At 43.7% G+C, this 916806-nt stretch overlaps 2 protein-coding genes across 2 annotated transcripts in view; both read left to right on the forward strand.

The window, feature by feature from the left end:
* Positions 1-38055: 38055 nt before the first annotated feature.
* Positions 38056-555474, forward strand: MPP7 (membrane palmitoylated protein 7). The gene is made up of 17 exons (XM_030199273.1): positions 38056-38264; positions 177915-178073; positions 205755-205873; positions 255480-255557; positions 281934-282014; positions 309061-309192; positions 342880-342961; positions 350771-350856; positions 361547-361621; positions 361803-361999; positions 362526-362590; positions 440369-440539; positions 511353-511433; positions 515469-515562; positions 525384-525492; positions 537907-538050; positions 554594-555474. Exons 2-17 carry the CDS (start codon positions 178037-178039, stop codon positions 554771-554773), a joined length of 1731 nt encoding a protein of 576 aa, XP_030055133.1. The 5' UTR covers positions 38056-38264; positions 177915-178036; the 3' UTR covers positions 554774-555474.
* Positions 555475-629659: 74185 nt separating this feature from the next.
* ARMC4 (armadillo repeat containing 4) overlaps positions 629660-916806 on the forward strand; it is a 445023-nt gene continuing 157876 nt past the window's right edge. Inside the window, 15 exon segments of the mRNA XM_030199274.1 lie at positions 629660-629752; positions 653458-653726; positions 667311-667465; positions 685368-685563; positions 700318-700424; positions 712156-712292; positions 733461-733577; positions 806566-806716; positions 806719-806773; positions 812982-813131; positions 826147-826288; positions 859354-859500; positions 873585-873794; positions 873954-874190; positions 893941-894051. Coding sequence (XP_030055134.1) covers positions 653503-653726; positions 667311-667465; positions 685368-685563; positions 700318-700424; positions 712156-712292; positions 733461-733577; positions 806566-806716; positions 806719-806773; positions 812982-813131; positions 826147-826288; positions 859354-859500; positions 873585-873794; positions 873954-874190; positions 893941-894051 — 2139 coding nt within the window. The 5' untranslated portion in view covers positions 629660-629752; positions 653458-653502.

Genomic DNA, 916806 nt, shown 5'->3' on the forward strand with positions numbered 1-916806 from the left:
TATTTCAGAAAAGTCTATCTAAAAATTCTGGTCTTATCCACGTACATCAAAAACTGGACTATCCACGTTTTGATGTTGTTGGGTTTTTTTTGTTTATACTGGTGTTACTGCCACCTAGTGGATATAAGGGAAATGGGATTTGATACTGCCTATCTGTGGTTTTTGCAACTACATTCAAAGCAGTTTGCATAGTATTACAGGTACTTTTTGTACCTGGGGCAATGGAGGGTTAAGGACTTGCCCTGAGTCACAAGGAGCTGCAGTGGAATTGAACCCAGTTCTCTAGGACTCCAGTTCTCCAGTCTCCAGCAGCAGTCTAAAGTCTTGAGTTACATCCTGCATGCACTGGGCTTGGCCTAACTACCATAAGAGTGGCATCATTCCTGCTTCCAACATACGAGGTATAGGGGGCCACCAAGGATAACTTGTGCCTTAGTGGAGGTCTGGGATGGGCCTCTCCTCGCCTGGCCGAGGGGTCCTACTGGACCACCAGAGCACTTTTTTAAAGTTTGGGGGTGTGGGACCACCAGGGCATTTTTAAGTTTTAGGGAAAGGGGATTGGACTGATGCTTAGGGGATCCATTAGAACACCAGGATATGTTAGCGAGGGGGGGAGAGCAGGTGTCGGAGTGGGTTAGAGGTTGCTGTGATGTACTTTTCTTTGTTTCTTTTTTTTTTACTACTACTATCAATTTTCCTGTCAGTGCTTCAGCCAATCAGTGCTCAGACACTGACAGAAACGTTAGCGCAGAATTCTGAGCCACAAATTACTGCTGCGATTTTAATGTGTCATTAATTTGCATGCTTATTACTCTGAGAATGCCGCAGCAATTTTCCTATGCTAGGTTCATGGTAGAATTTCATCAGATCAACAGCATCCACCCAGGAAGAGACTGGAAGCAGCGTACCTACATATTAGACTTCTCACATAGGTGTTATAAAATCAAGCCGAAAAGGTGCCTATTTTAAGTCTGTTTTATAAAGGCAACATACGTTTCTTTGTGCCTTTATAAAATCTCAGAACCAGCCCTTCGGAAGCAGGTGTAAAAGTATGTTTGCCCATGTATTTTATAAAATATGCAGCTATATTGCTACTCTGCCCCTGCTTCAATAAACTAAATCCCTGGGAATGCCTACACACAATGGGTAGATTCAGAAAGAGCGCCAAATTTAGGCTTCAGGAAGATGCGGCTAAGCACAAATTCTTCAACGGCAGTTCCACAGGGAAATGCAATTATAGAATATAACGATATAAGGAGAGTACATTGAACGGCTTTTTATTTGGTAATTTCATGTTAAGTTCTCAGGCTCTGGTGAGTCCTTACTGATGAATTTCCATTATGTCATTTAATGTTGATGTGTTGTCTTCTAATAAGCATTTTTTCAGTTCACCTTTTCTAGGGTGGGTTATTGCTGTTTTTATAGAATATTAACCTAAGTCTGCAGTTTTGTGCCTAACTTTATTCCATGTCAAAACCTGGTGTAAGTGCTCATGCCTAACTGTTGGCAGGTAGGCACATAACTCCTAATATTCTGTCATCTGCTTGCCTAACTCATAGGTATCCTTGACATTCCCATCCCCCCCCCCCCCCCCCCCCCACATCCATGCCCCATAGAGGTTGTGTATGATAGAATTTGCACACAGCTTAAGAACATAAGCGTTGCCATACTGGGACAGGCTGAAGGTCCATCAAGCCCAGTATCCTGTTTACAACAGTGGCCAATCCAGGTCACAAGTACTTGGCAAGATCCCAAACAGTAAATTTTATGTTGCTTATCCTAGAAGTAAGCAGTGGATTTCCCAAGCCCATCTTAATAATGGCTTAGGAACTTTTCTTTTTGGAAATTAGCCAAACATTTTTTAAACCCTGCTAATCTAACTGCTTTTACCACATTCTCTGGCACAAATTCCAGCGTTTAATTACACATTGAGTGAAGAAATAATTTTTTTCTGACTTGTTTTAAATTTACTACTTTGTAGCTTCAATGCATGAACCCTAGTCTTAGTATTTTTGGAAAGAGTAAACAAGTAATTCACATCTACCCGTTCCACTCCACTCATTATTTTATTGCCTTCTATCATATTTCCCCTCAGCTATCTTTTCTCCAAGCTGAAGTGCCTTAGCTGCTTCAGCTTTTCCTCATAGGGAAGTTGTCTCATCCCCTTTATCATTGTCGACTAAAGGCAGTTGCACATGCAGCTGCAAATTGGTGCCAACTAGTGCCATTTAACAGCCAATTATTAAGTTGTCCACAAAACTTAACTTATTCCATACATTGCTAAGCCTAAATTTTGGCCTGCAAGTTTATAGAATTAAGAGGAATATGCTTATAAGAATGCTGTTTTTCACCACACATAGATATATATGCCCATATATTGTAGGGTAATTCTATCCAACATAGAGGCTGACCAAGTTTTGGATTCGACACCAAATCTGGGTTCGGGTTTCAGCCAAACATGCCATTGCCAAATTCAGTAATTCTTTGTCAATTCACACTGCTTGATTTAGGAATGGAAGCACACCTACACTGCAATATATTAAATAACAAGTTTCAGAACATTTAACAGAGGGAAAGAGGCTTCAGCTGTGGCAGCACTACCTATTCATTCATTTATCCCAAAAACTGTTTTTGTCAAATGTACTGAACGGTGCACCCCGATACAGAAGATTAAAGGACTTGCTTATTCAATATAGCTGTACATAGCTTTAATTTCTTTTGTGTTTTCTATTGACTGATGCCTTGATATTTGACCTTAATTTTTACTATGGTAAATATGTTATTGTTTGTTCAGTATTTTCATTATCTGAGTTGGTTCATCCAGTAAAGTTCAAACTGTTTTTTTTTTTTCCTGGTGTGTGTGCTAATTGTTGCTATTAATCTTGTTATGGGTCATGGTAAACCCAATTTATGAGTAATCTGACCTTTCCTTACACTGCCCTGAAAAACCAAAACACAGTAGCTGTTGAGAATGTAAATGTGAGAAAAGTCCAAAAACTGATTTCTTTGAATAAATCCATGTGGGAACGTGAACAGGCCGTGAAGCCAGGTAAGACGAGCCACACACACTCAGCATATTACAGTGGAAGCAAATAATATTTATTAAAGGTGCCTGGTAAGGGCTCCTGTTCACAAGGAGGGAGGAAAGAATAATCAAAGCTAGTTCTTTAAACATAGCAGTGCCCTCCTCCTACAGGACAACAGCACATATGAAGGACTCTCAGTTCAGCAGCAACTCTTACTGGTCTTTGTCTTGGTCCCTGGATCCAGAATTACCATCACAGTCTCTAGCAGGTACACAAGGCTGGCCTGCAGCCAGCCAGGTCAAAACACAAACTCTTCAAGGTTCCAAGTTGAACTTGACCTAACTGAACATAGTGCGGTGTTTCCCAAACCTGATCCTGGAGGCACCCCAACCAGTCAGGTTTTCGGGATATCCACAATGAATATTCATGAAAGAGGTTTACATACATGGAGGTAGTGCATTGGAAATCTCTCTCATGAATATTCATTGTGGATATCCCAAAAACCTGACTGGCTGGGTGCCTCCAGGACCAGGTTGGGGAACCACTGACATAGTGGTTGCAGTTTCTCAGCTTCGGTATGGAGGAATCTGCAGTGGATGTTGCTGCTTCCCTCTGGGCCTCTTTAATCTAGCTATTGCCAGGCCTTTAATACTTCCTGAACCATGCTCTCCTAACTCCACCCCTCCTGTGTCACTTTACCCTTGGACAGGACTAGGGTTTTAAGGTGGTCCTGACACTGAGGGAGTGTTAAGGGAAAGTGGCAGCATCCTGTAGACTCCCTCTTATATTCTTTCCCTCAGCTCAACCCTGCTTGACTGAGTGCCTGCCATGTCAGGGTCCACCTCCCATGACAAGAAATCAGCACTGTATGATCTTGGCCCGCCCAATGTGAATTTTGAAACTGAAGGGCTGGAGGCTGAGAACCCACTGAATGATGTGCATTCATTTTTGTGGTGAGCCATCCACTTGAGGGGTTTGTGGTCCTGGAGGAAAAGTTCATAGTCTGCTGTTGAGATAGACATGGGGAAAAAAAAAAAGGAGTAGTAGAAACAACGTGGCCACCACAAGAATATAAGTCCAATATGCCAGGCCCCTATATCCCCACGTAGCTACGCCACTGCCATGAAGGGCTGGTTGAAGTCTGGGCTGAGCAGCACCGGCTCCAAACAAATGTCCTAATCTAGAAAGCAGTATCTAGTTTCAACATCCATCACACCTTCTCAGAGACTTCCAGTTGCAAGAGGCAGGTCAGTGGTTCTGCCTTCTTAGCAAACCCTGGGATAAATCTTTGGTAGTACCCAATGAGTCCCAGGAAGGCTTGCACCTGCTTCTTGGTCTGGAGTACCGGCACCTGTGTGATCACTTCTACCTTCTGGACCTGGGGTCTCAAGTGCCCTTTCCCGACAGATTACCCCAAGTATTGGACCTCTTGTCCTCCTAAGTGTCACGGTTTCAGGCTCTAAACAAACAGTCATGGACTCTGGAACAACGTGAGCCCTTGGCCTACTGTCGTCGAACGGCAGCAGGAGGCAAAACCCCCCAACCAGGACAGGACTAACAAGCAAGAATGGAGCTGAAGCTGTAGGTAGGCAGGCAGGCAGTGCTGGAACAGACAGGACTGGAGCTGAAGCTGTAGGCAGACAATGCTGGAACAGACAGGACTAGAGCTGAAGCTGTAGACAGGTAATGCTGGAACAGACGACTGGAACTGAAGCTGTAGACAGGCAATGCTGGAACAGACAAGACTGGAACAACAGGACTGGAGCTGAAGCTGAAGGTAGAGGGAACTAGAGCAAGCAAGGCAGACTAGGCAGAACACAAAGCTGACCTACACAGACAGAACTAAGGCTGAAGACTGACCCTAGCACACAAACAAACAGAGAAGAACAGAAGCAGAAGTGCACACAGGCACCTTAAACAATAAATCAAGACAGAAGTGCCCACAGGGCACAAAGACTATGAACAAGGCAGAAGTGCTTCACTGCACACGGACTAACCTGGAGACCTTTGGCATTGCAAAGGCCCTGAATGAAAGTCCACCACTTCCTTATAAAGGCCCTCACTAAATATGTCACAACTATAGGACACTTACCCTTGATCATACCTCTCCCACTCCCTTCACTTTTGCCCCTCTCTATCTACCTATTTCTTTTATTATTCTGCTACTTAATTTATATTTCTTATCATTACTCTGTAATCCCTGTTACTACGTAAGCCGCATTGAACCTGCTTTGAGTGGGAAAGCGCGGGATACAAATGTAATCTCTCTATATAAAATGCACCTCCAACGTTCTAATGAAGCTGGAAGCCTGAAGCCGGAAGCTGTAGTTGTGTAGATCACTGTATGCCCATGAATGTCTGCCCCGCCCTCGCATCATAACGTGATGACGTCGAGGACGGAGCACTGACACCGAATCGCATTGCTCACCCGTTGCTACGCCACGAAACGTTACGTCAGATGCATCACAGACTTATGAGAACGACCGGCATGAAGAAAGTAAGGCGTATCAGCAACTGACAATGAAGGAATCGCCGAACCATTGCCAGGCAACAGAAGGAGACGTCGGACGCATGACAGACCAATCACGAGCAACTGCATGGGAACAAGGGAGGAGAATGAGCAGCAGAACCGCTCACTTTCTCTGCAGCACGGAGACGAGGAACATCGCTGAAGGAGAATACTATTTGGATGCCCATGCTCCTCTCAGTATGTGACTGCGCAAACAGACACCCAGAAACACAGTTTCAGCCTCCGAGACAAAACTACCCACTGTCCCAACATCCCTGGCACCTCAATCAACCTCTCTCCAAGTTACACACACCCACAAAAGTACTGGGTCATAATGGCGCTGCAAACACACACCCAGAAATCAACTTGCAGCCTCCCTAACAAACGTACTCCAACACACAACTAGGGAGGGGGGAGGGGGAGGACCCTGGAACTCAGAGGGAGGGGGGCAGGAACCTGGAACTTGGGAGGGGGGAGGACCCTGGAACTCAGAGGGAGGCGGGGAGGACCCTGGAAGTCGGAGAGAGGGGGACCCTGGAACTGGGAGGGAGGGAGGAAGGGGGGACCCTGGAACTTGGGGGAAGGGGGACCCTGGAACTTGGAGGGAGGGGAGACCCTGGAACTGGGAGGGAGGGAGGGGGAACACGGCCCTGCAACTCAGAGGGACAGAGGGAGGGAACGGTCCTGCAACTAGGAGGGAGGGAGCCTAACAATCCCTTTCAAAACATTAATTGCAGAAAGGCAATACCTTGCTAGCGCCCGTTTCATTGGTTTCAGAAACGGGCCTTTTATCCTAGTAATAAATAAATAAATATTATCAATATGGTCACCTAAATACGGGATAAAGCAAAAAAAAAAAAAAAACCTAGAGCTTTTTGCTGTTTTCTCATCAACCACTTGGAATTTCAAATCAAAGTTTTACAGCTTTATTTGTTGTTACTATCTACATTTATGTACCAAGTTGAATGAGATTATCTTTAAACATGGTGAAGTTACAGAATTTTTAGCTTGACCATCTAGCAATTTTCGTGCATTCAAAAATGATTGCAATGTAAAATTACCATTATTTGAAAAGAATAAAAAAAAAACACAGGGCACCAACTTACTGTTAATGAAGTCACAATGATGTAGACTTTTGACTAAAGAGCAATGTTGGAGGCCTATCACAAGCTCCACCCAATGCCGCAAACAATCGCTGAACTCAAGGAAGTGCTGCAGATGAACTGAGACAGCCTGACACAGGGACCGATCGACAGGACTGTTAAGAACTTCCCAAAGCGACTGAAGGCCTGTTTTAAAGCTGGGAATGGATACTTTGAGAAGTCACAGTGACTGCAAAATTCTGACACATTGTTAATTGTATTGTTTGAATGATGTTATTTTACTGTGTTTTAGCTTGAACATTTAACATGAAAAATTGCTAGGCATTAACGCTAAAATGCCAGCAACATCAGCTTATTCACTCTTGCTTCTGAAATGTGATCAGTCATAAACTCCTCATTCATTCCTATGCAGTGACACTGTAACTCAAAAGATCCAGTACTATTCTCTTTTATTAAAAAGGGACTCCAAATTATGTCCTCTCCATGACAATTGCACTTGTTCTATGAAAAAGCACCTTAAAGTTTCAAAACTATGATGAGCTGTCAAGCCATTTTCAACTATTGGGACATTAGCCCATTTGACAGAACATCAGAACTGTTTAAATATCAATCTAATTGTCACTACCCTTTTCGTACATTGCATGTACAGCTTGTCACAGGGTTTATTACCACATAAATCACATATAGTGTGATCTGCAGTCTCTACTGGAATGAAGCTGATGTAAATGGCTAGTACCCAGATGTTGGCACTAGGAATCTGTTATAGTTGTGAATTCAAGATCAAGCCCCACATATTCCTTCTTAATTTCAGATTTGAATTCAGAGTATTCAACCATTTTCCTATTTATCAGATGATTTTGGTTAACTACAATGTGAAATCTTTATATCCTAATATACTCCAGATGGCAGCATTGAATATCATTAGAGAGGCTTTGGAGTCCAGGGAGCAACCTTGTCAGAGTCGTAGTGCATTTTTAATGGTGTTAGCAAATACATCACTGTATTTATTATGTTGCTATTTATTACAAATTCATGGAACAGTGATGGGAGCTCCTGTGGTCCTCAGTACAGAGAATTTCTGTATTGCACAGTATGAACCCATGTTTGTTTGTTTGTTTTTTACATTTGTACCCCGCGCTTTCCCACTCATGGCAGGCTCAATGCGGCTTACATGGGGCAATGGAGGGTTAGGTGACTTGCCCAGAGTCACAAGAAGCTGCCTGTGCCTGAAGTGGGAATCGAACTCAGTTCCTCAGTTCCCCAGGACCAAAGTCCACCACCCTAACCACTAGGCCACTCCTCCACTCCACAAATGTTTTGTCTATGGATCACTATAGCTTTAAAATATTCAACAAGTACTCAGATGACACCTTTTTTAATTTGGTCAGCTAAATTAGAAGACATAAAGCATTTTTTTTAATTGGTTGAATACAACGGATTTGAATCTAAAATATACAATGGAATAAAACTGTCCGATTGATATTCAAAGTGATTTAAACGGGCAGCAGAGGCTCCTGCCCACTTAAATTGTGATCTATTGGCCAGCCACCAATATTCAGCAGCACTTAACTGGGCACTGCCGCTGAATAACGGCTATGACTGTTTTGTCTGGAGAGGGCAGTCAAAGGAAATGGCTGTGCGGTAAGTACAAACTTGCCATGTGGCCATTTCCTGGGGGAGCCCTTACTGCCTCCTATTTAGAAGGTGGTAAGGGCTCCCGCGCTAACCTGACGGTAACATGAAAAATTATTTCCAGTCATGCCAGAAATGGCACGCGGTAGGGGTGGCACTACCGCTGGCTCCTGCTGTGGGATGGCAGTAGTGCTAGATTTGTAATCACCAACGCTGCAGTTGCTCGATCGCGGCATTGTAAAGGGCCCTTAATTAGCGGCAGTTACATGTGCAGGTTTGTAAAATGGGCAGCTACATATGGAAAGAGTACCAGGATCACGCCATTGATTTTATCCATGTCTATGTTTCTAAAATGGCTGCTTCCGCAGCATGTGCTGGCAAATACACATCCACTCCTGCAGATGCTCTGCATCGACATCAGAACTGAGTATATCCCATTATGGATGTCTCAATTCTGATCTCCACATTCTATATAAAATTGGGCTCCACCTGTCTTAACTTTTCCGCTATATTATACGGTCTGTGCCAGAACTGGTGGTGGGAGGCGGGGATAGTGCTGGGCAGACTTATACGGTCTGTGCCATGAAAAGGACAGGTACAAATCAAGGTAAGGTATACACAAAAAAAGTAGCACATATGAGTTATATCTTGTTGGGCAGACTGGATGGACCGTGCAGGTCTTTTTCTGCCGTCATCTACTATGTTACTATGTATTATGTTGCCATTTTAAGTACCATGCAGCACTATAATATGTACTGTCATTTGAATATTTTACTGTTGTAATTGTTTATTGCCTATATCCAGGTTATACTTGTACATCACCTTGGACAAATTTATTCACAGAGATGGTGAATAAACCCTAAAAAACTAAGGGGGGTCTTTTTACTAAAGTGCACTAATGGATTTAGCACACGCTAATTATTTGTGTGCGCTACATCATGCTATGCAGTCCACTTATTCATGTGGACTGCATGACATTGAATGCATGCTAATCATTCTCTGAGGACAAACAGGTATGATATTCTACATGTGGGTGATATCATCCATGGAGCCCAGTGCAGATACTGCCATAGTGCACTGTCACTTTAAAACTTAGAGGCAGTGCCCCCACCACGCATGCACAGATGCCTTCTCGCCTGACACTTGAGCGAGTGAGCAGCAGTCTAGCGTTTTCCACAGAGCAGAGAGGTTGGGTTTCTAATCTCTCCTCGGTGCATCAAACTTTTCCATTTTGGTGCCTTCCCTTTTTCAGGGCTTTGTTCTCATATTTTAATTTTTTCATTGTTAATTTTAATCAGTTTATTGATTTTCTACTTTTTTTTTTTTTTTTCATTTTTTGGCCTTTGAAGCCTCTGAGCCATTCTTTTGGCCAGGAAGCATCAATCATTGAGCCTTTTGGCCTTGCGTTGGTTGTTTTTCCCTCCATGTCAACAAACAGTGCTGAGTAGCTTTAAAAAAGTGTACTCGATGCAATAGAGCCATTTCAGGCACAGCCCCCCCCCTAACTGATGTGTCCAGTGCATGGGTGTAGACCACCAGGACATACAATGTGCCCTCTGTCTGTACATGCAAATGAGGACACTTAAAGAGTCCAGTATGAAAATCTTTTCAGTTCTATATCGGCATCAGGCATGGCAGGGGAATTGGCAATAGACATGGAACCTGCATCGACATTGACATCAGGTATATCGAAGCAACATAGAGAATATCCAACATTGTACTCGGTATGGTGACCATCTAAGGACGCTACATCCTCCTCATTGGTGCCACGTGCATCAAGGGAACTAAGCATAAAAAGCCTAAGAAGTATTGCCATCGTTCTCCCTCCAGGCACTCTGCCAACACCTCCTCTGCATCGACATCTTAATGCAGGGGAAGTATCCATGCCACAGTGACTGCTCACCTTCTGTGCAACTTGTTGCCTACCGAGAGCCTTCAAGGTCCTTCAGATCTCCTATGCCTCTACAGGCTATAACTTAGGCTTCTCAGCCAATACCAATACCTACTCTGCAAGAGGAAATGGGCTATGCATATTCAGGTTTACAGGGTGCTTGTGCCAACCTCAGCCCAGCTTGTGGATATATCAGAGAGACAGTCACTGGAGAGGTCTTGCACACTGGCTCGGTGTCGACTATCGGGGCACCACAAACCCAACTGACATATGAGTCGACATCGGCAGAGGAACTTTCTCCAGCATTGGCGACTGATCTACCTTGACATTCTTCCACACAGATCCAACGCTCTAGTCGACATACTCTTCCACGTACTACCCACGAGGAGTACTTTGAAGAGTCAGACTCGCACCTCTCCTGGGAGACAGAGCAGGACCCACAGGATCTCTCAGCTGAGGGAGTCCTATGGCATCCTATCGGAACTTTCTCTGTCACCTGAGAGATGTAAGTCTCCTCCAGAAAGCATATCCTTTCCCGGCATTGTCTGTCAGATGGCACAAGCCATGGCTTTTGAGACAGAGGAGGAACCTCATTCACAGGTCTTTGAGGTTCTAGATTATGACTGTCCTCCTAGAGAGGGAATCATTGTCCCACTTCATATAGTGATGAGGAAAACTAATGAAAAAGCTGAGAGACTCCAATAACTGTGCAAGTTGCTCCAAAGAAAACTGATACAATGTACAGGATACAGAAATGCACTGGGTTTAAAAAAAACACATAATTCCTTAGTTGTGGAATCTGCTTTGAAGTGTACTCACTGTACGAGATCTCATGCTTCTGCTCCCAGGCAGAGAATCTAGAACATTAAGCTTTTTTGGCAAAAGAACATTTCAAGCCTCTATGCTAACCAACCGTATACTAAATTATCAAACTTTATTCCACAATTTATTTGAAGTCTCTAATACAGAGTACTCTCTCCATTGCAGACTTCCTTCCCCCTGAAAAGGCTGACAAGTTCCCCAAACTTCACAGGAGAAAACTTCTGGATTGTTGTAAATATCAAGCAAGACAGGGCAAGTCACTTAACCCTATATTGCCCCAGGTACAAATAAGTACCTATATATACTATGTAAATTGCTTTGAATGTAGTTGCAAAAACCACAGAAAGGCAGTATATCAAGTCCCATTCCATTTCCCCTTTTCCTTCCCTTTGATGCCTTTGACGTCTCCTCAAATTAGTGCCTTAGGAGTACCAATGCGACGTCTGTCATGGCTCAGAGTTTCCCCCTCAAATCTGCTGTCCAGGAGTGTCTCACAGATGTCCATTGTCAGGGAGACAACTTATTCAGAGACAAGATTGAGGAAGTGGCCGACCTAATTAAAAAGCATACAGATACTATTAAAACTTTATCCAGGTCACAGACTTCTACTGTCTCTTCTTCTAGACGATTTGTGAGAGGATTTCAGTGCTCTAATGACTATACCTCTAAGCATCGTTATATGCCTACTCCTCCTCAAAAGGACTACACCCCCGTGCTCACGTCCGTGGCAGCAATGGAGACAGAAATCACAGACCCTTTCTCAGTCTAAACAACCCAGTTTTTGACTCCTTCCTAGAGAGCATTGCCAGAGAACATCCAGTTGTCCGTGCCAAGCAACCTACTGATAGGAGGCAGACTCATCCTCTTTCAACAGAGGTGGCTGCTCCAATCGTTGGGTGCTTTGTATCAGGGGCATAGCCACGGGTGGGCCTAGGCCCACACAGTTTGGGCTCAGGCCCTCCCAGCAGTGGAGCACCCTTAACAGCGCCGGTAGTGGAGCACCTTTATTAGCACCAGCAGCAGAGGGAGCAGGCTGAGCTCCCACGATCCTGAAACCGCCACCTGAAACTGAACATGGCCAAGACTGAGCTTATCGTCTTTCCACCAAAACCCACTTCTCCTCTTCCTCCGCTCTCAATCTCAGTTGATAACACCCTCATCCTCCCCGTCTCATCAGCCCGCAACCTCGGAGTCATCTTCGACTCCTCCCTCTCATTCTCTGCGCATATCCAGCAGACAGCCAAGACCTGTCGCTTCTTCCTCTTTAACATCAGCAAAATTCGCCCTTTCCTCTCTGAGCACACCACCCGAACTCTCCCACGCTCTCATTACCTCTCGCATTGACTACTGCAACCTACTCCTCACTGGCCTCCCACTTAGCCATCTATCTTCCCTTCAATCCGTTCAGAACTCTGCTGCACGTCTTATATTCCGCCTGAACCGATATACTCATATCACCCCTCTCCTCAGGTCGCTTCACTGGCTTCCGATCAGATACCGCATACAGTTCAAGCTTCTCCTTCTTACCTACAAATGCACTCAGTCTGCAGCCCCTCATTACCGCTCTACCCTCATCTCCCCTTACGTTCCCGCCCGAAACCTCCGCTTACAGGACAAATCCCTCCTCTCAGTACCCTTCTCCACCACCCCACAAACTCCAGGCTCCGCCCATTCTGCCTTGCCTCACCCTATGCTTGAAATCAACTTCCTGAGCCCCTACGCCAAGCCCCCTCCCTACCCATCTTCAAATCCTTGCTCAAAGCCCACCTCTTCAATGTTGCCTTCGGCACCTAACCTTTATACCTTTCAGGAAATCTAGACTGCCCCAATTTGACTGCCCCTACTTGACTGACTGTACATTTGTCCATTAGATTGTAAGCTCTTTGAGCAGGGACTGTCCTTCTATGTTAAACTGTACAGCGCTGCGTAACCCTAGTAGCGCTTTAGAAATGTTAAATGTTAAATAGTAGTAGTACTGTATCTGCCTCCCTCTAGCGATTCCCACATGCTGCCTACCTCCGCTAACCTGGAAGCGTCTCCTCTGCCGCATCCCGCCCCCTTTGTCGCAACTTCCTGTTTCTGCTAGAGCAGGACGCAGCAGAGGAGACACTTCTGGGTTAGCGGCAGTAGGCAGTGTGTGGGAATTACTACCGCTGCCACTGAGAGAGGGAGGCAGAAGCAGGATCGTGGGAGCTCAGCCTGCTTCCTCCAGTACCGGCACTGTTAAGGGTGCTGCCCCATAAAGTGAGAGAGAGAGTTGGGGGGAGGTCTCCTTCCAAAAGAGAAATACTACATGGGGGGGGGCACGAGGTAGGGAGGGGCAAGAGAGGGAGAATTGTGGGATATAGAGTGGAGAGGAGTAAGAAAGGAAAAAATCTTGCATATGGTAGAGGAGGGGAGAGGGGCATGTTGCATAGAGAGGGGAGAGGGACGAGAAAGGGAGAAATGGCAATATTGGACATGGCAGTGGAGGGAGGAAGTGATGCTTTAGGAGGGAAGCAAGAGATGTTGGATGGGGCACAAGGGAGGGAGGGAAAGAGAGGCAGAAATGTTGGACATGGAAGTGGACTGGAGGAAGGGAGAGAATGCTGCATGGGGGAGGGGGAAGAGAAGTGTTGGACCCATGGCACAAAAGAGGGAGATATGTGGGAGAAACGGATACACAGGAGGTGAAGAGGAGATACGAGGAGATGTTGGATCTAGGAGCAGAAGGAAGTGATGGAGAGATGCTGGACAGTGGGAGTGAGGGAAGAGAGAGGGAGAAATGTTGGAATATGGGGGGAGAGGGCAGGAGGGAAGAGAGAAGGGACAGAGAGATGTAAGGCTTCAAGAGTGGGAGGGGAGAAGGAGGGAGCAGAAGCAAGGCTAGAAAGTCAGAGGGAGGAAAATGCTGGGAGTGGTGGAACCATAAGGGAGAAAGAAGCCAGCAGATCAATATAACATCAGAAAGATTTTATTGAAGACTAGTAAAAAAAGGCCCGTTTCTGTTTGTAAGGAAACGGGCGCTAGCAATGGTTTTTTTTTTTTTTTTTGGTATCTGTAGAGTTGTTAGTAAAGTGTGTGTGTTGAGTGTGTGTCACAGTGAGACACAGAGAGTGGAAAAGAGTGTGTGTGTGTGTGTGTGTGACACAGAGCTACAGTGTGCCAGAGTATGTGTCTGCGTGTGTGCATGACCCCCTCATTCTGTCAGATGTGCAGTTACCCCCACCTTTTGTGTTTGAAGTTCTGGGACCACAGGGGCGAGCAGTGAGTCTGAGTGTGTGGTGTGTGAGAGAGTGTGTCTGTCTGTGTGTGTGTGTATTTGTGTATGTGCATGACCCCTTCCTTCTGTCCATGTTGCAGGTCGTCCCCTCCCCCCCATGTGTTTGTATTTTCAGTAACTTTTCCTTGTTTTAATCCTGCGATTGTGCTCTTTTGTCCATGCCCTCCATCCATCCATGTGTAACATTTGTCCTCTCCCCTTTCCCTCTCATTCTGCTCTCCCCCCTCTCCATGTGTTTTTGTCTGTCTCCCCTTGAAGTTCCAGGCCCCTCTCTTTTCCTCCCCCCCTGCATGTGAGAGAGAACATGTGTGTGTGTCAGACAGAGAGTTGTGTGTTTGAGAGTGGTGTCACACAAAGAGTGAGAGACTGTGTTGTGTGTGTGTGTGTGTATGACCCCTTCCTTCTGTCTGAGGTGCAGGGTAGTCCCCCCCCCCCCTGGTTTTTCAGTTCCTTTTCTTATTTTTTTTAATCTCGTGATTGTGCTTTTTTTTTTCCTGCCCTTTCTCACCCATAAGTGTACCTGCTGTTAGGAAAGTTGGTCCGTCTGCTAGGCTTCAAGCAGCTTACGTTATAGTCGACCCCTGCTGATACGCTGGAGGCTGTGTCTTCACCTTTGTTTTTGTTTTGTTAGTGCGGGTCCAGAGGGCTGTTCAGCTTCCTGCTGCTTGCTGAGGTGCCAGGAGCCGTGTGTTCACTTTTTTTTTTTTTTGGTTAGTGCAGGACTGGAGGGCGATTCAGCTTCCTGCAGCTTGCAGTGTGGTCGAGGGCCCCTGCTGAGTTGCCCGGAGGCTCTCTCTTCACCCTTTTGGGGTTTTTTTTTTTTTTTGTTACTGTGGGTCTGGTGCCTTTTTTTTTCTTTTTTTTTGCACGTGCCAGCAGCCAGTTCCTGCGTTCAGCTGTGTTTGTTGACGTCATTGAGTTCGATGCTGCCTAGTAGACCACCTGCTGAGGGAGCCACGGTCCCAAGCATTAGAATGTTGGAGGTGAGTTTTCTTATATAGGAAGGAGGATACTGCATGTTTACTGATGTTATATTGATCTGCTGACTTCTTTTCCATATTGGATTTTGCAGATCGCTTGCCTTGTTTTTTTTTGGGACCATAAGGGAGAAGCCAGGAGGGGGAGGAAAGGGGTGGCAAGAAAATGAATGAAAGGATAGTGAATAAAGAGGATATAAATACGATAATGAAAGGGAATGGAGGTCTGGGGAAGGAGTGAGATGGAGAATGGAAAAGCTACTGGTGAGAGAAGAGGATGGAAATCTGAGAGGTAGCTGTAAACTAAAAAGGAGAAGAACGGTGAGAGGGTGAAATTTGACTTGACAGGGAGACAGAAAGAAGAAAAAAAGAGATAAAAGTGCTAAAAAAATGAATAATCAATGTGTCAGAAGCAGATGTAGTGAGGGCAGTGGTGTGCTGGTACATTTTTAACAACAGGCTCTCCCCGGTCCACCTCTGCGCCCCCCCCCCCCCCCCCGTCCAACCTCTGCCCCCCCCCCCCCCGTCCACCTCTGCGCTGCCTCAAAATTGCAGAGCTGGCTATAGCCGGGGGGGGGGGGGGGGGGCGGGCGGCAATGCATTACTCTCTCCAGGAAAAAAAATTAAATGATCCCAGGTTCCAATCTAATTCATGTTTAATGTGGGATAAAATGCCATAAATAAGTAAACAAATATAAACTTTTAATGTTGAGCACCCGATTCTCAAAGTGAACATATTCCAAACACTATAATGAAAATAAAATGATTTTTTTTCTACCTTTGTTGTCTGGTGACTGTTTTTCTGATCGTGCTGGCCCAGTATCCGATTCTGCTGCTATCTGTCCTCTTAACTCTGTTTCCAGGGCTTCCTTTCCATTATTTCTTTCCTTCTTCTTCATTTCTGGTCCTGAACTTCTGCCTATTTTCTTCATCCATATGCAGTTTTTCTCCTCTCTTCCTTTTTCCTCATCTCATCTCCTTCCTCACTCTTCCCTCCCCTCCATCCATGTCCAGCATTTCTTCTCTCTCCCCTCCTCTCCCCTGCCCTCCATCCACACATGTCCAGCCCTCCTCTCCCCTGCCCTCCATCCACCCATGTCCAGTGACCCTTCTCTCCCCCTGCCCTGCATGCACCCAGCGACCCTCCCCTGCCCTCCATGCACCCATACCCAGTGACCCTCTCCCCTGCCCTCCATCCACCCATGTCCGGTGATCCTCCTCTCCCTTTGTCCTGCATGCACCCATGCCCAGCGACGACCCTTCTCTCCCCCTCCATGATCCACACATGCCCAGCGACTCCCTAGTTCTCTCCCCTGCCACCCCCTCCTGAGTTGTTAATAGAATTCTCCTCCCTCCCTCCCGTCACCGATCTGACTCCTTTAATTCTTCGGCTCAGGCAGTCTTGCCTGCCCGCTGCAAGTGCTGACCTCCCCCGCTGGCGCTGCCGGTTCGCGCTTCAAAATGGCCGCCGAGACTTACAAGGGCGAAGTCTCGCGAGGCCGCCTCTGGAAGTCTCGGCGGCCATTTTTAAAGCGCGAACCTGCAGCGCCAGCAGGGGAGAGTCAGCACTTGCAGCGGGCAGGCAAGACTGCCTGCCCCGAAGAATTCGTCAGGTCGGTGATGTGAGGGAAGAGGGAGGGAGGAGAGCCGGCTCGTGGGTTTCAACAACCGGCTCGCAAGAGCCCAGCAAAGTTAACAAGTGGCTCTTGCGAGCTGGTGCGAGCCGGCTCCAGCCACACCACTGATTGGAGGGTAAAAAAAGACAAATAGACAGCAGCACCTTGAAAGAGAATTAGAAGATGACAGACAGGAAAACAGAAGAGAGAACTGCAACCAACATGATGGAAAAATACAATGTCCAGACCACAAAGGTAGAAAAAGCAATTCATTTTGAAGGTTTCAAATGGAATATGCTGGCTTTGGGAAATGTGCTTAGCAAATGTGTTTGTATTGTGTTCAGTAGAAAGGAAATGCATTTGTATTTTTATTTCTCCAGTGTTGCAGTACATGCTAAGTTTAACTTTTGGGGGTTCCCAGTTTCATTTTTGTGTAAATATTTTTATTTCTGATCCCTTGTTCTGTATTTGATGAGGATCTGTTGGTGTGACAGTAATAGTAGGTGAGGAATTCAGAGGCAGGCAGGGAGGAGAGGGGATCAGGGAGGGGGGCCCTAGCATGTCTAAACCCAGTTTTGACCCTGCTGTATAGCTGGTATGGATCCCAAGCCTCCCCAGCTGAGGACCTCTTCCAAGATGGCTAGGACTTCCTTCTACCAAGCTCTGCAGTTGGTGACAGCATACTTGAGTCACTGACAGCTAAGCTTGCATAGGGTTCCGGCATCAGTGGCTGAGGGACGATGCTGCTGCCTACCAAGCTTGGTAAAACGGAGTTCTGGCCACCTTCAAAAAAGGTTCAGCTGATAGAGCTTGAGGATCCTTATTAGCTAACATATTTAAATTTTGTGGTCAGGGTAGGGGCAGGGCAGAGAAAATATTGTGCCCACCCACTTTGGGCTCAGGCCATCCAAAATTGACTGTCTTGGCTATGCCACTGCTACATATCATCCAGTATGGTTATGCTCTGCATTGGGAAAAAAAGACCTCCCAACCATCCACCAAGAGAGTCTCGTTTTAACTTCCTCCAAATGATAGTACTTGATTTTTCCTTTGGTAAAGGCAACATGGCTTTACCAAAGGAAAATCCTGCCAAACGAATCTCATTGACTTCTTTCACTGGGTGTCACAGTTGTGTCCAGGTTCCTGGCTCGCAGTCACCTCGGTCCCCGGGGGTTAGACCCGGGGAATGCTGCGAATTGATTGTTTACTGTTTCCCATGTTCCAGAAGATATGCTGGGTCCGGTCCGGATCTTCCAGCCCTCCAGATTGTTTGGGAGTTTTTGGACCTAAGCAGTACCCGTACCTGGTGAACTCCCTTGTGGGCTGCCTTTATTGACCACCTGGGAAGGTCTCTAGTTGCCTTGCAACAGAGGTCCTCAGAGGAGTTTCCTTTGGTGGAAGTCGTTTGCAGTGCTGCTGAGTTTTTCCTATTTTAGGTTTGACCCTGCTTGTTTACTAACTTTACTGTCTGCTGCCTGCCCAGACCCGGCTTGATTCCTGGCCTACTCTGCCGTTTGCTGCCTGCCCAAACCCAGCTTGGCTCACGGCTTTCTGCTGCTGCCCTGCTCCAGCTGGGTTCCCGGTTCGTTTATCCTGCTGGTCCCTACAATTCTGCTTTCCTGCCCGGTCTGGTAAGTCCTGACGACCGACCGCACTCTGGGGCTCAACCCCCGAGGAACGGTGGTCAGGTGCAGGTGAAGTTGGGGCTATTTCCGGTCCAGCTGGTGCCAGCCTGAGCTGCCTCGGCGGCAGCCTCTGTCTACTAGTTCCGTCCCAGGGTCCCGGGAAGCCTGTTCTGCCTGTCCTGCGTTTGGGTGATTCTCCTGCCGCTGCCCGCTCCTCGGCAGTGGCCCAAGGGCTCACTAACCTAGAAGTACCGGTAGAAGCGTGACACTGGGTGACCAAAGAACTGGATGAAGGACGTGCACTAGATGTAATCTACTTGGACTTCAGCAAAGCCTTTGATACGGTCCCCCACAGAAGACTCGTGAATAAGCTGAAAGGGTTGAACTTAAGGACTGAAAGTGGTGAACTGGGTAAGAAACTGGTTGACCAACAGGTGGAAGAGGGTGGTGGTAAATGGAATCCGCTGAGAGGAAAGGAAGGTGAGCAGTGGAGTTCCTCAGTGGTCGGTGCTGGGGCCTATTCTGTTTAATATATTTGTGGGAGATATTGCTGAAGGGTTGGAAGGAAGGGTGTGCCTTTTTGCAGATGACACAAAAATAGCCAATAGAGTGGATACCCTGGGATGGAGTGGAAACCGATAAGATGGGATCTCTGAAACTTAGAAGAATGGTCGAGGGTCTATCAGTTAAAATTTAATACTATAATTCACAGGAATCAATTATATATGTTTTTCATTATAGCTATTAATAACTTGTGTAAGGTGGATATATCAAAACTCATGAAGACTGCGTGATAAAACCACATTTATTGGAATAAATCCTTTCAAGCACAATATTCTGCTCCTAAATGCAACAATTGTATTCATATATTATATTTTATACAATAATCACACTATAAATATATGCATATAAACAGCATCCTGGTTATACAGCCCACATCCACTGGGGGATCATTCTCTCCACACTCACTCCTAGAAATCCCTCCTCCTTATCAGCCCAACTTTTTGCTAATGATTAATCCAATGCTTCTATTCATTATTCATTAAGAGTATTGTCCACAGAACACACACATCATGCTGGAATTGCTAAAATTGATTTTATATACCGGTCCATCCAAGACTCCAAATTGTCTCTGCCTGTAATAGTTGGAATCAATCTTCTCCAACTTTTCATTCAGCCCTCTGTGTGGTTCCTTCACGTGGTCAACACAGTGTAAACCCTGCAGACAGGGCAAGTCACCATGGTGCCGTTTACAAATCTTCACCTGCATGTGACCTGACTCAGGCCAAGTTTCGCGATTCCGCTTTTTCAAAAGGCACACATTTTCATACCCTATAAATACACACAAATGATATCTCTCATACAACAATTCTTCATAGTTCGGTAATCAGGGCCATGCCAAGGGTCTCTGGTGCCCCCCTGCAGACTATCAGTTGGCGCCCCCCCCCCCCCCCCCCGGTGAAAATGATCGCTCACCACTTACCACACTGACAGGAATTGTCAGCAATATTCTTAGAAACAAATTGCTATACATTGCAAAATAAGATAGCAGATGTAAATTCTCAAAGTGGACATATTCCAAACACTAAAATGAAAATAAAATGATTTTTTTTCTACCTTTGTTGTCTGGTGACTTTCTTTTCTGATCATGCTGGCCCAGTATCTGATTCTGCGGCTATCTGTCCTCTTAAATCCGTTTCCAGGGCTTCCTTTCCATTTATTTATTTCCTTTCCTCCTTTCTTCTTCATTTCTGGTCCTCAGCTTCTGCCTATTTTCTTCATCCATGTGCAATTTTTCTCCTCTTTTCCTTTTCCCCTCATTTCATCTCCTTCATCTCTTCTCTCCCCTTTATGTCCAGCAATTTCTCCTCTCTCTCCCTGAGCCCTGCCCTGCAATTCATATCCATCCATGCCCATCTGTCCCCTGCCCCCTCCATTCATCCCATCCAGCAATTCCCCTCTCTCCCTGAGCTCTGCCCTGCATCCATGCCCATCCATGCTCCTCTGTCCCCTGCCCCCTCCATTCACTCTATCCAGCAATTCCCCTCTCTCCCTGAGCCCTGCCCCTGCAATCCATGCCCATCCATGCTCCTCTGTCCCCTCCATTCACCCTATCCAGCAAGTTCCCCTCTCTCCTGAGCCCTACCCTCCCATCAATCCATGCCCATCTGTCCCTTGCCCCCCTCTATTCATCTCTGACCCTATCCAGCAATTTCCCTCTGTCCCTGAGCCCTGCCCTCCCAATCCATGCCCATCCATGCTCCTCTGTGCACCTGCCCCTCCATTCACCCTACTCCAGCAATTCCCCTCTCTCCCTGAGCCCTGCCCTGCAATCCATATCCATCCATGCCCTCTGTCCCCTGTCCCCTCCATTCATCCCTATCCAACAATTCCCCTCTCTCCCTGAGCCTACCCTCCCATCAATCATGCCCATCTGGTCCCTTGCCCCCTCCATTCATCCCTGACCCTATCCAGCCATTCCTCTCTCCCTTCCATGAACCCTGCCCTTGCATGCTCCTCTCTCTCCCCTACTCTCCGGCAACTATTTCCCTTTCTTTTTTTTTTTTTCTTTTCATTTTACCTCCGGACCATCCGCAGCGCAGCGTCAGTGCAGGAGGTGGCGCTCTCGACGTGTCTAGCCTTACCCCTTAGCTCATGTTCCGCCTTCTTCTGACGTCAAGGATGACGTCAGAAGAAGGCGGAACATGAGCGAAGGGGAAGGCTAGACCGGGAGCGCCGCCTCCTGCACTGACGCTGCGCTGCCGGACGGAGGTAAAATTAAAAGTATTAAAAAAGAAAAAGGGATTCTTGGCAGGAGAGAAGAGAGCGCGGGCAGTTGGGCAATGGGAGTGGGAGGGCGAGGAGGTAAGCCTGGTGCGGCGGCGCCCCCCAAATGACGGCGCCCCCCTGCCATGCTTACCTCGCTTACCGTATTGGCACGGCCCTGTCGGTAATTACCTTTCTCCTTAACCAATTCTCTATTTTCACTTACTTGAATAGTCAAAGTTATACATAATTAAATGTGTTTGGACATATTTGCTAGATTTTTAATGTTTGTTGTCATGATTTAAATGTGTTTGGACATATTTTGCTAAATTTTAATGTTTGTTGTCTTCCTTCCTGCCTACTGCAGCCCCTAGTGGAATCTGGAAAGGTTCCAGTAGCCAGAAAGGCCAGGGCAGTAGTGACTTGCACATATACTGGCAGGGAATGCCCCCTGTAGGACATTGGCTCCAGATCCTCTTGCAGCTCCTCACACAACTGACTATGATCTCCTTATTGAATCTAATCAAGCCACACACTGCTTATCTGTTAGGTCCATAAACTGGTCTTGGGTCTGTTTGCCCAAGGCCCCCTCACCTGCCCCCCCCCCCCCACTCTGCTGGTCCTCTGTCTCCTGTATCATCCACAACCCCAAAAACCCCTCCATCACTATATACTGCAGTCACAAACACTCACTATCACACACCACACACCACACCACACACACACACACACACACAAATAATAATGGTACATCTACAATTAGAGGAACACTACAAAGAAAAGTGGCTGTAGCACACACACATACTTATACTAACACAACACCTAATACTACAACATACCAATATAGACACCCACACACACTCACCAATGCAGCAACTTGCATGGAGGGTGGAGGATAGGGAGAGCAGGTAGTGGGAAGGGAAAATGTGAAAGGTATAGGTGAAGAAGGAAGACAGAAGATAATCTGAATATTGGGTTGGCAAACAGCAAAAGCACCAAAAACCAGTAAAATACACTCTGGAGTTCTAAAGACAAAATGGTGTTTATCTGAGTGCTAATTATAGCACCTGTGAGATCACTGATGAAACTAAAAACCATGCCCATATCAGCTCTGTAATTGTACGTCACTACACGGTTCAGGCTATCAGAGTGGCTATCAGCACAGCGTAAAAAAATTATCAATTCTTTTGTATCTGAAAATTGTCCTTTGTGGGGACTGATCTTAAGAACACTTTCATTGTGAAACAAGTGCACTAACCTTTACACTCACTTACCTAGTGGTAATACCAACACAGTAATACCAACAGCCTATTCACTTTGAATGGGCTGTGTCGGCATCACCACATCGGCAGCCACTAGTGACGCTCTGTAAAAGGGGGGATGGTTTTTAGGAAACAGTTAAAAACATATTTTTAATGTGTTTTTATTAGTTTAAGGCTTTTCATTATGTTACTATGATATTTATTATTGCTTTTATCAATTTTTGTAGGTTTGTCTGAACTCTTTTGACTTATATAATCCGCACTGAATTTAAAGGTTATTACAGAAGATAAGTGTGTCCACAGAGTTGGTGTAAATGCTGACACCTGGATTCCAGAGATACGCACATAACGTGGAGCATTCTATAAGTATTTATTTATTAGGATTTTCTTACTGCTTTTTTAAAGGAATTCACTCAAGGCAGTGTATAGTAAGAATAAATCAAACATAAGCAATAGACAATTACAGTAGTACAAATATTCAAATACCAATACGTGGAGGGGCATAATCGAACGGGGTGCCCAAGTTTTCATGAGGGCGTCCTCGCAGGATGGCCCTGCGAAGGGGCGGGGAAATCCGTATTATCAAAACAAGGGCGCCCATCCTTCGTTTCGATAATACGGTCGGGGATGCCAAAATCTCAACATTTAGGTCGACCTTAGAGATGGTCGACCTAAATGTTGAGATGGTCAACCTTAGAGATGGTCTTCCCCGGTTTTTAGCCATAATGGAAGTCGAGGACGCCCATCTCAAAAACAACCAAATCCAAGCCCTTTGGTCGTGGGAGGAGCCAGAATTCGTAGTGCACTGGTCCCCCTGACATGCTAGGACACCAACCGGGCACTCTAGGGGGCACTGCAGTGGACTTCACAAATTGCTCCCAGTGTGCATAGCTCCCTTACCTTGGTGCTGAGCACCCCAAACCCACTCCACCACAACTGTACACCACTACAATAGCCCTAAGAGGTGAAGGGGGGCACCTACATGTGGGTACAGGGGTTTCGGGTAGGTTTGGAGGGTTCACATTTACCCACCACAAGTTGTAACAGGTAGGGGGGATGGGCCTGGGTCCGCCTGCCTGAAGTGCACTGCACCCACTAAAACTGCTCCAGGGACCTGCATACTGCTGTCATGGAGCTGGGTATGACATTTGAGGCTGGGATTTTTTTTTTTTTAGTTTTTTTGTTTAGGGTGGGATGGGGGTTGGTGACCACTGGGGGGAGTAAGAGGAGGTCATACCAGATACCCTTTGGTGGTCATATGGTCAGTTCAGGCACCTTTTCAGGGCTTGGTCTCAAGAAAAAATGGACCAAGTAAAGTCGTCCAAGTGCTCATCAGGGACGCCCTTCTTTTTTCCATTATCGGCAAGGACGCCCATCTCTTAATCACGCCCCAGTCTCACCTTCGCTACGGTGCCAACACGCCCCCGTGAACTTTGGTCGTCTCCGCGACGGGAAGCAGTTGTCACATCTGTGGCCGTGACCACCCTCAGACTTACCTTATTTCTAGGGGTCAGCTTCTAAGCTGGCTTCTGCCTATCCTTTCTGGAGTAGTTTTCCTTCTGTGGCTGGCTGCTTCCAGCATGGCTCTAATTACTCCACTCTACTGCACCGGGGGTGCTCCCTGAGTTAGCTCTACCTCTGTCTCCAGCCTGGCTCTGTTTGCTCCCTGTGCTGCACCTAGGTATTCTAAGTCTCTCTATGTTCTGTGTGCGCTCTTCCTGCTCCTTGGTTTGTGCCTCCTCTCACCCACTGTGGCCAGAGCCAGTGGCTGCCATAGTTTGTCTTGCTGTCCTACCCGTTCCAGGACTTTAGCCAGTCCGGTCCGGTTCTTCCAGGCTGCTGGACTTGTCTCTCTTGTTTGTGCCTGGACAGCCTCAGTAGTGCTTACTGATGGCTGCAGCTGCTCCTCAGGTGTTGAAGGGCTTTATTTATCTCTTAGAGACTGCAGCCTTTGCATTGTCTAAGGTCCCTGGTATGTTAGAGTGCTCTGTGCACTGCTACCTTGTCCAGTTTCAGTGTGAGTTTCTAGCTTGTACTAGTAGCTTGGGCATATTTTCTTGTTGGCTTGTGTACAGCTTTACTAGTTCTCCTGTGTGTGTGTTGTGTGTTGTTGAGTTCCTAGCGTGTGACTAGTTAGCTTGGGCATAGCTTTCTTGTTAGTGGAACGGACTCTCTGAACCCATACACCAGGCCCCCCCCTGCCCATCTTCAAATCATTGCTCAAAGTCCACCTCTTCAATGTCGCCTTCGGCACCTAACCACTACCTCTACTCAGGAAATCTAGACTGCCCCAACTTGACATTTCGTTCTTTAGATTGTAAGCTCCTTTGAGCAGGGACCGTCCTTCTTTGTTAATTTGTACAGCACTGCGTACCCTAGTAGCGCTCTAGAAATGTGAAGTAGTAGTAGTAGTAGGAGCTTGTGTACAGCTTTACTAGGTTTCTTGTGTTAGCTTTCTGGTTTTCCCGTGTGTGTTTTCCTTTGCTTCTGGAGCTTCAGCTCTAGTCCTGTCCGCTGCCAATACTCCTTGCTACTGGAGCTCCAGCCATAGTCTTGCTACTTGACTTGACCATTGCCTGAATCTGACTACTCTCGAAATGGTGGCTAAGTGTAGGTGAAGCCTAGGTCCAGTGTGTTCCTGTCCAGCGGGCTTCACTCCAGTGTGTACCAGTCCAGTGGGTTTCCAGTCCAGTGCGCACCCGTCTGTGCATTCTAGTCCTGTATATATTCCAGTGCAGAACTCCAGACCGGGGTTCCAGTCCAGCCTTGCCTTGTCTCTGCTTTGAAGGTGACCTTGCCTGCCACGGTAGTGGTCCAAGGGCTCACAAACTCAGTGCTTCCAGGGAAGAAGCCTGACAGCCAGTTGAGGACGCCCAAAATCGGCTTTCGATTATGCCAATTTGGGCGACCCTGAGAGAAGGACGCCCATCTCCTGATTGTGTTGGAAGATGTGCACCCTTCTCTTTCGAAAATAAGCCTGATAGCATAGGCGGTCGGTGGCCCAACGTTTGGGGAGGCTAAAGGGGGGGGGGTTAGGGGTGGGGCCAGGGGTGGAGCTTAAATCCATAATTGTCTGATAACACACAGAAAAAAAATAAAAGTCACAATTAATACCTTTTATTAAATTTAGATATTAGATATGTATCATATGTCAAAGAATAAAGTGGTTGCTCAAAGCATATACTAACCACAATCGCTCAACTGCAAAACACTATGCCCAACTTTGTGCAAAAACACACTCAGAACCTTACTGTACCATAATATTACACTGGGCAGAACTTAATACACCAATATACCACCCATACCGAAAATGCAGACTGTCAACAATATGAAACAAGGGATCATAATATCACAATTCTCATGTACAGCCACAAAACACCCTAATTCATGTTTAATGTGGGATAAAATGCCATAAATAATTAAATAAATATAAACTTTTATGATGTATCATTTTTTATTAAAGATCAATAACCTGTACATATACCAGTATAGAAATTATAACATAACACCATATCATTTGCTGTTCTCTTCATGTACAGAGGTCACCAACTTTAGTCAACAAATTTTAACATAATTTCTCCCTTACTAACACCCCCTCCCTCCCTTCCCTCCTCCATAATTCCCCCCCCACAACTTTCCCCTCCCACTCCCCACCCTCTGTTATCATTCATATATCAAGACACCACTAAAAGTTCAACAATCTGCTCCTGGCAGCCAAGGTCAGGGTATTTAAGAGTGGACTCCAAGTATCCTGGAAGGTCCGTCCAGTTTGGGATTTAAAGTCTATCACTCCCATTCGCTCGGTTCGCAAAAGCGTTATCATACGAGTCCGCCACTGGGCGTAAGATGGATAGTGATGTGATATCCACTCCGATAAAATCTCTTGCTTAGTGACTATGATTGTCTTTTGTACAAATGCTGTAAACCAGATGGTATGGGTGGACAAATATTGGATGGCCCAACAACAATCCCGAATTATATTTCCATCTGGTCTGCCAAATGTCAGAGACGTATTGTATTATCTGTTTCCAGTATCGTGCTATACCTCTACATTTCCAAAGCATGTGTCCCAGGGTGGCCCCAGGTTCTTCTACACTTGGGGCATTCCCCCCATGGCAAAAGTCCCATGTGAAAAGCTCTTCTCGGAGAGATATATATAGCTGAAGCGCCACTTTGTACTGCATCTCTCCCAATGTGAAATCATAACTGAATGTTTTCTCAAAGTTAGTACGTGTGCTGTAAACTGAGGCCAGTGTAAGGTCTATCGATATGTCTTGCTTCCATTGGGACAGTAATTTAACATAGTCCAACTTCCTGAGCAGTATCTCTGATATGTCTGTGATGAAATTTAAGTGGCACCCGTAGTTGTGCCATTAAAGAAAACGCCAAGGCCAATTCTTCTTGGACGTCCTCAGCCAAATCTTCCCAAGACAAGGATTGTATATAATGCCTGAGCTGACAGTAATGGAATTCATCTGAGGGGGACAGTCCGTACTCCACTTGGAGCTCCCGGAAGGGCTTTATCCGTCCCTCGAGAGTAACAGCTTGTAATAAGTACACCATTCCTTTTCGCTTCCAACGTTGAATGCTGGGTATAAGGTCCCGGGGGGAGGGGGGGAAGCTGGATTCCCACAGATTGATAGGAACGGAGTAGTTTTGCAGAAAAGTTATGCAATTTACAAATCCATTTCCATACAGCTTTCGCCGAGCCCATTATTCCTGTTCTTTTTAATATGTATGGTATAGGGGGCCCGGCTGCGTGTAGGTAGCTGCTAAAATGTATTCCCGGGTACAAGCACAATTCTATTGAGTATCAGTGTAATCCTGAGTTCCCCGGAACCAATCATTAATATGGCGCATTCCCTAGCCACTGTCATGTGTTTTATATTTAACAAACCCAGCCGCCATACTCCACTGGGACACATAATGTAGAATAAGGAAGACGAGGCCTTTTCTTGTTCCACAAGAAAGTTTGCACCATTTTAATCAGTTCCGCTCATCCTTCCTCTTTAGTACAATGGGAGAGATTGAAAGTGTATAACCACCTGGGGGCTATGACCATATTGTACAGGGCAATTCTTCCCAGAAGAAAGTGGAAGGGGCCCCCAGGACTCCAGTTTTTGTTACTGTCTTGCAGCAACCGCTGCACATTATGTTCATAGAGCTTGACAAGTCCATAGTAATATTTACTCCCAAGTATTTTAAGAAGTTTGTGTCCATTGGAAAGGAAAGTTTCCTGACCATGTTGTCCGCACCTCCGGGGTCACCGGAAGAGCCATGGATTTGTGTAAATTTAATCTAAACCAGAGTACTTCCCGTACCGCACAATTATCTTTAGCAGATCTTTAGTTTTAGAAGGCTCTCTCAAAATTACTACTAAATCATCTGCATAAGCTAAAATTCTAACATCCTGTCCTGCCAAACTAACCCCCTGGAGATATGGAGCTCAGGAGACCTTTCGCAACAAGGGTTCCAGAGACAACAAAAATAGTAGGGGAGATAGGGGCATCCCTGCCTTGTACCACGATGTATCTGAAACTCCGGTTCTCTGGACCATTTATTAGCACAGCTGCCCTGGGTTGATCATATAGTGTTTGAGCCGCCCGACTAAACCACCCTCTATGCCCATGGCCACCAAAGTCTGAAACATAAACACCCACCCAACCTGATCAAAAGCCTTTTCAGCATCCAAACTCAGTATTAGGGTGGGTGCCCCAGCCTGTTGGCTAGCAGCCATGGCATCAAGGTCTTTCTAATATTGTGGCCCGATTGGCGGCCTTTCACAAACCCAAACCTGTTCTGAACCTATCAGTGATGGAAGGCATTCCGCCAACCGTTCAGCCATTATCTTTGCCAGGATCTTCGTGTCAATGTTTATTAGGATATCGGCCGGTAAGATTCTACCATCTAAAGGTTTTCCGGCTTTGGTATTAAGGTTATAAGCGCTGAATTGGCATATCTCGGGAATTCCCTCTTTTCCACCACCTCCCGGTAATATTCCAGCAAAGAAGCCAGGGCCTCCCCTGTCAACAATTTATATTCCCCAGAAAATCCATCTGGTCCAGGAGCAGACCACAACTTCAACGTTTTAATCACGTGCTGTAGCTCCGTCATTGTTAAGGTTTGTTCAAATTCTCTAGCTGTGCTTCTGTTACCCTCGGGCCCCACCTGGGATAGATACTCTCGTATTTCCGATTCGGGGGAGATGGGTTCTTTTGATATAATGTTGAAAAATATTTTGTGAATGCCTGCCCAATCTTTTGACTATCAGTTAGTAAATTCCTTTAGCATCTGTCAGTGTGGTAACCGTCCTTGGGGTCCCGAAGTTTTAATTAGGCGCCCCAACATTCTACCTGCCCGGTTACCATGCCTCTGTAGTTTATATTTATAAAAGAGAGCTGACTTCATTTCTTTTTCGTGTAGGGACTATTCAACGCCACCTGAGCAACTTTTAGGTTTTCTAGAGTTACTGCCGTCGGGTGGTGAAGATGAATTCTTTTTGCTTTTTGCAATTGGCGTTCTAATCTCAGGATGGCTGCTGTTCTCTTTTTATTTTAACGCTACAATAAGCTATAATAGCCCCCCTTATAACTGCTTTAGAGGCGGTCCAAAACAGTTCAGGCTGGTAAGTAGCATGCCAGTTATTATGTCATATATTGTTCCCAGCTTTTTGCACGTGTACCGCAGGTGCGGATCTTGGTATAGTGCTGGGAATCTCCACCCCCTGCTCCCCTAGCCTCCGTGTTAATGTTAAGATCCATCCACACCAACGCGTGGTCCGCCACTTCCTCTGGGCCTATAGATGTTTTTTCTACAAGGTGAAACAAGGAGCGGTCAGCAAATAAGTCTATCCGAGCAAATGTACCATGGGCTCTCGACCTGTGCGTGTAATCTTTCTCTCCTGGGTGATGTATTCTCCAAGGGTCTACCAGGTCAAGGGTCTTGTTAATGACTGAAACTCTCTAGCCCGTGTTCCCCTATATTGTGACTCTTTTATATTTGAGCAATCCTGCCGGGGGTCAATCACCGCATTAAAATCTCCCACTACAATCATTTTCCATTTCTATTTGCAAGCATTTCCCTGCTAGTTTGTGAGGAAAGATGCATCATGGTTATTAGGTCCATAAAGAACCAAAAGTAGCATTCCCTGCCTGGCAGCCATATATTTAACAATATGTAATCTCCTTTGGCTCCTTTATCTAGCACAGTTGCTTTATATGGAAATCCTTCCTGAACAACACCCCACCCCTCCTTTGCGGCTCTGGGATGATGTCGCAAACCCTCACCAACCCAATATTTTGCAGTTTAGAATGTTCTAGGTCAGTAAGGCGTGTTTCTTGTAGGCAAGCAATATCAGCTTTATGCCTCTTTAATGCTGAGAGTATCTTAGATCTCTTAATTGGGGAGCCAATACCCCCAACATTCCAAGATATTCCTAGTGGACATCTCTCAGCTTCTGTTTTCAGTGACCAAATCTCCTCATTCCCAGTTTACTATGAGTGCCCCCCAGCTCCAAGATCTCGCTCCCAGAACATACCACTAGTAGTCCCTTAATTCAAGCAAATCCCCCAATCGACCCGCCTAAGTATGTTCCTACCCCACTGGTGTCCTGCTATTCCTTTAATGTTTTTAACCCCTGTATCCCAACCTCCCTTAATCCCCTCTCTCACATCCAGCCCTATAGCCATGCTCCTAGGTCCAAGCCCGGAGCTGGCAAGAGATCACCTGAAGTGCCACGAGCCCTCAACTCCAGTAAAACAGTAACTTTTAACATTATCTGCTCACCACTACAAGTATACATTTATAGTCTTATGTTCAGTGAGGTTACCATGAACTCTAGTCTCCTTCCAAGGCGTCCTGATCACGGAGACCAACTTTTGCTTCGTCTGGTGTTGAATGACCGCCATTGTCCTTGGACTTGTACTTTCAGTTGCTGGGTATTGGAGAACAAAGCGGATTTGTTTTTGAGCTAACGTGGAACACAGAGAATGAAATTTACGTCTCCGCTCCTGAACTCCAATTGAATAGTCCTGGAACATCAGGATTTGTCGTCCTTCATGTTTAACTCTCCCCTGCGGATCTTAAATCCTGCAGTACTTCCATTTTGTGCCGATAATTTAACAGCTTTGCTATGATCACTCGTGGTCTTCCCTGGGGCTCCCTGCTGCGGCCCACCCTATGTGCTCTTTCGATGATCAGGGGCCCAAAGGAGTCCGATAACGCCAGCTCTTTAGATAGCCATCCGGTAAGCCACTCCACCAAATTTTTATCTGGTATGTTTTCTGATAGACCCACGATCCGCACGTTGTTTCTGCGGGAACGGTCTCAAGATCTTCTAATTTGTCCGTGTCTTGAAGCTGTTGTTTAATATCACGTAGATCTACACCATAGCCGCGGGAATCATCTTCCAGGGCAGATGCCCTGGTCTCAAGGTCTTCCGTTCGGTCTCTAAGCCTTCCAACTTTGTGTGAAAAACGTCCAGCTTTTGATCTAATGCGTCCCATTTGGGCTGCCAAGCCTTTGCCACCGCCATAGTTAACTGTTCGAGTTGCGATGCCGAAAAGGTCTGGCCTACTGAAAGCGGGTCCTCCGCCATCTTGGTTTCCAGAGTGGGCGCTTTAATCTTGTCTTTTTCTTTTTTCCCCCGTTCGCAGCGCCATTCCAGGGGGAGATTGTTTAAGATATTTGTCCATACAGATACTTCACCCGATTTCCGTTCCGGATTATATTTTGCAGTAGTTTATAGATTTAGGAGTGAGGGCTCTCGAGCTGCAACAGAACGCGTCTGTTCAGCTCATCGCGTCACATGACCTCTAAATATAAACTTTTAATGTTGAGAGCACCTGATTATCAAAGTGGACATATTCCAAACACTATAATGAAAATAAAATTATCTTTCTACCTTGTTGTCTGGTGACTTTGTTTTTCTGATCATGCTGGGCCAGTATCCGATTCTGCTGCTATCTGTCCTCTTAACTCCATTTCCAGGGCTTCCTTTCCATTTATTTCTTTCACTTTCCGCCTTTCTTTCTTCGTTTCTGTGTCCTACATCTGTAAGTAAAGCTGGGTCCTCCGCAGACTTGACTGTCCAGTGGATCCAGCTTCTGCCTATTTCTCATCCCATGTGCAGTTTTCTTCTCTTTTCCCTCATCTCATCTCCTCCTCTCTCTCTCTATCCTCCTTCTCCTCTATGTCCAGCAATTTCTCCTCTCGCCCTGGGCCCAGTCCTCCCATCCATGTCCATCCATGCTCCTCTCTCCCTGCCCCCTCCATTCACCCATATTCAGCAATTCCCCTCTTTCCCTGAGCCCTGCCATTCCATCCATGCTCCTCTCTCCCTGCCCCCTCCATTCACCCATATTCAGCAATTCCCCCTTTCCCTGAGCCCTGCCATCCCATCCATGCTCCTCTCTCCCCTGCCCCTCCATTCACCCATATTCAGCAATTCCCTCTTTCCCTGAGCCCTGCCATCCCATCCATGCTCTCTCTCCCCTGCCCCCCTCCATTCAGCCATATTCAGCAATTCCCCTCTTTCCCTGAGCCCTGCCATCCCATTCATCTCACTCTCTCCCTGCCCCAACTGCCCACCTCTTCTCCCTCAAGATCCCTTTACTTTTTTTTCTTTCAAATTTACCTCCAGTCCGGCAGCGCAGCGACAGACAACATCGGAGAAAGCGCTCCCAGTAAAAGCGCTTCTTCACTCAGTGACCCGCCTTCTTCTGACGTCATGATGTCAGAAGAAGGCGGGGCACTGAGCGAAGAGAAGCGTTTACTGGGAGCGCTTTCACTGACGCTGTCTGTCGCTGCGCTGCCGGACTGGAGGTAAATTTTTTAAAAAAGGAAACAGATCTTGGGGGAAAGAGGGCGGGCAATTGGGACGAGCGTCGTTGTCGTCATCAGGATCCGATCTTCGGCTGGGGAGCCTCCAATACCGGGTGCCTATCAGGCTCATTTTCAAAGAACTTAGAGGCACATTTTCAAAGCACTTAGCCTTCCAAAGTTCCATAGAAACCTATGGAACTTTGGAAGGCTAAGTGCTTTGAAAATGAGCCCCTTAGCCTCCCAAAGTTCCATAGAAACCTATGGAACTTAGCCTCCCAAAGTGCTTGAAAATATGCCTCCATGCCTGATAGTATACTACTACAATTTCAACACAATACGGAATAAAACATTTCCATAGACAGCGTAGGCTATAAGCAAAGATGGAACATATAGATAGGTAGGAGCGGAAGAGGAGTTAGAAAATAAGGGGACTAATTTAAATACAGTTGCACATGAGGTCAAAGAGGTGATTAAATATTATCTCAGCTAGGATAGGAGTGGATAAACATGTTCTGCTAAAGTAGGTGCAGCTCGTGTCACTCTGTGTGAGACTAACAAATTTAACAAATTAGTTACTTCTTTTATTAAAGGCTTGGTTAAAGAGTCAAGCTTTCACCTGCTTCCTGAACTAGAGATAGTCTTGTGTTAAGCAGAGCCTTTCTGGTAGTGCATTCCAAAATGTGGGGATTACTCTGGAGAAGACCACAGTGCTGCCTTGCAAATTTCTTCAATGGAGACAAAGCGGAAATGGGCTACTGAAGCCACCATGGCTCTTACATTGTGAGTGGTGACATAACCATGAAGGGTCAGCCTAGCTGAGCATACACAGTCAGCCAGCCAAGTAGAGATAGTACGTTTGGTGATGGGAATCCCTAACCTATTAGGACTGAAGGATACAAAAAGCTGGGAGGACTTCCTATGAGGTTTTGTACCCTCCAGATAATATGCTAGGGGCACTTGCACTCTAAGACATGTGGTGCTTCTTTTCCGGGATGAGAATGTGGCTTAGGGAAGGACATACGAAGTACAATAGACTGATTGACATAGAATTCTGATACCACTTTAGGGAGGAATTTGGGGTGGATTCGGAGAACACCGTCATGGTAGAACCTGGTGTAAGGTGGGTCTGCCACAAGGGCTTGAAGTTCACTCACTCTTTTGGCAGAAGTGCTTAAGAACAATACTTTGTATGTGAGGAATTTCAGAGAACAGGAAAGGAGTGTTGAAATGGAAGTTTCACAAGAACTGTGAAGATAACATTGATATCCCATGCTACCGGAGGTGGTTTAATAGGTTTGGTATGAAATAAACCTTTCATGAATCTATCAAGGGATGGATGGAAATTGGCATATTACTAACAGTAGAATGAAAAGCGCTAATGGCACTCAAGTATTTGACTGAGTTAGTTTTGAGGCCAGAATCCAAAATATAGAGGAGGTACTCCATAAGGATAGGAAGAGAGCACCTTATAGGGTCGAGTGTTCTGGCTGTACACCAGAGGGAACATCTCCATTTGAAATGGTAACATTTCTGTGTAGAAGGTTTCCTAGTCTAGGAGTATTCTAGAGACTCTGTCCGGAAGGTTTATGGAAGGTAAGTCTATGTCGTTAAAAACCAAGGGTTCCTTTTACTAAGTGGCGGTAAGCCCAACGCGGGTTTACCGCTCACTATACAGGAAGTACAGCTGGGCTACCATAGCAGCCTGGTGGTACTTCACACCACTAGTGCACTGTTTCCTGCGCTACAAAAATTTTTTGTAGCGCCAGAGTGTACCCGGCGGTAATTGGGCAGTGCTGTGTGCCGCTTTGTTACCGCTGGATTTAGGCAGGAGCCCTTACCGCCACCTCAATGGGTAACGGTAAGGGCTCCCCCTGAAATGTCCGTGTGGCAAGTGCTTTACTTGCCACCCAGCCATTTCCTGTCAGAAAGCAAGACTTCCCTTTTACCAGCTGCGGTAAAAGGGGACCCCTAGTGCATGTGTAAAACATGTGCCAATGCTAGCACCAGCCCCCTTTTGCTGCAGCTTGGTAAAAGGGGCCGCAACCCGCAAGCCATCAGAGCAAGAAACTGAGGGTCTGGATGGAGGAGGGACCCAGTTTTGTGTTATAGGGTTGAAAAGGGATCGAACCTCAATGGAGGACAACTCTAGAAGAGGGAACCAATTTGATGTGCCCAGCACGGAGCAATTAGGATCATGGTCCCTTAGTCTTGACATACTTTGAGATGAGTTTTCCCTCTGAGAAGCAGTGTGAGAAAGGCTAATAGAAGATAAAATGCCCCAATCTATCCACCCTATCAGATTAACTGTTCACTCGTCCTCTAGATTGTTCACTTGTCTTTAGATTGTTCACTTGTCTTTTAGATTGTAAGCTCTTTGAGCAGGGACTGTCCTTCTAGTTTAAATTGTACAGCGCTGGCAGGGGCGTAGCTACGGGTGGGCCTGGATGGGCCAGGCCCACCCAGTTTGGCCTCAGGCCCGCCCAAAAGAAGATCTTTACCCTCTCCCACCCCTGCGCAGTGCTTCTTTTAATGCTGTCGGCGCGCTGTCCAGTCTCCCACCCCCCGCGGCGGCGCTTATACCGCTACGGTGCTGCCTGCCTGACAGCAATTCTACAGATGCGTCACAGACATCCAACGTCCTGCTCCAGGGCCTTCCGCGTCCCGCCTCCGTAAACAGGAAGTTACATCGGCGCGGCAGAGGGAAGGCCCCGGAGCAGGACGTCGGTGACGCATCTATAGAGTTGCTGTCGGCAGGCAGCGCCATAGCGAAGTGTAAGCGCTGCGCAGGGGTGGGAGACTGTGCACAGCAGCCGACAGCATTAAAAGAAGCGCTGCAGGGGGGGAGAGGGTGAGGAAGTCAGTGGGGTGCTGGCCCGGGAAGGGAGGGAACAGAAGGGTGAAGGGTGCTGGACTTGCTAGGGGCAGAGGGTTGGAGGGAAGGGAGAGAGGTTGGAATTTGCAGAGGGGAAGTTGGAAGGAAGGGGAGAGGTTTTGGATTTGCAGGGGGAGGTGGAGGGAAGGGGAGAGGTGCTGGATATGCAGAGGGGTGGAGGGAAAGGAGATGTGCTGGATACGCAGAGGGTTGAAGTGAAGGGGAGAGGTGCTGGACATGTAGGGGGGGCTGGATGAAAGGGAGAGAGATGCTGGACATGTAGGGGGGGCTGGATGAAAGGGAGAGAGATGCTGGACATGTGGGGGGGGGGCTGAAGGGAGGTGCTGGATATGCAGATGATGGCTGAAAGGAAAGGAGACAGATGGACCTGCAAGGAGGGCTGGAGCAAAGGAGAAAGGTGCTGGACCTATGGGAGGGGTTAGAGAGGTGCATGGAGAAAGAGCCAGATGCATAAGGGGAAGGAAAGAGAGGAAGAGAAGCTGGTTGGGGGTGGGATCAGAGAGGAGAGGGACACATTGGTGTGGAGGAGGGAGAAAGGGGACATAGGGAAGTTTACAGATACAGAAGGGAGATTATGGGCATTAGGTGGGAGCATGGGGACAGGGACACAAATGTGAGATGCTGTATGGGGATGGCACATGGGCACAGAGGGGTAATGCCTGACAGGGGGGGGGGAAACGGGGATATGGAATAGAGATAAAATGCTGGACACTGGAGAGGGGGGTATATGGACACAGGGGGGGGGAGATACCAGACAAGGGGGAGAATAGGAACACAGAAGGGATTTGCTGGGCATAGGGTGCATAGGTGCACAGAGGAATGATGATGGATGAGGGGATATGAACACAGGGGAGATTCTGGACAAGGAAATATAGGAAAACAGAGATGGGAGATGGATGATGGACATGAAGAAAGAAGAAATGTCAAATAGGAGACACTGGCAAGTGAGTTAAGAGAAGACAGAGAGAAGCAGAAACCAGAGACTGGGACCAATATGATTTGAGAAAAAATGACCAGACAACAAAAAGGTATAAAAAATATTTTATTTTCACTGTTGTGAATATAACATGTTGGATTTGAAATGTACATCTTGCCAAAGTTGATGTTAAACATGGCTGGGGTCCAGGACAGAAATCTAGGAAATGACCCCAAAGTCCATTACCAGGCTATGCCTTCAGCTTCCAGCAGGTGGGCTTTCTCTGGCCAGGGAACCAGGCACAATTGCCCTAGTTGCAACCACTAACACCATCCCTGGCATGTGCCATCTTTATATTTTACACAGGAGCAAATGCCTTTCTTTCTTGTTCTCTGGTGTTGTACTACATGCAAGGTCTAGTTTCTTGGGGTTTCCGTGTTAATTTATATTTCTAGAGTTGTGGTCACTTATTCTGTATTGGCATTTGTGTCTTGTGTGTGTGACTGAGGTATTCTGTTAGCATGAAGTTTCCATGTAGCATTCTGTAGTAATTTGGCTTGGTTCAGCTTTCCTGATAAATGTATTTGTATTTAGGCCCTACTATAATATTTAAGGCACTTCTTTTTCAATAGTAGGATCTTTGTTTTTGGAAGTAGTGTTGGCATGGTAGATTTGCTCTAGGTTCTGAGTGACTTTTGTTTTATAGATTTTTTTTAAAGTTAATTTATAATATGTCTGTAATTGAGATTACACTAGAAAACAAAATTTCTTTATATGATGAGTTTTATGGAGAATTGTCCTGGCTGTGCTCTGTATCCATTGTTGGTGGACGGCCAGGAGGTTCTCTGGATGCAGAATGTGTTTGGCTTCAATACCATATATGTTGTTGGAGGACCATAGCTCAGTGGGGTTGAATAGTGCAGTCTATTGTACTTCCCTTAGCTCTAAATTGGCCTGCAGCCACTGAAGCCTGCACTGCAACCCTCATTGAAGTTATGGGGAGTGGGGTAGGGACAGAGTATGGGGTGCATCAGGTTGCTGTTTTTTCTCTTTGAAAAAAGTTGGCAACTCTAGTGCCCACCCATCCAACCTGTTGGCCACCCAAAAATTGCCTTCTGGCTACGCCACTGGCGCTGCGTAACCCTAGTAGCGCTTTAGAAATGTTTGTTAGTAGTAGTAGTGTTCCCCAAATGGAGCAGGAAGGCAGCATGGGAGCATAGATTCTGGACAAAAGCTGGGAAGCTTGTTGTTCAGAGGAGATGCGAACAGGTCTATGGCTGGGGTCCTCTCAATTAATTTTCAGGATTCCCCCCTCCTCCCCTTCAAGATTTTGACAGTACCAGTACCAGGGCAATCATAAAAAATTGGACGTAGTAATTTAGCTATTCAATTTTGTTTTGCAAACATGTACAATGAGGAGCATTTCCAAAAGCTAGTTACAAAGGTAAATGGGATTATTTGAGAATTATCCATGCTTTGTTGTAGGTAAAAGTACGCGCAGATGCTTTAGTCGGTGTCAGAACTTTTGTGCTTTGACTGTGGCTGCCTATTGGTGTCCTCTAGAAGCTGCTGCTTCTACTCTGCCTAATGGTTTGGGACGATTCTGTAGTTTGAGAAAGACGAAGCAAAGTCAGAAAAAGAGCAAAGAGGCCTCAAGGGCTCTGTCTTTAGTACATACAAAGCACCGATTCTTCCGCACCCTTAGGCTATAGTGGGAAGCCTGCCTTAGCCGCGTCCGTCTTCCTCCACACCCCCTTTCGCCTGGTTGAGCCAATGAGCATACGTTACACGGGCCGACGAAGACAGCCAATAGACGGGCAGTCATTCTACAATCAAGCTGTGTGGGGCGGGGCGAGCAGTGTCTCTATTCGTTGCTCCGCGGCTCCGCCCTTTACATACACAAACACACACACACTCAGACGTACGCGCGTGCACGTTGGGATTGTGTGCGCGCCCGAGGCGCTATTGCTAGCGCGGAGATTTTACGGACTGTCTCTTCTCCCTCGCTTTTGCACTGTGTTCAGCCTGCGGCGTGGGGAAGCGCTGTGAGGAGCTTAGGACGGACTGCCTGCCGCGCCCTGTAACCAGCTTCTTCCTTTGGCAGTTGCTGAGCGTGGAGTTCCTGCTGCTCTTGTCGACCAGGTAAGTGCTCAAGGAGTTCTTGTGTAGGCGGAGGAGGGTGTGTGCCTTATGCCATCGCTCCCGGGTGGGGGGAGGCATTGCTCTCTCCCCAGTCCAGGTGCTTCTTGTGTGACAGGATCCATTGCTACAGGTTGTGTCTTGTGGGTTGGACCGCCCGGGTATGTGAAGCAGCAGGTAAACGTGAACTTCCTAGCAAATGGTGGCAGAGAGCTACTGCTGCTTGCATCGGTGCATCTTATAGTTGTTAAACGCTTATGTTATGTGTTTGTGTGCGTACTTATATAGAATCAGGATCCTTATTTGATGGTCTGTATTTAAGTGGCGGAAAATTTCACTTATTTTTCAGACAGGTTTTATTTTTTCTTTAAGAGCACATTTTTTAATTATATTATTAAAATGTGCAGATGTCAGTATCACAGTGATTGTCAAGTAAGATATATGGTGACATTCATTGTGTTTATAGTGGCTGTTATTACTGTTGAAACTGTATTTTGTCTGTCTGCTTCATTCTGTATTCTTCTTTTCTGCTGATATTTCCTTCTCGATTATACTGTTTTATGAGTAGCAATATGGCCCTTCTGTTGTCATGGGGAGCTGTTCTTTGTTTTCGCCCTCTCAAATGTCAGTCACTTTTGTTTTGATGTTTGATGTGAGAGGAAATTGTAGGCAGCTTTTGGTATTGGTATTTCTAGTTATAATACTAAAAACACAGCATACTTCATCAGTATTCAGTACCTAAGCATTTTCCTGGTGTTTGCGTTGCTTGAAATTTTCATAAACTAGTCCTAGTATATTTTGATATTTGGGAGGTTTTGGAACTTATGTTCAGAACAGCTGAAAACAAATAGGTGTTTGTTTTTTATTTTGCATTTAAAAGTTTTGAACATAGAAGTGAGATTTTGGAGAGAGAGACACACACACACCAAACAATTAAAAAATATATTTTTATTGAAAGCATTTTCTGTTATACATAATAAACACACGAAACAAAAACAATGTAATAGAAGATAAGGGATGACAGAGTCTACCCAGTTGTGGACTAGGGCTTCTGATAGTATACATGAAACTGCTGTAAACAGAAGTAGGGTCTGCTTGAAGATGTGGGAGTGAGGCAAGCTCAAATATTTTGTATTTTAGTATAGGTTTAGCCTTTTTCAAATGTATTTTTAAAGTGTTTCACTGGTACAGTAGGCAGCATAACTTTTTGTTTTATTTCTGCTTATTGTGTTCATTTTTGTTTTGTGAATAATATTGCCTAGAGCTTTTGTATTGAACAGTTGTAAATAACTCTTAGTGATGTAGGTACATCAAAGTTGTTGAGTTTGAGATTTGATATACTGCTTACACATTTGATTAAACATGACTGTTATGGGATGGGGTTATGTACTGGTAGAATGCTGGAGAAAGTTACAGTAAACTTAGATTTTCTTATTGGGGAAGCAAAGCATCTGATCATATTATGGGGCCCACAGGATTTGCTATCCACTGAGGACAAGCCATTTAGAATCAGCAGTCTAGAAATATTTTTAAATAAGGGAATATTACTCTACCACATGGGCTTCAGCAGTGATGATATTGTGTCTCAAGATCATCTGCTGTGTGATCCCCTCATGGCCTAATAACATTTACGTTACTATGGCATTATAGCCAAGATGTCTTTCTATCCCTTGAGATATCAGTGGGAGAAGCTTAGTAGTGCCAGTACTAGTGAGTTACACACTTGGGTTTAACTAAACAGTCTTTTAGCCTTTCTCTAAAGGTGGAAGGAGAAGAAAACATTTTTTATAACATGGCAATTAGATATTACCTTTTATTGGGAGGAAACAATTTGTTCAAGTTTATAAGGAGATGATTAAGAATAGATCTCTGCCTTTGGCAAAAGGCTGTGTGCTTAATTGCACAATAAAGCTGACTTTCTTTGAAGGGCTGTGTTGTATTCCTTTTTCAGTTCATTTTAAAATCATGAGGTATAAGTGAAACCTGAAATTCTGGAATGTTGCTTGAGCATTTGTGATGTCCCTAAAACTTTTCAGCCTTGATTTAGGAAAACAATAATTGCACCACGAAAATGGAACTTGATATGCTAAAGACACAGGAGGCTGTGTCACATGGATAACAGTAATTTGGAAATATTAAAAAGAACTATAAATTTGTTTTACTAGTACAACACGAGTGCAGCAGTAGTAAGAACTGCATACTGGAAATCCTGTGAAGTGCTTGCTTCCAGGCTTCAGCTACCTTGAGACCTTTGACACAATAAGCAGGAAGAACTAGGTATGCCTAGTGAACTAACTACTAACACATGGGCCACAGAGAATTTGTAGGGATACTTCTGTTGAGTAGCAGGGCAAGCTATTTCAGCATGAATAATGTGATGGGGTGTACCTGGATTTCTGACCTGCACAGGCATGTGTGAAGCTGCCTTGCCAGTTAAAATATGTATGAGTTCACAATAAAATCCCCATTTACCAGTCCAAGCAAGTGAGGTAAGTTTATATCTTTAAGGGACTTTAGTTTTGATTATGAAAAGTGTTCAAACAGTAGCTATTTGGTTGAAGCCTTGCTGATGGGATGCTATTGCTCACAAGTATCAGACTTGCTTATTGCAACCCATTTTGTGTGTCTGTTAATGTGTCTGTTATGCACATGCATTTTGTGTACTGAAAACTAAAAAGACTCGATGAACTACCTAATGGTCTTTACATTTTTGCTGCATCTATGGCATCAGTAGAAAGCAACTATTTGTGTGGAAAGCTTGTTTCTAGACCAGATGACCATGTAATGAAGTCTGTTCTATGTACTGGGCAATCCTTGAAAGACTATGGAGCTCCATTTTCAAAGCCCTTAGACTTACAAAATTACATAGAAACCTATGGAACTTTGTAAGTCTTAAGTGTTTTGAAAGTATGCCTTTTGTCTACAAACAAGTGCTATGGAATTAGTTGTTTAATAGCTGTGCCTGTACAAGGTGGAGGGTAACTACCGTGTTTCACTGTTACTGTATTTAAATTTACAGCTCTTAAATATTTCTTCTTGAAATAGTTACGGCTATGAGATCAGAAGAATGTCACCATTTTTGTATCAGTTTTATACAGTGGCAATTGTGCAGTTGAAGAAAATGTTCTTGCAGTAGATAAAAATTAGACAATTTTGAATGGCGATGTTATCTAATTTTAGATCACGAATTCCCATTTACCAGTTAAAATCACTTTAGATTTGTTTTGTAAGCAACAAGATTAGAAAAGCAAAAACCCCTTGTATTAGACACCAACTATTATAGTATGTTAACTATAGCTAGAAATTATAGTATGCATTTCTAATAGTCCAGTTTCACTAAGTAATGGAGGGTCCTTTTAAAGTAATAGTAAGACAGATGAAATCAACAGAGGAAGACAATTTGGTGCATTCAGTCTGCCCATTGAAATACTGCATGTGTCTTCAAAGGTTTTATGCCAGTTCTCATTACTCAGTTTATTATGTTGCCATTTAGGAGATAGTTTCTAATTTAATTTACTTGGGGTGAAAACTGTATTGGTTTCCTGCAGGGCCGGCGTTAGAGGGGAGCAAACAGCAGCTGCCATGGGTCCCACAGTTCCAGAGGGTCCCATGGTCAAGGCATCTCTCCTCCTCCCTTCCCCCTCTCCTTTCCCGATCTTCTTTAAAAATTTATTTCCTTTCTCAGAGGAGCCCTAGAGCAGCAGCTTTCCTCACAGGCTGTCTCAGCTGTCCTCTTCTGCTGCAATTTCCTGTTTCCACCTGAGTGGATTGTGGCAGAGGAGTGGAAAAGCTTCATGGCAGCCAGAGGTAGCTTGTTAGGATGGCTCCTCTGAGAGGGGAAATAAATTTTTAAAGAAGACCGCAAGGTGAGGGGAAGGGAGAGAGATGGACTGTGATGGAGAGAACAGTTTGAGATGCCCGGACGGCATAGTAGCAATGCTGCTAGGGAGGAAAGGGGATCATCAGAGGCACCCTCCTTAATGTATGCCCTGAACCCAACCATGTCTAAAACCAGCCCTGGTTCCCTGTGGTGGTACTTAAGGCCCAACAGTTAGGGTACTGCACTGAACAAGTGGTTTTTAATTTGCTGAAAAAAAAATTTTCTTTAGGACAAACATTAAAATTGACTCCTCCCCTTTCTGGACCAAAAAAAAAAAGGAAAAATACCAGATCCCACCTCATTCCATCTCCCACTGAAGTAAAATAAAATACATTAATTGGATCTCCTCCATATCTCCACATCTTACAGTTGATCCTGTTTATTAGTGTTGTATGGCCAGGAGCAATTCCCGGTTTCTGCTGTCTGCCACTGTTTTCCAAAATGGAATTTGCAGGAATTTGCATTAGTTTGTCTATCATCATTTTCATGTATAGCAGAATCTGCTGTTCTGATAAACATGGTTTAATGGGACAGAGTCAACATGGGTTCAGCCAAGGGAAGTCTTCCCTCACCAATTTGGTTCATTTCTTTGAATGTGTGAATAAACATGTGGATAACGGTGAGCCCGTTAATGTAGTGTATCTAGATTTCTCCGAGGACAGGCAGGCTGTTGTTCTCACAAGTGGTTTGACGATCTGCGTCGGCCTGGGAACCGGCATAATGCATAGCAAAAAAGGAAAAAAAAAATCTGCTAGAGCCTTCTGGCGTGCGTGCTGCACTGCACATGCACAGAGTTCCTTCCCGCCCGCCGCGCAGCTGTGCTCAGTTCATTATTTTTTTTCATGTGAGGGGCAGTGGTTCCTTCTGCAGCTCCTTGTTTGCCCGGGAAAGAGCCTTTTTACAGTGCCTTACGGCAATTTTTTTTTTGTGCTACAGTCGTCTTCCCTTCCATGTCATCGAAGATTCTCAGTGGCATCAAGCGCTGTACTCGATGCAATCGGACCATCGCGGGTACTGATAAACACTCTTGCTGTATTCAGTGCCTTGGGCCTGACCATAGCCCGGCAAATTGTGTCCTTTGTCTTTGTATGAAGAAAAGGATGCAAATTTCCTGAGATGCTCAAAGAGAAAAACTTTTTGGAGCTTGGTCCGGTGTTTTGGCATCGAGGTTGGTGACGTCAGCGTCGAGTGAGGCATTGACATCAGGAGTTACAGTAGGGATGGCTGCTTCTTTACCCAGACACATTGGGAGCAGTGAGGCATCGAGTTGGTCTCCACCTGTCATGAGGCCTCCTGTTGTGCAGGCCCCCTGGGACCAACCTTCATCGAACCCAAGCCAATGTGAGAATTCCTTGTCAGCACCGAGGACTCTTGGCGAGGTGTATCGGGCAAAGGCCAAGAAGCACTGACACTGATCTCCTTTGACACACGGTGCCGGGAGCTCTGGGACATTGAGGGATCTGGCTCCCGAGAAGTGTCTGCGCTGGGAGGAGCGCTCTCCCTCCATTCAAGAGGAGCCGACGCTCCTGTCTCCCAGCAGCTGAGATCCTGCTCCCGCACACCAGGCGGTTAGGCAACCTGAGCCCACACCAGCCTCACAGCCTTTACCGATGGTGGCTCAACGAGCGACTCTGGGCCTTGCTCCCAGAGCTTTTGGAGGCCTTTATGCAGCGATGTGCATCGGGGGTGCTTGCACTTACCATGCCTTCCGCTGCGGCCCTGCCTGGCCCCCAGCCTGTGGTGCAGCCGCCGACACCGGCAGTTCCATTGTCGACTGCCACCCAAGCTGGTTCTCCTTCGATGTCGGTGGAAGAAGCTTTGCTGGAGTTGAGGCAAGAACTGACCCCTTGACGCCGTTCTCTAGTCCATGGGTCCTCAAAGTTGAGGCAGGCACGGTCTCAAGCATCCCTGAGGGAAGTGCTGTCGGACACCGAGGAGGCGCGCTCATGGGAGTCTGAAGAGGATCCCAGGTACTTTTCCTCCGATGAGTCTTATGAGATCCGTTCAGAACCTTCCCCTGCACCTGAGAGAAGGCTGTCCCTGCCTGAGAGCCTCTTTCACCTCTTTTATGCGGGGTAATGTGGAGGATGAACCTGGGGCTAAGATGCTCGAGGTCCTGGACTACACCTCTCCACCAAGGACGCAGTGATGGCTCCTCTGCACGAGGTAATTGTCAGGACTCAAAGCAGCAACTAGGTTTGTTAGCCCTTGGGCCGCTGCCAAGGAGCGGCAGTGGCAGGCAAAACCACCCCAACCAGCACTGGGCTAACACACACACACACACACACACACACACACACAAAGCAGGAACACACTGGACAAGAACACTTGGACTGGAACACAAGACTGAAGCAAGGCTTCACCTGCACTTGACCACCCTTCCCTAGGAGTTGAGCCCCTGGGTGCAGGCGGCCGGCAGGACTTACCGGACTGGGTAGGAACTGGATACCAGCAGGAAACACACAACAGAGTCAAGACTACAAGCTGCCAGGCAGCCACTAAGACAGAAACACAGACAGGAGGGAGTCAGGACTAAAAGCTGCCAAGCAGCCACTAATAAAGAACACAGACACAAGACAAGAAAGTGCAGACCACAAACAAGACTAGGAACTAAACAATAAAACCAAAGCTAACTACACACAAACAAGAACCAGGCAAGAACTCAGAATAAAACTGGACTAGGCAGAAGTGCACAGAGCACACCCACATACCAGGGACCTTAGACGATGCAAAGGCAAACACAGAAGTTTCTAGGTGATTGATAGCCCATCAGCTGCTAAAGCTCAGCTGCAGCAATCACAAGGCAACTACGGGCGCTGTTAAGGCACAAACAAGAAAGACAAGTCTGGCAGCCTGGAAGATCCGGACCAGACTGAAGCCTGGAACGGGTAGGGACAGCAAGACAGTCTATGGCAGCCACTGGTTCTGGCCACCAGAGGGCGAGGGGAGCACAAACCAAGAAGCAGGCAGAAAGCATACTGAAGCACAGAGTGGCTCAACATACACAGGTGCAGCACAGTGGAGAAATCAGAGCCATGCTAGAAGCAGCCAGCACACAGAGACAAAGACAAAGCTAACTCAGGAAGAACAGACAGAAGCCAGCTTAGAAGCTGACCGCCAGAAATAAGGTAAGCCTGAGAGGGGTCACGGCCACAGACGTGACAGTAATCAAGATAACCCTCGTGTGGAACTGGGTTTCCCCTCTGTCCATGTGGTCCCCAAGAAAATTGATACCCTGTATCGGATCCACGGGGAACCTGGGTTGGCAAAGTCTGTTACCCCACAGCTCCATGGTGATGGATGCCGCTCTCAAGAGAGCTAAGACTATGCTTTGGCTCCCCCAGGCAGAGAAGCTAGGACCTTGGACTCTTTTGGGAGAAAAATATATCAGGCTGCTATGCCCATCGCCCGTATTCCTTCATACCAGCTCTTCACGAGCATCTACTTGCTGAACTCGGTGAGGCAACTGTCTGACTTGGTTGATACACTCCCTCGGAAGCACGCCGAGCCTTTTCGCCAGCTGGTCAAGCAGCAGAAGGCATGTCACAGGTTCTTGGCCAGGGGCACTTACAACATGACACTTCTGACGTGGTATCCAGAATCTCTGCCCAGGATATACAGTGGGGGAAATAAGTATTTGATCCCTTGCTGATTTTGTAAGTTTGCCCACTGACAAAGACATGAGCAGCCCATAATTGAAGGGTAGGTTATTGGTAACAGTGAGAGATAGCACATCACAAATTAAATCCGGAAAATCACATTGTGGAAAGTATATGAATTTATTTGCATTCTGCAGAGGGAAATAAGTATTTGATCCCTCTGGCAAACAAGACCTAATACTTGGTGGCAAAACCCTTGTTGGCAAGCACAGCGGTCAGACGTCTTCTGTAGTTGATGATGAGGTTTGCACACATGTCAGGAGGAATTTTGGTCCACTCCTCTTTGCAGATCATCTCTAAATCATTAAGAGTTCTGGGCTGTCGCTTGGCAACTCGCAGCTTCAGCTCCCTCCATAAGTTTTCAATGGGATTAAGGTCTGGTGACTGGCTAGGCCACTCCATGACCCTAATGTGCTTCTTCCTGAGCCACTCCTTTGTTGCCTTGGCTGTATGTTTTGGGTCATTGTCGTGCTGGAAGACCCAGCCACGACCCATTTTTAAGGCCCTGGCGGAGGGAAGGAGGTTGTCACTCAGAATTGTACGGTACATGGCCCCATCCATTCTCCCATTGATGCGGTGAAGTAGTCCTGTGCCCTTAGCAGAGAAACACCCCCAAAACATAACATTTCCACCTCCATGCTTGACAGTGGGGACGGTGTTCTTTGGGTCATAGGCAGCATTTCTCTTCCTCCAAACACGGCGAGTTGAGTTCATGCCAAAGAGCTCAATTTTTGTCTCATCTGACCACAGCACCTTCTCCCAATCACTCTCGGCATCATCCAGGTGTTCACTGGCAAACTTCAGACGGGCCGTCACATGTGCCTTCCGGAGCAGGGGGACCTTGCGGGCACTGCAGGATTGCAATCCGTTATGTCATAATGTGTTACCAATGGTTTTCGTGGTGACAGTGGTCCCAGCTGCCTTGAGATCATTGACAAGTTCCCCCCTTGTAGTTGTAGGCTGATTTCTAACCTTCCTCATGATCAAGGATACCCCACGAGGTGAGATTTTGCGTGGAGCCCCAGATCTTTGTCGATTGACAGTCATTTTGTACTTCTTCCATTTTCTTACTATGGCACCAACAGTTGTCTCCTTCTCGCCCAGCGTCTTACTGATGGTTTTGTAGCCCATTCCAGCCTTGTGCAGGTGTATGATCTTGTCCCTGACATCCTTAGACAGCTCCTTGCTCTTGGCCATTTTGTAGAGGTTAGAGTCTGACTGATTCACTGAGTCTGTGGACAGGTGTCTTTCATACAGGTGACCATTGCCGACAGCTGTCTGTCATGCAGGTAACGAGTTGATTTGGAGCATCTACCTGGTCTGTAGGGGCCAGATCTCTTACTGGTTGGTGGGGGATCAAATACTTATTTCCCTCTGCAGAATGCAAATAATTCATATACTTTCCACAATGTGATTTTCCGGATTTAATTTGTGATGTGCTATCTCTCACTGTTACCAATAACCTACCCTTCAATTATGGGCTGCTCATGTCTTTGTCAGTGGGCAAACTTACAAAATCAGCAAGGGATCAAATACTTATTTCCCCCACTGTAGCGATGTGCAGACTCTTATGGCTGTGTGTCTCTGACCTGGACCATTTAGTTCAGCAGAGAAAGGTGGATGCCCCATGCCGGGGGAATAACCTTTTTGGAGAGAAGGTTGAGGAGCTGGTTGATCAGATCAAGCAGCATGCCAATACTATGTATTCTGTCTCCCACTGGGTGCCTTCTGTGACCACCTCCTTATCTAGGAGGTATTTTGTTGGTCCTGGAGTACTTCTTACACTTTTTCTGGGTGTAGGTATGCTCCAGCGGCTCGCTAGCCTGCTCAGGTTACACCCCAGCAGTGTACGCCTAAGTCCCCTGCTGCTCTCCAGCAGCAGAGAATAGCCATCATAAAGTGTCTGTGCTGGATGGCTTTCCGGTTTGGGGGAGTTTTACATTTTTTTCACCAAAGGTCGCCTCTCATAACCTTCGACTGGTTCTTTAAATAGTCCGCTTAGGATGCATCCAAACCTCCAAATTGCCCACCGAGAGCTCATTCATTCACCTCTCAGCACAAGCAGGTACTTGCAGAGGTCTCTGAACATGGGTGTAGCCCACAAGATCCTTCTGAGCATGGGGCACCTCCTCAGTGGATCTTTTTGCCACTCAGATCAATCACAAGGTCCCTCAGTTCTGTTCCAGACTTCAGGCCATGACAGACTAGCGTCAGATGCCTTTCTTCTACATTGGGGAACAGGCCTTCTATATGCGTATCCTCCCATACCTCTAGTGAGAGAGACTTTGGTGAATCTCTAGCAAGACCGTGGAACCATGATTCTGATCGCACCTTACTGGCTGCATCAGATTTGGTTCCCCCTTCTTCTGAAATTGTCCTCTGAAGAACCGTGGAGATTGGACTGTTTTCCGACCCTCACCACGCAGAACGAAGGGTCACTTCTACATCCCAACCTCCAGTCTCTGTCTCTCACGGCCTAGATGTTGAAAGCCTAGAATTTGCTTCCTTAGGTCTTTCGGAGGGTGTCTCCTGGGTCTTGCTGGCTTCCAGGAAAGATTCAGTGAAAAAGTGTTATTCTTTTAAATGGAGGAGGTTTGCTGTTTGGTGTGACAGCAAGGCCATAGATCACCTTTCTTGTCCTACACAGACCCTGCTTGAGTACCTTCTACACTTATCAGAGTCTGGACTCAGGACCAACTCCGTAAGGGTTCACCTTAGTGCAATTAGGCTTACCTGCTACATGCTGATAAGAACTATCTCTGGACATCCTTTAGTTGTTCGCTTCATGAGAGGTTTGCTTTGTCAAAGTCCCCTGTCAAGCCTCCACCTGTGTTATGAGATCTCAACGTCGTTCTCACCCAGCTGATGAAAACTCCTTTTGAGCCACTAAATTCCTGCCATCTGAAGCTGAAGTACTTGACCTGGAAGGTCGTTTTCTTGGTGGCTGTTACTTCAGCTCGTAGGGCAGTGAGCTTCAGGCCTTAGTAGTGGATGCACCCTATACTAAGTTTACTCACAATAGAGTAGTCCTCCGCACGCACCCTAAGTTCCTGCCGAAGTTCCATCTGAACCAGTCTTCTCTTGCCAACATTTTTTCCCCGTCCCTATTCTCACCCTGGCGAAAGCAGCTTGCACACCTTGGACTGCAAGAGAGCGTTGGCCTTTTACATGGAGTAGACGAAGCCCTTCAGAAAGTCTGCACAGTTGGTTGTCTCTCTTGATCCCAACAGGAGGGGAGTCGCCATTGGTAAATGCACCATTTCCAGTTGGCTAGCAGATTCCATATCCTTCACTTATGCCAAAGCTGGGCTGACTCTGGAGGGTTATGTCATGGCTCATGTCCAAGCCATGACTGCGTCGGTGGATCAGTTAAAGTCAGCCTCCATTGACGAGATTTGCAAAGCTGCAACATGGTCTTCAGTCCACACATTCACATCTCACTACTGCCTTGAGCAGTATACCCAATGTGATAGCTGGTTTGGGCAGTCAGTGTTGCAGAATCTGTTTGGGGTTTAGAATCCATCTCCACTCTTCTAGGCCCATTTTGTTCTGTTCCAGGCTGCACTCTCAGCTAGTTTGTATATAGTTTCAAGTCAACCTTCATTATGTCCTCACCTTTGTGAGGCCCAATTGAGCAATGTTTGTTGTTTGGGTGAGCCTGGATGCTGGGGATACCCCACTCATGAGAGTGACTCAGCCTGCTTGTCCTCGGAGAAAGCAAAGATACTACTTACTTGTAGCAGGTATTCTCCAAGGACAGCAGGCTGATCATTCTCACAATCCCGCCCACCTCCACTTGGAGTTGTTTCTTTCTCTTATTTATGATTTTGGATTAAACTGAGGAGCGCGGTGGGCGGGAAGGCACTCCGCGCATGCACGGCATGCATGCCAGAGGGCTCTAGCAATTGTTTTTTCTTCTTTTTGCTATGCATTATGCCGGTTCCCGGGCCGACACAGATCGTCTACCCACTTGTGAGAATGATCAGCCTGGTGTCCTTGGAGAATACCTGTTATGGGTAAGTATCTTCGCTTTTCAGAAAGTGTTTGACAAAGTCCCTCATGAAAGACTTCTGAGAAAATTAAAAACCCATGGGATGGGAGGCGGTGTTCTGTTGCAGATTAGGAATTGATTGATGGATAGGAAAAAGAGGATAGGGTTAAATGGCTTATTCTCTCAGTGGAGGAGGATGAATAGTGGAGTGCCCCAGAAATCTGTACTGGGACCAGTGCTATTTAACATATATTTATTAATGATCTGGAAATGGGACCGAAGCGTGAGGTGATTGAATGAATAGTTTTGTGTCATCTGCAAATTTAAAGCTGTTAAAACGCATGTAGATTGTGAAATATTGCAGGAAGATCTTAAGAATTTGGAAGACAGGACATCCAAATGGCAGATGAGATTTAATGTGTACAAGTGTGAAGTGAAGCACATTGGGAAGAATAAGCCAAATCATAGTTATTTGATGCTAGGTTCCATCCTAGGAGTCAGCACCCAAGAAAAAAGATCTAGGTGTCATCTTGGACAGTAGACTAAAATCTTCTGCCCATTGCGTGGTGGTGGTGGGCAAAAACGCAATTGGTATGCTAGGAATTTTTAGGAAAGGGATAGAAAATAAGACAATATTATAATACCTCTATATTGCTTGATGGTATGACCACACCTTGAGTATTGTGTACAATTCTGGTTGCTGTATCTTAAAAACAATGTAGCAAAATTAGGTAAAGTTTGAAGAAGGGTAACCAAAATGATTAAGGGGATGGAGAACTACTCTTATATGAGGAAAGGCTTAAGAGGTTGGGACTCTTCATCTTGGAAAAGAGACAGCTGAGAGAGGATATGATAGAGGTCTACAAAATACTGAGTAGTATGGAATGGGTAAACATGACTTAATTATTTATTCTTTTGAAAAGTACAAAGACTAGGAGACACTCAAGGAAATTACATAGTACTATTATTAAAATGAACAGGATTAGATATTTCTTTTCATTCAACGAATAGTTAAGCTCTGGTACTCATTGCTAGAGGATGTGGCAGGGGGCGTAGCCAGACAACAGATTTTGGGTGGGCCTGGGCAAGAAGTGGGTAGGCACCAAGTGTTCTCCCACCCCCACCACCAAAAATATATTTCAGCTGGTGGGAAAACGCTTTTTTCCTCATTGGCAGTCTGTAGCAGGCATGTGCAGATGCCGGTATTGTGGAGAGTAGGATTTTCGTTACCATCAGGGGGAAGTCTTCTACTGGCGGAGCTTGAGATCCCCACCAGCTACTGCTAAACGTGTGCTTCTGTTGGGTGGGCCCAACCAGGCCCACCATTTTTTTATTTTGTTACATTTGTACCCTGTGCTTTCCCACTCCTGGCAGGCTCAATGTGGCTTACATATTGTATACAGGTACTTATTTGTACCTGGGGCTGTGGCTACTCCACTGGGATGTGGTATCTGTGGTTAGTGTATCTGGTTTAAAAGAGGTTTAGACAAGTTCCTGGAGGAAAAGTCCATAGTCTGTTATTGAGATAGACATAAGGGAAAGCCACAGCTTGTCCCTGGGATCAGTGTCATGAATTTTGCTACTATTTAAGATTCTATCAGGTACTTGTGACCTGAATTGGCCACTGTTGGAAACTAGATGGACCATTGGTCTGACTCAGTATGGCTATTCTTATGTTCTTATGTCAGCAGGTACAGTGTTGAAAAGTAGCAGCAATGCAAGAGTTACAGGCTTGCTCTTACCCTGAGGACAAGTTAAGAGAGTGTCCAATAGGACTTGTGAACCCTGTGGGGAGAGGGAGGGGAAGAAATCTGTATGGCAAAAATATGTTTTAAAATGGTGACCAAAAAGTTATATTTGTTACAAATCGTAACAAAGCCGCATTGAGCCTGCCATGAGTGGGAAAGCGCGGGGTACAAATGTAAAAAAAACAAAACTGAGGTTAGGTTCATTTTGGCAATATGAACAGTAGTTCTACCTCAGAATCTAAGACTTAATGAAATTCACAGGTGGGTAGGGCTAGTCTGTGTGGAGCAATTTAGATCTCCTGCAAGCAGGGTGGGTACAGAGTCAGAAAATAGGAGAGTAGTTCTGTGGTAAGAACCTGGCACACTTCAAATTGCTGGGAATTCTTCCTTGTTTCAGCAGTACCTTTTCTTTTTAAATTGGAATATTAATGTTTATCAAAACACCAGTCAGCACTTTGCATTCTTTATGCAATCAACTGAGTCACCCATAGTAATTCCTGCACATTTTCAGTGATTCTGCAACCAATTTGTTTCCTCCAGGGCGCAGTTGTGGAGTCTGTTCTTGAAGCCATTGCCTGTGCATAGCTCTGGTCTTAAACTGTGCTCTCAGATTAATCTGCTGTCAGAGTGTCTGCTTTTTGATTAACAGCATCATCAGTTCAAATACTGTGGTGACCAGCCTTTACAGTTGCTTTGTCTGCCAAGAAGTTGCAATTCTATTCAAGGTCATCTGTTTTACCTCCAAAATCGAGAGGGATTGGGTCCTGTCTTAACTTTCTAGGAAAGTGGAAAGATGAGGGTTGGTTTTTATTTTTATTTTTTAGTATATTCGGTGAAAGGAGGAAGTACACAGATAAATTTTAAAACATGAGACGTGAAAAGGAAGAAAATGTAGTGAGCATCTTGAATTAAAAAAAAAAAAAAAATCTTGTTCAGTGGTTATTGAAGACCCGGAGGGTAGCCAGAGCTACAAATAGTAAAGGAGTAGATTCTCTAACCACTAGGCCAGTGGTTCCCAAGTCTGGTCCTGGAGGCAACCCTGGCTAGTCAGGTTTTCAGGTTATCCACAATGAATATGAGAGATTTGCATGCACTGCTGCCACTGCATGGAAATTTCTCTTATGCATACTCACTGTGGCTATCCCGAAAACCTGACTGGCTAGGGTGCCTCCAGGATCTGGTTTGTGAACCACTGCACTAGGTTAATCCTCCACAGTAGCAACAGGTTGTGAATCAGAGAGACCAGGGTTCAAATCCTACTAACACTCTTGTGGTCTTGGGCAAGTCACCTAACCCTCCATTGCCTCTGGTACGAACTTAGGGCCATGTTTACTAAGCTGTGCTGTAGGCACGCTAACTTTCATAGATCGCTAAAAATTAGCACTGTATCGTTAGCGCTAGCGCACGCTACAGGATTTACCTATCATACCTGAATTTAACTGTCCTTGAACTACCACTGGAAAGGTATGCACTATTATTATTTTATTTATTAATAATAATAAGGTTGGAAGCAGTCTTAAGAGCTAATATTTGTGTATATGTGTCCTCATATAAAATACTGAATTGTATCATAGCTGCCAAGGGGGGGAGGCAGGGGGGACAAAATTCCCTGGGCCCGGGCCTCCGGGGGGGGGGGGGCCCGATGCAGGGGTCTCTCTCTCCTGCTCCTGATGGGGACCCAGGTGATTGTGGCCCGACAGGAGCAGGAGACAGAAAACTCTGGTGCTGGGCCCCCCTTGCATTGCCTGCCTAGCAGCTGCTGGGCCCTCGGGCCGCACATGTTCAGTTTTGAGACCTGAGCTTGTGCGACCTGAGGAAAGCAGCTGCAGGGGCATGCAATGCTAGGCAGAGGAAGGAGCCGCGCTGCCTGCAGCTGGTGGGGCCAGCCAAGGTACTTCGGGTGGGTGGGCAGGAGGGAGGGGGCAGTGACAGAGATGACCATTTGGGGGGGGGGGGGGGGTGGCGGCAGCAGCAGCAGCAGCAGCAATGACGATTCTACCCCGGGCCTGGCAGCAGTGGCCCTGCCTCGGGCCTGGCTCAGTCTCTCAGCGGCCCTGACCTGTATAAAAGTACATGCTGTGACCTGATGGTTTGTACAGGGCCAGAGTTCACAAATACATGTGTAGATATATAGTATCTATGTGCCTATGTGATTTAAGCTAGGTGCAGACATTTACATCAGCTGAAGAGCAGGTGTGACTGACTGCATCAGCAAGATAGGAGCAATTTCTGTTACTTCAGCAAATATTTTATAACGACTTGCTTGACCTCTTAAATCGGGCACCCTGTTAGAAAATTACCGTCCCTGTGGAGAAGATTTTGGGGAGCAGCGGGAAAAGTCTAGAATGCAAAGGGAGTTCTGAGAAGTTCCGGCCATCCTGTTGAGCAATTCATTGGAGAAGAGTGGCTCTGGAGGACTTCAGCGGGGAAGATTCTGTTCATTGTTAGTATTGCTGAGAAGGCTCTTAAACTATGGATTAGTCAGTCTGACTTCTGTGGTGGATAAAGTAATGGAATTACTATTAGGGAATATAACATTTTAAACAGTTAAGAGGATAATTTTAAAAGGCTTTTTTTTCTGATAAATCAATGTTTATAAATCAAAATAGGCTTTTATCTACTTAGGTTCCTGCTTGTTTAAATCTCTTATGACTGGCTATTAGGAAAGCATCTGCCGTGCCACTAAATATCGACTAACTGGTCATTTTACAAGGGGCAGGAGTTGGGCATTACAGGGGACAGAGTTGGGGAGGAGCCAGAAGCTGTAAGGGTGCTGGCAATGTGCTGGTGCCCACATAGCTATCAGGCATGTAGGACTGCATAAGTAGTGGTTGTAACTTTTTTTTCCCGGTTAGCTAGGCGGGTGCCGGCACTGAATATCGGCTAACCAGCACCTGTATAAAGTCTTGAGTAGTGGCCTGAAGCTGCATGTGCTCTTCCCTATCCCCCTCCCTTCGGCCTATTGTTCCAATCAGTGGTGGTTCAGTGGTTTTCAGGGCAGGAGTGATGCCCAGGCAGGTTCTGTTGTCAGAATGGCTGCTGTGACCATCGCATGAAAATACTGCAAGACTGCTGCTAGAGGTCCAGCAGCCATTTTGATGATGAACTGAAATCTTATCACGCTAACAAGCAAAGGTGACGAGTAGAGTGACATTAAAGAGGTAAATCATCCTGTAATATCTCCTTGATTTGATATTTCCAAGTAAACAAATACAGTAGTCTTGATTATCTAACGTAAAAGGGATCAGCCCGTTGTCGGCTAAGTGAAAAGTAGGATAATATGGAAAACAATGTAACCCCTCAAACAATGCATGGAAAACATACTTTATGCACGAAGAACAGACAAATGGTATCTTTTAATTAAAACATTATTTATTAACACTAATCACCCCCCCAAAAAGACAAAAATTGTACAGAGCAATATACACAGCACAGCAATTGTACAGCAGGCAGTGTGAACAGAAATGCTATACAGGTACGGAACTGAGCAATTGCATGCACAGAAATACAAAACCAAGCAGAGCCCCATTTCTCAAGATCACTGCATGTTCAGCTTCACTCAAGTTGTCTTCTCCAGTCATTAACAGTACTGTGTGAAGCAGAAATCAAGACAGTAGAACCAAGCAGAGCCCCATTTCTCAATATAATATGCTGAAATCTTCTGCTCAGTGTGTGGTAGTACCAAAAAAGCAAACAGGATGCTAGGAATTATTAGGAAAGGAATGGTGAGTAAGACCGAAAGTACTATAATGCCTCTGTATCGCTCCATGGTGCGACCTCACCTTGAGTATTGTGTTCAGTTCTGTTCGCTGTATCTCCAAAAAGATATAGCAGAATTAGAAAAGGTTCAGAAAAGAGCAACCAAAAATGATAAAGGGGATGGAACTCCTCCAGTATGAGGAAAGGCTAAAGAGGTTAGGGCTCATCAGCTTGCAAAAGAGATGGATGATGGGAGATATGATTGAGGTCTACAAAATCCTGAGTGGTGTAGAACAAATAGAAGTGAATTGATTTTTATTCGTTCCAAAAGTACAAAGACTAGGGGATGCTCAAGGAAGTTGCACGGAAATAGTTTAAAAAATAGGAGGAAATATGTTTTCACTCAACGACTAGTTAAAGAGGATATAGTAACAGCAGTTAGCATATCTTGGGTTTAAAAAAGGTTTGGACAAGTTCCTGGAAGAAGTCCATAGTCTGCTATTGAAACAGACGTGGGGAAGCTACTGCTTGCCTTGGGATTGGTAGCATGGAATGTTGCCACTGTTTGGATTTCTGCCAGGTACTTGTGACCTGGATTGGCCACGGAAACAGGATACTGGGCTAGATGGTCCATTGGTCTGACCCAGTATGGCTATTATGTTCTTTATGTTCTTATGCAACTGGAAACTCTTCGGATCTAAGAATGAGATTAAGAATAAAGAAAATGCTGTAAATGAACAAACAGGAATACAGTAGGTGTACATATGGTACTGCTTAAAACTCATTGTGCACAAGAATCTTACCATGGTTCAGTTTCTGCAAAAGCACAGCCTTGGATCAAAAATGGATCCCTGTCAGGAAAGCAAGGTCTCGGCTCAAAGCATCTTTAATATTCCCTTTTTTTTTTTTAGCACTTCCTTTCTGGAAAAGTTTCTGTTCTATAGACAAAACAGCTTCTTTTTCAACTGGCCAAAAATTGCTGCCATGGTGTAAAAACTTTTTCAATGGAGGAGTCTGGACACCACAAGCATTTGTTTTTTGCATACTTCGAGCTTTGCTGGCTTTAAGAGGTACTTTGAGAGAGAAATTGCACCCTTTGAATCATTTATGGCAAGGGGGGGGACAACATAGACTGCTGTCTAACATATAAAATGTTAGAGTGGTGTTGCAAAATAACTCTCCTCTCGTGTGTCTGGGCAAAAAAACCCTTTATTTGGGAGTCAATCCCCTTCTTATATACTCTATGAATATTCATGGATATTACATGTATTATCATTACTATTGGTTACATTTTGCTTACACAACCATGATCATGCATTGCTTACAAGAACAACTCTACATGAACAGCTCGTGAACCTGCTCAGGAATGTACAAACATCACCTGCTATTCTGCTACTTTCTCAGGAAAGAACAAAAACATCACATGCTAGATTCTCAGGAATATACAAAACATCATCTGCTGCCTGTATCCAAATACATTCTATCTACATCTCCACCTTTTTTTTTTTTTTTTTTTTTAATGAAATCTCCGTGGTGTGCCAGCTGGAGATGGAGGTGGAGATGTTTGTAATAGCTTATAAACATATTGAGCAGAGTGATGTGTTGGAGCGAATGGACGAGGAAAACATAAAGAAAAAAGGTTAGGAATGCATTGTATACAACAGCAAAAAATAGTGAAAACAAAAATACCAATGACTAAATACTGGATAATAGGGCGGAGCCAGGTCCAAGGGATCCATTGCCACAATTGATCCCATACATCAGAGAGTAGGTTATTATGAATAGTAATATGAGTAGTTAAATTCCGTAGGAAAGCTAATTGTTTGTCAATGGCCTTTGAATTGTCAGATAAATTAAAACAGCACATGTCCTGAAACTCTTCGCAACCATGATGGTTAAGTAATAAAAGATAATCAATGGCTGCTCGATTTTGTAAAACTCCATGACGTAATTGCTGTTGCTCAGCATTAAGTAAACTAATAGCAGTGGAGGTTGCATTGATTGATTTAATTGCCCAACAGGCTAATTCACGAATATTTTTTGCATTTGCCGCTGCCAATGCAGGGACACCTATTAATGAAAATGCAAGTGCCAGATATTCAGTTTGACTCAGAAATTTAACATTATCATTGCAATTGGCAGCAAGGGTCATACGCTTGGATCGCATATGTGAGGAGTTAGAAAATAAAATATGTTTACTGGGAAGTACCATAGTGAGTCGACTTAGACAGCATGTAGTACCATCAGATATATTAGCTGGAATATAATTAAAGGTATACATTCCACATGACCAAAACCAACCAGGGGGTAAATGAGTAAATTTATAAATATATGAAACATTTTCGTAGGAGCTACAATTTAACAAAGTTGGTCCAAAATTAACACAATTTGATCGGGTACAATTAACCATACGAGCACATGTCATATTGATACTAGCTATTTGATTGGTTCTCACATGCATTGCCAAAGTAGGCGGCAACAGGGTTTGTGTTCCCCAATTATGGTATTCATAAGAAGCATTTCGATAGGATGAATTAACAGGAAGCTGTGAATAAAACCAAGTATCATTTTGCATATCTTTAGGATCATGACATACTGGAATCAGGCAAGTTGCCAAAACTTCTCCAACTGCCTTTTGATGAGAAAGACAGAAATCAGTTTGGTTCAGTGAAATTGCAAACGCTTCCCAAATATTTTTTGTGGGAAGTAATTGTGACTGTCCACAAGGTATGTACAAACAACAACACAGTAGAAGCAATGTAATGGAATTAGCATTAAGCGCTGCAATAATAGCCACTACGAAGTTATCATCAGTCTTTTCAATATGAGCTTTTTCTAAAGTCTCTGTAGCTTGTTGACTCAAGGCTTTAATTTGTCCCCAAGTAACAGGAGCATTAGGTTGACGAGTCACTGACCGTTTGCGTGTTTGCATCTGCGGTCCTTGAAGGGTGAGTGTGAAATTGGGAATTGGGTTGTGAAGACCTTGATGCCACGACATGAGGTTTCACCCACTTTGCTGGAATCCACACCGGGCCAGAATCTGTTTGAACAGCAGCGTAACCACGACCCCAGGTAAGGAGAGGCACAGGGGAACTCCACTGATCAGAAGGTAGTTGTCGGTATATGACCAAAGGACGAGATAAAGGTGGGGCAGGAGTACGAAAATGTTGTTCAAATCTGGAAGAAAAAGTTTTTGTAGCAGGATTATTGATGAGATTGAGATGATTCAGTGTGTAAAGGATTTGTGCTAAGCATTCATCAATGCTTACTCTATGACGGAGAATACCGTCTTTTTTTGTAGTCAGATTACTTAAAGCAGTTTTCAGTGTGCGATTAGCACGTTCAACAATAGCTTGACCAGTGGAGTTATAGGGGATACCAAAAAGGTGCTCAATATGCCAGAGGGTCAGGAACTCCTGTAAGGAGGTGGAAGTATAAGCAGGGGCATTGTCTGTCTTGAGAGTTTTAGGAACACCCATGACCGCAAAAGCTTGGAGAAGATGAGAGCGGACATGAGATGTAGTTTCCTCTTTTTGTGCAGTGACCCACAAAAATCCAGAATGAGTATCAACAACCACATGAAGCTTAGACCATTGACCAAAAGGGGGAAAGTGAGTAACGTCCATTTGCCAGAGGCTATTAACTTCCAGACCACGAGGATTAACTCCAGGAAAAAAGGTAGTAGGAGCTGAAAAGGAACATTGTGGACAATTTTTGATAATAGCTCTAGCTTCTTCTAAAGAAATTTGAAACTGGCGAGCTAGGCTAGGTGCATTTTGATGATGAAGTTCATGACTGCAGTGTGCTGTGGAGAAAAAATGAAGATGGCGATCCGCTCGAGCATTCCCTTCAGACAGACCACCAGGAAAAGGTTGATGACTGCGGATATGACCTATAAAGAGAGAAGAAAGGCGATTCTCCAAGTAACCTTGGAGGGTTAACAGTAAAGCATAAAAAGAGGCATCCATTTTGAATGATACATAACTGTCGGGCATGCGACGGACAAGATTAGCACAATATTGACTGTCAACAATAAGATTCAGTGGTTGATCTGAAAATAAAGAAAGAGCCAGGATGATGGCAGCAAGCTCTGAACGTTGAGCAGAGGTTTGTGGAGAGGTAAATTTGACGTGCCATTTGTTCAGATTGTACCAAGTAACCACCCCACGAGTGGGACTACCATCTGTAAAGACGGTGAGAGCAGTAGGGAGTGGACGTAAAGAAATGGGATCATGAAGAGTGATTGGCAAAATGGATGTGCCCTGTATGCGAGGGTCTTTAGGATAGTGGCAATCTATAATACCAACATAAGTGGCTAAAATAAATTGCAAGTCGTCGGAGAACTGAATCATTTTTTCCCACTGCCACAAAGAATGAGGAATGATGAGTTTAAGAATGTCGAAACCAGTCATGAATGTTGCTCGCTCTCGAGCTTTAGTAATCAGCAAGGCTAGTTGCTGGGGCCATTGTGTAATAGTAGAATGGAGAGTATTCTGTAAATAGACCCATTCTATCAATTTCGGAGGAGTTGTATCTTGATATAAGACACCAAACGGTTGTCGGTGGGTGGGGTCTTTGAGAACGCAAAAACAAAAAGGGCAAATGCATCTCGTCTATCTGTCCATTTTGTTTGTAAGATTTGATCCAATTGTGACAGAATTGTTTGTTGCGATGCAGTGAGTGTAATTAATTCAGCAGGTGTTTTATGACCTTTTAATGCGAGAAACAGGGGTTGTAAAAATTCTGTAGGAAGTTTCAAGTAGGGACGTAACCAATTGAGATTTCCTAAAATCTCTTGTAATTGATGTAATGTCGTGGGAGACTGTAAATTGAGATGAGGAGCGACAGGTTGGGCTGCAGCTTTAGTCATACGGAAACCTAGATATAAATAGGGTTCCTTTTCTTGAACCTTCTCTGAGGCAATTGTTAATCCTGAGGAGGCCAAGATAGAAATTAAAGTAGATTTCCAAGAAGGGGGAAGAGTTATCCCTGCAATTAGTATATCATCCATATAATGATATACCAAAAGTTGAGGGAAATAGGCACGAAATGGTTGCAAGGCTTGATGAACATAGTATTGACAAATAGTGGGTGAATTTAACATTCCCTGGGGCAAAACTTTCCAACAATACCTAGTAGTAGGGTGTGCATTATTGTAAACAGGTACAGTAAAAGCAAAGTATTTATAATCTTTTTCCTGGAGAGGAATTGAAAAAAAACAATCCTTCAGATCTATAATAGCTAATTGATAATCATAAGGAATCAAATTAGGATTTGGAATACCACATTGTAACGGGCCCATTGGTTCTAAAATCGCATTAATAGCTCGTAGGTCATGTAAAAATCTCCATTTTCCGGATTTTTTCTTGATCACAAATACCGGAGTATTATATGGAGAATTGGTAGGCTCAATGTGATTTAATTGTAATTGTTCTTCCACCAATTGATGTAAAATCAACAGTTTTTCTCTGGTAATCGGCCACTGCTCTACCCAAACAGGTTTGTCAGTTTTCCATTCCAAAGGAAGAGAAAAAGACATATTTATGAACTGTTAATCAGGTAGGATCAATGATGCATCTAATTGTTCCAAAAGGTCACGACCCCATAAATTAAAGGGTACTTGTAAAATACAGGGCTTAATATGTCCTAGAACCTTGGTATCGTTAGGATATGTAATAGATAACCATTGAGAACTTTGGGAGGCTGACTGAGTTCCCCCTATTCCTGTCACATGTGAAGTATCTTCAATGGGCCATTCCACAGGCCATTGTTATAAGCTATGACAGAAACATCCGCCCCGGTATCTAATATACCAACAAAGGGCTTTTGTTGCAATAAAATTTGAGCAGTGGGTCGTGCATTAGAAACCGGTTTTAAAACTGCACTTACCTGTCGCGTAGATCCAAAGCCCCCTGTACGAGAGACAGTAGAAGGAATAGGTGCTGTAAAATATGGTAAAATAATTAATTGTGCCCACGAGTCCCCGGGAGAAATTGTTAAAGGTGATGAGGACCATACTTGAATTTTAACAATGCCTGTGTAATCAGCATCAATAACTCCAGGGATAACATGAATACCTGCCTTCGATGCAGAGGAGCGAGGTAATACTAAACCTACAGTAGCCGCTGGAATGGGTCCTTTAAAGGTAGTATTATATACCAAAACTTCATGAGGTAAGATGGCAGTTTTACATTCCGCTGCAATAAGGTCAATTCCTGCACTACCTTGTGTAGCAGTAGTACTATGAGCAAAAGACCCTTGCACTCCCTTTGGACCGAGGTTAGGAGTTAACCCGGAGCAAAGTTTTTTGGGGGTGGCGGTGTGGAATTAATTGGATTAGAGCGACATTGATTGGCCCAATGATATCCTTTTTGACATCGAGGACATTTTCGAGAAGGTCGAGAAGGTCCTTTTGCAAAGTTGGCACCCCCTCCTGGGGCTCTACACTGAGCTCGAAAATGTCCTGGTTTCTTACAATTAAAACACGTCCCCTGTGGCTTATTACCTTTTTGTATAGCTCCTGCTAACAAATTCATAGAATAACCATGAGTCCCCACATCTGCACATGCGCTCAATAAATCTGCTAAAGTAATTCCTGGGCGATGAGCTACAGTCTGCAATGCCTTTTTGCAATCTGAATTTGCATTTTCTTGGGCTAATTTAATCAATAACTCTGTTTGCGCATCAAGATTATCAATTTGCCTAGTTACAGCTTCCTGCAATCGATTAACAAATTGAAGGTAAGATTCGGTTGCACCCTGTTTAATTGATGCAAAAGATTTTGTTGGTTTATTCCCTTCTGGTGTTCTTTTAAATGCTCGCAAGATACAAGTGCCTATGGCTTGAAAACAGGTATCGTTTTGTTGAATTTGCATATCAAGGGTTGAAAATGGTCCCGATCCATAAATTTGATCAGGCACCAAATTAGTCCCAGTGATAAGTTGTGCTGCTTGCTTATATTCATTATCCCACACTACATATTGCGCAGGAGTTAACAGCATACGGAAAAGGTCTTTCCAATCTTTTGGAGTCATTAAGTAACCGTTACTAATCCCTTCTATCATGCCTTGAACAAATGAACTTTTTAAACCTGATTCTACGATAGCTCTACGTAATTCTCTCAAAACTTGATAAGGTAGAGCAGTCCATTCTGCATGATGTGTTTCGTTCCCTGCCTCTATTGTTGTAGTTCTAGTAACTGGGTATAAATTAGGATTAGGTTCCGAATTATCCCATAGATCATCGTTCCAAATGAATTCACCATTTTTTCGTGCTTGCTGTATACCTAATTGAATTAAACTAGGTCGTTCTACGCTCTTTGGTGTTTTGGTAATAATAACGCTATCATTAGCGTTGTTGTTTTGGATATTTTCAATTGGTTTATTAGGGGTAGTAGTAGTAAAGTCAGGAGTTTTGTTTTGCTCTTCCCTTCCCATATCGGTGGCCAGCCGACAAGAAGGAGGAGAAGGTGTAGGTCCAAGAGTCGCGGGAGGTAAAAGAGACCAGGTCTTGCCTGGCAATTTGTTGGATATATTTTCGTTAGTAATGCCTGTCAATCCAGAAGAGAGAATTACTATAGTAGAATATATCTCTCTCCAAGTCAATAATATAGGAGTCGAAACTCTAGGCTCTAAACGAAACTGCTGCCCTATCTTTTCCCATGTTTGAGGATCGAATGATCCCTTCTCTGGATACCAGGGACATTGACAAACTATTTCCTCAATTAAACGCTCTATATCTTTAAGAGTTATTGGATTTCGGGAGGAACCATATCTTTGCGTTATAGTATATAGCTCCTGTGCATGTTGTTTATGTGATGATGTTAAATTTCCCCCCATACTTACAGTGTTCCGTAGAAGGAATGGCGCGCTGACTGTTCCAGTCGTAGTAAGTACGTCACGTTTTCACCGATCACGTCGGGGATCACCAGATGTTGCAAAATAACTCTCCTCTCGTGTGTCTGGGCAAAAAAACCCTTTATTTGGGAGTCAATCCCCTTCTTATATACTCTATGAATATTCATGGATATTACATGTATTATCATTACTATTGGTTACATTTTGCTTACACAACCATGATCATGCATTGCTTACAAGAACAACTCTACATGAACAGCTCGTGAACCTGCTCAGGAATGTACAAACATCACCTGCTATTCTGCTACTTTCTCAGGAAAGAACAAAAACATCACATGCTAGATTCTCAGGAATATACAAAACATCATCTGCTGCCTGTATCCAAATACATTCTATCTACAGAGTGGAACAAGGATCAACACATTGAGAACTGAGAGAAGAACTTGAGGGAGAACCTGGGAGATAAAGGCAGGAATTGATATATCATGGCTTTCACGATTTCAGTATCTACCATGCCAATGTTATTGAAAATGGATATAAAATTTTATATAGATGTTATATGACTCATCTCCTATGTAAAATTTACAAAAAATATAGTGGGTTGTGCAGGAGGCAGTGGAGGCTAGGGTACTTTGGCAATGCCCAGTGATCTAATGGCACTGGCAAGCATGCCAGGAGTTCTTTGAGGATGTTACAGGGGTGTGCTTGTCCCTGGAACCCAAAGTATTTCTTCTGAAGATCCTTACTGCTTACTGGTGAGAATTTTATAGTAGCTACATGTTGTCAGCTAGCTAAATATTGGATATGGGACACCTCACAGAGTGTGATGGGTGTGAAATAGTGACTAGATAACATGCCATTCATGAGCAAGCTTGACTGCTCTTCAGTAAAGCATGTTATAAAGATTTGAGGGCCATACAAGAGCTGGAAGGTGCAAAATGTTATAACGTTCTAGATAATTGAGCTGTGGACTTGTGTGCCATCTTGTGCTTTTTGCATTTTCTGTTTTTCTGTATTTCTGTTATCTGCTTGCGTCATTCTGCATTACAGGGAGGGAATTGGGTGAGGAGGCATAATTTGGGGTTTGTTTTGTTGTTTATCAATGTCTGTTGAAATGCCAATTAAAAATAGCTGATATTTGCTTTTATTGGGCGGCAACAGGTAGCAGCAGCGCACGTGTTCATCAGCTTATCTTATCTGGTACAGCATGGATTCCATGCACAAGAAGGCAGCCAGCAGTGGGTAATGTTGAGTTAAACCCTTTGTAATTGCTAAAAGGGGCCAACATTTATCAAACACAGATTCAGCAAAGTTGGGCTTATTTTAGTCTTGGAGAAGAGGAAATATGTAATGCCACAACTGCATAGTGGTAACAATCTTGAGGAAAGAGAGCATAATCTTGTCTCAGGGAGTTAGAGGAAAGTAGTACTCCCGGGTATCCTCATTCTTCACGTGTTTCAGCATACTCACTAATGATCTTGAATACCCAGTGAAAAGTCTGTATTGCCCATTATGGGAAAGTATTTAGAGCAGTCAGCATGTAGATCTGCATCCTATTTATAAATGCATATCCTTATAAGGGGGATAAAAAGAAAGGGAAGCATAACACTAGGGCATTGGGGTAAGGGGGCCATGATGGTCAGAATCCAAGAAAGGCAGGAGATGCCCTAATTGGAAGGATGTTCCCTGACGGTAGTACCATAGGGTTCATGGCAGCCATATTTATTCTTGGAGCCAGACAAAGCAGGAAGGTAAGTCCCAGGGGTGATGGGGGAGGGTTTCAGTTGACACTTTTGCATGGGACGGAATTAGTGGGGTTGAGGTTGGTGGGGGATAAGGACCCACGAAAGTACATTTGTGGCCATGTACAGAAGTATTGCCATACTGGGAAAGACCAAATGTCCATCAAGCCCAGCATCCTGTTTCCAACAGTGGCCAATCCAGGTCACAAATACCTGGCAAGATCCCAGAAAAGTACAAAACATTTTATACTGCTTATCCCAGAAATAGTGGATTTTCCCCAAGCCCAATTTAATAATGGTCTATGGACTTTTCCTTTAGGAAGGCATCCAAACCCTTTTTTAAACTCTGCTATGCTAACCGCCTTTACAACATTCTCTGGCAACGAATTCTAGAGTTTAATTACACGTTGAGTGAAGAAAAAGTTTCTCCAATTAGTTTTAAATTGACTACTTTGTAGCATCTTCACATGCCCCCAAGGCCTAGTATTTTTGGAACGCAGGGCTACACTCCGGCATTGGAAGGCTCTCCCTGTCCTGCTCCCGCTTCCAGGCTAGACTCCCCTTTTCCATTTGAAGTTCTCATTCCCTCTTAGTTTCCACTTAAAGGGGCAGCAACTACTCCTTCAGCCAGCTTGTATTGATTTCTTCATTCCTGGACCTCCCAACACTCCCAAGGGTCCTGGCATGGGTAAAGGCAACCAAAGACCTCTTGTACCTCACCACAACATATTTTATTAAACCAAAATGCCACCCATGCTGTCAGATACTTTCTCTCTGCATCTTATTCCCATATCACTCCCCTTGGGCTGGGCTTCTTCCTACTCAGGGGTACTTCAACTCTAGCCTGTCAGGGACCTTCCTCTCTCCCCTCAGGGCTATGGAACAGTCTAAACTGCTTGTCCAGGGCCAAGCTTGTTTTAGTAATACCCATACCGTGGTGTATTACACTAGCTTGGTGCTTTGAGAGTTCAGGGCCTGTTAAGACACGGGCACAAATTGCATCCTGGGTAAAATTCAAATAAGTATTCTCATGAAGAGATCTTAAGGGCAGTGATGTGGAAAATCTTGTATTTTCCTGTCATTACAGGTTGCATCTATGGGCCAGCAGTCTTGGGAAAAATAGTATGTCTCATCCTGTATAGAAATTGCTTCTATACGCCCCTCTAGTCTTTCATGGATGATGAGGAAAATACACGCTTTAACTGATAGTTGTTTGTTCTTTGGATCCATCCAGTCCAGAATTCTGCCTAAGACTGTCGGGTAAAGGGCAAAGCTTTATGCTTCCTTAAAAATGAACAACGTTATAAGAAGAGTGATGTCTGGTCAGTGCGTTTTTTTTCTAGCTAAAAAGGTGCCGGTACTCAAATGCAAGGCCACTGTTCAGGGGTGGGTTGATCACAGAGAGGGTCTCATCCCACAATAGCCAGGCCCTCTGCAACCAGTCACAGAATCTATGACAAAGCAGAATTGGTATGTAGAGCATAAGCACTTTCATTAAAACTTGGAGTCCAAGGGTCAATTTTAGCAGACAATGGAAAAGGTGCTGGTACTCAGTATCCCCTCAAAAAAAAAAAAAGCACTGTGTCTGGTACTGATGATAGTGGCTCACTTTTTAGGAGAAAGAAGCAATGGCACCAGCATAGTGGTTGGCTTTCCTGCTCTACCCACACCTGCATATATAGAGAAGATGAGCAGATTTTCTTCATTTCCAACAAGCATCAGGAAAGGAATAGTTTGTATTTTTCCTTGTTTTCATGATAGAGGATTTGTTTTGTGCCTACATCAATTATCCCTTGGGAGACTGTTTCTTGGTAACAGTTTTGGCAGCTAGGACGTGATGGAGGGAAGCAAAGATGAGTGGAGCTTCCAAGGAAAGAATAATAACTTCAGTTCTTGCCGAGAGTAAATAAACTGTAAATATATGATGGGGTGAGGATAAAGTTTTATAAAGTATTCCTGCATGGAAAACAGCATTTTATATAATTTAGCATGCATGTACTCTAGCCTAGAATATGCATATAAAAGTAGTGAGCAGATAAGGTTACACGATATAAATCTTATACCTGAGCAAGGGTGGTCATGGAAGTGGGGTTTGGTTGACCATAGAGCTCATTTTCAAAGCACTTAAATCTCTGTGTACAAAGCCACAGTAATGGCTGCCATGCGGCGTTGCCAGCACAGCCCATTCAAAGTGAATAAGCTGTGTCTGCAGTACTGCACCTCCAGCTCCTAGCATGGCTTTGTAAACCGGGACCTTAGACTTTACAAAGTTCCATAGGTTACTATGGATCTTTGTAAGTCAAATTGCTTTGAAAATAAGCCTCCATGTATGCGTCATAAAATAACACAGTATGCTGACAATGAACTTGGTAACAATAATTGTTATATTGGAAGGAAATATATTAGATTCAAATATTACTTCCATAAACATTTACGTATAGGTTTGACCATCAGATAATGACTTAAAGACCAAACCCCCATATTCAGTGGTTAATGTTGCATTATTACTTAATTAGTTATTGGTCCTTTTTTTTTTTTTTTTAGAAATATTTAAAAAAACTATTTAGCAAACAGTGACAAGCACTTACCTTGAAACTTGATATAAACAGGTGTCCCCCCCCCCCCCCCACACACCGACATGACCATATTTTGCTTCTCTGCATCAGGGTAAAGGCTCCTGCAATAAATATATAAATCTGTGTCCAGTCCTTTATAATATTTATTACATTCTTCAGCATAGTTAATTGGCATATGCTCAACAATTCCTCAAACCTTTTATCCATTTTTAGCTACCATTTTATCAGATGTTCATCAGTACAAAATACCACCAGCATTTTTTACAGTTAAAGAACATCTGATCAAAACTGGACAATTGGGTAATTTTGTTAACAAAATGCACAACTTGGGGGTGATAATAGATACCACTCTGTCAGTGAAATATCATGCTCTAAATCTGATTAGAAATGTATTTTGTAAACTGAAGACAGTGCGAATTTGAGAGGTCTACTGAGTCCAGACAATTTTTGTACGGTGGTAGAGTTTGGTTGTTCCTAGCTTAGATTATTGCAACGGTGGGAAGCGTGTTAGGGGATGTAGTCGATTGGAGCACATTACATCTGTGCTCAAGCGACTACATTGGCTGCCTATGGAATAGAGAATTCAATTCAAGATCCTGTACCTGATTTTGTAAGGGTTACACAATAGGATTTCTACTATTCTTACTGCCAAACTGTGTGTTTATTAGCCAAAGAGATTATGTTCCTATGTTCCATGAATTCTTCTGTTTCTAGATGTACCCAATTATCGGATGTTAGACTGGAGGAATTTCGGCACTCAGTTTTTTATGTTACATGTCCACATCATCTTTCAAGTATTAGAGAATTGCAGGAGATGAATAGGTTCAGGAAATGGTTAAAAACATTTCTGTTTCATCGGGTATACAATGCAAACTGATGTTTACGGAAGGGGGTCTTCATGTTGGGGACTTAGTTGTATTTACTTTATATTTTAATTATGAGCTGTATTTCTGTCTTGTTTTAAGTTGTTTGTTAATGGCTTAGTTGTTAGATCTTCTTGTTATGCCTGTGTTTGTTGTACTCCTAGAAGACTATGGATAGAGCGTAATAAAAATTTTAAAATAAATACCGATGTCCTCCATTTAATCTCTTCATTCGAACCCCTAGGTGCTACAGCATTGAGTGTATATATCCAGCACTGCTCTCTATAGTTTAGTTTAAAAAGCTGTTTTAATTCCCTCCATTCCACCCTCTTAGAACCACATCAGTGATTTGCCAGTGCTTTTCTGAAACTGTTGTGTTTTCATCCAGTGGGATATAACAAACTCCTGTGCTGTCATAATACATGATTTATGCTCATTTAATCTTAATAGGGCATGATTTTCTGCCCACCTAACAAGGACCACACAGGCATTGGATCAAATAAATAGCATAAGCTATGTTACAAGTAATTTCATACATAGTAGAATATTTCTTTCCTGTAGTTGGATTAACCCAATGTGCTTGAGAGTGAGTGCCTAATTTTAATTGTGAAATTTTTTTGTTAGTCCCCGCTGTTTATATATTATTCAGCAGATTTAGACCTCTGAAAGGCAAAAATGGGTTTCATATCAAAAATATTGAGCAATTGCAATACATGCCAAAGATGGTGGACTACCTTAGTAACCTCCCTCAATAACTGGGAGTATGGTTGCTCAAAAGTCAAAACCTGTTGAGATTTTCTGTACATATTCCAATAATAAATTTCTCTGAGCATAGCGTGCGCTTTAGTAAGCTCATTTTCATTTTATAATTCCATCAGGGTATCCTGTTGAAATAAATCTTTGTTTCAATAATACTGCTTGATCTTTAAAGTTTCTAATACTTGGGTGACATCATCTGACAGAGCCCAGTAAGGGTGCTGGTGCCTTCCTGCCCAAGGTGTGAGCGTGGGTCTCTCAGTATTTGTTTTTCTATGGAGTAGGGAGGACATGGTTCATTTTTTTCTCTCATATTGCAGTGCCTTCCTGTGCAGATATTTTTCTCCCTTTTTTAATTCTTTTCTCAATGATCTCTTTTTTGTTTCCTTTGTTGTTGTTGTGGTGGTTTTTTTGGTTTTTTTTTTTTAAAGCACTTTCGGCTATGCTAGGTCCGCTTAGGCCGGAGCACTGACCTCAATTTGAATGCTGCCCTTTTCTACAGTTCACAATTGCAGTTTAATTTGGCCACAATTCTTTTTTCGATGTCTAAGACGACCCCCAGTGGCTTAAAGAGGTGCGCCCAATGTAGTTGGGTGATTTCTGTGACGGACCTGCACTTATGGTGCATCGAGTGCCTTGGGCCTAAACATGAGCTTAACTCTTGTTCTCTCTGTTTGAAAATGCAGTTGAGGAGACAGAAGATGCAGCAGGTCCAGCAGAAGAAACATTTTCGCTCCTCGTAGGCCGGCCCATGACATGGATACTGGAAGCATTGACCTCTATGGCTGCTCAGACTTCAACTACCACTGGGAGTTCATTGGCATTGAGGAAGTCTCCACATCGCTTGATGGACCTTTGGTCTGTCTCAGTATGGCAGCACCGAAGCTGAAGAAGCATAAGAATTGGTCCTCTTCGACACACTGTGCTTGGTGCACCAGGGCATTGGCATCGCTGGTACCTGAGAAGCACGACACTGAGAGGAGTGCTCCCTCTCTTTGGTAGAGGTGCCAGTGTGCAAGTATCGGAGCACTTCTGGATTGGCACTGACGGCTCCTCAGGCTGCCTCTGTCCCGGCCCTTCCTCCTTTGCCAATGCCTTCCTTCAATGAGCAGTACCGAGCCATGCGCATGGAGGAGCTGGCACAAATACTGCAGTTGCACTCCACTCGGGCATTGAGTGTGCTTGAGCCAACTGCAGACCCAGATTCTTCTTGAGGCTCCTACGATGCCTGTGGAGAGATCCTTGGTGTTGATGCCTTGAAGGGTGTCTGTTGACATTGACCCATGCAGTACCACTCTCAACGTCGGGGAGGAAGCTTCCTTTGGGGCGTAGATGTGGTTCCACTGAGCTGGGGCAGGCACCGACTTACTCTGTCCATTCCGAGTGCGGTGAGAAGTCTGACTGGGACTTCTCACGAGACTCAGAAGATCCTCATTACTTCTTGGAGGAGGAGTCGTAAGGGGTCTCTTCTGATCCCTCCTCACTAGAGACGTAAATCTCCACCTGACGGTCTCTTTCACTGTTTATGTCAGGGAGATTGCTTTGGCCATCCCATTTAAATTGTTGTCTAGACTGAGTTGCCCCCTAAGGAATGGGTCACAGTACTGTTGCACCCTGTCCTTAAAGATGCACTGACAAAGAGTTGGGAATCTTCCTTCTTGGTGCAGGTTGCACCTAAGAAGGTGAATACGCAGTATCGTATCCAGAAGGCTCCCTGATTCGAGAGGGCACTACTACCGTGCCACTCTATGGTTGTCAAATCCGCCCTCATATGAGCTAGAGTTCCAGGACTTATGTGTCGGCTCCCCTGTATAGAAAGGCTTGGACTTGAGATTTGTTTGGAAGGAAGGTTTATCAGGCCTCAGTGCTTATTGCCCGTATCCAATCCTATAAGCTCTACATGAGCCTTTACTTGAAATCTTTGCTGTGCAGTACGTTTAGACTTCTCCCTCAGGAGAGGTTGGTGAATGTATCTTGCTGAGGAGACAGTCTTTTTGGGGACAAGGTGGAGGAGTTCTCTGATCTCCATAAAGAAACATACAGGTACCATCTAGTCTGTCTCGGCAGCCTCTTCTAGGAGTTTTTTGAGTGGGCCTACATGGTGATCCTACTTCTCTCAAAGGCGCAGGTTTCTGCTGCCTTCTCGCTCTGCCCAGCACTCTCAGCCTCACCAGTCCTTTCCTTGGAAGTCTCAGCTGGTTCCCCAGTCAAGCAAGGAGTGAGCTTTTGACTGGCTCCAGGAGAGCATAGCCACAGTCCAAGTAACTGTCCTGGATGGCCTATCAGTAAGGGGGAGGCTGAATTTTATTTTATTTTTGGCCCTTTGTAACCTCCGACTGGTGGGTTCTTCAAATAGTCCATTTCAGTTATGCCCTGCATTGGCATCAAAGATCACCAAATTGCCTACTAATAGCATCGTTCATCAACTCTTAGTACAAGCAGGAACTTGTAAAGGAAATCTACGCCCTTCTGCAGGCCAGTTTGGTCTAACCCATACTGCTAGGGGATGAAGGGAAGGGTTTCTATTCCAGATACTTCCTTATGCCCAAAAAGACGGGGATTTCATCCCATCCTAGATCTAAGGGTGCTGAGCAAATTCCTGATCAGAGAAGTTCAGGATGACTTCTCTGGGCACCCTACTTCTCATGATTCAAGAAAAAAATTGGCTGTGCTCGCTGGACTTAAAGGATGCCCCTGCCCACATTTTGATACTTAGTCACTGGAAGTTTCTCAGATTCCAAATAGGGAAACTCAGTACCAGTAAGGTGTTCTGCTGTTTTGGCCTTGCGTTAGCTCCCAGGGTATTCACCAAATGTTTAGCGGGAGTTGGTGTGTTTTGTGCAGGCTTGGGTGTATGTGTGTTTCTCTATTTGAATGATAGGCTGATCAAGAGCACATCGTGGGAAGAAGTGACAGTCAATGTGCCTAACTATTTTGGTGTTGGAGCTACTATGATAAACTACCCCAAGTCCTACCTTCTCCTGGTTCAGTGATTAGAGAACTTAGACGCTCTGCTTGATACATTGCAGGCTCGAGATTTTCTTCCCCAAGCGATAGCAGAAACTTTGGTAACACTTGCCTCACAAGTCCAAAGCAGCAAGCAGGTTACAGCTTGGCAAATGTTGAGATTAATGGGCCACGTGTCCTCAATAGTGCATGACATTCTTGCTTTCTAGTGGTCTTGGGTGGCTGGGAATCTAGTAGATGTAATTCAGATTCCTTCAGAGTTGGCCCTTTTCTGGTAGATAGTTCAGTTGAATTCAACTCTGGGACTGCCATTCCAAATTCCACTTCCTCAGAAGTTAATTATTATTATTACATTTGTATCCCACATTTTCCCACCTATTTGCATCCAAGTTGGGATGTGGAGCTCATGTAGACGGACTTCACATCCAGGGCACTTGGTCTGCTCTGGAAACAGCTTACCGTATCAACTTCCTCAAGCTCAGGGCCACTTGGAATGCTGTAAAGACTTTCAGCAGTTGGCTACAGAACTAAATTATTCTCAATCAGACAGACAACCAAGTTGCAGTATTTTATGTGATCAAGCAGGGTTGTATGGGATCCTATCCCTTGTGTCAGGAGGAAGTGGGGCCTCTTTCATGAAATGGTCTTCTGAGCCATGTATCTAGCAGGAATGGACAACTGCCTCATGAACAGACTGAGCAGGGTTTTGCAACTGCCCGAGTGGTCACTGTCAACATGGGTGTAGCCTGCAAGATTTTCTGAGAGTGGGGCACCCCCCCCCCCTCGGATCTTTTTGCCACTTATCTCAACAACAAGGTCCCCCAGTTCTGTTCCATGATCAGGTCACATGGCAGACTAGTGTTGGATGCTTTTGTCCTCCATCAGGGGAAGGTCTTCTGTATTCTTATCCTCCAGTACCTCTCAGAGAGAAAACTTTGCTGAAACTCAAACAAGACCAGTGAGTTATGATCTTAATAGCCCCTTACTGGCTGAGGCAGATCTGGTTTTTTCTTCTTCTGGAGTTGTCCTCCAAATATCCATTGAGATTTGAATGTTTTCCAACCCTCATCATGCAGAACGAGGGATCCCTTCTGCATCCTAACATCCAATTTCTGGATATCACAGCTTGGATGTTGAGAACATAGAATTAGAATCCTTAGATATGCATGGGGGTGTCTCTCATGTCTTGGGTTCCAGGAAAGACTCCACTAAGAGGTGTTAATCATTTAAGTGGAGAAGGTTTGCTGTGTGGTATGAGGGCTAGACCTTAGATCCTCTCCCTTGTTCTATACAAAAACTGCTTGAATACCTCTGAAATCAAAATCTGTAAGGATTTATCTTAGTGAAATTAATGTTTTTCTCGGTGTGGAAGGTAAGCCCATCTCTGTACAGTCTATAGTTATCCACTTTATGAACGGTTTACTATTGACAAAGCCCCCTGTCAAACCTCCAGCAGTGTCATGGGATCTCAATGTTGTTTTCACCCAGCTGATGAAAGCTCCTTTTTTGAGCTGCGTGGTTACCATCATCTGAAGTGCTTGATCTGGAAAGTTGTGTTTTTGGTGGCAGTCACTTCAGCTTGCAGAGTCGGTGAGCTTCAGGCCCTGGTAGCTGATACACCTTAAACTAAGATTCACCCCAATAGAGTAGTTCACCACATGCACCCTAAGGTGGTTTTGGAGTTCTATCTTGATCAGTCATTCTACCAACACTTCTCTCAAATCCACGCCCATCCTGGCAAAAAAAAAAAAACCGTACTGCATACGTTAGATTGCAAGCAAGCCTTAGCCTCAGCCTTCTCTCTGGAGCACACTAAAACCAATAGACTGTCCACCTAGCTTTTTGTTTCTTTTGATCCAGATCAGATCGGGGTAGCCAGTCAGCAAATGGACGATTTCTAATTGGCTAGCAGATTGCATCTTTACTTATACCCAAGCTGGGTTGATTCTAGAGGGTCATGTCAAGGCTTCTAATGTCAGAGCCATGGCTACGTCGGTAGCCCACTTGAGGTTAGCTTCCATAAAGGAGATTTGCAAAGCTGCGACGTGGTCTTCTGTCCACATATTCACATCTCATTACTGCCTTGAGTAGGGTACCCGATGTGATACCTGTTTCGGTCAGACAATCCTGCAAAATCAGTTTGGTGTCCAGAATCCAACTCCACTCCCCTAGGCCTAGTTTTCAGGCTGTACCTTCACAACTAGTATGTAAATAGTTTCAGGTTAATTGACTTCTCAATGTTTTGAGTTCCTATTAACCTAGTATTGTTTTTGGTGAGCCTGGTATCTAGGGATTCCCAGCTCTGAAAATACAACTGGTCTGCTTGTCCTTGGAGAGAGTGAAGTTACTCACCTGTAGCACGTGTTCTCCAAAGACAGCAGGCCAAGTAATTTCACATACTCTACTACCTCCCCTTGGAGTTGTATTCTTTAGCTATTTTACATGACTGAGGGACCCGGGTTGCAGATCTGATAGGAAGCAACCAGCGCATGTGTGGTGGAATGCTGCTAGAAATATCTACATACATCTCACTACTGACTGCACTGAGCTCTGTTGAATGATATCACCCAACAGTGAGAATATTTGGTCTGCTGTCCTAGGAGAATATCTGTTACAGGTGAGTAACTTCACTTTATGAAAGTAATAATTGAATCTACTTCATAAAATATCCTTATAAAGCTGGAATTTTTGGGCATGCTTTAGAGCAGGTGTAAATGTGTGCACATAGTTCTCAGTTTAAAACTGGTGCATGTATCATCTACCTTGAATAGTCAAGATGTTTTAACATATAACATAGTCATATTTGGATCCCTAATGATACAATCACCACTAGACAAATATCAAGCACAATTATTAGACATAATGTTACATCAAGCCTTAAGAACCCTTTTCTTTTGTTGGAAAGACCTTACCAAAGTAACGTATTTAACTTGGTGGAATTCTGTGTGTATATTAGCTAAATATGAATATGCTGCGGCTGAAAAATATAACTCACTTGTTAAATACAATAAAATATGGACTTCTTTACTAGATCAACTACATAATAACCTCTCTTAGAGTTGAATTTATGTATGATCATGACTTCTTATAGCAATAATTCCTGTATAATCTTAGTCTGAACATGTATGCTGATGCTTTGTTATTGTTAATCTGTTATGATGGTTATTTGCTTTTATTTTAGCCATTTGTTATTGACTACAAAACACAATAAAAATATTGGAACAAAAAAAAAAACTGGTGCATGTAAATGATTTGAATTAACACACGTTAGCCTGATTATTAAACTTACTTTCCTTGTATATAAGTATGAAATGTTACTCATACACCCAAGACTTTAAAAAAAAGTTCTGGTTTGCAATTAATAGCAATCACTGGGTGTAACTATGCTGCTTGTATTTTGATCTGTTTATGAACTGTGACTGTCATCATTTGGTTAACCATTTTTCTATGGATTCCTGATACTGGGATAACACATGGTTGTTTTATGGATTAATCCGCACTAGAAGCATTACAAACATATGCCAGTTAAGGCTGGTTCATTTCCCTCAGTGAAACAGACTTGTTGATAATGTTCCTTGCAGGATTCAATCAGCTGCACAAGGCTTCTCTGTGCCTGCATGAATATTTGTGCACTATACCCATCTTGGTTTCTATTATCTTCTTGCCAGTTGCATTTGTGAGCAGTCCTTAGATGTCTTACTGCTTATTCATTGACAAAACAAAGCATCTCTTTATTGGTGCATATATGAATGACATTTGTGAATGGAACACTCTCTTTCACTTTTTACCTTCTCACTGTGTGTATACAGATACTGTTTATCGATTTGGGGCAGAAGTCATAAGGTCTTTTTAGGAATAATAGGGGTGGCATGTTTTTCAGCTTTAACATGTCTGTATATCTCTGTTGAGAAAAAAATGCACCAGACTTTTTGCACTGTGTTGCTATGTGGTTTGAATTGCCAAAGCTGGTTAACAAAATTTTAGTAGTTGAAAGACCTATGATGTATAGTCAAAAACCTATTTATTATTTAGCCTGATGGGCTATATTCCGTGCATCTTAGCTTACAGGTACATTTAGACAGCCCTCTTTTCCCAGGTGAGTGGAAACTGTGAGCTAACTAAACTTTTGTTTCTGCACATTGTGTAGTGATGGCAGTAGCTATGTTGCCACCAAGAAGAAAGGCATCTGAAGTGTGCCAGCTTTTTGTTTACTTAAAGTATAATTGGATGGTTTAAAAAAATATATATACACAAAGAAAAATAAGAGCTTGCAGGAACTAGGTTGTACATTTTATTTTCCACTTTAAGATTTTTTTTTTTTTTTTAAATCCTGGGGGAGTTCTGTGCAAAACAGTTTGCACAGTGTTTTGAAATGCTGCATTTGTGGTGTATAATTCCCTAATCATTAAGGCTTGGCTTCAACTTTCCCAGTAGTTTCACTCCCCAACTTAGCTAGAACACCACTCTAGGTTGGAAGTCCCTCTCCCTACCCCTTCCCCCTTTTCTTCCCAATCAGGTTCAGCCTCTCATGTCATCTTATCCCTTAGAGCCCCAGCAGAACTCTTGGATCTGCCCAACAGAACCAACTCGTAACCCCCAGCTACTCTGATTTCATCCATGAGTATATCAGGCACTGTATCTGCTCAGTTCAAGGCCCTCACTTGTGCAATGCCCTCCCATCTTCTCTTCATCTGCTGACTCCTAGCACAGTTTAAGACGATCTTAAGACTTTCTGTTTCAAGATGCTTTCTACTAACTCTTTTCTCCTCTAGCTTACTGTTACGGGAATGATCCTGATCACACTTGGGGTACCCCTATCGTTCTCTCCCACCCACTATCCTATCAGTTTTTGTAGTTCTACCTCCTTCCCCTCTTCTGGTTATCTTGTCTGATTTTCCTTTTACTTTTGACATCTGTTTATCTAGATTTTAAGCTGCCCTGAAGGTCCCCCCGTGGGGTGGGATAGTAAGTTAGAAATAAACTTGGAATTTTTGGAAAGAGTAAACAAGTGATTTGCTACTACCCATTGCACTCCACTCTGTATTTTCTCATATCTCCCCCTTGGCTGTCTCTTCTCCAAGCTGAAGAGCCCTAGCTACTTTAGGCTTTCCTCATAGGAAAGTCATCCAATCACTTTTATCATTTTTGTCACCCTTCTCTGTACCGCTATATCTTTTTTGAGTTGCAGCGACCAGAATTGCACACAGTATTCGAGGTTTAGTTGTACCATGGAGCAATACAAATACATTATAACATTCTCAGTTCTGTTTTCCATTTTGTTCCTAACAATTCTTAACTTTCTCTTTTGCTCTCTTACATGTCATTACACACTGAGCAGAGGGTTTCAACATATCATCAACAATGACACCTAGATCCTTTTCCTGGGTGGTGATTCCTAATGTGGAACCTTGCATCACATAGCTATAGTTTGGGTTCCTTTTTCCTATGTGCATCACTAGGCAATTGCTCACATTAAATGTCATCTGCCATTTGGACACCCAATCTCCTAGTCTCATAAGGTCCTCTTGCAATTTTTCATAGTCCTCTTGTGATCTAACAAATTGAATAACTTTGTGTCATCAGCAAATTTTAATTACCTTGCTAGTTATTCCCATTTCTAGATGATTTATAAATATGTTAAAAAGCAGAGGTCCCCAGCACAGGTCCCTGGGGAACCCCACTATCTACCCTTGGTATCTCACTTTAGGTACCTAGGTGTTATACTATAGCAAGAACTCTCCTTTTCACACCAAACTGCTTCTGTTGCCTGTGCCCGCTTTTACTTTTTATGGTAATTTAAAACTGTCAAACCCTACTTAGATATTTCCTCCCAGAAGATGCTCCTCTATGCACTCCTGATTTCCTGCCTTGATGACTGTAATACCATTTATGCCGGTCTTCCTTCTGTCATCTCCAGACTATCTAAAATACCACTGTTAGAATTCGTCTACATGCCTCAGAATTCGACCATATTATCTCCCCTTCTTATTCAGCTACATTGGCTGCCAATCACCTTCCGCATACATTACAAAATCCTGATCCTAGCACACACAGATTTTTATTCAGGTTTCTCATCCTATCTGTCCTCTTCTTCTCTTATCCCTTATGATCCTGCTCGTGCTCTTGCAGGGTAGCCGTCTTAGAATCCCCCCTTTGAAAGAAGCCCATCTCGATTCTACCTGTTCCTGTGCCTTTTTTTTGGCTTGCCCCCTCAACATGGAATTCCCTCCCTGCACCTATTCAGCTAGAACGTTCCTACATGAAATTTAAAGTTCTGTTGAAGACCCATGTTTTTCTCCACCCACTTGGGCCCAGATGCCTCCTGCAGAATCCACTAACCTTTCCGGTCTCTTAACTGTCCCCCAGTCCTCTATTATCTTATTTTTTCTGTCCTGTCAGATTATGGCATTCCCTTCTTATTTTCTTAGAGTTTTATTGGTTTGTGCACATCACTTTGCTTTCTTCCTGATGAAAGGTGATTAAGTCCTAATAAATCAAATCAATATATTGCCTTTAACTGACATAACAGGACAAAGAGGTGTACAATCTGAAACAATAGTCAAAAAAGAAAAGAACTCCAATATAAGTAACAATAGATAAGATCACATGACTAATCACAATTGTAACAAAAGCAGAAATACATAAAAGCTAATCAATAAAGTTGCAGATTTCAAGGCAAGTTTTAAAATACAAACTTGCAACATGCCATTAGAGGAGAAAAAGTTCTGTACCTGATCTTCCACGCCTCCTTTCCTACTGGTCTGGCCCTAAGGTTTTCACTTGAGATTTTCCCCATCCTCTCATGTACTCCCTGTTAATCCATCCTGCACCCATTTCCTCACTCATACATCTTCACATCAGTCTCCAGTCACTTCCATGATCAGAGGTCCTTTGTGCTCAGTTTAAGACTCTGTGCTATTCCACATCTCTTTTCTTTAGGTCTGACCATCCATGTTTACCTCCAAATCATCACTTTTTCCTTTGGTCACTTTTCACTATCTGTGCCTTTTTTCTCCTTGCATTGGATGCTTTCAGGCCTTCAGTCCCGTCATCTCTCATGGTGCTCAGTGCTTTATCCAAGGTTTTCACAGATTGTGGACACTAAGCCATAAGTACATAAGTAATGCCATACTGGGAAAAGACCAAAGGTCCATCGAGCCCAGCATCCTGTCCCCGACAGCGGCCAATCCAGGTCAAGGGCACCTGACAAGCTACCCAAACGTACAAACATTTTATACAAGTTATTCCCTGCATTTGATGCCATGTTGGGATATCTTTATATTCCCTTCTTTTCTGCAGGATAGCTGTGGCTAAATCTGCCACAATGTTCCCTTTCCTCTGGAAGGAGTTTAGGGATTACATACGAGTTCATATGTTTTGGGGAGTGTTGTTTCTCAGCTGTGTGTGCCCTGTCCAGTTTTATTTCCATGTTGTTCACCAGATGCTCCCCAGATTCCAATATTGCTTTGCATATTTTTATCATAGTGACCTCTGAATCTTTATATGCCTCTCTCAAGCACAAATTTTATGTGCAAGTTATTGCAGCACTTCTATTTTTTCCTGTATTTCCCTCTCCAGTCTCCAACTGTTTCTTTGTTTTGTTTTTGCCTGTCCTATGCCCACTTTCTCTGCTTGCTCTTTTGTGTATGTGTAAGGTAGCATCATTGCATTAGATAAATTGAACCAATGCATCTTATTGCCCATGTAGCTCAAGTAAGAGGGGATTTAAGGTAAAGGAGCAAATATCTATAAGTGGACTGCAGCTGGGGCTTTGAGAGGCGAAATGATTGGGTTGAGACAGAGATGGTGACTGTACAGAAAAGCTACCTTGAGCAGAAGTGCATGGTTACAGTAAGATGTATGTAAATGTTTATGGGCGCAGAATGCTGACCTTTGCTTTCTGTTGTCTGCTCCCTTTCCCTTTACCATCTCCCTTCTTTCCCCCTGTTCCTGCTACCTCTCCTTTTCCTGTCCCATATGATTGATTTGTAGTTCCTTTTTCAAATTTTGATTGTATTGGTTGAATTGTAAAACCTCTATGATGGCTTGCACCTTTGGTGGTATATCAAATAAAATGAAACCTGAAAAAGGGTTCAACGCAGGAGTTAAATTGTGCAGTGCGCGTGGGTGCACGGTGTATTAAAGCATGGTGATGAGGTCGTTAGTTATTTTGCCGTAATGCACAGAAATAGAGAATTTTAGATGTGTGCACCTCGTGAGAAATTTGCTGTTGGGTCCGAGACAGTGTAGAAGGGTTAGTGGAGAGGATTTTATGCCAGTTTTTGGTATGTGCTGCCAGGTTGTGTCTCTTTTTTTTTTTTTTTTTTTCCTGTGACCATAGCAAGTACCTGCAACCTTAAAACACAGAATGGACATAATGGCTGTGCATAGAGATAACAGTGGCTTTACTGTTCGTCTGTCTGAAAAAAATGGAAGTACCAGCATACATTTGTGCATGTTCTGTGCATAAATATCAGCTTGGTGAAATGTTTTATGTGTGAGGATTTTTTTGCAAGGCTAATATTTATGCATAGAATAACATGCACAAATGTGCTGGCATTTTTTTTTCTTTGAACATGCACGCAGTATAGAACCTTTGTACACGTGTCTGGTAGGCTTTCCCTGATTAGCATGCAAGTTCTGTGCAATTTAAATTTGCATGTCTTTATTTTACTACATTGCTGCAGAATATTTTCTCAGTAATCTCAGGCCATTGGTGTGTGACTACCATGCGATTTTCTTCATCAATCTCCCTGTCTTCAGTGGTAATGGAAGAGCAAAGGATCCAGCCAGCATGCAGTGAAGTAAGATTGACTGAAGGAGCAAGTGAGTGAGTGGCGTGGCCATAATTCTGTCTATTTAAACTCCAGCAGCTGTTAAATCATTTACTGGGAGACTTCAACTGATGAGACTTCAGTGCTTCAGTAATTGAACACCATGTTTAAATTAAATGTAGTATATCAAAGTAGATACTCTGCTAAGGCTGCTTTACAAAGCTTAAATAGATTTTAGAGCAGGACATCGGTGACATAGGATAGAGGGGTTTCGGGGAAAGATTGGTGAGGACAGGATGTCGGAGCCTATGTCTGTTGGCAAATTTCATTAGCAGAGGTCCAGTGCAGGGTGATTAGATCCAATAAGACTAGAGCTGGGCTGCCAATGTGGCCCATGTTTGAAAAATAGTGATGGCCACTGATGTGGCTTCTTTCCTTTTATTATAAACTAGTAAAAAAGGCCCGTTTCTGACACAAATGAAACGAGCACTAGCAAGGTTTTCCTCGGAGTGTGTATGTTTGAGAGAGAGAGTGAATTTGCGAGTTTGTGTGTGTGTGACAAGGTGAGTGAGACTGTGCGAGTGTGTGTCTGTGAGAGAGAGTGTGTGTGCCTGGGGTCCCTCCCTCCCACCCATTTCCAGTGCCCCCCCCTTCCTCCGTGTTCCAGGGTCATCGTTGTCTGTCCCCCCTCCCTCCCTCCCTCCAAGTTCCAGGGTCTCCCCCCCTTTTTTTTTTTAAATTTAGTTTTTGTACAGGTGGTGCATTCCTCCCATCCCTCCCCCGTTCCAGACCCCACCTCCCTGCCTCCCTCCCTCTGATTTGCAGAACCCTCCTTCCCGCCGCCAAACCTCCCCCACCGCCGTCACGTACCTGTGCTGGCGGGGGATCCCAACCCCCGCCAGCCAAAGTCCTGTTCTCGGCCGCACAGCGTGGAGTCGTGTTGGAATCAGTTTGTGTTGTGCGTCTGACGTTTTGACGCACGCACACAAACAGATTCCAACTTGATCACGTCCAGTGACGTCAGCTGGGGCTTCGGAGTCCAGCGAAGAAAGTTACGGACACAGGCAGCCAGGTTCATAGTGAGTATTATTATATAAGATGGGGGAATTTCCTTTTTAATAAATATTTAGCTTCTGGTTGGCCTTTTTTTTTTTTTTTTTTTTTTTTTTTTGAGTACTCTGATGAAGGTTTCAAGCTGACATCTTTTCCCCTCTGCCCAAATATCACTCTTGATTGGCCTTCAAATCAATAGTATAAAGAATAAAATTAAGGAACACCTAAATAAACATGGTTTAATGGGACAGAGTCACATGAAGTCGTGAATAAACATTTGAATAAAGGTGAGCCAATTGATGTAGCATATTTAGATTTTGACAAAGTTCCTCATAAGAGACGCCTGAGAAAATTAAAAAGTCATGGGATAGGATGTAATGTCCTTCTGTGGATTAGGAATTGGTTGTTGGACAGAAAACATAGGGTAGGTTTAAATGCCATTTTTCTCAGAGGAGGAAGGTGAGTAGCGGAGTGCCACAGGGATCTGTACTGGGACCGATGCTATTTAGCATATTTATATAGAAATGAGAACAACGAGCGAGGTGATTAAATTTTCAAATGGCACAAAACTATTCAAGGTTGTTAAAATACATGTGGACTGTGAAAAATTGCAGGAAGACATTAAGAAATTGGAAGACTAAATTTCATCTGCCATTTGGATGCTCAGTGTGGACAAATGCAAAGTGATGTACATTGAGAAGAATAATTTGAATCACAGTTACCTGATGCTAGGGTCCACTTTGAGGGTCAGCACCCAAGAAAAAGATCTAGGTGCTGTTATAGATAATACACTGAAATCTTCTGCCCAGTGTATGGTGGTGGCCAAAAAAGCAAACAGGATGCTAGGAATTATTAGGAAAGGGATGGTAAATGAGACCAACCATACTATAATGCTTCTGTAGCGCTTCATGGTGTGAGCTCACTTTCAGTATTGCGTTTATTTCTAGTTGTCATATCTGAAAAAAGACATAGCAATAGCAAAATTTGAAAAGGTTCTAAGAGGTAGAGGAGAAGGAGTCTAAGATGGCGGCAGGCAGTCGTAATGAGCGTTGAGGCTGCTAGCTGGTGGCCTTTTTTGGGGGGAGGGGGTGGGATTTCTTCTTTGCTGTTACACTACTGCAAATATACTACACACCAAAAAGAAGGGGGTCATTAAGGCTGTGTCCTCACCAGCTGTTGATATTCCTCCTAACCAGTAGCAGATAGACTGCTTTGTAGTGGACTCCTGGAAGTTGTGTTTTGGGAGTGGAGGCTCCATGTCAAAGGAGGGTGGATAAGTGTTCCCTTTGCTGGAGCATGAAACTTCTTTGTCTCTTCCCCCCCCTCCTCCAATTGCAGACACTCCACTGTGGCTGGCAGCCAGATCAGTGACCCCTGAAGGTGAGACTCAGTCACAGGCTCGGCATCTGAAGCACCTTGTGGGGATGGGCACAGAGTATTCAACTTCCAGGAGAGACGATGAGAGCTGGGTTTACAGCTCCCAAGGTGGTTTCTCTGGATTTGATTTGGAAAGCCATTCAGGAGTTCAGTGTGACTTTCAAGAAGACTGCTTTGGAGGTAACATCTTTGGCCTCTAAATTTGATGATATGAATAAGAATCTTGAAAAATTGAAAATAGATTTTTCTGGACAGACTAAGCAAGTTCAAGCTGAAGTAAAAGGCTTACGGGAGTTTAAAACACTTGCAGTGGTGGACAGGTTGATGGTTCATCATAGACTAGATCAACTAGAGAATCAGAATAGGAGGTTTAATCTTTGAATTTGGAATTTTCCGAAGTATTTGACTGTGACTCCTTTTGGACTTATTTAAGAAATATTTGACTGATAATTTTTCTCTGATGGACATTCCCCTGTTAACAAGATATATTATTTGTTAGTTTCATCAAAAAAATATCCAAAGAGAAATTGGAGTAGAACTAATCCCTGAGCAATCTTTAGACTTGCATAATATTTCAGCCATTCCGGAAGGATCTGTTAATGAAACATCTCAAAGAGTGACTCTATTAGTATGCTTGGTTTTTGAGCTGGCTGTAACATCTATTATGAAACTATACTTAACATTGTCAGTACTTATTTTATGGACAAAAACTATGGATATACCCTGATGTTGCTAAGGTAACGGAGTGTAGAAACGCTTTTCTTGCTAGGAGACAAGAAGTGAAAAATTTAGGGGCCACTTTCTTGTTAGTCTTTCATTGTAAATGTAGGATTTGATATGGACAATCCAAGTATGTTTTTTTCACCCCTCAGGGCTTTCTTGGACCTGAAGAAAGTAGTGCAGACTTAGTTTGCATTTTGTTACCCTGCCAGTTAGCGCGATGTTAATATTGCAGTGCTTTGTTCATTTTGATGTGAAAGGTATTGTCTTTTCCTTGTTTGCCACATTCATTGTAGTGTTTTATGTCAAGATTCCTGACGAAAGCACACCAGCTGAAACATGGCCATGTTAAGTCCTTTGACTATAGGATTGAAGTACTTTGGAAGCAATAAAGAAGCTGTATATTATTGTGCTTGGACTTCCTCGTTTTTTCAATATCTCACTTGCGTTCAGTTAGCCTGGCAGTACCTTTTGCATAATGATTGACACAGCAATCATTTAAATGAACGTAGATCACCAGTTTGTGTTTAAAGAATTCAAGGCTATAATCTTTAACTTTTATTGTAATATGTTGCTTATGGATCATTGTAAGAATTGTCTTAATAGATGCATTGTGGTCTCATATTTTGAGACTGATCTGTATTCCTTATTTCTTGTAATTAATATTTTTAAATAAGTACTTGAACTCTTCCTGTTTTTTTTCTCCTTTCCCCTTCCTCAGTTACCATTTCCTTGACTATTCTGGCCTTTTAAACACCAACAAAATATATGTGAAGTGAAATTTTAAATGGATTGTTAATGGTGTTACTTTTTGTGGCTTTAAATATCCAAGGTGTATCCTATTAGTGGCTAAATTATAACTAGCTCTTAGTACACTATCTCCCTTATCAATATTGCTTTTTAGTTCTTTCCTTATCCTACTAGACTAGTTCATTGATTTCTCTGGTGGACTTTCAAAAGTATTGCAGAGTTTGATGTTGCATTCTTTAGATTACTACTACTACTACTACTATTTAGCATTTCTATAGCGCTACAAGGCATACGCAGCGCTGCACAAACATAGAAGAAAGACAGTCCCTGCTCAAAGAGCTTACAATCTAATAGACAAAAAATAAATAAAGTAAGCAAATCAAATCAATTAATGTGATCGGGAAGGAAGAGAGGAGGGTAGGTGGAGGCGAGTGGTTACGAGTCAAAAGCAATGTTAAAGAGGTGGGCTTTCAGTCTAGATTTAAAGGTGGCCAAGGATGGGGCAAGACGTAGGGGCTCAGGAAGTTTATTCCAGGCGTAGGGTGCAGCGAGACAGAAGGCGCAAAGTCTGGAGTTGGCAGTAGTGGAGAAGGGAACAGATAAGAAGGATTTATCCATGGAGCGGAGTGCACGGGAAGGGGTGTAGGGAAGGACGAGTGTGGAGAGATACTGGGGAGCAGCAGAGTGAATACATTTATAGGTTAGTAGAAGAAGTTTGAACAGGATGCGAAAACGGATAGGGAGCCAGTGAAGGGTCTTGAGGAGAGGGGTAGTATGAGTAAAGCGACCCTGGCGGAAGATGAGACGGGCAGCAGAGTTTTGAACAGACTGGAGAGGGGAGAGGTGACTAAGTGGGAGGCCAGCAAGAAGCAGATTGCAGTAGTCTAAACGAGAGGTGACAAGGGTGTGGATGAGGGTTTTGGTAGAGTGCTCGGAAAGAAAGGGGCGGATTTTACAGATGTTGTAAAGAAAGAAACAACAGGTCTTGGCAGTCTGCTGGATACATATTGGGTATGTTTGTTTGTCTGTAGCATGTATCCATTATTTGCAGATTGTATGGAATTCTACAGATTGTACAGATTATCAAAATATGATCTTGCTACCCCTTTGCTTAAGAAACTGCATTGACTGCCTCTGCCAGAACAGATTAGGTTTAAACCGTTGGTGCTGGTCCACTAGAGTTTGTACCAGGATTCATTGCAATATTGGAGTGTCTTCACTGGTACAAACCAAAACGGGCTCTCCATTCTGAGGCATGTTGGAAGTGCCTGATTTTCGGCTCTCTCGGTTTGAGTACACAAGGAGAGGACTTACTTCATCAGTGGTCTCACACCTAACCTCAGGAATCAGAGAAATTTGACATGTTTAAAAAAAACTGTTTAAAGAGCATTTAATTTCTCAGGCAGTTTTTGGAACTATTTTGTTATGATTGTAGGATCGCTGATAGACTAAGCTGTATTTGGTTTTTATTTTTTATAGTCTGGTTTTGTGTGCTATTTGCTGGTGGACTAAGCTGTATTTGTTCTGTTTTTATTATTTGTAGTCTCATTTTGTGTGCTATGTGTTTTTATTATGTATGTTAGTTTGTAATCCGCTCTGGATAATCACAGAATATAAATTGAAATAAATGAAATGAAAATGAAAGTGTGTTGTGCTCCCCTATTAGCAGAGGGAGGCAGAGGAAGCTGATTTCCAATGTTCCTTCACCAGTATAAAGAGTACTGCAGCCCTGGAATCTGTCAGTATTCTTTGCCTCCAGCAGATGGTTGCAGCTTGGACTGGTGCAGCAGGTTTTCTGTCAGGCCTAGTTTCCTGTGGCTTGTACACGCACAAGAACACAATGCTGGCAAGAGAAGCCAGAGGAAAGCAAAAACCAGATACTGGGACCAACATGATTTCATTTACTATAACTACTACTAATTTCTATAGTGCTATTAGATGTATGCAGCGCTGTATACATTATATGTAGGTACTTGCTCTGTCCCTAGTGGTCTCCAAACTAAGTTTTTGTACCTGGGGCAATAGAGGGTTAAGTGACTTGCCTAGGGTCACAAGGAGCTGCAGTAGAAATTGAACCCAGTTCTCCAGGATCTTAGGCTGCTACACCAACCATTATGCTGCTCCTTCACTCTAGGCTATTTCTTCCATCAGGTGCAGAAACTTCACTTCTACAGTACAGAAACTTTCTCTTCCTGTGACTAGAGCTGCAATTCTAGAACACTTTCCATTGACTGTATCGTACCTATAGTCTCGGCTGCAACTTCTCTTATTGATACTCTCCTACTAAGCAGAGGACTCCAGTATCCTCCACTTTCTCTCTAACTCTGTCCCCTGTGTTTCCAGCTTTTACTTTAGTATTATAGGCAGGTTTTTTTTTTCTTTTTTGCTTTCTCCCTTTGGAACTCCCTTTCACTTTTCCTTTTTGTGCTACTCAGTCTTTTCTTAAGTTTACATCTGCCCCTGTGTTCACAGCTAAAGGGCCGGGAGCAGGATGGCAGAAGAGAAACACAAATAGGAATGGAGGTGTGGTAGTCCTGGAATGGTTTTCAGAGGATAGTTTTTGTGAGTTGCTGGCTAAACTAAAGGTGGACAAAATGATGGAGCCGGATGGCATACATCTAAAGGTACTAAAGGAAGGAAGCTCTGGATGTTTTGCAGGAAATCAAAACGTCTAGAGCAAAAACTTAGTTTTGGTCTAGACCTGTTTTTCTAATGAATAAAACACAAAAAGGTGCCATAAATGAGTAAGTGACCACTGGAGGGATTCAGTGGACTCCCTCAGTGGTCACTGACCCTCCCCTCCCCCCCCAAAAAAGTGAATAAAAATAGTACCAGCCTCTGTGACAGCCTCAGATGTTATAGCCAGGTCCATTAGAGCATCATGCAGGTCCCCAGTGTAGTGGTGGGTGCCATGTACTGTAGACAGGTAGATCCAGGCCCATACCTCCCCCAACCTGTTACACCTACTATCTCATGGCTTTTCAGTTTTCTCAGGGGTGTCTCATGAGATATTTGAAAAGCTTTCTAAAATTTAGATAGACATCAATCAGCCCCCCTTTATCCACATGTCTATTCACTGTTAAAAAAAAATAGTAAATTTGTGATTGAAGTCTTAGCTTGGCTATATCTTTGATGACTCTGTCCCATTAAATTGTTTGTCTATGTGGTCAGTAATTCTGTTTTTTTTAATAGTAGTCGACATCAGGCTCATTGATCTGTAGTTTCACGGATCACTCTGGAATCATTAAAAAAAAATCATTGCTATATTTAACATGTTCCAGATAAGGTTAAAGATTATTAAAAGTAGATCTGCAATTTCATTTTTGAGTTTTTAGTGATTCGCTGCTCTTTAGCTTGTTGATTTTGGCTTCTTAAATATTCTAGGCTTACTGAAATTTGTTTTTCTCTGCATCATGATATTTAAATACCATTTCTGGCATGAGTACCTCCCTTACATCTTAAGTACATAAGTATTGTCATACTGGGATAGACAGAAGGTCCATCAAGTCCAGTATCCTGGTTCCAACAGTGGTTCCTTAGCGTCCCTCCGGACCAGCCCAGGATTGGACTGATGGGTTGTGCACGTCTTCCAGCAGGTGGAGACTGAGAAACTTCTGACTCTAGAGAGCCAATAAGAGCCATGGCCACGTGACCCTAGCCTCAGTATTTTCTGTCTCCAGCAGGCAGGAGGTGAGCCCATTAGTCTCTCTCTTTTTCTTTACTTTAAAAAGGAAAAAAAAAAGGATTGTTACTTTCTGTACCTGGGGAATCTTGTTGAGAGGCTAGGGTGGTAAACTCGGGGGTTCCCGGGTCCCTTCCTCCCTCCTCCCCATCTCCCTTGGTTGTCAGGGAAGGGCCAACCCTTTCGGAGGAAAGGTGTTTTTAGCCTTTGGGAGAGGCAGACACTTCTTTAGTTGTAAAACAAACAAACAAAAAAACCAAACAAACCCCAAAAAACTCCCCGAGGCACAAATGAGCAGTCAGCTCCATCGTGCTCTACTGGTTTTCTGTTGGCATTGCTTGCTCTTCGATTCCTCCCACCTCTCAGCAGCTCTTGAGAAAAAAAAAAGTTTCACGACGCTTGCACTAGCAAGCGGTTTCGTCAAATTTTTTTCTCTCTCCCTCTTTCTTCAGTCGTTCGGCGGCGGTTGTTTCAGTGAAAAAAAAAAAGCGAATGCAAAGAGGTGCAGAGAGCTGCAGATCAGCGCTATGGCAGAGAAATTCAAAAGATGCTCTGTTTGGCAGCGCAGGGGAGTGGGAACGCTCAGGTCTTGCAAGTTTTGCACCTCCATTGATACTCCTGCAGCGTCTCTTCCTCTGCCTGCATCGGCAGCCACACCCTCCCATTTAATTGCAGAGGTGGCTGGATCTTCAGTTTTGGCGGGGAAGTCCGCCATTTTGTCTCCCCAGGCAGGCCCTGTAGCCCGAGAGCTCTCTTCTCCTGCACAGCCTTCTTTGCAATCAGAAGCAGTGTCCCTGGTATACTCTGAGGGGTCTCAGGAGGGGGGATTCTCCCCTGAGTTTGTCCTCAAGATGTACCAGGCTTTCTTGATGCACAAGTCAGGTGTTGGAGTCAGGGATATGGGGGACTCCGCCTCCAGATCCTCAGCTCTTCCAAAAAGAGCTCGAGCTTGCTGGGTTCCAGAAGAGGAACCCGCTTCAGACCACGAGGTTGAGATGCTGTTCCTGGAGGAGGAGGAGGAAGGGTTGGCAGAGGGGCTTTGGGGTACCAAGGTCCGTCAGAGGCAAGTGCTGACCCCTTACCTCCAGGAGAAGATCCCTTGGCGGTCAGGATCTTTCATAAAGAGGATCTACAGGAACTCATCGCCTTAGTCTCCTCAACTCTCCATTTTGAAGAGGAACAGACCCCGACCTCCGAGGTCCGCAAGGTGGACCTGTTAGTCAAAGGCACCAGATCTGGGAGAACCTTTCCCATACATCAGGACGTTTGAGATATTAATCAGGCGCAGTGGGATGTTCCCGATTCCTCCTTTCGTCCAGCCAGATCGAGGACCCGTCTTTACCTAGTGCCAGGGATGGACAAGTCTCTCCTGAAGGTTCCTGTGGTTGACGCAGTGGTCTCGGTGGTTACCAAGCATAATACGGTCCCGGTGGACGCCGGAACAGCTCTCCGGGATGTCCAGGATAAAGGAGGTTGTATGCTGTCCTTAAGAACAGTTTTGATGTCTCCTCTCTGGTAGTACAGGCGGCCATATGCGGTTCCTTGGTAGCCAGGGCCTGTTTCCGCTGGGCAGAGAGAGTTCTAGATAGGACCTCGGATGATCTGTCTTCTATTGATGCGGAGGTGTACAAGATTGAGATGGGCTCTGCCTTTCTGGCAGATGCTTTGTATGATCTGCTCAGAGCGTCCTCCAAGTCCTTGACTTTGGGGGTCCCTGCTTGCCGGTCCCTGTGGCTACGGGGATGCTGCCTCCAAATCTAAGTTGTCTAAGTTACCTTTCCGGGATTCTCTTTTGTTTGGCGATGACTTGGATAAGTTGGTTCGTAGTTTAGGGGACACGAAGGTCCCTCGTCTCCCGGAGGATAGGCCTCGTATGGATAGTCGGGGTTCTTTCTTTGGCCGTGGTCGGACGAGGGATTTTCATAGATTTTGCACTGGTCGGGGAGCTCAGACTCAGAGGTCCAGATTTTTTTCAAAGAACTCAGTCCTTTCGAGGCATCCGTAGGGGAGGGCGGGACTCGGGTTCCTTTTTCCGATCCCCTTCCCGTCCGTCCCAATGAAGGTGCATGGGTCTCGCCTCTGATTCCTGTTGGACCTTGTTTGTCCCAATTCTTTCAGAGGTGGGCCCAAGTCACCACCGACCAGTGGGTCTTGGAGGTTATTCGAGACAGGTATGCCTTAGAATTCGCCAAGCCTCTCTGACAGCTTTCTAGAATCTCTCTGTCGCTCTTGCCTCAAAGTGGGCACAGTACGAGACATGCTACATAGGCTCTTGGATCTGCAGTCCATTTGTCCCGTCCCTCCTTCGGAGTACAGACGAGGCTGGTATTCCATTTACTTTGTGGTTCCCAAGAATGAGGGCTCCTTTCGTCCTATTTTAGATCTCAAGGCCGTCAATCAGGCTCTCAAAGTCTTAAGTTTTCGAATGGAGACCCTTCGATCAGTGATCGTGGCCATCCGTACCAGAAAATTTCTAACGACCTTGGATCTGACGGAAACTTATCTTCACATTCCTTTCTGGTCTATTCACCAGAACTTCCTGTGGTTTGCGATTCTGGGCCAGCACTTTGTTTCGCGCTCTACCATTTGGTTTGGCTACAGCTCCTCAGACGTTCTCCAAACTCATGGATGTAGTGGCAGCAGTCCTCAGGCGGGAAGGTATCCTTGTCCACCCGTACTTGGACGACTGGCTCATCAGGGCAAAATCTTTTCAGGAGAATGTGCAGGTCACAGGTCGGGTGGTTCGTTTCCTGCAGTCCCTCGGTTGGGTGGTGAACTCAGCCAAGAGTTGTCTGGTTCCTTCGCAGTCCCTGAAGTACTTAGGAGTTACCTTCGATACTGTGCGGGGTCATGTTTATCTTCCTCAGGGCAGAGTGCTCAAGCATTGTAGTATGGTTTTGCCGTCCTTCAAACACGTTTTATGAGTGCTTTGTGGCTGCTTAGATTCCAGGGGGCCCAGAAGATTGGGCTTTCTTTTCTTTCCTGCTTGGTTAGTCAAATACTGAGGCTAGGGTCACATGGCCAGGGCTCTTATTGGCTCTCTAGAGTCAGACGCTGGAAGGCTGAAGGTGTGCACAACCCATCAGTCCAATCCTGGGCTGGTCTGGAGGGACTAAAGGAAAGCAAATTAGCAGGTAAGGTCTAATTTCTCCTTGTTCAAGATGGCAAGTACCTAGCAAGATTCCAAAAGAGGAAAATAGATTTCATTCTGCTTATCCTAGGAATAACTGCCAAAATATGCAGCTTAAACTCTACTTTGTATCTCTGATAACACCTCACACCAGTAGAGTGCTATGGGAGAAGATATCCAGGTACTGGTGTGAGGTGGTGTTATCCTAGGAATAAGCAGTAGATTTTCCCAAGTCAACTTTAATAATGGTTTATGGACTTTTCTTTTAAGAACTTGTTCAGATGTGAAAAAAAAAACACCTGTTAAACTGTTTTTACCATATTCTCTGATTGGTTTTAAATGTAGTACTTAGAAGCTTCATTGGGTACCTCCTAGTCCTTTTACGTTTGGAAAGAGTAAGCAAGTGATTCATACCAACCTATTCCAGTGACTCATGATTTTATAGACCTCATTAAAGCAAAGAATTCATTTAATCTCTCCACTATGGACTTGCTTCTTCTGCTTTCCCATTCAGATCCTTTTCCTATTTTTTTTAAATTCGTTTTTAGTTTCTCAAAATGGTTATAGGTGTTTAGTTATTTCTGTCGGTTTTTTGAATCTGTTTGCTTACTAAGGGGCTTATTTGAAAAAACCCCAAAACGTCCAAAAATTGTCATGAAAGCAGCATTTGGACAAATTTCTTCTCAACATCCAAATCGGTATTTTTAAACCTATTTTGCAGATGTTTATCTATGCCATTCGCCTGCAGTGCATCCAAATCACAATGGGGCGTTTCAGGGGCGGGCTTAGGGCATTCCTAGCACATGAGCATTTTACAGCCATAATGGAACAAATGTCTAGGGCTGAAAGTTAAAACGTTTTGGTCTAGACCTGTTTTTAGAATGAATAAGACACAAGAAGGTGCCCTAAATGACCAGATGACCACTGGAGGGAATTGGGGATGACCCACTCCCACCCCCCAAAGATGTGATTAAAAATATTACTTACTAGCCTCTATGACAGCTTCAGATGTTATAGCCAGGTCTATTTTAGCAGCATGCAGGTTCCTGGAGTAGTGTAGTGGTCAGTGGCGTGCGCTATAGAGAGGAGGACCCAGGCCTATATTCTACTCTACCAGTTAAACTTGTGGAAAGTGTGACCCTCCCACATGCCCCTAAAATCTACTGTACCCACATATAGGTGACCCCCTTCATAAAGGCTTTTGTAGTGCTGTTCAGTTGGTGGGTACAGTAGGTTTTTGAGGGATCAGCATACAGTATAACGGTGTAATGGTGAGATTTGTACCTTGGCGCTTTTATATGAAGTCCACTGCAGTGCCCCATTGCTCTCCTAGGATGTCTGTGTGGCCAGTCTACTAAGAATGCTGGCTCTTCCTACATCCCAATGGCTTGATTTTCTCTGTTTTTCACTTGGATGGTTTGTTTTTTCCCTTCAAAAATGGCCCCAAAAGATAAATGCACAGAGCACAAAAACATCTTGCATGCAGCCATTTTTGAAAACAAAGATGTTTTGCTGTTTTGAAAATGGCCATATTTCCTATTTGGATTTGGGATGTTTAGCACAAAACATCCAAGGTGCGACGATGTTGTATCAAAAATGCCCCTCCTACATCTCCCAGACTGTCATCCTCTGGTGTGAGTTGGCTTCCTGTCCTAATACAGTCAGCTAACATGTACGTGTGTGTGGTTTATTCCACGGACTCCAGAGAGCACCTATTGTTGTATTAGATGTTAAGTATTTATAAACGTAGTTCAACAAACTGTTTTACTTCTATTAATCAGTTGGAACTTGGTATATTGCAGAACTCTGTGCATGAAGAAATTGTCTACATATGAACACCAGCTTAACTTTAAACAAACCTTAAGATTCATGCAATTAAATGTCCTAAAATGCTTTACTCCACTCTCTGCTTCCCACATCCCATTTTAAATTGAAGTAAACCTAATATTTCTTATGCGTATAATATGGTTAGTCTCTGTGCATCCAGTCTTAGTGATTGCTTGTGGTTTTGCATACTACTTTGCAGATTAAAGCTTATAATATAGTTACTTGTAACTTGGGATATAATGGAGACCTGCTGTAATACAGCTTGAAGAAAAAGTATTTTAAAATAGTCCGATGCTTGCATTTATCTGATTCATTCATTGTGAGCACAGAGCATTATTGTATAAAATCTGTTTGAAACAGTAGGTTTTCTGTGTGTTTCATCTGTCTGTACTGAACTTGATCATTTCTCTTCTGGAATGTTTCCACGCTCAATGCTTCATGAAAAACAAAACCCATGCTTTTAATGTGGTAAAATGCACTTTTTATGCCCTGAAGCTAAGGCATGTACACATAGTACATCTCTGGCTTTTTAAAGATATTGATGTTGCAAAAAAACAAAAAACCTATAGTTTTACCATATGAAAGAGGTCTTTTTGTTTTGTTACCTTGGTAAATGATACACATGTTTATTACACTACAACTTTTTATATTTTATTTTGTCTTTTGGTGCATGGAAAAGCTTTACTATTAGATATCCATCTTTTTGGCCTAAATTTAGTAGCAAATGTAGACTAAGGATATGAGGTTATGTGATGAAGTTAGAAAGTAGGTTCAAAGGAAACTTAAGGAAATGTTTTGATTTATGAGAGGATAGTGTTTATTTTTAGAACTTTTGAAAATATTAGTATTGTATATTATGCATTATGCTGTCACTGTACTGCATAGAAGTTGTATTATAATAATTGAAAAGGAAAGGCTTAACACCTTAATTAGAGAGCTTCCTAAAAAAAGATCCACTTAGTTTTGCTTCCTGTGGCTGTTTTTTTTTTTTTTCCCCTTCAGCTCTGGCTGAAGCAGTTTGGGCTGAGAACTGTTGGCAGCGTTCTCCCCACTCTCCTCTCTACTGCTGTGACCAAATCCACACTGAAGAATAAGCTGATATGGAGTACAGCCCCTTGATATTGCTTTGCATTCATCTCCTGTTAAAAGGGCCTTTAGCCAGCACTGATCAATGAAAGCAGAGTGGAAAAATGTTGTGGGCCTAAGACATCTCTTGGGCCTTTTGGTTTCCCTATAGTAGGTGGAAAACATCTCTGAACAGTAGTAATGTGTGTTTAATTTATTGGTTATAACATATATACCTGTTGTCCTGTGCAGGTTAAACCTCTGTGCTTTCATTTAAATGCTGCTTTGATTCCATCCTTTTGCTATATAGGGTCCCACTGTGTTGTAGTAACTTGTACAGTTGAAAAAGAAATTTAACTACATCGGCCAAGAAAGTGTGGAAACCCAGGAAGCCTCCCCCCTCAGAAGGCCCCTTATCCACTTCCGACAGGGGTTGGAAGACTGAAAAAGAAAAAAAAAAAAACATGTGCATAACAGTAGGGTGAAGTTCGGAGGAAAGCCCCCCCCCCCCTCCACCAGGGATTCCCCTCTGCATTACAGAAGCGTTTGATGGAAAAGCAACAAACCACTGCGAGAGCTGCCTGAACCGCGTCTCCGCCATTTTGGTTGCGCTGTTTGCGATGGGGGAAAATGGTTCAGGTGGCTCTCGCAGTGGTTTGCTTTTTTTCCTTCAGATGCTTGTGTAGTGCTTAGGGGAATCCTCGATGGGAGGATTTCCTCTGCAATTTGCCCTACTGTTCATGCTTTTTTGTCTTTTTCAGCCTTCCAACTCCTGTCGGAAGTGGATAAGAGGCCTTTTGGGGAGGAGGCTTCCTGGGGTTCAACACTTTATTGGCCGATGCACTTGGAAGTGCAGGGGGGGTCCCCTGTTGAGGGATCCGGAGGGAAAGCCCTTGGAGGTCCGTCTTGTCTCTGGGTGAGGACCCCTCGGTGGTGAGGGTCTTTCAGAATAGCCTGCCAGGTTCTTTATTTGGAGAAGGAGCAGGATGCTCCTGGGCGGGGTACAGTGGTCCTCTGCATGAGAGGAACTTGCAAGGCTGGTGGGTCCTTTCCATGGCATCTGGCTGCCACGTTTCTTGTGCAAGTCAAGGGGGTCATTAAGGTTGGCCAGCTATAGCATGGGTCTTTTCTTAGTGTGAATCAGAATCGGCAGTTCCTCAGTGGGGATCTCTGGAATTAGGATTTTTCAGTTGGTATTCCCTATACAATGGAAAATATATGTTAGTATATTATTCCTGCCTGAGTTCTCTAGAGCTTCAAGACCCTGAAGGATACAAAGGCAAAGACCATACTTTTCTTAAAATGGTTAATATTTGTTTCCCTTTGAATAGTGACGGGGATTTACAACCTTTTACTACTGGTTCCAACTGTCCTAATTATATGTTAAGACTCTACCTTAGCTTTCTGGTACTGTACTAGTTCTTTCCAGCCTTTAAAGAAATATGCCATTTCCTAGCCCAGGCAGAGAGATGTGTTAGCATTCACGCATAGTTTCTGCTGACTTGCCACCTGTATTCTCCAGTTTGTGACCAGTGACAGACCTGGTGCTGCATGCCGGTTCAGCGTATACTGCACACCTTTTGGGACAAGATTTTATTCCTGAAGTCTGCCTGAAAGATTTAATATCTTTTATGGATCTTTCTGTGTTCTGTTTATCTTGCTAGATATTGTACGCAGTTTCTCATTCATCTTTGTACAGCAGTTCTCATATCCCTTCTTTAATGCTATGGTTTCCAGAGTGCTATCTTCTGGGTTATTAGGATCTCTGTGGCTCAGGGGACAGTCTAGGGATGGTACTCCTTACATACTGTAAAATATTTTTTTTTCAAGCACATTGGGCGATGGAAGATATGTCAACAGGGTGCTGGCAAAGCAGCTCAGTTTCTCTGAATTTCTGTATGTGGGAGTGAGACTGTTAGACATTCTCTTGTGCTCAAAGCACCACAGGGCACGTCATTCTTCGTTAAGGAGCTTGTGATACCGGATACTTGGGACACACCAGTTTTTTATGTCATCAATACTTTGGAGACTTTCTGTACTTGAATTATTGGTGGTTCTAAGTGTCTAGGTTTTACCTGGTGGCAGCTGACCACCTGGAGAAGTGTCACTTTCCAAAGGTGGATGCCCTGGTGGCTGCAGTCACCAAGGAAACTACCCTCCCAGTGGAGGGGAGGATAGCCCCGAAGGATGTGCAGGATCAGAAGCGGGAGTCTTTTCTGAAGCTCTCATTTGAGGTTTCTGCTCTATCTCTGCAGGCGCCATCTGTAGTTCCTATACAGTGCTGGCATGCCTTAGCTGGGCTCAGCAGGCGGCAGAGTCCGGTGCATCCATGTCTGCTGTCTTTCCGCAGATGGAGTTGGGGCTGGTGTATTTGGCTGACACCTTTATAGTTTAGTGCATGCACCCACTAAGCAGATGTGTTTGGCGGTCACTGCCCAGCATTTATTGTGGCTTTGACATTGGGCGGCGGATGCCGCCTCTAAGCAGTGTCTCAAGTTGTTGTTCCAAGTCAAACTTTTGTTTGGTGAGGATGAAGGGTGCACCAGGTTACCACAGACCAGTGGGTCTTGGAAATTATCTGAGAAGGTTACAAGTTAGAGTTCTCCTCTCTCTTCGGAAATTTTTTTCTTGGAATCCCCATGCAGCCCCCAGTCCAAGTGAGTGACCTAGGGGTGGTGGTTTTGGTGCCACCTCATGAGCTGGGCCAGGGCCACTACTCCATTTATTTTGTGATTCCCAAAAAGTGTGGGGCTTTTAGTCTCTTATGGAGACACTGGTCCATTCTGGTGGTGGTGGTGGTGGTGCAGCCCATGGAGTTTCTAGCGGCCATGGATCTCAAGGAGGCATATTTGCATATTCCCTTTTGGCCCCTTTATCAGCATTATCTTTGCTTTGCTCTTTTAGGGTGCCATTTTCAATTTCAGGCCATGTTCTTTAGCCTGGCTACCACCCCCAGAACCTTTTCCATGGTGCTGGTGGCAGTGTTCTTGTGGAAGGAAGGTCAGGTTTAATTCGTACCTTGACAACTGGTTGATCAGGGCAGCATCGGAGCAAGAGCCCTGACTTGCTACATCCAGGGTGATTGCCCTGTTGCAATCACTGGGTTGGGTGATCAATTCCCCCAAGAGTCACCTAGTTCCAACACAGATACTGTAGTATCTGGGGTTTGGTTTGGCATGGTGCGAGGCAGGGTGTTTCTGCTGGAGCAGAGGATGTGCAAGCTTCAGGAGCAAGTTCAGCGTCTGGTTCAGATATCGAGCCCCTGCACAAGGGACTTTGTGCAGGTGCTGGGTTCCATGGCAGCGGCCTTGGAGGTGTGGTGCCTTGGACAAAGGCTCACATGTGCCCGTTACAGCAATTGCTGCTGAGTTGGTGGTCGCTGGTGTCTCGTATGCCTTTGATGGACACTTCATGCCAGGCGCAGCATGGCCTAGTGGCTTCACTCCGCCAACTTTGCAGAAGAGTGCACTTTTGCCGTCCCCTACTGTGGATTGTGTTGGTTACAGGTTCCAGCTTATTGGGCTGGGGAACTCATTGTCTTCACCACTATGTGCAGGGTCTTTGGACCCAGACAGAAGCCCAGTGGACGATCAATTGTCTGGAGCTCAGAGTGATGTTTTGAGAGTAAGGAGGATACATACGGTTCCTTCCTTCTTGCCTAAAGTAGTTTTGGCGTTTCATCTCAATTGGCCCATTTTTATTCCCTCCTTTCAGGATGAGGATTATCCAAGGGATTTTCTTCTCCTACAGTGCTTGAATGTTCAAGTCCTGCGGTGATATCTGCAGGTAACTAGCAAGTTTCGGCATTCAGATCATCTTTGTCCTGTCGGGCCCGCATGGACGATGCTGCTTCGAAGGCGACAATAGCTTGATGTATTCAGGATGTGATTGTCTCTGCATATCTTCTGGCAGGCTGTAGGTCGCTGTAGTCTGTGCAGGCTCATTCTGTTTGGGCTCTGGCTACTTCCTGAGCAGAGGCTCAAATTTTTTCTATGGAGAAAATATGTAGAGCGGGCCCCTGGGCCTCTTTGCATATCTTTTCTAGACATTATCATTTGGATGTCACCACGCATGCGGATTCGGGTTTTGGCACTTTGTTGCTTTCCGTGGGGTTTGTGGCTTCCCATCCTACTTAGGGACTGCTTTCCTACATCCCACCAGTCTTTGGATTCATCTGCTGCTGTTGCTAAGTAAGGAAAAATTGTCTTATGTGATAATTTTATTTACTTCAGTAGCAACAGATAAATACAGGGTCCCGCCCTAGCACCACCGCTTAGATTGGTCTCAATTCCAGGCTGTCTTTTCGTTTTCAGTTTGGGAAAGTTTGATCAATTTAATTCTTCATCTGTGAGGAAGGTTCTCTATTGTGGATCTTTACTTCTTTCTTCTGCTTTGATATGAGAAATACTGACTGTCTGAGAAGTTGGCTGTCCTATATCTCCCCTCCCAAATATGTCTCACTCTTCTACAGAACTGTCAAATTACTCTTTAGACTGAAGACACACTTCACTAATGCATTTCAAAGCTAGGAGGAGCTCGAAGGGAAGCTAAAAGAACAAATGAGAGGAAAAGACCTCAAACCGTTCGGGTGCTAGGGCTTACTTCACACCCAATGCCTTCAAAGCACTCGACCTCTATTCATCACTGGCCAAAAAACCCCAATCAAAGGAAGTCATCCTGAGGCATTCCAGTGTATTTGTTTCCATTTAGAAAGCCAATACCAAAACATCCATAATTTGGGGGAGGGGGAACAAACTACTGTCTTTGAGATCATTTGGTAATTTCTAAGATTATGCTTGCACTACAAAGCTAGACTTCAAGGGGCATGTCAATTCTTTTTCCACATAAAATGAGAGCATAATATGCAGTACCTTTCAGTCAGTCATACACTTGACATAAATGACAAGCTTTCCCATAAAGATCTTAATCAGACAAGGCCATTTAATATTTAAATTGGGCCCTACCTCCTATCCAAAGAATCATCTGCACTACTTGTTCTAAATAAAGGCCCTCCTCCTCGGCTATGTGTGCTCAAGGTATGCATTTGGGCAGAAGAACCTTTTTAAATAAAGATAACTGACCCGTTAGAGAGAGACAAATTCTGGAATGGCATGTTGATGACTCAATAAAGGTTTCATGTTGGCAATATATATAGTAACATATAGTAACATAGTAGATGACGGCAGAAAAAGACCTGCACAGTCCAGTCCATCCAGTCTGCCCAACAAGATAAACTCATATGTGCTACTTACCTTGATTTGTATCTGCCATTTTCAGGGCACAGACCATAGAAGTCTTGCCCAGCACTAGCCCCGCCTCCCAATCTAACTCTTCAGAGGAAATGAGAAGCTGGATTCCCCCCCCTATTGAAAGGGAACCTCATTAACCCCCCCCCCTCACACACACACACATACACACACACCTTGTTTAATGGTATTAATAGGTATGGCTACTGTTTTTTTTTTTTAATGTTTGAATATTTTATTGAGCATCATTACAATACAACAATGTAAACGTATTCATTTTCCCCCCCCTCCCCCCCTCCTCCCCCTCTCAGCTCTATTTCAACTGTCCTTATTGGGTTAATCGCTTAAATCGAGACCACAGTTCAGAAAATGGGTTGTACCTTCCCATTCTTTTGTCCGTTAGTTGCTCCAATTCCCCGACCAGGGAAAGTTTCAGAGTCCAGTCCAGCTCTGAGGGAGCCATCTGTTTCTTCCAGTGCATTGCAATGACACTCTTAGCAGCTGTTAAACAAATCCTCTTAAGGCGCCTCTGCCATTTAGTTCCTCTTCTGTTACCGAGACCCAAAAGACACCAGTGCGGCGTGCATTGAAACAGCTTATTCGTACTTTCTGAAATTTTTGTCGTTACTGTCTTCCAAAATGGTTGTAAAGTCCGGCACGACCACCAAATATGCAAGAAAGTCCCCTCCTCATCTCCACACCTCCAACACAGTGAGGATGCCGAGGAGAACATAGCATGTAATCGATGCGGGGTATAATACCACCGCGACAATATCTTAAAGGCATTTTCTTTTAACAACACACAATTCGAAGCTTTTTTGACTTCTACTACTATAGCCTTCCACTCATTTACTGTAAACTCCCGTTGCAGATCTTGTTCCCATTTTATCATATAAGCACATTTCTCAAAAGATCTACCTCTAATCAATTTATACAACATAGATATAACTCTTCTCATTTTCCCCAATGATCCCCACAAATTTTCAAGTTCCTCATATTCTTCCGGGTCCCTCTTCAACCACCCTTGTTGGCTCATATAATGCTTGACTTGTATATAAAAATAAGTATCTCCCGCACCTCCCCCACACTGTTCCCGGATCTCCTCTAAGGGTCTTAACTCCCCATCATCCAGGAGATCCCTGAAACAAGTCAACCCCTCCTCTTCCCACCACCCTGCAACCTGGTGACCCATTCCCACTTGAAAAGCCGGTTCCCGACCTATACCTGCCATTGTGGAAGTTTTCCTCTTTAGCCAGAACCTGGTTCTGAAAGAGGCCCACAAGGTCAACAGATGGTTCACAAATGGATTTGTTGTCATTTGACCGTATACCCTCGGTTCTATTGAAGCCCATATAACCGACTTCAGCTTATAATCCTGCACCATCTCTTGGTCTAAACTAGCCACCACCGATGGAACCTCCTGACTCCATGCCACCACAAACTTTACCTGTGCAGCCCAAAAGTACCATTCCAAATTGGGCACCCCCCTTCCCCCCAGGTCTACCGACTTCCACATCAATTTCCTATGTATTCTCGGAGCTTTACCCCCCCCATATAAATTTCATAATCTCTCCCTGAAGCTTATTTATTTCCCTTTTAGGTACCTGCACAGGCAAAGTCTGAAACAGGAACAAAATCCGGGGTAAGATATTCATTCGTACTGTGGCTATTCTCCCCCACCAGGATAGCCATTTACCCTGCCATCCCGCCATGTCTCTATGTACTTGTTGAAACAACGGTCCATAATTTAGTGAATATAGCTGATTCAACTCAGAGGGTATATGGACCCCTAAGTATTTGATATTGCCCTTCTTTAGTCGAAATGAGAACCCCTGGAGCATTTCTACCAGTCGACCCTGTGGGATAGACACCCCCAGAACTTCAGACTTGTCATAGTTTATCTTAAACCCTGAAATTCTACCAAATTGATTGAGCTCTTTCACCAAGTTTGGCAACGTCGTCAGGGGACTCGTGACAAAAAACAGAATATCATCAGCAAATAATGCCAGCTTGTGTTCCCTGCCCGCTACTACCATCCCTTTTATGTCCCCCATCTCCCTTATCCTCTGCGCCAGCGGTTCAATCGATATCGCAAACAACAAGGGAGATAGTGGGCAGCCTTGCCTCGTACCTCTCCCTATCTTAAATGCATTAGAATACCCCCCGTTTACCTTGATCCTCGCCGAGGGTCCTTCATATAACCTTTGCAACCATCCTATCAACCCCTCTCCAGCACCTAGATGCCTCAAAACCTCCCATAAATAGGGCCACTCCACCCTGTCAAAAGCTTTTTCAGCATCTGTGCTTAGCAAAGCCATATGTCGACCCTTCTGTTGAGCCTCCCAAATAATATGCAGTGTACGACGTATATTATCGGCTACTTGTCTCCCCGCCACAAACCCTGATTGATCTGGGTGGATTAATTTGGGCAATATCCCCACTAATCTGTTCGCAAGGACCTTGGAGAGAATCTTAACATCCAAATTAATTAGGGAAATTGGTCTATAGGACCCACATACGGAAGGGTCTTTGCCTGGTTTCAGTATGAGCGATATACCAGCTTCATGCATACTAGATGGGAGGGAACTGCCCTGAAAACAAGCATTGCCCACCCTTACCAACAACGGCCCTACCTCCCCAGCAAAGATTTTATAAAACTTTGCAGAGTAGCCATCTACTCCTGGGGCCTTCCCTCCTTTAAGTCCTTTTATGACCTGCCTAATTTCCTCCAAATGAAAGGGGGCCTCTAGCTTTTCACAATCCTCACGAGATAACTTGGGCAACCTAAGAGAGCTCAATTCCTTTCTAATTTCACCTTCCTCCACCCCAATAGTGCTAGTATATAGTGTACTATAAAATCTCAAAAATTGATCCCTAATATCTCTATCCTTATAAAGGATCTGATCCCCCTGCCCTTTAATTTTGGTAATCAGCGAGTCCCGTTGACGGTGTCTCAAACAATTAGCCAGCATCCTCCCTGACTTATTGCCAAATTCAAAAAACTTATGCTGGAGACGTTTCCTCAGGAACTCCACCCGTTCAACCTGTATTTGATCCAAGGCCGCCCTCCATTTACGTACCTCCCGCAGCTCCTCTCCTAACCCCCCCTTCCTGATGCTTACGCTCCCAGTAGGCCAACCTCTCCCTGGCTTCCAGTTCTTTTGCCTCCCGTTCCCGTTTTTTCCTGGCGCCCCATTTAATTAGGTGACCCCGTACCACCGCCTTTAAAGCATCCCAGAGTGTGCCCTCCGATACCACCCCTATGTCATTCATACTACAGTAATCTTGAATTACCTTGCGTAAGTCCTCACATACCTGTTTATCGCCCAAGATTCCCTCATTAAGCCTCCAAAATCTCTCTTTATCCTCTTCTCCCAACCCCTTCAAGTCAAGTTCTACTGGGGCATGGTCAGAGACTGAGATAGACCCCACATCTGCATCTACAACGTGTTCCCATAAGACCCGGCTACACCAAATCATATCAATACGTGTATATGAGTTCTGAGAGTGAGAAAAAAATGTATATGCCTTCTGGGTCGGATGTTTAAGTCTCCAAACCTCCAGGAGATCTAATCTTGAGGCCAGTGCCCTCAAACTCCGAGTATAAGGCTTGTGTACTGTAATGTGTCCCTTAGAATGATCCATAGATGTATTCCATAAATTAAAATCTCCCCCCATAATCATCCCACCTCTTTGAAATTGAAAAAGCTCCTCCCTTATATGCTCAAAAAACTCTCCCTGACCTGAATTAGGTGCATAGATATTCACAATTGTCACAGATTTCCCATATAAGAGCCCTCTGACCGCTAAACAGCGCCCCAATTCATCTCTATAAATGTCATCAGTTACAAATGGAATCCCTTTCCGAATATAAATGGCCAAACCGCCCACCTTTCCCCCTCTTTTATCAAAGTGTGCAATACATTCACTATAGGCCCTCTGATGTAATAAATGTGCCTCTCGGCGTCTAATGTGTGTCTCCTGCAGCAAGACTATATCCCATCTACTCCTCTGTAACTCCCGATATACCAAATTTCTCTTCCTCTGCGAATTTAACCCATTCACATTCCAAGTTCCCACCCTCAACCCTTTCCCTCCCTGTACCCCCCTCCCGCCCCCCTGTTGCTGAGCGGTACCATTTGCCGCCAGCCTAATACTGTAAGGAAATAACTCCTCGCCAGAGCTGACTCCCCCCTCTGTTTTCCCCCCCCTCCCCCCAAATTCGTATTCCCTCTCCCTCCGCTCCACCTTTCCCAAACTCATTACATTATAACAGTGTAATAGACATCCATTCTCTGAACTCATAACAGAAGAAAACTATTGCAAACCCTGTCCGGCAACCCTCCAGGGCTAGTATGGCTACTGTTTTATCATAATTCAAGTTGAGCACTGTATATCTACTGAAATCCTCAAATTCTCTTAGAACCAAAGACAATGATTGCTTAGATTTGTAAAAGTAAAAATGTCATCTGTGAAAGCTAGTCCCTTTATCTTCTGACTTCCTTATTTTCACAGCAGAAAGAAAACATGCTGCAGTATCCAAACAGACGGTACAAAAAGCAGCAGTGATCCAAAGAAGGACGAGACTGCAAAGGTTCACTCAAATATAACAGCCTACATCTCTGCATTTGAACTGATTCTTTAGCGCAGGTATTGCAGTATATATTGGCTACTTATGCATTTGCCAGTGTATATATTTGGAAACCAGTGTGACCCCTGCCTGACAAAGGTTATCTGAAACTTGGCCAGGTTGGATCTAGTTTCCATGAAAGTTACATTTGAGTGACCTTTTGCTGTCTTATCCTTCTTTGCATCACTGCTGCTGTTGGTACTGTTTCCTTATTTTGACACCAGCAGAATAATAAAGGGGAAAGTAGGCGGCCCTGATGTATTCCATGGCAAATTGTAAACTTCTTTGATAGGGTCCTGTTAGTTACCACTGCTTCCTGTGTTTTACAGTAAAGAGCCTCAAGGGCTTCCAAGTAAAGACCTCCAAACCCCATATGGCCTAAAGTGCACAATAAAAATGGCAAAAACAACTCGCAGACAAGGCCTCGGTATTGTCTCTTGCAGTATTCCCAGGCAGCCATAATTTTACTGAAATTATTTACCACATGCCTACCTGTGATTACTTCTATCTGATCATCTTTAATCAAACTAACATGACCAGGTCTGAGTGCTAAAGATTTTCATGAAGATTTTTAGATCAACCTTTATCAAGAAGATATGACGATGAGACCGTTTATTGATCTTTCCCTGGTTTTGTTATAAAGGTCACCAATGCCCGATTGGCCTCTGCTGGGGATTGCTTTATTGTTATTAATTAAAAAAAAATATAGCTCAAGAGAAGCACACAGTTGTTTCTCCAGTAATAAATAGAATTAGCTTGCAAATCTGTCCAGAGAGATTCAATGAATTTAGGTCCTTTCCAAGAATATGTTAACTGAGCCACTGTGTGTAATGTGGATTTATGGAAAAATCATCTTTATTAACGTTATAAAGAATTTACAGCCAAACTAATAGAATAAAACACATTAATTCCATTTGGCTATATTATGTTGAAATATCTTTATTGTCATCACAAAGAAAGACAGAGCCAAATAGTACATATTCAAAAGCGTTGAGAAAGCTCAGTTAACATTGTAACAAAATAGAGTGACGGCAAACAATCGTTTTGTTTATAACTCCCCCTCCCTAACTCGCACCTTTAACACCCCAATCCCAATTATCCATACTGCTCTAAAAACACAAAACAATGTAAGCATCACACCCGCCACGAACCATAATGTATTATAAATAGGTCAGATGTCCAGTGTATTCAGAAAGGTAGACCGTACCCGTGTGTGGTAAGGGTGTTCAAAAATGGGGTCCAAAGCTTTAAAAATTGTTTCTTGGCTTTCCGTCCCCGATTGTCCACAGAAAGCTGCTCCTTGGCTATATTAAACAACAGTTCAACAACATAGTTTTTCTTTAAAGTAGACCCCGCTCAAACAGACCCAACTAAAGAACTCTATTCCCACCCCCCCCCCCCCCCCCACTATAAATCAGCACATCACAAATGTATCATGCAAAGTGAACTCAAAAGAGCGCTACAGAGTCTCATAGTCAATGAACCCAAAAAGGAGCCCCACACTTGCAAAAATGTGGTGATTGCCCCCTCCCCTACCTGAAGCAAGAATGTCTCTCCATTTGCAATAACTCATTCATAAGAGTCCTTCATAAAGAAAGTGTACGTGGTTCTGGGTATATCCATTAATCAAACTGTATTTTTTTTGTAATCAAACAGACCTTACAGAGAAATAATTTATGATCGCCGGTTTGTAGTTCAATATCATCTATATTATCTATGACACACACTTCCATGGTCTTGGGTATAGTTTCATTTACTAAACTTTGTAAATTAAACCAAAGGTCTTCTCAAAACTGACTGTCTACTCTGAGCACATCCCCACAGGCAATTAATATAAGTCCTCTCATCATAGTACATTTGATACACCTTCCTGGCCATACTTTAGCTACCCAGGTTGGGGGCATATAGAGTCTATGTAACAATTTAAAATGGTTCTTCTTTAACTGTGCAGATTCTACCAAAGCATACCCACCCAAGATTGCCTTGAGAAGATCTTCTGTTGTGTTTTCTTGCCCCAGCTCCCATCCCATTTAGTAACTAGCCCAAAAAGGATTTCCCTGAGATTTATTTTGAAGAAAGTTTAATATAATCTCCCTATTAAGCCCTTATATACCCTGGTCTGCTCACACAGCTGATCCCAAGGTATGATCCACAAACTTTAATTTGCACCAAACTTGTTATAGCCTCTGATTACAGGTCCCCCCAGCCTCAGTCATTCACCCACTAGATCTCCATACATGTTACCCTGTCTTACCTTCCCACACACCTTCTAAAATCTAAGATGCAAATTTCCTAGTCATACCATTCATTGCTGCTCATTCTCACTATTCATTTCTACATCACTATTCATTTTATCATTTTCATCTGAGCCCACTCATCCAATCTGTGTATTCACACTAAAACTTTGCAAAGATCCCCATCATTGTGCATATCCAGTCTTGGTTCAAGAAGGGGAGAGCGGACAACTCCCTTTCCAAGATAACTCCACAGTCCTGAGATGACACATTCATTTTGCACTGTACAATAGTGACCGCATTTGAATTTGTTTTTGATCGCATCCTTGCTCCTGTACTGAGTTGCTCTGTTACACTACAGTGCAGTACTGTAATTAGAAACTTGTCAGAAGCCAAATAGTCATTACTCTGACAGTGTGTAATTCCATGGTGAACTACTTGTTCTCCCAGCTCTATGGCTCTAAGGTGGTCACAGCCCATATAGGGGTAGCCCATATAGCCCATATAGGTCCCGAACTCTCCTCAATCTCCACTTCCCTAACTGCAAAGGCATAAAATACAAAGTACTTCACGCATCAACCTTCTCTTATATGAGCACGCAATTCTGGAATACACTACCACGCAACCTGAAAACGATCTACGAACTTACCGACTTCCGCAAACTATTGAAGACCCATCTCTTTGAGAAAATATACTGCAAGGACCAAAACACATGAAGCCCACACACACTAATAGAAATGCATCAGTACACTCTCTTCTGAGTTCTCTTCCCCCGCATTTTCATCACACTTAATACTCTACCCTCTTGCTATTGTTTTATCGCCCTATCAATTCCCCATTGTTATATTCCACTGTTCCATTCCCAAATGATATTTTGACTTTGTCTTCCCATTACTCTTCACTATGTAACCCATAATCGTAATGCAACAAATTGTATTTCCATCATTCACAATATATTGTAAGCCACACTGAGCCCGCAAATAGGTGGGAAAATGTGGGATACAAATGCAATAAATAAATAAATAAATAAATAAAATAAAGTAGATTTAATAAAAGGCGCCTAAAGTTAGGCATCATGATGATGTGAACTAAGCTAGCATTCTGTAAAGGGTGCTCTGCACAGAACAACCTTTTCAGAATATTAGCTTTTTAACTTTGTCACCTCCCAAAGGCCATGTTAGGTCTGTGTAGCAAATGATGGCTCAAGGCAACTACCCAAAACCTTTAAAGATCATCTTTGATTAAGATGTAGGATGAGGACAAGTAAAAATGCATCCATATGTATGCTGCCTTTATGTAAAAGGACCAGTAGTACTCTGTGTGTTGGAGATACTTGGAAGAAGTCAAAATTTTCAGATAGGATGAGTGAGTACTGTAAACTTATTTATAAAAGTCAGTCCTGCATATTCTGCCTTGAGGTTTTGTTCATCAGTTTTATATAGAGACATTAAACTTTTCCAAAGACGGGAAGGCGATAGAACTAGAGGACAGGAGGCAGACTTGGGAATAATGTCAGGAAGTGTTTTTTCACAGAGAGGATGGTAGATACCTGGAATGACCTCCCACGGGAGGTGGTGGAGATGAAAACAACAGAATTCAAAAATGTGTGGGTTAAACACAAAGGAATCCTGTTTAAAAGGAATGGATCCAAAGAAGCGACTGGACAGATTTAGCTTCAGTTTCAGAAGTTGGAAAACAAGGCCAGTGATGGGCAGACTTTTATGGTCTGTGCCCTGAGTTCTGGGATCCATAGCAGCAGCAATCGAGGCAGTGCCCTGGGCCAGAGCTCACATGAGGATTCTCCAGAGGTCAGATCCCTCCCTTCAGATATCTGTATATTCCGATGCTAAGAGAGTTTTCTTTATTTGGACTTGTGTTGCTTGTTGGTAGTTTAATTCTGTATTTAAAAAAAATAATAATAATAGAGAAATAAATAAAGCGTCCTGTTTTGCAGTAGCGCTATAGAAATGATAAGTAGTAGTAGGAACATGTTATGTTTGGAGGCACTCACCCTATGTTGGCAAAGTGCCGGTGGCTGCTCAGGTTTTTGGATGCACAGGTTATATATTTCTTCTGTGATTTTCCTTCTACTTTGGTACTTTGTTACTGGATCTTTCTCTAGCTGGCAAGGGCTGTTATTGGCTCGCTAGAGTCACAGTTTTTTTCTCAGTCTCCACCTGCTGGAAGGCGTGCACAACCCATCAGTCACATTCTGGGCCAATCAAACATATATAAATGGCAAGAGGCGTACTCACTCGCAAATGCGCAGTAGAGACCCTCTCTGTTCCGCCCCTGCGTCAATACGTGATGACAGGGGCGTGACAGAGAGGGAACCTGCGCACCTGCGAGTGAGGGAACTGCCGTCGCCACCGCTACTCCCCCCAGGGTTGCCGCTATCACTCCCCCCACCCACCCGGAGTCGCCGCCGCCACCCACCCTCCACCCGGCCCGGGTACCTGGCTTCACTATTCAAACCGGTGGAACGCAGCTCACAGCTCATCTGAGCTGCCGTTGGCCTTCCTTACCTGCCTGTGTCCCGCCTTCGCTGACGTTATATCACACGAGGGCGGAACACACGCAGAGAAGAAGGAAGGCCGACGGCAGCGCAGATGAGCTGTGTGCTGCGTTCCGCCGGTTTGAATAGTGAAGCCAGGTACCCGCCCGGGTGGAGGGGTGGTGGAGGGGACTCCGGGGGGGGGGGGGGGGGGACGGGCAGCGGCGACCTATCCGGGGGGGGGGCTTTCAAACCCCCCCTTCCTTTACTAGCCCGTTCTTACGGGCTCAACGGCTAGTCCGGAAGTACTAAAGGAAAGCAAATTAGCAGGTAAGGCCTAATTTACCCTTACAGCTGGTGAGCATTGGTTTTTACCCAGTGGTTCTATATATTTCCAAACCATTCTGCCTCCAGCTTTTAGTGATTAGGGCTTCTTCTCTTTCTTCTGGCTGGTGTACAGGGTCCTGTTATGTAAATCAATAGTGACAGGTGCTACAAAACTCTCTAGTGCTGTGTGGTATGGCTGCAGCAGAGTCCTGAAAAGGAGAGCCAGGTCATAAATCTTCTAGTGAAATTGAGGACTGAGATTTCTTTAATTTCTTAAGAGCACAGCCTCCTATTTCCTGCAGCAGCTCAGAAGTAGATTGTGTGGCAGCAAAAGGTTGTGCACCAAGTTTCTGAAATTATGCAGCAAATATGTTGCAATTTATGCTAAAATTTGAACCATTTGCATATTAATGAAAATTAATTGTTCATATTAAAATTGTTTCCTAAACTTCCTTGATGTCTGATTAATATTTTTGTTTTGGGAGTTTCTGGGATGGGAGGGGGGTGGGCTCCAGACCAGCAGTGTCTCTCCCCTGACTCCAGCCCTGCTTCCCCTCAGCTCCCCTATCTTTTTTTTTTTAATTAACTCTAGCCCTAACCCCGTTTCTTTGCCTCAACCTCAACTTTGTCTCCCTTTTCTTTCTCTTCCAGTACAAGTGCTAGCATTCACATAACTGTTCAACCTTACTTAACTTCTCTTTAACATTCCCCTGTCTTGATACCTTGCTGGTCTTAAACCCCAGCCACTCTGACATACTGCCCTCCCATTTGCTCCTTCCCACAGAGATGCAGAGGGAGAATGACTGCAGAAGCTTGGGCTGTGGCTTCATCCTCTGCTGCCTGGCACTGCTTCTTTGATTGCTAGTTCACAGCAGCAGATGGGTCCTTGGTGGCAAAAGAGGAGGCAACTGAATATTGGCAGTACCTGGATAACGTCCAGCTGCACTTTGGCTCGTCCCTCAGACTGCTCCAGCCCTATGTGCTGGGACAATCAGTAAAGACTTTAAGCCACATTATTTAGATAATGCCGCAAAAATAAAAAATAATCAGAGGCTGACCTTGCTGAGTAGCACTTACCTGGGTAGGCGTGACTCCTACCCAAATAAGTGTTGCAGAATTTTGACCTGTATGTGTTTGTATGTTATTAAATGATGATGTTCTCCTAAAAATATTGAAAATTGGTAGAATTCATTGGTGTTGAGTCCTGGTGGTATAAAGTTTTTCTAAGCTATAATTGGTACTGTATATAACACCCAAGCTTAGAAGATGGTGAGTATTAGCTGATAGCACATGCACAAGGGAACTGTAATCCTGGAGTTGATGTTTAGCCTGGAAAACACAGGAACACAATGTGGAGGTATCTACGTTTTGCTTAAGATAATCTGATATGTCATGTTTTTTTTTTTTTTTTTCAAAGCCAATGTTAGAGTGATACAAAATGCTGATACTCATTAATTTCTGCTTTATTAAAGTTTTAATATATTAAACACATATTCTACTACTACTGGTGGTTGGGAGGCGGGGCCAGTGCTGGGCAGACTTCTATGGTCTGTGCCCTGAAAATGGCAGATACTTTTTTTGTGTTACCTGACCTTGATTTGTAACACATAAGAGTTTATCTTGTTGGGCAGACTGGAGAATTCCTTTATTAAATGAAAGCGGAAAATCAAATTTCAATACATTACACTGTGCAGTTATAAAGCCAGCCCCTCTATACTTTTATACAAAAATGCAAATTTTACACAAAAAACCATCCCCCCCAACCCCCCCCCAAACATTCAACTCAACTTCAAGCGTACATGCTTCCACCAAACCCCAAAGGTCTTTACCCCCACCTCCACCCGTTCCCATCGGGCCACTTCCTGGACAGCTCGGACAACGTCCCAGGAGACCTGCTCAGCAGACCTGCACTCCTGGCCCAGGGACACCCCGCAGCGAGCCATCCATAGGCAGTATCTGATGATAACTGAGATTAGAAAGGCGGTACCTGGCTCTAGCCGCCCCGTCTCCCCCTGCCTCCCATACACCCAGTCCGCATAGGTGTAGGACGTGAAGCTGGGGATGGCCAGCAAGGCAGCCACTCTCCGGCAAACCGCTATGGAGAATGGACACTCCTTCAGGAAGTGGTCCATGGTCTCCAGCCGGCCAGCACACTCCCCCCTCGGGCAGTCTCGGTCCTGCTGGTTCCTACACCGAAGGTTTGCCCTAACATACAACCTGCCATGTAGGGACAGCCAAGCAATGTCCCTGTACTTGTGTGGGATGCGTTTGGATGAAATAAACCGCAGGCCCTGCCTCAGCACGGGCTCCGGAGCATCCCTAAGAGCCAGGGGAGAGGAGAAGCGTTGGGAGCGAACCCGCTCCACCCAGATCTCCCTCTGTCCTGCCCTAACTTCCTCCCATGTAATGTCCCACAGCCGAACCAGCTTTACCAAAGATTTATAGTAGCCTACCCCCTCCGGGAACCCTTTCCGCAACCGTCCCACCCTACCTCCCCCCAACCAAGGACCCCAAAATCCCTCCCACCACTGGACAACACTGTGTACCCATCCTGGGGCATTCAGACCCCCCGCCCGCCCCAGGTTAAACTGGATGAAGAGGGAGGAGAATAGCAAGACTGGGTTTACCATTCCCACCCCCCCTTCCTCCCGCGACCGGTAAGTGAAATTACGTCGAACTGGGTTCATCCTGTTCCCCCACAGGAGTTGAAAGAACACGCTGTAAATTGCCGTGAAACAGCGTTCCGGCAGGAGACAGATGTAGCTCAGGAACAGGAACATGGGGACCACCTGGCTCTTCAGCAACCGGACCCGGTCCTCCATGGGCATCCGCCACCCCTTCCAGCGGTCCACCTTCTCCCTCGCCTCCGCTATCCTTTGTTCCCAATTTTCCCGCCCGTAATCCCCTCCCCCAAAATACACTCCCAAAACCCTCATTTTCTCTATCCCATCCGGGAACCCTCCACCTAAATTAAACCGCCGTCCCTCTGGCCCCACCCACAAGCTGGTGCTCTTGCCCAGGTTTACCCGAGACCCCGAAGCCTGGGAGTATGCTGCAAGGGTCTCCTGCAGCCTCCTCCCCTCCCTGCGATCCGCCACCCAGACGGTGATATCGTCCGCATAGGCGATGACTCGCAACACATTCCCTTTGCCTACTTCCACTCCTCTGAGCCCGTCCTCCCCCCCCCCTTCCAGCCTCCTCACCAGGGGATCAATGGCGAAAGCGTACAGCAGGGGGCTCAACGGGCACCCCTGCCGCACCCCCGCCGAGATCCCCACCTCCGCCCCCCTCCATCCATTCACCAGGGGAAAGAATCGCGCCCCCGCATACAATAACTGAAGTTGCGCGATCCATTCCCCCGGGAATCCATAGTGGTCTAGGACCTTCCATAAAAAACCCCACTGCACTCGGTCGAAAGCCTTGTCCTGGTCCAAGGCCACGACCAGCCTGCCCTCTCCCACCCGACTACGTTCCAGGCCCTCCCTCACCCAGGCCACTGCCTCTAGCACCCCCCTTCCCGGGACCCCACACCCCTGCGGGGCTGCCAGCACTTCCCCGGAGATCTTCCTCATGCGGGCAAGGAGCATGTGAGCGAAGATCTTCCGGTCGGTGTTCAGAAGTGCAATCGGCCCGCCAATTTGCCACATCCTGGGGGTCCTTGCCTTTGCTAAGAAGGACCAAAGCTGATGCCCCCATCGACTCAGGCAAGGATCCCCCTGTTCGTGCCGCCTCCCAGATTGCCAACAAGACTGGCGCCAACTGATCCCTAAACTGCTGGTAGAACTCTGCCGGGAGTCCGTCTGGCCCCGGCGCCGTCCTGCGCCGCAAGGCCCCAATGGCCTCCTGTACCTCCCGCAGCGTCCACGGCCGCAGCAAGGCCCGAAGATGAGGCCCCCCCTTACCCACCCCTGGGGTTTCCTCAATGTACCTCGCCATGGCCTCCTCCCCCAACCGTTGGTCCAAAAAGGCCCGCCCAAAGTGGGTCCCCACCACCTGCAAGATACCTTCCCTAGACTGCTGGAGCGTCCCCCCCCTCATCCCTTAACCCCTCTACCACCCTCCTCTCCCTTCTTTCCTTACAGCAGTCATAAGGGTTTGGGCTGAGCAGCTTCCCGAAGTCCCGCTCATAGACGAGGGAAGAGTACCGATTGTATTGTACCCGTTCCACCTCCTGCTGCAAGGCCTCAATGTCCTCCCTCTTCCCTCCCCTGGAAATCAAATTGTCCCTTCGCTTCCTCAGAGCAGTTCCTAGCCGGGTGACCTCCCTCCCCTGCCTCCTCGCCTGACGGAGAAAGAACCCCCTGGTGCGGTGTTTCAAAACTTCCCACCAGTCCCCTAGGGAAGGGAAGACACCCTGAATGGATACCTGGTCTGCCAGAAACTCCAAATACTCCTGGTACAACACCCCCTCCCTCAACCATTTCTGATTTAAACGCCACAATCCTTTCCCCAATCCGTGAATCCCCCCTCCCCCCAGCTCGACCAGCACCATCTTGTGGTCTGAGAAATCAACCTCTACCACCCTTGGTGCCTTCCCACACGCCCCTCCCCGAACTAAAAACCGGTCGATTCTACTTCTACAAGTGCCCCGGGCAAAAGTGAAACCCTGCGTCCCACCACCAAACTCTATGTGCGCGTCCACCAATCCCGCTCCCTTCATGATCCCTGCTAGCCGTACCCCATCGTAACCTACTTGCGCCGCCCTCCTCCCCCTATCCTCCTTCCTCAGGACTGTGTTAAAATCCCCCCCCCCAAACTAGCTGCCGTGAGGTGTAAAGGTACGGCCGAATTTTCCCAAACAGTGCTGCCCTTCCCCGTTTGCTTTGCGGCCCGTAGATGTTAATCACCCGCAAAGCCACCCCCCGCAATCTCACATCTAACACCAGACACCTCCCAATTCCCAGCTCCACCACCCTCTGGATCTCTACTTTAAATGTTTTGAAGAGGATGCCTATCCCCCCATACCGTTCCCCTGCCAGACCCCAAATAGAGGGCCCCCATCTCCAGGCCTGCTTTGCCCGCCGAACCTCCTCCAGCGTTCGCAGCCTGGTCTCCTGCAGAAGAAAACAGTCCACCGCCACGGCAGAGAGGCCATCGAACGCCAAGCATCTCGCCCTCTGGGAGGCGACACTAGCCACATTAAGTGTGGCGAATGTTAACAGCAGTCCAGCCATCATTGTGCCGTTCCATACCCCCCGCCCTCCTGGCTACCTTCCCTCTGCTCCATACTACCTCCAGGGATCCCTTCCCCTTCACCCTCCCCTTCCTCGTCCGCCCAGTCCCGGACCCCTAGCTCAAAAAGCCCCCCCCCTTTCCTTACTTTCTTCCTCCCCTTCTTCCTCTTTTCTTCGCCCACCTCCCTCCCTTCTTGGGAGTCGTCCACTGACCCTCCCCCCCCTGCCTCCTCTCCCGCCCCTTCTGCCCCTTCTTCGACCCCCTCCATCAATCCTGCCTCCAGCCCATCCTCCCTCTCCTCTCTTGCCTTCATCCCTGCCTCCTGTCCTACCCTCCTTTTCTCCCCCACCCTCCCTTCAGCCCCCCCCAATCTGCCCCCCACCTCCCCGACCTCCTCCACTACCATTTCCTCCTCTTCGTCCCTCAAAACCTTCTCCCTCTTCTTCTTCTTCCTTTTACCCGCTGTTCCCTTTCCAGCGTCTGCCATGCTTTCCAATCCATCCTGCCGGCTCATCCCATCCTCTCCTTCCTCTCCTGCCAGTTCGTCACCCCCTTCCTCATCTTCCAATCCCCTAAATCTGTTCTCTACTTCTATCCCCATTCCTGCCTCCCCTCCCCCTTCCTCCCGTACCCCCGTCACCTTCCGTTGTTTTTTTGACACCCGCGTCCAACCCTCATCTGCCCCGTCCTGCCGCTTCCGCCCTTCCCCCAACCCTTCCCCACCTCCCACTCCCTGTCCCTCCGCAGCTCCTTTCCCCCCCACCCCGGGAACCTGATCTCGCCCTACATTCACTCCCCCCCTCTCCCTCTGAACTGGACCGCCCCCTCCCATGTCCTCCTCTCCCCCGTTATGGGAGGCCCAAGGGCAAGCTCTGAATGCATGCCCCAGACCCCCACACAAATTACACCGGATAGATGCACAAGACTCCGTAGGATGCTCCTTAGACCCGCACTTCCCACACTGCCGTACTGGGCACGACATACTAAAATGTCTGAATGACCCGCACTTGTGACATTGCCGCGGCTGCCCCTTGTAAAAGCAGAGGATCCGATCCCTGCCAATGAACGCCGCGGAGGGAATGTGCTGGGTCACGTGTCCTGCCTGCTTCAGCCTAACCTGCGCACACCATCCTCCCGCCCACACCCTACTGGGGTCAGGGAGTTTGGACAAGGGGGTACGCAATTCTGCGTACCGCTGTAGCCAGAAGGCCAGGTCCGCCCCTGAAATGGATTCATTTCGGACCAGCAGGGTTACCTGCACCAGGTCAGGTCTGCTGATCGGTACGGCCCTAAAGTTTCTCCAATCCCCTTTCCCCCTTACCCCCTCGTATTTCTCCCAGAAGACCTCCATGCCTCGCTGGGTCAGAAAACTAACATCATACTCTGGGATATTCACCGGGTGGATACAGGCATAGAGGTCCTCTGGGAGAAATCCTAAACCCAAGACCAACTTCAGGGCCTCATCCCTACTTGGCATCCCCCCCTCCCCCACCCACCTTAACTGAATCACATTCCTCCTTTTGGGAACCTGGCCCCCCCCACCCTCCCCCCATCCTTCCCCAATGCTTCCTGCCCCCCCATTCCCCCTGCGCCCGCCCCTCCCACCTACTACCGCCGCAAAGGATGGAGCACCCCCCCACCGTCCCCCTCCTCCATCTCCTGCACTGAAACCCCCCTGCTCCTGCTGCGCCGTACCCCCCCTCTCTCTCTTGCCTCCCCTCTCAGCCTCCCTCCCTTCTCTCCCTTCTGTCAGCAGACTTTGCACATCCCCTGCCTTCACAGTGTGCTTCTGTACCATTTCCCCTGCAGCAAAAAACCTGCCATTGTCCCCTTCAAAACGTTCGCTAGAGACAGTGAGAGCAGGTTCCCCTAAATACTTGTTCCCCTCCCAATGCCCCTGACCCCCTCCCCCGCCCACCGAGCCAACCCTCCCCTCCCGGCCCGAACACTCCCCCCTGGCTCGCACCCCTGCAGCCTGGCCAACTGCAAAGTCAAAGGTACCAGTCAAGTTTCCTTCTGGCGCACACTGCAAGGCAAACACCTCCCGCTCCTCCCCCCCTCCTTCCCCCCCGGAACCTGCTCTCTGTGCTGGGTCCCTCCTTGCAACGTGCTGCTCCAGCTTTCCCTGTGCGGGCCCGCTGTTTTCCTGGGAACTGGTCTCCCCTCTGGCGTCCTGCTTCGTTGGGACTTCCTGCTCTGCCGTTTTGCAAAGTAAGAGTGGCTTCCCGCACTCCAGCACCACTCGCTCTCCCAAACATGGGGAATCCTCCTGCGCTGTAGCATTCTCCTCTGCGGCCATCCCTGCTCCTCCAGCCCGATTGGCTGGCGCCTCCTGCTTCAATGTGCTGGGCGGGCATGGCATCCCGCCACCCGGCAGCGCAGTTCCTTGCCATTCTGAACCTTTATGTGGGGAACACTGTGTGGCCTCCTGTGCTTTCTCTATGGAAAACCACTCCTTGTCTTCACCTGCTTTTCTTCCTGCATTCTCCTTTAAGAGGCAGCTCCCTGCAGGAACATCTCCACTTTCAGTCCTTAGCCCTGCTGCAGGCTGATTGGCTGGAACATCCTGCTCCTCAGAGCTTTGTGGGTGAGGCCTCCCAGGCATTTTTTCCTTGCCGTCTGCTTTTACTACAGGCAATGGGAACAGGACAACCTCCTCTTCTCCAGGTAAGTTCTCTGTTTCAACTTCCACCACCACTTCTGTGGAAAAAGGTCTCTCTCCTGAAATTGCAGCCTCTGTTTCAACAATGTGAAAAGTCTTAGTGTTTAAGTTTTTTTTCCTGTTCTGTTCTCCCACACTCAGGTGCTCTCAATGAGGCTTCCACAGCCCCACCTTCAGTCCTGCTTACTCCAGAAGCTGCCTGCAGAGGCCCTGACTGACTAGCAAGGTATTGCATGAATTTCAATGTATTTTGGGTGCTAGTTCCTGGCAGCTCCCCTGATGCTTCAATGTTCTGGGGTCCAAAGCCTGGGCTGATTCCTTCCTGCTCTGTTTGTTGCTTCCACTGTACCGAGGCTGACGGGGCCTGTCCCCCCGAGGCCATCCTGTCTCTGTTGATATAGAGTTCTCTCAGAGGATTTCCAGGGCCTTTCCTCAGGGCCCTCAGCAGCTGTTCTTTTCTCTGGAGAAGCCTAAGCAGCCTGGTTTCCTCTTTCATATAGGTTTTGCGATGCTCTGCTGGGGCCAGCTTGCTCAGGGCTTTTGCCATTTTGACTCGCTTCCCCAGGTCCACCACCTCCTTCTCCGTACTTTTAATTCTCTTCACCACTTTAATTATGCCACTGGCCGGGTCCTCTGGATCCTGGCAGTAGTCCACAAGCTCTTCCTCCTCTAGATCGTCACTATCCTCACTGCTTTCCTCCTCCACCTCCGGCAGGGCCTCTTGACAGATCTCCATTACCACTCTTTCCTTCTCAGACCAGCTCTTCTCTAGGGTCTCCGCCAGCTCTCTCTCCCCCTCACCTGCTGGACGTCGTGCGGCCGCGAGGGGGGTACCAGTCCGGCTTCCTCCCTTGGAGTCTGGCCCTCTTCTATCCACAGGGCTCCTTTCCCTCCTCCCTGCGGCACTGCAAGGGAGGAGACCGCTTTTCCTGACCCTCTGGTCCCTGAGCCCAAGAGGCCCCATGGCCTGGGCCTGTCCTGGGGAACGCTCCCCAGAGGCCCTCCACATCCTTGGGGAGGGAGTTAGGCCTCACTCTCCTCCCACTGGAAGTCTGCAGAGCTCTCTGAAACACCTCCTTCCACCTCAGCAGACTGGATGGACCATGCAGGTCTTTCTCTGTCGTCATCTACTATGTTTTTTTACTATGTTACTACTTATTGCTGTAGCGCTACTAGACGTACGCAGTGCTGTACACTTGAACATGAAGAGACAGTCCCTGCTCGGCAGAGCTTACAATCTAATTAGGACAGACAAACAGGACATAGAATAATACATCAGTGTAAGCTTGGATCCTCTTGATAACTGATATTTAAAATTGTGCTTCTGAAGTTGACAGACATTACAGTGCTCTTTAATTTGCAAGATTTAGATGCAGGAAACTGTGTTGCTAGAGTAATACTCAGTGACTAGATACTTGGAGCAGTGGTTCTACATTACATTACAGTACATTATGGGTTGTATAAACCGCATATTTTGAAGAGGTTCAATGCAGGTAACAAGAACTGGAGCATACTCTAGGACAGTGGTTCTTAACCTCTCTTCTGTTTGACACACCTCACAGACAACATTCATGTATGTGACACACCGAACACTAAAATTCACAGTTGAACAAAGCATGCCTAAATATTTCATTGTTCACTATAAGTTTAGTATGAATTTGCCTATCCCATATCAAAAAGCTGTGTGCAACACCTCGGTCCAAGGTTTGTGCCACTCTGTAGAATGTCCTGATGTGCCCACGTTTTGCTTAACTAAAGGCTGATTCAGGGGCTAAAACAACTATTGCAGTCCCGAAGGGCACATACACTTGAATAAGAGAGACAGTTGCTGTATCACCCCTGTGAGCTGCAAGGCTGATTGTTGCTGCTTTCGTTGAATTTTAGCTCTGTTGTGTGTATGTGCCCTTTGGCACTGCAATAGCTGTTTTAGCCCCTGATGCAACCTCTAGTGAGGCGAAACGTGGCCACATCAGGACATTTTACAGAGTGGCCCAAATAAAGCATTTTTATCATATTAGACGTGTGTTCTGCTCTTCTTTGGGATATGTTGCCAAAGGACACATGACACGACATCAACTATGAAAGTTTTCACAAAAAAATTAAAATCATTTTAGTACAAAAAATTCCTGATGATTGATGCAGCCTAGCATCAAATGACAGACAGCACAACAAATACACCCAAATCTTGACATTGCACTATCTCCCAAGTTATGTTAACATGCCTATCTCTGTTCTCCCTCTTCATACACCCCAGACCTGTTAATGGTATATCTGAGTAAACTTAATGTAAGCCACATAGAACTGAGTCCCAGACTCAGACTTATGTGGGGTATATATCCAATAAGTAAAGTAGCAGTAAAATTACATGTGTATCAGTCTTTCAGAGCCCTCTGCACAACAATTACATTTAGATATACCTTTATTTTGAGTTGTAAAATTAAAGGGCAACTTTTTTTGTTTTATATCGCAGGTCCTACTTTGTGGAACAGTTTACTATTGAGACAAGAAAATAAGAGATCAAACAGTTCAAAAGAAAATTGAAGAGCTACTTTTTATATATGTGTATTTAACTGAAGATATGATTTAAGAAGGTGGAGGAGATCAGATTGAGCGATGAGATTGATGTTTTAAAAGATATTTATGTTTATTTCATTTTAGTTAGGTCAGTAATGTTATGTTGGTGTGAAGAATTATATTTTGATTTTATGTATTTATATATCTTGTAAACTGCTGAGAACTTTAAAAAATAAATAATACATTGAACACGGTAGGCAAAATTCCATAGAATTTTAAAACACTGTGCACAATTTTTTAATTTTTATTTTTTGTGTGTAGAATTTTTTCCCAGAAGAAAAATTCTGATAAGAAGAAATGTAACAATGCCACAGGTACAGGTCATTGTTGAGACCCCACTCTGCTGAATTTGGTTAGGGATGAACAGACTTAATTTATTTATCTGGATTTAGCTCATGCCTTTCCATTGGTAGCTCAAGGCTAGTCAAATTTAGGTACATAAGATATTTCACTCCCCCAGAGGCTTTTTGTCTTAAGTTCTTACCTTTTGGTTCTTATCTGACACCATAATCTGTTCCTATGTAGATTGATGGGAAAGATTAGATCTGTCTATGGTGTGTCTCAAGAGTTTTAGAATGTCCCTAAAAATAAAGCTAGCTTTTGCATATTGAGGGCCCACGTAAGTGAACTTCACATTCACTTTCCTGTTTATATGCTGATTCTAGTAATTAAACATAGTAAACATAGTAGATGACGGCAGAAAAAGACCTGCACGGTCCATCCAGTCTGCCCAAGAAGATAAATTCATATGTGCTACTTTTTTATTTGTACTGTCCTCTTCAGTGCACAGGCCGTATAAGTCTGGCCAGCCCTATCCCCGCCTCCCAACCACCAACCCCGCCTCCCAACCACCAGTTCTGGCACAGACCCTATAAGTCTGCCCAGCACTATCCCTGCCTCCCACCACCGGCTCTGGCACAGACCGTATAAGTCTGCCCAGCACTATTCCCGCTGCCCAACCACCAGCTCCAGCACAGACCGTATAAGTCTGCCCAGCACTAGTCCCGCCTCCCAACCACCAGCCCCAGCACAGACCGTATAAGTCTGCCCAGCACTAGCCCCGCCTCCCAACCACCAGCTCTGCCACCCATTCTAGGCTAAGCTAATTGTTTTATGGAAAATCATTTTTTATTGGCCACAGGTGAAAACTCAGTCATCCGATAATTTAGAATACAACAATCAGCTGTAAGGAAGAACAGTATTAAAGAAATACATAGGCCAACCCCTCTCTCCTCTACCCGGCACTGCATGGGTCAAAGCAAACAAACGGTGTCAAAAGGTTATATTGAAGACTCTAGTTCAGAATACGGCAGTGAGCCGCCGGCTGTAGGGTGTCCCAGAATCTCTCCCATAAGCACTGAAACATCTCTTCTTGGGCAGAAGAAAGGTCCTACACATCCAGAGGCAGATACACTAAACTTTAATGAGCCTTTAATGACCCTCCAACGAGGAAAATTTGATCCGTTGCATGCATCAAAGGGCTTTTACCGAGGAAGCTAGCAGCTAACGAAAACGGAATGCAGATGAGCAATTTGTGTACAAACCCCATTGAAACGAGATGCACTAACCTTTTCCGATTGCCTGTACGCAGGAAAAAGGCAGGAAATCTAAACGAGAGGTCTGTACCTCTCGTTAGGACAGCTCTGTGCCAGGAAAAATCGTAAAGTGAAAAAACAAACTGTGAGCCAATCCCAGCGCATTTGCAGAGCTAAAAGCGCTGTGATTGGTCAAAAGGACGTAGCATTACATATGTCCAAAAGAGCTGTGTTTAAGCTTGAAGAAAACGTGTCATAAACCACATCAATGTAGTGTTTGCTTATCCAGAGCATGTTTGAGCCTTACCCAACAAAAATCAAAAAAAGAATCGGGAGGGGGCAAAGGCGCTCGTGAGGAGCGTCCTGTATGGCCGTCCTTGCCCCCCCCCCCCCCGCCCGAGGTTGCCATTTCCCCCCCCCCCACCTCCCCTGCATTGTAAATTAAAAAGCAAAACATACCTTTAGCAGCCCCGGCCCCCCTCCCTTCCTCACTACTCTGTCTCCCCTCAGCTCCGCCTCCCGACATCCTCCGCCCTGTGCCCTGCCCCCTCTTGGGGTCATTGCCGCCATTCCCCCCCTCCACCGGGCCCCCCTCCATCTTACCGGGCCCGTGCAGCGCCTCTCTCCTCTGTCCGAAGGCGCTGCACGGGCAAGAAGAAAAGCTGATGCCTGTCTTCGCCCAGCTTCAGTCGCGTGTCTCTCTCCTCCTGGGCCCGCCCCCGTCTGACGTCAGTAACCTAAGTAGGCGCTGTGGACTCCTTCCATTGCAACAAGATGGATTTCTTACCCATTAACATCGCTTTTTGGAGAAAGCCTTCAGGATATCCGGACTGCCCCAAATTGACTGCCCCCATCGTATCGTCTACTCACTTGTCCATTAGATTGTAAGCTCTTTGAGCAGGGCCTATCCTTTTATGTTAAATTGTACAGCGCTGCGTAACCCTAGTAGCGCTTTAGAAATGTTAAGTAGTAGTAGTAGGGACAAAGATGTCAGAGATACCTGTCAACACCATTGGACTGATGTATGTTGCAAAAGTTATGTCCAAAAAGTCTGAACTTGCTGAGAGTGGCTGGCAAATCTTGGCACTTGGGGCAAGCAGGTGAAGGGCTGTATGCTGCCTTAAATGCTCTGCTGGCGGCAGTGTACAAGCGAAGTACAAATTTATATTGCAATTCCCACAGCTGAACAGTACTAAAATGCCTTTGAGCACCAAAGACACAGGCCTTAACCTGTGCTGCAGTGATATGGTCTCCCAGCTCCAGAGACCACTGTTGAGCTAGTTTGCTAAAATCAAGTATTAACATTATTGAGGGAGATTGGGAGGTAGGCCTCTGGCAACAAAAGAGAGTGGTTAGGGTTAGGCAACAAACTTACGAGAGCCATATTCTCATGCTGGGGAAATTTCATGAGTCTCCACTTCTTGGTCAAAATATTCCATAAGAGGACCAATTAGTTGCCCTTGATACAGTTTATAGAATTCCCCAATAAACCTGTCAGGGCTTGGGGTAGAGTTTGAGAGCCTGTATAGCTAGCTGCATATCTTGGACAGTGATAGGGTGATTTAAAACTTCCACCGTCTCTGCGGAGAGACTGGGCAACATCGAAGCCCGCAAGTAAGCCTCTATATTAGTCTTGTCCCCAGAAACAGCATCATCTGCAGCATAAAGCCTCTGAAAATGATCATGAAAAGCTCAGCTATCTCTTCTAACTTAGAGGTGACATTCCCTTGTGGTGTCTGTAGTTCTGGGATTTATCGAGATTGACCACATGCACATGCATTTTACCGGGCTTGTCACCATATTTATAAAACATATTTGCAATAGAGCAGCTACTTAGAGGTCTGCTTATGCAATAGCTTATTAAGAACCATTCTGGTGGCCATCAGGGTCTCAAAAAGAGCAGATGAAGGCAATGCTATATATTTATGTTTAAGGGCTCTTAATTTTCTTTCAAGGGTGTCAATTCCATTGGTCAATTGTTTGTTTCTAGCACTGATATAGGCAGTCGGATCCCCCCTAAGAACTGTCTTTGCTGTGGGCCAAAATAACTGGGGCTTATCCATGTGTCGCTGGTTGTGGGACACAGTCTTCCCATTTTGCTATGAAAAATCTCAGAAACTCAGTGGAGTGAAAAAGGTAAGAAGGAAAGCACCATCCCTGACTATGACAGAAATAGGGCTCTGCATCTACCCAAATAAGTGCATGGTCTGAAATCTCCTCTGGACCTATTGCTGCTGACAACACCTGGGGAAACAATGAGCGATGCACAAAAATATGATCAAGGCATGACATGGAACAGTGCACCCTTGAGATGTGAGTAAAATCTCTCTCCTCAGGATGTAAAAGACGCCATGGGTCATGAACTCCTGGGCAAATTCATTCCAACTGAACACTGAAAAGACACACTGCCTCATCCTCTCATCTCAACATAACAAGTACAAACCCACAACCAAAACCACCCTAGAACACACCCTCCCTACCTCAGACAGCCTAAAAATACTCGGTGTCACAATTGACCGCAACCTTACCCTTGAGAGCCAAGTAAATTCTGTAATAAAGAAAATGTTCTACTCAATGTGGAAACTTAAACGAATAAAACCTTTCTTCCCAAGGGAAATCTTTCGAAACCTAATACAATCAATGGTCCTAAGCCATGCAGATTACTGCAACGCAATCTATGCGGGATGTAAAGAACAACTCGCAAAAAAATTCTAGACCACCCAAAACACAGCTGCTAGGCTGGTATTTGGTAAATCACGCTTCAAAAGTGTTAAACCCCTCCGAGAAAAGCTGCACTACCTCCCAATCAAAGAACGGATCATCTTCAAAATCTGCACGTTTGTCCACAAAATTATCTATGGCGTAGTCCCAGGATACATGACAGACCTCATAGATCTACCAACCAGAAACAGAATCGGATCATCACAATCATACCTAAACTTACATTACCCAAATTGCAAAGGACTTAAATACAAAACAACTTACGCATCCAGCTTCTCCTATGTAAGCGCACAACTATGGAATGGACTCCCAAAAGCTGTAAAAATAATCCATGACCATCTAAACTTCAGAAAATCACTAAAAATCAACCTCTTCAAAAAGGCTTACCCCACCGATCCAACGTAAATCCCCACACCCAGCAACACAGCACAACCAATGATCGTACTGGACAATATACAATCTTCATTCCCTTCGACTTTCACGGTGCCTGACACACACCTACCTCATTCGACCACAATACAACCTTGTATTTGTTATCAACCGACTGGCGAATGCCTTTACTGTACTATGTAAGCCACATTGAGCCTGCAAATAAGTGTAAAATGTGGGGTACAAATGTAACAAATATAAATCTAGTGTCTGACAAAAAGTTTGAAATGTTTGTGGGCCTCCCACCTGCATGCCTGGCTTAAAAACTGACCAATCCAATCTGGGATCCAAGACCAGATTCATGTCCCTGGCCACCATGACTGGTTTATCACCATGTCGTAGACATAGTTGAGACAGAAGAAAATAATCATAGGTGACCGGGCCATAAACCACCACCAAAATAAGCGTTCTACCCTGCAGATTTAGGTGCAGTCCAAAAAATTATTCCTCCAAATCCTTGAAAAGCAGCTCCGTCTTGCATGCCAAAGACTTGCGTATCAATATCGCCACAACCCCTATGCCCCGCCGCTGAAGAGCAATGCACCGCCCCAGTACCGACGTATCTTAGTGCTCTGCTTCAGAAAGGTGTGTCTCCTGCAAGCATGCAACATCTGCTTTATGATGATTCATTGTCTGCAGGATTTTAGCCGCTTTACAGGGGTACGTTATGCCACATACATTCCAGGATACCATACGGATGTTGTTAGGCTTAGTGTTACCCATATACATATAGTAGAAAAGAACAAACTATAGCATGCAGATAAAAGGTGCCTTCAGGGTTTCCAGCCCCCACTCTGGAGCCATAATAAGGCCACTACGCCTCCCACAATGGCAAAATACCAACAATATCTGTCTAATTATATGATAAATATAAAATGACCAAAAGAAAAACCCCATGCAGTGCACCCTCCCTAACCTAATAACTCTTAGTCTTCCCCCCCCCCCACTCTTCCCACTATAACCAGTCAATGCACCCCAGCACATATCGTGCTCTGGGAGCAAAGAAAAACACTGATAATGCTAGGAGGTCTCCCGCTGACCATGAAATACTTGTGAGAACAAGAAACCATAAAGATAAATGCAGTTCCTCAACACTATAGTTACCATAAATAAGCCATCTGTGAGGAAGGTGAAGCAGGATCAATCATACTAATGATACAAGAACATAAGAGTAGCCATACTGGGTCAGACCAATGGCCCATCTAGCCCAGTATCCTGTTTTCCAAACAGTGGCCAAGCCAGGTCACGAGTACCTGGCAGAAATCCAAATTGTGGCACACTCCATACTACAAATCAAATTCTACATACTCCATACTACATGCTTCCCATGTCTGTCTCAATAGCAAACTATGGACTTTTCCTCCAGGAATTTGTCCTTTTTTAAACCCAGATTTGCTAACCGCTGTTACCACCTCCTCTGGCAAAGAGTCCCAGAGCTTAACTATTCGTTGAGTGAAAAAATATTTCCTCCTATTTGTTTTAAAAGTATTTCCATGTAACTTCAAGTGCCCCCTAGTCTTTGTACTTTTGGAACAAGTAAAAAATCGATCTATTCGTTCTACACCACTCAGGATTTTGTAGACCTCAATCATATGTCCCCTCAGCCGTCTCTTTTCCAAGCTGAAGAGCCCTAACCTCTTTAGCCTTTCCTCATACGAGAAGAGTTCCATTCCCTTTATCATTTTAGTCGCTCTTCTTTGAACATTTTCTAATTCCGCTATATCTTTTTTGAGATACAGTGACCAGAACTGAACGCAATACTCAAGGTGCGGACACACCATGGAGCAATACAAAGGCATTATATTATTTTCGATCTTATTCATTATCCCTTTTCTAATAATTCCTATCATCCGGTTTGCTTTTTTTTGGCCGCTGCCGCTCACAGCAGAAGATTTCAGTGTATTATCAACAACACCAGATCTTTTTCTTGAGTGCTGACGCCCTAGGTGGACCCTAGCATCAGGTAACTGTGATTCGGATTATTTTTTCCAATGTGCATCACCTTGAATTTGTCCACATTAAATTTAATCTGCCATTTGGACGCCCAGTCTTCCAATTTCCTAAGATCTTCCTGCGATATTTCACATCCGCGTGCCTTTTAACAACCTTGAATAGTTTTGTATCATCTGCAAATTTTTCTGGGGCATCTTGCCCCTGGGCGTGGTGGCTGATCTCTTGATGTTGTTCCCTCTCCACCCCTTCTCTGTTGTGACTCCAACAAACAGGTACATACTACTACTACTACTACTTAACATTTCTAGAGCGCTACTAGGGTTACGCAGCGCTGTACAAATACATTTCTCTCATCATCCTGAGGATTATATTCCAATTTCCATATCATTAATAAATGTTAAATTCCTTCTACCAGAAGTGGCCCTTACCACCTCACACCAGAGGGTTCTGGAACTAATCCATCTGGACTATGTCTGAAAATTTGCAGAACTAATTTCCAATACCTTTATGGTTTCCCTTTGTAGTTCTCCCCTCAAGGTACGAGTGGTTGACTCCACATTATGACGATTGCTCTGGTTAGGAGTGGTAGAAATGCTTCCAAGTCAAAACAGCCCATTTCATGGACTAAGAAAGGAGGTTCCTTCTGACCTATTCTGGATCTGAAGGAAGTCAATGTCTGGCTTTGAATATCCCATTTTTGCATGGAAACTTTACAATTAGTGCTCACAGCAATCAGATGAGGGTGTTCCTGACATTTCTAGGCCTTTGGGGGCTTTATTCCACATTACCATTACAGCTGAGCACAAACAAGTCCTCCACTTTTGTGTTCTGGGTCAGCACTTCAAGTTTCAGGTACTCTCATTTTGATTGACGACAGCTCTAACAACTTTTACCAAAGCCACGGTAGTTTGGCAGCTCACTTGTGCAGGGAGAGTGTTTGTGTCCATCCATCCTTGGTTAGTTGGTTGATCCAAGCTGATTCTGAGGTGGAGTTGAGGCTGGCAACCTCTCTGGTGGTTTGGCTGATTGTGTGCCTGGGCTGGGTAGCAAACTATGCCTAAAGTCAGCTAGTATCCAGCCACACTGGGTCAGACCAATGGTCCATTTAGCCAAGTGTATTCTGTTTCCAACAGTGGCCAGTCTAGGTCACAGGAACCTAGCAGAAACCCATATGGTAGCAACATTTCATGCTACTAATCCTGGGGTGTACAGTGGCTTCCCCCATGTCTATCTCCAAAGCAGATTGTGGACTTTTCCTCCAAGAACTTGTCCAAACCATTTTTAAAACCAGATACGCTAACCCCTGTTACCACATCCTCTAGCAATAAGTTCAAGAGCTTAACTATGACTCAACAACTATTAGTTGAGTGAAAAAAAATATTTCTTCCTATTGGTTTTAAAAGTATTTCCATGTAATTTCATATTCTCCTGTTTTTTTTTTTGTACTGTTTGAAAGAGTGAAAAATCAATACACTTTTACCTGTTGTAAACCACTCAGGATTTTGTAGACCTCAATCATATCTCCCTCAGCTGTCTTTTTTTTCCAAGCTGAAGAGCCCTAATCTCTTTATGAATATTTGAATCAGTAACGCTTTCCACATAGTTGAGCCCAATATTCATGCTTTTTATAGAACTCTTTCCTCTCTGAAGCTGCTATTTTTTGTTAGTTCCTGTCTGCTATGGACCCATTGCTTTCCCTGGTAATTTATTTATTTATTTGTTACATTTGTATCCCACATTATCCCACCTCTTTGCAGGCTCAATGTGGCTTACAATTCGTCATGGATACTGAAATAGAAGAGAATGTGCATTTGGTTTTACAGAGTGTTTTGGGTACATGATAGTGTAAGAGCAAAAGGCATTATAATGCTGGATGTATTAAGGGTTGTACAGTTACATGTGTTGCTCATTGTGATATATCTTGTCAAAGAGATAAGTTTTTAATGCTTTACGGAAGTTGGTCAATTCATAGACCGTTTTCAGGTGACGTGGCAACGCGTTCCAGAACTGCGTACTCATGTAGGAGAAGGTAGATGAGTGCATTAGTTTGTATTTCAGGCCTTTGCACTTAGGGGGATGAAGATTGAGGAATGTACGAGAAGATTTCTTTTCGTTCCTGGGTGGTAGGTCTATTAGGTCCGACATGTAAGCTGGGGCGTCGCCATGGATGATTTTATGGACTAGGGTGCAAAGCTTGAATGTGATCCGTTCTTTAAGTGGGAGCCAGTGTAGTTTTTCACGTAAAGGTCCCATTGTACTTTGTCTCCTATATCAAGCATACAGTAGCTGCACATGTGCATTTTATCCATCCGTTCTGCTGCCTCATACTGTTCAGGGATCCCCCCCCCCCCCCGGTAATTTTTTGAACCTTATTCTTTAGATGTTATATTTTCTCATAGCTGTTTACATGAATGATTTCTAGCTGTTTTACCTTTCTCCATGTATATATTTTATGTACATGGCTCAGATATATAAAGACAGGTGGTTTAAAATCCTACTAAATGGAAATATCTTTGGCTTTCTCCTCTATTTCCCCTGTTTTCAGCTTGATCTTGTGTCTGGCTGCCTGACTCTTTAAACTCTGCCCTCTATTCTTTAATCATCCCATGTACCTCTGATTTTAGTGCCACTCTCTGCTTTTAGTATCTGGAATAAGACTACCATCTCATATCTGGAGAGACCCCTGCTTTGTACATCATGGAGGCCTTCTCTATTGCTTTAAGGCACATGTCCTCCATGTTTCCTACCAGAGGTAGTGATTGGTTCATAGATTTTTCTCTCTTATTTTCCTTGAATTATCTTTTTAACATGTGCTATGTTACTGTGTTTTGTCTTCACTGCCATCGGAAGTCCCTCTTCTGGCTTGGGTCTCAAAACTATTGCTTAGTGTGCTGTCATTACCAAGTTATTTAATTACTTTCAGTTTCTCCTTAACTCAGTCCTCTTTAACTCATCAAACCTCTTATCTCTCTCACCCCACCCTCCCAAGATATTCCCCGCCTATTAACTTGACTTATTTTAACCCAGTGCTTCAGCATTTCATTACTTGCCATTTTTCTCTTTCACTTTCTTTTCTTTTACCTTATGGTATTTGCTACACTCTTCTTTGCCCTTCCTCTTCTCATTTACCAATGTCTTTTCCTCATAAATGCCTTGCTCCCTTACTTCCACAGTTGTCTTGTAAAGTGCTCACATGCTCCTCCATCATATATACACCCCCTAGTTTTTAACTTTCCCTTTCATCCCCCCCTAATTCGTTTCACTTTTCAGTCCTTCACTGTTCCATTATATCTTCCTCAATGGACGTTACTTGGTAATACTTTTAAAATGAATAAGAGGAAATATTTTTTCACTCGGTGAATAGTTACGCTCTGGAATTCATTGCAGGAGGATGTGGTAACAGTAGTTAGTGTATCTGGTTTAAAAAAGGCTTGGACAAGTTCCTGAAGGAAAAGTCCATAGTCTGTTATTGAGATGGACATGGGGGAAGCCACTGTTTGCCCTGGGATTGGTAGCATGGAATCTTGCTTCTATTTGGGTTTCTGCCAGGCACTTGTGACCTGAATAGGCCACTGTTGAAAACAGGATACTGGGCTAGATGGATCATTGGTCTGACCCAGTATGGCTCCATTTTTAAAAAAACTTTTCCTCACCTTTGTTTTTGGAGTGGAGTTCAACGGGTAGACGTGAAGCATCTGTTTACACTTTCCAAAAATACTAGGACTAGGGGGCATGCGATGAAGCTACAAAGTAGTAAATTTAAAACGAATTGGAGAAAATCTTTCTTAACTCAACGAGTAATTAAACTCTGGAATTCGTTGCCAGAGAATGTGGAAAAGGTGGTTAGCTTAGCAGAGTTTAAAAAAGGTTTGGGCGGCTTCCTTTAGGAAAAATCCATAGACTGTTATTAAATTGGACTTGGGGAAAATCCACTATTTCTGGAATAAACAGTATAAAATGTTTTGTACTTTTTGAGGTTCTTGCCAGGTATTTGTGACCTGGATTGGCCACTGTTGGAAACAGGATGCAGGGCTTGATGGACCTTTGGTCTGTCCCAGTATGGCAATACTTATGTACTTATATTTTCTTCTCTGTCCTTTTTTAAATCCTTCATTATTTACTCCATTTTTCTTACTTCCACCCAAGCTATGCTAAACAGCAGAGGCATGGTCTGTGGGGTCTCTAAACAGGTTCAGTGCTATCTGTCACTATGGTACGCCTCCTTTAAATCACAAGCCTTGGGAGGGGGGAGGCGTGAGGAAGCAAGCTGTAGAGACTAGAAAAATGAGAGGCTACTTAAGCAAGGAGCTCTGTGGTGGAGAGTTCCACAAACCATTTTACATGAAACGGGTAGCAATACCCATCTTTTATCCGCTTCTCCATGCAGTTTTTGGATGATACTGGCAGGTAGGCAGGGATCTCCTGAGGGGAGAATTTCCGAACTGAATGCCCTGGATTCCATGCTGTCAGGCCACTAGGATGTTTGCCTTTCAGGTACCACTAAGATAAATAAAACCCTGAATAACGTGTTATCTATTTTGGTCCCTTTTATGTTTGTACTGTTTATGAAGGAAGGGAAAAGTTAAGTAATAGCTTTGCTTTCTATTCTGCTAGAATTGAAGCCGGAGCGCCCTCTGCTGCTCTTTAAAAGCATTACTCAATGTTCAGGTAAATTTATTTTTTTAAATGCAGCTGATCTCTCCCTCCCACCCTCCTGTGTATTTAAGAATGAATTTAAGACGAGTTGCTTAATGAAGAAAGTAGGATCAAACCATCATGTAATTTGAGCTTTGCAATTTCTTTTAACAGAGAGGGCTACAATGCAGTTTAGATTTTTTTTTTTATATTCCATAACAATTTATTTTATTTTTGTTATTTAGGACTCAAGTTTTCCCATAAATAGCCAATGGGGTATTGGAAATTGGTGTAGCATGCTGGAAGGGGAAGTAGTTCTGAACCTACAGTAAATATGAATTTACTTTGGTTTAAATCTTCAGGGATAAGATATAACTGTGGTTAAATTGGAAAGGAAAATTGAATGTCTGAAGTCTCAGATCTTAGTTACAGATTGCTTAGCTTGGTTCATGTGTATATTTTAAAATGTTAAGAGCTAAAAATACTCTTCGCCAAGTGTCTGCATTCACATCTGGGTGCTCCCTGAGAGAGGATTGCTTCCAAATGTGGTCCATGTTTTGATGTGCATACATGCTGTAAGGGAACCCTTTTCTTTGAAATATGGTTGTAGTTTCTATGCTGTACTGCATCTCAAATTCTGTGAAAGAACAAAAAATGTCACAAACATTTGAAGTGGAGTTTGGAACCAATTAAATGTGAAGTTACTCTGTCATTAATTATTATTGAACTTGATTGAAACTGACCCCGGGATAGTAATCAATGTTTTTATATTTTGGGGAAAATCCACTATTTCTGGGATAAGCAGTATAAAATGTTTTGTACATTTTTGGGATCTTGCCGGGTATTTGTGACCTGGATTGGCCACTGTTGGAAACAGGATGCTGGGCTCGATGGACCTTTGGTCTTTCCCAGTATGGCAATACTTATGTACTTATATTCCCCTCTCAGCTCACTTAACCCAGTTTGGGGTCCTTTTACCAAGCTTCGGTAAGGTGCTTACCACAGCTTAAAAGGGCTTACTGTGGGGCGGTGTGCTCAGGTGTTCTTCATTAAGTTCTGGGTTGGTATGCACATACCACCTGCAAAAAATGTATTTTAATGTATACCACGGAGGGTGTTTGTCTAGGAGCAGAGAATGGTCATTTCTGTGGTAATCAGTTGTTACAGCTACATTGCTGCATACTAAGTGATTAACACGTGAGCTGTTACTGCCTGCCTACAAAATAGGTGGCAGTAAGGGCTCAATTGCTAATCTTTTTTTTTTAATGGTCACATGCTAATGGCAACATTAACACGTGGCCAGTAATACAGAAATTCGAAAATTGTCCATTTTAGTGCTGCGTTAAAAATGGCCATAACGCTCAGGAAAGACCCATGTAAGGGCGCGCTAAGGTCATTTTTTTACGATGCTTTGTAAAAGAGCCCTTTATTGTAGTGACGCTAACTCTAAAACCCTGCAGTAGTATACATTTTCTGACAAATAGGTGTTGCTATTACTTGGTGGCTTCAACTTTCCCTCCCAGTCCCCCTTCCCCTATAGTCTTTGAGCACTATCTTCTCAATATCAGCAGCTGATTCAGAGTGGAAGACATGATTTGGACATGCTCTTTATTTTTATTTAATGCTACTTTTATTTTTCCAGTTTCGTTACACTCCTTTTCTTATTTTTTTTTTTCATTTTCATTTGTAACCCTCTTTTCCTTAGCCTCTGCCTCAGATGACGCCGGAAACTGATGGATTGTGTCCATCTACCAGCAGGTGGAGGCAGTGGTATGGTCAGTCCCCTCCTTCACTCAGTATATCTTTATCTCCAGCAGGTGGTGGACGGCTTCTCATCAGGTCCTGGATTCTTCTGTTGTGGGACTCCTCCTGGGCTGTTTTGGCCAGTTCAATTTTCGGGGGCATTCGGCCAGTCAGAGCCAGCTTTAGGGGCTTACTTAGTAGCCTGAGGCCCCTGCCACCCAGTCTGTTAGTGCTGAGCAGTCTTTTAGTCTTCCTCACTTAAAAAAAAAGGAAAAGAAAAGTGAAAGACCAACTGTGTTTCTGCTCCTGTTAAAAAAAAAAAAAAACGCAAAAACAAAGGAGAAAGCAGAGAGAGAAAAAGGCAAAGTCTGTTGAGCCGGCTTGGTGCCAGGCTTTTTTGCTAGGGGGAACTGCTGTTGCCTCCGACGTGCTGCTTCTTCCTGCGGTGAGCGCCTTCCCTGGCTGTTTTGTTTTTGGCGGCAGGAGGCAGAGTGGCAGAGAGGGCGAAAAGGTGTTCTCCAAGGACAAGCAGGCTGTATTATACTCGTACTTGGGTCGGCAAACTGCGCCGGCCCGGGAACCAGCATTTAGTACACCAAAAAAGTTTGCTAGAGCCTTCCAGCGTGCCACGTGTCCGACTGAGTCATATTAGCAAGTGCATGTTGAACTTGCTTTAAGTGTTCTTTTAAGTAAAATCTGCTGATTCATTCATTTATACCTAAAGTTCTGCTTGCAAGATTGCTTTACCCATTTCTCAGTCCTGGAGTTATATCATGTTGACTATTTGTAATGCCAAACTCATTCCATTTATTGATTTAAAAACTTTTGGAAGGCTTCATCCGCCAATAAGCCCTGTGGCATATGCCATAGGGGCGGTTGGTTATATCTGGCAAAATGAAAACCCATTTTCAGCATTGCATGGTCTGATACCTGACAATGAATGATGATGGTGAAATCTACCTGTCCAAAGGAGTACTCAGGCACTAGGAGATAATGTAATTTGCTTTGAGTAAGATGTGCCCTGGAAACATGAGTGAACAGTTGCTCCCCGGGGTGGAGCACCCTCCAGATATCTACTAGACTTAAACCTGAACAAAACAGTTGTCTACCCTACAGTTACGAATGTATTCCAAGTGGTCTCACTCCATGTTTATACATTGAAGGGTCTGCTACCACATTAATCATCACCTATTATTATGGTGCTTCCTGTGAAATTCAGCAAAGTGCTCAGTAATGCTGGGAAAAAAGTTGTCATTAATATGAAGTGCATACACTGACACCAGAACATAAGATCTCCCATACAGGTAACATTGTACCACCACCCAGCGACCCACAGCATCTGTGCACACTTTATATTCCTCAAATGGAATATTCTCATTGATAAGGATTGCTGTACCTGCTCTACGGTGCACTGGGGCAGTTGAATGATAACAGTAGCCCATGATAACAGTAGCCCACCTACTTGGGTACCAATTTCTGATGTTCAGGATCACTAAGTTGGGTTTCCTGCAGGAATACCACCCCTGCTATATTATGGCACAGGGCAGTCAAGATCTTTTTCCTCTTAATTGGGAAATTAATGCCGCATATATTCCAGATGATTATATTTGTGCTAGCTATTGTACTGTGTATTCTTAAGGGTAGTATAATTGCAAAAATAACAAAAAAAGAAGGCACACAGAAACAGGTAAAAGAATCCCAACATCCCATCCCCACCCCTCCCCCTCCTAAACCAAGGAGGTTTGATTACAGGAGTTGACATGATATCACAATGCTGAAGCTGGACTCCACCCAAGGAGGTTTTAATTCTCTCCATGCAGCCGCTGCCATCTTGGTACAGCTAAAACAATGAAATTGATAGGGCGTTTAACAAGCTTCATTTACTGGCTTCAGCCCACACAATGGGTCAGATAGGCTCATGCAGTCTCCTGTTATCAAACCTCCTTGGCCCAAACATACCACCTAGCATAAGCAGAAAATCTTCCCCTATCTTCCTCCCCCATCAAAACTAAGAACTATATTCAGATAATCGAAACATTGACCCCGCAAAGAAAAAAATTATGCTATTTTTACATTCCCTAATAGAACTGTAGAATTAACAAAACTAATAAATGGGAATTGTTCATAACATTCATAATTTAATTTAATGTGGGAATTTGTAGTCCGCATTACCTTCAAGTTCAAGGTTGAGTACAAATCAGTCTTTAGAACTGTTGTTTTAAAGACTGATTATTTATAGGTGATGCTTATATTTAGAAGCAGGTAATGTTCTAAGAATAACCATCTCCAGCAGCTATAAACTGCACTCTAATTGCCAGCAGGCTATAGCACATAGAAAAATAGTATTGGGCAAATGTTAGTAGCCAGACCACAGTTGGCGCTGTTGGGTCAAGTCTCCCACCAATTACAAGTATTGGCGCTTAATATTCCAGTCTCAGTTTGGGAATAGTACCATTTCAGGATAGCCATATGGGAGAAAGAGTCCTGCACACCAGCTCGTTCTGCCTCTTTCCAGTGGTCTACTTTCCTAAGACTGTCTCAGGCCTTCTTCAGTGTTTTAATCTGATAAGTAGTGTCACTGATCACGTATCAAAACAGAAAAAAACCCCACCCAGGAGAGGGCAAATACTCCATAAAATAATAATGGAAACCAATCCCAGGTCAAACAATTAAGATTTGAGACAACTCAAACCAAAATAATTTTAGTTGTTGATACTTTCTTTTAATTTTTTGTGTATGAGAGAGAATTCAGTATAGACTGCTTCTGCAGCAGAGCTAACTTTCAATGAGCCATTCTGTAAAATATGGCTTATATGAACGCTCTATATATCATAATTTTCCCACAGTAAAAGTAGTAATGTGCAACAAACAAACTTTGTGTTTTTGTTCTATTTTCTTTTAGTAATACTACCCTAAAAAATGTCATACCTCAAGTCTCTTTAATTCATAGTGAAACGCTTTGATATTCAGTAATCCAATTTTCAAAACATGGATAGCACTAGAAAAGGTCAAAATCAGCAGAGGCAACCACTTATCTTAACTCTGCGCTGTAGAGAAAGGTCTGACAGAGCATCCTATTTTGGAAACCCCTTCCTCGGGGACGAAAAGTGCATTGTAGATCCATGATGTCGGGCAGCGGTCTTTTCTTGAACATACTCAGTGGATAAATTTTGATCACTTGTGACAGTTCAGGTGGAAACAACCACTTACAGTGGATTCATTCTCACTGAAGCACTGTAGTTGCCTCCTTTAAATCACATCTCTTCTGCAATGTGGTTCTAGAGTGATCTTGAAAAAGTTGAATTTGTACATCCATATAGGTTAATGTGCCCAGTTTCTTTGCCTTATACAGCAACTGTTCTTTCATTGAAAAACGATGCAGGCAAGCGATAATATTCTGAATTCTGTTGCCACATTTAGGACCCAAAGCTCTGTGCGCCCTTTCAATTTTTATCATAGAATCCAGTTCCAATCCTGTGGATGCTATACCCAGAATCTTCCTACAAATATCTTGCACTGCTTGCACACAATTTTGCTCTCCCTCTGGTTAAGAGACCATAGATTTGAATATTGTGTTGCCTGGAGTTCTCCAAGTCTTTAATCTTCCCCATCAAGGCTTCCAGACCACCCTTCACAGTCCCTTGCTTTTTAATGATGTCTCCCGTTGTCTCTGGATATCAAGTAGCCACTCCATTTTCATCAGCACTCTGGCCCAGATTCTCAAGGCCACCATGCAAATCACCAGTCAACACTTTTTAATTCTCTTGCGTGGTCCGCCGTATCTTTTTGAAGGGCTTGTTTGAGTTCAGAAAGCATAATGTGAAGGTCCTGTTTAGTGAATGGAGTATCCACTGAGTCTAGCTCTACCAGATCTACTGAGCCAAGCAGGCCATCTTCATCAGGAGTAACATGGGCCGCCATGATCCTCTTGATCCACAGCTTGAAAATACTGCTTTATCTCCGTGCTTTTCTTCTTAGACGTCACCAATTGTTTCAGGACAGCTCTAATATACTTCTACAAATAAAAAAAAGTAGCAATCCAGTAGGAGGAATTGCTAATTACACCTTATTTTTCCTTCAGGATGCTGTGTCCATTTCCTGATGACATCACTGGAAGCTCCCATATATAAATTAAATTTGGAAGAAAACGTATACAGATTGTGGACTTCTGAAGATCAGACACTGATGGTTCTCAAGAACCAGAGCTGCTGTGTTATAAACAGAAATATGGACGAACAGATGAAGATCCCCTAGTTTTGTTCTAGTATATATATTGTAAGGGTGTGCGGCCCCAAAATTTTTATTTCATCTTGTTTATAGAAACTTTTTTTTTCTTCAGAAATGGTGGGCCCTATTAATGAGAGAAGGTGCCAGGCAGACTTTTAGGGTCTGTGCCTCATAATTGTCAGGGAGAGACAGAGATTAAGTATACCAGTGTTTAACCATGAAGTGGAACCTGCTCAGAGTACCAGATTCAACTCTGGCCACCTTGTTGGGGAGACTGGGATGACGTGCAGGTCTTTATCTGCCAACATTTACTATGTTACTATCCCTAATATTATTTTCCTCTGAAAAAGGTAGGTTTTATGCATTATTAATTCTCTTGAAGAATCTGAATATTTTTGCTATACTCCTCTTCCTTCTGTCTTCCTAGGCATAGATTTTTAAGGTTCAAATATTTGATATCCCTCATTTTGTCATCTTCTGGTCTTTCTAATCTTGTGGTTTTTGGTTGATTAATTATTTAATATACAGCCTTCCCTCAGGAGATATGGCAGTGTACATACAAGATATATAAATAAAAATATATGTTAGAGAAGAGAAAGGAACGCTGTTTTCAAACAGGGAAAAAAGAAGAGAAGTCAAACAACTAATTTAAAATTAGCTTAATAAAATCAAATGGTAAAATGAGTTAGAAGAGTTGCAGGAGATTGCGGAAGCTAGCGGATCCCTGGAAAGGAGTGGAGGAGTGGCCTAGTGGTTAGGGTGGTGGACTTTGGTCCTGGGGAACTGAGGAACTGAGTTCGATTCCCACTTCAGGCACAGGCAGCTCCTTGTGACTCTGGGCAAGTCACTTAACCCTCCATTGCCCCAGGTACAAATAAGTACCTGTATACAATATGTAAGCCGCATTGAGCCTGCCATGAGTGAGAAAGCATGGGGTACACATGTAATAAAAATAAAATAAATTGTAGGCCTTTTGAAAGAGGTAGGTCTTCAAAAGTGATCTAAACTTTGGGTAGGAAGCTTTGGATATTGATAGAAAGGGAGTTCCAGAGGGACGGAGCGAGCCAGAAAAAGGCTTTTTTTTTGCATACTAGTGAACTTGCTTAAAGGTCTGAAGACAATTGTCATTGTGAGAATGAAGAACCCTGGGTGGGAACGTAGGGATAAAGTAAAGTGGAAAGATAAGAGAGGGTGCCTGAAAAAAAAACACTTTATGGGTTAAGGTAATTATTTTATGCTGGATCCAGGAAGCAATTGGTAACAGTTTCATTTGATAAGTAAAGGTGTGATACAATTGAAGCTAGAGGTGTGCGAGAGTATTCTAATGGCAGTATTCTGAATAGTTTGGAGAAGATGCATGAGGTACTGTGGGGGACCCGAATAGATGGTATTACAGTAGTCTAAGTACAATATTAGAAGAGTTAATAAAGAAGAATCATTTGGGAAGATTCGTCCAGATAAGGTCTCACAACACTGATGGAGCAAGAGAAAAAAGGTTTTGGCCAGGGAAAAAGAGAGTTCCTTGTCAAGAATAATTCCTAAATATCTGAAATGAGGGACTAATGGAATGGGAGAGTTGTGCAATTTAGGAGAAATAGATGGAGCACAGGGATTACTTGTGATCCAGCATGCACAAAGGTGGTCAGTCGATTGAGGAGCTGATTTTTTTTTCCAAGCCAGGATGAGATAGCGGCCAAAGCAGTTTCAGGGTTATTCCGGTCAGGTTTGATAGGATCAACATTGTAGAGGAGTAAAATATCATTCATGTAATAGAACGCATGAATACCGTGATCTTGAATTAGGTATGTCAAAGGACAGAGGAAGATCTTGAAAAAAAGGCACAAGTACTGATCCTTGGGGTATACTGGCAAGCATGGGATACATGTTAGAAATAGAAGTAGGGTAGTAAGATAAATGAAAAGTATGATACCGAAGGGGAAGGCATTGAACCATGTAAGTACTATACCTGAGATTCCAGTGTCAGTGAGTCTAGTGAGAAGGTCCTGATTGACAAAGTCAGACACAGTTGTGAGGTCAAGGGAAACAAGAATTGCGATATTACCATTATCAAGGGTTTTGTCGGTCATAACTTAAATGTTTTTCTTTATCATAGTTTTTTTTTCTTTTGTAATTGCTTACAATGCCAGTTTTCAACGGTGAAAAGAATCCAGATTCCAATAAATGATTGTATGAAGAGATCCATTGCTCTAAAATCAGTAACTATATTCTTTCCAAAATCTGTAGTGTTTCTTCAGTGACCTTAGAAAATATTCATTGAGTGTTAAATTACAATGCTGATTTTTATTTTCATTTTTTTCATCACAATGTGTGATAATTATATATCAGAATACTTCTGTGAATCATGAACATAAGCAATAGATGCTGAAAGCTATAGCACTGAGTGATATAACATGGTCTAACCTTTAGACTGAAATGGAAACAAGTAAGAAAAAAGCTGACTCCTTTTATTATAAAAGGGGGAAATGAATATTTTGGTGCCAAAGAAAATAGAAACAGAATTTTTTCTGTTTTGTGCACAATGTTTTTGTTCTTCTCTTGTTTCTCTTCTGAGTTTGGTACCAAAACATAAATATAAAAAAACGTGAAAACACATCTGAGGGCACATATTAAAGAACATCGGTGTACTTAAAAGGTAGTGAAAATGTGTTTTTAATCTGATATCTCTTAGTGAATCTAGTGTGTGTCATGATATTTTATAAAATGTTTGAGAAGTACAAGCATTGTAATTTGCTAGGCATCATCAAAGGACATGCTTCTTCTAATGCTTTCAGTGCACAATCAAGATATCATGGAATTCTGAGAAAATGCAAGGTAAATGTAGATGAAGCCAATGTCGCCACAGTGTTCTGTAACCTAGCAGTCATCCACATTTGTGACTCAATCCTACTTGTTATTCACCTGTAATAGATTTTCTGCAGACAGCAGGGTTGATCAGGCATGGTGTTACTCCCACCAATTTGAGAGTTTATTAATTCTTAAGTTAGGGAACTAAGGAGCTGTTGAAACTGTTGCCTTTGTGGTAAGGGCCACACATGCTCAGAACTTTACACTAAGACTTGAATCTGTTGTGTTCAGCTTAATTTTGTTTGTCAATTAATTAGTGGGAATATTCATCTCTTAAACTATCCTCATTTGGATTGTAGACATGACTCAGGAGAGGCTGCCTGTGATTCACACAGCAGCAAATATTGTATCTAGTTTGAGTTCAAATGATATTTATAATTTTATCAGTGCTAACGGTTTTGCATCATTCTGTTCTTGAATTCAGATATTTTGGTCTTAGTTATACAATGTCTTATTTTGTACAATGTACTGTACATAGGTTATTTTTCCCTATAAAGTCACTAAAAATATTTGGTTTAATTATATTACAGAAATAATACAAACTAAACAAGAATTTAGAGCTGGCAAAAAAAGTTGTTTAATTACAAATTACAATGCTTCTCTATCTGTTTTACTTCACTGCACACTTGCAAGTTTGTTCAATCCTCATGATTCAACAATCCATTTTTTTAAACTCAAGATTTATAGTGCACACATTTGGGAAAACATGGCAAGGTACACACTTGATAATGCTTTCGAGTTTTTTGTTCCATTAACAAACACAGCCAGACACAACCAGCCAAAAGCCTCAAGCCATTGAAAGAGGAAAACAATGGACACAAGAGGGCGGAATTGCATAATGCAACAATAAACTACTAAAGACATCTCTGCCCTACCATCCCCTCCCTTTCTGTGTTCTGCTGTCAGAAAAAAAAGAAAAGACATGGATTCCTCTTCCCCATAGGCGTCACTATGAGATAGCAAAGGGTGGCAAATGCCACCCCGGACCCATTGGCTTATTTCTGCTGGTACCTGTCTCCAGCCCTGGGGCTTTTCTCCTAGTTTAGCACTTTCCTGTCATCTTGCTTTAACTTTGCATGGAACAACACAAGCAGCTTGCTTTGTGAAGTGTCTTTTAGCAGGTGCGACTTTGTTGAGCAGGAACTGTAAATAAAGGATTGAGTCCACCAAGAGATGCACCGCAGAGCAAGCTGCTTGCACTGTGCTGTGCAAGTTGCGAGGTGGCAAGCAGGGCTGTGTCCATCAGTGAGTCACATGAGGGTAGTTTGGGGAGGGGGTGAGTGAGGGGGATATTGCCCTACCAAACACTGCAGGATGCAGTGCCTCCCTCTTGCTCCCCTTCCCAGGGCTGCTGAGAGGAAGGGGGAATGCAAAATTCCAGGACCTGGCCTCCAAGGGGGGGGGGGGGGGGGTGGCGCTACCGGCAAGCTTCTTCCTGCCTGCCTGCTTCTTCCAGGTCTGTCCTTTCCTGCTCCTGTGTGTCACCCAGGACACGGATGATTGCATTAACGCAATATTGCGTTAATGCAATCATCTGGGTACCAACACCCAGCAAGAGAGGACAGACCATAGAAGTTGGATGATCAGGAGACAGGATGATGTCAAAAAGTTGAAGCCAATTAGGTTAGTCTTTCTTTTGTCATCCCACAACAAAAGAAACAAACCTATGAGTTGCTGCATTCACGTTGTGGTTCTTTATTGCTCAGTAGCATTTAGATTGTAAGCTCTTTGAACAGGGACTGCCCCTCTATGTAAATTGTACAGCGCTGCGTAACCCTAGTAGCGCTTTAGAAATGCTAAGTAGTAGTAGTAGTTAATCCCACTTATATTTTCAAACATGCCACGTTGTGCAGTGGTTGGGGCGGTGGCGTGAGTGGGGTGGAGGCATGGTGGTCTGGTTCTGCCCCAGGTCCGGCTGTGTCTCTTGGTGGCACTGCCCTTTCCCTATCCCCCCTTGTTTTCTCCTTCCCTCAAACTTGCTTCCTCCTGTGGCACATTTCTATTATCAGGACTTGTCAGCACTGGGGGAGGGGGGGGAAGAAAAATAAAGGAAAGGACAACCAGCACAGAGCCTGGGGCAGAAGTTCCTGGTAATTATGTTCTGGTCCCGCCCCTTCTTACACATACTTCCTGCTGCTGGGGGGGAGGGATTTGCAGGGCCTGACTGAGAGCTTCAGCACCTAGAAGGTTTGATTGGGAACAGGAGACGGCATGATGTCAAAAAGTTGAAGCCACTTAGTCTGTTTCCCTTCCCCGCTGTCATGCCCCCTACCTCAATGCAAGCGGCGTCCTCGGGCTGCGCAGGGTCCCGTCAACACGCACACTTGACTGGCACAGCCCTGAGCAATGTGTGTGTAGTTCTTCTCTGGCTGCAGGCTCCTTGATTTCTTTGCTTCCATGCACCTGGGTCTGCTCTCTCTCTGTCTGGCTTCCAGGCTCCTTGATTGCTTTGCTTCCACCCACCTGTGTCTGCTCTCTCTCTCTGCCTGGCTTCCCTTGCTTCTCTATTGGTCTTCCGGTTCCTCCTTCCCCTGCTCTTGTCCTTTGGCTGTGCTCCTTCTCCCTGCTGGTCCCTGCTGATGTCAGACGCCAACAGTTTATCAGCTGAGCTCTTCCTGGACTCCATGCTTCGGCTTCTACTTTGGTAGGTGTTACTTACTCAGTAGTGTGCTTCTTCTCTACTTTGTCCCTCGTTGCTGACTTTGCCTGTGCCTGGATTACTGTCTTGCCTGCTGCCTGCCTACTGACTTTGCCTGTACCTGGATTACTCTCTTGACCTGCTGCCTTCCTACTGACTTTGCCTGTACCTGGATTACTCCCCTGCCTGCTGCCTGCCTGTTAACATTGCCTGTTTCTGGATTACTCCCTTGCCTGCTGCCTGCCTGTTGACTTTGCCTGTACCTGGATCACTCTCTTGTCTGCTGCCTGTCTGGCCGTCACGTTCACCACCCTGCTTCCTGCTCCGTCTCGTAAGCCCTGCAGGCTGCCCACACCTAGGGGGCTCAACCTCTGGGGAATGGCGGTCAGCGCAGGTGAAACCCGGGGTTGTCTGGCTGCCAAGCAGAACCTGGTCTGAGTACCAGGCTCAGTAGTGCTCTACTTGGTACAAGAACTCACAAGTCTGACAGCCGTGCAGCCATTCTTTTGCGTTCACTCAAAACAAAGTAAGCAAACCTATGAGCTGCTGCGTCCATGTTGTTCTTTATTGTTGGTAGCATTTTTATTTACTCTCCCTTATGTTTTCAAACATACCGGCTTGTGTAGCATACGGACATACACAGAGGAAGTATAATAATGAATAACTCTTCATAGCTGGAGTAGTAATCGGTGTGCCATTTGGAGGGGCTGGTTATAGAGACACCCTAGCATGTATTATATTCGTGCAGAGATTTGTTTTCTCTTGGTAAAGGGCCACTAAAACAGACATCATGTTGTTAGAATCAGGTGCTCAACATTCAGTTTCTATATATCCATTTATTTATTTACTTATATCCCACATTAAATATGTATTAGGTTGAAACCTGGGAGCATTTTAAAATCTTTTTTTTTTCCTCTGCCTACATAGAGATAGATGGTTTCTGGGAACTTGCTCCTTTTATTTTGTGGAAAATAGTGGTATATTTTATAAATGCACTAATTATTGTTTATTACTACTATCTAAAAGAAATATATTAAATAATGAAGGCAAAGCTACCTTCATACAGAAATCCTGAGTCAATCTAAATGTGCCAACATTTTCCAGTTCTGTGATATATATTTATTACTTCTTCAAGTCATTTTTCAACAGCATTTTCTCAGTTATTACCCAAATGAGAAGACAGTTATAATATTAAGTTTTGGATGCTACTGAATTCTATTATTCTATCTCACTGTATTTTCAGTTTTGGCACAGTATAAGTTATCATAAGGACAAAATATAAGAAAACCAGTGGACTGCATTAGGGGTTTGTAGCCCATTTAGTTTAAACAGTTGAGAGATCTGCATGAAAGAACACAATTATTTTTATTATTTTGACTTATGAAAACCAATTGTTCCTGAAACATGCTTAAAACAGAATAATCCGTTTGTACAATCGAGATGAGGTGAAGATGGATTCCGCGTACCCCAATTAAAGGAGAGTTTGATTTTGCTTCCAATCTTTATAACACCAGGCCTCCCAAGGCAGAATACAACAACAGTTAAGATGAACCCATCAGTGAACAGGATATCCTCACTGAAATTTGGCCATTAAATTACTGTATTGTATAGAACAGTGTAGAAAAATGAGCACAAAATACATCCTTTATTAGTGCTGTTTCCACCAACTACAATAATTTTTGAAGCTGTTTTAGTGATATTCAATTTTTATTTTGTGATAGTTATATCTACATATGTGAATTGTTCAAATAAATTTTAAAAAGCTGTCAAATAAGTTAAACAAATTTGTTCTCCACCTTTTAAGACACAGCCTTTCCAACTGGAACAGCTTTTGACTTTTTACAGATGGACCATGCATAGGCAGTCCATTATTCCTAATAATCTTTTACTATTGCTTTCAATAGCATTTGCTATTGTTTTGGGTGTACTTGTGACTCCGCCTACTGCCAGCAAGCTATGCCTACTGGCTTCAACCCATATGATGGGCTAGATATCCTCGTAACATATCCTGTTCTCAATCTAACCTCCTTGTTCATCACAGGGCTCTGTGCTTGCTGCCTTTTCCTTTATTTTGTTTGTTGGGGAAGGGGGTGGACCACGAGAGGGGGGGGCAAGAAGGGATGGAAGAAAACAGGGTAGATAATGGGGTAGATGCTGCTGATCCAAGGTGGGGGGAACAAGAAAAGAAAAAGTTGGGACCATTTTAGAGTGGGATAGGATCTGATGTGGGAGCTGGAAGAAGGAGGCTGGCTGGCAGGTTCTGTGGTTGGGAGAGGAGGGCACATGCTGGGGTCAGAGGTTGAGAAAGTAGTAGGGTCTGATGCTGGGGCTGGGAGAAAGGAGCTGAGGGGCTGATGCATGGGCTGGGGATTGAACTGAGAGAAATCCTTTCTAGGAGAAGAGGAAGATGTTGGCAGTGAGAGAAGGGGTTGATGCGGGGGGAATGAGAAAGAAGGATAGACGTGGCAGGGATGGAACAAGGGAATATACAGTGGAAGGTGGAGATAGAGGGATGGATGCAGGGGCATACATAAAAGTCAGAGTAAATGAATATTGGAGGAGGCAGTTAGGTGGGCAAATGCTTGGCAAGAGGGTAGGGGGAAAGAATGGATGCTAGAGATGGAGAGGCAGGACAATGAATGTTCGGAAGAAAGGTATAAAGAGGCAGAGGGCTATGAAGAGGGTGAGCTACAAAGGAAGGGAGTGGTATTTGAAAGAGGTGAGTGAACTTGTAATTGGAGAAGTAAAAGGGGGGGATGGGAGCCTGTATAAGGGAGTAAGACATAACAAAGGGATAGGAGGTAGAGAGGAGATGAGTGATAGAGAAGGAATGGGGTTGGTGAGAGATGAGAGGCAGAGGTAGATGATGCTGAGTAGGCAATGAGTACATAGAGTGGAAATGAACTTTGAAGGTGGTTGAAAGACAGGAATGAGAGACAGGTGGAAATGGAAGGACTACAGTTTTAAGTATATGGAGGGGAAAGGAGAAACAAAATCAGCTAAAGGAAGATACGGCAAATAAGGAATGGCAGGAAAGTATGAAAAAGAAGGATATTTAAAAAGGATGAGAGAGGGTGGAAATGTGGTAAAGATAGTAAAAGAGGGATAATGAGAGACTGGATGTGGATAAGAGAAGAATTGACTTTTCACAAGGGAAAGAAGTTGGGCTGGTGAGGAGATGAAAGGCAACTGAAGATTAGTGAGAGCTGAAGGGGGTAAGTACACAGAATGGAAATGAAGGGTTAGGATAAGGGAGTAGGTTAAATGTAGAGGGATGTAGGACAGAGAAATGGGTGCAATGGGAGCTCTGGAGAAAGGTTGAGAGATGGAAAGCTAGACGGTGAGTGAAAGGTGAAAAACAGGAAAATGAGGGGTAAAAGATGCAGAAAAGAGAAAAATGGATAAAAAAAGATGAAAAGGAAGCATCAATGTCAGGGACATGTAGAGGAGGAGTGGAAGACAAACAGTAAGAACATAGTAACATAGTAGATGATGGAAGAGAAAGACCTGTACGGTCCATCCAGTCTGCCCAACAAGATAGACATATGTGCTACTTTGTGTATACCTGACCTTGATTTGTATCTGCCATTTTCAGGGCACAGACCATAGAAGTCTGCTCAGCACTAGCCCCGCCTCCCACCACCAGTGCTGCCACCCAATCTTTGCTAAGCTTCTGAGGATCCATTCCTTCTGAACAGGATTCCTTTGTTTATCCAACACATTTTTGAATTCAGTTACCGTTTTCATCTCCACCATCTCCCATGGGAGGGCATTCAAGTATCCACCCCTCTTGCCTTGAAAAAATACTTCCTGACATTTTTCTTGAGTCTGCCCTCCTTCAATCTCATTTCATGTCTTCTAGTTCTGCTGCCTTCCTGTCTCCGGGAAAGGTTCGTTTGCGGATTAATACCTTTTATATTTGAACGTCTGTATCATATCACCCCTGTTTCTCCTTTCCTCCAGGGTACACATGTTCAGGTCATCAAGTCTCTCCTCATACGTTTTGTAACGCAAATCCCATACCATTCTCGTAGCTTTTCTTTGCACTGCTTCAATTCTTTTTACATCCTTAGCAATCTAGATATGGCCTCCAAAACTGAACACAATACTCCAGATGGGGCCTCACCAACGACTTGTACAGGGGCATCAACACCTCCTTTCTTCTGCTGGTCACACCTCTCTCTATACAGCCTAGCAGTCTTTTGGCTACGGCCACCGCCTTGTCACACTGTTTCGTCGCCTTCAGATCCTCAGATACTAGCACCCAAAGATCTCTCTCCTCGTCTGTACATATCAGACTCTCACCGCCTAACACATATATCTCCCGTGGATTTCTACTCCCTAAGTGCATCACTTTGCATTGAATTTTAATTGCCAAACCTTAGACCATTCTATTAGCTTCCGCAGATCCTTTTTCATGTTTCCCACTCCCTCTGGGGTGTCCATTTTATTACAAATCTTGGTATCATCCGCAAAAAGGCAAACTTTACTTTCTAACCCTTCGACAATGTCATTCACAAATATATTGAACAGAATCGGCCCCAGCACTGATCCCTGAGGCACTCCACTGCTCACCTTTCCCTCATCCGAGTTAATTCCATTAACCACCACCCTCTGGCGTCTGTCCGTCAACCAGTTCCTAATCCAGTTCACCACGTCGGGTCCTATCTTCAGCCGGTCAAGTTTATTCAAGAGCCTCCTGTGGGGAACCGTATCAAAAGCTTTGCTGAAATCTAAGTAGATTACGTCTATAGCACGTCCATGATTCAATTGTCCGGTCACCCAGTCAAAGAATTCAATGAGATTCGTTTGGCACGATTTACCTTTGGTAAAACCATGTTGTCTCGGATCTTGCAACTTATTGGCTTCCAGGAAATTTACTATCCTTTCCTTCAGCATTGCTTCCATTACTTTTCCAATAAACAAAGTGAGTCTTACCGGCCTGTAGTTTCCAGCTTCTTCCCTATCACCACTTCTGTGAAGAGGGACCACATCTGCTCTTCTCCAATCCCACAGAACCTCTCCCGTCTCCAAGGATTTATTAAACAAATCTTTAAGTGGACCCGCCAGAACCTCTCTGAGCTCCCTCAGTATCCTGGGGTGGATCCCGCCTGGTCTCATGGCTTTGTCCACCTTTAGATTTTCAAGTTGTTTATACACAGTCTCTTCAGTGAACGGTGCTATATCCACTCCATTCTCATGTGCACTTTTGCCAGTCAATCGTGGTCCTCCTCCAGGATTTTCTTCTGTGAAAACAGAACAAAAGTATCTATTTAGCAAATTTGCTTTTTCTTCATCATTATCTACATAGCGGTTCACAGCATTTTTAAGTCTCACTATTCTCTTTTTAGTCTTCCTCCTTTCACTAATATACCTGAAGAAATTTTTGTTGCCCCTCTTTACATTTCTAGCCATTTGTTCTTCTGCTTGCGATTTCACCCAGACGTATCTCTCTGTTTGCTTCTTTCAGTTTCATCCGGTATTCCTCTCCGTGTTCCTCTTCTTGAGTTTTTTTTGTATTTCATAAATGCCAATTCTTTAGCCTTTATTTTCTCGGCCACTTGCTTGGAGAACCATATTGGTTTCCTTTTTTTCTCTTGCTTTTATTTACTCTCCTTATGTAAAGGTTTGTGGCCATATTTATAGCTTCTTTCAGCCTGGACCACTGCCCTTTCGCTTCTCGTATGTCCTCCCAGCCCATCAGCTCCTTCCTCAGGTATTCCCCCATTTTACTAAAGTCAGCATGCTTGAAATCCAGGACTTTGAGTTTTGAGTGGCCTCCCTCCACTTCAGCTGTCATATCAAATCAAACTGTTTGATGGCCTCTGCTGCCCAGTTGGGCACCCACTCGGACATTTGACACACTATCTCCATTTGTGAGCACCAGATCCAGCGTCGCTCCCTCCCTCGTGGGTTCCTTATCCATTTGTCTGAGCATAGCACTTTGAAAAGCATCCACGATTTCTCTACTTCTTTCCAATTTTGCAGATGGAACCTTCCAATCTACATCCAGCAGATTGAAATCTCCCAGCAACAGCATCTCTCTCTTCTTCACCAACTTTTGGATATCTGTGATCAGATCTTTATCTAGTTCCTCTGATTGTGTCGGAGGTCTATAGACAACACCCACATGGACAGAAGTTCTATCATCCCTTTTTAAGGTGATCCATATCGCTTCTTCCTATCCCCAGGCCCCTGTTATTTCGGTCCCTGCGATATCATTTCTCACATACAGGGCTACTCCTCCACCTTTACGACCATCTCTAGCCTTCCTAAATAGATTATAGTCTGGTACGTTTGCATCCCATTCATGGGAACCATTGAGCCAAGTCTCCGTGACTGCAACAACGTCTAAGTCTGTCTCTAACATCAGGGCTTGCAGGTCATGAACTTTATTGCTTAGACTGTGAGCATTTGTGGTCATCGCTTTCCATCTACGTTTCAGTTGCATTTTTATCTTCTGTTTAGTTTTTTGTTTAGTCTCACTTCCTGCTGTGTTCGTAAGAAGTGATTTGCTAAGATTGTTGTTTTCATTGCTTTCTTTTCTACTGTCGCATCTTGTCTTTAGCTTTAGCTGGGGGTGACCACTTGAAGTGAACTGCCTCCATATGCCACCCCTGCCTTCTAGTTTAAATGCCTAGAAATATATTGTCTGAATTCCTCCCCAAGGATTTTTTTTCCTGCCACAGTGAGATGCAGCCCATCGTTACAATATAGTCTTTTTTGTTTTTCCATGTATTGCCCCATCCTCCTATGTACCTAAATCCTTCTGGGTGACAATAGTCTTTGAGCCAGCTATTGAAATTTGCAATCTTTTCTCTCCCTTTCCAAAGGTAGGTAGTACTTCAGAGAAAGCTATTGTTTGTATCAAAGGTTTTAACCCCTCTCCCAGCTCCTTAAAAGCTCTCTGCACGGCAAGTGGGGTGTTACTGGACAAGTCCTTTGTTCCCCAGTGGATAACAACATCAGTGTTTGACTCCTTAGTTTCTTCTCTGATTATAGAGATTATTTGCTTGGTACTCCTGGTAGCTGAGGAGCCTGGAAGGCATTTCACTTTGCATGGCCTCTTGAACTGTGTTTCAATGTTAATGCCTCTGATAATGGAATCCCCTAGTAGCAACCGTTTCCTGGTATGAGTTTCAACATTAGTGCTTCGGGGGGGGGGGGGGGGTGTCTTTTCTCTTTGAAGTCTGTGAAGAATCTAGCAGGCCCAAGAAATGAAAAGGAGACTCTGAAAAAGAAGACTGACAAGAAAAATGGAGAATGGAGAAATAAGATGACTAGACAACAAAAGTAGAAAAGGAAAACATTATTTTCTATTTTAGGGACTGGGATTTGTGTACATCTATTTTTGGTATGTTTACAAAGTACAGGATATAATGCATTTCAGGTTTTTTTTCCCCAGTACTGCACTTCTCAGTCTAGCTCTTTGGGGAGTTCTATTTCAGTTTGTCTGCATTTTCTGTTTCTAATTTGTGATCTCTTATTCTGTATTAGATGAGGGTCTGCATGTGTGCCTGAGATGAAGGATTCAGCTCGTGTGTTGTTCTGTGTAGGGATGTCTAGCAGTTTGATTTGTTGAGTTTCCCAGTAAGAAGTGTTTATGTCTAGGGCCTGGTGCAGTATTTGCAGGGTTGCCTTTAAACAGGTGTAGGGTTGTTGCTTTTTGAATCATGGGAGTTAGTACTAGTTTGGCATGATGTGTGGTATGTGGGTTCTGAGTGTCTCTCTTTGCAGGGTTTTATTTTACTTTACAGAGTGTTTCCAGTGGAAAATGAGTGTATTCCCAAGATGATGCTAGAGTTTTAATATTTATATATTTTTGTATGCTGAAGTGTTTCCTAGTTTCATTATTGGGGAATGTGGAGTGGTTTACGGAAGTAGGAGTGACGGGTTTATACTGAGATTGTGTCCCATCCATTTTAGCAGTGCTTCTCAACCCAGTCCTTGAGGCACATCCAAGATATCCTCAGTGAATATGCATTACATCAAATGCCAGTCAAAAAAACTCCACAATAATTAATTATATTTTAATACTCTTCTTTTTTTTAATAAAAATTTTTTTAATGCAAACCACTAACATGTGGAAATACTCCCTATTATGGCTACCTAAGTTCAAAACAATCTATCTAAATCCATTATGAATCAATCACACAACCATTCATACTTCCATGGAGCAATTCACTGCTAAATTGACTTTCATTACAAATAAGGATACATAAAAGGATACAAAAAGTGTTATAACTTTCCTTCACAGGACAAATATCCTGAATAGTTCGCACATCCGTAGCACTTATTCAGCATAGCAATGCTTTTTATCTTTTGACTAATAGTCCAGCATTCATGATTCACAAGTCTTATCTTGAAATGGTATCAGCTTGTAAACTCCTTACTAGCTACATGGCTGATAACAATGCCTGAAGGAGAATTACACAGCGTCTTCACAGGGTCTTCACTTCCAATGGGAATCAAAATACTGATGTGTTACATTCTGAAGTAGTTCTCAAAGCCACAACGCTTATTTAAGCAAAGCAGTGCTTCTTGAACAAAGGAACCAGCATTTGAGCAAAGCAATGCTAGCATTTGTAATCCACAAACTTTATCTTTAAGCAGTGTGCATGCATGCACTTCCTCCTTGTTATGCAAATAAATCTCATGCATATGCATTGTGAATATCCAGAAACCCGACTGGGTTGAGAATCACTTCACTCCCATATAGAAGAATTCATTGAATGATGCTATGAAATAATGCTTGTTCTCTGTGTGGCTGAACTGAATAAAGGGGTTTGTAAGGTTTTTGGGTCATTATTTATAGCTTTTTTAAAGAGGCAGGGGAGGGGCATGATATGCAGAGTTATTACTTGACTTGCCTGCCCTGTGCCCTCCCAAATACTTTTTTCTAGTGACCCACTTCTCTTCCCTCTCCTCCCCTCCCCCTTTTGGCTGGTAGGAGAGCAGTGCACCTTAATCGTGTTGGCCTCCTTCCTGACTGCTCTCAGTCTGAAGTTTTAATAGATAATGCAATTAGATCTTGCAGGCTAAAGGGCACTATAAATAAATGCAAATTACAGAATTAATCTAGCTGGTGCGGGAAGTAGACACAGGGTAAGGGTGGCTGTCCTGGTGGCCAGAGAAAATCAATCCCATGGCACATTAGGGATTAGGCCAGCGTTTCCCAAACTGTGCGCTATGGCACTCCTGTACACTGCTGCGAACTCACAGGGGTGCCATGGGGCACAGATGAGAGTTCATGCCAAGTGACAGAACAAGTGTTTCAGCAAGGAGCATGGAGCACACCTCCTTCCCCTGGCAATAATCCCTACGAGTCTACATGTAGCGGCCTAGCGGCACCGATGTGAGCTACACATACCTGCGGCAAGCTACTGATCACAGCTCAGCTGTGATTGGTCACAGAGCCTGTCTGGCTCCTAAAAGGGCGATCCCGATTTGGAAGCATCTCCCAGATCTTTACAGACCATACAGCCAAGGTTGGAGAGGTGGAAAGGTGAGTCAGTGTGGAGAATGATTAGCACCAGGTATAGGAACAGCTGGCTGCATTGACTAAAAAGGCAGATGTATATGAACACAAGCTAGATGATTTAGAAAATTGCTACCACTGGAGCAGTCTTCAGTTCTTGGGCCTGCTGGATTCTTCAGACTCAGAGCTGGTTGGCTTTGTTGAACAATGGCTCCCTTAGGCCTTAAAATGGTGACCTCCTAGGCAAGCTGCGGATGGAGCGGGCCCCACAGATTGGGACACAAGGCAGATGCTGCTTCAAGGCCAAGGGTGATCATTGCAAAACTCTGTATCATGCACACAAGATAGCAACATTGCAAGGCTATGAAAAACAGCAAAATTTATGCTCCAAGGACAAAAGAATTTTCATTTTTTTCAGGATTACTTGGTATGGATTGCAGCACAGAGAGCACCGTTAAAGGAATTTGTTTCTAGCTGAAGTAAGGCAATTCGCATTTTGTGCTGATGTACCTGGCATGTTTAAAGTTTTGGAAAAATGGCATTCAACATATTTTTGACTCTATGGAAGATGGAGATATGTTTCACTAATCAGTGACTGCTGTCTGGCTCCAGCACCGTGGAGATGGAGGCAGAATAGAGTGATTCATGAGAGGATGTGCCTTTTTCACCTATTCAACCTTGGCTGGAGGGACACTGCTGGTTCTTGTGCTTGGATTCCAAGGCTTTAATGGTGTGTTTGATGTAATGGACTACACAGTGAGTATAGGAGTTCCCAGAAAGTTTTGTTTTCTCCAGTTACAATGTCAGTGTGTGTGAGTGGAATTTGTCTGTGGTGTAGCTGTTTTGTGTGGATGTTGATAGGGGGATAGGTATTATGAGGAAACAATTATTATGAGCTGAAAGTTAAATTTAAAGTGTGATTGTCTGTTGAGATTGAGAATGGTGATGGGTAAAGAGTGAGTGAGAGATATTTTTGTATATAGAATTTGTTCTAGTTAATAGGGATCCACTCATTTTGGATTTTGGGATATGAGGTGGGAGGTAGAAAGGAAAGTGCACATTTTGAAACATGACATTCTCACTGAGTAGTGTAAGGAGGGGACAGCTGGAAGGGTGGGGTGGGAAGGCATTTTTTTTATTTTGTTCTTAGAGGTTTTCAACCCAGTCCTCAGGTCACACCCAGTCAGTTTGTGTTTTCAGGATAACCCCATTGAATTCAGTGGGAATATTCTGAAACCCCCGACTGGCTGGGTGTATCCCGAAAGGGTGGAGGCTGGGCACATTGCATCATGTGGAAGAGGTAAACTTCAGAGAAATGCTGTTCCAAGTCTGATAATACATAGATGCTGTGGCTGGGTGTGTGTGTTTGTAGAGACCTGTGTGGCTTGGTGGAGGAGTGGTGCTGCTGCGAAAAATTGTACAGACACTAAGGGTGCTGTGAACGGAAAATGTTTGGGAACCACGGTCTTGCAACTTTGGTATTTAAGCACACTTAAGCAGATAAAAAAAAAAAAAACAACAAACAAAAAGTAGTAATGCTGTCAAATTCACACACAGGTTGGATTGGGGGTTTTTTCATACCAATGATTAAAGAATTTATTTATTTGTTTGTTTGTTACATTTATACCCCACATTTTCCCACCTATTTGCAGGCTCAATGTGGCTTACAAGTAACCGTAAAGGCATTTGTATCGTGACGTCCAAGTTTGGAAGAATTCCAGCAATTTTGCTGTGTGTTACGTTTTTCTCAGGTCTTTTCCCCCTGTTTTTCCATTTGTATATTGTTAATAGGCTCGTTTCTAGACTATTGTTGTGGTACACAGAACTGAATATAATCAATATGTTTATGGTAGAATATCAACAGGATTAAATTCTATTCATTCATAAAGACTTGTATATGAATGAGTAGAATTTAGTAGGGCAGTGCTTCATAAACCATGCCATGGCCTAATTTTGCGATTCCCAAACTTTCAGTTCACGGCACACTTAGTATCTGTACAATTGTTTGCAGCCCCCCCCCCCCCCCAGCCACACAGGTCTCCGCACCCACACGCACACCCCCGCCCCGGCTACAGCATCTGTGTATTATCAGACTTAGAACAGCATTTCTCTAAAGTTTACGTCTTCCACATGGTGCAATGTGCCCAGCCTCCACCATCTACCTCAGTGGTTTTCAACCCAGTCCTCGGGGAACACCCTACCGGTCAGGGGTTTCAGGATATTCCCATTGAATTCAATGGACATATCCTAAAAACCCCAACTGGCTGGGTGTGCCCCGAGGATTGGGTTGAAAACCTCCCAGGCTTTAGGAGGGTGATCTATAACTGCCTCAAAATAAGTGCCTTCTTTTGCCCCATGTAGGCAGCCTATTTTATGGAAACACATGGGTGTCTGTGTCTTTATAAAATATCAGCTCAATACCTGCAGGAATCACAGCTAAATTGAACACATACATATATGTTTATACCTTCTCAGGAGAAGGCACAAATATACATGCATCACATACAAGTATTTCTAAAATATTTATGTAGTTTGCAACTCTGCCAGTGCTGTGCCCAAACCATACTCCCACACATGCCTATACCCTGGTCATTGCATATACATTTATGCCAGATGGGGGGGGGGGGGGGGGGAGGGGATAACTTTTTATAGGAGGACTTTAAAAGTATTTCCTAAATGAACTGTCAACAGAGGAGGAGGATGCCATCATTGTGCACATTGTGAACATGATTGAAATAGACTGTGCGTTTTTTTCTAGCGAAAAAGGTGCCAGTACTCAAATGCCAGGCCACCCTTTGGGGATGGGGTGATCACTGAGGCGCCAGGCCCCCTACAACCAGTCACAGAATCTGTCATAAAGCCAAATTTGTATGTAGAGCCTGAGTTCTTTCATTAAAATATGAGAACCATGGGTCAATTTTAGCAGACAATGGAAAAGGTGCCGGTACTCAGTACCCCCTCAAAAAAAGCCCCGGAAATAGATATTGAGGGCAATGGTAAGATAATAGTTGAGAGCCAGGGTGACCAACTTTGGCCCTCGCCCAGTGGGTTTTTCAGGAGGCAGTGCATGCAAATAGATCGCATGCATATCCTTTGGGGAAATTGTGAAAACCCAACTGGGGGTTGTGGCCCTCAAGGATCGAGGTTGGACACCCCTGGTGTAGAGGTTGATTTAAACGTAGAGGGATTGGTGAGCTATGGCTGGGTTGTATATGGAAGTGTATGCATTGTCTAGAAAAAAAATGAGACCCCTTACATAGTTTCAAAATACTTTGCAATTGTTTTAACATTTAGTATGACCTTTGAAAATACATTAGTCCAACCTTTAGTAGGAAACTCCCTTAGCAAACGCTTTGCATGATATGCCTTATTTTGTCACAATTTAATTGAAACTTTGTTCTTTATACTAAATACCGTTTTGCTAAAATGGATCTTAATGGCCACTTCCTGAATGATGTCATTTTGAAAATAGAAATTAGAGTTTTTACAGCATCTTGCAGTAACACCTGTCAATAATAGTAATTTTTTTTTTTTAATAATAGTACATTTGTTTTTGGGTTATTTGGGGAAAATGTTGGGGTCTCGTTTGTTCTGGACACCATGTATATGCGTATTTAACCAAAGTGCATTAATCTCATTTGGGCAGGGTTGATGGGCTATTGGTCTTCATCTGTCATTTCCTGTTTTACTATGCTGGACCAGTAATGTATTTCAGTAACTTGAGATGGGAAAAAGAACCTATCCCAATAATAGGTGTGCTGATAGATGAGTGTGCTGTAGCAAGAAGGTGTTGCCTGAATCATGTTAGTTTGTTTACACTATGAAAGGTTGTAGTCTTTAAATATTTACTTGTGTTATTTGAGTGGAATATTGGATGTTTATTTCAAGATTATAGCTTATTATGTAGTAGCATGGTGCATGTCCAGCTAAGATATTTACCAGACGAGTGCATTGCAGGGTAATAATGTATACTGCTACCACAAAGCCAAAATCAGTTTGTACTGAATTTCTGTAACTGGTAATATGAGTTCACTGGAGCTATCTAAATTTAAAACTGAATATGGGCTTGTCTGAGCTCACCGCAGCAGTGCCTACTTATGCTGAAGCAGGACATGTTTATTGAGGTATCTGATAATGCATAAAACGCTCAAAGGCTCCTAGAAAAACAAAACAAAACATTATATCTGATGTCAATTCAGGTACATTTAAGGAACTCATCAGTTTTATTGCTCTGCAAATATTCAAGTTTCAAAGAATGGAAGTTGATTGTGTGTGTAAGTTTTATTAACGTTGTTAGGTCTTATCATCTGATGAAGGCTTACTTGCCATACTGTAGGAAAAATTGTTTTTTTTACTGTTTCATATGAAACATGAAAAATTAGTAGAGAGAAATTTTAAATATATATAGGTTTTTGACAATAGCCATATGTGTTTATTCTTGTCTGACAGTTTTTCATCCTGTAATCAGCTTTTAGTTCTCATTTCTGCTGCTGCTGTTTATAATAGCAACTTCTACTCACCATGTCACATAATTATGAAAGAAATATATGGTTTTTGATAAGGAAAATGTTGTAGTACTCTTCTGCTACCAGCAGAACATTTTGGAACTCTGTTTTGAGAAGACTTAATAATACCATTTCAATAGCATCGGAGCAAAAAGAAATAGTGCAGCATGGGCTGACTCCTGTAATTTTCAATTTTTCACATTTAACATTTTTTCCTTTCCTAGGAAATAGTGGGATCTTTGTAATCAGACAGTGGGACACCCGGAGCTTTGCCTCCTCTGAGCAGAAGTACATTTTTTGAGTGTAGAAATATCAGGGAGGCAAACTTTGGTGGTTGGGAGTTGAGATTGAGAGGAGCTTGTTAATAGAAATTACAGATGGACTCTGTCTTTTCAATTTTTAATTTTATTTTGGGCCTTCAGAATGAAGTTGCATTTCAAAAAGACGTTTAACAGCCTCTGAATTTCTCCTTTGACTATAGATGATCTAGAAAATTAGGTGTTTGGTTCACTCACTCATCATATCTCAAACTGAGTACTGTAATTCGCTCTACAAAGGCTTTCGACTTAAGGACCTACATCGTTTACGATGCTGCTATTTGGTTAATCCACAAAACAAAAACATTTTGCTGCCTGCTGCTAAAGAATTCCCATTGGCTCCTAGTGACTCATCGAATTAAATACAAACTTCTTCTGGTTTCCAAAATCCTGGTCTCAAAAGAACCTCTTTATTATATTTATTTATTTGTTACATTTGTATCCCACATTTTCCCACCTATTTGCATGCTCAATGTGGCTTACATAGTACCGTAAAGGCGGTATGAACAAATACAGTAATGTGGTAGAATAAGGTTCGTATGCATAGACACATTAGGGACTCGTAGAGAGGAAGAGTTATTATATGTCCATTACGAGCTTTGGTTTTGTTGTGTTGCAGGGTACAGGTATTTAGGTTGGATCGGTAGGGTATGCCTTTTTGAACAGGTTAGTTTTTAATGATTTCCAGACGTTTAGGTGATCATAAGTTGTTTTCACGGCTTTTGGTAATGCGTTCCATAGTTGAGCCCTTTGTAGCTTGGGTAGTGAAGATGGTATGTTCGTGTTGATCCTGTTGTGTTTCTGGTTGGTAGGTCTATGAGGTCTGTCATGTATTCCAGGGCTTCGCCATAGATAATTTTATGAACCAGAGTGCAGATTTTGAAAGCAATACATTCTTTGATTGGGAGCCCGTGCAGTTTTTCTCGGAGGGGTTTGGTGCTTTTGAATCGTGTTTTTCCAAATATAAGCCTGGGTGCCGTGTTTTGAGCGGTCTGAAGTTTCTTTATAATTTGTTCTTTGCATCCCGCATAAATTCCGTTGCAGTAGTCTACATGGCTTAGTACCATTGATTGTATCAAGTTGCGAAATGTTTCCCTCGGGAAGAATGGTTTCACGCGTTTGAGTTTCCACATTGAGTGGAACATTTTCTTTGTTGTAGATTTCTCTTGATTCTCTATTGTGAGGTTACGGTCGATTGTGACACCGAGAATTTTCAGGCTGTCTGAGATAGGGAGGGTATAATCTGGGGTGTTTATGTTTGTGGGTTTGTTCATATTGTATTGGGATGAGAGGATGAGACAGTGTGTTTTTTCTGTGTTGTTTTAGTTGAAATGCATTTGCCCACGAGCCCATGATATTCAAGCTGAGCTTGATTTCGTTGGTGATTTCTGTCAGATCATGTTTGTAAGGAATGTGTATTGTGACATCGTCTGCATAGATGAAAGGGTTAAGGCCTTGGTTGGATAAGGATTTGGCTAGTGGGGTCATCATTAGGTTCAAAAGGATCGGTGATAGTGGTGATCCTTGATGTACTCCGCATTCTGCTTTCCACGGTGGTGATATGTTTGAGCTTGATTTCACTTGATATGTTCTAGTGGTTAGGAAACCCTTGATCCAATTAAGTATGTGTCCGCCAATCCCGAAGTAATCTAGGAGTCTTTGTAGTATTTTATGGTTTACCATGTCGAACGCACTGGACATGTCGAATTGGAGGAGAAGTATGCTTTGCCTGCTGCTATTTCCTGCTTGAATTTGGCTAGGAGGGTAATTAGTACTGTTTCAGTGCTATGGAGGGGGTGAAATCCTGATTGTGATTCATGTAATATTGTGAATTTGTTTATATAATCAGTAAGTTGTTTGGTTACCATGCTTTCCATCAGTTTGACCACCAGTGGGATTGATGCTACTGGGCGGTGGTTAGTGATTTTGTTTGATTTTTTTTCTTGGGATCTTTTGGTATTGGGGTGAGTAGGATGTTGCCATTTTTCTTAGGGAAGAGAACTTGTTGAAGCATGTAGTTTAAGTGGGATGTAAGGTCTGCTATGAAGCGGTGGGGGGCGGATTTTATTAGGTAGCTGGAGCAGGTATCCAATTTACAGTGAGAATTGGAGAACCTATTAATCACCTGGGTGACTGTTTCCGTGGTGAGGAGAGTGAAGTTTGATCAGGTTCGGTCCGCTGGATATTCACCAGGGGTTGGGTCCAAGCCAGTGATCAAATTTTCGATACCGGTGTTGTCCTGAGGTAGCATGTTAACATAGGTTTGCAATTTTTTCATTGAAGTATTTAGCAAGGTTGTCTGCAGATGGGATGTCTGTATTGGTTGTGGTGACCAAGGTGATGTTTAGTAGTTTGTTCACAAGTTGGTATAATTTCTTCGTGTCTTTGTAATCTGGCCCTATTTTAGTTTTACTGTATGACCTTTTGGGGGAGGAATGTTGGCTTCGGCCTAACCCCTGGTAAGCCTTTCCTCAGCTGAGAGGTGCCCAGCTCTACCACCGGCTGCCTTTCAGGTGCTGTGGAGGACTTGCAGCTCATCTGCATATCCTTACAGTCTTCTCCGGGGTGACACCCAGGTCCACTCCGATCCACTCAGGGCCTCTGCTCTAGGTGCAGCACGCGGGGCATTTTTCTCTTTACATCTAATTTTCTTCCCAGTTGCTAAAGTACCTCAGTCGTTTATGGCCCCTATTTACATTCTCTTCCTAGCCCTGTCCCTTCCTAATCTTTTCCTTCACCCCCTACCTCTCTTCGCTACAGGAACTCACTGCCCATCCATCGACTTCATCACCTCACCTTCTCTCCTACCCTCTTCCTCCCTCTTGGCTTTTAATCTCCGTCTCTTTCTTCCCTCCATTTTGCCTTCCCCATTCCACCTAAATACCTCTTGCCTTCGACGCCTTCGTGGCCACACCTCTCCTACTCTCCTCCGCTCTTTTACTCCTTCTCTTACTCTCAGCCGGTGACATCAATCCCAATCCTGGCCCTCCTCACCAACTATTATCCCAACTCTATAGATCTCACCGTGACCTCTCTAACCTCATCTCTATTCCTCTACTCCCGTCCTCTTCTTTGCCCTTCTCTTGCGCCCTATGGAATTCGCGCTCTATCTGTAACAAACTCCCCTATATCCAGGACCTCTTTATCTCGCGTCACCTCCATCTGCTTGCCTTAACAGAAACCTGGCTCTGCCCTGATGACTCTGCTTCAGTCGCAGCCCTCTGCCATGGCGGTTATCTTTTTTCACATACTCCTCGCTCTGCTGGTTGTGGGGACAGTGTTGGACTACTTCTCTCTCCCTCCTCCAGATTTCAACCCCTTCTTCCACCTCAGTCTCACTGTTTTTCCTCCTTTGAAGTCCACTCTATCTGCCTTTTCTCTCCTCTGCCTCTTCGAATAGCGGTCATTTATCGTCCCCCTGATAAGTCCCTTTCATCCTTTCTCAGTGACTTTGATGCCTGGCTTGCCTTCTTCCATGATCCTTCCTCCCCCTCTCTCATCCTTGGTGACTTCAATATTCCTGCTAATGATCCTTCCAACTCATATTTCCAAGTTACTCGCTTTAACATCCTCCTTTAATCTCCAACTATGCTCCACCTTCCCCACTCATCAAAATGGTCACTGTCTTGAGCTCATCTTCTCCTCCAACTGTTCACCCTCTAGTTTCCTTGCCTCTGATCTTCCCCTCTCTGATCACCATCTTATAACTTTCACACTTAAATCTCCTCCCTCCCAGTCCCGTCCTATCTTATCTAATTTATCTAGGAATCTTCACGATATTGACCCTTCATCTCTATCCTCCCATGTTTCAAACCTCCTCTCTACTGTGGCACCATCCACGTCTGTCAACGAGGCTGTTTCTTCTTACAACAATACTCTATCCTCTGCCTTAGACACTCTTGTACCTTTGATGACCCGCCCTATAAGGCGTACAAAACCCCAACCTTGGCTACTACTACTACTACTACTATTTAGCATTTCTATAGCGCTACAAGGCATACGCAGCGCTGTACAAACCTTGGCTGACTTCTAATATCCGCTACCTACGTTCCTGTACCCGCTCCGCCGAACGCCTCTGGCGGAAATCTCGGGCCCTTGCTGATTTCTTACACTTTAAGTTCATGCTGACCTCCTTCCAATCTGCTCTTTTACGCACCAAACAGGATTATTATATCCAACTGACTAACTCTTTTGGCTCTAACCCTCGACTTCTCTTCACCACATTGAACTCTCTCCTCAAGGTGCCCCTCCCCCAACTCCCCCTTCATTATCTCCTCAGACCCTTGCTGAATTCTTTCACGACAAGGTTCAAAAGATAAACATTAAATTCTCTACCTCACCACCTCTCCCTCCACTAGTCCGTTCCCCTCTCTCTCTTCTTCCCCTTATTCCTTTTCCTCCTTTCCTGAAGTTACTATAGAGGAAACTACACTTCTCCTTTCTTCCTCAAAATGTACCACCTGTTCCTCTGATCCCATTCCCACCCACCTTCTTAATGCTATCTCACCTGCTCTTATTCCTTTTATCTGTCACATTCTCAACCTCTCACTTTCCACTGCAACTGTCACTACTTCCTTTAAACATTCTGTGGTCACACCTCTCCTTAAGAAGCCTTCACTTGACCCTACTTGTCCCTCTAATTACTGACCCATCTCCCTCCTCCCTTTTCTCTCCAAATTACTTGAGCATGCTGTTCACCACCGCTGCCTTGATTTTCTCTCCTCACATGCTATTCTTGACCCACTACAATCTGGTTTTCACCCTCTCCACTCAACCGAAACTGCGCTTACTAAAGTCTCCAATGACCTATTACTTGCTAAATCCAGAGGTCAATATTCCATCCTCATTCTTCTTGATCTTTCCGCTACTTTTGACACTGTCGATCACAGCATACTTCTCGATACCCTGTCCTTACTTGGATTCCAGGGCTCTGTCCTTTCCTGGTTCTCTTCCTACCTCTCCCTCTGCACCTTTAGTGTTCACTCTGGATCCTCTTCTACTTCTATCTCTCTGCCTGTCGATATACCTCAGGGTTCTGTTCTGGTCCCCTCCTCTTTTCTATCTACACTTCTTCCCTTGGTTCATTAATCTCATGATGGCAGAAAAGGACCTGCATGGTCCATCTAGTCTGCCCAACAATTTAAACTCATATGTGCTACTTTATGTGTATACCTGACCGTGATTTGTTTCTGCCATTTTCAGGGCACAGACCGTGGAAGTCTGCCCAGAACAAGACCCACCTCCCAACCACCAGCCCCGCCTCTCCCCACCGTCTCTGCCACCCAATCTTGGCTAAGCTTCTGAGGATCCATTCCTTCCAAACAGGATTCCTTTATGTTTATCCCACGCATTTTTGAATTCTGTTACCGTTTTCATCTCCACCACCTCCCGCATCTACAAAGTTGATAGGGATAATGTTCATTCTTTATCCTGCTCTCTCCTTAAGCACACCTAGCTTTCTTTCAGCATTGTTGAAAGCTCTGTACTGGGATTCCCTGAATGTCCTGCTTGAGTAGTATCTTTCAAAGATACTCCACACTGAACCATGTGCTCCTGGGCGACTGTCTGCTTCCCCTCCCCCCCCCCCCCCATTCTAGTTTAAAAACTGCTCTACCTACTTTTTAAAAGCGCCAGCAGCCTGGTTCTGATAGGATGGACTCTACCTTAACCAGGATGGAACGGTTTCCCAGAATTTTGCCCAGTTCCTAACAAATCTAAATCCCTCATCCCTGCACCATAGTCGCAACCATGCATTGAAACTTTGGAGCTCTGCCTGCTTCTTGGGTCCTGCGTGTGGAACGGGGAGCATTTCTGAAAATGCTTCCCAGGAGGATATGGATATCAGCTTTCTACCTAAGAGCCTAAATTTGGTTACGAGAACCTCCCTCCCACATTTTCTTATGTCATTGTAACCCACATGTTACAAGACAGCTGGCTTCTCCCCAGCACTAGCTAAGATCCTATCTAGGTAAAACGTATATATAGGCTGGTGCTTTGTAGAACTCTCCAGTATTTTCTCTGCTTCCAGCAGATGGTAGTGGTTCAGGCTTTTGCAGCAGGTCCTAGGGCTAGTATCCCAATCCCACACTAGGGATTGTAGCTTTCTCCTTCTCATTATACCAAGCTGCCTATATTTCTACAAAACCTGCCCACCTTCTTCCTCCCCTCAACTTCTCTCCCCAGCTCCATTTCCTGCTTGGTTTCCGAACTACCTGATGCTTCCGGCCTCCCCTTGCAATCATGGTTTTGGCCCCCTACCAGTTCATAATCAACAGCAGATGTGGGATTTATGAACAGTTACACCCTCCAACATTCATACTAGGAGCTGTATCCCCTGGGCCATGACACACAATGTATTCTGACACTGATACCCCCACCTTCTTTTCTCCTAGCTTCCCCAACATTGATTCTTCTAAGCTATGCCCCTGATATAAGGCTTACATACTCCTGACCCCATCAGACCTATTGATAATTATAGATCGTATTATAATTCTGTTGTCTGTGTCCATGGTAATTTCTAGAATCCTCTCCCTCAAGTATCAGAAAATGCTGCAGGCTGCTTATAATCACTTTTTTTCCTGTGTAGCCACTCCAGATTGCTCAATGGAAATACCTTCTCCTGTGCTTTTCTCCTTCTGTTTAGGAATCTGTTTCCTTTATGGTAAAGGCTACAAAGCAGGCAAGGAAGCAAGTGAGGGATGAGCATAGAGGATATACAGCAAGCATACCCATGTGAAAAGCTGCATGAGCTAGAACAGTGGTTCCCAAACCTGCTCCTGGAGGCACCCCAGCCAGTGGATATCCTGAAAACCTGACTGGCTGGGGTGCCTCCAGGACCAGGTTTTGGAACCACTGAGCTAGAAGATAGTATTTTAAATTGAACTCTGTAAAAGATAGGTAGCCAGCAGCGAGTGACATTGTCCTGTTTCTGAACCAGGTAGAGTTTTGATAGCAGTGTTCTTCACCATTTGGAAGTGCTTGAGCTAAACCTCATTAGTACAGTAGTCCAAGCAAGGTCATCTAAACCGTGACCTTGGCAGCATCATCCAAATGAAGTCAAACTGAACAAAGTTGCTGGAATGCAGAGAAACTAGCCTTAAGCCTTAATGATGGCAGACACCTGTTGTGCAAATGTCAGTTGATAATCAATAATAATGCCCAAGTACTTTAAGGAATCAATGAGGTTGAGCAGAATGGGTGTTATGGTAGAACAACAAGATCTTCTAGTTATCCAGGATGCTACAGTTAAGCATTAAGTGGTGTGTAGACATCCATCTGAAACACATTCAAAAGGTTATTAAAGATTTTCATTTAGTTAAACAAGCTATCATTCATTCACATAAAAATCAAGGTGTCGTCAGTATGAATTATGCATAAGAACATAAGAATAGCCATACTGGGTCAGACAGATGGTCCATGTAGCCCAGTATCCAGCTTCTAATAGTGGCCAATCCAGTCACAAGTACCTGCATGCTTCTGCAGTATGGAACACAATGAAAGAGAAAAAAATATGAAATACGATGGACAATTAGGCAAAGCATTAATCATCAATCCACAAGAGCTCCCACACAGAGAGACTGTTTAGGAGCCCTAGGTAGTATTTTAAGATTTGTGACTATCTCTTACGTTATGCTATGTTACACAACTTTTCTATTCCTCAATAACCAGAAATAGTTTTTATGTGGATCACAGAATCAAGTGAACTGGAAAAATAATCTGGGAATTACATTGCACTTGACCCGTAAACTGATAATAAAAAACATATTCAATAAGTGAGTCTTGAGTCTCTTGTGAAAGATTAGATAAAATACAAATCTGTAGTGATAAAGAATTCCACACAGAAGCAGCTTGGTAATACAAGGAAGAATCAAACATTTTATATCTTGTAACCTGTTTAGGTGATGGAAAACAAAGTAACATTTGATTACAAGCCCTACTCTTTGCTCCATTAGAAAGAAGAACTAACCAATCAGCTAGATATGACGGAACAACAATGAATATAATCTGAAAGACTAAAGTACAGAGTTTAAATTGTACTCTGGCCTGCACAGCCAGTTTAATTTCATAATCTTCCTTGGTGAGGACAGAAGTAAAGAATTAATTTAATCTCTCGGCTATGACCTTCAGGCTTATTTTCAAAAGAGAAGGGCGCCCATCTTTCGACACAAATCGAGAGATGGGTGTCCTTCTCCCAAGGTCGCCCAAATCGGCATAATTGAAAGCCGATTTTGGGTGTCCTCAACTGCTTTCCATCGTTGGGATGACCAAAGTTCACGGGGACGTGTCGGAAGCATAGCGAAGGTGGGACTGGGGCGTGCCTAACACATGGGTGTCATCGACCGACAATGGAAAAAAGAATGACTTCCCTGATGAGCATTTGGGCGACTTTACTTGGTCCATTTTTTCTTATGACCAAGTCTCAAAAAGGTGCCCGAACTGTCCAGGTGACCACCGGAGGGATCGGGGGTGACCACCGGAGGGATCGGGGATGACCTCCCCTTACTCCCCCAGTGGTCACTAACCCGTTCCCACCCTAAAAAAAAACACTTAAAAATATTTTTTGCCAGCCTCAAATGTCATACCCAACTCCCTGAGAGCAGAATGCAGGTCCCTGAAGCAGTTTTAGTGGGTGCAATGCACTTCAGGCAGGCGGACCCAGGCCCCGTCCTCCTGTTACACTTGTGGTGGTAAATGTGAGCCCTTCAAAACCCACCAGAAACCCACTGTGCCCACATGTAGGTGCCTCCCTTCACCCCTTAGGCTATTGTAGTGGTGTACAGTTGTGGGGAGTGGGTTTTGGGGGGCTCAGCATACAAGGTAAGGGAGCTATGCATCTGGGAGCAATTTCTGAAGTCCACTGCAGTGTCCCCTAGGGTGCATGGTTGGTGTCCTGTCATGTCAGGGGGACCAGTGCACTACGAATGCTGGCTCCTCCCATGACCAAATGACTTGGATTTGGTCGTTTCTGAGATGAGCGTCCTCAGTTTCCATTATCACTGAAAATCGGGGACGACCATCTCTAAGGTCGACCTAAATTTCGTGAATTGGGCGTCTCTGACCGTATTATCGAAACAAAAGATGGACGCCCATTTTGTTTCGATAATACGGGTTTCCCCGCCCCTTCGCCGGAACGTCTTGTGAGGACGTCCTCAGGAAAACTTGGGTGCCCCTTTCGATTATGCCCCTCCACGTCTCCCCCCACCCTGTCATCTAGCAATCCAACTGATTCTTTTGCCGGCTTCTTGCGTCTGATATACCTAAAAAAAGTTTTTACTATGTGTGTTTGCCTCCAGTGCAATCTTCTTTTCAAAGTCTCTTTGCCTTCCTTAGCAACTCTTTGAATTTGACTTGATATTCCTTACGCTGTTTCCTATTATTTTCAGTCTGATCCTTCTTCCATTTTCGGAAGGGTTTTGTTTTAGCTCTAATAACTTCCTTCACGTCACTTTTTAACCATGCTGGTTGTCGTTTGGCTTCCCGTCCTCCTTTTTTAATACATGGAATATATTTGGCCTGGGCTTCCAGGATGGTGTTTTTGAACAGCATCTACGCTTGATGTACATTTTTGATCTTTGCAGCTGCTCCTTTAAGGTTTTTTTCTGTTTTTGGTTTTACTGTTCTCATTTTATCGTAGTCTACTTTTTGAAAGTTAAATGCTGACGTATTGGATTTCCTTTGTGTACTTACTCCAGAACTTACAGTGGGGGAAATAAGTATTTGATCCCTTGCTGATTTTGTAAGTTTGCCCACTGACAAAGACATGAGCAGCCCATAATTGAAGGGTAGGTTATTGGTAACAGTGAGAGATAGCACATCACAAATTAAATCCGGAAAATCACATTGTGGAAAGTATATGAATTTATTTGCATTCTGCAGAGGGAAATAAGTATTTAATCCCTCTGGCAAACAAGACCTAATACTTGGTGGCAAAACCCTTGTTGGCAAGCACAGCGGTCAGACGTCTTCTGTAGTTGATGATGAGGTTTGCACACATGTCAGGAGGAATTTTGGTCCACTCCTCTTTGCAGATCATCTCTAAATCATTAATAGTTCTGGGCTGTCGCTTGGCAACTCGCAGCTTCAGCTCCCTCCATAAGTTTTCAATGGGATTAAGGTCTGGTGACTGGCTAGGCCACTCCATGACCCTAATGTGCTTTTTCCTGAGCCACTCCTTTGTTGCCTTGGCTGTATGTTTTGGGTCATTGTCGTGCTGGAAGACCCAGCCACGACCCATTTTTAAGGCCCTGGCAGAGGGAAGGAGGTTGTCACTCAGAATTGTACGGTACATGGCCCCATCCATTCTCCCATTGATGCGGTGAAGTAGTCCTGTGCCCTTAGCAGAGAAACACCCCCAAAACATAACATTTCCACCTCCATGCTTGACAGTGGGGACGGTGTTCTTTGGGTCATAGGCAGCATTTCTCTTCCTCCAAACACGGCGAGTTGAGTTCATGCCAAAGAGCTCAATTTTTGTCTCATCTGACCACAGCACCTTCTCCCAATCACTCTCGGCATCATCCAGGTGTTCACTGGCAAACTTCAGACGGGCCGTCACATGTGCCTTCCGGAGCAGGGGGACCTTGCGGGCACTCAGGATTGCAATCCGTTATGTCGTAATGTGTTACCAATGGTTTTCGTGGTGACAGTGGTCCCAGCTGCCTTGAGATCATTGACAAGTTCCCCCCTTGTAGTTGTAGGCTGATTTCTAACCTTCCTCATGATCAAGGATACCCCACGAGGTGAGATTTTGCGTGGAGCCCCAGATCTTTGTCGATTGACAGTCATTTTGTACTTCTTCCATTTTCTTACTATGGCACCAACAGTTGTCTCCTTCTCGCCCAGCGTCTTACTGATGGTTTTGTAGCCCATTCCAGCCTTGTGCAGGTGTATGATCTTGTCCCTGACATCCTTAGACAGCTCCTTGCTCTTGGCCATTTTGTAGAGGTTAGAGTCTGACTGATTCACTGAGTCTGTGGACAGGTGTCTTTCATACAGGTGACCATTGCCGACAGCTGTCTGTCATGCAGGTAACGAGTTGATTTGGAGCATCTACCTGGTCTGTAGGGGCCAGATCTCTTACTGGTTGGTGGGGGATCAAATACTTATTTCCCTCTGCAGAATGCAAATAAATTCATATACTTTCCACAATGTGATTTTCCGGATTTAATTTGTGATGTGCTATCTCTCACTGTTACCAATAACCTACCCTTCAATTATGGGCTGCTCATGTCTTTGTCAGTGGGCAAACTTACAAAATCAGCAAGGGATCAAATACTTATTTCCCCCACTGTATATCTTTTTTTTTTGTTTGTTTTTTTCCAATTTCAATTGTTCCAGGATTTAAAAAGCAAAACAAAAACATAATTGGAATCAGGAAATTTAACCAAACATTTACAAGGGAATTTAAAAAAGAAAGAAATAGCTCCCACTGCCAAAATACGAGTTTTTAAGATACCACTGTTTTTAACATGTTTCAACTGTGTTGGTTTGCCTTTATTATCTTTTAGGGAGTGGGAAGTGGACCAATGACTGCAGGGAAACAGGACTATGGTGGTAAAGGAAACAACTTTATTGGTTTGCCTTTATTACATTGGAAGGGACTTTCTGAGTCTGTCAAGCATAACATACAGCTGATTGTGTATAAGATTAATAATTAAAATAATTCAGTACACCCTTTATGGCTCCAGCAGGGACAGCTGATTTTTTTTTTTTTTTTGTAATTAAGTTCTCTTTTATGGGAGATTGCTGCCTCTATGTAACCACTAGATGTCACAAGTACTACAGGAGCCTGAGAGGTTACTAAGGGCCTGGTGGAAATTCAACAGTGCATTGCAGCACTTTAGATTTCACTGCTTCCATGTGCTGGATGCCAGAAGAATCTGATACATTGTGATTATTAGAGGCAAGGAACAACTGGTGTAATAAAATTTCAAAAAGAAACCTTTGTTACAATCCTGCTGGGTGTTGTAAATGGTTCAGGTACATTTGATAACTGCAGTTAAGTTCCTGTACTTTGGAATCCCTTTTCTTAAATGGAAAGTTGAATTGAGCTTGAATTAAGAATATTTGGTAATCCCTCTCAGGACATGCTTGCTGTAACAGCTGGTATTTTGGTGTTGCAGCAAATGGATTCCATACAGCAGTAAGGACTACTTATGAATCCTTACTGACAAAAATTCCAGAGTTTTGTGAAGTAAACCCAGCCAAAGCAAATATCATCACTGCAAAACTGTAACGTAATTTGCAGATTCCGAAATAGTTCTTGCACTCCGACAAAATAGTAAACATTTTATTGGTAAGAATTTCATCAGGTCATGTGTTTTTCACGATCAAGTGTATAAGCAGTTGGGGTGGGGTAATGACATTTTCTGCTGTATTTTAAGTTTTTAAGCAATTATGAATGATCAGAAGCCTTAATAACAAGCGAGGAATGAACTTCTGGCTTGAAATACTTGGGAGTGCACGAAAAGTAACAGAATCTTCAGGTTTGGGGTGTTTTCTAGTGGAACCTGTAATTGATGTCAGAGTGCATTTTGTGAAATGCAGCCATGTGGTATTTGCAGTAAACCGTTGCGTTCCATGAGACATAGCTTAAGTTTCACATAAATTAAAGACATGTGTGACCAGTAATAAAGTAGTTATTGGTGTTTGAAAACAATCTTTTTAAACAGTGCAGGGAGACTAAAGAATACTGTTGTGCAATAGGAGTCCCCAGTAAACTAGTTATAGAAGCTAGTTCAGCCTCTCATGGCAAGGTTTCGTTTTCACATTTTTTTTTCATGACATTGCTGTTAGGCAGATTAGGTACAAATTGCAGGCCATTTCTTAATTTGTACAATGTGTCCTTTGCTTTGACTCTTCGTGTTTTTTGTACTGAAGCCTCTGGCTTGAGTTTTATTTGAATGTGTTGTAGCTCTTAACATCCATAAGGAAATCTTTGTCATTCTTGAATGGTGATCTCTTTCTCTTAGATGCTGCAAGATATTTTTGATTACCAGTATGATCACCAGCAGCAGTGGCGTACCAAGGGGGGGGGGTGCGCGCGCCTGTCAGCTGAGTTCGCTAACTTCGCTGCAGCTCCCTCTGCCCTGGAACAGGTTACTTCCTGTTCCAGCCGGGGCAGAGGGAGCTGCATTGAAGTTAGCGAACTCAGCTGACAGGCGCGTGCCGCGGCACCCCACCCGGGGGGGGGGGGGGGCATTTGGCTGGGGGGGGCGCGCTGCACCTGGGGGGGGGGGGGGGCGCATCGGCGATCCGCCCCGGGTGTCATGCCGGCTAGGATCGCCACTGACCAGCAGAGGGAAGAATTGTTCTTAAATACTGAAAAAAGTGAGATGATAGTTCAGCTGTCTGATCTGCTGGTCATTGATGTAATTGTAAATCAGCTGTCTCTTGCTTATGTACCCAGAAGAATGATTCCTGTGGATTTTACGTTGTGTACTGTGTTCACGCTCCCCCTCCACTCATGGTGCATGCTAATGAAGAGATTCTGTATGACCTCTTCTGGATCTCCTGTGCCAGGATTACTGTGTTCTTAGAAAGTGTATTAATGTGCAAGCTTCATATGTACTTGTAGAACTGAGGTGGATAGTTGGTTTTTTTTTTTTTTTTTACTTACATTAATTTAATTAAACAATGCTAATTTAAAATCGTGGGAAACGCGGGGGGTTTTGTTTTCGGCTGTTAATACAAATTGATATCAAACAAGAATTAGAGTGTAGATATAGTGTTTTTTTTATTTTTAAAAGAATGATTTTCTTTAATACAGGTTATTTCTATAGTGCTACTAGATGTGCACAGTGATTTGTCGATAGACATAAGTCAGGTAGCAACAGATACACAAACAAAACAACGTTTGTGGGAACTTGTTTTTTAGATTAAACAATGTATTAGTTTTCAAAGTGTGAAATAATCTGGTTTCTCCTGTTCTATCCTCTTCCTTATAAGCATAGCAACCTGCAAGAGCTTTGAGATCTTCTAATGCTAACCTTTTGGAAGTGCCATTTTATTTCAGGTTATCAAGCTATTTGAATATTGCAGGTCTTCTTTTAAAGTTGAGGGGCCAAAACTGAGGAATGAGTTGCCTGTGTACATAAGGTCTTTGAAGGTCTTAGATCAATTTAGAAGGGAGCTTAAAACATTGTTATTCTTAGAAACATTTGGTGACTAGCAATCCTCTGTTGAGTATGAGTCATATCTGCTTTGGTAAACTAGCGAGTAATGTGTAGTTGATGCTAGTTTGCTTACTGTGTGTGCAGCCCTTGGTGTAGTATGTGTGTGATGGTTATGTTTTTGTTAGGATTTGTCATTTCATTACTATGAATGTACTTACTGTAAACTGCCAAGAAATCTGGAAAAATTAGATTGTGAGATTTGTGTGTGGTCAGAGGGATTATAACATATAACCTCGGGGAGACTGTTCCAGGCATATGGTGCAGTAAGGTAGAAACAGTTGAGACTTCACCGTGAAGGAGAAGAAGAAAGAGAGGAGCTGAAGACTGTGGGTGTTTTTGTAGGGCAGTAGTAGAAACTTGAACTGCTGAAGCAGATGGATGTCCAGTGCAGTGACTTCGGTGAGGTGGTGACTCAACTATTTGGGGAGGCTTAAATGGGTGGGGCAAGGGTGAGGTTATGGGCAGAACAAGGGTAAAGTTATGGGGCAGGACGAGGGTGGGCTGTGTGGCAGAGTATAATGGAATGGAGCAACTTAAAAATCTTTGGAGTATGGGACAAATGCCTGCCCAGCAGTAAAAGAACAGTGGTTCATTTCTGAACACAGCCCTTTTGCTTTGTGGCTCTGGTGCCTCATGTTCAAACGTTATAAGCCCTTCAGAGATAGGAAAATTACTACTGTACCTGAATGTAACACACATTGAGCTACCTGAAAGAAGCATGAGCTAAATCCAGACTAGGTATACTGTGCAATAGTACAAAACCCTACAAAATCAAGGTTTTTGGGTTTAATTTATTTGATTACCCACTTAAGGTCAGACCATCAAAGTGGATTACATACAATAAAACATATTTAAATGAAATTACATTAAACAGTATAGAGTAAACAGAGCATCCATACATTCCCAATTTTGTTATGTTTCAGTAGGCTGCCAGGTCAAAACAGACTACACCTTGTAGGGGCCCAGCGGTCATACCACAAGGTCCTTCCTAGAACATCAATACACCTATTGGAAAACTAAACAAGCTGGATTAGTACAGATGCTCCTGCACATTCAGATACAACAGAAAAGGCCTGTCTTTTTCACACACAAACACAGGTAGACCCGCAACAAGTATAGAACAAATAACAATACACTAAAAAAATAAAAATATGTAGACAAAAATTAGTGACCCCCAAGAAGTCAGATTCTGCATACAGTGCAACAGTAGAGAAATAGAAACAGTGACACCTATCCCTCTGTACTGTGCAAAATATAAAGATAGGAGATGCAAATTTCAAAAACTGCCCTATTCAAAATGTCACTTTTAAAATGAACACACAAAAAGAAAAGGAAAATAAGACGTTCAATTTTTTTTTGACTAATTTTCAGAGGCTGAAACATCCTTAAGTCGGGACAAACATACTGTTTCAACCTGAAGGCGGAGGTTTTGGCTTCCATAACCTAGTTTAAAAAGGTATTTAGTCTACTAAAAAGGAATAGTCTTATTTTCTATTTCTCCCCCCCCACCCCTTTATTTATATTTATTAACTTTTAAAGTGGACTAACATGGCTACCACTTCATCCTAAATTAAAAATAAAGTTATTTTTTACTACTACTACTACTTAGCATTTCTATAGCGCTGCCAGGGTTACGCAGCGCTGTACAAGTTTAAACATGGGGAAGGACGGTCCCTGCTCAAGAGAGCTTACAATCTACCTTTTTGCTTTCTGGCCATTTAACTTTTTGTGTTAGCCCCGGTCTCTGATTACTGCTGTTCTGTCTTTAACTCTTGCCTAAGGTTTCATGTCCATTTGTAATTTTTTTTCTCCCGTCTTCTTCTTTCACCTCACTTCCTCCACTTCATCCAACTCTCAGAGTGATCTGTTCCTTTCAGCTTGCTACCATATATTTTTTTGCATCTCCATTCAGATTTCATTCATATTATCCAGTCTTCAATCTCCCTCTGTGCTGCGTCTACTTACATTCCATCTTCATGATAGAACCTCTGTCCACGTGGGTGTTGTCTACAGACCCCCGACACAATTGGAGGAACTAGATAAAGATCTGATTGCAGAAATTCAAAAGTTGGGAAAGAAGAGAGAGGTGCTGGTGCTGGGAGATTTCAATCTGCCGGATGTAGATTCGAAGGTTCCATCTGCAGAATCGGAAAGAAGTAGAGACATTGTGGATGCTTTTCAAAGTGCTCTGCTCAGACAAATGGTGACAGAACCCATGAGGGAGGGAGCGACGCTGGATCTGGTGCTCACAAATGGGGATAGTGTGTCAAATGTCCGAGTGGGTGCCCAACTGGGCAGCAGAGGCCATCAACAGTTTGATTTGATATGACAGCTGAAGTGGAGGGAGGCCACTCAAAACTCAGTCCTGGATTTCAAGCATGCTGACTTTAGTAAAATGGGAGAATACGTGAGGAAGGAGCTGATGGGCTGGGAGGGCGAACGAGAAGTGCAAGGACAGTGGTCCAGGCTGAAAGAAGCTATAAATATGGCCACAAACCTTTATGTAAGGAGAGTAAATAAAAGCAAGAGAAAAAGGAAACCGATATGGTTCTCCAAGCATATCGGTGGCTGAGAAAATAAAGGCTAAAGAGTTAGCGTTCCAGAAATATAGAAAATCTCAAGAAGAGGAACACGGGGAGGAATACTGGATGAAACTGAAAGAAGCCAAGAGAGAGGTACGTCTGGCGAAGGCGCAAGCGGAAGAACAAATGGCTAGAAATGTAAGGAGGGGTGACAAAAATTTCTTCAGGTATATTAGTGAAAGGAGAATGACTAAAAAGGGAATTATGAGACTAAAAGATACAGCGAACCGCTATGTAGATAATGATGAAGAAAAAGCCAATTTGCTAAATAGATACTTTTGTTCTGTTTTCACTGAAGAAAATCATGGAGAAGGACCGCGAGGGACTGGCAAAAGTACACCTGAGAATGGAATGGATATAGCACCGTTCAAGGAAGAGAGTGTGTATCAACAACTTGGAAAGCTAAAGGTGGATAAAGCCATGGGACCGGACGGGATCCACCCCAGAATATTGAGGGAGCTCAGAGAGGTTTTGGCGGGTCCTCTTAAAGATTTGTTTAATAAATCCTTGGAGACGGGAGAGGTTCCGAGGGACTGGAGAACGGCGGAGGTGGTCCCTCTTCACAAAAGTGGTGATAGGGAAGAAGCTGGAAACTACAGGCCGGTAAGCCTTACTTTGGTTATTGGAAAAGTAATGGAAGCGATGCTGAAGGAAAGGATAGTGAATTTCCTAGAAGCCAATAAGTTGTAAGATCCGAGACAACATGGTTTTACCAGAGGGAAATTGTTCCAAACGAATCTCATTGAATTCTTTGATTGGGTAACTGGAGAATTGAATCATCGACATGCTATAGACGTAATCTACTTAGATTTTAGCAAAGCTGTTGACACGGTTCCCCACAGGAGGCTCTTAAATAAACTAGATGAGCTGATGATAGGTCCCGAAGTGGTGAACTAGATTAGGAACTGGTTGACGGACAGACGACAGAGGGTGTTGGTAAATGGAGTTCGCTCGGATGAGGGAAAGGTGAGCAGTGGAGTGCCTCAGGGATCGGTGCTGGGGCAGATTCTGTTCAATATATTTGTGAGTGACATTGCCGAAGGGTTAGAAGGTAAAGTTTGCCTATTTGCGGATGATACTAAGATTTGCAACAGAGTGGACACCCGGGAGGGAGTGGAAAACATGAAAAGGGATCTGAGGAAGCTAGAAGAATGGTCTAAGGTTTGGCAATTAAAATTCAATGCGAAGAAATGCAAAGTGATGCATTTAGGGAGTAGAAACCCACGAGAGACTTATGTGTTAGGCGGTGAGAGTCTGATAGGTACTGAGGGGGAGAGGGATCTTGGGGTGATAGTATCCGAGATCTGAAGGCGACGAAACAGTGTGACAAGGCGGTGGCCATAGCGAGAAGGTTGCTAGGCTGTATAGAGAGAGGTGTGATCAGCAGAAGAAAGGAAGTGTTGATGCCCCTGTACAAGTCGTTGGTGAGGCCCCAACTGGCGTATTGTGTTCAGTTTTGGAGGCTGTACCTTGCGAAGGATGTTAAAAAAAAATGGAAGCAGTGCAAAGAAAAGCTACGAGAATGGTATGGGATTTGCGTTCCAAGATGTATGAGCAGAGACTTGCTGACCTGAACATGTATACCCTGGAGGAAAGGAGGAACAGGGGTGATATGATGCAGACGTTCAAATAGTTGAAAGGTGTTAATCTGCAAACGAAACTTTTCCGGAGGTCGGAAGGCGGTAGAACTAGAGGACATGAAATGAGATTGAAGGGGGGCAGACTCAAGAAAAATGTCAGGAAGTATTTTTTCATGGAGAGTGTGGTGAATACTTGGAATGCCCTCCCGCGGGAGGTGGTGGAGATGAAAACGGTAACGAAATTCAAAAATGTGTGGGATAAACTTAAGGGAATCCTGTTCAGAAGGAATGGATCCTCAGAAGCTTAGCGGAGATTGGGTGGCAGAGCCGCTGGTGGGAGGTGGGGCTAGTGCTGGGCAGACTTCTACGGTCTGTGCCCCAAAAATGGTAGAAACAAATCAAGGTCAGGTATACATAAAAAGTAGGACATATGAGTTTATCTTGTTGGGCAGACTGGATGGACCGTGCACGTCTTTTTCTGCCGTCATCTACTATGTTACTTTGTTACTATGTATTTCTTTCCCTAACCCTGGCCCTCCTATTTTCCTTTCTCTTACTCCCCAGTCTTTTATTCTCTTTTTTTTTTTCTCTCTTTACCCCTGCCATCTAGCATATTCCGTCTGTCTCTTTTTACCACCATCCATCCAGTATCTTCTCTGTCTCTCCCTCCTTCTACCACCATCCAGTATCTTCTCAATCTCTTCATCCCCCTGCTACCATCCAGCATCTCCTTTCTTGTCTCTCTTCTCCATCCCTCCACTTCCCCTGCAACATTCAACACTGTCCTGTCATGTGCATTCTCTCTCCTTCATGCAGTATTACCTCCAGCACACTCTCCTCCCACCATCCAGCATCTTCACTTTCTCTCCTCCCCCATCCAGCATTTTTTCTCTCTCCTCCCTACCATACTATCCAGCATCTCCTTTGTCTGTCTCTCTCTGCCCTCTCCCATCCAGTATTCCCCCATTTCTGTCTTCAATGCCTTCAATCTCCAACCATGATCTAGCACTGCCCCCTCTTGTCTCTTTTTCCTAACCTACTTCTGCCAGTGCGTAGCATATTTTGGCTCTCTTCCTCTTGTCTCCAGCTCTGCCAGGCCCGTGATAGTAAACAAGGTGTAAAGACACGCAGGACTGTGCTCTCCATAGGCTGCTACTGCTTCTTCTGTCAATCCTGGAAGTTTGTCATAGGAGGTGGACCATTAGAGCAAGCAGTAGTTTTGCCTTGCGTACTGTGATCCTGCCTGTTTTCACTTCTTATTTGCTAGCATGGACCTAACAGAGATGGAAATAGGAGGAAGGGAGCCAAAGGGTGCTGTATGGCTGCAGCGGGTAGAGGAGTGAGAGGGAGGGAGCAATGCTTAAATGATGTTTATTAATTCACTGCCCTCAATCTTGACGACCATTTGGGGCCCTGAAGAAAGACCTTGAGCCTACCTATTGTTCATTCCATCCTCAGCTTTCCTATCAATGGAATTTCGCCCTCTGCCCTATTCTGTCTGTTATATTCATTTCCTCCTTTAGTATTTTTGTTTAGTTCTTTGATCGCGTGAGGTGGGATAGAAAATATTAATAAAACTTAAACTTGAATGCAATATTAGGAAAGCAGTGGGCAGGAAAGGTTGCAGTTGGGGCTGGGGAGGATTGCATGTCTGTGGTCTGAGGCCTCATTTGGAGTGCGGTGGACAATTCTGGAAACTGCAACTTCAAGAGGATATAAACAAGGTGGAGTTGGTCCAGAGGGCTGTTCCCTAAAATGGTCATGGCCTTGACGATAAGGCATATAGGGACAGACATAAAGTCCTCAATATGTATACTTGGGAAGAAAGGCTGGGTGGGGTGAGATAAGATAGAAACCTCCATGGTATAAATTTGCAGGTGGTAGGCTTCTTTCAATTGAAAAGAAGCTCTGGAAGGAGGATGCTAAGGATGAAGGTGAAAGGGGGCAGACTCAGGTGTGATCTACGGAAATATTTCTTTACTGAAAGTGTGGGGAATGTGTGAATAGCCTCCCAGCAACGGTGGTAGAGACCAGGACTGTATCTGAACTTAAGAAAGCATGGGGCAAATATAGAGGATCTGTAAGGGAAAAGAAGAGATAGTAATAGTTGATGTGGATGGGCAGACTAGAGAGGCTGTATGGTCTTTATCTGCTGTCATTTTCTCTGTTTCTGCATAATAATTCTAAATTGTTTCCTAGCAGCTCTGAAAGTTCTCAGAGGAGCAATGTTGGAAGCTAGTCAGAAATGGCAGTAGATGCTTTCATGTCTGGTTCACATGATAGATTAAATGTTCATGACTGGCTTCCAAATGTGACTGCTGCCAGGGACACAGGTATATTGTGGGGAAGCAGAATAAATATCATAGCTGAAATTATCATTACAATTTGAATATGTGCTAAGATGTGCATATTAATAATTTCTGTATTTTCTAGAGACATATTGTCCAAGACATGACAAATATACTTTTAGTAAGTTGATGCCAGCATTGTATTAATGGAGGGGGGGGGGGGGGGGGACCTTATGGAAACTTTCCAGTCATCAAGAGAAATTAGTCTTCATAATTGAACTGTTTAAAAAAAAACCCTATATTTTATCATCTTACAGATTTGTTATTAACTCGAACAATTTCTTGTTTAAATTGAAATATGAGGACCTTGTGATTTAGTTAAAATAACTCATTCACTTTTAAATAACTAGTGTATTTTCTAGGGGATAAGGCACTAAATAGATCAAGTTCTAAAAACGGCTCTTGACATGCTTAAGCTGCATGTTTAACACAGTTCTTTATTGTAAAATGTTTCTTTTCTTTCTAGGGCACGTTTGCAGATAGCATAAATCTTTGTCCGCTGCTTGGCTGTGAGCAGTTTAAACTGAAACTGACAGCTGCCCTCTGGCTGCCAAGTGCTTTTGTGCCATTCCCGTGTGATATTAAATCATGCCAGCTTTATCATCTGGATCTGGGAGTGACACAGGTACGCAAAACTGAAAGAACTGTATGCTTTCCGCTACCTGTATTTTTTTAGTCTTTGATTTATGGATTATTGTCTCTTTTTGAGAAATAAAGAAATGTTAGTCTCTTTAAGTTGTCTAAGGAATTCTAATTTTCAACGATCACTTTCCCTTCTAACACCCTCCTACCCTTTAGTTAGGGCCGCCGAGAGGGGGGGACAGGGGGGACAAACGTCCCCGGGCCCAGGCCTCCGGAGGGGGCCCGGCGACACCGCAGTCCGACCCGCCCTCCCTCCGTTGCTCCCAGCACTAACCTTAAATGCCTCCTTTCACCACGCTTGCAGCAAGCAGCAGCAGGGCAGACCTCTCCTTCCTTCCGTGTCCCGCCCTCGCCTGACGTAACGTCCGCGAGGGTGGGGCACGGAAGGAAGGAGAGATCTGCCCTGCTGCTGCTTGCTGCAAACGTGCTGAAAGGAGGTGTTTAAGGTTAGTGCAGGGCCCGGCCAGGGGGAGGGGGGGCGGCGACCTCGGGTGGGGGGGGGGGGCCCGGTGATGACGACGACGACGACCTCGGGTGGTGGTGGGGGGGCCGGGGGCGGCCTTGTCCCGGGCCTGGCTCTGGCTCTCGGTGGCCCAGCCTTTAGTCATAAATATTCATAAAGAGTCAAATAATCCCCAAATGTTTTTGATTCTGGACCTTTCCCGTGCCTCATGGTGCATGAGGGATTTCCTGTCCTTGTGGGCTGATTGGATCGTTGTCCACAGTAGTCCATGTAATCTGGCCCCAGGAAGAAGAAGGATGGCTTCTGGTGCAGTGGTGACCCCTTCTGGCCACCTAGTGGAAGTAATTTTCTGAGGTTAGGTACTGGAGGAGGTTCCCCTCTAGCCCCCTCTCTCATTAAGGTTCCCAGAGCTGCTCACACGTTCTGCCTCGCAGAGGTAGGAGGGTTGAAAATGCAAAGGATAAAAGTGAAAACTTTGACAGAAAATAGGGTAAATGTCAGAAGTATCCTGAACAGCAAGTGTTGTATAAATGAATACTGAGAAGCACTGTGCCCTCTAAGCTGAACAGGAGTCCTCTAACTGCATTGCAGCCAGTAGGGGGTAGTGCTTCAATATTGTGTTTTCAATTGTTAGCAACAGGAACGTTCCATGGAATCCTTCAGAGCTTGCTTGTTCTTCACTATTGAAAGTGTGATAGTGAAACGGCACCCTCTTACTGGCAGGACTGTAGGTGGAGGACTCCCACTCAGCTTAGAGGGAACAGTATAAAGAGAAAATGCTTGAACCAGTTTGATGAAAAAGACATTAAAACTGCACAATAAGAGCACCCATCAGATATTCTATTAATGCTTTCCAACATATGCCAAAAAAACCTTTGTTTGTGCAAACTCAGATGCATCATTTAATCACTTCCATAAACCACAAAATTAAATTTTCTCTTACTCTAGGCTAGAATAATTTACCTATGTATTCCAAACATTTATATAGTATTTTCCCAGCCAATTGAAGCAGCTTCTGCAGTTGCTTAACTCCAATTAGATTTTAATGGGCATGACTTTTGACGCTTAAGATGTCATGACACTTTGAGGGAGTAGGAAGTAACAGCCCTCTTTTACTCTATCACTTAACAGCACAAACGTTAAACAACCTTGCATTATCTCTCTATATAAAACGCACCTCCAACGTTCGAATGAAGCCTCTGTTAGCCAAAAGTGAAGGGGGTGAGATCGCATTGTGTCTGCCCCGCCCACGCGTCAAACGTGATGACGTCGAGGGCGGAGCAATGACACTCATCCAATCGCAACGCTCGGCAGCGAAGCGTCAGGGAAGGAGGCGGAGCTCTCAACGTCTAGCCTTCCCTTCGCTGTGTTCCGCCTTCTTCTGACGTCAAAAGAAGGCGGAACACAGCGAAGGGAAACCTAGACGTCGGGAGCACTGCCTCCTTCCCTGACGCTTCGCTGCCGGAAACGCCACGGAGGTACGTTAAAAACAAGAAAAACAAATAAAAACCATGTTGGCGGGAGCGAAGAGGGTGGCCACAAAAGAAAAACAATGGGAGCGGGAGGGCACGGGAGAAACGACACCATGGATGCGAAGGGGGTGGGGGGGAGAAGAGGGCGGCCCAGGCTGGGACATGGGAGAGAGAGGAGCATGGATGCAAGGGGGGGTCATGGAAGGGAGACAGGGGACTTGCTGGAAAAGGATGAATGGAGGCGGCAGGGGACAGAGGAGCATGGATGGGCATGGATTGGGAGGGCAGGGCTCAGGGAGAGAGGGCAATTGCTGGAAAGGGATGAATGGAGGGGGCAGGGGACAGAGGAGCATGGATGGCCATGGATTGGGAGGGCAGGACTCAGGGAGAGAGGGAAATTGCTGGATAGGGATGAATAGAGGGGACAGATGGGCATGGATGGATATGGATTGCAGGGCAGGGCTCAGGGAGACAGGGCAATTGCTGGATAGGGAAAAATGGAGGGGCCAGGTGACAGATGAGCATGGATGGGCATGGATTGGAAGGGCAGGACTCAGGGAGAGGGGAATTGCTGGATAGGGATGAATGGAGGGGACAGATGGGCATGGATGGATATGGATTGCAGAGCAGGCCTCAGGCAGAGAGGGGAAATGCTGGATAGGGAAAAATGGAGGGGCCAGGTGACAGAGGAGCATGGATGGGCATGGATTGGAAGGGCAGGACTCAGGGAGAGGGGAATTGCTGGATAGGGATGAATGGAGGGGACAGATGGGCATGGATGGATATGGATTGCAGAGCAGGCCTCAGGCAGAGAGGGGAAATGCTGGATAGGGAAAAATGGAGGGGCATGGATTGGAAGGGCAGGACTCAGGGAGAGGGGAATTGCTGGATAGGGATGAATGGAGGGCACAGATGGCCATCGATGCATATGGATTGCAGGGCAGGCCTCAGGCAGAGAGGGGAATTGCTGGATAGGGATGAATGGAGGGGCCAGGTGAAAGAGGAGCATGGATTGGAAGGGCAGGACTCAGGGAGAGGGGAATTGCTGGATAGGGATGAATGGAGGGGACAGATGGCCATGGATGGATATGGATTGCAGGGCAGGCCTCAGGCAGAGAGGGGAAATGCTGGATAGGGAAAAATGCAGGGGCCAGGTCACAAAGGAGCATGGATGGGCATGGATTGGAAGGGCAGGACTCATGGAGAGGGAAATTGCTGGATAGGGATGAATGGAGGGGACAGATGGCCATGGATGCATATGGATTGCAGGGCAGGCCTCAGGGAGACAGCGGAATTGCTGGATAGGGATGAATGGAGGGGCCAGGTGACAGAGGAGCATGGATTGGACTCACACTTTCACTCTGACTCTCAAACACTCACTCTCACATACACTCTCCCAAACACACACACTCCGAGGAAAACCTTGCTAGCGCCCGTTTCATTTGTGTCAGAAACGGGCCTTTTTTACTAGTTTTAAATACATGCTTACATATTTTATGTGGAATGCCACTTTTTGTATTGTTATGTGTTGGAACAACTCTCCTTAGGCATTCATGGATTCATAATGATGATAACTCTCTCTGAGGTATTAGGAATTTTTTGATTAAACTTTTTATATTGCAGCATTTACCATTAACTTCATTATCCTAATCTAGTCCTCATATCCACCTAGTGTTTTAGGGCACTAGTGTTTTCGAACAGTCTTCAAGCTTCTTTAGCTGGTCATGTTTTCAGGTTGTCACTGACAAATATCTGAGAGCTATATCTCCATAGATTGAAAGCAGCGCATGGAAATATGCCTCATACACATTTATTAGTATCCTAAAAAGCTCATTGACTGGGAGGAAGAGGTGGTGTCTGAGGAGTGTTTGGAGGACCACTGCTATATATGACAGGCACTAGGTAATAATGTGCCACTATGACATAACTTTTCTTAGCGTCATCTTCCACTGTTGTGAACAAATGGGCGTTATCCCTTCCTACCAGCATGTGGAAGTTTAAAAAAAAAAAAAAACCAACCCATTCTTGCAGGTTATTTCCCTCTTGAAATCCCTGGACTGGGTAGTTAACCGTTCCGAGAGTCAGCTAGTCCTGTCTCAGTCTCTGGAGTATCTCGGTATCTGTTTCAGTATGGCCAGATGGATGATTTTTCTTCTGGAGGAGCGGGTGAAGAAGCTCCTGGCACAGTTGATCTGGCTATGTGATCTCCTCGAGCCCATGGTTTGGGATTACTTGCATCTCTTGAGATCCGTGGCCACTGTGCTGGAGGTGGTGTCTTGGGCGAGGGCTCATATGCACCCTCTGCAGTGGGCTTAATTGTCCTGATGGGCACCAGCCTTACAGGACTTCCATTGTCCTCTACCATCCAAGGTGAGGCTTAGTCTAGCCTGGTGGGATAGTCCGGTTCACCTGCTGAGAGTGGCTCCTCTGGAACCCTTGCAGTGGATTCTGGTCACCATGGATGCAAGTCTCCTCTGTTGGGGAGCTCACTGTCTGGGCAGGGGGGCTTAGGGCACCTCATTGAACCAAGAGGTGTCCTGGTCCATGAATTGCCTGGTGTCCTGAGTCGTCTGCCTAGCTCTTAAGAGTGTTGGTTGCTACTTGAGGGGAAAGCAGTCAGAGTGATGTTGGACACTGCCATAGCGGTGGCATACATGAACAAGCAGGGTGGTGCCAGGAGTTAGGCTGTATCTCCGTCAGTGGGTGAAGACACATCTGCAGGCCCTTTCAGTGGTCCACATTGTAGGCAAGGATAAGGTACAGGCAGATGTTCTGAGTCACTCCCTCCAAGATACAGGAAGGTGGGAGCTGGGACAACCATTCTTTCAGGTTATTCTGGATCACTGGGGCCCTCCACAATTTGACTTGATGGTGTCCAGGATCAACTTTTAAATCGATGGAGAGAGCTGTCCTCCCAGGGGATGGAAGCCCTGGTTCAACCATGGCAGTTGGAGGAGCCCTTCCACACCTTCGTTCTGTGGCCTCTGATAGGCCATCTTTTGCACAGGATTGCACATCATCCTCATTTGGTCCTATTGGTGGTACTGGACTGGTCTCACAGGTTGTGGTATGCCGGTACTCTGGTGCCTCTTGGTGGAGATGCTCTTTCATGCCCAGGGGTAAGGGTGTCTGTCCCCTCCAGACATGGATGATCCGGATTCCTTCTTGTATATGGTTTGATTACTGGGAGGAGATCTTTGGAGAAGCATGGGTTCGCCCCACAGTGTCTCTACACTGCTCCTTGCCAGAAAGGCCTCTAGGTCCCTGATTTATATCAGGATTTTGCGAGTTCTTCAATCCTGCTGCGGGAAGTGGTCCCTGCCTCCCTGGAGGGCTCTGATTCCTGATTTATTTTGGGTTTTCTACAGCTGGGCCTGGCTCAGGGGCTTGCTCTGAGCTCCCTGAGGGTCCAGATGGCAGCTCTAGCCATTTTTATTGGCTTTGCATAGAGAGTTGGATCGGTTCCTGAAGAGGGTGGTGATTCATCTGCACCCTCTGCTTCGTCTTTCCTTCCCTTCGCAGGACCTCAATCTGGTGCTCCAGGAACTGTCAAAGGCTCCATTTGAGCTTCTGTGCTCGGTTTCAACCAAGGACCTTACCATCATTGCAGTGTTTCTGGTAGCTATCACCTCTGCTTGTAGAACCTCCAAGGTTCAGGCACTGTTTTGCTGGGACCTGTATCTGTCCTTCATGGAGGACTTGAGGGTCCCTGTGTATGGTCCCCTCCTTTCTGCTGAAAGTGGTGTCTCAGTTCATGTTAATCAGGAGGCCTGCTCACTCTCCTTTTTGGCATAAGGTTTGGCTCCTGGGGATAGGAAGCTCCATGAAATAGATGTCTGGAGGATGCTGCTCTGGTACCTGATGGAGGTGAATGAATTTTGTCTCTGTCAACCTCATTGTGCTATCCATGGCTCTTAGGAAGGGTTAGGCAGCCTCTAGGCTCCACTGCAAGGTGGATCAAGGTGGCTTTGAGCCTGTCTACATCGGCAAGAAAAGGGCAGAGGTTCAGGCGGTGTCATCTGAGGACATTTGTAGAGCAGCGACTTTGGTTGCTGTGTTGAGTCTTTTTATGAATAAACTTTGAGCTTGATTTATCTATGCCTCCCTCATTCTCTTTTGGAAGTGTCCTGTTGGCTATACTAATCCTTTGTCATGACTTAGTTTATAAGAATCTACTTGTCAGTTGTGTTATACCTGTCTAGCACAACTACCTCCTTTAAAAGTTTTTTATGGCTTTCCTTCATGTATTTCTATCATCTTTTGTGGGTCTGTAAAAAGAATATTCTTAAGTTCTATACTCAATTTATACCTTTGGTAACATAGCATCTTATATAAAGGATTGTGATTTTTATATATTTTGCTTGGAAAGGACACATTCTTTGTAGTGTGGGTGCAGATGATGAAAATACATTAATGAGGGTGGGTTTAATGAATTGGAATGTATACTCCCCCTATGACTTATATTTATTTCTATTTACCACTGTTGTGTACACTGTGAATGTTGTAGTTTTCACTAGTTCCAAAATCTTGTTTGTTTTTGGCTAGCCTCGGTTCATCAGGTGGTCAGTGCCTATGTACCAGGAATTAAATTAGTAGTACTAGATGGGGCCTTGTGATATTTATATGCTGTCACTTTCTATATGGGTTTTAGAAAAAAGATAGAGATAGCACTATACTTCCGTATGCAGAATAACCCTGCTTTTAGAGGAGTGCATAACCTCGTCTGAATACCATGCATGTGAATATTTATTGTTTAATACAGTTTTTTCTTGTTTAAAGTGTATAAACTGAATCTGATGCTGCTGCTGTCTAACTTAACTTACTCTTCAGCTGTAGACTTAAAAGTACAGACAACATGATTGTTTCCAGAATCAACCTCTTTAACCTCAATTGCAGATATTTTGTTTCTTACAGCAAAACTAACTGCTTAAAACAATTGCTTTATTTATATTCCAGAATTATTTTTAAAGTTTTAAAAGAAGTGATTTAATACCACAGAGAGACATAATTTGGAAGACACTGAGTTTTAAATGCCAGTTGTTAGTGATAGCATATACTGCTCTTAGTTCCAATTTTATCTCAGACGATGTTTTCTATAATACTGCTCTGGGTGAGTTTTGTGCAGTAGAAAAATATACAGTAAATGGAAGAGATTGTGTTTGATGTAAATGATGAAGTGATTCTTTGAACTTTTAGTGGTGGGGAAAAAAACTTAGCTTGTCATTGTTGTTCTGGACATCAGGTGTTTGTTGCTTAGGGCTTGATTTTACTAAGCCATTTCCATTCTGTGTGTATGGGAAAAGTAACTTAGTAAATTCAGTGTTCAGTGGCCCTTAACTGCAAAAATAGTTTTGATTTTAGGCTTAATACTTGGGTGTATGGACTACAAATGAAAGAAAGTAAATATCCCTGTTTTTAGAAGAATTTATTTTCTATATCTTTAAGGACAAGGTTAGTGTTTCAAAATATGTAAGAGCCATGGAACGTAGAGACCATATTTTTTTATCATTTAGCACTGGTTTATAGCTTCAACAGACATGTCTTAAAACTGAAGCTATGAGGGATATGACAAGAATGGTGATATCAAATTTCTCTAGACGAACAGTAAATTTTTCCATTCTGATGTCAAGAATGTTGAGCATCTGGAATCTACAATAGTGTGATTGAATGGTTTGCTACTGGAACAAGTTTTTCTTTTTTCCTACTAATTAATTTTTCTCCTAGGGTCTAGTGGTTTACTATAGAATTTTTAATTCTGTAATGGGTCTTTAGATTTGGAAGTGTTCTGAAGATTTCTTTTTTTTTTTTTTTTTTTTGCGCTACCCATTTAGAGGTAAGTTTATTTCCATCTCAGCCTTTGATACAAAAGAAAGCACTAAACATTTAAACTCTCTAGAGGCTTTAATAAAAAACTTACAGCAACAATACTTAATACTCAATCTCTTGACATACTAAACAATCTGTTCAAACATAAGCCACTTTAAGCCTGCAAGTAGGTGGGAAAATGTGGGATACAAATGCAATAAATAAGTATGAATACAATAAACTATGAAACCAAAGAGCTGGTCATGAGATATTTTTATAAAAAAGAATAAACTATGCAGAAATGAATAAATCAGGACAAATGCTTCCTAACTACTTAAAATGAAACAAATATAAGTCTAAAATCTCTTCAGTTAAGCATGAAAATAGTTTAAACCAATAATACAGATACCTTAAAAGCATTCCATTTGCTTTACACCAACAGCAATCTTTACAAATCCGAGTTTTCTTGTGTTCCTGGATCTCTTTTACAGAGCCTTCCATACCCTACTTGCTTTCCAAATGATATACAACATCTACAAAAAGACATAAATATCCAAGATATAACAGAGGATATTAAAAACAAACAAACAAAAAAAGCTCCTGGCCCAGATGGTCTTTCTTGTGAATTTATTTGTCTGTTTAAACAAAATCTTGCATCACATCTTTTTGAATTTTTATCATGCATTAAACACTAATACAGATATTCCTGACTGGTTTTCTGAAGCAACTATCACTGTTCTACCCAAACCAAATAAGGATCCAACTTTTATATCTAATTCTAGACCAATTTCACTCTTAAATATTAATTATAAAATCTATGCAAAAATCCTAGCTGATAACAAAGTAGTATGTAAAATTATACACCCTAATCAGATAGGATTTATGCCCAACCGTCTTATTACTGACAATTCTAGAATATTTTACCAGCTCTCCATTTTTTCTAGGACTCATTCCTCTTCTGTCATAGCTTTGTCCATTGATGCAGAGAAGGCTTTTGACAGAGTAAAGTGGGCTTTCCTTTTTAAAGGTTTGGAATGGTTTGGTGCCCCAGAATCATTTATAACTAAGGTTAAAATTCTATACTCCTCTCCTACTGCAAAAATAATAGCAAATAATACATTATCCCAATCCATTCACCTGCATAGAAGCACAAGGCAAGACTGCCCCCTATCATCACTTCTACTACTACTACTATTTAGCATTTCTATAGCGCTACAAGGCATACGCAGCGCTGCACAAACATAGAAGAAAGACAGTCCCTGCTCAAAGAGCTTACAATCTAATAGACAAAAAATAAATAAAGTAAGCAAATCAAATCAATTAATGTGAACGGGAAGGAAGAGAGGAGGGTAGGTGGAGGCGAGTGGTTACAAGTGGTTACGAGTCAAAAGCAATGTTAAAGAGGTGGGCTTTCAGTCTAGATTTAAAAGTGGCCAAGGATGGGGCAAGACGTAGGGGCTCAGGAAGTTTATTCCAGGCGTAGGGTGCAGCGAGACAGAAGGTGCGAAGTCTGGAGTTGGCAGTAGTGGAGAAGAGAACAAATAAGAAGGATTTATCCATGGAGCGGAGTGCACGGGAAGGGGTATAGGGAAGGACGAGTGTGGAGAGATACTGGGGAGCAGCAGAGTGAATACATTTATAGGTTAGTAGAAGAAGTTTGAACAGGATGCGAAAACGGATAGGGAGCCAGTGAAGGGTCTTGAGGAGAGGGGTAGTATGAGTAAAGCGACCCTGGCGGAAGATGAGACGGGCAGCAGAGTTTTGAACCGACTGGAGAGGGGAGAGGTGACTAAGTGGGAGGCCAGCAAGAGGCAGATTATGGCGTTAGAATCGTTACTTACAGCAATCAGAACATCAATGGATATCTCAGGCATACACATCGGAGATGCTGAAATAAAAGTCTGTGCATATGCAGATGATCTGCTTTTTTTCATCGACCCAACCTCATCTTTAAATAAATGTTTCCAAATAGTTTCAACTTACTCCAAGTTTTCTGGTTATATCATTAACAAGCAGAAAACAGAAGTAATCCCACTCAATGTACATGCCACCCAGATGAATTATCCTCACATAGCTTGCTCTGGTCTTCCAAAAGTATCAGATAATTAGGTTTAGACCTTTGCCCTGACCTAGAATCAACTATTAATCTCTATTAAAAGAAAATTACTGAATTGGTCAGAAATCTCATTCACTCCTGGAACCCTTTACACATATCTTGGTGGGGGCATGTAGATACAATCAAAATGATGATTGTACCTAAAGTAAACTTAAGTACATACTACATACATCGTCCATACTTAGCATGATCCCCGTTCTTTTCTCAGCTGGAGAAGCAATTGTTTCTTTGGTCTTCCAAAACTCCAAAAATTGCATTAAAAACTCGTAAAAATCCCAAAGAACGTGCTGGGGTCTCTTTCCCTGACTTTCTTTTTATATCACAAAGCCTTTATATCTCCACAAGCCTGTCACTTGCTGCTTGATTCTTCTCCATACACCCCTTCTGATTGAAAGAGAATTATGGAAGTCATATTTTCCGCCTAATGCTTTACCCCTTTCCCTTCCTACTCATCTAAAATCAAATTGTATTATTTCATCTTCCCACTGCTGGTTAGTAGAATTAGATAATTTCATGGACATTCCTTCTACTTTCTCCATTTTCTCAAGTATTTGGGGAAACCCTAAGCTTAAAATTAATAACCACCCTATTTTCTGGACTGACTGGTCAACAAAAGGGATCTGGTTAACTTTCACAATTATTAAATCACAACATCATAATTCCCTTTAGTGAATTGTCTGCCCAATTCTCTATACCTTATAATTGTCACTATAAATGGATACAATTCAACCATTGTATCGATTAAACTAAATTGTTTCTTTTCTATCTCACCCCCCCCCCCCACTATTAACCACTTTTATTAATGTGCTATTTAACAAAGGCCATGCCGCTTCCAATATATATAAACTTTTTATTTCAAAACTCTTCAAAGAAAAAGAAGATTTACATTAAGTTTGGGAAAATGATATACAATATCATCTCAATTCTAAATAATGGACCAAAGTAAGTAGACCAATCAGATCTGCTAATTATTTGCAATCACTTTACTTTCTTCACCATCGAGCCATCTGGACTCCTCAAAAAATGGCTGTGGCTGGACTGGCTCCTAACAATGTATGTTGGTCTTGCAATACACATCAGGGAACTATTCTTCATGTGAACTACGAATGTCAACACCTTCAGCTTCTGGACTCAAGTTTGGAAATATGTGACATCCATTCTACCCATTTCAGATCCAATCTCACCACAAATTGTTATTTTTGGTTCTTTTATTTTCTAAGATAGACTTGACCTTCCACAATCGAAATTGCCATATTTTAGTCGCTGCAACAAAAGCCATTGTATTCAACTAGAACGATAGCACTAACCTAAATGTTCATTTTTGGTGGCACTCCATATTACAAATACATAGACTTGAATTATCCCTTTCAGATAAATTGGGTAAGACAATTCACTCTATTAAGGTATGGTCTCTGCTTGATAAATTTTTAGATATTCAATGACATTCACTAGCATACTAAGAAATGATTATTTCTTTACTGTTTATTCTCTTTCGAGTGCCCGTACGTTAGATAATTCATTGATTATGGTCTTTTTGATTCAGAAAAGGCATTTAACAGAATAGAGTGGGATTATTTGTTTCAATCTTTAAAATGATTATTTATGTATAACAATATTTATACCCCTCGGTTTTCCAATACATGTTGGTTCAATGTGGCTTACAGAATTAGATTTTAAAAAAACTCTGAAAATTAGCTCAAAATGACTTACAACTTAGATTGGAATGCCTATACAGTGAAGATATTCTTATTAAATCCATGTCTGATTTAAAACCGTTTCAGTCCGGTTTCTACCTTATAACATTTTCTGGAAAAGGCGACTTTTAATTGCTTTTGAAAGTTCAGGTAATGAGATGTACCTCTTAGATCTTTTGGTAACCCATTACATAATCTCGTGCTGTGATATGGAAACCCTCCTGAGAATATGGATTTGTATATAATTTTCTGGCAGTTCGGGTAGTGAAGATTTAGGTAGTTCTGTGCATCTGGTTTTGTATTCCTCAGTGGGAGGTTAATCAGGTCTATCATGTATTCAGTTGTCATCCCAAAAATAATGTGAAACACCATAAATGCTATATGTTACTGGACTCAAACATGGAATAAAATCTCAAGCATGTCTACCTATTTAACCTTGGTATCATAATTTCCAATAAGTTATTCTTTGCTTCTCAACTCCAGGCTTAATTATTATTGACTTAAGCTTTTCGATATAATGCTAGTACTGACTACCTAACATTATTCTGCACTGGAAAAACAACTCTAACCTAAGCATACGTGAATCGTGAAGCCATTTGTGCATTATCAGAAAATACTAGGAGGTGGCTGATTTTAAAACTCATAACCATTCAAAAGTTTAAAAAACATAGACTCCTTTTGATACCTGTATTTCCAGTGGCTGAGATCTTCAATAAATACCTGTTTAACACACCAGTGATACGTTAATTTTTCTGTATTACATCTTGCCTCACCAATCTATTACATTTCTTTGAAAGGGTAAACAAACGTGGATAAAGGCGAGCCGGTTGATATTGTGTATATGAATTTTCAAAAGGCGTTTGACAAAGTACCTCATGAAAGACTCCAGAGGAAATTGGAAGTCATGGGATAGGAGGTAGTGTTCTATTGTGTATTAAAAACTGGTTAAAAGATAGAAAACAGCGAGTAGGGTTAAATGGTCAGTATTCTCAATGGAGAAGGGTAGTTAGTGGGGTTCTCCAGGGCTCTGTGCTGGGACTGCTGCTTTTTAACATATTTATAAATGACCTAGAGATGGGAGTAACTAGTGAGGTAATTAAATTTGCTGATGACACAAAGTTATTCAAAGTCGTTAAATCGCGGGAGGATTTTGAAAAATTACAAGCGGACCTTACGAGACTGGGAGACTGGGCGTCTAAATGGCAGATGACGTTTAATGTGAGCAAGTGCAAAGTGATGCATGTGGGAAAGAGGAACCCGAATTATAGCTATGTCATGCAAGGTTCCACGTTAGGAGTCACGGACCAAGAAAGGGATCTAGGTGTCGTTGATGATACATTGAAACCTTCTGCTCAGTATGCTGCAGCGGCTAAGAAAGCAAATAGAATGTTAGGTATTTTAGGAAAGGAATGGAAAACAAAAGTGGGGATGTTATAATGCCTTTGTATCGCTCCATGGTGCGACTGCACCTCAAATATTGTGTTTAATTCTGGTCGCTGCATCTCAAAAAAGATATAGTGGAATTAGAAACAGTACAGAGAAGGGCAACGAAAATGATAAAGGGGATGGGACGACTTGCCGATGAGGAAAGGCTGAACCGTCTAGGGTTCTTCAGCTTGGAGAAAGGATGTCTGAGGGGAGGTATAGAGGTCTAAAATAATGAGTGGAGTGGAACTGGTAGACGTGAATCATTTGTTTACTCTTTCCAAAATACTAGGACTAGGGGGCGTGTGATAAACTACAAAGTAGTAAATTTAATACGAATCGGAGGTAGTTACGCAAAGGACTACTTTGTTAGTGACCTTTGCACTAGAACTAGATAGAGATGCAGTGCTCAGATTATCCTTAAGGCACTTAAATTCTTTATTTTTGGGTTCAAAGGTAAGGGTTTTCCCGGATTTATCTAGGGAAACCCAAAAACGACGTAAGTCATTTCTTGCTTTGCGTCCTAGGGTTATAGCCCTGGGAGCAAATTTTCTTTTGAAATTTCCTTGTGTGTGTAGGATATTGTTACACACAAAACAATACAAATTCTTTGAACCCCAACAGTTGGATGATTTTTTAAAAGGAAAAGAGAGTATAATTGTGAAAGTTTAGACCCAAATGTAACACTGTAAAGCAGCTTGGAGTTAGTTAGCAGAGCATGGCACAGTCTTTGGTTTAATAGAGTTATAAACTGGATATTGATATTGATTGATAGCAGTTGTGTATTTTCAAATTCTTGGATCATTTCTTTAACTTTGTGGTCGATAGCAATCTTGTCATTTTCTTGCTTATTTTATTTCCTTATATTTTTCAAGTATTGTGTATTATTATTCTTGAATGAATATTATGTAAACTAAAATGCTTATAAATAAATAATTAAAATTTTTTTAATACGAATCAGAGAGAACTTTTCTTCACTCAACGTGTAATTAAACGCTGGAATTCATTGCCAGAGAATGTGGTAAAGGTGGTTAGTTTAGCGGGGTTTAAAAAAGGTCTGGACAGCTTCCTAAAGGAAAAGTCCATAGACCATTATTAAATTGACTTGTGGAAAATCCACTGCTTATTTCTTGGATAAGCAGGATAAAATGTATTGAACTTTTTTTGGGTCTTGCCAGATATTTGTGACCTGGATTGGCCACTGTTGGAAACAGGATGCTGGGCTTGATGGATTTTTGGTCTGTCCCAGTGTGGCAATACTTATGTACTTCTGCACCTCTGTTATGGTTCTATTTTGTAATTTATGTGTTCTGTAATTACCACTTGTATTATTCGTTATTCTTCAAAATCAATAACAAATATTTTAAAAAATCATTATATTAATGCACAACGTAATCTTGATGTCTGTGTTGGGCAAAGTGATAGAAACTGTTACAAAGAAGAAAATTACTGAACACAATCAAACATGGTTTAATGGGACAATCAACATGGATTCAGCCAAGGGACATCTTGCCTCACTAATCTGCTACATGTAACGGGAGAAATTCAACACATGAACTGTATGAATTTATCCCTGCTGTTCCCCATTTCATTTTTGTCTGTGTGCCTGTTTTTTTTCTCTTTTTTTTCCTGTTTGAGTGCTCCAGCCAATGTGGGCAGGCTGCCTGCAAATATCTGTAGTATTTTATTCCTGCTTATTGAAGTCCTAGAAATCCTAGGTTGTCCTTTTACTGAACTCTTACTTCTTGCACCTGCTCAGGAACTCAGTTTCTGGAGGGGGGCATGGATGCAAGGGGAGGAGTTTGGATCTCTAAAGGGGTGGTCACTAGTGGCAGAAGTGAACTCCTCCCCCCCCCCCCCCCCCAAAAGTAATTTAAACTCCTTGATTGCTGGCAAAAATCTCTTCGGTCATCTCCTGTTTGCCCCATACATCTCATGAGAGAGCCCCTTGACTCTTTCCTGCTATACCTCAAGCATCTCACTGATTCAGGAAGCAGCCTGTCATACCTCAAGGGCTGGCAATTAAGGCACTTGCCAGAGATTTAGGGACAGGTGTAAACTGGTTGTTAATAGCTTATTTTTATTAGGAGGAACGGGGAACCTTCTCACCTCTATCAAGTCTGACAGAGAAGGAGAGAGAGGATGATCTTGAAGCTTGCCGAATACACCTCAGGCAGAGGGAGATTTAAGTAAGCATTTCAAGATCTGATTATGTGCCGGCTGCAGAGCCTTAAAGACTAATTGCAGGGAAATTATAAACAAGCCTATTGTATCTTTTCTCTCAAGGTACTGAAAATAGAACTTTGATATATATTTTGGGAACAGCCCAAGTGATGTGTACAGTAGAGGACTGTTGACAGTTAAAAATCATACTATCAAGGGTTGAGTGGAACTGTAATATCTCCAAGTATTAAATGTGCTGGAGAGAAGATGGAGAGAATGATGTAAATCAGTTTGGCCACCTGTACTACTACTACTTCTATTAGCATTTATATAAATTGATGATTTATTTCTTTGCTTCATTAGCTGGAGTCAAAGTAAAGGTTTTGTTTGTTTCAATTTTACAACGGGTATGGACTAAGTTATTAAATGTACAGAAATTCTGGTGGTGTGCTTGCATCGGCCTGCCAGGTTATACCGGAGCCCAACCCTGGTCCAAACCAAGAAATAATTTGTGTGCTCTTTTCCCACCATCCCGGGCTTACACTGGGCCTAATGGCAGCATCCAGAAGAGCTCTCTAAAATCTAATTACACTGTAGTCCGGATGTGTCCATTGCTTTTATTTTTGTTTAAATGCAATGTATGTCTTTACAAAACTTTATCAGTTAAAAAATGTTTAGTGATATGTACGGAGTTAGTAATTTCTGTTTTCTTGCTTGCTGTAACTCCCTGTTCAGCCTGCCTTGATTTTAGTTTCTGCTACTACTTTGTCTCACTGGACAGTATTGAAATCTGTTACATCCCTTTGAGACCCTTTTCCTAAGTTCTGTTGGGCACTAACATGAATAACACAGCAAAGATGACCTAACATAGGATGCATTAAAGCATTCTTTGTTTTGCCATATGGTAGTTATATTTTCTTCAGTTTTTTGAGAGGGTGTTGTCAGGGCGGAGAGTTGGAGTTCCTGAGTTTACTAGTTAAGGCATCTACTCTACCGTGCACTAACTGGTTAGCACACAGTTAACGCAGGAGGCTTTACTGCCTACAAAATAGGTGGCTGTAAATGTGCCCACAGTAATTTTTTTTTTTTTAATGGCAACAGCGCATACCCATTAATGAAAGTAATAGAAAAAAGGATTTTTATGAACATGGTAAAAATGGCCTTAGCAAGTAGTTAAAGAACTGCATAGGGGTGCACTAAGGCCATTTCTTACTGCAGCTCTGTAAAAGGACTCCTTTGTTTGGTAAGCATCGGCATTTGCCCTCAAAGATGTCATTGCATTCTTTTACATTAAATTTTAGTTGGCAAACTCTTCGCTACATGAGACTTCTTGGGTTTCTTTATTTCTACACCATCTGTAATGTCCATTTTACAGATTTTATTGCCATCTGCAAATATTCCCTTCTACTTCAATATGATCAGTGAGATTGTTTACTAAAACTAGACACAGAATTGTTTCTGTGGCAGTCCAGATACAAGCAATAGATATTAACATCTGATAGTGGGGATGGTTTGATTTTTACCATTTAATAACAAGAGTTTGTGCGCTGTAAATATTTTTGGGCTGGTACTTGAGAATGTATGTTAATTGAAATAATTTTGTTTTCTAGTCATAGTTCTAACTATTAAGCTACTTTTGTTCCCTGTTCTTGTTTTTGTCTCTTTTTTTTTTAATACTTCATAACTTGAATTATCTGAATCTCTTTGCAAAACCTACTATACATCATTTGAAAAGGTATGTTGTATTGTCTGAATGGCTGAAGTATATTATTAAAGATTCAGGTTGACGTTCAAAATGATTAATGCAGTTAACATTGGTATTTAACAGCATAAATCTTTTTTTTTAAGTTTTGGGGTGCTGTCAAGATGTCCAGCCAAATGTTCATATCATATAAAAGGAGGTGGCAACAGAGGCTGTCATGGCAGTATTATTTCATGGAGAGGGCAGTAGATACTTGAAATGCCCTCCTCCTGCAGGAGGTGGTGGAATCCTGTTCAGAAGGAATGGATCCACAGAAGCTTAGTGGAGATTGGGTGGCAACACCGGTAATTGGGAGCAAAGCTAGTTCTGGGCATACTTCTATGGTCTGTGCTCTGAAAGTGGCAAGGACAAATCAAGGTCAGGTATATCTAATATAATAATTTGTACCGTTAACGTTCTACGGCTGGCTGGCTGGGTTTGTAACATCCTGACGTCAGCAAGCCTCCAGCGTTCCATTCACTCTCACTGTCCCGCCCTCGCGTACAGATGAAATGACATCATAGGAGGGCAGAACAGTGAGAGGGAAGGGAATGCTGGAGGCGAGCCGACGTCAGGATGTTACCAACGCAAGGCAAGCAAAGGTAACGGAACGCTGGAGGGGAGGGGACGCGAGCCCAACCTGCCTGCAGGGAACGCTGGATGGGAGAGCAGGGCAGAGGAGAATCGCAGGACTTGGAGGGGAAATCAGAATCATGGGACATCGAGGTGAGGGCAGGGCAGAGGAGAATCACTGGACATGGGATGAGAGGAGAGGAGAGGATCGCGGGACATGGATGGGAAGGCAGAGCAGAGGAGAATCGCTGGGGAGGGAAGAATCACGGGACATGCATGGGAGGGCAGGGCACAGGACAATCACTGGACATGGAGGGGAGGACAGAATTTAGGGACGGGGGGGGGGCAGGGCAGAGGAGAATCGATGAGGAGGAGAGGAGAGAATCGCGGGACATGGATGGGAGGGCTGGGCAGAGGAGAATCGCTGTACATGGCGGGGAGGTCAGAATCGCGAGACACGGAGGGGAGGGGAGGGTAGAATCGCTGGACATGGAGGGGAGGGCAGGGCACAGGACAATCGCAGGACATGGAAGGGAGGACAGAATCGCGGGACATCAAGGTGAGGGGAGGGCAGAGGAGAATCAATGGACATGGGAATGGGAGGAGAGGAGAGAATCGCGGGACACGGATGGGAGGGTAGGGCAGAGGAGAATTGCTGGTGAGGGCAGAATTGCGGGACACAGATGGGAGGGCAGGGCACTGGACAATCGCTGGACATAGAGGCGAGGACAATTGCGGGACACGGATGGGAGGGCAGGGCAGAGGAGAATCTCTGCACATGGAGGGGAGGGAAGAATCGCTGGACATGGAAGGGAGGGCAGGGAAGAGAGGAGAAATCGCTTCGACAAGAGCCTTAAAAACATAATCGCCATTACAAGATAGCCTTGCTAGTGCCCGTTTCATTTTTTTGAGAAACAGGCCTTTTTTGCTAGTACATATATAAAATATCACATATAATGAGTTTATCTTGTTGGGCAGACTGGATGGACCATACAGGTCTTTATCAGCCGTCATCTACTATGTTACTGTGACTTGTTCCCATGATTTTATTATTGTCCAGAAAGAAGAGATTTTTTTCCAGTTTTGGCACAGTATGTCATCACAAGAACAAAATATCAGAAAACCAATGGACTTCATTATAGCCTATTTAGTTATGTTTCAACAAATGAGTGATATGTATGAAACTAAATATTTACTTTTATTATTTTGACTTATAAAACCACTTGTCCCTGAATCATGCTCAAAATAGAAAAATCCATTCGTGTATCTAAAATATGAACCTCTACCAAAGATGAGGTGAAGATATGATTTCATGTGCCCCAATTTTACTTTCATTTAATTTCAATATATTCCATTTTAACACCAGGCTTCCCAATTCAAAGTTAAGATGAACCCATCAGGAAACAGGATATCCTCATTGAGATTTGGCCATGTATTATTGTATTGTGTAGAACAGTGGAGAAAAATGAGCACAAAATAGAGTTTTTACTGATGTTTCTTCCAGGTACAATAATTTTAATGCTGTCTTGGTGCTTTTTCAATTTTATTTCATGATTTGTTTTGTTACATTTGTACCCTGCGCTTTCCCACTCATGGCAGGCTCAATGCGGCTTACATGGGGCAATGGAGGGTTAAGTGATTTGCCCAGAGTCACAAGGAGCTGCCTGTGCCTGAAGTGGGAATCAAACTCAATTCCTCAGTTCCCCAGGACCAAAGTCCACCACCCTAACCACTAGGCCACTCCTCCACTCCAGCATATGTACGTATGGGAAGCTTTCAAATGAAAAAACTCTAAAAAAAAAAAAAAAATTATCCACATATAGGCAGTCATATGCATTTGCTATTATTTTTATATAGCAGTATCTTTTTTGTCATCATAAGCAAAAATAAAGGTATATAGCACAGCATTGCAAATTACAAAGAAAGCTCTGGAGCACTGACAAATACATTTTGAATATAACCCTTCCCCTTCACAGGTCCCTGAAACTCCCTCCCCTTCCCCCCAACTTCCCTTATATCCCCCTCCCTGATCCCCTCCTAACAGAGAATGCAAAACCTAGGAGGTGTAATAAAACACCTGCAGGTAGATGATCAAAAACCCTGCGCTGTTCCAAACAGCGCTCTAAAATAGCGCTGGAACAGCACGGGGCGCTATTAGACCTATGATCAGAGATAATGCATGCAAATTTAAGCAGCACAATTATCTCTGATCATGGGGTAGAAGTGCGGGAGAATTGTGCCTGAGCATGTGCTCAGCACAATCCTCCCGCACTTGTTTGACAGGTCTGGGCTGGAGACCAATGAAAAGAGAAGGACGCCCATCTTTAAATCGGAAGATGGACGTCCTCAACTGCCTTGTTGCAGGGACGGCCAAATTTCAAGGGAGTGTCGGAGGTATAGCGATGGGGCAGTTGAGGATATCCAAAATGTGGGCGTTTGTGACAGGGCAGTAGAGGACGTCCAAATTTTGGACGTTTCTGCAATTAGCAGTTAAAGATGTCCAAAATTGGATGTTTCTATGAGAAAGATGTCTTTCACATAGAAACATCCAATTTTGGACATCAACTGCCCATTGCAGAACCGTCCACAATTTGGACGTCCTCAACTGCCCCGTCACAGAACCATCAAAAATTTGGACGTCCTCAACTGCCCTCGCTGGCAGGTTTGCTGTAGGGGGGAATGGGGACCTGCCAGCATGCAAATGCATGCTGGACAGGGCTCACCATTTCTCCCCAATGATCTGGAAACCCTTATGCCAGCTCAGAGCTGGCATAGGGTTTGTCGCAGCCAGCGACCCAATCTTTGGCACGCTGGTCACTGATCATTGGGGATGAATGCGTTAAGTGCTGATTAGCATGCATTTGCAACCTACTTGCGCTAAGAGCCCTCGAGCACGTTGTTTCACGCGCTCGAGGGCTCTGATTATGGGGCGGTAGCAAATGCAGGTGCTAGTATGGCGCTAACAGCCTCTAGCGCTGGTGTTTGCTTTTGATCATCTGCCTGCTGGTGACTTGCCTGCCTGGTGTGAAGGTGGAGGACCTCACTCGTCACCTAGATAGGATTTTAGATAGTGCTGGGGAGGAGCTGGCTGTCTTGGTACATGTGGGTATCATGACATAGGAAAATGTGGGAGAAAGGTTCTGGGAGCCAAATTTAGGTTCTTAGGTAGAAAGCTCAAATCCAGAACCTCTAGGGTAGCATTTTCTGAAGTGCTACCCATTCCACACGCAGGGCCCAAGAGACAGGCAGAGCTCCAGAGTCTTAATGCGTGGATGAGACATTGGTGCAGGGAGGAGGGTTTTAGATTTGTTAGGAACTGGACAACATTCTGTGGAAGGGGGAGCCTATTCCAGAAGGATGGGCTCCACCTTAACCAGGGTGGGACCCAGGCTGCTGGCGTCAGCATTTAAAAAGGAGATAGAGCAACTTTTAAACTAGAGACTGGGGGAAGTCCAACAGTCACTCAAAAGCGCATGGTTAGGGATAAGGTATCTTTCAAAGGTAGCACCAAAACAGGGAAGATAGGGTATCCCGATAGTGAGGTTGCAAAAGGTGTCCTTAAATAAAAATCAGACAAAAGATTGCAAATTAATACTGTCAAGTACTGAGCATGATGTAAATAGGAACAACAAACATAGTTTGAAATGTCTATATGCGAATGGCAGATGCCTAAGAAATAAGATGGGAGAGTTAGAATATATTACACTAAATGAAAATTAGATATTATAGGCATCTCTGAGAACTGGTGGAAGGAGGATAACCAGCGGGACACTGTCATAACAGGGTACAAATTATATTGTAGTGATAGGGTGGATCAAATTGGTGGAGGGGTAGCATTGTATGTTAAGAAGAGCCTTGAATCAAATAGATTGAAAATTCTGCAGGAAACAAAACTCATCTTGAAATTCCATATGTAAAGGGGAAAAGGATAGTGATAGGAGTGTACTACCGTCTGCCTGGCCAGGATGAACAGGACAGATGTAGAAATGTGTTAAAGGAAATTAGGGAAGCTAACAAACTGGGCAACACAATAATAATGGGTGATTTCAATTACCCCAATATTGACTGGGTAAATGTAACATCAGGGCATGCTAGGGAGGTAAAATTCCTTGACGAAATCAAGGACTGCTTTATAGAGCAGCTGGTACAGGAGCTGGTAAGAGAAGGAAAAATTCTAGACCTAGTCCTTAGTGGAGCGCATGATCTGGTGATGGAGGTGATGGGGCCACTTGATAACAGTGATCGTATGATCAAGTTTGATATTAGCTTTGAAGTAAGTATACATAGGAAATCCAATACGTTAGCGTTTAACTTTAAAAAAGGAGACTATGATAAAATGAGCAGAACGGTGAAAAAAAAGCTTAGAGAAACGGCTTTGAGGGTCAAAACTTTACATAAGGCATGGATACTGTTCAAAAACACCATCCTGGAAGCCCAGGCCAAATATATTCCGCATATTAAAAAAGGAGGACGGCATGGTTAAAAAGTGAGGTGAAGAAAGCTATTGGAGCTAAAAGAAAATCCTTCAGAAAATGGAAGAAGGAACAGATTGAAAATAATAAGAAACAGCATAAGGAATGTCAAGTCAAATGCAAAGCGCTTATAAGGAAGGCAAAGATGTGTTGGAGGCAAAAACACGTGGCGGGGCATAATCGGTTGTCATGAGGGCATCCTCGCAGTATGGCCCTGTAAAGGGGCGGGGCAACCAGTATTATCGAAACAAGATGGGGGTCCATCTTTCATTTCGACAATACGGTTGGGGACACCCAAATCATGAAATTTAGGTCGACCTTAGAGATGGTCGTCCTTAGGTCATTTTTGAGATGGTTGTCCCCAGTTTTCGGTGATAATGGAAACCGAGGCTGCCCATCTCAAAAACAACCAAATCCAAGCTATTTGGTCATGGGAGGAGCCAGCATTCATAGTGCATTGGTCCCCCTCACATGCCAGGACACCAACCGGGCACCCTAGGGGGCACTGCAGTGGACTTCAGAAATTGCTCCCAGGTGCATAGCTCCCTTACCTTGGGTGCTGAGCCCCCCAAAACCCACTCCCTACAACTGTACACCACTACCATAGCCCTAAGGGGTGAAGGGGGGCCACCTACATGTGGGTACAGTGGGTTTTGGGGGGGTTTGGAAGGCTCAACATTTACCTCCACAAGTGTAACAGGTAGAGGGAGGATGGGCCTGGGTACACTTGCCTGAAGTGCACTGCAACCACTAAAAACTGCTCCAGGTACCGCATACTGCTGTGATGGAGCTGTGTATGACATTTGAGGCTGGCAAAAAATGTTAAAACATTTTTTTTGGATGGGAGGGGGTTGGTGACCACTGGGGAAGTAAGGTGAGGTCATCCCTGATTCCCTCCAGTGGTCATCTGGTCAGTTTGGGCACCTTTTTGAGGCTTGGTCGTGAAGCAAAATGGACCAAGTATAGTCGTCCAAATGCTCATCAGGGATACCCTTCTTTTTTCTATTATCAGATGAGGATGCCCATCTCTAAATCACGCCCCAGTCCCACCTTCGGTACGGTGCTGACATGCCCCCTTGAATTTTGGTTGTCCCCACGACGGAAAGCAGTTGAGGACGCCCAAAATCGGCTTTCGATTATGCTGATTTGGGTGACCCTGAGAGAAGGACGCCCATCTCCCGATTTGTCGGAAGATGGGCGTCCTTCTCTTTTGAAAATAAGCCTGATATTAAAAATTTGTTTTAGTTACATTAAAAGCAGAAAGCCAGGAAAAGAATCGGTTGGACAGCTAGATGACCGAAGGGTAAAAGGGGCAATCAGAGAAGACAAAGCCGTAGCGGAGAGATGAAATGAATTCTTTGCTTTGGTCTTCACTGAGGAAGATTTGGGAGAGATACCAGTGCCAGAAATGGTATTCAAAGCTGACAAGTTGGAGAAACTGAATGAAATCTCTATAGACCTAGAGGATGTAATGGGGCAATTTGACATATTGAAGAGTAGCAAATCTCCTGGGCTGGATGTTATTCATCCCAGAGAGAGTACTGCTAGAACTGAGAAATGAACTTGCGAAACTATTGTTAGTCATATGTAATTTATCCTTAAAATCGAGCATGGTACTGGAAGATTGGAGGGTGGCCATTGTAATGCCGATTTTTAAAAAAGGTTCCAGGGGAGATCTGGGAAATTATAGACCGGTGAGACTGACATCAGTGCCGGGCAAAATGGTAGAGACTATTATAAAGAACAAAATTACAGAGCATATTCAAAAACATGGATTAATGAGACAAAGCCAACATGGATTTAGTGAAGGGAAATCTTGTCTCACCAATCTACTACATTTCTTTGAAGGGGTGAACAAACATGAATAAAGGTGAGCCGGTCGATATTATGTATCTGTATTTTCAAACGGCGTTTGACAAAGTACCTCATGAAAGACTCCAGAGGAAATTGGAAAGTCATGGGATAGGAGGTAGTGTCCTGTTGTGGATTAAAAACTGGTTAAAAGATAAAAAATGGAGAGTAGGGTTAAATAGTCAGTATTCTCAATGGAGAAGGGTAGATAGTGGGGTTCCCCAGGGGTCTGTGCTGGGACCGCTGTGTTTTAACATATTTATAAATGATCTAGAGATAGGAATAACTTGTGAAATAATTAAATTTGTTGCTGAGACAAAGTTATTCAGAGTTGTTAAATCGCAAGAGGATTGTGAAAAATTACAAGAGGACCTTATGAGACTGGGTGACTGGGCATCTAAATTGCAGATGATGTTTAATATGAGCAAATGCAAAGTGATGCATGTGGGAAAGAGGAACCCGAATTATAGTTATGTAATGCAAGGTTCCACATTAGGAGTCATTGCCTGGGAAAGGGGTCTAGGTGTCCTCGTTGATGATACGTTGAAATCCTCAGCTTGATGTGCGGCGGCTGCTAAGAAAGCAAATAGAATGTTAGGTATTATTAGGAAAGGAATGGAAAACAAAAATGAGGATGTTATAATGCCTTTGTATCGCTCCATGATTCAACCGCACCTAGAATATTGTGTTCAATTCTGGTCACCGCATCTCAAAAAAGATATAGTGGAATTAGAAAAAGTACAGAGAAGGGCATTGAAAATGATAAAGGGGATGGGACGATTTCCCTGTGAGGCAAGGCTAAAGTGGTTAGAGCTGTTCAGCTTTGGGAAAAGACGGCTGAGGGGAGATATGATAGAGGTCTCTAAAATAATGAGTGGAGTGGAACGGGTAGACGTGAATCGCTTGTTTACGCTTTCCAAAAATACTAGGACTAGGGGGCACGCAATGAAGCTAGAAAGTAGTAAATTTAAATCGGAGAAAATATGTCTTCACTCAATGTCTCTTGAATTTGTTGTCAGAGAATGTAGTAAAAGTGGTTAGCTTAGCTGGGTTTAAAAAAGGTTTGGATGGCTTACTAAAGCAAAAGTCCATAGACCATTATTAAAATGGACTTGGGGAAAATTCACTGCTTATTTCTAGAATAAGCAGCATAAAATGTATTGTACTGTTTTTGGATCTTGCCAGGTACGTGTGACCTGGATTGGCTACAGTTGGAAACAGAATGCTGGGCTTGATGGACCTTCAGTCTGTCCCAGTGTAGCCATACTTACGTACTTATGAACAGGATCTAGTCCTCCTTTAATCCACAACCAGTTCAGTTAAAGCACTAATGACAAAATACGCACATGCCAACTGTCTCTTAGATGGCTGCCCTAACTACATGATGAAAAACCCACCAGACTGGCAAGATCAATGAGCTCACAGATAGGCCCGTGGCCTCAATACCATTACTGACCAAAACGACAATTAATGTAAAACGTAAGAGACTTCTCAGTCCTTCATGGCTCTCAATCAGGCTTCAGACCACTCTGTAGCATTGAGACGGTCATAACAAACCTAATCACCAAATTCAGGAAAATTATAAGCCAAGGACAGTCAATACTATGTGGGCCAACACTTTACAAGACCAGATCACTGCACCAGTGATTTCCCAGTAAGAATACTAAAAGGTAATTTTAAAACAATACAAGAATGTAAGACCTTTGAAATAAGAATGATTGAATATTTTGACACCCAACAAACAGGACTTAATAAGGATCTGGGTTTTCTAACCCATTATAAACCATGAAGCCGTGTTTCTCTGTTTATTTCCCTCCTGTCACCTACCAACACCCATCCTGTTAGAATATCAATGAAATGCTTTGATGACCCCATGCATACCCCCACCCTCCCACTCTGTCAGACTGTCAAAGTGATGCTTTGATGTTTCTCTTATATATACTATCTGCCAACACATTTGCTTATTTCCGATCTGACGAAGAAGGGCAACCTTCGAAAGCTAATCAAGAAACTTACTATCAGCAAGAAATGCAAACCCAGGAACCAGGGGATACCTACTACTTCACCTACCCAATTGCAAAAACATAGTCTCCAGATCCATCTACATGGCAAAATTTAGCTACCTGGGCTCCAAATGGTGGAACTCAATCCCCAAGGCCATAAGAAGCATCACAAACTGCTTCCAGTTTAGAAAATAACTAAAAACCTACCTCTTCAAGAAATGTTATGAATAACTTAAAACGCAATCATTCCATAACAACACTGTTCCATGCAACTTTGTAATAAACACTGTTCCAATAACCTGTACCTGTAATGAATCAACACAATCTCTAATAACTTTTTAAATGTAAGCCACTTTGAACCAAAACTCATTGTTGGGTAATTGGGATACAAGCATGAATAAATAAAATAAATAAATCAAAAAATCTACACTTAAGTCCACATGGTATGCAGGTTATTAAACAGGTGGATCTGAAATTTATTTATCTATTTTTTTTTTTACCTTACTTGGATATCTCCTGTGTAATTTATTTTTAATTTTGAAATAATACTTTGCTTAGTAACAAATTTGCCAACAGATTTCAAATGAGGCAAGAGAATGAATTTAAAATTTAAAACAGGGTTTTTGAAAACTACAAAAGGTTTTGAATGTCAAGAATTAAAATATAGAATTTTTGAAAGGTTATACAAAACAAAAAAGAATGTTAAAGAATACAATAGTGAGTATATTTTTTTTCTTAACATTATTAGTATATGCCAACAACAACAAAAACTGAATTGATCTAATTAGCAAAATCCTTAGTTGTAAAAGGTGCATTTTATGGATATGAAAGAATGTGCTTTCTCCAAAAGTATTTAGAATAATTTGTAGTTAGGTAATGCATATAATTTAGATGGGAGTCCTATAATTTAGCATTTTTGTGTGCTCTAATAGGCATCTTGTAAGCTGTCCTTGTGATGAACAGCAGCACTTAGTCAGACTAAAAGTAATAGCAGAGCCTTGTCTAGTGGATCCCTGGAGAATATTGGTGTTTTTGTAGACAGCAGACAAGCAAAAAAGGCATTTTGTCCTTTTTACCCCAAGTAATCCCACTGGAAAATTAAACATGTGCTATGAATTGATATCTGCTCCTGCCAGGTTGCCTCCCCAAAGACGGCTCGTGCAAGCGCTGTTGCTACATTCTTGGACAGCAGTTTGATGGCTTGTGTTTATGATGGATAGTTTATGCTGTGAGCTACTGTGGAACACTGTGCTACTGTGTGCTCTAGGAGACTACTAGTGAGGTGTACCACAAATAATTGGTAGCAGCAGCTACATTTGTCTAACTTCAAAAAAAAAAACCTGAATCTAAGATAAACATTGTATACCTTAAGCTTAATGTGGTAAACTCTGTAAGATTTTTAAAGTTAATTTTGTATCCATATGTTGATTTATTTTTCTGAATGGCTTAAGGATTCAGAGTATTTGAGCTTAATCTTCATTGTGCAATAAATTAGGCATTTTAGGAAAACCATGAATTAAATTTTTTTTTTTAAATAAGGGACAACCTTGCCTATTTTCTGTTCTTTTAAGGAAGTTTTTCCTGTTCACGAGTCATTTCTCTCTTTGGCTAACATCTGGAGAAATGGAATAACGATTAAGCAAAGGAATGTACAGAGTTTCTCTGTTGATTTGTAAGAAACTATTTCTGAAATTTTGTACATAGACTTGTGCAAACAGATATGGACATAACATTTTTGACAACTATATTAGTGTATGAAGTGTTCTGGTAGCATCTGATGCTTCCTATTTCTGAGAAATTATTAAAAGGAGCAATACTGCAAAATTAGATCACCCTCTGATTTCATTTTGTTCATTCCCCCCCTTTTTATTTTTCATTTTTTTTAGGTCTTTATGAACTGCTGGCTGCACTACCAGCTCAGCTGCAGCCACATGTGGGCAGCCAGGAAGATTTGACCTTCCTCTGGGATATGTTTGGGGAAAAAAGCCTTCATTCATTGGTAAAGGTAAATTACATTTTTACTTACATTCTCCTTCAAAAAAGCATATGGAAAAATGTTCTTGGTGTCATCTAGTAAACCAGGAAACAGAATATTCTTGTTTTTGCTCAAAGGTGGGAGTTCAAACGGGATTGTACAGAAAATACATAGATGATTTCATTTAAAAGCAATGCTTTGGCAATGTGCATATTAATGATGCAAACACATTCTGTAGTATCCGGAAATCTTAGACTTCTTTATGGTAATAATTCAAGACCTGTAGTTTAGCTTGTATAAATAAATATTCTGTGTAAAAATTAAAAGGACTATATTTTCTGAGGTCAAGTATGGCAGCGGTTCAATACCCACATTAATTTAAAATAATTTCCGTTAACAAAATCAACTGAAATTCAAGTAAGCAATTTCTCCTGTTGGCTTGTGTCCATCAAAAATGGTGTTTGCATATGAATATATGAAGCCAGAAATATATATAAAATTATTTTTGAGGAATACTCTTTGAAATATGTTGTAAGAAAATGATCTGCTAGGGATGGCTCAAGATTGTTCAGAGCAGTATTGGTGATTAATTAACTGCTTAAAAATAACACTGGGAGTGGAGAGGGTTTTTAAACACACGCATTTCTGACTTGTAAAAAACTAAATTACAGCTGAGAGTTTTTCTGTTTAAATACTTACCAGCCAAGGGTTGCCAGGATCTAAGATGGCTGCCTGACCTGACACACCATAGTGTCCTCTTTCTTAATTTCATCTTTGAAGATAGGAAACATTATTTTCATTTAGATGGAAAGGTGTGATGAGTCTAGGCAAAAACTTAAGAAGTGTCCAACAAACAACTTTGTGATGATGGAATTAGATGGTACATGTATTACCCGGATGTGAAGTTAATTTATTCGCCTAGGTAAAGTGATTATTACCAAAAAATGTACTGTCCTTCAGAGATATTATGGCCCTGATATTGAGACAGTAGGAGTTAGACCGGCTAACTCCCGATATCACCAACGAACCCAAAAATTCAATGCTGGGGCCATATCTGGCCATCAGCATTTATTTACATGGGTCTATCCTGTCACTTAAACTGGTCAGCCGCTGAAAATCAGGGGTAACCAGCTAAGTCATGCGACATAGCTGGTGATCTGGCTAGCCACTGATCGGGATATTCAGTGGGAGATAGCCGGTTATCTTCCACTGAATATCAGCTTGAGGGTATTTAACTGTCCAGTTGCCGTTCTTGGCCAGTTAAATACTTTTGAATATCAGGCAGTATGTCTAGAGGTTGAAAAGGAATCTTGTTGAGCAAAGCCAAGATTAAATTTAGGTTACAAAGCACAAGGGGGCTTCCGTAAAGGAGGCCTTACATAAAGGGAGACTTTCATGAGAGATGCCACAATATGTGATTGTGATGCTAGAAGGTTATACACCAGAACATAAATTAACAGCACACTGAAGAAGTTTGAAAGTTAAGATGCTAACCCATTCTTGAAGCCCATTGTACTTTTTTTTCACCTCCTGTTAATTGACCAGCGCTGGGAGTTTATTTATTTATTTAATTTTCTTATATACCTCCAGCAATCCCAAAAGCTATTGAAGCTGAAATCCTTGCAAAGAGGTAGAACTGTTAAACTTTATATAAAAAAAAAGGGAAGCAGTTCTGCCAAGATCGAAAAGCCATTAGGAGAATCGTGGTGCTTTGGCTTTGCTGGAATGTGTGCAGAGCTTTCTGTATTAGAGGGATTGGAGGAGTGACAGTTTGATGGAATTATCAGGGTATTCTGAACCAGATTGGGAAGGGGGAGAGGAAGAATGCAACAATAAAGAGAGAGCTTCCTGTCCTCCTAGTCTGGGCTAAGTTACATAGTAACATAGTAGATGATGGCAGAGAAAGACCAGTACAGTCCATCCAGTCTGCCCAACAAGATAAACTCATATGTGCTACTTTATGTATACCTGACCTTGATTTGTATCTGCCATTTTCAGGGCACAAACCGTAGAAGTCTGCCCAGCACTAGCCCCACCTCCGGTGCTGCCACCCAATCTCTTCTAAGCTTCTGAGGATCCATTCCTTCTGAACAAGATTCCCTTATGTTTATCCCACACATTTTTGAATTTGTTACCGATTTCATCTCCACCACCTCTTGCGGGAGGGCATTCCAAGTATCCACCACTCTCTCCGTGAAAAAAATACTTCCAGGAGGTTCTGGAAGCCAAATTTAGGCTCTTAGGTAGAAAGCTCAAATTCAGATCCTCTAGGGTAGCATTCTCTGAAATGCTACCCGTTCCACACGCAGGGCCCAAGAGACAGGCAGAGCTCCAGAGTCTCAATGCATGGATGAGACGATGGTGCAAGGAGGAGGGTTTTAGATTTGTTAGGAACTGGGCAACATTCTGGGGAAGGGGGAGTCTATTCCGAAAGGATGGGCTCCACCTTAACCGGGATGGGTCCAGGCTGCTGGCATCGGCATTTAAAAAAGAAATGGAGCAGCTTTTAAACTAGAAACAAGGGGAAGGCAGACAGTCACACAACAGCGTAAGGTTCGGAATGAGGTATCTTGTAAAGATATTGCCCAAACAGGGAGGATGGGGGTTCCTGATGGTGAGGTTGCAAAGACGACCATAATAGATTCGTCTGTAAACAGAAATAATAAAAATCAGGCATAAGATAGTAAATTAATACTGTCAAGTAATCAACATAATGTGACTAGGAATAACTTGAAGTGTCTTTATGCAAATGCTAGGAGCCTAAGACATAAGATGGGAGAATTGGAATATATTGCACTAAATGAAAAAAATAGATATAATAGGCATCTCCGAGACCTGGTGGAAGGAGGATAACCAGTGGGACACTGTCAAACCGGGATACAAATTTTATCGCAGTGATAGAGTGGACCGGATTGGGGGAGGAGTAGCATTGTATATTAACGAGGGCATTGAATCAAATAGACTGAAAATTTTACAGGAAACAAACGACCTTTTGCAATCACTATGGATCGAAATACCATGTGTCAAGGGGAAAAGGACAGTGGTAGGAGTGTACTACTGTCCGCCCAACCAACCAGGATGAGCAGACGGACGCAGTCATGTTAAAGGAAATTAGGGATGCTAATAAAATGGGCAACATGATAATAATGGGTGATTTCAATTACCAACTAATTATATGGAATATGTAGATTCTAAATAACCACAATTTCAACTTTCTACAAACTTCACAAGGTTAAGAGGGGGTTATGGACTGTCACACATGAAAAAATGTGGAGAAAAAAAACCTCAGTATCACCGGCAACACCTCCTTCCAAAGGACACGCCTTATAATAAGAATGAGTGCAGTAAGTTTAAAACAAATAAGAGAGAATTTTTCTTTACTCAGCGCGTAATTTGACTCTGGAATTCATTGCCAGAGAATGTGGTTAAGGCAGTTAGTTTAGCAGAGTTTAAGAAAGGTTTGGACGGCTTCCTGAAGGGAAAGGCCGTAGAATGTTATTAAATGGATGTAGGGAAAAATCCACTATTTCTGGGAAAAGCAGTACAAAATGTTTTGCTCCGTGGATCTTGTCGGGTGATTGTGACCTGGATTGGCCACTGTCGGAGACAGGGTGCTGGGCTAGATGGACCTTTGGTCTGTCCCAGTGTGGCGATGCTTATGTCTTATGATAGTTTTTAGCGTTCTTTGTCTCCTAAAACACAATTTTTCTATTTATGGACTCATAAAATATCTAAAAATGGAAACACTTGACATAAAGTAAAAATTGATTTTCAACAATCTAAAGTTGTTAAATATACATTCTATTGTAATATATCACAACAAGGAGTAGAGTATTGATACACGTTGTGCTTACCTGCACTCTGAAGGTTAAAGTTATTTTTTTATTTTTGTTACATTTGTACCCTGCGCTTTCCCACTCATGGCAGGCTCAATGCGGCTTACATGGGGCAATGGAGGGTTAAGTGACTTGCCCAGAGTCACAAGGAGCTGCCTGTGCCTGAAGTGGGAATCGAACTCAGTTCCTCGGTTCCCCAGGACCAAAGTCCACCACCCTAACCACTAGGCCACTCCTCCCTTTACTTCTTTTTGTGGACCCATCTATAGTCAGTTCTATGAAGCTTAGCATTTGGAATTAAATTATTAAGGGTTTTTTATGCCAGTGATGAGAACCCATTGATTTTCCTCAACCCTTGTTTTTGAAAACATTTATCTGGGTTGGAGGCTGGGTTGGTTTCAGAGGCTTTTTCCCTTTTTCTTATTTAAAGCTCAATGCAATTCACAGAACCATAGTTTTGCGAAAGTATCATTTGCCACTATTTTAGTGAAATATACATTCTACAACATTTCGTAAGTTCCAGGATCATGTGTGCAGCTTGGTTCTATTTCTCATGCTATCGTATTGGCACCAGATGGAAGTAGGTAGACATAGTGATGAAAGCTATTGTGGCTGATAAGTGGTTAGGGCTCTGTGGAACTTATTATTCCTTCACACTAGCTTTATAGCAAAACAATTTTAAAAAGTTGATATAGCTTTTTATGTGACTTCTGAAACAGTTTGGTTTTGGAATTTTACTCATCTGCTACATGTTTGATTCTTGACATCTTTTGCATAATGGGGCATCAGAAAATTCCATTACCTAGATTTTATAGCTTAGAAATTATTACAGTACCTAATGTGATTTCTCACACACATCACATTTGCCTCACTAGGTGGTGCTACTTGATATTTTCTGCCCAACGTCCGATAATCTGTTGCTGTGTGAGTGAATGGTCTGTAACCTACTACTAAGGATATTTGTTTCTCTTTATTTCCTAACATACTAACTGCTAAGTAAATATTATTCAGTGAGTAAGAAATAATTTGGAAAGGCTAAATTGAGCTACTGATGGCACAGACGTCCTAGTATGAATGCAATATTGTAAGCAGGGTAATTAGGAGAAATAACTAAGGTATGCCTTATTCTGATTTATACCATGAGTAAACTTTTACTTGTTCAGAAGTATCACTGTTTCAGCCTGAGATTCAAAAGCAAATATGAGGGTATGAAGCATTTGCCACCCAGATAAATGCCGTGGTGTGCAGACAGTTATTAATTTCAGTGGTGGCATCTGAACAATGTCGCTGAAAATCATTACAGATGACCCCGGGACAGTCCAGATAATGAAATGTTGGTCCATAGGTGGTAACGAGAGTTATCAGTTTAGCAGTGATATTTGGTCTGCTAAATGTGTAACAATTCAGTTAGGACAGCGAAAAGTTTGTCCTGACTATATCTGGTTAGTTATTGAATGCAGACTGAATGTCCTTCTATTTGGATAGTGCCAGCAGTCATAGATTTTGGATATTCAGTGCCAGCCTCTGTGTGGATGCTAATGCTGAACGTACATATTTATTTCAGCTGCATTAGCTAGTGTTGAAAAAAACCCCAAACTAACCACCTCAGCTAATTGTTGACCTGTACATATGTTTAAAAAGCACCATCCCAAATTCCTAACATTTTATTGCATGTTTTCTTAATGTTTTGTAACCTGTCATGACCAAAGCACTGCAGTTGTAAAGATAAAAGGAGAAAATGTTTGACTAATTTAAGATTTATATTTTTGAAACCTTGATGACATTCAGTTGCATGTTCAGCGTGTTATATCATGAAAGGTCTGCACTTCTTATGAACTTGAGCTGTGAATCAACAGTGTCAGCATGAGGGGAAATAAGGAACCCTGAAAATGCCAGCATGGTTTAGTTTGATATTTGGCATTGTTAATTTGAAGATGAGTACAGATTTATTACCATCAGTAAAATGGTAGAAAGAACCACAGAGTTCTTATAAGATCTAAAAAGATATCTACTTCAACAGCAAAGATATGCAGTTCACTAAGGGCTGCTTTTACTAAGCAATGGTAAACCCTACGTGGGCTTACTGCTCTCTATACAGGAAGTACCGCTGAGCTACTGCAGCAGCCCTGGAGGTACTTCCCACCCCTAGCACACCGTCATTTCCAGTGCCACAAAAATTTATTTTGTAGCGCCGGAGTGTACCTGGCGGTAATTGGGCAGTGCCATGCACTGCCTGGTTACCGGGGAGGGGGGGGGGGGTTAACGCTTTACTTGCCACCTGGCCATTTCCTGTAGGAAAGCAAGACTTCCCTTTTACCAGCTGTGGTAAAAGGGAGCCTCGGCGCGTGTGTAAAACACACACCAGCGCCGGCCTCCTTTTACCGCAGCTTGGTAAAAGGGGCCTTGAATTATTTGTGGGGAGGGGAAGGGAGGAGGAAGAATTGGAGACTTTACAATCCTGTAAGTATGAAAAACTTTTTTCTGGATTAATGCACGTTTTTATTTTCAATAATTATATTCAACTTTTTTCACAAAATATTGTATATCTTATAAATAAATGTCTTTTAGTGCATATTTCACATATCACGGGCTAGATTCTTTATATAGTAACATAGTAGATGACGGCAGATAAAGACCTGTACGGTCCATCCAGTCTGCCCAACCAGATAAACTCATATGTGCTAATTTATATGTATACCTGACCTTGATTTATCCTTGCCATTTTCGAGGCATAGACCGTAGAAGTCTGCCCAGTACTTGCCCCGCCTCCCAACTACTGGTGCTGCCACCCAATCTCTGCTAAGCTTCTGAGGATCCATTTCTTCTGAACAGAATTCCTTTGTTTATCCCACACATTTTTGAATTTTGTTACCATTTTCATCTCCACCACCTCTTACATGAGGGCATTCCAAGTATCCATAACTCTCTCTCTGAAAAAATACTTCCTGACATTTTTCTTGAGTCTGCCCCCCTTCAATCTCATTTCATGTCGTCTAGTTCTTCCCCCTTCCCATCTCCAGAAAAGATTTGTTTGCAGATTAATGCCTTTCAAATGTTTGAATGTCTGTAACATATCACCCCTGTTTCTCCTTTCTTCCAGGGTATACATGTTCATGTCAGCAAGTCTCTCCTCATACGTCTTGTAACGCAAATCCCATTTTTGTAGTTTTTCTTTGCACAGCCTCAATTTTTATTACATCCTTAGCAAGATACGGCCTCCAAAACTGAACACAATACTCCAAGTGGGGCCTCACCAGCGAATTCTACAGGGTCATCAACACCTCCTTTCTTCTGCTGGTCACACCTTTCTCTATACAGCCTAGCATCCTTCCGGCTACAGCCACCGCCTTGTCACACTGTTTCATCGTGTTCAGATCCTCAGATACTATCGCCCCAAGATCCCTCTGTACATATCAGACTCTCACCGCCTAACATATATGTCTCCCGTGGATTTCTACTCCCTAAGTGCATCACTTTGCATTTCTTTGCATTGAATTTTAATTGCCAAACCTTAGACCATTCTTCTAGCTTCTGCAGTTCCTTTTTCATGTTTTTCACTCCCTCTGGGGTGTCCACTCTGTTACAAATCTTGGTATCATCTGCAAAAAGGCAAACTTTACCTTCTAACCCTTCGGCAATGTCACTCACAAATATATTGAACAGAATCGGCCCCAGCATCGATCCCTGAGGCACTCCACTACCTTTCCCTCGTCTTAGCGAATTCCGTTGAGCCACCACCCTCTGGCGTTTGTCCGTCAACCAGTTCCTAATCCAGTTCACGTTGAGTCCTATCTTCAGCCTGTCAAGTTTATTCAAGAGCCTCCTCTGAGGAACTGTGTCAAAGGCTTTGCTGAAATCTAAGTAGATTACATCTATCGCATGTCCTTGATTCAGTTCCCTGGTCACCCAGTCAAAGAATTTAATGAAATTCGTTTGGCACGATTTACCTTTGGTAAAACCATGTTGTCTCGGATCTTGCAACTTATTGGCTTCCAGGAAATTCACTATCCTTTCCTTCAGCATCGCTTTCATTACTTTTCCAATAACTGAAGTGAGGCTTACCGGCCTGTAGTTTCCAGCTTCTTCCCTATCACCACTTTCGTGAAGAGGGACCACATATGCTGTTCTCCAATCCCTCGGAACCTCCCCTGTCTCCAAGGATTTGTTAAATCTTTAAGAGGACCTGCCAGAACCTCTCTGAGCTCCCTCATTATTCTGGGATGGATACTATCCGGTCCCATGGCTTTGTCCACTTTTATATTTTCAAGTTGTTCATAAACACTCTCTTCCGTGGACGGTGCTATATCTGCTCTGTTCTCATATCAGTCAATCGTGGACCTTCTCCAGGATTTTCTTCAGTGAAAACAGAACAGAAGTATTTGTTTAGCACATTTGCTTTTTCTTCCTCATTATCCACATAGCGGTTCGCATCATCTTTCAGTCTCACAATTCCATTTTTAGTCTTCCTCCTTTCACTAATATACAGTGGTGGAAATAAGTATTTGATCCCTTGCTGATTTTGTAAGTTTGCCCACTGACAAAGACATGAGCAGCCCATAATTGAAGGGTAGGTTATTGGTAACAGTGAGAGATAGCACATCACAAATTAAATCCGGAAAATCACATTGTGGAAAGTATATGAATTTATTTGCATTCTGCAGAGGGAAATAAGTATTTGATCCCCCACCAACCAGTAAGAGATCTGGCCCCTACAGACCAGGTAGATGCTCCAAATCAACTCGTTACCTCCATGACAGACAGCTGTCGGCAATGGTCACCTGTATGAAAGACACCTGTCCACAGACTCAGTGAATCAGTCAGACTCTAACCTCTACAAAATGGCCAAGAGCAAGGAGCTGTCTAAGGATGTCAGGGACAAGATCATACACCTGCACAAGGCTGGAATGGGCTACAAAACCATCAGTAAGACGCTGGGCGAGAAGGAGACAACTGTTGGTGCCATAGTAAGAAAATGGAAGAAGTACAAAATGACTGTCAATCGACAAAGATCTGGGGCTCCACGCAAAATCTCACCTCGTGGGGTATCCTTGATCATGAGGAAGGTTAGAAATCAGCCTACAACTACAAGGGGGGAACTTGTCAATGATCTCAAGGCAGCTGGGACCACTGTCACCACGAAAACCATTGGTAACACATTACGACATAACTGATTGCAATCCTGCAGTGCCCGCAAGGTCCCCCTGCTCCGGAAGGCACATGTGACGGCCCGTCTGAAGTTTGCCAGTGAACACCTGGATGATGCCGAGAGTGATTGGGAGAAGGTGCTGTGGTCAGATGAGACAAAAATTGAGCTCTTTGGCATGAACTCAACTCGCCGTGTTTGGAGGAAGAGAAATGCTGCCTATGACCCAAAGAACACCGTCCCCACTGTCAAGCATGGAGGTGGAAATGTTATGTTTTGGGGGTGTTTCTCTGCTAAGGGCACAGGACTACTTCACCGCATCAATGGGAGAATGGATGGGGCCATGTACCGTACAATTCTGAGTGACAACCTCCTTCCCTCCGCCAGGGCCTTAAAAATGGGTCGTGGCTGGGTCTTCCAGCACGACAATGACCCAAAACATACAGCCAAGGCAACAAAGGAGTGGCTCAGGAAGAAGCACATTAGGGTCATGGAGTGGCCTAGCCAGTCACCAGACCTTAATCCCATTGAAAACTTATGGAGGGAGCTGAAGCTGCGAGTTGCCAAGCGACAGCCCAGAACTCTTAATGATTTAGAGATGATCTGCAAAGAGGAGTGGACCAAAATTCCTCCTGACATGTGTGCAAACCTCATCATCAACTACAGAAGACGTCTGACCGCTGTGCTTGCCAACAAGGGTTTTGCCACCAAGTATTAGGTCTTGTTTGCCAGAGGGATTAAATACTTATTTCCCTCTGCAGAATGCAAATAAATTCATATACTTTCCACAATGTGATTTTCCGGATTTAATTTGTGATGTGCTATCTCTCACTGTTACCAATAACCTACCCTTCAATTATGGGCTGCTCATGTCTTTGTCAGTGGGCAAACTTACAAAATCAGCAAGGGATCAAATACTTATTTCCACCACTGTACCTGAAGAAATTTTTGTCGCCTCTCCTCACATTTCTAGCCATTTGTTCTTGCACTTTCGCCAGATGTATTTCTCTCTTGGCTTCTTTCAGTTTCAAACAGTATTCCTCTCCGTGTTCTTCTTTTTTTTTTTGTATTTCAAGAATGCCAACTCTTTTTAGCCTTTATTTTCTCAGCCACTTGCTTGGAGAACCATATCGGTTCCCTTTTTCTCTTGATTTTATTTACTCTCCTTACATAAAGGTTTGTAGCCAGATTTATAGCTTTTTTTCAGCCTGGACCACTGCCACTTCTCATATTTCCTCCCAACCCATCAGCTCCTTCCTCAGGTATTTCCTCATTTTACTAAAGTCAGCATGCTTGAAATCCAGGACTTTGAGATTTTAGTGGCTGCCCTCCACTTTAGCTGTTACATCAAACCAAACTGTTTGGTGGTCGCTGTTGCCCAGGTGGGCACCCAATCAGACGTTTGACAACTTTTCCCATTTGTGAGCACCAGATCTAGCATCTCTCCCTCTCTCGTGGGTTCTGTCACCATTTGTCCGAGTAGAGCACTTTGAAAAGCATCCACGATCTCTCTACTTCTTTCCGATTCCACAGATGGAACCTTCCAATCCACATCTGGCAGATTGAAATCTCCCAGCAACATTACCTCTCTTTTCTTTTCCAACTTATGGATATCTGTGACCAGATCTTTATCTAGTTCCTCTGATTGTGTCGGAGGTCTGTGGACAACACCCATGTGTTCCATCATCTCTTTTTAAGGTGATCCATATCGCTTCTTCCTTTCCCCAGGCCCCTGTCATTTCTGTCGCTGTGATATTGTTTCTCACATACAGAGCTACTCCACCACCGTTACGACCATCTCTATCCTTCCTAAATGATTATAGCCTGGTATGTTTGCATCCCATTCATGGGAATCATTTAGCCATGTCTCCGTGATTGCAACAACGTCTGTCTGCCTCTAACATCAGGGCTTGCAGGTCATGAACTCTGTTGCTTAGACTGCGAACATTTGTGGTCATCACTTTCTATCTACATTTCAGTGGCATTTTTGTCTTCTGTTTAGTTTTTTGTTTTGTTTCACTTTCTGCTGTGTTGATAAGAAGTGATTTGCTAAGACTGTTGTTTTCATTGCTTTCTTTTCTACTGTCACATCTTGTCTTTAGCTTTAGCTGGGGGTGATCACTTGAAGTGACCTGACTCCATATGCCACTCCCGCCATCTAGTTTAAATGCCAACAAGCATATTGTCTAAATTTCTCCCCAAGGATTTTTTTTTAACTGCCACAGTGAGATGCAGCCTGTCATTACAATATAATCTTTTGTTTTTTCACATATTGCCCCATCCTCCTTTGTACCTAAATCCTTCTTGGTGACACCAGTCTTTGAGCCAGCTATTGAAATTTTCAGTACTTTGCAACAGGGGCGTAGCCACGTGTGGGCCCAGGCCCACCCACTTTCCCTCCAGGCCTGCCCACCCACTCCACATCCCTCGCATGTCACTCGCTGCCTTTTCTCCGGCCGCAACGGAAATTCTTGTCCTCCCCGCCGGCACTGCCTCGGTCCCTGCATGCTACCCAGTACCTTCGGTCCCTGCATTCTTTTCTTCGATCGTCGCCGACAGCGTTGCCATTCACATAGGCAGCTCCGCTCCCCTCTGCTACGTCCATCCGGCCCTCTCTGATGCACTTCCTTTTTACGTAGGACCAGATGGACGCGGCAGAGGGGAGCGGAGCTGCCTGTGTGAATGGCAGCGCTGCTGGCGACGACCGAAGAAAAGAATGCAGGGACCGAAGGTACTGGGTAGCAGATGTTTGCAATAGTATCTAAAGAGGAAGTGAAAGATGTGCTAGTGTAGTTGAATGCCCTTTTGGCTTTTTTGAGTAATTTTGCATGTACTAAGTGTTTCAGTGAAAGAGGAAATACTGCCAGGTAGCCTGAATTCAGCATTAAATCAGATGAGAGCAAGTATTGCTGGCACTGCAAATTATTGCTCCATATCTAACTCGCCAACATTGGGAAAAGTGATGAAAGGTGTGTTTTTGCACTTGGTGGACTGTAGAGATGAGAACAGCATTATTGACCCCAGTCAGTGTGAGTTCAGAAAGGGTCACAGCATGGAGATCTTGTAGATCCTGATGGTAGGCTTGCTGTATACCAGCATGGGCGGTAGACAAACAGGCAGGGCTGTTGATCTTTGGACTTGTCCACAGCTTTTGACACACTAGATCACAATATATTAATTGATCAGATGACTCCACTTAAAGCAGTCAAAAACTTTTAAGGGTGGGGGCCAAAATCATAACAAACCCAAAAGCCCAACACTCCACAAAAATTAAAAGATTGCAATATGTTTTAAGCAAGTTGGATTGAAAGAACAAAATCTTTGTATGAAGAATAAAGATTTTTATGAGGAACCACACTGAATCCCCAGTATTAATGCTCATCATGGAGGGATATTGAGAACTTGCCTTCGTAATTTTATTTTTGTGGAGTGTTGGGCTTTTGGGGTTTGAATTGATTAGATGACACCAGTTGGAAGTGGGGGGAAGTGTTTTTTCCTGGTTTGTTTCTTGTCTGGAAGATAGAAAAAAGCAGGTATTGGTGGCAAACGAGGGAGATAATGTGGGTGTGCAACAAGCTTTCCTGGGGAGTAGGGTAGGGCTCATACCTAGCAACGGGGAAGTATGGTGGGAAAGGGAAAGACTGATACTGGGAAACAGATAAATTTCATTGCTCTGATTATATTGCAAGATCCTATCATGTGTTGAGATATTTGCCATTATAGTGGCCTTATGTCTGGTCAAGTTTAAGATGGGATAATGTAATTACATATTAAAATATTGTTTTTTCTGTTAAGTATGTATGTGGTTTATGTTGATGCAGGTCAGCAGTTGGGCAGACTTAGAAACCCATCAAGTACATTATAAGGCATTAGTTTGTAGTATTCCAAGAAACACTATTCAAACCTATATACATAGTGCCCACCCATATTAGCTCTGGGCCCACCCAAAATGTCAGGTCTGGCTACGCCACTGCTTTGCAATCTTTTCTCTCCCTTTCTCAAGGTAGGTAGTACTTCAGAAAAAGCTATTGTTTGTACCAAAGGTTTGAACCCCTCCCCCAGCTCCTGTAAAGCTCTCTGTACTGCAAGTGGGGTATTACTGGACAAGTCATTTGTTCCCAGGTGGATAACATCATCAGTGTTTGACTCCTTAGTTTCTTCTCTGATTATAGAGATTATTTGCTTGCTGCTCCTGGTAGCTGAGGAGCCTGGAAGGCATTTCACTTTGCATGGCCCCTTGAACTGTGTTTCAAAGTTAATGCCTCTGATGATGGAATCCCCTATTAGCAACAGTTTCCTGGTTTGACTTTCAATATTAGTGCTTTGGGGGTGACTTTTCTCTTTGGGCACCTTCATTGCTTTTTGTTCCACCTTTACTGCTTTTTGTTCTGCCTCAGTTCTATTTTCAGGGACATCACAGTGCTGTAATGGAGCAAAAGAATTCTGTAGGGGCAACACTTGTGAGGGCAGATGCTTCTGTGCCACATAACGTAGTCTGCCGGAGCCTACTGTGTGCCATCTATTCTTAGGTGTTTTTATCCTTTGAGGCAGTGCTGAGTAGTTGGTATGATTCTGTGCAGTCATAGAAGCTGCTTTAAGTGCATCCAATTCCTGCTTTAGTTTATTGAGCTCCTGTTTTAAACTAGCAAGCTGAAGACAGATAGGACAAGCCTTAAGTCTCCAGATGGTTTGCCTTGTAACTAAAGCACTACAATTATTACACAGAATAAAAGTCATCTTTATTGGTGGAATTGGGTATGAATAGGTGTATTATGATAGGGTTAACAGTCTGCAAGGTTGCCTGTGTGTGACTGAGGAGTAAAGTTAATTATTTTGGCTTGTCTATATATGATTGGTTAAACCTGGAGTGGGTGGGGCGAGGGGTGGGTCGGTGGCACCATAAGTCCCAGTGAGTCAGAAAGGTGCTGTATAAAAAAAAAAAGGTTGTCTGGGTGTGGCCAAAAATGATAGTCTGATAACAACAAATTCAATTTGATTCAACAATCAGATCAAATTCAATTTGATTCAACAATCAGATTCCACTAGAATATAATTTTCCATTAGTAAATCCAAATATTCCCACTAATAATACCAGTTTCATCAATGTAAAATGCAAATTTACAACCAGTTGAGAGACTAAGGCTGCTTTTTTTTTTTTTTTTTTTTTTGCTTAGGATTGGCAGAACCTGTCCACAAAGTTAGAATTCTACAGCAAGAGTTAGCAGGGTGTAGGACAAGAAGCAGTTAGAAAAACCTATCCTCTCTATTATCAGAGCTAGGCAGCTATGGCACCTAAAACAAATCTGTGATGAAAACAAATATATGTAGGTGTATTCTGTAAAGTACATCTTAATTTTTATAGAATAGGCTTAAATTTCTGTGCACCTCTCAATGCAACCAAATGTAGTTGTGGTCATTTACTTTATATTTTACTTGGCATAAATCCAATGCCTAAATTAGGCGTCCCCTTTTCAACTATGTGGCTTAGATACTATTATAGCAAAAGGACTTCAATAATAATCAGTTTCTAAATAATTATATAAACTCAAATTCACTGTAGAGACTCATATCCTCAACACACGTATGTAAAAACAATGCTTTATTTATACTCTATTAAAAAATCTCTTTAGAAAGATTTTCATAATTCCCCAATCCTATGCTTAACCCATTAGTACCCAGCGTTCCCATATGGGATTTTATTATGGGAACATTGGGCACTAATGGACTAATTACAAAGTCTATCAAATGATATACATCACTTGGAAATAATTACAGCATTTAACTGTTCAACATTCATATACACCAGTATCAAATGCTTGTGTTCTTTTTCTAAATTCAAGGCAAACTTATAATGTCCACAGTATAAATGTTTAAGCTGTTTACTGGTGTTTTCAACAATCCTAGTGCTTAATAGATGTTTTATAATTTTCTTTAAGACTTGGAAAGTAAGCTTAAGTCCAAGGTAAAATGTTTCCCAATCTTCCTGGTTTATGTTTCTGCAATGAACTTTTTACAGTGCTTCCAGATTTAAATATATCACCAGTCGATAACCATGAAAGAATTCTCTACCAGCTGTTAGCATTCATATCAAATGATTGTGGTCTGTAGCTGTGTTTCAGCTTACGGCCTGCTTCAGGAGTCTAAAAACAAATACATATTGCATGCAATAAATATAATGTAAAATAAAATACAACCAATAAGATTAAAACAGAAAAGAATTTGTGATATAAAAATTGTAGTATAGAAAAGTGATGAACATAAAAATGTGTATCAATTAAAAGTATGCATCAGTGAAAAATAATGAATACATAACTGTCTCATTTGTAGAAAAAGTATATAACAAATGGATAGTAGAGTTTAAAAAACATAGATATTAATACTACAATATATAACACTAGGAAAAAATGCCCGTTTCTGAGCGGAATGAAACGGGCGCTAGCAAGGGGCCCCCTACCTCCGTCCCTCGAAGCTACTTGCCTTGTTCGCTGTGGGCCGTTTCGGCCCTCGAGTGTCAATAGCTCCGCCCTCGACATCATGACGTTTTGACGCGAGGGCAGTGCAGGCACTCCAGGGCACACCGGATATCTCGGGCGCCTCAACTTCCGTGGAGGCTTCAGAACGTTGGGGTTGCCTTTTATATATATAGATAAAATAAATAAAATTAGATGTATATAACAAATGGTAGAAATACAAAATATAGATGTTAATACTACATTATATAACATAAAAATAAATGAAATTAGATATATATATGAAATGTAGGTATGTATGATCTGACCTTTTGAGTAGATAACAAAATCTTTGATTTCTTGTCCTTTCAATCTTGTGACACTAAAGATTGATCTATAGAACATACAAGATAAGTATAAACTTCTAACTTATGTGACAAATTATCTAAAAAAAAGTATTTAAGGTTGACAAGAGAGGCAGCATTATATTCAAAATTGCTTTTAGTGTGATATCTAAAAAAAAAAAAAAAAAAAAGTGTTGAGAAATAATAAAAAGCTCCATGAGGAAGAGACTGCATTATGTCCGGAATGCTTATAGTATACTCACTTGTAGTGGACAACAATGGTAATTACATAATAAATTAAAACAAAAAAGGAATAAGTGTAAACCTGTAGCTGATATGGCAAAACGCACTAAAAAAGTATAGAGGATAGTATGGCTTCATACAGGATAGACATTATTGTGTTTGGAATGCTTTCGGTATTCTGTTTTAAAGATTATTATGAAATGAATGGTTATGTGCAAGAGAGGTGTTGTCTTGTTCTGAATGTATATTCTATACTATCTTATAGATAACAGCAGTAATTACCAATTTTAAGATCTGGAATTTGCAACAAGAACCAACAGAAAAGATTGATCTGTGTGCCCAAAAGATTAAAAAATGCTTAAAATATAACTTGGCACAAAAAATAACCTCAAAGCAAATGATTGGTTATTGTCTGTTAGGTCAGAGCACTCCATATTTTGTAAGAAAAAGAGACCAGTTTGCAAATCACTACAAGAAAATATAATTAACAAAAGGAAACAACATAGTGTGCAAACTACTGATTATATGTTATTTAAGTAAGAGCGGTATAAAATCCTTTCCGATTTTAAACTTGAAACTGTTAGTGATATCTAATCTTATGTTTGATAAATGACAACAAAAAAATCTCAAAGTTCTAATTGTAGGACCCAGCGGTATTTCTTTTGGGAAATACAGTTGGGTCCTACAATACAATTAGAACTTTGAGATTTTTTCGGTTGTCATTGATCAAACAACATATAATCATTTGCTTTGAGGTTATTTTGCTATCTTATCTATTCAAAAGGTCAGTTCATACATACCTATATTTCGTATATGTATCTAATTTTATATTTTGTATTTTTACTATCCATTTGTTATATACATATTTTTTATTTTTTATTTTATTTTTACAAACTGAATCAGTTATATATTTACACAAATTATGAGACTGTTTATGTATTTTTTTAAAGCTATTTATTGATTTCAAAATAATTCACAAGAAACATTCTTGTACAGAAAGAATAATGTCACCAATTATAACTCCAAATATTACACAAAAGAATACATTTTTCTTAAGTAACATGTACATCTCCAGTCCACAATAAAGGCAAGGCACAATTCAAGGTTATAATAATAATAATACAAGGAAAATAGTAGGAGTATTTACCATCCGAGCTTATATTTCTTACTTAATAGATATTAAGGGAATTCCTAACGGTGAGGATATAGTAGGGCCTTGTTTAGAGTCCAAAAAGGTCTGCAAATGCTCACTTTCATAAAAAACATACTTAACAGAATGCAATTTTATCATGCATTTACAGGGGAAATTAAGCCAGAAAATTCCTCCTAGTTGGAGGACATGTGTGCGAAGTTTCAGAAAAGATTGACACCTTTTCTGTGTCTGGATATATCTGGAAATACCTTAACTTTACAATTAAGAAACATATCCTCTCGGTGAGAAAAAAAAGGTCTTTAAGATCCAATCTCGATCAGGCTGTAACACAAAATCTACTATCAAAGTAGCTGCTTGTACGCCTAATAGTTCATTTTCTATTGTTTGAGAAAGGTTTAAATTTAACTCCTCAAATGGTATTTCCGCTCCGGCTGTTAAAACTTGATCTGTAGGTTTCTTAATATAAGGTGCTAAACAATAAATTCTTGAGATCGGCGGATATAATTGATCTGAAATTTTCAAGACTTCCGTGAGGTATCTCTTAAAAGTTAACAAAGGGGCCACAGATGGCACTTTAGGAAAATTTATAAGTCTTAAAGTTTTCATCCGTTGTTGATTCTCTAAATTTTCTATTTTTCTTTGTAGAAGTAAATTTTCTTTCATTAGTGCCACTTGGCCATCTCTAATCTTATCAGTTTCTGTTTTAATAGACTGTTCAAACACTTTAGTTTGTTGAATTTGTTTTTCCATTACTTCGATTTTATCAGAAAAGGTTTGAATAGGCTTTAAAGCAGAGGAAATTTTTTGAATAAAAGAGTTTTCCAGACTCACCAAGGCATCCCATATGTTTCCCAGGGTAATTACTTCTGGCTTTTCCGTCGCTAATACCTTAGTTTGTAGCAGATTCACTTCCTGAATCTCTCCCATAGACTCAGGCTCTCTCCCCTCCGTTGCAATTCCTTCACCTCCTGTGGCACTCACAGCGTCGCGTTCCTGCGTTGCTGGACTCAGCGCTCCACTGCTCATGTCTGCCCCTGCTCCCAGATCAGTTTCCCCCACTTTGGGTCTTAGCGATCTGGGACATCCATTTTGCAGCGTTGCCGGCATCACAGGGGGGACTCCGCTTCTCAGGGCTCAATGTGATGTCTCCTTCTAGCAGGGAGAGTGGTTCACCTCTCGCCGTTCCTCCCAGCAGCAAAGTGTTCTGCCCTGTTCCTCCTCCCCGGGTGGCGAAGCGATCCATCGGACCCAGGTGAGGTTACACAGAAGGTGCTGGGGAAACCCTCTGTCTACCCCTTCTTTTAGGCATAACTATCGATATGGAAATTAGGGTAAGCAGGAAAATGAAAGTGAGTCGGTGGAGCTGCTTCTCTCGCCTCCTACTCGGACGCCATCTTGCCTCCTCAGTGATGTATTTGTTATTTTTAATTGATACATATTTTAAAATTGATACACATCACTTTTCTATATCACAATTTTTATATCACAAATTATTTTCTATTGTAATCTTATTGGTTATATTTTATTTTACATTATATTTATTGTATGCAGTATGTTTTTGTTTTTAGACTCCTGAAGCAGGCCGTAGGTCCTTAAGAAGATAAGTTCAGAACATTTTATATTCAAATTTACATGGTATTAACAGTCCTGATCTTCCAATCTGGTCAGGCTCAAGCTTGACACCACCTTTAAAAGTGGTCTGTTTCGTTATGACTAAAGACAGTGTTCTCAGGAGTGTTACCTAGCATGTGGCATTCAGTCAGTTTAGATGAAGGAAACTGAACATTTATGTAGTTTTCTGCTAAAAATTAAAAACCTGTTTAGCTAGTGAGTTTCTCAAACCCAGTTTTTAGGTCAATTTTGGTTTAATTGTATCCATGTGTTAGGTTAAGAAATATATATATATATTGTTTGTTTAGTAGAAGCCCGTGTATCAGGGTCAGCGTTTTTTGTTATTTGCATTTGTTTTACATAATGAGTTCATAAACCCACGCAGATCAATAAAGGAGAAGATAGAAAACCACAGATACACAAAATTTGAAAGTAGAGCAAACAGAAGAGAAAGAAAGGGGATATAATTTATCACTGGACTGTTCTTGTCAGTTTAGTCTTTTTCTTACAGATGTTTGAGGAAAAACATGCCCCAAAAAGCCACATGATGATTTTAGGCCTGGGATAACTTACTGTCTGCTGAAAATAACTTGTGTTCCCTCTGTCTCTTTTATGTGCGTTTTAATTAGTATTGTCTATTCCAAACATTGTTGCAAAACAGTGTCATTTTTGTGAGGCATGATTAACTGGATTCAAACAATACATGATACTGGAAACAAATACATACAGGCTTTTTACATTATCACGTTCCAAATTAACCTTTCCCCTCTCTTACAAAATGGCTTGAATATTTGGCAGGAATTTTCAGTAAGCTGGGCAGTTAAGCATCTGTTGACCTTGCTGGCAATTTTTAAAGGAAGGTAATAAAGTAGTTTCTTCAAAAGTGATCAGAGACTGCTTCAAATGTAAACAATCTTTCTGAGCTATTTTCTTCCCAAATACTTTCCAATGGAATCAGATTGAGTACAAGTACGTCAAAGACTGGCTCCTTTTTTCTTTTTTTTTCCATTGGAGGAAAATAAAATAAAAAGATTCCTTCTGAGGGAATTAATAGGACCTATGTGAGTCAAAGGGAGGTCATCTGCATTTCTACTGTGAGCCGGGATAAATCTATTAAGGATAAAGGCCTCTAGATAGTGAATGGAAGCCATATATCTGGGTGTGAGATATATTACTCTGGGTACCATTTTTGCAAATAACTTTGTGCTGGAAAAAAATCAAATAGACAGATATCCCCATAATGCCCATAGATAATCTGAAAAGCAGTACTGAAGATACCATTTTTTGACCTAGCAAAGAACCAGGGGCCTTCTTTTGCTATATGGGTTGTATAATGGCTAAAGGCTGTACTACAGGAAGTTATAGAATAGTGATCGGGGCATTGCAGACCCTGAGTCCTGAATATACTTTTGGGGGGGGGGGCCTCACATCCTTCACACCCTCACCTCTATTACACAGCTGTAGCTTCTATCATGGAAACCTCTCGTTGTTCACTGACTGAGCAGTTCTGTATTTCATCTTTCTTTTTGTGTATTGTTTGAATTGCATGGCACTCCATAGATAAGGAGCCCTGTTTCAAACAATTGATAATCAACGAATCTACATGGCTTGTCAAAAGGAAGCAGAAGTGCCAGGCTGGCCTTCAGTGAGGGATGGAAAAAGGAGGACAGAATGCGTGTGATTCCAATTGGTGGAAGAGAGAGTAGGGATTGATGTATTGGGTGTAGGGGAAAGTGGGAAATCAGATACTGGGTAGCTGGGTGAGTGGTGATTTTGGTATGGGGGAAAAGAGCCTCTGGTTGGGTGGAAAAACAGATTGGGTGGGAATAGACAAGGGGCTTTGGAGATTGAGGGGATTTAGGGGAGGTCTCATATAGAAATTCACATTATTCTGTACTACATAAATTACAAGTCCCAAAACTCAAAATCAGATCCCTCGGTACACAGCATTATATTTAAGTTCACGTCGGATAAGCGCATGCTCTGTTTAACTGCATGCCATACTTCGGTCCTGTTTTTGGCACCATCAGTTTCTATGGGGACAAACTTCGGTTTAGCGCACCACTGATAAGTGCAAGATTCGCTTATATGCATGGTTTAAGACCGCTCCTCTGCAGGAAAGACTCCGCATAAGCGCATGTGCGGAATATGGAATCCGATTGGCGCGTGACAAAGGGGCGGTAAATTTGAAATCTCGTTGGTTAACTGCCACAGGCAGAAGAAGCGAAAGAATGTTGTTGCGCAACTGTAAGACTTTAACACTGGCTGAACGAGTAGAAGTTCTTTAAAAAATTAGAAAACAAACAGTCAAACATCTATTGCTAAAGAATATAGTGTCAATCCCAGTCAAATTTCACGTATCTTGAAGCAGAAATACCAGCTTCTGGAAGACTGGCAAAACAATACAAATCCACACCAGAAACGAAAATGGGCGGGAAAAGCTGAGGAGGTAGAAGATGCTCTTCTTCGGTGGTTTTCTCAAGTCAGGAGCAGACAGTTTCCTGTCAGTGGTCCAATGCTTATGGAGAAAGCTAATCAGCTAGCTGAAAGTCTTGGACTAACTGAATTCAAAGCCACTGTTGGATGGTTGGAAAGATGGAAGGAGAGGAACAACATAAAATTCAAGAAACAGATGCTGATGACTTTGGTGCTGAAAATTGTTTTAGTTCTTCCTACCATCTTGAATGAGTTTGCACCTCATGACATTTTCAGTGCTGATGAAAACGGTCTCTACTGGCGAGCGATTCCTGATGGAACACTTGCATTCAAACAAGCCGGAACTACAGGAAGTAAAATGTTGAAGGACCGACTGACGATCCTCCTTTGCTGCAATATGGATGGGAGTGAGAAGTTGGAACCACTCATCATTGAAAAGAGCAAACATCCCCATTCCTTCAAGAATGTTAAGCGACTTCCTGTGTCATACGAGGCTAAAGCAAATTCACGGATGACTGGGGAAATTTGGAAGCAGTGGCTAAAGAAGTTAGACACTAGAATGCGGGCACAAAGGTGTCAGATTTTGTTGCTTTGTGATAATTGTGCTGCACACAGTGATGATGTCAGGCTGTCTAACGTCATTGTGGTCTTCCTGCCACCAAACACTACCTCTCTGATCCAACCTATGGTCAGGGCATAATAGCCAATTTCAAACAACATTATCGGGCTCTTGTGCTACGTCGTCTGATGAGCGTTATGGATGACCAGATTGGCAAGGATAAACGTGCTGTTGAACTGGCTCGTAATTTATCACTGTTGGATTCCCTACATATGCAGAAAGAAGTGTGGAATCATGTTACACAGGCAACCATTGTGAACTGCTACAAGCGGGCAAGCTTTGTTAAGAGAGGGACGAAACAGATGCAGCTGTTGCAAACGTGTCAGATTGACATACCAGCCGGTGTTACTGAAGAGGAGTTTCATCACTATGTAGCTGTTGATTACGATCTACAAACAGCTGACGACAGCACTCATGTCCAGATATGCGCCTACACGCAGGCAATGGCTGATGATGAAACAGATGATGAAATGAGCAGCGAGGCACATGCTGATGAAATTCAACAACCTGTCACTTTTGCTAGAGCGCTGGAGAGTCTCAACACCGTGCGGGCCTATCTGGAGGCCACTGGATGTCAGTGCTATGACAGTTTTTACCGTCTGGCAGACGTAGTCTATGGAACTCACAGGCACAATAGTGTACAGAGGACTATGACTGATTACTTCAAGTAAGCCTAACTTCAGTTAACGGAGACTGTATGACATCAGTTAATGGAGACTGTATACTGTACGTATAATAAACAGTACTGTACATAATGTTTATCAGATGTCAAGATCAGTGGCGTAGGAAGGGCGGAGCGGGGGGGGGGGCAGTCTGCCCCGGGTGCACGCTGTTGGAGGGTGCAGAGAGCAGCCGCGCGCCTGTTGGCTCCGCTGGTTCCCTGCTCCCTCTGCTCCGGAACAGGTTACTTCCTTTTCCAGGGCAGAGGGAGCCAGTGGAGCCAACAGGCGTGCGGCTGCTCTCTGCACCCTCCAGCAGGCAAGAATGCGCCGGGGAGGGTGGTGTCATTGCGCTGGGTGGGGGGGGTGTGCAGTGGCGATCCGCCCCAGGTGGCAGCTGACCTAGGATCGCCACTGGTCAAGCTTCTTTGTGTCACAACGGTTAAGTGCATGCTCCAGTTAACTGCATGTATTTCTTTGGTCCCAGACCTTTGCACTTAAGCGGATTACACACACACACACACACACACACACACACACACACACACACACACACGCACAGTGCAATCCGCACTGGGACCAAAGAAATACATTCATTTAACTGGGTCAAAATAAAACTGGGCAATCACATTTTGACTTTGGTAAATATTTATGCCCTCATGGAGTGACTTTAACCTTCCTTTGGATATAGTGATGAATAAGTAATCCCGAATTTATCTGGAAATACACCCCCCCTTCAAATCTCGGTATAAGCTTAAATCCCTGATTAATGTGAACAGTTTCGTTGTAGAAGCTGTTTGATCTACAGATAAAGAATGTACGTTTTACTCTCCTCCTTATCATACGTACTCACAGACTGATTTCTACTTAATCTCCAGGGATGTATTAGATCTTATCTAGAAAGCTGAAATAGCTAGTATAACTGTTTCAGATCAGCTGCTATCTCTCTGGCACTCTCAGATCTTTCAGTTGCTAACACAGTCCTGCAGTGGTGTTTGCATTTGGGATTACTACAAGACTCTGTACTCTGCAAATCTATGTAAAAAACATTTTGACTGGCTTTTTGGGCAGAGCCCTCTTGATGATGATGAAATCCACCTTGTTCGTTTGGCTTAGTGAGGAGACACCCACCATATCATTGTGGTGCACCCAGATTATCACCTTGCTTACTTCGGAGATTTTGCTTCTGTTAAAGGGGTCAAATTTCAGTAGATATGGGAAACGTTTTGGATTGCTCTAACACTGACGGAATGGAGCAGAACATTGAACTTCACTTGATTGGTGCGTCAGTTGGATAAGAGGAGCAGAGGACGGGGGGGGGGGGATAGGGTGGGGGCGAAGGGGCAGGGTCCTATGTGAAAATATTTGTAAGAAGTGTTGGGTTATATGTATGTAATTGTTTTTAGTTGTAATTTCTGGTTTGGTGACTTAGAATTAGTTGTTGGTATGCTACTTGTTGCAGCTGGATGTTTGTTGAACTTCTTATAAGTAAACATGATTTAAACAAAGAATATGTGTACAACTTACTGTGTTAAAGAAATATCTATTACAGTCCTGGGTGGACTCATCTTCATGGGTTTCATGGTGAAGTTTGATGCTTGAAATGGTTGAGTGAGTGCAATGATTGCTAAAGCAGCCATTGGCTCAGGGGAGACATCAATATCGAGGTGATTGTTGCCATTAAAATAGCTCCTTTTAAGTTTTGTTCACTTTCTTCCAAATGTTCCCATTCAGGTCTCAACTCCTTGAGGTAAATCCCCCATCTAAACAAGGTTAGGTTTTTTTTTTAGAAGTCTAGAACTTTCACTTTTGAATGAACCTTCTCCACATCTGTTTTAGTATTGAACTATATCATCCAGCAATCACCCCTGTACTGTAAGAAACTCTCTCCCTATTCATAAACACTGTCCAGTATGGCCCCTTCCCTGTGGGTGTAAAAAATACAGAAGAAACCTGTCTTCGCACAAAACAACAATAATCAAAAACAGCGAAGATGACGCAAAAAAGGAAAAGAAAAAGAGAAAAAAAGAGAAAAAAAGAGAAAAAAGCAAAAACGAGAACAAAATTAAGGAATAAAAAATAGAAAAAATAGATAAGGAAAGAAAAAACTAAAAAGTGAAATGGTGGATAAAATATAAAAATCAGAAAAAAGACGACACAAGCAAAATGAAAAAGATAAAAAAATGATGGATTTATTAGGGTGATATGACTCGACACAGCTGTGTTTCGGCCCAACTGGCCTGCGTCAGGAGTCTGTTACACCATATATGTATTCTCTGATAATGGAAGTCCTTGTGAAGTATTCAATTAAGCACGCTTAAATTCAGTAACACTCTACCTTTAAAAAGGCTGTGTGCACAGTTTAAAAAGAGTCGTTGTAGAGGACTCTGATGTTGTTGATATATATATATCTCTCGTCAACAGAAGTTGTAACGATACTTGTGTTCGCTGTTCCCTGTGGGTTCCATTACCAACTGATGGAACAGTTCACCCTGTAGAGAATCCAGGATCTCCCTACTTCTAGAAAAACCCATAAAAGGGATACCCCAATCAACATCTAGCATATTATAATCATCTATTAGTAGTACTTTCTCTTTCACAGTTATATTTTGAATATCTTCAATTAAATATCTGTCCACTTCTGTCTTTTTAAGGAAGCTTGTATATCACATCACACATTTTCCATTTTCTCTTTCAAGATAGACACACAGTGCCTCTTCCTTACCCCATTAGTTCAATTCTTTCGCTTTAATATTATAGTATCTTTAACATATGATGCCACTCTTCCTCCCTTTCTTCCTACCTTGTTTTTCCTAAACAGCATATAACCCATTATAACTATATCCCGGTCGTAGTTCTCTATGAAACTTGTCTTGGTGACTGCCAGTAAATCCAATCAGCCTCTTCCATCACAGCCTCAAGATCCAGAATCTTGTTTCCAATATTATGGGCATTCGTATAAACTGCTATCCAGGTATTGGCTTTTTTCCTTCCTTTTGTGTAGAGAGATTTAATGTTTCATTTATCCAAGTCCTCAGATCACCCAGCCCCAGTGTAGTTTAAAGTCCTCTTCAGTATTTTAGCCAGTCTGCTGCTGAAGAGATTTCTCCCTTTTTTTTGATAGACACCATCTCTACTCAGCAGCCCTTCGAAAATCACTCATGGTCTGGGAAGCCAAAATGCTCTTGATGACACTATTCATACAGCCATGCATTAATCTCCAGATATGAGCTCCTCTGCCTTGGCCTTTACTCTTGACAGGGAGGGTTGAACAGGGCACCACCTTTGCATCTATCTCTTCACCTTCTCTCCCAGAATCATGAAGTCACTTATGATATGCACAGGGTGGTGGTGGGAGTTACCTAGTTGTATCATTTGTTCATGTATGGATGAGCAGCATTGGATAATAGTAGGCTTGATGAGTCTTGCTAAGCTCTTCATGATACCTTGAATCCTGGCAGCTGGCAGACAGCACCCTCCCTGGATGTCATGTCTGGTCAGCGGATAGACATACTACTACTACTTAACATTTCTAAAGCGCTACTAGGGTTACGCAGCGCTGTACAATTTAACATGGAAAGACAGTCCCTGCTCGAAGAGCTTACAATCTAGACATCTTTGAACCACTCAGAAGGGTATCACTGACTACCACTACCATTCCCTTCCTAGTGATCACTGATCCAGCAATTTTGGGGATTTTGAGTGTCAGTTCCTCCTGTTCCTGGGATGTTTTCACTTCCTTCACTTCCAGGGCTGCATACTGTTTCTTCACGTCAAGGTCATAGTATTGACCCTGTAGGATCTCGTGATTGGTGTCAAATTGTCCACTTTCAGCACAGCCTCTTTTTCCTCATTTCTGGAGATCTTTGATACCTCATGACACATTTCATTGATGTATTTCTCGTTCTGATGGCTACTTCTCAACCTTGCCACCTCCTTTAACAGTTCCTCACTTCTTTCATGAGGGATTCAAGTTGCATGCTATCCTCCTTCCAGTCCTCCCTATTCCTTGCCAAACAGGAATATTATTCTCAATTAACCAATTCTCTTGGCTCCAACCCTCGTCGCCTCTTCGCCACCCTCAACTCCCTACTTAAAGTGCCCTCCACTCCCACCCCCCTCACTCTCTCCTCAAACACTAGCTGACTACTTCTGCGATAAAGTGCAGAAGATAAACCTTGAATTCACTTCCAAGCCTTCTCCTCCCTGTGACTTCTTAACCCCACTCCCTCAACCAACCTAACCTGTCCTCCTTCTCCTCCTTCCCTGAGATCACCGAAGAGGAAACGGCTCGCCTTCTTTCTTCCTCTAAGTGCACCACCTGTTCCTCTGATCCCATTCCCACCAATCTGCTTACCAACACCTCTCCTACAGTTAATCCCTCAATCTGTCACATCCTCAACCTCTCTCTCTCCACTGCTACTGTCCCTGACACCTTCAAGCACGCTGTAGTCACACCATTTCTCAAAAAACCATCACTTGACCCCACCTGTCCCTCCAATTACCGCCACATCTCCCTCCTATCCTTCCTCTCCAAATTACTTGAACGCGCTGTCCACAGTCGCTGCCTTGATTTCCTCTCCTCTCAGGCCATCCTCGATCCGCTTCAATCTGGCTTTCGCCCACTACACTCAACTGAAACAGCACTCACCAAAGTCTGCAATGACCTGTTCTTTGCCAAATCCAAAGGTAACTATTCCATCCTTATCCTCCTCGACCTATCCGCCGCCTTTGACACCGTCAATCATAATTTACTTCTTGACACACTGTCCTCATTTGGGTTCCAGGGCTCTGTCCTCTCCTCGTATCTTTCCCAACGCACCTTCAGAGTATTTTCTAATGGCTCTTCTTCCACCCCGTCCCACTCTCTGTTGGGGTTCCTCAAGGATCTGTCCTTGGACCGCTTCTTTTCTCGATATACACCTCTTCCCTGGGCTCGCTGATCTCATCACATGGTTTCCAGTACCATCTCTATGCCGATGACACCCAGCTCTACCTCTCCACTCCCGACATCACAGTCGAAACTCAGGCCAAAGTTTCGGCCTGCCTCTCAGATATCGCCGCCTGGATGTCCAACCGGCATCTGAAACTGAACATGGCAAAGACTGAGCTCCTTGTCTTTCCACCCAAACCCTCCTCTCCTCTTCCCCCACTCTCCATCTCTGTTGACAACGCCCTCATCCTCCCCGTCTCGTCAGCCCGCAATCTCGGAGTCATTTTCGACTCCTCCCTCTCCTTCTCTGCCCATATCCTACAGACAGCTAAGACCTGTCGCTTCTTCCTCTATAATATTAGCAAAATCCGCCCATTCCTCTCTGTGCAGACCACCCGAACCCTCGTCCACTCACTTGTTACCTCTTGTCTTGACTATTGCAACCTTCTCCTCGCTGGTCTCCCGCTTAGCCACCTATCCCCCCTTCAGTCTGTCCAAAATTCCGCCGCACGTCTTATCTACCACGTGAACCGATACTCTCATATCACCCCTCTCCTCAAGTCGCTTCACTGGCTCCCGATCCGCTACCGTATACAGTTCAAGCTTCTCCTAATGACCTTCAAATGCACTCAATCTGCAGCCCCCCATTACCTCTCTTCCCTCCTCTCCCCCTATGTCCCCACCTGTAACCTCCGCTCTCAGGACAAATCACTCCTATCTGTACCCTTCTCCACCACCGCTAACTCCAGACTCCGCCCCTTCTGCCTCGCATCACCTTATGCCTGGAACAGACTCCCCGAGCCCATACGCCATGCGCCCTCCCTGCCCATCTTCAAGTCCTTACTCAAAGCCCATCTCTTCTCCCTTGCTTTTGGCGCCTAACCACCTTCTCCATTCATGATACCTACACTGACTACATAGCTTGTTACCTTTAGATTGTAAGCTGTCTTGAGCAGGGACTGTCCTTCCCCATGTTTTAACTTGTACAGCGCTGCGTAACCCTTGTAGCGCTATAGAAATGCTAAGTAGTAGTAGTAGTAGCAAATATCTTGCACATGGAACCAGCCCATCTCCTTGGAACATGCTTTCTGTCTGGAAAGAGGTAACAGCTTTGGTGACGCAGTGTTTCCCAGCCATATGTCAGTTACAGCTTTTGCACCTGTTGTAGGAAGAAAAGGTTGAAGATTGAGAGCTGAAGAAAGGGTAGAAGACAAAAAAGAAGGCGCAATAATAAATGTAGAAAAGGGTAATGTGGTCTTGAGGTATGTAGTGCTATGAGATAGGAAATAAGGTTGAGGAGGGCTGTTATCAGGATAAGAATGCCTAATGGAACCATAGGAAATAGGAGAAGGAAAGATACAAACGTGAAGAGAAGCAGCTGGAAGAAGCACAGGATAGCAGAAGCAGAGGCCTGTGTGGTTTGAGGTGAACTTTGGAGTTACCTTGGAGGATGCTAGGAGGAATATGCAGATGGGCTACAAAATCTCCCCAGTACCGGAGCCCTTCTTAGACTTTCAGAGGTTAAGGGGTCCACAGGCCCAAAAGCTTTGCAGCTTTCTCCGTAGAAGTGATGATGACAACCTCCCTAGAGAAGGAAGTCCTTGCTATCTTGCAACTGATATCGAGTAGCCAGTCGGGGTGCACATCTACTAGGTTTTGAAGGGAAATCACAGTCTAAGGTTGAGGATTGCTCCAGTGGTTGTATTAGAGAAAAGAAGGATTGAAATGGGAAAATACCCCTGGTAGTCATGCATGAATGCCATAACCACATTAAAAACTAGTCATGATTCCGTTGTAAATCCAAAGCAGAGGAAACAATTTGTTTTCTGATAGTAGCAGCATGCAGTAACTTGGCATCTTTAAACATATTTGCTCTGGCACTGTTTTGTGCTTTTATCTTCCTTTCTTTTTGAGTTCTTAATCTTAAACTTTAATCTTCCTTCCTTCCTTCTGCTGTTTGCCTGTTGTTTCATTTAGTTGCATCAGTGGATAGAGCCCTTTTATTTCCAGTGAATTGCTAAATAAAGTAGTAAGCCGTTCACTTGTTTTAGTGGATTAAATATCAGTGTTTCTTTGCAAGTAACCTGACTGATGGAAAAGCTAGATTAGTAAATATAGGGTTTTAATGTAGAAAACTGTCCCCTTTCACTGTGGCAACACCTCGAACAATTTCAGCAAAGAAAGGTGCTTTTCTTTTGTGCTATGTTGTCTCATTTGGGAAGCCTATGAGAATCACATGGGACTTGTTAAATTTATTTATTTATTTGTGACATTTGTATCTCACATTATCCCAAACAAGCTAGAGTTCAATGTGGCTTACAATAAACAGTATAGGATACATAACAAAGAATATTGCATAAGTGGCCTAGTGGTTAGAGTGGTGGACTTTGGTCCTGGGGAACTGGGTTTGATTCCCACTGCAGGCACAGGCAGCTTCTTGTGACTCTGGGCAAGTCACTTAACCCTCCATTGCCCTAGGTACAAATAAGTACCAAAGCCGCATTGAGCCTGCCATGAGTGGGAAAGCGTGGGGTGCAAATAAAAAAAATATATATTACAAAATAGTATCATAAACATACTGGGATAGCTATGGGTGTTTAACATTTAGAAAATCTATTATGAATGAGAAATTGTACATGAAGCAAAGAGAAAGTTAATGGTAAGTAGAGTAATAACCAATTCAAGTAATAATTAATATGGTTGTTCTTTGTGAGGGTTTGTTTGAATAGGAACGATTTGAGGATTTTGCGGAATCTAGTATATTCCTGTATATTTCTTTTCTTATTTCTTATATGCAAGTATGAGTCAAAGCAGCTTATTTCAAGATGTTTGAAAATTGTAACTGGTTCTTAATTGTACATTTTGTTGCCTTATATGTGTGACGTTACACCAGGTGTGCAACTGCCGTGGGTTACATGATCCAGATTTGAAACACTTATAGCCAGATGCTCAAAACTCTGGTGCTGTTTTGAATAGCGCCGGAGCAATACTGCCCAGTCAGTGCTGCAAATCAGCTCCCTAATGTTCAGCACTAATGACATGCAAATTTAGGCGCAATGTCGGCACTGAGCATCAGGGAGCTGTTCTGCGGGAGAATTGTGCCTGGGCATGCACTCAAGAGCCTAGACACAATACTCCCACAGAAGAGGTTTGACAGGTCTGGGCTTTTCTCACGCAGGAGAAAAGCCTGGACCTGTCAAACCTAAAGCCCTGGTGGTGCAGTGAACCCAAAGCCTGCCCCCCTCACCTCCCCCAAACACATAAGGGCCTGGAGGTCCAGTGGACCCCAGACCCCTCACCCCCAAATGCATAAACAACCGTCCTCCACCAAAAATATATAAGAACCTGTGTGGTCCAGTGGGACCCTTACTATGCCAGGCCAGACCTGACATCCCATCATAGAACACCAGGCTAGTTCTTGGATGGGTGGGAGGTCAGACCAAGTCTGGTAAGGGTCCCACTGGATCACCAGGTTCTTATGTATTTTTGGTGGGGGTTGTTTATGCATTTGGGTGAGGGGTCTGGCAGTCCACCGGATCTCCAGGCCCTTATGTGTTTGGGGGCTGGGTGGACCTGGAGGTCCTGCAAAGCATGCAAATGTATGCTAAACGGTGTCCCATTCCTCCCCAATGCCCTGGTAAACACTAACGCCAGCTCTGAGCTGGTGTAGGGTTTGCCGTGGGAGCAGCAATCTTCTTTGGCATGCTGTCCACTGAGCATTGGGGAAGGATAGTGATGATCCTGTTTAGCATGCATTTGCATACAGTTAGCGTTCAGAGCCGGTGAGCGTGCTCTGAACATTCCACATGAGCAAACATGGGTTCTAGACCTGTCCTAATGGCTTATGAATATTGGGGCCTTAATCTCCAAATAGTTGGTGGGGGGGGGGGGGAGATGAGGAAGGGTAAGCAAACTAGCTAATTTTTGTTACAGCCTTGTATTTATACGGTGATTGGCCTGGTAGGATCCTGCCTAGTCTTCATGTTCATCCATGTGCTCTCTTTCCTGACAGGCCATGGAAGAGGAGGAATGGTGGTCATGGCTGCCCATTTTAATAACAAATGCACAAAGATTCCCAATAAATATGAAAAACCCTAGTTTTAAGCTGATTGCTCATCTCTCCTAGGCATTAAAGAATATGTGTAGTGGAATGAAAGCTACAGAAGATAGATTGTTTACCCCAGCTATTGTTTGCTAGTCTGAAACAAATAAGCCCATATAGTTTTTTTATGCAACCTTCACTTCAGAAACTAGGAATGCCACTTTGTGTGTTGCTTGTTTTTTCATAAGAGTTTTTTTTTTTAAATTATTATTTTCATAATTCCACATGTGCTCAGTTCTTTAAACAGGAGAAGCCTGTCTCCTAACTGTCGGTGTTGCCCCTTTCTTTACAAAAGATTAATTGGAATGGATGTTCATATTGTCACCAGCTCCTCTCACCCGGGTTATCGGCTCTCGCTCCCACACTTGTCTGTGCTGTGTGCTTCAGACACCATACTTGTCAGTTCTGTTCGCTCTCACCTCCACACAGTGCAGCTAGCCTGGCTTTTTAACATGGTTCAGCTAGCCAGGCTTTTCTACACAGTTCAGCCAGCCAGGCTTTTCTACACAGTCCAGCCAGCCAGGCTTTGTAACCCAGTTCAACTAGCCAGGCTTCTATACACAGTTCAGCTAGCCAGGCTTTTATACTCAGTTCAGCCAGCCAGGCTTTTATACTCAGTTCAGCCAGCCAGGCTTTTATACACAGTTCCGCCAGCCAGAGGCTGTTCTACACAGTCCAGCAAGCCAGGCCTTGTAACCCCGTTCAACTAGCCAGGCTTTTATATGCAGTTCAGTTAGTAAGGCCTCAGAAATCAGCAAGGCCTCAAAACTCACTTCAGCCAGCCCAGCTTTAAACACAGTTCCATAAGCCAGGCTAAAAATGATCCACCACCCACAATTGTCAACAACTTATCTCTTGACATCCACCCAGTATGGTGCAGTATAATGCAGTAAGAGCAGAAGTAATTAGTAGGAATATGCAGTCAGAATACAGCTCAGTATAATGAAGTGTTATGCAGTTGCAGCAGAATGGATTGTTTTTGAGCTATTGAGATCAATGGTGGCTTCAGGTCCTGTATTATGTTAGTGTGCTGAGGAGATGAGAGGGGGGAATAGTTCTGGGACAAGGTTCAGCTCTAGTTTGTCTCTTAATAGCTGATTAATTTCCACTGTGGGAATCAGTATTCTTGGCTTACCAGGACACTCCTGGGTCGCTTTCTTTTCTGAAGTTACTTCATCAGTTAGGTCCTCTTTTGGAGACACTTGATTTCGTTACCATAACCTTGCTCAATTGAACCTAGTGTTATCTTATGCAATAAAAAGGTTTAACTTAAACCATCCCTAGTGCTGCGGGACCACAAACTATATATAAATTGACAAAGCTAACCTAAAATAGTTTGAGCTTTTTGTCTCATTCACTTGCTCTAAATGAATTTAGCTTTAAACAACAAAGACCTCAAGTCTTCTGATAGGGAATAATACACCAAGTATTGCAAAATCCACTATTATACATAGAAGTAAGTTATTATCATCGGTCAATTTTAAAAGAAAATTCAGGAGTTTTTGATGCTGATTCTTTTTTCCTCTTGCTTTCTTTTAAAATTGACTGATGATAATAACTTACTTCCGTGTATGATAGTGGTTTTGTAATACTTGGTGTATTATTGCCTGTCAGGAGATTTGAGATCTTTGTTGTTTTAAAGCTGTATTCATTTAGAGCAAGTGAATGAGACACAAAGCTGAAACTATTTTAGATTAGTTTTAACTTAAACCATTCCATGTTTCTTGAAACACAGTACAAAGTAGAACTATTAAATTCAGAGCCTGTGTCTGAAATAGAAAGCAAAATTCTAGTCTCCTGAGCAAAATTAATTGGCTGTTCATGCTCTGGTTACAAGTAAGATTAATTATTGCAACTCATTTTGTGGCTTTGCCTACTGTAACTCGAATGAAATTTCAGATTCTGGAAAATATTGCTGTCAGAATGCTGCTTTATAAATGAAGTACAATCATATTACACTAATATTGGTGGCTTTGTATTGATTAACTATTGAAAAGTGTTGGGACTTTAAGGTAGCCTACTTGATGTGTAAATCATTGTATTGCAGTTTTCTGGATCTCTGGAGATTGTTTATAATGATGTGCACATCAAATGGAGGTGAGTTATTCACAATACATGATGCTGACCTCAACATCATTGGGGCTGATATTCAGACCGTGGAAGTTAGACCGACTAACTCCCGCGGTCGGCACTAACTGATAACTACCAGATAACCAGATAAAATCATGATTTCATGGAAGCTTCTTATACCCTTTTTCTAGGTATTACAGCTCTCCCAGTCTGGAATAGTACGTCTAATTTATTTATTTATTAGGGTTTTACCACCTTTTTGAAGGAATTCACTCAGTTGTTAACCTCGTATGTTTTGACTTGGAAAAGCAAAACAATATGCCACATGTAAAATATGGCAGGGTTAATGTGATCACAGCGTGCTGATTTCAGCAAACAATGTGTAGTTATCACACTGCTTGTCCAGACATTGTGTAGCCCCAATTAACCATTCTGTTGTCCTTGGTGATCAGTAGTTCTTGGAGCTGTTTTTACAATGTCTGTTGAATCCAAGCAGATCTGGGCCTAATGAGCTTCAGGCCCCAGCACTGAAAGATGGGATTAGCCAGAGTCGGTGTTTCACAAAGTCAGGTTAGCTGAGTAATGACAGGAGCCATATTTCTATACAGCTTTGCTATATAGTGGCATGCAGTGCTCCATAGTTCCTTATATAGGTCCTTTTGCTTGTACAACTTAAGGGCATTACAGGTAAAATGGAATAGTAAAAGAAAACAACATAAAGAAAAGGAAGCGAGGATGAGGAAGTCGAGATTGATTAAAATGGCCTACTTAGACAAAAATCACTTGGAAAGCCAGTGAGTAAAGCAAAGACTGCATTACCCAAAGAGTCCAAGGATGAAAATTGCAGTTGTAAAGAAGTTGGCCATAACGTTTTAATTGAAAAGCAATGATTAAAAAAAAAAGAAATTCCTATTCCCACTTCTTTGGAGAAATCAGTTCTGGAATTTTATGAGTATTAACATATCACTTCAGCTGCCTGGGCGGAAAGACTTTGTTGTGGTTAAAAGAGATGGCAAGAAAGAGAGTGCAGAGAAAGGTGTAATCATAACAGTTATGGAGGCATTCAAACAGTTTAAGTCAGAAAATCCTACAGCTAAAATTGGAAACTCCAACCTTGCCAGCATATGTCGCAGCATGTCATTCCCATCAGTAATCAGGCAGTTTGTTGTTGTGCATATCATGTGAAGTTTGAGACATTACTGGATGGTGCAAAGAAGTTTGTGCCTATTTTTCCCAAAGCTGAAACCTTTATTCAGGAAGCAGCGTGTGGTACATAGTACTACCTTGGAGATTTCCCGGTCTACGATGACATTGTATAGTTTTCAGCAAGAAAAGCTGTGAATCTTTCCCAGTGACAACAGTTAAAAATTGATAATGTTTTTACAACTGGTCAAATTAATTCAGAAAGAAAAGATTGAAACAAACTTTTTAGAAGCCAAGAATGAGCTGATCAAAGCAGATAACTGAGATGCAGCACAGTTACACAGCCAAAGTTCAACTGCATCAGTTTAAGCACTAAATGTGAAATTCTCTGATGTAGAGGCAGTGATGCAAGAAGACATTTTTTTTAGAACTTTAACATAAAAACCGCAGAATGAAGTCATGTCTGCGCACTCTGTAATACAGTAGGACTGTTTATTGCAGTTCAGTTAACGTAATAAGTGGTGAAATACACCTTGACAAGTTTAGAGTGACTGAAGCAGAAATATTCAGCAACTCCATGTGTTTAGTGATGGAGCAGGGAGCCAGTTAAAGACCAGATTTGTCCATATTAAGTGGCACATCTGACACAACCATCATTGCGTCACCCCAACCTCTGTGCATTGGTTTGGAGTTTATTGCCACTACACATGGAAAGGTCCAGTGGATGGAGCTGGAGGCACAATAAAATGACCTGTGTGGCATAGAATATTGCAGGAAAAGTTTATCAATTCTGCTTATGAATTTTATGTGTGTGCAAAAGACTGTTGCCCTTATTTCTCCATCTTGGTTGTGCACACGAATGAGGTTGAAAATGCTTGCACAGAGTTTGGAGATTTGTGGGCAGTAAAGCAACCAAAAAGAACACCAGTGCATGAACTACATTACTTAAAAGCCATTTCTTCATGACTTTTGAAGTGGCAGTTCTTAGCCATTTGTGAGTGTGGTCAAATCATCTAATCCAGAGGTAGTTGTACTATATTGACCTGTGCAGATTTTGCAGAAAGATCAGGTGAAATCTTAAGGCAATTCCAACTTGAATATTGACTCTGTATTGAGTTGAAGTTGAAAAGTATTGAGTTGAAGTTGAAAAGTATTATTCTGTTGATCGTCAACTGTTATTACATTGGCCATTTTTTAAAACCAGGCAAAATGAAAGAAGGCTACAGATTCATGAAGTTTTTGCATCAGTATACAACTTTTGGGCAAGTCCTGTTCCACTGGCCCAGAATAGCAAATTGTGATGAGATGCATCAGAGCGTGATATTCTTTGGACCTTTGTCATTAGTTGATGTGGATAACTTCTCTGTGAATGAAATGTACAATATAAAAACAGTATTTTTCCAAATTAATTTATGTGGCCTGGACTTCAGTTTGTTTTGCTCTGGGCTTTGATGTTCATTTTTTGAAATTTATTTGTTCCACATGGAACAGTAATGCTAATAAATAACTGAAAAAGATTTAAGTTGTCATTGACTATTGCAACTGTTCCATGTTTTTCTTATATTTCTTATGTTATGAAGTACTTGTATTCTGCCAGCACCTTTTCAGAAGTTCAAAGCAAATCACGGAGTAAGGAAAATATAAGTTCAAAATGTAAGAAAATGCTAGGTACTTTTTAAACAAATAAGTTATTAAATGTTTGTGCAATACAAAGTAAGAAGTAAAGTTCTTATTTCACTAGGTAGAGTTCCAAAATTACACCATATGATAACACATAGAATGTGTTAGTATACTCTTACAATGAATATCTCAATCCAAAAAATAGTATAACAAACAAGAATTGGAGGTACAAGACGATCTAAAAGCGCCTGGAAATTAAAATAAACTAATTTTCTGATAAGGATCCATCAAACATCTTGAATACAATACAAATCAACTTAAACAAAATACGAGCATGTATAGGAAGCCAATAGAGATTAATCAAAAAAGGAGTAACAATCTTATTTTTTAAGATGAAAGAGAATTTTTGTTGCTGTATTCTATTGAATTTGAAGTCTATGAAGAAGCTTAGATGATATGATTGAATACAGATTAATTACAATAATCTAATGAATAGAGTATAAAGGCTTGCAGCAAGAGAGCAAAATGTTCTTCTGAAAAAAATGGATGCATATGACACAGTTGTCTAAAGTTTCAGAAACACAGATTTGATGATATTATTAACAGGCTGCTAACATGCAGCTCCAAGGAAAGAGTGATATTAAGAGTAGCACCCAGGACCTTAGGGGTTCTGTCAATCTGTAAAGATAAAACCATCAGGTAAAAGTAAGTCAGATGGAATTGAGTGAGATTGATGACTAAACCATAAAATCTTAGTTTTATTTCTATTAAGCTGTAATCTATGATCTTTACATCTGTCTTCCAATATAGATACGCAAGAGACGGCAAGAGATATTTTGGCACAAAAAGAAACATGTCCTCATATGAAATAATTTACTTTTGATGCTTGTTTCTTTCTCTTTGCAGCTAGTCATATAATATAAACATTAAACATAATTGGTGACAATGGAGTGCCTAAGGCACACCACACTGAGGCCAACTATTAGAAAAAATATTATTCATTTTAACCTGTGGTTTGAACAAATTTGATAGTCTCTATATGTTATGAAAGGCTTCATTGGCTAGAGTTTTATAGCAGTTTAGTTAATAAGATATTGGTAGGTATGGCACCAAGTAATGCACAAAGTATGATTTTCGCAATAGTCTAAAAATATCTGCCCCTTCTTTCAAAGGATTCTGTCTTACGAAATATTTTACAGCCTTATTCTCTTATGTCATCTCCAATTTGCAATTCCTTACCTACTTTGGTGAAAAGCCAATCAATTTATTTATTTTATTTTTGTATAATGTTGAAGACAAATTTATTTAGAGTATATCCTATATAATAATTCTCACCTCCAACGTTCTATTCTTGCTGCCTCAGACCGTGGCTCCTTCGGAGTTGGTCTGCTAGGCTCCATAGATCAGGCTCACGTCACTGGCCCATAATGATGAGATCACGGGGTGAAAAAAAAAAGACCCTCACAGCTGATCCAACCCCCCCCCCCCCCCCCCAACTGGCACACGCATATTTGACAGCCAAAAAACCCGAAAAGGCTCGAGATTGCCTGACGCGCTCACCAGCCACCCTCCCGAACCTGCCGCGCTCACCAACCGCCTCCCCCCCCCCCCCACACTGCCATTGGCAAATCTGGCATCAAACAACACACCAAAAAAAAACAAACAGCCTCGCGCCCATCAGCTGTCATGCTCCTAACCGGGAGAAAAAAAAACAACTCTAGAGAGATGGGGGAGGAGGGGTCCCTGTCCCAGAAACCGGAACATAAATGTCTTGCGATTGCGAGCAGGTTGCGAGGGAGGGAGAGAATCTGGGTGAGCGAGTTATGTAAATTGCTGTGTTACTGTTAGGAAGAGAAATAGTTTTCTGATTTCATTGTACAAATTCAAAACGAGATGAGACAGGGTAGTTTTAGCCCTCATCCCAGGCCCCTAAATAGACAAATTCCTGTTTTTCACATGGAGAACCTTAAGGTTTGGGTTTATTAATTATGAAAAAACCCCAAAACAAAAATTTGTTTTATTTAGTCTGTGACATCTTCGTCGTAGTGGCGAGAAGAGCAAGGGGAGGAAAAGAAATATGTGTTTCAGCCAAACAGGTTTTTTTTTTTTTAGTTTTCTTCATCGGATTCCTGGCACTCGGAGGGAGGGAGGGAACGACCCTGGCACTCGAAGGGAAGGGGGGGGGGTCGACCCTGGAACTGGGGGGGAGGCCCCTGGCACACACTCTCATTCTCACACACACACACTCTCTCTCACAGACACACTCGCACTCAGTCTCACTCTTTCGCTGTCTGTCACACGCACACACTCGCACATTCACTCTATCTCTCTCACAGAGTCACTCTCACACACACTTTCTCAAACATACACACTCTGAGGAAAACCTTGCTAGTGCCTGTTTCATTTCTTACAGAAACGGGCCTTTTTTTACTAGTGTACTTTATAATTACATAATGCACAGTTACTGTGCTGTAATTTTTCTTGATATTGTAAGCTCTCAGCCTGGTTGACTGGTTTTAGTTTATATTGAGGCATATTTTCAAAGCACTTAGCCTTCCAAAGTTCCATAGGTTTCTATGGAACTTTGGAAGGCTAAGTGCTTTGAAAATGTGCCTCATTGTAATCCACTCTGAACCTAATTTAAGGTGTTGAGGGGAACCTTATAAGTATGATTCTGTAGAAATTCCTGAACAAAACCAGAAATGCCACAAAAGTTAATTTTGAAAGTAAAATAGCATGATCAATGGTATCAAAGGCTGCTTTCGGATCAACCTGCAGCCTACAACTTGCCCTCTTGAGCCCTTCCCTGCAAAGATTGTATAATGAACGAGCACAGGCCTCATTGAAGGGGCCACTAAAATTGATAACTCCTCTCATGGAAGGGCAGCTGCCAAAAGCACTAAAATGAGTTGTGGTGTGTCCCATACTGAAAAAGAGCTCACTGGACCAGGACAAGCTTGAAAACTACCGATGTGTCTAACATTCCTATCCTGAAAAAACTTATAGAACGGACAGTCTGCAGTCAACAACTGACTAATTGAAAGTAATTGTATCGACCCATGTCAATCTGGCTTCAGACCTGGGTACAGAACAGAGACGGTTCTAGGTATCAGTGGCACAGTGTTTACTTGGTTCAAATTCTATCTGTCAGACAACAATCAGTTCTGTTCAGCAACAGCACATCATTACCTTGGGCACTGAGCTGCTTCAGTCAATGGACACAAAATTCTACATCTATGATGATTATGTGTAACTACTCATACCTGTTGAACCAGATCTACCCGCAACTTTGAGTAAGCTGACTGCCTGCCTAACCGCAACTCAGGAATGGGCAAACAGCAACAACCTTTGCCTGAACCCAAATAAAACAGTTTCTTTGGGTACCAAACACAAGTGAACAGATATCCAACTTCGGAATACCTTTTGGGAAGTATGAACTCCCCCTAAAATCATAGGGCAGGAATCTCGGGATACTGCCAGACTCATCACTCACTCTGAGCCCACAAATTGAAACAATCTTCAAAAATTGTCTCTCTCACCTACGGAAGCTATGAAATCTTTTTCCATATATTGAAAAGATGAGTCTGACTACAGTGGTCCATTCCATGATAACATCATGACTAGACTACTGTAATGCCTTGCACACTGGCCAAACCAAAAAGAGTTTGTATCAGCTCCAACTAATTCAGAATGCTGCAGCACAACTGATAGAAGGCTGCAAGTGGTGTGACCATGTCACACCCTTCCTGCAAAAGCTATACTGGCTACCAGTACCTTACAGGGTTCAATTTAAAACTTGATTTTCAAGGTCCTCAGACAAAATGGGCCAGAGTACTTAAAGAATAAGTTATCCCTTTAAACACCTTTGAGACCTCTAAGGTCCTCTCAAGGACCATCACTATCTGTACCCTCATCAAAAGAAATTGTATGATGTGATGATACCTGCCAGTGAACCTTCTCAGAAGTAGCCCCCACGCTCTGGAATTTACTCTCAGAGGGGCTACGTATAAATCAAGGCCACTTCTACTTCTGGAAACAGGTGAAAGCCCGGGCTCTTCTCCCCTGCCTTTTATAGGGTGACTGACTATACATTCATTCTGCTCATAAAAATTAGTGGGTCATGTCGCTTTCAAAAGAAATATCAGAGGATTTGCAAAATAGTGGATGTGATGGTTTATATGTCAATATCAGTAAAATACTGAATGGAAATGTTGAGTCCAAAAAATGTAAGTGAGGGGGGAAAATCAATATCCAACACTAGGGTAAAAAGGTTTTAATAATCAGTCTCTTCTATTTCTTAAAAGATAAATTTATTGTTCAGACTTTACATATCTATGTTTTGCCACAAATTGCCTGCTTCAGGTTACTACTGTATATTCTATGAATTCAGCCAAGTAGTACAAGCCAGCCACTACAGCCACGGCGTAGCTCCACACGTACTGCAGGTAAATGTTCTCTATTGGAATGGGAATGTTGTTCATGGGAGAATAGTTAGAAAGAAACCACTGCTCTGTGTAAAACAAAAAATAATAAAATTAAAAAAGTGTGTTCCAGAGAGGTTCAGCACAGAGTATATGGAAGAATCATAAGACTTCTGGAATAATGTTCTCTGGATAGCTGAATCAAAAATGGAACTTTTCAGTCACAATAATGAATGTTTTGATGAAAACCAAACACTGCCTTCCAAAGTAAGATCCTTATGCCATCTGCCAATCATAGTGTTAGAATACTTTGCCATGTCAGGACTTGGATGCCATTAGTCCCTTAACTGGAACTGAGCTTAAAGTTGGTCATTCAGCAAGATGTCATTAAATCTTCAAGTAAAAGTATTATAGACTGGATGCAGAAGAGATATTAGGGTTTTGATTGGATACATATTCCCAGCCTAAACTCTGTTGAAATGTTGTGGCAAGACTCAAAGTGAGGTGTTTGTGTAAGGAAGCCTGAAATGTCAGAGCTGAAACAGTTGTGTATGGAAGAATGAGGCAGAATTCCTTTTGGGTGATGTAAGGATACTCGTAATAGTTAACTAGAAATGTTTAGTTGAAGTTATTGCTCCTTAAGTAGTAGTCACCTGTTGCTGAATGGCAGGGTTATAGATTTTTTTCCCCCTCAAAGGTCTTTGTGACACTTTTTATTATCTTAGCATTTAAATTGGGATGTAATCATGTTTTGACTGTAATTTTTTTTTTAATACAGATAATCCTAGGAGGTTTATGAAATTTTTGTCAGCAGTTTATATGTGCCATTCAAAAAGTTTTTGAGATTCATATTCCCTGATCAAATCACTTAATATTTCCATATGTATGTATTTTTAGTTTATACTAAGCACCCTCTCCTCCTCCAATAAAAGCTACAAATACATACACCGGTAAGGTTGTAAGATACATGTTTTAATGTTTTCACAGATATTAATTTATTCTATTATACTAGCCGTTAAGCCCATTAAAATGGGCGAGATTTGTGTTTTGCAAAATGTAATAATTCTCACCTCCATCCATCCATGTCCAGCAAACTTCCTCTCTCCCCTGCCTGCCCTCCCCTCCCCCGAGCCATGTCCAGCAACCCTGCCCTCCCCCCCATGTTCAGCAATCCTCCTGTATCCCCTGGCCTCCCCCCGTCCACCAACCCTCCTGTCTCCCCTGGCCTCACCCCGCCCACCGACCCTGCTCTCTCCCCTGCCCTCCCCCCCCATGTCCAGCAACCATCCTGTATCCCCTGGCCTCCCCCCGTCCACCAACCATCCTCTCTCCCCTTCCCTCCCCCCATATCTAGCAACCCTCCTTTTTCCTTGGTCTCCCCTCCCCCGTCCACCAAGCCTGCTCTCTCCCATGCCCTCCCCCCATGTCCAGCAGCCCTCCTGTCTCCCCTGGCCTCACCCCGCCCACCGACCCTGCTCTGTCCCCTGCCCTCCCCCCATATCCAGCAACCCTCCTCTTTCCCTTGGCCTTCCCCCCTGCTCTCTCCCCTGCCCTCCCCCCATGTCCAGCAACCCTCCTCTCTGCCCTGCTCTCTCCCCATGTCCAGCAACCCTCCTCTCTCCCCTCTACCCTCCCCCCATGTCCAGCTACCCTCCTTCTGCTCCCTCCCCCCTCCATGCCGGGCTCCCTGCACTGACATGAGTGTGCCTCTCACCTCCGTGTGAAAGAGCTGCAGGCTTCCACACGGAGGTGAGAGGCGCTGTCATGTCAGTGCAGGGGGCTTGATACGGAGGGGGGCAGGAGCGGAGGCGACGACGTCGGGATGGCGGAGTGGAGGTTGGTGCGCCGGCGATGTTGCTTCGTTTCGATTCCAGGGCAGCGGCAGCGTTCGTTTCCCTCTCTGTTCCGCCCTCTGATGTCATCACGTCTTAACGCTAGGGCGGGACAGAGAGGGAAGTCTCTACTGAGCATTTGCGGGCGAGTCGGTCACTTGTCATTTATATGTTTGATACTTCAGTATTTGACAAATGTTGCTGCAAAATGTATCCCAGCAATGCCAGAAGAAACAGGGAACTGTGGTTGTAACTCAGTTTATTCATTTTTATCCATATGCTCTTCCAAAATGGTGGCTTTGTCGAATGGTTCATTGTAATAAGAGAGCCTCTGGTTAGGATGGTTAACCCTCCAGATTGGTAGACTGACCTCCAGAACCATTCTGTATTAGAAGGATTTATTGTTCTGTGCATTACTATTGTATAAGCTGCAATGATTATTTATAGTTGTGACACAGAAGAGTGAATAAATAAAAATAAATGGATCAATATTCAGCCTACGTCAGTCAGCATTTTTAAATACTGTCGCCAGCTAAATTAGCCTGGATATCTGGACCTAATCACAGCACCCTTGCTGCCAGAGCTTATTCAGTTCTTGGCTGATATTCAGCTGGGACCCACATAAGAATTTCTTGTGCAGATTTGTGATTACCCCATCCCCCGAAATTGAACAAATTCCCCACGACCCGATCCTCTCTCTCAAAGATATGAGGAGGTAGGCTTGGATCCCCACCCCTACCAGCCCCCCTTAGACCTATTATAAATGGGCAGGAGTGATGCCCACATTCCTGCCCATGTCTGAGTGTGCAACAAAATGGCTGCCACAACCTCTAGCAGCATCCTTACAGTATTTCAAGTACTGTGGTACCTGAAGTACTGGGGGGCAGCTAGATCCAATACCTGGAGGGTAACCAGGCACTAGCTGGTATTCAGACCCAATACCTGGTCACCTTCACTGCATAAAATCAGGACAGCCTTTTTTCTGTCCAAACTTTATGTAGATTTCTAGCCGGTTAGAGGGCTGAATATTGCTGCTAATTGGCTAGGTGGCTGCTCCGCTTCCAACCTGCCTTACCTTTAACTTTGCTGTTTAGGGGTTGGCTGTCTAAATCGTTTTGAATATTGACCCCAAAATAAATAATGGGGTAGACTTAGGGGCAGCACTAGGAAAGGGTTTTTTTTTTTTTTGAAAGGGGTAGGTGGATGCCTGATACTCACTCCTGGTGAGGATGGCAGAAACGAGAATTATTATTATTTATTGCATTTGTACCCCACATTATCCCACCTATTTGCAGGCTCAATGTGGCTTACAGAGTGTTGCTATGACATAGTCATGACAGGATCTTGTATACAGTCGGTATTAAGCAGAAGATGTATGAGGAATTAGAGAAGGAGGTGTTAGGGTGGTGTAGGAGGAGAATGGTGACAGAATTAAAAAAAAAATGAATGGTATATACACAGAAGATCTGCATCTCATTCACTTCCAGAGGATGGAAAACCATACACTGAGTGCCTCGGTTAAGTACCAAGTCATTTCAATGTTGTTCTTGTTAATAGAGCTTGGTGGGTCAATTGCATAGAGTAGCAGTGAAAACACTAACCACCTTAGTGGGCAAACTGGATGGGATTTTTGATATTTACCTGCAGTCATCTGCTGTGTTACTGTGTTATTTCATATAGATTAGCAACTTATTTATTACTTATTTAAGCATTTATCTCATGGCTTTTTTTCCAAGGTGATTTATATTCATGTACAGTAAGTATTTTCTGAGTTTGAGGCAATGCCCAAGATGACAAGGAACAACAGTGGGATTTGATCTAGGTGCCCCTGGTTCTCAGCCTGCTGCTCTAAACATTAGTGTACTCCTCCACTAAAGTATTGCTAGGCATATTGTTTTCCTGGAAAATTTAGGAAAATAATATATACACATTACATTGTTTTGCAGAATGTTAGGGATTTTTTTTTAATGTTCTTTAATGGTCATGTAGATAGGGGTTTTTTTTTGTTTTGTTTTTTTGCTGAAGCTTTTTTTCAAATAACATTATTTTTTTTTTTAATGATATCATATAAGATGACTACTTGTTTCATGTGGAGGGGCATTTTTGATATGACATCCAAATCCAGTTTTGGACATTTTACAAAAAAAAAAACTTCCAAAAAGTCAAACATGGTCATTTTTGAACCAGAGAAACATCTATTCTTTTTGGTTTGAAAATCACCCTATTTTAGACATTCTTGTGCTCAGTGCATCTTTCTTTAAAGGCACAAAACCAAACCATTGGGCTGTCTGGGGGCCAGCAGTCTTACTAGATTGGCCATAAAGACATCCCATTAGAGCAGTGGGCAGCCTAGGGAGCGCTGCAGTGAACTTAACATAATAGGTCCTAGGTGTACATCACATCATAACACCCCCTTATATTGTGTAGTGGGCCCTCCAGGAATAGCAAAAAATGTACTGTACCCAACTGTACACCAGTACAATAGACCTTATGTCTGCAGGTATCACGTATATGTGGATTCAGTAGGTATTGTGTGGTTTTTGAGGCGCTCACATTTTGCACCATAAGTGTACCATTTAAAGTGGGATATAGGCCTGGGTCCCCTTCTCTACAGTCCACTGCACCAACCACTAGGCTACTTTAGGGACTTGATTGCTGCTCTAAGAAGAATGGCCATTGTATCTGCAGCTGTTGTAGAGCCTAGTATGTACTATCACTTTCACTTCTTAGGAAGATGAAATGGGGTCAGTGATCACTGGGAGATTAAGGGGAGTCATGAAGGATTCATGTTTGAGAGACCTGGAAGTTGAATGAAATGAAGGTGCTCCGTTTGAGCGAGTGATTTAAAGAGAAAAAGTAAAAATTATCAACAAAAGGAAGATAAAGCAGCAAGTAATCGTCTTAAAGATAAGTTCACGTTTTTTATGAGCACTGATTATGTATTTTGTTAAGCACTTTGGTATTGTGGTAGTAGCACGTACACATACACAAAGAGGAAGCCCTATGATAGAGGTGCTATTCCACCAGGCAACAAACAAATGATATTGCCTAAAAAGTGGTGGTTTATTCTGAGGGCTTACCTCTCATTACAATTTGTGATTATAGGTGGCATATTTAAATACATAATTTTGTATGCCCTTATGTGTTTGGAAGAGTGCGGTGCTATTTACCCGTACTAGTAGCACATAGTTTTTGGTTTTGTATTTTTGATGATTATCCTTATCAAAGACTTTGGGAAGGTTTAGTATATAATTTATCCCTCCAGTGGTCATCTGATCAATTTGGGCGCCTTATTGACACATAAGGCTCTGATTATTAAGCTGTGTTGTAGGCACACAAACTTTTTATCTCGTTCTAAAAATTAGCGTGCGCTAACGCTAGAGTAGAGAGTTGCACGGGGACAGAAATCTTACCCATCCCCACCCGTCCCCGCTGGAATCTTACCCGTCCCCGCAAGAATTTAACCCATCCCAACCCGTCCCCGCAACAATTTAACCCATCCCCGTAAGAATTTAATGGTACATAAAAGAAAATTCCAGTCAGCTCCCTCAGTTTCTCTCTGGATTTGAGCCACAGCACTGTAGGCAAGGAAGGAACGGAAGTTGGAACACTCTGGTGCGCACATGTAAGACTTGTCTCCGATTCACTTGCACTGTGTGCTGAGAGGTTGCCACATGCACGCGCCAGTAGGTCAGGTGACATCTGATTCTCATGCCTGTGTCAGAGCTGAGGTCTGTGCACCAGCCTGGTAGCAAAGAGGATTAATAGTAACATAGTAAGTGACAGCAAATAGACCTGAACGGTCCATCCACTCTGCCAATAGTCACACTCATGATCAATTCATCATTAAATCAACAAGTGTGATATTATATACTTGATTATGGTCTTTCTTTCGTGTTTCTGGAACAAAGGCCACAGAAGTCTATCTGGCCTTACCCTTCCGTTCCAACTACTGGAGTTGCTGTTGAAGCCCACTCCAGTCTGTTCGTCTTCTCATTTGTGGGACACAGACCGTAAAAGTCTGTCCAGCACTGTCCTCATGTTCCAGCCACTGAAGTTGCTGTCTAAGCCATTTCCAGCCCATCCTAAACCAGATTGCCATGTATGAGACACAGACCATACAAGTCTGCCAGGTATCAGCCCTAGTTCATCACAGCCAGAGTCGCCATCTAAGCGTCACTTGACACATGCACACACATGCAGCCATTTAAGGTTAGGTTTTATATAACTTCCATTTTCTAATTAGAGATCCTCTGTGTTCATCCCACGCCTTTTTGAATTCCATCATCATTTGTGACTCTACCACCTCCTTAATGGAAGACTTTCCACATTTGTGCTGTTAAAGCAAGGAAGAAGAAGAGGAGGAGAAGACAGCACTCAAAGAAATTGGTATTCGGTAGATGAGAGGCTGGTGCAGGTGCAGCTTACACTTCTACGAGAAGACCGCAGAACTGCTTCCATCCCCGCGGGAACCCCGCAGGAACTGCCTCCGTCCCCGTGGGAATCCCGCGGGTTCTGCGGGATTCCCGCAAACCCCGTTCCCATGCAGCTCTCTACGCTAGAGACACCCATGGAAATATAATGGGTGTCTCTACCATTAGCGTGCACTAAAAGGTTAGCACGTCTACTATGCAGCTCAGTAACCAGGGCCCTTAGTCATTACTGAAACAGGTCTAGCTAAAATGTTCTATTTTGTTGCCCTGGACGTTTTTACAATGTTCCATTAGTGCAGAAAAACATCCAAATTGTAAGCCTACCCTAGTAGTGCCCAAAACACACCTCCAGTATGCCCCCTTGAGTTTCAGAAATAGCGATGTGGACAATTTGTTTCTATATTTTAGTTTATACTTAACTATGTTGAAAATTAAGTCATAGTTGACTGATTCAAAAATACTAGGCTGGTTTATATCTTCTTTAGAAGACAGGTACCTGTCTTCCATTTTTATAAGAACTATGTACCGGGCTGTTAAATTTCACATCTGTTGTCTTTCTAAGTGATTTCCAACGGCATTGCTGCAAAAGGAAATTGTATCTAAATCTAGACATTGTTTGGTGACTGAGTGGTATGCCAGAATTTTTTTTTTCAAAGATTCATTTATACTGTCATGGAAGCATTTCAGCTTTGATCCTTGGACCTGGAATTCACAGTTTCAATAAAGGAAATTTAAATTCAGGTGACTGCACGGTAAACATTATATGGATGAATTCTGTCAGTGTTCGGAAACTACTTTCATCTCAACAGGAATAGAAATTGCAAAAAAGGAAAACAGATTTTGGACTGCATAGAATAAATCATTTGCACAATTTCAGGTGGTGCATTGTACAGCAACCAACATTGCATAAAATGTGATTTGCCCTATTATGGTCTGGAGTTTGAAAAACACAAGCATTTGTTATGAGCTTATAGCCCACATTCAATCAGCAGTCTCTGAGTAGCAATACACAATAGTTAAAGTATGAGCGGATGGCAGTATAAAAATAATATGGCATGAAGGATATGGAAACATTCCATTTTGATTTGTATTATATTAATGGCATGAAAAACTGCTCTCAAAAGCTTTTTAAGCCACAAGGAAATGGTATATTTTTTTTTAAATAAGGTATAAATGATAAAGCATGTCTTACCTCTGTGGAAGTTTCATGGATAGTTTTCTTCTTTAACTTATATTGACGATTCATATACAGTAAAAGTAATATTTCAGTAAATATGTACTAATAAAGATTTTTTTCCATTTAAGCATGCAACCAAATTTATTTTGTTAGCATAAATCTCTTAAATGTCTATAAAAAAACTGAGGACTTCAAAATGTGTTTATCTTGATAAGAAAAGAACCCTAGGGTGATTCTGAAGAAACTAAATTTACATTGACTGCCAAGACACTTTTGAGTTAATAAACCAGACATCATTCACTATAAATCAAATGAGATTCCTCCTATTACTGAAAATATGGTAGGTAAAATAACAGTGACATTTGAAAACGATCCTATGTCCCCTATTCCCATAGAGCAAAATTTTTTTTTCTGTTTATAGTTTTTACTGTTTAGAGAGGATTCTGATCCTGACATAACAGTAATGAGTTGTCTGCTGTTCTGTGCACGAAAGAGGTACTTGCTAGGTTCTGTTAACATAATCAGGCTCTCAGATTGCTGTCATCAATGTGATTTGGCTGCCACCTCCACACAATGGGATTGTGTCTGCCAGACACTAAGACTCTGTGGCCCACTGGCAAGTTGTCAGAAATCAAATGAAATAGTTTTTGCAGATACCAGGGCACATTTTCTGTGTACTTCGGATATGTTTAAAAAAATGTAGTTAATTTAAAAATCAGATTTAAAAACCAGAACATTTCACTGCTATTTTCTGCAATTGGTAACATTTGGATTTTATTATATAAATTATACTTTCCCAACTTGCTGCATTCAAAACTTTTGCATAATAGATGTTTGTTTCATTAACCAACTTGTCAACAAGTGTATATGTTCTATGTTACATGGATCACATACTTTTCTTGCCATTTTTACTTAAGAAAACCAGCAGAAGTTAATGCGATATGGGTTGCAGTCACTTTACTTTGAGGCATATTTTCAAAGCACTTACTTACAAAGTTACATAGTAACCTATGGAACTGTGTAAGTCTAAGTGCTTTGAAAATGATCCCCTTTGTAAATCTGCTAGCTCTTTACACACACACACACACACACACACATATATATATATATTTTGAAACATTTGTACTGCTAATGTGGGTCTGAAGGACTGGAAAAAAAATCTTCACTAAGAATTAATTATTCTATGGGTTGGTCTGAATGCCGTACATTTTTTCCCATTTGCTTTCATGTATTTAGCACTTCAACAGACGCTAATGATGAATTACATTAGCATGTGCCTGCTGTCTGCAGGCTTCCATAAGGATGTATCTTTTGTTACAGACATTCAGCAGATCTGCTAACTTGATGAGGTCTCATTAGCTTGTTTCCGCTGCTGCTTTCTAACCCTGTTATTTTATGTACTTATCTTTCAGATTCATGAAAAACTGCATTACTATGAAAGTCATAGTCCTGTGCCCATATATCAAGGTGCATCAGCCTTGGCAAATGATGTAAGTCACTGAGATCTCTTGACACCAAATCTCTTGGGGTGGGGTTGGGGGGGCTTTCTGTGTAAAAATTGCATCACATTGTAAAAGTTTTAGTATAGTCCTGTCAGCTGAAAACATATTTGGGAAATGCTTCCAAAGTTGTCATTGTCACTTTTATAACTGACAGTATCTGATTTTTGCTATTTTTCTGTTGTGAAAACTGTGCATCCAGACAGCCTCTTGTTTTGATATAGTAGCTACATCATAGAAACCAAAAATGGGAATGCTAGAAAGATTTGAGATGCTGTCAACCAAAAATTATTTTGAAAAGCTTGCAGACAAGGAATTTTCTAAAACGGAGTTGTTGCAAAATAAGTACTTACTACAAATGAATATAGTACAGTAGTGTTCTATTTATTTGCTAATATTCATTCCAAATTACCTTCATAACAAAAAAAAGTGAGGTAGTCAGCATAATTTCCTGTAACTATAATTTTATGAACCAAAAGAAAGAAGCTTATTTATTGTAATTTGAATTATGTACATACCTTTATAAGCACTGACTTATGTGAACCTTAAAGGGATAAAGGAATGTTTAATAAACTGATTTCAGTAGAATGCAATAGCCTGTTGTAATTAGTGTTCTCAAATAAGGATTTCATTCTTTGAAAAACAACATTCATTCCTTTCTAACTTTATGAGGTTGCTACCATTATGAATGTGGTAATATTTACTGTACATCTTTTATTTATATGTTGAACTTTTTGTACTGCAACTTCATTTCAAACTATGGGTGAAACTTTGGATCTGATGTGTAAGGCAGTGAATGCTTTATACTGTTTTTCATGTCATTAAGTGAATTTTCAGTCACAGATTCTAATTCTTCGTAGTATTTGAAATAAGGTATGAAAACATGAGCTGAGTTTAGGGTATGTTAGCATTGATAAGATACAGAAACATATGAATAATATACGTATTTTTGCAAGTACTTGACTATAGGTAGAATGATTGGTGATTTTGAACCAATCCCCTGAAGTCCTGACCCAGTAAATCATTAAAATAAAACAGTGTCCTGCTGTTACAGTACAGCATTTGGTAATGACATTGATGTTTAAATTGGTTTGTTAAATTTTGGAGCATTAGATACTTCAGCACTTTTCTTATTATGTCTTTTACCATAGCACAAACTAAGCTTTAGGAGTAATCCCGCACAATTCTGTGATAAATTGCTGCCCAATTCTTAATACACAGTTTGTCTGAAAAGAAGTGCTAAGAATAAAAATGGTAAAATGATTTCTGTTTTTTTTTTTTTTTTTTTGGAGGCTTGTTGACAAAAATGGTTAGTACTGATTTTACTCTAATAGCTATCAAATATGTAATGATTAAAATGTTTTTATTCAATTGATCTATACTTGTATTTCATTTAGTGAACTCAGATTTCTGAACCAGAAATATTTTTTTTCTTGTTTATTCATGTATATGCTTAAGGCCAAGATTCGTTTTCACAAGCAAACTAGCCAAAAGGACTGCAGAAATATGTTAGTTGCAAACGTTTTGTACCTGTCATGCAGGTGCCAAAAAACTTTAAGCAAAATAATGCAACAGCTTAATCTGTGCATGCTGTGTATTAAGGACTGGCTCAAGTGACTTAAAAATATCATCTGTGACACTGAAAATATGTTTTCATTTTCAAAAATTGTTAGAAATATTTAAAATGTTGCCTGAGATGTTTGTGAAAATGTCTTTTCAGTTGTCTGAATGTCTAGAGCACGTTAATCATTACTCATTGTGATGCAAGATTGTTAGTTATTGGGCTTCCTGGTTTGCAGAAACTTAAATGTCAGCTCTGTTAAATCTATACATTAGAAAATTTGCCCTCCCATTTCCATCCAGGGTTAGCACCTCAGGGCTTTTTAATACTGCCCTTTGAAATTTCAACCAAATGCCCATTTTTATTTTGAAGTTAACTACATGTGGGGTATATTTTGCACACACAGGCACCCTCCAGCTGTTAGAGAGCCTGCCCAGGTCCCGCCTACCCCCAAGAGAGCATAGAGGTGCCACTCGCCCCACAACCTGTGGAAGCCAAGGAGGGGGAGTACTCCTGGAGGGACATTCCATTACTGGAGGGGGAAATAAGGGGTTCAGGATAATCCAACCCCCCCCCTCCCCACACACACACACACCTATGCTGGAGGGCACAGCTGCTGACCCAAACAGACCTCCAACTCTAGTTCCTGCAGAAAGTCTTAGCCATGCACAGAGACTTGCTGCAGGAGCTCACAGCCCAATGTGAAATACTAGTCCTGATTGTAACAGAGCTCAGGTTGTTCCATCAGGTGTGACACCAGCCTCAATAAGGACAATAACCATTGTGTATATAGTTTTTCAAGTTTATTTGTTAGTGTTCAGTTTTTTTGCATACAATGTCTGTCTCTCCACTCTGTAAAAAAAAAAAGTGTTGATTTCCTGATATGCAAGGCTGACAGGTGCTGTTTTGCCAACACTACTAGGCAAACCATGGGAAAGGGAGACAGCAGAAATGGGGGGGGGGGGGGGGGGGGGGGGGGGGGGGGGGGAAGAAGAGTGACATGGAAAGAAGTGTCCAAAGGGCCCACAGTGTCCACAATCAAAGCAGCTCCCCCTGAATGTCAAGTGCACAACCACAACCATAGTTGCTTGTTGGATAACTGGATCCTCTTCTGCACCCTGCCTTTCCCCAATACTTTCTAACATTTATGTATCACTGGTCTCCCATTTCAAATATCTTAGCAGTCATACTAGACCAGGAACTCTCTTACTCCCCAAATTGCTTCTCTTGCCTGGACCTGTTTCCTCACTCTACGACAGTGTCTGTCAGAACCTACTTAGAAAAGAGACTTCTCTATGCCTGCTTCATCCCTTACCTCAACTATTGTAATTCTATCTATTCAGGACTACTGCAATATGCTATCCACCATCTCAGATTTTCGTACATGCCTCTAGGTTTGATCATATATTATGTCCCTCTTTATTCAATTATACTGGCTACCAATATGTTCGTATTCACTACAAAATACTAATTTTGTCTCTCAAGATTTTTTACTCAGGTTGCTCGTCCTACCTTGCTGCTTCCTTGGTTTCATACACTCCTTCCAGAGTCCTCCGCTTGCGTCATAACAGTTGTCTTAGAATCCCATCCTTAAAAGAGTCCCACCTGGACTCCACATGATCTTGTGCCTTTTTCTGGCAGACCCCTTCATTGTTGAACTCTTTACCTGCTTTAATCTGTGGGGGGGGGGGGGGGGGGGTGGCATACAGGACTGCAATCTCCCTTCTCCCAGAACATGGCTGTAGGGCATCTGGGAGTGGGGCCATTCCCTTAGCTGAATCATGAAGCCAGATAGTGTCCTGACAGGTCCTGGGGCCTGGCCGGTCCCTCAATTGGCGAGGAGATGGCCAAGACACATCTCTGAGAGACATGTGCAGGGAATGTGGCCAGTGCATGCACCTGTCTCTGTGACAGATTCCTGGGCTCGCTTCTGTAAATATTTTAAATTACTTAGACCTTGCTAGTTCCCAAACTGTTTTACACAGCCTGAGTACAAAGACTCTCCACAAACAGAAGGACACTGGGACTCTGTAAATATGAGAAAGTAGTTCTCCAAAAGTTTATTAGTTACTTACCAAAAGATTAACACAACATCATTACAGAGCATTTCTGAGACATTCTTTTCTCAGATTGGGAGAGCAGAGCTCTGTGCCACATCAGGTGCCGTCACCATTTAGTATAGTCTCTCCCTCAATACCTTAGCTACCAGCCTTTAATTACACTTCTTCTATCATTGATCCCTATTAGCAATTCATTTTCTCACCAGCAATCTTTGCACATTATCAGCTAGTGACTTTTAGACATCAACATCTTTGATTGCCATGACTTCACGTGTCTCCAAGTTTCCCTTCAGCTCCCTTGGATGTTCTTATTTTACTTTCGTCTGACCTACTGTTATCTGCCTTTTCCCAAAACATCTTTGCTCATAACCTCTTTGTATTGTCTTGTTATTGTCTGTCCACCTGTTGCTTTGAGAACAGATTCCGTCTTCCTCTGTCAGCTTCTCAGTTGCTTTATTCAGCATCTTGCTGCAGTGACATTATGTGAGTCAGACATGGTCTTTGATTTTTGGAGGCCTAGTTCTCAGCTGTAAGCCTGCTTTGACCTGGGTTTCACTGTAGGCAACTGATAGCATTTTTCTACACTTCTCATCCAACTGATGGGCCGTTCTGCCCCCAGGACCTGGCAGGACAATGTCTGGTCTCTGGACTCAGCTTAGGAAGGGCCCCACTTCCAGATGCCCTACAACCACGAACTTGCCCAGTGTTTCTCTGGGGATTAGGAGAAGGCTTTGAAGGTGAAATGAACAAAGAAAATAATCCCCTAATGTAGCTACAGTTACCTAGATATGAGAATACAAAACAAGTCACAGAAACTGCATTGTAGGTTGTAGTATGGGCCAGACTGGCTACCTACATCACCATTGCACCCTGTAGCCATCTATCGCCTGGGGTTTCACAATCTGGATACCCTAAGTTCCCTGTTTTGTTTGATATCTTTGAAAGATACCTTGTTCCGATCCATGCGCTTTTGAACGACTATCGGCCGTCTTCCCCCCCCCCCCCCCCCCCCCCCAGATTCTAGTTTAAAAGCTATTCTATCTCCTTTTTAAATACCAATACCAGCAGTCTGGTCCCACCCTGGTTAAAGTAGAGCCCATCATTCTGGAATAGGCTCCCTCTTCCCCAGAGAGTTGCCCAGTTCCTTACAAATCTAAAACCCTCCTCCCTGCACCATTGCCTTTTCCACACATTGAGACTCTGGAGCTCTGCCTATTTCTTGGACACTCTGAATGGAATTGGGAGCACTTCAGAATATGCTACCCTAGAGGTTCTGGATTTGAGCTTAAGAGCCTAAATTTGACTTCCAGAACCTTTCTCCCACATTTTCCTATGCCATTGGTACCCACATGTACCAAGACAGTCAGCTCCTGTCATCTGCAAATTTAATCACCTCACTCGTTCCGATTTCCAGATCATTTATAAATATGTTAAATAGCACTGGTCCCAGTACAGATCCCTGTGGCTCTCCACTATTCACCTTCCTCCATTGAGAAAAATGGCTTTTTAACCCTACCCTCTCCAATAACCAATTCTTAATCCATAGAAGGACTTTGCTTCCTATCCCATAACTCCTTAATTTTCTCAGGAGTCTCACAATGAGGTACTTTGTCAAAAGCTTTCTGAAAATCTAGATACACTACATCAACCTGCTTACCTTTATCGATATGTTTATTCATGCCTTCAAAGAAATTAAGTTTTATTGGCGAGGCAAGACCTCCTTTGACTGCATCCATGCTGACTCTGTCCCATTAAACCATGTTTGTTTACGTGTTCTATAATTTTATTTTATTATAATATTTTCCACTATTTTGCACAGCACTGAATTCAAGCTTAGCGATCTGTAGTTTCCTATATCATCCCAGAACCGTTTTTAAAAATTGTCGTTATATTGGCGTGCCTCCAATTTTCAGGCACAATGGATGATTTTAACGACAGTTTAGAAATCGCTAGCAGCAAAGCAGTAATTTCAGGTTTGAGTTCTTTAAATACCTTGGGTTGTATGCCATCTGGCCCAGGTGATGTATCGCTCTTTAACTTGTCAGTATATCTTTCAAGATCACTGAGAGTTCTTTCACTTCCTCTGCATTGTCATCCCTGAAAGCCATTTCCAGTATAGGTAGATCTCTTTCATCTTGTTCCGTAAAGACAGAAGCAGAGAATTCATTCAATCTCTCTGCTATGGCCTTGTCCTCCCTTTTCCTCCTTCCTGATCTAATGGTCCCACAGATTCCCTCGCAGGCTTCCGGCTTCTGATATGCCTGAAATAAAGTATTACTATGAATTTTTGTCTCTTTTAGCCGCCTTTATCAATTCTTTTCATCTGGCTTGACAATGTTTGTTACTTCTTATTTTCTTCATTCTGATCCTTTTTCCATTTTTTGAAGGATGTTCTTTTGACTCTAATAGCCTCTTTCACCTCACTTTTTAAACATGCTGGCTGTCATTTGCTCTTTTTCCCCCTGTTTGTTAATACGTGGAATACATCTAGTCTGGGCTTCCACGATGGTATTTTTATGTTTCAACGTTTTTATTAATGACAGTATGTAATACACACCTTCGCATTTGGAATAAACAACATCCAATTAAAACAAAAATACACATTTTAGACCAAACAATACATAATGATGGTATTTTTAAACAATGTCCACACCTGATTTAAAGTTCTAACCTTTGTGGCCGATCCTTTCAGGTTCTTTTTAACCATTTTCCTCTTTGATTGCGTCCCCAGATTAATCCAGAGACTTGTGGGTTATGTCCCTCAACCAGTAGGTGGAGATAGAGTACATAAGTAATGCCATACTGGGAAAAGATCAAGGGTCCATCGAGCCCAGCATCTTGTCCACGACAGCGGCCAATCCAGGCCAAGGGCACCTGGCAAGCTTCCCAACGTACAAACATTCTATACATGTTGTTCCTGGGATTTTGGATTTTTCCAAGTCCGTTTAGTAGCGGTTTATGGACTTGTCCTTTAGGAAACCGTCCAACCCCTTTTTAAACTCTGCTAAGCTAGCCGCCTTCACCACATTTTCCGGCAATGAATTCTAGAGTTTAATTACACGTTGGGTGAAGAAAAAATTTCTCCGATTTGTTTTAAATTTACTACACTGTAGTTTAATCACATGCCCCCTAGTCCTAGTATTTTTGGAAAGCGTGAACAGACGCTTCACATCCAGCTGTTCCACTCCACTCATTATTTTATATACCTCTATCATGTCTCCCCTCAGCCGTCTCTTCTCCAAGCTGAATAGCCCTAGCTTCCTTAATCTTTCTTCATAGGGAAGTCGTCCTATCCCTGCTATCATTTTAGTCGCCCTTCGCTGCACCTTTTCCAATTCTACTATATCTTTCTTGAGATGCGGCGACCAGAATTGAACACAATACTCAAGGTGCGGTCGCACCATGGAGCGATACAACGGCATTATAACATCCTCACACCTGTTTTCCATACCTTTCCTAATAATACCCAACATTCTATTCGCTTTCCTAGCCGCAGCAGCACACTGAGCAGAAGGTTTCAGTGTGTTATCGACGACGACACCCAGATCCCTTTCTTGGTCCGTAACTCCTAACGTGGAACCTTGCATGACGTAGCTATAATTCGGGTTCTTTTTTCCCACATGCATCACCTTGCACTTGCTCACATTAAATGTCATCTGCCATTTAGCCGCCCAGTCTCCTAGTCTCGTAAGGTCCTCTTGTAATTTTTCACAATCCTGTCGCGAGTTAACGACTTTGAATAACTTTGTGTCAGCAAATTTAATTACCTCGCTAGTTACTCCCATCTCTAAATCATTTATAAATATATTAAAAAGCAGCGGTCCTAGCACAGACCCCTGAGGAACCCCACTAACTACCCTTCTCCATTGTGAATACTGCCCATTTAACCCCACTCTCTGTTTCCTATCCTTCAACCAGTTTTTAATCCAGAATAGGACATTTCCTCCTATCCCATGACCCTCCAATTTCCTCTGTAGCCTTTCATGAGGTACCTTGTCAAACGCCTTTTGAAAATCCAGATACACAATATCAACCCGCTCCCCTTTGTCCACATGTTTGTTTACTCCTTCAAAGAATTGAAGTAAATTGGTCAGGCAAGATTTCCCCACACAAAAGCCGTGCTGACCTGGTCTCAGTAATCCATGTCCTCGGATGTGCTCTGTAATTTTGTTTTTAATAATAGCCTCTACCATTTTCCCCGGCACCGACGTTAGACTCACCGGTCTATAATTTCCCGGATCTCCCCTGGAGCCTTTTTTAAAAATGGGCGTTACATTGGCCACCCTCCAATCTTCCGGTACCATGCTCGATTTTAACGATAAGTTGCATATCACTAGCAGTAGCTCCGCAAGCTCATTTTTCAGTTCTATCAGTACTCTAGGATGAATACCATCCGGTCCAGGAGATTTGCTACTCTTCAGTTTGCCCCATTACGTCCTCCAGGTTTACCGTGAAGTCAGTAAGTTTCTCCGACTCGTCCACTTGAAATACCATTTCCGACACCGAGGTTTGCTATAAGTGGTCATGTGCAGCCAGCTTAACCTCAGTATTCTCTCTTTCTAGCAGGTGGAGGGTCATATCTGTTCAGCTCTACTATGATCTGGCTCCTATCCCGTTCCCTCGGGTGCTGTTGAGACTTTTGTGGGGTTGAGGTGTCATGTAGCGCTTTCTGGGGTACAACTGGTGGGGTCAGGTCCCTCCCCTTTTGTGGGGTTGAGCTGTCGTGTAGCGCTTTCTGGGATGCACCTGGTGGGACCAGGTCCCTCCCCTCCTCCCAGCCATTGCCTTTAGGGGGGCTTTATGTCAGTGCCGTTGGAGGCAGTGAAGTGCTGCTTGCACTGCGGTGCCCGACGAGCAGTGTTTGGTTCCTGTGAGGCATGTACAGGGCCCCCGAGCAAGCAGCATGCGGACCTGCCAGATGGGGCATTGGTGGGGGAAGCTTCCGAGATGGCCGAATCTCCGTTGGTGAGAAAACCACTTCAGAACGCGGCGTGCACCTCAGCCGGCGCCAATTTTTCCTCCGGTTCGCAGCTGCTTAGTACTGCGGTGGCAGGACCACAGCTTGTCCTTTACTTCAGGCATGGCAGAGGTAGGAGTTTCTGGCACTTCCTCAACAGTTACCTTCTCTCCGGAGTTTGTGCTGCTTATGCACAAGGCCTTTTTGTTAAAAGCAGCAGGGGAGACATCTACAAACGCCATGTTATCTGGCCAGCATAGCCCCCGGCCTAATTTGCCTCAGAGTCTCCCTTAGAGGCCACATTTGGAGCTCACAGGGGCTGAAGATGAGTTGCCTGGCCTGTCTGATTTAGATGAGGCCCATTTGTCAGGAGACTCCCTTCACGCTCCTTCGGAGGCACTGGAGAAGGGGGAGCTTCCACCGGGAGATGGGGATGACCCTACGGTGGCACGGCTTTTCCGTAAGGAGGAGCTCCCTTTACCGATTATTCGGGCGTTGGAAGTCTTGAATATTTCCCCTCCGGAGTCCGCGCCTCCCTTGGAGGCTGCACCCTCCATTATGTCGAGTACCAGAATCCCCTCCGACTCATTTCATATCCATGAGGCCATGAAAGTCCTCATTAAAGCTCCCTGAGGTCAACAGGGAAACAGAGGGGCTCAATGATGGGACCCTGGCCCATTCCCTTCCATCTGTAGGAGGACGGCTGTCTCTTTTTTGGGAGGAGTGGGCCAGGGTTACTTCAGTTGAATGGGTCTGAGACATTATTCAAGAGGGCTACAAGCTTGAGTTCGCCCGTCCGTTGGCAGATTGTTTCCTGGAGTCTCCCTGCAAGGCTGCTCTAAAGCTAGCAGTGGTTCAAGAGACGCTTGCTGATCTACTGCGCCTGGGGCAGTCATTCCCATCCCTTCTGCCGAAGTCGGCCAGGGTTGCTACTCTATATACTTTGTAGTTCCCAAAAAAGGTGGCTCTTTCTGCCCTGTTCTCGATCTCAAGGCTGTCAACAGGGCTCTATGGGTGCGGCATTTCCGGATGGAAACTCTACGTTCTGTTTTGGTGGCGGTACAGCCAGGGGAGTTTGCAACTGCCCTCGACCTCAAAGAAGCCTATTTGCATATTCCCATTTGGCTGCCTCATGAATGCTTTCTTCGCTTTGCGGTTCTGGGTCAGCATTACCAGTTCCAGGTCATGCTTTTAGATCTGGCCATGGTGCCTCACACCTTCTCAGACGTTATGGTGGTAGTCGCAGCCTTTTTGCTGGCCAGGGGTGTTCAGGTGCACCTGTATCTGGATGACTTGCATGTCCGCGCTCTGTCCAGGGAAGAGTGTGCCTGGGCTACGGACATGGTCCTTTGTCTGATGGGTTCACTAGGTTGGGTGGTCAACCTACAGAAGTGCCTTCTCACTCTGATGCAGACCATAGAATACCTGGGGGTTCTGTTCGACACCCGAGAGGGCAGAGTTTTCCTTCCAGAGGCGTGCCAGCTGAGGTTACAGGGTCAGCTTTCCTCCCTCCTGCCTGATCTGACACCAAAGGCCTGGGACTATGTGCAGCTCCTGGGGGAGGGGGGGGGGTCGATGGGTGCGACTTTGGATGGCTACCGTGGGCCAGAGGACTATGTGATTCGGATTCCTTGGATGGCACGTGCTCGCTTTGCCATGCACTGCTACTATCGAAGAATCTGCAGTGACAGCTGTTGGTCACCACCCGCCAATCTCGCGACACCGGATTGGCGGGTGGTGATGACAGTGCCAGCCTTTCGTGCTGGGGGACTCACTGCCTTGGCCAGACGGCTCAGGGCATCTGCTCTCTGCTGGAGTCAGCATTTCCGATCAATCCCCTGGAGTTACGGGCGATCCGCCTAGGGCTACGGGCCTTCGAGGTCCTGATCCAGAATCAGTCGGTCCCGGTTCTTTGCGACAATGTGACAGCGGTAGCCTATGTCAACCGTCAGGGGGATACCAGAAGCACACAGCTTGCAAAAGAAGCCTCTCTCTTTTTGTCTTTGGGCGGAGAAGCATTTCTCACTCTTGTTGGCGGCTCACATCTCGGGAATCCTGAATGTGCAGTCAGATTTCCTCAGCCGGAACCAGCTTAATTCGGGGCAGTGGGAGCTCTTCCGGTCAGCTTTCGAGCAGATCACGACCTGTTGGGGGGTTCCGGTGATTGATCTGATGGCACGCTTCTCAAACTCCAAAGTGTCCCACTTCTTCAGCAGGGGCAGAGAGTTCAGCTCCGAAGGCGTGGATTCTGTGCTTCAGCCATAGCTGGAGGCACTTCTTCATGTTTTTCCTGTGGCCCATGATAGGCCGAGTGGTCGGCCGGATTGCATGGCATCCGGGAGCGGTGATTCTGGTGACCCTGGATTCGCCCAGGTGGCCCTGGTACGCGGATCTCATTCGTCTTCTAATAGACAATCCGTTACCCTTGTCGAACCATCACGACCTACTGGTTCAGGTTCCCATAGTCATCGAGAATCCTGCCCCCTTTTGCTTAAGGTTTGGCTCTTGAGTGGGCACGCCTCAGATGTAAAGGCTATCCCGAGAGCCTGATTGCTATGATGTTGCAGGCGCACAAGCACTTCACTTCTTGAGCCTGTGCACGAGTCTCGATAAGGCGCTTTCCTTGAACTCTCTGAAAGTGCAGGTTGCAGCCTTGGCATGTTTTCGAGGCCACCTCTGCGGTCACTCTCTGGCTTCTCATCCAGACATGGTTTGTTTTCTCTATGACTTTGACCATATTAGGCCGCCACAGGCTCAGGTGTTGCCTGAATAGAGCTTGATCCTGGTTCTGCGAGCAATACAGCATCCTCCTTTTGAACCCCTGGGTAAAGTGTCCGTGAAGGATCTTACTCTGAAGATGGTCTTCCTGGTGGTTATGGCGTCCATTAGAAGAGTGTCAGAGCTCCAGTCACTGTCGTACAGGGATCTTTTCCTACATTTTTCTGGAGCAGGGGTTTCTATTTGGACAGTCCCTTCCTTTTTGCCGAAGGTGGTGACTCGATTTCATGTTAACCAGATGGTGGTTTTACCAGCCTTTCAGCAAGAGGACTACCCTAATGAATACCAAGTTTTACAGTGTTTGAATGTGAAGCGAGTTCTGATTCGCTATTTGGAAGCCACTAACTCCTTCCATCGATCGGACCATCTATTTGTGCTGTTTGCCAGTCACAAGAAAAGTGAAATGGCCTTCAAGGCCACGTTGGCCTATTGGCTTCTGGAGGCGATTGTTTCAGCTTACCTGTCCATGGAGAAGACGCCTCCTCTACAGGTGTGCATGTACTGTACAAGAGCACAAGCTACTTCCGTTGCGGAGTATCGGCTGGTGCCGTTAGAAGATATTTGCAGAGCAGCTACTTGGGCGTCCGTGCACATGTTTTCCAAGCATTACTGACTGGATGTTGCAGCGCGTCAGGACGCAACCTTCAGATCCTCAGTGTTGACCTCTGGAGGAGATCGGTCCCGCCCTACTTGAGGACTGCTTTGGTACATCCCACAAGTCTCTGGATTGATTGGGGGATGCAATGGAAGGTAACATTAGTTCTTACCTGACACATTTTCTTCAAGTCAGCAGCTTTGGAGGGCTTTCCTTTAAAGGCATGTGTCTTCAGGCCCCTGCCACGGTAGACTGCACTCAGAGAGGCAGGAGAGTGTGGTATTTGTCAAGGATGAATTCTTAGTTACTGCTTTGGTATCGTTCAAACTGAGGTTAAGCTGGATGCACATGACCACTTATAGCAAACCTCTGAGCTCTCTCTATTTCCACCTTCTGGTTGAGGGGAGATATGATAGAGGTCTATAAAATAATGAGTGGAGTGGAACGGGTAGATGTGAAGCGTCTGTTTATGTTTTCCAAAAATACTAGGACTAGGGGGCATGCGATGAAGCTACAATGTAGTAAATTTAAAACGAATTGGAGAAAATGTTTCTTCACTCAACGTGTAATTAAACTCTGGAATTCGTTACCAGAGAATAGTAACATAGTAGATGACGGCAGAAAAAGATCTGCACGGTCCATCTAGTCTGCCCAACAAGATAAGCTCATATGTGCTACTTTTTGTGTATTCTTTACCTTGATTTGTATCTTACCATTTTCAGGGCACAGACCGTAGAAGTCTTGCCCAGCACTAGCCCCGCCTCCCAATCTTGGCTAAGCTTCTGAGGATCCATTCTGAGGATCCATGTGGTAAAGGCGGTTAGCTTAGCGGAGTTTAAAAAATGTTTGGACGGCTTCCTAAAGAAAAAGTCCATAGACCATTATTAAAATGGCCTTGGGGAAAATCCACTATTTCTGGGATTAGCAGTATAGAATGTTTTGTACTTTTTTGGGATCTTACCAGGTATTTGTGACCCGGATTGGCCACTGTTGGAAACAGGATGCTGGGCTTGATGGACCTTTGGTCTTTCCCAGTGTGGCAATACTTATGTACTTATAACCCACAAGTCTCTGGATTGATCTGATGGGACTAATGGGAAGAAAATTATCAGGTAAGTGCCCTTTCGAATATTAAAAGCTGCTACAGTAGATTTCCTTAGTGATTTCACTCTAGATATCACCTAAAATTTGATCATGATATGATTACTGTTTCCCAGCAGATTCAATACCATTACCTCTCATCCAAAATAATTCCCCCCTCTTGTTGGTTTGTGGACCAGTTGCTCCAAGAAGCAGTCATTTATTACATCTAGAAATTTTACCTTCCTAGCACTCCCTGATGTAGCATTTATCCAGTCAATATTAGGGAAATTGAAGTCACCCATTAATATAGTGTTGCCCAATTTCCAAGCATTCTTAATTTCTGTAAAATTTTTCATCTCTGTTCGTTCTGTCCTTGCTGTAGGAAAATTTCAATTGCTGGAATATCTCATGGGGTATTCTCAGGCTCATTATTGCAAAGTGGAAACAATCCTGCACTACCAAGACATTGCCTCGAACAGGATGTTCCTCCAAAGTCAATGTATGTGGTCTAAGGAAACTTCTGACAAAGGGTGCTGTAAAGTCTTAGCTGATATAGAGGAATTTCAAGAGCCATGTTACATTTGTATCTCACCTATGATCATCTCCAACAAAAAAAGTTTTAGGGCTGCCATCCATACTTCACATCATTCTATTGCAGTGATGGCGAACCTTTCAGAGGCCGAGTGCCCAAACAGCAACCCAAAATCTAATTATCGCAAAGTGCCAACAGGGCAATTTAACCTGAAAAACAGGTGCCAGTACTCATTATGGGTGGGGTCACCACATATGACCCCACCCCTATGATAGCCACACCCCTTACACCAGCCATGGCGCATATAAACAGACATCATTGAAAATATTATACTAGTATAGGAGAAAAAAATAACATGATTCTTTTTATTATAAATCATTTTTGTAAGCTGTTACAGCTCCAGTATACACAGTGCAAAATAAGATAGCAGATGTAAATTCTCAAATTGGACATATTCCAAACACTAAAATGAAAATAAAATGATTTTTTCTACCTTTGTTGTCTGGTGATTTTGTTTTTCTATCCATATTGGTCCTAGTCTGTGATTCTGCTGCTCTCTGTTCTCTTAACTCCATTTCCAGGGCTTCCTTTCCATTTATTTCTTTACTTTCCTCCTTTCTTCTTCATTTCTTGCCCTCCATCCATGTCCAGCAACCCTCGTCTCCCCTCCAGCCACCCTCGTCTCCCCTCCAGCCACCCATATCCAGCCACCCTCCTCTCCCAGCACCAGGCCTCCCTCCAACCAAGCACCAGGCCTCCCTCCCTCCCTCCCACCAAACACCCAGCATCAGTCCTCCCTCCCTCCCTCCCTCCCAGCACCAAGCATCAGGCCTCCCTCCCTCCCTCCCACCCAGCACCAGGCATCTCTCCCACCCTCCCACCATCAGGCAACCCTCCCACCCAGCATTAACCCAACTTCCCATCCAGCATCAGGCCTCCCTCCCTCCCACCAAGCACCAGCCCGCCCTCCCTCCGAGCACCAGGGCCCCCCTCCTCCGAAATTTAAAAGGCATACCTGGTCGGGGTTAAGGTAGCGTTGAGAGCGAAAAGTGTGTTGTTTGCTCGGCGCGCCTTCGGCCTTCCCTTCTGTCTCTCAAGCTCTGGTCCCGCCCTTGCGGAAACAGGAAATGAGGGTGGGACCAGAGCTTGAGAGACAGATGGGAAGGCCAAAGAGGCGCCGAGCAAACAACTCACGTTTTGCTGCTGCTGCCGACACCGCCTTAACCCCGACCAGGTATGCCTTTTAAATTTCGGAGGAGGGGGGCCCTGGTGCTCGGAGGGAGGGCGGGTGGGCGGCCTGGTGCTCGGTGGGAGGGAGGGCGGACGGACCAGCGACGGCGCGCGTGTCAATAGAGAGGGCTCTGCGTGCCCCCTCTGGCACACGTGCCATAGGTTCGCCATCACTGCTCTATTGCAAGGGTTCTCAACCAGTCCTCAGGATACATCCAGCCAGTAAGGTTTTCAGAATATCCGCAATATAAATCGATGAGATAAAATGTGCATGGTATCTCCATTGTATGTAAATCTATCACATGCATATTCATTCTGGATCTCCTGACAACTGGATTAGATTGAGAACCTCTGCCCTACTGGCTGGACAATATGGACCCAATATTCAGAGTAGTTTAAGCAGGCAGGAGCCTCTCCTGCATGCTTAAATCACCTGTCACTGTCTAAATAGGGATATTCAGTGGCACTTAACCAGAGAGTGCTGCTGAATTTCCCCAAAAACCAACTGTCTGAAAAGTAGGCAGGTAGGGCAGGACTGTGGTTGGAGAAGCTGCGTGTTATGTGGATTCTGGCGATATTCAGCGCAATCACATGCATCGTTGTTCTAATTTAACACAGTGAGTGATGCGGGTGCCAGCACTGAATATTGGCTGGCACCCGCATAACTCCAGATTTCCTTAAAAAATGCCTCTGATCCCTTCCTAGCCCCCCAAAAGCACCACCTATTCTTCCTATGTCTTCCTCCTAGCCGGCCAGACCCAGTGACCCATCCTTCTACCCCCCTGCCCCTGGAAGCCCTTCCCATTAACTCCCTTGAGGTATAGGTAGCCCCCCCCCGCGGGCCTACATTTGGTGCCTGGTAGTCCTGTTGGCATGGAGCAGAACCCCCCTCATACCTGCTTCTTGTAGCTTCCAGGCCAAAATGGCTACTGTGACCTCATGCAGCTACTCGTGGTATTAAACAAGTACCACGAGAGGTCATGGCAAACATTTTGGTCCAGCGCCACAAGGGGCAGGCTCTTCTCCTGCCTTCAAATACCACTGCTGGACCACCAGATCTAGAGGTAGGTCTGGGGGAGGGCCTATCTGCACAGCAGGGGGGTGCTTGTGGGTGAGGGTTGTCCTTTCAGGGGACGGAGGGACCGGTTGCTGCTAGGCTGTGGGGAGGGAAGCGGGGACATTGTTGGGGAGCAGGGAAGTGGATTGGGGCATTTTTTATTTATATATATATAAATTAAATATTATAAATATTTATAATATAAATATTATAAATTAAATATATATATTAAAGCCAACCAAAGTTGTGTGTCCTGGCTGAATATCATTCGGGCCTACGTAAGTTGAGGGTGGCCAGGCCGCCAAAATTATCCCCTGATATTCAGTGCCTGTGCCGGACATGGCACAACACTAAATATCTGGTGATAGTTTAGCCGGCGACGATCAGAATTTTAAAAAATGCTGACTTCTGCCAGCTGAGTATCGGAGGGGTGGTGGAGGCAGAATGTCTTTGAGAGAGTTCTTTTGGTTAAGCTCCTTATTCATACTCTTCTCAGTTCATATTGAACTGATGCCTTGTTCCCTTCTGGATTGCTTCAAAGAGAATGACATATTGGACTAAGTGGATTTATCTTCTCATTCTCCACTAGAGTGGTTGATACTTATTGTGGAAAACAAGAAGACAAGTAGGGGTTAGACCAATTATATATCCAAACTGTGAGTTTATTGAGAAATGTCAAAAACTAAAAACAGACTCGATGCAGTTCTGCATTTTGGAGCCTATGGCGCCTGCTTTAGGAGTCACAGATTCTACTCTTAGCCAGTGATGGTGACAAAAAAAATTAGGCTAAGACATCAAAAAGTAACAGCATAAGAAGCAAAGTGAAACATAAAAATGCCAAACTATGGAATGGTATCTCAGGTACAGTAGAAAGCTTAGGTAAATATAATTTATTAACACAATCACAGAATCTTCAAGCAATTGCAATAGCTCCTTCATATAAATTTTAAAAATCTCTAGTGGAGCCAAAAAATGTGTACAAGGAAAATTAAGCAGTCTCAGATTATGAGCTCTGGATACATTTTTGAGCAACTCCATTTATAAATGCAAAGCTAAACTGGCCTTAAGTGAAGCTGTAATAGTTGTCTGAGACATAGAAACATATGAATCCACCTTATCCAAACACTTCTCCAAATTAGTAATCTTTGTGCCCTGGTCTTTAAACTTTTCCTCTGCTTCCTTGGTAAAATTACTAAGTATTGCAAGTTGTCCTGCAAAGTTCTCAACTCTTCTAATAACGGTCAAATTATTTTTTCAAAGATGTGTCTTACCATTCGGATGAAACAGAAGTAGAAACTACTTTCAGAGAAATCAGTGATGGCGTTTTCACTAAAGACAACCGAAATACAGAAGAACAGCAACCCTTGTAGCCGTACAAACAAAACAGTCACAACAAGGCGACAGAAAAAAGGGGGAGGGACAGCAGATGATGTAAAAAAGTTCCACTTTATTGAACATCCAGGACTCGACACAAGCCGTGTTTCGGCCAACTTGGGCCTTCCTCAGGAGTCACTCAAATTGGATGTATATTGATCCAACTTGAAAATTGTTATGTTCAATGTCTAATTAAAAGGTAAGTCCTTATAAACTGTATGCAGAAGTACCTCAAAAAACCTCATCCAAGTCCAAGCGTTTTTTGAGGTACTTCTGCATACAGTTTATAAGGACTTACCTTTTAATTAGACATTGAACATAACAATTTTCTAGTTGGATCAATATACATCCAATTTGAGTGACTCCTGAGGAAGGCCCTAGTTGGCTGAAACACGGCTTGTGTCGAGTCCTGGATGTTCAATAAAGTGTTTGGTTTTTTTTACATCATCTGCTGTCCTTCCCCCTTTTTTCTGTCGCTCTTGGTTTGATTGTTTTGTTTTCACTGAAGAAACATTAAGAATTGTAGGAGATTCTAATGGGAGAAGGACCAACAAGTTCCCCAGAGCTCACTGTCAAGGTAATCTTCTCCCACGGTAGGATATACTGTGGGAGAGGGGTAGGACCCCCAGAAGATAGGGAAACTTCATTAGGAGGAGTGACTACTGAAATTGATGTCAAAGAAGATGCCATTGGTTGCTGCAGATGAAAATCCATAGGTCCCTTAATGACTGGCTGAGAAGACCTCATCCTCGCTCCTTTCTGTTTCCCCAGAAGGAGGAGCAGGATAAAACACTTCTAGCTCCTTTGTGGCTTTAAAGGGGCTCCAATGGGGCTTTTCCGCCCCTTTAGTCATGCCCCTTTGGGCACATGCAGAGCAGGGTCTTTTGTCAGTGCTGTTAGATGTCACCCATTAGTTTGATTATCCTGCTATGCAGAGAACCCTTATAGATACAGTTGTTTTTCTCCTATATCATTGGCTTCCACTGTGTCAACTGCAGTAGCCTTTCCTCATTGCTTAAGATGATTCTTCCATCAGTTTCCAGCTGAGCTCTCTTCCTCCGATCATCTCTTGGATCCACTGTGAGCACCTGTAAAACTATCTGTCAGCTGTACTGGTCTGGCCACCAGTTCTATCATTGTTTTTTGAGCTTTCAGGCCTGGGGAGCAACTGCAGCAATGCTATTCTTGCCTCTGGTACCTTTGCTGTCTCTTTGGCTGGTGAAAATTTGGAAACACCACTAACCAGGCCACTTTGACTCCTGGCTTCTCTTGTTATAAGTTTTATTAAACTTATGTGTGTGAATTTTTGCACATGTCCAAATGAAAAATTGTGGACAAGGAACTTATTAGATGTTTAAAGCATTTCTTTAGTAGTTCACTATAAAGAATGGCTGTAAAGTTAAGTATCTGTGTTGGTCTTAGTGCTTACTAGTTAGCCTTTTTCCCCATTGAGAGGTACTAGGGGAGTTTAAATGCTAGGGTGCTCTCTCAGACATTCTGCTAAAGCTTTTTGGGTATGAGTTCGCCATCCACAACAGTGTGCGGCCTTTATGAACAGAAAAGACTGTTGATTAAAGAGTATAAACAAGTTTCCTGGTCTCACTGGCAACGTATAGGTATATGGAATCTTGGTAATTTTGTTGATTTAAACACTCATACCTGGAAATCGTTTTCAGTTATGCAGTCTGATATCCCGTTATTGAACTCCCATTTCTATCAGTGGTTACAACTTAGCTCCATGCTGAAAAAAAGTAGCTTGCAGCTTCCCATGCTGCCTCATTCCCCAGAGCTTATTAATGTAGCCACGCGTCTTCAGTCTGCAAGCCATGTTGCATCGCATTTTTATACTTTCTTTTTAAGTAAATCTCCCATTACATGTCTGGGCTTGCGTAGTTGTTGGGAACAGGATATTCAGCAGCCCATTTCTGATAGTAGCTGGGAGCAGATATGGCGCTCAGTGTTTGTGTTCCATTTCTGCTACCATAGTAACATAGTAAATGACGGCAGAAAAAGACCTGCATGGTCCATCCAGTCTGCCCTACAAGAGAAACTCATATGTGCTACTTTTTGTGTATACCTTACCTTGATTTGTACCTGTCCTTTTCAGGGCACAGACCGTGTAAGTCTGCCCAGCACTATCCCCGCCTCCCAACCACCAGCCCCGCCTCCCACCACTGGCTCTGGCACAGACCGTATAAGTCTGCCCAGCACTATCCCTGCCTCCCGCCACCAGCTCTGCCACCCAATCTCGGCTAAGCTCCTTAGGATCCATTCCTTCTGAACAGGATTCCTTTATGTTTATCCCACGCGTGTTTGAATCCTGTTACCGTTTTCATTTCCACCACCTCCTGCGGGAGGGCATTTCAAGCATCCACTACTCTCTCCGTGAAAAATACCATCACGCAGTCCCTTTATTTTTTTATGCACAGGTCATTATGGACGCCCCTCCGGTCACATACCATTAATCCTTCCATTCCCAGTTTATGTTGGTCTTGTCATGCTCAACGGGGTACCATCAGACACCTTGTTTTTGACTGTGTGTGCCTTAAATCCTTTTGGACTGATGTCTGGTTCACCTTAACAGATGTCTTTCTTTTCACTGGCCCTATGCTATATAAATATGTGTTGCTCAAAGACCAGTGTTTTCGTTCTATGTTAAGCTGCAGTGAAGGCTTACTTGTTAATACTTTGCTCACTCTAGCCTTGAAAGTAGTTTTTGGGCATTGGAAGACCCTGGGTCAAGTCACATATCAAGAATGGTGGAATTTGGTCTTTCAGACTTATAAATATGATTCCTTTCTTGCTAAAAAGTCATGTCGCTATATCTCTTATAAGGAGAAGTGGACTTTGTTATTGTCCTACTTTAGAGATGCTTGCTGAGAAGTGTTTTTCTTTTCATTCTTTCCTCTCTTTCTCTCTTCTGTCCTTTTCTTGATTTTTGTAAATTGTATGCTGTTATGCTGTTTCACTGAATTGTCCTCTGTTATTCTGTTTTTAACTTACATTAATAAAAATATTTTAAAAAAAGAGTATAAAAATATAATAGATAAAAAAGAAATGATGTATAAAACTAAAAGAGAAAGCAACAGAGCCAATTTAAAAACCAAGTTTGTTAGAGCAATGCAAATTGTGATCAGTGCTGCTTGAAAACTTTATCATGTAGTCCATCCTAAAATTGCTTTGCCTGGATGATGGTAGCAGCCTGCTTGTAATTTTGTGCTCTATCGTTTCTCATCTTGCATATACTATATTCTTAACATGCATCTGGCTGGGGTGGCAGAGATCCAAGGAAATTCTGCACTATAGCTAAAAATAAGTCTGTGGATTTCTGCAAAATCCAGTGTAAGCTACAGTTAGAAGCACGCTTTCCAGTTGTATTTTCATGCTTTGGGTTTGTGGTACTTTCATGTAATTCCCATGTTAACGTAATTTGAACATTTGGCGTCTCAGGAATATATTACTAACTGAGTGCTTGCAGATTGTGAGATGAAGAGTGACTTGCACAAGGCCTGAATGATTGATATATAAACTTAGCAACACATGGAATCAGTCATTAGCTGTCAGAGTGAATACTGGCAGCCATGTATAGCAGTAGTTCAACATTTCAGAAGAGGGGATAGTATGTGTGTGTTGGTAAAGAATATCTCATTTTAGTGTTTGTTGAACAAGGCTGGTGATGAAATGGATAGCATTGTTTGGCACCCATGGCAAGAAAAATTTTTTTTGTCTTTGTTTGAATGTCTTTTTTTTTTTTAAAGGAAAAAAATACATTAATATAAAGTGCATGGAATAATGCTTAAATGTGGGTTCTTATCAAACTTCATTAGATTCAATGCTGTTATGAGAAAGTTTTATATAGTAACACCAATTATATAAAATGTTCAGCTGAGCAGCCGAACTCAAGTTCATTATAGCACAGGTTTACGTTATCTTCACATCTTTATACACTGAACCAATAATGAAACTTCATAGGTGATTTTTCTGATGGATATTATTTTCTTCATTTTGTATGATAACCACATCCTTTCTCCTCGAAAATTGAATCAGGGAACTGCTTAAGTTTTTGAGCATATTCTTAATGTGAAGAAATCAGAGAGAAGCTGGGTGAATAGAAAGAATGAAAATACTGATATGATCCTTAAAGTAAGGTTTTAAGCTCGATGGTGTATTGTACAGTTTAGCTGCTTAGTGGAACTTGTGGTGATTCAGCTCATTTTCATTCTCTCTTTTTTTTTTTTTTTTTTTTAAATGAACTTCTCTGTTGTAAATGTTTTGGGATTCAGCCAGCAGAAATTTGATGAGGCGATAGTGCGACTTTCCCGTGAGTTAATAAGTGCACAGATGTTACATGGCCACCCTGTCAATGGGAGAGAGAAGAAATGCTACAGGGTAGATGTAACTTGTATGAACTCTTGGCCCAATGGGCAAAACAGACTATCTTGGTCTATAATACAAGTTATATAAATAGGATCATAAGACTGGAAAGATTTTAACTAGTCCAGTCCAACTGAGCAGAGTCAGAGAATGTATTTCTAAGATTATAACACCCAAGGGAGTAGAGTCTCACCCAAAATAGATCCAGCAACCTTTTCAGGAGTGGTATCAAGTGTTTTATATACCTAGTTCAGTGGAGAAGGGGTATGCAAGAGGGGTGTTCAGGGATATTCAGCTTCCAAGGCTTTTTTGTGGAGCAGGCTGACAGGTTGAATGCCTCTGTTGTGTTACAGTAGATAAGACAAGCCACAGTTTGAAGGCTAAAAACATCTAAGGTTCTGGGTTTGGATGAGTATGGAGGGGAAGCTTATAATGTTGCAGATGATTTAGTATAATACAGACAGAGAGGGTAATACAGTATACAAACAGAGAAACCAAAAGAAAAAAGCAACACTGGGCCTTCAAGAGTGGGACAACAGGAGTACTTTATTAGCCAAAGACCCGACACGGGCCGTGTTTCGGCGCCAAAAAAGGCGCCTGCCTCAGGGGTCAAATTTGTGAATATAGCGATCGTTCAGAATTAAGGTTGTAAATGCCCCAGCCTGTTTTCCTTCCTTGAGCACACAGTCCACCACAAGTCCATAGGGTTTACACAGTTCTTTCCAGGGGGATTCTGAACGATCGCTATATTCACAAATTTGACCCCTGAGGCAGGCGCCTTTTTTGGCGCCGAAACACGGCCCGTGTCGGGTCTTTGGCTAATAAAGTACTCCTGTTGTCCCACTCTTGAAGGCCCAGTGTTGCTTTTTTCTTTTGGCAGATGATTTAGTAGCAGAGCCTTTACAAAAGGTGCTTCAGTAAATAGAGAATAGGAGGCCACTGGGGATTATCAGAGCTGAGCACATGTGATTTTACTCCCAAAGCCAGAAATGGACCTGGTCCAAATAAATTCTCAGTAACCCATTTCTCTTATCATTTAAGATTTAAAATGGTTTATTCTGGTGAGTCGGTAGCCAAAGCTGGTCAATGAGGATTGGACAGCTTTTGTGGCAGGTCAGTATGCATCAGAAAATATTTTTAGAGCGCTTTTGTCCTTGCACATGAGAGAGAAGAACCAGAAGGTAGCTGTGCTGTCATGTTTAGATGCTGAAAAAGCTTTCAGGTAAATTGAGACTGTTATGAGTGCAGGGCATTTTGGGATGGGAGAGGAGTTTCTGGCCTGACTCCCTTTATATAGAAAGCCAGAAGCCCAGTTTCTAATTATTGAAGAGCTGTCATCTGCTTTTGAACTGCATCGGGGAACAAGACAGGGATATGCACTGCCTCCTCTGCTCTTTATACTGACTTTGTAGCCACTGGCAATTAAGATATGGAGCATCCAGGGTTTACAGGGTATACTATTAGGGGACAGGGATCAAAGGATCCATCTGTTTACAGGCGACATGCTGCTTTTTTTTATGGGATCCTTATATTGATATCCTATTAGTTATACAATTATAGAGCACTTTGGGAAATTTGCAGGTTTAAACTTTTTTTTTTTTTTTTGAGAAGTCAAAATTTTTGAGAAGTTGCAACCTGGTCTTGGTGATCTGAGGATACCATACCAGTGGGTGCAAGGGCAGTTAATGTATTTAGGTATCTACCTAAGCACGGACCTGAAACTGTTGTATAAGCTTAAAATGGTGGATAAGTTGGAAGAAATTAAACAGCAGTTGGAGAACAAGGCCAGTGCCAGGCAGACTTCTACAATCTATGCCCTGATCGTGGCTGGAGAGATTTGGATGGGCTGGAGTGGGCTTTGATGACAGTTTCAGTAATTGGACAATAAAGCTAGTGCCGGGCAGACTTCTACGGTCTGTGCCCTGAAAAGGGCAAGGACAAATGAAGATCAAGTATGCAAATGTAGTATCACATCATACCTTGTGCTGTGTGTTTATCTTGGGCAGACTAGTAGAGAATCCACGAACGTGGAGAACTCAAAGAAGTTCCACGGATAGTTACAAAGCAGCAAAGGAGTGGGTAAAAAACCAGGAATCCCAGAGACTGGATATTAGTAAAGATGAACTAAAATTTTATTGTACAGTATATTGACTCGACACAACGTTGTGTTTCGGCCAGAAGGCCTACATCAGGAGTCTACAAATAAAAACATTATATAAAAACAATAAAAATAATGACTTAAGAAAATCGAACAAAATACACATATAATTCACAAAATTAATAATGAAAAAAAGGAGAATATTTAAAAACACTGGATAATAGCATAAAGAAGAAACAGCAAACCATTAAGATAATTTATAAATCTCTTAATAATATATATGAAACTATTTTAATGTGGAGTGTCTGTTTACACTTTCCAAAAATACTAGGACAAGGGGGCATGCGATGAAGCTGCAGTGTGGTAAACTTAAAATGAATCGGAGGGAATTTTTCTTAACGCGTAGTTAAACTCTGGAATTCGCTGCTGGAAAAAGTGGTTAAGGGGGTTAACTTAGCGGACTTCAAAAAAGGTTGGACGGCTTCCTGGAGGAAAAGGCCATAGAATATTATTGAATGGATGAGGGAATAATACATTATTTCTAGGAGGGGCGGGACAAATTGCTTGTTCTTTTGACCACTATCGGTGACAGGGTGCTGGGCTCGATGGAACTTTGGTCTGTCCCAGCATGTCGATGCTTATGATTTGGGGGTAGTATGGTGATTGGAGAGGTAGAGGAGGATTTTGCATCTCTGCTAGGTAAATTTGACAAGTTATCTGGTATTATGATGGCTAAATAAGTATAGGGGACCTGCACTTGCAGAGTCTAGCATAGGTGTGGTCTGATGACTTGCACATGGAGTTGAGAGAAGAGGACTTGGCCGTGGGGTGGAAGAATGGGCATAAGCTACTAACGAGTGTTGAATCGCAAAATGTCTATGGGTATATATGACCCAGAGGTGGATAGATCGGCCAGTTGGCAGGTCAGGGAATGACTTAGAAATTCAAAAGCTCTGCCTGGGATTATATTTGATTGATATGTGGGAAACTGAGTCAGTGGTACTTGTTCAAGCGTAGATTAAATACTGGTGTCAAAGGAGCTGTTCACCAGAGTCCAGGACACAGCCATAGGGTCAGTTGCAGTATTGGATCACGCCCTTGTTTGGTAGAGGTCTTCCCTGGCTCACCGGCATGATGTTTGGATGAGCTGCAACTTATACTTTCCCTTATGATTTCATGGTTTACCTTTGTCCTGTGAAAAGTGCAGTTATTTCAGATGATATGATGGACAAAATGACTTGCAGAAATAATGGGAATTTAAGGAGGACATTGAGAAAGTGTGGAAACCCTTTTATAGTACAATGCCACAGAAGGCTAGAAATGCAATATTTAATGGGTTGAAAAAGATAACTGGAGTGCCTTCAAATAGATGGAGATCTAGTATTCTAGGTTTGCTATGACAGTAGATCTTGGAGGTACCTGATTTTAAAGTATTAAGATGTGGGGGTGGGGAGGGGGTTGGATTTTAAGCTATGTCTTGTACTGTGATGTTAAAAAGACATTGTGCCTGAGAAATGGTGTCTTTGTGCAGTGGATGACTTATGTAAGGAGCAAATGTGGTGTTTTTATATGGTAATCATATGCTTTATAGTGAAATTGCAATAAAAAGTTTAAAAATTAGAATTCAAAATTCGATAAAACTTCCTGTTTGAGCTGCAGTTAATTCAGAATTCACATTTTAAATGTTATAGATAGAAAATAACACAAAAAGAGGTGGAAAAAGAGACCAACTTCAAGTGATCAAACAGAATACCAGGATGAGATGCTCCAAAACACAAACTGGGTCTGAATAAAGTTTGTGTTTTGGAGCATCTCATCCTGGTATTCTGTTTGATCACTTGAAGTTGGTCTCTTTTTCCACCTCTTTTTGTGGTGTTGAATTTCTGTGGAAATTTTGAACCCCTTTTGTTTTGCGATAGAAAATAAGCATATTCAACTTTGCTAGTTTACTTAAAGAAAGAAATAGAAATATTAAATGTAAGCCCCTGCTGCTTCCATTAAAGTTACATTTTTTTGTATGAGGAGAAGAGGAAGGGGATACATGAACAGCTTCTGATTCTGTCATGGGCCATGTTATGTCTGCCCAGGTTGGCACTTAAACTACTTACCATGTGTGTGTGTGTGTGTGTGTGTGTGTGTGTGTGTGTGTTTAAATGTTATGAAAGCATATGTTGCTTGCACTATAGGGGTAGAACTGTCTCTTTACCTCTGTGCTACATCATAACTATTGTAGTTCTTTGGGAATCAGTGTAGATTTCATCACCTCGCTCAAAATCTTTTTTTGCAAAGTGTCAAAGTTTTGATCTGATCATTTTACAAGCATTTCTTTGTTTGCACGCAAAGGACTGTTCACCTAAATGAAGTGCTGGGACTTGCCCTTTCTGCAGTAAATCAGAATGTCATCCGTCTGCAGTATTGCCAGAGATGATTTCTTGAGAAAAACTGAGCTGAAAGACCCGGCTTAAATCGCATCCATGGAGGGTTAAAAGAGTATTGATTGATTAACTGTTTTTCTTAATTTTGGCTTCTGTTTGAACATACTGGAAAGTAATAACCTTGGGCAAAAGTTGTTTTTTTTTTGGAGGGGGGGGGGGGGGCTGTCACTGATGCACTAGATAAAACAATGCTTCAGCTAATGTACTTTTTATCAATTCAATTTCCCTTCTAGCTGACTGAGGAGCTGCAGTGCAAACCACTGAGCACCGAGATCAGAGAGCTATTGAAACTACTGTCAAAACCCAATCTCAAGGTGAGGACATGTTAAGACAAAAAGACACGCACGTACATACACATACAGTGTAACCTGTTAGGACTGAAGAAGATTCTTGTTAATTTTTTTTTTCATTTAACTTTGTCTAATTTCATTTCATTTGTCCTTTCAATTGACACCTATCCCAGTAGAGAAAAAAAATTGATCAGTAGCTTGTGACCCTTGGATTATATTGATAAATTTTGATTGTTTTTAAAAGTGTTTTGGTTCAATGCCTATAGCTTTGTATTGAGGAAATGAAATTAGTGATCCATATAAAAAAAATTTGACCATAAAGCAGGGATTCAACATAGTTGGCATATATTTCGCAGTTCATTTTGTAGTAGTAGAAAATGTGCAATGAGATGTACAATTATTTACACAGTGATGCTGTGTTCAGACCCTCCCGACTCAGTTCCTCCTGCGATGACTGCTGCTCTCCGCGCCCCAAAACACTGCTACCCAGCACCCGGCAGGTGGTTCTGCACTGGTGGGAGCTGGCTTTCAGGGATGTGTGCACCGGCACTATTAATGCCGGTGACCTGAGGGAAGGACCGGTGCCTTGTGGTGATCTCACTGGGCTGGGCAGTACTTTTAGCAGATGGACCACTTCCGCATTGCCTTTGCATCAGGTCTTTATGGCTTCTTTTTCCCTGATCCTGCCTGCGTCCCCCTGTTCAGACTTTCCAGTATTCCAGTCTGTGCCTTACTCAGCGTTCCAACTCTGCTGTCCAGTGTTCCAGGCTCTACCTTTCTCAGTGTTCCAGGTTCCACCTTGCTCAATGTTCTAGTTCTCAGCCTGTCCAGTGTCCCTGCTTCAGAGCTTTTGCTTCACTCCAGTCTCCAGACCTTGCTGCTGCTTCCTATCTTTGACCTCTGCTGGAGCCTGTTTGGTCCCATACCTTCCAAGTTGCCCAAGGATTCATGCCTGTATTCTTCTCTGGACTCATTTTGGCCTATGGTGACTTGTCAGTCGTCAGCACAATCCCTGTTGTCCTCAGGTTGGGAGCTCAGTGATGGTCCAAGGGCTAATCCCCACAGGTTGAGTGAAGGATTGTGAAGGCAATGATCCCGATCGAGCCACTGGCCTTGCAGCTCCTTCATCAGCTGGCTGTCCAGCTCCAATAGCTCTCTGGGGTGGTCCAGGATTTAACCCTATGGATGGACCAACTTCAGAATTCTTGGGCACCAGCCAGATCAGGGTTTTTCTTTGTAGGCAAGATGGATGGCACTTTACACCCTTGGTTCAACTATCGTGGATTAAATGCCATCATGTTCAAGAATAAATACCCGCTTGCTCTCATAACTGTGTTGTTTAACCACTTCCAAGGGGCTCGTATTTTCATGAAACTGGATCTTAGGGGAGCATATAACTTGATCCATAGCTGGGAAGCAGATAAGTGGAAGACAGCATTCAATACATGAGATGGCCACTATGAGTACCGTGCTGTGCTTTTTGGACTCTCCAACACCCCAGCTGTCTTTCAGAGCTTTGTGAATGACATCTTTCAAGATCTTACTCTACAGATGTGTCCTGGTCTATTTGGATGATATCTTGATTTTCTTGAAAACTTTTGCCCAACACCAAGAACAGGTCAAATGAGTCCTGCAATGCCTGTGTGACAATTGCCTGTATGCCAAATTAGAAAAATGCACATTTGAGCAGCAAGAGTTATCCTTCCTGGACTACATTATTTCGGCCAGGGGTTGAAGATGGATCCAGCAAAGCTCACTGCTGTTCACAACTGGCCTCACCCCCAGTGACGTTGAGCTCTTCAACGGTTTCTGGGCTTTGTGAACTGTCACCAGTTTATCCAGAATTACTCCTCTATTGCCACACCCCTCGCTGCCTTGACTCGGATGGAGGCTAATACCCGGGACTGGCCTGAAGAGGCAGTTGTTGCTTTTGACCTGAAATGAGCCTTTATGATGGCTCCAATCCTCTATCATCTTTACCCAGAAAAGCCCTTTTTTGTTGAGGTGGATGTGCGTCTTCTATTGGGGCTGGTGCCATCCTGTCTCAGTCAGATGCCAAGGGCAAGTTGCTACTCTGTGCTGCTTCTCCATGAAGTTCTCACCTTCTGAAAGGAACAACATGATTAGTGACCAGGATTTGTTAGCCATTAATATGGCTCTAGAATAAAGGTATTACCTTGTTGAGGGAACCAAACATCCATTTACAGTGTCTACTGATCTTAAGTACCTTCTGTACTTACAGGAAGCCCATAGGCTCAGCCATCACCAGGCTCGATCTTATCTTTTCTTTTCCCAGTTCGATTTTCAGGTCGTCTTTCGTCTGGCTGAGAAGAATGTTCAGGCTGATCTCTCCTGCTCTTTGGAACCTACAGAGGAGAGTTCAGACCTGCAAACCATCGTGGACCCCACCAAAATCCTGCGGTTTCTATGTTGGCTCCACTATGCAAGACTGTGGTTCCAAATGACAGTGGGATGTAGCGTTAAAATGGAGACATGAGTCTACGTTTGTCAGTCATCCAGAGATTCAGGGCACGTTAGAACATCTGTTAGGTCTACTGGTGGCCTCAGCTGAGGGATGTACAGAATTTTGTGGCATCTTGTCCTGTCACAAACCTTCCCACTCCCATCCTTGGGGACTTTTTCAACCGCTCCTGGTTCACACCATGGACCCACCTAGCAATGGATTTTAAACCGTGCTAAATTAACTGCTTTTACCATATTCTTTGTGATGAATTCCAGAGTTTAATTACATGTTGAGTGAATTTTTTTTCTCTGATTTGTTTTAAATACACTAATTAGTAGCTTCATTGTAACTAGTCCTTGTATTTTTGGAAAGAATAAAAAAGAGATTACCCATTCAGCTTCACTCAGTATTTTCCAGACCGCTATCATATTTCTCCTCAGTCTTTTCTCCAAGCTGAAGAGCCCAAGCCTCTTTAGCCTTTCCTCATAGGGAAATCATCCCATCTCCTTTATCATTTTCATCACCCGTCTCTGTACCTTTTCTAATTCCACTATATCTTTGTTGAGAAATGATGGCATAGTATTCCGAAGTGCGGTCGCACCATGGTCTAATACAAAGGCATTATAATAGCCTCAGTTTCATTAACCATTCCTTTCCTAATAATGCCTAACTTTTTATTTGCTTTTCTCAACTGCCACTGCACATTGAGCAGAGGGTTTCAATGTATCATCGTTGGCACCTAGATCCTTTTCCTGGGTGGTGACTCCTATTGTGGAAACTTACATCATATAGGCATAGTTTGGGTGTCTCTTTCGTACATGCATTACTTTGCACTTGCTCCCATTAAATGTCATCTGCATTTTGATGCGCTGTTTCATGAGGTCCTCTTGCAATTTTTCACAATCCCCTTTTGATTTAACAACTGAGTCATTGGCAAATTTAATTACCTCACTAGTTATTCCCATCTCTAGAGCATTTATAAATATGTTTAAAAGGAGCGATCCTAGCACAAACCCCTGGGATGTTTGAAAAGAGATTTTTCATCGGATTCGAAGGGACTACATTCAGACAAAATATCCCACAGACCCTGTGGTGGCTGTCAGTGCTGGGGCAGCTCTAATTGTGTTTGCAGGGATCTTGTAAATTAAGCACATGTCCTTGCCCGACACATTTGCTTTCTAGTAGGTGGCTTCACCCTGGCCCATTGTGCAAGGAACCCTGGTCATCATCTCCAGAGATAGTGGCTCCACATTAGGTAGAGGGACAGCCTGCAAACCGGCTTACAGGTAGGGATAGAAGTCAGTGGGATGCGACCGGAATATTTGTGATAGAGGATAGATTCTCACCCTGATCTCGTTCAAAAGGTGCCTCCTTTCACCTATCAATCAGTGCCAGGGAGCCATAAAGGGAGGATGGGGGGGGTCAACCCCCCCCCCAAAAAAAAAAAAAAAACTTCCCAATGCTCAATGCTAACAGTGTGCATATAATTTGCATGCTATTAGTGTTTAAGTATTGGGAAGTTTTTTTTTCTGTGCTGTTTCCATGGTAGTTTCCTGCACTGTTCCACACAGTACCAGCATTCTGATAATCTGCTGCAGAGACTTTAAATGCTAACAACAAAAAAATCCTATTCCTTAAACTGTCTGTGCTATAGTGAGCAGAGTATCCTCATCCAGGTAACCAACAAAGAGATTTCCTTGGCAGTTTCAGACTTTTCCTGTTCAGTGTCCATAGACAAGGGCAAAGAAACCACCTGCAGAAGCACCACAGGAACAGGGGCACAAATCTCCTATGCAGAACTCCTGACAGAGATAGGAGACAGCCCAGTTTATGTAGAAATATTTAAATCTCTGACAGGTTGGATCTCTAGGGTCAAGTGACCTGAGCTCAAAGAAGCCCCCCTCAGCAGGGCTATCAACTTAAACAGCGCCCATTGTAATGAAGAAGAGGAACGAATAGTGGGAGGGCAACGCTATTGGCCTTTTCATGGTATTTTTCTTTTGCCATGTGATTTTTTTTTTTTTGTTCTTCCTTTTAATTTATCTTCCCTCCTAATTTGATTGTGGTCTAGTTTCTTTGAGAAATGATTATATGATGATTCATATTGTTGTATAACCTGACCCGTGTTTTGGTTATGTTCAGATCTTAGAGAGAATTTTTCCTAAGTACAATTTTTATATTGTATAAGTGAAAATTATCTATATCAAACCTAAAAATGCTATGCTTCTTCACACAGAGCTTTTCACCAGCTCTTAATGAGCATGCAATTGCAAAGCATTGTGTGTGGACTGAGGTACATGTATTAGCTCTGTAGATCTCCTCTATGGAGGCTGATCTCAAGTGGGCTACAGACACAGCCATGACTCTGACATTTTGAGCTATGACATGACATTCCAGAATCAGCCCAGCCTGAGCATAAGTAAAGGAGATAACCTGCAGAACAGAGAAGTAACCTAGTGGTTAGTCTTACCTAGATTGTAAGCTCTTTGAGCAGGGACTGTCTTTTATGTATGGTGTACAGCGCTGCGTATGCCTTGTAGCGCTATAGAAATGATAAGTAGTAGTAGTAGTGCAGTGGACGGTGAACCAAGGTACTCAGGTTCAAGTCCCAAGTCAACTTTTTTTAAAATCTGAGCGTTCCAGAAACAGAAAAATACCTACTGTACCTAAATATATAAGACACTTTCCAGTTTGAGGGCTACTGAAGTGATGTTCATTCTGGTACAGTAGGTATTTTTCAGATCCTGGAGGGATCACATTTACAAAAAAAAAGAGTTATGTTGGGTTTGAACCTGTGTCTCTTGCTTTACAGTCCACTGCACTAACTACTAGGCTACTCCTCTGTTTTGCAGGGTTATCTGTGTGGTCATATTTTTGAAAATGATGCCAGAAAGACATTCATGTCCCTGTTTTTTTTTTTTCTTTGTCATTCAAAAGATGGACATTTCACTTTGAAGCATGACTATTCATTTTGGACATTTTCAGTGCAAAAACGTCCATCTGATAGCGATAATCGAACAGGAAATCTAGATGTTTTTCATGTTTGATTATGGCTGTGAGATGGCCAGGGGTGTTTTTGACGTGAGCAGGGAATTTTTTGTTTTGTTTTTTTAACTTAAACATTTTTTTTGAAAATGCTCCTCTATATTCCCATCAAGCTAAAAGTGCCCTGCACACTCGGCTGGAGGAACTAACTAAAATCCATAGACGACCACTCTGCTTTTCAGTTTATTGGACTCCAGCAAGATAGGGGCTTCCATCGGAAGAAATACTCTCTAGAATTGGCTAGCAGACTGCATCTCCTTTACTTATGTCATGGGTCAAAATGTCAGTGTCATGGCTGTGTCCGTAGCCCACTTGAGACCATCCTCCATAGAGGAGATCTACAGAGCTTCAATGTGTACCTCGGTCCACACATTCACCAACTGCTTAGAACAGGATTCCCAGAGCTACAGTCAGTATGGGTCACATCTGAAATTACAGCATGTCTGAGACAATTTTACTTATAAGCATCATCTTCTAATTTTTTTAAGTGCCTCTTAGTTCATTACAAAATAGTAACTAAAATGTATTTGGGGATGGGAGCAAAACAGACTTATCATATTCAGCCTACCTTGCCGTCTGTGACGAGTCCCAGATTTAAAGATAAATCCAATTTTTAAAAAAATCAGTTTTTGAAAAAGATTCGACATGGCCGTGTTTCAACAATATGCCTTTATCAGAAGTCTGTCTAAATCTGAGTGGCAGTGGAGCAAAACTGCAGTGCACGTACCTAGTAGCATGAAGCACTGTCTATGTATATATACTGTGTACAGTTGTGATGTAGGACTGGCAGTTCCACAAGCAACACAAACATTGTAGGCGCTTTTACCACCGTCATTACTTTTCCCTGTCTAATATTTCAAATTATGAGTGGAGGAGTGGCCTAGTGGTTAGGGTGGTGGACTTTGGTCCTGGGGAACTGAGGAACTGAGTTCGATTCCCAGCACAGGCAGCTCTTTGTGACTCTGGGCAAGTCACTTAACCCTCCATTGCCCGCCGCATTGAGCCTGCCATGAGTGGGAAAGCACGGGGTACAAATGTAATAAAAAAAAAAAAATAAAAAAATTTGCATGTACTGTGAATAAACTTGTGCATCAAGTTTGAAAATCATTTTTCAGTCTCACATTTGAAATGCATGTGTAGCAATTTGTTGAAAATCGTTAAGTCTTTTGGCCATAATTTTTAAACCACTTGCTTCAACTATGCTCAAAAGTTAAGTCTGGAAGAATGTTACAAGGATGTCTTTTGAAAACATTACGGTCATGCAGTAAGAGTGGCCTCTAATTTTAGACTAGTGCCAAGATGACAAGAAAGCTCTGCAGCTAGCCCAGTCGGCTAGTTACCAAATTTCAGAAATGCTTAAACCAGTGATGCCTCTCAAATCATAATTGAATCTGGTCTATGATATCCACTGACAAACTATTTCAAAAATGTTTGGATAAATTTTAAATAATCTAAGGCACATTCCTCAAAAGGGAGTGAAACAGTAAACTGCGATGTTAAAATCCATTATTGTTGAAATTTGACAGGGTATTTTTCCCTGGGTCTGCTTGGAAAACGCAGGAACTTAAGACATTCTTTGACTTCTCTAGGATGGAATTTAAATAATTACTTAAACATATGTGGGTAAGTTGGTTTCTAGCACATAGAACAATCCCTTAGCATCCACAAATAGCTTTAATGGGTTTAAGTATTACTTTCCATTGGAAGTATATTACTTTGTTGATTTGATATACTGGATATCTAAAGTGACAGAAGTAAGGTACTGTATGGCATTGATTCGCTCACGTTAAAGGTGAAAAGTTATTTGAATAGACCTGTGATGGGATTTTTTTTTTATTGCAATGCAGAGCTAAAGCAAAGGCTAATTCAGGGATGTTGAACAGAGGTGAACCACTGTGAATGAACTGATTAATTAAGGCTTTCTGTGCTTGCCCTACTTTGAGCAGGGGGATGCATTAACTCCTTCATTTCCCTATGCATGAATCTCATCTTATCTTACATTCAAAGTTGCTAGCATTGTATCGGCAACAGTTGGAAATGGGAGGGGAGAGCATGTGTTCTGTGATGCCAACACAACCTAAAGAGAAGAAATCAAAGTGCCTGCATACTTAATCCCCACACAGACTCATCTGCATACTTTTGGAAATATTTATCTTAAACCACATAGGGAACCAATGAAGACATTGTAAACACTAAAAGCCACAGGAGGAAAAAAATGCTTATATAGTCAGTAAAGAAACTGCCAGCGTCTTAGCAACCGATAGGGCAGGATTAAGTTCTGGAAGCCATAGGAACAAACTTTTCAAAATGATTGGGGGTGTTAAACCCATCACAACTTACACTTCCTTGGACAAAGGGAAGGTATTTGCTCAAAATCGGGGGGCACTCAAGCACCCACAGAACTGGTACCTTTTGCTGGCAGCTGAGACTAGTATGCAGCTAAAAGAATACTTTTTCATGCTGAAGTGTTATTTACTAAGTCAAACCTACAAACTGCTATGATTTTCTCATGCCTTTTGTCCTTGCTTTTTGTGCATATTTGTGTTTGTTTAATTGTTTGTCGAATGTATTTTGTGTATGTTGATTTGATACCCACCTTGGATAAAGGTGGGTTATAAATAATAAAAACATAACCATGTTCACACACAAACTTCTCTCAGAATTGTCCTCTCCACAGGAGGACAGCATTTGTTGGCCACTAGCCAAAAACCTCTCTCTTATACACAAATTTTGCTATACCTGTATTATTGACACACTCTTGATATCTTCCAACCCTTTTCCACACAGGTCTATCTGTGCTTCCCTAGTGCTGAAGACCTTGTTTTCCTCTGGCTTCTGCCTCCCTCCCTTTGAAGTCCCCTTTAACCAGTATCTATTCTCATCGCCTCCATCAACTTAAGGCTACCACAGTTTGCTTATTACAGGTCTTCCGATTCAGCTGTCTACTGTAGTCCAAGAAGAGGTCAGTTGTGCAGATTATCTTCCTCCAATGTCACTAGAGCTCTCTTTTTAGGCATCTACATTGGCTCTTCATGTGCATTAAGATTTAAACATTTCTGGCTCTCTGTTTCTCAGAACTGGGGGAGGGGAGAGAAGACGCACAAAGCTTACCATGCTGGCAACGATTGATTTAGCTATTAGTTAAAGAGTAGCCTAATGGTTAGTGCAGCGGGCTTTGATCCTGGCGACCTGGGTTAAATTCCCACTGCAGCTCTTTGTGACCATGGGCAAGTCACTTAACCCTGCATTGCCCCAGGTACAAAAACGTAGGTTGTGAGCCCTCTAGGGACAGAGAAAGTACTTGCATAAGTGTACACATGTGCAAAAAAAACCAACAAAAACAAACAAACTACCTTATTTACACATCTAGATAGCTTATCTATGCAAATATTGATTTTAGAAAGCCACTGTTTTGCACATATACATCTCATTTCAAGGGGGTGTGGTGGTGTGATTTGGACAGTACCCCACAGAGAAGGTGATGAATGCCTGGAATATCCTCTCTGTGGAGTGGTAGGGACAAGCAGTGACAGAATTCAAAAATGTGTGGGATAAGCACAGAGGATTATATTACTTTTACATAATTAGTTGTATTCTGCGTCTACCTGACTAGCTCATCATGGATTAGAAAGACAAAGAAAACTAGGAATAGCCTGCTAACAGTAAATTGCAATAGTCTAATTGACATACAAACTTTTTAACTCAAGTATTAGTTTTATTTAAAACATTTGAATCGACTGCGAATCCAATGCAACTGCCTCAAAGAAAAATTTTCCTACCAAGATGAGCAATACGTTTGTCAAATATACTATTCAGTAGTATTCCTAAAACCTTCCATCTCCAAGATCAGGAGAAATTGATTGTTTTGATGCCAAGAAGACTGATAAGAGGGAAAATAAATAAATAACTAAAACAGGCTTTTCAACATTCAGTTTTAACCTATGACTAGCTATCTGCTTTTCCACTATATTGACACTGCGCTCCGCCAGCATTCTTGTATCAAAAGCAGGTCCTGAAATAGGAAGCAGCAACGTAACATCATCAGCATAGATAGTGTAATATCCCATTTTTTTCCTAGTTCCCTCGCAAGTGAAAATCACACCACATTGAACAAAGTAGGCGATAAAAGAAACCACTGAGGGACTCTACAGCTATTTGACTGTGGTATAGAAAAGGAATTATTCATCTTTACTATATAATCTCACAAAGTCTAAAAAAAAAACAACAAACTTTAAACCATCTCAGAACTGGGCGTGCAATACCAATCTCCTCAAGCAAATATAGTAATACCTGATGATCCACTATATCAAATGCTGGTACCAAGTCAAATTGAATTAATAAGACTTAGCAGCGTTTACTCAACCAAGCTTTAACTACGGCTATCAAGGAGCAAAGAATAATTTCTGTGCTATAATCCCTTCTGAAACCAGATTAAGAAAAATTCAAAATATGGTGATCTAAATAATTAACCAATTGTAAAGTCACCATTCCTTCCATAATTTTAACAAATAAAGGGATAGAAACAATTGGGCGATAATTAGACACAATAGAAGTTTTCCTAATGGGTCCTTAGGAATCAGAGTTAAAATGAAATGACCTAAATAATTCAGAAACGCCCCTTGCTGTAGCCTTAAATTTAACCAATTTGTTAGCCACTCTACAAAAATAGATGATGAAAATTTAAAAAGATATGCAGGACATTTATCAAGATGACATTGTGATAATGAATACTTCTGCAAAAAAACTCTTAACACCATCAGAATCTACTATTGAAAAGTAATTTCTAACCCAAACCACAGAAATTGCATTGACACGTGGATTAGTAGTATGAGAATAGTCACTCAAAGCTAATAAATTTAATGATAATGTAATCTTAATTTAGTCAATCTTTTAGAAAAATTAACCAGATCTTGGGCTGAAGGAACACTAATTTCTCCTGGTCTGGTTATCTTTAGCTACTCTAAAAAGGGCTTTAGGATCTAAAGCCACAGTTCCAACTATGAATAATATTGCTTCTTAGTAGATTTTAATAATTTCTTGTAAATATTAATCTGTTTCCTTCAATTTAATTTATCTTGCTCACGTCTGCCATATCCTCTCCAATTTCCTACGTTGTCGATTTAATAATTTTAATGGTTCATCAAACGAAGTGGCAAATCTATTTCTCTTCTGCACTTGTACTTTTATAGAAGCATGCTGATCTAAATATTGAATGCTACACTTATTCCACAAATCCCATTGATCAAATAAATCTCCAATATTATCCACAGTATTATCCAATAGCCAAAAGGAGGCAGGATCAATTTTACTTCTGGAATAAAACACATCACATAACTGAGGCTTTATAATATGCTTAGTTAAACATTTCCATCTCAAGATAAAATCTAAGGATGATCGGACAAGATCATTGGAGACCATGTACCATCATCAAGTTTTCAGTTGGTAGATGAGGAAAAAAAAAGTATTGATATTTTTTAGTTACTGGTAAAGGCCTAGCCAAATCTACTAAACTCAAAAGATTAAATCATTCCTGAACTGTTTCAGTTCCTACTTCTCTAAGTGTAAATTTATGTCTCTTAATAAAATATAAAAATCACAATCCACAATTTTGCTTATAATAAAATCCTAAAACAACTTCTCTGCAGATGTCCAAGCACCTGGCGGATGAAAAAAAAAAATACATTTTAACTTTCCTTCTAAAGATGGGTCTGTAACTGTAACTGAGATTGCCTCCAGTTCTTTAGATCTTAATATAGAAGCAGATTATAATCAAAGCAAAGCTTAAATGTGTACCATTTCCGGCCTGCTGTAAAAGTTTTGTTTAAATTGCTTGGCGCTAACCTGGCGGTACTTGGGCATCGCCACACATTGCCCGGTTACCACCGGGTTACCGCAGGAGCCCTTACCATCACCTCACTGGGTAACAGTAAATGTTCTCCCTCACATGGCCATTTTTCTTAGGACTCTATACTCGCTGCAGTAAAAAGGGCCCTGGTGCGTGGGAACAAAATGGCCCTCGCTGCTACCACTGGGCTCTTTTTCCCGCAGCTTAGTAAAAGAACCCCCTGAGAGCTTGGGGGGCTACCTTTTTGTTAGCATATCCATGCAAATGTAGTGTAGGATGCATTTTTTGCATCACAACATCTTAGATCTTCTTTGGATCTAAAGAAGTTGGCCAGTGGTAGTACACAATGATTGTTAGCTGTTGTATATATGGTGAGATTAAGTCCGGTTAGGACTTTTCTTCAATAATGTTGTTTGAATGATCTCCTTATCTTTGTGGGTTTCCACCCCCACCCCTCCTTAATTGAAGTCTAAGGAAGATGTTTGGTTTCCTTTAAGTTTTCCTTGTATTTGTCTATATCAATGCTCTTACAGAGCTGCCAAGGGGTACTAATTTATGAGAGGGAGTTTTTAGTACATGCCACCAGCCCCACCCTACTCTGGCTTGGCTTCACCCACTCTACATGGCTCCGTCCCCTGGCACACCTCAATCCCATGGCCATTTCAGAAAATATTTTATTTAATAGCCTAATACCCTTTTCAATTAGCTTTGAGAGGCCAAAACCTCCTTCCTCAAGTCAGGACAGTGTAATGTTGTTATGGTATCCTCTCCTGATTTGAGGAAGGAAGTGCTGGTCTCTCAAGGCTAATCAAAAATGTTTTAAAAATCAGTGACGGTATCACCTTATTTTCTTTTTTGTATTTTATTTGTATTTATTAACCTTCATTAACACAGTTACCACATTACTTTATCCTAAATTAAAAATAAAATTATTTTCTGTACCTTTGTTGTCTGGCCATTTACTTTTCTAATTGTGTTGGTCCCAGTCTCTTGATTCTGCTTTCCTTTGTCTTAACTCTCTTGCCAGGGTTCCCTGTCCATTTGTCATTTTTCTCTCGTTTTTCTTTGTTTTCAATTTATTTTTCTGCCTCTCTCTCTCTGTCCAGATTTAATTAATTCTTACTATCCATTCTTTAATTTCTCTCTTTTTACTTCAGCTACCTATGGCTTTTCATCTTTTGTTTACTTTTGTTCTCACCATGCTTCTTCCTCTTATTCTCCAGTCTTGCACTAACTCTATCCTCTCCCCCTTTCTCTCCCCATCCTTCCAGTGTCTCCCCCTCTTTCTCTCTCTGCATCCCTCCATCCAGCATGTCCTCTTTCTGTTCTACCCTTCCATCCAGTGTCATCCCTCTTTCTCTCCCCATCCTTCCACCTTTTACCATCTCCCAATCCTTCCATCTGTTGTCTCCCTCTAGCTCCCCTTTCTTCTAGACAGTTCTCTCTCTACCCTTTTCCATTAGCATGTCCTCTCTCTCTCCCCCCATCCTTCCAGTGTCTTTCCTCTTTCTCTCCCTACCCTTCTATCCAGCATCTTCCCTCTCCTTCCAGCATTTCCCCTCTCTCTCCCTCCTTTAATCCAGCATTTCTCTGTCTGACCAGCTATGGTCTCCCCGAGTTTCTCTCTCTCTCCTGCCCTTTTCCATGTCCTCTGTACTCTCCAGCATCCTCACTCTTCTTTCTTTTTCTACCCTCTGCTCTCTCCATTTATTCCTGCCTCCGTCTGGACCCCCTTTCCCCCTTCTCCTACCCCTACCCATTCCAGCCAGTACCTACTACTACTACTACTACTTAGCATTTCTGTAGCGCTGCCAGGGTTACGCAGCGCTGTACAAGTTTAAACATGTTTCCTCTTGCCCTCTGGCCCTATGTTGCAGCAGCAGTGCCAGAAAAAGAAGAAAAACAAGCACTGAGCCGCAGCAGCAGTCAGGCATGCACTGTCGGCTCTACTATCCTCTGCCCCCGCTGATGTTAATTTCCTGTTCTGGGGGCAGAGGACTGGCAGAGCCAACAGCTCATGCCTGAAGGCTACTGCGGCCCTGTGCTTGTTTTTCTTATTTTGCTGCGGCTGCTGCTGCGCAAGAGAGAAACAGTGGCGGCCCTCAGTGGGAGACTTTCCCGCTTTGGCGGGAGTTCTGGAGATGACTTGTCAAAGTGGGAGTCTCCCACTGAATGTGGGAGACTTGGCAGGTATTCTTTTAGTATTGACGTTATAATTTTAGGAAACTTTCTCTGTATTCCTTGTACAAGTGTTTGAACTTGTGACTGACTGTATGTTTGAAATTATAAATAAATTAAAAAAAAGAAAAGAATGCAGCTGCACTTGCAGCCCACAGGGCAGGGGTGGACTGGCTATTAAGACAATAAGGTAGTGCTTGAGGGCCCACAGCAGTAGGGGGCCCAACTGCGTCTTAACTTCTATCTAATTTAATCTCTTGATAGGTGGTTGGTTGGGGACTCATGACCCTATTTGTCCGAAGGCCCAGATCATGGTCAGTCTGCCCCTGCCACAAGTTTTTATACAAGCCCTTCAAATCACCCACTTTATCTGCGACATCAGGTCTCCACCAGACACACTTAAAGTAATAATTAGGAAGTTGTGCAGAAATGATGATTAAGGATTTCTTCAGTATTTGTAAAGAATAGTTAGGAATTCAGAACCTAGGCTGCTGAACGCTGACATGACTTCCTCCAAAAGTCCCTCTTTTTAAAATAAAACCACTTTTCTATGTACTTATAAAGAGGCTAATACTTACCTGACTGCCTACGTGCCACTAGAACCAAGTCTTTTTTTCCCTCTGGTTCCAATTCAGACCGCTTTGATTGTAGCCACAGAAAGGTGGTATATCAAATCCCATCCTCTTTCCCTTACTGACTCAAGTTTTGTGCTGTAAGCACTGATTCCAGGGTCTCTCAGAAAAACGCGATTTGAAAGCGCAAAACCCCTCCGCAAAAAACTGCACTGGCTCCCAATCAAAGAACACATTGCCTTCAAAATCTGTACCCTGGTCCACAAGATTATCTACGGTGAAGCCCCGGGATACATGACAGACTTGATCGACTTACCAACCAGAAACACATCAGAATCAACACGATCATACCTAAATCTGCACTACCCAAGCTGCAAAGGACTTAAATACAAATCAACTTACGCATCCAGCTTCTCCTTCATAAGCACACAACTATGGAACGCATTGCCAAAAGCCTTGAAATCGACGTACGACCACCTAAACTTCCGGAAATCACTAAAAGCGAACCTGTTCAAAAAGGCATACCCCACCGATCCAACTTAAATGCCTGATCCCTGCAACACAACAAAACTAAAGTACGTAATGGACAAAACGCAACTCTTCCGATGTACGTTTCCCTAATGTGGCTGTGCTACATGAACTTCATCTTACCACAACATCACTTTGTATTTGTTCTCACCGGAGTCTGCAAACGCCTCTCCGGTACTATGTAAGCCACATTGAGCCTACAAATAGGTGGGAAAATGTGGGATGCAAATGTAACAAACAAATAAATAAATGGCTGCTTTCAAACCATGATTCAGTGGTCCAGTATGGCATGTCACTCTGCAGGAAAGCTCCAGTCTTCATCCATTCCAGATATTCACCCAGCTCTTAAATTGATGGACCCAGAATAGGTAATGCTGCATTGATAATATAATGATATGCAAATCAATCTGAAACCCCTTTACTGTATAACTTCTAATAGATGTCACCACTCTAAAACTAAAACATTTGTAAATATTTTTTTTAAAAGAAAGTTTTTCTATTTAAATAATGCCATGCCATTCTATTTTCTTGTTGAGACTGTTAAGTGGCATGGTTTGTAACTTAAAAACTCCAATATTACCATCTCCATGCATGGCGAGCTATATTGTGCAGTAACCAGTAAAGGAGCAGAGCACACTTGGTGCAAGTCGTTCCTCATGGAGTGATGTAATTGTGGGGCATAGCCTCCGAGGCTGTCCCAATCAGATGCCCAGGCAAACCTTCAGCAGTAATCCATCCCCTCCCCCCTAAATAATTGAGCATATCCCCTCTCTTATTCCTTTCCCCCAAACATAGATAGCCAGTATCTCCCTCCTCTCCCTTAGTGGCCAGCATCTCTCCTTGCCATCTAATCTACCCTTTGGCTAGATTTCTATTTCTCCTTCCGTATTCCCACTCTGCGTTCATCATCTCCCCCCCCCCCCCCCTTCCCTTCTCACTGTTAGGCCAACCGCTGTCATCCCCAACCTTCTGGCTGGCCTGAAGATTAAAGAAGTATCAGCATTGTGCGGGCCCAGTAAGCTGTTTTGTCCTGCATCCCCTCCCCCAACAGGAAGTTTCTCTTGATGGGGGGGGGGGGGGGAGGTGAGGGCAGGACAAAAAAGCACAACATCGCTTCAGCATTGGCCTGTACTTGCAGGTCTCATGCAGTGCTAATGCTGCTTTAGTCTTCAGGCAGGTCTGATGGGGGGGGGGGGGGCTATCGTGAGCACCACAGCCATTCTGCAACCCATGGCAGATGCCTAGTCTGCCAAGTGGCTAGGCCGGCCCTGGTAGCGACACTATTAAAGAACATATAGTCTGTTTCATGCAAGTTACTAAGTTAATGCCAATATCATGTGTGGCATCCAGCTTAAGACTTTTGGCTGAGATCTATTAGGTCTGGTGAAGATGGAAGATGAGACTGTCATTTTTGCAGGCTAATGTGAGTGGCTGTTGCTTTTCTGTTCTTGCATTACAATCTTTACTCCACCTTCAGTGGTAAAGATTCTGCCTCGGTAGGGAAGTAATTTAAAAAAAAAAAAAAAAAAGCTAAATTTTTAATTTTTTTTTTTTTTTTTTTAACATTGAGAGTCATTTCCTATTCTGCTAATTTGTATGATTTTACATTGTGACTGCAATATCCTTTTGCATGGTGGTTTGTGTAGATTTTCCATTCTGAAGCATTTAACTATATGGGATGGTATTAACAGCATGGAAAAGTGTGTGGAAAAACAGAATAAATTGCTGTGCTGAAGTTGTAGTCCTCATATATACTGCTAATCAATGCAGCAACTGCATTTTGTGAACTGGAGCGAGCAACAGGCAGGTTATGTGTTCAGGGACTTCACCTTGCAGTTCACACACAATAACTTAGCATGCTGTCACTGCTGCAGACGCACTTACCACCTCTTATTTACCAAACTTTCTCTTCTTTTTTTAGTTCATAGGTTTTTCAAACAAATGATTTAAACTAAAGAAAACTTAACAGGCAAAAATAACAACTGTCTTTGCACTTAACCTGTGGTAAAGGTTTTTCTCTGTGATACTTGCTTGGGCAGGTGCTGAGAACAGCTACAACACTTATCACATAAGCTTTGCAGTTACCGCAGGGTAATTTGGGCACTTAGGGATCACCATCCTTTTGTAAAAGCACTGCTTAAGCTATTCAGTGAGTATTTACTGTTGAAATTCAGGTAAATCGCTTCCTTTCTACTATAGAATTTGAATTTCAAATGATTTTTACTGACTTGCTAATAAAATTGTTTTTTCCTGTCTGCTTCATTTCATTTTTTTTCTTTACTGAAATATAGCATCTTATTAAGTCTAAATGAAAAGCCTTAACTATAAGGGAGTAGGTCACTCTCTTATTACACATATACACATATTACCACCTGTAGAAATACAATCATCAGAGGGCACATGAGGGATAGTCAAAAGACAGGGCTGAGAGCATAGGCGCCCCGTATAGGAGGCTTGGGGAGGCTAAGCCTCCCCAGCCCAATCGTGGACTTCCGACTTCCCTTGGCTGCTGCAGTGCTGTCCTCACTAGCGCAGCGTTTTTGCCAGGCAGCTCTGGACTGGGACTGGCTTTCCCTCCTTCCTTCTGTGGTTCCTGCTTTCGGCTCTCCGATCGGTAGCCCCCCCCCCCCCGGCGCGTTTTAACCTTTACTTTTTCCGTGGCAGCGATGTCAATCAATGAAGAAAAAGGCACTTACAGGTTCGCTTCCAGCTTCTCTCTTCACACAGGGTCCCGCCTTCAGCGATGATGCATTTCCTGTTTCCGCGAGGGCGGGACCCTGTGTGAAGAGAGAAGCTGGGAGCGAACCTGTAAGTGCCTTTTTCTTCATTGATTGACGTCGCTGCCACGGAAAAAGTAAAGGTTAAAACGCGCGGGGGGGGGGGGGGGGGGCGGCTGCCGATCGGAGAGCCGAAAGCCGTGCCATAAATCACCCCAGCAGAAACCGGCCTTCTTTCCTGTCCTGAAACTAAGGGGGGGGGGGGGGAAAGTTAGATTAAAGAGGCCCTTAAGCTTGCAGTCAAAGTTGCATTCTATATAGGCATAAACAGTTTCCGATGCCCTGCACAGCATGCTGTGAGAGCATCGCATTTGCTTCCAACTATTTTAGCAATATTTAGCAAAATTGGAGGTGTAGATTAAATCCAGAAAATCCAAGGAGGTGGTTTTGAATTCTTTTAACGTGACTTCAAGTTCTGATTTCTGGTTGCGCTGTACATCCAGTAGCCTAGGAGAAAGGGGATGAAAAGTGTTGGCGTCCTTTTCCCTCAACCTTGCAGAATTATTGTTTAGTAGTTTATCTAAATTAAAGGGGAATATTTATGTAAGAAGTTTTTGAGCTGAGTTGAAGCTCAGAGAAGATGAATCCCTGCAGCTACAGTGGTGGAAATAAGTATTTGATCCCTTGCTGATTTTGTAAGTTTGCCCACTGACAAAGACATGAGCAGCCCATAATTGAAGGGTAGGTTATTGGTAACAGTGAGAGATAGCACATCACAAATTAAATCCGGAAAATCACATTGTGGAAAGTATATGAATTTATTTGCATTCTGCAGAGGGAAATAAGTATTTAATCCCTCTGGCAAACAAGACCTAATACTTGGTGGCAAAACCCTTGTTGGCAAGCACAGCGGTCAGACGTCTTCTGTAGTTGATGATGAGGTTTGCACACATGTCAGGAGGAATTTTGGTCCACTCCTCTTTGCAGATCATCTCTAAATCATTAAGAGTTCTGGGCTGTCGCTTGGCAACTCGCAGCTTCAGCTCCCTCCATAAGTTTTCAATGGGATTAAGGTCTGGTGACTGGCTAGGCCACTCCATGACCCTAATGTGCTTCTTCCTGAGCCACTCCTTTGTTGCCTTGGCTGTGTTTTGGGTCATTGTCGTGCTGGAAGACCCAGCCACGACCCATTTTTAAGGCCCTGGCGGAGGGAAGGAGGTTGTCACTCAGAATTGTACGGTACATGGCCCCATCCATTCTCCCATTGATGCGGTGAAGTAGTCCTGTGCCCTTAGCAGAGAAACACCCCCAAAACATAACATTTCCACCTCCATGCTTGACAGTGGGGACGGTGTTCTTTGGGTCATAGGCAGCATTTCTCTTCCTCCAAACACGGCGAGTTGAGTTCATGCCAAAGAGCTCAATTTTGTCTCATCTGACCACAGCACCTTCTCCCAATCACTCTCGGCATCATCCAGGTGTTCACTGGCAAACTTCAGACGGGCCGTCACATGTGCCTTCCGGAGCAGGGGGACCTTGCGGGCACTGCAGGATTGCAATCCGTTATGTCGTAATGTGTTACCAATGGTTTTCGTGGTGACAGTGGTCCCAGCTGCCTTGAGATCATTGACAAGTTCCCCCCTTGTAGTTGTAGGCTGATTTCTAACCTTCCTCATGATCAAGGATACCCCACGAGATGAGATTTTGCGTGGAGCCCCAGATCTTTGTCGATTGACAGTCATTTTGTACTTCTTCCATTTTCTTACTATGGCACCAACAGTTGTCTCCTTCTCGCCCAGCGTCTTACTGATGGTTTTGTAGCCCATTCCAGCCTTGTGTAGGTGTATGATCTTGTCCCTGACATCCTTAGACAGCTCCTTGCTCTTGGCCATTTTGTAGAGGTTAGAGTCTGACTGATTCACTGAGTCTGTGGATAGGTGTCTTTCATACAGGTGACCATTGCCGACAGCTGTCTGTCATGCAGGTAACGAGTTGATTTGGAGCATCTACCTGGTCTGTAGGGGCCAGATCTCTTACTGGTTGGTGGGGGATCAAATACTTATTTCCCTCTGCAGAATGCAAATAAATTCATATACTTTCCACAATGTGATTTTCCGGATTTAATTTGTGATGTGCTATCTCTCACTGTTACCAATAACCTACCCTTCAATTATGGGCTGCTCATGTCTTTGTCAGTGGGCAAACTTACAAAATCAGCAAGGGATCAAATACTTATTTCCACCACTGTAACTTTGAACTTATCTATTTGATGTTAATGGAACAGGTCTGTCTGGATTCTTCAAGCAGGCAAGTGGTCGTTTGGGGCTCCGTTGTTTCTTCTTGTGATCTGCTTAAATTTTTCTGTTTTGTTTTTCTCCTTATTGGTGTATTAGGGTCTGCCTAGTGTAATATTTATGGTACAGTAAGGTTCTGAGTGTGTTTTTGCACAAAGTTGTCCATAGTGTTTTGCAGTTGAGCGATTGTGGTTAGAATATGCTTTGAGCAACCACTTTATTCTTTGACATATGATACATATCTAATACCTAAATTTAATAAAAGGTATTAACTGTGACTATTTTGTTTTTACTTATTTTTTTCTGTGTGTTGTCAGACAATTATGGAGGTAAACCCCGCCCCCTTTAGCCTCCCCAAACAGTTGGGCCACCGACCGCCTATGGCTGAGAGAGCTAACACAGGAAAAGGAGTCAGGTGTGTAGAGCATTATATGCAGAACCCAGATGAATAAAAGGATAAAGAACAAGGAATAAGATTAGTGGTCTAAGGGGAAACAGATGGTGGGAGCATGACTTCTTGACAATCTCAAAAGATTGAGTAGCATAATATACGACCTCCAAAAAGGGGTATAAAGGTAGAAAGGGAAAACTAAGAAATTGAGACAGTTTCAGATAATACTTATGTATAGCAGAGCTGTTCTCCAATGAGAAAAGATATATTTATTTATTTGTTACATTTGTATCCCACATTTTCCCACCTATTTGTAGGCTCAATGTGGCTTACATAGTACCGGAGCAGCGTTTGCAGACTCCGGTGTAAACAAATACAAAATGATGATGTGGTAAGATAAAGTTCATGTGACACAGGGAATCATACAACGGAAGTGTTGTGTTATGTCCTTTACGTATTTTAGTATTAGTGTGTTGTAGAAATCGGCATTTATGTAGGGTTGGTAGGGTATGCCTTTTTAAACAGGTTAGTTTTTAGTGATTTCCGGAAGTTTAGGTGTTTTCAAGGCTTTTGGTAATGCGTTCCACAGTTGTGTGCTTATGTAGGAGAAATTGGATGCGTAGGTAGATTTGTATTTGAGTCCTTTGCAGCTTGGGTAGTGCAGATTTAGGTACGTTTGTGTTGATCCGGATGTGTTTCTAGTTGGTAGGTTGATCAGGTCTGTCATGTATCCTGGGACTTCGCCATAGATAATTTTGTGAACCATAGTGCAGATTTTGAAGGCAATGCGTTCTTTCATTTGGGAGTTAGTGTAGTTTTTTGTGGAGGGGTTTTGCGCTTTCAAATTGTGTTTTTCCGAAGATAAGCCTAGCTGCCATGTTTTGAGCAGTCTGAAGTTTCTTTAGTGTTTGTTCTTTGCATCCCGCATAGATTCCATAGCAGTAGTCCACCTGGCTTAATACCATTGATTGTATCAGGCTGCGAAATGTTTCCCTCGGGGAGAATTGTTTTACGCATTTGAGTTTCCGCATTGCGTGGAACATTTTCTTTGTTGTGGGGATGTCATTTGGCTCTCTAGTGTTAAGTTGTGGTCTATTGTAATGCTGAGGATTTTCAGGCTGTTTGAGATAGGGAGGGTGTAATCTGGTGTTGATAGTTGTGGGGTTATCTGCGCTGTGTTGGGATGAGAGGATGAGACAGTGTGATTTTTCTTTATTGAGTTTTAGTTGAAATGCATTTGCCCAAGAGTCCATAATGCTCAAGCTGTTCTTGATTTCGTTGGTGATTTCTGTCAGTTTAGATTTGTAAGGAATGTATATTATGACATTGTCTGCATAGATGAATTCATATATTCTGAATTGTACTCGTGGTAAGTAAATAAAAAAGATTTGAATTCTCATACGTAGCCTGTCTTTTATCACTCTAAATTAAGGGTGGCTGGTACATATTAATTTGGGGTGGTGGTAAAAAGACAAAAACACACCTCCCTCAGGACTTTCCTCTTAAACACTGTTCTCATCCCCCCCCCCCCCCCAATTCATCACCTCTTCACAGTGGCGTTCCTGGCCTGGATGGCACCCGGGGCGGAGTGCCGATGCGCCCCCCCCCCCCCGGGTGCAGCGCCCCCCCCCCTGCTAAATTACACCTTCCCCCCCCCTCCAGTGAAATGACACCCCCCGGGTGCACGCCGCTGGGGGGGGGGGGGTGCCGCAGCGCGCGCCTGCTCCGAGTTCACTAAACTTCGCTTCGCTGCAGCTCTTTCTGCCCCAGAACAGGAAGTAACCTGTTCCGGGGCAGAGGGAGCTGCAGCGAACGAGCGATGAAGTTTAGCGAACTCGGAGCAGGCGCATGCCGCGGCACCCCCTAGCGGCGTGCACCCGGGGCGCACCGCCCCCACCCCCTTGGTACGCCACTGCCTTTTCAACATTCCTTCAGTTTATTGTCCCCCCCTAACCAAACACATTCTTATTTCATTTCTCCCAGCTTGTGTGTGTCTGCTTATGAGCTCATACCCTCCTCCCACACACCCTCTTACCCATGGTCTCCTTCAGCAAGTCTCTTCCCAACTTTTGTTGCTCAGCTCCACTTCTCCTGCCCTCCCTCACCCCCACCTTCACCCCCAATGCTCTAAGCAGCTCTTCAGTGCAGTGATTGTGTTCTTGCACTATGTGACGCTCTCAAAGCATGAGCCACATGAATACTCAAAATTCTGTGTTGTTTTCCAAGTCGCAGGAGAACAGTATAGGACTTCACCACTGTGCAGATCACACTTTGCCAGAAACATGTGGTGCAGCAGGATGAAGACAGCAGAGGCTGCTTCCAAACCGCAGCTCCAGCTCCTGCCAGCTCGGGAAATTCTGTACAGAAACATATGAATTCTGAATCCTGAGGAATTCTGCACAAATTCTGTATTCCACAGCTGTGCAGAAATTCCCTCAGGAGTAGAACTTGCACATAGCAAGACTGCACTGGATTTGGAATTGGATCAGTATCAGTAATCGGGTCAGAAAGCTGGAACAGAAACTGAAAGTACTCCAAAACTATGGACCTGTAGTTGTGGTCAGACAACAGATAAAGGATGAGCCTGCAGCAGAGACTTGGCAACAAGGCCTCACCATACTGAAGGTTCAATAGCAAGTGGCTGGTTGGCTTTCAAGTTGCTGTGAACAATGTCCTGCTTTCAGCACACCTTTTAACTTCCCTGCCACAGCTGCCAAAAAGCCTACTTGTGGCCAGTAGTAAGTGGATTTTTAGCTTGTGATCACAAATGTTCCTAATGAATAAAATGTAAATAAAGATATATATACACATACTTTAGGTCAAGGGTTGGCTAGCTTGCAGTCTGTGGGCCAAATGCAGATATCCTTTCAATGTTATGTGGCCCAAGAGACTGTGGGAGGTATACACAGAAAATGTCATTAAACAGAATTTTGGCTTTTTAAAAATACTGTGTTTTGCTAATATTTTTAGAATAACCACCCTGACAGTTTGTTTCCATTGTTTTTAGGTAAATGTTTAGTTATTTATCACAAAAGGTCTTTGGAGCTCTGTGCATTTCTGGTTCTGACATTATGTAATGTTGCAGCCCACTAGAGAGAGTGCTGACATTCATGCGGCCCTCTGTGTATAAAGGTTGTCCACCCCTGCTCTAGATGAATGTCTGTCTTTGTTGTGCTACAGTGATTTGTATTTATTACATATTGTCACCAAACACCTAGCACCCGCCTGAGGTTAACACTGCGGCCAACTGGAGGGTCTGTTCACAGCACTGCTCAGGCCCGCCTACACCTGGGCACGTGTTCTATACTAGCATCCTCCTCCCACCCACTGGGTCCCACTTGCTTCTAGGTGTGTCTCCCACTCTCAAGTTATTCCTTGGTGATTTCTAGAACACAGGGGCCACACTCTCAGGGGTCCCACAGTTCCTGGAAAGCACCCACAGACCCGACCCACAAACCACCAGGTTTCTTAGTCAGTCTAGGACAACAGAACCAATAAATAACAAGTTTATTGTCACAGCAGAACAGTAAACACTTGAAAAAACAGGTGACAAAGTACAGCGAGTAATAATATAACCAAAACAAGGATCGGCATTAAAACTATCTAACACTTGTTACTACCAGGGTAGCACCTGGGGAGTTTCAAGGGTCTTAGGACAAAGATGTTTCTCCTCTGTTCTTCCTAGCTGAGACGGGAGAAAATCCAGTACATCCTGGCTAGATTTGAACTCCAGGGCCAATCAGAGCAGGGCACCAACTTTGAAAGTATCTGGCCAATGGTACTGCAAATTGCCTTTTCACAAGCTTAAACTGGAAAAGAAAATAGTCTTTTCTGTAACAGCTTTAAAACACAAAACAGACACCATCTGCTGGCCAATTGGGAGAAGTACACTTCATGAAATAATACAGTTCACAGGCATAGAAACCTACTGTTTCATAACTATGAACTGGAGAAAATTATTTCTAACATCTCGTTGAAAAATAGTATTGTTTAGCTTCTTTTATAAATAGTTTGTAAACCAGTTTAACTGTATTAGTGGAATCCCAATAAGACATTAGGAGAGAAAATGTAAATTAGGATATATTGTGCTGGCTTCACTGGGTATGTATCATAGTTAAGTGTGACAGAATGTTGAGTATTATTAGGAAAGGGATGGAAAACAAACACGAGGATGTTATAATGCCGTTGTATCGCTCCATGGTGCGACCGCACCTCGAGTATTGTGTCCAATTCTGGTCGCCGCATCTCAAAAAAAGATATAAAGGAATTAGAGAAGGTGCAGAGAAGGGCGACGAAAATGATAAAGGGAATGGAACGACTTCCCTATGAGGAAAGGCTGAGAAGGGCTCTTCAGCTTGGAGAAAAGGCGGCTGAGGGGTGATATGATAGAAGTCTACAAGATAATGAGCGGATTAGAGCGGACAGATGTGAAGCGTTTGTTTACACTTTCAAACAACAACAAAACCAGGGGACACAAGATGAAGCTAGAATATGGTAGATTTAAAACAAATAGGAGAAAGTTTTTCTTTACTCAGCGTGTAGTTAGACTCTGGAACTCGTTGCCGGAGAATGTAGTGACAGCAGCTGGCCTTACGGCATTTAAAGGGGGTTTGGACAGATTCCTAAGGGAAAAGTCCATTGAACATTATTAAAAATTTTTTTTTTTTTTTGGGGGGGGGGGGGGGTTGCCGGGTTCTTGAAGCCTGGATTGGCCGCTGTCAGAGACAGGATGCTGGGCTTGATGGACCCTTGGTCTTTTCCCAGTATGGTGGTGCTTATGTACTTATGTACCTGAAGGGTCTTGCAATGCCATTGACTTAATTATTCAACAGTTATCATTGGTGCAATTTTTAATTGTCAAACTAAACATAACATGAATCAAAAACACACTGAAATGAAATCACTGATATTTGAGGAGGAATGAGAGGAAAAAGCTTCATACACCCATTGCTCTACTTGGTGTTCTCACCGGAATCAATATAATGATTTGGAGCAGTACGGTAAAAAGTAATCCTGAGCTTAAAAAACCTCTCTCTGTGTTAACCTCAAAAGGATACAATATTACTAAACAAGTCAAAATTGAACTTATCTGTGCAGTTAGCTGTAGTCTGACGCGCTGCTACTTTCTCGGGGTGAGGTCCCGACGGACCCGTTTCGCGTAGGCTTTATCAAGAGTCCTCACAATCAACCCCAGAAAAGCAACGTCTTTCGGCATATCATTCCTCTCATTCCTCCTCAAATATCAGTGATTTCATTTCATTGTGTTCTTGATTCATGTTATGTTTTGTTTGACAACTATATGAAGAAGTGAATCAGTATTTGTACATTTCCACCTACGTGATCGAGCAATTTTTAATTGTGCAGAATGTTTTTATTGGAAACTTATGCATTATAAAGTCTGTGGACTAAAAGTGCCTGTACACCACTGATTTGTGTAGGCAGTTGCGGGTTTGAAGGGAGATAAAATAGCATTTTTTTTTTTAACTAGATGTGTTCGTGCTATTTTGTTATCTACATCTAAAACCCCCTGTGAATGCCTCTGTGATCTGGCCAAAAGCCATGCACACTGTAGAAGCAAGCATTTATCTATAATCACTCTGAGAAGGCCAGTTACCCTGAATAAATAGGTTTGAAGATTTTCCTCTAAATAAAGGAAATAATTGTAGTTACCTAATGACATATATAAAAGGAAAAGAGCTCTATGTAGAACTTGTTTTACACAGTTATTGATTTCTGCGGCAAATGATATTTCACTATGAATTATGTTTGGTTTACATCTTCTTGCCTTACTTAGTAGACCAACCCCATGTACTGCATTTTAGGATTTACCATGTTAGGTCAGGCACTGCTATTTTTCAAGATGGAGTGAAAGCAAGAGCTGAGTGGGCATTGCTCCTGCCTCCTAAATTAAAGGTGAGCGGGAGGGTGGCCCACTTGGACCATGCGGGCCATTTGTGTGGGGTGGAGGTGGGTGAATCTGGGGGGCCCACTTAGGCCACCAGGGACATTTTTGGCAACAGGGATGTGGGTGTTGGGAGTATTGGGGAGGGGGTGTCAGGGAGTTGGTTCTACACTAGTGTCTGTTGAATATCTTGCACGAAAACCTACCATTGACACTAGTGAGCTGGGCTTATTTGCATACCATTTAGTAATTACATTAAGGAGCTAAATGTTCGACTTGTGTTAAGAAGCTGTGTACTAACTTAGGGCATGGCTCTAACATAACCTTAAAGCATCAACTCCTTAATGTTTAGTACTTTCCTAAGCCACTGATCTTTTTTTATTTAAGTATGAGCACTGAAGTTTTTTCATCAATTTGGGTGATGCCATAGAAATAAGTTTTGTAGAGTACACAAATGACAGGTTTGTGATAGAAGTGTGGTTGCATATTTTTTTTTACTTCATACTCCTAGTTTGTACTGTAACAGCATGTTTAGTATGATTTTTTTACCCATTACTGTAAAGGACTGACGTCAGTGAAGCCAGCTCTGCATGCCACAACAATAAGAAGTCCATGCATTTTGTAATGAGCCTGATAATGCATTTTTGAGCCCAGACCTTGGCTGTTTCCCAGTGCCTTAGTAAATACTCAGTAGTAACAGTTTCACAATTTAAGTACATAAGTAATGCCACACTGGGAAAAGACCAAGGGTCCATCGAGCCCAGCATCCTGTCCAGGCCAAGGGCACCTGGCAAGCTTCCCAAACGTACAAACATTCTATACCTGTTATTCCTGGAATTGTGGATTTTTCCAAAGTCCATTTAGTAGTGGTTTATGGACTTGTTCTTTAGGAAACCGTCTAACCCCTTTTTAAACTCTGCCAAGCTAACCGCCTTCACCACGTTCTCCTGTGCGGTGTCTGCTTACCTGATTGTTAGTTTCAGATATGTTAAGGAAATGTTAGAATAAAATCAATATGCACAATATAGCTTTTTCTGTTTTTTTGTTTAATTATCTTCTATTTTGCATATGCATACATTAATGTGTAATTTAATGGCTGCTTGACATTTGTATGGTTTCCCTTGACTTTTGCAGGCTTTGCTCTCTGTACATGATACTGTGGCTCAGAAGGATTATGATCCAGTATTGCCATCCATGCCTGATGAAATTGATGATGATGAAGATTCTGTAAAAATTATCCGTCTTGTGAAAAATAGAGAACCATTGGTAAGGAGTTATTTTGCATGCCTGTTTAGTTATTTAATGGCCAATTATTTTTTGCCAATCCAAGAAAAGGTACCCTTGGAAAATTATAATTAAATGTAATGTTTTAAATTTTATTTTATGTAACTTTCAGTTCCACCATTCATTTTGTTCTTTTTGTTAAATTTGTGTTAAGGTGGGAGGAGTGTAGTACCACTTGGTAAAATATGCAGGAGAAGACTGTGAGTCATTATTAATCTTGTCATATAAGTAGTATAATTTGCATAACTTTTGTCAAACTAAATGATTTTGACAAGCGCCACACACACTTCCAGGTGGTCAGCCAATCAGAATTCAGGATTTGCCAACGCCGTGCCCACCCTCTCCCCGAACCACACCTCCTCTTTCCTGCCCCTTTTGATATCACCAGATGTAAAGTAATAGCCCCACTCCTTTTGCACAGCCCTGCACCATTTTTGCATAAACTAACATGAAACCCTGACCCTATCAGTGACTTCACAGGAAGTGATGTCATAACTCCACCCAGGCTATTTCCCTTTTCAAGATGGTGGCAAGTAGTGGACACCTCATTGGCACTTCCTGTCTCACACTATTCGCTGCCATCTTGGAAGGATTACATGATGGGAAGTTACATCGGTCATTATGTCAATTGTCAGACACTGCCTCCTATAGCCTTGGAGGAACATGCACAGTTCTTTGTTCTCAAACCTTAATCCTTTTTTTTGTGTGTGTGTGATCAGCTGTCTATCTCTCGGGGACAAAAGGACATTTCAGGCTTCACACGGAGAGAAAAAAACAAAAACTTTTAGGCACACTCCTCTCTGCAGTTTGTTTTTCCCTGTCCTTAAATAGTTTTTTGGGTTTTTTTTCCCATTCGTCCACTCCCTTTGCAAAAGTTTGTGTGACTGTCTTAAAGGGCTTTTCTAAGCAGTGCTTTCAGCCCCCCACTCATTTGAGAACTCCATGGCTCATTATCCCTCCGAAACAAAAGAAAATGCCTATCTTAAAAAGCTTTTGTTTAGCCATTCTCTCAGGAGCGAAAGCCACACCAGCCGAAGTTCAGTTTAAAGAGGGCAGCTGATTGAGCTGAAAGAAAATGTAGAGTTGCTCTTCCCAGCATTTTCAGAGGCAATTTAAAACAGACATCACAGAGTTTATCAGACCTACCTGCTGAAGCCCTGCCCCCCTTCCCCTCATGCAGAAAAAAAACAATGTCTCATCCTCTTCTCACATTATAACACGAACAAACCCACAGCCATAAACACCCCAGACTTCACCCTTCCGGTCTCGGACAGGCTGAAAACTCTCGCAGTTATAATAGACCGAAATCTCACACTAGAAAACCAAGCAAAAAACACAACAAAGAAAATGTTCCACTCAATGTGGAAACTCAAAAGAGTAAAACCTTTCTTCCCAAGGGAAACATTCCGCAGCCTGGTACAATCAATGGTGTTAAGCGACCTAGATTACTGCAATGCCATCTATGCCGGATGCAAAGAACAAATCATCAAGAACTCCAAACTGCCCAAAACACAGCAGCCAGACTAATATTTGGAAAAACGAAATATGAAAGCGCCAAACCCCTAAGAGAAAAACTACACTGGCTCCCACTAAAAGAACGAATTGCATTCAAAATCTGCACCCTGGTCCATATAATTGTTCACGGTGAAGCCCCGATATATATATATGTCAGACCTAATTGACCTGCCAACCCGGAACACAAAAAGGTCAGCACGCACATTCTTGAATCTACACTACCCCAGTTGCAAAGGACTGAAATACAAATTAACATATGCATCCAGCTTCTCCTACATAAGCACGCAACTATGGAACGCACTACCAAATGTAATAAAAACAATATATGACCTAACTATCTTCCGAAAACTACTGAAAACCAACCTGTTCAAAAAAGCATACCACAATGGCCCTTCCTAAATACTAGAAAATGAAACTTCACCAAAACTAGACAAAATGGAACTCTCTTACACTCGACTGCTTCATTTACGCAGCCACTAATGAACGCTACGCACTACTCACTACCACTCTGCTTCTCAAGCAGGATATGAACTTCCTATATTTGATCATCTACCTTACCCTATAATCTACTTTATTACTATGATTTTCAAGGCAAAATTACTCTATTATTTACCTTATCATTTATGAACTATAATGCAATATCACCTTGTATTTCTGAACCTGGAAGTGGCGATCGCCACTCCGGCACAATGTAAGCCATATTGAGCCTGCAAAGAGGTGGAAAAATTTGGGATACAAGTGCAACAAATAATAATAATCCCAACATTCCCTCTCCTTTGAGTGTGTGTGTATGGCTTGTGAAGGGCATCTGATTCCGGGAACTCCTGCTGGTGGTCAGACTGCAAAGCAGAGTTTTGCCCATTCTCTCACTCCTTTTTCCTGAAACAAAAAAAACCCCAACCCTTTTTATACTTTAAGTCTGAAAGCCCCTCATTCATTCATTCATTACAGCATAGACAGCAGGGGCAAATCTGTGTGGGGCCTCAGGGGCCTGGGCCCCCGCAGATTTTGCCCTGGACCCCCTTACCGCCTTCAACCCTCCCCTGCAGTCGCCGTCACCAACTTTTGCTGGCGGGGGGACCCCAACCCCCGCCAGCCGAGCCGAGGTCTTTGAAGTTCTTCTTCGTCCTCGTGCTGTTCAAAGCTGCATCCAGTTTCGGAGTCTGACGTCGCAGCACATTGTACGTGCAGGACGACAGACTCCTGCACGTACAACGTGCTGCGACGTCAGACTCCGAAACTGGATGCAGCTTTGAACAGCACGAGGACGAAGAAGAAGTTCAAAGACCTCGGCTTGGCTGGTGGGGGGGTTGGGGTCCCCTGCCAGCTGAAAGAATATTTTTAAAGGCAGCGGCAGGAGGAAGCGGACCTCGGCTGGCGGGGGTTAGGGTCCCCTGCCAGCAAAGGTAGATGGCGGGGGGGGGGGGTCGGTGACGACGGGGGGGGGGGGGCTATAATGTGCCCCCTCATTCTGGCTCTGGCCCCCCCTACCGCCCATGCCTCTGATAGGTTTCATACTGCTTTCTCTCTTTTGGATTTTTAACAGGGGTTTAAAAGAGCGTGATGAGCACTAGCGTATCTGATTTAGAATGAAAATGTTAAATTGCAGCCCCCTCCTGCTACTCTCTCACAGCTCATTCAAGACATGTGTGGAGCAAGCTGACACCCCCCCTCCCCGCCAAAGACCGGTTACTATAACAACCCCAGCTGCAGCTCCACTCCACCCACACAGTAAGGGTAGTAGGAAATAAAACCTGTTAGTGAAATGTGAACCCATTCTTAAAATGGTTTAAAAGCATAAAAGAAAGTTGACAATTCCCAAAGCTGGTGTATATAGAGAGATTCAGCATCCAGCTAACGTATCTCTACCCTCTCACAGTTCATTCAAGGTATGTCCAGAGCAAGTCAACTCCGCTCCCTCTTGCCAAAGACAGGTTTACTGTAACACCACCACCAGCAGCTCCACTCTGCCCACACAGGAAGGGAAATAGGAAATAAAACCTGTCAGTGAATTGAAAGTAAGAATTCATTTTTTACATGGTTTTAAAAGTATGCACATTATGCTGACTGCTCAAAAAGCTGGCAAAGCCCAAAGCTCGTGTACATAGAGAGATGCAGCACCCAGTTATCCCACTTCCTTTTCCCCTTAAATGGTTCTCCACGCAGAAGGCTTTTAAAAAATAAAATCCTCTGTTGGTGATTCTGCACTGGTGTTGAAGCGTGCAGTGCCCTAAGAAACCATGTACAATAAAACCTAAGCAGAATTTACTTCTGTTCAAAGCTGGTAAAGAGGTTACTTTTTCACTATGGATAAAAGAGTTCAATGCATGCTTTGGCCACCCCTAGTCACGCATCATAGCAGGGTCCCTCCAATAACAGTGAAAGTTTCTTTGTTAAAAAAATGAAAACAACACAAAAAAAAAGTTAAAACACACACATATGTTCACTGTGAAACCCGATCAAATCATGTGGCATATCATCTGCTGGCAACCTATATATGACGAATTGTCAAACCAGTACCCGTTTATGTGTGTGTAAGATATACTCACATATGATGTTAGACATGTGGTTACATTGTGTGCCACAAGTGAAAATCTAAAGATGTTTTTAAAGACTAATAAGAATGCACAAAAGGTCAAAATACTACGTAAAAAAACAAACAAAAAAATGGGTATTTTGAAATGAGGATAGAATATCAAAGAGTAGGTGGTGATCTACAGTGTCAAAAGCAGTGGTTGTGTCAGGAAGGATGAGGATTTGGATAGGAGCAGGTCACCTGACATTTTGGTAGGTGGTGTTTCTATATAGTGTGGAGGGGGAAAGCTAAGATTAGAGTGGATAAAAAATAGCTTGAGATGGTATAATCACTGTATCTTTTGAAGACAGTTGTAATGAAAAGTGATGGTAGATATGATAGAATGGATATCAGCAGGGTAGGCAGAACTGAGTAGCTGGGTGGGAATAAGATCAAGACGAGAAGACGTGCACTCTCCTCCTCGGTGATTTTAGAAAAGGAAGAAATGGTTGAAGGGAAGGGGAAATGGATGTGAACCTTGTCTTGGAAGTTGCCAGCCAGTCTGGTAGTGAAGATTTGTATTCTCCTTTTGATGGTGATGGGAGTGAACAACAGGAAAGAGTGGTTGTATGAAAAAGCTGGATGCAAATTTTGTGGGCTGGTATGAACTATACGATGGCAATTTAAGTCAGCAATGTTGTGTTTTGGAGATACCGATTGGACAGTGATCTATTTACAAGTGTTGATTTGGAAGGAAATGTTGGATCATGTTCCTTTTTTTTGAAGTTTTGGAGGTTATTATAGAAGATGAGGGAATTGGTTAATGACAGGTCTCCCAGATGACAAAGCAGGTTTATTTTAAGATGCAACTTCTTAGGAAATTGAGACTTCTTTTGAATTCAGATTTATTTAGAGAATGGTACAGCTGCTTATTATATGTTCACTAGTCTATTGTAATGCTTTATATGTGGGTTTACTAGGAAAATTGAGGAAACTTCAGGTTGCTTAAAATACTGTGGCAAGATTCCTGATGGAAAAGCAAGAGGGAACTAGTGCGTCCCAATTGTTGCTTAATTTGCATTGGCTATCAATTCATTGAATGTAGAATGTTTGAGATTTTACTGCTAACCTTAAAAATCTTAAAATGTCAGGTGCCCCACTACTTTGCTTTTTGTATTCAGGTATATACCCCCAGACATCCATTTCACGCTGCATACACAAACTATTGACAATTCTAGATCGGTCTCTTTTTAGAAAGGAAAAAAATGAAGTAAGAAGGCTTTTAGACTGTTAGCAGTGGAAGAGTGGAATAAATAGCAGAAAAATGAAAAGTATGCTGTCCATTCTTGGCACTAGAAAGTCTTTGAAATCCTTTTTCTTAGAGAACATGGTAGATTAAATGATTATTTTGTATTAATTTTATATTGGATGTTTATTTGACCTGTCTTTTATTGATTTTATTATTGTACACCATCTTGAATGGCATTGCAAAGAAGAGAGAATAAAAGGATTTATAAACAAAATAAGTCTGCTCAGTAAGTGAAGGGAGTGGTTTGAGGAGAAGACACTTGAAGAAGGAGTTAAGGGTGGCAAACAGAACATGAAGGTTGAGGAAAGGAAGTTTGTCAGATGTGCTTATAACATAGTAAGTGATGACAGATAAAGACCTGAATGGTCCATCCATTTTGCCCAACAGTCGCATTCGTTATTAATTCAAGATTTAAATCAACAATGAACATGATATTATTTACTTGATCATGGTCTTTCTTTGTTGTTTCTGGGATATAGACCTTAGAAATACACCCGTCTCTGTCCTTTTGTTCCAACTACTGGAGTTGCCGTCAAAGCCCACTCCAGCCTATCCAAATCCATCTTGTCATTTGTAGGACAAAGACCGTAAAAGTCTGCCTGGCATTGTCCTCATGTTCCAAACCACTGGAGTATCTGTTTAATCCCTCTCCAGCCCACCCTAAACCGGATTGCCATATGTGGGACTCAGACCACCATACAAGCTAACCCAACACCGGCCTTAGTTGATGCAGCCAGAGTCGCCAAGCACCACTTGACATGGAAACACATATGCAGCCCTTTAAGTTTTGTTTTTTTTATATAATTTATTTTCCAAGTAGAGATCCTCTGTGTTCATCCCATACCTTTTTGAATTCCACCACAGTTTTTTTCCCACCACCTTCCTCAGGAGGTCATTCCAGGCATCTGCTACCCTCGCCATGAAAAAGAGTTTTCTGATATTACTCCTAAGTCTACCACCCCGCAACCTCAATTCATGTCCTCTAGTTTTATCACTTTCCCTTCTCTGGAAAATTTGTTTCTATATTAATATCTTTCAAGTATTTAAACGTCTGTATCATATTTCCCCTGTTTCTCTTCTCCTCTAGGGTATACATATTCAGGTCTTCCAGTCTCTTCTCATATGTCTTTTGGCATAAGCCCAATACCATTATTGTCACCTTCTTCTGGACTGCTTCAAGTTTTCTTATTTTTTTAGGTAGATATGGCCTCCAAAACTGAACACAGTACTCCAGGTGGGGTTTGAGTGCCATAACAGTGGAAGGGGGATTAGCTTGAATTTGAAATTTATGAAATCAGCAGTCATAGGATTTTTGTCACAGGCACTCTGCAGAGCAGGGACAAGAATACAGTGAATGAATTCTGTAGGTCAGCCAAGGTTGTGGTTTGTTACACCATATGGGATGGGGAATAGGAGGAGCAAATATTTCCAAAGTAGAGAATGTTAGTATTATAGGAAGAGACTGCCTCATTGAGACTCTAACATATCAGGTAAGAGGAGAGATGGGACGGTGGTGGATTGAGTGCAAAGATCAATAGCCTGAAGATAGCTAAATATATTGGTGACTGGATGTGACTGTGAAGGAATGTATTTGTGTGAAAGGTATCAAGTGATGGTCAGAGGGAAAGAACTGAGGTGGGGAGGTTTGAGAACAGCTGGAGAAAAGGACAGGCTCAAGGCAAATGGCCATGCTGGTGAGGAGGGTGGTAGAGCAGTGCTGGAGGTCAAATGAGGAGGTTAAAGAAAGGAGTTTTAAGGCATAAGTCATAGGGGTCATCAGCATGGAGGGGGGAGAGAAGGGAAAGATGGTTCAAGAAAGAAGGAAACCAGAAGTCAAATTCAATGAGAATGGAAAATGGGGATATATAATAGGTTGATAAATGGTTGAACCTAGAAAGGTATTGGATAAAGGTGGAGGGAATGGACTTTAAAAGAAGAAAAAAAGATTAGTTTGGTGGAAGTTGAAACATGCAGGAAAGAGGAGACTGATAGCCTGACACTACCAGTGCAGCCAACCAGGTGAGGTGTACAGGGAAAAGGTAGACTGCATGACAGGGCAACAACCAAAGAGGAATAATCAGGGGCAATAACAAGTCTCGGCTAAAGCCAGAAGATGTAGAATATGAAAGAGAGATTAAATATCAGCAAAATGTCTGAATACATCAGTTGAGTCTGATAAGGTCATATTTTCATAAATCTCACCTTGCACTTTTGGTTCAAATGTTGATTTTTGTCTAATCTTCACTACTGTAATTCACTTTGTTGGACTGCTTAGCAAGTTATTAGCTAAACTACAGTTATTACAGAATATAGTTAATTATTCAATTGCGGAAATATGATAGTGTTTTCTAGGTATATGAAAGAATTAAATTGGCTTTTTGTATGTTCAAGAATTATTTTTAAAACTGAATGTTTAGTTTTTCAGTGTTATATGGACAGACATCTGCATTGCTGATCCAATTTTTTATTTGTTGTTTTTATATATCTGTTCAAATTCACAATAGTTTGCAACTGAAATATCCAATTTTTAAGACTATATGGTTTGAGAGAGCTTGGTTCAATGTTTTAATTTACTTTATGGAATAATCTACCTACTTTGATTAGTCAAGAAGTAAATTATAAAAATCAATCTAAAATTTATCAAATAAAAAGGTTTTTAACTATTTACAAAATTGCATATATTTTATTTTAATATTTATTTCTCACCTCAGTGAATTTTTGAATTGTAACCCGCCTAAAACCTTTTGTTGGGATCAGTGCAGTCTATAAATCATGGATTAGATTAGATTAGATTCTCTAGTTAAACCAGAGAGCTGTATCAGCAAAAAGTCTGGAAACAGTTTTCTTTCTCCCTGCCGGTTCTTTATTTTCTTGAGTGGTGTTTTTCTTATCTTCTACTATTTTTAATTTTTCATCCTTTTCTTTACCTTTCCTTAATCTAATCTTTTCTTTCCTTTTATACTCTTTATTTAACAAAGCAGTCCTGATTGTAGTGTCAATAATGCAAGGTAGATCACAAAATTATATAATCGTGATAAGGGGCTTAATATAAAAAAGAAAGTGGGGGAGAAGATTGATCCAATTTGGACAGGAACCATCATGCCTCACCCTTTGTAGGAGCTGCACGAAAGGAGACAGACATGAATTTGAAGGATGAAGGTGTAGGGAGAGAGTTGCTGTATAGGAATTGGTATGGGATGAAATTGAACTTTGTAACAGGTTTATAAAATTCATGCTCAAAGATTTATTTAAAAACATGTAATTGGTCCATTATGTCAAAAGCTGTAATTCTTGAAAATGCTTCACGGTATGCAAAATGACTAATGTACAATGCTGCATAATAGTAGGGGCTAAAATTCACCTATGAAGAGGCAAGTGTTAGAGAGGCTGCACAGGCTACATGGTAATGGTAGGGATATAAATCTCACTCTGTCGTCTACCCTGGACAATTCAAAGGGAATTTTGTCTGAAGATCGAAACATGGGTAAGCTAAAATCCTTTCTGCAGGCACAGACTTATGGCACTGCTATCCCCGGAATTAAGATGATACTTTCTCTAATCCCCATAAATGACTTTACTTTGTTTTTATTGTGTCTGATATTGCTTACTGTAATCCACCATGGTCTTCTGGTTAAGCAGACTATAAAGGTTGGATTACAATTAAATAAATCCTAGACACCAACATTACAAAGAGCAGAAATGAATGGCTAGACCATGCTTCTGTATGAAGAGCATTTATTAGAGAAGGAAAAAATGCAAACAGTGGTGACCATGTAATTCTTTATTGAAGGACCTATTTACTAAGGGGTCCTTTTACGAAGGTGTGCAAAAAGGGACTTGCACTGGCATTGATGTATGTTTTTGACGCACACCAAGGCCTCCTTTTACCGCAGCGGGTAAAAGGCAGGTCTTTATTTTTTTCAAGAAATGGCCATGCAGCAAGTGGAGCTCTTACCGTGTGGCCATTTCAGGGGGGAGCACTTACCACCACCCATTGAGGTGTCAGTAAAGGCTCCCGCGCTAACCTGGTGGTAACTGGGCAGCACACTGCACTGCCTGATTACCTCCGGGTACACACTGGTGCTACAAAAATTGAAATATTTTTGCAGTGTTGGAAATGGTGCGCGCTGAGGGAAGGAACTACCACCGGGCTGCTGCGGTAGCCCGGCGGTACTTCCCTTTTAGCGATTGGTAAGCCCGTGTTCGGCTTACCAATTCTTCGTAAAAGGGCCCCTAAAGATTTTCTCCTGTTTTGTGTCTAAAGGGAAAATGTTTGGGGTATAGGACCCTGAGCAATTAAATTATTTTCACTTATTGGGTGTTTTCATTAAACTTGTAAAAGATTGCTAGTCCAAATTAAATCTCTCATGATTGGAGAGAATTGTGTGTTCGTTAACAGAATTTGGGCAGAGCTATCATATTATCTTTTTCTAATTGTAGCAATAGCTGAGAAAGATCTTGCTATATTTTAAAAAGTGTATGTTTTAGTTTTACAGTTGTGTACAAAATTTAGGTACCCCTGTAAAACTATATTTTTCAGTGAACCCTTAAATGAACAAAAGCTGACACAACCTTGATATGTGCACGATCATTTTTAGGCAATTCTTAAAGCTAAAAGAATAATTTTTGCTGATTTTTAACAGATGCACATGCCATATTCATTTTTAAAATTACTTTCAAAGGTCTGGACACTCAGTTGATTCATTAATAAAGCAGAGGAAGTTGATTCATTAGGCTTTCAATCAGGTAACAGCAATTCCACAGTTTCATTTGTTCTTCCTAGTTTAAACAAACATTCTTGCTTCTCAGCAGCTGCCTTGCAAAGCAGGAGAAGGCTAGCATTTTCAGCTGACTGAAACATTACTAAGAAATGGAAATTAACATTTAACTGTTGAGGTTGAGGGAAGAAGATCTGGAAGAACACGAAGAGTATTTGATAAAGTTGCTCATAAACTGGTCAGATCTGCAAAACAGAATATGCCTGTTCCCAAACCTGGTCCTGGAGGCACCCCAGCCATTCAGGTTTTCAGGATATCCACAGTGAATATTCATGAGAGAGATTTGCATGCAGTGGGGGCAGTGCATGCAAATCTCTCATGAATATTCACTGTGGATATCCTGAAAACCTGAATGGCTGGGGTGCCTCCAGGACCAGGTTTGGGAACCACTGGAATATGCCAACCACTGCAAATGACCTGTCTAAAAGTTTAGATGACAATGGAATAATTGTCCACAGTACAGAGTTAATTACACAATGATCTGTCTGGGATAGTTGTCAGAGGGAAATCTTTTCTATAAAGTCAGGCAATGACTTTTGCGATAGTATATACAAAAGAAAAATTTGATAAGCCAGAGAGTTTCTGGAACAAAGTGCTTTGAATTAATGAATTGAAAATTGAAATGTTCAGCCTCGACCACACAAGATCACAGTTGGAGATAAAAGGGTGAGCATTTGAAGAAAAAATATTGGGGAGGAGTGCCCCCATCCTATGTTACAATAGCAAAAAAAAAAAAAAAGAAACACCCCAACAAAAAACAGGACTTCTGCAATAACACCCCTCTGTTTACTAAGCTGCGCAGTAATGCCTACACAGCCTGTGTGTTGGCATTGCCATGAAACAGCTGGTAGCGCAGCTTAGTAAATAGAGGTAAGATACATAACCCTTATATGACACTATTAGAGTACTGAATTCTCTCAGCTCCCCATTATTAGCAAATAAAAAAAATCCACCCCTGTATGCCCATCAGAAAGAATTTCAATCAAGGTTAGAGTTATAGGTATTTGTAAGCAGAGAAAGTAAGGGCCGTTGTCCTTGAGACAACTGCTGGAACAGAGTTCCTCTGCTTAATTTGCAGTTTTATAGGAACAGTATCACCTTGGAGGTAATACAAAATCACCTCTGTCTTTTTAAGGAGGGAAGAGGTAAAAGAGGATCTGTATAAAAAAATACTTTTTGAATCACTGGTAGGTACGTGCACCATAGCTTATAAAGGAGCCGTATCTAAGACATATGTATTGCTGAATTTCTCCTCTTAAAGAAACCTAAGCGTATACTACACTGAAACAGGGATGTAGGTAATGATCTCCCAAAAGACAATTGGCAAGATGTTAAAAAAAAAAAAAAAAAAAAAAAAAAAAGCAATTCTGAGATATACATTTCCACAAACTTGGTAGAGAATGGAAATAAACTGCTGCATAGGTGGTACATAACTCCTGCTAGGCTTCACGAGGTATATCTGTATTGCAAAGTACCATTTATCAAAATACCTTATTTTAACAAGTGACTGTGGCAGCATTACAGTCCAAGTGCATGCTATGTTTCATGTCTGATGGAAGTGCCCAGGAGCCGAGAAATATTGGTCCAAATTGTGTGTAAAATCCATAGCTAGAGTTCAAATGCAAAATGACACCTAAAATGTTGACGAAACATCTGCTTATGCTGTTAATGAAAAATATTTAAAAATAAAGAATTTTTGAAAATGATAGTGAGCATGCACACCATAGGCATAAGTTGTGGAATTAACTGCATCTTTGGTATATCTGTCTTTCCTGCTGCCTGGAACATTTTTTTGGACTATAATACAGTACTTAACAAGATATATGGTCATTCTTGGTTTTCACTGGATAATCAGGAAGACATTATTTTAAAAAGCTAGTACCAAAAATAATTTGTAAGAATAATGTTCCACAGTTTTAAAAACATACTTTGGGATGTAGATAATAAAAATACTTTAGAGAAAGCAAGAATAAATATTTCCACCTTGCCATGGGATCAGTAATTTATGTCTTCTATGCAGTTCTCGTTTCAAGATGCAGTAGCATGCCAGGAATCGTATTCCTTCAGGCACTGATGCCCAGGTTTGTGTCTCCTATGATAACATTATTGTTTTTATTTCTGATTTTTAACAGAGCAATAACGGTATAAATTCTAAACCGCCTATTTTGTGCATTTTGCTAATTTCTGAGAGTCCAGCTTACTGTACCTGAACTGTAATTAACTTTGAGAGTGCATCGGAAATACAAGTGGTTCAATCCAAATGCAAAACGCAGTAGCATAACTTGAAACAATGAGGCCTGCACACTTAACTCTTGTCAGATTATCTGCTCAAGGTGGTTGAATAGGTCAGAGATGGTCTGTTTCTATAACCTCTGAATAGTCATTACCAGAAAACTGAAATTTTCTAAGGGATGTCTGGACAAGGTGAAAGCTGAACATAGCTATGTTTTTCATATGCCTGAAATACATACTATCACTTAGGTTGATTTAACCCCACCCCCACCGCCATCCCGTAGTTTGGGTGAAAAGGGCTGAATATTGGACATCATGCATGTCCAAATAGCTACTGTCATGAAAGAGACTATTATGGAGCTCATTTTCAAAAGAGAAAAATGTCCAAGTGGCATAAATCTGCATTTTTCTCAGAAAAACGTCCAAATTGGTATTTTCAAAACTAATTTTTAGATGTTTTTCTATGAAGTCCATCAGAAGTGCGTTCAAATCACAAGGGAGCATGTCAGGGACCTGTTAAAGTCGGGATCTGGGCGTTCCTAACACTTGGACATTTTTCAGGCGTAATGGAACAAAACAAAACTGTCCAGGACTAAAACTAAAACGTTTTGAGCTAGACCTGTTTTTATAATGAATAAGACACAAAAGGGTGCCCTAAATGACCAGATGACCACTGGAGGGAATCAGGGGTGACCCCCTCCCACCCCCACAAATGTGAATACAAATATGATTTAGCAGCCTCTATGACAGTCTCAGATGTTAGAACCAGGTCTATTAGAGCAGCATGTAGGTCCCTGGAGTAGTGTAGTGGTCAGTGCAGTGCACCATGGAGTGGGGGACTCTGGTCCCTATCTCCCTCTACCTGTCATATTTGTGGTGGAAACTGAGTCCTCCAAAACTCACCAGAAACCCACTGTACCCACATATAGGTGCCCCCTTCACCCATAAGGGCTATTGTGTACAGCTGTAGGCAGTGGGTTTTGGTGGGCTCAGCAGACAAGATAAGGGAGCAACGGTGAGATGTGTACCTGGGAGCATGTTTTTGAAGTCCACTGCAGTGCCCCCTAGGATGCCCCATTTATCTCCTGGGATGTCTCGGAGACCAGTCTACTAAAAATGCTGGCCTCTCCTACATCCCAATGGCTTGATTTTCTACATTTTTCACTTGGACTTTTTTTTTTAAATTGGACCAAAAAACAAAACGTTCAAAGAACAAAACCTTGTTAGAAACAATGTTTTTGAAAACAAAAGATAGATGTTTTTCTTTTTGGAAAATGAACCTTTCTTCTTCAGATTTTGGATGTTTTTTGCAAACCGTCTAAAGTTGGACTTAGACGTCATATCGAAAATGCTCCTCCACAACTGAGATATTTTGGAAGTGACAGAAAAAAACAAAAACTGAGTCGGTCCAAAACAAGTTAATCAAAGCATGCCAGTATATACTTTTTTTCTGGGTTTTGTTTACCTCAGGCCCTGCCCCACTCCTACCCCATGATAATTCACTGACTGAGTTCATAAAGTTTCACTTATTTTTTCACCGGTTTCTTGTAGGTGCATAACGTCCATTATTTTATATGTGTATAAAAATGTAATTTCATATTTTCTTCCTATGGATAATCATGGGAACCAAGCAATGCGACTCTTTCCTTTTACTTCCTTTTATTCCATTGGAATGGAATAAGAACATTTCTGTTTTGGAAATATTTCTTCGAAGTGGTTGTCATGTTTATCGCATATACAGCTATATTGTTGCAGCTTAGTGGTTAAGCATTCAGGCTGAGAACCAGTGAGCCCAAGTTCAGATTTAATTTCTCCCACTGATACTCCTTGTGAGCTTGGGCGAGTTACTTTCTCCTGCATTGCTTCAGGTACAAAACTTAAATTGTAAGCCCTCCTCTCCTGGGCAGGGAATTACCTATTTTGCTTGAGTGTAATTCACCTTGAGCTAGATTTTGGACAGATGAGTAATTGGATCTAACCAATCCAGATCTTAAAAATAAATGTTTCATATCTGTCTACAATTCGTACTTATTTCTCATAGTCAGTCTCAGTCATACACTCTTTGGACCTATCCTGCACACAAGCTTTCACACATCAGCTCCCAAAGCAGTCATTCATATAGACACATCAGTAAGCCTATGAAAAAAGCAAATGATAAAGATGTAATCAAATCTAAAACATATTCTTTAGAAAGAATTTTGGATCATTTCCTCTCTTCTTGGGGGTGAGGACCGAGGAATCCTTTATCAGCCTTTGTTAGGTGGCTTTCACCTTCCACTCCAGGTAGTAGAACAGCAGCATTTCAAAGAGAGCCAGAGAGGGAGAGAATCAGGGCCGTGCCTAGGGTCTCTGGTGCCCCCCTGCAGACTTTCAGTTGGCGCCCCCCCCCATGTGGCACAAGATGGCAAGGCTTACAAGCCTTTCTTGCGAAATACTTGATCGCAAATAATTTTTTATGATTTTTAACCGTGAAAATGATCGCTCACCACTTGCCACACTGACAGGAATTGTCAGCAATATTCTTAGAAAACAAATTGCTATACATTGCAAAATAAGATAGCAGATGTAAATTCTCAAAGTGGACATATTCCAAACACTAAAATGAAAATAAAATGATTTTTTTCTACCTTTGTTGTCTGGTGACTGTTTTTCTATCCATATTGGTCCGAGTCTCTGATTCTGCTGCTCTCTATCTGTTCTCTTAACTCCGTTTCCAGGGCTTCCTTTCCATTTATTTCTTTACTTTCCTCCTTTCTTCTTCATTTCTTGCCCTACATCCATAAGTAAAAGCTGTGTCCTCCTCTGTGGAATTGACTGGAGGAGGGATAACGTGGATCCAGCTTTTGCCTATTTTTTCCATCCTTGTGCAGTTTTTTTCCTCTCTTCCCTTTCCCTCATCTCCATCCATGTGCAGTTTTTCTCCTCTCTCTTCCATTTCCCTCATCTCCATCCATGTGCATCTTCTTTTTTCTTTCCTCACCTCCATCCATGTCCAGCACTTCTCCTCTCTCATCCCCTCCATCCATGTTCAGCATTTCTCCTCTCTTGTCCCTCCCCTGTATCCATATAAAGCAATAATTCTCTCTCCCCTCTCCTCCATCCAAGACCAGCATTTCTCCTCTCTCCCTGCCAACTCCTCCATCCATCCATGTCCAGAGAATCGCTCTTCCCTGCCCTCCCCTCTCATCCATGTCCAGCGATTCTCCTCTCTCCCCTGAACCACATAAAAGCCAGAAACTGTGCAATCTCTGCAGCACTGTTTCAGGCTTGGGCAGACCCAAGTGGGCCTTATAGTCATTCCCTTCTGTCATTCTCCATATCTCTCTCACCCAGACTAAGCAGTATCTCATCTTTAACTACCAATAGGGTGAGCAGATGCCTTTCTGCCAGGTCATAAAGAACAGAAGCCAGCGCTGGATTCTTTTTTAAGTTAATAAATAAAAACAAACAAAATCCATAACCTAAAAACAAACACAAAAAAAGCACTGACTCTAAAGTTTAGCAATTTCATTAAAGCAAAATGTATTTTCACATATCACAAACTCTTCCTATCCAAGCAGAATGTTTTATATTTATTTATTTATTTATTGCATTTGTATCTCACATTTTCCCATCTCTTTGCAGGCTCAATGTGGCTTACAATACATGATGAATGGTGGAGATATATAAGAAATAAATATTTAGTAATTACACACAAAAAAAGCAATCAGATTTTCACTTACCAGCTCTTCACAGCTAAACTTCCTCTTTGAACCTACTGTTTGAACCATCAGCCAATGAAATGGCTTTTAGCTGTAGCTATATCAGGTTACCTGATAAGATAATTATGCACACATCATTGCAGTCATGCCCTCCTCTCAGAAAAAAAAACAAAAACTTTGAACCACTTACAGATTTTAACAAACAATTACACTATTTATTTTTTATTTCTCCCCAGTCTCACTTGCACACCTCCCTCCAAACCTGTTCTCTTTAATTTGAATGTTGTTCACTTCAAGCTCACCCCGAATGAGAAGTTGTTCCCACACCAAAGACATATATAGCACTCGTATTCTTTTAAGCAACTTCAGCAGAGGTGTCTGCCTCAGTTAGCACTGCTGGGCTGCCTTCACTTTCTGACGCAGAGAGGGAAGGGCAGGGGAGAGAGGACAATCACAACTTCAGGTAAAAGATTTTGCAACTGAAAGGACCTGAGCAGCGCCCTCCAGAGGTTGGCGCCCCCCTGCGGTGCTTACCCTGCTTACTGTGTTGGCACGGCCCTGGAGAGAATGGGAGTCAGGACACCTTACAGACAACACACAAAGCAGTAGGTAGAAAACAGAAAAAGAAGGTAGAGCATAAGTTGGGCCCCCAGTAGGGGGCTTCTTTTCCCCACCAGGTCAAAATCTCTGGGAGCACGAGTGTGAATTTACTGTTACGCAAGTCTGGACTGGAAGACACCAATCCACAAACAATGGACAATGACAGACATGTAAAGAGAAATATTTATATAGTAGATCTCCTAAAGGAATAAAAATTGGTTTTCTGGACCCTCTTATCCCTCAACCACTGGGGCAGTTTTATCATTACAAAGATCTGATACACTCACCTTACCTGGACTTCAGAAGGCTTTTGACAATATTCCAAAAACAGCAGAAAGTGGGTTTTTCATAGCAATATTAACATCTTTTTTGGTAGGAAGGGAGGGCTGACGGTGCTATGATGTTGGTTGTGGTGCCAAGTGCACAGTTTGACAGCGTGACTTGTATTACCCAGTTCTGAGCACTGTTCACATTAATTAGTTTTAATTGAATTTAGTTGCAATTTGAGTTCTTACTGTGTGTGGCTCACCTTATTTAATGTGTGCTGTATAGTCAGTATGTGATTAGTGCAAGTGAAATATTTGTAGGTTTCCATTTTTTTGGACATTAAAAAAAATAAACCTTAAATTTATCCAAGTAGATCTTTTGTTTGTAAAACTATGCTTTCTAGTGTCCTTTACACTATTAGTTTCAAGTTGCTGTTCTTGACACAGCCAGTCCCTTCAGGTACTTCTTTAAAAACTGACTGTAGCGAAAATAATAAAGTATTGAAGTAAATCCTAAGTTAAATTTCTTTATAGAAATGATTAGTAGTAATAAAAGTATGACTGCAGCAGTCCCATTTTTCTGTAATAGATATGTCTACAGAAGTCGTCAATGACAAAACCAATAAAACAACTAAACAACTATGTATAATGTTTACTTAGAGCTACTGCTAGTGACCCCTGCACTACTATATATAACAGCATTAAAAAAAAGAAACCTCAGAACTCCAGGATGTAAGTATATAACACATTTACTATCCTTATTGGAGCTCCAGTATTATCACAGTTTACAGCCTGAGAAAAAGGAACAGTGAAAAAATTCCGTGACTTTAATATTGCACTTCAAGGGAGAAAACCCATTGTTCCCAAAAAACCCGATACAAACAGAATTACAAAAGGTGCGGGGAACATTACAGCCAGTCGGCATCTAATAAAGTTCCACAAAAAAACTCAAGAGACTGTGCACAGCAAATCAGAAAACTTAATATCAGTCCTGAAATCACTCCAGAGCATATCATATTTTTAAAGGCAGACCACAAACCACAATGGTGACAGTTATCCAAAGCCCCCTCCAGTGTGGTAGAAACTACAAAATTTAGAAAAAAAGCAGCCCTGGAGTTAATGCACACAGCTTTCCAGCACAGAAAATCTTATGACTTTTTTTTTTTCCAGTGCTCCTTTTTTTTCAGACTGAAACCTGTAATAATACTGGGACTCCACTAAGGATGTTAATTGTGATTATATACTTTCATCCTGGAGTGTTAAGGTTTTTTTTTTTTTTTAATGCTGTTGTATATAGTGGTAAAGCCACTCAAAAGGACTAAACTTTGCAGAGACTATCGGTAATGGTTCAAACCATCAAACTCCCAGCAACCAAAGGTTAATTACAGTCTGTCACCGTTCTTGATAACCTTAATCATAAATACACTTTTTTGAATAACGTTTTTTGGATCCTCAAACTGACTAGCCAAATGCATGTAACATTTTCTAATGCATTGCTGCCCATTCCTCATTGATCCATTTTTTTTTTCTTTTAATTTCTTGCATAACTTTTGTTAAAAATCAAATGATGAAGTAGTTAGCTTTCAAAAATGTTCTATTGCTGTTACAAATCAGACCTTCTGCCGACATGGCCAGGTTTCATACAGTTCATCAGGCCAGAGGTCTGTGTTATAATGCAGCAACTTCACTTCAAATAGCAGTGCAAAGTAATTTAAGGAGGAATGTAAACCAGTGTTTCCCAAGTCCAGTCCTGGAGTATCCTTTGCCAGTCAGGTTTTCAGAATATCCATAATTAATATACGTGAACTTGATTTGCATGCATTGCCTCCATTATATGCAAATCTTGTCATGCATATGCATTGTGGATATCCTGAAAACCTGACTGGCAAAGGGTATTCCAGGACCGGACTTGGGAAGCACTGATGTAAACCATCCCATTAGTTAAAGTTCGTATCCTCCCTTTTACCTTTAGTCATCTTCCCCACACTAGTTTTTCATCTTTGAATTAAAAGTCTTTGTGAGGATAATTTAGTCTGATCCCATTTTGCAGGCAGATGTCAGTTCTAAGAAGATAAGGGATTGTGGCTGCCTGTTCAGTATCACTAACTCACTTTTAAAACTGTTTTAAACTGTTTACTAACTGAACACTTGCCAGTTCATTTGTTCCTAGGTGTACATTGATACCCATTTCTTCTGCCTTAGGTATTCTCTAACACCTATGGCTTTTTGCCCTTTTCTGCCAGCAGAGGCTCTTATCGCAGTTCTTTACTAACTCTGTACATCTCACTGAGGAGTCTTTCTAAATTTTATTTTCCTTTTGGGTACCTATCCCAACTTGTCCATGGACAATTATTTCATGTTTTATTGATACAATTTAGCTTTAAAATGATTTTGTTTGTCATTGTGGTTGGCTTTCATTCAATAAAATTACCTAGCTATTTGTTAAATGCATTTTATTTCTTTGATATCTGTTCCCATTGAAATTCTTATGTTTCCATATTCTTTGTATTGTGCGTAGTTCCTCTCTTATTTTGGTTAGTCCATAAGGTAGCACATGTCTTTGTTTTTGTTAAACCAGAGTGACATGGCTACCACCTTTCAGTGGGTTTCTCCTTGAAACTGTGCAGAAATAAGAGGTCCATCCTTCTCTCAGGAAGGAAGAGAGAGTTGAGAAAGCTGTCACTTTATACAAATGATAAACCTTTGTCTATTATCCTCAGGTAGGAAAGTAAATATAAGAGAATTTACAAAGGGGTAGGATGGGTAGCAATATAAACTATCCCAAATTCAAAAAGCTAGACAGAGTAGATTTAGGGCCCTGTTTACTAAGCTGCGCAAAGGGCACAGTAGCGTTTTTAGCACAAGCTAAATGCTAAAGACATATTCCTAAGGTTGTGTTTAGTGTGTGCTAAAAATGCTAGCGCGCCTTAGTAAACAGGGCCCTTAATTAGCAAGATGCTTTCAACCAGGGGAGTCTAACTAACTCAATGAATATGCATGAGATCTATTTGCATGTACTTCCTCCATTGAATGTAAATAGATCTCATGCATATTTATTTTGGAAATCCTGAAATCCCGACCTGACGAGGGCCGAGGTTGGACACCCCTGCTTTAAACAATTTCATAGTTGGCTAGTCACCATGACTTGGGAGTCCAAGTTCTCCTCTGAGATATAGGCAAGTAATGCTCCTTGATGATGTGCAGGTTTAATTTTTCAGACTGATGTTCAGCCTAAGCAATAATGTGACATTTGAAAGCTTTTTAAAGATGCTTGTTAATTTACCAGCAAATCCATTACTATTATTTATCTGTTTTGCAACAAGAAACCTTGTGGTTAGAATAACTAGTATTAAATCTTCATAATCTGTCTTTGACTTCCTTTTAATTTTAGGCTGGAAATGAAATTAGAAAATATAGCTAATATCAAGACAATAAGAAAGGAATATGTTATAAGATATAAAAGCTTATGTACAACAAGTACAAAATGTATACCAAATTAAAGGAAGAATGCCATTATAGGTATTTTGCTTGACTGAAATGCCTTGAACATGTACATATACACAATACTTGTCTGCAAATCAGTAATTTGTTTTGTCACACTCGACAAATAAATTGTTGGCATGTTTAAATTGGTGATATTCCTCAATTACTGCACAATACATTTTCTTAATAGGTTATCAAATAACTTTGTCTTTTGGATTTCATTGTTTTAGTGCCATTCTTTAAGGGAGCAGTTATATGTGTGTGAGTGTATGTATGTATGTATATATAATATAAACTATAGGAGGATTAAACCATACAAACCTAATTCACAATGGCCAGAGTATAACCACACATTAAATAAAATACAATAAAATCAAGTGTACCAACACATATACACAGTTTGATAGATCTGCCTACTAAACCCCAAAATCATAAATGCTATGGGTAGACAGTCACCATCCATCTACAAAGTAGACACTCCCCATGATTGGCTTGGATATCTATTGGTATAGACCAGCAGGCCAATTTTAAGAGGGAAACATCATGGAGAGTTTCCTTTGAAAATTCAGTTTAGCAAAAGTTGAGTACAGAAATATCCATTGATTTTTGCATGTGCTTTCTTATGAAGTTTGTGGTAACACCTTTTCTGCCTCATCTTGTCCCCACCTCCAAAATATTAAATGTTTTTCGAATGAAATAGGCTAAATCAAGTTACTGTTGTAGTTACAGGGCCAGAACACGGCAGTGGATGGGTCTAGTCTGCTCCCAGTCATTTTCATTTCCTTTATTCTTACATTCCCACTTACATTTTTAGCTGATATACTAGAGAAAGGGCAAGTCTAAAGTTTTTCTAGTACACTATGGATTAGTCCCCATCTCAAATACACTTGACCAGTTCTTTTCCCAGGAACTTTACTCCAATTCCTCTGGAACCGGGTGCTCTGATTGGGGGGAAGGACAGGTGCCATCCTTCCTGGCCTTAAATGAATTACCCCTCCCTATGGTGCAAAACTATCAGCTCACATTATAAATTTCTTGAGGTGTGGGATCTTGTTGCACCAAGCTACTTGATTTCATTAAAATGACTTGTAACCTTTCATTAAAATTGTCCATGGTATATGAAGATTGGTGTTACATTAGCCACTTTCCAGTTTTTTTTAAAGGATTTTTGGGTGATCTGAGAAATTATAGACTGGCAAGCCTGATGTCAATGCCAGGCAGAATGGTAGAAAGTACTATAAAGAATAAAATGACCAAACATATACATAAACATGGTTTAATAGGACCCAGCCAATATGGATTAACCCAATGGAAATATTGTTTGTTTGTTTTTGTTTTTTTACATTTGTACCCCGCGCTTTCCCACTCATGGCAGGCTCAATGCGGCTTACATATTGTATACAGGTACTTATTTGTACCTGGGGTAATGGAGGGTTAAGTGACTTGCCCAGAGTCACAAGGAGCTGCCTGTGCCTGAAGTGGGAATCGAACTCAGTTACTCAGTTCCCCAGGACCAAAGTCCACCACCCTAACCACTAGGCCACTCCTGCATTTTTTTCAAAGGAATGAATAAAGGTGAGCCGATTGATGTTGTATATATGTCTTTACCTTTGAAGCCAGAGACACTGAGGGAAAAGTGATGGTGGGAGGGAATGGTAAAACTAGGGGTAAAAGCCCCTGCCATAAGATAACTAGTGTATTGGAGAGATTGACCATTTTATACCTGAGATATAGGTGATATAGATCACCATAATTGTAGTGCTCTCTGTTCCAATACATTGACTGTGATTAAACTTGCTGATTCATGCTTACTCTAAAGAAAGACCTATTACCTAGCTGGTGCAAGAGAAAGGAATGTGGGCAATGTGAATGTCATATTGAACCCAGAAGTCCTGGAAAAAGCATTTCTGTGGGTTTTTAAGCCATAACATAAAGTGTACTGCCAATCACTTTCTGTAATGCTATCGGACCATCAGAGACACTGCTGATATCAAAATGATATAAAAGTTCATCTGCTGTGGGAAGAAAGAAACATCTGTTCTGAAGATCATGTCTTATCTCATCAATTCATCATCATCTGAACATTTTGAGTGAACCCTGCCTGGACAAAACCACCTGCTGTTCCCAGCCACCCCTAGGAGGGAGAGATTTGCAACCACATGCAGGTTGCATGGTCAAGATCTGTAATCTCTTGCACGGAACAGACAATAGGAGTTTTAATACAGGGAGTGTGTATTTATTCCAATTAATTTAAAGTACATTTGGAAGTGCTTTTGTTTTGAACCTTTATTCAAGTTTTATTCTGTTACATTACATAGTAAATGTCAGCAGATAAAAGACCTGCACGGTTCATCCAATCTGCTGAACATGCTGCCCAGAGTTAAATGTAAACCCTAAAATAATTGTATTCTAATTATTTCCATTTTTATTCTTGTTTATACCTATCCCCCCTTCAGTCCGTTCAAAACTCTGCTGCACGCCTTATCTTCCGCCTGAACCGGTACACTCATATCACCCCTCTCCTCAAGTCACTTCACTGTCTTCCGATCAGGAACTGCATACAGTTTAAGCTTCTTTTAACCTACAAATGATCTCGAGCTACAGCCCCTCCCTTCCTCTCTACCCTCATCTCCCCTTACATTCCTACCCGTAACCTCCGTTCTCAAGACAAATCCCTCCAGGCAGTACCCTTCTCCACCACCGCCAACTCCAGGCTCCGCCCTTTCTGCCTCGCCTCACCCTATGCCTGGAATAAACTCCCTGAGCCCATACGCCAGGCCCCCTCCCTGCCCATCTTCAAAGCCTTGCTCAAAGCCCACCTCTTCAATGTTGCCTTCAGCACCTAACCATCATACCTCTATTCAGGAAACCTGGACTGCCCCTACTTGACATTTCGCCCTTTAGATTGTAAGCTCCTTGGAGCAGGGACTGTCCTTTATGTCAATTTATGTTAATCTGTACAGCGCTGCGTAACCCTAGTAGCGCTCTAGAAATGTTAAGTAGTAGTATATTTAATTCTTGTAAATAAACCCATACTTGTACTTAGTTACTTGTATTCATATACTTTATCAGTATATATACAAAAGGTTAGAATGTGATAAGCCACATAAATGTGGTCTTTTTCAATATTCCTAAGTGCATAACAGTTATCTAATCCATGTCTCTTGTTTTACCACATTTGTGGTGAATTACTCATTCTACCCTCAGTCCCACATAAAGAAGGAACCTCTGTTGTTCTACCAAAATCTCTTGTGTGTAAACCTCCTAACATCTCTGACTTGGAGATCTACTGGTTCCTATAAGTTACTATACTTCTGTCCTTTTGTTTTTAAACTGTACTTTATCCTTTTGTTCTTCCAGATCTGTGACTTTTTTTTTTTTTTTAAATCTTCCTGCCGCAGAATTGAGGCTTAATTTAATTCCCATTGTACCTGGTGCCTAGTAGGAGTCTGTCTTTAAGGGATGGGCTGCTTCGTGGAAAGATGGAAATCCTGAAAAGCAGTGCAAGCCTGAAGCTAAGATATTTTGAATTTATATATTTTCAAATTTGTGTGTTGGATTTTCATAAATTTAAAACTGCTCTGCTCTGTTGTGTCCGACTTTCTCAATAGGGTTCATATAATCTGCTGACTTTTATGTCTATCTATCCTATGTGTTAAAAAAAATTCCTTTCCTCTGATTTGGAGATCTGGTTCCTGTAAGTTGCTATATTTCTATCCTGACTTTGTAGTCCCTTCCTGCCCTCTCACCCAACCCTAGGCAGACGATTATCTTCATTAAACCCCTCTATTGAAGAATCCTGCTTTTTGATATCCCTTAACATAGTACACCTCACACCTTTTAAGCATATCAACATGACTTTTATTCCATGCATTATATGTTGTACCTTAGTTTTAAGGCAAACAAACCATCTGGTACCTTAGAGCTTTCCCCCCCATCTGTTTCCAAAATCAGCCATGAAAGGCAAAATCAACAAACTCCAGAACAAATTGGCTGTAATAAAGGAAGCATCCAGGACTACTCAATTCCCAGTAATTTTACTACCACAACTGCCACAGAGAATAAAGCAAAAAAGGAATAGATGGGGAGGCTCAGGTATACTAAAACCTGTGACACAGAAGCATTCATCCTCCCAACTTTTGCACCTGTATAATTCCTTTGCTGCATTGGAGCAATGTGAAGCTCAGAAAAGATGTACTGAGGAGGAGCCAAAGGCAAGCTATGTAACTCAGTCCAAAAGACATCCCTAAAACAGTGTGGGCCTGTTCACATTGATAGTTAAAGATATTGAGTTGCAGAGGATTAAATGTCAGCAGCTTTTTCATAAAGAGGGAATATAGATGCTGAATGTCTGAAAAACACTGCTTGTATTAGATACTTTGCTGAATTATTCAGCTTTGGATGGAAAGAAATGGAGAACAAAACAGAGAATATCTTAATACGACTATTTCACTTCACGATGTAATTGCACTTTGAATATTTACCATAATTCTATAAAACTTACCAAACGTTTTGTATGTAAATGTGGGCATACACCCAATTTTTCACGAGCAATTTAATTGAATGAGCTAATTAGTTCCATTTTTGATAATCAGAAGTCTTAAGTTGTCAAATGGCATAAATTGGCAATCAAGGCAAATAAAGTGCAGTAGATATAAATATCAAGTGCATATAAGGCAGCTATTTTGACTACAAAAGATCATATTTATGTTCTCTGAACCACCCAAAGCAATTGTTCCACTTAATGAATACTTTGCAGGGGCTGATAACTGGAATGACGTTTTTTTTTCCAGATGAGCTCTCTGAAAGATTTTCTACTGCTTTTGTGGATAAGAAATCATCATCTATGCAGAGTTGAATGATGATTTTGACAGTAGGTTGTGGTAAGAATGGGAGAAGTACTTATAAATAGCAATGTGGCTGGACTTCGGTTTTTCCAAGATAGTAGAGAGTGAGGTTGCTTCTCTATCAAGGTCAGTATAACAGATATGTAGCCCATTGGATCCTTGTCTATCTTGGCTAATAGAGATTGAGGGAGAGGTACCGAAGGAATAAGGCATTAACAATTAATACATCGTTAAAGAGTAGCTGATTGCTAGGCAGTCTGAAATGTGTAGCAGTGGAGTCAGTGTTGGCAAGGGCTGGAGGAAGTTTTTGTTTCAGTGAAATTAGGTCCATAACTTTTTGACGTGATAACTGCTGATAAATCGTCAGTGCCACCTCAGGTAAAGTCTGGTGAGATCCACCCATTTTTTTCTTAGTTGAGATGCCATACTTAGCCACACTGACCAAAAAGATCTGGTCAGTGTGGTTCATGTGTTGATAACCAGTAGAATAGTTTATTGTAATGCATAGCTAGTACATGTTCCAATTTTTGTGTGTGTGTGCATCTTCTAGTTAATACAGAATACAGCAACTAGCCTGGTGTGGTATGCTGTGACAGAGGATGATCACATATGTAGTGGCACAATATAACAATAATGGTCGGCTTAGAGAAATCAGGAGCCAGTGTCTGAAATGGAGTGGAACGTCAAGAGATTTGTGCATTTAGTAATTGACCCCTGAGGCAAGGGTTTGTTCACACCGAAACATGGCCCATGTCGGATCATCATTAACGTTCCATTCAGGAGAGCCCTTTGTGCTTTTTTCTGGACTGGGTTTTTTTGTACTTTGTACTTTGACCCTCTCCGTTGTTTTTTTTTTTTTGTGACACAGGATGATGCCGGTATTGCCATCTCCTTAATGACTCCCAATAGAGCCATTAAGTGGGTTAGCTTCACGATTCTCTGTATCATTTTTATGACTTTGCAGGAAGAGGATGCAGAATATCTTAAGGTTTTTTTTCAGCAATTCAGCCCAAAAAATGTTTCAAAGCTCAGACTACACACAGTCAAATCGCAAACTAGCCTCATCAGTAAAAATAAATAAGATGGACCATCATGATATGAAAGAGTGAGCCATTCAGCTTTTACTTTCACAAATGTATAATTATTAGTCCAAGAATTGTTATATATTAGAACCATAATGTGCACTACTTCAAAATGGTCCAAAAATGTTTTAAATTTTGTTTTCACATATCTGTTAATATTGATTAGGGAATATTAGGTTTACACAATTTGTGCACTTGGGGAGATAAACTAATGATGTTAAACAGAACATATGTGATTAGTCACTTTTAGTGGCACATTTATAATTGGTTACTTTCGGAACAATGAGTCAGTTTTAACAACTGAATTTCTTCCATTCTTTAATATTTCAGTTATTTGAATCCTGTGAACTTACATTTTTGGATTAGCTTTTGGTGTACACTGTTTTTGTGCTACTCTCTCTAAGGGTTTTTGATTATTTGGGAAAATTCAATCCAACATACATACTCCAAAACTTAATTTAAGACCACATCCGACGTGAAATCATGTTTTCATGGTTACTGTGTCAGGAATGTGGGTAAAAGTGCTTTTGGACGTTTAGTGATTTGCCTGTATCACAAGACCTAAAATGAAATACAAGATAACTGATCATCATTTTATAGTTAAAAAGAAAAAAAAAATCTCCAAAATACCCACAAAAAATATACACATCTTATAAGCTATCAATACAATTAATCGTCATTTACAATTAGAAAAAAAAAGCCATCCCATCCTATATCCTACATCTCACAATACACCAGGGCTGCCCCCAACTTCCAGTATCCCCACTGCTGCTGCTCTCCCCCCCCCCCCCCCCTACACACTGCCACTCCAATACCTTGGCTGGTGGGGATCCCGAGGTCCTGCCAGCAATTTTAACCAACAAAAATTTGCATAGTTTACAAAAAGAAAGTAAATAATCGGCCAATTCAACATTTGTTTCGTTGTTAAAAAAACAACCTCTAGATCCTTTAAACCCTCTAAACTATTGTTCAATTTGTTGTCTATCAACTATGTGACTGTACTGAAAAGACTTTAATTCTTCACCCATGTCAGTCTGTTTTCCTTTCAAGGCTGTAGCACAGAAACTATTCTTACTATTTTTCTCAATGACCTCCACAGCACGTTGATAAAGGTCCTATCTCACTTGTGGTATGTCTTGACCTCTCCACAGCTTTTGATCTTGTTGATCATTCTCTTCTTTTATCCCACTTATCTGATACTGGAATCTGTGGTTTGATTCATGATTGGTTCTCTTCTGTCAAATTGTTCTTTTGCAGTCTCTTCTAATTCCACAATCTCTTCCCCCTATTTCATCACTTGTGGCATTCCCAAGGTTCTGTCTTGTCCCCACTGCTCTTTAACATTTTCCATTTTCATTAGTCCACTTACAGCCTTAATTCAATCATTTAATATTAGATATTTCATTTATGTGGATAATAGTTTAGTAGTTGCAACTTCTTCAAGATTGTCTTTCTGCTCTGGCAGACTGGCTGGGTGAGAATAAGCTAAAACTGAATCCAGAAAAAAACATCAGCTTGCTGGGTATTTGGTTCATTACCACAGTCTACACTCTGCCTAGCTCTTTTTGATCTCCCAGTCCACCCCATATCTTCTTTCAATTACCTAGGAGTGTGACTAGACTCTCAGCTGTCTTTTGTTAAGCAAATTTCTGAAGTAGTTAGACTTGGGTTCTCAGCAATTCGACTTATTCATTCTGTTCACTTTGTTTTGGACTTCACCTCGTTACATACTGCTTAACATACATTCCTCACACCCTGATTGGTTCATTGGTTGAAGCCGGCCTTCCTTCTGCACAAATTAAGTAGCTTCAAACTTTACAAAATGTGCAACTCATATTCTTCATAAAGCTAGCAGGTTTGAACACTCGACCCCATTGCTTTCCCATTTATACTGGCTTCCTATAAAATATCGCATTTCTTTTAAAATTCTTGTGCTTCTTCACAAGGCTTTTACTATATTGGGGATCCTACTTACCTTTCAGTGTTAATCTCCTCTTACACACCTTCATGAAACCTTGGGTCTCTTGATGCCGTCCAATTAGTATTTCCAAATCCTAGACAATCTCATAGAGTTCACACATCTCACTGCTTTTTTTTCTACTTGGCTCCTAAGCTTTGGAATAACTTTCCTGGGCATATTTGCAATGAATAATCATTTTTTAAATTTAGATCTCTCCTCAAAACGCATTACTATCAACAAGCTTTCAGTTAAAGACTAGCAGCTATGAGTTGGCCCCTGGACTGTGTTGTGATTTGATGTGCTACTCTATCTCTTGGATGAATGTTTTTACTCTGTTTTATTACTGGCATTATTTTCCTTTTTATTCTTTGCTTTTTTTTTTTTCTTATGTACACCACATAGATCCTTGTATTTTGAAATATATAGTATATCAAGCCTTATTAAACAAACAGATTGTAAGAAAAAAAGCACAAGAAAGCATGATTCTTAGTAGTGTGCAAATATTGTCAAGAATCTCCAGAAGGAATTTCTGGGCAGAGTGCAAAGGCTTAATGAGGACATGTCAGAACCATTTCTTTAAGACACAACGGGACCCTGTCCTGCAAAATCTCATAAAGCAGCCTTAGGGCCCTGTTTGCTAAGGTGTGCTACAAATTAGCACACAATAATGCTAGAGACACCCATATATTCCTATGGGCATCTCAGTATTAGCATGCACTAAAAATGTTAGCGCTCCTACAGAGTGGCTTAGTAAACAGGGCTCTTGTGATCATAATAAACAGGCTGGATGTGATCATGAAACTTAGTGTTGTGAGCAACTGCCCTGTAGAGTTTTACATCAGTTGTAATATTTGTAGGCGACATAAATGGAGGTCCACATAGAAACCATTAAAGTAGTCCATGTGAGAAATGACCAGCACTTGGACTACTGAAGTGGGATGACTTATTTTATGAGATTACAGTTTTATAGTTCACAGTTCACCTTGATTTATGCTTTGCTAGTACATTTTATGTGAAGAGAAGGTCATTCCCCCTCTTTTATCTTGCAAAGTGTTGTATGCTGGTCTAGAACAGCAGTGACTCCTGCTGGTATCTTGTGAGTTCTTTTGTATTTTCAGATGACAAATTGGCATGGACTACAGCCTCACACACCTTCACCCAGAAAATAGCATAAACTTTTAATATGATGCCAACTGATTGGTCAGTTCACAGAGCTTCTAGGTACAGGTAGAAGGTATTCATGGCAATATCTTGCTTCCCTTTCACAGGGAGGGGGGCATGAGGGGCCTGGAATTTTGGAGCAAAAAGCCAAAGAAAAAATATGTTTCCCTAAAAAATGTCAGTGCATAGTGAAGTTAAACTCATGCTCTGCCCAGCCCAAAACAGGACAGAGCCTGGACTGGGCAAGCAATCAAGATATGAACGTGTGCATAGAGCCTGGCCAGGGTAACACATTCACGAATACAGAAAGGAATGTTTCTCTCCGGCTCCAATGTACAAAGGCAGCCGTAAAATATGACTGCCTTGCTAAAATTTAGTGAGTCGCCAACAATGCACAAAGGGGATCGCATGCAAATGATCTTCATGGATCCCCCTTTGTGCATCCTAGCAGTTTGCCAGTTTGAGCTGTCAAATGGATTTGACAGCTCTGATGCATTGGACCCTCCCCCCCCCCCCCCCCCCCAAACCCATGTTTTTTTTTTTTTTTTACCCTGGTGGTCCAGTGGACTCTGACCACCCTAATCTTTTTTTTTTTTTTTCCAGTGGACCATGACCTCTCCCGTGACCCCACAAACATTTTTTTTTAAATTTCCATGGTGGTCCAATGGCCAGAACCCCATTCCCTGTGCGTGCTCCTCACTTTTAACTTGGGCCCTCCCGGAACAAAATGGTGGCGCCCAGGGGGATGTTGTGGTTCATTGACCCACCAGGAAAAGTTTTTAAAAAATATTCAAGGGGGGGGTGGGGCGCCAGGAGGTAAGAGGTAGGAAGCATAAGCAGACATCCTTTATAGCTTCCTGCTTGTACGTCTCTCCGTTCTGACAGCTCCAGAGCAGCTGTAAAATTTGCTTGTTAAATTAGGGCTGCTCTGGAGCTGTGCATTCCCTGGAATACACATTAGACTATGAATGAGCTCATTAGAATACATTTGCATGGGGTTCTCGGCGGCTGCTAACGGCACATGTTAGAGCCACGGAAATCCCCTTTGTGCATTACTAGCTACATAAATGTTTGCTTTAGACCGGCTAGAGCACGGTAAGCTTTGTGCATCTGGTATTCAGTTACTAACTGATAAGAGGAGGTGAAGGCCTCTGGGTGTAGCAGGTGCGATTCAGTGACAAAGCAGTACAAACATGGGTATGTCAGATAAGAAAAACAGATTTGAGGCCAAAGGTAAGGCCTTGGATACCTAGAGAGAGGCCTCTGAAAAGTCCAGTTCACAGCCAAAGTGGTCCCAATTTCCAATGATAAAAGCAGCTTTGTTTGATTCTGCATCATATGCCCAGTGTGATTATCTGCATTTATTAATTATTTATGGAAGGGACTAAAAATTCATGTTTTGTTTTATCCTCAAGACCATATTGTTCAAGAGCAAAATGTATAGATAACATGTTTTACCAACTAGTCAGCTCTGGCTTTTTGAACAGCAGTAACCAAATATGGAGTTTACACATGGTTTGCTTACTTAACGATTATGGCCTTTTAATAGTGAACAGGCGAGGGAAATGTGTCTTTCTGTATTTAATAAACAGAGTTTTCTTTTCTTTGGAAGCTAGTACTAGTGGATAGAGCTCATCCTTGGTGTGTTTGCTATCCACTGCTGATTTTAATTTGCATGCCTAATATTGTTTCACAATAAGTGTACCAAGCTGTTCCCTTTACCCACTGCTGGCTAAGGGGTTGTGATGCCCTTAGCCAACTGTTGTTTTATCTTTGCCCCCCCCCCCCCCCCCCCCCATTTTTGGCACCATCAGCTCTACCCTTTGCAAGGGTGAGAACTTGTCACTTTAATGAATGAAGGAAAGCACACTGAAATCAATACAAACCATCCAAACTGCAGTAGCATAGCTAATCTTAAAGAAGCTGAAATACGAAAGAGCCACCCCACTACTCAAAATGCTGCACTGGCTGCCAATCAAGGCAAGACTGTTCTTTAAAGTGAGCACCATCTTCTGCAAAACACTATTTGGTATGTCACTAGAGTACATGTTAGACTTGATAGAATATCACCAAGAAACGTGAATCTGGAAACCAGAAACTACTTACTTCTCCACCTACCAACTTGCAGAAACCTAGCCTACAACTTCCTGTACAAGGCTGGACTTAATACCTGGGTTCCAAATGGTGGAACTCAATACCAAAGATCACACAAAGCATCACGAACTATCTTCAGTTTAGAAAAGAACTGAAAACATACCTTTTAAAAAAATTCTATAACAAATAATTTATCCATAGTTTTATTCTGATCACTAATCATAAACCTTCACTTAAATCCCAACCGAAATATAAACTGCACTTGTAAACCATCACTATAAGTCACAACTAAACTCTAAATGTAAACAACTATTGTAACTGCTAACCAAAATGAACCAAAACATGTTTTTGGATAACAGTGGGATACAAGAATGCACAAATAAATTCTTGTAGCTCTGCTCTCCTCCGTGCTCAGCTACCAATCACTTTAGGTTTAAACATGAGAACAGGAAGTGCCTGTTCTCGCACTTAAACCTACAGCGATGCCAGTGCTCATACAGAGAAGACAGTACAGCAGTGAGAGCAAAATACACTATTGCTTCTTTGAAGGCTAACTTGGGACCAGATGCACTAAACTTAATGAGCTAGCAATGTGGTTTTTAAACTAGTTCTAGCCGGTTTAGCGCGCAAATAGTAAACCGGAACATGCACAAAAGGGTTCTCCGAGCCACTTTCCTGTCACGGTAGCAGCTAATGAAAACGGAATGCAAAGCTATTATAATGAGCTATTTAATGTGCATGCAATGCGATGCACTACTGTTTCCAACCTCATGCACAAAAGCAGTCCCTGCCTTTACAGTGGAAATTTTACTGGGAGGGCTGGACCTGCTGGTTCTTCATTGTCGCAAGTAGGAGAAGGGGAAAAACAAGGCAGGGAAGATGGAGCACAAAAAAAAAAAGTACACCAGCTTACACGCAGCTTCTTTGCGTGTATGAATGCTGTGTCATGTTTCGTTTTCAAATGACATTTTACTGGCATGAAATTGGGGGGGAGGGAGGGGGGCGGGAGCAGTACTGAAATGTAAAGCATAAAAGTAATGGTGACTTACCAAAAATGCAAGGAAGACAAGGGTCCATCAAACAGCATCTGTGGGAAACACTCAGGGTTTGGTTCCACCCCTAGCATTTCCTGCTGCTTCCTTCTATTGGCCGGCTGACATCCTAGAATGCCTATCTCGCTGAAGATGGACTCTCATTAGCTGGCTGCTGTCCCAACCTACCTGCAGGGCTTCCATGATGACATCACTTCCAGTATTGAGTGGGCGGGACATCCCAGGCTGACGCTGTCCAATTGGTTTAGCCCCTCTTTGTGGAGGGGGGCACCAGGAAGTTCGGATCCAATCAGTTCATAGCTCTAAAGTGATGTTATCAGGGAAGCCCTGCAGGGATGAAGAGTTCGGACAGCAGCCAGCCAATGAGAGTCCATCTTCAGGGAGATGGGTGTTCTAGGATGCCAGCTGGCCAATAGAAGGAAGCAGCAGGAACAGCTGGGGGTGGAACCAAGACCCGATGCTGATTCCTCCCAGAAGAGCGGAGAGCAGCAGAGAGGTTTTTCCCACTTTTCCCCTGCAGCGGGAGGCAGGGAGCCCCAACACAGGTATGCCCATCCAAAAAAAAAAAATGCGCTTTTGTGCTTGCAAAAAAAAAAAAAAAAAGGATAAATGTATTGCTTTCATACTTCCAGCTTGTCTGGGTGTATGAGAGCCGTCTGTAGCATGCGCAGAGCAGCCACGCATAGCGATTGACTGTTCTGCGCATGCCCAGCTCACTGACTGGATTCCCCGATATCGCATGCAAATGAGCTTGGTCACACAAGCAAAGAGCATCTCATTTGCATGCGATTCTCTTTGTGAATCCCTCTGTGTTTCTAAATCGGTAAATTTTTACCAATTTGGAAATGCAGACGGATTCTTAATGGGCCCTTTGTACATCTGGCTCTTAGTGAGGTAGGCTTTACACACCCTGAGCCAGTGCAAGCCCTACCTCTACCTGCTAAGAAGCAAAATGATTCATAAAGTGAAATATTTTTCTTGGGAGACTTTTGCATTGTTGAAAGGATCATTAACTTGATGCTTCATAAAGGAGAACATCAGTTATGTGAATTGAACATATCTCTACTTTTACAGGGTGCTACAATTAGGAAGGAAGAGACCACGGGAGCTATTGTGGTAGCTAGAATAATGCGAGGAGGAGCTGCAGATAGAAGTGGTAAGCACATTCTCAGCACCAACTTTTCAAAAGAAAAATATCACAGTGAAGGAAGAGGAGAGACAAGACAGCGGATAAATCAGAGTACTTGAGGACAGTTTTCGGAAAACAAATGAACGTATTGTAAAAATGTGGCAGATGGCTTGATAATTTCTGGTTGAACACATGAACTGCCACATGCCTGGGAGGCTATTCTAAATTGTGTATTGTGGTTTCTCCATATAACCTTAAGTGAGTCTGGCATACTTTATAAGGTGGTTGTGTATCTATGCAGTCCAAGTTTTACTCCTGCTGGAATTCTGCGCGAATACAGAATGCAGAATTTGCGCAGAATTCCAATGCAACACAGAATTCCACATTTGTGCACAGAATCTCTGCTTGCTGGTTCCTTCGCTGCCAGCCCACCTCTCGAGCCTTAGTGGGCCCTCCCCATGCTTACCTGAGTATGCTGTACTAGTCTAGAGTCCTCATCAGGGGCAGGAAAGAACCCCACTCTTTCCTGCGCGCCGCCGCTTTTTCCAAATGTCTGCCGAGACTTCAAGCAGTAATCTCATGAGACTGCAACAGGAAGTCTCGGCGGCCATTTGGAAAAAGCAGCGGCACTGGACCATGGCAGTGGACAGGAAAGAGTGGGGTTCTTAACCTGCCGAAAGAGGTATTCACATGCAACTCCTTCTGCTCCTACTTCATGGTGAGTGCAGGGGCGACTGAAAAAAAATATGGATGGCATGTGGGTGCAGAGAGGGAGGGAGTTGATGCTTTGGGGGGGGGGGGGGAGGAGACTGTAAAAAAAGGTGGCTGCTGTGGGGGAAGGGGGCTGTAAAAATGACTACTGTGGTGGGGGGGCTGCAAAAAAGTGGCTGCTGTGGGGGAGGTGGATGCTGCAGAGAGGGGGCTGCAAAGAAAAGGTGAATGCTGTGGGGGGAGGGGCTGTTAAAAGATGGATACTGTGGGAGGGTGGGGAGAGTGGGCTATAAAAAAAGTAGATGCTATATGTGGGTGGGTATTGGGAGGGGCTATAAAAATGGTGGATGCTTATGGGTGGAGGGCGGGTTTTAAAAAGGTGGATGCTGTGTGTGGGTGGAGGAGGGGAGGATGCTACTTGTGGGTGCAGTTAGGTCTGGAAAATATATGGATGCAGGGAAAAATATGGATGTTATCTCTGTATAGGGAGGGGGCTGTAATATTGGTTAAATTATGACTAATAAACTTGCAAATTTTGTTTGCAGAATTTTGAATTATTTTGTGCAGAATTTTGATTTTTTTTTTTTTTATGGCACAGAATTCCAAGCAGGAGTAAAATTTATCAGTCGGTTTAGTTAACCCTGATGCAGGTGCTCCTGTGTTGAAACATTTTGGGCTAATGATAAAGGAGCTGGACATTTACCACCTTGATGTCCTCTGTAACCAGAAGCTCCACCCCAGCCTAGGTGAAAGTCACCTTGAGTGTGAGAAGCTCTTTTCATGATGCCATTCTATTGGTGTTATAATACTGCGAGTATCTGGTGTCACAGACATTTATATAGGCTTACTTTGAATGTTGGAATGGTGCTTTTTGCATATGGATTTCATAGACATGGTTCCTTTCTAATTTAGCGCTAGCTGGATATATGAATTGTGAATAGATGTTTACTTAGGGCATTTTTACAAGGTGGACACTAGACATTTATGACTTTTGTATGAAATTGATCTATACTTTCCATGTTCATTTTTACGACCCTTTGTCTCAATTCAGAGGGCTAAAAGTGGCACTATCTGGTCTCTGTTAGCATGCTTGTCAACCCCCAAAATGGAAAAGATGGGTTCATTTTGCACAGCTATTTGGCATTCCACAAATACCGTTCTGCCAGTTATGTCATTAGTGCTGCTGTGAGCGATGAAAGTCCAGCCTCTGGTGCACCAGTCAACCCAAGCATATGCTTGGTACACTGGCCAGTATGCCACCCTCCATTAAGGCTGCTGGTAAAGAACGGGGCTTCCTAGGCAATACTGCATTTTTACGGGCCCCTGCAGTAGTTCACAGATCCCTAAACTCCAGTCCTTCTTCCAGCCTTTGGATTCTGGATTTCAGCTATCATGACAAACCTGCAACACTAGTGCACATACAATACTGTACTGGCTTTAACAACATTACATCATTTTGCACTTGACTGTAGGTGCTGTTGGATCTTTCAGATTATTTGTATATACAGGGTTGCTATGATGCCAGTAGCCTCCTGTAGACTTTCAGAAGCTGCCACCCTGGCTACTGCTTATTCTGGAGTAATGCCTGTCCATGTCTTGCCTGACTTGAGTAAGATAAGGTTAGAACTGTCTAATTGCCAATACATTATGCATCCTGAAAGCCATGCACTGCAGTCCCAGGCTACACTTCCTGCATCCCTCATTTGGGGGGGGGCTTTCTGAGAGGGGTGCTAATCTCTAGCTACTGATGGTGTTTGACAGGGAGCCCACTCCTGTAAAAGTAGCAAGGATGTGTGTGTATGTGAAGGGGGGGTTCTTACTTGTAGGATATATATGGTACACAAAGGGCTACTTGTCCCACGACACATTGTTGTGATAGCGGATATTTTAGTGCAGCTTACGTGTTAAGGGTACCTGTAGACACACCAAGACACATGTAAGTGTTTTATGTGGGACTGCATATGGTATTGCAATGTACATTTTAACCCATTATAGCTTCTCATTGGGTGTTCCATGGAAGAGTGGAAGCCTATGTTTTTATTGTACATAAGAACATAAGAATAGCCATACTGGGTCAGACCAATGGTTCATCTAGTCCAGTATCCTGCTTCCATCAGTGGCCAATCCAGGTCACAAGTACCTGGCAGAAACTCAATTTGTAGCACCAATCCAAGCTACCATTTCCAGGGCAAGAAGTGGCTTCCCCGATGTCCATATCAATAACAAACTATTCAAAGTTGTCAAAATACATGCAGAGTGTGAAAAATTGTTATGAGTACATCAGAGGAAAATGGAAGACTGGGTATCCAAATGGCAGATGAAATTTAATGCGGACAAATGTAAAGTGATTCACATTGGGAAGAATAATCTAAATCATTGTCATTTGATGCTATGGTCCACCTTAGAAGTCAGCACCCAAGAAAAAGATCTTACATAAGTATTGCCATACTGGGACAGACCAAAGGTCCATCAAGCCCAGCATCCTATTTCCAACAATGGCCAATCCAGATCACAAATACCTGGCAAGATCCCAAAAAAGTACAAAATATTTTATACTGCTTATCCTCGGAAAGAGTGGTGTCATTGTAAACAATACGCTGAAATCTGTCCAGTGTGCGGTGGCAGCCAAGAAAGCAAACAGGATAAAATTAATTATTAGGAAAAAGATACAAAATAAGACTACTATTACAACTACTTATCATTTCTATAGCGCTAAATAAGACAAAGGATATCGCTCCATGGTATGACCTCACCTTGAGTATTGCATGCAATTCTGTCGCTGTATCCCCAAAAAAGATGTAGCAGAATTAAAAAAGGTTCAAAGAAGGGTGACCAAAATGATAAAGAGGATAGAACTCATATGAGGAAAAACCAAAAAGGTTAGGATGATTATGGAGCTCTCACTAGCAGGTCATATAGCTTTCTCTTGGTAAAACCCAAAGATCAGGGGAGACAGCTGAAATATTTATTCTGTGAAGTGCTGAGTCAAACCAATTTGATACTGGTCATATTTTATTAGATACTTGTTTCCTGTTGTTGTGGTTGTCTAGGACAGGGATTTTAGTGATAGGAATTGTATCTGAACTATTTGTAGAACCTGCTGATTGTTAAAATTACTTTTTGTTGCTATAATAATCCATTATAATTTTCTTGAAGCCCTGAGGGGTCAGTTATTAATATATGTGGGAAAGAGGTATTGAGTCTTGGGGCCAGGGTTCTGAGACTTAGAGCCACATTCCTTCACCCCCAAATTGCCCCACATTACCTACACTTGTGAGAGTAGCAGGATCTCTGTTGCCCTCACCAGAAACACCTCCTGGATGAGGAGGCTGAGCTGAATGGACCTGGAGAGTGACATCATTGTATCCAAGTGTGTTATGTTTTTTAACTGAGGTCTGCAACCTCCTGAACCTTGTCACCAAAAAGATGATCTCCAGAGCATGAAACGTACACCAGCTGCTTGTTCACAGATGGCTTGAGATGAAAGGCGCAGAGCAAATTAGGCTATCAGTCCCCATAGTGGAAGGGATTTTGTTTTGTTTAATGCTGTAAGTTGAGTTTATTTTATTATGTATGTGATTCTGTAAGTTGCCCAGATTTGTAGGTAAGCGGGATATAGGAAATTTATAAATAAGTAAATAAATAAATAAGTAAATGCTATATCAAAAGTTGCCTGGACTATGTACTTTCTGTACCTGCTTTTTGGCTACTAGCTGACAACGTTCATTAACCTTCATTTGGTGAAGAGTGTCTGTGAACTCCACCACACTGCACACAACAAGTGCATGCTCATTAGAGCTGGTAAGAAACTATGCATGCTGTTTGCATAGCAATCTTAAAAAAAACCAAAAATTTTCCTGAAGACCCCGGGGTCCTCATCTGTCTCCCCAGGGACAACGAAGAGTGAGTCTTTGTACTCTTGGCTCTCTTGATAGTGGAATTGGTCAGTATGGAATGGTGAGGAAGCTGGTGCTTCTCAAATCCCTTTTGGACGTAATACATCGAGCAGATCACCTTATTGACTTGCTGTACAGATTTGGGGGGAGGAGAATCTTCCACATCTTCATCTGTACAAGTTTAAGGATTCTGTGCCTGGGGACTGTCCCAGCCTCCTTTGGGAAAGAGGTGGGGAAGGTTGTCAAACTGGAGAATGTCCAATGTCTCTGCCCTGACTCATTATCATTTTCTAAGTCAAATGGGATGGACTTAGCCATCTCCCTTAACAAAATCAATGAATGAGAGAACTCCTCGGGAAAAGATTATCTCATATGGTGGGGAGAGATCTGAAGGAAGACCAACAAGAGACCCCTCCTCTGGGAAGATCTCTGGTGCTTACTCAAAGATTCAGGAGTCCTCAAACTCTGACTCATAGAAATGCTTACCAGGAAACATCTAAGCCTGTCCACCTCGATCAGCTGACCTCATTGTAAGGTCTAGGGCATTGAGGCACCCTGGACCTCTGGTGCACCATTGATTGGTAGCATGGAATGTTGCTACTATTTCGGTTTCTGCCAGGTACTTGTGACCTGGATTGGCCACTGTTGGAGGCAGGATAGGTTAGATGGACGATTGGGCTCACCCAGTATGGCTATTCTTATGTTCTTAAGGCATTCTCTATCCACCACACTGACCTCTGTCTCTTGCACTGGGCTCTCACAGGTCCATAACACCTGGGCCTAGATCCTCCTCATGGCCTGGTATCTGGTTTTTAGGGCATCTGCAAAACTTACAAGATAGTAAATATGATTTGTCCCTAGATGCTTACCAAGTGGTGGCCACAGCGTCTCTCTAATCACCTGGTGCTGATTTTGTATTGTGCCATGCCTGGGCACAAAGTTTTTGTAGTTGTGGTATTTGGGATGAGTGGAATTTCATTTGACAGTCATCTGCCCATGTGATGGTGTTTGTGTCTCAGCTGGCTAGGCCACATGCAGCACCTATAGAATGTGTGACTGGTTGTGTGCTGATGGGCCCTTACAAGCAAGGTGAGGCCAGAGGATATATTAATAGCTGGGAACACTTATATTGGTGCAAAATATCTGAGTCTCAGCATGTTCACTCAGTTTAGGGGTAGGGGACTCTGGGTACAGTCTGGCACCCATGCACTTAGAGGAATTCATGCATGGCTGACTGCAGTCTAGTCTGTAAGGGTGTAGCATCTCACTGTTGGTGATGGTCTCTTTATATGGTAGCTCTGTTCATGCCTTGTGGGCAGGCTTCTCATATTTATTTATTTATTCATTTTAAACATATGGTTTACAAAGATAAATATCTTTGAGGAAATATTACAGGGCATATGATACACTTAGTTTCAAAAAATCATTTTCAAATACATACATCAGCTGACTCAAAGCTCTGAATTAGTCCACTTATTGAGACCCAAGATGTCCTAAGAGGAATTTATACAATTCTTATTTATACAATCTCTTTTAACTATGAGGAATGCCCAGATTGCCTCCTGGCCTTTATAAAATCAGAAAGTTGATCAACCTCATAGAAAATAAATTTCTTGTCCCCGTATATTACAACACATTTGCACGGGAAGCGCAATTGAAACTTGGCCTGCAATAATATCACATCTTGTCTTAATTCAAGAAACTTCTTTCTTCGCATTTGTGTCCACTTGGATACATGGCAGGCTTCTCATATGACTGACCTGGGTTGTCTGGCTCTTGTGGGTGGGGGAGGGCTAGCACAGCATGGCCATTCAATTTGGTGATTGTCTATGGGCCTTGTCTGTACTCCATTTGGTCTAGTGGAGACTAGAGAAAGGGGTGCATAGGGGATGCATGCCTATTCTTACCTTGCCAGGGTCATGGAAATTTCTTCCCAGATCCATCAAGCTGCTGCTTAGGAGGGGGTGGAGAGAGGCATGAAGCAAGTCTCCAGAAACATGGCCTGAAAAAGGTTTCTCTTGAAGGCTGCCAGGAGGTTTCTCTCCTCCCTTTTCCGAAGTTGTGCTCTTTCCAGGCAGCCATCTTGCATGTGTATGGTGACTGTCCAAATGGGGGGGGGGGGGGGGCACTATGGAGGTGTTCAAGTGCTGGATTTGGCCCTTTTACATGTGGACTGTCAGTTCTGTACACAGACAATCCTTTTAACATGGATAGTTTGGTCACCACCTGGAGGATTTGGCACAGTGTGCACATCTTTGCTGCTGGCAGGGACTGGTTACCATTTGCATGGGTATGATGCCATCTTTCTGGTGCATGGATGTATATCTGTTGTTCATTTTTTTTTCACATTTCTTTCAGGGGGTGGAAATGTGCTGGTTTTTACTTTACCCATACACATTCAGTCCTTCTCTTTTTAAATAGTGGCTTGCACGTTTTTACTTCAGCATTTATTTGGAAACATACACATACTTTCTAAAACAGGGTTCTTAAGCTCTGTAAGCTGCTATTTCCTTGTAAATATCTTCCAGCTATGTTAGGAAAAATGGTATCATTTTTGCAGGAGAAAAGTAAAATAATACATTGTAGAAGAAGGCTGAATAGCAATAGAATTTCCTAACTTTTTTTGTCCACAGTTTTGACGTTGTCATTTATATTTAATATTAAGAATTTATTTTTAAACATTTGTTTATTGGGTTAACTATCTCAGTTGTTCTCTGGGTTACACTAAACTACCTGTTTAAGGGCCTTTTTATTAAGCTGCACTAGCGACTCCCAGTGTGATAATAACAACAACTCCCATTCACTTTGAATGGCATCCGTTGACATTGCCATGCGAGAACCGTTAGTGTGACTTGATAAGTGTCCCTAAATTGTTAAATTGCCTGCTGTTTATTTATTTTTGTCAACTGTGAATAATTATTTGTACTTTTTTATTGTTTTAGATAAGGGATTTACTGCAGGATGCCTGAGTGCATCTGGTGGTAAGCCCTTTTAAGCTGTGGTAAGCACATTCTAGTGCTTACCACAGCTTAGTAAAAGGGCCCTATAGTCACTTCATGGAGCTTGTCAGTTATTGATATATAGAGGCATATTTTCAAAGCACTTTGGGAGGCTAAGTTCCATAGGTTTCTATGGAACTTTGGGAGGCTAAGTGCTTTGAAAATGAGCTTGATAGGGTCCTAGGAACTTTTACTTAAAACACTAACATATTTGTTTTATTGATGTTCAGGTCTTATTCATGTTGGTGATGAGCTTAGGGAAGTAAATGGCATATCTGTAGAAAATAAACAACCAGAGGAAATAATACACATTTTGGTAAGTAAGAATTGCTTTGACCCTAAAAATATATATTTTCATATTTAAATTTTGTTATTTAACTGTGGTAAGGTTTTGCAGTCGGTTTTGACAGTCATGGTGTAGTAATGCAGTTACCGCAAAACTTTGCATTAATTGTTGGGTCATTCCCAGTATTTTGTCTTACACTAAAAACCCATAAAATAGTGTTCAATACTTATTACCTGTTGATAATGCAATACAGTTAATGCCACCTGAACAGGTATAGCTGCCTCATTAAGTTCCTAAGAAGCTCATTTTATACCTATGGGCTGCTTAACATTTAGCGCATTCTAATTCTTTTAGCACAAGCTAAGCTTTAGTGAAAGGGTCCCTTAATTTGGAAGCTGAAATTTTTGACTCTTTATATTTTAGCCAAGTTAGTGTTATCACTATTAGATTACAGTAATTCTTTGTTTCTTGGCTCTCTACAAGTTAGTTTGTGGAGGGTTACATCTTGTACAGAATACAGTCATTAGGCTCTTAAAGTGGAGACATCGTTGGAATTAAGGTGTCCTTTTACCAAGGTATGGGAAAAAGGACCATGCACCAGGGGCCATTCCTGCTCCGCGTTGGGCTTACCGCCGCTCTGTAAAAAGGCCCCTAAGTGAATTTTTAGAAAGTTTGCACTGGCTGTCATTGGCTAGAAGAGTTCAGTTTAAGGTAGGGCTGTACCGAATATTCGTATTTGATTCCGATTTGGCCCCAAATACATTATTCATATTCGGCCAAATAGTGATTTAAATTCAAATACAATTAACCTGGGGCCCTACTGTATTAAATCCTACTGAAATAAACACTTGGAGGGGCGTTTTCGAATGGGGAAGACCACCTCTAAGGGCGTCCATCTCTGAGGATGTCCCCGCGAAGGGGCGGGCATCCTGTATTATTGAAACAAGATGGGCGTCCATCTTTCGTTTCGATAATACGGTCATGGATGCCCAAATCTCAACATTTAGGTCGTCCTACTAGATGGTCGACCTAAATGTTGAGATGGTCGACCTTAGAGATGGTCGTCCCCGGTTTTCGGCCATAATGGAAACCGAGGACACCCATCTCAAAAACGGCCAAATCCAAGCCCTTTGGTCATGGGAGGAGCCAGCATTCGTAGTGCACTGGTCCCCCTCACATGCCAGGACCAGTGCATTGGTCCCCCTCACATGCCCTAGGGGACACTGCAGTGGACTTCATAAATTGCTCCCATGGTGCATAGCTCCTTTACCTTGGGTGCTGAGCCCCCCAACCCCCCCCCCCCCCAAAACCCACTACCCACAACTGAACAACACTACCATAGCCCTTAAAGGGTAAAGGGGGGGCACCTAGATGTGGGTACAGTGGGTTTCGGGTGGGTTTTGGAGGGCTCCCATTTACCAGCACAAGTGTAACAGGTGGGGGGGGGGGGGGATGGGCCTGGGTCCACCTGCCTGAAGTGCACTGCAGTACCCACTAAAAACTGCTCCATGGACCTGCATAGTGCTGTGATGGAGCTGGCATAGAGGCCGGCAAAAAATGTTTAAATTTTTTTTTGGGGGGTGGGAGGGGATTGGTGACCACTGGGGGAGTAAGGGCAGGTGATCCCCAATTCCCTCCGGTGGTCATCTGGTCAGTTCGGGCACCTTTTCGAGGCTTGGTCGTGAAAAAAATTGGTCCAAGTAAAGTCGGCCAAATGCTCGTCAGGGACGCCCTTCTTTTTTCCATTATCAGCCGAGGACGCCCATCTCTTAACCACGCCCCTGTCCCGCCTTCGGTGCACTGCCGACACGCCCCCGTGAACTTTGGTCGTCCCCGCAACGGAAAGCAGTTGAGGACGCCCAAAATCGGCTTTCGATTATGCCAATTTGGGCAACCTTGAGGGAAGAACGCCCATATCCTGATTTGTGTCGAAAGATGGGCGCCTTCTCTGGGCACCCTGGAAAATAAGCCTGTTGGTCTCTGATTTTATGTTGCTTCTTTTATTATGTGTTATGCTAAAGCTGAATAATATTTTTCATTGTTCATATTCGGCTGAAAAGTAAAATATGCTCTTCGGTACAACTCAAGTATAAGATTTACTGTTCAGTATACCAAGCCATTTATCAAGATACACCATCCTATTGAGAAGCTAGCTAGACTCAAGTGATGTTTTCTATCCTTGCCTCTGAGATCCATCCAGTTGAATAATTGCAGGTTTCCCAGTTACTGAAGCACACCTTTGGCCTGATTTGGTGGAATTAATTACCACAGGATCTTCCCAAGAGGAAATTGTTACCCATGGTTTCAGAAACACTTCAATGCATGAGGTTTTACCTGTGCGTTTGTTGGAAATGATTGATATTTTTGAATTGCATTGGTTTCTTTAACAATAAGATTTTATTGAATGTTGGGTTTTATGTATATATTTTTATTTTTTTTTTGTTTTTGAGATTATGTAGACCATTTGATTATTGTTATTTAACAGCAATATGTCAGATAAATTAAACACACAAGATAATCCCTTTTTAACTGTAATGTGTAGTTCCCACTTAGTCGAGAGTGACAGCATGACTTCCAGCCTTGGAGGAGATATTCGAAAGTTCTTTATTCATAAAGCACAAGTAGATTGGCCTGACACAGGTCTGTGTTTCGGTGGACACAGCCACCTGTCTCAGGGGTCACAAGAAGCACTTGGGTCCTTTTACTAAGCCATGGTAAAAAGTGACTTCGGTAGTGTAGGCACGTTTGGGGCACGCCAAGCCAGTTTTTACCGCGTTTGCAAAAAAAGGGCTTTTTTTCATGGGATAGAAAAAGGGCATGTGGTAAAAATGAAACCAACGTGCACCTAAAACCAGCCTGTGCCTTTAACACCACACATGCGGTGATGGGTCGGTACGTGCCAACTGCTGATTACCACTGGAAAAGCATGTGGGAGGAAATAAATAAATCATCCAGGCGTTATGGGCGTGCAGCTTTTCTGAAATTACTGCCAGGAGAATGCAGTAGCCCGGATGTAGTCTTATTTTGGTACAGGCTGCATGCGCGTAAGCCGTTGTAAGGTCCACTGTATATAAACAGTAAAAAAAAAAAAAACAAACTTTGTACATGATAGCACAAAATATATATACAATGCAGTACAATAAATATAAGACTTAGTAGGATTGTAAAATAAACAAAGTCACGTTTATAAAATACATTAAATAAAATACTAAGGAGATGGACAGTACCCCAAAACTGGATATAAAGGGAAGAGGGTAAGATTAATCACAGCTATGTCCTCTATATAATCAGTAAGTGTCGGGATTTGATTAAAAAGAGATATTGTATGAAAGCCTTCAAGTTTAATGGGATTATAAGCAAGACATATATGTATACACTTGTAAAAGGATAAAAAGAGGCTATACTAAAAAAAAGGGGGGGGCTCCTACCCATATGTTCTTATGGTGATGTTTAAATTTGGTGCATCAGATGAATAAACACTTCAAGGTAACAAACTGCACTTGATGTACCGTAGAACAAAAGTAGGCATAATGTTCATAAAAAGACTAAGAGGCTTTGAAAAGTGGAAAACTTTGAAACCCTGCTGAAAAACACTAGTAATAACTAGGTAAATAAATAATAAAATAACTACTATCTAAAAGACAGGCTGTAAACCGGTTAAGATAACCAGTTATGAAAACCAATTAAAATAGCCGGTCAAATTGAAGGCCAGTCTGAAAAGATAAGTTGTGTGTTTTATCCGGCACCAGTCTAGAAGAGGTTTTTTTTTTCCTCTGGCTGAATCAAAAAGATCCCTACCTAACGTTCAAAATGCAGCATGACTTACATGAAATCAGTTTTTTTTTTTAGATCTGCTCCACCCACAAGGGTGAGGATGGTTTCAGCACTTTTCTGTATCGCAAGCCTACTGACAGAAATGCATTTCTATTCTTCACAAGCTTTCATAACCCATCTCTGAAGCACAGTCCACCTTTTTGCCAATTTCTACACTTGAAGATATGCACAAGTTTTGAGGACCTTCACTATCAACGAAAAAGAGGTTCACTCAGAGAGACTATCCATAGAATCGCATCTAAGATGGATTTGAAAAAGCCTGTGAAAAATCTAGAAATGACCTCCTTAGCAAACAACAGGAGAAGAAGCTGCCAGATGTCTGTACACTCAAGTACTCACATATAGCAGCACAGGTCCAGAAAATCATAAGAAAGAACTGGCACATCCTAGAAGTACATGAATGCTTCAAAAATAAACACTTGGTAGTAGCCTTCTCAAGAGGCAGAAGTTTAAAAGAGAAGATGGTACCTTCGGCTTTACCAGATGCAGTCTCAGATCCCTTTGCTGATTTACACTTAAGCCATAGACGGTGTGGAAGATGCAGTGTCTATCCACATTCATTTGAAATCTCTACCTTTTTTCATCTGGAATCAGGCAAATTTTACATTCTTAAACACTCTTCTAATTTCCAGGCAGCACAAATCATTTATGCCGTCAATGTGCTCATGTGATCTACTAGATGTATAAGCCATAACATCACTGCCACAGTGCTAGTAGAACATTGGTGGTCACAGAATGCCACAATTCAAGATCTGAGTTTTTCTTTTCAAGGTTCTTCATGCATCATGGCGAAGCAGTGACAATGACAAGCGCTTCCTGCAAGAAGAACAGAGAACCATTTTTTTCATGAGAACATTAGCAGCGCAGGGTTTTAATTCAGAAATCGATTACGGACCCTTTTTTTAATTTGTCTAGTTATTGTGTGCATACCCCATTTCTGTTCTATTTGTTTTATGTTTTATTTTCATTTTCTTTTTATAGACCTTTATATATATGTTCTTTTACATACATTTTTACATAACCCCCTTTTTAAACCTTTTTTCCTCTTAACCGGTCTTTTTTTATAACTGTTTATTTTTTTAACCGGTCATTCTAAGCAGCAACCGAAGCATTGCCATCTGTTTCTTGAGATCTCTTTATTTATGATCTCATTTTTATTCATGACTTTATGCATTGCTCACTTTAGACATTTATAGTCCTGATGTCATCTGGGTTTTTTTTGGGGGGGTGGGGGAGGGTGTCTTGTGTTTGCTCTTCATGGTGGCTGTGCATTCAGAGTTGTTTTGTGAGAGATTGTACATCGGTAAATACACGTCAAGTTTTTTTTGCTAACTATACTTCTGTACTTGCAACTCTTAAGTACTTTTGTTTCTTTTGACTTTTTAGTCTTTCAGCAATGTTGGTCCATTATTTTTGGTGTCTTTTTTTTAAAGTGCTGGATAAAACATATAACTGATCCCTTCAGACCGGCCTTCAATTTTAACTGTTTTTCATAGCTGGTTATCTTAACCAGTTTACAGCCTCTCTTTTAGATGATTGTTATTTTATTATTTATTTATTTATTGCTAAGTTTTTTTTCAGCATGGCTTTAAAGTTTTCCACTTATTTTTTTTTAGCCTCTGTCTTTTTTTAATGAACATTATCCTAACTTTTGTTCTATAGTAGATCAAATGCAGTTACCTTGTTTATTCATCTGTTACACCAGGTTTAAACATCACCTCTTTTAGTATATCCTTTTATAAGTGTATACATATATATATATGTTTTGCTTATAATCCCTTCAAAAGTGAAGGCTTTCATACCATATCTCCGGCACCCCGACATAATAGACCATACCAAAAAAACCCAACAAAACAGACTAAAACCAAAACAGACCATGACAAAAAAAAACCCTCCCAAAAAAGCCCAAAGCAAAATAGACTGTACACAAAACAGGGCAGGGAAACCTCCTTAATCAAACTGGATTATGTTCTGAAGCAGATTTATGATTCTCACTAGATACCGAGTGTGGATAGTGAAATCAAGCCGTAGGCAGGTGCCAGGGCTTTCAAGTTACAAGCCGTGGACTTTCTCAGAAAATCTATTTCATCAGTCCCTTTTGTCATGAGCCTATTTTGTCAAGGACTTTTATGTCGGGAACTTTTTTGTCTGGTATCTTTTGACCAGATGCCTATAGACATATATCCAGCTTTTTATACACAGTGTTTCTTGTGACCTCTGAGGCAAGCGGCTGTGTCCAACAAAACATGGACCAGTCAGTCGGGTCATTCTATTGGTGCTTTATAAGTAAAGAACTTTTGAATATCTCCTCCCAGGCTAGAAATCATTTTGTCACCCTCTGCTCCTGTGTTGTTTCCCTTTGATGTCTCGTGGAGGGCGTGTCTCTCTTTTGTTTTCTTACATCCCCACCTAGGCTCCACCCTGTCCAGTGCTAGCTATTAATAGAAAATTATTTTGCCAGCATTGTTAGAGCATGTTAAGTGCCATGTTAATAGCTAATGCAGCTTAGTAAATAGGCCTCTTAATATGAGTTTCAGCTGCATTTTATTACCTTTAATGTTTACTGGTATAGGTATTTAAACGAATTATAAAAGTATAGACTATGATGACAGATGAGCAGATTAGATGGGTGTACTAGTCTTTATTTTCCTATTCTATTTCATTAGTGAAGCGTATGACTTCATTTCCTCTCAACTAATGATGTTCTCAAACTTTCTTGACCTCTTTTTCTGTACTATACTGTTTATAATTTATATAGGTTTTCTGAGAAAGTTAGGAAACAATTACAACCTTTCCAAAATATCTCAGTCAGATTAATTTGTCATGCATGTAAATTGGAACCGGTAACACCTCTATTGAAAACCTTACACTGGTTACCAAAGCAGGCTTTCATATTTAATTTTTGCTCTCTAGAATTTAGAATTGCCCATGGCACAGCCCCATCCTACATAACCATATTAGTCAAATGTTACTCTTCTCTAAGAATGCGGCATACTAGGAATCAATTAGTAGCCATTCACTTCCCATCTGGTATGAATATAAAATACAAACAAATCTGCTGCTCTTTGCTTTCTTATCAAGCATCTAAGAATGGAACACTTATTTCATTTGCATCCATATTACTTTAGGTTCAGAAAGTGGTTAAAAACTTCTTTGTTTAGATATGTTTTAGACAATTAACTCGTTTACATTTTTCCATTTATTTTTAGTTTTAGACGTGATATATCTCCTAGAGACTAACTGAGTACTAGTCTTATTGTCAGTGGCGTTCCTAGGGGGGCTGACACCCGGGGCGGATCGCTGATGCGCCCCGCCCCCCGGGTGCAGCGCCCCCCCCCCACGGATGCAGCGCGACACCCTCCCCCCGGCGAAAGGTCACCCCCCCCCCGTGAAAGAACCCCCCTCCCCGGGTGCACACCGCTGGGGGGGGGGGGGGGTGCCGCCGCGCGCGCCTGTCCTTCGTTCGTTCCATGCTCATAACGCGGAGGGGGGTGTTGAATTCGGTGGGAGGGCAGAGTGTGGAAGTCGGTGAGAGGGGATGACGTTTAGATGCGAGGGCGGGGCAGGTGAGCGATGCTATTTGTTGAGTGTCATTGCACCGCCTTTGACATCATAACGTTTTGACGCGAGGGTGGGGCAAACACTCATGGGCGAATTTGGGTTTCACCACCATGCACTTAGGACTTGTGGAGGCTTCATTAGAACGTTGGGGTTGTGAATTATGTGCGGATGGGGCGTGGCTGAGGGCGGGTCTGTGAGTGAGAGTGAGTGGTGCATGAATGACAGTGAGTGGTGCTGACAGCCTAGCCTACCAACAGTGCAGGGCTTCAGTGTTTCCCTGCCACAGACTGAGCTTCAGAATGTTAGAGGTGAGAATTATTTATATAGATAATCTATGAACCTCACCCATAGTTTGATTTTTGCAACATGCTGGGAAGTATAGATGTATTGTTCAAAATGGGATACAAATTTGCCACTGATGGCGCAATCATAACCTCTGTAGCTCCTGATATCTTTTGGAATAGATGCCCATCATATTGAAAAACATTTTCTTCGTAGCCAGAAATGCCAGACTTAGAATAAATAATGTAGGTGCGTCACACATTGACTCTGATCCAGAGATATGAGAACTTCCAGTGCTTCTTCTTGAGGTATTATTTTATATAAGGACACAATAGCTAAAGTATCACATTCAACACTACTTAGATGTCTCATAAAGTCTGTGGTGTCCTTGATACAGTATATGATGACTCTGAATCTACCAGTGGATATAAAAAAACAATCCATGTGCATTGATAGAGGTTCCAAAAGTGATCCCTGGCTAGAAACAATAGGTCTACCTGGCGGATCTACTAAGGTTTTATGAATTTTTGGTAATGTGGACAGTACTGGTATCTTAGGATACAATACATTCAAAAATTGACATTCTTTCTGAGTGACATAGCCTAAAGCAAAACCTTCCCCTGTAATTTGATAGATCATTGCCTGTAAATCCTGAGTTGGATCCTCATTTAATTCCTTATAGTCTTCCTTCTTAGATAATTGCCTAAAAGTTTCCTTATCATAATCACATCTGTCTGGGATCACAATTGTTCCTCCTTTGTCAGCTCTCCTAAGAGCTATATCTTCATTGTTCCTTAAATTCTGTAACACCACATATTCTCTTTTAGAAAAAATTAACTATCCTTTGAGCTTATTAAGAGATTTGAAATCTTTCAAGACCAATTGCTTAAAAATTGTAAGAGCTGGATCAAAGGGTCTTAGTGGAATCCATTTCGATTTATTTTTGACCACTGATCTATCCAGTGAAGTAACAGCTTTATCAGCAAAAAAAACAGTTTGATCTGTAGGGTTTTGCAAAAAACAATTTGATCTGTAAGGTTCTCAGAAACATTTTTAGATTAACTCTGCACTAAGGAGTGGCCTAGTGGTTAGGGTGGTGGACTTTGGTCCTGGGGAACTGAGGAACTGAGTTCGATTCCCGGCACAGGCAGCTCCTTGTGACTCTGGGCAAGTCACTTAACCCTCCATTGCCTGCCGCATTGAGCCTGCCATGAGTGGGAAAGCGCAGGGTACAAATGTAACAAAAAAAAAAAAATCTTGCATCTGTATGGGTACAAATGAAAGGCCTCTAAAGAGAATCTGATGTTCTACCACTGACAGCAGATGATGTGGCAAATTAATCACCACTGAATCTTTCACTGTTGTAATTGAATGTGTGGGCATTCTTACTGATTCTATTGAACCAGCCTCTGAAAAAGGACCATCAGCCAGAGGAGTTTTTACTACTGAATCTGAGTCTTCATGTAAAGGAGGACATATATTATTCTCTTTCTAACCAAGAGTATATTGTCTTATTCTCATAGGGGGTTGTTTATTAAAGCTTAGCTCAATTTATCTGTAGAAGGGCCCATTTTATTCCTGTGGACCCTGCTGCAGATAACTCGAGCTAAGCTTTAGTAAACAACCCCCATAATCTTTCTCGTCATGGTGATTTGTTTTCATTTTCAATTTCTGAAGATTGTATCTGAATTGATCTGTTTTTCTTTTAAGATCCTAGTGTCTTCTTGTTTTAATAAATCCAGTGTGTCAGTCTCATTTTTAATGGCAACAGCTACTTCAGTTTTATCTATTAACAATACTATTAAATCTAAAGTGCATTTAATTAAGATGGTTGCCCATTCAAAAAATCACTGTCAATCAAGAATAGTTTGTCTTTCTAATCATTCGTAGGTCCCTCATAATAAATTTCTTTTTATAATATTCAGTTAAGGTAGCACCATGAAGTTCTGCTTTTTTACCTGTCTTTTAAAGAGGTTTGACAGCACTGTCCATGAAGCAGATGGTGAGATAGATGAGTCCATTTGCAGTAAAAGACCCTGTGAGGAATCTGAAACATGTAAAAGGAAGCTGTGTCCTGTTTTTTTATGACTGAGGCCAAGTCCCCCCAAAATTAATTAGAATCAACTACACCTTGTGAAAGCTAATCTCTCTACTAGAACCATTTCTGCTATTTTGGAGTCCGATACTGATAATCTACTTCTTTTCTTTTTGTTAACTAGCATTAGTTGCATTTCAGTGGTCCATTTTAATGGTACCAAATTATCTTCCGTTTTCAGATTCAGTCTTGTCTCAAAAGAATTATTATTTCAAACCCTCATGATAATTCAGGTTTCTAGTCTTAGTGTGATTCATTTGAAGTCAATATTTATTTGTACCCCGAGCTTTCCCACACAATGCAGGCTCAATGCGGCTTACATAGTAATTTGAAATACAAAGTCATATAATAGAAATTTATAAACATTATAAGTTGAGCTTGACAGTGTATGAATCACATGCTACAGTTAGCATTTCTTTTGTTGGCAGGATCCTTTTTGGTTTACTCCATTTTCTTCATTTTGGAGATTCTTTGCTTACAAAACTCTTAAAACTTTTCACCTATTAATTTTTGTTTAGTATCTTAATTGCAAAAAGTGTCCCCTCCACCTTTTAAGAATGTATTAGGCTTCTAAACATGAGAATGCTTCCAAATTTACATATATAGAACAGTTTAATTTTCAAAAATAGAAATTAAAGTGAATCTGACCAGTTAAAAGAAATTTGTCCCATACACAGTGGCAGCAGTTAAGAAAAAGAATGCCAACAATTTAGTTTCATATGTATGATGCCAAAGCTGTCCAGCTATATCACCGTTCATATCACTAAACCACATCTGTTCTTTATCATGTGGTTTAGTGCCAGGGCAGCATATTGCTTGTATGACTGAATATTCGATAAGTGAATTGGTAGTTACCCTAGTCTATTTCTACATATTGTTTGTTTTTGTTTCTAGTCTTGTGCATGGCTTAGAATTATTTTTATTTATTTATTTTTATCTATTCTTTAGGCTCAATCTCAGGGAGCAATTACATTTAAAATTATACCAAGCATCAAGGAAGAAACACCATATAAAGAGGGCAAGGTAATTACCATCCGAGTTGGTGCTTTTTCAAACTGAATGTGATAACTTCCCTTTATAAGCAAATGTATATTGAGATGCAGCATTTACCAGTATTTTTACATCACAGAGCCAGAATAAATACAAGAATGGAGCAAATCTGGAATTGTGATTAATTTGGATTAAAACACTCTTGTCCTTACAGATGTATATTAAGGCTCTGTTCGACTATGATCCTAATGAGGATAAAGCAATTCCATGTAAAGAAGCTGGTGTTTCTTTCAGAAAAGGAGATATCCTTCAGATCATGTGCCAAGATGATGCAACGTGGTGGCAGGCGAAACATGAGGGAGATGCCAATCCTCGAGCAGGCTTGATCCCCTCAAAGCAATTTCAGGAGAGGTTAGCTACTGAGGCGCTGTTGACTATATTTCTTCTTGCATGAAAAATGTACTATTTTCTTGTAAAGGTATTTTTTTTTAAAATTTAAGATGAGGTAAGTAAGCTGTCTAATTATAAGGTCATGATGCATTTTGTAAGCCTTTCTGAGGAATATAAAGATTGGACTTGGAAACCTTTATCCAAATAGTTTGGATTTCCTTGATTTTCCTGGATCAAAATGAATAATGACTGAAAATGATAGGACTACCACTGTGACCCAGTTTGGAAGAAAACCATATGGAAAATAGCACATCAGCATCTGAATCCTCATTGATGTAGTGTGTAGGAATAAAAGCTGTAACACCTTTTTGGAGAAGTTACAAAAATTCATGAGTGCCTAGGATTTATTTCTTCAAAGGTTGAATAGATTGTGGTTGTAAGTGTGTCTTTTAGGCTGCATTTTACTGTCATGGTATTCTTGCTCATAAATCTCTGGGTTGTGGTGAAAAATAATGGATTTTGTTTTGTCTTTTGTTTGTTTCTATAGGAGATTTGCACTGAGGCGACCTGCAGCTGTTGTCCAATTACAGAAAAATTACAACAGAAAATTATGTAAGTCCAGCAGCTGTTGTGAAATGAAAGGGGACACAAAACATGCTATTGATATGTCTTGCAGGGAGTCCGCTGGTAATAAGTTACTGCTTTGAGCGCAAAGTTCAGGATGTTTTCAGAGTTCACATCAGACAGGATATGTGTGCCACTATAGTGAGTTCAGTAAAGAGCTATCCTGAGCTTGATTAATGCCAGTATTTAGTCAGTAACTGCAAGTGTGACAAAAGTTATTGTTAGTCAACTGTATAACTGGATAAAATTCAGAAGTCAAGGAGAAGCCATATTCAAGAACTTTGAATGTCTGGTTTTAATGTTTGAGAAGACCACATAAAAGAGACCATGAAGGATTTCTTTATGCAAGTGGGAGTTGCAAGATCATGGCTTTTCTTCCTAGGTGTCTATTTCAGGGTAGTGATGCCGCACCTCTGCCTAAGGATCAATATTTTGTTTTGTGTTTTTTTTAATTTGTAGAAGACTTTATTAGATTTTAGAGAAACATTACAGAGCCAAATAAAATTCAGCCGAATACAGAATTGAGTAGCATACAAATATAAACAAAACCTTAGCACATATACCTCCAAGTCAGATTAACATTCTGTAAGGATCAATTTTTTAAGGAAGGAAAGCAAATACTTCAAAATCCAAACAGAAATCCCTCCAGTACAGCTGTGTTCTCAATGTCTGCAGCATCCCTGATGTCATCAGTCAGGGGACGTTCCTCCTCCTCCTGCGTCTGCTGTTCTCCTCGTGTCTGGATTCAGTGGGGGCTGCCTTTGGTCTGGGCTAAATGATGTCTCATGAGCCAAGCGGGATTCCACAATACCTGGATCCTTCAGGCCACTCAGCGGCAGCATTTGAGACATAACTACTGCCCATCTAGTCACTGCACATGCCAATTCATAGGACCCAAGGTAGATGCCAGCAAGGACTGCACTTTCCCCTGCAGCTACTACCCTTCCTTTAACCTGTGGAAAGGAACCCACAAAGATAAAGCATGTAGAACTCAGACTGTGCAATTTGCTTTCTTGCTGCACTCCCTGATGTTCTTATGTTTGAAATGTAATGAAGAAAATTTTGTAAACTAAACTAAGCCTCACTAGTGTGAGGTGGGGGGAGTGAGGGAGAGAGAGATAGGAAGAGAGGTGCTGGGCCTGCAGGGAGAGGAGGGGGGCAGGAGAGTTGTTGGACCTAGAAGAAGGAACAGGACAGATGTTTCACCTGTGGAGAGAGGAGGGGGGTGGGAGAGATGCTAGACTTGCAGAGAGAGAAGGTGGCAGGAGAGATGCTGGACCAGCAGAGGGAGGAGGGGGCAGGAGAGATGATGGACCAGTGGGAGGTAGGAGGGGACAGGAAAGATGTTGGATCTGCGTAGAGAGGAGGGGCAGGAGGGATGCTGGATCTGTGGAGGGAGGAGGGGGCAGGAGAGATGTTGCACTATGGTGGGGGACTAGGGAGAGAGGGCTGAGATGCTGGAGCAAAGGGGATGTAGGGAAGACAGCCGGGGAGAAACGTAAATGATTGTATGCATGTTAATGTGTTGAATGGTTCTTGGATGTGGAGCAGACTTCTACAGTCTGTCTTGTCTATGGCAAGAGAGATTAGAATGTGTTGCACATATAGACAGTGCCAGGCTTATTTCTATGGTCTGTGTCCTGAAAATGCAAAGAAAATCAGGATCAAGTATATTTTTTTATACCACGTTTATAGTTGGTTTAATTATGAACTGATAATGTGTGACTGTTGGGCAGACTGGGTGGACCTTTCATGTTTTTTTTCTGTCGTCATGTACTATGTTATTGTGGATCCACAGAGTAGGGAGTAATGGTGCATATGGGAGGTGGAGGAAGAAAAGAGGGAAAGGGATGATGCCACAGAGAATGGAGGGAGTAGAAAGGAAGAGATAACCCATAAAGGGAAGGAAAGAGGCTGGATAGGGGATGAAGGGGAGAGGAGAGAGATGGAGATATACTTTGCAACATGGATGTTGGGAGAAGAATAGGAAATATGCTGGACCATGTTGGGCAGGAAGAGAAGAGAGAGGGCAGAAGCTGTACACAGTGAAGAATAGAGACACAGAAAGGAGATGCTAGGCATGAGGAAGCATAGGGGCAGGGACAAAGAGGGGCGATGCTGGGCATTGGGGGATCAGAATAGGGACAGAAGGGAGATATTGAATACAATTAGGGGTAGCATAGTTGCTTGAGGCACAGAGCTTGATCATGGATGGGGGGGTGGGGTGTAATAGGGACAGAGTGTGATACTGGACATTGAAGGATAGGGAAACTGGGGTGATGCTGAGCCTAAAGTGCCCCTCCCCCCGAACAGCAACATGGGGGGGGGGGGGGACGAGAGGTCCGGTGGACCTCCAGCCCCCTCCCCAACACGAGGGTACAGGGGCTGGAGGTCCAGTTGATCTCCAGCACCCCTAATCCCCCCCAACCCCCTCCAAAAGCCCGCATAAATTTGCATGTTGTTATTGTTGATCATTGGGTAGTTAATTCCCCACTCTGTTGCAGCGCCTATTTTTAGGGTGCTGTTTCTGAGCAGTGGGGGGAATTGATCATTGGGCCCTGAATCTTATACTGCTGCCTTTCCTACACTTATCTGATTTGTTGGAGGAAGGGTGTGGAATGGGGACAGGATATGACAGGTTTTTGTCTTTCAGAAAACTTGAAACCCTAGGCAATTCAGCCTTTGAGAAGCAGTAGGAAGCAGCATTTCCTTTACAGACTTTGTCTACTCCCTGCTGCCACAGCATCTCCACCCTTCATTGAAGTAAGAAAAAGAGAAATTAGGAAGTTCAGGGCACAAGAAGAGAAGAGTGGGGTGGGGTCAAGATAGGAATAGAGAGGATATGGCAACAGGAGGAGAAGAGAAGGTAATGGGGTGAAAAAATGGGATTGAGAGAAGTAGTAAGTGAATAGCAGGATATGGGACAGGGAAGTATGGGTAGAGGGATGGAAGTCAAGTGAGTGGAAGTGCAAGGTATATGTATTTAAGATCATGTAATGACTGCATCATAACAACATTCTGTAAGCCACATTGAGCCTGCAAAACGGTGGGATAATGTGGGGTACAAATGCAATAAATAAAATAAGAGAGAGAAAGAAGCTGTTGGGTACAATTTACAGGGGAAAGGAAGATTGAGAAGGGAGTTCAATAGCATAATAATTATAATAGAAGCAACATATGCCGTTCTTACCTAGGTAACATGTTACAAAATTACCCTTCCTTTGTTCAGTGATCTTAAGAAAGCTGAATACTTATTTTACTTTAAACAAGCTGTGATGAAATATGTTAACAGTCTGGAAGAAAGTGGAACCACATTTTGCAATAGCCGCCCTTTCTGAAATGAAATGAACTCCTAATAAACCCACAGATTGAGATAAATATTTTCCTTCTCCTGGAATTTCACAGTGACATCTGTTCTAAGTATCCCTTTGTTTTTCACATGCACTATTATTTCTTACAGCTGATGAAAGTTAGTGAGTATTGGCATCAGGAATAGTTGTGGACAAACTGCATATACACCTCAAAAACAAGCCAATATGTACTTAAAAAGTTCCAATCAGAATGTTCAGAAACCAACATTGAACTTGTAACCCACCTGGCTGTTTTTTTCATAAGTTTTGACATGCATATATACTAGAAGTAAACCTTGGAAATTTTAAAGAATAGAGCAGAAAGTGTTTTTCTTGTTAAAAAGAACAGCAAAATGCATATTATTCTGCCTGATCTTCCCACACCACATAGGTCTCTGGATAACATTCAGAGGAGGGGATTCATGTGGTCTAAAAAAAAAAATCTCATGAACTGTAACATGATTTTTGAGCCAGTAAAACGTATCACAGGACTTCCGGTTTGGCACTTAACCAAAATGGTCGCCTAGGGTATTTGCTCTGTGCTTGCCAAGAGTGTAATTGTACTGCATTTCTTTCATAGTGGGTTGTTCTTTAGGCTTTAGGTAAGTATCTTAACTAAGAAGATGTCCGGTGTGAAGCAGAATAAAATTGAGTCTGTTTTTCTTCAAGCATACAGTGGTAAACGTCCCAAACAAGATCTTCCGACACCCATAAAAATGGTGACATCGTGTGAGTAACATAGTAACATAGTAGATGACGGCAGAAAAAGACCTGCACGGTCCATCCAGTCTGCCCAACAAGACAAACATATGTGTAAACCTTACCTTGATTTGTACCTGCCTTATTCAGGGCACAGACCGTACAAGTCTGCGCAGCAGTACTTCCCGCCTCCCAACCACCAGTCCCACCTCCCATCACCAGCTTTGGCACAGACCGTATAAGTCTGCTCTCCACTATCCTCGCTTCCCAACCACCAACCCCTCTTCCCCCCCACCTGCTCCGCCACCCAATTTCGGCTAAGCTTCTGAGGATCCATTCCTTCTGCACAGGATTCCTTTATGCATATCCCACGCATGTTTGAATTCCGTTACCGTTTTCATCTCTACCACCTCCCGGGAGAGGGCATTCCAAGCATCCACCACCCTCTCCGTGAAAAAATACTTCTGACATCTTTCCTGAGGCTGCCCCCCTTCAACCTCATTTCATGTCCTCTCGTTCTACCGCCTTCCCATCTCTGGAAAAGATTTGTTTGCGGATTAATACTTTTCAAATATTTGAACGTCTGTATCATATCACCCCTGTTCCTCCTTTCCTCCAGGGTATACGTGTTCAGGTCAGCAAGTCTCTCCTCATACGTCTTGGAACGCAAATCCCGTACCATTCTCGTAGCTTTTCTTTGCACCGCTTGCATTTTTTTAACATCCTTCTCAAGGTACGGCCTCCAAAACTGAACACAATACTCCAGGTGGGGCCTCACCAACGACTTGTACAGGGGCATCAACACTTCCTTTCTTCTGCAGATCACACCTCTCTCTATACAGCCTAGCAACCTTCTCGCTACGGCCACCGCCTTGTCACACTGTTTCGTCGCCTCAGATCCTCGGATACTATCACCCCAAGATTCCTCTCCCCCTCAGTACCTATCAGACTCTCACCGCCTAACACATAAGTCTCTCTTGGGTTTCTACTCCCTAAGTGCATCACTTTGCATTTCTTCGCATTGAATTTTAATTGCCAAACCTTAGACCATTCTTCTAGCTTCCTCAGATCCTTTTTCATGCTTTCCACTCCCTCCCTCCACTCTGTTACAAATCTTAGTATCATCCGCAAATAGGCAAACTTTACCTTCTAACCCTACGGCAATGTCACTCACAAATATATTGAACAGAATCGACCCCAGCACCGATCCCTGAGGCACTCCACTACTCACCTTTCCCTCCTCCGAGCGAACTCCATTTACCACCACCCTCTGTCGTCTGTCCGTCAACCAGTTCCTAATCCAGTTCACCACTTCGGGACCTATCTTCAGCCCATCGACTTTATTTAAGAGCCTCCTGTGGGGAACCGTGTCAAAAGCTTTGCTAAAATCTAAGTAGATTATGTCTATAGCACGTAGATGATTTAATTCTCCAGTTACCCAATCAAAGAATTCAATGAGATTCGTTTGGCACGATTTCCCTCTGGTAAAACCATGTTGTCTCGGATCTTGCAACTTATTTGCTTCCAGGAAATTCACTATCCTTTCCTTCAGCATGGCTTCCATTACTTTTCCAATAACCAAAGTGAGGCTTACCGTCCTGTAGTTTCCAGCTTCTTCCCTATCACCACTTTTGTGAAGAGGGACCACATCCGCCAATCTCCAATCCCTTGGAACCTCTCCTGTCTCCAAAGATTTATTAAACAAATCTTTAAGAGGACCCGCCAGAACCTCTCTGAGCTCCCTCAATATTCTGGGGTGGATCCCGTCCGGTCCCATGGCTTTGTTCACCTTTAGCTTTCCAAGTTGTTGATACAACTTGGAACAAATTGCTGGAACCTATATTAGCGGATCTCACACAAATAAAAAATATAATACAGGATAGTACTTAAGCAATTACAGATTTAAAGGCAGATGTTAATAAAGAAAAGTTAGATTTGGTATGTGAACAAGTGTTTCTTGAGGGCTATGTGGTACAAAACGAACTTGCAGTTAAAGATTTACAACATCAGCAAAAAACACTGGAAAGGATTCAGTTGGAGCTTGAGGAGATTAATAATTGTAGCCGTCAAAATAATGTTTGTATATTAGGATTAACCGAGGGATCAGAAGGTCAAGACCCGGTGGATTCTGTTGAAAAAATGCTTCCAGTCCTGCTTGGCCTCACTTTTTAACTGTTGTTTGAGGTTGAGAGGGCATATAGGATGCCTGCTCAATGTCCAGAGCTCTTGCGATATGGACCAAGGCAAAGTTAACCAGGAATATTGCTTGGCTTGGGGCAAAATTAATTATTCTTCCTGATCTGGCTCCAGTGACCTCGAAGAAGCGAAAAGATCTCTTGACCCTTTGACTGCAGCTTAGAGCCCTTGGAGCTCAATTTGGGATGTTTTACCTGGCTAGACTCCGGGTTACCCTTGCAAATCATTCTCACAACTTTGAACATGCTGGTGCTCTATGGAAATTTCTTCATGAACATGGACAAGCTACTCCATGAATTTGGTGGGTTTTGAATTAGTATGCTAGTACTACTGCACGGTGTGAGATCTGTTAAGTTTCTTTTATTATTAATTGTTTGTATACTTAGCAAAGATGCTGTACTTACTTTCTTTTGATCCACAAAATTTCTTTGGATGAGATGGGTATGATTCTAATATGACTTATGGTTTATATATCTTGCCTAAATGTTGTTTTACTATATGCAGGAAAATATACCTGAATATTTTTCTTAAATTGCACAGAAATGAATGGTCTGGTGTGTGTCTGAGGGTATGAGGTGTATCAGATGTATAAGTGATTGTATCACTAGTGGGTGGTGTAGAGGCATGAATGTGTTGGAAATTTTTGATTATATATTCTTATACTGTTCTGATGATGCAATTTCATTGTCACTAAGGTGTACTATAGTAGTATTGTCATTTATCTTTATAAGGCTTTTCAATCTTGTTTGCTGTATTATGGGAGGTCTAAAAATCTTGTTACTTATGATAAATGGTCTTAAACATCTAATTAAATCAAAGCAAGTACTTTTCTCATCTGAAAAAAAGTCAAAGCAGACATATATTGTCTTCAAGAAACCCATGTGTCTATTGCAGAAGCCTGTAAATTGTGGGGTGGGTGGGTAAAAGAATGTTATTCAACTCCTGCTGTAGGATAAAAATGTAGAGTTGTTACTCTGGTTAGTAACAGGCTCATTTTCGAAAGAAAAGGACGCCCATCTTTTGTCACAAATTGGAAGATGGGCGCAAATCAGTATAATCGAAAGCCGATTTTGGGCGTCCCCAACTGCTTTCCATCGCGGGGACGACCAAAGTTCACGGGGGCGTGTCGGAGGCGTAGCGAAGGCAGGACTTGGGTGTGCCTAACATATGGGCATCCTCGACCCATAATGGGAAAAAAAGGGCGTCCCTGACGAGCACTTGAACGACTTTACTTGGTCCTGGAGTAGCCTAGTGGTTAGTGCAGTGGACTTTGATCCTGGGGAACTGAGTTCAGTTCCCACTGCAGCTTCTTGTGACTCTGGGCAAGTCACTTAACCCTCCATTGCCCCTGGTACAAAATAAGTACCTGAATATATGTAAACCGCTTTGAATGTAGTTGCAAAAACCTCAGAAAGGTGGTATATCAAGTCCCATTTCCCGTTCCCTTTCCTATACGACCAAGCCACAAAAAGGTGCCCAAACTGATCAGATGACCACCAGAGAGAATCGGGGATCCCCTCCCCTTACTCCCCCAGTGGTCACTAACCCCCTCCCACCATCAAAAAACATCTTTCAAAATCTTTTGTGTCAGCCTTTATGCCAGCCTCAAATGTCATACTCAGGTCCATGACACCAGTATACATGTCCCTGGAGCAGTTTTAGTGGGTGCAGTACACTTCAGGCAGGCGGACCCAGGCCCATCCCCCCACCTGTTACACTTGTGGTGGTAAATATGAGCCCTCCAAAACCCACCACAAACACACTGTACCCACATCTAGGTGCCCCCCTTCACCCATATGGGCTATGGTAGTGGTGTACAGTTGTGGGTAGTGGGTTTTGGGGACTCAGCACACAAGGTAAGGGCGCTGTGTACCTGGGAGCAATTTCTGAAGTCCACTGCAGTGCCCCCTAGGGTGCCCAGTTGGTGTCTTGGCATGTGAGGGGAACCAATGCACTACGAATGCTGGCTCCTCCCATGACCAAAGGGCTTGGATTTGGTCGTTTCTGAGATGGGTGTCCTTGGTTTCCATTATCGCCAAAAATCAGAAATGACCAAGTCTAGGGACGACCATCTCTAAGGATGACTTAAATGTCGAGATTTGGACGTCCCCGACCGTATTATCGAAACGAAAGATGGACATCCATCTTGTTTCGATAATAGGGGTTTCCCCACCCCTCCATCGGGAAGTTTTGCAAGTACGTCCGTCCTCAGCAAAACTTGGGCGTCCCTTTCGATTATGCTCCTTTTAAGTCTACTAATTTACCCCTTTGTTTACTAAGCCGCGTGGCATTAGCTCACAGCAGCCACTAGCGCAGCTTAGTAAACATGGGGGTTAGATAATGATAGATTATCAATTTGATAAAAAATGGTAGATAGGTATTACTAAAAATAAAAATGGGCTGTAGAGAGCTTATAGTGGTCAATAAATATGCGCCTACTGGTCCTGCATCCCAGTTCTTTTCAGAATTTACCACTATGTTGACTGCATTGTCTCCTTGTGAGCTTGTTTTAATAGGAGATTGGCTTGGATTTGGTCGGTTCTGAGATGGGCGTCCTCAGTTTCCATTATCACTGAAATCCGGGGACCATAGAAGCCAACTTTTCAAAATTATTGGGGGTGCTAAGCCCAATGAAAATAATCCCTCTCTGGACACATACAAGGAATTTTCTCAATATTGGGGGTGCTCAAGCACCCACAGCACCCACAGAGTCGGCTCCAATGTCGGGGACGACCATCTCTAAGGTCGACCTAAATGTTAAGATTTGGGCGTCCCCGACTGTATTATCGAAGGACGCCCATCTTGTTTCAATAATACGGGTTTCCCCGCCCCTTCCCGAGGATGTCCTGCGAGGATGCCCTCAGGAAAACTTGTGCGCCCTGTTCAATTATGCCCCTCCTGGTCATCTATGATTACTTTTGAAGAATCATATTAAGATTCGCTTGCATAGTTGTGTATTGTATATTTTGCTCAAAATTTGCCCTTTTGTGCTATAGTTAGACGCTTTATGTGTTCAACTTACCCTGCATCCTTAGAACAATTTGTTTCTTATTTGAGTTATAACGCTTTTTCCTCTTATGAGTGAGGTTGTTACTCTTTTGTATTGATACACCATCTGGCTATAATATTTCTAGATTATTTGATCAGTTTGCCTTTTTGGTTTTACTGATCATATGTATTTCATTTTTCTTTTTCTATTTTGTATTTTTTTATAACTATCAACAAAAATATTGAACTTAAAAAAAAGTACCACAGACTGTAAAAGGGCCAGTACTAGAATAGTATTGAGGAAGATGAATGTAAATGGAGGTACCTATGCAATGAAATGCAAATCTTGCCGCCCACACAATCTAACATTAATACAATCTGGAAATATTTGTTTAAATGGCATTCCTAATATTTCAACACACTAATCCATGTGGCACATTATCAGTAGTCTAGAACCAGAAATTTTATAGGTTAAAGCTTGTGTTTTGTGATTAAAACTTTGAGTTCCATCTACTCATTAAAAAATTCTCCCCACAGCTATTTTTAATTTATTGTTTTGGGAAATTGGTGTGAGCTTACTTGCCTGTTGACATTTTAGTTTCTTTTTCTTAAATTGTGCTATGTCTTTTCCTGTATTAAAAATTCTTTTCAATGGCATATTGAAATTAAGTTTCCTGCCCTTTTTGAAGCGGGGTAGTGAATTCATTTACACACACACTTCCCAGCCTGACCCCAATACTTTCTTCCTACCCTGTTCCCACCAGTCTCTGAACCTCCCTTGTACTGAAATTGTTAGGGAAGAAAGTATTAGAGAATGAGAGATAGACAACTGCATAGCTGTCCATCTTTCTCCCCACCAGTCTCTGAGCCCTCACCCTGTCCCAAGCAGTTTGTGACTTCACAACAGCAAGATAGAACTTTCTGACCTGCAGCCTATTCATTTAATGGATGGAGGTATTGCTCCCCCTCCCCTGAGTGCCCCCATGAACCGAATTGCTTCAAACAACGCAATAACCTCGGCAATGGCAGGTAGAGTCTGCATGCACGTCTGCTTTATATATATAGATTCAGTAACCAAACTATAAGCTACAGTATTATTGGCAACTACAGCTTCATAAGTCAAAACTAATTTTCATTTACTAGCATACAATACAGTTTCTCTAGAAATGTAAATCATGAAGAGCACAGTATGATAGCAATGACTCAGAAAAGATTCATGGATAAAGTTTGCATGAAACACCTTTTATTTTACTAACTCTAGATGAGATCCTCAAGAATTCTCTCGTGTCTTTTGAGAAACAGAAAGCAAACTTTGAATCTGGTTTTATTATTTTATTTTTTTTACATTTGTTCCCCGCGCTTTCCCACTCATGGCAGGCTCAATGCGGCAGGCAATGGAGGGTTAAGTGACTTGCCCAGAGTCACAAGGAGCTGCCTGTGCCGGGAATCGAACTCAGTTCCTCAGTTCCCCAGGACCAAAGTCCACCACCCTAACCACTAGGCCACTCCTCCACTCCACAATTTATTGTATTTTTACCCTCTGTTCTTCCAGTATGTCAGGACTGTTATGGGGTATGCTAGCTGCAACACAAACAACACTCATAGATATCCTACACGAATGTGAAATTGAGGACCACATCAAGGCAGACAGAATCTGGTCCTCCTTCGGGATACTAACAACCAGCTCAGTTAAAGTACTACTGACAAAATATGTACACACCAATTGCCTGCTAGACAGCTGCCCAAACTACATGATGGAAAACCCACCAGATTGGCTCATCAAACGCTTTACTGAACCCAGAGAACATATGTTCTCGAAAGGCCATTTCCCCTCTGAAGGGCAGCACCATACTCACTCCAATCCCTAAAGACACCACCAGAAACATTGGTGAATTTACTAATTACAGACCAATGGCATCAATACCACTTCTGACCAAAACTATGGAGGGACTAGTAGCACAACAATTAGTGGAATACCTAACGCACTACTCAGTCCTTCACAGCTCTCAATCAGGCTTCAGACTATGCTATAGCACTGAAACAACAAATAAATCAATCCTTAGTTCACTAGTAAATCATAAGATTTATTGTACACAGTACGTTGTTCCTGTTATTTTGATATAGCACTGAAACAGTCATAACCAGCCTGATCACAAAATTCAGAAAAATAATAAGCCAAGGCCAGTCAGTACTACTACTACTACAATTCAATATATCAATTGCCTTTGACCTAGTAGATCACACAATACTAATGACCCTGCTCGACAACATAGGAGTAACTGGAGCAGTAACAGTCTGGTTCAACGGTTTTCTGAGAACTAGATCCTATCTGTTCAAGATGTCCAATTAGTTTTCAGCCTCTGAATCCTTGAATGTGGGGTCCATCAGGGTTCCATGTTATCACCAATATTATTCAATGTCCTGATGGCTCCACTTGGCAAAAAACTGAAAAGAAAATGGGTTTAAACCCATTCATATACGCAGACGATGTCACCATCTACATATCTTTCAACAACAGTATCACAGAGATACTGGATAAGGCCTAAAAAGGACTCTACCTCATGGAAAATTGGGCCACAACAGTCAAACTTAAACTGAACTGAGACAAAACCAAACTCCTGGTTTTATCCAGCCAGCACAATCCCAATATTTATCAAAACCTCGTAATAGATCAACAATCTGACACAATCGAAACACAAATAAAAATACTAGGAATCATTCTCGACAAGCATCTGACCCTTGAAGACCAAGTTGCTGCAATCGCATCAAAAAGCTTCAAAACACAATGGAAACTAAGAATCAGAGAGTATTTCCCCAGTCTGTCAGTCATTCTGTCTTATAGTACAGATGCTGATATTGTTCCAACTAGACTACTGCAATGCAGCACATGTAGGCTGCAAAGTAAACCTACTACAATCGTTGCAGACCATTCAAAACATAGTAGCGAGACTGATATTCAAAAAGTCAAAATATGATAGAGCAACCACACTATTCATAATGCTACATTGGCTCCCAATCAGAACTAGCACAGTCATCTTCAAAATACTGTTTTGCATGTCACCGGACTACATGCTAGATATGATCAAACTATCACTAAGAAATGCTAGAAACCTAGAAACCAGAGGTTACCTACTACTTCACTTGCCCAAATGCAAAAATGTACTATACAAGTCCACCTACATGGCGGGATTTATCTACCTGGGCTCAAAATGGTGGAACTCAATTCCCATAGTCATAAGAAGCATCATGAACTACCTCCAGTTCAGAAAAGACCTAAAGAGCTATGTCTTTAGGAAATTTTATGAGTAAAATATGCATCATTCTGGAAGAACAGTACGCAACACAACTTCTAACAGTAACACATCTTTTCATTTAAGAAAAGAAGTAAGGCATACCTTCTCAAACCCAATGATTATTCCATACCCACTAATAGTTATCTTGCCAACCACTGTAAAACAAAGCATCATATATCCTTGTAAATGTAATTGAATCAATGTAATCTCTAACAGCTGTTAAATGTAAGCCACATTGAACTTGTTTTTAGATAATTGTGGGATACAATTATGAATACATTTAAAACAAAATAAGTGCCACTTACTAGTTGAAAGATGTTCTAAGGTTCAACCCCAGGGCCAGCTTACCTGTTTGGTAGGCTAGGTGGTTGCATAGGGTTTCATCTTCTGGTTGAGGAGGGATGGGTAGGAAAGTACAGCTGCAGCCAAAGCAGTACGTTTATAACGGCTGCAAAATCTCAGAGAACTAACAGCATCTACTTTAACATGCATAGACGATAGGCAGCTTTATTTACCCAGGTAAATGGCTTCTGGAACTTGCCCTTATTTTGTGTATATCTTTAAAAAAACCAGTTCTATTATCTAAAAATATAATGTCCAATTACTTGTGTGTTCAGGATTTTTCCAGGAAGGGTGATATTGGGATGATCATGATTGAGTTTTATTATCAAAATCATGAGGTTGGTGAGGCTAAGGGTCTAGAATTTGAGGAAATGGGTAGAAAGCTAAGGTTCAGATGGATTATCTAATAATCTTGAATTGGCCTTGCTAAACTCTTTAGTTGTGTTAAGCCAGGTAGTGTTGATGACTCTGCACTATCACCTCCTCTTCTTTAAACTTTCTTTTCTCTCTAACATAGAAAAAAGAAAGGGTAAACTAACATAGAAAATGAAGGCAGGTAAAGGCCCATCCAGTCTGCCCACCCATATCATCCGCTATCTCTTCCGCCCCCTAAGAGATCCCACTTGCCTGTCCCATGCTTTCTTGAATTCAGATACAATCCTCATTTCCACCACCTGCACCAGGAGGTTGTTCAATGCATCCATCACCCTTCATGTAAAGAAGTATTTCCTTAGAATACTTCTGTCTGTCCCCTTTTGAACTTCTTCATATGCCCTGTCGTTCAAGTTTCCTTTCTTTTGAGAAAGGCATGTCTCCTATGCATTTTATGCCCTCTCGTTCAAGTTTCCTTTCTGTTGAGAAAGGCATGTCTCCTATGCACTTATGCCATGGAGATATTTAGATGTCTCAATCAGATCTCCTCTCTCTCTCATCTTTCTTCCAAAATATACATATTGAGGTCTTATGAGTCTGTCTCTGTATGTTTTATGATGAAGACCACTGACCATTTTAATAGATGTCCACTGGACCGGCTCCATCCTGTTTATATCTCTTTGAAGGTGTGGGCTCCAGAATTGTACACAGTTCTGTAAATGAGGCCTCACCAGAAACTTTTATAAAGATCAACTCAAAAGAGGCCATATTTGCACTCCTGACCAGCCCTCAGCTGGTTGAAGTAGAATTGTGTGTTACCTAAGTTTCACGTTGGCGACTTAGATATATGTCAGTATGTGTGGCAGAATTAAAGCTGAACGGCAAAGGAGTGGGAAAAGTATTGACAGAAGGGAAAAAAACAATGTAAATGTTTGTGGCTTTTTGGGGACAAAGGCATGAATAGCCAAGACATGCAAGGTAGAAAGACCATCACAAGAAAGCACATCGGATAGCCATAATCTTTTTTAATAATGTTGCATCAAAGTGAGGTTTGGCAATAGCAAATTAAAGAATTTTAATAACTTGTTCTTACCTATGTAGCCACAGAACTAAACATAAAAAATATTTTTGCATGTGAATGGAACCTTTAGAAAGAGGCTTCAGAAATTGCTTAAGAAAGTGCTGTTATTTTATGCTATGCAAGTATTCTACATTCTTAAAACATACATATCTTTGTTTTTCTTTTGTTCTGGTATGATTTAGCCTTGTGTGGTTGGCACAACATGAGCAAGAAGAAATGTATAGCTGCAGCCAAACAGTGTTTATTCAAACAAGATGTAACTTGGTTTATTCAAAGTGTCTTGTGGACACAGGATCACAATCTGCCAACAAAAGAACTTAAACATGGAATCAAAGAATGAACACATTGTGAATTCTACCAGTCTGTTAAAGGCCAAAAGTTTAAGAATAATACAAAGCAGCCGTTTCACAGCTTCTTGCAATAAACTTCTTCAGCTTATAGCACATCCTCTGCCTCCCTGTTAATGCTTTAATGTTGTACATGGTCATTTTAATTCTACAAAAAAAAAGACTATTTTAAAATTTAGTATTGCTAACATCTGTTCTGCAGCATTATATATCTTTTGCTTTATACTTCTCCAAATTTCTAAAATAAAAGTTACCAGATAAAAAGAAGTTTTGTGATTGAAATACAATCCAGAAGTCTAGCTGAGATTTTTTTTATCAAGTGCCCCAAATATCTGAAATGTGACAAAAGATGAGCAATTTTTCCCTTTTGACTGCTAATATATATTTTGCTAATAAAAACACTAAGGGCCTTGTTTCTGTAACCGTGCTAAAGGTGTACTCTCGTTTTTAGCGTGTGCTAAATGTTAAAGTCTACCCAAAGAAGCATATGGATGACTCTGGTGTTTAGCACACGCTAAAAATGCTAGTGTACCTTAGTAAACAGGGTCCTAACTGTTTAATAACCCCTCTACAAAATAAGGTCAATTTAGAAGGCTGATGTAAAGTTCAGTAACCTGTGTTGCTTTTAACACAGGTTACCACATATGTTTTTAGTGGATTAGCCCCACTGAAAATAATGGAGCCAGCTACCACATTTCAGTGAATCAGACTCTTAGAGTTTTATTTTTCTACTCATGGTGTTGGTCAATAGGTCCCAGTGAGAGAGGATAGGGTTAGTTATCTTTTCCTTCATGCTATCCTTCTCCCTTACCTCTTCCATCCTTTGTCTTTTGAGGCTTTGCAGACTGGGTTCCCAAATGCTCTTGTCTCCAAACTCTTGTTAGTTTATCACCCTCCAGTTTTGGATTGGGCCTATACTGCTGAATCTTCTGGTGTTGGGAGACTTCAATATATATGTATATAGCCCATATAAACACTTACAAAGGGACTTTATTGCACTGATCACAAGCTATGGCTTTGTCATTAACTTTTCTACACAAAAGATGCGGCATATGCTGGACCGTCTTTTTAAAGACATATTAATGCCATGTATGGGCAGCTTTTGCTGCACTGTTCTTGGTCCAATCATTTCTTTAGTTTTTATTTGTGGTGTACAGCTCAACCTCTGCACAGCCAAATGGGATCAGATCATTTGAGAACCAACTTACCTGGACCTTTCCCAGCTGACCTAAGAACATATCGGGGCAGACTAAAAGTCCCTCGTCCAATATCCTGTTTACAGTAGTGGATAATCTAGGTCATGATTACCTGACAGGATCCCAAAAAGGAGATATATTCTAAGTTGCTTTTTCCAGGGATAGGCTGTGGAAGAAACCCTGTGAGAGCGACTCATTCCACCGCTGAAAGGAACCCACATGGTGGCACCGGTGAGTGATCCCCAGCAGTCCAGAAGGCAAGACCATCACTGAAGGTGCCCAAATCAGCAGCCCTCCGGAGAGAGTCTGAAGTACGGAAATGGTGAGGATGCTGGAAGTGCAACGAAAGGACAGCACTGGAGCACCAGGAGGAAAGAAAAGGGCAGAAACCAACCCAGTTCACAGCTAATAGGGGATCCCCCAGCAACAATGGCAGATGGCGTGACTGGATTGAGAACTGACCGAGAGATCAACAGAGAGATTCGCTTTATCCCATAACCGGCAAATTACAGGAGACGGTGAATAACAGGAGACATCACTCCTTCCACAGCAATCACAATCCCACCAAGATCCGAATATCATCGCACCCATGCCATCAAGGACTGACAAATATCGCACCCCCTCTCTTACATCTTAGCTGCACCCCATACTCAGGAGAAATGGGAGACACCCCTCCTTCCACAGGATCCTTGATCTTGAGACTGGAGAAAAAAACGGCAGGTGAGGAGGAAGGGTCAGGGACCCTCATGTCTAACCGGACCTGTGCAGTGTGTTAGGAGCTCTACCCCCCCTCACACACATGAACCCACACACATTACTCTGGAATTAATCCTACCCACTGTGGAACCCTAACCAGAGAACACTTAAGTAGGAAGAAAGCCTATCATAAGACCCTACACACCTGACCTATTTTCTAGCTCTATTGTTTTCTGTACTTTGTTATGCTAGTTTCATGCAAACCTCTCCCCTCTAAATGAAGTCGTATACTGTACTGAACTATGCATCCCTGTCATCTCTAACACTTTCAGTAAAAACATGCATACCTCGTACCCACCCCCATCCTCCCACCCTGTCAGACTGTCATAGTAATGCTTGAATGTTTTCACTTATATACACTGTCAGCTAGCACATTTGCTTATTTCCGATCTGACAAAGAAGGGCAACCTTTGAAAGCTAATCAAGAAATGTATTAAGTTATGTCCAATAAAAAAGGTATCTTATTTTCTTTTCCATGTTTTATTTTGTTTGATTTCTATTGATAACCTTAAGAGTGGACTAACACGGCTACCACACTCCTCTAGTAAAAACAGAAAAATCAGATTTGTTCAGCATTCTTCTTTATTAATGTCACTGCCTACACATTCCTCCTTTCTTTGATTTCTTCGGTGCCATAATAACTGACAACTGGCTATCATATTTGCCAGCTAAAACCTTAGTTTTCGTTCTGTTTTAAGTATTGCAGAGCTTTGGTGTAGTGGTTTGGTTTATGTTGTTTTGCCTAAACCGATGTGGATTTCAGGTTACTCCAAGTATCCAAATCAACATTGTCATTCAGACTTGTTCCATAATAACTTGACAACTGATTTGTTTGGAAACAATGAAGACAAGCATTGAGAACCATTGGCATGATATGATAACATTTATTTAGACAACTAGTTTAAGCATGCTATGAAGTAAGAGGAAAAGGTTTCTCTGGATATAAACTGATATATATTTCACAATTTACACATTGTTTAATACGGTCTAGTTATAAGGTAGAATCAATTGACACTTTGGACCTTATTTTCAAAACATATGGACATCTCAAAATGTCCAAATGGACGTCCATGTGCTTGAAGTATCTAAATCTTAATTTTGCAAAGTCCAAAAAAGGATATTCAGCACTGCAGTAGATAGGCAAGGGGGCATGTTCTTGGCAGGACTACGGAGGGTCCAAAATCAGGACGTCCAACAGCAATTACCAAATGGGATGAAATGTCCATGGCTAAAAAGAAGCATGCCCTAAGTTAGACCTGTTTCAATCATATACAGGGTACGAAAAGGTGCTCTGATTGAGCAGCTGACCACTGAAGGGATTAAGGCATGACACCTCCTTAATCCCCCTGTGGTTTCTATCCCCTCCCTCTCCTCTTAAAGTGAAACTGAAAGGGGATACTAGGCTCTTTGCTTCATGTATTATAGGCATTCTTAGCAAAGAAGGAAGCAAATCTGTGTAGTAGTCTTGTGGTGAGTGCAGTGGACTTCAAATATATAAGCCACCTGCAAGCCTGAAGACTATTGGTGTACATTTAGGTATAATATGTGTTTTTCTGTTCCTGGGGGGGCTCACAGTCAAAAAACAGAGTTAATGTGGGCTTTCAACACTGGGGCCCTTGGTTTGAAGTTCACTGTACTAACCTCTTGGCTGCCATTCTGCGCTCAGGGATGTTGTATGGCCATTCTTTTAAGAGTGATTCCATTCAGGTATCCATGTCCCTGCTTTTTTGCTGTTCATATGTTGGACGTTCCAGTTGTGAAATGGCTGTTCATGCTGAATGTCCTCGGCATACTGATGTCCATCTCAGCACACTGATGTCCATCTCACATATTTTCGAACAGAAAATCCTGACGTATTTTCTGTTGGAAAATACATGTGAGATGGATTTCCATTTTGAACATTATGAGCTTGACGTCTCTATTTTGAATTGGACATCCTTTGCCCCCTCACGCCTCATGGAATATCTTTATAGTACTATTTGTTCCTTAATTGACTTTGATGGTTTACTGGGTACACTTTGATGTAAAAAGTATCTTTAGAGCGGTACAATTGATACTAGGGGAATGAGTATGCTTATTTACATATTTTAGAGGGTTAAAGTGTAATTTTAATGATGTGGCTTTGCTATAAATTAGCACTGGTCTAAGTAATTTAGGCTTGTGCTTCAACAGATTATTTGTCCTTACTCTGAATGTTAAAAGTTTCAGTAACCATATTTCTTTTTAATGCATCTGTTTGTTTGTTTTTTTTTTCTTTTGCTATTCTAAGATGAGGAGACTGTAGAGTATGGTAGGTTCATTCTTATTCCATAAAAACATTTGCTTTTTTGGTTAATCCCATTTTAGCATTCTAATCATTTTATTTCTTGTTTCTTTGTGCTGCTCAGAGGAAATTGAAGGTATATGTCAAAAATTTCCTTTTATAATGTATCTTGAGAATTAAATGTAATTCAACGTTATGAGATGCTGTTAGGTTTTTGCACATTCAGCTTTATTGCAAATGAAAAAGATGGTCTCACCGGATACAAAAACACTCATCAAATTGTATTGCTCAAGTTTTGTACACTGTAAGCAGCCACTTAGTTTTTGACTAAGCCACTTTGTTCATCCAGCTGAAGAATCACTAGTGGTTCTGTCGAGTGGTAGATAGTGTTAGTCTGTTGAAAAGTTTAAAAGATGCTACCGCTTTTGAAGTAATTTTGCTGTGAACTTTTTGTCTTTTGTCTGGTGTTCTCGAGTGCAGAAATAGAGTACTAGTCTTATACCCAGAGTGTGCAGGTTTCAATTGAAAATTAATTTTCAGTGGTGTTGATATTAATTGGTTCTATATGGCACCTGAGCCCAAAAAGATGACCTTTATACAGAATGAAAATGCATTAAGGACCAGCAAAAAATATATTTGAAATGCACTAGTATTTTCAGTGAATTTAGTTGGTAAAAAGAGCAGCATATAGAGGGTAATTCTATATAGATCACCTAAGTTAGATGCAGGATGCTACTTTATATATGTTGTATTCCTTTTGGTGGAGTGCGCAGTTGCCATGATAGAATACTAGCGTAGGTCTGCATTTACATACCTAACTTTAGGCTTGAGCACTTATACTTTCTCAATGGCTGGTATAAATGCTTGCTCCTAAATATAGGCAGGTGCGTAACTGTAGGGGTATATGCCCCTGCCGCCATATCATAGAATTTGAGTAATCCTGTGGAATAGTATTCTATGAAGTGTGTGTACAACCCTTCCAGATCCATGCCTCCCTTGCAGTTGCATGCTATAGATTTTGTGCATGCAATTTACAGAATCCCGCTAAGGGCAGTTAGGCGTAACTGCAAATTAGTGCCAACTAATACCAGATATAGCCATTAATATGACTATGATTGCACAGGACAACACGCAATCTTCATCCATTTCGACCCTCCACTTATACCTCATACGATCACTATACAACTTTGTATGTGTTATCTACCGACTGGGCAAACGCCTTTGACGGTACTATGTAAGCCACATTGAGCCTGCAAATAGGTGGGAAAATGTGGGGTGCAAATGTAATAAATAAATATATTGTTAACAGCTAATTATTAAATTATGTGCACAACTAACATTCTACAATTTGTTCATGCAATTTTGTGCACTAAATGTAAAATCATGTGCACAAGTTTATAGAATTAAAGGGATAGGGTAATTTTATAAGGTACTGCCTAGTTATCAGGCTAAGAATGCACATAAATGCCAGTATTTGTCAATTGTACACATAAGTGACCTCATAAAATACTGACTAGCATGAAAGTACACACACAAGTTTTATAGTACATACTTGTATTACAGGTATACAGAGGGGTTGGGCGAAGACTGCACAACATAAGGGACCTTTCTACTAAGCAGTATTAAGCAGCTAACGCGGGGGGTTCAGCATGGTAGACTGTATTGCAGGCCCACACTACGGTTAACTGCACTAAAACGGGAGCCTGTGTGTTAATGCCATGTTAGCTGCCTGACACAGGAGTGGGCCAGGCCTGGACATAACGGACACTCGGAGGTGTGGCTGGCTGCAACAGCTAGTGCATGGGATCCCTTCCTCAAGCTGCAGAGCCTTATATGGGTGGATGACACTTAGTGGTAGTACTGCAAGACTACTGCTAAGGGCCAGGTGCCATTTTGAAGGAGATGCTGACCCAGGGAGCAACATAGAGGGACCACTGTCGCGAGGCTGAATTAGAAGTTCTGCATAACCTCAGGTAGGGTTCTGGAGGAGGATGGGTGGAAGGGAGTATGGTATATGTTGTGAGGGTGGGGTTTCTGGGAAAGGGGAAGGGGATAGACCGGGGACTGAGTGATTTGTTCTAGAGGCCGGGGGGGGGGGGGGGGGCGGCAGACTTGTAATGGGTGAGTTCAGGAAGCCTAGGCTCATGGAGACCAGTACAAGTTGGGGGAAGGAGGGTTGGGAGCATTGCCACAGTCCAGTGTTTTGGCCTGCACTGAGTTCATGTGGTGCCTGATAGCATGGACACTCCTGTGCTATCGGGCACTGCATGGAAAGTGGTGCCTCTGCAGTAACCATATTCCTTGTGTGGTAAATGCAGGACAGATGGTGACCATGCCTAATGTTTTTGCACTTACTGCGTGGTAATTATTGTATAAACCAATGTAATAAGTGCAAAATTTACCAAGGTTGTGTAGAAGGGCTCCTAAATTCCTTAATCTACATGTATACATTTGTAAAGTATGCACTGACACTTATACTAGACATTGAGCTGGTTTATGTGTTAGTCTATGCTAGTATTTTACAAAGTTAATTATGCACATATGTACTTTATTAAATAGGCAGGTAAAATGCATCTTAACTAGGTGCAGCTTCATAAAATTGCCCTCATATAGTACTGCCCACTAGTGCTACATATTGCTGCCAGTAAGCATACTTTTGGCTACAAGAATATTTTTAGCAAAAATTAATTACTACTTTTAAGTATCTTCCAAAATAGATAATAAATTAAAAGGTCATTACTGATATTGACATGTTAACGTTGGGAAACCATGGAAAAATACAGTAACATCTAAACTGTAAGATCAGTAGTCAAGGAGTTTCTGACTTAATTACATAACTTAGTAAGAACTTCTCCAGGATGAGTACTTTGCAGAAAATAGTACTACTGCTATCCATTTAGCTGTCTGAAAAGAATTAAGGGAGGACTTATGTTTCTATATAGATTGTGTTCCCTATCCTTTCTGTTTAGTGCCTTTACAACATATATCAAAGTAATGATATATTTTTCTGTAAACTTGTACTTGGGCCTTTTTTTATATATATATAAAGCATTTGAAAAGGTCTCATTTTTTCCATAAGACTGCAACTTCTGAAAATATATAGCAATTATGGATCTGCTGAAATAAATGTTATAGATCAAAACCTTTCTGCCTAATTCAGTGAGCCAACATTTAAAACACAACATGGCTTAATGCTCTAGGAAAAATATTAGTAAAGCAAATGCTAAGCAAGCTTAAGGTGCTTAGCATAATGGCTGATTTTTTTGTTGAGGAGATTTCTTAGGACTGCAGATCTCGAGGAGCAAAATCATTTGAAATGTAATTTTAAAAATTTTCATTCATAGATAATGCTGAGATTATTATTTCCGTACTCTGTGTTGTATATGTGATACGTGTGTGTGTGTGTATGTATATATATATATATATATATACATACACACACACATATATATATATATATGTATTTATTAGGGCTGTACTTTTAACACAATTAATATTAACATTTTTAACTTCCGTTAATTTTAACGCATTAATTGCGTCAGGCTGTTTGCTCCTGGTTCCACTACCTATCTTTTGCTCTCTTTCCTCCTCTCCCAGACTCTTTCTCTGGCATATTTTTTTTCTCCTACTGCTGCCCCCTTCCTCCCCGGTGCTCTTGCAGATTGTTTTCTCCTACCTCCCACCACACACTGGCAGCCTTTTCTCTCCTGTCACCCTGTGTTCTCTAGCATCTCATTTACCCTACCCCCCAGCCCTCCAAACTTGCACAGCGGTGTTAAGCAACGCTGCTCCTCTGGAACTGGAGTCCTCCTGCAGCAGAAAACAGGAAGTTTCATCAGAGGAGGTGGGACATTAGAGAAGGAGGGCTCCGGTTACAGAGGAGCAGCGTATGCTTAATACTACTGTGTGTGTACAAGGCACATTTGGAGGGTCATGTAGGGGGGAAGGGAGGGAGGGATGAGATGCCAGACAACATGGGGTGGCAGAAGAGAAAAGGCTGACGATGTGTGGTGGAGGGGGGGATAGGAAAGAAAATGGAGCACCTGGAGAGAAAAAGCTGCAGGAGTGCTTGGTGGGGGGGGGGGGGGGGGGGGGGGGGGAACGAAGCAGTTGGAGAGAAAAATATGCTGGTCAGGGGAAGGGGAGGAAATTCAGACCAAAGCATCCTGTCTCCTCAGTGGGTTGTATATGGAAATGAGATGGTGCTCATAGAGCGGAAGAGAAGAAAGATGGAGGAGATGGTGCCCCTAGAGAGGAAGGGAAGAGGAGAGAGATGGAGATGGTGCCCATAGAAGGGAGGAGTGACCGGAGGAGATGGTGCCCATGGAGGGGAGGGAAGGAGAGACCAATGGAAAGAGGAGATGGTGCCCGTGGATGGAAGGGAAGGGATGGAAACAAGACAGATAATGGAGGAAGAAAAAGGGCAGAAAGTTGAATGTGAAAGATGTATATAGGGGAAGAAGTGAAGAAGAGAGAAAAGAAATAGGAGAGAGAAGGCCCTGAAAATAGAGTTCAGAGCACAGACAGAGGAGCAGAACTAGAGACAGGGAATAAAATGATTAGAAAAATAAACTTACTGGACAACAAACGTAAGAGAAATGATTTTATTTTCAGTTTAGGAACGGAAGTACAGTATGTCAGTTTTAAGAATTGACATATGTAGTCTATATATTTTGCACTACACAGGTGAAAATGTGAGGGGGATGCTTTATGCGATTAATCACACAATTAACATTTTTTATTGTGATTAATTATGCAGTTGGGCTGTTTTATCGATGTACAGCCCTAATATGTATATATACTATATATCTCCTCAAGCTACAGCTTTTGGCAATAAATAAAGTTTCAATGAGTGTTCCACAGAACTTGTAGTCTAGATGGATAAGAATTGCCATACTGAGTCAGATTATTGGTCCATCTAGCCCAGCATCTTGTTTCCAGTAGAGGCCAATCCAGGTCTCCAAAAAGTAACAAGATTCCATCTTGTTTACCCCCAGAGATAAAATGACTATTTTACAACGAAGGTCAGTGACAGAATACTTCCCTAGCATTGCTGTGATCCTGTATTAGGTCTGTCATAGTGGACTGCTTTGTTAGAATTGGTCATTGATTATAAAAATAGCCTATTTTCTTCCCAAAAATATTAGCTTTATGTAAGACCTTCAAATAAGTTTGAAGAGCTACGTTGTTGTGACAACAAAAGTTGTAGGGTTCATAGGTAACAAAGTCTTGAAGTCCATTTATTCTAGTTAAGAACTACTGCCAAAAGCAGTACTTTCCATGTACTGGTAATATATCTAAGCAAGGCAGATTCTATTGGCTGAAATGGCAGCTTTGTTAAAGAGGGAGGGATGACATTGAAGCCCTAAGGCTTTTGTAGTGGAGGTTTGACATGAAAAAGCCATTTCATGAATACGGAAATTAAAGTACAGCAGGCAACTGAAAACCTACCAACAAGATCATAATAAGCTGAGATGTACTCTGTTGGAAGATGTTAATTAGTCTTCAGTGATAGAGATGGTACATATAATGCAGTTTGGTCTTAGGAGAACAATAAATGGGGCTATGCCCATTCCTAAGACACCAAGGAAAACCACTTTCACTTGAAAATGTAGGTATGTCAATTGGTTTTATGGTAGCTGCTTGAGATACCTTGAATAAGAGTTGGGAGCATCAGGCTGGAGATTAAATGCTGCTCAATTTCCATTTCATGGGGACTAGCAATTTGAGATTGGGATGAAGAACAGAGCCCTCATTCTAAGTGATGGAAATATTTGGAGCCTGCATTGAGGTAGAACTGAAGCCATTAGAAAAGAAACTAATTCTGATGAGGGCAATATAAGAATCATAGTGCCTAGCCTCTGCTGGAATGTGTGCAAGGTCTTTGATATGAGCAGGATGTGGGGATAAGCATGCAGGAGATACCAAGCTCAAACTATATAGCTAGGGCAATGTGAGTTTTGTATATTTGCTGCTGGTGAAGAGGTCTGCATGGGGGGGGGGGGGGGGGTCTCCCAACACTGGAAGGTACTGCAGATGTTTTCAGTCCAGGGACTACTTATGAGACTGATCAGGGACTACTTATGAGACTGATGAATGTTAGGAAGATAAGCAACTTAGGTTTGGGTGCTACTGGAAATGGCAAATTCCCAAATTCTTTTTGCTTCCCAGGAGAATGGACCCGTTCAGGGAATTCAATTTGACTAGCTTCAGAAAAACTTTCATATATATCTTTCATATATATATAGGGGCATGAATAGCTCTGTCTCTGAGGGCTAGAGTGAAACTCTCTGAAGATGCTACTTAGAAGCCAGTCATCATGGTATGAAAATACTAGATAACCCCACTTAAGTTGTTACGTATTCAGCTTTCACCAAAGGCACTTGGTGAGTTCTCTTGGAACCAGTGAAAGGCCAAAAGGTGCTTGAAATACTCAATATGTAACATGAATCAGAGGTGTCTTCCGCAATGTGGATGGATCAGAATATGTGTATAAGTTAGCTTCTCTAAGTAGGAGAGGATAGAAAGAAGAATGTTCATTTTGAACTTTTCATTGTAGAGAAAAAGTTCTGGGTTTGAAGTAGGGTGGAGTCCCCACAACCTTCTTAGATCAGGGAATGCCTGTTTGAGAAGTCTGGATTCCTTTTTTGGAGTGGAACTGGGTCTATTGTGTTGTATTGTAATAGGAGAGTTGCTTCTTCCTAGAGCAGACATGTATGTGGTTCAGATAGGAAAGCAGGATTTGACTGATGCATCTTTGACAACTAGTTCTTTGGAGACCTATTCCTTGGATGAGATCATGCAACTTCAGACTGCCACTGGGCAGCAACTTTATATGGCAGTCTCTACCCTTTAGACCCTTCAAGCCTACCATCTGGGCTATGCACACAATGAGTACGTTCTCTGTCTTTAATCTTCTGTCTGTATCTACTCTATCTTGTATGCTTAGGGCTCTTAAGATGACTACAGATCCTCATGATCCAATACCCTTGAGCTTGGTGAAACGTTCCTCTTCTCTGCAGCTTCCCTACATACACATTATGATAATTGCAAGTTTGCCACAAGGAATAGTGCCTCCACTTTGCAAGCATGCTCTTTCTATATGATATTGTAGTTCTGTTTCTTTCTCTTCCTCCTTTATCTTAGTATATTGTAAACAGCCCAGAAAGCCTACTGATTGGGCGATATATCAAAGCTGAAATAAGCTTGGAAACAAAACCATGGAAGAGATTGATCTAGTGGTAAAGTGAGGAATCTTAAGTGGCAGTCCATGCTCATTATTTTGAGCACCCAGGATTTTGTGATGATCAGCTACTGTTGTTGAAGAAGGGTTCCTATCCCCAACATGTAGGACAGAGTATGTTTTGGAAGGATACTAGCAGTTACTATTGGAGATAATCAAAAGGACAGTGGATGCTTTTTCTGAGGTGGTGTGGCCTACTTTATTTGTCCTTTCGCTGGCAAGCTTTGGCAGGAGCAGGAGGCTGATTTTATTAAGGCTGCCTCAAAAAGGAAGGACATTTCTTCTTTAGTAGTAGTAAGTCCTTTTGAATTGTTAAGTGCTCATTCATCTACAGGATGATGAAAACATATGGTGGTGCAGTGGAGAGCTGCTGTAAAGTAGAACAGTGGTTCTTAATGGTATTCAGTTTCCTTCACTTTGTCCCTAAACAGGGAGTCTCCAGTACTTGGTGTGTTTGCGAGTCTTGTATGTACATCATCTTGTAGGCCAGAAGCACGCAGCAATGTCAGAGGCCAAAATCCTGAAAGAGACGTCACATTGTAATCTGTACATTTAAGAAGTTCTATACTTGTTTGCGTCTGCTAAAATGGCTGCTCAGGACAGGGGAGAAAGGCTGGACAAGAAAATCTGTACCTTTTGAAAAATGGTTTTCATGTTTTTCATCTTGTAGAGTTAGTGAACCATGATGCATGAGGAAAGAATTTCTTCTTGGGACATTTTCTTGCGAAGGTGATCTAGAAGCCTAGGAACTTTGCCAGGAGGAGTGTTATAAAATGTTCTACACTTTCTCATCATCTTTATGGGTGATTCAGCTGTGTTAGAGGAGTATGAGAGCTGGTCCTGACTGAAGCCAGAAATTGGTTGGAACTTAAATTTCACATCCTTCTTTTTAGGGACAAGCTGAATAGTAAATGGGATTTCCCATATATGAAACTGTTGCTCCTTTAGAAGGCCATGAATTGAAACAGCAACTGTAGCCCTTGGGGCCTCTGTGTACTTTAAAAGTCCAAAAAACATGTTGAGGGAATTTCAGTAGAACAGAGTATTCCTTTGCTTATGAGGAAGACTCAGAACAAAATCTGGGTCTGTAAAGTTTTCCAATGCATTTTATGACATGTCAGAGTGTGGGAGGAGGGCCACCCTGCTGCTCTAAATCTGAAATAGAAAGAATCTGATTCAGAGGGGAGCGCTTGTCTCTCTACCCTAGAGTTAAATCAGTAAGTGGAGATGACGTTGTACTGGGTTATTAATTGAGCAATAATTGTCAAGTCCTTGCAATACCCTTTAATGAATTAATTGAACATCTTTTGCAGGCAGGAATGGAGTTGTTCCAGAAGGGGCAGCAAAGCAGACAGATCATTAGTTTAAGGTTACTAGTACTGGAGTTAGACATTAGAAACTGATCAACCAGCCATTGCATAGGAGAGGCCAGAGGTTGAATTGAGGAGTCCTGCACTGTACCTACCAAGACTTACAAAGCTTCTCCTGTTCTGAATCTATCTTCAGATGATATGTGCTGTGGTTGTGTTGAAACATCATCACTGACAGAGGTCAGAAAGTATCACTGCTATCTTAGGCAGTCTTTTTGATGGAGTAGACTGCATTGGAGATAGATATGTAGTCTTGCATTTAAGTGACACACCTTGAATATGTTCACCACTGATGTTTCTGTGCCTTCAGTCTTGGAGAGGGTTACAGAGAATGCTTTAACTTCAGGCTTGTATGAGTGCTCTGAAGATGCTTTAGGCCTGACAACATATAAGGATCTTTTCAGCACTTCCACCAATTTTTGGCGGTGTACCTTTATGACAGTAATCTTGAAGTCACCACTCAGGGAGGTGCCTGAATCTCAGCTGAATCGGATCTTCTGGAATAAGCTGAATCAGATGATCTCTAAGCAGAGGAAGTCCATCTGTCTTTGTTTCAAGTCTTTTCTCTGCTCTATAATACTTTTTCAGTTGCTTAAGGGAATCTTTTTGGAATTGTCGTTGGAGCCAAGGCAGATGAGACACTTGGAATCGGGTATCAAAGTTCTGGATCTTTCTCAAATACTATATATATATATATATGCTTAAGAATTGGGAGGGCCGTGGAAAGGGCTCTGCATGCTCAGAACTTTATGCATAGTTCTGAGCAGTGGGAGAGCAGTTCCATCCTCTGTAATGATGTTACCCACTTATGTGCCTAACTCAGTCCTGCTCATCAACAGAACATCTCACTAAACCATATCAAGCTATGTGCATCCATATCAAAATGACAGCTATAGCAAATACCAAAATAATAATTTTGTCCACCCAAAATCTAGATTACACTGGGAACAGAGCATATAGTATAGCGCTGTTTGTAATAAAAGCCTCATGATTTCTTTGTTAACCAGATAATTTCAGGACTATTATCTAATCCTGTGCATTGCTAATACATCCTGCAGGAAGGCAGTTCAGAATAATCTGATTCTAGGCATTCTGTTTCTTATTTGGTCTGAAATGTCAAGTTTGTACTGTGATATTTTAGAGAGCGACAGAAGAAAATAAAAATGACATGAGATGATCTGAAGTGATATTAGTTATTGATTAGAGTGTACATTGCCCAGGTTCCAAAATTCCAAGAATGCAAGAAGTCCCAAACACTTTAAAGAAAGTATCCGAAGAGCCATTTTGCTTAGATCAAGACAACAAACGTAGTCAATTTGTCATTTTTTGGCTGCTGTTAGTATACTTCAATGTCATTTTTTAAAGCAATACTTGTATTTGTGACTGGGCTTCTAACTGTTCTGCTTTATTTCTTGGCATTTGTTCTGTCTGCATTTACACTTCATCCAGAAGATGCTGAATTTGATGGAGCCTATATAGGTGAGCAATTGGAAACGAAAGCCAATTCTTCCACACTCTGTTTCTTTGTAGTTTGGTGTTCCTATATATTTCTTTAAGGAGAGAGTGGAATTATGGTGGGAGTCAAGGAGAGAATGGAGTTATTGTGGGGGTCAAGGAGGTCAGAGGAATAAGACTCATAAAAATTATTAAACTTGTTTGTATAGAGTATACAAATTGTAATATAAAGTGAATCATTGGATTTGACACAAAGCAAATGCATATTTAATATTCAGTTCTGTGTTTTGTCTGGGAACTGTTATAGTACATGAATCTTGACTTGAAGATATATTTATAAATCTGGAGAAAGCAGTGGTCTAGAATCTTTAGCCATAGGTGCCAACATTTCAAAATGATTGAGGGTACTAAATGCAATACAAATTACTCCTTCCTGCACAAAGTGTAAGAGCTTGATAGGGTGCTCAGCACCCACGGAGCCTTTAGCTATAGAATTGCTGGGAAGTATGTGAAATAAAAGTAAAGGGAAGCCCCCACCTAAACCATGTCAACACTGAGCCCTCATCAGAAGTCTTGTGAGGATACTCTCGGCAGCCATTTTGAAGTGGTGCTGGGAGCGAGACGTCTGCAGCAGCACCAGGCAGTTAACAGGGGGCTCTTTCCTGCCCTGAAGAGGGCACAACGATAAGGTACAGGAGGGGAGGGGATGTGAGTGGGTGGGTGGAGGGAAGCTAGAAAAAAGATTGAAGAGGGGGACATACATGGGGGATAAGGAGGGAATCTGGCTTTCTTGGTGGGAGGTCAAGGTGACACTGCGGTGCGGTGTATGACAGGCGCAGAGCAGGGATGTGACAGGGGGAAAGGCTGAATTATATTGTGTCCTCTTTTTCTGTCATGGCAAATATGGCAACCCTAGGTATTAATATTTGATTATTTTCTCTTAAAAATAAAATAGTACCGGTCATATAATAGCTAGTAGTGAAATTTGTCTTAATGTGTCTTATACACTTGCACTAATAGCTACTATGTTGTATCTGTCACTTTTTAACCTTAGCACTCAAGATTTTCTTAATTAGATAGCAGCCACCAACATTTTTGGTCAGGAATGCTGGAACCTGGTACTATAATATATGTGAAAGGCCCATTTTCCCTAGGAAGTACTGAACAGAACTGAAACACCCAGGTCGGGATATGCTCAATTCCAGAAGTATTCTAGAAAAGGTTGTCCTGCAGGTTATTTGGCTGCACATGCAGCAGGAGCAGCCATTTTACAATGATACACTGAAAAACTTGGCAATTTCCAGGTAGAATGGTAGTTTTGCAGCTTCTCCATGTAAGTGACACTGCTTCCACATGTAATAATCCTATTTTGCAAACCTAGATGTGTAAGTGCTACCTGTTAACTAGTAAGCATGCAATTTTCATTTTGGAAGAGAAAATAAACATGGAGGATAAAGAAGAGTAGCTCCCTTAATCCCTGATAAGCCCAGGTGAAAACGAGCACTTTTTAAAAACTTGTGCTTGCCGCTGAGCTAATGGTAGAGGCAACGGGGAAATATAGTCCCATACATCTACTTCCTTTTTAAATGGTGAATTGTACGCCACTCTGAAGGTTTCCCATAGGACAGGGTAGTAAAATTTAAATAAACTTGGAAGCTTGAAATATATGTGTACATATTTTTTTGTCTAGCCTCCTTGAAATCTTTATGGCCAATGCAGAAAGCTACTGTAGTCAGAGGTGCATGGTTAACAAGACATCTGCATGATGCAGAGAGGAGTTCATTGCTGGAATTAACTTATGCGGTAGACATCGGTGCACAGTCTCCAGCCCCCCTCCCAAAATAAAACAAATCTCACAATCTCCTGCCCCTGAGAAGACCTCCTATTCTCTGCCTCCTCCAAACAAATAGCACCCCCTCAACACTCCCTCACCACCAACACCAACCTCCCCTACAAAAATATCTCTTATTTGGCAGACTTACCCTGTGCATGTACCCCAGGATTCATCACACAGGATCAGACACCACCTTTTTTTAAGATGGCAGTGCTGAGGTAAGAGTAAGTGGGTGTGGGGTTGTGAGATTCTTTTGTGGGGGGGTGAAGGTTGGCAGTGGTTTTTTGGAAATGTCTCCTTTTTTGTCACACACTAACAGGAAGGGAGTCATTTATTTGCATATGGTTGCTATTACTGCAAGAACCATATGTGTGGTTACCACGTGAGCGTAAAAACACAGAAGAAACCAGTCTTCGCAAAAAAAAAACAATCAATGGACAAACAGTGAAGGTGACTAAAAAGTAAAAAAGTGAGAAGAAAAAAGGAGAACAGAAAAAATTGTAGAAAAAATAAAAAATATAAAAAATGAAAGTAATAAAACTAGACAACACTAATAATATAAATGCTTACAAAAATATTTATTATAAAAATACATAAAAAGTGGGGTGTTCGAGACTTGACACAGCTGTGTTTTGGCCAGTCAGGCCTGCATCAGGAGTCTATATAAATCAAATCAAGACATGTACATTAAATTATATTTTTTGACAGTAAGTTGACAATATATATATAATGTTTACATTCAACCATTTTACAGAACATTTATTTATAATGTTATCCGTGGTATAATGTGCTGTATTACTATCATCATTTTTGATATTGTATTTGCAGAAAATATGTACTAGGTCAGATACTTATATTGTCAACTTACTGTCAAAAAATATCGTAATTTAATGTACATGTCTTGATTTGTTTTATATAGACTCCTGATGGAGGCCTGACTGGCCGAAACACAGCTGTGTCGAGTCTCGAACACCCCCCCCCCCCCCCACTTTTTATGTTTTTTTATAATAAATATTTTTAAAGCATGTATATTATTAGTGGTGTCTAGTTTTATTATTTTCATCACTTGGTTACCACGTGAGTCGTGCACACTTCAGATTTACATGTTTTACTTGCATTATCATGGGATATTTTTTTGTTGTTAAGTTTGCATTAAAAATCATGCAGCACATGGCTCCTAATACACAACTTTCTGCATCTAATCTCTCAGTGTGGTGAGGATCTCTATGTGAATCACCATTTTCACATGTATGCAGTCTATGCATATAAATGCTACTATTTAGGGAGGCATGTTTCTAAAATAAAGGTCATAGTGTTACATAATAAAACTGCCCAGTGGCATCATAATATTTAGTAATATGAGAAAAAATAATCTAAGAAGGTTAATCACAGGAAGGCAGTATTTTCATTTTCAAGATGATATTTTTCTGGATGTATTTAAATAACAGATGGGGAAAGCATGCAGAGCATAGCTCATGTAATCTTTTTTTCTAAGCCCTCAATCTGTTTGTGTTGCTTGTGTGTGTAGGTGGAAGATTGTTTATATTTGTCAGAAATTTCAACCCTTGTATATAAACATTCTGTTGAGTTAGAAAGAAAAAGGAAACCAAGTGTAATAATTTTTGTAGCTATTTGCTGTCACTGTCAACAGACACTGTAGGGGGGGAATGGGACTTGTTATACTGTCTTTCTGTGTTTTTTCTTTTGTAACTATATTCAAAGTGATTTACGTATTATATACAGGTACTTATTTGTACCTGGGGCAGTGGAGGGTTAAGTGACTTGCCCAGAGTCACAAGGAGCTACAGTGGGAATCAAACCCAGTTCCCCAGGATCAAAGTCTGCTGCACTAACCACTAGGCTACTCCTCCACATTCCAGTTTGACCTCTGCATCAGTATTTCCTTAGTTTCTTGGTGCTTGGGGAGCATTTTCAGTTTTGGACAATGCCCTTTGGTCTGGCAACAACCCCAAAGACCTTCTCCAAAGTAATGGTGATAGTAATGTCCTTTTTTGCATCACAGGGCTTATTCCTTTCAGTAGTGTCCAGGCGATGGCCAGTGACCAGTCTGCTTCAGTCATTGGGTTGGTTGGCCAATTTACCAAAAGTCATTTGACTCCAACTCAATCCCTAGAATATCTTGGGGTATTGTTTGGTACCTGGGTGGGGAAGGTATTCCTCCTGGATTTGTGGCAGCAGAAAATCATGGCCCAGGTTTTCAATCTTCTCTGACTCCCACTCCCGAGGGCATGGGATTATATGCAAGTACTGAGCACCATGACATCAACTTTGGTAGATGCTCTTCCCTGGGTGAAGTTCCACATGCAGCCCCTTAAGCTGTTACTTTTCAGTCATTGGTCACCCATGTCTGCTGACTATCTTCTCAAGGTCCCTTGGACAGCCCAAGCAAAGTTCAACCTCCAATGGTGGCTGCACTCAGTGAGTCTGAAGAGAGGCACCTCTATGGCGACACTGGATTGGATAGTGGTGACCATCAACCCCAGTTTCTCTGGTTGGGAAGCTCATTGTCTGGGTCAGATGGCCCAGAGATTGTGGTATCATGTAGAATCATCCTGGTCAATCAACCATTTGGCGTTGAGAGCCATCAGGCATACCGTACAGATATGCTTTTCCCAGGTGAGGGACAAGGCTGTGCAAATCCTTCCAGATAATGCGGCTGCAGTGGCCCAAGTCAACAGGCAAGGTGGCACAAAAAGTGTCCCTGTGGCTCAGAAATTATTTCCTATGTCAGTGGGCAGAAAATCATCTTGCCCTGCTCTCAGCTGCACACATTGTGTGTGCGTAGAATACTCAGGCAGATTACCTCAGCAGGAATCTCTTGGATCCAGGGGAGTGGGAGCACTCACAGGAAAGTATTTTTTCATGGAGAGAGTGGTGAATACTTGGAATGCCCTCTAGGCCAGACACTCGCTGTTCAATTTCTGCTGTGCACTGAGTAAATCCATCATCAGCTGTACCAAATTTGATATCTGCTGCGACAACTGATGAAAATGCTGCTCCAGCACCTGAACCATAGCAGTTGTAAGTTCTGATAAGGCACTGTCAGTGAACTGGTGAACCTTGTCATCAGGTCATGCTGCTATCTTAGGATCCACAGGCTTATCTCTGTCAGCGTCTGTAGTCTTCACTTTCGCAGGCATCGCCACACTTGAATGGGTCAAAAAATTTGTCATAAATTCCTGAAGCTCTATGAGGGGAAAATCTTGTTGGCAGGTGACTAAAAATAATGAAAAGGTCAGAGGGATGAAATTGGTGCCTCAGAGTCGGTCAGGTAAACGTTCTGTCCTGATCACAGTATCACATGACCTCCCCTTCCTTTCATCATATTAGGCTAACTAAGTACTGTTAGACTACTTTTTATATTGAGGGTGTGAGGCAGTGGAATTTGTTGCTCTTTAATTTAAGAGGTATGACTTCACTTCAGTTCCGTAAACATTTGAAAGCTTTCTTTTTTGCCCAAGCTTTTATAGTAGTTTAAAGCTGGATGTTTAAGCTCCTTATTGTTTTAGTGACAGATTTATTTTAGTCAAGAATCTTTTATTGCATATGTGTGTCTATCTTTGTTTACAATTATATTATGTATGTTATGTTGCGATCCACTTAGAGTTGTAGGATTGTGAAGAATAGAAATGTTTTAAATAAATAAATAAATAGACATACCCCATCATACTGTCTTATACCCCCTCCATATGCATATACCCACTCCCCACACATTCCTATACATAGCATACACATATAACTGAGATTAATCACAGTTTATATGTTTACATAGTAACATATTAAATGACTAGATAAAGACTAGCATGGCCTATCTAGTCAAGCCCAGTAAGATGGTTAAAGTTGTAATTGCCATCCTGTTCAGGTTGTTCCTTTTATGCTTTTTCAGAGTGTGAAAATCATTTTCTTTTACTTTAAGTGAGAATTCTCTATGCTTTAATCCTCCTGCCAAATAAGGATCTTCTGTGTTTGTCCCGCAGCTTTTTAAATTACATCTCTTGTTTTTGACTTTACCACCTTAACTGGAAGGGCATTCCAAGCACATACCACTCTTTCTAAGAAAAAAACCTTTCCTGATGTTGCTTTTAAATAATTTTCCTTTCAGCTTTATTTCATGTCCTCTAGTTTTACAGTTTTCCTATCTTCCTATCTTTGGAAAATGTTCATTTGTTCATGAATACCTTTCAGGTTTTTTTTTTTTAACTCTATTTAGAAATGTTACAGTATACAGTACCAAAATATACTGTTGCTTCAGTACATTCAAAATGCCACCAATCAAAAACAAACTGATAAGCTTATCAATAACATCATATTCCATCCATTTCTTCCTCCCCTCCCCCTTCCCCTTGTTAATAATCTGATGGGCAAGGAAGTCTAGTCTTGATTGCAGATTATTGTACATTCAGCACTAGTCAGACATGTATCAAAAGCAATAATGTCTTGTTCAAATTCCCTTCCATTGGCCAAAGGGTTCCCAGACCCTTAGAAAGGGCCCAATCCTATTACAAAATAGAGCTGTCATCTTGGACATAAAGTATATGAACAGAAAACATACCTGAAACATCAATAGGAATAACAAATGGTATCATTATATTTGAAAGTATAGAACCTGAAAGCTCTTCAAATCAGTACATGTGTAGAAAATAAACATAAGCATTACATATAAAATCAAATATCTATCATAACACAATCAATTCTTTTAAAACAAACGTGAATCCAAAAAGAAAGTAGGGCAGGACAATGTCAAATCCACAAGGAGCCAAAAGGGAGGTCTAGAACAAGAGGTTTATTAATAAAGCACCACAAATGAACAAGCCTGACAGGGAGCTATGTTTCAGCGAAGGTCTCCTGCCTCAGAGGTCACAGAATCTTATGAAGTGTTGTCAAATTGTTCAGTGCTGTTATCCACCACAAAGCTGAAGAAAAAAAAACTACCTTACTGAAGGTACCAAGGCTTGAAAAAGCCATTCAAAAGCATGTGCATACAAAAGCACCTGGTCCATTCACTGTTGCTCAAGTCATACCCACTGTTTAAGGGCCATAGCTCCCCAGTCTGTCAGTGTCCTTAGCTGAGCTGCCTGGTAATGTAATTGGAAATTAGGTAGTGACTTCCCCCTTTTTTCCACTGTCTAAGAACCTCTCTGTGAACTTGAGGAGTGCTGGTGGGGGGGGGGGGGGGGGTGACATTTTCAGACAAACAAAGGAACCTCCTATGCAGCATCTGGGAATATGTTTTCAGGAGCAGTATTAGAGACATTTTGGTAAAATCATCATTTTGACTGTGTTGACTGTACCCAAGGGTAAGACAAAGGTGATCCTTTCCCAACTATCCAGTTCCTCAAAGAATTGTTTTTCCAGGACTGATGGATAATTGACCCCAGTTGGATCAGAAATAAGCTTTACTCCCAGATATCTAACACTATGGGCAGCCCACTTAAATGGAAGTATTTCAGACTTGGTGATTTTATAACTTGAAACCATCCCAAATTGATTCAGGGCCTTCAGAATTGATAGCAGTGTACCCAAAGACTTGGTAAAGGCAAAACCATTCTCCATATGCGTCTTTTGTGCAATGTTCCATTACTGTTGCAAACAAATGAGGCAGTTGGACATCCTTGCCTAGTACTTCGATGTAGCATAAAACTATCTGTATAATCCACATGTATAGACACAGGTCAAGGTAAAGGTGTTTGCATAAAGATGTCACACCCAGCCTAGGAAACTACCACTTATGCCCATTTTACCCAGCATTGCAAACATATAGGGACTAAAGAACATAACATACATAGTAACATAGTAGATGACGGCAGAAAAAGACCTGCATGGTCCATCCAGTCTGCCCAAGACAAACTCATATGTGTATACCTTACCTTGAATTTGTACCTGTCCTTTTCAGGGCACAGACACCATATAAGTCTGCCCAGCAGTATTTCCCGCCTCCCAACCACCAGTCCCACCTCCCATCACCGGCTCTGGTACAGACCGTATAAGTCTGCCCGCCCCTATCCTCACCTCCCAACCACCACCCCCTCTTCCCCCCACCTGCTCCGCCACCCAATTTCAGCTAAGCTTCTGAGGATCCATTCCTTCTGCACAGGATTCCTCTATGCATATCCCACGCATGTTTGAACTCCGTTACCATTTTCATCTCCACCACCTCCCGCGGGAGGGCATTCCAAGCGTCTACCACCCTCTCCGTGAAAAAATACTTCCTGACATCTTTCCTGAGTCTGCCCCCCTTCAATCTCATTTCATGTCCTCTTGTTCTACCGCCTTCCCATCTCCGGAAAGATTCGTTTGCGGATAAAGAACCTAATAAAGGCCTTCTCAGCATCCATCATCAACATCAATGCTGGCCAACTTTAATTGCGAGCATACCAAATCAAATTCAATATACGTTTGATACAGTCCGTTGTGTGTCTGCCTACTATAAAACCTGCTTGATCATTTTGAATCAAACTGGACGTATAGCTCTGCAACTTATCTACCATAATTTTTTGTAAGAATTTTAATTTGGATCCAGAAGAGTCAGTAATTTTTAAGATGGCATTTCTAGCCTGTTGCTTTTTCAATTTGAGCCTGCTCCCTGTCCTATTACCGAATTCAAAGTATTGTTGTGCCCTCTGCAATGTGAAATTCAACTGCTGCAGGTCGAGCTTTCGCAGCTCCAGGTAAGCTTTTTATAGCTGTAAGAAACTCTTGGTGCCCCTTGTTTTGTTTTATGTACCTGTTCCAACTTACAAATATTTTTGAGCAAGCTTAGTCTTCTCTCCTTCCTTATTTGCCTCGCACCACCATTTTAAAACTTTCCCACAGTATATTAGAGGACCCACCATGACATCTCTGAGCTGGCTCAGTATGCAGGGATGTATCTCATCCAGCCCTATGGCTTTGTCCACATTCAGTTTTTCAGGTTGTTTATAGAACACTGTATTCAGTAAATAGTGTTTTATCAACTCCCTTCTCATATATACCTTTTTATTTTTTTGTAGCTACCTGTCGTCCTTCTCCAGGATTTTCTTCTATGAGCATGTAACAAAAGTATTTGTTTAGCATTTTTGCATGTTCCTTGTCGCTCTACACAGTCTTAAAATTCCATTTCTAACCTTCTTCCTTTCCTCAACATACCTGAAAAAAGGTCTTGTTCAGCAATTTATTTTCCTCTGCCCATGCTTTTGTCTTCCTTCTTTTGTTCTTTACATCTTTAAGCATTATCTGATATTTTTTTTATATATTATAACATTCATGGTCCAATCAGTCTGACAGAAAGGTAACCAGGGTTGTGCCTACTTCTATGTTCCTCCTCTTGTATTCTTTTTTTATATTGTGAGTGCTACCTCTTTTGCCTTTATTTCTTTAGCTACTTGTTTAGAGAACCATATCAGTTTCTTTTTTTTTTTTCTTTTGCTTTTATTTACTTTCCTTAGCTAAAGATCTATTGCCATTTTTATAGCTCATTTCAGCTTGGTCTGCTGTCTTTGCACATCCCTTATCTCCTTCCATCCTGCCAGCTTTTTCTTCAAGTATTTCCCCATTTTTCTGAGGTCAGCATGTTTGAAATCCAGTACTTTTGAGCTTTCTGTTTGTACTCTGCTTTAGCTCTTATTAAACCAGGTTTGTATGTATTTGTGTCTTATTCCAAATTTAACATTCCCCTGCTTAACTATGCAATTATAAAATTTTGTATGACTTAGGGGGTTCACACTTCCTTGCATTCTACTTAGAGTCTGAATTTATACCAGAATGTAGTGTGATAAAATGAAACAGTATATCCCTATTTAATCATTTATTACTCTCTCTCTCGCCTTGCTCTGGGCCAAGCTGCTTAGAAGGGTTGAGAACTTGTGGAACAGAGTGCTCACCAACTTTCCATCATCTGAGTGCTTCCCATAAGCATCACAATTCTTCCTAAGGCCTTATATAGGCAGACGCAGAGTCCTCCTAATTTCAATAAAAAGACATAACCTCCCCTCCCATCACCACCACTAAGCACTTTGCAAGCTATCCTTATTCTCCCTACACACATCTGCCATACAACCTCATCCATAAACCTTCTGTTTATACAGACAAAGAAGTACATATTTACACACATGAGTTTATAAAAAGAATATGGAGGATTAGCATATATTCAACATGTATTATAAGAACCCATCACCTGCTTCTGCAAATCTTAGTAACATTCCTGAAGTCATGCCACTGCTGCTTGTTTCAGGTCTAATAAAAATTAACATACTATCAGTACAATACTTTTTGTCCTACCACTTGCAGACTTGCTGCCAGTTGGTGTGAAATAGGCACTAACAGTTAAGACACCTATTTGTAATCAAGGATGCAAGCGTATGCTTAATATGGATACACATAAAATATTTGTTGGCTTATAGAGCATACTTTCTGCCTGTGTAGTGTGGAGTGCATAGCTGAGGTTGGGAAACATGTGCATTCTGGGTTTGAGGTTTGATGACTGTCGAAAAACAGGAAATCTGTACAGTTTTGCTGCTGGATTTGTTTGCAGTTCTTAAATTTCCACAATTTTCCCCAATTGTCATACATGCAGAACTTCAGATAAATAGACCCAGGGCCGTTAATAATTGTGTATAAGCAGGTCTTTTTATTTGCTGCTTTGCTACAGTTGATTTCGAGGCAAAGATGTGTATTTTTATAAATGCCATTTGTTGGGAACACTGTAGGTACTCGCATTCTGCTCTAAGCTGTTACCTATTTCTACAGTTAAAGGCAACTTCGAAAGAATCTCTCTTTTGCTATTATTAAACATACATGTGACTGCATAACCTTCATCATTGATACAAGGTACTTCAGTCTCAGGGTTTTCATTGAATGCTGGTGGTTGCAGAAATAGCTTTCCTCTACAAGTAGGGGCATCTTGAGTTTCCATATCTTAATAGTTGGTTTTAGGCAGCTTCTACAATAGAATTAACTGTTTCTCCAATAGAATTAACTGTTTCTCCAAGGTTCCCTTTACTCTACTCAAAATGAGAAAACAGCAGTGGCCCCTCAAATTCAGTGGAATCAATATACCTAATCTCTCAGTTGTGGAATTGTCTGCTGTCTTCCCTTTAGACAACACTGAACTGGTGGACATGAGAAATCTGGTGTACTGCTGGAACATTCTTGTGTCCTGACCACACATGCTTCCAACATCAGTTGGGGGGGGTGAGCTCACTTTGATTCTCAAATCACTCAGGTTGCTGGGCAAACACCAACAATGATTGATATGGAGCAGAGAGCAATATTTTACTCTCCATAAGTATTTGTCCATCCACTCACAAGTAGCCATGTTCTGCCTCAATAAGTAAAGGGGATGTGGGTTCACTTTGCCTATTTGAAGAAGCAGCAAGGATATGGGACTTTTGATTTTTAGTCACGTATCAATTTAAGCCATGCACGTACATGATATTCAGGATCACATAGTAGATAAGTTCAGCAGAGCTTTTCAGTCCCTGAAATGGTAGAGAGCCCCTCAAAACCATTCAGAATATTTTTCATAGGTTGGTAACTCATCTAATAGACCTCTTTGCCAGCAGCAAAAGCACAAAGCTGCCTCTGTTGTTCAATCCCACCCCTCTCCAGATTTCTGTTGATGTTTGCTCTGGACTTGGCCTTTTCTCTATGCCTGTTCATCCATCCTTTAATAGCAAAACCTCTGCACACATTTCATGCAAAGCCCCTTATAGTGATCTGTTTGCACTGGGTCCCATCAGAACTTGTTTCCTCTGCTGAAAAGGTTTTCAGGTCTCACCATGTAGGTTTCAAATCAATCTTTCAAGCAGAACAGGGTCTCCTTTCTTATTTCAAGTATCAGATCCATAGTTCCAACAGCGGGAAAATAGAACCGTATTCACACTACTTCAAATGAAAAAGGTTTTCAGTATGGTGCCTCACAAATGATCAAGACCCTGTCAACTCTCCTATTACTACGGTATGATAATGCTTGTATCATGTTTATTATAGCCACTTTCATCATAGTAAGTTAGTAATCTGCATGCATCCTAAATTCCTTCCAAAAATGGTCACATCTTTTCATCTCAATGAAGAAATAGTGCTACTTAAGTTTTATCCTAAACTGTACAAACATCCACGAGAAAAGCCCTTACATACCCTGGACTTTAAACAAGTTTTTGGTTTAATTTAATTTTTGTTACATTTGTACCCCGCGCTTTCCCACTCATGGCAGGCTCAATGCGGCTTACATGGGGCAATGGAGGGTTAAGTGACTTGCCCAGAGTCACAAGGAGCTGCCTGTGCCTGAAGTGGGAATTGAACTCAGTTCCTCAGTTCCCCAGGACCAAAGTCCACCACCCTAACCACTAGGCCACTCCTCCCAAACCTGGTCCTGGAGGCACCGCAGCCAGTCACATTTTTGGGATATCCACAATAAATATTTACGAGAGAGATTTGTATGTGCTGCCTCCACCGCATGCAAACCTCTCTCATGAATATTCATTGTGGATATCCCCAAAACTTGACTGGCCGGGGTGCCTCCTGGATCAGGTTTGGGAACCAATGTGATAATCTTTGTGACTGCTTGTTTTCTTTGACCCAACTAGCTTGACATTCCAATGTGAAACAGACCCTAGCTAATTGGCCTTCTATCTTATCCATTTCTGTTACAAATAGACTGGGGCTCCTCTGACCAGTTCAGTCAAGTCTCATCAGATCAGTCACTGAAACTACTGCCATAGCTTTTTGTAAATATACTTGGCTGTGAATTATCTGCAAAGCAGCTTCCTGGACCTTAAATCATACCCTGAATTTGCTTAACTGCCCTGAACCAGTGAACCATCTTAAGATTACTTCCAGTCAGGTGGTTCTGAGAAACATAAGAATAATAAGCATTGCCATACTAGAACAGACAGCCCAGTATCCTGTTTACAACAGTGGCCAATTCAGGTCACAAGCATCTCTTGCATTTATCTTATTAAGCTGCTTCCCCTAATGGACATGCCATCTATGTAGCAGAGTGGTCCCAAGACCGAGAGATGTGTGCCTAATTATATCCTGCTTGTCAGTGGAAAATACAAAGATGCCTACCTGTAATGGGTATGTCTATACACAGCAGGATTAATGGCACATAATCCCAGTGGCATACCTAGGGTAGTTGACACCCGGGGCTGGTCATTTTTTAACACCCCCCTCCAAAATCCAGTACTAGGCATACCGAGAATACAAAACACTCAGGACCTATAGAGCAATTCTAGCATACCATAAGCAGTCATTTCTACAAGTCACACAAGGAAAAGGAAAGCATCTTAAACACTGCAGTGAGCACTAGAACATCAATTCTCCTATTGTAAAACGAAACCAGACAGAATAGTACAGATTGTCGATCCTGCACAGTCAATGCCAACTGAAAGCCATCTTTTTCATAAACACAGATACACCCTAATCCACTATAGAATAAGTAATCATAAACTTTCTATTTAGACAAAAATTAAATTGAACCCCCAAGATGCCAGACTCTGCATACAATGCAACACCACAGAAACAGAAAATGTCCCCTAGTACTGTGCAAAATATAAAGACAGCAGATGTAAATTTGAAAAAACTAACAAATACCAATCGCCACTTTACAAATTAACAAATAGAAATAAAACAAATATAGAAAATAAAATAATACCATTTTATTGGACTAATACATTTAGCTTTCAGGGGCCAAAACCTCCTTCCTCTGGTCAATACAGTATAGTGCTGTTACAGTATCCTATCCTGACCTTAGGAAGGGGGTTTTGTTCTCCGAAAGTTAGTTAAAATGTATTAAAATTAGTCCAATAAAAAGATTACCTTATTTACATGTTCTATTTATAAACATTTAACACATCTACAATACTACTTTATCCTAAAGCAAAAAAATAAAAATATGTATTTTATTTACAGTTGTCTCTGGTTTCTGCTTTCCTCATCTTCTTTTCACTGTCTTCCTTCCATCCAGCATCTATTTTCGCTCTCTCTCAGCCATCCAGTGTCTGCCCCTCTGACGTCCCCTCCATCCAATGTCTGCCCTGTCTCCCTGCCACTTCCATCCACTGTCTGCCCTCTCTCTCCCTTCCATTCAAATCTGCCCTATATCTCTGCCCCTTCCATCCACCATCTTGCCCGTCTGCACTCTCTCTCTCCCCCTTCCATCCACTGTCTGCCCTTTCTATCCCTTCCATCCACTGACTGCCCTTTTTCTCTGCCCCTTCAATCCACCATTTGCTCTCCCTCCCCCTTCCATCCAGGGTCTGCCCTCCCTCTCGCTCCTCCTTCCAACCAGGATCTGTCCCCGCTCTCTGCCCCCTCTTTTCGGGCCCCAGTTCCAGCCCCATTAACCCACCTGCCCATAGTTCCGGCCCCACTATCCCACCAGTCCCCAGTTTCAACCCCAGCCCTTTTCTCCCACCAGTCCCGAGCTTCAGCCCCAGCCACTTCTCCCTATCCCCTTTTCAGCCCCCAGTTCTAGTACTAGCCCCCTTATCCCACCTACCCTCCTTTTCAGCCCCCAGTTCCAATCCCTTTCATCCACATGCCTTGCATTAGGGCCCCCCTTTTCAGCCCCAGATCCATTCTCCCTCCTGCCCCAGGCATGGCCCCATTCTCCTTCAGACCCCAGTTCCAGCTTCAGGCCCCTTCTCCCCTCTGAACCCCCCCTCCCAGACCCAGTCCCCTTCTCCCATCTGAGCCCCCCCAGATCCAGTCCCAGTCCCCTTCTATCTGAGCCCCCCAGTCCCCACCTGCCTGCCAGCTCCGTCGACAGACGACCCTCTTCTCCTGCCACCCGGTTGGCACCCAGCCTTTAAAAAAAAATCTGTGAAGCGCCTCGCGTCTGCTCTGCTGTAAATGAAGCAAATCGCCTTGTCGCATCGGCCTTTCCCTCACAGTGTCCCGCTCTCTCGTAAATAGGAAGTTACATCAGAGGGCAGGACACAGTGAGGGAAGGGCCAACATGACGATTTGCTTCATTTACAGCAGAGCAGACGCGAGGCGCTTCACAGACTTTTTTTAAAAGGCTGGGTGGCAGGAGAAGAGGGTCGTCTGCCGTCGGAGCTGGTAGTAGGCAGGTGGGGACTGCAGCACTAGTGGAGCACCCCCCCCACCTGCTGACACCCGGGGCGGACCGCCCCCCACCGCACTGCCTTTGGTACGCCACTGCATAATCCATTCTGAGAGCGGTAGTTGTCCTTGAGCTATGAAACCAACAGGGAGACTGTTATGCACAAGAAAATGAGAATAGCCATACTGGGTCAGATCGATGGTCTATCTAGCCCAGTATCCTGCTTCCAAAAGTGGCTAATCCAGGTCACAAGTACCTGGCAGAATCCCAGATAGTAGCAAGATTCCAGGCTACCAATCCCAGGTACAGCAATGGCTTTCCCCATTTTTATCTCAATAGCAAACTATGGACTTTTTCTCCAGCAACTTGTTCAGTCCTGTTTTAAATCCAGATATGCTAACTGCTGTTAGGACGTCCTTTATAATGAGTTCCAAAGCTTAACTATTCATTGAGTGAAAAAAATATTTTCTCCTATTCATTTAAAAAGTATTACCTTGTAACTTCATTAGGTGTCCCCTAATCTTAGTATTTTTTGAAAGAATAAACAATTAATTTGCATTTATCCATTCTACACCACTAAGAATTTTGTAGTCCTCATAAGCCCCCTTCAGCTGTCTCTTTTCCAAGCTGAAGAGCCCTAACCTCTTAAGCCTTTCCTCATATGAGAGGAGCCCCATCCCCTTAATCATTTTGGTCGCCCTTCTTTGAACGTTTTTTTTTAATTCCACTATGTCTTTTTTAAGATACAGTGACCAGAATTGCACATTATACTCAAGATGAGGTTGCACCCTGGAGCAATATAGAGGCATTATGGTATCCTTTGTCTTAATTTCTATCCCTTTCCTAACAATTTCTAGCATTCTGTTTGCTTTTTTGGATGCCGCTACACACTGGGTGTAAGATTTCAGCATATTATCCACAGTGACAACTAGATCTTTTTCTTGGGTGCTGACTGCTAAGGTAGAACCTAACATCAGGTAACTCTGATTTGGATTATTTTTCCCAATTTGCATCTCTTTGTATTTGTCCACTTTAAATTTCATCTGCCATTTGGATTCCCAGTCTTCCAATTTCCTAAGGTATTCCTGCAGTTTTTGGCAGGCTTTCCTGACTCATAACTATTACCATTCCGCTATTTCCGGCTATTCTTGATAGGGTGTGGGAGGAAGCTCCACCCACTCACCAGTGACGCTGGACTCCGTGGTTACCTTTAAAATCTGCCTGAATAGTGGCTGACATCTTATTTGACGTTCCTGACTCAGAAGCTGTTACCATTCTGCTGTGTCCTGTTATTCTCGGTAGGGTGTGGGAGCAAGCTCCACCCACTCACCAGTGACAACAGATGCGGTTATATCCCCGTGGCGTCTAGCAGCATGGTGCCACTTGGCACATCACCTAAGGGACGCGCCTTTGCGCAGTGACTGGCACAAGACTTTTTGTAGGTGTTGTGAAATAGGGACCTGGCTTTGATGTGAATTAATATTTTATGTTAGAACTATTGGAGGATATTTTTATCTAGTGACTTGAATCTACTATATGGGTAAGCTGATTATAATGCATTGATTATATATTTTATTGTTGAGTGCGGCTGCCATGTTTGGACCCTCATGGGATAATGATTTGATGAGGTATGAAAATATTCCAGTTGTCAGCAAATCGTAAATCTAAATATAGCTGTGGAAGACCAATTCATAATAGATGTTTAATAGATTGTATGGGGACTCAGTCTTCTTTGATAGAAGTGATTTGGGGCTATAGACCATACAGAAATAGACAGGATGATAATTTGTTTAGCATGTTTGAGACCTATTTCATGTTCTCCACATAGCTCATTAGTACATGAATTTACTTCTGTTCCTTGTCTGTACTGTAAAGCTAGGTCAGTATGCACTAGGATGTTTTTGTTATGGGATTTAATAGGAGATAATGAGATAGGTCTGTTATTTATAGTGGAAACTTGGTTACCTGAGAAGGACACACCTATCCTGAATCAATTGTGTCCCTCAGGACATAAAATTATTCATAATCCTACTTAGGGAACTAAGAGAGGGGGTGGTCTTGTAGTTATAACAAAAGCTTCTTTCCAATCACATATGTAGATTCCTGTATGAAAGGAGGTCTGGAGATACTGTTGTGCAGGTTGCAGGATGATGTGGTGAATGGATCAGTTGGGATTCTGTTGATTTATCAGGCACCAGGGAGCTGGGCAGTGGTGTGCTGGTAAATTTTTAACAACAGGCTCTCCCCGGTCCACCTCGGCGCCACCCCCACCCCCTCCCCGTCCACCTCGGCGCCCCCCCCCCAAAAAAAAATTTGCAAAGCTGGCTATACCCGGGGGAGGGGGGGGGGGGCGGCGGCCAACACATTACTCTCCAGGAAAAAAAAATTAAATGATCCCAGGTTCCAATCTAATTCATGTTTAATATGGGATAAAATGCCATAAATAAGTAAATAAACATAAACTTTTAACGTTCAGCACCTGATTCTCAAAGTGGACATATTCCAAACACTATAATGAAAATAAAATAATTTTTTTTCTACCTTTGTTGTCTGGTGACTTTGTTTCTCTGATCATGCTGGTCCAGTATCTGATTCTGCTGCTCTCTATCTGTTCCCTTGACTCCGTTTCCAGGGCTTCCTTTCCATTTATTTCTTTTCTTTCCTCCTTTCTTCTTCATTTCTGGTCCTCCGCATACTTGACTGTACAGTGGATCAAGCTTCTGCCTATTTTCTCCATCCATGTGCAGTTTCTCTCCTCACTTCCTTTTCCCTCATCTAATCTCCTTCCTCTATCTTCCCTCCATGTCCAGCATTTCTTCTCGCTCCCTTCCCTCCCCTCCATCCATGTCCAGAATTTCTCTTGCTCTCCCCGCCATCCATGTCCTGAAACTCTCCTCTCTCCCCTGCCCTTCTCTAGCCATCCATACCCAGCAATTCTCTTCTCTCCCCTGTTCCCTCTGCCCATCCATGCCCAGCAATTCTCTCCTCTGCCCATCCATGCCCAGCAATTCTCTCCCCTGCCTCCCTCTGCCCATCCATGCCCAGCAGTTCTCTCCCCTGCCTCCCTCTGCCCATCCATGCCCAGCAATTCTCTCCCCTACCCATCCATGCCCAGCAATTCTCTCCCCTGCCCATCCATGCCCAGCAATTCTCTCCCCTGCCCCCCTCTGCCCATCCATGCCCAGCAATTCTCTCCTCTGCCCATCCATGCCCAGCAGTTCTCTCCCCTGCCTCCGTCTGCCCATCCATGCCCAGCAATTCTCTCCCCTGCCCCCCTCTGCCCATCCATGCCCAGCAGTTCTCCTCCCTCCCCTGCCTCCCGCTCCCATCCATGTGTAGCGATGTCCTTCGCCCCCCATCCTCCCCTGCCGCTCCCATCCGTTAGTTTCAAATACCTGCCTCGAAGCGCCGCCTTATTTAAAGCCCTGCTGCCCGTCTCCAGCTGCCTTTCCTGCTTGCTTCTCAGGAGTTCGGTTCTTCGCGCCGTTAGTCCCGCCGCGGGAAAAGGAAATGATGTCAGAAGGTGGGACTAAGGCACGAACCAACTCCTGAGAAGCAAGCAGGGAAGGCAGGCAGCTGGAGACGGGCAGCAGGGCTTTAAATAAGGCGGCGCTTCGAGGCAGGTATTTGAAACTGACGGATGGGAGGCAGGGGAGGATGGGGGGGCAAAGGACATCGCTACAAATGGATGGAAGCGGGAGGGGAGGTAAGCATGGCGCCCTCCTGCCATGCTTACCTCGTGCAATGGAGCCGGCTCGCCCCTTACAACAACCGGCTCGCAAGAGCTGTCAAAATTTAACAAGCGGCTCTTGCGAGCCGGTGCAAGCCGGCTCCAGCACACCACTGGAGCTGGGTTGCCAATCAGCAGACTCTCTTTGATTATATTGCAACCATTTCTACTGCATATTCTAAATTAATAATTCTTGGAGATGTGAATTTATATTTAGAAAGGAGTGATGATTGTAATACATCTAAACTACTCTCTTTTCTGGAATTGTTTCAACTTTGTGCCTATTACTCCTTCTCGTTCTGAAAGACATATATTAGACGACTGTTTATTCTTCTTATCTAACTAGTAGTGATATGATTTCTTCATTGCTATAGAGTCTAGTTACATGGTCAGATCATTATTTCGCTCAATTTAATCTGAATATATTTATGGGTAGGCAAAGAACCATTGCACTTAGACATTCTTTTTAATCTAGTGGGAAAATAGAACCTTTAGATTTTTGGTCACACCTGGAAGTGATCCTGATAGTTCTTTATATCATTGGAATCACATTATAACTAATACTTTAGATACTATAGCACCTTTACAAATGAGGAATTCTCCAAAAGAGAGGAGTTCACCATGGTATACATCTCAGTTGGGCTCATTAAAGAAATTGTGCAGGAAATTAGAATAGATTTGGATAAAATCAGGTTCTCCAGAATATAAAAGTATATGGAAACAACAGATAAATATAAATTTGAACTAAATGAAACTAGAGCATTATTCTATTCAGCTTCTAGCTCTCAGAGAACGAGTCCGTTCTCTTGAGGCTAGAGTAGCAGACTTGGAGGATCTGAGGGAGACAGAGAGGTACATAGAGGAGACCTACAGGGACGTTGTAGAGAAGTCCCATCTCCAATCTGGCAGCACCTGTGCTGCCTTGGGGGAGGGAGGCCTTCTAAACGGACAGCATCACCCTGGTGAGGCTGGAATTAATCCTTTAGACAGGACCAGCACTCCAGGGAATGCAATATCCTCTCGCACCGAGGATGTGTCTCCAGGGGCTAGTGCCCAGGTGGGAAGGTTTAGGACGGCTGTTGTAGTTGGTGATTTGATTGTTATGTAGATAGCTGGGTGGGTGGTGGACATGAGGATTGCCTGGTCACTTGCCTGCCTGGTCGAAGGTGGTAGGCCTCACGCGTCACCTAGATAGGATTTTAGGAGCCAGCTGACTTGGTACATATGGGTACCAATGGCATAGGAAAATGTGAGCGAGAGGTTCTGGAAGCCAAATGTAGGCTCTTAGGTAGAAAGCTCAAATCCAGAACCTCTAGGGTAGCATTTTCTGAAGTGCTACCCATTCCACTCACAGGGCCAAAGAGACAGGCAGAGTTCCAGAGTCTTAATGCGTGGATGAGACATTGGTCCAGGGTTGAGGGTTTTAGATTTCTTAGGAACTGGACAACATTCTGGGGAAGAGGGAGCCTATTCCAAAAGGATGAGCTCCACCTTAACCAGGGTGGGACCAGGCTGCTGGCCTCGGCATTTAAAAAGGAGATAGAGCAGCTTTTAAACTAGATACTGGGGGAGGCCGACAGTCGCTCAAAAGTGCATGGTTCGGAATAAGGTATCTTTTAAAGATACCAAAAAAGATAGGGTATCCCAGTAGTGAGGTTGCAAAAGAGACCATAGTAGATCAGATGTCCTTAAATAAAAATAATAATCAGACAAAAGATTCCAAATTGATACTGTCAAGTACTGAGCATGATGTAAATAGGAACAACAAACATAGTTTGAAATGTCTATATGCGAATGCCAGGAGTCTAAGAAATAAGATGGGAGAGTAGAATATATTGCACTAAATGAAAAATTAGATATAATAGGTATCTCTGAGACCTAGTGGAAGGAGGATAACCAATGTGACACACATACCGGGGTATAAATTATATCGTAGTGATAGGGTGGATCGAATTGGTGGAGGGATAGCATTGTATGTTAAAGAGGGCCTGGAATCAAATAGATTGAAAATACTGCGAGAAACAAAACACATCTTGGAAACCCTGTGGATTGAAATTGTGTAAAGGGGAAAACGGTACTGATAGGAGTGTGCTACCGTCTGCCTGGCCAGGATGAACCAGACGGATGTAGAAATCTTATCAGAAATTAGGGAGGCTAACAAACTGGGCAACACGATAATAATGGGTGGTTTCAATTACCCCAACATTGACTGGGTAAATGTAACATCAGGGCATGCTAGGGAGGTAAAATTCCTTGACGAAATCAAGGCCTGCTATATAGAGCAGCTGGTACAGGAGCCGACAAGAGAAGGAAAAATACTAGACCTTGTCCTAGGTGGAGCGCATTATCTAGTGCAGGAGGTAATGGTGATGGGGCTGCTTGATAACAGTGATCATAATATGATCAGATTTGATATTAGCTTTGGAGTAAGTATAAACAGGAAATCCAATACATTAGCATTTAACTTTCAAAAAGGAGACTAATGAGAAGAACAATGAAAAAAAAAACCAAAGGAGCAGCTGTGATGGTCAAAAATTTACATCAAGCATAGATGCTGTTCAAAGATACCACCCTGGAAGCCCAGGCCAAATATATTCCGTGTATTTAAAAAGGAGGGAGGAAGACCACATGACAGCCGGCATGGTTAAAAAGTGAGACGAAGGAAGCTATTAGAGCTAAAAGAAAATCCTTCAGAAAATGGAAGAAGGAACCGACTGAAAATAATAAGGAAAAGCATAAGGAATGTCAAGTCAACTGCAAAGCGCTGATAGGGAAGGCAAAGAGGGACTTTGAAAAAAAGGTTGTGTTGGAGGCAAAAACACATAGTAAAATATTTTTTAGGTATATTAAAAGCAAGAAGCCGGGAAAAAAATCAGTTGGACTGCTAGATGACCGAGGGGTAAAAGGGGCAATCAGGAAAGACAAAGCCATAGTGGAGAGATTAAATTAATTCTTTGCTTTGGTCTTCACCAAGAAAAATTTGGGAGAGATACCGGTGCCAGAAATGGTATTCAAAGCTGACGAGTTGGAGAAACGGAATGAAATCTCTATAAACCTAGCAGATGTAATGGGACAATTTGACAAATTGAAGAGTAGAAAATCTCCGGGATCGGATGTATTCATCCCAGAGTACTGATAGAATTGAAAAATGAAATGGCGGAACTATTGTTAGTAATGTGTAATTCATCTTTAAAATTGAGTGTGTTACCGGAAGATTGGAGGATAGACCATGTAACGCCGATATTTAAAAAAGGTTCCAGAGGGGATCCTTGAAATTATAGACTGGTGAGCCTGACGTCAGTGCCGGGCAAAATGGTAGAGACTATTTATAAAGAACAAAATTATAGAGCATATTCAAAAGCATGGATTAATTAGACAAAGCCAACATGGATTTAGTGAAGTGAAACCTTGCCTCACCAATCTATTACATTTCTTTGAAGAGGTGAATAAACATGTGGATAAAGGCGAGCCAGTTGATATTGTGTATCTGGATTTTCAGAAGGCGTTTGACAAAGTACCTCATGAAAGACTCCAGAAGAAATTGGAGAGTTATGGGATAGGAGGTACTGTCCTATTGTGGATTAAAAACTGGTTAAAAGATAGAAAACAGAGAGTAGGGTTAAATGGTCAGTATTCCCAATGGAGAAGGGTAGTTAGTGGGGTTCCCCAGGGGTCTGTGCTGGGTAACATATTTGTAAATGATCTAGAGATGGGAGTAACTAGTGAGGTAATTAAATTTTCTGACGACACAAAGTTATTCAAAGTCGTTAAATCGCAATAAGATTTTGAAAAATTGCAAGAGGACCTTACGAGACTGGGAGGCTGGGTGTCTAAATGGCAGATGATGTTTAATATGAGCAAGTGCAAAGTGATGCATGTGGGAAAGAAGAACCCGAACTATAGCTACATAATGCAAGGTTCCATGTTAGGAGTCACTGACCAAGAAAGGGATCTCGGCGCCGTCGTTGATGATATGTTGAAACCCTTTACTCTGTGTGCTGCGGCGGCTAAGTAAGCAAATAGAATATTAGGTATTATTAGGAATTGAATGGAAAACAAAAGTGAGGATGTTATAATGCCTTTGTATCGGTCCATGTGCGACCTCACCTCGAATATTGTGTTAAATTCTGGTCACTGCATCTCAAAAAAGATAAAGTGGAATTAGAAAAGGTACAGAGAAGGGCGACGAAAATGATAAAGGGGATGGGACGACTTATCTATGAGGAAAGGCTGAAGCGGATAGGGCTCTTCAGCTTGGAGAAATGACGGCTGAGGGGACATATGATAGAGGTCGTTTGTTTACTGTTTCCAAAAATACTAGGACTAGGGGGCATGCGATGAAGCTACAAAGTGGTAAATTTAATACAAGTAAGAGAAAATTTTTCTTCACGCAATGTGTAATTAAATGCTGGAATTCGTTGCCGGAGAATGTGGTAAAGGCGGTTAGCTTAGCAGGATTTAAAAAAGGTCTGGACGGCTTCCTAAAGGAAAAGTCCATAGACCACTATTAAATTGACTTGGGGAAGATCCATTGCTATTTCTGAGATAAGCAGCATATAATGCATGAACTTTTTTGAGATCTTGTTAAGGATTTGTCATCTGGATTGATCACTGTTGGAAACAGGATGCTGGGCTTGATTGACCTTTGGTCTGTCCCAGTGTGGCAATACACTTTTTGTGAATAATATTCTGGCTACCGGACACTTTCAGCATACGTTTGGGAAGCTTGTATTAACACCTATACTAAAGTCTTCATCTTTGGATTTTACTTTGCCAGCAAGCTGTAGACCAGTGGCCAGTATTCCACTGTTTTTTAAATTGGTGGAATTTGTAGTGGCAAAGCAGTTAACTAATTATTTAGATAATCAACTGTTGCTACCGTCCCAATTTGGCTTTAGGGCTTTACATAGCGCTGAGATCTTGCTATTGACATGACTAGACTAAGATCTGTACTTGCAAATGGTATTCAGGTTGTTTTGTTACAATTTGATTTATCGGCAGCATTTGATATGCTTGCTACACTTGAAGAGATGGGTATTATAGGATTGATATTGAAATGGTTTAAGAATTTTTTAGTTTGGCGTAGCTATGTTAGGATGAAAGGGAACCTATCTGATGCTTGGCAGTCTCCCTGCAGAGTGCCACAGGGATCTCCCTTGTCGTCTGTCCTTTTTAATGTGTTTGATTATTCTTGATTCTCTTCATTTGGCTGAGGATGAAGTTCTTTACTCATATGTGAATTATATTTTCATTTTAGGTTATCAATAGAAATCAAACAAAATAAAACATGGAAAAGAAAATAAAATGATACCTTTTTTTATTGGACATAACTTATGTCCATAAAAAAGGTATCATCTTATTTTCTTTTCCTTGTTTTATTTTGTTTGATTTCTATTGATAACCTTTAAGAGTGGACTAACAAGGCTACCACACCTCTCTATTTTCATTTTGAAACCAGTGTATGTTGATTTGATGTGTTCATCAAAGAAGGTACCTAAATGTATAGCGAAGTAAAAAATTTGAGCGTCATCTTTCATTCTAAAGTTAAATACTAGTAAAACCAAAGTTCTTGAATGGAATGTTTACCTGAATTAATTTGTATAGGGCAAAGTGAGAAGTTAAAAGTTGAAAACTTTTTTTAAAGGGTATTAGTTGTTATCATAGATTCTAATCTATCATTTGAATTGCAGATTAATAATTTATTTAGGAAGATTTTTCTGAAATTGAGAGAGTTATCAATTATTTGTTCTTATTTTCATGAACATCACTTTAGGTTGCTGGTTCAAAGTCTTATTGTAACGTTTTATACTTGGGCATTTCTGTTAAATTAAGAGACTGTTTACATTTATTACAAAATACATCAGCCTGTATGATTTTTAGATTGGATAAATCTGACCATGTATCTCCTTTGCTGGTGGAGTTACATTGGTTGCCTGTTCAGGCATGAATACTTTTAAAATCATATTGTATTATTTTCAGAATTTGGTATGGTTTAACGTCAGAGCAGGCTCTTCACCTGGTTTCTTATTCAGCCAGACTAGGTACTACCCGATTGTTATATCAAATGGATCTGGTCAGCCCTTCCTTTAAGGGAGTTAGATATCAAAGGATTTTGTAAAATTCCTTTTCATATCAGGGTGCTCAGTTGTGGAATTCTTTGCCAGCCTCTGTGAAATTTCAATCTTCTTGTTCATTATTCCATAAAGATTTGAAAACACTTCTTTTGAAAAAGTATGTTCACTTGGATGTCTGAATAGATATATTGGTTTATATTGATTTAATTGTATTTTAGCTAACTGAATGATGTATTAGAGTTTTTTTTAGATTGTAAGCCACTTTGAACTTTTATAGGGGATTAGTGAGTAAAGTGTAATTTTAGATTAGGTTAGATTAGTCAGCATGTGTTTTAACAACTTTGAATAGTTTTATGCCATCTGCAAATTTAATCAACTCACTTGTCATTCTACTACTACTACTACTTAACATTTCTAGAGCGCTACTAGGGTTACGCAGCGCTGTACAATTTAACAAAGAGAGACAGTCCCTGCTCAAAGAGCTTACAATCTAATAGACAAGTGAACGGTCGGTCCGATAGGGGCAGTCAAATTGGGGCAGTCTGGATTCACTGAACGGTAAGGGTTAGGTGCCGAACGCAGCATTGAAGAGGTGGGCTTTAAGCAAAGACTTGAAGATGGGCAGGGAGGGGGCTTGGCGTAAGGGTTCAGGAAGGTTGTTCCAAGCATAGGGTGAGGCGAGGCAGAATGAGCGGAGCCTGGAGTTGGCGGTGGTGGAGAAGGGTACTGAGAGGATTTGCACTGTACTGATTTGTACTGATTTGCAGATAATTTTTAAATATGTTAAATAGCACCGGTCCCAGTACAGATGCACTCCACTGTTCACCCACCTCCACTGAGATAAATGGCCATTTAACCCTATTCATTAACTAGTTCCTAATCCACAATAGAACATTGCCTCCTATCTCATGGCTTTTTCATTTTCTGAGGCATCTGTCATGAGGGATTTAGTCAAAAGCTTTCTGAAAGGTCCACATTACAATAGCTCTTCTGGGAGAGCTGTTTGGTCCCAGTGCCTTGTGATAGTGTCACTCACATATGTGTCTGATTAATCCTGCTGTCTACAGAAGACATCTGTTACAGGTAAGCAATCTGTGTAAAACATGTTTTACATGAGAAACGTAGCTGTGCATAGAGGTGACTTGCATACATGTATCAACTAGAAAATATTTAGTTTTACATGATTTATGCAGGTTCTGAACCATCTTGTCCACTGTCCTGCTCTGCACTTAAAAATCTGTCAGTCAATTTCATTATCTTTCTGCCACATTTTCATAGTATTTTATTTCTTATGATATTTATAAATCCACTGCCTGATATTCAAAACAATTTATGCAGGCAAGAGAAGCTCCTACCTGCTTAAATTGCATGCTTTGGCCCTGCTGCATATATTGAGCAGCACTTAACCAGGCAGTGCTGCTGAATATCAGCCCAAAATGGCCATTTTTGAGTTGAGCCGCACAGGGGCATGATGGGGGCAGAATTGGGGAAGAGCCAGCAGTTATGCAGGGGCCAGCAATATTCAGTGCCTGCACCCACATAGCTAAGCGGGTGAATTAAATTCACATATTTAAAGGTGCCGACACTGAATATTGGCTGGCACCCACCTAACTTCCAGGTCCCAGCTTAAATGTGCCAATCCCCCTTCCGGGGGGGGGGGGGGGGGGCAGAGTTTTGATGTGCTTCCAGGATGGGGTGGGGAGGGACAGAGTGAAGATCAGGAATGGGCAGAAGTACTTATGCGGGTCCTGGCCAATATTCAGCTAGGTCCCACATAACTGTCTTATGCAGACCCTGGCTAAATATCTGCCCTAGATCCATGTAAGTTCCAAAGGCCTGTGCAGTTTGACTTAGCACCAGATATTCAGTGCTGGTGCCCAGATATGGCCCATCACTGAATATCCAGGGCTAATTTAGCCGGCGGCGATCAGCAATTTAAAAAAAACCTGATTGCTGCCAGCTATATATCAGCCAGCTAATGTAACTTCAGTGTGTTGCAGTAGCTTTAAACATATTTGTAGAATATACTATCTATGTTATCCTTAGTAGTATACAATATGATTTTCAGTAATCCCATAATTGAAAAAACTAAGTGGGTCACAAATATCTAAGATTTTTTGGAATAAGCAACTTAAATATAAGGATCTGATTCTACTGCGTTTGTAAGACACACAAGCTTCATTAAGTTATCCAAACAATTTTTTTTAAATTTAAGCTTACAATGGACAGGATTTTTTTTTAACATTTCTTGCAAAATGTTGCTGCTACTTCTATATTATAATGAAGATCTATCGCTTCCTTCCCTCTACAATCAAAACCTTATGTCTCACCATAATCGTTTTTTATGCTGAGTGCTCTGACTTTCTCCTCGCCAGTTTCCTTGCCCCTCCCTACTGTAACTCATCCAGAATGTAGTAGAATGAACTAATCCTGTCTGAGGGCTGTGTCTGTCTCCCTCTTTTTTTTACTTCTCTTTTTTTTTTTTTTTTTTTGGCTCTCATGTCTTGATGTCTTAAATCCAAAGGTTTTTTAGGACCTATATGTATTTATTTATTTATCAATGCATCCAGTATTTAATATACTGCCTTTCAAAATATAAAATAATAATGTCAAGATGTTTTACAAGCCAAAAATAAACTACCCATAAACCATCTCCAGTCTAGAAGGGAAAGAACACAAAGGATGGGGAAATCGGCATTGCACACAGGTAGACTAGTAGGGGACCAGAAAACAAGATGAATCTAAATAAAATCTATATGCATGATGTACTCATTTCCCACTGTAGACCCACTATGTTCTTTACCATTGTGAATCTGTTTTCTCCAAGTACTGTTGTTTGCCATCATCTACTTTGGGTTTTCCTTTGACTTCACAGTACACCAGACTCTGACCTTTGCATACAGATCTCATCTGAAAGCAAACTGCTTGAGGGAGGATTTAGTCTGGATGGGACCTTTTTAGTAAAGCGTGTGAAACAGTTCATGTATTAGCTCATTGTGCATGAGCATGGCAGTTGTTAATGTGTTGGCATGGCATGCACTATTATCACATACTCACTACAGACATATCGTTTTGAATGGGGAAATAGTGTGGTGTGTGTAGTAGTAAGTGCATTCATACCTAAGTGCATCCATGCTGTCAGTACCCAAAGGTTGGCACACCAGGCTTTGCTCTTAATGTGCAATAATTTAGGCACTTAGCGCAACTTCTTGAGCTGTCCTCAGGGATCTGTTGAAAGACAAACCCCATTCCACCACTAAAACAGTGGAAGTATCCATGACCCAAAGCCTCCCATCAGACCTGCTTTCTGGAGTCTCATTTCTTCCAAGGAAGGGCAGAAGGAATTCCTACTCCTAAACACCGATAAACTTCTATGGACAGTATCATCAAAATACCTTCAATGCTAGCAAAGTTTGTGATGCCTCTAAAGCTATTACTAGTGAATGGACTTTACCCCCTTACAAACAAGCACAGCTTTGTTGTTCATTTCTCATTTAACTAGGTTTATACCAAAATTATCATCTAAAGGAATATCTGCTACTGCAGTAAATATTTAATTTTACTTGCAGAAATGTTCTTCCCTATATGGCTCTACGTTGACAATACCAACTTATTTTGGGATAGGAAACATTATTTTTGTTCTGAATAGGTTTGTGCTGCTTAACATTTTGGCAGATTGATCACAGCAGAACACTTCCTCCATAAAACAGAGCTTTGAAGGGCCATGAAGACTACATAAGCTGGAAGAGCTTTTTATTTAACACCTTTTCCGAGTTAGGATGCCTTCCTGTTTTTGTATTATCAGGATATTCTGTTTTGTCTGTATTCCTGCTAAAAGAATTGGTTAGATAGCAGCTTAAAAAATGAAATGTCTTAGTAGTGCTTAAACTTATGGGCGAGAAGTGAAAGCAAATTCATAAACTGTATTAAATGCTTAGGTTTTTAAGAGTAGCTTAATATTTCCTGTGTCTTTGTCTGCTGGTCTAGTTTTAGGAAGCCTTCTGTTAACCCAGTCTCATTAGGACTTAATCTGCAGTTCTTTGGCACACATCCATGAATGCCTTTGTATTGGGTTTTGATTGAAGCATTGGATTTAGTAGGTCATTGAGGCCAGAAGTATACAATTCCTGCACTTCAAAAGTTAGACAGACAGACACATCGTCTGCATGTTTACGCACAACATCGCTAGGGAACAAGGAGATTGGATGAAAACCAAGGAGGTTATATTGAGATCAGGAGCACAGGAAGATTGAGGCCAAGAAAAAGAGAGGCAGGCCAGGCAATTTGGGGCTTCCAAGCCCGGAGGCAGGCAGACGGCGGCACTGGACAAAAAACAAAAAAAGCAAGATTAGCCAAATCAATTCACACTGGGACTGAGCAACGGAGAGCAGGAGGAGAAAAACAAACAGAATGGTACCTAACGGGAAACCAAGCAAGACTCCTACATAGACACAGACACACACATACACTAAATGAGACTGGAGCAGGACTCCTACACACACATACACACCCACACGCTAAAAAAAAAAACAGTTGGGGAAACTGACAACAAATACTGGAGAATAACTAGAGGGACCCCACAAGGACCCCCACACCCGATAGCAGAATAATTAGAGGGTGCCTACACAGGGTCCCCATAAGGGCTCTGCGCTAAAACGCCCAATAGGAGAATAACCAGAGGGTCCCTACTAGGGTACCCATGAGGACTGTGCACGTAAATGCCCTATGGAAGAATAACTAGAAGGCACCTAAATAGGATCCACATTAGGACTTCTGACAAGCAGCTCCCTACGTCTAAATGCACATCAGAATGGCAAACCTAAGAACATGGGCTCCCTATTACATGATAATAATATCACCGAACGAGTGGAATAAAATTCCCCCACGTGTCACTGACAAAGACCTCACCATCAATTGGAAGAACCAATATATAACCTGCACAACAAAATAGAGACAAAATCAACAACAAAAAGACAAGCCAGAACAACACACAATAAGATCACAATTTAAAAACAGACAGACCGCACAGACAACTGCAGATTCTGAAATACACCAAAATCAGTTAAGATACATACACCAAGATACCCATAGGATATATAAATGTACGATTGGCAGTTGACAAGACAGTACTACTGAGAGAATTGAAATGGAAAAACTAGGATTATTACTCTTAACAGAAACATGGTTACACCTAGAAGACGACCCAGTACTGCTGGACCTGTGACCACCAGGATACAAAACATCCACATCAACAGGAACAAAAAGATAGGAGCGGGAGTTGCAATAATATACAAATCACTTTCACTGTACAGCCTGTCTCTAAACATTTATCCTCGGTGATTGAAATTCTGGCATGCAAAATCACTGACACAACACTTGTAGGTCAACTATGTGCCATACTGTTCTATCGACCCCCAGGTAGCTGGACAAATACCCAAGACGATTTTATGGACTTTGTATCAAACACCTGCACTAACCAACAAAATGTCCTACTAATTGGTGATATCAACCTGCACTTAGACAAACAGGATGACACTAACACCAAAACGCTAATGAACTTCCTAAACCAATGGAACTTCACAGCAGCACAAGGCATCTCATCCCACATAAAAGGCCACCTATTGAACATACTAGCCCACAGGTTACCAGCAAACAATCACACAATAGAGAACCACAAATGAGAAGAGGTACCATGGTCAGACCACAGCAAGCTCACTTTTACATTGCAATGGAAAGTGAACGGATAGAACAAAAAACCAAACTCACCATGTATATTCACAACCAGGGGAAGATGGACAACCACACCTCCTGGATAACAGCGATGGATGCATAGTAACTTAGAACCAAATGACATCCATTTTATGTTGAACGGGGATGAAGCTTGTGAAAACACACTGGACAAAATAGCACCACTTAAAACAAAAACATGAAATAAAAAAATACCCAAGACCCTGGTTCAATGATGAGCCACTGCATATGAAAAAACTATGCAGGAGACTAGAAAGAACATGGGCCAAAAACAAAGCAGAAATAAACAAAGACACGTGGAGGGAAGCTATAAGAACATACAAGCACAATATAAAGAAAGCCAAAGCAGAATACTACAACACATACACAAATCCAGAACAGACCGATACAAAAAAAATATTCAAACTCATTAACAAGCTACTGAAAACACAGGACATACTGGCACCAACTGAAATACCACCTACTGCAGATGAGTTAGCTCAATATTTCGAACAAAAAAATAGCAAAGACAAGATCTAACCTCACAATACCACAAACATCCATCATTGACTTCCTACAAGACTGCGAAACCAGCAACACCTATACCATGGCAGACAGAATTTGGTCTGCATTCGAACCTCCCAAAGTGAGCACAGTGAAGGCACTACTGACAAAATACGCCCGTGCAAAATGCTTTCTAGACAAATGCCCAGACTACATGATGAAACCCCCGCCAGAATGGTTCACTGAATGCATCACCAAGCATATCACATACATGTTAGCAGAAGGACAATCTCAAAAGGTAAAGGCAAAATCATTCTCACTCCAAACCCCAAGAACACAACCAACAAGATCAGCGATCTCAGAAATTACAGACCAGTGGCCTCAATACCTCTATTGACCAAAACGATGGAGGGATTGGTAACACAACAACTAATGGAATACTTAACAAAATTCTCAAACCTACATAAATCCCAATCAGGTTTCAGACCATAACACAGCACTGAAACAGTCCTAACCACTCTGATAACAAAGTTCAGAAGATTAATAAGCCAAGGTCAGAACAGGGCCGCCGAGAGAAATATCTAGACCTGGGGCAGAACCGGACTGCTGCAAGCTGTCCCCCAACTTGCACCGCTGCTCCTGCCCACCCACCCCATTACATAGTAACATAGTAGTTGACGGCAGAAAAAGACCCGCACGGTCCATCCAGTCTGCCCAACAAGATAAACTCGTGTATACCTTACCTTGATTTGTACCTGTCTTTTTCAGGGCACAGACCCCTCCTCCCAACCACCAGCCCCGCCTCCCACCACCGGCTCTGGCACAGACCGTATAAGTCTGCCCACCACTATCTTCGCCTCCCCACCACCAACCCCTCGTCCCCCCACCGGCTCCACCACCCAATTTTGGCTAAGCTTCTGAGGATTCATTCCTTCTGCACAGGATTCCTTTATGTATATCCCACACATGTTTGAATTCCGTTACTGTTTTCTTCTCCACCACCTCCCGCGGGAGGGCATTCCAAGCATCCACCACTCTCTCTGTGAAAAAATACTTCCTGCCATTTTTCTAGAGTCTGCCCACCTTCAATCTCATTTCATGTCCTCTTGTTCTACCGCCTTCCCATCTCCGGAAAAGATTTGTTTGTGGATTAATACCTTTCAAATATTTGAATGTATCATATCAACCCTGTGCCTCCTTTCCTTCAGTATACATGTTCAGGTCAGCAAGTCTCTCCTCATATGTCTTGGAACGCAAATCCCATACCATTCTTGTAGCTTTTCTTTGCACCGCTTCCATTTTTTTTCCATCCTTAGCAAGGTACGGGCTCCAAAACTGAACACAATACTCCAGGTGGGGCCTCACCAACGACTTGTACAGAGGCATCAACACTTCCTTTCTTCTGCTGATCACACCTCTCTCTATACAGCCTAGCAACCTTCTCGCTACGGCCACCGCCTTGTCACACTGTTTCGTCGCCTTCAGATCCTCGGATACTATCACCCCAAGATCCCTCTCCCCCTCAGTACATATCAGACTCTCACCGCCTAACACATACGTCTCTCGTGGGTTTCTACTCCCTAGGTGCATCACTTTGCATTTCTTCGCATTGAATTTTAATTGCCAAACCTTAGACCATTCTTCTACCTTCCGCAGATCCTTTTCAATTTTTTCCATTACCCTTCTGTGTTTGCCTCCAACGGAGGGGGAGGGCCTGGTGCCGGCAAGCCGCTTCTTGCTCCCACAGTCTGTCCTCTCCTGCTCCTGTCTCTGCCAGGAGTCAGGACCCGGATGATTGCGTTAATGTGATATTGCGCTATTGCAATCATCCGGTTCCTGGTCGTCACGCAGCAGCAGGGGAGGACAGACCCAGAAGCAGGCAGCAAGAAGAAGCTTGCTGGGCCTGGGACCCTCCCCCCCCTTATAGTCCGAACCCAGGGAATTATGCCCCCCCATCCCCACCCCCTTGGAGGCCGTGGGTCAGAATATTCTATTAATGCAGTTTGACATGTCAAGTGTGTTTGATCTAGTAGATCACGCAACACTGACCTGTTCGATTAAATGGGAGTCGGTGATACAGTGGCCACATGGTTCCATAGATCCTACATTGTAAATATGTCCAATCAGCTATCAGCCTCCTGGATCTCCGAGTGTGGAATACCACAGGGCTCACCAATATCACCAACACTGTTTAATGTAATGATGGCGCCACTCGGAAAAAAAAACTAAAGGTAATGGGCTTTAACCCTTTCGTTTAGGCAGATGATATCACCATTTACGTACCTTTCAACAACATTATCACAGAAATAATGGACAAAGTTAAAATATGTCTGGACCTTATGGAAAACTGGCCAGAAATGTTCAAACGCAAATTAAATAGAGACAAAACCAAATTCCTGGTACTATCAAGACCGCACAACCCCACAGCCCACCAAAACTTCACAATCAACCACAAAACATACCAAATTGAAACACAGTTAAAAATACTGGGTATCATTCTGGACAAACACCTAACACTAGATAGTGAAATATCAGCAGTAACAACAAAATGCTTCAGAACACCATGGAAACTGAGAAGAATCAGAGACTATTTTCCTAGACAATCATTCCTGGTAATAGTACAGTCGACGATACTATCACAACCAGATTACCGCAATGCAGCACATATTGGTTGCAAGGAAAGTACACTGAAATGGCTGCAAACTGTCCAAGATATGACAGCAAGGCTAATTTTCAAGAAGTCAAAATATGAAAGAGCTACCCCACTACTTGAAAAACTACACTGGCTGCCAATCAAGTCAAGACTGATCTTCAAAGCTAACACCATTATCTACAAAGTACTATTTGGTTTGTCTCCAGCATACGTGCTAAACTTGGTGGAACTATCCCTAAGAAACGCAAGCCCAGAAACCAGAAGCTACCTACTTCTTCACCTATCCAATTGTAGAAACATAACATAGAAATCTATCTACATGGCCAGACTTAACTACCTGGATTCCAAATGGTGGAACTCAATACTAAAGATCACAAGAAACATCACAAACTATCTTCAATTTAGAAAAGAACTGAAAACATACCTCCTAAAAAAAAATTCTACAACAAATAATTTAACTATCCATGTCTATTCCGATAACTAAGCATACCCCATCATTATAAGTGTCAACCAAAAAGGAAACTGTAATGGTAAACCATCACAATAAGTATTAACCAAACTGTAAAATGTAAACCAATACTGTAACTGTTAATCAGAATGTAATTTGTAGGCCACTTTGAACTGAAACTTGTGTTTGGATAACAGTGCGATACAAGAATGCATAAATAAATAAAATAAAAAAATTAACCTGACTTTGCAGGCCACTAAGCTGTACAAAGTAACCTGAATCTTAGCCTAAAGATATGCAGAAAAAAAAACAACAACCCCACCTCTGTATTATAAAGACTTCATAGATGGTTCAGGATGAAACTACGAGCTTTGGGTGCCAAGGATTATCCCAAAAGGGTTTAAAATTTTCACATTGAAATACCATAGAGGCATTTGTGCCAATCAGTTTATTAGAAGACCAACAAAAACTATTCTTGTTTTGCACCTTAGTTTCTTCTTTTATAGAGATCCAAAGAGCCCAGTGAACAAGGAAAAAATAGAGATGGGGATACTCTTACAACAGTAGGTTTCCTATTACTTGGGAGCTAGCATCATGTTTAAATCTGTTTCCTAGACCTTAATTATTTCCATATGCAGCTTACCAACCGTTTTGGGCATAAGAATTTGTTTACAAAAGATTTGCCACAACAGCCATTCTGTCAATAACTGAGCATTGGCTACCCCACTAATTTTAATAGAGTGTATAAGTTGTACTGTAAATATTGAAAATACCGTGTTCTTCCTGTAGTTCCCCAAAAGATTTGAGCTTGCCATTAGATGTTAGAGGCACTAAAGTCCAAATACTTTTGCCTTACCAGCTTGGCCAGTTAATCACTTGCCTTTGAATTTTGAACAGTTTATTATTTCAAATAGAACTATGGAGAGCTATATCTTCAGGGTTTAAGACTATTTATTCAATTTGATAACATGTCTTATTAAATCACTCAAAGCATAATACACTCTACACATTTCCCAAGCTATTGCAATGGAGGACACTGTCACTTATGTGCTCCTGTATTTAGGTTAAGCTAATCGTACCTGTACAGTTAAACACCACTGCCTACATTAGGTCTACGTGATATTTTCTAGTGGTTGCCTTGATTTTCTTTCTACCTTGGCAAAACTTTAAATGATGTAACTAGTCTTTTCAAAATTTTCCTCATGAACAATGCCAGCCTTTCAAAATACTGAACATCAGCCATGCATAAGATGGAGCATAATGTATCCGTTATCACAAAAAAGTTAATCCTTTGCGCTTTCATCAGATTGTATCACATCACTCTTGGAGGTGTATTTTCGAATTACGGTACTTAGACTTACAACGTTCCATAGGTTACTATGAGGTGTATTTTCAAAACATTTAGACTTACAAAGTTCCATAATAACCTATGGAACTTTATAAGTCTAAGTGCTTTGAAAATGAGCCCCCATTGGTCTGTGAACTTTTTCTCTTCTTGCTCTGCATGTCAAACCCTTGTTTGAGTATTGCATTTGTATTAGGCACTCCCACTGTCAAACAGCATGCCATCTTAGGCAGTCCAAAACTTGCTGTACCTATTGATCATGATTTGCCAGATTCTCTAAAAAAAAAACAAAAAAACTTGAGTATTATCTAAGTAGATGATTGGTGGCTTATTGAGTTAGAAAAATGACATTCCATTGAATGCTTGCCAGCCTTTATTATTGAAATAAGAAATGTTTGCTGATTAAGGTACAATCTTCCTTTTAAAATGTAATTCTTAGCAGCAACAGTGGATTTTAAAAAACATTTAAACAGGAGATAGCACAGGCATTTCTTTTTATGATGATTCTTCTATATCTGTTTATAGATTTGGTATGTAATACATGGTCTTAAAAGAAACCTCACAAACGTGTTGATATCATCAAACTTAGTGCACAGCACCTTTGCTTCTCAAAAAAGTACATATCAAAATGACTGCACATAAAAAAGCAATGAATAACCAATTAATAAGTGTTCCTCTATACAAAATAACACATTAATCAGATAATGCTGAAAAAATATGTTATAAATTACAAATTACCACCTGAGGCACAGCTATCAAAGCTCACTAATATGCTGCTGACAACTTGCTTGTTAGAAGTGGTTGGAGAGGCTGCTTTCTTTTGCAGGTATGTGCAATGGCATGTTAATGGCCTGACTTACGATTTTTTTCTCTAGGCAAAGAATGGGAAAGCAATCTTAGTAAATTAGGCGTTATGATAGCTGTGATCCCTCGAGTAAGATTTCTTTGGTTGACCAGAACAGAAGATTTTTACTAATTTACCAGTTATGTAGATTATTTCCTGTGTAATTAACATCCACCTGTAAACCTTTCAGTTTACACATGTGCTGTTTCTTAAGTAGACTTTTAGAGGCTTTATTCCTTACAGCTTTATTCATTTCTACTTATCCTAAACTGGTGGTAACTGCTTATGAAACTTGAACTGATGATTACTTCAGCTGCAGTCTGTTTTTCTGTTTCCTTCCCTTCCCTCTGTCTCTCCTTACTAGTGCTCTCCATCCTGCTATATAATAGAATTTGAAGCTTGTATGTTCAAGCAGACATACAATTCTGGTGTTATTGCATAGGATTGTCTGTCTCTGCTCACATCCTTTGAAATTTGGCTCACAGCCTCCTCATATAGTCATAGTAGAGTCTGGACTTGTAATTTAATTTGAAAGGTCCCTAGGGATTCTCCTTATCTAGAGAGCAACATCAGTTGGGACATCCACAGCTACATAAGTTCATTTGTAACACTGCTGTTACATGTTTTAATGTTTGAATTTGTTTTCAGGAGAGGAATCAAGATAAACTGTTAGTGATAGTTCCTTAGGCCCCAACCCAGCCTTACTTTTTTGTACCTCGAATTGCTGTTTTTTCATCTATAGATTTGTAGAGGGTGGCATCCTCTGTTCAGTTAAAATGGCCCATTTCCCTACAACTGAGAAATTTATTACATTGTACCTGTTCCAGTACATTCACTTCCTAAATTCATTGGTTATGGTTCTCTCTCACTCCAAGCCAATGAAACTTGAGCTCCTCTTTCATTTGGAGTTTTGTCCTGTCTAGTACTCTTTTCTATATATTGTATTCTTCACTTATGCAGATCAAATCTGTTCCCTAAAACATCTCATCCTGTACACTTTTGCTATGCCTTTACTGTTGTCCTCGGTGCTTTCCTCTTTCTCCACTTAGCGGAAAATATTAATATCAATCCTAGCCCTTCAATGTCTTCACCCCCAACCTCCAAACTTGCTCTTATTCTTTTTTACATCTCATTCTCTTGGTCTCTTAGAAATTCTTGATTCATTTCTCATAATTTCGCCTGCATCATCAGCCTCTTGTCTCTCATTCCTTTCATCTCCCTGCTTTAACAGAAGCCTGGTGTTGTCCTGAAGAAGCCGCATTGAGCCTGCCATGAGTGGGAAAGCGCGGGGTACAAATGTAACAAAAAAAAACAAAACTCAGTTGATAATATCTCTCAAGAAGGCCATCTCTTCTCTCATGCATCTCAATCAAAAAGCCATAATAGTGATTCAGCTTACTACTTCCTCTGAATTCCCGCTACTTTTCTTCCTTTGATACCCACTTAATAAAATGGTTCAACACTGTATCTCTTCAGGGAGCTACTACTACTACTATTTAGCATTTCTATAGCGCTACAAGGCTGTAATCTGTAGCTTCTTCCTCCCCCCCCCCCCAACTCCCTTCCCCTCCTCTTACCAATTTTGACCATGACTTTCATTCTTCATTTAGTCGTTTCTTTTCCTCTCATTCTCGAAGAATTTTACTTCCCTGTTTAAAACCCTGCTGACTCGTTTGCCTTTAAACTCCTTGTCTTAGCCCTCTCCTTTGATCTTCAACTACATTCTGTTGCCCCCATTCACCCCCATGACCATTTCCTTAACCTAGTCTTTTCTCTCAACTACTTTCTTAGTCTCCGTCAGCTTTATTCTTCCCCTTTGTAATCATCTTTTCCCTGTCAACTACTGCTGTACTGTTTTTCAATCAGTTACCACCAGCACCTTTAGAAATCACCAGACCCTTGGAAACCTCTCCTACACTATGAGGCATATTTTCAAAGCACTTAGCCTTCCAAAGTTCCAAAGCGCGGGGTACAAGTGTAACATCAACAACAAAATATTTCCTCTTGTGCCACTCTGCTAGTGACATTACCAGAGCAAGAGAAAATTAATGTTATAAAGAGTTACTTTCTAGTTCTGAGACCAAAACTATCCAGGAATTTCAAAAGTAATTTCTAAAACTGAAATAAAGAGCATTGCCAGTGGGTGCAACATTTTTCTTGCAGACCCCATGTAAGTCCTTGATTATGTTGCCAGAAGTGCGATATGTTTATTTGAACCTGCTCAATTAGACCATTTAAGCAGAGAAAGAAACTGTAGCAAGAGGGGAGTAGCTACACTGGCAGGTTGTTGTTGGATTGTTTTGTATTCTGATTTTCTTTTTGATGAAAAATGTCATAATTATCGCTCTTCAGCCTTCTTGATGGACTTTTAGATCTCTACTGGTTTATTTTTTGGAATGTGATTTTCAAAAGTTAATAAAAACAATTTACAAAAATATTCAAGAAAACCTTGAAAGAGAAAGGAAATATACTGCCATCTTAAATTGACAAATAGGGAGAAAATTTGAAAAATGTGGTCTTACCTAATATTACTATAGCCAACAGAAGAAAAAGTGGGAACATCTGGAAAATATAAGGAGTAAAGGGGTAAAAATTTGTACAGTGATCAAAATATTATTTTTGCCTGACTGGAAAAAAGGAGAAAAAAACATTGTTCCTGGAGGTAGTCTTGCATCAAGACATTTTTGTAAATGAATAGGGTCATAAAACAAAAGATTTGCTCTCAAATTTCCAACATTTACTAGAAAATTGGAGGAAAAAGGAGGTTTCTAAACCTAGAGTCTGTATGCATGTAGCCAAGAAGGCTTTACATCTAACCTGAGTAACCCTAGGGAAGTCAGTAAAAACAAATACATTATGTCCAAAGACCTGGATCTAGAGCTAAAGTGTATGAGAATGTAGTTTGGAGGCCACGTCCATCTGTGAGCTGCCAGGAAGCCCCACGAGGCCTAAACTGTCTACAGGCATGTAGGAATATAAGCCCCTCTCACTGTTACATTACTGTCCCTGACTGAACATGCACCTGTGTTACATATCACAGGCATCACTGTGACTCCAACGAAGCAGAGATTTTGAAAGACCTTGGCATGAACTATGTTCCGGCTTTTGCTGTTCTTCCTTTCTAGTGCTATGCTCCAGAAAGAAACCTGTGAAACAGCCACCATTGCTGAGATGAGATATCGAGGAATATAAAAAGACAAAAGAATGTTACAGTTGGGTCAGATTGTTCCCCAGTCACTCAAGAGCCTCAGTTCCAAGAAACCCTCTAAAAATAATGGCACAAGACATTCCTGTGGTCACTGAAGTGATAACCGAGTGACATAGCTAATCACTTGCCACCGTCTTATCCAGCTGTTTAGAACATCACAGATAACAGAATTGTATATAAGGGAGATATCTACAGCTAGGAGAACTCTCTCACTGTAGTTTATCTATCTCCACAAATCTCTGCTCATCGTATCAGCTGTCAGCACTGATCAGCATTGGAACACCAGTCAAGTAGTGCCAGCAGTCCCTGTCTGCATCCCGAGAAGGCTACGGCCCTGATTGTGTTGCCATCAAGCTTTGTAATCGCTTATGGATAAAACAGGTCATAGTCATTTTGTATCTAGAAAGGGAGTGTTTGTTCCATTCTGTATTTGGTGAACAGTTTTTATAAAGAACCCTTTCTTTACTTTTATACTGTAATATTCTAAAAAGTGTCAAAGCTGCTTTTATTATTTTTGCTTTGTTTATTCTTACCTCTTTCTACAAATATAGTCCTTGTTGTTATTTTGTTTCATGTAGTTAATTTATATAGATAAGAGGTAGAAGTAAGAATTGCTTATTTTAGTGACATGATATAATAATAACGATGATAAATCCAGTGTGCATAATAGTGTTTGCATGTCTCTACCTACACCACTAGGTGTTGTGATTATTGTCCTTTATCCCAACAGTATATTTTCAGATCAATTCCCCTCATCTCTTTGTTTCACAGTATCTATTAAATACTTTTTCACCATGTTCATTGGCGCTAACAGCAATGACCTTGGAAAGCTAACACCCCCCCCCCCCCCCCCCCAAAACACACACACATAGAAATTACATTACCCTTTCTGGTTCTCTGAAGCCTTCACTTTTTAGTGGCAGCTGCTTTATCCTTAATCTACATTAGCCAGTTGCTGTTCCATTAGATCTAACTGTGCCTCATGTTGCTCATGCTCGTTGTACTGTGCACTGTCCTGGTCTTTAAGCTGATTGACATCCTCCAAAACATGTCAGCTGAGGACCCTTACTAGATCCTCCCATCACCACCAGACTTTTATTTATTATTTATTTATTTATTTTATTAGAATTTATTTACCTCCTTTTTGAAGGAATTCACTCACGGCTGTGTACAGCAAGAATAGATCAAACATGAGCAATAGGCAATTACAGCAGTAAAAATCAAACATATAAACGGAGAGTGACAGTACTCACTCGTAAATGCGCAGTAGAGACTTCCCTCTCTGCCCCGCCCCCGCTTCAATACATGATGATGGGGCGGGACAGAGAGGGAAGTCTCTACTGGCATGCTGCAGACGTCGGAACCGCTCCCCCCTCCCCCGGAGTCGCCGCCGCCCCTCCATCTGGCCTGAGCACTGTGAACTTACATCAGCACGCAGCAGCAGGCACATCAGCAAAGCTGCCGTCGGGCTTCCTTCTCTGCCTTTGTCCCGCCCTCGCCGACGTTACGTCACATGAGGGCGGGACACAGGCAGAGAAGGAAGCCCGCCCCGACGGCAGCTTTGCTGATGTGCCTGCTGCTGCGTGCTGATGTAAGTTTACAGTGCTGCTCGGGCTGGGTGGAGGGGCGGCGGCGGCAGCGACTCCGGGGGGGGGGGGGGGGCGCGGAAACCCCCCCATCGGGATCAACGGCTAGTCTCTATATATAAAAGGCACCACCTACATTCTAAATGAAGCCTCCAGCCGGAAGTGTGAAGGGGGAGAGATATCCGGTTTTCCCATGAGTGTCTGCCCCGCCCTCGCTCTCTCTGTAACACAAACAGTGAAGGAAAACACAGCAAAGCACGAAATCAAATCGCTCTCTCTGTAACAGTGAAGGACTCAGAGGGGGGAGGGGAGAGAGGGCAGAAGCCCTCACTATCTCTGTAACATAAACACAGCACAGCAGGAAACAACACTGAAGGACTCGACTCCGAGGGGGGAGGGGACAGAGAGGACAGACAGCACAGGGGAAGGGAGAGAGGGCAGAGGGCAGGGACACACACACTCCCACATGCACACAGAAGAAAACCTTGCTAGCCCCCATTTCATTTGCATCAGAAACGGGGCTTTTTTACTAGTATTCAAATAATACAAAGTATGACATAATATACTACTTACAATATCAGCAAAATACATAATAGAACATTTTAATTGATAGTGAAGGATATAAGCAAAGATGGAACATTTAGATAGGTAAGAGAGTAAGAAGAGTTAGGAAGTAAGGTGACTAAAGAAAGTTGCACATGAGGTCAGAGAGATGTTTAAATATTATCTCAGCTAGGGTAGGAATGGATAAAAATGTCCTGCTGCAGTATGGGCAGCCCATGTCACTCCTTGTGTGAGTGAGACTAACGAGTTAGTTACTTCTTCCATTAAAGGCCTGGTTGAAGAGCCAAGAAACTGAAGTAGAGAGAGTTTTGTGTTAAGCGGAGCCTTTCAGGCAGTGCAGCCCAGAGTGTGGGGGCTACTCCGGAGAAGGCTCGCTTGCAGGTATCACATCATGTAATGTCTTTAGGAGAGGGTGTGGTTAGTGATAGTCCTTGAGAGTATCCTTGGTGGTGATGTTATCTTCCCACAGTCTCCTCCAGCTCCGATCATAAAGCCAATGGCAGCACGAGACACTACAAGAACAGCATCTTCTGCATGTACAGTTGCGGGTCACTATCATGGAAGAAGCCTGGGTCTCCGAAACTACCCCACCATCTTGCATTGAAGTGATGTTCCCTTCTTTTGCATGTAGCTAATCTAATCTACTGCTTATATCCCAATGAAAGGTTCAAGACAGTTTACAATGTAAGAATAGATACAAGGCCAAAGGGGGAGAGGAAAGAGGAAGCAAGGAAAAGATGAGGGTTAGATTAGAGCGACAATGTGTGGTACATCAATAATTAACATTTTTTTGAAAAGCAGGGTTTTCAGTTTCTTGCGGAGTCGCATATAATTAGATTCTGAGTGGATTGTGACTGGTAGTGAGTGCTATTCTGTGATAGCAGAAAAGGAGAATATGGAGTTAGCCTGACATTTGTATTTTATGTTATTAACTGGAGGGTATTTCAGTAGGATGCTGTCTCGTAGTCTGGCAGATTTGTAGTAGCAACTAGAGAAGATTTGGATCAGTAGTTCTGATGTATTTACGCAAAGCACTTGGAAGACTAGACAGAATGACTTGAAGGTGATTCCAGACAACAGATTTTGGGTGGGCCTAGGCAAGAAGTGGGTGGGCAGCAAGTGTTCTCCCCCCCCCCCCACCAAGCATGCGTAGGTGCTGGTATCGTGGACAGTAACATTTTCGTTACCATCAGGAGGAAGTCTTCAGCTGGTGGAGCTTGGGATCCCCACCAGCTACTGCTAAACGTGTGCTACTGTTGGGTTGGCCTGAGCACTAAGTGGGTGGGCCCTGGCCCACCCAGGCCCACCCGTGTCTACGCCACTGATTCTAGCTCTGACGTTTAGCCAATGTCATTTTCTTAGATGTCTGGAGACGTTTTCAAATTTTCTTAGTCTGAAGATCAACCAAGCAGCAGTGTTCCGGATGAGCTGAATTTTCAATAATAGTTTACTATTCAATCAGGTGTATAAGGAGTTAACAATAGTCTAGATTGGACAGGATGAGCATCTGGACTAGTATTGTAAAATGTGAACTTTGAAAATAGTATCTCAGCAGCCTTAGTTGGCACGTGCGGTAAAAGGATTTCTTCCATACTTGGTTGATTTGTGCTTCAAGACTGTTGAGGAATCTAGGATTATACCCAAGACCCTTGATTCTTTAGATACTTTAGGGGTTATTCCATTCGGTAATATCAGTTTAGAAGGGATATCCATTGTACAGTTGGAGAACCGTAATAGGTTTGTTTTAATTTGATTTAGTTGGAGCACGTGCCTGGGAAAATGGTAGAGGCTATTATTAAAAACAAAATTACAGAGCACATCCAAGGACATGGATTACTGAGACCAAGTCAGCATGGCTTTTGTGTGGGGAAATCTTGCCTGACCAATTTACTTCAATTCTTTGAAGGAGTGAACAAACATGTGGACAAAGGGGAGTCGGTTGATATTGTGTATCTGGATTTTCAAAAGGCGTTTGACAAGGTACCTCATGAAAGGCTACAGAGGAAATTGGAGGGTCATGGGATAGGAGGAAATGTCCTATTGTGGATTAAAAACTGGTTGAAGGATAGGAAACAGAGAGTGGGGTTAAATGGGCAGTATTCACAATGGAGAAGGGTAGTTAGTGGGGTTCCTCAGGGGTCCGTGCTAGGACCGCTGCTTGTTAATATATTTATAAATGATTTAGAGATGGGAGTAACTAGCGAGGAAATTAAATTTGCTGATGACACAAAGTTATTCAAAGTCGTTAAATCACGACAGGATTGTGAAAAATTACAAGAGGACCTTACGAGACTGGGAGACTGGGCGGCTAAATGGCAGATGATGTTTAATGTGAGCAAGTGCAAGGTGATGCATGTGGGAAAAAAGAACCCGAATTATAGCTACATCATGCAAGGTTCCACGTTAGGAGTTACGGACCAAGAAAGGGATCTGGGTGTCGTCGTCGATAACACACTGAAACCTTCTGCTCAGTGTGCTGCTGCGGCTAAGAAAGCGAATAGAATGTTGGGTATTATTAGGAAAGGTATGGAAAACAGGTGTGAGGATGTTATAATGCCGTTGTATCGCTCCATGGTGCGACCGCACCTTGAGTATTGTGTTCAATTCTGGTCGCCGCATCTCAAGAAAGATATAGTAGAATTGGAAAAGGTGCAGCGAAGGGCGACTAAAATGATAGCGGGGATGGGACTTCCTCCCTATGAAGAAAGACTAAGGAGGCTAGGGCTATACAGCTTGGAGAAGAGACGGCTGAGGGGAGACATGATAGAGGTATATAAAATAATGAGTGGAGTGGAACAGGTGGATGTGAAGCTTCTGTTCACGCTTTCCAAAAATACTAGGACTAGGGGGCATGCGATGAAACTACAGTGTAGTAAATTTAAAACAAATCGGAGAAAATTTTTCTTCACCCAACGTGTAATTAAACTCTGGAATTCGTTGCCGGAGAAAGTGGTGAAGGCGGTTAGCTTAGCAGAGTTTAAAAAGGGGTTGGACGGTTTCCTAAAGGACAAGTCCATAAACCGCTACTAAACGGACTTGGAAAAATCCAAAATTCCAGGAATAACATGTATAGAATGTTTGTATGTTTGGGAAGCTTGCCAGGTGCCCTTGGCCTGGATTGGCCGCTGTCGTGGACAGGATGCTGGGCTCGATGGACCCTTGGTCTTTTCCCAGTATGGCATTACTTATGTACTTATATAGACCATCTGTGAATTTTTCTCATTGTGTGATAGACTCTGTCCGCGGTTGAGTGTGGGTTGTAAGGGGGCAAGCATTAATATGTCATCTGCGTCATCTACATACAAGAAAACATATTCACCCTTGCCCAAAACAATAAGGGGGAGAGGGAGCCCATAAACAAACTGAACAACAAGGTGGACAGTGGGGAGCCCTAAGGTACACTGCATGTGAATGCCCAGCTCCTTGATGAGGTCCCCCCCTAAACTGTGTAAATTCGGTTTTGCAGGAAATCTTTGAACCAGTTCAGTGCAGGTCCTGATATTCTGAGATTGCTGAGCTTGTCTAGAAATAGGAGATGGTCCACGGAGTCAAAGGTGTCTGAGATGTTGTAGCAGGATGATCAGTTTGCCCTTTGGTAGGTAGTCTCTGACAATGCTGGTTACACCAGCAGAAGGGATTCAGTGCTTTGTTGAGACCTGAAGCCAAATTGTGAGGAGTAGTAGCAGGAGTACTTCTCTGTCAGTGTTTCCCAAGTCCTGTCCTGGAGTATCCCTTGCCTGTCAGGTTTTCAGGATATCCACAATGAATATACATGAAATAGATTTGCATATAATGGAGGCAGTGTATGCAAATCAAGTTTGTGCATATTCATTATGGATATCCTGAAAACCTGACTGGCAAGGGGTACTCCAGGACTGGACTTGGGAGACACTGCTCTATGTGACTGGATTTTAGCCAACAAAGGTTTCTAATAGTTCGGTCAGTAGGGGAATCCCTGCAATGGGTCTGAAGTTGAATGTGAGGGATAAGTTTAGATTGGGAGCTTTAGGAATGGGGGTGAAGGTAATGCAGCCTATATCTTTTTGGGAGTTTTCCGGTTGCGAGAAGACTATATAGAAATATGGTAAGCCATGTCCTGATTGAATTTGGAGAATTGGTGAACAGGGAGAGAGTGCAGAAATCCAAGGATGTATCAGCAGGATGCACCTTAGGGAAGTAATAGATGAAGATCGCTGGTAGTTATGGGTTTAAAAGAATTCCATAGTTGATCCGCAGGGATGTGCTCATTTGAGTCTTCCTTCGACGATGGTGAGGCAGAAATTGTGGAGGGTGATTGATTGTGGTAAGATCGTCTCGTATCCTCCGTATTTTGGCCTAAAAGAAATCAGCTAGGTCTTGAGCATTGGGTTGGTTATCGATCCTACTTTTATCGAGATGTAACATAGTAACATAGTAGATGGCGGCAGAAAAAAGACCTGCACGGTCCATCCAGTCTGCCCAACAAGACAACTCATGTGTGCTACTTTTGTGTATACCCTACTTTGATTTGTACCTGTGCTCTTCAGAGCACAGACCGTATAAGTCTGACCAGCACTAGCCCCGCCTCCCACCACCAGCTCTGGCACAGACCGTATAAGTCTGCCCAGCGCTATCCCTGCCTCCCAACCTCCAGTCCCGCCTCCCACCACTGGCTCTGGCACAGACCGTATAAGTCTGCCCCGCACTATCCCCGCCTCCCAACCTCCAGCCCCGCCTCCCACTACCGGCTCTGCTATCCAATCTCTGTTAAGCTCCTGAGGATCCTTTCCTTCTGAACAGGATTCCTTTATGTTTATCCCACACATGTTTGAATTCCGTTACCGTTTTCCTCTCCACCACCTCGCGCGGGAGGGCATTCCAAGCATCCACCACTCTCTCCGTGAAGAAATACTTCCTGACATTTTTCTTGAGTCTGCCCCCCTTCAATCTCATTTCATGTCCTCTCGTTCTACCGCCTTCGTATCTCCATGGAGGAGTAAGAAGCTTGTTCACTAGTGAGAATAACTTTTTCGGGTCGGGCAATTTGGACCCAACTACTGCAGAGTAGTGTGTCTTTCTTGCTTCAGCGCAGTGGAATTTGTAGGATCAGAAGGTTTCTTTCCATCTCGCTAGTTGGGTCATATGATTTTCTCCAAGCTCTTTCTAGGCATCTGCAGGACATTTTTGGGTTCTTCAGATTCCCCTCATCTCTGATGCTTCTGGATCTGAGGGATATCTTGTGATGTTTCAGACTGGCAAGATTTCTACCTAGCTCTAGAGCAAACCACCTCTAACATCACTCATATTCAGAGCTGAACATTCCCACACAAGTACCACAAATTCTTGAAAATAAAAATTTGACAGTGTAGGTGTGTGTCTTTCCACTTCATCACTATGCACCACACCAAGGTGATAGTCTCTTTTTTCAAATGAACATGCTGCTCTAAAGCAGTACAAAAGCTGTCACAGTGGAAGCGGCAACTGACCTATTATGTCCGTGAAGGTCTTCGCTATATATCTGTCTTTCTCATCTTCTTTAGATCTGCCACTTGAGTCTCCAAAGATCACTCATTTTTTGAGAACGTGCAACTTTTGTACTGGATACTTACAGGGCCGGCTTAACCTATGGGACCACGTGAGGCTCTGGCCCTGGGTGCTGGAGGTAAAGGGCGCCAAATGCCTGAGCCTGTGATGTCACTGGCTCTATAGGTTAAGCGGCATAGAGCTTAACTTGCAGCGTTGCCTGTGCAGGGAAAAAAGAAGAGCAGGCAACCACTTTACTCTTTCTGTCTCAGGCCACCTTCCCCTGTCTACCTTTAAAGGCGGTTTCCCCTCCCAAACACAGACAGCGTCTCACCTAATGCTACCTGCATCAGCGCCCTGGCCCTTCCTTTGACATAACAAACTGCATGGCAGAGGGAAGATGAAGGGGCCAATGCAGATAGTGTTAGGTGAAACACTGTCAGTATTCAGGAGGAGGAACTGGTAGGCCAGGGGGATGGCCTGAAGAGGGGGGGTGTGTGCCAGTGGTGGGACACACCAGTGGGAGGGTACCAAACCAAAAGTTGGCTCAGGGCGCCATGGAAACTTCAGCTGGCCCTAGATACTCATATGAAACTTAGTGCAAAGACTGGGTGGTCCTCATCTTGCTGCTGGTTGCATCTTTCACTTTTTTAATTAAAAACATTTAGGTTTATTTTTAATTTGGTTTATTTTTGCTTCCACTGTTTGACGGTGACGGATACCAACTTAAATTGTAAGCTGCTTGGGAATAGTAGAGTACCTACCATGGCAGAATATAACTCACCTTGAGTTTCCCAGGAAAAGGCTTGAGCTAAATCCAAAAAAAGACCTATTATTGGCTACTGTTTCCTTAAATTTAGTCAGAGTAATTTTGCTTTATTTGTGTGAAGTCACTGTGGACTCCAGTTGTACACAATTTCTTTTCCAACCTATTAGACAGTGGTTGATACATCAAGATTTAAGTCTAGAGTAGGGTGTATAAGAAAAAATACTGAAATTTCACCTTTGAACTCTTATAAAGGTTTGAGCACTCAGTTTCCTCCAGCATACAGTCTACCCTTCAGCTGCACTTTTTTCTGAAAAAACAGAATACTTTTGACCTAAGAGAAATTACACTATTTACCCAATGCACTGTCCTGTTGCACCAGCTGCAACTCCTTTAGGATTGAAGTCTTGCCATCCCCACTTTCCTGTTTGTATTTTAAAAGTTTCTCAAATTGCAGTTGTCTTCAGAGACAGCAGTGCCACGGAGTATGGGCAAAATCAAACTCTGTGTCACTAATAACAAAACCATTTTGAAGTAAGGAAGAAGATCCCAAAGAACCATTTCTTCTAAAGTAGTCCCAATGTAGGTATAATACTCAATTTTAAGAAGATTAAGTGAAAACAAAGAACCAGGCCTGTTAACTGTCTCCTCTTTTCATCACTGGTTCTGCATAAACTGAGTGCTTTTCAAGTGGAGGTAAAAGGAGATTGAGAAATTTGCAAGTCCCCTTTTTTTAGTCTAGTATTAATTCTGACCTAACACTGAAACAAGTAATATGAATAATTCCTAACCTAAGAAAATTTAGTTGTCCTATTCATGGTAAAGTTTAGCTGTGTCAAACATACTTTAGAAGTATGAATGCTTCAACTTCTGATGTATTATGTTCCAGGTTATTCATTTGTTAGTATTTTCTTTGTTTCAGCTTTCCTGTGTTTCAGGAACAAAATGTTTGTTTTCATTTCAGCTGGATTCAGAAGAAGTTTTCGTCTCAGTAAAAAAGACAGAAAGACCAATAAGTCCATGTATGAATGTAAGAAGAGTGATCAGTATGACACAGCAGATGTTCCAACATATGAAGAAGTGGCTCCTTATCAACGGCAGAGTGATGAAAAATACAGACTAGTAGTATTGGTTGGTAAGTAGACTTTATTCTTGACACTGAAAGTCTTGGAAGTTGAAAATTTTCAGTGTTCATAGCTGAAAATATTTTCTCTAATTTAAACTGTTTCTGCATCTGCAAGTAATTCACAGCATACTTTGGTAAATGCAGTAGCCCCCAGATACTATAAATTGCGGCTAAAGTTGCACACGTAGCTGATTTGCACGCACAATTTAATTGCTTTAATAAGCTTGTCAGTGCTGATTGGCTATTAACAAGCAATTAGCACTAATTGGCACTAATTAGAATTTACGTGTTCAACTTTTTAAGTGCATTCTGTAAAGTGGTGCATGTGAATTCTAATGCACGGATTACAAAAGGGGGTGTGGTCAAGGGAGGGGCATGGGCATTTCTGAAAATTACACATACTGTTACAGAATATGCCCAATCCGCATCTAAATAAGGTGGCATTTACACTGTTTTAGTTGGCGTAAATGACTGTGCCTATATTTTAGTTGTGGGACATCTGCTAATAATCTATATATATAAAACTCACCCTCAACGTTCTGAGGACACTGACGTCAGTGAAGCCAAGCCCTGACTTCCTTCAAAAAGGTTCGAAGGTTCGTGGTGGTGAAGCCACCAAAATCACTCCGGGTCCCGCCCTCGAGAGTGGAGCAATGGCAGAACAACGAAGGGGTTGGAAGGGAGGGAGGCATGGAGGCGGGGGGGGGGGGGGTTGGGAAATCGCTCCGGGTCCCGCCCTTGCGTCAAACGTCATGACGTTGAGGGCGGAGCAATGCCAGAACAACGAAGGGCTTGGAATCGAGGGAGACAGGGGGGGGTGTTGCCGACGAAAACCTTGATGGCAGAACAATGATGGAGTTCACAGGGAGGGAGGCAGGGGGGTTGCGAAATCGCTCCGGGCCCCACCCTCGTGTCAAACGTCATGACGTTGAGGGCGGAGCAGTGGCAGAACAACGAAGGGGTTGGGCAGGGAGGGGGGGTGTTGGCGACGAAAACCTTGCTAGCGCCCGTTTCATTTGCTTAGAAACGGGCCTCTTTTACTAGTATTCTATAAACTGCACCTAAATTTAGGCGAGGTTTATAGAATAGTGCTAAGTGCGTTTTTTCAGCAACAACTTTTTTTTGGTGCCATGTATAGAATCTGGCCTTATATGTATAATTTTGGAAAGCCATAGATTATAAAGCTAAAAACTATTGGAATGGCATATTTAAGGAACATTCACTGTCAACCACTAAAGTCCAGCATTTACTGTTACGTTGTATTGCCGTATGGTGAAAGTTGAGAAACTACATCTTAAAATAATAGACTTTCATGTCTTTATTGTGCTATCTTCATTCAGAAGTTAACTACGTGTCATCTTTTATTGATTTTCATCTTAATGTATGAATAATCTATACCAATGTTTTCCCCCCCTTGAATGGAAAAAAATGATCATACTTTGTCTTTCCTTATTTCCTTCCATAATAGAAAAAAAGGTGGATTGAGGGGAAGGGGGGGGGGGTGGTTATTAAAATATTTAATGAAGGCTCAGAAGGCCCAGAGTATTAGCTATACTCAGTACATGGAGAAACATGTTGCTAATATAGTAATTTGTGCTTTGTTACCTTGCTGTTGCCTTCGATAAAAGTGTTGAAACATTAAAAAAAAAATGGAAGGTCAATAGATGGGGAAGATTAGAAAGGACATTTGTAAATCCCAGAGTCCTACTAAACTCAGTAGAGAAAGTATTCCTTGCCAAAAACTGGATTTCTAAAACAAACTATTATGTAATCTTACTTTTTTCCTTCTCTCATCACTGTTTTAGATTAACTAACTCATCAATCAGGGCTCTTAAGTCACACTTTCTATTGTAAGATTTAGTCATAGTGGTTGTGCAAAGTAGAATTACCTTTTGTTCATTTTCTGTCTAATAAGATGATTTCAAAGGCACATTGACTAAAATGTTTAAAGCAGAATGGAAGCAAAGTGATGTACATGACTGTAGCTCATGTTTAAAGTATTGGTTAAGTTTCACACAAAACCAGTAGTGCCCATTACGAAGGGTATATGTTCACCTACAGGGCCTGTCCAAGGCAAGATGCCGCCTGAGGCAGTACTAAGATGCCACTCCCCTCCTCCAGGGGCGAAGAAACCACTCCCCACCCCGGGCTGAGATGCTGCCCCCTTTCCTACCTCCAGTCCGTTCACAGCGTTTTACCTCGTCATGTTCCAAACCCGGCAGCAATTCCCATACACTGCCCTGCTGCTGGCATCCGGCTCTTCCCTTTACTGTGGCTACCTGAGCCTCTGACGAAACAGGAAGTTACATCAGAGAGGCAGCTGCAGTAAAGGTAAGAGGCGGGTGCCGGCAACAGGGTTGTGTATGTGAATCGCTGCCGGGTCTGGAATGTGACGAGGTAAACACCTGTGAAGGGGGGGGGGGGGATGCCGCTCTTGAAGAGTGCCGCCTGAGGCCCCTGCCTCAGTTGGCGAAATGGCCGGGCTGCCCCTGTTCACCTATATGTTACTACTACTGCTTATTTCTATAGCACTAGTAGACGTACGCACCACTGTACATATATTCAGGTACTATCTTTGTCCCTAGTGGGCTCAAAATCTAAGGTGTGAGGGTTTTTTTGTACCTGAGGCGATGGAGAGTTTGGTGACTAGACATACGCAGCACTGTACATATTATATTTAGGTACTTTCTGTGTCCCTAGTGGGCTCACAATCTTTTTTTTTTTTTTTGTACCTGAGGCAATGGAGGGTTAGGTAACTTACCCAAGGTCACAAGGAGCTGCAGTGGGAATTGAACCCAGTTCCCTAGGATTGCACCTCACTGTATTAACCAATAGACTACTCCTCCACTCACCTATCTGTACATTGGCATGTATGTTTATGCATATGCATAATCTAGAAAGCAAGTCTGGCTATGAACTTCTCATGTGCAGTGTGTGGCTAAAAAGAAGAGGTAGGCCAGACAATGCAGCATGACTGAAAGTGCAGGTAGGGTTATCACACTTACTGGCTCACAATATGGCTTAAACGCACAGCAGCACAACTGCAAGAGCGAGGGCATAAACAGTCAGTGACTGCTAAAGTGGGGCAGGGCTAGAGCATGACGGGATCAGGGGCGTATCTGCGTGGGGCCACAGGGGCCTGGGCCCCCGCAGATTTTCGCCCTGGTCCCCCTTCCCGCCGTCAACCCTCCCCCTCGTCAGACGCCGAACTGGATTCAACCAATCAGCACTGCAGCGTTACTTCCTTGAAGCACATGGCCACGGAGGAAGACGAAATATGGAGATTGCGGGTCGGACCTCGGCTGGCGGGGGTTGGGGCCCCCTGCCAGCAAAAGTAAGCAACGGGGGAGGGTTGACGGCGGGGAGGGGGTGGAGAGAGGCAGCGGCGGGGGGGGGGGGAGGCAAAAATGTGCCCCCCCTCTCTGGCTCTGGCCCCCCCTACCGCCGGATTCCAGATACGCCCCTGGACGGGATAGGGCATGACGGAACTGATTAGAATCCTAGGGGGTTGGGGGTAACTCCTAGCTCAGCAGTAAAAGGAGAGCGGGGGAACTTTTGAACACAACAGGAAAGACCCCTTCACCGTGTTACTCGGGTGTACCTTCATCAGCTGCCTCCCCCTCAGTACTTCTGTTACTGATGGTAGTATGCACACTGAATGCAAGTACTTAAAATACCTGCCTCCCAGGCAGCCTAAGAACCTTGCTCCAGCATCATCCTGTTTGCAATGTGAATATTGATGTTCAGCAGCACTGTAACCAGAAATCCTTTTGTTACTGACAACCATAAAATGAATTTTCTGTCAATTTTTTTAGAAGGTTGCTGGCCTTCAGTTGATTGTTGAGTTAATAAATATATTTGGATTATGTATTAACTGTATCTAATGGTTAGAGCAGCAGGCTGAGAACCATGGAAACCATGGTTCAAATCCCACTGTTGCTCCTTGTGATCTTAGACATGTCACTTAATCCTCCATTGCCTTAAGTATTAAATTACCCCCCCCCCCCCCCGTTTGTTAAAGCTGTGTGGCTATGCCAACATAGCCCATTCAAAGTGAATGGGCTGTGTCATCATTAGTGCACCGGCAGCCGCTAGTGTGGCTTTGTAAGTGGGGGGGTTAGATTGTAATCCTGTAACTCACCTTGAGCTACTACTGAGAAAGGTTTGAGTTAAATCCAGTGGTGTGCTGGAGCTGGCTCACACCCGAGCTGGTTGTTAAATTTTTAGGCATCTTGCGAGCCAGTTGTTGTGAGAGTGCGAGCCAGCTTGTCTCTTCTTCCCCCACCCTGCGAGTTGCAGGGTCACAGACTCCCAGCGCTGTCTTACCTGCCTGCCCTCAGCTCCCCGATAGCTCTCCTTTCCTTCCTGCTGCCGCCCTGCCTTTAAATGTTTCATTTTACCTCGAGTCGCAGCGCCAGCACTGAAAGCAGCAGGTTCGGCTCGCCTCCAGCCTTCCCTTCCCTCTGTGTCCCGCCCTCGCGGAAACAGGAGATACATCAGAAGAGGGCAGGACACTGAGAGGTAATGGAAGGAAGGCTGGAGGCGAGCCGAGCCTGCTGCTTTCAGTGCCTGCGCTGTGACTCGGGTAAAATAAAATATTAGGGCAGCGGCAGGAAGGAAAAGGAAGGGCTATTGGGGAGCTGAGGGTGGGCAGGTGAGTCGTACCCCCCTTCTTTCCTCCAGCACTTACTGCCTCCCAACTCTACACACTCATGCCTTTATCCCCTGCACCTACAGCTTAAAACTCCACACATTCCCTTGCATCCATCGCCCAGCCCACCTCACTCCATCACATCCTCACACAGAGACTCCTCCTTGAAACTCAGTTGCCTCTGCTGACACCGACTCCTACCCAGTTACTACCCACATAGTTCCACAATGTCATACATCCACACCCTCTAGAAAAAAAAGCATGCCATTGTGCTGCCTAGAGTAAGTACTGTTCATCTCTTTTTTTTCTTTTGCGGTTCTTTTTCATTTCTTTATTTTGTGGGCAGTGGTGTTGTCTTCAAAATTCAGATCTAGTACAATATTTTTGCTAAATAACTAATATTGTCTATATATAACTTATTTTACCAAACCAAATAGAAATAACGGTATTTTTAAAAATAAAAACCAGATCAGGCTTGACATTTTTACTTATTGAATTTAGTTAATTATATTATATTTCTCAAATATAATTTTCAAATCCTTTGCTGCTACTGTGCTTTGTTTTCTTCTACTTCTCCTTGATTTTACAGCTTAAAGCATATGAGCTGTCAAGACTTCACTGGCATCTCCTTCAGAGAGAACAAAATTAAGACCTTTACCTGCATCTAAGGGAGTGAGAGTGTTTAAAAAATTACAGTAAGAACAGTGTTCACTAACTTTCATTGCCGAGTGTTTAAATAGTTGTCATCTTCAAATTTAATCACCTCACTTGTTCCAATTTCCAGATCATTTATAAAATGTGTTAAATAGCACAGGTCCTGGTGTTTAATGTGGTCGTTCTTCAGGTACATCATGGAGATAGCACTGCTTTTGGATATGTGATAAATCTTTTGCTAGCCAGGGCCTTAGGTGAACATTTGGACTTGGGGAATAATGGCATAAACTTCCTGGGGTTGGGCCAGTAGGGTGCGCTGTAGGATTAGCTAATTACATTAATTCTACAGAATAAAGTCATAAGTTCTGCCTTGGACAGTAATTCTGCAATTAGAGAGCAATGCGTAATGTTCATGCATAGTACCAGGGGGTCATCAAAAAGGTACCTGAAAACAACATTACAGTAGCATGTCTCCTTACAACTGTGCATATTTTCTGGTCCTGAATCTTTTTTTTTAACTAATAAATGGATGAAACATTTCACACTCAACACTGATGAGCATGATCATTACACTTGATCATATAGCTGAAAGTTGCTCTAGTAGTGTAAACCAGATGATGTGCATAGTGATAGTGTGAGCAAGGGTCTGTGATTATCTCTGTGTATTCCTGTTTGTGAAAAGATCTCTCACAGAGCATTATGGTGGCTTTCATATTGGGTAGCACAATCTAGGATACCAGAATGTACTTGTTGGCTCCGTGAAATCCATGGCCACTCTTTTCAATGGAGCCTCAATAATGGGCACAGGTACAGGCACAAGAAGAGCAGGTGGAACTCGTGCAGGACTGTTCAGCTGATTGGTTTCTACAATCTTGGCCAGAAGAATTGGGCCATTATGCACTTGGGGGTCTTCTCTTGCCCCAAGTGTCTTCCCCCTCCTCCCCCCCCCCCCCCCCCCGTGGGCCAGCTACATTACTTGCCTACAGTAGGGCTAAGGAACTAACAACTGTTCTACAGCTTATTCTTCTAGGGTTCCTTTGGTTACCCTACATAGTAAATCATATTTCATTATAAATTATGTGAGACCTGCCTTAGGAGGTTGTCCTGGTTGCTTACAGATTACCCATCTATTTCTAGGGCTTTAGCTTGGGCCTTTCTAAAGGATTTTTCTGTCATTTGTGCTCTCTTGAAATTCCTGGGGTTTTTCCTCCCCATGCCACTTAGGTAAGCTATCTAAGGGATCTAGGGTATCCTGAATATCCTCCTCTGCATCAGGGTCCTTGTCTACTGCAGCCTCTAGATTCTGGGTATAATGAAACTTCTCGAACCAAGTTGCTGCCAAGGAATAGGCACTTTAGAGTTCTGTACATATAAGTCTGGGTCCTCCAGTGGGAAAATCTGGGAAGCATTCTTCAGCTTTCCTTTGCAGCAGTTAGCTGTGTGAAAATAGCTGCAAAACCTGGATAGTCCAAACCAAGGACAATTAGATAAGAAAACCATAGTAAATATTCAACTTCTAACTGGGCCTAATTGGATTCTGATTGAGACATGAGTGGTTGGGTATTGTCTCTGGGTCTCCATGCACACTGCCCATTCATAATCAACTTGTAAACTGTTTATTATCCCCCTCTGAATAAGTCTCTTGGAATCCACTAATGCCTAGAAAGGAGTCCCGTCCAGCTCAGTTTGGCGCACAAAGTTCCATACTCCTGGGTTGGGAGCTTCCACAAAATTATAGGAACGCAGATTCAATAGAATTACATCCATAGCATTGTCTTCTACTCTGAGGCAATGTCTCTCAAAATTACCCTTTTCCCCACATTTGAAACAAGTGAGGAGGACCAGTTCCTGCACCCAGGCCAACATAGATTGTTGGGGCCTTGGTGAGGATAGCCCCCATTGTTCCATCCTTCCCTTCTGGTTTCCTGGGTTCAAGAATGGCTTTCTCTTTTTGGCAGTTTCAGGCACAAGTTGAGCTTGGTGGGAAAACTGCTGCCATCTTCAAAGCACTCTCTAGTGTCAGTGGGATATTGGCATGTAAATTGTTCCAAGAGATTGACTGTGAGTATCTCTATTCCTGACTTCCCTTCTGGGTGAAGCCATCTCACGCAACATCCTTAATTGTACAGCAAAAGCTTCAGGGACTATCTTTGGCCATAGGGACCCTTTCCCAAACTGCTGCTCATATACTAATGGAGTAGGTTCTGCCCATTCCAAGATGGTGATTTTGACATCTGTGTATGTAGCTCTCCCATCTGGAACATGGCTTGGCTATGACCAGTTAAGAGGTTCCTTCAGTAAGTGTTCCCAGGTTGTTTCCAGCCACCTAGATATTCGAGCAGTCTTTTCATAATTCACCAAAAACTAATCCAGAGCATTCTCAAGCGTCATCTTTGGTAACACCAGAATTGGTTGGCTCACCTGAGATGTGCCTCTACAGTGTTTGGGATACGTGAGTCAGAAAGCTCGGCTGTAATTATAAAGAGTTTTAGAAAACTTGCTGCTGTTCACATTGCACCTGTATAATTCACTGCGGCTACTGTTGCTCCTCTACTGGGGCCTGGAGTAACAGTTCCATTTTGGTCTATACCCCTTTCTCCAGTAGTGACTACTAACTTAAGAGAGAAAAATCCTGCCTGTTCAGCTCTGATTATACTTCTTCCGGTCTTTCTCTAGGGCATGTAGGAGTACTACAATAATTAGGTAGAGACGTGCAAAGAATATTTTTGTTAGCACTCTGGAGTTATTATCTTTATATGAAAACATGCCTCATATAAGCAATCCTGAGTTCTCACTAATAGAAACATTACAGCAGATAAGGGTCAAATGGCCCATCCAGTCTGCCCATCCTCAGTAACCACTAACGCCTCCGTTATGTACAGATTAACCATAAACACATGTAACTACAATAAAAGCAATGAGTTTATTTACAATAATAACAAATGACTATTTTATCAGAATAAAATAATGACATACAGAAATGTTCAGAATTAATGCTCATTGAAAATAAATCTCACACTTAGCAAAAATTAGTTAGTACAAGCACACATTTTACCCTATCAGCAACTGCCAAATTTGCCACAAGCAATCACAAAGCTTGACCGTACAACCTGTGTGTTTTAATAGTTTCTCTCTGGGACAGTGGAAGAAGCAGGGTTTGTCGTCTTGAAGGCAGTGCTTGCTTGGGAAGGCTCAAGTGTTTGTTGAGTTGATAGAAGATCAGATAAAAGTCTCAAGATGCTTAGAGTCAGGCTCAGATTCCTTCCATCTAGAGATGTCTGTCTTTATTGGATTGGATTTATTGATTTACTATACCTCTCTATACTAAAGTGTTTGAGCGGTTTACAAGGAAAAAAAAAAAGATAAACCGTATAACATACATCCTATTTATTTATTTATTTCTCTACCCCCACATTTTCCAATCTAGTTGTAATCATAATAGGGCTGCATAAAATTTAAAAACCATACCATGCAAACTATTAGTACAAATGCTGCATTATTTTTAAAAATCAACTAAAATGTTGCTGAAACAAAAAGGTCTTCAAATGTTTCTGAAAACCATGATATGATGAGCAATCAGAAAAGCAGTGCAACATGAGTTCCACAGGGAAGGTCCACTATAAGAAAATGCCCGCCTCCATGTTGAAGACAGTCTGACAGTATCCAGACCAGACAGTGTGGGGAGTTCTTTCTTGAAGTCAGTCTGACAGTATCCAAACCAGGCAATTTGGGGAGTCCTTTCTGAGAAGACCGCAACTCACATGAGGGAGTGTACCTAGTTAGATTTTTAGACATATTCTCAGGACTTCTCAAATTCAAAGCTTTAAAAGTGAGACACAACATCTTAAACTCCATCCATTTCTCAATGGGCAACCAGTGGAGTTCATCCATTATTGATGGAATATGGTCTGATTTTTTTTTTTTAGCGCCTGTTAACAGTTTTGCAGTGCTATTTTGTACCAATTGTAGACGTTGGAAACTAGCTTTTGTTCTTAATAAAGAATTACAGTAGTCTAGCCTACTAGTAATAAATGCCTGTTATCAGTAATGACTGATGTTCTGATAACATTTTAGTAGGTGATTGGCTTAAGAAACCACAGGAATGTCTTTGACATTTTTCAAAATGCATTTCTTGGCATTCAGGGCTCAAAAAAATCTGGTGACAACATTTCTAGAGTTTTATCAGAACTTGGGCTCCAATGAGTCTGGTTCAGTCTTGAGAGGTAATTTTGAACTAAAATTACTTTGTACTGCATCAGGGCACAGGTCTTGTTCAGACAGGCGTGCCTGGACATGTCCAGTCTTAGAACTGTCTCTGTATTGTAAAGCATCAGGCACTGCAGGGTTGTTGGACTCGGTACAAACCCAGGTGTATTTGGTCAAACTTTGTGTTACGATGGCAGGGCTTCTACCCTACAGGCTGGGCTAGTCCCTTCCTTTAGCCCAAGGTCCTGGTTCTTTGCTATAGAAAGGCCTAGAGCCCTGGAGATTAGTGAATTTGACCTCTTTTAAATGGAGAAGTTCACCCCTCACTGCCAGAACCATATGTGATGGCATGAGCAAGGGTTCAGCGTGGGCCTCAGCCAAAGTACAACGCAGAAACATATTAATTCAAAGATACAATAAAGTAGAAAAGAAGCCTCTGTATTCAAGTACAAACTATACAAGCTTGTTACTGACAGGCCCCAAAATCATAGTATGCACAGCCTGGCTGCAGTGTTAGACAAATCCTTGCCTGGCTCGAGCCAGGCCCCAAGAAACAGGATTCTCACAAGATGCACGATAAAGCTTGGCTTACCTAAGTCAGGTTTCTACTACTACTACTACTACTACTACTATTTAGCATTTCTATAGCGCTACAAGGCATACGCAGCGCTGCACAAACATAGAAGAAAGAGAGTCCCTGCTCAAAGAGCTTACAATCTAATAGGTTTCTGATAACTGTAGCAGAGGCATAAGCCATAGAGCTGCTTTTCTGCTCCCTGGCTTGTCTCTGGTTAGGAATTTTATCTGGGCTACCTACACCCTCCCTACTATGTACTGCAGCTTTTAATGTGGCTTTGAGGGAGTGAAGGGGGACTAGCAACTTCTTAAGCACTCCATCACTTGCATGTTCAAAATGGGATCAAGAGTTTACTATTTAAGCATGGCCATAGCAGTTATGTAAGGGACTCAAGACAAGTGAGGAATTGCTGCCAGTGGGCTGTGATGAGGTTACTCTTGGCAGGCACACACACAATAAGTGATCTTTTGAGTCACATTGGATAGGGATGACAAGAAAATAGCCTTCCTGACTGCTAGTGAATAAGAAAATATTTGGAATGAATGATGGCAATATAATGGCAAATTGCAGCTTTTATGGCCTTTATGAGCCTATTCTCCAAGAGGTGTTAACTCCTGCTCTTGGGACAGACTAGGATGACAACTCACAAACATGTTATTCTTTGTAGCAGTTAGTGCATTGCAGGATGTCAGGGACAAGGTTTGCATGGCCAGTTGTCCCTTGCATTTACAATGGCAAAAGGAGGCAGTTTTTATGACCTAATCCTTCAAGTAAGATGTAGCATTTGAGAGAGAAACCACCTTGTTATGGTTGTACTGTTGCAGGGATAAAAGGAAATTGCCATTACAGCTTATTCCTTAGAATTGGATGTTGCATTTGTCAGAGATAAATCATAATAGTGATCACATGAGCTGCATCTCACAGCAAAGGCGTGGGCCCATTGTTTGATAAATGAGTTTTAATAGTTAAAATTAACATGCTGGTGGTGATCAGTGTTAATTTAAATTTCTTTTATATTTGTTTTATACTGCAGCTGGCCATAAACCATCTACATATAAAGAATAATGTTACAAAGACATTGTTTATGCTTAGTGTTTGGTAGGGTGAGGGGAAGGTGGGCAAATGAGATCATATAGGGTGGTGCCCTATAGCAACTGACCAGGTTGTATTGTAGAGGCAGCAAAACCCATGATGCCAGCAGTGACAGAGGATTTCCTTCACAGTCTATGATAGAATGGAGCCAAGTTAAATATAAGCCCTGAAATACCCTGTGGTGAAGACAAAAATTTAGGAGGAGGGATTAACAGCACAGTTTGATATTAAAATTTCATAAAACACAAGCAGAGTATCCGTTTTCACATTAAAATATTTCAATTTTTTTTTCTTTTACCTCATAAGACCTTATATTTTTTCTTTATCTGCCATCAGATTTTTGTTTATGTGGAAGACTTGCTCTTTGACAAAACTAGACCAGGTAGCACCAGAATAAATGTTCCATAAACTGATTTATAAATTGCACAAGGCTTTGCACACAGATTAGCTCAATGGTTCCCAAACGTTTTCAGTTCACAGAACCCTTAGTGTCTGAGGTACCTACCCCTCCCTGGCCACACTGGTCTCCACTCCCATCACCCTAGTCACACAGGTCTCTACCCCTACACCCCCCCCCCCCCCGTGCCACATAGTATGTCCAATATTTCTCCCTATTTCCCCCATGCACCATCTTTCCCGTCACCTCTATGTCCAACATTTCTCCCTCTCTATGCAGCATCTCCTTTTCCCCTTGACCCCCATATACAAGAGTTCACCCCTTTGCTGTATCTCTCCCTTCCTTCCCCTCCAACCCATACCCTCATTTCTCCTGCAGCATTTCTCCTTCTCTCTCCCACCCCACCCATAATTCTCCCTCTGCTTCAACAGGTCCATATGCTGTAACTTTATTTTAATTTTAACTTTTTAATTGTGCTTACCTTTGCTTACTATCTCTTGCTGTCTGCCAGCTGCTATGTACAAAATCTCACTGTCCGACAGAGGACTGCTGTTTTCCTCCCACATATGAGCTACCAATCACAGCTCAGCTGTGATTGGTCACTGAGCCTGTCTGACGCCTAAAAGGGTGATCCTGATTGGGAAGCAAAGAGCCTCACTCCTTTCTTCCCAATCAGGATCGTCCTTTTAGGAGTTGTGATCAGTAGCTTGCCCCAGCCACGTGTAGAGCTCACATCAGCAATGTAGAGGGATTATTGCCAGGGGGGGTGCGCTCCTTGCAACTTGTTCCAGTGCTTGAGGTGTCAACTCCCATCTGCCCCGTGGCACCCCTGCGAGTTTGTCGCAGCACACTGGTGTGTTGCTGCGCAGTTTGGGAAACGATAACTGATCTTTGTGCACATAGTTGTGTGCAACCATGAGTACTCTGTTTATGTTACGTCTGTGCTTTCCCCGCCCTCTGGTGGCCAGAACAGGTGGCTGCTATGGACCATCACCCATTCCAGATTTTAGCTGAGTCCGGTCCAGATCTTCCAGGCTGCCAGGTTTGCTCGCTTGGATTGAGCCTGCACAGCCACCATAGCTTCCTGGTGATTGCTGCAGCTGAGTCTTTCCTGTCTGGGCTTATTAGCCATTTTGAAACTCTCTGGCTTTGCCTTTGCATTGCGTCTTAGGCCCTGGTATGTGGCTGCTTGTGCACTTTTGCCTGAGAGACTTTGTCTGGACCTGATTCTGTTTTTGCTGGTTTCCTGCCTTTTGAACCTTGCCTGATCCTGGACTTTGCTTTGCTTGCCGCCTACCTTTTGAACCTTTGCCTGGACCTGGACTTTGCTTTGCTTGTCGCCTGCCTTTTGAACCTTTACCTGGACCTGTCTTCTGCTTGCTGGCTGACTGCCTAGAGACCTAGCCTGGATTTGCCGGTACGTCTGTTCTGCTTTGCTTCTGGTGTGGGGTGGTTTTGCCTGCCACTGCTGCTCCTCGGCAGTGGCCCAAGGGCTCACAAACCCAGTTCCTGTTTAGTGAACGTGACAGTTTAAAATGAAATTGAACATGAGCTAACTGTGCACAGACGGGTAAACATCAGAAGACAGATGCAAATAAGTGTGCAGTAGAACTAAAGGTGGAGTGCAGGATTTGCCAATGCTGAGGTGCAGTATCTGAGGGGTAAAAGACTCACAGGAATGAACTGCTGAGGTAAAGCTGTAATGGAACAAGTTAAGTGCTGGACTGTTGACAAATGCAGCACAATATTTTTAGTATCAGCATTCAGTTACCTGTGCATATTCTCCTAGCATACAATTCTGTGCATAAATATTGGTATTGCAAAAATTGTATGCTCAGAATAGCATTCCAGCATGTATGGATGTATGTGCATGCAACTCAACCTGTACAGTTTATTTTTTATCCAACTGTGTACTGATCCCCACCCCATCCCCGCAGGTTCTGTCTCCATCCCTGTCCCCTTCCCTTCCCTGTGGGCTCTGTCCTCATCTACAGAAGCCTTGAACGTTTATGATTTTATCTTTAAATCTTTTTATTAAAGTGTAAAAAGGAATAATATGCTGTACAACTGTTGTGTATAAATTTATGTATTTGTTACATTTGTATCCCACATTTTCCCACCTATTTGCAGGCTCGATGTAGCTTACATTGTACCTTAATGGCAATCGCCAGTTTCGGTAGAACAAATACAAGATGGTATAGTAGTAGCAGTGGCGTAGCGAGGGCGGCTGACACCCGGGGCGGGTCGCCGCTGCGCACCCCCCCCCCCCCGCCCACCGAGTGCACGTCGTCGCTGTGAGCTGCGTCGGCTCCGTTGGTTCCCTGCTCTCTCTGCCCCGGAACAGGAAGTAATCTGTTCAGGGGCAGAGAGAGCAGGTAACCAGCGGTGCCGATACCCCCCAGCGGCGTGCACCCGGGGCGGACCGCCCCACCGCCCCCCCCCTCCTACGCACATTGGGGAATCATGAGGAGAAGGTTAAGTTATGTCCAGTACAAACTTTGGTTTCGTTATGTTGCAGTGTTCAGGCATTTAAGTTGGATCGTTAGGGTATGCCTTTTTGAACAGGTTGGTTTTTAGTAATTTACTGAAGCTTAGGTGGTCATACGTTGTTTTCACAGTGGTCGGTAATGCGTTCCATATTTGTGTGCTTATATAGGAGAAGCTGGATGCATAGGTTGATTTGTATCTGAGACCTTTGCAGCTTGGGTGGCGGAGATTTAGATATGTTTGTGTTGATCTTGTTGTGTTTCTGGATGGTAGGTCTATAAGGTCTGTCATAAATTACAAATAGAAAACAATAATAACAATGAGCAGCTATAATAACCCTCCTTCCTACCACCACCCTCTACCCTTCCAACTAGAAAATGACACGGGGACAAAGTTTGTCCCCGTCCCCATCCTGTCCCCATGGGATTTGTCTCCTTCCAGTCCCCATGAGCCAGGGGCATAGCCAGACTTCACCGGGAGGGGGGTTTAGAGCCCGAGGTGAGGGGGCACATTTTAGCGCCCCCCCCCCGGTGCAGCCGACCCCCCCCCCCCCCCGCGCCACCGCCAACTTTGACGACACCCCTCCCGCCGCCAACCCTCCCCCGCCGTCACCATGGGATATCTTTGCTGGCGGGGGACCCCAATCCCCGCCAGGCGAGGAGGTCCTCTTCTTGCTCCGAAGGCTTCGTTCTATTTCTGACGTCACATCAGATTCACAGAAATGGAACGAAGCCTTGCAGATCAGCCAGGCTTTGTTCTGTTTCTGTGAGTCTGACATCCTGCAGAACGTCAGAAACAGAACGAAGCCTTTAGAGCAAGAAGGGGACCTCCTCGGCCGGCTGGGATTGGGGTCCCCCGCCAGCAAAGGTAGCCCACGGCAATGGCGGGAGGGGTTCAAGAGGGTCATTGACAGGGGGGTCCAGGGCCAAATCTATGGTGGCTCAGGCCCCCCAGGCCCCACGTAGCTACGCCACTGCCGTGAGCTCTATCCCCATCCCCACGGTTACTGCGGTTCCCTGTGTCATTCTCTAACTCATACTCATGCACTCTGCATACTTTTCCATGTTAGTGCACACTATTTGGTTACTACATTGGACACAATTTTTCTTTAACATTTGCATTAATAAACCCTTTATTGAACTTTAGTATAGAACTCTTAATGCACAGCTTTCTTTGTCAGCCCCCTTGTTACTGGTTCAAAGAAGGAAATACAAAACAGGAAACCAAGAAATTGCTCAGAAAAGACATGATGATTGCCTTCAGCTTTCTACAAATGCTCTTCATCCTGTGTTTAAGCTGGTGATAATACTGGCTATTTGCATTTCAGTGCCATTTTAACCTCCCGAGGTTGTTGTATAAGGTTACTTCCTGTTGACAGGACCCCTGACGAAGGCCTGCATGTCAAAACACGGCCCATCTCGGGTACATCTTGTTGACACTTTATGTTGAATCTGGAGAACATACAAGTTTTGACATTGATTGACTTGGAATTCGTTCATGGTGTCTTCCACTCCGTTGCTGCCTCAGGGAAGGAAATAACTACACCCTCTGCTAACTGAGCTTGGGTAGCCAATCTTAAAGAGAATGGATCTGATGGTTGTGGTTATAGGAGCTGTGGGATGATTAGAAGGCATAGAGGCTTTGAGGGCATGATTGGGTCATTTGTTTTTATAACAAAGAAGCACTAGCCCCTTTGTTGTGTGTCAGGAACTGGTACAAAATTTGGCTCCAACATAACCTTTGAGTGAATAGGGAGAAAATGACCTAATTCTTGACTCGTATGATGTAAATATCCTATTGTGATCTTTGATATGGCTGCAATCTGCCCAAACCTGTACTAAAATCTTAACAACCGTGCACTTGATTGCATGTGAAATATCCACAGACTTTAATAAATCAGTCCCTTTGTGGCATTGGGACTAATGAAATGGAAAGATGTCAGTTCCCTTCTTATGTTTGTTGGAAAAGGAGTGCTGTTTAGACCCCCATTTTCATGGTCATAGTTCCCTTGCCTTTCCCAAATTGTTTCTGTCTAGCTAGACATTTTTCATTGTGTCCACTTTATTACTTTTTGAAAGGTGGTGTTTGTTAAAATTGACCATTCTAAGGTTTCACCTCTACTGCTCATGTAGAGGTATGCTAAATAAACTACAGTATTTTGGTTTCTTTTCAGTACTTATTTTATTCATAATTTGTTTCTTTATTTTCATGGCCCATATATTGTTGAAATATGCCTTTAACTCTCACTGTTGCTTAAGATCCAAGGTGTTTCTGATCAGTAGTCATTGTGTCTTTGCTGTCCCTTGGGAAAAGGTCTTTGCCTGTCTAGATGTTCTCTCTAATTGTGTGAGCTCGGTAGGAAAAGTTCTATGTAAGTCATTTGGGTGCCTATGAAAAGTGCTACTGATTTTAAGGCCCTTTCAAACTGATCTTCAACTGTTCTAATACAAAGTTAGTCATAAAGATACTCCCTTTTCAAAGGAGATTGAAAGGGATTTGACAGAGGCATTGGTTGAAGACTCAACACTTTCAGTAAAGATGGATTGCTTGGACAAAATAGAAGTGATCCCTACTGTGAAGCAGATGTGCCAGGAAAAATGTACTTCATAAGTGTTCAAAGCTTGCTTGGGCTCCTGCAGCTGATGCTTTATTCCAAGGAGATATTTTGCACACTTTTTTGCTTGTTGAGCTGGCTCTGATACTGCTTCTGAAGTAGACACAGGTTACAGCACTATGGACTGCATCCCAATTCATTGTAGCAGATTCTCTTCAAACAGCTTATGACTTTCAAACAGGCTGTTTACAAGTCAGTTTCATCTGTCATGCCAGAGCTGTAATCCATTTGCTGTTCCAGGTGTTATTTGGACTCTGGTTACGTTCATCTACCATTATTCATCTTAAGTAGAAACCAATCCTCATTAATTGATGTTAGGAGTGCACACCTCTACTAGTGTCACAAGTCAGTGCAACAATACATAGAAGTATAGAAAATATAAGCAGATAAAGAACATATGGCCTATTCAGTCATGCCATCTACTCTCTCTATCCTACTCCCTTAGAGACCCTATGTACTTGTCCCACGCTCTCTTTAATTCAGATATTGTTTTTGTCTCCACTGCTTCCATCGAGAGGCCGTTCTACGAATTCACTACCCTTTCCGTGAAGAAGTATTTCCTCAGGTTACTTCTGAGTCTATCCCCTTTCATCCTATGTCCCCTTGTTCCAGAGCTTCCTTTCAGTTGAAAGAGAATCGCCGCCTGTGCATTTATGCTGCTTAGGTATTTAAAAGTCTCTATCATATCTCTCCTCTCCTGCCTTTCTTCCAAAGTATACATGTTGAGAACTTTGTCTGTTCCCATACACTTTATGATGAAGACTACTGACTTTTAGTAGTTTTCCTCTGGACTGGCTCCAACCTGCTAAGTTGACTAGATGGAATACCTACATTTTCAAAAGCTTTTTGCCAGATTAAAATTATTTCAGATTCAGTAAGGGCTGTTAATTAAAAAAAAAAAAACTACTTTCCAGTATGCTACTTTTATGTATGCATGGGTTTAGAGTTTTTATCCAGATGTGCTGTAGAGTTTTTGTGGTAGACAGTTCTCTGAGCCTGGTTTAATTTTAGCAGTGGCCAGACAATACAGCCTGTATTGGAATGTAGTCATGACCTCAAGATTAGCTTGTGTGCTTTCGCAAAATATTTGATCCTTAATTTCCACAGAGCAATACAATGGTGCTCTGAAACATGGCATGATCAGCATTTATGTTTATTAATTTTTTAATTAATGTATATAGTGTTCCTTAATGAGCCGCTTGTTTCATTACCTGCTGCACCTTGGAAATATGTGTTATAGATATTAACCATCAGCATAACTGAGATTTTATGGGATAAGATTACAAAATAGAATGAATTTAATCCTGTGTTTGAATGTTGCGGTTCATCTGATCTTAATCAGACTACAGCTGATTTCAAAAGTATATTTCTGTTTACGGTAATACTAGAAATAGGTCAAAATTTAGATCACTGGACTGTCAACCAAGGAAGCCCAGTTCAAATCCCACTGCTGCTCTTTGTGATCTTGGGCAATTCACTCAGGGGCACTTTTACCAAGTGGTGGTAAAAGGACCTCTGCAGTGGCATAGGCACGTGAGTTTGGGATCTTGCCAGGTACTTGTAACATGGATTGGCTACTGTTGGAAACAAGATGCTGGCTTAATGGGCCTTTGGTCTGTCCCAGTATGGCAACGCTTACATTCTTATGTAAAGGGCCATCTTGAATTCCATTGTATTTAGATTTATACATGCAAGGAATTTAGGCCCGACTAATTCATCAGACCAAGTGTCCAAATTCATCATCCATTGTAGAATGAATGTCACAAAAATATCTTTTGTAAGGTTTCCATTACTTTTAGTATTTTTTTCAGAAATAAAATAGACTGAGCTTAGATTTTGCAAAATATGTCCCAAAACTATGAACTTTCAGATAAATATTCATTATTTTCCTTTTGATGTTGGAAAGGTGCCATGTCTAATAAAATGTACTAAAGAAGGAAAAATATAATCTCATTACATTGTTGTTGCACATTCTGTTTTCTGGTTTCTACATTTAGGGGCCCTTTTACTGAGCTGTGCTAAAAAGTGGCCAGTGCTGCTGTCAGTACGTGGGTTTCCTGCATCCTGCGGCCACTTTTAGCATGGTGGTAAAACGGCCGCTTTTCCATATTTTTCTTTAATGGCCAAGTGCTAATTTCCCAATTAGCATGTGGCAAAGCGCAAAAACCACAAGGAGCCTTCAAGAATAGAGTGCATCAAATAGGTACTTTATTGAACAGACCCGACATGGTCTGTGTTTCAGCGACACTGCCTGCATCAGGGGTCTTAAAGATGATGTACCAGGGGCGTATCTGAACTGCGGCGGTAGGGGGGGCCAGGGCCAGAGTGAGGGGGCACATTATAGCCCCCCCCCCCGCCGCCGCCATTGCCGATCCCCCTCCCCCCAGCCGCTGCCATTGCCAATCTCCCCCCGCCGTTGCTGTCGCCTACCTTCGCTGGCGGGGGACCCCAACCCCCGCCAGCGGAGGTCCGCGTCCTCCTGCCGCTGCCGGCTGCCTTTAAAAGAATTCCGTCAGCTGGCGGGGGACCCCCAACCCCCGCCAGCCAAGCCGAGGTCCTTTCATTTCTTCCACTAAAGCTGGCGCCGAAAGTTTCTTTTGAGTCTGACGTCGCTGCACGTTGTATGTGCAGGACATCAGACTCAGAAACAGAATGAGCTTCATTCGGTGTTAAGGGCTCCTGTGCTAACCCCGCAGTTATTGGACAGCATGCACGGCAATGTTCCCATGCTACCCAATTAGTGCAAGGCATGCCTACTTTCCGCCCATAGTTATGTCACCTGTGCTGAAAAATAAAAAAAATATTTTTCAGCATGGGATTAGCACGCACTGATGGACACACTGCTGTGGGATGCCTCAGTGTGCCGCAGCAGTGCTTTTTGCGACATGGTAGGCATGCAGTAGTGCCTACTGCAGCTTAGTATAAAGGCCCCTTATGTGTGTTATATGTTTTATGAATTTAAAATATTGAAAATTGATGAAACTGGTCCTCACTAGCAACAAGGTAAAGTATCCTTTTAAGCTAATCTAATATAATAAAACGCACCGTGAACGTTCTGAAGACAACGTTCTGTGAAGCCGGAAGCTTGAAGCCGGAAGCCTGAAGCCCTGAAGCCTTGAAGCCTTGAAGCCATCTGACGTCACTCCCAGGCTGAGGCTGAAGGGTTCGTGGATTCGTGGTGTGAAGCCTTCAAGCCAGCCAGCCGTCTCTGCCCCGCCCTCGCGACAAAACAAACATCCGGAAGCGAAACGTCAGGGAAGGAGGCGGCGCTCCCGACGTCTAGCCTTCCCTTCGCTGTGTTCCGCCTTAAAAAGAAGGCGGAACACAGCGAAGGGAAAGCTAGACGTCGGGAGCGCCGCCTCCTTCCCTGACGCTTCGTTGCCGGAACCACGGAGGTAAATTGAAAAAGAAGAAAAAAAAAACAAAACGATGCATGGATGCGAAGGGGGGGGGGGGAGAAGGGGGGCGGGCCAGGCTGGGACATGGGAGAGAGAGTAGCATGGATGCGACGGGGGGGGCATGGAAGGGCGAGAGGGGACTTGCTGGAAAAGGATGAATGGAGGCGGCAGGGGACAGAGGAGCATGGATGGGTATGGATTGGGAGGGCAGGGCACAGGGAGAGAGGGGAATTACTGGAAATGGATGAAGGGAGGGGGCAGGGGACAGAGGAGCATGGATGGGCATGGATTGGGAGGGCAGGACTCAGGGAGAGAGGGAAATTGCTGGATAGGGAAAAATGGAGGGGCCAGGTGACAGATGAGCATGGATGGGCATGGATTGGAAGGGCAGGACTCAGGGAGAAGGGAATTGCTGGATAGGGATGAATGGAGGGGACAGATGGGCATGGATGGATATGGATTGCAGAGCAGGCCTCAGGCAGAGAGGGGAAATGCTGGATAGGGAAAAATGGAGGGGCCAGGTGACAGAGGAGCATGGATGGGCATGGATTGGAAGGGCAGGACTCAGGGAGAGGGGAATTGCTGGATAGGGATGAATGGAGGGGACAGATGGGCATGGATGGATATGGATTGCAGAGCAGGCCTCATGCAGAGAGGGGAAATGCTGGATAGGGAAAAATGGAGGGGCCAGGTGACAGAGGAGCATGGATTGGAAGGGCAGGACTCAGGGAGAGGGGAATTGCTGGATAGGGATGAATGGAGGGGACAGATGGGCATGGATGGATATGCATTGCAGAGCAGGCCTCAGGCAGAGAGGGGAAATGCTGGATAGGGAAAAATGGAGGGGCCAGGTGACAGAGGAGCATGGATGGGCATGGATTGGAAGGGCAGGACTCAGGGAGAGGGGAATTGCTGGATAGGGATGAATGGAGGGGACAGATGGGCATGGATGGATATGGATTGCAGAGCAGGCCTCAGGCAGAGAGGGGAAATGCTGGATAGGGAAAAATGGAGGGGCCAGGTGACAGAGGAGCATGGATGGGCATGGATTGAAAGGGCAGGACTCAGGGAGAGGGGAATTGCTGGATAGGGATGAATGGAGGGGACAGATGGGCATGGATGGATATGCATTGCAGAGCAGGCCTCAGGCAGAGAGGGGAAATGCTGGATAGGGAAAAATGGAGGGGCCAGGTGACAGAGGAGCATGGATGGGCATGGATTGGAAGGGCAGGACTCAGGGAGAGGGGAATTGCTGGATAGGGATGAATGGAGGGGACAGATGGGCATGGATGGATATGGATTGCAGAGCAGGCCTCAGGCAGAGAGGGGAAATGCTGGATAGGGAAAAATGGAGGGGCCAGGTGACAGAGGAGCATGGATGGGCATGGATTGGGAGGGCAGGGCTCAGGGACAGAGGGGAATTGCTGGAAAAGGATGAATGGAGGGGGCAGGGGACAGATGGCCACTTTCACTCTGACTCTCAAACACTCACTCTCACATACACTCTCCCAAACATACACACTCAGAGGAAAACCTTGCTAGCGCCCGTTTCATTTGTGTCAGAAACGGGCCTTTTTTACTAGTTTATAAATAAGACTTTATGTCCAGGTTAAAGATTGGTATACTGAATATGACATCATTTGTGAAGGTGAGTGTACTATAAACCTGTAGATTCAAGAGACCATCTGAAGATTATCACAAACTGAAATTTGCTTAAAAGTGTAATGTTGCAGTTGGTGATGAAGTGTGAACCAATGGAGGCTGTCAAGGCCATATATATAATTGCATTTTTAACTAGGCAGGTTGAAGACCTTGTACTGATAGTATAATTAATTTCTGCATACCTGGATTGTCCACTGTTGAAAGCAGCATACTGGTCTAGATGAACTTTTGGTCTAACACAGTAGGACAAAAAATGTTTTTAATAGCTTTTCTTAGATTGCTGATGGTTTTAAGAACTGAACTTGCTTTGCTGGCCAACTTGCAGGACTGCAATTAGTGCAACAGCTCTTTTAAAAAGTATCTGCCTCAGATTAACAGGATATATCACTGGGGACTATCTGCTGCAAGGTGATTAACTGTTGATGAGTCAGGGGTCTGTAGGTGTCCTTTGTCAACACAGTTCCATGAGCCCAACTGGCCGTCATCTTCATAATACTGAGTCTAGGAAGCTTATGCACTTTGGCAAAGGACAGCCCAGCCAAGTGAGTGCAAAGGGAATTCCAGGTTAGTGCATGCTTTTTTGCCTGTATTATGTAGTCAACCACCATGTGCTCCAGAATGGGTCCCATGATCCCTTTTCTACTTCTAAGAAAGGAAGATTTAGATTCTTTTGGCTTCTGACATAGGCTTTTCAAGTTACTACTACTACTTATTTCTATAACGCTACTAGACGTATGTAGCGCTGTACTCTTGAACATGAAGAGACAGTCCCTGCTCGACAAAGCTTGCAATCTAATTAGGACAGATAAACAGAACAAATAAGGTGGGAATGATAAAACATGGTTACTGAACAAGTGAGTAAGTGTTAGCAATTAAAAGCAGCATCAAAAAGGTGGGCTTTTAGCTTAGATGTGAAGACGGCCTGAGATAGAGCTTGATGTACAGACTCAGGAAGTCTATTCCACATATGGTGCATCAAGATAAAAGGAAAAGAGTCTGGAGTTAACATTGGAGGAGAAGGGTACAAATAAGAGAGATTTACCCAGTGAACAGAGTTCCCAGGGAGGAGTGTAGGGAGAGATAAGAGTGGACAGGCACTGAGGAGCTGCAGAGTGAATGCACTTATAAGTCAATAAGAGGAGTTTGATCTGTATGCTGAAATGAATAGGGAGCCAATGAAGTGACTTGAAGTCTAATATGAGCATAGCGACACTGGTGGAGTATAAGTCGTGCAGCAGAATTTTGAACAGGTTGAAGGGGAGAAAGATGGCTTAGTGGGAGACCTGTAAGAAGCAATTTGCAATAGTCTAAGCAAGAAGTGATAAAAGTGTGGATAAGGTGGTGTTATAGAAAAAGAAATGACAGGTTTTAGCAGTCTGATGAATATGTTCAGAGAAGGAAAGAGAGGAGTTGAAGATGACCCCAAGGTTACAAGCTGATGAGACAGGGAGGATGGGAGTGATATCCAAAAAGATAGAGAATGGGGGAAGAGGAGGAGGAAGTGACATTGAAACAGGTGGGAAATCAGGAGACGAAAGGCAAATTTTGGTTCCAAACAAGGCAACTTTATTGCTAGCAAGTGAACAGCACCGAGTAGTCTCGGGACACTGTGTGTCATAAATCATCTGACACTTACATTTATACTTCCCTACTGGGCCTGCGCATTTGGCCCCTTACACGTCACAACCGACATGCGCAGTAAACATTTGTAGTTCTTACAGTACAAAATTGTAGTCCCAGTACGTACACACGTCATAACACTGAAATGATACTGGCAAGAAAAACGAAACTTAGCAGCTTATTCTTCACACACACACAATGCTCCTTTCTAGCAGAGGAGATAAGGTTTGTTCGGCCCAGGAATGCAGGGCGGGGTGTCAGCACCCACCAAGGTCGTCTATTCAGATGGCGTTGCTACATGCAAGCTGGTCTTGTATAGGCCTTGCAAACTACTGTTACAAGCTATATGTCTAATAGCCCTGCATTCTGTCTTTGCATTAGTAACCAGCAACCTTCTTTTGTTAGTAAACAGTAAAACTAGGTAAGGCACAAATGTCCAGTGCAGTAATAAGTTGTGGCTAGACAGCCACAAGCAGAGGTAGAGTGCATAAGTATAAGTCCATCAGTAGGCACAAAAACATGAGGTTGTTCTGTTGGTCAGTAGTATTCAGGTGGTACCGGCGTTCCACTCCTTCATTCCCCCCTTTTGATACTTGAACATCCATTCTGGTGGAGAGTATCACCTCCATGAACCCTGAAAAGGAAAGAAAGGACAAGGATAGTCAGCAAGGGAGGCAACAAGCGAGCCCTAAGCCCTTGCGCAGCCGTTGGTTGCTTCGCCGGGGTTGAGACGGAGGGCCCCTAGTGGAATCCCCCCCCCCCTTTGTAGCCGGTCTTTTGCTGGCACAAGGGTATTGGCCCATTAAGTGACTCAGGGGGTTCAAAGTGCACATCAGCCACAAGGTGCTTCGTCGTAAGCGTCATCAGACTGGGGAATGGGGGAGTACATCTGGAGAGCCATAAGTTGGGCAGCAGCACGGCGGTCAGCGATGCTTTCCATGGTGGAGCGGAGACACCTGAAAACTAAGGGAAGAGATAAAGGAATTAGTAAACAGGACAACAAAAACAGGCCACCCATGACGAGGAGGCCATGCAGGCTCCCGGAGGTTGGGAGCCAGCTGGTTAGGGAGGAAGTCCAATCCCACGCACTGTTCCAGGTCTGGACGGGGACGTGGGCTAGTTTGACCATCCGGTCAGTTATTTCTCTGATGACATGGCTCTGGTCATCAATCTGTAAGCAGCAATTACTGAGGTTAAACTTGCCACACACCCCGCCCTCCTGGGCTAAGAGGTAGTCAAGAGCCAAGCGATTTTGGTAAACGGCGGTAATGAGCTTAGTGTTCTGTCGAGCTAGGATATTGAGGGCAAGGGCCGAATCGTTAGTAAGGATTTCGAGTACGGCCTGTAGGCGAATAATGCGATTCAGCATATAGATAGGGGTACGGTACCCGTATGTACCATCTTCAGCCCATGTGGCCGGTCCATAGTAATGAATGATGCGTTCAGGCGGCCACTCGTTGTCTTTCCAGTCTCCAATTTGGACTTTGGGCTTGACGTGTGGGAAAGACCGTTTGCGTCTGGCCGGGTTATCAGGCCCCTTTTCCACGTATAGGGGGATACCCAGGGTTTCGCCGACTCGCAGGGGCAGAAGGAAAAAACTAGGGCGGACAGTGCCCAAGAGACAGGTACCGTACCAGCGGGCCGGGAGCTGTTCGTAGGCCCTGCGTCCGCAGATATAGTAGTAGCCCTCCGGGGCTACCCACTTGAGGGAGGCATTACCTCCATATGTCCATGTCGTGTTCAAGGTGGGTTCTGTCCAGATAGGCTCCGGGGCGGGCAGGTTATCCGTTTGCCACCAGGTAGTCCGGCTTCCATTATACTGTAGGACCCCCGTGCAAGCAGAATCTCCCACTGGTACAGAGTACCGCTTCGATGGCGCTCGACTAGCGCAGAGGGAGCCTATAATATTAGTTCTTAGGGCCCATTCGTACGGCTTCGGCCGTTGGGGAAAGGTAATGTTAGTGGTGTTGAGTGCATCCCATGTGTGTTGTCGGATCTCTCTCGCTTCCAAGGGCCATTGTTCACCCATGTCGGTGCCTCCACAGACGAAACAGTTGGCAATTCCGAGGGAGAGGGCGATGTTTTCAGCCAAGTTGAGGAACATATTCCGGGCTTCTGGGGAAATGGGGAATTTAGTCTCGGTCTGCTCAGCACGAGCAATTTCATCAAATACGTCTTGGTAGCCGACAACAGTAGTCTGGTAGTGCGTAGGAGGCTTCGTTTCGAGACTCTGACATATGGTAATATATGTCAACGGATCCATTCCTCCGCCGTCAATGCCGAGGCCCCACGTCCCTCTCCAGGGCATGTCGTGTCCGCGGATGGGCCAGTCTAGGGACACATAGTTACCAGAACCTCGACGAAACTCGCCCAGGCCGGCGCATCCGGCATATCCTCCTCCCGTATAAGCACACACTCGGTCCCAGCCCGAGGCTCGGGTGTCGCCGGCGCATGGGAGCCAAACCCACGGGGAGCAGCATCTCATATCTGGACTGAAGGGGCAGACATACTTGTGGTCGTTAACGTATGCCTCCCGCCAACTCTGGCTGCCACACTTGCGAGACCAAGGGTGTTTGTCCATGGCGGCACAGACATCGAAGGTTAGGGTTGCTACAGTTTGGATGCCACCGACAAGGATGCGAGTGGAATTAATGTAATACAGAATGCCATCTCCCTCGACTCCCGGAGGTCCGGTCACATACGCAGGGAGTCCTACGCTGAGGGTGACATTGTAGTATCTTGGTTTGGTAGGGCTGTGGCAGATAGTGAGATTTCCTTGGAGGCATCTGTGGAACTGTTGGAGGCCATTCGGAGTGATGAGGGCACAAGTCGGGAGAAGCTGGCAATCGCCTTCCGGGGGCTGCGTCTGGTGAATGAGGGTAGTGACTAGGTGATATCCTCCCTCTATACGGTGGCGCACGAGGCGCAAACATTCAGTGCAATTCAGGCTCAGGGTGGCAGGATAGCTCGGAACTGCACACAGGAGAAGGAAGATGGTCAGCATTATATATGTGGTGGAAGGTATCCAAGCTTTTGCAGCAAGAAGATAATGAGGCCCACTATGAAGGCAGCGATGAACAGAGAGCCAAAGACGCAGTGGGTCCAGAAGCTGGGTTCCTGTTGCTGGGCAGGCATGAATCTGAAGGTTCACGTATTTCTTAGAGTCAGCCGTAATGGAGCGTCAGGATGTAGGTGCGCACGCCAACGCTTCAGGGTGCTGCTAGTGGGAGCAGCAGGTTTCAGTCGGGTCCAATGTATCCACACTGGGCTTCCTGCAATTTTAACAGCGGTTGAGGTCGTTAGGAGAACAAGGGAGGGCCCCTTCCATTTGGGCTTTAGGCAGTCAGACTCATCCCACTCTTTTACCCAGACCTCGTCTCCCACCCTGAACCTGTGCGTAGGACTGGTGAGGACCAAGGGAGCTACTCTTTCAGTGTACTGCTGGATGTCTTGCACTACCTGGTGTAAGGCTCTCATCTGTTTCACTAAGGAACTCTCACCCTGTATCTGCAAGGAGTCGGGAAAGGAGGGTAGTGGTGGTGGCCTAGCATACATCATTTCGTAAGGAGTAAGGCCGGTAGCCTTGGGGGTACACCTAAGATGCAGCAAGGCCAGTGGAAGCAGGTCGGGCCATTTGGCTTTTGCCTCTTGGCATAGCTTGGCTAGCTGGTTCTTCAAGGATCGGTTAGCCCTCTCCACTACTCCACTGCTTTGGGGTCTCCAGGCACAATGCAACTTCCAATCGAGGCCCAGTCTGGTACTGAGCTGTTGTGTTACTTCGCTAGCGAAGGCGGGACCGTTGTCAGAGTTCATTTGCTTGGGGAGACCATATCTGGGTAGGATTTGATGAAGCAGTAGGGAAGTAACTTCTTTAGCCATTTCCGTCCTAGTGGGCTGGGCTTCAATCCATCCGGTGTAGGTACACACGGCGACGAGGATAGCTTTGTAGCCGCGCGCCGGGGGCATGTGTGTGAAGTCAATCTGGCACACGTGGAAAGGGCTGGTGCCTCGGAGAACATGTCCTGGCATAGGGCCGGGCCCCGTTCGAGGGTTGTTCCGGGCACAAGTCGCGCACCGGCTGGAAGCGTTTTTGGTCCACAGGGATAGTTTGTTGATGTAGTAGGTCTTCTCAAGTAAGCGCCCCAGGGCGTCCCTGCCCAGGTGGGTGCGGTCGTGAGCCTCCTTGGCCACCGTCCAGGCCAAGGCTTCGGGTATCCATATGCGCCCATCCTGTAGTATCCACCAGCCATTGCGTGACTGTAGACCCTCTTGTTGGGCCCATTCCGTTTCTTGGGGGGTATAGATAGGGGTCTCCGTAGGGAGCTGGACGACGAGTACGGGGTCAGAAGGGTGAGAGGAGTAGGGGAGCTGACTTGCCCTTTTTGCAGCGTCGTCTGCCCGCTGATTTCCCCGGGCGATAGGGTCCGTTCTTCCAGTGTGGGCCCTGCAGTGCATTACAGCTACCTTCTTCGGTTTCCATACTGACTCGAGTAATTGGCAGATCTCAGTGGCATTTGCAAGTCCTTTCCCCTCAGCTGTCAGAAATCCCCTCTCCTTGTACAAGGCTCCGTGCACCTGGAGGGTGAGGAAAGCGTATTTGGAGTCGGTGTAAATGTTAACAACTTTTCCTTCAGCCCACTGGAGGGCTTTGGTGAGGGCGATCAGCTCCGCTTTCTGTGCTGACGTTCCGGGCGGCAGGGCCATAGCCTCGATCACATGGTCCTCAGACACGACAGCATAGCCAGCTCTTCGAATTCCCTCTATCACCTGGCTGCTTCCATCGGTAAAAAGGGTGATGCCTCCTTGCCATGGTTGGTCCTTCAGGTCAGGTCTGCTCGAGTGCACAGTGGCCATTACCTCCTCACAGTCGTGGAGTGGTGGTTCAGGGGCCGGAAGGAGGGTGGCAGGATTAAGGTTAGTCGTGTCCAGGATCCGCACCTCCGGATTTTCGCACAGGAGGGCCTGGTATTTAACCAATCGGGAGTTGGTCATCCATCTAGGTCCGTGGCTCTCGAGTAGGCCGCGGATGGTGTGGGGTGTGGTCACAAAGAGTGTCTGGCCAAACGTGAGTTTATTGGCCTCGTGTATCAACAGACAGGCCGCCGCAATGCTTCGTAGGCAGCCCGGCCATCCTCGTGCCACATTGTCCATACTCTTGGAGAGGTATGCCACAGGGCGTTGCCAGGTGCCGACCAGTTGGGTGAGGACTCCAAGTGCCAATCCCTTCTTTTCGTCGATGAACAAGTGGAACGGCTTAGTCACATCTGGCAGTCCGAGCGCAGATGGGGCCACAAGGGCCTCCTTGAGGTCCTGAAGGGCTTTCAGTTCGTGTTTCTCCCACTGGAGATTTTGGCCCTCGAGTTCAGGTCCTTTTAGCTTGGCATACAGATCATGGGTCAGGACAGCGAAATTGATGATCCATATCCGGCAATATCCAGCGGCTCCGAGGAGTGCCCGTAATTCCTTCTTATTTGCAGGAGTGGGTTGGTTGCGGATAGCTTGGGTTCGGGGGGTACCGAGCCTTCGGGTTCCTTCTCGGAGGCGGAAACCCAGGTATTCGACTTCGATCTCGCATATCTGGGCCTTCTTGCGACTGGCCCGGTACCCCTGGGCTTCCAGGGTTTTCAAGAGGTAAAGGGTAGCTTCTGCACAGTCCGTGTACGTTTCACGGGCCACCAACAGGTCATCCACGTACTGGACGACCGGCCCGTACTCGTCTTGGTACGTTTTCAGGTCCTGGGCAAGCTGGTCACCAAAGAGGGTGGGGGAGTTCTTGAACCCCTGAGGGAGCCGGGTCCATGTATATTGCTGTTTGGTTCCCGTCTGTAAGTCTTCCCACGTGAAGGCAAACAACTTCTGGCTGTCGGCAGCAAGGGGGATGGAGAAGAAGGCGTCCTTCAGGTCAATGACACTATACCACTTGGTCTGGGCTGGCACTTGGGCTAAAATGGAGTAGGGGTTTGGCACGAGGGCGACTATGTCGGCTACCTGGTTGTTGACTTTCCTCAAGTCCTGGACTGGTCTGTATTCGGATGTTCCTGGCTTCTTAACGGGCAACAATGGGGTATTCCATGCGGATCTGATCGGTTTAAGAACCCCCTGCTGCAGGAGTTTCTGTATATGAGTGTGCATACTATGCCGGGCTGCATAGGGGATGTGGTATTGTCCTTGGTTGACAACTTGAGCATTCGGTTTAAGCTCAATCCAGATGGGGATAGCGTCAACGGCCAGTCCGCCGGGATTCAATTCTGCCCATACATCAGGCACTTCATCCATTATGGCTCGCCTCTGCTGGGCGAAAGGGGTGTTCTGGTCGTAACGGCAGTCGCCGGGTCCTACAGTTGGGGGAACGTGTAGTCTCCATTCTTCTCTTACTGGACAGATAAGTGTCACTGGCCGATCTTCAAAGCGAGCTTCCACTTCACCCGTAGTCTTGAACTTCAAGGTGGCCTGGAGCTTACAGAGTAGGTCTCGACCAATCAAGGGGACTGGGCATCCAGGGATGTGTATGAACTGATGGGACACCATCGTCCCTCCGATCTGGACTTGGCGCTCTTTGAGGAGGGGGGCCGCAAGGGATTTCCCGGAGGCTCCCACAATTGGTATAGTTTCTTTCGTGGCTGGGGCTATGGCGGTGGTGATAACAGATCGCTGGGCCCCCGTGTCTAGTAAGGCCTTCATAGATTCTGTCCCCACCCGAATTTCCACCAGAGGGTCAGTGGGGACTCTGCCCTCCCGGTTTCTTCATGCTGTGCTGTCTCGGGTAGCGTCTACAGCCATCTGCCATTCCCTCCGGTCATCCCGTCCTCTATCTCTTCGGCCCCTTCCCCGGCCTCGTCTGGGGGCCCCTGTACGGTCGCCCGTCTCCTCCTCTCTCTGCCGGTCCCATGGTTCCTCTTCTCTCGGGCTGTCCCGTATCTCCTCTGGACAATCAGCCCACCAGTGTCCTTCTTGTCGGCAATTTGCACACTGGTTACGCCCTATGGGGGACCGCGTTCCTCTTGTTCTCCTGCCCCTCCCCTTTGGTCTAGACCTCATTCGTTCTTCCAACACCGTGGCCAACACATCTGCCTTCTCCCGCATCCGTCTGGTCGACTCCTTCCGGGCCTCCACCTTCTCCTCCTGGTCGCGATATCCAAATACGCGATCAGCTATAGCTTTCAGTTGGCTGAGGCTCATCCCTTCGAACCCCTCCGTTCTCTGTAGCTTTCTTCGTATGTCCGGTGCTGACTGGCTAACAAAACTCATAACCACGGTTGGGAGGTTCTTAGGGTCTTCGGGATTTATCGGGCTGTGCCTCCTGAATGCTTCCATAAGTCGTTCAAGGAAGTCCCCTGGACTCTCGTCCTTTTGTTGGACCACACTGTGGATTTTCCCCATGTTGGTAACCTTCTGCTTCCCCTTCTTTAAGGCGGCCAGGTACGCCTGCTGGTATCGGCGGATAAAGGTTTGGCCTTCAGCGGTTCGGTAGTCCCACGTAGGGGCAGCAATGGGCGCCTCCGTTTCTATTAGGTTCTGTAAGTTGGCATGGGCCGGATTCGCATCCCGGATGGCTTGCTCCATATTTTGTTGTAAAAGGCGGCGTTCTTCAGAGGTCAGGATGTGGGCGCTCAACTGCCTAAGGTCTGCCCAAGTCGGATTATAACTGTATATAATGCCTTCCACCAGCTCTATCAACTGCTCGGGTTTCTGGTCGTAGGACGGCCCATGGAATTTCCAGTTATACAAATCGGCACTTGAGAAGGGAACGTGGCTATAAACTGTTGACTCGATGGGCTGGCCCCCCCCTTCCGCCGGGTTAGGGGTATAGGTGGTAGACTGTCGAACTGGGAATAAGTGGGAGGTTCCCCCTTTTCGGCTGGACGGGAGGGCCTGATGCGGACTCGATTGGGGGAACCGGGTAATGTTCTTCACAACCCGTTTACTCTTCCGTGTGGTTGCGAGGCCAGGTGACTCAGGTGAGGCTGGGTGGGACGTCTCCCCGGCATCCGACTCTGACCCGGAAGTCTCGGCGTCAGCGGGACCTTCTGCTAGGCCCGTAAGGTCAGGGTATATAGGAGCATATGGCGGCGGCGCAATGTCGTCTTCGTATGCTTCCGCCGTAGCAAGTATCGGGGCTTTTGGAGGCTTCTTCTCGGCCGAACCCTGAACTTTCCCTGCGGTTTTCTTTGGGGGTTTCTTTCTAGAAAGTGTGTTGGTAGTACTGGGCGTGGTTCCGGCCTTGACTATGGTAGCAGGGGGCGTGGTCTCAGTGGCTTCAGCGCTAGGGGCGGTAGGCCGTATGGGGGCGGGCCCTGCGGCCTTCTGAACGGCAGCGGTTGCCGAGCTTTGGAGAGCGAAGGCATGGGTCGGCAGGGCCTTAAGTTTAGTTTTCCGGCCCTTTCTCTGCTTTACCACCATGAGGGCGGCCTTTTCCACCTTCCGTTGGGCCCAAGCCGGCGGGTCCCGGACTACATCCAACCACGCTTCTATGTATGGGATGTCCTCGGGACAGCCTGGGTTTCCCTCAACTATAACAATATTCATGACCGCCGCCACTTTTTCATACTCGAATGACCCTCCCGGGGGCCATCCGGCAATTCCTAGCCCTGGCCACATAAATTGACATCTCTGTATCATCCCGGCCCTGCTACATTTATCTAGGTCGAACACTTCGCTAAAGTGTTCCGTCATTAAGTCTAACGGTGAAGACCCACCCCCGCCCATCCTAACCTGAGTGCCAAAGGACAGGTGACGGACAAAAGGGGGAAGGGGCGGTGGAGGAGTAAGGGGTCTCGTTCCACCAGACACAAAAGGGTCAACACTCGGCCTGACCAGGACGCGGTCGCCCGGCCTGGAACTGCAAGCCCATTCACACACTTTCATACGCCACAAGAAACCCTCCCGTTCGCCGCTCGGTTTCGTCGTCGGAGCCTAGTGAGTTTCGGGACCTAGTCGGATACCAATAGTCCGTATTAGTCACTGGCTAAAAGAGGGTGATCACGCCTCTTCTTCGGTCCTTACTGGGCCGGTCACTACGTAGAGTATACTCGCCTGTCCGCCGGGGTCGCAGGCTGCGCCGTCGTACGCTTCTCTCTGAAATGGAAAAAGGTGCCTTGTCGGAACCACACAGCCCCCTCTACAGTCAGGCGGAGTGGATCGACCCTCCTCCGGGAGATGGACGCTGAAATCAGCGGTGGCCACTCACCAGCTTCTCGGGTGGGGATCGATAACCCGACCCGACCACAGTGGGGGAGGGGAAGAATATAATCCGATTCCCCTTTCTACTTCTGTCCCATCTGGGTCGCCAATGAAACAGGTGGGAAATCAGGAGACGAAAGGCAAATTTTGGTTCCAAACAAGGCAACTTTATTGCTAGCAAGTGAACAGCACCGAGTAGTCTCGGGACACTGTGTGTCATAAATCATCTGACACTTACATTTATACTTCCCTACTGGGCCTGCGCATTTGGCCCCTTACACGTCACAACCGACATGCGCAGTAAACATTTGTAGTTCTTACAGTACAAAATTGTAGTCCCAGTACGTACACACGTCATAACACTGAAATGATACTGGCAAGAAAAACGAAACTTAGCAGCTTATTCTTCACACACACACAATGCTCCTTTCTAGCAGAGGAGATAAGGTTTGTTCGGCCCAGGAATGCAGGGCGGGGTGTCAGCACCCACCAAGGTCGTCTATTCAGATGGCGTTGCTACATGCAAGCTGGTCTTGTATAGGCCTTGCAAACTACTGTTACAAGCTATATGTCTAATAGCCCTGCATTCTGTCTTTGCATTAGTAACCAGCAACCTTCTTTTGTTAGTAAACAGTAAAACTAGGTAAGGCACAAATGTCCAGTGCAGTAATAAGTTGTGGCTAGACAGCCACAAGCAGAGGTAGAGTGCATAAGTATAAGTCCATCAGTAGGCACAAAAACATGAGGTTGTTCTGTTGGTCAGTAGTATTCAGGTGGTACCGGCGTTCCACTCCTTCAACATCATCGCTAAGGGATGGCAATCATGGCAGCCTGATTTCAGAGCTCTGCAGAGAACGGAGTAAATAAGCACTGTAACCCCGAAAAACGTGGCGATTTCGCGAGTGCAGAGGCTCCTGTAGTGTATACAAGCATGGCAGCGAGAAAAAGACTCTCCAAGTTTAAATACCTGCCGGATGGATCCGGATCCTCGAAGTGTGCTGGGCCAAGAGCTAGCTTGAGAGGAGCCAAGATGGCTGCTGCAGATTCTGAGTCAGACCCTGATATCGAGGAACCAACAGAGGAAGAGGCTGACTGTGGTAAGACAGCGTTTATTCGCTGGTTTAAAGACTTAAAAGCTGAAATGGTGGCCACAAGAACCAGTATCCAAAATGCAGTTGCAGTGCTGCATGAGGAGTTGAAGGAGATTGGAAACCATGTGACAGAGACAGAGGAGAGGGTGGAAAATAAGGCAGAGGAGGTGCGGGACCTGCAGAAAGATCTTAAAGCAGAACAGCAGCTGAGAAGAGACCTAGAATTGCAGTTGGAGGATTTAGAAAACAGATCCCGAAGATGCAATTTGCGATTTAAAGGGATCCCAGAGGAGGCAGAGTTTAAGGATGTGGTGAAAGTAATTCAGGACCTGTGTAATTTTATTATGGACCTGGGGAATACAGGAGGAGAAGAGCAAAACTCCAAACGCATTAAAATTGATCGGGCCCATAGGAGTCTAGGTCCCCAAAGGGGAGGACAGCCTAGAGACATTGTCAGGGCCGGTCTTAAGGCGAGGCGGCCGCATAGGGCCCCGCGCGCGCCTCAGGTCGCCCCACCCGCCCGAGCTCCAGTCCGTCCTTCCGTCCTCCCTCCCTCCCAACGAATCCGATGCGCGACGGCGGCGTGGTGGGGCGATCCGCACCCCCAGATGTCAGTGGGTGGGGGGGGGGGGTGCTCCGAGTCGCTGCTCTCCTGTCACTCCTGCCTTTAAAAATGCAATTTGGAAGCGCCGAAGATAGTGACAGGCAGCGCCTCGCGTCTGCCCGCCCTGCTACTAAAATCTGTTCGACGTCATTGGGCCTTCCCACATTGAGTCCCGCCCTCCTCTGAGGTAACTTCCAATTACCGCGAGGGCGGGCGGGAGGGACTCAATGTGGGGAAGGCCCGAACGATGTCGAAGAGATTTTTAGTAGCAGGGCAGACGTGAGGCGCTGCCTGTCACTGTCTCTCCGACGCTTCCAAATTGTTTTTTTAAAGGCAGTGAGGGTGGTGGGCGGCAGAATGGAGCTCAGCTGGTAGGTGGGTCGGGGGGGGAGGGACTCAGATGGGAGAAGGGTGGGGGTTCTCAAATGGGGAGGTGGAGAAGGGGGTGGGGAGAAGGGGGTGGGGAGGGGGTTCTTGGATGGTTGTAGGGGACTGGGGTTGGGGAGGGGATTCTCAGATGGGAGAAGGGGACGGGTGGGGAGGGGACTGGGGTTCTTGAATGGGATAAGGGGACTGAGGTGGGAGGGGTATTCACGGATGGGAGAAGGGGTGGGGAGGGGGTTCTTGGATGGTTGAAGGGGACTGGGGTTGGGGAGGGGATTCTCAGATGGGAGAAGAGGACAGGTGGGGAGGGGACTGGGGTTCTTGAATGGGATAAGGGGACTGAGGTGGGAGCGGTATTCACGGATGGGAGAAGGGGGTGGGGAGGGGGTTATTGGATGGTTGAAGGGGACTGGGGTTGGGGAGGGGGTCACGGATGGGAGAAGGGGATGGGTGGGGAGGGGACCGGGGTTCTTGGATGGGATAAGGGGACTGAGGTGGGAGGGGTATTCACGGATGGGAGAAGGGGTGGGGAGGGGGTTCTTGGATGGTTGAAGGGGACTGGGGTTGGGGAGGGGATCACGGATGGGAGAAGGGCGGGGAGGGGGTTCTTGGATGGTTGAAGGGGACAGGTGGGAAGGGGATGGGTGGGGAGGGGACTGGGGTTCTTGGATGGGAGAAGGGGACTGTCACTGGGGTCTGAGAAGGGGCCATATGGGGCCTGGGGCTGGTGGGAAAATGGGACATGCGTGGGTCAGGTGGGAGAATGGTTCTGAAAAGGGGGCCCTAATACAAGGCATGTGGATGAAGGGGGCTGGAACTGGGGGCTGAAAAGGAGGGTAGGTGGGATAAGGGAGCTAGTACTGAGACTGGAGGCTGAAACTGGGGACTGGGGGCTGAAAAGGGGACAGGGAGAAGTGGCTGGGGGGCTGAAGCTCGGGACTGGTGGGAGAAAAGGGCTGGGGCTGAAATGGGGGACTGGTGGGATAGTGGGGCTGGAACTGGGGGCTGAAAAAAAGGGGCGGAGAGAGGGGCAGATCCTGGAAGGGGGAGCGAGAGGGAGGGCAAACACTGGATGGATGGCAAAGGGAGGGCAAATGGTGGATTGAAGGGGCAGAGAGAGAGAGGGCAGACAGTGGGTGGAAGAGATAGAAAAGGCAGACAGTGAATGGATGGGGGGGGGGGGAGAGAGAGGGCAGACAGGGGCAGATGGTGGATGGATCATGGAAGGGGCAGAGATAAAGGGCAGATGTGGATGGAAAGAGCAGGGAGAGAGGGCAGACATTGGATGGAGGGGACAGCAGAGAGGGCAGACACTGGATGGCAGAGAGAGAGACCGAAGACAGATGCTGGATGGAAGGAAGACAGTGAAAAGAAGATGAGGAAAGGAGAAACCTGAGACAACAAACTGTAAATAAAATATATATTTTTATTTTTTTGCTTTAGGATAAGGTAGTATTGTAGATGTGTTAATAAATGTTTATAATATAGAACATGTAAACAAGGTAATCTTTTGATTGGACTAATTTTAATACATTTTTAATACATTTTGTCTAACTTTCGGAGAACAAAACCCCCTTCCTCAGGTCAGGATAGGATACTGTAACAGTACTATACTATATTGACCTGAGGAAGGATGTTTTGGCCTCTGAAACCTAAATCTATTAGTCCAATAAAATGGTATTATTTTATTTTCTATATTTGTTTTATTTCTATTTGTTAATTTGTAAAGTGGTGATTGGTATTTGTTAGGTTTTTTTTCAAATTTACATCTGCTGTCTTTATATTTTGCACAGTACTAGGGGACATTTTCTGTTTCTGTGGTGTTGCATTGTATGCAGAGTCTGGCATCTTGGGGGTTCAGTTTAATTTTTGTCTAAATAGAAAGTTTTAATATTACTACTTATTCTATAGTGGATTAGGGTGTATCTGTGTTTGTGAAAAAGACATGGCTTTCACTTGGCATTGACTGTGCAGGATCGACGACGATCTGTACTATTCTGTCTGGTTTCATTTTACAATAGGTGAATTGATGCTCTAGTGCTCACTGTAGTGTTTTAAGATGTTTTCCTTTTCTTTGTGTGATTAGTAGAAATGACTGCTTATGGTATGGTAGAATTGCTCTATAGGTCCTGAGTGTTTTGTATTCTCGGCATACCTAGTAGTGGATTTTGGAGGGGGATGTTAAAAAATGACTGGGAGGGAGTGAGGGGGGCCTTGGAGCTGGGAGGGAGGGAGGCCCTGGAGCTGGGGGCCTTGGAGCTCGGAGGGAGCGGTCTGGGAGCTTGGAGGGGAGGGGTGGCTGGCCCTGGAGCTAGGGAGGGGGCGGAGCTAGGGGGCGGGGCTAGGGTGGGGCCCCATCAAATTGGTCTGCATAGGGCCCCGCACTTGCTAAGACCGGCCCTGGACATTGTGGTTTGTTTTCATGAGTTTGGAGTAAAAGAGGCAATCTGGAGAAAAGCCCGGGGACTGGGTGAGATTGCCTGGAAGAATTGTAAACCCCAGATATTTCAAGATCTGGCCAGAAAGACACTGCAGAGGAGGAGAGAATATAAGGAGTTCACCAGATACCTGCAAAAAGAGGGACTGAGATATAAGTGGCTTTATCCCCTGGGTATGCAAGTCACAGTGGGTAATAAGACCCGGAGATTCCTGTCTACTGAAGGAGCTTGGAAGTCGTTGAAGGAGATTTGCCAAACACAGTGGAACAGACAGACAAGCAGCGGACACCAAGTCCTAAGAACAGTAAAGAGGGATGGAACAAAGCGCGTGGAGCGAAGGGGCAAGGGTCCCCGAGTTTGGATAGCCGCAGATCTGAAGCCAGCGGAGTGGACTGATCATGGTGGCTAGAATGGGGGAAGAGGAGAGGTTGGTTTAGGGGTAAAGATAAGAAGCTCAGTCTTCGTCATGTTAGTTTCAGATGGCGGTGAGACATCCAGTCAGCAATGTCAGACAGGCAGGCTGATACTTTGGCCTGGATTCCTGCTGAAATTTCTGGTGTGGAGCGTTAGATCTGGGAGTCCTCAGCATAAAGGTATACTGAAAACCATGAGATGAAATCAGAGTACCAAGGGAGGAAGTATATATGGAGAAAAGAAGAGGTCCCAGGACAGATCCCTGAGGTACACCAACTGATAGTGGGATAGAAATGGAGGAGGATCCACCAGAGTATACACTGAAAGTAAGATGGGAGAGATAAAAAGAAAACCAGTAAAGGACAGAGCCCTGAAATCCAAGTGAGGACAGCGTATCAAGGAGTAAGCGGTGATCAACAGTGTCAAAATCAACAGATAGATTGAGAAGAATGAGGATAGAATAGAGACCTTTGGATCTGGCCAGGAACAGGTCATTGGAGACTTTAGCAAGCGCTGTTTCAGTTGAATAAAGAGGACGAAAGCTAGATTGAAGTGGATCAAGAATAGCTTGAGATGAAAGAAAGTCAAGACAACAGCAGTGAACAGCACGTTCAAGTATTTTGGATAGGATAGAGAGGAGGGAGATGGGGTGATAGTTGGAAGGACAGGTAGTGTCCAATGAAGGTTTTTTAAGGAGTGGTGTGACTTTGGCATGTTTGAAGTCATCAGGAACAGTCGCAGTGGAAAGTGAAAGATTGAGGATATGACAGATGAAAGGGATGACAGTAGGAGTGAAAGTGCTAAGTAGATGGATGGGAATAGGATCAAAGGAACAAGTAGTTAGTTTTGAGGAGGAAAGACAATGTGCAGTTTCTGCTTCAGTGATTTCAGAAAAGGAGGCAGGGGTTGAAGGAGGGTTGAAAGAATGGACTAAGGGAAGGAGAGGTGGAGGTGACCTTGGTTGAGAATTCAAGTTTAATCTTGTGAACCTTATGAAAGTACTCAGCAAGAATCTGGGGAGAAGGTGAAGGGGGAGTTGGAGGTGAAGGCACTTTGAGGAGAGAGTTCAGTGTGACAGAGACATTGAGAGTTTGAGCCAAGAGAATTTGTCAAATAGTAGTCCTATTTGGCAAGTGAAAGAGCAGACTGAAAGGAGGTCAGCAAGATTTTGAAATATATGAAGTCAGTATGGGCATTGGATTTCAGCCAGAGGCGTTCAGCAGAGCAGGCACAGGAACATATGTAGCAGATTCTAGAGGTCAGCCAAGGCTGGGGTTTGGTACGCCTTACATAACAGGGAATTGGAGGAGCGAGAGTATCCAGAGCAGAGGAGAGAGTAGTATTATAGGAAGAGACAGCCTCGTTGACAGACTTGTATAATGTGGATGGGCGTAATCGAACGGGGGCGCCCATCTATAAGGGTGCCCATTTTTAAGGACGGTCCCGTAAAGCGGCATCCCCAACCGTATTATCTAAACAAGATGGGTGGCCATTTTTTGTTTCGATAAAACGGTCGGGGACGGCCAAATCTCAACATTTGGGTCGACCTTAGAGATGGCCGCCATTGGTTTTCGCCGATAATGCAAACTATGGACGGCCATCTCAAAACCGGCCAAATCCAAGCCATTTGGTCATGGGAGGAGCCAGCATTTGTAATACACTGGTCCCCCTCACATGCCAGGACACTAACCGGGCACCCTAGGGGGCACTGCAGTGGACTTCACAAATTGCTCCCAAGTGCATAGCTCCCTTACCTTGTGTACTGAGCCCCCCAACTCCCCCCCCCAAAAAACCACTACCGACAACTGTACAACACTACCATAAGGGTAACGGGGGGCACCTAGATTTGGGTACAGCGGGTTTCGGGTGGGTTTTGGAAGGCTCCCATTTACCACCACAAGTGTAACAGGTAGGGGGGGATGGGCCTGGGTCCGCCTGCCTGAAGTGTACTGCAGTACCCATTAAAAACTGCTCCAGGGACCTGCATAGTGCTGTGATGGAGCTGGGTATGACATTTGAGGCTGGCAAAAAAAATGTTTTTAAATTTTTTGGGGGGATGGGAGGGGGTTGGTGACCACTGGGGGGGAGTAAGGGGAGGTCATCCCTGATTCCCTCCAGTGGTCATCTGGTCAGTTCGGGCACCTTTTCAAGCTTGGTCGTGAACAAAAAGGGACCAAGTAAAGTCGGCCAAATGCTCGTCAGGGACGCCCTTCTTTTTTCCATTATCGGCCGAGAACGGCCATCTCTTAACCACGCCCCGTCCCGCCTTCGGTACACTACCGACACGCCCCCTTGAACTTTGGCCGTCCCTGCGACGGAAAGCAGTTGAGGGCGGCCAAAATCGGCTTTCAATTATGACAATTTGGCTGCCCTTAGGAGAAGGGCGCCCATCTCCCGATTTGTGTCGGAAGATGGGCGCCCTTCTCCTTCGAAAATAAGCTGGATAGTGGTTGAGAAGAGCTTTGAAACACTGAAGGACAGAGTAGAAGGGTCAATAGCCTGACGATTCCTAAATGTATTGGTTGAGATTGGATGGGACAGCGGAGGAAGGTGTTTAAGTGTGAAAGTTATCAGATGATGGTCAGAGGGAAAGAGCTGAGGCGCAGAAACTGGAGAGTGAGCAGTTGAAGAAGAAGACGGTGGCCATTCTGGTGACTTGGGGTGAAATGGATTGTTGTAGTAGCTTCTGTGCCATTGGGCTCCAAAAGACCACAGGGATGCAGGGCATCTGGAGTAAGCCTTTGGAAAAGAGAAAACTTAAAATTAGAAAGGAATTGGAAATCTCTTTGTAGACCCCAGTACATGAAGGACTTCCGCAACATAAACACACACTCACTGAGTAGCTCAGAATCCTACTGATATTTGGCTGACTGGTGATTAATTACTTCTATAACTGTTGTACTAGATAAGAGAAGTGGAGATCCACAACCAAATGGACAGCAACAAACAGCGGATCCAGGAACACAAAAGAACAAACCAACAAACTGTATCCAAATTAAAAGTCAGACATAGCCATAGTTTGTGTCCCTGGATCCATTTGTGGTGTTGCACTAGAATATAACTCTCCTGTCTCAAGAGCAGCAACTATTAGGAAAAGTTCTAGGAAAGTGATATTCCTTGTGACACTCCTATACCCATTTTTTGGCCTGGAAGCTGCATGTTAAGCACCCTTAAAGTATATGTCAAAATCCAGTCACTAACCGAGGTGATAATTCATTCTTGGGCAACCTATAAACCATTGAGACTAAGTAAAGTTTTATGCTTAAGAAGAAGATAATGGTTGTGATTTGTCTGAGGCCAGGGGGATTCCAAAATTAAGGGCCAGTTTCTGAAAGAGCTGTAATAACTGAATACACTTGTCTAGGCTACCTTGACTGACAAACAAAAAAAAATCATACAAGAAGTAGACCATTTTGTTATTCTTTGTTGTACTGAGACCCAAAAGATAAATGAGTTGAACATTTCAAATAAGCTATATGAGATCGAATTGTTCATTGACATACACTTAAGGTGGTAGATCACTTCAAACTGAAACCTAAGAAGAAAATACTCCAGATGAAATGGAAACAGCCAAAAGGCTGATTCAGTGTCAGCCTTAGCTGTAAGGGTTAGTCATAAGAGCCCCACAGTCAGCATCTCTGAACAGAGACAAAGTTCTGTCGAGTGATACATGCTGAACTGTACATTCTTTATACGGATAGATTATTTACTTACCTACCCTTGGGGTAAGAATAGTTATGTATTAACCGGAGCTTACTTGGGCTGGGTTTTTTTTTTCCCCTTGGCACTGTTTCTGGGGGGAAGGGGGACACACAATTATGTTATGAAAGGACCTGTCCCTAAAAAGACCCACTATGCTTCTCAGCTGAAACTCTTAGATCTGTTTCTCCTGAACATTTGCAGCTAGACATACTGTTGAGCAGGAGTTTGGAAGATCCAGATAAGAGCTACCATAAGGAACGTGAAATCTTTTCTTAGTCTGTCAACAGGAGATGTGCTGCTTTTTTCATTGAGAGAAAGCACCAGTCAAGGATCCATGTCTGTAGCTGCAATCTGATAATCTTGCTTGAGCCATTTCCAACACACGTTTACTTGGCTTTATGGCAGGATGGCCACAGAGCACCTGGAACAGCCATGCCTGTATTTACAGTAATGTTTGTCACAACAGTTTTTGTGAAATCACCAGTAAACACCTGTGAATTCTAGAGATTCTTAGCATTCTTTGTAATGCCAGCAGAAGTCCAAAAGGTGCAGCTTGCTGTTTTCTGTTATAATGCCCTTGCATCTCTTGCCCTGTCTGGCATACAAGTCAACCACAGATTCCTGTCTTGGTCCCCACCATGACCTGGATGCATTTCCTGTCATCTTATTCGCACATGCCTCCTCTTAATTTAATTATGCAATCCCCTTGTACTCTAGGTAAGCTGCAAAGATGGTGTCAAGGTAATGCTACATGTAGAGATTTAAGGTGAGGTTTGAACCTGGTGAACACTTCTACCAGGCAGGTATAAGAGAGAACTCAATTGAAGACATCCTTTTGGGAGGCATGTATTCCTTGTCATTTATTTGGATTTATTTACCACCTTTCCAAAGAAATTCACTCAAGGCAGTGTTCAGCAAGAATAACTCAAACATAGGCATTAGACAATTACAGCAGTACAAATATTCAAATAGTACATAGTATGGCATAGTATGCTACTTTGTGTTTAACCACAAAATGCTCAAAATAGGGACCACTGGTTTTCTATTCTAATCCTTGTAATATTCACCACGTGGTATTCAAAATATTCTGCTCCAAACATCCACAGCTGATCGTTGATCACAATTCTTAATTCTTAATTTTATTAAGAGGACCTCAAGACTTCCCAGCTTGACTGTTCTATTCGGAACACAATTTGCACAATATCTTCATACGTGCACTCAAGCTGTTTGTTGAAAGTAGTTATTATCATTGGTCCTATATTTGCTATCAAAATCTTTCAGAGGTCAGGTCTCTTAAGTCAATTGGAAAAAAACTCCCATTAGGAGAAAAACCAATGACTCCTGCCCTCAGAAATACAGCTTCACAGTGTACCGAGCAGGATATTTACTGCAACTGATTCTGTCTTCCTTACACTTAAATACGGCTTGATACAGTGCCCAGTCTTGACGTTATTCAGCCCAGCTTATTAATGCAACTCCCTATCTCACAGGTTATCTCAAAACTCCCCATTCATTCTCTCCTTCCCGTGTGTCAATAGCACTTCATTTGCGGATCTTTATCCAACACAAACAGTCTGTACTTAACTTCAGGGCTGTCTGCAAGCTGCAGGCTGTGCGTTGCACTGCTTATTTCCTCGTTCCCACTGTGTTGTTTTCTAATTCCTTCTGTCCCTTCAACAAGAACGTCTCATTTCGCTGCTCTCACAGCTGCGTCAGGAAGGAAACAATTTCTCTGACATCCTCCTTGCACATTTCTGAGTTTTCAAAATGGCCACGGTTTTTATGACAAACGCCCACGGCCCAAAACTCAGAAATGTGCAAGGAGGATGTCAGAGAAATTATTTCCTTCCTGACGCATTCCAGAATTGTGTGCTCAAGTAGGAAAAGGTTGACGCATGTGTTAGCTTGTATTTTAGACCTTTACAGTTAGGGAAGTGAAGGTTGAGGAATGTGCGGGATGATTTTTTATATATGGAAGTATTGTAGGTTTCCATATCCTTATAGAGCTTATAGTCTAATTTGTACCTGAAGCAATGAAGGGTTAAGTGACTTGCCAAGGTCACAAGAAGCAACAGTGAAAGAAGCAGGATTTGAACGTTGGCATCTTTGGTTCTCTGCATGTTATTCTTACCACTGTATGGCTATTCCATTCATTCATATAGCTCTCCCTTTATGCAATCCATCTTATGCCTTCCCCTCTGAAAAGGTGGAATATCAAATGCATATAAATAAATATTGTGTACTCTCACAGCCTGTTTCAGAACTTAGTATAATCAGTTGTCCCACATGGTTAAAAATGCTATGAATGTTTGTTAAATTGTGCTTAGTAGTCTAACCTGAAAAGCAGCATACCAGAAGATGATGCAATAAGGAACCAGTATTATGTTTTCTGACTTTAATGCAAAAGAAGATGGGTTTATCATAGAAAAGTATGCTTAATCTGTTTAGCAGTGTGAGATTATTACTAATTAATAATACTGTCAGATATCAGGTATACTGTTCCTGCAGTAAATGGAGCAAGCTTGGAAACCTAGTCATTCCTAAAGCCAAGTTTGGTTTTGGGCAGAAACAGTTCATTTTTTGCCCAGGCATTTAATTTCCTGCAACTTAACAGAGAGGAAAAAAAATCTACAGAAAACATTCTTTATGCAAAATCTTGTGGAGAAAAAAAAAAAAAAGCTCTATGGAACTTTTGTCTGGTTCTTAAATGTATAAGGTTTATGCAAAGGTTCCATAGCATATTTTGCAGAAATTAGGCCTGCACCATTTTTTAAAGAAAATGTTACCTTCCAAAAACTGCAGGGAGTGACTTACAGGAGGGATCTGAACTATTTTGCTGTATTTTGGCCTGAAACATAAATCTGGCCATCAGTGATTTTGTAAGGTTTGTATTTAATTTCTGTCAAATCTGATACTGCACATGTTGATAAAAATCTTTTACCTAGTATTATCCTTTGTATTGCGCATACTAAATCTACATAGCACTGCATAAAGATACATAAAATGAGAGTCCTTGTTCCTTAAATATTACAATTGAGCCAACAAATCAACAATATACACAGACTTAAAAAGCAAATAAATGATGCTAAATTAATGGAGACAGTGATTGGGGAAGACTAAAGTGAGTGGATGATAGGTAGGGATAATTGAGAAAGAGGATCACTTTGAATAAAGTGGTGGTTGCACTGGCAAGGAGGAGCACTCAAAAACATATATTTTATAGACAAGGTCCCATGATGGAGAAAGGGAGACCCATACAGAGAAATGCTCATTGTGTGGATCTGTTCAGGCAACTAGAGCTAGTCCTCCGCACCTTCATAATCAATTGTGAGGCATAAAGATACCTTTGCCCCTTTCCCTTTCCTCCTACATTTTGGTTTCTAGAAGACAGGGTGTCCCACTCTAATGCCCTGGGCCAGAAGTAGCCACCTCCTAGGCTTGAGATTGGTCTCAGAAACATAAAGACTTATCAGTGGCTTAAGTTAATCAAGTGCAAACGGAAGTATTAGTTTAGGTTAAGAACTCACTTTCACGTTAGCAGGGGACACAGAAAATAGAAGAGGTGACATGCCAGATATACTAAAGTTGGCAGAAGGACCCCTTAGAGATTAGTCTTCCATGTCCCAACAGCTTGAAGGATCAGCTTGAAGAAAGGGACAGTTTTATCTCTGACATATATTTACTTCATATCTGAAGAGAAATTAATCTGGCAAACTATTGTCACTACCTTTTAGTAAGAAAGCTTTAGTCATCTGTATTTATACCAGTTTGCAGAAGAACAGAGCAGATTTCAAAACTGCTGTAGTAAAGGTTATTCTGAAAATTAATTTAAAAATTTCAGACAGATGCATCAAGGGCATAGAACCATACAGAAATCAGAAAAAAGACAGACCTCATAAACGTTTCAAATATTTTTCCATGTTGTAGAAAAAGACTGCTGTATTCCTTCAGAGCTGCCTTCACCACAATAGGGGCCTGAATTTCTGTACATTTAATTTTAAAAGAAGTGCCATAATACTATAAAAATATAATTAAGGTAGAAGAAAACCATTTCTTGTATATATTGTGTCTCAGGGGCAATGTCTCCAAATGGGTTAGTTTTGCACATACCATGACAGTAATGAGCCTCACTTTTAAGCCAAGGTATGTGGAGTACAATTTCACTTTTTCAGAATTACTATGCTCACTGTAGTAGTTACATCGTGCCAAAGACAGCTTTCTTCTGGAGTTCATAAGATGTAACATATATAGGCATCCTATCCAGGTGAGCTTGAAAATTCTGTGGCTCCCAATACAGTGTGAAGTGTTTCTGTATCTTTCTATCACATTTTGTTAGTCTCTGACTACATGGCTTGGAATTTAAGAATCTTCTCCCTTTCCAGCCAATTCAGAGTAATTGTTTGGGACTGACTGATCAATGCCATTCCAGTATTTTTCTCTTTTACTACTATATTTGGTTTCCTTGCATCCAGCTTTTTATCAGCAGAATGGGGATGATCGTAATTTCTTCATATTTCTGTCAGTCATGATCCTAGTGCTTTTCTGGTACAGCGATGTTATAATTTTTACATAGTTTCCAATGGATAAGATGAGCCATCTTATTGTACCTTTTTGTACAGAAATTTTCTACCATCTAAACTTTGCCTCCAGCTATGAGATGAATGACCGTTCCCAGCTATTCCTCACAGAATCTGTAGATATCTGTTGTACCTTTTTTTTTATGCCTGCTGTGAACCATTCCGTAATCCACTCTCTTGGGCTGTGACTATCTGCCCTCATCTTTAGGTTTCAGTTTATCTCAACCATTCACGTGACTGATTTTGATCATTATATGGTTCCCACAGCGCTTATACATTTGCCACTCGTTTTTCTCATGTGATGATCTGATTCTTTGAAGGGATTTTTCTTTTCTTGCACAAATTCTGTGACTTTCCTATGGATACTGATGGATTCTCACATGTTCTTACTTGGTGCTTTTACTTGTCAGAACGCTTGTCCAAGATTAATGATAGAAACAGATTTTGAACATTTACTTTCATATTTAAACACCTTTTGCATTTTTGGATCTGATGACACTTTTGATAAGCCTGGAGGCCTTGATAGCAGCTCTACAGTATAATGCATTTCTGTGAGGCCTGTTCTTTCTTCAGTTCAGGGAATGTACAGCCTGCACATACAATTATTCTTTTAAAAGAGTTTGTGTTCATGGGAATTTTCTTGTTCGTATGAGAGTACGGAAATTGCCAGCTGATTAACGTCCTGTATCTTATTCCGTGATGTTAATGCACTCTTCAATATCAGTTTTAGTTTCCTGCTATATTCTTTACTGTTCTTTTCTCTCGGTAATTTATGCTTTATTGTTGCTCCTTGTACACCTAAGTATTTATATACACCTTCCTGTTGGAGTTAGTATATCTCACAGTCATCAATGAGAAGGATGTCTTCAGTTTTGCTCAGCTTTCCTCCAGGGAACGTTACCTTAACTTATGGCCTGGACAAATGTGGTATCTTGATGTCATCGGAGAATCTTTTCACTACACAAAGTTCTTCACATTAATTGTCATTAGAACTGTAAAGCTTCAAGACATCTACAGACAGTGAGTGTGATGCAGTGTCTGGATTAGAGAATGACACGGGGATAAAATTTGTCCCCGTCCCTATGGGTTCTGTCTCCATTCCCACCCCGCAGCCCTTGTCCCAGTCTCAGGTTCTGTCCCCATCCCTGTCCCCATGGCCTCTGTTCTCATCTGCAGAAGCCTTGAACACTTATGATTTTATATTTAAATCTTTTTATTAAAGTATAAAAAGTAACAATATGTTGTGTAACTGTTGTGTTTAAATTACAAATAGAAAAAAATATTGTTGTCTGCGTCAATCAAACATAAATAACAATCCAGTTGATTAACAGGCTTCAAAGTAAAAAGTGACACAGGGACAAAGCTTGTCCCCATCCTCACAGGCTCTGTCCCCATCCCTGCCACGTCCCCGTGGGCTCTGTCCTCATCCCCGCGGGCTCTGTCCCTATCCCCGCGGTTACTGTGGGTCCCCGTGTCATTCTCTAGTCTGGATCATCACCAACTTTAGGATTAAGGCTAAACCCATAGCCCAAAGAGTTACAGTAATAAGAGTACTCAATAGGTCGTGCCATACAAAACAAAAATGACAACAAAGAGTCTCCCTGAAATATGCCTCACTAGATCTCGATGTTAGGAATGACAAAACTGTCTCTCTTTATACATTTGATCGAGTGCAGTTTGTCAAATTGTCTCTCTCTATACATTTGATCGAGTGCAGTTTGTCACATTGTTTATGGTGAAACTCATATACTCGATCAAGCCAGGTTTTAGTTCAAGGCAATTTATTGTCTAGAAAATGGGTGCTATCAGATGACTTCTTATAGTCAAATTCATGCTATACTGAGATTTCTGCTATTTGTTTTTATTACCCTTCTGTTTCTTTTCCTTGCAAACTCTGTGTAAGTTAGCTTTTGCTGTTAATTTCTGAGCTTTTTTCTTCCCATATGTTTCCTGTCATTCAGCATGGATTTCCTTTTCTGATTCCTATTTAGTTTTTATTGTAAACCACTTTGGTACGCATTGAAACTCATTTTCAAAAGAGAGAGACATTTAAAAAGTGGCATAAAGCAGCATTTTGTCGTTTTGCTTGCCAAAACGTTCTAATCGCTATTTTTTAAACACATTTTCTAAACTTTTTTTCTATGCTGTTCATCCACAGTGCATTCAGATCACAAGGTGGCATGTCTGGGCATGTTAAAGATGGGGTTTGAGTGTTCCTAACACTTGGATGCTTTTCTACCATAATGGAACAAAAAAAAAGTCCAGTACTAAAACTAAGACATTTTGAGCTAGACCTGTTTTAATAATGACTACACCACAAAAAAATGTACCCTAAATGACCAGATGACCACTGGCACTAAAGGAATGACCCCCCCCTTACTCCCCAGTGGTCACTGATCCCCTCCCACCCCCCAAAGATGTGAAAGAAACAGTACATACCAGCCTCTATGACAGCCTCAGATGTTATGACCAGTTCAATTAGAGCAACAAGCAGATCCCTGGAGTCGCCTAGTGGTCAGTGCTGTGCACTGTGGAGATGGGGACCCAATCCCATATCCCACTCTGTTACACTTGTAGTGGAAAGTGTGAGCCCTCAAAAACCTACTGTACCCACATATAGGTAACACTGCAGACATAAGGGCTATTGTAGTGGTGTATAGTTGGGTACAGTAAGTTTTTGGTAGATTTTGGAAGACTTACCATAAAATATAAGGGGATAAGGGTGAGATGTGCACCTGAGAGCTTTTATGTGAAGTCCACTGCACTGCCCCACTACTCTGCTGGGATATCTGTGTGGCCAATCTACTAAGAATGATGTCTCCTCCTACGTCCCAGTGACTTGATTTTGTTCATTTTTCACTTGGACATTTTTTTTTTTCTGAAATTGGACCAAAAGATAAATACAAAGATCACAAAAACATCTAGCAAGTAGCCATTTTCAAATAAACAAAAAAAGGTAAGATATTTTGCTGCATTCACCACCTGGATTCTAGTTAGACTTGGACATCATATTGAAAATGCCACTAATTGTCAAATTGCAGTATATTGAAAATAAATAAAAATAAACATACTGCCATGATGATGTTGGAGTCAGTGTCATATATTTTATCAGCATCTATTGCAATGAATAGCTTATAGATAGTAGGTAGACAAGTTTATAGGTCTGTTATATTTGTGAGTGTTACTTGAATTTCCATTAGGAGGAAGAAATCTTCTTCCTGTTAACGATCATGGTGTTAAGTCTGGCTGGCTGATCAATTGATTTTTGCAGTCTGCCAGGACTCGGTGGAATGATGATCTTCAAGCCAAAAATTGGCTACTCCATCTGGGCCAAGGCTCTTTCAGTTTGGGGCACTTTTAAACCTGTTTTCCATCCTTTTGTGCTCACTTTAGGGCATTCTTTAACTTTGATGCGTGATTTTTCCAAATTCTCCTGTATACAGGATAGCCATTCTGGTTCTTGATTTTCCTTTATGGAGCCCTTGTATAAGTTTCTCAAGAACATTTGCTTCAGCATTAGTTGGTGGCATTTTCACTGTACTAATGCTCTCTTCCAGTTCCTTGTAGAGCTGTTTTCAGTTCTCTCTAAACAATGGGATCCCTTTGCTAAGATACACTAATAGATTTAGTGCGTACTAAATGCTAAGAAGCCCATTGTCTACCTATTGGCTTCTTAGTATTTAGTGCATGTGTTAACACATCTTAGTAAACTGACCCCAATATTTTGATATCTCTGATTTCTTAATATCTCTGCAGTTTTTGTTTCATCTGCTAGGTTTTTTTGTTTTAATTATTGAATCATATGAATTTTAAAACTTCCTTCATTAATGCAGCATGTTTGTTTGATGTTCTGGATCTTTTTCATTATGTTGGGGTGTCTAAAACAATCAAGATCACCAGTCTGTCAAGGACACCTCTGATCACAATGATTTTAATTTTCAATGCATTTTTTTCCAAGGAGAAGTTACCTTTTTCTCCTTCCTATGTCCCTGCATTTTTGGTAGTGGAATTCTCCCAGCAATAACTTTGGCTGAACAGTATTGTATTAAGTTAATTTCTGTAAATATCAATAGCTTGTCCCTTTATATAAAGTTATGGCCTTATTTATCTATCTTTTATTCTTTACTCTTAAGTGTTAATTTCAATTTGAGTAATCTTTCCCTCAACTGAACCCCGGCATATTTATCTAAGGTATGCCCTGTTCTTGATACACAAGCCACACTGATCTTTGGTATGTGTGGCCTAGAAGTATCAATTGTAATGTAAAATAGGCTAGGAGCTCACTCCTTAATTCCTTTATCTCTGGGTCTTTCTCCTGCTTTTCTTCTTCAGTTGACATCTTAGTTTTTAATAGGGTAAAGCATTGAATTTGGCAAACTTCTGTCACCTGCTTTTAATAAAAAAGTGTTAGTCATCTTTATACTATTCAGTGTTTTGCAGAACAGAGTAAATTAATTTTCAGAATAACCTTTGCTACAGCAGTTTTGAAATTTTAAAGATTTCAGCTCGATTAATCCATGACATAGTCATGCAGAAATCAGAAAGAAAAATGACAGACCTCTGAAAAGTTTCTGATTTTTTTCCCCATGCATGAAAACAGACTGCTTTGTTCTTTCAGTGCCTGAGTTTCTGTACATTAAATTTAAAAAATATACCATAATATAGGAAAGTACCTAAGGTATAAGAAAGCTATTTCTAGTATATATTATAACTCTCTCAGGGGCAATGTCTCCAAATGGGTTATTTTTGCTCATACCATGACAGGAATGAACCTCACTCCTAAGGCAGAGTATGTGGAGTATGCTCTCAGTCTCTCAAATTTACTGACACTTGCCATAGTACTTGTATTGTGACAAAGAGAGTTTCCTTCTGGAGTTCATAAGATGTTACCTATATAGGCAATTCATCCAGGTGTGCTTGGAAATTCTTTTTAATCTGGCCTGTGGCACCAAAAACTGGGGGAAATAATTCTTTATCCTTTTGCCACATTTTCTTGGTCTTGGACTGCATAAGAAATTTGGGGGTCCTTTTATCAAGCCACGCTAGAAAGTGGCTGGTGCTGCAATTAGCATGTGGATTTGCCACATGCTCTGGCTACTTTCTAGCACAGCTGAAAAATAGCTGTGGTCGGGTTTTCTTTTTAATGGCCACACGCTAATTTCCTCATTAGTGCGTGGCCATTACTGCAGGGAGCCCTTACTACCACTATTTAGGAGGTGAGAAGGGCTCCCACGCTACTCCTGCTATAATTAGGTAGCATACGGTAATGTGCCTGCACTACCTGATTATCGTAGGCACACCTACTCTCCACCCCAGACATGCCTCCAGCGCCAAAAAAAAAAAAATTTACCTCAGGAGTAGTGCACACTGCTGGCCAATCTACTGTGGGATGCCTTAGCGCGTCCCATGGTGGTTTCCTTATACCACACGGTAGGCCCACGTGAGGCTCACCGTTTCCTAGTAAAAGGGCCCCTTGTCATCATTGACACTTATTTCATGTTCCCTTACTTAGCATGGTATCTGTTTATACAGCTTGGAAAAACACATCTTTAACTCATAGGTTTGGGGCATTTGAGTTTTAAAGCTATTTACTGTGTATATTTATACACATATGATGATGTCAAAGACTAATACTGGGCAGACTTCTGTGGCCTGGGTCCTGTAAAGGGCAAAGATAGAACAGGATCAAGGCTGGAGTGGGATTTGATGGCAACTCCGGTAATTCTATTTGCTTTCTTATCCACCGCCACACACTGAGCAGAGGGTTTCAGCATATCATCAACGACTATGCCTAGATCCATTTCCTGGTCGATGACTCCTAATGTGGAACCTTGCATTACATGACTATAATTCGGGTTCCTCTTTCCCACATGCATCACTTTGCACTTGCTCACATTAAACATCATCTGCTATTTAGATGCCCAGTTGTCCAGTCTTGTAAGGTTCTCTTGTAATTTTTCACAATCCTCTTGTGATTTACTACTGCTACTATAAATCACTTCTATAGCACTACCAGTCGTATGCAGCGCTTTACAATTGAACATGAAGAAGACAGTCCCTGCTCAAAAGAGCTTACAATCTAAATCAGGACAAACAGATAGGACCGAAAAGGAGAAGGGAAGGACAGACAGACAGGACACATAAGGATACGATAAAAGTTACAAGTCAGGAGTCGAAAGTAGCATCAAACAGGTAGGCCTTTAGCCTGGATTTAACAACTTTGAACAACGTTGAATAACTTTGTCGTCAGCAAATATAATTACCTCGCTAGTTACTCCCATCTCTAAATCATTTATAAATATGTTAAAAGGCAGTTGTCCCAGCACAGACCCCTGCGAAACCCCATTATCTACCCTTCTCCATTGAGAATACTGACCAATTAACCCTACTTTCTGTTTTCTATCTTTTAACCAGTTTTTAATCCACAATAGGACACTGCCTTCAATCCCATGACTCTCCAGTTTCCTCTGGAGTAGAGAGTTGCACGGGGACAGAAATCCAACCCGTCCCCACTTGAATCCAACCCGTCCGCATTCGTCCCCGTAGGGAATCTAAACCATCTCCACGGGGAATCTAACCCGTCCCCACAAGAATTTAATGGTACATTAAAAAATTTCCTTTTGGCTCTCTCAGTCTCTGGGTTTGAGCTGCAGCACTGCAGGCAAGGAAGGAACGGAAGTTGGAACACTCTGGTGCGTACATGTAAGACTTATTATTATTATTAACATTTGTATAGCGCTACCAGACGCATGCAGATCTGAACATCCAACATAGAGAGACAGTCCCTGCTCAGAAGAGCTTACAATCTAAAAAATAATACAGACAGACAAGACAATTAAGGACAAGGGAAATACTGGGTGAGAAGGAACAAGGGGAGGGCAAATTGAGTAGTGGCTAGGAGCCAAAAGCAGTGGTAAAAAGGTGGGTTTTTAGCATAGATTTGAAAACAGGTAGAGATGGAGCTAGACGTATAGGCTCAGGAAGTATATTCCAGGCATAAGGTGCAGCGAGGGAAAAGGAACGAAGTCTGGAGTTAGCAGTAGAGGAGAAGGGGGATGACAAGAGATTACGTCCATAGCTCGACAGGAGAATTGAATAAGGGACGAGCTATGGACGTAATCTACTTAGATTTCAGCAAAGCTTTTGACACGGTTCCTCACAGGAGGCTCTTAAATAAACTGGATGGGCTGAAGATAGGACCCGAAGTGGTGAACTGGATTAGGAACTGGTTGACGGACAGACGCCAGAGAGTGGCGGTGAATGGAATTTGCTCGGAGGAGGGAAAGGTGAGTAGTGGAGTGCCTCAGGGATCGGTGCTGGGGCTGATTGTTCAATATATTTGTGAGTGACATTGCCGAAGAGTTAGAAGGTAAAGTTTGCCTATTTGCAGATGATACTAAGATCTGTAACAGAATGGACACCCGGGAGGGAGTGGAAAACATGGAAAAGGATCTGAGGAAGCTAGAAGAGTGGTCTAAGGTTTGGCAATTAAAATTCAATGAGAAGAAATGCAAAGTGCTATTAGGGAATAGAAATCCACGGGAGACGTATGTGTTAGGTGGGGAGAGTCTGATAGGTACGGACGGGGAGAGGGATCTTGGGGTGATAGTATCTGAGGATCTGAAGGCGACGAAACAGTGTGACAAGGCGGTGGCCATAGCTATAAGGTTGTTAGGCTGTATAGAGAGAGGTGTGACCAGCAGAAGAAAGGGGGTGTTGATGCCCCTGTATAAGTCGGTGAGGCCCCACCTGGAGTATTGTGTTCAGTTTTGGAGGCCGTATCTTGCTAAGGATGTAAAAGGATTTGAAGCGGTGCAAAGAAAAGCTACGAGAATGGTATGGGATTTGCGTTACAAGACGTATGAGGAGAGACTTGCTGAACTAAACATGTATACTCTGGAGGAAAGGAGAAACAGGGGTGATATGATACAGACGTTCATATATTTGAAAGGTATTAATCCGCAAACAAACCTTTTCCAGAGATGCGAAGGCGGTAGAACGAGAGGACATGAAATGAGATTGAAGGGGGGCAGACTCAAGAAAAATGTCAGGAAGTATTTTTTTTACGGAGAGAGTAGTGGATGCTTGGAATGCCCTCCCGTGGGAGGTGGTGGAAATGAAAACGGTAACGGAATTCAAACATGCGTGGGATAAGCATAAAGGAATCCTGTGCAGAAGAAATGGATCCTCAGGAGCTTAGTCGCGATCGGGAGGCGGGGCTGTTGGTTTGGAGGCGGGGATAGTGCTGGGCAGACTTATACAGTCTGTGCCAGAGCCGGTGGTGGGAGGCGGGGATAGTGCTGGGCAGACTTATACGGTCTGTGCCAGAGCCGGTGGTTGGGAGGCAGGGCTGGTGGTTGGGAGGCGGGGATAGTGCTGGGCAGACTTATACAGTCTGTTGCAGAGCCGGTGGTTGGGAGGCGGGGATAGTGCTGGGCAGACTTATACGGTCTGTGCCCTGAAGAGCACAGGTACAAATCAAAGTAGGGTATACACAAAAAGTAGCACATATGAGTTGTCTTGTTGGGCAGACTGGATGGACCGTGCAGGTCTTTTTCTGCCGTCATCTACTATGTTACTATGTATTTGTCCAGTGAGCGGAGTTCACGGGGAGGGATGTAGGGAGAGGTAATGGGGGGCTGCAGAATGGATGCATTTAAAGGTCAGTAGGAGAAGTTTGAATTGTATGTGTAAGCGGACAGGGAGCCAGTGAAGTGACTTGAGGAGTGGGCTAGTGTGGGTATAATAATTTTGGCGGAAAATAAGTCACGCTGCCAAATTTTGGACAGATTGGAGAGGAGAGAAATGGCTGAGAGGAAGACCAGTGAGAAGTAAATTGCAATAATCCAAGCGAGAGGTGACAAGGGTTTGGATAAGGGTTCTGGTAGCGTATTCAGAAAGGAAGGGGCGAATTCTGCTAATGTTGTAGATAAAGAAACGATAGGGTTTAGTGATTTGTTGAATATGTGCAGAGAAGAAGAGAGAGGAATCAAAGATGACTCCAAGTTTACGAGCCGAGGAGACAGGGAGGATGTGAGAGCCATTAACAGAGCAAGACAAAGGGGGAAGAGGGGAGGTGGGTTTAGGGGGAAAATGAGAAGTTCAGTTTTAGTCATGTTTAGCTTCAGATGGCGTTGAGACATCCAAGCAGCAATGTCAGACAAGCAGGATGAAATTTTGTCCTGGATTACGGTTGAGATTTCAGGGGTGGAGATGTAGATCTGAGAGTCATCTGCATAAAGATGGTATTGAAAGCCATGAGATGAAATCAGGGTACCAAGGGAGGAGGTATAGATGGAGAAAAGGAGGGGTCCAAGGACAAATCCCTGGGGGACACCAACTGAAAGCGGGATGGAAGTTGAAGAGGAACCGCCAGAGTGAACACTGAAAGTGCGAAGTGAGAGGTAAGAGGAGAACCAGGAAAGAACATGGCCCTGGAATCCAATCGAGGATACTGTATCTAGGAGTATGGTGTGGTCAACAGTGTCGAAAGCGGCAGATAGGTCAAGAAGGATAAGGATAGAATAGAGACCTCTGTATTTAGCCAGCAAGAGGTCATTAGAGACTTTGGTAAGTGCAGTTTCAGTAGAGTGAAGAGGGCGGAAACCAGATTGGAGTGGGTCAAGAATAGGTTGAGAAGAAAGGAAATCAAAACAGCGGCAGTGAACAGTGCGTTCAAGTAGTTTGGAGAGGAAAGGAAGAAGGGAGATGGGGCGATAGTTGGAGGGACAGGTAGGGTCAAGTGAGGTTTTTTTAAGGAGTGGAGTGACAACAGCATGTTTGAAGGCCATAGGAACAGTTGCAGTGGAGAGTGAGAGATTAAGGATGTGACAGATGACAGGGGTGATAGTAGGAGAGATAGTGCTAAGTAGATGAGTAGGGATGGGATCAGATGAACAGGTAGTACATTTAGAGGAGGAAAGAAGAAGGGCAATTTCCTCAGTAGAAACTTCAGAGAAGGAGGAAAAAGAAGGAGAGGAAGGAGAGTAGGGGGTGTGGATTAAGGGAGAGAGAGGTGTGGGGGGGGGGGGGGGTTGGATGAAAATTCAAGGTTAATCTTACGGATTTTATCATGGAAGTGTTCAGCTAGGGTCTGAGGAGAAAGAGAAGGGGGAATTGGGGACGGAGGCACTTTGAGAAGAGAGTTCAGTGTGGCGAAGAGAAGTCGAGGGTTATAGAACCAAGGGAATTTGTCAATTGGGTGAAGTAATCCTGTTTGGCCTGCGAAAGGGCAGACTGGAAGGAGTAGAGAATTTTTATTTATTTTTTATTTTTGTTACATTTGTACCCCGTGCTTTCCCACTCATGGCAGGCTCAATGCGGCTTACATGGGGCAATGGGAGGGTTAAGTGACTTGCCCAGAGTCACAAGGAGCTGCCTGTGCCTGAAGTGGGAATTGAACTCAGTATCTCAGTTCCCCAGGACCAAAGTCCACCACCTTAACCACTAGGCCACTCCTCCACTCCTGAATTTGAAATGAAAGAAGTCAGCAAGTATGCGGGATTTAAGCCAAGAACGTTCACCAAAGTGGGCACAGGAACGTCCATCCAGTCTGCCCAATAGTCACAATCATTACCAATTCATGATTAAATCAACAATGAATGTGATATTATATACTTGATTATGGTCTTTCTGTGGCGTTTCTGGGACATAGACCATAGAAGACCCCTGGCCCTATCCTTATGTTCCAACTGCTGGAGTTGCCCTCAAAGCCCACTCCAGCCTATTCACTCATTTGCGGGACACAGGCCATAAAAGTCTGTCCAGCACTGTGGTCATGTTCCAGCCACTAAAGTTGCCGTCTAAACCCTTTCCAGCCCCTCCTAAACCAGATTGCCATATATAAGACACAGACTGTACAGGTCTCCCGGTATTGTCCCTAGTTCATCACAGCCAGAGTCACCATCTAAGTGTCATGTGACACATCCACACACATGCAGCCATTTAACTTTAGGTTTTTTATAACTTCCATTTTCTAATTAGAGATCCTCTATGTTCACCCCATGCCTTTTTGAATTTCATCTCCATTTGTATCTCTACCACCTCCTTAATGGAGACTTTCCACATCTGTGCTGTTAAAGCAAGGAGGAGGAGAAGACAGCACTCAAAGAACTTGGTACTCAGTAGGTGAGAGGCTGATACAAGTGCAGCATACGCTTCACGAGAACCCCACAGGCACTGCTTCTGTCCCCACGGGAACCCCGCAGGAACTGCTTCTGTCCCCACGGGAACCCCGCAGGAACTGCTTCTGTCCCCACGGGAACCCCGCAGGAATTGCTTCCGTCCCCACGGGAACCCCGCAGGAACTGCTTCCGGCCCCACGGGAACCCCACAGGATCAACAAACAAACAGCACTCAGGTGCTCCACGGTGCGCTATCATTCTTTCACGCTCTTGCCCCAAACCTCATACACATATTCATAGTGTTTTTGCTGTGGTATGTTTTCATAAGTTTTTGATCAGTCTTGACCAGGGTGTGAAGAACGTTATAGTTATCGCAATACACTTTAGGTTTTTGGCCAGTGATGAACAGAGGATCTTTTTCATGACCCGTTTTAGCTCTGTTAGATGTGTATCATCTAGGAGCTCTGTGAGGCCTTTTTTTTCCTATGAAAAAATTATTATTACACTCACAGCTGTAACACTACTTGATACGTGTTTTATTTTCATTCTGGGAGATATCTCATAGTTTTTTAGCTGTTTTTTAAATTAGGTCATCTACTTCCTCGATGTCTCCAAATAAGTTTTCTCCATGACAAGGGACATCTGCTAGATGCTCTTGGACAGCAGATTAGAGGTTGGAGACCCTGAGCTAGAAGAGACGTCACAGTGCCACCGCTAATGCGGAAATACGTGAAGAGACATCAAAGGCATCAAAAATCGTGCCTGGCTAGATATTTACAACAGACTAGAAATTTCTGTGACATTTATGGAATTCCTCTACTTTTTAAGATAGAGTACTCTGTATTAGAGATTTTAAATAAATTGTGGAATAAAGCTGATAATCCAGTATTCGATTGTATAGTATTGAAGCCTGAAAAGATTTCCTGATAAGAGTTTAATATTTTAGCTTCTCTTCGTGGAGCAGCAGAAGCATGAGATCCTTGCACTTAGAGTGCATTTTAAAGCAGATTCCAGAACTAGTGAATGGTGGTGTAGTTGTTTTTTTTATCAAATCCAGTGGATTTCTGTATCTTACACATTTTATCAGTTTTCTTCGGGGCCACCTGAACTGTCAGTGGGGTCTCCCAGTTTTTGAGCAGAGTGTTCTTAATTATTGAATGAAGTGGAATAGTAATTCCTTCTCTAGGAGGACAATCATAATCTAGAACTTCAAAAAGTTCTGAATGAGGTTCTTTCTCAAAGATATAGCTTGAACCATCTCTCGGACAAAGCTAGGAAAAGAGATACTCTCTGGTGGAGATCTACGTCTCTGAGGTGGCAGGGAGGGATCAGATGGAATGCCATAGGACTCCTCAGCTGAGAGGTCCCATGGATCCTGATCCATCTCCCGGGAGAGGTCTGAATCCAACTCTTCAAAGTACTGTTCATGAGAAGTATGAGGAAGAGAGTCAGTTGACTATCAGCTCTGTGTCAAGGTACATTGAGGCAGATGAGTCTCTGAAGTTGGATGTCGATGCATGCATCAGTTGGGTTCGTGCCTCACTGGACAGTCAATGCCGAGCTAGTGTGCTGGACCTCTCCCGTGATTGTCTCTCCAATGCATTGACGGTCTGGGCTGAGGCTGATGCAAGCACCAATAGCCCTGAATGCGCCTCTTAGAGCATAGCCCAGAGTTCCTAGTGAAGAGTAGTCATCAGTACCAGCTGAGAAAGTGGTGTGGATGCAGCCTGAGATATAGCCTTTTCAAGCATAGCAGATCTCAAAGACTTCAAAGTCTCTTGATGAGAGATGAACTGGAGAGAAGGAGAGCGATCACTGCAGCATGGATGCTTCCCATGCATCAAGGATGTCAATGCAGGGGGAGATATGGGCAGAGTGCTTGGAGGGAGAGCAAAAGTGATGTTTCTTAACATTTATACACTGCAGGTCCCTCGAGGTGCCCAGCACAGATGACGAGGATATAGTACTGCGTTCAATGTCAAACCTTCTCGATGTTGCATTGGTACACCCGATGTCGATATAGGTTCTGCATCAAGTACTGAATCCCCTGACATGCTTGATTCCGATGTTGATGCAGAACTGAAAGGTTTTTCTTGCAATTGTTGACTTGCCATTCTATAAATAAATCCAAATATACAAATGGTCAGTGAAATCAGTCATTTATTTTTAGATTTGCATAGCTTGTTAACAAGGAGAAGGGACCAGCAAGGACATTAGACTCTTCTAAGATTCAAAATGGATACATTTTTATAGCCTAACCCAAAGATGAGGTAATGAATCCATTCTATTCAAGAATAACAAAATACAAAGAAAAGAGTTAGACAGAATACAGATAACTAATTCCAGGACTATGAAATATTGTATTTTCTTTACTATAAACAAGTCAATTGATACTTAGGAGTTAAAAGAGACATCGTTAATTAGGCATGCGTAATATTCTAGGTATGCAGCTGGTGCCTGGGGTCTTTCAATCTACATAGCTTGAGGTCTTTCTGGGCTGATAAGAGAAACTCAGTCTCAGCATTTTCTACTATCAAATGAGGATTATTTTTCCTTAAATATTCTAGACTAAAATTAACCATTCATTCACCAAATTCCACATTGTAGTCTGCGGACTTTAAGGGTCTTCGCTTGCACGCGTATGCAGAGGTTACACTGTATGTCTTGGTACTCTGGACCTAAGCACTTGAACACACCAGTTATGGGGGTCTGTTCCTGAAATAGTCCTATTGAATTGAGTATATTTCTTAAAGCCACTCAGCACTCTCATTGACATGGAGAGAAAAACTGCTGACGCTAGGTCAAAGGGCTCTATAGCCCAGGAGCTCGAGTAGTCACAGACCCAAAAATAGTTGATGCTTCCTAGGTAAGAGAATGACTTGGAGGCCCCACAAGGCCAAAAATTGAAAAATGAAAATAATTTGAAAAAATGTATAAATTGAATAAATTAATACTGAAAATAGAAGAATATGATGGGAAAAAAAGTCACAAAAAAGGGAAGGCACCAAAAAGGCAAAAGTTTTACATGTTGAGGAGAGAATCAAAGTCAACCTCTCTGCCCTGCAGAAAATGATAAACTGCTAGTCCTGCGCTCAAGCATTGGGTGGGAAGGCACCCGCACATGCACAATGGGGGCACTTCCTCAAAGATCTAAAGTGACAGTGCACTTGTCAGTGTCCACTCTATGGATGACATCACCCACATGTGAGAATATTATGCCTGCTTGTCCTTGGAGAATCCTGTGATTACTGGCTACCATAACATGATTTGCCTATCAAGTTTGTTTGTTAGTTTTTATTTTGGTAGGTTACCAAATGGCCACCAGCCTTCAGATCTGCATCTAATGATACCGAGAAGGCTGGATAATTCAATGATTTAGCTAATTGTATTAGATGTAGGCAGAGTCTGGTATTGTGGGATGAATGGTGAGCATTAATCAAACCAGTTTGGTCCATATGAATAATGTGTGGCATTACTACTGCCAATCTGTGGCTATAATGTTTGCATAAATTTCTGTGTCTACGTTCCTTATCTCTTGCTTAACTATACAAAGAACTTGCCTTGATTTTTGCTAACCATCAAATTTTATCCCAACTGACTCTGTACCATGCATCTTGTTCCCATCATATATCTGCTCTTGGTCTCTCAGCTATATGGTAAGCCGAATTGTAGAAAATCTTTAGCATCATATCTGTTAGTTGAATGTTCTAATGCATGCTTATTAGATGTATCATTAGTCTTATGCTAACATTGTATTATATCTCTGGTATTTGAATTCCAGTGCTGTTAAATGTGTATATTTTTGATACTGTTTCACGGTAGTTCTATTATTAGGTTTCAATTTACTGTTTTCAAGTTTACCTCATTTATTGTATTTGTTTATCCTTGGTTATTTTATTATTATTACGCTGTTAACAAAATTGTATGTTTTATGTTAAACTATACCTGCTGTACACCACCTTGGGTGAATCTCTCTGTAAAGGCGGTTAATAAATCTCAATAAATACATAATTAGTGAAAGTTGTCTATAATTTGCTACTTCTTTGCTGTCACAACCTGGTTTTAAGTGAATGATCATCATGGCTTCTGCTAATGTGCCCTCTGTATGTGGCTTATTGTAAAATTCCATAAATTGATTTGCTATTTCTTTATTTGTAGTCATAATGTAACCATACTTATTCTTAATGCAGTGATTTTATTCCTGTTTCTCTTCCCTTTTAGATATGTTGCCAAGATTTTACTGGATTTCTTAGTAGATACATAGTAATGTGCTTGCTGAATAAGAATGTCCTTTCTCGCCCTGTTTGAAAGAATAGTATTATATTGATATTTAAGCTGTATTAGTTTGTTTTTGGCGGTGTCACTCCATTTAGTGCACAATTCTAATTTGAGTTGTTTTAGTTCAGTCTCATACTTAATTCCATATTTTGAAGTTTTTGTAGTTTCTTGAAATATCTATTATTATGGCCTCTGATAGTAGCCTTAAAGGCATCCTGATGTTCCATTTAATTGACTGATGGTCATTAAATATAAAGTATTCTAACATGGCGTTCTGAATGTGTGATATAAATTCTTTATTTAGTAGCAAACCATTATTAAATCTCCAGATCTTGGACTCTTTGGACTAAGCCTGTATATTCAGCTCTAGTGTTAAACCTGTGTGATCCAAAACAGCAATTGGTATCTGTGACAAATGTAGTAAGCATTTTAGAAATAAGAAAATAGTCCAGCCTGGAAAATGATTTGTGTACTTGTGAATAAAAAGTGAAGTCTTTAACATCAGGATTAATTACCCTACATATCTATCACACCACATTCTACCATTAGATCTGTAATTGGGCTATTGCATTGAGGATTTATTTTCACAAGATCGATCTATCTATCAATCTGGTTAAAATCACCTGCAAGAGTAACCGGTATATCTGTGTTTTCTATGATTATTGTTTGCAAGGTTGAAAAAAAGGTTTTATCTCCTGTTGAAGGGGCATATATGTTAATTAGGGAAATAATATATGTTAATTAGGGAAATACGCATCCTATTTATCTTGATGTCAACTTGTAATACTCTTCCAGCATCATCAGATTGATGGGAAAGGATTTCTATATTTGGATTATCTCTCATAAGAATTGAGACTCCACCCCTTTTCTTTACAGCTAGAGAGAAAAATAAATGCTTTATCCAATCAGCATATAGTCTTTTGGAGTCTTCTTTATTTAAGTGGGTTTCTTGAAAAAAAGTAATGTCAGACTTAGTTTTCTTTAAGGTGTGCAAAATCTTTCTACACTTTACTGGGTGATTTAATCCATTAACGTTTAGAGAGTATATCAGTACCATAATTTAAAAAAAAAAAAAAAAAACCTAGAATATGTCATTATTTGATTTGCAATGATATTCCTGATTAGTGTTCTCAAAAACAAGAGTTACAGTGGTTCATGCACATCAAACAGCAACAAACAGAAATTATTGGCATAAGACATTGATAGAGAGAAAATAACAAACCGCAACTTCCCAACTAACTCTATTACTCTGGTGAGTACCAATTGCAGACGTGTGGCGCAAAGGTAAAAAGCACTCTTTCTACCTGCAAATTTTAACAAATGGTGAATGACATATATTACAAGTAAAAATACTGTTTTGGTCAGTACTAGGGCTGTACATTTAATGCGTTAATGTTTAACTTGCATTTAAAAAATTTAATGCGTTAACTCAGCACTTCGCCAAGTCTCTCTCCCCCTTTTTTTTCTTGCCAGGACCTTACCTCTCCAACATTCCAGCAGCCCCCTCCACTACACACTCCAAGCCTCTCTAACGGGAAGTTCTGTCAGAGGGGGTGGAATTTCCTGCTACTGAGGCTTTGGGCAGGTGAGGCAGGGAGAAGGAGCTGCTCATCCTTGTGCCACGCTGAGAAGAGCCACTAACAGGTGAGACCCTGGGACAAAAAGAAAGAGAGAAAAGTGCGGCCCAAGGGAGGGCAGGCGGGGAAAAGAGTGAGGGAGACTGCGATGCTGGGGGGAAGGGGGACTGTGCTGGGAGAAAGAGGAAAAGAGAAAGTGAGAGACAGAAAAAGTGATGGCAGGGGGACCGCGGTGGGAAACAGAGGAAATGAGAATGTGAGACAGTGATGCCAGGGAGGAGGAGGACTGTTAGACCCCAGAACAAAGAAAAATAAGGATCATGGGGTTGGGGAGCGGAGGACCATGGTGGGGAAAAGAGAAAATGAGAGACAGTGTGATGCAGGGTGGGCTGCAGCAGAAGAAAGAGGAAAAGAGAGAGGGAGAGGTGTGGGAGGGGGACGCAGAGGTAGAAAGAGGATTGATGCAGGGAAGGGGGGTGTTAGACAGATGCTGGAAATGGGGGATGGAAGAATTAAAGAAGGGAGATAGTCGCCATAGAAGGGAGGAGAGAAAAAGGGAAAATAGTGATCATGGATAGAGGGAAGGGAGGAGATGGTGGCCATGGAGTGGAGGGAAATGGGAGGAAATGGTGCCAGGGAAAGGAAGGGAGGAGATGGTGCCCACAGGAGACAAAGGAGACAGCATCACTAAATACAGGGAAGGCAGAGTATTACATTCCTCTTAAAGCAGCCACCCTCAGCAAAAGAATTCCCCCCAAGAAACTATAATATGGGCTTTAGAATGGCCCTGACAGTTAATAGCAATTTCACAAGTATGAGTTAAAGCAATAAAATTCAGCACTATGAGACTCAGTTAACGGAATACTGTCAACGTTGTCTAAGAGATGATGCCTGCCTCCTCTGACAGAACTTCCTGTTACAGAGAGAGGCTTAGTACCAGGTGAGAAGCAGCATGCTTTCACTACAGCAGTGAAGTCTAAGGGCCATGAGGAGCAGGGAGAAGGAGCGTGCAGAGGAGAGGGGGCTGCTGGAGTGCCAGAAGAGGTAAGAAGTGGTGATTGGATCATGCGATTAATCACAAGATACAAATTTTAATCACGATTAATCATGCAATTAAAACTTATTGATGTATAGCCCTACTCAATACCTTTTAAGTGTAGAAATAATAAAAATAAAGAAAAGAATTTTAGCGATACTGCTATATTCATGGCTAATCAACAAATATATATGTGGTATACTATTAAAAATTTTAGTTTTCACATCTTTCAGTAGAAATCGATAAATATACTGTTTGGAGATCACAGTAAAATCTTAGTATATTTCAGCCATTTCGGTGAACATGCAGCTCCTTGATGAAACTCAGAACTTTATCTGGGTCTGTAAATGATGTTTAATTAACAATCATGATCTTCAAAATGGCCAGATAGAATACTACTACTACTACTACTTATCATTTCTATAGCACTGTTAGACATATGCAGCACTGTGCACTTGAACATGAAGAGACAGTCCCTGCTCGACAGAGCTTACAATCTAATTAGGACAAACAAGCAGGACAAATAAGAGATAAGGGAATTACTAAGGTGAGGATGATAAAATAAGGGTACTGAACAAGTGAATAATAGTTAGGACTTAAAAGCAGCAACAAAAAGGTGGGCTTTTAGCCTAGATTTGAAGACGGCCAGAGATGGAGCTTGTTGTACTGGCTCAGGAAGTCTATTCCAGGCATATTGTGCAGCGAGATAAAAGGAACGGAGTCTAGAGTTAGCAGTGGAGGAGAAGTATTCAGATAAGAGAGATTTACCCAGTGAATGTAATTTCCGGTGAGGAGTGTAGAGAGAGATAAGAGTGGAGAGGTACTGAGGAGTGCAGATTGAATGTACGACTTATATTCCATCAGTGTCGCTATGCTCATATTAGCTCTCTCCTCAAGTCACTTCACTGGCTCCCTATTCATTTCCGCATACAGTTCAAACTCCTCTTATTATAAGTCAATAAGAATGGGGGTAGTGAGGGGAGGGGTGGAATAGGTGGGTAAGGGAGGGGAGTGGGGAGGGAGGAAGCGGCCTGGCAAGGGAGGTTAACACTGTTAGTAATACTTCTGTTTGTATCGCATTTACCTATTGTTATATGAATAAAGAAGATTTAAACCATAGGCGGTTGGTGGCCCAACTGTTTGGGGAGGCTAAAGGGGGCGGGGTTGGGGGTGAAGCTTAAATCCATAATTGTCTGATAATACACAGAAAAAATAAATAAAAATAAGTCACAATTAATACCTTTTATTAAATTTAGATATTAGATATGTATCATATGTCAAAGAATAAAGTGGTTCCTCAAAGCATATACTAACCACAATCGTTCAACTGCAAAACACTATGCACAACTTTGTGCAAAAACACACTCAGAACCTTACTGTACCATAAATATTACACTGGGCAGAACCTAATACACCAATATACCACCCATACGGAAAATGCAGACCGTCAACAATATGAAACAAGGTATCATAATATCATGATATGTGTAGAGCCACAAAACACCCTAATTCATGTTTAATGTGGGATAAAATGCCATAAATAAGTAAATAAATATAAACTTTTAACGTTGAGCACCTGATTCTCAAAGTGGACATATTCCAAACACTATAATGAAAATAAAATGATTTTTTCTACCTTTGTTGTCTGGTGACTTTGTTTTTCTGATCATGCTAGCCCAGTATCCAATTCTGCTGCTATCTGTCCTCTTAACTCCGTTTCCAGGGCTTCCTTTCCATTTATTTCTTTCCTTTCCTCCTTTCTTCTTCATTTCTGGTCCTCAGCTTCTGCCTATTTTCTTCCTCCATGTGCAGTTTTTCTCTCTTCCTTTTCCCTCATCTCATCTCCTTCCTCACTCTTCCCTCCCCTCCATCCACCCATGTCCAGCAACCCTCCTCTCCCCTACACTCACCTCAATCCTCCCATGTCCAGCAACCCTCCTCTCCCCCTGCCCTCCCCTCTATCCACCATGTTCATCAACCCTCCTCTCCCCTCCATTCACCCATGTCCAGCAGCAGCAACCCTCCTCTCCCCTCCATCCACCCATGTCCATCAACCCTTCTCTCCCCTCCCCTCCATTTACCCATGTCCAGCACCAGCAACCCTCCTCTCCCCCTGCCCTCCCCTCCATCCACCATGTCCAGCAATCCTCCTCTCCCCTTCATCCACCCATGTCCATCAACCCTCCTCTCCCCTCCCCTCCCCTCCCCTCCATTCACCCATGTCCAGCACCAGCAACCCTCCTCTCCCCTCCATCCACCCATGTCCATCAACCCTCCTCTCCCCTCCCCTGCATTCATCCATGTCCAGCACCAGCAACCCTCCTCTCCCCTCCATCCACCCATGTCCAGCAGCCCATGTAAACCATCTCCCTTCTGCCAGCCATTTCCTGCCTTCTTCCAGCCCCCCCCCCCCACCGATCCCCTGACCCCCACTCCCCCTGTCGCCGTCGTCAATCATCTGACGTCTGCCCGATAGCCCTCGTTCCCGTCCTGCCCTTGCCCTACCTTAAAACAGTGTAATTCTCCTCGAGCGGGCGGCGCCGGCATTGCAAGCATTAGCAGGCTCCAGCCTTCCCTCGTATTGGCTCCGCCCTCTTCTGACCGCAAGGGCGGAGCCATGCGAGGGAAGGCTGGAACCTGCTGCTGCTTGCAATGCTGGTGCCGCCTGCTCGAGGAGAATTACACTGTTTTAAGGTAGGGCAAGGGCTATCGGGCAGACGTCAGATGATTGATGACGGGGGGGGGGGGGGGGGGGGATCAGTGGGGCTGGAAGAAGGCAGGAAATGGCAGCTGAGGGCAGACTGGGAAGTCTGCAGCTCGCGGGGTGGGGGCAGCGGTTGGGCTGGGGAGGCTTAGCCTCCCCAAGCCTCTTATACCGGGCGCCTATGATTTAAACATAAGTCAATAAGAGGAGTTTGAACTGTATGCGGAAATGAATAGGGAGCCAGTGAAGTGACTTGAGGAGAGGGCTAATATGAGCATAGCGACACTGGTGGAATATAAGTCGTGCAGCAAAATTTTGAACAGATTGAAGAGGAGAAAGATGGCTAAGTGGGGAGACCTGTGAGAAGCAAGTTGCAATAGTCTAAGCGAGAGGTGATAAGAGTGTGGGTAATGGTTCTGGTAGTGTGCTCAGAAAGAAAAGGGTGAATTTTGGTGATATTATAGAGAGAGAAACGACAGGTTTTAGCAGTCTGCTGAATATGTGCAGAGGAGAGAGAGGAGTCGAAGATGACCCCCAAGGTTATGAGCTGATGTTATGCACAGAAATAGAGAATGGGGGAAGAGGAGAGGTGGGTTTAGGGGGAAAGATAACGTGCTCCTACCTTCTTTAATTGCGGCCTAAGCACCACATGTTGTTTTCTCTTGGTTACCGTTTCCTTGGCAAAATCTGTCAGTATAAAAAAAGTTTAGAGCCATCCCATATTATATCAGAGGAGGTCTTGACTTTATTTAGAACCTCCACAAGTTGTTGGTATCGAAGGACTTTAACCACAAAGTTGAGGGCCTTTCTGTCTTGGAGGCCTATGAGTGGGGATTCTGTGAGCCCTTTCTATCTCAAAAGTCATTTTAAATGTAATCTGTAAAAGTTTAGGTATGAAGTCACATCAAATTCAACCACATCTGCCGCATGGACACCGGAATGTGGAGTACCGCAAGGATCACCCCTCTCACCAACCATCTTCAACCTAATGATGATCCCCTTGGCAAAAATCCTATCGAACCATAACCTCAACCCACATATATACGCCGATGATGTAACAATATACATCCCTTTCAAACAAGACATCAAGGAAATCTTCAACGAAATTAACCAAAGCCTACACATCATGAACACCTGGGCAGACGCATTTCTTCTGAAACTGAATGCAGAAAAAACTCAATGCCTGATACTCACTTCCCAATACAACACGAAGGAATTTGCCGCTATAAATACACCAAAACTAAACCTCCCAATCTCAGAAACGTTAAAAATCCTTGGAGTTACTATCGATCGCCACCTAACGCTCGAAACCCATGCAAACAACACAACCAAAAAGATGTTCTACTGCATGTGGAAACTGAAAAGATTAAGATCATTCTTCCCAAGATCCGTTTTTCGCAGCCTAGTGCAATCCCTCGTACTCAGTCATCTGGATTACTGCAACTCGCTGTACGCAGGCTGCAAAGAGCAAATCCTGAGGAAACTTCAGACAGCCCAGAACACAGCAGCCAGACTCATCTTTGGAAAACCAAAATATGAAAGTGCAAAACCCTTACGAGAGAAGTTACACTGGCTCCCACTTAAGGAACGCATTACTTTTAAAGTATGCACATTAGTCCACAAACTTATTCACGGCGAAGCCCCAGCCTACATGTCTGAGTTAATTGACTTACCACCCAGAAACGCCAAAAGATCATCACGAACCTTCCTCAACCTACACTTCCCTAACTGCAAGGGCCTGAAATACAAGGCGCTACACGCGTCAACCTTTTCCTACATGAGCACGCAGTACTGGAACACACTTCCGCGCAACCTGAAAACGATTTACGAACAAACCAACTTCCGCAAATTACTGAAAACACATCTCTTTGATAAAACCTACGGAAAGAACCAAAACATATAAAATCCACAATCACTGCTCCGTTATACATCAACACATCCACTTATGAATTCTCAATCCTGAAATCTCACCACACTCATACCTTAATCACAGAAAATGTATACCATAGGTTATTCGCTTTTATATGCTATATATTGTCCTCAGACCCTCTAGTTTCTCGTTGTTTTCCTTCCAATGTTTCAATGTTCTTTTCCATTGATATATTCCTTAACGATACTTTGATTTGTCTCGTATAACTCTTCACAATGTAATCCATAACCGAATTGTAACAAAATGTAATTTCCATCATTCATAATGTATTGTAAGCCACTTTGAGCCCGCAAAAAGGTGGGAAAATGTGGGATACAAATGCAATAAATAAATAAATAAAATAAATATAAATGATATTGAATTTGCACCTTTTATATGATTATGCTTATATTATTGTGTCGGGACCTGTTATTTGAGTCCTCCAGTTCTGCTATAAAGGACTCTGATCTTCCGATCTTGTTTGTATTGATGGTGTTCATCCTCTGTGTTGGACATCCGATTTGCTAGGCTCGTTCTGCAATCGGCACACGATTTCAGTTTACAATGCAGTTCTGTGAGTTCCATTTTAAGAGCAGCCAAATTTGACTCATTATCCTGGATCATGCTTTTAATAGTGGTTAACTCTGACATCACTGGGTCTAAGAATTCGTGCTGTTCCCAAGTCGATTCCATTTTGAGTGGGGTCAGGCAGTCCAGTTTCAGCTTTTTCCCGCTAGTTTCCAATATATACAGGGCTTCAGGTTTGTTGTTTCTACTGGTAGCCATTATAGTTATCAAGTATACCACAGGATAAAGGTATTGTTGATCTGTTTTTTATGTAATAGTAGTGTTCTAGTAGGCAGTTTGGAGGAGCACAGTATCTAGGCTGCCATTCGCCAGCAAGCAAGGCTACGCCCCCTTTCAAGCCTCTTGTATCGTGCCTATGCACCCTCCCATGTCTGTTTGAGGGTCAGATGAAATCCTCTGCTACTAGAGCCGAGTGTCTCTATATGAGCCATGCATTATAAAGTACCACACCATTTAGGGAAGGAAACACTGCCCAAGATACCGTGCTGTCACATCATGCTATGAGCTGGGATGGAAAGAGCAACAAGATTTAGCAAGAGAATGGGAAGAGTGAGAAAGAGTATGGTGGTGTGATAGAGAGAACGTTGGGGTAGAGAGGCTTTAAGGAGAATGACCTAGGGACAATAAAGTGATTGAAGGAGTTGCAGGGGTGTGAGGAGATGGGAGGATGAGAAAATGAATGAGTGAGAGGGAGGAGTTTGGAAAGGATGATGGTTTTGAAGGGTAGCAACGAGAGAGTAAATGATTTAGAAAACTCTTGGAAATACAACTGTTCGTGACTGTGTTTTTTTTTTTTACCAATGTGGACTGGACCTTTTTATTGATGAGTGATATTATGTTTTTGTTTTATTCTTTATATTGTTGTTTTGTTTTACTATGAATGTTTTCTTGGAACCCATCTAGTTATAGGTGGTATATAAATTTTTAAAATAAATGTAGAATGAGTGAAGGGATAAAGGGGAATGCAAATGAAGTTAGGGTTTTGGAATAGAAGTGGAGCATGAATGAGGGATTTTGATGGATTTCAGAGAGTGAGAGAAAGAAGAGATCAGCATCAGGAGGTGGGGTGTAAGAGTGGATTTTCTCTCTTCATTATGAATCATACCTTTTTCTCTCCCCCTCCTTTTCCCTTTTCTCATGATCCTTCCTCCCTTTCTTTCTGATTTCTCCTGTCTTTCCACTGTCCCATCATACTCTATCCATCCCTTTTGAGATTTGTTCTCCATTCCCTTCGAAGATCCCCTTCCATCTTCATTCCTTGGGTCCCCTCCCCTGTTCACATTCTCTATTCCACTGTGTAAAATCATATAATTACACTCATATCAATTATAAACATTGTATGCACTGTGTAGTTTATTTCATAATAGTCTTGATAAACCTGAAGTACAGCTGTATTATATACTAAGGATTTAACTTTGATAGTGCCACCTAAATTTATCAGTGCATGCTAAGCTTTAGTAAAAGGGCCCCTTAGATTGCAAGCCCTCCAGAGATAGGGAAATAACCTACTGTACCTGAATGTAACTTAACCTTGAGCAACAATTGATAAGTGTGTGAGTCAATTTTACTATTGATAAGAGAGAGAATCTACTACTACAAATCATTTCTATAGCGCTACCAGTTGTACGCAGCGCTTCACAGTTTAACATGAAGAAAAGACAGTCCCGTAATAAAATGTCAACCAGCTTAAAAATTGCTTTGCTAATATTTTCTCTTTCCTAGTCAGCATACAATAGATGGTTTTTGATTCTGTCCATGCAAGATATGCATAAATATGTGCACCATTTTAATCCTGCTTATCTCTTGTTTCCTGGCCATTGAGTGTTCCATTTCTGAAGTGCTTCAAATGTGTTTTTCAGGTCCAGTAGGAGTTGGATTGAATGAACTGAAAAGAAAGCTGCTAATCAGTGATACTCAGCACTATGGTGTAACTGTGCCACGTAAGTATGAGCTACAGTTTATAGATCTGAAAAGATAAGTGTTGCATTTTTAAGAAAAGAAATTATGGGCCGCTTTTACTGAGGTAAGCACATGGTAACTATTAGTGTGCTAATGTCAGGGGCACTAATTCACATACTAACTGCACAGCCTGTTAGGGGGCAGGAAATAGATGTGGATTGTGCATTACAGTTAGTTCCAGTCACTTACCTCCAGATTCTATATAGGTCGCCCAAAGTTGGGCACTCAGATTTAGGGTGCAGATCCCAGATTTGCATGCAGACTTATTTAATGAGACATTAACAATCAACGATTGGTCTTAATTGGCACACATTTGGAGTACGTGCGAATATACCCTACAATGTATTCTATAACACGAGTGCCTAAATTTCATAGTATGCAATTCAAAAGGGAGGCATGGGCAGGTCAGGGGCGTTCCCTGAAATTAAGCGCCATGTTATAGAATACTTGGATTTGCATGCCCAATTACCATCAGTTGGGCGTGAGGATTTGTGGCAGGCGTAAGTGTTCACAACCAAAGTTAGACTGAGGAAGCACACCAAGCCACTATTCTGTAAAGGGTGCTCTGCACAAAATACCTTTTACAGAATACTGTCTTAGTGCAGATCAAAATGGTGCCTACCTTTGGGCACCATTTACCAATTCTGGCCTTTAGAGTGCAGATCAGTCTTGCAGATAGGAGGTAGTAAGTGCATCCATGCTGCTAGTATGCTTTCTGTGCAGAAACCACCTAATTATTTAAAAGTGTGTGCACAATTTGACGTTGCACAAAGGGGTCCTAAGCTGCCCCTACACTGGTTTTTCTAGCACACTATGGCCATTTTTCCTGTGGCAGTAAAATTGCTGATTTTCTCTTTTTTGCATTAATGGCCATGCAGTAATATCACCATTAGCTTGCGAACCAAAGATAACTGAACAGAGAAAACCCACAGGATAGACAGGCCAAACCAAACCAAAAAGTGGGAGAAAGAAGCAGGCTGAACAGATAAACACACTAGTTTATTACTGCAATATGTGAGACTTGAACACGGCACCGTGTTTCGGCACGGAAGTGGAGTCTACAATAAAAATGATTAAAAAAAATAATGAATAATACATTAACATACAAAATATAAAATTACACAATTAAGAGATGGTATATGTAAATAAATATATATGTATGTATGTATGTACACATATGGACTCCTGAGGCATGCACTTCTGTGACGAAACACGGTGCCGTGTCAAGTCTCATATATTGCAAGAATAAACTAGTGTGCTTTTCCCTTTGTCTGTTCAGCCTGCTTCCTTCTCCCACTTTTTGGTTTGCACCATTAGCATGCATCCATTAAAAAAGATATGACTGCGTTACCACTTACCAACACCTATTTTGTAGGCAGTAAGGGCTTGAATGGTAATCCTGCACTAATCAGCAGAAATACCCACTGTTTGCCCCAGACACACCTCTGGCACACAAAAAACATTTTGCGCATAGTTAGTGCATGCCAATTTCAAATTTACCATGAGATGCCTGAGTGTATCCCACAGTAAGCCAAACTGTGGTAAGCACACACTAGCACTTACCACACCTTAGTAAAAAGGCGAAGTAAAAAGGATCCTAAAGTTATGCACGCAAGTTATAGAATACTGCTAGTTACTCAAGTAATTTAATTGTGAAATTAGTTTTTAATTAACTTTAACAACCAATAATTGGCTATAATTGGTGTTAATTGGCAATAATTTGCAGTTGTGTGTGTAACTGCTCTTAGTAGGTATTCTACAAATTGAACATAACTTGATTTACATAACAACATAAGCGTTGCCATACTGGGAAAGACCGAAGGTCCATCAAGCCCAGCATCCTGTTTCCAACAGTGGCCAATCCAGGTTACAAGTACCTGGCAGGATCCCAAAACAGTACAGCAATATCTCAAAACAGTGGAATATTCTGTGTGCCTTGCCTGTTGGTTCGTTTCTTTTTTGTGTTTGGTTCTTCTTATTACTTCACCTCCCCCCCCCCCCCCCCCGTTTCTTGCTGCCTGTCCTATTGTTGCATTGTAGTTTGTTTGTTTGTTTTTTTTGTTACATTTGTACCCCGCGCTTTCCCACTCATGGCAGGCTCAATGCGGCTTACGTGGGGCAATGGAGGGTTAAGTGACTTGCCCAGAGTCACAAGGAGTTGCCTGTGCCTGAAGTGGGAATCAAACTCAGTTCCTCAGTTCCCCAGGACCAAAGTCCACCACCCTAACCACTAGGCCACTCCTCCACTCCACTCCTTTCTTGCTATCTTTCCTGTAATTTGATCTTTGTTTTTTTTTGTAATTCTACAATAATGTATTTCCTTAGCGATATATCAAATAAATTAATCTGAACAATGCTAGGTGTTTGTACAGCTGAGCATTGGTGGGGGGAGGGGGGAGAGAGTGGATGGCCCAATGCGCAGGCAGGAGGGCTTCCACTGGTGAGGCTTGGGAACCCCACCAGTTCAGGTATACGGTACACAACAGGAAGGGAGAACAAAGGTGTTGTAATAAGGGAGGGCCGGGGTGCTGTCTTCCTCCTCTGTCCCTGGCACTGACCTTCCTTACTACACCACTGACCAGATGTCACATAGTGTTACTGATACTGAAATCTTCTAATCACTAAATAAGAAATACAATTATTTTTCTACCTTTTATTATTTTATTGGTCACATCTCTGGTTTTTACAGTCCTCTGTCTTCTCTTAACTTACTTGCCAGGGTCTTCTGTCCATATAACATTTCTTCTTTCTCCATATCTGTTATCCATCTTCCCTCTGTGTCTCTGTCCCTATGCTGCCCCCATGCTCGGCATCCCCCTTCCCATACCCAGCATCTCCCTTCTGTATTCCTGCCCCCCTTTGTTCAGCATCACCCCTCTGTGTCCTTATCCACCCCCCTGCATCCAACATAACCCTTGTCTCCCTAACCCTATGCTGCTTCCATGTTCAGCATTTCCCTTCTGTGTCCCTATTTCTCCTCAAGTCCAGCTTCTTTCTCTCTACCCTCCCTGTGCAACATGGCCCACCAGTTCTACATCTCTCTTCTTTCCACCCTCTTCCCAATGTCCAGCATCTCTTCCTTCCACCCCTTCCCCATAGTACAGCATTTCTTTTCTTCTATTCCTTCTCATACCCAGTGTGTCCTTACCTCTGCATCCAGCATCTCTCCCTCCCCTCCATCTCCCACAGTCCCACCTTTCCTCATTTCCCCCTCCCCTCTGCAGGTCCAGATTCTCTTGTCCCTCCCCCTACTAGTCCAGCATCTCTCCGGACCCTCCCTTCAACAAGTCGAGCAGCTCTTTTGACTTGCTCAATACCACCTCCCCCTTGCAGGTCCAGATCTTCTCTTGCTCCCTCCCCCATATGAGTCCAGCAACTCTGACTCCTCCCCAGTATGAGTCCAGTAACTGTCTAACATCTCCTACCTTTATGAGTATAGTAACCCTCTAACCCTTCCTTCCCCCCCCCCCCACCCCCGTATGAATCTATCATCTTTCCTGCTCCTCCTCCCCTGCAGGTACAAACACCTCTCCTGCTTTTTCCCTCCCCCCCCCCCCCCCCCCCGGCAGTACTTCCAAATCTGTCTCCTTTGCCCGACTGCAGCAGCCATAAACACACGCTAACAGCAGCCAGCACTGGAAACGTTCCTCTGCCACATCCCGCCCTTCCCCAACTGATTCAACTTCCTGTTTGCTTCGGGGGTGGGACACAGCAGAGGAATAGTTCCAGAGCCAGCTGCAGACAGTGTGTGTTTGTGGCTGCTGCAGCCGGGTGAGGGAGACAGGTTTGTAAGCGCCGGGGGGTGGGGGGAGCTGGCGAGATGTTGGGGTTTAACCTGCAAACCTTAGACACCTGATCAATGGGGTTTGTCTAGCCCTGGTCTAGACTCTAATAAACTTCTTGACTGTTGTATCACTTACAGAGATGAGATATAAATCAGATGTGGTAGTACAAGTCTCTTGTACTTTGTCTTTTCACAAATCTTTTTTTCTTTCTATTTTTAAACTAAATTCAAGATACAACCCGAGCAAGAAGGAACCAGGAAAGTGATGGTGTCGAGTATATTTTCATTTCTAAACATTTATTCGAGACAGACGTGCACAATAACAAGTAAGTTGGAAAGATCTGAAGCAGCATCTATGCCAAAAAGCTTACATTTATGTAGTGTATGCATATTTGTGCATGCATAACACATATATACTAATCTGCCAGCTTTACCTAACTGTTCCCTTTATGGAACGGTAGAAAAATGTATATGTATAGTATAATACTGTGTGGTTTTTTTTTTCTAAACTAAAGGTCAAAAGAGACTAGCAGCTTACACAAAAATTATTTGGGTTCTATATATGGGATCTGAACTAGTGCCAAGACACCAGTGTTAAAATAGCTTTTGAAAAGTTAAGGTAAAATTATGTATAATCATACCTGATAATTTTCTTTCCATTAATCATAGCTGATCAATCCATAGACTGGTGGGTTGTGTCCATCTACCAGCAGGTGGAGATAGAGAGCAAACTTTTGCCTCCCTATATGTGGTCATGTGCTGCCGGAAACTCCTCAGTATGTCGATATCAAAGCTCCATCCGCAGGACTCAGCACTTAGAGAACTACACCCACGAAGGGACACTCTGCCCAGCTCACCACCGCTGAAACGGGGGAGGGGAATTAACCCAGCTCATCCCCACACAAGTGGGGGAGGGGAATCCGTCCAGCTCATCCCCGCGGAGCGGGGGAGGGACACCACACCCGCCGATGCGGGGGGATCTGGCTTATCCTGCAACCGCAACCGGGGGAGGAGCTGACTGACCCTAACACCGCCGAAGCGGGAGGGGTACAAAGCTGCCCTACAGCCGCACGAAGCGGGAGGGAGTGCCGGCAGAATTTTAAGTCTCAATCCAGCCCCGTAAAACGGAGGGGAGAGGAATGCAGCAGCTCACTGTAACACAAACTCGTCTTAACTCTTGAAGAATCCAAGTGAAAAAACTTGAACACGAAGTCTTTCTGAAGTAACTGAAGACTAAACTTGAACCTGAAATGCAACCAGAATAAAAACAGTACAGATATCTGGGAGGGGCTATGGATTGATCAGCTATGATTAATGGAAAGAAAATTATCAGGTATGATTATACATAATTTTACCTTCCATATCATCAAGCTGATCAATCCATAGACTGGTGGGATGTACCGAAGCAGTACTCACCCAGGGCGGGACATTGAAATCCCTGACCTCAACACTGAAGCTCCAAACCGGGCCTCCGCCCGTGCAGCCACAGTCAAACGGTAATGCTTGGAGAATGTATGAGCCGAAGCCCAAGTTGCCGCCTTGCATATCTCTTCCAAGGAGACGGATCCGGCCTCTGCCATCGAGGCCGCCTGAGCTCTCGTGGAGTGAGCCTTCAGCTGGATAGGCGGCACTTTCCCCGCGGCCACATAAGCCGTTGCAATGGCTTCCTTGACCCATCTTGCCACTGTAGGCTTAGCAGCCTGCAGACCCTTACGAGGACCTGCAAACAGGACAAACAGATGATCCGATTTCCGGAAATCATTGGTCACTTCCAAGTATCTGATGATGACTCGTCTCACATCCAGATATTTAAGAGCAGAGTACTCCTCTGGGTAGTCCTCCCTACGAAAGGAAGGGAGACAGAGCTGCTGATTCACATGGAAGCGAGAAACAATCTTGGGCAGGAAGGAAGGCACTGTGCGAATAGTCACTCCTGCCTCAGTGAACTGCAGAAAAGGCTCTCGACATGAGAGCGCCTGGAGCTCGGAAACTCTTCTGGCTGAAGTGATAGCCACCAAAAAGACTGCTTTCAACGTCAGGTCTTTCAGAGATGCCCTCGACAAGGGTTCAAAAGGCGGCTTCTGCAATGCTCTTAGTACCAGGTTGAGATTCCACGCAGGCACCACTGAGTGCAGAGGAGGGCGCAGGTGATTAACTCCCTTGAGAAAGCGCACCACATCTGGCTGCGAAGCCAGGGAAGCACCCTTCAGGCGGCCCCTGAAGCAAGCCAGAGCCGCTACCTGGACTTTAAGGGAACTGAGCGACAGGCCTTTCTCCAGACCTTCTTGCAGGAACGCCAACACTGAAGAAATTGGAGCAGTGAAGGGAGAAAGTGAGCCTGCTTCACACCACGCTGCAAAGATATGCCAAACCCTGGCGTAAGCAGTAGAAGTAGAGCGCTTCCTCGCTCTCAGCATAGTGGCGATGACCTTGTCTGAGAAGCCCTTCTTCCTCAGACGCTGCCGCTCAATAGCCAGGCCGTAAGACCAAAGGGGGAGGGATCCTCCATCACCACGGGACCCTGATGTAACAGGCCCTGCTCCACTGGCAGCCGCAGAGGATCGTCGACTGAGAGCCTGATCAAGTCCGCATACCAGGGACGCCTGGGCCAATCCGGACCCACCAGGATTACCCTGCCGGGATGCTTTGCCACCCGGTCTAGCACCCTGCCCAACATGGGCCAGGGCGGGAACACATAGAGAAGCTCTTGTGTCGGCCACTGTTGGAGAAGAGCATCTACTCCCAGGGATCGAGGGTCCCGTCCTCTGCTGAAAAAGCGCGGCACTTGGCAATTGGCCGATGACGCCATCAGATCTAGGCTCGGCTGGCCCCAGCGCTTCGTGATGTCCAAGAACGCCTGAGCAGATAGCTGCCACTCTCCGGGCTCCAAGGTATGGCGACTGAGAAAGTCCGCCTTGACATTCATGACTCCGGCAATGTGGGCCGCTGACAGCTGCTCCAGGTTCGCTTCCGCCCACTGGCAAAGATTCATAGCCTCCTTGGCTAGAGGGGCGCTCTTGGTACCTCCCTGGCGGTTGACATAGGCCACAGCCGTGGCATTGTCCGACAGGACCCGTACAGGCTTCAACACCAGTACCGGGATGAACTCCAAAGCGCCAACCGAATGGCTCTGAGTTCAAGGAGGTTGATAGACCACTTTGCCTCTGCAGGAGACCAGAGCCCCTGCGCTGTCCTTCCCAAGCAGTGGGCTCTCCAGCCCGACAACGAGGCGTCCGTCGTGACGACAATCCACTCTGGGGTCACCAGAGGCATTCCCGCAGACAACTTGTCTGTCTGCATCCACCAGCTCAGCGCCTTGCGCACTGCTGGGTCCAAGGGAAGGCGCACAGCATAATCCTCCGACATCGGAGTCCAGCGCTGCAGCAAAGAGTGTTGAAGTGGTCTCATATGAGCCCTGGCCCAGGGCACAACTTCCATCGTGGCCGTCATAGAGCCCAACAGCTGCACATAGTCCCAAGCCCGAAGGGGAGAGGCTACTAGGAACTGGTCCACCTGAGCCTGAAGTTTGACAATCCGATTGTCTGGCAGGAACACTCTGCCCACTTGGGTGTCGAATCGAACTCCCAGGTACTCCAGGGACTGAGTCGGGCGCAGCTGGCTCTTCTCCCAGTTGATGATCCATCCCAGGGAGCTCAAAAGAGCAACTACCCGGTCCACAGCTTTGCCGCACTCTGCATAAGAGGGGGCTCGGATCAACCAGTCGTCCAGATAAGGATGGACTTGTACCCCTTCCTTTCGTAGGAAGGCCGCGATGACCACCATTACTTTGGAAAAGGTCCGCGGAGCAGTAGCCAACCCGAAAGGGAGGGAAAGGGAGGGCTCTGAACTGGAAGTGTCGTCCCAGGACTGCAAAACGCAGAAAGCGTTGATGAGGAGGCCAGATGGGAATATGCAGGTACGCTTCCTTGATGTCCAAGGATGCCAGGAACTCTCCTGCCTTCACTGCCGCTATAACAGAGCGGAGAGTCTCCATGCGAAAGTGCCGCACTTTCAAGGCCCAATTGACCCCTTTGAGGTCGAGGATAGGCCGGTCAGAACCTCCTTTCTTTGGTACCACAAAGTAAATGGAGTAACGTCCCTTGCCAAGCTGACTTTCTGGCACCGGAACGACCGCGCCCAGGCGGATCAGATTGTCCAAGGTCTGCTGCACTGCCACAGCTTTGACCGGAGACTTGCAGGGAGAGAGTACAAACCCGTCTTTTAAGGGTCGGCAGAACTCTAGTTTGTAGCCGTCTCTGATGACTTCCAGCACCCACGCGTCTGAAGTTATTGTGGTCCACTCGCCCAGAAACGAGGACAGCCGTCCTCCAATCTGCACTGGGGCGTGGACCAAGACCCCGTCATTGGGTACGAGACCCTGGGGGAGGACCGGAGGGAGCACCTCCGGGACGGCGGTCTCTGCGAAAGGAATGCTGCTTGGGGGAGAAATTCCTCTTGAAGGAAGAGGGGGCAGAGGAACCCGACTTGCCCGGGCGGGTACCGACGGGCTTCCTGCAACCGTCCTCTGGAGGTACCGGGACGAGTACTAGCCCGAGCCCTGACCTCTGGTAATTTCTTGCCCTTAGACGTGCCGAGATCGGTCACGATTTTGTCCAGCTCGACCCCAAAGAGCAGCTTGCCTTTAAAAGGCAACCTAGCCAGGCGGGATTTAGAGGCGTGGTCAGCAGACCAATGTTTCAGCCAAAGCCACCGCCGCGCAGAGATTGTCTGAGCCATGCCTTTCGCTGAGGCCCTCAAGACATCATACAGCAAGTCTGCCAAATAGGCTAAGCCCGATTCCAGGGCCGGCCAATCAGCCCTCAAGGAATGATCCGAGGGGGAAGCCCGCTGCACCATAGTCAGGCACGCCCTGGCCACATAGGAGCCGCAAACTGAGGCCTGCAAACTTAAAGCAGCCGCCTCAAAGGACGACCTTAAGGCCGCCTCCAATCTTCTGTCTTGGGCGTCCTTTAGGGCCGTGCCACCTTCCACTGGCAACGCCGTTTTCTTAGTCACCGCAGTGATTAAAGAATCCACGGTAGGCCACAGATAGGCCTCACGTTCACTCACAGCCAAAGGATAGAGGCGGGACATAGCCCTAGCCACTTTAAGGCTCGCTTCTGGGACATCCCATTGAGCCGAAATTAAGGTGTGCATGGCATCATGCACGTGGAAGGTTCTAGGCGGGCGCTTCGTCCCCAGCATAATGGCAGAGCCAACAGGGGCTGAGGGAGAGACGTCCTCCGGAGAGGAAATCTTCAAAGTGGCCATGGCCTGTAACAACAGGTTGGGCAAATCCTCTGGGCTAAAAAGCCGCGCTGCAGAGGGGTCATCCGCTCCATCCGAGCGGGGATCCGTCTCCTCCAAGGAATCCGCAAAGGACCGTTGGGAGACCTCAGACACGCTGCCCTCATCTACATCGGAGGAGACAAATTCCTCCAAGGCCTGGGAATCAACCCGAGGGCGTTTACCTCTGGGAACCTCAACCTCTTTACCAGACGAGGGAGCAGGGGCAGCGTTGTGCATGAGGAAGGCCTGATGCAGCAGCAAAACAAACTCGGGGGAGAAACCCCCCAGACTGTGCACTTCCGCAGCCTGGGCAACAGCCCTAGACGCACCCTCAACCGGCGCTCGCAATAGCGGGGGAGAGACATGCTGCGCATCCAAAATGGCGTCCGGCGCGAAACTCCGCGAAGGAGCCGCGCGGGAAGAACGGCTCTTAACTTTAGCCGCTTCTGTGCCGTCGCCCAAATTAAGGGCGTTCATGGCATTAATGTCTCCAACCTCAAGGGCGGCCCAAGAAGAAGCCGTCCGAGCCGCGTGGCCGGCCAAGATGGCGGAGGCGAGGAGCGGGGGATGGGCGTTTATGGCGGGAAAAACCGCCACGCCGGAGGAAGGACCGGGACATTCATCGGCCACGAAACTGTCACCCAACAAGGGCGAATCAGGCTTTAAGACCCCCGCATCCCCTCTAGAAGCGCTCAAGCGACCCGGGGAGCGACCCTTTGCGCCCTCGCCCTCCGACGCCATATGCCACGAGGAGAAGAATCGGGGAACCCCCTGCCCGCTATAAAAAGGTAAAAATTACCTGCTGTCCGCTCCGAGTTGTAACGACCTGGTGTCCCAGTGAGTAGCTGCAATAGACGCTTAAATAAACGTCGAAATAAACGCCTTTAAGGACGTTCAAAAAAATTTTTTTTTTTTTTTTTTACGGAGCCAGCGGGAGGGGGGAGAAAAGGAGGGACCTGGCACCACCAGGTTTGCACTTGCTCAGAAGAGCCCTCAACCCCAGGCACTCAACAAAACCTAAAAATTAGGCTTGGAGGCCTAGCCAGAGCTGCTGCTGTGTGTGACCACCACCTGCTGAGATGGAGAACATACTGGGGAGTTTCCGGCAGCACATGACCACATATAGGGAGGCAAAAGTTTGCTCTCTATCTCCACCTGCTGGTAGATGGACACAACCCACCAGTCTATGGATTGATCAGCTTGATGATATGGAATATGTCATTTATTTAAAGTGCCTTAATGCTTTTAGGATTAGCACTAGGATTGAATGCCTCTTTTGAGAAACTGATTTAAAGTAGTTGTGTTTTTTTCCAAAGGGTGGAGGGCTTGGCTTGGAAATATTATTTTAAATTGGCTATACAGTTGAATACCCTTAGGTTGACCCAAGCGTGGTGGCAGTGTATGAATGAGGTTCATGAATTGAAACAAAAACATAGGCTAAAGTGACTGTCAACAGGACATCACTATCCAAGTTACTTATTTTTATTTATACCGTTTTGCCAAGTAGTCTTGTACTTAAAATAAATACAAAGGAATCTTTTGTATTAGCGAAGCAACTTCAAACTCAAGCAAGAAGTACAGCTATAATATTACAATATACAACTGTGAAACTTCTATTTAACTAAGCCTGAAGAGCAGCATAGCTATGGTTAAGGGGGTAACCTTCATTTACTATGTTAACTCTCTTTCTCCCCCCACCTACCCCCTACTTTCATGTTTCTCTCTGAAATAGTAAGATATACCAGACAAGACAACAGAAGAACAAGTCTTTGCAGACAGTATGAACAAAACTTCAGAAGCACCTCAAAGATGACAAGGAAATATGTAGTGTCAATGGTGTTAGAAATTCCTTTATTCAAACAAGGCACGATTCGACACAGGCCATGTTTTGGCCAACCAGGCTTTCATCAGGAGTTTATTGCCACTGTAGAAAAGTAGCAAGCTATCACTGCCTTGAATAACCAAAATCAACCTCGTTGGAGAAGAGTTGCTATCCAGTGAAAAACTGGAAATCGTAGTTTTGAGCTCTGACAAGTTTTTGCAGCAATCATAATCCAAACTGAATTACACCATTGGCACTGCATATTTCCTTGATAGTAAGATATGCCAACATTAAACAGACATTCTAATTAGCAAAAAAATGAAAATAAATTATAATAAAATGGCAAAAGTGAGTTCAAATTTAGGCTTTAAGTCATTATAGACCTGTGAAGAGGCAAGGCAAGCTAAGAGTTGATCTGGCTCTTGTGAAATGAGTTGCCACTGAGGTCTATAACTTCTTACTAGTGGCGTAGCCACAGGTGGGCCTGGATGGGCCACTTACGGCTCAGGCCCACCCAACAGCAGCACACATTTAGTGGTAGCTGGTGGGGATCCCAAGCTCCACCAGCTGAAGAGGGCGGATAGGAGGAGGGAATGCCAGAATATGGGAGACTGGAAAGAGGAGAAGATGCTGGTCTATGGCGAGGGGGCTGTGGAGAGGGGGAAATGCCATGTCTTGGAGGGAGGGGGAGAGAGAAAGTGGGAAGGGGAGATCCTGGACAGTGGGGGATAGAGGGAATAGAAGTTGAGAGATGCTGGATCCAGAAGAGGTGTGGCTACACAAACAATGCCATTCTCCTTCCTAGATTGTGTAGGCGGTAAACCACACTTAGCAGGCTTTCACTTCCGGTGCGCTGTTTGACACTTACACAGCCCAGGAAGGAGCACAGCATTGTGTAGCTGTGTCTCCTACTGCCAGGCTGGGTTTCTGTAGCCACTCTCCCCTCCTAGCTACTGTCCTGCTGAACAATGAAGCTGCACCTTTTTGGTGGGAGGGAGAGAAAGGGGACAGGGAGCTGCTGGACCATAAGGGGGTAGGGGGGAGAGAGAGGGTATGGAGTTGATACACCATAGGGGTGAAGGGGAAGAGAGAGGGAACAAGGAATTGTTGGACCATAAGGGGAAAGGGGGAAGAGAGGGGACAAGGAGTTGCTGGGCCATTGGGATTGAGGGGAAGGGAGAGGGGACAGAAAAATACAGGACCTTAGGGGTAGAGGAGAAAAAGAGTAGTCATGGAGATGCTGAATCATAGGAGTGGAAGAAAGAGAGGGATGGGGAGAAGCTGGGCTAGATGTAAGGGGGAGATGCTTGGCATGGTGGAACTGTGTGGGAGAGACATTGAGGTTTCTCAAGGAGATGAGTGAGAGGAGGATAGTATAGAGGGTAGAAATGTAGTAATGAGGAGTGGGTGAAAAAGAAGGGAGAAAGAGGCCAGGGAATAAGTGAGAGTTAGGGGTTGAGAGGAAGAGATGGAATGTTGATAAGTAAGTGAAATATAGGTAGAGGACTGAAGAGTGAGAGGGTAAAATTTGAATGGTCAGGCAGAAAAGAGAGAGAGTAAATATGTCAGAGGTGCATGAAGTGAAGGGATGGAAGAAGAAAGGAGGAAAGTGGAGAAAAGACAAATAGCACCCACTGGGAAGAAGCGTGCAGAAGACAGGAAAGCAGAAAAGCGAAACTGAGAGCAGCTTGCTTGGAAAAATAAAATGCCCAACAAAGATGTTTAAAAAAAAAGTTTTATTTTAAATGTATTAGATGGAATATGTTAGCTTTGGGAAATGTGCACCTCAGAGGGCTTTGTATTTTGTCCAGTACAAGAGGAAAAATGTATTTCTGTGTATATTTTCTATGTTGTGGGCCTACTTTGACTTCTTGGGATGTCTAGTTCAATTTTTATTTTTATATTTCTGTTTCTAATTTTTGATCCCTCCTTTCACATTTGGTAATAGTTTGACTGTGTTTTGCATGTGACCAAGGTATGGTATTCTGTTAGCATGTAGTTTCTGTATAGAACTCTGTAGCAGTCTCCTTTGTTCTGTTCTGCTAGTATTAGATTCTAAGGTCCCATGTACTATTTGTAGTGCTGCCTGTTCATGTTTGAATCATAGGAATTAGTGCTGCTGTTGTATGGTAGGTTTGCTGCATTTTTTTTTTGTTAGGATTTTTTTCAGGTTTTATATTTCACAATATGTGGTAATGAAGAGCTTTATTATTCAGATAACATGAGAATCAGAATTGTTTTTTGTAAGATAGCTTTCATGGGAAATATGGCATCTATTGATAGAGTGAAGATAGTGTTTTTGTGGGAAATTGTTTACATTTCTGTGTCAGACCAAAGATCAATGAGGGTCATATATGCAGTGTGTCACTAATGTGAGTATTATCTGTCATGTGTATCCCAACTGAAAAAGGGTTGAGAACCACTGGTTTAAACAAACGAGTAAGTGGAAAACACTGGCTTAACAGCAAACTAAAGTGTTTTTTGTTGCTTGTTAACTGTAATACAAGTAAGTGGTATTGATTTTAAAATGTAATTAAAGTTTCTAAGAATGCATTCTGTCAGCATTCCATAAGGAGTCCTGATGCATGGCCTCCAGCCAAGGATAGTCACTGCAATGACAGACTAAAACTTATGAAGGGAAATAAATTAGGGAAAATAATCTATACATAACTGGGATCCAACACCACGAACTTCCATTTGCAGTCCTGGTTTCTGTTGGGCTGGAGTTTCAGAAGAAGAGGAGGAAACTGCTTGGTGAAAACAAAATGCAATGTTGGTATGCCTGGTGGACATTCCTTTTATAAAACATACTAATTATATCTTATGTAAAGATATTTCTGCCTGCAAATTATGGAATCAATTTATTGACCTGTGATGCACATTAATATTGTCACTTCTTATGGGTGAATAAGCTGCCAGTAATGGAAGCTGTAGTAAAATGGCACCACATGTAACAGTTAGCAGATGGACCCCAGAATATTGCTAATTGAAATGTTGAGTATTTTTAGTTTGCTATTTTGTTTACATTTCCTGCAGGTTTATTGAATATGGTGAATATAAGAATAATTATTATGGTACAAGCTTTGACTCTGTTCGTTCAGTCTTGGCAAAGAATAAAGTTTGTTTGCTGGATGTGCAGCCTCATGTAAGTAAACAAAAAGATTTTGCATTGTCCCTAAGGTATGCCTTCCAATTTACTTCTCCATCAGATGTTGGTCTGTCACTAGCAAAGAGAATAACATTATCTTCCTGTTCTTTATCTCCAAAAATATCTGTCACGGAGATTCATTCAACTTCTGTACCTTATCATACTGCATCTGCCTGATCAAGATTTTCTAAGATTGTCTTTGTTACAGTTGGGTTTGATTCAATCTCCACCTATAGATTCTCTGCAGAGATCCCAGTATTCTTCACCACAAGTTACTTCTGCCCAAAGAATCCAAGAACTGTCCTTATTATCCGTTTGTGATTCAGACTCTGAAGGGGATTAGCTTTTTCTTTTCTCTAGAAGCATTTTGTGACTTTAGGCAAATCACTTTATTCAAACAGAAGAGAGAGAAACTCCAATCCAATAAAAATGTCAAGAAAAATTTTTTTAAAAAGTAAAAAAAAATGCAATAGAATGATAAAATACAAATAAATAAGAACTATGGTGGAACAAATTGAAAACTGAAACAATCAAAGATAATAATGAGGGACATAATTGGTTGAACTGGGACGACCATCTCTAAGGGCACCTATCTCTAAGGACGTCCCGGCGAAAGGGCGGGGAAACCCATATTATCAAAACAAGACCTAAATGTTGAGATGGTCGTCCCCGGTTTTCGGCCATAATGGAAATCCAAGCCCTTTGGTTGTTGGAGGAGCATAATTCGTAGTGCACTGGTCCCCCTGACATGCCCCCCAACCCCCCCCCCCCAAAACCCACTCCCCACAACTGTACACCACTACCATAGCCCTAAGGGGTGAAGGGGGTGAAGCTCCATCTCTACCTGTTTTTAAATCTATGCTGAAAACCCACCTTTTCATTACTGCCTTTGGCTCCTAACCCTACTCATTTGCCCTCCTTCTCTCCTGTTCCTCTTTACCAGTAATTCCCTTGCCCGTAAATGTCTTGTCTGTCTGTTTTTACCCAGATTGTAAGCTCTTTGAGCAGGGACTGTCTCTGTGTGTCTCATGTTCACGCTGCGTACACCTGGTAGCGCTATACAAATGTTATTAGTAGTAGTAGTAAGGGGGGCACCTACAAGGGTGGGTTTTGGAGGGCTCACATTTACCACCAGAAGTGTAACGGGGGGGGGGGGGGTGGCTGGGCCTGGGTCCGCCTGGCTTGAATTGCACTGCACCCACTAAAACTGCTCCAAGGACCTGCATACTGCTGTCATGGAGCTGGGTATAACATTTGAGGCTGGCAAATTTTTTTTTTTTTTTTTAGGGTGGGAAGGAGTTGGTGACCACTGGGGGAAGTAAGGGGAGGTCATCCCCGATTCCCTCTGGTGGTCATCTGGTCAGTTCGGGCACCTTTTCACAGCTTGGTCGCAAGAAAAAATGGACCAAGTAAAGTCAGCCAAGTGTTCGTCAGGGACGCCCTTCTTTTTTCCATTATCGGCCGAGGACGCCCATCTCGTAATCACACCCCAGTCCCGCCTTCGCTATGGTGCTGACACGCCCCTGTGAACTTTGGTCATCTCCGCGATGGAAAGCAGTTGAGGACGCCCAAAATCAGCTTTCGATTATGCAGTTCCTGGTGCTTAGTGTTTAATGGTCTTGGTGGACAATTGGAGGAAATCTTTCTAATTGTAGTGTGTAACTTCTCTGGACTATTTTAAGAACCCACTGGTCTGAGGTTACAAGGGGTTACCCTTCAAGGGAAAAATTCAGTCTCCCTCCTATCGGAGGTCATCCAGGATGTCAGGAATTGAAGCTATGCTGTCCTGGAGTCAATCAAAAGCTTGCCCCTTACTTTGAGGAACTAGTTGAGACATATGAACAGCCATACTGGGTCAGACTAAATGGTCCATCTAGCTCAGTATCATGCTTTCAACAGTGGCCAATCCATGCCTGGCCACCCTCCTGGGGTTACTCCACTGCCACTTGTGCTCTACAGTAGCAACTTCCTCTCACCGACTGGGTCACAACCTCCTTTGGGTGAGTCTTCCGCTCCCAAATTATCCCAAGTGATTTCTAGGTTACTGGAGGCCACACTCCCAGTGGTCCCCAGAAAGTACTCACAAACCCAACACACAAACCACCAGAATTCTTATCAGTCCAGACAGAGAGGCAGTAAACTAGATAGCCAGCTTCATCCCTGAGTGGGTCCTATGTTGCCCTCCACCAAAATATCTCCTGAATGTGGAGGCCAAGCTAGGAGTGAGCTAGGATAGTGACTTGATTTCAGAAATCTTTTCATGAGGTCTGCCACCTCCTTCACCTTTTCAGCAAATAGATTATCTCCCTGGCATGGAACATCTGTCAGCTGCTTCTGAACCACTGGTTGTAGGCCTGAGTCACACAGCCAAGTGAGTTTGCGCTACCTAATACCCATACCGGAACCCCGAATGTCGTATCGAAAGCATCATATGTTGCTAGTCCAGGTACAATATGCATGCATGCCCACTCTTTGGCTACTAGTTGACAGAGTTTTTGTGAATTCTGTCACACTGCACACAACATTCCACAAGTGTATGCTTATTAAAAGCTGGCAAGAAACAATGCAGGAAGTGAGCATAGCATTCTGAAAGAATTTGACTCTAAGATCTGAGCCTCCCTTCCCAGGGGCACCAAAAAGTGAGTCTTGGAAATCTTGGATCTCATGAAAGCAGATTCAACCACCATGGAATGGTGAGGAATTTAGAGCTTCTCAAATCCTGGAGCCTTCTGCACTCTAACTCCCTATCCTGATAGGGAGTTGACCTTCCTACTGACCTGCTGTACAGATAGGGGAATTTCCCGCTGCTTCATCTATATGCATCTGTATGAGCTTAATAATTCTGTTCATGAGCACTGTCACAGCTTTCTTTATGTGTGTGTGTGTGGGGGGGGGGGGGGGGGGGGGGGTTGTTGCGTAAATTGAAGGATGCCCAAATCCTTGATTTCCAAATTAAATGGGATGGACTTCACCATCTCCCATATAAAGTTGAAAAAGGAGAGCGCCTTTGGAGATGACTTTCTCCTTTTATACAGAGGGAAATGTTCTCAAGGAAGACCAAGGAACCTCTCCTCCAAGAAGATCTCTGGCGCTTCCAGGAGCGGTCAGGCTCAGATTCATAACAGTATTGCCCTAGATATGTCTGAGTCTGCCTCGAACGACTGACACTTTGGATAGGCCTGGGGCAGGGATGTCAAGGCACCTGGGACCCCCAGTTTCCTGAGGAGGCTCCCCCCCACCTCCAGATGAGAAACCTTACTAAGGAGATAAGTACATAAGCACCCTGTCACTGACAGCGGCCAAAAGAATAAGCAATTTGTCCCGCACAGCCTAGAAATCCTGTATTATTCCCTCGTCCATTCAATAACATTGTATGATCTTTTCCTCCAGGAAACCATCCAACCCTTTTTTGAAGTCCGCTAAGTTAACCGCCTTAACCACCTTTCCCGGCAGTGAATTCCAGAGTTTAACTACACGTTGAGTGAAGAAAGATTTCCTCTGATTCGTTTTCAATTTACCACAATGCAGCTTCATCGCATTCCCCCTTGTCCTAGTATTTTTGGAAAGCGTAAACAGACGCTCCACATCGACCCGTTCCATTCCACTTATTATCTTATAGACCTCTATCATATCTCCCCTCAGCCGCCTTTTCTCCAAGGTGAAGAGCCCCAGCCTCTTCAGCCTATCCTGCTAGGGAAGTCGTCCCATCCCCTGTATCATCTTTGTCGCCCTTTTCCAATTCCACTGTCTTTTTTGAGGTGCAGCGACCAGAATTGAACACAATACTCGAGGTGCGGTCGCATCATGGAACGATACAACGGCAGTATAATATCCTTATTTTTGTTTTCCATCCCTTTCCTAATGATACCCAACATTCTATTTGCTTTCCTAGCCGCAGCAGCACATTGAGCAGAAGTTTTCAACGTATCATCAGCGATGACACCTAGATCCCTTTCTCGGTCTGTGACTCCCAACGCTGAACTTTGCATGACGTAGTTATAGTTTGGGTTCCTCTTTCCCACATGCATCACTTTGCACTTGTTCACATTAAATGTCATCTGCCATTTAGACTCCCAGTCTCGTAAGGTCCTCTTGTAGTTTTTCACAATCTTCCCGCGATTTGACTACGTTGAATAACTTTGTGTCATCGGCAAATTTGATTACCTCACTAGTTACCCCATCTCAAGGTCATTTATGAATATGTTAAAAAGCAGAGGTCCCAGCACCGATCCCTGAGGGACCCCGCTAACTACCCTTCTCCATTGCCAATATTGGCCTTTTAATCCTACTCTCTGTTTCCTATCTTTCAACCAGTTTTTAATCCACAGTAAGACACTACCTCCAATCCCATGTCCCGCAAAGGGTGGGGGAGAACAGTGGTCCCATGTGACAGACTTACACAAGAAAAACTCCACAAACACTGCAACCACGATGAAAAGCACAAGATATGAGCTATATGAGAATACTGATGATGTACATCAGCACTGCTCTATGGAAAACTAAAGACTCAACTGGTCCTATACAGTGACTGCTGGCAGGAAGGGCACATTTACACAGTGAACTGCTTTTAAAGGCTTCTGGAATAGATGTTGTAGAGCATTTCCCATGCTGGGCTCTGTTGGAGGACATCACCCTTCTCCAAGGACAATCGGATCTTAGCAACACTTATATGTGCTTACATGTTAACTACTTTGCTGGAATATCTTTATCACCTTTCTCAAGTAAAATGTCAAACCACCTAAGTCAGAGGACATCTTAACACTATCTTGGCCAACTATGAGAGGATTAGAGACACTCCAATTGGTAGGTGTCCAATCAATTCCTGATTTAGGAAAGGTCATCTTTGAATGAAGTCCCCTATTCAAAAATCACTAGTTTCTTTGGACCTGAACATAATTGTTATCTAATTTATGAAACTGCTATTTGAACCATTGGAATTATCACCTTTAAAACACATTTTCTGGCAAGTAGTATTTCTCAGTTAAGAAGCATCAGTGAATTTCAGGTATTTGCCACATTTGCAGTTTTTCTCAGTGACTCCTGGAACTCATTCTAAATTTCTTATAAAGGTATATTTACCCTCTTTTATTGCAGTAATTAGTCTGTATATTTACAGTTTCCTATCCTATACTACATAAACCATTCTCATTCAGGGGAGAAGGTTCTTCATGCCCTAGATTAAATTTTAACCTAAGCAAGCAGAAGACCAACTTTAAATATCTCATGACCCCCAACTGGCTGGAAATTGCCATTGCCAAAAGAATTATCTTTAACTGCATTCATTTGTATTATCTAAAAGCTTTGTTAACTATCCAAGACAGTAGTTCTCAACCAGAATGGGTTGACAAGCTTGGAGATGTCACAAAAAATTTGGCATAGACAGTAAGCTCATGTTTTCCTTCACTTCTTGTGCCTCCTGGCTAAGGAAAGCAAAGGACACATTACAGCGCTCTATATATCTAGGAGCACTGTAAAAATTATATAATATAATATATATATATTATATAATATATGTAATATAATGGTGGAAACATGCTTAGCTGGATCAGGGGTTTCCTAACCACAAGAACATATCAAGTTAAATCAAACTCAAACATATCATCACCATGGAAAGCAGATTGTGGAGTTCCACAAGGATCACCGTTATCACCGATCCTCTTCAACCTAATGATGACCCCACTAGCCAAGTCCTTATCCAACCAAGGCCTTAACCCCTTCATCTATGCAGACGACGTCACAATATACATTCCTTACAAATCTAAACTGTCAGAAATCACTAACGAAATCAAAATCAGCTTGAACATCATGGACTCTTGGGCAAATGCATTTCAACTAAAACTCAACAAAGAAAAAACACACTGTCTCATCCTCTCATCCCAACACAACGCAGACAACCCCACAATTATCAACACCCTAGATCACACCCTCCCTATCTCAGACAGCCTGAAAATCCTCGGCGTTACACTGGACCACAACCTAATGCTAGAGAGCCAAGTGGCATCCACAACAAAGAAAATGTTCCACTCAATGTGGAAACTCAAACGCGTGAAACAATTCTTCCCGAGGGAAACATTTTGCAACCTGATACAGTCAATGGTACTAAGCCATTTAGACTACTGCAATGGAATTTATGCGGGATGCAAAGAATAAAACACGGCAGTTAGACTTTTCTTTGGAAAAACAGGATTTGAAAGCGCAAAACCCCTCCGTGACAAACTACACTGGCTCCCAATATAAGAACACATTGCTTTCAAAATCTGCACCCTGGTTCACAAAATTATCTACGGTGAAGCCCTGAGATACATGACAGACCTGATCGACCTACCAACTAGAAACACATCCGAATCAACACGAACGTACCTAAATCTACACTACCCAAGCTGCAAAGGACTCAAATACAAATCAACTTGCGCGTCCAGTTTCTCCTACATAAGCACACAACTGTAGAACACATTACCAAAAGCCTTGAAAACTGCATACAACCACCTAAACTTCCGGAAAAAAACTAACCTGTTCAAAAAGGCATACCCTACCAATCCAACATAAATGCCTGATCTCTGCAACACAACAAAACTAAAGTACGTAATGGACATAACACAACTCTTCCGTTGTACAATTACCGAATGTGGCTGTGCCACATGAACTTTATCTTACCACAATGTCACTTTGTATTTGTTTACACCGGAGTCTGCAAACGCCTCTCCGGTACTATGTAAGCCATATTGAGCATACAAATAGGTGGAAAAATGTGGGGTACAAATGTAACAAATAAATAATAGACATCATAGTGAGTGAAATCCCCATCACCACTTCGTATTTATTCTTCCACCCCTGGTGATCACTGCTGCTGCTAGCCAGAACTGGAAATCTTATAGGTTTGGTGTCCCCCATTACCACCACTTCATCTTGCATGCAATTATGTTGCATTTAGTTACAAAGTCTGAAATGTCACTTTTCACCTTATTATATTTATAAAGTGCACTGCCACTGTCAACAGTACTGCCATCAGCTTGGGTTGAAAATGCCACATTTTGCTCCCTCTCTTGTGGCCATAATCGCTGCTTCCAGCTAAGGCCCAGAAGTATGGGACCCTGCTCCTCCCTTTGGATATGATCATTGCCATTTCTGGCTGTAGAGCAGGAAGAGGAGGTGATCTAAGTAGGCCCCCTATTCTCTTTTTGCAAACTTTGATCATTGGGTAGGAGAACAGTGTTTGAAAAGGAAAAGAGAGAGGGAGGAAATGAGGCTGTGGGAATAGGGTTCTCTTGTTGCAAACTTTGATCATTGGATAGGAGAACAGTGTTTGAAAAGGAAGAGAGAGAGAGGAAATGAGGCTGTGGGAATAGGGTTACTAGGTTTACCCTGACAAAAAAGAGGACACCGATAGCCACACCCCTTTCCCACCCCAACACACCCCTTCCCCACTACACCCCCCTGCCACACCCCTTCCCACCCCTATGCCACACAGTCACCTTCACTTTACCCCCCCTCCACAAAAGAAAGGCACCCCCTTCTATATATTTCCCTCCCCCCAATCTTTTTCCAGCCTTCTGCCACCCACCTTTTTTTCCAGCTCTCTCACCCCCTACCCACATTCCTCATCCCCTCCCCTCCTCTACCTTACCTTATGGTCTCGTGCCCTTGTGGTCTAGTGGCCTCTTTGGGACAGGAAAGTATCCCACACTTTCCTGCCCGGCCAGTGCCGCTTCAAAATGGCTGCCAATACGTCAAGCAGTGACCTCACAAGACTTCTGGAAGTCTTGCGAAGCCACCACTTGAAGTCTCACCCTCACAAGACTTCTGGAAATCTCGCAAGCCTGCCACTTGAAGCATCGGTAGCCTTTTGAAGCAGCATCAGTAGCAAGCAGGAGATTTGTCCTCCTTTTGAGGGCACATTGAGATGTCTGATTCCAGCCTGCCCATTTGTCCGCAACCCAAACAAACGGGCAGGCTGGATGAACCTGCCTGGATGTCCCACAGTGTCCTTAAAAAGCAGATATGTCCGGGTAAAACCAGACATATGGCAACTCTATGTGGGAATGACTGCACTGACACAGGATGAGATTTTTCAGAGCTCTTTTCTGGTGCAGTCACTCTGATGATGTAGATAGTGCTGGAGATGGCTGCACAGATCTGGAGGTGCTCCTTGTGAGACATTAGCATCAATGTGTGTACTTTACAAGGTGCCATCGGTTCTGACCAGGGCAAGCATTCATAAAATGACTGCAGTTTGGGCCTGGAAATCGCCTAGGAGTTTTGCACCAATTTGGAGGATGCTACTGCTGCTCCTTTGTAGTTGGACATTCAAAATCAATGCACAGGGAGGTAGATAGAACTTCCATTAAAGATGATCTGCCAAAACAAGTCAACTAATCTCTGCATAGATGATGTCTGTCTCCTCTTTCTGAATGAGCAGAAGTGTGAGCTTTTGCCACCATCCTGCAGTGGATTGGCTCCTGGGGGAGTTTTGCTGGAGTGACGTTCTGACCTCCTACCAGTTGATGTTAGTGTGTCTCACCAGGCAAACTGGCCATGTTTGTTCACACTATAGCTGCTGTTTTCCTGCCAGAGGCCATCTTTTTCCTGTCTAGACTCATAAACTCATTCACTATTTAGTTTCCTTGCCACAGAAAAAAATGGAAAAAGCAAAACTGAGGTGCAGTGGAGACGTAGCATGTGAGGAGGGCCCCCACATGCTCAGAACTTTACACTTAGGGGTGCTTTTATTAGGGTGCGCTAACAGATTCAGCACTTGCTAAATGCCAGGCAGCCCATTGTATACCTATGGGCTACATGGCACTTAACACACACTAATCCATTAGGGCTTGCTAAATCCATTAGTTCACCTTAGTAAAAAGACCCTTTAGTTCTGTGCTCTGGAGAGCTATTCCGTCTTGATGCCATCAGATTTATTTATTTATTTCCACAATTTCTAGACTGCACTATCCTTCAGTATTGTGCGGTTTACAACTTAACATTCATAATTAAAATCCAACAATGTAAAACATTATTAAAAAATAAATAAACTTTAAATAAAATATTAAAATACCAAATACATCAACGCAGGCATGGACAAATTTTCATTAAATCTAGGAGCCAGCTCAAAAACTTAGGAGCCAGTGTCTATGACCATTCTCACTTCTCCTCTTCCATCCTTCTAACATTGTCCACAGTGAAGTTTGGGGGTCAGGGGGTGAAGAGGTTTGGAATCCCCTCTCAGATTAACAGTAGCTCTTTTAGAAATCGACTTACTAAGATTTTATTTTTTGATTTTGTGCATGTGGGCAAAGAAACCTTAATAAATCAGTTCCTTAAGGCGCCTCTGCGAATCAATTGCAGAAGTCAATATTCTCCCTTCCCAAAGCATACTGTCAGCAATTGCCTCTTCGTTTCACCTATCATCGTAGCCTGAGCCCCTATAAGTTTCTGTCTTATATCCCCATCCCCCACCCAGTCTGTCTCTTCTCATAACCCCCCCAACCTTTACTCAATCTCTCTTCTCATAACACTCCCAGCCTCCACCCAGTCTATCTGTCTCTTCTCATAACCCCCCCCCAGCCTTCACCCAGCCTCTCTTCTCATAACCCCCACTAGCCCTCACCCAGTCTCTTCTCATAACCCCCACTAGCCTTCACCCAGTCTCTCCTCATAATCCCCCAGCTTTCACCCAGTCTGTCCCTTCTCATAATCCCCTAGCTTTCAACCAGTCTGTCTCTTCTCATAACCCCTCCCCCATCCTTCACCCTTCACCCAGTCTTTCTTGTCATAACCCCCTCCAGCCTTCACCCAGTCTGTCCCTTCTCATAATCCCCTAGCTTTCACCCAGTCTGTCTCTTCTCATAACCCCCTCCCCCCATCCTTCACCCTTCACCCAGTCTTTCTTCTCATAACCCCCTCCAGCCTTCACACAGTCTGTCTCTTCTCATAACCCCTGTAACCTTCCCCAGTCTCTCTTATACTCCTCTCCAGCCTTCCCCCAGTCTTTCTCATGTTCTCCTCCAGCCTTCACTCATTACTCACAGTGCTGCATGAAACTGCTTCTTTTTTTTGCCCTTCATGGTAATCAGGCTCTGCATATACTTGAGCTCTGCAGTGCAAGAAGTTGGGGAAGTCTTGTGATTTCAAGTCCCAAACTGTGAGACTTCCCAAATCCCGTACGCTTCGTGGCTCAAGTATATACAGAGCCTGGTTGCCATGCAGGGTGGAGAGAAGCAGTTACAGGCTGCGCTGTGGTAGGAAAAGAAATATCAGGGGGTATGAAATCTTGGGTACCAGGATTATCATTCCACCCTTAAGTATTTCCCTTATCCCTTATTTGTCCTGCTTGTCTGTCTTGATTAGATTGTAAGCTCTGTCGAGCAGGGGCTGTCTCTTCATGTTCAGCGCTGCGTACATCAAGTAGTGCTATCGAAATGATAAGCAGTAGTAGTAAATTTCTAGGTGCCATGGTGACCTGTCACCTGGAATTTGTTGAGTCCTACATTAACGTCATATCTAAATTCCATAATTGCAAATAACTCTTCAGTTATAACATCATTTTCGATCTTTCGCCTTCATTTAATCACTTGCTGAAACAATAGGGCCTTAAGAAACTTAGGGAAATGCAAATAATTCTTCATACTGCATAGGACCCAAGGAAGCGAGTTCCAAACTGGGCACCCTCCCCATGGAACACTACAGACCTATATTCTTCCAGCCAGATATGCCTAAAAGAAATAACAATCTGTCTGCTGATCTCAGTGAATGGGTGGGACAATTAATTCATAGGGTAGTTGCCAGTGTAAGGGGAATATCATTCATGTTTAAAAATGTCAGTATCATGAACTGGATACACCATTTAACTGGCAACCAATGTAACAACTGTAACACAGGAGAAACGTGATCAAATCTTGAATGTTAGACACATGTCAGGTTGTTGCATTCTGTGCTAATTGTAAAAAGGTTTTAACAAATTAGTTGACATACCCAAAAACAAAAGGTTAATACCATTCTAAAATGGTCTTCAGATAACAAATCTTTTAACCTTCTAATCACTTTTAATCTTTAAAAAAAATCCTTTTTACCAAAGATCTTAAATGTGTTTAAACGAGAGTACTGAAATTACCCCTAGATATTTAATTTCCTGCACAATTGGAATGGCTAAATCTCTCATTTTAAATTCCAAAGAAAAATTCACCTTTGATTGGCCTGACAAAAACACCACTTGCATTTTTCACATGTTCAATTTCAGCCTGTCATCCATGATGAATGATGAAACAACAACGTGTAGAAATGAGATTCTTTGTGTCAAAAAAGACAGTGTAAGAGCCTTATGGGACACAAACTATCTCATTTCTACAGGTTGTTGTTTCATCATTTCGACTGTTACAACTTTATTGTTATAGTGTAACTTATTGGCTGATATCCCTGTATTGTCCTTCACTGGCTAACAATTTTCTATGGTCAACTAGACTGGAATATCTCTGACTCCTGAGGCAGGCTCTTGCTGCGCCAAAACGCAGGACTGTATCGAGTCCACTCTTCTTGATATTTTGGACTTACTCAAAATGTGTAAGATACAAAGGCTGGTATTATCAATAAATTGTTTCCCCTGGTTAGAATTACATTGGTCTCCCCCAATTGTTTTTCTTTACTCCCAGAAAAAAAATCTAAAAAAATATGAAATTATAATGGTTTTACGCATAAACTGACTGATCTAAAATAGTGTTGCTTTAAATCCATGAAAATCAATCTTAACCATATTGCAAAGCCCAACAGAAGAGTCAGGGGGTCCCCCCTACACACACCCCACACCTTGTGAAGTTTGTTACAGTTTGGTTTAGCTCATTATCAATCTCATGGTCTTGCATTTCAAATGTCGTAGTACTAAATGTATTTCAGAAAACATACTTTAGCTTTTTTTAATGTAAAAAAAATTGCTCTTAGGTTTTTGATTATAGCTCTTATTTTAACTTTCAATCCAGGTATTACATCATGGTCTGCACTGGAAAATGAATTGCTAGTAGACATTAGATGTTGGTTGACTGGGAGGGCATTGACTTCAAAATACTAAGAAATGAACATATCTATTCTGTTTGTGTAGATCTGTTAGGAATATAATTGCCACCAAATTCAAACAGCTATGTTAGGTATAAACATAGCTACTGGCTGTGGTAAGCTATGCTTTCGCCAAGCTAATCAAACTTTTCAGCACTGGCAGCTTGTGTGGAAATTGTCTTTGAAGTAACAGTGCTAGATCCACATATACAGCAAATGTTATTAAAGGAAATGTAATGTTATGGATTTAACTATAGTTGTGACATCAGAAGCTCATTGGTGGTTGAGGGGCGGAAAGGTCTAAGAAATGAATGGGAGGGGTGTTCTAGTGCACAGTTATATGGATTTGGTTAAGAACTTTGTTTTCTACCACAGACAATAAAGCATTTGAGGACACTGGAATTCAAACCATTTGTTATATTCATAAAACCCCCGTCAATTGAGCATTTGAGAGAAACCAGAAAGAATGCAAAGATTATTTCCAGCAAAGATGAAAAGAACTCTGCTAAACCATTTACAGTAAGTATGGTGTCTTCAAGCATGTGTTTAGATACCATGTGCCTGCTTTAAGTTTTGATAAAGATGAGCACAATAAGGTCCAAGTTTGAGTACATTCATAGGGATACAGGTGGTAGGAGGAATGTCTGAAAACTGTAAACACAAAGCTTCCAAGTCAAGAATTCTGAGCTCTATAAATGCATCATTGAGAAAATGTCATCAACATTATATATTTACAAAGTCCTGTTAAAGAGCATCATAATGAAAACTTTGAGTTACCAAACATAGTAATCAGATCATTTATAAGACCATCATCAGGCATTTTAAAAAATAATAATATATTGGTTGTCTACAAAGTTTTGTTATACCAAAAGCATTTCCCTTGCTGCAAAAGAATCTGACAAGTCTGAAACTTCATTTTACACTTATAAAGTGCTTTATTCGCAGCCGAAAAACATATACATCATATTAACATTATAACAATTCTTTTTTTATTTAATTTATTGAAGTCTGTTATATCAGTGCAAAGTATAACATGTGGTAACATCTGCCTGTGTGTAGCTGTTTCTTTCTCACAATGGCAAACATAAAACAAGAGAAGTAACAGATTTTTAGTTCCCCCCCTCAAAATTCTCACCCACCCGTAGAATCCCCATCCTCCTATACCCATCCCCCTCCCCCAGGATCACACAGAATAGAAAAACAATATCCAGTCACTATAAATAGAAATAAAGGAAGGGTGTGTAGCTAAAAAGAAAGATTCAACACTTTAAAATAATACTTTTGGTCCTGTGAGGCAAAGAATTCCAATAATCTTCCCAAATGACCTATATTGTTGTCCATTGTGGTCTCAGAGCTAGGTTAAAAATGAAGCCTGCCATTGAGATAAACTTGGGGGGGGGGGGGGAGGACAGGGGCCCTCTGATTACTTACAATACACTTATACATGAGGAGGAATTCCCTTGGTAGGAAAAAGTATGTGGCCCCATCCCATAGGAGGCAAGGCTGAAAAACTGTAAAACAGTAGAGCTTTGGCTCTCCTAGGGTGCTCTTGCCAATAATTATGTTCCTAGGCTAATGAAATAGCAGTCCAGGAGGTGGTTGTGGTGGGACAGAATCCAAAATGTTGTCCCAGAGAGCTGTCAGTTGCATTGCATTTCAAACAGGCTTCGTTTGGTGTAAAACCCACACAAAATGCCTGCTGTGGAGCTATGCAAGCTCAAAAAATAAATTTATGCTGAGTCTCTTGATAAATCACTGATTCAACTCACTGTTTGAAAAGATAAACTGAGAAAATTTAAGGCAGATAAAAGCCATATGGTCTATCTAGTCTGCCCATCCATACCATCTACTATTTCCTATCACTTGTTCCAAGCTTTCTTGAATTCAGATACAGTCTTCATCTCCACCAGGAGGCTATTCCACATACCCAGCACCCTTTTTCTGAAGAAGTATTTCCTTAGGTTACTCCTGAGTTTGTTCCCTTTCAGTTTCATCCTATGCCTCCTCATTCCAGAGCTTCCTATAAATTGAAAGAAGACTCATCTCCTGTGCATTTATGCCACAGAGGTATTTAAATGCCTCGGTCATATCGCCCTTTTCCCACTTTTCTTCCAAAGTATGCATATTGAAATCATTATGTTGAGGCAGCCTGGATCAATGTCTGTCCTGATAGGCTTTATCACAAAGACCACTGATCACCGAAGACATCTTTTTAATATCTTTTTGAACATGCAGCCTCCAGAATTGTACACAAGTTTGTAATCGGCCTGGAGTCCAGGAACTCTTCCCCCGAGTGGCACTTTGTGACAAAGATTGGCCTCAGTTTTATGTAAATTTAGCTTCATGCCTAAGTAGGGCTGGCTTATCCATTGGACCAGGTGCTGGTGATTAAGGGCGCCAAAATGCACAGCCTCTGACCTCACCTGGCCTACAGATTAAGACTTTTCTCCCCCCCCCCCCCAAATCTGGTCTCCCCCCCCCCCCCGATAGGTCTGGCACGGCTCCTCTCATTCCTCCACAGTCCTGTAAACAGACCTGCCAAGTCTCCCGTATTCAGCGGGAGACTCCCGCTTTGGTGGGTCATCTCCCGCCAAAGTAGGAAAGTCTCCCGCTGAGATCCACTGCTGCTGCCGCTGCTTCTCTCTTGATGAGCAGCCACAGCAAAAGATAAACAAGCGCTGGAATGGGAAATTGATGTCGGTGGGGGCAGAGGACGGGAGAGCCGACAGCCTATGCCTGAAGGCTACTGCAGCCCTGCGCTTGTATTTCTTCTTTTGCCTGCGCTGCTGCTGCGACATTGGGAGAAGCAGCAGCGGCCAGGAAACACAGGATACTGGGTGGAAAGGGTAGGGGAAGGGGAAAGACATCAAAAGGGAGGGAGGGAGGAGGTGATAAATGGAGAAAGCAGAGGGGGAAAAAGAAAAAAGAGTGGGAATGCTGGATGGAAGAGGGGTACAGAGAGAGAAAGATGAGAGAAAGAGGGGGCATGGAAAATGGCAGGGGAGAGACAAGCTTCTGGGGAGAAGGAAGGGGAGCAAGGGGGAGACCCTGGCTAGTCAGATGGAGAGAGAGGATAAATGCTGGATGAAAGGAGGGGGCAGAAAGAGGCAAGACGCTGGATGGAAGAGGGGTACAGAGAGAATGAAAAGATGGGGAGAGAAAGAGGGGACATTGAAAAGGGCAGGAGAGAGAGAAACTAGGGGAGACCCTAGCTGGTCAGATGGAGAAATGCTGGATGAAAGGACGGGTTTTCCAATGTTTATATAGCCTTGGCCGTTCAGCAACGTCTTTTTCACTGCATGTAGCCTTGAGGCCCATTGAAGCAACAAACCTTAGCATGAGAGCTGATACTGGCCTGAGTCTGTATCTTTAAAGTCAGGTTCTTAGTACTAAATAATGCCTCCTGCAGGGCCTAGGTTTAAGCAGAGCCTGACGAGACAGAAATGTATAAGAACTGACAGAGATATTGTAAGTTGATTTCTAATTTTATACCGTGTTTTAGAAGCAGATTTTTTTCCCCTTGGTTACTTTCTGTTCCCTTGGGCTTTCTAGCTTAACTGGATATGGCTTCTGTTGAGCTGTGTTGTCCTGAGCCTTCATTCACAACTACGGTGGGTTTTTTTTTTTTTTTGGCCTTCTAATTCATTGCAGAAAAAGACTTCAGCTAGTGCCCATAAACAGTGATTCCTAATCTGGCCACAGAGTATCACTACTGTGCAATGACTAAGATGCATCCCCCTCAGGGGCAGTGAACACTGTCCCTAGTCCAGGATGGGTTCATAGCCAAACATTCCAGCTTTTTGTATTGAGACTATAATAAAGTTCAACTACACTCTGGCGTTTACCATTTAGATGATATATTTTTGATACCTAATTTAATGAAATTGTCCAGAACTAAACATTTTAAAATAGTAAAAGTAACTTATTTGGGTCTACCTGCAGTCAAGTGTTAAATGTGTATTTCAAATGTACAGCTCTTTGTGAGGTACACAAATGGAAAAGTTTTAAACATTTTGAAAATGAACATTTATCATGTTCATCTAACTCAAAAATGCCTGAACCAATCTTCATAAATTTGGCAGAGGGACGGGAGTCAGCCAAATTTTATTTTAAAAAACTGACCTTTTTCAATGAAATGCTAAGCAAGTGAAAATCTGGATTTATGGCTGCAGTGATGTGCCAGGAAAAAGAAAGATGAGGTAGAAAAGCAGAAATAAATATAAGACAAGTTCTAAAGATAGCATCTATTAAGAGGTAGACATTGATTTTAGGAGAAAAAATAGAAGGCAAAGAAATGTCAAAGTGAGACAAATATTGTACATTCAGAAAGAGATGATTAATATTTCAAAGTTAGAAATCACACCTACTTTCAGTAGTAGCTGAGATGCCAGTATTTATTGCACTATTGGGGAAAATAGGCATCCCTTGGTAGACCCTTGATTTAAAAACAAAACAAAAAAACCCTGTTCTGTTAAAGGCTAGTTAGTATAGGAATAGCGTAGTGGCGGTGTCGATGCAATTCCCTGGCAATTTCTTTTTCTTTGTTTTTTTACTTTCCTGTATGACTTGATGATGTTCCTTTCCTTTCTCACTTAGATTGTAAACTGCTGTAAGCGTCCCCTTCGTGTAGAGGTAAACCAAGTACCTTGTAAACATTAAACAATAGCTGCCAGCCAATAACCCCTGCGCCTTTAAGTATACAGACTCAGGAGGGGGGCGGTTCTGCTGCTGCTTAAGTAAGAGGAGAAGAGACAAGGAAGATGGAGCCTGAGGGACCAGGAGGGGATGAGGATTCTCGTGCCTGGGCTGATTTTTGGCTACAATCTGCCTCTGAGAGATGCTAATCATTTCTAACAGAGGTTTAGTTGTAAGGACTCCCCCTTAAAAATAAGCACTTTCTTTTGGTTATTGAGAGTGTTTGCGCCAAAAGCAAAGAACATACTGACAGCAGCAAGATGACTAGAATCTAACCCATGATTGGTAGCAGCTCAGTTATTGTAAAATTGTAAAATTGTCAGTTATTGTAAAATGACTTTTTACCCTCTCTCTTTTTTGCTAAGCCCAGGGTAGGCCTTAGAAAGGCGGTAACGCAAGTTGAAGACCTTGTGGAAAGGGGCTGGAATTCTGCAAGCCCTGCCTCCTGCAGAAAGGTGCGAAATGGCACTCTAGACGATACACCCTGTATGAATCCACACAAAAGATCAACTTCACTAATAAGAATAGCTGTTAAATAACACAATGTCCGCCAGTGAAGACCAAAATATGTGACTTCTCAAAACATGGGGAAAATGTCTCATACACTCCTGTGGCAACACTCTCACTTTTCAGGTGCACACAGCGCAAAAAGTAATCATAGACATAAAAAACCCCTTAGATACTTTTTTGTTTTTTAAATATGCAAAAAAGTGTATTAAAAATATGCATAATTTAAATTCTTCGCTTTTGAACGCCCAAACGGACAGCAAGAATTCAAATCACTTATCTTAACCTGCTGTCCAGTTCAAATGAATGGTGGTACTTCCTTGCTTCCAGAAACACTGTCATGCAGTCCCAACGGTTCTGTTTTGCTCCGCTTCTTCAGGGAACCACATTGCCATACTAGAAACAAACACAAGGGCAAAATGTGCATCATGACAAAAAACAAAAAAACATTATTTTAAATCAAACAAAAGTCACTACAAAAAGGTGTCTAACATCCAAATGCTGGAGGGTTAACTTCCCATTGCCTTCAGGTTAGCAAACATCAGAGCAAACTGAACGGTTGGCTATAACCAGACCCTGTCCAAACACAGTTTGCCACCAGTTCACAGCTGATTCCCACACAGCCAATAACTTTCAAGAAAATAAATAAATCAATTAATAAACAATCCTGCAGCTAGGGAGGATTCTGACGCCTCAGAGGTGGGCTGGTTACTATGGCCACCTCCTGCTGACATCAGCATCCACTCCCACTATGGAAACAGGAGTGACAGGAAACGGCTGTGAGTTCAGTCAGTGAAATTGCAGTGATCCTAAAGCCCTAGAGAGTGTGCAGGGAAATTACTCAGTTCAAATTTCACAGCACAGGGAGGATTCCTGTATATATATATATATATATATAATTGTAATTTGCTTTAAATGTTTGATGTAAGCCACATTGAATCCGAGCTTGTTTAGGATAATGTGAGGTACAAATGCCATAAATAAGCATGGAAACCTCTTTGGGAGGCATAAACAAGTTTTGGAACTTTCAGCCAAAGGTATTTTTCAAGACCAACTAGTTTGTCCTATCTCTCATGATGCATTTCACCATTGGACATGTTTTAACTCCAGATTGTTTACAAAGACTCCTGAGGCAGACCTGTGGCTGAAACATAGTACTGTGTTGAGTCTCCAGTCAGTTAACTCTTTTTAAGATTTCAAGATTGCTTCATTTGTTCCTGGAGCACATGGTCTATTTCCCACTGTTTGTTCTTGTGTATCCGTCATGGGATTTCAGCGTTCCTCTGCCTAGGTGGATTTTCTCTTAACATCTCACTGAAGTCATTTCTGTCTTTGAGACCTTTTAGTTTTTCCCTTCTTTTGATTCTTATTCCTGACATCCTTAGAAGTGTATTTTTGAAATGAGGCAAATGCCCAGTTTCAGATGATTGGTGTATTTTTACAGAGTAGAGGAGTAGTCTAATGATTAGAGCAACAGACGGACAACCAGGAAAGCTAGTGTTCAAATCTTGCCACTATGACCCTTCTTATGACCTTGGCAGAGCTGGGGTAAAAGTACTGGCTTCAAAAGTAGTGAAGTAAAAGTAGAAGTCTTATCCAAAAAAAAATACTCAAGTAAAAGTAAAAAAAAACCCCCCAAAACAATACAGCTCTTAAAATGACTTTATTACAAAATAAAAAGTATTCTTAACAAGCTGGACCACAGAATCTAGTATATTTACAAGCAATACTGTATTGTGATTATGTACCTATCAATTTATAATCTGCCTAGATCTCTGTGGGTACAATGGAACAGAAACTTAATAAATGAATTTACAAATTTAAAGTACTACCTTTTTAAAAAAAAACTTGTTAAATTTATTTCTGAGAGGATAGAGGAGGAAAGGAGTTTTGTGTTTTACATTTTCAAATGATTGCTGCTATCAAGTTTTTAATAGCTATATGGATAGCATTTTAAAATGTAGATTAATTTTACATTTGTAAATGTTTTGTCTTTTAATCACCTCCATGACAAGTTTCCATGTGGGAAACCAGCAAGAAAGGGTGGGACGGAAAGGGAAACTCTATCCAAGAGAATGAAGCAGCAAGTCACTGGTGTGCCCACTGTTTCCCTTCCCTGCCTCCTCTGCAACCCTAAAGAGATCAGACAAGCTAGGGAATGATACCTGCAAATATTCAGTTGGATCTCTCTTGGCTCAGTGGTGGGCTGATTGCTTAGCTTGCTGTAGCAAAAAAATAATACACCCCAACCTAGTACTGCTGCAGAGTGCAGAGCAGACACAGTGAAGACTCTGAGACCGAGAGCTAGCTACTAGTTAGTAGCAGTGAGTAATGCTACCTTCGGAGGCAGCAGAGTGGAGGAGTGGCCTAGTGGTTAGAGCACCAGTCTTGCAATCCAGGTGAGCATGTGGAAGTCTCTGGAATATTCTCTCAGCTGCACGTGGAGGGTCCCACACATACGCGCCAGTAGTCAGGTGACCTCTGATGGTGTTGGCCCGTTCGTGTCACAAAGTGTGATCCTACATCAGCCTGGGCAGAGTGGGATTTTCCCTGCAGACATGCAGAGCAGTGCCAGCTTAGCTCTGCTAAGGAGCTACACCAGGTCCTGGCAACTGTAGATAAGTGAGCAGCATTAACGGAGGGGTTATGGGCAAGTTGGTCAGGCTGCAGGAGCAGGACTTTACTAAACACAACATGCACATGTAACGACTTCAGTTCATATGTACATTTCCTTTGAGTTCTCCTCGCTTTAGTCAGCACACTGCACTAGTCTATTGCTAAATTAGGAGGAGATGGAGGAGGAGGCAGGAGTAGGAGCTACCTCAGAGTTCTCTGGGTGAGTGAGAGGCTGATGGTACACTTGTTCAATCATACTCTTTTGGGGGGGAAGGAACTAGGGTTTCCAAGTGATGTCAGACACTGGCTTGCATCTGATTGGGCCTGGACTCCCAGTCCCGGCTCATCTATTTCTGGGACTAGATGTTTGGAGCCAGTCAGATGCTAGCTGGGTCTGACATCACCTGTAGAGGGGGATAAACAGAAAATATGGAAAATACTTTAAAAAAAAAATACTTTCTAAGCTTGCTCTTTCTTTCTTAGTACAAAAGTAAAGCTTACTTGAAACAAGTTACAAGTAAAACGTATGGCAAAAAATGCCTGTCCATCCAGGGGCAAATACCGCCCAGAAAATATAGCGAAATAGGTCCAGATTGAAGTGTGAGAAAACCCAGAGTTGGAAAATGGTCCAGATTGGCAAAGAGTTCTATAGAAATAAAGTCCCTGCCCCTCCCCACCTCACCCCCCAAATATGGCCGGCATTTCAGTGGGAGAGAAAATTTCAGCCTCATATATCCACCTCATAAGCGCAGCAACATTGCAAATCCTCAAGTGAGGTGAACTTACCTAATCCCCCCCCCCCCCCCCCCCCACACACACACACTCTTTTACTTTAGGTAGTTTTTGATAGCTTATTTGGGCCACCTTGGAATTCCAAATAAAACCTCGAATGATCCAGACTGACATCTCCTGCAAGGGATATAGGATTTTGGGGAAAAAGAACCATTTTCACTAATACTATGTGCCCCATTAATGAAAGAGGAAGATTCTGCCATTTCGTACATAGGGATTTAATTTTATCAGTAGTAGATGTTATATTGCTGCTGTTGTGCCACAACTAAGGATAATCCCTAGATTCTTGAGTCTCCCCTTAGCAATACCTACTCCTAACATAAAGTGCCATATTTCGTGTTTGTTAGACCCAAGAAGCAAGATTCTGTTTTGTTGTTGATCTTTAGCTCTGAAAAGATCCAATGGTGTCTATAATTTTCATAATATGCCTCATATTGTAATCCTCATATGCCACATACAATAGCATATCATCTGTAAACATTCTTTTTTGTTAACTTATAAATTTTATTGAAACATCATCTTAAGTACAACATAGAGCCTCCTTCAAACCCTTTTATCCCTCCTCCCCCCCTTTCCTCCCCCCCCCCCACCTACCAACCCCTCCATTCCCTCTTTACCTCTCCCCCCAACGGTCCGAATACCTCCTACTCTTTGATTCCCCCACCCTTTGTACCCTTTTTATTCTCCAGGTGCGACCATTCTGGCGCCGCAGGATTATATCTACCCCTGCGTTTGTCTGTCAATTTTTCCAGCTCTATGATAGTGCTAAATTTGTCCAACCAGTTGTAAATTGTTGGTCCTGTATTCTTCTTCCAATGCATTGCTATGATGGTTTTTGCTGCTGCTAATCCCATTCTTTTAAATCTCTGTTGCCATCTCCGTCTTCTCTGGTTCCCCCACCCCAGGAGACACCATTTAGGATCATATGGAAATGTACCTTCTAAAGCCTCTGACAACCTGTCCGTTATGTCCTTCCAATAGGGTTGAATCAACGTACATTCCCACCAGATATGAAAAAATGTTCCCATCTGTAAACATTCTTATATGATAGTCTCTGTTCCCTAATTTAAGGCCTTCTAGATGGGATCACTGTGGATTTTCGCTGCAAATTGTTCTAAGGAATAAGAGTGATGACAAAGGACATCCCTGTCTAGTACCCCTGCTTAATTCAAAGGATTCTGTTAACCATTAAGAGTTGTGCAGTTGGTTTCGCAAAAAGGACTTTCACCCAACCCACAAAAGCTCCCAAAATTCCAACTGTCTTCATCATCCAGAACAAGTGCTGCCAGGTCACCATGTCAAATGCTTTTTCGACATCTAAACTAACTACAATAGCCTCCTCTTGCGTGTAACAATTTCCCTGCAGTGTAGCTAGAACTTTTAATAGGTTCATGGAAACATAGCAGCCAGGAACAAAAATCTCACCTACAAGCTTATTTTCGAAAGAGAAGGGCGCCCATCTTTCGACACAAATCGGGAGATGGGCGTCCTTCTCTCAGGGTCGCCCAAATCGGTATAATTCAAAGTCGATTTTGGGTGTCCCCAACTGCTTTCTGTTGCGGGGATGACCAAAGTTCCCGGGGGCGTGTTGGAGGTGTAGCAAAGGCGGGACTGGGGCATGCCTAACACATGGGCGTCCTCGAGCGATAATGGAAAAAAGAAGGGCGTCCCTGACGAGAACTTGGCCGACTTTACTTGGTCCATTTTTTCTTGCGACCAAGCCTCAAAAAGGTGCCCAAACTGACCAGATGACCACCAGAGGGAATCGGGGATGACCTTCCCTGACTCCCCCAGTGGTGACTAACCCCCTCCCACCCTGAAAAAAACAACTTTAAAAGCTTTTTTTTGCCAGCCTCAAATATCATACTCAGGTCCATTGCAGCAGTATGCAGGTCGCTGGGAGGGGGGTGTCAGCGGAGGCACAGCGAAGGCATGGACGTCCTTCTTTCAAACATTTTGGACATCCTGATCTGCCTCCCCCACCACAGGGATGGCCAAATTTCAAGGGAGTGGAGTGGCCTAGTGGTTAGAGCACTGGTCTTACAATCCAGAGGTGGCCGGTTCAAATCGCACTGCTGCTACTTGTGATCCAAAATCCAAATAAATAAAGGGGGTATCGGAGGCATAGCGAAGGCATGGATGTCCTCACAGAAACATCCACATTTTGGACGTCCTCAACTGCCCGTCGCAGGGACGGAGGCATAGCGAAGGCGCCTAACACTTTGGACAACCTTCACCCATACTCAAAAAAAAAAAAAAAAAAAAAAAAAGACGTCCCTGACGAGCACTTGGACTTTTTCACCTGGACTTGTGTGTTTTTAAAGTTGTAGACGGCAATTTATTTAAGGTTGTAGATGGCTATTATACACGCAGTTTGTGTGCGTGTATGAAGCCGTATTTAGCATTCGCAGAGCAGCCACGCATAACACTTGGCTGCTCTGCACTGGCTTCCCCAGCGAGCAGCTCATTTACATGCGATTTCCTTCATGCATGCCCGTTCCTTTCCGAATCATTAAGGGAGCGGTAAGGGAAGGGCTTTTACTGTTCAGTTAGTGCATCAGTTAGTCCACTGCAGTGCCCCCTAGGGTGCCCGTTTGGTGTCCTGGCATGTCAGGGGGACCAGTGCACTACGAATGCTGGCTCTTCCCACGACCAAATGAGTTGGATTTGGTTGTTTTTGAGATGGGCGTCCTCGGTTTCCATTACGGCCAAAAACCGGGGACGACCATCTCTAAGGTCGCCCATCTCAACATTTAGGCTGACCATCTCTAAGGTCGACCTAAATGTTGAGATTTGGGCATCCCCGACCGTATTATCGAAACAAAAGATGGACTCCCATCTTGTTTCGATAATACGGGTTTCCCTGCCCCTTCACCAGGACATCCTGCGAGGACATCCTCAGGAAAACTTGGGCGCCCCTTTCGATTATGCTCCTCATGGAGAACTATGCACCCAGGACAGTTGGACTTCACTTTTTACACTTTCTCTCTCAGAATGTTTATTCAAGAATTGACTACTTCCTCCTCCTCTCTGATTCTCTGTTCACCAAGATACATAAGGTTGATATTGCTTTACTCGTGCTAGCCGACCCACTCCCCAATACTGTACACCACTACCATAGCCCTAAGGGGTGAAGGGGGGCACCTAGATGTGGGTACAGTGGGTTTGTGGTTAGTTTTGAAGGGCTCACATTTACCACCACAAGTGTAACAGGAACGGGGGATGGGCCTGGATCCGCCTGCCTGAAGTGCACTGCACCCACTAAAACTGCTCCAGGGACCTGCATACTGCTGTGATGGAGCTGGGTATGACATTTAAGGCTGGCAAAAAATATTTAAAAAGTTTTTTTTAGGGTGGGAGGAGGTTGGTGACCACTGGCAGAGTAAGGGGTGGTCAGTTTGGGCACCTTTTTGAGGCTTGGTCGTAAAAAAAAAATGGACCAAGTAAAGTCGCCCAAGTGCTCAACAGGGACGCCCTTCTTTTTCCCATTATCGGTCGAGGACGCCCATGTGTTAGGCACGCCCCAGTCCCGCCTTCACTATGCTTTCGACACGCCCCCATGAACTTTGGTCATCCCCACGACGGAAAGCAGTTGAGGACGCCCAAAATCGGCTTTTGATTATGCCGATTTGGGCGACCCTGGGAGAAGGACGCCCATCTTCCGATTTGTGTCGAAAGATGGGCGCCCTTCTCTTTCGAAAATAAGCCTGCAAGTATCTGAATCCTAAATCATTCATCAGAAAATTAACTCCCTTCTTTGTGCCCTTTTGAGTCTGTTTTGGGGGATTTGCAATCAATCTGAGAAATGGCTGCAGTATTAAGGTCTCCCCCTATGATCAAATGATATCCCATTAATGAAGATAAATGCATCAGTAGGGAGGAGAAGATCACGTGGCTATACACATTTGGGGCGTATACATTTCCTAATACTAGTCAGTGTTCCAGAGATCTCCTGCTAAGGACAAATCTACCCTCCAGGTCTTGAATCTGTTTGTGGATATGGAGTTGGATGTATTTGTGAATGAGTATAGCGACTCCTCATTGTCTAGAGTTGAAAGCAGAAAAACTTATCTGACCCACTCAATCCCTCCAAAGCTTAGCATGTTCAGTTGTATTCAAATGAGTTGTAAGTTCACTATATTTATTCCCTCCTTTCTCAAGTATGATAAAATCTTTGTTCATTTAATAGGCGAATGTATGCTATCAACATAGCATTGTAATTTTCAAATTAACCATTATCAAATGGGAAAAACTGAATTATATAACTTGATAATGGCAGAGTGTGGCAGGGACAGAGGGCTCCCCAGCACAACCCTTCTGCAGTTCCAAGTTCTCGCATCTCATTAGAGGACCTCATACTCATTTGGCCCATCTCTAAAAATAATAAGGTTCCTTTCAGTACAGTAAGCATCACCCAGAAATGAAAGATTGTTACATGCAACACACTCACATTCAACAGACATTCACACTCCTCCCTCCCCCAAACTTCCAAGTTTACCCTTGAAATGCATTCTACCCTACTTCCCTTGGGACCAGCTGCAGGGTAAGGGGTAAAGTACCCAAGCACCAAATAGCATAACATAAAGACTAAAGTACAACTGTACAAACCACAACTAACTACCAAAGAATGTGGAAGGCGAGAGCAAACTCCCATCATTGATATATAACAGAAGAAGTCTGGTCACCCTTAAAGCAGTAATTTTATGCATGAATATAGTAGCATCAAGGAACATTTCCCAAGTGGTAGCTCTTATTACCATTAGTAGAGCAAATTAAGTAAAGCAAAGGCCATCCCGCAGAAAGGTTCCTTATATCACAGGTACCCCAGCTCACTTGGTGCCAGAGGAGGAAAAAGAAAAAGAGAAACCCCTAGACAACCAAGGCAGGCAATTAGTCTCATAATGTCAAAAAAGTCTGACACAGGTGCTTATCTCTATATAAAACGCACCTCCAACATTCTAATGAAGCCTCAAGTCTCCAAACGTTCTAAATTTGTAGTTGTGTAGATCGCTGTTCCTCCATGAGTGTCAGCTCCACCTTCGCGTTACAACGTGATGACGTCGAGGGTGGCGCAATGACAATGAATCGCATCGCCCACCAGTTGCTACGCGATGAAACGTCCCGTCAGACGTATCGCGAACCTATGCGAACGACCTACAAGAAAGAAGGGAGGACTACCATCGCCCCGAGCCAGCCTGAACGTGCGAGGGAGGGACGGAGGGAGACAGGCAGGCAGCCTGAATGTCGGAGGGTGAGAAGGAGGGAGCCAGCCAGCCTGAACATGGGTGGGAGGGAGGGAGCCAGCCTGAACGTGGGTGGGAGGGAGGGAGCCAGCCTGAACATGCGAGAGAGGGACGGAGGGAGACAGGCAGGCAGCCTGAACATCGGAGGGAGGGAGGGAGCCAGCCTGAACGTGGGAGTGGGAGGGAGGGGGCGACGACCCTGAAAGGCGGAGGGAGGGGGGACCACGACCCTGAAGCTGGGAGGGAAGACAGGGGGAGGGGGAAGGAGGGCGGGAGACGGAGGGGGGGGGGGCCCTGCCGCACACTCTCATTCTTTCTCACACACACACACTCAATCTCACACACACACTCTCACACAGACAGCCTCACTCTGTCACACACACACACACTCGCACATTCACTCTGTCTCTCTCACACAGTCACTCTCACACACACTCTCTCAAACATACACACTCCGAGGAAAACCTTGCTAGCGCCCGTTTCATTTGTTACGGAAATGGGCCTTTTTTGATAGTTTGTTGATAAGTTTGGTTTCCACAGTCTACAGCAGAGGAGGAGGAGGCCATCTCCGAAGCCGGTAGAAGGCACTTAACAAAGAGTTCCAGTTCTTTGGTGGTGTCCATGGAAAGGGTCTTGTTGTGGGCTTATCTCACGCAGGCCAGTTGCATTAAAGTGATGCAGCTCATTAATATTAAACAGCTCATTGCAGAAAGGCACCATAGCTCTGTACCTAACAGATAATTGGACTGAGAAATCTTGAAAAATTAGGACCTTCATTCCTTCATAAATGAGGTCTTGATGCTACCAATATTGCAGAAGAATCTGTTCTTTAACAGCATAGTTCAAGAACCGAGCTATGAACAGCTTGGCTTCTTATCATTTTCCCTTCATTGGCCTATTCAGTGTGCATGCTCTATTACTATCTGTGTAGCCAGTGTTGGAAGGCCCAAGGCCTCCGGTAGCCATTTCTGAAGAGTATCTGTGTAGCCAGTGTTGGAAGGCCCAAGGCCTCCGGTAGCCATTTCTGAAGAGTATGATTCAGGTCCTGGTCCTTGACCAAATCTGGTATACCATTGAACCTTAGATGATTGTGTCGTCCTCGGTTCTCCTAATTCTCCAAACAATTCATGAGTGTCTTATTTGCAGATTCCAAAGTGCAGAGCCACTCCTCGACATTGTCAGCTCTCTCTTCATGATGTGTCAATCTCTCCTCCACCCTTTGAAGTCGGTTAGCATGCAGATCCAGGCCCTCCTTGATTTCTTCAATGGTCATATGTATCTTTGCTAACTTTCCTCCATCACCTCTGTGAGCGATCGAGTCAGCTCTTTTACTGCAGCATCCTGCAAGGTGAAGATTGGAGCCCCCATCTCCTCCATCTTGGATTCTTGCCCTTCTCCCTGTTGAGATTTTACTGACATTTCTTGAAGAAACTCCTGCAGAGGCAGTCGTGTAAGGAGTAGGAGAGGGTCAGCACGGCAGGAGGGCTTCACAAATGAACATAGGTATGCCAGGTTTATAAAAAAGAATAAGTTTAATGCAGCATGCCCCAGAGCTGTGAAGCTGGATGACCTTTCATCTCTGGTGCATCATGTGACTCCCTCAAGCTTTAAAGGATCATGAGATTAGATCATAATATATGAATTAATCAGTGCATATTTTATAGCGAAAAAGGTGCCGGTACTCAAATGCCAGGCCACCCTTCAGAGGGTGGGGTGATCACTAAGGGACCCACCCCACAATAGCCAGACCCCCTGCAACCAGTCACAGAATCTATGACAAGGCAGAATTAGTGTGTAGAGCTTGAGGTCTTTCATTAAAACTTGGGGACCCTGGGTCAATTTTAGCAGACAATGGAAAAGGTGCCGGTACTCAATACCCAGAAGTACCCCCTCAAAAAAAGCTCTGGAATTAATACATTAATCTGTCTCACTTTGGTCCTGAAAATGAAGAACAGGTATGTCCTTTTCTTGACTCTTAGTTGCAAATAAACTTCTTAGTGATAACGTTGACGCACAGTAATTGACTGAGAAAGTAGTTTTACAACAACAGAAACACAGTAAATATGTCTAACTATAGTCCGTTGACTGGTGCACTTATTTTTCAAGCCAAGTTCTTCCTTTTGCCTCTTGTTTTGCCATCACAGCTCCAACTTTCCTACTCCTTCATTTTCAGATACCCAGCAAGAAAGAGAGGTGATTGTACTTGCCCATTTATGATCATCTCATTTCTCAGCTCTAGAAAAAGAGGAGAAATTGTCAAAGTGGGCTACTATTAAGATAGGTTATTTTACTGTCATCCCGGGTTATTATTAACTAGGTCTCATTGCAGAAAATGGGACCTGTGCTACAGTAGCACAAGTTGTATAAAATAGCATGACTTAACTATAGCCCACATTGATTACACCCCTAAATCTTTTTTAAAATCATTTCTGAATTATTCTTTTTCTTACATAGTATGCCTTTTAAATTAAATATTGATTATAAATTGCCACAGTTTTTTTTAGAATATATTGTTAATAATTTTCCTTATTTCAGTGTGGTCCTTTCATGTTGTATTGCTTCTGTAATATTTTTCATTCCTAAGAATAGGACATAAAAATATCAGAGAAAAAAATGCAAGAAATAAAAGATAATGATTTGGCTTACCTACACCTCTCCTTTTCCTTATGGAATGTAATTTTATTACAGGACAAAAAAGGCATATATGCACCTATGTGCTTTTATGAAATTGCCTCCCAAAAGCTGCACACAAGGTAGTACTAACTTTGTATATGTATGTGCTGGTAGAAACCAGTGTGAGTGTATTCTGGTCTGTGCATTGTTAAATAACATGTTGGCAACAAAGTATGGAAAGTAATTTGTCAGAGTATCCTGAATGTAGATAGCTATACTATAAAAAACATGTTGCTGTAGTATTTCCAGTACAGTAATTTTTATAGCATCACCTCTTAGTGAATTGTGCTGAAAAAGGGAAGAGAGGAGAAACTACACTGTCAAGATGAATTTAGTTATATGGAGGTCCACAGAAAAATAATATAAAATGATGGCTGCTGAAAAGTCTGTGGTAAGAAAAAAATGGGTATCATTTGTCAATGAAAAATGAGCATGCTAACCAATTACTGTAGATTTGAATTTGGACTCATTTGGTCAAAAGCAAATAGATTCCCTTTTGGTTTTGCCTGACATGAACTGTTACTATATTTTCATAGGAAGAAGATTTTCAGGAAATGGTGAAGTCTGCTCAGATGATGGAGAGTCAATACAGTCATCTCTTTGACAAGATAATAATCAATGATGATCTTGCCACAGCCTACAATGAACTGAAAACTGCCTTAGACAAACTGGAGACAGATACCCATTGGGTTCCAGTAAGCTGGCAACATTCATAACTGGAAAGGAGGTTCTTTGATCTGTTTCAAGTAGTATGTATGACTGAAATTAAGGTAGTTACCATTTTGTTGGCGGAAATTTTCTTTTTAACCTATGGCAGACACTGCAAGCTGACATGCAGTCACACTGACTTCACACAGCCGGAATGTGGTATTAATTTTTTTTATTTTTAATTTAAAACAATCCTGTTTAAAATGATCCCAGCATAAGATCACACATCTGCTGTCATACCAGTTTTGCTGAATGCCAAACAGTGGAGTAATTGTGCGTAACTACAGGAAAATACAGGCTATAAATTCTTCTTGCATACAGTTGGATGGCTAAATTGAAGACAGCCACAGATACCTTTGGAAATGTTGGTGTTTATGGTCCCAAATGCCATGAAAGTTGCCTGGCAACAGCTGTAGGGTATTAGCACTTTTGGGCATTTGATATATAGCAAATAAAGAGATAGTTTGAGTGTAAAATGTGGGTTCGAGCAACATGCTAAGATGTTTCTTCTACCTGAGATGAAATCATAAACTTTGATTTGTGTGGCTTATGTAATAAGATCAGTTGATTGTACAGAAATACTAATTTGATTGTAAAATATTCTGAAGGGGAAGTCTGCTGCTGCAGTGAGTTTTGTGCATAGTATTTAATTACGTCCAACCTCATAAGTACTCGCCTGCAGCAATTCTCATAAGCTCAGTTATGCTTCCTCAACCTAACCTCTTAACAGGGCCGGCTCAACCGAGTGCATCATGAAGAGCAGGTACAAAGGCTGACAGAAACCCTCCCCCACCATACAACCATCTCCATGCAGTACCTAACTCCAGGGGTGTTCCCTTGTGGTTTAATGGGGAGCAAGAGCAATCCTCAGTCCCTCCTGCTCATCAGACACTGGGGTTCAAAATAGCATCTCTGACCCCTAGTGGTAATACTGTGAAACTATGCGAAGGGTCATCATTTTGAACCCTTGCATGATGGGGGGGGGGTTGAGGTTGGAGTGCTTGACTAGTTTGATTTGGGCTTACGGGTGAAGGGGATACATGTATTTTAGCAACAACAATTTAAAAAAACTGTTGCAGTGCACATTGAGGGTAGGTGGATGCTCTTTTTTCCCCCACATGTAGCTTTTTTAAAACGCTGCTCCCACTGGATGTGCTGGCAAATACACATGCACTCCTGCATATCCTTAACATTTTTTATAAAATGCTATGCATTTGGCAGAGCCTTTGTAAAACAGAGTGTGGATTTCACATCTCAGCCTGGTCTTCTCAGTTCCCTTCTCTGTGATATATAATTTGCATCCAAATGTCTTGTCAGATGTTTCAAGATATATCTTCTATTTCTGAAGCCCTTCTATACATATAGGACTCAATTCTGTAAATGGTCCGAATTTGGGCATTGAAAAACATGCGCTAAGCACTACTCTATAAATGGCACCATACTGTTTCTCTTTCCACCATTTCCACCGGGAAGCCTTTCCACAAATTCACCATCCTTTCAGTGAAGAATTATTTCCTGAGGTTACTTCTGAGTGTATCCCCTTTCACCTTCATCCTATGCCCCCTCATTCCAGAGCTTAATTTCAATTGAAAGAGACTCACCTCCTGTGTATAGATATTTAAATGTGTCTATTATATCTCCCCTCTCCCTTCTTTCTTCCAAAGTGTACATATTGTCTTGGGTTCTTGTGTCTGGACCATCTTTGTGGAATAAGACACCTATATATCTTAAAAATGAACATCTAGAAAAAAACATTTAAATGCCAACTGAAAGCACACTTGTTATGACTGGCATATTCTGTGCCTGCAAATGTTACGTTGTGATCTATTTGAGAGACCTGGACATTGTTTTTTCTCTTTTTTTTTGTGTGTGTACCAAGAAGAATTTGTACTGTATATTTCTTTTTATATGATTTTTATGTATGTTGCTTTTGTAAGCCATCCTGGATAAGGGTGGGTTAAAAATAATAAATCCAATCCAATTCCTGGCGCTCTGGTTAGTTCCAGGGACTCCAGGGTTGCCAGAGGCCAAAAAATTTCCCAGCCCCAATTTATGCTCAGAAGTAGCCCAACAATTCTGGCACCAAAAATAGCTATTGAGGGGGGGTGCTGATGAGGCTGGACTGGAACAACTAGACACTAGCTCCTTTCAGATCTCTTGTGGGTGGCTCTCAAAAAAAAAAAACAGCCTTTGGGGGCATTCCTGGCAGACCAGGGCCTGAGGTAGAGCAGAACTGAAACTTGCTGAGGCTGGAACTGGAACTTACTGAACTACTAGGCACTGGCTCTGAAAAGAGCCCCTGGGGTGGCTCTGAAAACAACCCTTGGAACTTCCTGAGGCTGGAACTGAAACTACTAGACACCGACTGTGAAAAGAACCCTTGAAGTAACTCTGAAAAGAGCCCATGGAACTTACTGAAGCTGGAACTAGAACTACTAGGCACTGGCTCTGAAAGGAGCCCCTGGAACTTGGATGAGGCTAGAACTGGAACTTACAGCTACTAGGCATTGACTCTGAAAAGAGCCCTTGGAACTTGCTGAAGCTGGAACTAGAACTACTAGGCACTGGCTCTGAAAAGAGCCCTTGGAATTTGCTGAGACTGAGGCTAGAACTTGAAGTGGAACTAGAAGGCACTGGCTCTGAAAAAGAGCCCTTGGTGTAGCTCTGAAAAAGAGTCCTTGAGGTGGCTCTGAAAAGAGTCCTTGAGGTGGCTCAGGAAAAGAGCCCTTGTAACTTGCTGAGGTTAGAACCTGAACTACTAGGCACTGGCTCTGCAAAGAGCCCTTGGTGTGGCTCTGAAAACAGCCCTTGGAACTTGCTGAGACTGGAACTGAAACTGAAACTACTAGACACTGACTGAAAAGAACCCTTGAGGTGGCTATGAAAAGAGCCCTTGGAACATGCTGAAGCTGGAACTAAAACTACTAGGCACTGACTGAAAAGAGCCACTGGAACTACTAGGTGGCTCTGAAAAGAGCTGTTGGGGTGGCTCTGAAAAAGAGCCCTTGAGGTGGCTCTGAAAACAGCCCTTGGAACCTGCTGAGGCTGGAACTGAAACTGAAACTACTAGACACTGACTGTGAAAAGAACCTTTGAGGTGACTCTGAAAACAGCCCTTGGAACCTGCTGAGGCTGGAACTGAAACTGAAACTACTAGACACTGACTGTGAAAAGAACCCTTGAGGTGACTCTGAAAAGAGCCCTTGGAACTTGCTGGAGCTAGAACTACTAGGCACTGGCTCTGAAACGAGCCCCTGGAACTTGGCTGAGGCTGGAACTGGAACTTACAACTACTAGGCACTGACTCTGAAAAGAGCCCTTGGGATTGCTCCGAAAAGAGCCTTTGGAACTTGCTGAAGCTGGAACTAGAACTACTAGGCACTGGCTCTGAAAAAGAGCCTTTGGGGTGGCTTTGAAAAAGAGCCCTTGGGATGGCTTTGAAAAAGAACCTTTGGGGTGGCTCTGAAAAAGAGCCTTTGGGGTGGCACTGGAAAAATGCCATTGGAACTTGATGATGCTGGGACTGGCACTGGCTCTGAAAAGAGCTCTTGGGTGCAGCCCTGGCTCTGTCAGCTAGCTGCAAAATAATCCTCAGGTATTGTCATCCTCATCGGCATCTCTTGCGTTATTGTCTGTTGAATTTACTCATCAGTGTATCTTGCAGCATATTCCTTTCGCCTCATGTAACAGCGAATATGCAACAAGTCTTCCATTCGCATCCTGTTTCGCAATTTTGTCTTGATGAGGCTCATCTGAGAAAATGTTCTTGCAACAGCTGCATTGCTGAAAGGTAAAGCCAACAACCGTAGTGCAAAATACCCCAACTCAAGGAAATTATGATCTCCCACGGTATCTGTATGATTTGCTACAGTAACCCAAAACTACTTGATGATGTCAGCAAACGTGGGCCACACCAATGTGCTGATCCACACACACTGTTGCTCCAGATCGCCAAGATTCCCCTTATAAAGATGTAATAATGATAACCTTGAGAGTTAAGGTTTGTGGGCTCCAAGGACAACGGATGGAGAAACATCTGCAAGATACTCTAACTGCTGTACATTTGCCTGTAGCCTCTGTGCATTTCCCTCATAAGTCCAAATATGTAATCCCAACAACATTCTTTATTTGATCCGCAAGTGTGCGTTCAATTCGAGATTAGGGCAACAGCAGCTCAAATTTGATCTCGAAGTTCATAGCCGCCAATGGTAGATGATGGGACCTGTCTTCCAAATTATATGCCTCTTGTACTGGACAAAATACAAAGCCCTCTGAGGTGCACATTTCCCAAAGCTAACATATTCCATCTAATACATTTAAAATAAAACTTTTTTTAAAACATCTTTGTTGTCTGGGCATTTTAGTTTTCCAAGCAAGCTGCTCTCAGTTTCTCTTTTCTGCTTTCCTGTCTTCTGCACGCTTCTTCCCAGTGGGTGCTATTTGTCTTTTCTCCACTTTCCTTCTTTCTTCTTCAATCCCCTCACTTCATGGACCTCTGACATATTTACTCTCTCTCTTTTCTGCTTGCCCATTCAAATTTCACCCTCTCACTCTTCAGTCCTCTACCTATATTTCATTTACTTATCAACATTTCATCTCTTCCTCTCAACCCCTAACTCTCACTCATTCCCTGGCCTCTTTCTCCCTTCTTTTTCAGCCACTCCTCATTACTACATTTCTACCCTCCTCTCACTCATCTCCTTGAGAAACCTCAATGTCTCTCCCACATAGTTCCACCATGCCAAGCATACTAGGACTAGAGGGCATGAGTTGAAGCTACAGTGTGGTAAATTTAAAACGAATCGGAGAAAATTTTTCTTCACCCAACGTGTAATTAGACTCTGGAATTCGTTGCCGGAGAACATGGTACGGGCGGTTAGCTTGACGGAGTTTAAAAAGGGGTTAGATAGATTCCTAAAGGACAAGTCCATAGACCGCTATTAAATGGACTTGGAAAAATTCCGCATTTTTAGGTATAACTTGTCTGGAATGTTTTTACGTTTGGGGAGCGTGCCAGGTGCCCTTGACCTGGATTGGCCACTGTCGGTGACAGGATGCTGGGCTAGATGGACCTTTGGTCTTTCCCAGTATGGCACTACTTATGTACTTATGTACTTATATCTCCCCCTTACCACATCCTTAAATCTAGCCCAGCTTCTCCTCATCCCTCTCTTTCTTCCACTCCTATGATTCAGCATCTCCCTGTCACCTCTTTTTCTCCTCTACCCCTAAGGTCCTGTATTTTCCTGTCCCTTCTCCCTCCCCCCTCAACCCGTATATCCCAGCAACTCCTTGTCCCCGCTCTGCCCCCTTTCCCCTTATGGTCCAACAATTCCTTGTTCCCTCTCTCTTCCCCTTCAACCCTATGGTGTATCACGCCATGCCCTCTCTCTCCCCCCCTACCACCTTATGGTCCAGCAGCTCCCTGTCCCCTTTCTCTCCCTCCCCCCAAAAAAGGTGCAGCTTCATTGTTCAGCAAGGCAGTGGCTAGGAGGAGATAGTGGCTATAGAAACCCAGCCTGGCAGTAGGAGACATAGCTACACAATGCTGTGCTCCTTCCTGGGCTGTGTAAGTGTCAAACAGCGCATCGGAAGTGAAAGCCTGCTAAGTGTGGTTTACCACCTATATAACCTGGGAAGGAGCATGGCATTGTTTGTGTAGCCACATCGCTTCTGGATCCAGCATCTCTCAACTTCTCTTCCCTCTATCCCCCACTGTCCAGGATCTCCCCCTCCCACTTTCTCTCTCCTCTTCCCTCTATGACTTGGCATCTCCCCCTCTCCTCATCCCCCTCGCCACAGGCCGGCATCTTCTCCTCTTTCCAGCGTCCCATATTCTGGCATTCCCTCCTCCTGTCCCCCTCCCCTTGCAGGTCCAGCATCAATCCTGGCCTCCTCCCCACTGCTCTCCATGGAGTTCCTTTAGGATGGGCCTTAAAAATCAAAACATCTGACAAAGCAGCTCAGCAGTATAGTTGCACACCTCATCCTTGACAATCTGGAAGTGAAGCTTTAGTTCATATTGATCAAGGACATGCTGAGCACAAGCGGCTATGGACAGCCAGCGACATTCTGACAATTTCAGGATCTTTAGTGGCTCTTCACCAACACTGATGCATTTGTATAATCATTTGTACTTCTGCTAGCACACACATGCGAGGAACTGAGTTGAAGTGAATAGCAAATACACTTAATGTGTACAATGTTAGGGCACACTTCAGGAAACTGTGAATTATTTTTGCCACACATGGTGTTACAGCCATCGGTCACAAAGCCCAAATATTTGTCTATTGCAACACGATTTGCTGTAAGAAAATTGGTAATGGCACTGAATATTCCATCTGCTGTACCAGACTCAAGTTATATCAATCCTAGAAATGTAGTGGTAATAACAGATCGAGAAATGACTATAGTAGCACACCATCACACACATCTGCTTCCCTAGCCCAATATCAGTGCTTTCATCAATAATCAGTGAGTGTGCTGTATCCATTTTCCTCCAGGTCCAAGATCAATTTTTCATGTACTGCAGGGCCAAGGACGTTCTTCAGTGTGGAACATTTTGTTCAGTGAAGAGCTATGTCTTTGCCTGAAATGTCCTTGAAAATCTTGCCTAGGTGATCAATCATAGTAATACTAGAACGGCATGCAACGTGTGCTGCCTACTTCAACTCTGCTGTTTTGACAGTGAGATCTATGCTTGTTGAATGACAGCTGATATCATATAAAGAAAACTTTTCTCCGAGTCATTTTAAATTTACTACATTGTAGCTTCATCTCATGCTCCCTAGTCCTAGTATTTTTGGAAAGCGTAAACAGATGCTTCACATCTACCCATTCAACTCCACTCATTATTTTATAGACATCTATCATATCTCCCCTCTGCCGCCTTTTCTCCAAACTGAAGAGCCCTAGCCGCTTTAGCCTTTCCTCATAGGGAAGTCGTCCCATCCTCTTTATCATTTATTCGCCCTTCTCTGCAACTTTTCTAATTCCACTATATCTTTTTTTAGATGTGGCAACCAGAATTGAACACAATATTTGAGGTGCGGTCGCACCATGGAACGATACAAGGGCATTATGACATCCTCATTTTTGTTTTCCATTCCTTTCCTAATAATACCTAACATTCTATTTGCTTTCTTAGCCGCAGAAGGTTTCAACGTATCATCAACAACGACACCTAGATCCCTTTCCTGGTCCGTGACTCCTAACGTGGAACCTTTCATGACGTAGCTATAATTCGGGTTCCTCTTTCCCACATGCATCATTTTTCACTTAATCACATTAAATGTCATCTGCCATTTAGACGCCCAGTCTCCCAGTAACGTACGGTCCTCTTGTAATTTTTCACAATCCTCCTGCGATTTAACGACTTTGAATAACTTTGTGTCATCAGCAAATTTAATTACCTCACTAGTTACTCCCATCTCTAGGTCATTTATAAATATGTTAAAAAGCAGCGGTCCCAGCACAGACCCCTGGGGAACCCCACTGACTACCCTTCTCCATTGAGAATACTGACCATTTAACCCTACTCTCTGTTTTCTATCTTTTAACCAGTTTTGAATCCACAATAGAACACTACCTCCTATCCCATGACTCTCCAATTTCCTCTGGAGTCTTTCATGAGGTACTTTCTCAAACGCCTTCTGAAAATCCAGATACGCAATATCAACCGGCTCACCTTTATCCACATGTTTGTTCACCCCTTCAAAGAAATGTAGTAGATTGGTAAGGCAAGATTTTCGAAAGAGAAGGCCGGCCATCTTCTGATACAAATCTCTCAAGGCCGGCAAAATCGGCATAATCGAAAGCTGATTTTGGCTGGCCTCAACTGCAGTCCATTGTGGAGCCGGCCAAACTTCAAGGGGGCATGTCGGAAGGGTAGCGAAGTACTCTGGGATGAATACCATCTGGTCCAGGAGATTTGCTACTCTTCAGTTTGTAGAACTGCCCCATTACATCCTCCAGGTTTACAGAGAATCCATTAAGTTTCTCCGACTCGTCAGCTTCAAATACCATTTCTGGCACCGGTATCCCACCCAAATCTTCCTCGGTGAAGACCGAAGCAAAGAATTCATTTAATCTCTCCACTACAGCTTTGTCTTCCCTAATCGCCCCTTTTACTCCTCGGTCATCTAGCGGTCCAACCGATTATTTTGCCGGCTTCCTGCTTTTAATATATCTAAAAAAAAATTTTTACTATGTGTTTTTGCCTCCAACACAATCTTTTTTTCGAAGTCCCTCTTACATCTCATCTAGTGCTCTCCAACTCTCTGGTCACCCACTCAAAGTAATCAGCCTTATCTGACAAGACCTACCTCTAGTGAAAAACCATGTTACCTCGGGTCCTGTAATTTATTGGATTCCAAAAACTTCACTATTCTCTGTTTTAAAAGTATTTCCATTAATTTACTTACCACAGACGTCAGACTTACCAGGCTGTAGTTCCCAACCTCTTCCTTACTTCCGCTTTTATGGAGAGGGACCACATCTGCTCTTAAATTATTAAATTGCGTGCACAAATTTGCACATGCAGTTTTGAGCACTATATATAGAATTAGGGAAATAATTTATACTTTCAACAACTGAATATTTCTGCTTAACTGTATAAGTTATACATCTAAGTGGCATAGCCCCCGGAAAGCCCTAAATTTTGCCCCTTTCCAGTTGAATAATTTAGGATGTATAATTTATATGTTCAAAATAATTTGTTCAGTCCCCAGTAACTGAAAAGAAAAATAAACGTATGCAATATCCGCTGCAGAAGTGCTTTTAAATATTAACCTCATATAAACACACACACCCCTAACTGTAGTCTGATTTCTAAATATTTTCCCTGTGCAGCATGCAGATATTTTTTAAAAATAGTCTACTGTTGTAGCATTCATGTGGGTTGGCAAAATCTATGGTAATATGATATAAAAAGGTGCTTATAGGAAAGGAATGTTTAGCTTTTAAGAGGTGTGCCACAGAGTATGAGCTAGTTACTTAAAATCCTTTTGGGATTTGTAATAGGTGCAAAATGGAGAAGCAACCTTACAGAGCTGTGCCTTACTTACTGGGACATTGTAATTTGAAATCTTTTAACATAAATGGGTTTTAATAATTAGGAAATGAGTATAATCCTGTCCTTATTTTGTTATGTTTTAAATGAGAAAAGACATTAAAAGCCAGGTCCCCTCATTCTGTGTTTTAGATTTTTATTCTAATTTCCACTTATATTTTGAGGGGAGCAAGATTTGCTCACAACCTGGGTGGACATATTTCAAATTGGGCCGTTTTGGGTTTTTTTTTTTTTCCAAAATTGGGTAGATTTTAGTTATTAAGCAATTTTGCATATATTTCATCATCAACTACTGATTATGGTTTGACACTGTATATATCCAAACGAGCACAAGCATATGTACAGATTGTACATGAGTTTCCCTCATTTACATGTGTGATGTATAGTTGAAACTATTATTTTGTAATTGGCACATCAGTGACTGTGTCAAAATGTTTTGTCATTTATGGTGATATGATAAGAATTTAGCTTTCTTGTTTTTAAAAAGAAATTCTGAAACCTTATATGTATAGTTTGAATACAGTCTTTGGATTTCTTATTGATGTTATTTGCAATATGTCTGTTATATCTGGAACACACCAGATTTGTGAATGAAGCTCTGCATTCCAAGTATGTATTCTCTCTGTTTATGTACAGAAAGAGGTCGCCAGTATGCCATTGATGTACCCTAAATTGTATGTATGTCACTGATTTTTGTTTTTGTACTTTTTCAGCAAAACCAATGAAAGATACAGAACTTAGTTCTATAAGTGTATCTGTAAATTAGGGTTAATGACAGCTTTTATTGTGATCAAAGTTTAACCAAACAGTCCTAGTTTAACAATATAGGTGCTTCTGTTTCTAGGTACATGAACTTGATATGTTCTGGGGTTTATTTTTTTAGCTGTTCTACAGGCTGATGCACTAAAGTGCATTACCACATTACCAATTAATAAGTCCTATTAGAAATTATGGGGTCCGTTTACAAAGGTGCGCTAGCGTTTTTAGCGCATGCTAAAAATAAGCATGCGCTAAACATTAAATCGCCCATATATTACTATGGGTTTCACTAGCGATTAGCGCACCCTAAAACCGCTAGCACACCTTTGTAAAAGGACCCCTGTGAGAGCTGTGGTAAATAAAGTGTATTACTGTAGTGAATTGTCCTGTTTTAGTATTATGTCGGTATGTAAAATTGATGGTTTTCAGAGTTTTCCTTCCCACCAACCTGCCTTCACTGTTTTCTCTCTCCCTATCAGTATGCCTTTAACTCTCCTACCCCTATCCCCTCCCCCAACATTTACTTATTCTTCAGCAGCAGCTGTGCAATGGAAGGGGAGGAGAACTTAGGGCTACCATATTTGCCCTATGAAAAAAAAGAGGACAAATACCCCACACCCTGTCACACCCCTACCCCACCCTCTGTCACTTTGACCCCCCCCCCCCAAAGAAAGCCAGGTTCCCTCTCTTTCCCCTCATGTTATCCCCTCCCCAATTTCCCAGCCTCCCTCCACCCACGGGACTCCGTTCACTACCCCTCCCCTCCTGTACCTTATTGTCGTACCCTGGAAATCTCACGAGACTGCCGCTTGAACTCTCGGCAGCCATTTTGAAGCGGTGCCGGGAGCAAGACAGTCTGCAGATGCACTGGGCAGGAAAGAGGGGGCTCTTTCCTGCCCCAAAGAGGTCACTAGACCACCAGGGCACCACATTAATAAGGTAAAGGAGGGGAGGGGAGGATAGTGCACCCTGAGGCCTGTCCGCCCACCAGCCTGCCCGTTCACCCGCAAATCCGGACAAACGGGCAGGCTGACAAAACCCACCGGATGCCCGGAGTGTTCTCAAAAAGAAGACATGTCCGGGTAAAACCGTATATATTGCACCCTACTAGGGAGAGCCTCGATTTTTATGTGAGATTTAAAGGTTTTGACTGACTGTTCTGCCACCATTTGCATGGACACAAAAAAATGGAGGTAGACCAATGAAGTTCAAACACAAGGGTTTGGCTTTAATTGACGTCTAAAAGCACAACAAACTCAATGCAGTCTTGCGTTTTGGCACAACAAGCGCCTGCCTAAGGAGTCAATAACAATTATGGCACCATTTAACCAACCATGGAATGGTGACTTAAAAAATGCAGCAGTATATCAACCGCATAGGAACAAATGAAGTGTAAAACCGCTTACAACTATAAACTGTAAAAAGCTGACAAGCATCTGTATTGAGTCTACTATACAATAGGCTATTGCACTGGTTCCCAAACCTGGTCCTGGAGGCACCCGCACTCTAGCCAGTCAGGTTTTCAGGATACCCACAATAAATATTCATGAGAGAGATTTGCAAAGTTTGCATGCAGTGGTCCTGGAGTTGGTAGCTCACATTTTATGACTTGACTATGTCTGTGCAGTGAAAACTCTGTAAACACAAGCCAAGAAAACCATAATATTCCCTGTATGTCCAGCATTCCTGCTGTCTCCCTGTTCACTCTTCCACTTTCCTCCTGTCTCCTTATCCAGTATATCTCCCCCATGCTCAGATTTCCAGGATACCCACATGCAGTGCAAAGCTCTGTCATGATGGTGCAGCAGCAGTAGACTATCTACTTTTCAAAGGTTTCTGGATTTGAATTTGACTGAGACTGAGCCCAAGAATACTTAACAGAAGAGAGGATATTCTGCAACAACTTTGGCTGGCTTCTGAGTTACATGTGAAAGTCTTTGCATGTCATGTGCTTAAAGTTGTGCTGCACAAACAGAATTTATTTGACAGATTCAACTAGCAACTTGTTTCTCTCCTTTGTCCTGCTCTGCATTAAGGAAAAAACTTGTTCGGTGTTAGCATTATGTGATGGAATCACAATAAAGAGTTCTGAGAAACATTCTTCAGTCTTGCAGTTGTTGAAGTACTTGACCCATTTCTCGTGCAACAATAACTTTTCAAAATCTTCATTTCGGTTTGACTCAACAAATCTCTTCAAGTTGCAGAACTGATCAAAACATTTGCTATCATCAATGTCTATTTCCTTTTCTTCGAGATATGCCACAGTTGCAACAACTTTATTCCAACTTGGAATTTCAGTGAAAGCCATTCACGCAAATACAGTGAACTCCTCCAGTGGCACAGTCCACATCTCCAAATATTCCAAACATGTGGTGTACAGTGAGGCTACTTGTGAACAAAATGCATCACAGTGGTCATCCAGTCCATCTTGACACAACTTCATTAACAACTCCTTCACCTTTAGTGACATGAAACTGTCTTGTTCTTGACATCTGAGAACAGACTGGACAGATTGGCAGTTCATAACCTCCAGTAGCAAGTTATTTTCACGTTCCGGTTTGTCAGTGTGTGAATGGAGCACATTCGTCAGCAAATGCATATGCCAAAGGTAAATCTCATTCAGATCTTTTTCAAATAAATTTTGGATCACAGCAGGTGGCTTTTCTTGAGACTAAAAAGTAAGACTTCAAGACTGGAAACATCTTTAACAGCCAGTGGATGCTAGGAAACAAAGACAGCCATTGAGTCTTGCTGTGTTAAAGTAGCTGACAATATTCCACTTCAATAAATTTGCAGAACTCTTTCAAATGTTCAGTTCGAATAGTGCAGATTGAGAAATAGTTGTAAATTTTTAAAACTATTCACTCAATATCAAGTGTATCAGCACAGTTATTCAAAACATGTGCTGGACAACCAATGCCAACTAATGTACCATTACCACTGCTTTTTCCTTTCATCTTCTTTAGCAAACACATTCTTGCTACCAGCTCTATGCTGGACACTTCCAAAATTAGTATTACAGTTATCTCCTTCAAAGGCTATACACTTCTGAAATAAGTGGTGTCTGTCCAAGCTGTTCTTAATGCATGTTGAAAATGTTTCTGCACTTTCATCTGGAGTGCTATGCACATCAATGAGTTTCAACTGTAAACCACCATTTTTCCAATCAAAATAGTAAATAAGAATTGGAAATAACTTCTCAGACCCATGATTACTACAATCTGTTGCGACCCCACAGTAGCATACACAGCTTAGTGCTTTTACAACATCAGCGGAATGCGGAGCCGACATACTTTACCATTGGTTCGTTTTTTTGTTCATGCACATATTTTTCGTGCAATGTTAGGTAATATTGTTTTTATTAACCTGCAGCTGCAGTCCATTGATTTTATAGCTATGATGATGTTTAATTGCATGAAACACCAATGTTCCTTCAGCAGCCAAAACAGAATCATCAATTTTGGAACACGGTGTTATGAAAAAATCTGTAAGTTTCATAGATGAGCTTTCTCCCTGAACATTCTTAATATGTTTTGACGTTCTGATGCACGTCTAAATCAAGTGCACCTTTATGTGTAACAGAAACGTAAGTCCCACCACCACTTGTTATGTATTCCGCTTCCCAGTCATATCGACCCTCACAAAAACCTGGATAGTTCGCTTTAATCGGGTCAGTAAATGAACAGCTTCGTATAGGCATTTCAAGTTGGTAGCTCACATTTTATGACTTGACTATGTCTGTGCAGTGAAAACTCTGTAAACACAAGCCAAGAAAACCATAATATTCCCTGTATGTCCAGCATTCCTGCTGTCTCCCTGTTCACTCTTCCACTTTCCTCCTGTCTCCTTATCCAGTATATCTCCCCCATGCTCAGCCCATTCCCAGTTCCAAAATGTCTCCCAGTTTCTTCCCCCCCCCCCTTCATTGTCTGTTAAGCTATTAGGAATGGAAAACAAAAATGAGAATATTATGATGCCTTTGTATCACTCCATGGTGACTGCACCTTGAATACTGAGTGCAATTCAAGTCACCGCATCTCAAAAAAGATATAACGGAAGTAGAAAAAGTATAGAGAAGAGTGATGAAAATGACAAACGGGATGGGATGACTTCCCTATGAGGAAAGGATTAAGAGGCTAGGGCTCTTCACCTTGGAGAAGAGACAGCTGAGGGGAGATATGATAGAGGTCTATGAAATAATGAGTGGAGTGGAATGGGTAGACATGAATTGCTTGTTTACCGTTTCCAAAAATACAAGACCTAAGGGACCATATGCAACAAAGCTACCGAGTAGTAAATTTAAAACAAATTGGAGAAAATATTTCTTCACTCAATGTGTAATTAAATTCTGGAATTTGTTGTCAGAGACTACTACTACTACTATTAAACATTTCTATAGCGCTACTAGACTTACGCAGCACTGTACAAATTAACATGAAAAAGACAGTCCCTGCTCAACAGAGCTTACAATCTAAATTGGACAGACGAACAGACAGCTAGGGGTGGGGAAGTTGCAGTGGTAGAGGTGATAAGTGAGGGTGTTGAATAAGAGAGTCATGGTTAGGAGTCGAAAGCAGTAGCAAAGAGGTGGGCTTTAAGCCTAGACTTGAAGACAGCCAGAGACTGAGCCTGACGTACTGGCTCAGGGAGTCTATTCCAGGCATAGGGAGCAGCAAGATAGAAGGAACGGAGCCGGGGGTTAGCAGTGGGGGAGAAGGGGGACGACAGGAGACATTTACCCAGTGAACAGAGTTCACGGGGAGGAGTGTAGGGAGAGATGAGAGCGGAAAGGTACTGAGGACTCTGGTAAAAGCAGTTAACTTAGGGTTTTAAAATGTTTTGATAACTTCCTAAAAGAAAAGTCCATAAGCCATTCTTAAGATGAATTTGGAAAAATCCATTGCTAATTTCTAGGATTATCACCAGCATAAAATCTGTTCTACTCTTTTGGAATCTTGCCAGGTCACAATCACACAATCAGTACAGGATCAGCAGCCATTCATTGATACCCAATCTTATGAACCCAGTTAATACATAGTGGAGTTTTTGGGTGTTAATGAGTGGCTGCTGATCCTGGCTTTTATCCAGGGGTTGAACATGACAGGGAACTATATATGCTGGAGTGGACCAGCATATACATTTCCCCGTGTTCAACCCTTCCTCCATTCCCATTCCCCCCTCCCCCCCCACACTCAATCCCAGTCTCTAAAAGACTAGTCTCCCAATTACCTTGAGTGTACTGCAGGGTCAGAGCAGGCAAAAGGAATAGGAACTGTGGCCAAGGGAGGGAGCAAGCAGGTCAGTGGCAGGAGCAACAGGAAAAGAAAAGCTGGATTAGGTAGTAAAGTGACTATCCTCTGCTCTGCTCCAGGCTCACCCTTTCCCCTTCTTCTTACTATAGGTTGCCTGGAAGGGAGGGGCAGGAGCAGAACAACCTCTCCCCAACCACCAAAGTGGTAGAATTGGCTTCCACGCTTTTCCCACAGAAATTAAGCTATGGTGATACAAATTTGTATGTTAAGAAGCCATCACTGTGGAAGATGCATAAAGATAACTGATCAGATGGGCTTTTTAGCTATTAAAAATTGATAAAACAATTTAAAATCTATGTAATCCGGGTCTCCCACACCAGTCCGGGGCAATGACTAGCTCTTTGGTTCGGGCACCTGAAACTCAGGCCACAAAAAATGTTCTGATTTACTGGGCGCAGGCCGGGACTGGGCTTGATCTCGGTAGGCTGTTGGGTTTTAAGCCACAGTCTTTATTATTTATGTAATAGACTTTGAGCAAATTGATTTCACTCGCACTCCAAAGAACCTCTCCACTTCAGGTTTTATATGAAATGTAAAATACAACTTTACTGGAATAACATTGCTGAAACAGATAACATTGCTGAAAGAGGTCTTGTGCCGGTCCAAGACTTTTGGTGAAAGATCCAACTACTAAATTAATAGTCTCTCAATAAATCCTAGGGTATTTACAGCGTTCTCCAATACCCATTCTTTCTGGCAGAACAACCCAAGCCTGTGGCTTCCTGCTCTTTCCACGGCAAGCTGTCCCACTGGGCTTTTTACCCAGCCGCCAGACCCACTCAGGACCAGACCTCCCTGTCTGTCCTACACCTCCAGAGGTGCACTTCAAGCTACTGCTTCTGGCACTGAATGTGCTCTTTTTGCTCTGCTTCCAGGGATTAACCCTTTTTAGTTCAATAATTGTTTATTCAAAATTTCCGTTTTATGTAACACAAAACAGTAATAATCATGAGCGAGAAAGACCACTTTAAGCATGGAGACACTGTAGGAAATGCTATATAATTTAGGTAGCAGTACCAAATAATTGTCATTAAGTTGTCATTAAGGTAAGGTGATAAAAAGAGAAATAGTTAAGGGCTAGTTGAACAATATGCACCAGTAGACTCTGCTGCTACCTTCTTAAATTTAACATAAAGGCAAACCGTGTTCCATCAAATATCATAATTCAGTAACATAGAGTCCTTCCAGTTCAACAGGACTTGCTTAATCGCTTTCCTCACAGTTACTGCTCTTGTTAGCAGAAACTACCCTTTGGTTCAGCCTTAGGTTATTGGGCCTGATCTTGATACCCCCTCTCCTTACAGGTCCTGGTGGGGGTGAAAGCAACCAAAGACCCTGTCCTCTCTAATACTACAAACGTTTATAACATTCAAACTCCACCCCAACTATGACATCCCTTGTCACTTATTCTTCCAATACACTCTGGGCTGGGTTCTTCACCCTCCCACTCATGTTTTTATCTCAACCCCCCAGTGAACCTGGGAAGTTCCACAACCAGTTCTAGTATTCCCCTGGGGAGAAATATAAATCCAATTTACCATTAGATTACACTAGAAACAGAAACTCTAAGCATTATATGTCACATTATCAACTGTTCTGTTCCATTGTTATGTACACTGGACTGGTTCTGTTTTCTGCAGAGTATGCTGAAGTAAACTACTGCAGTACCGCAGTGGATTTAGGTTGTTTTGGGCTGAGGTTTTGTCAGAAGGTTGTGCAATGGAAATAACCTTGAAGTTTTTATTTCAATATGTTTTAGCTTTTCACCTAAGCGGTGATGCTTTTGATTCAGAAACAGGAGGGGTGTTAATCTCATCCACCACATCAGTCTGCAGTTTATGTTGTCAGTGGATTAGCATTGTCAACAACTTTACAATTAGCAGCTCACTGCCTCCCTGACTGGTTAAATCTTCCCACTGGCATTCTACTTCAGGAGGAGCCTGAAGGTGAATTTGACAGAGAAAAGGCGAACTGCAGATGTCAGTTACTAATTATGGAGGTTTTCAGTTGTATGTTTTGTAAATTGCCACCAGTTTTATAGAATTAGTGGGAGACATGCCAAGTAGGTAAGTACGTAAAAGGTTATGGCTTGATTCAAAACGCAGACGCAAAGCCTAACATGCATTGTGAGGATAATAAATCAGAAGGCATCAAGAAAATAAGTATTTTATAAAATGTAACATTACCAATAAGAGTGGAATGTATTGCAATGTCTCTACAGTACTTGCATGGGAACAGGGTTCGCGGGAATCCCGTGGGGACAGAAGCAGTTCTGCGGGGTTCCTTTGGTTATGGAAACAATTCCTGCAGGGTTCCCGTGGAAGTGTATACTGCACTTGCACCAGCCTTTCACCTACCAAGTACCAAGTTCTTGAGTTCTGTCTCCTTCTCCTCCTCGCTTCAACAGCACAGATGCGGAAAGTCTCCATTAAGGAGGTGGTAGAGACACAAATGGTGAAGGACTTCAAAAAGGCATGGGATGAACACAGAGTATCTCTAATTAGAAAATGTGACTCTGGCTATGATGAACTAGGGCCAATACCAGGCAGACTTATATGGTCTGTGTCTCATATATGGCAATCTGGTTTAGGTTGGGCTGGAAAGGGTTTAGACAGCAACTTTTGCGGCTGGAACATGAAGACAGTGCTGGACAGACTTTTACGGTCTGTGTCTCGCAAATGAGAAGACAAATAGGCTGGAGTGAGCTTCGACAGCAACTCCAGCAGTTGGAACATAAGGATAGGGGTGGACAGACTTCTATGGTCTGTGTCCCAGAAACGCCAAAGAAAGACCATAATCAAGTATATAAATCATGTTGAGTGCGACTATTAGGCAGACTGGATGGACCGTTATCTGCTGTCACTATGTTACTGTTAATCCTCTCTGAGCCCAGGCTGATGCACAAACCTCATTTCTGACACGGGCACAGTGTTATAGAATATGGGGATTTCGTGCCCAACTTGTGAACCAAGATGTCCCTGACCTACTGGTGCGTGCATGTGGCGATCTCTCAGCACACAGTGCCAGTGAATCAAAGACAAGTCTTACGTGTATGCACCAGAGTGTTCCAAGTTACAACTTCTGTTCCTTCCTTGCCTGTAGTGTTGCAACTCAAACCCAGAGAGAGACTGAGAGAGCCGACTGTAATTTCTTTTTTTTTTTAATGTACCATTAAATTCTTGTGGGACTGAGTGGGCACAGGTTAAATTCTTGCAGGGATGAGTAGGGATGGGTAAGATCCCAGCGTGGACGGGTAAGATTTCTGTCCCCGTGCAACTCTCTACTCTGCAGTTCCACTATTCATGATACGTAATCAAGACAGAAATCATTTCAAAAATGGACAGAAACTGCATTTTTCAATCACACAAAGAGTTGTCATTAAGATGTTACAATGACTGTCTTTTTTTTCTTTCTTAAGATTTATAACCAGTGGTGGCAGAATGTGTAAAATATTAAGTTTTCAAATTATGGTGTGTGTGTGTGGAGGGGGGGGGGGGGGGTGCAACATCTTTTTAGAAATGTGCGTTTTTAACTTTAAATGCAAATATTTTACTTTGTTTTGTTACCCATGGTAGAACAAATGTTAATGTTTTATACCATTGTATCCAGTGCTATACTTGAAATTGCCACTGATTTATGTCATGTTTAAAAATCTGAATTTGTCTTCATACGCAGAACAATAAATTATTGACATACATCTATGCCCAGATGATTTGCTTTTTCTGATACTAATGTAGCCATAGGAGCAACTGTGCCAGGTTTCCCTGCCAACAATCTGGTCACCTTTTGACTGGTGGAGCAGGTGCAATACAGAAAGGCTGTCTCATGCAGGTTAACCAGTGATAAGTGGGGAGGTACAAAGAATTTATATAGGTGCCGACCCTGCAATGGCTCATTTTTCTCCCCATTTCGCATGTGCCACTTCCTATGTGAACAGAAGCACGTACTAGCAGGGAAAGGACTTTGAGGTGGGCTGCCATGCTTTGAGTCCCAGCAGCTGTACACATGCTTTAAAGACATCTTGATTTTTAGTAAGATACTGCTGCCTCTGAGAGAATCAGACTTGTTTGAATCCATTTGGGACTGAATAGAAAAGAAGATTGAGGATGGACTTCACTAGAGGGAAGGGAGAGAGAGAGAGCTGGAGATCAAGCTTGTTAAATAAGGGGAAAAAAATGACTGATACTGTACTGACCCCTCCAACCCCATAGTATTTATGATGCAGCCAGCTTTGTATTGCCATCTTCTTTGTTCTTTATGGACAAGTGTCACGTACTCAAAGCAGGAACTGGGTTGTGAGCCCTTGGGCCACTGCCGCGAAGCGGCAGTGGCAGGCAAAACCACCCCACACCGGAGGCTAGGCAAATCTCAGGCAAGCAATAGGCTTCACCTGCACTTGGCTACTTTCCACCAGGAGTTGAGCTCCCAGCTTCAGGTGGCTGACAGGACTTTGCAGGACAGGGCAGGACTGGATAACAGCAAGGCAGCACAGGGACTGAGTGTCAGAGGGGAAAGGAAGGAACATGGGCAGCAAGGCAGGAAACTGGGCAAGACAATACAACACAAGGCAGGGACAGGACAAGCTAGGGGACAGAAACTGGAAGCTGCAAGCAGCCACTGAAACAGGGAACAAAACACTGACTAACAAGACACAGAACTAAGAGCTGCAAGCAGCCCCAAAGCCAGAACACAGACAAACAAAAACTAAACACAGAATACAAACAAGAAACCAGGCAAGGAAAGCAAGCAAACCTAAACTAAACACAGGCTAACTAGAAACAGGCAAGAATCTCAGGCAAACAACCGGACTAGCAGAAGTGCAACAAGCACCAACATACCAGGGCCTTAGACGCAATGCAAAGGCAGAGAGGTTCCAAATGGCTAATAAGCCCAGGAGGCAGCTGAGACTCAGGTGCAACAATCACCAGGCAACTAAGGGTCGGGCTGCCTGGAAGATCCGGACTGGACTGAGCTGAAATCTGGAAAGGGTGACAGCACACCGACAATCTAACACAGAGACAGAACTAACTCACAAAGAACAGACAGAAGCCAGCTCAGAAGCTGACCACAGGAAATAGGGTGAGTCTGAGAGGGGTCACGGCCACAGACATGACAACCAGAGATTTGTTAAGCAATTAAGAATAAGGAAAAGCACATCCAGTTCATAAGATTTGTTCATTGTTTCCACAAGTATATTTCTTCGTCTTTCTCTGTACCTTCATAGGCATAGGAGGCCTTTCTCATGATAGAAACGATGGTTCTGTGACTCTTTATGCTGCTACTTTCCCCATTACTTTCCACTGAGCTGGGACTTGTGGGTGTTTCCGAGCACATTTAAATGATATTCAGAACATATTTAAGTCTTTGACTTCAAATTTACATCTTGGCTTGAGCATGCTCCAGACGTTCTTCCATCATATTCCATGTTGTTGGCATCACTAGTATTTTTCAGGAAGGCACATTCCTTTCAAACAGCATGAGGAATCTTGTCAACATTTTTCATGTTTCATGTAAATATTTTTTTAACCAGAAATAACAGGAGAAAAACCTCACACCCCTGTTTACTAAGCTGCGCAAGTGGCTGCCACCACAGCCCATTCAAAGTGAATGGGCTGTGTCAGCATTAGCGTACGGCAGCTGCTAGTGCAGCTTAGTAAACAGTCGGGAGAATTTGGAGTTTTCTGCATCATCAGTGGTGTATGCTATAGCTCAAATAGTATGTACTGAGGCATATTTTCAGAGCACTTAGACTTACATGGAGGGGCATAATTGAATGGCGGCGGCCATCTATATGGCCGGTGCCGCAAACAGCGGTCCTGAACCGTATTATCGAAAAAGATGGCCGGCCATCTTTAGTTTCGATAATACGGTTGGGGCCAGCCAAATGTCAGAGATGGCCGGGTTTGAGATGGCCAGCCTCGGTTTTCGCCGATAATGGAAACCGAGGCCGGCCATCTCAAACCCGGCCAAATCTAAGGCATTTGGTCGTGGGAGGGGCCAGCATTTGTAGTGCACTGGTCCCCCTGACATGCCAGGACACCAACCGGGCACTCTAGGGAGCACTTCTAAAAATTAAAAAATGCTCCCAGGTGCTTAGCTCCCTTACCTTGGGTGCTGAGCCCCCCAAATTCCCCCCCAAAACCAACTCCCCACAACTCTACACCATTACCATAGCCCTTATAGGTGAAGGGGGGCACTCAGGCACAATCCTCTTGCATTTGTTTGACAGGACTGGAGCCCCCCCGAGCCAAGCAAAATGGGGACAGGAGGTCTGGCGGACCTCTGGTCCCCTCGACCCCCCCCCCCCCCAAGTTCGGGGGGCTGGAAATTTGGGGGGATCTCCAGCCCCCTAACCCTCCCAGCATCCCCTCAGATGTCCCTAGAGGCCCAGAGGGCTGCAGGTCAATCCCCCCTCACCTGGTGGTCTAGCAGCCCTTCCCCACCCCCCTACCTTCAGTTGGAGAAGGGAGGTGGCCTCCCTCCTCTTCCATGGGTGCCGCCTCAAAAAATGGCGGCCGGCACCCAGCCCTGCCCAGTGCATTCTGGTGTGAAGCCCCGCCCAGCACATCCACTGGGCCACCAGTGACATCTGAGGGGATGCTGGGGGGGGGGGATAGGGGGGCTGTTACAGGGGGGTCAGGTTGGGATTCCTGTGGGGGGTTGCTGCATTGGGAAGAATGGGGGCCTGCTAGCATACAAATGCATGCTGGAAAGGGCTCACCATTCTTCCCCAATGGTCTGCAAACCCTAACACCAGCTCTGAGCTGGCATAGGGTTTACTGTGGCTAGCGAGCCAATCGGTGCGCTGGTCACTGATCATTGGGGATGAATAGGTTTAGCATGCATTTGCATGCTACTTGTGCTAAGAGCTATTGTTTTGCATGCATTTGCATGCTAGTTACATTCAGAGCCCGCGAGCGCGTTGTTTCACACGCTCGGGGGCTCTGATCATGGGGCAGTAGCAAATGCAGGTGCTAGTATGGTGCTAAAAGCCTCTAGCACCTGTGTTTGCATCTGATCATCAGCCCATCAAGGACAGGAGGTAAAGGGCCGAGTGGAATATCACAGCCAACACTTCTGTCCCACAATCTATCTCTCTGAAATCTCCACTCTCCTCCCCCTCAATAAGTTGCTCTCCGCACCATTCTTTTGCTATCTGACTCCCTTCTCTTCCAACAGCAACCCCCTCTTTGATTTTTTTCACCACACCCTATCATCTCCAAACTGATTTCTTCTACCCTAATCAATCCCTCTTATTTTTGCCTTATATTAGTAATGCAATTTCACTCACCCTCTCTCACAATCTCACATTGCTTCTAGTTTCCCAGTTCTCAATCATCTCTCAAGATCCCTTATTACCCTCCCTCTGTTCTTGAAAGCTCAAGCCTGCTTGGTGCTACAGTACTAAAAGAGCTATCCTCTGAAAGTTTTCTTTTCCTGTTATTCTGTTTTATAATGATTTAACCCCTTTACTGATCTCCTTTTTCTCATCTCTTAGGTAGCAGCCCAAGTTATGTATGTTGGCGTATAGAGGGGCATTTTTGATATGACATTTAGGTCAGACTTTGGACACTTTGTGCTAAATGTCTCAAATCCAAATGTATCTATTTTTGAAAAAGTAAAATATCTATCTTTTTTTTTTTTTTTTCAAAAAATACTGTTTGTAGCAAGGTTTTCAGGCCATTAAAAAAAAAAACGCACATATGAAAAATGTAGAAAATCAAGCTATTGAGATTAGGAGAGGCCAGCATTTTTAGCAGACTGGTCCCACAGACATTCCAGGAGAGCACTGGGGCACCCTAGGGGGCACCGATGTGGACTTCATATAAATGCTCCCAGGTACACATCTCACTGTTGCTCCCTTATGTTGTCTGCTGAGCCCTCCAAAACCCACTACCTCGAACTGTACACCACTACAATAGCCCTTATGGGTGAAGGGGGCACCTATATGTGGGTACAGTGGGTTTCTGGTGAGTTTGGGAGGGCTCACAGTTTCCACTACAAGTGTAACAGGTAGGGGGAGGTATGGGCCTGGGTCAGTCTGTCTATTGTGCACTGCACCCACCATTATACTACTCCGGAGACCTGCATGCTACTCTCATGGACCTGGCTATAACATCTGAGGCTGTCATAGAGGCTGGTGAGTACTATTTTTAGTCACATGTTTTTGGGGTGGGATAGGGTCAGTGACCATTGGAGGAGTAAGGGGGGGTCATCCTTTAATTCTTCCAGTGGTTATCTGGTCATTTAGGGCACCTTTTTGTGTCTTATTCATTGAAAAATAGGTCTATACCAAAACATTGAAGTCTTTGCCCTAGATGTTTTGGTTTTGTTCCATTATGGCTGTAAAATGTCCAGGTGTTAGGCACACCCTAAGCCTACCCTAATACCGCCTTTGAAACACCCCCAATACACTGCAGACAAAATGCATAGATAGATGTCTGCAAAACAGGTTTCAAAAATACTGATTTGGATGTTTTGAGAAGAAATCCATCCAAATGCTGCTTTGACAGTTTTGGGATGTTTTTCTCTTTCAAAAATGAGCCCCATAGTCTCCCTTTCCTCTTCTATCTTCTGCTTTCCCTATCTGGTTGGTTATCCTAAGCAAATTAAACAAATCAGTTGTGTAAGACAGCAGTCAGGAGATAATATAGTAAGTGACGGCATGTAAAGACCTGAATGATCCATCCAGTCTGCCTGACTGTCATACTCATTATCCAACCCATGTGATATAAAATATTTGATCATGGTCTTTCTTTGGCGTTTCTGGGACATTGACCATAGAAGTCTGCCCAGCCCTGTCCTTATGTTTGAACTGCTGGAGTTGCTGTCGAAGCCCATTCCAGCCTATCTGTCTTGTCATTTGTGGGACACAGACCTTAGAAGTCTGCCCAACACAGTAGTTGCTGTCAATGCTCTTTCTAGGCCATTCTAAACCAGATTGTCATATATAGGGGACAGCAGGGCCGGTCTTAGGGCAAGGTGACCGAGGCGACCGCATAGGGCCTCATGCTCAAGGGGGCCCCGTGCGGCGCGCCTGAAGTCGGGGCCACCCAAGCTCCAGTAGTCCCCCTCCCCCGCCCTCTGAATTTTAAAAGTTACCTCGTCATCGATGTCAGCTTACAGCGACCGGCATGTAGCAGCAGCAGTGAAAAGCGTTCGAGCTGCTGGGCGGCGCTTCGGGAGCCTTCCTTTCCCTCGCTCAGCTCTGGTCCCGCCCCACCTCGAGGGTGGGACCAGAGCTGAGTGAGGGAAAGGAAGGAAGGCTCCCGAAGCGCCGCCCAGCAGCTTGCACACTTTTCACTGCTGCTGCTACATGCCGGCCGCTGTAACCCGACGTCAACAACGAGGTAACTTTTAAAATTCAGAGGGCAGGGGGGCCTTGGAGCTGGGAGGGGGGCATTGGAGCTGGTGGGTGGGAGGGAGAGAGAGAGAGAGAGAGACAGGCCTTGGAGCAGGGAGGGAGGGGGGCTTGGAGCTGGTGGGAGGGAGGGAGAGAGAGACACCGGCCGGCCTTGGAGCTGGGAGGGAGGGGGGCCTTGGAGCTGGTGGGTGGGAGGGGGAGAGAGAGAGAGAGAGACTGGCTTTGGAGCTGAGTGGGAGGGAGGGGGGTCTTGGAGCTGGGAGGGAGGGAGCTGGGGAGCCCTGGGAGCTTGGAGGGAGGGGTGGCCGCCCTGGAGCTAGGGTGGGGGCAGAGCTAGGATGGGGCCCCATCAAATTGGTCTGCATAGGGCCCCGCACTTGCTAAGACCAGCCCTGAGGGACAGACCTTACAAGTCTGCTCAGCACCGGCCCTAGTTCATCACATCCAAGTTACCATCTAAACATCCACACATGTGCAGACATTTAAGTTTAGGGTATTTTTAAAATACCATCCATTTTCTAATTGGAGGTCCTCTGTGTTCATCCCATGCCATTTTGAATTATGTCACCATTTTTGTCTCTACCACCTCTCTCAGGAGGGCATTCTAGGCTTTGACCACCCTCTCTGTGAAAAAGAATTTCCTGACATTACTCCAAGTCAGGGCAAAAAAAGAGCAGATCACAAGGGTGAAATCCAAAATGTCCAACTTGTTCAGCATATATATAAATATCAAATCGTAAATGAAAGCCCAACAAGATCTTGTATTGCCCTCACCAGGACTAGGTCAGCGGTTTCAATAACAAAACTGTTTGGACAGCTTCCGTTATTAAATGGACTTGGGGAAAATGCACTATTTCTGGGATAAGCAGTATAAAATGTTTTTGTACTTTTTTGGGATCTTGCCAGGTATTTGTGACCTGGATTGGCCACTGTTGGAAACAGGATGCTGGACTTGATGGACCCAATTTGGTCTTTCCCAGTATGGCAATACTTATGTACTTATATATTAATAATTAACTTTAAAAAGCACTCAAAGCAACAAACCAAAAACCAATGTATAAATATAAACTATATATACTACTAAAGCAGCATTAAAAACTCTTTAAAAGATACATAAAATGCTAAAAACAATAAACTAAAAATATATCAGCAAGTAACATACATAGACAAAGCAACTGGATTCATACCCTGAAGGTGGTTCCACAGAGTATCACCTACAAGCTGGAATTTAAAAAAAAAAAAAACAGCTTTAGTGAAAAGCCCACTATTCCAAAGCATCTCTTCAGTCCTCATATATCAAAAAAGGAAGCAAAATGAAGTATAACAGCAGTCTTACCTTCACTCTCAGAGAAGCAGCACAAAGTTCAGTGTGAATCCACCATTGTTGCTTCCTTACCAATTTAGATAGGATCCTCTAAACACAATAAATAGTGGTGGTGGGAGTTGCCAATAAATAACATATACCCAACTCAATAACTCCCACTGCTATTTGTAAAAAAGGGCAATGGTTGTTGGCTACGCAATGGAACCACATTGGAAGCGTTGAAAATTTATGGGGGGAAAAAAGCCTCAAGGTGCCTGGATCGAAACTACCTCACAAGCAACAATCGATCCTGGTGACCAATCACTCAGTCTTAAGAGGATCCATTCCTCATCATAGGCAAAAAAAAAACCACCCCAAAGGTTCAAGTGAAAAATTGAAAAAAATGGAGAAACCAAGAGGTGAAGTACTGTGAACCTCTCTTATGTGTCCTAACTCTTTAACCTCAATCATTAATGTCTGTATCGCGGTATAGGTTGCTGCTCCGTGTCTATCAACTAATACATAATTCACAGAAACAATGTTCAGCAATGTACTTAGCTTCTTGAATGATCTTTCGCCCTAATAGTTGCCACAGCTTCCTTTTCCTCGACTGGACATTAATGACTGCACTAGGAGTGGGAAGTACCTCCGGGCTGCTGCAGTAGCCCGGTAGTACTTCCTGCTTAGTAAAAGGGGCCCTCAAACTTTTAGGATGCACAGTCTGGAACTTGAAAATGAGTCCTTTGTTTCATCATCAGCAGAAGCTTATCCATATCTCCACCTCTCCTTAAAGGTCTGGGGCTGAACAGCACGAAGAATCTATAGTCCTCAAAAGTATGATGTGCTTTAATTGAATGTTCAACAAACGGCTTCTCCATACTTCTTTTTTTCAGTGCCCTCCGATGTTCTATAATCCTGGTATTAAATTCTCTCTTGGTCTTGCCCACATAAATCAGGTTACAGGGGCAAATGGCAGCATAAATTATACAATGGTGTTTTTTTTTTACAATTGGAGAACTGTCTTCAATTGAATTTGTCCCCAGAAGTGGACAAGTGTAAATTCCTTGAGTTCCAGATTAACACAATACACAGAACATGAACCACATTTAAAATGCCCACATGGAAGATTCCTAATTGTGTTATCTTTACATGAAATGCTGAAGAAACCAAAATATCTTTGATTCCTTTCTCTTTTATATGCAACCATCAGATCTTTTCCTGAAAAATGTTTAATACTCTGGATAATATGCCAATGTTTTTTTTTTCCAAAATCCTTACTTGACCATTTATTAAATGAGTAAAAACCAAAGGGCATACAATTTTATCTTTTGGCTCTCTACTTTTGGCTTGCAAGAGTTCTTTCCTCTCTCTCCGTGTTGCACGTCTGTAGCAACTATTAATACATCTTTTTGAATAGTCTTTTTCTCAAAATCTATATGCCATCTCTCTTGATGTCTCTACATACATCTATTGAGTAGTGCAAAGCCTCTTAAGTCTCTGTGAGACTCCACGCAAGATTTCTGGGGAGCCCTTGGGAATAACTCAGCTAGACAAGGTATATTTTATTTTATTTATTTGTTACATTTGTATCCCACATTTTCCCTCCTATTTGCAGGTTCAATGTAGCTTACATAGTACCGGAGAGGTGTACGCCGACTTCGGTATGAACAGTTACAATGTGATGTTGTGGTAGAATAAGGATCATTGGAACAGACACATAGGGAAACATCGAACGGAAGAGTTATGTGAAGCCATTACGTGTTTTGGTTGCGTTGTGTAGCAGTGTTCAGGCATTTATGTTTCAATCATTTTTATTTAAAATTTAAGAAGAAAAGTTAACATCATCATGTATGAACGTCTGATATTTTCCCCCCATGTGGCTAAACTAACACATAGTACTTCTACCCCAACAAATAGAACTTAACCTTCCCTCCCTTTCCCTTCCCCTCCCACCCCCCCCCCCCCTTTTCCTTTGCTATGGCATCAAGTGAACATAATAACGCAGGGTATAGGGCAATATTTAGAAGTTTAACAGTCTACTCCTGGCAGTTGGAGTCAGAATATTCCAAAAGGGAGTCCAAGTGAGTTGGAAACGCACTCCAGTCTTCGTTTTAAAATCTGTAATTCCCACCCTCTCTACCCGCAGTTAAACGCTTTTAGTAAAGGCAAAAACTTGGGCTTCAGTTCTTGCTTCCCTGGGTCTCCTTAACCTTAGCATTTAAACTCCCAGGTATTAACTTCACCCCTCCAAGCTCACTTCCTGCTGGGGCGGGATCAGTGCTCTTAAGGTGACCTAGGCAAGTTAGAGAGGGACTTTTCTTAAGGGTGAAGGGACAGTGTTCTAAACTTCCTCACAATCTCAAAAAGTGACTATATTGTAAATTTGATTTTAATGATTTATTATGGCAACCATGATAATCTAATAACTTGTTTACATTGGTGGTTTTTCTATAGATGTCAGTGTAAAATATACTTCCAGTGTACAAAATCATATCAAGAAATGGTATTGAATTACTATCAGAGTGCATCTGAAGCCTAATATTATTATCCAGGCTACTTAGCCATAAATAAGTCTTCCAATTGTATTTGTGTGCCCTGCCACACTAAAAGAATGACATCAATATATTTTTTGGAGTGCTATAGTCTGAGGAGGTCTGTGCGCGTTCAATGACATCACTTCCAGGTAGTGACATAATTGGAACACACAGAGGCATATTTTCAAAGCACTTTGGGAGGCTAAGTTCCATAGGTTTCTATGGAACTTTGGGAGGCTAAGTGCTTTGAAAATATGCCTCACAGTGAAATGCGTTGTTCCTGTGGCGTTTCTGGGTTTTTTTTTTGCTTTTTTCATTTGTTTTTAGCATTTTTACAGCACCGTTTGATAGTGTTTTCGCTTTTTGGAAGGACTTCTTTTATATTTTTGAATTTTAACACAGTTTTAAGTACTTCCTTTAGCATGATGTTTTTTTTTATGTTTAGAGCTCTTGTTTTAAATTGTTTTATATGATTTTGCAGTATCCATATATAGTTGTTATGTGTACATCAGTGTTTTTTTAGCTCTGTTTGGAGTTTTCATTCTGATGTGATCTCTGACCTCTCTGTGGCTCTTATTTAAATTGGTAAGGAAGCAAGAATGGTGCATTCACCACTGGACTTTGTACTGCTTCTTTTGAAGTGAAGGTAAGACAGCTGTTGTACTTTCTTTTGCTTCCTTTTTTGATAAATGAGGACTGAAGAGATGATTTGAAATAGTGGGCTTGTCACGAAAGCTGTTTTTTTAAATTCCAGCTGCTTTAACTGGTAGATGATGTGGAATCACCTTCAGGGTATGTATATCCAGTGCTCAAAAGTTACTTCACCTGCTTTTTAAAGTTATTTAATATATGTTTATGGTTATTGCTAGTTTTGTTATTGAAGCCCCTGATGTAGCCCTGGTGAGGGCGAAACAAGATCTTGTCGGGCTTTCATTTATGATTTGATATTTATATGTGTGGTGAATAAATTGTGAGATATAAGGTTAACGATTGGTTACATTGTTTTTAGCTGGTGAATAAATTGGACACTTTGGCTTTCACTCTTGTGATCTGCTCCTTTTTTGCTCTGGTCTGGATATTGCGGATCGCCTGCCTAATTGTTTCTTTGGACATTACTCCTAAGTCTACCACCCGCAACCTCAATTCATGTCCACTGTTTTTAACGTTTCCCCTTCTCTGGGAAAAGATTTGTTTCTATATTAAAACCGTTCAAGTATTTATGTGTCTATCATATAAGTGTCTCCCCTGTTCCTCCTTTCTTCTGTGGTATACATATTCAAGTCTTCCAGTCTCTTCAAACCCCATACCATTTGTGTCACCTTCCTCTACTCTTTTTTGCACATAGCAGTCTTGAACGCACAAGTGATGCCTAATTTTTAAAAGACAAAAGTAAAAGATATAAAAGCATTAGATACTTTAATGAAAGACACTTTTATAGTCAGATTTATTGAATTTCCTTCCTGATGTGGTCAGATATTTGATTTACAGGCCATTAAACAGTTCAGTCTATAAATCATGTACAACATCCAGGATTTCTTTAGAAGAAGAAAATAACAACATCTTTTCCTAACTTAGGCAGTACAAGAAACAACCAAAGCCCTGCTTTTTGACTGATAGGCCAACAGGGAAAGAAAAGTAACAAAAATGTTAAAAACTCTCCAGTAAATAAGTCATTTTATTGGCTCTAATATGCTAGGTTTTGTCATTCCCAGAAGTTGAAGATACAGCTGATGGCTGCCAAACAATGGGAAGTGTTGATAGGTGATGAAAGGTATTTATTTAGCAAGAAGAAAAGAATGCTATCTATCTTTCATATGAAGAAACCTGTTTTAGCTTGCAGTAGTCAAGCATAAATTCATATCATGCTGTTATTTAGAATACTTCAAGTCAGATATAATGGATTGGGTGAAAATGCCACAAAACTCTGAAAAATTGTAGGAATACATTTTAAGCAATAGAAAGAGAGACGGTTAAGCCTTAATAATAATAATAAAACCATAGTTGCACAAAGGTTTATAACAAAATTTAAATGAAGCAGAAGATATCAGTGTTTTTAAGGATGTTCCTTTGTCATTCTCATGACCATGAAGCTACCTACATAAATTCTTATGATAATGTTATGCAACTTTTAAGTTGTAATACAGTGGTGGAAATAAGTATTTGATCCCTTGCTGATTTTGTAAGTTTGCCCACTGACAAAGACATGAGCAGCCCATAATTGAAGGGTAGGTTATTGGTAACAGTGAGAGATAGCACATCACAAATTAAATCCGGAAAATCACATTGTGGAAAGTATATGAATTTATTTGCATTCTGCAGAGGGAAATAAGTATTTGATCCCCCACCAACCAGTAAGAGATCTGGCTCCTACAGACCAGGTAGATGCTCCAAATCAACTCGTTACCTGCATGACAGACAGCTGTCGGCAATGGTCACCTGTATGAAAGACACCTGTCCACAGACTCAGTGAATCAGTCAGACTCTAACCTCTACAAAATGGCCAAGAGCAAGGAGCTGTCTAAGGATGTCAGGGACAAGATCATACACCTGCACAAGGCTGGAATGGGCTACAAAACCATCAGTAAGACGCTGGGCGAGAAGGAGACAACTGTTGGTGCCATAGTAAGAAAATGGAAGAAGTACAAAATGACTGTCAATCGACAAAGATCTGGGGCTCCACGCAAAATCTCACCTCGTGGGGTATCCTTGATCATGAGGAAGGTTAGAAATCAGCCTACAACTACAAGGGGGGAACTTGTCAATGATCTCAAGGCAGCTGGGACCACTGTCACCACGAAAACCATTGGTAACACATTACGACATAACGGATTGCAATCCTGCAGTGCCCGCAAGGTCCCCCTGCTCCGGAAGGCACATGTGACGGCCCGTCTGAAGTTTGCCAGTGAACACCTGGATGATGCCGAGAGTGATTGGGAGAAGGTGCTGTGGTCAGATGAGACAAAAATTGAGCTCTTTGGCATCAACTCAACTCGCCGTGTTTGGAGGAAGAGAAATGCTGCCTATGACCCAAAGAACGCCGTCCCCACTGTCAAGCATGGAGGTGGAAATGTTATGTTTTGGGGGTGTTTCTCTGCTAAGGGCACAGGACTACTTCACCGCATCAATGGGAGAATGGATGGGGCCATGTACCGTACAATTCTGAGTGACAATCTCCTTCCCTCCACCAGGGCCTTAAAAATGGGTCGTGGCTGGGTCTTCCAGCACGACAATGACCCAAAACATACAGCCAAGGCAACAAAGGAGTGGCTCAGGAAGAAGCACATTAGGGTCATGGAGTGGCCTAGCCAGTCACCAGACCTTAATCCCATTGAAAACTTATGGAGGGAGCTGAAGCTGCGAGTTGCCAAGCGACAGCCCAGAACTCTTAATGATTTAGAGATGATCTGCAAAGAGGAGTGGACCAAAATTCCTCCTGACATGTGTGCAAACCTCATCATCAACTACAGAAGACGTCTGACCGCTGTGCTTGCCAACAAGGGTTTTGCCACCAAGTATTAGGTCTTGTTTGCCAGAGGGATTAAATACTTATTTCCCTCTGCAGAATGCAAATAAATTCATATACTTTCCACAATGTGATTTTCCGGATTTAATTTGTGATGTGCTATCTCTCACTGTTACCAATAACCTACCCTTCAATTATGGGCTGCTCATGTCTTTGTCAGTGGGCAAACTTACAAAATCAGCAAGGGATCAAATACTTATTTCCACCACTGTATCTAATGCATGACTATAGCATGAGGAACTGAAGAAGGGACTTAGTGAAGAAGCTTTTTAAAAACAGGCAGGGCAATTCTATAACTGGGCATGTGCAGCTGCATGTGCCTTGCTAGCATAAGTGTCACTTTAATTGGTACATACTCACTCAAGTGCACTATGTGGTGTTTTATAAGGGAAGTCATAAGTGCTATAGCTTGTCACTGCAAGGGAGTATACATGTGGGTAGAGCATGGGTGACACATGACCATGTCACCTACTTACACGCTCGCCTTATAGAATACTATAAGTTGCGCACACTGCATGGTGCACTTTGGCTTGCCATCTTGCAACAGCCATAGGCCCTGGCGTAAGTGGGCACGCCTAAATATGTGTGTTGATGCTGACTTATGCTAATATTGGCATTTTGACACCAATATGCTGTTGCAGAATTGGTATTCAGCATGCAGTATCAAAGCACCTAACTTGAGGCACCAAATTATAGAATTGCTCCCAGGGACTGTGGCCACAGTAAAAGGTGGCTATTTTGTTTCAAAAAAATGTAACTTTAATGATTCTCTGGGAACTTCTGGTTGGCAAGCATGGGGATTGGATATGCTTGAGGGAGCTCAGCTATTCCTGTCCCCAAATTCCCCTCAAAGATCTGTTATATTGAGTCCTGTTGTGCCACTTAAGATGGGAGTAGAAAAGAATAAGATAGGTGAAGGCTAGTACTATGCCAAAGCAATTTAAGCCAAAAGTGTCTACCTCGATTAAAGACATGGATGCGGCGGAAGCCTCTAATGTCCCGAAGGAATCTGTGGCGAGAAAAGCCTGGATAAGGCATCAGCCTTTTTGGAGCACACCGCTCCCACTCTGGACATGTGGCAACAAATTCTTATGGAGATCCAATCCTCCAAAGCTGAAAACTAGAAGACAAGCTCTCTGCAATAAATGCTGACAAGGATGCAACAGAGGTTTGTATCATGGACCTGGAGGAAGAGGCAGCAGGTGATCGCAGTGAAAGGCACGTCTTTTGCAACGGCTGGACATGATGCAGAGTAAGGTCAAGGACTAGGAAAACAGAAATAGAAGATCCGATATTCGGATTGTGGGAGTGCCGGAAGGCATTGAAGGAACATCTCCAGCAGTCTATGTGCACAAACTTTTGCTGGCCTGCTTCCCGGATTCACCTAGTTCTCCTCCTTATGAAACTGAGCGGGCTTACAAGGAGTTGTGCCTGCATCCAGACTGTAACCAAGCCCGCACAAGCTATAATCGTAAAACTGCTCCGGTATCCTGATGTTGATTATATTCTACATAAGGCCCGCAAGGATAAGAAGGCCCAATATGACAATAAGGAGATTCATGTTTTTCCTGATCTGTGTCTTGAAACCATCCGTAAGCAAAAAGAACTATGGAGCTACAAACAAGAATTACAAGCTATGGGGTACCGGGTTGATTTGTGGTACCTGGCCTGGTTGATGGTGTTCGTAGATGGCAAACGCTGGTTTCTCTCCTCGTCTAAAGAGGTTAAACCCTTTTTAAGATCTCCTGGAAAAAATAGTGCTTCTACATCAACTGTGCAGAGTTGGCTGCAGAGGACCTCCCCTCAGAGAGGAAGATGGAGTGTGCTAATGCAAAGACCCAATGAGAAGGGCAGCAAGCAAGGTCCGAGTCTGGCAGGTGTTTCCAATACACAATCAAGCGATCTGTAAGTGGGAGCTCTGGTGTTTGACTCGGGGAGAATGACCAGGTGCAGCAAATCTTCAGAAGGGGACAGCTCTTCTAGTGCAGAGGAGTGCCCTGCCTTAGTTCTGGAGTAACCAGCACATAGCGGAGGCTCGGAAGCCTGGGTGGCCACTCCCTGGGAGACAGATGTCTCATGACAGATTCTTCTTACAAGAAGGGATGGCTTGCTTCATAGGCTCTGGAACAGTAAGATTTTCTGCATACTGTCAGGGGATTTGATTACACAAGGCAAATGCTGAAAGAAATAGTAATATATGACATTGAGTGAGCTGTTTGGCCTCCAATCTTGGGGTCTTTAGCTTTGGTCTAAGATCAAGTCATAACCAAATCTTGCAGTGCTTGCGTTTTATTTCTGCTTTACTGTGTTGGTATTTTTGCATTGAAGGAAGGGGACTGTGGGGTTTAGTTTGTAAGGGAGGGACGGGATTGTTGGGTTGATTGTTTCACCTGATGTTATACTATGTTGGGGTGGGAAAGGGGGAGTTTTGGGGGGGCAGGGAATGTTGAATGGGAGTAATTGGAGTTGGATGAATGAGTGTGGAGGGAGGTTATGACTATTACAGGATCGCTGGCTGGGATGGAGGAGTTTGGCAACTCCAAGGACAAGTTCAAAATGTGATTTTGATGGTCTTTTCTAATGCCTGTATGACATTGGATCCTGGAATGCTTGGGAGTTAATTAGTCTTATCAAAAGGAAATGGATTTTAGTAGTTTTGAAAAAGGAACATACTGACAGCTTTATTGCAGGAAATTAAACTTACCCCAGAAGAATCCCTCAAATTAAAAAGAGGGGGATGGGGAGTTTATTTATCATTGGGGGGATCCAAGAAACAAGGAATAGTTTACCATTTGTTTTATCTGAACCTAAAGCAGATGGGGAGGGGAGAGTTACTTGGATTAAAGATAAAGTAGATGACGTGAACCTTGCAATTTTAAACCTATATCCCCAGTGGAATCAAAACACCAATTTTTTGAGAGGGCTCTTAAAAACTTTTTACCACCTGAAGATGGGGTTTTCCTTATCGCAGGACACTTAAATTGTACTATTGGGCCTTTGGACTTCTCCCATAAGGGTTCCAGGGCTTACTCCAAAGATAGTAGGAGCCTTCGTACTCTTATGACTAGGTGGAATTTGGAAGATATTTGGAGGGAACAAAATAAAACCGCAAGGAGCTACACTTATTATTCGACCCAATATCAGTCCTATTCGAGGCTGAATTACATGGTGGGTTTGGTTTCCCAGTTGGGGGAATGGTCAGACCTGGTGATTCATCCTGTAATACACTCAGATCATGCTTTGGTGGTGGGATCCTGGCAGAGAGCGGGTGTTAGGACATTCAAGTATACATGGAGGGCTAATGTGCAGTTAGCACAATCAGGCATTCAAAGCTGGTTACAATTGGAATGGGTCCAATATCTTTCTCAATGATAGGGCAGAGATCTCTCCTCACTCTGTGTGGCAGGCAGGTAAAGCTTCAATGAGAGGGTTACTTGTTCAAAAGTGGGACCTGATTAAAAAAAGAGAGGGAGCAACGTTGGCTAAATAGGGATATTTAAGAAAGTGACGTGGAGGAGGCTATTAAGGACCTGGAGCCTGGTAAAGCTGCGGGAGACAGTGCTTTCCCTGCAGAATATTAATGACCACTAGCCCCGATTTTAGCCATTTTTGTTGGCTAAATTATTTAACCCTATTAGGGAGGGGGTTCCACTTCCTAGTAGTGTATATAAAGCCAGGGTGGTAGTACTCCCTAAACGCCTCACTGTGTGCCAGTTATCCCATTACACTTTTGAATACCGACATGAACATTTTTGCTAAAATCTTGGCATCCAAGTTAGAAAGTTTTTTGCCCAAACTGGTGTACTGTGATCGACCTGGGTTCATACAAGGTAGATTACTGGGGGATAGTGTTCAGAGAGTGGTTAAATTGATTGCCTGGATTCAACAGGACAAGCTCAAGGCTATATGTGGTTATCGATGCTGAAAAAGCATTCGATCAGGTCGAATGGGAGTTTCTTTTCTTTGTAATGCAGAAGATGGGAGGGAAATATGGTGAATGGGTTCGCTCTCAGTATGTGGCCCCCTTTAGTCAAATCATGGTTAATGGAGAAGAGTCTGAGTCTTTTTTTGTTTTGTGGGGGGGGGGTCCATCAGGGTTGCTTGATGTCTCTAGTTCTGTTTGCTGGAGTCTTCCGCATGAAAGACTCCAGAGGAAATTGGAGAATCATAGGATAGGAGGTAGTGTTTTATTGTGGATTAAAAACTAGTTAAAGGATAGAAAACAGAGAGTAGGGTTAAATGGTCAGTATTCTCAATGGAGAAGGATAGATAGTGGGGTTCCCCAGGGGGTCTGTGCTGGGGCCACTGCTTTTTAACATATTTATAAATGATCTAGAGATGAGAGTGACTAGTGAGGTAATTAAATTTGCTGATGAGACAAAGTTATTCAAAGTTGTTAAATTGCAAGAGAATTGTGAAAAATTACAAGAGGGACCTTAAGAGACTGGGCAATCAAATGGCAGATGATTTTTGATGTTAGCAAGTGCAAAGTGATGCATATTGGAAAGAGGAACCCCAACTATAGCTACGTAATGCAAGGTTCTGTATTAGGAGTCACTGACCAGGAAAGGGATTGAGGTGACATCGTTGATGGTACCTTGAAACCCCCTGCTCAATGTGTGACGGCGGCTAAGAAAACAAACAGAATGTTAGGGATTATTAGGAAAGGAATGGAAAGCAAAAATGAGGATGTTATAATTCTTTTGTATTGCTCCATTGTGTGACCACACCTCAATATTGTGTGCAATTCTGGTTGCAGCATCTCAAGAAAGATACAGTGTAATTAGAAAAAGTACAGAGAAGGGTGATGAAAATAATAAAGGGGATGGGACAACTTCCCTATGAGGAAAGGCTAAAGCGGCTTGGGCTCCAGCTTGGAGAAAAGACGGCTGGGGGGGGGGGGGGGGGGGGTATGATAGAGGTCTATAAAATAATGAGTGGAGTGGAATGGGTAGACATGAATCGCTTGTTTACTCTTTCTAAAAATACTTGGACGCATGCAATGAAGCTACAAAGTAGTAAATTTAAAATGAATCTGAGAAAATATTTCTTCACTTAATGTGTAATTAAACTCTGGATTTCTTTCCCAGAGAATGTAGTAAAAGCAGTTAGCTTAGCGGGGTTTAAAAAAAAGGTTTAACCCCTGGATAGCTTCCTAAAAGAATAGTCCATAAGCCATTATTAAAATGGGCTTGGGGAATATCCACTGCTTATTTCCAGCATAAGCAGCATAAAATATATTGTACTGTTTTGGGATCTTGCCAGGTACTTGTAACCTGGATTGGCCACTGTTGGAAACAGGATTCTGGGCTTGATGGACCTTTAGTCTGTCCCAGTATGGCAAGACTTCTTGCTATTGAGCCGCTAGCACAGGGGATTTGTTGTAATCCTTGTATTGAGCCTATCCTGGCTCGGCAGCAAGAACATAAAATTTTGCTCTATGCTGATGATACTTCCTAAGAGCTCGTTGGCCCCATTAATGGAAGAGTTAGAGGAGTATTCAGCTGACTTGGGATATAAAATTAATAAAGTTAAAACCAAGGCCTGCTTTTTAATATAACTAAAGAAGATGGGCTGCAAAATCTTCCATTCCAAATAAACACGAAAGGTTTTCGTTATTTGGGAGTTAAGATTTCGGGAGAGTTCAGGATCTTTTCAATCTTAATTGTTTACCCCAGAACAGGCCATTAGAACTTTGTTAGGAGAGTTGATAGAATTTTGTTAAGAGAGTGGAAAGACCTCACACTCTCCTGGATGGGTAGGGTAGCGGTACTCAAAATGGTGATTGTCCCCAGATTTTTATTGTTCTTTCAATGTCCTCTGGTGCTGCTCAGGTATTTGTTTCGGAAATGTTAGAAAATGTTGCGGCAATTTGTATGGAATGGAAGGAGACCTAAGATTAGTTTGGCTAGATTGACTCTGCCGCAGGAGAATGGAGGCTTGGGTTTCCCAAATTTATGGCTTTATTATAAAATTGCAGTTCTCTGATCTTGAAGGACCACCATGACCTCCTCGTGGAAAAGGTGTAGGTATCCATTGAAAGAGAACACATGGCTCCTTACTCCATTCACAAATATGTTTGGAGAAAGCAGCAAGGGGAGTCAGTAAGAGGAGGGGGAGGGGGGGAACATTTCCTCATGTTTTTCTGGATGCTTTATGTAAAAGCTAGATTGAAGTTAAATATTTGCTGTGTGTTTCAGGGATGTTCAGCACCCACAGTTTGAGAGATTATATTCCCCTTACCACTGGGCATGGGTAATTGGAGCTGCTACGCCTGCCCTATTGTAGGGATATGTGCCCATTGGAGGTAGTTCCCTCGCTAACTCATTTGCAAGACTTGCTGTGTCTGAAAATTCCTTTCCAGTACTTTCAGTTTAGGGATGTTTTACAACATCCAATGGCACGGGATCATTTATTTCATAAGCCGCATGACTTGGAAATTCTTTTGTTTAAGTTGAGGGTATTGCCAAAATTCTTTCCTGCCTCTATAGAGCTCTCTCTGAACTAAGCTGAGCCTTGTAGCCACTGCATGGAGTTCATTGGGAACAATGGCTGGGGGTCTGATTGAGAGGGGAGAGTGGTCAATGGCCATGTCCAGTGGAGCTCAACTATGTTGGAGAGGATGTGTAGGGGGTGGTTTTGAACATTTGTGATGGGACTTTCCCAGTAGTCAAAATTTCTGGATTGTGGTTTGGCAACAACTTCAGACCTGGTGTCCATGTGGGTGGGCATTTGGTCCAGAGGTATGTTTGTTGGTGAGAGTCCCTGTAACATGGCCAGTCTTCTTAACTGACCAATTGGTCTTAATTCTGCTCTTGGCAACTAAGGTGACCATTGCCAGAGTATGGAAGGACGTAGAGGATCGCACAGTATCTCTCTGGTATCATGTGTGTGCAGAACTGAGGAAGTATGAGAAGATCAAAGCTGCCATGCATGGAAAGAATAAGCATTTTGAAAGCACATGATCTGTTTTTTCTTGCTAAACTTTTTTCTCTTTTAATATGTTTATGCTTTTTTATGGTATATCAATACTTGCCACTTTCTGTCCGTAGGAGTATTATTGTTCATAGATACTCAAGGTAGGGGTGGGGGGAAGAGGGTGCACTTAGGAGGATAATGAGGGGTTATATTGGGTAAGAGAGGTTACATGGAATTCCAATGTTGATGTCTGTATTTGTACTGCCTCCAAATTTGATAATGTTGGATAACTTCTGTTTATTTTTCAATAAAAATGAAAGATGTAAAAAAATGATTCTCTGGATATGTCTGTCTTAGTAAGATATTTAAACAAGATAAAAAAGAGAAGTGGATAAGGGTTAAGGGGGGGGGGGTCATGGATACATTACAAGCAGGTGGACTTACCAAAAGGTTTTTTTTTTTGTCAATATCTAAAAAAGGGGACTGCCCACCAGGCAGGTTACTCAAGGCAAACATAATTTTAATGCATAAAAGAGGAAGGACACTGGAGATTGGAGCTCATACACACCAGTATCATTAATAAAGTTGGATATGAAGATTTTTGCAAACTCAGGCTTGAATTAGTTGGTAGATTTAGATCAGACAGATGTGTTTAATCAAAGGAAGATTATTGGTTGCCAATCCTAGGATCCCCAACATTAATCCAGACAGCAGAGTCAACAAAATTGTTTATTGCCTAAAAAGTTGAACAGTGGAACAAAGTGCAATCAGCAAACAATAACAGGTAACTGAAATATGAATCAATTATTACATTTATATACTATCTAAAGAGTTGGGAAGATCAGGACATATAATTCACCGAGCCTCAGCAAAGAGATCTTTTTTTCTCTCCCAGGCTCTACTGTTCAAAAGAAAAATGAGCTCTTGGGCCAATCAGAACCCAGTCAACAAGTTTTAAAAGTATACTGCTCATAGTACTGTAGATTCACTTCTTCACTGAGGGGCAGATGCACTAAACTTAACGAGCCATTAACGTGGGTTTTAAACTGGTTCTAGCCAGTTTAATGTGCAAGTATTAAACCAGGTCATGCACAAAAGGGCATTTTCTTATCACGGTAGCAGCTAACGAAAACGGAATCCAGATGAGCAAATTAGTATTATAATGTGTATAAATCGTATTGTAATGAGATGCAGTACCGTTTTCCGATTGCCTAACCGCGGAAAATCTAATGGGAGGTCTGTACCTTTCGTGGGATTTATTCGCCTCTAAAAACTTCTATAAATGTAACAAAAAAAAAATCGGGAAAAAAAACGTCCAAGTGCTCATCAGGGCCGTCCCAAAGTGCCTAACATGGACGTCCTTCACAAAACCAAAAAAAAAAAGGACGTCCCTGACGAGCACTTGGACGTTTTCCCCCCAGATTTGTTTGTGATGGGTGTCCTTCTAATGCCGAGGACGTCCAAATAAAAAAAAATACTATTTGGACATCTCTTTCGATTATGCCTCTCCTCTAGGTCTCTCTCAGCCAATCACAGTGCGTTTAGCTGACACCAGTGACAGCTAAACGCACTGTGATTGGCTGAGAGAGACCTGGAGGAGGGGCATCGGTCATGCTGCTAACACCCTGGGGCAGACAGAAAGGAGCAAGGCGGCCAGAGCAGAAGCCGCCAATAGCTGCCAGCAGCATTGGGAGCCTCCTAGTAGCCCTTTCATCTCCCTCCCGATTATGGGGACGACTTTTTTTTTCTTTCAATGAAGGACGTCCTTGGCATGCGCAAAGCAGCCAGCATCTGCGCATGCTCGACCGGCCGAGTGGCCGACTGGCTTCCAAGGGAATGGAGAATGCAAGTGAGCTACAACGAGCAGCTCATTTGCATTCCATCTCCTTGATGCATGGCCGTTCCCGGTAAGGGAAGGGTTCTTCCGAGGACCTTAGTGCATCTGGCCCTGAGTGAAACTAAAAGAGGGCATTCTCTTTTCTTTAACAGCTTTAATGTAAAACATGCACCACCTGCTGGCCAGTAGAAGAAATACACTTCAGAAATTAATAAAGGCAGTTTTACAGGCTTAAAACACAGTGTTTCTTCACATGGCCAGTTTACTACTGCAGTGAAAATTGTCTTGGTGCACAAGAAGAACCTGCGTAAGTACAGTACATGTATCTCACTTTACTATTAGAGTTGCTGTTTCTTTTCCTTATTTTCCATTCCCATTTATGCATTTCACAATATTTAGAATTATATATTTTAATCAAGTAGGCATATTTTAATGTTGGCTTGTCCTCCTGTACTTTTAATGAAATAAAGTATAAATTAAAGCTCTGGTTTCAAATTCCCATACAGTAGGTAGGCATTGTACTGTATATGTGCTTCTCTTTTTCTCCTAAGTTTACATGGTGGTGAAATGTGTGCTCATCAGGTGTTGGAACAGGATTTCTGGTCTACATTTTTCCTCTGGAGACTCATTGATACCTGTTTTTCCATACTTTAATACAAAAAAATAAACTGCCTACTCTAATACCAACACATCTTCTGCAGTAATTTAGTGTTAATGTAACCCGCTCCTCTCACTTAGCCGGGTTAGGCTCTCTGGTTATCTCTGCCGAGAGCTGACCTTGGGGTTCGGGAGACTGGGTGTGCACTATTCCCTTCAGGTTTCCTTTGACTCCAATCCAGGAACTACACAGTAGTCAGGAGAGTCAAGAAAATCAACTGAACTTTATTTAACAAATTAGAAATAAATATCAGTTGACATGATAGTCCTTGGCATACAGTTTTGATGGCATCTCAGGCTTGATCTTAGAGTCACAAGAGCAGATAACTTTTCCTTCTTGGGTTATGCACATGTGCAAAACCCCTTTTGCCTGACCTGTAGCCAGATGACACCCCACAGTCAATTTCTCCAATGTAACAGCATTACCATTGGAGATTTGGATCCAGCATTAACTGCCCAAGCCTTTCAGGGATTTACCCTGAAAGAGATCACCAGCTGCGGGCAGACAGCATCCTACCCTTAAGCCTGGTTTGCGACAAGACTACCGAATCTCAGCCTGCAGGTCAGCTCCTTTGTTGGCTAAGGAGATTAACAGCAATGACCCTGATCCCACTCCAATGTCAGGGTTGGCTCAGCAGGTTCCCCCTCTCTCTTTTCCTCTGGGTCACTTGGCCAGGGGTATTAAAGTTCTCAAACATAGGCTACCAAGGACAAATCTTACAGTGTATCTGAATGTAAATCACCTTGGGCTACTACTGAAAAAGGTGTGAGCAAAATCTAAATAAATAAAGTTATTGTCCTCCCTTGTATACCAATCATGAGCTCCACCCCACACTGAGATTCCACAAATCAGGCATTCTCAAGTGTGAAATTGCTTTTTACCATGCTGGGATCCTTCCACCCAGGGCTCCAATATAGCAAGGGGTTACATTAAGGTTCCCTCATTTGAATGGATTCCTTGTTGGAACTGTTAATCTATCTAGTTTTAAAAATGAAAATAGTGTTCCCTAAATTTGGGGCCCCTTTTACTAAAGTGTGCTAAGCAGTTAGCATGAGTTTTAGCAAACGTTAGTGTAGACCTGTGCTAATGGATACCAGGGGCAGACTGAGAGTGGTCTGAGCCTCTGGGCACTGAGGGTGGTCTGGGCCCCCCTACTACCATGCTGCTGCTCCCCACCACCACCGCAGCCAATGTTTCCGCTACCCCGATCCTACCTGAAGGTCCCTGGTGGTCTAGTGGTCTCTGCAGGGGCAGGGGGGGGGGGGGAGCATGTTCTTTCCTGCCTGCTGTGCTGCCACTATTCCACCTGCTGGTGCCCTCATGTTTTCAAAATGATGGTCGAGACATCTGTCTATAATTAAGTTTTACTTCAGGTATACAGCACAATTTTTCCATCCCCCATCTCTCTTTTTCTATCAGCCACATGAAGGAATTTCTGGCTGGTCACATGCTCTGATGGTGAAAATGTTGCTAAGGCAACTCAGATACCTGGTATATCCTGTTACAAAAGTGATTTACTGAGAAAAGGTATGGCAAGGACCAATTGCAAGCTTCTAGCACATATGAAAGTCCCAATTATAAGTCTCCAGCCCATATGCAGCACCTCTGATTGGTCTAGGGTAGAGGAGAGGTGGATGCTCACCACAGCCTATAAAACCACGCTGCAGACAAAGGAACTTGATAGAAACATTCTCTATAGCTATGAATCTTTCTTTCATTCATTCTTTCTTTCTCTGCCTTCTCTCTGTTCTGTGACCTTTGTATGAGGAACGAACTTTTCTTCCTTCTTCATATAATTAGTCTAATTACTTATAATTACCAGAGGTACTGATGTTAGATTTTGTAAGTTTTGTTATAACTCTACAACTGATGTCTGATGCTGTGCTGGTGGAGTAATTAAAAAGACTTTTAATTCTCTCTAATTCCTGTACAATTGTTTCTATAATTTTTTATAAAATTTCATAAGTTGTTTTAGCGAATAGCAAATCAAATGTGCAGCCTAGTACACATCCTGCAGTAGTCTCGCAGGTCTAGACAGTCTTGCGAGACTTTCACAGGAAGCCTCGGCTGCCATTTTTAAAGTACGGTGGTGCTGGGCAGGGGGAATAGTGGCAGCACAACGGGCAGGAAAGAACATGTTCCCTCCCCTCCAGCAGGCCACTAGATCACCAGTGCTGCGCCTTTAAAAGTAGGAACGGGGAGGGCTGTAGAGTGCGGCAGGCATCTGGGCCGAGCCTCTGGGCCCTCGGTCACTGCCCGTTTGCCTGGTCAGTCCACCCCTGATGGATACTGTGAGCTAAAGCAGCCAGTGCATTAAAAATCCAGTGTAAACTGCTCAGCATAGGATGAGTTAGGGCCTTGGTAGGGTATGGAGGGAGATTGAGCATGGACGTAGCAAGTGTTACGTAATGCGCACTGTCAAATGTGAAGTTAAACCAGGTGCACTTAACATCATGCTAGGGGTTCAGCAGCCATTTTGAGACCTGGGATCACTACAGCAGGAGCAAGTGGGCATGGCTCCTGTCCCACTAGACACTAGTGATCCTTACTAAGGCCAGGGTGAGGATCAGGGGATGGGGTTGGGGGTCTGCCAGAGTTGCTCTGAGGAGGGGTTGGCCTTATAGGCATATTGTTATGTAGTGGGAGGTTGTGGCCTCAGGGGGGATTGCTACCATAGGGTGAGTTTTCCTTGAAGGGTCAGGATGTCAGATGTCTGGGGTGGGGTAGATGTTGACATTTACAGCTGCCCCTTCCAGCATGCACTTATAGGGGAGAGCAGCTTTAAATGCTGACATATGTATTGTGCAGTACAGACAGACATGAAATTCCCTATGTGAAATGAGAAATCACCATCTGTATTGTAGGCCTGCCCAGGACACTCCATCTTCCTGCCCTACCCTACCCATGCCCCCTTAACATCTAAGCATAGATAGCTTCCTCGTGTGTAAATGGCCCCTGTTGTGAAATGTTACTTACATGTGTAAGGCTCTCTCCTTGTACATGTTGCGATTTATACATAGGCCTAATCACCTTTCAAACCTAAGGGCCTAAATCACCTTTCAAACTGGTAAACAGTTTTAAAAAGAATTTTAAAGCTCTTGATAATGCTGTCACCCTAAATTCTACACAAAACATTATTAGAATATTCAACCCAGGCCAGGGCTGATGTTAGCAATGCAGGGGCCTGGGCCAAAATTGGGAAGGGGGCCCCAAAGCAACCCTTCAGACAATACTTCCTGTAGCTAGGTCTGAGTTCCCCTATGAGATGGAGGCAGAGTGCAAATGTTCTGGTTGCCAGCCCGTAAAGCTCTGGCTGGCATCTCCCCACTTCCAGAATGCAAGCGCACACGTGCAATATTCAGCCTGCAACCTGGTTTCCTAATCAGGTAGCGGGCTGGGTATCAGTTTTGTTATGATGTGCCTCCTGAATGCCCAAATCTCCTAAGAGTATTCTCCACCTCTCAATCCCCTCAAGAGTAAACCTCTTCCAAGATCCCCTGAAGAGCAGGACCCATCCTAAAGATACCCCCTCCCCCCGGCCTACTTTCAGGTTCCAGGTGCTCTATGGGTTGTTGGGCAGGAGCAAACCCCTCTCTCTCCTCCTCCTGCTGGCTTTGGAGGTAAATGGTGGCTGCAACCTCCAGAGGTATTTTTGCTGTAATACCATTAGGATTCAGCCTTCCTGCCCTCTTACACCATACTGAATATTGACCCCTTAGAGAATGAAGCACACACTTTCTGTAGCGTCGCTCATCTAACCCATCTTCCAAATGAACTAAGAAAAAAAGTTTTTTTCCTTTGAAAAGCAGAATGAATCAGCCTCACAAGTAAGTCAGACAACCTAATAATGCCAATGGGATACAGCAGCATCCTTGGAGCATGGTTTCTGAGGATATGCATATTGTTCTACACGAGCAGCTCCTGCAAAGGCACTTTCAATTATTTATTTGTTCTGCCAAATGGACATATTTTGTTACCTCTCTCAGCTGAACAGCTAAAAAGTTTTCATTTTCCTTTAGTACTGGCTTTAATATTCAGCCTCTGTGGTGAGCATTTCTTTAAATGCTGGTCATGGCAGTTAATTAGAATCCAGATATTTAGTCCAGTATTTGGACTGCGGCTGACACTGACTATCCAGATAATGCAGCTACTTGCTGTTCTATCCGAATAGCAACATTAAGAAACTGCTATCTGGATAACTAACCAGATAAAGTTAGGACAGCAAATTGTATGTCCTAACTTTATCAGAATAGTTTGCTGGTTAAAGGTCTGAATATTGCGACTAACTGGATAATACTAGGACTGCCCATATACCACCCTGGTACTATCTGATGTGGTCTGTAGGGATATTCAGTGGCACAGTCCATACTCCCAGATAGCCACATCTAAGAGAAATATGTAGATAACTGCTGCAGTGCCCCAGATATGTACCTTCGAACATTGATCTGTACATTTCTTTTCAGTTTTATTCATTCAACTTCCCCCCCCCAAAAAAAAAAAAAAAAACTCCTTTTTTTTGCAGTCTCTTGAGAACCATTGAGTTTGACTTGGCTAACTGCTGTTTGATATATTCACAGACAAGCTAGTTTTCAAACGAAATCCTATTGTAGCAGGAAAATTAGCATAAATGACATTCATGAAATCCGCCTGCTCTGCCTTGGGTATGCCCAGTATCAGGAGAATTGCTATAGCTGTGGCAGGATATCACAACCAGCTCTTCATCACTGACACACTCTGCTGAAAAGAAGTAGATAAAATCACTGACACCAAGCTAATCCTCACTTAGGAAGCGTGATGTGGGTCCTGCATGCTGGCCTGTTGTTGTCTCATCAGGGTCAGGGAAGAGCAAGGCTTGGCACAATCTTGAGAATCTTTTTCAGTGAACTATGGCTCAAAAGACAAGATGTTGAGGGACATGCCAATAAGCAGCACACCAATATGGCCGCTTAAAGAAAAGGCTTCTCAGAGGATCTTTATTATTTGGTCATTTCTGCTCTTTATTCATGCTGCAGGTTGCTGCAACTATAGTTATACCTCTATAAATACATGAGTAACTCTGGTAAATTAGATTGTAGTCCTGCAGCAATGTTAAGTGTGAAACAAGCAAAGTTGAATTATCCCTCACCTTCCAAGAGACTGCGGCCTAAAGATGACAACATTTCCATGCAAAATCTTTGAGAACTCTTGCAACTCAAAGACACTGTAATGGGAAATCATAGTTCCCTTGTCAAAGTCATCTCAGATATGAATGTACAACTTAGTAGTATGATATCCCCTCCTTTTGCCAAGAAGTCCTCTGGACAGCCCTCCCTCTGGGCAGGGCCTCAAGACAGAAACTTCTACAGGTTCCTCCTCTTTTCAATCAGAAGGTAGCCTTTTAGCTCCTACTCCTTTTCAAGAAGAGATGCTAAGGATCCAAAACTCCCCCCCCCCCCCAAGAAAAGAAGTCCATAGGAAGGTATTCTTTCCGGTGCTTGCGTTCACTCTCAAAGTCAAGCTTGAGGGCTCCCTTTTACTATAGGGTGAGTGGTCCTAGAATAGACTTTCTGCCCCTTCTCCTCTATGCCAAAAAATAGATATATGTTATCTCCCAGTTCACAACCTTCCTTTGTCCTTTTGAGAAGGAAGACCCCCCCCCCCCCCCAGAAATAATCATCAAAGATTGGGAGCTTTATGCAAATTAGTTCATATTCAACTACTATCTCCACCAAAATCAGTCCACTTCCTCATCTCATAGTTTAAGGCAGTCTTAACATAGTCTTTCAGTATTTAGACTAATCTCCTTTTGGGCTTTTCTCATAAACAAGCTTGGTTCCTCCTCCCCCTTTTGTCTTAAGAGGAGGGCATGTCAGAAGTCCAAACAGTTAAACCAAAAGCAAAACAAACAAAAACCCATCAAGCCTCCTTTGTTCAAGTATCTAACAAAAGAAATACTTCCAAATGGATGACTTTGAGCCCCCTTTTAACAAGCCTAGAGCTCAAACTGCTGGCAGACCCAAAACCCTTATCAGTCACAGTTAAGCAGGCTTAAGCTTCATTGTGTTACCCTCCTCATTTCTGCCAGAAAAACATGAAGAACAAAGGTAAATTATCTCTTCATATTCTTATCCAGAGTTTCTTTACAGAGGCACCTTATATGCTGCTGTGTATACTGGACTTTCATCTCCTCATCTGAATCTTAGAGCACAGGTGCAAGTTCCTCATAACTCATGATTTCTTTGCTAACCTCCTCAGCTCTGGGGCATTCCTCCACCTCCCTTGGCTGGCTTGTCTCCTCCCCCTCACTTCTTTCTAATGTAACCTGAAGCTTTATATAGCTCTTCTCCTTACAAGGAAGCCTCTCCCCCACTGAGCGGTACCACTGAGGCAGCGTGGGCAGAGAAATTATATTTGTTAATTCTATTTTAACTCTTCAGTTCTGCAAGTGATGGAAGAATGCCATCTGGTTTAGATTATTTAGAAGTCTAGCTTTTGCTAGACTAAAGGTTAGAAAGGTCAGAGAGAAATGAAACTTGCTTTGTCCCTTTTTGAGTTAAATGTTAGGTCATAGGTATTATTTACCACATCTGGAGGCCATTCAATCTCGAGGGGATCACCAAGCAAAGCATACTGTAGTTTTAAAAGGATTAGTCTAATGCTGGTTAGAAGGAGATAGAGTAGAGATAAATAATTCTAGATACCATTATAAGTATTTAGATTTTGTCTTATAAGGAATTCTGATTTCTGCTTATTTTAGAATATGTTTTATTCTGTGTAATTAATAAGTTCTATTTCTATGTAGAATATCTTTTCAATTCAGTGTTACTTTTCAAGTAAGATTGCAGTTTAAGAGGTCATTATCTGGTTTGAATTATCCACAGTCCTAGCCAGGTGAAAGAGGTCAGGAAAAGTCAACTTACTTCCTTGATGGATTATAGCAAAATGTAGGACTATGCCATTTAAGCAAGACTGGCCCCTTAGCCCCTAAATGAACCCAGTTTAAGCTATGACTGGGATTATGTGAATAATAATAAAATGCAAGAGATAGGTGCCACATTGTCTAGTGTGAGAGGCCCCAGGTCATAGGTCAGTTTAGGAAATATCAAACCTATGTAACTGATATTTTGGAATAAATGTATAGAGATGATTGGTTCAAGGCAGGGTAATCAATCTACTCTTTACCATCTGGTGAGAAAGGGGGGCTAGAAGGGGTTTAGGAATAGTATATAACTGAGAGCAGAAGCAGCTTACGTCAGAAGGAAGAGAGACAACAGAAAGAGGAGAAGGAGCTGAGACGAGAGAGAGAAGACACAGAGAGCTGAGGAAGAGAAGAAGAGACTTAGTGCTGATGTCCTACTTTGTTTGCTGGCAAATAAAGAAGATTTCTCCCTCATTCTGGTGTGTGCTGTTTGACTCCTGAAGTACCACAGATTCTACTAACAATAGTGGTAATTCCTGCAACAATTCTTGGTGGCAGCGGTGGGATCCTGAACCCTGCATCAATTTCTGGCACCCAACTGACTGAGGAACATTAGCCGGGTATGTATTTTGTATTCTGTATTGTAATCCTAGCTAGGAAACTGTAAACCAGCCCCTCAAAAATTGAGGGAAGGGGAGTCTGATCAACTCTCAGCGAAGGCCTTAGTACCTTCTAGTCTACTGGGGACTAGTAGGAAAACCGCCAGAGCTTATCTGTATCTGAGAAATCTGAAATTGTTGGGTGGGATTTTTTGTACAGAATGTGTGTGATGAATGAATGTTAAATGAGTGTGGACTTCTTATAGCTGCGGTTCCAGTTAACGCGAGTTCAACTGGCCAGCGACGGAAGGAAGCGATTGTTGTCTGTTTACCTTTTTGTCTCTGGATTTGTGGACCCCTTACCACACTTCCAAAAATTTCCCTCCCTTTCTGTGTGTTGTAACTGTAAGCATTATGGGAGGGACATCATCTAGACAAACTACTACTCCCCTAGATTGTATGCTTAAGAATTTTAAGAAAGGATTTTTAATTAATGATTATGGACAGACTTTAAGCTTAAGTACTCTAAGAACCTTGTGTGAAGTTGAGTGGCCATCTATAGGAGTGGGGTGGCCCCCTAGTGGCAGCTTAGATATTGAAGTAATCCGGAAGGTCTACAGCATAGTTGTAGGAGAACCAGAATATCTTGAACAACTCCCCTATATAGATTCCTGGGACAGCCTTGTGACTGACCCTCCCTCTTGGTTGAAAACTTATATGGGATCCCCAGTAAAGTTCATGCTGGGCCGCGTTCAAAGAAAGATTATTAGAAAATCAAAACTGGAAGAGGGAAAGAGCCCCAGGAAGCCTACCACCCAATCGGTGGCTTCCGCCCCTATCCTGTCCGAGAAACCCATACTCTCTGATGACCCCTCAGATCTTGAGCCACCACCTTATGGCCCATTGTTGGGGTTCCGTTCCACCCCCAGAGATCCACGGCGTCCAGCCCAAGCCTCTCCAGCACAGGCTTCTCCGGATAGTTCCTCCCCTTCTGTGCGAACCCCGCCACATCCTAGGTTGGACTTTTCACCCAGCCTCTACCCTCCTCTGCCACATTCTTCCCTGTTAACCTCCCAAGACCCGCTTTGGGCTCCACTCCCTGACTCCTCAACTCCCGACAGCCCAGCCTCTCCCTCTAGTACCCCTACCCACTCATCAGGGGCTCAGCATCCCTTTCAATGGACTGAATCACCTGTGATCACCTCTCAGCCTATGAGTACCCCTCCCCATCCCTCATGGTTTCAACACACCTCCCCTGAATGGGTTAGACCTGTTGCAATCACCTCTGAGCATGATAAGAGGGTAGCTCCTAGCTCTACCTCAGGTTCCATTCCCACCTCCTCGAGAGCTCTGCCCCTGCGCCAGGTACCCACCACTCGACCGGATCCTAATAATCCGGGTCAGGTTATACAGGCACAGGCCTACCAGTATGTACCCTTCACAACCACCGATCTCCTGAATTGGAAGACGCATTACCCCTCTTATACTGAAAAGCCTCAGGCAGTGGTGGACCTAGTGGCTAGCGTTATGGCCACCCATAACCCAACCTGGACTGATTGTCAACAACTTCTCCTGACCCTCTTCACAACTGAGGAGAGGCGGAAGATTTTACAAAATGCTGAGGCCATCACGCGAGCGCGTGCCCCCGAGGGGACACAGGACCTAGAGGAATGGGTTAGAACTCTGTTCCCTCGCGCAGCTCCAGCTTGGGATCCAAATAATGGGCAGCACTATGAACTGTTGTCTGGCTATTGCCGGGACTTGCTGGAAGGTATGAAGAAAGGCATAAAGAGGCCCATTAATCTGGCAAAGGTCTCTGAAATTCTCCAAGGGGCAACTGAATCCCCTGGGGCCTTTTTAGAGCGACTAATTGAAGCCTACAGAACATACACCCCATTTGACCCTGAGGCACTAGAAAACCAGAGAATGGTGAATAGTGCATTGGTGGCCCAGAGTATGCCAGATATCCGGAAGAAGCTGCAGCGTCAGGAGGGATTCGCAGGGATGAATACCACCCAGCTAATTGAGATCGCAACAAAGGTTTTCGTTAATAGGGATCAGGAGATGCGCCGAGAGGCTGACCGGAAGATGCAGAAGAAGGCCGACCTTTTGGCGGCAGCCAATACTAATTCCACCCTTAACCGAGGTCGACCTCTAGCTAATGGGAAGCCAAAGTGGGACCCCGGACCGCCAGCCAGGCCTCGAGATTCCTTCAATCAATCCCGGCCACGAGGGGAGAATCCCAGACCACGATTGGAGAGGGATCAGTGCGCCTACTGCAAGGAAAGAGGGCACTGGAAAGATGAATGTCCCCAGAGGCGCCAGGGACTGAGAAGGGGACCAGGAGATCGAGGAAGCCGAGGCCGAGTTCGAGAGGGAAGGTATGAGCCTTCTGAATCTGACATCATTGGGATAGCCGAGATGGCAGAATGGGATGAATAGGACAGACCGGGTTCCTACAAACTGGGCTCCCAGGAATCCATGGTCAAGGTAACCATAGGGAGCCGCTCAATTCCATTCATGATTGATACAGGAGCTGAACATTCTGTTGTGATGGAGCGATTAGCGCCTGTGTCTGGAAAAACTGTCCGAGTGGTGGGAGCCACGGGGGTGCAGAACCGGAGGCCCTTCCTGACGACCCGTAGATGCCAATTAGGCTCACACACAGTCACTCATGAATTCCTGTATATGCCAGACTGTCCAATCCCTTTGTTAGGCCGGGACCTGCTGTCCAAGCTTAGGGCCCAAATTTCCTTTGACTCTGATGGCCAGACTTCAGTCTCCTTTCAGCCCCCGACATCCAGCCCTAAGGGCATATTGAGTTTCTGCTGCCCTCTTGAAGAAGAATGGCGGCTGCATCAGTCGCATGGCCAAGTTGACCTATCCCTGGCCGACAGCTTCCAGGTCAATGGGGTATGGGCAGAAGATAATCCCCCAGGGTTGGCCCGAAATATTCCTCCTGTTCATGTAGATTTACTTCCAAGTGCCCGGCCAATCCATCTTCGCCAATACCCAATTCCCCGAAAGGCTCTGGAAGGGATTCAAGCACATCTGAATCGTCTGTTATCCCATGGAATTATTCGACCTTGCCAGTCTCCATGGAATACGCCACTGTTGCCAGTCCAGAAGCCAGGGACTGAGGACTACCGGCCAGTCCAAGACTTACGAGTGGTCAACAAATCCACTATTTCATTACACCCTGTAGTGCCTAATCCATATGTCCTGCTTGGATTGATACCTTCTGGAGCTACCCATTTCACAACACTGGACCTAAAAGATGCCTTCTTTTGTATTCGGGTGGCCCCCGCCAGTCAACTGCTTTTCGCCTTTCAATGGGAAAACCCAGTAACAGGACGGAAGCTTCAGTATACATGGACCCGCCTGCCACAGAGGTTCAAGAACTCCCCCACCATTTTTGGGACTGCCCTAGGACAAGACCTTAAGGCTTTTAAATCTGAGCCTTCCAGGCGAGTTTTACTCCAGTATGTAGATGACCTCCTGATTGCAGCAGTGACCCAGGAAGAGTGTTTCGAGGCTACCAGAGAATTGCTGGAGCTACTCTTGGATGCGGGCTATAAGGTCTCACGCTCGAAGGCCCAACTCTGTCAGTCAGAAGTGAAGTATCTGGGCTTCTGCATTTCCCAGGGAAGTCGGAGACTGGATGTCAGTAGGAAGCAAGCGGTTGCTGCAATTCCCCAACCCAAGTCCAGAAGGGAAGTTAGGGAATTTCTGGGAGCAGCCGGATTCTGCAGAATTTGGATTCCGAATTTTGCACTGATGGCGAAACCCCTTTACCAGGCCACAAAGGGGGGTGAAAAGGAACCATTTGAATGGGGACCTATTGCTCAACAATCCTTCCTCGCCATAAAGAAAGCCCTACTCCAAGCCCCTGCGTTAGGCCTTCCTGATGTGGAGAAACCTTTCTCACTGTATGTCCACAAGCGACAGGGGGTTGCTCTGGGTGTGCTGACCCAGATGATGGGATCCTGGCAGAGGCCTGTTGCATACCTGTCTAAACAGCTGGATGGAGTGGCTAAAGGATGGCCAGCCTGCCTGAGGGCCATTGCAGCAACAGCCTTACTGGTCCAGGAAGCTGACAAGTTGACCTTGGGGCAAGAACTGGTTGTCAAAGTCCCCCACGCAGTTCTCACCCTCATGGAGTACAAGGGCAACCACTGGTTTACAAATAGCCGCATGGTTAAGTACCAAGCCAGCTTATGTGAGAATCCACGGATACACCTGGAAACAGTGGCTACATTCAATCCCGCCACTCTTTTGCCAGCATCTGAGGGACCACCGGATCATGACTGTATCCAAACCATGGATGAAGTGTACTCCAGTCGACCAGATCTTAAAGATGTTCCTTGGAGGGACCCAGATGTAATTTATTTCACAGATGGAAGCAGTTACGTGGAGAACTCCAAGCGATTGGCAGGCTATGCTGTGGTGACAGAGGACAAGGTGATAGAAGCAAGGGCCCTGCCCCAAGGAACTTCAGCCCAGAAAGCAGAACTTGTGGCCCTCATACGAGCTCTGGAGCTAGCAGCAGGACTGGTGACCAACATTTATACTGATTCCAAGTATGCCTTCACAACTCTACACGCTCATGGAGCTTTGTATAAGGAAAAGGGACTCATAAATGCCGCAGGCCAACCTGTTAAGTATGGACCCGAAATACTTCAGTTGCTAGAGGCCGTTTGGGCCCCTAAAAAGGTAGCTGTCATTCACTGCCGGGGACACCAAAGGACAGATACTCCAGTGGCCCGAGGGAACCGCCATGCTGATCGGGTGGCCAAGGAAGCTGCTCGAGGACCCCCAGCAGGTACTGTGACCCCCCTGTTCCAAATTCGACTGCAAGAATGGACGCCTATGTACACCCAAACGGAAGAGAAATGGGCTCAAGAAGAAGGGGCAGTAAGGAGACCTGATGGTTGGTTACATCTCCCTGATACCAGAGTTCTGGTGCCACGCCACCTAGCTTGGCCTGTATTGTCTCAAGCTCATGACCTGTCACACTTAGGGAAAACAGCACTAGTCCACCTACTCAGTCGAGTAGTGGTCCTGGAACGATTGGATAGTCTGGTTGCCACTGCCTCTGCCCGATGTACTCTCTGTGCCCAGAATAATGCTCGTCAGGGACCCCGTATTCCACCAGGAGTTCAGTCTAGAGGACTAACACCCTTTGAGTCCCTAGTCATAGACTTCACAGAAATGCCCAGGAGCGGTAGGCTCCGATACCTCTTGGTCATGGTCTGCACTTTCTCTGGGTGGGTGGAAGCATACCCTACAGTCACTGAGAAAGCCACAGAAGTAGCTCGAGCCCTCCTTAGGGATGTCATCCCCAGGTATGGACTGCCCTTGCCATAGGCTCAGATAATGGTCCCGCCTTTGTTGAAGCCACACTTCAGGCCCTGTCCCGCGCATTGCGCATTACCTGGAAATTGCATTGTGCCTACCGTCCCCAGAGTTCAGGGCAGGTTGAGCGGGCAAACAGAACCTTGAAAAATAGCCTAGCAAAGATTTGTCAGGAAACCCAACTGAAATGGCCACAGGCACTGCCACTAGCCCTCTTCCGCCTCCGATGCACCCCAACTAAAGGAACGGCCCTCTCTCCCTTTGAAATTGTGTATGGGAAGCCCCCAGCCATTTTGCAGGGAATTAAGGGAGACATAGGGACTTTAGGGTCTGCCCAGGTGCAGGAGCAGGTAGCCCTCTTGGGCAGGATAATTTCTGAGCTTCAGTCTTATGTGAGAGAAATAAACCCTGTCCCCTTCCAGGCTCAGGTACATTCCTTCCTGCCAGGGGATAGAGTTTGGGTGAAAGACTGGAGGTTCCAGCCTTTGGGGCCCCGATGGAAAGGACCTTTTACTGTTTTGCTTTCTACCCCTACAGCTGTGAAGGTCGCAGGGATAACTCCATGGGTCCATTGGTCTCGAATCAAGTCTGCTGACCAGACTGAGCCCAGCACGGATCAGACGGAGCCTAAACAGTGGAGAGCAGAAAGTGATCCAGCGGAGCCATTGAAGCTGCACTTGACCCGAACCAAAGAATCTACTAGCTGAAAAGAAGGGTCAACTGCCTACCGCAGGAGCTGCTGGACTTCGGCTTCATACTGAGACTCTTTCTTGCCTGATTCTGGCTTTCCTGGAATTCGAGAGCTTGATCCTTGTCAGTTGAGGTTCTATCCCAACTGGTATAAGAACTCAAAGACTGAGAACATTATATTAGAGTAATCTGTGACTAGCACAGACTGTTAGAATATTATTGCTTAATTAGTTTGCTGTATTTGTTTTAGATTAGGAAGAAAGAAAATGTTAGTAGTTTGGGTGCTTTTGTTGTTTTCTACTCCTTGCCTCCTTTTTCCTAATACCCCAACTCGCTCCAACCTTTGGCTACACTCTGTCCAGGAACTAATTAGCCAGGCAAAGATTACTTCCCCTTGTATTGTGTGTTCCCGATTTTCTCCTTATACCACAGATGTCCCAGCTGTTCCTGTCCCTGTGCCGCTTACAGCTCTTATACCTCCCTACTTTTCGAGTTCGGGCCCTTGGAGCCAGGATTATACTTGGTGGTCTTTTTATAATGCTACCTCCCCCTCTGAATCTTCTCTAAGGCCAGTCTTTACGTCTCCCTATCCAGCTTCTGGAGTGTTTTGTTTAACAAGAAACATCTCAACTGTTCTTCCCATTTCCTGTAACTATACCAATGTTCTCCCAGAGAAGGGGGAATCTATGTGGGTAGTCTCTCCAGGTACTCCTATGTGCCCTACTACCGTACCTGCAGATTATGACCCAGGTGATTATCTGGCTCCTAAGCGTACCACTGAGAGGACTATAGTGTCCCGGCTTATTTTCTACTTTCATAAGTCCCCGGGGTATGAAGAGTTTATAACAAATGAGCAGCCTGTCACAATTGGGGATTGGCACCTATGGTGTGCAAAGTCTCCATTTCGTCTTCGTTCCCCCTGGGATAGGGGCTCGCATTATGGGCATCCTAAGTACCTTGTCCAGCCTGAGCCAACATTTATTGGGAACTTCCCTCACCCTCTCCTTGGTCATTACTGGCTCTGTGATAATGTCCTCCACATGATTCTTCCCCCCACGTATGATTTTTGTGTATTGGTAACCTTGAATAATTTTCCTAAAGTTATTCCTCTCCTCAGGCCACCATCCCCACACCGCTCTAAGCGAGAGGCCTTGTCCTTACCCTCTTCCGTTGCCACAGAGGATGAGGCGATTGAATTAGCCCTCCAGTATATCAACTCTACTTATCCTCTGACTAAAAAGAGACTTGTGGCCCTTTCTGCCACGGCCTGGATTCCAATTGGGGGCCCGGTAGCAGGTATCACTGAACTAGGCATGGCTACCCGGCGACTTCAGTCCCTACTCCATGTTTTAGTTCATGAGCTGAACGTGGTAGTCAATGCATTGCAGGATCAAATTAATGAATTAAGTGTAGTTTCTCGGTATAACCGTATGGGCCTTGACTACCTCTTTGCAGCCCAGGGTGGCCTCTGCACAGTGCTAAATTCTTCAGAGTGCTGTACTATTGTCATAAATAGGACGCATGTAGTTAGGCATGCCATGGATAAAGTCCTACAGTTGGCTAGCCTTAATGTGGAGGATTACCGAGGAGGATTAGACTTTACCTCCTGGTGGTGGTCATTGACCTCATGGATACGTCCCTTGTTCATTTCCCTAATAGTCTTAGTTTTAGCAGGACAGCTTCATGGAACAGCTAGTTCAGGAGCCGACAAGAGAAGGAAAAATACTAGACTTAGTCCTTAGTGGTGCTCATGATCTAGTGCAGGGGGTAACGATACGAGGGCCGCTTGATAACAGTGATCATAATATGATCGGTTTTGATATTGGCATTGAAGGAAGTGAAACTAGGAAATCAAGTACGCTAGCGTTTAACTATAGAAAAGGTGATTACGACAAAATGAGAAAAATGGTGAAAAAAAGACTGAAAGGAGCAGCTCGCAGAGTAAAAAACTTGCATCAGGCGTGGATGCTGTTTAAAAACACCATCCTGGAGGTTCAGGACAAATATATTCCACGTATTAGAAAAAAGGGAAAAAAGACTAAACGTCAGCCGGCGTGGCTAAACAGTAAGATAAAGGAATCATTAGAGCCAAAAAACAATCCTTCAGAAAGTGGAGAAGAGAACCAACTGAAAGTAACAGGATAGATCATAAGGAATGCCAAGCCAAATGCAAAGCGGAGATAAGGAGGGCAAAAAAGGACTTTGAGAAGAAATTAGCGTTGGAAGCAAAAATACATAGTAAAAATTTTTTTAGATACATTAAAAGCAGGAAACCGGCCAAAGAGTCGGTTGGGCCGCTGGACGAAAATGGTGTTAAAGGGGCGATCAAGGAGGACAAAGCCGTAGCGGAGAAATTAAATGAATTCTTTGCTTCGGTCTTCACCGAGGAGGATTTGGGGGGGACACCGGTGCCGGAAAGAATATTTGAAGCGGGGGAGTCGGAGAAACTAAACAAATTCTCTGTAACCTTGGAGGATGTAATGGGTCAGTTCAGCAAGCTGAAGAGTAGTAAATCACCGGGACCTGATGGTATTCATCCCAGAGTATTAATAGAACTAAAAAATGAACTTGCGGAGCTACTGTTAGAAATATGCAATCTGTCCCTAAAATCGAGTGTAGTACCGGAAGACTGGAGGGTAGCCAATGTTACTCCGATTTTTAAGAAGGGTTCCAGAGGAGATCCGGGAAATTATAGACCGGTGAGTCTGACGTCGGTGCCGGGCAAGATGGTGGAGGCTATTATTAAGAATAAAATTGCAGAGCATATACAAAAACATGGACTGATGAGACAAAGTCAGCACGGATTTAGTGAAGGGAAGTCTTGCCTCACCAATCTAATGCATTTTTTTGAGGGGGTAAGCAAACATGTGGACAATGGGGAGCCGGTTGATATTGTATATCTGGATTTTCAGAAGGCGTTTGACAAAGTGCCGCACGAAAGACTCCTGAAGAAATTGCAGAGTCATGGAATCGGAGGTAGGGTATTATTATGGATTAAGAACTGGTTGAAAGATAGGAAGCAGAGAGTAGGATTGCGTGGCCAGTATTCTCAGTGGAGGAGGGTAGTTAGTGGGGTCCCGCAGAGGTCTGTGCTGGGTCCGTTGCTTTTTAATGTATTTATAAATGACCTAGAGATGGGAATAACTAGTGAGGTAATTAAATTCGCCGATGACACAAAATTATTCAGGGTCGTCAAGTCGCAGGAGGAATGTGAACGATTACAGGAGGACCTTGCGAGACTGGGAGAATGGGCGTGCAAGTGGCAGATGAAGTTCAATGTTGACAAGTGCAAAGTGATGCATGTGGGTAAGAGGAACCCGAATTATAGCTACGTCTTGCAAGGTTCCGCGTTAGGAGTTACGGATCAAGAAAGGGATCTGGGTGTCGTCGTCGATGATACGCTGAAACCTTCTGCTCAGTGTGCTGCTGCGGCTAGGAAAGCGAATAGAATGTTGGGTGTTATTAGGAAGGGTATGGAGTCCAGGTGTGCGGATGTTATAATGCCGTTGTATCGCTCCATGGTGCGACCGCACCTGGAGTATTGTGTTCAGTACTGGTCTCCGTATCTCAAAAAAGATATAGTAGAATTGGAAAAGGTACAGCGAAGGGCGACGAAAATGATAGTGGGGATGGGACGACTTTCCTATGAAGAGAGGCTGAGAAGGCTAGGGCTTTTCAGCTTGGAGAAGAGACGGCTGAGGGGAGATATGATAGAAGTGTATAAATAATGAGTGGAATGGATCGGGTGGATGTGAAGCGACTGTTCACGCTATCCAAAAATACTAGGACTAGAGGGCATGAGTTGAAGCTACAGTGTGGTAAATTTAAAACGAATCGGAGAAAAGTTTTCTTCACCCAACGTGTAATTAGACTCTGGAATTCGTTGCCGGAGAACGTGGTACGGGCGGTTAGCTTGACGGAGTTTAAAAAGGGGTTAGATAGATTCCTAAAGGACAAGTCCATAGACCGCTATTAAATGGACTTGGAAAAATTCCGCATTTTTAGGTATAACTTGTCTGGAATGTTTTTACGTTTGGGGAGCGTGCCAGGTGCCCTTGACCTGGATTGGCCACTGTCGGTGACAGGATGCTGGGCTAGATGGACCTTTGGTCTTTCCCAGTATGGCACTACTTATGTACTTATGTACTTATGTACTCCTGAAGTACCACAGATTCTACTAACAATAGTGGTAATTCCTGCAACACCACTAGGTTTTTTCTGGACCTTTCTTCCTCCCTCTGGAGTCCCCCCTCCCCTTGGCTTAACAGAGTCCCAGTGGCCTCTACTGGGGAAACCTGTAGTTGCATCAAATTTTCTCTGCTTATCTATTTTCTCTGATGAAATAAAAGAGAAAGGTGGCGGGACTAATGGTGTTCCTCCTTTAGCTCCCGTTTCCCTTGTACAGTAGCCTTGGTAATCGCAGAGATATATTGGAACAGAATTTGGAAGTTATGAAGAAAGAGAATCTAGTGCTTATCAGAAAACCCAAAGAGATTGCTGCGCTAGAATCAAATAATATTGCAGGAACAATATTTGTATTCTGTACATCCCGAAGGATGCTGAGGGTATGGATCCTATTGCCTTCCTGGAGTGTTCCATTCCATAGCTCCTTGGATTGATAGTAGCTTGTGAATTTGCGATTGAACATGCCCATTGGGCCTCTTCTCATCAAACTAAAATATTAAAGAATGTGTCTGAATACAAGAAAGCAAGGGACAAGCATGGATAATATGTAAGGAAGGGATAACAAAAATTAGTAAATGGTATGGAAGAGCAGACTGGATTTTCTGTGTTTCTCCTTACATAGAAAGAACCACATGATGAACAGATCGCCATTGTACTCATGTGGCTTCAGGAAGACATGCAGAGTGTTCTTCAGCGACTGCCCACACCGGAGGCCCTGGTTGCCTCTCAAGTAAATGCCTTTTTTTAAAATCTTGTATTCCACAGTTTTCCCAAGCAAATTTAATGCAGGGTACATAATAATTTTGAACATTTAAACAAATGACTAAAAATATGGTAAATGACATCTGTGGCAGGGCAATAGTGTTAACTATTTCATTTATCTACCCATGAAATGAGATTGAAGGGGGGCAGACTCAAGAAAAATGTCAGGAAATATTTTTCACGGAGAGAGTAGTGGATGCTTCGAATGCCCTCCCGCGGGAGGTGGTGGAAAAGAAAACGTTAACGGAATTCAAACATGCGTGGGATAAACATAAAGGAATCCTGTTCAGAAGGAATGGATACTCAGGAACTTAGCCGAGATTGGGTGGCAGAGCCGGTGGTGGGAGGCAGGGATAGTGCTGGGCAGACTTGTACGGTCTGTGCCCTGAAGAGGACAGGTACAAATCAAGGTAGGGTATACACAAGAAGTAGCACATATGAGTTTATCTTGTTGGGCAGACTGGATGGACCGTGCAGGTCTTTTCCTGCCGTCATCTACTATGTTACTATGATATGCTGCTCACACCTGTCTCCTCTCGCCTCATGTTAACTGAGCAGTATAAGCCAATTTCGGTTTTAACCCTGTGACCCACGCTGCCTACCTGACAGTGTAGGCCTGCCAAACACTGCTTGCTGAAGAGCAAATCAGAGTCAAGCCACTGTTTGCTGAAGAGCAAATCAGAGTCAAGCCACTGTTTACTGAAATGTAAGCCAAAGTCCAGACCTCAAAAGAGGTCAGACTCTATTTTTTAGGCCTCCTTGGCTCCTGGGTCCTCTTAACAGGTCACTCAGGGTGAAAGTATTCCACTTTAACCAATACTCGTCCAGATCACCCCAGATAAGCCTAGGGCTTCAGTTCGACCCTTAGAGCCAATGGGTCCAATTCCCCTTCTCCAGGGGTTTTAAATCAGTCAAAACTCCATCACAACCCCATGTTATCCATGGATTTGTAATTCTGTTCTTTTCCTATTGTTTTCTCCTAAGAAAATCAGCCCTACATAGCTGAGCACGTTATGGAGCAAGACCAGGACTAGATCAGCTGGCTTAATTGACTCAGTAGCAATCCTCTAGCTACTGCTTGTATCTCTACTGGATCAGTCCCCATTTGTATACTTAAAAGTGGATAAAACTGCTTATCCCAGACTGGGCTGTGCAAAGCATGTCTGAGCTACTATTTGCTCCGCAGTTGCTAAAATCCAAGACATTGCTTTACATCTCCATAATCTTCAGCAGTGTTTCTTAAATGTTTATCCCAATATGACATTATTTTAACACTTAAAAATTAATGTGGCCCCCAGATAGCGATGAACATAAAATAGCAGACCTGATAATGAGTATGACTATTGGGCAGACTCATTATCTGCTGCCATCTACTGTTCTGCTCCCATTACATGAGGCAGTTTGTGCTGTCTGTGTATATCAGATTAGCTGTCTGTATATTAAGTTGTGTATATGGACCATATCCCTGCATTTCTGTAGTCCTCTGTGATTAGCCTTTGTTAACACCTGTGTCTTGCACTCAGTATCTTTTAGAGCTTTGTTTCTGCTTGTCTCTAAGCATGCTGGGAGGACCAGAATTCCCGATTGCTTTCTGTGCAGTTTTGTGCAACCGCCACTGTTTTTTTTGAAAGCTGTGGGTTGTGAGATATTGGGCGGTTCTTGCCACTGCAGTCACAGGTTGGGTTGTTCACCAATAGAAGCCCCGCGGAGGCGGGCTGCAGGCTTCTTTTAAATGCTTGCAGTGTGCTGCGTGTGTGCCCCCAGTGCAGACGGAGACGAGATCGCTCATGCCGGGGACAGGGGAGGGAGGGCCCGGCATGCAGGTGGCTCGCAATTTGCCTTGGCGGACAGTATGAAGCCTGTAGGTCTGTGCCATGCTGTCCTCTCCCTGCCCTCCGGCGCGTCACCAGCAGGAAGGGAAACATCATAGTGGGGGCAAGAAAGTGGGAGAGCAGCAGCCACCGGCCAGTGGGATGGAGTGGCACTAGGCAGTGGCAGCAGTGGCCGAGGAGCTGGTTTGTGCGATTGCCCCCCCCCCCCCCGCTAGTCCCTTCCTCTCTCTTCCACGCCCACCTGCATGTTCCAGAGCGGTGTGTGGGCAGTGCAGCAGCCGGTAGCCCCTCTGCACCCCCTCTAGGGGGGCCTTCTCCTGTGTCCACCTCTCCTTTTCCGTGGCGGGCCACTAGCAGTTGGACTGGCTCCAGCAGGAGGAGCTGATCGGGCAGATCAGCGACATCCAAGTGCAGAATGTGATTGTTAAGGGCTGGCTCATCTCGCATTTGGGATGGGATCCACCTCAGATGGACTGAGATTTTTACCCCATGGGGGGGAGGGGATCAGGATCACTTTCTGTACGTCTGGCCCAGTAACTCTTAATTAGAACCCAAATCCTGGGAAGGTCCTGGGGTGAGTGATGGGGCAAGGAGGGTTGAATGGTTTCCCTTTCTTTTGCTCTGTCTGATGGTGGTTTCATATTCAACTAATGCTCCAGCTCCCGGTCTCTTGCTTTCTGCCTGGATAGAGCATGTTTGATGCACCAGAAGTTAGGATTAGCACCAGGTACGATTGCCATCAGGTAACCTGAAGTTAAATGAGCAAGATCCCGTCTAGTCCTGGCTCCCCCCCCCCCCCCCCAACCCCACCGTTGTATGTCTGGATTTGGAGGGTGATATTTTAAATCTCATGTATTTATTTATGGAAGAAATGCAAGCATTTAGGGGGTTAATCCAGGACTGGCTGTTATTTGTTCGGTTGACATGAGGTGATAAATGGCCACAGCAGGAGAAGAGGGAGTGCTTGAATTAGGAAGTTTAGGATGATGATTTGGGATGTAGTGCTGGTGTTTGGGAAGGCACTTTCTCTTTCTGGAGTACATGGTGTTGCATTCAGGCCTGCCACTGCTCACATAGGAACAGGCAAAGTCAATCTGGAGTCTCTTTTTACTGGTGCTGCCCCAGAAGGGCTCTGTACTCTCTTTTGCCTTTAGCTTAATGATGATTGAACAGCAAAAACTAACTAAAACAAATTTATGTGTGTGTAAATCAGTTTGGTGCCACTGATTTTCCTAAACTTTGTATCCTAAGACCAGTAGCTGCTGCTGTGTGAATTCCTGTGATCTGATTTTTTTTTTTAATCAAAAGGAACAGTCAGTGACTGTGAGAGAATTGAGAGAGGGCTGGAAGCTGTACCTAGGTCTTTGATCCAACCTGTAGAGAGCATGAACTCTCCATACTGAGGGCCTGTTCTGTCCTCCGACAGCCTCGCACTAGTTTATAACGTGATCCTAAAATGTGTGTAATGCTTTTACTGTTATTCTCAGTTCCAAGGACTATCATTGCTGCAGTTTCTCACTGCAAAAAATACATGAGCAATGCACTGTGGGTAATGTAGTTCACAGGCAGTGCAACCACACTTGTTTGGCTGTGTAAGAACTGTTACCACTGGTTGTGAGGCTGCCCAGACCTTCTCTCTCTCTCTCTGCCAAGCTTGGCTCTTTTGTCTTCCTGTTCAGTCTTACTATCTGTCCTCAGAGGTCAGCCAGGTATGACCTTTCCCTCCTATCTCTAGGACTACCCCTTGCTACCCGATGGCAGGCTCTGTTCCCATTGGCCTCTATCTGCTCCTCCCTGAGCCTGTGGAAAGCCCCAATACCTCTTTGTCCTTTCAGCCACAAGGCATTCCAACACCATCTAGCCAGGGACATGGAGCTAACACCATCTTTTCCAGACAGCTCTGTCCTGCTGAGAACTCCCTGTAAAGAACCTGGTTTTTTACCCTGAGAATATCTCCTTCCAAATGAGATATCGCACATTCCAGTCACCCAGCTTTGGACTATTTCTACCTGTTCAACTACCTTCCCCTCCCCCTGCAATACAACTACCTCTCTTCAGATCTCCACTTCCCACAGCCTCCAGATTAAGAAGTCTCTGTATCCTGAACATCTATCTGTGAGTAAATTATCTGTGATTTATTCAATAAAAGAGACTTCGTAAAATAATAGAGACTTCAGGTGATTGCTGTGCCGAGGTTATACTCCATGATATTGGGGCTTCTAATTACCAAGCTCCAAGAGTCATGACAGGGCCAGATGCACTAAACTTAAGGAGCCATTAACGAACAAGTAGAAAACCCTGGCATGCACTAAAGACTTTTTTCCGACGACGGTAGCAGCTAACGAAAACGGAATGCAGATGAGCAAATTGTGTAGAAACCCTATTGTAATGAGATGCACTAACCTTTTCCGATTGCCTTAACGCTGGAAAATCTAACGAGAGATCTGTACCTCTCATTGGGGCTGCGCGGGATTGAAAAACTGCTACAAAAGTAACAAAAACAAAAAATCGGGGGAAAAAAAGTCAAGTGTTCGTCAGAAACGTCCTTTATGGACATCCTTCACTCAAAAACAAACAAGCAAAAAAAAAAAAAAAAAATAGTGCTTCGCTTCAAAAAAGACGTCTATTTTGGCTGACATTCTTCTTCCCCCCCCCCCCCCCCAAGACGCTGCGCTGCTCACCCCTCCGATGCGGCTCGATCCAGAAGACAGTGCAGTTGAGGACACCCATCCAAAAAAAAAAGTCCATTTTGGCCGTCATTCCCTCCCTGCAATAATAAAAACGTCTTTTTTGGCCGTGCTTCACTCAGCTGAGAGACCTGGTTGGTTCAGAGACTTCCAGGTCTCTCAGCTGAGTGAAGCATGGCCAAAAGGGAGGTTTTTATTATTGCCGGGGGGGGGGTGGGGGGGAATGACGGCCAAAATGGACGCTTTTTTTTAGATGGGCGTCCTCAACTTCACTGTCCTCTGGATTGAGCCGCATCGGATGGGGTGAGCAGCGCGGCGTCTTCGGGGGGGGGGGGGGGGGGGGGATGACGGCTAAAATGGACAGGTTTTTTTTGGATGGGCGTCCTCAACTGCACTGTCCTCTGGATCGAGCAGCACGGCGTCTTCGGGGGGTGGATGGGCGTCCTCAACTGCACTGATCGAGCCGCATTGGAGGGGGTGAGCGGCACGGTGTCTTCAGGCAGCACAGGCAGATATATTTGGCATGCGCAGAGCAGCCAGCATAACGCTTGGCTGCTCTGCGCATGCTCGACCGGCCAATTGGCCGACTGTTTAATGATGAAATAGAGAATGCAAGTGAGCTACCACAAGCAGCTCATTTGCATTCCGTTTCCTTAATGCATGCCCGTTCCTTACCGGTTCGCTAAGGGAATCGGTAAGGGAAGGGCTCTAACGATTGTTTAGTGCATCTGGCCCTGAGGCAGTAAACTGCTGCTTGTTTTTTAAATCCTCTTAGGGTAGAAAGTTATAGTGATTTTTCACCGCTCTGTGTGGCTGCTTACGATTACCTGTGCAGCTGCTGAGCCTGTTGATTTCAGTATCCAAATTACCAGGCATTGACAGTTCCTCCTCTCTGGAGAGAGGCTGATCACAGACTGGACTCAGTATTATGTGCAGAATCCCTAAGCCATCTCAAAGCAACTGTAAGTGACTGACTTATTCTTTATCTTGTCATCAACTGGATTAAAGAACTGGGATTAAGGATTAAGGGTTTGTTTTTTGGTAACTAGCAGTTCCAGGTTTAAATCTCTGGATATACAGGGCTCACGTAACACCTTGAATAGGCCAGAAGAGTGAATATCACTTCTTCATTACTGTGTTGAGAGGATTCTTCATGTGACAGCCTCAGTGAAAGAACTAGAGTTGTGTAATCAGTGTTCAGATTGGTTTAGAGTGAATTGATGCAGAAATCAGTCAGTGTGTGGAAGATTACTGGCTGTTAACTGTTTGAGAATTTCCAGGATTGAAATGTAGTCAGTATGAATTAATCTAATGATTCAAAATTTGGAAAAATAAGTGTGCAATCAGAAACTGACAGGAAAGTCTTAGACAGCAGCAGGGGCATAGCCAGACCTAGAGGTGGGAGGGGGCCAGAGCCCAAGCTGGTGGTGGGGGGCATTTTGGTCTATCGCCTTGTCACCCTGCTGCTCCCTACCACTGCCGCCGCTGTACAACTTGGCTAGCGGGGGTCCCCAACCCCCGCCAGCTTAAGTACCACTGCCGCAAATACCTTGGTTGGCGGGGGGTCCTCAACCCCCGCCAGCTGAAGCCTTCGTCCAGCACTGGTCTCTGGTGCCACTGCATTACCTGCCCCGCTCTTTCTTCCCCTCACAACTGGCACGCTCCTTTTAGTGAAACTGAGAGGAGCATGCTGGACAGGAGGGGAAGAGAGGGCAGGCAATGCGGTGGTGCTGGAGACCAGCGCTGGAAGGAGGCTTCAGCTGGCGGGGAGGTGGGGGATTGGTGACCCCCGCCAGCCAAACCAGGGGCCCAGAGCAAATTTGGGGGGGGGGGCAAGGCCCCCATGTAGCTACGCCACTGGACAGCAGAAGCTGAACAGTGCATAAGGAATTCCTGGAGCAGAACTTCGCGTTGCCTGGTAACAAACATTGTCTCAATTCTAGCACAGCCAAGCTCAAGTCACTGACAGTAAAGAGTTTAGAAGAAAAAAAAAAAGTTTATTTCTGCCAGCGTGATAGTAGATGATGGCAAGTTAAGACATTATAGTGAGTTGGATGAACAGTATATTCAGGCTGATATAGAGGATGCTACACCCACAGTACAGGAAATCCCTGAAAGTGGTGTGGCTTTGGTAAATGTAGAGTTAATTCTTTAGTCTAAAAAAATAATAATAATAGAAAATGCTGCTGACTTGCATTTTCAGCTTTCACCATGGTCTCAGGAAGGCCGATCAATACAGATTGATTGTTCTTGGAGGTTTGAGAGGCCCCAGGCTCCAGATGCATATCTAAAGATGAAGATTGTGAAAAATTACAAGAGGACCTTACGAGACTGGGCGTATAAATGGCAGATGATGTTTAATGTGAGCAAGTGCAAAGTGATGCATGTGGGAAAGAGGAACCCGAATTATAGCTATGTAATACAAGGTTCCACGTTTGGAGTCATCGACCAAGAAAGGGATCTAGGTGTCGTCGTTGATGATACGTTGAAACCCTCTGCTCAGTGTGCTGTGGCGGCTAAGAAAGCAAATAGAATGTTAGATATTAATAGGAAAGGAATGGAAAACAAAAATGAGGACGTTATAATGCCTCTATCGGTTCATGGTGTGACCATACCTCGAATATTGTGTTCAATTCTGGTCAAAGCATCTCAAAACAGATATAGTGGAATTAGAAAAGATACAGAGAAGAGCGACGAAAATGATAAAGCAGATGGGATGACTTCCCTATGAGGAAAGGCTGAAGCAGCTAGGGCTTTTCAGCTTGGAGAAATGACAGCTGAGGGGAGATATGATAAAGATATATAAAATAATGAGTGGAGTGGAATGGGTAGACGTAAATCATTTCTTTGCTCTTTACAAAAATACTAGTGCGAGGAGGCGCAAGGGGGTGGGGGGGGGGGAGGTGAGGCGGAGTGGCACTAAAAGTGTGCCCCCAACCTCGGGCTATGGCCACGCCCCTGGATTAAAGGAGGTTGACGTTATGATCATGTAACTCCAATTTTGAAATTGCTGCGTTGGCTCCCTGTAAAATTTCGTACTGAGTTTAAAATTGTACTGTTAGTTTTTTAAACTATTGAATGGTCGTATCTCTCCAACACTCAGTGCCACTCTAAGGTGTTATCACTCTGAGATTGTCTCAGAAATAGCTACTTGATGTGCCTTCATTTCATCAGGTCTGTTTGGAAGAATGTAGAGCCTCTATTTTTTTACATCAAAGGTCCGAAATGATGGAATGCGTTGCCCATTGAACTTCATTTAATACAGAATATGGTTTAGTTTAAAAAAGCTTTAAAAACTCATTTATTTTTTCAGGCCTTTGGTTCCTTTGATGTATGATATTTTGTCGTCAATAACAATTGAATTAAAATAAAGCATACTGCAAATTAAAGAGTAATATGGTAAATTATTGTACAGGTTTTTTTGAGGAATTAAATCATTTTTACTATGTTTTATTGTTCTTGTATGTGGTTTGTTCCCCGCTTTATAGATATAGCGGGTTATAAATAAAGTTTATTATATTCCTATGGGTGTCTAGAGAGTTAGTGCTCGCTAATTTTTAGCACGTGCTAAAAACGCTAGCGCACCTTGGTAAACAGGGTCCTTTGAAATATTGATATTAACTGCCGGATCCTATATATCACGCCTAGTGTTTCACATCTAAATCTAAGCGTATTCCATAACAATGCACGCAAATACATTGGCTTAACAAGCTAATTAGTGTTGTTAACAGCACTTAAGCAAGCAATAATGAGCACTATGGCAATAATTAGAATGTACGCACATAACTTGCAAAGCGTATGCTGTAATGAACTGCGCTTAAATTCTAAAGCACGCCGTTCAAACGGGGGCATGGCTATGGGCGTTCCCAAATTTAAGCACATTGTTGTACAATATGGCCCAGTCTGTGTAAATCTACGTGCAGGGATTTACGCCACGTTTTTTTTGGTGTAAATGGATGTGCATAGTTTTAGGCGCAGGGATATCAACTAAGCATATTGTATATACCATGCCTACATCTTACAGAATATGTTTAGGCGAAAATGATTTCCGCGCAGATTTTCCAGGCGCCATGTATAGAATCTCCCCCTCGGTGGCACCGATTAACCTGGATGAATGCTTGTAACGCTATTTGATGTTTATACATGTCTCTGATGCAGTAAATTGATGATTTAACATATCGCACTGGATCCTTTTTCTTTTTCTAAAAATCACCTTTATATAAATTAACTTGCAGGTTAAATCGATTCTATATGCACTAATGACCCTATTACGAAAGCGAAATGCACTGCTAATGGAATTAGCACGCGCTAAATACTAAGAAGCTCTTCTTATACCTATGAGCTTCTTAGCATTCAGTGCTTGCTAAGCAGGGGCGTAGCCAGACCTCACGGTGGAAGGGGGCCAGAGCCTGAGGTTGGGGCACATTTTGAGTGCCGCCCCGCCCCCACGCCTCCTCACCGCTTCCCCTCACACACAAATACCTTTGCTGGTAGGGGTCCCCCAACCCCTGCCAGCCAAAGCCTTCTTCAGCACCGGTCTCCGGTGTGGCCGCGTTCGCTGCCTGCCCCCTGGTCTTCTTGCTCCTCCTGTGCACAGCAGTCTCCAGCGCAGCCACGTTCGCTGCCTGCCCCCTGCTCTTCTTTCTTCTTGCTCCTCCTCTGCACAGCGGTCTCCAGCACAGCCGCGTTCGCAGCCTGCCCCTGCTCTTCTTTCTTCTTGCTCCTCCTGTGCACAGCGGTCTCCAGCGCAGCCACGTTCGCTGCCTGCCCCCTGCTCTTCTTTCTTCTTGCTCCTCCTCTGCACAGCGGTCTCCAGCACAGCCGCGTTCGCAGCCTGCCCCTGCTCTTCTTTCTTCTTGCTCCTCCTGTGCACAGCGGTCTCCAGCGCAGCCACGTTCGCTGCCTGCCCCCTGCTCTTCTTTCTTCTTGCTCCCCCTGTGCAAACCCCGCCAGCCAAACCAGGGGCCTGGGACCCTATAGCTACGCCCCTGGTGCTAACCGAATTACAGCGTGTTAAACTTCAGTAAAAGGGCCTCTAAATTTTAAGATGTGCTAACAAACCAACCCCTCTGTTTACTAAGCTGCTTGACAATGCCGACACAGCCCATTCAGAGTGCGGGCTTTGTATACCTGTATTCCTAGAAAACAACAAGGCAGACGATCTGCAAACTCCAAGATGGAAAACAACAGAGCAGATCAGTGGAAGATCAACATGAATTTTATTGATAAAACATTAAAAAGCCCGACACAATGATTGATGTCGGCTCCTGCATGTGGGGCCATCAGCTGTTTTTTGCCTAGCGCTTAAAAGGATACGATTGTTGTCTCCTATACATTTATGACAACTGGTTTGTACAGTTTCCAATATTGCCAATAAGGATCTTTGAGTAGCCCCTGATGCAGCCCTATTTGGCAAAACACGGCCTGTGTCGGGCTTTTTAGTATTTTATTGGTAAAATTCATGTTGATTTTCCACTGATCTGCTCTGTTGTTTTCTACCTGTATTCCCATGCTATGACCATTTGGGTTCCAACAATTGGCGATTTATCTGCTCATGAGCTGAAGGTCAATTAAGGAATTTGGGGAAAGAAAAACATCTGAAATAAATAGCAAATCCATCTCTGCTATTTCTTAAGGGGCCACTTTACTATGCCGTTTAGGCTCCTAGATGCACCCAAGGAGCGCCAATTCGGAACTATCGCCCGGCTACCACACGGCCTGGGTGGTAATTTAATTTTTTACGTGCTGAAAAATATATTTTATTTTCTGGTGTGCGGCGCTAACCGGCATTGTACGCACGCTGACGATTACCACCCAGTTAACGCGCGAGACCTTACCGCTAAGTGAATGGGTGGAGGTAAGGTCTCAGGCCCAAAATGGACATGCGCCAATTTTCATTTTGCTGCATGTCCATTAATGGCCAAAAGAAAAAAAAAGCCCTTTTTTGCACGCGCCACTGAAAAATGGACCTGCGCGCGTCCAAGCGTCTACAACAGCGCAGGACATTTTTCGGTGCACCTTAGTAAAAGGACCCTTGTTCAAAGAAATTTGATTCTTATTGAAATTATTATTATTATTGTGAACCCACTACCTGTAAAATGAAACTGTAAACCGCTTAGGTGTAAGTGGTATATAAATACTTAAATGAATGAAATGAATTCCTACCTCTGTACGTTTCCACCATATATGTATTTAACTTCCAGTCCGACCATAGTTTCTCCAGCAGAGGTTGGAGCCACCGTCTCCTAATCAAAGTTGAGATAATTTCCAGAGTGGGAATTAATATGTAAAAGTACACAAAAAGTAGCACATATGAGTTTATCTTGTTAGGCAGACTGGATGGCCCATGCAGGTCTTTTTCTGCTGTCATCTACTATGTTACTAGGATTAGGGGGCATGCGATGAAGCTACAAAGTAGTAAATTTAAAACGAATTGGAGAAAAAGTTTTCTTCACTCAATGTATAATTAAACTCTGGAATTCGTTGAAAGAGAATGTGGTAAAAACGGCTAGCTTAGCAGAGTTTAAAAAAGGTTTGGACGGCTTCCTAAAGGAAAAGTCCATAGACTATTATTAAATTGTCTTGGGGAAATCCACCGCTTATTTCTGGGATAAGCAGCATAAAATGAATTGAAGTTTTTTGGGAACTTGCCAGGTGTCTGCGACCTGGATTGGCCACTGTTGGAAATAGGACACTGGGCTTGATGGACCTTTGGTCTGACCCAGCCATGAAGAACCAGCCATGAACGAACTATACCCACCAAAGCTATAAGATCATGCTCTGGGCCAGGGAAAAGAAAAAAGGAGGGGGAATAGCATTGATATACAGATCCTTCTTCCAAGTGAAGTGAAATCAGAGTTGATAGCACCCTATTTGGAAATAATGGCCCTCAAACTCCATGACAATACCCTGCAAGGCCAACTTTGCTGCAACCTCTTCTGTAGACCACCGGGAAAATGGACAGATGCCCAGACTGAATTTATGGATTTCGTTTCAACCCTGTGTGTCATCTATAACAATGTTCTACTGATTGGGGATATCAACCTTCACCTGGAAAAAAGAGAAGACACCCACACCAGAGACATTGAAGGATTCCTCCAACTCTGGGACCTCCAATCACTACCACTAACCTCAACCCAACAAAAGGCCACACCCTAGACCTAGTAGCACGTAGATTCTCCCCTAACCAAGATTTCAAACTAGGAAACCACAGATGGGAAGAATCTCTCTGATCTGACCACTTTAAACTACACTTAACCCTCTAGTAGAAAAAATACACTCCATTCATGAAACACATGGAAAGATACACCGAGAATCATTTGGGAGAAAATGTACAACAATCTTTGGAATCCAACACCAGAATCTACCACTTTTCTCTCAGAATGGGATGATAGATACAGAATTACACTAGGTGAAATAGTCCCAATGTAGATGAGGAAAATTCCCAGACAAAAATTAGCCCCCTGTTTCAACAAAGAATTATGCGAACTGAAAAGCAAATGCAGAAACAAAGAAAGATTGTGGAACAAAAACAATTTGCTATCAGACACAAACTGTCAGTCTTTTGATTGCCTTTTGTTTGTATCTTTATACCTCTATTGTAAGCCACATTGAAACAAATGATTATTGTATAATATGGGGTATAAATGACACAATAAATAGACAATAAATACTGTACACATATATTCCTGCACCACTCAGTACTGCCAGCCGCAAGGAGATCTGCATCTTCTCAGATGCTTTTGTAAAAGCCATAGCTGCAGCAGCCTACTCGAAGGTAACAGATGCAGAAGGAATATTTCACGTGGAATTCATCTGCAGTAAGGCCAAGTTAGCAGCACAGCCCAATCATACCATTCCACTGCTAGAATTATATGAAGCACTGCTGGTAGTGGAGATAGATGAGCTGATATAGAGTGGCATGGACATTCAAGTAGACATGTCATTAAAATGCCATCAGAGTTGCATACTTGGAGATCATCAGTAACAACTTGGTGCCACCTGCAAATTTCAACACCAGACTCCTATAGAAGACAAACACAATTCCTACTACACCAGTTTAGCAGCAAAGATGTTTTCAAACATCGCTGGAAACAAATCCAGAACCCCGTGAATGTCTTTTGGGATCACTGGAAATGAGAGTACCTTCCAACTCTGCAGTATCGAAACAAGTGGCAATCTACAAAGCCTAACATCCAAGAAGGAGACCTTGTCCTGCTCAAAGATAATCAAGCCCAACACAGCAATTAGCCTTTAGGGCTTGTCGTCAAGACCTTTCCTACCCAAGGTGGTAAAGTCTGCAAGATGGAAGTGAAGACTGTGAATCACTGAACAGCAAGATCTTAATCCAACCATTTACCAAAGTGGTGCTCCTCGTACCTTACAAAGAGACATGAACTCTGTGGACCATTGTCTACTCCAAACACTCAGCGACCTTTTCTCTTTCTCTTTTATGTTGTTTGTTTTGTGTTATCTGTTTCTCATTTCAGCTCCTGTGAGACAGAGAAAAGAAGTCACCTGGATGAAAGAAAGCCTGAGATGACAAGAAGTTTGTCAAGCTACAAAAGATCCAGCTTATATGGACTTGCATACCTATAATGTTTGGTTATTGTCAAAGGGTTAATAGTGGTATCTTCTGATACCAGGTGGGGAGTGTCATGCCCCCATTACATTGGGCAGCTTGTGCTGTCTGTATATATCAGAGTACTTGTCTGCAGTCTTCTGTGATTAGTCTTTGTTAACACCTGTGTCCTGCACTCAGTTTCTTTTAGAGCTTTGTCAATTCTTGCCTCTAGGCATGCTGGAAGGAGCAGAATTCCCCACTCCCTCCAATTGCTTTCTGTGAAAGAACTGAGAGGGCTGGAAGCTGGACCTAGGTCTTAGATCCAACATATAGAGGGCATGAACTCTCCGTGTTGAGGCAGTAAACTGCTGCTTGCTTTTTTTTTATCCTCTCAGGGTAGAAAGGTATAGTGATTTTTCACTGCTCTGTGTAGCTGCTTACCTGTGCAGCTGCTGTGCTTGTTGATTTCAGTATCCAAATTACCAGGCACTGACAGTTCCTCCTCTCAGAAGAGAGGCTAATCACAGCCATGAACGCAATCTGTATGTGTAGAATCCCTACTCCATCTCAACAACTGTGACTGACTTTTTTTTTTGTCATCAATTGGATTAAAGAATTGGGATTAAGGATTAAAGAGTTTGTGTTTTGGTCACTAGCAGACTCCAGGTTTAACTCTTTGGGTATACAGGGCTAACATACAATAACATCTTGTAGAGGCCAGAAGATCTATTATGTTACTATATGTTATTATGCTACTGTCCTCCCTCATCCTGTCCAAAACATGAAGGCAGCAGTGGTGGCAATTGCAGCAGCAAGTCAGCACAGAGCCATGCAGCCTGTTCTCACAGACCTCCGTACTCTGCATGGATTTCTAGCCTACTATGAACCCACAAATGGGGGTGGGAGGTGGGGTGTGCATTATTTGACTCATAGGAAATGTGCCCATGCCACTACTGCATACAGATGACAATGATAGTCCAGAGGGAGGGAACAGCCCTGTTGTGAGGGGCCAGATGCACAAAGGCAGCCGTTAAATATGTCTGCCCCTGGAGTGCTTACCGAGTCACAAACAGTGACCGTTAAACAAATGAGATGCATGGATCCCCCTTTTGTGCACCGGTCACTGTTTGAGACTCACAGATGTCAAATGTATTGGACACTAGATCACCATGGAGTTTTTCTGACAGCTCCAGCACTGCGGTAAAATTTAGCTCATTGCACGGAACGTTCATTATAATACTAATGAGCTGGTTGTAATATATTTGCATAGGATTCGCGGTAGCTGCTATGACACACAATTAAAGCATATGAACATCAGAGTAGCCATACTGGGTCAGACCAATGGTCCATCTAGCCCAGTATCTTGTTGTGAGGATTGTGGTAGTGGTGAGTGATCCTCCTTTGTGCATTACTGCTGAATAATATGTTTTGGTCTAAAGCAAACACAGCAAGCTTGGTAGGCTTTGTGCATCGACCCCTGGGGCGCCGTTCAGACTTTGGGAACCACTATTCTTTAGGTTCAGAGGGAACCCCTACTTTTCTTCCCCTCCCCCGCCAGTTATATATGGAAAAGCTGGGAAGTGGGAACCCTAACTGAAAACATACAATAAGATGATTCAGGAAATTATTTGCTAAAACATATCATTAAAAATAATTAACATTTCGATTCTTACTGTGATTTTAATAATAGGTCCATATTACGTATATGAAATGTCAAACATTAGCACGCAGTTTCACTACCTATTTAACGCTGTTTTCGCAAACTTTTTTTTGTCCCTTGTCATATTTAGTCTAACTATTCCGTCTTTTCAGCCGCTAAAAACATCGTCGACGGTCTGTGCTCCTAGACAGCCATCGCACCTTCTTCAACAGCCAGCCACAGAGCCACTTGTCCGTCCCAACTGTGCGCATGCGGGATCCGGATTCCGCGCCTTTACGGAGTACTTCCGTTTGTCTCTTTAGTATCCTAGCAACCAAGACTTGGACACCAAGTGGGTGTGCTTGTCTCCAAGGCAACGCAAACGGCGCCGTTGTGGTGTTTGTGGCTGGGCTGCAGTTCTTAACCTGGGAACGCTCTTTTCGTCACTAAAATAGCGTGTGTCCTTTAATTTCCTCACCGAGCAACTGCATGAGTCCAGGTAATGTCCCCCCGATTGCTAATTTAGGATTTGAATTTTGGGAAACTTTGAGAGTTTGTTGTGAACAAGAATTGTTTCATTAATGAACACTTGGAGCCCGAGAGAAATGAGCGAGCAAAAAGGTTCTCTCTCATAGTGTAAAATAATATACGGATGGTTTATTGGAAGTTTTTTTTTTTGCAATGCCAGCACTGCTATGCTATGGAAAATCGAATTTTTGTGAGACTTGACCGGAATATAGAAAGTGGCTTTCCCAATATATGGAAAAAATGTCTAGTTTTTCTAGTAAGAGTGAATAGGTCTTGTGCTCTTATCCAATCTAGCAGAATAATCTCTTTATTTGGAGAAATCTGGCAAGAAAATAACAATCTAATCAAACGGAAGAAAACAAAAATAAATTACCTAAGTCCAGCAATACCAATACTAATAATATTCCTTAGGTCAAATTAAATCAAAAATACCTCCTATATATATAAATAGTCAGTGTAACAATGTTATATACATTTTTGAAATGTGCTCAGTCCGTACCCATTACACCCATTGCGTCCCCAAGGGGAGCATGTGGTAGTATCACAGATGGAACCAGGGCCGCCAAGAGGGGGGGACAGGGGGGGACAAAATTCCCCGGGCCCGGGCCCCCCCGACTCCATGGGTGCTCGCTCGCTATCTCGCCCCTCCCTCTGAGGTTCCGAGTTTTCGAGTTCCCCAGGGCTCGCCCGTCCTGATGTCCTCCCTCCCTCCGAGTTCCAGGGCCCGCCCTCCGTCCGTCCCTCCCTCCTCCTAATCTCAAAAGCCTTCTTCTTACCTTGTCGGGGACGGGGTTACGACGACAGCAGCACGCAGTGTAAAGCGTGCAGGCTCGCGCGTCAGCCTTCCTTTGTCTGTCTCTGAGCTCTGGTCCCGCCCTCATTTCCTGTTTCCGCAAGGGAGGGACCAGAGCTCAGAGACAGACAAGGGAAGGCTGAAGCGCGAGCCTGCACGCTTTTCACTGCGTGCTGCTGTCGTCGTAACCCTGTCCCCGACAAGGTAAGAAGAAGACTTTTGAAATTCCTTGCAGGAAAACCAGAGATCTACTGGAGACCATCTCATTAATACAAGACAGCTCAAATTGAGTGTGACTCGAAGCAGGTGGCAGGTGAGTCAGTTTATGCTGATTCATTCTGCTGTTCCAATTAAAAAAAATTTTCTTTTCTCTCTGCTTGATGTATTCTCTTCATAGTTCTTTTGCATTTTTTTGCATTGATTCTGCAAATAACACTGCTTCCCACTTTACCTTACTGCTCAACTTGTCAGAATCTCCTACATTTTTTTTGCCCACTCAAAGGGAAGGGAAATGCAAATTTTGTACATGAAGGAGAAGCAGCCCCTGCACAATCAGCTGCAAACATCAGCCATGGCATGACTTTAGGTTACCAGTTGTAAAGTAGAAGGATATGATTTTACTTTTTAAAAAATCTGAAAAAGGAGCATAGTTGTGACATTCAAGACTGTTTAATTGCATCAAATTGGACTGTCAACAAGACCCCCACATTAAAGAATAGAAAATTTGTTTAAGTGGCCAAACAAATTCTACAATTACATTGGCCTTATTCCTGTACTGTTGTGCCATATTCCTGATGATTGACAAATGTTCTGCATTTGGTACTGCCAGTGTTCATCCTAACACAGAGGATAGGGGACCATATTAAGATTTGTCCAAACAGGATAGAACGTGCTATAGCAGTGATCCAGTCCATCCCTTTGTCTATCTGTCTGGGACATGAAGACATCCATAAAATATGCACAAACTAGTCCTTTCTTGGCTGTTATCTACCCTATTGAAAATGACTTTGATCCAATAAGGATGAGGTCATTCCCAATATGCTCAAAGCTGAAAAGCATTTTTTTAAAAATCCATACAGACGGAAAGCATGGTTTTCACTCCCTTCCTCGTTGTTTATCCTTCTGCAGGATCTCTCTTTTCTACATCCTTTCTAGCTTTCACCAAGGTGACATCACAGCCTCTAATATCTCCCATGTCCTTTCCTATTTTCCCTCCCATAATCGAAGCATTTTCGTGTAGCTCAGGGGCATTGATGTAGCTCCCTTAAGGACATCTTCTGTTTCAAGTCTATAGCTCAGAGGTGGACAACCTTTGGGAGTATTTTACTAAAGATTAGCTTGAGTTATCTGCAGCAGGGCCCATTTTATTCCTATGGGCCCTGCTGCAGATAACTCAAGCTAATCTTTAGTAAAAGACCCCCTTTATACACAAAGGGCTGCATGTTTGTGTATAGTGTTTTGCAGTGGATAGATTATGTTTTGGCCTTACTGAGGTGGCACCAGAAAAGGTGTAGAGCCTAAATCGTGACACACTACCTCTTGAAGGATCTACATATGGTGCAGGGGCCTGGCCTGGTGGCGGACGGAGGGGAGCGGCAGTGACCTCGGGGGGGGGGGGCAGGGGGGGCAGGGGCAGCCTTGTCCTGGGCCCGGCCCAGTCTCTTGGTGGCCCTGGATGGAACCATCATAGCACATTCTATGTTCCGCCTCCTTTAAAGTGTATGCGCACACACCTGCATCTGGTAATTAAAATGCAAATCTCAAATGCCAATACATCAAAACCATGTGGCACAGATCACAATTAAACCTACTATATATATATATAAGCACTTAAAGAGCTCACACTCAATTCATATGCACCCACATTTGCTTATAAATGCATGCACAGTTCATTTATAACAGTATCTGATCTCTTCAACAAGGCATACAACAAGGATTAGCGAATATGAATCTCCAGTACACATACCCAGAACTGCCCTTACAATATCTCACTGCCAAACCACTATCATGTTTCTTCACTATTACTAAATGCACATGTTCTATATAATTCTTATACAATTCTTAAATATTTCTTACTATGATTGCTTGCTAATGTACTATCATGTTCTACCATTCATGTTACCCAAAATCCTTCTGTTATACTAAATGTATATTTTCTCATGTATTCTCACTATTCATGATGTATTGTAAGCCACATTGAAAAGAGGTGGGATAATGTGGGATACAAATGCAACAAATAATTGAAGGCAGTTTGCTATGACTACTGTGTTCCCACACACCACTGTCACTGATATAGAAGCCTTAACAGTAAAAAAATGTATATATATATAGTCACTTCCCTTAGGGGCCCAAACGTGCTCGTCAGTATGCTTATGAGGGCAATATGATCCGGCTGCCTAATAATCATCAGAATTTTTACATGCACAGCAGGACTAATTGCAACTCGGAGTTGTGTATTGTATATGGTGCCCGTGTGAACTATTTTATATAGGACATACGACGAGAAAGATCAAAACGCGCATCGGGGAACATATCAGGAATATTCGTACTTGCAAGAAGGAAGCTCCTCTGTCAGAGCATTGGAGCGAGTTTCATCATCAAATTACTGATTTGAAATATACTGTGATCCTACAAATTAAGTTGCAGAGGGGAGGGGATTTGAGTGACATCCTGACTCTTAAGGAACAACGATTTATTTTCATGTGGGACATGGTTTACCCCCGTGGTCTAAACAGAGAAGTTGAATGGTTGTGACGCAAAATGATGTAGGAGTGACTTCTTTATGTGTGATGGTTCTTTAAGAATAAGGGTGTTTTAAGCTGCTTTGTGGACCAGCCCTTTTGTAAGAACCAATAGGCGTGCCCATTTGGGTACTTGAATAGAGCGGGGCGTTGTTATGTCATTCACTCTGGAGTGTTGGAGGGAGGTTTCCAGATACTTACCCACCGGGGGTTAGTGTCCGTTATTGATGTTGCTAGTTGAAGGTTTTCTGTAAGTATTGTAGTTCTAATTATGTAAGTGAACTATAGAAATAATTCATTGTATCCTAGTACGTGGTGAAAAGTTTGGATTGATAATGAGTATTTATGTTCACAGTTCCCTTTCTGAGGAAGATATTCGAAACTCGGCTAGAGTTAAAGGGAAATCGTTGAGATGGAGTGAGACTGAAGAGTAGGAATGGTCCACTAATGAGTTTTTAAATCACTTGCACGAGCACGTTTGGGCCCCTAAGGGAAGTGACTATATATATACATTTTTTACTGTTAAGGCTTCTATATCAGTGACAGTGGTATGTGGGAACACAGTAGTCATAGCAAACTGCCTTCAATTACCATCAGATACTGTTATAAATGAACTGTGCATGCATTTATAAGCAAGTGTGGTGGCATATGAATTGAGTGTGAGCTCTAAGTGCTTATATATATATATAGTAGGTTTAATTGTGATCTGTGCCACATGGTTTCAATGTATTGGCATTTGAGATTTGCATTTTAATTAGCAGATGCATGTGTGTGCGCATACACTTTAAAGGAGGCGGAACATAGAATGTGCTATGATGGTTCCATCTGTGACACTACCACATGCTCCCCTTGGGGACGCAGTGGATGTAATGGGTACGGACTGAGCACATTTCAAAAATTTATATAACATTGTTACACTGACTATATATATAGGAGGCATTTTTGATTGAATTTGACCTAAGGAATATTATTAGTATAAGAAAATAACAATAACAACAAAAAACCAATTTGAGTTGGGAGCAGCTGAACATTTTTTGGGGTGGGAGAGAGGGCAAATAAATCGGACTCAGTCTCTGCCCCCCTCTACCGAGTTGACTAGATGTCGATGCTTTGTGGCAAAAAGTAGTTTGGACCATGGCTCCAGTGGGCCACCCAGGACCTGCCCAAGAATATCTGATGCTCTAGGGTGAACCTCCACATTTGTCTCCCTTCTCAGAGGTGGCTATAAGCCCCCCCCCCCCCCACCTCTCTTTCTGCTCCCCCGTTGCCTTCCTGTCCAGGTTTCCAGCATCTCTTGGCATGGAGGAATAGCCTAGTAGTTAGTGCAGTGGCTTGCAAACCACAGGAACTGGGTTCAATTCCCACTACAACTTCTTGTGACTCTGAGCGAGTCACTTAACCCTCCATTGCCCCATATGCAAAATAATAACCTGTATTTAATATGTAAACTGCTTTGATTGTAACCACAGAAAGGCAGTACATCAAATCCCATCTCTTTTCCCTTTCCTCTTGCTCTCCCTTCCCCCCTTGCCAGGTTGCCAGCATCTCCTCATGCCCTCCCTGCCCTCCTCCCCTGGTTGCCAGCATCTCCTTTTGCCCTCCCTGCACCCCACCCTTTTCAGGAACCAGCATACTTCCTCTGCTGCTGGTGCTGCTGCTCCTGCCCCTTCCAAGGCTGTTGCAGTTCTTCCCAAGCAACATCAAAGGTACTTTGAGCCTGTGTGGAACCTTGTAATAGAGCCCTGTGTTCAAACGTTGTTGGCTCCTGCCCTCCCTCGACTAAGAGCATTCTGCTGGTGGAGGGCAGAAGGCTGCAGCACTTGAGTATGGGCCTCTACTGCAAGGCCCCATGCTAGCTTGAAGTAACTTCTGAGTGGTCTGGGAAGAGGTACAGTAGTAACCAAGATAGAGATGGTATAAGGAACATGCTAGACATGGGATCAAGGTAAAGAAGGGGAGATTAGTTAATGTTTTGCTGCTGCCATCCTAGGTGGACATTTCCTAGTGACCCTGTGATCCTGAAGCCACCCCATTCTGTTGCTCATATTGTGAGTTGAAAATGAGAAAAATAACCTCTTGCAGGTCCTGACGGAGTAGCTAGTTTGTGGGGAGAAATAATTGTTTTAAGTTCTTATGAGCATTTTCTTTTTTTTTGGGGTGGGGGGAGAAGGGTAATCCTTGTGTTCACTGCAAGTATATTAGATGCCCTAGGAAGATCTTCAGCCTTGCATCCACCTTTCAAATATCTTTTATGCCCCTGGGGCTCCCCTGAGATTTTCATAATTTAGCAATCAAGATTATCCTAACAACATTAAGAGATCAATATTCAGAGCGTTTATTCTTACAGTTCTCAGTTGTTTATAGTTCACTTTTGATATACCACCAATTAAAAAGGGTATCTAAGCAGTTTACAGGTGAAAACATAAGAAATAAAGTGTATAAGAAAGGGGAAAATGTGGTGGAACAGAATAGGGGAGGCCTAGGTTACAATTAATTTCAAAACAGAAGGGGGGAGGGGACAGAGCAATGTTAATGGATAGCATAAGGTTTGAAAGTTGTTACATTTATGTTCTAATTTTCACTAAGCTTCTAAATGTAGGAACCTAAAAATGGGTGTCAACAGGGACAGATTTAAGGCTGGGCAAAAAGATTGCTCTGTTTGATGCTCTTAAATTAGGCTGTTAAATCTGGGATAGGAGTGGGCAACCTTTATACCCAGAGGGCTGCATGAATGTCAGTACACTATCCTTAGTAGGCTGCACACAGTAAATTAACAAATGTATCACATAATTCACTGCCAGCAAAACAATGTGATGACTGAATGAACATCAATTATTACAAGAATGATCTCTTACCGTATACTTCTGTCTTTTCAAACAGTTGCTAACACTGTCAAATAAGTCTTGTCCTGTTGTATCCTTGAGCAGTTCTACTGAAAACAAAACTCTGGTTAATTAGGTTTATGTGGGCTGTTTTCTGTGTACTTATTTATTTACTAATGAATGACATTTATACCCCACATTATCCCAAGAATACTTGAGGGAAATGAGTAGCAGATTAAATTTAGGAGCAACATGTTTCAATATAAAACTTCCATTTTGCATGTTCATTCATAATGAGGACAGTTTCCACAAAGTAAATGGCTGTTTATCCTGGCAAATGGGTTATTTTGAAAATGATCCACTCACTCTGTGCTCTGGGTAAAAGTACATGCTGATGGTTGTTTCAGCTTGTGTTTTCTGTCAAAATGTATTGTTTTGCTTTGACTGCAACTGCTCTTAGCTGACCCTTGGAAAACTTTTGTGCTATGGAACTGGAACTCATCAAAATGTTTGACACCATCACCATAGGTTTGAATAGAGACAATAGATTTGTGGCACACTACAGGTGTGAATTGGCTTAAGTACTCTAGGATCTGTCAGTTAACTGAACTATCCAGTCATTTATCTCTTCCTTACCACAACCTGCCCTGCATTTTACAATAAATTATGATTGTATCCTTTCCCTCCCCTTTGCATTTTCTTATATATGTACTTATGTTCTGAACTTCACTTTATGTTTCTGGTGAAGTGGACTCTGGTCCTTGGAAGCTCATGCCTCACTGGTTAGTCTAAGGTGCCATCTTCCTCTTGTCAATTTTGTTACATGTCTACCCCTTTCAAATTTTTTATGTAATGCAGGTGTTCATCCTCTTGCAGTTTCACCATATCCATACCCTAATAGGAGAGGAAGTGGTGGCAATGGGCTTGTTTATGGCTTGCCTCCTCCTCTGGTCTGTACACTAGAACTGTAGGGTCAATGCAGAAAGCCATGTGTTAAAGCTGTGGACCGCATGACTTCTAACATGCGCGTTCTGTAAATAATTAATCAAGGGATGTAGTATTCAGTGAGCATTCAGATTACCGCTGCATTAAAATCACAGCTATAATCCATGAGTCATTGCAAAATGTCCCCCTTTCTATCAGTGCATGAGCGTTGTTCGACTCATGCACTAACAGGAACGGGAGCACTTTAAAGAAAAAGTCACTAGAGGCCTGCATCGGCCCTGACATCTCTGGTAGTCTAGCAGTCCCCGTCCCTCCCTCTGACATGACCCAACCCAACCCTCCTGACCCTCCTGCCCATGACTTAAATCTCTGATGTCTAGTGGCACCTCCCTAACCCTCTGACATGACTCTTCCAATTTCCTGGTGTCTAGTGGCACCCTGCTTTCCCTTCTCTTGTTCTAACTGACCCCCCCCCCCCCACCCCAACTTATACCTGGCCAGCTGTGTATAAGTTCTTGTTTTTAGCAATTTAATATGTTAAAAACACAGCTTTTTGTTCAAGCCTTTTTTTGGATGGTCAAGGCGAAGGAAGGGGAAGAGTAAAACAGGAAGGGCAAAAAGGAAGTTGAAAAGGGGAAGGATAAAGAAAAGGAGAAAAAGAGAGGAATGGAAGGGGTAAAAGGAAACAGGAAGAGGGAGAAGAAAAAGAAAGATGGGAAAGTGGGGAGAGATGGGGAAGGGGAAACAGGAAAACAGAAAGGGGGAAGGAAACGCTAGGAGAAAGGGGAGGGATAGAATGAGAAAAGGAGGAGAGGGGGATAAAAAAAAGAAAGGGAGGGGAATATCTCCTCTGGACGGAGCGTGGAGCGACGATTGGACACCGATAGATCCGGTGTGCCATGTGGAGGCCTCCCCGTTTCCCTGCTGCCTCCATCCGGATCGCTAACTGAACTACCCCACTTCTCTTAAGGAGGTGGAATATCTCCTCCGATCGTAGTCCCCGAGAGCCCGACCAAGACTTACTGACTACCCGGATCATCGCTGGACCATTGCTGGGTCATTGCCGGACGAGCGCCCCCGCAGCCCGAACTCCATCGCACAAAGTGGAAACTGCCTGGGATACTGCAGGCAAGATCTGGTGCCGTTAGAAGTTCTCTGCACACTCTAAGTGAACCTCGTGGCGCACTTCACCCCTGCCCTCAAAGATCCGAGCTGCGATTCGACCTCCCACCCTCTCCAACGTTCGGGCCTCACCGACTCGGACTCCATCCCCAAGGAGCAGCGCCAGCAGCTGGCAGCACCGATGATAAGAACAACCTCCGTGGAACGCGAGAGGTGCTGACTGATCGAAAGTGAAGCAGAGAGAGACTACAACGGCGGATAGGAGCGGAGCAACGAGACACAGGAACACGGGAAATACAGCATGAAAGCTTCATGAGCAGGATCATCTGAATTTCTACCTTCCTACTTCTTTCTATGGAATATGCGTGAGCAATACCTAATTTAAACAAGTTGATCGCTTTATCCCGAACTTCTGCTTGCTGCATGCTGAAAGACTCTCTTCAAATGCTCTAATTGCTGTAAAAGCTTTAATCGAATTGCTGGTTGCTGAAATATTGTAGTAAGAAACTTTCTAGAATCTAACTAGCATAAATATTTTAATTGCATTGTTACTCTTAAATGCATCTCTAGATCTTACAAGCCTTGCTTTTAGCTGCCTTACTTCTAAATGCTTCTAAGTGCCTTGTATTATAATTGACTGCTACACTTAATTATTTAAATGTTAGCATAAATGTTTTAATTGCCTCAATGCCTTCTAACACATGCTAAAAGCCTCTCAAATCGCTTTGCCTCTAAACGCTCTTATATGTCCACCTTATAAATGTCTTATAAATGACTGCTAGACATCTAATAACACCATAAGAAGACACGATCTGTTACCTGCTTTATACATTTAAATACATATCACAGATCTCAGAATAACAGCCAACATGAACACCAACAAACTGATCATGATAATCTGCTTTCGCCCCCTAATATACTACGCATGGACTATTCCTAACTCAAACACCAATCTACCGACAACACACACACCTTACAGACAAATTACGCACAACCCACCAGAACAAAAGAATAACAATCAATTAAAAGGAAAAACAAATATATATGGAAATAACCAACAGAAAGGGAAGAAAGGACACAACAAAACTAGACATGATCCTTTACTTGGAGTCTTTAGTGAACAGTACATGGAGTCTGGCAGACACTCTCTTTTTAGAGCAGGCCGCAGAGCTTCGCCAGCTGGCCAACAAGTAGATGGCGTATAGGCATTATCTGGCCAGGGTCACTTGTGATAACTTTTGATGTTGCGTCCAGACGCTGTGACATGGTTGTGGGGATGCGCAGACTCTCCTGGCTGTGTGTTTCTGATCTCAAACCGGCGGTTCAAGAGAGATTGGCGGATGTGCCATCTACACTCTGTCCTGGCATCCTCCATCTGCATCTTTTCCAGCGGACCTAGGTAGTGACCCTGTTACTCTCAAAGGTGTAGGCTCTTTCCTCCCATTTACTTTGCTCAGGCAATTCAGGCCTAGCGTCCTAGGCCTCACCAGCCCCATCCTCAGAAGTCCCAGCTAGCTCCCCAGTCAAAGCAGGGCATGGGCTTTTGTCTGGCTCCAGCAGATCATAGTGGCTGAGAGTATCCGTCCCAGATGACTTGCTGGTCGGAGGGAGGCTTACCTTTTACCAACATAGATGGCCCCTTGTAACTTCCGACTGGTTGGTTCGTCAAATAGTCCATCTCGGGTGTGCACTGAATTGGCGTCGGAGGCCACCAAATTGCCCTCTCGAGAGCGTCTTTCGTCAGCTTTCAGCATAAGCAAGTACTTGTAAAGGAGATCTCTGCCCTTCTTCAGTCCCAAGTGGTGGAACCCTTGCCATCAGGGGAAGAAGGGAAGGGGTTCAATTCCAGATACTTCCTTGTGGTAAAAAAAAACAAAACAAAAAAAAAAACAGGGGGATTTCTGCACATCCTAAACCTAAGGGCCCTGAATAAATTTCTGGTTAAGGAAAAGTTTAGGATGCTGGTGCATCTTTCCCCTGTAGCCCCTAATAGGTTGGGTGATATACGTGGCACCTGTTGGTGGTCATTCTGATTGCACCAGGTTGTCCTTGCTGCCCTTGGTATATGGACCTGATTTAGCTCCTCATCAGTCCTCTGCTTCACTTGCTGAGAAGACTGGAGATTCTTTTCCAAGGGCCAGTTCTCTTGGAAGATCTGGATCTCTTATGGCTTCATGCTTGAAAATCATGCCCTGAGAAGGAAGGCTTTTTCTCCTTTAGTCATTGCCATGCTGGCCCTCAGTCAGGAGTTTGGAGGGTGTTTGAATCCTGGTGCTCTGGTCAGGTGGTGTCTTCCTGGCAGGTAGATAGTCCCCTTACCTTGTCATTCTTACAGGGCTGTCTGGATCAAAGCCTAGTGCTTAATTTCCATTAGGTCTAGGGGGCAGCATTCAGCTGTTTCAGAGGCAGAGTTGGTGGTGCCTTTGGTGTTGCCCAGCTGGATGTTGTGCATTTTGATTTTATGTTTCAACAGTTTTTATTGATGATTCAACATTTTAAACATAGCCGTTAAATTTGACATTTTAAATGATACATCATACTTGTATATATACATCATTAACGTCTATCATCAATATTTTTATCATTTTCTCCCTCCCTCCCTCCCTCCCCTCCAACCATTTCACTATAACCAAAATGTTTACATTTGTAATGTTAAATGAGCAGCAAAATAAAATGTTAAATTCAACGTATACCTCATATTGTGCGGTATTTATTATTGCTATATCTAAATTTCCTTCCCTTCCCCCCTCTTACATATGGGTAAACCCATTCTTGTACATTTAGAAATTCTGTGCATTACAACAGCCAATATACTTATATATTAAATTCTAAGAATGTACCCAATTGCAACATGTGTATTATTCGGCAAGATTCCAAATAAAATATGAATTGTGGACCAAACACTTTAGCCGTTATTTGTTACTGCCCTGCTACACTGAGCTCCAGCTCCACCCCACCCTGCGTTATGATTCAGCAAGTCGACATTTTTTGTTGGCCACCGAGCAGGAGAAACACATCCATCCATTTATTGCCCCTATCACTATCCTACCCCCAACCCTTCCCCCTTACTATATCTACCCCTCTTCCTTCCCACCCCTACCCTTCCCAAACTGAGGTATCCTCCAAAGATTTAACATATAATCTGTTCCCACCCCCCCAGATTCAAAGGGAATTGAGTACCATAGATTCAAAGGGAATTGAGTACCATACTTCTACCTCTTGTATGTAATGACTGAATATATGGGCCCCAAATGTCCAAAGATGACTTCCTCCTCCCAGAAGAGCCTCGTACCCCCCGATGTTCAAAAAGCATCAGCTCATGGAACCTATTTCTCCAGTGCCAGAAATCTGGGAGAGAACTGCCCACCCACTGACTGAGAAGCAGTCGTTTACCAACCAAGCAGGCCTTACGAACCAAATGCTTCCCAGACGTACTCTGCAAGGCAAAGATCTCATACTTATCAAGCAGTATTCCTACCGGTGAACATACAATTTTAGAACCCAGCAACAAGGACAAATAATGCAAGACCGCTGTCCAAAAATGCTGTACCTGATAACACTCCCACAAACAATGGACTAAAGATCCCGGTAGCCTCCCACACTTCTTGCACAAAGGATTTTCTACCCCGCCCATCTTAAAAAACTGAGTTTTTGTAAGGTATGCTCTGTGAAGAATTCGGTATTGACATTCACGGAGGCCCGCATTGCCTGTCATTTCCGGTATCCGAGAAGTAATTTTATCAAAGTCCAAGGTCAGTCCTGGTCTCGCTAAGTCTCGAGCCCAACGCATTCTTATCAACTCTCTATCCTTCATAAGTGGCAGTTTCCCCAATAACTTATACAACTTTGAGACCGAAAGTCGATCCGTTCCCCCTCCTTCCAAAAACTGTCTCACCTTGTGACAATGTCTGGATCTCAGAGCCTCTGGGTCTAAGGACCTCACATACCTGCTTATAATCGAACGAGAAAAACGCCCAAGTTCCGACCTAAATCGGGAGATGGACGTTTATCTCACAAAAACGAATAAAGCGGTATAATCGAAAGCCGAGTTTTGGACGTTTTCAACTGCACTCCGTCGCGGATGCGGACAAAGTTGATGGGGGCGTGTCAGAGGTGTGGCGAAGGCGGAACTGGGGCGTGGTTATCTGCCGAACAGAGATGGGCGCATTTCACCGATAATGGGAAAAAAGTAAGCGTTTTTAGCTAGAATTTAGGACACTTTTCCTGGACCCTGTTTTTTTCACGAATAAGGCCCCAAAAAGTGCCCTAAATGACCAGATGACCACTGGAGGGAATCGGGGATGACCTCCCCTGACTCCCCCAGTGGTCACTAACCCCCTCCCACCACAAAAAATGAAGTTTCACAACTTTTTATTTTCACCCTCAAATGTCATACCCAGCTCCCTGACAGCAGTATGCAGGTCACTGGATCAGTTATTAGGGGGTGCAGTGGACTTCAGGCAGGTGGACCCAGGCCCATCCCCCCTACCTGTTACAATTGTGCTGCTTAATGCTTATTAGTCGTCCAACCCCCCCAAACCCACTGTACCCACATGTAGGTGCCCCCCTTCACCCCTTAGGGCTATAGTAATGGTGTAGACTTGTGGGCAGTGGGTTTTGAGGGGGATTTGGGGGGCTCAACAGACAAGGGAAGGGTGCTATGCACCTGGGAGCTCTTTTACCTTTTTTTTTGGTTTTGTAAAAGTGCCCCCTAGGGTGCCCGGTTGATGTCCTGGCATGTGAGGGGGACCAGTGCACTACGAATCCTGGCCCCTCCCACGAACAAATGCCTTGGATTTATTCGTTTTTGAGCTGGGCGCTTTCATTTTCCATTATCGCTGAAAAACAAAAACGCCCAGCTCACACATTGTTGAATAAAACATGGACGTCTATTTTTTGTCGAAAATATGGTTCGGTCCACCCCTTCACGGACCCGTTCTCGGAGATAAACGCCCATGGAGATAGACGTTTTTGTTCAATTATGCCCCTCATAGTGTGCTATCTGACTATAGGCAAATATATTGTTCATATCGTAACCGATACCCAAAGTTCCCAAGTTTAACAACGTCCCCTGCTCATTCAAAAGATGTTCCAAACAACTAATGCCCAACTGCCCCCAAGTTCGAAATGTCCTATTATCTATCCCAGGCGTAAAAAATAAATTCCCACAAATTGGTAACATGTTCGACGTTTCTTTCTGCAGGCCCCAAATGCCCGTCAGATCTTTCCAAAGGGTCCGCAAAGATGCCAGCAGCAAGCTATTCCTCAGATGTTCCGGAATGTAAGCTCTAGGTGCCTGTAGTAGAAAGTAGAAATGACAAGGAGCAAAGAACTGTCCTATTTTTTAAGGTGTGTAATGTTCTCGGTCAAAAAACCAGTCCCCAAAGTACCTCAATAAACATGCCCTATTATACCATTTCAAGCCTGGTAATCCCAGTCCCCCCTCTTTCCAGTGACCCATCAACAAGGGTAATGGCAGTTTAGCCTTTTCCCCTCCCCAGCAGTACCGTCTAAACAGACGATATAGTAATTTAAGATCTCGTTGACATATGAGGACTGGCAATACTCTCAAACAGTAAAGCCACCTGGGGAATTCCACCATCCGAAACAACTGAATGCGCCCATAGAGTGTGAGGGGCAGAGTCACCCAACTGCTCAACCGCACCTCTGTTGCACTTAACAGTCTGTTCACATTTAGGCGATATATACGTGATGAATTAATGGACAGCCAAATTCCCAGATAGCAAAATGAACCCTGTGCCCACCTAAGAGGAAAGGTCTGTCCCCACTCCCTTTTCTGCTCCTCTTGAGAGGCCAATGCCAAAGATTTCGCATAATTAAGCTTGAACCCCGCATAGTCACCAAATTCTTGAAAGCGTTCTAACAGAGCCGGGAGTGACTGTGGGGGCTGCGTCAGGTGTACTAGCAGGTCATCTGCGAAGGCCGACAATAAAAATTGTGAGAGTCCTATCGGTACCCCCTTTATCTCTGGGTGGGATTTTATTGCTCTAACCAGGGGATCTAAGGACAGTACAAACAATAAGGGAGAAAGCGGGCAACCTTGCCTTGTGCCTCGAAAGATGTTAAATGAACGGGAGCGCACCCCATTTACCCAGACATATGCTAAAGGCTCCAAATATAGCACCCAAATGGCGTCTAAAAAGAACCCCTGAATACCATATTGCTTCAACGTCTCAAACAAATAGGGCCACCTCACAATGTCAAAAGCTTTCTCTGCATCAAAGCTGATTAACAGAGAAGCCAAACGCTGATATTTCACTGTCTCCAGGGAGGCCAATATGGCACGGATATTCCAAACCGCTGTTCTCCCTTTCACGAATCCTACTTGAGCCTCTTCTACCAGATCTGGAAGCACCCGGGCCAACCTATTTGCCAATATTTTAGCGTACAACTTGACATCTGCATTGAGAAGGGAAATTGGCCTATGGCGATCTGGGGTCTGTTACGTTCTTACCAGCCTTCGGGATAACTACAATCTGGGCTTCTTTCATCGTATCCGGAATAATCCTCTCCTCTACCATAAAATTAAACAGTGCCAAAAGCGGGACTTTAATATTCTCATAAAATTGCTTATAAAATTCCATGCGATAGCCATCTGGACCCGGCGTTTTATGAGATGCGCTTTGTTGCAATGCTAGCATAAGGTCTCCTTCTACAATTGGACTATTCATCCTTTGCACTTGCCGGGGGGACAGCTTAGGTAACTCTACAGAATCCAAAAACATACCTGCGCTCAGCCCCTCATCCTCCGGCTTAGCATATAGGGCCTCATAAAACTGGCCAAAACAGTCCACTATTTCCTGATCTTTTCTCAACATCTGCCCATTTAAGGCCTTCAACTGTAGAACTCTAGAAACTCCACTCTTGCTCCGCACCATATTTGCCAGCAACTGCCCAGCCTTATTACCATGTTGAAATAGTTTATATTTATGATAAAATTGGGTCTTTGCGGCCCTCTGATGTAGTAGTTCGTTCAGTTCTTTTTGTGCGACCAAGAGTAGTGTCCTATTCTCATCAGTAGCGTGTCGATCATATTGCCTCCTATAGTTGAGAATCTGCAAGTCTCAACGCAAAATCACCTTGTCCCGAATCTTCCTAGTTCGAGCACAGTAGGAAATAATATCCCCCCACAATACAGCTTTTTTTGCTTCCCAAAAAAAGGGCGGCTGCTGCTTATGTATATCATCGTGAAATGCGTAATCTGCCATCCTCTCTTTTAGAAATGCCTGAAATTTCTGATCCCCCACTAATTCTAAGGGATATCTCCAAAAACGCGTACCACCCTCCTTTATGGGCCTCACCCATCTCAGCCATATCAAAGCATGGTCCGAGACTGCATAAGGACCAATCTCCGCCTGTGCTATCTGTGAGAAAAGAGAACTCGAGACAAACAAGTAATCAATGCGAGACTGCGACGCATGGGCTCTGGAGAGATGAGTGAAATCTTTGTCTGACGGATGCAAGACACACCACGCATCCACTAAGTCTGGCACTTCACAAAGCAGAGTCAAGGCCCGAGCACCCCCTCTCGGACTCCCAGAACCAGATCTGTCAAGCAGGGGGTCGACCACTAGGTTGAAATCTCCTCCCATGATAATGTTCCCCCCTTTAAACTTAGTTAACTTAAAGGCTTATTTTCGAAAGAGATCGCCGGCGATCTTCCGACACAAATCGGGAGATGGCCGGCCATCTCCTAAAACCGGCCAAATTGGTATAATCGAAAGCCGATTTTTGGACACACTCGCCGGCATTCCGTCGTGGAGGCGGCTAAACTTCAAGGGGGCGTGACGGCAGGGTAGTGAAGGCGGGATGTGGGCGTGCTTACGAGATGGCTGGCTTCAGCTGATAATGGAAAAAAGAAAACCGGCGATGACGAGCATTTGGCCGGTTTTACTTGGTCTATTTATTTTCACGACCAAGTCTCAAAAAGATGCCCAAACTGACCAGATGACCACCGGAAGGAATCGGGGATGACCTCTCCATACTCCTCCAGTGGTCACCAACCCCCTCCCACCCCCCCAAAAAAACTTTAAAACATTTCCTTCCTAGGAGGGGAAGCCAGTCGCCCAGCTCGTAAAAAAAAAAAAAGGATCTTGCTGATCAGTTATGTTATGACTTACTTGTTCTGGAGTGCTGTATTTTGTGATACTGTTTTGAGAAATGTTCAAGAAAGATTTCATACAAATTAAAAAAGTCCCTGCCGTTCATTTTCCCTTGATGGCCGTCCCTGACGTGCACTTCTCTTAATGGCCGGCTTTCTCCCCAAACAGGGAAATCAAAAGTTTTTGCTCACAGTTTTTTTTAGTAGTAACAGTGGGATTTGAACCAGCCACCTCTGCATTACAAGAGCCATGATGTAACCACTTAGCCACAGCTCCACTTACTTGGCTGTCCCTCCCTTTTGATTATACCCCTTCAGGTCTCTCTCAGCCAATCACAGTGCGTTAAGCTGTCTGTGAGTGGCTGAGAGAGACCTGGAGGGGTATAATCAAAAGGGAGGGACACACAAGTAAGTGGAGCTGTGGCCAAGTGGTTACATCACTGGTCTTGTAATGCAGAGGTGGCTGGTTCAAATCCCATTGTTACTACAAAAAAAGCAGTGTGCAAAAACTTTTGATTTTCCTGTTCAGGGAGAAAGACGGCCATTAAGAGAAGTGCACTTTCGGAGAGAAAGACGGCTATTAAGGGAAGCACACATCAGGGACGGCCATCAAGGGAAAATGCATGGCAGGGACTTTTTTCATTTGTATGAAGTCTTTCTTGAACATTTCTCAAAACAGTATCACAAAATACAGCACTTCTGAACAAGTAAGTCATAACATAACTGATCAGCAAGATCTAAACATCCAGAAGTACCAGTGCACTACGAATGCTGGCCCCTCTCACGGCCAAATGCCTTGGATTTGGCCGGGTTTGAGATGGCCGGTTCCAGTTTCCATTATCGCTGAAAAACAAAGTCGGCCATCTCAAACCCGGCGATCTGTGGCATTTGGCCGGCCCCAACCGTATTATCGAAACAAAAGTTGGCCGGCCAACCTTTTCGATAATACGGTTCCAGCCAGCTGTTGCGGCGCCGCCAAAATAGATCGCCGGCGATCGATTTCGCTGGTGCCGTTTGATTATGCCCCTCTTAGTAATTAACCCCTGAAAATTTTTTTTTATCAAACACATTTGGGGCATATACATTACAGAGCACCAGATTTTGACCTTCAATTTCCATTGAGGCCATAATATAACTCCCCTCTGAGCTCATTATTGTGGATGTAGTCTTAATTTGTAAACCTTTCCTGAAGAGAATTAACACCACAGCCTTCCTCCCTACTGCTGGGGCCTCTAACAAAGAACCCACCCAACCTGTCTTTAACTTTGTATGTTCCTTCGGTGACAGATGTGTATCCTGCAGAAGGGCAATATCCACTTTTTGCCGCTTCAACGCCTGGATCACTTTTGTCCTTTTTATGGGGGACGAAACTCCCCCAATGTTCCAAGAGACAATTTTAAGTGACCCCAGTGTACCAAAAGTCCAATACTAACACAAAAAAGGTTATACTTTTGAACAAAACGAGAGATTCCCCCCTAGCCCATGGGGCTCCCCTCTTCAATCCCCTATGACCCTGACCCTGAGAACAAAACCCTGTCAGATACCTCCTCCCCATCCCTATCCCCCCTCCCCCTGCCCCTCCCTCAGGCCGCTCCACAGTTTTACTGTGGTCTAGGATCAAGCGAGCTCCCCCCCCCCCTTCCGCCCCCCTCCACTTTCTCCCCATGTGTTACCTTCTTGTCGAAAACCACCATTACACCTTAGCACCGACTTCCCTTTTAGCCTACTACACCTAATTGAACCCACATATTTACTGCAAAATCCCCCAGAGACAATCCTATATAATAATTCTCACCTCCAACAGGATGTGCCTGGGACCGTGCCTGCCGGAAGTGGTCTGCTAGGCAGGCATGCACTGACCTCAGTGACATCAGTGACAGACAATTTGGCAAAGCAAAACAATCTGAGTGCTGGCCATTAGGACACAGGGTTGATAGGAGAGTTTTAAAAGACTGAAGGAACCGAAAGTGGTAAATGGGGGGAGGGGGGAGTTCTGAACGACTGAAAGACATGAACATTTGAGAAAGGAAAACAATATGAATGCTGGCCATTAGGACACAGGGTAGATAGGAGAGTTTTAAAAGACATAAGGAAACGAAAGTGTTAAACTGGAGAAGGGGGGGGGGGGGGGAGTTGTGAATGACTGAAAGACATGAAAATTTGGGACAGGAAAACAATCTCAATGCTGGCCATTAGCACACAGGGTACATAGGAGAGTTTTAAAAGACTGAAGGAACCAAAAGTGTTCAGTGTGGGGGGGGGGGGGGGGTGGGGGGCAAGTTCTGCAAGTTCTGAATGAATGAAAGAAATGAAAATTTACGAGAGGAACACAATCTGAATGCCGGGCATTTGGACACAGGGTAGATAGGACACTTTAAAAAAAAAATGAAGGACGTGAAAGTATTACATCTTGGGGGAGGGGTGAGGAGGAAAGCGGTGGGGTATCCGGATACTGGGCGTTAGGGCCACGGAGGTACATAGACTTTTGAAACTCCCGGTTCCTTGGCCAGCTACCTCTCTCTGAGCTATTAATTTACCAAACTTTGTCCAAGACCTCCTGATGTGCGAACTCCACTGTAGCCTCCAAGAATCACCGGCTTCAATGTACCTTCATAGTTTTCACGTGCGCTCCTTCACGCTGGCCCTTCAGCAACCAGGTCCCGCTTCACAAACTGCATGGCCTCTGCTGCCGAGGTGAACATGATCTGTTTCCCATTGTGCCAGATCTTTAAACGGGCTGGGTAAAGCAAAGCAAATTGAATTTTTTTAGCAAATAGCTGTTGACACACCTCGCGAAATGCTCGCCGTTGCATTGACACACCAGCCGAGAAGTCCTGGAAGCAGCGCACAGTGTTATTCTCATATTGTACGGTCCCTGCCTTCTGAAATGCTCTAAAAATCTCCTGCTTATGAGCAAAATTGAGGACTTTGAAGATAACAATTAGGGGGCGCGGATCTTTTGGGTTTCCAGGTCCCAGCCGATGAGCACGTTCCACTCTTAAAGGTCCCGCTAGCGATTGTAACTGCAGAGGTTTTGGTAGCCAAGTTTCCAAGAAATCTTTCAACTCTGAGTCTTTAATCTTTTCAGCTAGGCCTACCATTCTGATGTTACTCCTGCGAGCCCTGCTCTCCAGGTCTTCCAGCTTATTTTCCAGCCTTTCCACCTTGCTTTTCAGTTCATTTTGCGTTTTCACCTGCTGTTGGACCTGGTCCTCTACATCGGAGAGCCGCTGTTTGTAGTGGGAGAACTCTGATTGGATGGTCTCAAGCTTAGTGTCGATGCCTCCTAATTGCTCTGCAGTCTTTTGGAGTTTTGTGTCTACCGACGCTCCCAGCATAGCAGAGACTTCCTCCACCACCTCCGCCGCCCACGCAGAGCTTACTGACTTCGGGCCTTCTCCCTCTCTGTCCGCCATCTTTGCATCTGCTGTGCGGGTTTGCGCGCCGTCTTTCTTCGCCAGTTTAGCAGCCATTGCGCTCAGCTTTGACTCCGCAGTACTTTTCAGCGAAGCCCCGGTCTTTCGGACCGCAGTCGGTGTGCTTTCCGCTGTTCAAAGCGGCGAAGGTAAGATTTTTAATTGAAAAAACAGCGAGGGGGAGGCAGGAGCTCAGCATGACGACACCCGCTTTCTAACCGCGCATCACGTGACCTCTGTGCATTTTGATTTTAATTGGGGTTTTATATCCCCTAAATCTTATGATTCTACAGGGAAGGCTGTTACTAATTCCATCTGACTTCAATCATTGAACCCTTTGAATTCCATTGAAAACTGATTAACTATGGACCATCCATGTCACCCAGTACAGTAGAAGTTCATAGCGTAAGTTACTATGATCTTCCAAGTCTGTCAGGGGTCTTCCTAGGGATGTGCACTTCCCCAGGCAGACCCAGAGGCATTGTCATTTTATTCTAGTTAACCTTTTTCCTTGGCTATATCAGATCTTATATATTGTAACAAATTCCCCATAAATAAGAAATAAAGAGAATTAGAGATAGGTTCAGTTATAGGATTTATTACTCACCAAAGCCAGGTTACATATGAAGCATTGATTTATAAGAATACAAGCCGTTAAGCCCATTAAAATGGGCAAGATTTTTTATTTCTCACATGTAATTTAAAAGTTGATGAGACAGTGAGAGTGTGTATATGTGTGTGTATGAGAGAGTGAGTATGTGTGTGCGTCTGAAAGAGAGAGAGAGTGTGAGAGTGAGTTCAGAGAGAAAGTGTGTGTGTTTACAATTCTGAAAAGAACAGTCGAACCGAGCTGGATCCAACAGCCAGCACACGATGACGGCAGGTTTTTGTAATGTTTTTAGTAGTAATCCATGTTTCCCCTCCCTCCCTCCGGTTCATCCCTTCTTCTCCAAGCCTAATGCGATGGTGTTGGGGGGGGGGGGGGGCAAACTATATCCTCTGTTGTCGCAGGTGTTTAGTTTCGTGGATGGAGGCATTGTCAGTTTTCGTTGAGAAGAATCTGTTGGAGCTGGAGTGACGGGAGAAGGGCGGTGAAGAGTGGCACTGGGGTAGATGAATCATGTGATGGAGGCTATGTGCGGCGCCAACCCCAAGCTGCAGCAGGCGCGGCGGTTGCACCGAGCCCCCTCCCTGGCGTGCCCCTTCCTGCGGGACCCGCAAACCTCCCCGGCCAAGCTTCCTCCACCACCACCGCCCCCCAAATCCCCGCACCTTTCCGCTAAGCCGCCCTGCCCATCCCACCGCAGCACTCCCAGTGCTAAGAATAAGCCCAGCCCGCCCAGAAGCAATGTCAAGAAAGTGGTCCGAGCCCCGCCTCCGCCCAGGAAAGCCGCCCTGGGGGATGCTGGCAGAGGGAAGCGCCCGGCTCCCAGCACAGCCTGTGGTCACAGCAGCAGCGGCGGCACCAGGTCATCGGACCTGTCGGACTGCGCCTCGGAGCCGCTGTTAGACGATCCCCGCCCGGTGCTCGCTGGTCAGCCGCAGCTCTCTGTCCCCGCCGGCAATGATCGTCCACAGCAGCCGATCAGGAGCGCTGGCATGGGCTGCACTAGTGTGACTAACTCCAGCTTTTCTTTTGAGGGCGGGCCACGGGCGTAGGAGGTGACGAGCCGCACATGCGCAGAACAGCTGCGCTGTTCTGCGTACGTGCGGCACGTCAGTCACTCTTCATTTATATAGTAGGGTAGTCAAATAATATTCTTATGGGGAGATCTTTGACAGGGTGATGCAGGTCAACCTCAAGTCTCAGACTGTCCCCCTATAGGGAGGCTGTCAGCCATATTTATACTCTTGATTTACATTAGGTTCTATGAAGTTCTAAAAAAAACTATTTCTGCACAGATGGCCGGATGACCCTAACCACAAATTTTTGATATTTTTACCCATGGAAAAAAATCCCCCACCTTTTTCTGGCAGATGGGCAACTGCCTTTGACCGCAAATGTTCTTTCTCACTTCTGCTTTTTGCCACCTGGTACACTAGGTTTCTGAGCTATTTCTGTTTCATACCTCTCAACTTGACAAATTATTCCAGCTAGAAACCTTTTATTAAAAGCGCTTTTGATTTCAATTAATTCCTGGCCTGTATTTCCCAGCAGCCCTTAGGCTGGACAAAGCTCTTCCAGCAGGTCCCAAGCCGAGTAGTAGGCCTCAGGCCTGTACTATATTTATACAGTTTTTTGTGGGTTGTTAGATTGATTCCATTGATCAATTTGGTGAGATCCCCCTTTGATCTCCTTTTGCAGGCCTCCATGAAAGATTTCACTCTTAAAGCAATTTTCCTTGTTGCCATCTTTTCACCTAGAAGGATTTCGGAGTTGCAAGTGCTCTGTTGCAGGGACCTTTATATGTCCTTCTCTTCTGTTGCTGCTTTGCTGTGTACTGTTTCCCCTTTTTGCCAATGGTGGTTTCTCCTTTTCATCTGATGTATATGGTTTGTTTCTCTGCCTTTCAGAGGTCCTCTGTATCAGAACCATCACAGACACCCCATAAACTGGATGTTCGCAGGGTATTTATCTTCTGCTTTTTGGATGTTGGATCTTCTTTTTGTCCTTTTTTATGGTATTTGCAAGGGACATGCAGTCTCAAAGTCTTCCATTGCATGCTGGATTAAGTCAAGTATTTAGTTGCCCTGGACATTTGCAGGGCAGCAACATAGTCTATCCTCCATTGTTTTATCAAACATTACAAGCTTGATGTTTGGGCTAGGCAGGACAATGTCTTCCTCCTGCCCTGTGATATAAAAACTCTGGTAACAACCCAGAAGTCTGGACTGATCTAGCAGGATAGGGAATATGAAATGTGTTCTAGCTGTTAATTTTCTTTCCTTGAGTCCTGCTAGATTAGTTCAGGTCCTGCCCTGAAATACTGAGATATTTTGTAGATTCCTGTGTCCTAGATCTGTCACCTGTCTGTATATAGTCAGTTTTGCAAAAATAGCCTTATGAGGCCTCTTTTCTGTGTTCAGTATGGTTCTCTTCTTTTTTATTTTCTTTGTTACATTTGTATCCCACATTTTCCCACCTATTTGCAGGCTCAATGTGGCTTACATGATGTCGGAGAGACAGTCGCCACTTCTGGATCTGAAAAGTACAGAGTGGTATAACATGAACATTATAAGGTAGATTACAAGGTGATATTGTAGTAATGTTCACGGTTGAAAGAATGATTTACATTATGCCGTAATGGCGGTCAACCTTTCCGGATCTAAGAGATAAAAAGTGGTTCAGCATTGTTATTCGTGGATGATATTGCATTAACGTTCGTAGATGATAAAGTAAAGTAAAAGGTAATTAGTTAAATATAGAAAGTTCTCTTAGGTTATGGACAGAGGTTGGTGGTGCATAGCGTGTTACAAATGTCCGAATAGGTAAGGTAGTCCAGTGTTGGGTTTCGGCTTTGTTTAGTTTTGTTGATATTTCGTTGTCTTAATTGCTTTGGCATTAGCATACTGGAATGTTCCTGACTGCACATCTGTTATACTAATGTAATCATCATAATCTTCAAGTCTTTGCCTCCATCTGCTAGTAAGGGAATATAATCCATATGGTAGCAAGACTCAAGGAAAGGAAGTTAACAGGTAAGAATAAATTTCACCTGGTTTCACTCTACTTGAACAAATGAAATCTAATGTGCCCTTTTTATTTTCTTATTAGGTTTTGTGTGCTAAAGTTGATAACATTTGGACATTATCTGATACCATGGGAGTAACATTGTCAAGAGCAGCACAATGGACTACTGCTGGTTTTGGAACTGGGAAACTGGAAATCACCCCTTTGAATGAGTCTCTTCTAAATGACATTATTAGCTATGTGGAGAATTTCAGCAATAAACATCCTCAAGAAGCCACATTTGTTTTCCGAGAACCACTAGAATGGACTACAAATATGAATCCTTTAGCATTTGAATCTGGTTACGAAACTAGGTGAGTGTGAGTTAACAGTTATAAAATTTAATTTATTTTAGATATTTGTATACTGTCACTAAAATAGGGAACTAGACAGTGTTTACAAAAAATGAGCAATATTTACAACTATTTTGAGCATCTTTTATCGATTTTCATTGTACTTTCCTAGAGTAAAAGGTATTATTTTCATAGTTTTCACAGGCATAATAATCTTACATTTGATCTTAAAAGCTCCTGCTAAGTATATATTTTGTAGCAGATTGTGGATGTCATTTTAGAAGTATCTTTTTTTTATTATTTATTTAACCATTTTAGAATTTTTTACAAGCCATTTACAAACTTGAGTAGGCAATACAGATTCATATTTTGAAATCATAACATGCAAATAATAAGGAAAAAAAGAGAGAGAGAGAAAAAAGAAAATTTTCTTTCCTTTTCCCTTCCTTCCTCCCTTCTCTTCTTTTTTTTTTTTTTTCTCATCCTCCTTAGACCACAAGAATGGGGGATCACATGAAGGGAAAATAACAGGAGAAGTCTTAAGAAGAAAAAAAAAAATTATAACAGATATATAGCTTAACACACACCTATCCATTTAAACATTATTCTCGACAAGAAGCTGGTACTAACCAGTAGCCAATTTCTTAACTTTAACAAATTCACTAAGATGTTCAGGTTGAAAGAATATGTACTTTATCCCTAGGTACTTTACCACACACTTACAGGGGTAATTAAGATAAAATGATGCCCTCAGAGCTAACGTTTCAGCTCTAAGAGCTAAGAAAGCTTTCCATCGCTCTTGAGTAGATTTAGTCACATCTGGGAACATCCATACCTTTTTGCCCAAAAATAGGGCTTTTGCATTTCTAAAGTATAAACGTTTAACCGATTCTAAGTCCTGCTCAAATACGAAAGTCACTAATAAAGTACATCTTTCAGAGTCCTTTGTCATAGAAGTCTCTAGAAGCTCAGACAAATTCAAACTGTCCTTATTTTGAATTAAAGATTCAGTAGTTTGTAATCCTGGTTGAATCTCAGACGCTTTTTTTGATTGAATGTAGTAGATCTTACTTATCGGAGGAAACATTTCAGGAGAATAATGTAAAGTTTCTTGTAGATATTTCTTAAATGCTTCTAATGGGCTAACCCCTAAGGACTTTGGAAAGTTCAAAAAACGTAATGTTAGTCTGCGGTGAAAATTTTCGATCTGTTCTATTTTCCGATGAATAAAAGTCTTATCTTTAACAGTTGTTGAATTAAATTCCTGTAGAATCTTCATTTCTTGTTTAACTTCCACCAATTGAGAAGCAAATTCTTGTTTTGTATTTTCCATAGTATTATGAAGTGAATCTACTTTACTCACAAGAGACGAGATTTCCTTTGTAGAATTGGCTACTGAAATGTCCAAACGCTGGAGAGCTTCCCAAACACTCTCCAGCGTCACCGCCCCAGATTTAGCGACTAGAGCTCTCGGCTCAGGAGTAGGGATTCCTCCCTTCTTCCCTCCATCGGGTTTCGCCATCTCCATTCCTCGATCCGCGGGCCCTTGTGCACCCGATCCCGGTCGCAAGAACCCCGTCTGGAGAAAGTGCCCTTCGGGTTGGGGCGGCGGCTCGAGTTCCGGGGGAGAAAGAGTGACGTTGAGTCCCATACCCTCATGGTCTCCTTCCAGAGAGGTTGCAGGACTATCCCCGGAAACCTGGGTAGGTGCCGTTGTGGCGTATCTCTCCATTGTTTGCTGCCCTATGGAAGGCCTGTGTGTCGAGGTTCCTGCCCTAACCGTTCCTTTGCGCTTTGTATGGGGCATTCTTGAAGAAGGTAAGAGTTTTCGGCAAGCTAAACTCCGGAGCTCACACAAGCCACAAACTAACGTGCCGCCATCTTGTCACGTGGTCCCCTTCAGCGGAAGTATCTTTCTTTTTTTTAAGTTCAATGTTTTTATTGAATTTTAAAGGTATAATAAAGATGAATACAAAAATTACAGCATTGAATCATTCCACTTGTAACAGGAAGGAAAATAACTATAACAGTAAGGAGTGGAAGGGAGGAGACAGATTTTTGAGTAATCTTAAGGAGTCGTTAATAAGATTGTAGAAAAGGCAATAGGCGACCAAAGATGATACAAAGCTTTAGAAGATTTTTTTTCTGCTGCATGTAATTCGTATTGCTTGTATAGGCATAGTGTATTCTACCAAAAAGTATAACTTAAGAAATGAGCAGATTTCCAATTTTTAAGAATATGTTGAACACCAGTTGCTATGTCTTTTAGTTTTGGCTAACAGCTGGAGATTTTAAAACATGGATGTAGAGAGCAAAGTACAATGATATCATAAGAAATGTCTCAATTGCAATTGGTGATATGATTAATAGTCTGCCAGATCTCAGACCAAAGTGAGTGTATAGGAGGACATTCATATATCATGTGCTGTAAAGAGTCAGAAGCTGCCAGCAAGATTAATTTTTTTTGAGTTTGGCACGCCACATTTTCCTTGGAGTCCAGTGGCTTTGTGTAGGAAAAAATAAAAACATTGAAATGCTCCAGCTAAGAGCAGGGTTGATTAACTGTAGACCAGAGAATAGTTCAATTAGGTCGTAATGTAGAATCATCAAGATCGGCACACGAGTTATTTTGTAGATAAGTAGAAGGTGTATTAATTTTTTCTCTGAGAACAAGCAGGCCATGTTGTTCTCGCATATGGGTGACACCATCCATGTCGCCTGATGTGGAACTCCTTTACAGCGTTGTACAGCTTTAACAGCACGCACCAGCATCCTTACTGCGCATGCGCGAGTGCCTTCTTGCCCGCCGTGAGAGCATGGGACCATCAGTCTCTCTTCATCTTCCATGAGAAGAGAGTGTGTTGCTACTTTTTGAGCTATTTTGTGCCTTCCCTTTGGGTATTTTTTTGCCTGATTTTGAGGGGCATAATCGACCAGAAACGCCTATCTCCATGGGCGTTAATCTCCGAGAACGGGTCCGTGAAGGGGCGGAGTGAACCGTATTTTTAAAAAAAAATAGACGCCCATGCTTTATTCGCCAAGGTGTGAGCTGGGCGTTTTTGCTTTTCACCGATAATGGAAAATGAAATCGCCCAGCTCAAAAACGAATAAATGCAAGGCATTTGTTCGTGGGAGGGGCCAGGATTCATAGTGCACTGGTCCCCCTCACATGCCAGGACACCAACCGGGCACCCTAGGGGGCACTTTTACAAAAACAAAAAAAAAGGTAAAAGAGCTCCCAGGTGCATAGCACCCTTCCCTTGGGTGTTGAGCCCCCCAAATCCCCCTCAAAACCCACTGCCCACAAGTCTACACCAGTACTATAGCCCTAAGCGGTGAAGGGGGGCACCTACATGTGGGTACAGGGGGTTTGGGGGGGGTTGGACGACTAGTAGCATTAAGCAGCACAATTGTAACAGGTAGGGGGGGGATGGGCCTGGGTCCACCTGCCTGACGTCCACTGCACCCCCTAACAACTGTTCCAGGGACCTGCATACTGCTGCTTGGGAGGAGGGTATGACATTTGAGGGTGAAAGTAAAAAGTTGTGAAACATCATTTGTTGTGGTGGGAGGGGGTTAGTGACCACTGGGGGAGTCAGGGGAGGTCATCCCCGACTCCCTCTGGGGGTCATCTGGTCATTTAGGGCACTTTTTGGGGCCTTATTCGTCAAAAAACAGGGTCCAGGAAAAGTGCCCTAAATTCTAGCTACAAACGCATCCATTATCGGCGAAGGGCGCCCATCTCTGTTCGGGTGATAACCACGCCCCAGTTCCGCCTTCACCACGCCTCCGACACTCCCCGTCAACTTTGTCCGCATCCGCGACGGAGTGCAGTTGAAAGCGTCCAAAGTTCGGCTTTCGATTATGCCGCTTTATTTGTTTTTGTGAGAAGAACGCCCATCTCCCGATTTAGGTCGGAACTTGGGCGTTATTCTCGTTCGATTATAAGCAGGTTTGTCTTCCTTTTTTTTTTGGAGATTTTCTTTCCCTCCCTTTAGACTGTTAGTTACTTTTTCCCCACTTTTAAGTTTTATTGTTTTTTTCGTGCTCATGAGACCCGCTTAGACCTGAGCTTCTGTTGGGATTTTTCCCCTCCTTTTCTTGGTGATTTGTGTCAGAGGGGCAGGACACACAGAGGGAAGGATCTGATGCCGGCTCAGCGTATTATACACTGCAAGAAGCAGGTTTGATGGTTGGGGGGGTGGGGGGGGAGAACTGAAAGTGGTGCTGGTGCTGGACTCATGGATGTGGGTTGAAGGAAGCAGGCACTGAACTGGGGGGGGGGGGTTGAAGGAAGAAGGAGGTACTGGATGGGGGAGGGGGGTTGAAGGAAGAAGGATGTATTAGAAAAGGGGGAGATAGGGACACTACTGGATAATGGTAGGGGAGATAGGGATACTACTGGAAAATGATGGAGATGAGGACATGAGGGGGTTATACTGGCAAGGGAAGGAGATGGGGACACAAGGGGGGGGCACTACTGAAAAAGGAGGGGCAATAGAGATATGGGGACAATGCTGGAAAAGGATGAAGATGGGGACCACGGGGTTATGCTTGAAATGGAAGGAGATGGGGACATGGGGGGGGGGCAGTGCTGGAACAGGGAGAAGATGGGGACCCAGGGGGGGTTATGCTTGAAAGGGAGGGAAGATGGGGACACAAGGGGTAATGTTGGAAAGGGAGGGAGATGTGGACATGAGAGGTAATGCTGGAAAGGGGGGAGATGGGGACACTGAGGTAATGCTGGAAAGGGAGGGAGATAGGGAGGGAAGGTAAGAGATCCCACATCGCATAGGGGATAGGAAGAAAGATGTCACCAGACCACAGGAAGGGAGAAGGGGAACATGAAAGAGAGAACTTGGATAAAAAGAGGGAAGAAAAGCTTAAACCATGGGGAGAAAGAGAGAGATGCTGGAATAGGAGGGGTTGACCAGAGAGAAAAGAGAAAGATGAGATGGGTTGGCAGGAGAGTAAGAAAGATGCTGGAGCCAGAGAGAGAGAGAGAGATGTGGTACTATGCGGAGGGTCAGGAGAGAGAGAGGAAGTGCTGGCTGGGGGTGAGTGGAGGAGAAAGGGAAGAGAGGAGGAGAAGAGAAACTGGATAGGGTAGGGATGATGATACAGAGGGCAGATACTGATCATGAGGGAAATAGGGACAGGGACACAGAGTGCTGGACATGATAGACAAGAACACAGAGGGAATGATGGTAGACATAAAGAAAGAAGAAATGTCAAACGGACAGGAGACTTTGGAAAGCAGAAGATGGATAAGACTAGGGGAGAAGGGAGACGATCAGAAGATGACTAGGTGATTAAATGAGAGCAGAACAGATGGCATGGGAATTTTGAGGGATGCTCGTACTTTTGGGTATGTTGATGGGTTGAGGGTGTGAAATGGATAAGAGAAGAGGGGCAAAAAAAAGGGATGAAGTTTGGGGGATATAATGTGAATGACCTGGAAAACTGGAGAGGATGAGAGGCACTGAAAAGGGATGGGGGTACCGGAGAGAAGTATGGGAGGAAGGGGATGTGTCTCTGAAGGGATTGTGTGAGGCTGGAAATGGGGTTAAAAGATAGTGGAAGAGGCAGTAGGACATGGGGTATAGGGTAAAAGATAGAAGAATGATCTGGCGTCAAGGAAAAGAAGGAGAGGGATGAAGATGGAGCTGGGGATGGAGACAGTGGAGGTTAGATGAGGGCTAAGAGAGTGAGTACAGAGGATGGGTGTGGGACAGTAAGAAAGTGAGTGAAAGATGAAGAGGGGGACTGAAAAAGGAGAGGGGGAAGAAGGGGCAGTGGGAGGGAGATGGGGAAAGCCAGTAGGTAGATGAAAAGTGAAAAGGAGACTAAGGACTAGAAGGTGAGAGAAATGGATAGTGAGAGTAAAATCAAATGGGTGGACAAATGCAGGGAAGAGAAAAGCAGGGGAAAAAAAAAACATAAAATGAAAGATCAGTGCCAAACATATGTAGAGAAAGAAAGGAAGGAGAGAGAAGAAATAGAAAGACCAATCCAGAAAAGAATTTAGAAGACTGACACATGGAAAGTGAAAAAGAGACTGAGACCAGCATAATTGTAGAAATAAAATGCTCAGACAACAAAAGTAGAAAAGAAAACAATTATATTTATTCAATACTTTTATGGTCTGAGGTATGCCTGCTTTGTGAAATATTTTTTTTCTATTTTTATTTTATAACTAGTAAATCAGCCCCGTTTCTGACACAAATGAAATGGGCGCTAGCAAGGTTTTTGTCGGAGTGTGTATGTTTGAGAGAGTGTGCGTGAGAGTGACTGTGTGAGAGAGAGAGAGTGAATGAATGTGCGAGTGTGTGTTTGTGACAGAGAGAGAGAGTGAGACTGCTGTGTGCAAGTGTGCCTGCTCTGTCCCCTGCCCCCCCCCCTCCAGCCACCCAGCGATTCTCCTCTCTCCCCTGCTCCATCTGCAGCCACCCAACGATTATCCTTTTTCCTTGGCCCCCCCTTGTATCCACCCAGGCATGCTGTTCTCTCCCCTGCCCCCCTCCTGCCACCCAGCGACTCTCCTTTGTCCCCTGCTCCCCCACCTGCCACCCAGCGATTCTCCTCTGTCCCCTGCCCCCCCTTCCAGTCACCCAGCAATTGTCCTCTTTCCCCTGCCCCCCTCCAGCCACCCTGCGATTCTCCTCTCTCCCCTGCTCCCCCTCCAGCCACCCAGCGATTATCGTTTTTCCTTGCCCCCCCCCCCCCTATCCACCCAGGGATGCTCTTCTCTTCCCTGCTCCCTCTCCCGTCATCTAGCGAGTCTCCTCTGTCCCCTGCTCCCCCTCCAGCCACCCAGTGATTCCCCTCTCTCCCTGGCCCCCCTCCAGCCACCCAGCGATTCTCGTCTCTCCCCTGCCCCCCCTCCAGCCACCCAGCGATTGTCCTCTGTCCCCTGCCCCCCCTCCAGCCAGCTAGCGATTGTCCTCTCTTCCCTGCCCCCCCTCTCCAGCCACCCAGTGATTTTTCCTTTTTCCTCTGGCCCCCCTCCAGCCACCCAGCGATTCTCCATTTTCCCTTGCCCCCCTTCCAGCCACCCACCGATGCTCCTGTCTCCCCTGCCCATAATGATACTGGCCAAATCTCTCCACTGCTGTGCACAGCTCAGCGTGCAGGTCCAGTGAACACTAGATCGATTCACCACTGTGCGTCCGCCCTCCCATCTCTGGTTGATTAGCTTTTGCGTGTGACGTACCCGAAAGTACGGTACGTCACTTCATCAGATGGATGCATCCTTTCAGCGATCCCTTCATTCTCACTGTTCCGCCCTCGACATCATCACGTTTTTACACAAGGGCGGGGCAGAGAGAGATGTGACACCCTTACGAACTTACGAACCCTGAAGCCACGGAGTCAGCTTCAGAACGTTGGAGGTGCGTTTTATTATAGTAGAAGTACAGGAGAAAATACATTTCTATTTCTCTTTTACTAATATTGTACTGCTTATAGAGTCTGGCTTTCTTGGGCTGGGCGTGAAGGGTGTGGTCTCCATTTCAGCTTTTGTCTGCATGTATTTTTGTGGTTCCCTATTCTGTATCAGATGAGCGTCTATCCATGTCCTTCAACTGAGGCGAAGGATTCTGCTAGCGTGTCCTGCATGTCTTTGTAGGAATTTGTAACAGTCCAACTTGTTCCAGTTTTCCAGTAGCAGGTATATTGGTGTACTAGGGCCCAGTGTAATATTTACTGCACTGTCTTTTCATTGATGGGTTAGGACTGTTATAGTTTGGTAAGTTTGGTGCTCTAGGACTCATAAGAGTAGCCATACTGGGTCAGAACAATCATCCATCTAGCCCAGTGTCCTGTTTTCCAAACAGTGGCCAAGCCAGGTCACAAGTACCTGTCAGAAACCCAAATCGTGGCAACACTCCTTACTACAAATCCTGCTCTCTTCTGCTCCAAACCACTCCAGATTGTTCCAGTCCTGCTACGGTACCGAACTGCTAGCCAATCGACCTGCCTGCCTGTTCCAGCTCTGCTCTCTTCTGCTCCAAACCACTCCAGACTGTTCCAGTCCTGCTACGGTACCGAACTGCTAGCCAATTGACCTGCCTGCCCGCTACCCAATCACCTGTTCCTGCCTGCCCCAGTCCATCTCCCTACCAGCTCATCACTCTCCTGTCCATCTTCCTACCAGCTCATCACTCTCCTGCCCAACTGCTCACCTGCCTGCCTGTCTCCCAGTCCATCTTCCCACCAGTTCATCACTCTCCTCCCCGACTGCTCACCTCAACCTGCCTGTCTCCCAGTCCGGCTACCTGCCCGAATCATCTCAGTTATCACTTATGGCCCCCACTCACATTCTATTCATTGCCCTATCCCTCCCTAATCTTTTCCCCACACGAACTCACTGCCCAGCCCTGTCCTCTCCCGTCCCACTCACCATTGCAATACCCTACCTACCCCTGTCCCCCATCACCTCACCATCCCTACTGACCTCCTCCTCCTTCCTAGCTCTCAACCTTCAACACTTCCTTCCCGCCATGAACCCTTCCCCATTCCTCTTATGCGCACCCCGTCTTCGTCGCCCTACCTCCCCCATCCTTCTCCGCTCTCTCTTACTCCTTCTCCTGCTATCCGCGGGAGACATCAATCCCAACCCAGGCCCCCCACACCTGTCCTCGCCTCATCTATGTTCCCGCAATATCTCCAATCTCATCTCCATTCCCCTCCTCTCCCCTTCCTCCCTCCCCTTCTCGTGTACCCTGTGGAATGCCCACTCAGTCTGCAACAAACTTCCCTTCACCCACGATCTCCTCATCTTCCATTCCCTTCATCTGCTCGCCCTAACTGAAACCTGGCTCACCCCTGACGACTCTGCCTCAATTGCTGCCCTATGCCACGGAGGCTATCTCTTCTCCCATTCACCCCGCCTAGCTGGCCGCGGTGGCGGTGTCGGGATACTACTTTCGCCCTCCTGCAGTTTTCAACCTCTCCACCTACCTCAGTCTCACTACTTCTCATCCTTTGAAGTTCACTCCATCCGTCTATTCCACCCGCTGCCACTAAGAGTTGCAGTCATTTACCGCCCCCCTGATAAGTCCCTCCCTTCCTTCCTTACCGACTTCGATTCCTGGCTCTCCGTTTTTCTTGAGCCCTCATCCCCATCCCTCATTCTTGGTGACTTCAACATACACACTGATAACCCATCCAACTCATACGCTTCTCAATTCCTCACTCTAACCTCCTCCTTCAACCTCCAGGTGAGCTCCACCACCCCTACTCACAAATCTGGTCACTGTCTTGATCTCGTCCTCTCTTCTACCTGCTCACCCTCCAATTTCTGTACATCAGTTCTTCCTTTCTCTGACCATCACCTGATCACATTCACACTTCATCACCCTCCCCCTCAGTCCCGCTCAACTCTAACCACCACTTCCAGGAATCTCCTGGCTGTCGACCCCCCCCACCTTATCCTCTTATCTCTGATCGCCTCCCTTCCATCATGTCCTCAGAGTCTGTCGACAAGGCTGTCTCCACTTACAATGCCACTCTCTCCTCTGCTCTTGACACCCTTGCACCATCTGTCTCCCGCCCCACAAGGCGTACTAATCCCCAGCCCTGGCTGACCCCTGGCACCCGATACCTTCGCTCCTGCACCCGATCGGCTGAACGCCTATGGAGGAAATCTCGCACCCATACTGATTTCATTCACTACAAATTCATGTTATCCTCCTTCCAGTCCTCCCTATTCCTCGCCAAACAGGACTATTATACCCAATTGACCAATTCCCTCAGCTCTAACCCTCGTCGTCTTTTCGCCACCCTCAATTCCCTCCTCAAAGTGCCCAACGTTCCCACCCCCCCCCCCCTCACTCTCTCCTCAATCACTGGCTGACTACTTCCGCGACAAGGTCCAGAAAATCAACCTTGAATTCACCACCAAACCCTCCCCTCCTCTTCATCCCATTACCCACTCCCTCAACCAACCAACCCAGGCCTCCTCCTCCTCTTTTCCTGATATCACCGAAGAGGAAACCGCCCATCTCCTCTCCTCCTCGAAATGCACCACCTGTTCCTTAGACCCCATCCCCACCAACTTACTTAACACTATCTCTCCTACTATCACCCCCCTATCTGTCATATCCTTAACCTCTCTCTTTCCACTGCAACTGTCCCGGACACCTTCAAGCATGCCGTAGTCACACCCCTCCTCAAAAAGCCATCACTTGACCCTACCTGTCCCTCCAACTACTGCCCCATTTCCCTCCTACCTTTCCTCTCCAAGATACTTGAACGCGCCGTCCACAGCCGTTGCCTCGATTTTCTCTCCTCTCATGCCATTCTCGATCTGCTTCAATCCGGCTTTCGCCCCCTGCACTCGACAGAAATGGCACTATCTAAAGTCTGCAATGACCTACTCCTTGCCAAATCACTACTCCATCCTCATCCTCCTCGACCTATCCGCCGCCTTTGACACTGTCAATCATAACTTACTTCTTGACACTCTGACCTCCTTTGGATTCCACGGCTCTGTCCTCTCCTGGTTCTCCTCTTATCTCTCCCATTGTACCTTCAGAGTACACTCTCAGGGTTCGTCTTCCTCCCCTATCCCACTCTCTGTCGGAGTCCCCCAGGGATCTGTCCTTGGACCCCTCCTTTTCTCAATCTACACCTCTTCCCTGGGCTCCCTGATTTCATCTCATGGCTTCCACTACCATCTCTATGCTGACGACACCCAGCTTTATCTCTCCACACCAGACATCACTGCGGAAACCCAGGCCAAAGTATCGGCCTGCTTATCCGACATTGCTGCATGGATGTCCAATCGCCACCTGAAACTGAACATGGCCAAGACCGAACTTCTTGTCTTCCCACCCAAACCCACCTCTCCTCTCCCTCCACTCTCTATTTCAGTTGATAACACCCTCATCGTCCCCGTCTCATCTGCCCGCAACCTCGGTGTCATCTTCGACTCCTCCCTCTCCTTCTCTGCACATATCCAGCAGATAGCCAAGACCTGTCGCTTCTTCCTCTATAACATTAGCAAAATTCGCCCTTTCCTCTCTGAGCACACCACCCGTACTCTCATCCACTCTCTCATTACCTCTCGCCTTGACTACTGCAACCTACTCCTCACTGGCCTCCCATTTAGCCATTTATCCCCCCTTCAGTCCATTCAGAACTCGGCTGCACGTCTTATCTTCCGCCTGGACCGATATACTCATATCACCCCTCTCCTCAAATCACTTCACTGGCTTCCGATCAGGTACCGCATACAGTTCAAGCTTCTCCTACTAACCTACAAATGCACTCGATCCGCAGCCCCTCCTTACCTCTCTACCCTCATCTCCCCTTACGTTCCTACCCGTAACCTCCGCTCTCTAGACAAATCCCTCCTTTCAGTACCTTTCTCCACCACCGCCAACTCCAGGCTCCGCCCTTTCTGCCTCGCCTCACCTCAAGCGTGGAACAAACTCCCTGAGCACATACGCCAAGCCCCCTCCCTGCCCATCTTCAAATCACTGCTCAAAGCCCACCTCTTCAATGTCACCTTTGGCACCTAACCACCACACCTATACTCAGAAATCTAGACTACACCAACTTGACATTTTGTCCGTTAGATTGTAAGCTCACCTGAGCAGGGAAACGTCCTTCTTTGTTAAATTGTACAGCGCTGCGTAACCCTAGTAGCGCTCTAGAAATGTTAAGTAGTAGTAAGTAGTAGGGCAAGCAGTTGCTTCCCATGTCTGTCTTAATAGCAGATAATGGGCTTTTCCTCCAGAAATTTTCCAAACCTTTTTTAAGCTGAGATACGCTAGCACCACCTCCTTTGCCTTTTTAGCTGCTTTTCTTTGAACCTTTTCTAATTCTGTTATATCTTTTTTGAGATACGGCGACCAGAACTGAACTCAAGGTGTGGACGCACCATGGAGTGATACAAAGGCATTATAATATTTTCGGTGTTATTTATCATCCCTTTCCTAATAATTCCTAGCATCCTGTTTGCTGTTTTGGCCGCTGCCGCTGCACACTGAGCAGAAGAGTTCAGCGTATTATCTACAACGACACCCAGATCTTTTTCTTGAGCGCTGACCCCCAAGGTGGACCCTAGCATCAGGTCACTGTGATTCGGATTATTCTTTCCAATGTGCATCACCTTGCATTTGTCCACATGAAATTTCATCTGCTATTTGGATGCCCAGTCTTCCAATTTCTTAAGGTCTTCCTGTAATATTTCACAGTCCACATGTGTTTTAACAACCTTGAATAGTTTTGTATAATTTACAAATTTGATCACCTTTTTCGTCATTCCGATTTCCATATCATTTATAAATATATTAAATAGTACCAGTCCCAGTACAATCTTTTGGCTGCGGCACTCCACTGTTCACTCTCCTTCATTGAGAGAAATGACCATTTAACCCTATCCTCTGTTTTCTGTCCAATAACCAATTCCTAATCCACACCAGAACCTTTCCTCCTATCCCATAACTCTTTAATTTTCTCAGGAGTCTCTCTTGAGGGACTTTATGAAAAGCTTTCTGAAAATCTAGATACACTACATCAACCAACTCATCTTTATCCACGTTTGCTCAAGTCTTCAAAGAAATGAAGCAGATTGGTGAGGCAAGACTTCCCTTTTCTGAACCCATGTTGACTTTGTTCTGTTAAACCATATTTGGCTACGTGTTCTATAATTTTACTCTTTATAATAGTTTCCGCTATTTTAACTGGCACCAACGTCAGGCTTACCGGGCTATAATTTCCTGGATCACCCTTAGAACCCTTTTTAAAAATCGGTGGCACATTGGCCACCCTCCAATCTTTAGGTAACACAGACGATTTTAATGACAGGTTACGTATTATTAACAGCAGATCAGCAATTTCATGCTTGAGTTCTTTGAGTACCTTTGGATGTATGTCATCCGGTCCAGGTGATTTACCACTCTTTAATTTGTCAGTTTGGCTCAGTACATCTTCCAAGTTCACCGAGATTTCTTTCAATTCCTCCGCATCATCACCCTAAATGGTACAGGCAGATCTCTTACACCTTCTTCCATAAAGACAGAAGCAAAGAATTAATTCAGTTTCTTCGCTATGGCCTTGTCCTCCCTGAGCGCCCCTTTTGCTCCTTTGTGATCTAACGGTCCCAAGGATTCCTTCGCAGGCTTTCTGCCTCTGATGTACCTGAAAAAGTTGTTACTGTGAGTTTTTGCCTCTGCGGCAAGTTTCTCTTCATATTCTCTTTTAGCCTTCTTTATTAATGAAATATTAATATTAATGAAATATTCAAATTTCTCTGTTTGCTGGCATGGGACTACAACCCATTGGTTTGGATTGGTCTAGGACTCTAGGAAAGAAAATTAACAGGTAAGAATATTTTTACCTTATTCTATTTAAAAAAAAATCAGCATAATAGTCATGTAGAGAAGATAGCTTTGTAAAACTTCCAAATGTTTAAAGATACAAGCTTATGAATACTAAGGTATCTTCCTAATGTAATGGACTTGGGATTTAGGAGTTCCAAAAGCTGGTATTTTTAAACATTTGTTAGCCATAAAAAGGTATTATCCAGCTACTTGAAATACATTTTAGTTTCTCTGTTCTAAAATGGTGTGTTTTTTACTTTCTGTTTTATTCTAGTGGAGCAACTGTGAGATCCATTGAAACAGACAAGAATGGACGTCCTTTGCTTCTACTTTCTGTATCTACTATCAAAGTATCAAGTTTTGGTCAGCTATCTTATTTACTACACATCTCCAAGGACAAGTTAAAAGAAGCACAAACATGTCTTGAAGGTTGTGTGGTCCTTTTGTTAAATAATAATTAGAATGTATTTCCTTAGCATTAGCAGCAGATGAATCCAGGAACTGGTGGGTTGTATCCGCCTACCAGCAGGTGGAGATAGAGAACACTGAAAGCAGTGACCCTGGGCGCCCAGCTCCCTGTCTCTAGTATATCTCTATCTCTAGCAGGTGGTGGACGGATCCTTACCAGCTCCTGGATTCTTGGGGTTCTCCTGGGCCCCTTTTGGCCAGTTGAATGTGGGGGCGTTTGGCTGAGGGTGCTGACCTTAAGGACATACTTGTGCTGCAGGTCCCTGTTCTACCCCTACCCCTCTCTCCCTCTCTTTTTGTTGCCTCCCTTTTTGCTGTAAAAAAAAAATCAAATCTCTCCTCACACCTTGTGCAGCTGGCAACCAATTAAAAAAAAAAAAAAAAGAGGAAAAATCTACAGAGAAAGGCCTGTTAGCCCTTTTACTCAGTCTTGCTTAAAGTACAGAGGGTGAAAAAGGGAATTAATTTTTTTTTCTCTGCTGGAATCAGCTGCTTTGACTCCGCTTTCTTTCAGGCTGTGGGAAGGATGGGAGCGCCATTTTAGGCTCCCCGGGAGAGTGGCAGCCATTCCATCCGGTTTCCTCCGGCGCCGGTGAGTACCTCGCTCTTTTTGTTGTGGTCGAGGCGGCGGGATCCAGCAAGCGTGTTTGAGGCAGTTATGGCTGCACAGGCGGTGGTGTTCCCGCTGTGGCTCTTGCCATTCGGCAGCAGGGCTCTGTGTGGCGCGTTGCACTGAAGCAGAGGCGGGGGAGCTGAGTAGTGACTCTGCCCACGTTTTGGACCATGCGGCCCGTGGTTTTGCAGCGCTTTCGGAAGCGCCTTTAGAGCCAGCGCTTTTTTTTCCTCTGGCCCCCTTATTAAAGGTTCCTGCGCTTCGTGGTTTTGGGACGCCATTTTCAGTTTTGCACGCTCCCTTTCGGCCAGGCCACGGTGCCTCATACATTTTCCAAAGTAATGGTCATGGTGGCAGCCTCTCTTCGGAAAGAGGGAATTAAAGTTCATCCATATGTCGATGATTGGCTCATTCGGGTGGATTCAGCTCAGGAAAGTCTGACGGCGACCTCTCGAGTCATCAGGTTTCTTCAGTCCCTTGGCTGGGTGATCAACTTTCCCAAATGCTGTTTACTTCCCTCCCAGACGTTGGAATATCTGGGGGTGCTCTTCGATACGGCTCGGGGATGGGTCTTCCTGCCGGAGAGCAAGAGGCTCACGCTTTGTTTGCAGGTTTGCAGTCTGTTGCAGTCCTCTCGTCCTCGAGCTTGGGATTACGTGCAAGTTCTAAGATCGATGACGGCCACTCTGGAAGAAGTTCCATTGGCGAGGGCTCATATGCGTCCTCTGTAGCGCGCCTTGTTAAGTCGCTGGTCTCCCATGTCTCAGAATTATGGCGTGGTTCCAGGTGCCAGAGGCAGCATGACCTGGTGGCTCTGTGCCAGCAACCTACGGAGGGGGATGCCTTTAGCGTTCCTTCCTTGGGTGATTGTGGTGACAGATGCCAGTCTCTCAGGCTGGGGAGCGCATTGTCTTCATCGGGTGACTCGAGCTGTGATCTCAGACAGAGACGAAGTGGTCCATCAACCGTCTGGAATTGAGAGCAATCAACCTAGCTCTTCGGGACTTCCAAGATCTTCTGGAGGGTCATGCGGTTCAAGTACTGTCAGACAACACGTCAACGGTAGCTTACATAAATCGCCAGGGAGGCACTCAGAGTGTAGCTTTGGCCTCAGAGGCAGCCAACCTGCTTCTTTGGGTGGAAGAACATCTTCTTTGTCTTTCAGTGGTGCACATTGTGGGCCAGAGCAAATTGCAAGCAGACTTCCTCAGCCGGAATCTTCTCGATCCGGTGGAGTGGGAACTTTCGACGAAAGCCTTTCGGCTAATCTGTCAGCAGTGGGGCACTCTGGTAATGGATCTCATGGCAAGCAAACGGAATTTAAAGCACCAGTCCCAATACAGATCTCTGTAGCACTCCAATTTTCACCCTCCTCCATTGAGAGAAATGGCCATTTAACTGTACCCTCTGTTTTCTGTCCAGTATGTAATATGTAATTACTAGTAAAAAAGGCCCGTTTCTGACAAATGAAACGGGCGCTAGCAAGGTTTTCCTCAGAGTGTGTATGTTTGAGAGAGTGCATGTGAGATTGACTGTGTGAGAGAGAGGGAATGAGAATCGGAGTGTGTGCCAGGGGCTCATCACTCCCTCCTCCCTCCCAGTTCCAGGGTCTCCCTCCCTCCCTCCCTCCCTCCCTCCCAGTTCCAGGGTCATACCCCCTCCCAGTCCCAGGGTCCGTCTGAGTTTCAGGGTCCCCCCACACTCCGTCCCTCAGAGTTTGAGTCCTCACCCTCCCAGTTCCAGGGCCACCTTCCCTCCCAGTTGAAACAGCTGTAGACTTGTTTCTGATGGAGCAACAATGTAAAAACGACAATGTGGAGCAGCAGCTGCTAGGTTTGTTTGGTTTACAGTGTATGGCAATGAGGGCAGCGTGGGTGAGTAAAGGCAAGCTCCTAAGACTCTGGGAGGAGTTAATTGTTTTAGTTGCAAGGAGCTGTGCATCCCAGCTGACCTTGTTAATCACCCAGGGCAGAGTTCAGGGCAGAGTTAATGGCTTTACTTGCCTGCACCCCAGCTGACCTTGTTAATCACCCAGGGCAACCACTCCAGGTGCCTGAGAAAACAATTATCTCCCTCAGCTATTTCTGTCTGCTTGTTTTACTACTCTCTTTTCCTTTGTGTACTTGCTAAATCGGATATCTATGCCACCTCAAGTTTCTGGCTGGAGGCTTCAATTAGAACGTTGGAGGTGCCTTTTATATATAGAGATGTCCATCACAACCTCACCTTGTATTTGTTTACACCAGAGTCTGCAGCTGCTCTCCGGCACTATGTAAGCCACATTGAACCTACAAAGAGGTGGGAAAATGTGGGATACAAATGTAATAAATAGATAAATATTTTCAGACACTTTATTCTGAATTCCCTGCATCCCCATCTCCTACCATACCTTTTTTTCTCAATGCCACTGGGCTGCCTAGCCTTCCCCAAGAAGCAGTGTTTGTCCTCAACATGCCAGTTTTGGGTAAGGAACTTCTTCAAACTGTAAAGGCTCTCAAAGATTTCTCTGTTGCAGGGAGTGATGGTTTCTCAAGGGAATTTTACAAATGTTTGCAGGTTCAGCTGGTGGGGCCCTTGATAGATTATTATAATATGGTAGTGGATGAGGGTCAATTTCCCCTTCATGAAAATACCACATTGATCACTTTACTTCCCAAGCCTCAGAAATCCCAGGAGTTGACGGAATCTCCCATCTCCCTTATTAATGTTGATATTAAACTTTTATTTAAGATCTTGTCGATTGGTGATTTCTCAGCCTACTTTGCTGGGTCCAGAACAGTTTGGTTTTGTGAGAGGTGGTCAACTGGTACTAAATGTGCATATGGTCCTTTTGCCCATATCCCACTGCCAATCCCGGGAGGTCCCCGCCCTGGCCCTTAGCCTTGACACAGAAAAGGCTTTCAACCTAATCAGCTGGGGTTTTTTGTTTGTCGTGTTGTCTCGGTAAAGGATCAGGGTTGGTTTTTCCAGGCGGTGGACGTACTACTACTACTACTATTTATCATTTCTAAAGCGCTACTAGACGTACGCAGCGGTGTACACCTGAACATGAAGAGACAGTCCCTGCTCGACAGAGCTTACAATCTAATTAGGACAGACAGACAGAACAAACAAGAGATAAGGGACTATTAAAGTGAGGATGATAAAATAAGGGTTCTGAAGAAAGTGAATAAGGGTTAGGAGTTAAAAGCAGCATCAAAAAGGTGGGCTTTTAGCTTAGATTTGAAGACGGCCAGAGATGGAGCTTGACGTACCGGCTCAGGAAGTCTATTCCAGGCATATGGTGCAGCAAGATAAAAGGAACGGAGTCTGGAGTTAGCAGTGGAGGAGAAGGGTGCAGATAAAAGAGCTTTACCCAGTGAATGGAGTTCCTGGGGAGGAATGTAGGGAGAGATGAGAGTGGAGAGGTACTGTGGAGCTACAGAGTGAATGCACTTTATAGGTCAATAAGAGGAGTTTGAACTGTATGCGGAAACGGATAGGAAGCCAGTGAAGTGACTTGAGGAGAGGGCTAATATGAGCATAACTACGCTGGTGTAATATTAGTCATGCAGCAGAATTTTGAACAGATTGAAGAGGAGAGAGATGGCTAAGTGGGAGACCTGTGAGAAGCAAGTTGCAATAGTCTAAACGAGAGGTGATAAGAGTGTGGATGAGGGTTCTGGTAGTGTGCTCAGAAAGGAAAGGGCGAATTTTGCTGATATTATAGAGAAAGAAACTACAGGTTTTAGCACTGCTGAATGAGTGCAGAGAAGGAGAGGGAGGAGTCGAAGATGACCCCAAGGTTACGAGCTGATGAGACAGGAAGGATGAGAGTGTTATCCACAGAAATAGAGAATGGGGGAGGAGGAGAGGTTGGTTTAGGGGGAAAGATAAGAAGCTCAGTCTTGGTCATGTTTAGTTTGATGGCGCTGAGACATCCAGGCAGCAATGTCAGACAGGCAGGCTGATACTTTGGCCTGGATACGCTGGGAGAGATAAGAACAGAGCCCTGAAATCCAAGTGAGGACAGCGTATCAAGGAGTAGGCTGTGATCAACAGTGTCAAAAGCAGCAGATAGATCGAGAAGGATGAGGCTAGAATAGAGCTTTGGATCTGGCCAGGAACAGATCATTGGAGACTTTAGCAAGCGCTGATTCAGTTGAATGAAGGGGGCGAAGCCAGTTTGAAGTGGATCAAGAATAGCTTGAGATGAAAGAAAGTCAAGGCAATGACGGTGAACAGCCTTGTATACTCAACCAATGGCCTTGCTTTTGGTGAATGGGGAGCGAGCCTCTTCTTTTCCCATATGTAGAGGTATGAGGCAATTCTTTCCCCTCGTCCCTCTTCTTTTTGTACTTTCTCTAGAACCCTTACTTCGTCTCATTAAAGTGGATCCTAGGATTCCAGGGGTGGTGCTTCACGGTAGTCAGATCAAAGCTTTATCCTTTGTGGATGACTTAATGATTAGCTTGATAGATCCACAGCAGGCCCTTTCTACCTTATTGTAAGTGATCGGGGAGTACGGTGCATTTTGAGGGTTCATATTTAATTTCATTAAGTCCAAAGCTTTACCATTGGTCCCATCGGTGTGCACTACTTGGAGGGGTTCTTTCCCCTCCATTGGGAGGATTAGGTGCTAAAGTATTTTGGCATTCTTATCCTGTCTAATCTGGCAGGGAAAGAGACCAAGATTATCAGTGGCTCAATTACAAATTCCTATATTACATGGGGGTATGGGCTTGTTAAACGTGCATCGTATGCCCATAGCTTGTGGCGTGTGTCATCTAAAGGATTGATTTATGGGCACTCAGGATTTTTCCATCACTGATATAGAAATTCACCTCATCCCACATAACACATTTTAGTTACTTCATAGCATTAGTGGGTTTCCACCTGGGACTTTTAACAACAATCCTACTACTACTACTACTACTAGCGCTACAAGGCATACGCAGCGCTGCACAAACATAGAAGAAAGACAGTCCCTGCTCAAAGAGCTTACAATCTAATAGACAAAAAATAAAGTTTTGTTGGTGGGATGGGTGGTTTGGAGATGGGTTTGCAAGCGTTATCAATTTCTCCCTCATCTAACCCCTTTTTTGTCTATCTATAATAACCCTTCTTTCCCGCCAGGTCAGAGTTATAGTATTATTTGCCCAATGGGCTCAGGGATTAAGTAACTGCTTCAGGTGGTGGCTGAGGAAGGATGCATGAAGACCTTTGCGGAGTTACAACAATCATACCAGCTTCCTCAACAAGACTTTTTATGCATACCTTCAACAGCGGCATTATGTTCAATCCCTGGCTTAGGAAAATCTTACAGAAGATGTTCAGGAGACGATTTCAGACGCACATACGTTGGGGTCCCAACAGCTTGTCCTCCCCTAACCTTCTATCATCACTATCTACTGGACACCACCGCGTATGCGGATTTTGCTAAATTGGCAGCTGCTTGGAGTGGAGACCTGCAGTTTCAATTATTTGACTCCCATCTTCAGACATTTATTCTCACCATACTGAAGGCTATAGTTACCATCCCGCACCGTGAGCTACTCGATAAGTTTGCTTTTCATTTATATTTTTCCCCTCAGCGGGCTACTCGTGCTGGGCTGTACACTGATGGGACTTGTCCAAAATGGGCTTGGCCGCAGCTATGTTGGGCCATATGTTTTGACCCTGCTTAGCTGTATAGCAGTTTTGGGCTGGGCTGCTGACTGGGTTCCATTGTTTATGGTCGCTAACAGTTCAGCAGTCACCAGTGATTTTGTTTGATGACTATATTTTTGATGGGCCTGTCCCAAGGGGATGTAAGGCTTATTTACATATGGTAATTTTGATGGCCCTTAAAATGATCTTGTTTTCTTGGATGTCATTTGCTGCAACTTCTTGGCAACAGTGGCGCTCCTACATGATCTACCAGATGAGAATGGATCGGCTTCAGCTCCGTGATTTTGCAGATGCTGCGGGTTCCTGCTTTTGTAAAATTTGGGAACCCTTTTGGCAAACATTTCCCAGTCCTGAAATTGATCTTGAACATACATATGAACATTAATATTATTTTCTTCAGATTCTTTTGCAACAGTGATTTTTCCTCATGGTGCACGGCTCCCTGGGGGTGGGGGGATGGGTAACTTCTGTACATTGTTCCAATGTTTTATAGATCTGTTTTCAACTTAGAGAGTGTATTATGTATTGGTCTGAAGATAGACTCTCACAGTTGTATATTGTTGCATTAATTTCAATAAAAATGATTGAAACATAAATTCAGAAAAGCTTAGTTTCCAGGCTTCTATTGCTTCTCAAGAATAACTTATAGTAGTCTATAAGTTATATATGTAAATGTGCAGCCCATTTGTAAAATATGTGCTATTTCAAATATGTTTGTGTTTACAGAGTAGCACCTATGCTGTCATATAAGTGTTAGTGCTTACTATATGGAATTACTCCCAAAGAGCTTGGTCATAGTAGTAGCATATCTACTGGGAGTATACTTGCTTCCCTGTCTGGGTGGTTGGCTGATCAGCTAATAAAGAGCACATCTCAGGTAAAAGTTCAAGAATTGGTTCACATCACCATTCAGATACTGGAGTTACTAGGGTTTGTCATAAAATTTCCCAAGGCTCAGCTAAGTCCATCAACTTAATTGAAATTCATAGGAGCTCTGCTAGACACAACTTGGGCAAAAGCCTTTCTTCCACAGCAAAGAATCATCACTCTTGAGTCCATAGTGGAGTAAATTCAGAAGAAGCAACAGACATCAGCATGGAACATGAACATTGGGCCACATGCCTCAATGGTACATGTAACCCCTATGACATGTGTCCAAATGAGACAAGCTCAATGAACCTTGAACATGCAGTGGACTTGAGGCTTTCGCAGGCTCTGAGCCATCATCTTTTTCACCATATACTTCTGGGTCTCTGTCCTGGTAGATGATTCCATCTAATTTGACGGGTGTCCCTTTCCAAATTCAACCATACCATACAGTTGTTAGAACATGCGTTCAGATTGGGCTGGGAAGGCCATGAGGGTGGACTCCAACCTCAGGGATCATTATCTGCCCAGGAGAAACTTCATCAAATGTTCTGGAATTAAGGCTTAATTATACTGGTACAGACTGACATTTATGTTGCAATACACTACATCAACAAGCAGAGAGTAGTTCTTAGTGGAGCACATGATCTGGTGCAGGAGGTAATGGTGCTGGGGCTGCTTGATAACAGTGATTATAATATGATCAGATTTGATATTGGCTCTGGAGTAAGTAGACATAGGAAATCCAAAAAGGAGACTTTGATAAAATGAGAAAAATGGTAAAAAAAACCAGATGAGGTCAAAATTTTTTATCAGGCGTGTATGCTGTTCAAAAATACCATCCTGGAAGCCCATCCATGTATTAAAAAAGGAGGAAGGAAGGCCAAACAACAGCCGGCATGGTTAAAAAGTGAAGTGAAGGACGCTGTTAGAGCTAAAAGAAAATCCTTCAGAAAATGGAAGAAGGATCTGACTGAAAATAATAAGAAACGGCATAAGGAATGGCAAGTCAAATGCAAAGCGCTGATAAGGAAGGCAAATTGCGTTGGAGGCAAAAACACACAGTAAAAACATTTTTAGGTATATTAGAAGCAAGAGGCCAGCAAGAATCAGTTGGACCACTAGATGATTGAGGGGCAAAGGGGGCATTCAGGGAACACAAAGCTGTAGTGGAGAGATTATATATTTTTTTCTTTGGTCTTCAAGGAAGATTTGGGCAAGATACATTTAATATGACGTTTAATGTGAGCACGTGCAAGGTGATGCATGTGGGAAAAAAGAACCCAAATTATAGCTACGTCAAGCAAGGTGTCTGTTTGTCCTGATTTAGATTGTAAGCTCTTTTGAGCAGGGACTGTCTTTCTTCATGTTCAATTGTAAAGCGCTGCGTATGACTGGTAGCGCTATAAAAGTGATTTATAGTAGTAGTAGTAGTTCCACGTTAGGAGTTACGGACCAAGAAAGGGATCTGGGTGTCGTTGTCGATAATGAAACTCAGTGTGCTGCTGCGGCTAGGAAAGCTAATAGAATGTTGGGTATTATTAGGAAAGGTATGGAAAACAGGTGTGAGGATGTTATAATGCCGTTGTATCGCTCCATAGTGCGACCACACCTTGAGTATTGTGTTCAATTCTGGTCGCCACATCTCAAGAAAGATATAGTAGAACTGGAAAAGGTGCAGCGAAGGGCGACTAAAATGATAGCGGGGATGGGACGACTTCCCTATGAAGAAAGACTAAGGAGGCTAGAGGGCTTTTCAGTTTGGAGAAGAGATGGCTGGGGGGAGACATGATAGAGGCATATAAAATAATGAGTGGAGTGGAACAGGTGGATGTGAAGCGTCTGTTCACGCTTTCCAAAAATTCTAGGACTAGGGGGCATGCGATGAAACTACAGTGTAGTAAATTTAAAACAAACCGGAGAAAATGTTTCTTCACCTAACGCATAATTAAACTCTGGAATTCGTTGCTGGAGAACATGGTGAAGGCGGTTAGCTTGGCAGAGTTTAAAAAGGAGTTAGACGGTTTCCTAAAGGACAAGTCCATAAACCACTACTAAGTGGACTTGGGAAAAATCCACAATTCCAGAAATAACATGTATAGAATGTTTGTACGTTTGGGAAGCTTGCCAGGTGCCCTTGGCCTGGATTGTCTGCTGTCGTGGACAGGATGCTGGGCTCGATGGACCCTTGGTCTTTTCCCAGTGTGGCATTATTTATGTACTAGTGCCAGAAATGGTAATCAAAGCTGACGAGTCAGAGAAACTGAGTGAAATCTCTGTAAACCTGGAAGATATAATGGTGCAATTTGACAAATTGAAGAGTAGCAAATTACCTGGACTGGATGGTATTCATCCCAGAGTACTGATACAATTTAAAAATGAACTTGCAGAACTTTTGTTAATAATATGTAATTTATCTTTAAAATCAAGCATGGTAATGGAAGATTGGAGAGTTGCCAATGTAACACCAATTTTTAAAAAAGGTTGCAGAGGTGATCCGGGAAATTATAGACCAGTGAGCTTGACGTCAGTGCCAGGCAAAATGGTAGAGACTATTATAAAGAACAAAATTACAAAGCATATTCAAAAGCATGGATTAATGAGGTGAACAAGTACGTGGATAAAGGTGAGCTGGTTAATATTGTGTATCTGGATTTTCAAAAGGCATTTGACAAAGTACCTCATGAAAGACTCCAGAGGAAATTGGAGAATCATGGGATGGGAGGTAGTGTTCTATTGTGGATTAAAAAATAGAAAACAGAGAAAATGAGAATGTTATAATGCCTTTGTATAGCTCCATGGTGCAACTTCACCTTGAATACTGTATACAATTCTGGTCACCACATCTCAAAAAAGATATAGTGGAATTAGAAAAGGTATAGAGAAGGGTGACAAAAATGATAAAGGGGATGGGATGACTTCCCTATGAGGAAAGGCTAAAGTGGCTAGGGCTCTTCAGCTTGGAGAAAAGATGGCTGAGGGAAGATATGTAAGAGGTCTATAAAATAATGAGTGGAGTGGAATGGGTAAACGTGAAGCGCTTGTTTACTCTTTCCAAAAATACTAGGACAAGAGGGCATGCAATGAAGCTACAAAGTAGTAAATTTAAAACAAATTGGAGAAAATATTTCTTCACTTGATGTGTAATAATTAAACGATGGAATTTGTGGCCAGAAAATGCGGTAAAAGCAGTTAGCTTAGCGGGGTTTAAAAAAGGTTTGGATTGCTTCCTTAAAGAAAACTTCCTAAGCCATTATTAAAATAGACTTGGGGAAAATCTACTGCTTATTTCTAGGATAAGCAGCATAAAATGTATTTTACTGTTTTGGGATCTTGCCAGGTACTTCTAACCTGGATTGGCCACTGTTGGAAAAAGGATTCTGAGCTTGATGGACCTTCGGTATGTCCCAGTATGTCAACATTTATGTTCTTTTCTTCTTCCTTTTGTGCTGGGAAACTGTCATGATTTGGAACTGGGCTGTTTCTCATGGGATAGCCCTTGGAGCCATATACATGGCAGGAAACGACAGTGCTCTGGCAGACAGGTGAGTCATGTATTTCAACCATCCCTGTGGTCCCTAGATATGGGGGTGGTGCAGAAGATATTTTAGGAGTAGAGCACACTCTTGATATGTCTTTTCACATCCTCAGAACAGGAAAGTTCCTCAGTTCCGTTCTAGGATAGGGACACATGGCCTTTCTTCTGGACTGGGGAAATTTTATTTTTTGTATGCCTATCCTCCAAACCCCCCGATAGTGCATTCTCAGCTAAAATTAAGACAGGACCAGTGCACCATGATTCTCATAGCCTCTTTTGGGCCAAGGTAGGTGTGGGTTCCTTCTTGTACTTGAACTTTCCATAATAAATCTCATGAAGCTGCAAAATTCTCCTCATGGGTCTCTGTTGCTGCCCAGTATCGAATTGGCTGCCCTCACAGTTTGGATCTTGACAGAGTCATTTTGGCTTCTCTGAATCTGCCTGATAGTGAATCTCAGGTTATTTTGGCTTCCAGGGGAGATTCCACTAGAAGATCTTACAGTTTAAACCTTAGATTCCATATAAAAGTGTTTGAATATATTCCACATTTGTCTGAGTCAGGTTTGAAAGCCAACTCCATTAGGGTACATCTTTGTGTAGCTGGCATTTATCACTATCATGCAGAAGAAAAACCCATTTCTGCATAACCTTTGATTTATATGGACTTTCCTCTATTGAAGCTTCCCCTCAAGCCTCTTATAATGTCATGGGACTTCTCATTTGTTTTAACCCAGCTGATGAAACTCCTTTTGTAGCCTCTAGATAGTAACTGACCTGGAAGTTCTGTTTTTGATGGCAGTTACCTCAGTGCACAGATAGGTGAGCTCCAGGTTCCAGTATTTGATATACATCATAGTAAATTTTAGAAATGAGTGGTTCTGCACATTTATCCAAAGTTCCTTCCGAAGGTAATGTCAAATATCCACTTCAGTTAGTCAATTGTCCTGCAATATTTTTCCCAAAGTCTCATACCCACAAAGATGAAAGTGCATTGCGTTCATTGGATTGTAAGAGAGCTTTAGTTTTCTGTTTCACTAAAGCCCTTAGAAGTCCACCTAGATTTTTGGTTCTTTTGACCCTAATAAATTGGGAGCTGATATCACCAAAAGTATTCTATACAATTGGTTAGCAGACTGCATGTCCTTTGCTTATGCCCAGGCAAGTATGCTCTTGAGGGTTATGTCGTAGCTCTCAGTGTCAGAGCTTTGGCTGCACTGGTAGCCCACTTGAAGTCAGCCTTCATGGAGGAAATTTTCAGAGTTGAAGCATGGACTTCTGGCCCATACATTCATATATCACTGCTGTCTATTCCTTCAGAATCTCTTTGAGGACTAGAATCCAACGTCATGCCTCCTAACCCCAGTTCTTTTAATTACCAGCTGCCTTCTGAAAAAAAAAGGATAAAATAAAGAAAAGGATAGGGGCTACCAAAAATATTTGTTGGTCTTTGCCTATTGCAGCACTTATTCTTATTTTCCCCTTTTTGTATTGAAGGTAGCCTGTTTCTAGGGAGTCCCAGGCAGTGAAGACTTGCTATCATGCTTGCAGTTGGAGAAAACCAAGTTACTCACCTGTAGCAGGTGTTCTCAGTGGATGGTAGGATACAGATCCTCACATATCCTTCCACCTCCTCAAGGAGTTGTATTCTGCAATAAGCTGTATTAATAGATTGAGGTGGTTCCACGCAACACAGGCAAGTGAGAAATGGTGTGCATGCACTGTGAATCTCTACAAAAGCTTCCGGATACATCAAAGCTGGTGTATTTCCTGCACTGTGATCTATCAGTGATGTCACACATGTTGTGAGGACTTCTATCCTGCTGTCCACTGAGAACACCTGCTTAAAGGTAAGTAACTTGTCCCTCCCCTCACCCAATATTTAGCTCACGGTGGTCAGTTTTTTTGTTTTTTTAAATTATCACTGTCTGTTGTTTATGCCCAGATATTAAGCGCCAGACCATACCTGAATATCTAACATAGTAACATAGTAGATGATGGCAGAAAAAGACCTGCATGGTCCATCCAGTCTGCCCAACAAGATAAACTCATATGTGCTGCTTTTTGTGTATACCCTACCTTGATTTGCACCTGTCCTCTTCAGGGCACAGACAGTATAAGTCTGCCCAGCACTATCCCCGCCTCCCAACCATCAGCCCCGCCTCCCACCACTGGCTCTGGCACAGACCGTATAAATCTGTCCAGCATTATCCCTGCCTCCCAACCACCAGCCCCGCCTCCCACCACCGGCTCTGGCACAGACCATATAAGTCTGCCCAGCATTATCCCTGCCTCCCAACCACCAGCCCCGCCTCCCACCACCAGCTCTGCCACCCAATCTCGGCTAAGCTCCTGAGGATCCATTCTTTCTGAACAGGATTCCTTTATGTTTATCCCACGCATGTTTGAATTCTGTTACCATTTTCATTTCCACCACCTCCCGCGGGAGGGCATTCCAAGCATCCACCATCTGGTATAATGCAGCTGCTGGCAGTTATTCAGCAGCTGCATTATACCAGATGGTGGATGGTATAATGCAGCTGCTGGCAGTTATTCAGACTGGTTATATTTAAGATAGGTACCCAGATAAAATTAGGACAGTCTTTTTGCTGCCCTACCTTTATTGGATAATTTATTGGTGGACTGAATATTACCACTAACTGGGTAACTTCTGACTCTGCTTTAGTTCTGCCCCAAGACCACCCTGGCAGTTATCCGGACTGGTGATATTTCAGATAGGTACCCAGATAAAATTAGGACAGTCTTTTTGCTGCTCTATCTTTATTGGATAATTATTTGGTGGACTGAATATTGCCACTAAGTGGGTAACTTCTGACTCTGCTTTAGTTCTGCCTGGCAGTATCCGGATAGTGTCAGAGCGGTCAGTGGGATTTTCTAGATAATGACACTGAAAATCCATGACTGATGCCAATGAATGTAATTTACTCAGGAGTGGCTCCTACTCATGATAAGTGCTGCTTAAATAATGCTAGATGCCTTGACCACATCATTTAGCTATAAATTCCAGAGTTCAGTGTGCGGTGAATGAAAAGGTACTTTCTTCAGCTTGTTTTAAATCTGCTACTGGTGGGTTTCATGGATTGTCCTGTAGCCCTAGTGTCACGGCCATGGCCAATGCTCCTGTGTCCATACTCATCTTTCCTTCCAGTGGTCAGGCTCCGTGGCTTCTCCTGACTGCCTTCTCCCTGCATTGATGCCTCTGCTGCCTGTTTTCCTGTTATCCAAGCCTCATTCCAGAGATTATCCAAGCCTCACTCTGATGTTCCTGCATCCAAGCCTCACTCCAGAGTCTATCCAAGCCCCAGTCTGGTGTCCCAGTATCTTAACCTCGTGCTAGTGCCCTGCTGTTTTCCTCAATGTTTTCCAAGCCTCATTTCAAGTTGTGACATCATCAGTGAGGTCTTTTATAATGAACCTTGGAACTTTCATGCTTTTCCTTTGGAAGAGGTCTTTTAGCCTTGTCTGTGTCTTCTCTGCTTGGTTCCAGTTCCTGCTTTGTTCCTGCTCTAGCCTTGCCTTGCCAAGTTCCTGCCTTGTTTCCTGCCTAGCCCTATTCCTTTGTGTCTTGTCCCTGAAACTTTGTTCCTATGTTCTTTGTTTCTGAACCTTGCTCCTGAAAGCCTTGCTCCTGCAAACCTTGCTCCTGAAAGCCTTGCTCCTGCAAACCTTGTTCCTGAAAGCCTTGCTCCTAAAAGCTCTGTTCCTGGTTCCTGCTCCAGCCAAGCTCTGTTCCTGGTTCCTGCTCCAGCCAAGCCCTGTTCCTGCCTTGTCTCTTTTATTCCTGTTGCCCTGCCTTGTTTCTGTCTAGTTCCAGCCCTGCCTTGTTTCTGCCTTGTCCTGTTTCGCTCTTTGTTGTGTCTGCATCCAGTTCTTGCCCTGACTAGCCTTGCCTTGTCTCAAGTGGAGGAGTGGCCTAGTGGTTAGTGTGGTGGATTTTGGTCCTGGGGAACTGGGTTCGATTCCCACTGCAGGCACAGGCAGCTCCTTGTGACTCTGGGCAAGTCACTTAACCCTCCATTGCCCCAGGTACAAATAAGTACCTGTATGTAATATGTAAGCCGCATTGAACCTGCTATGAGTGGGAAAGTACGGGGTACAAATGTAACAACCCCCCCCCCCCCCCCCCCAGTACTAGACTTGTTTCCTTGTCTTGCCTTGTTCCTGTCTGGGTTCAGTTCTAGCCCTGTTGCCTTGCTCTCCTTGCCTCGTCTGGATCCAGTCCTTGTTTTGTCTGTTTCCCGTGTCCTGTTGTGTCTAGCCTTGTCTTGTTCATTCCTGTCCGGATCCAGTCCTTGCCTTGTCTTGCCTTTTCTGGACCCAGTTTTAGCCTAGTTCCGTGTCTTGCCTTGTTCTGCCTGGGTTCCAGTTCTAGCCCTTTGCCTTGCTTTCCTTGCCTCATCTGGATCTGGTCCTTGCCTTGTTTGTTGTACCTTGTTAGTTCTGCCTAGTTTAGCCTTGCCTAGCCCAGCCTTGTCTAGTCTCACTTGGTTTATTCTAGCCCTGTCTTGTCTAGCCTTGTCATGTCTTGCCCAGTCCTGTCTTGGTTCTTGTTCTGACTTCTGCCCTGTGCCAGCCCAGGGGACTTGTCTGCCGCATGTCCAGCTGCAGTCCAAGAGCTCATCTACCTTGATTCTGTGACACCTAGCACTATTTGAAAGGGCCAATAACTTCATTATTCACCTGTTACTCCACTCGTGATTTTATAAGCCTCTAGCATGTCCCCTTTCATTTTTCAGTAATGATAATGATTGTTCCCCTTTTAATTTTAAAGTATTTCCAATCTAGGGAGTCCCACTGATAAATCTGCTTATTTTCTGAGCAAATTTGATTACCTGTATCAGGCATTGCTTAACCATACTAGTTCAGTCACATAAACCCATTGCCTTCCCATTGGAACTGTTCTGCTGTCACGTCTCGGGTCGTGACCACCCTCAGACTTACCTTATTTCTGGGGGTCAGCATCTATGCTGGCTTCTGTCTGTTTCTGTGTTAGTCTTGTCTCTGTCTCTGTGTGCTGATTGCTTCACTAGACCTCACCTGTGTGGGCTATGCCTCTCTGAGGAGGCAGCATCTAAGATGGCTCACGCTTGTTTTGTGCCAGCTTCCAAGATGGCTCCTGCCTGTTCTTCCTATGTGTTCCAAGCCTCTCCTTGGTGTGAGTGTGTTCCTGCTCCTGTCCTGCAGTAGGTGACATCATCAGTGAGAGCCTTCATAAGGAAGTGCTGTGCTTGCATTCAGGGCCTTTGCATACTAAGTAAGAGTGTTATTCCATAAGGTCGTGAGGTTAGTGAGTGCATTGTTGCGCTGCTACTTAGCATTTCTCTGGGGCTCTTGCCCACCTGCTATTTGTGTCTGTGGACTGCCAGTCCTTCTGTGTGGGCTTTTGCCCTTTTGTTTTGTGTCTGTGGACTGCTAGTCCTTCCTTTGCCTTTCTCTGCGTTTGGAGTCTGAAGCTTCAGCCATTTTCTCTCTGTCTGTGTTTGGAGCTGCTGAAGCTTCAGTCCTGACTTTGTTTGCTCCTGGTTTATTCCTCTGCCTGCTGCCTGCCCAAAGACTCTGTTAGCTTCTGGTGTATTCTTCTGCCTGCTGCCTGCCCTAAGACTCTGTTTGCTCCTGGTTTATTCTATTGTCCGCTGCCTGCCCAAAGACTCTGTTTGCTCCTGGTTTATTCTATTGTCTGCTGCCTGCCCAAAGACTCTGTTAGCTCCTGGTTTATTCCTCTGCCTGCTGCCTGCCCAAAGACTCTGTTTGCTCCTGGTTTATTCTATTGTCCGTTGCCTGCCCAAAGACTCTGCTAGTTCCTGGTTACTTCTTCTGTCTGCTCTGCCTAGCTTGTTTGTATATCCCGAGTCCTGTTTCTGCCTAGCTTGCTTGTATACCCCGAGTCCTGTTTCTGCCAAGCGTGCTTGTATATCCTGAGTCCTGTTTCTGCCAAGCGTGCTTGTATACCCTGAGCCCTGTTTCTGCCAAGCTTGCTTGTATACCCTGAGTCCTGTTTCTGCCAAGCTTGCTTGTATTTCCTGAGTCCTGCTTCTGCCTAGCTAGTGTGTATATCCTGAGTGTATGTCCTGAATCCTGTCTCTGCCTAGCCTTGTGTACGTCTTGTCTCCTTAGTCTGTCTTGTGTTTCTGGTTTAGTGGCTGTGTGCAGCTTTTAGTCCTAGTCTAGTTCTGTGCCCAGCCTCCCTCGTGTATCCCAGACCCAGGGTGGGTCCTCTGGATCATCAGTTCCTGCCTTATCCTGCAAGTCCTGCCGGCCACCTGCACTCCGGAGCTCAACTCCGGAGGAACGGTGGTCAAGTGCAGGTGAAGCTGTTCCTGTTCAGCCTGTTCTAGTTGCCTGCCTCAGTTATTACTCCAGTCCTGAGTTCCAGTCCTGCTCTTCTGTGTATCCAGTTCCAGGGTGGTCTTGCCTGCCACTCCTCGGCAGTGGCCCAAGGGCTTACGAATTCCGGTTCTGCCTCGAGAACCCGACATCTGCCCTCAGCAAAAGGTTATAAATTGAACTGACTCAGCTGTGGTAGTATGGAATTTGTTGCACATGTGCATAGAAAGGCTCTGGAAATATTATTTCATTGATTTATTGAGTGGTAACATAGGGGTCCTTTTACAAAGGCGCACTGAAAAATGGCCTGTGGTAGTGTAGGCGCGGGTTTTGGGCGCACGCAGAACCATTTTTTTCAGTTCACCTGTAAAAAAGGCCCTTTTTTGCCTAAAATGGACGTGCGGCAAAATCAAAATTGCCACGCATCTATTTTGGGTCTGAGACCTTACCGCCAGCCATAGACCTAGCGGTAAAGAATTTGGGCGGTAATGACCTACACGCGTCAGATGCCACTTGGTGTGCGTCCGCTACGTGCGCCAGAAAATAAAAAATATTTTTCAGACGCACGCCAAAATTGAAATTACCGCAAGGGCACGCAGTAACCGAGCGGTAACTCCAATTTGGTGTGCGTTGGGTGCGTAGGCGCCTATGCGGCCTAGTAAAAGGGGCCCATAAATTACTATCTTCCATGAACATCATTTAGTTTACACAGCTTTGATTTTTTATGTCATTAGATCTCAAATGTAAATAGTAGTTCCTTTATTATGTATTTCAGTGGATGCATACTATTTTATTTGTACTTTATAAATTTTTAAAGCTTTTAAATGTTTATAATAGTTTGAATTTTCTTGCAGCCAATAGAGATCCTATTGCTAATATTCTTGGTCCTGGATTTGCTACAGTCGAAGGTGAAGACCTGTCTTCATTCCGTTTGCTGGATAAAGTAAAACAAGAAGAAAGCCAAGAGGCAGAAATTAAAATGAAGATCTTTCTAATTCTCCAGCAACTGGATATGCAGCTACTAAATAGTTCTTTAAAACTGATTTCTCAGTAAGTGGGTTTTTTAAAATTAAGAACATAATAATGCAAAGATACATTGTTAATTGTACAATAATTTTTTTAAATATCCAAACCCTCACCCCCCCCCCCCCCACGGAAGAAGGATTCTTATCCAGGTCTGAGAGAGGTCATCTTTATGGGTCAGCTGCGAAAATCAACTAAATAGCAATTTAGAATCCAACTCTATGTTCTGTGTGGCATGGCACACATGAATTTCTTTAATTGCCTTCCCAGTATTCTCCGAGGATAAGCAGGCTGCTCGTTCTCACATGTGGGTCAACGTCCACGTCGGCCCAGGAATCGGCATTTTGCAAGCAAAATATAAAAAACGTTTTGCCAGCGTCGTCTTTTTTTTTGTTTGTTTCATATTTTTGTTAAGGTTTTTCAAGCATAACACAAAACAAAAAGGAAAAACCAACAGTAACAATAATCCATGGCAAATAAAGAAACAAAAATGAAAAAACAGAACAACATCAGCATTTCATGACAATACACGTATCAAATCAGCTATATACAGTAATCAGGTAGTGCTAGTGGGAGTCTGACAAATTGAATCTAAACAAGCCCAAGTCTTCAAGACAGATGGAACACACCGGTGTTTATGGGCCAGAATTGTTTCATATTTCCTAATCACACACACATAACTGCACCATTCATTATAATTTAGATTTACATTATTTTTCCAGTTTGAAACGGTTAAGTGTAAAGCAACAGCCAACAATATATTAAATAATTTCTTATCGGATTCTAGGATAGAGAGGTTAGGAGTAGAAGCCCTTAATAGCACAACATCGTAAGAGAGCACTGTTAACGCAGGCAAATGAAAAATAAGGCACAATTTAGCCCAAATGAGTCGCCAGTACGCTCTTATGTTCTTACAGTAAAAAACCATATGGGCAAGGGATCCATCTGATTCTTGACAGGACCAGCATTTGTAGTGAAGACTCTTGATAATCCTGGCTACTCTAGCAGGTGTCCAATAGGCTCTGTGGAAAAGAAAATAAGAGGGAGGGTAGGGCTCAGGGAGAGAGGGGAATTGCTGGATAGGGATGAATGGAGGGGGCAGGGGACAGATGGGCATGGTTGCCAGCGTCTTCTGGCGTGCGCGCGCACCGCGAATGCGCGGACTGATTTCCCGCCTATCGTGTGAACACGTTCCCTCAGTTTTCTTTTTTCTTTTTTCCGCGTTGAGGTGCGGTAGGTTTTTATCTCTGTTCCTCTCAGGTCCAGGAAAAGAGTCTTTGCGAATTTTTCGCTATTTGTTCTTTATTTTACTTTTTGTGCAGTTTTAAAAAAATATTTGTAGTGTCTTTTAGATTTTTTTCACTTTTTAAAGTTTCCTTTGTTTTTCGATGCGGCTGGGTTATTCCCTTATTTTTTGTGCCCTTTTTTCTTTAAGCAGGCACAATCGCGTCTTTTGATTTCGCTGAAGCCGTTTTTCCTCCATGTCATTGAAGACACCCAGCGGCTTCAAATGTTGTACTCGGTGCAACCAGACCATCTCAGGTACCGATACCCATACCTGGTACACCCAGTGCCTTGGGCCCGACTATAGCCCAGCCGCTTATAGTCTGTGTCTTCGTATGAAGAAATGGACCCAAGCGTTTCGAGAAGCCCAACAAGAAAAGCTTTTTGGGGCTCGGACCGGTCCTTCGACGTCGAAATCGGTACCGAGGTCGGTGGCGTCGACATCAACATTGAGGGAAGCATTGACTTTGGGAGCGGAGGTAATGGCTGCTGGAAGACCAATTCACGCTGGGAGTAGTGAGGCATCGAGTGGGTCCTCCACCTGCTTCGAGGTCTCCTGTTATGCAGGCCCCCCGGGACCGACCTTCGTAGGACCTGGCCCCGAGGAGGCGTGAGGATTTCACGTCCTCATCGGTACCAAGTAGTCTCGATGACGAGCGTCGAGTGAAGGCGAAGAAGCACCGTCATCGTTCTCCTTTGACACACGGTGCCGGGAGCTCCGGGGCATTGAGGGAATCAGCACCCGAGAAGCATCGACACCGAGAGCAGGGCCGTGCCAATACGGTAAGCGGGGTAAGCATGGCAGGGGGACACCGTCCTTTGGGGGGCTTACCTCGCTCTCCCGCTCCCATTGCCCAACTGCCCGCGCCCTCTTCTCTCCCGCAGCAAGATCCCTTTCCTTTTTTAATCCTTTTAATTTTACCTCCGTCCGGCAGCGCAGCGTTAGTGCAGGAGGCGGCGCTCCCGACGTGTCTAGCCTTCCCCTTTGCTCATGTTCCGCCTTCTTCTGACGTCATTTCCTTGACGTCAGACGAAGGCGGAACATGAGCGAAGGGAAAGGCTAGACATGTCGGGAGCGCCACCTCCTGCACTGATGCTGCGCCTGCGCTGCCGGACGGAGGTAAATTTAAAAGAAAAAAAAGGAAAGGGATGTTGGAAGAGGGGGGACGAGGGCGGGCAGTTGGGACATGGGAGCAGGAGGGCAGGGGAGAGAGGAGCATGTGAGGGCAGGGTTCATGGTAGGGAGAGAGGGGAATTGCTGGATAGGGTCAGGGATGAATGGAGGGTAGCAGATGGGCATGGATGGATGGGAGGGTAGGGCTCAGGGAGAGAGGGAAATTGCTGGATAGGGATGAATGGAGGGGGCCGGGGACAGATGGGCATGGATGGGAGGGTAGGGCTCAGAGAGAGAGGGGAATTACTGGATAGGGATGAATGGAGGAGGCAGGGGACAGATGGGCATGGATTGGGAGGGCAGGGCTCAGGGAGAGAGGGGAATTGCTGGATAGGGATGAATGGAGGGGGCAGGGGACAGATGGACATGGATGGATATGGATTGCAGGGCAGGGCTCAGGGAGAGAGGAGAAATTGCTGGTCATAAAGGGGAGGGAAGAGAGATGAAGGAGATGAAATGAGGGAAAAGGAAGAGAGGAGAAAAACTGCACATGGATGAAGAAAATAGGCAGAAGCTGAGGACCAGAAATGAAGAAGAAAGGAGGAAAGGAAAGAAATAAATGGAAAGGAAGCCCTGGAAACGGAGTTAAGAGGAGAGATAGCAGCAGAATCAGATACTGGGCCAGCACGATCAGAAAAAGAAAGTCACCAGACAACAAAGGTAGAAAAAAATCATTCTATTTTCATTTTAGTGTTTGGAATATGTCCACTTTGAGAATTTACATCTGCTATCTTATTTTGCAATGTATACCAATTTGTTTCTAAGAATATTGCTGACAATTCCTGTCAGTGTGGCAAGTGGTGAGCAATCATTTTCACCGGGGGGAGGGGCCACCAACTGATAGTCTGCAGGGAGGCGCCAGAGACCCTAGGCACGGCCCTGACCGAGAGGATCGCTCCCCCTCTGTTCAGGAGGTGCCGATGCGTCGGTCTTCTGGCAGCCCGGTACCTGCTCCCGAGCCTCAACAGATTCTGCCACTGGCTCCTTTACCGACCCCGCAGCCTTGTCCGACAGCAGCTCTCGACGAGTGCATCAGGGCCCTGCTTCCAGAGCTTCTGGTAGGATTGCTGCGCCAGTCTGCTTTGGTGTCGGGGGTGCTTGCGCCTTCCGTACCGTCTGCTGCAGCGGCATCTGGCCCTTCGCCTGTGGTGAGGTCCCCGACCTCGGTGTCACCTACGGCATCGGTGTCGGCTACCACTCGGTTCGACTCCCCTTCGACGTCGGTGGAGGAAGCTTCACTGGAGTCCAGGCAGGTGTCAACTTCTCGGCACTGCCATCGAGGACATCGTTCTCAGTTTTGGATTGCTCTGAGGGATGTCTTGTCCGATACTGAAGATTAGCATTCTTGGGAGGAAGAGGAATATCCCAGGTACTTTAATTCTGTCGAGTCCTATGGGATTCCCTCTGAACCCTCCCTTCCACCAGAAAGGAGACTTTCTCCACCGGAGAGTCTATCCTTTACCTTCTCTGTCCGGGAAATGGCTGCGGCTATTCCCTTCCCTATAGAGGTAGAGGATGAGGCCAGGGCTGAGATGCTCAAGGTCCTGGATTATCCTTCTCCGCCTAGAGAGGCTGCAACGGCTCCTTTGCATAATGTACTGAAGGAAGTCCTTATGTGAAATTGGTTGTTCCCTCTGTCTAATCCTGTGATTCCGAAAAAAACTGAATCCCAATACTGGATCATACGGTGAGCCTGGATTGATGAGGTCTCAGCTACCTCACAATTCCATGGTGGTGTACTCCACCCTCAAAAGAGCCAAGAGCACTAAGGACTATGCCTCAGCGCCCCCAGGCAGAGAATCTAGAACCTTGGACTCTTTTGGGAGGAAGACTTTTCAGGCTGCTATGCTCGCTGCCAAGATCCAGACATACCAGCTCTTCATGAGCGTCCACTTGCGGAACTCGGTGAGGCAACAGTCTAGCTTGGTTGATGCACTCCCTCCGGAGCAGGCCGAGTCTTTTTGCCAGGTGGTCAGGCAGCAGAAGGCGTGTCAAAAATTCCTGGCCAGGGGTACGTTCTACACTTTTGATGTAGCATCCAGAATCGCTGCCCAAGGTATAGTGATGCGAAAACTCTCATGGCTGTGTGTCTCTGAACTGGATCATTCGGTCCAGCAGCGGATGGTGGATGTTCTTTGCTGGGGGGATAACCTTTTTGGTGAGAAAGTAGAGGATCTAGTTGACCAGCTCAAGAAGCACAATGATGCTATGGATTCTCTTTCCCGCCGGGCGTCTTCTGCTACTACCTCCTCATCTAGGAGGTTTTTTGGAGGGAAGAGGAGTGCACCCTATTCCTATTCTAGGCGTAGGTACACTCCAGCTTCTCGGCAACCTGCCCAGGCTCAGTACTAGCGCACTCGTTCTTGTCAACGGCGTGCGCCTAAGGCTCCTGCGGCTCCCGCGGCTCCCCAGCAAAAGCAAGGGATGGGCTTTTGACTGGCTCCAGTTCAGTATAGCCTCGGTAAACGTGTTCATACCGGACAACTTGCCGGTTGGGGAGAGGTTAATGTTTTTTCACCAAAGGTGGCCTCTTATAACCTCTGACCAGTGGGTTCTTCAAATTGTCCGGTTAGGATACACCCTCAATCTCGAATCCAAGCCTCCAAATTGCCCACCGGGAGCTCAGTCCTACAGCTCCCAGCACAATCAGGTACGTGCAGAGGAACTCTCCGCCCTTCTACAGGCCCAAGCGGTCGAACCCCTTCCACCAGGGGAAGAAGGTGTCGCGATTGTGGTCGTGACCCCTCTCAGACTCCCCTTATTTCCGGCGGTCAGCTTCTGAGCTGGCTTCTGTCTGTTCTTCCTAAGTTAGTTCTGTCTCTATCTCTGTGTGCTGGCTGCTTCTAGCATGGCTCTGATTACTCCACTATACTGCACCTATGTGTGTTAAGCCTCTCTGTGCTTCAGTATGCTTTCTGCCTGTGTCTTGGTTTGTGTTCCTCTTGCCCTCTGGTGGCCAGAACCAGTGGCTGCCATAGATTTTCCAGACTTTCTTTCTGGTCCGGTCCAGATATTCCAGTCCTCCAGACTTGGTTTGAAGTTTGGCAGCTAGCCTCACCTGTAGCTGCCTCATGATTCCTGCATGTGAATTTCAGTTGCTGATCGGTTTATTACCATCTGGAAACCTTCTGAGTTTGCCATTGCATCGTCTAAGGTCCCTGGTTTGTTGGTGCTTTTTTGCACTTCTGCCTATTCTGGTTTCTTGTTTAGTTCCTTTTCTGTTTCTAGTTATCTGTGTGTAGTTTAGCTTAGGTTTATTTGCTACTTCACTAGTCTTGTTTCTGGTCTGTATTCCTTGTCTAGTTTCTGTTTGTCTGTGTCTCTTGCTTAGTGGCTGCTCTGCAGCTTTCAGTCCTGTCTCTTGTCTGTCAGTATTTGTACCCTGTTTTAATGGCTGCTCTGCAGCTCTCAGTCTTTCCTCTTGTCTGTCAGTATTTGTACCCTGTTTTAGTGGCTGCTCTGCAGCTTTCAGTCCTGTCTCTTGTCTGTCAGTATTTGTACCCTGTTTCAGTGGCTGCATGGCAGCTTTCAGTTCCTGTCCTTTAGCTTGTCCATTTCCTGCTTTGTGTAGTATTGTCTGTCTGTGAGTCCTAGCCCCATTTCCTGCCTTGCTGCCCATGTATATTCCTTTCCCCTCTGACCCTCAGTCCCTGTTCAGCCTAGTCGGTATCCAGTGCCTGCCCTGTCCTGTAAGTCCTGCCGGCCGCTTGCACCGAGGGGCTCAACTCCTGGGGAAGGGAGGTCAAGTGCAGGTGAAGTCTAGCTGTTTCTGTCAGAGTTCTGCCTTGTCTCTGGTGTGGGGTGGTTTTGCCTGCCACTGCTGCTCCACTGCAGTGGCCCAAGGGCTCACGAACCCAGGTTCTGCCTTGAAAGCCTGACAGAAGGGCTGGGATTCTATTCCAGGTACTTCCTTGTGCAAAAGAAAACAGGGGGATGCGTCTCATCCTAGACCTAAGGGCCCTGAACAAATTTCTTATCTGAGAAAAGTTCAGGATGGTTTCCCTAGGCACCCTTCTTCCCATGATTCAGGAAAATGATTGGCTATGCTCTCTGGACTTAAAGGATGCTTACACACACATCTTGATACTTCCAGCTCACAGGAAGTATCTTCAATTTCGGCTGGGAACAAAGCACTTTCAGTATCGTGTACTGCCTTTTGGCCTGGCGTCTGCGCCCAGAGTGTTTATTAAATGCCTAGCTGTAGTTGCAGCATCTCTACGCAGACTGGGAGTGCATTGTGTTTCCTTATCTCGATGATTGGCTGGTGAAGAGCACCTCGAAGGAAGGTGCTCTGGAGTCCATGCAAGTGACTATTCAGGTGCTGGAGCTACTGGGGTTTGTCATAAATTATCCCAAGTCCCATCTCACCCTAGTCCAAAAATTGGAATTAATTTGAGCTCTGCGGAACACTCATACAGCTCAAGCTTATCTCCCCGAAGCAAGGGCAGACAAAGTTCTGTCCCTGGTGTCCATGGTTCAAGCGTCTCAGCAGGTCACAGCTCTGCAGATGTTGAGACTTCTGGGGTACATGGCCTCCACAATTCATGTAACGCCCATGGCACGTCTACATTTGAGATCAGCTCAATGGACCCTAGCTTCCCAGTGGTTTCAAGCTGCGGGGGATCTAGAGGATGTAATCCAGCTTTCCACCGACTTTCAGAATTCTCTTCAGTGGTGGACGATTCAATCCAATTTGACTTTGGGGGCGACCATTCAAAGTTCCTCAGCTACGAAAAGTGCTGACGATGGATGCATCTCTCCTGGGGTGGGGAGCTCATGTAGATGGGCTCCACACTCAGGGAGTCTGGTCCTTTCAGGAAAAAGGTCTGCAGATCCACCTCCTGGAGTTAAGAGTGATCTGGAACGCTCTAAAGGCTTTCAGAGATCGACTGTCCAATCGAGTTATCTTAATTCAGAAAGATAATCAGGTTGCTATGTTTTATACCAACAAGCAGGGGGGCACCAGATCGCGCCCTTTGTGTCAGGAAGCCATCCAGATGTGGCTTTGGGCTCGCCGTCACGGCATGTTTCTCCAAGCCACTTATCTGGCAGGCGTAAACAACAGTCTGGCCGACAGGTTGAGCAGGATAATGCAACCTTACGAGTGGTCACTTAACATGGCCATTGTGGGTTGTGTCCCTCTACCAGCAGGTGGAGACAGAGAGAAGTACAGAGGTTTGGTATATGTGGTCACGTGCAGCAGCCAGAACCTCAGTATTCTCTCTATCTAGCAGGTGGAAGGTCACAACAGTGCAGCTCTGGATTGACCAGCTCCTTTCCTGTCCCCCAGGAGTAGTAGCAGCCTGGTTTTGGGGTTGAGGCGTCTTTCTGGGTATACGTGGCAGTGCCAGGACTCTCCCTTTCCGCTCTCCATCGGTCCCACTGTGGCCTGCAATTTCGGAGGAGTTCTTGACTTTCTATTCTACTTCTCTTCCTCTCCTGTCTTAAAAAAAACTCAAAAAAACAAAGTACCAGAGGTAAGAGGCAGCGTTTTCCTTTTGCTAAAAAAAAAAAAAAAGCGAGTCAAGTTGGGACCAGCTGTCTGTGGTGCTATTTTTGGGCTTTGTCCGGAGCGATTTCCTCATGTCTAACCGTTCTGCGTCTGTCAAGCACTGCTCCCGGTGTGGGAACCGGCGAGCAGCATCCAGGGCATGCGATCTTTGTGCATGGGGGTCCGCGCAGACGGCACCATTTGAGTTAGCTGAGTGGCCCACTTTTCAAGCAGCTGCAGCGCCGGAGTAATTTTTGGCGGGAAATTCAGGCTCTTCTCAGACGCGTGCTTCGGAGGCTGCAGCTTTTTCCCTTGATCAGTATGCAGCATCGCCGGCTCCCTTGGGCTTACAGAAACCAGTTAGCCCACCAAGTTCTTTAACTTGAAAACCTGTGGGGGATTCTGCAGGGGCTTTATTGTCAGACCAGCTCCCTTTTTCCCCAGAATTTGTTCTCTTAATGCACAAAGTCTTCTTGTTGAAAGGAACAGCGAACCTTCTGGGTTCTGCTGGCCGCTCCTCTTCCCAGAGATCTCGTTCTCCCCCACCAGCGCACATACCTAAGAGGCAGCACGTGGAATTTCTGCAAGAATCTGATGGGAGCCTCTGGTGATTTGGAGGCTGCGGAGGACTCCTTCTCTGGAACCGCCCTTATTGCTGGCGCAGATCCTCTAGAAGAGGGCGAATTGTTGCCAGATGAAGGGGATGACCCCATGGCAGCTAGACTGTTCAGAAAGGAGGAACTCCCAGAGCTTATTCTCTGTTCTGTGGAAGTCTTAAACATTTCCTCTCCTGATTCGGCGGCGGGACCCTCGGTGACATCGTCACAAAGAGGCCTCCTAAGACCTTTCATATTCACGAGGCTATGAAGATTCTCATTTCAGCTCAGTGGGATACTCCAGATTCTGGTCTTAGGGTAGCTCACGCTATGGTGCGACTATCAGCTTCCGTCGGACGACCTGGTGAATTTGCATCTACTTACTGTAGACTAATTACATTGGTCACAAAGAAGACCACTGTACTGGTGGAAGAAGAAGACCACTGTACCGGTGGAAAGGGGTACGGCTCTTAAGGACCCTCAGGATAGAAAATTGGAATCTTCTCTCAAAATGTCTTTTGAGGTTGTGGCACTGTGCCTTTAAGCATCAGTTTGTGGTTCTTACGCTGTCTGCGCTTGCCTTTCTTGGGTCCAGAAAGCATCATCGCCTCAGGAGCTTCTAAACTCGTTGCCATCCCTGGAATTTGATCTGGCCTTTTTAGCAGATCTTCTTTATGACCTACTTAGGGCCTCGGCCAAAGAGCTTTCTTTAGTGGTCACGACTCACTGCTGGATTTGGTTATGCCACTGGGTGACTGATGTAGCCTCCATCACGTCTAGGAAAATTGCCCTTTAATGGCAGATTGTTATTTGGGGAAGTATTATTTGGGGGAGAGTTGGAAAAAATAGTTAAAGACCTTGGAGACTCCAAAAGTCAACACCTTCTCGAGTATAAATCTCATTTTGGGGGCTGGTCTGGTGCATCTTGTTCCCGATTCCGGGAGGCTAAGAGGTATCGCCCTGGGCGTGCAACACCTTTGCTGCGGTCCCATTTTCATCAAAAGTTGCAGCCCTTTTGAGGGGACCGTCATAACTCAGCTTCCTCCTCCCGAGCACAAACAGCCTCTAGAGGTATCCAGTGATGGGGCCCTGGTCCATCCTCCACCAGTTATTGGGGGACAGCTGTCCTTTTTTTTTCTGGAGGAATGGGCCAGGGTAACTTCAGACAAATGTGTCTTGGAAGTCATTCAGGATGGTTACAAACTAGAGTTCGCCAGGATGCTACAAGACTTCTTTTTAGAGTCCCCATGCAAAAATCCAGCCAAAGTACTGGCAATTCAGGGGACTATAAGCGAGCTGCTCCATTTGGGTGCAGTTCGGCCAATAGACCTGGCAGAACACAGTTTAGGCCGTTATTCAATCTATTTTGTGGTTCCCAAAAAGGGGGTACTTTTTGTCTTGTCCTAGACCTCAAGTTCATAAACAAGGCCTTACGAGTTTGTCATTTTCGAGTGGAAACCTTAAGGTCTGTCATCGCAGCAGTCCAACCGGCAATGTTCTTGACATTGCTAGGGCTCAAAGAGGCCTATTTACACATTCCAATCTAGCCCCCTCATCAGCGTTTTCTCCTTTTCTCGGTGCTGGGTCAACACTATCAGTTTCAGGCCATGTCCTTCGGTCTGGCAACGGCTCCAAAAACCTTCTCCAAAGTCATGGTAGTAGTCGCCGCTTATCTGCAGAAGGGAAGGCATTCAAGTACACCCTTATCTAGACGACTGGTTGATTCGTGCACTGTCATACGTGGACAGCATACAAGCGACAGAAAAGGTAATCACCTTGTTACAATCCCTAGGTTGGGTCATCAATTTTCCTAAATGTCACAGAACTCCCTCCCAATCTCTGGAATATTTGGGAATGATATTGGACACAAAGGAGGGGACAGCTTCCCTTCCACAGGGTCATAGGCTGCATCTCCAGTTTCAACTACAGCGCATGCTATCTCAGAAGGTGCCCAAGGTATGGGACTATGTACATGTTTTGGGATCTATGGCAGCTGCGATAGATGTGGTGCCATGGGCCAGTAGCCACATTGTTCTCTCCAACTATCTCTGCTCAGTCGTTGGTCTCCTGTATCCAAGGACTACCTGATTTGAAAACGCGACGGCAATAGTGCATGTCAACAAGCAGGGGGGGCACCAGGAGTGCTCCTTTAGCGAGAGATGCAGCCCTTTGTGACTGGGTGGAAGACCATCTTCCCCTTCTCTCAGCGGCCCAAATTGCAGGTTCATTGAATGTGCAGACAGACTTCCTCAGTCGTTACAGATTGGATCCAGGGGAGTGGGAGCTCTCCACGTCAGCTTTCAAGCAGATCACGAGACGATGGGGGATTCCAGTTCTTGACTTGATGGCCAACAGAAACAATGCAGAAGTACCCCGTTTCTTCAGCAGAGGAAAGGAGTACGGTTCCAAAGGGATTGATGCTCTACTTCAACCATGGCCCACGGCTCTCCTCTACATTTTCCCACTCTGGCCGATGGTGGGCCTCATTGCACAACATCCGGGTCGGTTGACACTAGTGGCCACAGATTGGCCCAGGTGTCCATGATACACAGACTTAATTCCTCTGCTAGTCGACCACCCCTTGAGACTGCCGGGGTATTGAGGACTGTTACGTCAGGGTCCCGTCCTCATGGATGATCCCTTCCCCTTTGGTCTTACGGTTTGGCTCTTCAGCGGGCAAACTTGTGACGGAAAGGGTTCCTGGATAGGGTGATTACTACTATGTTACAAGCAAGGAAAAGGTCCACCTCTTCGGCCTATGCTAGTTTGGCGCACCTTTGAGTCTTGGTGCTCGGCGGCGGGACTTTCCGCTTATGCGGCCACGGTGCCTTCCATCTTAGCCGTCTTACAAGATGGTTTGGACAGATCTTTGTCCCTAACTTTGTTGAAGGTACAGGTGGCCACTTTGACTTGCTTCCGGGGCCATCTGCAAGGATCTTCTCTGGGTTCTCACCCAGATATAGTACGTTTCCTTCGGGGAGTAAATCATCTTCGCCCTCCTCTTGTTTCTGTTCTGCTGAATTGGAACCTAAAATGTTTCCTGCGCGCTATGCAGAAGCCTCCTTTTAGAACCGTTAGCTTCTTTGTCTATGAAGGATCTCACTCTAAAGACAGTATTTTTGGTGGCTATCGCTTCAGCTAGGCGAGTGTCTGAGCTCCAAGCCCCTTCCTGCAGAGGCCCCTTTCTTCATTTTCTGGAGGCTGGGGTTTCCATTAGGACGGTTCCATCCTTTTTTCCGAAGGTGGTTTTGCGGTTTCATTTGAATCAGCCTCTATTTCTACCATCGTTTCACCAGGAGGATTATCCCACAGAGTTTTGAGCACTACAATGCTTAGATATTAGATGTGTGCTAATAAAATATCTTGAAGTCACTAATGATTTCCATCGGTCTAATCATCTTTTTGTTCTTCATGCAGGCAGAAAGAAGGGTGAAATGGTTTCAAAGGCCACAGTAGCTTGGTGGCTTCAAGAGGCGATCTCTGTGGCGTACATTGCTATTGGTAAGTCCCCTCCATCATGCCTTAAAGTTCATTCTACCAGGGCGCAGGCTACGTCTTTCGCAGAGTACCGTTCCATTCCGTTGGAGGAGATTTGTAGGTCAGCCACTTGGTCGTCGGTACATACGTTCACTAAGCATTACAGAATTGATGTATCAGCGCATCAGGAGGCGGCTTTCGGAGCTTCGGTTTTAGCTGCAGGGATGACATTCTGTCACCCCACTTGAGGACTTCTTTGGTACATCCCGCAAGTCTCTGGATTGATCTGCGGGGCGCTATGGAAGGTAAATTAGTCCTTACCTGATAATTTTCTTTACATTAGTCCCAGCAGATCAAACCAGAGGCCCGCCCTGTTCTTTCTCACTGTCTTTGCTAATGTTCTTTTCAATGTTAGTTTCATGTTGCTTCCAGCATTTGATTCCTTTTTTTCTTGTAAAAAAAAAAAAGTTTGATCGACATCAGTATTTTGTAGCGTCTGTGGTGCTTTATCCTCCTGCATGAGCAGTTAAGGGGCCTCCTTGGCATTTGTACAGACAGGAAAGGAATTCTAAAAGTGCTGTTTCTTCCACTGCTTTGGTATTGAAAATACTGAGGTTCTGGCTGCTGCACGTGACCACATATACCAAACCTCTGTACTTCTCTCTATCTCCTCCTTCTGGTAGAGGGACACAACCCACAAGTCTCTGGATTGATCTGCTGGGACTAATGGAAAGAAAATTATCAAGTAAGGACTAATTTTACCTTCAGTGCTGTTAAATGTGTATATTTTTGATCCTGTTTCATGGTAGTCCTATTATTAGGTTTCAGTTTGCTGTTTTCAAATTTACCTCATTCATTGTATTTATGTTTATACTTGGTCATTTTCTTATTGTTATGCTGTTAACAAAGTTGTAAGTTTTATGTTAAACCATACCTGCTGTACACCTCCTTGGGTGAATCTGTTCATAAAGGCGGTTAATAAATCCTACTAATGGGTCCATGAAGGGGTTGCGGCCATGGGAGGGTCATCAGAGGCATTCCTACAATTTATGCGCTTTGTTCTAGAATAAAGGGGATTGGCGCAGGGATTTGCACCAAGGGTTTGTTGATGTAAATGTCTGAGCCTAATTGTAGTTGTGGTTCCCAGTGCTAAGCACTATTCTATAAACAGTGCCTAACTTTAAGTGCCATTTATAGAATAGTGCTGTGCTGCTTTTTTGGTGATGATTTTTTAGGCATCATTTATAGAATTTAGTCCTTAATAGGTTATCCTATTTTCTTATCAGGGTTTAGATTAGGTTTTAATCGGGTCTTGACTATAAATCTCAGCTGCATGGGTACCTGAATGCGGAGTACCACAAGGATCCCCCTCTCGCCGACTCTATTCAACTTAATGATGATACCCTTGGCTAAATTACTATCAAATCGAAACCTTAATCCATACATTTACGCAGATGACGTAACGATCTACATCCCATTCAAACAAGACCTAAAAGAAATTTCCAATGACATCAACCAAAGTCTCAATATCATGCACTCTTGGGCGGACGCATTTCGGTTAAAACTTAATGCAGACAAACCCAGTGCCTAATACTCACCTCACAGCACAACAAGAAAGAATTCACCGCCATTAACACACCAACTCTAAACCTTCCTATCTCAGAAACCCTAAAAATTCTTGGAGTCACTATTGATCGACACCTAACACTAGAGAACCACGCGAAAAACACAACCAAAAAGATGTTCCACTCAATGTGGAAATTAAAAAGAATAAGACCTTTCTTCCCAAGGAATGTTTTCCACCACCTGGTACAATCAATGGTGCTCAGTCATTTAGACTATTGCAACGCACTATATGCCGGTTGCAAAGAACAAATAATCAAGAAACTCCAGACAGCCCAGAACACTGCAGCCAGACGCATATTTGGCAAACCAAAGTTTGAAAGCGCCAAGCCCCTACGAGAAAAATTACACTGGCTCTCACTTAAGGAACGCATCACGTTCAAAATATGCCTTCTAGTTCATAAAATTACCCATGGTGACGCACCAGCTTACATGTCAGACCTGATAGACCTACCACCTAGGAATGCCAAAAGATCATCCCGCACATTCCTTGATCTGCACTTCCCCAACTGTAAAGGAATGAAATACAAAACAATGCATGCGTCAAACTTTACCTACCTGAGCACACAGTTATGGAACGCACTGCCGCGCAGTTTGAAATCGATATACGAAAGAACGAACTTCCGCATACTACTGAAGACACATCTCTTTAATAAAGCGTACCACAAAGATCAACAAATGTGAACATGCACAACGCGCACATCCATATTCAGAACTGTTAATATCTGCTTGTATACTATGACTTCGTTTAGTTTGTTTGTTTATTAATATCATGCTGACCAAGATCCTGTAATACCAAATATGTATCTACTAACATTCTTCCACAACTCATGATGTATTGTAAGCCACGTTGAGCCTGCAAAGAGGTGGGATAAGGTGGGATACAAATGCAACAAATAAATAAAAAAAAATATATATATAAATAAATAAAACACAGCATATTCAAGGTAATTCACACATATTTTCTAGCATTGTACATTATTTTGTGAAAGATCATACTGTACTTCTTACAGAAGAATATGTTTGGCATCATTAGAAAAGCATATGATTTTTATAAGCTGTTTATTATGACCTTAAAATGATTTATAAATAACTATGTATAGCTTTTATACATTTTTCTTTTTCATTAATTACAGAGAAGTACGTGTTACACCTTCTGCTGTTAAGAATGATATAGATCTACTTATGTGTTTCTCAGGGAAAGGAGAGAAGATGGCATTGGAATCTATTGATTATACTTCAGGTTTGAACTTCTACAGTTATTTTTTTCTTTTCCATAGTGTATTCTTTTGAGGAAAAGCAGGATGAATCTGCAGCACATGTGGGTGATATCATTTGATAGTTGCAAACAAGCAGTCTGCTAGATATTTGTGGAATTATTGTATGTGAGAATTCCTTCAGGCATGCTGCCTCTTGGATCTTCCTGTCATGTTTTTTGAAAATTCCTTTTTATTAACCAAAATAGTCTCTATTGCAGCTAAGCTTCAAAAATAAAGTATAAACACAATGTGATAGCCCAACAGAGCTTCCAATCTTTTTTCAATAGAAAACATATATTTTAACATTTTGCTTACCATTCCCCCTCCCTTACTCACCACTTCATCCCAATAAACCCCCACATATTAAGTCGAATATTTGGGATTCATTGTTGACTCTTACAAGTCCTGGAGAAATCTGTTATCTTCAGCATTCTCTGCCGGAAACCGTCCACGAATTTTGTCTTTGTTGGTCGTAATATCTCAATAATTTAGTAGCCAACTACATTTTCTGTGTGGCATGGCCAGCCACACCAGCTCTCACACTCATTGATAACGACTTCAGCACCCACGGAAATGATGCCTAATTCTGTGACACTCCACTTTGCAAGCCAGCATAAACATATAATAGAACAACTCTTTGGTACCGTTACGTGTGCGTTGCTCAATGGAAGAAAAATCTGCAAATAATATTAGTTGAGGTAGCACTGATAAATTCACTGCAGTGTTTTAACTATATAACATATAACTCCTTCCTAAATTGGAATGGATATTTCCACAGGTCTAGCATAAATGACCCAATACTGTAACTATCATCTCACATTTCAGACAGGCATATATAAACCCAAAATAAAACTTTGCAACACTGTTCCTGAAGGCCTACATTAATAAATTTGATCTGTAGGGTCATCAGTGCTTTATACAAAAGTTCTGGCATTATTATTATTTGCTAACTTATCAGGCTGTTGTGCTCAATAGAATATACTTAGTACTTGTTAGCCAGCTAGTGTGTTTTTACTCTGTGTACTACATAAACTAGTTTAGTGTAGTGAAGGAGGAAAAGACCTCAGAAGCTCAGCCTGTGGAGTTTGTATTATACCACAGTGGCTGGGCAAACCTCCTCATAGGTCTAAAAAATCTCCTAGAGATCTTCTATTTTTTGTATATTTATTTTTTTAGAGTGTTTTTGTCATTGCAAATTTCTTATACTGTTGTCATATGGCATGAAAAGGCACTTTCTTGGTCTGTGACTCCTAACGTGGAACCTTGCATGACATAGCTGTAATTCGGGTTCCTCTTTCCCACATGCATCACTTTGCACTTGCTCACATTAAATGTCATCTGCCATTTAGATGCCCAGACTCCCAGTCTTGTAAGGTCCTCTTGCAATTTTTCACAATCCTCCTGCGATTTAACGACTTTGAATAACTTTGTGTCATCAGCAAATTTAATTACCTCACTAGTTACTCCCATCTCTAGGTCATTTATAAATATGTTAAAAAGCAGCGGTCCCAGCACAGATCCCAGCACTAACTACCCTCCTCCATTGAGAATACTGACCATTTAACCCTATTCTCTGTTTTCTATCTTTTAACCAGTTTTTAATTCACAATAGAACACTACCTCCTATCCCATGACTCTCCAATTTCCTCTGGAGTCTTTCATGAGGTACTTTGTCAAACGCCTTCTGAAAATCCAAAAACACAATATCAATGTAGATTGATGTAGTAGATTGGTGAGGCAAGATTTCCCTTCAGTAAATCCATGTTGACTTTGTCTCATTAATCCATGCATTTGAATATGCTCTGTAATTTTGTTCTTTATAATAGTCTCTACCATTTTGCCCGGCACTGACATCAGACTCACTGGTCTATAATTTCCCGGATCTCCTCTGGAGCCTTTTTAAAAAATTGGCGTTACATTGGCCACCCTCCAATCTTCCGGTACCATGCTCGATTTTAAGGATAAATTACATATTAGTAACAATAACTCCGCAAGTTCATTTTTCAGTTTTATCAGTACTCTGGGATGAAGACCATCCGATCTAGGAGATTTGCTATTCTTCAGTTTGTAGAACTGCCCCATTACATCTTCCAGGTTTACAGAAAATTCATTAAGTTTCTCTGACTCGTCAGCTTCGAATACCATTTCTGGCACCGGTATCCCACCCAAATCTTCCTTGGTGAAGACAGAAGCAAAGAATTCATTTAATCTCTCCACTATGGCTTTGTCTTCCCACCTTTTACTCCTCGGTCATCTAGCAGTCCAACCGATTCTTTTGCCGGCTTCCTGCTCTTAATATACCTAAAAAATGTTTTACTATGTGTTTTGGCTTAATATTAGCTTCATATAAATGCTTGGGATGATCTGGTAATTGAATTCCCAGATAGCGAAATGACCCCCCCCCCCCCCCCACCAAAATGGAAATGCCTCTTCCCCAACCCATGTCTAGTTGCATTTATGGTCATTGCCACCATTTTATCACTGTTCACTTTAAGGCCAGATCACTTTTCACTTTGTTGGTATTCACTCAAAATTGCTGGTATAGAGGTAGCAGGATTTTTAGCAAAGGACCAATACTAATACTCTGAGCTTTCGAGTTGAGCTTCAGACTATAAATAAAGGTTCTAAAACTAACAAAAATAATATTGGGGACAATGGACATTCCTGTGTTGTTCCTTTCTGGATTACTATTTTGTGAGAAATCATTCTATTCACAAAGATACATGCTTGTGGATTATTATAAAATGCTTAGTTTAATCTTCTGCCCTCCCCAACCCAATAGAATGTTCCACACACTCATACAGTTAGGGAGAGAAGAAAGGCCACGCAAGGATGAGAAAATATTCCCTTTATTACTTACCAATCAAGAAAACAAACTACGATTCTTTTCTCATAAGAGAGTTACAACAAAGCTACACAGGAGTGCTATCTCTGAGTACTTCTCCAATTTTGTCTTGACATCTATCACATTTTATACTCTTCTACCATTATACAGCTCTAACAGTTCGTTAGCATAAATTCCGACCACAAGGTATATAATTATTAGTTCAGACCACACTGATCAAGATTATTGGTAAGGGCTAAAGCAACATCATACTGATTAACATGTTCCATTTCGCCAGCAACCATTTATCTATGTTCCAGTCATTATATCTGAAAAAGCCCATAACCACATTCTTTAGTAAACACCTTGCATGGAGATTTCTTCATGTTCTTCTTTCTGCAAGCCTGTCAGCAAGCCTGTCACCAGAGCTCATGAGCCTCTGGGTCACACAGAGGTCATAATTACTAGGTCAGGCTGACAGCTTCAGGCCTCTGGACCTGGTTTTGGAAAGGCCTAGATAGGTTTATTATATACAGCTTTAAGAGCTTCCAGGAAATAGCCTTGAAAGCCATCATGATCTAGAACTTTAAAGAGAAGTGGCCATTGAACTGAGTCAAATGCTCTTTTCTGCACCACAGCTGATTATTACATCTCTGTTGTTATTCAAACAATTCTCCCAAAGAAAGCCAAAGAAAAAATATTAAAAGTGGAACAAAAAGATATGAAGGTACCCAAAGAGAAAAGAAACCCCCAAATCACTAATGTTGAAAAGCATACCAGGAAATGTAGATGGAAAGCGATGACCACAAATGCTCGCAGTCTAAGCAATAAAGTTCATGACCTTCATGCCCTGATGTTGGAGGCAGACTTGGATGTTGTTGCAATCACAGAGACGTGGCTAAATGGTTCCCATGAATGGGATGCAAACATACCAGGCTATAATCTATTTAGGAAGGATAGAGAGGGTCGTAAAGGTGGAGGAGTAGCTCTGTATGTAAGGAACGATATCACTGCGACTGAAATGACAGGGACCTGGGGAAAGGAAGAAGCGATATGGATCACCTTAAAAAGAGATGATAGAACCTCTGTCCACGTGGGTGTTGTCTACAGACCTCCGACACAATTGGAGGAATTAGATAAAGACCTGATCGCAGATATTCAAAAGTTGGGATGTGGGGATGTTGGGATGTGGGTAAGAGGAACCCGAATTATAGCTACGTCTTGCAAGGTTCCGCGTTAGGAGTTACGGATCAAGAAAGGGATCTGGGTGTCGTCGTCGATGATACGCTGAAACCTTCTGCTCAGTGTGCTGCTGCGGCTAGGAAAGCGAATAGAATGTTGGGTGTTATTAGGAAGGGTATGGAGTCCAGGTGTGCGGATGTTATAATGCCGTTGTATCGCTCCATGGTGCGACCGCACCTGGAGTATTGTGTTCAGTACTGGTCTCCGTATCTCAAAAAAGATATAGTAGAATTGGAAAAGGTACAGCAAAGGGCGACGAAAATGATAGTGGGGATGGGACGACTTTCCTATGAAGAGAGGCTGAGAAGGCTAGGGCTTTTCAGCTTGGAGAAGAGACGGCTGAGGGGAGATATGATAGAAGTGTATAAAATAATGAGTGGAATGGATCGGGTGGATGTGAAGCGACTGTTCACGCTATCCAAAAATACTAGGACTAGAGGGCATGAGTTGAAGCTACAGTGTGGTAAATTTAAAACGAATCGGAGAAAATTTTTCTTCACCCAACGTGTAATTAGACTCTGGAATTCGTTGCCGGAGAACGTGGTACGGGCGGTTAGCTTGACGGAGTTTAAAAAGGGGTTAGATAGATTCCTAAAGGACAAGTCCATAGACCGCTATTAAATGGACTTGGAAAAATTCCGCATTTTTAGGTATAACTTGTCTGGAATGTTTTTACGTTTGGGGAGCGTGCCAGGTGCCCTTGACCTGGATTGGCCACTGTCGGTGACAGGATGCTGGGCTAGATGGACCTTTGGTCTTTCCCAGTATGGCACTACTTATGTACTTATGTACTTATGGGAAGCAAGAGAGAGGTGCTGTTGCTGGGAGATTTCAATCTGCCGGATGTAGATTGGAAGGTTCCGTCTGCGGAATCTGAAAGAAGTAGAGGGATCGTGGATGCTTTCCAAAGTGTTTTGCTCAGACAAATGGTGATGGAACCCACGAGGGAGGGAGTGACACTGGATCTGGTGCTCACAAATGGGGATAGCGTGTCAAATATCCGAGTGGGTGCCCACCTGGGCAGCAGTGACCATCAAACGGTTTGGTTTGATATAACAGCTAAAGTGGAGAGCGGCCACTCAAAACTCAAAGTCCTGGATTTCAAGCGTGCTGACTTTAGTAAAATGGGGGAATACCTGAGGAAGGAGATGATGGGCTGGGAGGAAATACGAGAAGTGGAAGGACAGTGGTCCAGGCTGAATGAAGCTATAAATAGGGCCACGAACCTTTATGTAAGGAAAGTAAATAAAAGCAAGAGAAAAAGGAAACCGATATGGTTCTCCAAGCAAGTGGTTGAGAAAATAAAGGCTAAAGAGTTGGCGTTCCAGAAATACAGAAAAACTCAAGAAAAGGAACACATGGAGGATTACCGGACGAAAATGAAAGAAGCCAAGAGAGAGATACGACTGGCAAAAGCGCAAGCGGAAGAACAAATGGCTAGAAATGTAAGGAGGGGTGACAAAAATTTCTTCAGGTATATTAGTGAAAGGAGAATGACTAAAAAGGGAATTGTGAGACTAAAAGATACTGCGAACCGCTATGTGGAAAATGATGAAGAAAAAGCAAATTTGCTAAATAGATACTTTTGTTCTGTTTTCACAGAGGAAAATCCTGGAGAAGGACCGCGATGGACTGCAAATAATACAATTGAGAATGAAGTGGATAGAGCACCGTTCACGGAAGAAAGTGTGTATCAACAACTTCAAAAAAGCTAAAGTTAGACAAAGCCATGGGACCGGACGGGATCCACCCCAGGATATTGAGGGAGCTCAGAGAGGTTTTGGCGGGTCCTCTTAAAGATTTGTTTAATATATCCTTGCAGACGGGAAAGGTTCCGAGGGATTGGAGAACGGCGGAGGTGTTCCCTCTTCACAAAAGTGGTGATAGGGAAGAAGCTGGAAACTACAGGCCGGTAAGCCTCACTTCGGTTATGGGAAAAGTAATGGAAGCGATGCTGAAGGAAAGGATAGTGAATTTTCTGGAAACCAATAAGTTGCAAGATCCGAGACAACATGGTTTTACCAAAGGGAAATCGTGCCAAACGAATCTCATTGAGTTCTTTGATTTGGTGACAGGAGAATTAAATCAGGGACGAGCTATGGACGTAATCTACTTAGATTTCAGCAAAGCTTTTGACACGGTTCCCCACAGGAGGCTCTTAAATAAACTGGAGGGGCTGAAGATAGGACCTGAAGTGGTGAACTGGATTAGGAACTGGTTGATGGACAGACGCCAGAGGGTGGTGGTGAATGGAATTCGCTCGGAGGAAGGAAAGGCGAGTAGTGGAGTGCCTCAGGGATCGGTGCTGGGGCCGATTCTGTTCAATATATTTGTGAGTGACATTGCTGAAGGGTTAGAAGGTAAAGTTTGCCTATTTGCGGATGATACTAAGATCTGTAACAGAGTGGACACCCGGGAGGGAGTGGAAAACATGAAAAAGGATCTGAGGAAGCTAGAAGAATGGTCTAAGGTTTGGCAATTAAAATTAAATGCAAAGAAATGCAAAGTGATGCACTTAGGGAATAGAAATCTATGGGAGACGTATGTGTTAGGCGGGGAGAGTCTGATAGGTACGGGCGGAGAGAGGGATCTTGGGGTGATAGTATCTGAGGATTTGAAGACGACGAAACAGTGTGACAAGGCGGTGGCCGTAGCTAGAAGGTTGTTAGGCTGTATAGAGAGAGGTGTGACCAGCAGAAGAAAGGGGGTGTTGATGCCCCTGTATAAGTCGTTGGTGAGGCCCCACCTGGAGTATTGTGTTCAGTTTTGGAGGCTGTATCTTGTTAAGGATGTAAAAAGAATTGAAGCGGTGCAAAGAAAAGCTACGAGAATGGTATGGGATTTGCGTTACAAGACATATGAAGAGAGACTTGCTGAACTAAACATGTATACTCTGGAGGAAAGGAGAAACGGGTGATATGATACAGACGTTCAAATATTTGAAAGGTATTAATCCGCAAACGAACATTTTCCGGAGATGGGAAAGTGGTAGAACGAGAGGACATGAAATGAGATTGAAGGGGGGCAGACTCAAGAAAAATGTCAGGAAGTATTTTTTCACGAAGAGAGTAGTGGATGCTTGGAATGCCCTCCCGCGGGAGGTGGTGGAAATGAAAACGGTAACGGAATTCAAACATGTGTGGGATAAGCATAAAGGAATCCTGTGCCAAAGGAATGGATCCTCAGGAGCTTAGTCAAGATCGGGAGGCGGGGCTGGTGGTTGGGAGGCGGGGTAGTGCTGGGCAGACTTATACGGTCTGTGCCAGGTCTGGTGGTGGGCAGCGGGACTGGTGGTTGGGAGGCAGGGCTGGTGGTTGGGAAGTGAGGATAGTGCTGGGCAGACTTATACGGTCTGTGCCAGAGCCGGTGGTTGGGAGGCGGGGATAGTGCTGGGCAGACTTATACGGTCTGTGCCCTGAAGAGCACAGGTACAAATCAAAGTAGGGTATACACAAAAAGCAGCAAATATGAGTTATCTTGTTGGGCAGACTGGATGGACCGTGCAGGTCTTTTTCTGCCGTCATCTACTATGTATGTTACTTACTTACCCTGTTAGCTAAAACCTTTGCAAATATCTTTAGATCTAAGTTTAACAATAATATAAGTTGACTAGTAAAAAAGGCCCGTTTCTGATGCAAATGAAACGGGCGCTAGCAAGGTTTTTATCAGAGTGTGCACGTTTGAGAGTGAATGTGCGAGTGTGTGTGAGAGAGAGAGAGTGAGAGTCTCCCCCCTCCCCTCCCTCCCCTTTGCTGTCCCTCCCATCTGCCCTCTCTCCTCTTCCTCCCCCTCCCAGTTTCGGAGAGCAGTGTTTGGTAATTATACAGGATTCCTGCTGTGTTTTTCACTGTTTGTATTTGTCAGGATTTGTGCTGTGTTACAGAGAGAGCGAGGGTGGGGCAGACAGTCATGGGGAAACCGGATATCTACACCACTTCACACTTCCGGCTGGAGGCTTCATTTAGAACTTTGGTGGTGCCTTTTATATAGAGAGATAAGAAGATGCTTATCGGGGGTCTTTCCCAGGTTTAAGTATCAAAGTCACCAAAGCTTGACTGGCTTCTTCAGGGAATATTGTTTGTTTTACTGCCCTCAAGATGTATGCCTCTAAAGGCCCAAATAATTAGGATTCCAAATGCTTATAACATTTTCCAAAGTAGCTATCAGGGCTCACTGTTTTATTCAGTGGCAAATTGTGGATTACTCTACAGCAATTGAGGCATTAAGTTGTTCAATTTATGCTGTGTTAGAGTAGGTAATCTCAGGTGAGTCAAACCAAATTCAGTGTGATGGTCCTATCTCCGTTGTGTCCCACGTAAGTTTTGAAAAAATCTTTGAATGCAATTTATTATATCTATATGCAAGTTTAATATTACTCTCTTGTCATCCATCAAAGATTCCACATATATGGGGCCAGGGATGTTAGATGTGCAAACAGTTTACTGAATTTATTCCCAAAGGCATACAATTTGTACTTTTAAAATGTATTGGCCTTTTGTGCTGTTTCATGTAAAAGTGCATTTACGTTGTTTTATTGCTACCAATCTTTCCTTATTGTCCCGGGTGGGATAACCCCCAAAGTGTCTGCACTGTCATTGAAGTTCTCATTCTAAGATCAGAATCTTCCTAGCCATTTCTTTACATTTCCTCGTCACATATTCTATAATTTCTTCAAGCACTACCTTATCAGTGTGCTAGAAGAAAATGGGGTTATCATGATGATCTTTATTAGGCCACAGAAGTCTTCCTCATTTCTTCAGCAGGTGGGGGTGGAATTTGGAATCTTTATATAAATATTTGGGGGGAAACCCCATCTAAAAGACTTCTCATACCTCTGCATCCCTTGTAATTCCATTTCTACCCATACTGGCGCATGATCAGATATTGTCAGGGGACCTGTTGCAGAGGCCTACCTTTTACAAGTCTGATCAAAACCAAGTCTGTGATTAAAAAAAATATATATATGTATAGTCTAATTGAGCAGTTGATTCATGTGCTCTTGGCCATATATGTAAATTCCTTTCCCAAGTGGTGCAGATCCCTCAATACATCTACTACTCTTAGACTTAAACACAGATATGGCAAGCCCTGCATCCTCCTCCCTTCAACCCTTAACCCCATAGGCATCTTATCTAACTCAGAATCCATAATCATATTAAAATTACCAAGTAGGTTTATAGATAAGTCTCCCATTCATAGACATTTCTCAATAACTGTCAGCAGGAAGGAGTTACCATTCACATTTGGACTATATATGTTCACAGTTAATAATTGCTTACCTTGTCGATTGAAGATCATCATCCCATATTTCCCATCAGGATCTTTTATCACCTGTTACACTGTACCCTGCAAATATTTGCCGATTATAATACTACTAGTACTATTTAGCATTTCTATAGCGCTACAAGGCGTACGCAGTGCTGCACAAACATAGAAGAAAGACAGTCCCTGCTTAAAGAGCTTACAATCTAATAGACAAAAAATAAAGTAAGCAAATCAAATCAATTAATGTGTACAGGAAGGAGGAGAGGAGGGTAGGTGGAGGCGAGCGGTTACAAGTGATCACTCCTGCCCTGCATCACCCTGAAGAGGCATACATTACCTCGTGAACCCAGTCCCTGTGCAATTTTTCTTGTTCTTAATTACTTAGCCAAGTTTCTTCTGTGTATGTTAACTGTATTTTGTAACCCTTTAGTACTTTTAAGATCTTATATTGTTTGATAGGAGAGAATATTCCAAATTGCTAGCTTCAAATTGTCATGTAGTTCCCCTTTTCCACTGAGAGTCACCTACTATGTGCTCTGCTTGTTAATGGGGTACCCGGGTGCCCAGCCTTCCACCCAGAACCCCTTTGATTAAGGACCTTATTAACACTGATCAATAGTAAGATGGTTTCTTTGCTCTATCTACATTGCTCTCCATCTATGAAATGGTAATTATTCTGTTAGTGCTTGGCCCCCTTTGCCTCTTTCCACCCCCTTTCTTAATCCATGCTTTAAACCTAAATATAGTTTTACCATTGTTGTTTGTAGCATCATCAGGGTGTCATCATGATCTTTTACTGAGTCCTCCACTATAGTGATTCTCTGCTCTCTTTCTGCGACCTGACCCTCAATTTCACAAAATGTTATCATTGGTGCTCCTCATTGTTTGGATATTCTCTTTAGTGTTCCCTCCATGGCCACAACAACTGCTATAATAATTTGCTGTATTAGCAAACCCCTGGTATCCAGACATTGTGGTTGCTCTTGGTGTTATCTTGTCCTCTCCTGCCCTTGGCTTATCCTAATGTTTTTTTTACCTCTGTTGTGGAGTGGAGGAGTAGCCTAGTGGTTAGGTCAGTGGACTTTGATCATGGGGAACTGAGTTCAATTCCCACTGCAGCTCCTTGTGACTCTGGGCAAGTCACTTAACCCTCCATTGCCCCTGGTACAAAATAAATACCTGAGTATGTGTAAACCACTTTGAATGTAGTTGCAAAAAAGCCTCAGAAAGGCAGTATATCAAGTCCCATTTCCCTTTCTGGGTCATCAGAACCACTTTTGATCAAATGTACCATGTTAGAATTTCAATATCTAACCAGAGTAGGAAATATTTGATGGGGCTCAATGGAGAAAGGTAAGCTGTGACCTTCCACATTCAGCACATCACATGGTCTTCCTCACTCATTTTTTTGTTAGCAGCAGCATTTGAATGTTTTTCTTCCATTTTCCCCTTTGAGCTTCTGAACTCTTTGGGGCTTAAGTGCATGATCTGGAAAGTTTTATTTTTAGCAGTAGCCACTTCAGCTTATAGAGCTAGTAAGCTCCAAGTTTTAGTAACTTATCCACCTGTTCTAATTGAGTGAGCACAGGCAGCCTTTCTGTACCTTTCCAGAAATATATGGGAGACTGTCCTTGTTGACACCATTGGATGACATCACCTATTTCTATGGCTGATTCAGTTTGCTGTCCTTGAAGAACACCTCTTAAAGGTAAATAACTTTGCACTACTTAAATATTAGCTTGAAAATTGGTGCAGAGTCCTCTGGTAAAAATTTCCACCGAGTATGCAGCTACGCAAGCTATATGACAATTACCACTGTAGAGAACAGTGATCTAATATTTTAACTAAAACGTGTATTGTGATTTGTAATAACATTGAAGGACCTGATATTCAGCCAGCTGCAATCAGTGTTTTGTTAACTGCTACCGGTGTTAAACCCAGAAATTCAGTGTCAGGCTATGTCTGGGCTTCAGCGTTTGAATTTCTGGGTATATGGAGCCGGTGAAAACATAGCTGGTTAAGTGCAATATCCGGCACTTTATCGGCTATGAAGAACTGCATAAAAATAGGACTGCGTTTTGTATAGTCTTATGCAATTATCTTAGCCGGTTAAGCGCTGAAAAAGTAACACTTAACTAAGTGGCAGCTCCATTCATGGAATTCCCACAAAATAGCCAGTTTCAGCTTAGACGCTAACCAGGCACTTTCAGCTGCATTATCTGGTTAGGTGCCACTGAAAATACCCGGTTTAAATGGCCTCTCCTGGCCGTTTAAATCATTTTGAATATCGGGTCTGATGTTTATAACTAAATGAAGTATAATTTAAGACAAACATTTTCTTTTAAACTGTCAAATTCTGAAATCAGAAATATTGTTGATTGTAGAATATGAATTTTCAAATGGATGCCGTGCCCCACCTTGGAGACAAGTTCATGGAGAAATTTGTTACTTGATGGTTAAGCCACATGATACTGATCTTTTGTGTATCACTTGCAGTACTTCAGGAGCTTTTATAAATGGGGTAAGTAGTAACTATGATTACTGTTCTTGAAATAATTTTTAGAGTGAATGTATTCTCTAAACTGTTAGAATGTGTTTGTATTGATGGGTCATAGGCTCTGAATATATACAGCTGTTGATGTTTCTAGGGTAAAGCTTCTCAAACTGTTCCTGGTGACTCTACTGGCAGTTGGATTTTTAGGATATCAACAATAAATATTCTTTAATACATGTTTAAATGTAAGGGATCAACTGATATGCATTGCTTTATGTTGTTTCTCCAACATAAGGGCACTGGTAATTAGCATTTTTGGTATGTGACAAGAAAGCAAAGTCATTAGAGAGCGGGTAATGAGTGCTCCTGTATTTAAGAGACCAGTTTGGAAAGCAAGGGGGCATGAAAAATTTGAGATAATTGTTGAAAGCTGAGAGGAAGAGAGAGGGGAGCTGGATACCCCATCTATCATTCCTAGTGGTTGCCCTTTCACTCTGAGAATACAATGATGGAGAAAAAAGTTTGGCAACAGAGGGGGAGATTATGGTTTTTAGGTTTGGTGAAGTGTCCACAGAAGTGGAACTTTGGAGGATTAGAGGAGTCAAAAGGGTAGCCGTCCCCACTAGAGAGCACGTGGTAACCCCTCACCAAGCTGACACCAGGGGAATGGAAAGAAGCAAGAAGTACACTGAAAAAAACAAAATGTAAAAAGTACAATTGCAGTGTTTCTTGGGCAGTGTGGGAAGCCAGAATCTGGACCAAAGGGCTATTTTTTCTATGAGAGCAACAAAGAAAAGAGGTATCTAGTTTACAGAAAGGGCTTTGAAGTGTTTGAGGGCTCAGAAACATAAAAGTGATTCAGGATTGTGGTCAGCAGTGATGAAGGTTACAGAAGATGACTATGAACTGTTATTTGTGGTTGTATCTGTTTCTGCGATAAATTTAGCATACTGTTTGATTTGCTCAGAATATAATAAATAATGTGTGGTCAAAGAGAGGTCTTCAAGGCCAAGAACAAAGAATGAATTCCTGGTGCTGCTAAGTCAAGTCCATTGATGTCAGCATCAGAGAAATTGGCCTCTATGCACCCAGAAACTGCATCAGATGCTGGGGATGCATCAACATTGGAAGTACATCAACCAGCCTTCACATTGAGCATTGATAGAGGCCAGCGAGAGCAACCATTCTCTGATTCCCATCCAAAGAACAGGAAGAATTTTTTCTCTTCTTCATTGATGTTGAGGGCTATAGTGTTGAACATTGTGCAGAGGCCAAGGTGCATCGATGTCGCACCCTTTTGGAGCCCAATACTGAGAGCACTGAGGTCACCAATGCTCTTAAATTTCCTCTGCTTAGAGGACACCATTCATACCCCTTGATAAGGGCAGGGCCATGGCAGCTTCTAAGGAATGGATACTAAGCCACTGATACTCCCCAAGTGACTCAAGAGGATGTGGCCACTCCTAATGGTTCTGCAATGCCTTTGGCACTGGCAAGATTCAAGGAGTTGCTCAGTAGAGAAATTGATGAGTGACTGGAATGCCTACTTGTTGAATGCAGTGGCTTCCACTTCATCATTGTCAATGCATCGAGAAATCCAGACATCAGTGCCAGAACCTCAAAGGTCCAAATATTTAATGTCTGCTACACTGGTATCTGTCTCCATTGCATCAGGGGAGAAAGCTTCACCCATATATTGAAGATTATTGATGTCTTCATACTGTCATTTAAAACCTGTTTACACTAATTTGAGGAGATTGAGCCAGGCAAAGAGTGGAGGAGTGGCCTAATGTTTAGTGCAGGAGGTTTTGATCCTGGCAACCTGGGTTCAATTCCCATTGCAGCTCCTTGTGACCTTGGGCAAGTCACGTAATCCTCTATTGTCCCAAGTACAAGTCCCCACGAAGAACTCTCCATTATTGATTTTATTAAGGAAATATTTATGTCTATGTTTCCTTATTTGGATTTAATACCCTACCTTTCACAACTTCAAATGTGAAAGTAGTTTACAATTTAAAGTAAATAAGATAGTAAACAGAAATAAAACAAAACATAGAAAAGAAAATAAGATGATACCTTTTTCATTGGACTAACTTAATACATTTTTTGATTACCTTTCGAAAGTAACCCTTTGTCACGGAACATCTGGCAACCCACCTGGGGCTACCCTGCGGCCACTTAAAGGGTCTATCCCCAGGACAGCTCAGGTCCACCTGCAACTGCCGCTTGTGCTCTACACTAGCACCCTCCTCTCAACTGGGTCCCAACCGCCTCTGGGTGAGTCACTCTCAAATTGTCCCCAGTGATTGCTAGGTTACTGTGGCCACACTTCCAGTGGTCCCTCAGCTCCTAGAAAGCACCCACAGACCCAACACACAAACCACTAGGTTTCTTAGTCAGTCCAGACAAGCAGAGGTGATAAACTAAAATGTTTATTGTCATGAAAAATTAGAACAATGAACAGAAAAAGTGCAAACAGTAACAAGTAACTGAATCTGGATCAATTAACTATCTAAACATTTAGTCACTACCTAAATAGTGCCTGGGAAGATCAGGACCTTAGCTGCTCACAGGTTATCAAATATAAGGGCCTTAGCAAAGAGATCTGTCTCTCTTTTCTCCCTGGGTGAGACTGGAGGAAAAAACAGTACATTCTAGATGAATTTGAGCTCCTGGGCCAGTCAGAGCCCAGAACAATAAGTTTTAAAAATAGCAGGCCACATCACTGCAGGTTACCTTTTATCTGTGTTAACTAAAGAGGGAACAATCATTTCTTTGTAACAGCTTTAAACATAAATATGGTACCACCTGCTGGCCAAACTAGAGAAATACACTTCAAGAAATAATACAGTTTTACAGGCTTAAAAACCCACTGTTTTGACACACCCTTCTTCTTCAGATCAGAAATAAGCAAATGTTGACAAATATCAGTATATATAAGTGAAACACAAAAGTATTCCAAAGACAGTCTCATAAGAAGAGGGTGGGGTGGGTTCGATGAGAAAAGGGAGGGGGGACTGGGTGGATGAGAGACAGGAAATGGATGGTAGATAAGAGGGTGACACCTAACCCACCCCACTCTCTTTCCCCACCCTCTTCTTGTGAGATTGTCATTGGAATACTGACATTTGTCAACATTTGCTTATTTCTGATCTGAAGAAGAGTTACCTTCTAAAGCTAATCAAAAACATACAAATGTTATCACAAACATTGTAATACCTCACCTGCATCCAATTTTCCTTCAATTCCATTTATGTCTCTCCTTTCCTCCTGTCCCCTCCCCAAATCTCCCTTTCCTACATGTCAGTCGAGACTGGTTACTTCCTCTGGCAAACCTGCCAAAGCTTAACTCTCCATTGCCCCAGGTCCAAAAAAACCCCAAACAAACAAAAAACAAACCCTAGATTATGATCCCATTAGGGACAGAGAAAGTACCTTAGCACTCAAGAAAAAGAACTAATTGTTATTATAGACAATACGCTATAATGTTCTGCCTAGTGTGCGGTGGCAGCCAAAAAAGCAAACAGGATGTTAGGAGTTATTAGGAAAAGGGATGCAAAATAAGACCAAGAATATTAAAATGCCTCTGTATCACTCCATGGTGCGACCTCACCTTGAGTATTGCATTCTTTTCTGGTCGTCATATCTCAAAAAAGATATAACGGAATTGGAAAGGTTCAAGGAAGAGTGACCAAAATGATAAAGGGGATGGAATTCCTCCCATATGAGGAAAGGATTAAGAGGTTAAGGCTCTTCACCTTGGGAAAGAGACAGCTGAGGAGGGATATGATTGAGGTTTACAAAATTCTGAGTGGAGTAGAACGTGTAAAAGTGAATCGATTTTTCACTCTTTTGAAAGTTCAAAGACCAGGAGACACTCAATTACATGGAAATACTTTTAAAATGAATAGGAGGAAATATTTTTTCACTCAAAGAATAATTAAGCTCTGGAACTCATTGCTGGAGGATGTGGTAACAGCGGTTAGCATATCTGGGCTTAAAAAAGGTTTGGGCAAAAGTTGGCAGCAAGCTGAGTCTTCTTGTCATCAACAGCAGATGAATCCATTAACTAATGAGCTGTATCCGCCTACCAGCAGGAGGAGATAGAGAACACTGAAAGACACAGTGACTCTGGACGGCCAGCCCCTTCTGCCTCAGTATATCTCTTATCTCTCAGCAGGTGTGGACGTAGCTTTAGCAGCTCCTGGATTTCTGCCTGGGGAGGCTCCTGTGCTTTGCCAGTAGAGCTGGGGTGTTGTGGCTGGTGGTGCCCACTTTGAAGGCATACTTGGTTTTGTTCCCTGTCCCTGCCTTACCCCATACCCCCATCCTCCTGGAGTCCCTCGTTTGCTGCCTGCCTCCAACTTTCCTCACAGTATAAAAAAAAAAAAGTGCGCGCTTTATCAGCATTGCTGTTCCGAGGCTTTCTCCAGAGATTCTGGTTCTGTGCAGCTTGACCGGAGCTCATTGACTCAGTCTTCTGAGGTGAGAGTGGTGCCCAGCTCCTCCGGGGAGGTTCCCGCGGACAGCGTTCTGTGCAGGGTAAGTTGTGGTGCGAAGCCGCCATTTTATTTCTATATTTCCGTCTAGTCGGGGAATGGCTACTGAAGGCGGTAAACGCAGGTCAGCAGCGGGGATTTGCAGTACATGCTTCTTAGACGCTCGTGCTAGTACGAGCATGGCGAGCAGTGATTCTTCCCGCTCGATGGAGCTGGCAGCGGGCACCATTTTGACTGCGCCACGTGACTCGACCCTCGCGGTTTCGGAGGAGTCGGAGTGCAGGGGGACGCCTCGTTCCGAGGCTACTAGAGGAGCTCTTTCCTCCGCTTCTCCTAATTCGGGGGCAGCGGGCAGGGTGAGTTTTTCTCCCCTGAATTTGGGCTGCTGATGCATATGGCCTTTATATTAAAAAGGACTCTGCCGGAGGCATCTGACACTGCATTGCGGACTGGATTCCCTCCAAGTTTTGATAGCCCGGTGTTGGCTGCAGAGTTTCCTGCTTCCCCCGAGCGTTGGACTGACGCTAAATGTAGACGGGTAAATTCCCCGTCTGAAGGTGGCGCATCTCCCTTTTTCCCCCTCTGGCAGGCTGTGGGGAGTCTGAGGAGTCTGGTAGGCCCTCATGGACGGATGATCCACGTGAGGGCTCTGGTTTGCCACAGGATTTGGATGATCCTAAAGCGGTACGGATTTTCCACCACGACGAGCTGCCAGCGCTCATTTCTGACGCCTTGCTGGCCCTTTCTATTGAAGATCCGGCCGAGGGCGATACCTCCTTTGTTAATCTTAGGCTGGCTAGTACTAAGAAGCATTCTCGGGCTTTGCCTGTGCATGACTCCATCCAAGAGCATATTTCTGCTCAATGGCTGACCCTGATGGGCCCTTTTAGGTTGCCAGGGCTATGTGTCAGCTTTACCCTCTGAGTGAGGATCACTTGGCCCCTTTTGGGATGCCTAAAGTGGATGCGTTGGTCACAGCTGTGACATTAAAGACCACTCTCCTGGTGGAGGGAGGGGTCGCTTTGAAAGATATGGAGGACCGGTGGCTAGAATCCACGCTGAAACGGTCCTTTTACATCTTGGGCCTTTCCTTAAGGGAGGTGATTTGCAGTTCCTATGCAGTCCATGCCTGTCTTCCTGGTTACAGCAGGCGGGTGTTTTGCCCGAGGGTACGGGTTCCCTTTCTGAGGTTGTCCCGCATATGTAGTCTGCCCTGCTTGTGGGGCTGACGCCCTTTATGATCTGCTCAGAGCTGCGGCTAGGTCCGTCTGCTCCTGTAGATGTCTCGCCCTTCAGCTTGGAACTTTGTTCAGCTCCTGGGGTCGATAACTGCCACCATGGAGGTGGTTCCCTGGGCGAGAGCTCTCATGAGGCCGCTGCAGATTGTTCTGTTTCAGCCATGGTCTCCGATTTCTCAGGAATTCCAGCGCAGACTCACGTGGCTCCCTGCGGCCTGGCACAGTATGGATTGATGGATCTCCAACTGGAGGCAGCGACTGGGAATGCCTCTCGCTCTTCCTTCTTGGTGCCTGGTGATAACGGATGCCAGCCTTTCGGGCTGAGGAGCTCATTGCCGGGGAAGCTATGCTCAGGGTCAGTGAACAACCGTGGAAGCGGGATGGTCCATCAATCGCTTGGAACTGAGAATGGTATTTCAGGCTCTGCTGGCCTTCCAAACACTCTGAAGAGGCTTCCTGTCCGGGTGCTGTTGGACAATACGACAGCAGTGGAGTACATCAGTCGTCAGGGCAGCACTCGGTGCAGGGCCCTGGCCGTGGAGGCTGCTCAGATTTTCCTGTGGGCCGAGCTCCACAGGATTCTGCTGTCCACTACTCACATAGCAGGTCGAGCAACGTCAAAGCAGTTTTTCTCTGCAGACAAAAAAATCGACCAGGCAGAATGGGAACTGGCAGAAGAAGTTTTTCTCCAGATATGTGCCAAGTGGGGGACTCCCGCTTTGGATCTAAGGGCGACTAGTGCAAACTCCAAGTCCCTCGCTTTTCAGCAGAGGGAGAGATCCTCGCTCAGCAGGGTTGGATGCTCTGGCTCAACCCTGGCCCTCGGGCCTCCTATATGTGTTCCCGCCTTGGGCCTTGATAGGGCAAGTTCTTCTTCGGATTCGCCTGCACCGAGGATTGGTGTTTCTCATCACTCCGGATTGGCCAAGGCGTCTGTGGTACGCAGATCTCCGTCGAATTCTGGTGGAGGCTCCACTTCCTTTGCCTCTGGTGCCGAACCTGATGGTTCAGGGTTCAGTGAATATGGAGGATCCCTGCCGATTTGGTCTTACAGCCTGGTTCTTGAGAGGGTGCAATTGAGAGACAAGGGCTACTCTAACAAGGTCATCTCCACTCTCTTGCAGGCCGCAAGTGGTCTTCCTCCGCAGCTTTTACTTGGATCTGGCGCAAGTTTGAGGCGCGGTGTGTTTCAAAAGCAATCACACCCACACGGGCTACAGTCTCTTCGGTCCTGGATTTTGTGCAGGACGGCTTACAAAAAGGCCTGGTTTACAATTCCCTTCGGGATCAAGTGGCAGCATAGGCATGCTTCAAGGGAAGATCTCTGACTTGTCCCTTGCTGCTCTTCCGGACATTGTCTGTTTTTCAGAGGGGCGCTTCGGCTTGTCCTCCTGTGTGGTTGCCGTGTCCTGCCTGGAACCTGGGGCTGGTATTTAAGGCTCTTCAGTGTTTGCCTTTCGAGCCGCTTCTGTGAGCTTCGGGGAAGGATGCGACTCTCAAGATAGTCCTTTTGGTGGCCATGACATCGGCTAGACGCGTATCTGAGCATCAGGCGCTTTCCTTTCGGGATCCTTTTCTACAGTGCTGGGGGTCTGGGGTAATGGTACGTACAGTGCCTAAGGTGGTTTCAGTGTTTCTCCTGAACCAACCCATTTTTCTACCTTCCTTTTCTAGGGAGGACTTTTCGGATTCCTTTGGGCAATTGCGTCTTTTGGATGTACGCAGGGCTCTGTTGCAGTATCTACACATGTCAAATGACTTCAGGACTTCTGATCACCTTTTTGTATTGTTGACAGGTCCTCGCCGTGGGGGTTCGGTGTCTAAGGCCACTATAGCCCGTTGGCTCAGGGAAGTCATTTTTTCTGTGTATCTGCTTTTAGGATGGTCTCCTCCTGAAGTGTTTAAAGCGCACTCTATGAGAGCGATTTCCTCCTTGTGGGCTGAAACAGGTGTTCTTTCTCTTCATGAGATCTGTCGTGCGGCTACTTGGGCGTCTCAGCTCTCGTTTGTACGGCATTACAGGCTAGATGTTGTAGCAAAGCTGGATGCGCATTTTGGTACACAAGTACTTGCTCGCGGAGTTGCCTGTTCCCACCCTACGTAGGCAGTGCTTTTGTACATCCCATCAGTTAATGGATTCATCTGCTGTTGATGACAAGGAAGGGAAAATTAGGTTCTTACCTTGATAATTTTCTTTACTTTAGTCACAGCAGATGAATCCATGATCCCTCCCTGTCTGACTTTGTTTTTTGTTCAGATCTTTCATGCAGATATTGTAGCTCCTCGGGACAAGATCTCAGAGTTTCTACATGCTGTTCTATTGCAGGAGGTTGAGATCGTCCCTCCTTTGTTTGGTTATTGCTCCGGTTCTGGGGCGTTTGTTCACTGTGAGGAAAGTTTATGTTATGTTGCCTTTCTAACTCACTCTGCTGTGGAAATTTCATATACTGAGGCAGAAGGGGCTGGCTGTGCAGAGTCACTGTGTCTTTCAGTGTTCTCTATCTCCACCTGCTGGTAGGCAGATGCAACCCATCAGTTAATGGATTCATCTGCTGTGACTAAAGGAAAGAAAATTACCAAGGTAAGAATCTAATTTTCCCTTCCTCAATTGTGAATCTTTTTACCTTGCTGCTCTGTTTTTTTACTTACCTGATGCCTTATAAGTGGAAGGGGGAAGGTCAGAGCCCCTCTTTAATCAGGCTTGACGCCTCACGGATTGGTGGTGTCTCAACCAAAAATTGTGGGATATTTGACTCAGCCTGTCGATAGGGGTTTAAGCATCGGCCAGGCCCCTGCTGCTGGCAGCACGGGTGGAAGCGCTGACCTGTTTGGGGATGAGGTTTTCCTCAACTCTTGCAAACACTTGACGCTGGCACAGCGGTTGTCAGCGTTGGCTGACCTCTAGAATCTGCTACCTACTACTACTACTACTAATAGCATTTATATAGCGCTACCAGATGCATGCAGCGCTGTACATTTGATGTAGAGCAACAGTCCCTGCTCAAAGAGCTTACAATCTAGGTAAAACAGACAGACGACATTACGGGCAAGGGAATTACAGGGTAAAGAGGAACAGGGGATGAGGAAGGCAAATGAGTAGCGGTTAGGAGCCAAAGGCAGTAGTAAAAAGGTGAGCTTTCAGCATAGATTTAAAAACAGGTAGAGATGGAGCTTGACGTCTGGGTTCGGGAACACGGTTCCTGGCATAAGGTGCCGCAAGATAAAAGGAACGAAGTCTGGAGTTAGCGGTGGAGGAGAAGGGGACGACAAGAGAGATTTGTTCAGAGAGCGGAGTTCATGGGGAGGAATGTAGGGAGAGATGAGAGAGGAGAGGTAGTGAGGGGTCTTAGAGTGGATGCATTTAAAGGTCAGTAAGAGGAGTTTGAACTGTTTATGGAAGCGGACAGGGAGCCAGTGAAGTGACTTGAGGAGTGGGCTAGTGTGGGCATAACGATTCTGGCGGAAAATAAGTTGAGCTGCAGAATTGTGGACAGATTGGAGATGAGAAAGATGATTGAGCGGAAGACCAGTGAGAAGTAAATTGCAATAGTCCAAGCGAGAAGTAACAAGGGTGTGAATAAGGGTTTTGGTGACGTGTTCAGAAAGGAAGGGGCGAATTTTGCTAATGTTGAAGATAAAGAAGCGACAAGTTTTGGCGATTTGTTGAATATGAGCAGAGAAGGAGAGAGAGGAGTCGAAGATGACTCTAAGGTTATGAGCTGAGGATTCAGGGAGGATATGAGAGCCATTAACAGAGATAGAGAATGGGGGAAGAGAGGAGGAGGGTTTAGAGGGAAAAATGAGAAGTTCAGTTTTAGCCATGTTTAATTTGAGATGGCGTTGAGACATCCAGGCAGCAATGTCAGACAAGCAGGCAGAGATTTTGTCCTGGATTAAGGTTGAGATTTCAGGGGTGGAGATGTAGATCTGAGAGTCGTCAGCGTAAAGATGGTAATGAAAACCATGGGATGAGATCAGGGCATCAAGGGAGGAGGTATAGATGGAGAAAAGGAGTGGTCCAAGGACAGAACCCTGAGGCACACCTACTGAAAGCGGGAGGGAAGTTGAAGAGGATCCACCAGAGTGAACACTGAAAGTACGGAGTGAGAGGTAGGAAGAGAACCAGGAAAGAACAGGGCCCTGGAATCCAAGCGAGGACAGCATATCGAGGAGTAAGGTGTGGTCAACAGTGTCGAAAGCAGCAGATAGGTCAAGAAGGATGAGGATGGAATAGAGACCTCTGGATTTAGCCAGAAGCAGATCATTAGAGACTTTAGTAAGTGCAGTTTCAGTAGAGTGAAGAGGGCGAAATCCGGATTGAAGTGGGTCAAGAATAGGTTGAGAAGAGAGAAAGTCAAGACAACAGCGGTGAACGATGCGTTCAAGTAATTTGGAGAGGAAAGGGAGGTGGGGCGATAGTTGGAGGGACAGGTAGAGTCAAGTGAGGGTTTTTTAAGGAGTGGAGTGGCAATAGCATGTTTGACGGTCGTAGGAACAGTTGCAGCGGAGAGTGAAAGATTAAGGATGTGATAGATGACAGGGATGATAGTAGGAGAGATTGTGTTAAGTAGGTAAGTGGGGATGGGATCAGAGGAACAGGTAGTACATTTAGAGGAGGAAAGAAGAAGGGCAGTTTCTTCAGTAGAAGCTTCTGAGAAGGAGGAGAAAGAAGGAGAGGAAGGAGAGTAGGGGGTGTTGACTAAGGGAGAGAGAGGTGGGGAGGGTTTGGATGAAAATTGAAGGTTAATCTTACGGATTTTATCATGGAAGTAATCAGCTAGAGTCTGTGGAGAAAGAGAAGGGGGAATAGGAGATGGAGGTACTTTGAGAAGAGAGTTCAGTGTGGCGAAGAGAAGTCGAGGGTTAGAACCTAGGGAATTAGTCAAATGGGTGAAGTAATCCTGGTTGGTAAGTGAAAGGGCAGACTGGAAGGAGTTCAGCATGAATTTGAAATGAGTGAAGTCGGCAAGGGTATGGGATTTAAGCCAAGAACGTTCTGCTGAGCGGGCGCAGGAGCGAAAATAACGGATTCTAGAGGTTAGCCAAGGCTGGGGTTTGGTACGCCTAGTAGGACGGGGCATGAGAGGTGCAAGAGTGTCAAGAGCAGAGGAGAGAATAGTATCGTAGGAAGAAGTAGCTTCATTCACAGACTTAGTTAAGGTGGTGGTAGAGAGAAGGTTAGAGACACAAGAGGATAGAGTAGAGGGGTCGATAACTTGAAGGTTCCTAAAGGTGGGGGATGAGATTGGGTGGGACTGGGGAGGAGGGTGCTTAAGATTGAAGGTTAGTAGGTGATGGTCGGATAGGGGGAGATCAGAGGAATAGAAGCTGGAGGGAGAGCAGTTAGAGGAGAGGATAAGGTCGAGACAGTGACCATTTTGGTGAGTGGGTGCCAAGGAGCACAGTTGAAGATTGAATGAGGATGTTAGAGCAAGGAATTGGGAGGCATAGGAGTTGGATGGATCATCAGCGTGGATGTTAAAGTCCCCAAGGATGATGGAGGGGATGAAGGATTATGAAAGAAGCAGAGCCAGGCGTCGAAGTCAGTGAGGAAGGATGGAAGAGACTTATCAGGGGGGCGATAAATGACTGCTAGATGGAGAGGCAAGGGAGTGAAGAAGCAGATAAAGTGGACTTCAAAGGACGAAAAACAGTGAGACTGGGGTGGGAGAAGAGGTTGGAAGTTGCAGGAGGGAGAGAGCATAAATCCAACGCCACCGCTGCGGTCGGCAAGACGGGTGTGAGAGAAAAGATAGCCACCAAGGCAAAGAGCCGCAATGGAAGTAGAGTCATCAGGGGAGATCCAAGTTTCAGTTAAGGCAAGTAGATGGAGGGAACGAGAAATGAAAAGGTCATGAATGTAGGGAAGTTTATTGCAGATGGAGCGGGCTTTCCATAGGGCGCAAGAGAAGGGTAAGGAGGAGGGTGGAAGGAGAGGAATAGAGATGAGATTAGAGCTGTCGCGATGTGGTCTGCATAAGTAGAGAGAGGGCAGAAGAGGAGGGCCAGGATTGGGATTGATGTCACCGGCTGAGAGTAAGAGAAGGAGTAAAAGAGAGCGGAGGAGAGTAGGAGAGGTGTGGCCATGAAGGCGTCAAAGACAAGAGGTACTCAGGTAGAATGGGGAAGGCAAAATGGAGGGAAGAAACAGATGAAGATTAGAAGCTGAGAAGGAAGAAGGGGGTAGGAGAGAAGGTGAGGTGATGAAGTCAATGGATGGGAAGTGAGTTCCTGTAATGGAGAGAGGTAGGGGGGGGTGAGGAAAAAGATTAGGAAGGGACAGGATTAGGAAGAGGATATGTATAGGGGCCATATATAACGACTGAGGTACTTTCAGGTGCTAGGTGGGAACAATTGAAACTGTAATTGAAATTAAAGGTGCTAAGTAGAACAGCAGGTGAGCGTCAAGTCAAGGCTGTACAGGGGTAGGAACAGGAATAGGAGGACCGAAGGCTGGAGCAGGTGAGGCTGAAGACCGAAGACTGGAGCAGATGACTCTGAGGATAAGCAGGACTGGAACAGGGTAGAAGGCTGGAGCAGATGAGGCTGAAGGCCGAAGGCTGGAGCAGATGAAGCTGGAGCAGATGAAGCTGAAGATAAACAGGACTGGAACAGGGGCTGAATGCAGGAACAGATGAGGCTGAAGGCCAGAGGCTGAAGACCGAAGGCTGGAGCAGAAGAGGCTGGAGCAGATGAGGTTGCAGACCGAAGGCTGGAACAGATGAGGCTGAAGACCGAAGACTGGAGCAGATGAGGCTGAAGACAAGCAGGACCAGGACAGGGCTGAAGGCTGGAGCAGATGAAGCCGAAGACCGAAGGTTGGAGCAGACGAGGCAGAAGACAAGCAGGACTGGAACAGATGAGGCTGAAGGTGAGCAGGACTGGAACAGATGAAGACGAGCAGGACTGGAACAGAAGGACCAAGGACTGCAGCAGATGAGGCCAAAGATAAGCAGGACTGTAACAGAAGGACCGAAGGCCGGAACAGATGAGGCTGAAGACAAGCAGGACTGGAACAGATGAGGCTGAATATGATGCTGAAGATGAGCAGATGAGGCTGAAGACAAGCAGGACTGGAACAGATGAGGCTGAAGATGATGCTGAAGATGAGGCTGAAGAAGAGCAGGACTGGAACAGATGAGGCTGAAGATGATGCTGAAGATGAGGCTGAAGAAGAGCAGGACTGGAACAGATGAGGCTGAAGATGATGGTGAGGATGAGGCTGAAGACAAGCAGGATTGGAACAGATGAGGCTGAAGATGATGGTGAGGATGAGGCTGAAGACAAGCAGGATTGGAACAGATGAGGCTGAAGATGATGCTGGAGATGAGTAGATGAGGCTGAAGACAAGCAGGACTGGAACAGATGAGGCTGAAGATGAGCAGGACTGGAACAGTTGAGGCTGAAGATGAGGCTGAAGACAAGCAGGACTGGAACAGGAGGACGAAAGGCTGGAGCATTTGAGGTTGAAGACAGGCAGGACTGGGACCGATGAGGCTGAAGATGATGCTGAAGATGAGTAAATGATGCTGAAGACAAGCAGGACTGGAACAGATGAGGCTGAAGGTGATGCTGAAGATGAGGTCAAAGACGAACAGGATTGGGACAGGAGGACCAAAGGCTGGAGCAAATGAGGCTGAAGACAGGCAGGACTGGATCAATGAGGCTGAGGATGGGCAGGACTGGAGCAGAAGGCAGAACAGCAAGGCCGAAGTGCTGGCAAGGATCACAGCGTGAAGAGGATCACAGGACCTGAGGGCCAGAGAGAGAGGACCGACACAGGACCGACATAAGGCTCCCAGGAATCACTTCCGAGTCTCCTCAGCTCAAGCCCAGCAGCAATTCGAGGACACCGATGCCAGCGCCGATGATCTGTTGTACCTGTCGCCGCTTCAGCCGTTAGCCGTCATTGTCAGCCGCCTCGTGATCTCACCACAGGCCGATGCCGCTCCGGCCACCACACAGCGGAGCGAAGGAAGAAACCCAACTGCCACATGGCTACCTACGTTTATTTGCCTGATCTGCCGAACACCTTTGTCTGAAATCCCGTGCCCGTGCTGACTTTATACATTTCAAATTCTTGCTGACCTTCTTCCAGTCTACTGTTTCACTTGTCCATCAGGACTACTAAATCCAGTTGACGAACTCTCTTGGCTCAAATCCTTGAACTTTGTCCTCAACGTGTCTTCACCTCCAACCCCTGCTTCACTTTCTCCCCAGACTCTGACTGAGTACTTATATAATGAGGTTCACAAGATTAACCTTGAGCTTTCAAACAAGTTGCCTTTACCTCTCCTACCCCCAGTCCATTCTCTCAACCCTCTGCCTCCTTTTCTGAAATCACTGAAGAGGAAACTGCATGTTTTTTTTCCTCCTCCAAACTGACTACCTGTTCCTCTGATCCTATTCCCACTGATCTACTTAGCACTATCTCTCCTACTGTCGTCCCTTCTATCTGTCATATCCTCAATCTTTCTCTTTCCACTGCAACTGTTCTTGATACCACTCCTCAAAAAATCTTCATTGGACCCTAGCTGTCCTTCTGTTGCCCCATCTCCCTCCTCCCTTTCCTATCCGAGCTGCTTGAATGTGCTATTCACCACTGTTGTCTTGACTTTTTCCATCTCAGACTATTCTTGATCCAATTCAATCTGGCTTTCGCCCTCTTCGTTCAACTGAAACAGCCCTTGCTAAAGTCTCCAATGACTTGTTCCTGGCCAGATCCAAAGGTCTCTATTCTATCCTCATCCTTCTTGATCTGTCTGCTGCTTTTGACACTGTAGATCACTGCCTACTCCTTGATACACTGTCCTCACTTGGATTTCAGGGCTCTGTTCTTTCCCGGTTTCCTTCTTATATCTCCCATCGCACTTTTAGTGTATACTCTGGTGGATCGCCCTCCACTTCTATCCCATTATCATTTGGTGTACCTCAGGGCTCTGTATTGGGACCTCTTCTTTTATCCATCTTTACTTCTTCCCTTTGTGCTCTGATCTCATCCCATGATTTTCAGTATCACCTTTATACTGATGATTCCTAGATCTACCTCTTCACACCAGAAATTTCAGCAGGAATCTAGGCCAAAATATCAGACTGCCTGTCTGACATTGTTGCCTGGATGTCTCACCACCATCTGAAACTAAACATGACTAAAACTGAACTTCTTATCTTCCCCCCCCCCCCCCCCAACCCACCTCTCCTCTTCCCCCATACTCTATCTCTGTGGATAACACTCTCATCCTTCCTGTCTCTTCAGCTCGTAACCTTGGAGTTATCTTTGACTGCTCTCTCTCTCTTTGTCTTTACATATCCAACAGACTGCTAAAACCTGTCGTTTCTTTCTCTATAATATCACCAAAATTCATCCCTTCCTTTCTGAACACACTACCAAAACCCTTATCCACACTCTTACCTGCTCTCACTTAGACTATTGCAACTTGCTTTTCACAGGTCTCCCACTAAGCCATCTCTCTCCCCTTCAATCTGTGTAAATTTCTGCTGTACGACTTATATTCCACCAGTGTCACTATGCTCACATTAACCCTCTCATCAAGTCACTTCATTGGCTCCCTATCCATTTCCACATACAGTCAGACTCCTCTTATTGACTTACAAGTGCATTCACTCTGCAGCTACTCAGTACTTCCACTCTTATCTCTCCCTACACTTCTCCCTGGGAATGCCATTCATTGTGTAAATCTCTCTTATCTGCACCCTTCTCTACCACTGCCAACTCCAGACTCCATTCCTTATATCTTGCTGCACCATATGCCTGGAATAGACTTCCTGAGCCAGTACGTTAAGGCATCTTCAAATCGCTAAAAACCCAACTTTTGGCTGCTTTTAACTCCTAACCCCTATTCACTTGTTCAATACCCATGTTTCTTTTATCATTCCCACTGTAAGTAATTCCCTTATCCCTTATTTATTCAGTTTGTCCTGATTAGTTTGTAAGCTCTGTCAAGCAGGGACTGTCCCTTCATGTTCAAGTGTTCAGTACTGCGTATGTGTGGAGAAGCATAATCGAAAGGGATGCCCAAGTTTTGCTGAGGACGTCCTCGCAAAACGTCCCGGTGCAGGGGTGGGGAAACCCATATTATCGAAACAAGATGGACGTCTATCTTTCGTTTCGATAGTACGGTTGGGGACGCCCAAATCTTCACATTTAGGTTGTCCTTAGAGGTGGTCGTACCTAGACTTGGTCGTTTCTGATTTTCGGTGATAATGGAAACCAATGACTCCCATCTCAGAAACAACCAAATGCAAGCCCTTTGGTCATGGGAGGAGCCAGTAGTCTAGGTGACTTAGCACCATTGATTGCACCAGGCTGCGAAATATATCCCTTGGGAAGAAAAGTTTTACTCTTTTGAGTTTCCACATTGAATGGAACATTTTCTTTGTTGTATTCTTCACGTGGCTTTCAAGTGTGAGATTACGGTCAATGGTAACTCCAAGAATTTTCAGGCTGTTTGAGACAGGAGGGGAAAAGTTTGGTGTGATTATAGTGGTGAATTTACTTGTGTTATGTTGTGATGAGAGGATAAGACATTGTGTTTTTTCTGCATTAAGTTTTAATTGGAATGCATCCGCCCATGAGTTCATGATTTGGAAGCTATCGTTGATGTCATTAGTGATTTCTTTTAGGTCATGTTTGAACAGGATGTAGATCGTGACATCATCTGCATATATGTATGGATTGAGGCCTTGGTTGGCTTTGGCCAGAGGTGTCATCATTAGGTTGAAGAGGGTAGGGAAGTGTGGTGATCCTTGGGGAACTCCGCATTCAGGTTTCCATGGAACTGATGTATTGCAAAAGTATAGATGCATGACCATATTCAAATCTTGCTCAAATACAAACTGTACAAGTAAAGTGGCCCAGCCTGAGACTTGCTGTTACGAAGAATCCAAAATAGCTGATATATCCAAAGCTGATTGATGATTTCCCCCCAAAACAAGTAAATGGCAAGTAAAATATCCTATTTACTGGGAGAATAGAATCCTGTGGTAAAATAAAACCTCATTTAGGTATTTTTAAAAAGTGTCCAAGGATTGTGACCCCAAAACCTTTGGAAAGTTAAGCAAATGGAGATTCAAATGTCTGAAGTGATTTTCATACTTCTCCAACTTTCTTTTTTTTAAATTATTTTATTTATAAGTTTCACAATTATACATCAAGAAACAATCTTAAATAGAAAAGTTTCATATTAAAAAGCAATTCTTACAGGAAGCAAAGGACAATTCCAACTAAAGAATATGAAATGAAAATTGCAGACCACAATTGGAAGGATTCCAAGAATAGAAAATATCAGAGAACTCTTACTGAGGAAAAATAAAACAATTATTAAATCTGACATATAGGCATTGAAAACCACAACCCACATATTAATACTCCATGAACTCAGACTTTCACTGTAATCGTTTCTACACCTGATTTTTTACTGTGAATGAAAGTCTGCAACTCTATTGGATCATAAAATATATATGATGCTTCACGCAGTTGAATCTTACATTTACATGGGAATCGTAAGAAAAATTTGTACCCAACAGTCAAGATTTCCTGCTTCATAGCAAGAAATTATTTTCTACCCTCTTTTTTTTTTTCTACAAATATCTGGAAAAATTCTAATCTTATATCCAAGAAATTCTACATTTTGAAAACAAAAATGCAAGCGCATCACTGAGTCTCTATCTTGAGCAAATATGAAGAAAACAATTAAATTGGCAGTCCCAGTCACAAATTCTCCAGAAGCATCCAACAAGCCAGTAACGTCTATTTCAGAAGATGATCCTTCCCAAAAAGTGGGATATAATATATATTATATAAAGGGGGCATAGTATTTTCCAGAAATTTTAAAATGTCTTTTAAATACTTAAGGGAAACTTCTCTAGGTGCCATTGAGATTATTCAAGGAAAATTCAAAATGCATAGGTTTAAAGACCTAGCTCTGTTCTCCATAAATTCCAACCTTCGATGAATAGCCATCCTGTCCACCACTAGAGAGGATTGAGTACTCTTAATAGATTTTATCTCTTGATCTAAATTAACAACATTTCTTTTCAAAGTATTAATTTCAGACTCAGTAAACTGTGATTTATTCAAAGATTGAGAAGCAGTTTGTGCAAAACTTTCACAGTTTGTGCATAAATTCCACTGCCTTCCATAGATCTTCAAGAGTGACTACAGGTGGCTTAAGCAAAGGAGAAACAGCAAATGTTGACAAAGAAGTCACACCTGCACTTCTAGCTCCCGATTCAGGTGGACCAATTGTCTCTCCTGGTCCTTGTGGTTCCGACTCCAATTCTGCTTCACTTCGCTCAGCTGCTCGACTGGGGATCTCCCGCAGGGTCAGGGCCATCATAACTGGCTTTTCCTGTACCTGACTCCTTATCAGAGCTTGAAGAGCCAGTGGCATGGATGGAGATAACGGGCTCAGCAATACATCACTGCCCAGCAGTGAGACAATCTCTGCTCCATCTGCCAAAGCAGGAACACCCAGAAGTGAATAGGAAACTGTGATAAACTGCTCCATGGACCGCTGCCCCACGGCCAATGGAGTTGGCGTCAGATTGGAGGGAGATTCCTTACTCTTCCCCATCTTTTAGGCAAAAATTCAGAGGAAAATATTTTAACAGTAGAAATTCACGGAGCATTATCACAGTGTTTCAGTGTCAGTGGCCATCTTGAATCTGAAATCCATACTGCTCCCACTTTCGATGTATTAATGCTTTATCCTTAACCAATGATTGCACAACCTCAGTATTATTCTTTAAAGATTTTACAAAAGTTTCCAATTATAAATGGTGATCAGTCTTCAAAGTCTCCAACGTCTGGGCCAGAGAACCACATGAAATATTAGAAGAGCAATTAGCAATGGAAGACTCCAGTTTGGTAAGAAGACCCCATATAGCACCATGGGTTACCTCTCCTGGACTTTGGAATTCCTCAGTCTTCGATGGATCCTAAGATCGCACCGCCATTGGTTTATCATTGATCATGTCCCTGTTTGGATGAAAAGCATGGGTCGGGCTACTGTATTAGCTAGACGTGAGCAGTGGTGGATCTTTACTTTACAGACAGTGAACCCTCAGGGGCTCAATGAAAATGTGGAATGGAACACTATAATTTGACCTGGAGTGGTCTGCAGAGATGTTTGCAGCTCGATCTTCTGACTGTCTTTAAGCAGTTTGTATAAAGCTAGTTGTGATTATGACGTCATTTCCGACCTTACATGGATGCGGATGCCTTATAAGCCACAGGGGATAAGCAGGCATTAGGTCTTGCTTTGTTTTGTTGATTGCTTGAGAGAAAAAAGAATGAGGAAGAAAAGAATTATGCAGCCTTAACCCTTGCCCCTGAGGAAAGTGATTGAAACCCCGCAGAGTCGGGCGGTTTCAGGGGAAGGCAATTGATGAATGTTTCAGGGAGGCAAGATAGTTCTGCCAGTGAGGCAAGAATTTGTCAAGATAAGTGCACAGTTTTCACCTAGTATATACATTTTAAAAGTGATAAGCGATTTTATAGCACTGAGGTGATTTGGAAACATGAAAAAATGAGCATATGTTGCTCCACCCAAAAAATTTGTTAGAGTTACCCGATGAAAGAAGTGCTATGCTACTTTGTAGCAGCATTATTGACTGCAGTAATAGTGGTAAATATCTGAGGGTACTCTACATACATAAAAATTTCTATTATATTATACTGGTGTGAATTGTTTCAAGCACTCTCTTTGAGTTGGTGGCTACAAGTCCTGGTTTGTGTGTATATGTCATTGGATGTTACCAGAGATATTGATATTGTGGATTCGTTTTCTGCAGTATGGCTAGTGACAGGGATAAGATACCGGTAGTATATTTCACCAGTTCTGCAAGATTTACATTGGCTACCCATTTTATTTTAGGTACATTTTAAAGTACTCCTTTTGATACTTAAAGCATTGCAGTTAGCTGACCCATATTATTTAACACCTACTCTGAAAATGTACTGATCTATTCAACATCTTCAGACTGAAGATACCCAGCTCTTTTCTATTCCATCTGTGCACAAGACTCATTTTATAGAGACATGCATTTTCTACTTCTCTATTTCAGGTCTGATAGAGTGGAATAGTCTTCCACTATTATTAAGAACTAGAACAAATATAGCAACATTTAAGAGACAGCTGAAGATGTATTTACTTACATTTATTCAAGCAAGCCTATTCAAATGACCTAGACTAATCTTATGAACCCATCTACCTAACACATACCCATGTGACAACGACATTGACCCAGACTATATCTCCCACCTTTCTCCCTTCTCCATTGCCTATCTCTACCTACTCATCTCTTCTATTATTCTGGTATATTTAACTTTTACTTTCTCTAACAATATTCTGTATTCCCTATTACTATGTAAGCTGCATTGAACCTGCTTTGAGTGGGAAAGCGCGGGATACAAATGTAATAATAAAAAATAAATACACAGGCGTTCGGCTCAGTTTTGATCCAAGGTGTGAGGGATATTTGTTGTGGCCCACGTAAGAGGCTCTATCATTTTCTCTCTCTTCCCCCTGGCCTATTCCAACCCCCTTCCCGAACCTTCACCTGAGATGAAGCTCCGATATTGCCTTCCCCTCCCTCCCTCCCTCCCTCCCCTTGAGGTTAGAGGTCGGGGTTCCATATATGGCTGAAAGTGTGGATTGTGCCTGCCTGAAGATCCCTACTGGATCACCAGGGATGTTGGTAAGCCCAAAGGGGGGGGGGGGGGCAGTCTCAGGAGATGGCTGATCTAATGGACAGGGTCCATCTTGGAAGAAAAGTTTGAGAGGGGGCCAAAATTGGCAGGAGGGAGGGGAGAACATCAAAAATATCAGCTGCTACCTGGAAGTTATGTGGGTGCTGGCTGATATTTAGTGATGACATCCACATAGCTAAGTGACCAAAGTTAGGACTGCTTTTTATGTGGTTCTGTTTGATTGCTTAGCTATGCGGGCATCAGCGCTGAATAATGCTGGCACCCACTTAGCTGCCAGCTTCTCCCTGAATCTGCCCTCGGAATGGCCTTCTCTGGCCTATTGCAAAAATGGTTGCTCAGAGCCAATATTCAGTGGCACTACCCTGTTAAGTACTTCAGAGTATTGGTGGCTGGCACACAGAGCACAGTTTAAGTGGGCAGGAGCCCCTCTTGTCTATTTAAATCACTTTGGGCGCTGTTTACAAAGTAACATTAGCATTTTTAGCGCACGCTAACCATGTAAATGCCCATAATATTCCTATGGGCGTCTACATGGTTAGCGCTTGCTAATTTTTAGCATGCGCTAAAAACGCTATTGCGCCTTTGTAAACAGGGCCCTTTGAATATCGAGAGAATATAAATTTTAAAAACCTAGTGGGCTGGGAATTTTCTTTTTCATAGTTTAGAAACTGCAGATATATTTTTAAGAATAAATTTTACAATTAATATCATATTTTCTTTCAAGGGTAGGGATCCAGAGACTGAGGAAATTGACTATGAGAGGAAGGGTGAAATATACAAAGACCTTATGATGCTTTTAAGGGACATTTCACCAGCATTTGCAGAAGCTATGGCACAAGAGGTATGTTTTTTTAAAGATATGCAGTTTTTCAATTTTGCGTTTTCTAGGTAATAGTGTGTGAGGAAATAATTATTTTATAGAAAGTGGCTTCATTTTTGGAAAACTTTTTAACAGATTGTAAAGAACAACATATGGGCGACAATTTCTTTTTCCTTCATTGTTAATTTTGTCTGTGTAGTAGAGGAATTGTGATATGAACATTGTTCAAAATTTACAAAAATGAGTGAAACTTGCTTCAAGTAGTCCTTTTTGGACATGCTCCAACAAATTTTTACAGCGGGTATTGACTTGCTAATTCTTATTCCTGCTATTTCCCTGCAAACTAATGGGTAGTTTTACAAAGGCGCATTAGCGTCTTTAGCACTCGCTAAAAATAAGCTCGCGGTAAATGTTAGAGACCCCCTCAATGTAGACAGGCAATATTTGAAAGGCTAGCTGACGCATAAAGATGTGTGCACTGAGGTAGAGCCAGTGAATATGCTTTTCTGTGCTTAAATGGATAATTTATTGATTGCAGACTAAGGGACCCTTTTACTAAGCTGCGCTAAAAGGTAGCCTGTGCTATGGCTGGTGTGTGGGTTTACCCACGTGCAGAAGCCACTTTTAGCCTGGCTGTAAAATGGTCGATTTTTCATTCCTACTCTCTGACTCCCCCAACACATCACCAGTGTAATCGAAGCATGCGCAGATGCCAGAACTACCATGCAACACCTAAGCTAGCCCCACGGTAGTGCATTTTCTTGCACAGTAAGCATGCGTTAGTGCTTACCACTGCTTAGTAAAAGGACCCCTAAGATAGCTATTTATGTGGTCCCTCTAAATGGATATATACATCTAGTTATGCAATCCCCCTAAATGGATATATACATCTGATTATGTGATCCCTCTAAATGGTTATATTTTTCTGGACGTAACAGTTGATTTGGTCAGACAGTTCTGCAGAATTTGGAATCTAGAATCCAACTCCATTCTTCTAGGCCCATTTTTGTGCTGTTCCAAGCTGCATCCTCACAATAGCATTGTATGTAAGTTCTAGGTTAATTGATTCACTGTTGGGCTTGCCTGTTGCAAGTCCCTGTTGTCCTCTGGTGATTATTTTCCGAGAGCCTGGTAGCTATGGATTCCCATATGTGGGAAGATAATATCCTGCTTGTCCTCAGAAGATGTGAAGTTATTTCTCCGAGGACAAGCAGGCTGCTTGTTCTCACTGATGGGTTGACGTCCTCGGCAGCCCCCTCCATCGGAAAGTTTACTAGCAAAGGCCTTTGCTAGTCCTCGCGCGCCCATGCGCACCGCGCATGCGCGGCCGTCTTCCCGCCCGAAACCGGCTCGAGCCGGCCAGTCTTCTTTCGTCCGCACTCGGTACGGTCGTGTTACGCCGTTCGTGCCCCAGAGAGTCGACCTCGCGCGTCCTTTTCGACGTGTTTTTGTCCTTTTTTTCCTTCAAAAAAGTTCGGGAAGCGCTCCGGTAGTATTCCGGAAGACCCTTTCGGGTTTTCTGCCCTTCCCGTATTTCTTAGTTTTTGCCCCGTAAGTTTTCTTTCGTTGTCGGGGTAGGCCTCTTTTGGCCTCGGTCGAGATTTTTCTCCCTCTAAATTTTGGTGCTTCAATTTTCGCCATTTCGGCTTTTGATTTCGCCGGCGTGATTTTTCCGCCCATGACATCGAAGCCTTCCAGCGGCTTCAAGAAGTGCACCCAGTGCGCCCGGGTAATCTCGCTCACTGATAGGCACTCTGCGTGTCTTCAGTGTCTAGGGGCCCAGCACCGCCCTCAGAACTGCAGTCTGTGTTCCCTGTTACAAAGGCGGACTCAGGTAGCGAGATTAGCCCAGTGGAACATTTTGTTCTCGGGCTCTTCGTCGGCATCGGCACCGGAGGCATCGAGTGCATCGACGTCGTCAGCGTCCGGACCATCTTCCTTGGCTGCCGCTCCATCGACTGCATCGAGGCATCGGACCTCTGCATCGGCGCCGAGGCATCGGGCGACTGTATCGACGTCGGTGGTACCGAGACTTCGTCTGCTGATGTCGTCGGACGGAGGTGCATCGTCAGGAGTGCAGGTGAGGGCTGTCCATTCCCCTGCTGGTGGCGGTGAGCCTTCGGGTGGGTCTCCTCCTACCCTGAGGGCTCCTGCGGTACAGCCCCCCCGGGATCGACCCTCTTCGGTCTCGGCCCCGAGGAAGCGACGGATGGATTCTACGTCCTCCTCGTCGGTGCCGGGGAGCTCCGGTGACATGCTTCGGAAGAAGTCGAAGAAGCATCGACACCGGTCTCCTCCCCGCGTCGGCACCGAGAGCTCTGGGTCGCCGAGGGATTCGGCACCCAGCAGGCATCGGCACCGTGAGGACCGCTCACCCTCTGTTCAGGAGGTGTCGATGCGCTCCACTCTGGACAGCCCGGAACAGCCTCCTCGCCCGGAACAGGTTCTGGCGTCGACGCCTGCATCGACCTCTCAGCCTTTCTCTGCAGCCGCTCTAAACGAGAGCCTCCGGGCCGTTCTCTCAGAGATTCTGGGAGAGCTGTTGCGCCCTACCCCTCCGGTACCGGCGGTGCTTGCGCCTCCGGTACCGTCGAGCGTGGCGCCGGCTGGCCCATCGCCCAGGTTGAGGTCCCCGACGTCGGTACCGCGTGCGGTGCCGACCGCGGCCACCTCCCAGGAAGGCTCCCCGACTACGTCGGCGGAGGGAGCTTCGCCGATGCGGGCGAGGGAGTCTACCTCTCGACGCCCCCACCGTGGACGGGGTTCCACCGAGTCGAGCAGGTCGAGGTTGCAGACACAGGTCCGTGAACTTGTGTCTGACACCGAGGGTGAGGCCTCGTGGGAGGAAGAGGAGGACCCCAGATATTTCTCTGATGAGGACTCTGAGGGTCTTCCTTCTGATCCCACTCCCTCTCCTGAAAGACAGCTTTCTCCTCCCGAGAGTCTGTCTTTTGCTTCCTTTGTCCGGGAGATGTCTACGGCCATCCCCTTCCCGGTGGTTGTGGAGGACGAGCCCAGGGCTGAAATGTTTGAGCTCCTGGACTATCCTTCTCCACCTAAGGAAGCGTCCACTGTTCCCTTGCACCATGTCCTGAAAAAGACATTGCTTGCGAACTGGACCAAGCCACTAAGTAATCCCCACATTCCCAAGAAGATCGAGTCCCAGTACCGGATCCATGGGGACCCAGAGCTGATGCGCACCCAGTTGCCTCATGACTCTGGAGTTGTGGATTTGGCCCTAAAGAAGGCTAAGAGTTCTAGGGAGCATGCTTCGGCGCCCCCGGGCAAAGACCCTAGAACCTTAGACTCCTTTGGGAGGAAGGCCTACCATTCTTCTATGCTCGTGGCCAAGATCCAGTCTTACCAGCTCTACACGAGCATACACATGCGGAACAATGTGCGGCAGTTGGCGGGCTTGGTTGATGCTCTTCCCCCTGAGCAAGCCAAGCCTTTTCAGGAGGTGGTCAGGCAGCTGAAGGCGTGCAGAAAATTCCTGGCCAGAGGAGTTTATGACACTTTTGATGTTGCGTCCAGGGCCGCTGCTCAAGGTGTGGTGATGCGCAGGCTCTCATGGCTGCGTGCCGCCGACCTGGAGAATAGACTCCAGCAGCGGATTGCGGACTCGCCTTGCCGTGCGGACAACATTTTTGGAGAAAAAGTCGAGCAGGTGGTAGAGTCTCTCCACCAGCGGGACACCGCATTCGACAAGTTCTCCCGCCGGCAGCCTTCAGCCTCTACCTCTACAGGTAGAAGATTTTTCGGGGGAAGGAAGACTGGTCCCTATGCTTCTGGTAAGCGTAGGTACAATCCTCCTTCCCGACAGCCTGCGGCCCAGGCTAAGCCCCAGCGCGCTCGCTCTCGTCAGCAGCGTGCGCCTCAGCAAGGCCCTGCGGCTCCCCAGCAAAAGCAAGGGGCGAGCTTTTGACTGGCTCCAGCAGAGCATAGCCGACATCCAAGTGTCAGTGCCGGGCGACCTGCCGGTCGGGGGGAGGTTGAAAGCTTTTCACCAAAGGTGGCCTCTCATAACCTCCGATCAGTGGGTTCTCCAAATAGTCCGGCAAGGATACACCCTCAATTTGGCATCAAAACCTCCAAATTGTCCACCGGGGGCTCAGTCTTACAGCTTCCAACACAAGCAGGTACTTGTAGAGGAACTCTCCGCCCTTCTCAGCGCCAATGCGGTCGAGCCCGTGCCATCCGGGCAAGAAGGGCTGGGATTCTATTCCAGGTACTTCCTTGTGGAAAAGAAAACAGGGGGGATGCGTCCCATCCTAGACCTAAGGGCCCTGAACAAATATCTCGTAAAAGAAAAGTTCAGGATGCTTTCCCTGGGCACCCTTCTTCCCATGATTCAGCAAAACGATTGGCTATGCTCTCTGGACTTGAAGGATGCCTACACACACATCCCGATACTGCCAGCTCACAGACAGTATCTGCGATTTCAGTTGGGCACACGCCACTTCCAGTACTGTGTGCTACCCTTTGGGCTTGCCTCTGCGCCCAGGGTGTTCACAAAGTGCCTAGCTGTGGTAGCAGCGGCACTTCGCAGGCTGGGGGTGCACGTGTTCCCATATCTCGACGATTGGCTGGTGAAGAACACATCCGAGACAGGAGCCCTGCAGTCCATGCAGATGACTATTCGCCTCCTGGAGCTACTGGGGTTTGTGATAAATTACCCAAAGTCCCATCTTCTCCCAGTGCAGAAACTCGAATTCATAGGAGCCCTGCTGGATTCTCGGACGGCTCGCGCCTATCTCCCAGAGGCGAGAGCCAACAACTTGTTGTCCCTCGTCTCGCGGGTGCGTGCGTCCCAGCAGATCACAGCTCGGCAGATGTTGAGATTGCTGGGCCACATGGCCTCCACAGTTCATGTGATTCCCATGGCCCGCCTTCACATGCGATCTGCTCAATGGACCCTAGCCTCCCAGTGGTATCAGGCCGCTGGGGGACTAGAGGACGTGATCCACCTGTCCACGAGTTTTCTCAAATCCCTGTATTGGTGGACGATTTGCTCCAATTTGACTCTGGGACGTCCCTTCCAAATTCCTCAGCCACAAAAAGTGCTGACCACGTATGCGTCTCTCCTGGGGTGGGGAGCTCATGTCGATGGGCTTCACACCCAAGGCAGCTGGTCCCTCCAGGAACGCGATCTACAGATCAATCTTCTGGAGTTGCGAGCGATCTGGAACGCTCTGAAGGCTTTCAGAGATCGGCTGTCCCACCAAATTATCCAAATTCAGACAGACAACCAGGTTGCCATGTACTATGTCAACAAGCAGGGGGGCACCGGATCTCGCCCCCTGTGTCAGGAAGCCGTCAGCATGTGGCTCTGGGCTCGCCGTCTCGGCATGGTGCTCCAAGCCACATATCTGGCAGGCGTAAACAACAGTCTGGCCGACAGGTTGAGCAGGATTATGCAACCTCACGAGTGGTCGCTCAGTTCCAGGGTAGTGCGACAGATCTTCCAAGCGTGGGGCACCCCCTTGGTGGATCTCTTCGCATCTCGAGCGAACCACAAAGTCCCTCAGTTCTGTTCCAGGCTTCAGGCCTCCGGCAGACTAGCATCGGATGCCTTCCTCCTGGATTGGGGGGAGGGCCTGCTGTATGCTTATCCTCCCATCCCTCTGGTGGGGAAGACTTTGTTGAAACTCAAGCAAGACTGAGGCACCATGATTCTGATTGCTCCTTTTTGGCCGCGTCAGATCTGGTTCCCCCTTCTTCTAGAGTTATCCTCCGAAGAACCGTGGAGATTGGAGTGTTTTCCGACCCTCATCACACAGGACGAGGGGGCGCTTCTGCATCCCAACCTCCAGTCTCTGGCTCTCACGGCCTGGATGTTGAGGGCGTAGACTTTGCCTCTTTGGGTCTGTCAGAGGGTGTCTCCCGCATCTTGCTTGCTTCCAGGAAAGACTCCACTAAGAGAAGTTACTTCTTCCATTGGAGGAGGTTTGCCGTCTGGTGTGACAGCAAGGCCCTAGATCCTCGCTCTTGTCCTACACAGACCCTGCTTGAATACCTTCTGCACTTGTCTGAGTCTGGTCTCAAGACCAACTCTGTAAGGGTTCACCTTAGTGCAATCAGTGCATACCATTACCGTGTGGAAGGTAAGCCGATCTCAGGACAGCCTTTAGTTGTTCGCTTCATGAGAGGTTTGCTTTTGTCAAAGCCCCCTGTCAAGCCTCCTACAGTGTCATGGGATCTCAATGTCGTTCTCACCCAGCTGATGAAACCTCCTTTTGAGCCACTGAATTCCTGCCATCTGAAGTACTTGACCTGGAAGGTCATTTTCTTGGTGGCAGTTACTTCAGCTCGTAGAGTCAGTGAGCTTCAGGCCCTGGTAGCCCAGGCCCCTTACACCAAATTTCATCATAACAGAGTAGTCCTCCGCACTCACCCTAAGTTCTTGCCAAAGGTTGTGTCGGAGTTCCATCTGAACCAGTCAATTGTCTTGCCAACATTTTTTCCCCGTCCTCATTCCTGCCCTGCTGAACGTCAGCTGCACACATTGGACTGCAAGAGAGCATTGGCCTTCTACCTGGAGCGGACACAGCCCCACAGACAGTCCGCCCAATTGTTTGTTTCTTTTGATCCCAATAGGAGGGGAGTGGCTGTAGGGAAACGCACCATATCCAATTGGCTAGCAGATTGCATTTCCTTCACTTACGCCCAGGCGGGGCTGGCTCTTGAGGGTCATGTCACGGCTCATAATGTTAGAGCCATGGCTGCGTCGGTAGCCCACTTGAAGTCAGCCTCTATTGAAGAAATTTGCAAAGCTGCGACGTGGTCATCTGTCCACACATTCACATCTCATTACTGCCTGCAGCAGGATACCCGACGCGACAGTCGATTCGGGCAGTCAGTTCTTCAGAACCTGTTTGGGCTTTAGGATCCAACTCCACCCCCCGAGGGCCCTGTTTGTTCTGTTCCAGGCTGCACTCTCAGTTAGTTGGTAAATTTTTTAGGTCAATCTCAGTTATGTCCTCGCCGTTGCGAGGCCCAATTGACCATGGTTGTTGTTTTGAGTGAGCCTGGGGGCTAGGGATACCCCATCAGTGAGAACAAGCAGCCTGCTTGTCCTCGGAGAAAGCGAATGCTACATACCTGTAGAAGGTATTCTCCGAGGACAGCAGGCTGATTGTTCTCACAAACCCGCCCGCCTCCCCTTTGGAGTTGAGTCTTCCCTTGAAGTGTATTGTTTTGCTACATACTGGACTGGCCGGCTCGAGCCGGTTTCGGGCGGGAAGACGGCCGCGCATGCGCGGTGCGCATGGGCGCGCGAGGACTAGCAAAGGCCTTTGCTAGTAAACTTTCCGATGGAGGGGGCTGCCGAAGATGTCAACCCATCAGTGAGAACAATCAGCCTGCTGTCCTCGGACAATACCTTCTACAGGTATGTAGCATTCGCTTTACATGTAGCAGGTGTTCTTCAAGGACAGCATGACTCTCAAACCCTTCCACCTTCCCAAAGAGTTGTATTCCTTCAGCTTTTTTTTACCATACTGCTGGTTTCTGCATGCTCATATCGGGCGGGAAGGCATCCTTGCATATGTGGTGCAGCACTGCGAAAGGCTTTAAGAAAATGCTTATAAGCTGGGTAGCATCTGTGCCAGGTCTCTGTTGGATGACATCACGCATATGTGAGAATACATGTTCTGCTGTCTTCAGAGAACAGCTCTACAATTGTGTGGGGCGTACACAGATGACAACCTTTTTGGGGTGTTATTGGGGATGTGACACTCAGTATGGATTACAGAAGAATGTGTCTCAGTTTCAGAAGCAAATGTGTTCCCTTTTTATCAACAGACCCAAGCTCATACCATCTACATAATAAATAGAACTACACACCAAGGGTATTATAAAAATAGAGTGCTTATTTATTTACAGTATCAGCAAAAACAATATAAAAGCTGCAGGAATAAAGACAATGAAGTTCTTATCATAGAAACAGCTCAGACTAAATGCATGCTATTCTAGACAGACAAATAGTTCAGTCAGCTATTCTATCCATAACACTTATAGAACGACTGTACATGGCAACTATACAACCTGGTGTAGACATCCAGCAGATGACTAGCAGGGGCATTTTCGAAAGAGAAGGGCGCCCATCTTCCGACACAAATCGGGAGATGGGTGTCCTTCTCTCAGGGTCACCCAAATCGGCATAATCGAAAGCCGATTTTGGGCACCTTCAACTGCAGTCCGTCGCAGGGACGACCACAGTTCATGGGGGCGTGTCAGATTTGTAGTGAAGGCGGGACTGGGGCGTGCTTAAGAGATGGTTGTCCTCGGCCGATAATGGAAAAAAGAAGGGCATCCCTGAAGAGCATTTGGTCGACTTGGTCCATTTTTTGTTTCACGACCAAGCCTCAAAAAGGTTCCCAAAACTGACCAGATGACCACCGGAGGGAATCAGGGATGACCTCCCCTTACTCCCCCACTGGTCACCAACCCCCTCCCACCCTCAAAAAAAAAAACTTAAACATTTTTTTTTGCCAGCCTCAAATGTCATATCCAGCTCCATGACAGCAGTATGCAGGTCCTTGGAGCAGTTTAAATGGGTGCAGTGCACTTCAGGCAGGCGGACCCAGGCCCATCCCCCCCTACCTGTTACACTTGTGCTGGTAAATGTGAGCCCTTCAAAACCCACCCGAAACCCACTGTACTCACATGTAGATGCCCCCCTTCAGCCCTTAGGGCTATGGTAGTGGTGTACAGTTGTGGGGAGTGGGTTTTGGGGGGGGGGGGGGTTGGCGGCTCAGCACCGAAGGTAAGGGAGCTATGCACCTGGCAGCAATTTGTGAAGTCCACTGCAGTGCCCCCTAGGGTGTCCGGTTGGTGTCCTGGCAAGTGAGGGGGACTAGTGCACTAAGAATGCTGGCTCCTCCCATGACCAAATGCCTTGGATTTGGTCGTTTTTGAGATGGACGTCCTTGGTTTCCATTATGGCCGAAAACCAGGGTCGACTGTCTCTAAGGTCGACCTAAATGTTGAGATTTGGGCATCCCTGACCATATTATCGAAATGAAAGATGGACGCCCATCTTGTTTTGATAATAGTGGTTTCCCCGCCCCTTCGCCGGAACGTCCTTAGAGATGGGCGCCCTTAGAGATGGTCGTCCCCATTCGATTATGCCCCTCAGAGTGTTCCTCAGATGGTCAGTCAGATGGAAAGCAAGGCTGCTCAGATGGAATGTCAGCCCCTTGTGTTCATTTACAGTCCTTCTTATAGAAGAAAAAGCCAGCTCCAGCTGATGTCATGATGTCACTCCTGGCTTAGCCCTAAGCCCATGTGTTCTGTAAAACAACCTTGTTTGTTACACATTGTTGTGACTTAAGGGCCACAATGCTGTCTCATTGGCACCACAATGAAGGGCACTTTAAAGACGAAAACAGAGTTTCAGGGAAGAAGGTGCTTTTCCTGAGATACAACTGTGCCACAGTGTCTGAGGCAACAGGCTTGGAACTTCCACCATTGTGGTTTACAGATCCAACCACTACATCATATCTGTAATGTATCAGAGCCACTCTGACCATGGAGTGCATTGTCCCAGGAAATAGCATGTTGTGATATTCTGTCTCTCCAGCCATTATGTCAGCTCAGTCACCAAGGGAGTTTCCAGTTGTCCTTGGCTGGCCCACAGTTTCTGATGAGGTCTGCAGTGTCCTTGCTTACTGTGCTCACACACACACACACACACACACACACAGGCCTTAGTTATACAAAATCTGTATTTAAAATCAGGTTGGGAATACTGAATAGTGCCATGTGCTATAATCCCACATACTTTGTTATACAGGGACATGCAGTGCGGTATATAGTGCTTTATGCCCTTTGCCTCTATATCCCCCCCTTTCAAGGGGTTTAGCTCTAAAAAGAACTGAGCAGCTTAAAACACTAGCTAACAAACAACAGTGCATTTACCCAGTCACACAAATGTCATTAAAATGTTTTGCATGAAACACAGATAAGAATGCCAGAATACATCCATGCATCTAAGCTTAATAAACGAGTAATGTAAAACATTGTAATGAAGCTTCAAACAACAGTTTAAAATAGTAATAGGCATACAAGAATGAAAATGTAGAATATTTGAACATATGATTTCCCAATGAAGCAAAACACATTAAATTGCATGTGATGATGTTCATCAGAAGGTGTGGTTAAGTAACTTAGAAATGCATAAGTCCATGGAAGTCAAATGTCTTTTATTTATTTATTTATTTGTTACATTTGTACCCCACGCTTCCCACTCGAGGCAGGTTCAGTGTGGCTTACATAGTAATAGGTGTGAAGATGAGGCTATTGTGAAGATGAAGCTCCCACCTCAGGATCCCACGTCCCTCTTGCACTCAGGGTGAGCTGGTTCTCAGTATGCAGATTTTATGCAAATTATTCTACTACCCCTTTCTGCTCAGGGTGACCTGCTTCTCAAAGGCAAACACAGTCAGGTCTCACCAACAGGATATTCTCTTACAAATCTTTTATTCCCCCTTCCTGGGGCACACTTCCTCCAGCTTAAAACACTTTTACAAGCTTAAACAGTCCTTCCAGCTTAAACATTTCTTCCTAGTCAGTTCAATCTTCCAGCTTAAGCACCTGGACACTCAGTCCTTCCTTGTAACCTGGACACCCAGTCCGTCCTTCTTCTAACTGGCACTCTAGGGCCTTCTTACCCCAGCCAGCTTCCTTGCTTTGCACACAGTTCACCACCAGTCCAAAGGGCTCAGCCAGTACTTCACATGGGGACCTCCTGCTTCAGCTACCAGCTCTCTCCTTCCGCTGCTAGCTCTCCCCTCCCCCTCACCACTCAGGTGGGGTATTAAGTGTTTAATGGCCAAACGGGACCCAGCCCATAACCTGCTGCACCTGTTTCCACCTCCAGGACTCTCCCCGGTCCTAGCGACCTCCAGCTATACCTCCCCTGGGGCCTAACCAGGGTAGGACAGCCTCTCCCTTCTCACATAGGGTTACAAGGTATTGCAGAGAGAGTACACACTGTGGTATAGTTCATGGAGAAAAAAACACTTTGTAACAAAGCATTGTGGAAACTGGGTGATGAACCACAGCATTGAAAGTAGTGTTTGATACACCACTTTAGTGTCCTTTAATATCTACAGCATGGGCTGCAGGCAGTGTATGGCTGTGCATATAGTCCTTAAGAATCCAATCCATTGAATGCAGTCCTTAACATGCTGGAAATTACGCCTAAAAATGTGCAACCAGTGATAAAACAATGCTGTAACAAAAGTTGTATGTGGCATACAAAACACTGCTTTGAGTGAGTTGTAGTAAAGTCCATGCCACAGTAACACTCATGCTTGTAAGTCTCTGACAATGCATGCAGTTTACAGTTCATGTTGAAAAAGTATACTGCCTGAAATAACATTGCAATAAACACAAGCAACAAAGGAAATGTATAATGTCTGTCATAAATCTGCTCACAAATGGGGAAAGTGTGTCATGTCCAAGTAGGTGCCCACCTAGGCAGCAGTGATCATCAAACAGTTTGGTTTGATATAACAGCTAAATTGGAGGGCAGCCACTCAAAACTCAAAGTTCTGGATTTCAAGCATGCTGATTTTAGCAAAATGAGGGACTACCTGAAGAAAGAGCTGACATACAAGAGGACATACAAGAAATGGAAAGGCAAGGGCCAGGCTGAAAGGAGCTATAGATATGGCTACTAAACATTATGTAAGGAGAGTAAATAAAAGCAAAAGAAAAAAAGGAAACCAATATGGTTCTCAAAGCAAGTGGCCAAGAAAATAAAGGCTAAAGAGTTGGCTACAGAAAAACTCAAGAAGAGGTACCCAGAGAGGAATACTGGATGAAACTGAAAGAAGCCGATCCAAGATGGCGCCTAGTGAAGCATGTATGTGCTGAGGTCCCGAGAAACCAGAAGAGCTCAAACGCAAAGGAGTTTTCCCCGTCTGTAAGATGGGGAAACAAAAAGGGAAAACCGGGGCACTTACCTCCTCAGCCCCAGCAAAGACCCCGCCTATGCGCCAGGCTACTTTGGAGGACATTGGGATGCGAGCGTTTGGGGAACAGAGGCATGCTGCAATGGGTTCCACGCCGTCTGACATGAACCATAGCATGGAGGGTGTGTCGCTGAGCCCCCCCTTCGTGCACAGCTCCCACGCGACCTGGAAGAATATCGAAGGAGTCACAGACAACGGAAGCGAATGAAGGGCCGAACTTGGCTGTGGGAGGAGGTCCTCGAGAGGCCTTGGCCCTGAATGAATCGATAGAGGAGGAGATACAGGGAATGCTGTCCTCCCCATCTTCTTTTCCTCGGAGCCAGTCCTCCAGTGGGAACGGTGGTTTGTCGAGACCAGCTGTGGTGACAATGGAGTCACTGTGGGATGCTATACAAGGTTTGAACTCTACTTTCATTTGTATTTCAAACTCATTTAAAGGAGAAGTTAAAAGTTTGAAACAGATAACTCAAACTCTGTCTGAACATATTCAAGATCAAGTGGATCAAATATCTGTATTGAAGGGAGAAGTCGCTCAACTCCAGACTGTCACAACAACACTCATAAAAGAGAAGGAAATTCAAGTTCATAAACTTGAATTCCTGTAAAATCAAGTTCTTAGGAATAATTTAAGATTTGTAAATTTTCCTAAATCTCCATTAATATCTCCTCTGAATATGTTGAAAAAATACTTTGGAGAAATTTTAGGCATACCTAATGAAGTTTTTCCACCTATACTAAGAGCTCAATATATAGCAGGTTCTTCAGGACCCTCAAATGGGCAAATTCAACTTGTTCCTGAATTAAATTTGACTGAGTTTTTGGAGAGTTCATTAGAGGTGGTGACTGAAAGAACCACACTTCTAATGGTTTTTGCTTTGGAACCGGACAGAAATAATATTTTCCATACAGATTTTCGTCATATTAACGCACTCTTTTTGGGAAGTAAAATTCAAGTTTTTCCTGGCCTGGCTAGAGACACACAAAAAAGAAGAAGAGAATTTCTGGTGCTTAAACAAAGAGTCCTTAATTTAGGAGCTTTGTTTAAATTAAAATTTCCTTGTAGATGTTTAGTGTCTCTAGAAACTAATAACTATATTTTTTTGATCCTCCAAAATTGTTGCAATTTATTATTTCTAAAGAAAGTGTTAGGGAACCTTTGTGTACTCCCACAGTTTAATGCTATAGGTCGCTTGCAAGTACTTGTGTTCCTCCTTGCTTTAAAGATATTATTCTTTTGCTTACTTAATTATTTTGCCTGGTATCTGGATTCAATTTATGTTGTGGACAAATTTTTAAAAAAGGAAATTGTTAAATTTATATTGCCACTGTTTGTACTAATGGAAATTTCTTTGACATTTATATGAGAATGTAAATATGAAAAATTAATAAATATATATAAACTAAAAAAAAGAAACTGAAAGAAGCCAAGAGAGAGATACGTCTGACAAAAGTGCAAATAGAAGATCAAATGGCTAGAAGTGTAAGGTGGGACGATAAGAATTCAGGTATAGTAGTGAATGCAGGAAGACTAAGAATTGTGAGACTGAAAGATGCCGTGAACTGCTATGTGGAGAATGATGAGGAAAAAGCAAATGTGCTAAACAAATACTTATCTGTTCACGGAAGAAAATCATGGAGAAGGACCACGATTGACTGGCAGAGGCACACATGAGAATGGAGTGGATATAGCACTGTTCACGGAAGAGAGTGTTTATGAACAACTTGAAAAGTTGAAGGTGGACAAAGTCATGGTACCAGTCAGAATCCATTCCATAATACTGAGGGAGCGCAGAGAGGTTCTGGTGGTCCACTTTAAAGATTTGTTTAATTAATCCTTGGAGATGGGGGAGGTTCTTTGGGATTGGAGAAGAGTGGATGTGGTCCCCCTTCACAAAAGTAGTGACAGAGAAGAAGCTGGAAATTTCAGGCTAGTAAGCCTCACTTCGGTTATTGGAAAAGTAATGGAAGCAATGCTGAAGGAAAGGATAGTGAATTTCCTGGAATCCAATAGGTTACAAGATCAAAAACAACATGGTTTTACCAAAGTTAAATCATGCCAAATGAATCTGATTGAATTCTGTGACTGGTGACCAGAGAATTGGATGCGCTAGATGTAATCTACTTAGAGTTCAGCAAAGCCTTTGACACGGTACTTCATAGGAGGCTCTTGAATAAACTTGACAGGCTGAGTTAGCACTCATAGTGGTGACCTGGATTAGGGACTGGTTGACAGACACCATAGGGTGGTGTTTAATGGAATTCATTTGGAGGAAGGAAAGGTGAGTAGTGGAGTACCTCAAGAATCTGTGCTGGGGCCGATTCTGTTCAATATATTTGTGTGCACCGTTGCTGAAGGTTTAGAAGGTAAGGTTTGTATTTTTGCGGATCATACCGAGATTTGTAGCAGAGTGGACACTACGAAGGGAATGGAAAACATGAAAAAGGATCTGCAGAAGTTAGAAGAATGGTCTAATGTTTGGCAATTAAAATTCAATGCTAAGAAGTACAAAGTGATGCACTTAAGGAGCAGAAATCCAAGGGAGACATATGTGCTACATTGTGAGAGGCACAGACAGTGAGAGGGATCTTGGGATGATAGTATCTGAGGATATGAAGGTGACGAAACAGTGTGATGCTAGGCTGTATAAAGAGAGATGCAGCCAGCAGAAGAAAGGAGGTGTTGATGCCCCTGTACATGTCGTTGGTGAGGCCCCACCTGGTGTATTGTGTTCAGTTTTGGAGGCTGTAACTTGCTAAATATGTAAGAAGACTTGAAGCGGGACGTTTCAGCTCTGCTTGAAATGTCAGACACAGAGCAAATAACAGTGACTATTTTATTGGCTACAGAGGCGTTACCCTTGGATAAGGTCTAGATTTTAAGGAAATTTTTCCAAAAAAAGGACAAAACTTTTCATGGTTTATCAACTCGTGTTTTTCCAGACCTGGCGATGTAAACGCAGAAACGAAGAAAAAAGTTTTTGTAAATGAAGCAAGAGACATTACAACTGGGTGCTACATTCTATCTTAAGTATCCATGTAAATGTGTTGTTTCATATCAATCCATGAAATATGTGTATTTTGATCCTGATGAGCTTTCTTCCTTTTTAACAGCTAGAAGAGCGCCTAGCTAAAAGATTCGAACAGAAATATGCCTGTTTTTCAATTAGTTTAATTAGAAAATTTCTTCTCTGTTATCTCCAGTTGTAGGAATATTGGTCTCCCATTGTGGACTTTTATGAAGCTAAAGAGTTAAATTTCTTTCTTATAATTCGATTTGTGATGTTGATTATTATAGTGGAATTTTTCCTGTAACAAGTGATATGCTTGTGTAAAATGTAATAATTATAAATAAAATATTTTTTAAAAGAAGACTTGAAGCGGTCTAGAGGAAGATGACAAGAATGATATGGGGCTTGCACCAAGGGATATATGAGAAGAGACTGGAAGACCTGAATATGTTTACCCTAGAGGAGAGAAGGAACAGGGGAGATATGATATCGACTAATACTTAAAAGGTATTAATATAGATGCAAATATTTTTCAGAGAAGGAAAAGTGGTAAAACTAGAGAACATGAATTGAGGTTGTGGAGTGGTAGACTTAGGAGTAATGTCAGAAAATTATTTTTCATGGAGAGAGGGTGCTGGATGCCTAGAATGACCTCCTGAGGGAGGTAGTGGGAAAGAAAACCTGGCAGAATTCAAAAAGGCCTGGGATGAACACAGAGGATCTCTATTTAGAAAATGAATGATTTAAAAAAACTTAAAGGGTTGCACATGTGTTTGCATGTCAAGTGGTGCTTAGATGGCAACTCTGGCTGCATCAACTAAGGCCTGTCCTGGGCTGGCTTGTACGATCTAAGTCCCGCATATGGCGATTCGGTTTTGGATGGGCTGGAGAGAACTTTGACGGAAACTTCAGTGGTTTGGAACACGAGGTCAGTGCCAGGCAGACTTTCACGGTCTAGATGGATTTGGATAGGCTGGAGTGGGCTTTGACGGCAACTCTAGCAGTTGGAACATAAGGAGTGGACCAGGTTGACTTCTATGGATTATGTCCCAGAAACACCAAAGAAAGACCGTGATCAAGTATATAATATAACATTCATTGTTGATTTAAATCTTGAATTGATAATGAATGTGACTGTTGGGCAGACTGGATTTGACCGTTCAGGTCTTTATCTGCCGTCACTTACTATGTTAAATCAGTACAGATGCAATAAAATCAATAGTTTATAAGTATTGGAAGCAAAGCTACTAACAATACTATGTATGCGTAGGAAAAACCTATTCACGGAAGAAAAACTACAGAGTTTATGTACACTAGAATGACAGTTAACATTATCCTAATATAGTAATTTAACTAATTATAGATTATGACAATACAAATAAAATGAAAGCAACACATGTACTAGTTGTACTTGGTCTAATTTATGAGATATAAATTAAACTGCATATACCAAGTGTACAAGTATTTAAAGTTAAACCATAAAAATGTAATATCCTTATCTTCTATCATATCAAATTATAACAATACAATAGCCGAGCATAAAACTTAAGATGAATGCATCGCTTAGATCCCAGTGGCATGAAGACAGTTTGTGCTCTAATGAACTGATTGGTTCTTCATGCCTTAAGACAGCTGATTATAGAGAAGCTCTGGCCACAGTCAGTGTGATTGACTTTATATACACTTTGGAATCTTCAACTAAGTTAAAAGATAAGTGTTTGCTTTTTTCTTTTGTTTGCCACGTTTTTGGGTGGATCTGTTTAAATTGAATATTCTGTGGAGTTTTCACAATATTTTGTATGAAAGGGTTTTTTGTGCAGATGAAGAGATTTGACCCAGTTTAAGTCCTTTCTACCCAGTAAGTGGTTGTTGGGTGGAGGTGCGAGTGCCGAGGCTTTTTCCCTTCCATACTTTTTTGTACTCCACAGGAATATAGTATTTAAATAGTACTTTGTATATTGTATGAAAGAGGTTTTTTATTGTGATTTCCACTTAGAATGTGTAACATTGTCAGTAAAATAACACAAAGCATTGAAGCAATTAGTGTGTAATTTATGTGAATATTGATATAAATGCTGAAATGAGTGTTGGCACCAACAAGCATATACAATAAGATATGAAAAACACTCAGATGTATGATATGAAATTAGATTAATCCTTTCTACTACCTAATACTGATTACATACATGTGACCTAACATAACTCAACCCCCTCCTCTTTTATTTAGGAAAAACTAAGTGTAAATATCATAGGTAAAGACATATATGTCTAATGAAAAGTCGATATATTACCTGAGAAAGGCATGTGTAAAGGGGTTTGTGTACCTAAACTAAACCTGCTATGATAGTAAGTATATATGAGTAACAGAGAAAGGAAACTGGTACCTTATGGGTGCCCTCCTGTACTCAGGAGGATATGTATGCACACACATATTTATCATACTAGAACTGTTTCCACAGAGGTATTTGATAACAAATTTGAAAGGCATGCATAGACTTCAAAATTTGATTAGAATTTGAATTTTAGAAGGTGCACCTCAGTTTAAAACAAGCATTCTTATGTTATTGCATTTAGACCTTAAGGTATAAATGTGAGTCATGATTTATTTGCTGGAAAAATCATAAGACCAAAATCATTGCACAGGGCGAAAGATGCTGTGGCCATAGGCAAAAGCAAAAATTGAACCATGGTTTATTTCTTTGATATAGCATAACAAAACCAGTGATCACACACATCTCATTATCTTTTTTCATCTACCTGGAATTTCCTTAAGTGTTTCAGTGAATTTTAAATGTTATTTCTTTTTTTCTTAAGTAGATCAAAATTTGAAGCAAAATGTCAAAATAACAAATATTGTAATACATATTTTTCTCGGGATGCCAATAGAGGAGAGCTGATATCAGGTATATCAAATATATTTAAAAAGTGAAAACCTCAACTGCCAGAGAGGGTCTTCATAGCTGACATCATCACAAGTGACTTCTATCACAGGTTTCTTCATTAGTCCCGCTCCCCCACCAAAGAACAATAGAAAACAACAAAGGGGAGAAAGAAACGTTCCCCCCAAAAATGGGCACTCTCATATACGATATCACCAATTCAACTATCATCAAAATTGGCATCCACCCCTCAGCCAAAAAAATCTTAAACACTCAAATTAGTTTTATTTGCATAGCAAAAACAAAAAAAACTTAGCTGCAAATCATTGCCATCTTCTATTTTCATCTTCATTTTGAAGCTGAAGTCTCAACACATCTCTTATAAGCAGCCAAGCATATCCAAGTCGCTGTGACACAGTTAAAGAAATCCTCAACAAGGGCCCTCTTGTTTCATATTCTTCATCAGGAAGAATTTCAGATCTAACTTTCAGCTTGACTTCAAGATGGAGACTGTGGTTTAAAAATGCTCACCAAAGGCACCGCCTATTGAGATGGTGTCATCAACAAACATTCTTTCTTTCTTTATTTATTTGTTGCATTTGTATCCCACATTTTCCCACCTATTTGCAGGCTCAATGTGGCTTACATGGAGGGGCATAATCGAACGCGAACGCCCATTTGTAAAAACGTCCATCTCCAAGAACGGGTCCGTGAAGGGGCGGGCCAAACTGTATTTTCAAAAAAAATGGACGTCCATCTTTTTTTTCGAAAATACATTGGATTAGGGCGTTTTTTGAGCTGGGCGTTTTTGTTTTTTAGCGATAATTGAAACCGAAGCGTCCCAGCTCAAAAACGACCAAATCCAAGGCATTTGGTCGTGGGAGGGGCCAGCATTCGTAGTGCACTGGTCCCCCTGAGATGCCTCTATGCCAGCCTCAAATATCATACCTAGCTCCATGACAGTAGTATGCAGGTCCCCAGAGCAATTTTACTTTAGTTGGTGCTGCGCGGGACCCATGCAGAGAGGAAAAATCGGAAGAAAAAAAAAACAAGCAAGCAAGTGCAGTCAGGGACGTCCAAATTAAAAGATAGTAAAAGGGGGAATCAAACCAGCAACCTTCTGATTACAAGCTCAGTGCTCTAGCCAGTGCACCACTGATTAGACGTCCTTCCCTTTCCATTAAGTCTCTCCAAGTTTCTGTCAGCCAATCATAGCTCATTTAGCTGACATCTGTGTCAGCTAAACAGCGGTGATTGGCTGACAGAAACTTGGAGGGACTTAATGGAAAGGGAAGGACATCTAAGCACCTGAATAATGTGGCTCACTGGCTAGAGCACTGAGCTTGTAATCAGAAGGTTGCTGGTTCGATTCCCCCTTTTACTATCCTGGTAATTTAGACGTCCCTGACTGCACTTGCTTGTGTTTTTTTTTTTTTTCTTCCGATTTTTCCTCTCTGCATGGGTCCCGCACAGCACTAACTAAACTAAAATTACTTCGGGGACCTGCATACTGCTGTCATGGAGCTGGGGATGACATTTGAGGCTGGCTTACAAGTTGGAAAAAAAGTGTTTAACATTCTGTTTTTTTTGGTGGGAGGGGGTTAGTGACCACTGGGGGAGTCAGGGGAGGTCATCCCCGGTTCCCTCCGGTGGTCATCTGGTTATTTAGGGCACTTTTTTTGGACCTGTTCGTGAAAAAAACGGGTCCAACAAAAGTGACCTAAATTCTCTCTGAAAACGCCTTTCTTTTTTCCATTATCGGCCGAGCACGCACATCTCTGCTCAGCCGATAACCACGCCTCAGTCCCGCCTCCGACACGCCTCCGACACGCCCCCGTCAACTTTATGCGTTCCCGCGACGGAGTGCAGTTGGAAACGCCCAAAATCGGCTTTCGATTATACCGATTTGGGCACCCACAAGAGAAAGACGTCCATCTCCCGATTTAGGTCGGAATTTGGGCGTTTTTCTCTTTCGAAAATAAGCCTCATAGTACCGTAAAGGTGTTCGCCAATTCCAGTATAAACAGTTACACGGTGATGTTATGGTAGAATCAGTTTCAAGTACAGCAAAATATTATGCAATCGTATACAGGAATAGTTACGTTATGTCCATTACGTTCTTTGGTTTCGTAGTGTTACAGGGTTTAGGTATTTTAAGTAGGGTCAGTAGGGTATGCCTTTTTCAACAGGTAAGTTTTTAGTGATTTCCGGAAATTTAGGTGGTTATACGTTGTTTTCACGGCTTTTGGTAGTACATTCCATAGTTGTGTGCTTATGTAGGAAAAGCTGGATGCATAAGTTGATTTCTATTTGAGTCCTTTGCAGCTTGAGTAGTGGAGGTTTAGATGTGTTCGTGTTGATCCGGATGTATTTCTTATTGGGAGGTCGATGAGGTCTGTCATGTATCCCGGGGCCTCGCCGTAGATAATCTTATGAACCAGGGTGCAGATTTTGAAAGCAACACGTTCTTTGATTGGGAGCCAGTGCAGTTTTTCACGGAGGGGCTTGGTGCTTTTGAATCGTGTTTTTCCAAATATAAGTCTGGCTGCCGTGTTTTGAGTGGTCTGAAGTTTCTTTATGAGTTGTTCCTTGCATCCCGCATAAATTCCATTGCAGTAATCTAGGTGGCGTACCATTGATTGTGTCAGGTTCTGGAATGTTTCCCTCAGGAAGAATAGTTTCACGTGTTTGAGTTTCCACATTGAGTGGAACATTTTCTTAGTTGTGGATTTCACGTGGCTCTCTAGCTTAAGGTTGTGGTCAATTGTAACACCGAGGAGTTTCAGGCTGTCTGAGATGGGGAGGGCATAGTCTGGGGTGTTTATATTTATGGGGTTGTTCACATTGTATTGGGATGAGAGGATGAGGCAGTGTGTTTTTTCTGTGTTGCGTTTTAGTTGAAATGCGTTAGCCCTTGAGTCCGTGATGTTCAAGCCAAGCTTAATTTTGTTGGTGATATCTGTCGGATCGTGTTTGTAAGGGATGTATATTGTGACATCGTCCACATTGATGAAAGGGTTAAGACCTTGGTCGAATAAGGACGATTATTTAAGGGAGCAGTCTTAGAATAAACCTCTAATAAAATGCCTCCCATTCCACAGGTCCATTAAGTCTATTGGGCTTGTAGTTTGCAGTTGAAAAATCCATCTTTGCGCCCACTGATGTAAACTTCAGGAAATATCACCTCTATGTCCATTATCTTTAATTTGGTCTATAGCTAAACACCGTAATTGATCAGAATTATGGTGGAGTTAAGAGCGAGATGAGTTACCCTGGGGGTGGGGGGGAGGGAAGGGTGAGTAGGGGAAGAGGGTGGGGAGAGGGTTGGATTATATTGTATGTTGAAAACAGAGGTTGACTATATATTACGTTATGAGGTTGGAATGTATATTTTAATTTGATATACTAAAACTAATAAACATACTTAAAAAAAAAGAATTATGGTGGAGTTCTTGACAATGTTTGACCAAGGGCATATCAGTTTTTCCAGTTGATGTAGAATATTTCTCCGAGGATAAGCAGGCTGCTTGTTCTCACGATTGGGTTGTCATCCACGATGGCCCAGGAAACCGGCAAATCCATAAGATAACAAAAAAGCTTCTAGAATGCACCGGCGCTCAGGCAGTAGGAACCGTGCATGCGCAAACAGCTTCCCGCCCACGGCACGAGCGTGCCCTCCTCAGTTCTTTTTTATCTGCGGCTTGAGTGACACGATTTTTGTGTTGTGCTCATTTTTGCTCAGGGGACTTTGTATAGCGTTTACCGCTCCTCTTTTTCTTCCTCGCTTTTGTTTTGTATTTCAAATATATATATAAAAAAATTGTTAGTTTTTCATCTTATTTTCTTAGTTTTTCATCTTATTTTCTTAGTTTTTTACCTTATTTTCTTAGTTTTTTACACTTGTTTGTTTCCTTCTTTTTTCGTCGCCACCGGCTTTTAGGCAGCTCGGCTGTGTTTTCTTTTCCTTTTTTATGCCTTTTTAATCGGCACGATAGACTCCTTTAATTTCGCAGCCACCGTTTTTCCGTCCATGTCATCGAGGACTCCCAGCGGCTTCAAGCGTTGTACTCGCTGCAACCGGACCATCTCGGGTACCGACCCCCACACGTGGTGTCTCCAGTGCCTTGGGCCCGATCATTTGCCAGTTGCTTGTAAGCTTGCTCTCTAATGAAAAAGCGGACCCAAGTGTCTCGGGAGGCTCAACGTGAAAAACATTTTGCTGATCGGTCCGATCCTTTGATGTGAGCATGGACATTGGTACCAAGGTTGGCGGCGTCAACGTCGAGGGAAGCTTCGACTTCGAGAGCGCAGGTAATGGCTGCCGAACGACCACATCACGCTGGGAGCAGGGAGGCATTGACTGGGTCTCCACCTGCCTCGAGGCCTACTGCTATGCAGGCCTCCAGGGACCGACCTTCGTTGGACCCGGCCCCAAGGAGGCCTAAGGATTCCACGTCCTCCTCTTCGGTACCGAGTAGTCTCAATGACGGGCGTTGAGCGAAGGCTAAGAAGCACCGTCATCGTTCTCCTTCCATTCGCGGTGCCGAGGGATTTGGCACCTGAGACGCATCAGTGCCGGGAGGACCGCTCACCCTCTATACAGGAGGTGCCGATGTGTCGGTCTTCTGGCAGCTTGGTACAGGCTCTCGAGCCCCCTCAGATTCTGCCACCAGCTCCTGCACCGGCCCTGCAGCATTTTCCGATGGAGGCTCTCAACGAGCGCATCAGGGCCCTTCTTCCAGAGCTTCTGGAGGGATTCCTGCACCAGTCTGCTTCGTTGCCAGGGGTGCTTGCGCCTTCTGTATCAACTGTGGAAGCTGGAACTGGGCCTTCGCCTGTGGTGAGTCCCTGTCCTTGGTGCCGCTTGCGGCATCAGCGTCGGCCGCCACTCGGGTCAATTCGACGTCGGCGGAGGAAGCTTCGCTGCAGTCCAGGCAGGGGTCGACTTCTCGACATCCCCCTCGAGGTCGTCATTCCTTGATGTCGAGACAGGCTCGGGTTCAGGCTGCTCTTAGAGAGCTTTTGTCTGATACCAATGATGAGCGCTCATGGGAGGAAGAGGAAGATCCGAGATACTTTTCTGAAGAAGAGTCCTATGGGGTCCCCTCTGATCCTACTCCGCCAATTGAAAGAAGGAGGCCTCCCCCTGAGAGTCTTTCTTTTTCCTCCTTTGTTCGGGAAATGTCTAAGGATATTCCCTTCCCTATAGAGGTTGTGGATGAGCCCAGGGCCGAGATGCTCAAGGTCTTGGACTATCCTTCTCTACCCACAGAGGTTGCAACGGCCCCCTTGCATAACACACTCAGGGAGCTTCTTATGCAAAACTGGTCGTTCTCTCTATCTAATCCAGTGGTCCCCAAAAAAGCTGAGTCCCAGTACAGAGTCCATGGAGAACCAGTAATGGTGAAGGCCCAACTACCGCATGATTCCATGGTGGTGGACTCTGCTCTCAGAAGAGCCAAGAGTACTAGAGACTATGCCTCGGTGCCCCCAGCAGAGAGTCTAGGACCTTGGATTCTTTTGGGAGAAAGATGTATCAGGCTGCTATGCTCGCAGCCAAGATCCAAACATACCAGCTCTACACGAGCATCCACTTGCGGAACTCGGTGAGGCAACTGTCTAGTTTGTTTGAAGCACTTCCTCCGGAGCTTGCTGAACCTTTTCACCAGGTGGTCAGAAAGCAGAAGGCGTGTTATAAATTTCTGGCCAGGGGTATTTACGACACTTTTGATATAGCATCTCAAGTAGCTGCTCAAGGTATAGTAATGCGCAGACTCTCATGGCTGCGTGTTTGTGACCTGGATCATAAGACCCAGCAGCGAATGGCAGATGTTCCTTGCCGGGGGGATAACCGTTTTGGAGAAAAAGTAGAGGACATGGTCGATCAGATCAAAAAGCACCATGATGCTATGGATTCTCTCTCCCGCCGGGCGTCTTCTGCTACCACCTCCTCGTCTAGGAAGTTTTTTGGAGGGAAGAGGAGTGCTCCCTATTCCTACAATAGGCGTAGGTACACTCTTGCTTCTCGGCAGCCTGTCCAGGCTCAGTCCGAGCACGCTTTTCCCTTCAACGGTGTGCGCCTAAGGCCCCTGTGGCTCCCCAGCAAAAGCAAGGGACGGGCTTTTGACTGTCTCCAGTGCAACATAGCCTCAGAAAAAGTGTCCGTGCCGGACGATTGCCGGTCGGAGGGAGGTTGATATTTTTTCACCAAAGGTGGCCTCTTATAACCTCCGACAGGTGGGTTCTTCAAATAATCCGGTTAGGATACACTCTCAATCTGGAATCCATGCCTCAAATTGTCCACCGGGGGCTCAGTCCTTCAGCTCCCAGCACAAGCAGGTACTTGCAGAGGAATTCTCCGCCCTTTTAAAGGCCAATGCGGTCGAACCCTTTCCACCAGGGGAAGAAGGGCTGGGATTCTATTCCAGGTACTTCCTTGTGCAAAAGAAAACAGGGGGGATGCGTCCCATCCTAGACCTAAGGGCCGTGAACAAATTCCTAGTCCAAGAAAATTTCAGGATGGTTTCCCTGGGCACCCTTTTTCCCATGATTCAAGAAAATGATTGGCTATGCTCTCTGGACTTGAAGGATGCCTATACACACATCTTGATACTCCCAGCTCACAGGAAGTGTCTTCGATTTCGGTTGGGAACTCAGCACTTTCAGTACTGTGTATTGCCCTTTGGCCTCGCGTCTGTGCCCAGGGTCTTCACAAAGTGCCTGGCTGTTGTCGCAGCATCGCTACGCAGACTGGGAGTGCATGTCTTCCCTTATCTTGATGATTGGCTGGTGAAGAGCACCTCGGAGGCAGGCGCTCTACAGTCCATGCGGATGACTATTCGAGTACTGGAGCTACTGGGGTTCGTAATCAATTATCCCAAGTCCCACCTTGTCCCGGTTCAGAAATTGGAGTTCATTGGAGCTCTGTTGGACACACAGACGTCTCGAGCTTATCTTTCCCAGGCAAGGGCAGACAGTCTCCTGGCCCTAGTGTCCTTGGCTCGAGCGTCTCAACAGATCACAGCTTGGCAGATGTTGAGACTCTTAGGGCACATGGCTTCCTCAATTCATGTAACTCCCATGGCACGTCTATATATGAGATCAGCTCAATGGACCCTAGCTTCCCAGTGGTGTCAGGCCACAGGGGATCTACAGGATGTGATCTATCTCTCCACCGACTTTTCCAGTTCCCTTCAGTGGTGGACCATTCGATCCAATTTAACCTTGGGACGTCCATTCCAAATTCCTCAGCCACAAAAAGTGCTGATGACGGATGCAACCCTCCTGGGGTGGGAAGCTCATGTAGATGGACTTCACACTCAAGGAGTTTGGTCCTTTCAGGAAAAGGATCTTCAGATCAACCTCCTGGAATCACGAGTGATCTGGAATGCTCTCAAGGCTTTCAGAGATCGGGTGTCCAACCAAATCATTCTAATTCAGACAGACAATCAGGTTGCTATGTATTACACCAACAAGCAGGGGGGCACCAGATCTTGCCCTCTGTGTCAGGAAGCTGTCTGGATGTGGCTTTGGGCGCACCATCACGGCATGTTTCTCTAGGCCACGTATCTGGCAGGTGTAAACAACAGTCTGGCCAACAGGTTGAGCAGGATCATGCAACCTCACGAGTGGTCACTAAACATGGCCGTTGTCCACAAGATCTTCCGAGCGTGGGGCATGGGCACCCCCTCGGTGGATCGTTTTGCCACTCAGATCAATCACAAACTCCCTCAATTCTGTTCCAGACTTCAGGCCCACGTCAGACTAACGTTGGATGCCTTTCTCCTGCACTGGGGGGATAGGCCTTCTGTATGCGTATCCTCTCATACCTCTAATAGGGAAGACTTTGCTGAAACTCAAGACCTTGGAACCATGATTCTGATAGTTCCCTTCTGGCCCCGTCAGATCTGGTTCCCTCTTCTTCTGGAGTTGTCCTCTGAAGAACCATGGAGATTGGACTGTTTTCCGACCCTCAACACTCAGAACGAGGGGTCTCTTCTACATCCCAACTTCCAGTCTCTGGCTCTCACAGCCTGGATGTTGAGAGCTTAGAAATTGTCTCCTTGGGTCTTTCAGAGGGTGTCTCCCGAGTCTTGCTTGCTTCCAGGAAAGATTCCACTAAAAAGTGTTATTCTTTCAAGTGGAGGAGGTTTGCTGTCTGGTGTTACAGCAAGGCCCTAGATCCTTTTTCTTGTCTTATACAGACTATGCTTGAATACCTTCTACACTTGTCAGAGTCTGTCAGAGTCTGGTCTCAAGACCAACTCCGTAAGAGTTCAGCTTAGTGTGATTAGTGCTTATCATCAACGTGTAGAGGGTAAGCCTATCTCTGGACAGCCTTTAGTAGTTTGCTTTATGAGAGGTTTGCTTTTGTCAAAGCCCCCTGTCAAACCTCCACCAGTGTCATGGGATCTCAACGTTGTTCTCTCCCAGCTGATGAAAGCTCCTTTTGAGCCACTGAATTCCTGCCATCTGAAGTTCTTGACCTGGAAGATCATTTTCTTGATGGCTGTTACTTCAGCTCTTTGAGTCAGTGAGCTCCAAGCCCTGGTAGTGCATGCACCTTATATCAAGTTTCATCATAACAGAGTAGTCCTCCGCACTCACCCTAAGTTCTTGCCGAAGGTGTTGTCGGAGTTCCATCTGAACCAGTCAATTGTCTTGCCAACTTTTTTTCCCCATCCAAATACCCGCCCTGGTGAAGACAAGTTGCACACCTTGGACTGTAAGAGAGCATTGGCCTTTTACATGGAGCGGACAAAGCCCTATAGACAGTCCGCCCAATTGTTTGTTTCTTTTGATCCCAACAGGAGGGGAGTCGCCATCGGAAAATGCACAATCTCTAATTGGCTAGCGGATTGCATATCTTTTACTTATGCCCAAGCTGGGCTGACTCTAGAGGGCCATGTCATGGCTCATAATGTCAGAGCCATGGCTGCGTCAGTGGCTCACTTGAAGTCAGCTTCTATTGAAGAGATTTGCAAGGCTGCAACGTGGTCATCAGTCCACACATTCACATCTCACTACTGCTTTCAGCAGGATACCCGACCCGACAGTCGGTTTGGGCAGTCGGTGCTGCAGAATCTGTTCGGGGTTTAGAATCCAACTCCACCCTCCTAGGCCCATTTTTGTTCTGTTTCAGGCTGCACTCTCTTTTAGTTGTGTTTCTTTTCAGGTCAATCTATGTTATGTCCTCACCGTTGCGAGACCCAATTGACCAATGTTCATTGTTTTGAGTGAGCCTGGGTGCTAGGGGTACCCAATCATGAGAACGTCCTCGGAGAAAGTGTAGATACATACCTGTAGCAGGTATTCTCTGAGGACAGCAAGCTGATGTTTTCACAAACCCACACACCCTCCTCCTCCTCTCTGTTTTGCTTTTTATTAAACTGAGGAGGGCACTCTTGCACTGCGTGCGGAAAGCCATTCGCGAATGCGCGGTTCGCTCTGCCTGCGCGCCGGTGCGTTCTAGAAGTTTTTTTGTTATCTTATGGATTTGCCGGTCTCCTGGGCCGTCTCTGGGTCGTCTCTGACGATGACCCAATCGTGAGAACAATCAGCCTGCTGTCCTTGGAGAATACCTGCTATAGATAGGTATGCATCTATACTTTATGTTCATTCAGCCTCTTTTTTAACATCCGTTTGGTCTGTCCAATATAGCTTCATTTACAAGGATAGATGATCCTATATATCACTGCTTTAAAAATTTATGAAGTAGAACACCTCAATTGGAAACATTTTTGAATTCTGTCATCCCAGAATTGAGTTGCTTCCAGAGTAACAGCACAAATTACACATTTCTGGTGACCAATGTGTGACCTCATTATGTTGAGTCCAAACATCAGATCAACATATCAGACAAATTGGTGTTCTGGGAATATGCTATCATATAGTATGCTTGATTAACTATCTAATGTACAGAAAGAACTTGCCAATTTCTTCTAATCACCTTAGCTATTTTAGGTGATAAATTAGTATATTTCAAAATGCAAGAAACACTGTCTGTTCACACGGCTACTGAGTCTTATTCTGTAATAGTAGTTGCCGATTATTAAACAGCGCACGTTTATAAGCCTCTTTGTTAGATTTTTTTTAGGGTACCCCCTCCTTAGTAACTTATCTTTCATTTGCTTCAATGCTTCCCTATATTTCACTGGAATGTCACAAATACGCCTGTATCACAAAAACTGGGCAAAAGGTAGGCTGCTCTTAGTGTGATAGGGATGCATACTGTCAAATGCATTAAGATCAGTCGGCTTGGAAAAAATATTAGTTTCTAAACAGCCCTCGTATGCTGTAATTTTCACATCTAGAAAACACGTTTCAGTCTGATAAGTATATTGAAATTTAATTGTAGGATGACGTCTATCCATAACAAATTGTTGAAGTGTTTTCTCTGTGTCTAAGCAGAAAGTGAAAATATCATCAACAAAATGCCACCAACACAGGACATGCTTAAATAAGCACATAATGTATACTTTATCTTTTTCTAAATTAGCCGTGAAAAGATTTGCTTTCGAGGGGGCAAAAGAAACCCCCATTGCAATTCCAGAGAGTTGTAGAAAAATCTTTCCATTAAATATGAAATAATTGTTCTGCAGAGCAAGAGTGGTTAACTGCATAATAAGCTCAGTGAGAACAGTCCACGGATGTGGGAGTTTGTTAAGAACTCTAGTAATGGTTTCAGACTGAGGTATCTTCATGTACAGTGATTGCACATCCAAGGTAACTAACAGTGCATTAGCTGGAATACATTCAAGTTCCTGGATCTTCTTCAAAAAATGAGTGGTATTCTTAAGACAGCATTGGGACTAATGAAGAAACCTGTGATAGAAGCCAATTGTGGTGAGGTCAGCTTTAAGATCTTCTCTGGCAGTTGAGGTTTCACTTTTTAAATGTATTGACATACTTGATATCACTCTTCTCTGTTGGCATCCCGAGCAAGATATTTATTATAATATTTGGCATTTTTTACTATTTGTCAGCTAAGTATGGGTGAGAAATGTGTTCTCTGTTACTGACATTTTCAGGTTCATTTTCAAAAGAGAAAAACGTCCAAAAAGTGACATAAGTCTGCATTTGGACATTTTTCTCACAAAAACGTCCAAATCAGTATTTTCGAAAACTCTTTTTAGATGTTTTTCTCTGAAGTCCATCAGAAGTACGTCCAAATCTCAAGGGGGCATTTCAGGGCAGTGTTCAGGGCGGGACTTGGGTGTTCCTAAGACTTAGATGTTTTTCAGCCATAATGGAACAAAACAAAAACATCCAGGACTAAAACTTAGATGTTTTGAGCTAGACCTGTTTTTATAACAAATAGCTGCAGTGGGAATTGAACCCACTACCCCAGGATCAAAGTCCACTGCAGTAACAACTAGGCTACTCCTCCACTTAGCTCAAAAAGATGCCCTTACTCCCCCAGTAGTCACTAACCCCCTCCCACCCCCAAAAAATGTGATTAAAAATATTACTTGCCAGCCTCTGATGTTATACTCTGGTCCATTAGAATAGCATGCAGGTCCCGGGAGTAGTCTAGTAGTGGTAGAAAGAAGGAAACCAATGAAGCAGATCAGTAAAAAATGAAAATAAACTTTATTAATAAAATAACATCTAGAGTATATTGCCCGACACAGGCCGTGTTTTGCCCAGCAGGGCTGATTCAGGGGCTATAAAAATCGAATAAAACATACAGACAAGTCAGTAATAAATAAATATACAGATATATAAATATATATAAATATAACAATAAAAATAGAAATAATAATAAAATGAAAATCAGCTGATTGTACAGTAACACCATGACATAAATCAATGTAAACATATACATATATGGCTCTCACTATATACACGTATATAATACACAATAAAATATCACTCAGTAAATAGATAAAATACATAAATTACATGTCTACACTAATAGACTATATAATGAAAATCATAAAACATAAATGTACCTCTCTGTTAGAAAAATAACAAATCATAACTAAGATGTCTCTCTGGTATACAATTAAAAATAGTAAATAGCTACTCATCCAATACTTATAAAATATATTAATCCAGCTAAAACAACACAATCCATCATATAACTTAAAAAACATAGATGTGCTTTTAAACTCAATTAAAAATGTCTCTTTAAACTATTCAATTCAAATATATATTAAAAGACAAAACATAGGACACCCACCTACTCAATGATCCTTACTATAAATGTTTTTAAATAAATGTGTGTTCCAGTAACCATAACTAAAAAAGAAAAATAATGTTAAATCAAAAAAAGTAGAAATACATAAAAATATAAAAAAATGTGATGCACATATAGTGTATAAAATATATAAAAAATGTTAAATGGATAATAGATAGGATGAATAAATAATGTACTAGTGAATATACTCACATGCTCAGGAAACAACAACGTTTTTCCTCATAGGCTTAAAATTAAAAAAAAAAAAAAAACCCAGCATGAAGCATATGACTTAGACAGATGATGACCTAAATTGAGAAAGAAAGGTAAAAGTAAAACATCCTTGTTTTTATATTTAGGTGGATAATTCTGTGGTCCCATAACAGCCAATACAACAGAGGACGCTTTTCAATAACAAGAGTACTGTAATATCTTACCACAACTTTGAGATTGTCCCCAATGTGTAACAAACTGAATGAATAACAGTTTAGCCAAAATCAAATCCCAATAATATAGTGCAAAAGCGCCAAAATTAATGAAGCAGGAGAACCAAATCAAACAGAACTTACATGCAGGAGCCGTCATACACCCTCGCGTCTCAGTAGCTGCTGAAAAAGACGGCAGTGCCCAACTCCGACGTAATATATGTTATAGGTCAAAGTGCAAATCCAAAGGCGCACTATAGTTGTGAAGTATCAAATACAAAGAATGCAAATAGTCTGATATTGGAATACCATATAATACTACAGTATTTAACTATATTAAGAGTATGTGAAGAACATAAAATAAAACAAGAGTGCCAATACAGCGCTGTATGCAAATAAGTGACATCAGCAAGTACATATGACGAGTCAACTTAAAATAGTTGGTTTAAAAGATGAAATATAAACAAATAATACCAAATGATCCTGTACAAATGAATATTTCAGGCTTTAAACTATATTCACATCCACCTAGCAGAAAATAAATCTTACCATTATATTTGTATAATCACAGCTCACCGAAAGCGCTGAGAACATAATGGGAGCGAAAGCAAATGGAGCAGTAGCTCTGTAAAAATATAATAAAATACAATAAACTCAATGGGCTGGAAAAAGCAACAGCTGTCCAATCTTCCCTGTCAAAAGTAAAAGGAGGGCTCCTAATGCATAACGAGTGACGTAGGCAAATGTGTATAACAGGTGAAGGCAGGCTAAACGAGAATATATGTGTACAAATAAAAATGGGTATCTGATGAAAAATAAAAATAAAAAAAATCTGATAAAAAACCTATGACGACATCCAAATATCACCTACATAACAAAAAATAAAATGCAAAAATAATAATAATAAAAATGAAGAAAATAGAAAGTTACTGGAAACTACACAATAAAAAATAAATAATGAAAAATATAAAACATATGTTGTAAAAATGAGGAGGGGATGTCATAAAATAAAGCGCATATTTAAAGGAAAACTGAAAGATAAGTCTCTGCATTCAGAACTTTGGGGTATATTGTGTCTAGATCGAAAATAAATTGCTGTTCTTTGCGTAATAATTGAATGTCTATAGGGCCACATGTCCGTCTATGGACAAATAATACACAGAAACGGTAATCTTCAAACTTGTATCCCAAAGAAATTGAGTGTTCAACCAATGGTGTATCAGGCAATTTACGTTTCAGTGCACTCGTGTGTTCAATCACCCGAACATTGAACTTCCTTTTGGTTTTACCAATATAAACTAAATCTCAGGGACTTAATGCAGCATAAATTACATTAGTGGTTTTACAGTTGGAAAATTGTTTAAGGTATATTTTTTTTATCTGAAGATGGGATACAAAAAACCTTTATCTTCATATTAACAGAACGTACTGAACAAGATCCACATGGAAAACGCCCTATTGGTAAACTATTTGATGGATTAGCATAGTTCGGTAGTGCTGATGGAACTAGCATATCTCTAAGATTCTTTTCACGTTTATATGCAACAATTAACTTTTTATTATTAAAAGTGGTCAATCCTTGTAACAGGTACCAATGCATCCTAAGAATGTTTACAATTAGTCTAGACATGTACTACTACTACTTATCATTTCTATAGCGCTACTAGACGTATGCAGCACTGTACACTTGAACATGAAAAGACAGTCCCTGCTCGACAGAGCTTACAGTCTAATTAAGACAGACAAACAGGACAAATAAGAGATAAGGGAATATTAAAAGTGAGGATGATAAAATAAGGGTTATGAAGAAGTAAATAAGGGTTAGGAGTTAAAAGCAGCATCAAAAAGGTGGGCTTTTAGCTTAGATTTGAAGACGGCCAGAGATGGAGCTTGACGTACCAGCTCAGGAAGTCTATTCCAGGCATATGGTGCAGCAAGATAAAAGGAACGGAATCTGGAATTAGCGGTGGAGGAGAAGGGTGCAGATAAGAGAGATTTACCCAGTGAACGGAGTTCCCGGGGAGGAGTGTAGGTAGAGATGAGAGTGGAGAGGTACTGAGGAGCTACAGAGTGAATGCACTTATAAGTCAATAAGATGAGTTTGAACTGTATGCGGAAACAGATAGGGAGCCAGTGAAGTGACTTATGGGTAAAAGGTGGAGTGCATACAATCTTATTATCATTTGTCTTTTGGACTGGTTGTAGCAATGCTTCTCTTGAAAAGTCAGAGGCTTTCCTAAATCCCTTCTCTATACATTTCACAGGATAGCCTTTTTCTTCAAACCATTTCACCATATCCATTGATCTAAGAGCATAAGTTTGGGAGTCAGAGCAGAGACATCTAAGGCATAAAAATTGGCCTTAAGTGAAGGACGTAAAAACTTATCAATACAGATTGAAAGTGGTTCCAATAGAGAAACACAAGCAGACACAATAGGTCTACCTGGAGGTCTGGACAGGGATTTATGTATTTTAGGGAGAGTATATATTGTTGGGAGAACTGGTTCTTCAACTTTTAAAAAATCAGCTTTCTTCTGTGTTATATATTGTGCTTCTTTGCCTAATAATACCAACGAAGAGATTTCTTCCTTGATACTAGCTGTAGGGTCTTTCTTAAGTTTCTTTATAAAGTATCTTATCATTTAATTGTGTATAATTCTCTTGAATGTAATCATCCCTATTCATCACAACTACGGCTCCACCTTTATCTGCTGGCTTAATGATAATATTAGGATCCTTCTGTAGTACTTTAACTGCATTCTTCTCTTCTTTTGTCATATTATAGAAGATCCTCCTGTTGTCCTGTTTTTCAAGTGCCATTATATCATTCAGTTTTCATATGTTTGTATCAAATGATGTGTGTTGCCAGGTGGAAGCCATTTGCTATCATGTCTAACTATTGGTTGGTCAGTACAATTATCTGAATGTTGATAAACAAATTCCATAATTTTCAATTTCCTAATGAACTTAAAAATTCAATTTTTGTATTAAATGCATTATATTTGGGTGTTGGTATAAACGAATGTCCTTTACTCAAGACATTTATTTCAGTCTCAGTTAATTTTCTACTGGAAATATTATAAACTGTATTTAATACCTGGCTAAGTTTTCCTGTACATATCTATTCTGAACAAAATCACTTCTCCCTCTACCTCGTCCGCGACCCCTACCTCGATATGGTTTGTATTCTCTTTGGTACTCACTTGTAAAGTTAGGATTCCTATGAAAACTTTTTTCTGGGTCCTGTATCTATGCCAGGGGTATACATTGTTATTTTTGTAATCTTGATCATCTCTCCTAAATTTTTCAAATTTCAACAGTCTCAGGTCTCTTTCAAATTGCTCACTACTCCTTTTAAAATCCTCATAAAGTATGTCAAAACATATGTTATTTTCTTTAAGAAAAACTAACTTCTATAAATGGTGCTATATCCGCTCCATTACATAAGTACATAAGTAATGCCACACTGGGAAAAGACCAAGGGTCTATCAAGCCCAGCATCCTGTCCACGACAGCGACCAATCCAGGCCAAGGGCATTGGCAAGCTTCCCAATTGTACAAACATTCTATACATGTTATTCCTGGAATTGTGGATTTATCCCAATTCCATTTAGTAGTGGTTTATGGACTTGTCCTTTAGGAAACCGTCTAACCCCTTTTTAAACTCTGCTAAGCTAACCGCCTTCACCACGTTCTACGGCAACGAATTCCAGAGTTTAATTATGCATTGGGTGAAGAAATATTTTCTCCGATTTGTTTTAAATTTACTACACTGTAGTTTCATCGCATGCCCCCTAGTCCTAGTATTTTTGGAAATTGTGAACAGACGCTTCACATCCACCTGTTCCATTCCATTCATTATTTTATATACCTCTATCATGTCTCCCCTCAGCCGTCTCTTCTCCAAGCTGAATAGCCCTAACCTCCTTAATCTTTCTTCATAGGGAAGTCATCCCATCCCCGCTATCATTTTAGTAGCCCTTCGCTGCACCTTTTCCAATTCTACTATGTCTTTCTTGAGATGCGGCGACCAGAATTGAACACAATACTCAAGGTGCGGTCGTACCATGGAGCGATATAACTGCATTATAACATTCTCACACCTGTTTTCCATACCTTTCCTAATAATACCCAACATTCTATTCGCTTTCCTAGCTGCAGCAGCACACTGAGCAGATGGTTTCAGTGTATTATCGACGACAACACCCAGATCCCTTTCTTGGTGCGTAACTCCTAACGTGGAACCTTGCATGACGTAGCTATAATTCAGGTTCTTTTTTCCTACATGCATCACCTTGCACTTGCTCACATTAAACGTCATCTGCCATTTAGCCGCCCAGTCTCCCAGTCTCGTAAGGTCCTTCTGTAATTTTTCACAATCCTGTCGCGAGTTAACGACTTTGAATAACTTTGTGTCATCAGCAAATTTAATTACCTCGCTAGTTACTCCCATCTCTAAATCATTTATAAATATATTAAAAAGCAGTGATCCTAGCACAGACTCCTGAGGGACCCCACTAACTACCCCTCTCCATTGTGAATACTGCCCATTTAAGCCCACTCTCTGTTTCCTATCCTTCAACCAGTTTTTAATCCACAATAGGACATTTCCTCCTATCCCATGACCCTCCAATTTCCTCTGTAGCCTTTCATGAGGTACCTTGTCAAACGCCTTTTGAAAATCCAGATACACAATATCAACCGGCTCCCCTTTGTCCACATGTTTGTTTACTCCTTCAAAGAATTGAAGTAAATTGGTCAGGCAAGATTTCCCCACACAAAAGCCATGCTGACTTGGTCTCAGTAATCCATGTCCTTGGATGTGCTCTGTAATTTTGTTTTTAATAATAGCCTCTACCATTTTCCCCGGCACCGACGTCAGACTCACTGGTCTATAATTTCCCAGATCTCCCCTGGAACCTTTTTTGAAAATTGGCATTACATTGGCCATCCTCCAATCTTCCGGCACCACGCTCGATTTTAAGGATAAATTGCATATCACTAACAATAGCTCCGCAAGCTCATTTTTCAGTTCTATCAGTACTCTAGGATGAATACCATCTGGTCCAGGAGATTTGCTATTCTTCAGTTTGCTGAACTGCCCCATTACGTCCTCCAGGTTTACCGTGAAGTCAGTAAGTTTCTCCAACTCGTCCGCTTGAAATACCATTTCCGACACCGATATCCCAACCAAATTTTCCTCTTTATCTAATTATTCTTTTACTTTTTGTTTTCTTTCTTTACATGTTTTGATAATCAAGATCATCAAGTTAAGGAACACTTATTTAATATAGTTTCCCATTGCATCATGAATGAATTGCCATCATTAAACATAGTCGATGCCTTATTCATACGTAAACCCCTAGGGATCCTTTTGTACCTACAGTATTCTAATAGTGATGATCCATGTAGTTCAATCCTCTTCCATATCTTACTTAATTTAACTGCTTCTTCCCAATGTTTGATATAGTCCTCTAAAACCTCTGGTTCTTTAAAAAAGGGGTCAGGTTGTAGCATGCTTTGGAGACAATCTTTGTTCAAACTAAGAACTTCCTTCCAAGGTGAAAAACATGATACCTGATAATGCAGGTTCAAGAATGCCCAAAAGGGAGGGTCCAAAAAAACAGCAAGGCAGACGATCCGCAAACTCCAAGATGGAAAACAACGAAGCAGATCAGAAAAAAATTAAAAAAAACTTTATTAATAAAATAACATCTAGAGTATATTGCCCGACACAGGCCATAAAAATCGAATAAAACATACAGACAAGTCAGTAACAAATAAATAAATAAATAAATATAACAATGAAAATAGAAATAATAATAAAACAAAAATCAGCTTAACACCATGACATAAATCAATGTAAACATATACATATGTGGCTCTCACTATATACATGTACAGTGGTGGAAATAAGTATTTGATCCCTTGCTGATTTTGTAAGTGTGCCCACTGACAAAGACATGAGCAGCCCATAATTGAAAGGTAGGTTATTGGTAACAGTGAGAGATAGCACATCACAAATTAAATCCGGAAAATCACATTGTGGAAAGTATATGAATTTATTTGCATTCTGCAGAGGGAAATAAGTATTTGATCCCCCACCAACCAGTAAGAGATCTGGCCCCTACAGACCAGGTAGATGCTCCAAATCAACTCGTTACCTGCATGACAGACAGCTGTCGGCAATGGTCACCTGTATGAAAGACACCTGTCCACAGACTCAGTGAATCAGTCAGACTCTAACCTCTACAAAATGGCCAAGAGCAAGGAGCTGTCTAAGGATGTCAGGGACAAGATCATACACCTGCACAAGGCTGGAATGGGCTACAAAACCATCAGTAAGACACTGGGCGAGAAGGAGACAACTGTTGGTGCCATAGTAAGAAAATGGAAGAAGTACAAAATGACTGTCAATCGACAAAGATCTGGGGCTCCACGCAAAATCTCACCTCGTGGGGTATCCTTGATCATGAGGAAGGTTAGAAATCAGCCTACAACTACAAGGGGGGAACTTGTCAATGATCTCAAGGCAGCTGGGACCACTGTCACCACGAAAACCATTGGTAACACATTACGACATAACGGATTGCAATCCTGCAGTGCCCGCAAGGTCCCCCTGCTCCGGAAGGCACATGTGACGGCCCGTCTGAAGTTTGCCAGTGAACACCTGGATGATGCCGAGAGTGATTGGGAGAAGGTGCTGTGGTCAGATGAGACAAAATTGAGCTCTTTGGCATGAACTCAACTCGCCGTGTTTGGAGGAAGAGAAATGCTGCCTATGACCCAAAGAACACCGTCCCCACTGTCAAGCATGGAGGTGGAAATGTTATGTTTTGGGGGTGTTTCTCTGCTAAGGGCACAGGACTACTTCACCGCATCAATGGGAGAATGGATGGGGCCATGTACCGTACAATTCTGAGTGACAACCTCCTTCCCTCCGCCAGGGCCTTAAAAATGGGTCGTGGCTGGGTCTTCCAGCACGACAATGACCCAAAACATACAGCCAAGGCAACAAAGGAGTGGCTCAGGAAGAAGCACATTAGGGTCATGGAGTGGCCTAGCCAGTCACCAGACCTTAATCCCATTGAAAACTTATGGAGGGAGCTGAAGCTGCGAGTTGCCAAGCGACAGCCCAGAACTCTTAATGATTTAGAGATGATCTGCAAAGAGGAGTGGACCAAAATTCCTCCTGACATGTGTGCAAACCTCATCATCAACTACAGAAGACGTCTGACCGCTGTGCTTGCCAACAAGGGTTTTGCCACCAAGTATTAGGTCTTGTTTGCCAGAGGGATTAAATACTTATTTCCCTCTGCAGAATGCAAATAAATTCATATACTTTCCACAATGTGATTTTCCGGATTTAATTTGTGATGTGCTATCTCTCACTGTTACCAATAACCTACCCTTCAATTATGGGCTGCTCATGTCTTTGTCAGTGGGCACACTTACAAAATCAGCAAGGGATCAAATACTTATTTCCACCACTGTATATAATACACAATAAAATATCACTCAATAGATAGATAAAATACATAAATTACATGTCTACACTAATAGACTCAGGTCAATTAGAATAGCATACAGGTTCCTAGAGTAGTCTAGCAGTGGTGCAGTGCACTGCAGACAGGTGGACCCAGTCTTCTACCTCCCCTTACCTGTTAGGTGAGATGTGTACCTGGGAGCATTTTATAAAGTCCACTGCAGTGCCCCCAAGGATGCCCTATTGCTTTCCTGGGATGTCACTTTTCCACTATTCTACCTGATGCCAAGTTTTCTATTTTATTATAACACTAGTAAAAAAAGGCCCGTTTCTGTATGAAATGAAATGGGCGCTAGCAAGGTTCCCCCCTCCCCCGGTCTCTCCCTGTGTCCCCTCCGAGTTGCATGCGGTCCTCACTCCCCTTTCTTTGTAGACAGGAGTAGACATAAGGCAATGTAGTGCAGTGTAAGCAAGGAAGGCAGTCTGGTTAATCCGTGTTTCCCCTGCCCCTTGCAGCCTCCCGTCCCCCTACCGTGCCCCTCTTCTTCCCCCTCCTGTCAGCGGCCCCTTCACCCTCCAAGTTGCAGGCCACCCTCCCCCACTCATAGTGAGTGTATGTGTTTGAAGGACTGTGTGTTGTGTTTGTGTGTATGTGTGAGTGTTTAAAACAGGGGGTGCATTCCCCTTTGCCTTCTGTGCTCCTCTTCGTCCCCCTCCCCTCACCACCCCTTCCTCCCCCTTGCACCCTCCCTCTGATTTTCAAGCCCCCCTCCTTCCTCCCTGTTCTGTGCTCGCAGTGCATCCAGCAGCATTCAAGCATTGATTGTCTGCTGTGCTGCTGCCGCTCCTCTCTCCTCTTTCTGTCCCTGTAGGACCGCAGCTACAGGAAGTTGTTTTGAACTTCGTGTACCCGCACTCCAGGGCCAGTGTGAGAGGAGAGATGAGTGGCTGCAGAGCAGACAGGCAATGGCTGAAGGCTCCGTGTGGATTTTTTTTGTTTTGCAGATTAGCGGCGAGCCTGGAGGGGGGAGGGTAGACATGGGAAGTGGCGACCTCGGGAGGGGGGGTGGAATTTGAAAGAGGCGACCTTGGGGGGGATGCAGAGTGGAAGCAACGACCTCGCGGGTGGATGGAGAGGGGAAGAGTCGAACGGGGGGGGGGTGGAGAGGGGAAGCAGCGACCTCGTAGGCGAGTGTAGGGGGGAAGCGGCGGGGGTGGAAAGGGGAAGGTGCGTCCTTGGGGGGGTGGAGAGAGGAGGTGGCGTGTTACCTCACTGCTCCCTTCCCGTACTGTTTCTTTCTTTCATCGTTGCTCAGCCGTCAACGTCATCGTTGGTCCGTCGATGTCATCACATTCAACGCGAGGGCGTGACTGACAGACATGGACAGATGGTCAGTCGAGAGGCTTCACCACCACGAATTTACAAACCCTTCATGGAAGTGGGTGGAGCTTGAGTGGCTTCATTCGAACATTGGGGTTGCGAATTATGTCCGGAAGGGGCGTGGCTGAGGGCGGGTGTATGACTGAGAGTGAGAGTGAGTGGTGCTGACATGCTACAACAGTACAGGGCTTCACTGTTTCCCTGCCACACTGTGAGCTTCAGTGAGCTTCAGAATTGGAGGTGAGAATTATTTATATAGATCTGAGCCTTGTGTCTATTGTTTATCATTAGATTTGGGCTTTGAAATCAGATCTATAGATAAAAAGGAGGTCTCATTAAAAAATATCTAAATACCAGAGTGCTATTTTTCCATACTTCATAATGCATGTAAATGGTTTCATCCCTGTGTGGATTCTCTGATGCAGTGTGAGGCTTTCTTTCCAACCAAAGCTTTTACCACACTCAGAACATGTAAATGGTTTTACTCCTGTGTGTATTCTCTGGTGCATAGTGAGGTTTATCTTCTTACCAAAGCTTTTACTACACTCTATACATGCAAATGGTTTCTCTCCTGTGTGGACTCTGTGATGCACTTTGAGGTTTACATTATAACCAAAGCTTTTACCACACTTAGAACATGTGAATGGTTTCACTCTATTGTGGAATTTCTTGTGCATTTTGTAAATTTTGCATTTGGATGCTATTTTGTTTGAAAATGGACCAAAAAATAAAACGTTCAAATCACAAAACGTTTTTCAAAAGGAAAAGATAGACCTTTTATTTGTAGAAAATGACCTTCTTTCCTGTTTTGATTTTGGACGTTTTACAAACACGTCCAAATTCAGACTTAGACATCATCCAAAAATGGCCCTCGTGCACTTGACTTGCTCAAGGTCACAAGGAGTTGCAGTGGGAATAGAACCCATGTTGCTAGGATCAAAGCCTGCTGCACTAACCATTAAGCCACTCCTCCTTTATTTTGGACGTTTTGCATTTGGACTTTTTTTTGTTTGAAAATGGACCAAAACATAAAACGTCCAAATCAGAAAACGTTTTTCCAAACAGTATTTTCAAAATGGAAAGATAGACGGGGTTTTTTTTCGTTGAAAATGACCTACTTTTCTGTTCTGAATTTGGACCTTTTTGTAAAAGGCCCAAATTCAGACTTAGACGTCATATTGAAAATGCCCCTCCATGTAAACGAGTTGGGGGGAAAAGACCTCAGACACCTATGACATCTTCTGTGCTGTTGTAGTGCTAAACACCAGCATCTCAGTCACAGTGCTATCTTCTATCATTGGTCATAAAACCCCCCCAACTGTTTATTTTCATTTGTGCAAAAATGTTTTCAATTGTGACAAATAATGAAAAAAAGATGAACTTAGCTTGTACAAGGCAGTGTAGGGCAGTAGCAAAAACATCTCAGGGGAATCAATACTGCCGTGACTTCTTCTATGATGCTGCCGGTTCCACTGGAAAAAATAAAAACGAGTTTGTTTTTTTTTCATTATTTTTCACATTTGAAAACATTTTTGCATTAATGAAAATAAACAGTTTGGGTTATTTATGATAGTGTCAGTAACAGAGAACACATTCCTCACTCTTTCTTTTGGACTGAGTTTATCATTTGTGAGTGAGTTTCCAGCAGGTTTTTGATACTCAGTTAAGTATGGGCCATTTTTAGGCCTTGAGCTCCCCGCCAGGATATTTTTGTCACCATTGAGTCATTTGATTTCGCTACAACTATTTTTCCAAAAGAAGATCCCCCATGTCTTCAAAACGTGTTCCTGGTGCAACAAGATCATTATCCATTATGGATCCCACTCATGGTGCCTGTAGCACCTGGGACCTGAACGTGATCCCTCTCATTGTATTCTCTGTTCAAAGATATCAAAGAAAAGGATTTGTGGTAGAGAAAATAAGAGAGAAAAGCTTTTGACAGATAAGACTTGTGTATTGGTATTGGAAACATTGGTCTCTATAAGTCTAGGAGCTTCATCGGACACTGGGGATGCATCAACATAGCGAGGGGCATAATCGAATGGGGTTTCCTGAGGACGTCACCACAGGATGTCCCCGCGAAGGGGCAGGGAAACCCATATTATCGAAACAAGATGGGCAGCCATCTTTCGTGTCAATAATACGGCCAGGGACGCCTGAATCTCAACATTTTGGTCGACCTTAGCGATGGTTGTCCCCGGTTTTTGGTGACAGTGGAAACTGAGGACGCCCATCTCAGAAACAACCAAATCCAAGCCATTTGGTCATGGGAGGAGCCAGCATTCGTAGTGCACTGGGTAAGAGGAACCCGAATTATAGCTACGTCTTGCAAGGTTCCGCGTTAGGAGTTACGGATCAAGAAAGGGATCTGGGTGTCGTCGTCGATGATACGCTGAAACCTTCTGCTCAGTGTGCTGCTGCGGCTAGGAAAGCGAATAGAATGTTGGGTGTTATTAGGAAGGGTATGGAGTCCAGGTGTGCGGATGTTATAATGCCGTTGTATCGCTCCATGGTGCGACCGCACCTGGAGTATTGTGTTCAGTACTGGTCTCCGTATCTCAAAAAAGATATAGTAGAATTGGAAAAGGTACAGCGAAGGGCGACGAAAATGATAGTGGGGATGGGACGACTTTCCTACGAAGAGAGGCTGAGAAGGCTAGGGCTTTTCAGCTTGGAGAAGAGACGGCTGAGGGGAGATATGATAGAAGTGTATAAAATAATGAGTGGAATGGATCGGGTGGATGTGAAGCGACTGTTCACGCTATCCAAAAATACTAGGACTAGAGGGCATGAGTTGAAGCTACAGTGTGGTAAATTTAAAACGAATCGGAGAAAATTTTTCTTCACCCAACGTGTAATTAGACTCTGGAATTCGTTGCCGGAGAACGTGGTACGGGCGGTTAGCTTGACGGAGTTTAAAAAGGGGTTAGATAGATTCCTAAAGGACAAGTCCATAGACCGCTATTAAATGGACTTGGAAAAATTCCGCATTTTTAGGTATAACTTGTCTGGAATGTTTTTACGTTTGGGGAGCGTGCCAGGTGCCCTTGACCTGGATTGGCCACTGTCGGTGACAGGATGCTGGGCTAGATGGACCTTTGGTCTTTCCCAGTATGGCACTACTTATGTACTTATGTACTGGTCCACCTGACATGCGAGGACACCAACCAGACACCCTAGGGGGCACTGCAGTGGACTTCAGAAAAAGCTCCCAGGTGCATAGCTCCCTTACCTTCGGTGCTGAGCCCCCCAACCTCCCCCCCAAAACCCACTCCCCACAACTGTACACCACTACCATAGCCTTTACTGATGAAGGGGGCACCTACATGTGGGTACAGTGGGTTTGTAGTGGGTTTTGGAGGGCTCACATTTACCACCACAAGTGTAACAGGTAGGGGGGGATGGGCCTGGTTCCACCTGCCTGAAGTGCACTGCAGTACCCACTAAAACTGCTCCAGGGACCTGCATACTGCTGTCATGGAGCTGGGTATGATATTTTAGGGCTGGCATAGAGGCTGGAAAAAATATAAATTTTTTTTTGGATGGGAGGGGGTTAGTGACCACTGGGGGAGTAAGGGGAGGTTATCCCCGATTCCCTTCGGTGGTCATCTGGTCATTTAGGGCACATTTTTGTGGCTTGGTTGTAAAAAAAAAAAAGGACCAAGTAAAGTCGCCCAAGTGTTCGTCAGTGATGCCCTTTTTTTTTCCATTATTGGTCGAGGAAGCCCATGTGTTAGGCATGCCCCAGTCCCGCCTTCGCTACACTGCCAACACGCCCCCGTGAACTTTGGTCGTCCCCGCGACGGAAAGCAGTTGAGGACACCCAAAATCGGCTTTCTGTTATGCCGATTTGGGCGACCCTGGGAGAAGGTCACCCATCTTCCGATTTCTGTCGAAAGATGGGTGCCCTTCTCTTTTGAAAATAAGCCTGAAAGTGTCTCAGTCACCCATGATATTGAGTATCGGTAGAGCCCATGGGGAGTGGTGGTCATTTGATTCCAGTCCAAAGCAGAAAAAGGATTTAACCTCATCTTCATTGGTGTCAAGGAACGCAATACAGGACATCGGTCAGAGGCTGAGACATCTCGGCATTACTCTCCATCAAAGCATGGCTCCAAGAACATAAGTGTCGATGCAACCACAAAGTGATGACCACTCATCCTCTGTGCCATTTGAGAGGGTCTGACATCGTCTGTGGGCGCAAGACCTCAGTTTCGATATACCTCAGGGGACTCAGGAGGACCTGACCACTCCTACTGTGATGCTCACACCATTGTTGATGGCAGCCTTTGAGGAAAAGCTCATATAGAAGTTCAAGAAGCTTCACTGATGTGTGTTGAAAATTCTGATTTTTAAGCATATCAATAAGGACTCTATATACTACTTTCTTTTGAGATGATACAACTTACAAAGTGGCTGTATGAGTGTCCAACTTGTTCAAATTTAAAACTGTCCCAGATGCAGATATTGTGATTCCAAAGCACGTTGGGCCAACTGAATGATTATATATAAAGTCTGAACCTATACACACCTTGAACCACCTTTTTATATTTACTGATCTTAATAAATTTGTTTGAGTCTACTATCCGTCATACTGCTGTCTTTTGTAGTTCAGATTTGTTTATTGAAAGAATAACAAGGTATATCCAAAAGAAGCAAAATAACATGAACTATGCAGAGAGCTTGGGTTCTTATAGTCCCCTGTCATGATCAAACCAATTGCAGTCATTTCTCCAATCAAACCATCTACCCTCACCCCCGCCTAAAACCCTTCCCTCCCTTCCAAAACCCAAAGAAATACAACAAACCGATTAAGTGGAAATGAAGAAGCTCCAGTAAACTCCACTGTCCTCTGCCAGGCATATACAGATGATTCTAAATCATACTCCTTGCCTTCTGTGTGAGAAACTGTAAATATGGATCCCATACAGGTAGGTAATTGTGCTCTCTTTTAGCTGAAAGTGTTACATCCCTCCCCTACCACAATGCCAGGAGATGAACCCCAGCTTGCCAGGACCAAATAGATGGAGGCTCCAGGGACACCCAGGAGCCTAAAATGCATTTTTCCCTACTACAATAAACTTTCAAAGCATGTCTTCTGTGGCTCGCCCAAACCACCCAGCCCTTCCAGTAAATCAAATATTGCCAATTCCCCTGTAAAGGAAATATAAGTATGCAATAAAGTGTTCACACATAAGGCAATGGCTGACCAGTATGTCTGTTTCAGAGGACAATCCCATATTGTGTCATAGAATGCATTATCTCCGTCCTTGCACCCAACACACATTGGAGAGTCCAATCTTCCTGTCTTGTGCATCTGCACTTGGATGAAATAGACCCCGGAACGCACTCTCTCAAATCCGTTCTCCAGACCAACAGGGTTATGCCTCAAATGGCTCTACTGCTCTCTTTATTTCCTGCATTTCATGTTGAAGTTGGTTTCTGCCTCTCTTTAATTTTGTGGCACCTCCATTTCAGGCAAGCTTAATGGATCTTATCTACCCAGTGAACTCATTCTACAAGGAGTCTCCAGGATGTGATATTGATCACCAGTTCTCTACTAGTCTCACTGTCTGGTGGATGGCACATTCCAGTTTGGCAAAAGGAATCCTCTAACAAATTCCTCCAGTTATTATTATTTTATTATTATTATTATTAGCATTTGTATAGCCCTACCAGATGCACGCAGCACTGAACACCTGATACAAAGACACAGTCCCTGCCCAAAAGAGCTTACAATCTAAATAATACAGACAGACAAGACAGTTACAGGTGAGGGAAGTAATGGGTGAGAAGGGAGGAAGGGACAAGGGGAGGGCAATTGTGGCTAGGAGCCAAAAGCAGTAGTGAAAAGGTGGGTTTTCAGCATAGATTTGAAAACAGGTAGAGATGGAGCTAGACATATAGGCCCAGGAAGTCTATTCCAGGCATAAGGTGCCGCGAGAGAAAAGGAGCGAAGCCTGGAGTTAGCAGTGGAGGAGAAGGAGGACGACAAGAGAGATTTGTCCAGTGAGCGGAGTTCACGGGGAGGAATGTAGGGAGAGATGAGAGTGGAGAGGTAATGGGGGGGCTGCAGAGTGGATGCATTTAAAGGTCAGTACGAGAAGTTTAAACTGAATGCGGAAGCGGACAGGGAGCCAGTGAAGTGACTTGGGGAGCGGGCTAGTGTGGGTATAACGATTCTGGCGGAAAATAAGTCGTGCCGCAGAACTCTAAACAACAGATGTATCCAAACTGGGCTAGGAAGCTCATCTAGATGGGCTTCACACCCAGGGTCTATGGTCTGCTCAAGAAAGAATCATCAGATAAACCTAGAGCTAAGTTCTAAAGGCTTTCAGGAATTGGTTATCAAACAGGGAGGAACTGGGTTTTCTAGATATGGAAATGAGCCATTTCTTATGGAATGTGTTTCAGAGCAAGGGCATTGTCTTGGCAGACAAACTGAGTTGTATTCTACACCACTCAAACTCCGCAGAATGTTTTGAGAGTGTGGCAGCCTCTTGATAGATTTCTTTGCCACTCCATTCAACAAGATAGTATCTCAGTTTTACCCAGGATAGGATCACATATCAAACTAACCTGGGATGGCTTCCTACTGCATTTGGAGGAGGGTCTTCTGTATTCATATCCTTCAATACCTCTCATAATGAGGACTATTCTGAAGCTCAGGGAACCATGATTCTTCTAACGTCTCTTTGGATGAGGTAAGTATGGTTCCCATTTCTGTTCGACGTTTCCATCAGAAGTCCTATGCAACTGGAGAGTTTTCCAACACTGATTGTGTAAGAGCAGGGCACACTGTTGCATCTTAACATCAAGTTCCTAGCCCTTATGGCTTGCATGTTGTGAGGTTGACAAGTATCTTCCCTGAACTGGTCTGAGGTCTTGCTAGCTGTCAGAAAAGGGTTCTAATAAGAGAGTATATGGTTTTAAATAGAAGAGCTTTGTTGTTTGATATGAGGACAAGGTCATAGATCCCGTCACTTGCCCTAAACAAAACTGTTTGAATACCTTTCATATTTATCAGAGAGAGGATGTTTTCACTTGAGTTCTTTCTGTACTTTTTCGGAATGTTGTAATTTCTTTTTTCTTTCGTCTATTATATTTTAAAGCATGTAAACCACTCAGAAAATTTTCTGTTGGGCAGTATATCAAATACTATTAAATCTGAAACTTGAAACAACTAACAACTGTACAGTACATATTAGTACAATTGGAGGTTATCATGTAGAAGGTAAACCCACCTCTGTACAGCATTTTGTTGTTTGCTTTATGTGTGGCTTGCTACATAGGAAACCTCCTATCAAGCCTCCTGCATTGTCATGGGTCCTCAAAGTTGTTCTAATTTAGCTGAGGAAAGCTCCTTTTGAGCCACTAGATACCTGCCACTTGAAGTACCTCATCTGGAAGGTCTTGTTTTTGGAGGTAGTTAGAGAGCTTCAGGCCCTAGTAACTTATCCACCTGATACAATTTATTTTATTACAAACGAGTGGTTTTGTTAATTCATCTGAACTTCCTGGTAGACATTCCATGATAGTGTGGATAGCATGAGAAGGTACCTAGTGAAGCTAGAAGAATGGTCCAGAATTTGGCAGCTGAGATTTAATGCTACAAAATTCAGGTTCATGCATTTGGGCTGCAAAACTCCAAGGGAGCAGTACAGTTTAAGTACGTATCTGTATGAAAGAAGAGAGGGTCTTAGAGGTGACTGTATCTGATAATCTTAAGGTGGCCAAACAGATATAAAAGTTAACAATGAAAGCCAGAAAGATGCTTGGGTGTGTAGGGGTATTTTCCTGCTATCTCACCTTTGCTGGTCTGGAACCTATACAAGCCTGAACCATTCTTTTATAACCAATAACCAATATGGATTCTACAGCCTGTGACCTGAATACATCTGTAGCCATCAGAAACTAGCTTTACTACAAAGGAACATTACTGCTGGGGCATACCTTGTTGACTTCATCCAAGGACACATTGTTTGCTGCAAATTAGCCTCCAGTTATCTCCTGGGACGAGCAGAGGAGCATAACTCACAGAGACAGATGGATCCAGGCGTATGAGACCTGACAGGAAGGTTTGCTGCCTTCTGATAAGAGTTTCTTTGCTAAGAACAAGGTCTCTCTCTTCATGACCATGAATTGACCATAAATTCTGCTGGAAAGAATTACATCGTTGTGATTGGTCCATAGGTATCATCTGACCCAGAAAGATGCCAATGTTGGACTGAAGAGGAAGAAGAGAAAGGAGAAGACCAGAAGACTTGTTGGTGGATAGATTGCTCTGCAGAGAGAGAGAGAGCAAGAGACTGGTTTTCTAAACACACCAGTGAACTGCATACCTTGTAAACAACTGACAAGGTTAGCTCAGCTACAATACTAGGCCTGCCTGAAAGACTGTATTATCAGTATTGGAATACAGACCTTGGATTTTGTTCCTGGACTGGAAGAGACTCACGGAGGCTTCTACTAGAGTCTCAAGGAGAAATCTGATTCTGCCCTATTGGATGTCTGTAATAAGGACCGCAGGGTAAGAGACGGGGTTTACTACTTGCAGCAGGGGATTAGTTAGTCCAAGGTTTGGTCTGTGAAAGACTGATTTTTCAGGACTGGTGGTCAGTGAATTATTAGCTGCTGTATGTATTTTGCACAAGACATATTAGTTGTGTAAGTTCTCATAATAATCTTTAGTGGTGTGATTAGTTGTATTATCTCTTGTCCATATAGTTTAATTGGCTAATCATATATATTTGTACATATAGATCTTGGGATTATCTATTTTTGGTAGAACAATCTTATTTTTGTAATTTGTTTTGCATTTACTGCATAATTTTATACTTTCTAATAAATAAGAATTTATTCCATCTGTTGCATTATTCCTTTCATTGGTACAGCTAGTTAGCAGATAAGGGCCAATTAGGTACTGTCATATCCCTGAACAAACGAGTCCAGAATAATTGCTTTTGTGTGTGATTATCTGATATAAAAGTACCTACTGGTGCCTAGGGAATGGAATGGCCCACATGAAAAAGGAGGTGATAGTGCCTTTGTACAAATCTCTAGTGAGATTCCATTTAGAGTACTGTGTACAGTTCTGGAGAATGCACCTTCAAAAAGATGTAAACAGGATGGAGTTTGTCCAGAGGGGTAGTGGTCTTTGTCATAAAGCATATAGGGAAAGACTTAATATCTCAATATGTATACTTTGGAAGAAAGGTGATAGAGGGGGCGATATGTTACAGACATTTACCTCTGTGGCATAAATGCACAGGATGTGAGTCTCTTTCAATTGACATGAAGTTCTGGAATTAGGGGGAAAAGGATGAAGGTGAGTCAGGAATAATTCAAGGAACTACTTATTTATGGAAAGAGTGGTAGAAGCATGGAATGGCCTGTTGGAGAAGGTAGTGGAGACGAAGATAGTATCTGAATTCAAAAGAGCATGGGATCATTGAGGGAGAGGAGGGAATAGTAGATGATGTGAAAAGGCAGACTGGATGGGCTTTGTGGTCCTTAACTGTTGTCATTTTCTATGTTTAGAAAAGGACTCTTTATGCAACAGCAGGTATGGCTAGTCAGTCTTCCAGAATCTCTTTGGGAATTCAAATCCAACTCCATTCCCCCTAGGCACATTTCTTTTATGTAAATGAAGAAAAAAAAAGGCTATAGTTCGAGTATATACTTAGCTGGAGAAGCGTTCCCATGCAGGCTCTGTCAATGATATCACCCGTGCTATGATTTTTTGTATCTCACTATCTACAGAGAACCCCTGCTTACAGGTAAATAACTTGATGTTTTTTTGTCATAAAAGGGGTAATTTTATGACAGGTTGCCTATTTCTAGCCTGTTTTACAAAAACACATACGTGCATATATATCTTTACAAAATAGTATGGGTAAATCAGCAGAAATCATGGCTGGATTGAAGTTGCAGCCATTTAAGCCTGCTCGGGAGCAGGCATAAATACTAGCACACAAAGAGTGCATGCATTTTATAAACTACACATGCAAATCATGATTCTGTGTGTGCCTTACCGAAATGCAACCCACCCACACACATGTTGTGTAAAAGTACATGCCTTTTCAGCACTGTGTATATTTTTACAGTGCATGCATATCCCTAGGGATAATTTTATAAAAGCCTTTCTATATGTGAAAACATTTTATATAATGAGCCCCTCTGCCCCAAGTCTATAAAATACATAGAAAACCCAACAGTTTATGATATAGGAAATGGATTTGGTATTTGCAACTGTATGTACTCTATGTAACTTTGTCTACTAAATATGAACTCTTATAATGAAAAATATTTAGGTCTGGTCACTTCAGTATATGGACAATGTGATGAATAATCCAGTTCTACTATTAGTGGTGTATAGACAGTAACATCATCTAAAATTTCTTTGACTCATTTTCTAATTCAAATTTTATTTCAGGATTTTGGAACAGTATCTCGGAGAGTCAAGAAGAGTAAATTGAAAGTTTGAAGTAAATATGCTTTAGCTTTGTGAAATTTTCAATAAAAACCTGCCATGCATTAAAGAAAATGTTGATATATTGCTCTTCACGAGAGCATGTAATTTATTTAATTACACAATTTTTGTCATTTATTTTGATACATTAAGATTTCATTCTTTCTGCTATCCAGATACAGTTACATTGGTAGAATTGGTGCTACTGTACCAGTAGAACAGGCTATAATTTAGGGCAGTAAACTGTCTTTTCCCAATTATGCACCCAATCACTACTCTGTGCCTCCCCTCCCCCTCCACCAGCTCTGTTAATTTTCATTCTAAAGTGGCAGAACTGTGCGTGATAGGTCTGAATTTGGCTGCATGTCAGAGAACATTAGTAGTATTTTGTCTGAGGACTGTGAGGCAGCTGATGATTATAGTCCTTTTGGTGGTCATTCCTTCAGCATAGGTGATGTATATAGAGAAAAGAAGGGTCCAGGCTCACGACTACCCCATGCATCATTGTTACTTCTACAGAAATTAGATGACTGGGTATTCATGGGGGTTTGTAATGGGGGAGAAAATGGTGTGTGGTGGTATGATAGTATGTAGAGAGAGAGGGTGGTGCTAAATGGATTCACCTAAGATGACTAATCCACATGTTCGTCTTTTATTTATTATTACAAAGAACAAAGCAAGGAGCCATCCATATTATAAGTACAATTTAAAAGAGAATTCTCCATGGCTAAATGACTTAAAATAGCCCCTCTTCCTTCCAACTCGCAAGGAAAGATTCTGCAAGGTGCACAGAGTGCAGGTAGTTTTTCTATGTGAAAGAGATGAGATGCTGGAAGGGAGCCATGATGAACTGGTAAAATAAAAAATGGGGGATTTTATTTTTAAATCCACTCTACCTGCTTTTTGCAGGTTTACTCCACATTCTTTGCATCTACAAATAAGAGATTATTGCAGCACTGGTTGACCAACTGATTTTTAAAGGGAAATTCCCGTGGGAAGTTAACTTGTAAAAATCATTTGGGTTTGCAAGCACTACAGGCTCACTGAAAATTACCCTATCTATTAAAGACTGGGCTGTCTCTCAGAATATATACTGCTGGAGAATCAGGAATATTGTAGTCAGTGATGCAGCCCTGGTAGGATTATTCTCCAATGACAAGCAGGATAGTAGTCCTTACAAATGGATGATGACATCTGATGGAGCACAAAGTCAAAGCATTATAGAAAAAGCTGTAGAACTTAATTGTAAGCTCTGTTGAGCTTGTCAAGGAGTTTCCACACTGTGCCATCATATGGGCCACCTCATTTCTGTTTTTTTATGTTAAGCCCAATTTTCCACAGATCCTCTGTAAGTAAATTTTAAATGCTTAAAAGTTTTTATTTTTTTGGTTTGCCCACTTTGGCTTCCCTTTTTTTCCAGTTAGAAAACCCCTAGCTAGGATTTTTTCAGTTTACAGTAATATTAATATTTTGTATGTGTGTGTGACTCTGATCTGCTCTAATACCAGTGTATCAAGTGGTATAGGTTGGAATTGTTACCATCAAATTTGATCTTTCCTTGCCTATTTTTCTGCCAATATCCCAGAAAATGAAGAAGTCTCACAGCTGATAGATATCACTACGCAATGTTCATATAATTTTTCCAAACTGGGGGAAAGAAAGTGACTGATTTAGGTCAAGAAAATATTTTGTTCATTTTTGTAATGACCGTAATAGGCATCCATTGACCTATCGGTAAAGTCTCACGTGGTAACCGGGCAGTAATGACCTACTTGCATCAAATGCCACTTGGCACGCGTCCGATACACGTGTCTGAAAATAAAAATTATTTTTCGGCCGCGCATATCGACTGCGCAGCAAAAATGAAATTACTGCAAGAGCCACTCGGTAGCCGGGTGGTAACTCCATTTTTGCGCATGTTGGGCACACGTAGACGCTTACGTGGCTTAGTAAAAGGGCCCCTTTGGGTGCCATTTACTGAATCTGGCCCTGTATCTTTGGTTCACAATTAACAGTGATGTATAAAAGGACATTGTAGTCTGAATTTGAGATAATTGGTTTCTTATCGTAGTCATTAATTAATTTGTGTCCTATGCAGTATGACTTTTTCCTCCTGTGTATCTATATTTTGAATTCTTTGTTTTATATACAGAATATATCTAATGTAATCACACCTATTTTCTGCCAGCTTACTACTACTACTAATTATCATTTCTATAGCGCTACTAGACGTACGTAGCACAGTGCACTTGAACATGAAGAAACGGTCCCTGCTCAACAGATCTTACAATCTAATCAGGACAGACAAACAGGACAAATAAGGGATAAGGGGATTACTAAGGTGGTAATGATAAAACAGACATGGGTACTAAACAAGTGATTAGGGGTTAGGAGTTGAAAGCAGCATAAAAAATGTGGGCTTTTAGCCTAGATTTGAAGATGGCCGGAGATAGAGCTTGACGTACTGACTCAGGAAGTCTATTCCAGGCATATGGTGCAGCAAGATAAAAGGAATGGCGTTCCCAGGGAGGAGTGTAGGGAGAGATGAGAGTGGAGAGGTACTGAGGAGCTGCAGAGTGAATGCACTTGTAAGTCAATAAGAGGAGCTTGAACTGTATGCCGAATCCCCGTTAGGGTTCAAAACGGATCACAATAAGATTACCAGTACAATATACTGGGAAAGTACAGAACCTCTTGGTACATTGTTTCCTTAAAAAAGGAGAAAATTATGAAATTAAAAGGTCTTCAAAAGTCATTGGAATTTTTAATAAGAAGATGGAGAGCATATGGTAATTGGTATACTGTTCAAAATGACTGATCCCTAATATGAAAATGAGTTGTCCATCCGTTTCCTAAACTTTGGACTGAAATAAAATGTAAAGTAGGCTATTATTTGATCTTGTAGTTGAACAAGCCCTTTGAAAATTTAATAAATGTGTAAAACTTTCTGGACTAGTGCCATCAAAGGTTTTAAAATGCCAGGCAGGCAAATTTTATTATTCTTGCTTGAAATGGCACCTAAATGAAGAGAAATTAACAAGGAGTTGTTTGATCATATTTTCAAGATCTGAAAATTAATTTAGCATATGTGTTCAGTAGCATTTGCAACCTATTACTCAAAAACAACAATAAACCAGTATATATAGCATTGCAGTAGTCAAGTTGTAATAAAATTATTGCTGGTACAAGTAATTGAAAATGTCTTTAACAAAAACTGAACAAATGCAGTTGTTGTAATCTGATTTCTTTACAACTATATTTACTTGCAGATCAAAAGTTGTTGCAGTATCCAGGATTACTCCTAGCAATCCTGAATGAATGTTTATATGTTTACCGTGTAGATATATTTGTATATGGGATTTAAGTTACTTACTAGAAGGAGGGCACAGTGATGAGGGGGAGAGAGTGTCCCTGCCATTTTTTTTTTATGCTTGAGAGCCTCTGAGTCAGAGGAGAAGGCAGGATGCAAGTAGGAAACTTTTGTATGTGATCAGATAGCCACTAGAAGAGGGATGACAGAGAGAGGGGGTGGGGTAGAAGAGAAAAAGGGTGATGAAGAAGAGGAAATGAGGGCAAAGAAAAAGCTGCTAGACAGTGACATGGGGAAAAAAAAGAGAGGGATGGGCAGGGGATTCTGGTGCTGAGTAAAGGATGGTGAGAAGGAGTAATGATCAGGGGTATGAAACAGTGAAGTAGAGAGGGAAACTGTTGGGAATAGTATGCAAGGAGAAAGGAATCGATAGCGATAGTATTTTCTGAGGGGTGGGTGTTGTCTTGAGTTTGTCAAGCCTCTGTTTATTTTATGAGGTGCAGGAGATTTTTTTTTATTGGGGCCTCTGAGCTCCTTTTGGCTTTGTGAAGGGCAGGAGACGTGTTGGGGATGCTAAGCTCCTGTTGAGGGATACTTTCAGGCTTATTTTCGAAAGAGAAAGGCGCCCATCTTTTGACACAAATCGGGAGATGGGTGTCCTCTCAGGGTCGCCCAAATCGGCATAATTGAAAGCCTATTTTGGGCGTCCCCAACTGCTTCCCATCACGGGGACAAGCAAAGTTCCCGGGGGCGTGTCGGAGGCGTAGCGAAGGCGGGACTGGAGTGTGCCTAACAGATGGGCGTCCTTGAGTGATAATGGAAAAAAGAAGGGCGTCCCTGACAAGCACTTGGGCGACTTTACTTGGTCCATTGTTTCTTACGACCAAGCCTCAAAAAGGTGCGCGAACTGACCAGATGACCACCAGAGAGAATCGGGGATGACCTCCCCTGACTCCACCCTGAAAAAAAACAACTTTAAAACCTTTTTGCCAGCCTGAAATGTCATACTCAGGTCCATCGCAGCAGTATGCAGGTCCCTGGGAGGGGAGGTATGTGTGTGTCAGTGGAGGCATAGCGAAGGCATGGATGTCCTTCCTTCAAACATTTTGGATGTCCTGAACTTCCCCCCCCCCCCCCCCCCCCCCCCACAGGAACGGCCACATTTCAAGAGAGTGGAGGAGTGGCCTAGTGGTTAGAGCACTGGTCTTGCAATCCAGAGGTGGCTGGTTCAAATCCCACTGCTGCTACTTGTGTTCCAAAATCCAAATAAATAAAGGGGGTGTCAGAGGCATAGCAGGCATGGACATCTTTCTCACAGAAACATCCACATTTTGGACGTCCAAAAAAAAAAGATGTCCCTGAGAAGCACTTGGACGTTTTCACCTAGACTTGTATTTTTCTAAGGTTGTAGATGGCAATTTATTTAAGGTTGCAGACAGCTATTATACACGCAGCTTGTCTGCATGTATGAAGCCGTATTTGGCATGTGTAGAGCAGCCATGCATAATGCTTGGCTGCTCTGCACTGGCTTCCCCTCCTTAGGAAGGAAATCGTGTGCAAATGAGGTAACAGTGAGCAGCTCATATGCATGCTATTTCCTTCATGCATGCCTGTTCCTTTCCGAATCGCTAAGGGATCGGTAAGGGAAGGGCTTTTTCCGTTCAGTTAGTGCATCAATTAGTCCACTGCAGTGCTCCCTAGGTTGCCCGGTTGGTGTCCTGGCATGTCAGGGGGACCAGTACACTATGAATGCTTGCTCCTCCCATGACCAAATGAGTTGGATTTGGTTGTTTTTGAGATAGGCGTCCTCGGTTTCCATTATCGCCGAAAACCGGGGACGACCATCTCTAAGGTCGACCATCTCAACATTTATGTTGACCATCTCTAAGGTCGACCTAAATGTTGAGATTTGGGCGTTCCCGACCGTATTATCGAAACGAAAGATGGACGCCCATCTTGTTTCGATAATATGGGTTTCCCCGCCCCTTCGCGCCCCATTCAATTATGCCCCTCTTTGCTATCTAAAAATTTGAGAAAGGAAAGCAAGGGGTTCAAATCCTGTGGACATTCCTTGTGACCTTGTGCAAGTTTTTTAACTCTCCATTGCCTTGGGCATACAATTAGATTGTAAGCTCTCTTGGGAGAGGAAAATACTTAACATACATGACTTTAACTCACCTTGAGCTACTACTGAAAAAGGCATGAACTAAATCCAAATTGTAGAATAAAGGAGCTTGAATAAATTCCTCCCCCTCTCTCATCCTTGGTGACTTTAATATTCCTGCTAATGATCCTTCCAACTCTTATATTTCCAAGTTACTCGCTTTAACGTCGTCCTTTAATCTCCAACTATGCTCCACCTCCCCCACTCATCAAAATGGTCACTGTCTTGATCTCATCTTCTCCTCCAACTGTTCACCCTCTAGTTTCCTTGCCTCCGATCTTCCCCTCTCTGATCACCATCTTATAACTTTCACACTTAAATCTCCTCCCTCCCAGTCCCGTCCTATCCTATCTAATTTATCTAGGAATCTTCACGACATTGACCCTTCATCTCTATCCTCCCATGTTTCAAACCTCCTCTTTACTGTGGCACCATCCACGTCTGTCAACGAGGCTGTTTCTTCTTACAACAATACTCTATCCTCTGCCTTAGACACTCTTGCACCTTTGATGACCCGCCCTGTAAGGCGTACAAAACCCCAACCTTGGCTGACTTCTAATATCCGCTACCTACGTTCCTGTACCCGCTCCGCCGAACGCCTCTGGCGGAAATCTCGGGCCCTTGCTGATTTCTTACACTTTAAGTTCATGCTGACCTCCTTCCAATCTGCTCTTTTACGTGCCAAACAGGATTATTATATCCAACTGACCAACTCTCTTGGCTCTAATCCTCGACTTCTCTTCACCACATTGAACTCTCTCCTCAAGGTGCCCCCTCCCCCAACTCCCCCTTCATTATCTCCTCAGACCCTTGCTGAATTCTTTCACAACAAGGTTCAAAAGATAAACCTTGCTTTCTCTACCTCACCAGCTCTCCCTCCACTAGTCCATTCCCCTCTCTCTCCTTCCCCTCATTCCCTTTCCTCCTTTCCTGAAGTTACTATTGAGGAAACTACACTTCTCCTTTCTTCCTCAAAATGTACCACCTGTTCCTCTGATCCCATTCCCACCCACCTTCTTAATGCCATCTCTCCTACTCTTATTCCTTTTATCTGTCACATTCTCAACCTCTCACTTTCCACTGCGACTGTCCCTGCTTCCTTTAAACATGCTGTGGTCACACCTCTCCTTAAGAAGCCTTCACTTGACCCTACTTGTCCCTCTAATTACCGACCCATCTCCCTCCTTCCTTTTCTCTCCAAATTACTTGAGCGTGCTGTTCACCGCCGCTGCCTTGATTTTCTCTCCTCACATGCTATTCTTGACCCATTACAATCTGGTTTTCGCCCTCTCCACTCAACTGAAACTGCGCTTACTAAAGTCTCCAATGACCTATTACTGGCTAAATCCAGAGGTCAATATTCCATCCTCATTCTTCTTGATCTTTCCGCTGCTTTTGACACTGTCGATCACAGCATACTTCTCGATACCCTGTCCTCACTTGGATTCCAGGGCTCTGTCCTTTCCTGGTTCTCTTCCTACCTCTCCCTCCGCACCTTTAGTGTTCACTCTGGTGGATCCTCTTCTACTTCTATCCCTCTGCCTGTCGGTGTACCTCAGGGTTCTGTTCTCGGTCCCCTCCTCTTTTCTATCTACACTTCTTCCCTTGGTTCATTAATCTCATCCCATGGCTTTTCCTACCACCTCTATGCTGATGACTCCCAAATCTACCTTTCTACCCCTGATATCTCACCTTGCATCCAAACCAAAGTTTCAGCGTGCTTGTCTGACATTGCTGCCTGGATGTCTCAACGCCACCTGAAATTAAATATGACCAAAACCGAGCTTCTCATTTTCCCCCCCAAACCCACCTCCCCCCGTTTTCTATTTCTGTTGATGGCTCTCTCATTCTCCCTGTCTCCTCAGCTCGAAACCTTGGGGTCATCTTTGACTCTTCTCTCTCCTTCTCTGCTCATATCCAGCAGACCGCCAAGACCTGTCGTTTCTTTCTTTACAACATCCGTAAAATCCGCCCCTTTCTTTCCGAGCACTCTACCAAAACCCTCATCCACACACTTGTCACCTCTCGTTTAGACTACTGCAATCTGCTTCTTGCTGGCCTCCCACTTAGTCACCTCTCCCCTCTCCAGTCGGTTCAAAACTCTGCTGCCCGTCTCATCTTCCGCCAGGGTCGCTTTACTCATACTACCCCTCTCCTCAAGACCCTTCACTGGCTCCCTATCCGTTTTCGCATCCTGTTCAAACTTCTTCTACTAACCTATAAATGTATTCACTCTGCTGCTCCCCCGTATCTCTCCACACTCGTTCTTCCCTACACCCCTTCCCGTGCACTCCGCTCCATGGATAAATCCTTCTTATCTGTTCCCTTCTCCACTACTGCCAACTCCAGACTTCGCGCCTTCTATCTCGCTGCACCCTACGCCTGGAATAAACTTCCTGAGCCCCTACGTCTTGCCCCATCCTTGGCCACCTTTAAATCTAGACTGAAAACCCACCTCTTTAACATTGCTTTTGACTCGTAACCACTTGTAACCACTCGCCTCCACCTACCCTCCTCTCTTCCTTCCCGTTCACATTAATTGATTTGATTTGCTTACTTTATTTATTTTTTGTCTATTAGATTGTAAGCTCTTTGAGCAGGGACTGTCTTTCTTCTATGTTTGTACAGAGCTGCGTATGCCTTGTAGCGCTATAGAAATGCTAAATAGTAGTAGTAGTAGTAGTAAGGGGAATATTCAAGATAATTTTCCAAGCCACCTTATCTCTTTTATAAACAGGAGAACAGCTATACTACCTAGATACATACTTGATACATATAGACAAATCCAAATCATAATAAGTTCCTTGGCATCTATCAGACCAGATCTATCACAGTTTTTTCCTGCCAGAATTCTCTTCCTGTTTCTGTTAGCTGGTGTTTGTTTTTCAAGTGTTCTGCTTCTAATTATGCTGACTGACTTCAAGTCCTGACCTTTATAGTATTAACAAGCAAAAAAGCCTGTTTCATGAAAAATGAAACGGGCCCTAGGAAGGCTATCGTCTAAGCGATCTCTCCTCTCTCCCCTGCCCTCCCCTCCATGTCCAGCCATTCTCCACTCCCCTCCCATCCCATCCCATCCCATCCATGTCCAACGATTCTCCTCTCCTCTCCCATCCCATCCCATCCATGTCCAGTGACTCACCCCAGCCCCCACCTGCTCCCCTTTTAAGCACCCAAGGTCGAGTTGAACCCCAGCCCTCACCTGCCCGCCCTTGTCTCCCACAACAGCCCTCTTTTCCTTCCTGCCGCCCTGCCTTTAAAACTTTCCTTTTACCTCAGGTCGCATTGGCGGCAGGCTCGGCTTGCGTTGCCTCAAGCCTTCCCTTTCCTTCCCTTAGGTTGCAGTGGCAGCAGGCTCGGCTCGTGTCGCCTCCAGCCTTCTCTTTCCTTCCCTCAGGTCGCAGCGGCGGCAGGCTTGGCTCGCATCGCCTCCAGCCTTCCCTTTCCTTCCCTCTCAGTGTCCTGCCTTCCTCTGTTGTCATTCGTCTTTCCGCGAGGGCGGGACGCTGAGTGAGCAGGGAACGCTGGAGGCGAGCTGACGTAAGCTCATTTACGAACCCAGACAGCCAGCCACCCAGGGATGCAGATGGGAAGATTATTATATAGAGAGATAATAAAGCAGCAGCTGACATTAAGGGCCTCTCCATTAAAGTCTCTCCCTTTTATTCTTTCTCAGGTATGGATCCTGAGGTCAGTTAATTACTAATCTTATGAGCTGCATTTGTAAATATTCTGGAACATAACTGTTGTTCATTTGTATGTCAGTTCTTGTGTCAACTGTATGTGAAAAACAATATCAAAACGACTGACATGCAGGGGCATGGGGAAAGGAAAAAGTGATATGGATCACCTTGAAAAGAGAAGATGGAACTTCTTCCCACATGGGTGTTGTCTAAAGACCTCTCAACACAATCAAAGCAACTAGATAAAGATCTCATTACAGATATCCAAAAGTTGGGAAAGAAAGGGGAGTGCTGGGAGATTTCAACCTGTTGAATGTGAATTGGAAAGTTCCATCTGCAGATTCGGAAAAAAGCATAGAGATTGTGGATATCTTTCAAAGTGTTCTGTTCAGACAGATGGTGACATCACCCATGAAGGAAGAAGTTATGCTGGGTCTGGTGCTCACATACAGGGAAAATGTGTCTAATGTCCAAGTGGGTGCCCATCTGGGCAGTAGTGATCATCAGACGGTTTGGTTTGATATAACAGCTAAAGCGGAGGGCAGCCACTCAAAACTCAAAGTCCTGGATTTTTTTTAAAAATTGGGGGAGTACCTGAAGAAAGAGCTGATAGGATTGGAGGACATACAAGAAGTAGAAAGATAGTGGTCCAGGCTGAGAGGAGCTATAAATATGACTACCAACCTTTATGTGAGGAGAGCAAATTAAAGCAAGAGAAAAAGGAAACTGGTATGGTTCTCCAAGCAAGTGGTTGAGAAAATAAAGGCAAAAGAGCTGCCTCATGAAACACAGAAAAACTCAAGAAGAGGTACACAGAGAGGAATACTGGTTGAAACTGAAAGAAGCCAAGAGAAACATACATCTGGCAAAAGCACCAGTGGAAGAACAAATAGCTAATTGTGAGACTGAAAGATGCTGTGAACCACTATGTTTATGTTTATTGGTATGTTTGATATACTGCCATCTCAAAAAAGGTCGAAGAATGATGAGGAAAAAGCAAACATTCTAAACAAATACTTCTGTATTCACGGAAGGAAATCCTGGAGGACTACGATTGGCTGGCAAAGGTACATATTAGAATGGAACAGATATAGCACCGTTCACGGAAGAAAGTGTTTATGAACAACTTGAAAATTTGAAGGTGGACAAAGCTATGGGACTGGACGGGATCCGTCCCAGGATATTGAGGGAGCTCAGAGAGGTTTTGATAGGTCCTCTTAAAGATTTGTTTAATTAAATACTCGGAGACGGGAGAGGTTCCATGGTATTGGAGAAGAGCGGATGTGGTCCCTCTTCACAAAAATGGTAACAGAGAAGAAGCTGAAAACTACAGGCCGGTAATCCTTACTTCGGTTATTTGAAAAGTACTGGAAGCGTTGCTAAAAGAAAAGGATAGTGAATTTCCTGGAATCCAATAGATCACAAGATCTGAGACAACCTGGTTTTATCATTTATTGTTTATTTCACTTGATATACTGTTTCTCTTGTAATCAAACAAAAAGGGTTTACAGTACGCAAATAAAACAAAAAAATCAGAACATTAAAAAAAAAAAGGAACGCCATTATTGAATAGTAAAACTCAAGCAAAGGTAAATCATGCCAAATGAATCTGATTGAATTCTTTGACTGGGTGACCAGAGAATTGGATAGAGGATGTGTGCTAGATGTAATCTGCTTAGATTTCAGCAAAGCCTATGACACGGTTCCTCATAGGAAGCTCTTGAATACTTGACAGGCTAAAGTTAGCACCCAAAGTGGTGAACTGGATTAGGAACTGGTTGACAGACGCCAGAGGGTGGTGGTTAATGAAATTCGCTCAGAGGAAGTAAAGATGAGTAGTGGAGTGCCTCAAAGAACGGTGCTAGGGCTGAATCTGTTCAATATATTTGTGAGCGACAATGCCAAAAGGTTAGAAGGTAAGGTTTGCCTTCTTGCGGATAATACCAAGATTTGTAACAGCGTGGACACCCTGGAGAGAGTGGAAAACATGAAAAAGGATCTACAAAAGTTTAGAAGAATGGTCTAATGCTTGGCAATTAAAATTCAGTGGTAAGAAGTGCAGAGTGATGCACTTAGAGAGTAGAAATTCAAGGGAACCGCAAGTGCTAGGAGGTGAGAGACTGATATGATTAGTGTCACTCTGCTGTCCCAGGGTCCTCTCCAACAGGGCTTCTATCCAGGGGGGGAGTAATTCCCAGAGCTGTCCACGAGTTCCACGTAACGCCTCCGGGCCTCCACACAACCACAAACGCAAATATACTTCAAATTTGGGTTTATTCACCTTTGTATGGACAAGACAAGGTACATCACTTCTAAAAAAGGGTCTTTCCTGGCTTCTCTGTATGGACACTGGACTTTCCCCTATCCCAGAGAAGGGCAGTTCACATCACAATTCAGACCCCAGCAAAGTACTGTTCATATCACAGGCTTCCGCCACAGCACTGTTCCTCTCACAGCTCAGGCTCCAGCCAAGTACTGTTCACATCACGTTCAGGCCACAAAGTACTGTTCACATCACAGTTCAGGCCCAGCAAGATATTGTTCATATCACAGTTCAGGCCCAGCAAAGTACTGTTCATGTCCCAGTTCAGCCCAGCAAGGTATTGTTCATATCACAGTTCCAAGCCCAGTCTTGGGGTAAAGGACTGCTCATCTCAGGCTCAGCCCTTACTGCTGGGTAAGATTCTTACCTTCCCCCACTCTTCTTCCTTTTGGTGATGGAACAGCTGCTTAATTCCGCCTCCACACTCTCTCAGTCTTAAGACCAGACTGGCTATCAAGCCTTTTAGCTTCTTTCCTTGTACCTCTGCCAATGCAGTCAGATCCATGTGCTCATTTTCCCCTGGCTCCTCCACTGGTCTCTCCTCTCCTCCTTCTCTCTCCACCTCCCAGTCCATTAATTCCTCTCCTTTTATCTCCCCCACCTCTTCCTTTTCCCCTTGATTACTTCTCATTAATCATTCCCTCCCTTCTCCCTCTGCATCCTGGGCTTGTAGTTTCCTCCCCCCCCCCCCCCTTCCTTTTCCCTCGTGGATTGCTGGGGATCCTGGGACCGGTAGTCTTCTTCCTCCCCTAGCCTTTGGAGATCCTTATACCTCCAGAGGGGAGTGACTTCTTTCCTCCTAGGCACTAGGGACTTGTAGTTGGACCCCGGCCCCGGAGATGTACCTGCCTGGCTCCTTTCCCAGGTCCTTTCCTCACAATAGACAGTGAGAGGGACCTTGCTGTGTTAGTATCTGAGGATCTGAAGGCAATGAAATAGTGTGACAAGGCAGTGGCCATAGCCAGAAGGATTCTAGGCTGTATAGAGAGAGACCAGCAGAAGATGGGAAATGTTGGTGCTCCTGCATGTCTATGCTGGAGATTACACTGTTTATTTTGACCTAGGACCTCGGCTGTATTTCCCACAATAATCGATTCTCTGTTTTCTGGTATTATGAAGTTATCTATAGTTTTACTTGAGAAAATAATCTCAGTTTCAGTAAGGAAAAAATGATTCTTTTTTGTTCAGTCCTGAGACATTTCCTACTCATTAAAAAAAAAATCTGAAGAACTGAATTATACTCCTCCCTGGAGTATAATTGGCCATGGAATTGTACCATTAGGCTCTCACCTACCCAGTCTCCTCCTTGGCGGCCCCTACTCCCGCCTCCTCCTCCCCTCTCCCTCCCAATTTAGCAGCAAACTAGTGCAGCTGCACTAATTGAAGTAAGGACTCAGAGGAGGCAGTACTTATGTACTGAAGTCGTCACATGTGCACGTTGTGTTCAGTAAACTCTTCCTGCAGCCTGACCAAGTTGGCCATAGCCCATTTGTTAGTGCGGCTCACTTATCACTAGTTGCAGGCGATGTTTTAGTGCACCTTTATGAATTCCCCCTAAGTGTTCTTGTTTCAGCAAGGCTTTCCACCTAATTGGTTACCTGTTCATAATTATAAATTAATATAAAATTTATGATTATGGACTCAGGCAGATGTGGCAGTATGTGTTTGTATGAGATCTGTATTTTATTAATGTGTGTGTGTATATATATATAAAATTTATTTTAAAGTCATTTAAAGTTATTAATACATTCTTATCTATTTATTTTGAGTATTTTATCCTTTTTTAGTTGTTTTATTTATATTTCATTTATATTATTGTATTGCTTATTGTAAACCTCTGAGGCAGGCACTTGGCCGAAACACAGTGCTGTATCGGGTGTTTTGAGAATAAAGCATTTTCATCTGGCTTTTTGTCCTCCTGTTGTTTTTGGAAGAGCTCTGCTGGTCACACTACTCATTTTGCGAGTGCTTTTATACGTAGTGGGCCACAGTCTTCTGCTTCTGTGGCTTTTTTTCTATTTTTTTTTGCTATGGATATATGCTAGCTTTGCTGTGTTTTATGTTTTTTAGAATGATGATTTTAATGTTTTATAGAATTAGTATTTTACTGAGTTAATGTTTTAGTTTCTATTTTGATTTAGGTTTTGTTATTATTTCATGTATGAATTATATATGTAGGTTGTAATCTGCTTTGACCTTTGGAATATGCAGGATAAAATATTTTTTAAAGAAAATTAATAATTAAAATAAACAAACAAACAAAGCAGCTAGCCTTCTGAAATGACCTCAGTTATGTTTTGAATTTAGATCTTAACTGGAAGCCAGTATAGAATTTGCATTATTGAAGTAATATGGTAATGCATTTTCTGACCAGTCAACAGATGTACTGCAGTTTTTTGTGGTTCTTTGAGAGTAGACTTTTCAATTCTCTTTGTTGTGGTATTGCAGTCATCCAGCCTATTAATCATTAGTGATAACTCAAATTATACCATTTAGCTGGGGTCAGTAAAGGTATGACTTATTGTAAATGATTATAGCATGACTGCATACTGCACTGATTTCATAAGTCATCAATAGTGAAAAATCTAATTTAACTTCTAAACTGGTCATAGCACCTACATTTGCAATGCACTACCTGCCAAAATTGGTAGAACCCTAAAAGGGCAATTTTTTCTAGAGAGCCACATTGTGGATTATTTTTCTGAATTTAAAAGCAATTCATGTTGAGGCAACCAATGTGACATCCTTTCAGAGCACTTGTTTTAAGTAGAAGAAGCCTCCTATTGATTATCAGGCACATACATTAACAATTGTGTATCGTCTGCATACATAAAAACTATGATACTCTCATGCATTAATTACAAAGCCTTGAAGTTAGGGGGCTGAAAATGAGCATAGTTATGTCTAAAGGTATTGAGTTTACTGCAACTTTAATGGTAAACTGGAAATGAAATTCATGGGTCCATCATAACTTTAAATACCTTGATAATGATCCCTAGAAACAGTGACCATTTACAGTACATGCATGTTGCAAGACAAGGTTCATTGCATAAAATTAGAATGGAGAATCACTGTGTTGACTATATAAAGTCATATGAAAATGTTTCAGGGTAGAATTGATGCACAGAGACATTCAAATCAAAGACACAAAGTCTGCCCGGAGTATATGCAGAGATATTTCTGCTGCAAATCTTTGTAAATGTGCAGAACTCTAACATTGCTGTTACACTTTTTAACTTAGCAAATTTCAATAAATAGGTATGCAGAAAAACACTTAGAAATGAAAAGTATGGAAAAAACACAGATGATTATATAAAGCTTTTTCTACATGCAAAGCCTATTCTACACACAGAAAAGAGCTTTTATAAAATTGCATATTTGTGAGTCTTGTGATGAGCTTGGTGTAATAGGACTTTTGGCTCTACTTTTCCCTCTCCCGGGTTCCTCACATCTCTGGTGTGTGACTTGTTCTTTTTGAGCATGTTGTGCCTTCCCGCGGAGATTTTTTTCTCCTATTTCTTCATTTTTGTGCCTTTTTCTCCTTCCCTTATTGTTGTAGTATTTTTCCTCACTTTTAAGTTTTCTTGATTTTTGTTTGCGCTCTTTAGGCCCTCTTAGGCCTGAGCTCTAGTCTGGACTTGACCCTGTATTTTTTTCTGATGCCTTGCCCCTTTTTCTGGCACCATCAAGCTGTTTGAGTTGGCCACGTCTGTTTTCCCTTCCACATCATCGAAGATTCTCAGTGGCTTTAAGTGCTGTACCCGGTGCAATAGGACCATCTCTGGTAAAGACATTCATTCATGGTGTCTTCAGTGTTTGGAGCCTGAACATACCCCTTCCAGCTGTGTTCTTTGTCTTCTTATGAAGAAAAGGACTCAGCTGGCCAGAGAGGCTCATTGAGAAAAACTTGTTGGAGCCTGGTCCGAATCCTTGACATTGGTATCTGCATCGACATCAAGAATTGCACTGGGAGTGGGCATGCATCGAGTAGGGCACCTGCCTCAATGTTGACTGCTTGCTGTGCAAGGCCCTTGGGACCAGTCATCAGCAGGCCCGACCCCGAGGCGATGTGAGAATTCGATGTTGTCCTCGTGCTTAAAGCCCACCTCTTCAATGCTGCCTTCGGCACCTAACTCTTACCTTCAGGATATCCGGACTGCCCCCATCATATCGTCTACTCACTTGTCCTTTAGATTGTAAGCTCTTTGAGCAGGGCCTGTCCTTTTATGTTAAATTGTACAGCGCTGCGTAACCCTAGTAGCGCTTTAGAAATGTTAAGTAGTAGTAGTCTGCACCAAGGAGCAACAATGACTGGCATTGGATGAAGGCCAGGAAGCATCAGCATTGATCCTCTTGACTCATGGTCCCCGAGACATGTCGGCGCCGGGTGGAACGCTCCCCATCTATTCAAATTCAGCAGCCTGTCTCAGATCCAATGCCCCAGCTTTTCCCGATAGCCTCTCTTGAGCACAACTGAGTCATGCTCCATTAGCACTTGGTGAGGCTTTTACAATAGAGTGCATCAGCATCTGGGGTTCTTTCGCCGGCCATGCCTCTTGCTACTGCCCTGCCAGGCCCTCAGCCTGTGGTGAAGTCTCTGATGCTGGTGCCGCGTGCAGCTCCGGTGTTGACAGCAACCTGTGCTGGCACCCCCCCCCCCCCCCCCCCATGTCAGTGAAGGAAGCTTCACCAGAGTCGAGAGTGGAGCCAACACTTCAACACCCCTCTCGAGGGCATGATTCCAATCAGTTCAAAACTCTGCTGCCTGTCTCGTCTTCCGCCAGGGTCGCTTTACTCATACTACCCCTCTCCTCAAGTCGCTTCACTGGCTCCCTATCCGTTTTCGCATCCTGTTCAAACTTCTTCTACTAACCTATAAATGTACTCACTCTGCTGCTCCCCAGTATCTCTCCACACTCGTCCTTCCCTACACCCCTTCCCGTGCACTCCACTCCATGGATAAATCCTTCTTATCTGTTCCCTTCTCCACTACTGCCAACTCCAGACTTTGCGCCTTCTTTCTCGCTGCACCCTACACCTAGAATAAACTTCCTGAGCCCCTACGTCTTGCCCCATCCTTGGCCACCTTTAAATCTAGACTGAAAGCTCACCTCTTTAACATTGCTTTTGACTCGTAACCACTCGCCTCCACCTACCCTCCTCTCCTCCTTCCTGTACACATTAATTGATTTGATTTGCTTACTTTATTTTTTGTCTATTAGATTGTAAGCTCTTTGAGCAGGGACTGTCTTCTATGTTTGTGCAGCGCTGCGTACGCCTTGTAGCGCTATAGAAATGCTAAATAGTAGTAGTAGTAGTAATTATTGATGCAGGCCCGGTCTCGGCCTCGTTCACCCATGAAGAGTTCTTTGCCAACTCTGATGAGCATTCATGGGAGTCTTGAGGAGGATCTACAGTACCTCTCGGAGGAGGAGTCCTATGGTATCCCATAAGACCCCTCCCCTTCTGAGGAAAGAAGAAAATCTCTGAGAGCCATTCTTTTCCATATTTTGTCAGATCAACTCTGTAAAAGTTCACCTCAGTGCAGTTAGTGCTTACCATCACCGTGTAGAGGGTAAGCCCATCTCTGGACAACCTCTAGTTGTTCGCTTCATGAGAGGTTTGCTTTTGAAAAAAAGTCCCCTGTTACATTCCACCTGTGTCATGGGACCTCAGCGTCATCCTCACCTAGCTGATAAAACCTCTTTTTGAGCTACTCGATTCCTGTTATTTGAAGTACTTGACGTGGAAGGTAATATTTTTGGTTGCCATTACTTCAGCTTGCAGGGTCAGTGAGCTTCAGGCCCTAGTAGTGGATCCATCTTATACTAAGTTTCATCAAAACAGAGTAGTTCTTCACATGCACCCTAAGTTCCTGACTAAGGTTTTGTCAGAGTTCCATCTGAACTAGTCGATTGCTCTGCCAATATTCTTTCCAAAAGCACATTGCACACCTTGGACTGCAAGTGAGCATTGACCTTTTGCTTGGAGTGGACTAGGCCCTACAGACAGTCCACCCAGCTTTTTGTTTCTTTTGATCTCAACAGGAAGACTGGGGTGGGGGAGATGCTGCACATGAGGGGAAGGGAAGAGAGAAATGGAAATGCTGCATATGAATGGAGGAGAAGGGAGATGGGAAAACTAGATAGATTTGAGTAGGAGGCAAAAAAAAAATGGGAGAAAGCTGAATGTGCAAGATCAGTGCCAAACCTTGACATAGGATCTCTACAAGTTAATTGGCATTATATTGTATTAAAAAGTGTGTTTAAATAGGGTGCATGGATTGGCACAAAGGAAAAAACAGTATGTGTGATAATTGCTTGTGGACAAAATAAGACCTTGGTTGTTCTCTGACAGTCCTTAAGAATACTTTATGAGCACATAAAAATAATTTTATATAAAAAAAGTTGGCAAAAATTTGTTATGGACACTTTTTGAAATAAATGGGATTTGTATATAGAGGCGAGAAAACTAGACATAGGGCAGGAAGTGAAGAAGAAAGGAGGTGAGAAAGAAATAGCAAATGGACAGAATGCCCTGGAAACAGAGTTTAGAGGAAAGCAGAACCAAGAGACTGGGAACAAGATAATTAGAATAATAAATTCCGCAGACAACAAAGGTAGGAAAAATGATTTTATTTTCAGTTTAATGATTGAATTATGTCATTGTTGAGAATTTTCATCTGTCAGCTTTATTTTACACTGTGTAGGAGGACATGCATTTCTTTCTATTTCTGCACAACATGGAAAGTCTTGTATCTCTGGTTTCAGTTTGTGTCTTCATGTTTTTGTGGTCCCCTATTTTTGTATCAGGTGAGAGTTATGTTATGCATCTGTGACTGAGGTGAAAGATTGTGCTAGCATGTAGTGTCTGTAGACTCTGTAACAGTCGTTATATGTTATCTGGTGCTTATAACTCACCAACTCTCCCACAGCGGGATTCAAGGCGAGGTAACAAATTAAAAATAGCACTGAACATTCTTTAAGAATTAGCAATGAACAGCTCACTTTAAATTACAAAGATTACAAAAACATTCAGCAAGTTAACTTGCTGAATGTTTTTGTAATCTTTGTAATTTAAAGTTAACTTCAAGGAAACAAATGAGTCTTCAGAGCTTTCTGAAAAGACAAAAGAATCCTTCAAAAGACGAGTTGTATCAGGAAGGCTATTCCAAAGACGAACAGCTGAAAACCAAAAAGAATGCATAAAAACAGCCTTAAATCTTACATATTTAACGGATGGAAATACCAAAATTAATTGATTACATAAAGAGGAAGTAGAACTATTATTTAGAATCCTAAATTTTTCTGATAAATCCCCAGGGCAAAAGCAAAATACAGATTTAAAAACCAAACAGAGCATTTTAAAAAAGATCCTTGCCTACTGGCAGCCAATGCAGCCTGGCCAGCAAAGGAGGTACCCTATCAAACCTAGACCTACGATAAATTAATCTTGGTTCAGAATTTTGAACTACTTGAAGTTTAGAGATGTACTTTGCTGCTGCACCTAAATATAAAGAATTACCGTAATCTAAGAATGCTAAAATAGTCAATTGAACAATTATCTTAAAATGATCTTGCAAAAAGTAAGAACATAACAGACTGAGTTCTTTAAGTTTAAAATATGCCTTCTGTACCATGTTGTTTATCTGAGATTCCATTGACAAAGAGGAGTCAAGAATCACAACCAAGTCTAGCTTGTTTCAGTTTCCCATTAGCAGGTATATATCTGCTCTAGGGCCCAGTGTAATATTTATAGCACTGTCTTTTCATATGTGAGTTAGGGCTATTATGGTTTGGTAAGTTTGCTATATAGGTTTTGAGTGTATTTTTGCAGGGTTTTGGATTATTTTTAGAGATCCAGAGGGAGAAGGAGCAGCTCTTTCTGTGATCCCATCCACTGATAATGTTGACCCCTTTTGGGGGTCTTGGTTCACAGTTTGGGAACCACTAAGGATGAGTAATGAGACAGAAGGAGGAGAAAAGAAGCTTCAAGGTGAGGCACTCACTGGGTCTGGGAGCCTAGGGTATGAACTGTACAGGTAGAGTCTGTTTGCTTGGTAACCAGGGCAGACAGATATTGGAAAGTTCGTAGAATATAGGTTAAAGAACAGGGGCTGAGTGCTGCAACATGAGGAGTCAGACTAGCCCAGTGGTTCCCAAACCTGGTCCTGATGGCACCCCAGCCAGTCAGATTTTCAGGATATCTAAAATGAATATTCATGAGAGAGATTTGCATGCAGCGGAACCAGTGCATGCAAATCTGTCTCATGAATATTCATTGTGGGTATCAGGGGCGACCCAAGAGTCTGCCCCCCCTCCACACTGGTCTGACATCTGCCCCCTTCCTTCCCTGAAAATTTACCTTTTCTGGCTTTCCAAAAATCAGGGTGGCAGCAGTTCCAATATGCTACTGTGCCGCTGACCTCCTCTCTACCGCGACCCACCCCACCTCCAAGCAAACAGGTACGTCAGAGAGGTGGACTGTAAGAGAGAAGGGGGTGATGGCAGGGCAGCATATGGGAACTGCTGCCACCTTGACTTTTGGAAAGCAAGAAAAGAAGGTAAATTCAGGAAAGGAAGGGTGGGTGGCAATGCCAGAGCATGGCGGGCGTGGGGTGAATGCCGCTCCTAAAGAGTGCCGCCTGAGGTCCTTGCCTCAAGTGGCCTAATGACAGGGCTGCCACTGGTGGGTATCCTGAAAACCTGACTGGCTGGGGTGTCTCCAGGACCAGGTTTGGGAACCACTGGACTAGCCCATAATCTAGCCTGTAACTACCTGCTTAAATGCTCTGCTGTATTAAGTAAAGGATATAGTCAATGTCTGGCAGGCATAGTACTTAACTGGAAAAGAGTTGTGAGGTATGTATTGTAACTGTAAACAAGGAGTGTAAAACATAAGGGTCCTGCTTTGGTTCTCTGGGGAGGGAAATTTGTTTTTCCCTCTCTCAGAAACAATCTAAAAAGACCAAGCTGTGACACCTGGACATAGATTTGCTACCCCCTCAACAAGGTCTATAAATTTTGCTCCAGAAGGGACTCAGTAGCCTAATGGTTAATGCAGTGGGCTTTGATCCTGGTGACCTGGGTTCAATTTCCACTGCAGCTCCTGGTGGCCTTATACAAGTCTCTTAACCCTCCATTGTCCCAGGTACAAAAACTTAGATTGTGAGCCCTCTAAGGACAGAGAAAGTACCTGCATATAATGTGTACAGCACTGTGTACATCTAGTAGCACTATAGAAATGATCAATAGTGGTAGATTAGCACTGGATGTCTTCTCAGTGAATTGAGGGAAATGATTTTATGCCCATCTACTACTCCTGCTAATTGCAGTATTCAAATGGCAGCCGCTAGGTGCATAAACCTGCTATGTGTGAATTTTCAAATATATAAACAGTGCCACTAAAAATTCTTACACATTGCCCTGGAATTATGTGAATAGTGCTGGGGTAAAATGTGTGTGTTCAGTCCGCTATATGGAAAGTGGCAGTGTTCATGTATTGCCATATAGCTGTCCTAACTTAAACCACTTAGCAGCTGATAGCAGCTGAATATCACTACTCTGTATAGCTGGGTGGGTATACATATATTCATTGCTTCCACTTCTGTGATAGGGATGCTGAATATACATGAAGTATTTAAATATCACTGACATTTTAAAAACCCCACCGGCAGTAGGGTTTAAATATTGACCATTGAAGATATTGAAGGAGGATCGGGAATTATGATCCTAATAAGCTGTTCCCTGACTAAGAGAGGTATGATTTACTATTCTTCATCTGCAAGTTGTGAACTGGGTCTCCCTTCCACGTGGTGGCCAGAGCTAATCCTGCTTAGCTTGGCTGACTGTTTCCCCGGTATGGGCTCCAAACCACCTCCTCACTGCACTGCTTGTCCTGGTTTAACCGCTCCCCAGCTGACCTGCACCCAGGATCAGCTCACGACTGGGACACACAAAACTTCAGCAGTCTTATAGTTCTTGAAAACCACAGGTCTTTATTTTCTCAGCACCTTTTAATACAGTCTTAATCTTCAAGCAGTTTCCTCATCAACAATGCAAGAGTCAGTTCAGTTTTTCCACATTCAGTTTATTAACACAGTCCATTCTTAACTCAGAATATCACAAACAGCAAATCTTTGTCTTGCTCCCAATTGTAGCCTCCCCTCATCAGCACTATCTTCTACCCTTAGATAGTTTATGGGTTAGCTTCTTCCACCAGTGGCTTCCCCACTGGATTATTTTCTCCTCTCCAAGTATACACAGCTTGGGCCACACTCCCGCCACCAGAGCCTTTACCTTTCCTGAGGAAGTTTGAGCAAGCCCTCCAACCTCCATGCACTCCCCTTTCTCTTCTCCTCCTTCCTCTATATCCCATTCCATCTCCTTCCCCACCCTGGGTTCCCCAGCTGCTGCTCATTCCCTGGATCAGAACTCATTTCCCAATCATTCACCCCTCCCTCCAGTTCCTGAGAGGCCTGCTGATGCCCCAGTGGTTTCTGGGACTGGTAGTTTCTCTCCCTAACTAGTGTTTTCACTGGGGCTTTGACCACTAGAGGACGAATCTTTTGTCTAGACGGGATTAGTGAAGAAGAATCATTACATTTCAAAGGAAAACCTCTTCCCCATCCCGGTCTCAGCATGACTGGAACTGGACTCCATTCAGAGTCCTCACAAAGTACATGCACATTCTAAAGGCCTGCTTTGTTCTGCGCCTTCCAAGGGGCTCAGATTCTGAAAGGCTTGTCACTGCAGGCTAGGCTCCTAGCTTATCTCCAGTGGTGGAGGCAGCAGTAGCAACAGTGATGGCAGAGGGAGTGGTGGACGCTTTTGTGGGGGGGGGGGGGGGTGGATGAAAGGGGAGAGATACTTGATAGCTGAGGTAGAGAAAAGGGGGAGATGCTGGAGGCTTTGGGGGGGGGGGAGAGGGTGGTTAGGAAAGAGAAGAGGAGATGGACTCTGGGTGGGAGGGATGGGTGCTAACTGATGGTTCACCAAGGGCAGCAGATATCATTGAGCCAGCCCTGTAAATACCTCCTAGTGGCCTGTTGTGTTCTATGTCTGCTTTGTCCTTATCAATATGTTATTAAAATTATAAAAATAGTAACCCTCATGTAAGTCCTGCCTTAGCTTGCAAAACTCCATCCCTTAAGATTTCAATTGGCCTCTGGATATTGTAACTCCTTACCCCCCCCCCCCCCCCCCCCCAAGCACCTGTGAGGCATTGTAGAAACTATAGTCTGGAGGTGCCATTTTGTGGTACAACACCAGTGGAACATGAAAAAATGGGGATCACCCCTTATGGATCCTGGCTCTCTGGTAAGGTTGAGGAATGGGTTCTGATGGAGAAGGGCAGTCTCCAGGAAGCATGTTGAGATGTTGAAACAGGGGCCATGGTTTTCATGCTTTGAGGAGGGATTAAATTGCAGATTATGGGGTTTATATTTCTTTGAGACAGCATCCCCACCAGACATTTCATGACCTATACTACTGGTTGACTCTTTGCTGGTATGCTTTGTTTATCCATTTAAAAAAGTTGAACATTAGTTTGTTAGATTTGTTTGATTTTTGTTTTATCTAGATGTAAACTCCTTTGAGCAGGGATTGTCTTTGTCTATGGTGTACAGCGCTGCGTATTGCCTTGCAGCGCTATAGAAATGATAAATAGTAGTAGTAGTAGTAGAATGCTTCTGATGAAAATTTTTCATTTTTTTCCAGGATTTTCAAAGTTCTGAAGATTCCATATCAATGCAAGCTGATGCAGTTGATGCCAGTGAACCTAGTCGATCCAGAGAGTTTCAAGATTATATAGAAAAGTGATGGGGATGAAAAGTCAAAGCACCACTTGTAAAAAGCCAGCCCTATTACAAGCAGAATTAGAACCATCTTTGACATGGAAGGACCTTGGCCTCGGTATTTCCCATGAGTATGTGTCATTGGATAGTGGAACTTTTATACTGTTATGAAACTCCATAAAATATGCAAAGGTTTTTTCTGTTATAACTGTTAAACCCCAGGGTTCTGCTCTTTATATTATTCAGGTCAGAGTGATTCACTATACTATAGTCTGGCCTAAATTGAACCGCCCTAACACTAGAATTGTGGAATTGAGGCAGGTTGTCTCCGAGATGAATAATACTGTTAAGGAGGCTCCATCAGGAACCTTAAGCTAAAGGATATGGAAGAATTTTGGTCAGCAAAGAGAACACTGAGAAGGAAACCAATCTCTGTGTCAAGTTGGTTAAAAGAAAGGAAATGTTTATTTAGATTTCTATATCACTTCCTTGCTAATAAGCACTTATTGTGGTCTACACTATATAAATTACAATAAAATCATAAATACAAGTTGAAAAGTATATACTGTAGGCATTGCACAAAGGCATGGTTCACTAGTGTTTGTGTGTTCATGAGTGAGGTAGATAGGGATAAGTGTTGATAAGGTGGCTGAATGAATGTATGGAGAGATTATAAGTGGTGATGAGCTGAGTTAATGGGGGGAGAGGGATTATTAATAAGTGGTATGCTGGAGTAAGCCAGTAGATAGGCCAGCTGAGTGAAAGAGTTGATGGGGTATTCAGTGGCCAGCAAGCTGAGTGAGTAGATTGGAGGAGGGGAGGGAGCTATTAATGGAACAAGGCTGAATGGGTTAGTGGATTGGGGATTATGAGGGCTGGGGATATGAATGAGTGAGCAGATGGGGAGGCTTATGACTGGTAGGGGCAGAGAGAGTGTATGGGAAGCTGATTGAGATTGTAGAGGAAGTGTTAGTGAATTCAGGGTGAAGGGTGATTTTAGATTACTGGAGCATCAGGTTTCAGTGCTTGGGATTTAAGTCAGCCACTCCTGTCCCCTCCCCCTTTTCTTTCTTCCCTCTCTCTCCCCTCTTCTCTACTCTCTTACCCCTTCTTTCCTCTTCTTTTACCCCATTTCCCCTCTGTTATTGTCTTAATCTTTTGTTTTTTATGTATTTTATGTATTTAACTTAACTTTATAAGATTGATTAAGAAATGTACTGTATTCATGATTAGCTAGATTGCATCCAGTGGCAGCGCAATATGGCCTTTCTTCCCACCTCTCTGTTTATAAAAGGTTTGAGTGGAATCATGGATGTAGTTTGACAGTTTCATTGGAGGGGGGGGGGGGGGAGAATGGGGTGTGGTATTAGTATATTCATTTGCATATATACATCTCATCCATATCCAGGTTATTAAAAAAAGACAGACTGAATAGGAAGCCAGTATATCAAAACAGTGAAGATATACATATCTATCTATCTATCTATCTATCTATCTATCTATCTATCTATCTATCTATCTATCTATCTATCTATCTATCTATCTATCTATCTATAGATGGATATAGCTATGGGAAATTTCTCTCATCATGCTCCCTCTCACAGTCACATGAATTAGCAAGGGGGGGAGTACATTTTCCCTGTCCCCCTTCCTTAGGCCTGACATCAGCACCTTCCCCTTTTTTCCCATTCTGCATAGATATGCTACAATGACAATGGATCACTGTATGTAGGTTGGTCTGTTCCACAGGATCAAAGTCTGTAAAGAACTGGATCTGCAGGCATTTTCAGTCAACTCATTGAATAGCACCAAACCTGTCTCATGAAGTAGGCAAAGGTCCTTCACTGTTTGGGACGAACGATGCAACAAAATCCTCAACAAAATAGCGCCTTTACATACAAAATCAGCACAAAAACGCAATAAAATACTCTGGTTTAATGAAGAACTAAAAATTCTAAAAACCAAACTAGAAAATTAGAATGAAACTGGAAAAACCCCCCAAAAAACGAACAATCACTAAAGGCCTGGAAAGAAACTCAAACAAAATACAAATATAAAATAAGACAAATCAAAAGAAACTTCTACAGGGAACAAATAGGCACAGATTACAAAGACACACAGAAATTATACAAACTAATAAACAAGTTACTTAACACCAAAACGGTAACTACACCGAATGCAAACCTCCCACATGCAGACAATCTTGCCAAATACTTTGAAGAAAAAATTACCAATCTACGCAAGAATCTGCATCAGGGAAATATTAATCCAGAAACCTTCATAAACTAACTAGATCTGAACCCAAGGGAGTACCTGGCAGACCGTATTTGGAATAACTTCACTCATCTAAGCACCGAAATAATAGCTCACGCACTCAGAAAATTCTCCTCTGCCCACTGCCAACTAGATACCTGCCCCAACTATATAATGAACCCCCCCCCCCTCCAATCAATACATCACAGAACTCACCACCTTAATTATCTATTCAAAAAAGGCCTATTCCCACAGGACAGAGGAAATATCCTACTAACTCCCATCCCAACAGACAGAAGACATCTCGAATTACAGACCGATAGCATCCATACCCCTAACAACTAAATTGACAGAAGGCATAGTCGCCAAACAACTAACAGAATACCTCACTGATTTCAACATACTGCACGAATCTCAATCTGGCTTCAGACCTCAGCACAGTACAGAAACAATACTAACCACACTCCTGACCAGATTCAATCAGGAAATAGCAAGGGGTAAAAACATCCTCCTACTCCAATTTGACCTATCAAGCGCATTCGATATGGTCGACCCCCACGTAGTACTGAGAATCCTCGACAAGATAGGAATTACAGGAAAAGTACTCTCCTGGATCAAGAAATTTCTGACATCCAGAACATACCAAGTCAAATCAAACTCAGATATATCTCCACCTTAGAAAGCGGAATATGGAGTACCACAAGGATCACTGCTCTCACCTATATTTTTCAACCTAATGATGACACCACTGGCTAAATCTCTAGCCAAACAAGGCCTAAATCCATTTCTCTACGCAGATGACATCACCATCTATATTCCCTTCAAACAGAATCCCACAGAAATCACCAAGGAAATAATAAACAGCATGACCATCATGGAATCCTGGGCATTGGCATTCAAGTTAAAACGCAATAGAGATAAAACCCAATGTCTCATTCTCTCGTCCCAATACAATAATGTTCTCCCCTCGGCAATTAACGCACAGGGTTCATCCCTCCCAATCTCAGACCACTTGAAAATCTTAGGCATAACAATTGACCACAACCTAATGCTAGAAAGCTAAGCTAAGAACACGACGAAGAAAATGTTCCACACTGTGAGGAAGCTCAGACATATAAAACCTTACTTTCCCAGGGATTCATTCCGCAACATGATCCAAACCATGGTGCTAACCCATGTAGACTACTGCAATAGTATTTACGTAGGCTGCAAAGATCAAATCATAAGAAAACTACAGACAGCACAAAACACGGCTCCCAGACTCATCTTCAGAAAAACGCACTTCAAAAGTGTGAAACCCCTCCTAAGAAGCTTACATTGGCTTCCTATTAACGCTTGCATAACTTTCAAAATATGCACAATAGTCCACAGAATCATCTACGGACTTGCATCAGATTACATGACAGAACTTATCGATCTACCAATAAGAAACGTGACTAGAACAGCAAGAACCTACCTAACCCTTCACTACCCAAATTGCAAAGGTATAAAATACAAATCTTCACATGCCACCAGCCTCTCGTTTATAGGCACACAACTTTGGAACTCACTACCCAAAGACATGAAACTCACAGAAAACTACCTACAATTCAGAAAAAAACCTGAAAACACATCTTTTCAAGAAGTCTTTCCCCTGTGGATCTGCCTAATCCCACACCACCATACATCATGAAAAGTTCAGAAATGGAACGCAATAATATTAACCTGTCTCACAATATGCTAAAATATCAACCTAAGCGTTTATTGTACTTCTGTACTAGACTTCTACAGATCTAAATTTTGTAACTGCCTTTTTAGCAATATGTAAGCCTCATTAAACCTGCCATATTGTGGGAAATGTGGGATCCAAACACAATAAATAAATATTGAAACAGCACCCCTCATAGGAAGGAATGTAGGTAAGGACTCCTGCACAGCTTAGAGGGAACATTGCTTATCTCTCCTATCTCCTCCCATCTCGTTCTTTCCCTTTACACCTTCACTTTTCATCTCTGTCCTTCATCTTCCTTTCTTTTAGCCTTCTTCCTCCATCCTTCCTCATCTCTTCCTCCTTTACTGTCTATGCTTCCTCATAACTCTCCCATCACCCATATTTCCCCTTTATGTTAGTACATAAGTAATGCCATACTGGGAAAAGGCCAAGGTTCCATCGAGCCCAGCATCCTGTCCACGACAGCGGCCAATCCAGGCCAAGGGCACCTGGCAAGCTTCCCAAACGTACAAACATTCTATACATGTTATTCCTGGAATTGTGGATTTTTCCCAAGTCCATTTAGTAGCGGTTTATGGACTTGTCCTTTAGGAAACCGTCCAACCCCTTTTAAAACTCTGCTAAGCTAACCACCTTCTCCACTTTCTCCGGCAACGAATTCCAGAGTTTAATTACACGTTGGGTGAAGAAACATTTTCATCGCATGCCCCCTAGTCCTAGTGTTTTTGGAAAGCGTGAACAGACGCTTTACATCCACCTGTTCCACTCCACTCATTATTTTATATACCTCTATCGTGTCTCCCCTCAGCCGTCTCTTCTCCAAGCTGAATAGCCCTAGCCTCCTTAATCTTTCTTCATAGGGAAGTCGTCCCATCCCCGCTATCATTTTAGTCGCCCTGCTCTGCACCTTTTCCAATTTTACTATATCTTTCTTGAGATGCGGCGACCAGAATTGAACACAATACTCAAGGTGCGGTCGCACCATGGAGCGATACAACGGCATTATAACATCCTCACACCTGTTTTCCATACCTTTCCTAATAATACCCAACATTCTATTTGCTTTCCTAGCCGCAGCAGCACACTGAGCAGAAGGTTTCAGTGTATTATCGACGATGACATCCAGATCCCTTTCTTGGTCCGTAACTCCTAACGTGGAACCTTGCATGATGTAGCTATAATTCGGGTTCTTTTTTCCCACATGCATCACCTTGCACTTGCTCACATTAAACGTCATCTGCCATTTAGCCGCCCAGTCTCCCAGTCTCGTAAGTTCCTCTTGTAATTTTTCACAATCCTGTCGCGATTTAACAACTTTGAATAACTTTGTGTCATCAGCAAATTTAATTACCTCGCTAGTTACTCCTATCTCTAAATCATTTATAAATAAATTAAAAAGCAGCGGTCCTAGCACAGACCCCTGAGGAACCCCACTAACTACCCTTCTCCATTGTGAATACTGCCCATTTAACCCCACTCTCTGTTTCCTATCCTTCATAGGACATTTCCTCCTATCCCATGACCCTCCAATTTCCTCTGTAGCCTTTCATGAGGTACCTTGTCAAACACCTTTTGGAAATCCAGATACACAATATCAACCGGTTCCCCTTTGTCCCCTTTGTTCCACACCTGTTTCACACCTCCCTGGGCCTCTCTCATTCTTCGTCTTTCCTGTCCCTCATCTTTCTCTTTCATCTCCTTAGCATCCTGCACACTCTTCTCTCCTCTTCCTCACATCCTTTCTGTCTTTCTAATCCTCTCCTCCCCTAATGCCTGGTTTAATGTTCCTTATCCTCATTCAGTCCCCAGAAAACCCTTTCCAGATGACCATGTCTCCTTCCACTCACCCTCAGAAGACTTTTCTTCCATCCTCTTCCCCTAGTCACTTTATGCCCTCCCCTTTCCTGATCTGCTAAGAATTATGGCTGGCCTTCATTGACTTACTCCGTCTGAGGGGCTTGCTGGAGTAGCAGTGGTTCACACAAATCACAGTTCTTTGAACTTCATGGGGTCAGCCTTGCAGTATTTGCTCTGAGAACTGTGGGACCGCTGTATGGCTCATATGGCACCACAAAACTGGTACCTAAAGCCCAGAAAACTGAATCTTTTTGAGGTACCTCTTATACAGGCTGCATAGAGTTCATCTCTGCTTCATTGCCTCTCTGCCATTGCAACTTGCAGGCTGCTTCAGGACTGGAGAATTGAGGGACAGGGGGAGACTTTGACTTTATATGTTATTTATTGTTTCTAGTCAAAGGGCTGGTGTGAAAACTGGAGTAATCAAAACTACATATGTTGATATTTTTAATGGATAGTATTAGACAATGAAAGTAAAACACTAAATTCCAGTAGATTAATAAATTGCTTTTTTGCAGTGTCAAAGTGGAAAGCAAAGGAGAGAAAGATAAAAAGGATAATGGAAAACACGAAACCTCTAAAGATGAAGAGCATCGCAAGTCTTTCAGTCCAGAAAGCAAACATAGAGCTAGTTTGAGCACCTCAACTTCTAGAAAATATTCGAAAAGGTGTGTTTGATTTTATTTAACAATATTATTTTGTAAGGTTTTTTATTTGATAGTTTTACTGAGGAAATGATTTAAGCATAATCTTCCCTTTTTAAAAAACATTCTTGGCACAGATGGAGATTAAAGTTGTATTAAAATATTAACATGTATTGTATAAGCTCTGCTTGGAGTGGAGGAGTAGCCTAATGGTTAGTGCAGCAGCCTGCAAACCAGGGGAACCCAGTTTAATTCCCACTGCAGCACCTTGTGACTCTGGGCAAGTCACTTAACCCTCTCTTGCTGCAGGTACAAAATTAAGTACCTGTTTCCTTGTCATCAACACAGTGGCGTAGCCAGAAGTCAATTTTTGGGTGGGCCAACAGGTTGGATGGGTGGGCACTAGACAGTGGTGTGCTGGTAAATGTTTAACAACAGGCTCTCTCCCTGGTCCACCTCTGCGCCCCCCCCCCCCCCCCCCCCCCCCCCCCCCGTCCACCTGTGCACCTCCCCTCAAAATTGCAGAGTTGCAGAGCTGGCTATAGCCGGGGAGAGAGCCTGGGGGGTGGGGGAGGCAATGCATTACTCTCTCCAGGAAAAAAAACATTAATGATCCCAGGTTCCAATCTAATTCATGTTTAATGTGGGATAAAATGCCATAAATAAGTAAATATAAACTTTTAATGTTGAGCACCTGATTCTCAAAGTGGACATGTTCCAATTATTATAATGAAAATAAAATGATTTTTTTTCTACCTTTGCTGTCTGGTGACTTTCTTTTGCTGATCATACTGGCCCAGTATCTGATTCTGCTGCTATTTGTCCTCTTTACTCCGTTTCCAGGGCTTCCTTTCCATTTATTTCTTTACTTTCCGCCTTTCTTCTTCATTTCTTGCTCTGGGTTCTCCGTAGACTTGACTGTCCAGTGGATCCAGCTTCTGCCTATTTTCTTCATCCATGTGCAATTTTCTCCTCTCTTCCTTTTCCCTCATCTCATCTCCTTCCTCACTCTTCCCTCCCCTCCATCCATGTCCAGCATTTCTTCTCTCTCCCTTCCCTCTCCTCCATCCATATCCAGCAGCCTCCTCTCTCCTGTCCTTCCTTCCATCCATCCATGTCCAGCAACCCTCCTCTGCCCCTGCCCTCCCCTCCATCCACCCATGTCCAGCAACCTTCCTCTCTCCTCTTCCCTCCCCTCCATCCACCCATGTCCAGCAACTCTCCTCTCCTCTCCCCTCCATCCATCCATACCCAGCAATTCTCTTCTCTCCCCTGCCCCTATCAATCCATCCCCAGCAATTCTGTTCTTGCCCTGTCCCCTCCATCCATCCATTCCCAGCAATTCTCCTCTCTCCCCTGCTCCCACCTCCATCCATCCATCATCCCCAGCAATTCTCCTCTCTCCCCTGATCCCCACCTCCATCCATCCATCCATCCCCAGAAATTCTCCTCTCTCTCCTGCCCCCCACCTCCATCCATCCATCCCCAGCAATTCTCCTCTCTCCCCTGACCCCCACCTCCACCCATCCATCCATCCATCATCCCCAGCAATTCTCCTCTCTCACCTGACCCCCACCTCCATCCATCCATCCCCAGAAATTCTCCTCTCTCCCTTGCCCCCCACCTCCATCCATCCATCCATCATCCCCAGCAATTCTCCTCTCTCCCCTGCCCCCCACCTCCATCCATCCATCCATCATCTCCAGCAATTCTCCTCTCTCCCATGACCCCCACCTCCATCCATCCCGTGACTCTCCTCTCTCCCCTCCCGCTCCCGCTCCCATCCATGTGTCCAGCGATTCTCCTTCACCCCCATGCATCCTTCCCTCCCATTCCACCTGCCTGCCCTCTCTCTGACAGCAGCGCTTCCCAGACGCTGCCTACCGCCGCCACGATCTACCTCCTCCCTCTCTGTCTCACTGTCAACAGCAGCGGTAGCGTCGCGATTCAAACACGCTACCTCCTGCTTCTAACCTGGAAGCGTCTCCTCTGCAGAGGAGACGCTTCCGGGTTAGAAGCAGGAGGCAGCGTGTTTGAATCGCGACGCTACCACTGCTGTTGAGAGTGAGACAGAGGGAGGAGGTAGATTGTGGCGGCGGTAGGCAGCGTCTGGGAAGCGCTGCCGTCAGAGAGAACGAGGCAGATGCAGGATCAGCGCTGCCTGCTCCCTCCGCTCCGCTGCTGGGTGGGCCTGAACCCAAACTGGGTGGGCCTAGGCCCATCCAGGCCCACCCGTGGCTAGCCCCTGCATCAACAGCAGATGAATCCATTAACTGATGGGTTGTATCCGCCTACCAGCAGATGGAGATAGAGAACACTGAAAGCACATGGTGTTCCTGGACACCCAACCCCCTCTGCCTTCAGTATATCTCTATCTCCCAGCAGGTGTGGACGTTGCTTTCTCAGCTTCTGGATTTCTGCCTAGGGTGGCTCCTCTGCCTTGCCAGTAGAGCGGGGGGAGTTGTGGCTGGTGGTTCCCACATTAAAGGCATACTTGGTTTTCCCTATCCCTGCCTTACCCCATCCCCCCTCCTCCCAGAGTTCCTCTATGGCTGCCTGCCTCTAACTTTCCTCACAGTAAAAAAAAAAAAAAGAGAGAGGCTTGCTTTCTCAGCGTGGCGATTCCTGAGTCTTTCTTCTGAGCTCCTGGTTCGATGCAGCTTCATCGCAGCTCATTTGACTCAGTCTCCTGAGGTGAGAGTGGTGCACAGCTCCTCCGGGGAGGTTCCCGCTGACAGTGCTCTGTGCGGGGTAAGTTTTGGCGCGAAGATACATAAGTACATAAGTAATGCCATACTGGGAAAAGACCAAGGGTCCATCAAGCCCAGCATCCTGTCCACGACAGCGGCCAATCCAGGCCAAGGGCATCTGGCAAGCTTCCCAAACGTACAAACATTCTATACATGTTATTCCCGGAATTGCGGATTTTTCCCAAGTCCATTTAGTAGCGGTTTATGGACTTGTCCTTTAGGAAACCGTCCAACCCCTTTTAAAACTCTGCTAAGCTAACCGCCTTCTCCACTTTCTCCGGCAACGAATTCCAGAGTTTAATTACACGTTGGGTGAAGAAACATTTTCATCGCATGCCCCCTAGTCCTAGTGTTTTTGGAAAGCGTGAACAGACGCTTCATATCCACCTGTTCCACTCCACTCATTATTTTATATACCTCTATACTGTCTCCCCTCAGCCGTCTCTTCTCCAAGCTGAATAGCCCTAGCCTCCTTAATCTTTCTTCATAGGGAAGTCGTCCCATCCCCGCTATCATTTTAGTCGCCCTGCTCTGCACCTTTTCCAATTCTACTATATCTTTCTTGAGATGCGGTGACCAGAATTGAACACAATACTCAAGGTGCGGTCGCACCATGGAGCGATACAACGGCATTATAACATCCTCACACCTGTTTTCCATACCTTTCCTAATAATACCCAACATTCTATTTGCTTTCCTAGCCGCAGCAGCACACTGAGCAGAAGGTTTCAGTGTATTATCGACGACAACACCCAGATCCCTTTCTTGGTCCGTAACTCCTAACGTGGAACCTTGCATGATGTAGCTATAATTCGGGTTTTTTTTCCCACATGCATCACCTTGCACTTGCTCACATTAAACGTCATCTGCCATTTAGCCGCCCAGTCTCCCAGTCTCGTAAGGTCCTTCTGTAATTTTTCACAATCCTGTCGCGAGTTAAAGACTTTGAATAACTTTGTGTCAACAGCAAATTCAATTACCTCGCTAGTTACTCCCATCTCTAAATCATTTATATATTAAAAAGCAGTGGTCCTAGCACAGACCCCTGAGGAACCCCACTAACTACCCTTCTCCATTGTGAATACTTCCCATTTAACCCCACTCTCTGTTTCCTATCCTTCAACCAGTTTTTAATCCACAATAGGACTTTTCCTCCTATCCCATGACCCTCCAATTTCCTCTGTAGCCTTTCATGAGGTACCTTGTCAAATGCCTTTTGAAAATCCAGATACACAATATCAACCGGCTCCCCTTTGTCCACATGTTTGTTTACTCCTTCAAAGAATTGAAGTAAATTGATCAGGCAAGAATTCCCCACACAAAAGCCGTGCTGACTTGGTCTCAGTAATCCATGTCCTCGGATGTGCTCTGTAATTTTGTTTTTAATAATAGCCTCTACCATTTTCCCCGGCACCGACGTCAGACTCACTGGTCTATAATTTCCAGGATCTCCCTTGGAACCTTTTTAAAAAATGGGCGTTACATTGGCCACCCTCCAATCTTCCGGTACCACGCTCGATTTTAAGGATAAATTGCATATCACTAGCAGTAGCTCCGCAGGCTCATTTTTCAGTTCTATCAGTACTCTAGGGTGAATACCATCCGGTCCAGGAGATTTGCTACTCTTCAGTTTGCTGAACTGCCCCATTACGTCCTCTAGGTTTACCGTGAAGTCATTAAGTTTCTCCGATTTGTCCGCTTGAAATATCATTTCCGACACCGGTATCCCATTTTGTTTTCTGTATTTGATGGCTGCTGAAGGGGTTAAGCGCTGCTCCCACTGTGGGAAACGCAGATCAGCAGCAGGGCTTTGCAGCACACGCTGCCTAGATGCTAATGCTGGCATGAGCATGGCAGGTGGTGATTCTTACTGCCCGATGGAGTTGGCAGCGGCCGCCATCTTGGAGGCGCTGCGTGACTCGACCCTCCTGGTGGAGGGAGGGGTCGCTTTGAAAAATATGCAGGACCGGCGGCTGTAATCTGCGCTGAAGTGGTCCTTTGAAATCTCGGGCCTTTCCTTACGGGTGGCTATTTGCAGTTCCTATGCAGCCCGGGCCTGCCTTTCCTCGTTGCAGCAGGTGGTTGAGCAGCCCGCCAATGGAGCAGGTTCCCTCGCTGAGGTCGGCCCGCATATGGAGTCTGCCCTGTCTTTTTTGGCTGATGCCCTTTATGATCTGGTCAGAGCTTCGGCTAAGCAGATGTCTGTGGCGGTTGCTGCCCGCCGCCTTCTTTGGCTCCGGCATTGGGCAGCTGACATGGCCTCTAAACAAAGGCTGGTGAGGTTACCCTTTTGGGGCCTGCTTTTATTTGGGGAGGATTTGGAGAAGATTGTTTAGGACCTAGGGGAATCTAAGTCCCAACGGTTGCCTGAGGATAGGCCGAGGCCTTCTTCCAAAAGTCCTTCTTTTCCCTCCTCTTCCAGGCCACGTTTTTGCAAAGCTCACAGGTATTGCCCGGGGCGCTCTGCGGGGTTTGGTCAACGTACCCATTTCCAGCAGAGGAACTCCTTTCATTCGGACAAACGCGCGGCGGCGTCCGGGCAACGTCCAGGAGTTCAGGGGCATCCTCCAAAATGATGGTACGCCGGTCTACTCATTGGTTCCCGCAGTAGGGGGTTGTCTCTCCCTCTTTCTCGAGGAGTGGACCGAGATTACTTCGGATCAGTGGGTCCTGGATCTGATCAGAGAAGGTTACCGACTAGAATTTGCTGCCCCTGTGGAAGACGCGTTTCTGGAGTCCCGATGTGGCACTGCCGCCAAGCGGGCGGCGGTAAACGAGACCTTGCAGGTGTTGCTGAAGCTCGGAGCGGTGGTTCCGGTTCCTCCCGCTGAACGCAGCTGCGGTCGCTACTCCATCTATTTTGTGGTGCCTTGAAAAGGCGGGTCATTCAGACCTATCCTCGACTTACGCAGAGTCAACGAGGCCTTAGGAGTGCGACACTTCCGCATGGAAACCCTGCGCTCCGTCATTGCAGCAGTACAGCCAGGAGAGTTTCTCAAGTCACTGGACCTCAAGGAATCGTACTTGCATATTCCCATCTGGCCGCCGCATCAGTGGTTTCTCCGGTTTACGGTATTGAGCCAACATTTCCAGTTTCGTGCCTTGCCTTTTGGCCTGGCAACTGCCCCTTGGACTTTTTCCAAGGTGATGGTAGTGGTGGCTGCCTTTCTCAGGTGAGAGGGTATCAGAGTTCACCCTTGTCTCCACGACTGGCTCATCAGAGCGGATTCGGCAGATGAACGTCGACTTGCCACAACCAGAGTTGTTACAGTTCTTCAGACTCTGGGCTGGGTATTCAATATGCCCAAAAGTCACCTGATACCCTCTCAGTCTCTCGAGTATTTGGGGGTCCGGTTTGACATGGCTTTGGGGTTCGTTTTTCTTCTCGATAGCAGGAGGCTCAAGCTTCAGAATCAAGTCCGCCTGCTCCTGCGAATGCCTCGCCCTCGAGCTTGGGACTGTGTTCAGCTCCTGGGATCGATGACAGCCACCATAGAGGTGATTCCCTGGGCAAGAGCTCACATGAGGCCGCTGCAGCTTGTTTTGCTTCAGCAATGGTCTTTGATTTCCCAGGAATACCAACGCAGACTAAGGTGGCTTCCTGCGGCCCAGCACAGTATGGATTGGTAGCTTTCCGACAGCATGCTTTTTGGTGTCTGGTGATAACGGATGCCAGCCTTTCGGGCTAGAGTGCTCATTGCCTGGGATGCTGTGCTCAGGGTCTGTGGTCCACCGCGGAAGCGGGATGGTCCATCATTCGCTTGGAACTGAGAGCGATCTTCCAGGCTCTTCTGGCCTTCCACAGGATGCTGAAGAGTCTTCCTGTCCGAGTTCTGACGGACAACATGACAGCAGTGGCCTACATCAATCGTCAGGGCGGCACTCAGAGCAGGGCCCTGGTTGCGGAGGCGTCTCAGATCTGCAACTGGGCCGCGCGCAACCTAGAGCTGCTGTCCACGGCTCACATAGCCGGTCAGAGCAACGTACAAGCCGATTTCCTCAGCAGACGTCAAATCGACCAGGCGGAATAGGAACTGGCAGAAGAAGTTTCTCTTCAGATTTGTGCCAAATGGGGGACTCCAGGCTTGGACTTCATGGCGTCAAGCGTAAATGCCAAAGTCCCTCGCTTTTTCAGCAGAAGGAGAGATCCTCGCTCGGCGGGGTTGGATGCTCTGGCTCAACCTTGGCCCTCGGGTCTCCTGTATGTGTTCCTTCTTTGGCCCTTGATAGGGCGAGTACTACTTCGGATTCGCCTGCAATGAGGATTGGTGATTCTCATCACCCTGGATTGGCCAAGGCGTCCGTGGTACGCGGATCTCCGGCGGATGCGCCTCTTCCTTTGCCTTAGGTGCTGAACTTGTATGTTCAGGGTCCGGTGACTATGGAAGATCCTTGCCGCTTTGGTCTTACGGCCTGGCTCTTGAGAGGGCAAAATTGAGGGACAAGGGCTATTCTAATAAGGTTATTGGGACGCTCTTGCAGGCTTGCACGCGGTCTACCTCTGTGACATGCTCGGCTCTGGCGCACTGTTGAAGCGTGGTGTACTCCAAAGTCTATCTCGCCGACTCTAGTGACATTCTTGCTCTTGCTGGACCTTTTGCAGGACGGGCTACGAAAGGGCCTGGCCTACAGTTCCCTTCGAGTTCAAGTGGCTGCGTTGGCCTGCTTCCGGGGGAAAGTCTCCGGCTTGTCCCTTGCTGCTCATCCGGATATTGTCTGATTTCTCAGAGTGGCGCTTCATCTCCGTCCTCCTTTGCGGTCGCCTTCTCCAGCTTGGAACCTGAGGCTCATGTTGAAGGCGCTCCAGCAATCTCTGTTTGAGCCTCTTAAACGGGCTTCTGAGAAGGATGTGACTCTCAAGACAGTTTGTTTTGTGGCAATGACGTCAGCAAGAAGAGTGTCTGAGCTTCAGGCTTTTTCCTGTCGGGATCCTTTTCTACAGTTCTCGGAATTCGGGGTAACTGTTTGTATGGTGCCTTCCTTTCTGCCTAAGGTGGTTTCAGCTTTTCACCTCAACCAGCCCATTTTTCTTCCTTCCTTCTGTAAGGAGGAGTTTCCGGACTCCTTTGGGCAATTGCGCCTTTTGGATGTCCTCAGGGCTCTGTGGTAGTATCTGCAGATGTCAAATGAGTTTAGGAATTCTGATCATTTATTTGTTCTTTTGGCAGGTCCCCGACAGGGGTTTCTGACGTCTAAGGCCACTATAGGCTGCTGGCTTAAGGAACTCATTTTTTCTGCTTATTTGCTTTCAGGACGGTTGCCACCTGAAGTGTTTAAAGCGTACTCTATGAGGGCAATGTCCTCTTCGTGGGCTGAAACAGGTGTCTTTTCTCTTTAGGAGATCTGTCGTGCGGCTACCTGGGCTTCTCATCTCTTTTTTGTGCGGCATTACAGGCTGGATGTGGCAGCGCAGCAGGATGCGCATTTTGGGGCGCAAGTGCTTGCTCACGGAGTTGCCTGTTCCCACCCTACTTAGGGAGTGCTTTGGTACATCCCATCAGTTAATGGATTCATCTGCTGTTGATGACAAGGAAGGGAAAATTAGGTTCTTACCTTGATAATTTTCTTTCCTTTAGTCACAGCAGATGAATCCATGATCCCTCCCTGTCTGACTTTAGTTTTTGTACAGATGTTGCATACAGACATTGTGCCTCATCAGGAGTACTTGAAGACAAGCTATCAGAGTTTCTACATGCTGTTTTTATTGCAGGAGGTTGATAACGTCCCTCCTTTGTTTGGTTATTGCTCCAGTTCTTGGGCGTTTGTTCTCTGTGAGGAAAGTTTATGTTACTTTGCCTTTCCTATTCACTCTGCTTTGAAAATTTTATATACTGAAGGCAGAGGGGGCTGGGCGTCCAGGAACACCATGTGCTTTCAGTGTTCTCTATCTCCACCTGCTGGTAGGCGGATACAACCCATCAGTTAATGGATTCATCTGCTGTGACTAAAGGAAAGAAAATTATCAAGGTAAGAACCTAATTTTCCCATATAATATGTAAATTGCTTTGATTGTAACTACAGAAAGGTGGTTTATCAAATTCCATTCCCTATTTAAATTTCCTGTATGCATTACATAGAACCAGAACATTTTCAGCCTACTTTTAAGTTTCAAATGTCAGCATGTGCAAAAGAGTGTCAAACACTTTGGGGTCCTTTTACAAAGGCACGCTAGTGTTTTTAGCGAGCGCTAATAAGGGCACGCTAAATGCTAGAGACACCCATAGGAATGAGTGTCTCTAGCATTTAGCGTGCGCTAAAAACCCATATAAATGAAAATTTTCAGATCATTCTCTTGAAATTAGAAGTGTCATAGGTTAGCGAGTGTTTTTTTCACAGAGCCAGAAAACTGTACCCAGAATTTCCCAGGAATATTCTCTAGTTATTTAGATGGCAGTTCTCCCTACAGCGCTTGTAGGGACTTTTTAACCACGGGACTGCAGAGACTTGCTAGTTTATTTTCAAATAGAAACTGCTCACACATGACTTAATGCATGATCTTTGCAAACGCTTCAAAGCAGACAGAATCAATGTAGGCAAATACAAAACCTATGTTTTTTATTGACCTGCATTTTCAATGGAAAACTCTGTGGACCTGCAAATTCACTGCTGAGGCTGAAAATTACTCTCTTTATAGTTGTTCACTTACAGTTTGTAAGGAAATAGAAAAGTAGCTATCACAGTAATAGCTTAGCTATGAAAAGTAAATTGCATGAGGAATGTGGATTTATATTGCATTTGAAAAGTTGATTCAGCATTTAGGCTCCCAGGGATCCTTTTAATAAGTTGTGGTAAGTGCTACCGAATGCTTACTGCAGCATAAAAAGGCTTACTGTAGGACAATCTAAGGCATCCTGCGGTGTTCCTGATCTGCACACATAAACTGCTTTCAAAAAATATTTTTAATTTTATTGTTGAGGGAGCATTTCTGTGCTAATCAGTTAGTGCAGCTACATTACCGCATGCTAACTAATTAGCTTGGGATTATCGTGTGAGCCCTTAACACCTACAAAATAAGTGTCAGTAAGGGCTTACATGTTAATTTTTTTAATTGGATGAGCATTAATGTCAGCATTAGCGTATGGCCTTAATCGAAAAAATTGAAAATTTTACTCCTGCAGTAAAATGGCTTTAGCACTCAGGACATACACTAAGGGCCCCCTTTACAAAGTGGTAGTACACGTAATGCTGCTTTGCTGTTTGCCAATCTGGCACTACCGCAGGAGCCCAGCAGTAGTGCATGCCCCCAAAACACACCATTTCTGGCGCTGAAAAAATAGTTTTATTTTTTGAGCACCAGGGGCTTACCCATTGGTAATTGGGCAGCCTCACGTTCTGTCCAGTTACTGCCATGTTAGCGTGGGAGCTGGTAAAGGGCCCCCCCCCCGGAAATGACTGTGGTAAAAGGGGGCCTCGGCATGTGGCAAATCCACACATCGATTTTACTGCAGGGCCCCTTTTACCACAGCTTTGTAAAAGGGACCCTAAGGCCACTTTTTACTACAGTTTAGTAAAAGGGCTCCTTAGTTACTAAAGGTCAGAAGGTTTTGCAGGCACCATGTGTTAGTTACCAAACTTTATGCATGGTAATGCCAAAACCTCCGCATTAATTATTGGAGTCATTTCTAACATTTTCGGGGGAATTTTTGAAAGAGAAGGGCGCCCATCTTTCGACACAAATCGAGAGATGGGCGTCCTTCTCTCAGGGTCGCCCAAATCGGCATAATCGAAAGCCGATTTTGGGCGCCCTCAACTGCTTTCCGTCACGGGGACGACCAAAGTTCATGGGGCTTCAGCACCGTACTAAAGGCGGGACTGGGGCATGATTAAGAGATGGGCGTCCTCGGCCGATAATGGAAAAAAGAAGGGCGTCCCTGACGGACATTTGGCCAACTTTACTTGGTCCCTCTTTTTTCACGACCAAGCCTCGAAAAGGTGCCTGAACTGACCAGATAACCACCGGAGGGAATCGGGGATGACCTCCCCTTATTCCCCCAGTGGTCACTAACCCCCTCCCACCCCCAAAAAATTTTTTAAACATTTTTTGCCAGCCTCTATGCCAGCCTCAAATGTCATACCCAGCTTCATCACAGCAGTATGCAGGTCCCTGGAGCAGTTTTTAGTGGGTGCAGTGCACTTCAGGCAGGCGGACCCAGGCCCATCCCCCCCTACCTGTTACACTTGTGGTGGTAAATGTGAGCCCTTCAAAACCCACCACAAACCCACTGTACCCACATGTAGGTGCCCTCCTTCACGCCTTAGGGCTATGGTAGTGGTGTACAGTTGTGGGGAGTGGGTTATGGGGGGGTTGGGGGGCTCAGCACCGAAGGTAAGGGAGCTATGCACCTGGGAGCAATTTGTGAAGTCCACTGCAGTGCCCCCTAGGGTGCTCGGGTGGTGTCCTGGCATGTGAGGGGGACCAGTGCAGTACGAATGCTGGCTCCTCCCATGAGCAAATGCCTTGGATTTGGTCGTTTTTGAGATGGGCGTCCTCAGTTTCCATTATGGCCGAAAACCGGGGACGACCATCTCTAAGGTCGACCTAAATGTTGAGATTTGGGCGTCCCCGACCATATTATCGAAACAAAAGATGAACGCACATCTTGTTTCGATAATGCTAGTTTCCCCGCCCCTTCGCCGGAACGTCCTTAGAGATGGGCGCCCTTAGAGATGGTCGTCCCCGTTCGAAAATGCCCCTCTTTGCCATTTAATTAACATGGAAATCGTTCTTTACTGTGTATTAACTGAATGCCCAAATACATTATTCGTATTTGGCCAAGTAACTATTTGAATTTGAATGTGAATACTCCGAATACTACTGAAATAAACATTTAAAGCTCTGATTTCATGTTGCTTCTTTTATTATTTGTTATGTTAAAAGCTCAGTGCTCATTATTTGTATCCAGTATTGATTTGATTGCTTTGAATACATTATTTGTATTTGGCCGAATAGTGATTTATTTATTTATTTTATTTTATTTACATTTGTACCCCGCGCTTTCCCACTCATGGCAGGCTCAATTCAAATATGAATAATCCAGGGCTCTATTATTTTAAATCATACTGAAATAAACACTTGATCTCTGATTTCACGTTGCTTCTTTATTTGTTATGTTAAAGCTCAATGTCCATTATTCGTATTTGATATTCGGCTGAATAGTAAAATATGCAGTTCAGTACAGCTCTAACTCTTGCAAATTATGTTATTTGTGAACAGGTGGTCACTACCTGTTAATAGGCATATTTGCTCCCCTCCAAAAAAGAGGACACATGCCCCGCCCCGCCCCGCCACACCCTTCCCCACCCCATTTCATACCCCATCCCACCCCATGTCACATACTGCCCCACCCCTTTCACCCCCCCTCCCCCCGGTCACACATCCACACATCCCTAAGGGTGTCCTATTTTCCCCTCTCCTTACCTTACTATACTGCCCTGGTGGTCTAGTGACCTCTTCGGGGCAGGAAAGAGCCCTTCTTTCTTGCCCGGAGTGCCTGCAATACTGTTCCTTGCTGAATCCGGTCCTGGCACCAATTCAAAATGACCACCGAGAGTTGAAGCGGCCTTGCGAGACTTCAACTCTCGGCAGCCATTTTGAATTGGCGCCAGGACCGTCAGCAAAGAACAGTATGCAGGGTGCTCCGGGCAGGAAAGAAGGGGCACTTTCCTGCCCCGAAGAGGTCACTAACCACCAGGGCAGTATAGTAGGGTAAGGGGAGTGGAGGATAGGACACCACCAGGTCCACCAGCCTGCCTGTTTGTCCGGAAATCCGGACAAACCGGCAGGCTGGCAAAACTCGCTCGGTTGCCCGGCCATGTCCTCAAAAAGAGGACATGTCTGGGTAAAACCGGACATATGGTAACCCTACCTATGCATCAACTGTAAGAGACATTTCCCAACCATTCCATGCCCCCTTCCACATTAAGGGCCCTGTTTACTAAGCTGCGCTAAGGATGCGCTAGCATTTTTAGTGTGCGCTAATAGCACTTGCTAAACGCTAAGTTGCCCATAGGAACATATGGGCAACTCTAGCATTTAGCGTGCACTAAAAATGCTAGCGCATCTTAGTAAACAGGGTCCCAGGTGTTTAACACAAGAGTTACTGTATGCTGTTAGGATGCTGCATTAATAGATAATCAACTTAGTAAATAGGGGCCTTAATATAAGAGGTTTAGATTGGCATGTTCCATATCTTGTAAGCACAGTATTAATAAAACTGTTTCTGTTCAAAATTATTTTTTATTTATTTATGTGTTTATTTTTTTGCTGTTTATCATTTTACTGCTCTTAGAGCTTCTGGAAAGTCTGAAGAATTTAGTGAAAGCTCTACAGACAGTGAGGAAGATGAAGAGCAGCCTGAATGGCATCAGGAAACAAACACTGATTTGCCATCCGAATACTGGCAAATTCAGAAACTAGTGAAATATTTAAAGGTAAGAAAAATAGAAAATATTTTTTTCTGGAAACTGTCTCTTTTCAAAGAAAATGAAGGGATTGATATTCAAAATAATTAAGCTGGCAGGAGTGGCTTCTGCTTGCTTAAATCATGCTCTGTGGGCTATCTGCAAATATTTAGTGTCTCTTAACCGTTCAGTGCCACAGGATATCCCCAGAGACTGCAGATGTCAAGTCTAGGAAGAGTCTGGGTGGTCCAACAGCAGAGTCGAGGAGGTGCCAACAGTTAGGTGGACATGGATCATATTTGGTGCTGGTACCAGCGTAACTTAGAAGCCAGATAGGACTGCATATAAAGCAGTCCTAACTTTCACCACTTAGTTATGCGAGTGCTGGCACTGAATATTGGCTGGTACCTGCATAACTTCAAGGCCGCCGATCAAATATCTCCCCCCTTTCAGGCCCCCCTGTTCCAGTCTCCCTCCCTCCTGACTCCCCCCCCCCCCCCAAAAAAAATAGCACTGACACCTCTCCCTTCCAACTCCCCAGAACAACATTAAAAAAAAAATGCTGACTGCCACCAGCTGAATGGTGAATGTTCTGTGTACGTTGATATGTTTCAGTGTACACCATGCTTCATATACAAAACAGATGACTGATTTTGTCTTTGCTTTTAACACACATTCACTCAAAAAAAACTCTTTCAAAACATCAGCTTGAAGTACTTAACAATCAATAAACCACTTGTGGAGTACAATAAATTTGGAAGGGAAAAAGCCTCAGTACCCTCACCCAGTCGCGTAGCCAAGGGTGGGCTTGGGTGGGCCCAGGCCCACCCACTTTGGGTTCAGGCCCACCCAGTAGCAGCATACCTATGATGTGGCTGGCAGGGATCCCCAAGCCCACCCAGCTGAAAACTCCCAACAAGTGTCCCTCCTGTATACCTTGTAAGTAGCAGATCTTCGCCTGCACTGAGCAGTGACATACATACTGCTTGCACCGGCCCCACAGCCTTCCCTCTGATGTATTTCTGCCTAGGCAGAAACAGGAAGTTGCATCAGAGGGAAGGGTGTGGGACCAACACAAGCAGTGTGTATTAGTTGCTGCTCGCTGCTGGTGAAAATCTGCTATTTAAAAGGTATACGGGAGAGGGGGGATGTTTGAGAGACCATATGGCATGCAGGCGAGAGAAGGAGAGACCAAATCACCTGTGGGACAGGGCGAGGTTCTTCTGCCCACCCACCTTGGGCCCAGGCCCACCCAAAATTGAGTGTCTGGCTACGCCCCTGCCCTCACCTCCACCCTTTTAAACTTACAAGGTGGCAGGACTTAACAAAAAGTCAATTCTCATCACAGGCATAAAACACTTCCAAAAATCAAATGTTAAAACTCCACTCATGTTCAATTGCACTGAATCCATAAAACTAATATGCCCAGCTGGAAAAGATGAACTGATGGATCAAGATGGCATCGGGAGCAGACGCTTGAACGCGTTGCTCCTTCCTTAACATTGAAACTGGTTGACGCTTTCATCGGACTCAGCTGATTTTCAGTATGGGAAAACGGAAAGGAGCTCCAAGGATTTTTCCTCCAGCCTTGGGAGCTCCGTGGAGTCTAATTCACACTGCTCTGGCAGGAACAGTGACGCGCCATGCTGAAACAATGGCCCCTGCTACGGGAGGACTGCCGAGGGATTTGGCAGACCTTAGCTTGGATCAGGTCTTGCTGATCCCGGAACAGAGGCCAATCCCCCCCCCCCCCCCCTGCAACCCAGAAGTGAGCTCACAGTACCTATGGGCGAAGGTTCCCCTTCCAAAGTGGTTTCAGGGAACACTTTTCAAGGAGGGATTGCAGAGTTGGAGCCTAATGGAGCCTGTTTGGCAGTGGAGAGATCTGGTCTGCGAGAAGCTGGAGGACGTTCCTTCTGAAAGTAACATACTGGAGCTAGGGGAGGTTAAGAAACTGGCTATAGTGACTTTGGATACTCTTTGGTAGACTTTCAGAGCCATTGACACCAACCTAAAATAGGCAATGTTAGAAATTAAGTTGGATTATGGGACTATCTCTTCCAGGGTGGAGAAACAAGGAGATTTGTTAACCTCATAGGGGAAACAACTGAAGAAACAGGCAGAACTGGCTGAAGTGAAACAACTAGAGCTAACACTAATAAAGGAAAGATCCTTAATAGGAAGTTAGAGTACATGGAAAACCAATCTGAGGTTTTTAAATTTTCCTTATTTCACCTATGGAAATGGTGTGGAGATATTTTCAAGATGTTCTGCAAACACCATCTGAAACTATTCCTCCATTAGTAAGAACTCAATATTTGACTTTGGAAGGAAAACCTGGTAGTTCTACTCCTGTTGGTGTAAAGGGTGAGAGGCCAGAAGAAAGCTGACCCAGATGTTTAGGCAGGCAGCCACACAAATGGGCAGTGGCCCAGCATGGCAAAAAAAGAGGTCTTGGGGGGAGGAGGACAAGCAGGTAGGAGTGGGTAGGTTAGATATAAAGAGGGGAGAGGTGAGTTAGGAAAGACGGGGGGAGGAGGCAGGAACAGAAGGGGGAGGTCCAGGAGACAGGAAAAGGAATGGCTAGTGGAGGCAGCAAGAGTAGAAATCACCATTTTGCCCTGCTGCTTTAGCAGTTCAACAGCTCACCACATTTCTCTGTGCTGAGAGGTTCAAACACCATCCCTATGCTCACAACCTTCCTGGGGTCAGCTTGACTCATTAATGGCCTTGTCTGGCCCCTGCTCCTGAGGATCTCTATAGTCTCCTGGGCATGCCCGCTGAAATCAGTCCTCTCCTGTGGGCCTGCAATGGCATGCTAGTTGGCCTTGGCCACTGGTGACATGTGGGGCATGATACTTAAAATGGGCCCCTTATCTTTCGACTTTTCTCTGCTGCTGGAGCCTGGGTTGGTACGCAGGCTGAATTGGGCCACCGGTAGTCTGCCCATATTGGGCCTTCAGGTCTCTGGAGATCCCGAGGATTTGTGCTGGGGGGCCCTCTGGCACCAGCCACTTTCAATTTGGGTGTGCCGAGTGGTGTGCTGAGGACAAGACTGAACTTTTTTCACAGTGTCAATATTTTGATGTCAGACACAGCTTTTAAAAGGATGTGTTGCCATTAGCATCTGGCTTGGTTGTGGGGGGTAGGAAATTACTTCTTGTGTTGCAACTAGTGGAGGTAAGCTATGACCCTGGGCGGAACAACACAAAAGAAGAAATAGGGTGATTTTGGATATGCAACCTCTATTCCTGGGTCGCATGGCATACTTTCAGCTTACACATTGTGTATTCGATGCAACTGTTCATACCTTGTATTTGTTCATACTGGAATCAGCCAACACCGTTTACGGTACATGTAAGCCACATTGAGCCTGCAAAAAGGTGGGAAAATGTGGGATACAAATAAAATAAAATAAATAAACATCCTAATTATTGGTAACCATATTCAGCATGTGTCTCCTATTGTGAAGTCAGATCAACAGTAGGTTTTATTCTTAATGGGTGCCATATGATTAATTAATTAACAACCTGCATAAGTAATTATTAACCTGTTTTTTTGTGTTTTACACGGAAAGTAGTGTTGCAATGGTGTGGAAAAACCAAGGCAGATGCTAGGCTGGCTAGTATGGCCTGGGTCATAGATATGGCAGTACAAGGGCTCCTATGGAAATTCAGGTAAGTTCTTCTGTGGTTTTACGTCCCAGAAACGCCCAAGAAAGATCATGGTTCTCCGTGAACCACGTCTCCGTGACCACCACTAAATTCAAAGTGGCTTCTACCATTACTGCCTCTGGATCCAGCCATTTGTTTCCCATATCACAGGCATTGGTATACAAGGCTCTCCACATATTACTGTTTTTTCCCTTACATTCCCGAGAGTTGTTAATGGCTTCGGGTCTTTTCTCAACATATTGAGTAATTGAGGCAGACTGGAGGGACAGTTCTGGTCTTGTCTGCAGTCACTTACTATGTTGGTACAATATGACGTATTAGGGCCCAAAGAAGTTTCCAATTATGTTATGCGCTTTGTAGGTATCCAGAGGTACTTAGCTGTCAGAACACTACTAAATAGCAATTATTCTGGACTCCTGTCTAGGGGAGCGTACCTCTTTAGTATCCCAATGACAAGCTAGCTGTGCTGGAAAAAGGAACAATGCCACAGATGGATTATATTATTATGTATTAAGTAAAGAAATATATATAAGTAGTTCTTCAGCAAAATGCCAAGCAAAATACAAAATACTTGCTATAAAAATAGATTATCACCAAAATAGATAGTGAAATATGATTATCCTAATGGACTAACTAAATGAGTGATTATACAACCAATCATAAAACTGATATCCTAATGATTAGCATTAGAAGTTGCACCACACATCTTATGCAAAATACCGTTAGCAGCTAAATTCATAGACCATAAGCCATGACATAAAACCCATCTGTCACAGACAAAGCAAAGAACTAATTATCCCCATACCATAGGAAGTAAATCTTATCTCACCCTGCAGTCTGTAGCAGACTTCCAATGGTAGAAACGGAATCCTCTTCTTAGACTCGAGCTGAATTCTCAGCGAGTCTCTGGGTCAAGGGATTAAGTCCGAGATCTGTCTTCTGGACACAGATTCCACAGTCATAAGTAAGGCCATAAACTGTAGCTAAGCGAACCTTGTGAATTTGTTACAAGGTGTGCAGTTCACTGGTGTTTAGGACAAACAGTCTCTTGCTCTTACGAGCCTTCTATCCACCTGCCAGTCTTCCGGTCGTCTACCTTCTTCTTTCTTCAGTCCAAACTTTTGGTATCCCACGGTCAGGTGATCTGTGGGCCAATCACAGATGGTGTAATCATGTCCAGCCAGCTTCATGGTCAAGAAGCAAGCCTTTGTTCTAACAAGCAAACCTCCCCGTCTGCTCAGATAGTCCTGGAGCCATGTATGACTCTCTCCTCCAATCTTCCCAGGAGATAGCAGCCAGTTTGCAACACAGAATGTGTCCTTGGATGAAATCATCTTGCTATGCTCAGCAGTAATGTTCCTTTGACGTAGCTGGTACAGGCCACAAGCTGTAATCCATATTGTTAATGGCTGTATAGGCCAAGACCAGCAAAGGTGAGATCTCAGGTAAATACTCCTACAGCTTATAGTAATGTTTTTTTCAGACACAAAAATAGCTTCGGTGATGTGCTCCCGGACATCGGCCCAAGTGCAAAAGGCCCCCTTTGATGGTCTCCTAGGTATTTCCTCAGATGAAGCACCAGGTACTGACTAGTCCATTACCTGGAATGTGCCTAGGTTGCTCAGAGGACAGCTGTTGTGGGTGGCACCTCTAGGTCGTACAATCTCTATGAACAAATGTCCAGCTCATTTGTTTTCCCATTTCTTAGGTAGCACCAGCTTGAACCAGTCTTGATGCATTCATTGCCATCCCAGTTATAAATGAAGGACCCAGGTTTAATTGAGTGGAGGAGTGGCCTAGTGGTTAGGGTGGTGGACTTTGGTCCTGAGGAACTGAGTTTGATTCCCGGCACAGGCAGCTCCTTGTGACTCTGGGCAAGTCACTTAACCCTCCATTGCCCGCTGCACAGAGCCTGCCATGAGTGGGAAAGTGCAGGGTACAAATGTAACAAAAAATAAATAAAAAATTCTTTGAGACTGAATAGATTGACCTATTCTAAGTAGCCTTTATGGCCTTGGTGTCTGTTTTTCATGGATAGTGGAATGGTCAGCTGTTATAAACTCTTGTGTTCAATATTGTGTCATAATACTACCAGATTTCAAGGCTGTTAGTTGAGGTCATTATCATTTTCATGGGTAATACAAGGAAATAAGAGGTTGTTATTCAAGGATAATTATTAAATTGAAATTTCTTCCCTGTTAACAAACAATGCAGATTATTAGAACCAGCATTACATGATTTTGGTTAAGTGATTCATCCCTGAAAGGATGTTTCCCCCCTTTCATACATGTCTTTTTATATGTGCCTGTTGTTGATGACATATGCTTACTAGCGCTTTACATTCAATTCACACTTTTTAAATCCTTGGTTTAGGATATAATCCATAATAGTCTATGCAATGCATTCTGTCCAATTGATCAGCATATCAACAAATTACTCATATCCATCTTTGCGTTGAATTTTTGGTATTTTAAGTTTTGTCGAATCTGTTTTATTTCACAACATAGTTGCTTTGACTTATAATTTTATATTCTTTTATTCATACAGCAAGCACTGTTTACGTTACTTTTTTTTTTTAAATGACATCGCCTTACAAGCAACTGTCCGTGTTTTTGTTTTATTTTCACTCTTGATAAATATCTCAGTAGCACTTAGATTTCTGGACTATTTATTATACATTTAGCCTCAGATGTTGTATTTCTACAACTGAAAAGCTTTTAATGTATTTAATATATGCTACTTCATTCGGGTGATACATAATATTCAGTTTGTCCAGTATCAATGGCTTTTTACATATTGCCTGTCGATGTTCCTTTATTCATAAAATTCTCATATCAATGTCTCCCTTCGTTATTAATATGTGCTGATTAGGCTACCTTATATCTTCATTTTTATCGGACAACTTCTTTGGTTTTAATGTAGAAATTACACTATTTATGCTCTTTCTTTTCATGTTCAAGATACGTTTGTGATGTATACCATGACCAATATACAGTTTATTTTCAAGTGATATTTTAGATATATCGGATCACTTTTCCACTTTTTTACTTTAGCATAGTCAGGTGACACACACTTTATTTACTGCCTTATCGGCAGCGTTTAGACCTTGATCATTTACAAAGTATGTAGCTGTTTTGGATCTCATTTTTATATTGTTGATTTTGCTGCCATAAGATACTTACCTCACTGCATAGCTGCCTGTTTGCATCATTTTGAATTGTTTCATTTTTGACATTTTATATTCTTCAGTGCATTCTCACTCACTGAGTTTTGTGCAAGTTTGTGGTTTCATAAATGCGATATCCATTATTCAATGTTCATGGTTCCTGACATGGACCATGTTTCACCAATGTATTGGCGTCTTCAGGGGAACTAATCTAAAAGCAAGGTAGGGAGCAAGGTAGGTAGTGCTATGATGGTGGCATTGGTGTTTTTACATATCTCGAGTCTTCAAGTTGCAGTAAAACACCAAAAACAACTGGGCACAATTTGAATTTTTATTCACATATATATATTTTTTGCACAATAAGTTTGTTTTATAAGACAAACATTTAGTTTAGGTTGTGATTTATTTTTTTCTCTTTGGTTTCTGTAAGAATTTCAAGGAATTATTGAATACAGAGCCAGTTTTTCTCTTCATTTCTTAACATCTGACATTTTTCAACAAGGTATGCTATTTCTATTAGATTATCGTTTTTTTGGATGCACTTATATATATTCTATCATCTCTCTTTGTAAATCATATAAGAACTTTCTATATTGTATTACATATAGCAGCAATGGGATTATATAAATTGTTTTATTTTTCTCAAAATGTAATACCATTACTCTGAGTCAGTTTACAAGAAAGTACAAACACAGAAACCTCGATCTATGCCTTTTTGTTTATATCCTTGTAGTTTTAATATGTCTGTTTTTAGATGTGTTTCCAGTTTTTTATGTTTCTTATGATTAAGATATTTTATCATATATTTATTTTATTTTATGATTTTAGAATTATCTGCCCCTGAGGCAGACACATGGAGGAGCATAATCGAAAGGGATGCCCAAGATTTGCTGAGGATGTCCTCACAAAACGTCCCGGTGGAGGGGCGGGGAAACAGGTATTATCGAAACAAGATGGACATCCATCTTTCGTTTCGATAATACGGTCGGGGACGCCCAAATCCTGAAGTTTAGGTCGTCCTTAGAGATGGTCGTCCCTAGACTTGGTTGTTTCTGATTTTTGGCGATAATGGAAACCAAGGACGCCCATCTCGGAAATGACCAAATGCAAGCCCTTTGGTCATGGGAGGAGCCAGCATTCATAGTCCACTGGTCCCCTTGACATGCTAGGACACCCACCGGGCACCCTAGGGGGCACTGCAGTGGACTTCAGAAATTGCTCCCATGTACATAGCTCCTTTACCTTGTGTGCTGAGCCCCCCAAAACCCACTCCCCACAACTGTACACCACTACCAAAGTGCTAGTCAGGGGCACCCTTTTTTTTCCATTATGGGTCGAGGACGCCCATGTGTTAAGCACGCCCAAGTCCCGTCTTCGCTACGCCTCTGACACGCCCCCGTGAACTTTGGTCGTCCCTGTGATGGAAAGCAATTGGGGACACCCAAAATTGGCTTTTGATTATGCCAATTTGGGCGACCCTGTGAGAAGGACGCCCATCTTGCGATTTGTGTCGAAATATGGGCGTCCTTCTCTTTCGAAAATGAGCATGATAGTGTGCCGAATCAGAGTTGTGTCGGGTGACTCTTGTTTTAACCCACTAAGTACAATAAACAATTATCTGGTTTCAATCTTCATTGGCTGGCTCCACTTTTTTCTTTTACTTTTGGTTTGCCCCACATGTGGAGTTTTTTCCTTCTTCTTTTTATATTGATTATTTACAGGAAGAACAAAGGGGTCCCATGGGTAAAATAACAGATACTTTTCAGCCTGCTCTCAGTCAGGTCCATGTTACAGTTGATATGAATGAATCTGGCCATCATATGTGCTCTTCAAAGCAGCACATTGTAGCTTGCTTGCATCTACATTTACCCCCCAGGTTTACTAAAGCTTAGCTTGAGTTATCTGCAGCAGGGCCCATTTTATTCCTATGGGCCCTGCTGCGGATAACTTGAGCTAAACTTTAGTAAACAACCACCTTAGTTTTTATTCACACACTGATTAATTCCCCAACACAACTGCATCCTTAGGTGTATCCATGTAAGGGTCACTCATGAAAGTTTTGTTTTCTTTTGGTTTGGTGATTGCATGGCCTCTGGGCAGGAGTCATGCCTACCTTTTGATGAACAATTTTCTATACCAGGTTTTCTTTGCAAACCTTATGTCGGTCTAAGCTTTACATGGAGGTTTTATTGCATTCACATCAGTACAACACAGGCTAACCTGCATTCGTGGCTGATTTTTAAAAGTAACAATACACTATGGAGTTAGCTAATTCCAGTGGCAGTAAGAGAGGCTCCAAGGAGTATATGGAATCATAAGTCCGGACAAATTTGTTACACATAGGTGGATGGGGTCATTCACCAAGGTATTTGCTCACCAGATCAGGTTTCCAGTACACTGGCTGGTCGTTACTTGAGGACTACACATAGGGTATGATCTAAAGGGCTTACGGAGCCTTATTGTGTTGTCAGTGTGGACTGCTATCATTACTGGGTCAAATTCTACTACTACTATTTACTACTATTTAGCATTTCTATAGCGCTACAAAGCATACGCAGTGCTGCACAAACATAGAAGAAAGACAGTCCCTGCTCAAAGAGCTTACTATCTAATAGACAAAAATAAAGCAAGCAAATCAATTAATGTGTAGAGGAAAGAGGAGAGGAGGATAGGTGGGTCGAATGGTTACAAGTCAAAATCAATGTTAAAGAGGTGGGCTTTCAATTTAGATTTAAAGATGGTCAAGGATGGGGCAAGACGTAGGGGCTCAGGAAGTCTATTCCAGGCGTAGGGTGCAGCGAGACAGAAGGAGCGAAGTCTGGAGTTGGCAGTAGTGGCGAAGGGAACAGATAAGAAGGATTTATCCATGGAACGGAGTGCACGGGAAGGGGTGTATGGGAGGACGAGTGTGGAAAGATACTGGGGAGCAGCAGAGTGAGTACATTTATAGGTCAGTAGAAGAAGTTTGAACAGGATGCGAAAACGGATAGGGAGCCAGTGAAGCGACTTGAGGAGAGGGGGGTAGTATGAGTAAAGCGACCCTGGTGGAAGACGAGACGGGCAGCAGAGTTTTGAACCGACTGGAGAGGGGAGAGGTGACTAAGTGAGAGGCTAGCAAGAAGCAGATTGCAGTAGTCCAAACGAGAGGTGACAAGGGTATGGATGTGGGTTTTGGTAGAGTGCTCGGAAAGAAAGTAACCCCTACTAGGTTACTGGCATACACCGATGGGGGTAGTAATAATTACAGCTCAGCATTTCATTAGACAGTGGCTCTAAGTGCTCACGTTAGGGTATAGGAAGGATTTCAGGTCCAAGTGGTTTACTGTTGTGTTTACCTCAAGGCATAGGCTTTGATCTCAAGGGCTTAAGAAACCCTCATTGTTTTCATAAATTAATTACCAACTGGTTCCTGACATTGATCACTTTTATTGTGTGTTTTCATTTCAGCAATATACATTGAATAAGGGTAATAGTAGTGACATCAGCACAGCATATTACAACTACTGGATTACACCTCATGCACCTCAGGATATCTAGTTCTTAATCCAGTACGCATTACATTTTTGTGCATCCATCAAGGCAGAAGATGGTGTTCCTCAATGGGTAGTTGCATAAACTATGCTTCTTACAAGAAAAGCACTGATGTGCATACTGCATCCATTGTTGTGCTTCTTGTTGGTAATAAGCATTGGCCATTACAAATTAAAGCTAAAATCACTCAGCATTTGCACATGCTGCTGCAGTTTTATTAAAGATACCGTTGCACACTACTAGGGACATTCTTACAATCCCAGGCATGGAATATAATTCCTGCACGTTCCACTCCTGCATGTGCAGGACACGCTAGATAAAGAGTATACTTGAGATTACTTTTTGTTCTGTTACACCCCACTTGACTACTGGCCCGTTTGGTTCTGCCAACCAATTTCATTCGAGGTGACACAGCAAGTGGTTTTCTCAATATAGAATGCTACAGGGTAGGTGATCCCCAACATTGGTGGAGGCGGCAGCGAGCACTGTATTCATGCTGTTAAGTAATTGACATAGTCGCAGTGGTAGCTGTAATATTTTCTTCGTGGGTTCATAACTGCATAGGCTAACGTGTTAGGGTTTTCAACACTGTTGTGATTCTCTGGACCATTAGGTCCTTGCCAGATATGAATAGTAAACAAGTCCTGTGCTTCCTCATTAATAAGGAATGGGGTGATGAACTGGCTTGCACGAACGTTCTGATTGCTATACACAGTAGGTAATCAAATTCCACATACCATTCTGGGACTCTACTATAGGAGGGAGTTATAGCGAGTGACATTAATCAGAGGTTTCAATGAGCACGCTCATACCTAATATAATATGCAGAATAGGGAGAGGAGTATTTAACACATTTGTTTATTTCTGGTCTCTTTTCCTTCAGTATTTACGGCCACAAGTCCCCACAGTGGTAATTGCAATATTTCCTTCGCCGGTTAGAAAGCCACATAGACTACATATACTCCGTACTTGGGTTTTCCACATGGTTGTTGGTCTTAGGACCAATAGGCCATTTTCAGATGTGCATAGTACACAAGTCCTATTTAATAAGGAAGGGGTGCTGAACTGTCTTGCACCCCATTCAGGATGCATTCTGGTGCATTCTAATATCTGTTTAGAGTAGGTAATTGAAATATGCATACCATTTGGGAATCTACTTACATGAACACCAATAGGCCCAGTTCACGGTACCCTCATGAGTACACTCACAGCTGGAGTACTTTTATCCCAGATACAAGTTCACTTACCAAAATAAGTAAGATTATCTAAATGTGCATTTCCAGTGTTGCTTAATAATTCTAGAACATTAGTTACTTGTTGCCATCCGTGGTCAAGGTGAAGTGTGACCATATACACATATATAGAAATACTTGGGACCTACCCAGGTAGCAGACATATATATATATATATATATATATATATATATATATATATATATATAACCAGGTGGCAGCAATATAGAGACAAATTACTGGGACATGACCAGGTGCAGCCATAAGCATACATGCGCAAGCTTTTCTGCAGATTACTTCTTGGCAATGCTGTGTACAAAATAGCACTGGTTGATCTACAGACAAGGTAATGTATACAAAGATAGTTGCTATATATCCAAGGCACAGCTATCTATAAGTGAGGCTGTTCAATTTATATGGAGACCTTCCTGGTGATGCTTACCTAAAAAAGAAAGGGTATATTTACGCTCAACCATATGTACGGCACAGCTGAACCTTAACTGGGCTTACAGCTTTGTGAGTACAGCTTACTTTTATATGAGTTAAGGATATAGTACAGCGAGGCTGGACCTTGCACGAGTCAAGACTGTAGTTAAGTGACACTGACACTTAACTGGGGAGCAGATCAGTAGCTCTGGACTTTTTTGAGTACACAAGTCAAGGGATGGCTGACGCTAGGGAGGTTTCCCTGACCTGGTCTGTGGTGGTGGGTCCTAGCCTAATTGAGCACACAGCAATATGTGGCGGACCAATTCAAGCTGAAATAGTGGTCAAACATGAGTTGTTTTGTCATATGCTATTAGTAGCATGGGTGATGTCAAAACCAGGGGCAGTCCCTCTCTTGTACGGAAGAGAACCAGTGCCAGCGTAACTGAATGTCGATGGTGCCTACCTCAGACTTAGACGGGATGGGGAGGCATTTATGGCAACCCCTCATCAATGATGTTATAGTAGTGCATTGGCATGTCAACGGTACATGCATCAGACTGAGCATGAAAGTGCCTCATGAGTAAGGCGGAACTCAGTAGAGCTGTGTGACTCAGAAGGCTAGACACCCTGGCCAAAATACTCTAGACAGATGTATTTGATTGCTAGATATTTTTGACTGTATGCATGTATATTATTTACATGGTACTGTAAATGTCTTCATATATGTAAGTAAATGAATGCTGAGACCATAGTAAATTCCACTTTTCGACTTGGACAAGGTGTCATGTTGGACTGTGTTGGAGGGATGAAAGGAAAGTGCCACGGTGCCGCCTGCCCTGTTTGTTAGATTTAACAACCTTTCTGGAAAGCTTCTTGGAGGTTATAAAGGCACGCTGAAAAATGGCCTGCGGTAGTGTAGACACGTGTTTTGGGCAGGCGCAGAATCATTTTTCAGCACACCTGTAAAAAACGCCTTTTAAAAATTTTTGCCGAAAATGGACGTGCGGCAAAATGAAAATTGTGGCGCGTCCATTTTGGGTCTGAGATCTTATCGCCAGCCATTGACCTAGCAGTAAAGTCTCACATGGTAACTGGGCGGTAATGACCTACACGTGTCAAATGCCACTTGACGCACGCCCCAAAATAAAATTTTTAGGATGCACATATTGGATGCGTGCCAAAAATGAAATTACCCCAAGATCCACGCGGTAGCTGGGCGGTAACTCCATTTTGGCGCACATTGGGCATGCGTAGACACTTATTTGGCTTAGTAAAAGGGCCCTAAAACAGCTAGAATCACACTCCTAGTGACATTCGCCTTGGAACATGATAGGGATTATGTCTTGAAGTTATATTTTTGACATTTAAATGAGCAGTTTTGGGGTTCAAATATTCGTATATTTCCTAATTTGTCATAAGCTACGCTGAGGCGTAGAAAGAATATTTGACTCTCAGACCAAGAGTATTGGCTTTGGGAGCCACATTTATTTTGAAATTTCCTGTTTTAGTGTTGTATTTTCTTCCAATTTAAGAACGACCTTTTTTTTTTAACCCAAACAATTGAATAACTTTATTGTGGACAGAGAAGGAATTGGTGTAGTTGTGGGTTTGCGTGACCAGCCTCAGAGTTAATGCGAACCAGCTGCAAGAGTTACTTTGTATATTTAGTCAAGCTGCTTCCTAGTGTGTGTGGGTGGGGGGGGCCTTCCCCTCTTCTTTTCTTTTTTCCTTTGCTATTTTTCTTCTTTGAACCCTAAATATGGTGGACTAAATAATTGATAGTTTGCTTTTGTATTTTTTATTTTCACATACATTTTTCTAATTCTATTCAGGTTTATGGATAATTATATACCTGATTAATAAATGTAATATATATATATGCATACATGATGCGCGCACATTTATGCGTGCCGCATAATTATAGAAGTCTTTGGTGTCTTTTTAAATGTCACACTGGTGTTGACATTACTTTTTGCAACTCCTGTGCAGCTACACTTTGTAGAATATCAGGCTTATTTTCGAAAGAGAAGGGCGCCCATCTTTCGACACAAATTGGGGGCCAATTTTGGGCGTCCTCAACTGCTTTCTGTCGCGAGGACGACCAAAGTTCACGGGGGCGTGTCGGAAGCATAGCGAAGGCGGGACTGGGGCGTGCTTAACACATGGGCGTCCTCGGCCAATAATGGAAAAAAGAGAACATTGGCTGACTTTACTTGATCCTTTTTTTTTTTTTTACAACCAAGCCACAACAATGTGCCCTAAATGACCAGATGACCACCAGAGGGAATTGGGGATGACCTCCCCCCTACTCCCCCAGTGGTCACTAACCCCCTCCCACCCTAAAAACATTTAAAAAAATATTTTTTTAGCCTCTGTGCCAGCCTCAAATATCATACCCAGCTCCATGACAGCAGTATGCAGGTCCCTGGAGCAGTTTTAGTGGTACTGCAGTGCACTTCAGGCAGGCGGACCCAGGCCCATCCCCCACTACCTGTTAAACTTGTGGTGGTAAATGTGAGCCCTCCAAAACCCACCACAAACCCACTGTACCCACATGTACGTGCCCCCCTTTATCCCTAAGGGCTATGGTAGTGGTGTACAGTTGTGGAGAGTGGGTTTTGGGGGGGCTCAGCATACAAGGTAAGGGGAGCTTTTTCTGAAGTCCACTGCAGTGCCCCCTAGGGTGCCCGGTTGGTGTCCTGGCATGTGAGGGGGACCAGTGCACTACGAATTCTTGCTCCTCCCACGACCAAAGGGCTTGCATTTGGTCGTTTCTGAGATGGGTGTCCTCGGTTTCCATTATCGCCAAAAATCGGGAACGACCATCTCTAGGGATGACCATCTCTAAGGTCGACCTAAATCTTGAGATTTGGGCATCCCCGATCGTATTATCAAAACGAAAGATGACCGCCCATCTTGTTTCGATAATACGGGTTTCCCCGCCCCTTTGCGGGGACATCCTGCGAGGACGCCCTCAGGAAAACTTGGGTGCCCCGTTCGATTAAGCCCCTCTATGTGTCATAAAGGATTTTAAGCCAAGTTAAGTTTAGATTAGATTATTTTGTATCAATTATCTATTTTATTTTCTCTCTACTCCCTTGAATGTTATATTTGGAGACTGATTTTAGCACCTGCTATTTTTGGTGTTTCAACATGGCAGACAATAGCAGGTTAATAGTCACTTTTATAATCAATTATATAGATCTTTTCAGTTTGAATCATTATGGCATCACATACTTAAATTTGGTGCATTTGCATGCATGCATTTTTATGTGCCTGAGATAACAGTAAGGAACACACAATATATATTTTTTTAAGAGTGTAGCATTTAGCATGTAGGTTACTATGGGAATATATAACCAACTTTTCATGTCCCTCTAAGGGTTTTTAATGGATATGTGGATTTCATATTCTATTATTTTAACTTTGCTTGGATGTCTTGTATATATTTGTGATGGGTTAAAATTACATGCTACCACCAGTGTAAAAAGGCTCTTATTATGGCACTGCGTGTCATGTTTTGGCTCATGCATACACGCTTTCTTTAAGCGCTTGCACTATTGGTTTACAGTGCATTTAGGGGGTCTTTTACTAAGCCATGCTAAAAAGCAGCTAGCGCTGCTGTCAATGTGTGGGTTTCCCATGTGCTGCGGCCACTTTTAGCTTGGCAGTAAAATAGCAGCATTTTTTTAAAAATGGCTATGCGATAATTTTCCCATTAGCAAGTGGCCATTACTGCTGAGAGCCTTTACCACCACCTATTTAGGAGGTGCTAAGGACTCCCGCGCTACTCCTGTGCTGACCGGGCAGTGGATGATAATGTGCCTGCAGTACCCGATTAGCTCACGCATGCCTACTGCGGCAAAAAATAAAACATTTTTTTTTACTGTGGGAGTAGCACACGCTGATGGCCAAGCTACCGTATTAGGCCTAGTAAAAGGGTCCCTTAGTGCTTGGCCTTACATGCTAATATATTTAAAGTTTTTTTTAATGTTTTTTTTTTAATGTGCACAAAGGATTCTAGATTCTGTTTGGCGTTGGATGCCCTGTATACTTACGATGGGTTAATATTATGAGCTGTTTTATCGGCACATATTTTTACAAGAAGTTTTTGTTTCTTCTCTATATACTTTTTATATATGTGTTTTTAGGTCTATAGCGTGTTTGCTGTTTCTGCAGCGCACTTTTGGTTTGGCTGAGATATTGTTACGTAACATCTTTGCATAGACATATTCAGATCTTTACATCCATTGACATGGTGCTGCTCTTAGCAAAGGGAAAGTTTTGGAGTATTTCCTTGTGCTACTGCCAACACATGCAGGGATTTCTTGCTGATAAAAAAAACAACAGTTCAACAATTATCAAGTTCTTCTTGGTTGGTAGATATGGCCTTTCTAACTGATATTACAGATCATCTCAACCAACTCAGTTTGAAATTACAGAGTTCACATTTCATCACTGAACTGTATAGTTCTCTGAAGACATTTTGTTTAAAAGGTTGGACTTGTTTCACTCAGAATTAAGTGAAGGAGAAATGAAGTATTCTCCCAATTTAAATCAAATGTCTGTGAATATATCACTTCCTCTGAAAGAAGAAGAATCAAAAAATACTGTTGAGCGGGAATTTAAAACCAGGTTTATAGATTTTTCACAATCTGAACCCATGCTGGACTTTGTCCTGAATCCATTTGTGGCAGATCCAGAGTTAATTTCTAAAGTGGCGGTTGATTATGGGTTGGCAGACAGTCATTTTGAACTGGAGATCATTGAACTTCACAAAAACATTGAATTTAAGGAACGCCATAGAATTTGTGAAAGCTTCTGTGATTTTTGGTAAACTGTTCCTAATTATCTTGTGTGTTCAATAATTGCAGGAAAAGTTTCTTCATTTTTTTGGATCCACTTACCTTTGTGAAAAGAGATTTTCAACTATGTTATGTTTTAAAGTCAAAACTGAGGAATAGACAAACTGCAAACAATCTGTTAAGTCTATTATGAATGTTCAAGATGAATTATGAACCACAGTTTTGCTATGTTGGTAAACGATAATCAAATTCATGTGTCTTATTAGTGATATTTGCTCTGTTGACAAGCCACAGTAAAGTGAGTTCAAATATGTCCTAGCTGTGTTGTAAAATCAATATTAGTATTAGTACTAGTATTTAACTAGTATAGGCTTAACTGCAGTGGCGTAGCCAGACTGCAAATTTTGGATGGACCTGAACCTAAAGTGGGTGGGCACAAAATTTTCTCTCTACCCCTCTTCCCCAGCAAAATTTAGTCACACTAATCAGATGCATTTGTCACACAGGGGTAAAGTGCTGCTTTTCAGTGCATCAGGTTTCAGAAAATAATTTATTTAATAGCCTAACACCCTTTTCAATGAGCTTTCAGAGGCCAAAACCTCCTGCCTCAGGTCAGTATAATCATAGGAGCCAACTTTTCAAAATTATTGGGGGTGCTAAGCCCAATGGAAATGACCCCTCCCTGGACACATACAAGGAATTTTCTCAATATTGGGGGTGCTCAAGCACCCACAGAGTCGGCTCCAATGAGTATAATGCTGTTATGGTATCCTCTCCTGACCTAAGGAAGGAAGTATTGGTCTCTGAAACTTTATTAACACAGCTACCATATTACTTTATCCTAAATTAAAAATAAAATTATTTTCTTTACCTTTGTTGTATGGCCATTTACTTTTTTTCATTGTGTTGCTCCCAGTCTCTAGATTCTGCATCCCTTCGTCTTTCTCTTGCCAGGGTTTCCTGTCCATTTATCACCTATGGCTTTTCATCTTTTCCTCACCCTTGTTCTCCACATGCCCCTTCCTCTTATTCTCCAGTCTTTCCCTACTCTGTCCTCTTCCTCTTTCCATCCAGCAGCTCCCCTCTTTCTCTCCCCATCCTTCCAGTGCCTCCCCTCTTTCTTTTGCATCCAGCATCTCCTTTTTCTCCCTACCCTTCCATCCAGTGTCTTCCCTCTTTCTCTCCTCATCCTTCCACCCATCTACCCTCTCTCCTGATCCTTCCATCTAGTGTCTCTATCTCCCCTCTCCTTCTATCCAGTGTCTCTCTATCTCTCTACCCTTTTCTGTTCAGTCTCCCCTCTCTCTCTCCACATCCTTCCAGTCTCTCCCCTTTCTCTCTGCATCCTTTCATCCATCTCCACTCTTTCTTTCCCTATCCTCCCATGTCCAGCAGCTCTCTCCCTTCCCTCTAGTCCCTTCTTCCTCTTCCTCCCTTGTCCAGCAGCTCTCCAGCCCCTTCCTCCTCTCCCTCCCATGTCCAGTAGCTCTCTCCCTTCCCGCCAGTCCCTTCTTCCTCTCCCTCCCATGTCCCAGCAGCTCTCTCCTTTCCCTCCAGTCCCAGCAGCTCTCTCCCTCCCATGTCCCAGTAACTCTCTTCCTTCCCTCCAGTCCCTTCTTCCTCTCCCTCCCATGCCCCAGCAGCTCTCTCTCCCGTCCCTCCAGCCCCTTCCTCCTCTCCCTCCCATGTCCCACTCCCAGCAGCTCAGCCACTTTCCCTCCAGGCCCGCCCATCCACATCCTTCGCATGCTGTCGCTGCCCCTTTGTCCCGCGGAGGCAGCATTCAGCGTTTCCTTCCTGCCCTGTCTTCTCCCCAGGCTCCGCTGCATCGGTCCCTGCAAGTGAAATCCTTCTCCTTTTCGCCCGTTGCACTGCGCTGCCATACACACAGGCAGCTTCGCTCCCCCCTGCCATGTTCATCCAGTCCTAAACAGGAAGTGCATCAGAGAGGGCCAGATGGACGCGGCAGGGAGGAACGAAGCTGCCTGTGTGAATGGCAGCGCAGCTTGACGGGTGAAAAGGAGAATGCACTTGCAGCGGAGCTTGGGGAAGACAGGGCAGGATGGATGGAAACACTGAACGCTGCCTCCGCGGGACAAATGGGCAGCGACAGCGCGTGAAGGATGTTGATGGGAGGGCCTGGAGGGAAAATGGCTGGGCCTGGGCCCATCCTGGCCCCTGCTTAAATGTGTAAATCTGAAATCTTTTGGTGGCCATCATAGCTTTTTCTTATTCACATTGTGGCCCTTTATATGAAAATGGTTGGATACCACTGACCTAGGAGATTTAGCAGGTTACAGCCCACACTCCACTTTCAGCATAGACTTGTGATTTTGCCTATTTTCATCTGCACCACATTTGCCAGCAAGCTGTTATTAATGAGTAAAAAAATCAATTTGTAAATACATTGCATGTGACAATGAAAAATAAGGTGTACTCTGCGTTGGTGTGATGGAACATCCACCAAAGATCCACTAGTCTGTTAGAAAGTATGGAAGTTAGTACTTTCCAGGATCTCATTGTTTGACATGGTACTCTAGAAGGCCTGTCCAACATAGGGTATACTGCCATCTTAAAGTCACCACTTATTACTCTTCCCATCTTCTTAGATCTTTCCGTGGCATTTGATTTAATTGACCATTCTCTTCTTTTGTCCCATCTGTCTTATTTAGATATATCTGGTACTGTTTTGACTTGGTTTAATTCTTTTTTTAATGGATCATTTGTTTAAAGTACATACTGCTTCTGAAAGATCAACAACTAAACAACTCTATTCCAGTGTCCCTCAGGGATCTATTTTATCAACTACACTGTTCAACCTCTTTCTGAGCCCTTTGACCACACTTATACAAGAGGCTGGGGGAGGGCTTGTCAAGATGGCGGTGTGACTGGACGGTTTGTGAGACACTGCTACTCAGCTGGAATTAATGAATAATTCTTTACCTTTCAAAATTATGCCTCATACCAAATGGAAAGGGACGGTGAGGTTAGTGCCCCCGCCTTCCTCAACTTTGTCTCCGATCCAGCTGAGTTTGGAGCGCTTCTTCGCCAGGACCTCCCAAGTATTGAGGGAGCAGATCTCATAGTAAGGGAATCTGGAGAAGCGGAGCCCTTACGGGTAAATGAGACATCCCTCTTCTCTCCTTCGACGTCGCTGATTCCTCTGTCCCCAGTGTTAGCAGCTTCGCTAGAGGGAACCTGGAACGCCACCGGAAGTGTGACGGAGGTGGAACCCAGCAGGGGACTAGCGTCGCTACAGAAGTCGCTGAGGTCTGAGGCCCAAGAATCGCTTAGAGCTTCAGAGAAAATTCCGGAGGTTAATCTAGAAAGGATCTGGCTGATGTTAATCAAAATGGATTCAACCTTGCAGAAATCTTCAGGTGAAGTAAATCTTTTTATACTAAATTTGAAGATGTAAAAAATACAGTGGACTCAATTAAAGAGGAATTAGCCATGCGAGTTACACAGCTGCAGAAAGATGTTGAACATTTTCAAGAATTTAAAGTTGCTGTAGCTAAAGATAATCTGGATATTCGTAGAAAAATTGATCAGATAGAGAATTTCAACAGACGTTTGAATCTGCGCCTTCTGAATTTTCCCAAGCTCTCTGGGACTAGTCCACTGGAACTATTCAGAAGATGCTTAACAGAAAACTTAAAGATACCACTGGAAGCTATCCAATAAATAAGATTTTCTATTTACCTAGTAGCCCCAGGGGGGAAGAAGGAGAAATAAGGGGCACACAAAATGGGAACTTTGATGTGAATAATATATCTGCCATACTAGAACAGTCTTTGGAAAATGTAACAGAGAGGGCTACACTCTTAGAGGCATATTTTCAAAGCACTTTGGGAGGCTAGGTTCCATAGGTTTCTATGGAACTTTGGGAGGCTAAGTGCTTTGAATTAGATTGAATTAGTCTCCTTTATTTTCGAACAGGATCTTAATTCTGTCCTGAGACTTTATTTTAAGAACACCAATTCTCATTTTGGAGGTGGGAAAATATGGATATACCCTGATGTAACAAAGTTGACCCAGCAGGAAAGCCATTTTGGCAATGAAACCAAGGACGGTGGAAGTGGGGGGATCCTTTTTTCTCGCCTACCCTTGTAAATGTATTCTCCGAGGACAAGCAGGCTGCTTGTTCTCACTGATGGGTGACGTCCACGGCAGCCCCTCCAATCGGAATCTTCACTAGCAAAAGCCTTTGCTAGCCCTCGCGCGCCGATGCGCACCGCGCATGCGCGGCCGTCTTCCCGCCCGAAACCGGCTCGTGCCGGCCAGTCTTCTTTTGTCCGCGCTCGGTACGGTCGTGTTTCGCCGTTCATGCCCCGGAAAGTTGACCTCGCGCGTCGTTTTCGACTCGTTTCTTCTGAGAAAGTGTGAAAGTGTTTCGGGAAGGCCTTTTTCCGTTTTTTCCTTTCCCTTATTTCGAGCTTTTCGCTCCGGTAAGTTTTCTTTCGTCGTCGGGGTAGGCCTTAGTTAGGCCTCGGTCGAAATTTTCTTCTCCCTATTTTTGTGGTGCCAATTTTCGCCATTTCGAGTTTTGATCTCGCCGGCGTGATTTTTCCGCCCATGACATCGAAGCCTTCCAGCGGCTTCAAGAAGTGCACCCAGTGCGCCCGGGTAATCTCGCTCACTGACAGGCACACGTCGTGTCTTCAGTGTCTGGGGGCTGGGCACCGCCCTCAGGCCTGTAGTCTGTGTTCCCTTTTGCAAAAGCGGACTCAGGTAGCGAGGTTAGCCCAGTGGAACATTTTGTTCTCGGGCTCTTTGTCGGCATCGGCACCGGGGGTATCGAGTGCATCGACGTCTTCAGCGTCCAGACCTTCATCCTCGGCTGCCAGTGTATCGAGGCATCGACCCTCTGCATCGGCGCTGAGACATCGGACGACTGTATCGACGTCGGTGGTACCGGGACCTCGTCTGCTGATGTCGTCGGATGGTGGTGCTTCGTCTGGAGTGCAGGTGAGGGCTGTCCATTCCCCTGCTGGTGGCGGTGAGCCTTCGGGTGGGTCTCCCCCTACCCTGAGGGCTCCTGCGGTACAGCCCCCCCGAGACCGACCTTCTTCGGCCTCGGCCCCGAGGAAGAGACGGCTGGATTCTACGTCCTCCTCGTCGGTGCCGGGAAGCTCCGGTGACGTGCTTCGTTCCAAAAAATCGAAGAAGCATCGTCACCGGTCCCCTTCCCGTGTCGGCACCGAGAGCTCTGGGTCGCCGAGGGACTCGGCACCCAGCAGGCATCGGCAACGAGAGGACCGCTCACCCTCTGTCCAAGAGGTGTCGATGCGCTCCACTCTGGACAGCCCGGAACAGCCTCCACGCCCGGAACAGAATCTGACATCGACGCCTGCATCGACCTCCATGCCTTTTTCTGCAGCCGCTCTGAACGAGAGCCTCCGGGCCGTTCTCCCAGAGATCCTGGGAGAGCTGTTGCGCCCTACCCCTCCGGTACCGGTGGTGCTTGCGCCACTGGTACCGTCGAGCATGGCGCCGGCTGGTCCATCGCCCGGGGTGAGGTCTCCGGCGTCGACTGCGGTCGCCTCCCAGGAAGGCTCCCCAACTACGTCGACGGAGGGAGCTTCGCCGGTGCGGGCGAGGGAGTCTACCTCTCGACGCCCCCACCGTGGCCGTGGTTCCACGGAGTCGAGCCGGGCACGGTTGCAGACACAGGTTTGTGAACTTGTGTCTGACACCGAGGGTGAGGCCTCGTGGGAAGACGAAGGAGACATCAGATATTTCTCTGACGAGGAGTCTGAGGGTCTTCCTTCTGATCCCACTCCCTCTCCTGAAAGACAGCTTTCTCCTCCCGAGAGTCTGTCTTTCGCTTCCTTTGTCCGGGAGATGTCTACGGCCATCCCCTTCCCGGTGGTTGTGGAGGACGAGCCCAGGGCTGAAATGTTTGAGCTCCTGGTCTATCCTTCTCCACCTAAGGAAGCGTCCACAGTACCCATGCATCATGTCCTAAAAAAGACATTGCTGGCGAACTGGACCAAGCCTTTAACTAACCCCCACATTCCCAAGAAGATTGAGTCCCAGTACCGGATCCATGGGGACCCAGAGCTGATGCGCACTCAGTTGCCTCACGACTCTGAAGTTGTGGATTTGGCCCTAAAGAAGGCCAAGAGTTCTAGGGAGCATGCTTCGGCGCCCCTGGGCAAGGACTCTAGAACCTTGGACTCCTTTGGGAGGAAGGCCTACCATTCTTCTATGCTCGTGGCCAAAATTCAGTCTTACCAGCTCTACACGAGCATACACATGCGGAACAATGTGCGGCAGTTGGCGGGCTTGGTGGATGCGCTCCCCCCTGAGCAAGCCAAGCCATTTCAGGAGGTGGTCAGGCAGCTGAAGGCGTGCAGAAAATTCCTGGCCAGAGGGGTGTATGACACTTTTGATGTTGCGTCCAGGGCCGCTGCTCAAGGTGTGGTGATGCGCAGACTCTCATGGCTGCGTGCCTCTGACCTGGAGAATAGAATCCAGCAGCGGATTGCGGACTCGCCTTGCCGTGCGGATAACATTTTTGGAGAAAAAGTCGAGCAGGTGGTAGAGCAGCTCCACCAGCGGGACACCGCATTCGACAAGTTCTCCCGCCGGCAGCCTTCAGCCTCTACCTCTACAGGTAGAAGATTTTTTGGGGGAAGGAAGACTGTTCCCTACTCTTCTGGCAAGCGTAGGTACAATCCTCCTTCTCGACAGCCTGCGGCCCAGGCTAAGCCCCAGCGCGCTCGCTCTCATCAGCAGCGTGCGCCTCAGCAAGGCCCCTCGGCTCCCCAGCAAAAGCAAGGGACGAGCTTTTGACTGGCTCCAGCAGAGCATAGCCGACATCCAAGTGTCAGCGTCGGGCGACCTGCCAGTCGGAGGGAGGTTGAAAGCTTTTCACCAAAGGTGGCCTCTCATAACCTCCGATCAGTGGGTTCTCCAAATAGTCCGGCAAGGATACACCCTCAATTTGGCTTCAAAACCTCCAAATTGTCCACCGGGAGCTCAGTCTTACAGCTTCCAGCACAAGCAGGTACTTGCAGAGGAACTCTCCGCCCTTCTCAGCGCCAATGCGGTCGAGCCCGTGCCATCCGGGCAAGAAGGGCTGGGATTCTATTCCAGGTACTTCCTTGTGGAAAAGAAAACAGGGGGGATGCGTCCCATCCTAGACCTAAGGGCCCTGAACAAACATCTGGTCAAAGAAAAGTTCAGGATGCTTTCCCTGGGCACCCTTCTTCCCATGATTCAGGAAAACGATTGGCTATGCTCTCTGGACTTGAAGGACGCCTACACTCACATCCCGATACTGCCAGCTCACAGACAGTATCTGCGATTTCAGCTGGGCACACGTCACTTCCAATACTGTGTGCTACCCTTTGGGCTCGCCTCTGCGCCCAGGGTGTTCACGAAGTGCTTGGCTGTAGTAGCAGCGGCACTTCGCAGGCTGGGGGTGCACGTGTTCCCATATCTCGACGATTGGCTGGTGAAGAACACATCCGAGGCAGGAGCCCTGCAGTCCATGCAGATGACTATTCGCCTCCTGGAGCTACTGGGGTTTGTGATAAATTATCCAAAGTCCCATCTTCTCCCAGTGCAGAAACTCGAATTCATAGGAGCCCTGCTGGATTCTCGGATGGCTCGCGCCTATCTCCCAGAGGCGAGAGCCAACAACTTGTTGTCCCTCGTCTCGCGGGTGCGAGTGTCACAGCAGATCACAGCTCGGCAGATGTTGAGATTGCTGGGCCACATGGTCTCCACAGTCCATGTGACTCCCATGGCCCGCCTTCACATGAGATCTGCTCAATGGACCCTAGCTTCCCAGTGGTTTCAGGCTGCTGGGGATCTAGAAGACATGATCCACCTGTCCACGAGTTTTCTCAAATCCCTGTATTGGTGGACGATTTGGTCCAATTTGACTCTGGGACGTCCTTTCCAAATTCCTCAGCCACAAAAAGTGCTGACCACGGATGCGTCTCTCCTGGGATGGGGAGCTCATGTCGATGGGCTACACACCCAAGGAAGCTGGTCCCTCCAGGAACGCGATCTGCAGATCAATCTTCTGGAGTTGCGAGCGATCTGGAACGCTCTGAAGGCTTTCAGAGATCGGCTGTCCCACCAAATTATCCAAATTCAGACAGACAACCAGGTTGCCATGTACTACGTCAACAAGCAGGGGGGCACCGGATCTCGCCCCCTGTGTCAGGAAGCCATTAGCATGTGGCTCTGGGCTCGCCGTCACGGCATGGTGCGCCAAGCCACATATCTGGCAGGCGTAAACAACAGTCTGGCCGACAGGTTGAGCAGGATTATGCAACCTCACAAGTGGTCGCTCAATTCCCGTGTAGTGCGACAGATCTTCCAGGTGTGGGGCACCCCCTTGGTAGACCTCTTCGCATCTCGAGCCAACCACAAAGTCCCTCAGTTCTGTTCCAGGCTTCAGGCCCACGGCAGACTGGCATCGGATGCCTTCCTCCTGGATTGGGGGGAGGGTCTGCTGTATGCTTATCCTCCCATACCTCTGGTGGGGAAGACTTTGTTGAAACTCAAGCAAGACCGAGGCACCATGATTCTGATTGCTCCTTTTTGGCCGCGTCAGATCTGGTTCCCTCTTCTTCTGGAGTTGTCCTCCGAAGAACCGTGGAGATTGGAGTGTTTTCCGACCCTCATCACACAGGACGAAGGGGCGCTTCTGCATCCCAACCTCCAGTCCCTGGCTCTCACGGCCTGGATGTTGAGAGCGTAGACTTTGCCTCTTTGGGTCTGTCAGAGGGTGTCTCCCGCATCTTGCTTGCTTCCAGGAAAGATTCCACTAAGAGGAGTTACTTCTTTCTGTGGAGGAGGTTTGCCGTCTGGTGTGACAGCAAGGCCCTAGATCCTCGCTCTTGTCCTACACAGACCCTGCTTGAATACCTTCTGCACTTGTCTGAGTCTGGTCTCAAGACCAACTCTGTAAGGGTTCACCTTAGTGCAATCAGTGCATACCATTACCGTGTGGAAGGTAAGCCAATCTCAGGACAGCCTTTAGTTGTTCGCTTCATGAGAGGTTTGCTTTTGTCAAAGCCCCCTGTCAAGCCTCCTACAGTGTCATGGGATCTCAATGTCGTTCTCACCCAGCTGATGAAACCTCCTTTTGAGCCACTGAATTCCTGCCATCTGAAGTACTTGACCTGGAAGGTCATTTTCTTGGTGGCAGTTACTTCAGCTCGTAGAGTCAGTGAGCTTCAGGCCCTGGTAGCCCAGGCCCCTTACACCAAATTTCATCATAACAGAGTAGTCCTCCGCACTCACCCTAAGTTTCTGCCAAAGGTTGTGTCGGAGTTCCATCTGAACCAGTCAATTGTCTTGCCAACATTCTTTCCCCGTCCTCATTCCTGCCCTGCTGAACATCAGCTGCACACATTGGACTGCAAAAGAGCATTGGCCTTCTATCTGGAGCGGACACAGCCCAACAGACAGTCCGCCCAATTGTTTGTTTCTTTTGATCCCAACAGGAGGGGAGTGGCTGTAGGAAAACGCACCATATCCAATTGGCTAGCAGATTGCATTTCCTTCACTTACGCCCAGGCTGGGCTGGCTCTTGAGGGTCATGTCACGGCTCATAATGTTAGAGCCATGGCAGCGTCGGTAGCCCACTTGAAGTCAGCCACTATTGAAGAGATTTGCAAAGCTGCGACGTGGTCATCTGTCCACACATTCACATCTCATTACTGCCTGCAGCAGGATACCCGACACGACAGTCGGTTTGGGCAGTCAGTGCTTCAGAATCTGTTCGGGGTTTAGAATCCAACTCCACCCCCCTAGGCCCATGTTTGTTCTGTTCCAGGCTGCACTCTCAGTTAGTTGGTAAATTTTTTAGGTCAATCTCAGTTATGTCCTCGCCGTTGCGAGGCCCAATTGACCATGGTTGTTGTTTTGAGTGAGCCTGGGGGCTAGGGATACCCCATCAGTGAGAACAAGCAGCCTGCTTGTCCTCGGAGAAAGCGAATGCTACATACCTGTAGAAGGTATTCTCCGAGGACAGCAGGCTGATTGTTCTCACAAACCCGTCCGCCTCCCCTTTGGAGTTGTGTCTTCCCTAGTCTTTGTCTTGCTACATATGAGACTGGCCCGTACGAGCCGGTTTCGGGCGGGAAGACGGCCGCGCATGCGCGGTGCGCATCGGCGCGCGAGGGCTAGCAAAGGCTTTTGCTAGTGAAGATTCCGATTGGAGGGGCTGCCGTGGACGTCACCCATCAGTGAGAACAATCAGCCTGCTGTCCTCGGAGAATACCTTCTACAGGTATGTAGCATTCGCTTTGTTCGGTTGGGTCAGATGAAATATGTTTTCTTTTCTCCTGATCAACTGAAATCCTTTCTAGATTTAAAACAGCGAAAATAATGTCTGTTTAAATTGTGTTGGAGGATTGCACGTAGCCTTAATTAAGTTATAATTATTTTTCTTTGTAATCTTCTCTAATTCATTAATGCCCTCACTCAGTGTGTGGTCTAAGAAAGCGGAATAATTGTGGTCTAAAAGTGAACTAATATTCTTTGATTTTTCTCTTTTGTACTTATTTTCATTTTACTTTTCTTGTATCTTAATATTACCTTGCTGTATTTCAGTTGACAAGTGTACTCTTGTTAAAAGAATTTAAAATCAATAAAAATAAAATAAACAAGAGGCTGGAATTTCTTTCCATATCTATGCTGATGACATTTTAATTCTTTTTCACACTGATTTTGTCAATCCAGACATTTCACCCCTGAATTGTGATAAGACTGTAGCCTGCTGACTTCTGGCCATCTTCCTTACCCAGACGACATCTTATCTTTGTTTAGTACATCAGTATTTCCAGAATATACTTTTCGTTATCTCGGTGTCATTCTAGACTCTCATTTGACTTTTGCTTCATACATTTCTGCTGTTTGCAAGTCTGGTTTTCTCATATTAAGACAATTACAGTCTATTAGAGCTTTCTTTACTCATGACGCTTTTCATTCATTCTTGGGGGCCCTTTTACTAAGCTGTGTAGGTGCCTATGCACGCCCAACGTGTGCCAATTCGGAACTACCGCCCAGCTACCATGTGGCCCTGGCAGTAATTTCATTTTTTATGTGCCCACTACGTGCACTGGAAAATATATTATATTTTTGGGTATGCATCGCTAACCGGGCAGTAATTGGCATTGTACGTGCATTGACAATTACTGCCGGTTAATGCGTGAGACCTTACCGCTAAGTGGTGGTGTTAAGGTCTCAGGCCCAAAATGGATACGCACCAATTTTCATTTTGCCACATGTCCATTTCGGCCCCCCCCCAAAAAAAGCCTTTTTTGCAGGTGCGCTGAAAAATGGACTTGCACGCGTCCAATACACATGTCTACACTAAGGCAGGCCACTTTTCCGCACACCTTAATAAAGGACCCCTTGGTCTCTCTTTTCACCACCAGGCTGGGTTATTGTAATATCAGTTACCTTGAGGTATCCAGCCATGTGCTTAAGAGATTACAAATGTTACAAAACATTGCTATGCTGCTCCTTCCATGCAATTTACAAAAAATGGATCACATTAGTTATGCGTTAAAACAGCATCGCTAGATAACGGTCACATTCCATATTACCTTTAAGCTTTTATTACTGACTTTTAAAGCATATCGGTTAGGTTCCCCTGTTTATTTGTCATCTCTTACGATGTACAAAAAAAAACAGAGGAAAACTATCTTCACAAAAATCAACAATACACAAAACAGCGAAGATGACTCTAAAAAATGAGGTAAACAAAAATGATGAAAAATGAAGACGGTACTCCGATGGTGAAGATTTAAAAATTTATTAATCATAAAAGATATACAAAATAGGGGAGAACAGGACTCGACACAGCTGTGTTTCGGCCAGCAAGGCCTGCGTCAGGAGCGAATATAAAACAAATCAAATCATAAATATTAAAATGAGAAACAATGTGTCTCCGTTTCGGTGTTGGTTGATCAAGACGTGAAATCTAGCATGATCACCCGGATGAGTTATGCTTATCCATACAGTTTATATAAATACATTCACACTCGTTTTATGCTCTCCACTCCGTTTTTGCTTACAATTATATTGTATTTTGCTATACAAAGGGTGTATATATCGTTACACAACTGAGAATATGTACTTCTTCTAATTTCAGACAACCGGAGACTTGCTTTTAAAGACGCATTCAATTTAATCTAAATCTACGTTTTAATAAGGTGATATTTAATGTTTCTATCATTCATAAAGTTCATAAAAATCTTCCTCATTTCAGTTTTTTATCATTTAATCCATATTTCATTACACTTTCTCTTAGATTTAATATATCCAATGTAAAACAGGGAAAGATAACCGATGTAGTGAGAAGGTAATATATTTTCATGTTGTTTTATTTTATAATTTCATCACTACACACCCCCATGCCACTAATGCTGCATTTGTTTTAATGTAGATAGCAGCTAGAGAAGATTATTATATAAAAAAATTTTTAATATATCAATAAAGGTAAATTGTCTTATGTATCTTACATTTGTGCAAACTTTTTTTTTATTATTTATAGACTGTCTAATTGAAACGTTTTGCATTACTTGTTGCTACATATTTTTTATTTATTATTCTCTTTATACTCATCCACATTTCTTCTGCAATGTATAACGTTATTTCCTGTATTACATTCAATTTGTTTAATTTTCATTACTGTTGCTCATCTGTAAAACTTTTTTAGATATCCAGCCCTTGCTTTATTATTATGGTTTGATACCTAATTTTGATATGAGAAATACTATATTGCTAGACTTCTTTGATGCTGCTAATTATGTTCATCATTTTTATATATCCAGTCCTTGACTTACTATTATGGTTTGATACCCAATTTTGATATGAGAGATACTTTATTGCTAGACCTCTCTGATGCTATTAATTATGTTCATTATAAATGTAGTCCTTTTCTGGTTTCATACAAATATTCTTGTTTCATACTATTTCATTAATCATTTCTAATTGCATATCACTTTCATATATAAATTATGGTTCCATATTATTTCATTAATCATTATTTTAATTGCATATTATTTTTATCTACTATGCAATCATGTTAATGTACAATCATCATGCTTTTGAAATATTCTCAGGTTCAAAAATATTTTTCGCTTTTCTCTTTGTAATTTTGAATATTTGGTTTCTTGTGTCTTCAGTTGTATATGTTCTGTTAACATTTAAGGGATTTACACAGTTATCAGTCTGTTTTATCAAACATTTTGTTAGTCATACATACTGTTTTCTCATTTTAATATTTATGATTTGATTTGTTTTATATAGACTCCTGACGCTGGCCTTGCTGGCCGAAACACAGCTGTGTCGAGTCCTGTTCTCCCCTATTTTGTATATCTTTTATGATTAATACTTTTTTTAAATCTTCACCATCAGAGTACCATCTTCATTTTTCATCATTTTTGTTTACCTCATTTTTTAGAGTCATCTTCACTGTTTTGTGTATCATCTCTTATGATCCCATATTTACCAACCTGGGTTCTTAGATCTCTAAATGATCATTGTTTTTGCCCAATCCTCGCGCAGCCCAGTTAGAAAGTACACGTCACAGTGCATTTTATTTTAAGGCCCCTGTAGTATGGAATGCCCTCCTTCTGGCCATTAGAGGAGAATTACCTCTCAAACATTTTAAGGGTGCAGTGAAGGCCTGGATTTTTGAACAGACATTTACAAATTGACTGACTGGTGTGATCAAAATTGAGTAGCACTATCTGTGATATGTTTTCTACTATCTCTTTGTTTATACTGAGTGGTCACAATCTATACCATCTCTAAATGGAGTTCCTTTTCTACATGTCTCATTTTTAACATTGTCCCTTAATTCTAAATTAAGCATTCCTCTGATTTTGATGCTTGGAACACCAAAGTGATGTCAGGATGATTCTTTACTAATATAACTCCATTGCGCTTGCCCATTGCTGGGGAAAAGACTGGGTACATAGACCATTTAGTCTTAATCTTCTGGGATTCCCTATACAAAAGATGCATTCCTTGGAGTAATACTATATCTGGAGGAAAATGATTTGCATACAGTAATTCTATATTTTGATGGGATTATCAAAACCTTAACCACCTAATATTCAAAGCGATTTAAGTGGGCAGAAGAAGCTCCTGCCCACTTAAATCACCTGTGGCTGTCTAACTGCTGATATTTAGTAGCACTTAACCAGCTAGTGCTGCTGAATATCGGCACAAAAGGGTGAAGTGGGCAGGTCAGGGACAGCGCAGGGGGGAGTTGGAGAGTTATTAGGGGTAAAGGGTCATGGATTTGATATACTGTCTTTCTGTGGTACAACCAAAGCAGTTTACATTGGTTACATGCAGGTACTATCTCTTGTCCTAGTGGACTCACAATCTAAATTTTTTGTATCTGGGGCAATGGAGGGTTAAATAACTTGTCCAAAGTCACAAGGAGCTGCAGTGGGAATCCAACCCAGTTCCTCAGGTTCTCAGCCCACTGTACTAACCATTAGGCTACTCCTCCACTGCACTCCTCAGGTAATTTTATAAAGGCTTTTTTGCACATAAAGGCCATTTTACACATAAAAGAGCTTTTATAAAACAATGGCAGGGGTTACATATGTAAAAGTGCATGCGGTGGTGAGAAGGCCTGTATTTTTATGCAATCTTAATATAGGAGTGTTCAGGATGGAGTTTGGGTAGAGTCATGATTTACACAAATATTTTATAAAATAACCACATACTTTAAATGTTAACATTTACAACTGCCCCTGAACAGGCATAAATGCTTGCAGTTTCAATCTAGGTGAGATTTCTACTGTTTACCCCAGTATTGTGTCTAAAGATACTTAGGTGCCCATCCTGCTTATAATCGAACGAGAAAAACGCCCAAGTTCCGACCTAAATCGGGAGATGGGCGTTTTTCTCACAAAAACAAATAAAGCGGTATAATCGAAAGCCGAACTTTGGACGCTTTCAACTGCACTCCGTCGCGGATGCGGACAAAGTTGACGGGGGCGTGTCGGAGGCGTGGTGAAGGCGGAACTGGGGCGTGGTTATCACCCGAACAGAGATGGGCGCCTTTCGCCGATAATGGATACGTTTGTAGCTAGAATTTAGGGCACTTTTCCTGGACCCTGTTTTTTCACGAATAAGGCCCCAAAAAGTGCCCTAAATGACCAGATGACCCCCAGAGGGAGTCGGGGATGACCTCCCCTGACTCCCCCAGTGGTCACTAACCCCCTCCCACCACAAAAAAATGATGTTTCACAACTTTTTACTTTCACCCTCAAATGTCATACCCTCCTCCCAAGCAGCAGTATGCAGGTCCCTGGAGCAGTTGTTAGGGGGTGCAGTGGACGTCAGGCAGGTGGACCCAGGCCCATCCCCCCCCTACCTGTTACAATTGTGCTGCTTAATGCTTAGTCGTCCAACCCCCCCAAACTCACTGTACCCACATGTAGGTGCCCCCCTTCACCTCTTAGGGCTATAGTAATGGTGTAGACTTGTGGGCAGTAGGTTTTGAGGGGGATTTGGGGGGCTCAACACCCAAGGGAAGGGTGCTATGCACCTGGGAGCTCTTTTACCTTTTTTTTTGTTTTTGTAAAAGTGCCCCCTAGGGTGCCCGGTTGGTGTCCTGGCATGTGAGGGGGACCAGTGCACTATGAATCCTGGCCCCTCCCACGAACAAATGCCTTGGATTTATTCGTTTTTGAGCTGGGCGATTTCATTTTCCATTATCGCTGAAAAGCAAAAACGCCCAGCTCACACCTTGGCGAATAACACATGGGCGTCTATTTTTTTTGAAAATACGGTTCACTCCGCCCCTTCACGGACCCGTTCTCGGAGATAAACGCCCATGGAGATAGGCGTTTCTGGTCGATTATGCCCCTCCATGTGTCATTTTTAAATAGGCTTAAAATAGGCGCCTACATGGCCTCACGCATAGGCAGCCTGTTATAAGATAAATAGACACAACATACACAACTTTCTAATTTTCTATAACTAAATAGTTAATATTGTAAACATTGAATATCCGAGTCTTTTGTAAGATTGTTCAGAGTATATATGATTCAATATTTAATAAGAACTTCCATATCTAGAGTAAGGAATATTCTTGTTTCCCCTTCCATCATCTTAGGTGTAATAAAAATATGAAATTCACACTTTGATGAGTTCTCATTGGTCCATTTGTAGCATTATACTAAGAATAAAAGAGCACCAGTGTAAAAATTGTATAGTAATAAGGGTCTCACACAGAGATTGATTATCGTTTTAGGGTGGTAACCAGACTGCTACTGTAATTGCCTTGTGCTCAATGAAAGATTTTAACTTGGCTCAGGAAACATGTCAGTGGGCAATCAGAGATGTTGGAGGCCTTGATGTGCTCATTAACTTGCTTGATACTGAAGAAATCAAATGCAAAGTGAGTATTTTTATTTCAGTATGAACATACTTTTTGTGGCACTGAAAAATGTGTTTATCATTAAGTGGTTATGATTCTAAGATTAAAAGAGAACTATGGTGTAGGTTTTTTTTCTGCTTCTAATGGTGCCCCTTACAATAAGACAGGACTGCTCTAATAAACCTGTGATACCTAATTTGATAAGTGGCATCATTTATAAGTTTTCTGTGTCCAGCCTTAATGAATCTGTCAAACTGTAGGGGTCCACACATACTTTATTTTCTCCATAGAAGAGCAGGATGAATCAGCCACATTAATGAGGTGACCTTAACTGACTGTGCTTTTGTGCTAAAGCATTTTCTGAAAAGCTCTGAAAAAGCCAAGGCTTTTCTGGGCATGCACAGAACTTTGCACACAGCTGCTTCGGCATGGGACTTCCTCAATCTATTTTTTTGCATAGTGATGCTGGCCTTTTTTTTTTTCTTCCTCTCTGCCATCTTCAGCACAGGTTTCTCTTCACATTATGGGTATCCTAAGCTTCTCCAAAAACCTGGTAATTTTCTTAATTAGTTTACTGGTTTATATTAGATTTTATAGTTTATTTTATCATTTGTTACTTGGCCGTGAAGATTGTTTTTGTTGGGGGGGGAGGGGTGTTGGGTTTGGGGGAGGGTTGGATAATGTTGGTAGACAGCCTGTTTTCAGTAACCTCAACCTGCCCACTTTTTTCTACAAATATTTCTCATTTTGCCTTAGCTATTTTCCTTCCAGTGACTGAAATGAAGGCTAGTATCTTCAAATGTTGCTCTGTGGATTATCACGAGGCCAGAACATGATATCCTTGTGTGTTTATCTGTTCATGTTTTCCACACATGGCCATCAAGTTCAGTGTCAGACTAGGAATCTCTGCAGTCATCAGCTACTAACAATGTTTGATAAAATGCTGATTTATTTACATGAATGCTTGAATATAAGTAGAACTTAGATTACACTTACTGCCAGCACAAAAGAATAGGTAACTAAGAACAAGACTACAAACATTCACAACTGAGGAAGGCTTTAATCGAGCCCATAAATCCAGTCCAGGGTTTAAGTTAATGTCAGTCTTCCTTTTCACACACAATAATTTGATAATTCTTCACTTTATGATCAGCTTCAGACTAATGTGTCAACATAACACCTTGAAATCAGAGCTCATGCGTCTGCACCAGGATCCATCCAACTATTTGACCTCTTAGCCTTCTAAATGTTAGGAATGCCTTCCTGGCATCCCAGCACCCTTTTTAATTTTCTAGGGGTCAGTCTCTCTCATCAGGGGCATAGCCATGTAGCAGGCTATCAGCTGCCTAATATATTTCTTTGTGAACTAATATGTGGCTCTAATCATATCTCTGAACTGAGCAAAGTTCAGTTCAGAACCAGTTGTCACTTTTTGTTCTACCATTCCATCATTTGAGAGTTCAGGGAATCATTACTGTAAAAGAGTTGTAGCTATAGTCCATCAGCTGTGTGGTACCAGAAAACCTAGGAGTGCCCTACTTGGCAATGAGATTGGAATGCAGGATTAGAAAGCTCTCACTGCTTTAGTGTTGTGGTTTCTTAGACTTACAATCAACTCTGAGGAAACCATTCCAATATTGAAAGAAGACCATGAAGCATTTACTCTGATCTCTGTCAGTGTGTTAATCTGAGAGCAGGGAGAATGAGAAATTGTCATATCCATCTCCAAAATGGCTGTGTCAAGAGCAAAGCTCATCTTCCCTTTTAGAGTGGTAGCTGTGACAATTTTCTATTTTTCAATTATCAACTGTTATTAGTTCTCCCTTGGAGGACCCTAATAGCCAAAGAGTTATGAGGCCATAATTCTAGAACTGATGCCTTCAGCTCCATTCTTAGAATATGATTCTAAATCTGAATAGTCCTTGTAATCCAAACATAGATCTGAAGGATTTGATCTAATCTGAAGATTATTTTCCTGATCTCAGGCTAGTGGGTGCATCCTCTTGAAAGGGCCTGTACATTTAATTTGGATGTAACATCATAAAAGTTCCAGTGATCTGTGCTGTCTGAATTATCCTTGCTATGCAGAGTTCATTCAATGTCAGTGTTTTCTTTTCTGGTCTCTGTAGATTGGCCAGCCAGTAGGAAGAGGCTGTCTGCATTTTGCAGCAGCAATTTTCTCTATCCCCCTAGCACTCAGCAGATAGACAAGTTAACTTGGAGCTATTCCATTTCATCATGCTGATCAGTCCATAGACTGGTGGGTTGTGTCCATCTACCAGCAGGTGGAGATAGAGAGCAATCCTTTTGCCTCCCTATATGTGGTCATGTGCTGCTGGAAACTCCTCAGTATGTTCTCTATCTCAGCAGGTGGTGGTCACACACAGCAGCAGCTCTGGCTAGGTCTCCAAGCCTAATTTTTAGGTTTTGTTGAGTACCTGGGGTTGAGGGCTCTTCTTGAGCAAGTGCAAACCTGGTGGCGCCAGGTCCCTCCTTTTCTCCCCCCTCCCGCTGGCTCCGTTAAAAAAAAAAAAAAAAAATTTTGGACGTCCTTAAGGGCGTTTATTTCGACGTTTATTTAAATGTTTATTGCAGCTACTCATTGGGACATCAGGTCGTTACAGCTCGGAGTGAGAAGCAGGTAATTTTTACCTTTTTATAGCGGGCAGGGGGTTCCCCGATCGATCTCCACGTGGCCTATGGCGTCGGAGGGCGAGGGCACGAAGAATCGCTCCCCGGACCGCGTGTGCGCTGTTAGCGGGGATGCGGGGGTCTTAAAGTCTGATTCGCCCTTGTTGGGTGTCAGTTCGGAGGCCGGTCAGTGTCCCGGGTCTTCCTCTGGTGCGGCGGTTTTTCCCGCCATAAACGCCCATCCCCCGCTGCTCGCCTCCGCCATCTTGGCCGGCCACGCTGCTCGGACGGCTTCTTCTTGGGCCACCCTTGAGCTGGGAGACGTTAATGCCATGGCCGCCCTTGATTTGGGCGACGGCAAAAAAGCGGCTAAAGTTAAGCGCCGTTCTTCCCGCGCGGCTCCTTCTCGGAGTGTCGCGCCGGACGCCATCTTGGATGCGCAGCATGTTTCTCCCCCACTCTTGCGAGCGCCGGTTGAGGGTGCGTCTAGGGCTGTGGCCCAGGCTGCTGAAGTGCACAGTCTGGGGGGTTTCTCCCCCGAGTTTATTTTGCTGCTGCATCAGGCCTTTCTTATGCAAAACGCTGCCCCTTCTCCCTTGTCCGATAAAGGGGTTGAGGCCCACGGAAGTAAACGCCCTCGGGTGGATTCCCAGGCCTTAGAGGACTCTGTTTCCTCTGATGTAGATGAGGGCAGCGTATCTGAGTTCTCCCAACGGTCCTTTGGGGATTCATTGGAGGAGACGGATTCCCGCTCGGATGGAGCGGATGACCCCTCTGCAGCACAGATCTTTCGCTCAGAGGATTTGCCCAACCTGTTACTGCAGGCCATGAGCATTTTGAAGATTTCCTCTCCAGAGGACGTCTCTCCCTCAGCCCCTGTTGGCTCCGCCATTATGCTGGGGACGAAGTGCCCGCCTAGAACCTTCCACGTGCATGATGCCATGCACACCTTAATTTCGGCTCAATGGGATGTCCCGGAAGCGAGCCTTAAAGTGGCTAGGGCTTTGTCCCGCCTCTATCCTTTGCCTGAAAGTGAACGGGAGGCCTTTCTTTGGCCTACCGTGGATTCTTTAATCACTGCGGTGACTAAGAAAACGGCGTTGCCGGTGGAAGGTGGCACGGCCCTAAAGGACGCCCAAGACAGAAGATTGGAGGCGGCCTTAAGGTCGTCCTTTTGAGGCGGGTGCCTTAAGTTTGTAGGCCTCAGTTTGCGGCTCCTACGTGGCCAGGGCGTGCCTGACGATTGTGCAGCGGGCTTCCCTCTCGGATCCTTCCTTGAGGGCTGATTGGCCGGCCCTGGAATCGGGCTTGGCTTATTTGGCAGACTTACTGTATGATGTCTTGAGAGCCTCGGCTAAAGGTATGGCTCAGACAGTCTCTGCACGGCGGTGGCTTTGGCTGAAACATTGGTCTGTGGACCACGCCTCTATGTCCCGCCTGGCTAAGTTGCCTTTTAAAGGCAAGCTGCTCTTTGGGGTCGAGCTGGACAAAATTGTGACCGATCTCGGCACGTCTAAGGGCAAGAGGTTACCAGAGGTCAGGGCTCGGGCTAGTGCTCGCCCCGGTAACTCCAGAGGACGGTTTCAAGAAGCCTGTCAGTACCGCCCGGGCAAGTCGGGCTCCTCTGCCCCCTCTTCCTTCAAGAGGAACTTCTCCCCCAAGCAGCATTCCTTTCGCAGAGACCGCCGTCCCGGAGGTGCGCCCTCCGGTCCTCCCCCAGGGTCTCGCACCCAATGACGGGGTCCTGGTCCATGGCCCAGTGCAGGTTGGAGGACGCCTGTCCTCGTTTCTGGGCGAGTGGACCAGGATAACTTCAGACGCTTGGGTGCTGGAAGTCATCAGAGACGGCTACAAGCTAGAGTTCTGCCGACCCTTAAGAGACGGGTTTGTACTCTCTCCCTGCAAGTCTCCGGTCAAAGCTGTGGCAGTGCAGCAGACCTTGGACAATCTGATCCGCCTGGGCGCGGTCGTTCCGGTGCCAGAAAATCAGCTTGGCAAGGGACGTTACTCCATTTACTTTGTGCTACCAAAGAAAGGAGGTTCTGTACGGCCTATCCTCGACCTCAAAGGGGTCAATCGGGCCTTGAAAGTTCGGCACTTTTGCATGGAGACTCTCCGCTCTGTTATAGCGGCAGTGAAGGCAGGGGAGTTCCTGGCATCCTTGGACATCAAGGAAGCGTACTTGCATATTCCCATCTGGCCTCCTCATCAACGCTTTCTGCGTTTTGCAGTCCTGGGCCGACACTTCCAGTTCAGAGCCCTCCCGTTCGGGTTGGCTACTGCTCCGCGGACCTTCTCCAAAGTAATGGTGGTCATCGCGGCCTTCCTGCGAAAGGAAGGAGTACAAATCCATCCTTATCTGGACGACTGGTTGATCCGAGCCCCCTCTTATGCAGAGTGCGGCAAAGCTGTGGACCAGGTGATTGCTCTTTTGAGCTCCCTGGGGTGGATCATCAACTGGGAGAAAAGCCAGCTGCGCCCGACTCAGTCCCTGGAGTATCTGGGAGTTCGATTCGACACCCAAGTGGGCAGAGTGTTCCTGCCGGACAATCGGATTGTCAAACTTCAGGCTCAGGTGGACCAGTTCCTAGTAGCCTCTCCGCTTCGGGCTTGGGACTATGTGCAGCTGTTGGGCTCTATGATGGCCACGATGGAAGTAGTGCCCTGGGCCAGGGCTCATATGAGACCACTACAACTCTCTCTGCTGCAGCGCTGGACTCCGGTGTCGGAGGATTATACTGTGCGCCTTCCCTTGGACCCAGCAGTGCGCAAGGCGCTGAGCTGGTGGATGAAGACAGATAAGTTGTCTGACGGGCTGGGGAGCCCACTGCATGGGAAGGACAGCGCAGGGGCTCTGGTCTCCTGCAGAGGCAAAGTGGTCTATCAACCTCCTGGAACTCAGAGCCATTCGGTTGGCGCTTTTGGAGTTCCTCCCGGTACTGGCGTTGAAGCCAGTACGGGTCCTGTCGGACAATGCCACGGCTGTGGCCTATGTCAACCGCCAGGGAGGTACCAAGAGCGCCCCTCTAGCCAAGGAAGCCATGAATCTATGCCAGTGGGCGGAAGCAAGCCTGGAACAGCTGTCAGTGGCCCACATTGCCGGAGTCATGAATGTCAAGGCGGACTTTCTCAGTCGCCATACCTTGGATCTCGGAGAGCGGCAGTTATCGGCTCAGGCATTCTTGGACATCACGAAGCGCTGGGGCCAGCCGAGCCTAGATCTGATGGCGTCATCGGCCAATTGCCAAGTGCCGCGCTTTTTCAGCAGAGGACGGGACCCTCGATCTCTGGGAGTAGATGCTCTTCTCCAACAGTGGCCGACACAAGAGCTTCTCTATGTGTTCCCGGCCTGGCCCATGTTGGGCAGGGTACTAGACCGGGTGGCAAAGCATCCGGGCCGGATAATCCTGATGGGTCCAGACTGGCCCAGACGTCCCTGGTATGCGGACTTGATCAGGCTCTCAGTGGACGACCCTCTGCGACTGCCAGTGGAGCAGGACCTGTTGCATCAGGGTCCCGTAGTGATGGAGGATCCCTCCCCCTTTGGTCTTACGGCCTGGCTATTGAGCGGCAGCGTCTGAGGAAGAAGGGCTTCTCAGACAAGGTCATCGCCACTATGCTGAGAGCGAGGAAGCGCTCTACTTCTACTGCTTACGCCAGGGTTTGGCGTACCTTTGCAGCGTGGTGTGCAGCAGGCTCACTTTCTCCCTTCACTGCTTCGATTTCTTCAGTGCTGGCGTTCCTGCAAGAAGGTCTGGAGAAAGGCCTGTCGCTCAGTTCCCTTAAAGTCCAGGTAGCGGCTCTGACTTGCTTCAGGGGCCGCCTGAAGGGTGCTTCCCTGGCTTCGCAGCCAGATGTGGTACGTTTTCTCAAGGGAGTTAATCACCTGCGCCCTCCTCCGCGCTCAGTGGTGCCTGCGTGGAATCTCAACCTGGTGCTAAGAGCCTTGCAGAAGCCGCCTTTTGAACCCTTGTCAAGGGCATCTCTGAAAGACCTGACGTTGAAAGCAGTCTTTTTGGTGGCTATCACTTCAGCCAGAAGAGTTTCCGAGCTCCAGGCACTCTCATGTCGAGAGCCTTTTCTGCAGTTCACTGAGGCAGGAGTGACTATTCGCACAGTGCCTTCCTTCCTGCCCAAGATTGTTTCTCGCTTCCATGTGAATCAGCAGCTCTGTCTCCCTTCCTTTCGTAGGGAGGACTTCCCAGAGGAATACTCTGCTCTCAAATATCTGGATGTGAGACGAGTCATCATCAGATACTTGGAAGTGACCAATGATTTCCGGAAATCGGATCATCTGTTTGTCCTGTTTGCAGGTCCTCGTAAGGGTCTGCAGGCTGCTAAGCCTACAGTGGCAAGATGGGTCAAGGAAGCCATTGCAGCGGCTTATGTGGCCGCGGGGAAGGTGCCGCCTATTCAGCTGAAGGCTCACTCCTCTAGAGCTCAGGCGGCCTCGATGGCAGAGGCCGGGTCCGTCTCCTTGGAAGAGATTTGCAAGGCGGCAACTTGGGCATCGGCCCATACCTTCTCCAGGCATTACCGCTTGACTGCGGCTGCTCGGGCGGAGGCCCGGTTTGGAGCTTCAGTGTTGCGGTCAGGGATTTCAATGTCCCGCCCTGGGTGAGTACTGCTTCGGTACATCCCACCAGTCTATGGATTGATCAGCATGATGATATGGAAGGTAGAACAAGTGATATCCTGACAGGTACTGGAAACAGTGAGTTCACAGAAAGGCCACAGAAAAAAAGGTAAAATTATGTATCATACCTGATAATTTTCTTTCCATTAATCATAGCTGATCAATCCATAGCCCCTCCCAGATATCTGTACTGTTTATATTCTGGTTGCATTTCAGATTCAACTTTAGTCTTTAGTTCCTGTTCAGGAGGACTTCGTGTTCAAGTTTTTTCAATTGGATTCTTCAAGAGTTGAGACGAGTTTGTGTTACAGTGAGCTGCTGCATTCCTCTCCCCTCCGTTTTACAGGGCTGGATTGAGACATAAATTCTGCCGGCGCTCCCTCCCGCTTCGTGCGGCTGTAGGGCAGCTTTGTACCCCTCCCGCTTCGGCGGTGTTAGGGTCAGTCAGCTCCTCCCGCGGTTGCGGTTGCAGGATAAGCCAGATCCCCCCGCATCGGCGGGGTGGTGTCCCTCCCCCGCTCCGCGGGGATGAGCTGGACGGATTCCCCTCCCCCACTTGTGTGGGGATGAGCTGGGTTAATTCCCCTCCCCCGTTTCGGCGGTGGTGAGCTGGGCAGAGTGTCCCTTTGTGGGTGTAATTCTCTAAGTGCTGAGTCCTGCGGATGGAGCTTGGATATCGACATACTGAGGAGTTTCCGGCAGCACATGACCACATATAGGGAGGCAAAAGGATTGCTCTCTATCTCCACCTGCTGGTAGATGGACACAACCCACCAGTCTATGGATTGATCAGCTATGATTAATGGAAAGAAAATTATCAGGTATGATACATAATTTTACCTTTTTTTCTGTGGCCTTTCTGTGAACTCACTGTTTCCAGTACCTGTCAGGATATCACTTGTTCTGGCACTAGAAGCTTCCAGAGAGGGAGAGAACTAGGGGGGAAGTGGAAAAGTCTCTGGAAGCTTGTGGCACAGTAAGAGGGTTTGTAGAAATAGGGGGAAGGAAGCCTTCTGTTTCCCCACCTAATTTGTCTTGGGTTCCATCTCCCACCTTTGACCCAGTGCTATGAGGGAGATCCCTCCTGCCCAGCCTGATGATGTAACCTGAGAGCAGAATCAGCCTGCTATACCCCCACCCATTGGCACTCTGAGGACACTTGCTGCTGAGCAAAGATTCATTGGACCAAGGGATAAGCATCAGATCTGAAACTCAGTTGCTGGCTTGTTTTAGTGGGGAGTATGGGGAATCTTCCCATCCAGGTAAAGGAGAGAGGATTAATTCAGAGTAGGTGCTGTGCCATCTAGGCATCCTCCTGTTTTCAACAAGAGCATGCAGGAGAATAAAGAACTGTTTGTAAATGTGATAAAGTAATCACTGCAGAGCCACTGTGTCTATCTTCTAGATACATAGGAGCTTAAGTGTTGACCATCTGATTAACCCTTTGTAACAGCTAACATCTGCTTACCAAGAACAGCAAGCGTAAAGAACTGTGCATGCCATGCCCCTCACCTATCTGGTGAGCTGAATTGAATACCAAGGAGAACAAGGAGTGTCTGTTTTGTTTGTGTTTTGTGTATGACTTGCAGGGAGGACAGCATCTATTGTATATAGTTGGCCATATTTTTTCAACAGTTGTAGCTATAGCTTCATCAACTGAAGGACAGTAAAGAATCTGGTTTCAGCAAAAGAACTGGTGTGGTCTCACTTATTCAAAGAAGTGTGAAATCTGATGCAGAGCTTGCTTGGCCTCCCGGGGAAATCTTGGTCCTGCCCTGGGTTTACAACCAATAAATAATAATGTGCACCCCCCTTGTCCAGCTATCCCAGGTATAGCCTAGGCAACCACCTCAGAGCAGGGGTTATATGGAGATAAAGGATGAGCCAAGAGCAGGTTTACTCAACGTCCTTAGATTTTGCACTGTTCCTAAAAAATAGATATCAGTGCCTTTCCATGAGCTTATAGGATCTACAGATTAGAATGTGGGAAAATCCACTCTCAGTACCACTTGTAGATAAGAAGACACTGACACAAAGTACTGTTTCCAATCAGCTCCCCTGGTCAACAAGTTTCAGTTGCTACTAGAGCTGTACCGAATAGCATATTTTACTATTTGGCCGAATACAAATAATGAAAAATATTATTCGGTCAAATACAAATACCAAATATGAATAATGGGCATTGAATTTTAACATAACAAATAAAGAAGCAACATGAAATCAGATATCGTGTTTATTTCAGTAAGATTTAAAATAATAGAGCTCTGGATTATTCATATTCGAATTTAAATCACTATTCAGCCGAATACAAATAACGTATTCAAATCAAATCAATTCTTGTATGCTACTAATATCCCCTTTCCAGGGTTCATTATGGTTTACATTCTAGGTGAGACAAAAGCCGATAATGTTAGTATGAGGTATGAGAACAGTTAGAGACCATTGGTATAATGCATGAGACCTATTCAGGGCTGAATTGAATACAGATATTCGGTACAACCCTAGTTGCTACACTAGTCTGTGGTTGTTGAATCTGCTGTGGAAAGCGCATCTGGGTTGTTGATCTGAGCCTGGATCTTTCCAGGAGGAGGTTATTTCAGAATGCTATGCTCAGCTCTCACATAGCAGGCTAACAGATCATCATGGTTGAGTATATGAATGTTGTACTGGAAGGGGCAAATAAATTCTTAGTGTGTCTCCCTGAGGAGAAATAAGAGAAATGTCATTGTCTGTTAAACAGCAAAGAAAAGTTTTGAGAAACATCTAGTCTGACCTACAATAATTTTGACATGACATCAAGAGCTTCCATATGGCTGTTGGTGCCCACAGATTCTTGTAGTTGTAGACTTCAGATAGAATGTACAAAAAAGAGTCATAAACATGCTCTGCAATAGAGAAAATGGATCAAAATAGCAGTGAATTTGATAAAAGCCCATTGTTTGATACTCAAAATGTTCTCTCCAGCCAGCCATCATCAATCTACCATTCAACTCAGGGAGGTTTGAGAATGGATCCATGAGGAAGACCCTGACCTCCATCCACTCATTCAAGTCTACCACTGAGCAAGATTATGCCCTTGTGATCTAAGAAGCTCAGAACCCTACATGGTGACTCTGCCAACATTAGGGATGGGTTTAAACTGGATCTAAAGCACATTGCCAGTATTCCAGGAGAAAAGTTTGGGGTGGTGACATTTTATGCAGAAGATTCACCCTTAATATAAATCTATCTGTTCATTAGAATTTATAATTTCTGACACTGGATTCTAAATTGAAAAGAAAAGCTACAAATTAAATTAATTAAGAACTTGGAAAATTCTCCACTGATAGGGTGTTTAAATCCTTTTTTGCTTTAGGGCCTGCTGTAAAGGATATATCTTCCCATTTACTGACATATGAAGTTATTCCTGTTCCATACAGAAATAGAGGCATAGTTGCCGATCAGGACACAGATCCACTTCAAGCTGTGTACTATGGTTTTTAAAATTTTGACAGAGGAAGCCCCTTTAGATGTGATGAACTTATTAGTATTGCTGCAAGATTGTCACCTCAAGGTATGACACTTGGAATCCTGTTGCATTTTCCGAAAGCTACTAAGTTAAACTCAATCAAACACTTTACTGCATCATTACAGTACCAAACGGCAGAAATTTGGAATTCATTACCTTTATTTCTTAGGGCCTGCAGACATTATCTAAGTTTCAGGAAAAATCTGAAGGCTCTGTTTTTTTTGACAAATTTGGCCTCTCAAATTCAAATCTTGATTAATTACTGATCATTATATATTTTTTATTTCACTGTGTCATAGTATAGTGGTCCTGTTGTCTATTTTGTGATGTAATTCCTGGACCTAGTGGTTCAGCATCTTGTTAATGTAATCTGCTCTGAACTGTGGAGGTAGTGGCAGAATAGAAGACATGATATAACATAATATAACATAACAGTAATTACCCTGCTCCCAAAAAAGACCAAATGATTCCATTCCATCCTAGCTCCAGGAGGCTTGAACAAATTTCTGTTAAGCAGAATGTTCAAGATTATTTCACTGAGCATCATTATTCCAGCCTTTAATAAAAGAGATTGGCTGTTGCGGTCATTTTAGAAGTGCTGTTTGTGCTTTAAACATCCCAATCTCAGCACAATTATAAGCAAAAGCAGCCAGAATGTATAAGCTGATATTTTACAAAAGGGCAAGACAAAACGTTTAAGCCACAAAAACGTATACGACCAGCAGTGATGTGTTGAGGCCCGTGCTGGAGAGTGTTGCTGTGTCAGCAATGTCTCTTCCCGATTCCGAATAGCATGTCGACGTACATCTAACATCAGATGAATGTCAAGAATTAGACCACCTTTAAAGCTCAAATAAGTTCTGCCTCCGCATGTTCCTGTGCTGACTGCGAGAGAGCTGAGAGCGTCTATAAGCCTGATTGCCATTTCTGCTCACCAGGTCTGTCATCTGAAACCTCTCCGTCTCTACACCTGCTACCTCCCAAGTGGTTCCCTTCTGTGATCCTGTCTAATTCTCAGCGTGTTGATCATTCTGCTCACAGTCCCTTGTACTATGAGGCACTGGAACAGTCCTCTATCACCATGGCAGATCCTAACCTTTTGTGTGGTGTAAGTGCTGAGCCTTTGCCCTGCCACAACAAAAAGATGCTTACAGTGTGTCAACATTCCCCCCCCCCCTTCCCCCTGTGCACACACATATGTTCACCTTATCTGAGGTGAAGTTTTCCTTGTGGAACATGAACTGCTGCTTTGAAGTCCTTGTGAGACAGGAACTGCTGCTTTCAAGCCTAGTGTTGTTCAAAGTACTATGTTAAAGTACTCAAGTAAAAGTAAAAATAATATATATTTTAATACTTAAGTAAAACTACAGTGAAGAATACACAAAATAATTTACACTTAAGGTATTGCCTAATACAGTGGTTCCCAAACCTGGTCCTGGAGGCATCCTAGCTAGTCAGGTTTTCAGGATATCCACAATGAATATTCATGAGAGAGATCCGCATGCAGTGAAGGCAGTGCATGCAAATCTCTCTCATGAATATTCATTGTGGATATCCTGAAAACCTGACTGGCTGGTTTGCCTCCAGGATCAGGTTTGGGAACCATTGGCCTAATATACTACTTTTTGAGTAAAAATTAAAAGTACTGCAACTACATTGAATACAACAATTATTAACATTTTTCTTCCAACAACTTTATTGTTCTACAATTCAATGCGCTTTGCTTTTAGTAAAACTAAATTTTGAAAATGACTGTCACTCATGAGTGTGCTTGTGAGTCATGTGGATAAAGGTGAGGTGGTCAGTATTGTGAATCTGGGTTTTCAAAAGGCATTTGACAAAGCCCCTCATGAAAGACTCCTGAGGAAATTAGAAAGTCATGGAATAGGAAGTAATGTCCTTTTGTGGATTAAAAACTGGTTAAAAAATAGATCCCCAGGGGTCTGTGCTAGAGCCACTGCTTTTTAACATATTTATAAACGGGCAGTGCTGCTGAATATTGGCTCTGCTGCCCAGGCACAATATGGGCTGTGCTGGGATGGTTCAGTGGTGGAGTCGGGAGACTCAGAAGTTATACAGACAGATATAAGTGCATAAAAAGCAGTCCTGTCTTTGCCCGGTTAGGTATGCAGGTAGGTGCACTGAATATCAGCCGACAGCCTGTGTTACTTCCTTCCGAAGGAATATACAAGCCACTTGATTTCTGGGTCTGCTGAAGACCCGGATATTCAGGAGCATAGTTATCAATGTGGGCTACCATTAAGACATATTTTTTTACCTCTAACTTGTACTATTTTAGCATAGGTTCCATTTTATGCAATGAGACCTAGTTACTAATAACTGGGGTTAACAGTCAAATAACACATCTTAATGGTAGCTCCCTCAATGCTGCTGTCAGGACATGGCCTGGCATTGAATATCTAGGTGTAACTCAGCATACAACTGTCAGCAGCTTTAAAACCGCTGTCTGCTGTGGCCTGAATATCACCAATTAATTTGTTAAATCAGAGGCTTCTTATTGAACCTGAAAATAAAGCATGTAAATAGTTCACCAGTGTCTTCATTTAAGGTAAAGGAATTTAGTGCTGAGTTGCTATCCCACAGAGCTAACCCTGAAGAAACCTTTAACTACAATATGTTAAATCTGAAACCTGCCCAGGGAACACCTTCAGAGATACCCCTTTTCTATTCAGCTAAATTTATGTACCTTAAAATTTTAAAGTCAAAGGTTTAGGGAAAAATTGTAAAAGACATTTCAACGCATAAAATAGTGTTTTACACAAAGATATGGTCTTTTCTAAAATAGTATCTAGCATATGTTAATAAACTTATACACATACACTATGTACATGTATGAGTTTGTCCAATCTAGTCAAAGCATTCCTGGGGCACAGTTTGGATGAGATTTGTACAGATAGCACCTGTGCATAATATGTAAACACCTTTGATTATAACCACAGAAAGGTAGTATATCAATTTCCATCCTCCATTCTATTTTATAATGTAAATTCATAAGTATGAAAAAATAAAACGGCAAATATGTGCATGTGCATCTATTTCCCTTTAAAACTGAGATATCTTTTGCACATACTGGCTGCATAAATTAGGTGGCTTGTTAGCCAACAGGGAGGGTAACTGTATACTTCTCAGGTTAACCAGATTAAGCATTTAAAAACTGACTACATTATATAACCACTACATCATGTAATATATATTATCTGTTTATGAAGTATGCATTATATATTTACAACGTGCATGTTATGGGTACATTCAACCTGAAATGAATATAATGCAATTTTTTCTTGTATGGTAATATTTTTCTGTATTTAGATTGGTTCGTTAAAAATCCTAAAGGAAATAAGTCGTAATTCACAGATCAGAAGTGCTATTGCTGACCTCGGGGGCTTACAGACTATGGTCAAAATCCTTGATTCCCCAGCTAAAGATTTGAGGAGTTTGGCAGCTGAAACAATTGGCAATGTTGCCAAATTTAGACGAGCTCGACGAACAGTAAGACAATATGGAGGAATAAAGAGGCTGGTTAGTACACATTGCAATCAATAAGTTAATTCTTCATATAAGTGTGTTGTGTGAAAATCTAATTTAACTGTTATTTGCTAATTAGGTAATTATATTTAACATACTCTGTTTTGAAATTATTTTTGAGTTAAAATTAGTCATTTTTGTGAAATATTTTAGGTTAGGTTATTGGACTGTGCTCCAATAAGATCAGCTAATCTCACTGCAGACCAGGAAAAAGATATTGAAGTTGCACGGTGTGGAGCGCTGGCCCTCTGGAGCTGTAGTAAAAGCACCAGGAATAAAGAAGCAATTCGTAAGGCTGGAGGAATTCCTTTGTTGGCTAGACTACTAAAGTCACCTCATGCCAACATGTTAATTCCAGTGGTGGGGATATTGCAAGAATGTGCATCTGAGGTAAATAAAACTAAGGTTCTTCTGTTTTAAAATTCTCACTTTATTTATTTATTTGCTGCATTTGTATCCCACATTTTCCCACCTATTTGCAGGCTCAATGTGGCTTACATTATATAGCAATGTCATCACCATTAACAGAGTAAGAGGTTCAGCATATTGTTACAATTAATGTACAAGAATAGCAGGTAGGTAGGGTAAATAAAATGATAATACATAACATACAAGTGAGAGTAGGAAAAGATGTAATGTTCAATTATGATAATATGATAAAATAATCAAATCAGAAGGGATCAATATTGGTTGGTTCTGGTATAGATTAGGAAACAAGTCATTAAAGAGGATTCTTTTTGTAAGTCTCTTTGAGCAGGTACGTCTTCAGTAACTTCCAGAAGGTTGTCAAGTCGTGCGTAGTTTTTATAGTATTCAGTAGTTTATTCCATAATTGTGTGCAAAGGTAGGCGAAGTTAGATGCATGTATTGATTTGTATTTAAGACCTCTGCAATTGGGGTAGTGGAGGTTTAGGAAAGTACGTGATGAACTTTTGGTATTTCGTGTCGGTAAGTCAATTAGGTCTGACCTATATGATGGGGCCTCTCCATGAATGATTTTATGAGTTAAGGTGCAGATTTTGAATGCATTTCGATCTTTTAATGGGAGCCAATGTAATTTTTCTCTAAGAGGTTTGGCGCTTTCATATTTCTTTCCGAATATGAGTCTGGCTGCGGTGTTCTGGGCAGTCTGGAGTTTCTTAATGGTTTGCACTTTGCATCCTGCGTAAATGGAATTGCAGTAATCCAGATGGCTCAGTACCAATGATGCACCAGCTTGTGGAATATCTCCCTTGGGAAAAAGGTTTCACTCTTTTAAGCTTCCACATTGCATAAAACATTTTCTTTGTAACATTTTTCACATGGCAATCAAGGGTAAGATTTCAGTCAATAGTAGCACCCAGGAGTTTCAGGGTATCCTCAACAGGAAGAGTGTGGCTTGGTGTATTTATATTGGTGTAATTGGTCTTGTTATACTGCGATGAAAGGATAAGACATTTACAGTTGAAAACTATCTAAACAATGATTTACCTTATTTATTATTTACAAAACTACATCTTTATTCTTCTTCAATATAATTAACAGTACAACAGAGTACATAGCTGTACACTGCCTTGGGTGAATCTCTTCATAAAGGCTGTTAAATAAACATAACATTTTTCTGAAAGAAAAGCAGGATGATGAACTACTCAATTGAGATGTCATCCTATGGTGTCAATGCAGAATATTTCTAGAATTCTTTGGAAAAGCCTAGACAGCTCTTTGGGATATGCATAGGACTTTCCACACAGTTTAGTTTTAGCATAGTTTATTTAGTTTAGGGGTTAATATTCAAAAACATTTGGTACTGTTATAAATACCACTGAGTAAGAAATTCAGTAGCACTTTGTGGATAGTACCGCTGAATATCTTTACAAATCATTGTGACACTATCTAGATAGTGCTGGGGTGGTCCATGGGCTAAGAACAAAGCTATCCAGGTAGTGATGATTTTCAACGCTGCTGCTCAGATAACTATCTAGATAACTTAGGATGTCAAAAAGGCTGTCCTAAGTGTAACTGGATAAGCTATCCTGGTAGCAGCTGGATATCGTGGCTACCCAGATAGTGTCAAGCAGTCATACCAATATCTGGACATTCAGCAGTAGCCACTATTTGGGTACTACCAATGAATATCTGGATTTTTCCCCCCCACAGAACATCTTTAAAAAAATAAAACACACTGACCACCATGGATTATATCTGTAGTTACTTTCTAAACTTCCCTTCACTGAGGCAGAAGAGTGATTTGCAACATAATGACATAGAATGAAAAGCACAACAAAATAAAAAGGTGAATAAAATCAAAATAACTATTCACTTAAATAAAATTAACATTTTTAAAATATAGGTGCTTATACAACTAGGCTAACTGTTCATGTTAAATTGTATGTCATGCACCTAGAGCCTAGTTTTCAAAGGGTTTAGGTGCCTAGATTTTAAGAGTTACAGGCTTATTTTCGAAAGGGATCGCCGGCGATCTTGTGACACAAATCGGGAGATCGCCGGCGATCTTCTGATCCTGGCCAAATCGGTATTATCGAAAGCCGATTTTGGCCGGCTTCAACTGCTGTTTCGTCATGGCGCCAGCCAACCTTCAAGGGGGTGCATTGGTAGGGTAGTGAAGGCGGGACGAGGGGCAGGGCGGGGGCGTGGGTACGAGATGGCCGGCTTCGGCTAATAATGGAAAAAAAGAGACCGGCTCAAACGAGCATTTTGCCTGCCGGACTTGGTCCATTTATTTTTAGGACCAACTCTGGAAAAAGTGCCCCAACTGACCAGATGACCACCGGAGGGAAGCGGGGATCATAGTTCTTAGGGGTGAAGGGGGCACCTACATGTGGGTACAGTGGGTTTTGGAGACCTCCCATTTACCAGCACAAGTGTTACAGGTAGGGGGGGATGGGCCTGGGTCCACCTGCCTTAAGTGCACTGCGGTACTCACTAAAAGTGCTCCAGGGACCTGTATACATGCAGGCCTCTAGGACTTGTTGCTGCTATATAACATTGGCACACCAGTTGACACCTGAATACTAATCTCTCCGAAAACGTTCTTTATTGGAATAAGCACGCTTACTCACAGTTAACTGCAGATCAGAGGTTGTGCCCCACTGGCAAAGAGTCTTCCTGATACTGAGATGAGCAGTAGGTCAGAGCTGGCAGAATGCTGTACAATGCCCTCTTTCAGCCACATTCAAGGTAAGAACTAAGTTCTGTAACGTGGCTTCTCCGAGGACAAGCAGGCTGCTTGTTCTCACGACTGGGGTGACGTCCGCGGCAGCCCCCACCAACCGGAAAGAAGCTTCGCGGGACGGTCGGCACGCAGGGCACGCCCACCGCGCATGCGCGGCCGTCTTCCCGCCCGTGCGCGACCGCTCCCGCCAGTTCCTTTTTTTCCGCGCCTGGAGAGAGTCGTGTTTTGCGCTCTCTCTGTTCAGCCGCCGGATCGTTCGATCGCGTATACGCTGATCGTGCTTTTTTTCTAATTTTGTTTATCGGTTTTAGTTACTGCCCGGTTTCCTTTTAAAAAAAAAAAAAAAGAAACCCTGCGCGTGTGGGACACGCGCTCCCTTTTTTCCCTCGCTTCCAGCGGGGACGCCACATTGCGGCCTAGTGGCCGCTCGGTCGTTTGTTTTTCGTGGTGTGATTTTAGCCACCATTGACGACTTTGACTTCGCCGACGCGATTTTTCCGTCGATGTCCTCGAAGGTCCCGAGTGAACTTAAAAAGTGTGGTCGCTGCGGCCGGCCGATCTCGCAGACCGACACCCACGCTTGGTGCCTCCAGTGCCTCGGGCCGGAGCACAATCTCAAGTCGTGTTCTTTGTGTCTCGGTCTCCGGAAACGGACTCAGGTTGCGAGGCAAGTTCTGCGGGACCGTCTTTTTGGAACTTGCGCCGGCCCCTCGACGTCGACCTCGAAGGCATCGGTATCGACGCCCGGCCCTTCGGTACCGGTATCGATGCCCGAGACATCGGCACCGATGGCAGCGACCCCAGGAGAACAGGTCCCGTCGGCCCGCCGGTCTTCCGGTGAGAGTGGGGGTGAGAGGCCGCGTGGGCAGTCGGCCCCGGTCACGCCCTCAGCTCGTGGGCCGCGGGACCGAACCCTGTCTGACCCGGTACCTCGAGACCGAGGGGGATCGACCTCCTCCTCCTCCATGCCCTCCGGCGCCGGTGACGTGCATCGGAAGAAAGACAAGAAGCGTCGTCACCGGTCGCCTTCGGTGCATCCCGATGTCGGAGAGGAGACGACGCCGAAGCGTCATCGTCGTGAGGAGAGGTCTCCGTCGGTTGTGGAGGTACCGACGCGTCGGGGTTCCGGCACCTCGGTGCCGTCTCCTGGCCCCCAGCAGCTTCCGGCACCGACACCCTTACCGGCCCCACCGCCTTTCCCGGCAGCGGGCCTGGACGAGTGCCTCAGAGCCATCCTTCCGGGGATCCTGGAAGGGCTGATGCGCCAGGCTGTGCCGGCGCCGGGGGTGCTTGCGCCCTCGGCGCCGATGACTGGGGCGCCGGCGAGCTCTAGCCCGGCGCCGGGGCTGTCGACACCGCCGCCGCTTGCCGGCGCGGGAGTCCACCGCTCGACGACACCGAGACCTCGGTGCCTCGACGTCGAGCCGGGCCCGGTACAGGACTCAGCTACATGAGCTAATGTCTGATACCGAGGATGAGGACTCGTGGGGGGAAGAGGAGGACCCTAGATATTTCTCCTCAGAGGAGTCTACGGGCCTTCCCTCGGACCCCACGCCTTCACCGGAGAGGAAGCTCTCACCTCCTGAGAGTCTCTCCTTTGCCTCCTTTGTGCGGGATATGTCTATCAGCATTCCCTTCCCCGTGGTCTCTGTGGAAGAGCCGAGGGCCGAGATGCTCGAGGTCCTCGACTATCCATCACCACCTAGAGAGTCCTCCACGGTGCCGCTGCACAATGTCCTGAAGGAGACGCTGCTCCGGAACTGGGTGCGACCATTAACTAACCCCACCATTCCCAAGAAAGCAGAGTCCCAGTACAGGATCCACTCTGACCCAGAGCTCATGCGGCCCCAATTGCCTCATGACTCAGCGGTCGTGGATTCTGCTCTCAAGAGGGCACGGAGTTCGAGGGATACCGCCTCGGCGCCCCCGGGGCGGGAGTCTCGCACTCTGGACTCGTTTGGGAGGAAGGCCTACCAATCCTCCATGCTCGTGACCCGCATCCAGTCATACCTGCTCTATATGAGCATCCACATGCAAACCAATGTGCAACAGCTGGCGGACCTGGTCGAGAAGCTCCCGCCGGAGCAGTCCAGGCCTTATCAGGAGGTGGTCAGGCAGCTGAAGGCGTGCAGAAAGTTCCTGTCCAGGGGTATTTTTGACACCTGTGACGTGGCATCTCGTGCTGCGGCCCAAGGTATAGTGATGCGCAGGCTCTCATGGCTGCGTGCCTCTGACCTGGACAACCGCACCCAGCAGAGACTGGCTGACGTCCCTTGCCGGGGGGATAACATTTTCGGTGAGAAGGTCGAGCAGATGGTGGACCAACTGCATCAGCGGGAAACCGCTCTTGACAAGCTCTCCCACCGGGCGCCTTCAGCATCCACCTCCACAGGTGGACGTTTTTTCCCGGGCCCGGCAGGCTGCACCCTATTCTTTTGCGAAGCGTAGGTACAACCAGCCGGCCCGAAGGCCTCGTCAGGCACAGGGACAGCCCCAGCGCGCTCGTTCTCGTCAACAGCGTGCGCCTAAGCAGCCCCCTGCGCCTCCACAGCAAAAGCCGGGGACGGGCTTTTGACTGGATCCACGGGAACATAGCCGCCCTACAAGTGTCCGTACCGGACGATCTGCCGGTCGGAGGGAGGTTAAAATTCTTTCACCAAAGGTGGCCTCTCATAACCTCCGACCAGTGGGTTCTCCAAATAGTGCGGTGCGGATACGCCCTGAATTTGGCCTCCCTGCCTCCAAATTGTCCCCCGGGAGCTCAGTCTTTCAGCTCCCATCACAAGCAGGTACTTGCAGAGGAACTCTCCGCCCTTCTCAGCGCCAATGCGGTCGAGCCCGTACCACCCGGGCAGGAAGGGCAGGGATTCTATTCCAGGTACTTCCTTGTGGAAAAGAAAACAGGGGGGATGCGTCCCATCCTAGACCTGAGAGGCCTGAACAAATTCCTGGTCAAAGAAAAGTTCAGGATGCTTTCCTTGGGCACCCTTCTGCCAATGATTCAGAAAAACGATTGGCTATGTTCCCTGGATTTAAAGGACGCATATACTCACATACCGATACTGCCAGCTCACAGACAGTATCTCAGATTCCGCCTGGGCGCACGGCACTTTCAGTATTGTGTGCTGCCCTTTGGGCTCGCCTCTGCCCCACGAGTGTTTACCAAGTGCCTCGTGGTGGTAGCGGCCTACCTACGCAAGCTGGGAGTGCACGTGTTCCCATATCTCGACGATTGGCTGGTCAAGAACACCTCGGAGGCAGGAGCCCTCTGGTCCATGCAGTGCACTATTCACTTCTGGAGCTGCTGGGGTTTGTGATAAATTACCCAAAGTCCCATCTCCAGCCAACTCAGTCTCTGGAATTCATAGGAGCGCTGCTGAATTCCCAGACGGCTCAGGCCTACCTTCCCGAAGCGAGGGCCACCAACCTCTTGGCCCTGGCTTCGCAGACCAGAGCGTCTCAGCAGATCACAGCTCGGCAGATGTTGAGACTTCTGGGTCATATGGCCTCCACAGTTCATGTGACTCCCATGGCTCATCTTCACATGAGATCTGCTCAATGGACCCTAGCTTCCCAGTGGTTCCAAGCCACCGGGAATCTAGAAGATGTCATCCGCCTCTCCACCAGTTGCCGCACTTCACTGCTCTGGTGGACCATCCGGACCAATTTGACCCTGGGACGTCCATTCCAAATTCCGCAGCCCGTGAAAGTGCTGATGACGGATGCATCTCGCCTGGGGTGGGGAGCCCATGTCGATGGGCTTCACACCCAGGGTCTGTGGTCCCTCCAGGAAAAGGATCTGCAGATCAACCTCCTGGAGCTCCGAGCGATCTGGAACGCACTGAAGGCTTTCAGAGATCGGCTGTCCTGCCAAATTATCCAAATTCGGACAGACAATCAGGTTGCAATGTATTACGTCAACAAGCAGGGGGGCACCGGATCTCGCCCCCTGTGCCAGGAGGCCGTCGGGATGTGGCGTTGGGCGTGCCGGTTCGGCATGCTCCTCCAAGCCACGTACCTGGCAGGCGTAAACAACAGTCTGGCCGACAGACTGAGCAGAGTCATGCAACCCCACGAGTGGTCGCTCCATGCCAGAGTGGTACGCAAGATCTTCCGAGCGTGGGGCACCCCCTCGGTGGACCTTTTCGCCTCTCAGACCAACCACAAGCTGCCTCTGTTCTGTTCCAGACTTCAGGCACACGGCAGGCTAGCGTCGGATGCCTTTCTCCTCCATTGGGGGACCGACCTCCTGTATGCTTATCCTCCCATACCTTTGGTGGGGAAGACCTTACTGAAGCTCAAGCAAGACCGCGGCACCATGATTCTGATAGCGCCCTTTTGGCCCCGTCAGATCTGGTTCCCTCTTCTTCTGGAGTTGTCCTCAGAAGAACCATGGAGATTGGAGTGTTTTCCGACTCTCATTTCGCAGAACAACGGAGCGTTACTGCACCCCAACCTTCAGTCTCTGGCTCTCACGGCCTGGATGTTGAGGGCGTAGACTTCACTGCGTTGGGTCTGTCTGAGGGTGTCTCCCGGGTCTTACTTGCCTCTAGGAAGGATTCCACTAAAAAGAGTTACTTTTTCAAGTGGAGGAGGTTTGTCGTGTGGTGTGAGAGCAAGGCCCTAGAACCTCGTTCTTGCCCTGCACAGAACCTGCTTGAATACCTTCTGCACTTATCAGAGTCTGGCCTCAAGACCAACTCAGTAAGGAATCACCTTAGTGCGATTAGTGCTTACCATTATCGTGTGGAAGGTAAAGCCATCTCTGGAGAGCCTTTAGTCGTTCGATTCATGAGAGGCTTGCTTTTGTCAAAGCCCCCTATCAAGCCTCCTACTGTGTCATGGGATCTCAACGTCGTCCTCACCCAGCTGATGAAACCTCCTTTTGAGCCACTGAATACCTGCCATCTGAAGTACTTGACCTGGAAGGTCATTTTCTTGGTGGCAGTTACTTCAGCTCGTAGGGTCAGTGAGCTTCAAGCCCTAGTAGCTCATGCTCCATATACCAAATTTCATCACAACAGAGTAGTGCTCCGCACCCACCCAAAGTTCCTGCCGAAGGTGGTGTCGGAGTTCCATCTTAACCAGTCAATTGTCTTGCCAACATTCTTCCCCAGGCCGCATACCCGCCCTGCTGAACGTCAGTTGCACACATTGGACTGCAAGAGAGCATTGGCCTTCTACTTGGAGCGGACACAGCCCAACAGACAGTCCGCCCAATTGTTTATTTCTTTCGACCCTAACAGGCTAGGGGTCGCGGTCGGGAAACGCACCATCTCTAATTGGCTAGCAGATTGCATTTCCTTCACTTACGCCCAGGCTGGGCTGACTCTTGAGGGTCATGTCACGGCTCATAGTGTTAGAGCCATGGCAGCGTCAGTGGCCCACTTGAAGTCAGCCACTATTGAAGAGATTTGCAAGGCTGCGACGTGGTCATCTGTCCACACATTCACATCACATTACTGCCTCCAGCAGGATACCCGACGCGACAGTCGGTTCGGGCAGTCGGTGCTGCAGAATCTGTTTGGGGTGTAAATCCAACTCCACCCTCCAGGACCCGAATTTATTCTGGTCAGGCTGCACTCTCAGTTAGTTGTTCTTCGTAGGTCAATTTCTGTTGTTTCCTCGCCGTTGCGAGGTTCCATTGACCTGGGTTCTTGTTTTGAGTGAGCCTGAGAGCTAGGGATACCCCAGTCGTGAGAACAAGCAGCCTGCTTGTCCTCGGAGAAAGGGTATGATACATACCTGTAGCAGGTGTTCTCCGAGGACAGCAGGCTGATTGTTCTCACCTACCCTCCCTCCTCCCCTTTGGAGTTGTGTGTTTCATCTTTTGCTAGTCATTCAACTGGCGGGAGCGGTCGCGCACGGGCGGGAAGACGGCCGCGCATGCGCGGTGGGCGTGCCCTGCGTGCCGACCGTCCCGCGAAGCTTCTTTCCGGTTGGTGGGGGCTGCCGCGGACGTCACCCCAGTCGTGAGAACAATCAGCCTGCTGTCCTCGGAGAACACCTGCTACAGGTATGTATCATACCCTTTACACGTGAAAGGGATCTAAAACTGGCTTACAAAAATGGCCACTACCTCATGGACTACCGGAAACAAAACAGGGCACACTCTGACCCAGTAAGCAGGGGGAAAAGCACCATGGGAGTAGAGCCTACCAACTACCAACATCGTTGGGTTTAGAATAGGGTCAGTTACACTCATAACCTAATTTGCTAATTGGTTTCTAAATTTATTTATTTATAACATTTGTATCCCATATTTTCCCACCTATTTTCAGGCTCAATGTGGCTTACATAATTCCGCAAGTGGTGATTACCAGTTCCGGATAGGAGAAATACATAGTTGGGGCAAAGAGACAGATTAGGTTAGGTTAGAAGAGGAAAGTTCGTCCTATGATAAGAGCTAAAGGTAATAGGTTAAACTTCAATCATGACAAAAAAATAGCTTGAACAATTAGGATCATTAAACTGGAAATCAAGATAATTAGCAAAACAGTTGAGATATAGATTTAGGTGGCAGAGATATAGATATAGATTGGGTGGCAGAGCCGGTGGTGGGAGGGGGGGGCTGGTTGGGAGGCGGGGATAGTGCTGGGCAGACTTATATGGTCTGTGTCCTGAAAATGACAGATACAAATCAAGGTAAGGTATACACAAAAAGTAGCACATATGAGTTTATCTTGTTGGGCAGACTGGAAAACTCTTTTTATTGGAAAAAACTAAAAACAAATAACATACAAATCAAAACCAAGCCCCTAGCTATACACGGTCCTCCTATCTATGTACACCCCCTCCCCCTCCTCAATAGTACAGTGGAAACTGTTTATTAGAAAGACCAAAGAAAAAAACCGGACATGCAAATCAAACCCCAGGCTCCTAGCTAGACATGGTCTGCCTATCTATGTACACCCCCTCCTCAATAATACAATGGATCAACCCCCCCCCCCGACCCCCCACAACCCCTTCAGACAACTGGCACACAATCCCCTGGGAAGCATGTCCCCTCATGGCGGCTTAAGCCTCACGTGTCTCCACCACCTCGAAGCCACCCCCACCCCTTTTTCCACCCTTTCCCACTTCGCCGCTTCCTGCACCGCCCTTACCACATCCCAGCTGACTACCTCCGCCGGCCGGACCTCCTGGTACAGGGACACCCTGCAGCGCGCCATCCAGAGGCAGTACCGCAATATCACCGAAATCAGAAAGCGTGTTACCGGATCCCCGCGTCCCTCTCCACCCTCTGGGCCATACACCCAGTCCGCATAGCTGTAGTTGCGGAAACTGGGGATCTGCAGCAACGAGGAAACCCGGTCAGAGACCTGGACTGTAAATGGGCACCTCACCAGGAAATGCTCCATCGTCTCTTCAGTTCCAGCACATTCCTCCCGTGGGCACCCTCTATCCCGCACATTGCGATATTTCAAATTTCCTCGGACGTACAGTCTACCGTGAAAGGACAGCCACGCCAGGTCTTTATACTTCACCGGGATGCGGTTCGAAGCAATCAACCGTAACCCCTGCTGCATCCGTGGGGCCGGCGCGTCCCTCAGCGCCAGAGGAGCTGAGAACACCTGCGCCCGTACTCTGTCCATCCAGACCCCCCGTTGTCCTGCCTTCACCTCCCCCACCGTCAGCCCCCACACCCTCACCAATTTCACTAGGGTCTTGCAATAACTCACCCCCCCCGGAGCCCCCCTTCGCAGTGCCACTACCCTCCCCCCCTCCCGCCATAGGTCCCAATATCTCGGCCACCACTGCAGGACACTCCTAGCCCACCCCGGTGGCTCCCGCCCTACCGCCCTCCCCAGATTGAACTGCAGGAACAAAGCGCTGAAAAACAGGACTGGGTTTATCATGCCCACCCCCCCCTCCCTCCTAGGCAGATAGGTAACATTCCGTTTTACCGGATTCGTCCTGTTGCCCCAGAGCAGCCGGAAGAACACCCCATACAAGGCCGTGTACCGGCTCTCCGGCAGCAGGCAGATGTAACTGACGAACAGAAACAAAGGAACTAAGTGTGCCTTGATGAGCTGTACCCGCTCCCCCATGGTCATTTTCCACCCCTTCCATCTATCCACCCTCCCCTTCACTTCTTGGAGACACCTATCCCAGTTGTAGAGCCTATAATCCCCCTTCTCGAAGTATATTCCCAAGACCCGTATACGTTCCACAGCTGTAGGAAACCTACCTCCCAACTCAAATTGCAGCCCCTGATCCCCAACCCACAGGCTATTGGACTTTTGAAAATTGACCTGCGACGCTGTTGCCTGCGAGTATTCCTGGATCAGGTTCTGCAATCTACCTCCCTCCCTCTGGTCCGCTACCCACACTGTAACGTCATCTGCATACGCCACGACCCTTAACTGGTTATTGTCCCCCACCTCCACCCCTTCCAGCCCCTCCGCCCCCCCCTTCTCCAGCCGTCTTATAAAAGGGTCGATGGCGTATGCATACAACAGCGGGCTGAGTGGGCACCCCTGTCGGACCCCTGCCCCTACCTCAAACCCCTGCCCTCTCCACCCGTTAACCAGGGGAAAACACCCCGCATGCCGATAGAGTAGCTGTAATTGCTCTATCCAACCCTTCGGAAACCCATAGCGCTCCAGAATGCTCCATAGGACACCCCACTGCACTCTATCAAACGCTTTTTCCTGGTCGAGTGTTACCAACAGCCTACCATGCCCTCCCACTCTACTGCGTTCTACCCCCTCCCGCACCCACGCTGCAGCTTCCAAGACCCCTCTCCCTTTAACCCCACATGCTTGCGAGGCTGCTAGCAAATCCCCAGACACCTGCCTCATTCTCTGGAATAGCATTCGCGCAAAGATTTTTCGATCCGTATTAAGCAGTGCTATAGGCCGCCAGTTGGCCAGCATCGCCGGGTCCTTCCCCTTACTTAGTAGGATAAGAGCCGCCTCTGTCAAGGAACTAGGCAAGGAACCCTCCAACTGGGCTGCCCCCCATACCCTCACCAGGATCGGCACCAGCTGCTCCTTAAAGGCCTGGTAGAACTCAGTTGTTAGCCCATCCGGCCCCGGCGAGGTCTTCCTGTGGAGCGCCCCGATGGCTTCCTCCACCTCCTGTTCTGTCCACGGGTTCAAGAGGGCCTGAAGCTGGGGTCCCCTGTGACCTATCCCCGGGGTTCCTTCCACATAACACTCCATCTGCTCCATATCAATCTGCTGGGCTGAAAGGAACGCCGCAAAGTGGTCCCTCACTGCCCCCAGAATCCCCTCCTTGGTGTCCTGCAGGACCCCCTGTGCATCCCGCACCCCCTCCATCACCCTGCGCGCCCTCCGCTCCCGGCAGCATGCGAAGGGGTCCGGGCTACACATTTTCCCGAAGTCCCGCTCATACACCAAGGAGGTGTAGCGGTTGTACTGTACCTGCTCCAGGAGTGCTTGGAGATCATGTATTTCTTCCTCCCTCCCCCCTTGTGAAATCAATGTGTCCCTCTTTTTCTTTATTGCCATGCCCAACTTTGTCCTTTCCCTCCCCTCCCTTCTCGCCTGTCTGAGAAAGAATCCCCGCGTTCGTCTTTTCACTGTATCCCACCACTCCCCCAATGACTGAAATGCCCCCTGCACTGACACCTGATCTTCCAAAAACCGGCGGTACTCCTCCCGCACCTGCTCGCTACCTAACCACTTTAAATTTAGTCGCCATAACCCCCTCCCTGGCCTCTGCGCTGCCGCCCCCCCCCACCTGAAGGAGGACCATGTGGTGGTCTGAAAAGTCCACGTCCACGGTTCGTGGACCCCCCAGACAAACCCCCTTCTTTACCAGGAATCTATCGATTCTACTTTTACACTGCCCTCGAAAGAACGTGAACCCCTCCTGTTCCTCACAGAAGGCCACATGCGCGTCTACCAGCTCCGCCTCCCGCATGATCCCTGCCAGCCTCACCCCGTCATAGCCCACCTGTACCGATCGTCCCCCACTATCCTTTTTCCGCAATATGGTGTTAAAATCTCCCCCCCAGACTACTTGGCGCGAAGTGTATAGGTAGGGCTTGATCTTCCCAAAGAGGAGCACCCTTTCCTTCTTGCTTTGGGGCCCGTACACATTCACCACCCTCAGTGCTCTATCCTCCCAAATCGCATCCACAACAAGACATCTCCCCACCCCCAGCTCCACCACTCGCTGAATATTCACCCGGTGGGACTTAAATAAGATCCCCACCCCACCATACCTCTCCCCCGCCAACCCCCACACCGAGGGACCCCACTTCCAGGCCCGCCTTGCCCGCCTGATCACCTCAATGGACCGCAGCCGAGTCTCCTGGAGCAGGAAGCAATCTGCTTGGACCCTCGCGAACCAGTCATACGCTAAACCCTGCTTCTTCGGAGAGGCGATGCTGGCCACATCAGCGTGGCAAATGTCAACACTAAGCCTGCCATCCTCATTGCGAGTCACGGGTCTGCTCACTCCCAACTTCTTTCCTTATCTCCTGGGATACCCCCTTCTTACCCTGAAGCAGGTCCTCTGCTATGCGGTCTACATCATCCCCTGCCAGATCCCCCTCCCCCCCCCCGCAGCCGTCCTGTCTGCACCTTACCCCCCCCCTCCCCCTTTCTTCCTTCCTTTCTTCTTTGCTCTATCCGGACCCACCCCCTGATCCCTCCCTCTCCCCTCTTCACCCCCGCCCCCTACCTCCTCCTCCGAGTCCTCCACCTCCCCCAAGTCCTCCAAGTCCTCCAGATCCTCCTCTAGCTCCACTCTGTCCCCCCAAGCCTGCACTTGGGCCTTCACCACCTGCCCGGCCCCCTCAGCTTTCCTCTTACTCCCCTTTCCCCTCCCTCCCTCCCTTCCCTCTTCCTCCTCCCTCACCCCTCCCCCTCCCCCCAGAGCCTTCCCGCCCTTCTTCCTACCACCAGTACCCTCCTCCAGTGCTTCCTCATATTTCCGTTTGCCCTCTCCAATCCCCCCTGCCGCCCCCTCTTCCTCCATTAACTCCACCTCTTCTCCTTCCCCCTGTTCTTCCTCCTCCCTCCCAACCTCCCTATCCTCCTCCTCCTCCTCCAACACCTGAAATCTGTTCCTCCCCCTCTTCCCCTGCAGCGACCCCTCCCTGCCCACCCCTACTTTCCCCCCCCTCCGAAACTTCCCTTTCCTCTGTGGCACTTGTACCCACTCCCCCTCTCCCCCCTGCTCCACTCCTGACCCAGCCCCCTGCCGCCCCCCCTCCTGCATCCCCTCCTTCTCCCCCCCTTGCCCCTCCCTGCCTATCACCCCCTGCCCTATCCCCTCCTCCATTACCCCCCCTCCCCGTCCCTTCCCCCACATATCCCACTCGTTATGGGCCGCCCTAGGGCAGTTCCGATATGCATGGCCTAACCCGCCGCAGAGGTTGCACCTGATCGCGGTGCAGTCCTCTGTGGCATGCTGATCCCCGCATCTTCCACACTTTACCACTGGGCATGACATGCTGAAGTGCCTAAACGAACCACATCTGAAGCACTGCCGCGGCTGCCCCTTGTAAAAGCACAGTATCCTGTCACGACCGATAAAGGCAGCCGAAGGAATGTGCTGGACCACATGGCTCTCCTGTCTCAATTTGACCAGGGCTCCCCAACCTCCTGCCCAAACCCTGCTTGGATCCGGTAACTTTGTAAGTGGGGATCTCAGCTCCGCGTACCTCTGTAGCCAGTAGGCTAAATCTGCCCCAGAGATAGACTCATTTCTCACGAGCAGGGTGATCTGCACCAGGTCCGGCTTGCTGACTGGAATGGCCCTGAGGTCCCGCCACTCCCCCTTTCCCCTCACCCCCTCGTACCTTTCCCAGAATATTTCCATCCCCCTCTGGGTCATGAAGCTCAAGTCATATTCTGGGATGTTGATGGGGTGTATACACGCGTAAAAGTCCTCGGGTATAAACCCCATCCCCATCACCAGCCTCAAGACCCGATCCCTGGAGGGCATTGCCCCCTCCCCTATCCATTTGAGCTGTACCACATTTCGCCGCTTAGGCAGCTGTCCACCCCCTGTCCCCGCTCCCCCCCAACCCCTCCCTGGGCCCTCAAAACCACCCGATCTCCCCCCCTCCCTCCTTCCCCCTCCCTGGACTACTGCCGCAAAGGACTTGGACCCCAGCCCCCACCGCCCCCCCTCCACACTTGTTCCAGCCCTTCCCTCTGCCTCCCCCCCCCTTCTGTCCCTCTGCCCCTCCCCTCATCCCTCTCCCTTCCTCAATATCCACCGCCCCCTCCCCCTCCCGTTGTCCCCCGTCCCCTTCCCTCTCAGACAAACATCCAGCAACGTCCATAGTCAGTTCTGCGGCTTGGGCTGCCTCCAACTGATTGTCCTGCCCATCACCACTTCCTGGAACGTCCCTGCTCGTCCCTGCCACTGCAGGCTCCAGCCTCTGGGCTAATCGCCTCCTCTCCTCTGTCTCCTGGCGATACTCTGGCACCTGCCCAGTCAGGTCTGCAGCTGGCGATACCAGACTCCCTGCTCGCTCTGCCCCCGAACTCCCTCCAACCTCCGGCACCAGGGGCGAAGCCTCCGGAACTCCGCCGCTCCCCTTGGCTCCTCGCTCCCAGCCGTCCTGCTGGCAGGTCTGCTCCACCACCCGCTGCACATCTGTTAGACTTGCCATGTCCACTTCTGTAGTCAACGAAAGTCTCTCAACAATCGGGTTACTTCCCTCTTGCTTCTGGTGCAGTCCCTCCTGCGTTCTCCCAATGGCTGGCGCTTCCCGGGGGCATGGCTTGTCTGTTCCTGATTCCGCCACAGGCTGGCTGTTAGCACCCCCCGATTTCACCTCTTGTAATGGACAGCTGGTCAAATGAGCTCCCAGCTGCTGCCCGCTCCTATTCCTCTCTCTCCGACCCCTCTCCTGTAAACCGCCAGCTACTCCATGCTCAGGGAAGACATCCCCTGCTCCCGGACTTCGTGGGCGGGGCTTCTCCAGATGCCATGCTGCTTCGGTTTCCACTTCAGTCATTGCAGACCCGGCCAAAAATACCGGAGTCTGCCTCTGCTGACCCTTTTCCAACAGGGCCTCCTTCACGGCAACTGTCTCTGCTGTTTGCACAACTGCAGGTAAGCCCTCTGAGACTTCGACCACCACCTCTGTAGAAAACAGGCTGCTACCTGCGTCTCCCTCTGCTGCCTCCATTATCTGGAGTTTTGAAAAGTTACTGAGTTCTGTCCTCCCCTCCACAGGTAGGATCTCTACTCCAGCCCCCACCTCAGAGCCATGTCCTGCCGCTGCCTCCTTATCCTCTGGCTGCTGGGTAAGTGCTCTAGACTGTGTTGCCAACTGTCTCATGTATTTTAAAGTGGGGTCACCTCTGAACCCAGACAACTCTTTTGAGTCTAATGCTGCTGAAGACACTGAAGCTTGCTGCAACTGTAGTGTTCCTGAACCCCCAGACTGTGGTATTGAAGCCATCCTTTCTCGGTTAACATAGAGCTCCCTCAAAGGATTCACAGAGCCCTTTTTTAAACAGTTCAACAAGTGTTCTTTTTTCCCCAACAACTTTGATATCCGGGCTTCCTCTTTAACATACATTTGTCTGTGCTCCGCTGGGGCAAATTTACACATAGTTCTTGCCATTTTCAGACGTTTTCCTAGCTCCACTACTTCTTTTTCCACCAGCTTAATTCGTCTTACAATATTTACCACACTACTTGCTGGATCATCAGGGTCATAGCTCACTTCAAGGAACTCCTCATCTGACGATCCACTCTCCTCACTCTCACTCTCAGCTGCCTCCAGCAAAGGCTTCTGGCAAACTTCCATCGCCTCTTCCTTCTCCCTTCCTTGGAAGCGCCCTTCTGGGGCCTGTACTATCTTCCTCCCCCCTCCACTGTCTTCTCGCTTACCTTCCGCAAGCTGGGCCATGGAGGGGGAAATGCTCTGGTGGCCTCCACTGGGCTGCTTCTCCCTTCGGTCCACTGGACTCCTTTCCCTTCTCCCGGTAGTCAAACCAGGGAGAGAGCCACTCCTTTCGGCCTTCTGGTCCCGGGCCCCAGGAGGCCCCATAGCCTGGGACTTTCCTGAGGCCTTCTCCCCAGGGACCCTCCTCATCTTTGGGGAGGGAGCTAGGTCTCACTCCCTTTCCACTGGAAGTCAGCAGAGCTCTCTAAAACACCTCCTTCCTCCTCAGCAGACTGGATGGACCGTGCAGGTCTTTTTCTGCCGTCATCTACTATGTTACCTCCCCTTACTCCCCCAGTGGTCACCAACCCCCTCCCACCCAAAAAAAAACTAAAACTTTTTTTGCCAGCCTGTATGCCAGCCTGAAATGTCATACCCAGCTCCTTGACAGCAGTATACAGGTCCTTGGAGCAGTTTTTAGTGGGTGCAGTGCCCTTCAGGCAGGTGGACCCAGGCCTATCCCCCCCCCCCCCCCCCGCCTGTTACACTTGTGGTGGTTAATGTAGAGCCCACCAAAAAAAAAACCCCAAAACCCACTGTACCCACATGTAGGTGCCCCCCTTCACCCCTTAGGGCTATGGTAATGGTGTAGAGTTGTGGTGAGTGGGTTTTGGGGGGAATTTGGGGGGCTAAGCACACAAGGTAAGGGTGCTATGCACCTGGAAGCTATTTTTGTTTTGTTTTTTTAATTTTTGTAAGTGCCCCCTAGGGTGCCCGGTTGGTGCCCTGGCATGTCAGGGGGGCCAGTGCACTACAAATGCTGGCTCCTCCCATGCCCAAATGCCTTGCATTTCGCTGGGTTTGAGATGGCCGGGCCCGGTTTCCATTATGGCTGAAAACCAAAGTCGGCCATCTCATATAAACCTGGCGATCTGCTGGCGATCCTGTTGTAAACCCGGCGAGCGATTTGGCCGGCGCCAAGCGTATTTTGAAAATACGCTTGGCTCCGCCCGCTTACGGCACCGGCCCCGAAGATGGCTGGCGCCGTTCAATTATGCCTCTCTTAGGCACCAAAACTGACTACTTTGAAAATTTACAGGAGTAGAATTTCATAAAGGCTCATTTTACATAGAACATTGAGATCATAATTCAGACATTCAGGTCAGAATGTGCTCTATTCCAGCATCATTTTACAAAAGGCTGTGCTGAAAATAGAGCCTTTTATAAAATACCTAGATATTCTGTTAGAATATCAATGAAATGCTTTGATGTCCCCATGCATACCCCCACCCTCCCACTCTGTCAGACTGTCAAAGTAATGCTTTGATGTTTCTCTTATATATACTATCTGCTACCACATTTGCTTATTTCCGATCTGACGAAGAAGGGCAACCTTCGAAAGCTAATCAAGAAATGTATTAAGTTATGTCCAATAAAAAAGGTGTCATCTTATTTTCTTTTCCATGTTTTATTTTGTTTGATTTCTATTGATAGCCTTGAAGAGTGGACTAACACGGCTACCACACCTCTCTTCATAAAATACCTATAAGGACATTTAGGAGTTGCATGTGTATTTGCCAGTACATGCAGCAGGAGCAACCATTTTACAGACATACACATGGAAAAATAAACAGCATGGAAGTGTCCCCATTTCCATGTGAGCTGTCCAATTTCCAAACCTAGACGTGAGTGCAGCCAATTTAGTAATGAGGCTGCAATTTTTGTTTTTTTTAATTTTGGAGGCAGAAATAGACAACAGTGAATTAAGGAGAATTACTGCCTTAATCCCTTGTATTCAGCCTTGGACAAAGTGAGCATGTAAACATTTTTATGCATGTTTTTGAGCTGTGTAAACCCAGCAGAAACATTTTTTCCCCAAAGACGTGTATTTCTCTTGTAAAATGAGGAATATATTTATAGATACTTGTCCTGCCCAAGGGATGCCAAAACCACACCCTCGCTATTCCCCCTTGAAATATCTCCATGTTGTAGATCTCCATCTTGAAATAGTAGCGTTCTGAAATCACCATGTGCACATATATGCAATCTATATGTGTAAATGTTGCTGTTTTTACATATAGGGATGCTTCTAAAATAACCCCTTACATTTAGATTCCTAGTTTCACTAGGGTTATAAATTTTGCATCCTAAAAACTGAGCTGCTACAGGGGTTAAGACAGAGGGAACAAGACAAAGGTTTAGCAAAGATAGAATTGGGCACCTAACTTAGGAGCCTTAAAAAATGATTTTGGAAGGTTTACACATGTAAATACACCAACATATACTTATAAAAAGAAATGTTATAGAAAAGCAGGATCAGCTTGATTTAACAGCAGTCTTTGATACTGTCCACCACAGAGATTATCATTTCAGCTCCAAGAAGTTGGGTTGGGCATACTTATTTTACAGTAGTTTTTTTGTGTCCTTCATGAAAAGGTTTAGGGAATATATTAGAACCACACCTTGTTCAGTTTAAGAATTGTTGGTGTTGGCTCCCTTTTATACATCTCCTATTCTTTTTCATTTGCATTTGACTCCCTTGGCTTGAATCATGGAAGACTTTGTACAGTTTTATACTTTTGCAGATGATGTTCAGTTAGTGATGTCTATGAAGATGATCAGTTTGAAGCTATTGCCTTCCTGAACACCATTTTGAGTATTATTAATGATTGGATTGGCCAGCAGAGATTAGTATTAAATGCTGACAAATCAAGTACTATGTGGCTGTCAAAGACGGACAAGCCCTTGTTAGTATAGCCATCACTGAGTCTGTTAAAACTTTTATAATGAGATTCTAAGTTTGGGAGTAAACTTAGACAGGACCCTGAGTATGTCCTCTCATATTGGTGGTGTTGTGAGGCGATGTTTTCACAAAACATTTCCTTACTCTAGCTAACTTAGGTGCCTTTTACTAAAGTGCAGTGAAATCTGGGCTTAACGCATTTTAACATGGGACTAAGCCCAGATTTAATGCAGCACTTAGGGGGGGGGGGATATTTTAAAATATTTTAATGTGTGTGCAAATGTCATTAACACGCGGCACCTGCATACAGTTAACAGGGAAGCACTTTTATTGCAGTCAATATTATACTGTATTGCTTTGCTGAATTTTTTTTTAACTGAACACATTTGACTTGTAGCCTACCTACAGGCTGGCCATTAAAACAGAGAGGATGATTGAAGATATTGTGAAAAATCTCACTAGTGAAAATGAAGAACTTCAGATGCATTGTGCCAGTGCAATTTTTAAGGTAAAAATGGAATGAAATGTCATAGAGTAAGTAATCTTATTTTTGTATGATGTACTCTTGTATTCAGTTTTGTCAGACTTGTTATCTTGATCATTCCTCTCTGATTTTCCCTCCTAATCCCATAACTTTCAACCCACCCTTCTATACAACAAACTGTTATCGAGAATTGCCAGCGTGATAATAAACAGCAGACCAAATCATATTTGTCACTGTTAGACCTTTATGACCTGGTGTAACTATTCATGCCTACATTTAGGCATATCAGTGCCAGCATATGCTAATATTCTATAATGGCTTTGTGGTTCACAGATGCCATTATAGAATTAGTGCCCAGCATACCTAAATTGTGGCCAGTTATAAAATTACTCACATTGATTATAATTACTCATTCACATGGGACATTCTGAAATTAACTAATAAAAACTACCAGCAACAGTTACGGAGCAGAAATAGAATTACAAAAGCATTCTGTTCAAACTCTGATGTCATATAAGTGAGAGCAACAGAAACTAAAAAGTAACACAAAGCCTTGCAAACAGACACTCAAACTGCACTAACCCTACCTATATAAAGTCAGCACTGCAAATGTTCTGGAACAGCAGTACACTTCCACGTGGTAAAAGAGAACAAACGTACACATAATCTACAAAAGGAAAACACACTGTCACTTAGTAAAAGAAGAGAGACTACTGATTAGAAACAAATATCTAGACAAGAACTGAAATTGAAAATCTAAGAAACTACACTATCAGGCTCATTTTTGAAAGAGAAGGACGTCCATCTTTCGACATAAATCGGAAGATGGACGTCCATCTCCCAGAGACGTCCAAATCAGTATAATTGAAACCCGATTTTGGACATCTTCAACTGCAGTCCGTCACACGGACGTCCAAATTTCAAGGGAGCATGTTGGAGGCGTAGAGAAGGCGGGACTTGGGCGTGCCTAACACTTGGACGTCTTTGACCCATAATCGAAAAAAGCAAGGACGTCCCTGACGAACACTTAAGATGTTTTCACCCGGACGTGTTCTTTTTACAAATAAGGCACAAAAAGGTGCCTAAAATGACCAGATGACCACTGGAGGGAATCTGGGATGACCTCCTGTTACTCCCCCAGTGGTCACTAACCCCCTCCCACCCTCAAGAAACATCATTAAAAATATTGCGTGCCAGCCTCTATGCCAGCCTCAAATGTCATACTCCGGTCCATGACAGCGCATGCAGGTCCCAGGAGCAGTTTTAGTGGGTACTGCAGTACACTTCAGACAGGCAGACACAGGCCCATACCCCCCTACCTGTTATATTTGTGGAGGAAACAGCGAGCCCTCCAAATCTTAACACAAACCCACTGTACCCACATCTAGGTACCCCCTTCACCCGTAAGGGCTATGGTAGTGGTGTACAGTTGTGGGGAGTGGGTTTTGGGAGGGTTTGGGGGGGCTCAGCACACAAGGTAAGGGAGCTATGTTCCTGGGAGCATTTTATGAAGTCCACTGCAGTGCCCCCTAGGGTGCCCGGTTGGTGTCCTGGCATGTCATGGGGACCAGTGCACTACAAATGCTGGCTCCTCCCACGTCCAAATGGCTTGCATTTGGACGTTTTTGACATGGACATCTTTGGTTTCAAAAATCGCTGAAAGTCAAAGGAAGTTTTTGGATTTGGACGTCTCTCACGGTATTTTCAAAATGAAAGATGGACATCCATCTTGTTTTTTGAAAATACGGTTTTCCCCGCCCCCGGATTTTGACGTTTTGCAAAGACGTCCAAATCGCAACTTGGACATCTTTTTTCTAAAATGCCCCTCTATGTCTTTGACAAAATATGAGCAGCAGACCCCTGAAGAAAGAGAAACAAAGACATTTCGTCCTGTGCAGAACATAATACAAGAAATCCACATTTTCAAAGCTCACATGTTATTCTCTAAATATAAAAAATCAACTTTGTTGTGTCTTTGTTCTCTGACCATTTTGTTTTTCCACTTGGGTTGGTCCTGGTCTCTCTTTACTACACCCTTTTATTGGATTTTTCCTTTTCCACGATCTAATCGCCATATTCTGCTTCTTCACTGTCTATCTTCTTCCCTTCCTCCTTTACATTTAACTCTGATCTCGCTGTTTCATTTCTTTCCTCCGTTTCTGTGTCTATTTTTTAAAAATCTACCTGTAGCTAGATTTCATTCCTCCTCCTCCCCCTCTCCCCCTCCCCCTCCTTACCAGCTTTTTCTCTTACTGCCCTAGTTCTCTTATTCCTCCTACCTGCGTCTTTTTCTTCCCCCAGCTTCCTATTTCCTGTCTTTCATTCATTTTCTAGTCTCCCATTTCCTCCCTATGCATTCATTGCCTCCCCAGCTTATCTGTCTCTCTGCTTTTTATCCCCTTACCAATCCCATGTACTTCCCTGTAAGTCATGCCCTCTCCAGCTTCACTCCCTTTGTCTTACCTCCATAAGACTCCCATTTCCCTTTCTTATCTCCTTCAAAGATCTTCTCCTTCCTTTGTTCCTCACCTTCTTCATAGCATGCCTGGCACACCCTCTTATTTTTTTTTCCATTCCCCTCACATCTTTTGCCCTTGCCTCTTCTCCCATTCGTCAGTATTCACCCATCTCCTTCTCCAATAATCATTTATGCTTTCTTTCATCTTCAGTACCCATCCCTCGGCCCATCCATCTTCATCTTCCCCTTCGTATTGCTTTGCTTCTCCCCTCCCCCACACAATATCTTTCCTTCTCCTAGCTCCTGCATCAGCTTCCAACCTCCATCTCCCATGTACCGCTTGTCAGACACCATCCCTTTTCTCTCAGGGATAACATTGGATCTCTTCTGCCACACGATCCCTATCCCAATCCCCAGTCTGATAGCTCTAAGTTCCTCTTCTCCCTACCCTCAGCCTCCTTTTGACATCTGCCCCCAGCATCAAAACATTTCTGTCACCCATTCCATCTCCCAAACTAAGAAAAACAAACTCAAAACATAAAAATTCATCCACAAGATTGGTTTGTGTTTAATGAGTGAATCAATACACCAGACTTTCTTAAAGGGGAGGAAAAGACCTCAGTAGGCCGCCTGCTCGCCTACTTCAGCTACCAAATGGCAGCATTTATAATGGTGGCTTCTTTTTCAATCGTTGGTCTCCAAAAACCTCCCCTAAAATTTTCAAAAAGTGCAAAAACCTGAGCTCACATAAAAGATTCAGATATATTCATGATAATATAACTTGTTCTGTACTGTATAAATTCAAGCTTATCCTGTTATTATCCTGTTAAAACAAACCAGAAGACTATTAAAAAGTCCTTTATATCTATGTCCCTACAGTGGCCATACTGTTTCACACAGTGGTTTCTTCAGGGGACTAATTTTCATTCATCAGCATTTCAATTCATAACTTGGCTCTGTTTTACCTGCAAACAATACAACTCACTCAATAATTCATACGGCGATATCATATACCATTAACTCTATATCGAGCAACATAGTTTAAATACCCCATGGGGATTTGTTGATCCAAAAATTCCATCCCTTGTATCCATAAAATACTCAACAATATATATACAATTCCCTTGTATTCAAAACCATTTAACTGGCCAGGAACAGCACTTGGCTGGTTAAATTGTACATAGCTGGCTATCTGGCAACATTTAGCAGGGGATAACAGGCTATCTCCTGTTCAATATTGCCGGTTAGCTGCTAGCAGATAGCCAGTTATATCGCCTGATATAACTGGCTATTCACCGATTTTTTTTAAGCCGGTTTAGTGGCCATATCTGACCACATGAAAATGTGGGATTTCTTTGGCCAGTTTAAAGAGAACCAGCTAGCGCTGAATATCAGTTTAGCAAGTTATCTTTAAACCACCCAGAAATAAACTGTATATTCAATGCCGATCACTGGAAACGGCCTGGCTTTGAATATCCGGGCTTAGTGCCGACAGTGGGATTTAGCCGGTCTAACTCCCACGGTCTAAATATTGGCCCCAGTGTGATTTGTTAAACATAGGGAACATGCACACACATTTTTTATTTACTTCAAAGTAACAAATATGGGAATACTCACTCCGTTCTATAGTTTAGCATTTTTCCACTGTTAAACATAGACTCCGATGCCTAAAAAAATGGCATTCAGAGGCTGATCTTTTATACTGCCAACATTATGTGCAAACAGATGTGATAATGTCATATTCACCAGCAAACTATTCAAAAACATCAAAGTAACAAACAAAAGTTAAATAATCCCTCAGAAGTAACATATTTCTAAACTTTGAAGTTGACAGCAAAATTAATCCTTATACCCACTTTGAAATGCAATATATTTTTATTTTCAGTTTAGGGGAAATATCAATACAATCATCGGTCCCCCAAATTTGATTATTCTCAACAAAAAATATATACATGTGTAGTATGTACAAGCCGTTCTAAGCCCTAAATTAATTAGATTGGAAATTGCCATAACAATTATTTTAATTTAAAAAATGCTGTCATTATCTAATGACAGCATCAGTCTAATGGTGGTCAACTGTGGGAAGGCTGCCTAAACCAATAATACCTAACTGATGCAACCTAACTCTTATATAGTAATGAAATCAAAAGGCAATTTCACTTCACAATCATATAACATTGTGTAAACCTGCTTTCATATATCACATGCATATATATATTTGCTGCTAAACATACGTGGAGGGGCATAATCAAACGGGGCTTCCAAGTTTTCCTGAGGACATCCTCGCAAGACGCCCCGCGAAGGGGCGGGGAAACCCTATTATCGAAACAAGATGGGCGTCCATCTTTCATTTCGATAATACGGTCGGGGACGCACAAATCTCAACATTTAGGTCGACCTTAGAGATGGTCATCCCCGGTTTTCGGCGATAATGGAAACCGAGGACGCCCATCTCAGAAATGACCAAATCCAAGCCATTTGGTCGTGGGAGTTGCCAGCATTCGTAGTGCACTGGTCCCCCTCACATGCCAGGACACCAACTGGGCACGCTAGGGGGCATTGCAGTGGACTTCAGAAAAAGCTCCCAGGTGCATAGCTCCCTTAACTTGTGTGCTGAGCTCCCCAACCCCCCCCCCCAACCCCACTACCCACAACTGTACACCACTACCATATCCCTTAGGGATGAAGGGGGGCACCTAGATGTGGGTACAGTAGGTTTGTGGTGGGTTTTGGATGGCTCGCTATTTCCTCCACAAGTGTAGCAGGTAGTGGGGGGGTGGGGGGGATGGGCCTGGGTCCGCCTGCCTGAAGTGCACTGCAGTACCCACTAAAACTGCTCCAGAGACCTGCATACTGCTGTCATAGAGCTGGGTATGATATTTGAGACTGGCATAGAGGCTGGAAAAAATATATAAAAAAATTTTTTTTAGGGTGGGAGGAGGTTAGTAACCACTGGGGGAGTAAGGGGAGGTCATCCACGATTCCCTCCGGTGGTCATCTGGTCATTTAGGGCACATTTTTTTGGCTTGGCCGTAAAAAAAAAAAGGACCAAGTAAAGTCGCCCACATCCATCTTTGTTCCTTCTGCCAAGGATTCTTACCATGGTCGCCACCTTTCATCCCAGTGGGGACCTGCTCCAGAACAAACCCTTTTAAAATCTTCAAAGCTGTGTCCTTTTTCAATACAATGTGCTACCAACAGAGCTTCCGTTCTTTTTCTCTTAATATTAGATTTATCTTGTGCCTGACGATTTAATGGTTTTACCTTCATAGACCCTGAAACATGTACATCATAAGACAAATTTAGATTTACAATTAATAAACCCTCTCAGTTCAAATGTCTTAATATCTATGGGATTAATAAATTCATTTAGGTGCAAGGTGATGTTACATACTTGACACCCACCACATTTGAAGTGACCAACTACCTTGTTACTGTCGTACTTATCACTGGATGATGATATTCCAGGCAATGATATTGTGGGACTCAAAATTTCTTTTAAAATTTTATACCTGGAAAAGGCAATTCTATGATTTTATCTTGAAAATGTGAATGAGTCCTAATAATGTCCTAATGTCCCCGGGGAGCCGGTTGATATTGTGTATCTGGATTTTCAAAAGGCGTTTGACAAGGTACCTCATGAAAGGCTACAGAGGAAATTGGAGGGTCATGGGATAGGAGGAAAAGTCCTATTATGGATTAAAAACTGGTTGAAGGATAAGAAACAGAGAGTGAGGTTAAATGGGCAGTATTCACAATGGAGAAGGGTAGTTAGTGGAGTTCCTCAGGGGTCTGTGCTAGGACTGCTGCTTTTTAATATATTTATAAATGATTTAGAGATGGGAGTAACTAGCGAGGTAATTAAATTTGCTGATGACACAAAGTTATTCAAAGTCGATAACTCGCGACAGGATTATGAAAAATTACAGAAGGACCTTACGAGACTGGGAGACTGGGCAGCTAGATGGCAGATGACGTTTAATGTGAGCAAGTGCAAGGTGATGCACGTGGGAAAAAAGAACCGAATTATAGCTACGTTGTGCAAGGTTCCACGTTAGGAGTTATGGACCAAGAAAGGGATCTGGGTGTCGTCGTCGATAATACACTGAAACCTTCTGCTCAGTGTGCTGCTGCGGCTCGGAAAGCGAATAGAATGTTGGGTATTATTAGGAAAGGTATGGAAAACAGGTGTGAGGATGTTATAATGCCGTTATATCGCTCCATGGTGCGACCGCACCTTGAGTATTGTGTTCAATTCTGGTCGCCGCATCTCAAGAAAGATATAGTGGAACTGGAAAAGGTGCAACGAAGGGCGACTAAAATGATAGCGGGGATGGGACTACTTCCCTATGAAGAAAGTCTAAGGAGGCTAGGGCTTTTCAACTTGGAGAAGAGACGGCTGAGGGGAGACATGATAGATGTATATAAAATAATGAGTGGAGTGGAACAGGTGGATGTAAAGTGTCTGTTCATGCTTTCCAAAAATACTAGGACTAGGGGGCATGCGATGAAACTACAGTGTAGTAAATTTAAAACAAATCGGAGAAAATATTTCTTCACCCAACGCGTAATTAAACTCTGGAATTTGTTGCCGGAGAACGTGGTGAAGGTGGTTAGCTTGGCAGAGTTTAAAAAGGGGTTAGATGGTTTCCTAAAGGACAAGTCCATAAACCGCTACTAAATAGACTTGGGAAAAATCCACAATTCCAGGAATAACATATATAGAATGTTTGTACATTTGGGAAGCTTGCCAGGTGCCCTTGGCCTGGATTGGCCGCTGTCGTGGATAGGATGCTGGGCTCGATGGACCCTTGGTCTTTTCCCAGTGTGGCATTACTTATGTACTTATGTTTACACACAGTAGCAACCGGGACATTATTTGAGAAATGCCTTAACACACACATGAAGACATTATACTCATTAACCTCCTTGGCCTTCAGCAATAAATCTCTGTTGTTATATTTAGCTCACTTGTATGTACTGTCTCTTTCTAGGTAACCCCTTTGCTTCAACTCCTTTCTAAACATTTTATCATGTGTTCTATCTTCTTCTTTACTACAGACCCTTTTAAATCTTAAAAAATTGAGAGTATGGTATGCTGTCTTTTAATTTCTATGGATGGTTACTATCATAATGATATCAATAGAAATCAAACAAAATAAAACATGGAAAAGAAAATAAGATGATACCTTTTTTATTGGACATAACTTAATACATTTCTTGATTAGCTTTCGAAGGTTGCCCTTCTTCGTCAGATCGGAAATAAGCAAATGTGCTAGCTGACAGTGTATATAAGTGAAAACATTCAAGCATTACTATGACAGTCTGACAGGGTGGGAGGATGGGGGTGGGTCGGAGGTATGCATGGGGACATCAAAGCATATCATTGATATTATAATAGGATGGGTGTGGATAGGTGAGGGGTGGGGTGATCAACAGAGACATACAGCTTTATGGTTTATAATGGGCTGGGAACCCCAGGTCCTTGTTAAGTCCTTTCTGTTGGGTGTTAAAATATTCAATCATTCTGACTTCAAAGGTCTTACGTTCTTGTATGGTTTTAAAGTTACCTTTCAGTATTCTCACTGTGAAATCACTGGTACAGTGTCCTGGTTCTGTGAAGTGCTGTCCCACCGGGGTGGGGGCCCTACTGGCTGTATTGTTCATGTGATGTCTATGTAAATTGAATCTTGTCTTAAGCATCTGGCCTGTTTCTCCAATATAGCATCCTTCGTTACATTTTTTACACTGAATGATATATACCACATTGGAAGATGAGCAAGTGAAAGATCCCTTTATGTTGAATATCTTTCCTTTGTGGGTAACTGTGGGGTCCTGTGAAATATTTTGGCATAGTTTGCAACTGGATAAATTACAGGGACATGTGCCCTTCTGTTCCTTTTCAGTCTGTGATGGAAGTTTACTTCTGATTAGCTTCTGTTTTAAGTTGGGTGGTTGTCGGAAGGCCAGTACTGGTGGGGATGGGAATATCTCTTTCAGTAATTCATCCTCCTGGAGTATAGGTTGTAGATCTCTTATGATTTTCCTCAGTTTTTCCAGCTCTGGATTGTATGTCACTACAAGGGGAATTCTGTCTGTGGATTTTTTCTCCTTGTACTGTAGCAGATTCTCCCTGGGTGTTTTGAGGGAGGAGGCAATATTCTTGGAGATTATTTTGGGTGTGTAGCCTTTCTGTTTGAAGGATGCACTCAGGCTTTTAAGGTGTCTGTCTCTGTCCCCTGGGTCAGAGCAGATACGGTGGTATCTTGTGGCTTGGCTGTAAATGATGGATCTTTTTGTATGTGAAGGATGGAAGCTGGAATTGTGGAGGTAGCTGCATCTGTCTGTGGGTTTCTTGTATATAGATGTTTGTATACAGCCATCACTGATTGAGACCGTGGTGTCCAAAAAATTGACTTTTTCTGGGGAGTAGTCAATTTTGAATCTGATTGTAGGATGGTATGTATTGAAGGCAGAATAAAATTGTTTCAGAGTTTCTTCACCCTCCGTCCAAATCATAAAAATGTCATCGATGTACCGGTAGTATTTTAGAGGTTTGGTCTGGTGTGTATTCAGAAATGTCTCTTCCAGCTCAGCCATAAAAAGGTTGGCATATTGGGGTGCTGTCCTGGTGCCCATCGCAGTGCCCATTATTTGCAGATAGATATCATTGTTAAAGCGGAAGTAGTTGTGAGTTAAAATGAATTTGATTAATTTTGTAATAGTTTCTGGTGAGTATTGATGGTCCAGTGTGGATTTTTTTAGGAGTCTTCCACATGCAGCTATGCCATCCGCATGTGGAATGTTGCTGTATAGTGATTCTACATCCATCATGACCAGAAGGGTGTTAGGTGGTAGTTGCTTGATATTTATCAATTTATTCAGAAAGTCTGTGGTGTCTTGTATGAAGCTGTTAGTTTTGTGTATGAGAGGTTTCAGAATACCCTCTATGAATCCAGATATTTCTTCCGTGAGTGTGCCAATACCTGATATGATTGGTTTGCCAGGGTTTCCCGGTTTGTGGATCTTATATGTCTCTGTTGATCACCCCATCCCTCACCTATCCACACCCATCCTGTTAGAATATCAATGATATGGGGGGGTGGGAGGGGGCAGGGATTGGATGGGGAATTATTATACTCTGTTAAAAAAAACTCTAAAAAATTACTGAAGTTTGGTAATGTACTTGTAGGCCAGTTGATACTGTTACTCGTTACAATATAGGCAGTACTATTAGACTTCTTGTATATGTAAAGCAGAAGTGCTTGCCTGTTGCTTGTATTATGTAAACTTTGTTCAAGTTCACTGATAATAAAGACTTCTTGCAAATAAAAAAAAAAGAATATCAATGATATGCTTTGATGTCCCCATGCATACCTCCGACCCACCCCCATCCTCCCACCCTGTCAGACTGTCATAGTAATGCTTGAATGTTTTCACTTATATACACTGTCAGCTAGCACATTTGCTTATTTCTGATCTGACGAAGAAGGGCAACCTTCGAAAGCTAATCAAGAAATGTATTAAGTTATGTCCAATAAAAAAGGTATCATCTTATTTTCTTTTCCATGTTTTATTTTGTTTGATTTCTATTGATAACCTTAAGAGTGGAATAACACGGCTACCACACTCCTCTACTTATCATAATGATAGAAAGTATTTGTATCCGTGGGCTTCTTAAAAAGTTTAGTCTCAAATCCGTCTTTGTGCAGATATATTGATGACTTGGAATTGTGACATTGATGAACTTTTGGCATTTCATGCATGTCTAAACACCAGGGATTGTAATCTCAAATTTGATTTGAACTATAGTAGGCCTGAGATCTCTTTTTTAGATATTATGATCAGATATGTGAATGACAAATTTGAGACTACCCTGTATCGCAAACCCACAGACATCAACAAAGTGAATTGCACTACAAAAGTTGCCAAGCATGGCATTAAAATATAATTTGCCTTATAGCCAATTCTTAAGAATTAAAAGGATATGAAGCAGGATTGAGGAACCAGAATTCTCATTGCTCCCTTTTGGTTGAGGCAGGTGTAGTTCCCTCTGTTTCTGGAGGTAGCCTCCAATGACCCATGGAGACTGGACTCAGGGCCGTGCCAAGGGCCTCTGGTGCCTCCCTGCAGACTATCAGTTGGCGCCCCCCCCCCCCCCCCCCCCCATGTGGCACAACAGCGCTTATTTTCCTTTCCTGTGCCCTTGTAGTCTCCCCTCCTTCCTCCCTGATTCTAGCTTGTTCTCTTCCCCCCCCCCCCCCCCCACAGAAATTTCCTTGCCTTGTCTTTCCTTTCTTCCCGAATCCCAGCTGGTTCACTCCCAGTTCCCACAACCTGCAGGGCCTTCAAATGCACTTTTTATCCCCATAACAGGCCCAGGCCATTACAGTAATCAAAAACAAGGGGCGATCATGTGACTTTCATGTCTTACCAAATGATGTCAGCAAAAAACAAAATATATGCGGATCCTCCAAGCCGCGCAGCGGCTCTCTCTCCTCTCAGCACTCCAACGGTGTCGGCAACAACCAGTCCTTGGCCTTCGAAGTTCGGTCAACGTCGACTCGAAATAACTCGACGGGACGGCGGTCGGAGACTCGGACTGCCTGCGAGGCTCCAAGGTGCGTGCCATGCGTGGAAGAGCTGGGGCCGGTGCCAAACAGCTGAGCGCTGTGCACGGGAAGGCAGCAGCGCACACGCATAGGCGCCAACACGGTACAGAAGAGGTTTATTTTTTAATTTTTCATAACACTTGACCGGCGCGGTGGCGCCCTTGAAGGCAGGCGCCCCCCTGCCATGCTTACCCCGCTTACTGGGTTGGCATGGCCCTGACTGGACTGCTTTCCGAATCTCATCATTCAGTATAAGGGGTCTCTTTGGCATCCCAGCCTTCAATCCCTAACCCTCAGGGCTTGAATATTGAGAGAGTATAGAGCTAGCATCCGTGCATCTGCATGAGAGTGTCTCCCGGATCCTGCTTTCTTCCAGGAAAAACTCCACCAGGGCCGCCGAGAGACTGAGCCGGGCCGCGGCTGCCTCCCCTCCACTCAGGATCGCCGCTACTGCAGCTGAGATACCTTGGGGCTGGCGGGGATCCTGAGGTCCCACCAGTGGAAGACTCCAGCGCTGCTCTTCACTCCATGCCTGCCCTGCCCTTGCGGCTGCTTTGGTGCCTGAGGGGAAAAGCAACCGCTCGGCACATTGGTAGAGACAAGTGAAGAGCAGAACTGGAGGGGGGCCCGGCACCAGAGTTTGCTGTCTCTTGCTCCTGTCAGGACACAATCACTGGGGCCTGTCAGAAACAGGAGAGAGAGAGACCCCGGCACCGGGCCCTCTTTGGAGTCTGGGCCCAGGGAGTTTTACCCCCCCCCCCCCCCCCCCCCCCCGGCAGCCCTGAACTCCACTAAGAGGTCATGTAATTTTAAATGGAAGAGGTTTGTCATCTGGTGTGAGGGCAAGGTCCCTAGATCCTTTGACTTGCCCTACACAAAAGCTGCTTGGATACCTTCTATACCGTTGAGTCTGGTCTCAAAACCAACTCTGAAAGGGTTCACCTCGGTGCACTTGGCGCTTTCCATCACCATGTAAAGGGTAAACCCATCTCTACAGCCTCTAGTTTGCTTTTGACTGTTCCCAATCAAATCTCCTATAGTGTCATGTGACCTCAGTTTCGTCCTCACCCAGCTGATAAAAGCTAGACTCTTGCCATCTGAAGTTCTTGACTTGGAAAGTTGTATTCTTGGTGGCGGTCACTTCAGCACACAGAATCAGCAAGCTTCAGGCCTTTCTAGCTGACCCACCTGATATGAGATTCCAACATAACAGAGAAGTTCTCTGCACGCATCCTAAGTTCCTTTCAAAGGTAGTGTTAGATGTCCACCTTAATCAGTCAATAGTTCCAGTATTTTTCCAAAAACCTCACACCCATCCCAGCGAAAGTGCACTGCACATTTTTGACTGCAAGCAAGCCATATCCTTCTGTCTGGAGTAGTCTAAAACCCATAGACAGTCCACCCAGCGTTTCATTTCTCTTGACCCAAGCAAGATGGGGACAGCCATTGGTAATCGCATTCTAATTGACTTGCAGATTGTATATCATTCACTTATGCTCAGGTTGGTCTGGCTCTTGAGGGTCGTGTCACAGCTCACAGTGTCAGAGCCATAGCTGCATCAGTAGCCCACTTGTGATCAGCCTCCATTAAAGAGATTGGCAAAGCTGCAGTGTGGTCTTCAATCCACACATTCACATCTCATTACTGCCTTTAACAGAATACCTGATGTGACGGTTCAGTCAGACAGTTCTGCAGAATTTGTTTGGTGTCTAAAATCCAACTCCATCCTCCTAGGCCCATTTTTATTCTGTCCAGACTGTACCCTTAGAACAAGACTGTTTATAAGTTCAGGTTGATTGGTTTCTAGTTGGCTTTGCTGTTGTAAGTCCCTGTTATCCTTTGTTTTTCAGTGAGCCTGGTAGCTTGGAATTCCTATATATGAGAAACAGTTAACTCACTTGTAGAAGGTGTTCTTCAAGGACCGCAGGACATATATTCTCACATCCTGTCCCATCTCCGCTAGAAGTTGTATTCTTTTAGCTGTGATATTGTATTGCTGGTTCTGTGTGCTCATGCTGTGTGAGAAGGCACTCATGCATGCGCAGCGTGATGCTGCCAAAGGCTTCTTAAAGTAACAGAACACTGGGTAGCATCCACACCAGACTCTGTTGGACAATGTCATCCATATGTGAGAATACATGTCCTTCTATCCTCGGAGAACACCTGCTGCAGGTGAGTAAATTCACTTTATGTGATTCTTCATAGCCGATTAAGTGCCGAATATCGCACTTAACTAGCTATGTTTTTGTCATCTCCATATACCCAGAAATTCAATGCAGGAGCCCAGACATGACCTAGCAGTGACCTTCCAGGTATAATGCTGGCAGCAGTCAGCAAAACGCTGATTGCCGCCAGCTGAATATCATGCCCTTTTTAAAAAAATTGTGAACTCTCCAGGGACAGAAAAATATCTACTCTACCTGAATGTATAAGAAACTTGCAAGCCTGAAGGCAATTGAAGTGGTGTACATTCAGATACAATAGGTATTTTTCTGACTCCAAAGGGCTCACAATTAAAAAAAAAAAAAAATCAAACCCACACAAGCAGCTGAAGTAGGATTTGAACCAGGGTCCACTGGTTCTCAGCCCACTATTCTAACCATTAGGCTACCCTTCTCCTTGTGTGGCCATTTTGTAACATGGGTGTTATTATGCTGCCACAAAGACAGCTATGTCCCTTATTTTGCCCTGTTCAAAATTTGGGCATTTTCAGGATGTTCATGATGGATATCACCAGCATATGGACGTCCATTTCTCATGTGTTTTAGATCAAGCTGTATGTTGACAGCACTGTATTCATCTAGTAGCAATATAGAAATAAGTAGAATAGTAGTAGTAGTAGTAGTAGTACATGAGAAATGGGCATCCATATGTGATGTACAGACTTGGACATCCATATTCTGAGTTGGATATCCCATCAAATATTCTGGTCTATGGCACTGATTTTAGAAGCACTCTTCATGTTTTAGATTCATTCATTCATTTCAGTATTTATATGCCACATAGACCTAAGCAGTTTACAGTTTCATTTTACAGGTATTAGGTCTGTCTCTAGTGGGTTCACAATATAAGTAGTGCATTGTACTGCTGTTGTACCTAATGGTATCAAACTGGCATTTAGATATTTATATGCATAGATGTTTAAATCTCAATTTTACAAAGTCAGGATATACACATCTAAAACTCAAAAACATGCGTATAGCAAGGGGGCATGTTTTCGGTGGGACTAGGGTGGGCCTAAAAATATAAATCGTGTTCCCCCATTTCAGAAGGGGAATGCAGGTCTGGGTCCAAAAAGATTGAAGTTAGGATTTACATCTGCAACCTGGGATGTCTAGGTTTCTGAAAAGTGCTCCTCTTGAGCAATGCTCAACTGGGAGATAACTCCCTTAATTCCCTCCCCCCCACCCCCCCAAGCAAAACTGGCAGAGGATAATGAGCTCTGTGACGGCTTCAGGAAAAATACACATGTATGTTTCTAAAATGACAAATATAAATGTGTGTGTTTTGGCACATACTTGCTATTTCAGACAAAAATCATAAAAGGTGATGGTTCAGAAAACAATTTAACTTAAATAACTTATTCAGGTTTACATTTAACTAGTTTGTTAAATGGATGTTCATGATGGACATCACCAGCATATGGACGTCCATTTCTCATGTGTTTTAGAACAAGCTGTATGTTGGCAGCACTGCGTACATCTAGTAGAAATATAGAAATAGAGTAGTAGTAGAAGTACATGAGAAATGGGCATCAATATGTGACGTACAGACTTGGACATCTATATTCTGAGCTGGACATCCCATCTAAAATTCTGTTCCTTGACACTGATTTTAGAAGCACTCTAGATGTTAACAAACTGGCATTTAGATATTTATATGCATAGATGTTTAAATCCCAATTTTACAAAGCTAGGATATATACACATCTTAAACTGAAAAATATGCATATAGCAAGGGGCATGTTTTGGGTGGGACTAAGGTGGGCCTGTCGTATGCGTTCTTGAAATCAACACAATTTATTGACATTGGTGTTTGGAATTCTATGCTTTGTTCAGTGATGTTGCATAATGTTTGATAGCTGATCATCCTTTACAGAATCCAGCCTTTTCCCCTCATTATATTATGCCATATCTCAGGCAATGGCATAATATCATGCCAAAATCTTTGTGTGGGACTGATAAAAGCATGATGTCCTTCCAGTTATTGCACTCGGTGGTATCTCCTTTCATAGAAGCTTGTTCCTTAAATGTCAAAAAGCCTTCAATTTGAGCTTCCTCCATTACTTGTAATATGAATGACTGAACCTCTCCCCTAGGATCATGATCCAGTAAGTTCTAAAGATTGATATCCAAGAATGCCGTTCCTATATATATGTCAGGTTCTCAGGTTCAGAGCCCGCGGGGCCGGGCTCTGGAGCAAACGTGAGCCCTTGGGCTGCTGCCGAGGAGCGACAGCAGCAGGCAAAACCCACCAACCAACACTGGGTAAGCACACCGGCAGGGACTGCAGGCACTGCCCAGCAAACCGGAACACATGGACTGGAATCCCCTGGACTGGAGGACACAGGACTGGAACACTGGACTGCAATCCCCCGGACTGGAGGACACAGGACTGGAACACACATCGGACCGGAACACACTGGACTGGAGCACACTGGACTGGTCTGCACAGCTTCACCTGCACTTAGCTACTAAGCCCCCCCAGGAGTTGAGCTCCTGGGTTCGAGTAGCCGGCAGGACTTACTGGATACCGGATGACACAGGGACCAGGACTGGAAACAGAAGTGCTCCTAAACCTAAACTGATCTACGTGCTCCCAAGCCCTAAACCAGCAGGAGTGTTCCTAACAGTAAACTGACAAAAGGACTTCCTAAGCCCTATACTAAACAGGAGCTCCTAAGCCCTGCTCAACAAAGGGACTTTCTAAGCCCTAAACTAACAGAGCAGGGAACTAAACACAAAGCTAACACAGGTGCTACTAAGCACCAAGCTACAAGCAGAGCTCTACACTAAAAAGCTAAACACAAAACTAACAAGCTACCTAAGCACTGCTCTAGCCAGCTAGATACAAAACTAACAAGGTGCTTCCTAAGCACTACTCTGGCAAGCAACCAGAAGAGCTCCTAGCACTAAAAGGAAAGACAGGGGATCAACAAGGAAAAAGCAGAGAAGCTAACACATACAGTAAGCCCAAAAGTGCTTCTAAAGCACCAAACACCAACAGCAAAGACTGCAATGCTCCCAATAGCACAGACACCAGAAGTACTTCTAACAGCAAACTCTGCAGTGTTCCTAACACCACCAAACCCTGAAGTACTTCTATCAGCAACAGAGCTTCCAAAGCCCTACACACAGCAATGCTTCCAAAACCAAGAGGGGAAAGCAGGGGAACCATAAGGGAAAAGCAGGAAAGCTAAACACACAGTCACCAGTGCACATTGCACTAACACTAACCTGGACCTTAGCAAAATCAAGCAGGGAAACTAGACACAAAGTCAGAAGTGCACACTGCACCACCCTACCTAAAGCAAACACCACCGTTGCAAAGGCTCTGAAGGAAACAACACCACTTCCTTATCAAGGCCCTCCCTGATGATGTCACACTCCCTAGACCTAGGCAAAAGCACACTGACCCAGAGAGCACACTGAAACCCATAGAGGCCCAACCCACACCAATGCAAAACCGTGAAGCACTTGAAGCCAGTACACCCAAAGAGAGGTAGAGCTAACTCAGTCCACCCACCCACACAGCTGTAGTAAAGTGAAACAATTAGCTCCATGCTGCTGGAAGCTGCCAGCACAGAGAGACAATGCCAGCAGCTCAGAAAGGACAGACAAAAGAAACAGAAGCCAGCAAAGAAGCTGACCCCCAGGAAAGAGGTAAGTTTGAGAGGGGTTCTGACCCCAATCATAACAATATAGTTCTAAAGATTCATAAATTTTGAACAACCCACCAGGGTGTCACATTATTTCTGCTAAGGGATCTCTATTAGAGCCACTGTTGAGATTTGTAGATGTTTTATGACCTTTTAGTCTGAAAGAAGACTCATTTATTGAAGATTCGGATCACGTTATCACAATACTAGAGCAATTCACCATCCCCTCTACTTAGTTGTTTTTAGTGGTATCTAATATTGAATCATTATACACCAATGTCTCTCAGCAGCAAGTTTTGGAAATAACTTTTCAGTTATTGGAAACATGGCCTCATCCTTGTCAAGTTACCTCATTTTTGCTTTAGTTGGCTAAGATTGCGTTGCATATAAAACATTTTCAGTTTCAAGACAATTTGTACTATCAAATCAAAGAATCAGTGATAGGGACCACAGTTGCCCCAGATGTAGCCAATATATATGTGGATTTTTTCAACCTAATCCTTCTGTGTTCAGAAGAGGCCTAAATGTAATAATTTACAGTAAGTCAATTTCAGGCTGTTTCATTGGATGACCTTATTAATTGCTTCCTTGTGTCCTTCAGTTTTAATTTTTGATCCTTCATGTTCTTCAACTTTACTATTGGCTGTGAAAGATGTAACACTTACTGTAAGTCTGTTATACCTTTGATTAATGAATCTTTGAGGTTGGGAATTGTACCTAAGGCTTGGAAGACTGCAGTAGTTTGACCAGTATTAAGAAAACCTACATTAGAAACAGGTCTGCCTGGTAACATGAGACCGATGTCTAATTTGCCATTTTTATCTAAAGGTTTATTAATAGAAATCAAACAAAATAAAACATGGAAAAGAAAATAAGATGATACCTTTTTTATTGGACATAACTTAATTTCTTGATTAGCTTTCGAAGGTTGCCCTTCTTCCTTACTTTGTTTGATTTCTATTGATAACCTTTAAGAGTGGACTAACACGGCTACCACACCTCTCTATCTAAAGGTTTAGAAATGGTGATTTTAATATAATGACTTGATTTTTTTGAAAAGGAGAGGTTTCTTTTTGAGTTTGTCTGGTTTTAGGAAGTTCTATAGTATGGAAACTATTTTGTTAGATATTGTTGATGACTATTGAAAATATTTAGATAAAGGGAATGATGCCTTATTGGTTATATTGGATTTAAGTGCCACCTTTGATAGACTTGATCACATAATTTTATTAACTAGATTAATGGAAATTGGAATTTGTGATGTTGCGCTACTCTGGTTGAGAATAGGTCTCAGAGTGTGTTGGTTGAATCTGAACTTTCTAAACCTAAATTTTTAAAATATGGTGTACCACAAGATGCTCTATTGTCTCCATTGCTTTTTAATCTTTGTGTCCCAGTTATTGATATTGCGTTGAGACATGGAATTCATATCCATTCATTTACTGATGATATTTAATTATATGTTTCGCTGGGATCAGCCCAAGAGGGCCAATTAGATTACAGATATGTTTGACTGAATAAAAGGAATGGATGATGCTGAATAAGTTACAATTGAATGTGTCTCAAACCGAATTCTTATAGATTCATAGAGGTATTTGTTAAGTTTCTTGTCCATCTTTATTATGGGAAGGGTCTAATATAATGGCAAAAGACCAAGTACATAGTGTGGGAGTTTTGTTAGATTCTGGACTAAATTTTGATCATCCATATTTCTCAATATATGAACTATGCAGGATTTGTACTTATTTCACAGAGTCTGATTTTGGTCAGTTGCTTTATACTTATTGTTGTTTCACGCATTGATTATTGCAACGCATTGTTTGTGGGGTTACCTGAAGACTCCAGTGTGTTCAAAATGCAGCTGCTCAGCTTTTGAAGAATTTAGATATGCATGAGCATATCACACCTACTCTTTCTTCTTTGCATTGGCTTCCATTTAAGAAACAGGGCCATGCCAAGGGTCTGTGGCGCCCCCCTGCAAGGGATCGGGTGCCGTGGCGCCCCCCTGCAAGGGATCGGGTGCTGCCACGCCCCGCAGACAAGCGGTTAGAGCGCGCCCCCCCCCCCCCCCGTGAAGATGATCGCTGTCCTCTCTCCCCTGCCCTCCCGCTCCTATGTCCCACCTGCCTGCCCTCTTCTCCCCCCAACAAAATCTCTTTTAAATTTACCTCCGTCCGGCTGGCAGGGCAGCAAATGGCGCAGCGTCAGTGAAGGAGGCGGCGCTCCTGACGTCTCTACTAGTCTTCCCTTCGCTCAATGTCCCGCCTTCTTCTGATGTCAAGGAAATGACGTCAGAAGAAGGCGGGGCATTGAGCGAAGGAAGACTAGTAGAGACGTCGGGGAGCACCACCTCCTTCACTGACGCTGCGCCGTTCGCTGCCCTGCCAGCCGGACGGAGGTAAATTTAAAGAGATTTTGTGGGGGGAGAAGAGGGCGGGCAGTTGGAACATGGGAGCGGAGAGGGCGAGGCAAGCATGGCGCGGCGGTGGCGCCCCCAAAGGATGGCGCTCCCCTGCCACGCTTACCTCGCTTACCGCGGTTGGCACGGCCCTGTTGAGAAACATATTTTTAAATGCTGGTGTTGGTGTTTAAAGTGTTTCAGGTATGGCACCACAATGTGTTTCCGATAAACTGCCAATTTATACTCTAAGCAATTATTACGTTTTCGGCATGAGAGTTGTTTTCTTTACCACTTGCCATGCTTTTCACTGACGTTTGCTCGAGCTTACTCTTATTTTATGACATGGTTGTGGAATAAGGTTCCTCCTCTGTCTGATCTATTAATGATCTTGTAGGATTTTGTACGGCTATTATAACTTGCTTGTTTTAATTTAGCCAGTATGATAAGTTGTAATAGAATTGTCAGGTTGTAACTATTAAATTTAATATTGTTTTGTTTTATATTGTATTGTTTTATTATATTTTGAATGCAATTCTGTAACCTGTTCTGGGCACTATGGGAGAATGGGCTAAATAATGGAATAAATAAATAAGGGCCCTTTTACTAAGCCAAGTTAGCGATTCCCGGCGCATCAAATGAGAGGAAACCTATTCAATTCCTATGGGCTTCCTCTCATTTGCCATTCAGGAATCGCTAGTGCGGCTAAGTAAAAGAAGTCCTAAAGTGACTATAGCATTATGGTAGCAATTTATAGATGACATTCTTATTCTCTGGACAGATACGTAAGAACAGTTGGATCAGCTTTTTGTGTGGTTGAATGGATGTGACTGATTTACAGTTTACCTGTACTTATAGTACTAACTCAATAACATTTCTAGATATTATGATATCTAAAGCAGGAGATAATTTTGACTATTCTGTTTGTTGTAAACCATTGGCGGGTAACACGTCGCTACCATTTTTCAAGTTTTATACCACATCATTTATGGACTAATATACCGGTGGGACCATTATCTTTTTCAAAGAGGATGTCCATCAAGAATAACTAAACAGGCATATACATGAGCCAAATATGCACATTGACAACTACTTATATCATATCAACATCAATCAGATAATAGAATGGCATTTTACCTATATGTCATAAATTCAACATTTTATTTTTATTTTGGTTGACATAGAATGTTCATCCTGAGTTGTCTGATTATTCTTTATTTGCTTACAGAAGAACACATAATTTAAAGGATTATACTTGATTTCATCTTCTGAAGTTTAGACATCAATTTGTGAACATCAGCCCTGTGGCAATTGTGTCTGCAATCAAGTTTTGACAAACAATGAATTTAGCATCAGTAGACTTAAATTAATTATTAAGGCATTCTCCGAGGACAAGCAGGTGCTTGTTCTCACTGATGGGTGATGTCCACGGCAGCCCCTCCAATCGGAAACTTCACTAGCAAAGGCCTTTGTAGTCCTCGAGCGCCCATGCGCACACGCACATGCCCGGCTCGTCTTCCCGCCCAAACCGGCTAGTGTTCGTCAGTCTTCTTTTGTCCATGCTTGGTACGGTCGTGTTTGCGCCGTCTCGCGCAATTAAGTTGACCCTCGCGCGTCTTTTTGACTTTTCGCTTCTTTGAAAAAAAAAGGGATTTCGGAGGAAAGGCCTTTTGTCTTTTTCCCCTTCCCGTATTTTCCAGTTTTTGCCCCGTTAGTTTCCTTTCGTTTTCGGGGTAGGCCCCTTTGAGGCCTCGGGTCGAGATTTTTCTCCCCCTCTTTTTGGTGCCTAACCGCAATTACAAGTTTTGATTTTCGCCGGCGTGATTTTCCGCCCATGTCATCGAAGTCTCCAGCTGGCTTCAAGAAGTGCACCCAGTGCGCCCGGGTAATCTCGCTCACTGATAGGCACGCATCGTGTCTTCAGTGTCTGGGGGCTGGGCACCGCCCGCAGGCCTGTAGTCTTTGCGCCCTTTTACAAAAAAGGACTCAGGTAGCGAGATTGGCCCAGTGGAACGTGTTGTTCTCGGGCTCTTTGTCGGCTTCTGCACCGGGAGTATCGAGTGCATCAACGTCAACAGCGTCAAGACCTCCGACCTCGGCGGCAACTGTATCGATTGCATCGAGGCATCGACCCTCTGCATCATCGGTGCCCAAGACATCGGAAGGCGCGTCGGTGGTACCGGGACCTCCACTAGTGCTGATGTCGTCGGACGGCGGTGCTTCGACTGAAGTGCAGGTGAGGGCTGTCCATTCCCCTGCTGGTGGCGGTGAGCCTTCGGGTGGGTCTCCCCCTACCCTGAGGGCTCCTGTGGTACAGCCCCACCCGAGACCGACCTCCTTTTGGCCTCGGCCCCGAGGATGGAAGCGACGGTTGGATTCTATGTCCTCCTCGTCGGTACGGGAAGCTCCGGTGACATGCTTCGTTTGAAAAATCAAAGAAGCATCGACAACGGTCTCCTTCCCGCATCGGTACCGAGAGCTCTGGGTCACCGAGGGAGTCGGCACCCCAGTAGGCATCGGCACAGGGAGGACCGCTCACCATCTATTCAGGAGGTGTCGATGCGCTCCACATTGGACAAGCCCGGAACAGCCTCCACGCCGGAACAGACTCTGACCTCAACGCCTGCACGGCTTCTATGTCTTTTCTCCCACAGCCGCCCTGCAAGAGAGTCTCCGGGCCGTTCTTCCAGAGATCTTGGAGAGCTGTTGCGCCCTTCCCCTCCCGGTACCGGGGGTGCTTGCGCCACCGGTACCGTTGAGTGAGGCGCCGGTTGGCCCTTGCCCGGGGTGAGGTCTCCGACATCTGGTGCCGCTTGCGGTACCGACTGCGGTCGCCTCCCAGGAAGGCTCCTCTGACGACGTCGGCGGAGGAAGCTTCGCCAGTGGCGGGCGAGGGAGTCTACCTCTCGATGCTCACACCGTGGCCATGGTTCCACGGATTCGAGCCGGGCACGGCTTCAGACACAGGTTCGTGAACTTGTGTCTGATACCGATGGTGAGGCCTCGGAGGAGGAGGAGGACATCAGGTATTTCTCTGACGAGGAGTCTGATGGCCTTCCTTCTGATTCCACTCCCACCCCTGAAAGGCAGCTTTCTCCTCCTGAGAGTCTGTCTTTTGCGGCCTTTGTCCGGGAGATGTCTATGGCCATCCCCTTCCCCGGTGGTGGTGGAGGACGAGCCCAGGGCTGAAATGTTTGAGCTCTGGACTATCCTTCTCCACCTAAGGAAGCGTCCACAGTACCCATGCATCATGTCCTCAAAAAGACATTGCTGGCGAACTGACCAAGCCTCTAAGTAATCCCCACATTCCCAAGAAGATCAAGTCCCAGTACCGGATCCATGGGGACCCAGAGCTGATGCGCACTCAGTTGCCTCACGACTCTGGAGTTGTGGATTTGGCCCTAAAGAAGGCTAAGAGTTCTAGGGAGCATGC

The sequence above is a fragment of the Microcaecilia unicolor genome, chromosome 1 (genome assembly GCF_901765095.1).
Source record: "Microcaecilia unicolor chromosome 1, aMicUni1.1, whole genome shotgun sequence".
In the NCBI taxonomy this organism is placed as follows: domain Eukaryota; kingdom Metazoa; phylum Chordata; class Amphibia; order Gymnophiona; family Siphonopidae; genus Microcaecilia; species Microcaecilia unicolor.

What these genes read in the sequence shown, in the direction of transcription:
- MPP7 (XM_030199273.1), top strand. Translation starts at nt 178,037, where the DNA reads ATGCCAGCTTTATCATCTGGATCTGGGAGTGACACAG. An exon ending in TGGATCTGGGAGTGACACAG is followed by an intron (nt 178,074 to 205,754) that starts GTACGCAAAACT and finishes CATTTTTTTTAG; the next exon opens with GTCTTTATGAACTGCTGGCT. An exon ending in CACCATATAAAGAGGGCAAG is followed by an intron (nt 361,622 to 361,802) that starts GTAATTACCATC and finishes TTGTCCTTACAG; the next exon opens with ATGTATATTAAGGCTCTGTT.